General features: G+C 41.9%; 13 protein-coding genes, 2 long non-coding RNA genes and 1 other non-coding gene across 38 annotated transcripts; 8 read left to right on the forward strand and 8 right to left on the reverse strand.

Moving 5' to 3' along the window:
• Window positions 1–272: 272 nt before the first annotated feature.
• On the forward strand, window positions 273–103,589 carry heatr1 (HEAT repeat containing 1). The gene is made up of 45 exons (XM_068045286.1): window positions 273–355; window positions 5,911–6,061; window positions 8,570–8,786; window positions 9,157–9,298; window positions 10,951–11,052; window positions 11,618–11,758; window positions 12,173–12,384; window positions 13,597–13,721; window positions 17,380–17,485; window positions 18,605–18,712; window positions 23,237–23,354; window positions 25,118–25,225; window positions 29,764–29,859; window positions 30,795–30,883; window positions 33,499–33,710; window positions 37,607–37,728; window positions 43,635–43,829; window positions 49,083–49,266; window positions 50,337–50,485; window positions 51,839–52,031; window positions 52,140–52,312; window positions 54,293–54,460; window positions 56,230–56,463; window positions 57,508–57,639; window positions 59,593–59,699; window positions 60,652–60,804; window positions 64,277–64,395; window positions 68,602–68,723; window positions 69,362–69,490; window positions 74,705–74,935; window positions 78,744–78,873; window positions 80,026–80,198; window positions 84,905–84,957; window positions 88,734–88,857; window positions 89,322–89,465; window positions 92,856–93,145; window positions 93,827–93,977; window positions 94,071–94,229; window positions 95,583–95,717; window positions 96,865–96,969; window positions 97,063–97,231; window positions 98,840–98,994; window positions 101,131–101,289; window positions 102,279–102,387; window positions 103,271–103,589. The coding sequence occupies exons 2-45, from the start codon at window positions 5,920–5,922 to the stop codon at window positions 103,357–103,359; spliced, it is 6,474 nt and encodes a 2,157-aa protein (XP_067901387.1). The 5' UTR covers window positions 273–355; window positions 5,911–5,919; the 3' UTR covers window positions 103,360–103,589.
• Window positions 103,590–106,146: 2,557 nt separating this feature from the next.
• Window positions 106,147–140,639, reverse strand: lgals8a (galectin 8a). Of its 5 annotated transcripts, none has more exons than XM_068045293.1 (10): window positions 140,542–140,639; window positions 121,764–121,852; window positions 119,333–119,543; window positions 115,176–115,295; window positions 113,317–113,373; window positions 113,205–113,231; window positions 111,570–111,658; window positions 110,646–110,811; window positions 109,821–109,966; window positions 106,147–107,546 (listed from the first exon to the last, which is right to left on the reverse strand). In XM_068045293.1, exons 1-10 carry the CDS (start codon window positions 140,617–140,619, stop codon window positions 107,519–107,521), a joined length of 1,011 nt encoding a protein of 336 aa, XP_067901394.1. In that variant the 5' UTR covers window positions 140,620–140,639; the 3' UTR covers window positions 106,147–107,518. The 5 variants fall into 5 exon arrangements, with proteins under 5 accessions (XP_067901394.1, XP_067901398.1, XP_067901395.1 ...); XM_068045297.1 differs by lacking the exon at window positions 140,542–140,639 and adding an exon at window positions 124,839–124,978; XM_068045294.1 differs by lacking the exon at window positions 106,147–107,546 and adding an exon at window positions 107,992–108,119 and having other exon boundaries at window positions 140,542–140,638.
• On the forward strand, window positions 140,632–254,353 carry LOC137376540 (alpha-actinin-2-like). Of its 7 annotated transcripts, XM_068045292.1 has the most exons (21): window positions 140,654–140,997; window positions 207,047–207,161; window positions 208,277–208,396; window positions 209,342–209,428; window positions 210,949–211,036; window positions 213,522–213,600; window positions 216,712–216,793; window positions 217,905–217,990; window positions 220,041–220,133; window positions 222,202–222,432; window positions 223,732–223,879; window positions 225,454–225,604; window positions 229,541–229,649; window positions 234,738–234,878; window positions 235,604–235,786; window positions 243,155–243,289; window positions 245,305–245,484; window positions 246,281–246,427; window positions 248,797–248,874; window positions 250,176–250,334; window positions 252,919–254,353. In XM_068045292.1, the coding sequence occupies exons 1-21, from the start codon at window positions 140,830–140,832 to the stop codon at window positions 253,075–253,077; spliced, it is 2,739 nt and encodes a 912-aa protein (XP_067901393.1). In that variant the 5' UTR covers window positions 140,654–140,829; the 3' UTR covers window positions 253,078–254,353. The 7 variants fall into 7 exon arrangements, 6 of the variants coding, with proteins under 6 accessions (XP_067901393.1, XP_067901388.1, XP_067901390.1 ...); XM_068045289.1 differs by lacking the exons at window positions 140,654–140,997; window positions 207,047–207,161; window positions 208,277–208,396; window positions 209,342–209,428; window positions 210,949–211,036 and adding an exon at window positions 214,339–214,615 and having other exon boundaries at window positions 213,491–213,634; XM_068045287.1 differs by lacking the exons at window positions 140,654–140,997; window positions 207,047–207,161; window positions 208,277–208,396; window positions 209,342–209,428; window positions 213,522–213,600 and having other exon boundaries at window positions 210,953–211,036.
• trnak-uuu (transfer RNA lysine (anticodon UUU)) lies at window positions 149,278–149,350 on the reverse strand. Its single transcript has one exon. It is a non-coding gene; the product is annotated as a tRNA-Lys (tRNA).
• On the reverse strand, window positions 165,223–181,223 carry LOC137376543 (uncharacterized). The gene is made up of 3 exons (XR_010976273.1): window positions 181,139–181,223; window positions 181,007–181,054; window positions 165,223–165,390 (listed from the first exon to the last, which is right to left on the reverse strand). It is a non-coding gene; the product is annotated as an uncharacterized lncRNA (long non-coding RNA).
• Window positions 254,354–260,771: 6,418 nt separating the features above from the next.
• On the forward strand, window positions 260,772–342,081 carry mtr (5-methyltetrahydrofolate-homocysteine methyltransferase). Of its 4 annotated transcripts, XM_068045299.1 has the most exons (33): window positions 260,772–260,933; window positions 267,696–267,907; window positions 269,746–269,835; window positions 272,236–272,305; window positions 274,745–274,837; window positions 276,682–276,788; window positions 277,844–277,903; window positions 278,024–278,118; window positions 287,375–287,475; window positions 287,902–287,963; window positions 289,859–289,926; window positions 292,291–292,370; window positions 293,678–293,790; window positions 295,728–295,868; window positions 296,028–296,213; window positions 297,243–297,422; window positions 302,236–302,352; window positions 302,629–302,769; window positions 304,243–304,332; window positions 304,535–304,687; window positions 305,728–305,835; window positions 309,077–309,177; window positions 310,498–310,565; window positions 311,213–311,333; window positions 320,729–320,810; window positions 322,825–322,923; window positions 323,336–323,411; window positions 327,029–327,184; window positions 327,521–327,717; window positions 328,919–329,119; window positions 333,850–334,042; window positions 334,396–334,508; window positions 339,637–342,081. In XM_068045299.1, exons 1-33 carry the CDS (start codon window positions 260,897–260,899, stop codon window positions 339,721–339,723), a joined length of 3,798 nt encoding a protein of 1,265 aa, XP_067901400.1. In that variant the 5' UTR covers window positions 260,772–260,896; the 3' UTR covers window positions 339,724–342,081. The 4 variants fall into 4 exon arrangements, with proteins under 4 accessions (XP_067901400.1, XP_067901401.1, XP_067901402.1 ...); XM_068045300.1 differs by lacking the exon at window positions 269,746–269,835; XM_068045301.1 differs by lacking the exons at window positions 260,772–260,933; window positions 267,696–267,907; window positions 269,746–269,835; ... (6 more) ...; window positions 287,902–287,963; window positions 289,859–289,926 and adding an exon at window positions 289,946–290,100.
• A 2,667-nt stretch (window positions 342,082–344,748) lies between these two features.
• On the reverse strand, window positions 344,749–385,278 carry adpgk2 (ADP-dependent glucokinase 2). Of its 2 annotated transcripts, XM_068045303.1 has the most exons (7): window positions 384,743–385,278; window positions 368,854–369,013; window positions 357,519–357,709; window positions 354,853–354,949; window positions 353,944–354,080; window positions 353,125–353,148; window positions 344,749–349,276 (listed from the first exon to the last, which is right to left on the reverse strand). In XM_068045303.1, the coding sequence occupies exons 1-7, from the start codon at window positions 384,915–384,917 to the stop codon at window positions 348,609–348,611; spliced, it is 1,452 nt and encodes a 483-aa protein (XP_067901404.1). In that variant the 5' UTR covers window positions 384,918–385,278; the 3' UTR covers window positions 344,749–348,608. The 2 variants fall into 2 exon arrangements, with proteins under 2 accessions (XP_067901404.1, XP_067901406.1); XM_068045305.1 differs by lacking the exon at window positions 353,125–353,148 and having other exon boundaries at window positions 384,743–385,276.
• Window positions 385,030–460,620, forward strand: LOC137376548 (uncharacterized). Its single transcript, XR_010976274.1, has 3 exons — window positions 385,030–385,164; window positions 455,303–455,403; window positions 459,100–460,620. It is a non-coding gene; the product is annotated as an uncharacterized lncRNA (long non-coding RNA).
• LOC137376547 (glutaminyl-peptide cyclotransferase-like) lies at window positions 398,517–419,795 on the reverse strand. Its single transcript, XM_068045308.1, has 7 exons — window positions 419,682–419,795; window positions 414,566–414,712; window positions 409,737–410,018; window positions 406,246–406,419; window positions 402,568–402,667; window positions 400,584–400,700; window positions 398,517–398,662 (listed from the first exon to the last, which is right to left on the reverse strand). Exons 1-7 carry the CDS (start codon window positions 419,793–419,795, stop codon window positions 398,517–398,519), a joined length of 1,080 nt encoding a protein of 359 aa, XP_067901409.1.
• LOC137376546 (glutaminyl-peptide cyclotransferase-like) lies at window positions 444,730–464,551 on the reverse strand. 2 transcript variants are annotated; one of them, XM_068045306.1, is made up of 7 exons: window positions 464,352–464,551; window positions 460,786–460,932; window positions 459,564–459,845; window positions 455,318–455,491; window positions 452,128–452,227; window positions 450,403–450,519; window positions 444,730–445,274 (listed from the first exon to the last, which is right to left on the reverse strand). In XM_068045306.1, exons 1-7 carry the CDS (start codon window positions 464,466–464,468, stop codon window positions 445,129–445,131), a joined length of 1,083 nt encoding a protein of 360 aa, XP_067901407.1. In that variant the 5' UTR covers window positions 464,469–464,551; the 3' UTR covers window positions 444,730–445,128. The 2 variants fall into 2 exon arrangements, with proteins under 2 accessions (XP_067901407.1, XP_067901408.1); XM_068045307.1 differs by lacking the exon at window positions 464,352–464,551 and adding an exon at window positions 461,591–461,651.
• Window positions 464,552–487,082: 22,531 nt separating this feature from the next.
• Window positions 487,083–544,002, forward strand: mocs3 (molybdenum cofactor synthesis 3). Its single transcript, XM_068045309.1, has 13 exons — window positions 487,083–487,329; window positions 490,019–490,154; window positions 493,217–493,309; window positions 494,956–495,076; window positions 502,543–502,616; window positions 502,696–502,814; window positions 507,909–508,017; window positions 513,747–513,809; window positions 515,539–515,702; window positions 524,314–524,361; window positions 524,616–524,712; window positions 528,964–529,074; window positions 541,838–544,002. Exons 1-13 carry the CDS (start codon window positions 487,237–487,239, stop codon window positions 541,993–541,995), a joined length of 1,386 nt encoding a protein of 461 aa, XP_067901410.1. The 5' UTR covers window positions 487,083–487,236; the 3' UTR covers window positions 541,996–544,002.
• Window positions 544,003–561,197: 17,195 nt separating this feature from the next.
• Window positions 561,198–913,051, forward strand: prkd3 (protein kinase D3). The gene is made up of 20 exons (XM_068045311.1): window positions 561,198–561,255; window positions 564,671–565,267; window positions 737,133–737,271; window positions 771,472–771,603; window positions 797,022–797,164; window positions 814,862–814,912; window positions 817,171–817,360; window positions 818,137–818,214; window positions 828,391–828,574; window positions 829,911–830,034; window positions 835,590–835,667; window positions 873,487–873,763; window positions 885,871–885,923; window positions 888,946–889,018; window positions 893,736–893,842; window positions 895,869–896,030; window positions 897,956–898,054; window positions 904,255–904,522; window positions 906,048–906,133; window positions 906,855–913,051. The coding sequence occupies exons 2-20, from the start codon at window positions 564,971–564,973 to the stop codon at window positions 907,026–907,028; spliced, it is 2,715 nt and encodes a 904-aa protein (XP_067901412.1). The 5' UTR covers window positions 561,198–561,255; window positions 564,671–564,970; the 3' UTR covers window positions 907,029–913,051.
• Window positions 913,052–918,357: 5,306 nt separating this feature from the next.
• Window positions 918,358–939,716, reverse strand: ndufaf7 (NADH:ubiquinone oxidoreductase complex assembly factor 7). Of its 2 annotated transcripts, none has more exons than XM_068045313.1 (10): window positions 939,546–939,716; window positions 938,889–939,064; window positions 937,978–938,058; window positions 937,117–937,227; window positions 934,307–934,520; window positions 933,351–933,409; window positions 932,179–932,292; window positions 930,861–931,004; window positions 927,298–927,471; window positions 918,358–918,811 (listed from the first exon to the last, which is right to left on the reverse strand). In XM_068045313.1, the coding sequence occupies exons 1-10, from the start codon at window positions 939,634–939,636 to the stop codon at window positions 918,602–918,604; spliced, it is 1,374 nt and encodes a 457-aa protein (XP_067901414.1). In that variant the 5' UTR covers window positions 939,637–939,716; the 3' UTR covers window positions 918,358–918,601. The 2 variants fall into 2 exon arrangements, with proteins under 2 accessions (XP_067901414.1, XP_067901413.1); XM_068045312.1 differs by having other exon boundaries at window positions 930,861–931,007.
• Window positions 939,717–939,919: 203 nt separating this feature from the next.
• Window positions 939,920–972,401, forward strand: cebpz (CCAAT enhancer binding protein zeta). Its single transcript, XM_068045310.1, has 17 exons — window positions 939,920–940,110; window positions 941,730–943,255; window positions 947,629–947,860; window positions 948,791–949,004; window positions 949,414–949,502; window positions 950,630–950,683; window positions 951,253–951,355; window positions 954,107–954,175; window positions 955,508–955,574; window positions 958,494–958,594; window positions 958,831–958,891; window positions 967,730–967,923; window positions 968,184–968,216; window positions 968,344–968,430; window positions 970,898–970,956; window positions 971,249–971,330; window positions 971,605–972,401. Exons 1-17 carry the CDS (start codon window positions 939,934–939,936, stop codon window positions 971,748–971,750), a joined length of 3,294 nt encoding a protein of 1,097 aa, XP_067901411.1. The 5' UTR covers window positions 939,920–939,933; the 3' UTR covers window positions 971,751–972,401.
• LOC137376554 (protein CEBPZOS-like) lies at window positions 971,153–978,314 on the reverse strand. 2 transcript variants are annotated; one of them, XM_068045314.1, is made up of 5 exons: window positions 978,214–978,314; window positions 972,876–972,994; window positions 972,389–972,433; window positions 971,824–971,913; window positions 971,153–971,705 (listed from the first exon to the last, which is right to left on the reverse strand). In XM_068045314.1, the coding sequence occupies exons 2-4, from the start codon at window positions 972,991–972,993 to the stop codon at window positions 971,828–971,830; spliced, it is 249 nt and encodes an 82-aa protein (XP_067901415.1). In that variant the 5' UTR covers window position 972,994; window positions 978,214–978,314; the 3' UTR covers window positions 971,153–971,705; window positions 971,824–971,827. The 2 variants fall into 2 exon arrangements, with proteins under 2 accessions (XP_067901415.1, XP_067901417.1); XM_068045316.1 differs by lacking the exon at window positions 978,214–978,314 and adding an exon at window positions 976,338–976,360.
• Window positions 978,315–980,225: 1,911 nt separating this feature from the next.
• On the forward strand, window positions 980,226–1,133,785 carry slc30a6 (solute carrier family 30 member 6). 6 transcript variants are annotated; one of them, XR_010976275.1, is made up of 16 exons: window positions 980,226–980,419; window positions 995,992–996,029; window positions 1,008,617–1,008,703; window positions 1,013,468–1,013,552; window positions 1,054,427–1,054,469; window positions 1,056,127–1,056,192; window positions 1,067,632–1,067,712; window positions 1,072,921–1,072,956; window positions 1,073,672–1,073,766; window positions 1,090,141–1,090,189; window positions 1,092,012–1,092,131; window positions 1,096,975–1,097,077; window positions 1,097,628–1,097,675; window positions 1,105,982–1,106,050; window positions 1,106,751–1,107,086; window positions 1,107,233–1,110,653. XR_010976275.1 is itself a non-coding variant. In XM_068045317.1 (15 exons), exons 1-15 carry the CDS (start codon window positions 980,245–980,247, stop codon window positions 1,132,302–1,132,304), a joined length of 1,599 nt encoding a protein of 532 aa, XP_067901418.1. In that variant the 5' UTR covers window positions 980,226–980,244; the 3' UTR covers window positions 1,132,305–1,133,785. The 6 variants fall into 6 exon arrangements, 5 of the variants coding, with proteins under 5 accessions (XP_067901418.1, XP_067901421.1, XP_067901422.1 ...); XM_068045317.1 differs by lacking the exons at window positions 1,106,751–1,107,086; window positions 1,107,233–1,110,653 and adding an exon at window positions 1,131,801–1,133,785; XM_068045320.1 differs by lacking the exons at window positions 1,106,751–1,107,086; window positions 1,107,233–1,110,653 and adding an exon at window positions 1,115,159–1,115,197.
• The last annotated feature ends 19,648 nt before the right edge of the window (window positions 1,133,786–1,153,433 follow it).

The raw sequence follows: 1,153,433 nt of genomic DNA on the forward strand, positions 1-1,153,433 counted from the left end.
TAGTGGGACTGAGGAGTGAACTTGGCAACATTATCACTGGGGCTCTGGCAGGAGCCTCCCAATCACTCCTCCCAGCCGCAGGGGACGCAGTGAGCGGCAGGGGCCTGCCAATCGTTCCTCCCTGCCACAGAGGGCGCTGTGATCAGCAGGGGCCTGCCAACCGCTCCTCCCCGCCGCAGAGGGCGCTGTGATCAGCAGGGGCCTGCCAACCGCTCCTCCCTGCGGCAGAGGGCGCTGTGAGCAGCAGGCAGGCAGCAGCGAAGCGCGATGAGCTTCCGGTTCAGGGGTGAGGTGCCAGTTTCCATGTGGGGAGAGATTGGAGGGTGAAACGTAACCAGTTGTTTCGTTAAAAAAGGTGAGTTTAATAAATTTCCAGACGTGGCTCAGGAATATTAACTCACACTTTAAAGTGCATATGTTCCATCAAGAATGTGCTTAATTTTTCAGGTTTTATTGAACTGAACAGTTAACTTTGTTGCTCCTTTATTGTCGTGTTCGGATGGAGTAAGTTAGCTGCAGGTAGTCAGTTACCATGGCTTTAGTATCTAAGCAATAATGTCAGTAGTTTCTCAACTGCACTTTTGGAGGTTTTAAACAAAACGCTTAGCTGTTTACGACAGTGGATTTAAAACAGTGGCCATATCACGTTCTGACTGTCAGCACTTGGGAAATGTTAATTGTGAAACTTGTATGATCAAAAGGATTGAGATCCACGCTGTCGTACACCCACTTAGACATGTGGAGTTGAGTTTTTTTTTGACGTGTAATGGATCAAAATAGGTGATATTTTTGACTTGAAGTGAGTCAGAGTAAATGGAGCTGAGTACACCACATCCCAGGGCTCCTTCATCCTGTCTGGTTTTGGACTGTGTTTTCTGAGAAACTTTCTAACATGTAAAACTTGCTCGGGAATTGTAAGCTTGATTCTGGTACCCTCTTTACATCTGGATGATAAGGCTGCAAACGATATTCTCGGGTGGTCCAGCCTGCAATCAACTGATGCAGCTTTAAAATTTGCACCTTGAATTGTTTTTAATGCCATCTGGCTTGCATATTTGAAGCAGATGTAGTATTACTTGCTGCAGAGTCAAAACTTGAACTTTAGCAAGAAAAAGTCAGAACTTTTATGTGGCACGGTGTGCTAGAGTTGACTGTTTAAAGTGGAGGAGTGATGTTTTAGCCAGAGTGAAAATAAAATTATGTTGGAATTACATAGGTCAGTCAGCATTTTGGGTGTATACTCTTATCAGGTGGGTTTGTCAGGTTTCACGTGTACGTTGATGGCACCCACCACCTTTCTCCTCCACGATCAGTGATTTGTCTGACATCCAGTCCTGGATAAGCAGAAATCTCCTCCAGGTGAATATTGGGCCATTGTCTTCGACCCTTGACACAAACTCTGTTGCATAGCCACCAACTCTATCCCTCTACCTGGCTACCGTCTTTGAGGCTAAACTAGACTGATCACAAACATGGTGTCCTATTTCACCTGTAAATGAATTTCCAACTGAATATCCATTCAATCACCAAGATCACCTACATCCATCTCTGTGACATTGCTTGCTTCTGTCCCTGCCTCAGCTCCTGCTGAAACCCTCATTCATGCCTTTGTTACCTCGAGCCTCGGCTATTCCAAAGCTCTCCTGGTTGGCCCCTCGTCCCATTCATCCAGTACCGCTGTGCTCATTGATCTATATTGGCTCCTGGTTTAGCAAAGCCTCAATTTTAAACTTCTCATCCTGGTTTTCAAATCCCTCCATTCCTCACCCTTTCCCATTTCTGTAACCTCCTCCAGCCCTACAACACCTCTGTGCTCCTCCAGTTCTGGCCTCTTCTGCATCCCCGATTTTAATCGTTCCACCATTGGCTGCTGTGCTTTCAGCTGCCTGTAGCCTCAGCTCTGGAATTCCATCCCTAAGCCTATCCGCCTTTCTTCTCCTTTAAGGCGTTCCTTAAAACCTACCTCTTTGACCAAGCTTTTGGTCACCTGTCCTAATAGCTCCTTATGTAGGCCTGTGTTATATTCATTTTGATAATGCTCCTATGAAGTGCCTTGGGATGTTGGTTGGAAGAAGACCAAAGACAAGAAGGGCAAATTGGCACTAGGAGATGAAGTTAACATGCAAATTCACTGTGACATCAGGTTATACTTTCAGATAGATTGGAAGTATTTGGCAAAGCAGTCACTAATCTGTATTTAGTTTGCATATCAATGAAACTGCATGGTAAGAGTTAGTGTAGAAAGCTCAGTTGCAGTAAGTATATAGAATGAGTGTTTGGGGCTCTGGACAATACTGCTGAGAAGGAGGTAAACAAACTAGTTTTGCATCTGCTGTGGTTGCACAAGAAGGTGCCAGGAAAGAGTAGATGGTGGTGGTAAAAGAGTGAACAAGGGTATCTGGCAGGAAATGGTCCCTCCAGGAAGTGGAGAGGGAAAGGTAGGATGGTGTGCTTGCTGCGAATTGGAAATAGCAGGTGAAGATGGAGGCCAGTGGGTTGAGGGTAAGGAATAAAAATAAGGCCCGAGAAATAGTCCAAGCATGGTTAACATAGGAACAAGAGTAGGCCATTTGGCCCATCGAGCCTTCTCCGCCATTCAAACAGATCAAGTGATCATCTACCTCTATGCCATTTTTTCCCACTATCTCTTGATGTCATTAGTATCCAGAAATCTATCGATTTCTTCTTGAACATGCTCAATGATTGAGCTTCCACAGCCCACTGGAGTAGAGAAGAGTCAAGTGTCTTGTCAACTACTTATGTTAGCAAAAAGGACATCTGGTGTCCATAGTGCAGTTCCCAAAGTGTATATTGCAGACTGAGAAACTGGGAAGAAGTTATTAAAATCTTTGCTAGAAGTGAGATGGAAAGATGCATATTCTAGGTAGTTGCGGGAGTCAATGGGTTTGTGATGGGTATCCAGATGGAGATAGAGATCCAGAAGAGAGGGAATAATCAGAAATGGACCAAATGAAGGTGAGCTTTGGATGGAATTTGAAAGCGTAGTTACATTTCGAGATAAGAGCAAAAGCAGGAAGCTTTACCAACATCATATAATCACAGAATTATTACAGCACAGAAGGAAGCCATTTGCCCCATCATGTCCACACCAGCTCTCCGAATAAGTAGTTCACTGAATGTCATTCCCCCGCCTTCTCATAACCGTGCACATTCTTCCTTTTCAGCTAACTGTCTAATTCCCTTTTGAATGCCTCAATTGAATCTGCCTCCACCACACTCTCAGGCAGTGCATTCCAGATCCTAACCACTTGCTGTGCGAAAAAGTTTTTCCTCATGTCGTTTTTGTTTCTTTTGCAAATCACTTTAAGTCTCTCACTCTCAATCCTTTCACGAATAGGAACTGTTTTTTCCTATCCACTTTGTCCAAACCCCTCATGATTTTGAATACCTCTATCAAATCTCCTCTCAGCGTTCTTTTCCCAAGGAAAACAGTCCCAGCTTCTCCAGTCTGTCTTCGTATCTGAAGTTCTTCATCGCTGGAACCATTCTCGTGTATCTTTTCTGTACTCTCTCCAATGCCTTCACACCTTGCCTAAAATGCAGCACAATTTCCTTGCTCTCTTATTCTATACCCCTATTAATAAAGCCTAGGATACTGTATACTTTATTAATCACTCTCTCAACCTGTCCTGCCATCTTCAATGGCATGCTCAAATTTCCGCCACTTCCTCTGCTCCTGCAGCCCCTTTAGAGTTATATTGTCTCCATGTTCTTCCTACCAAAATGAATCACTTCACATTTGTCCACATTGAACTTCATCTGCCAGTTGTCTGCCCATTTCACCAACTTGTTTATGTCCTTTTGAAGTTCTACACTATCCTCCCGAGTTCATAATTGTTCCAAGTTTCTTATCATCCGCAAATTTTGAAATTGTGCTCTGTACACCAAGGTTTAGGTCATTAATATATATCAGGAAGAGCAAGAATCTCAACACTGACCCCTGGAGATCTCCACTACAAACCTTCCTCCAGCCCAAAGAATATCCATTAACCACTACTCTCTGTTTCCTGTCACTCAGCCAATTTCATATCCATGTTGCTACTGTCCCATTTATTCCATGAGCTATAATTTTGCTCACAATTCTGTTGTGCGGCACTGTATCAAATGCTTTTTGGAAGTCCATGTACACCACATCAACAGCATTGCCCTCATCAACCCGCTCTGTTACCTCTTCAAAAAATTCCAGCAAGTTAGTTAAACATGATTTGTTCTCAATTAATCCATGCTGGCTTTCCTTAATTAACCCATAGTTGGCCATGTGACTATTAATTTGGTCCCCACCACCAAAGTTAAACTGACTGGCCTGTAGTTGTTGGGCTTATCTTTACATCCTTTTTTGAACAAGGGTGTAACATTTGCAATTCTCCAGTTCCCTGGCATCACCCCTGAGTCTAAGGAAGACTGGAAAATTAAGGCCAGTGCCTCTGAGTTTCCACTCTTGCTTCCCTCCGTATCCTTGGAGGCATTTCATCTGGCCCTGGTGCTTTATCAACTTTAAGTACAGAAAGCCTAACTAATACCTCATCAATTTTAAATCCTAATGTATTAATTACCTCTTTCACCAGGGCGTGGGTAGCATCTTCTTTCTTGGTAAAGACATGCAAAGTATTTTAACACCTCAGCTGTTACCCTCCTGCCCCCTTTTGGTCCCTAATCGGCCCTACTCCCCCTTTTACCAGGTTTTTACTATTTATATGCCTATAGAAGGCTTTTACACTTCCCCTCTGAACCTTCTATATTCAGCCTGAGTCTCCATTGTATTATCTACCTAACCAACATGGTCGTCAGTGGCATGGAGAAGTGGTCTGGGAGGACCTGAGTAGAATGGAGGTAGGGTGGGGCAGTGGGGGATCCACATATCTTAAAAGTTCAGGATCTATAATAGCTTTTACTAAGCAAGTGAGTGGAGTTTAAAACAAAAATGTTCAATGGGAAAACAAGTTCAACCAGGTGGAAGAGTGTGATGGTGGATGAGGATTATTGAAATCACAGTTCAGGGAAGAAGTTGGAGGGCCTAGAGACTGTCCAGCTGAGGTATGGATGTGTAGAGGAAAGTGAGTAAAGCAAATATGCTAGCTAGTATTTGCTTGTGCCTTTTTTGCAGCAGACAGTGGGGGGGGGGGCTGAAGGTTCTTTCTGGACCGATGAGCGACAGTGGGCCTAATAGCTGCTTTCATCCACATCTATCTAGTAGCCATGTTGCTGCAGGATCAGTGTGTATTTGGCGAAGCTCTGAGACCAGATCGTATTCTCTGCTGAAACTGTTGTACGTCAAAATCTTTTTTTAAAAAGCTAGCTACTTTTTTCAAAAGAAATAACAGCACTGTTCATGGAAAATATATATGTCGAATAACTATATTGAATATCTAGTGAAACAGTGACTGGTGTTTGTTTTCAAATACTGACAGACTTGTTGTGAGTTTCCAACAATTTGTTTTTATTAAAATATAGACATTAAAAAGTTCTCATGTTTTGTTTTTATATTTCAACAACAATTGTAAATATTTACAAAATGTGAGCAAAAGGAAGTGTGGATGAGGCTGTAACGTAGAATGATGTAACTTTAGCTTTCTCCTGGATGATTTATGAATTTTGTTCTGGATACCTCGTCTGTGCTGATTCTTCAAACCCATGCAGAATCATCAATTAACTTTTCATGAAAAATTTCTGAAAAAGTGTTGTGCAGGGAAACATCTTTTCAAGAAAACTAGTTAAATCTGGCGCAAGTACTTTACGCTACTTGGTGCAATTTATAATGAAAAAAGTTATTTGAAGGGTCAATATTCAGCATTTGAGCGTGTTTTATTATAAGTTAAGTTGCCATAGTGAGAACTTGACCTTGAAAACACTCTGCATTCATCATTACTTTTTCCTCTTTTTTCCCTTCAGGAAAGCAAAATGACCTCTTTAGCCTTTCAGCTGAAACGCTTGGCTCTCCCCCAGAATGATTCAAGTCTCCTGTCACGCAAAGAAACAGCATCATTGTTGTTTGATTGTAAGGAAGCTGCTACTATTGACAGAGACACTTTCTTTGCTATAGGTAAGTGATGAAACCATCCTGCATTTCCATACCTCAATATGTTTTCCTTGGGAGTTGTTACTGCTATACCTGCCACAGATTGGTGCCAGCATCTACCAGGTTACTACAACACCACTACAAAGCCTTTTGTAGACTTTGGAGATGTAGTTTATTTTCCTTTATTTCCATTTTAGTTGTCCCACTCGATCGAATTTTGAAGTTTAGCTTGCTCGGAGTATTCACGTGCATACTCAACATCATTTTAAAATGTTCCATTTTTCCTGAACTGAGGGATCCTTTGACAATATTTCCCAGTTAATTACTTTTAATTTATTGCTCATTCATTTTGAACCTTGTCATTTTTAAAATCATATATTTTGTCCTGGTCCTTACTGGTGCTGATTCCCGATAACCTTAAATATGTTGTGATCATTACTCACTGGAGGTCCCACTACTTCTCTGTTATGGATGCCAACCAGATCACTTTAAGAACTAGAACAGGACATGAATTCCCTCTACTTGGGTCCTTGATATATTAGATATTGCTTTTACTCATTACTAAGGAGTTCTCAGTTTATATTGTGTGGATTGAAGTTACCCATTATTACATTATTGTATTTGCATAACATTCTTACCTCATCCTTTGCAATATGTTGTCATCCTTATCCTGTCCAGGGGCACTGTAGAAGACTGTATTAATTCTGTCCTCAACCTTCTTGTTAGCTGTAACCAGGCAACTTTATTTACTGTCTTTGTCTGCAGTATCAATTCATCTTGCTTAATTGATATCTTTTCAATCTTTTTGGAACAACCTGTAGTGCTAAGTATTGAGTCATTTCCACCTTCTACATCCCTTTGTGCTTGTTTAAGTTGTCTGGCTTTCCTTGTTGCCGCCGTATTCATGCACCATCCAAACTTTTATTTCAAGCCTTAGTTTATGGCCCCTATATATAGTTTACATGAATTTCAGTTCATATCTCTATACTGATAGCTAACCTTTCTGATCCCTTCAGGTGGACATACAAATCCATTTGCCCTGAAACCATCTGTTATCTAAACGTCCAAGACTTTGGACCAGTATCAACTGACTAGCCATTTATTGACTTCAATATTTCTATTTGTGAGCCCCCAGAAAGAGCTTTCTGAGGCCTGGTGCCAGTGACTGTCACACAAATGCCAGCTTATCAGAAAATCACAGGCAACTCACCTGTGAATATGTAATAAGCTGCTCATTGTGTTTGAGACTTAACGAGTGGCTTGGGACCTCAGAAGTTTTGTCTGTTGTCATTTTACAGAAAAACAGTAATAATCCAGAGAGCACAGGTCTTCTCTCACTTTCCAGGCAAGGTTCTTAAATTTACATTTAGGATATCTGACTGCTTCTTCCCGGTGTTATTAATTTGCGCATGGATTACCACTCTTTAGCCCTGCAATACCCTATCCACTTTTTGCTCAATGTCCGCGATTGGAGTCTGCAGTAGATCATCTGTCTTTTCAAGATCACAGCTTTTGCTCTAGTTTCATTAAAACTACTGTGACATTTTCTCAATTTGTCCTTCATCTTCTTAAATGCACTCTTCACATCACCCAGACACTGATACCAATTTGGCAATTACTTCTATTCCAATTTTCTTCATGCTCTTTGTACAGCCTCTCCCTTCACTATGGCTTCCCTAACCATCTGTTTGTACGCTTTATCCAGCTAGTTCCATACACAACCATTTCTCCTGTTGAGTCACATATCATCTAGGAACCTTTCACGCTTACTAGTCCCCATGTGCCATTACCCCAATCTCCAATTCCACTCATCCTGCCTTCAGTTCCTTGATAGCAATATTCATATTAATAGCCCTGTCCGAATTCCACAGTTCTAACAGCCATAAATATATCACATCACACACCAACTATTGCTTATATTTCACCTTCCACCTGCTTGTGCAGTTGAGGCCCCATTTTTCTATATCTATAAGATGTCCTTTATCTCTTGCTCTCTTCAAATAAAACACATACTTTATCATTTCTTCAGGAGAAGCTCTCGTTTGCTACAATTTAAAATCATTTTCTGTTTTTTTTCATGGTACAGAAATTTTTTTTCTCTGAATACAAAAGTGGGAGCATGGGCCCAATGCTCCTATTCCTGCCGATATTATCTGCATGCCTCCTTTCCTGAAGCTACTTATAATTAAATCACCTCTTATAATTAAACAATTGCCATTTGTTAGATTGGTTTTGAAGGAGCCTTATTAAGTGAGTGTGCACTCATGCAGATGTTATGGCTTGCACAAGAGATATTTTCTTGAATTACGTTTACTGTAAAAAGGTGATATAGACTGGACCTTCAGAATAGACTTTTAGGTTTTATGATGCATTACAGCTTAAATCCTTCCCTAAAGTTGTGTGGCTTGTCGTCTATGCTTTAACTAAAATTAGTAATGTATTTTGTCTTTGTCTAGGAGGTTCTGATGGCATAATACCCTCCTTTACATTGCTCATTCATTCTTTCTAACACTCTTTTCTACAATCACATAGGATGTACTGGTCTAGAGGAACTTATTGGAATTGATTCAACTTTTGAAGAATTTCAGTCGACCCTCTTCAGCCAAGCTTCCAAAGGTCTGGAGCGTAGTGTTCAGACTAAAGAAGTAAATGCCCAGCTCAATGAGAATATATCAGTTTTTCTAACACGTTTATCTCCATACTTCATGTTAAAGCCAGCCCAGAAATGCCTTGAATGGCTTATTCACAGGTAACTTGACTATGATGATATACCAATGATGTAGAATTTAGAAAATAATAGATTTTTTTTTCTTAGTCAAGCAGAGCTGAACCTATTAAAGCATTGAATGTCTGCATCCTTAACCAAAGTGACCTCTGACCAAATCTATATCCTGCTCTTACCGATCAAACCTTTGCTAATCTTAATTTTTTATTTTGCAGTAACAAATATAAGCAAGGAATCAGATTTTATTAAAGCAAAATAAAACATTTTGCTGAATAATACAACTTGTGATAACAAACGTGGTTTTGGAGAGGTGTGACTGTTACTTCCATTGCATAAAAATAATTAGAGCAATGTGATGTTCAGGGCTTTAACTTGTAGGTACTTGTCTTGCTAGGTTCCACATCCATCTGTATAATCAAGACAGTTTGATTGGCTGCGTTCTTCCCTATCATGAGACCAATGTGTTTGTGAGAGCCATTCAGCTTCTTAAACTCAGTGACCCAACTCATCGCTGGCACTGGCTGGAGCCCATACAGGTAGATAATGTTCAAACAATATAATTAAAGCCTTGATATATAAAATGTTATTCCGTTATCATACTAGTGTCATCCGGTGGATGGCAATACTTGATATTCCTCATGGATTTTGGCAGTCATTTAATTTTGGGGTTTAGTTCAGAATTTAAAGAAAAAAATCCAGGCATATCAAAATGTATCTTGGATGGCTGTGTAGTGAAAATTGCTGAATGCATTCGGACCAGCCTGTAATTTTCTTGCTTGTCAAAATTGCTTTTTAATTGACTGAATGTTTCCACAATCCTTTTCGTGAATTCTACAAGAGCGTAGCTGATGGCAATTCACCATCATTCGACTATCTGGGCAGAATTCCAGAGCAAGATATTTTATCATTGTAGCTCACATGGATGAATGGAGCCATTTTTTGTGACCGTGATTAATTCTCTGTGTGTTATTAATATCAATGATCCAATAAATTGTTAGCATTGAAATTGTTATGGAAAAGCCCCTCAACCATGCATCCCCTTTGACAATTGTTAGCTGTAATTACTGCTCTGAGATTCCTGTAAACATCTAGGGCTGCATTTTAAAAGAGTCCGCCGCCAAAGTAGACGGCAGACTTAAAAGAATTGGGCCCGCCCACATGGGTGCCGTGTCACGGAGCCGCCACGATTTCAAATGCGGCGGCTCATTAGCATGGCCGCGGCGCCAGCCCCCCATGATGACATGGTGGGGGCAGGCAAGCTGCCGCAGGCAATGGCGTCCGGTGCCATTTTTAAAGGGCTTACAGCCCTCAATGCACATTTAAAATTTAAAGGGACAGGTAAGTTTAAGTTTCCTAAAACAAAATAAAATAAACGTACCATGCACTCTCCCAACCCCCAATGGCAAATCACAACATTCCTGCCTTTTTCCCTCCGGAATACAGATACTTAAAATTTGACCTCCCCCTGCCCCCACCCCCAAAGTGTAGCACCTTTGCCTCTTCCCGTCAACTCCCCCCCCCCCCCCCCACCCAGCACAGAGAGAAAAATGATATTGCCTCCTCCCCACAGGTGTCACGCCACGTTTCCTCAAATGGGAATTCATAGGCGCGGCAATGTCAGCCACCTGAATGAAGATAGGTGTGGTAATTAAGGAGGCAACGGAACCTCATTAAATCGTGTATGTAAATTAGTTTGCATATTTAAATGGAGGTCCCATTGCCGAGCAGAGGGGCAGCCGCCGAGATCAGCATGGGGCCTGTCAGGGTCAGTGATGGGCCTCCGCCACACCGATCTTCATTGCACCCCCCCCCCGGCCCACCGGCCAACGATCCCGACAGCAGAGGGGCTTTAAAATCCAGCCCCTAGACTCAAATCATGATCCAGGTGCTGGAAGATGCGCAAGTGACTTCTATAATTCAGTTGGTTTAGATTGAAATAATGCAGGGAGTGGAAAGAAATAATTGATAATCCTTGGGGGGGCATACAGTTCTCGATGGGACATGACGTTATTTGGATGGGTATGGTGAGGGACAAGGTACAAGATGGTATCTGAATGAGAAAAGAAGCGGCCCACTCGGAGATGCATTCTGTTACAACCTGAATCAGTCATTCTATTCTTAGTTGATGTACTTACAGTTATTGCAAACTACCATTCCAATAAATTGCATTTTTCCATTGTCTGTTCAGAAACCTGGCGTCCCATTGGCAAGAAGCACATTAATCACACATTGTTACAAAGATCTGAACTTTATGGATTTTATCTGTAGTCTGGTAACCAAAGCTATCAAGGTTTGTATGTTCAAAACAAATTCAGGTTCAAAACCTTTCGTTTCACCTATAATGTAACTTGAATTTTTGCTGTGACAGTTTTCACACATATATGTTTGAAAAATGTAAGTTTGTTTAAAAGTGTATTGTAAAGCTACCATTGTAGATGAGGTACAAGGCATGGCACTGAAACATGCAGACCAGGAAACTCCATGGCTTAATGCTTGTCCTACACTGCTGATCTCATTTGGTGATAGTGAAGATATTACTGGTGGTCTCAGTGTTGCAAGTCTAAGGAGGGATAAAAACAGCCAAGCTGTTACTCCTGATTGCAGTCTGTGGCTACTGCTAGAAAATGCATGTACATTTAGGTCAGTGGGCGCAAAATCAGTCTCTCGTGATGCTCTCCATGGTTGAATAGCCTGGCAATTTACTTTCTTGCTCACATGAAGAATGGCCACTTGCCGAAATACAGGAATTTTCCCAACAGTCGTGGACCCATTCTGCAACTGTCAGGAGGAAAATGCTGAAAATTTGGACATCAAAAAGAAATAATTCTAACCATCAATTTCGCTTTTTTTTTTAGGCATTTGCAGATATTCCTGGCAACACAGCACAGTTGAGGGTTATGTTTTCTTTTTATGCGTCCACTATTGTGCCAGCATTAAATGCTGTGGAAAAGATAACAGACACCATAGTAGCCAAGCTGCTTCCATATATCCAGAAGGTAACGTAGTTTGTGTATGTGAAGTTAAATCATGTGGAGCACCTTCATTTTCAGCCTATAATAAATATCCTGAATTCAGTTTGCTTGCTAGTTAAGTCTGCACTGTGTGCAGAAGCTCAAATGCAGAGTTAACCATTAACTTGCTTAAGGATAAATTATGCTGTTGGGAGCTGGGGTAGCGGTTGCTCCTTAATACCTCAAAATAATTCTTGAAGGCTTCTTAACTCAAGCTATCAGGATCAAATGTATGCAACAATAGCCCTTGTTGCAGTGATCTCTGATTGTATGCTTCCTGTTGGTCACTGATACTAATAATCTTTGTATGACAGCTAGTGCTCCCATTTGAATTATACTATGCATGTCATCTGTATTGTGGAGTATTGACATGTAATATGCTTTCCTTCTAATTTGTAGGGACTGAAGTCGTCATTGGCAGATTACAGAGCTGCTACCTATATGATAATCTGTCAGCTTGCTGTGAAAGTTGTCATGGAAACCTCTCTGGTAAACACTCTGGCTCAACAGATCAGCAAAGCACTTGTGAAGATGCCAGCTCTGATACGAGAGGGACTGAGTTGCCTGACGATTTTATTGCAGCACCAAAAGAGAGAAGATATTAGTAAAAAGTAAGTGCCATATTCTCTTTCGTGTTCCATGGCTGTATTAAGAATCAAATATTGTGGAGGCATGGAGCCTTGCTGGCATCCAGTGGTTTGCATTTGCTTTAGTTTTTTTGGGGTTGAGAAGGACATAGAATATATATATAATATACTGAACATGAAATGGATAATTTTGGAAGTAATATTTGGGCATGCAATAAAAGCATGTTCTTTTGTCAGTTCTCCATTTTGTAATGCAAATAAGGAAATATTCTGAGTCTCCACATGTCCAGACAACAGGAATTACTAAAGTGATTCTTTGTGTGCTTTGTTGCACAAAGTAGCATCCTCAAATTCAGTGGAATTTGAAAACATGTTTTTAATACAGCCTACTTTTGTTTTACTAGAGAAGACTGACCGCAATCAGCAGAAATAATATAAATATTAATGTTGCTGCACACTTGGTAATCAGGCTTATACTGTGCATCATTCAGTCTTTGAGGTGTCATATTAATTTTGTGGAACTGTTTAATTTCCACAGGTGGGCCAGTTGTCCTCTCTTCATACTTACGCTTAACCATACTTAACTATAGGACCCAGGCTGCCATTAGAAAAGTAGAGGGTACAGTAGAGTAGTACTTACCTTACTGGACTAGTAATCCAGATTCCTAGACTAGGCAGCGAATGAGAGTTCAAATCCCACCATTAAAAAAGGACCATAATTGAAATAGTCCACTAATGCCCCTTGGGGAAACTGCATGGTCTGACCTATATATGACTCCAGTCTCACACCAACACGGTTGACTCTTAATGGCCTGAGCAAGCCACTCGGTTGCATCAAACTGCTACATTGCAATGATTCAGGGAGAAGGCCAACCCACTACCACCATCTCTAGGGCAGCTAGGGTTGGACAATAAATGCTGGCTTTGCCAGTAACATCCACTTCCTGAGATGCTGCTAGACGCGCTGAGTGTTTCCAACATTTTCTGTTTGTATTTCAGATTTGCAGCATCCGCAGTATTTTTTGTCCCACCCATGTCTCTTTATCTTTCAGGTGGTCATGCACCTGCTTTGTACTTTGTTAATATTCCACATTCCACAGGTTTTTCTTACCTTCTATCACTGAAGTGATGTTTGTCTGTTATCTGTTTTCATTGATTGGAAGTAAGAGACACACCGATAGGAATAATTTTAGATACCCTACTTCATTGCCTGGTCATTGTTTTCTTATTTTGCAGGACCTTTAATCATCTCTGTAATATCCCTGGCCTCGTTCCAATTCTCCAAGAGATTGATGTTCAGTATAAAGTTTCACCTTTTCTCCACTATTTTCTCCCCTGTCTGATCCATTCGATTATTACAGGTATTGTTCCAATGATTTTCTTTTTAATACATGCACTTTTGCATGCATGAGCACATATAGTGAAATCATACTGGGTACCAATGGACAACAATAGCCTTTTCTGTCTGCACCTACAATATTATTTGACTAAATTATTTAGCAAATCAATTGAATTTGTTTTGTGGCTTTGGCTGCCAATTTCAAAAAGTTTAGTCTTGATTTAAAAAAATGAAGGACTTTATATAGCATCTTGGGTGGCGCAGTGGTTAGCACCGCAACCTCACAGCTCCAGTGACCCGGGTTCAATTCTGGGTACTGTCTGTGTGGAGTTTGCAAGTTCTCCCTGTGACCGCGTGGGTTTCTGCCGGGTGCTCCGGTTTCCTCCCACAGCCAAAGACTTGCAGGTTGATAGATAAATTGGCCATTGTAAATTGCCCCTAGTGTAGGTAGGTGGTAGGGGAATTGAGGGAAGGTGGGGATGTGGTAGGGAGTATGGGATTAATGTAGGATTAGTATAAATGGGTGGTTGATGGTCGGCACAGACCCGGTGGGCCGAAGGGCCTGGTTCAGTGCTGTATCTCTCTCTGTGACTCTCTGTCTTACCATGACACTCAAACATCTCAGAGCATTTCACATTCTATGAATTACTTTGAAGTGCAGCGGTCATTATGCAGGCAAACGTGACAGTTGTTTTTTGCACAGCAAGATTCCACAGCCAGGGATGCAATGAATTAGCTAGTTAATCTGTTTTTTGGGCTGTGGTTGAGGGAGGAATGTTGCCCCGGACACTGGGAGAATTCACTGACCCTCTTCAAATAGCATCACAGAAATAATATACACCAGCACGGACAAACAGTTTCCTTGTAACACCTCATCTGGTGGACAGTACCTCTGACCATGGAGCTGTCCCTCAGTACTGCAATGGACTGTCAGATAAATTATGTGCTTGAATCCTCAGCATGGGGCTTGAACGCACCACCTTCTGACTTAATTGTGAAAATGCTGCTGATCTGCGTTCTTCTAACTCTGGCCTCTTGAGCATCTCCAATCTGAATCCCTCCAAAATTGGTGGCCATGCCGTTAGCTGCCAAAGCTCTAAGCTCTGGAATTCCCTCCCTAAACCTCTGTTCCTCTCTATCTCTCTTTCATCCTTTAAGACATTTAAGAAATTAGACCAAAGACCCTAATTTCTTATGTTGCTCAGTGTCAAATTTTGTTTTATAACTCCTTTGTAGTGCCTTGGGACATTCTATTACGTTAAAAGCACTATAAATAAAGTTGTTGTTGATGCTCTAATTATCACTTTGTTTTGCTGTCTAAGATTAGTTCATCAAGCACCTCAGTTCCTTCTGTTTCAAAAAATCTTCCTTTGCAGTGAAAGAAATTGTACTCAGGGTTATTACAAATGTCGTAATTTGTATTTCTGATGTGCATAAAATGGTGTGGTCTTCTGCTTAATTCACGCAGTTAATTCTCAAATAACAGTACGAGTCGTCTGCTGTGTACCTGGGACACTGGCTGTTGCAGTGAAGACCAGAGTAGATGGTTTATGCATAATCTTACCAATGGCTAAGTAACAGACTTAAGATACGCATGCCCATGTCTTAGTTATCTGGATGGCCTACAGAACTTGTGTTTTTTTTTGTCATTTTCTAACTGTTCTAATGGCATCAACTCCTCCCCACAGTTTTGTTCCATAAGTGTTTCTCACTTCTGGCTTCTCTTCCAAGTAGCCATTATTCAAGTTTTTTTGACCCTGCAGCAAGCAGCTCTATCTTGTCCTGATCCAGTCTTAGTGGATGCCCTTTCTGCAGGGGTCTCTGGGCAGTGATTGGAGGACCAGACCCTTGATGATCTTCCTGAAGCAGGAGAGCAATCGCTGGTCTTCCTGACTACAGCTGATTCAGTGTAAACTGGGTTTGAACCTGGAATCCTGTGCTTCTGCGTGGCTCAGCTTCTGGCAAAATAAAATGACTGAAACATTTGTAGATCCCAGCATTCTATTTTTAACACACGATAATTACCAAACCCAGAACAGGCCAGTTATAATAATGTTATTTCTTAATAATTGAAAGATTGCTTTGTTCTCCCTTCCAGAAGACCAAGGACTCAGTGATGAATTTTAAACATAGGCAGCTGAACTTCAGAAAGATTGGTTATAAGCTGTGAAAATGATTGTTCTACATTTTAAAGCAAACATATGATTTTTATTCAGTTTCGTTCTGAAATTGAAATTCCTTTGCTTTTCCTGAAGTCCATCACTCTTGCTGACACACACAGTTCCTTGGATGTTTTTAATTCTCCAATACCTCAATCACGAGATCATTCTTCATATGTAAGCATCAGCAGGCTGGACATCGCCACTGAGTTTAATCAGGCCTCATTTGACATCCACACACACACACTTTCCAGCTGCAGACCATGGTAAGGATGAAGAATCCGAGATGATGGTCTTTGACCGGGATTTTACCCTTGGCGGACAGGTGCCCTCCGCCGACTGAAAAGTCGGTGGCAAACCCGCTTCCACTTGGCCTGGGGATCCAACCCATACTTTGCGGGTCCCCGGGCTTTAAGTAGTCTGAAGCGGGACTTCTGCCCGCTTGAGGTAGGAAGTGCCGCCTAATAGAGCTGCTGGCCAATCAGCGGGCTGGCAGTTTTCTGGCCCAGCAGCGCCACCGGGAGCGGTGGCAACTGCTGGGACTGCAACCAGCATCATGAGGAAGATTTCAGGGAGCCCCGGAACGCAGCTAAGTTTTTGTTGCCTCGCCAGGGTGATCGGTCAGGCCCCAGCGAGGTAGGGTGGTCGAATGGGGGGACAGAGGATGTGTTGGGGGTTGTTGAGGCATAACGGGCGGACCTCCATTGGGCACAGGGTGTCCGATCATGGGGCCCCCCCGCCCAAGGCCGTCGGGAAGCTGCCTACTTTTGGTCTAGGACGCCCACTTGTCAAGGGTGAAATCCCTGTGGGGTGGGTGGGTGCATAAAGTGGCAGCGGGAGTGTGTCGGGAAGGGCCCCCAGAACCTTCCGCTCCATTTTACTCCACCCACTCCGCCACCATCCCGCTCTTTGGTTGGGGGGTGTAAAATTCAGCCCTTTATTTCTAGCGAGGGGAGGCCGAAGTCCATTTGCCAGGGTAGTGGACGTTGAGAAAAGATCATTTAATTTGGCAGATGTCAAACCTGACTCTGTATAGCTTGGCATCATGCTAGGCTGTGAAGAAAATGAGCAGAGATCCTTTGTCAATTGGGGGAGGGGCTTTTGTGTGCATCAAGCCATCCAGTGGCATTTTGTACTCTCCGGTTCGGTATGCTCGGGTAAGTTCCGATAAAAAAGTTTTTGTTCTGCTGCAATATGTCTTAACTTCAAGTGATGAAGAGCATCCATTGTTCTGCCATTATTGTGATATTTCCATCATCTATGTCAGCTATCCTGTGACCTCTCTTAAGTGAAACTATTTGCACTGAATTGTGAAACTTTTTGCTGTGCACTAGTGGGTACTAAGAACTAAATAAGGAATGTCAAACTCATTTAATGCTCTTGTAATCTGGCTTGAATTTGATTCCTGCTGCAGGAGGTGAAAGGATAATGTGCTTTATTCATTTTACCACTTAGTTTTCCTGTGCAAAAGTGATTGATGCAAACTGTTTGTTACTTATCTGTATTCCTTTATGCCCTTAGCTGAAGAGCAGGAAGAAAATTCTGGTTGCCCAACCCACATCCAACTGCTGGAAGCCATACTTCAGAATATTACACTGGAGAGCAACTTAGACCAAACTATAGTCAAGTAAGGTCGTTTTCAGTGTTGTTCCAAATCTTTCCATTGACATTTCTTATGACTGCCATTCACATCAAATTGGTCAGTTTCATTCTTCAATTATCAAGTGTTTGAGTCCCAGTGTTTCTGTTCTTTCTAATTGGCTGTTTTCTACCTTGTGTTATACTTTCTTGTTCATTAGTCATATTACCCAAGATCTTGCTGTTCAAATTTGTTCCTCCCAAAAATTGTCTGAAATACTGTCACTATTTACAGTTCCCCACTTGTCTCACGATATACAAACAAATAAAGTTTATAACATTCAATAATTCAGAAAAAAATCTCAAACTCCACATCTTATCTTCTAATCACTTAGTTGCTCTGTCTAATGGCTGCTCATAAATGGCCTAGCACACCACTGCTGGCTTTAGAAACTCTCTTGTTCCCTGTATGCCAAGCCTCCTGCATTCTATGCCCCAATATCACTTTACTCCAACTTAGTACCTTGCACTTCACCTTTTGCTCACTTCCCTTCGTTGCACCCTGATGCACACCCAGAACAATGCCACTCATTCCTGTCACTTTTTTCTTATTAAAACAAATACTGGGCATGTTGGCATTTTTAATTTAAAACAAAATCCCGATGTGATTACTTCAGCTCTGTGAGTGGCACATAATTCAAAAACATGCATGTTAAATGCAAAGACAAAGAAATCCATAAAAGGAGGCTATTATACTGAGTACAAGTGTAAACTGAAGATTGCTAGCTGAATATTGGAGGAAAATGTTTTAAAATGATATGGAGAACTAATTAGGGGATTCATGGATTATTCTGTTTCATATTTTATTTAAAATTTGTGTAGTGTCATAGAATAAAACGAACACTCATGGCCTGAGTTAGTAAGTGATAGATTACTTGTGTCAAAATTTTAGAGTAGATTTGCTGTTTGATAAATTTGCTGAATAATGTGTTATTGCAGCTGTTAATCACACATCGTCTTTTACAAGGGCCTGCAGCCAGCAATCTTTTGGTAGGATTTACATTGATAAATATCTGGCAGTAGTTCAGTAGAGATGTACCGCTATGGTTCATTTATATTTATTGTCGTGCTAGGTGATGCTACATCTGATTGTTTTCTTGTATTCTAGTGTGTTTCTTGAGGAGTATATTTCCCACTGGACGAAGAATATCAACCTTGACAGTTTCTCTGCATTAAATCAGAAAATTATGCCCTTGGTCAGACTTCTAGAAACAAAGTAAGCAAAGCAAAGAATTCCTGCTTTGAATGTGGCGTGGTGACTGAGTGAGTTGGAGCACAGATCCACAATGAGTTCCTGCCCTCAGTCGTATTGCTTCAGGAAGGTGCTAAGTTGAGTTCAAATGCTTTAGCCCAGGGTTGTTCAACATACAGCCCGCGGGCCAGGATCTGGCCTGCCAGAGTTTTCCATCCAGCCTGTGGCCATTCCACATCCTCACCAACACTCCATGAGTGGAGATGGGAAATTTCTCTTTGTCTTCCTACAGAGCGGCCTTTTTAAAAACATCGCGCTGAGTTTCATAGGTGACAACTGCTGAAGCAGGAACGTGCTTCCCAACATCAGCCAGTTTCGAGGTTTTCTGACTTTTTTGAAAAGCCCGCTGGAAAACCCTGAATCCCAATGTTGAAAAATGCGTTCCCACTTCAGCAGCTGTCAGCTGTGAAACTCAGCGCCATGTTTTTAAACAAACTGACAAACCACAAAGCTGCTGTACTGAGCGCTCCTGCTCAGTGGAACTGTCAGAGAGAAGGTGGGCGGTGGGGTGGGGGGGGGGTGGTGCGGTGGTGGAAGAGAGAGGGGGGAGTTGGAAGAGAGAGGAGGGGGGAAACAGAGAGAGAGAGAGGTGGGAGGGAAACAGAGGTCAGAGAGAGAGTGGGGGGGAACATAGAAAATAGGAGCAGGAGCAGGCCATTCGGCCCTTCGAGCTTGCTCCGCCATTCATTATGATCATGGTTGATCATCCAACTCAGTAGCCTGTTCCCGCTTTCGCCCCATACCGTTTGATCCCTTTAGCCCCAAGAGCTATGTCTAAGTCCTTGAAAACATACAATGTTTTGGCCTCAACTGCTTTCTGTGGTAGCAAATTCCACAGGCTCACCACTGTCTGGGTGCAGAAATTTCTCCTCATCTCAGTCCTGAAAGGTTTACCCCGTATCCTTAGACTATGACCCCTCGCAATACACTACCCCCAATCCCATGCACTTTAATTTTACATGCTAATCTCTTATGTTGGACTTTGTCGAAAGCCTTCTGAACGTCCAAATAAACCACATCCACTGGCTCCCCCTCATCAACTCTACTAGTTACATTCTCGAAAAATTCTTGTAGATTTGTCAAGCATGATTTCCCTTTCGTAAATCCATGATCATAATGAATGGCGGAGCAGGCTCGAAGGGCCAAATGGCCTACTCCTCCTATTTTCTATGTTTCTATGTAATTCCTTGCTGACTGCCCGATTCTACCACTGTTCTCTAAATGCTCTGCTACAAAATCTTTGATAATAGACTCTAGAATTTTCCCCACTACTGACATCAGGCTGACTGGTCTATCATTCTCTGCTTTCTTTCTACCTCCCTTTTTAAATAGTGGGGTTACATTAGCTACCTTCCAATCTGTAGGAACTGTTCCAGAGTCGATAGAATCTTGGAAGATGACCACCAATGCATCCACTATTTCTAGGGCCACTTCCTTAAGTACTCAGGGATGCATACCATCAGGCCCTGGGGATTTATCGGCCTTCAATCCCATCAATTTCCCCAACAACATTTCTCTACCAATACTGATTTCTTTCAGTTCCTCTCTCTGACTAAGCCCTGTGTTCCCCAATATTTCTGGTATATTTGTCTCCTGCTTTGTGAAGTCAGAACCAAAGTATGCATTTAGTTGGTCAGCCATTTCTTTATTCCCCATAATAAATTCCCCTGTTTCTGACTGTAAGGGACCTACATTTGTCTTCACCAATCTTTTTCTCTTGACATACCTAATAGAAACTTTTACAGTTTCAGTTTTTATGTTCCCTGCAAGCTTGCTCTTGTACTGTATTTTCCCCTTCGTAATCAATCCCTTGGTCCTCCTTTGCTGAATTCTAAGCTGCTCCCAATCCTCAGGTCTGTTGTTTTTCCTGGCAAATTTATATGCCTCTTCCTTGGATCTAATGCTGTCTCTAATTTTCCTTGTAAGCCATGGTCTGGCTACTTTTCCCATTTTACTTTTGTGCCAGACAGGGATAAACAATTGTTGCAGTTCATCCATGTGCTCTTTGAATGTTTGCCATTGCCTGTCCACCGTCATCCCTTTAAGTAACGTTTCCCAATCCGTCATGGCCAACTCGCACCTCATACCTTCGTAGTTTCCTTCACTAAGTTTCAGGACCCTTGTCTCAGAATCAACTACATCACTGTCCAGAGAAACAGAGAGAGTGGATGGGGGGAAACAGAGAGAGTGGATGGGGGGAAACAGAGAGAGTGGATGGGGGGAAACGGAGAGAGTGGATGGGGGGAAACGGAGAGAGTGGATGGGGGGAAACGGAGAGAGTGGATGGGGGGAAACGGAGAGAGTGGATGGGGGGAAACGGAGAGAGTGGATGGGGGGAAACGGAGAGAGTGGATGGGGGGAAACGGAGAGAGTGGATGGGGGGAAACGGAGAGAGTGGATGGGGGGAAACGGAGAGAGTGGATGGGGGGAAACGGAGAGAGTGGATGGGGGGAAACGGAGAGAGTGGATGGGGGGAAACGGAGAGAGTGGATGGGGGGAAACGGAGAGAGTGGATGGGGGGAAACGGAGAGAGTGGATGGGGGGAAACGGAGAGAGTGGATGGGGGGAAACGGAGAGAGTGGATGGGGGGAAACGGAGAGAGTGGATGGGGGGAAACGGAGAGAGTGGATGGGGGGAAACGGAGAGAGTGGATGGGGGGAAACGGAGAGAGTGGATGGGGGGAAACGGAGAGAGTGGATGGGGGGAAACGGAGAGAGTGGATGGGGGGAAACGGAGAGAGTGGATGGGGGGAAACGGAGAGAGTGGATGGGGGGAAACGGAGAGAGTGGATGGGGGGAAACGGAGAGAGTGGATGGGGGGAAACGGAGAGAGTGGATGGGGGGAAACGGAGAGAGTGGATGGGGGGAAACGGAGAGAGTGGATGGGGGGAAACGGAGAGAGTGGATGGGGGGAAACGGAGAGAGTGGATGGGGGGAGGAAACGGAGAGAGTGGAGGGGGGGGGAGAAACGGAGAGAGTGGAGGGGGGGGAAACGGAGAGAGTGGAGGGGGGGGGAAACGGAGAGAGTGGAGGGGGGGGGAAACGGAGAGAGTGGAGGGGGGGGGAAACGGAGAGAGTGGAGGGGGGGGGAAACGGAGAGAGTGGAGGGGGGGGGAACGGAGAGAGTGGAGGGGGGGGGAAACGGAGAGAGTGGAGGGGGGGGAAACGGAGAGAGTGGAGGGGGGGGAAAACGGAGAGAGTGGAGGGGGGGGGAAACGGAGAGAGTGGAGGGGGGGGGAAACGGAGAGAGTGGAGGGGGGGGGAAACGGAGAGAGTGGAGGGGGGGGGAAACGGAGAGAGTGGAGGGGGGGGGAAACGGAGAGAGTGGAGGGGGGGGGGAAACGGAGAGAGTGGAGGGGGGGGGAAACGGAGAGAGTGGGGGGGGGGGAAACGGAGAGAGTGGAGGGGGGGGGAAACGGAGAGAGTGGGGGGGGGGGAAACGGAGAGAGTGGAGGGGGGGAAACAGAGTGGAGGGGGGGGAAACAGAGAGTGGAGGGGGGGGGAAACAGAGAGAGAGCGGAGGGGGGGGAAACAGAGAGAGAGCAGAGGGGGGGGGAAAACAGAGAGAGAGAGCGGAGGGGGGGGGGGGAAACAGAGAGAGAGAGCGGAGGGGGGGGGAAACAGAGAGAGAGAGCGGAGGGGGGGGGGGAAACAGAGAGAGAGAGCGGGGTGGGGGAAACAGAGAGAGAGCGGAGGGGGGGGGGGGAGACAGAGAGAGATCTCACTCCTGAAAGATGGACATCAATCCAGAATACTATGCATCATTACATCAAGTTTGCGGGCAGAGATTGATTACTTATGCAAGCAAAAACAATGCCAGGTATGTCACTAAATCAGTTTTCAATATAGTGACGCGAAAGTAAATCAATAAATTAGTCTTTTCATTCAAAGCTTCTTCACAAGGGGTAGATGGGAGTGTAGAATTCGAGACACAAAAAGATCAGGCAAGATCTTACTGGATGGCAGAGCAGGCCCTATGGGCCGAATGGCCTACTTCTCCTAATTCGTATGTTCGTATAAGATAAATTTTTAATGTCTTTATTTTTTGAAATCTGCTCAACGGCCCCCTGGGCCGATCAAAAATCGTAATGCAGCCTTCCGCCCGAAAAGGTTGGACAACCCTTCTTTAGTTGCTTAGGAGGGAAAGTAAACTGAGGATAGTGACGGAATCTAGATGGAGGGTCACCTCATAGCCATTCTGTAGTTGCATTGGTGTCTAGCAGCAGATTACCTGCCCTCCTACATAGATCAACTAAACTGGATGAAAAAATAAGTTGGAAAAGGAAAGGGTTTACGTCCTCAAAGGCCAAAAAGTTTGTTTTTGTTTTAAGGCTACTGTATTGTGAGAAAGATTAAATTTGTAGACGTATGCAATCTTTCTTTTAGACCGATTGTGTTAAATACTTTGTAAAAGTACAGTTTTTCCAATGTATACATTTACCTTTTTTGTTGCTCCTATTTAAAGACGTGTCTTTCTGTTTTTATGAAGGTATCCCAACGCTTATGATTTATCCTTGGAAGAACAATTGAAAAAGGTTAAAAGCCAGAGAGAGCAAGATGTCTTTCACCAGTTTATTTCTCTGTCATTGAACAGTGCCAAACATCAGGTAAAATGGACTTTAAAACTCAGGGATTTAGAAAGGATTTTTAAAGAAAAAATGACTGCAGTAAATTTCATTATTGGGCTGTCAGTTGCGCAATTTAAATATACAACTGTGGGATCATAATTTTTCTAAAAGCTGTCCTTCCCGCACAGATAATTTTCATAAAATGGTATTTGGTGCACTGTATAAATGTACTACTGTTCTCCAAAACTAAAACTATTCCATTCAAGTGACATGATGAGTGTTTTGATTCCCACCTCGTTGCATAATAGAAACTGTAACACTATCCTTTATTATTAAAAAAAAACTTGACGCTAATGCAATGCTATATTGTATAATACTTTTATCATTATATGGTGTATTCTTTAATGTACCATAAGTAATACTGCAGGCAATCTACTGATAGAATTTACTAAAAAAAAATTGCAGTTCAAAGGCACCATGTGTTGAACAGTTATTTTGTCTCTTGGACATGGGTCCCAATCCATCTCCGACTGAGGGAAATATTTCTTAAGTATCTATTTCTCACACTGTCTCTCTCTTTCTCTCGCTGTCATCCACGCATAGTACACTTTCAGCACCCCAGTGCTAAATTGATCATCTTACCTAGAAACGTCTTGGAAGGCAATTTGGTGTGGGAATTGAATGTTTAAACTAATGTATTTGGAGTGTGCAGTTAGGTTTGAGTAGACGTATTTTGTTGAAACTGAGTAGGGGGATCTTTATTCTTCAGGCAGCTCACTTTGTACCTGACCTGAGATTGCTTGATGTTGCAACTGGGTGAAACTTAAGCTCCAGATGCACTAGCTTACATATTATTCTTCCTGCTGCATCATCATCACTGTTTTATCAAGACTCATTACTCTTACTCATTCTTTTCCCAGGGCTTCAAAATTATGGAACTCATTTCATCCTTTGTTATCTCCTTTCTCTTACAATCCCAATATTTGAATCACCTAATCACTACTACTTACTTTTCATTCTGTTCTTTTCAATCTAATCGATGTCCTGCACTCTAGTTCTCCATCCTTAGGTGTCAGCCTTGACTTGGTGGTAGCACTCTCACTTCTGAGTTAGAAGGTTGTGGGTTGAATCCACACTCTGAGACTTGAGTATGAATGTAGGTTGACACTACCTATTGCACTGTCAGAGCTACTGTTCTCAGGTGACAGACCTTGTCTGCCTTTTCAAGTAGACATAAAAAATCCCAAGCACTATTCCAAGAAGAGAAAGGGGGTTCTCTCAGGATCTTGGCCAACATTTAACTCTGCCATTTATCTCATTTCTGCTTGTGGAACCTTGCTTTGCACAAATTGGCTGCTGCCTTTCCCTACATTTCAACAGTGATTACACTACAAAAGTACTTAATTGGCTGTTTCTTCATTGAAAAAAAAGAACTTACGCAGTTTTCCTGGTCATGGTATTTCTTACCTTGAGGATAGCATACCAAAATGGCAGCTGGGCAATAGAGAACAGGAAGGACACAGCTTTGATTGTGGCCTGTATGTATTTTGCTGATCTCAGCCACAGGCACAGCGCTGTGTAACTCGTAATTGGCATCAGCGTACCTGGGTTAGGGAGGGGGAAATCGACTCGGGTTCTTCCTTCAGATTGCTATCAGATGACTTTTGCCAGAAGAACCCCAGTCTGCGACCATTGGGTGAGAACAGAATCGGTTACAGTGTGGTGCTCTCATATGTTTGAGTAGGGAGAAGATTAAAAGAGGCTGTTTGTTAGTTCCTAACTAAACTTAACTTTTGTTTTAGTTGTTGGCAGATTCTAACACATCATTGTTGTTGAGTCTGAATCACCCACAGCCTACGATCCGAATGTTTGCTGTCGAGCGCTTGAAGGAAATTATTAAAACCTCACAGGTAGTACAAAGTTTAATAATCAATTGATTTTTAATTGCATAACTCGTCTTAAGCCTGGCAGATTTTCTGTATTTTCTAAAGCATAAAAGCAATGCAAAGTAACTCTAGTAGTTTAAATGAATGCCATGAGACCTTGAAATTATTTTAATGTTGGGAATTTATATGTTAAATATGCAAGATGTTTCTCAAGAATTGTAACTACCTGAAGTGACTATTAGTTACATGTTTGCGAAGTTAGCAAGTTGTTAGTGACTGGTGATTGTTTATTGGCTGAGTCCAGACCCATTGCAGTGGCCCATGAAATCCCTCAGCTCTCTTCAGTTTCAATAGTTTTGAAGAGCAAGTTAAGCCACAAGAGACATTGTGAGTATAAATATGAGCTTACTGTTTAAATTGAATAGTTTAATTTCCTTAAAAACAAGACATCTGGGGCTGGATTTTACCAGCCCCCCCGATATCAGGGGTTGTGGTGGGGGGGCCCGGAAAATAGCTCTGGGAGAGGCCCGCCACAGGCCTCAACGCTGGGAAGGCCCTGCCCCATATTACTGGCGGTGAGACCTTGTGCTGCCACCCCCCCACCCCCCCGGCTGCTCACGACGGGGACCTAATTCAAATATGTTAATTGATTTAAATTAGGTGAATAAACACTTAGCTTTTTACAACGGCTGCCCCATTCCGATATTCCGGCTGGATGCCAGAACTCCCGTGCCTTCGGTCTCCTTTCGGAGATCCAAGGCGGAACGCTGGTTCGGCGGAGGGAGGAGTGAAGTTTTCAGGGCGGGTGAGGGAGGCGGCACAGGGAAAACTCTTGCTATTGGTTGAGGGGATGGTGGGAAGGGGTTGAAGCTCAAAGTTATTAAACTTTGGGGGGAAGTTCGGGATCGGATTATAAGTTTTTTTCGGGGGGAGAGGGTGATAAATAAATTGTGTGGTCATTTGTGGGGCTGGGAGAGGGACTTCGATCCCTTGTTAAATTTTTAAATTTAAATGTAATGTGACTTTCACTTCAAAAATTAAAATGACTTGTAAGTGCCGAAGGGCCTGTTTCAGTGCTGTATCTCTAAATAAAATAAAATGGCACCTGCGTGGTGGTGTCAGATGCCGGGGATGGAGCACCTGCCCCCTCGGCGGCGAGCTGGAAAAATCCACACCCTTGAATTGTACAGCTTTAATAATTGAAAATTAATCTCTCAAAATCCTGCTGCACTTTCACGTTGTGTTTTTGTGACCTGTAAACCCAAGTGGTGAAACCTGATGAAATTCTACTGCGATTTCTTTCAAAATTTTGATTACATACGAACATACGAATTAGGGGCAGGAGTAGGCCGCTCGGCCCTTCGAGCCTGCTCCGCCATTCAATAAGTTCATGGCTGAACTGATTACTCCACATTTCCACCTACCCCCGAAAACCTTCCACCCCCTTGCTTATCAAGAATCTATCTACTTCTGCCTTAAAAATATTCAAAGACTCTGCTTCCACCGCCTTTTGAGGAAGAGAATTCCGAAGACCCTCAACCCTCTGAGAGAAAAAACTCTCTCCTCATCTCTATCTTAAATGGGCGACCCCTTATTTTTAAACAGTGACCCCCAAGTTCTAAATTCTCCTACAAGGGGAAACATCCTTTCCACATCCACGCTGTCAAGACCCCTCAGGATCTGATTTGTTTCAATCAAGTCGCCTCATACTCTTCTAAATTCCAGTGGATACAAGCCTAGCCTGTCCAGTCTTTCCTCGTAAGACAGCCCACCCATTCCAGGTATTAGTCCAGTAAACCTTCTCTGTACTGTCTCCAATGTATTTACATCCTTAAATAAGGAAACCAGTACTGTACACAGTATTCCAGATGTGGTCTCACCAGTGCCCTGTATAGCTGAAGCATAACCTCCCTACTTGAGAATTCAATTTCCCTCGCAATAAACTATAATATTCTATTAGCTTTCCTAATTATGTACTGTACCTGCATATTAACCTTCTGTGATTCATGCACAAGGACACCCAGATCCCTCTGCATCTCAGCTCTGCAATCTCTCACCATTTAGATAATATGCTTTTTTTTTTATTCCTGCCAAAGTGGATAATTTCACACTTTCCCACATTATACTCCGTTTGCCAGGTCTTTGCCCATTCACTTATCTATATCCCTTTGTAGTCTCCTTATGTCCTCTTCACAAGTTACTTTCCTACTTATCTTTGTGTCATCAGCAAATTTAGCAACCATACCTTCGGTTCCTTCATCTAAGTCATTTATATAAATTGTAATAAGTTGAGGCCCCAGCTCAGATCCCTGTGGCACACCATTCGTTACATCTTGCCAACCAGAAAATGACCCATTTATGCCTACTCTCTGTTTCCTGTTAGCTAGCCAATCTTCTATCCATGCTAATATGTACCCCCTACACCATGAGCTTTTATTTTCTGCAATAACCTTTGATGTGGCACCTTATCAAACGCCTTCTGGAAATCTAAGTGCAGTACATCCACCGGTGCCCCTTTATCCACAGCACATGTAACTCCCTCAAAGAACTCCAATAAATTGGTTAAACATGATTTCCCTTTCACAAAACCATGTTGACTCTGCCTGATTACCTTGAATTTTTCTAAATTCCCTGCTGTAGTGTCTTTAATAAGATGTTAAACTAACTGGCCTGTAGTTTCCTGCTTTCTGTCTCCCTCTCTTTTTGAATAAAGGAGTTACATTCGCTATTCTCCAATCTAACGGAACCTTCCCCGAATCTAGGGAATTTTGGAAAATTAAAAGTAGCACATCAACTATCTCACTAGCCACTTCTTTTAAGACCCTAGGATGAAGTCCATCAGGACCCGGGAATTTGTCAGCCCGCAGCTCCAACAATTTGTTCAGCATCGCTTCCCTGGTGATTGTAATTTTCTTGAGTTCCTTCCTCCCTTCCATTTCCTGAATTACAGCTAATATTGGGATGTTACTTGTATCTTCAATAATGAAGACCGATGCAAAATATCTGTTCAATTCATCTGCCATCTCCTTATTATCCATTATTAATTCTCCAGACTCACTTTTTCTATAGGACCAATGCTTACTTTATTAACTCTTTTTTGAATATCTATAGAAACTCTTACTATCTGTCTTTATATTTCTAGCTAGCTTTCTCTCGTATTCTAATTTTACCTTCCTTATCAATCTTTTAGTCCTTTGCTGTTTTTTATATTCTGTCCACTCTTCTGACTTCCCATCTTTACACAATTATAGACTTTTTCTTTGTTTGGTACTATCTTTAACTGTTTTAGTTAACCACGGATGGTGGGTCCCACCCTTGAATTTTTCTTTCTCGTTGAAATGTATCTATTCTGTGTATTCTGAAATATTCCCTTAAATGTCTGCCACTGTATCTCTATTGACCTATCCTTTAACCTGATTTGCCAGTTCACTTTAGCTCGCCCTGCTTTCATGTCCTCATAATTTCCCTTATTTAAGTTTCAAATACTAGTCTTGGACCCACTCATCTCTCCCTCAAACTGAATGTAAAATTCAATCATATTATGATCGCTGCTACCTAGGGGTGCCTTAACTGAGATAATTACTTAATCCTATCTCATTGCACAATACCAGGGCTAGTATAGCCTGCTCTCTGGTTGGCTCCAGAATGTATTGTTCCAAGAAATTATCCTGAAAACGTTATATGTACTCCTCATCTAGGCTACCATTGCCCATCTGATTTTTCATGTCTATATGTAGATTAAAATTCCCCATAATTATTGCTGTACCTTTCTGACAAGCTGCCATTATTTCTTCCTTTATACCCTGTCCTACAGTGTGGTTAATGTTAAGTGACCTGTACACCACTCCCACAAGTGACTTCTTGCCTTTATGATTTCTCATCTCTACCCAAACTGCTTCTACATCCTGGTATTCAGGTCCCAATCTATGTCTTCCTGCAGCCATGTCTCTGTAATGGCTATCAGATCATATTTATTTATTTCTATTTGCGCTCTCAGTTCATCTGTTTTGTTTCAAATGCTTCGTGCATTCAGATACAGAGCCTTTAGTTTTGTCATTTTATTATTTTTGTAACCTCTAGCCTTATCTGTTGATTTATTCTTAGATTTGTACTCTCTGTCACAGTCTGTTCATCATTTCCCATATTAATATCTTTATGTCTTGCCTTGTCTCTACTCCTTAACATATCTTCCCAGATTTGATTCCTTGCCCCCACTATTCAGTTTAAAACCCTCTGTACTTCCCTCGTTATGCGGCTCGCTAGAACACCGACCCCAGCATGGTTCAGGTGTAGACCGTTCCAACGGTACTGCCACCACTTTCCCCAGAACTGGTGCCAGTGCCCCATGAACCGGAACCCACTTCTACCACACCCGGTCTTGGACTTTATAATTGGGAAAACATTATAGGACAGCAGCATCAATAGTAATACAAGGCTCTTGAGTTGTTTTAAGGCATTTATCATGGGCATTGGAATACTAGTGGGAGAATTGCAAGTTACTGGCCATTTGGTCAGAAAAGGCATGAATTGTAGTTTATTTACAAACTTCTTTTGTTCCAAAGGAGGGATGTGATGATCCTTTCCTAAAGGAAGCTATTTTGGAGCGGTTGAAAGATGACCGTTTAGAGGTAGTTCTGCTTGCTCTGCAAGCTCTGGAGGTGAGTTGCGTATGCTTTTTAAAAAATGTATAATGCTAATTCACCTATTTAAAACACAGAAGGGAGTAGAGCACACGGGACATATGTTCTCTCTTGTAAGTCACATGAGTGGTTCGTAATCTTGCTTGGGTTACCTGGGAGGTTATCACAATGCCGTTTTCTGCTGCATTGTATTATAACCAAAATGATCCTATGGTAAACTCCAGCTTTGCATCAGTGGCAGCAAATGTCTCATTTTGTTATTCGTAAATTGCTATTTTATTGCAGGCAGGTGTTATACTTTTGTTTTTGGATTATCTCTCAATGTGAATATAACTTGCAGAAGAGATTTCATTTTATCTCAAACTTGAGTGAGAAAAAAACTTCATAACCAACTAATTCAGATAAATTTCACATTTGTATTGTCTAACTCTATAAAGAACTCACGTTTCACATCAGCATACCTTCACATGCAACATTATCTAACAAATATCTTGCAACTAGCTGGGATAGACAGATTTTTGGTGTCTTGGGGAATCTAGGGATATGGCGAGTGGGCGGGAAAGTGGAGTTGAAGCCCAAGATCAACCCTAATCGTATTGAATGACGGGGTAGGCTCAATAGGCCATATGGTCTACTCCTGCTGCTAATTCTTGTGTCCTTACAATTGGCTCCATTTTCTCTTTTTAGACCACATTCCTCAGGGAGGAGTTCTTGGGCAGTGGCCATAAAGAGAGACACAGGTTATCCGTAGCAGCTGACCATCACAACCATGCTCCAAACCACAAGCTATCCACAAAAATGCTAAGGGAGACCCACAATTATGATTAAAAGTTGATGAGCGGTAGCTATAATTGGATGCTGTCCTGTGTATCTTATGGTAGAGCTAAGCTTTTGCTCAATAGAGGACTAAATATTACTGCTAAATCTTCGACTTCATTCTGATCCTTTTATAGGCCTTCTCTGGACGCCTTGGTCAAAAAGAAACAGTTACTTGTCTTTTGTCACTGTTTCAACGAGTGGACGTGTCACAGAATGAGCATTGGTGGGTATAATTTTTAACAACAGGAGTGCATTGAATTAGATAACATATAGATAATTAAAATGTTAAAAGCAGTGTTATGGCAGATTTTGGTAGGCATTTTCTCTCTCTCCTTTCCCCTCCCCCCACCTCTCCTCCTTCCGAATGAGCGCATTTCAACAGGCACTGGTTACAAAGAAGAACAAAGAACAGTACAGCACAGGAACAGGCCATTGGGCCCTCCAAGCCTGCGCCGATCTTGATGCCTGCCTAAACTAACACCTTCTGCACTTCCGGGGCCCATATCCCTCTATTCCCTTCCTATTCATATATTTGTCAAGATGTCTCTTAAACATCGCTATCGTATCTGCTTCCACCACCTCCCCCGGCAGCAAGTTCCAGGCACTCACCACCCTCTGTGTAAAGAACTTGCCTCGCACATCCCCTCTAAACATTGCCCCTCTCACCTTAAACCTATGTCCCCCAGTAACTGACTCTTCCACCCTGGGAAAAAGCTTCTGACTATCCACTCTGTCCATGCCGCTTATAACTTTGTAAACCTCTATCATGTCGCTCCTCCACCTCCGTCGTTCCAGTGAAAACAATCCGAGTTTTTCCAACCTCTCCTCATAGCTAATGCCCTCCAGACCAGGCACCATCCGGGTAAACCTCCTCTGTACCCTCTCCAAAGCCTCCACGTCCTTCTGGTAGTGTGGCGACCAGAATTGCACGCAATATTCTAAGTGTGGCCTAACTAAGGTTCTGTACAGCTGCAACATGACTTTCCAATTTTTATACTCTATGCCCCGACCGATGAAGGCAAGCATGCCGTATGCCGCCTTGACTACCTTATCCACCTGCGTTGCCACTTTCAGTGATCTGTGGACCTGTATGCCCAGATCTCTCTGCCTGTCAATACTCCTAAGGGTTCTGCCATTTACTGTATACCTCCCACCTGCATTAGACCTTCCAAAATGAATTACCTCACATTTGTCCGGATTAAACTCCATCTGCCATTTCTCCGCCCAAGTCTCCAACCGATTTATATCCTGCTGTATCCTCTGACAATCCTCATCATTATCCGCAACTCCACCAACCTTTGTGTCGTCCGCAAACTTACTAATCGGACCAGCTACATTTTCCTCCAAATCATTTATATATACTACAAAGAGCAAAGGTCCCAGCACTGATCCCTGCGGAACACCACTGGTCACATCCCTCCATTCAGAAAAACACCCATCCACTGATACCCTCTGTCTTCTATGACTGAGCCAGTTCTGTATCCATCTTGCCAGCTCACCTCTGATCCCGTGTGACTTCACCTTTTGTACCAGTCTGCCATGCGGGACCATGTCAAAGGCTTTACTAAAGTCCATATAGATAACATCCACTGCCCTTCCCTCATCAATCATCTTCGTCACTTCCTCAAAAAACTCAATCAAATTAGTAAGACACGACCTCCCCTTCACAAAACCATGCTGTCTCTCGCTAATAAATTCGTTTGTTTCCAAATGGGAGTAAATCCTGTCCCGAATAATCCTCTCTAATAGTTTCCCTACCACTGACGTAGGGCTCACCGGCCTATAATTTCCTGGATTATCCTTGCCACCCTTCTTAAACAAAGGAACAACAGTGGCTATTCTCCAGTCCTCTGGGACCTTACCTGTAGCCAATGAGGATGCAAAGATTTCTGTCAAGGCCCCAGCAATTTCCTCCCTTGCCTCCCTCAGTATTCTAGGGTAGATCCCATCAGGCCCTGGGGACTTATCTACCTTAATGCTTCACAAGGCACCCAACACCACCTCCTTTTTGATAATGAGATGACTGAGACTATCTGCACTCCCTTCCCTAGGCTTATCATCCACCAAGTCCTTCTCTTTGATGAGTACTGATGCAAAGTACTCATTTAGCACCTCGCCCATTTCCTCTGGCTCCACACATAGATTCCCATCTCTGTCCTTGAGTGGGCCAACCCTTTCCCTGGTTACCCTCTTGCTCTTTTTTTATATATATATATTATACTCTTTGCCATCGAGTATATAATCCAAGTGGCCATTCTCAGGCGTCAGCTTTGACCGAGGACATCCGAGCCATGCCTGATCCTGTCTACGCCATGCTGCATACTTTCCAGCACAAGTCACATCTTCCCACACCACTGGCTCTGATTAGCAATAACATGTCTTCTGCCACACTAGCTGACACAGCCAGTGATCAAACTAGGGCTTTTCTAATCTCTATTTGTTAATGTGACGTGTTGTAATTGTACAGAATAGGCATGATAAACTAGACTCAGCTGCAAACTGACTGGAAATTGTTACATTCGGGGGCAGAAGCAGTCACATTCCTTCAACCAGGCACCACATAGCTTGGAGTACTGCCACAGTATCTGGTGCAGTGGATGAACAGGATAATTTCACAAAGAATTGTCTGTTGTGCAATATCACCATTCACTGGAACAAGAAAACATTGCATCAACAACTGTTGTTTGCTATAAAAAGGTTGAAGACACTGCTTCGTTGTAATTCTTTATACTCTGTGTGTGAGTGTGTGTATATAGTTGTATGTCTCCCACACATTTGTGTTTGATTTTCTTTAGTATTTGCAGCACGTTACATTTTCTATTGTGTAATTGCTTCTAGGCATGTTGTTCTTGAAGAGGCCATTAAGTTTTTAAGCTCAAGAGGATTGTATAATGGGAATGACACACTGACTAATCAGATATGGATGGAACTCTTGCCCTACATGGTCCTGACCAACCCAGCCGAAGCATCAGTTGAGCAGAAACTAACAATCTTTATTGCTAATTCAGGTCTCTGCTCCATGACTCCATTGCTCCGTGGCTGGCCCGCAGGTAAAAAGTGTTTGCTTATGGTGCTTACCTCAAGCAGTTAATAACTGTATCTTCAGTTTGGTATACATTTTGAACATGCAAAATTATCATCTCTAAAATTTTGTATGTATTTTATTTATATGTTTTGATCTGTGTTGGGGCAAGATTGTGAACTTGAGCATTTGGACTCAATCCTATCATTCAGTGAACAAATGTCAGTGCTCTTGAGGTGCTGCGGTTTTTTAAATGACTTCTGAAATGTTGAGGCAAAGAATTGGTGAAACTGAATGTTGATCTTTGACAGGTGTGCTTGTTATATGGCTGTTGATATCTCTGGCCTCATTCATGGTGTACCAACTCTCCGGCAATTGGCAACAGTCATGTGCAAAATATCATGATCTCCCATCTGCACTATCTTAATTAATCCAGGCTCCATTGTGCTGTCTTGCTTTCTCTTGTTTGAGTACCATGGAGCCAAAACAGGCAGAGTTATAGCACCAGTGAAAGATCCCTTTATATAGGGGCTTATTAAATTTAATTGGGGCTTTCACCAATGCTGTGGATTCTGAGTTAACTCCGTTGCATTCTTTAGCAAGGGAAAATAAAATAATAGTATGTTAGGACTTGCAATTGTATAAGTTTTTTGTAAATTTAAAGTGAGGGGGAGGATGGACTGAAGAGAGAGAAATAAGCATGACAGCATAAATGAAAAAGGATTTTTTTTAAAGTACAGTGAACAGGAAGAAATGGGAGGGGGGAAGCTGAGACAATAATATTCATGTCCTCTTCACTTCACGGCACTGAACCAGCAATGGCTGCTTCACATAAGTGCAAAGAGAAGCTCATATTGAGGTTTGGAAAACTGAGATCCCTGCCAATACTCTAATGTACAGAGTGTTGCTGATCACCCTCTGAAATTTCAGTGTGATTTTCAATCAAAGATTATTGACGATAGTCCATTATTTTCTGTTTTAGCATTTAAGAAGAACTTTGAGGGTCTACATGTGACAATAAAACTAATACTTTTAAAAGTAAATATTCTGTTAGCTATTATTTTTCTTGGTGAAAATAGGGTGTTCTTTAGACAAAGGGAACTTCGTACATTGTAGCAGTGACTACAATTTAAAATATTTCATTGGTTTTAAAGGTCCTTTGAATGTCCTGAGGTCATGATAGGCGCTATATAAATACAAGTCCTTTTTGTCCCCTTCCTTTTTAAATTGAGAATTTTTGTCAGTCTGAGCAATTCAGTGGCCCCGTGCAATTAACCCATCATTATGGAGCACTACACAGTTGTGGAATAGATATAACATTCATTTGGGGAGTGGGATAGGAGTGAGGGCTAAGGGAGATAATTGGCTAAAATGTAGGTGGAAAGATAATTTTCTTAAATATATATATGCGGTTGAATTGCATTTCTTTTTATGTGCACTTTTACAAATTTGAGACAACCCTTCAGAGATCATTCTGGGTATAGTGCTGTCAGTTGCTTCCTTAAGTCACTTGAGTGCCTACTTTTTATGGAAGTTGACTTGCACTGCCCTGCATCTACTTATGCAATACAGAACCCAGGAGTGTATCAATCCCTTCTGATCTGAATCAGATTCCCATGTCTCACTCGTGTGCACTTCTTCAGTCTCTCTGAAGGTGCAACAATTAATGCTGGGTAATGTGAAGCTGGGTTGGAATTGTTATGTGCAATGTACAGTGCAGAAACAACTGGAATATGTGGGCGTTTATACTCCAAGTGAGCCTTTTCCCATTCTAATTAATTCTTCCTATCCTGACTCTGCATCCCTCTATTCCTTTCTCCTCAGTTATGCACCAAGCCTTTCCTTAAATGCATCAGTGATACCGGCTTCAGTTATTCCATGTGATTACAAATTCCACATTCTTACCACTCATTAAAGAAATTCCTCCTAAATTCTTTATTTGATCTGTTAATGCCTATTGTTTTTGGACTCACCCACAAGTGGAGATAGCTTCTCCATGTTCCCCCTTTAGCGAATTCCTTCATTTTTTTAAAGGCCTCTATCAGGTTTCCTTTTAGCTTTTTTTTTTAAACAGAGAAACCTGGATATTCTCGTACACCAGTCGCTGAAGGTAAGCATGCAGGTGCCACAGGCGGTAAAAAAGGCAAATGGTATGTTGGCCTTCCCAGCAAGAGGATTCGAGTACAGGAGCAGGGATGTCTTGCTGCAATTATACAGGGCCTTGGTGAGGCCACACCTGGAATATTGTGTGCAGTTTTGGTCTCCTTATTTGAGGAAGGTTGTTTTTGCCATAGAGGGAGTGCAGCAAAGGTTTACCAGACTGATTCCTGGGATGATGGGACTAACGTATGAGGAGAGATTGAGTCAGTTAGGATTATATTCACTGGAGTTCAGAAGAGTGAGGGGGGATCTCATAGAAACCTATAAAATTCTAACAGGACTTGACAGGGTAAATGCAGGAATGATGTTCCCGATGGTGGGGGAGTCCAGAATCAGGGGTCATAGTCTAAGGATACAGGGTGAACTTTTCAGGACTGAGATGAGAGAAATTCCTTCACCCAGAGAGTGGTGAGCCTGTGGAATTTGCTTCCACAGAAAGCAGTTGAGGCCAAAATATTGTATGTTTTCAAGAAGGAGTTTGATACAGCCCTTGGGTCTAAAGGGATCAAAGGGTATGGGGCGAAAGCAGGAACAGGCTACTGAGTTGGATGATCAGCCATGATCATAATGAATGGCGGAGCAGGCTCGAAGGGCCGAATGGCCTACTCCCCCTATTGTCTATGTTTCTAAAACAGCCACTGCCTGGTTATCAATATGTGTAGCTATTGTAGCCTTCTGCTACTTGATTGACATTCTCAGAGTGGTCAACGTCAAGGTGCTTGATATCTTCCTGAATGCCAAATTGTCACAAAAACAAATTGGCGGTTGCTTGGAATCTGTGCAAAACAGCTGCATGTGCTGCATTTAAATACTGTAGAACCGCAGAAAAATTACAGCACAGAAGGAGGCCATTCAGCCCATCGTGTCCATGCCAGCTGGGAAAGAAACTAGCTGCCCAATCTAATCACATCTTCCAGCACCTTGTCCATTGTCTTGCCAGTTACAACACTTCACGTGCATGTCCAGATACCTTTTAAAAAATGGAGGGTTTCTGCCTCCACCACTGTTGCTGGCAGTGAATTTCAGACGCTCTGGGTGAATAAGTTTTTCCTCATGTCCCCTCTAAGTCTTCCACCAATCACCTTAAATCTGTACCCCCGATAATTGACCTCTCCACTAGGGGAAACAGGTCCTTCCTGTCTATCTAGGCCCCTCATAATTTTGTACACCTCAATTAAGTCACCCCTAAGTCCCCTCTTTTCTAAGGAAAACGACCTTCGCTTGTCCAATCTTTCCTCATAGCTGCAACTTTCAAGCCCTTGCAACATTCTTGTAAATCGCCTCTGTGCTCTCTCCAGAGCAATTCTGTCCTTTCTGTAATGTGGTGACCAGAACTGTATGCAATACTCCAGCTGTGGCCTAACCAGTGTTTTATACAGTTCCAGCATTACATCCCTGCTTTTGTATTCTATACCTCGGCCAATAAAGGAAAGCATCTCTCATCTTTCATGGGACTGTCCTGGAAAAACTAATAAATTTTAGTCACATTTTGCTCAGCGTGCAGATTAAAAAACACCTATGCTCAAGCCTTTTTTGTGAGAGAAGTGGCCAAAGAATCCTGAACTGTGATGTGCACTATAGTCAGAGGCCCAAGTATAAATTATTTGTTTGCCCATATATTGGTTATATACAAGAGGAATTACTGGTTTACAAAAATCTTTTTACGCTATTATTCAATTAAGAACAAATTGTTCCCGCTTATGTTATTACAGATGCTGTTTTCTCTGCTTCAAACTGGCTTTACCAATCTTGTTTGCTTTACAGAACTCGAAAAAGTTATTGATGGCCATAATTCCAAAAAGGTTGTGGATGAAGCAAATCAGAAATTGATCCAGCTTCTGGTGAATAACTTGGGTTTGATGGAGCCTTCTCTTAGGGCTGAAACAGTAAGTGAAAATGTTTAAGGAAATTGAATGGTGTGTGAAAAGTTATTGTTGAAACTATAACTCTGAACAATTTTTCCCTTCATCTTCCTGGAGAATCTGTTGGAAAGTTGACATAAATATTTGAGGGAGTAAGCAATTTTTAGGTTTGACCAGAAGAACTTCAGAATATTTCCCAGTCATGTACTCACCTATGTTTCCTTGGTGCCAGCTACTCATAACCAAGTGACTATTGTGAGCTTTCATAGGAAAGTATTGGCAGGCTATTTGTTCACAGCCAGCTCAGCAGGGACCAGCGATCAAACCTGGAAACTTTCTGGTTTCTATGGCTTATCGTGGGGTGATGGTGGCATAGTGGTAATGTCACTGAACTAGTAATCTAGAGGCCCATACTAATGCCCTGTGTTACAGGTTCAAATCCCATGGTGGAATTTGAATTCAATTAATTAATAAAAATCTGCAGTTGAAAGCTTGTCTCAGTTTCTTGGCACCATTAATATTATCAACTGTCATAAAAACCCATCTGGTTTGCTAATGTCTTTCAGGGAAGGAAATCTGCCATCCTACATGTGACTGCAGACCTACTGCAATGTGGTTGATTCTTAACTGCCCTCTAAAATGGCCTAACAAGCAACTCAGTTGTCAAGGGCAATTATGGATGGTCAACAAATGCTGGCTGTGCCAGTGACACCCACATCCCATGAAAGAATCAAAAGAAATTGCTGTTTTGGAACTTTTGTCTTAAACAGTTAATACTAAAGTCCATCACTGTAACTGATCCTCTGTTTTTTCTCACTTTTTTGCCTTTCTCTTTTTCTCTCATTTTTCTTTTCTCACTGCCTCACACACTTTCTCCATCTATATCTCTTGTTCGCACACTTTCACTGTATATCTTTCTTCTCTCTATCTCTTTTTCTCTACATTTACCACTCTGTATGCTTCTGACACTTTCTCTTTCTACTTGTCTCTCATCCTCCTTTGTCCTTTCATCTCCAGCAGAAATCTACAGTCAGATTCAGAACTACAACACTGGTTATACCAACAACTAGCCTCTCCCTGGCAGGCTACATGGGACATGTGTCATTTTGTTGAGTTAATAAAAATGTTCTGATCCCAAGATACAACCCCAGCTTTCCAGGCCCTTCCTGATTTCATATAGGCCTCCAGGGAACAAGCAGAAGGGCCTGGATGGGAAGACAGGCCAGGGCTGAAAGGGAACAAGTGGGGAACTTGGGAGTGAGCATGTGTGAGGGCGGCACTTCATGGAAAATAAAGTAAATAAATATTAATGAGTGAGCCTCAACATATTCAGTGGTTGTGTCTAGGAAGGGAAAAATAATTAATTGAAATTGAATAAAAATCACAAAAATGAAATGTATTAAGCAGCTGAACCTGGAAATAATTATGTCCAACTGAAGGATTAACTATACTGAATGGAATTATTTATTAAATATTAAAAGCAGAGGCTGGAAATGTTTGTGATAGATGGAAACCCCAGGAATGAATGAGCCTCACATCTACTGCAAAGGAGAAAATAAAGTGAAGTAATAAAAGTAAAATGGAAGTTTATAATAAAAAATTAATCCTGGTGTACTGTATGGCAGGGAGATAAAGAAAATATTTGTGAGACTGATTACTGCTTAAATATATTCATCAAAATGAGCACCGTTTTCTTTACAAAACACAAACACTGGATATCAAAAATTCCATGACCTCTGCCTTATCACCCTCCCCCTTCAGGATGGTGTGTTGCCTCCCTGGTGCCAGGGTCCGGGATGTCACTGAACGGCTGCAAGGCATCCTGAAGGGGGAGGGTGATAAAGCAGAGGTCATGGTACATGTTGGTACCAATGACATAGGTAGAAAGAGGGATGAATTCAGGGAGTTAGGCAGTAGACTAAAAAGCAGGACCTCTCGGGTTGTAATCTCTGGATTACTCCAAGTGCCATGTGCTAGCGAGTATAGAAATAGGAGAATAGCACAGATGAATGCGTGGCTTAAGAGTTGGTGCAGGAGGGTTTTAGATTCCTGGACCACTGGGACCGTTTCTGGGGAAGGTGGGATCTGCACAAGCAGGACGGTCTACATCTGAACCAGAGTGGGACTAACATCCTTGCTGGCGGGTTTGCTAGTGCTGTTGGGAGGAGTTTAAACTAACTTGGCAGGGGGAGGGGACGCAGAGTCCTAGCAGAATAGGGACACAGCTAAACACAGGAAAGCAAACAAGTCAGAGGGAATACAGCGGAAGTAAGTTTCAAGGGAGTAAGACCAGGATGGATGGCCTCTACTTTAATGCCAGGAGTATTACAGGTAAAACGGATGAGTTAAGGGCAAGGATTGACAGTGGAATTGTGATGTAGTAGCCATCACGGAGACATGGTTGAGGGAGGGGCAGGATTAGCAGCTCAGTATCCCGGGATATAGAATCTTCAGGCGAGACAGGAGGGGGTAAAAGAGGAGGGGGCATTGCAATATTAGTTAAGGAGTCAGTTACTGCAGTAAGGAGAGATGATATCTTGGAGGGGGCATCAAATGAAGCTTTATGGGTAGAGTTTAGGAATAAAAAAGGGACAGTCACATTGCTAGGTGTTTATTATAGACCCCCAGATAGTCAGCAGGAAATTGAGGAGCAAATATGTGCGCAATTCGCAGAGGTGTGTAAAAATAATAATAGGGTAATTATATTGGGTGATTTCAACTTTCCCAACATTAATTGGGATAGTCATCGTGTTAAGGGCTTAGATGGAGTGGAGTTCTTAACATGTATGCAGGAGAACCTCTTAGCTCAATATGTAGAGGATCCAACAAGGGAGGGTGCAGTGCTGGACCTAATTCTGGGGAATGAAGCCGGACAGGTGGTTGATGTATTGGTGGGGGAGCATTTTGGTGATAGCGATCACAACATGGTACAATTTAAGCTTGTTATGGAGAAAGAAATAGACAAGTTGCAAAAAAAGGTTTTGGATTGGGGGAGAGCGAATTTTAGTAAAATAAGGCAGGATCTGGCCAGGGTAGACTGGAAAGAATTACTTGTCGGGAAATCTACAGAAGAGCAGTGGGGGGCATTCAAAAAGGAAATGGGGAGGGTACAGGCCCAACATGTTCCCTCTAGGGTAATAGGTAGGAGCAACAAGCCCAGAGAACCATGGATGACCAGAAACATTCAGAGTACGATGAGAAAGAAAAGAGAGGCTTTCAGCAAATACAAGGATAGCAAATCAACGGAAGCATTAGTGGAGTACAGAAAGTGTAGAATGGAGCTTAAGAAAGCAATTAGGAGAGCAAAGAGGGGATATGAGAAAGCTCTGGCTGGTAAAAGTAGGGAAAATCCCAAGATATTCTATATCAATGGGAAGAGGATAACCAGGGAAAGAGTAGGACCCGTTAGGGACCAAGGGGGAAATCTGTAGGTGGAACAAGAGGACATTGATAGGGTGTTGAACGAATACTTCACATCTGTCTTCACCCAAGAGAATGAGGATGTAGATATGGAATTCAGAGAGAGAGACTGTGAGATTCTTGAGCAAATTGTCATAGGGAGTGACAAGGTATTGGAGGTTTTGTCAGGCTTAAAAGTGGACAAATCTCCAGGTCCGGACGATTTGTGTTCCAGGTTGCTGTAGGAGGCGAGGGTGGAGATTGCAGGGGCTCTGACCCAAATTTTTAATTCCTCTCTGGCCACGGGGGAGGTGTCAGAGGACTGGAGAACAGCTAATGTGGTCCCACTATTTAAGAAAGGTTGTAGAGATAAGCCTGGGAACTACAGACCAGTGAGTCTCACGTCAGTGGTGGGGAAACTATTGGAGAAAATTCTGAAGGAGAGAATCTATCTCCACTTGGAGAGGCAAAATTTGATTAGGAATAGTCAGCATGGCTTTGTCAGAGGGAGGTCATGCCTAACAAATTTGATTGAATTTTTTGAGCATGTGACCAGGTGTGTAGATGAGGGTAGTGCAGTTGATGTAGTTTACATGGATTTCAGCAAAGCCTTTGACAAGGTCCCACATGGGAGACTTACCAAGAAAGCAAATGCACATGGGATACAGGGTAACTTGATCAGGTGGATTCAAAATTGGCTTAGCTATAGGAGACAGAGAGTGATGACAGACGGCTGTTTTAGGGACTGGAAGCCAGTGTCCAGTGGCGTACCACAGGGATCTGTGTTGGGTCCCCTATTTATTTATTATTTTATTTTATTTAGAGATACAGCACTGAAACAGGCCGTTTCGGCCCACCGAGTCTGTGCCGACCACAAACAACCACCCATTTATACTAACCCTACAGCAATCCCATATTCCCTACCACCTACCTACACTAGGGGCAATTTACAACAGCCAATTTACCTATCACCTGCAAGTCTTTGACAGTGGGAGGAAACCGGAGCACCCGGCGAAAACCCACGTGGTCACAGGGAGAACTTGCAAACTCCACACAGGCAGTACCCAGAATCAAACCCAGGTCCCTGGAGCTGTGAGGCTGCGGTGCTACCCACTGCGCCACTGTGCCGCCCTAGTTCCAGGATTTTGACACAGCGTCAGTGAAGGAACAGGAGTTCCAAGTCAGGGTGGTGTGTGGCATTTATATAAACGATATAGATGACTATGTGGGGGATAGGATCAGTAAGTTCGCGGATGACACAAAGATTTGTCGAGTGGTTAACAGTGAGGTTGAGTGTCTTGGGTTACATGAAGATATAGACGGGATGGTCAAATGGGCAGTAAAGTGGCAGATGGAATTTAACCCTGAAAAGTGTGAGATGATACACTTTGGAAGGAGTAATGTGACACGAAAGTATTCAATGAATGGCCTGACACTGGGAAGTTCCGAGGAACAAAGGCACCTTGGCGTGTTTGTCCATAGATCTCTGAAGGCAGAAGGGCAGGTTAATAGGGTGGTGAAAAAGGCATATGGGACACTTGCCTTTATCAATCGAGGCATAGATTACAAAAGCAGGGAGGTCATGTTGGAGTTGGATAGAACTTTGGTAAGGCCACAGCTGGAGTACTGTGTGCAGTTCTGGTCGCCACATTATAGGAAGGATGTGATTGCACTGGAGGGGGTGCAGAGGCGATTCACCAGGATGTTGCCTGGGATGGAACATTTAAGCTATGAAGAGAGTTGGATAGGCTTGGGTTGTTTTCGCAGAAGCAGAGAAGACTGAGGGGTGACCTGATCGAGGTGTACAAGATTATGAGGGGCATGGATGGGGTGGATAGGGAGCAGCTGTTCCCCTTAATTGAAGGGTCAGTTATGAGGGGACACAGGTTTAAGGTGAGGAGCAGGAGGTTTTAGGGGGATTTGAGGAAGAACTTTTTTGCCCAGAGGGTGGTGACAGTCTGGAATGCACTGCCTGGGAGGGTGGTAGAGGCAGGTTGCCTCACATCCTTTAAAGAGTACCTGGATGAGCACTTGGCACGTTATAACATTCAAGGCTATGGGCCAAGTGCTGGCAAATGGGATTAGGTAGACAGGTCAGGTGTCTTTAATGCATCGGTGCAGATTCGATGGACCTAAGGACCTCTTCTGCACTGTATTATTCTGTGATTCTGTGATCAGCATTTGGAATCACTGAACTAAATATTTTCACCAGATTCATTGCTAACAAACTCTAGCATATTTGTAACAGATCTAACTTCATTTTTAGAAAATGTCTAAATATAACAGTGATTCATAAAGAGCTGCTTAGAAGAAGGAACAAAGGTGATTTTTTTTTTAAATATTGTTCGAGGGATGTGAACATCACTGGCAAGGCCAGCATTTGTTGCCCATCTATATGATATAATGCCATGACGTTGAAATTAAGTTTTATGGCAGTGGGTGGTAGCAGGAAATGGGGCTGTCAAATTGAGCAGCATAAAATATATTAATGTTGCTGAGATTTGTAACTACGTTCATTGCTTTGTTTGCAGATGGAAAATCTCATTAAAGTCATTGGAAAAGAGTCTTCAAACTTGAATCAGGAGCTGATCTCCCATGTGCTCAGTTTTGCTTTAGTTCAGACCTTGGAGAAACAGTCTGAACTAGCTTGTTTACACACTGCTTTGCAAGTGTACGGTGTTTTGGAGAAAAAACTGAAGAAGCTAGTTGCCAAAAGTTCAGATGTGGTAAGATTCTTTAACTTCTTTGAGGACTGTAGCAGCTTTTTGGGATTAAAATCAAATATCAACAGTTTTTTAGTTTTTCCTAGAATTTTACAAACTAAGAAGTATTTTTTTTTTTCATTCTCACTAGTTTTCTCACTCTCTGCTCTCCTGAAGATTTTTGCCTGGCATTTTCCTGATCCTGACTTAGAGTCATAGTCATACAGCACAGAAACAGGCCCTTCGACCCATCGTGTCTGTGCCAGCAATCAAGCACCTAACTATTCTAATCCCATTTTCCAGCACTTGGCCCATAGCCTTGTTTGCTATGGTGCTTCAGGTGCTCATCTAAATACTTCTTGAATGTTGTGAGGGTTCCTGCCTCTACCACCCCTTCAGATAGTGTGTTCCAAATTCCAACCACCCTCTGGATGAAAAAAGTTTTCCTCAAATCCCCTCTAAACCTCCTGCCCCTTACCTTAAATCTATGCCCCCTGGTTATTGACCCCTCCACTAAGGGAAAAAGTTTCTTCCTATCTATCCTATCAATGCCCCTCATAATTTTGTATACCTCTATCAGGTCCCCCCTCAGCCGTCTCTGCTCTAAGGAAAACAACCGTAGTCTATCCAGTCTCTCTTCATAGCTGAAATGCTCCAGCCCAGGCAACATCCTGATGAATCTCCTCTGTGCACTCTCCAGTGCTATCACATCCGATAGTGTGGTGAGCAGAACTGTACACAGTACTCCAGCTGTGGCCTGACTAGCGTTTTATACAGCTCCATCACAGCCTCCCTGCTCTTATATTCTGTGCCTCGGATAATAAAGGCAAGTATCCCATATGCCTTCCTAACCACCTTGTCTACCTGTGCTGCTGCCTTCAGTGATCTATGGACAAGTACACCAAGGTCCCTCTGACCCTCTGTACTTCCTAGGGTCCTACCATCCATTGTATATTCCCTTGCCTTGTTAGTCCTCCCAAAATGCATCACCTCACACTTCTCAGGATTAAATTCCATTTGCCACTGCTCCGCCCATCTTACCAGCCCATCTATATCATCCTGTAATCTAAGGTTTTCCCCCTCACTATTTATGACTCAGTTTTCGTGTCATCTGCGAGCTTACTGATCATACCTTCTATATTCACGTCTAAATCATTAATGTACACTACAAACACCAAAGGTCCCAGCACCAATCCCTGCGGTACACCACTGGTCACAGGCTTCCACTTGCAAAAATCACTCTCTGCCGCCTGCTGCTAAGCCTATTTTGAATCCAATATGCCAAATTGCCCTGGATCCCATGGGCTCTTACCTTCTTAACCAATCTCCCATGCGGGACCTTATCAAAAGCCTTACTGAAATCCATGTAGACTACATCAGTTGTTTTACCCTCATCGACACATCTAGTGACCACCTCGAAAAATTCAATCAAGTTTGTTGGACAGTATCTCCCTCTGACAAAGCCATGCTGACTATCCCTGATTAATCCCTGCCTGTCCAAGTGGAGATTAAAATTTGTGTCAGAGCCCCTGCTATCTCCTCCCTTGCCTCATATAACAGCCGGGGATCCATCTCATCTGGGCCTGGGGATTTATCCACTTTTAAGCCCACTAAAACAGCTAATACTTCCTCCCTTTCAATGCTAATTTGTTCAAGAATATCACAATCACCCTCCCTGATCTCTACACCTACATCGTCCTTCTCCATAGTGAATACAGATGAAAAGTAATCATTTAAAACCTCACCTATGTGCTCCCGGTTCCACACACAGATTGCCACTTTGATCCCTAATGCGCCCTACTCTTTCCCTGGTTATCCTCTTGCCCTTGGTATACTTATAAAATGCCTTGGGATTTTCCTTTATCTTGCCCGCCAATGTTTTTTCATGTCCCTTCTTAGTTCTCCTAATTACTTTTTTAAGTACCCCCCTACGCTTTCTATACTCCTCTAGGGCCTCTGCTGTTTTCAGTGCTTTGAATCTGCCATAAGCTTCCTTTTTTTTTTCCTTATCCAATCCTCTATATCCCATGACATCCAGGGTTTCCTGGACTTATTGGTCCTACCCTTCACCTTTATGGGAACACGTTGGCCCTGAACTCTCACTATTTGCTTTTTGAATGACTCCCACTGTTCTGATGTAGACTTTCCTACAAGCAGCTGCTCCCAGTCCACTCTGGCCAGATCCTGTTTTATCATATTGAAATCAGCCTTCCCCCAACTCAGTACTTTTATTTCCAGTCCCTCTTTGTCCTTTTCTATAACCACCTTAAATATTAGAGTTATGGTCACTAGCCCCAAAATGCTCCCCCACTGACACTTCTACCACTAGTCTGGCTTCATTCCCTAGGATTAGGTCCAGTACCACCCCTTCTCTTGTAGGACTTTCTATGTGCTGGCTCAAAAAGCTCTCCTGTAAGCACTTTAAGAATTCCACCCCCTTTAAGCCTTTTGCAGTAAGACTATCCCAGTTGATATTGGGGAAGTTGAAACCCCCTACTATTATTACCCTATTATTTTTACAACTCTGAGATTTGCCTACATATCTGCTGCTCTATCTCTTCCTGACTGTTTGGAGGCCTGTAGTACACTCCCAGCCAAGTGATTGCCCCCTTTTTGTTTTTAAGTTCTACCCATATGGCCTCATTTGAGGAACCTTCTAAGATATCGTCCCTCCTTACTGCAGTAATTGACTCCTTGATCAACAGTGCAATGCCACCTCCTCTTTTACACCCTCCCCTGTCATGCCTGAAGATTCTATACCCTGGAATATTGAGCTGCCAGTCCTGCCCTTCCCTCAACCATGTCTCTGTGATAGCAATAATGTCATATTCCCATGTGTTAATCAACGCCCTCAATTCATCTGCATTACTAGTAAGACTCCTTGCTTTAAAATAGATGCAATCCAGTCTTGTATTATTCACTTGTGCCTTAACAGGTCTATATTTGCTCTGCCTTCCGACTTGGGTCGAAGGTCATCAGAAACCCCATTCATGCAGTTTATCTGGGGTTGCCGACAAAGTTTTGACAGCTGATTGGAAGAAGCCCTTAGGAAATTCCCACTCCAGTATAGTGCAGGTATGCCCTCTGGTATCACCCAAGTTGCCTATTGAGCTTGACACTGCTGAGTGGCAGAGAATGCTCAATAGGGAAATTAACTTACTCTTGTTACTATGTCAGAGGATATTACTCCATGGGAGACATCGTAACAAGCTGGTTCTTGCTTTTGTCCAACATCCATATACATTCACTTTCCAGCAGGGGCTACTGGGTAGGAACTAAGAGTGGGAAGTATGCCTGATTTTCCCCTTCCCAACTGTAACACTGCTACTGTTACCTTGGCTGCTATCAGTTCACTTAGTACAACCTGAAATCAAAACTGAGGCATTCTAGTTTTTATAGCTCAGTTACACTCCTTTCCCTTCTGACCTTTTACAAGAACTTTACTTTCTACCTTTCTAACTTCAAATTATTCTTTTATTTTCTCTTGTGCGTGCAATAAAGATGTGATTGAACTGATTTAATTGTCAGTAACTTGCCTTCCTATCTTTTAGCAGCTGTCCTTACTTTGGAAGTTAATCACTTTCTTCCTTTGCATTTTTTTTTTAAACACCTTTTTCGGAAAAGATATCAAGTCTCTCTCTGGTATGTTTTTTTTCCCTTTTTTTGCCTCCCAATTTCCTTGGTGTCCAGATTACGGCAGCTTAGCCTTGATCACCAAATAGTTTAGACATCTATATGTTGAATGGAACAAAACTCTAGAACTGAGTAACTGAGATCCTTTTACAAATTCTGTCCTTTGTGCCATGAATTATCTCCAATCAAATTAGCAGTGCCCTAGTCCTGTGCTTCCGCTAGAAGAGTTGTGAAATCAACAGAAGTGGATGAGATGTGTCCAGGGTAACTTTCTCTAATGTTTGTCTTTTTCTTCATAGCATCAGAGCTCAGTAACTCAAAAAATTGTGTACCTCATTTATGGCACGGTATTTTCCCTTCCGACATCTCTCATCGCGGCCAGGATTCTCGCCTCGCCTGGGGATCCAACCTGTATTTTTCAGGTCCCTGGGCTTCAGTTGCTTTGAGGCGGGACTTCCACCCGCTTGAGGTAGGAAGTCCCACGCAGTAGAACTGCAGGACAGTCAGTGGGCCAGCAGCACCACCGGGAGCGGTGGTCACTGCTGGGATTGCAGCCCAGCATGAGAAGATGCCTGGGAACCAGGAAGGCATGTAGGTTTTGGTTGCCTCACCGGGGGTCGGGCACTGGTGAGGCAAGCATGGTTGATTGGGGGGAAGTGGGGCATGTTGAGTCTTGGGGGTGGTTGGGGTAGTGGGGGCGGCCCTTCCCCTGGGACACTCGAGAGCCGCCTGGTTTTGTCAGGCGGCTTCTCTCGGTCATTGGCCGCCCGACCGTCCAGCCACGCGTAAAATCTGCGTGGAGACGGGCAAAGGCCCTTGTGGCCTCTTAAGGGCCTTGATTGGCCTGTGGTGGGCGGGCTGTTTTTCGCCCCCGCTGCCTGATGTAAAGTGGCAGCGGAGGCGGGAGCAGGTCGGAAAGGCCTCCCGCTCCATTTTACGCCAACCCCGCCACCATCCCACTCTTTGGGGTGGCATAAAATTCAGCTTAATGTCTTATTAAGTTTAATATATCCATGTTTATAGGGCTCTCCTGTATACTTCTGTACTCATCCTGTTCAGCTGTTAAATATTGTAGGCACACATGTTCACCATCACAAATTTCAACTAAATTATTCAGGCTAAAAGCTAATTGCCTTCCAGTCTCATTAGCAAATTTGAACTGACCCAGTCAGTATCAGTTAACGCTACATTATTCTCTGTTTACACTACAAAATATACAGTAGCTTGGCATCGACTCAGCCATCCTAAGTGTTAATCAATTGTGAATGTAAACCAAACCTTACAACTATTTCTGTTGTAACAATATAATAATACAAAACTTTTCTGATAAATGAAAAGGAAATGGAGAGGAGAAGTTGCGCCAGCAAATCCTGCTCGTACAAATGGAACACTAGAGTCAGGTGAGGCTGATATTGAACAGGACTTGTGCACCTCTTTCAATGGAAGATAGTTCAAGAACTGAACACACCGTTTTTTAAAATTGAGATTTTTTTGCCCCCCAAGATGAAAGCATGGGATTCCAAAGGATAAATTGAAGGTTTGAAAATCCTTCCCTGCTTTACGCCCCAAACGCACCCCACATAAAAATATTCCTTTAGTTTATTTCAATTTGAGTCTAATCACTCTCCCCATTCAACATTGCAGAAGGCTTCTCAAAAGTGGCATCTTGGTTCTGTTGAAGAGAACATGGTCCCAGCAGGCCTGCTTACTGAATATGTGGAAAATATGAGGCGTGACAGTGCTGGAAGTGCAGAAACTGGATTTATTCTCACTTTGTTGCTAAAGAACTTTATTGTTGCTTTCAAACCTCCTGAATCGCTGCTGAGAGGTGAGGTATTTAAAGTGGGGTATTGACACAACAATTTGAGCATAAATAGCGTGACCCAAGTATATTCACACTTTGGAACAGGCATGATTTGCTGCTATTAATTTGTTTTTTTGAAAAGCCAGAAAATAAAAGGCATCAAATGGAATTAATGTAACCAAAGCTGAATACTCAGTATTAGTTTGCTTGGAGATAAAATGGGGGCAATTTTTAAATTAACTCCATCGGAGGAATGTTCTGTGACTGTAACTTGTTTTAAAGGGCTGGTTATGCAAGCATTTTTTTTTGTAAATGCAAGAAAAGCGAATATGGTCTCCACTTCAGAGAATTGCGCATTCAGTCTGCCGTGGTGCGATTTGAAGGTTGTCAATCTGTACTGTCAATAGCTTTTAAGGGCATTTGCCACAAAACACTTTTGACAGTGACTGGTTTGAGCATTTGATGGGCAAAGTCCATAGAGTGAAGTGACGGTGCAGTACTGCATTAACAGATGCATAAATTACAAACCTATATAGAGGTTGTATGTTACACCGTATCTGGAGAATTGTGTGTAGTTCTACACAGCAAAATCCCAAAAGCAGTATTGAGACCTTTCACTTGTCATCAAAAGCCTTGATATTGTCCAGCCCTTGCTGGCATGAGCTGCTTTGTTATCAGAAATCACAAATGGAGCTAACGTTATGGATTGTTCAGTGAACTACTCACTGCTTACTTTATGCTAGAAGGATGGTTTTTGATGAAACATTTGAAGATGGTTGGGCAGAGGACTCTGCCGGACCGTCGGTGAGTATTGGCCCCTGACGACCTCTACTATTTTTCTTGTGATTCCAGCCACTGGAGGGCTTTCCCAATTATATCAATTTTGCTGAGGCTCCTTGGTGCCAAACTCGGTCCGATGTTGTCTTAATATCAAGGGCAGTTACTCTCGCCTTGCCTATTTGTTATTTTTCTGTTGCTGCACCACAAATTGGCAGTTTAATTGAATTATATTTCAGGACTTGTTCTAACCAGTTCATTGTCATGACCACTCGGCTACCATACTCAACTTGTGTTTTCTTATTACAACCTTTCAGATCAGACTTGGTGGAATCCTGAATGTTTGGATGGGCAAAGTTGCGATTATCTTCGTCTTCTCATTGATGTGTTTGACCTTACTGTTTGTGGTGCTAGTGAAAGAAGCCTTGCAAGAAACTTCAGGACACTCGTGCAGCTTCTGATTAAGGTGAGTAGATATTTAATCCATAGTGTCAGTTAACTACTGGGTTGCGCATGGGCGAGAGGAAAGGGAACACCAAAACTGGTTTGCAAATGCAGTTCTTAATATAGTGTTTTCTATGGGATTGATCTGGTGACATTACTTTTGTGGCACCAGTTCAAGTATTTTGGGATAGCTCTAATAATTTATGCAGCTGTTTATTTCCGGTTTCCTCCTTCGACAATTTATCTCATTCTAACTCCACTAACTACATACTCTCATTTTTACTTAACTAATCACAGAAAACAGAGTTAAGAGCCTGTTCACATGAGAACTTTGGATTCAGTATTTGTCTAAACTGAACATACAATTTAGTTGAAGTCTATTCTTTTTTTTTTTCAAAAAAAAAAGAATAGACTTCAACTAAATTGTATGTTCAGTTTAGACAAATACTGAATCCAAAGTTCTCATGTGAACAGGCTCTTAACTCTGTTTTCTGTGATTAGTTAAGTAAAAATGAGAGTATGTAGTTAGTGGAGTTAGAATGAGATAAATAACTTTGGATTCAGTATTTGTCTAAACTGAACATACAATTTAGTTGAAGTGCACAAGTACTAAGGGAGGCGGTGAAATAGTAGTACTGTCACTGAACTAGTAATCCAGAGCCCAGGCTAATGCTCTGGGGACCTGGGTTCAAAGTGCACCATGGCAGATGGTGAAATGTGAATTCAATTAATAAATCTGGAATTTTAAAAAAAGCCATGAAACCATTGTCAATTGTTCTAAAAACCCATCTGGGTCACTAATGTCCTTTAGGGAAGGAAATCTGCCATCCTTACCTGGTCTGGATTACATTTGACTCCAGACCCACAGCAATGTGGTTGACTCTTAAAAATGCCCTCTGAAATGGCCTAGCGAGCCACTCAGTTCAAGGGCAATTAGGGATGGGCAAAAAATGATGACCTAGCCAGCGACGCCCACATCCCATATTATGATAGAACAACTTTAATCGAATAAAATGCAATTTGCATCGGGAGACAAGAGTTTTTAACTCTCCCATATAATACATTTGTATACTTTATTTTTCATGTACAATATGTTGAGAATAATAAAGTACACAAATTTACTAACTGGCTGTAATCCTGAAAAGTATAAAACCTTTGATAACCTTTTAAAAGACTTGTTTTTCCCATCCAAACTCAGGGCAAATAATTGGATTCCAACATATGTAACCACTTCCTGAATTAGGTCATTGTCTGTGTTGAAGTTTTACCATCAGTAGGGGGAATAAAGCTAATTTAAAATAAATTTATGTATTGTACTGATAAAACATGGTTTTGTAACTATCCGTTTGCTAATTGATGACTATTGGTATTTCAGACCCACTTGCACGATCCCAGTCATCTCTTCAAGTTCTTGTCACTTCTGTGGAGCTACAATTGTAACCTTAGCAACCAGTTAAACTGTACAGTAAGTGCTGTACTGCAGACTCGAGCACTTTATTTGGGTCATGCACTACTTGCATTGCAGTCTACAGAGAACAGAAACCAGATTGCATCTCCATCATTGCCAGGTATGATCTATTTAATGTGTTCAGTCCACTAAATTGATATGGTTAAATATTGTCTATAATTTTAAAACTATAATGCCACTTTATTACCAAATTGTAATTTGCTTTCAGTGGTGGTCTCCTTAGTCATCAGTTTGGGAAATCCTGTGAGAGAGGTGCGACGTGGAGCTATTGTCTGCCTACAGACGTTAACCAAAGTGCAAGGGTCTGTCTTTCTTGTGATTATTGATAAGCTTACCCATTTGGCAGAAGAGATTATTGCAGATCCCGCTCATTTAAGTCAGGTAAGAAAGGGGACAAAGGATATTCTATTTTTCTGTTGGTAACTTTATGCAAATGTAATTTTTTAAAATTTAATTTGGATATGACAGTTTTCATAATGTCACTGTGTTTCCTAAATTAGTTTTCATTTGGTGTAATGTGCTGACCATAAAGGGTGATCCACGGAGAACATAGGAACAGGAATGGGCCATTTAGCCCCTTGAGCATATTCCCCCCCCCCCCCCCCCCCCCACCGTCATTCAGTTAGATCACAGCTGATCTGTGATCTAACTCCATATACTTGCTTTAGGCCTTAATACCTTTGGTTAACAAAAATATAACAATCTCAAGTTTAAAATTAATAATTGTCCTAGCATCAGTTGCCATTTGCGTGTCAAAGTGTTTCTTGGTTTCACTTCTGAAAGATATGACTCTAGTTTTTAGTCCTAGACTTCCCGAGCCAGTGGAAATAGGTTTTCTTTATCTACCCTATCAGTTCTTCTTTCTTTCTTGAAAACTTTGATCAAATCACACCTTAACTTTCTAAATTCCAGAGAATTCAACCCTAGCTTGTTAGTTAGTTAGAAATACAGCACTGAAACAGGCCCACCGAGTCTGTGCTGACCATCAACCACCCATCTATACTAATCCTACACTAATTCCATATTCCTACCACATCCCCACCTGTCCCTATATTTCCCTACCACCTACCTATACTAGGGGCAATTTATAATGGCCAATTTACCTATCAACCTGCAAGTCTTTTGGCATGTGGGAGGAAATCGGAGCACCCGGAGGAAACCCACGCAGACACAGGGAGAACTTGCAAACTCCACACAGGCAGTACCCAGAATTGAACCCGAGTCGCTGGAGCTGTGAGGCTGCGGTGCTAACCACTGCGCCACTGTGCCGCCCCAATTGTGTAGTCTTTCATCATGAGTTAACTCCTGGAGTCCAGAAATAGTTAATAAAGACAGTGAATAGCTGAGGCTCCAATGCCACTAGTCACATCCTGTCAATTAGAATGTCTGCCCATTATCCAGTAATATACTGTGCATGATTTTCCATACTTGATGGTTATAAAATTAAACCCAACAGTATAAGATGTTCCAAAGAGTTCTAAATCTGGCAGTCTCAGCTACTAGGTTGCTGAACTCCATATGCCTTTTCCAACTCCCTCTGCCTCCTTTTGCAATTCTTGCTCTGTGTATCAAGAAAATATACCCCAAGAAGCATTTTTCTGATTTTGTGTTTGTAACAAGGAGCATAAATTGGAAGTTCATTTGTGTACTTTGCGTGATTTTCGGCCCTTAATGGTTGTAGAATTAAGTGCAACATGTGTCCAAACATCCAGTGTTAAGCCTTAGCAGATGAGGCTCCCTTTTGGGTGTATAAAGTTGAAAGATGACCCCTCTAGTCCCATGAGTCAAATAGATCCCTAATGTGATTTCTCTCAGCAGGCTCAGAATTGAAGGAAAAGTAGTCTTTTCCCATTCCGTTTCTCTTCACACTCCCTCCCCCCTATTTAGCCCACCCCAAGTTTTAGTCAGGAAATGGTAGGTAACCAAGGATTCTATTTACTCTTTTATGGCTTTATCAGTGTTTTTTGCTACCTTCAATTTCCTGTGTAACAGCACACCAAGGTTATTTTGTTATAAAAACAGAAAATGCTGCAAATGTGCAGAAGGTCAGGCAGCATCTACGGGGTGAGAAAAAGAGTTAATGTTTCAGGTTGATGACCTTCGTCAGAAAATTATTTTGTTCCTTTACTGCATTTGTAAGTTGTATTTTTCTGCCCTATTCTTCCTTCAAAATGGTTTGTCTTTCTGTTGCTTTTGAAAGAACCAAGGAAATCCATCTGCAGGTGAGGGAAGCAGTCAAACCTTAGGTAACTGAGTTTCAAGGTGTACTTTTGCTGAAAGCTAGATCTGAGGCTGCTGCTTGCTGCTACCAGTGCTGTATTAAAGCAGATAGTTTATTGCTCAATTATTTTATTTATCCAGGCTCTGAGGAGCTTATTTGAGGATCTTTTAACACCAATTAAACCAAGATCACAGCACGAAAAGCTGACAGAAGCTCTGGAGACCTTTCTGCAATGCATAGGAGATGTTGGGCAACCATCATATGTAGCACGTAACTTTCTGAAAGCATTTGAGGAGGTGAATGGAGAGGTGAGATATTTAACCATTGTATGTTGCAAGAGAAAGGCAATTGCAGAGATTATGTAATTTAGGACATTGTTTTACCCAGTCAAATTATAATTTCAAGCAGATTGATGACTATTAGTGCCAGAAGTGTAATTAAATAAATAATGAAAACTGTCTCATAAGTCATCCATCTTAAAATTGCTAATGACTTTACTCATTGACTATGAAGATCTCCTTTGAAGCTAGCACTCAGTTGGTTGAATGATTGTCTGCTTAAACCACGTTAATTGAACTCTTGAGTACTTTTTAGTTACAGCAGTTAAGGTAATGTCATTGATGCAATTGTCTGTATGGCTGAATGATGAATGAACTTGGAGAAGACCAAAGCCATTTTCTCCATTTCCCTGCCTCAAATTCTCTTCTGCATGAACCAATTCTATCCCTCTCCCTGGCATTTGTCTGAGGCTGTGCTAGATCAATAGCCACCATATCATCCTATTGACCCTGAGATGAACTGCCGAACCCACATCCACTCCATCACCAAGACCACCCACTTCCGTAACGTCGGCCATCTCCGTTCCTGCTTCAGTGCTGTTGAAATTCTCATCTATGCCTTTGTTACCTGCAGACTGAACTATTCCAGTGCTCTCCTGGCCAGCCCCCCAAGTGCAGTTCAGCCATCACCCCTGTACTCGCTGGCCTACATTGTCTTTCAGTCCAGCAGCGCCTCAGGTTTAAAGTTCTCATCTTTGTTTTCAAATTCCTTCGTGGCCTAACACCTCCCTTTCTCTGTAACCACCTCCAGCTCTATAACCATTCAAGATCTCTGTGCAGCTCCAATTCTGGGCTCTTGCGCAACCCAGATTTAAATTGTACCACCATTGGCGGCCATGCCTTCATCTCCTTAGGCCCTATATAAATTCACGTGTTCTTGAATAAACTTTGTGGCTTGGTTTTAGGTGAATTGGAATAAGAGTTTTCACAATGTAAAGAATAATAAGTAGTCTGCACAATCTAAGAAAATAGATTCAATGGTATATAAATGATTGCAATTTTTAAAAAACTCTTATGGCCCAATGCTATTAAAGAACAGTCTGCCTTAATTGGAAGCGCTGATACAATTGTTGATACTGTTTGTCACTTTAAAATGATGCAATTCCTTCCTGCCCAGAAACATTGAGTAGAAGATTTGAATAGTAAGGCTTTGACCTATAAAAATTATGAAAGACTGATTTAACTTGTTCTGTGCCAAATTATCTCAGGTAATGGTCAAGAACTACAGTTAGTTTTGAGTGGATAGGGGCGCAGAATTTAGCGTGAGTTACCACTTCTGATGACTGTCCAGTGAACTTTTTCCCCTTTGGAAAGTGCGTGTGTCTGAATATGTCCTCACAGTTGAGTGACCTTTATTGATGTAGAATTTCATAATGCTGTAGGACTGCCAGTTATTGTGTAATAATTTGCTCCAACATGACACCTGGTGAGGAGTACGATGGGCAAAATATAATTAAAACGCAAGCTAAATAAGTGTCATTTTGGTAGCCAGGATTGGCATTCTTCAACTTTGTTAGCGTTGCATGCCAGAGTGATGATCTTGCATCCTGTCATTCCATTAAACCTAGCTGTTGTAAGACCAACCAGCTTAAATGTGTTTTGGAATAATTATTAAATCTCTCCCAGAGGTATGAAGGCACCTTCTCATTTGGCATATTATGTAACAATGGATACTGGGCTCATTACACTGTGTAACATTTTTCTCACATGCTATTTCAATTGTATTCAATTACTTTCAGATTGTCTTGTCCAAGTTGTTACCGCTAATGGAGAGACTGCTAGAGAAAGAATCTGATGCTCTCCTCAAAGATGAAGCCCTTATGCTGCACATGATCCTCTCAAAGTACAATGAACATTCTGCAGCATTACTGGCAAAGGATCCACATAGTCTAGATCTTTTCATCAGTGCCTTAAACAATTCCAAGGAGGTGTACAGAGGGTTGCCAGCGCTGCAGATCACTGCACTTGGACAGGTATTTTGTGCTGAAAATATACTGTTTAGGGAAAACATACAGGGCTCCAGTTTGATATCTCCATTAGTGCTGTGTTTGTTTGCTGGTGGAAGACCTGTTGGTTAAAAGAAAAATTCTTCCCTTGCAACAATTTGCTTAGTACTGGCCCAATATTATTTTGATCATATTTATGTGTATGCACATTTGGAATGAGTAAGAACAAGTAACTGCATATGCATTCAGTGAGGAGTATATGTGCATGCACACTGAGGAAAATGGAGTATTCTGCTTGTGCATGCATTCAGTGAGAGGTTGCTATGCCTGTCTGCATTTTTTGAGGCGTAGTGCTATGCTTTTGAGTGTGCGAGAGTGTTTCGTGTAAGTTACACTTCTGTGTATTCAGTGGGGAATAATATGGCAAGTTGTGTGTGCGAGTATACTTTCAGTCGAGGGCAGCGCTGTGCTTGTGTGCATTGCACATTCACTGAGTGGTGCTGTGATTGTGCGTGTGGGGTTCACTAAGGGGTATTGTCATGCTTATCTGCATTCAGTGAAGAATGTTGCCCTGGTGTGTGCATGTGTGTTCAGTGAGGGACTTTATCATGCTTGCATATATGTGTATCCAGTGAGGGTGCTGCATATTCTGAAAGAGATTTCCAGCAATGAAACAGGTTTGAGGATCTAAAATGGCAAAATATATTTACAAATCAAAAGAAAAAACACATTAAATGGGTTCAGAACAAACTTTGCTGGCAACTGCTCAAGGTGGCTATAAAATTAACCAACCAACTAGCATTTTGCAGCACTGCTGGTATAACTTCAATTTCTGAATATAACCTACATAAAGGATAAGCCTTTATGCAATCAATGGCCATTGATATGGCTTGAATCGAAACAATAATTTCAAGAGATATTTTGTAGCTGCCCACAGTAAATTTCAATTAGAAACAGGGAGATTTTGTGCTAGTTCTATTCTCGTTATTTGTAGTTGCCGGTGACACTTTTACAACCTTCGTACCTAGATCTACTTTAACTGTTTTATGAAACTTTCTCACTTTTTTCCAGATCACAAAACGGTTCTTTGCAGCGCTATCTGATGGGAAGATTCAGCAAAGTTTGTTGGGAGTGCTATTTGACCTGCTTGTGCAGTGCAAAAACCCAGTCTGTGCACAGACGATAAGCAGTGTTTTCAAAGGGGTGAGTAACAGCAGCTTTGACGTATGGAATGCATTTAGGTTAAGGTTTATTTGACTAATTTTTGCTCAGGTTTGATTAGGAACACAATGAAGGGAAATTGCAAGCTTGCCTATTTCAAAATGCTACAGTGAATTAATTGCTGGGACTGTATGCATTATAATATTGCAAATCTTCAGTTTTCATCTTGTAATGTTCATGCTGTGCTTCTGATAGGATGAAATTTCTCAGTAGTGCGAGACTTATTCTTCTGCCTACACTGGTATATTTTTGTCATACAAATAATTCTATTCTGTGAATATTACTCCTTCAGAAAAGCAGTAATTCATATATTGCTCTTGATCTCCTTCACATCAGGAAACTGAAATATTTTTGAGAAGGTTGTTAATCAAATGTGTTTCGGATTTGAAAGCTACTACTTAAATCCTCTGTTCAGAGGATTAAACATGGCACCAATGGTTAAGAAGTAAATCTTTATTTATAAAAAAGGCTTATATCACCAGAGTGTATGGACTCAAACTGATAGTCCAAACATTGTCAAATCTCAAATTCTGAAGATGTATTTAGAATGAAACCACGCCCCTGTGCTCAGGGCTGTGCAATCCCAATTCATGATTCTAGCATCAGTACAGATAGGGTCTTTTATCCTTTAGGTTAAGGAAGGGCTTCTGTGCTTCTGCTCCTGTGGCGGCGCAGTAATGTAAATGCTGCGTGGGTGTGAAATCTCTGCCAAAGAAACAATGAGCTTTCTAGACCACGGAAATAAATAGGATGGGAAAGACAGCTCCTATTCAAATTGCTGTGCTGTGTTTTTTTAGCATGCAGTCTAGCTCCTGGTTCATTAAATTCTCTGTTAACCTTCTGATGAGCGTCGCTTTTAAAACATTTTCAGGACACCTGAAGTGCAAGCATTATTTTACTTTAATAATTGAGGATAGATATAGACATTGAGGTTTTCTTGTAGTAGTTAGGTGTAACCAGAGAATAATGAAAAGATTTTATTTGGTTTATACTTTACCTTGTGGCCTAATGGCCATCTCCAAAATACCGAAATAGAGAACAACATGTGGCAAAACCTTACATGTTATCGGTGTGTGGCAGTACCCCAGTGTATCTAATTTTGATTAGCCAAAATGGCCGCAGTGATTTTTTTTTTATATCTTCGAACTTTGATCTTGACTGAGTATTGCAGATTGAGACAAGTGTGTACTTCATTTTTTCAGCACCAATTTTCATATGTTGAATGTTGCTTTAGGTGGCATGTTTGTAAATGGGGATTTGCATTATTATTCTTTCACCATGAGCACAGTGCCATCACACAAGTGTGCTAGCAGCCTACTGCTGATGTTTTTCCTATTTGGGCACTCTGCTGTTGGCTTCCAAATGTGTTCTGGACGCAGTTAGAAATGGGTTAACACTCAGGCAACTCTCCTACTTAGAAACAGGCGTTCTTAACTGAGCTGTTGTTTTCGAAGGACTTGCATTTATATATGCTCAGGATGTGCCAATGTGCTTCAAATCCAATTTTGGAAGTGTGGTCACTTGTAATGTAGGCAGTTATGGCAGTCAATTTGCAAACAGCAATGAAGTAATGACAAAATAATTTGCTTTAATAGTGTTGGTTGAGGGATAATTGTTGTTCTTCACACTGGGACAACTGTCCTGGGCTACTTTGGTGTCATAAGATCTTTTATGATTATTGTAGAGGACAGATTGAGCTCTTAGTTTAATATTTGCTGGGATTAGGCAGTGTTTGCTGGTTATAAATCCATATCTTCTGTACAGGGTTAAAGTGCTTTGCCCCGTGTTGATTTAGATTTTGATTCTTAGCAATTATATCATCTCCTGAGTAAGTTTTGGCACCTTTTAAATTGCAGATTTAAAAACAAACACTTTTAGATCTGGTTAAAGATATCCTTCAAGGGTCTGTAATTTTTATTTGCTTGTGGGGTGCAGATTGTGGTTGATGCAGAACAAATTGCCCAGGAGCTAGGACCTTTGGAAAAATCTCAAAGCCGTGCAACCATCCAACAGACCAGGAGGCAGAAAATGCAACAGCAGAGGTATGTTGTTTCTGGACCTGGGGAGATTGTTGGCTGTTTTCCATTTTCCAGTGTATACACCAATGAAATTGTTCTTTAGAGGATCATATTTCTAGTACTACTGTTTGATGAAATTGCTGTACTTTAATTTCTACTGCAGTTCTACTTGATATTTAACATTGAGAACACAAAAGAAATAGGAGCAGGAGTAGGCTGTAGAGACCTTTTGAGCCAGTTCTGCCATTCAATAAGATGGCTGAACTTCTACATCAGCTCCACCTGCCCGCTCTGTCACCATATCCCTTGATTCCCTCAATGCCTAAGAATCTGTCGATTTCTGCCTTTAATATACTTAATGGTTGAGCATCCACAGGCCTCTAGGATAGAGAATTACAAAGATTCACAATCTTCTGAGTGAAGAATTTTCTCCTCATCTCAATCCTAAATAGCTGACTCCTATCCTGAGACTATGACCCCTTTCCCCCCGCTCCCCAGTTCTAGACACTGCAGCCAGAAGAAGCAACTTCTCAGCATCTACCCTGCAAGCTCTCGAAGAATTTTATACGCTTCAGTGAGATACCTCTCCTAAACTCCAGAGAATAAAGGCCCTTTCGACTCAATCTTCCCACATAGGACAGCCCTCTTATTGAGGCACTGTTAAATACTTTTGCAGGAGTTGCTTAATTGTGTGTTAATCCAAAATCCTTTGCTGAAAAATACCAATACAGTAACAACCAGTGAGCTGACCGCCCCCCCCTGACAAAGTAACAGCAAATTACTTTGTGAGATCTGCTCGCTAAATATGGCCCTGGCTGATAAGAGTGCAGTGGACTCCATGCTTAAATTAGTGATATAAACAGGATTTGTCAGATTTGGACCTCGTTCATTTGTTATTTGATTTATTTTCCCCACAGAGTACTCTTTTTAAATGTGACTGTCATTGTTTTACATTGTGTGTGGCTCTTTTTTTAAGGAAAACCCAAGATTTGCAGAATACAGAACCTGTTTCATTAACAGACAACATTAACTGGCAGAGAGTTACGCTCATCGTGGAATTATTGCAGCACAAGAAGAAACTCAAAAGTCCCCAGATTCTGGTTCCTACCCTCTTCAGTCTTCTGTCCAGGTACTAGGACTGAACATTTCGACAATTTTTCCTTGTTAATGGTGTGGAAGATATCCGATGAACCCCTAGTGCTCAGTAAACCACCTTCGGCAGTGGTACTGCTTGAAGTGCTTTGGATCTCTTAGACATATTGGGGGGGAGGAATTCACCAGAGTTCCTGCACTTGATTGTGGCTCAGTGACTGCGCCCGAGCAGGTCTTTGCTGAATAGGCTAATAGCAGAGCACTATTTAAGGTTCTGTCACAACAGTAAAACATGGAAATAGGCACAGGTTAGTAAAAGGCAATTTGAGGGCTGATGTCAGAAAATATTTCTTCACACATAAAAGAGATTATACTTGTAATGGTCTTCTGGGTGGGATAATGGAGGCAATAACTCTGGAATCATTCAAGAGACTGCTATGGGAATAGTAGATTTTTACAGAAGATTGGGCTAGGTGGGTTGAATGACCTCCCTTGTCTGTGCTTATTTTTGTGATCTTTGGGAAATGGTAGGTGAGAAAGCTTGAGAAGGAAAAACATAAATCATCGCTAAGTTATAAACTGTCACTGCTCAGATTTTGCATAGTGTATAGAAGATAGCAGAGGGAGAAATAAAGTTAATTACGTACAGCTACGGAGTGATAGGTTCCTTGTGATTGCAGAATCTAAGGAGCTATAAGATGAGGAGAGAGAATGAAGCTCAATCTCCTATGCTCCCTACATGATTAGTTTTAACCAGCAGAGTTAGGGATTCAGGAGCTGGCTCCCTACCCACTGCCAACAAATGAATTAGGAGCAAAAACAGAAAATGCTGGAAGTACTCAGGTTAGGTAACATCTGTGGAGAGAAAAACATCAGAACTCGTAATGGATTAGGAGCCCTGGTTTTCTTTAGCTTCTGAATGTTTTCTCTCCTGTATCGGATTTGAGATTTTAATTTTCTAAACTTTGTTTCATTTCTTGAGATCTTCAGTCTCCTTTCTTTACTTTGGACTGCTTTTATTTAAATTCCTTCATCACCAATGTGAACTAACCTTTACTAACAGAATTGATAAAGGGGAGTCGGTGGACGTAGTATACTTGGATTTTCAGAAGATTTTTTAATAAAGTCCCCACAGGAAGTTGGTTAGCAAAATTAAAGCGCATGGGATAGAAAGTTTATATACAGGCATGGATTAAGGATTGGTTAACAGGCAGAAAACAGAGAGAGTAGGAATAAACGAGTCATTCTCACGCTGGCAGGCTGTTACTAGTGGGGTACCGCAAGGATCAGTACTGCGGCCCCAGTTGTTCAAAATATATATCAATGATTTGGATGTGGGGACCAAATGTAATATTTCCAAGTTCGTGGATGACACAAAACTAGGTAGGAATGTGTGTTGTGAGGAAGATGCAAAGCAGCTTCAAGGGGATTATTAAGTGGGAAAGAACATGGTAGATGGAATATAATGTGGAAAAATGTGAGGTTATCCACTTTGGTAGGAGGAATAGATGTGCAGAGTATTTCTTAAATGCTAGGAGATTACAAAGTGTAGATGTACAAAGGGACCTGGGTGTCCTCATCAATAAGTCACTGAAAGCTAACTTGCAGGTGCACCAAGCAATTCGGAAGGCTAATGGTATGTTAGCCTTTATTGCAAGAGGATTTCAGTACAGGAGTAGCGAAGTCTTGCTTCAATTGTTTAGAACCTTGGTTAGACTGCACCTGCAATAGTGTGTGCAGTTTTGGTCCCCTTACCTTAGGAAGGATGTTATTGCTATAAAGGAAATGCAATGAAGGTTCACCAGACTTGTTCCTGGGATGGTGGGACTGTCCTATGAAGAGAGATTGGGCAAACTGGGCCTGTATTCTCTATAGAATTTCGAAGAATTTCAGAGAGGTGATTTCATTGAAATCTACAAAATACTTAAAGGGATAAACAGGGTAGATGCAGGGAAGATGTTTCCCCTGGTTGGGGAGTCTAGAACCAGGGGACACCATTTCAAAATAAGGGGGAAGCCACTTAGGACGGAAATGAGGAGAAATTTCTTTACTCAGAGGGTTGTGAATCTTTGAACTTCTCTACCCCAGAGGGCTGTGGAAGCTCAGTCATGAGTCTGTTTAAAGCAGAGATTGACAGATTTCTAAATACAAATGACATAAAGGGATATGGAGATAGTGTGGGAAAAAGGCATTGAAGTGGATGATCAGCCATGATCGTATTGAATGGCAGAGCAGGCTCGATGGGCTGAATGGCCTACTCTTGTTCCTATGAATGAGACAGTGTAGTTCCTGATTGCAGACACTTGGTGTTCTACTGAGGAAAAAATAAATGGTAAAATGTAGCTTTACACTGCCACCCAGAGGTTAAAACTTGGTGCTGCAACATCTAAATGTTTAGTTTAGTTTAGGGATACAGCACTGAAACAGGCCCTTCGGCCCACCGAGTCTGTGCCGACCATCAACCACCCATTTATACTAATCCTACACTAATTTCATATTCCTACCACATCCCCACCTGTCCCTATATTTCCCTACCACCTACCTATACTAGGGGCAATTTATAATAGCCAATTTACCTATCAACCTGCCTGTGCGGAGTTTGCAAGTTCTCCCTGTGTCTGCGTGGGTTTTCGCCGGGTGCTCCAGTTTCCTCCCACATCCAAAAGACTTGCAGGTGATAGGTAAATTGGCCATTGTAAATTGCCCCTAGTGTAGGGAGGTGATAGGGAATATGGGATTACTGTAGGGTTAGTATAAATGGGTGGTTGTTGGTCGGCACAGACTTGGTGGGCTGAAGGGCCTGTTTCAGTGCTGTATCTCTAAATAAATAAATAAATAAAAAACCTGCAAGTCATTGGCATGTGGGAAGAAACCGGAGCACCCGGAGGAAACCCACGCAGACACAGGGAGAACTTGCAAACTCCACACAGGCAGTACCCAAAATTGAACCCGGGTCACTGGAGCTGTGAGGCTGCGGTGCTAACCACTGTGCCGCCCTAAATTTTAATTGGTGTAAATATCATCCATTCTCAAGAATGAGATACCACAGCAGCATAGGATAATATTGGCTCATCTTTAAAAAGACTGACTGTAGCCAGACCCATAGGTTTATGGCAATAAAAAGAGAAAATGCTGGAAATGTTCTTCATGTCAGGCAGCATCTGTGGAGAGGGAACAGAGTTAACATTTCAGGTTGATGACCTATCATTGGAGCCCATGTGCTAACTATGTTTCTTTCTCCACAGATGCTGTCTGACCTGATGAGCGCTTTCTGTATTTTCTGTTTTTATTTGGATCTCAAGTATCAGCAACATTTTGCTTTTGTTATATCTTTACAGTGACTGAGTCAAATTTTATTTTACATGGGATTCAGGGATTGTTGGCATGTTTTGGGGAATGTATTCCATGTTTCTATCCATTTTTTTCATGAAAGTGGAATGCCAGTTGTTTTGGCTATAATTAAGGGAATTCTACAGGAAAAATAACAATTAATCATTGTCATGACTCAGGTGCCTGGATCCATCATTGTCTGAGGAGGGCAGCCTGGAGTACACAAAGCAGCTGGTCCTCAACTGTTTACTGAACCTCTGTCAGAAACTATCACCGGATGGTAACAGGATCAGCAAAGGTATGAAGGATGGGACAGTTTCTCTGCACTGCATTTTATTCTGACATTCATTTCAGATTAAATCAATCCTGGTTTTAAATGAATACGATGTAGAGTCAAAAGCCATTTGCAGTTACAAGGATGTCTTCTTTCCCTTTCCATTAACTAAAACCAAACAAGGTTCTGTATGCAAATTTAAGATATAATGGAAGAGACAGGAGCAAAGTATATGGGGAAATTTTAACTAACTTAACCAGGTGTTAGTCACTGGTTATATTTGGTCAGCTGGAAACCCATCACCACGTACTGAATCTTCAAACCAACACATTGAAGAATCCACACGAGTATAGTTTCTGCTTGCCTCGGTATGGAATGCGCATTTTCTGTGATGGAGAGACAAGGGGCTTGATTTTGTTAGTGCGCCGCGTTGCAAGGTGGCTCACTGAGAGCGCGGCGGCCTTCTTGCATGGGAGGGGCATCGCACAACCCTCACAATATTACACGCGGGAGCTGATTTAAATAGAGGGGTCAGAGCGGCCGCCCTCGATGACGTAGAGGGGGCGGCTGCCACGTCCGGCGCCAACACACAGGCACCGCCGCCATTTTTAAAGGGCTTTAAGCCCTTAACACAGATTTAAAATTTTAATGATATAGTGTACCTCATATGTTTTTAATAAATAATTAGGAGATGGAAGTCCTTCCCTAACCCCCCCCCTCCCCTCTTCATGGTCATTTCACTGCCTGATAGTTGCAAAACTTGCCTTATTCCCTACCCGATCTTGACCCCCCCCCCCCCCCAACCTTCTAATTTTTACTCTCCAACCCCTTCCCACCATCCCCACATCCAATAAAAAGTGATTTCCCCACTCCCCCACCCCTCCCTTCCTGAAAATTTTATTTCCCCACCTCCCCACCAGATTTTCACCTTGGAACTCCATACGGAGTTCTGAAGGCATGCAAAGTACAAACGACGGCCGCCACCTGCAGGTAAGTTCATTTACATGTCTTTATTGTTAATTTGAATATTCAGATGAAGGGCCAGGCGTCCGGGGTTTGGGGGGGTGGTGGGGGCCACAGCAAGGTCCCCTGCTGCCGAAAATACACAGCGGGCCCTTCTCGACGTTGCGGGTTGAGGCAGGCCTTTCCCCACAGAATTTTACTGGCCCCCCCCCCCCCCCCCCCCTGCCGTGACCCATGGCGTCAAGGGGCTGGTAGAATTCAGCCCCCAGAGAATTTAGGTTTAGGTTGGCAAGAAACCTGTGTGTGCAAATGCTGTAAGGTATTGCTGGAGCTTTATCAGTTAAAACAGCAGGGCCTATCTGTACAGGACACTTGTTATCTTATTCTTATGACCACCAAACCTAAGGTTATCACAAGAGAATCACAGCACCTAGAACCCATCATTGAGCCAATCTGGTTGGTAAATCTTCAGCACCTGAGAATATTGAGGACTTGGCTTGTACGGGTATCATTACCTGGTCTGCTGCAAAGGATTAACAGTATTCCAGTCTCCCATTGCCAGGTGTGTCATTTTGGAGCCAGTTCAGCTGGAAAGAGACCCTATTTATCTGCTCCTATAAGAATAGTTAGGCAAAACTTGAGTGTTGCTGTGAATACTTTGTGTGGGCAGTAAACATCAAGAACTTGCCCTGTGTAGGATGGTGAGCAGCAGAAATTATAGTGTTGTCTAAAGGTTAGGAATAAAACTTCAACGAGGAAGGATATGAGGGCGTGCAATTTGTGCTAAGTACTATGCATTTTTCATATAAGAATATCACACTGTTACTGGATATTCAATTTCTTTTTTAATTATCAATGCCAAAAGCCAGCAGTTCCAGTTGTTTGTAGTGGAGGCAGTCTGGGATGCATAGAACAATTTCTCTTCCATTCATGTAATCTGAAGTAGCCGGGCAGGGAAGACAGTGGGGTCTCCAGGTTTGTGCTACATTTTGAAGTGTTGATAGGCTAGGGAGAGGAGACATTAGGCCAGGCTCCTGGTCACTAACCAGCAGCACCTACTGTGTCAGACACTGTTACGGAGAGATGGGAAATGATAGGGATGGTTTCCCTTTTTCACCTCTCAACTGACCGAAGACCGTTTTTATTAGAAATGTATTTTAACCCGAGTATTTTAATGGTCAACAAACAGAAAAATGACAGGTTTTCCCACAGTTTTAAAGAAAGATAAATGCTTATTATACAATATCCAAAAATATTCACAACTTCACCCGCTCTCTCACGCATACAGACACACACACACACACACACACAAGAAAAGGTAGAGATTAGAAGATAACATGCATGGTCTGATGGTTTTTTAAACTTTCGGTGGGCCGGAGGGCCTGTTTCAGTGCTGTATCTCTATATAAAAAAAAAGTTCACTGTAAACCTTACGTTCTTCCCCGGGGGTGAAGGTTTTTAAAGAATGGTGCCTGGGCCCAGTTTTCCTATTTCCCAGTTCATTGAAGACTAAAATTGGAAAGTTTCAGGACGGCGAATGCATTGTTTCAGACTTCATTTTGTTGTATCTCAGTCACAGTTCAATGTCAGAAACCCTGGTACAATTTCTCTGTAGGGAGTTCACAGCCACTTCCCGTCTCTGCATACAGATAATTTAAAGATGGTGTTCTAGGCAGGGTCCTCCCTTTTCTGCTGGAACAGATGGAATCTCTCTCTCTCTCTCTCTCTGGCTGTCCTTTGTCTGCCCAGCATATACTTTTATTAAGCTCCTTAATAGGTGTCTGGTTTCTGTCATGTGACCATGGTTTCTCTTTACCATTGACCTCATAAATGGTGTCTGATGGTGGGGCCATTGTTAGACAATGGAGTCTGGGTGTCATCCATCTTCATTCCATTTTGATAAATTGGAGTTTTTCACACCTATTCATTTGTGTTTGAATTTGAAGACACCATGAGCTGAGTTTTATAAGAAGAGCTTGAAAAGAAGGCGCAGCGCATGTGTGACTTGTGCACCGCTGAGCCCCCGTGATATTTCGGGTGGGGGCTCAATTAAATGGAGGGGGCAGAATGGCCGCCCCCAATGACGTCATGTGGAGGGGTGCTCAATCCCTGGCAAGGGCATCTGGTGCCACCGTGCAGGCACCGGAACTATTTTAAAGGGCTTCAAGCCCTTCACTACCATTTGAATTTTTAAAGGGAACGAACATTTGAAATTAAAGTTACACATTAAATAACATCTTCACTCCCCTCACCTACACCCCCAAGGAATAATCGATTCATTTATAGCCCATTCCCCCCCAAAAAAAACTTTTATTCAGATCCCGACCGTCCCCCCACTGCCCCTCCGACCTTTTAATAACTTTAACCCTCAACTCCTTCCCACCAATTGAAAAAGTTTTCCCTGCTGTCCCCTGCCCTGAAAATTTCACTCCTTGCCCCTCCCCGCCAATCTCACGGAGATCTGAGGTGCAGGAGTTCCGGCCAACGGTAAGTTTCTTTGCATGCATGAACCTTTATTAACATTTTGAAATATAGGCTCCGCTGCCTACCGGCGGGGGGGGCTGCACCGAGGACTCGCCGCCGCCAGTAAAACGCGGCGGGGCCTTCCCAGCGTCGGGGGTCGTGGCGGAAGAATTTTCCGGGGCCCCCCGCTACGACCCCCCAACATAGGAGGGCTTGTAAAATTCAGCCCCATGTCTGCCATGCCATTGTTAACCCAATTTGTTAAGAGAGGTAGCCATTAACACAGAATGAACCATTTGAATTTTAATGCCTTCTCCAAGATTGGTCCAGACATGAGGATTGACTCAGGGTTCTTGTAGTTTCCTTGTGTTTGGCAGTACAGGATAACGTCACCTGACCTCTTGATTCCATCTCGTTTTTCAGGAAAAGTGTCCATTTTGTTTTATAAGTTCATTATGAAGTTCATAATTTCTCCATGTGTGAGCATGACAACACGAGTGCATATCAGAAGATATTTTGATATCCTTTCTGTTAGAATCATCTTCGGATGTTCACAGTTTTTCTTCCGCCTTGAAGAATAACCATAGGCGTGGTATTGGAGCAGAATTGGGGAGATAATTGATAATGAAATTTTTTTAATGATCTTTCAGATTTGCGCCAATGAACTCAATAGCACTTTAAATGTTTTTGTTTCGTAGAGGTTTTTCGTCATTTTGTAAATGTGAAATGCTACTGATTTTTTTGCATTAATGCCTTGCACAAAAAGTTGAGCAGATGGCTTCATTTTCAACTTTGGTTTTACAGATGTCCTTGATGAAGAGAAGTTTAACGTAGAACTAATTGTTCAATGTGTCAGGGGTTCTGATATGCCTCAGACACATCATCATGCACTACTCCTCTTGGGTGCTGCTGCTGGAATGTTCCCTGTAAGTACAGCCTGTTCTTAATGGAGTTCAGGGGGTATTTCCAAAGGTTTTTGCTGTGGGATCATTTTGAATAATTATTGTGCCTGCCAGAAGATCTCCTGTGATGTTGCTCATGGTGAGTCAAAGAGTTTTTTTTTATAAGAACAAGGTTAGGGGCACTGACTGAACAACTTTCAAGACAGTTCTACGCTCTGGAGTACTAGGATGGGGTCTTGGGGTTTAACAGCATTATGAGATGGGCTCCCAGAATCTGGGAGCATAGGGGAGGAGTTGCAGAATTTGGTGAACAGTGGAGAGGAAAGCTGTAGGGTATGTATGTTCCCTGTGTGTACGCACTTCTAAATCCAACCTATATGGATTTTACAGAACATGCCCATGATTAGATTGCCCTCTCATTTTATTTTAGTACCATTTTGTACAATGTCCTTTTCTGTCTCCTAAACTACTTATGCACGCCACTTTCCAATTGTAACCCTTAGCACCGCTGTTAAAATACAAGCATATGAATGCACTCGTTACAGTATGTGTTATTCTCCTTGACCATTTTTTGTTTTGTTTCTAAGTGCACAGATATCCATTACCACAATATTAATCATAATTTAGTTTTTGGTTTATTTCTGTTTGCATTTATTTTGTAGGACAAGGTTCTCCATAATATCATGCCCATTTTTACCTTCATGGGTGCCAATGTGATGCGACTGGATGACAGCTACAGTTTCCAGGTGATAAACAAGACAGTACAGACAGTAATCCCAGCACTTATTCGAGTAAGTCACAGTAACTATATTAATAAAAAGACTTCTCCTGATGCCTTAGGGGACGAGGATAGGAATCGCCGTGGCAGTCATAACCACACTGGTGAAATACATATTAACGTTCACTGTTCAAGCTTACTTGAGCAAGCTACTAGAACATTGTTCATGTGTGAACACCTAGCCTCCGGGTATAGTCAGCACCATCAGAGGAGCAGGGAGAAATTTTAACATAGATTTAATTTAATTAAAATAGCTACATGCGAGCAGCCCATCTGACTTCCCATCATGAAGTTCACTTGCAGCACCTTGTTGATCAGTTCTCGCGCACCTGCAAGGAGTTTGCACTGACCATCAGGGTCAAGATGACCAAATGGGCCAGGACGTAGAGACTACACTTTCCATTAACATCAACCGCCTCACTTTGGAGGCCGTTGACAGCTTCACATACCTTGGATCAACAATCATGAATAATCTTTCCCTCGATGCTGGCTGCAGCTGTAATGTCAAAGTTGAGAAGATGCGTGTGGACCAACAGCAAACTAGCGGAAAATACAAAGCTCTGCATGTACCTGGCTTGTGTTCTCAGCAGCCTCCTTTATAGTGAAGCATGAACACCTTATGCAAGCCAAGAAAAGTGGCTGAACAGCCTCCACCTCCGCAGCCTCAGATGTATATTGGATATCTCCTGGCAGGACAGAGTGCCGAATGCGGAAGTATACCAGCGTGCAGGGGTCCCCAGCATGTTTGCCCTCCTGAATCAGCGGCGTCTCTGTAGGCTGGGTCACATGAGACGAAGGGATGACGGCCACATCCCAAAGTCATGCTCTGTGGCAAGCTTGCTATTGACACGAGACCAACAGGTTGCCCACATCTGAGATACAAGGGTTTCTGCAAGCGAGACCTCAAGTTGACCGGGATCAGAATCAATACACGGGAAGTCCTTGTTGCTGGCCGGAGTTCCTAGAGAATAGCAGTCAGAAAGGACGTGGATAAAGCAGAGGACAAAAGAAACGACTGGTTGCCAGATAAGAGAGCCTGGTGGAAAGAAAATACATCAAGTCAACCTCGAGCCAATCATATTCATCCGTGCCAGCTATGGAAGGGATTGCCCCTCTCAAGTCAGCCTATACAGCCACAGCAGACAATGTCAACTCACAAGTGACATACACCCCGGGCACAGTCCATCATCTTCTGAAACAGATGGATGTCTACTACTATGTGAGCAGCACTGAATTACCAAGTCTTGTTAGATACTGTAAAGCTACTTGCAGTTTTGCAGGTATCTGCTTCTGACAAAAATCTTGATGGGGGGGCCAGCGGTGTTTTGTTTCCCTAGTGTAAGGATGCTACAGAGATCAGCTGTACTATTAACGAAGCAAGTTTACCATCTCTCCTGCATAAATCTAGGCAACTTACAAATGTTTTGATTTAATAGTTTCTTTCTTTTATAAAATTGTTCATTTATAAAGTGGTGTGTATATAAAAAGGCTTGAATTTATAAAGAGCCTTTCATGACCAAAGCACTTTACATTCAATGAAGTACTTTTTGAAGTGTTGTCACTGTTGTAATGTAGGAAATGCAGCAGCCAATATGTGCAAATTAAGCTCCCATAAACATCGATCTGATGATAATAGCCAGATAATTATGTGATGAACATCGGAGATAACTACCCTGCTATTAGAGTGATAGAATTATACGGCATAGAAACAGGCCCTTCGGCCCATCGTGTCTGTTCCGGTCATCAAGCACCTAACTATTCTAATCCCATTTTCCAGCACTTGGCCCGTAGCCTTGTATGCTATGGTGTTTCAAGTGCTCATCTAAATACTTCTTAAATGTTGTGAGGGTTCCTGCCTCTACCACCTTTTCAGGCAGTGCGTTCCAGATTCTAAACACCCACTGGGTGAAAAAAAATTTCCTCAAATCCCCTCTAAACCTGACCCTTACCTTAAATCTATGCCCCCTGGTTATTGACTCCTCCGCGAAGGGAAAAAGTTTCTTCCTATCTAACCTATCAATGCCCCTCATAATTTTGTATACCTCAATCATATCTCCCCTCAGCCTTCTTTGCTCCAATGGAAAACAATCCCAGCCTTTTCAGTCTCTCTTCATAGTTGAAATGCTCCAGCCCAGGCAACATCCTGGCGAATCTCCTCTGCACCCTCTCCAGTGCAATCACATCCTTCCTATAGTGTGGTGACCAGAACTGTACACAGTACTCTAGCAGTGGCCTAAATAGTGTTTTATATAGCTCCATCATAACCTCCCTGCTCTTATATTCTTTGCCTTGGCTGATAAAAGCAAGTATCCCACATGTCTTGCTAACCACCTTATCTACCTCTGCTGCTGCCTTCAGTGATCTGCGGACAAGTACACCAAGGTCCCTCTGACCTTCCGTACTTCCTAGGGTCCTACCATCCATTGTATATTCCCTTGCCTTGTTAGTCCTCCCAAAATGCATCACCTCACACTTCTCAGGATTAAATTCCATTTGCCGCTGCTCCGCCCATCTTACCAGCTCATCTATATCGTCCTGTAATCAAAGGCTTTCCTCCTCACTATTTGTGACGCCACCAATTTTCGTGTCATCTGCGAACTTACTTATCATACCTCCTATATTCACTTCTAAATCATTAATGTATACTACAAACAGTCCCAACACCGATCCCTGTGGTACGCCACTGGTCACAGGCTTCCACTCGCAAAAACAATCCTCGACCATTACCCTCTGCTTCCTGCCACTAAGCCAGTTTTGGATCCCATGGGCTGTTGCCGCCTTAACCATTCTTCCATGCGGGCCTTTATCAAAACCCTTACTGAAGTCCATGTAGACTACATCAACTGCTTTACCCTCATCTACACATCTAGTCGTCACCTCGAAAAATTCAATCAAGTGAGTTAGATATGATGTCCCCCTGACAAAGCCATGCTGACTATCCCTGATTCATCCCTGCTTCTCCAAGTGGAGATTAATCCTGTCCCTCAGAATTTTTTCCAATAGTTCCCCAACCACTGATGTTAGACTCACCGGCCTGTAATTACCTGGTTTATCCCTGCTACCCTTCTTGAATAATGGCACCACATTCTTTGTCCTCCAGTCCTCTGGTACCTCTCCTGTGGTTAGAGAGGATTTGAAAATTTGTGTCAGAGCCCCTGCCATCTCCTCCCTTGCCTCACATAACAGCCTGCGCTACATCTCATCTGAGCCTGGGGATTTATCCACTTTTAAGCCCGCTAAAACAGCTAATACTTCCTCCCTTTCAATACTAATATGTTCAAGTATATCACAATCCCCCATCCCTGACCTCTACACCTACATCGTCCTTCTCCATAGTGAACACAGATGAAAAGTAATCATTTAAAACCTCATCTATGACCTCTGGCTCCACACACAGATTGCCACTTGGTCCCTAATGGGCCCCACTCTTTCCCTGGTTATCCTCTTGCCCTTAATATACTTATAAACTGTCTTGGGATTTTCCTTTATCTTGCCCACCAGTGTTTTGTCATGTCCCCTCTTCGCTCTCCTAATTACTTTTTTTTAGTACCCCCCTACACTTTCTATACGCCTCTAGTGCCTCCGCTGTTTTCAGCGCTCCGAATCTGCCATAAGCCTCCTTTTTATTCCTGATCCAATCCTCTATATCCCTTGACATCCAGGGTTTCCTGGACTTGTTGGTCTTACCCTTTACCTTAACGGGTACATGTTGTCTCTGAACTTTCACTATTTCCACTTTAAATGACTCCCATTGCTCCGATGTGCACTTTCCTACAAGTAGCTGCTCCCAGTCCACTTTGGCCAGATCCTGTTTTATCATATTTAAATCAGCCTTGCCCCCCCCCCCCCCCCCAATTCAGTACCTTTATTTCCAGCCCGTCTTTGTTTTTTTCCATAACTACCTTAAATCTTAGAGTTATGGTCACTATCCCTGACATGCTCCCCCACTGACACTTCTACCACTTGTCCAGCTTCATTCCCTAGGGTTAGGTCCAGTACTGCTCCTTCTCTTGCAGGACTTTCTACGTACTGGCTCAAGAAGCTCTCCTGTATCATTTTAAGAATTCCGCCCCCTTTAAGCCTTTTACACTAAGATTATCCCAGTTGATACTAGATAAGTTGAAATCCCCTACTATTATTACTCTTCTTCAAAATAGTGACAGGGAATCTTTTACATCCACCTGAGAAGTCAGATGGGGGCCTTAGTATAATGTCTTATCCAAAAGACAGCACTCTGTCAGTAGTGCACTGGAGGTTCAGCCTTGATTTTTGTGCTCAAGTCCTGGAGTGGGACTTGAACCCACAATCTTCTGACTCAGGTGAGAGTGCTACCAACTGAGCCACAGCTGACACGTGATAAATGTGTACTGGTTTTTACATACAATCGTGAAGCACAGAAGGGGATCGTTCAGCTCATCACGCCCTTGCCGGCTCTTTGAAACAGCTAGCTAGTTAATCCCACGTCCCCTGCATTTTCCCTAAGGTCCTGCACATTTTCCCCTTTCAAGTATATATTCAATTGCCTTTTGAAAGTTACTGTTGAGTCTACTTCCCCCACCCTATCAGGCAGTGCTGTCTAAGTTTAATATATTTTAAAAATTCTCCTCATCTCCCCTCTCGTTCTTGTGACAATTATCTTTTGCATTTCATCCTTTCCAATAGGATTCTTCCCTTTGGTCAGTGTCTTTTTTACTTTGAATTGTCAAAACTATGCTGCATGTCTCCAACAGTGTTATCTAGCTGTTTCTGGAGGTTGTCTCTGAGTACCGTCTCTTCATAGCTGTGAGAATTTGTCTTGAGGTGCATTAAAAATAGTACAGTAATAAGGTACAAACACAATATAAAAGTGTTCTATTCAAAAGAAACCAGTTGTCAAAATGTGTGATAGTCGGGGGGAAAGCAGTGATCTGTACACTGAGCCTAGTGTATTGTTACAACCCAATTTCTGGTCAGTTTAGCATCCACAGTATCAGTGGGATATTCCAATTGACTGCCGCATACCAGGATTAGGGAAAGGAAGAATCTACCTTGATTACAGTACAACAAAGTCTGTTGCAAATGTATGTGCAAAATCACTGGGTAAGGACAGGATTGAGCTCAGCAATGGTGTCCTCCACTGTTGGATCGCCCAGTGACGTTTACTGTGCTACTCGTAAATATGATGGTTCTCCTGTTCCTTTTGTGATTTTTATCCACTTTGCCTCTTATTTATATTTGTCTTTTGCAGGCTGATGATGAAGGTTCTGCAGAGAGCAAACAGAACTTGGAAAATGTTGTTACAAATATCATCCACGTGTTTGTGGATGCAATGCCACATGTGCCCGAGCACAGGCGAGTGCCCATTCTTTCACAGCTGATTAATACAGCGAGTGCGGAGCGCTTCCTTTGGACCCTCCTGTTGCTTCTGTTCGAGCAGCACGTGACCAAGACTACTTCTACAGCAACCAACGGCGAAAAGGTAAAGGCATGTGTATTTTAGAGTGGACAGCTAATAGCAGGAATCATTCTGTACTTGACTACTAAAGTACAAATACTTTAAACAGGTTTTAAGAGCAACAGTTCTGGAGCAAGAATGATTGGCTGAGAAGAGAGTCATACAGTCATTATGGTACAAAAGGAGGCCATTTAACCTATTGAGTCAATGCCAGCTTTCTGTAGAGTAATCCAGTGAGTCCCATTCCCTCATTCTATCCCCGTAGCCCTGCAAGTTTATTTTTCTCAAGTTGCTGCCAATTTCCTTTAGAAATTATTGATCGCCTCCACTTCCACCACCCTAGTAGGCTGCGGGTTCCAGGTCATTACCACTCGCTGTGTAAAAAAAAAAGGCTGCATTTGCTGACAATGCAACCATTAGGTGGCGCTGTACTGGCACATGCACAAATGCAGTCTGTTCCACTTAAACGTCACAGTCTGCGACGTAAAGGCAGCTGCCAGGACTAAAGATGGCGCTGCTCAAATAATCACAGAATGACAAAGTAAACCTATGGCAGCACGCAATAGCAATCTAAAGTACAGCATCTCTGACAGTGCTGCACAATTCTAATCGTTTTCAGTGCCATTCCGCTCTGGCTGCTCGCTCCCTGCCCCCTTCTTTCTTCCCGCACCGCGCTGCCCTAAGAAGCAAGGTGATATAGGAGCATGTGGCAGAGTGGAGGGAAGCGGCGCCACCTCGAGCTAGCGTCTGGAGGGATGGGGGAGAGAGCAGGTGGCGGGGGGCGAGACAGCGGGTGGTGGGGTGGGGGAGGGAGAGAGCTGAGCGGCCGGAGAGAGCGGCGGGCTGTTGGTGGGGGGGGGAGCAGAGCGGCCGGAGAGAGCAGCGGGGTAGTGGGGGAGAGCGCGGTGGGGGGAGCGGTGCCGACCAAGCACGTTGCACGAAGATGTACACGTTACGTGTTGACGTTTCGGCGCATGCGCTAACGAGTCCTGGCAAGTCAGAACACCGCGCACGCGCAGACAGCAGGAGCCCATGTGCGCATCCTGGTGCAGCCTGATGACGTCAACGGCCGGCTGCGTTGTCAGGAGTCACTTTGAGAAAAAAAGTTCTTTCTCATCCCTGCAGTATCACTTGCCCAAAACTTTAAATCTATGTCTCCTAGTCCTCATACCATCAGCTAATGGGAACAGCATTTCTTTATCTACCTTATGTAAACCTGTCATAATCTTGTATGCCTTTATCAAATCTCCCCACAACCTCTTTTGCTGCAAGAACAATGGGCTGAATTTTGTGCCCATGACGGGGCTCCCGGCACCGGCCCGAAAAGGCAAGGGGAATCCCACCTCAGCCAGCTGGAGCACCCCACCCCCCACGGAGCAATTCTACGCCGCCGGGCCAATTAACAGCCCAGCGCTGGGATCCCCATCCCTTTAAAAACAGGGATCCCGCCTCCAAGATCTGGAATCATTCTGCACTTTAGTGGGGGTGGGTGCAGGTTTTCCCAGCAGGGGCACTCCATGAGCCACAGATTGCCCGCAGAGGAGGACTCCCTCAAGCCTGCATGGAGATCACCTTGTTTTACTGGATGACCTCCCCGCATGGCAGAGGCCACCCCCCACTGGTTAAATCCAGCAGCAGTAAGAGGCCCTTAAGTGGCCGTTAATATGGGCTTCCTTAACCCATTTCAGTGGGTGCCCATAAAATTCAACCCATTGTCCGCAGATTTTGCTATTTATGCTATGACAGACACATGAAAGTGTTCCACTTCTGCACGACTTAATGATAGTCGGCAGGATGGAAAAGAGTAATAGAGAAAGGGAGATAGAAAGGGAGAGAGTAAAAGAAAAATAGTAAGGGTTTAGAGATAGATAGAATAGCAGAGAGATAGATCGGAAGACTTTCATATAGCGCCTTTCACAACCTCAGGACATCTCAAAGCGCTTTACAAACAATGAAGTATTTTTCAAATGTAGTCACTGTTGTAATGTAGGAAACATGGCATCCACTGTGCAAAGCAAGCTCCCACAAATATGATAATGAAAGAATCTGTTCTTTGTTTTAGTGACTTTGGTTGAGGGATAAATATTGCCTGGGGAGAACTGCTCTGTTCGTCTTGACGCAATGACAGGTCTTTTATGTTCACCTGAGAGGGCAGGCGGGGCTTAGGTTTAGCATCGCATCTGAAAGACTGCACCTCCAACAGTATAGCACTCCCTCAGTGTTAGCACCAGATTTTGTGCTCAAGTCTCTGAATCGTGACCTAAACCTACAAGCTTTTACAGACACTAGAGTGCTACCCACTGAGTCACAGCTGCCACTCTCCATCCCAATCTCTCCCTCTCTGGTATTCTCGCTCTCTATCTCTCTCTCTCTCTCTTACTCAATCTCCAGCTCTAACCCTCCCTCCTTCTCTTTGTTCTACTCTCTCCGCCTCTGGACAGAGGAGCAGAAACAGAGGCCTGTGTAGAGGGACCATTGCTTTGCTAGAAAAATGTTTTATAATGGGGAAGTAGGTGTCTGTGGGCTCCCCAGAATGACCCCACTACACATATATGATTGCTAGGGGTCTACCCAATTTGCAATCTCTCGAATGTCACAGAAAGCATGAAATACAGGATTGTCCACAAAAGTAACTCGGCTAGCTGCGGGAGCCTTAGTGACAGTTAAATTGCTTACTTGTCATTCTATCACCCAAAGCCAGCTCAGTAAAAAAAAACTTTAAAACTAGTTTAATATGTAGTACACCTCCTACCTTTACAAGGGCTACAATTTAAAATGTGGACAGGCAGAATACATTGCAGAGTACAGAGGATTGAGATGAATTGTAATGGATTTTAGGCCAATTGTCTTCCCTATACCTTAAAAATCTTTGTACATTAAAATATGATTCTCTTATTGCTTACTGTACTATTTAAAGTATTTTGGACATTCCACCTGATATTTATTGACCAATTTATTTCACATTTAATTAGTGCTTCAGGTTTTTTTGGTTATAAAAAATGGATATTTAGTAGAAATGTCACTTCGTAATGGTGCGTTGCTCTTGGCCTTCGCAGCTGATGGCTGATAGCTTCATCAGAGGCTGATGAAACTGTTCTGTGCTGGGGGAATGGTACAAAATTGAGGGAGATTCCAAATGAAAATACATAAATAGGGTGGGTGCAGAATAAAATGAGATGGATAAGATGTTTTGATCATGACTGCTTGAAAGTGTAGGTCATTTGTACTTTTTATCAGATTCTTTGAGAAGTTCCATGGATTGCCTGCCATGATCAGCATTTTTACATTGGGATTCTTTTCTGGGCTCCATTGTGCACGCTGACCAAAACTCATCAATACTCAACTCAAGGGCAAGCTAGTTTGAATATGGGGTTCAAACTTTTAGTCCTCTGGTAATTCAAGCATTCCTTTCCCAGCCCCTATTGTGGCGGCCCTTTGCCAGGAGTGATGCACCATCTAGCGTTTCAGTTGGAAACCTACAGAATGTAGTCACTAAGAAATATTTGTTTGCTTGTACTTACCAAATAAACAGATGTGAACATAATGGTATTCAAAGCATATCCATTTGGATTGTAACAGTTACAATGTTGTCAGATGTTAGAGAATGGTGCATGAAAATTAAGCCTGTAAGGAAGAGAAAGTCTTTGCTTTCCCCAAGTTGAAACAATCATTTCAAGAAGAGTCAGTCAGTCACCACTCTTCTTCCCCCGCCCCCCCCCCCCCCCATCCCCGTGGATAGTTGCCCACTGAATTTGTTTTCTAAAACAATTATTTACAAATCAACTTTTATTCTCCTCTCTAACAAAGTTGTGTGTGGGTTCTTTTATAATAGGAGGCAGTTTTGGAAAGAGACATTGAGTTCTGGATCGCTGTTTGCTGTGAGTTCAGTGTTCAGGAGCAGCTCCAGAGCTTCATCAATATTTTGCGTTACTTACCCAATCTGCCAGAAGACAAGGAAGAAAGTAAGTACAAAGTTACATACCATTAACTTCAGATGACGCTTTTTGAATCATATCAGCAAATCCCACTTCAGCCAAACGGTAAATTACATTTAAACAGGGAAAAGGGCAGATGATTCAAAATACTGATGTTCTATCAGCCTGAGAAAACAATATTTTTAACAACCTATCTTCCCAGCACAGCCTATCATAAAATCCCTTTGTGAAATAGTCCTTGTTTATATTTTCAAACTGTTTCTCTAATATGTGACTCTTAAATCTGACTAAGCAGCCTCTTACCTGTTCTGACTGTACACTGTTACACTGTTCATGTATAGTCACTTTGTTCACTATCGGGTTGATCTCGTCTGGGCATTTTTAACATTGTGAGTTACAAATTCTGCAGATCTCTCAAAATATGGAGAATAAAAACTTTTCAGTATTGTAACTAATATACTTATTAAAAATCTTCACCTAAAAGACTCATTTTGCTTTAAGGTAATATTTATACTTTGCTCTTTCATTAATACCTATGAATCTAGGAGGTGAATGTCCATAAGTGTTCTCCCAATTGTCCGCTGTATCTTTGGTAGAAGCACTGCAGAAACCCCAAGAAAAGAGCATTTGTGTCATTTTTCCCACCTTTTCCACTGATATAGTGGACAAGCAGAGAAACATCCACAGAAATTCACCCCAGCCTGTTTAAGCTGGATTTCCATTATGTATATGATTGCTTCACAGATTAAGAATACAATGTTGATAATTTTATTTAGGGTGGAGTTAATTCAGCCCTTTCTGTTTGTATATTTTTTAAACTGTGTTGCCTCTACCCACACCATTCTCCATCTAAGGTGGAGATGACTGGTACAGTGACCTTTATTGCCCAAATGTGTTTTTGTTTTCTTCGTGGTAATCTTAACTCATTAACGTTTTGGGTTTCTAGTTCTCATCCAGTTCAGACATATTCTGAAAGGCTTCTCAAAAACTCTAAGCTTGCTTAACACAGGTGCAGCCATTCTTTCCTGGTGCGTGCTGATCTGTTTGATTTTTTTTTGTTGCTAAATTGTCCTAACACTGTTGCTAGACTCTACTAGAATTCCACGTTAACGCACGCAGTGTTCCTTTTGGAGAAAATGTTTTTGCTAATTGATTTCTCAAACCCGTTTTATTTAAAAGCAACTGAAGGACAGGGAAAAGCAAGGACAACCAAGAGCAAAGCAAGGAAGCCGAGTGAAGTGGAACCACTGTTCAACATAGACGCTCACACAGCCAAACAGCTACGGCATTTCAAATTTCTTTCTGTCTCGTTTATGGCTCAGATTCTCGCCTCTAACAGCTTTGTTGGGAAGGTAATTTTGTCTTGTTTTTAAAAATATTTGCAAGTCATTTAATTAAAATAATTATTTGTAAACAATAATTTGCATAACTTGAATATTTTAGTGCTTAATATTGAAGATGCTCTCACCGATAAGTGGTAGACCACTGTTGATTTCTTATTTCTTCAACTGAATGGAACAGAATTAATCCAATTGAAATAATATATTGTGCAGATCCACTTAACTCCATAGATTCCAGTAAACAGCCTAACTACTTCTGGTCCATAGCAAAGTCTGTTTCTACAGAACTCTCCATTTTTCCTTGCCACACCCCACTGCCAATAAAAGTTGTCAATTATTTATTCCTCAATATTTGTAAATATCTGTCTTGCTCTCTGTTTACTCTATTGGTCCATTTTCTTTATTTTTCTGTTGTTTTACTGATGCACCTTTTCTTCACAGCTCCTCTTCACCTGTCAGTCTCTTCACCTTATACTTTCCCAAAGAATTTTGAAGTTCTGTCTTAACACGCTGCTTGTTTTTAGTTTACCATATTAGTACAAAAGTCCGCACTTCACTATCTGTGTTGCATCTTCGCAGTCTCTGATCCATTCCCAGTTATGCTGTGGTGTTTCAGTTTATCATTTATTTTACTTGAAAATACCAAAATAATGCACTGTTTTTATTACCCATATATGGGAGTACACTTTCAAGCCAGTCCCTTTAATGAACAATTTATTTGGAAGTCTCAAGTACCTAATTAGCAACAAGTTTTATTTGTAGTGAGTGAAAGCCGAAATTGCTTCACATTTGTGATGGTTAAAAATTAAAGATATATCACTCATGAGGGTCTAGATGACTGATTTGGGGATTATGTGGAGTAATTTGAAAAAAAAAGAACAATTTTGATCAAGCGTGCTAATTGTCAAGGGGAAGGAAACTAGAGGAGATTGACTGAGGAAGAAATCTGGATTTTTTTTTTAAGCAAGCATTGATTCAAACCAAAATAATGTTCTAATGAGTGGTCATTGACCTGAAATGTTCACTCTATCGCTCTCTTCACGTTTGCTGTCTGGCCTTTTGTTCTTTCCTGGAATGTGGGTGTTGCTGGCAAGGCCAGCATTTATTGCCCATCCCTAATTGCCCTCAGTGGCTTGCTAGGCCATTTCAGAGAGCAGTTAAGAGTCAACCAAATTGCTGTGGGTCTGGAGTCACATGTAGGCAGGTAAGGATGGCAGATTTCCTTCTTTAAAGGACATTAGTGAACCAGATGGATTTTTATGACAGTCAATGATAGTTTCGTGGCACCATTATTGAGACTAGTTTTCAATTCCAGATTTTTATTAATTAATTGAATTTATTAGTTAATTGAATTTAAATTCCACCAGCTACTGTGGTGGGATTTGAACATGTGTCCCTGGAGCATTAAGCTGTTCCAGTACAGCTACAACACTGGCATCTACCCTGCAATGTGGAAAATTGCCCAGGTATGTCCTGTACACAAAAAGCAGGACAAATCCAACCCGGCCAACTACCGCCCCATTAGCCTACTCTCAATCATCAGTAAAGTGATGGAAGGTGTCATCAACAGTGCCATCAAGCGGCACTTGCTTAGCAACAACCTGCTCAGTGATGCTCAGTTTGGGTTCCGCCAGGGCCACTCAGCTCCTGACCTCATTACAGCCTTGGTTCAAACATGGACAAAAGAGCTGAACTCAAGAGGTGAGGTGAGAGTGACTGCCCTTGACATCAAGGCTGCATTTGACCGAGTATGGCATCAAGGAGCCCTAGCAAAACTGAGGTCAATGGGAATTGGGGAAAACTATCCGCTGGCTGGAGTCATACCTAGCGCAAAGGAAGATGGTTGTGGTTGTTGGAGGTCAATCATCTGAGCTCCAGGACATCGCTGCAGGAGTACCTCAGGGTAGTGTCCTAGGCCCAACCATCTTCAGCTGCTTCATCAATGACCTTCCTTCAGTCATAAGGTCAGAAGTCGGGATGTTCGCTGATGATTGCACAATGTTCACCATTCGCGACTCCTCAGATACTGAAGCAGTCTGTGTAGAAATGCAGTTAAACCTGGACAATATCCAGGCTTGGGCTGATAAGTGGCAAGTAACATTCACGCCACACAAGTGCCAGGCAATGACCATCTCCAACAAGTGAGAATCTAACCATCTCCCCTTGACATTCAACGGCATTACCATCGCTGAATCCCCCACTATCAACATCCTAGGGGCTACCATTGACCGAAAACTGAACTGGAGTAGCCATATAAATACCGTGGCTACAAGAGCAGGTCAGAGGCTAGGAATCCTGAGGCGAGTAACTCACCTCCTGACTCCCCAAAGCCTGTCCACAATCTACAAGGCACAAGTCAGGAGTGTGATGGAATACTCTCCACTTGCCTGGATGGGTGCAGCTCGAACAACACTCAAGAAGCTCGACACCATCCAGGACAAAGCAGCCCGCTTGATTGGCACCCCATCTACAAACATTCACTCCCTCCATCACCGACGCACAGTGGCAGCAGTGTGTATCATCTACAAGATGCACTGCAGCAATGCACCAAGGCTTCTTAGACAGCACCTTCCAAACCTGCGACCTCCACCAACTAGAAGGACAAGGGCAGCAAATACATGGGAACACCACCATCTGCAAGTTCCCCTCCAAGTCACACACCATCCTGACTTGGAACTATATTGCCGTTCCTTCACTGTCGCTGGGTCAAAATCCTGGAACTCCCTTCCTAACAGCACTGTGGGTATACATACCCCAAATGAACAGCAGCGGTTCAAGAAGGCAGCTCACCACCAACTTCCCAAGGGCAATTAGGGATGGGCAATAAATGGCCCGGCCCACATCCCATGAATGAATTTTTTTTAATTAGCCTGGGCCTCTGGATTACTAGTTCAGTGACATTACCACGACGCCACCCTCTCCCCTCTTAAGCATTTCTGGTTTTAATTCAAAGTAATGTCCTGTTGGAGGTTCCATGGACCTTGGTATGGATTAATTTACTAATTTCATGCAGACAGTGCTGCCAGTGTGGCCTGTTACAGAAGATGGTCTATCGAAGGCAATTGTTTGTACTGTCCGGTTAAGTCAAACGATAGTTCTTCAGTTAGAACTTACTTGTCGCAGTACTTTTTATTGGTATTCACGAGGAAGTTGGATGGCCACTTGAGAGAAATAGACTTACAGGGCTACAGGGATCAAGCCAGGGAGTGGGACTGACTGCATAGCTCCGTGGAGTGCAGGCATGGACTCCATGGGCCAAATATCCTCCATCTGTGCCATAAATGGCTCTATGACTCGAAAAGGAGGTCCATTGCATACATGAGGGAGAAGGGATTAGAGGAACCCCTCCCTCCCAGAACCGTGACAGGGTTCCCCTTGTCCTCACTTTTCATCCCACCAGCCTCCATATCCAAAGGATCATCCTCCGCCATTTTCGCCACCTCCAGCGTGATGCCACTACCAGTCGCATCTTCCCCTCCCTTCCCCTGTCAGCATTCCGAAGGGATCGTTCCCTCCGCGACACCCTGGTCCACTCCTCCATTACCCCCACCACCTCGTCCCCGTCCCAGGGCACCTTCCCTTGCAATCGCAGGAGGTGTAATACCTGCCCATTTACCTCCTCTCTCCTCACTATCCCAGGCCCCAAACACTCCTTTCAGGTGAAGCAGCGATTTACTTGTACTTCTTTCAATGTAGTATACTGTATTCGCTGCTCACAGTGTGGTCTCCTCTACATTGGGGAGACCAAGCGCAGACTGGGTGACCGCTTTGCGGAACATCTCCGCTCAGTCCGCAAGCAGGACCCTGAGCTTCCGGTTGCTTGCCATTTCAACACTCCCCCCTGCTCTCATGCTCACATCTCTGTCCTGGGATTGCTGCAGTGTTCCAGTGAACATCAACGCAAGCTCGAGGAACAGCATCTCATCTACCGATTAGGCACACTACAGCCTGCCGGACTGAACATTGAGTTCAATAATTTCAGAGCATGACAGCCCCCCACTTTACTTTCATTTTTAGTCATTTTTAGTTATTTTTTCTTCCTTTTTTTTGCATTCCTTTTTACATTTTTTGCATTTATTTCATTTCATCTTAGTTTGTTCAGTTTGCTTACCCACTGTTTTTTTCAGGTTGTTTTTCTTCAGGTTTGCACTTGCTGATGTTCTATATTCAGTATATTCACACCTAATCTGTACTAATGCTTTGTCTTTCAAAACACCATTAACATATTGTTTGCCTTTGCTCTGTGACCTTTTGGTCAGCTATGTGGCCTGGTCCAATCTGCACCTTCTCCTTTGTTATCTCTTGCCCAACCCCCACCTCACTTGTTTATAATCTGTGACTTTTCTAATATTTGTCAGTTCCGAAGAAGGGTCACTGACCCGAAACGTTAACTCTGCTTCTCTTTCTACAGATGCTGCCAGACCTGCTGAGTGAATCCAGCATTTCTTGTTTTTGTTTCAGATTTCCAGCATCCGCAGTATTTTGCTTTTATTTTAGGGATTAGAGGAAAATGGGAGCAGCATGGGAAGAGGTAACTAGACTGCGAGGAAGCTCATGTGGAAAATAAACATGAACATAGACCACTTGGGCCAAATGGCCTCTTTCAGTGCTGTGGATTCTAAGCGACTGTAGGTCTTTATAATGCTCTGGAATGGGGTTGGTTTTATAAAATAAATTCTGTTGAGTGTGCTCACTGAATTTCTTTGCTTTTATATTAGGTTGCAGATTGTGATACATCTGAAGAAAAAAATTTGCAGAAGCTTGAACAAAGGTAACCAATAATCTATTGCAGTTTATTATGATTGTTATAAATTTCTGGTCTGGCTCAGAAGTACACTTGGGTTCAGCAGTGCTCTGCCTTCTATAAAAAATCCCTATGTCTTGCATTCAGGATTCTGCCCATACTGCCCAATATCTAATCATACAATAGCATAAGCCAGGTGGGGTAACAGAAGTACTCACTTGTAATCTGAACTGGAGATTGTGTCTTTTGCACGTGCCCTCCCTTGAACTTCTCAGATCTTTCACTGAAAGCATTTCAATGAGATTAGGCCTGATGCAAATTTTTCAGCTGCGTTAATCGACAGACAGCAAGTGAATATCGAATAAGTTATAATCAAAACTCACCACTTAGCTTCAGCTCCTCCTCATTAATAAAGAAAATAATCCATTCAATCTTATCCTGGATGAGCAGTCTGACTACTGTTTACTTTTGGATGGTCTGACATTGATACAGACCATGGCTTACATGGACTTGGTCAGCATTGGTTTTTGTGATAAACCGCCTAGGCATTTCTCTTTTCTTTTTGCTACATCTGACCTCAGAAAGTGGATGGGCTGACTCTCCAGCTTCCCCCATTCAATAATTTGGCAGTAGGCCTATCAGTAATGATGGTTACACGGACGGACACACACACTTTTGAGCAGACCCACTCTGCTGGGCTCAAATCATTGTGATCCCAGCAATAATAGGTGCAGATGTTTGGAGAAAACCAGAAGCAGGATAGCAAATTAATATTATATCAACATATCTTCAGTGCCTGGCACTTTAACATATAAAGTCTGCAGTTGCTGCATACTGCTGTAATAAGGAGATTATCAAACCTGCGCAAACCCATTTTAATTGCAAACGTAAACAGAAAGTGCTGGAAATACTCCAGGTCAGGCAGCATCTGTGGAGAGAGAAGCAGAGTTAACATTTCAGGTCTGTGACCTTTCATCAGAACTGGCAAAGGTAAGAAAAGTATTGGGTTTTAAGCAAGTTAAGCTGGTGGTGGGGAAGAGAACAAAAGGGAAGGTGTGTGATAGGTCAGAGGGCAGGAGAGATTAAATAACAAAGATGTCCTGGGACAAAGGCAAAGAGAGCATTAATGATTGTGGTGAAAGACAAAGCATTAGTCCAGAGAGAGTGTTAATGGCAGAATAATGGGCAGCTCTGTCCAAAAGCACAACATGAAAAATAAGCACATGGTTAAAAAATAAAAGAAATTTTAAAAAGAAATTTAAAAAAAAGGCCAGTCATGCTCTGAAATTGTTGAACTCAGTGTTGAATCCACAAGTGTGTAGAGTGCCGAATAGAAAGATGACATGCTGCTCTCAAGCTTGCATTGATGTTCAGTGGAACACTGAAGCAGGCCAAGGACAGAAATGGGGGTGGTGGGGGGTTGAAATAGCAAGCAACCGGAAGCTCAGGGTCATGCTTTTGGACTGAGCGGAGGTGTTTGCAAAGCAGCCACCCAATCTGCGTTTGGTCTCCCCGATGTAGAGGCGACCGCATTGTGAGCAGCGAATACAGTTTACTAAATTGAAAGAAGTACAAGTAAATTGTTGCTTCACCTGGAAGGAGTGTTTGAGTATTTGATGAGGAGAGAGGAGGTAAAAGGGCAGGTATTACACCTGCAATTGCATGGGAAGGGGACGAGGTATCTAGGGTGATGGAGGAGTGGCCCATGATATGGCGGAGGGAACGATCCCTTCGGAATGCTGACGGGAGGGGAAGGGAAGATGTGTTTAGTGGCAGAAATGGCGGAGGATGATCCTTTGGATGTGCAGGCTGGTGGAGTGGAAAGTGAGGACAAGGGAAACCCTGTCACGGTTCTGGGAGGAAGGGGAAGGGGTGAGGGCAGAAGTGTGGGAAATGGGTCGGACATGGTTGAGGGCCTTTTTTTAAATTATTTTATTTTTTTAACTGTGTACAGTACTGGTCTCCTTATTTAAGGAAGGATGTAAATGCGTTGGAGGCAGTACAGAGAAGGTTTACTAGACTAATACCTGGAATGGGCAGGCTGTCTTACGAGGAAAGATTGGACAGGCTAAGCTTGTTTCCGCTGGAATTTAGAAGAGTAAGAGACGACTTGATTGAAACATATAAGATCCTGAGGGGTCTTGACAGGGTGGATGTGGAAAGAATGTTTTCTCCTTGTGGGAGAATCTAGAACTGTTTAAAACAGAGATGAGGGGAAATATTTTCTCTGAGGGTTGAGTGTCTTTGGAATTCTCCTCCACAAAAGGCGGTGGAAGCAGAGTCTTTGAATATTTTTAAGGCAGAGGTAGATAGATACTTGATAAGCAAGGGGGTGGAAGGTTATCGGGGGTAGGTGGAAATATGGAGTAATCAGTTCAGCCATGAACTTATTGAATGGAGGAGCAGGCTCAAAGGGCCGAGTGGCCTACTCCTGCTCCTAATTTATATGTTTGTATGTGCCAGTTTTCATGTGCTTTTGGAAAGAGCTGCTCATTATTCTGCCATTAACACTCTCTCTGGACTAATGCTTTGTCTTTCACCACAACCATTAGCACGCTTTTTGCCTTTGTCCCAGGACATCTTTGTTATTTAATCTCTCCTGCCCTCTGACTTATCACACACCTTCCCTTTTGTTCTCTTCCCCACCACCACCCCGCCCTTACCTTTGCCATTTCTGATGAAAGGTCACAGACCTGAAACGTTAACTCTGCTTTGACTATATTGAAAATGCTGGTCCCTTTTATTAACCAGGACTGAATTCAGTGTCAATAGAGAGCAGGTGATGCTCATTGCAGTTTGTTGTTAAGGGCTGGATTTTTCCTCAGTCAGGGAGGTCCAGAAGGGAAGAGTGGAAAACTAGTATTTGTACTGAACTGTGGATTGAGAATAAAACAGTTATGGATCCTAATTTTGGTGGATGGACATCTGCCTTTTGAACATACTTCTCTCTCCACAGATGCTGCCTGACCTGCTGAGTATTTCCAGCACTTTCTGTTTTTATTTCAGATTTCCAGTATTTGCAGTATTTTGCTTTTATTTAATTGCAAATATATCCCTGAAATATAACTTGTTTCCAATTTTCTGTGGGGAAAATAGTCAACAAAAATCCAAAACCTGATGGAGTCTGTAGTGTTTACTGATGCTCAGCGGCAGTTAATTTCTCAACAAACTCAGTTATGATCAACAGTCATCAGTCCAGCAGTACGAGGCTTGTGCGTCAATGAGAAACATATCTGAAGTTTACAGCCAGCTTCCATCAGTGCAGAAATGAAGGCAAAACTGAATAAAATGGCCACATTAAATCATTCTGTATGTAAAAGAATCTGAATAATTGCAAGTCTTTGTTATTTTATTTGCCTTCTGCTGTGGATAATACTGGCGAGGTAGCATTTAATGCCTGTGGTTACCCCAAGAAGATAGTGGTGAACCAGCTTCTTCAGCTACTGCAGTCTGTGTGCTGATGATCTTAGTGTTGAGGTGATCAGACTACTCAAGTGTTACTTCATTTATCATCATCCAGATCCTCCTCCTATTAGTTTAGATAAAAAGAAAAATAAGTGAATGTTGAAAGTGTAGATTGAAAGCAGATAATGCTGGAATCTCTGAGTGTGAGGGGAGGGCCTCCTAGTGTGTACCAGGAACACATTGCATTGTATAATATTTGAAGTGGGTATGTAAACCACTCTAGAAATAACTAAGATTTTCATCAGTCTTTTGTAATTTGTTGGTGATCACGATGCATTTAAACCTGTTATTTTTCTGACTGGTTCCTCAGTGCATTGGACCTGTTTTGTTTCCCCTAGTTTGTTGGAGGAAATTCTGTGCTACATTAATGTGGTTGCTCACAGTGTGGAGGAGAATGCAGAGAAACCAACAGCCAAATTCTGGAGAGCTCTACTCAACCGGTCGTATGATGTCTTAGATAAAGTAGGTTTGCAGCCTTGCTGATCCTAGTTGTTGACTTACTTTCCAATTCAGATTTTGTGTCCTAACAAACTGATAAGCAGATGTTTTCTACAACACAAATGTAGAAGGTTCTTCAGGGAAATAAATATTCATTTGGTGTCAGCCTTGGCTCCATTCAAGCTCCACTCCATGGCTTGGGTACCTATGCTGCGCTGTCAGAGATGCTGTCTCTCAGATGAGATATTAAACGGATGCCCGATCTACCTTCTCAGGTGAACTTAAAAGATCCCGTGGCACTGTTTGAAAAAGAGCCAATATTTATCCCTCAACTAGCATCGCTATTTATCGCTGCCTGATCTGTATTACAATGCCACACTTGGCCAGTGCATTTTCCAATGGATGACTTGTATTGGCTGGCATTAGCTGACTTGATGAGGATGTAATTAAGTAATTTGTCTCAGCTCTCTTTTATTTCCCTGATACAGGTGAATGCCTTACTACCGACAGAAACCTTCATTCCAGTGATACGAGGCCTAATGAGTAATCGTTTACCTTCAGTTCGACGTAAAGCTATGGATCTCCTCAATAATAAGCTCCAGCAGCACAGAACAGTATGGCAGGAACATCAGGTGAGATTTTCATTCTGTTTTAAAATCAGATGCAAATCCTTCTGTCTAAATGAGCAGTATTGATTTCAAGGCGCTTGAATATTATATACCACAGTTTGAGGTTCACAACCGTGAAGTTTCAGGAATTGCCATACTCAGTCCTCACTTTGCTGCTCGGGTTGTTGTAGTATGCATTTACAGTTTACTTGTGTTGTGCTTGGTAGAAAAAAATTGCTGATTTCTTTGAGATGCTCAGAAACATTTGCAGTGGAGCCTCAAGAATTTTTAAAATGATAGAATGAGTCAGTGCTGCCAGCATTGCTTTTTTTATTCAAAACACAGCCTTCCCTCCAGCAAGATCAGTTGGTTTATCAACAGCTGCCTAGCTCTCTGCTTCCGCCCGCACCTCCCTCCCCACCTCCACACATACAAACACATACATACCCTCAACTTCAGCTCGGAGACCCATCACAGACCCAAAAAAGCTGGCCCTAAAAATGCTCCCCAAAGCCAACCATGGTCCCTTAAGTAGAATCTTTAAAATATATATCTAATTCCCTTTACTTTCAGAATTGAGCAATTGTGCTAATCTGCACTGATCCAATCGATAGGCCCTGGACTGCTGATCTGACAGATGTGCTCCTTTAAACGTGCTCATATTTAAACAGTCTGTATTGATTTTAAAGTTGACATTTCCACCAAGGTAGTCACTGGGCAGTAAGGACACTGTCAGTGAGTGCATATTGTATACAGCACTCACCTTTGTAGCATCTGGACAGCATTTGTACCTATCCCTCTTTATTCTTTAGCAGGGCTGGTAGGGCATGTAGGGAAAACTGTGAGCAGCAGATCAACGATTAGTACCTGAGCTAATCTTGCCAGCGAGAGTAACAGGGCTGAGTAATGTTAGAGAAGAACGAGAGGTGGCGAGCTAGAGAAGCGAGCACTGTCCAGTAACTTGAAAATTTATCAATTATTCAGTTTATCTTATCCACCAGAGGGTCCTCTCAATTATAATAAACAATGGAGTTTCTGTAGATTTTAAAGATTTTGACGTCTGAGACACTCATGCCAGCAGTTTAAAAAGACAAGCAATCTCTGTACTTGTTTTTTTTGTGATCTATATTTAGGCTGATCTTACTGGTCCAGTATCATGGGACAAAAATAAATGGCTGAATTTCAAGCTTTTGTCTTGTGTCTGCAAAGCAGTACACGATTCAGCTCATTGCTCCTACACCAGCTTTCTGAAAGAGCTATTCATTTTTAGATTTCCTCTTAACATTAATACAAAAGCAAAATACTGTGAATGCTGGAAATCTGAAATAAAAACACAAAATGCTGGAAATTCTCCAGGTCAGGCAGCATCTGTGGAGAGAGAAACAGAGTTTATGGCTGGAATTTTACGGTAGGCGGACGGGAGCCAGCCACTGACTGAAAAGTCGGTGGCAAACCCGCGTCCACCTTGCCCAGGGATCTGACCAGTATTTTGGGATTCAATTGGTGTGAGGCGGGACTTCCACCCGCTTGAGGTAGGAAGTCCCGCCTAATAGAGCTGCCGGTCAATCAGCGGACCAGTAGCTCTTAGTCCCAGCAGCGCCACTGAGAGTGGTGGCAACTGCTGGGACTACAGCCCAGCATGAAGGGAAGACAGGTTTTGGTTGCCTCGCCGGGGGTAATCGGTCGGGCCCCGACAAAGCAAGGGTGGTCGATTGGGGGGGAAGTGAGGCGTGTGGGTCTTGGGGGTGGTTGGGTTGGTGGGGGCGGCCCTCCATCAGTCACTTGGTTTTGCCAGGCGGCTTCTTTTTTCCTCAGCCACCCGACCAGCCACACGTAAAATCCGCGTGGAGGCGGGTGAAGGCCATTAAGTGGCCTCTTAAGGGCCTTGATTGGCCTGGGGCGGGCAGGCGGACTGTTTTCCGCCCCCACTGCCCTATGTAAAGTGGAGACGGGAGCGGGTTGGGAAGGCCTCCTTGGAGCCTCCCGCTCCATTTTATGCCACCCATCCACCGCTATACCACTTGTCGAGGTGGCTTAAACTTCAGCCCAACGTTTCAGGTCGATGATTTTTCAGAAATCAGTTAACTCTGTTGCTCCCTCCACAGATGCTGCTAGACTTCCTGAGTATTTCCAACATTTTCTGTTTTTGCTCTCTTAGCCTTTTTCATTTTAATGAAAAATCCCCATTTTCTGTAGTCTTCCTTCATAACTAAAGCTGCTCATCTCTAGTATCATATTGAATCTGTTCTGCGCTCTTAATTGTATCAAACACCTTTCGAGAATACATATATACACAAACATCCAGTGTATTTTCCTTTTCAATGCATTATTATTTCTTAAAAGGAATGTCAAATTTATGAGGCTATTTTTGGCTATTATAAACATTCGTAGTCACAAATTGAACAGTTAGATATTCAAGAGACTGAGCAATATGAAAATATTAAGAAAATGTAGGGAATCCACACTAGGGCAATCTGAAAGAGACCCTTTGGGCAGGATTTTCGTTCACGTGTCTTAATCCCACCGTCAGATTGAAATGCGAGTCAGAAACTCACATATGCCAATGGTGGGACCCAGCAAGCAATTTTGGAGGAGGCAGCTAATTAAGCAGCCACCTCTGGGAGCCCCATCCACCTAAGGATGACAGGCGGGCTCCTGAGTGTGGGGGAGCCAATAGGAGGCTGTCCAGCAGTCTTAGAACGGCAGCCCCACTGTCAAAGGTGGGAGCTGCTGAAGTATGTAGGGAGCCTTGAGGGCCTTTTCAAGTCTCCAGCCACAAAATGGTTAAATAAGGTGAGCAAAAGGTTTAGGGCTGTCGGACATGAGGGGAAAGCCTCCTCACCCCCCGCCCCCCCCACCGGCCTGCTGCTGGAATGCCGCCACCGATACACAGCCGTCCTCCTGACGCGACGGGTGCCCCGTGCACTAGATTGAAAATCCAGTTGGGAGAGTGCCGTTAGACTAAGCCCTCAAGAGGCAGTTGGTTACCATCCGCAGCCAGGTGGGTAACCATTCCCACTATCACCCCGACTCCTGCATAATCCCGTGGGGGCAGGAACGTGTTGTGGAGCAGGCCCAACAAGATTTTTCTACTGTTTTTGGAGCCCCACCCCACCCCACCCCACCCCCATCCCCCTCCACCCCCGACCTCCAGGTGCGCCTCAAAGGAATTTAGTATTTCTTGGATCCAAAATGGAAAACTTTACATTTCCCCACGTTGAACTTCATCTGCCATAGTGTTGCCCTCACACTTGGTCTTTCTATGTCCTTTTATAACTTTCTGCTCCTATCTACACATCTTACTGTGCCACCTAGTGAGATTTTTTTGTTTCATATTTCTAGTCTTGTTGGTTCTCATCTCGCTTACATATTTGTGTGAAATGGTTGCTTAAGTCAGGTTTCTTTTCTCACCAGGTAAAGTTGCTTTTGAGCCTGATTGACGAGCTTGTGAACGTTGCTTGTTGTAAGGAAAAAGAAGTGGAACAAGCCGTTAACCGTCAAACAGCCCTCTTCAGCCTGAAGCTGCTGTGTAGGTGTTTTGGTGCAAATCACCAGGATTCATTTGTGCCTGTGCTGGCAACTGCTGTTGACCTCGTCATGGGTGGCAATGAAGAGGAGGAAAAGAATGTGCTGGGAAGTGCATTGCTTTGTATAGCTGAAGTTACCACTGCACTCAAAGCAATGGCAATACCACAGCTTCCAAGGTATAGAGTCTGAGAAAAAAAAGTGTACAATGAGAACTCATCAAAACTGTATAATCTATAACAGCAGGTAAAAAAGCAGTACCCTGAAAAAGTCCTGTTTCTATGTAAAATTTCAGTGGTACTGCTCAGGGCACATTAAAAGAAGTGCAGTTTTATAAGGGCAGAAAATGTGTCCCTCCGAGCAAGATGTAATTGTTGAATAGTTGGTGATTTACAGGTCTGAAGGCAGACGAGAACCTTTTTTGGTCGTGTACTATTTGTATAATGTGGAAATACTGCTTAAGAATTTTTCAGTTACTTGTTAATGTATTGAATAGAAATAGCCTGTGATTTCCTTTGATTTACATGTAGTTAAGAGGAGCTATATCCTACAAACTAGTTTATTCTGATTCTATCTATAAAGATGAGAATTCTGTGTTTTGAAATCAGATTTCATCTCTCTAGTTTCCATGTCCCTCAATGGAATAGATTACACTGCATTTTACTATGTTTAATTACTACGGACAGTGTTAAACTTGCCGAGTGCTTTTCTGTACAATCTGAACTGAAGATTTCTAAGGAGGTAAAAATGGAACACCATTGTTCCATGTGCAATAAGTTTTTTTTGCCCTTAATTATAGACCATTTTGTCTTAAAAATCTACCAATGCTCGCATTTTATGAGTGGATTTATTTTGTGCAGGCTGATGCCAGGACTTCTAAAGACCCTGAAAAAACAGAAGGAAATTCTGTCCAATGAGATTTATTTGCTCAGTGCTGTTACAGCATTGCAGAGAGTTACAGAAACACTGCCACATTTCATCAGCCCCTACCTACTGGACATCCTAGCACAAGTAAGCTTAACAGAATTCCGTTACTGTGTGGCAGAAGCCACAGATGTTATTTTCATGAAGCTGAAGTACTCATGCAGTGATACTTTCCTGTAGGTCACTCACTTGACCAAGATTGCTTCAAGGACAGGCCATTCCTCACAGCTTGACCTCCGTTTAACATCGCTTCGGACTACATTGGCCACAAAGCTAGCTTCTAGAGTTCTGTTGCCAGCGATTAGCAAATGCTACGATAAACTTGCTGACGCCAATCAGGTTAGCGTTATTCTCTATTGGGATTTCTGTTTTCTTTCTCTGTACTATTCAAGTTAGAGGTGATGGAAAATTCCAGAAGCCTGCAAGTGATGCATCTGTTGCTTTGGGTGTTAAAATCCCATGGTTATAGTATAGTGCTAACCTGTAAGTAGTGTTGTTGTAATTTCACGCGGCGGTTTCTTTTAAATGATAGCTGTGAGATATGCAGTGGCATTTTACATCATAAAAAATATCATAGCATCCAACTAGATCAGTGAATTATCTGCATTCAGATATATTGTATAGATTCATTTAGTCACATCACTGTGTATATTAGATTAGATTAGAGATACAGCACTGAAACAGGCCCTTCAGCCCACCGAGTCTGTGCCGAACATCAACCACCAATTTATACTACTCCTACACTAATCCCATATTCCTACCAAACATCCCCACCTGTCCCTATATTTCCCTACCACCTACCTATACTAGTGACAATTTATAATGGCCAATTTACCTATCAACCTGCAAGTCTTTTGGCTTGTGGGAGGAAACCGGAGCACCCGGAGAAAACCCACGCAGACACAGGGAGAACTTGCAAACTCCACACAGGCAGTACCCGGAATCGAACCCGGGTCCCTGGAGCTGTGAGGCTGCGGTGCTAACCACTGCGCCACTGTGCCGCCCCTTATACTTATACTTATACTTATACAGCATTTTTGGTGTGAACCCCTTTTCAGGCCTTTTTGAGTGGGATACTTTTGTTTTCAGAAACCTGCGAATATTAAATGCCCTTTAATCAGCTTGGACTTCTGCATAATATCTAAACATGCATATATTTTAATTGAGTTTTAATTAACTTACATCTTATACCAAGGTTTTACATTTCATTGCTTTCCTGAACCCCTTTTATCACACACAACATATCAAATCATACAGAAATATACAATTTCTGTTTTATTTAACTACCTTGTGAATGTCCAAACTCCAGGTTGTCCCTTAGCTTGAGCAGCAGATTGGCCTGTCATCCAGTGAGAAAATTGGTACGTGGCTTGAACATCCTACATTCTAAAGGACAAAATCTGCAACCTTACTTGTTCGCACTTTTGCATGTGCCTCCGTTTTTTTTTAACCATTTCGTTTCAACTGTGATTTCATCAGTCTGTCACTGCACAGCCGATGGTTTAACTGGGACAGTGAGTAGGGAGCTACATGGAGAGGCAGGAGTTGACAATGATGGCTGTTGTTTACTACTACTTTACAGCTCATGAATTGAGCAACAGTAGCACTGGGAGGATTTGTCTTATCATTTAATGCAAGGTGTTAGTTGTGAGAAAATGGAATTGGTTTCTAACTTGTTTGTATCTTCTCTAGAGTTATTTAGGTCCACTTTTCGATATCCTGAAAGAACATATTAATAACATGGAAAAGGAACAACTGAACTCCCATCAATCTGAGCTCACATTGTTTTTCCTCAAAGCCTTGGATTTCAGAGCAGATCACTTGGAGGTATTACACACAGACTGAATAATAATTATTTTACAAAATGAGATTTAAAAAGAAAATCACCAATTCATTTATGCATGTGACTTTTGTAGTTTGTGAAAAGAAACCCTCAAATCTGAATTTAAACACCAAATGTACAACTTAACCCAATTGTTGAGCGTCTGGTGGTGTACATATGTTAGCATGGCTTGGTAGCACTGCTTAGGGGTTAGAAAGTAATGGGTTCAGGGTTCAAGCCTCAAGCCAAGGCTTGTGTTCATAATCTGGGCTGACACTGCAGTGCAGACCCACTGATTGGTGGGAGGGATTTTGGAAAAAAAAATTTGCACAGAGTTATAAGGACATGAAATGCCCTACTGGAAACAAAGATGAAGGCAGAATCCATAATATATTTTAAAAAGAAAATAGATGAATAGTTAAAAACAGGAATTTGAAAGGGAATGAGACTGTGTTTAACTCGGAGAGTCGGTGTAAGTATTATGGGCTGAATGGCCTACTTCAGTGCTACAAATCAGGGCTGCATGGTGGACGTTGAAGATCCCATGAGATTTGAAGAAGAGCAGTAAGATCCCTGCTATCTTATCCAATGTTCCTCCTTCAACTACCACCAAAAATCATTAACATCTCATTGCTATTTGTGAGATATTGTTAGTGCAGAATAACAGGTGCATTTGCTTTTCGCACATAAAATCTATTGGCTGTATAAAGTGCTTTGAGATGTTTTGATATATAAAATACAACTAATTATTTACTTGTACAGACTGTATTATGTGCCAAATGGCTTCACATAAAACCTTCGCTTGGTCACCAGTTTGCAAATGCAACCACTGCTTATAATCTGCTCTTGCAGATATTTTGACAAACTTTACAATTGGTCAAGCTTCTGAAAAACAGTTACATATAATATGTAACTTGCATTGAGTTTGCGTGGTCAGAAAGACGTGAAGGTCGAACCTGTCTACATTCCATGGATGGCCTCAAAACCACACCAAGGTAACCCCATCAGTCATGGTGCTTGAGTGATGAAGGGTCGTTGTCTGTTCATACTTAGAAGATTAAAATGTAGTTGAATATTACATAGATTGCTTTCCCACATTCTAATGATTGTATAAGACCAATTTTCTTATTGTTTTTCTCTTCCCCTCTACAGGATAGTTTGGACAAAGTGGGTGAGATTGAGGGACATGTCATTAACTGTCTTGTTGTCATGGTAATGAAACTTTCAGAGGTTACCTTCAGACCCCTGTTCTTTAAGGTATGTTATTGATATTAAATTAGCTACTCCCTGATACTTTTCTGTTGAATGGTTTATTTTTAAACCACTGACCTACGGTTTGTTTCTGATCAGCTGTTCGACTGGAGTAAATCTGAGGGATTCCCCAAAGATCGTATGATTACATTCTACCATTTGGCAGACTGCATTGCAGACAAGCTGAAGGGGTTATTCACCCTATTTGCTGGGCAGTTAGTGAAACCTTTCACTGATATTCTGAACCAGACAAATACTGTCAAGACTGGTAAGTTGAAATTGATTAACTTTTTTTAAATTATTCTACGTCCGTGGTGGGAAAATTTTGAGACATTAATCTGGCACTGAATTAAATTGCACTTGGAAAAATATAGGTTAATAAATGAAAGCTGGCAGAGATTTGTTAAAGGCAAATTGTGTTTAACTTGATTGAGCTTTTTGGTGAAGTAATGAAAAAGATGGATGAGGATAATGTGGTTGATGCTGTGTACATGGACTTGCAAAAATTACTTTTTAGCAAAATTGAAGCCCATGGGATTAATGGGATAGTGGTTGCATTGATACAAAATTAGGCAAGGGACAGAAAGCAGAGAGCAGTGGTTAACGGTTGCTTTTCAGACTGAGGGAAATGTGAAATGTTATACCCCAGGGGTCAGTGTTGGGACCACTGCTTTTTTTAAAAAATAGATTAATGATCTGGACTTCAGTACACAGGGCATAATTTCAAAGTTTGTGGATGACGCAAACTCAAGTATAGTTAACCGTGAGGAGAATAGCAACAGACTTCAGGAGGACATAGATTGGGGAAATGGGAAGACATATGGCAGATGAAATTTAAAGCAGAGAAGTGTGAAGTGATTCATTTTAGTAGGACAAATGAGGACAGTCAGTATAAATGGTACAATTTCAAAGTGGATGCTGAACAGAAACACCTGGGGATGTATATACACACATATTTGAAGGTGGCAGGACAAGTTGAGAAGACTGTTAAAAGGCATATGGGATCCCTTGACTTTATAAATGGAGGCCCAGAGAACAAAAGCAAGGAAGTTTTCCTAAGCCTTTATGAAACACTGGTTAGGACTCAGCAGGGGTGTTGTGTCCAGTTCTGGGCACCACACTTTAGGAAGGATGTCACGCCCTTAGAGAGGGTGTCGAGGAGAATTATGAGAATGGTACCAGGGTTGAAAGACTTCAGTGAGGTGGAGAAACTTAAGAGGAGATTTCAAAGTGTTCAAATTCATGAAGGGTTTTGATAGAGCAAATAGGAGAAACTATATCAAGTGGCAGATGGTCGGTAACCAGAGCACACAGATTTAAGGGGAAAAAATATTTATGCAGTGAGTTATGATCTGGAATGCTGAATCTGAAAGGTGATGGAAGCAGATTCACTCATAACTTTTCAGAGGGAATTGGATAGCACTTTCAAAAAAACTAGTATATGTACAATGGGCCAAAAGGCCTCCTTCTGTCCTGTAAGATTCTTTATCACAAAATTACATTATTGGTTTATAGGCCTGACAAAGAAACCGACAGACGTGTGAAAGTTAGCAAAGAAAATGATTGTTGAGCAATATATTTAAGTTCAAATTGATGTAGTACCTGAATTTTTTTAATCAAAAAGGTTATACTTCAGCTATATGAAAGAAAGAGAATTTGCATTCATTACAGCCTCTTTCGCAACTTCAGGGCATCCACACAGCCAATGATGTGTAGCCACTGTTGTAATATATGGGGTCCAATCAGCAGTCATTAATGTCAGATTCCTTATGTATGTCAAATGCACTGAGTATAATACAGGCTTTTTAAAATTTAACTTCAGGATTACTCAACTGTTGAATTTATTGAGTTATCTTTTTGTTTTTTACCAAAATAGAAGAAGCTTTCTTTGACTCGGACAAGAACACAGAGAAATCTTGCTTGCTGCTTCAATTTGTCTCTGACTGCATGCACAAAATCTTTCTCTACGATACTCAGCGATTTGTCAGTAAGGAAAGAGCTGACACCCTTATGATGCCCTTAGTAGATCAGGTTTGTAATTCTGCTTGAATGTTTCATTCTAACTCTTAAAACTGATCCCAGTTAGTGACTTTTTCGATATTCACATGGGTACAGTGTTTGTAATCTTTATCTGGTGCTATATAGAGATTTCTGATGTAGGATAATGTAGACAAGCTATGAAGCATCCCTGGAGCAAGCAGTGAAATACAACCATAGATGGAGGCCAATCGGCCCATCGTGCCTGTGCCGGCTCCTTGGTGGAGCTATCCAAGTCATCCCACTCCCTTGCTCTTACCCAATAGCCATGTAAATGTTTTTTTCCTTCAAGTATTTAAATCACACTATCACTACTGTTCACATTACATGATTTGTTCGTGGGAGCCACTCATCTTTCCTATCGGCACAGTGGCGCAGTGGTTAGCACCGGAGCCTCACAGCTCCAGCGACCCGGGTTCAATTCTGGGTACTGCCTGTGTGGAGTTTGCAAGTTCTCCCTGTGTCTGCGTGGGTTTCCTCCGGGTGCTCCGGTTTCCTCCCACATGCCAAAGACTTGCAGGTTGATGGATTAATTGGCCATTATAAATTGCCCCTAGTATGGGTAGGTGGTAGGGAAATATAGGGACAGGTGGGGATGTGGTAGGAATATGGAATTAGTGTAGGATTAGTATAAATGGGTGGTTGATGGTCGGCACAGACTCGGTGGGCCGAAGGGCCTGTTTCAGTGCTGTATCTCTAAACTAAACTAAACTAAACTTGTGACATTTTTTTTAGAAAAAAAACTATAAACAACACTAACTAATATTGCATTTATATTAGAGAATAACCCAATCCAAATTTGACTTTCATTACAGACGTTTAGATGATATGACTAGAGCACTCTTATAGTTCATATTGCTATCTCAACCCCTTTGTTATAGCATTGTTGTCACCAGAATCTGTTCAAGAGCTGCCTAGGTGCACTTCTCATCGAAAATTGCAGTATTTGGCCAGCAAATCACACCTGATGTAATAAGTGTAGGAAACTAAATTATAGGACCCCTAGAAACTTCCAGCACTTAAAGGCTAAAAGTATGGCAACACAGGGGAGGCCAATTCCACAGCCACAGAATCAAAAGGATCGAGGACATTGATAGGTTATATATAATATATACAGCTGTTCTATTTTTCATCTAATCAGGTGCCCCCTCAGTTATACTCTTAAAATAATTTGTGTCTCCCATATATTTTTATGTATAGTACACTTCCTGGAATTGTAATAGTTCTTTTTGTACCATCTGTAACTCTTTTAGCCTTGTTTCTTTGAGTAACCTCCGGTTTATCCTACATGATGCAGTCAAAGTGGGTGTTCTGCATCAGCTCTCTCTGCCTGGCCAACTTTGTGTTGCCACCACACTCTAACTGCTTCTCCAACCCGTCTGCCATTACTCTCCCCCATTCTGTGGCCTGTTCTGCCTTTCTCCAGCCCTCCTTGCCCTACTCCATTCTGCCTTCACCCTCCCTCCTTTGCTAGCCCTGTTCTGCCAAGCTCCATACCACCTGTCTTCCCTCATTCGCCACCTTGCATCAGCCCATCTTTCAAGTGCATGCTATTTTACTGTCTTTGCCAACTCACCAATGCTACACAGCTCACAAATTTAGCAAGTCACATTATGACCCCTGTAGTTTCTTCTGACTTTATTTGGTGTCTGCCCAAAAGTAATGAACCTCTAATTGACTTCTAGAAGACACTACACAAGAGTCTTTAATGCACACTGCAGCCGTTTTTCCTATATTTTTCCTCTAGGTACTACAGAGAATTCCTGATTTGCAATTGCAAATCATGTTTTAATAACCCTTTAGTAATAGTATTGGTTAATCATGTTATGTGAACGTAATTCTGCATCCATGTATTTTGCATCAAAAAGAGAATTAAAGCCACACCTAAAATATGAACTATATCCTCAGTAAAACCAGGCGGAGTTGGACACCTTATAAACACATTTGACCTTTAGGGTTTATGTTTTACAGTCTAATCTAAAACCCTCAATAAGACCAATGTGATCACTTTTTGTTGGCATATAGACACACACACACATATATGTATGTTGCACTAAACTCTGAATATGTCTATCATCGATCTAGTGTTAAGAAATGTTACTATATTCTGAAACCCTGTAATCTACATAGCTGGAAAACATGCTGGGAGGCGAAGAGGAGTACAAGGATAGAGTGACCAATCATCTTGTCCCGTGTATAGCTCAGTTTTCTGTTGCTGTTGCTGATGATTCTGTCTGGAAACCACTGAATTACCAGATCCTGCTTAAGACGAGGCACAGCTCACCAAATGTAGGTAACCATGACTGCGAGATGTTCAGCCTACCTTAAAGTTTTTTAAATGGCATATTTTATGTTTGTTTTATTAGCTATATTGTCTATTGGCAACACAGTAAACAGTGTTAACTTTTTGAGGCATTAATTGTGCTTTGGTGGTAATCATGGTTGGCTGCAAATGCCAAAGTTCTGATTGGAATTCCTCAATGGTATTGTTAGTAAACACATCGCCCACTTAGATGCGGAACCATAAAGACCAAGATCATCTCTGGTTCAATCCCAGCCTGTGCAAAATTAGCTGATTTTTTTTTTGTTCTTGGGATATTTATTGGCCATTCAGTCAAGCATGCAGTTTGGGGGTGGTAGTAACCTTCCCTGAAGGATATCTGTGAACCTCTGGGGTGTTTAGGACAATCCATTGGCTTTTAATAGTCATTGTTTCTGGTGCTGACCCACAAATTACAAGATTTATTCAATTCAATTTCACAACTTGACAGGATAACAGTTGGGCGATGCATTTGGCCTTAACAGACCCTGTGCTGGATGCAAGAAGAAAAATCAAGCAGAGTTGCTTCTCTTGGTCACTATCCACCAAGCCCTGCTGAAAACTATGCATGGAAGGACATTGATTGATGAAAACATTGCGTTATTCTTGGATGCTTAATGGAGATGAATAGCCTGACTTTTTTTAAAATTTCAGTATTGTTTATTTTCTGTTAATTGTCTGCAGTTCATTATCAGTGCATAAAGAACTTTTTTTTAATACAAACTGCCAAGACACTCATGAGGGATAGTTTAGTACCTTCATAAGGGAGGAAACATCAGGAGAAAAGCTTTGATTCAGTATAGACAGTGAATGCGGAAGGGTATTTAGTTGAAGTCTTTGAAAAATCCCTCATTTAAGAAAGTGTTAGGTCATTAACATCAGATTTGAATTAGGGTGGATGTATTTTTTTTCCAACATAATTATGTAAAGAGCTAAAATATATCGACTTAATGTGCAGGTCAGATTTTCTGCTCTGATTATGTTGCTGGAACTGGCTAGTAAACTGAAGGAGAACTACATGGCTTTACTGCCAGAAACCATCCCTTTCTTGGCAGAGCTACTGGAAGGTAAGATATTGAATTGGACTAAAACCTTACTTCTAGTACCATAAGTTACAAGTGGTTTAACTTTTATAAAAATTAAGTTTAATACAGGCATTATTCATGTTTTTAATAATTCTACATAAAATATATTGAAAAGGACAATCAGAGTGTTCAGAATATCTTTGCTAAGTTAGAAATGAATGTTGACAGCTGCTGCACACTTTGCCAGAGTGGTAGGACAATTAATTGTATTTCTGCTTCATCCAAGGGAAAAGATGAGTGAAATTCATCTTGGGTGGTAGAGTAAAACAGCCCATAACACAATCCACCTGATTCTCTTACCTATCGAAGTCCATAGAAAAGGAAATCGGGCGAGTGTACAGCTGGCTGTTGATCTGTATCACCTGTTTTGTGCTGTTGCCCATGACTAATTTCACCCCCTCGGTCTTGCTCGCTCACCCAAGTGGGTAAAATAAAAAAAATTAACTCCCATCTTATGCTTTGTGTAATTCTTGATATCGTGATACTCTTGAGAGTTCCAGGTAATACAGCTACTGCATAGAGGAAAGACAAATGTTTGTGCATTTTTGAAATAAGGGGGATATTGAAATGCCTCAACATAAACACACTACCAACAGAGCATAGCATTGGGCTTTGAACAGACCTCTCAAAGCCTTGATTGGCCACGGAGGGTGAATTAACATTTGGTTTCAATGCTATGTTCCATCTTACTTGCAACTCTGGCTTAAAGTTCAGCATTGCGCCTTGAAATTAACTTCCAAATAGAGGCAAATGCCTTTAAGATTCTAAAACAGCAAGTGAGTGCAGCACTGCATTTATCATCCACACCTTTGATTTCATAGCAGTACAACTTTTGCCTTAAATATTTGTGTACTTTATGTTGCAGATGAATGTGAGGAAGTGGAGCACCATTGTCAGAAAGTTATCCAGCAGCTTGAGGTCATACTTGGAGAACCACTGCAAAGCTATTTCTGAAAATTAAGTTGTACAAGTTTTTATAAATGTAATTTCTATATGTACAGTAGGGGTTCATATTAAGTTTCTTGTAATCTACAGCTATTTAAATATACTAACACCACTGCCGTTGGATTAGTGGTGCTGAAGGTACAGAATTTTATCTTGCTACATGTGATGAATGTTGCGTTGCCAGTTGTGAACAACCATTGGTATCACCCAACAACTTTTAATAAACAGATCAAAAACCACTATTGATGCTTTTTGCTTTCTTTACATTCAAGTGGGTATACTAGCAACAGCTTCAAATTCCACTTTGGCAAGTTGTGAAATTGGTTCATAAATGTCCTTTATGCAAGGGAATCTGTCATCTAGATCTGGTACAAGTTGACTCTTAATGTCTTACAGGGCAACAACTGTCAGAATCTCAGTTTGCATTTAAGTGATTCAATAGAGTAGATGCAGATGTGAGAATCTAGCGCAAGCAGGCATAATCTTAATTAGAGCTAGGCCATGTAAAAGTGAAATTGGAAAGCACTTCACACAAAGAGTAGAGGAAATCAGATAATCTCTTCCTGAAAAGGCTGTAGATGCAGATTTCAATATTTCCCCTTTGGGCACCTGTTCTAATGTCTCCATGTTTGCCTTGGTGGCAAATTTTATGTTGATTACATTGCTGTGAAGTGCCTTGGAACATTTAAATTCATTAAAAGCTACTAAGATGCCTGTTGTTGTGAATGAATAGACCAAGCATAATAGTGTTAGAAAAAGATGGGGAACTTCAGTTACATAGAACAGCAACTAAGGGAGAGGTTTAATAGGTGTTCAAAAATCGAGGGGTTGAGAGAGTAAATAAGGAAAATCTGTTTCCAGTGGCAAAAAGGTCAGGAAGCAGAGGGAAGATGGGATTTTTTTTTTTAAAACAAAGTGAGTTATGATCTGGAGTACATGGCTTCAAATAGTGGTGGAAGTAGATTCGATAGTTCTTAACTACTGCAGGGGGATGAGTGAACAGGATGGTGCAAATACACAGGCCATGACCTTACTCGAGCCTCTAGCAAGGTATGTACGGCAGGAGTCTGTGCATTCATGAGTGATGTGAACATTGACATCGAGCTTCTGCTGTTGGAGCTGCACTTTAATATGGATGGAAGTTTCCAGTTCAGGCACATAAAGAATGAGAGCAATAGTGCAAAAGGGAGAATATTTAAGTAATCTCTGTATACTAACCAGAAAGAAGTTTTAACCCAGGTCATCAGTTTTCGGCATCTTCTTTCTCTTTCCCCATCCACAATAGACTCTGATGGTACTGAAGCATCGAGAACAGCCCAGATTTTACGTCAAGAATAGTGAAGCTAATAGCACTCACTTATTGAGTAAATTAGACAGAAACTGCCAAACTCTCTATATGTGCAGTTAAACACAAATCCAGAAGTTGCTGTCAGTTACCACAGGCTGCTCTCTCCCAGTAGCTCACCAATAGTTTTGGCAGTGAAGGAGTTGTACTTGCCTGTTGACAACTACAGAAAAAGTCCACCATCACAAGATGACAATTCCACTTATTTTTATAATAAGCTTCATTACATTAAATGGAAAGGGGACGTGCAAGTAATACAACCCAGGCTCTGACTATTTTGAACATGCTACAACCCAAGAGAATACACTTTATTCCCAAGTCCTGGGAAAAAAAACCACCTCCATGGCCCCTCTGCAGTCCTGACCTCGACCAATTTGCCTTAAAAGTGGAAACCGGTTTTATTATAATGGAACCTTGGCCGAGTTTCACTTGGGTGTTTACCCAGCTTCTGATCTTCTCAACCTTTGTTTATAATACAGCAAGTTTGTAGGCCAAATTTTTACCTAAAACTGTACAATGTGGTATCCTGGCAACATTTATCAGTGACTTTTTTTGACCTAGCTGTTTCTACCCTTGCATCTCAACTTTATTATATATATTATGATTTCCCTTTCTCCCACATGTGCTTTGAAACAAAGTGCTAATATAAAGGAATACTGGGATAGTATGACAATTTAAATATTCTAACATAACCCAAAGCTAAGACTGAAATTCACTTACATCTGAATGAAACTGTGGTATGTCCAATAGTACCAAATGACCCCTCTGACTGAAAATTTAATTTCACAAGTATGGAATTTCATTCCTTCAGAATTTAATCAAGTGTTGGAGTTTGTTTTTTAAATTACTGTCACATCTCATAATTCTTGCCCCCTCTATTTTGCTTTCTGTACATACTTCCTGATTTACACTGTCTCAGCGAGGATTCTTCAATCATGTTGATTGAAAAGCCACATTATTTCTTGCCTTGCTCACCCACATCACACAGATCCCCACAAATAGCCTGTCGGGAGCTGTCCATGTGATGGAACAGTGGATGCCGTTCCTTCATAGCTGACTACAATATCCAGGTTGTGACATTTGTGTGTAGCAGTCCACCAACAAGTTCAAATCGTATCATGGCAGTTTAAGAATTTGATTTTTTTTTTAATGAACAGGTTAGGCAAACTTTAAATTCTTAGCATCGATCTGTGTTTTAAATCCACTACTTTGCCATTTCAATGGCCCCTCAAAATGGAAAATATTCCAAAATGCTCAAGTAGAAATGTGAGCACCATCACTACCCAACTGAATCTTGCTTGATAAAAGCAAATCACGTTCACATCAGAATATCCTACTTGAATTAATTTAGACCAGAAACTACAGATATTGTGCTGTTGCAAGAAATGCACTTGATCCAGTCTTCGAAGCTTCTGAAAATTCAACTAAAAGATAAATTTCAACAAAGAATATTTAAATTAAGAACTTTATCTTTGTTAAATACATTAGAGTTAGTAAACACTAATTCCTCAACTATAAATATACAAAAGCAGAGTATCATGTTAATTTACATTAAGAGCAGATGCAGAAATAGGCTTTTCCAAAATTCTACAAACAGATTAATTCTTCTTTCTTTGGGCCTCCTTATCTCGAGAGACAATGGATACGCGCCTGGAGGTGGTCAGTGGTTTGTGAAGCAGCGCCTGGAGTGGCTATAAAGGCCAATTCTAGAGTGACAGGCTCTTCCACAGGTGCTGCAAAGAAATTTGTTTGTCGGGGCTGTTGCACAGTTGGCTCTCCCCTTGCGCCTCTGTCTTTTTTCCTGCCAACTACTAAGTCTCTTCGACTCGCCACATTTTAGCCCAGTCTTTATGGCTGCCCGCCAGCTCTGGCGAACGCTGGCAACTGACTCCCACGACTTGTGATCAATGTCACAGGATTTCATGCCGCGTTTGCAGACGTCTTTATAGCGGAGACATGGACGGCCGGTGGGTCTGATACCAGTGGCAAGCTCGCTGTACAATGTGTCTTTGGGGATCCTGCCATCTTCCATGCGGCTCACATGGCCAAGCCATCTCAAGCGCCGCTGACTCAGTAGTGTACACAAGCTGGGGATGTTGGCCGCCTCGAGGACTTCTGTGTTGGAGATACGGTCCTGCCACCTGATGCCAAGTATTCTCCGGAGGCAGCGAAGATGAAATGAATTGAGACGTCGCTCTTGGCTGACATACGTTGTCCAGGCCTCGGTGCCATACAGCAAGGTACTGAGGACACAGGCCTGATACACTCGGACTTTTGTGTTCCGTGTCAGTGCGCCATTTTCCCACACTCTCTTGGCCAGTCTGGACATAGCAGTGGAAACCTTTCCCATGCGCTTGTTGATTTCTGTATCTAGAGACAGGTTACTGGTAATAGGTGAGCCTAGGTAGGTGAACTCTTGAACCACTTCCAGAGCATGGTCGCCAATATTGATGGATGGAGCATTTCTGACATCCTGCCCCATGATGTTTGTTTTCTTGAGGCTGATGGTTAGGCCAAATTCATTGCAGGCAGCCGCAAACCTGTCGATGAGACTCTGCAGGCACTCTTCAGTGTGAGATGTTAAAGCAGCATCGTCAGCGAAGAGGAGTTCCCTGATGAGGACTTTCCGTACTTTGGACTTCGCTCTTAGACGGGCAAGGTTGAACAACCTGCCCCCTGATCTTGTGTGGAGGAAAATTCCTTCTTCAGAGGACTTGAACGCATGTGAAAGCAGCAGGGAGAAGAAAATCCCAAAAAGTGTGGGTGCGAGAACACAGCCCTGTTTCACGCCACTCAGGATAGGAAAGGGATCCTGAGATTAATTCAACAGTCCCACAGGGTCAATGGCCTACTGGCAAAATTATAATTTATTTTTTTTAAATATGTAAGCATAAGACAACATTGGCACTACAGAACTAATCCACACCCTGGCATCTGATTAGAACAATGCTGGTTATGATGAAGTTTTTCCCACTCAGTTACTAAGTGCATTCATCATTTAGGCCATAAGAAACAATACACTGCATAGATAGTTGAAAACAGCGTGCAACAACAGCACATTCTCACTGTCGGGTACAACTGGTGGATCTAATCAACCTTTACTAATGTTATTCCCAATGCAAGTAATAGGGCAGGTTCTCTTTCACTACATTCATCCAGATTCAAAATGCAAACCACCATTTTTTAGTCCGTTATACACGTTGGCACCACAAGTCTACTGAGTCAACATCACTTAGTGAATGCCCAACAGGCAATATTTTAGTGGGACAAACAAAGGTGAGTAGAGAGAGTTCAACTGTGCTGTTTAAACAATTTATTTTACTAATCCTTATCACAAACAGCTTGTGAAAAGCTCAGAACAATGGCATACCGTCTCGACCAAATTATCTTGTCCACAGATTAAAAGAGGATATGGGATTGGGCGCTGGTGGAGGAAAGAAAAGTAATCAAGAGATTTACAATAAGATACAACTACATTGTGTTCTGCTCAAGTACACAGAAGTATTAATACAGTCCTTAAAAAAAAATCCTGTTAGCCTGCAATGTTAAAGACCAAGCTAACCTGCATACTTCATATTTCCCCAACTTAAAAGTTGCAATATCCCACAAGCTTGGCAACCAGTGCTGAAAGATAAGTCAATCCAAAACCATTAAAGTCAGGGCCAAGGTGCTAAAATTAATCTCTTTAAAGTCGGTGTTAGCAATTTGATTGTGTACACTACATTTTTCTTTTGATCACTGAACACTATTTGACAAAATTAAGTGCTACAGAAACTTAAGAGTCATATTTTCCAACAGAAACTGTCAAGCTTTGTAGTTCAATATTTAGCCAATAAATACTCAGACATTATTAACTAAAAAACCTTAAACTTCAATAGAGTATTTGTGACAGTGAAGCAGCTCAAACTCGCATTTATGGTGAGATCTATTTTACAGTGCTAGTTCATTTGCAGAGCCGGGCGCAGACTCCAAACTGCACTTCAAATACTGTCTAGTTTTAGTCAGAAGCACTGGAAGCAGGACAGAAAAACCATCAAGGCTGATCCAGTGTTAAAAGTCTGAGTTATAAAAGAAATACTGGGGAGACTTTGGCTTTTCAGCTTTGATAGGGAAACATCCTGGAGCCGATCTTAGGAGATAATTCCAGAAAATTATTTTAAAATGCAACGTGGGGCAGGGATTTGAACCAATAAATGGTCAGTTTAGGGCTGATAACAAAGTTCTTAATCCCTCAAAAAAATGGAACACATCAAATTGATTCTCAGATAAACTGGAAGAGGTACAAACCCTGGAATAATTTAAGACAAAATTGGGTTGCAAAGGGGGTAACAGCCTTTCAAAACAATGAACAAGATGGTCTGAATGGCTTTCCTCGTTAGTAATTATCTTGTGCACAGAATACTACAGCAATTTATGAAACAGATTCTTAAATCATACCTTGTAAAAAACCAAAATATATATTTTCTTTTACTGGAGTTTCAACAGTTTTTACAAATAATATTTATAACCGTTACTTATGGGGAAATGCAGCTTTAATTGAGCACTCGTAAGCACATGTCAAATCGGATAAAATGTTCATTGATAGGACTTACAGGCTTTGCAAAACATCTGCTCAGCAATTTTAATGAGAATTAAAAACCAGCCTTTTCTGCTGAGTAAAGTTAGAACAAAAGCGAAAGGTTTAATTAACAGTCTGACTTCATTTTGCAGATCAGGGATTAGGTCATTAGCAAAATATATCAACACATTTTAGACATTAAAAATACATAAAGACACTTGGCCAAGTTTGTAGGCAATTTGAATTCCTAAGCAAAATTTCCTACACACTTAACTGAAGCCCCTTCACGTTTAGATATTTTGAAAGTTATGCTGGGGATGGGAAGTTCTATGGAAACGATGCAATCTTCGAAATCCCATTTTCTTGAGTCGCACGTGGTTTAAGTGAACTCAAAGCAATTTCCAAAACAAAAACCAGATCTTCAAATATGCAATCCACAAGAAATTATTTTTCTTCTTGATTTGATCACATACTCTTTCTATAATTAGAAATAGAATTTGATAGGTTACGCATCCAGTATTAGCCTAGCATAGAGTTAATTTTAGCTGGCAGCTTCTCTCCACCTACCAAGTTTGTACATCTAACAACTGAATATTTCCATCCATCTCCAACATATCAATTTTGCTTAAGTCAGTAAACCGGTGTTTATATTCCAACAAGTGCTCTCCATTAACAGCAACCTTGAAGCAGTCAGTACCACAATAAATGATAACCTGAAACACAAACACACAGCTTTAAGAGTACAATGCCATATTAAGCAAGATAGCAAATGCATTCAGTTCCTTTCCTGTTTGCCACTATAAAGACAAACCAACTTGGTCTTTAGGTTTTTGAAAACCAACGGTGTGCCTTCTGTAAAGTTAAGACACAAACCCTCTCCCCTGAACACCATCTAATTTCTGCGATTGGATTATTGTCACTACTGCTACTTCTGCGTTAACATGGCATCCATAGAGACAGAAAAGCCCTCTAACGCAGTGTAACCAAAGTGGATATTTCACTTTTTTTTCCCCCCCCCATATGTTCCCCACACCCCCCACCCCCAAAAGAGTTATTTAAATAATCAGAAAACCCAAAGATAAGTTGACCATCGTATAGCCAATAATACTCCGCTGCGGGTCTCGGATGGTGTTCAATTAAGTATGTAAACACTTTTTGTCTCAGTCAGAATACGGAGTTCAAACAAAAGCATTTGATAGATCGATGTTAACAATTCCAAGGCTTCTGCATAAACTGTTGCTCTTTGCACTTTCAGATGTTGTATTGTGACTAAAGAATTAAGAAGTCAATCTGCACTTAACATTTAAGGTCACTAATAAAAAATTATGAAGGGTGAATAATGCTGTTGGTATGTCAAACATCCCCAATTCATATTCGGACTTCACAATGTACCTCAAAGTATGCCTCGGAGTTAAATGGAAAGTAATCCATTTTCCTCTCCTCTTCACCCCAGCTTTGATTAAGAAACGAGTTTCGAACAAAAGCTTTCTCCTTAAAACGAGGTGCCAGGTGCAATGGAAGGTCAGTGGAATCACTCACACGGAGATTAATAGCAAACCTGAAAGAGATTTACAATATAGCTTTTTTACTTCAGGATTTACTTCGATTGCCAATACTCTGGGTTCAGACACAATACAAATTAAAGAGACTCAACATTTCAGTCCGTTTAACCCAGGAAGAGAGATGCAGGAAGACTGCTATCTTAAAGAACCCCGTGATCGAGACCCGATGACAAAGGGTCTGATATACTGGATGAAAGGAAATACATTTTTCATCTTATAGCTCTGCGTGAGTATTTAAAAAAGGGATTTCCCTTAATATTGAAATGTAGTTTTGAAACGAAAAGGATATAAAGCAGTTGAAGTTCTGCGTAAATGTCATTACTTAAAATTTTGAAATCAAGCCAGTTTGTGTTGGGAGGAGAAGATATGTAAATTATCCAACAAAGGTAGAATGCAGGCAATTTTCTGGTTTCACTACAGTTGCCCATGTCCTATCAAGTGCTGGTCTCAACACAATGCAACACAACTGCATTTTTTTTTCTAATTCAATTTGACATTTCACAAACTTTGGTTAAGTTCGCCAAGTTCAATATCAATTTCTGACTCAGTTCTCTTTCATATTTATTACAAGCACACGGAGATATGCTGTTGCTTTAATAGAGGACTGCTCATCACATTTTGTGCACGTCATGGATGACAGTTAGAATGTTGCTTGAACAATTACTGGACCACAAATCAAATTTAATGAGAGTTTCACACCATATTTAAAGAGACAAAATGCACAGCTTGCAATGAAACTTCAATATTAAATTACCTGTCTGGATGCTTATTGACTTTGCCTTGAATAGTGATTACCCGACCAGGGCTTAATCCGTCCTTAATTTTACCCATATAAGGGACAGCCTAAAAATCAAAAGATCTTCCAACTGTTAAAAACCTTGAATAATTAATATTTAGATTACAGCCTTCCAGTCCCATTTTACAGGTTTTCTGCCCATTCTGGCCAGAAATGTGTTCTAACAACATGCTCTGCCAAGACCTCGCCATTTCTGCTTTTCTCCAAACCTGGCCAAGCAGCTTGAAATGCATCTACACATGCGCACCAATAGCAAAGCCCACCCAAGTGACTTTTGTTGTGTTTTCCACCATTTTCTTCACTGAATATTGGACACGAGCTGCTTTCTGTGCCCTAGAGTCCACTGTTCAAAGGTTGGTGGAAGGACCTCAGCAATTCAATGGAAAAAGGTACTTGAGGATGTGCTTCAGGAGTGTAGCCATGCACAGCCCTCCCTTGCTTCAACCTCCACCCGAAAGCACCTGCCTTCCACATGCAAATGTTCCCAGCATAGGAAACTCAGCCAGTGTTAGAAAGTGTTTTCAGGGCAGTCAGCGATGTTGACTGGCTGCAGATAGTCCTTCACTGCAATACCTAGGCTTACAAGTCAATAAGAATTTGGTTCAATTTTGGCAAAAATAAAAAACAACTATTACTCTGATATGAAAGTCACATAAAAGACAGCTGACAGATCAGAATGTAATATTGTTCAATTGTAAGAAAAGGTAGAGTACCTGACATGGGACCATCCACGTACCAAAAGTACTTTGCCTACAGTTAGAGAGCTGTGCAACACTTGAGAATGTTTCTTTTGAGTGCAATTGGTGATACAACTTGCTTCAGGTCTCTCCCGTTCAATGATCATTTGACAGACAGTCTGCTCCTTCTCATCTTCTCATCCCTCCCCCCACCACCTCAGTAGTCTCCCCAAACAGTAGAGTTAACACTGAAAGAAACAGAAGAAAAATGATGGAAGAGTGAGGGGGAAAAAAAGAGGGGAAATGAAAAAGGAGAAGGAGAGAGAGAAAAACAATGTGCAGGCAATGAAAAACAAATTGAAGGCACTGAGGGAGAAACACCTTGATCCATGTCGATCACCCCCAACCACCCCAATTCTTCTTGCTTGAGAATTTGACAAAATAAAGCAGAATTTTTGAAATTACTGTTTTAAAGTGAAAATATTCTTTGGTATTTGTTTTGGCTCAGATAGATTTCAATCATATTCTGCTGAGTAGCCCATACAGTTTTAAATTTGCTACCTCAATAAAGTTGGATATTGTGCGGCTTGAAAAAAAATTAAAACACAGCAAAAAGTGAAAGGGGAGAGGCAGAGGGGGCAAACTGAAGAGGGGGAAATGGAGATCTACTTGCGAGAAATGCAACCTTTGCCAACAATATTGTGCCTGGATATTGCAGTATTACATTTTCTTCTATTGCTTTATCAATGACCTGTGGAGACATCGTGGGTTTTTTCCTCAGTAGGTGAGGAAAAAAAAGAGCGTGGATGGAAGCCTGCTCTTAGAAACTTTTTGAACTGCTGAACTACAACACCAAGCATCTCAGTCAATCATTTTCCAAAAAACAGTCCAAAAAGCCAAATGATTTTGTACTTACCAATTGAGTCTCCGTAGGTTTTGTATGCTGCAATACCAACAAACATTAATAAGTCAAGTTGTAATAACTTAAAGGCAGAAGAAAGACACTTTGAAAGGTCACTCAAACTTACAGTCCCACTGGCATCAATCTTCTTTATTGGTAGGTTAGAATATGGATTATCCTGCTCCTAAAGACAGAGTTAGGACAGAAGAATTCATTACTTTGGAGGTGTGGAACAGTTACAGTACATTGAGTAATGAGATCCTTTACCCTGGATCCCAATGTTTAGAAATAAACACCAATATTATTGGTGTGACCTCAGTAATAGTACGACACCACCTTTTTCTTTTGCAATGGGCAATTTGAACATGGAGGTGCACCATATGATCAAATATCAGATAGCAGCTTTTCTCTAAATTCTCGGCTCAAATAAATAGCAATTTCCCTCTAAATACAGGAAGTTAAATGAGATATAAATACTTGATAAAATCTGTTGGGAGTTGCATCTAAACACACTACACTTAGCTCCAAACACTTCAAACCTACATTAAAAAGTCTGATCAAAGAACACGAGTAGACATTCCATGAATAATCCAAAAGCACTGAAGCCAACGCTAGTGACTCCAAGCACCACTCTGGTCAATCAGCAAACTCTGCATCGAACCTGAAAGTTCTCAGGTCCAAATGCTCCAGCTATTCAATGGATTAAACAGTTTAACCATCAGGGGAACGGAAGTTTTTTTTGCCCAAATTGTGAAAAATGTTTTGTGTGTTAATAAAGTTCCAAGTTACATTATTAAAAGCATTTCTAAACTCCAATAGATTCATACAATATTGCCGAGCATCAGCACAAAAATATTGGCAACGCTTAAAATTCAGCCACAGGTTTTAAGCCCCTTATCCTCCAAGGCCTCTGCAGTGTTCTCTCAGCACGAGTATGACAGCATTGCAGTTAAATCACCCTGAATGACCACTGCAAGTCACAAACAAGGCAAATCTTCAATTTAAAAAAAATAAAGCAAGATAAATTAAAATGTCTTTCCTGTTTGTGTCGTCAGGCCCACAGTTAAATATGGAACAGTTATCACACCAACACCAATAAGATTGCACCTTTTAACCTATACTCACCTTTTAGCATGTATAGTATTTGCTACACTACAAAACATTTTCATGGAATTTATAAATGATCATTCTGTACTAGTACAATAATCGATCTCACAAAGGAAGATCATGTTTTGCCAATGGAACACCAGAATCTTCTAAATAAATTTCCTGCAAACTTTAAAGACAGCCCAAGAATAATGTTATGCAACATGGAGCAAATTCAAGCCCATGCTGAAATATTAAAAGTTCCATTAAGTTTATAAACAGCTTCAATCTTAAAGTTTGAATCTAATCTGCAGCTAGATTAGAGTCCAACAGGTCTTAGCTGTTATTTTATATGGACTGGGCAAATTAAAATGCACACCACACAGTTTAGTAATGCTGATTCAAAGCCACATATTACTTTGGACCAGCCAGGGTGTTCAGGCACTCACACGGCTTGTATGTAGTAATAACAGCATAGAGAAATACAAAGAATTACATTATTCATGATCAATGCTGTCCAGATTCAAGATTTACTCCAAGAATATTCTACTGAAGGCAAAGTAGGCAGAAGTCCAGCACTCTGATTGTAGTTGGACAGCTCCATATCAAACAGGATCGGCCTTCATAGTGATGCTTCAAACCTAGCTTAGCAGGGTCACCAATATTCATTAACCAAACTTGCAAATTTTAGATTGGTTAGTTATGGGAGGCGCTGGAAGTATCCATGGGGCAACAGCCCAGCACAAGTGGGGGGGGGGGGGGGGCAAACTAAAATTAAGAGGGAAATACAACCCAAAATAATTTCATGACATTTGTTTCAAGACAATTCTGAACTCCCAATTATAATTTTATACTCACCCAGGAGCTATATTACAAATTGCATGTTTACTTCATACTTACAGAGCTGCTCAAGAAGCTAATTGTTTGAATTTGGACTACACCAGAGACTGAAAGAGAGTCAACTCTATTCAGTCTTAATCTATGCTGGTAGTCCAGGAAATGTTTTCCATTAACTGCAACCTAGTGGATAAAACAGAGCAGGTTAACGCAGATCAACTACAGTGACATGTTACAGTCTGATACACACAAGTTGCAACACAAACAGGCCATTCAGCCCAATTAATCAGTGTCAGCATTAACCCTCGACATGAGCGAATAGTTATAATCACATTTACCCAGTCAATTCCCTTCAGTCTTGAACTTTAAATAAAGTGAATGAGGCAGAAACAAGTCCTGGAACTGAATTCTACATCCTTACAACTCTGGAAAAAAAATTCTGTATAAAATCTCTTGTATTTAATCTTTTATCTACAACCGCTCGATCTAGACCCCTCAACTACTGGAAAGAATCGGTTTCTGTTTTCCCTGTCCCATCATTTCATGAACTCCATCATTTATCCATCAGCATTGCTCCAACAAAAAAAAAGACCCAAATTTTCATCTTTGCATTTCCTTACACCAGGCAGCAAAATATGAAATTTGTGTTGCATCTTCTCTACAGTCTCAATATCTCAGGGTTTCACAAAGGTTCATCATTACTTTGTTTCTTTTACATTCTACACCTCATGATATATTCTAGAATATATGTGGGAATTTTTTTAATACAGCATCAATAATGAAGTGCTGCCTTTAATGTCTCAAATCTTTGTCCAGAATATAATTACCATTGTTAAATTTTTAACCAAAATGTATCACCTCACACTTAATGACATTGATTTCTATTCCTCCTCCTATCAAAATGTCTTGCAGCCTCTTTCTAAAGAATGAATTATACCTATTTTGGTATCTGTAAATTTTAACATCATTCCCTCTAGGACTATGTCCAAATCATTGATATATTATTGAACAGAATCGGCCCCAAAACCCAAACCCTGTGGGACACCACTAGACACTTCCCAGTGCTCTCTAAATCTGTCCTCCTACTCCTAACTGCTATCATTCAACTCAGTACAGTCCTGTCAGACGACTCAATACATCTTCATGAACTTCTCCCCAAATTATCAACATGCAGGCCAAAATTGCAAGAAAGCGTTCCTGGGTGTAAAAAAAAAAGCTCGCTCTTCTAGCCTTCCCAGGATTGCAGTGAACAATGTAAATGGCCAAATGTACAATTTCCTTCTCAGAAGAGAAATGGCAAAGCAAATAGTGTTATGCCATGAATTTGCAGCGCAATGAACAAATTAGTATGGGACACTTTAAGGAAAACGAAGACCCACATAAATAAGGCATCACCTCCAATACAGCCAAAGTTACGTCTCATGTCACACATTAAGAACCTACTTACCAATTCCATAAATTCAAGTCATTCTCAATCCACATCCTCCCCCCACCAAATACAAACTCATTAGCAAGATTTGATGAATCAGCTTGCTCCAAAAGTGAAAGCCTCCAGCAACTTTAATCTTGCTGATGCAACTAAGAGGGTTTGATACATCTCACTGCTGCTGGCCCACTTCCCTCCCCTCCCCCCCGAATTTCCTCTATAAATAATAAAACAGTACGTTAATTATATTTTTTCCTGGATATTTGTACCAAACTAAGAACATATTAAAGACAGAAAATGAGTTTCCAAGGCTCCTTCAACAGCACTTGCCAAACCCGCAATCTCTACTACCTAGAAGGACAAGGGCAGCAGACGCATGGGACCACCACCACCTGTAAGTTCCCCTCCAATTCACACACCATCCTGACTTGGAACTACATCGCCTTCATCGTTGCTGGGTCAAAATCCTAGAACTCCCTCCCTAACAGCACTGTGGGTGTACCTACATCACATGGACTGCAGCAGTTCAAGAAGGGAGCTCACCAACAACTTCAAGGTTAATTAGGGATGTGCAATAAATGCTAGCCCTGCCAGCAGCACTCACATTCCAATGAATAAAAAAAAACGTTTTCCTTTGTGTCCTTGCATCCAGAAATAAAAGGGACTGGACTCATTAGCCGCACAATTACAACATGGCATACTGCACTCTAATACACTAACCTATCCGCATCGTCAAGAAAATGCAATATGCCAAATGAGGGATTTTAATTCATAGGTTGGACATGTAATTTTTAAATGGAAAAAATCCTGCAGTTAACTTTGTTTCCAAATTAGCAGCCAAGGTGGCCACTGCAATTTGCATCTGAAACACCTTTTCACATTCCAAAGACCCATCCAAAGACAGAGGTCTGAACAACATGGACCCAGAACAATGGCTTGCTCTAAGTTATTGAATTACCTAAGATTGCTTCATTAGCATGACATTCAAAGCAATCCTAACACTTTGACTTTGCAAGAGCAAACCGTTCCAAGTGCAACTATTGGCATCCTGGGGCCTGGGGAGCCAATTCCAATCCTTGAATATTAGAAGGTTCCAGTGAATACATTGAGGTCATCATGTGACCATCTGTCCATCTCTGTAGAAGCTAAAAGTTTCCTTGAACAAAGACAGAAGGCCAGTAACTCAGACTGTGTAGCAGGATAAAGGCTGTGTGCCTCTCCCTCTCTCTTTTTCTCCAGATAACACAAGTTTGAATCCCATCTATGACTGTGGACCCTCCAAAAGCTACAGACTGCGACAAACAGAGACCAGGGGAAAGAGAGCCACCTACAAATCTGCCTCCAAGAAAGCCTTGAGCCAACCAGACCAGCCACAAAGTACACTTTGACCAGCCAAGGACTTCAAGAATACAACTTTAGCTGGAAAACCACCCAATCATCCAACTTCACAGATTGTCTATTTAATTTCCATTTATTCTGGACTCCAATCCAACTAAAAAAATCTACTTTTTCCTCTGTAATCTATTTGTGTGAGCACACGCGAGTCTTTTGTGAATGTGTGTGTGAACGTGTTGTGCAAATTTATTATTTTTTCTAGATCGGTTTTAGATTAATTATAATAAACTCACCTCTTTCTTGTTTAAAAATCGAGAAAACCTGTCCAATTGGTTCTTTCACAATTACATTTAAGGGTAAAAATGTAAAACAATTAGAGGTGGTAAGCACAACCACTGTTTAAAATAGGAATAAACCCCGTTGCAATCAAAGAGGAAGGGCAAGAGGGGAGCCTGGGACCCCCTCCTCACCTGGCCGTAACAGCATCCAATAATTTCATTACCATCCAATGAGGAAACTACAGCACAGAAAAAGAAGGGGATAGGACTAAATTTTGTAAAGGGTATTAAGATTATTGAAGATGCAGGCATGGCTAGAAAAATTGACTGAGTTCATTAGCTCCATATTTACAAGGGAAAGGACAACCACAAAAATTGTTAACTTTTTTTTAAAAAGAAACATCTCGTCGTCTAACACGTCAAAGAATTTCCTTTAGTTGGACTGAAAGGCTTGACATTCTTGACTCAGTTCAACTACCAACATTGCAGTTAAAGTTAGGTTAAATAAGAGTTGGATTTCACACATTATACCCACTTTGACAGCTAAGATTAGATGAGCCGCAGTATTCAAATATATAAATATAGTTTTTGACTGGTACATGTTCTCAACAGCTTGCTCCAGAAATGCTACTCCAAAGCTGTTCAAGACCAATAGGAACAGCTACATCCCAACCGGCCAAAGTATTTTACATCTTTTGCAAGTTAAAAAATAGTTAATAAATCCCAACATCCCCACCCCAAAGTCTACCTCCCATTGCTGCTTTTTGAAACTTAGCTAGTTGCCCTCCTGTGATTCTCTGGATGTGCAGCAGCAAAGATAATTAGCATATTGACCAGCTAAACAAAAAAAAACCTGCAGGGCAGACAGCATTCAAGGTCAAATACAGAATGGCAGTATTGTGTCCAATCTGGAGTTGTGTGGGAACAGAGCAAAACATGCTACTTTTACTCCAGGCAGAGCCGGAATGGATTCAATGGGCCAAATAGCCTCCTTGTGCGCCATAATTGACTATGACCCTTTACAAAGGCATTACAGGTTATTGAAAAATGCAGCATGACAAAATATTTGCATTAATTACAACTTTATAACAACTGAATGTACTGAGTTATGTAGGAAAAAGACATGTAAAACGAGTCACACAAAGCCAAAAAAATAAAAAATTATGAAAGGTTTGTATTACCTTGAACTTGTCAACCATTATGAAGAAAATTATTTCAAATGGCTCTCCTTTCTTGAACGGCATCTCATATTTTATCGCTTCACGTCCCCATCTTTCCCGCTCCAGCGTGTTGCAAACCACATAGCCAGATCGCCGAAAACGTGGATTGAAATGCAAGGCTATGTCTGCCCGAGGTTTTTCACTACTTCCACACTGAAAATCCACCTGGAATCTATACAAAGGTTTCATTATTACTGTTCAACAATAACATGTATTTGTACTTAGGGAATAGTTACTTTCACAACATGGAAAAATCAGCTATTAGTTTTATTGACAATGCTGCCAGCATGTCAGCCTTCTACGAACTCTGCTAAAACGTATACAGAGATTTGGGAAAAGCATTCAAAGAATGTTGACAGTGAACGATTCAGCTGGACATGCACGTTCAATAGCCACAGCCAAAATTAAACTACTGCGGAGACGTTTTCCGGTCTCAAACTTGATCATTAAAAACAATTCATTTATAGAATAAATTCTGTTGCTAAGATCAGGAAGTGGCTAAGATATTTGTAAATCTCCACAAGCAAGCAATACAAGAATGTTAAGACAATTCTACATCCCACTTCATCCTAAACTACAGTAAAGTCCACTTATCTCCAACATTGTGAAAAATTTCACCCTCCTGTAAATACTGCCCAAATAAAATGTTTATAAAACTTTGTATAAATATTTTTCGTCATCTTGTATAAAAAGGAATTTCCAGTTGCATCGTCACATTGCAGTATCTATATTAAGTAGCATACTAGGTTACAATTTTCATGAAAAATTGAACATTTTAAAAGGGGAAAGTTCAGAAACATACAGCTTATTATCCACAATTCTTTGCCATTTTCTATTATCCTATGCCTATTCTGTGCTGGGTGAACACAAGAACATAAGAAATAGGAGCAGGAGTAGGCCGTTCAGCTCCTCAAGCCTGCCCCGCCATTCAATAAGATCATGGCTGACCTCAACTCCTCTTTCATGCCAGCTCCTCATAGCCCTCAACTCCGACATTTCAAAAATCTATCGACCTCCACTTTAAATATTTTCAGTGATCTGGCCTCCACAACTCTGAGGTAGAGAATTCCAGACATTCTCTACCCTCAGAAGAAATTCCTGCACATCTCAGTTTTAAATGAGTGTCCCCTTATTCTGTAACTATGTCCCCTAGTTCGAGATTCACCCACTAGTGGAAACATCTTCTCAACATCTACCCTGTCCAGCCCCCTCAGAATCTTGTGCGTTTCAATAAGATCACCCCTCATTCTTCTAAAACTCTAATGAATAAAGGCCTAACCTGTTTAACCGTTCTTGATCAGTCAACCCCTTCATCCCAGGAATCAGCCTAGTGAAACTCTTCTGATTGCCTCCAATGCCAGTATATCCTTTCTTAAATACAGGGACCAAAACTGTACACAGTACTTCAGATGCGGCCTCACCAACACCCTATACAGTTGTAACAAGATTTCCCTATTTTTAAAACTCCAACCCCCTAGCAATAAAGGCCAAAATTCCATTTGCCTTCTTAATTACTTGCTGCACCTGCATGCTAACTTTTTGTGTTTCATGCACAAGAACACCCAGATCCCTCCGTGCTGCACCTTTTTGGGGTCTCTCTCCATTTAAATAATAGTCTGCCTTTTGATTCTTCCTACCAAAGTGCATGACCTCACACTTTCCTACATTAAATTCCATCTGCCAAGTTTTTGCCCACTCACTCAACCTATCTATATCCCCTTACAGATTCCTTATGTCCTCATCACAACATGCCCACCCACCTATTTTTGTATCATCAGGGTGGGACATTTTTAGCACAAGATGAAATCAATGCATCAAGGCCGCCAAACTCAACAAGCAGCCAGGTCAATCACATCAACTTTCCAAGCACACTAGAATATTGTCGACATCTGGTGTTAGAATTACAGCAACTAATGTTTTCTCCTCCTCTTACACCCCAACTTAAACAAAAAAAAATCTTGCCAGGTCTTTAACAGAAGTGACCAATTCTTCACAACTGATGGGCTCTTTGCAACAGTAGTTTTTTTCCACCATCAGCTGGTTGCGTGCAAAAGCCCAACCTACAGAGTTACATTTCAGTAATCGATTAGCACATTTCACTACTGTTCTAGAATGCAAGTTTACCACTTCAACCAAAAATGAAGGGTCGACGACTGATAGTAACAAAAGCTGTTGAAGTCAAAGGAACAGCATCACCGAGACTCCAAGATGGTTTCAAAGAATGTGCACTCTTTTTTTTTATAAATAAAAAGTTCACTGTCTACTTCCAAAGTTACTAATAGTAAATTTCTGCCAGAAGGAAAATTCTCAGCAACTGTACAAAGTGGACTTGACTGTACTGCCCACTATGTAAAATTCTTTCCCAGTGTAGATTTCCAGCGTGATGTTTTACCTTTCACTTTCTTTGGGCAATATTCCCTGTATTGCTATCATCTGCCCATGACGCAAGCCACCAAAAATTGCTCCACTGTATGGTATAACCTAGAAGAGAAAATGACTATCAAGCTTAAAACAAAAGCAATAAAACGCTACAGATTAATAATATTTGCATTAGTTTAGAGCAACTTGCAGTACCACGATATTGTGTTGAAAATAAGCACTTGGTTATATTGAGCATGAACTGAGTTCGTTTTAAAAGCTCAGCGATGCTGAACGTCAATTAAGCTCTAACAGAATAATAAACTGCAGACAATACAATATATGCTGTACATTATTCTAGTCAGGCCACATTTGCAGTAAGATTCTGGTCATTGCATCTTAAGAGGGCTGTCCAGGTCCTGGAGAAAGTGAAGAGAGCAACAAGGTTGATCCTTAGTGTCAGAGGGAAGAGCCACAAATACCTTTTTGATAAGCTAAAGCTCTTCATCCTTGAAAAAAAGAGACAAGTCACAGGGGGCAAAAATTCAGGACTTAACAGAACAGTACCTCTTGATACAGAGAGTGATTGGTAACGAACTGAATTGAATCGAGTCAACATAAAGAGTGTTTGAAATTGGGACACTGGATGCATTCCACGAACATCTGGATGATGCAACAGAAACTTGACAAATATGGCATGTTGAAATTCTGAGATGTGCCATTGCCTTGGCCCCATCCGCAGGAGTTAAAATCTAGACTTAAACTTGTGAAGCAAAAAAAAAAGTGAAGTCGAAAAGCAATATGCCCCCTGCATTTTTGAACAGTAACTAGACAGGTGAATTGTGTACAAATAAAATCTGGTGAAAAGAATCTGTGCAAACTGATGTAAAGGGCTGGATTTTTAAATCCAGTCAGGGACTGGATTGGAGGCAGGCGTGCAATTTGGCACTGCCAGCCTCCATGCCGGTTCCCTGCCACAATCCCGACCCCAAACCATTTTGAATGAGGGCTGGTTTGGCTTCCTGCCATATTGATGCCAATTATCGGCTATTACGGAGCCCCATTCCCACGCCGACTGGAATATCCAATTAGCAATGCAGGTAGCTCACACTGGCCTGGATATGTGGTGGGCTCAGGGCAGGAGGCAGGGGATGGATGGATGGATCACCCCTTCCCCCTGCCACCACCACGGACTCACAACAGCTGTCAGGCCACAGCTGCGCCCACTGGCTGTCCCCTGGAGGGGTTGCCCCTTCAGATCATAGTCAGGCAGCTGTGGCTTTGTAAAAAACATTAAAACCTTTTCAGTGGATTTTGTGCTCAAGTCTTTGTAGTACTGTGACAATAAAAACAGTAAAGTAATATCTTCTAGCTTAGGTATTAACTTTAATTTCCTGAACACTCAAGGATATTTCTACATGTACATGACTTTGTAAACCTTGCCTTCTTCCCCTCTCCTTCAGATCAGCAGCTCCCACTTCAGCTGAGGGGCTGCCGATCACCGAGTGCTGGAGGACCTCCCATTGGCCCTCCAGCGTGGGAGCCCGCCCCATTCCCCCTCCCCTGCCCCATTCCCCCCCATTCGGCACCCCACCAGCCTTTAATTAGCCGAGGTTTTGAAAATCCCAGTGGGCATGCTTAAAGCAGGCACTGTGGGGTCAAGACCCAGAATCAACCCCCGATTGAAAATCCAGCCAAGTCTCTGAAAATAGACACAGATGCAGACTGAAACTGTTCAAGTCATTACTTCTGTTTAAAATCTGGAAGTTCTCCAGCTGCAAAAAAAGTTTAATAGATTGAGTTCTGGCGAAGGATAAATTCTAATCAATAAGACTTCGAAAAGATTCATACTCAAGCTATTCACAATGTTATGGCTTCGGGGAAAAATGCTCCTAAAAATACTTAACATTTTCATTGAAAAAAATAAGAGGAAAGAATCTGAATTTATATCACACCTTTCAAGACATCAGATAGTCCAACGCATTTTACAACCAAAGTACTCATGATGTCTGGTCACTATTGTCATATAGGAAATGCAGCAGCTGTATTTGCACACAGCAATGGTCTCACAAACCACAATGAAAGAAGATACCGTATTGACTGTCTTTTTAGGTGTAAGTTGAGGGATAAACATTGTCCAGGACACTGCTCTTCAAATAGTGCTGAGAGATCACGTGCGTCCACTTGAGGTGGCAGACAGGGCCTCGGTTTAACGTCTCTTCTGAAAGACGGTACCTCTGACAGCGCAGCACTCACTCAGTAGTACATTACAATGTCAGTGGATTTTGTGCTCGTCTTTATTATACAGTAATAAAAACATTTTATGGATAGCAAAGTAATATATTCTAGATTAGAAATTAACTTTAATTTCCTGAACACACAAGGATATTTCGACATTCCAAGGTCCACGACTACATGCTGAGGGACCCACAAAAACTTGGGGCAGCCACCGCAAAGGCACTGTGTAAAGTCCTCCCGCCATCGTGCACCGAGGGGCTGCAACCCGTGTAAAACTCCTCGGGCTGTACGCACCAAAATGTTTTTTTACTATGTAAAACTGCAGATGTACATTACATTTAAAATGGAATGGCAAGAGTTGCAAGGCACTTCATGTTTTTCTGTATCAAAGAAATCTGATCTCGATTGTACATTCTGAAATTTGAACTGTTTTGTAATGTATTTTTACAAATTTTTATGAAGTATACTTTTGGGGAGGAAAAAATAACCAAATTACCTCCCTCACCTGTAATTAGTTCTAGGGTAAGTAGCTGACAGTTAGAGGTTGGGCTAGAAGATGACAAAGGCCAAAACGTGAACTTTACTACCAACACCCAGCAGTAAATAAGTTCAAAGGAAAAACATAGGGCAGTTCCTCTCGATGGTCTACAGAAGGCCTAGTACTGACAACTATTATAGGAAAGATAATTCCGGTAGAAGGAGGACTTTACAGAAGTAGATGCTCGAAAAGCTTCTTTAAAGGGTTTGGCCGAATGGTTATCATTAACGTTTGCGGAGAGCGAACCACTGCTCTTCATGGAGAGGTTCGTACAGGCTGCATCGCCCATGAACTCCACATAGACACATACACAGAACAGCGCCGAGTCCTTACCGGGTTAAATATAGTTGCATTAGACATCTACAGACTTGCTCACTGGTGACAATGAAACACAAACTCTCAACACATTCATGCAATCCCAGCCACTGATCCCTGGAACGGAGTCACATGCACCGAACATCGCAGATGTACCAATTGCACAACGATCCAATGGGAGGCCGCAGTGGGAGTGATTGACAGGCGGGTTCGCCTGATGATTGGCAGAGGCTCTCACCATTGGGCGGGTGTGCTAATATGAGACAACTTGCACAAAGAGGAGGGAGAAAAATATCCCAGAAGCAAATTAAACAGGAAGTAAACCTCAAATCAAATAAAAATTGTTCACCTTAGACCAGAGAAAGTTTGGAGGAAATTTAATAGCGGTGTTCAAAATCATGAAGGGTTTCTGATACAGTAAATAAGGAGAAACGTTCCATTGTCAGGAGGGTTGGTAACCAGAGTACACAGATTTAAGACAATAGCCAAAAGACATGAAATGAGGAGACAGTTTTTTTTACATATTGAGTTTTAGGATCTGGAATGCTCTGTCTGAAAGGGCAGAAAAAGCAGATTCCATTGTAATTTTCCAAAGGGAATTGGATAAATACTCTAAGGGTAGCAATTACAGGGCTATGGTGAAATAAAATATGAGAGTGGGGCTAATTAGATAGAACATCAGGAGTAGGTCATACAACCCTTCAGCCTGCTCTGTCATTCAATAAGATCATGGCTGATCTGATCTTGGCCTCAACTTCACTTTCCTGTCTGTTTCCCAGAACCATTAACTCCCCTGTTGTTCAAAAAACTGTCGAATACAGCCTTGAATATATTCAATGATTCAGCCTCCACACTCTGGGGTAGAAATTTCCAAATATTCACGACCCTCTGAGAGAAGAAATTCCTTCTCATCTCCGTCTTAAATTGAATTTTTATTTCTAAAACTGTGCACACCCCCCCCCCCACCCCCGTTCTAGATTCCCCAACAAGGGGAAACATCCTCTCATAGAACCATAGAAAGGTTACAGCACAGAAAGAGGCCATTCAGCCCATCATTTCTGCGCTGGCTGAAAGAACTAGCCACCCAATCTAATCCCACCTTCCATCACCCGGTCCGTAGCCTTGGAGGTGACAGCTCTTCAGGTGCAGGTACAGATACCTTTTAAATGAGTTGAGGGTTTCTGCCTCCACCACCGATCAGGGCAACAAATTCCAGACACCCACCACCCTCTGGGTGAAAAAGGTCTTCCTCATGTCACCTCTAATCCTTCTACCAATCACCTTAAATGTGTGCCCCCTGGTAATTGACCTCTCCGCTAGAGGAAACAGGTCCTTCCCGTCTACTTTATCTAGGCATCTCATAATTTTGTACACCTCAATTAAGTCACCACTCAGCCTCCTCTGTTCTAAGGAAAACAACCCTAGCCTATCCAATCTTTCCTCGTAGCTGGAACTTTCAAGCCCTGGCAACATTCTTGTAAATCTCCTCTGTACTTTCTCCAGAGCAATTATGTCCTTTCTATTAAAGGCCTGCTACCCGACCCGAACCCGACAGGACCTGATGACGTGTCGGGTTTCGGTTCGGGTTGGGCCGCTCTTCCGGGTCCGAGTCGGGCCGGGTCCAGATTGGACACACACAGCAAGGTAAGTGTTACAAGTTAAAAATGTACCTGAGCTGCAAGTCCGGGACATCAAGCAGGGAAACTGAGTCTGCGAAGTGAGAGTGTGAGCGTCCCTATGACGTCATCACGCTCATGCTGCAGCTTCTGGCAGAGTGGGAGTCGGAAGGTAAGTGAAGGTAACATTGCAGTGGTCAGATCGGGCTCGGGTTGAGTAAGGTTCAGGGGGAAAATGGAGGGACTCAGGTTGGGTCAAGCTCGGGTCCCATGTGGTTCCGTTGGGTTGGGGTTGGGGTTTTTTTTTTGATGACTTGAGCAGGCCTTTACTTCCTATAATGTGATGACCAGAACTGTATGCAAAACTCCAGCTATGGCCTAACAGCTTTTTATACAGTACCAGCATTACGTCCCTGCTTTTGTATTCTATATTTCAGCCAATAAAGGAAAGCATTCCATATGCCTTCTTCACCACTTTATCTACCTGTCCTGCCACTTGCAGGGACCTGTGGACATGCAGTCCAAGGTCTCCCACTTCCACTATCCCTCTCAGTATCCTCCCATTTATTGTATATTCCCTCGCTTTATTTGCCCTCCCCAATTGCAATACCTCACACTTCTCTGGATTGAATTCCATTTGCCACTTTTCTGCCCACTTAAGCAAACCATTGATATCTTTCTGGAGTCTACAGCTATCCTCTTCATCATCAACTACACAGCCAATTTTTGTGTCATCTTCAAATTTCCCAACCATGTCTCCCACATTTAAGTCCAAATCATTAATATATACCACAAACAGCAAGGGACACAACACTGAGCCACTGGAAGCCTCTTTCCATTCGCAAAAACATCCGTCAACCATTACCCTTTTTTTCCTCTCACTGAGCCAATTTTGGATCCAACCTGCCACATTCCCCTGTATCCCATGGGCTTCTACTTTTCTGACCAGTCTGCCATGTGGGACCTAGTCAAATGCCTTACTAAAATCCATGCCTTACTAAAATCCATCCACCACACTACCCTCATCAATCCTCGTTACTTCCTCAAAAAATTCAAATCAAGTTAGTAAGACACAATCCATGCTGACTATCCCTGATTAATCCATGCCTTTCTAAGTGACAGTTTATCCTGTCCCTCAGAATTCTAATAATTTGCCCAATACCGAAATCAGACTGACTAGCTTACAATTATTTGGCCTATCCTTTGCACACTTTTTAAACAATGGGACAACATTCGCAGACCTCCAATCCTCTGGTACATCGCCTGTATCTAGTGAGGATTTGAAAATGATCCTCAGAACATCTGTTATTTCCTCACTGGCTTCCTTTAACGGCTTCTGATACAATCCATCCGGCTCTGGTGATTTATCCATTTTCAAGGATGTCAGACCCTCTAGTACTTCCTCTCTCATTATGCTTATCGTATTTATTATTTCATACTCCTCCTCTTTCAACACAATGTCTGCATCATCCCTCTCCTTTGTGAAGACAGAGACAAAGGGCTGAATTTAAGAGCCCTCTGAGGTCGGGGATTGTGGCAGGGGGGCCGGAAAATTCTTCTGGGAGAGGCCCGCAACAACCTCCGAAGCTGAGAAAGCCCCGTCATATTTTACTGGTGGCGGCAAGGCCTCGGTGTGGCCCCACCCCCACCACCGCTTGGCGGCGGGGCCTTCATTTTAATATGAAAATGAGATTAAAATGAAAGAATAATTACCTACCTGGTAGTAACAGCCGTACCACGCTAATATTCCGGCTGCCGGCCGGAATTCCCACACCTTTGGAAGTCCGGAGTGGGGTGGAGTGAAAATTTCAGGGCAGGAATGGGGGATGGAGAGGGGAGAACTATTGTAATTGGTTGTGCGGATGATGGGAAGGGGTTGAAGGGCAAAGGTAACCAGGTTTGGGAGGGAAGGTTAGGGTTGGGAATTGGATGGGATAGGCCCAAAACCGAACATTGGTGGGGGAGGGGGGGATGCAGAAGAGGGGATTCCAGCTTTTATTTCATTTTTCACACAAGTTTCCAATTAATGTCCCTTTAAAAATTCAATTGTTACTGCAGGGCTTGAAGCCCTTTAAAAATGGCGCCAGGCCAGTGCAGTGGTGCCGTTGCCAGGGATGGAGCAGCTGCATTCTCTACGTCATTGGGAGCGGCCGCTCCGCCCCTTCCATTTAAATGAGTCCCCACGCAAAATATCAGGGGGCTCAGCGACGGCGCATCCGTGCCTGAAGACTGCCGACAGCACAGCGCACCGCCGTGATTTGCAGCGTGCTCACAACTTTCAACCCAAAGTACTCATTAAGAACCCTGCCCACATTTCTTGCATTCACACATAAGTTACCTTGTATATCTCTGATAGGCCCTACCCTTTCCTCTTGCTCTTAATGTACTGATAAAACATCTTTGGGTTTTCCTCGCTTTTACCTGCCAATATTTTTTCATGTCCTCTCTTTGCTTTCCTAATTTCCTTTTTAACCTCACCCCTGCACTTTCTATACAGCTCTAGGCTTTCTAAAGTATTAAGTTTTTTGTGACTGTCATAAGCTTTCTTTTTTTGTTTTATCTTAACCTGTATGCTTCTAGATAACCAGGGGGCTCTAGATTTGGCAGTACTACCCTTTTTCTTTGTGGGGACATGTCTACACTGTGCCCATAGAACCTCACTTTTGAATGCCTCCCCACTGGTTTGGCACTGATTTTCTTTCAAGTAGCTGTATCCAGTCCACATTCGCCAGATCACCTCTCAGTTTCATAAAATTTGCCTTCCCCAACTTTAGAACTTTTATTCCTGTTCTATCTTTGTCCTTTTCCATAATAATGCTAAATCTAACTGTATTATGCTCACTATCTCCAAAATGGTCACCCACTGCCACTTTATCCACTTGCCCAGCTTTATTTCCTAAGACTAAATCTAGAATTGCGACTCTCTTGTTGGACTTGTTACGTGCTGGCTAAAAAAAGTTCTCTTGAATGCAGTTCAAGAATTTTGTGCCCTTTGTGCCCTTCACATTGTTTGTATCCCTGTTGATATTAGTGTAGTTGAATTCCCCAAAAATTATTGCCCTATAGTTTTTATTCTCAGAAATTTGTCTACATATTTGTTCTTCTATCTCCCTCTCACTATTTGGGGGTCTATAGTACACTCCTAGTCGTGTGGCTGCCCCTTTTTTATTTCTGAGCTCAACCCATATGGCCTCATTTGATGATTCATTTAGTATATCATCCCTCCTCACAGCTGTAATTGATTCATTAACCAATAATGCTACACCCCCTCCTTTTTTGCCCCTCCCCCCCCCCCCCCCCCAGCATCCTGCCTGAAAATTCTATATCCAGGAATGTTGAGCTTCCAGTTTTTCCCCTCTTTAAGTCAAGTTTCCATTATAGCAATGATATCATGCTGCCATGAGTCTATCTGTGCCCTCAGCTCATTGGCTTTATTTGTTACACTCCTTGCATTTAAATAAATAACTTTAACAAATTCCTGTGCTATACACCTTTTAATCTTTGCTTCTTCTGTCTTTCAGAATCACTTGTTAATTTTCTGCCTCCCGTTCCCTGCTCTGAATTTATCCAGGTTCCCATCCACCTGCCAATCTAGTTTAAACCATTACCAACAGCACTAGCAAACCTTCCTGCAAGGATATTCATCCCAGTCCTGTTCAGGTGCAGACCGTCCGGCTTGTACAGGAACCACCTTCCCCAGAACCGGTCCCAATGCCCCAGAAATCTGAAGCCCTCTCTCCTGCACCATCTCTCGAGCCACGCATTCATCTGGTGTCTTTTTCTATTTCTATACTTACTAGCACGTGGCCTCAGGAGTAATCCAGAGATTACTACCTTTGAGGTCCTGCTTGCTAATCTCTTTCCTAACTCCCTAAACACAGCCTGCAGGACAACATCCCTCTTTCTTCCTATATCGTTGGCACCAATGTGGACCATGACTCTGGCTGTGCACGCCCACCCTCCAGAATGCTCTGTAGCCGCTCGATGATATCCATGACCCTTGCACCAGGGAGGCAACATACCGTCCTGGAATCATGTCTGCGACTACAGAAACATCTGTCTGTTCCCCTAACTATAGAATTCCCGACCACTATAACTCACTTCTCTTTTCTCCTTCCTCCCTGCACAGCTGAGCCACCCATGGTGCTATGGTCATGATTCTTGCTGCACTCTCCTGAGGAACCCTTTCTCCCTCCGGGGACTCCTGCACTACCTGCCTTGTCCTTCTTGTCTGTCTGGCAGCCATCCAGTCTCTCTCAACCTGCACTCTCTTAAGCTGTGGGGTGACCACCTCCTGAAACTTGCTATTCATCTCTCAAATGCACTTCAGTGACACCAACTGTTCCTCGAGTTCCAAGATTTGGCGCTGGAGTTTTTGCATTTGGTGGCACTTTCTGCACATGTAGTTGTCCAGAACATGGGGAGGGTCCTGGAGTCCCCACATGGCACAGGATGTGCATTCAATGGGTGTGACCAGCCCCACCATGCCTCAAATTATTTATTTACTGCACTAAAATTGGAAACCAGCTCCTTCCACTGTACTGAAGTAAGAACGAAATGCTAGAAGGTAAAAATAAGTAGAAAAAAAGCACCTCCTCCCCCCTTCACCAAACTCCCCACTCACCAATCACACATCTCCACACTCTGCTTGCTATCTGCACTCCGTTTGCAGGCTGCACCCAGACCTCTGTATTTATACTCTCAGCATCTACCCTGTCAAGCCCCCCCAGAACCTTATATGTTTCAATAAGGTCGCCTCTCATTCTTCTAAACTCCAATGAGTATTGGCCCAATCTGCTCAACCTTTCCTTATAAGACAAACCCTTCAGCCCAGGAAACAACCTAGTGAACCTTCTCTGAAGTGCCTCCAATGTAAGTATATCCCTCCTTAAATAAGGAAACCAAAACTGGAAACAGTACTCAAGGTGTGGTCTCACCAACACCCTGTACAGTTGTCGCAAGACTTCCCTGCATTTATACTCCAACCCCCTTGTAATAAAGGTCAACATTCCATATGCATTCCTAATTACTTGCTGTACCTGCATGCTAACTTTTTGTGATTCATGTGTGAGAACACCCAGATCCCTCTGCACTGCAGCATTCTGTAGTCTTTCTCCATTTAAATAATATTTTGCTTTTCCATTCTTCTTACCAAAGTGGATAAACTCACATTTTCCCACATTATACTCCACCTGCCAAATTTCTGCCCACTCACTTAACCTTTCTATATCCCTTTACAGAATCTTTGTATCCTCCTCACAACTTGCTTTCCCACTGATCTTTGTATCGTCGGCAAATTTGGCTACAATACACTCGGTCCCTTCATCCATGTCATTAATATAGATTGTAAATAGTTGAGGCCCCAGCACCATTGACACCGCTCTAGTTACATTTTGCCAACCTGAAAATGATCCATTTATCCTGACTCTGTTTTCTATAAGTTCGCCAATCCTGTATTCTGAACATCATGGGCCCTTATCCTGTGCAGTAACCTTTTACACGGCACCTTATCGAATGTTTCTTGGAAATCCAAATACACTACATCTACGAATTCCCCTTTATCCACACTGCTTGTGACATCCTCAAAGAACTTTAATAAATTTGTCAAACACAATTTCCCTTTCATAAAACCATGTTGACCCTGGTTGATTATCTATTATGATTTTCGAAATGTCCTGCTGCCATTTCCTTAACAATGGATTCCAGCATTTTCCCAATGACATATGTTAGACTAACTGGCCCACAGTTTCCTGCTTTCTGTCTCCCTCCTTTCTTGAATAGGGATGTTACACTTGCAGTTTTCCAATCCACTGGACCTTTCCAGAAGCTAGGGAATTTTGGAAGATTACAACCAATGCATTCACAATCTCTGCAGCCTCTTTTAAGACCTTAGGTGCAGGCCATCAGGTCCAAGGGACTTAACAGCCTTTAGTCCCATAAGTTTGTCTAATACTTTTTCTCTAGTGATAATGGTTGTTTTAAGTTCCTCCCTCCCTTTTAGCACTTTCAAAGAGCCACCACAGGCATGATGGGCCGAATGGCCTCCTTCAGCGTTGTAAGACTTTATGGGCTGGATTTGGTTCTCCCCCAGGCATTGGGTTCCATGGTGGGTGGGGCTGAAAATGCCTCCGGGAGACGGCCGCCATGCACCCTGAGAGGGCCCGGCCCGATATTGCGGCCTCATGGCAGCCCCCCCCCCCCCCTGACACTTGTTGACGGGACCTCCATTTGAATTTTAAATAAATGAAAAATAATTAATTAATGACACTAACATTGCCCCCTGAATTCCCGCTCCGATCTTCATCCTGGAGGCCGGCACGCCTGTTCCTTTGCATCCCCGTCCGGGGAAACAGGGCACCACACTGGTGAGGAGGGGGGGGGGGGGGGAGGAGATAATTTTCTCTGGTGGAAATGGGGTCAAAGTAACATCATGGGCATAGGGGATGGTGGAAAGGGTTGTAGGTGAAAGTTTGTGAGGGGGGGGGGGGGGAGATCAGATTGTAAAGGTAACTGTTTTGGCGTAGAAAGGGCAAATAATTAATGTAATGGTTTTTGGGTAGGTGGGAGAGGGGAAAAATAAATGTTTTTTATCATTCACATTATCTTTCAATATTTAAATCTCCCAGTAGGGCCGACAACCCTTTAAAAGTGGTGTCAGTGCCTGCGCACAGGCAGCTGACGCCATTGCCGGGGACGGACAGCCCGCCCGCCTCTGTTGAGAAATACAGTATACCAAATTGAAAGAGGTACAACTAAATAGCTATTTCACCTGGAAGGAGTGTTTGGGCTCCTTGATAGTGGGAAGAGAGGAGGTAGAAGGTCAGGTGTTGCATCGCCTGCACTTAAATGGGAAGGGACTTTGTGAAGGGGAGGGGCTCTTGGGGGTGATTGAAGAGTGAACCAGGGTGTCATGGACGGATTGGGCTCTTCGGAATACGGAAAGGGGTGGGAAGGGAAAGATGCATTTAGGGGTAGTGGGCGGGGGAAATGGTGGAGGATGGATTTAAAGGCTGGTGCAGTAGAAGGTGAGGACAAGGGGTCTCCTGTATTATGATCCCGTTAGGGACCATTAACTTTTAAAAAGAGGAAGTCGAATTCCCAGTTATTACTGAAAGAATTCCGCCACAAGATTTCACATTTGAAACAAAAAACTTTACTGAACAAGAGTTAAACAAATCAAAACACTATTAACTTAACACTACAATTTGGAAACACTTATATTTTAAACTTTAAAATTTTAACAGAACATGAAGACATATACTCCGAACTCTAAATCTCAACAGAACACCCCTATTCAACTGTTACTTCCCCCAAAAATTTCCCTATACATTACAGGATCTTGGTGGTTTGTTCACTTTTCCTGGGACCAATCCAAAGTGTACCACATCTCTTAGGAATTCACTTTGATTTCCTTAGTTTCTCAGCTGCCTTCTGAGGTCTGAAGTCACCTCCTGAATCTGGATTTCGCAGCTTGAGCAGGGGCCTTACTCAAAACAGAAACACCCTGGTTCCCGATGGCCTCTTTGCTCTTGAGTCCAGCTGACTTCCAAAAGCCAATTGCTAGTCTGAAGCCAACAGATTGTCCCCAAAAAAAACTGTTTGTCCAAAAGCCAACTGACTGACTGTGTCTGTAAACACACAGATCAAAAACCAGACACCCCCGTATCATCTATCTGTATAGCAACGTGGTACATATTTGATGTCCCAGATAGCAATTTAATTATTTCCAACTCCAAATCTTCTCTTTGATCTGGGAAATCATACGAATAACTTAAACCCTTGACTGAGGTAGGTGCAGACACACTGTCTCCACCGAGTTAAGAAGGGCTCCTATCGTTACACTTCCCAATATGACCTTACTCTATAAACATGGGCCACCCTTTGATTTGTAACCACCCTAGGCTTGTTTGCCAGCTTCTCAAACCTTTTCTCAAACAATTTTAATTTGTCTTGCATTAAAAAAATTCAATTCCCAAATTAAAAGCTACCTGTAGAAAATGAATACAAACCATGAACCAGATGATCATAACACCTGGTTCTGGGAGGGAGGGAAGGGGGCAATCGAGGGCCCTATCAACTGTAGTGGAGGGGAATCCTTGGTTCAGACAAAAAAAAATCAAGATATACAGAAATCACTAGAATGCACCACAGGACATGCGCAATGTCAGTATCATCACCCTCTATAAGAACAAGGGTGACCGCGGTGACTGCAACAACTACCGTGGAATCTCCCTGCTCAGCATAGTGGGGAGAGTCTTCGCTCGAGTCGTTTTAAACAGACTCCAGAAGCTGGCTGAGCATGTCTACCCTGAGGCACAGTGTGGCTTTCGAGCAGAGAGATCCACCATTGACATGCTGTTCTCCCTTCGCCAGCTACAGGAGAAATGCCGCGAACAACAGATGCCCCTCTACGTTGCTTTCATTGATCTCACCAAAGCCTTTGGCCTCGTCAGCAGACGTGGTCTCTCCAGACTACTAGCAAAGATGTCCACCAAAGCTACTAAGTATCATCACCTCATTCCATGACAATATGAAAGGCACAATTCAGCATAGCAGTGCATCATCAGACCCCTTTCCTATCCTGAGTGGTGTGAAACCGGGCTGTGTTCTCGCACCTACACTGTTTGGGATCTTCTTCTCACTGCTGCTCTCACATGCGTTCAAGTCTTCAGAAGAAGGAATTTTCCTCCACACAAGATCAGGGGGCAGGTTGTTCAACCTTGCCCATCTTAGAGCGAAGACCAAAGTACGGAAAGTCCTCATCAGGGAACTCCTCTTTGCTGACGATGCTGCGTTAACATCCCACACAGAAGAGTGTCTGCAGAGACTCATCGACAGGATTGCAGCTGCCTGCAACAAATTTGGCCTAACCATCAGCCTCAAGAAAACTAACATCATGGGAGAGGACGTCAGAAATGCTGCATCCATCAATATCGGCGACCATGCTCTGGAAGTGGTTCATGTGTTCACCTACCTAGGCTCAACTATCACCAGTAACCTGTCTCTCGATGCAGAAATCAACAAGCGCATGGGAAAGGCGTCCAATGCTATGTCCAGACTGGCCAAAAGGGTGTGGGAAAATGGCACACTGACACGGAACACAAAAGTCCGAGTGTATCGAGCCTGTGTCCTCAGTACCTTGCTCTACAGTAGTGAGGCCTGGACAACGTATGTCAGGCAAGAGTGATGTCTCAACTCATTCCATCTTCGCTGCCTCCGGAGAATCTTTAGCATCAGGTGGCAGGACCGTATCTCCAACGCAGAAGTCCTCGAGGCAGCCAACATATACACCCTACTGAGCCAGTGGCGCTTGAGATGGCTTGGCCATGTGAGCCACATGGAAGATGGCAGGATCCCCAAGGGTGCATTGTACAGCGAGCTCTTCACTGGTATCAGACCCACTGGCCGTCCATGTCTCCGCTTTAAAGAAGTCTGCAAACGCGACATGAAGCCCTGTGACATTGACCACAAGTTGTGGGAGTCGGTTGCCAGTGATCGCCAGAGCTGGCGGACAGCCATAAAGCAGGGCTATAGAGTGGCGAGTCGAAGAGACTTCGCAGTTGGCAGGAAAAAAGACAGAAGTGCAAGGAGAGAGCCAACTGTGTAACAGCCCCGACAACCAATTTTACCTGCAGCGCCTGTGGAAGAGTCTGTCACTCTAGAATTGGCCTTTATAGCCACTCCAGGCACTGCTCCACAAACCACTGACCACCTCTAGGTGCTTACCCGTTGTCTCTCGAGACAAGGAGGCCAAAGAAGAAGACGACTAGAATGGAAGGTTGCATCATCAGAACAGATGCGACAGAGAAAGAGGAACTGGGAAAATGGATTAGAGTCATAACAAGAAGCAGGGTGAGAGGAAGTGTAGTCAAGATAGCAGTCGGAGTCAAAGTTCCACTTCATATATAGTTCACCCACCTTAGCCATGCTATGTGGTAGGAGAAGCAAACAGATTCAAAATCTTACAGATAATTCAGGAACATCTGTGGAAAATTGCTCTCTGATTCCAATAAGGCAATGAAGCAAGTTCTGAAAGACTGCTGTTGCCTATGGCTCATTACAATCATAATTAACTAGCAACCTAATCCCTGTAACTAAAAAAGCCATCTTCTCTTGTTAAGCTATTCCCTTTTGAACTGAATGTTCAAAAATTCAAAAGCACCAGAACACTAATCCCCATGTGACTTCACTAGCTCCCAGTCCACTTTAACAAATCCCCACATCACCTTTTGTTACCCACCTTTTACCCACATGTTAATCCAGGTTGATAGTTTGGCATTTATCTCACGAGAAAGCATGTTGTCAAACAGCCTGTTACGTGGGACTCTGCCAAATGGCTCTTAAACTCCAGGTAGATAATATCTATTGCCTCATTTTTATCCACCAGATTGGTAATCTCCTTAGACAATTCAAGTAAATTGAATAATATTTTCAACCTGGTGATTATGGATGAGATGAAAATTCTTTGTTACCTTTTCAAATTTCCTCCTGAGACCACCACCATCTTCTCTTGACCTTTATATCCAAACAACTTTGCCATTGAACTTGCTTGAAATCACTGAAGGTCTCCTCAATTTTACAACCCTTATATTGACAACCCTTTAATTGTCTACATTTCTGGAGAAATGAATGGAGTTGTCAGCTTTCCAAAGCTGTGAATTTATTACTTACTGAATTCAGAACATGGTTACTCCTAATTAACATTGTTACAATCCTGTGAGGAAGGTGTATAGGGGTTCCTCTCAGCCTTCACCTGGTCTTACCGTAACAGGGTTTAATTTTAAACACAGTGTTTTCAGCTCCCCCTTGGTGAATCCTTGTTCACTGCTTTCCAATTATAAGGTAAAGAAACCAGCACAAACAGGCTTTCTTAGATTAAAAGAAGAAAAGTTGAAATTTATTAAACTTGAAGTTTTAAACTCTAATTCGGTTGACATCTACAGATACGCGACACACCCACACTAGCATGCAAATGCGATACACACATGAAAATAGAGACAGAAAAGAGCAGAAGAAATAAAGTGGAAAAGTTTGAGGCAATAGCTGAAGAGTTTTTGTTATGGTTCTCCGAGCTCAGTGTTGAGTCCTTGATTGTAGGTAGATCTTGCTTTTCGTTGGGGCCCAGTATTCTTCTTAAACCTTGTTCCCTTTAGGAGACTTTTCTCTCTTGGGGTTCATGTGTTTTTAGTGGATTCAGAGGCTTGTGAGAAAGAGATGGGAGCAGACAGGAGAGATCTTCTCAGTCCAGGAGCAGACAGACACTCTAAGTTCAAACTGTTTGTACAATTCAGAAAAACTCTGACGGGCACCCCCCCCCCCCCACCACACTTTTACTTTTATCTTTAGTTATTTTTTATTTTATTTTTTGTGTTTATTTTAGTTTAGTTTGTTCAGTTTGTTTCTACTGTGCCTACCCACTGTTTTTTTCATGTTTGTGCTTGTGGCTGTTCAGTTTTCAGTCCATTAACACCCTATCTGTACTAATGCTTTGTCTTTTAGCACACCATTAACGTATTGTTTGCCTTTGCTCCATGACCTTCTGGTCAGCTATTCTGTGACCTCGTCCTACCAATACCTTCTCTTTTGTTATCTCTTGCCCTACCCCCCGCTTTCCTTGCTTAAAATCTTTTACATTTCTTATATTTGCCAGTTCTGAAGAAGGGTCACTGACCTGAAACATTAACTCTGCTTCTCTTTCCACAGATGCTGCCAGACCTGCTGAACATTTCAGCACTTTCTGTTTTTATTTATTACTTTTTAATGCTGGGAGACATTTTAGAATATAGTTTCCAGTGTTGTTTCCATGTGAAACTAATATACTAAATAGCTCTTGTGATGAAAACCCCACATGACAAATGGAAATATTAATTTCATCATGTAGAACTTTGCCTGGGACTTTTACTGGAAATTGTAACAAATAACTTTTAAAACAGAATAGCTAGCAGCCAAGATGGCCACGCACAATTTGCATATGAAAAAACCAAAGAACTAGGCTAGAGACAGATGTGATAAACTCAGCCTAGCCAGAACAATGGGTGTTCTCTGATTCAACTTCCCCCATCAAGTATGTCTGAACAGCCTGGGGGGAGAGCCTTGAATTTCAGTGACCATTCCAGAAGATTCTCATTCAAACACAAAGAGGTGATCATGTCATGTGACCACTTATGCAACTCTGGGAGTTTGTGCACAGCTTTGAAAAACTCAGAAGGGAGACAGTAACTTAAAATCATCAAGGACACAGCATCGCTCTGCTCTCTCTCTCCAGTAGAGATCCAAAGAAGCCTCAAGCTACAGCTGGTGGAAGATAAGTCCACAGATCCTTACAGTCAGCATCTAGGGGAAAAGGATAAAGGCCCTCTTCTGCCTTCCAGAACCTGAGAAGGAAGTCCGACCCGCGCACGTGGCCCAGCGAGGACTTCAGGACTACAACTTCAGCTAAGGACTCTGGGTCTAAGCTTCAGTATTTAAATTCCATTTTTATTACGGACTCTATTCCAACCTCCCAACTCTGTTTTTCCCTCTGTAATCTCTTTGTGTGTGTGAGTGGCTCTTGTGTGAATGCATATCTTATTTTTAGTCATTTTAACCAGTTTAGAGTGATAAAGATAATAAACTTACATCTTTCTTGTTTAAACTCAAGAAAACCTGTCTGATTGGTTCATTTGCAATTATATTAGAGGAATAGGAGCAAGTGATCACTGAGGTGGTAAATGACAAAAGTGACATTTTTAAAAAATTACTTAAAAAAAATTCTTTGATATATTTAAAAGTGGTAACCCGGTGCAGTTTGATTAATACAGCTGAAAAAGCTTTTATTATTTTTTTAAAAAGCATCTTAATCACTGTGTTAAAAGGATAAACCCTGTTGCGGTCAAACCAGAGAAGGGGTGAAAGGGGAGCCTGAGACCCCTTCCTTACCTGGTCGTAACACTCTGCCCTTAGTTACTGCAGATATTTATCCATATGTTTTAAACACCAGCAATAAAAATGCACAATTAGGCATCAGTGTATTTAGAATTCTTACTGGAACAGTACCAGGCAGTAAGTATACCACAATTATTGTTTGGGTAGTGCAGCATTTACAATAGGGGTGAAAGCCATTAAATGAATGCAAGGAATGAATTGTAAAATCATAGAATGGTTACACACAGGAGGCCATTCAGCCTGTCGTGTCCATGCCATCTCTCAGAAAGAGCAACTGGGCTTGTCCCACTCCCTTGCCCTTTCCCAGCAGCTCTCAATTTTTTTCTTTACAGAATTCATATTTCTGTTTTGAAAGCCCCAATCGTATCTGCCTCCACCACATTCTCAGGTAGTGCATTCCTAACCACTGTTTTCCTCATGTCACCATTGCTGCTTTTGTCGATCATCTTAAATCGGTGTTCTCTGGTTCCTGACCCTTCTGCCAATGGGAACAGTTTCTATCTACTGATTTTTAACAGTTCTATCAAAGCTCCTCTCAACCTTCTCTTCTCCAAGGAGAACAAGCCCAGCTTCTCCAATCTATCCAAGTCCCTCATCCCTGGAACCAGTCTCGTAAATCTTTTCTGCACCCTCTCTAAGGTCTTCACATCCTTTCTAAAGTGCGGTGCCCAGAATTGGACACAATACTGAGGCCCAACCAGAGATTTATAAAGGTTCATCACAACTTCCTTGCTTTTGTACTCTATCCCCATTACTTATAAAGCCCAGGATGCCGTATGCTTTTTCAACCACTTTCTCTTCCTGCCCTGCCACCTTCAACAATTTGTGCATCCCCAGGTCTCTCTGTTCCTGCAACCCATTTAGAATTGTGCTCTTTATTTTATTTTCTCCTCTTCTCGTTCTTCCTACCAGAACGTTCCACTTCATATTTCCCTGCATTAATCTTATCTGCTATTCCACCAGCCCCTCTATATCCTCTTTAAGTCTATCACTCTCCTCCTCACAGTTCAAATTTTTGCCGTCATCTGCAAATGTTGAGTTTAGAACTTTTCTAACGTCAAGGTCCCAAAGCACTATCACAGGTTGAATTGCTGTGTGTTTTATTTTTGGACTGGCAGAGACAGTTCTGAGGTGAGGCCGCTCTGTGGCACTCCCCTCCCCTCCCCACCCAACCCACCTACCTTCACATTGCGGTTGCATTGTATCCATCCTGCGCGTTGTATCCATTCCCGGATCACGTGCCCGTCGCCGCATTCCATTCCGCCCGGCGCGGGCGCGCTCTCACGTGACCGTGGCTATTAGACCAGAGCGGCGGGCACGCGCTGGGCTGCTTGCTGACAGCCCGGGGCAAGGTGAGGAGGCAAATCTCCTAGTAACGGGAACAACACCAGCAAGCTGGTAAAGTGCAAAACTAACCTGCATAGAGAGAAGAAAAATAATAGCAAAAGATTCCAATTTGTGCTGCTGCAATGACCACAATGACCCACGTCCAAAGCCATACGATGACCGAGGTAGAAGAAACCGTGCATTATAATCACCACAACTATGAGAGCGAGCTGGAGGAGTACATGATGCAGGAGGACGACTGGGACAGAGACCTCCTGCTGGACCCTGCTTGGGAGAAGCAGCAGAGAAAGGTCGGTAATTTTTTTTTTAAAGTCCAAGTGCCCGTCATTCTGTTACTTCAGATAAATATTAAGTAGAACCAAGTCTTTAAAGTTATTTACGAACTCCACACATGTGGTAACAAAAGTACAAGTCACTGTCAGCCAAATGAATTAGAATAGATTCCAGCTCGCATGTTACATCTTGCGCACACTAATGCAAAGCGACCTTTTTCACAGGTATCAATAATAGCACGATTGCAATAACTTAAAAAGGATTGAGAATAGATGCAATTATTCCTTGACAAATAGGACAAGCTTTTGTGTACACTGGTCATGAGTAAACTATTTGTATCAGTTTTCTGATAAAGTTCAAAAGTCATGGTAAAAAGCTGCTGATGAAAACCATTTTTTAGTTTTGTATTCAGCAATTACAGCAGAATACAGTTACGATATATAATGAATCTGATACCAGCATGTTCATATTGTTACTCCAGTATGTGACAGGGGAGTTTGTAACAGCTGTTGATGTCTTTAGGATTAGAATGGATATGACACCTAATAATAACTACAGCACACTGAGTATTATCATCCTCCTAATCCACTGCATTTAACCGGAATTATTTGCAGCAGTTGCTCTCACATTCAGTTGATATTGATATAAATCCATGTCAAACACCATTCTTTAAATGCTTTTTACTTTAATTACTTAAAAATTGCAGTATTGTCTTCGCTGAACTGTAATAGCTCCAAGCCCCATTGTGCACTGAATTTAAAATCCCCATCCGCAAATCCTTTCATGGCTTCACCCTTGCCCGTCTCTGCAACCATCTATAGTCCTACATCCCAGCTACAACCTTTGATCCACTGATGTTGCCCTGCTGGACATCCCTCATCAGTGACAGAACCTTCTGGGATGTTATACCTGCTTCCAGGAACTCGCTCCCTAACTCTGCTTACTGATGCAGAAACCAAAAACAACATTTGAAAGAAGTGGGTTGGCAGAGAGGGAAAGCAATTAGACTGCCTTCAGATGCTCAATAAATTACTGAATATAACTGAGAAATGTTTTGGCAAGCAGTGCATGGACCCTAAAAATTATCTAAATATAATGCAGCAGAGTTTTCTGTTTCTGAAGCTTGGGCTATTTATCATGTGAGTGTTTCAAATACAGGAATAGTCGTTTGGTAGTACAGAACTTGAGTATTTCTGAAAATAGAGACATGTTGTCGAAGTCTTGCACTCATCAGGACAATCACGAGAATAACCAATGTAAGGGAAAACAACAACTTATACTGCTTGAGAAGAGAGTGCTGATTGGTTGGCAAGTGAACTCTAATTGGATGAGGTGTTGCCATGGAGAATGCACCAATTTATGGTGACTGACAGTTAACTGCCAAGCGTTGTTTGAAATTTAAACCAGGCAGCTTGACTCTGATTGGTCAAGGCTTTGCTCTACGGAATGAGCCAGCGAATGGCTGTCACTTATTTTGTTCCGCTGAAACAGGCGCAATGTTTGTACATATTCTTTTTTTCTGTCTGCAAAGAGGAGGGCCCTGTGTATTAATATATGTAGTTTCCAGTACGCTCACATGCGCCACACTGCGAGCCCTACTGACAATCTTAAATTGGTTGTCAGTGTAATTCTTAGCACACTGTGGATTATTTAGCAAATGTTGTCTAATTGGGGAATCATATCTATTGTTGTACACTGTTTCATTAGAACATCAGAAAGGTTAACGACCTGAAATGTTAACTGTTTCTCCACAGATGCTGCCTGACCTGCTGAATATTTCTAGCATTTTCTGTTCTTAATCTATTAAGGGAATCTGCTCCCACCATCCTGTATGATTTTCCTGTGTTTACTCTTCCGAATGATCCAGTAGACGTAGGAACAGGGATGTCTGCACCATTAGTTGTTGCATTTTAGGGTGCAGAACTTTACATTTTCTTTTTGTTTTGTGTGTTAATTTTAACAACTTATTTGGTTTAGTTTATTGAAGAAAAAGTAAGGATTTGTAGGGCTGACTTGTCTCTTTTCCTGGTTAGCTCTATCTTTTGCACAATGCAAACCCTCTAACTCGAGCGTTGCTTCCATCAGGTATGTGCAGATATTATGTTGGCTTCTGCTGAAGGAAGTACTCCATCTGTTTCAGGATCAGATGAGAAGGTGTTAATATCACACCAAGCCAAATTTACCCCTCCATCCCACTCTAACATCTGGATTCTGAATGAAAGGATGTCATAGAATCTTACAGCACGGAGGAGATTATTTGGCCCATCATGCCTATGTTGGCTCTTTGAAAGAGCTATCTGATTAATCCCACTAGCCTGCTCTTTTCCTATAGCCCTTCAAATATTTTTCCTTTCTAAGTATACAATTCCCTTTTAGGCAGTGCATTCCAGATCATAATTACTCAGTGTATTTAAAAACAAGTGTCTCCCCATCTCCGTTCTTTAGCCAATGACCTTTAATCTATGTCCTCTGGTTACTGACTCTCCACCACTAGTAACAGAGTGAAGAAGGAGAAACTATCAAAAGCCTTCATAATTAGACTTGGTTGGTTAGTACCTGACTGCACCCTGCATTTGTTTCAAGTAACTGAGATTCCAAAGAGCCAGGAAAAGAAAGTGATTTGCCTCCGAGAGGGAGGAAAAAGTGGAGAATAAGGCCCCCTGGGATTTTTCTCTCGATCTAGCTGTAACACTATTTGTAGAGGCTTCTTAGCTTGGAAGTAGTGTGCAGGGACCTAAAAAGAGAGCATTTACAACATAACAGATGCAGTCATAGATCTGTGCCAGTTTCAAGTTCCTATCAGGCATGAGAACAGAAAGTGGTGGAAATACTCAGTAGGTCCGGCAGCATCTGTACAGAGAGAGCGAGAGAGAGAGACCCTTCATCAGAACTGGCAAAAGTTAGACATGTAACAGTCTTTGAGCAAGTGAATGGGGCAGTGGGGGGCGCTGGTGTCTGGGGGGGGGAGCAGGGGGAAGAGCAAGAAGAAAGAAGGTCTGTGTTCTGTCAGGCACTGGGCTGCTCGGTGGAGCTAAATGACCTTGCACCAGTTGTCGTTTACATGCTGATATTTTGGAGAGGAGCAGGGGAATTAATGACTCATTAGTAATGAATAACAAGGCATTCAAAAAATACTGCACTGGTTATAACACCACTAAATGGAAAAATGTTAGGTGGTGGAAGTACTTATTTTCACTGTGCTGCAGATTTAGAGATAGTATTTTATGCTTCCTCCCCGTGGCACATTTTAGTGAAAAATATAAACACTCTAAGAATTAAGCATCATTCTATGTGAATTGTTGGATTCCAACTCATTCTGATGAAATGACTGTAGTCATCTTTACTACCAAGGGGGAAAAGTTTCTATTTGTCCCTCTTTTTACTTTAGTATAAGGTAGATTTTACAAATTTGCCCTCCTGACATGGAACTTTGCATCCCAGAGGACATATCAGGAATTTTCAGGTGCAGAGATCAGCGAGCCCCACAGAATTTTCTGCCTAATTTAAAATTTTAGCCTAAAAAAATCTATGATTCACATGCAAGGCAAATTGGTTTGCCCCGTTTTCTGGGTGCAGATTGTGATTCACAATCTGTTCTAATGGGGCAAGCCCAACGTAAATTTGTTGCTTCCATGTCATTTATCTGATGGTAGCATTGGGCCGAGTGGCTTCCACATTGCTGCTTGCATCTGTGTGCTGCTGGTTGCCTCCACTCAGCAGGGCACAGAGCAGCTTTTTGCTGATAGCAGGTGGTGCAGCCAGCCTTCTGTTCTTAAAGGCAGTCTATCCCTCTTAAAGGGAAGCTGCACTTAATTACAGGAGGCTTCCTGTTGAATGCTATGGTGGAATTCTAAAAAAGGAAAACAGAGATGAGACGACATTTTTTTCTCTCAGAGGGTCGTGAGTCTTTGGAATTCTCTTCAAAAGGCGATGGAAGCAGAGTCTTTGAATATTTTTAAGGCAGAGGTAGATAGATTCTTGATAAGCAAGGGGGTGGAAGGTTATCGGGGGTAGGCGGGAATGTGGAATAATCAGTTCAGCCATGAACTTATTGAATGGCGGAGCAGGCGTGAAGGGCAGAGTGGCCTACTTCTGCTTCTAATTTGTACGTTTTCAACTCCCAGCTCACTCTCATTCTGCTATCTGGCACAATAATGAGTGTGCTCCAGATGGTGACCATAGATCTTTTGTTTCCACAGCCAACAACTGCATCCCTCCCCCACCACCACCCCCACCCCACTCCAACCAACTCCCCAACCTTCCCTCACATCAAACTTCCCCTTCTGCTTTTCTGCTTTCAGATACCTAAGAACTGCTACCATCCGAGCCACAACAGGCCCAGGACTCTATGACTTGTTCTGACACCTGTACCCACCAGCTCAGATACTGGCACGGCATGTACCTTGCAGACTAGTATAGAATTGGTGAGTCACATGCTGCCATGCCAGGGCTAAGGGATGGTTTGTTTGCCAACCACTGGATGGTGAAGTCACAGACAAGTTCCGCTACAGTGAACTTGGATAAGGACCTTGATGAGGTGACATACAGAAAATGCTGATGGGCTTTCACACCAAGATTCTGGGTGCATTGACTGGCTTCCAGAAACACTCCACAGTTTGTGAAAGCACTCTGGAGTGTGTAGTGAGTTCATGAATTTGGCAGTGACTATTGCTGCATCTTCACAGGAAGTGCAGAGTACTAGGTCACTTTTCCATACAAAAGCTGCAATGGATATGGGGGCCACGATGCCCTGTCAGTCACTCTTGTTCCCCAGAGAGTGGCGAATTCAATGTACATGCACAGTCACTTTTCTGCATGCTGCCACTGCTGCATACAGACAGGGAGACTGAGAGGGGGGAGCTGGGCGCTGGGCAGGAGGGGTTGAGAGAACAAGAGGCGGAGAGAGGCAAGCAGAACTGCACAGTTTAGATAGAAAGGAAATCAGGATTGGGCAAGCACCAGGAGACCAGCAAAAATCTATCAATCTCAGATTTAAATTTATTAATTGAGCTGTGGGAGTTGTCGTCTTTCAGATCATAAGATCATAAGAAGTAGGAGCAGGAGTAGGCCGTCCGGCCCCTCGAGCCTGCTCCGCCATTCAATAAGATCATGGCTGATCTTTTCGTGGACTCAGATCTACTTACCCGCGTTCTCACCGTATCCCTTAATTCCTTTATTATTCAAAAAGATATCTACCTTAGCTTTAAAAACGTTTACTGAAGAAGCGTCAACTACTTCACTGGGCAAGGAATTCCATAGATTAACAACCCTCTGGGTGAAGAAGTTCCTTCTTAATTCAGTCCTAAATCTGCTCCCTCTAATCTTGAGGCTATGCCCTCTTGTCCTAGCTTCACCTGCCAGTGGAAACATACTCTCCACTTGTATCTTATCTATTCCCTTCATGATTTTATATGTTTCTATAAGATCCCCCCCTCATTCTTCTGAATTCCAATGAATATAATCCCAATCTACTCAGTCTCTCCTCATAAGCCAACCCCCTCAACTCCGGAATCAACCTAGTGAACCTCCTCTGCACCCTCTCCAGTGCCAGTACATCCTTTCTCAAGTAAGGAGACCAAAACGGCACACAGTACTCCAAGTGCGGCCTCACCAGTACCTTATACAGCTGCAACATAACCTCTCTGCTTTTAAACTCAATCCCTTTAGCAATGAAGGACAAAATTCCATTTGCAATGAGACGTTAAACTGAGGTCCCATCTGCCCTCTCAGGTGTACATAAAAGATCTTATGGGACTATTTAAAGAAGAACAGGGAGTTTTGCACAATGTCCCAGACAATATTTATCTCTCAACCAACATCACTAAAAACATATCTGTTCAAACAAGCACCAAGACGTAGCTTGGCTGGTGGTGAGAAGGGCCCTCCCCGTCAGATCCTTCATGCACACCCGAAGTCTCACCCCCTCCGCTCAATGCCCCCGCGGTGGCTGTGGTGGGGAAGAGACGGTTGCCCACCTCCTCCTGGAATGTGTCTTTGCAAAGCAGGTGTGGAAAGAGATGCAGTGGTTTTTGTCGAGGTTCATCCCAAGCAGCTCTGTAACACAGGAGTCTGTGCTCTACGGGCTGTTCCCAGGGACGCACACCGAGACAAACATCAACTGCTGCTGGAGGACTATCAATTCGGTGAAAGACGCCCTTTGGTCTGCCCGAAACTTGCTGGTCTTCCAGCGCAAAGAGTTGTCCACCACCGAATGTTGCAGACTGGCACATTCCAAGGTCCAGGACGACGTGCTGAGGGACGCACTAAAGCTTGGGGCAGCCGCAGCAAAGGCTCAATGGGGAAAGACCACAGTGTAAGATCCCCCCACTAAGCTGAACTGAGGGGCTGGATCCATGGGAAACCCCTCGAACTATATCGGGAAAATTTTATGTGCTGTAAATGTAAAAATGTACATGGCATGACAATGAAATGGAAGGGTTGTGAGGTAACTCATGATTGTATTGAAGGAAACTGATCATCTTTGCACTGTTTGTATTTTTTGACTTGATGCTGTTTTAAACTGTTTGGGAATGTAATTTTTACAGATTTTTATGAATAAAGTATATTTTGGAAATAAATAAAAACATATCTGGTCATTATCTCATTGTTATTTGTGGGATCTTGTGTGCAAATTGGCAGCTGTGTTTCCAACATTACAACAGTGACCACGCTTCAAAAAAGTACTTAATTGGCTGTAAAGTGGTTTAGGATGACCTGAGATCATGAAAGGTGCAAAATAAGCAAAAGTCTTTCTTTCTCTCAAACAATCCCCCCTCCCACCAAACCATCCATGCTTAAATTGGGCAAATAGCACAAACCATTTTCCATTATGATTACTCTCAATTACAAAGTCGCTACTTACAGTGTGTTAAGCATACCAGTTATTTCAGGCAGAAACAGGTGTTCAGTGAGTGGCCACACCTCATTAAGGTGCATTTATCTATTATACTTAATAACCCCTAAGAGAGTTGGGTTACAGCTTGCACTCTCTGCAGTAACAATGACTGTCAGTCAGTAGGTCGCACCTCGTTAAGGTGTAATTGCTCTGCATACTTAATCTTCTTTAAATCCAAAGGGATTTATTGAAGCACTGGAGCTTGCCTTGAAATATGAAACAGTTCATTTGCAAGTGCATGGAATCTGCGGTTCCGACAATAGGTCATTGACCTGAAACGTTAACTTTGTTTCTCTCGCCATAGATGCTGCCAGACCTGCTGAGTATATTCAGCATTTTCTGTTTTTATTATAGTGGAATCTTGTTGCACCAAATAGTTTGGGCAAATAACAATGTTGAATGGACAATTTATATGAATTTAGTTACAATGTGTATAGCGGGCAAGTTGTGTTAGCACGAACGTGTACGTCATAGGCAATGGAGACTGTACCTACTGCCCTGTGCCAACATCATCTGCAAACATGGGTCAAGTTCCATACATACGCTGACAATATCCAGTTCCAGCTCTGTTCTTAATTCCTACAATGCCTTTGTGTTTTCAGGCTGTTTGTTCTTCAGTTATAAATTGAGGAGACCAAAGCTATTATCTTTGTCTCCTCGCAACTCTGTCCCCTCCTCCAGGATTCCATCCCTTTCCCAGCCATTGTCTAAGGTCAAGCAAGTCTGTTCACAGTCTTGGCATCCTATTCAACTATGAGTTGTGCTTACAATCTCATACTCTTCATCAGAAAGTTCCATCTGCATAATGTCATCTGCCTCTGCTGCTTCTGAAACACTCATTCACAGCTTTGGCACCTACAGATTCGACTATCCCATTGCTCTCCTGATGAACCTCCCATTGTCCACGCCTCTTAAACGTCAGCTCATCCAATGCTTTGTTGCCTGTGTCCTATTGTAGCCCAGGATCCACTCACTTATCACTTCTGTCCATGCTTACCTGCATTAGATAGCAGCCCTCCATTGACTCCAAATTTAAAATTCTCATATCTGAGTCCACTCCCTTTTTTATTTATTTTTATTTATTTAGAGATACAGCACTGAAACAGGCCCTTCGGCCCACCGAGTCTGTGCCAACCAGCAACCACCCATTTATACTAACCCTACAGTAATCCCATATTCCCTATCGCCTCCCTACACTAGGGGCAATTTACAACGGCCAATTTACCTATCACCTGCAAATCTTTGGATGTGGGAGGAAACCGGAGCACCCGGCGAAAACCCACGCAGACACAGGGAGAACTTGCAAACTCCGCACAGGCAGTACCCAGAATCGAACCCGGGTCCCTGGAGCTATGAGGCTGCGGTGCTAACCACTGCGCCACTGTGCCGCCCAAAATACTAGCGCCCGAACAGGGACATGAACCCTGGACCCTCCGATTAAAAGTCTGATGCTCTACTGACTGAGCTATCCGGGCAAATTTCTGTAGCTTCCTCCTGTCCTACAAGCCCCCTGAACTCTTTCAGCCATCTAGAACCCACACTCAGGGATTCCCTCTCTAAACCCCTCCACCTCTCTACCTTCCTTTCCTCCTTTATGAGTCTCTTTAAAGCCACCTCTCATCATCACTGAAGTGTTTGTCTGGTTGTGGAGGTCAACATGGGCTTCTGTGAAGGTGGCTTTAGGCTGAACTGTTTTTTTGATTAAACATTTTCCATTACTAAAGGACATAGCTGCGAGACTGGGTCTGCGGCAGGTGGTGGGGGAACCAACACGAGGGGAAAACATACTTGACCTTGTCCTCACCAATCTGCCTGCTGCGGATGCTTCTGTCCATGACTGTATTGGTAGGAGTGACCACCGCACAGTCCTTGTGGAGACGAAGTCCCGCCTTCAGTTGAGGATACCGTCCATCGTGTTGTGTGGCACTATCACCGTGCTAAATGGGATAGATTTCGAACAGACCTAGCAATGCAAAACTAGACATCCATGAGGCGCTGTGGGCCATCAGCAGCAGCAGAATTGTACTCAACCACAATCTGTAACCTCATGGCCCGGCATATCCCCCACTCTACCATTACCGACAAGCCAGGAGACCAACCCTGGTTCAATGAAGAGTGAAGGAGGGCATGCCAGGAGCAGCACCAGGCATACCTCAAAATGAGGTGTCAACCTGGTGAAGCTACAACACAGGACTACTTACGTGCAAAACTGCATAAGCAGCATGCAATAGACAGAGCTAAGCGATCCTATAACCAACAGATCCGATCTAAGCTCAGCAGTCCTGTCACATCCAGCCATGAATTGTGGTGGACAATTAAACAACTAACTGGAGGAGGTGGATCCACAAATATCCCCATCCTCAATGATGGGGGAGCCCAGCACATCAGTGCGAAAGATAAGGCTGAAGCATTTGAACAATCTTCAGCCAGAAGTGCCGAGCTGATGATCCATCTCGGCCTCCTCCTGAAGTCCCCAGTATCACAGATGCCAGTCTTCAGCCAATTTGATTCACTCCGCATGATATCAAGAAATGACTGAAGGCCGGATACTGCAAAGGCTGTGGGTCCTGACAATATTCCGGCAATAGTACTGAAGACCTGTGCTTCAGAACTTGCCGCACCCCTAGCCAAGCTGTTCCAGTATAGCGACAACACTGGCATCTACCCGGCAATGTGGTGTGAATGGACAGAAAAATGAACAGCCCTGGCCTAAAGCATAAACATGAAAAAAAACAGTGGGCAGGCACATGGTAAGAAAAATGAATGATGAAACAAAGTAAAATAAAATAAAAAGAAAAAATAAAGAAAAAATAAAAAAATAACTGAAAATAAAAAGGGGGAGGGGCCCCCGTCATGCTTTCGATGTTCAGTCCGGCAGACTGTAGCTTGCTAATCAGTAAATGAGATGCTGTTCCTCAAGCTTGCATTGATGTTCACTGGAACACTGCAGCAATCCCAGGAAAGATATGTGGGCATGAGAGCAGCGGGTGGTGGTGGTGGTGGTGGTGGTGGTGGTAGTGGGGGGGGGGGATGAAATGGCAAGTAACCGGAAGCTCGGGGTCATACTGCAAGTTCATTTTCACTATATTGAGTTCCTAATCTCAGCCAATGTTTGTGGGAAGGTGTAGGGAAGAAGTATAGCACAGGGCAGAGATAAAAATCAAGGAATTGTTTCTACCATGCAGTTCTAAATAATTCCTAGTGAAGAGCAAGAGCAGTATTGATGGCCTTGGAACAGGCTATTAACCTTCTCCCCCTCAGGAGCAGATTTCTGCAAAGGAGAATGGAGAGTTGTGTACCCTCCGTTCGTTTTGAGAAGTAGCAACATATTCTTAGAAAAAGATGTGGGGGTGGGGGGGGGGGAATTCCTGTTCCTCTTGGTCCCACAAAAAAAAATTCAGGTAGTTTTGAGTGGCCTCCTGCAATCTCATTAAGGACCACTTGTTGGGCAACTCAACGCCAGTAAAAAAAAAAAAGAATCCAATCATTGTACTTCACATTTTCAAGCAGTGTCCCAAAGTGCATCAGACAACCCTGATTTTCATAGTTAAAGTAGCCTCTCACCTAAAACACTAGCCGACTTGAGACCACCCAAAATAGCAGCAGCATAAATGGGCCTACAAGTGACTCGATATCTTTTAGCTGTACCACTCCATTTACACCAGACAGGCTGTAAAAGTAGCTCTGTGGTTGTCATTATTAGTAAATATTATTCATGGAATAGTCTGTGTTTGGGGGAAGGAGAGGTTTCCCCATTGCCTTTTTCTCTTGAGGGATGGGCAAATAATGGGATCCTGCCAGCATTGCCCATCTCCTGAGACCAGGTAATTATATAAAAAAAAACTTATTTTCACTAAAAGATGCATTGTCTCTGTTTCAACCACTCCCTGCACAAAGGATAATACCAGGGATGAGATGCACAACTGTAAGGAGGGAGCAGTGCAGTGGGATTAGTTTGGGATTGTTCTCGCAAAGAACTGACACATACTCAGTGGGCTGAAAGAACTCCTTGTGAACATTTCAGTTACTGTTTGTGGAATCTCACTGTGTACAAACTGGCTTCCACATTTGCTTACATACTTACAGTGACTACACTTAAAAAGGAGTTAAATATATGCAAAGTTAAAGACAAGACATCCCAAGGGCTCCATAAAGCTCTATGTATCAGGAAATTTATTCTTCATTTCTTTCTAAGCCTCCATAAATTAAAAAGCGGGGTACTCAGTATATCCTGGATTACATGTTGCCAATGAGTGGGCAAACTCTTAGTTCCAAACATTAAAATGTGGTCATACATAGTGTATCCTAGTCCGCCTTCCATTACAGCCCTGTTTGTGCACTGTATGGGAAGTGAAAATACCACGTTTGTTCAGTAATGGTTGGCTTTTTGAGGTTGGGACTAAGGTATATTTTTGGTGCCGAGTAGAGGGAACTCTCCTGTTGTCGGTAATGTACCTAAACTGGAAGTGATTAAGCACTTTAACATTGCAGCAATAGTTGCGAGGGCACAGTGGCCTCCTGGCACTGAGCACCCCTATTTATATTTCCATCCAGCGCTGTACTCCAAAAAGTAGTGGGCAGAAAAAGAACAGGGTAACAGCTCCTAAAGACGTGTGGGGGGAAAAAAAGGGTCTCCGTTGCCTCTAAAAATAAAATGTAAATTGGATAGTTTATATTTCAAAATACAGCTGATAAGAGAACAGCACATTTGCTCATGGCTCCAGTTGTTGTGGATTCCATTTCCCAGGAATAACGGTGAAAATATCGCAAAGTTGGGTACTGCCAGTTCAGGATTTAGTGCATGTGCCTCAAAGCTTTGTAAGTAACACAAGCTAGAAATACTGATTGTACATGTCATCACTATAACTTTGCGATGTGGGTGACTGCATTATATAAGCACTGTGTCAGTTTACAACTGGGAGAAAGAATGTGCTGCTGTTTTCCTCGAAGTGCAACAGTTGGCATTGTTGGCGGACAGCCTCTCGAATCTATACACAACCTTGACATTTAATAACTAGAGTAGTCTGATAATTTTAGGAACAATGATCATGGCTTGCTTTAAAAAGACAAGTGTTGACATTGCTGCCCCAGACACAATTCTAAGAAGTATGGATGGGTCAGTTCCCTTTAACAATCTGCAATGGTCTTGTGTTTCCGTGGAAAGTTTGTTACATATTTTTAGTACATTTTAATGACTGTGGTGGTACCTTGAATGCTAGGGACCCTCAGTGCCCTGGAATGGTTGCTGCTCCTGAACACGCTTCATTAGTGGCTACTGGAAAGCGCAGTCATGTGGATGTCAGGCTTGGGACAGTACCAGGCCTAGAACCGAATCAGGTACAACTACGACTGCTACTTTCCACTGAGATCAATAGCTTGGTGACACTTAGGCCTATGGTTTCCTCCACCATTCTGTGCAAATATTGTCTGGGATGGTGGTGAAAAAGGGAGGAACATTCGGTGATGAGGCTTAAGCTGCACTTCTACCCCATTTTCAGGTTTTCTTGTCCTACTGGAATGGCTGCCCCATTGCTGTCTGCTGTATGTAAATGCCAGTAGGTAGATGGGGCCTGCCAGGCTTCCACCCACCACCAGTGTCTTCACCGAATCCAGAGACCAATAGAAGAGTGGCAGTATGCTCTGACATAACCGCGGTAAGCTGCTTCAGGAGAGAGGGCAGAGTCGCAGCCTACTCTCCCTTCTTTTAAGCGCCATCAACTTTTTAGGCCCTAGTTTTGGCGAAAGCCTAAAAAGAAATTCTCTCTTCTGTTTGGGGATCTTTCACCTTTTCACAAGAGCATCACTAGAATTGTGCCCCATTGCAAACTCCTTTTAGGTGACAGGGAGCTTGATAAGAGCCAATTCTGCATGCCTAATGAGCCATGATGCAGGAAAATTGTTAAGGTTATGGTAGGATAAAACCAACAAGCGGATGTCCTGCCCTGCAACCATCCCACCAACAAGAGGGAAATCCAGCTTTTGATGTCTAGGCCAACACTTGAACATAGCTTAAATTCAACACAGAATATTCTGCAAATGCTCAGCAGTTCGGGCAGCATTGATGGAGAGAGGAAGGTAGGGTTAACGTTTCACATTAATGCCCTTTGTCAGAACCAGGAGATGTTGTAGATGAACAGCTTTTAAAGAGGAGCAGGGCCAGGGAAGAGGTGGTGGTGGAAAGAATGGCCTCGGATTAGGTGGAGGACAGGAGATGATTCAATGACAGAAGTGATATTTTTGTTTCTGTGTGTGTATTTTTCAGAAGCTTGAAGAAAATCTTTGTTATTTGTGTAAATAGAAGTTAACTTTTTAAGCATATGCACTGCCAGTGCAAAATTTTAAAGTTAGATTAGTCAGAAATTGGACTTGACCTTATGAGCCAGCGATTGAAAGTTACTCAAGCACACAGATGTTGCTTTATGGATTTAAATGTAAAATAGAAAGACAAGTGTCACGGTGGAGGGGACGGGGCAACAAAAAAAAAATCCAGCTTTTGGCAAGTCATTGAGTCATTATGGTACAGAAGGAGGTCATTCAGCCCATCAAGTCTATGCCAGCTCTCTGTAGAGCAATCCAGTCAGTCCCTGTAGCCCGGCATTAAGTTTATTTCCCTTAAGTGCCCATCCAATTTCCTTTGGAAATCATTCATCATTCCCATGAACAAATTATTGCATGATTGGGTAAAGGAGTATAGGGGGTGAAATTGGCTTTCAGTAATAGTGCAAGCTGGGCAATAGTGAATCCACACCCCACTTAACACTGCAGCTGACATTGGCATCAATGGAAAAGAAATCGAGCAAGGTGTTAAAGGAGCTGTTGATTTGCTATCACCTGTTTTATTTGAAATTAATTTTATTAAAAGTTTCATGTTCTGTCTTCATTAAGGTACAGTGTTTTTAAGAGACTCATTTTTAAATAATTATAAATCACATTCTTTAGGCAGGGCTTCTTTTTTGCAGATGTAAATTATTTAATATACTTGTATTAAAAAAAGTTGATTTGATTTCATAATCTATCTGATTCTGTCTTTCCTCACTCTATCTCTGGACCAGCTGGAATGGGAGATTTAACGTTTGCTGTCTTGTCTCCATCACTGTATTTTCCCCCTTCCACTGTATATGTTTGCTCCCCAAAGAATTCTAGCAGCTTTGACTAGCACAATCTTCCTTTCTAAAATCCATGTTGGCTGTTTCTAATTATTTTCTCTTCATCTAGATACATAGATATTTTATCCTTTAATAAAGATTCCAAAATTTTCCGTACTTTTTTTCATTTGTTCATGGGATGTGGGTGCCCCTGCTAGGACAACATTTATTGCCCATCCCTAATTGCCTAATAAGGTGGTGGTGAGCTGCCTTCTTGAACTGCTGCAGTCCTTGGGGTGTAGGTACGCCCACAGGGCTGTAAGGAAGGGAATTCCAGAATTTTGACCCAGCGACAGCGAAGGAATGGTGATATAGTTCCAAGTCAGTAGGGTTTGTGGCTTGGAGGGGAACTTGCAGATGGTGGTATTCCCATGCATCTGCTTCCCTCGTCCTTCTAGGTGGTAGAGGTTGCAGGTTTGGAAGGTGCTGTCGAAAGACCCTTGGTGTGTTGCTGTAGTGCATCTTGTATATAGTACACACTGCTGCCAGTGTGCGTCAGTGATGGAGGGAGTGAATGTTGAAGGTGGTGAATAGGGTGCCAATCAAGCGGGCTGCTCTGTTCTGGATGATGTTGAGCTTCTTGAGTGGTGGAGAGTATTCCATCACACTCCTGACTTGTGCCTTGCAGAAGGTGGACAGGCATTGGGGAGTAAGGAGGTGAGTTACTCGCTGCAGAATTCCTAGCCTCTGACCTGCTCTTGTATCCACAGCATTTTTGGCTGCTCCAGTTCAGTTTCTGGTCAATGGTAACCCCTAGGATGTTGATAGTGGTGGATTTAGCAATGGTAAAGCCGTTGAACATTAAGAGGAGATGGTCAGATTCTCTCTTGTTTGAGATAGTCATTGCCTGGTACGTGTGTGGCGCAAATGTTACTTGCCACTTATCAGCTCAAGCCTGGATGTTGTCCAGGTCTTGCTGCATCTGGACATGGGCTGCTTCATTATCTGAGGAGTTGCGAATGGTGCTGAACATTGTGCAATCATCAGTGAACATCCCCACTTCTGACCTTATGATGGAGGGAAGGTCATTGATGAAGCAGCTGAAGATGGTTGGGCCCAGGACACTCCGCTGAGGAACTCCTGCAGTGATGCCCTGGGACTGAGGTGATTGACCTCCAACAACCATAACCATCTTCCTTTATGCTAGGTATGACTGCCTGTGGAGAGTTTTCCCCCAATTCCCATGGACATCAGTTTTGCTAGGGCTCCTTGATGCCATACTCGGTCAAATGCTGCCTTGATGTCAAGGGCAGTCACTCCCCTCAACTCAGGAGTTCAGCTCTTGTGTCCATGTTTGGACCAAGGCTGTAATGAGGTCAGGAGTTGAGTGGTCCTGGCAGAACTCAAACTGAGCATCAGTTGCAAGTTATTGCTGAGCAAGTGCTGCTTGATAACACTATCGACAACCCCTTCCATCACTTTGCTGATGATTGAGAGTAGACTGATAGGGCAGTAATTGGCTGGGTTGGATTTGTCCTGCTTTTTGTGTACAGAACATATCTGGGCAAATTTCCACATTGCTGGGTAGTTGCCAGTGTTGTAGCTGTACTGGAACAGCTTGGAGAGGGGTGTGGCTAGTTCTGGAGCACAAGTCTTCAGTACTTTTGCCAGAATGTTGTCAGGGCCCGTAGCCTTTGCAGTATCCAGTTCCTTCAGACATTTCTTGATATCACGTGGAGTGAATTGGATTGGCTGAAGTTTGCCATCTGTGATGCTGGGAACCTCGAGGAGGCCGAGATGGATCATCCACTCAGCACTTCTGGCTGAAGATGGGATGCAAATAGTTCTGCCTTATCTTTTGCACTGATGTGCAGGGCTCCCCCTTTGTTGAAGATGGGGATATGTGGAGCCATCTCCTCCTGTCAGTTGTTTAATTGTCCACCACCATTCATGACTGGATGTGGCAGGACTGCAGAGCTTAGATCTGATCTGTTGGTTGTGGGATCGTTAGTCTTGTCTAGCCGTTGAACTAATGGACCTGGTTTAGTGCTGTCTTTTTGAAAAGGATTATTACACTGGCTACTCTCTAGACCTCCAGCACACATCCATTTTCAATGGAACTGGAAATATAATTTCTGCTATTTCTTCCGCCAGTTCCGCTAGGACTCTTGGGATGGATCCCATCACGTCTTGGCACTATGTCCTCCCAAAGGTTAACTAACCTCTCGAACGTTTAAGCAAAACAAAAGCAAATTAATGCAGATGCTGGAAATCTGAAATAAAAACAGAAAATGATGGAAATACTCAGCAGGTTAAGCAGTATCTGTGGAGAGAGAGAAACACAATTAATGTTTCAGGTCGATGACCTTTAATCAGAACTTGGAAATGCTAGAGATGTAATGGGTTTTAAGCAAGTGAAAGTGGGAAGGGTGGGGAAAACAGCAAAGGGAGTGATAAGGTGGAAGGCAGCAGAGATTAAATGACAATAGGGTTGGTGGTGCAAGGCCAAAGGCCTTCTTTAATCAGTTCAACTGAAAGGTTATTGACGTGAAACATGAATTGTTTCTCTCTCCACAGATGCTGCATGACCTGCTCAGCACTTCCAGCATTTTCTGTTCTATTACTTTTTAAATACTCCCGCCACTTTCCACTTATCCTCCATTAACTATCTTTGCCTCTTGGGTTACACTTCATGTAAACTGTGCCTCATTTGGTAGCAATCTTGTCTCTGAGTCAGAAGATTGTGGGTTCGAGTCCCATTCCAGAGACTTGAGCATGAAATCCAGGCTAACACTCCAGTGCAGTACTGGGAATATGCTGTGCTGTTGGAGGTGCTGTCTTTCAGATGAAACATTAAATCGAAGCCCCATCTGCCCTTTCAGGGGGACATAAAAGATCCTGTGGCACTATTTTGAAGAGGAGGGGAGTTCTCCCTGGTGTCTTGGGCAATGTTTATCCTTTAACCAACATCACCTAAAACAGTTTTTCTGGCCATTGTCCTATAGTTGTTTGTGGGAGCTTGCTGTGCAGAAGCTGGCTGCCTCATTTCCCATATAACAACAGTGACTACATTTCAAAAGTACTTCAAAGTAAAGTGCTTTGGGACATACTGAGGTAGTGAAAGGTGCTTATATCAATGAAAATCTTCCTTTCTTAGCAGCTATTGATGCACTACTGCAGCTTGCTAGTGTGGGAGAGTGCTTATGTGCGTGACACACTTTACCATTCTGTAACTTGAAGGGAGGAAAAAGTTTAGTTAACTTTGACATGAGGACACGTTAACAGACGTAATTTTTTTCACTGATCAGAAGCACATTTAACTGCCCCATACAGTGTTGATTTGGTGTGAAAAGTCTGGTTTGTGTCATTGAATTTTGTACAAATTTGTTGGGCAGAATGGTATAAAAATAAAATGCTGTCAGTGGCAAGAGCTGGGTGGGTGTGGAATTTAGCTAATCAATAAGTATTTTTGTCATCTCTTTTACCCATTTTTCTTATCTGTATTTTCTGATGTGTTTGTCTTATTATTGTTCATTATACCCAGTATGGTTTTATTTACAATTATTATGGTCATTTTATTTTAGATGCTTCAGAGTACTAATATGATACTTTAATATTTTATTTATCTTTTTTAATTCATATCCTTCTCATTAGCAGTTGCTCGTTCATGAATTTTTTCCCTTGGAGTTTTTTTTTAAATTAAGTTGATTAATTTCGATGGAAGGTGCAGGCATGGGCCATAAAGCTGGTCAAGGTTTCAATCTTTGACCAACTGCATTTTTAATAATTATTTATTGGGATTATACTGAAGATTCAGTGGTCAACTGAATTATTTCATCTGTGGTCTGAGGTGCAGATCTTCTTTTGTAACACTGATAATATTGCATGACATTAAGTCACATAGAATTATAGAGGTTTACAGCATCGAAGGAGGCATTAAGCTCATCGTGTCAGTGTTGCCTGATTGCTGGAGCAATGCAAAATTAATCCCATGGCTCTGTTCTCGTCTCATAGCCCTGTAAGAACATAAGATCATAAGAACTAGGAGCAGGAGTAGGCCGTCCGGCCCCTCGAGCCTGCTCCGCCATTCAATAAGATCATGGCTGATCTTTTCGTGGACTCAGATCCACTTACCCGCGCTCCCACCGTATCCCTTAATTCCTTTATTGTTCAAAAAGATATCTACCTTAGCTTTAAAAACATTTACTGAAGTAGCGTCAACTACTTCACTGGGCAAGGAATTCCATAGATTAACAACCCTCTGGGTGAAGAAGTTCCTTCTCAATTCAGTCCTAAATCTGCTCCCTCTAATCTTGAGGCTATGCCCTCTTGTCCTAGCTTCACCTGCCAGTGGAAACATCCTCTCTACTTGTATCTTATCTATTCCCTTCATAATTTTATATGTTTCTATAAGATCCCCCCCTCATTCTTCTGAATTCCAATGAATATAATCCCAATCTACTCAGTCTCTCCTCATAAGCCAACCCCCTCAACTCCGGAATCAACCTAGTGAACCTCCTCTGCACCCTCTCCAGTGCCAGTACATCCTTTCTCAAGTAAGGAGACCAAAACTGCACACAGTACTCCAGGTGCGGCCTCACCAGTACCTTATACAGCTGCAACATAACCTCTCTGCTTTTAAACTCAATCCCTTTAGCAATGAAGGACAAAATTCCATTTGCCTTCCTAATTACTTGCTGTACCTGCAGACCAACCTTCTGCGATTCGTGCACAAGGACACCCAGGTCCCTCTGCATAGCAGCATGCTGCAACTTTTTACCATTCAAGTAATAATCCTTTTTACTGTTACTCCTACCGAAATGAATGACTTCACATTTATTAACATTGTATTCCATCTGCCAGACCTTTGCCCACTCACTCAATGTATCTATATTCCTCTGCAAAGTTTCACAGTCAGCTGCACAATTTGCTCTGCCACTCATCTTAGTGTCATCTGCAAACTTTGACACCCTACACGTGGTCCCCAACTCCAAATCATCTATATAAATTGTAAATAATTGCGGTCCCAACACCGATCCCTGAGGCACACCACTAGTGACTGATTTGCCAACCAGAATCGCACTCATTTATCCCCTCTCTCTGCTTCCTGTTAGTCAACCAATCCTCTATCCATGCTAATACTTTACCCCTCACGCCATGCATCCTTATCTTATGCAGCAGCCTCTTGTGCGGCACGACAGCCAACTGGACGCTACGTCCAGATTCCTAACAGAAACAGTTAAGGATGCCAAACTGCACGACGTCTTCAGCAAACCTGCAGACGGAGCGCAGCGCAGATACACATGGTCAAGATTGGACGGGTCTGCCCGTTCCAGGATTGACTTCCTGTTTGTGTCCCGTGCTGTCACGGTCGGATCCACCGACGTCAAGCCGGTGTTCTTCTCCGACCACTGCCTCTTACTGGCCGACTGTCACTTACAGGACGACCAGCGGGTTGGCAGAGGGACGTGGAAGCTCAATGCGACACTGCTGACCCCAGAGAACGTTGAGGAACTCAAAAGGGATTACAAAGGTTGGAGGACCGTGAAACTCCTCTTTGAGTCTCCAGTTCACTGGTGGGAAGCGATTAAGGAGAACATCAAGAGGTTCTTCATCCACAAAGGTGTTCAGAAGGCGAGAGAGAGACAGAGGGAACTGTCCCGACTCCAGAAAATTATGCAAAATCTACTCCGGTTGCAGTCAATGGGGGTCGAGGTCAAGGAGGACCTCCAAGAGGTGAAGAGCCAGCAGGCCTCGCTCTTTGCCAAGGAGGCCTCCAAGTTCATCTTCCGGTCCAGAGTCCGCTCCATTGAGCAGGATGAGACGTGCTCGCGTTACTTCTTCCAAAAGGTACACAGAGAGAGCTCTGTTATCAGCAGCCTGAAGGAAGAAGATGGCTCGGTAACGTCTTCGCAGCCCGACATACTCAGGATCAGCAAATCCTTTTATGCTGGGCTGTATGACGCGAAGCCCACAGACAGCAGAGCCTCCCAGTCCTTCCTGTCATCTATCACAGAGGTCTTAGATGACAGCAGGAGGGAGGGACTGGACAAGCCGCTAACTCTGGACGAGCTGACAAAGGCCGTCGAGTCTTTCGAGACGAGTAAAACTCCCGGGAGCGACGGCTTACCGGTCGAGTTGTACTCGGCCCTGTGGGACTGGGTCGGCCCGGACCTGCTGGAAGTATACGAGAGTATGCTCCTAGCCGGCAGCATGTCAGAATCCATGAGAAAAGGCATCATCACCCTCATTTACAAGCAGAAGGGGGAGAGGGCAGAAATCAGAAATTGGCGGCCCATCTCACTGTTTAATGTTGATTACAAGATTCTGTCCAAAGTCATAGCCAGTCGCGTCAAGTCTGCTCTGGAGTTGGTGATTCACCCCGATCAGACCTGTACTGTACCCGGCAGGAAGATCTCTGATAGTCTCGCGCTACTCAGGGATACGATCGCCTACGTACGGGACAGGAGGGTGGACACCTGCCTCATCAGCCTGGACCAGGAGAAGGCTTTTAACAGGATATCGCACACCTACATGATGGACGTGCTTTCCAAAATGGGGTTTGGGGAGGGAATCTGCAATTGGATCCAACTGCTCTACACAAACATCAGTAGCGCAGTCTCAATCAACGGGTGGGAATCTGAAAGTTTCCCGATCAAATCTGGAGTCAGACAGGGCTGTCCTCTGTCCCCGGTCTTGTTTGTTTGCTGTATTGAACCCTTTGCTGAGTCTATTAGGAAGGATGCGAGCATAAGAGGGGTGACAATCCCAGGCAGCGGAGGCACTCAGGTCAAAACCTCCCTGTACATGGATGACGTCTCCGTTTTCTGCTCGGATCCGCTGTCCGTGCGCAGACTGATGAGCATCTGCGACCAGTTCGAACTGGCCTCGGGAGCCAAAGTTAACCACGGCAAGAGCCAGGCCATGTTCTTTGGCAACTGGGCTGACCGATCCTTTGTCCCCTTCACCATCAGGTCAGATTACCTGAAGGTGCTGGGGATATGGTTCGGAAGGGCTGGGGCGTGCACCAAAACATGGGAGGAGCAAGTAGCCAAGGTACGACAAAAGTTGGGCATGTGGGGGCAGCGATCTCTGTCCATTGTGGGTAAGAACCTGGTCATCAGGTGCGAGGCGCTCACGTTGTTGCTCTACGTGGCGCAGGTCTGGCCCATACCCCACTCCTGCGCCGTGGCAGTCACCCGAGCCATTTTCCGCTTCGTCTGGGGATGTAAAATGGACCGGGTCCGGAGGGACACGATGTTCAAATCTCTGGATAAGGGCGGGAAAAATGTACCCAACGTGGCCCTCATCCTGATGACCACCTTCGTGTGCGGCTGCATCAAGCTGTGTGTAGATCCCCAGTACGCAAACTCCAAGTGTCGCTACGTGCTGAGGTTCTATCTGTCCCCGGTGTTGCGAAGGATGGGCCTGGTCACATTGCCGCGGAACGCTCTGTGCAGTTGGGCGGTGCCGTACCACCTATCCTTCGTGGAGCAGTTTCTGCGGGAAAACACCTTTTGACCACTGGTCCATCAGGCAGTGGTCTGCACGGAATGTCCTCAAGGCCCTACGGGAAAAGGAAACGGTGGATCATGTCGGATGGTTCCCCGAGCAGACCGTCAAAGTCATTTGGCGGAATGCCTCATCACCAGAACTTTCAAACAAGCACCAAGACGTAGCTTGGCTGGTGGTGAGAAGGGCCCTCCCCGTCAGATCCTTCATGCACACCCGAAGTCTCGCCCCCTCCGCACAGTGCCCCCGCGTTGGCTGTGGTGGGGAAGAGACGGTCGCCCACCTCCTCCTGGAATGTGCCTTTGCAAAGCAGGTGTGGAAAGAGATGCAGTGGTTTTTGTCAAGGTTCATCCCAAGCAGCTCTGTAACACAGGAGTCTGTGCTCTACGGGCTGTTCCCAGGGACGCACACCGAGACAAACATCAACTGCTGCTGGAGGACTATCAATTCGGTGAAAGACGCCCTTTGGTCTGCCCGAAACTTGCTGGTCTTCCAGCGCAAAGAGTTGTCCACCACCGAATGTTGCAGACTGGCACATTCCCAGGTCCAGGACTACGTGCTGAGGGACGCACTAAAGCTTGGGGCAGCCGCAGCAAAGGCTCAATGGGGAAAGACCACAGTGTAAGGTTCCCCCTACCAAGCTGAACTGAGGGGCTGGATCCAATGGAAACCCCTCGAACTGTATCGTTAATATTCTGAATTGCTGTAAATGTAAAACTGTAATTGACATGACAATTGTGAAACGGAAGGGTTGGGAAGAAACTCGTGACAGCATTGAAGGAAACTGATCTCCCTTGCAATGTTTGTATTTTTTGGTGCTGTTTGGAAACTGTTTGGCAATGTAATTTTTACAGATTTTTATGAATAAAGTATATTTTGGAAATAAAAAAAAATTTAACTCCCAGTCGTGACCAACCTGTAACCATGTCTCCGTAATGGCTACCAAATCATATTCATTCGCGATGATTTGTGCCGTTAACTCATCAACCTTGTTACGAATGCTATGAGCATTCAGGTAAAGTGCCTTTATGCTAGCTTTCTTACCCTCATGATTTCCAACATCTCTAATAATAACTCCTGGGTTATCCTTCCTTTCTGCTTCTTTCATAGTCTGCCTTGAACTTAAACCCTCCTGCACACATGTTAACCTGCTGCTTACCTTTTTATTTATCATCATACTCCCTGTCGTTTTCCCTTTCCCTTCCCCCCAACTCACTAGTTTAAAGTCCTAGAGACCACCCTATTTATCCTTTTCGCTAGAACACTGGTTCCAGATCGGTTCAGGTGGAGACCGTCCCATCGGTACAGATCCCCCCGGTTCCAAAACTGATGCCAATGCCCCATGAAATGGAACCCCTCTTTCCCACACCACTCCCTTAGCCACGTGTTTACTTCCCTAATTTTCTTATCCCTAAGCCAATTTGGACATGGCTCGGGCAGTAATCCAGAGATTATGACCCTCGAGGCTTAAAAGGTACATGGTCACTTCTTCAACCAGTAACCACCTTTTATATAGCATCTTTAACATAGTAAACCTTTCCAAAGTGCTTCTCAGGAGCATTAACCACTTAGGATAAAGAATTCCATACTCTACCAACCCTCTGCTTAAAAGTAATTTCTCCTAGTCTCTCTCCTTGTTCTCTTACTGATAATGTTAAAATCATGACCACTAGTCACTGACCAGAAAACCAAAGGAAATAGGATAAAAAGGGAAAGGCTATCAAAACCCTTCATAATTTAACAAAAACACTGTTACATCTCCTCTTAGTCTACTCTGCTTCAGTGGAAATAGTGTCACCAGTCTCTCCTCATAACAATAGTATCTCATCACTTGTATTATTCTGGCAAATTTAGTGTTTGCTGTCCATATTGATTTAATGTCCTTTGCACAATGGGTCATTCAAAACAATGCATAGTATTCTATCTGTAGCCTAACTGTTGTCTTGTAAAAATTAATGATTTCTTCTTTGCTCTTGTAGTCTATGGCAAATTTATGAAACCCAAGATGCTTTGCCTAAACAATTAATTACTCAATAAAATTTGTACAACTCTACTTGTCTTCAACAAATGTCGCTTGCTGTTCGATTATCTCATCCATCTCCAAATAATTTACTCACCAGCATCTGTAATTTACATTTCCCAAATATTCGTGCAACCAAATATTAGCGCATAGTAATAATGAAAATCATGTAAATTTAGTAACATCTGGATGTAAGTAGCCAACAGACTTGAACACCATTAAGCAAATTATTTCTCAAATCCCACTATTCCTTATCTGTAATTCTCCAAGTGATGAGACGTAAATGTTCATTCAATTTGTTTAGAATTGTGTTTTTTTTTAAAAGACCATTGTGACCCAAGTGCCTCTCTTGAAAATGGAACAGTTGGGTGCACAGAACTGCCAAACAGCTACCAGGCATATGCCGTCTTTTCTATGGAGTACTTATTCTCAGTAGCATTAAATTAAAGCCGTTTCAAACCTGAGCTAAGTAAACAAATGAATTGGGTCATAAATATATAATTACTGTAATAGCGCAGCTGTGCTCAGAGGAGGTATATGGAATAAGTCTCCAGGTTGACAGGTTATTGTTTTTGTTATCCACTTTCTCAATTATGTATTATTTTGCTGACATGGTAAATTGTAGCTGAACTTCATAAGAGAAGTCCTGGGGTGTGTGTGTGGATCTATTGTTGTGACTAGTTCTTATAATGGCAATAAATAAACCATAGAAACCATAAATCACCTCTTACTTTATTTTCCCCTCAATTATCAATGTTAAGGTGGACCAGATATAATGGGGTTCAAATTCCTTTAGGCTCCTTGTCTGGTTGGAAAGGGGCTCTGCATACTGAGCACATGTCCCAACCGAGAGGCCCACGACCAGCCCGAAATGTCAGTCCACTTGCCTCACCGGCACCTAGGAGATGGGGAGGAGACAAATTCAGATACTATGGAATCGGGGAGCTCTCCAGCAACTCCTGTCTCTACAGCAATATTTTGTTCTTAAACTTTAAAAATGAGGCCACAGCAGCCACAGAAGAAACTACAGCAGAACAGACCTGCCACATACTCCGTTCTGTGATGTCCAGTTTTCCGTAGAGGGGACTAAAACAGGTGTTGGGCCTCTCACTTTTATATGCAAGGGGCCTGATGCCCATTCAAGGCAGCTGCTGGCAGTGCCTGAAAAATGGCGCAGGATGTTGGTCTGTAAAATTGGACCTCGATGTGCCTGTTTTACGCTTGTAAAACAGCTAAACTAATGTCCAATTTCTGCCCCACAGTGTGTTATCTTATAGTTCTGTGTACTTTAGACTGGTGTCTCAGCTGGCTCAAGTTGCAGTAGATGGAAGCTTCCTGTTGCTCAGTTTGGCACCTGTAGCTCACTGTTTCTATGCAGATAAGGCACAGTGCTGTAAAAGGTCCACTCGATGCATGGCTCATCCCAACCCCACAAAAATCTTTTAAAGTTTGATTTCTAACTTCTTTTAAAACAACCTGTAGTGATGCTTTTAAGGACCACTGATTATAGAATGCTCAATGTGGATAAATCCCTCGGCCCAGATGAGATGTATCCCTGATGAGGCTGTTATGTGAGGCAAGGGAGGAGATAGCAGGGGCTCTCACAGAAATTTTCAAATCCTCTCTGGCCACAAGAGAGGTGTCAGAGGCCTGGAGGACAGCAAATGTGGAACCATTATTCAAGAAGGGTAGCAGGGATAAACCAGGTAATTACAGGCCGGTGAGTCTGACATCAGTGGTTAGGAAACTATTGGAAAAATTCTGAGGGACAGGATTAATCTCCTGTTGGAGAGGCAGGGATTGATCAGGGATAGTTAGCCTGGCTTTATCAGGGGGAGATCGTGTCTAACTAACTTGATTAAATTTTTCGAGGCGGTGACTAGATGTGTAGATGAGGGTAAAGCAGTTGATGTAGTCTACATGGACTTCAGTAAGGCTTTTGATAAGGTCCTGCATGGAAGATTGGTTAAGAAGGTAAGAGCCCATGGGATCCAGGGCAAATTGGATCCAAAATTGGCTTAGTGGCAGAGGGTGATGGTCGAGGGTTGTTTTTACAAGTGGAAGCCTGTGACCAGTGGTGTACCACAGGGATCGGTGCTGGGACCCTTGCTGTTTGTAGCGTACCGTAATAATTTAGACGTGAATATAGGAGGTGTGATCAGCAAGTTTGCAGATGACACGAAAATTGGTGGCATCATAAATAGTGAGGAGGAAAGCCTTAGATTACAGGATGATATAGATGGCTGGTAAGATGGGTGGAGCAGTGGCAAATGGAATTTAATCCTAAGAACTGTGAGGTGGTGCATTTTGGGAAGACTAACAAGGCAAGGGAATATACAATGGATGATAGGAACCTAGGAAGAGGGTCAGAGGGACCTTGGTGTACTTGTCCATAGATCACTGAGGGCAGCAGCACAGGTAGATAAGGTGGTTAGGAAGGCATATGGGATACTTGCCTTTATTAGCCGAGGCATAGAATATAAGAGCAAGGAGGTTATGATGGAGCTGTATAAAACGCTAGTTAGGCCACAGCTGGAGTACTGTGTACAGTTCTGGGCACCACACTATAGGAAGGATGTGATTGTATTGGAGAGGGTGCATAGGAGATTTACCAGAATGTTGCCTAGGCTGGAGCATTTCAGCTTTGAAGAGAGACTGAAAATGCTATGGTTGTTTTCCTTAGAGCAGAGAAGACTGTAGGGGGACATGATTGAGATATACAAAATTATGAGGGGCATTGATAGGTAAGATAGGAAGAAACATTTTCCCTTAGTGGAGAGGTCAATAACCAGGGGGCATAGATTTAAGGTAAGGGGCAGGAGGTTTAGAGGGAATCAGAGGAAAACTTTTTTCACTCAGAGGGTGGTTGAAATCTGGAATGCACTGCCTGAAGAGGTGGTAGAGGCAGGAACCCTCAACATTTAAGTAGTATTTAGATGAGCACTTGAAATGCCATAGCATACAAGGCTACGGGCCATATGCTGGAAAATGGGATTCGAATAGTTAGGTGCTTGATGGCCGAAGAGCCTGTTTCTGTGCTGTATAACTCTATGACTCTAATGTCAATGGGAGGATCATGGGCTTTGCACACTTCATTCATGGGTAATTTAAAATTGCATCGAGGTTCTATTGATGTCATTGATCCGATCTGCATGGGTTAATGAGACTGTTATCTGTTTCCGGCGGGTGGTTGGATTGCCCATTCCAAGGCCCCAACCAAAATGACTGTGACTTGAATGTTGGCCGGATGGATCCTTAAGTGTTGCGCTTCTATTTGAAGTGTCCCACCATCTGTTCCTGCTCGGCAAAGGAGATGAAAATCCTCCCCATGAGCTTAGTAAGCCTCATAAACTCAATCAACAAATCTCTTTTTCATGCATTTTACTTCTCTGATACTGAGATAAACTGATTTACTTCAGTCCCATAATGCTCATGAGCTAGTGGGTTGAGGTGTTAATGACATTTATCCCATTTCTGTGCATCATCTTCCCCCAGCTATTTCTTCCATTTAACATTTTCAACATCATTTAAGATAAACCTGTGCAATTAAAGGTTTACACCTTTGCTCAAAATTCACAGCTGATGCACTAGCAGCATCAGATTAAAAGGCAGATTGGCAGGCACTGTTGAAATCACAAGTAAATTCTACTACATTAATAAAGATTCGTGCAGCAAATTTGAATTGCCTGCAATACAATATGAAGTGAAGTGGTATCTTGGCCCTGAAAGGGAAGGGGACCACGGCGCTGGGCAGTTAATTGTCCGAGCGCTGTTATGTAGAGCCGGGGAGGTCACCAAGGGGCTTTGGCCCCTCGCCTTTTAGGCCAGCGTTGGAACCCCACCAGCACCATAGAATTCAGCCCCATGTGCCACATGGAGTTGCCTTCTTTTGCTAAGTCCAAAAACTGAGCAACAGGACAAGGTTATGGCTTGAATTCAATGGCCCGGATTTAGAAGTCAGCTGCAAAGAGACTGTGCTCACCAGTGACCTCTAAGAAAGCTGCCCATCAAGCGATTTTTGTGTGCTGTGAATTTCCCCTTTCCTTATGACAATTGAATCTGGCGCAAGGTCAAGGGGATCTCCAGCGTCCAGCAACAGTGATGTCATCAAACAGGGTAAGCAGCCAATCACAGTGAATTATTCTCAGACAGCAAACCAGGAAGTAAAATGTACTGAAATTTTCACGTTTAATTGAAAATTTTAAAGAGACCAAATTAAATGATTGGGACATACATATGGGATTAAGGTAGAAACTAAAATATGAAACTTTTAGAAAAGTTGCACTTTGATTAAAAAAAAATACACTTTTTTAAAATAATGGAAAAATTTGACATTCCACAATTATAAAATTAGTTTTTCAGGGACAGTAAGACATTTCAGCAGTAATTATGAACTTATTACATATTGTTTCCCACTATTTATTTACTGCCATACTTTTTAGTCTATTTACGCAACCAACTTTAGCCAGCTCTCCCCTCATGCCAATATAATTGGCTTTAAGATTCTTGTTTGGGATTGGAGTAAGTCGTTTTCAAACTTAATGTGAAATTTAATTGTATTATGATCACTATTTGCTAGTGGATTTTTTTTACTATGACACATTACTAATTGACCCTGCCTCATTGCACGAGACAAGATCTAAAATAGCTTTATCCCAAGTCGGTTCCATAACGTATTACTCCAGAAAACTGTCATGAAAACATTCTACAAAGTCGTCTTCCAGACCACCTTTGCAAATTTGATTGGTCCAGTCTATATGAAGATTAAAGTCCCCCGCAACTATTACATTGCCTTTGTTACAAGCTCCAATAATTTCTTGTTTAATGCTCTGTCCAATGATATAACTGCAGTTAGGGGGATTATAAACTAATCCCACCAGCATTTTCTGACCTTTGCTATTCTTAATCTCCAACCATACTTCCTAATTTCTGAGCCAAGGTGCTTTCTCACTAATGTCTTTATGTCATCCTTTATTATCAGGGCTACCGCTCCTCCTTTTCCATTCTGCCTGTCTTTTCAAAATGTGTATCGTGGAATATTTATTTCCCAGCCTTGTTCACCTTAAAACCATGTCTCTGTAATGGTCATTAGATCTAAACCATTTATCTTATTTGTGCCACTAGTTCATCCATCATCTTGCGGGTGCTCCACGTGTTCAGATAAAGTGACTTCAATTTTATTTTTTTACTACTATTCCCTGCATGGATCTCTGCACTATTACTGTTAAACTCTCTGTGCCTTCCTGTCCCACATCAATACACTTCTCTATTGCCTTAACTTTTATCTTTTGGATTTCTAGATCTCCTTTTATCTGAACCTTCCTTCTCCTCTGCTAGTTTAAAGCCATTTTTCCTTACTCTGACCATGTTTGCTGGTGCACTGTTATTTTTGTGTGCTCTGTCCCTTCCTGTAACACTTTAGTTACCATTACCTGTATCGCTACCCTGCACTATTGCCCTATCCTTTCTCTTTAACATTCCAAATCTCCCCTCACATGAATCCTCCCCCCACAACTATTTAGTTTAGAGCCCTCTCTGCAGCCCTAGTTATGCGACTCACCAGGACACTGGTCCGAGTGCAGCTCAGATGAAAACCGTCCCAGTGGTACAGCTTCCTCTTTCCCCAGTACTGGTGCCAGTGTCCCATGAATTGAAACCCACTTCTCCCACACCAATCTTTGAGCCACGCATTCAACTCTCTGATCTTATTTATCCTATGCCAATTTGCTTGTGGCTCAGGTAGCAATCCAGAGATTATTACCTTTGTGGTTCTGCTTTTAAATTTACTAACATAGGAAATAGGAGCAGGAGGAGGCCATTTGGCCCCTCGAGCCTGCTCCGCCATTCAACTAGATCATGGCTAATCTTCTACCTCAAGCATGAACTCATCTGTGAACTTCTTTTTGCCAATGACTGTGCTCTCCTGGCCCACAGTCAGACCTGCAACATATAACACCACATTATTCCGAGGGAACACAACTCTTCGGACTAAAAATCAGTTTAAAGAAAACTGAAGTCCTGCATCAGCCTGCACCCAGAGAAGAATATAGACCACCAAGCATTGTCATAGAGGGAACAGAGCTGAATGCTGTCAAGCAATTTACTTATTTGGGGAGCGTCATCTCGTTTGATGCCACCATAGACAAGGAAGTGGACAATAGGCTCTCAAAAGCAAACAGTACATTTGGCAGACCCTATAAACGAGTGTGGAGCAACTACAGCCTCAGAGCACAGACCAAACTCAAAGCATACAAAGCCGTAGTCCTCACCACCCTTCTGTATGGCGCCAAGTCATGGGTCCTATACCGTCATGAACGCCATCTAGAGCACTTCCATCAGCGCTGCCTCTGCAGCATCCTCAAGATCCGCTGGCAGGACTGCATCACAAATATTGAAGTCCTGGAAACAGCCAACATCACCAGCATCGAGGCCATCCTCCTGCAAAGACAACTGCGTTGGGCAGGTCACATTGCCCAGATGGACGACATTCGCTTGCCCAAGATCGTGTTGTATGGAGAGCTGACCACTGGTAAAAGGAACAAAGGGGCCCCATGTAAACATTTCAAGGATTCCTTGAAGAAGTCCCTCTCTGTGTGCCACATTGACCATCGTCAGTGGGAAGTACAGGGCATAGATTGTGATGCCTGGAGATGCTACATCAGGAGGGCTACAGAGACCTTTGCGACTGAGCGAAGAACCAGGTTAAAAGAGAAAAGGAGGAGAAGGATAGATCCAATTGCCCCCAGCAGCAACTACACCTGCACTTGTACCTGCTGTGGGAGAATCTGCCTGTCACTGATAGGCCTGACTAGCCACCAGCGGGCCTGCAACCGATGTGTACGACCTTCCCAAAATCTTCGTCCGTGAAGAAATGCAGAGAGAGAGAGAAAGAGAGAGGGGCTGATCTACCTCAATGCCGTTTTCTCGCACTACCCCACATCGACTTATGCCTTTAATATCTAGAATTCTATTGTCTCTGTCTTGAACATACTCAATGACTGAGCCTCCACTGCCTCGAGGGTAGAGAATTCCAAAGATTCATGACCTTCTGAGTGAAGAAATTCCTCCTCATCTCAGTCCTCTGGTTCTAGATCCCCCCCTTCAGGGGAAGCATCCTTCCTGCATCTACCCTGTTGAGCCTTGTAAGAATGTTATATGTTTCAATGAGATCACCTCTCATTCTTCTAAACTCTAGACAATACTGGTCCAGCCTCCTCAATCTCTTCATAGGCCAATCCTGTCAACCTAGGAATTAGTCTGGTCAACCTCCATTGTATTCCCTCTATGGCAAGTATGTCCTTCATTTTGTAAGGAGACCAAAACTGTACAGAATACTCCAGGTGCGGTCTCACCTTAGCCCCTAGTTGCTCACATTCCCTCAGCAGAACCTCTTTCTTATTCCTACCAATGTCATTGGTACCCACGTGCGCCATGACAACAGGATCCTTCCCCTCCCACTCCAAGTTCCTCCCAGCCCTGCAGAGATGTCCTTAACCTTGGCACCAAGCAGGCAACGCAGCCTTCGAGACTCAGGCTCTCGGTTGCAGAGAACAGTATCTATCCCCCTTAATGATACTGTCCCCTGCTACAACTATGTTCCTATTTACTCTTCCCACTTGAATGACCCCTTGTAACATGGTGCCACAGTCACTTTGCTCATCCACCCTGCAGTCCCTGCTCTCCGCACAAGCTGCAAGATTCTCAAACCTGTTGGACAATTGCAGGGGCTGAGGCTCCTCCATTGCTACTGCCTGCGTCCCCATACTTGCCTCACTCGCAGTCACACCCTCCTGTCCTGACCTTGGACCAAATCAGATGCACATAACTTAGGGGTGTGACTGCCTCCTGGAACAAAGTGTCCAAGTAACTTTTCTCCCCTCCCTGATGCATCACAGTGTCTGAAGCTCAGACTCCAGCTCACCAACTCTGAGCCTAAGTTCCTCGAGCTGCAGATATGGTTGTTGTGAATCACACTGGTGTCTACCAGTTGCTATATGCTACAGCTGCAACACATCACCTGTCCTGCCATCTTTATTGTATTTTATTTAACTAATTAGGTTTCGAGTTTAGAAATATCACTCCCCTATTATCGGTAATTATATTAAGTGGTTTAACCAGTTAAGCTATAAATTTAATACAATACTTATCTTATATATAGGTTTTGACTTACCCAGCAGTCCCCTGGTCCTCCGAAACAAAAGGGAATTAAATAAGTAGAGATGGCTGGGCAGGTGATGTGCTGTAGCTGTATGATGTGGGAGCTGGCTGATCCCATTGTGAACAGCAGGGACCACATCTGCGGGAAGTGCACCCAACTCCAGCTCCTCGAGAACCGCGTTAGGGAACTGGAGCTGGATGAACTTCGGATCATTCGGGAGGCGGAGGGGGTTATTGAGAGGAGTTATAGGGAGGTAGTCACACCTCAGGTAAAAGAAGTAGGTAGATGGGTTACCGTCAGGGGAAGGAGAGGGAACCAGCAGGCAGTGCAGGGATCCCCTGTGGCCGTTTCCCTCAACAACAGGAACACCGTTTTGGATACTGTTGGGGGGGACGACTTACCAGGGGTAAGAAATGGGGTACAGGTCTCTGGCACAGAGTCTGTCCCTGTTGCTCAGAAGGGAAGGGGGAAGAGGAGCAGAGCATTAGTCATTGGGGACTCCATAGTTAGGGGAACAGATAGGAGGTTTTGTGGGAACGAGAGAGACTCACGGTTGGTGTGTTGCCTCCAAGGTGCCAGGGTTCGTGATGTCTCGGATCATGTTTTTGGGATCCTTAAGGGGGAGGGGGAGCAGCCCCAAGTCGTGATCCACATAGGCACCAACGACATAGGTAGGAAGAGAGATGGGGATTTAAGGCAGACATTCAGGGAGCTAGGGTGGAAGCTTAGAGCGAGAACAAACAGAGTTGTTATCTCTGGGTTGTTGCCCGTGCCAAGCGGGGAATAGGGAGAGAGAGGAGTTGAACACGTGGCTGCAGGGATGGTGTAGGAGGGAGGGTTTTGGTTTCCTGGATAATTGGGGCTCTTTCTGGGGTAGGTGGGACCTCTACAAACAGGATGGTCTTCACCTGAACCAGAGGGGTACCAATATCCTGGGGGGGAGATTTGCTAGTGCTCTTCGGGGGGGTTTAAACTAATTTAGCAGGAGGATGGGAACCTAAATTGTAGTTCCAGTGTACAGGATGTTGAGAGTAGTGAGGTCAGGGATAAGGTTACAAGGACGCAAGAGGGCACTGGCAAGCAAGAACTTGGTTTAAAGTGTGTCTACTTCAACGCCAGGAGCATCCGGAATAAGGTGGGTGAGCTTGCAGCATGGGTTGGTACCTGGGATCTCGATGTTGTGGCCATTTCGGAGACATGGGTAGAGCAGGTACAGGAATGGATGTTGCAGGTTCCGGGATTTAGATGTTTCAGTAAGAACGGAGAAGATGGTAAAAGAGGGGAGGGTGTGGCATTGTTAATCAAGGAGAGTATTACGGCGGCAGAAAGGACGTTTGAGGACTCGTCTACTGAGGTAGTATGGGCCGAGGTCAGAAACAGGAGAGGAGAGGTCACCCTGTTGGGAATTTTCTATAGACCTCCGAATAGTTCCAGAGATGTAGAGGAAAGGATAGCGAAGATGATTCTCGACAGGAGCGAGAGTAACAGGGTAGTTGTTATGGGGGACTTTCCAAATATTGACTGGAAATACTATAGTTCGAGTACTTCAGATGGGTCAGTTTTTGTCCAGTGTGTGCAGGAGGGTTTTCTGACACAGTATGTAGACAGGCCAACCAGGGGCGATGCCACATTGGATTTGGTACTGGGTAATGAACCTGGCCAGGTGTTAGATTTAGATGTAGGTGAGCACTTTGGTGATAGTGATCACAATTCGGTTAGGTTTACCTTCGCGATGGGCAGGGACAGGTATATACCGCAGGGCAAGAATTATAACTGGGGGAAAGGAAATTATGATGCGATTAGGCAAGATTTAGGATGTGTAGGATGGGGAAGGAAACTGCAGGGGATGGGCACAATCGAAATGTGGAACTTATTCAGGGAGCAGCTACTGCGTGTCCTTGATAAGTATGTACCTGTCAGGCAGGGAGGAAGTTGTCGAGCGAGGGAGCCGTGCTTTACTAAAGAAGTTGAAGCGCTTGTCAAGAGGAAGAAGAAGGCTTATGTTAGGATGAGACGTGCAGGCTCAGTTAGGGCGCTTGAGAGTTACAAGCTAGCCAGGAAGGATCTAAAGGGAGAGCTAAGAAGAGCGAGGAGAGGACACGAGAAGTCATTGGTGGATAGGATCAAAGAAAACCCTAAGGCTTTCTATAGGTATATCAGGAATAAAAGAATGACTAGAGTTAGATTAGGGCCAATCAAGGATAGTAGTGGGAAGTTGTGTGTGGAATCAGAGGAGATAGGGGAAGCGTTAAATGAATATTTTGCGTCAGTATTTACAGTAAAGAAAGAAAATGTTGTCGAGGAGAATACTGAGATACAGACTACTAGGCTAGATGGGATTGAGGTTCACAAGGAGGAGGTGTTAGTAATTTTGGAAAGTGTGAAAATAGATAAGTCCCCTGGGCCAGATGGGATTTATCCTAGGATTCTCTGGGAAGCCAGGGAGGAGATTGCAGAGCCTTTGACCTTGATCTTTATGTCGTCATTGTCGACAGGAATAGTGCCGGAAGACTGGAGGAGAGCAAATGTTGTCCCCTTGTTCAAGAAGGGGAGTAGAGACAGCCCTGGTAATTATAGACCTGTGAGCCTTACTTCGGTTGTGGGTAAAATGTTGGAAAAGGTTATAAGAGACAGGATTTATAATCATCTTGAAAAGAATAAGTTCATTAGAGATAGTCAGCACGGTTTTGTGAAGGGTGGGTCGTGCCTCACAAACCTTATTGAGATTTTTGACAAGGTGACCAAACAGGTGGATGAGGGTAAAGCCGTGGATGTGGTGTATATGGATTTCAGTAAGGCGTTTGATAAAGTTCCCCACGGTAGGCTATTGCAGAAAATACGGAAGTATGGGATTGAAGATGATTTAGAGCTTTGGATCAGAAATTGGCTAGCTGAAAGAAGACAGAGGGTGGTGGTTGATGGCAAATGTTCATCCTGGAGTTTAGTTACTAGTGGTGTACCGCAAGGATCTGTTTTGGGGCCACTGCTGTTTGTCATTTTTATAAATGACCTGGATGAGGGTGTAGAAGGGTGGGTTAGTAAATTTGCGGATGACACGAAGGTCGGTGGAGTTGTGGATAGTGTCGAAGGGTGTTGTAGGGTACAGAGGGACATAGATAGGCTGCAGAGCTGGGCTGAGAGATGGCAAATGGAGTTTAATGCGGAGAAGTGTGAGGTGATTCACTTTGGAAGGAGTAACAGCAATGCAGAGTACTGGGCTAATGGGAAGATTCTTGGTAGTGTAGATGAACAGAGAGATCTTGGTGTCCAGGTACATAAATCCCTGAAAATTGCCACCCAGGTTAATAGGGCTGTTAAGAAGGCATATGGTGTGTTAGCTTTTATTAGTAGGGGGATCGAGTTTCGGAGCCACGAGGTCATGCTGCAGCTGTACAAAACTCTGGTGCGGCCGCACCTGGAGTATTGCGTGCAGTTCTGGTCACCGCATTATAGGAAGGATGTGGAAGCTTTGGAAAGGGTGCAGAGGAGATTTACTGGGATGTTGCCTGGTATGGAGGGAAGGTCTTACGAGGAAAGGCTGAGGGACTTGAGGTTGTTTTCGTTGGAGAGAAGGAGGAGGAGAGGTGACTTAATAGAGACATATAAGATAATCAGAGGGTTAGATAGGGTGGATAGTGAGAGTCTTTTTCCTCGGATGGTGATGGCAAACACGAGGGGACATAGCTTTAAGTTGAGGAGTGATAGATATAGGACAGATGTTAGAGGTACTTTCTTTACTCAGAGAGTAGTAGGGGCGTGGAACGCCCTGCCTGCAACAGTAGTAGACTCGCCAACTTTAAGGGCATTTAAGTGGTCATTGGATAGACATATGGATGAAAATGGAATAGTGTAGGTCAGATGGTTTCACAGGTCGGCGCAACATCGAGGGCCGAAGGGCCTGTACTGCGCTGTAGTGTTCTATGTTCCCAAGTACCGGTTTAAGCTACTGCTCCCATTTAGAGGGATAAAATCTTTATCTCACCAACCAATCACCTACCTGCTCACCTAATTAATGCCTTTGAACACTCATTAGCTACTGGAGGCAGAGAAAAAAATATAAAAAGCAGCACCTCCTTCAGCCTCTGCACCGAAATCCCCAAGTTGGCATTCGTTCCTCGTCATTTCTACTCTGCTCCTATTGGAGGGACTTCAACAGTGCATCACTGTGCTCGCGTCACTCGGGAGGGTTCAAACTAGTGTGGCAGGGGGGTGGGAACCAGAGCAGTAGGACAGTAAGTGAAATAAATGAGGGGGAACTAGTAAATAAGGCCAGTAAGATGAAGAGCAGGCAGGGAGATGTTGCAGAGCACAGCGGGACTGGTGGTCTGAAATGCATTTGTTTCAATGCGAGAAGTATAACAGGTAAGGCAGATGAACTTAGAGCTTGGATTAGTACTTGGAACTATGATGTTGTTGCTATTACAGAGACTTGGTTGAGGGAAGGACAGGATTGGCAGCTAAATGTTCCAGGATTTAGAAGCTTCAGGCGGGATAGAGGGGGATGTAAAAGGGGTGGGGGAGTTGCATTACTTGTTAAGGAGAATATCACAGCTGTACTGCGGGAGGACACCTCGGAGGGGTTGTGCAGCGAGGCAATATGGGTGGAGCTCAGGAATAGGAAGGGCGCAGTCACGATGTTGGGGGTTTTCTACAGGCCTCCCAACAGCCAGCGGGAGGTAGAGGAGCAGATATGTAGACAGATTTTGGAAAGATGTAAAGGTAACAGGGTTGTAGTGGTGGGTGATTTTAACTTCCCCTATAGTGACTGGGACTCACTTCGTGCTAGGGGCTTGGATGGGGCAGAATTTGTAAGGAGCATCCAGGAGGGCTTCTTAAAACAATATGTAGATAGTTCAACTAGGAATGGGGCCGTACTGGACCTGGTATTGGGGAATGAGCCCGGACAGGTGGTTGCAGTTTCAGTAGGGGAGCATTTCGGGAACAGTGACCATAATTCCATAAGTTTTAAGGTACTTGTGGATAAGGATAAGAGTAGTCCTCGGGTGAAGGTGCTAAATTGGGGGAAGGCTAATTATAACAATATTAGGCAGGAACTGAAGAATTTAGATTGGGGGCAGCTGTTTGAGGGTAAATCAACATCTGACATGTGGGAGTCTTTCAAACGTCAGTTGATTAGAATCCAGGACCAGCATGTTCCTGTGAGGAAGAAGGATAAGTTTGGCAAGTTTCGGGAACCTTGGATACCACGGGATATTGTAAGCCTCGTCAAAAAGAAAAAGGAAGCATTCGTAAGGGCTGGAAGGCTAGGAACAGACGAATCCCTTGAGGAATATAAAGACAGTAGGAAGGAACTTAAGCAAGGAGTCAGGAGGGCTAAAAGGAGTCATGAAAAGTCATTGGCAAACCGGATTAAGGAAAATCCCAAGGCTTTTTATACGTTTATAAAGAGCAAGAGGGTAACTAGGGAAAGGGTTTTCCCACTCAAGGACAGAGAAGGGAATCTATGTGTGGAGCCAGAGGAAATGGGTGAGGTACTAAATGAGTACTTTGCATCAGTATTCACCAAAGAGAAGGACTTAGTGGATGATGAGCCTAGGGAAGGGAGTGTTGATATTCTCAATCATCTCATTATCAAAAAGGAGGTGGTGTTGGGTGTCTTGCAAAGCATTAAGGTAGATAAGTCCCCAGGGCCTGATGGGATCTACCCCAGAATACTGATGGAGGCAAGGGAAGAAATTGCTGGGGCCTTGACAGAAATCTTTGCATCCTCATTGGCTAAAGGTGAGGTCCCAGAGGACTGGAGAATAGCAAATGTTGTTCCTTTGTTTAAGAAGGGTAGCAAGGATAATCCAGGAAATTATAGGCCGGTGAGCCTTACGTCAGTGGTAGGGAAATTATTAAAGAGGATTCTTCGGGACAGGATTTACTCCCATTTGGAAACAAACAAACTTATTAACGACAGGCAGCATAGTTTTGTGAAGGGGAGGTCGTGTCTCACTAATTTGATTGAGTTTTTTGAGGAAGTGACGAAGATGATTGATGAGGGAAGGGTAGTGGATGTTATCTATATGGACTTTAGTAAAGCCTTTGACAAGGTCCCTCATGGCAGACTGGTACAAAAGGTGAATTCACACGGGATCAGAGGTGAGCTGGCAAGATGGATACAGAACTGGCTCAGTCATAGAAGACAAAGGGTAGCAGTGGAAGGGTGCTTTTCTGAATGGAGGCATGTGACTAGTGGTGTTCCGCAGGGATCAGTGCTGGCACCTTTGCTCTTTGTAGTATCCATAAATGATTTGGAGGAAAATGTAGCTAGTCTGATTAGTAAGTTTGCGGATGACACAAAGGTTGGTGGAGTTGCGGACAGTGATGAGGATTGTCAGAGGATACAGCAGGATATAGATCGGTTGGAGACTTGGGCGGAGAAATGGCAGATGGAGTTTAGTCCGGACAAATGTGAGGTAATGCATTTTGAAAGGTCTAATGCAGGTGGGAGATATACAGTAAATGACAGAACCCTTAGGAGTATTGACAGGCAGAGAGATCTGGGCGTACAGGTCCACAGGTCACTGAAAGTGGCAACGCAGGTGGATAAGGTAGTCAAGAAGGCATATGCCATGCTTGCCTTCATCGGTCGGGGCATAGAGTATAAAAATTGGCGAGTCATACTTCAGCTGTACAGAACTTTAGTTAGGCCACACTTCGAATATTGCGTGCAATTCTGGTCGCCACGCTACCAGAAGGATGTGGAGGCTTTGGAAAGGGTGCAGAATGGGTTTACTAGGATGTTACCTGGTCTGGAGGGCATTAGCTATGAGGAAAGGTTGGATAAACTCAGATTGTTTTCACTGGAACGACGGAGGTGGAGGGGCGACATTTTAGAGGTTTACAAAGTTATGAGCGGCATGGACAGAGTGGATAGTCAGAAGCTTTTTCCCAGGGTGGACGAGTCAGTTACTAGGGGACATAGGTTTAAGGTGAGAGGGGCAATGTTTAGAGGGGATGTGCGAGGCAAGTTCTTTACACAGAGGGTGGTGAGTACCTGGAACTTGCTGCCGGGGGAGGTGGTAGAAGCAGGTGCGATAGCGACGTTTAAGAGCCATCTTGACAAATACATGAATAGGATGGGAATAGAGGGATATGGGCTCCGGAAGTGCAGAAGGTTTTAGTTTAGGCAGGCATCAAGATTGGCGCAGGCTTGGAGGGCCGAATGGCCTGTTCCTGTGCTGTACTGTTCTTTGTTCTCTTTGTTCTTTGTTCACTGACAGCCACTTCTGCATGTCAGTTTTTAACTGCACGTTTGTGGACTCCAGCAGTAGCTGTCAGTTTCACAGCATCATTACAGTGGCGCAGTGGTTAGCACCGCAGCCTCACAGTTCCAGGGACCCGGGTTCGATTCCGGGTACTGCCTGTGTGGAGTTTGCAAGTTCTCCCTGTGTCTGCGTGGGTTTTCTCCGGGTGCTCCGGTTTCCTCCCACAAGCCAAAAGACTTGCAGGTTGATAGGTAAATTGGCCATTATAAATTGTCACTAGTATAGGTAGGTGGTAGAGAAATATAGGGACAGGTGGGGATGTTTGTTGGGAATATGGGATTAGTGTAGGATTAGTATAAAATGGGTGGTTGATGTTCGGCACAGACTTGGTGGGCCGAAGGGCCTGTTTCAGTGCTGTATCTCTAATCTAATTACTACTGCAAAATCCAGGCCCATGATTTGTTTTACTGAACCTTTAATCATAATAGCTAATTCACTTATAATGTAAGACCCAAATAAATTCTTATTTTTAAAGATCTAAACTTGTTATATTTCACAAATTTACACAATCCACTGAAAAACTGATGCTGTCCAGTCTGTTGATAACCCTAGCCCCACCCAGTAGTTCCCTTAAAGGAGAGTGGCAGGAAAAGGGAGCCGATAATCCAGAGAACAGGTTTATCGTCCGTGGTGTGCTATAGCTAGCTGCTAGGAGTTCCAAAAGAGGTTATCTGTGTTCGTTCAGCTTCAGATGTACCCAGTAGACAAGTACAGTACGTCCGTGCTTCCATCCTCCTCCCGCCCCTAAATGACAACTTGTCTTTGACTAGCCGCTCACAAATAGATACAAACCCTCACGTACCACTCCCTGTGGAATGTATTGCTATATCAATGCACTCAGTTTGCCTGGCCACTTTCCTTAATTATCATCACTCGAAGCAGAGTAAGCAATCCTTAGAACTCTCAAAAGAATTATTTTTGTTTCAAATGAAAAATGTCATCCACCCAATCTAAAGCACATAGAAGTATAGAATTGCACACTGTGGACTAAAAATTGGACTTTGTACTCATTTTGCAAGCCGCTCTTGTCTGCCAAGTAGGAACAAGCGATAGAATGATTAATATAGAAGCATGGTACTTACCATCCCCTCCGTTTTGGTTAGGATGCTTAAAATGGGCGATCCAGGCACCTGCCAGAAACAGACAAAAACCTCATTAACCCATGCAGATCAGATCAATGACGTCAAGAGAACCTCGATGCAATTTTGAATTACCAATGGCAGAAGTGTGCATTGTGCATGAGCCTTCCACTGGTAATTGGCATTGAGCAGTTTCGAATCAGTTGTCCTTAAAGGCATCACTGCAAGTCGGTTCAAAAGTTTAAAAAAACAAGTTTGTAAATGATTATTGTGGGGTCAGGAGGACGTCTCCCTCGGAGCATTCCCTTAAAGTTACCTGCACTGGCTGTCCCATATACAGCACAGGATATAACAGTGAGCTGCTGCTCTCGTGCGAGAAGCAGCTTGCAGTTTCTATTTGCAGCAATTTGGGCCAGTTGCGACACCAGCAGTGGCCCTCAGACACGCCTGGGACTGGGGGATAGTGGGAGAGATAATTCCGAGTGGGTGGCCGAGGCCAGCAGTGGCCCACAGTTCTCCTGTAGACCCTGGAGGAACATTCCTGCTCCTTCTGACTCCACACAAAGGGGGGGAAATTTGTTGTTGCTACGCAAACTTATGTCAGTTCCCTGGGGGCAGGTAGCACTACGGGCCACAGCTTTCTTCACTGATATCGATGCAGAATGCAGCACGGGCTGTGCAGGTAGCAGCCTTATGGTACTACTTGCCCTCATAAATTGACACAAGACTACAAAGCACCACTAGAAGCAGTGCTAGACAAAGAAATTTCTCCCGCAAAACGATGATCCACGTGGGGCCAGGAGGAGCAGAAGTGCGTGGACGTTTTACATACAAGTTACTGCTGCACATATCTTCTGTGATGAAATGTCCGATAAAACTCACAGCTTTGAGTAAATTGTACTTTTTAAAAATTTTCTTCCTTCCTCTCTTTATAGTTCCAAACTGTTGCCAAGAAAATGGCCAGGCACACTGATCGCACCTTCTGCCAATATTGTTCTGCAACTGGCCACCAGCAAAAAAAAAGAAAAAAAAGTCTTGTATATAGTCTTTTACGACGTCCCAGAATGTTTACAGCCAGTGAAGTACTTTTGAAGTGTAGGCACTATTCTAACATAGGGAAACATAACAGCCAGTTTGTACATAGTAAGGCCCCATAAATAGTAATGTGATAATGTCCAGATAATCTGTTTTTGGTGTTGGTTCTGGAATAAATATCTGCACTAAAGTCTATGCAGCAGGGTTTGAATCCATACCTTTCTAACTTAGAGGCAGGAGAGCTACAACTGTGGGCAAGAGTGATCTAGAGTGACTCATCCTCCCAATTTCCCCTCTGCATGTGAACAAATGCTAGAAGATCATGGAGTTAAATCCAGATGTTATGTTATTGTCTGATTCGAACAGATTAGCATCAAAGTCACACCTTGCTCATATTTTATGCTTGGTGTCTACCAGGCTGCCATATCTACCGTTCTGTTTGAAGGAACCATTTACGCCTTGTACACACAGCCGTTGGCTGTTGCGAGGTGACAACATATGAAAGAGATTCAACATCAAATTAGTTGAATGATTCTCAAACCGCAGAGTATCATTTGCATACACAGCCAGCGTATAATTCTCCTTTTAGACATATTCACTGAGTCAGAATTGACATTCGAATATTCACTGCTGAGATTCAAGGATCTAATATCAATGTCATTATTTCCAAGTTCCCCTCCAAGTCACACACCATCCTGACTTGGACATATGTTGTCTATTTTTTATCAATACTGCATCAGTGGTGGCAGTACCATCACTGCAATGGCAGTGATTCAAGGAGAAGGTCTACTTACCACATTCTCTAGGCATCTAGGATAGGGCAATAAATGCGGCCTCACTAGCTTCATTAATATCCCAAAAGCAAGTGTTAAAAAAAAAAATAAAAATACAGGGGGAGAAAGGTACTCTCTTGTTCTACGGTCAACTGCTTCTTTGTGCTTACCTCGGTCAACACCAGCAATTTTTTTTTTAAACCTGACCCACTATGTCACCCACTCACATCCCATTTCTTTCCTGAATGTAGCTTCTCCCTAAGACAATTTCAATGGTATTGCAATTCATCTTGTTGCATAGTATAACATTCCTACCCTTACATTCTCACACAAATATTATGGGAACAGGTTGTTGGGATATAGGACACAGCGAGTTTGACAAATGTCAAATGCAAGGTCTAACAACTGGTGGCAATTTGATCCTCACTCATGTCAGTGTTTGTTGATTGTCAGCATTCTGGCTGACAGACTTCAAATGTTCTGAAGTGAAATGTCCTATACTGTAATGCATTTTACAGTGACTAAAATATCACAATACCTATGTTACTGCCAGGCTGCCAGATTCCCATCATTACCAGAGCAAGATGCCTAGGCTGCTACACTAAAATTATCTGTGAATCAACTGCATTTTTTAAATGCCTACAGTAGCAAATTGATTTTTTTTCCTTAAATTGCCATGGTTTCTTTAGTATAAAAAGAGATGTGGTCTGATTTGTGCTGTAAGTAATGATAGAAGTATTACCAGCAAGTTGAATATGGAGAGCATTAAACTCAGTGTAACCCTAACACCAGTTTTACTGTATGGATTGTGGAATAATGTGAATTCCAATTGGAATAATTTACTTTTCTCACTAAGTTATGACATTAGTGTGAACAAAAAATATTTTTTTTATCATAAATGTGCATTATACCCCACAAGTTGTTTTTCTATATAGCATCCTCATCTAGCCACTTCTTCACCACATTCTTTGGTGTCTCCTCTGATCTAATTAGATCAGTTAGAGACTGACCTAATTGTCTCTTCAACCTTGTATCCTTCAAGGGCTTTTGCTAGTTATTCCACAACTTGAGAGCCTCGAATAAAAATGTGCCATCTGATTTTTCTTCTTAGTCCTGGTATTTTAATGATTTGTCACGGTGAACAATTTGCCTGGTCTCACAATCAGGAATAAAAATTAGACTACAGCAAAACAATAAAGGAGCGCAAAATCTGAATAATCAATTGGTATTATCAGAAGAGATTCAATTGCCTCTAAGATAACATTCAGTGTAATATAGGAATGGAAGGGTGTAAGAGGAGAGATGGAGTATTAGATGGGATAACTATGAATACAGCAGCAATCCTGCAAAAATTGGAAATCAAAATGAAAATGGCTCTGTGCCTGATGTCATGTGTTCATGAAGAAAGTCAGAGTGGAAATAGCAATGGTTCTAATCACAAACTTTCAAATATTTTTAGATGTGAAAATAGCGCCCAAAGACTGGTGGGTTGTCAGTGTAATACCTCTGTTCAAAAATTAAAGAAGGAATGAGCCAGGTTACTGTAGATCAGGCAGCCTAACATCAGCGGTGGTAATCTTCAAAAAGCAATAATACAGGATAAAATTCATACTCATCCAGAAAGACATGGGTTAATTAAGGACAACAAATATGAATTTATAAAAAGCAAGTCATGTATCATATTATACCATTCGTTGAGAAAATAGTAGAGTGTACTGATAAAGGAAATGCAGTAGATGTCCTGTATTGAAAAGACATTGATAAGATGCCACATAAGAGACTTGTTGATAAAATTAAGGTACCTGATATTAAAAGAGGGAGCACAGAGCATAACTAGCAGAGGTCTGTTAGCAATTTGTATGCTGTGAGCTCCTGGATCCCAGTCTTAGTTTTGCTGACAGGGCATGAGCAAGACTTTTTTTTTTGAAAGGAACGAAATGTACCTTAAAAGGAATTCTCATTCTGGACCACTGTTTCACCCTTTTACAAAACAGCTGGGGTAAAAAAAAAAAGGCCTAGCAACTGCTCATTTGCCTGTTCTTCCATCAAGGAATAGTGTGTGTTGTTGTAGGGAGAAGAGGGAGAGAAAAGTACAAAAAAGGTAAGCTTGTGATTTTAGGAATACTGGCTCTTCTCACTAGGTTAACTTGGCAGGGAAGCCGCAATGGCTTTCCTGAGTAGGCCTCCATTTATTGCAATTGGCCTCGATAGTATCATCAGAGTCCGATGTGCATAATTAAAGAAGGACCCCGCAGCTTCCTAAGGGTGTCTTGCTCACATACTCATGAGCATGTTAAATTCAGAAACCATGGGAAGCCAGCATGACCACTGTAGGTGTGTCTCATAGGTGATTTTAACTGCCCACTCACCGGGTTTGCACCAGTCAAAATTAAAATTGAAACTTTTGTGTTGGCGAACCAGTGGTGGTTGGTAATGAAAGGGGTAATAAGGGATTGAGACTTGATGTGGTTCAGCATCAAAGGCTGGAGAAGTTTGGTCAAATTGCATTTTGTGCAGGGTGGAACGGAGGAACATAGGTTGAATGGCCTACTCCTGTTCCTATCTAGCATAATCTGCCATTCAATTATATCATGGCTGATCTGTGCAATTTGAGTGGCCCCCGTGGAGAGCTTTGGAGGAATCACATCTGGAGATAACTAAGGCAGGGATGAAGATTGCAATTGGTTGAGGTAAGAACAGAGGTGAGTGATGTTGAAAAGATAAAAATAGTTGGCCATGTTAACAAATATGATGTGGGATTTGAAGCTTAGTTCAAGGTCAAGCAGGACACTGAGACAGCATGCCATTGAGTTCAGTGTGTGTGAGATGCAGGCAAGGGAAATGGAAAAGTGGAGGAAGATTTCAGCAGAAGCTAAACAGGATGAATTTGGTCTTGCTGATATTAAATAGGGGAAAGTTCCTGGTGTCAGCGAGAAGTCCGAGGGCACAGAGTAGTTGTGAAGTTGAGGCTGGTGGCAGAGAACTAAAACTGGATGCTGTCTGCTTTCACTTAAACCTACAGAGATGAACCACACTTTTGGGCATATTATTGCTTTTAGAAATTGGGTATGTGTTTTTTTCAATATCCTGTTTGGAATTTACTTTTCAGTTGTTCCCTGTGGGTCTTTTGACTTCACAACAATTCTGACTCAGAACAATAAACTTTTCCAGTACCAAATATTACAGAACATCAGGGATCACATAGACATTCACAGTCAAATCGATCCCTTCTTTATTACTTAGATCTCAATATAACTAATGTTATGTGTTAATTTGCACGTTCATTGGTCTCACTTTAATTGAAAATCTGCTGTGCAAATTTTTTTTAACTTTGACATCATGGAGTTCTCATCCTAGAATTATGACAAAAGTTTTGACCTTGGATCTGAAATATATATAGTTCAGAATTGTGCTAAGAATACCCACTTGCCAGATACAATACCATTAGACTGTGGTATCATGTGGGCTGCTACTTATTGTATTATTGTATTGGAATGCAGTGGCTTTTCCAAGTATCTATAGAATTGGATGATTAAATGTGGGACAAACATAGCACCACAGATACCAATAGCTGTAGCAAATGACCATTCATCACCATTAGGCATGTTCAGAATCTTTACTAACCTTTTTAAAGCATTAACCTGGATTTGCCAATCCAAGTGGAATCCAGACTAGAATAGCTAGAAACAAGTACAAAATTAACCAGAAGTTGCCAACTGTACGCAATTTTCTGTGGCCAGTTTATTAACATGATTATTCGTGGCTTTGTCTTTTTGTGAATAAGTAATCTAATGTGGTGGGGGCCAGAAAATTGTGCTTCATATGAAATTTAAAAGTTTGCAGATGTTTAAAGATAAGTGGCAGCATAGAGGTGCATATATCCTTAGCTTTCGGAAAGGCTGAAAAGAAATTTCAACTTGTTGGAAGCCTTTGCGACGGTTGAAGGAAAAGAGGGGAATGAAATAGCATAGGAGAAAAACGAAGTGAAATGAAAACTTGTTGAGTTATGAAACAGATCTGGAAGTAAGCGATGACGAGCCTATCAATCTCACATTTGCTTGCTGGCTGTTGATGCTCTGGTGGTGCTCTGTAATGTGGTTGTGAGAAGGATGGGCTGCTTTGCCATTCAAGGGCACCGTTTCCATTGGTCAACACTGTTACATTCCAGATGCCCAGTTGGTGAAGGATAGAATTAGAGCCCAGTCTTTGCACACTTATAAGTTTTTATTTACAGACATACATTACAAACATGCACCTCCAAACACAACCAATACAGTTTCAGTCTGCTACCTATAGGAACACAAGTGAATCCCCAGTTAATGACCACCACCTGAATACAATTAAACATCAAATTAATATACAATTTAAAAAACCCTGCAGCATGACTGGAAGAAAGTGGTGGGAGATTTAAAGCCTTACCAGTCCTAGTTGCATGGCAACTGCAGATATGCTTGGAACAAAAGGGACAGGTCTGCATCTGGTCTTCCGTAGACCCAGAGCCTGCAAAACCAATCCCCAATGATTGCTGCCAGTTAGGTGTGCTAGGGCTTTCAGATGTGTTTGGTGTCATCGTGGCCTGTCAGTCTACCTGACATGCCTTTTTCATCCAGAACTACATAAAGCATTAAATAAATCATATGCTTCTGTAGAATTGTCTTTCAAATATATTTCTGCCATGAATGGAACTGAGAAATAGCAAGGGGCAGCAAACACTGGGAGTTGTGTTTTGGCCACCAAACGGTAGTGGTAATGTTGGGCATGGTATAAATCAGGAAATTAGAGGTGCATGTAACATGGGTAATACAATAATAATGGGAGAATTCGATTTACATATAGACTGGGTAAACCTAATCAGCACTAATGCTGTGATGGATGAATTCCTGGACTGTGTATGAGGTGGGTTTCTGGAGCAGTACGTTGAGAACCAACTAGGGATTGGGCTGTTTTAGAGTTAGTATTCTGTAATGAGAAAGGGCTAATTAATAACCTTGCTGTAAAGGAGCCTTTGGGAAATAGTGACCATAATATGATAGAATTTCACATTAAGTTTGAAAGTGATATAGATCAATCAGAAACTAGGGTCTTAAATCTGAACAAAGGAAACTATGAAGGTATGAAGGGCAAGTTGACTATGGTGGATTGGAAAAATACACTAAAAGATTTGACAATAGACAGGCAATGGCTAGTATTTAAAGTATTACACGGTCTACAACAAATATACATTCCTCTAAGACACAAAATCCCAACAGGAAAGATGAATCAACTGTGGCTAGCAAAAGAAGTTAAAGATTGCATTAGATCCAAGAAGTGGCTTATAAGGTTGCCAGAAAAAGTGGTAAGCCTGAGGATTGGGAGCAATTTAGAATCCAGCAAAGGATGACCAGGAAACTGATAAAGAAAGGGAAAAGAGAATATGAATGCAAACTAGCGATAAACATAAAGTCAGATTGTAAAAGCTTCTTTAGGTGTGTGAAAAGGAAAAGATTAGCAAGGACAAATGTGGGTCCATTACAGATGGAGACAGGAGAATTTATAGTGGAGAACAGGGAAATGGCAGAGAAACTAAATTAATTTGTATCTGTCTTCACAGCGGAAGATACAGAAAACTCCCAGAAATACTAGGGAGCCAAGGGTCTTGTGAAAATGAGGAACTAAAAGAAATGAGTATGAATAAAGAGGTAGTACTCGAAAAATTAACTGGATTGAAGGTTGATAAATCCCCTGAACCAGATGAGCTACATCACAGAGTGTTGAAGGAGGTGGCTATAGAGATAGTGGATGCATTTGGTGGTTATCTTTCAAAATTCTATAGATTCTGGAAAGGTTCCTGCAGAGTGGAAAATAGCAAATGTAACTCCACTACTTAAAGGAGGGAGAGAGAAAAGGGGAACTACAGGCCTGTTAGTTTGACGTCAGTAGTAGGGAAAATGTTAGAATCTATTATAAAGGATGAGATAACTAGACACTTAGAAAATATGAATGGGCAGAGTCAACATGGATATATGAAAGGGAAATCAGGTTTGACAAACCTGTTGGAGTTTTTTGAGGATGTTGTGATCTCATCAAAACTTGCAAAATTCTTACAGGGTGTGGCAAGGTGGATGTAGATAGGATGCTTCCCCAGGCTGGTGCATCTAGAACCAGGGGACACAGTCTCAGAATAAGGGGTAGGCCACTCAGAGGGTGGTGAAACTTTGAGCTTCCACAGCCCTCTGGAGTAGAGAATTCCAATCACTGAGCATGTTCAAGACCGAAATTATGGTTAGTAATGACATCAAGTGTTCTGGGGATAGCACGGGAAAGTGGCATTGAAGTAGATAATCAGTCACGGTCTAATTGAATGGTAGAGCAGGCTCGACAGGCTGAATGACCTATTCCTGCTCCTGTGTTCGTGTGAAGTCATGGCTTCCCTTGGGAATTGGAGCCTGTATGCATTAATTTTCTGAGAAAGGGAAATATGTTTCTATAGTTGTGGATACAAGGGTACAAAGTGTAAAGTGCTTCTGGTGTGGCCTGACCTGCTGCTTTACTGGCCTGGTAGCACTGGTGAGGTCCACTTACACCCTTCAGAAAGCAGGTACACCACATCTCACTGAGCATACTGGCCTCCATATTTACTCTGGGTCCCACTGAGGTCAGAACAATGGGAACAGTGCCTGCTCCTGGTCCTTCCCCCTGTGGCATGGGAGACCATGTCTGAAAATTGAAGGCCAGGACCCATTATATCTGGGTCCCAGCCTATTTCCCAGACTGTGTTTCATCATGGATTTTGTCTCCATTTCTTATGCAGAATTCTAAAATGCTGGTAGAAAAATGGACCCAACGTTAATGCAAATGAGTTTTTAAATAAACCCACAATGGACTAATAAAATGTTTCTCAGTGTCAAATAAGTCATTGTCCATGCAATTCCATCTATCAAAGGACATTTGTACAGAATGTCAGCCCATTCTCCCTAGCGCACCTCTTCACCGCTAGTCTAGAATGAGCATCATTAAGTGCATGGCAGGAGGTTTCACCTCTTGGCAGTTGGCGGGCAGGGCTCTCTGCAGTACCTTTTTTTAAGGAGAGAAATAAAAATAATTTGGAAGTGAAACAGAGAATAAAGAAAACTGTGTACATATGCAAATTTCTGGTAAGGTTTCGTGGTTTTCAAAATAGCAAAAATGCTCCTGGCTATGTTTAATTTTCCATGACTAGATGGCAGTTGCTGTATATATGTGGATGCATTGGCTTTACCTTAGTGTTGGAACTGCATATAGAACCTGTACTGCTTGAATTGATCTGCTTTACATCCCCATGAAGTGCAATAACAGCAAATCGTCATATAGAGTGAGTTATATATACTGTTATATATACAGTGTTTAAAGCATATTAAACTTGCAACAATCACTAATACATGCATTGCTGTTAAAAAAATTACTCTGTGCAATATCTGACAATAAGGCTTTGCTTTGAATAGTTGATATTTAAAGATTTAATAGGAGATAATTTAACTTTCACAAATAGACTTGTAATTTTATGGTAACTGGTAAGTCCTCAAAGTGTTTTTGTTTCTTTTCTGACTTTCAAAAAATAATAGCGGTTTTGATTTTTGCCACCATTTTTGTCATCTTTGGCACTTTTGCTCTTTAATTTTTCTACTTCACCAAAGCCTGAGAATACATTAAGTTTATTTTTCATTGCAAGACAATCTGTACCAATGTTTTGTGGTCCATATTCTGTGATTCTATCCATTTTCCAAGAAAATGGATGCCTTTAAAGGTGCCTTTCTTTAATATACAGAGGGGCGGTTGTTTCCTGTCAATGGTATATGGTGACTAAGTCAAATCCATTTTTATTATAAGATTGATACCAGGGTTTTGGATGGGTAAGGCGATAAATTAAGAACTCACCCATTGCTCCAGAAATGAGGTTCAGTCTATTTTTAACTCTCGGGCCTCATTTAAATCCAGCTGGCTGAATTCCCCACCCCCATTCTCTCCACCCCCCCCCCCCCCCACCACCCACATCCCATTTCTGGTGGGAAGCGATAGAAAATCACAGAGCCCAGCGACCTCTTGCTGACACTAGGTTGGTGGTGTGATTGGCTTATAGGGCCACATTGCAGGGACTTTCTTTTGGGGAGGTATGGGAGGGAAGTCCATGGCAGGGTAGGTCTGAGCTTTCCTTGGTGGGCCCAGAGATGCACTCCTGCTCCTCCTGGCCCTACAAGAAAAGGTGAAATCAAACATACCAGTTTGGGCGTCTTCTGGCTCTAGCTCCTCTTCCCGTTGTCTTCACCACCAGGCGGAAAAGCCACGACAGTTTCCTGTTCAGGCCATCCACTTAGAATTGCAATCAGGCTCGACATGCACGCGTATAGGACCGGTGCATGAGTGTCTTTGCTGACTACTCAGTCGAGCAAGATAAAATCCGGAACAGTAGGCTCCCAGCTACAGCAGGGTGTATAAGTAACCTGGGTGATTATTAACTGCCAATCCATTCAGCTTCTGCTGGGACAGTTTTGGTTAAAGTTACCCCCTTAATATTTCCTTTTTGTAATTTCCTTTTCTCCCTTGCCTGATTTTATATTTCCCCCCCCCCCGCCCCCATGTTGTCATTTTCTTTTAATCTGGGGGAAAAAATAAACACCGAAGGGGAGAAGTTCATTCGCATTGTGTGCTGAAGACTTGCCTCAATTCACCGGGGGGGGGGGGGGGTAGGCAGCGCCATCGGTGACACTGGTAGCCGTCCATTCCGGATCAATCAAGATTGCGATGAGAAAGAATTGCTCCCTAAAATATCTTTGTACAAGTTTTCACCCCTTTGTTCATTTCTGCCTGCTTTGGTCACGTGCAGTTTTTGCATTTTATTGTATAAAATCCAAGAGCTAAATACTACAGCAAAGAGACAATCACAGGTCTCACTGCTTAGATGGCAATGCAGGGCAACACTGATGATTTGCCATCATCCTCATTCTGCCAGCTCCAGTGATTTTGCTGTTAAATGACTGTAGCTGCTAAATGATTTATGTTGTTAGAATATTAGCTTAAAACCCAATTTATCAAACTATTAAACCATGGCATGTAAGAATTTCTAAATTGCATGTGATTCAGTAGTCATGTCGTTTCTGGTTTCTACTCAGAAAAATATAAAATGATTCGGATACTTCTGAGGTTTTCTTATTCGTGATGTATGTTTCTGTTCTGCTCTCTCTTCTATCTCCTTCCCCCAGTATCTCTTGTACCAATTTTATTAGTATCATTTTCACTGCTGTCTTCACATCTGCCAAGGGACCGTTTCCTTTCCGCATTTGCTCCTTTTGTTCTCTCTCTTGCCCTCCCCCACTCTCTCTTTTTAATTTATTTTGTCAATTTCAAGTGCATTTTTTAATACTTCTAAATGTAACTTTTGTACAAAGTTAATTAAACCTCCAGATTTGTTTGTAAGGCATTACAATCACTTGACTACACAATATATGTAGATTTGTCAATTTTGATGATGCAGGGCTTTAAACGTGCTTAAGTATTTTTGGCTTGTAAGCAGATTACCTATTGATGAATTTGCACTTGAAAGGGGAATGCCACGCTTCATAATTGTCCTGAAGTCGCTTTATGTTGATTTTAGCTTAAAATTATATTCTATTACCTGGGGCATTTCAGATCTTTGCTATTTTGATTTGAGATACAATTCAAATGGTTTGTGCACAGGCTGTAATAGAGTTCGCGTTTTGCTTTCAGTTTTATTTTGTCATTAAAGGTGAGGCAAGTCAATGGAAACTTGTCCACTTCGATTGCATAATACCCACTTTGAATGCTCCCATGTTAGGTGTAGCACTTCCTTTGATGCAGAGTATGATGTGCAGTGGCCAGGATACAATATTGCAGTGATCATACTTTTGGTCTAGCAATCAGACGTTGTGAATTCAAATCTCATTGTGGCAAAGACCTGATGTAACTGAATCTCTCCTGTTTTCTTGGGGCTACGCTGGACTCCTAGTGAAGGACCCTGGTGGAACCCACGTGGAATTCCAGGGCAATTTCAGTTATCCGCATTAATGTTGATGTTATTCAGCCATTAGCTTGTGTACATCTTTGTTTAGAAGGGAATCAGATCTTTTCAAATGACAGGAAGCATGGATAATGTAGATATTAACAGGCTATTAAACTTGGAATGTCATTACTAGAACTGGCAGCCCACCCCCACCTTCTCGAGGGCAACCAGGGATGGGCAACAAATATCTCTCTGTTTCTGGGATGTAAGCTATTTTTATGATGCATGAGACTTGGATCAGTGTTGCCAGCTCCTGTGACAATGGATCTTCATGTCAAATTCTGTGCCAGATTACCGTAGTTCGCAGCTGGTTGTGCAAAACCCATGCTTCAGGAAGTGGGACAAAGAAAGCATTAGAGGATGGGAGGTAGATAGAGTCACAGGGCTGGATTTTATGGACACCGCACCCCCCCCCCCCCACTCCTCCCTGCCCCCGAGGCACCAATGATTTTCCCGACGGCCTTCCAACCCAGAGGCCATTTGAGGCCTTTAAGTGGCATGTTAAGGGCCACTTTCCGCCACGCCTGGGATCTTACCAGCGGCGGGGAGTGCCTCTGCCACACGGGGAGGGCGATTTATAAAACGAGGCACCCTCCCTGAGGGCTTGGGGGGTTGTCTTTCATTTGTGGGCAATCTGTGTCCCGTGGAAGACCTCTGCCGGGAACCACTTTACCCCTCCCCCGGGACCCCCCCTCCCCTGGACTGCATAACCACCTCCCCATGCCCCTCACAGGGGCCTTCCGGACTGGCCTTGATGACCCCACCTCACTTACCTGAGATCCGGGGTTCCAGCACTGGGCCTGGGTTCGAGGCCTCTGCAGTGGCCACTGTTCCCAGTGGCATTACCGATACTGCTGAGTTGCCTGCCATATGAACGGCCAGCAGTTCTTGGAGGTGGAATTCCCGTCTTTAAACGGATGGGTGATCCTGGCTCATGAATGATGTTAAAAGACCGAAGGATCGCTCTGGGGCGGGGGGGTGGGGGGGGGGGGGGGGGGGGAGGTGGCAGGTGGCGGGGCGGGGGGGGCTAGTGAAAAGACTGAGGCGGCGCTCCCTCTGCCTTTTTAGCCCAGCCCTGCCTTCTGCACAAAGTCCAGCCCACAGTTGCAGGAAGAGTGGAAGAGCACCTCTTTCGTCCTTGTGCAATGCCAAGGGAAATCAACTATGTATCCCCAGACAGCAACATATATTGTGGAAACATTTTACATTGTCATCCATGAGTTGTTACGTTAATTACTTCTGAAATGAATTGTTAACAGGTGGTAGATACCAAACATTCATCATTAACTTTCATCAGGGATTAAAATGCTGCCAGTTTCAAATACGAAGTGCACTTCAAATGGAACCTCTGCTTGAAAGACATTCATCATTGCTTTGCTTATTCAAAATATTCAAACTAAATAAATGAGTGCATGCTGAACAACTTCTGAAAAGTTCATGTATGCCCTATTTGTTATGTTAGTTAATGGTAAATTTCATTAAATTCTCAATTTAAACTAGCTGCTGACCTCTGATCACCTCTGGAGACTGAAGAGTATGTCTGTTGTTACTGCATTCTGTCTACATTTTTTTTTGTCTGCCAGCTGTCTGCACTCGTCAGTGAACTGACTAATCCATGAGATCCCTCTGACCACTAAGTCTGATCATTGATTGGTCTTGAATACTCTTCTGATCGGTTGTTGCCAAACATTTGCTTAGCAGAGATAAGGCTTGGGTATTTGCCTACCTCTCTCCCAGGACCCAGCCTCCTGCATCTCAGCATTAGGTTTCACCTCTTCAATTCTATTTGCCTTCATAGGGCTGTGGTTAGAACCATAGAAAAATTACAGCACAGAAGGAGGTCATTCAGCCCGTCGTGTCCGTGCCGGCTGAAAAAAAACTAGCCGCCCAATCTAATCCCACCTTCCAGCATCTGGTCTATAGCCTTGCCGGTTACACCACTTCAGGTCTATGTCCAGGAACCTTTTAAAAGAAGTGAGGGTTTCTGCCTCCACCACCATTCCTGGTAGTGAATTCCAGACACCCACCACCCTCTGGGTGAAAAAGGTTTTTCCTCATGTCTCCTCTAAGCCTTCTACCAATCACCTTAAATCCGTGCCCCCTGGTAATTGACCTCTCCACCAAGGGAAACAGGTCCTTCCTGTCTATTCTATCTGGGCGCCTCATAATTTTGTACACCTCAATCAAGTCACCTCTCGGCCTCCTCTGTTCTAAGGAAAACAACCTTGGTTCTTGCTCCCTATCCTCAGCGACATCCTTCTCTTTCTCTGTGACGCTGGTGCACTATCCAGGTCACTAGCTGGTTACCAGCCCGATCAGTAGAATTTGCCTCTTTCTCCTCATTTTTTGCAAACATTATAATAGAAGCTTATGCAGTTAGTTAGGTAAAGTAAGGTGGGAGGAGGCTCGGCTGGAACATGAGAAAACCAGCAGTGACCAGTGGGGCCGAATAGCCTATTTCTGTGCTGTAAATTCTATGTAAATTAATAATTGGTTAATCTGATCCATTGATGAATGATTTTCAGTGTATTTTTAATATTTAAATGTACTTTTTAATATAACCTCAAAAAACAATTATGTAAATTTAGAAGTTCAGGAGACGCATATAATAAAGTTAGCGAGAATTCAGAAAAGAATATGAGCTGGCTGTTCTTAAAAACTAAAAAATGTTTTGTTGCACATAAGTAGTCTGACTTCTAGAACATCATTTCTGATGTTTACTGCCATCCTGTGACAGCTGAAACGTGACAGCAGTTCATCTTTTGCTATAAAACACCACATTTATTGAAGCAGTATTTAACATAACTGAAATTTTGCTTAGTACTGAAAGATACTGACCTCACGTGTGTGAGGAGATGCTTTCCTCTCTGTTACACCTGGTGAAAGCTCTGTTCTCAGGCACAGAGTTAGATCACCGTATGTCAAGTCTCCACCTCCACTGAGTTGCCCAGGAATTTTCTGGGGGCTCTGTCAAGGAATGTAACTGAATCTGCTCCTGTAGTGGCTGCAAGTCTGGTGTTGATGTGCTGATGATGTGGGAGGGGATGTTCCTACCTGTCCTGCCTTGCGTGTCAGTAAGTCAAGTGTGGCGTCCAAATGGATTACTGCCCCAAAAAAAGCTGGTGATGGGGACTTGTGTTGGGACGCACTCCAACAGAGCATAAAGTTTTGATTGGCACGGCAGTGTGGCAAGCCTATCTCTGACTTTGAGGCATGCAGGATCAAACCACTGTCCAACCTTTTCTGAATTCTATGATTGTGCTGCAATGATCTAAATACAAAATGTTACGTTCTAAGTATTACTCTTGTTGCTTTTGCAGCTTAAACATCCTTTACATAATAGTCAGTAAAGCATTGCAGACCGTTGTTACTAAGATCCTAAAAGTTGTATGAAATCAAAATGTGAAAAGGTGTTGATGTTTGTGTCTGGAGATATGAGCAACCTCCCTACATGTGTTTCAAGTGTAACAGAATTATATAGAGAGAGAGATGATATGTGAGCCATGGACTTTTGAGAGCTCTGTATCCGTGACATTAGTAGGTTACATAAAATGTTGGAATGACCAAAGCTTTAAAATAATTGACCTTAATTGTCTTTAATCAGGAATAGGGCTGTAAAGGCAGAAAAATAGTTCAATTGGGGAGAGGGGCTTCGAGAGGAAGGAACTGAGAGCGAAACGGTGTAGTAATAGTATAGGATAGTAATTCCTGTCACTGCCTTGTTCATCCCTAGAGTTAAAGACACAACTGGCTTGGATGAATTAACCTCACTTATTTTAAGCTCTATTCTATATGTCTCATTGACCACTGGGTGCTGGGCCTGCTTCAGTTTGTTACACAAGGTAGACTCCATCTATCAAACTTTTATAGGTTAGTGCATCACTGCTTTCTTCCATCATTATCATTGTCCTGAACCAAAAATAAACCAGGTGGAAGAATCCAGCTCAAAGCTTCCAGATATTGTCCCTCATGTCGGTTAAACAAACCATTTCTTTGACTTGAACCATCATTTAAATAGAATTGTCATCCTGTTTGGGATAGAAATGCAGTACTGTACTAATGTGCGTCCTGGCATGCCGTCTATGATCTGGAACTCCAGATTGTCGTCGTCATTGCATTGAGCTCTGAGTAATTTGTCTTCTTGGCACTAGTATCATCATACAGCCTCAACCTTACTTTTGAGGGCTTCATTTTTGCATCGCCATATTGAGCCACTTCGCACAGGTCTGTGAAGGTCATGATGTTGCCTGATGCACCTGTGTCAATCTGACACTTTATGTTGACTTGATGTTCTCCTTCTGCAGTCATCATTCCAACAGCCACAAACCATTTATCAGGTACCGACCTGACTGAACCAACCTGTTGTATGGTGTATAGTGATTTGTCAGAATCTTCGGCTGATATCTCTCCAGTGGTCATCTGTACCTGCTTGTTGTGCTTCCTTCTAGCCAAACACTTGTGTGCAAAATGATTCGGCTTCTTGCAGTGAGAACGCTGCTTTCCCCATGCTGGACGTGACTTCTTTTCCTTTTGTGTGATGTCTCTGCAGTATTTGCATCCTGCCCTTTGTCCATGATCTTTCTGCCCTTTTGGCCTGCAGTGTTTATCAGCATAATGCAAAGCCTGGTCTGTCTGCCATGAATATGCTTTAGCTGCTGATTTACAACCTCAGCACTTCTGCACAAGTTGATCACTTTTCTGAGAGTAAGTTTCTCCTCTCTTAGAAGACATGCTCTCACTGCAGGATCACTTATGCCTAATACAATCTTGTCCTTAGATCATTTTTAGTTGCACAAATTCACAGGATTCTGCGAGCTGTGTTAATGCAGTTACAGGACTATCTTTCATCTTGGGCCCTAATATTGAACACCTACCATTCATAAGTTACATTCACTTGGAGTTCAAAGCCTGCCTTCAAGGCTTTCAGCATTTCTGCTGTCCTTTTTTTGTTCTTCAGAGAGATTTAGGGTGGAATACATTTTGAAACAGTCTCTCCCCAACAGTGATAAAAGTGTAGTTACTCATAGCTGCTCTGGTTTGTTCATTAAATCTGTTGTAATTCTGTCATTGTGAATGGAAAAACTGCAAGTTCTGCTTCATATCACCTTTTCATTTTGACAGGCACCGGGAGAGGAACATTTGCAGCCATTGTGTCTTACTCAGTACTTTCAGTGCTTCTTTGTTCCTTTTCTGTGTCTTCCTGTGGCTTTTAGCAGCTTTCAGCAGCTCTGAACATTCCTGTGTTCCTCTTTTAGCAGCTGTGCTTCTATACAACTCTTCAACACTCAATCTCAGCTCCACTCTGACACCATGTTATAAGCTCACAGGGCAACAGGAGATCCAGATGATTGTGCATGTTGTTTGGCATTTCCATGGCTCCAGAGGAGTATCAATGCAGACAGCTTGCAGGAGTGGAAGCTTTAATGGATGATCTACTAGTTTATGGATGTGGAGACAGAATGAAAGAAGCCATTGCTGACCATGATCAAAATCTAGTGCGACTGATAGACAGAGCTCGCCAGATGAACCTGAAGCTGAACAAGAAAAAATTGCAATTAAAGATGCCCAAAGTCAAGTACATTGGTCATGTACTGACAGCAAAAGATATTCGCCAGGATCCCGAAAAGATGAGAGCAAAAGCAGCGATGTGGCAACCAACAGATGTTAAAGCAGTGCAATGATTTGTTGGATTCGTCAACTATTTCGCAAAATTCTTGCCCAATTTGTCGTTAAGAGTGTGAACCATTACGCCAACTCACTGCCAAGGACGTGCAGTGGTATTGGGGCACAGAACAAGAAGCAGCGTTCACTAAAATCAAGCAACTAGTGACGGCAACACCAGTGCTAAAATACTATGATGTATGATGAAGTCACCTTGAAGTGGGACGCCAACGCGACAGGACTTGGAGTAACCCTCATGCAGTCGGTTGCATTTGCATCCAGGGCCTTAACACAAACAGAATGACGCTACACTCAGATCGAGAAAGAGCGCCTGGCCATTGTCTTTGCTTGTGAACATTTTCATCAATACCTACTTGGAAGAGACAACGTGACCGTCGAGTCCGACCACAAGCCACTTCAAAGTATTTTCCTCAAGCTGCTGCTATCTGCTCCAAAGCATGTGCAAAGAATGCTACTCTAGTTTCAGAGATATCATCTGGGCGTGACATACAAGCAAGGGAAACAGATGTACGTCACTGACATGCTGTCGAGAGCAGCACTCCCTATGAAGAAAATAGAGGATGTTATGACAGTATGTGAAATCTTCCAGATCCAACATGAAGCTGCAGCTTAATATGCTGTGGAAGTTATCAACCCAGCGGAGAAATTGGGCATTCCAGACATTGTGATGAGCGACAATGGCCCACAGTTCACGAGCCACTTCATAAAGGATTGGGAAATTCAACACCATACATCATCCCCATACGATCCTCGCTCAAATGGAAAGACTGAAGCGGCAGTGAAAATTGCCAAAGGAATCATAAAGAACTCGAGCAAATCCAGCACAGGTGTATACAAGACAATTCTCGAGTGGAGAAATGCACCTACTGAAGGCATGGAAAGTAGTCCAGTACAAAGACTAATGTCACGCCACACCCAAACTACTCTTCCATAGCAAAAAAGCTACTGAAGCCGGAAGTAGTAACAGGCGTGAGTGACAGAATCAAGGTGAAACAGCAGAAAACTGCCAAACCATTGCCAGAATTGAGCAATGGAGAGTCAGTCAGGGTACAAACCTTCAATTCTCTCAACAAGAGTCAGCCCAAGTGGCAACTTACGACCTGCGTTGAGCAGTTGTCACCTCGATTGTACATGGTGGAAGTGAACAACCAGATATCGCAATGGCAGGCAAATACGCACAACTGGAGAAACTGTTCCTTCACTGCAGGTGGCCGATCAGGAAGATGTGAACTCACCATCTGCACAGACCACGGATCAACCATCAGTCCCAGAGGTCCACAGCACCCCAACAACGGAAATGGAACAACAGTTACTGCGGCAACAAGAAGTGACACTGAACGACACTCCGCGGAGAAGGCAAATAACCCAGATGAACGGCCAACGACAATACCCACGTGTACCATTAAGAGACCGGCGTGATTTAAAGACTATGTGTGCAATGCATGTGCAGAGACTGACGAGAATAATAAACTGCTAATGCACGAGAAGAGTTATGTGCTTAATGGGTAACTTGGGCAACTCCCTGTAAATGATAATGCATGAAAAAAAGTTTTATATGAAGGGGGGATGTTTGGGATAGAAATGCAATACTGTACTAACGCACCTCCTAGCTTGCTGTAGTCATGTGGCACTCATTGCAGGCATCCGTCAGCAGGCAATTCAATAAAGACTTAGTACAAGCAAGACTGTTGTCCTGTGAGCTCATAACGCATCCAAGGTGTAAGATTTTTAGTGTACCTGAAATATTGCCTTGGGCCAAAAACACAAGGTTAAAGCACCTGGTTAAAAGCAGCAAGCTGCATCCATTATATGAGTTGAAGGGAACAGCATTCATGTCATCTCTCTTTTTCCCCGTTTCTCTCCAATTTATATGCCTCTCTCTTATAGTTTTCTTTTTTCATTCCTTCACTGTTTCTTTTTTGACTTTTTCTATAACCTGCTGCTCTTTTATTTTCCCAGTCCATCTAGCTGTGAAATTTGTCCCTTGCAGCACTATTGAGGTTTTCATGGCAGTAGTTAAAAACCTGATGTACAGAGACATTCACTGTCACTGATTTTTTTTTAAATTCTTTCATGGGATGCGGGCATCACTGGCAAGGCCAGCAATTGTTGCCCATCCCTAATTGCCCTTGACAACTGAGTGGCTTGCTGGGCTATAACAGAGGGAAGTTAAGAGTCAACCATGTTGCTGTGGGCCTGGAGTCACATGTAGGCCAGACCAGGTAAGGACAGCAGATTTCATTCCCGAAAGGACATTAGTGAACCGGATGGGTTTTTATGATAAATGATAGTTTCATACTTTCAACTTCAGATTTTTATGAATTAATTGAATTTAAATTCCACCAGCTGCCATGGTGGGATTTGAACCCATGTCCCCAAAACATTGGCCTGGGCTTCTGGAGTGCTAGTCCAGTGACATTACCATTGCACCACCATCTCCCTTGAATGCTATCAAGTTCTGCCTCCATATCATTTGGCGAGACAAATGCCCAGAATTACTGACCAAAACCTTAAGTGTACTCGCTCTTTTCCCTTTTCCCTTACAACTCCTTTCCCTTCATCCACCTATCCAATCTAACTTTGAATGTTGCCTCATCCACTAACCCTGGAAGTGAAGTCCACAGCCTCTCAATTGTGTGTGTAGAAGTTTTCTCCTGCCCTCACTTCTAAATCTCTTGCATTAATCTTGTACCTATGGTCCTTCATTCTTGGCTTCTCAACTACTGGAAGCAGTATGCTTCTACCTACCCCATCCCATCCTTTCATCATCACAATGTGGGATCCACTTCTTCTTTGGCCTCCTTGTCTCGAGAGACAATGGGTAAGCGCCTGGAGGTGGCCAGTGGTTTGTGAAGCAGCGCCTGGAGTGGCTATAAAGGCCAATTCTAGAGTGACAGACTCTGCCACAGGTGCTACAGTTAAAATTTGTTTGTCGGGACTGTTACACAGTTGGCTCTCCCCTTGCGTTTCTGTCTTTTTTTCCTGCCAACTGCTAAGTCTCTTCGACTCGCCACACTTTAGCCCCACCTTTATGGCTGCCCCCCAGCTCTGGCGATCGCTGGCAACTGACTCCCACGACTTGTGATCAATGTCACAGGACTTCATGTCGTGTTTGCAGATGTCTTTAAAGCGGAGACATGGACGGCCGGTTGGTCTGATACCAGTGACGAGCTCGCCGTACAATGTGTCCTTGGGGATCCTGCCATCTTCCATGCGGCTCACGTGGCCAAGCTATATCAAGCGCCACTGGCTCAGTAGGGTGTCTATGCTGGGGATGTTGGCTGCCTCGAGGACTTCTGTGTTGGAGATACGGTCCTGCCACTTGATGCCAAGGATTCTCCGGAGGCAGCGAAGATGGAATGAATTGAGACGTCGCTCTTGGCTGACATACGTTGTCCAGGCCTCGCTGCCGATCCACAAGGCTAAGATATGTAGTCTGCAATCCACAGTTGTTATAACACTGTTTTGGCAGCATCTGAGACCATGGAACACAATAAAACAATCAGAATAACCAAACAATAGGGGAAAAGCCTGCTTTAGGAACCATTCTTTCATGGTGCTTGAGGCTATATGAAGTAGCATGTAAATAAACAGAGTGAAATTAAGCTGAAGACTGTTACTTGGACAATGTACTGGAGAGTGCCCAGTACCCATAGAACCATATCCCAACAGGAATAATAGCCTGAAGGGAGAAATTAACAGACAAAAGGTTTTTCAAAGCCATCTGAAAGCTCGGGACTTGAAAATGGTTACTGTAAGCACAGGCGTACCTGATCTGTTTGTGCACCTCAGGTGTAATAATTTTAATCTTCGAAAAATAGTTGATGATATCACTATCTAATCAATCAGGATCGGCTGCAACCAGTATGTTGAGTTTAATCGGAGATTGAGTTGGGAGATAACACTAGTTATACAGCAAAAACATACAACCGTACAGTCAATGAGTACTGGTCCAGATTGGGCAGGATGGCTGACATGCGTGAGCAGCTCTTTCTTCTTCCACTTCTCGGTGCCTGCAAGACTTCTTGAACTACTCAGGGGTGTTGGACTGTGGTCTTCCTTGAGAGTTATTCTTTATCACCTAACTGCTCTGAAATCTCCCACAGTCCCTTATTTATACCCTTTTTTTAGGGGTGGACACTTGGATGGATTATTGCCCTATAAAGATTTACGTTATTTTGAATTACCCAATAAAACATCCAGTTCCTTGTCTAAACCGTAAGGTAAAAGCCCACCTTTAATGTTATCCACCTGCCATTAATTCCTTGAGCCTTCGCATATACCTTCTGTCCTTGATCAATCAGACCCTTGCATCATTCTTTTCTTATCTCATCTCAAGTTGTTCTCCCTGATCAATTCTATCCTCCTCAGTAACATTCCATCCCTGACCATCAAACTACCTCCCAAAGGTTTCATTATCCTTACCTGTCCTATCACCATTTATTTATGCCCAAAGCTGTTCATAAGGACTGTTAATGAACTGTTCATAAATGGCCATTCAGTCTGGCATCCTTGTTTCTTATCAAACTGTTGAACCATGGTGATTCATTTTAAGTAACTCCTATTCTATTCCTTATTTCAGCAGGCATCCTAATTAAGTAAGGTTAAATGAAAAACCTAGCAAAACTTTGTAGTATGGTTATCTATTTATGCATTTATCCAGCTATGGCCCCTTGTTCGGGCTATCATTACGTAAGAATAATCATTCCACTAGCTTTGTTTCTAGAGAAAGGAAACCTTTAACAGTTTCTAGTAAAACAAAACTTACAGCACTAACCTATTCCTTTACTTATTTCAAGCTGATTTTATATATGTTCTAACCATATTGCCAATTTCTAATACAGAGAGCATAAATTGACAACTATTTCAGGGAATAAATGTATAGAAATTATAACCCGGAAACAGGCCATTTGGCCCAACCAATCCATGTTTGGTGATTACCCTTCATAAAAGCAAATAATTCTAATTGCATTTGCCTACCTTGTTCCCACATCCTTTTAATCCCTCTTCCTTCATCCACCTATTCAATCTGATCTTGAATGTTGACACAGTTTTTGCCTCAAGAACTAACCTCAGAAGTGAGTTTCACAGCCCCACATCTCTATGTGACAAAGTTTCTCCTACTCTCTGTTGTAAATCTCTTCCATTTAACCTTGTATCTGCAGCCCTTCATTCTAGATCCCTCAACTGCTGGAAACTATATGCTTCTATCTACTCTGTCTTATCCTTCCATTCTATTAAATATATCTATTATATAGCCCTTTAGTCTGCATTTTTCTCGTGAACAAACTCCCAGTTTTTCAAATAGAAGCAAAATACTGTAGATGCTGGAAACCTGAAATAAAAACAGAAGAGCTGGAAATACTCAGCAGCTTTGGCAGCGTCTGTGGAGAGAGAAGCAGAGTTAACGTTTCAGGTCTGTGACCTTTCATCAGAACCTTTTAATGTCCTGTGAACCTGTAGTTATATTATTATTGCTATTACTGAGACATGGTTGAGGGAAGGGCAGGACTGGCTGCTTAATATTCCAGGGTATAGAATCTTCAGATGTGATAGGGGAGGGGATACAAGAAGAGGTGGCATTGCACTGTTTAAAGAGACAATTACTGCAGTAAGGAGGGATGATATCCTAGAAGGTTCCTCAAATGAGTATGAGTAGAACTTAAAAACAAAAAGGGGGCAGTCACTTGGCTGGGAGTGTACTACAGGCCTCCAAACAGTCAGGGAGAGATAGAGGAGCAGATATGTAGGCAAATCTCAGAGGTGCAAAAATAATAGGCTAATAATAGTAGGGGATTTCAACTTCCCCCATAGTAGAGGGGATAGTATTGGTGCAAAAAGCTTAAAGGGGGCGGAATTCTTCAAGTGTATTCAGGAGAGTTTTTTGATCCAGCACATAGAGAGTCCTACAAGAGGAGGAGCAGTACTGGACTTAATCCTAGGGAATGAAGCCGGACAAGTGGTAGAAGTGGCAGTGGGGGAGCATTTTGGGGATAGTGAACATAACTCTGTAAGATTTAAGATTGTTATGGAAAAGGACAAAGAGGGAAATAAGAGTACTGAATTGGGGGAAGGCAGATTTCAATATGATAAAAAAGGATCTGGCCAAAGTGAACTGGGAGCAGCTTCTTACAGGAAAGTCTACATCAGACCTGTGGGAGTCATTTAGAAGGGAAATTGTGAGGGTTCAGGTGCTGCATGTTCCTGTAAAGGTGAAGAGTAGGACCAACAGGTCAAGGGAACCCTGGATGTCAAGGGATATAGAGTATTGGATAAGGGAAAAAAATGGTGGCATATGGCAGATTCAGAGTGCTGAAAATAGCGGAGGCCCTAGAGGAGTATAGAAAGTGTAGGGGAGTACTTAAAAAGTAATTAGGAGAGCGAAGAGGGGGCATGAAAAACCACTGGCAGACAAGATAAAGGAAAATCCCAAGGCGTTTTATAAGTATGTTAGGGGCAAGAGGATAACCAGGGAAAAAGTGGGGCCCATTAGGGATCATAGAGGCAATCTGTGTCTAGAGCCGGAGGACATAGGGGAGGTTTTGAATGATTACTTTTCATCTGTATTCACTGTGGAGAGGAACGATGTAGGTTTAGAGATAAGGGAAAGGGATTGTGATATACTTGATCCAATTAGCATTGAAAAGTAGGAAGTATTAGCTGTTTTAGCGGGCATGAAGGTGGATAAATGCCCAGGCCTAGATGAGATGTATCCCAGGCTGCTATATGAGGCAAGGGAGGAGATAGCGGGGGCTCTGACACAAATTTTCAGATCCTCTCTGGCCACAGGAGAGGTACCAGAGGACTGGAGGACAGCAAATGTGGTACCATTATTTAAGAAGGGTAGCAGGGATAAACCATGTAATTACAGGCCAGTGAGTCTAACATCAGTGGTAGGGAAATTATTGCAAAAAATTTTGAGACAGGATTAATCTCCACTTAGAGAGGCAGGGATTAATCAGGGATAGTCAGCATGGCTTTGTCAGGGGGAGATCATGTCTAGCAAATTTGATTGAATTTTTCGAGGAGGTGACAAGAGGTGTAGATGAGGGTAAAGCAGTTGATGTAGTCTACATGGACTTCAGTAAGGCTTTTGATAAGGTCCCGCATGGGAGATTGGTTAAGAAAGTAAAGGCCCATGGGATCCAGGGTAATTTGGCAAATTGGATTGAAAATTGGCTTAGTGCCAGGAAGCAGAAGGTGATGGTCGAGGGTTGTTTTTGCAAGTGGAAGCCTGTGACCAGTGGTGTACCGCAGGGATCGGTGCTGGGACCCTTACTGTTTCTAGTGTACATTAATGATTTAAACGTGAATATAAGAGGTATGATCAGTAAGTTCGCAGATGACACGAAAATTGGTGGTGTCGTAAATAGTGAGGAGGAAAGCCTTAGGTTACAGGATGATATAGATGGGCTGGCAAGATGGGCGGAGCTGTGGCAAATGGAGTTTAATCCTGAGAAGTGTGAGGTGATGCATTTTGGGAGGTCTAACAAAGAAATGGATTATACAATGGATGGTAGGGCCCTCGGGAGTACAGAGGGTCAGAGGCACCTTGGTGTACTGGTCCATAGATCACTGAAGGCAGCAGCACAGGCAGATAAGGTGGTTAGGAAGGCTTACAGGATACTTGCCTTTATTAGCCGAGGCATAGAATATAAGAGAAGGGGGGTTATGATGGAGCTGTATAAAACGCTGGTGAGGCCACAGTTGGAGTACTGTGTACTGTCCTGGTTGCCACACTATAGGAAGGATGTGATTGCAATGGAGAGGGTGCAGAGGGGATTCACCAGGATGTTGCCTGGGCTGGAGCATTTCAGTTATGAAGACCAACTAGATAGACTGGGGTTGTTTTCCTTGGAGCGGAGAAGGCTGAGGGGGAACCTGATTGAGGTATACAAAATTATGAGGGGCATTGATAGGATAGATAGGAAGAAACTTTTTCCCTTAGCGGAGAGGTCAATAACTTGGGGTTATAGATTTAAGGTAAGGGGCAGGAGGTTTAGAGGGGAGTTGAGGAGGAATGTTTTCACCCAGACGGCGGTTGGAATCTGGAACACACTACCTGAAGGAGTGGTAGAGGCAGGAACACTTACGACATTCAAGAAATATTTAGATGAGCACTTGAAGCGCCATAGCATACAAGGCTATGGGCCAAGTGCGGGGAAATGGGATTAGTTAGGACAGGTGCTTAATGGTCGGCATAGGCTCGTTGGGCTGAAGGGCCTGTTTCTGTGCTGTAAAACTCTATGACTCTGAGTTCAAATTCCCTCTGCTCTTACACGTCACCAAGCCTCCTTCCATTCAGTATATTTACTGCTGTTCTATTTTTACAAAAATGTCACATTTACTGACTTTGACCAATATTTCTTTCCATTGAACTATTGATAGCATTTTACTCTATTAACAAAAGTGAAAATTACCCTGAACTTTGCTTCCAGAACTTCTAAATTGAGAACAAGTTGCTCCAATGCTTTAAAACAAAAGGCCAGGAAAAGTGTAACCAATGTTTTTGTGTTTCAGACTTTTACTGCTTGGTGCAATTCACATTTGCGGAAAGCTGGTACGCAAATTGAAAATATTGAAGACGACTTCAGAAATGGCCTTAAACTTATGCTTCTTTTGGAAGTTATTTCAGGTAAGTTGAGTCAAACTCTTGTTTTCAGAAAGGACAAAGGGTCAGTCAGTCTTGTTGATGTGGCTTGATTTAAAAGTGAGCTCTCACTACCTGGTGTGGTGCTGCATGATGTAGACTAGGGAGGTTGAATGTTTTATCTTTGGTTTCTAATGAGTTAATTGATCTCAGCCAAGTGGGAAACGAGGTTATTGCAATCGATCTCCGTTTCCCTAGGCTGAGGAGGGAAATAATCAGTCAAGATTCTAGCTCTTCATTCCTGTCAAGTGACTCCTGCTGAACATCCGATGAAGATTGAATCAGGCTTAACTTTGATGCTCATACAGTTGAACAGCCTGCCATCATTCTAGGTTCACGCATAAACAGTGGCCCCTTGGGTGAGATCCAAAATATTGCTACAGGATCATATCATGGCAAAACATAGTACCTTCAGTAGAGGAGAGGAGGAGAGAAATGATCCCTCGTCTGTGCTGAAAAATACTTCTTCCCTTAAAAGCAGTATTCAGATTCCATTTTGTTGTCAGCGATAATTGTCTCATTGTTGCTCTCCCATTTGAAAAAAGTAGTACAGTTCTTTCAGCTTCAGGTCCGATTGCTTGTTTGTAGCCACAGTTTCAATGTACTTTTTTTCTTGCTGGCATCTCCTCTTTCAATTGATTGAGTGAGATTCTTGTAGATATTTCTCCTCATTATTTTCTTAATTTTTCAGTCAAACTGAAGCTGCTATGGTCAGTTTTTGCACCAGACCATATAGTCCAACCATATCTTTGCGATATTCCTCTCATTTGTCTTCCTTCCATATAACAATCTTTATTCATCTACCATCATTCATTCTGTTTGCATATGTAAATTCTAAGTGTTTTTTCCAGTGATTTGGTCCACTAACATTTTCCAGTTTCCTTTTAAAGTTGTTATTTCTTAGCTTTAGCAACCAAATAATGGCGAGTATCTGACTCCTGCCATGAAGGATCTTCATTCACCTTCTATCCTAAGGTATTATGTTTCACTATCAAACATTAAAATGTGCTTAAAGAATTGAAGGTAGGAAGGCAGAAACAGGAAAAGAGAGGGGATCATGCGTTCACAAGATAATGTCTTTTTGATACGTTTCTTTATAGGTGAGAGGCTCCCGAAGCCAGACCAGGGCAAGATGCGTTTCCATAAAATTGCAAATGTTAACAAAGCATTGGATTACATTGCCAGGAAAGGAGTAAAGCTTGTATCAATTGGTGCTGAAGGTAATTTGATCAGAAAGATTTAAGTGTTGCAAAAGTAACCCACAGGCCACATGATAGCTGGAGGCTGCTCAAAAAGAAAAGGCCCAGGAAATTTTTAGCCTTTAATCTTAGGTCCACAAAAAAAAAATGCTCCCAGCTTCTTCCAGCATGTGCGAGGCTCTCCTTCGTGATCTTCCGATCCATTCCCAATCTTAAGGACGACATGTGGCACTCACGCTCCTTCGCTTTCCCGTCCAGGAGAAACTGGCACCGCTGAAGAGGGGAAGGGGTCACTGCTGCAGTTTGAGTATAGATTGGGGGGAGTGGGTGGGGAAGGGGGTCAGCTCTGCATTATTTTATGGATGAGGGGAGGACAGACAGGGGCAACTTTGCATGTTGAGTATAGATGGGGAGGAAGGGGTCAACACTGCATTATTTTATGGATGGGAGGTGGGGGCAACTCTGCATTTTGTTTGCAGGGCTGGCAGCCTTTTAAAAATGGCACCAGCACCTGCTCATGAATCAGGTGTCGCCATTCACGGCATTGCCGAAGTCACCCCTGCCACGTGATTGGGGGTGGTGGCCGCCGTCAATATGCTAAGTGCCCGCCCGCCGCAGAATCGCAGCGGCCGCCATTTTCTGCTCCCGGCGGTGGGACAAGACGATCCAGCCCGATATGTTATGACATTCAAACTCTATTATTAACAACTACGATGAACTTGGGGAGTTTGAGTGAAGATCAACAATTTATTAAAACATTTTTAATTGCCATGCTGATTTCTGTTTGAATGGAATTAAATCTATGTGAAGATTGTAGGTACATGAAAGCATAGAATTTCAATGTTACTGGAGTACAATATGTGATCAGTATAAAGCTGCTTGGCAAATTGCTCATCCATTGATTAGGATCAGCTGTATGTTTGAACAGTCTGTGCGACTATTATATTTGTATTTCTTCTGTTGTAGAAATAGTAGATGGGAATGTGAAGATGACTCTGGGTATGATTTGGACTATCATTCTCCGTTTCGCTATTCATGACATATCTGTGGAGGGTAAGTGAAATGAGCTTCTAATTTCAATCCAATGCAACCCATTCAACAAAGAGTTCTTGTAGGACTTCCAGAGGTAGAAATTGGTTTTGGACGGTGGCTGCAATGGAACTGCATATCGGCACCACGTATAATGGGCGGCTGGTCCAATACCGCGTGTTTTGCACCACCATTAGAGACTCTTTCTTGCCTCCCAATAGTTGCATGTGCATTTCAGCTGCATCCATTGTTACTGTGCTGCATTGAGTTCCCCTTGGTCAACCTGTCTCCACTGTCAGCACTGCCTGTGCCCCTTGGTTGACCCTGTGGCTCTGCCCCTTGGTTGACCCTGTGGCTCTGCCCCTTGGTTGACCCTGTGGCTCTGCCCCTTGGTTGACCCTGTGGCTCTGCCCTTTGGTTGACCCTGTGGCTCTGCCCTATGGTTGACCTTGTGGCTTCCATTTTCATGTTTACTTGGGGATCCACTTTCATCTTTGCTGGGGGCGTAAAAACTAACATTGGTGGATCAGCTGCCCTTTATACTCCCTGCCCGCTTTTTCTTTCCAATGACTTCATGTGCTGAATGGGTGACCGATCCAATATTGTCAGTTTGTTGCCTCCAACAAACTCATCTCGGGTGCATTCAACGTTCAAGGTATCCTATAAATCTAAATTTACATCCCAAGGCATTTCACAAAATGAAATAGACAGGGAAACAAATGCCAAGACTCGGAGAGATTAGGAGGGTGCCTGAAATTCTTGTCGAAAAGATGGATATTGAGAAGACTTTTAATCGGAGAGAAGTAAAGCCATGAGGGGTGTGTATTGGTGAGGGCCTTCCAGAAAGTGAGACCAAAGAGGGGAGTGCATAAAATGCCAGAGGCAGACGATCAAGGGATTATATAAGAGTGGGGGAAACCTCAGAAACTGTGAGGGGTGAAGCCATGGAAGGAATTGAAAAGGAGGAAAAGGAATTGGTTTTTCCCATCTGTATACTTGCGATTTGTTTTTACACTGCGGGCAGAGACAGATTGAAGAGACAGGTAAAAGCCACTGACTTTGACACTCACTGCTACTGACTTTCACAACAGTCAAGGCTTTCACAACTGAATTGCAGATTAATATAACAGCAAAATACTGAGGATACTGGAAATCTGAAATAAAAAGTGCAGGAAATACTTAGCAGGTCTGACAGCATCTGTGGAGAGAAACAGAGTTGAAATTCCGAGTTGGATATGACTAATTTAGTAGTGCCATCACTGACAAATTTTCAGTCTCACTGGGCCCCGGTTGAAAATGATCTGCAGTTTAAAAATAAAGTAAATGGTAATGTAGAGTTCCATTTGAAATCAGGAAAACTAACATTTATTTCTGATTATAAGTCAAACGTATTCCTGATATGACTAGAAAGACTTGCCATGTAATTCTTGACATCATCTAGTGCCTGATTGATTGATTGAACATATCTAATTATATCTTTTTTTTAAATCCTGGTAGTGTCACCATGTTTGTGTAAACTTGAAACACTGATTTATTTTTCACAGAAACATCCGCTAAGGAAGGTCTGCTGCTCTGGTGCCAGAGAAAGACTGCTCCCTATAGGAATGTAAATGTGCAGAACTTCCATACAAGGCAAGTGGAGGAGATATAGATGCAAATCGTAAGAGAAATAGGTGTTAAATTTAATGTCCTGCGTGCCAAAAGCATGCACACACAATTGTGCAATGCCGGCAATAGTGCAATGATGGTCTGTCCATTATCATAGACTGGAGGAATGAAGTTTCACCATATTGTGTTCCCCCATGCACCAAGAACCCAGAGGTGATAGAATCATTACCCTGTGGTTGCTTTATTTTCCAGGTCACTTTTTCTAACTCAAACACTGATTACATGGCTGGCTTAGCTTACTTCAATTTTTGATTTACTTTACCACAATACTGCTGAAACGATAGCTCAGTGTAATCAGATTAGTTAGTTGTATTTTATTGCTTTGTGATACACAACTATTGAATTTAAATAAACAATCACAGTTCACAAGATAATTTGCTGTTGAAATGAAACCTAATGCTAATTGTGACAATACTCATGATTTATTTTTGACAAAGCAATCAAAACATAACATACAGGAGGAGGGTTAGGTTGGAGGGGGGAAAGCTAGCGTTTGTAAAATTCTGTTGTTTCAAACTGGTGCTCCAAAAAGAAAAATCCAAGCAAACACTGAACAGTTTTAGGGTAATTAGCAAAAGAACCACAGGCAAGATGAGGAACATTTGTTTTAGGCAGCTAGTTGTTAATGATCTGGGATGCACTTTCTGAAAGGGTGGTGGGATTCAATAATAACTTTCAAAAGGGAATTGGCTAAATACTTGAAGGGAAACATTTACAAGGCTATGGTGAAAGGGTAGGGGAGTGGGACTAATTGGACAGTTCTTTCAATGATTTGGCACAGGCACAATGGGCTGAATGGCCTCCTTCTATGATTCTGTGAACAGTAATGCATTCAGGCTGGCACTGAATTGCACTTATAAATACTTGCATTAATAAATTTGAAGATTATTGACAGTTCTCAGATTTATCTAACAAAATGGTATTTAAGCCTTAGAAATATAGAATTAGACTATATTTTGAAAGTTTCAGAGATTGGGAAGCAGTTGCCTCACACGTTTGTTTGAAGCTTAAGTGTAGTGGCATCAATGCCAATTGTCTCATGATGGGGTGAGTTTCATCTGTTCCAAGTCTGGTACTCACTGCATCTCAAGCTACAGAAATCTAGTATGATTACAGCCTGTTATTTTAACCCTCACTTTTTTGGTTGAAGGTCCCCTTTCCAAATGAATTAGTAATCACAGTCCCTCCTCCATCTAAATTATAATACCCTATAATAATCATAATACCTGAGCACTCTTTTATTTTGCCACTCTTTCAGTTTAAGTAATACTTAAATATTTGTTTGCAAGAAACCTCCCCTTTCTTCAAGGCTGAACTCACCTGGCATCCATCACCAGCCATGGTAACTGCAGGTCTACCTGGCTATCTTCCTACTGCTCTCAGTGCTGCTCCCTGTGCGCTCGCCTCCAAGGTGAGACAGCTAGCCCACTCTGTGCTGCACATGAGCTGGCTGCACTTCGTTCCCTCCTTTTGGCTCGCACCAATCCTGCCTCTGGCTGCCACTCATTCGCATTCTGCTCGAATATTTTGTGGACCCCCAGAAAGTCTCTACAGACCCTCGGAGATCTGCGGGCCCCAATTTGTTCTAGTTTAATTGTGGAGGATCATTGACATTGGATGATGAGAAAAAACTGTTTATTTATTCTTAGTAATGGGCATTTACAATTACAATTGAGAATGAAAGGGACTGAAAGGGAGAAAAGAGGTTTTCTCTTAAGAGGTTAAGATCAATTGTTGGAAGGAGACTATTGTCCAAATAGATTTATAATTAGGAACTAATATTCACATCTTTGTCACTAGTTTGATTGGATGCATATAATTGTTCTAATCATAGAAAATTCATTTAAATAAATTAAGCCCAACTGTCTTGACCTTAGTATGTGTTAACATATTTGAAATGAGATCTTGTATAATGGCTTGTGGTCTTTTTAATTATTTGCACCCATCTTGAAAGTTGCTTTTCTCACTTTGTTATGTTAAAAATTGCCTCTGCGAAAGGGGTCGGAACCAATATAAAGGAAGGGCAGTATTGACCTTTGAAAAGGAGAGCCGACATGGACTGTGATTATCCACAAAAACAAAGAAGGAATCATCCTGGTGTTAATACCCTGTTACCTTCCAATTTGGGGGTTAACTGTCTCTCAACAATACAAAGAATGTTTACATATTTTTAAAGATGATGGATATTCATTTTTATTTAGATTTAAAAGTGTACATTGAGAATTAATTCCTTCTCGGCATGAATATATTATAATTTCAGTGAGCTAATAGAGAAGTAACAAGGCACCATTGCAATGGATGATTTACAGATTTTAAAATGTTTGAAATGCTGACGTGCATGAGTTAGGTGCTCATTCACCTTGACGAACTTCGCTTTAGCAAAAGAAAGGTTGATTGAAACATGGTGCTACAATTTATCCTTAATTTCTTGTTTACTCTTATTGTAAAGCTGGAAAGATGGCCTTGCACTCTGTGCGCTCATCCACAGACATCGACCTGACCTTATTGACTACTCCAAGCTACGAAAGGTCATCTGTCTGATTGACAGCATGCTGATGTGCAGTATGTGTTGCTTGTTTTTGTTGCATGGTTATGCTGGAAGAGATGGGCTGCATTAACTAAGGTGGAAGACTCTGAATACTCTATGTAAATACTACAGATAGTCAGCACAACCTAATTTCCAAGGCTTCTTAAAAATATGTCTTGAATGCTTTTGTGTTTTTGCTTGATAAATTACATTCATCTGCTTAATTTTTATGTGTTCCCCTCCAACTGTCATTGCATAAATCCACTGGTATTGGTGTTAATATCACTGTTTACAATGTGGCAACAAACAAGTAGGACTGCCAATTCTGCAGATTTTTCCAATTTAATATTCCTACTGACAGTGTTTGTCTGTTACTTCCTGATCTTTTCTGATTTCTCTCCGTCCTATTCCCTCCTACTTAATATGGTAATGTAAATGGTACAGGTTGCAGGTAAAGGCCTTTGTGATCGGTTGGTAGAGTGTTTGGGTCAACTAACTGCAGGTGTCCATACAGATATAATGAAGAAAGTTCAAATTGAATTATAATTTTATATATATATAAACCAAAAATGCTAGAAATCCATGGCATTGGTGAAGAAAAAAGTGGGTTTGGACAAATGTTGGTTCTGGCAAAGGGTTATATCCAAAACAATAAACCTGCCTTTTCTCTTTTATAGATGCTAACAGAACTTTACTATATTTCCAGCATTTTCAGCTTTTTTCTCTTTTAATACAACAGGATAGATGCTATTTACACGTCTCCATGTTGATGCATTTTCTGAAAACTCACCCTTGAGCTTCGGAACCGCCCAGTACTAGTAAATTAGTACAGACATACAGCAGGAAGTTGACGTATTCACATTTCTCATTGGCGTGTGAACCTCCCAGCAGTCCCCACTCTGAGAACTCACACAGGGATATCAGGAAAACCAAATATTGTCAAAGGAATGCCATATACCAAGCTGTTCGCTGCTCATTGAGTATAATCAGAGGTTGGGAAATAGACTACTTCATTGGTAAGGAGTGGAGTGGCTTGAGGAGTTTGTTGTCACCAAGAGGCAGAACTATTTTACTGTTTTTGCTCTGGCCATTTTCCAGTAGGAGCGGCTGTGGGTGGATTTTCTGCCTGCTGCTGCTGTGTTAGGAGGGCATATGATGGAGTGCTCTTATGTCACTTTTTGTGCCTTAAAAGGTTTCTGTGTAATTTACAGCTAGAATGCACCAATTACCTTTAGTCTAGAAGCAAAATTGCTCACTTTTTGTAGGACCTACAGGTACCTCAGGCAGAGCAGCTCGACCTTACAAAGCCAGATCAGGGCACTAAAACATATTTGTAAACATTGGCTGCGCACCGCACCCCAACCATATAAATAACACAGTCACTGCAATTTGGACTGGAGTCAACAGTGAACCATGTGTATGGATGAGGATCCTGCTCTCTCACTCTTCTGCTATCAGAGTGACTCCCCATTGTATTTTAAGCTCATAGTGACCAGGGGTAATATTCCTGTTGTGTTTACAATAGTGCTGACGTACATAAAGACTAGTGGAAATCTTTGTCTCTAGTTTCTTCATGAATAAAGTACTAGACAGTTCCTCCACTATATATTGAAGATAGTTTGAAAAATGGTTGTCATTGTTATATTTAACAAAAGAAAAAAATGTGTCCAGCTGACAAACTGTCCTGTCTCTTTTTCCATACTATCTTGCTGATCGATGGTCTTTAATCATTTTCATTCATCATATCAGACATTGTGTTACTATCCTTTTTCTTCTCTCACTGCATGCTTACTGATCTGTCCTGTTGTTCCATTGTGGCTGGGTTGATGTGTGCCTATGCATGTAGCTGGAAGAATGGACGAGCATTTAATGCCCTCATTCACAGACACAGACCTGATCTGATTGATTATGACATGCTGCAAGAGGTATTTGACATGCACCTGCCTTAAGTTTATTGCAAAAAAATCTTTAATGTTGTTGCATGTTGAATGTTGAAAAAGCAATCTGCTAAGAGAAGCTATTGGGGTAGATTTTAACTTTGTGCAATAGTGTAAGATGGGTGATTGTGAATCAACAACCCATTTTACATCTCCTGTTTTAAATTTCCATTGAAGTCAATGAGGAAAAAACTACCTCATCATGTCTTCTATTTTGCATTTGTGATCTATGTGAAGCTGACGTTCAACCAGTATCTATTAACATTTGGTGTACTGTACCAGTCTCTGCACTGGGGATACAGAAGCAGTACAAGAACGAGACTTGTATCAACTTGTGCTCGGGACGCTAAACCAATACAAAGTTCAGGACTGTACAGCATTAGAATTGGGAATACTGGGCCAGTGCAAATTTCAGAACTCTACCCAAGCAGCAGTACTTGCTTACCAATCCATTACAAGTGCTCAGAAATTAGTTTTAAGGGTTTTCAATATCAGACCCAAGCAAAAGGTAATCCCAAAAACTATGATTCATTGCTTGCAGCCAGCTTTCCAGTACCATTGTATTTTATTATTCACTGAATAAAACCCTTTCTAGTGTTGACAAAAGCAACCAGTAAGAAGACTATACAGATAATGCTGCATGTGTACCCAAAGTCCATCCATTCTCCATTATGGTTCATTTCTGCATTTTGTTGCAGGTGCGCATCCTTGCAGTTGAAGCAGGCTTTTGTTAACTTGTTAGTCAGAAGCAATGTTCCTAAGGTCAGGGAGTACCTATTTGTATGCTACAGGAAATCATGGTTTCTGTTGAATCTTTGTAAATATCATATAGAAAAGATAATTTAGTTTTACATCTTGTGTATGCATTTGTACACAATATCAGTTTTCTTGTCCTCAATAACTTATTTGTCTATCAACAAAATAGCATCATGTCTAGCTTAAGAAAGCTGTGTGGCTGTCCATATGATTTCTGATGCCAGCAGTGTTACCTTAATTGGTTACTAACCAAAACTGGCCATTGTGATTTGTAAATGTTGCCCTCGGCTAGAATTACAATTTTTCCCACTTGCTATTTAAGTAGTCAAATTGATGAAATGGGCAAGACTGAAAGTCAATATTTTAATTTGCTGACAAAGCCCATATCACTGTGTAACAAGATTGTCTCCTAAATATAGGATGATGCCCTTTACAACCTGAACCTTGCCCTGGAGATTGCAGAAAAAGAACTGGATATTCCCAAGATGCTGGATGCAGAAGGTAATGTGTACTTCAGTACTGAAGTTCTGAAATTCCTGTTGTAACCAGAAATTGGAGTGAAAATATAAACACTAGGATAGAAATTGGACCTCATTGTGCCTGTTTCCCCTCTGGAAAATTGGTTGGCATGAGCGGAGCAGGTGCCAGACCTAATCCACTTAGGCCTCTTCAGTGGCTGCTGTGACTGTCAGCAAAAAGTACTATTTTAAAAAAAAAATTCTCAATGTTACCGTGAAGCTGGGAGGAGCAAGAGCGCTCCCTTGACTCCATAGTATATGCAATCGACCTCTTTTCCCACTCTTCTTCCCCCCCCCCTTCAAAACCTGCAGCCCCCCAGTTGCCATTCCAACTTCCTCTCCCAGGCCTTACCTTAGCGCTGCTGCTGCCAGTGGATTGAGAGAAGTTATTTCTTCTGGAGGGGAAATCCAGAACAAGATGGCCTTGGCTTTAAAATTAGGGGTGGTGTCTGGAAACTCTACTTCATACAAAGTCTACTGGAAGTCTGGAACTCTCTTCTCCCAAAAAGCTATTGAGGCTAGGTTAATTATAAATTTCAAAACTGAGATTGATTGATTTTTTTTTTGAATAGTGTAACAGGCTGAAGGGGCTGAACTCTTGTTGCCATATTACTATTTATTTCCTTTCTCTCTTCCCCTTTTTCTGGAGAGATGCATGTGTTGACTGTCGACAGCAACACATTGGAGATTTTTTTTTTTAAAACTGGTCCTGAAAAGCCATGAAGGATTTATTTTTGTATTTTTACTGCTACTTTTATGCTGCAATATGGGACAATATAGGTGAATGCTGCAGGCTGCTCCAAAAATGGACCCAAATTATTTTTGTTCTTTGTAGCAGTAAGTCACTTGCCCTAAAACACCGTCTAAAAGCTGATGGTGGTTCCTGTGTTATGTACTCATCTGTGAAGCGTCCTCCTTCGTGGTGAGCATACAAGCTACTGAGACATGCATGAATCAGTTTTTGTTCATTCCATGCTTTAAATTAAACGAATGTTGGTACCTGATTTATCTGAGCTTTTCCTGTCCAAATTGGTTTACAGTCTACTGGTCTTATTTGACATTTAGTAAAAAGTAACAATTTTCTTTCTAAACAGACATTGTAGATACAGCACGACCTGACGAAAGGGCTATTATGACTTACGTTTCCTGTTACTACCATGCGTTTGCAGGTGCACAGAAGGTGAGGTCAAAACCTATGGGCCATCCCAGACCTTTAAACTTCAACCTTCTGATTTCCAGCTTCTGCATTTCCCATTGTGTCTGCTGCTGAATTGGTCTTATTTTTCATGCTTCTTATTTTTGTAATCACTTTTTTCCCTTTTTCAATAGCTTAGGTCCTGGTTTCTATTATTTCCTTTTTACCATCTGATCTATGTTTTTTTTTCCAGTTTCTCGTGCTACTGCAGTTTTCAGTGCTAAGCTGTTATCTCCATCTATCAGGAACTTTCCAATTCTTTCTGATCTAATATACATTAGAGGCCTCTTAATAAACACCTGATTGATGGGTCAGTTAACACGAGCATTTGCACCCACACGCACACACAACAGTGAGTTCCCTGTACATTCTGTTACATCATAGAGGTTTCCAAATGAAAGGAGCGCTTTGTGTAACAAAGGAGTTTTTCTCTTAAGAGGCCTCCAATGAAGTGAGGGCTATATTTTACTCCATTCGTTAATTTTAGCAAACCAGTATGAATGAGTAATATAAGTGGGAAAATGCCATTTGCTAAAATTAGAAAATGGAGAAAACTGTAACCCTGCCATCCTTCCAAGGTCAAACATGGACTGCTGCTTTCCACCTTGTTTATTCCATCCCTGTCCTTGTGCTTTCCTTCCTCAATAGATATTGTGAACACACCCAAACCTGATCAGAGGGCTCTTATGACGTACGTTTCGTGTTTCTATCATGCTTTTGCTGGAGCAGAGCAGGTATTTGGAATGTTGTGTTCCTGTGATGACTTTGATGCCTGCAAAGTGCTTTGTGTGTGTGTGTGTTTCCTAACCGTACAATAAATTGATTCCCCACACCTTGATGTTAGTACATTATTCATGTGGACGCATCATTAATAACTTATTTCTTGCTGTACAAAAACATGAGATAGGTGTAGACAGAAAGTTAGTGTAGCCATGCCAAAATTTGTAATTATTAATATAGTGCTTAAAGGAGTTCTGCATCCTAAGATAAGAATTCAGATCACCATGGAGGGATTGTCATGAGAGCTCAGTGAACATGTGGGCCATATGGTGTTATATTGAACTGTGCATATCAGGACGGTCCCAGGTTTAGACCCAGTTGAGCTGAATTAAGTGATCTCAGTCATAATAACAATATGAGGACTATAATTGCTCTTGATTAACTTGAGCTAGGGAGGCAAAAGCTGATGCCACCTGGCACGTGGCCATCAGGTGAGAACAGGATCAACCTCAGCGCTGACATCCTCCATTGTCAGCCAAACAGCATTCATTGTCTAAGTTCATAAGCACTTGGGTGAAGTACTGGAATGCTCTGATGCCATGGAACCACGTCCCAGCGTAAATTGGTACCTTCTGAGAGGTTGCTGGGAATTATCTGGGAAACTTGGGATTCTCCCAGACGTGCCTCAAACATGATGTCAGTTTGGAGAAGGGAGCAGCAGAAGAAATGTCCGTCACCCCTCCTCGTTACCACCATTGTGAGTTGCCGGTGCATCGAGGTAGCACACAAGACCAGTTAGAGGTGTTGTGCCCCAATGTATGGCCCTTTTCTCCAGGGACACTTGATCTGCCAAAAAGGTGTGGCTGTCCTAAGTTCATGCTAGAAAGACTTTCAAGCTGAAAATAACAACCTTTGCCATTAAATAAGCTAGACATCAAAGCTTAAATCATATTGGTAAAGCATGGTGTATATGCACACATACACCATACTAAACAGGGCTTTTTAGTTATTGATTAACAGTTTTGTGTTGGTTTATGTTATTTTCACTTTGTATTCTAACATGGCACGAACATATTTTTGGTTACATTTGATCTATGGAAGCGTTGGAATTAATATATTTTTGTGTGATCGATAAATGCAGATTTTGCTCCACTTGTGGAATCGGTTATTTGCTGTTTCCCAAAGTGAATACTCATTGATTGCTCTCTTCCCAATACTGAATTGCCTTCATGAGCAGAACATGCTCCAATTGCATTTTGCTGTTGCTTTGTGCACAGATTTTTTTGACTCAGATGTGGCTTATTTTTCAATATAGGCTGAGATGGCAGCTAACAGGATTTGCAAGATACTGGCAGTGAATCAGGAAAATGAAAAATCAATGGGAGAGTATGAGAAGCTGGCCAGTGAGGTAAACCGAGCGTAAATTAATTTTTCCCTTTTTTTACTTTTCATTTTATTCAGTAGAGTTCAAATTGAAGTATTAGTAACTGAGGCTGACATTTTGCAGAGGCAGAATATGAAAGTTTATAATCACAACTTTAAACAACTTTGAGCCTTGCCAGCAGTTGAATGCTGATCTGAACTGCACCTCTATTGAAAGACAGCTAAACCAGGAGATCCAGGGAATATAGGAGAGAAATCAACAACTTTTGCCTGGTTTCATGTTTGCACCTTCCTAATGACTGTACAGAGCTGCATTGGCAGAAGTTTGGGACTCATAGCTCTCTCTCTCTCTACACCCTTTCCCACCCCCCCCCCCCCGCACCGCCCCCCCCCCCCCACCACCAACTTCCCCTTTCGGCCGTTGCTGCTATATGTCCCTGGAAGACCAGGAGGACCAGACAGATACAGGAAAACAAAACAAAAGTTTTATCTCGTGCCCAAGTTTTTAGAATATGTGGCTGGTTATCCTAACTATATTTAATATTTTGATGAAAACTCCAAAAGAGAAGAGTAGACTGATGGAGCAGGTTGAAATTGGAAATTGTATAAAACATAATTTTGGTGCTGATATATTTTGTATCCACAATTGCACAAGGAGATTATAAAATGGGAGATTTTAAATTTGTGGTAATAAGTGATGAGCAAAAGACTAGTCATGATTTTCTACTGGGTAGTCATGTTCCCCAACTCCCTGGTTTATTATATATTTACAACAGAAAAAAACGTTCTATGTACTTAATTGGCTGTAAAGCACTATGGAAGTCTTAAGGTTGTGAAAAGCTCGATATAAATGCAAGTTCTTTCTTTCTGTCCTTCCATCAGTTAAAGCTCTTTTGCAGAATATTTTAATTGGGGGAATGATGGCAGAAATTGTACTCATACCCAACTTTGCTCAGATAAAAACTTGAATTTAGGAAACTGAAGCAAAAGTATTTCTTATTGTTTTAAATTACTTGGCCCTGAAATTCCTCGTTCTCAGCAGAACCCACCAGTAAACAACGCAGTGGTACTGGGGCCCCACCATTTCTGGATTTTTCCGTGTGGCATTTGTAATGGGAGGGAAACTTACACTTGCTCTTTACGAGGCAAATAATGTCGAGGATGGCATTGGGAGCTGGGAGTGGGGATTGTCTACACCAAAGGCTCCAGCTTCTCTGGCTTTGGCCAGGACCTGGTGTATGACCGAAAGACGGTATGCCAAGTGCAATGATACATAGCGGCCTCAAGATTGGGTTTTGGAGGTGAGATGGTGAGGAGTGTGGTCCTGGTGAGGCAAACGTTTAGGCATTCTATTGATCTGAAGTCTGGGAACTAGGACTTTTTCCAGGAAAAAAAGCAGAAATTGAAACAATTTTATCAAGAGCCCAAACCAATGATTCTGTAGATTGAATAGTTGGGGAATAATGCTGTATCTGTTCAGACTGGTGCTGTTCCCATATGGACATTGAATGCATTTGGACTAGATTCCTCAGTGTATTTCTTTTCAATACAGGTTTAAAATAAATGGACCAGTGTCTGCATTTTTTTTAAAAGTTGCTTAGAGTGTGAAACAGTCAGGCAGAAAACAAGCCCCCAAATCTCCTCAGATGTAACAGGAATCATAGCAATGTGTATACCAATGTCATGGCCTCTCTCTGTTGAAGACAGGAATGTAGAAGCAAGAAAAAAAGTTTTGTCTGTGTCAGAAAATTCATATTCGGAATATTAAGTTTTCTAGGCCATGGTGTGGGCTGGGGATGGTACAGTTTGTTAGGTTTAAAATATTTAACACATTTTTCCCCTCTCTAATTATTGACCAGTTCTACCTGTTTGCTTACACATCTATAGATAGAGTTTCCTATAGTTTCTATTGGGAGCAGAAGAGTCTGTGTGAGTATGAAATGGGAAATCCCTGTCATACATTAGTGAATGGAGAAAATAAACCCATAGGTTTAAGGAGAGGGGTGGATGAGGGCAAAGGTACGATTTTAGACAAAAGCACTTGATTGTCTGCGATAATTCTGGTTAGTAAACTGAGTTTCTGTCCCTGCCAGCTGCTGCAGTGGATTCAGAGGACCATCCCCTGGTTGGAAAACCGAACCCCCGAGAAGACGATGCAAGCCATGCAGCAGAAGTTAGAGGATTTCCGAGACTACCGTCGTTTGCACAAACCTCCCAAAATCCAGGAAAAGTGTCAGTTAGAAATCAACTTCAACACTTTGCAGACCAAACTGAGGATCAGCAGCAGGCCAGCCTTCATGCCCTCTGAGGGCAAAATGGTTTCAGTAAGTTGACGAAAATTCTTATGGCACAATTTCAACTTGCCTCCAATGCATAAAACTGGTTTCGCAGATAAGCTGCCCATTGCAGAAACTGCCTGATTTTCAGTGATCGCCATCATCACAGGTACATGATATTGGTGAAAATCTGGAGCCTGAAATTGTCAGTAGCTGACTTCATTTGCATAGTGGATGGCAAAGTAATGCTGTGTTCATCACTAAAGTTAACTTAGCTCCATCACACTCAGGCTCAGTAAATTCTCTTAATTAATATCCCTTTGATAGAATCAATGATTAGTAAAGGGAGCACAGCAAAACGATATTAGTCAGAATTCTTTAAATACTGAGTTTGTTTTCTGCTGGGTAGTCTGGCAGTCTGCATCTCCAAAAAGGTTGGGTGATACCATGATGATGTACACTGTACCTAGTCTGTTAGAACAAGCAGGATCAATGCATTGCATATTTCCTTATCTTTTAATCAGATCCGTCCTCTCATGAGATAGAAATCATCATATTCTATAAATTATAATATATACTTAATCTTGTTTCTTTGGGGAGCTTACCTAAAAATGATACAGGAATCTATGCAATAAACAACATGTAGTTAAATCCTAACTAAATAGCTACACTCATGCTGTAAATTACTTCTTAATATATCTATAATTAGCAGATAGAAGTGAATACAGATTTTAATGCAGTGCTGAATTTAATTGGGAGCTAATATGTATACTTATGGTGAAGACTAAATCGAACTAAATCGATCTATTACTCTCTTCTCTTGATTGGTCTTTCCTCATTTCACTGGGTCCTTGCCATTATTTTCTACAATGAGACAATGTTGCTAGTGTTCACAATTTCATGAACAATTTATTGATTTTTGAATTATTGTCTTAATGTGCTTAAAGCATCAAGTTATGAGAGAGAAAGACAATTTCTCACTCAGTGTGAATCACATAGATTAAAACAATGCAAAATAGTAAATAATTAATGAAATTGCGAGCGTTAACAACACAGAAGAGGTAAAGATAAAAGTTGAGAAGATGGGGATTAAAATATCTGTCATTGTGTTTTAATCCTAAAATACTGAGCAGAGATCAGGTGCTTCGTAACATGGCAGATCCAGGTGGGAGGATGGGAGGAGAGAGTCCCAGTGTTTCTCTTATGTTCTACTGATCTGTTCAGGGTTGCCTTAATGGATTCCTGGGAATGGATTTGTACTTATGTTCACAGTTGATTTGTGATCCAGGGAGGTACGAGAGGGACGTAGAGCAAATTTAGAAAAAGACCCAATTCTTTTGTATCCAGGACATTGCAGGTGCTTGGCAGCGCCTTGAGCAGGCAGAAAAGGGATATGAAGAATGGCTTCTGAAAGAAATAAGGAGATTGGAGCGTCTGGATCACCTAGCTGAGAAATTCAGACAGAAAGCTACGATTCATGAAATGTGGTCACACGGTAAGGAGCCACATGTGTGATTAGTGTGACAAAATATAGGGCTGGATTTTGTAGCCCGGTGGCGGGCGCAGAACATAGTGGCCGTCCCCTACGGGACCTGCACTGCGGCGGGCAGCCACTTTACATATTGATGGTGGTTGCCCGCCCCCTCACCCACCCCCCGCCCAATCACGTGGCTAGGGCAGTCTCACACTGTGTCACCTGTTGAAGGAGTAGCTGCTGGCGCCATTTTTAAAATGCTTCCAGCCCTGCAGACAGCTCAACCAAGGGCAGAGTTGCCTCCTTCCCCCCCCCCCGCACTTCCCTATACACAAAGTGCAGCGTTGACCCCTCCCGCACCTCGGTGGCGCCAGCTTTTCCTTGACGGGAAAGTGAAGGCATGCGAGTGCTGCACATTGCACTGAAGATCAGGAGCTGAAAGTAAGATTGCTGCGAATTAGATTTTAATTAATGCAAACATGTAATTTAAATATGCAAACTCGGGTCCTGTCGCAGAGCGGTGGAGGGTCTGCCACAGAGCTTCACCACCGGGAAGATCGGGCCCGGCAATCACAGCATTGGGTTTCGTAGTGGCAGCTGCTGCTCTGACTCTCCGGCCCCCCCTGCCATGGAACCTGACATCAGAATGGGAACAAAATCCAGCCCATAGTGTGTGTTTATTTCCATTTTGTTTAGTTGTATGTCAGTCCCAGCAGCATTGCTGATTGGTCCATGCTAAACATGGATATTTGCCGGGATATTTTAACTACAAAGTCTGTTTTCTAAAAGGTAGTCTAGTGTCTGCATTTCACGGCAAGCAGTCATATCCAGATAGTCAGTTCCTGAATAAACAGACCACAAGGCCTTATAGCTCTCCATTCCCTGGCCTAACCTATGCTCCATTCATTCCAGTCTGTGCTTCCAGGCCCCTGTGCATATCCACCAGCCCTAACATTGCATTAAAGAAAGCAAGTCTTGCATTTATATGCGTCTCTTACAACCTCAGGATGTCCCAATTGCTTTACAACTAATGAAGTACTTTTGAATTCTAACCATTATTGTAATATAAGGAAATGCAGCAGCCAATTTGTGCACAGCAAGGTCCCACAAACAACAATGAGATAGTGACCAGATACTCTGATTGTGATTGTTGGTTGAGGCCAGGAGAGAACTCCACTGCTCCTCTTCAAAATGTGTCGTAGGATCGTTTATGTCCGCATTAGCAGCTGTTCTGTGATTGCAGTGGCTTTCCCCATGTGCAGCCCGCCCCAGCTCATCTAAACCTTCCCATTTTAAGCAGGTGCTTTGAACCAAATCAGCTCCCGCTCCCACACCAACCCCTACTGGTGGCTCAGCTGTGATCAATGCCACATGAGATACATCAGTATGTGTACATATATTTCTCTAACAACTTATGATCTGTTAATAATAAGCAGTGGTTGCAACACCAGTAACAGTAAAAATAAAAATCTAATAAAACTCAAATTAAAATAATCCTCAGTTGATATAACTTTTTTTAGAAATTTAGAATTTTAAGTTTGAAATGCTTGGGGAATAAGTTAACCTGGCTAATATAGGCTTTTGGTTTTCCCCAGGGAAAGATTACACTTTGATGCAAAAAGATTATGAATCTGCTTCTTTGACTGAAGTGCGGGCTTTACTGAGAAAGCATGAGGCATTTGAGAGCGACTTGGCTGCACACCAGGACCGAGTGGAGCAAATTGCTGCCATTGCACAGGAGCTGAAGTATGTTCCATTTACAGGCTGACAGCTGATGACATTTCAGTGATAATCGGCTTCCAAATAATCACGTACCGTGGAGGAGTTCTAAAGGATAGCATCATCAGGTTGAAGCTTAAAAAAGCTAAACACATTTGGGTTTTTATCTCCGTTACTTCAGAATAAGGATTCCACTCCAAAAAAAAAACATTTAGAAAAAAATGAATTCCTCCTAAAGAAATTATTAAGACAACAATGTCACCTCACTTGTAAATAAAGTTGTTTTCTGGCTCCTCCAAAGTAAAACACCTTTTCAAAAAAAAAAACATAGCTTCTATCAATGTAATTTTCTATGATAATGAAGTTTGGGAAGGACGAGTTCCACACTCATTACTCAAATGTGGATTGCAGTCCTGTGCTCTTCCATAGCAAATATATTTCTTTCCAGGAAATACAACTCTGTTGTTCTATCGATAGCTGAAGAAAGTGAGAGAATTGAAGTGGTTCCATCAGCAGGGACAGGACAGGAGCATAAGCCACTTTAAATATTGTCTCATTAATAGCACTATCAGTGGTTGAATTCCAGTTGCTGTTTTTAATGCTTTGATCTCAAATCTCTGGCATCAGAAGATCAAAGGAACAGCTGTAACTTAGTCACCAGTACTGCTGTAAGTGAGACAGCAGTATAACCTGAAACATTCCCCTGAGGGATGGAGAGGGTGTCTAACTAGAACTGGCAGATAATAAAAATTAGATATCTATTAAACAAGGACCAAAATATTTTTTCTTAAACGTTGTCAGAGGATATTTACTCTTTCAAAAAAAAAAGGTATTTGGAAAGATATTTAGGAGGGAGGATGAACAGCCCTTTTCATCATGATGAAATCATACATTTCAGCAACATATATATTGAGCTTTGTTCCATTTGCCAACTATTCTCTCGTTACAATTGTCCCCCTTTAGAAATAGCCAACGAGGAAACAAAGAAAAATGCAAATTAACACCATACTTTGAGGTGAAATGGTATGAGTTTGTTTCCTTTAGTGTAAATTTGAGTAATCTTACTGAGGCCATAGTAATAGCTCTTAATTTTCATCTTCCTTTGAGGTCGAAGGTCAAGCACTCAGAGTTAAAATGAAAAGAATGCTTTGATTTTGGATAGCCCAGTCACTGTGGCGATGGAATGTGCTGTGCAGGCTGTTAATATCTATTGTCCCCAAGCTATATTTAAACTCCTTCACTCAAAATAGCACGCTGCACTTTAGTGGCTTCAATGTTCAATGTTCCTGTCTCTTCCCTATGAAGGTTCAACAACACCTGCATCTGCCGAATAATATAACATTGTCGCCCTCTTTGGTAGGGTCTGTTGAAAATTAATTTCTTGCCTCTGAACTTAGTGTGGTCCCGGACATGCAGACTAGTGGACAAGAAATGGATCACATACTTTATCTAAATCTAAATATTGGGAAAACCGAAGCCACAAACGCTGTTCCCTAGCCACTGACTGCATCCTTCCTTGGCAACTGTCTGAGGCTAAACCAGACTGTTCGTAACCTTGGTATCATATTTGACCCTGATATGAGGTTCCGACCACATATCCATGCCATCACTAAGACCACTTACTTACACCTCCATATCGCCTGACTCCACCTCTGTAATCTCCTCCAGCCCTACAACCCTCCTAGATATCTGTGCTCCTCGAATTCTGGCCTTCTGAGCCTTTTGATTTTAATTGATTCACCATTAGTGGCTGTGCCTTCAGCTGTCTATAAAACCTACCTTTTTCACAGCATTTGGTCATCTGGCCTAATATCTTCCTGTGTGGCTTAATGTTAAATTTTGTTTGATGTTCCTGTGAAGCACCTTGGGACGTTTTACTATGTTAAAGGCGCTTTGTAAGAACGAAATACTGTGGATGCTGGAAATCTGAAATAAGAACAAAGTGCTGGAAATACTCAGCATGTCTGGCAGCATCTGTGGAGAGAGGAACAGAGGGCTGAATTTAATGTTGCCATTGCCGTAATCAATGGCGGCCCGTACGCGCGGGCTTTACTCCGCAGAGCTGCCGCAATATTAAACGCGGCAGCTCATTTACATGGCTGGGGCGGACCACCGCCCTGGCAACGGCATCAGGCGCCATTGCGCAGACGCTGACGCCATTTTTAAAAGGGCTTTAAGCCCTTCCATTTCGTTTACATATTTAAAAATAAAGGCATTGTAAATTCATTTAAAACATTAAATAAATGTTTGTAGCCCCTCCTCCACCACTTCCCCCAATAACCAAACTCTTCATTCCGTGCCCTCTCCTTCCCCCCCGTCCCCCCCCCACCCCCCCAAAATACTTACCTTATGAACCTGACCTTCCCCCTCGCCCCATCAAAGTTCACAAACCTTTATCTTTATCCCTTCCACCAATCATATTAGTTTGACCCCGCTCCCCCACTCCCGCACTGAAATACTTACCTGCTTCCCCCCTCCCCACCAGTGTCAAGCATTGGATCTCCAAACGGAGATCCAAGGCCGTGGGAATGCCGGCCACCGGCTACAATATCGGAGCGGGATGGACAGCGGGAGTGGGTAAATATTCAATTCATTTATTTTAATAAATTTACAAATTTAGATTGGCCTCCCATTGCCAAGCGGCGGGGGGGCCGCCACGAGGCCTTGCCGCCGCTGGCAATATCGGGCTGGGCCTTCCCGGTGTCAAGGCCTGTGGCAGGCCTCTCCCAGAGTCATTTTCTGGGCCCCCTGCCCTCCCCCCCCCGCCACATCGGGGGGCGAGTAAAATCCACTGTGGTGCTACACTCTTGAGGGTCTAAAATCTTTTATTTTGGAATTTTTTTAAGATCAGTGTGGATTTTTTGAGCAGAGTATATTTGAAAGGCTGCATTTGCTGACAATGCAACCACTAGATGATGTAATACTAGCACAATTGCAAACGCAGCCTCGTCAACAGAAACGTCACAGTCTGCGACGTCTCAGACAGCTGCCAGTAATAAAGATGGCGCTGCTCAATTTGACACAAAAAATAAATTGAACCCAAACCCCATCAAAGATCACCCCTCAGTGGCCATGACCACCGCCTCCACACCCCACCCCCCAACAGTAACCCGCTCCCTCTTGCAATCGTCATTTCTGTTCCCCACTCCCTCCTGCATCCGTCTGCCCGCCGCTCCATCCCGCCTCTCACTCCCTGCCTCGCCATCCAGAGAAGCGGCAGGGTGGATGCGGAGGTGGGGGAGGAGCAAGTGGGGTGCTAGCGAGGAGGCAGGAAGCAAATGACAAGGTGGAGCAGCAAACAGGCAGGAGCAGCCTCGAGCAGGTGGACACAGGAGAGAACGGCGGGAGGGAGCAGGGAAGAGAAGCGCTGATTGCAGGAGTGGGCGATCGTGTCCATTGAGGGGTGAAGCAACACTTGGATGTCGTTACATCTCGCGTCATTACGTGATGACACAGACGCGCGCATGCGCAGTCCCATACTGGCAAGCGGGCAAATGTTGGGATGCACTGATGTCGGCGATCGCTCTGCGCATGCTCTATGTTGTCAGGAAACGCTCCTTATCTGAAATTGCTGCATCTCCAAGAAAATGATAGCAACTATTAGTAACAAATGGGAATGGACACTAAATCCAAAAGACTTGCAGGTGATAGGTAAATTGGCCGTTGTAAATTGCCCCTAGTGTAGGGAGGTGATAGGGAATATGGGATTACTGTAGGGTTAGTATAAATGGTTAGTTGTTGGTTGGCATAGACTCGGTGGGCCGAAGGGCCTGTTTCAGTGCTGTATCTCTAAATAAATAATAAATAAATAAATACAAACTTATTACTATAAATATTAAGCTGTTACAAGACAAAATTTTGAATAAGGACAGATGATTAAGAGCTAGTTGCTGTGTTACAAGTTCTTTAATCCCTAAAATGAGGGATAACAGTTGAACAATTTTTTTTTGATTACTTTTCAAGTGAGTTGGATTATCACAATGCTGTTGAAGTAAATGCACGATGCCAGAATATCTGTGATCAGTGGGACAAGTTTGGAACTCTCACACAGAAACGGAGGGAAGTTTTAGAGGTAAGATATATTTGAATGATAACTAAGCAAATAAAAGTAAGTTCTGAATAGCCTCTAATCATATCTTATAAATCAGGACACAACTAGTTTTGTACTCAACACATATTTGATGCAGATAGTTTGATATCTGCACACTATACAACTTCGACATCATAAAATCAATTTTCTGAATTCATGCAGCTGATATTAATGGTTAAGATATAATCAGGCTGGAGGCATGTGTTGTTATAGAACCTCTTGCTCAACATGGCACAATTTCACCCAGAATTGATGTAAATTCGAAACAGTGCCAATGTTGTTTTGCTAAGATATACAGCGGCAGTTTATAGTTGCAGGCTTTTGGATGCTGTGAAGATGTTGGGTGAGATTCAACTTGGAAATAGATGCAAAATAGCTGGTATTGTGCTACCAGTAATGATGAAGACAATGGAACAGAATATCAGATGGGAAGTGCCGTGGGAGGCAGATGCAATACTGTCCATTTTTCAACCCCAATTTCATCCCATAGTCTTATCATCCCCAGAGTGGGGAATAAAGCATTTTTTTTTTTTATCCCTTCCCCTCCATTCTGCTCCAATTCTAAATGTGTTGACTCCTTATTGGGTGTCTTGTGTTTCCAAAGGCATTGGACATTGTCTGGTGTCTCACCCAAGTGCTCGTTATTATGGGTGATCCCCAATAATGAGTGCCAGCAGGTTATTGAACAGTGTTGGCATACCAAGGTGCTCTTTTTTTGCAATTTCAGGAGGGGGCATAAATCCTTACATTTTCTTCCCACTCCTTAACCTTGGGCCACTGAAAACAATTGAATTATGCTTCAGTGAGGATCCAGCTGAGATCAAGCAACTGAGCACAGACTGGAGAAGGAACTGGGGTCTTCCTGGTCCAGCTACTCATGGGATAATCACACTAATCTATAAGAGGAGTTTTCACATGTTCTTTTAACGTCCTTGCTCCAGTAAAAAGAGAAACCTCAGTTCTTGGTGCAATTTGTGAACGCTATCTTGTCCACATAACATAATCAATTTCACTGGATTGTAACTAGTTTTCTTGTTGGATGCTGGGTTCATTTTAACATTGAGCAAACACATAACAAGTCATGTCTCCTGTTTCCATGCAGGTAAAATGTGATGTCACCTTCCAAACCTTTTGAAAAACGTTGTACCAGATCTGAAAAGAACAACAAAGGTTTCCTCCGCTTTAGCCCAAAACAGATGCGGTCCAATATGTCCACTCTTTTTTAGTAGTGTATCAGCAAGGATTGGTTTATCAGCTCAATAATATTTCAGTTATAATTAGGGAGTTTTTGTCAATCTTGAATGTGTCTACTTCTCATGTTGATCATCTTAGTAAAAAGAGATCTAATGATCCATTAAGTGCATCTGTTTGTGAATCCACCAATTGCTTGAACGCAATTTGTCATAGTAATTTTTTTAAGTGCATCTATTCACTGGTGTGTTATTTCAGGCACCACATTTGCTTTTCATATTTGCCAGCTGGTAAGTTTAATTTTTAAACTCTGTCTGAGGCAATGAACAGTTCATTGCAGGGAAATGGCAAGACAGACAAGTGAGTACACCAGCTCTTGAAATATTGTGGGGCTACAAAAAGAAAGAATGATCTAGGTAAAATTTAGCTTATATAGTTTTTAGAGCTTATGAAGATGAATCAAAATACCCCTAATGGCAGACAGATTTGAATCTCTATGGAGACTCCCAGCAGAAGGAAACCACCATCATTCAACTGAATTAGCATTGAAAGAGAGGAAGTATTAGCTGTTTTAGTGGGCTTAAAAGTGGTTAAATCCCCTGGCCCAGATGAGATGTATCCCAGGCTGTTATGTGAGGCAAGGGAGGAGATAGCAGGGGCTCCGACACAAATTTTCAAATCCTCTCTGGCCACAGGAGAGGTACCAGTGGACTGGAGGACAGTGAATGTGGTACCATTATTCAAGAAGGGTAGCAGGGATAAATCAGGTATTTACAGGCCAGTGAGTCCAACATCAGTGGTTGGGAAACTATTGGACAAAATTCTGAGGGACAGGAGAGGCAGGGATTAGTCTCCACTTGGAGAGGCAGGGATAGTCAGCATGGCTTTGTTAGGGGGAGATACTGTCTAACAAAGTTGATTGAATATTTCGAGGTGGTGACGAGATGTGTAGATGAGGGTAAGGCAGTTGATGTAGTCTACATGGACTTCAGTATGGCTTTTCATAAGGTCCCGCATGGGAGATTGGTTAAGAAGGTAAGAGCCCATGGGGTCCAGGGTAATTTGGCAAATTGGATCCAAAATTGGCTTAGTGGCAGGAGGCAGAGGGTGATGGTCAAGAGTTGTTTTTGTGAGTGGAAGCCTGTGACCAGGGGTGTACCGCAGGGATCGGTGCTGGGGCCCTTGCTGTTTGTAGTGTACATTAATGATTTAGATGTGAATATAGGAGGTATGATCAGTAAGTTTGCAGATGACACAAAAATTGGTGGTGTCGTAAATAGTGAGGAGGAAAGCCTTAGATTACAGGATGATATAGGTGGGCTGGAAAGATGGGCGGTGCAGTGGCAAATGGAATTTAATCCTGAGAACTGAGGTGATGCTTTTTGGGAGGACTAACAAGGCAAGGGAATATACAATGGATGGTAGGACCCTAGGAAATACAGAGGGTCAGAGGGACCTTGGTGTACTTGTCTATAGATCACTGAAGGCAGCAGCACAGGTAGATAACGTGGTTAGGAAGGCATATGAGATACTTGCCTTTATTAGCCAAGGCATAGAATATAAGAGCAGGGAGGTTATGATGGAGCTGTATAAAACGCTGGTTAGGCCACAGCTGGAGTATTGTGTACAGTTCTGGTCACTGCACTATGGGAAGGATGTGATTGCACTGGGGAGGGTGCAGAGGAGATTCACCAGGATGTTGCCTGGGCAGGAGCATTTCAGCTATGAAGAGAGATTGGATAAGCTAGGGTTGTTTTCCTTAGAGCCGAGAAGACTAAGGGAGGACCTGATTGAGATATACAAAATTATGAGGGGCATTGATAGGATAGATAGGAAGAAACTTTTTCCCTTAGCGGAGGGATCAATAACCAGGGGGCATAAATTTAAGGTAAGGGGCAGGAGGTTTAGAGAGGCTTTGAGGAAAAAATGTTCACCCAGAGGGTGGTTGGAATCTGGAACACACTACCTGAAGGGATGGTAGAGGCAGGAACCCTCACAACATTTAAGAAGTATTTAGATGAGCACTTGAAACGCCATAGCATACAAGGCTATGGGCCAAGTGCTGGAAAATGGGATTAGAATAGATAGGTGTTTGATGGCCGGCACAGACACGATGGGCCGAAGGGACTGTTTCTGTGCCGTATAACTCTATGACTGTATGAATTAATGTTCTGCCAATCCTTACACTGTATGTGACAATTGTACTTTTCACCTTCCTAAATTAAACTTATAATTTCTCAAAAGAGGTCCTTAGAGCTCCGCCATTTCCAAGTTGAATCTGACCTAGTCCAACAGAACCCCCCTCCTTGATCTAATAACTTAAACGCTTAATATATCAATATTTTGAAAAATCCTCTTTTCTCCCCCTCTTCTGAAGTTGGTGAATCTTCCTGGGGTACATTTCTATAAGCACCAGGAGCCCTTTGATATCTCACCTGCATAATCGTTTACATATGAGCCCAGGTGGTGAGTGATAGTAGGCAAACTAATTGACAGTGGAGTCATCCTGGCAAGCTGGAGCTTGTCCACGACTTTATCAGTGGTTAGCAATGAGATGAAGGAACCCTGTTTGACATTTTGCTCTCTCTCCTTAGTCCAGGGATACTGAAGACTTTTGTAATGTAAAGAATAATCATTTTGAGGGGCTTTTATTATCCCAGTGGAGGGTGTATTTTAAATAAGTGGGGACCTTGGTGCTAGTAATTCTGGGAAGCATGCAGCCTCTAAAGTTGGTAGAATTGTCCATGCAGTTTTTCAAGTTCACCACACAGCGGCTCTGTTCCAAAAATAAAGCTATACCTCTGTAGCTTTATTTAAATGTGACTCACCAAATATGATAGGTACTTGTGAAATGTAGCCTGTTGATGTGCAGAATCAAGGATATGCAAAATTACTGCAGAGCAAAGAAAAATCTAAGCTAGTTATAGATTTACTTTACAATACTATATAGTTATCTACTGTAACTTGCACTAGATTTGTTCCCTTTTTGCAATTAAGTGACACACCGTTGTAATTTTGTCACAGGGCACAGAGGGTAATGCTCAAATTTCATTTACACTCTTTTATGGCTTGTTTCACATTGGCACTAATAATTATGACTGAGAAGTAGGAAGGAAATGGCCTTGGAAATGCTGTTGAAATTTGAGGAGCCATTTTAAAATCTTTGAAAGTCTTAAAAATAGTCAATAACTCATAAATCTCTAATTCCATGGGTATGCAAGTTGTACAATGTTTTTAATATACCGAGAGCATGACAAAGAGCAACCTTCATGTTAGAGGATGTTGGGCCACCAAAAAGAGAAAAAAGTGTTTGCAGAAATTTCAAAAGGTGATTAAAATAGGTTCTCCACACAGCAGTGGGGCATAAAGAACCAATATCATTAGTACTGAGGGAAGATGCTATATATGTGCATGGTTTGAATGTCCCCATATGAAATGAGCATTATGTGCCATAATGCTGCTTTTTTAAAAAAAGGGTACATTATCATCCAAGTGAAAAACACACTCAATTCACATTTTCTCTCGCCTTTGTTGCAACCTTGCAAGCCACATGCCTGTTAGCTAAGTGAACAGGATCACCATCAATGCTAATCTCAACCTCATCCATTAGGTGGTGTGCAACGCCAACTTCATGGACACACTCTATTTGCCCACATCCTCTCTTCTCTCCCTTCCTGCACCCTACCAGTATCGGACCTTAAACTTAGTAGTGCAGAGGCTGAGCTGATCCCTGGAGCTCCAGCATGATGCCACCAATGCTGTCAGCCCATGGTTTGTTATAAAAAGTATAGTTCCACAACTAATGATTCCTAAACTTCACAGCTCTTTCATGGCATTGAAATAAATATTCCTGGTTTTTCCAATTGGTTAAACTTTCAGAGAACCGAGAAATTACGGGAAACCATCGATCAGCTCTTCTTGGAGTTTGCGAAAAGGGCTGCCCCCTTTAACAATTGGATGGAAGGAGCAATGGAAGACCTACAGGACATGTTTATTGTTCACAGTATTGAAGAGATTCAGGTACAGTATGTTTGCTTCAACAAAATTGTGCACATTAATGGAGCACATAAATAATATTGGTGTTGATAAGGTGTGGCAATTCATTCTAATTTTATGACTTTAAGTAGTCATATGGAATTACTGGATGTGCACTGGAGTCCAGTATGAATGTAAAGTCTGCAAATACAGCTTCGCATTGGTGCTAAATTAAAACCAGCAGTTTTGCATTGTACCTTGTGTAACTGGAATTTTTAAAAATCCTCAATTTTTGAATCCATTCCATCTTGTAAAGTAAAATATTTTATATTAACCTTGTGTGGCCTCTTGGGCATTGCTGTCTGAGGTTGTTTGAAGGAATCTTTTGAAGGAATGATCAGAATAGACAAAATATCCAACACCAGTGTTCCAATAAAATTACTTCAGTCATTTACAATTCCTTATTTTGACAATTACGAAGATCACTAATGGGCAGCCCATTATTCACAGTCTGGCGGCAATAGTGGAATGTTTGTGCGTGTACCTTTGCTTGCTATTAGCTGTAAAATTGCGGTAACATTTACAGATGATGAACCTGTTGCCTTTACAAAAAACAAGACCATTTATTGAAAGTATATTGAAATAGAAGTAAAGATCATTTTATTGTAATTGCAACTTTCAGGTTAGTGCAAATTATATTTTATTACGATAAAAACCCGACAGAGATGAAGTGTAATGATTTTCTCCCCCCAATTTCTCCTGATGTTTAGAGTCTGATAGCAGCCCACGAACAGTTTAAAGCCACCCTCCCAGAAGCAGACAGCGAGAGGCAGGCCATCCTGGGAATCCTTAATGAAGTACAGAAGATTACTCAGACCTATAGCATCTCATCCACTGTGTCAAATCCTTATAGCATGATATCGCGTGAAGAAATCGGTGCCAAATGGGACAAGGTATCACCGGGAAAATTCTTCTCCTAAATGGCTCAACCAAAAATGACTCTGGTCTTAAATAAGAACAGAAAGTGCCGGAAATACATAGCATATTCATCAACAAATGAAAAGAGGAGAAATATGTTAATATTTTCGTTCTCGGATCTTTGCCAAAACTCACTACTGAGTTTTTCTCTTTTGAATAAGGGTCTAGATCAACATTGATTTATTTTTTCTTTCTGGATGCTGACAGATTTGCTATGTATTTTTAGCACCTTCTGGTTTATTTCAGATTTGCAACATTTTTTCTTACCCTACAGCTTGGCTTCATTATTCAGAGAGTTCTTGGTGCATGGAATGTTTTGGTTGAGGCGAAGATCATTACATCTTTTTAAGGGAAAATGGATAATTATCTGAAGCAGTGGAAGATGTGAGGCTATGTGGAGAGAGGAAGCCAGTCAGAATAATTTTAGATTGACCTATCAAAGGTGTGATAGGCTCAGCGGCCTCCTCCTGTGTGTAAGCTTCTGTATGGTTGTGGTTCTTATTTGCTTTTAATAAGTTCAAGATGGCTCCTGGGCTGGAAGCTCCCTAGGAAGCTCCCTTGCTGTTCAACTCTATCCATGGCCATCTGCTCCCATCCCTAACGTTTTCTCCCCCAATCTGCCCTCTTAAACTGTTTAAATTCCCCTGGCTCTTTAAATCAGTTCATTTTAGCCCTATCTAAAGGCTAACAGTTAGTTTAGTGTATGTTACCTGGGCCCACTGCCCTCCCCCAGCCACACCTGCTCTTTGTTTTCTCAATGAAATTGATCCGGATGAAACTGACGAGCACAGCTGCCGATACTTCAATCTCCGATCCTGCTGTCTTCACAGTCCAGAGTGTCTGCAGCCACGGCATGCGGTAAGTCCATTGAGGTGAAGAAGGAGCTGCGGGACCCGAGAGAAGTCCTGTGAAAAGGTGCCCCGAACACCCAAAACATCCACGAACGGCCCCCCCGGCCGCAACTTCAAAGCGCCCGCGGGAGATGGCTCGGAGAGCATCTGCAGCGCACTGTCGGCAATGCTGCATGCCTTTATTTAAACCACTGCAAAAAAAAAAAACCCTTAGCAAATGTAATCACCTCTAAGTCTGCCAAATGATGCTTCACCTCCCGAAGGACATGGATGAGCTTTCCGGACGTCGATGGTGGGCACTGAGGAAATGGCTTATTACCTGCACCAGATTCCACCCCCCCTCCCCCCCCCTTTACCCCCCTTCCACCCCCCCCACCCCCGTCCCCTTCCCTGCTCCACCCTCTCAGCTCACCCCCTCACAACCCCGTCCCAGCCCGCCCCCCCCTCGCACCATCTTCACCCCGCACCCCCTTCCCCTGCACCCCCCCCCCACCCCCTCCCTCTACCCCTCCCCCTTGCATCCCCTCCTCCCACCGGCACCATCCTACACCTGTGTAGGGGCCCCAACAACCCCACTGCCTTGTGGGCATCTCGGGAGGGACCAAGGCTAAGGGAGTAAACCCTAACAGAAAATCCGGAGCGGAACCCCGTAGGCGGTCATGTGTCACCTTTGGCATGTTTCCGGCAGTTCCTGCAGCCATACTGGTGCCAAACGTCGTGTCCTGCACTCCTTTGGACCCCACCAGAAAGGCCGAGAGGGGGGTTTTGACGACTGGGCAACTCTCAACCTCCATAAATTTGCCCAGGCATGCGCCATGGAGAGGTCACTCCATAGTTGCCTCACAGCGACTACAACAACACGGAAGGCAGCAGTTACGGGTTATAAGTCCAGATAAATTGGCGTAGAAACTGGGCGCCACGGGTTGCCTTTGTCGGTGGGAGAGGTCATTGCACCTCACTGGACAGCTACCGCCCGCCTCAAACCGGGCAGCCCCCGGTCAATAAGGTTCTGTCCCGCCACAGTCTGCCTGCTTCAATGGGTGCTTGGAGCTCAGGGTCATTGCCCGAAAGGTGGACTGATACACCGCACCAAACAACATGAAAAAAGGAAAGAAGGTACCAGCCCTTCGCTTTGCAAGCTGGAACGTCAGAACTATGTGTCCTGGCCTGTCGGAAGACCTTACACAAATCAACGATTCTCGGAAGACCGCCATCATTAACAACGAGCTCAGTAGATTCAATGTGGACATTGCAGCACTTCAGGAGACTCGCCTCCCCGCGAGTGGCTCTCTAGCAGAGCAAGACTACACCTTCTTCTGGCAGGGCAGGGATCCTGAAGAACCAAGACAGCATGGAGTGGGCTTCGCCATCAGAAACTCCTTGCTCAGCATGATAGAGCCTCCCTCAAATGGCTCGGAACGCATACTGTCCATCCGACTGCTCACCACCTCTGGTCCAGTACACCTACTCAGCATCTATGCTCCAACACTCTGCTCCCCACCTGAAGCTAAAGACCAGTTCTATGAACAACTCCATAACATCATTAGCAGCATCCCCAACACCGAACACCTATTCCTGCTGGGGGACTTTAATGCCAGGGTTGGGGCCGACCATGACTCATGGCCCTCCTGCCTTGGGCGCTATGGCGTTGGAAGGATGAATGAGAACGGGCAGAGACTGCTTGAGTTGTGTACCTATCATAACCTCTGCATCACCAACTCGTTCTTTCACACTAAACCCTGTCACCAGGTTTCATGGAGGCACCCAAGATCACGTCGTTGGCACCAGCTAGACCTCATTGTCACAAGGCGAGCCGCCTTAAACAGTGTTCAAATCACACGCAGCTTCCACAGTGCGGACTGCGACACCGACCACTCCCTGGTGTGCAGCAAGGTTAGACTCAGACCAAAGAAGTTGCATCATTCCAAGCAGAAGGGCCACCCGCGCATCAACACGAGCAGAATTTCTCACCCACAGCTGTTACAAAAATTTCTAAATTCACTTGTAACAGCCCTTCAAAACACTCCCACAGGGGATGCTGAGACCAAGTGGGCCCACATCAGAGACGCCATCTATGAGTCAGCTTTGACCACCTACGGCAAAAGTGCGAAGAGAAATGCAGACTGGTTTCAATCTCATAATGAAGAGCTGGAACCTGTCATAGCCGCTAAGCGCATTGCACTTTTGAACTACAAGAAAGCCCCCAGCGATTTAACATCCGCAGCACTTAAAGCAGCCAGAAGTACTGCACAAAGAACAGCTAGGCGTTGCGCAAACGACTACTGGCAACACCTATGCAGTCATATTCAGCTGGCCTCAGACACCGGAAACATCAGAGGAATGTATGATGGCATGAAGAGAGCTCTTGGGCCAACCATCAAGAAGATCACCCCCCTCAAATCTAAATCGGGGGACATAATCACTGACCAACGCAAACAGATGGACCGCTGGGTTGAGCACTACCTAGAACTGTACTCCAGGGAGAATGCTGTCACTGAGACTGCCCTCAATGCAGCCCAGCCTCTACCAGTCATGGATGAGCTGGACATACAGCCAACCAAATCGGAACTCAGTGATGCCATTGATTCCCTAGCCAGCGGAAAAGCCCCTGGGAAGGACAGCATTACCCCTGAAATAATCAAGAGTGCCAAGCCTGCTATACTCTCAGCACTACATGAACTGCTATGCCTGTGCTGGGACGAGGGAGCAGTACCCCAGGACATGCGCGATGCCAACATCATCACCCTCTATAAAAACAAAGGTGACCGCGGTGACTGCAACAACTACCGTGGAATCTCCCTGCTCAGCATAGTGGGGAAAGTCTTTGCTCGAGTCGCTCTGAACAGGCTCCAGAAGCTTGCCGAGCGCGTCTACCCTGAGGCACAGTGTGGCTTTCGTGCAGAGAGATCGACTATTGACATGCTGTTCTCCCTTCGTCAGATACAGGAGAAATGCCGTGAACAACAGATGCCCCTCTACATTGCTTTCATTGATCTCACCAAAGCCTTTGACCTCGTCAGCAGACGTGGTCTCTTCAGACTACTAGAAAAGATCGGATGTCCACCAAAGCTACTAAGTATCATCACCTCATTCCATGACAATATGAAAGGCACAATTCAACATGGTGGCTCCTCATCAGAGCCCTTTCCTATCCTGAGTGGTGTGAAACAGGGCTGTGTTCTCGCACCCACACTTTTTGGGATTTTCTTCTCCCTGCTGCTTTCACATGCATTCAAATCCTCTGAAGAAGGAATTTTCCTCCACACAAGATCAGGGGGCAGGTTGTTCAACCTTGCCCGTCTAAGAGCGAAGTCCAAAGTACGGAAAGTCCTCATCAGAGAACTCCTCTTTGCTGACGATGCTGCTTTAACATCTCACACTGAAGAATGCCTGCAGAGTCTCATCGACAGGTTTGCGTCTGCCTGCAATGAATTTGGCCTAACCATCAGCCTCAAGAAAACGAACATCATGGGGCAGGATGTCAGAAATGCTCCATCCAATCAATATTGGCGACCACGCTCTGGAAGTGGTTCAAGAGTTCACCTACCTAGGCTCAACTATCACCAGTAACCTGTCTCTAGATGCAGAAATCAACAAGCGCATGGGTAAGGCTTCCACTGCTATGTCCAGACTGGCCAAGAGAGTGTGGGAAAATGGCGCACTGACACGGAACACAAAAGTCCGAGTGTATCAGGCCTGTGTCCTCAGTACCTTGCTCTACGGCAGCGAGGCCTGGACAACGTATGCCAGCCAAGAGCGACGTCTCAATTCATTCCATCTTCGCTGCCTTCGGAGAATACTTGGCATCAGGTGGCAGGACTATATCTCCAACACAGAAGTCCTTGAAGCGGCCAACACCCCCAGCTTATACACACTACTGAGTCAGCGGCGCTTGAGATGGCTTGGCCATGTGAGCCGCATGGAAGATGGCAGGATCCCCAAAGACACATTGTACAGCGAGCTCACCACTGGTATCAGACCCACCGGCCGTCCATGTCTCCGTTATAAAGACGTCTGCAAACGCGACATGAAATCGTGTGACATTGATCACAAGTCGTGGGAGTCAGTTGCCAGCATTCGCCAGAGCTGGCGGGCAGCCATAAAGACAGGGCTAAATTGTGGCAAGTCGAAGAGACTTAGTAGTTGGCAGGAAAAAAGACAGAGGCGCAAGGGGAGAGCCAACTGTGCAACAGCCCCAACAAACAAATTTCTCTGCAGCACCTGTGGAAGAGCCTGTCACTCCAGAATTGGCCTTTATAGCCACTCCAGGCGCTGCTTCACAAACCACTGACCACCTCCAGGCGCGTATCCATTGTCTCTCGAGATAAGGAGACCCAAAAGAGTACGGGAAGTAAGGTTTCTTCTTCTCTTCTTCTTTGGCCTCCTTGTCTCGAGAGACAATGGGTAAGCGCCTGGAGGTGGTCAGTGACTGGACTTATAACCCGTCACTGCTGCCTTCCGTGTTGTTTTGGTTGCTGTGAGGCGTCTATGGAGTGACCTCTCCATGGTGCATGCCTGGGCGGATGTATGGAGGTTGTGAGTTGTCCAAGCGTCAAAACCCCCCTCTCGGCCTTCTTGGTGGGGTCCAAAGGAGTGCAAAGCACGACATTTGGCACTGGTATGGCTGCAGGAACTGCCGGAAACATGCAAAGGTGACACATGACCACCTTCGGGGTTCCGCTCCAGATTTTCTGTTAGGGTTTACTCCCTTAGCCTTGGTCTCTCCTGAGACACCCACAAGGCAGTGGGATTGTTAGGGCCCCTGCTCAGGGATAGGTGGATGTTGGTGGGAAGAGGTGGGGGGGAAGGGGGTGCGAGGGGAATAGGGTGGTGGGAAGGGGGTGTGAGGGGGAGCTGGGAAGGGGGCTGCAGGGGGTGCAAGGGAAGGGGGTGTGAGGGGAAGATGGTGCAAGGGGGGTGAGCTGGGAGGGGGGCACGATGGGGGAGCTGGGAAGAGGGGGACGGGGGGGGGGGGGGGAAGTAAGGTTTACATTGGGAATATCTGACTGCTTGCTAGTTCTCTGCACGTACTTTCTTTCCCTGGTAGAATACTAGGATTTGTGAGAACTGTACAATAAAGGAGGGGCCCAGTAGTAATGCATGTTTATAAATGGACACGCTAGGCTTCAGGAGTTTCAGGACCCTGACGTCTGGACCAAATGGGGGTCCTGAGCCTGTACTTTGTGGAGCAGTCTTCCTGAAAGCTGATTCCTAATTTGTCATCTCCTGACTTGCTGTCCTGTTAAGAATGGAGGACAGGCTATCGATGCTGCCGGCAGCAATCAGAGGGCCGGCATCGGGAGAGGTGGGTGCTGCTGAGACAGACTGGGGACCGCAAGGGCAGCACAACATAGAGGCGCTCTCACTGGGCTGCGCATCTTGGAATAAAAAACTGGGATCTAGTCAAGTGTTTTGGAGGGAAAATCCTCTGCTGGATTGATCTCAGTCATGACTGCAGCCTTTTATAAGCACAGCCTCCTCTAAGCTGGAGCCAGCGGTTCCAATGGCCCCCAGGTCTGCCACAGAAAGCTGCCTCCTTTGAGCTGGTATTCTCTGTATGCAGCAGGGGGCTGCTCCGCCACTGGCAAAATGACGGAGAGGCTGCAATATTGCCCCTAATTGAGGCCTTAACAATACAAATTGGCTGCCTGACCCGCTTCCTGGCCTGCCCTGGGAAAGTTCCCAGGCATTAGGGAACATCCTTGACGCGACTCCTAACTATTTTCCTGCAACCCCTCCCCACCCGCGCTCCAAGCCTGCCACCACTGGGCTAGAAAAATTCAGCCCACTGTATCATGGAGTGGCAGGAGAATTTTAATACACTCTGATCTCCTTCACACAGTAAGATTCCCTTCTTAAGCAGAGTGGATATGCAGAAAGTGGAGGTGATATTTTTTCATCAGAGAGTGGGAAGAAGAGAAATGTTCTGGTGTGTCACTTCTTACCTCTTCGTGCCCAGTTTAAGAAAGACATTGGCACACAGACTCAGAACATTTGCCTCTGTGGGTAGGAAATGAGTAAAAATTAGAAGGAGGCAGACACCATTTGCAATTATCACCCCAGATTCATGAAAGTTTAGCAAACCCTTTTTTTAATATTCCTTTTAAAAGCTCCAACAATTTCAACATCTAATGGACAGGATGCACAAAGTGAAATTCTAGATTACATGTACTGAATATGATAGCAAAAACAGTTTTCTTTCTGTAGTGCTTGCATTGCAGTGTGGTTTGCAACTTTGATTTATCATCACCATTATGTCACTTGGTTGTTGACTTTGATTAAACCAACACCTTTTCTGTTCAAAATTTTATTCATTTAAATTTAATATTGAAATTGCACATGCAGTGCTTAGGAATTCCTCATGTTACCTTTTGTCATCACCAATGATAAGACCATATTTGAAAATGCAAGCATGTGCTGAAGACAATATTAATGAGTAGATTAATTGGCTCAGTGTATGTTGAACTAAAACTACATTGCTTTAAATGGCAGATGAAACAATTGGTTCCTCGGAGAGATGGGGCCCTGCAAGAGGAGCTTGTACGGCAGCATTCTAATGAACGCTTGCGTCGCCAGTTTGCCAGCCAGGCAAATGTCATTGGACCTTGGATCCAGCGTAAGATGGAGGTAAGATAGGAATTCTAGCCAGCTGTTAAAATTCAACTGAGTACTGCATGTGATTTTTCAGCTTTAAAGTACTTATCATGTTCAACAACAGCAACTTGCATTTATATAGCACCTTAAATGTAGAAAAACATCCCAGGCGTAAGGAAATAAATTTACACCAAGCTGAAGAACGAGCTGTTCAGAGAAGTAATGAAAAGCTAGGTCAGAGTTTACCCACCCTTGGAAAGATCCACTGGCTCTGTGTACTCCAGTAAAGTAGTTCAAAAATATTTATCCTCAATTTCAAATTCCTGCTTGGACCTTCGCTCCTCTAATGGCAGTTGGCTGCTCACCTCTTTGCTCCAACACTGGCAGAAACTATTTTTCAGCAATTACACCACTATCCTTTTTTCTTAAAAGAAAGACTGTGTTGCTGAATCCCTGTTCCTTACTACCTCCTTCCATTTCTTCAAAAACCCAATTCTTGGCCCATGCTTTTAGCTGCACTCTACGGGCTGGATTTTGCGCAGGAGGTGGGGCTCCCAGTGCCGGGCCGAAAATTTGGGGGCAACCCCGCCTCTGCATTTTTTTCAGACCCCAGAGCAATCCTCCGGTCTTTTGGGGTCAAAGTTTAAGGAGGCGAGATCTCCGTCCCTTTAAAGACTTTATTGGGATGGGGATCCCGCCTCCAAGAGTTGATGGCCGATCACAGGGCCGGCAGCTCACCAGTATCAGCAGCGCCACCAGGAGCGGTGGCCATTGTCGATACTGCAAAGGCCTTGGACTCAGGCCTGGCGCTGGAACCCCGAAGAAAAGATAGATGAGGCGGGGTTGCTGGGGCCAGTCCGGAAGGCCCTGGCAAGGTGGGGTGGGCATTTGTCCAGGGGGAGGGGGGTTCCGAGGGGGTACAGTTGGTCCCGGAGAGGGTCCTCCGTGGGCCACAAATTGCCCACGAAGGAGGCCCCCACCTCAGTAAGATCCCAGCAGTGGCGGGAAGAGGCCCTTATTTGGCCTTTGGGCAGGAAGGTTGTTGTTGGCCTATCCTGACCCAGGAGAATCGGAATCGGGAATCCCAGCGTCGGGTTCCATCATGGGCGATTCTGCCCCAATTCTCTGGCCACCCTCACCACGAAACCTGCAGTCGGGATTAGAACACAAATCAGCCCTGTACCTCTTTTTTTTTTTCTGATCATGTTCTTCCTTCTCTCCATTTGGCTTGGCTTGGCTTGGCCTTGTCCTTCTCCCTGTAAAGCACATCAAGACATCCTTCTGTATGTGAGGAGCACTGTAGAAGTGTATGTTGTTATTCTTGTGGGACAATTGCAAGTTCACAAGATGCAGACAAGTAAGGAAGGCCACATGATCCAACTTAACTCATCCAATCAACTGACCTAGCAATATAATTAAGCTTTTTCTTACTACAGCCCCAAAGTAATTGACATGTTGAGTGTTCAAACTACTATCACTCCCATTGGTAGCTGAAAAATTTATTAATATGAGGCATTCAAGAATTTTCAGACTGTTCATTGAGGTTTTTTTTCACATTTCCAAAATATACTTTATTCATAAAAATCTGTAAAAAAAAAAAAAAAAATACAACACCAAACTGTTTCAAACAGCACTAAGTCAAAAATTACAGACAGTGCAAAGGAGATCAGTTTCCTTCAATACAATCATGAGTTGCCTCACAACCTTTCCATTTCATTTGTCATGCCAGATACATTTTTACATTTTACATTTTACAGCAAATGAAATTTTCCCGATACAGTTCGAGGGGTTTCATTGAGATATGCCACCTTAGTGTTTTGGGAGTCTTGCAATGACTTGCACCCATTCTATTATTTATTTAATCATTAGGGTCGCTTTGAGTATCTTCCTAATGAAGGTGGGCTGGGCTTACCTTCAATGCTAGCTAGTACTTCATTTAGGATGCAAAGTAAAATAACTCAAAGTTTTAACAAAAACCTATTCTGAATAAGTCTCATATTGGTCTTTGAAGGCTGAATGTTATTGTAACTCTTGGAATTTGAATACAGGAAATAGCTCAGAGTTCTATTGAAATGACTGGAACCCTGGAAGATCAGATGAACCAACTGAAACAGTGTGAGGAGGTCATCATTAACTACAAACCCAATGTTGACAAACTGGAAGGAGAACATCAACTTATTCAAGAGGCCCTCATCTTTGACAACAAGCACACCAATTATACCATGGAGGTACTGAACGGATGTTAGTGAAGGTTGTGACACAGAGGAGTGTTTTTTGTTTGGTAGTTTTATTGCAAATGAGTGAGCTATAACCAAGTATTTCCGAAATGCTTCAAAGGCCAGTCATGCAGATTGCCTGTTACATCTTCCAGCAGCCAGGTAATATGTTGACAATAGCAAAGGCCTGGACTGTGATCTCTAACCGGTCCTCTCAACTGGAGTGGGCGTGAAGTAAAGGACAATCGGGCAAAAATCAGGGGCAGTCTCTTGATCCAATATAGCAAAAGTTCTTAAAAGCATGTATACCAGTTTCTTCCTTAAAAATAGTTTTAGTGGGAGCTTTTTAACATTTTGTTTAAGGCTTAGTGTACCCTCGAATTTGTTTTTCTTTTTGGACTGCTTAAATATTTTGGCACTTAAGTGCAATCGCCTATTAGAGAAGCATTAGCACCAATTCGATGTCAAGTCCCATGTTCATTAGGAGAATAAAGCACATGTTAAATCTTCCCACCTATTTAATAGAAATTGCAAACAAGCGCAAGAACAATATGAGCTTAATTCTCACTATTACCTGATCCACAGAAGCCAACCTATTTCATGTTGTTAGAAAAAGCCTGTTAAAGTGAATTTCACGTGACATGGCACAAAATGTAGTCTCAAAATATTGAAGAACCATGTACCATGTAGTCTTGTAACCTGAAAAAGTACTCCTAAACGATCTGAGTCTTATATTCGGTGAGGTATATTTATATCCCAGTATGTTACTATGTCAGTTTTAAAAACTTTTTTTAATTGATTTTGTTAGCATATCCGTGTTGGCTGGGAGATGCTTCTTACAACAATTGCCAGGACTATCAATGAAATTGAGACCCAGATTCTAACCAGAGATGCTAAAGGAATCACCCAGCATCAAATGAATGAGTTCCGGTCTTCATTCAACCACTTTGACAGGGTACAGTGTTCCTTTTATCAAGTGTGACACTTTTTTAATATAAGTCTGTTAAACATCTATTGGAAGTAGACATTCAAGTTTTATAGTGGCTTGTTGTGTCTCTTTTGCTCCTCCATGAAGTGATATTTTTCCAAGGTGACCCATGGCCCTTCCACCAAAGTTGCCATGGACAAGCTGGAGAACCCCAGTGGAAATTCACCCAGCATTGTGTTTACTATAACCTTACTAGCCAGTCTGATGTTTTCAGGCAGACCGTGCATCTTGTTCGCCTTCTGAATTGAGACACTCTTTTCAGATTCAAAATTAATTGGCATACACAATTCTGTTTTAAATCAATACTGTTTTCTATGATAAAGTACAATTGGAGAAGTCTGCTGGAGTACCCCAACTCCTAATTTCCTAATATAACTTTTAGAATAACTGTAATAAAAACAAATTACACTATTCAGTTCAGAAATTATCCTACAGTTTCTTATAAGGATCATGGACAGAGTGTGACCTAATTCACATGAGGGGTCCAGATTGTCCCCTTTCGATTCATATGGTTAGCTATGTTTACTTTGAGGTTTCTAGCCCTGAAATTGTTTGCTTGAACCCACTGTAGAATATATTGTAAATGCATGCAACTACATCAGCTAATACCTCAGGATAAATAATTATAAACTTGAAATTCATGCACCAGTTTGTTCTGATTAAACCCTGAGCATGACAGTGTTGGCCACTAATAACATGGTGCCTTCTCTGGCAGCCCACCATACTGTCCAAGCATTCCACTGTTGAAGATGTTCTAAATTAATCTGGTAGACTAATTTTTGCATGGGTTGCTTTTAAACCCTGTTTATGTGTAAGAGTTATCCATATCTTGAAAATAAAAATGAGACTATCTGGGCAAGTAGCAGGAAAATAGAACTAAGTGAATAGCTATTTCCAACAGCCGGCAGAGGTATGATGGGCTGAATGGCCTTTTCCATTGCCTTAAAATTCTATGGCCTCCAAGTTCCTGATGGGTGTGGAGGATCCACTGCACTAGTGCAAGTGCAACAGAAACTCTCCCACTAGCACCCCAGACCTGAATTTCCATCCAAATCACGTTAGGATGGTATTTGCACTTGCCCCAATCCACCGTCATTGGTTGGAATGCTCCAAAGCTGCTCTGCCCAAAGTCCTGAAAAGCCCAATAGAGTCAAAGAAAAGATTTTTTTTTTAGTCTTCAACTCCAAAAGGAGCCTTTTTGTTTCCAGAGATGGTAATTGATCCCCGCTGAAATTAGTTACCGGATTATATTAAAGGTTCAGATACTTTCAAACTATCTCAAAGAGACTTGCAAGAGTGCAAGAGTGAAAGTAAGTTACCAGAAGAGATTACACAAAGTAGGGTTGAATTCCCTGGAATTTAGAAGGTTAAGGATGATTTGATCCAAGTTTTCAAGATATTAAGGGGAACTGATAAGGTAGATAAAGAGAAACTATTTCTGCTGGTTGGGAAGTTTAGGGCTAGGGGACATAGCCTAAAAAATTAGAGCCAAACCTTTCAGGAGGGAAGTTAGGAAACACCTTACACATGAAGGATGGTAGAAGTTTGGAATACTCTTGTGAACATGTCAGTTAATGCTAGATCAATAGTTAATTTTAAATTTGAGATTGATAGATTTTTGTTAACCAGAGGTATTAAGGGATGTAGAGAAAGTGGGTTATATGGAGTCAGGTCACAGATTACTCATGATCTCACTGAATAGTAGAACAGGCCCAAGCAGCTAAATGGCCTGCTCCTGTTCCTATGTTTACTGCAGTCTTTCAGGGATCATAATTTCTGGTGTGGTTCGTGATCTGTCAACGACCATCCTACTGGAATTTAAAAGGCATGGGTAAATCGTGTGGAAGCCTGGTGGAACTGAGAAACTCCTGTGCAGAAATCAAGCTTTTCACCCTTTCTGACCCTGGGGATTTTGAGGCCAATGAATCTGTAATTATGATTATTCGTTTTTAAGTCAAAGACACGCACAACAAAAGGCCTGTAGCTGTTTAATTAAAGTTATTTTAAATGGCAGTGGCTTTGATTTTCTGTAATAACTCATTTGTACACATTTTATTGTATAAAATGCAGCACATTTTAATCGAGGAGATTTATGTTTATGTAAAAGAAACAGCATTAGGATAGGTGGGATGCAAACGCAACTATATGTCCAATTGACAAACATTTCATATCCACGTTGTAATGTGCTTGGTGTAAGTGACCATGAAAAGTACAGCCTCCTGATCTCATTAGCATTAATTGAATGATTTGTAGTTTTGATCTTGCTTGATATTGTGCATACTGTACATATTATGTATGCATATTGCATGCCGCAACTAACCTCTGTGCGATACTAGGATGATTCTGGCAAACTGCGACCAAAGGAATTCAAAGCCTGTCTCATCAGTCTTGGACATGTTGGAAATGATAAACAGGTACTAACTGGACTGCGTTTTATTTTCTCTGTGCAAGTAAATCCGTGCTAAATTTCTCTTTATTTTCTTTTTCCTTTTTAAATTTGTAATGTGGTCTTGTCCATTTTTTTGGTCTGTCAATATACCTTTTCCCTGTGCTTCATGTTTGTCCCATGGTCGTCTTTCTGTTGGTCTGATTTATCTGTGTGTTAGTCGCTCTCTTCCCGCTCTCAAAACTGATGCTGCTTTCGGCCTGCATTCCACCTGCCTTATTTGGAACTGCTGAATCCTTGGGACTTTAAATGATCCTTTTGACTGTGGTCCCTCCTTGATGTCCTACCTCATCACCCATGGACTGCGGGATCTGGGGGCTGTCTGCTACTGCTCTGCTTACTGGAAATCCCTCAACCTTTCATCTGTGCCTTTTACTTGCTGATCTGCTCAATAGAAGAAGAATGGGGCGATGGAGCCAGATGATCTCAGAGCTTGTCTCATCTCCATGGGCTTTGATTTGGTATGATAGATGCATGTTTAATACATTTGAGATTATAAATAATTCTGGGATTACCATTCATCTTGAATTATCACTATCTGAACTAGCACATTCAATAGTAACCTTAACCAACAATTGACCACCATAGAATGATACAGCACAGGCAGAGGTCAATTGGCCCATCTTGCTGGCTTTCTGAAAGGGGTACTACTTCATCCCACTTCCCTGCTCTTTCCTCATAATTGCACAATGTTTTCCCCTTTTTTAAGTAGAGATCCAATTCCCTTTTGAAAGTGACTGCTGAATCTGCTTCAACAACCCTTTCAGGCAATGCATTCCAGATTATAACAACGCTGTGTAATATAAAATTTGACATTCTCTTCATCCTCTCCATCCCCACTCTAGCTTTTTCCTACAATTATTTCAAATTTGGTTACCAATCCTCCTGCTAGTGAAGCAGTTTCTCTTTAATTACTCTCTTTAAAAAAAACTTTCAGTTTCTGATATTATACATAAAATATATCTCCTACAATGAAGAGTTGCCTGCTGTGACCATTATTGGCATCAGTTACTGTAGGTTGCCATTGTCCTGTGGGGTTTTGTCTAAAAAACCAGATTCCTTTGACGATCAGAATAGTTTTTCATTCCCTTGAACATTTTTGATAAGGTGATGTATCTGAAAGCTTGCAAGTCACGCGCACGTTAGAGCATTGCTACACCTTAGTGAGAGACTGGCCAGAAAAGGAAATCAGAAAAGGCATTTCCTTACATTATTGGACCATCCTTTGTCTTCCTGCTTACTCTTTCATATTTACAACTCTTTCTGCAGGGTGAGGCTGAGTTTGCTCGGATCATGAACCTAGTTGATCCAAACAACACTGGCATAGTGTCCTTCCAGTCCTTCATCTCCTTCATGACCCGAGAGACTGCTGACACAGATACAGCTGACCAGGTTGTGGCTTCCTTCAGGATTCTGGCTGGAGATAAAGTAAGTTTTGGGTTTGTTTTCAAATAAGAAATTGTACAATGGGGTATTCCCTTCTGCATATTATAAAGTGAGGTCTCATTAATGTTTGCTGATTAACTAGCCAGTTTAATGAATAACTAGTTCTTGCAGCTGATAATCTAATTATTGATCCTTTAGTTCAAATCTCCAGTCCTGGAATGTAGTCCCTCATTCACTTCTTTCACATCCCCCTCCCTCTCAAGAAAAAAGAAAATGATAAATGCACCTTGCTTTAAGCAAAATTGGCCACATTTCCACTACTAAGTTATAAATTTGTAGTAAAGCTGTAATTTTCTCAACAAATACATAATTTCTCAGATTTACTAAGAAGGGCACAGTGCCAATGATTGGCGGTAGCGAAACCAACTTTCCAGCTATTATTCCTTAAAGTCACTTTGTAAGCTGAAAATTTTGAGCTGAATTTTGTTCGCACCGCTGGGCAATAAAATGACTGTCCGTACTTACAAGCCACTCGCTGCCATGCTCTTCAACCCGGCAGCTCATTATAAAATGCAGGGCGGCTACCTCCCCACCGCACCCCCCCCCCCCCCCACCCCCCCACGATCTCGTGGCACGGGCAGCCTTGATGATGCCATCAATGATGTCACCTATTTCTGCGCAGGCGCTGACGCCATTTTTAAAGATCTGCCAGACCTGTGTTGACAGATCAAAGTTGACCCTGTTTTTCCTCCCCAACTGCAACAAAAAATAAAGTTTGACTTACCCCCCACCTGGCTCCCGCTAACTACACCAGAAGAGCCCAGATTACCCCTTTTCCATCCCAACTGCACTGTGCAGAATTGACCCCTTTTCATCCTCCAGCTGACCTATGTGCAAAATTCAACCCTTTCCCCTGCCAAATCTCCCCACCCCCCCTCTCCCCACCACCACTACACTGACATTAAGATATGTAGGAAAGTAAGTTGTGAAGATGACACAGGAGACTACAAAGGGATATAGATAGGTTAGGTGAGTGGACAAAAATCTAACAAATGGAGTATAATGTGGGAAAATCTGAAATTGTCCATTTTGGCAGGAAGAATAAAAAAAGAAGTATATTATCTAAATAGTGAGAGATTGCAGAGCTCTGAGATGCAGAGGGATCTGAGTGTCCTAGTGCATGAATCGCAAAAGGTTAGTATGCAGGCACAGCAAGTAATTAGGAAAGCTAATAGAATGTTATCATTTATTGCGAGAGGACTTGAATACAAAAGTAGGGAGGTTATGCTTCAGCTATACAGGGCATTGGTGAGACCTCATCTGGAGTACTGTGTACAGTATTGGTCTCCTTATTTAAGTAAGGATGTAAAAGCATTGGAAGCAGTTCAGAGAAGGTTTACTAGACTAATACCTGGGATGGGCAGGTTGCCTTATGAGGAAATGTTGGACAGGCTAGGCTTGTATCACTGGAGTTTAGAAGAGTAAGAGGCGACTTGATTGAAACATATAAGATTCTCAGGGGTTTTGACAGGGTGGATGTGGAAAGGATGTTTCCTCTTATGGGAGAATCTAGAACTAGGGGTCACTGTTTAAAAAAAAAATAAGGGGTCGCCCATTTAAGACAGAGATGAGGAGAAATGTTTTCTCTCAGAGGGTTGTGAGTCTTTGGAACTCTCTTCCTCCAAAGGCCATGAAAGCAGAATCTTTGAATATTTTTAAGGTAGAGGTAGATAGATTCTTAATAAGCAAGGGGGTGAAAGGTTATTGGGGGGAGGCGGGAACGTGGTGTTGAGGTTACAATCAAATCAGCCATGATCTTATTGAATGGCGGAGCAGGCTCGAGGCAACCAAATGGCCTAGTCTTGGTCCTAATTCATATGTATGTTCATACAATGCAAAATTGGCCCCTTCCCCTCCCTCCTCCCCTCCAACTTCACTACAAATGCAGAGTTCTCCCCTTCCCCACCTCGATGGTGCCAGCTTTCCCTGGACGGGAGAGTGAAGGCGCGGGAGTGCTGCACGTCGCTCAGAAGACCAGAACTGCCGGTAAGATCGCTCCGGCTTCCATTTAAATGTATTTAAATAGCTGATTTGAATATTGAAATCCGGGTCCCACTGCGGAGCAGCGGATGCGCCACCACAGAGCTTCCCTGCCGCCAGGAAGATTGGGCCCGGCGTTCCTGGTGTCCGGTTCCATGGCGGGCTGTTGCCGGTGTGATCTTCCGGCCCCCCTCGCCATAGAACCTGACGTTGGGAGCTCAACAAAATCCAGCCCATTATCTTTGACTAATTTTCTTTTTAAAGTATTGTCTCCTCTGTTAGTCTGTGTCAGTAAGATTACTTCTTGGTGAAGGAAATGGCAAGCAACCACCTTGCAGGCCTCTCAGACTGTTCTGCTATGGACTAGGAAGAAGGTGGAGTACGTGGGAGTTTTTTGGTCTTGTAGAAAGAGAAACTTTGAGCACTGACTCATAGCAACATTAGCAGAGGACATGAGGGCAGGTTGCCTTGACCATATGTGGTGCTGAGGAGAAAATCAGAGAGATTCCTAAGCTTAAAAAACTTTAAAAAGCATTTTTTTTGAATGATTATGTCAATCAAAATCACACTTTGCTTGTTTGCACAGCCATACATTCTTGCTGAGGAATTGCGTCGAGAGCTGCCCTCAGAACAGGCTGAATACTGCATTGCCAGCATGCCACTGTACAGAGGGTCTGATGCTGTTCCAGGAGCCCTGGACTATGTCTCATTTTCAACTGCACTCTACGGGGAAAGTGACCTGTAACAAAGGGTTCAAAAGCAATGTCTTTTCTTCCTGAATATTGTAGTGATTAAAAGCATAGAACAATGAATAGCCTTGAATGTAATGTTAAAAGTGAATCTCTAAAAATGATATAGTGCTGTGTGTGGCACCAGAAAAATGTGACGGAAGTACCATCTCCTTATGAATTATGTTAATATATAGTTTTCAAAAAAAATCCATTAAAATTTGATAGTACTCGGCACGTACATGTGACTGCAAAATCTGATGCATAACCGATTTTGTTTTTAAAACCTGCAAGTTTACTGTTGCTTGGTTTAACACTGACTTGTATATGAAAGTTCTCTCATTACTGGGATCGTTTGTGAGCAGTTTGCAGATCCTATTACAGTACTTCTAAGGAAAAGCTCAAGCAGTCCTGAGTTACCGAAGGGAATGTTGTCACAGGAGCATAGGAATGTGTAGAATCAGAACATACCATTGGGGGCTAGTCCAGAGTACATGAAACAACGTACAACTACGTCTCTGACCCCCTCGATCCTTTTTTCTGGCGAATCTATCTGGTTAGTGCTTGAATCTGCCAAGTGTGTTTGCTTGCACTAGATCATGTATAGTCGATGCTGTATACTCACCATCCCCTGTGTAAAGTAATTAAACCTAAATTGTCTGAGCTTAAGTCCCTCCCCCTTTTTGTGAATGTCAATCAAATTTCCTTCTTCAATTTATCCATGACTCTTTAAAATCTTGAATACCTTGATAATATAAATTGATAAGGTGTCACTGGGGTAGATTTTGACTTTGTATAATTGTGTAAAACCAGTTATAGCGAATCGGCAGCTGATTTTACATTTTAAAAAAATTTTCATTAAAGTCAGTGGAAATAAAATTCTGGACAATATAAAAGAGGCTCCCAAATCGCTGTCACCCATTTTCACTATTGCAAAAAGTCAAGAACCACCTCATTGATTCTTCCAATTGTTATAACGTATTCCCAATATTATCAATGTTGTATGAATTTTCACAGATTTTTACAGAATGCGTCCTCACATTTTAAAAGCATGTTCTTCTCTTTTTTTTTAAAAAAAAAAGGACAAATTATAAGTCCAGGCTTTTTGTAACTCCATACATTATGAAATTTTTCATAATTCTAGAAAAGCACCTCCCCTCATCTGTCTTTGGAATGAAACAGTACTGAAAGGAAGAAGTAAAAGTAAAAATAAAAGTTCAACTGACTACAGACTTGATACATTTTACCAGTACCTTTATAAAGGAAAATTAACAATTGACATTTTTATCACTACTGATGTTTGAAATGTTATTAAAGTGAATACTTGTTAAACAGGTTTACTGTTCTCTTATTTCATAAGACCATTTATTGTTGAATTCCCATAATAAATACAGTACCTGATGCTTTGCTGAAATCCGGACCATTGAACAGCCATATGCTCCAAGCTACAACAATTGTAATTAAAAATAATTTTATGAACATTGAGATTTGTGTAAACTCTAACCAGTGTGTGTGTGTGAATTCTGCCCTGATTTATGAATGACATACTTACCTGGCTTTTCAGTTCGGCTGGCTATTTGCTCGGAGCTGCTCACGCTCTGTCACCCCCACATTGCAGGAAATTCCAGTTACATGAGTAAACGGGGTTTCTGCTGCGCTTTCAGTAATGTTATTCAGTAGAACAGGAGCTACAAAGAAATTCCCAGCTTAAAATTACTCCTTTTCACAATGAGAGAACACAGAAAGAAACAGAAGAGAAACACAGAGAGAAGTAGGAACATGAAGATGACAGAGAGGTAAGAGAAAGACCATATGCTCCAACCTATTGTGAGCACCACCATGGGGTCCTCATTTTCCATACGTTAAAAGTCCTGCATCTGCAAGAGCTACCTGGTTACAACATATTCGTACGGATCTTGCTGTAATAATAACAGAGCCTATCAACAGTTATTACAGGGTAAATCTGACTGCATATGAGCAAATGCCAGATATTGCTATGTAATACAGAAATTCATATGTTGCTGTATGAGATATCCTACTCCCCAACAGGGATGTGCTTTTGCATTCCTTGCTGACCGACTTGGCATTAAAATCATTGTAATGGTGCAAGTCTAGGATATAAAGCCAATAGTCCTGCACTAAAAACAGCTGAAAAAGTTATGACTTGTGCATTCAGGAGTGAGTTTCTAACAGCATAATAAGTGATAATTGCTCCTGAACAACCGCTGACACTGGAAGATTGATTTTACAAGTGTGGTGTCTCATTCCCTCAGAAGAAAATTAGTGTTGGAGATTTTTAAAATAAATTTGTTTTTCAGTTTTCCTGTTTTTAAAAAATCTCTTTGTAATCCCATCCGTATATCCCAATCTTTATTTTGCTTCCTGTACATATTTTAAATGTCATTTATATTTCCTTAAGATTGAGAGGTGATCTCATTGAAAACTACAAAATACTTAAAGGGAAAGACAGGGTAGATGCAAGTAAGATGTTTCCCCTGGTTGGGGAGTCTAGAACCAGGGGTCACATTTCAAAATAAGGAGGAAGCCACTTAGGACAGAGATGTGGAGAAATTACTTTACTCAGAGGATTATGAATCTTTGGAATTGTCTACCCCAGAGGGCTGTGGAAGCTTAGTGATTGAATATGTTTAAAGTAGTGATTGACAGATTTCTAAATACCAATGACATAAAGGGATATGGGAATAAGGTGGGAAAAAGGCATTGAAGTGGATGGTCAGCCATGATCGTATTGAATGGCAGAGCAGGCTTGATGGGCTGAATGGTCTACTCCTGTTCCTGTTTTTGTTTATTTCCTGGCTTAGACACTGGGGGCTGAATTTTATGAGCCCCCTTGACACGGGCTCAGAAGCGGGGTTTTTGGGGGGGTTGGTAGGGGAGGCCTATAGAATTGCAAAAGGAGACGGACAAAGGGTCCATCGCAACGCAATTTTATTGGGGGCGGAATAAATTAAGGATGGCCTTCTCACCCAGAGGTCAATTGAGGCCTGCTGGTATTTAACAAGTGATGGGGGTGCCTCTGCCACCCGGGAAGGTCACCCAATAAAACGAGGCAAATTCCCGCTAGTTTTGGGGGGGGGGGGGGGCGGGGGGTGTCCACCTCTGTGGGCAATCTGTGGCCCATGGAGGGGCCCCCGCTGGGACAGCCTGCACAGCCCTCAACCCCCCCTCCCCCTGCATTAAACAGCCACTCTCCCCCCTCACTGTGACCTGTTGGTCTGGCCCCAGCAACCCCGCCTTCCTCATCTTGGATCTGGGTTCCAGCACTGGGCATGGGTCCAAGGCCTCCTGCAGTACCGGCACTGGCCACTGTTCCCAGAGACGCTGACGATACCACTGAGCTGCCGGTCCTCTGATTGGCTAGCAGCTCTTGGAGGTGAGATGCCTGTTTTTCAAGGGATGGGGATCCTGGTGCAGGGCCATTGAATCACACTGTGGGGTGGGGGCAGGGTGCTCCAGCTGGCCAAGGTGGATTCCCCCCACCTTTTTGGCCCGGTGCCGGGTGTCCTGCTGGGCGCACAAAATTCAGCCTTGGGTGTCTGAATGAGAATTCTTCAATCTGATTGGTTGAAGAGTCTTGCTGCTGCTCACCACACTTAAATGAGATGTAAACAGTGGATTGAAACTGCTTGAAGATTTCACTTTGCCTGAAATCAGCAGAGCCTTTGAAATCATTTACAATATAGGAATTATCAAGATGTGAACATCTGATTGAAGACCCAATTTTTACAGAAATGTATGTACTCATTCAACTACCCAAAATAGTTGACTGGCTTAAATTGTATAAATGGCTTCTTAGTAATTACTCCAGTGCTAGTGAGAAATAGTGCAATATAGATGGCTTCCTGCGATAAGCATAGACAATGTAAGTGATGGAGAATGCATTTAAAATAAAGCCATTTTGCACCTAACTTGTTTGAGTTTCATATTTCTAAAAGAGCAATGAGTAGCAAAGAACAATGATTGAACTAAACATATCACTTCGCTATCTTAAATTTCTAAAAGAAAAATTTGCATTTATATAGCACCTTTCACAACCTCAAACTATTTCCAAAGTTCTCTTTCAGCCAATGAAGTACTTCCAAATTGCACATTGTTATAATGTGGGGAATGCCACAGGCAATTTGCACACATTCAGGTTCCACAAACAGCAATATGATAATGGCCAGATAACCTGGTCTCTTTGATGTTGCTTGAGGGATAAATATTTGCTTGGGCACCAGGGAGAAGTCCCTTGCTCTGAAGTTGAAACTAAGATTTATATCATACATGAAGACAAGACAAATATTTCAGAATAGTGGAGCAGTGGCTAGCACCACAGCCTCACAGCTCCAGCAACACGGGTTCGGTTCTGGGTACTGCCTGTGCGGAGTTTGCAAGTTCTCCCTGTGACCATGTGGGTTTCCTCCGGGTGCTCCGGTTTCCTCCCACATGTGAAAGACATGCGGGTTGATAGGTAAATTGGCCATTGTAAAAATTGCCCCTAGTAGGTAGGTGGTAGGAGAATTGAGGGAAGGTGGGAATGAGAGGGGGAAAAAATGGGATTAATGTAGGATTAGTATAAATGGGTGGTTGATGGTCGGCATGGACTCGTTGGGCTGAAGGGCCTGTTTCGGTGCTGTATCTCTTTTTGACTCTAATACTTCTCCCAAATTGGTTAAATTTGCATATAAAATTATCTCAGGTGGGCACTAAAGATCCCATGGCATGATTTTGAAGGGCAAGGGTGTTCTGGCCGATATTTATCTCTCAAACAACATCACAAAAACAAAGTATCTTGTTGTTATCAGACCGCTGTTTGTTTGTGAGAACCTGCTCTGCGCAAATTGGTTGCCACGTTTTCCACAATACAACAGTGACTACAATTTAAAAATACTTCATTGGCTGTAAAGTGCTTTCAGACATCTGGTGGTTTAGAAAAGCACTATATAAATGCAAGTCTTTTATTTATTTATTTAGAGATACAGCACTGAAACAGGCCCTTTGGCCCACCGAGTCTGTGCCGACCAACAACCACCCATTTATACTATCTTCCTTTCCTTTCTTTTGGGCCTCCTTATCTCGAGAGACATTTATACTAATCCTACATTAATCCCATATTCTCTACCACATCCCCACCATTTTCCTACCACCTACCTACACTAGGGGCAATTTACAATGGCCAATTTACCTATCAACCTGCAAGTCTTTGGCTATGGGAGGTCAGATAGTTTCATTACAATAAATCAGAGTGTTCTCAAGCAACCTTTTACAAAATGGGATAGTTATTTCAAAAACACAGAGCTGTGTTCTCGCACCTACACTGTTTGGGATCTTCTTCTCACTGCTGCTCTTTCATAAGTTTAAGTCTTCAGAAGAAGGAATTTTCTCCACACAAGATCAGATGGCAGGTTGTTCAACCTTGCCCATCTTAGAGCGAAGACCAAAGTACGGAAAGTCCCCATCAGGGAACTCCTCTTTGCTGACAATGCTGCAGTAACATCCCACACAGAAGAGTGTCTGCAGAGACTCATCGACAGGCTTGCGGCTGCCTGCAAAGAATTTGGCCTAACCATCAGTTTCAAGAAAACGAACATCATGGGATAGGTCGTCAGAAATGCTCCATCCATCAATGTGGCACAGTCCGGAAAGTGGTTCAAGAGTTCACCTACCTAGGCTCAACCATCATCAGCAACCAGTCTCTCCATGCAGAAATCAACCATCCCATGGGAAAGGCGTCCACTGATATGTCCAGACTGTCCAAGAGGGTGATGGAAAATGGTGCACTGACACGGACCACAAAAGTCCGAGTGTTTCAAGCCTGTGTCCTCAATACCTTGCTTTACGGCAGTGAGGCCTGGGCGACGTCTCAACGCATTCCATCTTCGCTGTCTCCGGAGAATCCTTGGCATCAGGTGGCAGGACCGAATCTCCAACGCAGAATTAGAATTAGAATTAGAACATTACAGCGCAGTACAGGCCCTTCGGCCCTCGATGTTGCGTCGACCTGTGAAACCATCTGACCTACACTATTCCATTTCCTCGAGGCAGCCAACATTCCCAGCATGTACGCCCTACTGAGCCAGAGGCGCTTGAGATGGCTTGGCTATGTAAACCGCATGGAAGATGGCAGGATCCTCAAGGACGTATTGTACAGCGAGCTCGTCACTGGTATCAGACCCACCAGCCATCCATGTCTCCACTTTAAAGACATTTGCAAACGCGACATGAGGTCTTGCGAAATTGACCACAAGTCGTGGGAGCCAGTTGCCAGCGATCGTCAGAGCTGGCAGACAGCTATAAAAGTGGGGCTGAAGAGAGGCAAGGCGAGTCGAAGAGACTCAGCAGTTGGCAGGAAAAGAGACAGCAGTGTAAGGAGAGAGCCAACTATGAAACAGCCCCAACAACCAACTTTACCTGCAGCGCCTGTGCAAGAGTCTGTCACTCTAGAATTGGCCTTTATAGCCACTCCAGGCGCTGCTCCACAAACCACTGCCCACCTCTAGGCACTTACCCATTGTCTCTCGAGACGAGGCCAAAAGGAAGGAAGGAATTTTTACTCATGAAAGAGACACAGAGACTATTTGAGCACCTATTTTTTTGCTAATAGACCATCTCTGGGAAGAACTGTTGCAACTGCCTTCCAGATGTTCTCACTTTGTCATCACCCTAGCTGACATTTGGTAAGGTGTAACCCAGGTTAACCATTCCTTAGTTCCCCTATTTTCGCTCTCATTTCTCTGCCAGCCATCATTTCCCAGAAAAAAAACACTTGTCAGCCTGAACCTGGAGCCTGCTTCCATTCAAACTGGTGCATCTTGCTTACAAATGTGAATGAATGACAACCTGTTAAAAATCAAAGATTAATTCTTTCCTTGCCAGCAGTTTAGTTGGGATTGGGAGGATGAACAGAAACACAAGGGAACAGTTTAGTAACCCACAATAGCAAGTATAACAAGGATATTGAGCTGGGGTCTTAAAGGGAAGCTGGGCTTAATTATAGGAGGTAATTGTGGAATTCTCAAAAAGGAAAATGGAGATGAGAAATTTTTTTCTTTCAGAGGGTCGTGAGTCTTTGGAATTCCCTTCCTCAAAAGGCGCTGGGAACAGAGTCTTTGAATATTTTTAAGGCAGAGTTAAATAGATTCTTGATAAGCAAGGGGGTGGAAGGTTATCGGGGGTAGGTGGAAATGTGGAGTAATCAGTTCAGCCATGAATTTATTGAATGGCGGAGCAGGCGCGAAGAGCCGAGTGGCCTACTCCTGTTCCTAATTCGTATGTTCAGATGGATATCACACCATGAGCTCAAGTTACGTTGGTGGAAGAATAATTTATACATCCACAGATTATAAATCCGTTTAAACACAGGAGCTGTGTTGATTCTTCAAGGTACCTAGATTCTGCGTAACTTTCTAAACAGTGGGACTACTTTGAGTTGCAGAAGGTAAGAAGGAAAATTATGTGACAAGCACTCAGCTTCTGGGTCCAGGGCGAGGGAAAGTGCAACCTGCACAGGGATAACACAGCAGAAGAGTTGACGCCTGCGCACTGGCTTCTCACTGGGAAGCGGGAAAGGGGGAGTTGGCACCTGCGCAGATGTGCCTAACTGTGGAGACTTTTGAGAGTTGGCGCCTGCGCATCGATGTTGTGGGATGGGGGTGGGTGGAATGGTGCTCGGAGTGGCGCCTGCGTGTTAGGTTCGGGGAGGGTGCGTTTGGTGAGCCGGAGCTGGGTAGAGGAGGGAACATTTTTGAGCTGCTCCTGATCGCAGCAGCGCGAGGTCTCGGCGTCTGTCGGACGCGGCTGCAAGTGGCCGGACTCGCAAGTGGAGGGTGCATCATGGCGCCAACTTTCGGGAGGGGGTCGGTGGGAGCAGGTAAGCAGGTATTGCCAGGGCCAAGGTCAAAGCTAAGGCTTGGGGGGGGAGGGTCTGCAGGTTAGGGACGCATCCTGTCAGTCAGAGCGCCCACACTTCTTGGGGATTGGGTACTGGGACACAGTGCATCTTGGGCACCAGGACAATCGGACCACACAATGGGGCAGTTTCCCATATAAAATGTAAAACCCGTCCTGGGTTCAAGCCCCAATCCAGAGAACAGAATCCAGGCTGACACTTCAGTGCAGTACTGTGGGACGTGCCATCTTTTAAACTGAGACGTTAAACAGAATCCCTGTTTGCCATCTCAGGTGGGTGTAAAACACCATGAAAAAGAAGGGGAGTTATGATGGCCAATATTAATCCCTCAAGCAGCATCACTTTAAATGAAAACAAATTATTTGATCATGTATTTTACTGCTGTTTGTGTAATTTTTGCTGTGTGCAAATTGGCTGCCTTGTTTTCTTGCATACAACAGGATTAACCTTAATGCTTTATTGGCTGTAAAGTGCTTTAGTATGTTTTGAGGTTATTAAAAGTGCCATGCAAATGTAAGTCCTTTACAGTAATTGCAGCACAGGTTAAAGGCCTGCTACCCGACCCGAACCCGACGGGACCCGACGACATGGGTCTGGTCGGGCCCCTCTTCCGGGTCCGTCTTTCGCCCGGGCCGTGTTGGGCCGGATACACACAGTAAGTGCTCTGCTGGTAAGTATTAAAAATAAAAAACTTACCTGAGCTGGGAGTCCGGGACGAAACTGAGTCTGCGCAGTGAGCGAGTGACGTCACTATGATGTCATCACGCATGCACTGCAGTTCCGTGGAGCTTCCCAGTCAGAAGGTAAGTAAAGGGATGGTTGGGTCGGGCTTGGGGCGAAATAGGAGGGGCTCGGGCCGGGTCGGGCTCAGATCCGCTGTGTATCAGTTGGGTACGGGTCGGGTTCTTTTTCCCGACTGGAGCAGGCTTTCAGCACATGTGGCTCGGGAAGTATACTAGTCTAAAAGTGTGCACGCTATACACAGTCTACATTTGAAAGTTTTTACACCACCCTATTTTTATTTTACTTCTGTTTCCCGCCTGCTCACCATATGCCTTGATTCCCTGAGAGACCAAAACTTTGTCTATGCCAGCCTTAAATGTATTCAACGATGGAGCATCCACAACCTTCTGGGGCAGAGAATTCCAAAGGATCACAGTCCTTTGAGTGAAGTAATTTCTCCTCATCTTAGTCCTAAATGATCGGCCCCTTATCCTGAGACTCTGCCCCTGCAAGGTACCACAAGAATCAATTGTTGGGCCTCAGCTAATTACAATCAATATTCAAATAGGCGCTTAATGATACAGAACTTGAGTACTGCTGAAAAAAGGACATTCTGTTGAAGCGTTTTGTCTTGCATTCATCAGCACAGACGCAAGTATGTCAAATTTCAAAGGGAGCAACATGAGAAAAGTGTGCTGATTGTTTGGCAAGTCGAATCTGATTGGTCGAGGCGCTGCGATAGAGAATGCACCAGGTATTATTGTCCCTCACGCTTTTGTTTAATTTTTTTTAAAAAGCACAATGCCCAGACATGTTCCTTTTGCCTGCAGAGGACAGGTCCCTACATATAAATGCATGCAGCTTCTAGCAAGCGTAAGTGAACCACATTGCGAGCCCGACTGATAATCTAAAATTGTTTGTTACTGTAATTTTTAGCATACTACTGTTTCACACTGCTGCTATGCAGCAGCAACACAGATGGTATTTTCCACTAACAGATGCTGCCATCAAACCAAAATTACATGCTGTCTACCACACAAATGAGTAATGTGATATAGAAATTCCAGTGCCAGTGCGATCCCAGGTATGTAGGCTGTGTGTCCTAACGACTGGGGGATCGTATCAAACAGTATGCCGCTGTTCGCAATAGGTAGAGAACTGACCGTACTTGCAAACTCAAGGCTATGTCTAATGTGAGATGTGATTCTGTGATTGGACAGCACTTACTGAACAATCTCAAGTGTGCTAAGAATTGCACTATCAGTTGAGAGTGGCTCTTGTGGCTCACTTACACTTGCTATAAGGTACATATATTAACACGCAGAGACCTGTCCTCTGCAGGCAAAAGGAACATGTGCAGGCGTTGTGCCTTTTTTTGAATTAAACAAAAGCGTGAGGGACAATAGTTCCCTGGTGCATTCTTCATAGCAACGCCTCGACCAATCAGAGTTGACTTGCCAACCAATCAGCACCCTTTACTCATGCAGTATAGATTGTTGCTCCCTTTGAAATTTGGCATTCTTGCATCTGTCCTGATGAGTGCAAGACGAAAAACCTCAATAACATGTCTCATTTCAGCAATACACCATCTATATTAGTGACTTAGATAGGGGATTGAGTGTATCCAGGTTTGCTGACATCACAATGTTAGGTGGGAAGTAAGTGGTGAGGAGGGCACAAAGAGGCTGTCGAAGAATATAAGTGGGTTGGGTGAGATCAAATACAATGTGGTGAAGTGTGAAGTTATCCACGATAGTAGGAAAAATAAAAAAGAAGAATATTATTGGAGTGGCGAAAGAATGGGAGATGTTTGCATTCAGAGAGAGCTGCATTTCCTTGTACGTGAATTGCAGAATGTTAACAGGCAAGTAATTAGGAAGGCAAATGTTAGCTTTTGCTACAAAGGGATTAGAGTATAAGAGTCAAGAAGTCTTACAAAAAGTATACAGGGCATTGGTGAGGCCACATTGGAGTGCTGTGTGCAGTTTTGATCTCCTCTAAGGAAGGGCATTCTTGCCCTAGAAGGAGTGCAGTGAAGGTTCACTAGGCTGGTTTCTGGGATGAGGGAATCCTCCTGTGAGGAGAGATTGAGTAGACTAGGCCTATATTCCCTGGAGTTAAGAAGAATGAGAGGTGAAACAACAAATTTTGTGGGGCTTGACAGAGTATATGCTGAGAAAATGTTTCCCCGGCTGGAAAATCTAGAATGCGGGGTCACAGTCTCAGAATAAGCGGTCAGGCATTTAGGACTGAGGTGCGGAGAATTTTTTCCTCTCAAACAGTTATGAATATTTGAAATAAAAACAAGAAATGCCGGAAATACTCAGCAAGTCTGGCAGCATCTGTGGAGAGAGAAGCAGAGTTAACGTTTCAGTTCGATTCATTCCGCGTGATATCAAGAAACGACTGAAGGCACTGGATACTGCAAAGGCTATGGGCCCTGACAATATTCCGGCAATAGTACTGAAGACCTGTGCTCCAGAACTTGCCGCGCCCCTAGCCAAGCTGTTCCAGTACAGCTACAACACTGGCATCTACCCGGCAATGTGGAAAATTGCCCAGGTATGTCCTGTACACAAAAAGCAGGACAAGTCCAACCCGGCCAATTACTGCCCCATCAGTCTACTCTCAATCATCAGCAAAGTGATGGAAGGTATCACCAACAGTGCCATCAAGCGGCACATGCTTAACAATAACCTGCTCAGTGACGCTCAGTTTGGGCTCTGCCAGGGCCACTCAGCTCCTGACCTCATTACAGTCTTGGTTCAAATATGGACAAAAAAGCTGAACTCAAGAGGTGAGGTGAGAGTGACTGCCCTTGACATCAAGGCAGCATTTGACCGAGTATGGCATCAAGGAGCCCGAGCAAAACTGAAGTCAATGGGAATCAGGGGGAAAACTCTCCGCTGGTTGGAGTCATACCTAGCACAAAGGAAGATGGTTGTAGTTGTTGGACGTCAATCTTCTGAACTCCAGGACATCACTGCAGGAGTTCCTCAGGGTAGTGTCCTAGGCCCAACCATCTTCAGCTGCTTCATCAATGACCTTCCTTCAATCATTAGGTCAGAAGTGTGGATGTTCGCTGATGATGGCACAATGTTCAGCACCATTCGCGACTCCTCAGTTACTGAAGCAGTCCGTGTAGAAATGCAGCAAGACCTGGACAAAATCCAGGCTTGGGCTGATAAGTGGCAAGTAACATTTGCGCCACACAAGTGCCAGGCAATGACCATCTCCAACAAGAGAGAATCTAACCATCTCCCCTTGACATTCAATGGCATTACCATTGCTGAATCCCCCACTATCAACATCCTCGGGGCTACTATTGACCAGAAACTGAACTGGAGTAGCCATATAAATACCGTGGTTACAACAGCAGGTCAGAGGCTACGAATCCTGCGGCGAGTAACCCATCTCCTGACTCCCCAAAGGCTGTCCACCATCTTAAGGCCCAAGTCAGGAGTGTGATGGAATACTCTCCACTTGCCTAAATGGGTGCAGCTCCAACAACCCTCAAGAAGCTCGACACCATCCAGGACTAAGCAGCCCGCTTGATTGGCACCCCATCCACAAACATTCACTCCCTCCACCACCAACGCACAGTGGCAGCAGTGTGTACCATTTACAAGATGCACTGCAGCAATGCACCAAGGCTCATTAGACAGCACCTTCCAAACCCATGACCTCTACCAACTAGAAGGACAAGGGCAGCAAATGCATGGGAACACCACTACATGCAAGTTCCCCTCCAGGTTACACACCATCCTGACTTGGAACTATATCACCGTTCCTTCACTGTCGCTGGGTCAAATTCCTGGAACTCCCTTCCTAACAGCACTGTGGGTGTACCTACCTCGCGTGGACTGCAGCGGTTCAAGAAGGCAGCACACCACCACCTTCTCAAGGGCAATTAGTTATGGGCATTGAATGCTGGCCTGGCCACCGACGCCCACATCCCATGGATGAATAAAAAAAAAGATGCTGCCAGACTTGCTGAGTATTCCCAGCATTTCTTGTTTTTGTTTCAGATTTCCAGCATCTGCAGTATTTTGCTTTTATTTTAGGTTATGAATATTTGGACTTTTCTATCCCAGAGAGCTGTGGAAGCTTGGTCGTTGTGTATATTCAAGACAGAGATCGATAGATTTTTGGGTACTAAGGAAATTAAGGGATATGGGAATAGTATGGGAAGGTGGAGTTGAGGTAGAAGATCGGGTATGATCTTATTGAATGATGGGGCAGAGTATATGGGGATTGTGGCATGAGGGGTGTGGGATGGGACTGGGGTGTGGAAAGACGTGAGGAGCGAGGGTGGAGCTGAAGACATTGGCTTAGGTCTTCTCAATGTTTGAGGGCCAAAAGGCCTACTGTAGCTCCTATTTATTATGTTCTTATATAAAAGATCCCATGGCAATATTGGACAAAGGGCAGGGATTTGTCTTGGCCAACTTTCTTCCCACAACCAACTCAAAAACACGACTAAGAAACAGATCTCTGGTTATTCATTCACTGACCCTTTGTGTGACCTTGCTATGTACCAGTAGGCTGCCAGTTAGCCTATATAACTATGGTGATTACATGAAATTTCCTGCCTGTATAGCATTTTGGGATGTCCTGAGGGCATGGTAGGCTGCTAAATAAATGAACATTATTTTTTGAAGGGATAATTGTATGGTATTAACTTAAATCTAGTTAACCTTTTCATGTGCCAGTTAAACAGTGTCAACACCCATCTCTACCTCTTCACCAAATCTTTCAACCTCTCCAGTTCCTCTGTACTGACAGACTGTTTGTCTGACACTGATTTCTGGATGAGCCGTAATATCTTCCAGTTAAACATTGGGAAGACCATAGCCAATGCCTTCAGTTCAACCCTCGCCACCAGTTTTATCCCTTTGGCCACAGTATCAGGCTAAACTAGGCTGTTTGTAACATTTGTATCCTATTTGTCAGCCATAGTTCCGTTGGTAGCGCTCTTGCCTCTGAGAAGGTTGTGGGTTCAAGTCTCACTCTGTAGACTTGAACACGAAAATCTAGGCTGACACTCCAATGCAGTACTGGGGGATTGCTGCATTGTCAGAAGTGTCGTCTTTTGGATGAAATGTTACACCGAAGCCCTCAGGTGGCCGGAGAAGATCCCATAATGTTATTTCGAAGAAGGGCAGGGGAGCTATTCCCTAGTGTCTTGGCCAATATTTATCCCTCAATTAAACATTAAAAAACAAATTATCTAGTTTAATCAGATTCCAGTTTGTGGGAGCTTGCTGTGCGCAATTTCTTACATTCCAACAGTGACTACACTTCAAAAGTACTTCATTAGCTGTAAGGTCCAGAACTCATGAAAGGCACTATATAAGTTCAAGTCTTTCTTTCTCTCTATTTAATCCTGAGATGTGCATATTTCCATATCCTCTTCAACATGACTGCCTACTTCCGTAATGTCACCTAAAGGCCTGCTCAGGTCAGGAAATAAAAACCTGACCCGAGCCCGAGTCCCTCCACTTTTCCCGAGCCCGACCTGACCTGGCCTGACCCGAGCCCGACCCGACCACCGGAATGGTTACCTACATTGATTCCATAGGTACTCACACTGCACTCACTGTGCTGCATTTGGATGGATGGATTAAGGAAGCTGCAGCGTGAGCGTGATGATGTCATTGAGACGCTCACTGTGCAGACTCGGAGTCTCCCTCCTTGACGTCCCGGACTCCAGCTCAGGTAAGTTTTTTAACTTTTACACTCTCCACTCCAGCAGAGCAAAATGCAAGACTTCCTGTGTGTGTCCGACCCCGACCTGACCCGGACCCTGCCCGGCCGGACCTGGAGGAGCGACCCGACCCGAACCCGACACATGTCATCGTGTCCCGTTGAGTTCGGATCGGGTACTGGCCTTTAATGTCACCTGTCTCAGCCTGTGGTGAGCTCCTTGTATGAAGTAAAGGAATATACTCTCTCTTGCTCTTGAATTGATGTTTTAAAAAATTTACATCTTAATTCTAGAAATAAGGAGCGGTCTTCAAGATGAGCTTAAAGCAATTTTACAAAAACGCATCATGGTGCTGGATGGAGGAATGGGCACCATGATTCAACAACACAAACTTGAGGAAGATGAATATCGTGGTGAGGAGTTCAAAGACCATCCTAAACCTCTAAAGGGGAACAATGACCTTCTCAGCATAACACAATCTGACATCATCTGCAAAATTCACAAGGTATGCTATACGGTCCAGTCTTGAATTAAGGCTGCAGAATCTGGAGGGCAGAACCAGCAATTGATAAAGCCCTTGTGTGCTGTTAAAAACTGTTGGATCTGTCATGCTGTGAATAGAGTCATGAACATTAGGGAATGTTAGAAATATGATGTATTTTCCTCTCCCACCCTGAAACTGCTGCTCAGTTTCCTTAGGTTGGGGAAATCATTTCATCCTCAATATCTGACAGCAGGATCATAGCTTACCATGACAGCTGATCTGCAGGCTTAGTTCAAAAGTGAACATAGGGTTGGCCAAGATGACTGGACCGTTGACCTGGGAAATGGAGAACCAAGAGAAAACAAATAAAGGGGAAGTAGCAGTAGGGCAAGTGAGGCCCCAAAATTCAAGGCTGTGGGGATAAGAACTAGGAACAGGAGTAGGCAATTCAGCCCCTCGAGCCTACTCCACCATTCAATACGATCATGACTGATCTCATCTTAGCCTCAACTCCACTTTCCTGCCCGTTCTCCATAACCCTTCAACTCATTTCTAATTAAAAATCTTTCTATCCCCTCCTTAAATTTACCCAATGTCCCGGCATCCACCGCACTCTGGGGTAGTGAATTCCACAGATTCACGACCCTTTGAGAGAAGTAATATCTCCTCATCTCTGTTTTAAATCTGCTACCCCTTATCCTAAAACTATGACCTCTCGTTCTAGATTGCCCCACAAAAGAAAACATCCTCTCTACGTCTACTTTGTCAATCCCCTTAATCATCTTATATACCTCAATTAGATCTCCTCTCATTCTTCTAAACTCCAGAGAGTAAAGGCCTAAACTGCTCCATCTCTCTTCATAAGACAAGCCCCCCCATCTCTGGAATCAATCCAGTGAACCTCCTCTGAACTGCCTCCAATGCAACTACATCCTTTCTCAAGTAAGGAGACCAAAATTGTATGCAATACTCCAGGTGCGGTCTCACCAATGCCTTGTACAGTTGCAGCAGCACTTCCCTACTTTTATACTCTATTCCTTTAGCAATAAAGGCCAAAATTCCATTTGCCTTCCTTATCACCTGCGGTACCTGAAAACTAGTTTTCTGCAATTCATGCACGAGGACACCCAGATCCCTCTGCACCATAGTTATCTTTGCTGGTTTGGCATACTTGGAAACTGACACTCTGTTTTCTGTTTCCATCACTCTTTTTGCCTTCCTTTGCTGCACTGCCTTTCATCCATTGCTCTCTGTCTTCTCCCTGCTCTCCCAGGTCTGTCCCTGTCATCTCTTTGTCAACCAATCACTTTTCCATCCCATTCTCTGACCACTCATTGATTTTTTTTGTTCTAAATCAAAGCACCAAATGTTAGAGAACATTAGAGATGCCAACTGCAGGGAAGCTGGAAATGGAACATGTCAGGTGAGGAGAAGGGCTTGAAGGAGCCCAAGGGTAAAAGAGGCAGGTAACGGGGAACAGGCATTAGGTGGGTGTGCAGTCAGGAATGAGAGGCATGGAAGGGGGAATAAATCAATAACTTCTATTAAAATTACATAAATAGTTAATGTAGAAAGATACATAACAAAAATTACAGATTAAAAAAACTTGTCTGAAGAAAGACATGGCAAAAGATGTTGGAGAAAGAATTCAGAAATTTTCTCCAGAGTTTCTCAGTGAACAGCGCATATATTTGGATAGCAAAATTGAAACGGAAGTGTTGGCTTCCCAAAAGCTGACACTAACAAGCATGATACCAGGAAGTAAGGTTTATAGGAAGGAAGTGCATGCTTTATGCAAGATTTTGAATATAGATTTTATTTCCTTTCCAGGAAAGTAAGTGTCATTTTTTTGATATTAGGAATACTTGCTGGCGGGAGCAGATATTGTGGAGACAAACACTTTCAGTAGCACGAGAGTTGCGCAGGCGGATTATGGTTTGGAACATTTGGTAAGAAATCTGACTGTTACCTAAAGATGAATCCCACTCCAGAAAATTGTGTGAAGAGAGAGCATCTTATTCATTTGTGCCATTTTGCACTCAAAACTGCCTATTCTTTTTCCTAATGTAAAAGAAGGCTTAAAATGGATGTGTTGCCCCATAAGGGGAGCTTTAGAACTCCAGGGGAGGTAAGGGAGGTGCATGTTGAGCAGAGGCTGTTCACAACTTGCACAAACGTTTTTTTCTGGCAAGTGTTCCAAGGCACGCCATTACTTAGGTGTACAGTTGTCTCAAGCTAATGGTGTAGTAGACGTATCTTCATCCATGCTTTAGTCCCCAAGATTGTTACTTAAAAAAATGCCATCTTAACAAAAGAGGGGTGGAATTTTCTGTGTATGTATAATTTATTTATGGTAATAAAGGAAGTTATTTTCTGTAAGCGTCTGGGTTAAGGTGAGCTTTAGATTTGGATACAACATTAAGGGAATTGTTACTCTTAAGTGGCTTTCAAAGAAATGTGCATGTTTTGTGCAGAATGATCATAAGCCATATTTGTGGGGTTTTTGGGTCACATGTTTTACTGAATATTTTCTTTACGTGATTCTCAATTGGTGTCCAGGCTCCTCCCATACCTATGCCAGTGCTACTATGAAGTTATCAGAGGCAACAGCTAAAAAATAGGCCAAGGTTGATGATTTCCTTCATTTTATTTTTTCCCTTTCCAATATTATTTGGAGGAAGCTCACAACTTTGGCATCTGAGAGTTTAACAGTTGTGTTTAGTCGTCTCCCTCTGGATATTTAAGTAAGTTGTGTTAGAGGCAATGACAGTGCACATGTATAAGGTTTGTTGGAGGGAATGAACTTGGGAGGCCAAATGACCTTTTCTCATTTCAAATATTTGTTATTTTGTTTGTTTGGGGAGATATCTGGAATCAGCTGTGCGGGTGATGGCGCCAATGTCTATCACTGCTGTTGCCCCTGTGGGTTACAGCTTGAACACAATTCTGCTAGTACTGGCATTTTATTTCCCTTTTTAAAATTTCTCCCTTTTGACAATCTTCACTTGAACAATAATACTAATGTTCCACAGACACTAGTACTCCATTACTTTCACTTAATGCTAGACAGTTCATTTTGGTCGCATATTAGATAATGGAGGACATCACAATCGGGATCAATCTGTCTTCAGTAAATATTCACACAATGCAAATAGCTCAATGCATAAGTCACTGGGGTCAATTTACTGCTGCATTAGCTTAACATCAGTTAAACTCAATGAAGCTTAGAACAGTCATGATCTGTGTGAATAAATACAGGGCCAGGTGCTGTAATTATCATTTTTCATTGTAGGGCTTGCTGCTTGCAATTGCACCACCTTCTAAGTAGTGGCTCTGAGTCATCAGGGAGCTGTAGTGATATTCTTGATGGGTTCATGCTCTGAAAACATTCCAGTTGTTTGACTTCCAGCATCTGCATTTTTTTTTTTGTTCTTGTTTCAATTGCAAAAGTGCTTTTTCAAGTGAAATTAGTATCTGTCAGTTAGGCTCGATTGGTAACATTCTTGGCTCCAAGTCAGAAGGTCGTGGGTTCAAGCTCCGCTATGGAATTGAACACACAATCTAGGCTGATATCAGTACATTCCTAACGTGGAGTGTTGCATTTTGGATGGGACATTAAATCAGGCGTTCATCAGCCTGTTCAAGTGGGCAGAAAAGATTCCATGATACTGTTCAAAGAAAGACAGGGAATTCTCCCAGTGTCCTGCCCATCATTTGTCTCTCAACCAACATGTCCAAATACACATTATCTAGTCATTCATTTATTTGAGACCTTTTTTTATTCTTTCATGAGATGTGGGCATCTCTGGCAAGGCCAGAATTTGTTGCCCATCCCTAATTACCCTTGACAACTGAGTGGCTTGCTAGACCATTTCAGAGGGCAGTTAAGAGTCAACCACATTGCTGTTGATCTGGAGTCACATGGAGGCCAGAACAGGTATGGACGGCAGATTTCCTTCCCTAAAGGACATTAATGAACCAGATGGGTTTTTTACGACAATAAATGATAGTTACATGGCACCATTACTGAGACTAGCTTTCAATTCTAGATTTTTATTATTAATTAATTGTACTTAAATTCCACCAGCTGCCATGGTGGGATTTGAACCCGTTTCCAGAGCATTAGCCTGTGCCTCTAGATTCCTAGCTCAGTGAGATTACCACTATGCCACCGTCTCCCCCCTCAGTGCACAGTTGTTTGCCTACGTTACAACTGTGGCTGCACTTAAATTAATCAATTGGTTAGAAAGTGCTTTGGGACAGGACGCTATATAAATGCAGCTTCTTCTATGTGCTCATAATACTAGGATACTAGAATTTGCTATCTATGTTGTTTTTCTCCTATCCAGGCTTACCGACTGAACAAAGTCTCAGCAGAACTGGCCAGAAAGGCAGCTGATGATGTGGGAGCGCAAACAGGTTACCAGAATCTTCATTGTTGTCAATATAAGATATACCAATATATAAGATAGTCGCCAAGAAATTGGAGAGTGAATTCAAAAGAAACTTCTTCACCCAGAGAGTGGAGAGAATGTGGAACTTGCTACCACATGGAGTAATTGGCGTGAATGGTATAGATTAAAGGCAAGCGAGCAAAGCATACGAGGGAGAGGAAACAGAGAGTTATGCTGATAGAAATAAAAACAAGAAATGCTGCAAATACTCAGCACGTCTGGCAACATCTGTGGTGAGAGAAGCAGAGTTAATGTTTCAGGTCAGTGACCCTGCTGAAGACCAACTTATGAAGTGGTCTTGATGCCACAATTTCCTAATGCATTTGGTATATGGACATCGGTATAAGGAGAGGGTGCAAAAGAAAGGATGGTAACAAAACAAAAGAAGGGTCACTGACCTGAAGTGATAACTCTGCTTCTCTCTCCACAGATGCTGCCAGATCTGCTGAGTATTTCCAGCATTTTTTGTTTCTATTTCAGATTTCCAGCATCTGCAGTATTTTGCTTTTATTATAGTTATGCTGATAGATTTTGATGAGGAGGCTCAAGTGGAGCAAAACTGCTGGCATGGACAGGTTGGGCTGAATGGCCTGTTTCTGTGCTGTACTTTCTGTGTAACTTCATCTTGATCCTTAAACTTGTGAATGTTAAATGCTTGTAGACAAATAAGGTAATATATTAAGTTACAGTTGCAACAGACAACAACATAGAATAGTATCTCCCACTCTGCTTCATACTTGATCTCAGCTGAACCACTGCAAAAAAAATGCTGGGCAGCAGCCAGGAGAGGGAGGAAACATTTGGAGCCTATAAGTCAATTTGAATCTGACAAACTGAAATAAGGTTGTAGTGTAATCCTTTTATTATATTCAACCAAGTCCAGACAGGTGCAATGTCTTTAACAGTAGACCTACAGAAAAATGAGCACAGTCGACCGATTTTTCCCTGGATAGAGATGTATCTTCATTGAACCTTTCGATCCTGACTGTCTCCACAAATTAAGGAAAGCTCCAGATCTTTATAGGTCGCCTCTCACGCACACTGTCCTTTCTGATTCAATATGGGATGACAAGTGTTATTGTGAATAAGTCCCCTAGGAATTGGATACTTCCTACAAAACACCAGATGAAAACTTGTTTACCATTCTGGCCTCTTGTCCCACTTGGTATCTCAAGACTATCTCATTTCACAATGTGCGGACAGGAATAGTCAACAGGCACAAAACACACATAGTGTACTTTCAGCAGAAATTAAACAGCACAGTCAATTATGCTTTGACACATTATACCCTAAAGCGTCTGGGAAACAACAGCTTAACCATTTCATTATTTTTAACTACAGTACAAATCCACAAGTCATTTATAAGTAAAAAAAATTAAAAACTTTATTCATATGAGCTTAAACTAAATCCTAGCTGTACATGTATCCACAACTAGGGTATTTTACAAGCCTAAGTCATAATTGCATCTCCTTTACCCAACTTATGAAGTGGTCTTGATGCCACAATTTCCTAATGCATTTGCTATATGGACATATAAGGAGAGGGTGCAAAAGAAAGGATGGTAACAAAACAAAAGTTGCTTCCGGATGTGTAACAAGCTATGTACCTATATATTGTTATTTCAGTGAGCAAATTAGAGTATTTGTTAGCAGGCTATCCATAAACATATGTAAATATATTTTTTGTACAAACAAAACAAGTCTTGTAAGGCACAAATAATTTCGATGTTGGTGGGTTTTCCCATGCTGTAATGATTCCAACCTGCCGGTTGAACTTTTAGGAGAAACGTCTCTTCCAGGATTAAGACCAATTATTGGTACCACCAAATGATCCTGCAGGTGAAAGAGATCACTGTATTTGAGCAACACACTGAGAGAAAACTCAGCTATATGTACAGTATATTTAATTTCAAAGTCAGAGCCAGGACACTCAGGAGAGAAGTTGGGAAACACTTCTTCGTAAAGCTAAGATCAAACATTTTTGTTAGCCAAGGGTGTTAAGGGACATGGAGCCAAGGTGGCTGAATGGAGTTAGGGGAATTATACAGTTATATGAAAAGGAAGAATGTGCAGGGTTATGGGGAGAAGGCACGGGAATGGAACTGAGGGTGTTGCTCTTTCAGAGAGCCACTGCAGAGAAGATGGGCCAAATGGCCGCCTTCTGCACTGTAATGATTCTGTGATACAGATCAGCCATGATCTCATTGAATGGCAGAACAGGCTCGAGGGGCTGAATGGCCTACTCCTCTGTAAATTTGACTTGGAAGGAAAAATAAGAATGTATATACATGGGACTCATCTAGTATTTAATGTTTATTGGAATTAGCATGGAGTTTTGTTATCATTATCATGGTTGTAAAGTTTTGCAGTGTTTCACTTTTAAACTTAATATCATTTGTCACAGGTACCCGAAGATTTGTGGCAGGTGCGATGGGACCGACCAACAGGACATTGTCAGTATCGCCATCTGTGGAAAGGCCAGACTACAGAAATATAAGTATGAAAATAATTTCCATGTCAGTAAAGGATTTTGGAGGATTTAAGAGTATTAAATTGGTCACTAGATATTGGAACAGACTTACAAATTATCTTTGAAAACAGCAAATGCTGTTGCAGAATTGGCTGCTCCCAGTTGTATTACTTTCTATGCAGTAATCTTTATCTTAGTTTTATGACTGCCACAACATAAGAGCAGGGATAAGAGATAAGACATAGTATGTTACTTAATTTACGGGATAATCAGTCAAACAATGTGCCTCATAGGCTGTGGTGTTTGTTGCTGAAAATGTTTAGGAATTTCTAACTTGGTTGCTATCGTATGTTACATATTGTAAGCTTGCATGCTAAATGATAATGTAATGAAATGTTAGGATTGTAACTTGAAGCCATGATTTCACCTCACACAAGTGGATGGGGGAGAAGGGAACTTGTGTGTGTCTTTACCCAAAGAATGTGGAACTCGCCACCAAATGGAGTGGTTGAGGTAAATAGCACAGATATATTTAAGAAGAAGCTAGATAGGTACATGAGCGAGAAAGGAATAGAAGAGTATGCTGATATGATTATAGGAAGAGGGGTGGAAGGAGGCTCATGGAGCATAAACACTGGCATAGACCAGTTGGGCTGAATGACCTGTTTCTGTGCTGTAGACTCTGTGTAATGCTATCTCTGTGTGTAGATAAATTTAAGCCTATGAAACTATTTACCATCGTCAGAGAATGATAATGAGGGGGCATGGGTTCAAGTTCAATAGGGAGGGTAAATGGACAGATCAAAAATAACTAGTTTACAGAACTTTTGAGAGAATTGGACAGGCAGTTGTTAATAAACCAATAGAGGATTGTAGGTAGTGAACTGTGCATGTTGTTTTTGACCAGCCAGAAATGGTCTTTTCCGACCTTGCACATTCTTATGTACTTGTTTTTTTTTTTAACTCATTCATGGGATGTGGGTGTCACTGGCTAAGCCAGCATTTATTGCCCATCCCTAATTGCCCTTGAGAAGGTGGTGGTGAGCTGCTGCCTTGAACTGCTGCAGTCCATGTGAGGTAGGTACACCGACAGTGCTGTTAGGAAGGGAGTTCCAGGATTTTGACCCAGCGACAGTGAAGGAACAGCGATATAGTTCCAAGTCAGGATGGTGTGTGACTTGGAGGGGAACTTGCAGGTGGTGGTGTTCCATGCATTTGCTGCCCTTGTCCTTCTAATTGGTAGAGGTCACGGGTTTAGAAGGTGCTGTCTAAGGAGCCTTGGTGCGTTGCTGCAGTGCATCTTGCTGCCACTGTGCGTTGGTGGTGGAGGGAATGAATGTTTGTGGGTGGGGTGCCAATCAAGCGGGCTGCTTAGTCCTGGATGGTGATGAGCTTCTTGAGTGTTGTTGGAGCTGCACCCATCCAGGTAAGTGGAGAGTATTCCATCACACTCCTGACTTGTGGGGCATTAAGTCAAAAGGTAGTATGACAAGGAGTGCAGGTAGAAAAGGAGGCAGAAATAGTACATAACAAAAGTTACTTGGATAGCCTGTTGGTTTGCTATTCAGGATCACAAGAACATTAGAAGCAGGAGTAGGCTATTCTGTCCCTCGGGTCTGCTCCACCACTCATAGCTGATCTGCACCTCAACTTCATTTACCCTTTTGACCCATATCCTTTTAATATCCCTTACCTCAAAAAAATCTGTCTCTTTCAGTTTTGAAAGCTCCAGTTGTTCCAGCACCCAGAGCCTTTTGGTGAGAGAATTTCAAATTTTCACTGCCCTTTGAGTGGAATAAGTGCTTCCAGCTCTAAATGGCCTAGCTCTAATAGTCCAATGGAGTTTCATTGTCAATAAATCTGTTTTACAGCATTCGATGAGTTAGTAGAAGCTTATGAAGAACAGGCCAGAGGCTTGCTTGATGGTGGTATTGATCTCCTCCTGGTGGAAACCATTTTTGATACAGCAAATGCAAAGGTAACAGATATACCAAACCTCACCCAATGTGGAAATTATCATAAAAGAAAATCCTGCAGCTATTTACTAATATTGGCTTTCATTTTAAATCCCGCTGTTTTGAATTTCACGCTGTATTTGGAAATCACATCAAAATATGATTTTCTTTTAACTTTGGTAAACTACCTTATATAAGTGCACATTATGAGGTCCTAATGCATTTCATAGCCCATGAAGACCCGTAATTACTATTGTGTGATAGGAAAAAAAGGCAGCCAATTTGTGCACAGCATGGTCCCACAAACAGCAATGAGATAAATGACCTGATAATCTGTATTTGACGCTTTTAATTGAGGGATAAATGTTAGCCATGATGTCAGAAGAATTCCCCTGTTCTTCTTTGAGCAGTGTGACAAGATCTTTTTTGTCCACCTGAGAGGGACCTCGGTTTAACGTTTCATCCGAAAGACGGCACTTCCAACAGTGCAGCATTCCCTCAGTACTGCAATGGAATGTCGGCCTAGATTTTGTGCTTATGTCTCTAGAACGGGACATGAAGCCACGACTACCTGACCCGAAGGAAAGAGTGCTTCCACTAAGCAAAGGTGCCACCTTAAATTGGAAGAGTGCATCTTTCATAGTTTGCCACTTCGAATTTTTATTTCAATACCTTTTTAATCTGCACAATCTCAAAATAGTCCATTTTACTATATCATTTTTCATGTATATTATGCAGGTTTTGCATAGTTCCGACAGGCGTCACTGGATAGTGATCAGGATCCAGTGTCTTGTCTGAATTTATTTACTCCTCTATCCCTAACCCAGGGGCGCCAGGGCCTGTTGGATTATCCTAGTTGGTGCTGCAGTTGAACTGAGCACAGACCCAAGATTGTTTCTGTTTTGTATGGCTTAGATACTCACCAAATATTTGATGTGGGAATTTATTATCTCATTTTTAACTCCAGTGCGACACAGCTAGGGTCTGTTGAAGGTTATCAAGTCCTCAGAAAACAATGTTATAATCCACTGATTTATATTAATGCTTTATTTGCTAATGATGCATGTTCATTTCATAGGCTGCCTTGTTTGCCATTCAGCAGTTGTTTGCTGAGCAGTATGAGCCCAGGCCTATTTTTGTAAGTATAAAATACTGTTGTACTTTTTCACTTTTCATTTTCCCCCCACCTTACCCCTCCCCTGCCCCCCACTCCCCCAAGTAACTTGTTTTGTAGCTAAATATTTTTGTTTTGTAACAGATTTCTGGAACAATTGTAGATAAGAGTGGTCGCACACTCTCTGGTCAGACAGGAGAAGCGTTTGTCATCAGTGTATCTCATGCGGAGCCACTTAGGTAAGATAATTAGTTGTCAGCAAAGGGAGAATCAAAAGAATAATTTTCAGTAGTGCAAAAACTTGTTCAACTGAAATCAGTGACACATAGAGGAGTAGGTATTTTGGATGTCAAGCAAACTTGAGTTAAAAATAAAAACACTCAGCAGTTCTGGCAAAATCTGTGAAGAGAGCGTCAACGGGCAGAATTTTATCCAGCCAGCAGGAGTGGGAGTGGAGGCATTGGGAGCCGAAAAATTGGGGTGGACATGCTAGCCCAGAAACCCGACGTCAATTCTGGATGTTGTCAGCAGCAGGAAAGCTCCAAGGCAGTGATGCCGCCACAAAGTGGTGGGACTGCAGTTTGAATTGGTGAACATTTAGTTAGAATGCATTTGCATTGAATTTAAGTGGGGGTGGGGGGGGTGGGATCAGATCTGTTTAAAGGTGGTGGCACCGAGGTGAGGTCTCAGTGCTGCAGCAGCAAGGCAGCCATAGTGAGCAGTGGATAGGGGAAGGTGGGGAGCGGAGGCCATTGTCAGCCTGCCGTGCTAGGATCTTTTCAAGGGTGGGCGCTGAGGGGCATTAGCGCGTCTTTAGAGGGCAACAACGGGATGGTCCCAAGGCAAGATTGTCTCTCCAAGGGCAGCGCACAGGAGGGGCAGAGGTCAACTGGCATCGGTCTCATACACTCAGTCTTTGTGGATCCCAGTGATATGCAGCAGTGGCTCAGAGGGAGGGAGATCCAAGATCTGACTGGGTACACCCGTGAAACTTCAGTAGGAGAGTGGAGCAGCCAGCCACGCCAGGAAGGAGCTATCCATGCCAGAGTGTACCAGACTCACCTCAACTACCTGCAAATGTGCAAGCGGCAGTGTCAGCGAATACTATGGCTCTCCAGGAAGGCTATCACTGACTTATGCGCCATGCTGCATGGGCTTCGGTGGACACTCAATGCCTGTGGCCTTGATGATCACGGTGACACTCAATTTCTATGCATTTGTCTCTTTCCAGGGATCCATTGGGTTTCCCAGGCAGTAGCCCATCACTGCATCGAGGAAATGACCGATGCTATGTTGAAAACATACAGAGACAGCGTGTGATACCGGACTGACCCTGACAGTCAGGCGGAGAGGGCTATCTGCCTTGGTGACATCACTGGACTCCCCCAGGTGCAAGCTGCCATCAACTGCACGCATGTAGCCATCAAGGTTCCCACAGAGCAACCAGTGGCTTTCATCAACAGGAAGGGCTGTCGTTCCATCAACGCCCAACTGGTCTGCGACCAGCAGAAGGACATCCTGCAGGTGTGTGCCTGCTTCTTGGGAAGCAGCCACAATGCCGACCACTTTGATAGTCCCAGGTGCCACAACTTTTCAGGGCACACGCTCGTCTTTAGGAATGGATTCTCTGGGACAAGGGCTACCCATTGAAGACATAGCTATTCATGCCTGTGAGGAACCTTCACACTGCAGCACAGGAGAGACACAACACCTGCCACGGGTCCACATGAGCGACCATCGAGCAGGCTATTGGGCTGCTGAAGATGAGATTCCAGGGCCTGGATCGATCCGGTGGAGACGTGCAGTATGTCCCATCGAGGGTCTCATGTATCGTGGTCTGCTGTGCTGTTCAAGATCTAGCATAGCAGAGTGGGGAGCCCTTGCATGAAAAGGACATTAGTGTTTGCCAGTCCTCATCCGACGAGCGGCATGCGGAGGATGCTACTAAGCACTGGTCTTGATTCCCTTGCACCAGAGGCCATGCACATTGAGTGATACACAAGGGAGGCACAGGACAATCTCATACATACCCAGTTCCTGCCACAATGATGGCTATCAAAGTGAACTTAATAAAAATTCACCTCACTGTTTTCTACCTGTTGCCTCCTTCCTATTGCACTCCAGTGCCTAGCGCCCAGGTTCAGCACACGCTCTGATACATCTGAGACATTAACCAAGTATGGCGTTGTGCCTATACTGGCAGCACTTTGAGGGAGCAAGGTTGAAGGTTGCATCTGACAAAGCAGCAATGAAAGCATGAGCCATTTACAGCAGTGGTTTTGACTTCCAGTTATTCACACAGTTGGAGCAACCAGTGACAAGGCCACAGTTAATACAGCAATAAAACCACAAGTGCGTTAATGTGCTCTTTATACGCTTTTGTGCGCTTCTATGCAGTGCGACCCTTGCACTGGCAGCTGAGGTGTTCCCATGCATCTGCTGCCCTTGTCCTCCTAGGTGGTAGAGGTCACAGGTTTGGAAGGTGCTGTTGAAGGAGGCTTGGCGAGTGGCCTGAAACCTGGTGGACCCTGGCTGGCTGAGGGGCTCCTACAGAGGTGCAGGATCCTCCTTTGTCGTCGCAGCTAGTGGAGCTGGGGGTCACTGGCAGAGGGACTGAGGAGCCACTGTTCACACTCTGAGTGCCCCGAGGTGAGCCCCCAGATGTGGAGGGCAGACTCTCCTCCTCCCTTTCAAGACTTACTTGCATTTCCCTGCTAACCTGAGACAGACGAAGACCTGCCGGAGACTCCATGTGCCTCACCTCTCTCCCACCTTGCCACTGTTTGTTTCCCCTCTTGGCCAAGGCAATGGTTTGCAGGTCTGCGGGATCTGGCTCTCCATGAGGGTCGCCAACCTCTCGATGGAGGAAGCCATGTTCTCACATGCCTGAGCCATGGCAGCACTCATGGCATGGATGGACATCTCCAGTGTGCGCTCGCGGTCACACATTGCCTCAGGCAGCTCGACCAGATGCTCCCTTACCCCTCTCTGCAACTCCAGCATATTCTGTGCTGCAGGCATCAGAGGCTCGTCGTCAGCCTGGGGTTCAGCATGGGCCTGACCTCCTGTAGTCCTTCGAATATCAGTGACCTTGGCTGTCACAGCCTCTGTCAGCTACTTGGGCACATGTGTGGTGCTGTCACCAGCTTGTGACCCTGCATCTAAGTCTGAGCGCATACCCTCCGACATGACAGGATTTCAGCTGGTGCAGAGTGCAGGGGAATGTTGTGACGGTCCTCTGACTGTTACTCCTTCTCTTCAAAGGTCGATGGCAGGCTCCCTGTCCCAGCAGCTGCGATTTCCTCCAGCTACAACCTGCATGAGAGAACACAAAACATTTGTGGGTTAGGTTGTTCAGATCTCCTCATTGCCAACCATAGATGATGTGGATCTCCAGTAGTGTGGTGGAGGGCACATGAGCACAATGGGCTGAATTTTACAGCCCCCCGGTGTTGGGTGTCGTGGTGGTGGAGGGGGGCTGGGCGCTGGAAGGCCCATACCGATATTGTTGGTGGCAGTGAGGTCTCGTAGCGCCCCCCCCACCGCTCAGCGAGAGGAGCCAAACATTTAATAAATGAATTAATTATTTACCCGTTCCCGTCGTCCGTTCGGGTGCAGTATTGGTGCCGGTGGCCAGCACTCCCGCACCTTTGTTGGAGGGAGCAGGTAAGTTTTTCTGTTCGGGGGGGGGGGGGGGGATGGTGGGGCTGAGGGGGGAGCAGGGTCAGACTCATCTGATTTTGTGTAGGGGATGGTGGAAAGGGGTAAAGTGCACAGATTATGAACTTGGGGGGGGGGGGTGGGGGGGGAGAGGTCAGGTGCACAAGGCAAGTATTTTGGGGGGGGCAGAGAGGGCAAAGAATGAATTCTGTGGTTATTGGGGGGGTGGGAGAGGGGCTACAAACATTTAATTTTTCAAAATCAATTTTAAATCACTATATAACTTTAAATATTGAAATTAAATGGAAGGCTAGAAGCCCTTTAACGAATGCATCAGCGCCTGCGCAAAGGCTGCTGAGGCTATTGCTGGGGACGGACCACCTGCCCCCTCCACGTCATCGGTGGGGGAGCACGGTCAGTCTCGGCCATTAACTGAGCCGCCATGTTTAATAACGCGGCGGCTCTGCGAAACGGGCCGCCACTCTTTATATTGCAACATAAATTTCAGCCCAGTGTCTCCTCGCTTTCTTGTGCGGACACTCCGGTCTGATCATCTGTGATTGCTCGTCTGTCCTGGGCTCCCGTTAGATCCACAGGGATCCCACCACCAGCCCTCAATGTCTGCCTGGTGCTATGGGTCCATTTCTCCTGCAAGCAGAAAGAGGGATCCAGTTGGACCTCACACAAAGAACAACAGGACACTTATGCTAGTGGCAGCCTGATGGGGTCTCCCAAATGGCTGCTTCTCACATCTGCCCTCAGGAGATGTAGTGGGAGTGAATTCTGAAAGGAGGTGGCCTGTTGCCTTTCATCTGACAAGATGTGCTGATGCCTCACTCACCCTTTGTGATGCCACCGCCCTTTGTGATCACTCCCTCCCATTTAGCCATATGCAAGCCCCAAAGAGGAGATTAGTATGGAGGACACACCTTGGCGGAACAAAGGAAGTTATTGACCCTCTTGCGGCATTGGACCCAATTCCAGGGGCTGACCCCGTGGTTACTGACCTCCTCTGTGATCTCTGTCCAGGCTTGCTTGGTCAGGCAGTCTTCCGTCCCTTGCAAAGAGGACCTTCCGCTTTTTCTTTGTAGCTAGGAAGAAACACTCCAGGGATGCAACGCTAAACCGTGTGGCCACCCGGTGTCTTGCCTTGGACATGATCCCAGTTGGCTCCCGCTCTGTCCCTTTGGTTCGCAGTCCTGGTGCAGGGGCGAAGAGAAATCCCAGAGTAAAAACAACAGTAGCAGGCCTGGTGGGGGTGTGGTCCAGCAGCAACAGCAGCAGTAGAGGGGGGAGGTGTCCAGCAGCAACAGCAGTAAAGGGGGTTCCGGCAGCAGCATTAGAGGGGGGTCTAGCAGCAACAGCAGCAGTATGGGGGGTGGGGTCCAGCAGCAACAGCAGCAGTAGAGGGGGTGGGGGTCTGGCAGCAGCAGCAGCAGTAGAAGGGGGTCCAGCAGCAGCAGTAGAGGGGAGGTCCATCAGCAAGAGCAGCAGTGGGCGAGCTGGAAAGATTCCAGCAGCACTCCAGATTCACTGCATCAGTGAAAGGCAGCAGTAACCGCAGGACTGGCAGCGCTTTAAGGATGGCGCCAGCTCCTGTGTTTTCGTCAGCTAATGCTGCTATCAATACCTCGTAGCCCACCCCTGTCCTGAAATAGGATGGGACCCGTGCCTTGGTTATGTTAATTGGCCAGCCACCATGTGATTGCGGTTGGCTGGCCGCATATGTGACATGTGGCGACAGCACTTGCTTCCGGTACCACCGCCGGGACCCACGACAGGCTGATAAAGTTCAGTCCAAGGTTTTAGGTCAATGACATTGCATCAGAACACAACAGTAAGACAAGCTGTGATAGTGTTCAATGTTGCATTGGAGTTTGTTGTAACGTGTTCTTGACTATATAAGGTGCCTGAGCTTTACTCTTGCACTTTGTGCTGTTCTTCAGATAGTTCAAGTATAACATGATCCGAGCCACCTGTCAGACTATTTGGAATATGTAGCAACTGTATAACCTGTACTACATGATGGAATCTAACCAATGCATTTTTAATGATACGTAAGAACATTCCTCATAGTTCAATTGGGTAATGTTTTAAGGAGCAAAAATGGGCTGTTAATACTTTACTGTATCAATGTATATGATCAGTGTACCCAAAGCTGCATTTACAACAAGTTGTCCTTGTTTTTGCATCATTTCAACCTTTTAAGTTCAGTGACATTTGAAAGTCGTGTTTGTTTGTATTATGCTTCCATGCGGTAAAGTGTATCTGAAAGTCTGTATAAGAGTTAACGGCATGTTTTCTAGGTTTGACTGAAAAGTTATGGCTATGTAACTCGATAAGAGACTCAAACGACAGTCAGCTGTTGGATGCTGCTGTCCTCTTGTCCACTTGTGTTACATGTTTTTGCAAATCTCTGTAACAGCAGGAGCTTTCTGTCTTTCTGGACAAATAAAATGGACACACTCAGGCATTTTTACATGTGTATGCAATTTCCAGAACACTAGTTCATTTCCCATTGCTAACTGTCATTAAAGCTGTTTTTCTTTTATTTATTAATTTTCCTTCCCCACCCACCCATTCAATAAATTCTTTTTATTTCTGGTTGGTAGGTCAACAAAAGTGATTGCCTTCCAATTTAATTTATTTTTTCTCTGCTGAAAATCAGGTCCAGAGATGGGCATGTGAAACTGGAATTCACAGTATTTTTTATTAGGCAAACTGAATCTTCTTGGTATGAGCAGCTTCTTGAGTCATGGCCCCCAAGCGCTGTACAGACTTTCAGTCTTATGAAGATAACTGGAAGTTCACTAATATGAGAATTTTGTGGTCTTCTCTGTGTACCATAGTGTTGCGACCAGGTGAGAAGGGGTTTAGGGGTTCCCTTTCAGCCTTTGCCTGGTTTAACCATAACAGGGTTTAATTTTAGAAACACTAGTTTTATACAGAAAAAGTAGAAAGAATAAAGGAGGAAAGTTTGAGGCAATCTGTTCATTATTTACTGTCCTTTGAGTTCAATGTGGAGTCTTTGGTTGCAGGTACGTCCTGCTATTCGTTGCATCAACACAGACTTGACTTTGTTGCAGAGAAGCCTGGTCTTGTGTTTAACAGAGTGATTTTGGCTCTTCCTCAAGTAATTTGCTGCATGTGCGTGTATGGCATTAAAAAAGTATGAGCTTCAACTTGTTCCGATGTCGGAATCTTTTCTCTTTTGAGGTGCATGTGTCTTCCATGGGTCCGGTGGCTTGGGAGAAAGCGAGAGAGACAGCCGGGAGAGAGGCTTGTTTGTTCCAGCTTCATTTGCAAAACCTTCTGCATCTTTCTGTGTGGCACAATTCAAAAACCCCCAGATTGCCCAATAGTTTGGTCATGTGACTTCCTTATTTGGAACAGTCTTTCTCGCGAGGTTTGTGGATTGTATTATTTTGTCAGGCCCTGTAATGCACTTCCTTACACCGTCAAAATTCATTTGGGTTAATTGGCTCAGGGAATAGTCCTTTGTTTCCACATGCAGCGTCTCTCAGTATGCAAATGTCCTTCCAGCCCAGTATCTGGTGATCTTCAAACAAGTAATTTCTTCACTCCAGCAGTAGTTTAAAATCAGTGTTCATATGACAAAATTAATATGCCTCATTCTTGGCAGGTCAGGGTCTGCATGACAATAGACTGGAAACACAAATCACTGGTAGAAAATAGCTGATATTTACCAAGCTGCACATTCGGAGTGGGGGAGGCGAGGTTATGGACAGGAAACCTAGTGTACAGGTTTCAAGGATGTCCTGCAGTCTGCATCACCATTGGTTGGGGGGTAGGAGCTAGATGATAGTTGTGGTTGGCAGGGTGTATGTGGAGCATGATCTGGGTGAAGATGGTAGCCAAGGGAGGGGTAGTGCATGGTCGGAGGGAGGAACACTGTTCCTCCTCGCCCAAAAGCAGTGCTGTAAAGGAGCTGGCTTATAGATCTCGCCCTTCCCACCTCCTTTTACCTGCCAGGTTTTCTGCGGCTTGGGAAATCCATCTGTCATTAGCTAAACATAGAAAGGATTATTAAAGTGGATGCACACAGAATTCTTAAAAGCTTTCAGTGACTGACCCATCCGCTAAGAGCGGATTGGTCGCCTGCCCTGTCCCGCTTCCATTAAAACTGGAAGTAGGCGGGTTCAAGGCTGGTTGGGTTTGAAATTTAAATTTTAGCTTTGCGCATGACCCGAATCCACCTGATTTTAGGGGTTAAACTTACCCCCAAAGGGGTATTGAAGTTAGCAAAAAGAACTAAAGGCAGCAGATGAGGTTGGAATGACGACACTGGAAATTTTGTGCAATTGCAGTGGATGTTCGCATAGAATGCATAAAGGTACACCTGGACACTAAGAGGCTCACAAGCCTTGAGATGAGCATGAAACTGTAATGCTAAGATGCAGCATTCACACTTGCTGAGCATGACATTGTGGGTGAACACTTTGGTGTCCTGTATTCATCAGCCCAGATATTAATTTTTGCTTGGTGATTTTGAGAGGACTTTTTGTCCAGTAGCAATGCCTCCAACCTAACCTGAAAATCACTGTCATTCTGAATGACAAGATTAAAGGCTAGTTCGTTGGAAATGTTGATGATTTTAATTTTCAGAGAATCACGTGATTTTCTCAGGTATTTGCATAAACACAGACTTGACTTTGTTGTCGAGAAGCCTGGACTTGTGTTTAAGAGAGTGATTTTAGCTCTTCCACAAGTAACTTGCTGCATGTGCGTGTATGGCATTAAAAAGATATGATCTTGTGTAGCAAGAAGTAGTAGCTGTGAATTCAGACTCTGCTTCTTAACTGCACAGTTTGGCCATGAGCGAAGCGAAATGAAAATCCACATTTGCGTTTCATATCTTGCTTGTCTGCATTTTGCTGCTTCTCATGTAAAAAGTACTCTTGAAATGGTGACTGAAGCAGTTCATCATTATTTTTGGCACCATCTTCAAGCGTGTGAACAGCATGAGAATGGCTTATATGATATTTGTGAAGAGACCCACATGGATTGTAACCTGCCAGTTGTAGTGCTCCCCATGAAATTATTCCGTTTGTAATTAGCTTCAAAAGACATGAAATGGTTTAATGCAAGTTTTTGATAAATCAGAGTTTCACAGCACAAAAAGCTCATTCTTTGAAAATGTTTGCAGTTACTCAAGAATCCAGACAAATTCTGCAGACACCACTAGAATTTATAATCAAAATTCTTGGCTGTTACATGAGATGCAAATACTACTAGAATCCTATCCTTCCTGTAAAGGCTCAAGCTTTTGATTAATTTTGATGTTCATTACATTCTGGTGTTTATAAAGTCTCAGCTGAACTTAACACAACAGAGAAGAATTGCATAAATTCCATTATTGCTGAAAACATACATTTTGTCGAAGCCAGTTGCCAACCAATCAGCACTCTCTTCTCATACAGTATTAATTTGTTACTTTCCCTTACATTGGTATTCTTGCAAATTGTCCTGATGAGTGCAAGATGAAAAGCTTCGACAAAATGTCTCTGTTTTCAGCTATACTCAAGTTCTGCACTACCAAACGACAATTTGAATTCCATTATTGTTATCTGTGCCGTCAAGATTTCCAGCGAGCTCTAGGCTTTTGTTGAGAGCTGTCTGGTCTGCAAAATTGAATTTTTAAAAATAATTTTCCTCCTTGTGGCTTATGGCAAAGACAAAACAAAACTAGAAAGTGAATTCCACATCTAACTGGGTATGCCTGGTACAGACAATGAGGAGATTGCTCTTTTTTTTTACAGTTCCTGATGAAACAATGAACAATTTCTCATAATAATATGATATATTTTCCTTTAGCATTGGATTAAATTGTGCTTTGGGAGCTGTGGAAATGAGGCCATTCATAGAAGCAATTGGAACATGCACAACTGCCTATGTTTTATGTTACCCTAATGCAGGTCAGTACCTTATGTTTTATATATTGTATGAGAAATCTATATCAAAGAAACAGGATAACATTTTGTAAACTATAAATGATTTCATGGCATACATACACAGGATTAGCCTGAAACATGTTTACCATCATTGATGGGTACTTACATTGTGAATTCTGCACTAGTTTCATATAATTGTTACATTATTCAGTTAGGTCCTATAGATATTCATTTGAGAAAACCCCCTGTGAACCTGAATCTTTGCTTGTTAAGATTCCAAGCCTCCTGGCATTAACAAATGCTGCATCGTGCCTATGAAGACTAGTAGAAAAATAGAACTTAAATAAAAAGCACGTGGCAATGATATTTCTTCTTCAGCTAACCAACTAATGGATTTAGTTTCCTAGCTCAGGATTTATGTTAAGAGTCATTATATGTTGTTAACTTTAGGCCTTCCCAACACATTTGGAAACTATGATGAAACTCCTGAAGTCACTGCAAAACACCTGAAGGTACTGTTCATCAAACCTCTAACTAGCAGTCTGTTACATTCACTTGTGTGTTTCAAGTCCTCCCTTCTCAATTTTAGTCTCTTTTCTCATGCAGGAGTACAGTGAGATGGACCATGGCAGGCGAAGTGGCTGTTCTTCATGTATGAGCCTAAATAGTCAGCAGGATATTTGATTATCATGCTGCACCATAGCTGAAAGTAATTCTGATTTCACTACATCTCCTTTCTAGCAATAGATGCTGATGAAAAGTGGAAATCTTGGTTCATTTTATTTCTCGTCAATTTTCCTCCTCCTCTTCTAGCCGAATTGTAATGTGGTGATTAGCTAACTCGGTACAAACTAAGAATTCAACTGTCTCTGGTCTGTGTGGTTGTAACCAGTGCAATTATTGTAGCTTTAATACCTGTAAATATAAATTTATTATGATAATGGAACTCTTAGTTGCAATTGGAGCTGACGGGTTGTGCTTATGGGACTCTGAAAATCCCAAGTTCCTTAACTCGCTCAATTATATTCCTAGCAAGACCTTGCAGGTTTTTTTTGAACAGAATCAAGTGACTGCTGTTTGAGTAGAATCACCTAAAATAATATCTCCTTATGTGCAGGCTCTACGAGGCCCAACTTCTTAGGTACTTCACCTGAGAAAGGGGTCAAGGTAGCTGTCCAGCTCTTTCTCACCTGTGTACTGTGATTTGCCCAGTGCTACCCCCTCAACCTCACTATCTACATCCTTAGGGCTGTTTATAGTTAGTGTTTGTGAAATTGATGAGAATATTAGGTGTTTGCTTACTCTACCACTGAAGATGCTGGCAGGCAGTTCTTCCAGGCCAACAAAAACATACATGTTACTATGCAGGCTTAAGACACACGGTTGAACACCTTGCATTGAAATGCACCTGTGTGTGATGGTTTTGTGGTCAGGAGGAGTCCTGTGGCTTCACCTTTCCCTATGCCTGATATGCTCTCAGGCATTAATATCCAATGTGTCCTCTTTCAAGGGAGTTATGGGCTTTATGTTGGTTGCCCTTTCTATAATTTGTGTTGGTTTAATTCCACTCAAGTTATTCGGTCCTGAATGAAAAGAGCACATACAGTGATAAATGAGTGCCTATCATACAGCAGGATCCTGTGTATCAGATAAACAACATGCATCATGCAGTTAACTTGTGTTAGAATGGTTTGCTGTGTGAAGCCCATTTAAGATTTGTGTGTGACAGCTGTAACAGTTGTAAGTTGCAGCTTTTATCTGTGCCCTGCTGCAGTATACTCATGCATTCAAAGAGCTGTATAGTCATATAAATATTTTAGATATCAGAAAACGACTAACTGGGTATGGGGAACACTTTATGCAATGTTTATTTGTGATTGCTACTAGGTATAGGAAGCTGTTTTGTAGCAATGCTGTTTTGGTAGTCGTTTATCAAGGGCTACCATCTTCTGCATTTGGACCCAGGTCCTCTGGCTGTTGGTGACAGCTTTCACCCTGTTAGCAGGTTTGTTGTCCTGGCCTCTTTTGTGGAGGTTGCCTTTTGGTGTTAAAAGGAAGAGACATTGTTTATCTTTATCCAGTGTGACTTCCAGTTCAGCATCAGTGTATCTGATGGTATTTGGATGGGAAATCTTCTCCATGCAGGCATTTTGCAATTATAAATAGCTCTGAATTGCAGCAGAGCTGTTTAAATTAGTCAGCTGTGAACCTTGGGCAGCCCACCGTACAAAATAGGTTCTGTGAACAACTCCCAAGTGTTTTGAATAACCAGGCATGCAAGCACAGGCAGCAGCAGCCTATTTGTAGTTATGTGGGTTTTTTAATGTTCAGTAGTAATTTTAGCGAAAGCAGTTGGAGCTTTAATTGTAGGTCTGATTTGTTTGTTATGATGGGTCTCGTTTTGCAGGAATTTGCCCTGGATGGACTAGTGAACATTGTTGGAGGTTGCTGTGGAACGACTCCAGCTCACATCCGGTAATTTATGCTGCAGATGGCTTAAAGTACAATTTTTTTGATCAGAACTGCATTGGTGCAATACAAATTACTCTTGAGTGGAAACTTCTTTCTTAATCGACTTTTATGAAGCTACTTGTGGGGAAGAAAACAAAGAATTGTGGAGAGATCTCAAGCTCTGTAGTTGTGCAGGATGTAAGTAGTCCGACTAACTCTGCTGCAGGTTGATTAAGCAAACATCAGTATCACTGATTTTCCACACAGTTCATTCCTTGCCTGGATTTGCTGAGCAGAGACATAACAGGTGCTTTCTCACAGGACAGGTTAAAATGTCACCTAGGTTGCTCTTTATAAACATTTTCACCTGGATATAAGCCTTCCTCTCAGTTGGGGCATGCTGTTTACAGGGAGAGTTTAAGTGTGTGCAATGCAAGAAAAAATACAGATTGTTATCTCCCTGTCTTCCACTCAGTTTGAGTAACTTCATTTTGTGCTTACTACATCCATATATTTGTTTTAAGTATGTCATTGGCAGAAATATTTAATAATTACTTGCATTTGTATTTGGGCATCAAATTAGAAGAGGATATCAAAAAGATATAAAGCCATTTAAGATAGAAATGGGGGAGATAATTGATAAACTAATCAAACTTGAGAGAGGATGGATTGTATATTTGGATATTAAAAGAAGTTAGGAAAGAGATAGCAGAGGCACTATTACATGTATATAAAAATTCATTAGGAAAGGGTATAGTGCAAGAAGACTGGCAGACAGCTAATGTGATTCCTATATTTAAAAAGGGAGATTGAACAAATTCAGAGGACCAAATAACAATGTTGGTGGTTAGAAAGATAATAGAATCCTTACTGAATAGAAAAACATCTAGATACTGAAAGTATAGTAAAGAACAGTCAGTACAGGTTTCAAAAGGGAAGGTCATGCTTGACTAACCTTATTAAATTCTCTGAAGAAGTAACAGAGAGGTTAGACAAGGGTAATGCAGTAGATGTAATATATTTGGGTTTTCAAAAGGTCTTCAATAAAGTACTCCATAGTAGAATAATGACTAAGGTCAGAACGTATGGAGTCAAGGGGAAAGTAACAGAATGGATATTAAGCTGGCTACAAAACAGAGAACTGCGGGTAAGAGTTAAAGGTAGTTATACTGGAAAGAAGTGGGAAGTAGTGTTCCACAAGGATTGGTACTGGGACCATTGGTGTTCACTATTAAACACACAGGAATAAGAAGTGCAATTCCAAAATTTTTGCAGACAGCACCAAATTGGGCGACTAGTTAATGCGGAAGAGGACTGCAAAAAATACAGGAAGGCATTAATAAATTTGCAGAATGAGTATGTAATTGGCAAATGAACTTCAATATAGATAAGTTGGAAGTGGCAGATTTTGATAGAAAGAATAAAGAGGCCACATAAGAGGAGGGATAAGAAAGGGATAGAGGATCAGAGGGATTTGGGGATACAAATACACAAATCATACGAACATACCAATTAGGAACAGAAGTAGGCCATTCGGCCCCTCTAGCCTGTTCCGCCATTCAATAAGATCACGGCTGATCTGTTTGTGTCTTGAATTCCACACTTGCATCTACGCCGGATGACCTTTGATTCCCTTACCTAACAAGAATCTATCTACCTCCAAAGTAAAGTAGTGATGCAGTGTAATAAGGACATAAAAATAGCAAACAAAGCACTGAAGTTCATTTTTGGAAGGATAGAATCGAAAAGCAGAGAAGTTATGTTAAGGTTGTATGGAACCCTGGTTAGACCAGACTTTGAGTACTGTGAACAATTCTGATTTCTATTATGAAAAGGATATAGAGGCACTTGGAGAAGATGCAATGAAGATTTACTAGGATGAAACCAAGGAAGATTGAACCATCTTGGGGCTCTTTCCTCTAGAAGAAAGAAGATGGACGTGTGACCTGTAAGAGGCCTTTAAGATTATGAAAGGATGTGATCGGGTAGATGTAAAGAAAATGTTTCCACTTCCAGGGGAGACCAGAACTACAGGCCATCAACATAAGATTGTTGCAAATAAATCCCAACGGGGAATTCAGGAGAAACTTCTTTAACCCAGAGAGTGGTTGGAATATGGAACTTGTTACCACAAGGAGTAGTTGAGGCGAATAGCATTGATGCATTTAAAGGGAAGCTAGATAAGCACATGACGAAGAAAGGGATAGAAGGATGTCTTGATAGGGTTAGATGAAGAAGGGTGTGGGAAGGCTTGTGCAAAGTATAAACACCAGCATTGATCTGGAAGGCTAAATGACCTGTTTCTCCTGTTTCTCTGCTGTAAATTCTATGTAATTGTGAAATATTCTGATTATTTAATAAATGTTCTGCATCTTGTTGTATTTTTAGGGCAATAGCAGAAGCAGTCCAAAAATGTAGACCTAGAATTCCTCCTCCTTCTGTTTTTGGAGACTTCCTATTACTGTCAGGTAAATAGATAAATGGAAGCAAAATACTGCGGATGCTGGAAATCTGAAATAAAAACAAGAAATGCTGGAACCACTCAGCAGGTCTGGCAGCATCTGTGGAAAGAGAAGCAGAGTTAACGTTTCGGGTCAGTGACCCTTCTTCGGAACTCAAGGGTCATTTCATGAGGCTGAAAGCTATAGATTTGACCTCGAGGAAACCCCGCAGCTACAGTGAGGCAACAACAGCCTCAGGAAGAGAATGAGTGCCTTCAGAGCACTCCTGGAGAAGCAGAAGTCTCTCTCACGGCACCTTGAACTCTTCTCCCCCACCCCCTTGGAAACACTCCCCTCCAGGGTCGGGAATTGGACCACCCCTAGGATCAGGGCAGAAATGGTCCCGACTCCTGAAAATATTTTATCAGCCTCCTCTGGAATGCTCCTGCCTGACTGGCAGCCAAGCCCATCAATCAGGCTGACTTCTGGGCAGGGAATCTGTTGGGGCCAAAAGCTGCACACTTTCCAATCCTGTGAGGAGGGTTTGAAGGCAGGAGAGGGAGCAGAAGTGTAGATTAGGGTGTCAGGTCGGCACCCCAATGCATTCCAGCCTCTGGCTGATCTTGCCAGAGGTGGGTGAACAGCAGCGGTTCGTCACTTAGCCAGTTACATGCCGAATGGGGGGGCGGTGGTGGGGGGATGGTGAGCACTCCATCGGACCCTCGCTGAGTGCGGAGCCTGGCAATTCCATGGAGATGGCCTCTCAGCAGCAGGCCGGAGGCGTTACAGGAGCCAGAGGCTCCATGCTACAGTGGCGGGGCAGTGGGGATGAAAGGGCGCACCCATAACTGAAATGAATCTTTAATTGGATGGCAGACTGGAGGGCACACTGCAGACCCATGTGGGGTCGGGACCCAGAAAATATTTTATAAGCAGAAGTTTCTACCCTGATTCCACAGCTTGCAGGAAAACCTGGACTTCCATGTATTCTGCATGACCGGATGGCACCACCCCCTGCAGCCCTTGCTCCCAGCATGCAGTCAACTAAAAATTTCACCCGTAGCTTGAGGCTTGAACACACAATCTCCATACCTGAAGGAAAGAATGCTACAACTGTGCCAATCTAACACAAATTTTGGTTGCACCTTTAGCAGTTATGAAGCAAAGGCACTCAATTCTGAGGTGCATTTGATTCATGTTATACTGCATACCAAGCAGCCATAGCAGTTATTACTTTCATTTTTCCGCCTCCTTTTATTCTGTGCAATGACTCTGGTTATGTTCAAGTAGCCTTTTAAGTTATTTTATGATGGCCTTTTTGTTTCTTTTCTTAGGTCTTGAACCTTTTAGAGTTGGACCGTACACTAACTTTGTCAACATTGGAGAACGTTGTAATGTGGCTGGATCTAGAAATTTTGCTAAACTTATTATGGCAGGTAATTATGAGGTAAAGTGCATTTTTATCTCTCATTACTGTTAGTGTTGAGTTTTTTTAAACACTTATTCAGTTTCTATAAATCCATAGTGCCTTAAAATCTGAGAAAAGTCAAGTGGTTGGACATCAACATCTTTATGCTAAGAGGAAGTAAGTGTAAATCCCACTTTGGGTTGATATATGGATTAATGTTATATCTGTACACCCCAGATAGTGTAGGAGGGAGAGCTTATTACATCTATTTACTTCTGGTGGTCCAGTGGACAACCTCCTGGAGCACATCTTGTACAACTTGGCTTTTGATGCTCACATACTGAAACCGATATTAGAATTAGGCTGCTGCTTCCATAACATTGTGCTACTAAAATTATATTACATCGAGCAAATATGGCAATGTGACTGCACCTGAAGTTTACAGTTTCTATGACCGTAATGTCTGAATCATCATCCTGATTAAGAGGAAAATAATATTTTTAAAACATGTAGTAAAATGTGTGGGACTTAGAAAACTTGCCACTTTTCACAGAACTATATCACCAGGTTATAAGAGACAGGATTTATAATCATCTTGAAAAGAATAAGTTCATTTGCGATAGTCAGCACGGTTTTGTGAAAGGTAGGTCGTGCCTCACAAACCTTATTGAGTTTTTCGAGAAGGTGACCAAACAGGTGGATGAGGGTAAAGCCGTGGATGTGGTGTATATGGATTTCAGTAAGGCGTTTGATAAGGTTCCCCACGGTAGGCTATTGCAGAAAATACGCAAGTATGGGGTTGAAGGTGATTTAGAGCTTTGGATCAGAAATTGGCTAGCTGAAAGAAGACAGAGGGTGGTGGTTGATGGCAAATGTTCATCCTGGAGTTTAGTTACTAGTGGTGTACCGCAAGGTTCTGTTTTGGGGCCACTGCTGTTTGTCATTTTTATAAACGACCTGGATGAGGGTGTAGAAGGGTGGGTTAGTAAATTTGCGGATGACACGAAGGTCGGTGGAGTTGTGGATAGTGTCGAAGGGTGTTGTAGGGTACAGAGGGACATAGATAGGCTGCAGAGCTGGGCTGAGAGATGGCAAATGGAGTTTAATGCGGAGAAGTGTGAGGTGATTCACTTTGGAAGGAGTAACAGCAATGCAGAGTACTGGGCTAATGGGAAGATTCTTGGTAGTGTAGATGAGCAGAGAGATCTTGGTATCCAGGTACATAAATCCCTGAAAGTTGCTACCCAGGTTAATAGGGCTGTTAAGAAGGCATATGGTGTGTTAGCCTTTATTAGTAGGGGGATCGAGTTTCAGAGCCACGGGGTCATGATGCAGCTGTACAAAACTCTGGTGAGGCCGCACCTGGAGTATTGCGTGCAGTTCTGGTCACCGCATTATAGGAAGGATGTCGAAGCTTTGGAAAGGGTGCAGAGGAGATTTACTAGGATGTTGCCTGGTATGGAAGGAAGGTCTTACGAGGAAAGGCTGAGGGACTTGGGGTTGTTTTCGTTAGAGAGAAGGAGGAGGAGAGGTGACTTAATAGAGACATACAAGATAATCAGAGGGTTAGATAGGGTGGATAGTGAGAGTCTTTTTCCTCGGATGAGGATGGCAAACACGAGGGGACATAGCTTTAAGTTGAGGGGTGAAAGATATAGGACAGATGTCAGAGGTAGTTTCTTTACGCAGAGAGTAGTAGGGGCGTGGAACGCCCTGCCTGCAACAGTAGTAGACTCGCCAACTTTAAGGGCATTTAAGTGGTCATTGGATAGACATATGGATGTAAATGGAATAGTGTAGGTCAGATGATCGGCGCAACATCGAGGGCCGAAGGGCCTGTACTGCGCTGTAATATTCTAATTCTAAAAAAAAAACATCATAGTTGATTGAAGGTTGACTGTGCATTGATGTTATTTTCTGTATGATATTAAAAATTAATTAATAGTTGTTTCACTGTCATTTGATCCTAATTGTAGGAAGCCTTGGACATAGCAAAGTCCCAAGTAAAAATGGGAGCCCAAATCCTGGACATCAACATGGATGATGGAATGTTAGATGGCAAGCGTGCTATGACCAGATTTTGTAACCTTGTAGCAACAGAACCAGATATTGCCAAGGTTAGTACATTAATTGCCTAAAGGCAATGTACACTGTAGAAATCTTTTATAGCAGGAGCACGGTGAAAGGAAGACACGTGGTTCACCAGAATCGTGTTAATAAATGTTAATAGACCATAGTGTTAAATTAAACAGTACTTGTATATTTTTCTGTTGAAGGTTCCATTGTGCATAGATTCTTCCAATTTCACTGTGATTGAAGCAGGATTGAGATGTTGCCAGGGCAAGTGCGTTGTGAATAGCATCAGCTTGAAGGAAGGTGAGGAAGACTTTCTGGAAAAGGCACGCATCATTAAACGCTTTGGCGCTGCTGTTGTAATAATGGCATTTGATGAGAAAGGGCAGGTAAGAAAGTTGGATTAAACAGCAACAGATGGCTATAATTTTCTTGCTGCATTTTCCAACAATCCTTACATCTAATGCAATGTTAATTTACATCGAATTGTTATTATCACTCAGTTTTCCTTTTATTTTCTACTGTATAAGAGGGCAGAAAGTTAATGAACCACTTCATGGCACAATCAATTTATCAATCCTATTTTATAGTTCCAAAAGGAGTCTGTTCATAATCCTATTTCTCATTGTCAGGAGATCAATGCAGGATTCAAGGAGTCAAAACGATTTGTGAGGAAGTTATGTTCTGTCTCCCAATGTCAGTGGAAAAAACTCAGTTGTGAGGATATGAAGTTATACTTGATAAGCTGATGACATCTAGTGGCAAAACTCTTTACTGCAGCAAACTGTGGCAGTGATTGGTTGCTCAGTTTTAGATACCAAGGTTAAATTTATTGGAAACAGTGTGCCACCAGAGGTTGAGATGGTCAGGGCAGGGAGTTTGCATACAGTGAGCAGTTTCTCAGAAGATCAAGTGTTTACTGCCCCCAATTTTCAGTCATCGCCTGCGTGCAAAGTTGGCGCAGGGTCTTGGAAAATTTAGTGCTGTGGATCTTTTTACTTTACAATGTCAGTCATTATTGAGCGTCTGGCTAACTGTAACTGAGCACATATCATTATCGCCAGAAATCCAAGTGTCACTCTTTGGGATTCTATATACTTTTGCTAAATCTTTTCATGTAAAGTGGCCCATCACATTGCAGTGAGGTGATTGTATATGTGAGGCAGCTATTGGTAATTTTGAACACTAAGTATGTCAGATGTGAATGCAAATTGGCATCTTGACGATGAAGCTGCCACGTTTTTTTTAAATAAAAAGAGTTGCAATTTCCAAAGTCATAACTTGGAGGCTACAGTGAGATCAAGTTTGGAAATTACAGTGTGACGGATGAATTATTGCAAGTTAATATATCTTAATGGAGTATTTACAGATTAAACAAAGTGAAATCATAGTACTGAGATTTGTGTTGTCTTGTTTAGGCAACTGAGACTGAAGCTAAAGTGGAAATATGTACCAGAGCCTATGACCTGCTTGTGAACAAAGTGAAATTTAACCCTAATGATATAATATTTGATCCAAATATACTGACAATTGGAACTGGAATGGAGGAGCATAGTCTGTATGCTGAGAACTTTATTAAAGCCACTTCAATTATAAAGGTAAGTGCATATATCAAAGCGCTTAAAAACTGTAGTGAAGAGCTGAAATCAGTCCGTAAGGAAATGGAGCTGCTGAATGGTTACTTACCTCTGTCTTTACAGCAGAAGAGGATGGAAATTTGATTTCTAGGAAAATCAGTATGTGAAACAGCACTCGCAAGCGTTTAAAGAGAACACACTGACACAAATGGGAATGCACGGATGTCACAGCAATATAAATACATCTTTCACTAAATGTTCTTCAGCAACATGTGTGTCCTTTTCACTGTGTGAATAATGTGTGCCATCAGGAGAGCCAACGTATGCAATGACATCATTGCCATGCCACCGTTACTCATGAGCGTCTCTACAGATGCAGTAACATGGACATTGGCTCAGTCAGCTGCTGTCTCTAATGGTTTACACAGGGATGCTGCAGAAGTGGATGGCGCACAACAGGTGAACGAGGGTGATGTGTGGCTTGCAGAGCTGATGTCGTTTCCTATGGAGCAGAGAGTCTTTGTCTGATAAGCCACTGCTGTACATCCCTAGCTCACTGCTAGCCATGCATGCAAAGCCTGGGTGCCATCTGCCCTCCCAAGCGCCTTTCCTGCTGTAGTTCCTCAGCGTCCTCATAATCTGAGGAGGAATCCTGTTGACGTGTCTCATGCCAGACCTACCTCCTATTGGGTGCATAGTTGTGCAGGGCACAGCGAGCAGCAAAGAAAGGAACTGGCCTTTTCAGCCCATAGTACAGGGCATCACCCTATCCATCCAGGCATTGGAAGCGCGTTTTCAGCATACCAATTGCCTGCTCAATGGTGGCTCTTGTAGCTCAGTGTATCCTCTGCATTGTATCCTCTGCAGCAGTGGTGGGGTCTCTCACTGGTATCAGGATCCATGTCTGAAAGGGATAGCCCTTGTCTCCAAGAAACCACCCCCCATCTCAGCCAGTTCAATGAACAGCAGTAGCAGCTGGGATTGGCACAGGGCCCGGGTGTTGTGGCAGCTGCCCAAGAAGTGGGCACAAATTTGCATGAAGCATGTCTGGTGATGGCATACAAGCTGCACCTAGATTGAGAAGATTCCTTTAATGGTAACGTCTGCAGGTGGTAGTCTGGTGGGAGGCCTGATGGCCACATGGGTGCAGTCTATGACCCCTAAAACCTTTGGTTATCCGGCAATGGTGCCGAAACCGATGGCCCTTTGGGCCTGGCTGTGAGTCCGTCCTGAAGCGGACATACTCAGTGGCCATACGGTGCAGGGCGTCGGTGACCTCCTTGATGCAGCAGTTCACTGCCGACTGTGTAGCCCCATAAAGGTTTCCGGTGGGCCCCTGAAATGCTGCATAGGCGTCACGCTTAAGAGCTGCTGCCATTATGAGGACCGCAGGGATAGGATGTCCACCAAAGCCCTTGGGCTGCAGGTCATCGTTGAGCAGCGCACAGAGACGTGTCACCACCCTCTCTACATGCGCAGTCGTCTCTGACACTGGTGCTCTGGCATCCGATGCTCTGCATGTAGATGCTCTGCGACCGTAATGCTGAGCTTCCCTTGGGGGCTGCTGCTCACGACCGGGGGCCTCTACGTGGACCGCATCTGCCTGTTGATTTTGCCTCCGGTGCATATGGATCCTCAGGAGAAGCGGATTACACAATCTAGGATGAGCCATACCCATTTTCATGTGATAAATAAAGTTGTATCCTTCATTTATTTGAAGGTTCCTAACAGGGCAGGGATTGGTGTTGACGGGTACATCAGATGCTTTCATGGATCAACTGCATTGCCCATCTTGGCCAACACTCAGAGTGGCACAGGATGACCACATAAAGATCCTACCAACTGCATCGATTGCCTCCACCATCCATATAACCTTAACACTCCTACCCTTTCTGGCACCCTCCCCACACACAAGGTGACGAGAGTGCCATTGCTCCTTCACACACTCAAACGCAGAGCTTACGCTGTTTACGGAGGGAGGGTACACAGTACCTCCCTTCATGCCTGCAGAGCTTTCCCTCCAGTAATCCCAGACCCCCTCCCACCTCCCTTTAAGAATGCAGAGCTGAGACCCCTGTAATTCCCCCCTTCCTTCCCCCTTCAAGTATGCAGAGTTCAGGCCCCCGTATATCTGGACTTGCCTTCACTGTCGAGTACTCCTGCTTCTGATGTCCCGTCTGCTTTTATGTTCGTGAACGGGTCGGCAGATAACGGCTGCCAGTTCAATGTAAAATGCCTAAGTGTGGAACAAGAGACAGCGGGATGTACAATCTGGAGAGGTAAGTCGCGTTTTACATATGGTAATATGCAGTGGGCCCTTCTTGACATCAGGGGTGGAGGCGGGCCTCTCCCGGCAGAATTTTTCAGACCCCCCCCCCCGCTGTAACCCACGGCGTGTGGGACTGATAAAATTCAACCCTTCACCTTTCACACTTGGTTGAAATCAAGTGAGTTTCCCAATGTTGTTGCCAATACTTAACTATTTCAATGTCTTGTCACAACGTTGGTTTTGCTCATGGACTTTGTGTATGTGTTTAGTCTGTGAGATGTACCCAGTAACCAATTTGATTAGTCTAATTATCCCATTTTAGCCTTAATTCCATTGTTTTCGCTTTGCCTTTTTGTCCCTTGTGGAGACCAGTGACCTGTGCATGCCATAATTTCCAATCTGTGAGCAAGCAACTTGCATTTATCCCAGACGTTACACTATCCATTCCATCATATCATCTTGCCTTCCTTGATCTATACTTTTAACTTTCCTCAAACAGCAACAGTCCAGTGTCATTCATTCTGAATCAAATAAGGGTTAAGTTAGTGTTCCTCTCGCAGGTCCCTGTGGTGGACTGGAAATGGGTGCTATTACCGCCTGTGATGCCTGTAGTGCGCCAATCGCGATTACGCGGTGGGCGGCCACTTTACATAACTAAGGCATGAGGCCCAACTTATTGCACGAGAGGGGCAGTTTCCAAGGCACTAACTGCACGCACCTGTGATATAGCCCAACAAACTATTTTACACAATATAATGCCCACACATGCAGAGTGACACCATACTATGCCCACTGGACCCTCTCACCTGAGACCAAGCCGACCCATGCAGAGTGCACGACACTGCATGCCAACAATAGCCTCCGCTCCCCTCTCTTTCCCTATCCACTACTCCCCATGACTGCTTTCCCGTTGCAGCAGTGCGGTTTCGCCTTTTTTTATTCATTTATGGGATGTGGGCATCGCTGGCTAGGCCAGCATTTATTGCCCATCCCTAATTGCCCTAGAGAAGGTCGTGGTGAGCTGTTGCAGTCCTTGTGGGGTAGGTACACCCACAGTGCTGTTAGGAAGGGAGTTCCATGATTTTGACCCAGTGACAGTGAAGGAACAACGATATAGTTCCAAGTCAGGATGGTGTCTGGCTTGGAGGGGAACTTGCAGGTGGTGGTGTTCCCATGCATCTGCTGCCCTTGTCCTTCTAGTTGGTAGAGGTCACGGGTTTGGAAGGTGCTGTCTAAGGAGCCTTGGTGCATTGCTGCAGTGCATCTTGTAGATGGTACACACTGCTGCCACTGTGCGTTGGTGATGGAGGGAGTGAATGTTTGTGAATGGGGTGCCAGTCAAGCGAGCTACTTTGTCCTGGATGACGTCGAGCTTTTTGAGTGTTGTTGGCGCTGCACCCATCCAGGCAAGTGGAGAGTATACTATCGCATTCCTGACGTGCCTTGTAGATGGTGGACAGGCTTTGGGGAGTCAGGAGGCGAGTTACTTGCCGCAGGATTCCTAGCCTCTGACCTGCTTTTGTAGCCATGGTATTTATATGACTACTCCAGTTCAGTTTCTGGTCATTGGTAACCCCAGGGTGTTGATGGTGTGAGATTCAGTAATGATAATGCCATTGAATGTCAAGGGGAGATGGTTAGATTCTCTCTTGTTTGAGATAGGCGTTGGCACTTGTGTGGCACGCATGTTACTTGCCACTTATCAGCCCAAGCCTGGATATTGTCCAGGTCTTGCTGCATTTCTACACAGACTGCTTCAGTATCTGAGGAGTCGTGAATGGTGCTGAACATTGTGCAATCATCGGTGAACATCCCCACATCTGACCTTAGGTTTGAAGGAAGGCCATTGATGAAGCAGCTGAAGATGGTTGGGCCAAGGACACTACCCCGAGGAACTTCTGCACTGATGTCCTGGAGCTGAGATGATTCACCTCCAACAACCACAACCATTTTCCTTTGTGCTAGGTATGACTCCAACCAATGGAGTGTTTCCCCCCACCCCCCCTCCCTCCGATTCCCATTGATTTCAGTTTTGCTGGGGCTCCTTGATGCCATACTCAGTCAAATGCTGCCTTGATGTCAAGGGCAGTCACTCTTACCTCACCTCTTGAGTTCAGCTCTTTGTCCATGTTTGAACCAAGGCTGTAATGGTGCCACCACCTTTCAACAGCCAGGGATCCGAAGGCACATGAGGGCAGTCTGTTGTCCACTTAATTCCAAGCTGCCCATTGAATCGCGACCAGTTGCATGCAAATGCATTACAACTATCTGCTCTACAATTTAAATTGCACTCCCTTTGTATCAGGGCAGTGATGCCGTCTTGGTGCTTTCCTGCTGCTGGCTAAATCTGGAACCGATGTCACATCAGATTTCCAGGCAGACGCGTCCAATGCAATTCTCTGGTCCCCCATGCCTCCATTCCCGCTCTAAACTGCCTTACTAAATTCAGCCCATAATATGCTGACAGTGTGTCTTCCTTTCATTATAAATGATCTCATCATTTCTCTTCACAGACTCTGTTGTTTGTTTTTTTTTACATTGACGTTTTGTCCTTTTTTGTTATAGGGAAAGTTACCTGGTGCTAGAATAAGTGGAGGTCTTTCTAATTTGTCCTTCTCATTTCGAGGAATGGAGGTAATCCGTGGAGCCATGCATGGCGTGTTCCTCTACCATGCTATTAAGGTAGAAAATTAATATTTTCAGATGATATCCTTTCAAGTACATCAATTCCATCAGTATAGATAGTTATTGCTGATATTACTTGCTTTAAATACAATTATTGGTTGGAGTTTGCCATTTTATTATCAGAACTGCAGTGACCGTTAAAAAATCTGAGATTAATGTATTGTGTAGAATAGTACCTGTTGTAGTTCTGTGTACTTGTTGACTTGTATTCCATTATAGCAATTTCTCACTCCACATCTGCTGTAACATTTGTAATAAATCTCCTCTCTTTAGGTAGGGATGGATATGGGAATCGTGAACGCAGGAAATCTGCCTGTTTATGATGACATAGACAAAGAACTTCTGGAGCTGTGTGAGAATTTGATCTGGAACAAAGATCCTGCGGCTACCGAGAAATTATTGCAATATGCGCAGGTAAGGACAGGGAACACAAATATTACTTATTTGATGAGATGATATATATCAAAACTGCTGGTTTGTGGAAAATAAACCATTGAATGATACTGACTGCCATGATAGTTCTTTATCTTTCAAGAATCGCTAATCTATGATGTGCATTTTGGTGCTGTATACTTTATAATAACAGCAGCTTCCTTTTATAGAATGTCTTTAACATTAAAAAAAATTCAAAGGCACTATCCAGAAACTTAATCAGACAAAAATTGGCACGTGGCCAAAGGAGATAAATGGACTGATTGAAAGTTTGGTTAAAGAGATGGGTTTTAAGGAATGTCTTAAAAGAGGAGGGAGAAGTGGAAAGGTATAGTGAGAGAATGTGAATTTAAGGCCGAGGCAGCTGAAGGCATGGCTATCAATGGTAGGGCACAGGGAGTGGGAGGATGTGCAAAAGGCCAGAATTGGAGGAACTCAGAGTTCTTGGAGGGTTTCAGGGCTGGTGGAGAATCCAGGGAGGGGTGAGGCCATTAAGGAAGTTAAACACTAGGATGAGAATTTGAAAGCAAAAGCACTGGGGAACAAGGAGTCAGTGTAGGTCAGCAAGTCAGGGGTGATAGGTGCATGGAGTTACCTGGAGTAGAGTGGTAGAAAAAAAATCCCAGCCCCATTTGATTCATGTCTCTCTTAAGGCCCCGGAAAAGAGCGAAGCTGGCTGTTCAGCCAACAGCATTCTGGGATATTGCAGAACAGCATGGTTCAGGCATCAGAGTATGGAGCGTATCATAGAGAATTGATTTAGTTGCAATCTTCCATTGGCCGATATGTCAATTTTGATTAACTTAACCCCAAAGTAACCCTGGTTACAAAATAGCAGGTTAAAATTTCAATGATTCTAACAGTGATTATACCAATAACAGATGAGTTGTAAAGATTTACATATTTTGGGTTGAATATAATTAGGTTTGAAACAAATTAAATTTCCTTTGAAGTTTGTTTACTGAGTGAAATCATTGTACATTATTAATTTTTTGTATTAAAAATGTGATATAATGTGAAAACCAGAGTTTCTAAAATTCTACTTGACTTTCTCACATTACTAAAATATCCAGTAAACTCCGTTAACGCTCTACATTGCAAGCAACTACGCGATTGTAGGGTAACTAGGGATGGGCAATAAATGTTGGCCTAGTCAGCGATGTCAGCATCCCATAAACAAATAAAAAAAAATTAAATAGCTTCCTCAAGGAGAGTCAATAGCTACAATGCTGTTTTGTAATATCCAACACTAGTGCTGATCAGTGTTGTGTTTTACCACTTTGCCTCTTGCGAGATTCAATCTAGGACATTTCTAGCCTTTCTGAATTTGTGGGAGTTGCATCCTCGTTCCTGCATTAGATAGATGTAGTTTTACCTGGTAAAACATGGACTGCAATCTTAAACGTATCCTGATTTACTGTGTCTTTACAATCTGCTGTGGCTTGTTGTTTTCAGAATCATGCCAAAGGTGGGAAGAAAGTGATACATACTGATGAATGGAGGAATAATACAGTTGAGGAACGACTTGTATATGCCCTGATTAAGGTAAATGCTTGAATGTGCTTCGGATTGTGGCTCGCTGGCCTTTATTAAGTGAGAAGAGCTTTGGGATGTCCACTGGCTGCAAAACGTATAAATACAAGTTTTTTTTTCTCTTTCTGTCTCCCTTTCCCTCCTCCCTCACTGTTATTGTGCCTTTTCTGTTTGTCTTTGCTACATGAGTTCAAATCCTGTCACTGTTCTGCAGGGCATAGAAAAATATGTAGTAGAAGATACAGCAGAAGCAAGAGCCAATCAGAAGAAGTACCCCAGGCCTTTGCATATAATCGAAGGACCTCTGATGAATGGAATGAAAGTTGTGGGGGAATTATTTGGAACAGGAAAGATGTTTCTTCCACAGGTAAGACTGGAATAAGCTACATCATTATGCAAAGAGCCAAGATATATTTGCAGTGCTATATGACTTGTACTTCTATTTTAATATTGAATCTTGGGATGCTAGTAGATAAAGGCCTGCTACACGACCCGAGCCCGACGGGACCCAACGACATGTGTCTGGTCCGGGTTGGGTCAGGTTGCACTTCTGGGTCCGGCATTCCGGGCCGGGTCGGACACGCTCGGTCACAGGTAAGTGGCTTCAATGTTACTTTAATTTTTGAACTAGAAAGTTGGTTTTGTGAAAGTTATTTTAAGCTTGTGCAGATCAGCAAGAAAGTGAAAAACGGAAGGTAAGTTAACTGATGGTCGGGTCAGGCGCGGGAAAAAATGGAAGGACTCTGGTCGGGCTCGGGTCGAATGTGGTTCTGTAGGGCTCAGGTTGGGTTTTGTTTTTGCAGACCCAAGCAGGCCTTTATAGTAGGAGTGCTGCACTTTGCCTCAGCATCTCTGGGTTAGGGAAGGAAGCAATCAACCAAGGTTTCCACTCCTATTCACTATTCAGTGAGTCCTACTTGGAAATGTGAGTGGGTGGAGGACAAGATCAAGCTTATTTATAACTCTCACATGAAGAACAATGATTACGCCAAGGTATCAAAGGATGCCCATGCCCGTTTAAACCACACCCAGCAGATGTCACTGCCTTGGAGGGAACGATGTGAAAATTAGCAAAAACGAAACCATGATCTTGCATCTTGTACAGAGGTGAATTTTGAACAGTTATTTGTTAGTTTCTTTAGATACAATGTTCGTCTGCAATTGTAAACATTTTCCTAAATAGTTCCTTCCTTTGTCTTGTCTTTTTTTTTAAGTAGTTGAGTCAAAATTCTTGAGCAGGAGTCTCCAAATCTCAAAGTCCAGCTAAAATTGATTGCTAAACAAACTTGTGGCATAATACAGAGCAAATTTCAACTAGAAAGATTTGAACATTGTGAAATATCCAACTTAAGGCATTGTGCACATTTTTTTGAAGATTTGTAAATCGAACCTGTTTTATGTCATCAGGTTGTTAAATCTGCTCGTGTAATGAAGAAAGCTGTTGGTTACCTTATCCCCTTCATGGAGAAAGAGAGAGAGGAAAGGTTGGCACAGTCAGGCCATTCAGAAGAAATAGTAAGTTACATTATCTATATCTGGGATTTGGGGCTTTTATGGCTTCCTTCTTTAAATATCTTGCAATTAAATTTGAGTTGTACTGATTTTATTTTCTTCAACACTTCTTAAAAGCAAAATACTGCGGATGCTAGAAATCTGAAATAAAAACAGAAAATGCTGGAAGTAGTCACTAAGTCAGGCAACATTTATGGTGAGAGAAACTGAGTTAAGGGGCTGAATTTTACCAGCCATCTGGAAACAGGCTCGGAGGCTGGAGGCCTCGTAAAATCGCTGAAGGCAGCCCGATATCATCTCGCCGCCATGGGATATTCTCAACGATGGAACCATCATTGGCATGGCCACCCGTCCACCTACCTGATTAGTCAGCCAATTGACAGGCATTTTACTGGTGTCAGGACAGCCCATGCTAGCTTGGGAGACCGCCAGCAGGTTCCTACTGGGAGATCTTCATTAATGGCTGATTCAAGGCCCACGCAGGGGCCTCCCTGCAGCTCCAACACTACTGCTGGAGGGTTCAACCCTCCGATCGCCAGGGCCTGCCTGCAGAGCCCAGGCGCAGTATAAAAAAAAACTTGCCCGGCCTTTGAGGACACCTCAACATGGAGGTGCCCTCTTCGTCTCCCTGCAGCTTCGGCAGCGGCCACTTCTATCGATGGCGCTGCCAAGCTGCCGGCCCTCTGATTGGGCTAGTAGTTCTGAGAGGTGGACGCCAGTTCAGTGGCCTCTTAATTGGCCGAGCTGACCAGTGACCATCTGCACAGGCTTGGGACTTGTTTTCGGTCCTGGCGGTGGGACTACTTAGGTTTTGGTAAGATTCCAGCCAGGGTTTCAGGTTGAATACCAAACGTAAAACATTAGGCAGGATTATCCCGCTGGCGTTGAAACCCGGGAAAATTCAGCTTGTTAACTATTTCTCTCTGTGCATTTCCAGCATTTTCTGTTTATACCTCCTTTCTTTAAAATGCTAATGAGTTCTGTCATCATTCTCTGGTTAAGGCAGGAGGCTGGTAATGCGATCAAGCTCCTGGTAAGGATGCTCTGGCAGTGGGGGAAGAGTGCAAGTCATCTCATTCTGTAAATTCATTGAATGGTGCAGCACAGAAGGAGACCATTCAGCCCATCGAGTCTGCACCGTCTCTTTTGAAGAACAGCCCTGTTAATCCCACTCCCTGGCTCTTGCCCCATATCCCTCCAGTTTTGTTTCCATCAAGTGTTTGTCCAATTCCCTTTTGAAGTTGCTGTTGAATCTGTTTCCACACCCTATTAGGCAATGCATTCCAATTCGTAACCCCTCATTTTCTTGCCCCTAATTAGTACCCATATCGCGTTCATAAATGAACTTCAAAATAATTAATTGTATGAAGCACTTTATGATGTTTGCGATGTGAAAAGCTGTTGTATAAAAGCAAGTCAATTTTTCTTTTCATCTTGACTCTTGTCTGACTGAGATAGGAGACTCCCTGGGTGGGATTTTGGATTGTTGGAGAGGGCAAATTTGGGGGCGGGCAGTCTCTTAAAGTCACCCCCAGGTTGGCGTGCTGGTTTCCCAATGTGAGACCAGCACGCTGAGATTTCAGAATGCGCCAACAGGACCTGGAAGAGGCAACCCACATGAACTACTTAAATGGCCACTTAAGGGTATTAACAAGCTTGTTGTCAGCTCATTCATGGGATAGATTTGGATTTTCTTTTCATGGGTCGGGTTTGACGCACCATCAGAACCACAACATGAAGGAGGAGGCGTTGACATCGCAGGGAGCGATCTGCAACGGCGGGACAGAGACGAAAGGCAGCATTGAGGAGAGAAGACGTTGAGGTGGCCCTCAGTGTTGGCAGCAAAAATGATGCAGAGTTGTTAGCAATAGCAAATTGCCAAGGTACACTGGAGTGATAGGTTTCAATAGAGACCGAAATTAAAACAAAACATTCTGGCACCACCCTGGCAAGTCTACTGCCACCAGAAAATAGAAAGGACAGGCTAACATTTAAAGTGCATACTTTTTTTATGGACATCCTTCCTCATCTCTCCTTCCTTGGCTTAGTGTTTATTTGACCTCACCTCTCTTTAGGAGATTTCTGTACATTAAAGGTGTTATGTAAATGAAAGCTTTTGTTACTCTTAGAACTGACTAGATCTTCACCCGAGATGTTAATCTGTCTTTTCCCTTTGGGGAAGTTTATGGACCTGCTGCCTATTTGTAGCATGGGGGTCCACTCTGCCCACTGCTCAGGTTGTGCTTCCATTCTGTGGACGAATGGCAACCTCAGCAATGGCTGCCGCTTGCTCTTCAAATCGGGCTGGCTTCTGGCTTGGTCCTGCCTCCTTCCAGCATCTGCCGCTGCTAATTGGGAGGAAAACACAACTCCTGGCCAATTAACTAAATTGTAATGCATGTGCTTTTCCACGTCAGTGCGGTGTTGGGACCTGGAAGTCATCACTACATCGGGATTCAGACCCAGGAATTGAAATCCTGCCCCCGTGTGGGGAGTCACAGTTACAGGACTGTGTCTTACTGCTTTTCTTTTGTATTGTTAGCTTTATAAGCCTGTAAAATTGACCAGGCCCAGTTTACTAACGAGTTCAGTTTATATGTAACATAATATTTTTTGTGAGGCCATAGGCTCAGTAGATTATTAAATCATTTGGCTTTTGTCTTTCTTTATCTTCAGACTGTAGGCGCGAGGGCCTGAATGACCTCCTCCTGTTCCTATGTTCATACATTTCCAATCCAAATTAGAGGCTAATTACTGTTCCTGAGGGAAGATTGGATCAGAGAAAGAATCAGAGAAGAAAAGCTAGAATGAGAAAAACAGAAAAGGACACTTGGAGAATCAAAGATCGGACAAAAAGAGTGTGAAATCTCTCTCTCAAATATAGATAATCACTAATAAATCTAATAAGGAACTCAGGAGAAACTACTTTACCCAGACAATGGTTAGAATGTGGAGATTGCTACCACGTGAAGTGTTAGAGTGTCTAACATTGCACTTAAAGGGAGGCTAGATAACCACATGAGGGAGAAAGGGATAGAAGGTTATGCTGAAAGGATGAGATGAAGTAAAGTGGAGGGAGGCTTATGTGGAGCATAAACGCTGGGCCAGACCAGTTGAGCAGAATGGCCTGCTTCTGTGCTGTAAATTCAATGCAATAGAGTTTTTGTAAACCAAATAAAGCAATCTTAAGAATACTGTCCTCTGATTTGAATGTGGGCGATCAAAAGGTTGTATTATTTTTCAGAGCCCATACCGAGGTACTATCGTGTTAGCCACTGTCAAGGGAGATGTTCATGACATTGGCAAGAATATTGTTGGTGTGGTTCTGGGCTGCAACAACTTCAGGTAAACTTACTACACCTCATCTTGTCTCCTTCTGCTTGTTAGTTCTGTTTTTGGTTCTTACAAAGTTGTCATTCTTTTTCAGATTAAGATTGTTTCATGTGTTTTTAAATAATCTGACATTGCTATTTTGCAAAATACATGCTACAATTTCTTATCGCAGTTTTAAAGGATGTGTTGACAACTTCTTCCGAAAAGAAGATCTAACAGAATTGCCACAAATTTGCAGCATAGACTTTACAGCTGCTGACCAATTTATGACACCAAAAATATTGTCTGTATAAAATGTTTACTTTCTAGAGAAATGTGCATCAATTGGAGCAGAATTTTATTCGCATTGTGCATCGGTTTGGAACTGAAAGGAATTAGGCGGGAGGGCAGAAAGTAGTTGTCCAACTGAATGTACCTTTGTGGGCTATAAACAGGAGTAGCATGCTACTGAATTAATTATTACCTGTTAGTTATTTTTCATTGGAAATTGCATAGGCTGCTCAGTGACCAGTCCTGTTCCTCAATACTGCACTATCAGACCCAATACTTCAAACAAAAGCTATCAGTCAAATTTGTTTACAGGATTTTTAATTGCATGGAAGCATAAATACCTAAATATTGGTAGTGGAAATATTTATAAAACAATAAAAATTGAATCAATTTCCAAAAGTTCTAAACAATCTTTAAAGTATATTCCAATGATCAAAACAGCCGAGTAAATGGCAAAATTTGTTGAGGATACTGACTTTGGAAATCTTCTGTTGTTATTGAACCTAATATTGGGGATTAGAAATTCAGTGAACACTGTATGGATTGTTTTGCCCACTGAAGATGTGACCTTTTTTTATTCTTTCACGTTATGTGGGTGTTGCTGGCAAGGCCAGAATTTGTTGTCCATCCCAAATTGCCCTTGACAACTGAGTGACTTGCTAGTCCATTTCAGAGGGCAGTTAAGAGTCAACCACATTGCTATGGGTCTGGAGTCACATGTAGGCCAGACCAGGTAAGGACAGCAGATTTCCTTCCCTATGACAATCAACGATAGTTTCATCGCACCATTACTGAGATTAGCTTTCAATTCCAGATTTTTATTAATGAATTGAATTTAAATTCCACCAGCTGCCATGGTAGTATTTGAACCTATGTTCCTGGGGCATTAGTCTGGGCCTTTGGATTACTAGTTCAGTGACACTACCACAGTAGTGTGTCCTGTTAGGATTAACCAGACTAATGAAAGTATATATTCTCAATCTCCAAAGCTGCACTTTGATTCTCCAGCTCGCTGAATCCCTGATAAATACTTCAAAAATACTTTTTTTATTCTCATTTCAGAGTGATTGATATGGGAGTTATGACTCCATGTGATAAGATACTGCGAGCAGCTATTGAGAATAAAGCAGGTAAATACACACAGAATTTTGTTTTTTAAATTCTCCATGCTGCATTCTTTCCTGTCTTTCTCCACTTTGTGCACATCATTGCAGTGGGCAAGAAGGCATGTGCCTGATCTTGAGCTTTGGCCAAGGACATTCAACAGCTAACTACTGGAAGGTGTGGAGGAACCAATTAGGATTTTATTCATATAAATTTAGATTTTTTTTTAGCGTACATCCCTTTTATATAAACTCCTCACCACCTCTGTGGCCCTCCCAAGATTGGAAACTGGTTACCAAGCAGTATTGTGGGAAAAGATTTGGCATTCTAGTGCATTTGGAAGCAGATTATTTTCTCTTCTGCCTTCTTTCACCGCATGCCTCCAGGTCACAATGGTGAGCAGCTATTCTGCCCCCAGGCCTCACCTCTGCCAGTGCCCTCTTAGCCTGCCGCTAGGAAATGCACAAAAGTGACTTCAGAAATACTTTACTTTTCTCTCTATTCCTGATCTCTACCTGATAGTTTTGCACAGCTCTATCTGAGATTGCGAGTTCAGATCCACAGGTTTAGACCCCACCACTGGGTAGTACATCTAACCAAGTGTTAATTTAGTTGAAAAACCAGATTCATGAATGTGTACAGCTTTATATTTTCTCTTTAATTTTAATGACAGATATTATTGGACTGTCTGGTCTTATCACACCATCTTTGGATGAAATGATATATGTTGCCAAGGAAATGGAACGATTAGGTATGAAAATGCCTTTACTGATCGGCGGAGCAACAACCTCAAAGTAAGTAACTAGTTAGAATAGAGATCTAAGGTCTTTATTTTCAAGTGCTTTTGACTCTTGTCCCTCATTATTAAGCCAATGTCAGTGTTTTCTCTAACCACTTCCTTCAGCGCCTATTACTTTCTCCTTTGCCAGAATTTTCAATCCAAACTTAACAAATTTTGTATAATTACTGTAAAGTATATTATTTAATTCTGCATGTATGACAATTATTATTGTCTTTAAAACTGGTGTATAGGAGGTAGGAAGAAATGATTAGATACAGGACGCTAGCCTCCTTATCAGTGAAGTTAATTAGTAAAGGCTCAAACCATCCAATTTATGCACAAACTTTCTGTACAAGTTATACTACTCTAAATCGCTCACTGATACAGACTTGTATGTAGGTTTTAACAAAATTTTTAATAAAACACTATGTTTTGGGTTTCTTTTTGCTTATTTGGCTCCATATATTTGTTTGAAACACCTGTGATAGCCATACATTCTTTTGTGATTTTGGTAAAATACTAAAGATGCTCAGTAATTACTAGATAAAACGACCTTTGAGAGAGACCCATAGAGCAACTAGAACCTAGTGACACCTTGAATGACCACAACTGCAGGTGAAAGACTTTATAAAAAGTGATATAAATAAAAGGAAAAAATTGCAAACGGCAGAACTCTGAAACCATTCTTATTCAGAAACTGATTCTGATGATGGTTTATGCCTCGAATGTTACCATCTACTTTGTATTTGCAACTTAAAAGAAGTGGCTAATGAGATAGTTGATGCTTTGGTTTTAATTTTCCAGAGTTCCCAAGATTCTGGGAAGGTTCCAGTAGATTGGAAAATAGCCAGTGTAACTCCTTTATTCAAAAAGGGAGGGAGACAGAAAGCGGGAAACAGCAGTCCAGTTAGCTTAACATCTGTCAAAACGAAAATGTTACAAGCTATTACTAAAGACTTTATAGCAGGGCACTTAGAAAAAATCAAGGTAATCAGGCAGAGTCAACATGGTTTTGTGAAAGGGAAATCATGTTTAAACAATTTATTGGAGCTCTTTGAAGAAGTAACATGTGCTGTGGAATAAAGGGGAACTGGTGGAGGTGCTGTAGATTTCCAGAAGGCATTTGATAAGGTGCCACATCAAAGATTATTGTGGAAAATAAAAGTTCATGGTGTAGGGGGTGGCATATTGGCATGGATTGAAGATTGGCTAGCTAACAGGAAACAGAGAGTAGGCATAAATGGGTCATTTTCTGGTCGGCAAGATGTAACGAGTGGTGTGCCACAGGGATCAGTGTTGGGACCTCAACTTTTGACAATTTATAGAAATGACTTGGATAAAGGGACCGAAGGTATGGTTGTTAAATTTGCTGATGATACAAACATAGGTAGGAAAGTAAGTTGTGAAGAGGACATAAGGAGGCTAAAAGGGATATAGATAGATTAAGTGAGTGGGCAAAAATCTGGCAAATGGAGTATAACATGGGAAAATGTGAAATTGTCTTTTGGCAGGAAGAATAAAAAAGCATATTATCTAAATGGTGAGAGATTGCAGAGCTCTGAGATGCAGAGGGATCTGAGTGTCCAAGTTCATGAATTGCAAAAGGTTAATATGCAGGTACAGCAAGTAATTAGCAAAGCTAATAGAAAGTTCTCATTTATTGCTCGGGGAATTTAATACAAAAGTAGGGATTTATGCTTCAGTTATACAGGGCATTGGTGAGACCACATCTGGATTACTATATTGGTCTCTTTATTTAAGGAAGGATGTGAATGAGTTGGAAGCAGTTCAGAGAAGCTTTACTAGAAGAATACCTGGAAGGCAGGGTTATCTTATGAGGAAAGGTTGGACAGGCTAGGCTTGTATCTGCTGGAATTCTGAAGAGTAAGAGGTGACTTGATTGAAACATACAAGATTCTGAGGGGTCTTGACAGGGCGGATGTGGAAAGGATGTTTCCTCTTGTGGGAAAATCTAGAACTAGTATTTAAAAATAAGGGGTCACTCTTTAAGACAGAGATGAGGGGAATTTTTGCTCTCAGAGCGTTGAGAGTCTTTGGAATTCTCTTCCTCAAAAGGCGATGGAAGTAGAGTCTTTGAATATTTTTAAGGCAGTGGTAGATGGAATCTTGATAAGCAAGGGGGTGAAAGGTTATTGGGGTAGGTGGCAATGTGGAGTTGAGGTTACAATCAGATTAGCCATGATCTTGTTGAATGCTGAAGCAGACTCGAGGGACCGAGTTGCCTACTCCTGCTCCTAATTTATACGTTCGTATGTAGTTAATAACCCCGATATTTATGGGGATATGAAAAAGTTGGGTGGGAGGCTGAAAAACCTAGTAAGATCGGGGCGGGAGAGGTCCTGCAGAACGTAAGACCAACGCTTCTCCTGTGTGGGGCAGGGTTAATATTGAGCCCAATATGTCTGCATGTAGTTGCAAACATTGGCCATCAGGTGCTGTTGTGGAGCAACCCAAGTTTCTGAGTCTCCAATAGCATTAGCCACATTTGTAAAGCACAGGTAAGCTTAAAAAAAAAGTAAGCAGGAAATTTTAAATATAAATTTAAATAATGTTTTAAAGATTTTGCATATACAGATTGCCTGAACCCTCCCTTTTGGACCATCAGCCTGCAAAATCTGCATGACTCCTTGGGTTATTTATTCTCCCAGGCCTATGACTCGCTCTGAGCTTCCAGACGCAAGAAAGTTTGAAGTACCTAGCCTTACCCCACCCCACAAGGTGGAATTCCCATCAATTCTGCTAGCTGTTCTTCCCATTCAGCTTTCCTGTCACTTCCCCTTTCCCACGTATGGCATTTGTGGTACTTTGGATATTGCAGCAATTCTCTGATCCTAAAGGGCACTCATTTGTTACCTGATGATACTGCTTAATCTTAACTAGTCTTGACTGTAACTTTACATCACTGCCTGAATGCCACAAGTTGGCAGAAATCAGGTAAACAACTACAATTGTTGCCTAGCCATTGTATTTAGATGGATCTGAGAAGGGAAATATCAAATACTGAGTGTACATGCAAACATTTGGGATCTAAAGTCAGTCTTACTTGACACAAGAGGGTTTTTTTATATACATAAAGAAATCAAATCACAAATTAAATACATTGAAACATTTGGTGTGCTGCTTTATACCTATGCAAATCATATGAAAATACATTTTTTAAATGTTTTATTTATATATGCTAACAATATATGCACCCCATCTGACTTCTTACCAATGGCAAATTATGATAGAAATCTTAAAATAAAGAAAATTAATACACCAAAGATTTCAGTTTACAACAGATGTGGTTTGCACTTGAATCAAATTATAATTCATTTATAAACGATAGTGCAGAATAGTTCAGAATATTTTCAAGAGCAGAAAAACTGCTTTGTGATTTTCCTATTTTGTTTTGAATCGGTGTTAAAGTTCCCATGACTTAGCATTTCTATCCCTCATTTTCACAGGAACATGTCTCTCCTGCACGCTAATCAACCTCTCTTTAAAAGCCTCTCACATATCAAATGTGGATTTACCTTCAAACAGCTGCTCCCAATCTACATTCCCCAGCTCCTGCCGAATTTTGGTATAGTTGGCCTTCCCCCAATTTAGCACTCTTCCTTTAGGACCACTCTCGTCTCGTCAGCCATAGGTAGGATTTTTTTTTTTAGTTTTAGAGATACAGCACTGAAACAGGCCCTTCGGCCCACCGAATCTGTGCCGATCATCAACCACCCATTTATACTAATCCTACACTAATCCCATATTCCTACTACATCCCCAACTGTCCCTATATTTCCCTACCACCTACCTATACAAGGGGCCATTTATAATGGCCAATTTACCTACCAACCTGCAAGTCTTTTGGCTGTGGGAGGAAACCGGAGCACCCGGAGAAAACCCACGCAGACACAGGGAGAACTTGCAAACTCCAGACAGGCAGTACCCAGAATTGAACCCGGGTCGCTGGAGCTGTGAGGCTGCGGTGCTAACCACTGCGCCACTGTGCCGCCCCAAATTACATCAAATGAAAGAAAGTCAGACTGCAGGAATACCCTGCATATTATGGTCACCAGACATAAATGTACATTTAAAGAAACTTGCTCAATATAAAGATAGTTCCAGCATCGAGCTATAAGCCCTGAAAAGAATGTTATTCTCAGCCTATGTCTTAGCTGCGCTACCACTTTCCCCTATGGGCTAAAAGGGGTCATGAAATATCTTTAGCAAACAGGGTGAAGGAAAATCCCAAAGCCTTTTATTCATATATAAGGAGCAAGAGGGTAACTAGAGAAAGGATTGGCCCACTCAAGGACAAAGGAGGAAAGTTATGCGTGGAGTCAGAGAAAATGGGTGAGATTCTAAACGAGTATTTTGCATCGGTATTCACCGAGGAGAGGGACATGACGGATGTTGAGGTTAGGGATAGATGTTTGATTACTCTAGGTCAAGTCGGCATAAGGAGGGAGGAAGTGTTGGGTATTCTAAAAGGCATTAAGGTGGACAAGTCCCCAGGTCCGGATGGGATCTATCCCAGGTTACTGAGGGAAGCGAGAGAGGAAATAGCTGGGGCCTTAACAGATATCTTTGCAGCATCCTTAAACACGGGTGAGGTCCCGGAGGACTGGAGAATTGCTAATGTTGTCCCCTTGTTTAAGAAGGGTAGCAGGGATAATCCAGGTAATTGTAGACCGGTGAGCCTGACGTCAGTGGTCGGGAAGCTGCTGGAGAAGATACTGAGGGATAGGATCTATTCCCATTTGAAAGAAAATGGGCTTATCAGTGATAGACAACATGGTTTTGTGCAGGGAAGGTCATGTCTTACCAACTTAATAGAATTCTTTGAGGAAGTGACAAAGTTGATTGATGAGGGAAGGGCTGTAGCTGTCATATACATGGACTTCAGTAAGGCGTTTGATAAGGTTCCCCATGGTAGGCTGATGGAGAAAGTGAAGTCGCATGGGATCCAGGGTGTACTAGCTAGATGGATAAAGAACTGGCTGGGCAACAGGAGACAGAGAGTAGCAGTGGAAGGGAGTTTCTCAAAATGGAGACGTGTGACCAGTGGTGTTCCACAGGGATCCGTGCTGGGACCACTGTTGTTTGTGATATACATAAATGATTTGGAGGAAAGTATAGGTGGTCTGATTAGCAAGTTTGCAGATGACACTAAGATTGGTGGAGTAGCAGATAGTGAAGGGGACTGTCAGAGAATACAGCAGAATATAGATAGATTAGAGAGTTGGGCAGAGAAATGGCAGATGGAGTTCAATCAGGGTAAATGCGAGGTGATGCATTTTGGAAGATCCAATTCAAGAGTGAACTATAGAGTAAATGGAAAAGTCCTGGGGAAAATTGATGTACAGAGAGATTTGGGTGTTCAGGTCCATTGTTCCCTGAAGGTGGCAACGCAGGTAAATAGAGTGGTCAAGAAGGGATACAGCATGCTTTCCTTCATCGGACGGGGTATTGAGTACAAGAGTTGGCAGGTCATGTTACAGTTGTATAGGACTTTGGTTCGGCCACATTTGGAATACTGCGTGCAGTTCTGGTCGCCACATTACCAAAAGGATGTGGATGCTTTGGAGAGGGTGCAGAGGAGGTTCACCAGGATGTTGCCTGGTGTGGAGGGCGCTAGCTATGAAGAGAGGTTGAGCAGATTAGGATTATTTTCATTAGAAAGGTGGAGGTTGAGGGGGGACCTGATTGAGGTGTACAAAATCATGAGAGGTATAGACAGGGTGGATAGCAAGAAGCTTTTTCCCAGAGTGGGGATTCAAATACTAGGGGTCACGAGTTCAAAGTGAGAGGGGAAAAGTTTAGGGGGGATATGCGTGGAAAGTTCTTTACGCAGAGGGTGGTGGGTGCCTGGAACGCGTTGCCAGCGGAGGGAGTGAGCTAGCCAATTGGATACAAAATTGGCTTGGTGATAGGAGGCAGAGGGTGGTAGTGGAGAGTTGTTTTTCAGATTGGAGGCCAGTGACCAGTGGTGTGCCGCAGGGATCGGCGAACACGATAGCGTCTTTTAAGATGTATCTAGACAGATACATGAATGGGCAGGAAGCAAAGAGATACAGACCCTTAGAAAATAGGCGACATGTTTAGATAGAGGATCTGGATCGGCGCAGGCTTGGAGGGCCGAAGGGCCTGTTCCTGTGCTGTAATTTTCTTTGTTCTTTGTCTTTGATTAAATTCTACATCACAGTGTAAAGTGAGGTTCATTAGGTGATCTCTTGCAATGCTCCTGCATAATTTCACCTTGTTCATTGTATTCACTAATGAGAAATGTAGATATCAGTTATGGCGTTTTCTTGTCTCTTACCATCCATAACTTGCTCCATTTATACAGGTTATAGAATGATTGCACCACAAAGGAAACCATTCAGCCCGTTGTGTCTGTGCTGGCTCTCTGCAAGAACAACTCACCTAGTCCCACTCCTCCGCCTTTTCACCGTAACCCTGCAAATTCTTTCTCTTAAGATAATTATCCAATTCCTTTTTGAAGGCCTTGATTGAATCTGCCTCCACCACACTCTCAGGCAGTGCATTCCAGATTCTAACCACTCGCTGTGTAAAAACATTTATCCTCATGTTGCCCTTGCTTCTTTTGCCAATCATCTTAAATCAGTGTCCTCTGGTTCCAGATCCTTCTGCCAATGGGAACAGTTTCTCCCTATCCACTTTGTCCAGACCCTTCATGATTTTGAATACCTCTATCAAATCTCCTCTTGATCTTCTCTTTTCCAAGGAGAACAGCCCCAGCTTCTCCAGCCTATCCACATAACTGAAATTCTTCATCCCTGGAACCATTCTCATGAATCATTTCTGCACCCTCTCCAATGCCTTCACATCCTTCCTAAAGTGTGGTACCCAGAACTGGACACAATATTCAGTTGAAGCCGAACCTGTATTTTATACAACTTTATCATAACTTCCTTGTTCTTGTACTCTGTATCCCTCTTTATAAAGCCCAGGATCCCGTATGCTTTATTAACCGCTTTCTCAACCTGCCCTGCAACCTTCAATGGTTTATACACATAGACCCCCAGATCCCTCTGCTCCTGCAGCCTATTTTGAATTGTACCCTTTAATTTATATTGCTTCCCCTCATTCTTCCTACCGAAATGAATGACTCACGCTTTTCTGCATTAAATTTCATCTACTACTTGTCCGCCCATTCCATATGCCTGTCTTGTCCTCTTGAAGTTTGTCACTATACTTCTCTCAGTTCACACTACTTCCAAGTTTTGTGTCATCCGCACATTTTGAAATCAAAGTGACTCCTGACAACGCAGCGGGCCGCTGATGTCATCGGAGTGCGCCAAGCTGAGCATATGGGCAGCTACATCCTGTCGGGACTAAGTGGCGCATGCGCGGGATGACGTCGCCGCACAGTGCCAATGTCATCGCTATCTGCGCCTGGTCCGTCTTCGCGCATGCGCGAGAAAGCTTTATCAGGTATCCAGCCCCCCACTCGGCTGGAGAAAGTGGCTGAATGGGAGAATTGAGGCTGGAGTTCGATCCCCTCGACAACTCGTTCCAGGCCTCTACGCATCCTTCCCTCAGCCGCTTGCTCCAGACCTTGCTGCTCCCTCCCACTCCCCTGGCCGATTTGTTCCTCACTTCGCACCGCCCCACTTTCTGGCCTGATTCCCTGTCCCCCTCCAGCCACCGCGCCGCTTACCCCCTCTCGGCCACTCGCTCCTGTGTCACCCCTTTGGCCCGCCTTGCTTCTTTGGGCAACGCATAGTGAATGATGAACGTGGGAGCGAGTGGGCGAGAGGAGGGAAGCGGCATGGCCTATAACTCGCGGCTGGAGGAGGGGGCGTGGAGCGACCGACCGACCGGAGAGCAGGGAACAATCGGCCAGGGAAGTGGGAGGGAGCAGTGAGATCTGAAGCGAGCGGCTGAGGGGGGAAAGCGATCGGTAGGGAGGAGGGGGAGAAAGCAAATTGCCGAGGGGGGAGAGCAGCCAGTGGGGCAGGAGCTAGGAGCTGTGTTTGGGTGAAATTAGTCCTGGCCAGTCATATAAACGAATCACAGTAACGAATTGGCAGTACATTTTTATATTCTACCCAATTTTCTTTTCCATCGATCAGAGTGCTAATTCACTACCTTCCAATGGAAATTCAATCATAAAATTCCTTTTGTATTTAATGGGATTACTGGAATATTAAATGGTTCTGAGAATTACAGTTAGTATGCTATAACTGCATAGCATATTACTGGGCTTCCATCCAATTTAATGTAAGGTTAGTTTGCTAGGACGATCTAGCCATTAGCATTTCCTGTGATAAATTGAGCAGCACCATCTTTAATCCTGGCAACTGTCTGAGCGTCGCAGGTATTGACGTTCCAGTTGAAGGGCCTGCAATTGCGCATGTGCAAGTACTGCGCCACCTCGTAGTTGTGTTGTCAGCAAACGCAGCCTTTTGAAGTTCGACCCTGTACACCCAAGTCTAGGTCATTAATGTCAAGAAAAGCAGGGATCCTAACACGACTTTTGGGGAACCCCACTATATACCTTCCTGCAGTCTGAAAAACAACCATTCACCACTACTTTCTGTTTCCTGTCACTCTGCCAATTACTTATCCATGCTGCTACTGTCCCTTTTATTCCATGGGCTCTAACTTTGCAGACAAGCCTCTTTTGTGGCACTTTATCCAATGCCTTTTAAAAGTCTATGTAGACCACATCAACTGCATTGCCCTCTTCAACCCTCTCTGTTACTCATCAAAAAACTCAAGCATGTTAGTTAAACAAGAATAACCCTTAACAAATCCATCCTGGCTTTCCTTAATTAATCCGTGTTTGTCCCAAATTATTGTTTCCTCCACCGAGGTTAAACTGACTAGCCTGTAGTTGCCGGGCTTGTCCTTACACCCTTTTTTGAATAAGGGTGTAACATTTGCAATTCTCCAGTCCTCTGGCACCACTTCTGTATCTCTCTGCAATTTCCACCTTTACTTTCCTCTATCCATGAGTGCATGTCATCTGGTCCTGGTGACTTAGCAACTTTAAGAACAGCCAACCTATCTAATACCTCCTTTTTATCTTCATTATTTTTGTGGGTTATTCCTCAACAGTCTCATAACTATCTGGCTTCTTCCCAAATACTGTTCGTGAAGTTATGTCTGCTGTACTCCAGTCTTGATCTTATACTGTTTGCACCTACTGCAAAACTTTGTCTCTAATATGTGTGTGCCTGTTTTCTATATATATATTATATAGAATGTGATATATGTTTATAACCATCCCAACTAATATCTGAAAACTTTGCACAGATTGGGGGCCTGCCTAGTTTGTATGACTCACTGCCTCGACCAGTTAGACCCTGGGAGTCTCAACTAAATTGTATTTGATAGGTTTGCATCCACTTGCATCTAAATTGCTTTTCATGTTTCCAGAACCCATACAGCTGTCAAAATTGCTCCAAGGTATAGTGCACCTGCAATTCATGTTCTAGATGCTTCTAAGAGTGTTGTCGTGGTAAGTGTTCCTGTGAAATTTCCCTTGCATCTACTTTATAATTGACCGGGGGAATATTTGACATTTTCGAGTTTTATTTCTTTTTTTTGGTGTTTATTTTGACTTGTGTAGTTTTCCAGTTTGCAGTAAGAAGAACTTACAGATATTCTTCATTTAATCACCACATTGTGGGCTGGATTTTGTTTTCCCCAAGGCGTCTGGGTCCGTGGTAGAAGAGGGCTGCCATGCATCCCGATGCCAGGAAGGCTCAGCCCAATATTACCGGCAGCGGCAAGGCCTCATGGTGGACTCCTGCCTCTCAGCGACGGGACCCCATTTGAATATTTAAATATTTAAATAAATTACAATCAATGAATAAATGATACTTAAGCCGCCACCTCATGTCCCACTGCAATCTTCAGCCCAGTGGCTGGCACTCATCGCCTTCAGATCCCCATCCAGGGAAACGAGACACCACACTGGTGGGGAGGAGGTAAATTTAGTGCGGGAAGGCAGGGGAACAAGGTCAATGTAACATCATGGGTTTAGGGGATGGTGGGAAGGGTAGGAGTCATAGAGATACGGCACTGGAACAGGCCCTTTAGCCCACTGAGTCTGTGCCGACCAACAACCACCCATTTATACTAATCCTACATTAATCCCATATTCCCTACCACATCTCCACCATTCTCCTACCACCTACCTACCTACACTAGGGGCAATTTATAATGGCTAATTTACCTATCAACCTGCAACTCTTTGGCTGTGGGAGGAAACCGGAGCACTCGGCGGAAACCCACGCGGTCACAGGGAGAACTTGCAAACTCCGCACAAGCAGTACCCAGAACTGAACCCGGGTTGCTGGAGCTGTGAGGCTGCAGTGCTAACCACTGCGCCACTGTGCCGCCCAAAGTTCAAAGTTTTATGCAATTTGGGCGAGGGAAGGTCAGATGGACAAGGGTAAGTGTTTTGGGGGGGGAGGAGGGCAAATAATTTAATTGTTATGGGGGGTGCAGAAGAAATGTCTTTATTTTTATTTTCTTTATCTTTAAATATTTAAATTTCCTGGTAGGGCTGACGGCCCTTTAAAAATGTCATCAGCATCTGCGCACAGGCAGCTGACATTGCCGGGGACAGACAGCCTGTCTCCTCCACGTGATTGGGAGGCAGCCCGCCCCAGCTATTTAAATGAGCTGCTGCATGGAAGATTGATGCTGCTCGGCGACATGTGGCCTGCATGGGCATGCCGCCGTTTTTCTTGCCCACTGCCGACGTCGGTGGCGGGCACAGAAGATTCAGCCCTATCTGTGCAACCGAAGTTCAAAAACAATGGTATCAGAATCTAATTCCAGGTCATTTCTATTACCTGTAACTGATGGTTTAGTCTACCACTATTAAAGTACTAGTCAGGTCAATTTTAACAAGCCAAAATTACATTAATGGTATGTTTGACTCAAAATATAGCCATTGCACTTGCCACTTGGGTGATGCATGCTGCAGCCATCGCCACTTTCAATTGGCACTCAGGGCACAACCCAGCTGTTTCAGTGAGTAGGCCTCTTGATTATGCAAATCTTTATATGGTTCTTATGACATCCCTAGTTTCCTTGAGAAAGTTGGTGTTGGGCCTTCTCCTTGAACCACTGGAGAAATCCTTGTAGTGATGGTTTCTTAAACTTGCTGTTACATAAACACTGCCCCATTCACCACCTCTTCTAAACTTACCATTGCACAAACGCTGCCCCTTTCACTTCCCAACCCTAAATTTGTTACATCAACACAGATCCTTTTGCTTCCTGCTTGGGTGGTAGGTCTCAGAATTATCTAGCAACTTTAATTGAGTGAAGTGCCCTAAGTACAGGACAGACAGCAGAATTTTGCATGTTTTGAAACCATCTTTTCCCATGACATGTAAAATATAATTTTGTTGTTTCTGAACTTGTATCAGATGCAATCATTTTTATGCTGCATTGAACATAACGTTTCAATGCTTTTTAGCTTGTAGTATCTCATTCTCTTGCTTTTTAAATTGTAGTGCTCTCAACTTTTAGATGATGACCTGAAAGAGGACTACTTTGAGGAAGTAACTGAAGAATATGAAGAGATTCGACAGGATTATTATGACTTTTTAACGGTCAGTTTAGAAATTAATTTCTACATCAAATACTTGAGACATAATGATTCTTTTTCTGAGGGGAGGGAAAGAGAGTAAGGGTGTTTTCTGTGAATGAGAATAGGTCTGGATTGAATGGTAGAGATATGAGGATGGATAAATACTCTGGAAGTTGGCTTGGGGAAAAAAGTATTTATGAGAAACTTTCAGGGGACTAAATGGCTGTGGGTGAGTCCATGTTAGAGCAGTTAGACATGGGCTGAGGAAGGAGTGAGCTCATGGACCAATTATCCTATTCTCGCAATGTTATGTTCATAACGCGTTTTGACAATACTGATCTCTTTGCAATTATTGCCGGGGGGGCGATCGGATACGTTTGTTGAGTGTCACATGTGATTATCTGTTCATTGATCAGAAATTGTACTGTTTGCAGGACAGAAAATATGTAACATTAGAGCAAGCCAGGAATAGAGGATTTCACATAGACTGGCTCTCCCATCCAAAGCCAGGTCAGTAGTGACAGAGTTTATCCGCATAACATTCTCCTCCTCACGGATGGATTTGAGTCAGTACTGTAGAAAATATTTTCAAAGTTTTTTTTAAATGTAGATTTTAGTTTATATTTGTTTGATTGATCTCGTTGCATCATTTTCAACTCAATGGACAGAAACAAGACCTTATTTCTAGGATTTTACCACAAGGAAACATGCAGATATCTCCCAGATTATCTTGGTCCTACATTTTCTATTTTTCTAATATACTTTCCTTCATTTTTTCTTCACTGGAAGAAATACCTGCAACCAGCACATCTTCTCTTGAGAATGTAAAATTGTTTATCAAAAAGAAAGGCTAAGAAATCTGTTTGATTCATATTGGAGTTTGGCAGACAATGTGGAGATTTGCCAGTGATTAAGATTTTCTGCATGAAATGAATGTGCCTGATGATCCAAGTGTCCTGTTCTCATGCTGAGCTTTGTCTTTAATGGGTAGAATCGCAAGTGTGCACCACCGAATGGTGAAGCTTGATGAGTAGTTCACAATTATGATTCAGAGAGCTAGTCTCCTTGCAAGAGACGAGCTAATAACTGCAGCACAGTGATTCACACTCGGGTAACTGTTTAATTGCTACAAGCTGGCACTATACACTTGAGATGTTTTTATTCCTGCCAAAATAATCTGGATGTTTCAAAAATGGAAGTAATATTATAATGGTGAGGTGGGGTGGGGAGGGGCGATGGTGGGCAGGTGATGGGAGCCTACAGTAAGATCCAGTATGTAGATTCCTATATTAGGCTAATGAGAATCAAAGTTTCTGAGAGAAGACTTCTTTCACTAGGTTCAGTTAATTTAGGGCTCGTGGGAGAAGAAAAGAGTTGTTGGTATCAGACATTTTAAATGCTTTGTTACTTTCAATTTATTAGAATAAGCATTGAAAATATGAGGTTATCCATTTTGGTAGGAGGAATAGATGTGCAGATTATTTCTTAAATGGTAAGAGAGTAGAAAGTTTAGATGTACAAAGGGACCTGGGTGTCCTCGTCAATAAGTCAGTGAAAGCTAACATGCAGGTGCAGCAAGCAATTAGGAAGGCTAATGGTATGTTAGCCTTTATCGCAAGAGGATTTGAGTGCAGGAGTAGTGAAGTCTTTCTTCAATTGTCTAGAAACTTGGTTAGACTGCACCTGTGTGCAGTTTTGGTCCCCTTACCTCTTAGAAAGGATATTATTACCATAGAGGGAGTGCAACGAAGGTTCACCAGACATGTTCCTGGGATGGCGGGACTGTCCTATGAGGACAGATTGGGAAACTGGGCCTGTATTCTCTAGAGTTTTGAAGAATGAGAGGTGATCTCATTGAAATCTACAAAATAAAGGGATGGACAGGGTAGATCCAGGTAAGATGTTTCCCCTGGTTGGGGAGTCTAGAACCAGGGGACACAGTTTCAAAATAAGGGGGAAGCCACTTAGGACCAAGATGAGGCGAAATTTCTTTACTCCGAGGGTTGTTATTATGACTAGCTGAGAAAGGGGTCTAGGGCTCCCCTCTCTGCCTTTCCCTGGTTTGGCCGTAACAGGGTTTAACTTTTAAAACAGCGTTTTTAGCTTCCCCTCAGCCCGTCCTTGCTCACTGCTCTCTAATTGTAATTGCAAAGAAATCAACCAGACAGGTTTTCTCAGATTTAAACAAAAAAGGTGCAAGTAACTCAGTTAAAACTACTAAAAATACCCGACGAGACCATGCTAGCATGCATACACGATAAACACACACGCAAATAGAGACAGAGGAGGGGAAAGAATTAAAGGGGGGAAGATTTGAAGTAATAAATGGATTTTAATTACTGGTTTTAGGTTGGATGTAAAGTCTTTGATTGAAGTTAAGTCTTGCAGTTCTTGTTGGGGCCCAATGCACACTTTCAAACCTGCTTCGCTGCTCTTCTGTCTTGAGGCTTAAGTTACTTCTGTGGGTCCCTGGAACTTAGCGTGAGAGGGAGACCTTCCTCCTTGAATTTCAATTTGCAGTCTCTTCCAAAAACTGTTCTGTGATCATAAATCAATTAACTCCAGGTTGGCCAGCAGGTTAGTCATGTGACTAGCTTTTTTCTTGAGACAGCCTCGCCTGCGAGGTTTGTGGATTCCTCACCGCTTACCGGACACACTCAGTAGGGGGGTGGGGGGGGGGTGTGGAATGCTGGCTCTTACACATTCAATGACCCTCAGTGTCTCTTGATCATCACTATTGACAAAACCCATCTGGCTAATTAGATCAGGCAGTGCTCCCATTGTCTCTCCATGCAACTGTCCTTTAGAATGCAAATGTGCAGCCATGTTTTCAGCCCCTGTTCTGTTTTTTTTTAAACAAGTTATTTCAATGTCCAGTAAACGTTCAAATAATAATATTCCATATGATGAAATTAATATGTCTCATTTTGGCAGGTGTGGTTTCTGTCACAGTTGTGAATTTTTGAAATTCTCTACCCCAGTGGGCTGTGGAAGCTCAGTCATTGAGTATGTTTAAAGCAGAGATTGACAGATTTCTAAATACCAATGACATAAAGGGATATGGGGTTAGGGTGGGAAAAAGGCATTGAAGTGGGTGATCTGCCATGATTGTATTGAATGGTGGAGCAGGCTAGATGGGCTGAATGGCCTACTCCTATGTTCCTATTTTGGTTGTGCAGTTTTTTTAGTTCTGTAATAAATTATTGCAGATGCAATTCTACATGTACTGAAATTGCATTCTCAGCAGCACAGTCTGTGAAACGCACCAAGTAGGAACCCAGAGATACCTCACCAAGAGGCAGGAGAAATTAGTGGAAGAATCACTCTGGGGCACACTTAGGCAGTGTGTCTTAGCAAGTTACAGTCCAGCACAACTAGTGGTGTGGGAGCAGGAAACCTCGCGCATCAGCAGGTGTAATGCAGGAAAAAGGAATAGACTAAAATTGCCTCTGTTTTATGTATCACCATCTATAATTTCAAAGAGCTTGTCTATTAATTTTCTGGAATGTGGGTTGTGTGGGCAATGCAACTAAAATTGAATTGGTTTTGGAAGTTCTCACTCATAACTGTTGTTCCTTTCACTCTATCTCACTTTCTTACCTGGCTGTCTTCATTCCATTTTGTGCATCAGAACTTCTACTCCCCACATTTTTTTCATTTTTTAAAATGACTCCTCTTTTCCATTCTGACATACAAATATCAAATTTGAGTTGTGGCAGTCCTTTGCCAATGCCCCTCTAATTGGCTAGCGAGAGGTGTGAAAGCACACTGATTTTAGATTTTCCTGCTCCTGCCTTCTCCCATGACTGAAGCCAAGATTTGAAGTTGTCTCGGTATTCACAAAGAATCTGGCTTCCTCTCTCTGTCTGCCACACTGCTGACAGATCTATAGTGTGTATAAAACAAAGCTGCTGTGCAGTTTTAATGTGATCACACAGACATAACAGATTTAGGGTGGCTTACCATAAATAAACTGGATAAATATGTTTGACTGTACCAGCTACAGTGATGTGAATGATCTTGATGGTAATGACCTGGAGAACAATTAATATATGAAAAATTCTTAACACAGTTTTCTCTGTCCTATGTACTTTTAAAGTGATCAGGATCATTTCCTCCTTTTGCAGTGAAGCCAGAGTTTATTGGCACCCAATCCTTTAAAGATTATGACCTGCAGAGACTGAGAAGCTACATTGATTGGAAACCTTTCTTTGATGTTTGGCAGCTGAAGGGAAAATATCCAAATCGTGGATATCCCAAAATCTTTCAAGACAAGACAGTTGGTTAGTGCCAATAAAACTACTCTCCCATATAAATAAGGCTTAGCATTGAAGTTCTATTCTGTTATTTTGTTTACCTTTAGCTGTCAATACTCTTTTATGGTGGTGATAAGATGCCCATCAACAGAATTGGGCAATTTGAAGGCAATGCCATCCTAATCTTAGTAAATAATATGAAAGGTAGATTTCATCTTTTTTATGTTGCATCCAGTGTCCCTATCAAGCAGCCTCAAGTGTAGGCCAGAAGTTGCCATGCACTGACCAGAGAATGTGCATAAATATTAGCCTTTCTCAACATTCTACTCTCATAATAGGCATAACCTGTTAATCAACCTGTAGGTGAAGAAGCCAAGAAAGTTTTTCAAGATGCACAGAATATGCTGAACACACTGATGGAAGAGAAGAGGTTGAAGGCCAGAGGAATTATAGGGTTCTGGCCAGCTCAAAGTGTTGGGGATGACATACACTTGTTTGCAGAGGATATTTTCCCCCACACTGGTGAACCAGTGGCTAAGTTTCATGGTTTACGGCAACAGGTATGACTTTTTCTTGTCAGTTAAAAATATTTAGCTGTTTCAGTTTCTCAGTTGGAAAATGTACTGCCCAGTGTGGTATTGATGCATGTAGACCAGGTAAATCTTGGATATGATCCCTCAACTGTCCTGCATTAGTTAATCTGAGCTGGGGTGTTGGGTCACTGGTTAGGGAAGGAAAAGATCAGCAGTGGCTCCCACCTAATCACTGTCTAGTGAACTTGCTGGGAACATGTGTGGACATGATTGACTTCAGTTGTGCTGCCCTCCACAGTCGAATAGTCTGTTAGCATGCACTGTCTAGACTCATTAGTTGGATGAATTATTGGAGGACACCTTTATACCAGCAAGAGTGCATGCCTTTCAGAGGTGAGAAAATTGGCAGCAAAAAATAAATTAACTAGCGTATTGCTCATTCCATGCTTTTGAAATGTTAGAACTATAATTTCAGAGTTAACAATTCTATTCAAGGATCTAATATATTTGGATTTTTAAATCCTAGTAATGGCAGAATTGTTTGTTTTGTACCCCACAACAATTGTCTTTTGCATGACCACTTTACTTCTCTATGGTTTTCCCCAGATCATGCTCCATTTCCTGGAGGTCGGGAGGGGAAGGGCACGCACCAGATTCTTCCCCACACTGAGCAATGGAGCTAAAACATTGGCTGCCTGGAGTGGGTGATAGTGGGCTCTGGGTACATATTGATGGATTTCTTTACTGACAGTTAGGTGACATGAAAGCATGCTGTTGGGGTGCCTGTAATGAGGTCAGATTCTTATGATTGGAGCCTCTTCTAGTATGAATGGTAGAGTTGAGGGGCTGAATTCACTCAGAATATTGATGCCTTTGATTTCATAGTAGAAAAGGAAATAGAGTGATGGCAATTTAACAAACGTCTGTACACTTGAAAGTACAAAGCATTACCCATAAAGGCTAGATTTTGCTTTTCTTTGCATTCGTAAAGCAGGGGTGGCAGGGAGGTTATTGAATGAATATTGTGTTCCTTGTGTCACATTGCTGCCAATAGTTTTGCAGTTACAGTGATTGCAGGCATAATTCTCAGTACGTCCTGTGTGTTGTATAAATCATTATTTCATCTCGTGCCACAATTGTTAAAGACGTGGCTGTGTTTTCCTTGCCATCAGCATAATTTTTGTAGGTTGCCAATAAATACAATTGTTTCAACTTTCCTGTTTTTCAGACAGAAAAGGACTCCATTAGTATGGAGAAGTACTTCTGCATCTCCGACTTCATAGCACCCAGGGACTCTAAAGTGCCAGATTACATCGGCATGTTTGCAGTGGCATGCTTTGGTGCTGAGTTGCTGAGCAAGCAGTACGAGGAGGAGGGTGATGACTACAGCAGCATAATGGTTAAAGCCTTGGCAGACAGATTGGCTGAAGTAAGACTGATATTTGATTAATCAAAATACTTAAACAGAATCAGCAGTATAATTTACAAGTAATTTGATTAAAACTACTGATATTTCCATATTGGATAATTTGCATTGGTAGTTGTGTCGTCACTTCAACGATAAGTGTTGGCCATCTTAAAAATGGATGAGACCTAACTTTCAAGTTTCCTATGTTAGGTTTGATCCTAGATCATTCTCCAGGCTGTAAGAGTGAGAGAAATAGTACTAAGGTTGGGAATGGGTAATAGCTGAATCTGTGCAGAGCAAGAAGAGAATTTCTGAATGCAGAAAAGTTTTACGAACTTAGTCTATACCGAAGACTATCAAAATAATTAATGTGTGTTTTTGGCCCACAAACATAAACCACCATTTGATGGTTAGTGTGCCTGTTGCTACATTTGAGCAGTAATGTTCGTAACTGGGTAAAGAATAGAATGAAGCAGGAGACAGACTTTTTTAAACAAACTGCTATCCTCAGCTTTACCATACTGGGCAACTACATACCAGTATTTGTTGTTATTTCATAGCACATAGCGAATCAAAGACGGAGTGAATTGACTCTGGGCAAGTTACTACAGCTAGAACACAGCAAGGGGTACAACATATAAATCCAGAGAAGTCATTTTAAAACACTTATTTTCCACTGGTGAGACCATGGGCAGGATTTTCAGTTGAGATCAGGGTCCGGATTGGAGGCAGGCAGGCCCACAATTTTGCATGTCGGTCATCGTGCCAGTTCCCCACCATGATCTCGACCCCAAGCTATTTTCAAAGAGGCCTGTTCACGGTCAGATCGGCTGCCTGCCGAGTGGCAGGTAGCCAATTAACTGAAAATTAATGTCATTAAGGGGCCTATTAAGGCCCTCTTCCCGTGACGACTGGCATTTCCAGTCAGCAATGCAGGCAAGCCCAGCTTGGCTTGGACCATGTCCCCCATCATAGTGGGCTTGGATGGGGTGGGACGGGGGAGAGTGCTCTTGTTCATGCGTAATGGTCGCTGGGCCATAGCTGCGGCCACTGCCTGTCCCCTGGAGGGGCTGCCCCTCCAGGATCATGCCCAGGCAGCTGTGGCCACTTTAAAAAAAATCTTATTCAGCCTTCTCCCTCTCCACGTTCAGATTGGCAGCTCCCACCTCGCCCAGTGGGGCTGCTGATCTGTGAGTGCTGGAGGGCCTCCCATTGGCTCTCCAGCCTCGGGAGCCTACCGGCCATTCTTGATTGGACAGTGAGCCACTCCCTCTCCTTTAATTGGCTGAACCTTTTAAAATATGGGTGGATGTGTCTGGAACATGCCATGCAGTGTCAGGATCCAGAGTTAGCCCCCATGTCGGATTCCCAACCCTGGAATGTAAATGCAGCCCACGAACTCCAGCAGGTAGCCAATCCGACCCCGACCCCAACCCAGCCTGTTTGAAAATGGGTCAGGATCATGGCGGGAAACTGACACCAAATTGCGGGCCTGCCTGCCTGCCTCTGATCCAGACACTGACCTCAATTGAAAATCCTGCCCGTATCTGCAGTACTGCATGCACTTTTGGTCTCCCTATTTTAAAAAGGATATTCTGTTATTAAATGGGCTATGGAGAAGGGCTACACATTTAATCCCAGAACTTAGAAAGACAAGAGCTTATGATAGAGGTGTTTAAAATTATGAAAGCTTAGACAAATTCGATCTAACTGCTTTCCTGCCATGTACAGCATGTCAGCACAAAGAGTCATATTTACAAATTAAATACAAAATAACAGGAAATGCTGAAGAAACATTTTTCTAAATAAAAGTTTAGTAAGTATGTGGAACAGATTACTGGAATGAGTACTGGAACAAAAAAAACCCTAATGGGCTTCAAAAATGCACTAGACTGGTTCTGATCAACCAATGGGATTCAGGGCTATTAAAAATGCACCAAGGAAATGCTCTAGACAGGGGGACTAAATGAACCAAAGTCCTTCTCCTACCTGAAATTGTCACCAAGTAACATGAGTGGTTTATTCCGAACAAACCAGCACTCTACAACATATGTTCTGTTTGTACAAGTTGATTTTCATCTTGAAGGGCGTAAACTACAATTCAATATAATTTTTCAGTGATTTAATAAGAAGTTGCAGGGTAATAGGCATGGTGATATTATACAGTATAACCTAAAATCAACAGGAAAAATATGGGACAATACAACTTTTTTCCAAACAAAATGCTCTTTCATGAAAATCATTTGACAAAGTCGTTTTAGTTAGAATCACATGATACACATTCATATTGCAATTTGTTAGAATACTGACGCACAACATACACCATCATGACAAAAATCACAAGACAGTTCTTAATTAAGACAAAATGTTTTGAGAGTTACAACATAACTGTATTAAATTAATCAGCATACCCATTGGGATCAGATAGTTTACAAAAATTAAAATAATTTTTACTTCAAAGATCTTTTCTTCTGGGGCTGGAAGAATTTTAGCAACAAGACCTGGACAACATTCAGGTTTGGGCTGATAAGTGGCAAGTGATATTATGCCATACAAGTGCCAGAGAATGATCATCTCCAACTCCATCTCTACTTGACATTCAACGGCATTACCATCGCCGACTCCCCCACCATCAACATCCTGGGGTTACCATTGACCAAGAACTCAACTGGACCAGCCATATAAATACTATGGCTACAAGAGCAGGTCAGAGGCTGGGAATTCTGCAGTGAGTAACTCTCCTCATGACTCCCCAAAGCCTGTCCACCAACTACAAGGCACAAATCAGGAGTGTGATGGAATACTGTGCAATTGTCTGGGCGAGTGCAGTTCCACCAACACTCAAGAAGCTTGACACCATCGAAGAGAAATTAGCCCGCTTGATCAGCACCCTATCCACCACCTTAAACATTCACTCTGTTCATCACCAGCACACAGTGACAGCAGTGTGTACCATCTACAAGATGCACTGCACCAACTAGCCAAGGATTCTTCGAAAGGACCTTCCAAACCTGCGACCTCTACCACCTAGAAGAACAAAGGCATTAGATGCATGGGAGCACCACCACCTGCAAGTTCCCCTCCAAGTCACACACCATCCTGACTTGGAACTATATTGCCCTTCCTTCACTGTTGCTAGGCCAAAATCCTGGAACCCCCCTCGCTAACAGCACTGTAGGTGTACCTACAGTAAATGGACCACAGTGGTTCAAGCAGGTCGCTCACCACCACCTGCTCAACAGCAGTTAGGAATGGGCAGTAAATGCTCGTCTTGCCAGCGACGTTCACATCCCAAGAGTGAATTTTTAAAAGTGTCCCAAAACATGCCTTCAAACACTGATATATCCCAGACTCGTGTTGAGTAATGGGCATTAATGTTAGTTACACTAAAGCATTTTGAATTGCCTTTCTCATGTACAACACTGAACACCCTGACAATTCAGCAAAGCAACAAATTCTAATGCAGTGTTTCGCGCTGTCATTTGACCCTTGACCTGCATGTAATATGCACTAAAAGCCACATCTCATTTATGATTTACACATTATTAAACTCCGTACCTCCCAGGGCTAATGAATTAACAAATAAAAGCTAAATCATCTGAGTTAGATAACTGTTAAAAGCAGCAGTCGTGTGATTTCTGGGTCATGTTTTTGAATCAATATCTCTTATAGAAAGATGAATTATATTGTACATTGTGCAAACACTTGTGTTAGTAGTTGATGCATTTTACACCAAATCGTTTCCATCACTAGTTGAACAAGGGTATTTTCATTATTTGTCTTTATTGATTGATTTATGTGTTTTTGTAATCTTTTCCCCGACTTTCAGTTTATGGTTTTGTTGTGAAGGATGTTAATACTGGGTAGTGGATTATTTCTCCACATTAATCACTTGTGCTAGTTTGTATACAACATAAGTTCAAAATTTGACAAAAATCATCCTCATGGCATTTGTGAGAAAGACATTTGGGTATGTTTGGGTATGTAATTGTAGATATACTATGTAGTGCTGTGCACTTGTATCCACCAAGAATTGGATTTTGGACTTTCCAGATCCATTTTTTTGAAGGCCTGTATCAAATATCCATGAGTGGAGAGTTTAATTAATCAGTTTGGGTTGGTTTCAATCCAGGTAGAAGATGTGAAAGATTATTGTGCAAAACTGTCGCACTGCCCAATTTGCATTCTCTTTTTCTGTATAGTTACAAGTTAATCCATACAACATTGTGATGGTTCAGAGTGCCCTATTTTCTTTGCATATTTAGTTGAATCTCAGCCATGCTCCTTGCAGGGGTGTTCCAAGCATTGGCCACATGCTTTCCTGAAAAGGAAGAAGAAAATTGAGTGGCTTATCTTCATTTGCATGCAGCTATAGACCTAACCTTTTGACCTTGGAAGGTGCATGATGAATGAGCCTAGAAATTAGAGAAATCTTGAGCTATTAAGAAAACTGGTTTTGCTTTTATTTGTAATTCATTAGCCCTGGGAGGTGTGGAGTTCAATAATGTGTAAATGATAAATGAGATGTGGCTTTTAGTGCATATTGCGTGCGGGTCAAATGGTAGAGCGAAACGCTGCATTAGAATTTGTTGCTTTGCTGAATTGTCAGGATGCTCAGTGTTGTATATGAGAAAGGCATAAAGAAATTACCATTCCATTTAACCAGTTTCCAATGAACAGTTAGTTGGGCTTGCTGCCTAGATGCTGTAAAATATGGTAGAGATTTTTAACTTCATTTTCATATTTTGAAGGCCTTTGCTGAAGAGATGCATGCAAGAGTCCGTAAGGAATTTTGGGGCTATTCTCCTGATGAGAGCCTGAGTGCTGCTGACACGCATAGAATCAAGTACATGGGAATTCGCCCAGCTCCAGGGTACCCAAGCCAACCCGATCACACTGAGAAAATAACAATGTGGAAACTGGGCAATATTGAGGAGAGGGCAGGTAATCAATTGTGAAACTCTTCATTTAATATGTTGTCAGTAGGAATTGATTTGAGTGTTTAAGAATCGTTGCAACCAAGAACAGTACTTATAATTATGAGCTTTCAATTGTGCTGTGTTTGTTTTTCCACGCTCAGTTTGAACATTTGGCTGAAGTAGCAGCAATGCTCATATTTATTTGAACCAATTTGGTACCCTTTAACTGGATCAGTTAAATAGAACTGTGTCATGTTCTCAAATGATTTGAGAAAATTTGTGTATTTTCATCTTTAAATTCAATAAATTAAGATTAAATATTTAGTTTTCTCTCTTTGTGGACATCAGACTGAAAAGATTTCTCTACTTTCTGCATAGGGATCGCATTGACTGAATCTTTGGCTATGACTCCAGCAGCTGCAGTCTCAGGACTTTACTTTTCCAGTCCACAATCTATGTATTTTGCAGTTGGAAAAATTACTAAGGAACAGGTTGGTTATTAATTTGTGTGGCAGTTGGTTCCAGGTAAATTGGGCTAAATCTGCTTAATCTATGGAAAATGGTGGGCAAAGCTCACAAACTTGGGAATACGTCCTTCAATTTTATGGGACTGTTTGTAGAAGTTAGATAAATGTAACAGAATCTCATCCACTCTAAAATTTGGAAAGGTTTCTCCCTAAATCATTTCTACTTGAGCTCACATGTTCCAGATTGAACTCATTACTGCAGTGCTGAGGAAGTGCTGCACTGTCATAGGTGATGTTTTTCCAGATAAGATGTTAAACTGAAGACTCAACTGCCACCTTGGGGGTGGACATAAAAGATACCACTGCACTATTTGAAGAAGAGCATAGAATTCACCTGGTGGCCTGCCCAACATTTATGTTTCAACCAACATCATTAAAATAGATTATCTGGTCATTATCATTGCTGTTTGTGTGTCCTTGCTATGCATAAATTGGTTGTCTGTTTCTTCACATTGAAACAATGATTACATTTCAAAAGTACTTAATCGGCTGTAAAGTGCTTTAGGACATTGTGGTCATGAAAGGCATTATGTAAATGCAAGCCCTTCTCTTCCTTTCCATTAAAGATATTGGGTATTGCTATGAAAGAGACAAATTGCATTTATATAGCATCTTATTGTATCTCTGAGGTCATCCGAAGGCACTTTATATTCAATTAGTTTGAAATGCAATCCACTGTTATGTAGGGAAGTATAGCAGGCATTTCATCATAAGAGGATCTCACAAAAAGCAGTGACGAATGGCTAGTTAATCTGTTTTCGGTGATGTGATGGAAAGAATAAAAGTAAAATATTGCAGATGTGGGAAATCTGAAATGAAAACAAGAAATGCTGGAAATACTCAGCAGGTCTGGCAGCATCTGTGGAGAGAGAAGCAGAGTTAACGTTTCAGGTCAGTGACCTTTCATCAGAACTGACATATTAGAAATGTAAAAGGTTTTAAGCAAGTAAAGCTGGGGTGGGGCAAGAGATAACAAAAGAGAAGGTGTTGATAGGACAAGGTCACAGAGAATAACTGACCAGAAGGTCATGGAACAAAGGCAAACGGTGTTAATGGTGTGCTGAAAGACAAGGCGTTAGTACAGAGAGGGTATGAATTGACTGTAAAATGAACAGCCCTGGCTCCAAGCACAAACATTAACAAAAACAAAATCAGTGGGAAGGCACAGTAGAAACAAACTAAACAAACTAAAATAAAATAAACAAAATTTAAAAAAAACTAAAAATGAAAAGGGTGGCCCATCATGCTCTGAAATTATTGAACTCAATGTTCAGTCCGGCAGGCTGTAATGTGCCTAATTGGTAAATGAGGTGCTGTTCCTCGAGCTTGCATTGATGTTCGCTGGAACACTACAGCAATCCCAGGACAGAGATGTCAGCATGAAAGCGGGGAGGGGTGGGGGGTGGTGTTGAAATGGTGGAAGAATGTTGTCCAGGACCCTAAAGGCACTGCGCCTCTCTTGAGTAGTACCATGGATCTTATAACATCCATCTGGACAGGGAGGCGGAATCTTTGTTTAATGTCTCTTCCAAAGTACAACAGTTCTAAGCACTGCAGCTAAGTATCAGCCTAACTGAGGTGTTCAAGTGTTAAAGTAAAGTTTAAACTTCTGACTTGGAAAATAAGTATTCAGTGCTTTAAAACAGGAGGATATCAGTGTGGACTTTTGGGTTGAATTCTCTATTTCTAGTGCATTCTGAATGTCATTCTAGATGACTTGGCCTGCCACTGAGCAGAGTTGAGATAAATTCCCCTAACAAGGGCCACAGGGGGAGAATTAAATGTTGAGCTATGTGGAGCGCTTCTGCAAAGCCAGATAAAGAACAGGCAGGATAGAATATTGCCTGTCATTATTTTGGTTTTCGTGCACAATGAGGGACAGAGAAGTGAATGAATTGGGTAAAAGACATATACAAATGAGAGAGAAAGTTCAGGTTTATGAAAAAAATGGTGGAAAATCAACGTCTTTTAGAGCATAGTAATATAGAGTATAAGAATTATCCTATTGTTGAGCTAATCTCATTATTACAAGCTCCTCAATGAATCATTTGAGTAGTTAAGACATGCAGACTGGGAAAATACCAATCTGTGTTAAATTCCTGACAAAATAGTTATGCTACAATTGCCTTCACTGCACCTGGGTTGCAGAGGAGAGGGGCAGGGCAATGGATCAGCCCATCTTCTGATTCTTGATCCCTACCCAGAGATACCTGCTGTGAGTATGTCAGGTGAGGTTCAAACCCAGTTTTGAAAATCATTGAACATGTCACCTCCAATTCTGTTCCCATCTTTCCTGGAACTCCATGTTGAATCCCTCCAATCAGGTTTCCACCCCGCCACAGTTCCAAAACTGCTCTTATCAAAGTCACAAATGACATCTTATATGACTGTGACAAAGGTAAATTTCCCCTCCTCATCCTTCTCAACCTGTCTGCAGCCTTTGACATGGCGGACCACACCACCCTCCTCTGTCGTCCAATTGGGTGGGGCTGCACTCACCTGGTTCCATTCTTATCAATTGAATCATAGCCAGAGAATCACTCAGAATGGCTTCTCTTCCAGTTCCCGCACCGTTACCTCTGGTGTCCCCCAAGGATCTATCCTTGGACCCTTCCTATTTCTTATCTACATGTCGCCCCTTGGCAATATCATTCTAAATCACGGTGTTAGTTTTCACCTGTACGCTGATGGCCCCCAGCTCTACCTCACCACCACCTCTCTTGAATCATCCACTGCTGCTATGTTATCAGACTGCTTATCCAACATTTAGCACTGGATGAGCAGAGATTTCCTCCAGTTAAATATTGGGAAGACTGAAGCCATTGTTTTCGGTCCCCATCCAAACTCTGTTCCCTAGCTACTGACTCCATCCCTCTTCCTGGCAACAGTCTCAACTTAAACCAGTCTCTTGACTGTTTCACCTAGAATCACCTATGGCATAGAAGGAGACCATTCAGCCCCATCAAGTCCATGCCAGCTCTCCGTGGAGCAATCCAGTCAGCCTACTCACCTGCTCGATCCTCGTAGCCCTTCAAGTTTATTTCCTTCATGTGCCCATCCAATTTCCTTTTGAAATTATTGATTGTCTCTGCTTCCACCACCCTTGTGGGCAGTGAGTTCCAGGTCATTACCACTCACTGCGTAAAAAGGTTCTTCCTCGCATTCTCTCTGCATCTCTTGCCCAATCTCTTCAATCTGTGTCCCCTAGTCCTTGTAACATCAGTTAATGCGAACAGTTCTTCCTTGTCTAACTTATCTAAACCAGTCATGATCTTGTACTCCTCTATCAAATCTCCTCTCGATCTCCTTTGCTTCAGGGAGAACAACCCCAGCTTATCCAACCTAACCTTGTAACTAAAATCCCCCATCCCTGGAGCCATTCTGGTAAATCTTCTCGGCATCCTGTCAAGGTCCCTCACATTTTTCCTAAAGTGTGATGACCAGTTCTGGTCATAATACTCTAGTCGGAGCCTAACCAGAGCTTTATAAAGGTTCAGCAAACTTCCCTGCTTTTTACTGAATGTCTCTATCTGTGAAACCCAAGATCCCATATGCTTTGCTAACCACACTCTCAGTAAGTCCTGCCATCTTCAAAGATTGGTGCACATGCACCCCCAGGTTCATCTCCTGCACACTCTTTAGAACTGCACCATGAAGTCTATATTGCCTCACCCTATCCCTTCTGCCAAAATCACTTGGCTGTATTAAATTCCATCTGCTACTTGTCAGCCCATTCTGCTAGCCTATCTATGTCCTGTTGCAGGTGATTCATATCATCTTCACTGTTTGCCATTCCTCCAAGTTTGGCATCATTGGCAAATTTTGAAATTCTACTCTGTATTCCACATTTGACCCTGAAACGAGCTTCTGAACTCATATTCGTGCCATCACAAGGACTGCCTATTTTCATTCTCCGCAACATGGCCCAACTTCGCCGCATCTCAGCACATCTACTGCTGAAACGCTCAGTTGTGCCTTGGTTACCACTAGACTTGACTATTCCAGGGCATTCCTGGCTGGTCTCTCACATGCTACCCTCCGTAAACTTGAGGTCATTCAAAACTCTGCTGCCCATGTCTTAACTCGCACCAAGTTCTGTTCAACTATCGCCCCCGTGCTCACTGACCCACATTGGCTCCCGATCAAGCAATGCCTTGATTTTAAAATTCTCATCCTTGCTTTCAAATCCTCTATGGCTTCGCCCCTCCCCATCTCCTCCAGTCCCACAACCCTGCAAGATATCTGTGCTCCTCTAATTCTGGCCTCTTGAGCTTCCCCAATTTTAATCGTTACACCATTTGTGGCTGCACCATCAGTTGCCTAGGCCCCAGGCTTTGGAATACCCTCCCTACACCTCTCCACCTCATTTCCCTCCTTTAAGAAACTCCTTAAAACCTACCTCTTTGACCAAGCTTTTGATCATCTGACCTAATATCTCCTTATGTGGTTCGGTGTCATGTTTATATTTTTAATGGTCCTATGAAGCGCCTTGGGATGTTTTATTACATTAAAGACTCTATATAAATATAAGTTGTTGTGGCTGTTGATGCGGTCCACAGCTGAATAGCCTAACACCTGCTATCAAGGCTCACACATCAATAATCACCATTTGAGTAAGTTACCATCCTTCAGAAGAGAACATTGGGAAAAATTTTAAAAAGATAATTTTTAATGCAGCTTCCATTTACCACTATTACTCCATTTAACACACACTTCTAATAATGGTACCTTCCAAGGCATTGCTGCACCTAAAAAAGTTAGTCAAATATATATATATATTTTTTTAAAAAAAGTATGAAGCTATTATGTCAAACTTAAATGTGTTCAGTCTGACAAATGCAACACTTTGTGTTTTAAATTTGTCTTGTTGTATATCTAGGGATTTTCTAACCTGGATTCTACATTTAATAACCACTAAATGTAAATGCAGAATCACATTATGGAGCAGATCTTTTTTAATGCAAATGTAAAAACATGCCATATTTGAGCTTGCAGATCAATATTTAAATCAGGTTAGTTATCTCTGTGTTGATGTGCTGATGATAGATTGTTGGAATTTTGCAATTCATATGAATGTGATGTTGATTTACAGGTTGAAGATTATGCAGCCAGAAAGCAGATGATGATAGAAGATGTTGAGAAATGGCTGGGACCCATTTTGGGATATGATACTGACTGATAAGCTCTTTAAGACAAATCATATTGAGGCATTGTTAAATTAGTCTTACGCACAGAAAACATTTTAGTCTTCCTGCATTCTTTGACGACTACTGACAACATTAGTAATGTTTTCATGCGTTACAAAAAAGTTATGTAGTTGTGCATAAAGATTGCACTTCTCGAAAAACAATTCAGGATCACACTCATACAATGATAGTTTGAAGCTCATTGGAATTTTCACCAGCCATCTTCTGCTAATATGTGTTAATTAAACAATACATGTTAAGAATCTTCTCTTCTCTCTCTTAGGCTTCACTCCCAACAGGTTGTACTGTTCCCAGCAGAGAGGTACTCCCAGCTCCCAGGCCTCCTACACCTTGCAGACAACAAGTGTGGCATTATTCAGTATTAAATTCACTTTCAAACAAGATTTTAAGTTATCCCAAATTTCTGGTGCCCTCAAAATTAAATCAGACTTCAATATGCAGCAGTTACCTCTTAAAGCAAATATTTTTTGTTAGGTTTTTTAAAAAACCTGAACTTTAATAATCAGGTTTCATGTAAAAGAAAATATTCTTCTACTTATGCAAACATTTTCACACAAAGCCTTAGCGCTTAACAATTAACAGAAGTTAATGTTGGGTCAGTACAACATGTTGAAGCTTCAGCACACGTCATCGAGTGGTGGGATACAGGGTCATCTCTCTTCCCTGTCTTCCTTCGCAGAAATTGTATCAAAAATCAGAAGAGTAAACGGGGGAGGGGAGATGAAATAAAATAACAAACATAAAACTAAGCTCACAAGGACAGCAACTCCTTAATTTATTTCTAGGATTCTTTTTGAACCATGTATAATATGCAAAACCATATGGTATAAAGTCTGAATTCGTTTACAAAAATTTTCTAGGTGGCTGATATTTCCCCCATTTTCTGTGGTGACCAGCCACAATGTACAGTATTCCATATTAGCTTCTGTCTAGCTCTTCTCCGGTGATTCACATGAAGTGGCAGTTCTCTAGGCAGCTACAGATTTCTGTTACATTGTCTAAATGACCATCCCTCATGTGAGTTTAGGAGGAGGATCACAGTTAGGATCATGACATAGGAACAGGAATAGGCCATTTAGCCCCTCAAACCTGTTTTACCATTCGCTGAGATCATGGCTTATCTCTGACCTAACTCCATATACCTGCCTTTGCCGTATATCTCTGAATACTTTTGATTAACAAAAATCTGTCAATCTCAATTTTAAAATTAACAATTGATCCAGCATCAATTGCCATTTGCAGCAAAGAGTTCCAAACTTCTACTTTCCTTTGTACGGAGAAGTGTTACCTAATTTGCACCTGATAGGTCTGGCTCTAATTTTTTGACTTTGCCCCCTAGTCCTAAACTCATCAACTAGTGGAAATAGTTTCTCCCAATCTACCCTATCTGTTCAGCTCAATCCTGTTTTAACTCTATATCCCCTTGTTTTCCACTGGGACACTCAGGATTATGATAAGGTACAGTTCACTCTTGCTGATTTGTTTTTTCTTCCTTCCGTAGCCCTGCAACACTGAGGTCAGTTGTTGTTCTGCCAGTACTGTCCTGGCTGAAATCTGCTAGCTCAGCACAGACAAAGGAAGAAAACGGACAGCTTCCTGGTCCGCTTAGTAGAGAACTATATGGTGCATTCACCCACTGAGCTATGGCATAAAGGTGAAAATTTGTCTGAAATTTCTATGCAAAATAAAACAGGGCTACTGTAAATACTGCAGGTTCAATATCATCATAAGAAGTAAATGACAGCTATAAGCAAGCTAGGTTTACATTCAGCACTGATGGTCAATAGGAGTTTAATATAAATATGTTTCACCAATCATTCACCTTATTTCATTGTCATGTGTAGACTAGGTTTAAGCAGGCATATGACTCAATCTAGTTTTGATTGGAGGTCTGAAATGTTTCACTGAATCCCCAGGTACTTTCTTCTCTCTGATGTTAAAGGGATGCTCGATTTAATTCAGACTGTTAACATTCTGGCTCACCCTGCAGCGAGTGTATTAAACAGATAGTTGATTGGCAACTTCATGTAGAACCAAGTGTTTACTGAAGCTGGCCATTCTCATAATTGTATTTAATATGGTTAATGATTAAACATTATGGCACACCCTGTACCTGTAATCTCAAACTTAGGAATATTTATTTACTACATCTGCAGTGCTCTTTAGAATTGCAGTAAAAATGTGATTTTACAGTACTGTTTAGAACTATCCTGAGCATGTCTGTTTTAAGTAACATTGTACATTCTCGATAAATGTGTTGATCTTCAATTACATTTGATTCCACATTACAATAATTTAATTTCCCTGTCTTTTACAAACTACATTCACTTTTAAAGGTTTTAAATAGATTTTCAGTATTGGATTGAATAAAGTTTTGTTTGAATAATTGTTTTTATGTTGTGTGTTTTTAAGTCTTGATATTTCCTTTAATCACAGTGAATAATAGTCTTTAAATCAACCAAAAGACTCGACAGACTAACAGGGATTTTTAAAATCTGGTAAAAATTGTCCCACTTGAGTTCTGCAGATTAAAATTGAGGGTGGTTTGTGTCTTGCTCAAGAGCAATAATGACAACACCGGAAGTAGCTCATTCTACTATCAAGGAGAAACAGACAGAATGAGAGTCTGGAAAATTGAAATGGCCTACTCATGCAATTAGTATATGTTCTTCTGAGAGTATGGTTTAGATGTACACAAGGTTATGTTATGTAATGTACCTAAGCTGAGAATGGGCCATTACACGCAGAGACAACAACGCGGGGCAAGTGTATGTCATTTCCAGGCTAGAGCTATCCCTCTCCCCCTACCTCCTGATTGAGGGCAAGAAACCTGTACTCGATTCAGGAACCTTCTGATTTCAATGAGGAAAGATTCAGAAAGTTCCTAAACTCAAATTTCCAGAATTTGTCAATTATCCCTTTCTCCAGAAACCCATTTAATGACTCCATGAAGAACTTGAATCGGTCTTCCATACTGCCTCCATAATCCTGTTCCTCAGACTTGTTCAAAGAGTAATACTAATCAACCAACCTCACATTTTCATTTTATACGGATGGTGCCCGAGTTTTAGCTGATCCCATCGCCTGAAACACAATGTTACTTGGCAATTTTCCCATAATTTTTGACAGTACAGATACATAGTGGTTATAGTATTGGACTGGCACCCCAGAGACTGAATTCCAATAGCACAATAGTAATTTGTGAAGTTGAATAAACTGGTAATTTATGGGCAATAAAAATAAAAGCTTCTAGTATTGTAAAAAACCAAATTGATTCACTAAAATCCTTCAGGGAAGGGAGCCTACCACCCTTACCGAGTCTGGCCTACATGTCATACCACATGGCCTAATCAATGACCTCTAAAATAGCCAAACAAGGCACACATTTGTAAACAAAGTTTAAGGGTGGGGCAAAAAAATCAATGACCCAGGGTAACTTCAGTCCAGTCGATCTTAAGTTCTCATCAAAAGCTGCAAATGTGCAATTTGGGCAGCAGTGCCACAGACTAATCAAACAGCTATATATAATTATACAGTATATCTTTCAGCCAGGACTCCTCCATTACCATTCCTGGGCATGTAGCAGGATCCCTGCCAAAGCTTGGCGGGGGGGTAGGGGGAAATCAAATACAGTAGCATCAAGTGACTCAGACTGATCCAGTTTTAATGCTTTAGGTTCAACTCAAACTGTTTGCTCATCATCTGTGCACCCCCCCCCACTTCAACTGATGAATCAGTACCTGTCCATATGGAATGTTATTTCAAGGAAGGGTGCACAGGCTTGGGGGACTTCACTACCTGCTGTGTTAGTTGAGTCATTAAGGACATAGCTTCCAAGCTACTTGACCTCATCCTCACTAACGTACCTGTTACAGACATGTCTCTTCACGATAGCATTGGACAAAGTGATCACTGGGTGGTTTTAGTGAAGACAAAGTCTCATCTCCACAATGAAGATACCCTCCATCATGTACTGTTGCACTACTGCTGTGCTATGTGCACTAGCCTAGGGCCACAGCACCTCGTGTTACTCCATCAAGCAGCCGTTGGCTACCACTCCAATCTGCAGTCGTGTTCTGACAACCCTCAATTCTTGATCACCATTAAGCCAGCAGACTAATCCTGGTTCAATGCAGCGTGTAGGACATGTAAGGAACAGTACCAGGGTTACCTTAGAATGAAACACCAATCTACTGAAGTTACAATACAGGGCTACCTCCATGCTGCGCACCAAAAACAGAAGTCTAAATAGATCGAGCTTAGTGGCCCCACAGCCTCAGGGTAACATTTTAGTCCAGCCAACTTCAACTGCTTCATTGGTGGCATACCTTCCATTATAAATAGTCAGGAGTAGGGCTGTTTATGATGATCGCACCTGTTCCAACTTCATTGACAATTCTTCTGATAAATGAAATATGTTAGCCTACAGCAGAAACTGGATAATATCCAGGCTTGAGCTGACAGAAGGCAGTGACAGTCATGTCACTTAGATGCCAATTAATGACCTATTTTCCCCTGACCTTCAATAGCACCACCATTATTGAATCCCTGACTGTCCAGAACGTAAGGGTCATCACTTGAGCATAGCTAAACTGGAGCAGCCCCATCCCACACTTTACAAAAGTAGATCCTCCAACTCTGACTAAGACCATGAGAGATCCGCTGGTACATTTAACAACCTGCCAAAAGCATATATTCAGAAATGTAATTCTGGATATCACTGGGTACCTCTACAACCTGAGCATAGCATGGAGGATAGCAGCAGCATCAGTTCTTTTGAAGAGTTAAAGCCAAAATATTGGCTAGTCCTTTACAGATATTGAATGATGTTTTCCAGTGCTTTCTACTTTGACTTCAGAATTCCAACATTTGTATTTTATTCCAAAGAAGTGGCAACTGGTTCAGTTGGTCATTTTGCCAGCAAACCAGCTCTAAATCTACCTCACTCAACCAAATTACTGGATCCTTTCTGGTTGAGATAAATAATTAGACAATGAAATAATCAATCATTTTATTGGAAACAATCAAGTACAACAGAAAAGAACATTTCATCTGACATTGCAGGGAAAAGAAAAAAAAGCTCATTATAATGGCAGACAATAAGCAATTTAATTCACAATTTTTAATGTTATGCCACAAAAGAGGTCACATTTTCAAGTAAAATAGCTACATTTCTGCCAGAGTTCCCATCAGAAAGTCTTAATCAACTACAATGTACAGTATTCCATATTATCTTCTGCCAACTGCTTCCTCTATTCTGAATAGTGAGGCAGTCTTCCAAGAGGTGTCACCTTATTGTAGGGGAAAATCTGAACATGTCAAAGCCAGTTCACGTGGCTTCACTCAGCAGTTCAGACAGTCAGGAGCTCATCTTTATTTAAGTATCCCTGGATTTATTCACATGAAAATGATTGCCTACCACAAAATAGGGACCAACACATGCATTCTCAGGAGCCACGATCCCCGTCAGTTATGGAATGTAGCATAGGCAGTTATCAAACCTGTGTACACTCACACAACAAGCTATTGGATAAAAAGAAAATTTTTATTGCACAATGTTGACAAGCTAGTACAATTCTATGGTGGTCAAAGATATCCCAACTAGTTCAAAGCCATTTTCTGCTTCATTTCAAAATTAAAGAGACAAAAGTGGTCATTGTGAGGGTTTCATTAATTGATATATTTATACTTTGAACACATTATTCTTGCTGTGTGGAAAACTACTAGTTGGTTTTCAATAGATCGCTGTCAGAATTGCTCACTGAAAGACAGTTACTACAGAGAGCAAGAAAGAATAACAAGATGACCTGGAAATAGATAATTCACAATTAATTTCAAAACTTGGATCAATGAAAGAAAGTTATCAACTAAACGTCAAAGAATCTGATTTCTAAGCTTCACATTCACAAGAATGTCAGAAGTATGATCTTTCATTGAAGGTAAAGTATATACTTTACTAACTGGCAGTTATTTGCGATTGCAAGCTTTAATGATGGGTCTTTACAAATGTATAGCTATACTTTTGTTTTTAAAAAACCTTTTAAGTTACATGTCTAATGCATAAATGCTGATTAAAAAGTCAGGTCATAATAAAAAACACAATATGGTTTACCATATTAAATACCTGAGCATTCTTAAGTTTGTTTGCTATAATTAGCTTCAATTAAATGTAGCTATTTAGATAGAGATTCTGGATTTACTCCCAAACAATGAGGCAAAAATCGCTCAGAGGTATTTTACTCAATTAAAGTCTCAAGTTAATTACATTGAATAAATCAAATCAGTCTCTGTTTTTTGGGGGTGGTGGTGGTGATAGAAAAGTCTCAAGTTAATTACATTGAATAAATCAAATCAGTCTCTGTTTTTTGGGGGTGGTGGTGGTGATAGAAAGAGGACAAGAGACTTTCCACATGTACTTGAGCACACAAAGCATTACAGAGCAGGTAAAAAAATGAAATTTTATATGACTTGTATTAATATAGCATCTTTAACATAGTAAAACATCAAAGTGCTTAACTTAACAGATTTAATAAAAGTCTCACGGTTCAATGCACCTCATTGCAAAATCAGTCTTCAGCTTGCAAAGCTGCATAACAATGGATACATTGCATACACTGAGTGTGCACCACTTTCACAAAATTTATTTTTTCTAAAAAAAAAGTTTCCGTTTATGCCTCTCTTTCAGTTACCAAATAGCAATTAATCTCAATTTCCTTTAACAAGATCTCGGTTGCATTATTACTGGCATCCATAGCAGACATAGGAACATGTCATGCAAGTCCCTTGAACGGTGGCACAGATTTAATCAGATCATAAAAGCAAAATACTGCGTATGCTGGAAATCTGAAATAAAATCAAGAAATGCTGGAACCACTCAGCAGGTCTGGCAGCATTCCGATGAAGGGTCACTGACCCGAAACGTTAACTCTGCTTCTCTTTCCACAGATGCTGTCAGACCTGCTGAGTGGTTCCAGCATTTCTTGTTTTTATTTAATCAGATCATGATCAATTTGGTCTGTACTTCAACACCATTTTCCTGCCATTGCTCCATATCACTCTGAAGTCTTACCTAATAAAAATCCATCAATATCTGTCCTGGAAATTTCAATTGACCCAGTAGCCACAGCCTTTTGGGTGGGAAGAAAGGGAGTTAGATTTCCACTGCACTGTGTGGAAAAAGTGCTTCTTGATTTGACTCCTAGCTGGCGTAGCTCTAATTTTAAGATTGTGTCCCCTTGATCTGGATTCCCTCAATAGAGGAAATTTCAACACCAATGGAACTTAAACTAAATCACACTTCTCATCCAGGTTATTCTTTGGCTCTGTAATATTACTAATGTCAACGCCAAATGCAGTTTGATTTTAGTATTTTCCCTGAAAGATGCATTCACATTATTATGGTAATTTAACATACTCTCCTTTGTTAATTTTAATGCTAAAGTACACTCTAGTATAAAACAAGGAATACTGCTTTATGCTCGCACTTTTTGCTAAATTTACCTCCAGTAATTTAAATATACATAATAAAAGTATTCAGCAAAATGTTGCTTTGTGCTGGAATTTATAGGAAATTTACAAGGAGTTGTAAGTGTCCAGCAGCTCACAAGTTGAGTGCGAGACTCCCTATTAGAGGGCTCCCAATTTAGATCAGACTTGCCACGTCACTTTAACTCGAACCTTCTCGAAAGAGTGATGTGGTTCGGAAATGAATGAGTGGCCAAATGCATCATGTGGGAAGGTACCAAACCACAGCCTAGAAAAGCCCTACCCGTAATCGCTGGTCGTGGCAAATTAACTGATCTCAGCAATGGCAGAAACACCATGATAGGAGTCAGTGTTCATAAGTGGGGAGGGAAAGGGAAGAATAATCAGTGTTCCTACAGGAATCAGGCTGATTGCAGATAATGTTTCAGGTAGGATGGAATCAGACAAAACCTATCCCTTCCCTGCCCATGGTCAAACAGACCAATGACCATCTATCTAAAATGCACTAGGCATTTTAAAATGAGGTCCCAAACAGCTGCCAGTGCCCCTGGAACTAAATACAGCATGAATCTCTGGAAATATAAAGAGAAAACTGAATGAATCATTTGGTTGATCTGGGCCTAACTGCTAGAGCACCTGGAAGGAACAGTTAGCACGAACATGCCTGCCTTGCACACCCTTGTAAAGTCACAGTAGGAGCAATTAGCAGATACACCACTGAGAACCTGAAAGGAAAAAAATTGCATGCGATATATAGAATCTATAAACAGCCTGTCTGGAAGAAGAAAGTTTAAAGAAAAAAGCAGCACAGGACAGTTTTGCACCTGAGAACATTCACAGACTCAGCTCAATTTCAAATGGTCACTTTTAACAGGCATGGGGATTTAAAATACTGACTGAAAATGGAGATGGAATTTGTATGTTGCACCAAGCTCTATATTCATAGCATGTTGCAGTGGCTAGCTTGAGATCAAAATAGTCACAAGAAAACGAGTTGAGATCTACAAAGAATACTCACTATTCTTTCAATATTCAGCCACAATATTTAAAAAGTGAAAAAAGCAATAAAAACTACAAATCAAGATTCTACCATAAACCTTGAGGATCATGGAGTAACTTATGCAAAAATTGTGAAAAATGAACGTTTAAGCATGTGTTCTTAAACAATACCCAAAAACCTGAATGTTGATTACAAGACGCCAAAGTAAAGTGTACACAGAACATTACTAAATTTATTTTTGAGGGTGGGGATGAAGAAAAAAAAAGGAAGCAGTAAGCATAAAAATTTATTAAGCTCCTTCATCAAGGAAATATGCAAGCATTGAAGTGTGTGCCAGTTCTACCCTCCTCCTTCCCTTCAGATCCAGAGATATTAGATCTGAAGGACCAAGCTGGCTGCAGAAACATTATCGCCGCCACCCACAGTCTGATAAACCTCAGTACATACCAGCACTGGAGCAACACAGATCTCATAGTCATACTCCTCCCAGCAAGAAACAGGCCGATTTTCTTTGAGTGGGATTTTCTTACTCCCTTGTTCGCGACTTACGGAAAACGAATCATCCATGATCAACTTGGCTTTACTTGTGTCAATATTTGGCGAGCCACAAACATGGCGATTTGCAGTCAATGAAGCTTTGGCAGTTGCTGACATGGTGTTTTTCCAAGAGGACCCTTTAGCAATGATGATTGCTTGGAAAGCAAGAGTATGAACATGTAGCCGTGTCAGCCTGCGTTGCGTGCTTGTGATTTCCTGTGAATTTAAGATGCGATAAACATCCCGCATTTGATCAAGTATATTCGCTACTCTTGGATATGGGTCAGACAGTACAGTGACATTGGACCCCTTTAACATGCTAAGCAGATTGGGTAATTCCTGTTCGTTCATTCCTAGAGAATCTACATGAGTGATGACATAAGTAAAAAGATTGCTCAGAAGACCATTGTCCACAAAAGAGGCCATTTCAAAATGGATTCCAGTGGTGCTATCAACTGATAACATGAGATCCTGCAGCAATCTTAGCCGCTCCTCAAGTTGACCTGTAGGAAAAAAAATTCAATTGTTAGCCATAACAATTATTTATTCTGGGAATGTTGTTACATGTGATTAAAAAGGTGGCACTGTTGTCACTGTCCATGCATTAAATGAAGTTGGCTATGCCAACTTTATCTCAACCAACCAATCATAAATCCAGGCAGAAAAATAAAATCTTTCAATTAACTCAACCAAAATATTGTGCATCATATGGAAAATGAGTTAAATCCCCAGCTACAATTTATTTTGCTTTGACAAACTTAATAAGCCACTTCCTATTAATGTCAATAAAAATCAAGGCCATTTTCATTCCTTCAGCAGTCAACATTACAAGATAAATATGGCCAAAAATTAAAGAAACTGAACCTTCGCACCTATACCAGCTCCCCTAATGGGAGGATAGAATTATTCAGCTTGGGGGCATCTTTGAAGAAACCTTCAATTGCACTTAATTAATCTTCAAAGATGCGCTTGATTTAGTTAACCTACCAGACAAATTATTTTAAGAGTAAGGGAGAGGAATCCTTAATTAGTTTCCATTCTGTCTTTGAATCAGACCAAGATTGGTAAATGTGATCCCTAAAAACTCTCAAATCTAACAACATTTTAATTAATTCTCAAAAAAAAATAATATGCCCAACAGTAGCAGATTCTTGCCTGCCCTCAGTTAGAAGTTATGATTTTGGCATAGGAAGCTATTCAAGGTATCCCACTCTGCTAACATAAAACAATTCAGATAAAGTCAACAGTGCAGTTTGTCATAACACTTTCTGTATTGCTCTGATGGGATCACAAATTGTACCTAAAGTGCCAGTGTGATTGGCCAATTTAGAAGCAAATTAAACAGAGTACGCACACAACTTGCACTTTTTAAACGCATTTATTATTGCCACAAAACCATCACAAATGCTTCGCAAAAGCAAAAGGAACTGAAAGCAAGATCAAGGCGATATTTTTCAACAAGACTTTTGAGAGAGAGGGGGGACAAGGGGCGAGAGATAGCATTCCACTCTGTGGCCAAAAAGTGTAGCAGAGACGCAAAGGACGCTAGCATACACAGAAGAATTCAGGTGCCCGCAGGAACACAGGTGAAGTTAAAGATAATAAAAAAGCAATGCATTGGGTGATAGAGAGTCAATTAAGGTTGGCAAGAGCAGGATTGAGTTGAAATTTGTGATGGTTAGAAGGCTAGCTAAGACAGAGAGTGAGTCGGAGTGATCAAATCTGACAGGTCAAAAAGATGTGAATAAGCATTTCAGTGATAGTGAGAAGAGGCAGAGAAAGGAGCACAAGCTGGTGATGTCAGAGGTGAAAGAAAATTGTTTTTCAGTGGCCGGGAAGTGGGGTTTGAAACTTAATTCACAATCTAACAGGATACCAAGAGAGTGCACTGTATGCCTCAACATGAGTGCACTGCCAAGGACAACGATGGAGTTGGGAGCTAAAGTAGAGACTTGCTGGCAGGTCTTGCATATGTTGAATTGTAGGAAATTATTAGTCAGCCTTAGCTTGCTGTTGGCTAAGTAATCAAACAACACAGTGATCGTCAAGGAGTCAAGATTAGAGTCAAAGCCGGCAGTCATCAGCACAGATGTGACAGGGGTAGAATGTACTTGAGAAGAAAAATAGGTGCCGAGCTTCTAACTAAGAGAAAGAGAAAAGGGCGAGCAAGAAATCATGCACAAAAAAGAAAGAAGCCATTGTAAGAGATGTGCTTGCTTTGTTGGGATAGAAAGGAGTAGATTCAAGCTAGAACAGTGCCACATGGGAAGGAGCAGTTGATTGTGTCAAGCGACATGGCTGAACATCACAATTACTGTCCGAATCACAAAAAAATTGGTCTACAATTTGCTGTCAAAATAATAGTGGGGCTAATCGCATTCACTGTTATTTATGTGCAAATGCTATGGTAACTTAATACAAAGGATAGATGTGCGGTTAAGTGCAAAAAAACAAAAAGTTGCTGTTCGAGATATGCCACTCTGGCGTGAGCTTTGCGTAAACAGCATCTCTTTATGTTGTTCACTACTGAAATGCTTTGAACGACATGAAGTTGCTATACTTGCGTGGTACATACAAACTAAACTTGCCACATTAAGTTAGACTTGTCCACATCAGTCTAAGAAACCTTTTTAACAGTGTGATAAGTATTAATAACTGTCAATTTTTAAATTATACATCTGGGGTCTCATTCCTTCAGCTTTTGATTGTTGTTGCAGGTTTAAAATAATTTTTTTTCTCCAAACATTTTCTGTGTCTCTTTTTTGCCATTTCGATCTGCTGCTTACAGTAACTTGCCGTGCAAACGCAAATGGAAAATAAATGGGAAAAGGCAAGTTTAACAAACAGTGGGTACAGTTCATTTCCCAGCTACAGTCAAATTCTGGCCCAATGTCTCCAAGGTAGGTAGAAAATAATAAAGGTTAAAAAAAAGCAGCCAGTGTAGATTTATGCAAGATTCTATCTACCAAACCTGTTCCGTGCATTAGTTAGATCACAGTTTGTTGGTAACCACAACAGGAAAATACTCACACACTCTCATCAGATCAGCAAAACTAATTCCAACTGTATAGTGGGTGAACTATGAAGAAAGGTTACAGTTTACAAGGAAATACATGAATCTTGATATAGACAGATATTACTTCAAAGCAAGCCAGTAAAGTAGGAGAACATAAATAGCTTCCACCGAAAAGTAAATTAAACAAACAGATCAGGAGGTAACAATTTACTCAAAAAAAGTGAGAAAAATTGAAATAATTTCCAAGCAGAGTAAAAGCAAAAACAATGGCACTTTTTCCAAATATGGTTGGATGTCATGATGGGTGAGTTAGGGTACAAGAGGAATCTTTGATCGGCACGATGTCTTTTTCAATTCTCTATTTTCTTATGCAACACATCTAGAAATTACTTATAGGAATAAATTGGCTGATCATTTGTTAGTAGTCAAGATGTTTCATAACATGGCTTGCGATTTGATGAATTGGATACTGTTATAGTTGTGAACTTCAATGAAAGAGTGCATTCCTATTCAGACTATTATGGCTCATTGAATCATGTTGCTTTAGTTTTAAATTTATGATGCAAGCTGGGTTGCCCTTCATATGCAATCAATCAATCAATTAAACAGTTGTCAGTAATTAATATAATTATATTATAGGTAAAAGCATATTGCCCTGGTAAGTGCACAATATCCCATTTGAAAGTCTTTACTACATCTCCCTTTTCACACACGGAAGTCCAATACAAAATTCTACATAGCCATTCTGTAGTATTCTCTTTGGTTGAATACTATGAAGCTATCTAATGTTACATTTATACTACATCATTGCTGCTGGAGGCAGCCCTTTCCCATGCAACACAGAGATGGAAACACTAGTGTCTGAACACATAAAAGGCTTATGTTAAAAGATGACTTCACTCCAAGATACTGCCAGTAGTGCCGGACATAGCATGCCATCATTAATAAACAACATTCTCATGAAGAATTTGTAAATCTGAAAACTGTTTTAAAGATCAATGTGCTACTTTAGTCCTGCCGTCCTTAACTGGTCTGGCCTACATGTGACTCCAGACCCACAGCAATGTGGTTGTCTCTTAAATACCTTCAGTGGGCAATTAGGGATGGGCAATAAATGCTGGACTAGCCAGCGATGCCCACATCCCATGAATAAAAAAAGTCCAACACACTGATGCAGCATAAACATGGGGATTAATTCATGCACTTACGTTAAAATCAAAACTTGGAACTGCATCATTGACCTTTCAGCAATACAACTGGACCTTGTAATTTCAGCATATTATTTGTAAGTAGTTTTAGTTTGCATCTTTAAAAGCATACACAAAGGACCCTCACCAATATGCACTGCAACTGCATCTTCTGAAAGCAAACAAAGAATTTTTTGACAATTTGATCTGAGGGTTATATGTGTAAAGCCTTCTGTATAAGAGTATATGACTATATTTAATTGAACTAATGATCTTATCATATACTTAAAATTTAAATGCACTCTTTTAAAAGGAAGAATTAAACATTTACATTAAAAACCAAAATATCTGAAATCAAGATTGGAAATTCTGAACATTGCATTATAGCTCCTTTGTACCTAGTAAACCATTTCAAATTCATTACAGTTTAGATATACCATAATATTCCCTCTCAGTGATATATTGACTGTGGTCAACCGAGAGACAGAGACAGCAAACGTCTAACTCCCAGGTTTATGCCAATGTTACTCAGCCCATAGATTAGTTCTCAATTTGGTGCCTCCCTACAGTAATACTGCTGAAATCAGGAACTGAATCTATGTCCAAAATTCCATGACACTGCCGCGTGATACTCGAATATATTTCACTGTACAAGAAATGGAAGTTTGATCACTTTTTTAAAAAAAATACTATATTGGGTCTGAATTCGAGACTTGATCAATGTGGTAGCTGCAAGAAGCTCAGAGGAGAAAGCTATGTTGATATTATAAGCAAATTAATTTTCAGTCAAATATCGACGTTTCAACTACTTTCTTTGTTTCAGTTTCCAACAGCATCAATGCAACTCTAGAATCTTAACACTCAGTAAGCTTGTAACTGAAGCTTACAAAAAACTTCTGGAACATTCTTCTCTTCCTTAACAACTTAAGTTTGACAGCCCATTTTGGAACTGCATTTTTACACTCACCTGGTCTAAAGGGGAAATTATCCATCATTTGAAGCCCACTAATTATCAGAAGAGTTGGTTTAAACTGCTGCAGTTGAGTCTGAAAGTCCTCCAGTGACTCTAAAATGGGATTGGATGAGTCATGATGGACTATGAACCTATGAGATCAGGCAGTGGATTATTTTCAGTGGTTAAAACTGTCAAGCATGGTGCATTATAGAAAATTTGCATTAACACATTTAGAAGCACACTACCATATAGGAGGAAAAAGTGAATCTGTTGGACCATATGTGAAAAAACTGTTATTTTACAGCCTTCCATCTTCATCTGAGTGAGGACAGTCATTTCTGGTCTTATGTGCTAGATTCAAAACATGCTCTACACTGAAACTCTCAAGTTTTATCCAGTTATACTGCCCTAATGGCAGCTCTAACATAAATGAATCACTCTACAAATATCCTCAGAAATAGGTTCATTCCATCTCTGGAACGAAACACTAAAGTGCCTAGTATCTAACCATGGAGCACAGAGGAAGAGAGATTCGGACCTTCCCTATTCAATTGTCAGTGAATCTCCAGCACAGCTCAATTGAATAAGGATGCACTAAGTAGAAGGAAAACCTGTAGGGGACTGGTGTGTCTCCCGTTTATTTTTTGGCATTTCCTTATAGTTAGATACAGGGATAACTGGTCGCAGAGATATCAGACCAGATTGTAAAATTATAGGAGGAAATTTACAATGAAAACCCCAAATTTGAAAGCAAATGTTTTCAGAGACATTTTGTTTTACTTTGCAAGAGTTGGTCCATAAAATAAGTTGGTATGAATTATCAACATGTAACTTACCTTACAATTATTCTACTAAAACGGAATGACGATTTGATCAATCACCCTATATCAGTTTGTGAAAACTAATGATTGTGTTACAAACCTGTTTGCTCTTCTAGACACTAGCTTCCCCCATTTGGTACCAGTTGAATACTCTAGAATTAGATGAATGTCAGTTTCATCTACTGGCTTGCTTGTAACTAGAAGAGAAGCAAAAGAATTGTTTGCAAGAAGTCTACTATTTACTATGTTATTTTTATTATAAAACCATCAACTAAAATATTAAGATTACAACTCTTTTTTAATATACAGTTCTATGCCAGTCAGGTTAAAGATTTATCAATTTCACCAATTGTCATCAGTAGCTTAAATATACATTCCATGTACAGCAGAGCAGATGTGAGCATCAGTAGTAACAGGTCAAAGGCGCTACAGATTTCCTGAACTCCAGTTTCCAATATCTGTGAGGTCACTTTGATTAACTGCAAAACTCTGGGACTTCAGAATCATTTATAGAACTACAGGCTACAGTGTTTGCAACTACAACATTGTATTTATTATTCAGCCCCTGCATTGGAGTTCCAATCTACTACACTGCTGCTTGGGTAGAACTTGGCAGAAATTATGGGATTGACTGATTGGAATTTGGGTACATGGAGAGAGAAAAAAAAAAACAAAATCAGAGTGGGACACCAACCACTCCCACATAGCAACGTTCTCGCTACGCTGCACGGCTAAGCAGCAGCCTGAAAAGGTACCGTGCAGGCCTTGTTCTGTGATAAGCAACGCGTATGCTCGGCCATGTAGAAAAATTTAAAGGGGCTGGGCATAGCAACTAAATTCTAAAGGGAACACTGGATATGAGGACATTATTACCACAACCCTGGAATCAAGTCACATTTCACACCCATAGCCTCAAGTGATGAACTGGGGGTTGGACTGTAAGGAGAGCTTTAAAAAAAATTCTTTTTTTAAAAAAACAAATTGTCATAGAAAATGCCAGGACCTGACACTGTTAAATATTTAGTATAAATATTAAAAATGTCTCCCAAACAGGTTAGAATCATGAGACTTAAACTAGGCAGGCTTGGTTACAGTAAAACCGAAGCACACAACCACTGTGCCCCTTCCACTATTCCACAGTACTCTACATTTCTCTTTAAAAAAAAAAGAAAAGCATGGGAAAATTGATGACTATAGACAACCTGGGTAGGGCCACAAACAGCACGAATTTAAATTAAAACTTTTCTGAAACAGATTTATATAAATGGTGTGAAAAAAGTTGACAAAAATTAAAGCGTCTTGAAGATGAATGATTCAAAAAAACCTTTGCAAATTACAGGTTCAAGTGCAAGGCATGTGCTTATCCATGTAGGAATATTTTGTGCTCAACTTCTATCTTGATACAAAGCAACACAACTTGCTCATCCTACTTACATTATTGCATTCTTACAAGCAAGTTACTAACATTTTCTCAGGGCTCTCATTTTTTCCCTGCTCTATTCTCTAACAAGACGCTGGCCAGTCAACCTGCAGGGCCTATGTCAACTGCTACAAAATGATCACTAGAAGGTATGCAAGAACAGCTCAGAGTGGCTCATCTGCCAAATTTTGCTCCCATTCCAATTGGACGTACCTCATTAGTGCAGCATGTTCCGACAGCATGCAGTAGATCATGAACTAGATAATAGAAGACAGTTTAGATGGACCTTGGTCTTTTTCATCTCGCAATTTCTGTGCTTCCAACATTATATTCCCAATTAAAAGCACCAGTAAGATCACAACCCCCTCAGCAGCATCTGATATTCCACCAATGATTTAATAATGCTGGCGAGAGGTGCAGAGTGGTTGGTCTCATTTCACTGATTTTCTTCCCCCTACCATTTCCACGTATGCACCTATCAGTGTCATGCTCGATAAGCCAATCCCATAATTTCCGCACCCCCAGCCCACCCTAAGTCCTGAATTAGTCATATTCTCCTTGTAAGTCTCCTGCTTCTCTTACTCTCGGCCCCCCCCCACTTGCACTGGTATAGTATAAATGTACAGTAGATGTTGTACATGTTATATTGTATCAAAACATTGTTATTCAACTTTTGCAAATTTGCTGCATTACTTTGATCAGCAGGTTAAAGCCCTCATCCCCAAAATCCTTACGATTATTATTTCCAAATTCAACTACTCAAATGCCCTCCTTGATGACCTCCCAACCTCAGCTCTTCCTTATCCAAAATTCTGCACTTGTACCTTGCGTCACACCAAGTTGTGCTCACAAATAACTACTTTCTTCATTGACCTTCACTTGATCACTTGATACCTGTCCACAATCCATTAAATTTAAAATTCTCATCCTCGTCTACAAGTCCCTCTAAGGCCAAGCTGCAGTCTATCTCTGAAAACTCCTTCAGTCTTATAACTCCACCCCCCCACTCAACTGCTGTACTCTGAATGCTGCTCAGCCACCCCACTAAGTGGAAACTTTAGCAACTTGGTCTTTTTTTTGTGGGGGGGGGGGGGGGGGGAACTCCCTCCCTAAGCCTCTCCAACTCTTTCGCCACCTTTAAAACCTAACTTGTCAGTCAAGTTTTCCCCCACCATCCTTTTTCTGAATTTTTTGGTCACGACACATTTCCTTACATGCATCGGTGAAGGACTCTGGGATGTTCTGTTAATTGAAGGTGCTATTCCAATTCAAGCTGTTCATGTAGGCTGGTGTTTTCAAGATTATGTAAGCGAATTTAAGCCAAACATGACCTTATTGGTACAAACCAGTCACATGCTCCTGAAGGACCTCAATAAGGTCAGGCGTAAGACGACTTCCCATGAGCACTTCACACCCTTCCTTGGCAAGGCGATTTGCCATGACTGGTGCATTTCCACCTAATGACCATCGTACGCGAGGGAGACCCTGGGTGGCTTTCACCAACTTACGAAACAGTGTATCATTGGAAATAAAGCGTCTGAAAACAAAAACATGATTTTGCCATTAAAAATTGAGAAAGGATTGGAGAATTTTAACAGGATAGGAGGCTGCTATTGGGCCCATAATGCCAGTGTTGCCTCTCAAGTAGTTATCCATTCAGCATTGTTCCCCACATCTTTAATTTTTTTTCTTTTTCAAATATTTATCCTCCTCTGTTTTAAAAGTAATTATGCATTCTTCCTTTTCTACTGTTTCTAATAGGGAACATGATGTCCTCATGCTTTGCATCATTTTCTCACAACTACACCCTTTATTCATTTGATGGCCATAAATTTGGCATGTGGTAATAATGTTAAAAAACGTTCATAAATTTGAATACCTCCATCAGATCTTCAGTTACCTTTCTTGTTTTAAATGAAAAGAGCCCCAGTTGCTCTAGTCTTCCCTCATAACAAAATCCAGAGACCTCACATCACTGTAGCAAATATCTCCTGAACATGGTGTTGACATCCTTCAACAAGAAAACAATTACCAACCACCTTGCATTTACATAGCACCTTTAACATCGTAAAAACATCCCAAGGCACATCATAGGAGCATTATCAAACAAAACTTGACACCAAGCCATGCATATTACGGCAGATGACCAAACGTTTGGTCAAAGAGTTAGGCATATGGGATCCTGGACTTAGTTAGCAGGGGTATAGAGTACAAGGAAATTATGACAAACCTGTATAAAACACTAGTTCGGCCTCAATTGGGGCGGCACAGTGGCGCAGTGGTTAGCACTGCAGCCTCACAGCTCCAGCGACCCGGGTTCAATTCTAGGTACTGCCTGTGTGGAGTTTGCAAGTTCTCCCTGTGTCTGGGTGGGTTTCCTCCGGGTGCTCCGGTTTCCTCCCACATGCCAAAGACTTGCTGGTTGATAGGTAAATTGCCCATTATAAATTGCCCCTAGTATAGGTAGGTGGTAGGGAAATATAGGGACAGGTGGGGATGTGGTAGGAATATGGAATTAGTGTAGGATTAGTATAAATGGGTGGTTGATGGTCGGCACAGACTCGGTGGGCCGAAGGGTCTGTTTCAGTGCTGTATCTCTAAACTAAACTAAACTGGACTAGTGTGTCCAGTTCTGGGCACCACAGTTTAGGAAGGATGTTAAGGCATTAGAGAGGGCGCAGAAAAGATTCACGAGAATGGTTCCAAGGATGAGGAACTTCAGTTACATGGATAGGTTGGAGAAGCTGGGGCTGTTCTCCTTGGAGAAGAGAAGATTAAGAGGAGATTTAATAGAGGTTTTCAAAATCATGAGGGGTCTGGTCAAAGTAGACACAGCCAAACTGATCCCACAGGCAGAAGGACCCAGAACCAGAGGACACTGACTTAAAGTGATTGGTAAATGAAGCAACGGTGACATGAGAGTAAATCTTTTCTTTTTTTAAACACAGCAAATGGTTAGGATCTGGAACGCACTGCCTGAGAGTGTGATGGAAGCAGATTCAGGGTTACGGGGAAAGGCAAGGGAGTGGGACTAGGTGAATTGCTCTTGCAGAGAGCTGGCATAGACATGATGGACTGAATAGTTACAGCACAGAAGGAGGTCATGCTATGATTAAGAAGCATCTTGAAGGAGGAAAGCGATGTAGAGAAGTTTAAGGAGGGAATTTCAGAGCTTAGGGCTTCAGCAGCTGAAGGCATAGCCACCAATGGGGAAGCGATTAAAATCCAGAATGCACAAGAGGCCAGAATTGGAGGGGCGCAGATATCTGAGGGTTATAGGGCTAGAAGAGATGACAGATATAGGGAGCAGTGAGACCATGGAGGGATTTGAAAACAAGAATGAGAATTTTAAAACTGAAACGTTACTTAATCGTGAGCCAATGTAGGTCAGTGAACATGGGGTAATGAGTGAAAAGGAAAGGGTGCGATAAGGAAGATGCCCAAAATATTACTCTAACTGCTGCCTTTGTACAGCTCTAGCATTCCATCCTTAATTGTCAGCCCCATGCCCTTATTTATAAAGCCTAAGAACCCATCTGATTTTATTTTTAAAAGCATGGAGGAAGTAGCAAATAAATTTACATTTCGGAAAAGACTGATTGGCTAAGTTAATGGAAGGCAAGTCACCAGATCTGAACAGACTTCCTGCAAGGGTGGTTGACAGTAGCAGATAGCAAAATCCATCTCACCCTTACTACTATGTTTAAGGAATAAGAATCAAGAGTAGTGTTTAATGGTTGGGAAAATCAACCTGGCATTGCAACTTTTCTTACTGAAAACAAGAGGAATTGGGATGACTTGGGAAACTACAAGTCTTGAGCTTTGCATCTGAAGTAACAACTTTTAGAAGACATTTTGAAAGAAAGAATAATTGAACATCTAGAATACCATGGATTTATGCAAAGGAGAATTTACCTAACAAATCTACTGGAGTTCTTCAACAAAACGATGGACCTTCTTGTATTTCCAAGATGACTCTTGGGCAGTCAGCTCCATACGGAGCACTTCACTGTGCATGACTATCCTTTGCCATTTTCTGTCATTATTTGCCCTATCTCCGCTTTTCCACCATTTAGGTTCCCCAGACTCCAATAGTGGGTGCATTTTAGCCCAAACATCAAGTTAACTACTCGTTTAAAAGGCCTCTGTTAGTTCAAACTCCCTTCCCCAACCTTGCCAGCTCTGGAAAAGAACTGTATCCGGATCTTCTCTCAAACTCTGCTTCAAATTAGTAGACTTCAGGACATCAAGACTGCGCTTCTGCATTACATTGGCTACACTCTATGACTCAGCTTCTGATCTGCTGCTCTTTTGCTATATTTTAAAGCAATTTTGATCAGTCTACAGCCCTCCCCCCACGACTGCTATGGCTTATATTGCCTGCCATGCCCGTGACCGGCCACTGGTTATATGGTCTTTCAGCTTCAGTTTGGCCAGAAACTCTCTCACCTGGGCCAAAGTACAAACCTACGCCGCTTCTGGTTTTAATGGGTGACCTCCAATTTTCTATCATCTTTCTGCCCTGCAACCAATTCTGTACACGTCCTGGATCTTTATTCCCACGAAAACACTTCCATCAGTGTGTCCTCCAATACTCTATCCTCAAGTAGCTTCTGACTTCATTCACTACACCTGTCTCCAAACCCCAACAACAGCTCATTGATGCTCCATGCTGACTCCACCCTACCTGTGTCGTTATCCCACCATGGACATCTGACTTAAATGTCTCTTACCTATTTCCCATTTATTAGCTGTATACGTATTTTCTCGTTACCCCTCCTAGACCTTTCCCATCTATCGTTATAACTCCTATTAAAGGGCTGCTCGGGTCAGTAAATGAGACCCGACCCGAGCCCGACAGAACCCCATCTGACCCAGAGCCCAACCCCGCCAGAGTCCTTGCATTTCTTTCCGCGCCTGACCCGACTTGACCACCAGTTAACCTATCTTCCGTTTTTCACTTTGTTCCTTACCTGCTTAAAATAACTGTAGCAAAACCACATTTAATGTCCAAAAAGTAAATTAACATTAAAGGCACTTACCTGAGGTGGTGATACAGTACGCCCGATCCGGCCCGACCCGAGCCTGAACGGCAGACCCGGAAGTGCGACCGACCCGACACATTGTCGGGTCCCGTCGGGTTCGGGTCGGGTAGCAGGCCTTTACCCATCAGGTACTCTGGCTTCCCAATTTCCTACCTGAATCCTTCAGTACTGACTTCCTGCTCTTTTGTCGCCATCCCAGGCTTGACACCCTCTTAGATATGCCTACGGTTTCCCTCCCTTGGGATCCTCCGAAGGGTTCAATGAGGCACACGGCACTGGCTCATTATAAGCAGCAACTCCAACTGCCCCATTCTACTATCTCACTGAACTTCTCATCCAGCTTGTCCTCTGGGGGCTAATCATGCTAATTTCCTTTCCATGCAACTCACCCCTCCCACTGTTGACCCGGTCATCTGCCAGTGGATCAGTTCCCACCACCCTTTCTGCATCTAAATTAAATAAATGAAACATTTTTTAAAAAATAAATAAATCTCACTACAAAATGTCCGTTCACTTGTGGACAAGGCCCTTGTCATCCATGAACCTATTGTGGATGATTGCATTGACTTCTTATCCTTGATGGAAACCTGGCTGAGCAGTGATGAAACTTTAGCCCCCCCCCACCCCGACTATACTTTCCACCACTTACCCAGCCACGACCGCAGCAATGTGGGCTCATCACCAAATCACACCTTGGACTGACATATTCCAATAGCACTTTCTCCTCCTTTGAGTATCTCGCCTTGTTCCATCTCTCATTTAAAATCCTCGTTCTCAGATATCTTCACTGCTTTCCTCCCCCAGTCTCTCCACCCGAATAACTTATCATCAGTGATTTCAACCTCCATCTCAACTCATCACACTCTCTCCTGATTTCTCTGCTCTTTTATCCTTCCTTAGTCTCTCCTGCCATGTAAACTCTCCAACTTATTCACAGTCATCCCCTTGCCATCTAACATGGCTTCCCCACATTTCCCTTCCCACCCTACCTCCTTCTGTGTCCACCCCTGGGGAATAAAAAACTATCCCCCCCACCCCCCACTTACAACTGCACTTTCAAAATCCCAACCATCTAGCCTTTGGCCCTCCATTCGCCACATCATTTCTGTAGACACTGATTTGCTCAGCTGCAGCCTTACCTCCACCTTTGATGTCCTAGTCCCCAATAAAACTATTACTTTCTCTCATCCTGGCCGTTTCCTCAGTATGGCCCTAATCACTGCTCTTTTGAGTCCAGAGGATGCAGACTTGAATGGATATTGTGGACAACTGGTTTAGCCATACACTGCCAGAACTATCTGGATCACCGTGCACTACTGGGATCCTGCTCGTCTCCTAAAGCTGCTCATTGCATTCCAGGATGATCCTTGAATAAAGATAATCTCCCGGCTTCTTTTCCCTACTGCAAACCGTCTTTTTAAACCTCTCGCCTCTCTCCTCCACTCTCACCTCCAACAATAAATGTGAGGAACTCATCGTCATCAAGATTGAGATCATCCCATCGGCTGCCTCTGTCACTTCGCCCCCTTCCGCCAGCCCAAACATCCTCTGAAGGTCCCCACTGCCCTAGCCCTGAACTTACATCTTTCTCTAGTTTCTCTCCTCTCTTCCCTCATGGCCTCTCCAAGCTCATCTCGTCTTTGAGACCCACCTCCTGCTCCTTCAACCGTATTCCCACTAAACTGCTGACCACCTAACTTCCTTCCTGGTCACCATATTAGCTGATAATTGTCCCTCTTCAGGTACTGTCCCTCTATCCTTTACATCGGCCGTCATCACCTCTCTACTCAAAAAGCCTCACTGTCCTTGCAAATTACCTCTCCATCTCCAACTCACTTTCCTCTCCAAAGCCCTTGAATGTGTTGTCCCCCCCAAATCCTTGCTCATCTTTCCCAGAACTCCACATTTAAATCCCTCCAATCAGTTGCCGTCCCTGCCACAGTACCAAAACAGCTCTTACCAAAGTCACCGTAACAAAGATAAACTATCCCTCCTCATCCTGTCTGCAACATTTGACACAGATGACCACGCCATACTCCTCCTTCAATGCTTTTCCAGTGTTGTCTGAGTGGGACTGCACTCGCCAGGTTCCATTCTTATCTATGGTTCTCATACCGTTACCTCTAGTGTCCCCCAAGGACATGAGGACCTTGGACCCCTCCTATTTCTCATTAGAGTGTCAGCTGTGCCTAGTTGGCAGCACTCTCACCTAAGTCAGAAGGTTTCAGGTTCAAGTCCAACTCTAGGACTTGTGCACAAAAAGAAGATTAAGGCTGACACTCCAGTGCAGTACTGAGAGTGTGCTGCATTGCCGGAGGTGCTGTCTTTCGGATGAGACGTTAAACCAAGGCAGTGTCAGCCCTCTCAGGTGGATGTGAAAGATCCCGTGGTATTGCTTGGAAGTAGAGCAGCAGGGTTATCCCCAGGGTCATGACCAATATTTGTCCCTCAAATCAACACCACAAAAACAGATTATCTTGTCATTATCACATTGCTGTTTGTGGGTGTTTGCTGTGCACAAACTGGCTGCTGGATTTCCTTCCTTCAAAGTACTACATTGGCTATAAAGCACTTTGAGACGCCCAGGAGACATAAAAGGCACTATTATAAATGCAAGTCTTCCTATCTACATGCTATTCCTCGGCGACATCATCCAAAAAGAGTGCTAGCTTTCACATGCATGCTGACAACACCCAGCTCTACCTCACCACCACCTCTCTCAACTGCTCCACTGTTGTTAAATTATCAGACTACTTCTGCGACATCCATGGATAAGCAGAAATTTCCTCCAACTAAACATTGGGTAAACCAAAGCCATTGTCTTCGGTTCCCACTACAAACTTCATTCTCAAGCTACCAACTCCATTCCAAATACCCACGTCATCACCAAGTCTGCGTATTTCTACCTCCATAACATCGCCTAACTCCATTCCTGCCTCAGTTCATCTGCTGCTGAAACCCTCATCCATGCCTTTGTTACTAGTAGACTTGACTATTACAATGAACTCCTGGCCAGCCTCTTACATTCTAACTTCCAGAAACTTCGCCATCCAAAACTCTGCTGCCCGTGTACTTATTCATACCAAGTCCCATTCACCCATCACCTGTGCTTCCTGACCTACACTGGTTCCTGGTCAAGCAAGGTCTCAATTTCAAAATTCTCATCCTTATTTTCCTCACCCCTCCCTATCTCTGTAATCTCCTCTAGCCCCACAACCCTCCATGATACAAGTCCTCATCTAAATTTGGCCTCTTGGGCATCCGCAATTTTAATAGCTCCACTGTTGGTAGACACGCCTTCAGCTGCCTCTGGAATTCACATCCTAAACCTCTCCACCTCTCTTTTCTCCTTTAAATCTACCTCTGACCAAACTTTTGGCCATCTGCCTTAAAATTACCATAAGTTGCTCAGTATCAAATTTTGCTTTATAAATGCACCTGTGAAGCATATTGGGATGTTTTATTACGTTAAAAGACGCAATACAAATACAAGTTATTTTTGTTGTTAACAATGGAAATTCTGTGATGGGATATATTTAGATTTCAGCAAGGCTTGTGATAACATGCTGCATAAGTAATTAGGTCACAGGTGCAATTAGGAGGACGTTTTTGATGAAGAAAGCAAAGGTTGGTTATAAATGAAACTGCACCAACATGGAAAGAGGTCACTAGTGATGTGCCACAAGATCAGCAATTATGTTTACCATACATATGTAAACAAATTGGAGCTGGGAAACAGACCAAAACTTTAAGTTTACAGATAGCAACATGGAAACCAAACAGTTTTGGATAAGTTGGCAAGGTGTATTGATGAGTAGGAAATGGCATTTTACACAGGCAAATTCAAAACTTCCCAGGGCACAGTCAGAGGGGCAAAGTACAGATTCCAAGAGTCGATCATGAATTTATACAAAGCACTCATACAGCTACACATTGAGTCAAGTGACTAATTCTCATTGTCATACTACAGTAAGGCAATGAACACAATGCAGAAAAACGCAACCAAAGAGAAACCTAGACAAGGGCATCTAAGCGAGGATGAATAGTTAAGGACACATTACCATAATATCATTGCAAAGACATTCTGCAATAGCTGACCCCAGTATTTGATGCTGATAACAGGTGCACAAAAGAGTAACAGTATTCCATCTCTCAGCCAAAGCATCTCACCTCAAAGCACACAAAAATTTAGAGTAGTGAGCAACTGAAACAATTCCCCATGCTCTGGTAACAGGAAGTAGAAAAGTAGCAAGTGACATTAGAAGGCAGGCGAAACAAAGGCAAGCATCAACTCGGCTTCGAATGCACAGTAACGTCAAGATGACAAGGTTAAGGGCACTCTACCTGAATTCACGCAGCATTCACAACAAGGTAGATGATTTAAAGGCACAAATAGAGTTAAATGGGTATGATCTAATTGCCGTTGCAGAAAGTGGGTACAGGGTGACCAAGACTGGGAACAGAACATTCAAGGATATTCAGTTTTGACATTTAGGAAAGACAGGCAAAAAGGAAAAGGAGGTGGTGTTGCGCTGATAAGGGATGGGATCAGTACATTAGTAAGGGAGGATCTCAGATCGGAAGAACAAAATGTGGAATCTGTTTGGGTGCAGTTAAGAAACAGCAAGAGGCAGCAAACATTAGTAGGTGTTGTTTATAGGCCACCAAACAGTAATAGTAGTGTGGGGCATGGTATTAATCACGAGATTAGAGAAGCATGTAGCATGGGGAATACAGCAATCATGGGTGAATTCAATCTGCACATAGACTGGGTAAACCTAAGGAGCACCAATGCTGTGAGGACTAGTTTCTGGAATGAGTTAGGGATGGTTTTCAAGAGCAGTATGTTGAGGAACACACTAGAGAACAGGCTATTTTAGATCTAGTATTATGTAATGAGAAAGGGCTAATTAATAATCTTGCTGTAAAAGGGATGAGTGACCAAAATATGATAGAATTTTACATTATGTTTGAAAATGAGGTAGTTCAATCTGAAGCCAGGATGTTAAATTTGAACAAAGGAAATTATGAAGTTATGAGGGGCAAATTGGCTAAGGTGGATTGGGAAAATACATTAAAAGGTATGACATAGGCAATGGATAGTCTTGAAAGCAATATTACATAGTCTACAGCAACTATACATTCCTTCAAGGCACATAAACCCCAAAAGTAAAGGCAGTCAAACGTGGCTAACAAAGGAAGTTAAGGATTGCATAAGGTTAAAAGAAAAGGCCTATAAAGTTGCCAAAAATAGTAGTAAACCTGAGGATTAAGAGGGTTTTAGAATACAGCAAAAGAGGACCAAGAAACTGATAAAGAAGGGTAGAATAGAAAAATTGAATGTAAGCTAGTAACAAACATAAAAAGACTGTAAAAAGCTTCTATAGGTACGTAAAAAGGACACATTTGACCAAGACAAATGTGGGTCCATTATAGGCAGAGTCAGGAGAATTTATAATGAGGAAAAGAGAAATGGCAGAGAAGCTAAATGATTACTTTGTGTCTGTCTTCACTGAGGAAGATACAAGAAATCTCCCAGAATTAGAGATCCAAGGGACATGGGAGAATGAGGAATTGAAGAAAATTAGGATTAGTAAGAAGGTTGAATTGAAGAAATTAATGGGGCTGAAGGTTGGTAAGTTCCCAGGACCTGATATTCTATATCCCAGAGTGTTGAAAGAGGTAGCTATGGAGATAGTGGATGCATTGGTGATCATCTTCCAAAAATTCTATAGATTCTGGAATTGTCCCTTCAGATTGAAAGGTAGCAAATGTCATCCCGCTATTTAGGAAGGGCAGGAGAGAGAAAACAGGGAACTACGGACCTGTTAACCTTACATCAGTAGTAGGGAAAATGCTGGAATCTATTCTAAAGCATATGATAAATGGACACTTAGATAATAATAATCTGATTGGGCATAGTCAACATGGATTTATGAATGGGAAATTATGTTTGACGAACCTGTTGGGAGTTTTTTTGAAGATGTTATTAACAGAATTGATAAAAGGGAGTTGGTGGGCCTAGTATACTTGGATTTTCAGAAGGCTTTTGATAAAGTCCCCACAGGAGGTTGGTTAGCAAAATTAAAGCACATGGGATAGGAGGTTAAATAATGGCATGGATTAAGGATTGGTTATCAGGTAGAAAACAGAGTAGGAATAAACGGGTCATTCTCACGTTGGCAGGCTGTGATGAACGGGGTACTGCAAGGATCAATACTTGGGCCCCAGCTGTTCACAATATATATCAATGATTTGTATGTGGGGACCAAATATAATATTTCCAAGTTCGCAGCTGACACAAAACTAGGTGGGAATGTGTTGCGAGGATGATGCAAAGCAGCTTCAAGGGGATTTGGACAGACTTAGCGAATGGGCAAGAACGTGGCAGATGGAATATAATGTGGAAAAATGTGAGGTTATCCATTTCGGTAGGAGGAACAGATGTGCAGAGTATTTCTTAAATGGTAAGAGATTAGAAAGTGTAGATGTACAAAGGGACCTGGGTGTCCTTGTCAACAAGTCACTGAAAGCTAACATGCAGGTGCAGCAAGCAATTAAGAAAGCTAATGGTATGTTAGCCTTTACTGCAAGAGGATTGGAGTACAGGAGTAGTTAAGTCTTGCTTTAATTGTATAGAATTTTGGTTACACCGCAACTGGAATACTTTGTGCAGTTTTGGTCCCCTTACTTTAGGAAGGATATTATTGCCATAGAGGGAGTGCAATGAAGGTGCACCAGACATGTTCCCAGGATGGCGGGACTGGCCTATGAAGAGAGATTGGGGAAACTCTGGCCAGTATTCTCTAGAGTTTTGAAGAATGAGAGGTGATCTCATTGAAACCTACAAAATACTTAAAAGGGATGGACAGGGTAGAGGCAGGTAAGATGTTCCCCTGGTTGGGGAGTCTAGAACCAGGGTACACAATTTCAAAACAAGGGTGAAGCCACTTAGGACTCAGATGAGGAGAAATTTCAGTTGGAATCTTTGGAATTCTTTACCACAGAGAGCTGTGGAAGCTCAGTCACTGAGTATGTTTAAACCAGAGATTGACAGATTTCTGAATACCAATGACATAAAGGGATATGGGGATAGTGTGGGAAAATGACATTGAAATGGATGACTAGCCATGATTGTATTGAATGGTGGAGCAGGCTCGATGGGCTGAATGGCCTACTCCTGTGCCTATTTTACTATCAGTTTGCAAAAATAATTTAGATAATTCTACTGTTGTTGAATACTAAATTACTACTATAGCAATAATCTGGCTGAATATTTGATTCAGAAAAAAGATTAAAGCCTCAGTTACAAGACAGTCAAAATAGTGATACTGTCACGAATGGTTTTAATGAAATTACTGATAAGTGCAAATCTCAATTTACAGCACAATTTCTTTAAAAATACTACAGATTTAATCATGCACTTATGGCTACCATCATCCCAATGAGTCTCATTACTGTTCTCCTCAAATGAAATCAATCATTCAGGACTATAATGTTCTCTGAAATTGTGTTATTCCTATATTCACCACTCTCCAGAAGCTGTAAAGCATCACCAAAAATTGAAGATACATTTTTGCTACAAACGTCAAGTGTATGCACAATATGCTACGTCTCTTTCATGCTAATGCCTTACTCAGATGCAGCTCCAGGAGGAAAGAAGTATGCAAAGCTTTCAGCCAATTGTTCCTCTGATGTGATGTAATCATGATGGACAGGATTCTTGCTTGGTTTGATGCCAGCTTTCTTTAACAGAGTAACTCCATCTGTAACAATGTCAAGACAGCCACCAAAACCTACAAGGCCAAAATAAGAAATGCATAATTAATATATAAAATAAATCTTTTAAACTGTAATTGCTATTGTAATGTGGATAATGCAGTAGCTAATCTGCATAAGCATGTGATAATGACATGAAAATCAGTTTGTTTGTTTTTTTAAAGTGTTGATTGAGGGATAAACATTGGCCAGAATGCCAGGGAGAACTCCCAAACTCGTAGGAAGTGCCATGGGAACTTTTATGTTCACCCGAGGGCAGACGGAGCCTCAGCTAATCTGATCTGAATAAAAGCAAAATACTGCGGATGCTGGAAATCTGAAATAAAAACAAGATAAAAACCGAGTTCCGATGAAGGGTCATTGACCAGAAACATTAACTCTGCTTCTCTTTCCACAGATGCTGCCACACCTGCTGAGTGGTTCCAGCATTTCTTGCTTTTAATCTGATCTGAAAGCTGGCATCTCCAACAGTGCAGCACTTCCTCAGTACCACACTGGAGTACCAGCCTAGATTTTGTGCTCAAACATGATTTGAATCCACAACTTTTTGTCTCAGATGCAAAACTATAAGCCACTGAGCTATTTGATAATCCCAGAATTTTGTATACCCATCACGGTGGGAGGTGCAGGACCAGAAGCCCTGACCTAAGCAGGGATGTGACCATAGCAAGAACAAAGGCTTGTGGTCATAACCTGGGCTGGGACTGAAAGCAGAAGTCCAAAGAAGGCGAGAGCTGGAATGGATCTGATATCTTGATGGAGGAATGATCATCAGTTTGAGCTAGGACCATAGGCCTGAGGGAGGTGTAACATTCAGATGAATTTACATATGAGGTAGGGTGTTACAGCAGGACCAAGCAGATTATGGCCAGTAAAAGGAGGGAAATCAGAAAGAAAAGGCACCATATTGCCACTTGCTGAACCACACTGATGGACCAATGTTTACATACAGATTTCCATTATAACTAGATATGCAGCAACACCTGGACAACATTCTGGTTTGGGCTGATACGTGGCAAGTAACATTCACACCACACAAGTGCCAGCTAATGACCATCTCCAACAAGAAAGAATCTAACAATCTCCCCTTGACATTCAACGGTATTACCATCGCTGAATCTCCCACTAACTTCCTGGGAGTTTCCATTGACCAGAAACTAAACTGGAGCAGCAACATAAATGCGGTGGCAAAAGCAGGTCAAAGGCTAGGAACTCTGCAGTGAGTAACCCATCTCCTGATTCCCCAAAGCCTGTCCTTCCACAAGGCACCAGTCAGGAGTGTGATGGAATACTCTCCACTCGCCTGGATGGTTCAGCTCCAACAACACTAGAAGCCCGCTTGATTGGCACCCCATCCGCCACTTTAACCATGCACTCCCTTCACCAACGGACAGTGGCAGCAGTGTGTACCATATAGACGATGCACTGCATCAACTCGCCTCCTTCGACAGCACCTTCCAAACCCACAATCTCTACCATCTAGAAGGGGAAGGCCAGCAGACGCATGTGAACACCACCAACAGCAAGTTCCTCTCCAAGCCACACATCATCCTGACTTTGAACTATGTCGCTGTTCCTTCACTGTCACAGGGTCAAAATCCTGGAATACCCTCTCTAACAGCACTATAGGCGGACCTACACCAGATGGACTGAAGAGGTTCAAGAAACCACTTTCTCAAGGGCAATTAGAGATGGGCAACAAATACTGACCTTGCCAGCGGCGTCCACATCCCATGAAACAAATAAAAAAATCTCAGTTTTGATGTTAAAATGTAAAAAGCAGAATCATAGAGCACAGGAGGCCTTTCTGCCCATCAGGTCTGTACTGGCTCTTTGAAAGAGCTATCCAAGTGGCCCAATTCCTCTATTCTTTCTCCACAGCCCTGTAAATTTCTCCTTTTCAACTCTATATCCAATTCCCTTTTGAAAGTTGCTACTGAATCTACTTTCAGTACCCTTGTGATAAGTTAACAGAACTCAAACTTGATGACAGGAAGTGAGGTTTACAGATGGACTATGCAAGATTTTCATAAATATGCACATTTCTACTGATTGTTAGATTATTTACTTACATAGCCTACTATTAAACAAGAAACAAAAGCAAGGTAGTCCTGCTATACAAAATCCAGAGTGGATACCTTCACGGAGATAATAAAAGCTGAACTTTAAATAAGTGATCTGTGAAGGACTAACTTAGTTCTGAACTGTCTAAAAACATACTTCTTGGCTGAGGAAAGTAGCTGTTCACCCGTTACATGGTCACCAATTATGCTGCTGGATAACAGTTCAGAGGCAGGTCAGAGAAAACACTGCATCTTGATAGCACTGCATGCAGAGCGCAGGCCAGTGAATATGATCCTGATGTGGTCCTGTGTATAAATGCACTTATTTCACAACGCTGGTTTAGTGTATTTAGGAAGGCCAACATGCAAGGCTATTGTTTTGACAGTATCATGAAATGTTAGTCTACACTGCTTTTGGAAGGAAGAAAGTCAGATCATTATATTTTCAAATGGACCCGACTGCAGGAGAACATACACAAATAACGATCACGAAAATACCTACTGGCCCATCCAGCCTATAACACAGTTATAATGTCTTATGTGTCACAGTACATATACTACCAATCTACGTAGAACCATGTAATCTCCTCAGAGGCAAATTTAAAAAAAAAAAATAGAGGTCAATTGGGAGTGTGGGGAGGGGGGGGGGGGGGCGGGGGCCAGCGGGTGGATAAAGAGGGGTGATGGGGAAATGTGGAAAATTCCACTTTTATTGTTTAGGTGATTGTAATTAGTAACCTCCTCCTACCTACAACCTAGGTTACTACCTACAACCCTCCAATATTTCTGTGTTCCTCTAATTTTTGCCTTTTGCGCATCCAGTATCTTTTGACTCACCAATGGCAGCAGTGCCTTCAACTGTCTAAGCCCCGAGCTCTACAATTCTCTCCTTAAACCACTCCGCCTCTCTCTCTTGCTTTAAGACCCTCCTTAAAATCTACCTCTTTGACAAAGCCTTTGGTCGCCTGTCCTAATACCCGATTTTGTTGTTTAATGTGAAATTTTGTTTTCTAAATCTGTCGAATGAAGTGTAGCATAAGGGTATCAAAGGGTTAATCTTGAGAGAATGTAAAGATTACCGCCCATGATGATGAGATAAGAGATTACATGGGAGAGACTCAAGAACTGTTACAGCGTGGCTTTTGAAGGAGACATACAGGCTAGTGTGGAGTGTATATAGTTACTATACAATAAAGATTAAAGTTTAAACAATACAGTCTAAGAACCTCTCTGGCTTAACTCTATTAGGTGGCAGCAGAAAGAAACAAATATATAACATGGTGAACAGCACAAGGATCGAAGTCCTATACCTAGAAGAGAAAATTTGAAGCAACAATCAACCTTCAGCCAGAAGAGAATTTAAAACAAGCAGCTGAAGAGAAAAACAAACTATATACCAAAGAAGATGGAGAAAAGCTCCACAGAACGGAAGTGTGGCTAAAAAGCAAGAGATTGGGTGAGTCATTGTGCCGACGATCGAGAAATCAGAGTTACAAAAAAGCCTTTGAAGGGCTTAAAAAATCAAATTTTCTAAAGGCTCCGTGCGAGAGCAAAAGAAAAAAAAAAGGAGAAAACCCAATTCCTCATTCGGGCTGAACACGAGGGTGGAGAGTGGGAAAACCCTGAAAAGCGCGCAAACTGAAAAAAAAATTCCAATAGTGAAGGGAAAGAAAAAGCACGAAAACCTCCAAACACAGCAGAGTCTCCATTAACGTAGCTAAACTGAAGAGAAAAAAAAATTAAATCAGTCAAGCTTGAACAAAATAAATAAATTCTAACTAAAATAAAAGAACTTTTTCTGGAACAGCTCTGTCAATTCTAATAGGCAGCTGTGTAAACATATCAGTACACTGCTGAAAGAAAGGGGAAGTTCCTATCAGAAAGCTATTAAAAACAAACAGGGAACACTGTCAAGCACGTGCTACACCCCATCAAAGCAAGATAGCCTGAAAAATGTTTCTTAAAGGGGAACACTCTAAAAAGTCTATAAAAATTTCTAAATGGATCAAAATTTGGGAGTGCCAGAGAGTTTCAAAAGTTATGAGGGATCCAATCAGACTCATAACTGGGTACCATGGAGGAAAAGGTTCCTCAGATACAGAATTGCATCAAAATTAGACAGCAGGTCTGAAGCAGAGCAAGTAAACACAGTATTATATTTAATTGGTGTTGAGGGATATGGAATTAATGCAGGCAGGTGGGATTAATATAGATAGGCATTATGGTCGGCATGGACGCGGTGGGCCAAAGGGACTCTATGACTCTATGTAGCTGATGATATAATAGCAAGACAAAGTATTGATGAAACATCAGCAGAATCTGACAGTCTTAAAAGCTTGTGGTGCCTACTTCAATTTGCACAGTAATAACAGACCAATCTTGTGAGGTGAAAAAAAGATCTTGGTACAGGAAACCTCCTGCAACTGTTCAGTTCCTTCACCAGAAGGCTGAGCAAGAGGCACCAAAAGGTACACTTGGTGGTGGGGTGGGGGGGTGCAGTGGAGCAAGAGAGTGAAAGATGCCTTGAAACCCGGTCAGCGCTGTGGTGCAAAAACAGGCATGAACAATGTCCCACCAATACAGCAGAATGCTTTTTTTGCAGAAAAATAGGGCATTTCAATAAGTTGTGCCAAAATAAAATCTTGACTAACTCAACCTCTAAAGGGAAAAGTAGTTAAGAATAGAGAGGTAAATGAAGTTACACAACCTCCTGCAGCAGACCAATCAAAATATTTTCTGGGTGAAATCAATGATCTGAAACAAGCATTTTGATCAGATCACTAATTTCAAACTGGACACAGGAGCAAGTTTGACAGTCCTGTCAAATAAAGAGCCATGGCTATCCACACGTGTTTTGCAACCATAGGAAACTCAGCTACATGGCTCAGGAGGTGTTGTACTTGAAGTAAAAGGGAAGTTACAAGCAACGCTTCAATATAAGGAAAAGCAGATATTTGAAACACCATATGTCCTAAGCAATCAGGAGCTCTCAGTCTTGAGTAGAAGAGCTTGTATTGACCTTCATCTTATAAAGAAAGTTGAAGAAGAGAAACAAGAAAAATCCAGAAGCCAGGACTGAGAGCGAGCCCCCAACCTGACCTGAAAACTGCACAGAGTCCGGATTGCAGAGAGCCTGCACAATGCGGAGAGAACCCGCACAACAGCACAGCCCGCCATGCCACGCAAAGCTTACCAAACCGAGAAAGAGAAATGCAGCAAGTTCCTACAGGAATGCTACACTGACAGAGAAGTTGGGAAGAAGCAAGTCCAACAAATTTGTCAGGTACACAGACAAGATCAAAGAGAACCACTACTTTTGACCCAATTCCCAACTAGACCGTGGGAATGGTTGGCAATGGATTTATTCTTCTTTGAGGGAAGATCCTATCTAATTATAGTTGATTACTTCTCATGATGGATCAAAGTTAAGCAGATGTACACAACAACAACTAAAGTAGTCATCAGAGTTTTACAAGAGGTTTGCACAACACATGGTATACTTGATCAGATAGTATCTGACAATGGACCACAACTTGCAAATGATTACTTCATGCTTTTGCAGAAGAATGTGGATTTGTTCACCTAACAAGCTCTCCTAAGTATTCACAATCAAATGGGAGAAGCTGAGCGAGCAGTCAGAACCATTCAAACTATGTTGATGAAAAATCAAGATTTTCAATTAGCACTACTGACATTCAGAACTACTCCATTATTGTGCGAATTAGTGTCATCAGAACTCTTAATAGGAAGAGAATTTCGAAAACATCTTCCAATTCTACCCAAAAAGTTACTTCCAGGATTGAAAAGCAAGGATATCAGAAAGTACAAGACAAAGAAAAATTGTATCGAAACAAAAAGTCCCATAATTATAACAGAAGAAATCTACCAAAATTGTCAGACGGGCAAAAGGTATGTGTACGAACCCCAAAATAGAGAAAGGGCAACTCTCCAGAAAGACGAGAATCAACAGTGGTCTTAACTGTTATGAACTCAACAAGGTTCTAGAAGGAGAAATAGAAGGAATCGTATTCCTTTACATCAAAGACATCAAATCTGTCATACATTTAGCCGACTCAGATGATAAACTGAAAATTCAAAAAGCACCAAATGCCAACGAAGGCCGTCCAAGTCAAGAAACCGGGGATCTGAGAAAGAATACCAATCTTGCGCACCTGACAAGAAGAACAGAGAGTTTGTTTTTTATTCGTTCGCAGGATGTGAGCATCGCTGGCTAGGAAGGCATTTATTGTCCATCCCCAATTGCCCTCGAGAAGGTGGTGATGAGCTGCTTTCTTGAACCGCTGCAGTCCTTGGGGTGTAGGTACACCAGCGCTGTTAGGAAGGGAGTTCCAGGATTTTGGCCCAGCGACAGTGAAGGAACGGCGAGATAGCTCCAAGTCAGGATGCTATGTGCCTTGGAGGGGAACTTATTCGCCAAAGAATTCCCAGCCTCTGACCTGTTTTTGTAGCCACAGCATTTATGTGGCTGGTCCAGTTCAGTTTCTGGTCAATGGGAACCCCCAGGATGATAGTAGGAGATTCAGCTATGGTAATGCCATTTAACATCAAGAGGAGACAGTTGGATACTCTCTTGTTTGAAATAGCCATTGCCTGGCACTTGTGTGGAATGAATGTTACTTGCCACTAATCAGCCCGAGCCTGGATGTTGTCCAGGTTTTGCTGCATTTGGACACGGGTTGCTTCAGTATGAATCGTCGAGAATGGTGCTGAACAATGTGCAATCATCAGCGAACATCCCCACTTCTTACCTATTAATGGAGGGAAGGTCATTGATGAAGCAGTTAAAGATGGTTGGGCCTAGTACACTAACCTGAAGAACTCCTGCAGTGATGTTCAGGGACTGAGATGATTGACCTCCAACAACTACAACCATATTCCGTTGTGCTAGGTATGACTCCAACCAGTGGAGAGTTTTCCCCTGATTCCCATTGACTCCAGTTTTGTCAGGGCTCCTTGATGCCATCCTTGGTCAAATGCTGCCTAGGTGTCAAGGGCAGTCACTCTCACCTCACCTCTGGAATTCAGCTCTTTTGTCCATGTTTGGACCAAGGCTGTAATGAGGTCAGGAGCTGAGTGGCCCTGGCAGAACATGAACTGAGTGTCAGTGAACAGGTTAATGCTGAACGAGTGCCACTTGAGAGCAGGTTTGATGACTCCATCACTTTGCCGATGACCAATAATGGACTGATAGGATAGTAACTGGCCAGTTTGGATTTGTCCTGCTTTTGGTGCACAGTACATACCTGGGCAATTTTCCACATTGCTGGCTAGATGCCAAAATTGAAGCTGGACTTGGCTAGGGGTGCGGCTAGATCTGGAGCACAAGTCTTCAGTATTATTATGAGTTGTGAAGTCTCCTGATAGGTTGAATCTATAAAGTCAGAGACTTTTTTCATTCATTCATGGGATGTGGGCATCGCTGGCTAGGACAGCACTTATTGCCCATCCCTAATGGCCCTTGAGAAGGTGGTAGTGAGCTGCCTTCTTGAACTGCTGCAGTCCATGTGCGGTAGGTACACCTACAACGTTGTTAAGAAGGGAGCTCCAGGATTTTAACCCAGCGACAGTAAAGGAATGTGATATAGTTCCGGGATGGTCTGTGGCTTGAAGGGGAACTTGCAGGTGGTGGCGTTCCCATGCAACTGTTGTCCTTGTCCTTCTAGGTGGTAGAGGTCGTGGGTTGGGAAGGTGCTGTCTAAGGAGCCTTGGTATGTTGGGGGGAGATGGGGTAGCATGTAAATAAAAAAAATTAATGCATGTAAATATGTGATGAAATGTAGGTATAATCAGCTTAATTAGGTAGAATTTATATATAATTAATACATTATACCTTTTAGAATTAAAGATTGAAAAAATGGTCAGTTTTCAAGATTCACTTGAATTCCCTTTAAGGGCAGAGTTAAAAATCCATGAATCTTTTAACATCCCTGCTACAATGGAATGTGGCATACAGTACCAGAAACACCTTTTAAGTTAAAAAGTTAGAAAATGAAACATACGGAGACATGCTATACATGGGCCATACTGATGACCATAATCCTAATTAGTTGATAATAATATAGACCGACTGACTTAAGAAGATGGTACAAGGTGGCATCAAAGAATCATCACAGATGATCAATCACAAAATGGAATGTTACCTACAAACAGATGCCACGTAAACCCAATTTAACCCAAAAAGGAAGAAACTGTTACTGTACAAGTTTGATTTATGAAGTCAAGTAACCAACAAAACAAAGTCATAGTGTTACTATAAAACACTATAAATATTTTGACCAGATGAAAGCTCACAATTTCAGGAGAAGGGAATTCTCAGCAAATAATTCATTAGGAATAACAACGAATGATATAACCACATATGGATAACGAAAGAGGGAGGCACATTCACAGAAAGGTAACACCTACATTCCAAAAGGATGAGATAATCGATTAGAAACAGTAAAAACGTGTGAGTTTTTAATCGAAAAATCAGAGGTATTGAATTCCTCATCAACGCTTCTCAATCCATGGCAAGAGTGGCTGACTGCGTGATAAGAGAATTCTGCACTTAACTAAGAGTGCTTTGTCTTGTTAAGCAGGAGGCTTACTCGGGGAATGTAAAGTAACAGTTTACTTTGAATTTTAATGGATATTCTAAGATATTTTGCTATAACACTGTCAAGGTTGAACTTTTGGATTCTATGTTAGAAATAAGATTTTAGTAATTTTATTTTATTTTTATTTTATTTAGAGATACAGCACTGAAACAGGCCCTTCGGCCCACCGAGTCTGTGCTGACCAAGAACCACCCATTTATACTAACCCTACAGTAATCCCATATTCCCTACCACCTACCTATACTAGGGGAAATTTACAATGGCCAATTTACCTATCACCTGCAAGTCTTTGGCGGTGGGAGGAAACCGGAGCACCCGGCGAAAACACACGCGGTCACAGGGAGAACTTGCAAACTCCTCACAGGCAGTACCCAGAATTGAACCCGGGTCCCTGGAGCTGTGAGGCTGCGGTGCTAACCACTGCGCCACTGTCCCGCCCTAATCTTTGATGTTGTAGTATACTTAGCCACTTAAAATGTACTGCATGTTCAATTCTTTCATAAATTTATAAAAGTTAATAAATCATCTCATGTAGCATTCTGTATACAACTACAAGAATCCCCTTTCTGTATCTCCTTTCTGTCTACAGTAGTAGACTCGCCAACTTTAAGGGCATTTAAGTGGTCATTGGATAGACATATGGATGAAAATGGAATAGTTTAGGTCAGATGGTTTCACAGGTCGGCGCAACATCGAGGGCCGAAGGGCCTGTACTGCGCTGTAATGTTCTATGTTCCTTAAGTATTGAAGAGTTTCCCAGACCTTTATAATATCTGGGATATTTATGACAGCTATAATTATTTTTAAAATTGGCTATTCGAAAGATGGTAATATTCTCTGCTCATTTTCTTTCTTTGAGGGAAAACTAGTTCAGTTCTACAGACCCAAACAAGTGTCTATGGGAATCTGTCTGGTTTGAACTTAATTGAAGGAGACTCACAGGAATGTACGCTTGATTTGGTTTAGTCCCTATAAAGGGGTTAAAGTCATAAATCACTTCAAATGTATATTGGGATAAAGATGTGGGGGAAGATGTAGCATAAGGGTATTAAATGGTTAGTCTTGAATGTAAAGATTACTGCCCGTGATGAGGTAAGAGATCAAATAGGAGAGATTCAAAAACAGTTACAGTGTGGCTTTTGAAAGAGACTAGCTAGTATGGAGTATAAATAGTTACTATACAATAAAGATTAAAGTTTAAATATTACAGCCTACAAACCTCTCTGGATAGACTCTATACGGTAGCAGCATAAAGAACCAAATGTATAACATAAATTGCATTTGGATTTTGCTACACTAAAAAGGTGGTATATAAATGCAAGTTGTTGTTTTAAGTGCCTTATGCAGTGCATCCCCAATGATTTCTCTGAGCACCTCATCCATTACTGACTTCAAGCTAACAGACCTTTAATTATCCAGTTCTGCCTTACTCCTGCTTGTGTTTCCAAGAATAGGAAGTAATGATAAACAATACACAACTGCAAGTCACACTAGTACACAATGTATGAACTGGTAAAACCATAATATCAACAGAAAGTTCAGGAAATACTCAGCAGGTCAAACATTTCTGTTTTTATTTCATGTGTTGAGCAGTCGCAGTACTTTGCTCTTGCACTGATAACCTTGCAGATTACAGGTTTGTTTTGTAACTATTGGCCTATGAACAGTCCAAGGGGACTTCCTCTTGCTCCACGTTTTGCCAGCTAACACACTCACTGCGTTTCAACATTACTATTTCTAACACATACAATGTTAACGGTACATTTTCATTACAGAAGCAAAATGTCCTTCAATCATGTAACATTAGGACGACTTTGTTAATCAGTAATAGAACAAATAACTGATTTTTAAATATGTAAATACGTCCATACAAACAGATGAAAGAAAATACAGTCAAGTAGATGCAATGTAGCACACAGACCATGCGTTTCTCTTGTTACTGCATTAGCAGTGCACTAAAAAGCATTTTTAAGTTCTATATAAATGTTCAATAACCAGCACTTCAAATATGTAGTATTCTATCAAACAAAATGGGAAAGAACAGGGTGCTCATTTCTGAATGTGCTGTAACCAGATGGTGAGACACTGACAGTAACTTGCGTAACATTGTAAAATTAGGTTCAGAAAAAGCTGTAAAATCCTGTCCTGGGCTGAAGCAGTAATTTACCTTTACAGGCAGCGTACCACTGGGATGATCAATGGAATTGAATTCTATCCCAAGTTAGCGTAACCACAAAGATGCATTGCTTTTTAATGCCAGCAGGTCAAATCATTACAACCCAATAAATAACAAATTAATTCCATTGCCTCATTGGCAAACCTAATTTATTTTCTTCATAAAATAACAATAAGATATTCGTAAGGATGACTGAAAAAAGCCAAGAACTGATCCTGTATGCTTTACTTAGTCATGCTTTCCAATTCTCAATTTATAACATGTTGTCACCAATGTTGCCCAAATACATAAAAGTCTTTAAATTTGTGATGTTATATTCATGTGGCCCCCTAGTTATTTAAGTTTTTTTTCTATGAAAATACAAGAAGTAACCTAATGATATGGATTAGCTGATCAGGTACAATTCCACAGAAAAGCCTCAATTCAAATGCTGCATTTTGAACAAATTACTAAATTAATATTTTAAAAGTGGCTCTAGCTGTCATCTTAATTTCTGACCTTACTAAATGTGTGGCCATGCAAACAACATGAAACACATAGAAATTAAATATGCCCTAAAAATCATTAAACTTATCTTTACACAAAACTATCATTCCCCTTAAGATCTACCTAAATCTACAGAACCTGGGACTCTTTCCTTCCCCCCACTGCATGCACCCAGACCCCCACCGCACGAACCACACCCCCCTCCTTGGCTGTAGCTGTGCCTCTTTACTTGGTATTTGTTGTTCATTAATTTCCCTTACATTCGTCAAAATTATATGCGCAACGCCTGTGGCTCTATTCACTGTGCACATTGTTCAGTTGAGCCATATTTCCCCTATTTGAGTTGTCCATTAGAATCCTTTAATAGAATAATCTTTGCTATTTACCACAATGCATCTTTGTGGTTATGCTAACATAATGGAGTTCAATTCCATTGATCATGCCAGTGGGTACGCTGTCGGTAGATGTAAATGTTGAGGTTAGGAACAGATGTTTGATTACTCTAGGTCAAGTCGGCATAAGGAGGGAGGAAGTGTTGGGTATTCTAAAAGGCATTAAGGTGGACAAGTCCCCAGGTCCGGATGGGATCTATCCCAGGTTACTGAGGGAAGAGAGAGAGGAAATAGCTGGGGCCTTAACAGATATCTTTGCAACATCCTTAAACACGGGTGAGGTCCCGGAGGACTGGAGAATTGCTAATGTTGTCCCCTTGTTTAAGAAGGGTAGCAGGGATGATCCAGGTAATTAATCCAGACCGGTGAGCCTGACGTCAGTGGTAGGGAAGCTGCTGGTGAAGATACTGAGGGATAGGATCTATTCCCATTTGGAAGAAAATGGGCTTATCAGTGATAGGCAACATGGTTTTGTGCAGGGAAGGTCATGTCTTACCAACTTAATAGAATTCTTTGAGGAAGTGACAAAGTTGATTGATGAGGGAAGGGCTGTAGATGTCATATACATGGACTTCAGTAAGGCGTTTGATAAGGTTCCCCATGGTAGGCTGATGGAGAAAGTGAAGGTGCATGGGGTCCAAGGTGTACTAGCTAGATGGATAAAGAACTGGGTGGGCAACAGGAGACAGAGAGTAGCAGTGGAAGGGAGTTTCTCAAAATGGAGATGTGTAACCAGTGGTGTTCCACAGGGATCCGTGCTGGGACCACTGTTGTTTGTGATATACATAAATGATTTGGAGGAAAGTATATGTGGTCTGATTAGCAAGTTTGCAGACGACACTAAGATTGGTGGAGTAGCAGATACTGAAGGGGACTGTCAGAGAATACAGCAGAGTATAGATAGATTGGAGAGTTGGGCAGAGAAATGGCAGATGGAGTTCAATCAGGGCAAATGCGAGGTGATGCATTTTGGAAGATCCAATTCAAGAGTGAACTATACAGTAAATGGAAAAGTCCTGGGGAAAATTGATGTACAGAGAGATTTGGGTGTTCAGGTCCATTGTTCCCTGAAGGTGGCAACGCAGGTCAATAGAGTGGTCAAGAAGGCATACAGCATGCTTTCCTTCATCAGACGGGGTATTGAGTACAAGAGTTGGCAGGTCATGTTACAGTTGTATAGGACTTTGGTTCGGCCACATTTGGAATACTGCGTGCAGTTCTGGTCGCCACGTTACGAAAAGGATGTGGATGCTTTGGAGAGGGTGCAGAGGAGGTTCACCAGGATGTTGCCTGGTATGGAGGGCGCTAGCTATGAAGAGAGGTTGAGTAGATTAGGATTATTTTCATTAGAAAGACGGAGGTTGAGGGGGGACCTGATTGAGGTGTACAAAATCATGAGAGGTATAGACAGGTTGGATAGCAAGAAGCTTTTTCTCAGAGTGGGGGATTCAATTACTAGGGGACACGAGTTCAAAGTGAAAGGGGAAAAGTTTAGGGGGGATATGCGTGGAAAGTTCTTTACGCAGAGGGTGGTGGGTGCCTGGAACGCATTGTCAGCGGAGGTGGTAGACGCGGGCACAATAGCGTCTTTTAAGATGTATCTAGACAGATACATGAATGGACAGGAAGTAAAGAGATACAGACCCTTAGAAAATAGGCGACAGGTTTAGATAGAGGATCTGGATCCGCGTAGGCTTGGAGGGCCGAAGGGCCTGTTCCTGTGCTGTAATTTTCTTTGTTCTTTGTTCTTTAAATTGCTGTTTCAGCCCAGGACAAGATTTTACAGCTTTTTTTGAACATAATTTTACAATGCTATGTAAATTACTTTGTCAGTGCCTCACCATCTGGTTACAGCACATTCTGAAATAAGCACCTTGTTATTTCCCATTTTGTTTGATAGAATACTACATATTTGAAGTGCTGGTTATTGAACATTTATAGAGAACTTAAATATGCCTTTAGTGCATTGATAATGCAGTAACAAGAGAAATGCATGGTCTGTGTGCTACATTGCATCTACTTGACAGTATTTTCTTTCATCCACTTTTCAAACATTTTTGTGCCTTTTTATTTTAACAAATATGCAAAAAGAACCCAACAGCTAAACACAGACAGAGAGATAATATTCTGAAGGGAATGACAAGACAATTTTAAAACAAGTTCTAAATACATTGTAAATTTCCATAAACTGTATTAGCTTGGCAAACTTACTTAGCAAGCTAGTGAATAAAACTTCTGTTTCTACACTCCTAGCTCAAGCTGGGAGCACATAGCAGCAAACTGCAGTTTGTGATTTCTTATCTAGCAATTTTAATAGAATATATAAGGTTAAATTGTATAAGACAGGAACGTTAAGACAGATAGTGACGGGGTGTAATGGGAGATACCTGAAGACACAGCTGAGTCTGGGGAGGGAGGCTGACAGACAGGAAAGCAGCGAAGGTTGGGGTCCAAGAGTTTTAAATAGGCTTAGGTTCCAATGCTGCTCGAGGCCCTTCCCTAAATACCACCAGATGATAGTAATCCCCTATACTTCCAACTCAGGTCACCTTCAGTACCCAAGTTCCTTCCCTAGACTCCTCTGCCAACCATCCAGAACTGCTTTGTGATGCTTACAAACCCTTAGGTTGCACTCTCAGTGCCAGAGAACCTCTGTAGGGGTGGGGCTCTACCTAAACCTGGAGAACTCAGCTATATATTGTAGGCCCAGGATACACAACATCCATGTTTGCTTACTGGTGCATGCCCAAAGAACACAAGCATGAACTGTTCACCAGTTTGTTTGGAGTGCTACAGAGCTGGCAAGCACCCAAAGATGACTGGTATACAGTAGACCCAGCCTGGAGGATATCATTTTGACTACAAAATAATTATTTTAATTTTTATATATACTGGTTTGATTGTAAAAAATCATTTTACTTTGGATAGGTCGCCCAGTACTCTATTAGTTGCTACATGAAGGACAGTGCTTGAAGAATGTTTGGTAGCATTTGGCATCCCACCAAGCTATTGACAATACATGTCCCTTATTCTAGAACCATATGCACTACTCCCAGGACCTGTTCCAGAGTTCCAAGAACTATCATCTGCAGTACTCCTAGACATTGGGATCTCACTTAAAAGAGGCTCAAAATATTGCTGGAATCTGAAACCCAATCCTAGAATTTCCAAACTCTCTTTCCAGTGATCCAAGGGCTACCCCCAATGCTAAGAAGCTTGTGCCTTTAGTACTGTTATTCAGCCTAAACCCTATTCTTATAAAATCTCCAGCTTACCTATAGCAACCCCAAAAGAAATCTGTTAGTCACGACATAAAAGCATGAACAAAAAAATCTGTGAAACCAAGGAGGAATTGCCTATATATGTAAGACTCTTATTAATATTTTGTTTACATTTCACAGTCTACTGCTCTTTTAAGCACTATAAATAATTCAGCCCATTAACTTCCTCTTGGTGATTGAAATATAAATGATCACTTTTCCTCCCCCGCTATATAAAGAAGCGCCTTTCTTACAATTTTCAGTTCTAAAGGAGAGTATGCAACGTTAACTTATTGCTCTTCTCAGATACTGAGGGGCCTGTTAGGTATTTCCAGCTATCTGCTTTTTACCCCAGCTACTCCAGTTTTAAATAACATTTCCAAAGTATTCTTCTAACTTCCTCACTGTTAATATAAAGACCAAAAGGCATGCAACTCTTAGGAAACATCTAGACGACACAACTGAGATCGAGAAGCCAGCACAGCGGAAATTCAGACTTTTGGGGAGGGGGGAATAAAAGCAAATGAGAGTTGCGCAGCTTTAAGATCCTGAAAGATGTCCCTACTTTGTTCCAATGTGGCAAGAAAAATATTGCATAAATGCTGGAAAATACAAAATAGTAAATAAACAATCTAAACTGACAATGCATTTACATGCTTTAAACCTGTGTTTTTTTTTAAATCATTCATCAATAGGCAGAGTAACGCTGCGACTGCTGGTGATCCCATAAGAATCTCCGATTGATTCCTTACCTACTGCCACTCGGGGCCGCCGGTTCAGGTCCACTTTCCTCTCGGCTTTCAGCAGCGAGGACAGGACGGTCTCCAGCCTCGAGTCCAGCTCATTGCTCACCTGCTGCCGGTACCAATACGCCGCGAAAACAGCGCAGAACGAGAAGGCTACACCACATTTCAATCCGTGACCCATCGCGGATAACCGCGATCAGGAACAGCGGTCAGCGACACAACAAAGATCAACCTGTACTCGGCAGGTAAGTCCCGGGGAGGGGGCGGGGTTTCTGGTCACTATAGCAACGGAACCTGCGCTCGCGAGACAAGGCTTCACCACGGAACCTTCGCTGGGGTCATCATGGTAACGATCCGCGTGACACCGTTCAAATCTTAACTGTTCCGGCTGGGCAGACGGAGTCATGAAAATTGAACAGGATTAACAGGTAAGAAATGTAGTTCAATCCCGAGTCACTATAACCATCTTCATTATTTTTGTTCTCCTCTCAGTAATTGAAAATATAGAAGTTTTCGCTTCGGCCCTGTTATATATCAATCGAAGCGTTGCGGGGCGGTTTTAATTCTTTGATTGACGTCGCTATTGACCAATGAAACAAAAGGTGGTGGCTTCGTTCTTCCAGTGAGGTTTCGGCAAGGGGCGGATCTATATCATGTAGTTTGGTTGTCTTTGCGTTTTATCAAGTTAGTTAGACCGCGAAGCGGCGGGGCAGGTTCACAAGAAAAGTAAAAGAACGTGATGATCAGTGATTGAAAACTAAGTGGAAGCGATGCAGGGCGGGTTCTTATACAGATGGTTTGAAACTGTAACAAGTCTGAGGTGGGAGGAACTGTAAGTATGTCCACGTTGTGTGGTTTGACGTGTGCAACGTGGCGAAGGGTAGGTTTGTTTTAATCAACAGGGCAGAGGGAAGCCATTCGGCCCATCGTGGCTGTGTTGCCGCTGTGGCAGAGTTATCCACTTAACAACTTGCATCTATATAGCACTTTTAACTTAATAAAATATCCTAAGGCGTTTCAGAAAGCTGTTACAAAACAAAGTATGACGCTGAATCACATAAGGTGATAACACACATAACCAAAAGCTTGGTCAAAGTGGTAGATTTTGAGGAGTGTCTTAAAGGAGGTGGAGAGTTTTATGGAGGGAATCTTCTCAAGCAGTGGAAGGCACAGCCATCAATGATGGAGCACTTAAAATTGGGGATATTCAAGCATCCAAATTTAGAGGCGTGCAGATATGTCGGAGGGTTGTGGGGTGGGAGGGGATTAGAGATGGGGAGGGGTGAGTCCGTGGAGGAATTTGAAAACCAGGGTGAGTTTTAAAGTTGAGGTATTGCTTAACTGGAAGCCAGTGTAAGTCAGTAAACACAGGGGTAATGGGTGTGAGTTAGGACATAGGTAGCAGAGTTTTGGATGGGATCAAACTTATGGAGTGTGGAAAATGTGAGGCTGGCCAGGAGTGTGTTAGAATAGTCAAGTCCACTCCCTTGATCTTTACCCATAGCCCCTTCAAGTATTCGTGCAATCTTTTTTGAATTTTACTATGGAATCTGCTCCAGTACCGTTAGACAGTGCATTCCAGTTCATCATACCTCATTATGTAAAAACAAAAGTTTCCTCAAGTCACCTCTGGTTCTTTTGCCAGTTGCTTCAAATCTATGACCTCTAACACCAAGAAGCTCATTCAGAGAGCCAGTGCAGACACGATAGGCCAAATGGCCTCCTTCTGTGCTGTAACGATTCTATTAACCCTTCTGCCACTGGAAACCTTTCGTATTTACTCTATAAAAACATTCATGATTTTGAACACCTCTATCGTGTCTCCTCTGATCCTTCTCTGCCCTAAGAACAATCCCAGCTTCTCCAGTCTCTCTGCATAACTGAAATCCCTTATCCCTGGTACTGTTCTAGTAAATCTCTTCTGCACTCTCTGCAAGGCCTTGACATCCTTCCTAAAGTATGGTGCCCAGAATGGAATGAGATACTCCAGCTGAGGCCTAACCAGTGTTTTTATTAAGATTTAGAATAACTTTCTTGCCTTTGTACTTTATTCTTTAATAAAGCCAAGGATCCTATATGCATTTTTAACAGCCTTCTCAACTTGTCCTGCCACCTTCAAAATTTTTCATTTTAAAAGTGTAAAAGTGAAAATAATGAATACAAAAGTTGCTAATTAAATGTCCTATCCCAAACATTAATCTGTTGCTTTCAGACGCTAATTGACCTGCTGTGCATTCCTGACATTTTCTATTTTGCTGTGAGACAAAATGCAATAGCTTTACGACCTAAACCATAACAGTTTAAGGTAAGACCTTCAGCTAAGCATAGGCCCTTCCAATAACTGAACATCCTTTTGAAAAAGACGCAGTACTCCAGATATAGTAGCGCCAAGGCCAAATACAGTATTAAATTGATCTCTTGATTTTTGTTGTACCCATTGCTATGCATCCCAACATTCTGCTTGCTTTTTATAAAGTCTGAGAACATTATGCTGACTTTTCACACTATGAACTTCACACTACAACTTCAATATCTCCTGCTCTGCTACTTCCCTGCCATTTCCTGCATTGCCATTCTTCCACCCACTGAGCATGTCAAGATCCTTGATAATCATGACATTCCATTGCTCCTAATTAGGATACTTACTTTGACACTTCGAGTATAATTCCTTTCTCTAAATAATTTATAAGAATTATAAATAACAATGGCTGCAAATCTGAACATCGTGACAATTTAGTGAAAACTGGCTGTCAACCAGTTATCTCTCCTTGCACCACTACTTGTTGTCTACCAACCAACCATTTGCCAATCCATTCTAATATCTTTTCATCTATCCCATGCTCTTGGATTTTATGGAGTAGTCTGTTATGTGGAACAGTGTGAAAAGCCATCATGATAGCCAGGTAAATACCTTTCTCTCCCCTATCCATTAGGTCTGTTATCTCCTCAAAGAAATCCAATAAAGAGTCAACTCCCACTCCGAAAGTCATGCTGACTATCAGATTAGCTCATGCCCCTCCAGATTCTCCCTAACTATTTTCCTCATAATACTTTCAAAGACTTTCCCAACATTGGAAGTAAGGCTCATTTCAGGTATATAAATTTAATAGTTCATTTCTTACCCCTTTTATTTTGAAGATGGGAGTCAGATTTGCTATTTTCAAATCTGAAAAAATATCTGCAAGAGGACTCATTCATTTGCACCAGTTTTGAGCAGGGTAGCTGGCGGACAGCCATAAAGGCGGGGCTAAAGTGTGGCGAGTCGAAGAGACTTAGCAGTTGGCAGGAAAAAGACAGAGGCGCAAGGGAAGAGCCAACTGTGTAACAGCCCCGACAATCAGGCTCTTCCACAGGTGCTGCAGAAAAATTTGTCACTCTAGAATTAGCCTTCATCGCCACTCCAGGCGCTGCTGCACACACCACTGACCACCTCCAGGCGCTTACCCATTGTCTCTCGAGATAAGGAGGCCAAAGAAGAAAGAAGAGTTCTCCCCAGTCTTTTATCAGTGGTGGATTACTGTTTTAGTTTCCCACTCCAGTAGGTTATCGTATTCTCAGCGATGGATATTTATGAATTAAGTGTATAAAGGCTGATCTTGGATTAATGTACTGGGTTTTAGAGAGACCCACCGTTTAGCACTTTTTTAATGCGTTCCTCTGTAACTATGTTACTGATTGTATCCAGATAGGAATGTCACTTGGCCAAAATTCTTTCCTTACTTTATCAGTAACTGACCCGGTTGTAACATTGCTGTGCTGCAATTTCAGATAATAGAATGCATAAGGTGTCTCCTTTATCAACTTAAGGGAACAAACATTTCTGACATCTGCACATTCCACTCCTAGAAACTGTTTCTGGAATGAAAAACTCTGTAAATGTATCAAATATCTGATTTAGGTTTTCAAATACTTACTAACTCATCGGCCAAGTAACCAACCTCGCTGCATTATAATCGGAGCATTTACTTGTGGGGAAGATCAAAACTAGAGTCTGCAAATATAAGCTAGTCACTAATAAATCCAATAGGGAATTCAGGAGCAACGTGTTCACCCAGAGAGTGGTTAGAATGTGGAACTTGCTATCAAATGGAGTAGTTAAGGCAAATAGTGTTGTTGCATTTAAGAGGAAGCTAGATAAACAAGAGGGAGAATGGAATGGAAGGTTATGCTGATGGGGTTAGATGAAGTAGGATGGAAGGAGGTTCATGTAGAATATAAATGGTATGGGCCAGTTGAGCCAAATGGTCTGTTTCTGTGCTGTAAATTCGAAATGTTAAAGCAATTATCTGGTCGTTATCACATTACTGTTTGTAGGACCTTGCTATGTGCAAGTTGGCTGCCATGTTTCTTGTATTACAACAGTGACTGCTCTTCAAAAATATTTAATTGGCTTTAAAGCACTTTAGGACCTCTTAAGACTGTGAAAGGTCCTACATAAATGCAAATCTTTCTTTTTTCAGGACCTGGAAAAGAAAGTTGTTAGAGCCAGGAGCCTTATCTATCATGAACTTGAATGTGCTCCTTAAGATTCTCTCTTGTGATTTTAAAAATTAATCACTCTACATTCACCTGCAACAATTTATACCAAGACTTCAACTTTTCATTCAAGGGGATCACCTGCATGGTCTTTCTTAGCAGTGTCACCTTAGTTTAGTATTCCTTATGCCTCAGTAATCATAACTGAATGCAGTACTCAAGGCAGTACTTTTATTGGTTAGGGTCTGTTATGAAACAGAACAGATCTTTGCTCCGTTACAGTTGGCATGGTAGACTTCACACCATCAGCAAAAGATATTACACTCTGTGACTTGAGGAGACCACTTATTAGTTGAAAACATTTTATATGCTACTTATGTAGTAAACTTTCTCAATTTATAACTCTTTGTAATACTGTTTTCTCTTTAAAAAGTGTCTATTGAAAAGCAAAGTTGAGTTAGTGAATAATGAGCTGTAATAAAATATTTTGTTAATGACTACACAAATCACTCTTTGTAATTTATATGCCATTCAAATCTCATCGCTACAACCTTGTAAACCATGCCAACCCAACTGTTTCTTTATATTCAATTACTTCTGGCAACTCTTTTGGAAAAAGTCTCCTCAATAGGAATGAGAGTAAGCCACAGTTCTGTAATGGATATCAAAGGGTAGGAAGACTTAATTAAGGCATATTTGTCTTGAATATCCTTAGCCAACCCTCTCAATGTGTCTGGCACTCCAGCAATTTTACTGAAGCAAAAACTTCATTGTTCCTTTGGAAAGGTATACTTCCCCTGTTTGCTGAAATGTAATGAAATTATGGGATGGTACACACAAACTGCACAATTTGTTTCCAAATCCAAAGTCTGAAAATTCCATACATGTGTCCTCAATATGTGCTCACAGTTCAGGTCAACTAACTTGCTGAGATCTACGTTGTCCATGCACCTCTGTTTTAAAAAGCTTGATCATGTTGCTTCTGTTTTTTCTCTATCTTTTCTCCAGTAAATGCAAATTAGGTGCTATGAGATTTCTTTAATTTCCGGGAATGATCCCTGTTGCTCTTCTCAGAACTCTTTTTGTTTTGAATGCCCTTTCAAAGGTAGGATTTCCATACTGCACTCATAATCCAAATATGGGCTCACTAGTGATCTATACAAGGTTGGAATGACTGATTTTGAATTTGACCACTATTTGTTGACAGTAATTTTTAATATGCTTCAGAAAGTAAATAGTATTTTTACACAGTCATGAAATGAGAAGCTACAGCAATTAAACTTCACTGTTTAGTGAAACTCTGGATTGCATTTGTTGTCATAGGAACCACTTCTCATACTGCCACGTGTGTCCAATTTTCTTTGCAAAGCTGTCATTTGCCTAAGTTTAAAAAAAAAAACTGCTGTAATGTATATTGGCCATAATTCAGACCAGATCTAAAATGCAAATCCCAGCCATGAGCAAATTCCAGTTGAAATGTTTAGAATCTATTTGTCTTCAGCAAAATAGTGAAAAAATGTATACGTTTGGGAGTGTTTTTTAAAAAGTAATATCAGACTGAAGTGGCTTTTTATTCTACGTAGCTCCAATGGAATGAAATCTAAGACTCCACTAAGCATTATTTTCCTCACTTTGGAGGTATTTTCCATCACTTCTATCTCCAGTGACTTACAATGCTAATAATGGGCAGGCTTCTGCTAATACCGCATTTATCCAGTTGCTAGAAGATGCATGAGCGTACCATAGATATATTGGAACAACTCCAAGTTAGCATGTATACTATATGTTAAGAACGATTAGCAGTAATGTTCGGGTTCACTTTTGTCCCTTTATCTTGAAATGGTGTGTAAAATGTTGCAGACAAACATATAGACCCAATCTATATATTTTTTTATTCAACTGTAAAGCAACAAATAATGGGATTTGTTCAAAATTACTCAAACTTGACCGTGAACAAAAGAGGTAATATATTATGTTTGTTCAAGAGCTATCACTGGGGGATTGGGAAGATGCATAAGATCAGAAATATGTGAGGGAGGTCCACACAGTTCATCCAGTTATGCAAACTTACTGTGTGTCTTTCATCTGAGCCTCTGTCTCTTGAAAAATTTCCTGAGATTTTCTGTGGATGAAAAATTGTTTCCTTAATATCAGATTGGAACTTGCCTTTTACCAGTTTGTACCTCTTGGTGGCTGAACTTAAAATACTGAGTCGGATTTATCTTTTCTATTCTGCATTGTGTTTTACATACCCCTATAAGGTTCCCTCTTATTGACCAGGAGATCAACCTTGTGGCCTTTCTATGCACTGCCTTCACAGGTTAGTCTTTCTTGTACCTTATTGACCAGAAATGAATCAAGTACTCAAGGCCAGGCTGACCAGTTTCAGCATGACAGCCCAGACTTCTGTTTTAGAGATTTGTCAATACAGTTCAGACTTTAGTGACTACTGCTCTGTATTGCCTGGATTTGACTGGCAAAATACACCCCTCCTTACCTAGGCACATAAAAGGCATAGCACACAAAGTCCAGGCTGCAATTTCCCAGAGTCTGGTGACCCAACAGTGCTTTTAAGCAGGCCCACCTGCTGGTAGAAGAAATGCAGGATAGTCACACAGCACATGAGGCTTATGACACCCACCTATCAGTATTCTCACTAACGAATATGTGGATCAAGGAATTCCTATTTCCACCTGAGTCAGGAGCAGTACTTATGAGATCAATGTTTCAAAAATGGAAGCCATCAAGTTACGTCACATGCTGTAGAAATAGCAGCCTATTTTTACTATTAAGAGCACAATGCCAGTGGCTGTAAAGGTCGCTACTGCCCTGAATTTCTGTTACAGGGTTATTTCTGGCTACTCCTGGGGACATCTGTATCACTGGCCAATCACCTACACTGAGACATGAAGAAAGTCACAGATATAGTTTGCCAGAATCAGTACATCAGCTTTCCACTGGACACCTGCCAACAGTATGATTGAGCCATGGACTAGAATGGAGTGGCGTGATACACTACAGGTTAAGGAGCCAGAGATTGTACCCATATGGCCATATATGTTTCCTTCATCAATCTCATTCACTTCTACAACAGGAAAGTTCCACTGTGCAGCCCTTTTTGACCAACAACCCTGTATTATGCACGTTAATGCTCGCTTTCCTGACAGTTATCACCGTGCCTTCATTTCACTGTACCACCACTCTTTTAGGCCAGAAAAGCAAGTATCAAAGATAACCCTAGAAGATCAAGCTACCCTACACAGCAGTGGCTAACGACGTGTGCATCTTCCCAAGACACCAGTGGAGTACTACTACAATGAGGTTTATGCTACAACCAGAGTCATCATAGAGCAATTAATACTATTCTGAAGGGCTAGGTTAGATGCCTATATTGGTCTGGTGATGCTTTCAATATAATTTGGTTATGGTGGCAGGGTGTCTTATGTTGTTCAAATTGTCAGAGATTCCTCATGAAGCACTTGGAGGAGAAAGGGGAAGGTGGTCAAGAGATTCAGGTGTCAGGCAGAGGATGCCCATGCTGGCAACAATTGAATCCATTACTGGCTGCAAGATACATTTGAACAAATGTGTTATGGGAGACTTTCTCTTGACTTTTAATTCTGCCCACTACATTAATAGTCCTATCTACACCTCTGCCTTTTTCCAACAATAAGATTCATTCATGTACTGAAACTGATCTGTGCGAATTAAATTTAGATGTCTTCCATTCATGCCACCTAATCAAAGATGCTGTCCTTGTCAAAACAATCAATTACTTTAATACACCCAATAATTTTAGTAACCTAATTTTTGTATTTCATTAATAATTACTTACACTGTTTCTCCTTGATGCTTCTATTCTAAGGTCCTGCTTCTCCAACTGTCAGGAGTCTGAAGTAGCTGGCTGCAGTACTCTTCCAGCAGTCTTTGGGGACAGAAGTCTCACCCTTCTTGGAGCAGCTGAGTCCCAAGAAGGGCATGCTGCAGGCTGCGTCTCACGCTATTGTGAGGACAGTCTGACCTCTCCTATGTTTTCTACCACATTCATAGGCATAAGAGCGCTTATAGAAGGACGCTCACATGGTACTGTCCTGAGACAGCATCATCATACTGGCTAGGCCATTAGTACCAGACGCCAGACCTGATTAGCCATTAATGAGCAAGAACAATGTCCAAATAGTACCAACCAAATCAAGGAAGAACTGAAATAATAGACTGGATTTATGGTCAACGGTGAAGCAATGGTGCTTGCTGCTGACCTTGAAGAAAACTGCCCACCATAGTGATCTTTATGGTGTGGATTTTCTCTTGCACGATGGCAGTTTAAATCTGGTGCCAAGACAAGGGGGATGACCATGCATCCAGTAGCAGTGATATCAGTAAGCAGGATAAGTAGCCAATCAGTTTCACTGTATTCTCAGACAGCAAACCAGGACGTTAAAAGAATTGATAATCTGAAAATTTATTTTAAAAGCGAAGGACAATGAAATAAATGATCATAATTGAATTAAGATAGATGCTAAAATGTTATAAGCAATCTTTTGAAATTAATCTGTTTTACAAATATTTGCAATTTTTTATCAATTTAAGAAATTTGACATTCCACAAATATAAAATTAGCTTTTCGGGGCCAGTAGGGGTGTTTAGCAGTAATTATGAACTTAGTATGCTGTTATAACCGAGTTACACCACCTTCAACAAGGTGTAACTTTTTCAAGGGTTTTTACAGTGAGACTAACATGAAAGTTTTTATCAATTCCCTGATTGCCGAGGGATTGCACTCTGTAAGGACCTCTGGAGGAGTGTTAAAATCATTGACAGCAATTTCTGGATTTCTGCTTGGTATTTTGCATGTGTGCAGACTCCCAAAGTTGCTGTCAATGTTAGTGGAGTACTGATGGCAAACACCGACACTCTTGCCATCATTACCGCTGCAAAATCCAGACCATGCGTTTCTCCATTCCAGCATAATCACTAGAGACTGGAGACAGCTCTCTCCAATCCATGGCTTTTAAGGTAGCATTTTGCAGAAGCCAAGACGGGATATAGGGTTCCTGCTGCAGAAGTCCCTAGAGCTGCCATCCTCTGCAGTGGTGCACATATATCAAACAAGTTATGCTGCTGATGTAGGTGTTGCATTCGCCCAACGAAGTTGTCATCTACTGCCCTTTCTGACTGACCATCTCGGGTGTGATCTTTTCAGCATTTTTTTTAAAGAAGGCCTCTGAAATCTGCATCCCAAAGCTCCTCTGCAAAGGATAGACAGCTCCTGACCAACAATGTTTGTCACATTTTCCAACTCCAGATCCCCCTTTCAACTTGTGTTATATGTGTCACCCTGTGCATTCCTCTCTAGGGTATATCCCTGGACTAAGCTTAAGAGAGAAGATGAATGATCCATAGGTGATTAAGGCTGAAACCAAAGGCCTTAGATACTGCTCATCTTCCTCCTCTGGTTTCTCTTGAATGAGCACACCCAGAGAGAAGAAAAAGATCAGAATGGGTTGCAAGATTTTGAGTTAGCATGTGATTTGTAGAAGTGTTGCTTTACGGTCACATTAGACATAATACAGCCAAACAGTAGAAATACTGGCAGAATTGAGTCAGACTTATGAGTTAGGACAGAATTTTTAAGTTTCCCTCAGCAGTGATAAAATTGAATAGTACAGTGGAGTTTTAATCTGGACATAGTACAGAATTAATGCTAACAGCATGAATTAAAAAGTTGACTTAATATGATAGTTGTATATTAAATTTCAAATATACACAGTACTCTTACTATCCCAATGAGTTTGCTTTAGTTCCTGTTCTCTATTCTGTTCTCATGTCTCCCATTCAAACTATATCTCTCTCCACTGTAAGCTGGAGAATTGAAGTAAAATACCAATTGCCATTAAAAGGTTTTAAAAAAATTGCATTATTAGAAATGATTCAATTCCCTATTTACACACGTTTGTAATGTGACTGAAAACCAGTTTCATAGTTGTCCCAGAAACAGACAAATGGGAGGAAGAGGTGCTGTACTTGTTGGGACATGAAGATGGGTCAGGTTCTGATGCAAAAATTTGACAGAAAATGGCAGACAAAGCTGAATTGGAAATTTGATAGCACCCGCTGATTGGATTGCGCCACTCTGCAACCGACTGTGTGATGAAATTATGACCAGCTCATGAGGTGAGAGTGACTGCCCTTGATATCCAGGAGCCCTAGTAAAATTAATGGGAATCATGGTGAAACATTTCCACTGGCTGGTGTCATACCTAGCACAAAGAGGTTGGTTACGGTTGCTGGAAGCCAATCATCTCAGCCCCAAGGCATTGCTCTAGAAGTTCCTCAGGGCAGTGTGCTAGGCCAACCATCTTCAGCTACTTCATCAATGATCTTCTTCCCATTACAGTAAGAAGTGGGGATGTTTGCTGATGACTGCACAGTGTTCAGTTCCATTTGCAATTCGTCAAGTAACAAAGTAGTCAGTGCCCAAATGCAGCAAGACCTGGACAACATTCAGGCTTTGGTTGATAAGTGGCAAATAAAATTTGTACTACTCAAGTGCCAGATAATGACCATCTCCAACAAGAGAGTTTAACCACCTTCCCTTGACTTTCATCGGCATTATCATTGGCAAATCCCCCACCATCTACATCCTGGGGTCACTATTGACCAGAAACTCAACTACACAAACCGCATAAATAATGTGGCTGTAAGTGCAGGTCAGAGACTGGGTATTCTGCAGAGTACCTCACCTCCTGACTCCCTTTTCGCCATTTACAAGGCACAAGTCAAGAGTGTGATGGAATATTCTCCACTTGTCTGGATGAGTGCAGCTCCAACAACACTCAAAAAGCTCAACACCATACAGGATAAAGCAGGTCCCTAATTGGCACCTTGAACATTCACTCCCTCCAACACCAGCTGCGCTCTGCACCATCCACTAAAATACACTGCAGCAACTCACCATGGCTCCTTTGACAGCACCTCCATTGCCTAGAAGGAGAGGCCTTGCCAAAGCTGCTCATCAAGTCCCATGAACATATAAAAAAAAATGGAATGAGAGGAAGCATAATAGGGAAGATGATTTACAGAGGAAAAGACTGATGTGGGCTTCAATGGAAACAATCAGAGAATAAGGACAAAAAAAATTCTTAAAATATGAATTTACAAGGAATGTTAAAAGGATTGTTGACCATTTCTATATTCATAATTAATAGATGAAAAGAAAATGGTAGGGTCTTTGAAAGTTCTTAAAGGTGATGTTAAGTAACCAAGAAAAGCAAATATGTTAAATTACTACTACTTTTCTGTGTTAATGTAGCAAAGTGGAGACAGTCTCCTCAACATGCAAGCTGCACTTGCAGCAAAGGAAATTGAGGGGAGATTTGATAGAAGTATACAAGATTATCACAGGTTTAGATAAGGTAGACAAGAAAGAACTGTTCCCATTAGCTAATGTTACAAGGACCGGGAGATACAGATTTAAAGTTTTTGGCAATATATGCAGGCGGATGCGAGGAAGAACTCTCTTACGTAGTGAGTGGTAATGACCTGGAACTTGCTGACTACGAGGATGGTGCAAGCAGGAACGATCAATGATTTCAAAAGGAAATTGGATGGACACTTGAAGGAAATAAACTTGCAGGGCTACTGGGAATGGGACTGACTGGATTGCTCTAGGGAGAGCCAGCATAGCCTTGATAGGCCAAATGGCACTGTAAATGACTCTGAATTTCAATGGGGAAGGGCAAGGAGAGGGGAAAAGGAAAAGGGAGACAGAAATAGAAATTTCAGAGAAGGTGTGCTCCAGACACAATCTTCTAGCTATCACATCTTAAATTTAGGATTTTGACCATGTACTACATAAACAACACCTTTGAATACAATATTACATACAGCTGTTTAAAAACATGTACATTTTGGATCAAAAGTACAACTTTGTTCAGTTGAAGTATTCCAGCTGCAGATTAGATATAGGTGGAACATCATTTTCACTATCTGAACTAGTTCACCAGTATGCAGTTTTGCCTCGGAGTTATTCCTCTTATGATCTGTGGCTAGAAATCTATCTGACTCTGAGCTGGGGGAAGGGATGGCCACTTGAAATAATGCTAAGTCCCGTAGAATTAGGAATAGGAGTCCTTTCCTGCCTTTTGCTCATTTTTTAGTGTATCAGATGAAGTAACAATGCCTTCACTATAGTGCCTTAAATATCACATCATATGTGCAGACAAAGCAAAGCTCCTCTTCGTTATGTTTCAAAAAATCATAGGCCCTGATTTTAAAAGGGGGACTGTATGGTACGTGTGAGTTTCAAAGAAGGCAATGCACCTGTTGAGTCTGGGGATGTGGAGGCTTGGCCATTCTTAACAAAGGGTTTCTTTTCAATAATAGTTAGCAGAGATTTGTGGCAGGAAGCCACTCATAGATACCCATAGAAAAGGTACCAAGTGTTCAGTGGGAGCAGGGTTAAAAGTGAGGTCAGATAACAGAGCTTCCTAACTTGTGAGACATCTTTTTGGTGCACCTATACTGTTGGTACCAGTTTTAAATGCAAGAGTGTAACCAGATAGCACACAGTTATACTGCCTGTTGATGATTCTCTAGTCAGGAAAAGTAGAGATGTGCACTTGTCTGCTTAAATTTCAGTAGTTAGAAAAGAGCTGATGAGCTCATCTCATCTCTACCGTTAGAAACTCAAGATTTTTTAAATTATTCATTTCTCGGGGTTGAAAGACAGAGTTCATCCCAAACTTTTAATTCCACAGTTCTTGTAAAAATTGACTTCACACCATTTGAAGTTATATTTTCAACTGATGCATTGCACAAGCAGTGTAGGACCATTATGTTCCAGGTGTATAATTCCCAACACAAAATACTGAACTGATGATTCTTTCATGTCAAAATCCAATTTACACCCACACAAAAAGTGTGTAGTACAACTGTACTATTTAATGTGTGCACTATGATAGCCAAACTTAAAAATTACAGTTGATGTATTTCAGATGCAGTTAAATTATACATACCACCTAAAAGGTTTCAAATGTCTACTAAACAAAATTGCCAAGAAAACTAATACCAGTGTGCATTGTTCGTGCTATGAAGCTTCTATTGGTTAGCAACAATCAGTACTGATTCGTCAACACATTAAATGCGAACAGATATTAACTGGGTGAATAAATTTTGTTACTTGTGGATAATAGTTTCCCAATTGCATTAAGGCAGTGGGATCTGCTGTTGTACTTTCTGAAATCCATTTGGTTTGAAGCACTTGACTCTTATAATCATTCATTTTGTATACACTAAGGCTATATCATAATCTGAGATACTCCAAAACAAACAGCTGCAGTATTTTGTTAAGGTTATCAATTGTTGTTGGATCCAGATTGTCCTCATTATCCTCCATTCTGTGCCACACTTGAGGGAAAGGCGTAGGTATGATGTGCAGAATGGGAACATCTACGGAACATAAAACAGTGAAGAATTACTTAACATGTATTTAATTCATTCCTTTCAGTGTCACATTCTACAGTATTCTGATCATGAGATGTAAAAATTTCTGCATGGTAATAAAAGGCATTTACTGCATTTGAGGCTGTCCTCTTCTGAAAGTGCATTATTGGGGAAATATAATGAAGGCCATAGAAACATAGAAAATAGGAGCAGGAGTAGGCCATTTGGCCCTTTGAGCCTGCTCCGCCATTCATTATGATCATGGCTGATCATCCAACTCAGTAGCCTGTTCCGGCTTTTGCCCCATACCCTTTGATCCCTTTAGACCCAAGAGCTAAATCTAACTCCTTTTTGAAAGCATACAATGTTTTGGCCAGTATAAACATGTGTTGTACTTCATCTCACATGCCATTTTCTAGTTATTTTCTTGCCTTTTCATGCAGACCAATCCCTAACTATTTTACTACTGTTGGGCTCTGCAAAATGTATCATTCATTCATCGAATCAGAGGCCAGAATTTTACTGGCATGCCATGGGTCCCAATGTGACTATAAGCGGCTCCCAAGCCCACACCAATTAAGAGGCCCCTGTCTAGACCACTGACTATGTAAGGATAAAAGCAAAATACTGCGGATGCTGGAAATCTAAAACAAAAACAAGAAATGCTGGAATCACTCAGCAGGTCTGGCAGCATCTGTGGAAAGAGAAGCAGAGTTAACGTTTCGGGTCAGTGACCCTTCTTCGGAAGAAGGGTCACTGACCCGAAACGTTAACTCTGCTTCTCTTTCCACAGATGCTGCCAGACCTGCTGAGTGATTCCAGCATTTCTTGACTATGTAAGGATAGTGGCCTGCCTCCCCAAGCTGCCAGTCCAGTCAGAGGGCTTGTAGTTCTGTAATAGTGGTGGCCTCTGGTGACGCTGCAAGGAGACGAAGAGGGCGCCGCCATTTTGATACACCCTCAAAGGGCCAGTAAGTGATTGATGTGCCAGGGAGGTAAGCCCTGGTGATTGGAAGGGTGAACCCTCCAGAGGCAACGTAGGAGCTGTGGGGACAGCCATTGTTGCTGGGGAGGGGGGCCACTCTCTGGGCAATGGATCCGAAATGAAGGCAACTTGGAGGCCCCTGGTTGCAGCTGGCGGACTCACCACGCAGTGGGGGGGGTGCTGCTCCAAACCTCATAAAATCTCGGGTAGCCTGGTAAAATGGCTGTCAATAGGCCATTTATTGGCTGCTTACTGCTGGTCGGTAGGCTACTGTTTCCACCTTTCCTCATATTCCCTGGTGGCGGGAACACATCCGGCTTCCCTCCCAATGCCTTCCCCTGCCATTTTACCAACCTTCCTGCCTCCCCGCCCATCTCCAAAGGGCTGGTAAAATTTGCAGCCATAGAAGGCGGCCATTTGGCCTATTGAGTTCATGCTAGCTCTCTGTAGAGCCATCCAGTCAGTCCCATTTCCTTGCTCTATCCCCATAGTCCTGCAAGTCTATTTCCCTCAAGTGCCGAATTTCCTTTTGAATTCGTTGATCATCTTGGCTTCGACAACGAAGTTCCAGGTCATTACCATTCACTGCATAAGAGACTTCTTCCTCACATCCCCTCTGCATCTCTTGCCCAAAACCTTAAATCTGTGTTCCCTGGTCCTCATACAATCAGCTAATGGGAAAATCTTTTCTTTGTCTACATTATTTAAACCTGTCATAATCTTGTATACCTCTATCAAATCTCCTCTGCTCCAAGGAGAACAACCCCAGCTTCTTCAATCTAACTTTGTAGCTAAAATCTAATTAGACCCTCTCCACTACTCCATAAATATAGGTACAGAGTACAAAAACAAGGGAGTTATGCTAAGTATAAACAGATCTGTGATTTTGTTTCACATTAGAGGAGGAAGCTTCCTCCCTCATTGTGACATGCTATAGCATACCTCTTTGCATAAATGGTTTATGGTCATCATCAATATGCCCTGATCGCATTTTGCTCCAGAAATATTTCACCTCATTTTGATGGTCATTCAGTAAACCCAGTCGATGGAGACGCCGTTCTGTTGGACAACATTAAACAAGTTGGCTTGGTTGCATTATATAGATGGCTCAGTATGTTCTTCTTCAAATTTCAGTACACTGCCACTTTACCCTAGTGAAATCATAGTGTAGAGATATGCGTACTGTTAAGTTTTCTTGGAGGAGGAGTGATTGACAAGAATGACACCAATAACATATTTATGCCAGAATTCAGGTCTATGCATGGGAGTGAACCCTCAATTGGTTTATGGAGTTACTAGGTTTATACCCTGGGCACATGCCCTCCTGTAAACTAGTTTCATCTATGTGGTTTCCACATTGTTAGCTAGGTTGCTGCTTTTTGTTTTCAGTATTCCTTCATGACATTTAAGGCTTGTTTGAAATTTCAATGGTCATCGTCTGACAGCTGGAAAATTACCCAAGAAAATACTGAAGGAAGGAAAAACTGATTTAATCCATTCTTTGATGTTGCTCATATTTTTGCATCAACTCAATTTTCAGTTTATTCAATGTTACACATAGGTGTATCAACTTACTTCCTGGTATGAACCAAGGAATAGTATCAAGATCTGTAATCTTTTCCCTCCTTACTTTTTTTACTTCAGTCTTTCGTATGGTATGACAATCAAGTTTAATAATTTAACGCAAGGTTTTTGAAATCTGTGGAATTGCTTATCCAAGAACCTGCTACTAAAGCTCTGCAGTTCTGCAATGAACAGTCATCTCCTTAGGTGCCATTGTGATCTAGCTCCAGCTGCAGTTGCATCTTTTTACATCCTAGATGTAGAAATACCCAATGGCCATAAATCACTTTTGGATCTTTTAGGCTGCTAAGTCTAATCATTCTACAGATTTCATAGAATCTACAAAATAATTCACTCTCCCATTTATTGAATCTTCAGAGAGAAAGCTCATGTAAATACACTCATCCCTAAAAATAAGAACTTCCAAGTATCTATATCTTTGTATATTTAACCTTGCCCATTGCCTTTTGCAAGATGACAGCATCGCATCCAGCGTAACAATTCAAATTATTTATGTCCTAGAAACTTCAGTCATAGTCTTAGTTTACACATTTGTCAGCTAACTTTCCCTTGACAACAACAACTTGATATAGCACCTTTAATTTATTAAAACATCCCAAGGCACTTCACAGGAGTATTACCAAACAAAATTTAACACTAAGCCACAAAAAGAGCTATTGGACCAAATGACCAAAAGCTAAGTCAAAGAGGAAGGCTTTAAGGTGTGTCTTGAAGGCGAAAAGAGAGACAGAGAGGCTTAGGGAGATAATTCCAGAACTTTAGGCCATGGCAACTGAAGACACGCCACCATTGGTGAAGCGATTAAAGTTGGGGATGCTGAAGATGCAGAATTAGAGGAGCGCAGATATCTCTGAAGGTTGTAGTGCTAGAGGAGGTTACAGAAGTAGGGAGGAATAGAGGGATTTGAAAACAAGGATTTTAAAATTGAGGTGTGACATAACCAGGATCCAATGTAGGTCAGCAAGCGCAGGGGTGAAATGTGATCCAAGTTAGAACACAGGCAGCAAAGTTTTAGATGAGTGCAAGTGGAGGGTGGAAGATAGGAGGCTGGTCAGTATTAGCTCCAGATTTGACTAGTCTAACACAACAAAGGCATGGATGAAGGTTTGCGTGGCAGATGAGCTGAGGCAGAGTCAGGCAATATTACAGAGAGGTGATGCTGCCAATATTAGAACATTACAGTGCAGTACAGGCCCTTCGGTGGTCGGAATCTCATCTTTGGGTTCAGATATGACAGCAAGGTTGCAAACAGTCTGGTTCAGCCTCAGACAATTGCCAGGGAGAGGGATGGAGTCAGTGACTAGGGTATGGATGAAAGATAACTCCAATTAGTTTTAGTTACCTATTAGCTGTAGTCTTTTATGCCATCGAGCTGTATTTGGAAAATAACTTGGAAATCTTGGATTTGGTGCACCAATTAAATCCAATAGCACAAATAGGTCCTATGAGGAATGTAAGCAGTTTGTCAGATTAGAATATTAGCAAATCAACAAGTTCATCAATTACCTCAACTCCCAGTGACTATTAAATAGATCTTGTAGAAGTAATAAAAGGAGTCCCATCTGGGATAAATTCCATCATGAAAATGTTTACAGGTTGGTAAATTATTTTATCCTCATAGTAATATCTTCTCTAAAATAGAACATTTGAAATGTGTTGATTTGCATAACTTCTCTGCTTTTTCAATTCTATCCCCCTAGAAATGAAACTCAGTGCTTTGTTTGCTTTCTTTGTAATGGTCCTATTAAGCTGCGTCGCTACTTTGTGATTTTCTGTATCTGAATCCCCAGATCCCCCTGCTTCTCTACCCCATTTAGACAGTTATTTTCCACTGGCCTCCATGTTCTTCCCACTAAACTTATCACCTCACACTTATCTATGGTGAGGTTCATTTGGCAATAACAAACACATTCTGCAAGTTTATTCATGTCTTCCTGTAATTTGTTGCCGTCCTCCTCTGTATTGACTGAAATTTCCCCCCGATCCCCCAATTATGATGTCTGCAAATTTTGAATTTATACTTCTGCTTCCCAAGCCCAAATTGTTTCTATAAATGGTAGACAACAGTGGTCCCAGCACCGACTCTTATGGAACCCCACTTCCCACCTTTTGCCAAAGATAGGCAGCTTTAAGTTAAATTAATGTGGGATTCCCAAAATCAACACGATTATCTTTGTATTAAAGTTTTTAAGGTGGATTGGTAACAGATTTTATTGTGGGAAATATGGTTATTTAATTTTGAAATAACTTTCCCGGTTACTGGCTAGACTAACAGAAACAGATTATTGGTTAAAAATCACTAGATAAGAGCATGATGACAATGTAGATAGTTTAAAGTAATTAGGGCTCCTTCACCTTCAGTATCCAGATTCCTCTGTTTTAATCCAACTAAGACTTTAATATGAAACCGCTTTATTTTGGAACTTTGTTCTACAGGACCTGAACTCGGAGCTAACTAGAACAGCATCAGTCCCACTATTTTTGAGGTAATCGGGGAAGGGCATTTGAATGATTATCTATTCCTGATGTTGTTCATTATTAAAAGTTATAAAGGCAGATAAAAGGTAACACCTATATCACATTGCCAATGTATTTGTTTTTCATTAAAGTACCTCCATCTTCCACAAGGGTAGAGTCTTGTCTTCAACAAATAAGATTACTATGTGTGTTTGCATAACAATCAAGAATTAATTTTTTACATTTTGTGCGCGCACATACTTCACTATTGGCCAGATGTCCTTTCCTCCTTTATCAGCTGACTGTATTCTACATTTATAGTGTTAAGTATCATCATGCTGCCAGTGGAACTTTCTTCCTAAACTCCTTTATCTTCTATCACCTTCAAAAAAAAAACACCTCAATACTGACCTTTTGGACCTTGTCTTCTGTCACTTTCTTATGTTTACAGTCCACTTACAAAACCACATAGACAAAATACAAAATGACTGTTCCAATTTCACAATAATAATACAAACAGGTAAAGTCCTCTGGTCCACCCAGCTTGTTCCACACAATTGCACTATCTTGTGTTACACAATATATAAATGCCCCACCCTACCCAAAATCATGTGATCTCTTGGGAGAAGTGAAAAACCAGATTAAAAACCCAGGCTAATTTGGGGAGAAAAAAAAATCTGTGGAATTCCTTCCAACCCACCTATGCGATCACTCTGGTTCTGAACTCGCTGACTTTTTATAAGTGGTGAGGGCCACCCCCACCAGAAATAGGTCCAACTCTTGCTTGAAGGAATTCAGCGAATTGACGTCCGCCACACGAGCTGGCAACCTGCTCCAGAGGTTAACTATTCTCTGGGAAAAGAACTACCTCCTGACATCTAACCTGGAACTACCTTACACAGTGGCGCAGTGGTTAGCACTGCAGCCTCACAGCTCCAGCAACCCGGGTTCAATTCTGGGTCCTGCCTCTGTGGAGTTTGCAAGTTCTCCCTGTGTCTGCGTGGGTTTCCTCCGGGTTCTCCGGTTTCCTCCCACAAGCCAAAAAACTTGCAGGTTGATAGGTAAATTGGCCATTAGCAATTGCCCCTAGTATAGGTAGGTGGTAGGGAAATATAGAGACAGGTGGGGATGTGGTAGGGATATGGAGTTAGTGTTGGATTAGTATAAATGGGTGGTTGATGGTCGGCACAGACTCGGTGGGCCGAAGGGCCTGTTTCAGTGCTGTATTTCTAAACATAAACAAAATTGTGACACCTGGTCCTCCCTAACCTATTTAGTTGGAACAAATTATCAACTGGAACATAATCTATTTCCTTCATCATCTTTGTAAACCTCAGTCATGTCACCCCTACATCTATGCTTCTCTAAAAGTATAGAGTTCCAACTCTTTTAGTCTGTTTTGATAATTCAGGAGCTTTATACTGGAAATTAGTCTAGTGGCCTTCCTCTGCATCCTTTCCAAAGCTTCAATGTCACCCACCATATGAGGATACCAAAACTGGATACAGTATTCCAAGTGAGGCCTAACATGGTCTTGTACAAAGACAAAATAGTATGCCTTTCTTATACTCAGTTGTCCAACGAATGCATCCCATCACCCTATTTCTCGCTATCACTTCGCAGCATTGCTCATATACCTTTAAAGATGTATGTAGTAGAATGTTGAAATCACATTCGTTCTCCATGGCACTTATCCAAGTTTAACATCATTTGCCAGTCATGAACCCAATTTCCCAACACATTACAATCCCCTGGATGCAGACGAGCATTGTCTACAGTCCTTAAACTTGCTCAGGTCACAAATTTGCAGATTGTGCCCACATTCTACATCCAGATCAGGAATAAAAATAATAATACAGATACTGCAAACCTCACACTGCCATTAAACAGTCACACCAACTTCATACTACTTTTAACGCAGGCACTCCAATCTTGCACCACCATTAAATCAAGCAATTCCAACCTCACATTAGGAATAACACAGGCACTGCAACCTTAAGCTATCATTCTGAAGAAGGGTCACTGACCCGAAACATTAACTCTGCTTCTCTCTCCACAGATGCTGCCAGACCTGCTGAGTATTTCCAGCATTTCTTGTTTTTAGTTCACATTTCCAGCATACGCAGTATTTTGCTTTTACTTAAGCTATCATTAATCAACTCCAACCTAGACATTAACCAGGCACTCCAATTTCAACTATTTACCAAACACTCCAATCTTACCTAGCTATTATCCAAACACTCCACACTCATCTAACTATTAACTGGACACTACAAACTCTCCTTGCCATTAACTAAGTATGCTAACCGCATATTAGCATTAACTAGACACGGACCTCACACTGCCATTAACTAACAATGTCATTAATGCAGATAGTCCAGCTTCACAATGTCATTAATATGCATAAAATAGCTTTATTTGATTTTTATGAATGCTACTTTAATCTATGAGTAACAAAAGCTACATTATTTTTCTTCAAAGTTTTATTGAAGTATATCTTGTCTGCCATGATAACAATCACATGTTCTACTTTTTTCCTGTCTCAGTGGTGGTCAGTACTTACAATTCCATGCAGCTGGTTGGTACCAATGGCACCAGGTGGATGTGCCACTCTCGCCATCATCTTTGCCAAATGTCGAGAACCGTAAAGTGAGTCAGTCTCAGACCAATATTCAATTGCTTCTTGTCCATCAAAGAAAATGAGCTGCAGGGTAAGATCTGGTCTGTCACTAATATCCTAAATGAAAGAGAAATAATTTAAGTGTAAGCCTGTAGAAGTTTACCCATAATAAAATGGAATATCTAGATTACTGACGAAATAAAGTTATATTTCAGCTGAAACATTTTCAAACATTTAAACATTGGAAGAAAGAAAATACATGTAGATCATGCATAGGAAAAATTAACACTAATCTGGACTAGTCTCTAAGTCATCACAGCATTTTGTAATGTCCTGTAGAGTTTAATTGGGCCCATCTACTTGAATCACTATTCTCATGATGTTACCAATTTAAATTCTAGACAGTATGACCAATAAGTAAACCGGCTGTTCAATCAGTTTCCAGGGACAAACCTCCTTTTATCCAATTGTTTTGACATAGTATGATATGTTTGCATGGCACTGTTTTAAATCTTCATGCACTGCTTGTTTAGAGGTAATTCTTCACGTGTTTGACCCTTTATGATATTTGAACCTATGACCTTGGTATTATTAGCATCATACTCTAATAATTGCATGTATTATGCTGTCATTATGATGATTATTGACTGCACAAATTAAATGCCACTGACTTTGAAGTACCTTAGGCAATTCCTGATAATTGGCTATTGCACCTCCAATGCATACTACTGATTTGTTTCAATTTATTTGTTCATTGTGCCCACCATCTAGTGAATGTTTATTTGTTCATCAAGATACAGATTAAAACCTGCCATCTGTGACCTTATAGTTTATCTGCAAGCAGCTGTTTTTAGTTTGTGTTGTGTAACTGATTTAGTTATATCGGACCATAGATTGTTAAAAGGATAAAAGAAATGAAGAATTCTCATCTATGTAGCACTTCACATCCTCAGAACATCCCAAAGTGCTTCACAGCCAATGGATTATTGTAGTCATTTTTAAAAAATGATTTATTATAATGTGAGCATCATTGACAAGATTTAGTGCCCATCCCTAGTTTCCCCTGAAGAGGTCATAGTCTTCTTGAACTGCAGTCCTCTGTGATGATGGGACTCACACACTGCTGTTAGGCAGGGAGTTGCAGGATTTAGACTCAACAACAATGAAAGAAAGACAATACATGTTCAGGTCAAGATGGTGTGTGACTTGGAGGGAACCTTGGAGATAATGTTGTTTCCATGCACCTCCTGCATTTGTCTTTCTAAGAAGTCTTGGCAGCTTGATGCAGTGCATCCTATAAATAGGACACACTGCAGCCACAGTATGCTAGCAGTGGAGGAAGTGATTTTTTTACACTATTGAATGGGGTACTAATCAAGTAAGAGAGTAAATGTTCAAGGTGGTGGATTGGTTACCGATCAAGTAGACTGCTTTGGCCTAAATGGTGTTGACTTTCTTGACTATTTTTGCAGCTGAATCCATGCAGGCAAATGGAGAACATTCTGTCACATTCCTGACTTATTAGATGTTGGAGAGGCTTTGGAGAGTCAGGAGTTGAGCCAGTCACCACAGCATACCCAGTGTCTGACCTACTCTATAGCCACGGCATTTATGTGGCTGCTCCAGTTGAGTTTCTGGTTAATGGCAACCCGAAGGATGTTGATAGTGGGGGACTTGGTATGGTAATATCATTGACTGTCAAGAGGAGGTGGTTTAGCTCTCTCCTGTTGGTAATAGTTATTGCTTGGCACTTGTTCAGCATGAATGTTACTTGCCACTTATCATCCAAAGCCAGGATGTTATGCTTGCTTTTTTTTTATTCATTCATTCGTGGGATGTGGGTGACGATGGCTAGGCTAGCATTTATCCCTAATTGCCCTTGAGAAGATGGTGGTGAGCTGCCTTCTTGAACCGCTGTAGTCCTTGGGGTGTAGTTACACCAACAGTGCTGTTAGGAAGGGAATTCCAGGATTTTGACCCAGCGACAGTGAAGGAATGGTGATATAGTTCCAAGTCAGGCTGGTGTGTGATTTGGAGGGGAACTTGCAGGTGGTGGCGTTCCCACCTGATGTTACCTGCTGCCCTTGTCCTTCTAGGTGGTAGAGGTTGCAGGTTTGGAAGGTGCTGTCAAAGGATCCTTGGTGAGTTGCTGCAGTGCATCTTGTAGACGGTACACACTGCTGCCACTGTGTGTTGGCGGTGAAGGGGGTGAATGTTGAAGGTGGTGGATGGGGTCACAGTCAGCTTTGTTCTGGATGGTGTCGAGCTTCCTGAGTGATGTTGGAGCTGCACCCATCCAAGCAAGTGGAGAGTATTCCATCACGCTCTTGACTTGTGCCTTGTAGATGGTGGACAGGCATTGGGGAGACAGGAGGTGAGTTACTCGCCTCAGAATTCCCAGCTTTGCTGCGTGCATGCTGTAATCTGTGTACAATGAGTCCCATAACTGTGGTGGAATAAATAGCCAGATAAACTGTTTAAATGGTGTTGGTTGAGGGTTTATTTTTGTTCATGACATCAGCAGAACTCCAAATAGCATCATGGGAGCTTTACATTGTTCTGAGCAGGCAAACTCAGTCATAGTTTAACCTCTCATCTGAAATATAGCACCTCCAGCAGTACAGCACTGGAGCATCAGCCTAAATTATTTTCTCAAACCCTGGAATGGAGCTGGTATGCACAATCTCTGCATTGGAATCAAAAGTGTTACTAGTGAGCCCTGAAGATTCAACAATACCCTTATCCCTGATATTTGTCCAAAAATATCCCTCATAAAGTAAATCAGTACATCATGTTATGGTCTTAACTCAATTATTTAGGTTGCATTTATCATATGTTTGTTAATGACAAAGACATTAGTGGGTAGTTTCAGCAGACGATTAATAGCTGGTTAGAATTATGGCACATATTTTAATACAGATGGTAGATTACTACACAGCTGTGGATGCTGGTATACTTTTATGTGACTCCTTTCATTATCTAATTAGCATCTTGCCATGATGTTAACAGGCTAAATTAACTCCAGACTGCCTAAGCACATCTGAGGGACACCATAGGAAAGGCAACCCAATTTGAAAACCCCTTCTCCAAAATGACTCTACTAGTTTGATCAGTGACAGCAGTGAGTTTTTCTATGGCTTCTGTCAAACTTCACCAATACCACTGTGAAGTCTAAAACATCAGTATATTAATGATCCTTCACATGAATACCTCCTAGCAGAGAATGTGAAAATTCAGAAAACAGTTCACTTTTTTAATGTAAATGGCTTATAAAGGTGAATATTCGAAAAACGTTAACCTACAACATACATTAACATTTAAGATGACATCTTAACAATCTCTTCTTGATATAAGCATGAGATGTCAAATAACAAAGAATTTTGTGTGATAATTTACAATGCCTGCACTGTAATATATCATATATTAAGGAGTACCTTCATCTCAAGTAGCAGATTGTCCAGTGCACGTGCCAGTTCCAACATCATGGCACATGGTACAGCAGAATCTGTGGCACCTACGTACACTCTGCTATACCACCACTTATTGTAGTATTTTGAGTCGTAATGACAAGCCAGCACCAGCCTTCGCTTGGCTGAGGGATTCAGGATACTGATGATATTTGAAAATGTGACTGTTCCATCGGGTATTGCGTCCTGGAAAGTGTCCTCTTCAGTTACCCAGCCAGCCTGGAGTTCACTTAACTGACTTATGATATGCTATGGAGGAAAACAATTTTGCAAACCTTAATTCTCACAGAAGTTGAAAAAGTAGCTAGTTAAAAGGCATCTTTAATTTGAAATTTCTATTGAGTTTTCTTAATAGAGGCACTGTAACATTATAGGAACATGGGGACAGGAGTTGGCAATTCAGCTTCTCAATTTATTCTTCTGTTCAGTGCAGTAGTAGCTGTTCTTTATTCTAGTTCCGTTTGCCCGCCTTGGCTGCTTATCCCTTAGTGCCCCTGGCAAGCAAAAATCTTTCAACCTCAGATTTACAGTTAATTGAGCTAACATCTATTGCTTTTTGTAGGAGAGAGTTCCACACTTTGTGTGTAGAAGTGTTTGCTAACCTGTCTATTAAATGGCCTGGTTATGTCCCCTTATCCTAGACTCACCCACTAGCAGAAAACATTTCTTTCTTTCTATCTACTGTGTGCATTCCTTTCAACGTCTTAAAAATCTCAATCAAATCAATGATTTGAGGTGATGTAAGGTGACATTCTCCTCAGCCTCTGCACATGCTGCTCTGAGTTGCAAAAGGCGCTAACTGAACACAAGAACTTTTAACCTTCTATATTCCAGGGAATTCAAGCCGAGTTTTAGTTTTAGTTTTAGTCATATTTTAACCCTTGGAGCCCTGGTAGCATTCTTGTTTCTGGTGGACAGTTTCACCCCACTATACATAAGTTCTTGTGTTCAGTCTATGAAGGTGTCAACCTGAGGGAAGGGATTGATGAGATGAAAGCAAAATTTGAAGGGAGATTTGTCCTTGGGCCACTTTCATGCCTCTGTTAGCTGCCTTTTGCAACTCAGAACAGCATGTGTAGAGGCTCAGGAGAATGTCACAACAACACCTCAATTCATTGACTAGGAGACAGGAGAGGGATTTATGTCTTTGTAAAAGTGATTGCTTTGAAACATCACCTGTCCAAAATAAACTGTTATTTTTGATATTTTAATAACATCTTGTATTTGTAATTGTAGTAACACACTCTTGCACTCTGAACCCTTCCACCAGCTGGACTGAGGCGCAATTCTAGGAGTATTGCATCTGTTACTCTACTGCATGCTGCCGAGGGAACAGAGTCAGACTGGACAAGAACCTGCAGCTGCAGTTCATTCCAGATGCCTAGAGTCAAAATGTCACTCAAGGCAAATAGCAGGGTAAATCAAATATTCCCTGAATCACTGTATCAGTGATTTTGCCCAACTATTCCAGTTAGTACGCATTGGGCTGGATTTTCAATCGGGGTCAGGAAACATAAAGGGGGTTGGTTCCAGATCCTGACCCCGCACAACATGCTTTAAGCATGCCCAATGGAAATTTATATTCTCAGCCAATTAAAGGCCAGGGAGTGGGCTTGCCATCAAATCAGGGACGGCAGGTGTGCTCCTGACGTTGGAAAGCCAACGGGAGGCCTCCAGCACTCAGTGATTGGCAGCCTCACTGGCCACGGTGGGAGCTGCCGATCTGAAGATGGAGAGAGAGAAGGAAAACCTCAGGTAAGTTGTTTTTTATATTTTAAAAGGCCACAGGTGCCTGGCCATGATCCCGAAGTGGCAACCCCTCCAGTGGGTGGTCAGTGGCCGCAGCTGTGGTCTAGCGGTCATTTTGGGTCCCATGGGGTTGGGGGGGGTGGCTTTGCATAATCCATTGCCACCCCAGCCCTGATTTCCTTCCTAAATAGCCTGGCTCTAATTTTAAGATTAGGTCCCCCTTGTTCTTGATTCCCCCTCCAGAGGAAATAGTTTTTCTGGATCGTGCCTTTTATAGAGTCATAGTCATAGTTATACAGCACAGAAACAGGCCCTTCGGCCCACCGTGTCCACGTCGGCCATCAAGCCTATCTATTCTAATCCCGTTTTCCAGCACTTGGCCCATAGCCTTGTATGCTATGGCATTTCAAGTGCTCATCTAAATACTTCTTAAATGTTGTGAGGGTTCCTGCCTCCACCACCCCTTCAGGCAGTGTGTTCCAGATTCCAACTATCCTCTGGGTGAAAAATTTTTTCTCAAATTCCCTCTAAACCTCCTGCCCTTACCTTAAATCTATGCTCCCTGGTTATTGACACCTCCGCTAAGGGAAAAAGTTTCTTCCTATCTATGCCCCTCATAATTTTGTATACCTCAATCAGGTCCCCCCTCAGCCTTCTCTGCTCTAAGGAAAACAACCCTAGCCTATCTAGTCTCTCTTCATAACTGAAATGCTCCAGCCCAAGCAACATCCTGGTGAATCTCCTCTGCACCCTCTCCAGTGCTATCACATCCTTCCTATAGTGCGGCGACCAGAACTGTACACAGTACTCCAGCTGTGGCCTAACTAACATTTTATACAGCTCCATCTTAACCTTCCTGCTCTTATATTCTATGCCTCAGCTAATAAAGGCAAGTATCCCATATGCCTTCCTAACCACCTTATCTACCTGTGCTGCTGCCCTCAGTGATCTATGGACAAGTACACCAAGGTCCCTCTGACCCTCTGTACTTCCTAGGGTCCTATCATCCATTGTATATTCCCTTGCCTTGTTAATCCTCCCAAAATGCATCACCTCACACTTCTCAGGATTAAATTCCATTTGCCACTGCTCCACCCATCTTACCAGCCCATCTATATCATCCTGTAACCTAAGGCTTTCCTCCTCACTATTTACGACACATCCTTCCTATAGTGTTGTGACCAGAACTGTACACAGTATTGCAGCTGTGGCCTAACTAGCGTTTTATAGCATTTTCATGTCATCTGCGAACTTACTGATCATACCTCCTATATTCATGTCTAAATTATTAATGTACACTACAACAGCAAGGGTCCCACCACCAATCCCTACGGTACACCACTGCTCAGAGGCTTCCAATTGCAAAAACAACTCTTGATCAACACCCTCTGCCTCCTGCCACTAAGCCAATTTTGGATCCAATTTGCCAAATTGCCCTGGATCCCATGGGCTCTTACCTTCTTGACCAATCTCCCATGCGGGACCTTATCAAAAGCCTTACTGAAGTCCATGTAGACTACATCAACTGCTTTACCCTCATCTACATACCTAGTCACCTCCTCGAAAAATTCACTCACATTTGTTAGACATGATCTCCCCCTGACAAAACCGTGCTGACTATCCTTGATTAATCCCTGCCTGTCCAAGTGGAGATTAATCCTGTCCCTCAGAATGTTTCCAATAGTTTCCCTACCACTGATGTTAGACTCACTGGCCTGTAATTACCTGGTTTATCCCTACTACCCTTCTTGAATAATGGTACCACATTTGCTGTCCCCTGGCATTTCTCCTGTGGCCAGAGAGGATTTGACGTTGCGTGTCAGAGCCCCTACAATCTCCTTCCTTGCCTCACATAGCAGCCTGGAATGCATCTCATCTGGGCCTGGGGATTTATCCACTTTTAAGCCTGCTAAAACTGCTAATACCTCCTCCCTTTCAATGCTAATTTGTTCAAGTATATCACAATCCCCCTCCCTGATCTCTACACCCACGTCGTCCTTCTCCATAGTGAACACAGATGAAAAGTAATCATTTAAAACCTCACCTACGTCCTCCCGCTCCACATACAGATTGCCACGTTAGTCTTTAATGTGCCCTACTCTTTCCCTAGTTATTCTCTTGCCCTTAATATACTTATAAAACTCCTTGGGATTTTCCTTTAGCTTGCCCGCCAGTGTTTTTTCATGTCCCCTCTTCGCTCTCCTAATTACTTTTTTAAGTACTCCCCTACACTTTCTATACTCCTCTAGGGCCTCCGCTGTTTTCAGCGCTCTGAATCTGCCATAAGTCTTTTTTTTTCCCTTATCCAATCCTCTATATCCCTTGACATCCAGGGTTCCCTGGACTTATTGGTCCTATCCTTTACCTTTACGGGAACATGTTCGACCTGAACTCTCACTATTTCCTTTTTGAATGACTCCCACTGGTGTGATTTAGACTTTCCTACAAGTAGCTGCTCCCAGTCCACTTTGGCAAGATCCTGTTTTATCATATTGAAATTGGCCTTCCCCCAATTCAGTACCTTTATTTCCGGTCCTTCTTGGTCCTTTTCCATAACTACCTTAAATCTTAGAGTTATGGTCACTATCCCCGAAATGCTCCCCCATTGACACTTCTACCACCTGTCCGGCTTCATTCCCTAAGATTAGGTCCAGTACTGCCCCTTCTCTTTTTGGACTTTCTACGTGCTGTCTCAAAAAGCTCTCCTGGTTGCACTTTAAGAATTCCGCCCCCTTTAAGCCTTTTGCACTAAGACTATCCCAGTTAATATTGGGGAAGTTGAAATCCCCTACTATTATTACCCTATTATTTTTACACCTCTCTGAGATTTGCCTCCATTTCTGCTTGGAGGTCTGTAATACACCCCAGCAAAGTGATTGCCCCTTTTGAATCTTTTTAACATTTTAAATACCTAAGTCGGATCCCCTCTCAATCTTATGTACTTAAGGGATTGAATACAAGCAAGTTTATGCAAGATAAAGTTGCAGCATTCCAGGGGAAATTGAACTTTAATGGACTTCATTGTTTTATGGAGTATCTTTACTCACCTGACGCACAGCTTCATTTCCAACAGAACCTGGATATCTCTCTCTAAGCATTGGTCTCAGAAAATGATACCACATCTGAGAAATGTTGGTCAATGATGTGATGTTTCGGATGTCGACCGGATTCAAGTACTTGGGCTTATGGAGTAGCTAGTGATTTAAAGTCATTGAGAAAGTGAGAAAATTAAAAATATATGAAGCAAACTATTACTACAAAAACATAAGGTTTCTATCTTTTGTTTTGTTTATGAAGGCATATATTTTTATATAAAAGCAAAGACTGCTGGAAATACTCAACAGGTCAGGCAGTATGTGTGGAGGGAGAAATAGACATAATGGGCCAGATTTTATTCCGGCAACGGAGGTCCTGGCGGTGGGCAGGGGGAGAACCCACCTCGGCCCTTCATCAGGCTCCCATTGCTGTTTCACAGTGGGCAGGCAATTGACTGCCCGCCATCGGGGATCAGAAGGCCAGCAGCTCTATAATGGCCAGCAGCGCCACCACAGGTACTGCAGGAGGTTCTGCAGAGTAGAAGAGTGATGAAGAGGTAAGTGGGGTCGTCACTGGGGCCATTCAGGTCGGCCCCGTCAACAGGGTGGGAGGGGGTCTTCGGGAGGTGGGGAAGATGGTCATCACTGCCAGGGGGACCCTCTGGAGGCCCCTGGATTTCCCCCCAAAAGGAGGGACCCCCCCTGCCATGCTTCCCACTGTGCTAGGCTCCTCTGCCTTCAACAGAGTTGGTGGAGGCAGGAAGAGGCCCTTAAGTGGTCAGTTAATGGCCACTTAAGGGCCTCAATTGGCCTGGGGTGGGAAGATCATCTTTTGCCTTCCTTGCCCTGATCTAAATTTGAAGGCAATAGGCCCCCACTCCCAGCCTTCTCACAATCTAATGCCTCACCCCCCCCAACCCCCTGCCTCCATTCCTGTCCCTAGGGGAGCCATAGAATTCAGCCCAATGTTTTAGCTTGATTGCCTTTCATTCTGATGAAAAGTATCGACCTGAAACTTTAACTCCATTTCTCTGTCCACAGAAGCTGCCAAATCTGAGTACTTTCCAGCATTTTCTGTTTTTATTTCAGATTTCCAGTATCCGCAGTATGTTACTTTTGCATTTATTGTAATGTTCATTTATGATCTCTCAAGGCTTTGCACCACCCATCAATGAAAGCCAACAGAAGAGAAATCATTGAAAAATTCTCCTATGGTTGATGAAGGGTTTGGAAATATGCGGATGTGTGCCAGTGTTTCTGGTTCTTGGAGGTGTATAAGCAGCTAAGGGTGTTTCTGAGGAAATGCCAGGCACCACTCATGCCTCACCACAAAGCATAGTTGCAATTAAAAACTCACTGTATCAAGAATCCAGGGCACAAAGCTACTTCCTACAATAGCACTCAGTGCAAAATAGTTTTGGAATTGAAGGTACTGCATTACAGTGCCATTCTCACTAGTTTACAGCCTTTAACAGGAGTTTCAGCACTATTACCATTTCAAAAATCAAAATATATAAAGGAGAACATTGGTCTGTGAAGGGAGCAGGAGGAGAATGTTCCCACCATATTACTTCCCTAGCTATGCCCATTCAGAGGAGCTTGAGAGTAAATCAGAAGAAATGAATCCCAAAACCAGTCACCAAAATGTCTCTTAATTGGCTCAGCATGTTTAATGACCCACAAAAGAAGAAGGGCCCTGTTCTTGAACCAATGCAATTTTTGTGCTGATGGTGCTTTCACCATAATGATACCTAGAGAATTTATCCAACGACGATGAAGGAATAACAATTTATGCATAAATCAAGAAGGTGTGTGACTTGGAGGGGAACTTAGAGATGATTGTCTTTCCACAATATTGCTGCTCTTGCCCTCCTGTATGGTAGAGGTCACAAGGGAGATGCTGTTGAGGTAGCCTTAGTAAGTTGCAACAGTACATTGTGTAGAGTTTATATAATGTAGCCACAGTGTCAATGATGGAGGGGTTAGACATTGAGTCGAGTGGCAGCATTGCTGATCAAGCAAACTGCTCTGTCCTGGATGTGCCTAACTTCCTACACGTGTGGTTGTGACAGCAACCATTCAGGCAATTGGCAAATATTCCATCAAACTCTTGACTTGAGCCTTGTAAATGATGGAGAGGTTATAAGGGATAAGGAGGTGAGCCATGTATTGCCGAGTACCCTGTCTCTGCCCTGCTCTATTGACATGGCTGGTCCATGGGCTTTCTCTTATCCATTGTGGTCATTATCTGGCACTAATGTGGCATGAATTTTACCTGCAACTTTTAGCCCAATTCTGGATGTTATTTAGGTCCTTTTTCTTTGCGCCATGGTTCCTTTGATCCCATTGGCCTCCGTTTTGCAATATCTCCTTAATGACATATTTGGTTCAATGAAATTTTCATGTTGAGGATCATCTACTCTTGTACTGCCTCAGTCAGAACCATTTTTGAAACACAGTTTTAAACTCAATATTCTCTACTTTCAAACTAAGCTAATGCGACAATTATTGCAGTCCAGACGTTTTTTTTTTATAAGTATTTGTATCATAGCAACATTAGGATTAAAGGAGAAAATATGTTACCCATACAACTTTGAGGAAGCATTGAAATAAGGAAATTACTGAGAACTGTGTTGAGAATCCATATAGATATTATTTATTGTTACGACCAGGTGAGAAAGGTGTCTAAGGGTCTGTTACTATCTTCACCTGGTCTTATTGTAACAGGGTTTAATTTTAAACACACTGTGTTTTGAGCTACCCCTTTGTGAATCCTTGTTCACAGCTTTCCAATTATTAGGCAAAGAAACTAACGCACCAGGTTTTCTCAGGTTTAAAGGAGAAAAGTGAAATTTATTAAAACTTAGACTTAACTCTAATACGGTTGACGCCTATGGATATCCGGTGTGCCCACGCTAGCATGCACACATGATATACACATGCAGATGGGGACAGAAAAGAGAAGAGGAAAATATAGTAGAGAGGGGTTTGAGGCAATATCAGAAGAGTTCCTTGTTTACTGTGCTTCGAGCTCACTGTAGTCCTTTTGTAAGTAGTCTTGCTGTTCGTCCGGGCCCAGCGTTCTTCTTAAACCTTATTCACGTAGGAGACTTTTCTCTCTTTGAGGTTCACTTGTTTTAACAAGATTCAGCTCTGTGGGAAAGAGATGGAGGCAGGCAGGACTGGAGAGGCTGTGCTTCAGTTCCAGGAGCACACGGCTTTCTGAGTTCAAATCCTCTGTTGGAAGTTCAAATTCCAACAGCCAGCTAGTCATGTGACTAAAACTGGTCTGACCACTTCTTCTGTGTTTGTGGATTGTGCTATCTTAGCAGTTAACCTGGAATGCTAGCTCCCCCCCACCTTGAACGTCTGGTAATCAAAAGTCCATTGTTGGTTGAATGGGTCAGGGCATGGTCCTTTGTCCCTTGTTCCAACTCTGTCTGTTACTATGCAAATGTCTTTCCAGTCAGGGGCTTGCAATTTTAAGTTTTAATGTTCATGTGGCGAAATAATGTGTACCTCAGTCTTGGCAGGTGGGGGGCTTGCCTGACATTATATATATATGTTGCAGCTTCAGAAATTATCCAAAGTCCTGGACTCATAAGAAAGGGCAACAATGTCTTGGGAAAGAAGTTACATAATTGCATCATTAATTTTATTATTTGGATTCCTCTATTTGTTATGAATTTTGCCAAACCAGTGGTGCATAGCATTGGTTTTGAAAAGCTTTATTTACTCGAATGGAAATGCCTTATGAACATCTCAAAATGTTCTGCTGCACCTAAAGCTGTAATTAATTCATTCAGTATTTTGCAGCCTCTATCCCATCTCACACAAAGTTGAATACACACATTACTCCTGTCCTCTCTGATCTCAGCTGGCTCCTTGACCTGCAACCCATGGACTTTCAGAATTCTCATCCTCCACTTCAATACCCTCCATAGCTACAATGCACCTTACCTTTGAAACCTGCAGCCCCCATTCTCAGCATCCAACTGCTGCTCTTCTGACTCTACTCTAATGGATATTCCATGCCCTCCACCTAGTCCGTTCCATTATCAGTGCTGAATCTTCAGAACTATTTCCTCTCCATTAGCCTCCTATCTGTTTGACTGTTGTTTAGTTTAGTGATACAGCACTGAAACAGGCCCTTCGGCCCACCGGGTCTGTGCCGACCATCAACCACCCATTTATACTAATCCTACACTAATTCCATATTCCTACCACATCCCCACCTGTCCCTATATTCCCCTACCACCTACCTATACTAGGGGCAATTGCTAATGGCCAATTTACCTATCAACCTGCAAGTCTTTGGCATGTGGGAGGAAACCAGAGCACCCGGAGGAAACCCACGCAGTCACAGGGAGAACTTGCAAACTCCACACAGGCAGCACCCAGAATTGAACCCGAGTCGCTGGAGCTGTGAGGCTGCGGTGCTAGCCACTGTGCTGCCCGACCACTGCTTTGATCACCTTGCCTAACTTCTCTCCTACTTCCTCCATTGTGTCTATCACCAACTGTGTGAAACACGTTGGAATGTTGTGCTACATGAGACGCTAGATCAATGTAAATTGTGAAACCAATCTTTTCTGTACAGAGCATATAATATCCAATATTAATGCACCTGACACTTTCTTACAAATGTCTTAACATTATCTGAATCCTGTATTCTAAAGGCACTTTATCAAAGTTGTTGACATTTTATCAACATTGCACAAAATTACAAGTTTAAAATCAGGTTATTAAGATTACTTTGGTTGGGCAATATCTAATTTTATGTCTACTCTTCCTGCTTTCATACCCCTAAGAATTAAAATTGGGGTTTTTGTGTTAGTTTCAATTGTACTTACATTGCTAGATAGTTGACAGTAAAAGAAAGAAGCACAAATGGATTATATTGTAAACCTTCAAACTTCCCTCCCCTTCCCAAAATATGCTGGGTGATTATTTTTAGTGATGCTATGCCTTGTGACCTTCTAATGACAGGGAGACAGAAGCTTAGCTTAAGACCCATCTACTTTTCTCCACTTTAAAATGTAAACGACTACCTGCCTACACACCAGCACCACCACCACCAACAACAACACACTTACACCACAATGAAACCTCAGTCCCTAAAACCTACCTTTTCTTCTGTCCATGGTGCTTTGTATTGCCATTGTCCTTGGGTTTGGCAGATGGTTGTTGGCAAATAAAATAAAACCACAACTAGATCAATCAAGCTCCTGCTACTCGCCATCTCTAACTGTTTTAACAAGCGCACACACTTGTTTTACTCTCTCCCTCTCTCTCGTCAAAGACTAATGTGCAATCTTGTGAGTCTAATCAGAGCTCACAGAGCACTTAAAAACCTTTTATCTTTACGTCATTCCAGACCCCCTTCAATTGGCAAATAAGGAGTAAGAGCCCATCTTCACCAAGATGTAATTGTTGGCTTCTCTATCTTGTATGTTTTAAAAATGTAACAAATCCAAGAGTGCATAAAGAGATCTCAGCTATTTCAAGCTGATTCTCCCTCTACTGGGAAAACAAAGGACTTAAATAAAACCTCCAAGATTTTCTTTAAAATTAAATGGCAGTACAACACAGCTGGATAACAACAACTTGCATTTATATAGCACCTTTAACGTAGTAAAATGTCCCAAATCACTTCGCAGGAGCGTTATCAAACAAAATTTGACACTGAGCCACATAGGGTGATATTAGGGCAGATGACAAAGGTTGTAAGGAGTGTCTTAAGGAAGGAAAGAGGGGCGGAGGGAATCCCAGAATTTAGGACTTTGGCAGCTGAAGATACAGCCACCAATGGTGGACTGATTAAAATTGGGGACGCTCAAGAGGTCAGAATTGGAAGAGAACCGATATCTCAGAGGGTTACAGAGATAGGGAGGGGTGAGGCCATGGAGGGATTTGAAAAGAAGGATGAGAATTTTAAGTTCAAGTTAACTGATGGTCAATGTAAGTCAGCGAGCATAGGGGTGAATTGTGAACAGGACTTGGTGTGAGTTAGGATACGGCAATAGAGTTTTGGATGAGTTCAAGTTTATGAAAGATGGGAGGCCGGCCAGGTGTGCGTTGGAGTACTCCAGTCTAGAGGTAACAAAAGCATGGAAGAGAGTTTCAGCAGCAGTTGAGGTGAGACAGAGATGGTTTCAGGTGATGTTACAGAGTTGTAAATAGGCAGTCATGGTGTTGGTGTGGATATGGGATTGGAAGCTCATCTTGGGGTCATATATGACACCTGAAAACAGTCTGGTTCAATCTCAGACAGTTTCCAGGCAGGGGGATGAAGTCAGTGGCTAGCGAATGGATCTTGTGACAGGTACCATAGAAATGGTGTCAGTCTCCCCAATATTTAGTTGGAGGAAATTTCTGCTTATCCAGTACTGAATGTCAGACAGGCAGTCAGACAATTTAGAGCCAGTGGAGGCATTGAGTGAGTTGGTGAGGTAGAACTGGGATCAAAGTACATGTGGAAACTGGCGCTGTGTTTTCAGATGATGTCGTAGACAGGCAGCATGTAGATGAGAAATAGGAGGGGGCATTAACTGACATCAATATTTACAGTTTCTGTGCCACAAAGATCATTAAAAAAAAATGAAGGAATTGTTGGAACATACAGCAAAAAATCAAAAAGGAGAAAGTCAAGATGCAACAGCAATGCAATAACCAAATTTATTGTCTATTGAGCAGTAGTGATCGTTACTACTTTTCCTAAAGTAACTTTTTTCTCCCAATTTTCTAATCTCCCCATTTCAATTTACTGACTCCCTCAGTGGGGTACTGTTCCATTGTCGAAGATCACCCCCTTCGGTGTCATAACCAAGTTAATACTATTCATGTGTTAGTCTTGACAAATTCCAGCAGGCTGTGGAAGCAATCACAGCTGAGCTTGATTCTGTGCTCACCTGATGGCTGTGTGTACATACTCCTGGGCAACAATGTTCATCCAGGGATCAAGCCTATTACCTTCCTGATCTGTATGGCTAAGAGATGTGGATGGCACTGTTTTCCATCAAGATCCTCAACACCTAATGGTGCTTTCCAGCGCTGACTTGCTGTTTTGGCCATGTTAAAGTCAGACTGGCTGTAAATATCAAGCTGTTCAGACCTCCCTCTATGCAATTGCCTCCTGTGAGCTACCAAGTTATAGATACTGCGGGGTGCCCTGTTTGGCTCTCGGAAAATGCAGATGTCCAGTGAAAATGTCTGATACTTACTGATTTGTGACCTGAATTGTCTTCCCACTGCTACTGCATGGATTCCCAACATATCACTCAGCTCGTCCCTGCGAAAAGCGACTGGAGGCAGGAATACGTCAGCAAACTGGCCCGATGTATTTTTTCAGCTTGTCCCGGCCACCCCCCAGTCTCCGAACCCACTTTCAAGATGCTGGGAAAATTCCTCTCATAGTGTCCTAGATAGTCTAATGATTCTGGCTACAGGCACCCCCTTTATCCTGTCCTGGACCAAGGCACAGTCATCTCCTTACTCCTTATCACATTGCAGTTAAGGTGCCTGGTCTTGGTTCCCATGGGAATTTAACTACATCTGCTTGCTGTTCTGTTCTTATTTCTGTTGCTTTTAGAAAAAAATTTATTAGCCAATACTCATTACATCTCTTTCAATTGTCCCGTTTCTCCTATCTACCCCTACTTTCCTACTGTCATCTGCAAGGCAACTCTTAGATTGTACAAAGGTTAAAAAAAACTTGCATTTATATAGCGCCTTTCATGACCACAGAATATCCCAAAGTGCTTTACAGCTAAGAAAATACTTCTGAAGTGTAGGCACAATTGTAATGTAGGAAACGCGGCAGCCAATTTGCCCACAGCAGGCTTCCGCAGCTAGTAATGACCAAATAATCTGTTTTTGTGATGTTGATTGAAGGATAAATATTGGCCAGGATACTAGGGATAGTTCCTCTGCTCTACTTCTCAATAATGCCATTGAACCTTTTATGTACACCAGAGACTCGGGGCCTCGGTTTAATGTCTCTTACGAAAGACGGCATCTCTGACAGTGCAGCACTTCCGCAGCATTGCACTGGAGTGTCAGCCTTGATTTTTGTGTTCAGATGGTCTCATTGGAAATTTTAAATACACATTAGGGAGGCAAGAAGTCTAATTATTCCAACAAAGAGCAATGTTATGAAGTGTCTTATTTGACACCATTTTCATAATCTTGTTTCTTTCATCTATTTTACCCCATCTCAAGGTATTTCACATATTTTCAAAACGTAGAATTCTACTTTCAAATGAAACTCCTCCAGGGCTGCTGTCACTTTGCAGCACAAATTTGACACTTTGTTGTCAGCTGTCGAAATCGCATGAATTAAAAGAAAAGTATCTTTGCGAGGGAGTGATTGGCAATCTACTTTGTATTTGTTTGCCAGCACACAATGTAGTGATATGAAATGCGTCATCAAATTACTGGCAGGGAATGTCGTCATGACCAAAGTAATGCAAGTGCTATTCTGGCTCAGGCTCAAGCTCCTCCCCAAAGTGAAGTAAATTACCAACCTCTCTCTTTCTTAAAGTTACTGCCCCTTTAAGGAATGCTGCTCTGCTCCACTCATTTCTGATCTTTTTAATATTCAGCAATAGCTATTTACAGAAAATTACTTCTTCAGCTGTAATGTAATAGAAGCCAAATGTGCATTGTAAAATGCATAAATGATTTTGTACTCAAAGGACTTTGCTCCTGAAATGTTTAACCAGCCAGTTTTAAAGTGCTGAAAAAGCCCCCAGTTCTACTTTACGTCACAGGGGGTAGATTTAATGAAATTGTACTCCTGGCAAGCATCTTGGCTTGCTGGAAAGGCTGGGTATTCGGACATGCAGCTGAGTGGGTCTCACAGAATGCTAACTATAATTTATAACTTTGACTGGGGTGGGCCCAGTGTTTTAAACAGTGCAGACTGGAGGACAGTCAAGAGTTGTGGGGTGGGGGGGGGAAGGCAGTGGGAGGAAGTAGGGAGAGGGCCCAGCCGAGGCAGATATATGGATGCTCTTAGTCTTAGAGACAAAGGCTTAAAAATTAGTTTGAATGATCCAAGTGCTGGATTCAGGCCCAAGACACACCCAATGCTGGACATCAGACCTCATTTATATGAAGAAGGGTCACTGACCTGAAATGTTAACTCTGCTTCTCTCTCCACAGATGCTGCCAGACCTGCTGAGTATTTCCCGCATTTTTTGTTTTTATTTCAGATTTCCAGCATCTGCAGAATTTTGCTTTTATTACCCATTTATATGAAGCTGTGTGAACTGCAGATGACTGCAGGATATTTCCAGTCAACTATCTGGTGAACAAAGAACCGTACAGCACAGGAACAGGCCATTCGGCCCTCCAAGCCTGCACCGATCTTGATGCCTGCCTAAACTAACACCTTCTGCACTTCCGGGGCCCATATCCCTCTATTCCCATCCTATTCATGTATTTGTCAAGATGTCTCTTAAACATCGCTATCATATCTGCTTCCACCACCTCCCCTGGCAGCAAGTTCCAGGCACTCACCACCCTCTGTGTAAAAAAAACTTGCCTCGCACATCCCCTCTAAACTTTGCCCCTCGCACCTTAAACTTATGTCCCCTAGTAACTGACTCTTCCACCCTGGGAAAAAGCTTCTGACTATCCACTCTGTCCATGCCGCTCATAACTTTGTAAACCTCTATCATGTCGCCCCTCCACCTCCTTCGTTCCAGTGAAAACAATCCGAGTTTTTCCAACCTCTCCTCATAGCTAATGCCCTCCAGACCAGTCAACATACTGGTAAACCTCCTCTGTACCCTCTCCAAAGCCTCCACGTCCTTCTGGTAGGGTGGCGACCAGAATTGCACGCAATATTCTAAGTGTGGCCTAACTAAGGTTCTGTACAGCTGCAACATGACTTGCCAATTTTTATACTCTATGCCCCGACCGATGAAGGCAAGCATGCCGTATGCCTTCTTGACTACCTTATCCACCTGCGTTGCCACTTTCAGTGACCTGTGGACCTGTACGCCCAGATCTCTCTGCCTGCCAATACTCCTAAGGGTTCTGCCATTTACTGTATACCTCCCACCTGCATTAGACCTTCCAAAATGCATTACCTCACATTTGTCCGGATTAAACTCCATCTGCCATTTCTCCGCCCAAGTCTCCAACCGATCTATATCCTGCTGTATCCTCTGACAATCCTCATCATTATCCGCAACTCCACCAACCTTTGTGTCGTCCGCAAACTTACTAATCAGACCAGCTACATTTTCCTCCAAATCATTTATATATACTACAAACTTTCAGTTTTTGGCCACTCCACTAAAATACTGCTGGTTCAAATATCCCATTAACGCAAATGCTTTTCCACTGGTCCCCTTTGATATGTGTATTAATTTCAAAATTCTACATTTCGTGGACTTGCCTACCCTGTCTTATTGAAGTCATCCCACATTCATTCCTGTAACACCAGGCTTCGTCTTGCCCTCACTCCAGCCTCTGTACTCCTATCTCTGGAACTACCTACCCAGTTCCTTCTGTCTTGCCTCTTTTCTCCCTGTTTTTAAGAACCTCCAAAGAACCCTTTACTTTGATTATGCCTTTGGTTCATCCCCTGACTCTCTCCCCTTTCCTGTTTGGTCTTCCTAATGTTAAGTTTTTTGACTGCTGTTCAAGAAAGGAGGAAAGAGAAAACAGGGAACTATGGGCCAGTTTGCCTGACATCAGTAGTAGGGAAAATGCTGGAACCTATTATTGAGGACATAGTAACAGGGCATTTGGAAAATCACTATCATTAGGCAGAGTCAACATGGGTTTATGAAAGGGGAAACGTGTTTGGTAAAGCTATTCGAGATTTTTGAGCCTGTAACTAGCATGATCTATAAGGGGGGCATCAACGGATGTAGTATATTTGGATTTTCGGAAGGCATTTGATAAGGTGCTGCACAAGAGGATGTTACACAAGGTTAGGGCTCATGGGATTGAGGATTGGTTAATGGACAGAAAACAACGAATAGGAATAAACATGTCATTTTCAGGATGGCGGGGTGTAAACAGTGGAGTGCCACAAGGATCAGTGCTTGTGCTTCAGTTCCTTACGATCTATATCAATGACTTAGAGGAGGGGTCCGAGTGTAATATATCCAAGTTTGCTGATGATACACAGCTAGGTGGGAAAGTAAGCTGTAAGGAGGACATAAAACAGATGCAAAGGGATGTAGACCAGTTGAGTAATTCAGCAAGAAGGTGGCAGATGGAGTATAATGTGGAGAAATGTGCAACTATCCACTTTAGTAGGAAGAATGGAAATGCAGAAGATTTTTTAAAAGATGTGAGACTAGTAAATGTTGGTATTCAGAGGGATTTGGGTGGCCTTGTACATGAATCACGGAAAGTTAACATGCAAGTACAACAAGCAACTATAAAGTAAAAGCAAAATACTGCGGATGCTGGAAATCTGAAACAAAAACAAGAAATGCTGGAATCACTCAGCAGGTCTGGCAGCATCTGTGGAAAGAGAAGCAGAGTTAACGTTTCGGGTCAGTGACCCTTCTTCGCAACTATAAAGGCCTTTATTGCAAGGGGGTTGGAGTTTTGCTGTAATTACATAGGGTTTTGGTGAGCTCACACCTTGAGTACTGCGGATAATTTTGGTCTCCTTAGAGAGGGTGCAATAAAGATTCACTTAATTGATTCCTGAGATGAGAAGATTATCCTATGAAGCGAGATTGAGTAGAATGGACCTATATTCTGTTGCATTTAGAAGAATGGAAAGTGCTTTCATTGAAAAGTATAAAAATTCTTAGAGGGCTTGACAGGGTAGCTGCTGAGAAGATGTTCTCCCTGGCTGGAGAGTCCAAAAAGAGGGAGCGTAGTCTCAGGATAAAGTGGTCAGGCGTTTAGGAGTGAGAGGAGCTGACATTTCTTCGATCAGAGGGTTTTGACTCTTCGGAACTCTCATTATTGAGGGCATGGTAACCAGGGCACTTGGAAAATCACTATCATTAGGCAGAGTCAACATGGGTTTATGAAAGGGGAAGCGTGTTTGGTAACGCTATTCGAGTTTTTTTTGAGCCTATAACCAGCATGATCTATAAGGGGGGCATCAACAGATGTAGTATATTTGGATTTTCAGAAGGTATTTGATAAGGTGCCGCACAAGAGGATGTTACACAAGGCTCATGGGATTGAGGGTAATATATTAGTATGGATTGAGGATTGTCCCAAAGAGCTGTTGATCCTCAGACGATGAGTATATTCCAGACTGAGATCTATAGATTTTTGGGCATTATGGCAATTTGCAATTATATTAGAGGAACGGGAGCAAGCGCTCACTGAGGTGGTAAGTTCAATCATTGTGTTTTTTTAAAAAAAGGATGAACCCTGTTGTGGTCAAACTAGAAAATGGGCGAAAGGGGAGCCTGAGACCCCTTCCTGCCTGGTCATAACAATAGTGATAAATTTCAAGAGGACTTAGATAGGCTGATGGAATGGGCCGACAAGTGGCAGATGAAATTTAATGCAGAGAAATGTGAAGCGATTCATTTTGGTAGGAAGAATGAGGAAAGGCAATAGAAAATAAAGGGTACAATTTTAAAGCGGGTACAGGAGCAGAGGGACCTGGGGGTTAATGTGCACAAATAATTGAAGATGGCAGGGTGGGTTGAAAAAGCGGTTCTTAAAGTATATGGGATCCTGGGCTTTACAAATAGGGCCATAAAGTGCAAATGCAAGGAAGTTATGATGAACCTGTATAAAAATCCTGGTTCAGCCTCAATTGTGGTGTTGTGTCCAATTCTGGGCACGACACTTTAGGAAGGATGTGAAGGCATTAAAGAGGGTTCAGAAAAGATTCACGAGAATGAAGTTCCTCAACCCTGAAACCAGTTATGTGGCTAGATTGGAGAAGCTAAGGCTGTTCTCCTTGGAGAAGAGAAGATTTAGAGCAGATTTATTAGAGATTTCAAAATCATGAGAGGTCTGGCCAGAGTAGATAGGGAGAAACTGTTCCCATTGGTGGAAGAGTTGAGAACCAGAGGACACCAATTTAAGGTGATTGGCAAAAGAATCAATGGCGACATGAGGAAAACCTTTTTTACCCAGTGTGTGGTTAGTATCTGGAATTCACTGTCTGAGAGTGTGGTGGAGGCATATTCAATCGTGGCTTTCAAATGAGAATTGGATAATTATCTGAAGAGAAAAAAACTGCAGGGCTATGCAGTAAAAGCAGGAGAGTGGGACTAGTTGAGTTGCTTTTCCAGAGAGCCGCATGGACACAACGGGCCGAATAGCATCCTTCTGTGCTGTAACCATTCTTTAATTCTATTTTTAATTGGCTCATCCAAGACTAGATGCCAGGCAAGCAGCAGGTGGATGAGGAAGAGGAAGGGGCCAAGGACCTAAGTAATTATTGAACAAATTGATCCTAGTTCATAGGAAAATCTGTAAACTTTGTCAATGATTTCACAATGTTATGCAATACACTATTTGATACTTTTTGGGTCATCGCTGAAGAATTCTAAGAAAGAACAGAAAACCCTCGTCACAATCAATCACATTCAGTACCTGCCAAAACTGGGAGGATGGTCATCATGTGTTGCACATTGTTTATGCTACAAAGATAACTGCAGAAGTAGAAGAATAACCACATAGTTTTTAATCGTGAATGCACACTTTAACATGATGTGCTGCTATGTTTCCCTTTGTGAAATGTTTAAGAAAGAGAAAGAAAGAACTTGCATTTACATAGAGGTCCACTATTTCTTCGAGGCAACCCAAAGTGCTTCAGAGCCAATGGATTACTTTTGAAATTTTGTTACGATTGTGTAGACAAACGCAGCAGCCAAATTGCATACAGCAAGGTTCCACGAACAACATATCATCAAACTGTTTTTGATGGTGTTGGTTGATGCAGAAATATTGACCAAGACACTGGGAGACCGCCCTGTCCTCCTTCCAACAGTGGCATAGGATCTTTTATATCCACCTAAACAGCAGACAGGGGTTCAGTTTAACAACACAGAGCAGGTGTGAAATTGGGCTTGTTAGCTCTTTTTTTAATTTCCAAAATATACTTTATTCATAAAAATCTGAAAAAATTACATTCCCAAACAGTTTAAAACCGCATCAAGTCAAAAAATACAAACAGTGCAAAGGTGATCAGTTTCCTTCTATACAATCATGAGTTACCTCACAACCCTTCCATTTCATTGTCATGCCATATACATTTTTACATTTACAGCACACAAAATTTTCCCGATACAGTTCGAGGGGTTTCCCATGGATCCAGCCCCTCAGTTCAGCTTAGTGGGGGGACCTTACACTGTGGTCTTTCCCCATTGAGCCTTTGCTGCGGCTGCCCCAAGCTTTAGTGCGTCCCTCAGCACGTAGTCCTGGACCTTGGAATGTGCCAGTCTGCAACATTCGGTGGTGGACAACTCTTTGCGCTGGAAGACCAGCAAGTTTCGGGCAGACCAAAGGGCGTCTTTCACCGAATTGATAGTCTTCCAGCAGCAGTTGATGTTTGTCTCGGTGTGCGTCCCTGGGAACAGCCCGTAGAGCACAGACTCCTGTGTTACAGAGCTGCTTGGGATGAACCTCGACAAAAACCACTGCATCTCTTTCCACACCTGCTTTGCAAAGACACATTCCAGGAGGAGGTGGGCAACCGTCTCTTCCCCACCACAGCCACTGCGGGGGCATTGCGCGGAGGGGGCGAGACTTTGGGCGTGCATGAAGGATCTGACGGGGAGGGCCCTTCTCACCACCAGCCAAGCTACATCTTGGTGCTTGTTTGAAAATTAGGCTTGTTAGCGCCCATTGTTTAAGCAATACGGGTGACCAATTTGATGTCTGATGTGCACCACACACTTCTGCTACAAATTGAGCCAGACGACCTCTTGGTGTGGGTATTAGTGCATGTGCAGATAACGGCTGCCAGAAGTATGCAGAGCAGTCAAACCATGATGTCAATCAGTATATTTAATTTGATGCCAGCGGTGCCATTTTGGCCAGACAACACCCTCTCTTAATCTCTCACAGCTGAATGCCTGTTAAGCAGCAGGAATGACCCGCCCAGCACTATTTAAAGAGATCTTAACCAACTTCAGTTTAGTTGTTGGTTGAATTCTTCTGGCTGTTGCTACGATTCTACAAGTGTTTTGTGCTTTCCATAGTTCTTTCAAGTTGCAAAAGCCTACCAGGAGTCTTGTGGCTGATGTTGAAGGACTTTTCCTAATTTTACACTTCTGCACAAAGCAGTTATACATGGGTGCACTAGTTGACATTCCCCTTGGAATATAACATGACTGGAAGAATGAGCCATGGACATGCGGAACAGGATAAGCTGTCAGAAAAGAGAGGAGCAAGGGGAGAAGGGCTCTCAGCAGGAGGCCATAAGTAAGTCACTGAAGCTCTCTATTCAAAGAGAGCTAACTATATTTAATCTTTCTTGCCAGAGACCAGCAGGTGGAGCGAGCATGCAACTTTGCTAGGATTGCAGGTTTTCCCATGGTGCAGGGTGCCGCTGACTTCACGCACATGGCTTTGCGAGAGTCGCATGTCAACTCTGCCGTGTACCTGAATCGAAAGGGATTCTGCTTCCTCAACATCCAAATGGTGTGCGACCAAAGGCAGTGAATCATGCTGGCCAATGCCTGGTATCATAGAGTTTTAGGGTCATTAGGGCACAGGAGGAGGCAATTCAGGCCATTGAGTCCATACTGGCTCTCTGTAGAGCTATCCAGTCAGTCCAATGCCCCTGCTCTATCCCTGTAGCCCTGCAAGTTTATTTCCCTCAAGTGCCTATCCAATTTTCTTTTGAAGTCATTGATCGTATCCGCTTTCATCACCCTCATAGGCAACGAGTTCCAGGTCATTACCACTTACTGTGTAAGAGAGTTCTTCCTCACATGTCCCCTGCATCTCTTGCCCACAACCTTAAATCATGTCCCCTAGTCCTTGTACCATCAGCTAAAGGGAACAGCTATCCTGGTAGCAGTCAATTTGCTTTCATTTTGCAACAGTCCACTTTACCAACTGAATTTGAGCATTGTTGGCAAACCAAAGGGCAATTGCTGGGTGACTAGGGATATCCACTGACAGCATGGCTCATGAATCTGGTGTGCAACCCATGTCCTCATGGAAAAAGTGGAATTCTCTGATATAAGATGTTGGTATGAGGCACATTTTCCCATGTTAAAGTATTTCTGTCAAGCTAGTGAATTCAGAAGAAAAAGGAACAGTTAAAAGTAAAACCCACACACATCAGAATCTTGATGAACCGCTTCTATACTTTAGAAATGCTGGTTATAGGTAGCCAGAGAACATATGCAATGTATTAATCTCCATTCAGCACACATCATGCATGAGGAATGCTGCTCGTAATTCATGGTTCTTATTTGTAATTTGCTATGATAAAAACAGAGCGAGTACGATAGAAACATTTTTAAAAAGTACATTTTGAGGGGAGGTGGTAAATTGAACTGAGTCGAAGACACTTAGTAGTTGGCAGGAAAAAAGACAGAGGCACAAGGGGATAGCCAACTGTGCAACAGCCCCGACAAACAAATTTCTCTGCAGCACCTGTGGAAGAGCCTGTCACTCTAGAATTGGCCTTTATAGCCACTCCAGGTGCTGCTTCACAAACCACTGACCACCTCCAGGTGTGTATCCATTGTCTCTCGAGATAAGGAGGCCCAAAAGAAAAAAAAAGATAAGAAAGATTGCCCTGAGAAGGTTTTGGCAGGGAAGACCAGTAGATCATATTTGGAAATAGAACAGATACATACCATTAGGAAAGAAGGAGCTGAATTTTGTGATCGTCTTCTTGTCGTGTACGCTTTCCCTCGCCACTGCTCCACGCAGGCTGTGGAGAAATCTGGGTGACAGACAGTTGGGTGAAATGTTGTAAAAGGATTCGCGGGCTAGACAAAGCCTGACGGGGACCGCAATGTCAACGCTGCTTCGGTGGCCTCCAATTTTGCGGTAAGGGCGAAGGTCACAGCGGCTATGCCGCTTCCACTTGGTTGTTCAGCAGCCGGCCACTTAAGTAACGCAAGGCACAGGGGCCTGGTGTTAGCTGACGTTGTGGCAAGTGTTGGCACCATAGTTAAAGGGCTGCCAAGCCTCCATTCACTGCTGCCTGGACAAAGGTGACCTTCCCTTGACTACAACCTCAAACATCCTGCTGATGCTGCTCCCTCACTGCTGCCTCCAGCCAACCAAGGAGCTGACCAGAAGGCTATAGGAAGAATGTCAGAAGGAAGACCCCAGGTAATGCCTCTCTGCAGGTTCTCCTCCAGGCTGCAAAGGCAAGACAGGAAATCCTCTTCCCCAGGGCTGGGGGGAGGAGAAGAGGGCCTTGCCTAACCAAGCAAGCCTACTTCATTTCTGTGTTAATAGAATAGACCACAGTGAGTCTCTCCATCATGGACACTGACCCTCTAAGTGGCCGGGCAGAAGGGGAGGAAGAAGGAATAGTGAAAGAAATAGAAAATTCTGATAAGTTGTGATCAAGACCTGGGTGGTCTTAAAAGAAGTGACTAGCAACAAAAAAAATCAGTCACATTCTAGATACTATCTTCACCGAAACGTTAGAAATAGTCGAAGTGCCCAAGGGTTGTAAAGTAGTTAAGACAATACCAGTATTAACATATGGCATAGCAAGAATCCATCAAAATAACAGACCAGTAAGACTTTGGATAATGTATCAGAAAGCATCTTGAAAGAGGGAATGAACTATCAAGAGGTATTAGTTTTGGGGTGCAGTCAGATAGGCTGCAGAGTTTATTTTTGCAGTCCTCTGCATTGCCACTGCTTTCCATCTAAAATTTCTGAAAGCCTACCTCTCAAACGAGGAATTAAGAAGGAAAATCCCAAAGCCTTTTGTTCATATATAAGGAGCAAGAGGGTAACTAGAGAAAGGATTGGCCCACTCAAGGACAAAGGAGGAAAGTTATGCGTGGAGTCAGAGAAAATGGGTGAGATTCTAAACGAGTACTTTGCATCGGTATTCACCGAGGAGAGGGACATGACGGATGTTGAGGTTAGGGACAGATGTTTGATTACTCTAGGTCAAGTCGGCATAAGGAGGGAGGAAGTGTTGGGTATTCTAAAAGGCATTAAGGTGGACAAGTCCCCAGGTCCGGATGGGATCTATCCCAGGTTACTGAGGGAAGCGAGAGAGGAAATAACTGGGGCCTTAACAGATATCTTTGCAGCATCCTTAAACACGGGTGAGGTCCCGGAGGACTGGAGAATTGCTAATGTTGTCCCCTTGTTTAAGAAGGGGAGCAGGGATAATCCAGGTAATTATAGACCGGTGAGCCTGACGTCAGTGGTAGGGAAGCTGCTGGAGAAGATACTGAGGGATAGGATCTATTCCCATTTGGAAGAAAATGGGCTAATCAGTGATAGACAACATGGTTTTGTGCAGGGAAGGTCATGTCTTACCAACTTAATAGAATTCTTTGAGGAAGTGACAAAGTTGATTGATGAGGGAAGGGCTGTAGATGTCATATACATGGACTTCAGTAAGGCGTTTGATAAGGTTTCCCATGGTAGGCTGATGGAGAAAGTGAAGTCGCATGGGATCCATGGTGTACTAGCTAGATGGATAAAGAACTGGCTGGGCAACAGGAGACAGAGAGTAGCAGTGGAAGGGAGTTTCTCAAAATGGAGACGTGTAACCAGTGGTGGTCCACAGGGATCCGTGCTGGGGCCACTGTTGTTTGTGATATACATAAATGATTTGGAGGAAAGTATAGGTGGTCTGATTAGCAAGTTAGCAGACGACACTAAGATTGGTGGAGTAGCAGATAGTGAAGGGGACTGTCAGAGAATACAGCAGAATATAGATAGACTGGAGAGTTGGGCAGAGAAATGGCAGATGGAGTTCAATCAGGGCAAATGCGAGGTGATGCATTTTGGAAGATCCAATTCAAGAGTGAACTATACAGTAAATGGAAAAGTCCTGGGGAAAATTGATGTACAGAGAGATTTGGGTGTTCAGGTCCATTGTTCCCTGAAGGTGGCAACGCAGGTCAATAGAGTGGTCAAGAAGGCATACGGCATGCTTTCCTTCATCGGACGGGGTATTGAGTACAAGGGCTGGCAGATCATGTTACAGTTGTATAAGACTTTGGTTCGGCCACATTTGGAATACTGCGTGCAGTTCTGGTCGCCACATTACCAAAAGGATGTGGATGCTTTGGAGAGGGTGCAGAGGAGGTTCACCAGGATGTTGCCTGGTATGGAGGGCGCTAGCTATGAAGAGAGGTTGAGTAGATTAGGATTATTTTCATTAGAAAGACGGAGGTTGAGGGGGGACCTGATTGAGGTGTACAAAATCATGAGAGGTATAGACAGGGTGGATAGCAAGAAGCTTTTTCCCAGAGTGGGGGATTCAATTACTAGGGGTCACGAGTTCAAAGTGAGAGGGGAAAAGTTTAGGGGGGATATGCGTGGAAAGTTCTTTACGCAGAGGGTGGTGGGTGCCTGGAACGCGTTGCCAGCGGAGGTGGTAGACGCGGGCACAATAGCGTCTTTTAAGATGTATCTAGACAGATACATGAATGGGCAGGAAGCAAAGATATACAGACCCTTAGAAAATAGGCGACATGTTTAGATAGAGGATCTGGATCGGCGCAGGCTTGGAGGGCCGAAGGGCCTGTTCCTGTGCTGTAATTTTCTTTGTTCTTTGTTCTTTTAGTTGCCTCCAATGATTGTTTGTGTCTTGAAATGTTTTATTGCATTTCTCATGAACATGTGCTATGCCAAATAATTTTTTTTAATCCATTGGTTGGAAACCTGAATTAAACTTTAAAAAGAAAGAACAAGACAAAGAACTGATAAAAGATCACTGCTAGCAGCTAAAATAGCCACCGCAATTTGCAACTAAATACCTTATAACTGAATTACCAGATTCCTCAGACTGTATATTCTTTTTATTGTTCTGGACTCTAATCCAACAAATCTATTCTTCTCCACTCTAACCTATTTGTGTGTGTGTGTGTGTGTGTGTGCATGCGGAAGTTGGAACGTAGTTTATTATTTTACTTAGATCGGTTTTGGTTTTAAGTACAATAAACTAACCTCTTGTTTAAACTCAAGAAAACCTTTCCAATTGGTTCTTTCATGATCATAGCACATAAAGGGGTAAACAGTCGCTGAATTGGTAAGCATAGCCACTGTTTAAAAGAAATAAACCCTGTTGCGGTCAAACAAGGAGAGGGATAAGAGGACACCCTTTCGACCCCTTCTCACCTGATCATAACAGAAATTTGGGGGCTCGTGTCTGCGATCAAAACCCAAAGATAAACGAGAAATTGGAAGTGGGAAACCAAATTGATCCCTAGCAAAAATTTAAAAACTTCAATACAGGTTTTCTTATTGTTTTCAGTACTGGAGTACTAAAATGTTCACATTCGAGGCCAGTACCTTCCTAGATCAGAGTGAAATAACTTGGGACAGGTTAAAAGCTCTATCTGTTGAAGAGTTAAGGAATGTAGCTGGGCAGTTAGAGATTACTATCCGTCCAAAAGCCAGGAAACCCGAAATCCTAAAACTTGTGGCCAACCATTTTGCACTTAAAACTGAAGAATCAGAGAAGCTTAGAGTCGGAAACAGACAAGGTAACATTAGCTAAGATACAGCTAGAACAGCGGAGACTAGAGCTGGATTTCAAAGAAAAAGAAAGGGAGAGAGAATTCCAGCAGGAGAAGGAGGAGAGAGAGTATCAGGAAAGGGAAAAAGAAAGAGCTTTCCAGAAGGAAGCTCGAACTAACTAGGGGAAGACCCAATACATGCAGTGAAAGCACTGCTAGTGAGGGAACTACCCTTATCTCGGGGCTGAGTGTTGAGTCTTATAGTTGATACCAAAGTTCAATGAGGGGGATGTGGAAGCATTTTTCATCTCTTTTGAAAAGCTTGCACAGCAACTGACGTGGCCAGCAGAGGGCTGGACCCTGCAAGTGCAGAGCAAATTAATAGGAAAAACCTGTGAGGTTTATTCACTGTTGCCTGGTGAGAGGTCATCAAACTATGAGATGACCAAAAATGCTATCCTGAGTGCATGCAAGCTCATACTGGAAATGTACTGCCAAAAATTCTGAACCCTCCGAAAGCAGCCTGAGCAAACTTACATCGAGTTCAAAAGAGTTAGACAACTCACTTTTGACCATGGGCATTTAAGATAAAACACACATATGGAAACCTCAGCGGGGTGATCCTTCTCCAGGAGTTAAAAAACTCACTTGCCTTTTCCATTAAAACCCATGTGGAGGAACAACAGGTTCCCAGAGCCAGGCAGGCAGCAACCCTGGCTGATGAACTTATGCTTGTCCACAAGCCCTTACCCCAAGGGAAACCCTTCCCTAGTCACCTTCAAAAACACGAAAAGGATAAAGGGTGGGAGCGTGATAGGAGCCTGAACAACCATAGGTAAGAATGGAAAACTGGACACACAGGGGGCCCTCTTGGGGCCAAAAATGAAGGTGCCGAGAATAGGAGTGACACCCAAACTTTGGGATGTTAGAGGACTCAAAGGATGTGTTAAACAGGTCTTCCTTGGGCAAGGCTCACAAACTGACCCATTGTTAAAGAAGTTAGCACAGACTGCCCAAACTGAAGCTGAAGCAGAGAGAATCCCAGAATGCTACTATTTAAAGAATGTGGTGCTGATGAGGAAGCTTGACTTCCACTGCAGGTGAAGAGTTGACTGTGGTCCACTGCATAGTGGTGCTGTCAAGGTACTGTAAGGAAATATTGAGAATAGCCCACGAACCTCCAATGACTGGACATGTCAGTAAAACCCAAGCCCCCATAGACAGCATTTTGACTGGCCTCAACTCCACAAGGATATGGTGGACTTCTGTAAAATTTGCCACCCATGCCAGGTTATGTGGCAGCCCCAACCTGCAATAAGATCTGCACCCCTAATTCCCATACTGACTTTTGGGGGACCATGCAGCAGAGTGCTTGTGGATTGTGTGGGACCCCTACTGAAAATAAAAGGGGGCTATCCATATCTTCTCACCATTATGGATGTGGCTACCTGATTCCCAGAGGCCACCTCTCTAAGAACTATCTCTGCCAAGGGAGTGGTGGCGGGGCTAACCCAATTCTTCACCCGATATGGGCTGCCTGCTGAGATCCTGTTGGATCAGGGCACGGATTTCATGTCTGGTATCTTTCAGAAAGTCATGGGTGGTCTGGGCATAACCCAATTAAAGTCCTTGGCTTACCACCCATAGTCACAAGGGGTCTTGGAACGGTACCACCAGACTCCAAAGACTATAATCAGGGCATACTGCTCCAAGTGCTCCCATGACTGGGGTAAAGGGCTGGGATTTCTCCTGTTTGCTACCAGGGACTCACCCAATGAGTCCACTGGCTTTAGTCCCTTTGAATTAGTTTATGGACACAAGGTGAGAGGTCCTGTAAAACTTATCAAGGAGAAGTTTTTGGGACACTGGGATGAGCCTTCCATGTTAGACTACATCTCCATGTTCCGGGAGTGGCTCATGAGAGCCTGTGTAGTGATTCAGGAACACCAGAAACCTCCCAGGCAGATAAACATGCCAAGGCCAGAACTTTTTGGTCCAGAGACCATGTGTTAGTACTACTCCCAATACAGGGTGAACCCCTGAAAGCCCGGTTCAGTGGCCCCTATAGAGTAGTAAAGAGAATTGGCGGGATGAATTTTTTTAATTGACTCCCCAGACCATAGGAAAAAGCAAAGGCTGTGCCACGTTATGATTTATTTATTTGTTCGTGGAATGTGGCATCACTGGCTAAGCCTGCATTTATTGCCCATTCCTAATTGCCCTTGGGAAGGTGGTGGTGAGCTGCCTTCTTGAACTGCTGCAGTCCTTAGGGTGTAAGTATACCAACAGTGCTGTTAGGAAGGGAGTTCCAGGATTTTGACCCAGCGACAGTGAAGAATTGGCGATATACTTCCAAGTCAGGATGGTGTGTGGCTTGGAGTGGAACTTTCATGTGGTGGTGTTCCCATACATCTGCTGCCCTTGTCCTTCTAGGTGGTAGAGGTTGCCGGTTTGGAAGGTGTTGTCAAAGGAGCCTTGGGTGAGTTACTGCAGTGCATCTTGTAGATGGTACACATTGCTGCCACTGTGCATCAGTGGTGCAGGGAGTGAATGTTGAAGGCGGTGGATGGGGTGCCAATCAGGCAGGCTGCTTTGTCCTGGATGGTGTCGAGCTTCTTGAGTGTTGTTGGAGCTGCACCCATTCAGGATAGTGGAGAATATTCCATCACACTCCTGACTTGTGCCTTGTAGATAGTGGACAGGCATTCGGGAGACAGGAGTGGAGTTACTCGCCGCAGAATTCCCAGCCTCTGACCTGCTCTTGTAGCCACTGCATTTATGTGCCTGTTGCAGTTCAGTTTCTGGTCAATGGTGACACCCAGGATGTTGATAGTGGGGGATTCAGTGAAGGTAATGCCATTGAACCTCAAGGGGAGATGGTTAGATTCTCTCTTGTTTGAGATGGTCATTGCCTGGTACTTGTGTGGCACAAATGTTACTTGCCACTTATCAGCTCAAGCCTGGATGTTGTCCAGGTCCTGCTGCATATGGCCATGGGCTGCTTCAGTATCTGAGGAGGCGCAAATGGTGTTGAACATTGTGCAATCATCAGTGAACATCCCCACGTCTGACCTTATGATGGAGGGAAGGTCATGGATGAAGCAACTGAAGGTGGTTGGGCCTGGGACACTGCCCTGAGGAAGTCCTGCAGTGATGTCCTGGGACTGAGATGATTGACCACCAACAACCACAACCATCTTCCTTTGTGCTAGGTATGATTCCAACCAGTGGTGAGTTTTCCACCTGATTCCCATTGACTCCAATTTTGCTAGGGCTCCTTGATGCCATACTCAGTTCACTGCTGCCTTGATATCAAGGGCAGTCACTCTTACCTCACATCTGGAGTTCGGCTCTTTTGTCCATGTTTGGGCCAAAGCTGTAATGAGGTCAAGAGCTGAGTGGCCCTGGCGGAACCCAAAGTGAGTGTCAATGAGCAGATTATTGCTGAGCAATTGCTGCTTGATAACACTGTTGACGACCCCTTCCATCACTTTGCTGATGATCGGGAGTAGACTAATAGGCCATAGTTGGCTGAGTTGGATTTGTCCTGCTTTTTGTGCACAGGACATACCTGGACAATTTTCCACATTGCCAGGTAAATGTCAGGATTGCATCTGTACTGGAGCAGCTTAGCTAGAGGTGCAGCAAGTTCTGGAGCACATGTCTTCAGTACTATTACCAGAATGTTGTCAGGGCCCATAGCCTTTTCTGTATCCAGTGTCTTCAGTCTTTTCTTGATATCACATCACATGGAATGAATTGAATTGGCTGAAGACTGCCATCTGTGATACTGGGGACCTCAGGAGAAGGCTGAGATGGATCATCCACTCGGCACTCCTGGCTAAAAATGGATGTAAATGCTTCAGCCTTATTTTTAGTACCAATGTGCTGGGCTCCCCCATTGTTCAGGTTGGGGATATTTGTAGAGTCTCCTCCTCCTGTCAGTTGTTTAATTGTCCACCACTATTCATGACTGGATGTGGCAGGACTGCAGAGCTTAGATCTGATCCGTTGGTTGTGAGATTGCTTAGCCCTGTCTATTGCACACTGCTTCTGCTGTTTGGCATGCAAGTAGTCCTGGGTTGTAGCTTCACCAGGCTGACACCTCATTTTTAAGTATGCCTGGTGCTGCTCCTGTCATGCCCTCCTACAATCTTCATTGAACCAGGGTTGGTCCCCCGGCTCAATGGTAATGGTAGAGTGGGGGATATGCCAGGCCATGAGGTTACAGCTTGTGATTGAATACAATTCTGCTGCTGCTGATGGCCACGTGGATGTCCAGTTTGAGTTGCTAGATCTGTTTGAAATCTATCCCATTTATCACGGTGGTCGTGCCCCATAACACAATGGTGGGTATGCTCAATGTGAAAACAGGACCACGTCTCCACAAAGACTGTGCGGTGGTCACTCCTACAATACTGTCATGGACAGATGCCTCTGCGACAGGTAGATTGGTGAGGACGAGATCAAGTATGTTTTCCCTCTTGTTGGTTCCCTCACCACCTGCTGCAGACCCAGACTATCAGCTATGCTCTTTAAGACTTGGCCAGCTCAGTCAGTAGAGGTGCTACCGAGCCACTCTTGGTGATGGACATTGAAGTCTCCCACCCAGAGTACATTCTGTGCCCTTGCTACCTCTCCAGCACTTTGAGGTCTAGGTTCAAAATGGATATAGGGAGACTATAGTCTATACCGAACAATAGCAGCAGAGATATGGAGGAACAGATTGGGAGGCAGATTTTGGAAAGGTGCAGAAGTAACAGGGTTGTTGTCATGGGTGACTTCAACTTCCCTACAATTGATTGGAACCTCCTTTGTGCAAATAGTTTGGATGGAGCAGTTTTTGTCAGGTGTGTCCAGGAAGGTTTCCTGACTCAATATGTAGATAGGCCGACTAGAGGGGAGACTATGTTGGACTTGGTGCTTGGCAACGAACCAGGCCAGGTGGCAGATCTCTCGGTGGGAGAGCATTTCGGTGATAGTGATCACAACTCCCTGACCTTTACTATAGTCATGGAGAGGAACAGGAGCAGACGGGATGGGAAAATATTTAATTGGGGGAGGGGGAATTACAATGCTATTAGGCAGGAACTGGGGAGCATAAATTGGGAACAGATGTTCTCAGGGAAATGCACGACAGAAATGTGGAGGTTGTTTAGGGAGCACTTGCTGCGACTGCTGGATAGGTTTGTCCCGATGAGGCAGGGAAGGGATGGTAGGGTGAAGGAACCTTGGCTGACAAGAGATGTGGAACAGCTAGTCAAGAGGAAGAAGGAAGCTTATTTAAGGTTGAGGAAGCAAGGATCAGACAGGGCTCTAGAGGGTTACAAGGTAGCCAGGAAGGAACTGAAGAATGGACTTAGGAGAGCTAGAAGGGGACATGAAAAAGTCTTGGCCGGTAGGATTAAGGAAAATCCCAAGGCGTTCTACACTTATGTGAGGAACAAGAGGATGGCCAGAGTGAGGGTAGGGCCGATCAGGGATAGTGGAGGGAACTTGTGCCTGGAGTCGGAGGAGGTAGGGGAGGTCCTAAATGAATACTTTGCTTCAGTATTCACTAGTGAGAGGAACCTGGTCGTTTGTGAGGACAGCGTGGAACAGGCTGATATGCTCAAACAGGTTGAGGTTAAGAGGGAGGATGTGCTGGAAATTTTGAATGATATGGGGACAGATAAGTCCCCGGGGCCAGAAGGGATATACCCAAGGATATTACGGGAAGCGAGGGAAGAGATTGCTGCGCCTTTGGCGATGATCTTTGCGTCTTCACTGTCCACTGGAGTAGTACCGGATGATTGGAGGGTGGCAAATGTTGTTCCCTTGTTCAAGAAAGGGAATAGGGATAACCCTGGGAATTATAGACCAGTCAGTCTTACGTCGGTAGTGGGCAAATTATTGGAGAGGATTCTGAGAGACAGGATTTATGATTACTTGGAAAAGCATGGTTTGATTAGAGACAGTCAGCATGGCTTTGTGAGGGGCAGGTCATGCCTCACAAGCCTTATTGAATTCTTTGAGGATGTGACAAAACACATTGATGAAGAAAGAGCAGTGGATGTGGTGTATGTGGATTTTAGCAAGGCGTTTGATAAGGTTCCCCATGGTAGGCTCATTCAGAAAGTAAGGAGGCATGGGATACAGGGAAAGTTGGCTGTCTGGATACAAAATTGGCTGGCCCATAGAAGTCAGAGGGTGGTAGTAGATGGAAAGTATTCAGCATGGAGCTCTGTGACCAGTGGTGTTCCACAAGGATCTGTTCTGGGACCTCTGCTCTTTGTGATTTTTATAAATGACTTGGATGAGGAAGTGGAAGGCTGGGTTAGCAAGTTTGCCGATGACACGAAGGTTGCTGGAGTTGTGGATCGTGTGGAAGGCTGTTGTAGGTTGCAACGGGACATTGACAGGATGCAGATGAAGGGTCACTGACCCGAAACGTTAACTCTGCTTCTCTTTCCACAGATGCTGCCAGACCTGCTGAGTGATTCCAGCATTTCTTGTTTTTATGACAGGATGCAGAGCTGGGCTGAGAAGTGGCAGATGGAGTTCAACCTGGAAAAGTGTGAAGTGATTCATTTTGGAAGGTCGAATTTGAATGCGGAATACAGGCTTAAAGACAGGATTCTTGGTAGTGTGGAGGAACAGAGGGATCTTGGGGTCCATGTCCATAGATCGCTCAAAGTTGCCACCCAAGTTGATAGGGTTGTTAAGGCGTATGGTGTGTTGGCTTTCATTAACAGGGGGATTGAGTTTAAGAGCCGCGAGGTTATGCTGCAGCTCTATGAGGCCCTGGTTCGACCACACTTGGAATATTGTGTTCAGTTCTGGTCGCCTCATTATAGCAAGGATGTGGAAGCTTTAGAGAGGGTGCAGAGGAGATTTACCAGGATGCTGCCTGGACTGGAGGGCATGTCCTACGAAGAAAGATTGAGGGAGCTAGGGCTTTTCTCATTGGAGCGAAGAAGGATGAGAGGTGACTTGATAGAGGGGTACAAGATGATGAGAGACATAGATAGAGTGGATAGTCAGAGACTTTTTCCCAGGGTGGAAAGGGCTATCACCAGGGGGCATAATTTTAAGGTGATTGGAGGAAGGTTTCGGGGAGATGTCAGAGGTAGGTTCTTTACACAGAGAGTGGTGGGTGCGTGGAATGCGCTGCCAGCGGTGGTAGTAGAAGCAGATACATTAGGGGCATTTAAGCGACTCTTGGATAGGTACATGGATGATAGTAGAATGAAGGGTAGGTAGTTACTTAGATCTTAGAGTAGGTTAAAGGTTCGGCACAACATCGTGGAGTGTGCTGTTCTATGTTCTATAATCCTTTAACCTTTGTGGAGAAATTCAAAAATCAGAATGCAAGGCTATTTCGATGGAGCCTGCTTTTGCAACTCGACCACTTAAAAATTACCCACATTGCAGGAAAAAACAATGTGATAGCTGATGTATTATCCAGTGTCCTAATTCAGTGCAGAATCATCCCAGATGAAAACTAAACCAGAGCATAGCTATAACAGTGTGAGATTGAGAAGTAAGTGTTTGAGGATGAATTTGTGTGTACAGTTTTTTTTTAACCTATGACCTTATGATGAAATGCTCCTATCATCGCATTTCATTTTGTGTGGTGTGGAGGTGTCGTGTACACATGCTATGCCGAATGATGATTATTTTTAATCTATTGGTTGGAAACCTGAATTAAACTTTGAAAAGAAAGCAGGAGACAAAGAACTGATAAAAGGTCACTGGCAGCTAAAATGGCCTTTGCAATTTGCATCTAAATACCCTACATACCAATGTATTGAGGTGGAGACGTAGGTCAGGGAAATCACCAACCAGAACAATAGCCTGAGAATTTTGAATGGGCTGCCTGCCTTGCCTTCATTAACAAGACAATCTTGGAACATTAACACTGGTGAAGACGGACCACTCAGAGGATAAACACTGAAAAAATGGGACCTGAGAGAGATTGGAATTCTTAGATCTGATCTAATTAGGTTGCAAAAGAGAGAATACACTGGGCCATCATGTGACAGACTCTCCATCTGTGTGAAACTAGCTGTTTCTTCTCTCTACAGACAGACAAGCACCTGAGATTGACCATCAAAGGATCCAAGTGGGTTCTCTCTCTCTCTTCCATATGCATTGCAGGTTCGAATGCTGGCTGCAAACATCCAAGCCTATCATTGCTACAAAAAGAGACACCTGGAAGAAAACCATCTATATCACTGTCTCCAAGAAAAACCATGAACCAGTCGGCCACATCTACCAGCCAGAAAATTCAGGACCACTGGGTTCAGCCAGAAGATAACTGAATTACCAGACTCAACAGACTGTATATTCTTTTTTATTGTTCCGGACTCTAATACAACCAATCTATTCTTTACCACTCTGTAACGTGTGTGTGTGTGTTTTGGTTTTAAGTGCAATAAACTAACCTCTTGTTTAAACTCAAGAAAACCTGTCCAATTGGTTCTTTTATGATCATAGCATATAAAGGGGTAAACACTCACTGAATTGGTAAGCATATCCATTGTTTAAAAGAAATAAACACTGTTGTGGTCAAACAAGGAGGGGAACAAGAGGGGAGCCTTTCGACCCCTCCTCACCTGATCGTAACACATTATAAGATACCTTTAGTACAAATTGTTGTGATAACATGAAATTTTACACAAAATACTTCACCTCCTTCCAATTATCACTTCTAAAGCAGTCAACATTGTTAAGTGACATCATCCACCTCATAAGCAATTCCTATGAATACAATGTTACAAATAACTCAAAGTGTACACTTTGGGTAAAAAGTACAATTTTGTTCAGTTGAAGTATTCCAGCTGCAGATTAGATGTAGGGTAGAATATTATTTTTACTCTCGGGACCAGTTCACCAATGTGGAATTTTGCCTGATCAGTAAGCTTTCCTCTAAAGATAAATGACTAGCAATGTTAACAGCCCTCACATCTGAGGGAAAGAGATGGCCACTTGAAATAATACTAAATCCCATAGAATTAGAAACTCGAGTCTTTTCCTGTTTTCTGCACTACTTTTATTGTAACAAATTAAAGTCAAGTAGCAGTGTTTTCACCCTGGCACCATAAATATCATACCACATGTGCAGTCAAAGCAAAGCTCTTCCTAGATAGGTTTTGAAACTAAATCATAGTGTCAGAAAACAAAACTTCTTAACTTGCAAGCCATCTTCTTTGGTACACGTATCCTGTTGGTAACAGCTTTAAATACGTTTGTGAACAGACAGAATTTGGTTATACTGCCTGTTGATGACAGCCAAGTCAGGGAAAGCAGAGCTTTGCACATGTGTACTTAAATTTATATTGTTAGAAAAGAACTGATGGGCTACTCTGCTCTTCTCTATCGTTAGAAACTCTATATATTTTTTAAATTATTAGTTCTCGGGTTTGGAAGACAGAGTTCTTCCCAAAATTTAATTACAAAGTTTTCTTTTAAAAATTGATTTCATACTCAACTGATGCATTTCACAATGAGTGTGTGTTCACATGTTCCACGTATATAATTCCCAACATGAAATACTGAACTGATGATGCTCCCATGTCAAATTCAAACTTACATTCACACAAAATGTGTAGTACCACTGTGCTATTTAATGCTTTCATCACAATAGTCAAATGTAAAAATTACAATTAAAAGATATATTTTAGATGCAGTTACATTGTAATGTCACCGAAAAGGTTTCAAATGTCTACTAAGACAAAAATGCCAAGAAAACTATTACCGGTTTGCATTGTTTACCAAGGATGCATGTTCTGAAGCTCTTATTTGTTAGCAACAATCAATATTGACTCAGACAGCACATTAAATACAAATTGACATTAATTTGGTGAGTAAATTTGGGTACTTTAGATAAAGGTTACCAAATTGCATAAAGACAGCAGGGACTGCTATTTGTATTTACTGAAATCTGTTTGATTTGAACTACTTAACTCTATCATATCCATTCATTTTGTATACACCAGGGCTATATTATAATCTGAGATACTCCAAAACAAACAGCTGCAATATTTTATTAAGGTTATCAATTGTTGTTGGATCCAGATTGTTCTCATTATCCTCCATGCTGTGCCACACTTGAGGGAAAGGTGTAGGTATGATGTGCAGAATGGGAACACCTATGGAACATAAAACAGTGAAGAATTACTTGATATGCAGTTGGTTTATTCCTTTCAATGTTACATTCTAAAGTGGGCCATAATTTGCTGTCAACATAACATTGAGGCTAATCGCACTCAGTTGTTTTTACAGAAATGTTACAGCAACCTCAGGCGAGGAGCAGATGCACGATTAACCACAGAAATCCAAAAGTTGCTCTCCGAGTTGTGCCACTCTATCGTTAGCTTTGCGAAAACAACATCTTGTTTTCAATGGCTGCCTCACCATCGAAATGAATTGAATGACGTCAAGTTGCTATATTTGTGTGGCAGATACAAAATAATTTTGCCACAGAAAAGCTGTGTTGTCCATTTCAATTCTAAATGATGTGATAAATGTTAATGATTGCCAATCCATTTCTTTGGTACTAAAAACTAACTATTACAAGTATGAAATCTCATTCCTTCAAGTAAATTGTTGGGGATTTTAAAAATGTGAACTTTTCATTTTTAATTGGCTTTGTTTAAGTTTAACATTCTTGTTTATGATTGAAATGTGTCACTTTCAAACTTAACATGAAATTCAATGGTATTATGACCACTATTTCCTAGTGGATCTTTTACTATAACATTGCTTATTAATCCTGCTTCATTACACAATACGAGATCTAAGATAGCTTTATCCCTAGTCAGTTCTACAACATATTGTTCCAAGAAACTGTCATGAAAGCATTCTACAAATTCATCTTCTAGACCACTGTTGCCAATTTGATTGTTCCAGTCTATATGCAGATTACAGTCCCCCACAATTAATACATTAGCTTTTTTATATTCTCTAATAATTTCCCATTTAATGTTCTGTCCAATAATATAACTACTGTTAAAGGGCCTATAAATTACTCCTACCAGTGTTTTCTAATTCCTGCCAATCCTAATTTCCAACCAAACTGATTCTACTTCATGATCTTCTGAGGCCAGATCCCTTCTTATTAATGTCCTTATGCTATCCTTTACTATCAGTCCTTACACTGTTTATTTCACAATACTTTAATCTGATTGGTTAAGATGATACATAGTTGCTTGTCCAGTTTTTCAGGTCCCTGGTGCCTATATCCCTCACTGCACTGTTATCAGCTCACACTGACCATTCCTGTCCCTGGTCTGAGGCTGAAACAGACTGTTTGTAACTTTGGTGTCCTATTTGACCCTGAGCTAAGCTCCTTCCAGAAGAGATAACTGCAGGGATATTGGATGCACTAGATATGATGTTCCATAATTCCTTAGATTCAGGAATGGTCCCATCAGATTGGAAACTGGAAAATTCAAGAAAGGAGGGAGAGAGGAAACAGGGAATTACAGGCCATTAAAGCTACGGATCAGGGCTGGAAGGTGGGATTAGATTGGGCAGCTAGTTTTTTCAGCTGGCGCAGACACGATGGGCTGAATGGTCTCCTTCTGTGCCGTAAATTTTCTGTGGTTCTTTTGTTAGTCTAACATCAGTTGTTGGGAAAATGCTGGAATCTATTAAGGAAGTCTTAACAATGCACTTAGAAAAACACAGTATGATTAGAACAAGTCAACATGGTTTTACTAAAAGGAAATCCTGTTTGACAAATTTATTAGAGTTTTTTTTGAGGATGTAACTAGTAGGTTAGATAAAGGGGCACCACTAGATGTTGTATACCTGGATTTCCAAAAGGCATTCAATAAGGTACCACGCAAAAAGCTAATAGGCAAGATAAGGGCTCATGGAGTTGGAGTAATATATTAGCATGGACAGAAAATTGGTTAACAGACAGGAAGCAACGAGTGGGCATAAATGGAGCATTTTCAAGTTGGCAGGCAGTAAATAGTGGAGTCCGCAAGGATCAGTTCTGGGGCCGCAGCTATTTACAAACTATATTAATGACTGAGGGTAATGTATCTAAGTTTGCTGATGATACAAAGGTAGGTGGAAAGGTAAGCTGTGGGGACGACAGAGAGAGGCTGTAAAGTGGTATAGACAGGTTAAGTGAGTGGGCGACAAGATGGCAGATGGAGTATAATGTAGGGAAATGTGAAGTTATTCACTTTGGCCGTAAAAATAGAAAAGCAGAACATTTTTTAAAAGGTGTGAAACTTGTAAGTGTTGATGGTCAAAGAGACTTGGGGGTGCTTGTACAAGGAATGCAGAAAGTTAGCATGCAGGTACAGCAAGCAATTAGGAAGGCAAATGACATGTTGGCCTTTATTGCAAGGGGATTGGAGTACTGGAATAAGGAAGTATTGCTACAATTGTACAGGGTTTTGGTGAGACCACATCTGGAGTACTGTGTGCAGTTTTGGTCTCCACATAAGAAAGGATATACTTGCATTGGAGGCGGTACAGCGAAGGTTCACTAGATTGGTTCCTTGGATGACCTGGTTGTCCTATGATGAGAGGCTGAGTAAATTGGACCTGTATGGCATTTCAAGTGCTCATCTAATTACTTCACAACATTTAAGAAGTATTTACATGAGCACTTGAAATGCCATAGCATACAAGGCTATGGGCCGAGTGCTGGAAAATGGGATTAGAATAGATAGGTGTTTGATGGCCAGCTCAGACACGATGGGCCTGTTTCTGTGCTGTATGACTCTATGTATTCTCTTGGGTTTAGAAGAATGAGAGGTGATCTCATTGAAACATATACGATTCTAAAGGGACTGGATAGGATCGACACAAAGATCATTTCCGCTGGTTGGGGAATCTAAAACATGGAGGCACAGTCTCAGGATAAGGGGCCGATCATTTAGGATTGAGATGAGGAGAAATTATTTCACTCAAAGGGTTATGAATCTTTGGAATTCTCTACCCCAGAGGGCTGGGGATGCTCCATCGTTGAATACATTTAAGGCTGGGATAGATAGATTTTTGGTCTCTCAGGGAATCAAGGAATGTGGGGAGCGGGTGGCAAAGTGAAGTTGAATCCTAAGATCAGCCATGATCGTATTGAATGGCGCAGCAGACTCTATGGGCCATATGGTCTACTTCTGCTCCTACTTCTGTGTTCTTGTGATCTCCTGTCCATCACCAAGGCTACCTACTTTCACCTTCATAAAATCATCAATATCGGCTGCTGAAACCCTCATCTATGCCTTTGTTACCTCTAGACTCATCTATTCCAAAGCTGTCCTGGCTGGCCCTGCAACCTTGCACTTTCCGAAAGCTTGAGCTCATCCAAAACTCTGCTGCCTGTATTCTATCTTGCACTAAGTCCTGGTCTCACATCACCCCTATACTTGCTGACCCACAATGGCTCCTGATCTGGCAATACCGATTTTAAAATTCTCATTACTGTTTTCAAATCCCTCCATGGCCTCTCCCTTCTTTCACTGTAACCTCCTCCAGCCCTACAACCCTCCAAGATCTCCACACTCCTCCAATTTTGGCCTTTTAAGCATCCTGAATTTTCATTGGTAGCCTTCCGCTGCCTAGGCCATAGGCTCTGGAATTCATTCCCTAAATTTCTCTATCAGTCCCTGTCTCTCCTTTTTAAGTTGATCCTTAAAACCTACCTTTCTGAGCAAGCTTTTAGTCATCTGTCCTAATATCTCCTTCTGTGTCAAATTTTGTTTGTTAACAGTCCTGTGAATCATCTTGGGTTATTTTATAATGTTAAGAATGCTATTTAAATGTAAGTTTTTGCTTTTATGTGTAGCTAGCTCTTGGAAACAACATTTTGCTTCCACTACTCTTTCAGACTGTTCATTCCAGATCATAACAACTCGCAGCGTAAAAGATATTGTCATCTCCTCTCTGGTTCTTTTACCAATTATCTTAAATCTGTGTCCTCTGATTACTGACCCTCCTGCCAGTGTAAACAGTTTCTCCTTATTTACTCTATAAAAACCCTTCATAATTTTGAATACTTTTATTAAATCTCCCCATAACCGTCTCTGCTCTCCGGAGGACAATCCCAGCTTTAGTCTCTCCACATAACTAAAGCCCTTTATTCTCACGCAGTTCCAGTACATCATCTTTGCAGCATCTCCAAGTCCTTGATATGCTTCCTAAAGTGTGCTTCTCAGAATTGGACATAATATTCCAGCTGAGGCCTAACCAGTGATTTACGAGATTTAGCATAACTGCTTTGCTTTTGTACTCTTTCTTTCATTTATAAAATCCAGGATCCCATAAACTTATTTAACAACCTTATTGTTCTGCCACCTTCAAAGATTTGTGTATGTTAACTCCCAGGTCTTGCTGTTCCTGTACCTCCTTAAAATTGCACTATTTAGTTCATATTGCCTCTACATTCTTCCTTCCAAAATGCATTACTTCACATTTCTCTGCATTAAATTTCATCTGTCATTTGTCTTCCCATTTGCTGCTGAAGCCTGTTATAATTTTCCTGACTATTTCCTACGTATCCAAGTTTTATAGCATTATTATAATCCATTAGTTGAATAATTAAACAGAATGCATCATTTTTAATGTGAAAATTCAAAATGGTCTGGGACTATGCCTTCACCTACCTAAGAATACATCACTCAGAGCTGCAAGCAAGGTTGGTCCTGCGCTGGGATAAAGAGTGTATAATTCGCTTCAACAGCCCTACCTATGGGAGAGACTCTGCTGTATGCTGTTTGTAGTAAATTCGTTAACAGACTTTGATGAAACTATTTATTTCACCATTTTATCATTATTTAAAATGGGCTAACAATTCCATTAAAACAATAAGAATTTCATCCCAATGCATTAATCAGTTTGTTACAAGTAGCACATGGGTGGTTTCAGCAATAATTTTACATTTTCCTGTTGTAGATCATTTTAAAAAAGGACCGGAAAGAAAAGGATAAAAATTCTACAGTGTGTAGAAATAGGCTGTTAGCAATGAATCTAGATATGCAACACAGATATTAAAAAATTAATTCTATTTATATGACAAAGTGAAGTATAAAAAAAAAATTGTAAAGTATTACAGAAACTTACAGCACAGAAAGAGGCCATTTGGTCCATCATGCCTATGCTGGCTCTTTGAAATAGCTATCCAATTATTTCCACTCCACTATATAAATAGAGGTACAGAGTACGAAATCTAGGGAGGTATGCTAAGTATAAAGAGATCTATGATTTGTTACACATAACAGGAGAAAAACTTCGTCATTGTGACATGCTACAACATACCTCTTTGCAAAAATGGTGTATGGTCATCGTCAATATGCCCAGCTCGCATTTTGGTCCAGAAATATTTCACCTCATTGGGATGGTCATTCAATAAACCCAGTCGATGCAGTCGCCGCTCTGTTGGACAACATTAAGCAAGTTGGTTTGGTTGCATTTTATAGAGGTCTCAGTAGGTTTTTCTTGTGAATGTTGGTAGTTGATTGCATGAGGATAAAATGGCAATCACAACATAGAGATATGTGCACTGTTTTCTTGGTACTTTTCACAAATCTTTGCTAATGTGACAGGCAATGCCCTGTTTGAAATTTTAATGGCCAACCATTTGGAACATTACTCAATAAAATGTTGAAGATAAGGTAATTCCTTTAAGGTAATTGGAAAACTAACCAGGAAGATGAAGAGAATTTATTTTACACAGCAAGTTATGATCTGGAATGCACTACCTGCAAGGGTAGTGGAAGCAGATTCAACAGCAGCTGAAGGCAACTGGTGGAGCGATTAAAATTGGCATGGTTAAAAGGCCAGAATTGGAGGAGCGCAGATATTTTGGAGGGCTGTCGGGCTGGAGGAGATTACAGAGATAGATAGGGGAGAGACCATGGAGGGATTTGAAAACACGAATGAGAATTGTAAAATTGAGGCATCGCATAAGTGGGATCCAGAGTAGGTCAGCAAGCACAGGAATCAATGAGTGAATGGGACTTAGTGTGAGTTAGGACACGGGCAGCAAAGTTTGTGAAGATTATGGGAGGTAGTCAACTTTAGATGTAACAAAGCCAAGGATGAGGGTTTCAGCAGCAAAGGAGATGAAGCAGGAATAGAGTCGGGCGACAATACAGAGTTGGAAATAGATCCCAGTGACGGCACGAATATGTGATCAAATGTTCATTTCAGTGTCAAATATGACACCAAGGATCAATAATAACTTTCAAAAGGGAATTTGCTAGATACTTGAAAAGAAAAAATTGAGGACAATGGAGAAAGAGCAAGGGAGTGTGACTAATTGGTCCATGTACTTGCACAGCCACAGTGAACTGAATGGCCTTCTGTGCTGTATAATTCTATTAATGGAATTCTGGTTTAAGCCATTCTTTGATAATGTATGACCAAACTTTCAGTTTGCTCAATGTGCCCATTTACACATCAACATGCTTTTCCTTAGTTCATATCATGAAGTGTCAAAATGATCTTCAATGTTCTGGCTCCCGACTCAATTTTTTTACTTCTATCACTCATATTTGGCATGACAGCCTGAAGTGACATAACCTACAAAGCTATGGACCAAGAACTGGAAAGTGGGACTAGGCTGGATAGCACTTTTTTGGCTGACGCAGATAGGATGGGCCGAATGACCTCCTTCTGTGCCATAAATTTCTATGATTCTAACTAAGTTTAATAATATAATGCAAGTCTTGTTCTCCCATTTCATTAAGGAGAATTGTTTTAAGTCAGTTTAAAGTGCAATTCCTTAGAACTGTTTATAAAATGACATTTATTATAGTTCTCAAAGCCTTCCACATCTAGGCTGTTTCAGTGTCCCAGCGGAAGGATAAAAAATGGAAGGAAGCAATCTCTTGGGGGCTGGGGGTCAGTGTTGGTAATTAGGGAATACGTGCAATTCAGAAGGAAAAAAAACGAAAACAAAATTTAAGACTAGAAACAAATTTGCGACATATAATAGCCACCAAATGTATAACAATCTACATTTCTGTTAGTTTTAATTACCTATTAGCTGTAGTCTTTTATGCCATCGAGCTGTATTTGGAAAATAACTTGGAAATCTTGGGTTTGGTGCACCAATTAAATCCAATAATACAAATAGGTCCTACGAGGAATGCAGTTTGTCAAATTAGAACATTCGCTTATCAACAGGTTAACCAATCCCTCAATTCCCAGTGACTACCAAATAGATCTAGTAGAATTAATAAAGGGGTTCCAGCTGGTATAAATTTCATCACTAAAATGTTTATGGGTTAGTAAATTGTTTTATCCTCATATTAGCTTCCTTAAAATATAACATTTGAAACTTGTTTATTTGTATAAGTTCACTGCTTTTCAATTCTATCCCTTGAGAAATGAAACTCAGTGCTTTGCTTTTTCTATGTCCTTATTAAGCTATGTTGCTACTTTTAATGATTTGTGTATCCGTATGCTCAGAACCCTCAGTTCTCTATTCCATTTAGACATTTTCTAAGGAGTATGTGGTCTCCTTATTCTTCATGCTAAAATGTACCACCTCACTTATCTATCTTGCAGTTCATTTGCTAATTACATGTCCGTTCTTCAAGCTTATTCACGTTTCCTGTGTTTTGTTGTAGTCTACGTCTGTACTAACTGTACCCCCTAATTAAAGTGTTGTCCACAAATTTTGAAATTGTCGGTTCTTGAGCCCAATTTGTTTATATAAATGGTAAACAACAGTGGTCCCAGCACCGACTCTCGTGAAACACCACTTCCCAGCTTTTAACAAAGATAGTCAGCTTTAAATTAAAATAAATTAGTGCAGGATTCCTAAAATCACTGTTACCTTTGTTTTAAAGTTTTTAAGATGGATTAGTAACTGCTGTGAGAAACATAGTTACTGCCTAATTTTGTAACCAGTTTACCTGGTACTGGCTAGACTAATTGCAGATAGTTTAAGGTAATTAGGCTCCTTCACCCTCAGCATCCAGATTCCAACTTTAATTTGCAACTGTTTTATTCTGGAAACTCAGAGTCAACTAGAACAGCATCAATTTCAATTTTCTTAGATAGTCAGGGAAGGGGAGCTGAATGAATATCTGTTCCTGTTTATGTTCATGATTAAACGTTAGAAATGTAACCCTTACATCATGTAGCCAATGTATTTGTTTTACTTTACAGTACCTTCATCTTCCTAAAGGATGGAGTCATCTCCAACAGAATAAGTTTCTCTGCCTGGGATTTTCTCAGAAATGGGGGGCAAGACCCAACATCAGGACCGTATGTGGGTCCTAAGTGCTCTCACATGGCCAGCGGGACCACATCGGCAATCTTCCCAGAGGCGGCCTCTTAATTGGCCATCGGGCCCACTGTCTAATTAAGGATGGTGGGTGGGCTAGCAGCACTGGAGTCTCAGTAGCGCCATTGGGAGAGGTGAGTGCTGCTCAGGCAGGCCGGAGAACATAAGGCCGCCTCAACATAGAGGCGCCCTTGAGACGCTAAGCTGAATTTAAAAAATTAGGTGACTGAGGGTGCTCAGACCTGTCTAATGGAGGGGGGGGGCGCCCCCTGATGCATCTTTGGGGCTGTAGAGGCAGCCTTTTTTGACTGCAGCCCCCTCTTTGGGTTATGGAGCCTCTGGCTCCAATGTCCCATTCACCTGCAAGAAGCTGCTGGGAGGTTGGCTCCATGCAGCACTTTTTACCAGTGGTCTGGGAAAAATTGTCGTTAATTGGGCCTTTAATTATTTAAAGTGGCTGCCCGCCTCTGCTCGGCAGGCAACCATTCCGGCATGCATTCGCCACTGGGAAACTTCCCCAGCAGTGGGACTATGTTGGGGAGCTTTCCTGATGTGGCTCCCCGGCATTTTACCAGCTTACTCATCTTCCAGCCTGTCACCCAGTGCTGGTAAAGTCCCGGCCTTTGTGTGTTGACAAGCCAATTAGTGGATATAATTTTATAAAATATTTTTGTCATTTAGCACATATTTCATCATTGGCCAGATGTCTTTTCCTCTTTTATTGGCTGACTGTATTCTACATTTGTAGTGTTAAATATCGTAACGCTGACCAGTGGAACTTTATTCCTAACCTCCTCAATCTTCTACATCTCATCTTCAAAATTCTCCTCAAAACTGACCTTTTGGGTCAAGTCTTCTGTCACCTTCTTTCTATTCCTTCTTGCTAACTGATCTACCCTTTGTGAAATGTCTTAGGGCATTACCCAAGTTACAGTTACATTATAAGTGTGACTAAAATATTTGGATAGTACCTGTGAAAACTCTGATTACCTAATTAATATATGTGCAGCTGGGGATGGAAAATGATTGCAGTGTTAACCCATTTTACTTTGTGAAAAATCCATATTACCTGCCAATTAGAAAATCCCACCTAATAGCTTTACAGTATGGTAAAGATGGAATTTTACTTTTGGGTGTAACTAAATGGGCAAGTGTGCACCTCTCTCTAAATATACAACATGTTTTTTTCTGTCAGTTCTCTAATAATGTCACTTAAAGGAATTCACACAGGACCATTGCTTACCTCTATTTAGTGGAACACAATGCAGGAGCAAGATGAGGTATAAGATAAAGTCAAATTTGCTCCATACCATTAATGATAATGGGATTCCTGTGTTTACAATCCATTTACAAAACAAGATGGCACAAACACAAAACAACTGTTCCAATATCACACTAATAATGCAGACACTCCAACCCCTCAATCTCATTAAACAGTCTCTCAAACCTCATACTACGTTTAATGTAGTCACTCCAATCTCACACCACCATTAATTAAGCAACTCCAAACTCACACTACTGATAACAAAGTTACTGTAACCACACGATGCCATTAAAAAGGAGACTCCAACCTTATCTAACCAATAACCCAGACACTCCAACCACCCCTGCCCTGTCCAGCCATTAACTAGGCTTCAGTCTTACAATGCCATTCACTAGGCATGTTGACCTCATATTGGCATTAGCTAGGCATGATTACCTTATACTACCATTAGCAAGAACTCTGACTTCACAATGCCATCAATGCATGCAGTCCAACTTCTCATTGCTATTAACTCACAGGAAAAAAGAGATTTATTGAATCTTTATGGACATGAATCTGTGATTGAGAAAAGCCGCACCGTATTCAAAGTTTTATTGACATACATCTTGTCTACTGTCAAATGACAATCATTTCTGGTATTTTTTCCTATCTTGTAGGTGGTCAGTACTTACAATTCCATGCAGCTGGTTGGTATCTGTGGCACCAGGTGGATGTGGCGTCCTCTCCATCTTCTGCGCCAAATGTCGAGAACCGTAAAGTGAGTCATTCTCAGACCAATATTGAAATGCTTCTTCTCCATCAAAAAAAATGAGCTGCAGGGTCAGATCCGGTCTGTCACTAATATCCTAAACAAAAGAGAAATAATTTAAATGCAAGCCTATTCCCCTTGTTTGAGGGGTTCATAACCAGGGGCATAGATTTAGGGTAAGAGTTAGGAGGTTTAGAGGGGATTTGAGGGAAAATGTTTTCACCAGAGAGTGGTGGGGATTTGGAACTCACTGCCTGAAAGGGTGTTGAGGCAGAAACCTTCATAACATTTAAAAAGTACTTGGATAAGCACATGAAGTGCCATAACCAACAAGGCTACAGACCAAGAGCTAGAAAGTGGAATTAGACTGGATGGCTACTTGTCGGTCAGAGTGGACATGATGGGCCGAATGGCCTCCTCCCATGCTGTATATTTCTATGATTTGGAATGTACTGTATAGATGCTTTGATAATGAGTGTACCTACTTGAATCATTATTTACATGATAACAGTTTAAACTCTGGACAGTATGGCCAATAAATAAACCTAGTATTGTGTCAGTTTCTTGGGCGATGCCTCCTTTTTTCCAATTTTTTTGACATAGTATGATCCATTTATTTTTTTAAATTTTATTTAGAAATATAGCACTGAAACAGGCCCTTCAGCCCACCGAGTCTGTGCCGACCATCAACCACCCATTTATACTAATCCTATATTCCTACCACATCCCCACCTTCCCGATATTCCCCTACCACCTACCTATACTAGGGGCAATTTACAATGGCCAATTTACCTATCAACCTGCAAGTCTTTGGCTGTGGGAGGAAACCGGAGCACCTGGTGAAAACCCATGTAGTCACGGGGAGAACTTGCAAACTCCGCACAGGCAGTACCCAGAATTGAACCCAGATCACTGGAGTTGTGAGGCTGCGGTGCTAACCACTGCACCGCCCTGGAACAATTTTAAATCTTCATGCAGTGCTGGTTTAGAGGTAATTCAAGGCAGCATTTGACCGAGTGCGGCATCAAGGAGCCCTAGCAAAATTGAAATCAATGGGAATCGGGAAAACCTTCCACTGGTTGGAGTCATACTGAGCAGAAAGGAAGATAGTTGTGGTTATTGGAGGCCAGTTGTCTCAGCTCCAAGACATCGCTGCAGGAGTTCCTCAGGGTCGTGTCCTCGGCCAAACTATCTTCAGCTGCTTCCCTCCAACATAAGGTCAGAATTGGGATGTTCGCTGATGATTATACAATGTTCAGTACCATTTGCAACTCCTCAGATACCGAAGCAGTCTTTGCCCGCATGCAGCAAGTCCTGGACGTCATTCAGGCTTGGGCTGATCAGTGGCAAGTAACATTCGCACCACACAAGTGCCAGGCAATGACCATCTCCAACAAGAGAGAATCTAACCATCTCCCCTTGACATTCAACAGCATTACCATCGCTGCATCCCTCACCATCGACCTCTTTGGGAGTTACCATTCATCAGAAACTTAATTGGACCAACCATATAAATACTGGGACTACCAGAGCAGGTCAGAGGCTGGGAATTCTGCTGCGAGTAACTCACCTGCTGACTCCCCAAAGCCTGTCCACCATCTGCAAGGCACAAGTCAGGAGTGTGATGGAATACCCACCACTTGCCTGGATGAGTGCAACTCCAACAAGACTCAAGGAGCTTGGCACCATCCAAGACAAAGCAACCCACTTGATCGACACCCCATCCACCACCTTAAACATTAACTGCCTCCACCACCGGCGCACAGTGACAGCAGTGTGTACCATCTACAAGATGTACGGCAGGAACTGGTCAACACATTCCGAAACTACGACTTCCACCAACTAGAAGGGCAGAGGCATGGGAACACCACCACCCGCAAGTTCTCCACTATGCCACACGCCATCCTCATTTGAAACTATATCGCCATTCCTTCAATGTCCGTAGGTCAATATCCTGGAAGTCCCTCCCTAACAGTACTGTGGGTGCACCTGCAGCGGTTCAAGAAGGCAGCTTTCCTACACATTTCAAGGGCAATTAGGGATGGGCAATAAATGCTGGCCTTGCCAGCAATGCTCATATCCCAAGAGCAAATTTTTAAAAATGTATTATGCTGGTTTTATGGTGGTTATTTACTGCACAAATTAAATATCACTGACTTTGAAGTACCTCAGGCAATTCTGCCTAATTTCTTATTACACTATCCATACATGCTGCTGATTTGTTTCAAATTTATTTGTTAATTTTTTCATTCATCTTGTACATGTTTATTTGTTTCTCAAGAAAATAGTTAAAACTTGCCCTTTTGTGGTCTTCCAATTTATCTGCAGGAGGCTCTGTTTAGTTTTTTTTTTAATTCTTGAATATGGGTGTTGCTGGTATGGCCAGCATTTATTGTAATTGAGGTGGTAGTGAGCCACCTTCTTGAACTGCTGCAGTCCATGCGGTGAAGGCACTCGCCACTGCTGTTAGGAAGGGAGTTCCTGCATTTTAACCCATTGACAATGAAGGAAAGGCAATATAAATTCCAAGTCAGGATGGTGCGTGACTTGCTTCCATGCCCCTGCTACCCTTCTCCTTCTAGGTGGTGGAGATCGCAAGTTTTAAAGCTGCTGCTGAAGAAGCCATGGCGACTTGCTGTGGTGCATCCTGTATATAGTACACACTGCGGCCACAGTATGCTAGTAGTAAGTAGAGGGAGTGATATTTTTTAAGCTTGTGGATGAATTGCCAATCAAGCGAACTGCTTTGCCTGGGTGGTGTGGAGCTTCTTGAGTGTTGTTACAGCTGAATCTATCCAGGGAAGTGGATAGTATTCCATTACTATCCTAACTTCTGCCTTTAGGTGGTAGAGAGGCTTTGAGAAGTCAGGAGGTGAGCTAATAATTGCAGAATATCCAGCATATGACCTGCTCTAGTAGTCATAGCATTTATGTGGTTGCTCCAGTTGAGTTTTTGGACAATGATGACCTCCAAGATGTTGATGGTGGTAATGCCATTGAATATCAAGAGGAAGTTGGAGATAGTCATTGCCTGTAATGGCACAAATGGTACTTGCTACTTATCATCCCAAGGCTGGAGTTTGTCCAGATCTTGCTGCACGCATGTTGTAAAGCAACTGTCAATTTTGTGCAAAACCAGGTCCCGTAATTGCAGTAGGATAAATAATTAGCTAAGCTGTTTTAGTGTTGTTGGTTGAAGGATTATTATTGATGGTGATATCAGGAGAACTCCACTTCAAATAGCATCATGGAATCTTTTACATCTTCTTGAGCAGGCAGAGAGCGCCACGGTTTAACATCTCATCTGAAAGATAAGCGCCTCCAAAGTGCAGCACTGGAGTGTCAGCCTAAGTTGTTTGCTGAAGCCCCAAAATGGACAAACCCACAATCTCTGACTCAGAATCAGAAGTGCTAACTCTGAGCCATGCTGATTCTACAATGCCCTTATCCCTGCACATTTGTCCAAAAAAAATCCCCCATAAAGTTGATAATTTCATCATGTTCTGGTTTTAATTCAATATTTAGGTTTGTTTATCATATATATGTTAATGCTTTATTGTCAAAGACATCAGTGGTTAGTTTCTGCAAAGGAATTAATATCTGGTTAAAATTACAGCATGTACTTTTATGACATATGATTACTACAGATATCATCAATATTTTTATTGACTATAGGCACTGATGTACTTTTGTGTGTCTTGACAGGCCATGATGTTATTAGGCTGTATTAATGCAAATACCAGCAAGGCACATCTGAGGAGCACCATTGGAAGAATGCCCCGTTTGAAATCGCTTCCTTCTAAATATCTGTATTTGTTGTTATCAGTGGCAGCAGTGAGTTCGCCTACAGCTGCTGCCAAACTTCACCAGTACCAGAATGAAGCCTGAAATTAATCACCATATTAATCATCCTTCATAAGAACATCTGCTATCAGAAAATTTGTTAGAAAAAAGTTGAGCCTTTTCATTTAAATTGCATAAAATGGAAGTAATATTAAAATATTAAACGACAACATACATTAATGCTTAGGTTAACATCTTAACCATCGCTTCCAGGTGGCTTGATGCAAATGTGAGATGTCAAATAACCCAAGAATTTTATGTGATAATTTATCAGGTTAAGTATTTACAATGCCTTTGCTGGAATATATCATATGTTTAAGGAGTACCTTCATCTCAAGCAGCAGATTGTCCAGTGCATGAGCCAGTTCCAACATCATGGCACATGGCACAGCAGAATCTGTGGCACCCACATACACTCTGCTATACCACCACTCATTGTAGTATTTTGAGTCATGGTGACAAGCCAGCACCAGCCTTCGCTTGGCTGAGGGATTCAGGGTACTGATGATATTTGAAAATGTGACTGTTCCATAGGGTATTGCGTCCTGGAAAGTGTCCTCTTCAGTTACCCAGCCAGCTTGGAGTTCACTTAACTGACTTATGATATGCTGTGGAGAAAAACAATTTTAACAAAGGTTAACTCTCACAGAAGCTAAAATAGTAGCTAGTTAAAAGACATCTGAATTTGGAATTTCTATTGACTTGCTTTCTGAATAGTGGCATTAAGCAAGGTTGTGAAGGTCCATGGCAAATGCTACTGGATGGTTTCTTTCCATCAACATGAGTTCTTGTGTTCAGCTCCTTGGAGATGCCAACCTCAAGGTAGACTGATAAGATGAAAGCAAAATTAAAGGGGGATTTGTCCTTGGGTCACTTTCATGCTTCTGTTAGCAGGTTTTTGCAACTCAGAGTGGCATTTGCAGACACTGGGGAAAATGTCACCTGACATCACCTCAATTTATGACTTGGAGACAATGGGGGGATTTACGTCTTTATAAAGGTGAATGATATACTTTGAAACATCACACATCCAAAGTAAACTGTTATTTTGAATTAATATTTTAATAAAATTTTTGGTAATACTGGGAGTATTGCAACTGTCACTACTGCAAGCTGTATTAGGGAACAGATTCAGACTGGACATAAACCTGCAGCTGCAGTCTGCTCAAGACGCCCAGTGTCAAAATGTCACTCTGGAAGAATAGCAGAGAAAATCAGTTATTCTTTGAATCACACTATCAGTGATTTTCCCCAACTGTTCTAGTTTGGACATATATTTCCTTTAAACTCCAGAGAACATTTTACTATCAGACTGAAATCCTGCTAAGTTTACATATTCCAATTGATCCCTTCCTATTGTCTGAATAAAAAGTACAGAAATAATTTCACTATGCTGATTCTTTCCTTTGGTGTTTACCAACTAACAGGCTGTAAGTTCACAAGTATCACTAGTGTATCTGTAGCTGTAATCTTACCTCTGTCCCTGCCTGTTGTAACACAGTGCACAGTCCAAGGTAAATGAAACTTTAATGGATTATCTCTACTCACCTGGCGCACGGCAACATTTCCAATAGAGCCTGGATATCTCTCCCGAAGCATTGGTCTCAAATCATTATACCACATCAGAGAAATGTTGGTCAGCGATGTAACATTCCGGATATCATTCGCAGTCAGGTACTTGGGCTTATGGAGCAGCTGGTGATTTAAAGTCATTGAGAAAGTGAGAAAATTAACAACAGATGCCATCCTCACTAGTCTGCATCTTTTAGCAGAAGTCTCAGTACCACGAATATTTCCAAAACATTTTAAAAACTTCTGAGAAGAGGCTGAGTGTAAATAATTAAGCAGTTAGTGGAGACAGATCCTAAAATTAGTCCTCCTAAACTGTCTGCTAAACAACAAGCCCTGCTAAGATCACATGTATAATAGAAAAGCTGAATACGGCAGAAGACCCGCTCTGCATATTACTACAGAAAAATCAACCCAATAATTGTTAGGAGGACAGTTGTTTAGCTGGAGTGACTTAAGGAAATTCAAAGTACCCTTTCATATAACAAAGAACAGCAATATCAGTGAGGGAGTAACAAATCTGCTATTTAACTTTGGTTTAGTCTTATATCATCATAAACCATGATTCCCTTTAACTTCCTCTACAATAACAGGTCATTTTATGACTACTTCACATTGACAGTGTTCCTGCCACACCCCAATTTTGGAATGTAAAGAAAGCTGTATAAGCAGAAAACCACTTGAAGAGATGTTTAACTGCTCCTCTAGAGGCAGCAGCCCTACTGGTGATTAATGTAAATTGCCGGCAACAAGCATTGGCAGACTGTGCATATAACCCCCTCACCACTTGCCCAAACTTGGAGGACACCAGTGCTTTTCAAATTACAGGCCTGCAAGGAACTTCCTAATACTCGGGGGAAGATTTTTCAGCTAGAAAATGAAATTCGCAGTCACAACTTGAAACCAAATGTGTGCAACTGGTACTGGGAAATTCATTGCACAATTTAAACGAGCCTGATTTCAGAGCTCCAAAATATTACTCAACTACTTAAAGCAGAGAGGTTCTATAATATAAAGGTAGAGCAAGTGCCAAGAGCATAATACTAATGACTGCTGGAAATAGTACCCTGATGATTCCAGCAGGGCATAATTACTGATGCTGACATCCATTCAAAATAATGATACCATGATACACACTGGGATGTAATAAAGCTGTTTTGTTTCTGATAGTGATTTAGTGAGAATCTGCAAACATAGGGGGGACATTTCATGTTCTCCCCTGCGGCGGGTTTGGAGGTGGGGAGAGCATAACATTGAGTGGGATAGTAGTGGGGGGGAGGGGGGTAACTCCGCCACCTTCCCACCTCTGCTAAAATCAAGTCGGGTGGGAAGGCCTGTGAATGGCCTTCCCACCCTGATGCCAATTGAGGCCCAATTAAGGGCCTCATCCCTCCACTGCCGCAATTAGCTGTGCGGCAGGCGGCCCTGTCGCTGCACGGGAAGCATGGCATATGAAACCATGCAGGCTGCTTCCTGGCTTTCATGGGGGTGTGGCTGGTGCCCTCGTTAAAAGACACAGTGCCTTAATGAGGTACCTGGCATCAGGAAGGGAGGGCCCACTGAGAGCCACCCTTTTGCCCTTGCTAACAACCCCCCTACACCCTCCTCCCCCACAGCCTCCACACCACGGGACCCCTCCCAGCCTGACCTCCTTGAGGCCTGGGTCCAGTGATGCTCCTGGGCCTTGGGTGTGAGCTCCACCAGCAGCAGCCATCGCCTGCACGGTGGCGCTCAGTGGAAGAGCTGCCGCTCTCTGAGGGCGGGGCTTCTGTCGCCGGCATCCTTGATCCTGTGGAAGGCCTGCTGCTGTCCTCTTTAGGTTTGGTGGGGTTCTTGGCATTGCTTTTTTCTAGATGGCGAGACCCCTGTTGCCAGCATAATATCACAGAAATAGGGGAGAATATTATAGAAGCATTACTCAATAGAGACAACCTGCTTAGCAAGTCATGAAGGGACTTGTTACTAAGCTTCCCCTGTTAATTTGCTTGTACTAGTACAGTTAATGCTTTTCTTTTAGTTTTAATTGTTGGAGATTTTAAGAAAAAAAATTATTTTAATTTTCCTTTCTGTGCCATTTTTCACTTTCTTAATCCAATCTCTATTTATTCTTTTTCTTTACCTGATTTTACATTGAATTTCCCCGCATTGTAACTTATACTTCCTTCTCTGTCCTTGTTGTTAATTTCACAATCCTTTAATCTGATTGGTTAAGGAGATAAATAGTTGCTTTCCCCATTCACTCAGATTCCAGATGCTCTGTTTCCTTCACTGCAGTAATATCAGTTCACACTTTCAGCAATGTGCCAAGCAAAAATATTAAAAAACGAAACATGCAAGGGCAGGTCTAGCTAATGGAAGACACTGTTTCATGCCCTGTCACAGCAAATTATGGTCCAACATTTTCTACATTCAAACTAAGCCCATGTGAAATTGTGATAGTTAAGATTTGTATAAATATTTTTATCATTGCAACAATTGGATTAAAGGAGTTAATATGTTCCCTTGAGGATACAGTGAAATATGGAACTAACTGAGAAGTGTGGCAAGAAACTACACAGGCAGTTTTGCAACATTACCCTTGGGAAGAAGTCATATATAATTGCATCACTAATCTTGTTATTTAGATTCCTATATTTGTTATGAATTTCACCAAAACAACTTAAACAATGCTTTAGTTACTCAAATAGAAATTACTTACAAACATCCCAAAATCATGTTCCTAATATGTTTGTACCTGCCTCCATTTTAACTACCATGATTTTGGCAGCTTCAGGCAGCTTGCTGCAGGCAGATGGGGATATTATTAATATTAAAAAGTCATGATTCAATTACATCATTCAGACCCTGATGCCATTTTTAATCAACATTGGGTAAGTCAGACATGATGCCGGACCTGCCAGTGAAACTTGGAAAAATTAAGGCCAGGAGGCGCTAAGGTACTTTTGAACTTTAAATTATTTTAGATTTCTTTGTAGGCCAGGAGAAGCAGGAGTGCTCCTCCAGACCACACAAAGACAGCTTGGTCCCGTCTTGCCCTGATGTTCCGTCTCCCTTACCGATACCTTCTGGTCCTCCCCTCACCACTGCCCCTGTGCTGTCCTTGGCTGTAGCGGCTTCCTATCACTGCAGTCCCACTCCCATCTGCCAGTCAGGTCATGGTCCCCTCTGGGTTCAAGTGGGAGTCCATGATGCAATAGGAAGACTGGGAACTAAAATGCCCAGAGCGTCACACCTGCCCCAGCCCACAGTCACCATCGTACTCCAAGTTAAAATTGAGGTTTTTAATATTAGTTTCAATCTTGCTTACAATGCCAGATTGTCAACAGAAAAAGAAGGCAGTACAAATGGGTTATATCTTAAACCTTCTCACTTCCCTTTCCTTCCCAAAATATAGTGATGCTATGTCTTGTAACCTTCTAATGACAGGCCCCAGGGAGACAGAAGCTCAGCTTAATATTTCTCTGCTTTTCACCATTTTAAAATGTAAACTACAATCTCTGTCTAGACATTTGCACCACAATGAGACCTCAGTCTCTAAAACCTACCTTTTCTTCTGTCCATGGTGCTTTATATTGTTCTTGCCCATGCGTTTGGCAGAAGATTGTTGTTAAATGAAATAAAACCACAAAAAGAGGATAAATCAAGATCTTGCTACTAGCCATCTCTAGCTGTTGTAACAAGCACACACTTCTGTCTTGCTCTCTCTCTTCACTGATTAATGTGCAATCTTGTGAGTCAAATCAGAACCCACAGAGCACTTAAAAGCCTTTCCTCTTTACTTACGTCATTCCAGACTTCATTTGATTGGCAAATAAGGAATAAGTAAGAGACTATCTTCACTGAGATGTGCTGTGATCATTGGCTTATCTGTCTTGCATGTTGTTTTAAATTTAACCAATCCAAATTGAGCATAAAAAGATCTTGGACATTTCAAGCTGCTTCTGTCTCCACTGGAAAAACAATAGACTCCAGTAAAACCGGAATGATTTTCCTACAATTAAATAACTCTGCAGCAAAGCTGGATAACAGACATTAACATTTACATTTTCTGAGTCAGAAAGATCACTGAAAATATTTTGAAGGAATTATTGCTGTCTCATCAACAACAACTTATATTTATATAGTGCCTATAATGTAATAAAACATCCCAAGGCGCTTAACAGGAGCGTTATAAAACAAAATATGACACCGAGCCACATAGAAGATATTAGGTCAGATGACCTAAGGCTTGATCAAAGAAGTAGATTTTAAGGAGTGTCTTAAAGGAGGAAAGTGAGGCGGAGAGATGGAGGGAGGGTATTCCCGACTTTAGGTCCTAGGCAACTGAAGTTGCGGCCAACAATGGTGGAGCAGTTGAAATCAGGGATGCTCAAAAATCCAGAATTAGATGAGCGCTAATATCTTGGAGGGTTATAGAGCTGGAGGAGATTACAGAGATAGGGAGGGGTGAAGCCATGGAGGGATTTGAAAACAACCATAAGAATTTTTTTTAAAAGACCAGGAGTCAATGTACGTCAGCGAGCACAGGGGTGATAGGGGAATCGGACTTGGCGTGAGTTAAGACACACGCAGCAGATTCTTGGGTGACCTCAAGGTTATAGAGAGTAGAATATGGGAGGCTGGCCAGGAGTGCATTGGAATAGTCAAGTCGAGAGGTAATGGAGGCATAAGTGAGGGTTTCAGCAGCAGATGAGATGTTACGGAAATGGAAATAAATGGCTTTAGTGATGGCACAAATAAGTGGTCAGAAGCTCATCATAGGGTCAAATTTGACATCAAGGTTGCGAACAGATTGGTTTAAGTTGGGGCTGTTGCCAGGGAGAGGGTTGGAGTCAGTCGCTCAAGAACAGAGTTTGGAATGGGGACCAAAAACAATGCCTTCAGTCTTCACAATATTTAATTGCAGGAAATTTCTGTTCATGCATACTGGATGTCAGATAAGCAGTCTGATAATTTAGCAACAGTGGAGGAGTTGAGAGAGGGGGTGGTGAAGTAGAGCTGAGTGTCATCAGCGTCTATGGGAAAACTAATGCTGTGCTTTAGGATGATGTTGCCAAGGGGCAGTATGTAGATGAGACATAGGAGGAGGCCAAGGACACCAGAGGTAATGGTACAGGAGCAGGAAGAAAAGACATTGCAAGTGATACTCTGGCTATGATTAGATAGATAAGAATGGAACCAAGTGAGAGCCGTCCCACCCAGCTGGAGGACAGTGGAGAGGCAATGGGGGAGGATGGTGTAGTCAATCATGTCAAAGGCTGCAGAGAGGTCGAGAAAGATGAGGAAGGATAGTTTACCTTTCTCACAGTCACATAGGATGTCGTTTGTGACTTTGATAAGAGCTGTATCGGTACTGTGGCAGGGGCGGAAACCTGATTGGAAGGATTCAAAAGATGGGCACAGATTTGGGAGATGACAACAAGTTCCAGGATTTTGGGGAGGAAAGGGAGGTTGGAGAAGGGTCAGTAGTTTGCATGGATGGTGGGGTCAAGGATTGTTTTTTTTGAGGAGGGGGTGAAAATGGCAAAGTTCAAGGAGAGAACAGCATTTGAAGAGAGAATTATTAACAACATCAACTAACATGGGGCTAGGAGGGGAAGTTAGGGGTCAGCAGTTTAGTGGGAATAGGGCCAAGGGAGCAAGAGGTGTCTCATGGACAAGATGAGCTTGGAGAGGACATGAAGGAAGATAGGAAAGAAACTGGAATAAGATGCGATTTTCAGGGCGAGGGCTCTAGAGGAACTTTGGCCCGGTGGACCGGTAGAAGGGAGGGATGCAGCGGAGGTAGCTGATCTCAATCTTAGTGACAAAGACATCCATGAGCTCCTCACACTTATTGTCGGAGTCTCAGGGATAAAATAAATATAGCCATACAGCAAAAACCAAAAAGGAGAAAGTCAGGGTACAATTACAACACAATAAACACATTTTAAATTGTCTATTGAGTAATAAGTGATCATTTCTCCCATTTAAAGATCACCGCCCCCACCCCCCTGCTAATTTTCTAACCTTTCTTCATCAAGCTGCAAACATTGGGTAGTGTTCCATGGCCAATGATCACCATTTAGTTGTATGCCCAAGTTGCTATTATTCACATGATAGCCTTAACAGTAAGTACCAACAGCCTGTGGAAGAAATCACAGCTGAGTCTGATTCTGAGGTCACCTGATGCCCATATGTACACACTTCTAGTAGAAGCCACTGTTACTTAAATAGTGCTGAAGTTCTCTTCCTAGTACAGATAAGGAATCAAAGCTCTTGCCTTCCCAATCTGAATGGTTGGGGGATGTGGATGCTTATCGCTTAGCCATCATGATGCCCAACATCCAAGCCACGAAGTTGCTTAGGTCGTGATCCCAGTCATGATGCTGGAATCACACCCAATGCTGCCCTCCAGCACAGACTCTACTAGAGTTTGTGAGGTCAATGGGAGGGCACCTCAAGTGTGTGGGTCAAGAGGGTACAAGCACCATTATGAATGCATCCGAGGAAGAGAGCTAATCTAGTTCTTCAGGGGTACTGACCATTTGTATCCCACTTGTTGGGCTTACATATGCCCTTGAGAAAGCTGGTATGCCTCATTCCGTGTATGCCGGCTCCTGTCTGAGGAGCAGGAACAGGGACTCCCAGTGAAATTTTCCCTGAAACACGGAGGAAAATCTTGGAATCAGCAAGGCCCTGCCAGAGTTATGGCAGAATTTTGACAGAATTTCAGGGCCAAAGTCTACAGTTGATAATATAACATTTCCAATCAGCACAATTACATTGCAAAGCTTTCTGTGCAGAATAATACTCTAGAGAACCCTATATGGATGTTTCAATATGCTGTTGAGCTTATTTTTAAACCATTTGAATGTAAACGCAGATAATCTCATTGGAAATTTTAAACACACAGCAGGGGCAAGGAGGCTAATTATTCCAACAAATTGCAAGGTTATGAAGCATCAGATTTTATACCATTTTTGATAATCTTGTTTTTTTCATCCATATTGCCCCATCTCAAGGTATTTCACATATTCTGAAAACGCAGCAGAATTCTATTTTTGAATTAAACTTCTCCAGGGCTGCTGTCACTTTGCAGCATTAAGATGACACTTTGTTGTTAATTATTGGAATAGCGTGAATTTAAAAAAGCAACGTTGTGAAGGAGTGATTGGAAATCTGTTTTTCATTTGTTTGCCTGCACACATTTAGTGGGCCCCCCGGAGAAAGGTTCGGAGGAGGTGGGTGGGGTGGGGGCCTTCCCGCTGCACTGGAATTTAGTTGGAGGTGGGATAGGCTGACGATGGCCTTCCTACCGAGAGGCCAATTGAGTGGCCTATTACAGCAGTGCCTCTTCCTGCCACCGCTGGGATTTAACACCACGTGGGGAGGTCATCCAGTAAAATGAGGCGACATCCCTGTGGGCTTGGTTGGGGGGGGTGCCCTCCTCCGTGGGCAACCTGTAAATCCATAGAAGTCCCCCACTGGGAAACACTCCACCTACATGAACCACCTCCCCTGCACTGAATGCCCACCCACCCCCATATCCCCTCACCGGGGCCAGCTGGTCTTGCCCCGGCGACCCTGCCTCACTTACCTTGGGTCCGGGCTCTAGCGTTGGGCTTTGATCCAAGGCCTCCTGTAGTACCAGAGCAGTGGCCACCCCTCCTGATGGCGCTGCTGATACTACTGAGCTGCTGGCCCTCTAATTGGCTGACAACTTTTAGAGGTTGGATCCCCATCTTTAAAGGCACAGGAATCCTGGTGCCAGGCACTTAAGTGTCTGAGTGCTGTTAAATTGCACAAGGGGAGGGTGCTCCGAAAGGCCGAGATGGGGTTTCCCCGCCTTTTTGGCTGGGTGCTGGGAGCCCCACCAGAGTGACAAAATCCAGTTCGATGTAATGATATGAAATTCATCAACAACTCATTTACATGTGATGTTTTCATGACCAAAATTATTTTCTTATATTCACTTTTGGGATGTGGCAAGGCCTGCATTTATTGCTCATCCCAGAGAAATGGGTGGTGAACCTTCTTCTTGAACCACTGGTAATGATTTGACTGGCTCGTTAATCCACTTCAGAGGGCAATTACGCATCAACCATGTTGGTGTGCCACTGGAGCCACATAAAGGCCAGAGCGGATAAGGATAGCAGGTTTCCTTCCCTAAAAGATGTTAGAAAACCAATTGGGATTTTACAACAATCCAACAGCTTCACGGTTACTTTACAATACGAGTTATATATTTTCAGATTTTTAAAAAATGAGTTAAAATTCTCAGACTGACATGATGGGATTTGAACTCCTTTTCTGTGAATTATTAATCCTGGCTTCTGGATTACTAGGCCAATCACATAATCACTACACTAGCTCTCCCCAAAATAATATACAGGCTATTATCATGGAAATCATAGAAATTTACAGCATGGTAGGAGGCCATTCAGCCCATCAGACTGGATTTTGTGCTGGAGGCAGGGCTCCCGGCGCTGGGCCGAAAAGGCAAGGACAACCCTGCCTCTGCCTTTTTATGCCCTCTGGAGACTTTAAAGTGATGGGGCTCCTGCCTCCAAGGGCCACTAGCCAATCAGAGGGCCAGCAGCTCTGTAGTATCAGCAGCACCACCGTGAGTGGTGGCCACTGCCAGTACTGCAGAGGCCTCGGACCTAGGCCCAGCAGTGGAACCCCGGAACAGAGGTAGGTGAGGCGGGGTCGCCAGGGCCAGTCCAGAAGGCCCTGGCGAGGGAATGTGGGGGGTGGTTGTGCAGTCCAGGGGAGGGGGGGGATCCTGGGGGGTGAAATTGTTCTCATTGGGGGTCCTCTGTGAGCCACAAATTGCCCACGAAGGAGGGACCCCTCCCCACCCAAGCCCACAGGGAGGGCGCCTCATTTTACAAGGCGTCCTCCCACCCGGCAGAGGCCCCTCCCCACCGGTAAGATACTAGTGGCATGGGAAGAGGCCCTTAATTGGCCACTTAAGGGCCTCAATTGGTCTCTAGGCTGGAAGCCTGTCATCAGCCTATCCCACCCCGGGAAGATCGCTGGGAAACGGGGACTGTCCAACCCGCCCCCGCCACCTGTTGCAATACTCCATGTTCTCCCGCCTCCGACCCTGCCTCTGGGGGCCTCACATAATCCTGGCCATCGTGTCTGCGCTGGCTGACGAGTAGTCATCCAGCCTATTCCCACTTTCCAGTGCTTGGTCCGTAACCTTGTAGGTTATGGCACTTCATGTGCATATTCAGGTAGTTTTTAAATGTTTTGAGTGTTTCTGCCTCTACCACTCTTTCAGGCAGTGCTTTCCAGATACCCACCACCCTCTGGGTGAAAACAATTCCCTCAAATCCCTCCAAACCTCCTACCTCTTACTCTAAATCTATACCCCTCTAACAAAGGGAATGGGGCCTTCCTATCCACTCTATCTAGACCCCTCATTTTATACAATTTAATTAAGGTCTCCCTTCAGCCTCATCTGTTCCAAAGAAAACAACCTTGGATTATCCAATCTTCTTTTCTCATAACTAAAATTCTCCAGTCCAAGCAACATCCATGTAAAGCTCCTCTGTATTCTCTCTCGTGCAATCACATCTTTCCTATGGTGTAATCACCATAACTTCACCCAGTACACCAGCTGTGGCCTAACTAGTGTTCTATACAGTTCCAGCACAACTTCCCAGCTCTTAGATTCTATGACTTGGCTAATAAAGGCAAGTATCCCATATGCCTTCTTGACCCCCTTATCTACTGTCCAGTCATCTTCAGAGATCTGTGGACATGCACTCCAAGGTCTTTGTGTTCCGCTACACTTCTCAGTACCTGCCATTTATTGTGTATTCCTGTGCCTTGTTTGCCCTGCCCAAATACATTACCTCACACTTCTCTGGATTAAACTCCATTTGCCGCTGCTGCGCCCACCTAACTAGTCCATTGATATCATCCTGCAGGCTACAGCTTTCTTCTTCATTATCAACCACACAGCCAATTTTTGTATCATCTGAAAACTTCTTAATCATACCCCCTACATTCAAGTCCAAATCAATATATATACCAGAAAAAGCAATAGACCAAGTACTGAGCCCATTGGAAACAGAACACCCATTGAACATTACCCTTTGCATTCTGCCTCTGAGCCAATTTTGGATCCAACTTACTCCTTTGCTTTGGATCCCATGGGTTTTTGCTTTTGTGACCAGTCTGCCACTTGGGACCTTATCAAAAGCCTTGCTAAATTCCATATTGTTGTTCTAGACATAGTCCCAAAGGAATCTCTCTCCATTAGAGAGAGACAGTTGGTAATGTATAGCTTGATGGTCACCACTCTTCAAGTGTGGGACAAGGCGAGGAAGCAGGCTTCTATGAACCACTAACATGGAGATTGAACCCACACTGTTGGCATCTTTCTGCATCACATTCTAGCTAACTGAGCTAACTAACCCCTTAAATTCCATATGGACTACATCAAATGCACTGACCTTATTGACCCTCAGTTACCTCAAAAGATTCAATCATGTTAGTCAGACATGACCTTTCCTTAACAAATCCGTGCTGACTGCCTTTGATTAATCCGTTTCTTTCTAAATGAAGATTTATCCTGTCCCTCAGAATTTTTTCCAATAATTTTCCCACCACTGAGGTTAGGCTGACTGGCCTGTGATTATTCGGTCTATCCCCTTCTCCCTTTTTAAACAGTGGTACAATATTAGCTGTCCTCTAGTCCTCTGGGACTCCACCTGTAGCCAGAAAACATTGGAAAATGATGGTCAGAGCCTCCGCTATTTCTTCACTTGTTTCCCTTAGCAGCCTAGGATATATTTCATCCAGGCCTGGGGATTTATCCACTTTCAAAGATGTTAAACCCCTTAATAATTCTTCTCTCACTATGTTAATTTCATCTAATATTTCACACTCCTCCTCCCTGATTGTAATGTCTGTATTGTCCCTCTCTTTTGTGAAAACAGACACAAAGTATTCATTAAGAACCATACCCACATCCTCAGCTCTACAGTTTACCCTTATGGTCCCTAATAGGTCCGACTCTTTCTTTAACCATCCTCTTGCTCTTTATGTATTTATAAAAAATCTTTGGGTTTTCTTTGATTTTACTTGCCAATTTTTTTTATGTCCTCTCTTTCCTAATTTCCTTTTTAATTTCACCCCTACACTTTTTATACTCCTCTAAGATGTGGCGCTTCTTCATTCCCAAAGAAAAATAAATGACCATAAAATTACTAAAATAAAGTTGCTGCCCCTTTAAGGAACGGTGCTCTGCTCCACACATCCCTGACCCTGCTCATATTCAGCAATAACTGTTTACAGTAAATTACTTTTTTAGATGTTATGTAATAGAAACCATATGTGCATTGTGAAAACTGCATAAGCCATTTTGTACTCAAAGAACTTTGCTCATGAAATGTTTGACCAGCCAGTTTTGATGTTCTTAAAGGCCTCCAGGTTTTGTTCTTGTGAGGGTAGATTTTATGAATTTGTGCTGACAAGGAGCTTAACTTGCTGGAAGGGCATGAAGAGGGCAACTCAGTGGCCCTTACAGAATGCCATTCATAATTTATAACTTTGACTTGGGTGGACTCAGTACTGTAAACAATGCAGGCTGGGGGATGGTTGGGAGTAAGGGGTGGGATGGGGAGGGGCCAACAGAGGCAGGTACATGGATGGTCTCAATCTTACAGCCAAAGGCCTAAAAATTGGTTTGAATGATCCATGTGCTGGAACAGGTAGGCCCTTGGCACCCTTGATATTTAACCTATACATTTACATGAGACCGGTGTATTGCAGACACCTGCTAGGCATCGCCAAGTGGCTTGCCAGTGAAGTTGATTGGGAAGTGATTGGGATGGAGGGATGGCGCCGAATAGAAGGAAGAGGGAAGTGATCAGGAGGGCAGAAGGAAGCCAACTGAGGGCCATTGATGGTGCCAGTCGATTTACAGTATTTAAGATATAAATTGTATAAATAATAGCCTGGCGTCAGAGGAATGAAGGGTACTTGTGGAGAATGACATGACTAAGTTATGCTTCTAGGTGAAGTATTGTAATGCCAAATCAAATTTTTAAAAATTGTTCCCACACTCTGATCACTATATACATTTACGTATGTACATATATTTAAATATAAATATATAGATTACATATATTTAAACAAACACATAAAAGATAAAAAATTGTGGAAAAAAATTGTTAATCTTGCCCATAACTCAATGTTAGAAATACCAGTAAGACATTTTCCACACACAGTCCTGTCCCTCTGGGGGCTGGGAAGATTTCCACTTGGACCTTGGGTGCTGAATATTTCCAACTCCTGTTGAGAATGTGTGCGCATGTGTGTTGCATCATGACAGATGTAATTTTCACCTTGCAGGCACTCTTCATTCCTCGAATACCAGGCTTCTCCTTGTCTCCACTCCCTCTACTCCATTATTTAGACCACTTGTTCAGCCACTGCACTTTTATCCACTGGAACTACCTACCCAGTTTCTTCTACCTTGCCACCCTTCTCCCTTTTCTTTGACTGTGCCTTTGATCCATGCTTGAACCTCTCCCCTATTCCCATTTCATCTCTGCATTGTTTGATTGTTCTAAAGTTAGGTGCTTTCAGACATCTTCCTGCATGTGAGAAATGTTGTAGATGCGCGAGTTGTTGTTGCTTGCTCATTGTTGATGAATAGCTTTCCGATCTGTCTCAAGGAAAGAAGTGAGTTTTTATTTTCCGTCGTTTGGGTTAATGGGAGATTTAAAATAGATCAGCATGTTAACAGACAATGGTTATCTTCTCTACATTTGCTTTGGGACTTAACATTCAGTTTGAGATTTGAAGCTTTACAAAGCATTGACATTGGTCAAGAACTTCTGCAAGACATTCTTCTCAATTTAAATACACACCTTTTGTACTCACAAGTAACAGGTATAAAACTATAAGTAATTGTTGAACAAATTGGTCCCGTTTTATAACAACAACAATGTGCTTTTGTATAGCATCTTTCATGTAGAAGAGTGTAACAAGGAGCTTTACAGAGACATATTTAGGGCAGGGATGAAAAGTAGATCAGCCCTGATAGTGGATAGGATGCAGAAAATACAGTTTTGATGAGGTGAGGTTTAGGAAGGTGAAGAATGGGAGGCTAGCCAGGAGAGCATTGGATTCGAGTTCGGAGTTGACTAAAAGGATTTCAGCAACAGATGGACTGAGGGAGGGATGGAGACAGGTGATGCTATGGAGGTGGAAGTCTTTGTGGTGAAGGGGATATGGGATTGGAAGCTGAACTTGAAGTCAAATAGGATGCAATGGTTGTGAACAGTCTGGTTCATCCTAAGAAGATAACAACAATTTGTATTTATATAGTGCCTTTAACATAATAAAACATCCCAAGGGATTTCACAGGGGTGCTATAAAGCAAAGTTAGACATCATCAAACCACATAAGAAGATATTAGGACAGATGATCAAAAACTTGGTCAAAGGGGTAGGTTTTAAGGAACATCTTATGGAAGGAAAGAAAGAAAGAAGAGGTGAAAATGTTTAGGAAGGGAGTTCCAGAGCTTAGGGCCTTGGCATCTGAAGGCACAGCTGCCAATCATGTTGTGATTAATATTGGGGACACTCAAGAGGCCAAAATTAAGGAGTGCAGATATCTCAGAAGGTTGTGAGGCTGGAGGAGATTACAGAGATAGGGAGGGGCCAGACCATGGACAGATTTGAAAACGAGGATGAGAATTTTAAAATTGAGGCGTTGTTTAACCAGAAGCCAATATAGGTCAATGAATAAATGGGTGATGGGTGAACGAGACTCAGTGCGAGTTAGGACATAGGCAGCAAAGTTTTGGATAACCTCAAGTTTAAGGATGGTAGAACAGGAGTTTGTTGCAATAGTCAAGTCTAGGGGTAACAAAGGCATGGATGAGGGTTTCAGCAGCAGATGAGCTGAGGCAGGGACAGAGTTAGGTGATGTTACGGAGGTGGAAATAGGAGGTTTTATTGATGGCACAGATATGTGATCAGAAGCTTATCTCAGGGTCAGATTTGACACTACGGTTGCAAATAGTCTGGTTCAGCCTCAGACAGTTGCCAGGGAGAGGGATGGAGCTGGTAGCTAGGGAATGGAGTTTGTTGTAAGGACCAAAGACAATGGCTTTATCTTCCCAATATTTAGAGTCATAGAGAGATACAGCACCGAAACAGGCCCTTCGGCCCACCAAGTCCGTGACGACCATCAACCACACATTTATACTAATCCTATATTAATCCCATTTTTCCCTCTCACATCCCCACCTTCCCTCAATTCTCCTACCACCTACCTACACTAGGGGCAATTTTTTACAATGGCCAATTTACCTATCAACCCACAAGTCTTTGGCATATGGGAGGAAACCAGAGCACCCGGAGGAAACCCACGCGGTCACAGGGAGAACTCGCAAACTCCACACAGGCAGTACCCAGAACCAAACCCGGGTCGTTGGAGTTGTGAGGCTGCGGTGCTAGCCACTGTGCCGCCCTTTGGAGGAAATTTCTGCTCATCTAATGTTGGACAAGCAGTCTGTGAATTGAGAGGCAGTCAGCAAAAAGAAGCATTAAGAGAGGTAGAGGTGAGGTAGAGCTAGGTGTCGGCAGCATACATGTGGAAACTGACTGTTTTCGGATGATGTCGCTGAGGGGCAGCATGAAGATGAGAAATAGGATGCACCAGAGATAACGGCCGGAATCTTGTTCTGCTGCTGCTGAGGTCGGCGGTGCCCAGCTGGCGCCAGCCTCATGTCAGTGAGCCACCGCTATCTTCAGTGCAGCGGCTCATTTGAATGGACGAGGCAGTCCACCACCTCGCCACAGATCACATGGAGGGGACGGTCCATCCATCACTGGCAATGGCGTCAGCTGCCTGTGCGCAGGCGCTGATGCCATTTTTAAAGAGCTTGGTGCCCTTCCGGGATTTTTAAAGAAATAACTAAACATTTTTATAAACAATTAAAACCAGTATTTTTGGATCTCTCCCAATTAAAACCAGTATTTTTGGATCTCTCCCACCGCATCCCTCCAATACTCACAATATTCAATACTTTCCCTCTCCACCCCAAAACATTTAGGTTTTCCAACTGACCGTTCCCTGCTCAACGTACAAAGACTATCAACTTTACCCCTTCCCACCATCCCCTCCACCAATGAGGGACCTTTACCGCTGCTCCCCTCATCCCACCCCGCACATGAGAAATGACCTGCTCCCCCCTCCTAACCAGTGTGGTGCCTCGATTCCCCTGATGGGAATCGGAAGGCGTGGGAGTGCCGGCCAATGGCACGAAGATCGCACCGGGACTGGAGGCGGCAGCAGGCTTGCAATTATGCCAGGTATTTCAATTTATTTAAATATGTAAATGCCGCGGGGCCTCTCTGCCTCTGTGAAGATCGGGCCGGGCTCTCTTGGCATTGGGGTTGGGGGTGGGCTTCCTCCGGAGCGATCTTCAGGCCTCCCCCGCCACGGACTCCGACACCTGGGAGGAGCTAAATTCAGCACAATGGCGCAGGAGTGGGAAAATAAGCCATTGTAGGCGATTCTCTGCAAGGATGTTGGTGGAAACTCGGTGTTTGACTACAGGACACTGCAAGTTATCCAAGACTGGAATTCAGGCAAGCAGTATGGCAACAAAGATGCATTGGAGGGGTTGCGTGAGATGGTGGTGTTGTAGAGCTGGATGGCGTCAGTGTAAATGTGTCATCTGACCTCATATCTTGCAAAGATGTCATCAAGGGGTAGCATGCAGAGGAGGCGAACAAGGATCTAAGCAACTGTTGAACAAATTGATCCCATTCTAGTTCAGAGGAACATCTGTAAACTTTGTCAATGATGTTAATAGTTACTATTTGATACTTATTGGGTCATTCTGTACTGCCAAAGAATATTAAGAAAGAACAGAAAACTCCAATTACAATAGATAGCATTCAGTACCTGTTGAAACTGGGAGAATGGTCGTCATGTTTTGCACAGTGTTCATATTACAAAGATAAATGCAGAAGTAGAAATAATAACTGCATAGTTTTGGTTACTATGTTGTGTTTTTAGTTAGGAAAGTGTGAATGCACATGGTTTTAACATGATGTGTTTCTATGTTTCCCTTTGTAAAATGAGTAAGAAAAAGAAAGAACTTGCATTTAAGTAGAACTGTATTATATCCTCAATGCATCCCAATGTGTTTCACAGACAATGATTATTTATAACTTGTTATGTATACAATGTTATTTTGTTATGTTGACAAATGTGCGCAGTTTTGGTTTTCTTACCTAAGAAGGGTGCAGTGAAGGTTCACTAGATTGATTCCCGGGATGAGAGGGCTGTCCTATGATGAGCGGTTGAGTGGAATAGGCATATCCATAGGTGATCTCATTGCAACTTGTAAGATTCTGAGGGAGCCTGGCAGGGCGGCTGCTGAGACGTTGTTTCCCCCAGCTGTGGAGTCTCGAACTAGGGGGCATAGCCTCAGGTTAAGGGTTGATCATTTATGACTGAGAATAGGAGGAATTTCTTCACTCAGAGGTGTGAATGAAGAAATGAATCAGAGGGCAAGATTTTCCCCGCAGCTTCGGGACCCCACCTTCAGACTCAGATGGGGATCTGAAGCCCGCACTGTGTGGAGAGCTGTCACTCATCTGTGACTTTCCCCAAATTGGCCAATTAGTGGCCAGAAGGTGGGCTTGCCATCCAGTAAAGGACTGCGGGTAGGCTCGCGAAGCTGGAGGGCCAATAGGAGGCCCTCCAACATTGAAGCAGCACCAGGTTGCCTTTGCAGGTAAGTGAGGGAGAGGGTGCCCCAAGATGGAGGCGCCCTCTGTCCAGCCTTTTTAAATTTAAAATGAAAAGAAGGCCTCAACAGCCTGTCCACCATTGTTGGTGGGGTGGGCGGAGCACCTCCACAGGACGGCCTGTGGCTGCAGCTGAAGCCAGGCAGGCGGGGAGAGCCTCTAATCCTGCCTGGAGCGCTGGCCCCCACCTCAGCTTCCCTGTTCTCTGCTGTGTCCGGGGATCTGGAGACCGTGGAAAATTCCAGTTGGCCTCCAACAATAGGCCTTTAATTCGTTGAATCGGTTACCCTCCGCTTGCAGGTGGATAGGCCTACTGTCCAAACCCCCATCCCGCCTCTGGGAAAATGGCCTGGGGGCAAGATGGAGCCAGGGAACCAGCACACTGGTCAGTGGTGCAAAATTCCACAGCCTACTGCCTCAATCAGGGCTTAAAAAATTCAGCCCAACGATTCTACTCCAGAAGGCTGTGAATTCTCAATCGCTGAGTATATTCAAGGCTGAGATAGATAGATTGTTTAACTCTAGAAGAATTAATGGAAGGTGGAATGGAGGTCATAGATCAGCCATGATCTTATTGAATAGCGGAGTCGGCTCAAGGGACAGTATGGCCTACTCCTGCTCTTATTTCTTAGGTTATGATCAGGGTTCGCAACAGCCAATCCTTCTACATCCATCACTTCTGCTCTTCCTATCCATGATTAGTGATTCACCCTCAGTTCTGTAAATCATTGAAAACATCTAAAATGCTGTAACCTGAGCTAGTGCTTGTTTCAAGTTATACTGGTGATGCAGAGTGCAAAACTGTCCCAAGTGTTCAACTTGCTGCTCTTGGTGTTCAGCTGTACATATGTAAAAAGAAGATAACACTTTATGACTATGCGTTGTTGCTGCACAAACAATCCATGATATTTTTTGCCAGGTGAATCAGTCACTACTTGATATACTCATAAATTCAATTCACTCCATGTGATATCAAGAAACGACTGAAGGCATTGGATACTGCAAAGGCTATGGGCCCTGACAACATTCTGGCAATAGTACTGAAGACCTGTGCTCCAGAACTTGCCGCGCCCCTAGCCAAGCTGTTCCAGTAGCTGGCAATGTGGAAAATTGCCCAGGTATGTCCTGTACACAAAAAGCAGGACAAGTCCAATCCGGCCACTTACCACCCCATCAGTCTTCCCTCAATCATCAGTAAAGTGATGGAAGGTGTCATTGACAGCGTTATCAAGCAGCACTTGCTTAGCAATAACCTGATCACTGATGCTCAGTTTGTGTTCCGCCTGGGCCGCTTAGCTCCTGACCTCATTACAGCCTTGGTTCAAACATGGACAAAAGAGCTGAACTCAAGAGGTGAGGTGACGGTGACTGCCCTTGACATCAAGGCAGTATTTAACCTAGTATGGCATCAAGGAGCCCTAGCAAAACTGGAGTCAATGGGAATCAGGGAGAAAACTCTCCTCTGGTTGGAGTCATACCTAGGGCAAAGGAAGATGGTTGTGGTTGTTGGTGGTCAATCTTCTCAGCTCCAGAACATCACTGCAGGAATTCCTCAGGGTAATGTCCTAGAACCCAACCATCTTCAGCTGCTTCATCAATGACCTTCCTTCAATCATAAGGTCAGAAGTGGGGATGTTCGCTGATGATTGCACAACGTTCAGAACCATTCGCGACTCCTCAGATACTGAAGCAGTCTGTGTAGAAATGCACCAAGGCCTGGACAATATCCAGGCCTGGGCTGATGGGAGGCAAGTAACATTCGCGCCACACAAGTGCCAGGCAATGACCATCTCCAACAAGAGAGAATCTAACCACCTCCCCTTGAGGTTCAATGGCATTACCATCGCTGAATCCCCCACTATCAACATCCTCGGGGTTACCATTGACCAGAAACTGAACTGGGGTAGCCATATAAATACCATGTCTACAAGAGCAGGTCAAAGGCTGGGAATTCTGCCCCGAATAACTCACCGCCTGACTCCCCAAAGCCTGTCCACTTTCTACAAGGCACAAGTCAGGAATGCGATGGAATACTCTCCACTTGCCTGGATGGGTGCAGCTGCAACAACACTCAAGAAGCTCGACACCATACAGGACAAAGCAGCCCGCTTGATTGGCATCCCATCCACAAACATTCACTCCCTCCACCACCGACGCACAGTGGCAGCAGTGTGTACCATCTACAAGATGCACTGCAGCAACGCACCAAGGCTCCATAAACAGCACCTTCCAAACCCGTGACCCCTACCACCTGGAAGGTCAAGGGCAGCAGATGTATGGGAACACCACCACTTGCAAGTTCCCCTCCAAGCCACACACCATCCTGACCTGGAACTATATCACTGTTCCTTCACTGTCGCTGGGTCAAGTTCCAGGAACTCCCTTCCTAGCAGCACTGTTGGTGTACCTACCCCACATGGACTACAGCGGTTCAAGAAGGCAGCTCACCACCACCTTCTCAAGGGCAATTAGGGATGGGCAATAAATGCTGGCCTAGTCAGTGACGCTCACATCTCACGAATTAATTATGAATAAATAAATATGCGTCACTCATTTTTGGTTTTATACTGAGTCTTATTTTCAATTATCCTCATTTTAGGGTGCTAAACTTTCGTTGAATTCAAGACCGTTGTAGGAATGATGCAAGAGTGCAGCTTGGAACAAGGGTGGAATGGGTTAAGAATGGAATTGATGCCCATAATGTACAATACTGAACTCAGTTAAACAAAAAGAGAGGATGGTGTATCGCTCACATTAGCAGATAACAGAAAAATGTTTTCTGTACCTGACCTGCATTTTCAATGCAAGTATTTATCAAGATATTTACCAAGTAGCCGAGCTAAAAGCAGACTTTCTGTGCTGCATTTTACGAGCCCCTTGACGTCGGGGCTCGTGGCGGGGGGCCTGTAAAATTCTGTCGGGAGAGGCCCGCCTTGACTCCTGACGTTGAGAAGGCCCCGCCGGATATTAGCGGCGGAGGCAAGGCCATAGTGCAGGACACTGCCACCAAACAGCAGGGCCTTCATCTAAATATTGAAATGAGCATTAATGAAATGCAAATGGACTCACCTGCCGACGGCGGCCGTCCCATGCCACTTTTACTTTCAAGCGGCCGCGACTTGCACACCTTCGGAACTCCTTTGGAGTTCTGAGGTGAGACACTGGTAGGGAGGGGGGAGGAATAAAGGTTTCAGGGCAGAAGGGATGGGGGAGCGGGGAAAACACTTCTTATTGGCTGTGGGGATGGTGGGAAGGAGTTGAAGGGAAAATGTAAGAAGGTTGGGACGGAACGGTCGAGTTGGGAATAAAATAACTTTTCAGAATAAAGGGCAATGAAAAGACCATGGGGAGGGGAGAGGTTGGTATAGGGTCTCCATCTTCTAATTATTTAATAATAATAGATTAAATGTAATATGCCTTTAAAATTGTGAAACTTTGCTGAGGGCTTGAAGTCCTTTAAAAATGGCGGCAACACCTGCGTGGTGGCACCAGGCGCCATTGCCCGGAACACGACTGCCGCCCCCTCTACGTCATTTGAAGCGGCCGCTCCGCCCCGTCTATTTAAATAGGCCCCGCGCGTAATATTGCGGAGGCTCGGCTGCGGAGCACGGCGCACTGATAAAATTTTGCCCTCCTTTTCAAAACTTCATAGGTGGTTATTCTTCATTAATTTGATACTTCGATCATTGCAATCAGTGTCATAGATTGGTATTCAGATCGATTGCAAACCATGTTTTTCCTCAGCATCTTTCAAGTCTTTAAATTTATTTTAAAAATCAGCTGTCGAACCCCACTCCCCAGCCGCCCAAAATCGAGAGATAAAAGTGGAATGCTCCAGTGGGCCAAAGGGCCTGTTTCAGTGCTGTATCTCTAAATAAAAATAAAATAAATAAAATAATGTTAGAATAAGACAATGAACCCACACAATGCAGCAATAGAACCCGACATCCTACCCATGTTGTTCTGTATTGCCTTGCTTCAAAAATGCCAGAGAGAGAATTCAAGCTATTTCTGTAATTGGCACTAGCTACATTTATCAAGGGAGGGTTAGAAACTGAAATAACCCAATCTAGATGATTTGATGAAGGGTCCACACCCAAACTGTCAACTCTTCTTTGCTCTCCACAGGTGGTGCTGACTGAGTATTTTCAGCATTTTCTGTTTTTGTTTCTTAACTTGGTGTGATTAATACTGTTCTATTTTCTACAACCAATTTAATTGATAATTTTTAGAAATTAAAGTGAAATTTATACTTTTTTATTCCAATATAAACATGGCATTTCCTTTTTTGTGAAACAAAGCTGGAATCCCTTTCCTTTTCCTCACGCAAATGAAACTGATGAGAATGAGATTGTGAGTGAGCAAAACAGAAGGCTGACAGAACAGACTTGCGATTGGGGACTGAAAAATCAGCCAGAATAGTGTTGTTTTCCGAAAAGCTCCTGAAAAATATTTCTTATTCTTCTCAGCTTTTAACTGTACAAATCAATGGCAGTCAATACCAAAACTGGATGGTGTGGTTCAACACCTGCGTAGTACTGGTCTCCTTAACTTCACTGCAAAATAATAAAGCACAAAGCAAAGTACTGCAGATGTTGGCAACCTGATGTAAAAGCAGAAAATGCTGGAAACACTGAGCAGATCAGGCAGCATCTGTGGAGAGTAACACAGGGTTGACATTTCAGATCTTTGACCTTTAGTCCAGACAGTTGCTGAAAGAAAGCTATGTACCTGATAATGTGTGAGAAAAAGGTTGCAGTAATCTTTGCTGATTCTTATAATCAGGAAATACAAACCTCAGTGCAATGGACACTGTATGGGAATACCTTGGTACAAGGGGTACGGCAAATGGTACTCCCCTTTTTTTGTATGATCAGGTTGCTCAACTAGTTTTAACTACGGTGCATTTCAATGCTGCTGAAACGTGTCCCTACTCCATTATCAGGAAAAATAAAACGTCCTTTAGGACAAATCCGGACCCTAACGAAATACTGGGCAGTATATTTACTATGGAAATGACCCTAGTCAAAGATATCCCTGCATACAAATTTGAACGCTCAAAGGATCTTACAGAAAGAAAAAGCAACAAGGGAATATAGTCAAACTCACAAAAGTGACAGTTGATACGCATATAGAACAGCATCATAACTTCTACTGAGAATTATAACCAATGTTATTCTTATTTTAAAAAAAGATTTCAGGGAAGCATAAAAAGAATAAAGACTTATGTTTTTATAACACATTTATAAATATAACATTCATATTTCACAGCCTCAGGACTTCGCGAAACAATTATGTTAAGTGTAGTCACTGTTGTAATGTTCAAATAAGCAAGAAAAGCCATTCTATTGCCCCCCACAAAATGCTAAAGGTCCAAGAGCAACTGAGCGATCTAAAACCCCAGTGGAGCAATGCCCCTGGATACCACTGGTAGATGTATTCCTGGAGATTTCACCAAGTGACCTCCCACCTCCAACTGTCGTGTTCCTGCCATTGGTTGATTACCCAAAAGTTCCATTTTCGTGATGCACTCTCTCCTCACACCAATTAGAAAGTGAAAAACTGTTAATTAGCGGACTGGATGATTCTTCACTGTCAGTCAAACAGGAGACTCCAGGATAATCCTGGAAATGACAACACTAACTTGGGCCTCTGGATGGGCACCTGAGCCGTGGCAAGTGTTTAAAAGGGCCATTTCTGATTGACATCTTTCCATCTATTGATGGACACGCAGCAAACAATCCATTTAGGTGGGATGTCTTCTCTTGGGCGCACTTTTGCTAATGGCTGTGAAGGCCAATCCTTGAAAGGCAGGTTCTGCCACAAGTGGCGCACGTGAAGCTGCCAAGTGACACTGTGAGTTGTTGTTTTTCATGTTGGCGTCTGTGCCAAGCTGCTGTAACCAGTGGTTGTCATGGTTGTGCACACCAGTCCACAGGATGTGTTGCCATTTTCCTCTTTTGCTGAATAGCGACTCCCAGGTGTGATAGTCAACATTTAGGACTTTCACATCATGCTTGCAAGCATCCTTGAACTGGAGCTTTGGGCTTCCCACTGGTCGCCTGGCCCCAGCCACATCACCATACAGAAGATCCTTGGGTATGCGACTGCCTTCTATCCTGCAGATGTGTCTGATCCACCGACACTATCTCTGATTGATGCCAACGCAACTTGAATGTTGAGCTATCTGTTGAGTTGAAATGTTGCTGTGGCTTATTCTTCTTCTTCTTTAGCCTCCTTGTCTTGAGAGACAATGGGTAAGCGCCTGGAGGTCGTCAGTGGTTTGTGAAGCAGTGCCTGGAGTGGCTATAAAGGCCAATTCTAGAGTGACAGACTCTTCCACAGGCGTTGCAAATAAAATTGGTTGTCGGGGCTGTTACACAGTTGGCTCTCTCCTTGCACTTCTGACTTTTTTCCTGCCAACTGCTAAGTCTCTTCGACTCGCCACACTTTAGCCCCGCCTTTATGGCTGTCCGCCAGCTCTGCGGATCACTGGCAACTGACTCCCACGACTTGCGGTCAATGTCACAGGACTTCATGTCACGTTTGCAGAATTCTTTAAAGCGGAGACATGGATGGCTGGTGGGTCTGATACCAGTGACGAGCCCGCTGTACAATGTGTCCTTGGGGATCCTGCCATCTTCCATGCGGTTCACATGGCCAAGCCATCTTCCATGCGGTTCACATGGCCAAGCCATCTCAAGCGCCACTGGCTCAGTAGGGTGTATGTGCTGGGAATGTTGGCCACCTGGATAACTTCTGCATTGGAGATACAGTCCTGCAACCTGATGCCAAGGATTCTCTGGAGGCAGTGAAGATGGAATGAGTTGAGACATTGCTCTTGGCTGACATATGTTGTCCAGGCCTCGTTGCCGTGGAGCAAGGTACTGAGGACACAGGCTTGAAACAGTCGAACTTCTGAGTTCCATGTCAGTGCGCCATTTTCCCACACCCTCTTGGCCAGTCCGGACAGAGCAGCGGATACCTTTTCCATGCGCTTGTTGATTTCTGCATCGTGAGACAGGTTACTGGAGATAGTTGAGCCTAGGTAGGTGAACTCTTGAACCACTTCCAGAGTGTGGTCGCCGATATCGATGGATGGAGCATTTCTGACGTCCTGTCCCATTATGTTCATTTTCTTGAGGCTGATGGTTAGGCCAACTTCATTGCAGGCAGCTGTAATCCTGTCGATGAGTCTCTGCAGACACTCTTCTGTGTGGGATGTTAATGCAGCATCGTCAGCAAAGAGGAGTTCCCTGATGAGGACTTTCTGTACTTTGGTCTTCACTCTACTGCGGGCAAGGTTGAACAATCTGCCATCTGATCTTGTGTGGAGGAAAATTCCTTCTTCTGAAGACTTGAACGCATGTGAGAGCAGCAGTGAGAAGAAGATCCCAAAGAGTGTAGGTGCGAGAACACAGCCCTGTTTCAAGCCACTCAGGATAAGAAATAAGGCACCACTATGCTGAATTGTGCCTTTCATATTGTCATGGAATGAGGTGATGATACTTAGTAGCTTTGGTGGACATCCGATCTTTTCTAGTTGTCTGAAGCGACCATGTCAGCTGATGAGGTCAAAGGCTTTGGTGAGATCAATGAAAGCAATGTAGAGGGGCATCTGTTGTTCGCGACATTTCTCCTGTAGCTGGTGAAGGGAGAACAGCATGTCAATGGTGGATCTCTCTGCTCGAAAGCCGCTTCACCCTGTGCCTCAGGGTAAACACGCTCTGCCAGCTTCTGGAGTCTGTTTAAAATGACTCGAGCGAAGACTTTCCCCACTATGCTGAGCAGGGAAATTCCAGGGTAGTTGTTGCAGTCACCGCAGTCACCTTTGTTCTTATAGAAGGTGATGATATTGGCATTGCGCATGTCCTGTGGTACTGCTCCCTCATCCCAGTTCAGGCAAAGCAGTTCATGGAGTGCTGAGAATATAGCAGGCTTGGCACTCTTGATTATTTCAGGGGTAATGCCATCCTTCCCAGGGGCTTTTCCACTGGCTAGAGAATCAATGGCATCACTGAGTTCCGATTTTGTTGGCTGTTCATCCAGCTCATCCATGACTGGCAGAGACTGGGCTGCATTGAGGGCGGTATCAGTGACAACATTTTCCCTGGAGTACAGTTCTAGGTAGTGCTCCACCCAGCGGTCCGTTTGCTTGTGTTGGTCAGTGATCGTTTCCCCTGATTTAGACTTGAGAATCAATATGCCATGGTGCACAAAAGTGAGACCACAGGTAATGGTGCTATAATAATAATAACAAGAAATGCTGGAACCACTCAGCAGGTCTGGCAGCATTTGTGGAAAGAGAAGCAGAGTTAACGTTTCGGGTCAGTGACGCTTCTTCGGAACTGACAAATATTAGGTAATTGTGCTACTTGATAATAGAAGAACAATGGACAACGTGGAGATAACCCTTTTTTTTAATTTCCAAAATATACCTTATTCATAAAAATCTGTAAAAATTACATTCCCAAACAGTTTAAAACAGCATCAAGTCAAAAATACAAACAGTGCAAAGGTGATCAGTGTCCTTCTATACAATCATGAGTTGCCTCATAGCCCTTCCGTTTCATTGTCATGCCATATCTTCTTCTTCTTCTTTGGTCTCCTTATCTCGAGAGACAATGGATAAGCGCCTGGAGGTCGTCAGTGGTTTGTGAAGCAGCCTGGAGTGGCTATAAAGGCCAATTCTAGAGTGACAGGCTCTTCCACAGGTGCTGCAGATAAAGTTGTTTGTCGGGGCTGTTACACAGTTGGCTCTCCCCTTGCGCCTCTGTCTTTTTTCCTGCCAACTACTAAGTCTCTTCGACTCGCCACACTTTAGCCCTGTCTTTATGGCTGCCCGCCAGCTCTGGCGAACGCTGGCAACTGACTCCCACGACTTGTGACAGGATTTCATGTCGTGTTTGCAGACGTCTTTAAAGCGGAGACATGGGTGGCTGGTGGGTCTGATACCAGTGGTGAGCTTGCTGTAGAATCTGTCTTTGGGGATCCTGCCATCTTCCATGCGGCTCACATGGCCAAGCCATCTCAAGCGCCGCTGGCTCAGTAGTGTGTATAAGCTGGGGATGTTGGCCGCCTCGAGGACTTCTGTGTTGGAGATACGGTCCTGCCACCTGATGCCAAGTATTCTCCGGAGGCAGCGAAGATGGAATGAATTGAGACGTCGCTCTTGGCTGACATACGTTGTCCAGGCCTTGCTGCCATGCCATATACATTTTTACACATTTACAGCACACAAAATTTTCCCGATACAGTTCGAGTGGTTTCCCATGGATTCAGCTTGGTGGGGGGACCTTACAGAGATAACCCTTTGTATCAATCATCACTATCGAAGGCGGCGGCCATCTTGGTAACGGAATCACCGCGCTGAGGATGCCCATATTGGTGAGGGAACCACAGCGGCCATCTTGGTCAGGGACTCGCAAAGGGAAGGGTGGTCATCTTTGTAAAGGAAACAGTTCCCAATGTGCGGGTTATATTGGTAGGAAATGAGCGATCCGATGGCCATCTTTGTAAAGGAGAGGTCGGTCATATTAAGAACACGCCGCTTGCATTAAACCGTTTCTTGTCCTTCGGCTGCGTTCTGGGTTAAGGCCGGAGTGACACGTGGAGCAGCGCGAGTTTAACCGACCGTTTACCTCCCCCGACCATGGAGGCGGAGCTGGAGAGGCTGAGGAATGAACTGTTCAAAAAGGAGCAGGAGGTGGAGAGGTTGAGGGCAGCGGCCGCAGGCCTGCAGCAGGTATAGAGTGTCCGTTCCCTCAGAGCACCCGACTCTGAGAAACTGCCGTTATTTCAGTTTACACATCAGTGTCTTTAATGCAACATAAAGATTTTAATAAAGACTGGCAATAGGTCCTGCCTCCCATCCCTTCAAAAACCTGTTTAAGATTAGTCAATTGAAAATTCAAAACTGAAGATAGACAATTTAGGCAAATGTATTAAGGGTTACAGACTAAAGCAGATAGATGGAGTTGGGATACAGATCATCTGTGACCTAATCTAATGGTGGAACAGGCTGATAGAGCTGAATGGCTGCACTTCACTGTGTTGCCAACTGCTTTGCTGATATCGGGCCGTGGATGAGAGGCTGAGTAAATTGAGCCTATATGCTCTGGAGTTTAGAAGAATGAGATGTGATCTCATTGAAACATCCAAAATTCTGAAGGAACTTGACACAGGATTAGACACTGAGAGACAAATAAACAAAGTGCTGGAAACACTCAGCAGGTCTGGCAGCATCTGTGGAGAGAGAAACAGAGTTAATGTTTCAGGTCTGACCTTTCATCAGAACGAGAGGTTGTTTCCCCAGGCTGAGGAATCTGGAACACAGGGGCACAGCCTAATGGATGGATCATTTAGGACTGAGAAATTTCTTCACTTAGAGGTTTGTGAATCTTTGGAATTGACCACCCCAGAGGGTTGTAGATGCTCCATTGTTGAGTATATTCAAGACTGAGATCAATAGATTTTTGATCTCAGGGAATCAATAGATATGGGCAGTGGGCAGGAAAGTGGAGTTGAGGCTGAAGATCAGACATGATCGTATTGAATGGTGAAGCAGGCTCAAGGAACTGAATGATCTACTCCTGCTCCTATTTCCTATGTTCTTAAGAACTTAGTTTATCAGCAAGACCTAAGCCATCTTGTTCTGCTCCCACGTAAAACACCTGATTCCACCCCTCCCTTCAGGCCCATTCCTCAGACTGAACTCAATGGTGTACAGCCTTGGTGTCCTGTTTACCCCACAGCTGAATTTAAAGCCAAACATGCTTGCCACAAAGATCGCCTATTTCCAACCTCAACATTGACCTTTCTCACGTACTGTTACTAAATGCTTATCTACACCATTATCACCTGCAGAGCTCACGTTATTGGCCTCCTGAGTTCTACCTTTCACAAATTGGAATTCATCCGGAACTTGAGTGCCTGCATCTTATGCCACGCTATCCTATCCCATCCTCCTGCGAGTGTTGTCCAATACACGAGCCACATGTGGCCAATTAATTTTTGATTAGTAACTAAAGAGTAATAGACACTGTTTTTGAGCATGTGATCCCAATACACATTTGCATGGTGTATATGTGTGCTTTAACAGTTTGGGGAGGTTTGTTGCTAAAATGATATGGCAACAACACTGTGTGCAAGGGTTTGTTTGTTGTTTGTGCTCCACTTCCTTGGTTACAGCTTATTGGTTATTTGCTAAAATAGTGTGTAACATGGGCGAAAATGCCAGCCTTCAGCATTGCATTGAGGTTGAGCTGTCCATCTGGTCAACTCACTCAGCCAGACTAACTGACCCAAGCCAGCAGAGGAAAGGAAGTCCAACCAATAGCAAGCAGCTCCAAAAGGTCTGCTATGGCAAAGGGAAGGCCAATCACTTTCTGGATGGAGAGCAGGGGTAGATCTGGTGGGTCTTGTGTAAATCAACGTTCATGGCAATCGCTCCAATGAAGTCAAAATACTGCTTGCAAGTACTGGACGATAACCCAGAGATGTATTTAGATGTGCTCTGTCTAATAAATGCATGCCAGAGTTCCAAACTTTCATGAAAGAGAAAGTAAAGTTTTGCCCTAAATGGTGTAAATGTTAAGTAAAAATACACGTGAAGTGAATGTAACTGTAATTTGTGTAAAGTGTTTTCTATTAAAGTAGTGCATGGTGTCAGATCCTCTAATAATGACACTTAACAAGACTGAGACTTAACTTGATTCACAGACTTTATTTAGTCATCTTCACTCTCCAGATGCTGTCCTTCAACATGTGTTATCTGACCTTTTAACTCCTGGGTTTGGTGATGACCTAACTGGTACAGAACGTACCTTCTAGTATCTAATATGCAAGTCTAAAATACACTCAGTTATCATCATAGTGGTATCTGTGGCTGGTCAGCAATTTCTATTGGACAATACTATATTACTCTCGTGCTTGCTCACTTTCGTTGGTTCCCTGTCTGCCTACAGATGAATTTCAAAACCCTTGTCCTTGACAAATCCCTCCATGGTCCTGGCTTCCTTTACCTCTGCAATTCTCATTTTGCTGTACATTCCTGCATATGCGTTTCAATTCTCTGACTGGTCTATTTGGTTCACTGATGGTGCAGCTTTGCAGTGAATTCCACTGTTTCAGAATCTTTCTGTGTTTTTCTTCTGTCCAGATTGTATTATGACTGAATACAACAATCATGTAGGTTTAGACATATAAAAGTGACTCATTTTGGTTATTTTAATTTTGGGCAAAATAGTCTACAATGGATAAAAAAGGATTGATGTGCTGCGCTGGGCCACACATTTTTCTGAATTAAAAACAGAGTGCTGGCAATACTCAGCAGGCCTGGAGAAAGAAACAGAGGCAACATTTCAGGTCGATGTCTTTTTGTCAGTGTATTTTTCTTGTTTTTCCTCTTTGGTAAATGTCTGTTTTCTTTTTAGAATTCTCATTCTGGAAATACATTTACATTAGTTAAGCAACTGACAGAGGTGCCTCAATTGGAAGAAAAAATTCTCTCAAAAGAAGAGATCATGAGATACAGCAGACAGCTTATCATTCCAGAGTTTGGAGTCAAAGGTATAGAAAGAAACATTAGAATGAATGTAAATTGTGTAGTTTTGTATTATATATGAAATGTCGACAACACCTTCCAAACCCGCGACCTCTACCACTTAGAAGGACAAGGGCAGCAGATGCATGGGAATATCACCAGCTGCAAGTTCCCCTCCAAGCCACACACCATCCTGCCTAGGAACTATATCGCTGTTCCTTTACTGTCGCTGGGTCAAAATCTTGGAACTCCTAACAGCACTGTTGGTGTACCTACAACCCAAGGACTGCAGCGGTTCATTCAGCAGCTCACCATTACCCTCCCAAGGGCAATTAGGGATCGGCAATAAATGCTGGCTTAGCCAGCGACACCCACAGCCCCTGAACAAATAAATAAAAATTTAAGATTATCAGTCGGGCTCGCAATGTGGCTCACTAACAGCTACATATATTCATACACAGGGACCTGTCCTCTGCAGTCAAAAGCAACATGTCCAGGCCTTGCGCCTAACAAAAGTGTGGGGACAATGGTTCCCTGTGCATTCTCCATGGCAATGCCTCGATCAATCAGTGTCGACTTGCCAACCAATCAGCATCCTTTTCTCATGCAGTATAAATTGTTGCTCCCTTTGAAATTTGGCAACCTCGCGTCTGTCCTGATGAGTGCAAAATGAAAAGCTTTGACAGCATGTCTCTTATTTCAGCAATACTCAAGTTCTGTACCACCAAATGACTATTAATATTCTATGTGTTGTACATTTGAAATGCAATCTAGTTTTAGGTCTCCATAAACAGGTTTTTGAGCCAGCTGCACAGAGGTGTGAAAATATAGGGCTGAAATTTATACTCCCGCCGCCGAAATCGGTGGCGGGCGAAAACAATGGCAGTCCACCTGTGCGAGCCACATGTCTTGGAGCTGGCACGCTATTCAGCGCGGCGGCTCATTTAAGTAGCTGGGGCAGATCGCACAGCTCCCCTGCCCCCACCCCAATGACCTGGAGGCGGCAGGCTGTCCGTCCCCGGCAATGGCGTCAGCTGCCTGTGCGCAGGCGCTGATGCCATTTTTAAAGGGCTTCGAGCCCTACCATTCAATTTAAATATTTAAAAGAACAGGTAATAAAAATTTCTAATCCATTTAAATTGCCCCACTCCCACTCCCCAATAACCATAAAATTAATTATTTGCCCTCTCCCCCCCAAAAACACTTCCCTTGTCCAACTGACCCTCCTCCTCCGACCCCCTCCAAAGTACATAAACTTTATACTCTAACCTTTCCCACCATCCCCTACACCAGCGATATGACTTTGACCCCACTCACCCCCCCACCCCAGACTGGGATCCGAAGGCAGGGGAGTGCCGGCCACTGGCACAAATATCGCACCGGGACAGACAGTGGGAAAGTGAAGGTAATGAATTCAGTGATTTAAATTTATTTATTTTTTTTATTCGTTCATGGGATGTGGGCATCGCTGGCTTGGCCAGCATTTATTGCCCATCCCTATTTGTCCTTGAGAAGGTGGTGGTGAGCTGCCTTCTTGAACCGCTGCAGTCCACATGGGGTAGGTACACCCACAGTGCAGTTAGGAAGGGAGTTTCAGGATTTTGGCCCAGCGATGTAGTTCCAAGTCAGGATGGTGTGTGGCTTGGAGGGAAAATTTACATATGTTAATGGCGGTTCTGTCGCCAAGCAGTGGGGGGACCGCCACGAGGCCTTGCCACTGCCAGCAATATCGGGCCGGGCCCTCACAGCTTAGGGGCGTGTGGTGGCCCTCTCCTGGAGGCATTTTCCAGCACCCTGCCATAACCCCTGATTTCAGGGGGTCTGTAAAATTCAGCCCATAGTCTGGGGTACACCATTGGACCCTGTGAAGGAAGTCCCTGGCCTCTGATTAGCATACTTCTAGATCAGGAAGTAATTGAAGAAAGCACTACGTGATATGCTATGTGATGCATGATTTTTTTTAAATTTGTTCTTGTGATGTGAGTGTCACTGGCAAGGCCAGCATTTATTGCCTATCCTTAATTATCCTTGAGAAGGTGGTAGTGAGCTGACATCTTGAACCGCTCCAGTCCATGTGGTGTAGGGAGGTATTTCCAGGATTTTGATCCTGCGACAGTGAAGGAATGGTGATATAATTCCAAGTCAGGATGGTGGGTGACTTGGAGTTGAACTTGCAGGTGGTGGTGTTCCCATATGTCTGCTGCCCTCGTCATTCTAGGCGGTAGAGGTTGCGGGTTTGAGAGGTGCCTTCAAAGGAATCTTGGTGAGTTGTTGCAGTGCATCTTGTAGATGGTACACGCTGCTGCCACCATGAGCTGCTGGGGGAGGGAATGAATGTTGAAGGTGATGGATGGGGTGTTAATCAAGCGGGCTGCTTTATCCTGGATGATGTTGAGTTTCTTGTGTTGTGGGAGCTGCACTCATCCAGGCAAGTGGAGAGTATTCCACCACTTGTGCCTTGTAGATGTTGAAGCTTACATAACTCAAGTAAAAAAAAACATGGTAACCTAGCACAAAGGAACACATGAGGTTTTCTCCACAGTTCCTCCCAGTGGCCAGGGCCTGCATTCAGACTCAAAGCAGTTTTTAAAAAAAGAAAATCATATACCTATACTATAAAAAAGCAGATTGTGTGTGACACTGAAGCCATGACCCCATCAATTTTTAAAACACCAATCATAGCACCATTTACAGCTATAACAAGTATTTAAGGTAAATGTGCAGACTTTTATAATGGGATTTCTGATTAGAGGAATTGCATAGTATTACATGAGAATTTAGAACATGGAAGCAGGCTGTTTGGTCTAACCAGTCCATGTTGGTGTTTATTTTATTTTCCTTTTAATCATTCATCTATTCTTAAATGTTGACATGCTCTCGTTTCAATCATCAATGTTACTAGTGTATTCCAAATTCTCTCAATCCTCTGTGTAAAAAAAAATCTATAGGCAACTTCAGTGTAACATGTGCCCGGGTACTGAATTTAACATATAAATTTATTGGCTCCATAGTCTGTACAGTGTAGTTAAGTCCTTAAAATGTTTTAAACTTTAAATTAAAATGTTAAAAAATGTTTTAATGCTTCTAGGTCAGCTGAATCTGTCCAAGAAAGCTGTTCTGATTGTGGGATGCGGAGGGCTAGGCTGCCCTGCAGCACAGTACTTGGCTGCCGCAGGCATTGGTAAGATTATCGTCCAGGTTTTGAATTTTGTTTTCTTTGACTTTTTTTCTCAAATAGATTTAAGGCTTGAGAGAGACTTGACCTGAGGCTACTATAGGTTAACAAAACAAAATAAAACATGAACAACTGTGAACGTATTGCTTTTGTGAGTTGTATTGTCACTTAGAGGAGGGATAGTTTGTTCACTGATTGGTGGGATACGATGCATGGTGTTCCCCAGGGATCTGTATTGCTTCCTCAGCTTTTCACCACATGCATTAAGGACTTGCTTAAAGGAATAGAGATTTGTATATCCTATTTTGCAGATAACATTAAGTTAGAAGACACAGTAAGTTGTGTGGATGGGAGGAGGAAGATAAAAAGGGACGTAAGCAATGGATAAAGTACAGCAGATGGCGTTCAATGTATATAGAAGAGCGAGATCATCTGAGAAAGACAAAATTGAATATTTTCTTAAATCGTGACAGACTAGGAGCTGTGGTGGAGCAAAGGGATTTAGTTGTCCATGTACATGAATCACTAAAAGCTAATGCACAGGTACAAATAGTGGTCAAAACGGCTAGTAGAATGGTGCCCTTTATCTTAAAGGAGTTGAAATTCAAAAGTGAGGAAGTGATGCTCCAGTTGCACAGATTCTTAGTAGGAACACATCCGGAGTACTGCATTCAGTTTTGGGGACTCAACTTCAGGAAAGATATATTAGTCTTGGAAATGTTATCGCATAGATGCACCAGAGTAGTATTGTGGCTTAAAGGGTTAAATTATGATAGCCTGCAGTAACTTGGCTTGTATTCCCTTCAGTTTAGGTGGTTGAAGGATGATCTAAGTGAGGTAATTAAAATGATTAAGAAATTTGATATGGTAGATACAGAGAAATTAGAGCTGGGACATTCAGGAATGAAATCAAGAAGCACTTTTTTATACAAAGGGTAGTGGAAATTTGGAACTCTCTTCCCCCGAAGGACTGCGAAAGAAGCGTAATTGAAATTTCCAGGACTGAGGGTAATAGAATTTTGTTAGGTAAGGGTATTGAGGGATATGGAACTAAGGTGGGTAAATGGAGCAGATGTAAAGATTAGCCATGATCTGATTGAATGGTGGAACAAGCTGAAGGTGGTGAATAGTCTCCTCCTGTTCCTATGTTCCGTCCCTGAATTTATAATGTGCTGTCAGTATTAACATCTGGGAGTAGACTACATGTTCATTTCTGACAGAACCCATGTTTGTGCACTGGAACAGTGTTTTGATCATGTATTGTAATATTTTATGCCTGATTTTATTTTCCAGAGCTGTTTCAAAAAGAAGTAGTTCTTTAGTATGATGTTGCTCCATTCATATTGCAGGGCAGATATCACAGCATCTATAGCAACAGAGGAATAACTGTATTCTTAATTTTTTAAAAGTAATGAATCAGTACTGTTATCAGTGGCAACAGCCTGCCTTGAAAACTGGGATGTTCTGTATAGGTCAGTGATATGATAACTGTATCACTGGCATTGTGGTAGGCTGACTTTTGATATCTTTTGTAAATTGGATCTGCTATAAACAAAACCAGTTCAGCAGCATATTTAAATAAAACTGAGGGATAGGGAGAGTTAGGCAAAGGTTTTGTGGGAATATGTTGTAATGTGCGATTGTCAATTTAGGTCGATTGGGACTTCTTGATTATGATGTGGTGGAGCTTAGTAACCTACAGCGACAGGTTCTCCATGCAGAGGATAAGGTGGGCATATCGAAAGCACTGTCTGTAGCAACCGCAATAAATAGGTAAGTACATTTATTTATGTCTCCATTCCTTTTTTGAATGCTCCAAAATGAACAGTTCAGCTACAACACTACCTTATTAAACCAACAGCTTCCATAGTTGATAGATTTTGGCAAAAAAATGATATCTTTAAGAGCATTCTTCTAACATTTGTTCCTCATCAGTTTTCTCCCTTTACTAAAACTTCTTAAGGTGTTGTTTCCTTGCTGGTATGAGTTCCATGGGTGTAGGTCACCTTCTGCAAGCTTACCAAAGTGGCCATTATTCATGTGTGAGTGTTGGCATGCTATTCAAATTTTACAGGTTTCAACTTGCCCCTGCCAGATGGCTACACTTCCAGCAAATGTGCTAAATAGTGGTCAAGTCTTGGCTATTTTCTGCTCCTTGAACCTGGGGCATTGAGATGAATTGCAGTACCCTGCTGCTCTGCTGACTGAGATTAGCTAATTCAACATAGATTGCAAACAAAATCTAGGACCTTTTGTGTGCCTATGGCTCAGCTGCTTGCTAGACAAAATTAATTTTCGCCTGGAGGGGAGAAGAAATAGTTATATAACAAATATTTGTTGACTAAGGAAAGAAAAAAACTTGCATTTATTTGGCACTTCTTATGTCCTTGGGACTTCCAAAAATGTTTTGCAGCCAGCAAATTACTTTTTTCAAGCGTAGGCACTGTTGTGTAGCCAAATGTAGCAGTCAGTTTATGAATTGTTAAATTTAAAGTAGTCATTCTATCATTGACACTTAAATTAGGTGCCCTCTCAGGTGGATGTAAAAGATCCCATGATGCTATTTAAAGAAGAGCAGGGGAGTTCACCCTCGTGTCCTGGCCAATATTTATCCCTCAACAAACATCACCAATGAACAAATTATCTGGTTATTATCTCATTGCTGTTTGTGGGGCCTGGCTGTGTTGAAATTGGCCACTGTGTTTCCTACATTCCAACAGTGACAATATTTCAAATGTATTTCATAAGCTGTAAAGTATTTTCCTGCAGAGGGAAAGATTTGTGAGGAATTTTTTTCTGTTTATTTTCCTCCAAAAGTCTGTTTCAGAATTGTTTTGGTAGGAGCCTGAAGATGAGTTTTTTTTAATGCACGCTTGCTTTAGTTCTCTTTTTTTATCTTCCCAGAGAATTGTGTGTGGCATGGGGTAGAACGGATAGATGTACGAACAGATATGAAAAAATATTTTTCGATAAAGCGTTCAGTAAAGGTATCACCAAATTAGAAGTACAGCAGACATTTAGATTAATTCATAAATTGCAACAAATATACATTCCCTTAAAGAACACCCCAAGGGAAAAGTGATCCAACCATTTCTAAGAGAAGTTAAAGTTAGTGTTACATTAAAGCATGAGGCTTATAATGTCACCAAAAAGAGGATTAAGCCTGAGGATTGGGAGTATTTTAGAGTTCAGTAAAGGATGGCAAGTTAGATTGATAGAGAAAATAGAATGAGAGTAAACTAGCAAGAGACATAAAAATAGATTGTAAAAGCTTCTCTAGGTAGGTAAAAAGGAAGAGATTAACAGAAGTAAACATAGGCCCCTTACAGGCAGAGACAGAAGAAATTGTAATGGGGGACAAGGAAATGGCAGAGGCATTAAACAAATGCTTTGTATTTGCCTTCACAGTAGAAGACAGAAAATAATTCTGGAAATAATGGGGAACCAAGGGTCTAATGGAAATTAGGAACATTTGGATATTATTATAAAAAAAAGTAGTAGTGGAGAAAGTAATGGGACTTAAAGTCGACAAATCTCCTGGACCTAATGGCCTGCATCCTAGGGTTTTTTAAAAGAGGTAGTGGGCACATTGGTTTTGATCTTCCAGAATTTCCTAGATTCTAGAACAGTCCTCATGGATTAGGAGGTAGCAAATGTAATCCCACTTTTCAAGAAAGGAGGGAGAGAGAAAACAGGGAACCATAGGCCAGTTAGCCTGACATCAATAGTGGGGAAAATGCTAGAATCTATTATTCGGAGTATGTTAACAGAGCACTTACAGAATCACAACATGATTAGGCAGAGTCAACATGGATTTTTGGAAATGAAATTTGGTAAATCTTTAATGAGTTTTTTGAGTTTGTAACTAGCAGAGTAGGTAAGGGGGAACCATTGCATGTTTGTATTTGGATTGTCAAAAGGCATTAGCCACACAAGAGGCTATTACACAAAATTAGGGCTCGTGGGATTGGGGGTAACATATTAGCATGGATTGAAGACTGCTTAATGGATAGAAAAAAAGAGTAGGAATAAACAGGTCATTTTTGGGTTGGCAGGCTGCAACTAGCGGGGTACTGAAGGATCAGTGCTTGGGCCTCAGCTATTTACAATCAAGATCAGTGACTTAGAAGAGGGGACAGAGTGTATCGTATCCAAGTTTGTTTACGATACAAAATTAGGTGGGAAAGTAAGCTGTGAGGAGGACGCAGAGAGGCAAAGGGATATAGACAAGTTAACTGTGTGGGTAAGAACATGGCAGATGGAATATAATGTGGGGGAGAAAAGAAAGAAAGACCTGCATTTATATCATGCCTTTCACAACCATTGGCCGTCCCAAAGCACTGTACAGCTAATGAAGTGCTTTTGAAATGAAGTACAGTTATGATGCAAGAAGCTGGCTGCCAGTTTGTACACAGCAAGCTCCCACAAACAGCAATGTGATAATGGCCAGATAATCTGTTTTTGTGATGTTAATTGACGGATAAATATTGGCTGGGACACCAGGAATAACTCCTTTGCTTTTCTTCAAAATAGTGTCATAGGATCTTTTTATGTCCCCCTGAAATGGCAGACGGAGCCTTAGTTTAACATCTCATCCGAAAAACGGCACCTCCAACAGTGCAGCACTCCCTAAGTACTGCACTGGAGTGCGAGCCTTGATTGTTGTGCTCAAGTCCTGAAGTGGGACTTGAATCCACAAACTTGTGACTCAGAGGTGAGAGTGTTACCAACTGAGCCATGGCTGACAAAGTGTTAAGTTTTCCACTTTGGAAGGAAAAATAGAAAAGTTTAAATGGTGAGAGACTGGGAAATGTTGCTATTCAGAGGGACCTGGGTGTCCTTGTATGAATCACAGAAAGTTAACATTCAGCTACAGCAAGCAATTGGGAAAGCAAATGCTTGTTCGACTTTATTACAAAGGGATTGGAGTATAAGGATGAAGAAGTCTTACTGCAATTGTATAGAGCCTTGGTGAGATCACACCTGGAGTACAGTATACAGTTTTGGTCTCCTTACCTAAGGAAGGATATACTGAAGTCTGTGAGGGAGTGCAATGAAAGTTCACATGGCTTATTCATGGGATGAGTAGACTGGGCCTATATTCCCTGGAATTTAGAAGAATGAGAGGTGATCTCATTGAAACATATAAATTCTTAAAGGGTTTGATGCTGGGAGGATGTTTCCCCTAGCTGGAGATTCTAGAACTAGGGGTCACATTCTCAAATCAAGAAATTGGCAATTTAGAACTGAGATGAGAAGAAATTTCTTCAAAGGGTTCTGAATCTTTGGAATTCTTTGTGAAAAAGTGTTTTTCAATGAATTAAAGGTACAGCAGATAACTTAGGTTAATTCATAAACTTTGGATGCTCAGTCTTTCTTCTGTCTTTGTGTGAGCCTGAAGACACCTGAGGTTGAAAAGGGCTCCAACAGCCCAGAAGCTTACCTAAACTCCCTCCTTTAGGTCTGCCGTTGCCTGCTGCAGCATCATGCTGAAAAAGATGGTGAATAATGTCGGGGCCAGCACACATCCCTGCTTTATGCCTTTGGAGATTTGGAAGGGACTCAAGAGGTCGCTGTTTTGCTTGACTTGTCCTCACTGATTTTCATGAAACTGCTTCACCATGGCCAGGAACCTGGGTGGGCATCCAAGTTTTACAAGGATTTTCCAAAGTCCATCTCTGCTCACAGTGTCGAATGCCTTGGTGAGGTCTACAAAAGTGATGTACAGGTCTTTGTTTTGCTCACGACACTTTTCTTGTAATTGTCTGAGTGCAAATACCATGTCTGTGGTGCCTCTGTTTGCTCTGAAACCACACTCATCAGTGAACAACTTTTCTCCGATGACTATGCTGTCCTGGCCCACAATTAGTTACACCTGCAACATATAACAACACATTTTTTTGAGGCGGCACAACTCTTTGGACTTAAAATCAGTTTAAAGAAAACTGAAGTCCTGCATCAGCCTGCTCCCTGAGAAGAATATAGACCACCAAACATTGTTATCGAGGGAACCAAGCTGAATGCAGTCAAGCAATTTACTTATTTGGGGAGCGTCATCTCATTTGATGCCACCATAGACAAGGAAGCGGACAATAGGCTCTCAAAAGCAAACAGTACATTTGGCAGACTCTACAAACGTGTGGAGCGACCACAGCCTCAGAGCACAGACCAAACTCAAAGTGTACAAAGCCATAGATGTCGCCACTCTTCTGTATGGTGCCGAGTCATTGGTCCTATACAACCGTCATGTATGCCTTCTAGAGTGCTTCCATCAGCGCTGCCTCCGCAGCATCCTCAAGATCTGCTGGCAGGACTGCATCACAAACATTGTAGTCCTGGAAACAGCCAACATCACCAGCTTCGAGGCCATCCTCTTGCAAAGCCAACTGCGTTGGGTGGGTCACATTGCCCGGATGGACGACAGTCACCTGTCCAAGATCTTGTTGTATATAGAGCTGACCAGTGGTAAACGGAACAGAGGGGCACCATGCAATCATTTCAAGGACTCCCTGAAGAAGTCCCTGTCTGTGTGCCACATTGGCCATCACCAGTGGGAAACGCAGGCCAGAGATTGTGATGCCTGGAGATGCTACATCAGGAGGGCTACAGACACCTTTGAGACTAAGCAAAGAACCAGCATGGAAGAGAAAAGGAGGAGAAAGATAGATCCAATTGCCCCCAGCAGCGACTATACGTTCACTTGTACCCGCTGTGGGAGAATCTGCCGGTCACAGATAGGCCTGACTAGCCACCAGTGGGCCTGCAATCGATGAGTACGACCTTCCCAAAATCTTCGACTGCAAAGAAATGCCAAGAGGGATGCTCAGTCATTGAACCTATTCAAGATGGAGATTGATAGTTTTTTGAATCTTCTTCTTCTTTGGCCTCCTTGTCTCAAGAGACAATGGGTAAGCACCTAGAGGTGGTCAGTGGTTTGTGAAGCAGCGCCTGGAGTGGCTATAAAGGCCAATTCGAAAGTGACAGACTCTTCCACAGGCGCTGCAGATAAAATTGGTTGTCGGGGCTGTTACACAGTTGGCTCTCTCCTTGCGCTTCTGTTTTTTTTCCTGCCAACTGCTAGGTCTCTTTGACTCGCCACTCTTTAGCCCTGCCTTTATGGCTGTCCCCCAGCTCTGGCGATCAATGGCAACTGACTCCCATGACTTGTGGTCAGTGTCACAGGACTTCATGTTGTGTTTGCGGACCTCTTTAAAGCGGAGACATGGACAGCCGGTGGGTCTGATACCAGTGATGTGCTCGCTATATAATATGTCCTTGGGCATCCTACCATCTTCCATGCGGCTCACATGGCCAAGCCATTTCAAGCGCCGCTGGCTCAGTAGGGTGTATATGCTGGGGATGTTGGCTGCCTCGAGGACTTCTGCGTTGGAGATAAGGTCCTGCCACCTGATGCCAAGGATTCTCCGGAGGCAGCGAAGATGGAATGAATTGAGAAATCGCTCTTGGCTGACATATGTTGTCCAGGCCTCGCTGCTGTAGAGCAAGGTACTGAGGGCACAGGCCTGATACACTCGGACTTTTGTGTTCCGTGTCAGTGTGCCATTTCCCCACACTCTCTTGGCCAGTTTGGACATAGCGGACGCCTTTCCCATGCGCCTGTTGATTTCTGCATCGAGAGACAGGTTACTGGTGATAGTTGAACCTAGGTAGGTGAACTCTCGAACCACTTCCAGAGCGTGGTTGCCGATATTGATGGATGGAGCATTTCTGACGTCCTGTCCCATGATGTTCCTTTTCTTGAGGCTGATGGTTAGGCCAAATTCGATGCAGGCAGCCGCAATCCTGTCGATGAGTCTCTGCAGACACTCTTCCGTGTGGGACGCTTTTTGAATACTAAGAGAATTAAGGGATATGGGGTAGTATGGGAAGGTAGAGTTGAGGTAAATCAACCATGATTGTATTGAATGGCAGAGCAGACTCGAAGGGCCGAATAGCCTACTCCTGCTCCTATTTCTTATGTACTTATTGGTTAAATGCTTCGTGATCTGAATAGTTAAAATGTTTTATTATGGAAGAACATACAAAAATGTGAGGCACATGAATGTTTTAGTCACAAAAATTTTAGGAGTGCAGATTTTAAATTTTGTTAAAGCTCATGATCTGGGACTATCCTGTGAAACAAAGGCATTCTGTTATATTTTAATAAGATACGCCATAGAAAATACAATATTCTTAATGTTCTTTTTTCCAGACATTCTGTTCCCACAGCATCTTGAACTTGGCTTAAAAAGCTGCATGATTGTTGCAAACGGTTCTCGATATGTTCAATCAGACGGGACTGTGGAATTAATTCAATAGCTCTACCAAAATATCAGCACAGGCATGATGGACTGAATGGCCTCTTTCTGTGCTGTATGATTCTGGTTCCCTTATTGATTAGTAATGTCTATCCTAAGTAGATTGGTGTTCAGACTAGAAATCCAATCTTAACATACTCTGGTAGAACATTCATGGAATAGAGGTCAAGCTACCAGTACCCCTAGGGAAACAAAAGCTAATTTCAAGGTTACTTCATAATAAATTGCAAATGGTTCATGTTGTTAAAACCTTAGCATAACTAACTTCGGAAAAGAATATAGCTACAACATACCTAAGTTGCTGAGGCCAGTAGTTTAATAGTAATTAACATATTATAAATTGTGTCTAAAATTGATGCACAAATCTCTTCAAAACATCTTTTTGCTGACCAGGTTGGAAAGTTTGCGTGTATGGTTTCTGAATAGCATGCCATAATACGATACATAATTTAGCTTTATTTTTTCAGACTGATTGCTGATATAGAACTCCTCATTCAGCTTTTTTGTTATCAAAATAGTAGACTTCAAAATTTCAAATGAATCTGCTTTCTCCTTATTAATTTTCTCCACTATCCCCTTACTATGACGACGTGTTGGGTTAGGATTCCATGATCACCAGTCACCTTCTATTACTGTGCTCAGGCGGCCATTATTTGTGTGCAAATCTCAACAGTGAATGTCAGCAGTGAGATGCCTGTAGACTGCCTGATTGATGGCCTACTGAGTGGAGAGCTTGTCCTGGTTTGATGTAGTAATGGTATCCCATTGGGTGCCCTCCTGATAGGGGTGTGAATGTTTCTTTTCTCTTAACTTCCTTTGACTAGATTACCCAATTTCTCAATTTAGAAAGGTATCAGACAAATAAAAGAATTTTTAAAATCTTTCCTTTATTAATGTTGAGCCACTATTTCTGGTCTGCAGGTTAAATTCACATGTTGAATGCATACCATACCATTTCCAATTGAACTACAAGAATGCAAAACAGCTTATTCAACAATATCCTTTTTATGTTTTTTGTGATTAGAATTAAACTGCATTTTTGATTATCTATATTTTTCTTAACTCATTTCTTCAAATATGACATTGTGGTAGATTGCTCTGACAATGTCCCGACAAGGTTTCTTGTCAATGATGCCTGTGTTCTGAGTGGCAAGCCGCTGGTATCAGCTAGTGCTCTAAGAATGGAAGGACAGGTAAAGAAGCAATAACAAAATAGACATTTTAAACATTTATTATGTTGCAGACATTTTCATTGAAAGTATATGGTTGACGTAGATTGAATTGAGTGACAGCTGGAAATTCCTCAAATGTTGTCCCTCTTGAGAGACTATACAAGTTTTGATTGTTGTATGGTCTTAACATTTACAATTAAAATACAAAACTTTGCACAACCAGGATGATGGATTCCAGGGGTGTATCGTAAGAAATTAATTTGATTGAGGGATTTAAATCCTATTATAAATGTATTGGTTCGCAACTGTCAACTGAACTCCAGTATAAGAGAGACTTTGTTTTTAAACTTGTGCTTGGGATGTGTGGAACTTGCAAAACTACATTTATTGCCCACCTCCTGTTTCCCTGAGGGTGGTCTTGAGCTACCTTCTTGACACCAATTGTTTTACAACTGAGTAGCTTATTAGACCACTTAAGAGAGCACTAAGAGTCAACGATGCAGTAAGACTGGACACACATCATGGTGAAAGGCTTCCTTATCTGAATGACTTTCACAAATTACCGGATTTATTGAATTCAGTTTGACAATTTGAGCTTGTGACCTTTGGTTACCAGTTCAGTACCATAATAACTACACAGTTATCCCTGTCTGTGTGATGTTATTGCTGCAGGTTTGTTGCGTGAGAAATGAGAACAATTTACATTTATACTGTGTTCCTCACATAAAAGAACACATTAAATGGGATAGATTGAAACTGAGTGGGAAATAAAAGTATTAGAGGAGTTGGAGGGAGCGAAGAGACGGAGGGTTCAGTTGAAGGTAGTAGAGAGGGATGGCAAGGCAAAGTGTTTCTAGAAGGTAGTGATGTAACTGCTGAAGGATTGGACTGTATTTGTGGAATGGTGGGCAGCAGTAGCAGTAAACTGGGGTCAGAAGAAAGGAGGGTGCAGGCTAGGGCATATAACAAGATGAACATCCAAATGTGATGGGAACGACCATGGGGGAATTTGAAAAACACGATGAGGATTTTGATCCTCTGGGGTGCAGGCCAGTGGAGCTTCGTTAGGTACATAAGTAGTGGACTCAGGCTACAAAGTTCTGGATTAGCTTAAGTTTGTGAAGGGTGGAATTGGGAAGGCTGATGGTGTCCAACAAGTTGATCCTTGGGCGATGAAAGCATGAGTGAGTTTTGGCAATACAAGCATTGAGATGAGGGCACAAGTGATATGTGAAGCTGCCAGAACCAGGTATAATTGCTGTCGCATTTTGTAATGTATTTAGCCCACTCTTCAATGGTATTAGGCAAGACAAAACTTGAAGCTGAGAGGCAAATGCTTACTTGGGAAGCTCGTCAAAAGACTCACTTTGAACAACTCTGAGAATTTATAGCACTGGTCTATTTTGATCTCAGAAAATGGTTTAAAGAATTCGGGCCAATTAAGTACTGTACTGCTATTTTATCTGCTGATTTAATTTGGCTGTGTGTATACTACATTCTTATAATAAACTTGATTAGTAGTTTTAGCCTGATATGTAAGCATGGTGTTTTTCCTCCTATCAGAGAGAGAGGCATTTGGTTGGCAACCCTGATGGTGCATAAATGGATTGTTAATTCTGAGGCATGCTTTTCCATTTATTTCACACATGATTGATATTCAGTTCATAGAAGTGAGTACAAATATAATGTTGGAATACAATCACAGAGATGCATGAGGTAGAAGCAATTAGAGAGTCTCTAATCCTTGACCACATTGTAATCTTTTAAGGTAATGAGCATGAAAAAACAGCTCAACAATAAAAGAACTACCAAGCAGAAATAATATTCTTTCTCAGGCTGACAACCACAATAACAGCTTGTATTTATATTGCACCTTTAAACTAATAAAACATCCCAAGGTGCTTCACAGGAGCATTATCAAACAAAATGTAATACTGAGACACATGAGATATTGGAGCAGATGACTGAAAGTTTGGTCAAACAAAAGGGGCATTTTAAAAGAGTAATGAGAGGTGCAGAGGTTTAGGAAGGGAATTGCAGAGCTTAGGATCTTGACCATGTGTTCAGATGCCGCTAATGGTGGAGCCGTCCATGTCTCCGCTATAAAGACGTCTGCAAACGCGACATGAAATCGTGTGACATTGATCATAAGTCGTGGGAGTCAGTTGCCAGCATTCGCCAGAGCTGGCGGGCAGCCATAAAGACAGGGCTAAATTGTGGCGAGTCGAAGAGACTTAGTAGTTGGCAGGAAAAAAGACAGAGGCGCAAGGGGAGAGCCAACTGTGCAACAGCCCCGACAAACAAATTTCTCTGCAGCACCTGTGGAAGAGCCTGTCACTCCAGAATTGGCCTTTATAGCCACTCCAGGCGCTGCTTCACAAACCACTGACCACCTCCAGGCGCGTATCCATTGTCTCTCGAGATAAGGAGGCCCAAAAGAATGGTGGAGTGATTAAAATTGGGGACACTCGAGGCCAGAATTGGAGGCATGCAGATTTCATCTCAGAGGGTTGTGGGGCTGGAGGAGATTTCAGAGATTGGGAGAGGCAAGACCAATGAGGGATTTAAAAACGAGGATAAATATTTTAAAATCGAGACATTGCTTAACCGGGAGCCAATGTAGGTCAGTGAGCACAGGGGTGATGGGACAACAGGAATTTTGGAGAGCCTCAAGTTTACAGAGGATAGAACGTGGGAGGCTGGCTAGGAGTGCACTGGAATAGTCAAGTCTAGTGGTAACAAGGGCATGGGTTACGATTTCAGCAGCAGATGACTTTATGTAGGGGTGGAGTCGAGTGATGTTACGAAGGTGAAAATAGGCAGTCTTAGCGATAGCACGGATATGTGGGCGGAAGCTCATTTGGGGATCATGTATCACACGAAGGTTGGTTCAGCCTCAGACAGTTTCCACGGAGAGGGATGGAGTCGATGGCTAGGGAATAGATTTTGTGGCTGGGACCTAAGACAGTGCTTTGATCTTCCCAATATTTAGTTTGAGGAAATTTCTTCTAATTCAGTATTGGATGTCGGACAAGCTGTCTGACAATTTAGAGACAGTTGAGGGGTCAAGAGAGGAGGTGGTGGTGGGTTGGAGCTGGGTGTCATCAGTGTACACATGGAAACTGATTCTGTGTTTTTGGATTGATGTTGCTGATGGGCAGCGTGTAGATGAGGAATAGGAGGGGACCAAGGGTAGATCCTTGGGGGGCACAGCGGGTAATGGTGTGGGAATGGGAAGAGAAGCCACTGCAGGTGATTCACTGGCTACGACTGGATAGTTCAGAATGGAAGCACGTGAGTGCATTCCCACCGAGCTGGAGTACGGTGAAGAGATATTGGAAGAGGATGGTGTGGTCAAAGGGTGCAGACAGGTTGAGAAGGATGAGGAGGGATTATTTACCTTTGTCACTGTCACATATTATGCCATTTGTGACTTTGATAAGAGCCGTTTTGGTGCTGTGGCATGGGCGGAAACTGATTGGAGGTATTCAGATGTGGAGTTCCAGGAAAGATGGGCACAGATTTGGGAGGTGACATCACACTGAGGGACTTTGGAGAGGAAAAGGAGGTTGGAGATGGGTCATTATTTGTAAGGTTGGAGGGGGTCAAGGGTTGACTTTTTGAGGAGAGGGTACAGGACCTGAGGAGAGAGAGCTATATCAGCCAACATGGGATCCAGGAAGTGCACTTTGGTGAGAATGGGGTCGAGGGAGCAAGAGATGGGTATCAGGCTAAACCAAACAACAATTTCAGTCATTCACTGCTTCATTCATGATCCTAACATTTAGCTGCATCAGAATCAGCTGATCATTCCTTATCATATCATCTGATACAAAATCAAGAAAATGTTATCAGAGCACAGGGATATTAATGGCTCCAAACATTTTTTTATTCTTCTTGAGAAGATGCAAGTTAATTGAGTCCAGCATAGATTTGTAAAAGACTTCTTGTGTCTGACAAATGTAATAGACAATGTAGCACCAAAGTATGAGTGCAGATCATGGTTTTTGAGACTCGCACCAATAACTTCTGACCCAAAGGTGAGAGTCCTTCCAGCGAACCAAACTGCACAATTAAAAAAAAAAGGGTCCTAAATGGTTTTGATAGAGTGCATAAGAAGAAAATGTTTCAGGTGGTAGAAGTGTTGATAATCAGAGAACACAGATTTAAGGTGATTGGCAAAAGAACCAGAGGCAACATGAGGAAACTTTTTTTTACACAGTGAGTTGTTGTAATCTGGAATGCACTGCCCAAAACAGTTCCTGAAGGTGGAAGCAGAATCAGTAATAGCATTCAAAAGAGAATTGGATGAATACTTGAAGAAATTTACAGGGCTATGGGGAAAGTGCAGGGGAGCGGTATTAATTTGATATCTCTATCAAAGCTAGCACGGGCACGATGAACCAAATGGCCTCCTGCACTGTATCATTCTAAAATTCTAAATGTAGGATAATGAATAGATTTGAGAATTTTACGCTAATAACACATCAAGCAATCGAGATGATATCAGTGTCATTCAGCACTAAGGTAAGTTGTATTCCTGAAACACATTTCAACTGACAGTTGTTTAATATATAAGTAGAAGTAAGGATTGATTATTCTTTTGTTGAAATGTACTTTTGCTGGCATTTTTGCAGCAATTAATGAAATTAAAATGTGTTATGTAAAGTGAAATGATGCGGAATTTTATTTGCTAAGTTTGCCCGGGCTGAGAGGTGGATGGGGGGAGGTGATTGAGACTGGTCTGCTTTTCAGCTTTCAGTATGGGTTCCAAGCCTTTCAAAACATGTTCAGTGGAATCAGTCCCATGTTACTGACTGCCTCAACTAAAGAAAAACACATGTTGGCTTTTATACTGCTATAAAAATGATCCTTTTATAGTTGTGCCAACTGCTGGAAGATGTTGGCTTCTGCTTTTAAAAGAGAAACCAAGGTGTGAAGGGTTAACTGGTATATTAGTGCAGGACACCACCATGAAAAGAGTAGGAGAAAAGATATGGTAAATTACTGTACACCTGGGGAGTGGATGGCGGCGCAGTTAACTTATTCATAACTTTTTTGTTTGTTTTTGTCAGAGGAGAGTTTTAAAATGTAACTTTTTTGTTAACTTCTCAGCTCACAGTATATAATTACAATGGTGGGCCCTGTTACAGATGTCTCTATCCAAAACCACCTCCAGCTGAGACTGTAACTAACTGTTCAGATGGAGGAGTCTTAGGAGTGGGTGAGTCTTGAATTGACAGCTATTGATTAACTACATAAATTCAATGTTATGCACTTGGGATGAGAAAACCCTATTAGATCCATATGTGCTCGCCCCACTTCATAATGAATTCATTCCCATGAACCCTACCTTTTTTTGCCTCCTTTGAGAGGCAAAATAAATGGAACCTTATAAGCAATTAAGGAAACCTGTGTGAAAAATTTCTCTCTCAGCCCTCAAACGCAATAGGCAAGACCCAAGAACCACTCTTGATTATTACCCACAATCTTAACTTTTCTTCTGTCATGATCTAGTAGTTTGCCAAAAGTATACTTAACACCTTCTTGAAGAACTGCAAAGAGTCAGTCTTCACTCCCATCTTGGAAATGCTGTTCCATAGGTTGACCACCCTCTGAGAAAAATAAAACTTCCATACATCCAACCTCATTTTTAATTTTAAATGGCTGCTCCCTATTTCAACTCAGCACCATTACCTCAAAGCAATCTATCCACTTGTATATTATTAATGCCCTTAATAATTTTAAAGATTGAATCAGATCCTCTCTAAGACTGCATCTCCAGCAAATCCAAACCTAAATCTCAAAGCCTATCTCCATAGCTCAATGTACCTAGGCTGGGATCATCCTTGTTGTCCATTTCTAGGCAAAAGTCCTCCTTGAAGTGAGAGGGAGACCAAGATGCTACACAGTAAAATCTTGTATAAATACCATTATAATGGCCCTACATTTTTACAGGGCAATAGAACCTTGGACCTTGTTCTCTGGCGCGCAACACAGCTTGAACCTTTATGGAGTGATTAAAAACTACTCTCAGTTCCTCTCTTTTCCTATTACCTTTCACATATACCAACTTGTGCAATACACTGTACCTGAGTTCTGTGTATGTGCATATATGTGTGTTCGGTTTTCTTCTTGATAAACCTTAATAGCCACTGATTCGACATTGATCCATATTGGTGGCAGTGATTAAACTTTATTCAACACAAGCAAGACTTGATACATTACAGTTTCTGAGCAGTAGTTTGCAAGGTATATTGAGAGTTATATTATCCCATTTATGCCTTGGGTAAAAGTTGTGGTAGTAAATGCCTGCACCCCCTGGTCCAAACCCCTGCCTCGTTCTCCGAGTATCTGAAGTCTTCACTAAGCAATTAGTGTTTGTCTGTTTGGACCCCCTTTTTTAACCCTTTCTATAATACAGAATCACTAAATTTCACTAGACCAATCATTGACTTAACAGCCATCACCTTATTGTCCAATTATAGGGATACACAGGGCCCTGGCTTTGTTCAGCTTTCAGTCTAATAACCTGATACCACTTGTTTTCCTATTGCTGAAGTTGTTATCAGTGCAGTTATGGCAAAGGAAAGGGGCATCTTTTACACCAGCCTTGATAGCCTGATGATTCCGACTAAAGGTGTACCCCTGCCACCACACCCCCCACCTTATCTTGTCTTGAACCAGGACACCAGTCCTCTCTCACTCTGTTACAGATTTCAATTAAGGTTCTTAGTCTACATTCCCATGCTGTTCTGTTATTTTAATTTAACTAGCCATATTACCCATTACCTTTTTTCTTAAGTGTCCTGCTTCTCCCACTACCCCTTCCCTAATGTTATCTGCACGGTCACTTAGGTTAATACAAAGGAAAGCAAAACATACATGCGTGTATAGATATTGTTGGGATTACAGAGTAGTAGTATTCTAATAGATAAATTTTCTAATTAAGCACTTATCCTAATAAGCAATTAGTGAATATATTGGAGCTTTCCCCAAAGACCCCAACAAATTACAGACAGGAAAAGCCCTACTGGTTCATCCAACCTGTCCTATGTCTTGGCATGTATTCCTAGTCTCCTGTCTTTGTTGCTTTGTGTTTGGTCAGTAAGGAGTTGTATGGAAGTGGTGTTGATTGACTTGGCTTGGCACTTGCTCATACACCAGTGTACTTCTATACAAAGTCGCCCCCACCACCCAATCTGCAATCCACAACTTGTCCTTCCTTTTGAATGGCAAAGCACCACTCACTTTGATAAAACTCTAACTCCAGATATGGAGGTGCTGAAGAAACTGCATGAAAGTTCAGTTTGTGTGCTGGATTTTATGTTAAGGATGGAAGGAAATACTTCATGTTCAAATTACTCCCTGATGTCTATTCAAAGAAATATATGATTAGAAACTAGCAGATCATCATGGCACTTGTGATGGTGAGTCAATATATGCTGTTTTTATAACAATAGGAAGTATTATTATTGAAGTGTGTCAGGAGGTAAATGTCACATAGGAAGTGCATGCTATACACAGGACTTTTAATATTTTATAGCTATTATTCCATTCTGCTCAAAGGAAACTTCTAGTCGCTCACAAGGGTAAACCTTCCTTCCAAGCCATTTCAGTGAAATCACTGATTGGGAAGAGCTGCCTATTTTCTGGCTTGACTTCATTCATTTTCATAGGGATTGTCAGTATCCAAACTGTCACTGTATTTTCCAGGATTTAGTTGGGTTCGAATCAGCTCCAGATCGGTTGGATATTGTGGTCCCTATCAAATGAATAGAGCTGTTCTGGCATTTAGGTGGCATTACCGTCACCAGAGCAGACATCATGGCCCGGAATTTGCAATAGTAATAATCGCGAAAATGTTGGCACTCACTGTTAGCAAACACTGACAGCAACTTCTGGTGTCCACATATGCACAGTTAAATGTGGAAATCTGGAATTTGCTGTCATTGATGCCCCACACTTCCATAGAGTGTGCGCTGTTGCAGTCTTTGTAGTTAGAATCATTTGGAAATCACTGATCTCTTGTAAACCTCAACTAATTACACAGTATTCTCACTGTAAACAATTCAGCCTTTTTCATTCAAGAGTAACTGAGTTTTTAAAGGTGTATTAAGTCATAATTACGGTTGAACAACCTCTCTGGTCCTGAAAAACTAATTTTACAATTGTGAAGTCTCATTCCCTCAGAAGAACATTTAAAAATGGCAGATTTGATGTGTAAAAATGCTTCAAAGATTGATCTGGTCACAGCAGTGTCCATAACAGTGTTTCTCCCTTAACCCCATGAATATGTCTCAATTTATTTCACTTTATGTACAATGATTTAAATGTGATTTATATTAAATTATGATTTATATTTATAATTTTACTTCCTGCTTTACATCTTTGAGAACTCTTGAATCTGATTGGCTGATCAGCCTGCCTGCTGGACACGACAGATTAAAAAAAAAACTTGTTTATGGGATGTAGGCGTTGCTGGCTAGGCCAGCATTTATTGCCCATTCCTAATTGCTCTTGAGAAGGTGGTGGTGAGCTGCCATCTTGAATCGCTGCAGTCCATGTGGGGTAGGGACACCAACAGTGCTGTTAGGAAGGGAGTTCCAGGATTTTGACCCAGCGGCAGTGAAGGAACGGCGATATAGTTCCAAGCCCCTGTAGAAAGCGCCAAATTGAAACTGATGTTAGAAACGAGGAAGGCAATTCTAGAGCCCACTAAAACTTTATGGGCAGCTTTTCCTGAGTTAATGGTGAGCCATGTTCCTTTGCTGCTGACTGCAAAATCTGGGCCATTAAGTCTCTATGAGCATGAGAAATTTTGAAATGGGCTTTTGAATAGAATTTAAAATATATTTTACTTACTCATGAGGGGACAACTTTGAACAAAATCCTAAAATGTTGTTCTTGTAATGAAAGTGCAATTATTCCAAGATGAAAGCATACATGAAATTTGTGGAACAGTATCAGTCTTAGCCTTCAGTTGAGCAATAAATCATTGATTCTGTGTACTACACTCCTGTGTGGCCTTTATAACTTAATTATAACAGTCCAAGAACAATATTGTTCAAAATGTCAAAACTGCAATTTAATGGAAGAGAGATCACTTGATGTTTGTAAACTAAAATCACATGTTTACCTTTTTCACTGAGAATCTGGTTTATTTTTGAAACAAAATGCCTCTGGTATTATTAAGTGCTCCATGTAGTGGTCAGGTAAAAATAGGGAACTATTTACTGTCTTTTGAGAATTAACTTGAAGAATGCTTCACAGGCGGAGATACAAAGCAAAGTTTCCAGTTGCATTAATAGAACAGCTTGTGCTTTGTGAGCTGTTTCCTATCTGTAAAATGGCAACCTAATGAGACAATATCTGAATTTATTACCTATCATGCCTTGTAGTTATGTTTACTGTACTTTGTTTTATGCTGCTCAGATCTATTGTGTATTATACTTGCCAGATCTTGTTATCACTAGGAGGACTAGAATGGGAAAAGGTTATGGTACACTGCGGAAATACTACATAGAAGGTATAGATCAGTGGGGTAGTGTGAGGAGCTTTTTGTTCTCCTGAACAGTTACACGGTATATTTCATGTGTTCAACATCACTGCTATGAGAACTCCTTTAGCAGGCATTCTCTAATTAATCTAATAATCAAGATTTCTGTGATTATTCACTGAGTGGCTGAGAAGCCACCATTTTTTCCCTTACAATTGTGTTAGTTCTGTTACCTCTTTGCCCATGGGTAATTTGGAGTGTTTATAATGCATACTTCTCTTTCTTTCTTTCCTCTTATTCCAAAACCCCCTCTCTCTTTAAATATATAAAATTAATGCCGGCTCTGTTGTAGTAACAAGTCAGAAAGTATTCTTCTTTAGTATAACAAGATGAGCTTCAAAATAAAGAAATTTCAACTGAAGATGGTTGTGGTTGTTGGAGGCCAATCTTCTCAGCCCAAGACATCACTGCAGGAGTTCCTCAGGGCGGTGTCCTAGACCCATCCAATTTCAGTTGCTTCATCAATGACCTTCTCTCCATCATAAGGTCAGAAGTGGGTATGTTTGCTACTGATTGCACAGTTTTCAGATAATGAAGAAGTCTGTGTCTGCATGCAGCAAGACCTGGACAACATCTAGGCTTGGGTTGTTAAGTAGTAAGTAACATTCAGTACCAGGCAGTGATCATTTCCAACAAGAGTGTCTAACCACCTGCCCTTGACATTCAATGGCATTAACATCATTAAATCCCCCATGATCAACATCTTAGGGGTCACCATTGACCAGAAACTTAAATGGACCAGCCACATAAATACTGTGGCTACAATAGAAGGTCAGAGGCTAATTACTGATGAATGACTCACTCTGACTCTTCCAAGCCTTTCCACCACCCTCAAGGCACAAGTCAGGGGTGTGATGGAATACTCTCCACTTGCCTGAATGAGTGCAGCTCCAATAGCACTCAAGGAGCTTGACACCATCCAGGGCAAAGCAGTGCTTGATCGGCACCCCATCCACCATGTTAAACATGTACTCCCTCCACCACTGGCACAACTTGGCAGCAAGATGCACTGCAACAACTCACCAAGGCTTCTTCGACAGCACCTCTAAAACCCACAACCTTTACCACTCAGAAGGACAAGGGCAGCAAGCGCATGGGACCATCGCCACAACAAAGTTACCCTCCAAGACACAAGTCATCCTGACTTGGAACTATATTGTGCTATTCTTTCAAAATCGTTGGGTCAAAATCCTGGAACTCCCTACCTAACAGAACTGTGGGAGTACCTATACTACACAGACTGCAGCAGTTCAAGAAGATGGCTCACCACCAACTTCTCAAGGGCAGTTAGGGATGGGCAACAAATGTTGGCCTTGTCAACGGTGCCTACATCCGTGAATAAATAAATAAAACAAATCAAGTGTAAGCCTAACTATTTGTTTTTCATGTTACAGTGCCTGGAATTCTGGGATGTATTCAGGCCATGGAGGTGCTGAAGATTGCATCAGGAATAGGATGTATCTTTTTATTTCCTTACCAGTCTATTTTATTTTTGAGGAACATAAACCAAATCTTAGTTCCTCAGCTGCAAATGCAGCATTTAAGAAATCTAAAAAGTACCAAGAGGATGCTCTAGTGCATTGGGAACCCAATGAATAGCAGCAGCTGCTAAACTGAAAGTGCTTCTTCACAGCTTAGAAATGTGATTGAATTTCAGTAGATTTTGAAAATCTAGCATTTTGAGTTATATTACACCAAAGACACAGTAACAAGAGTTTGATTCTGGGCAATACTGCCACCATGTGGCAGCTGTTAGCTTATTTGTAGCATCCCACTAATTTGTCACCTTAAAATTGTAGTACAATATCTGAAAACTAAGTGAGAGATTATAATTTTTCACTTTTTTCCCTCCAAGTTTCTCCTGTTTTTGCCATCTCTTCCCAAACCACAGGTTTGATGCATAAAAATGCATCAAAGATTGATGTTAAGGTGTTTAAATTTGTGCCAAAAGCAAAATGCTGCAGATGCTGGAAATCTGAAAAAACACACAGAAAATGCTTAAAAACCATTTAGCAGGTCAGGCAGCATCTATGGAGAGAAAAACAATGTTAACTTTTCAGATTGATTACTTTTTATTTTGACCTGACTTTTCAGCCAGGTTGTTGCCAATTTCCTTGGATATTATTCCCATCTTAAATATGGGAGCCATGGAATGACAGAAAAGTAAAATGTTTTTACTTTTAGCAACTTTTTTCCAGCCCCTCCCCACCTCTCTTGAAGGCACTGTCTCCTTGCTGCCATACACTGACACAGATGCTATTCCCCTCTACTGCCTCACCCAATTGTCAACCGTTTATGGGCGAAGCTTTGACGTGTATTTGAACGAATATTCTTTTTTTAAGTAGCTAAAAAGATAGAATAGATTATGTGAGATAAAATGAAGTGCAGTAAGGTAGAAAGGCTAACCCAATATTACTAATGCTACTTCTGATATTTGAGTGATTTAATCACTGTATAAATGGTATTATTTGTTGCAGCATTGGAATACATTAGAGAGATTAATCCAGGGAGCCTGAAATTTCCTTGAACCTGCAGGAAGTTGCTGGGCAAACATCCTTTCAAAATGTCCTAGTCATGTAGTAACATCACAAGAACACAAGAAATAGGAACAGAAGTAGACCATATGGGCCATCGAGCCTGCTCCACCATTCAAGACGATCATGGCTGATCTTGGGCTTCAATTCCACCTTCCTGCCTGCTGCCCATATCCCTTGATTCCCTGATCAAGTGATGAAAAGTAGTTTCCCCATCCACTTGTTACTTCATTTCCACCTAGTGAGATCTGTTCAAATAGTTTACTCTTTAAATTTCCCCCCTTACTTTCTGCTGGGCACAAACTATTCCCTGACCGTGAGATCAGGCTGCAATTGTGGATAGAATCTCTATTCTACAGTGAAAGGAAATGTGCTAACCCAATGCACCACCCAGCTCCTATCGATCTTGTACTACCTGACGATTAAATCCTGTACCAAGACAAATGATTACTTAGCAGATAAAAATTGATTTTAACCAGGGCTCATGTGCATTGCTAAATCAAACAGCTTTTTTGTTTAAATAACTGAAGGATGCATTTTATCAGTTACCAGCTGTCCGCACAGCTGGAGTCTTTTACTGGGAATAAATTAACCTGTTTCCTGTGACAGAAGTATGTTTTCCCAGCATGGTCCTTAACGATAACCTCTTCAGCATCTTACAGCCAACAGATGTTAGTATTTGATGCTCTGGAAGCTCGATTTCGCACCATTAAGCTTCGACCTAAGCAGCCAACATGTGCGGTGTGTGGTGAGAATCCAACAGTGAAAGATCTGATTGACTATGAGAAATTCTGTGGCTCAGCAGCAACAGATCAGGTCAGAGCATTGTGCAGTCAGACTATAGAAAGCATTAAAGAGGTCCTGCTGTGAAACAGCTTTAGTTTTTAAGCAACATTCAAAAACAATAGAAAACATTGACTACACATGGGCCGTTTATTAGAATTGCCATTTTTTCCCTCAATAATATGTGAATTTTTGTTTTCATTTTCATGTTTGAATATGCTGTAGCATTTGTGAATGATTACCATAAATAATTTGTTTTCTTTCCTGATATCTTTAATCCCCTGCCTCCATTTAGTTTATACCCTTATTATACCCCTCCTTTGGGCACTCCAGCACTTGGCACCATTTTCCAGTTGAGATCAAAAGAAGGTAAGCTGTTCCCAGGTCCCTGGCAGTGCTGCTCTGTAACTGTCTGGGTGTATGGAAGGAGGGAAATGGGGTTGAGGAAGTGCCATTTATTCTTTTCGGTGAGAAAACATTTAGAAAAGTCTTCCTCTCTCTGCATAAGTTCTGTATTTTGTGCCTTGCCTTGATTGAACACATGAATATTAAAGAGTAGATCACTCAGCTTCACAAGCCTGTTCTGCTATTCTGTTAGATCTGTTAGCAGCTGGTGGAATTTAAATTCAATTAATTAATTTGGGCGGCACAGTGGCGCAGTGGTTCGCAACGCAGCCTCACAGCTCCAGCGACCCGGGTTCAATTCTGGGTACTGCCTGTGTGGAGTTTGCAAGTTCTCCCTGTGTCTGCGTGGGTTTTCGCCGGGTACTCTGGTTTCCTCCCACCACCAAAAGACTTGCAGGTTGATAGGTAAATTGGCCATTATAAATTGCCCCTAGTATAGGTAGGTGGTCGGAGAATATAGGGACAGGTGGGGATATGGTAGGAATATGGGATTAGTGTGGGATTAGTATAAATGGGTGGTTGATGGTCGGCACAGACTCGGTGGGCCGAAGGGCCTGTTTCAGTGCTGTATCCCTAAAATAAAATTTTAAAAAATGTTTGATCTATACTTCAAATCCATTTACCCAGCACATTCCTTGATACTTTCACTGAATAAAAATCTATTGATCTCAGTCTTAAATTTCAATTGGCTCAGCATCCAGACAGTTTTGGAGGAGAGTTCTAGATTTCCACTACTCTTTGCGTGAAAAAATGCTTTCTAATTTTACTGCTATGTGGCTTGATTTAATTTGAAGATTTTTCTAACTTGTTCTGAATTCTCCCACCATGGAAATTGTTTCTTTGTATCTACACTATTGAATCCCATGTAACATTTTAAATACCTTTATTAGATCACCCCTCAACCTTCTAACATTAAGGAAATACAAACCAAGTTTATGCAACCTGACCTCATATTTCAACCCTTTAAGCCCATTATCATTCTAGTGAATATGCTCTGCACCCTCTCTGAGGCCAATTTATCTTGTGTGAGGTACAGCATCCAAAACGGATTGCAATACTCCAGATGGATTCCAAACAAGGTTCTGTACAAATGAAGCATTGCTTCTTTCCTTTTGAATTCCAACCCCCTTGAGTTAAAGGTCAACATTCTATTAACCTTTGGATTAATTTTTGTATCTGTGCACCAGCTTTTAGTGATTTGTATACATGGATACCTAAATCCTTTTGCTCCTCCACAGCTCCTTGTCTTTCATCATTAAGAAAATATTCCAACTTGTATTTCTCAGATTCAAAGTGGATGACTTCAAACCTCCCCACATTGAACTCCATCTGCCATAGTTTTGCCCACTTATTTACTCTATGTTCCTTTTTACCTTCTTGCTTTCATCTACACAACTTACTGTGCCTCCTAACTTAGTGTCATTTGCAAACTTAGATATATAACTATTCCTTAATCCAAGTCATTATATATACTGAAAAGCTGAGGCCCCAGTGCAGATCTCTGGGGAACTCTACTTGCAACCTCTAAACAATCAGAGAATGTTCCCTCTATCCCTATTCTCTATCTCTTACCTCTCAACTATTTACCAATCAGTGTCTCAAATTATCTCCAGTTCGGTGTGCTTTCATTTTTGGTAATAATCTCTTGTGTGGAACCTTAGCAGATGTCTTCTGAAGGTCCAATTGAGAACATCTTTAGACAATGGGTGAAATTAGAAACTATCATTTGTAGAATTGTGGCTGGAAACTCACCTTACTCACTATAGTAAGTGAGCAGGAGAAATCATCCACTGCCTTCCAGGTGGCTTAATAAGATGCAGCTGGAGACAAATTGCAGTGGATGTTGTCCATATGGATTTTAAGAAAATATCTGACAAAGCACCACATAAAATTGAGGCTCATGGGATAGGAGGATTGGTGTCAGCATGGATAAAAAATTGGGTTAAGGGCAGAAAACAGTGATTCGTAGTAAATGGTTGTTTTTCAGACTGGAGGATGGTAGAGAGTGGTGTTCCCCAAGGGTCAGTGCTAGGACCACTGCTTTTTTTTGTTATATATAGATGACTTGGATATTGAAATACAGAGTAAAATTTCAAAATTTGCCGATGATACCAAACTTGGAGGTGTGGCAAACAGTGAGGATGATACCAATCAACTGCAACAAGACATAGGCTAGCAGAATGAGTAGACAAGTGGCCGATGGAATTTCAGAGGAGTGTGAGATGATGCATTTTGGCAGATTGGATATGGAGAGGCAATATATACTTCTTGGCACAGTTCTAAAGAGCGTGCAGGGACAGAGTGATAGGGGGTTTCATGTGCTTAGATCTTTGATGGTGGCAGGACATATTGAGAGAGTGGTTAGCAAAGCATATGAAATCTTGGTCTTCATAAATAGAGTTATTGAGTACAACAACAGGGAGGTTATGCTGAACCTTTATAAAGCTCTAGTTAGGCCACAACTAGAGTATTGCATCCAGTTATGGTCACCACACTTTAGAGAGGATGTGAAGGTCCTTGAGAGGTTTATCAGAATGGTCCAAGGATGAGGGAAGTTTGTTAAAGGTTAGATTGGAGAAGCTGGGCTTTCTCCTCTTGGAGCGAAGGAGGTTGGGGGGGAGATTTGGTAGAGGTGTACAGGATTATGACAGGTTTACATAGGGTAGACAAAGAAAGGCTGTTCACATCAGCTAATGGTACAAGGACTCGGGGACACAGATTTAAAGTTTTGTGCAAGAGATACAGGAGGGATGTGAGGAAGAATTTTTTTTACTCAGTGATTGGTAATGACCTAAAATCTCGCTGCCGATGAGGGTGGTGGAAGCTGAGATGATGAATGATTTCAAAAAGGAATTGGATAGGCACTTGAAGGAAATAAACTTGCAGGGCTACAGGGATAGTGTGGGGGAATGTGTTTGACTGGATTGCTCTACTGATAGTTGGTATGAACTTGATTGGATGAATGGTCTCCTTCTGTACTGTAATGACACTATAACTTTGATATTTATTTAAAGAATGCTGGAAAGCCCTACGATGTCATGTCCTTAGACTCCCTTGTGAGCGGCTGGTTCATAAACTTATGGCAATGTTTTTCGAGGTGGATAAAGAGTTGGCTGTAAGATAGGTAGCAGAAGGTACTAGTTATGGGAATGATTTTGGGTTCGAGAGATATACTGAGTAAAGTACCTTAAGTATCAGTGCCAGGGCCCTTTTTGTTTCTAATCTACTTGAATGGCCTGGATTCAGAAATGCAGTGCACGTTAGTCAAATTTGCAGACTAAATTAGTGGGGTACAGTAGAGTGTAGTGAATCAGTCAAGGAGCGACTGAAGTACCTAGATAAAATTTGCATGTTTCTTCAGACTACTAGAAAAGATTGGATGTCCACCAAAGCTACTAAGTATCATCACCTCATTCCATGACAATATGAAAGGCACAATTCAACATGGCGGCACCTCATCAGACCCCTTTCCTATCCTGAGTGGCGTGAAACAGGGCTGTGTTCTCGCACCCACACATTTTGGGATTTTCTTCTCCCTGCTGCTCTCACATGCGTTCAAGTCTTCTGAAGAAGGAATTTTCCTCCACACAAGATCAGGGGGCAGGTTGTTCAACCTCACCCGTCTAAGAGCGAAATCCAAAGTACGAAAAGTCCTCATCAGGGAACTCCTCTTTGCTGACGATGCTGCTTTAACATCTCACACTGAAGAGTGCCTGCAGAGTCTCATCGACAGGTTTGCGGCTGCCTGCAATGAATTTGGCCCAACCATCAGCCTCAAGAAAACGAACATCATGGGGCAGGACGTCAGAAATGCTCCATCCATCAATATTGACGACCACGCTCTGGAAGTGGTTCAAGAGTTCACCTACCTAGGCTCAACTATCACCAGTAACCTGTCTCTCGATGCAGAAATCAACAAGCGCATGGGAAAGGATTCCACTGCTATGTCCAGACTGGCCAAGAGAGTGTGGGAAAATGGCGCACTGACACGGAACACAAAAGTCCGAGTGTATCGAGCCTGTGTCCTCAGTACCTTGCTCTACGGCAGCGAGGCCTGGACAACGTATGTCAGCCAAGAGCGACGTCTCAATTCATTCCATCTTTGCTGCCTCTGGAGAATACTTGGCATCAGGTGGCAGGACCGTATCTCCAACACACAAGTCCTCGAGGCGGCCAACATGCCCAGCATAGACACCCTACTGAGCCAGCGGCACTTGAGATGGCTTGGCCACGTGAGCCGCATGGAAGATGGCAGGATCCCCAAAGACACATTGTACAGCGAGCTCGCCACTAGTATCAGACCCACCGGCCGTCCATGTCTCCGCTTTAAAGACGTCTGCAAACATGACATGAAGTTCTGTGACATTGATCACAAGTCGTGGAAGTCAGCTGCCAGTGATCGCCAGAGCTGGCGGGCAGCCATAAAGGCGGGGCTAAAGTGTGGCGAGTCGAAGAGACTTAGCAGTTGGCAGGAAAAAAGACAGCGGCGCAAGGGGAGAGCCAACTGTGCAACAGCCCCGACAAACAAATTTTTCAGCAGCACCTGTGGAAGAGCCTGTCACTCTAGAATTGGCCTTTATAGCCACTCCAGGCGCTGCTCCACACACCACTGACCACCTCCAGGCGCTTACCCATTGTCTCTCGAGATAAGGAGGCCAAAGAAGATATACAATATACACACAAAATGTACTCAAAAATTGCCATGATCTCTTAGTGTCACTCCAGCCTTCCCTGGTACTTTGTGCATTACCAGTGCTAGTTTGAGACCGTGCAGTAGACATATTTGTATAGCCTTGTCTTGATACAATATCATGATGCTCTACTCCAGTGATTAAGGACATTCAGCCTCATTCATCACTACTGTGGGATTTAAATGTCCACCAGATAACAATGGTGGGTAAGGCTAATGGAGTTCTCAGCAGAGCAACTGATATTTTCACATCGCTGTAGAGTCCTCTGGGTTCACCTGAGATTTCTCTTATTCTGGACAGTCATGGTTAGTACAGAGATTTCAAGAAAATCAGTGCAGTTATTGTTCACAAATTCTCTTTCTTTAAAAAAATAAAGTATGCTTGACACTAAAGCAAAGAAAATGGCTCAGAGGCGGGATCATGCCGATGCCAATTTTTGGATCTTCTCGCCTCCAATGGGAATCTAAAGTTCTGCCCTGCATGTCTCAGTGAAGATTTTTCAATCTGATTAGTTAAGAGTCTCGCTGTTTTTTGTCCTGGTCATCGACATAGAGGGCTGTATTTTGTTGTCCCGCCGCTGGGAGTGGCGGCGGGTGCAGAAAATGGCGGCCGTTCTATGTGGGACCCGTGCTGCCTTGGGCAGCCACTTAGCATATTCATGGCAGCTGCCCCCCCCCCCCCCCCCAATCATGTGGCAGGGTGGCATTGGCAACGCTGTTCACGGTGTCACCTGATGCGGGAGCAGGTGATGGTGCCATTTTTAAAAGGCTGCCAGTGCTGCAAACAGTTCAACAAAATGCAGAGTTGACCCCTTTCCCTTCCCTATACAAATAGTGCAGAGGTTATTTATTATTTATTTAGAGATACAGCACTGAAACAGGCCCTTCGGCCCACTGGGTCTGTGCCAACATCAACCACCCATTTATACTTTTATTTTTCTTTGGCCTCCTTATCTCGAGACAATGGGTAAGCACCTGGAGGTGGTCAGTGGTGTGTGGAGCAGCGCCTGGAGTGGCTATAAAGGCCAATTCTAGAGTGACAGGCTCTTCCACAGGTGCTGCAGAAAAATTTGTTTGTTGGGGCTGTTACACAGCTGGCTCTCCCCTTGCGCCTCTGTCTTTTTTCCTGCCAACTGCTAAGTCTCTTCGACTCGCCACACTTTAGCCCCGCCTTTATGGCTGCCCGCCAGCTCTGGCGAACGCTGGCAACTGACTCCCACGACTTGTGATCAATGTCGCACGACTTCATGTCGCGTTTGCAGACGTCTTTAAAGCGGAGACATGGACGGCCGGTGGGTCTGATACCAGTGGCGAGCTCGCTGTACAATGTGTCTTTGGGGATCCTGCCATCTTCCATGCGGCTCACATGGCCAAGCCATCTCAAGCACCGCTGACTCAGTAGTGTGTATAAGCTGGGGATGTTGGCCGCCTTGAGGACTTCGGTGTTGGAGATACGGTCCTGCCACCTGATGCCAAGTATTCTCCGGAGGCAGCGAAGATGGAATGAATTGAGACGTCGCTCTTGGCTGACATACGTTGTCCAGGCCTCGCTGCCATAGAGCAAGGTACTGAGGACACAGGCTTGATACACTTGGACTTTTGTGTTCCGTGTCAGTGCGCCATTTTCCCACACTCTCTTGGCCAGTCTGGACATAGCAGTGGAAGCCTTTCCCATGCGCTTGTTGATTTCTGCATCTGGAGACAGGTTACTGGTGATAGTTGAGCCTAGGTAGGTGAACTCTTGAACCACTTCCAGAGCGTGGTCGCCAATATTGATGGATGGAGCATTTCTGACATCCTGCCCCATGATGTTCGTTTTCTTGAGGCTGATGGTTAGGCCAAATTCATTGCAGGCAGCCGCAAACCTGTCGATGAGACTCTGCAGGCACTCTTCAGTGTGAGATGTTAAAGCAGCATCGTCAGCAAAGAGGAGTTCCCTGATGAGGACTTTCCGTACTTTGGACTTCGCTCTTAGACGGGCAAGGTTGAACAACCTGCCCCCTGATCTTATGTGGAGGAAAATTCCTTCTTCAGAGGATTTGAACGCATGTGAAAGCAGCAGGGAGAAGAAAATCCCAAAAAGTGTGAGTGCGAGAACACAGCCCTGTTTCACGCCACTCAGGATAGGAAAGGGGTCTGATGAGGAGCCACCATGTTGAATTGTGCCTTTCATATTGTCATGGAATGAGGTGATGATACTTAGTAGCTTTGGTAGACATCCAATCTTTTCTAGTAGTCTGAAGAGACCAGGTCTGCTGACGAGGTCAAAGGCTTTTGTGAGATCAATGAAAGCAATGTAGAGGGGCATATGTTGTTTGCGGCATTTCTCCTGTATCTGACGAAGGGAGAACAGCATGTCAACGGTCGATCTCTCTGCACGAAAGCCACACTGTGCCTCAGGGTAGACGCGCTCGGCCAGCTTCTGGAGCCTGTTTAGAGCGACTCGAGCAAAGACTTTCAATTTATACTAATCTTCAGAGGACTTGAACGCTTTATACTAATCCTACATTAATCCCATTACCCTCTCACATCTCCACCTTCCCTCAATTCCCCTACCACCTACCTATACTAGGGGCAATTTATAATGGCCAATTTACCTATCAACCTGCAAGTCTTTGGCTGTGGGAGGAAACCGGAGCACTCGGCGAAAACCCACGCGGTCACAGGGAGAACTTGCAAACTCCGCACAGGCAGTACCCAGAATCGAACGTAGGTTGCTGGAGCTGTGAGGCTGCGGTGCTAACACTGCGCCACTGTGCTGCCCTTCCCCACCTCGGTGGTGCCAGCTTTCCCTGGATGGGAAAGTGAAGGTGCATGACTGCTGCATGTCGCGCTGAAGATCGGGAACTGAAGGTAAGATCGCTTTGGGTTACATTTAAATTAATACAAGGATCTAATTAGCATATGGAAAGCAGGGTCCTGTCGCAGTGGCAGAGGGGCTGTCATGGAGCTTCCCCGCTGCCAGGAAGATTGGGCCTGGAAATCCTGGAGTCGGGTTCTGTGGTGGCCGCTGCCATTCCGATTCTTTGGCGCCCCAGCAACGGAATCTGACGTCGTGCGGGGAACAAAATCCAGCCTGGAGGGTGCCTTGCTGGATCAAATGCTGGATTAGAGCAAGTCTCCGCTCAAAAGCCCATGAAAACCTTGTGGGTAGCTGTCAGCAAGGTGAACTGCGAGCACTGTTCCTAGGCTGCTGACTGCAAAATCTGTTTTTGTAGCATATATTTGAGGATGATTGCTTTGGATAATTTCTTTCTAAATCATGAAGATATATTGCATTGGATCCTTTATGTGATCATGTAATTGTGGGTAGTACTTTAAAGTGTGTGCTTTTATTAGAGATGACAGCACATCTTTGTACAATTTTAGTTGTTTCTCATCAGTAGAGGAGGTTGTTGTAATGAAAAGGTCTGGCCCATAATTATGTTTTATACTATATTGATAAGCAGTGAATAACTATCAATTCATAGGTTATCTGTATAAAGCCCCATTACCTGTTGATCATTCTGATTCCTGACCTCTTCCATTGCCTTTGCTTTCCAATTTTAGTGTAGGACACTTCATTTGTTAAGTGGAGAACAAAGAATAACTGTACAGGTAGGATTGCTGATTTTTATTTCCATACCAAGGATGAATTTCCTACTCTGTTTTATATGTATTTATCAGTAGAAGTCTTGCATTGAAAACTTGTTGATACATTTCATGTGCCTAAAAATAAAACAAATTTGTGTTATTGTACAGAGGAAATTTTCATATTGCAACTTCCAACCTAAATTGTTCATAAGACCCTAGTTAAATTGCTCATAACACCCAACTGCTACTGTTAAAATGTTTCTATCCCATCGTTTCAGGAATATAAACAGCTTTTGGATCAAGGTGTTCCTCATGTCCTGGTAGATGTTCGTCCACAGGTGGAAGTTAATATTTGCCAGCTACCTCATTCTGTTTGTATCCTTTGTTGATTTTGTTTTGATCATCATTTATGCATTGGGTAGGCTCCATGATGGAACAGAATGAACATGATTCGTAGAAGGAATGGAGAAGCCAAATGACCTTCCAATTTACATTTCATGTTTACATAACCTTTTAAAATTGTGCCCTCCAATAGCAGTATACTTCTTCTTAGGCTTTTTGCAGATTGATGTTTAAAAATGCCACCAAATAAAACATTGCTGTAAACTAGTTTAAGTTTTCTATATACCACTTCATCCTGATTTGTTGGTCTTCTAATGTAATTTATATCTAATTACATTACTTTCTTTACTGATAGTTCCATATTGTAATTAACCCAGCTATACAGAATCTACTTCTGATGACTTACAGGGATTGTAAAGGGTTAGGGGAGATCCTTTTTATTCCCCATGGTGATCTCTTGGGACTCAGCATCATTGGCAATCCCTCGTGTTGAGGATGATTCTTCCTTATGGATGGCTGGGCGGAAGTGAGATGTCAGTGCTGGCTGTGGGTTCGCAGATGGCTTATGAGCCCTATCTTAGTCTTGCAGGCTCTCCCAGAGTGCAAGCATCAGTTGTCGGCCAGTGGAAGTGGTGGTAGATCATTGGCTTGAGCTGCTGCCCTCTCTTTCTGTCTCTCTTGCTGTTCTCTCTCCGTGCCTGTTCTCATCGATTGGAAGGTCTTGACATCATTTTTGATGACTGATTGTCATTTTCGTCACGATTGGGCATCTGCTTCCCATGTACACAAGCAAAATACTGCAGATGCTGGAAATCTGAAACAAGAACAGAAAATGCTGAAATACTCAGCAGGTCGGGCAGCATCTGTGGAGAGAAAAGCAGAGTGAATGTTTCAGGTTGATGACCTTTCATCAGAACATTTTGATGAATGATCATTGACCTGAAATATTAGCTCTGATTTTCTCTCCACAGATGCTGCCTGACCTACTGAGTATTTCCAGCATTTTCTGTTTTTGTTTCTGCTTCCCATGTGTTGATCTTAATAGAGCAGACTTTCATGAAGGCTTTGAGATTGTCTTTAAAATGTTTCCATTGGCCCCTGTTTGGCTGCTTGGTGTAGTTTTGAGTAGGGCACCTCTTTGGACAGTCTTGAGTCAAGCATTCTGACAACATGTCCCGTCCATCTCAGCTTGGGACTGCAATGATGTTCAGTGCACAAGATCAATAGTGATAATTTAATAATTTTATTGCTGTAATCCATTTTATAAATTACTAATTTGATTGTAAAGGAAAAAAAATGCATTTGAATATAAAACTAGATAATTAAAACAGTAATACTGCTTAACACTTGAATTTACAATTCTTTTATATCTTACAATGTTATTTGACCCTTTTAGTTTTATATATAGTGATTCTTCTTAGCTAGTTTTCTTGAGTTTCTTTTACGATACATCCAAACTGAACATTGTGATTCTGGGCAAGCATCTAATTTTGCAGAATATATTTTATTTATGTAGTAATTCTAAAGCAGTAATTTCATTGATGACTTCAAATGATGTCAAACAATAAACGTGAAGCGATATTAATTTTTAGTTCAACATTCATTACTGCTTCCATGACTAGATTAAAGAAATCAGGCAACAGTGTACACCCTTGTCTCACCCCAACTGTTGATCTAAACCATTCCATCAGTTTCCTATCCACTTTAATAGCTCTCAGGGACTTGTTATAGATGTTTTCCATCAGTCTGACAAGTCTCCCAGGAACACCATACATCTTCAAGACATGCCATATCACTTCTCGCCATACACTGTCAAAGGCCGGCTTAAAATCTATGAAGTTGTTGTAACAATGGATGTTGTATTTTATAAATTACTCTGAAACCTGTCTTAACATAAACAGTTGATCTATCGTATTTCATCTTGGTGTAAAACCAGCTTGTTCATCATGCAGTACTATTCTACATATCTTTTCATCCTCCTCTGCAGTGTCTTAATAAATACTTCTCCAGATATACTCAGTAAGCTGATTCCTTTGTAATTGCTGCATTCGCTCTTGTCTCTTTTTACAAAGATTGGTATTATTATTGCCTTTCCCCTGTTGATATATACTTGCTCTTCACAATTTCTGTTAAGCAGCCTTTGCATCACTTCCACAGTATGTTCCTCACCCACCTTCAACAGCTCTGCAGTTATATTATGGAGATCAGCAATCTAGTTCTTTTTCAAACTATCAACAGAAATCTTACTTTGTTTTCCAAGAAATCCAGCATCAACTTGCCAATATTTGTACTGGGCAGTTTCTCCAGAACTGATTAATCCACCATGCTCTGTCAATTGTTTGAATATTCAAAATATCTCCATCACTTGCTTGCCTCTTTGCCCCTTTTTAAAAAAAAATTTGGCCTAATCCTCTGCTCTTTGCACTGGCCATTTATCCAGTTGCTCTTATCTCTCTTGGCTTTTAGTTTTATTTCTCTGTTGTATTCAGTCCTCATATTCGGATCTGTTTTTGTGCTCACCATAAGGAAATTCATTTTTTCACTCAATTCCAAGACTTTTTCAATATTCATTTACGCATCTTAGTGTTTCGAGATCCAATTCTTCTTCCACATTCTTTAATATTCCATTTTTGATGGTGTTCCACATCTCTATGTCCATTATTGTAAGTACAGTATTTCATTGTAGTTGCTTCTGATGTCAGATTCTTTCAGTTTGTGTTGATCACAGATTTTTGTTTTAAATGTGTCATGCTCAGAAGGAGCCACAATGAAATAAACAAATGAACTGGAGGAATTATGAAATAAAAGTCGTGTTGAACTGAACCACAAGAAAATTGGCACATTTGTACCACAGACAAAATGGAGAGGTCAGGTAACCCCTCTTGTACTGTAATAAACACATCTGTCTGTTGAAGATGAAACTCGTTAACTTCGTCAGAATTAGCTTTGGGAAGAATCCATTGAAAGTGAAAGGAGCCCATTACATATTGATGACTCCTATCTACAGGAATGAACTAACAAAGACTTTTTGTAGCCAACCTGTCTCCGTGGCCAAGGTCACCACAATGGGTGTGAAGAACAGCACATCATTGAAAATGGACTATAATCCGAAGCCACCATGCAACAATGGCTCCCATATCCTGGAGCATTGAATGGTTACCACAGAAGACTGAAACCTTAGTCACCAGACCAAAACTCAAACCTGAGGGTTTTTACCTTAAAAGGTAGCCTCCTGGAGAGAGAGGGAGATCAGCCAAAGAAGACACTGAAAACCACTTTACAGCAAAAGGTTGTGAGATTGGTCCAGCTAAAGAAGAAGATTTGCTGCTGATACTATATTTCAATTTGCTGCAGCAGAGAACTTAAAAGATGACCACAGTCTCCAGACTGAAGTTTTAACCACCAGAAATCTACAACACCTCAGCAAGTTCACGACTGCAAACATCCAGGCCTGCATCTTTTAAAAGACTTTTCTCCTGAGAAGATTCACAGGTTTCTGTGAACCACGAACTCTTACATCATTTGGGGCTTTAATTGCATCTTACGTCCGTCCATCTGTCCGGATTGCGAACAATTTGAGTTTTGCTGTTTTAAATAAAAATTCAACCTTTTTATAAACCTACAAGAAAACCTGTTGTTTGTCTATTTATTTGACCCTTAAAACACTCCGGGACAAAAACACTTTTTAAAACACTATCTGTGGCCAGTTGAGAGGTGAAAATTGGAAGTCACCCACACCACCTCTCACTTGTCCATAATAGATGCTTTTCCGGCAGCTATCCTTCTTGGCCTTACAAAAGTGAAACATAGTAATGGGCAGATCTGACATCGGTTGCAAAGGATCTGCATGACCGTGCTTGATTGGAGTTTATTAGCCTATATTAATTTTGCATCCTGATTTAGTCTGGTTCTAATTTGGATTAGACTGGAACAAATTTTAATCATGCTAAGTAAATTATGTTAGGCTTTTGCCTTCCATTAAGCCTGCTGTGGCTGATAATTAAGGAAGCTTAATGTTGAAACAATTTCACTGCCATATATTGTAATGGTTATATTAAATTAAAATCTACTTTTATCTTTGTTATCTCAGTTTATTTATTACTTTACTATTAACATTATAAAAGTTTGTATGTGGACGGGAGGAATGCTGGCAACAAGGTAGTGGCTTTAAAGGCAGCCATTTAGTTGCAGCATGTAATATGTATAATTTTTGCATTAATAATTTATATTTTTGTTTTCAAATGAAAAGACCATAGTATAATTGTTTCCTATGCACAATGTCAGATTTTCCATTGGCTAAGTTAGAAGAAAAGAATGCAGAATACATGAAGCTTCTACAGAATAACATCAACACAAGTAGAAAGGAGGCAGTGGCTGAAAGAATCGCCTTCCCAGGTACAGTTCTTACTATATGCAAAAATACATTTATGATATTTGTTGTTGATTTTTGCACATAAGGACAACTGGAAAATATTTCTGTCTTTTAAAGCTGGAAGCTTCACACAAGGGAGCTGGTGCACAACACTTACAGTTCTTTTGTGCACAAGAGCTGTGTAGCATAATAATCAGAGATCTAAGAGTGCCATTTCTGTTATGATAGGAAAGTGAAAGCATACGTATGTATAAGGGGAGTTTTCTTTGTTAGCAATGACTAACTCTGCCCTTACACACTGCGGGCTTTCTTTTGTCTATATTTGCAGACAAGATGTACAGACTTAATTAATTTGTTTTAATTAGGCAGCAAGTTGAGTAGCAAGGGAAATTACAATTATATATTTTGTAGTATGAGTACCGTAAAACTATGCAGTAAAAATAAACTTATTTTGTACAATACACAATGTACTATGTGCATAAACACTTGTTAGGCTTATATATTTAAGCACTTGCTTCTGAATCCCATTCCATACTTTTAAATTAGCTTATGCTGTTCTTCTCAAAATCAATTCTAAGTCATGCTGCTCAAAATGAATCAAGGTTCTGAATAAAATACAACTCTTGTTTACACTGCACTCAGTATTTTTTAACAGATAAAGTATTTTTAACTCAGGTTGTTTTGATCAATTTCAGCACTTAATATGTGTGCTACATATATGTAGCACAAGTTAAGTTTTTAAAAAAATTAAATTTTTCTTTTTATACCAGCAAAATTAAACCATTTTAACAATTCTAAATTAGCTGGGCATTTGTTATTTGTCTTTGCTATGCACCAATGTTACAAAACTGTTTTGGTAAGAATTAAGTTTTAACTTTTCTCCACTTGCAAAATATATGTAAATCTGGATTTATTTATACAAAACTAAGTTTAAACAACTATTTTAATAGAGAAACTGTTTAAAAATTTGCATCAATTTATAACATAAAAATTTACACCATAATCTATGTCTTAAACTACTTTTGGAGCACTACCCAGAACTGTACTCCAGGGAAAATGTTGTCACTGAGACTGCCCTCAATGCAGCCCAGTCTCTGCCAGTCATGGATGAGCTGGACGTACAGCCAACAAAATCAGAACTCAGTGATGCCATTGATTCTCTAGCCAGCGGAAATGCCCCTGGGAAGGACGGCATTACCCCTGAAATAATCAAGAGTGCCAAGCCTGCTATACTTTCAGCACTCTACGAACTGCTTTGCCTGTGCTGGGACAAGGGAGCAGTACCACAGGACATGTGCGATGCCAATATCATCACCCTCTATAAGAACAAGGGTGACCGCGGTGACTGCAACAACTACTGTGGAATCTCCCTGCTCAGCATAGTGGGGAAAGTCTTCGCTTGAGTCGCTTTAAACAGGCACCAGAAGCTGGCTGAGCGTGTCTACCCTGAGGCACAGTGTGGCTTTCGAGCAGAGAGATCCACCATTGACATGCTGTTCTCCCTTCGCCAGCTACAGGAGAAATGCCGCGAACAACAGATGCCCCTCTACGTTGCTTTCATTGATCTCACCAAAGCCTTTGACCTCGTCAGCAGACGTGGTCTCTTCAGACAACTAGAAAAGATCGGATGTCCACCAAAACTGTTAAGTATCATCACCTCATTCCCTCACAATATGAAAGGCACAATTCAGCATAGCGGCGCCTCATCAGACCCCTTTCCTATCCTGAGTGGCGTGAAACAGGGCTGTGTTCTCGCATCTACACTGTTTGGGATCTTCTTCTCCCTGCTGCTCTCACATGCGTTCAAGTCTCCAGAAGAAGGAATTTTCCTCCACACAAGATCAGGTGGCAGGTTGTTCAACCTTGCCCGCCTAACAGTGAAGACCAAAGTACAGAAAGTCCTCAACAGCGAACTCCTCTTTCCTACGATGCTGCATTAACATCTCACACTGAAGAGTGTCTGCAGAGACTCATTGACAGGATTGCGGCTGCCTGCAACAAATTTGGCCTAACCATCAGCCTCAAGAAAATGAACATCATAGGATAAGACATCAGAAATGCTCCATCCATCAATATCGGCGACCACGCTCTGGAAGTGGTTCAAGAGTTCACCTACGTAGGCTCAACTATCACCAGTAACCTGTCTCCAGATGCAGAAATCAACAAGTGAATGGGAAAGGCTTCCACTGCTGTGTCCAGACTGGCCAAGAGAGTGTGGGAAAGTGGCGCACTGACACGGAACAAAAAAGTCCGAGTGTATCAAGCCTGTGTCCTCAGTACCTTGCTCTACGGCAGCAAGGCCTGGACAACGTATGTCAGCCAAGAGCGACGTCTCAATTCATTCCATCTTCGCTGCCTCCGGAGAATCCTTGGCATCAGGTGGCAGGACCGTATCTCCAACACAGAAGTCCTCGAGGCGGCCAACATCCCCAGTATAGACACCCTACTGAGCCAGCGGCGCTTGAGATGGCTTGGCCACGTGAGCCGCATGGAAGATGGCAGGATCCCCAAGGACACATTGTACAGCGAGCTCGCCACTAGTATCAGACCCACCGGCCGTCCATGTCTCCGCTTTAAAGACGTCTGCAAACGTGACATGAAGTTCTGTGACATTGATCACAAGTCGTGGAAGTCAGCTGCCAGTGATCGCCAGAGCTGGCGGGCAGCCATAAATGCAGGGCTAAAGTGTGACGAGTCGAAGAGACTTGGCAGTTGGCAGGAAAAAAGACAGAAGCGCAAGGGGAGAGCCAACTGTGTAACAGCCCCGACAACCAACTTTATCTGCAGCACCTGTGGAAGAGTCTGTCACTCTAGAATTGGCCTTTATAGCCACTCCAGGCATTGCTTCACAAACTACTGACCACATCCAGGCGCTTACCCATTGTCTCGCGAGACAAGGAGGCCAAAGAAGAAAAAGAAGAAACCACTTTTAATTATTTTAAATTGTGGACAAAAATTGAGGACCAATGATGTGCAAGCCTGTCCCCATTGAAAGAATGAGTGCCTGTGGTGTGGGAGCCTGTCCCCATTCAAAGAATGGGGAGATCTGGATCTAAAAATTAAATGTACTTCACATTTCATGAACAGTTTTTCCCAAGTAACTCTAAGGAGAACAGTACATTCATCTAATCTATCATGTTGCTTTTTGGAAATAGCCACAAAAATCTAGTTCCAAAAGACACCAGTTGTTAAAGGAAAATTACAAGAAATTGTTTGTCTAATCATTTAGCACAAGAAGGACCTTTTTGCATTCAAAATAATAATATACATTTGTTGTCATTCTGGATTGTGAAACATAGAAAAAAGGAGCAGGAGTAGGCCATTCGGCCCTTCGAGCCTGCTCCGCCATTCATTATTGGCTGATCATCCAACTGAGTAGCCTGTTCCCGCTTTCGCCCCATACCCTTTGATCCCTTTAGACCCAAGAGCTATATCTAACTGCTCATTGAAAACATACAATGTTTTGGCCTCAACTGCTTTCTGTGGTAGCGAATTCCACAGACTCACTACTCTCTGGGTGAAGAAGTTTCTGCTCATCTCAGTCCTGAAAGGTTTACCCCATATCCTTAGACTATGACCCCTGGTTCTGGACTCCTCCACCATCGGGAACATCCTTCCTGCATCTACCCTGTCAGGTCCTGTTAGAATTTTATAGGTTTCTATGAGATTTCCCCCTCACTCTTCTGAACTCCAGCGAATATAATCCTAACCGACTCAATCCCTCCTCATACGTCAGTCCCACTATCCCAGGAATCAGTCTGGTAAACCTTTGCTGCACTCTCTCTATAGCAAGAACATCCTTCCTCAGATAAGGAGACCAAAACTGCACACAATATTCCAGGTGTGGCCTCACCAAGGCCCTGTATAATTGCAGCAAGACATCCCTGCTTCTGTACTCTAATCCTCTCGCTATGAAGGCCAACATACCATTTAAAAAAAAAATGCTCCTGACTCAAAGGAGAGATATCTTCATGACAGTTTTGAAACTTTTGGTAGGTATGTTGAAAGGGAAGCTGTGTGCATTTGTGAAGTAGCACATTTGTGCTTTGTGCAAGGATTAGAAATTTTTAAAAAAGAGCTTATTTTGCCAAGCCCCATTTCATAAAGTGGAAGATCAGCGTGTATTCCTAAGTTACCATTTATGAGTGTGTTTAAAATTCATAGCACAGCTGCATACATGCTGAGTGAACTTAGTTTCAGCCCTTCATCTGGCATCCCTGTAAATAATGCTGAACTTAATCCACTTCACAAATTAAAGGAGTCAAAGTCCTTGATACATGCAGCACAGGGTGAATCAATTTCATTGGTTACTTAATTCTTGAACAGCTAGAGAATAGGATAGCGTCTTCAATCTAAGCTCTGAGAGAGGCGGGACTTCCATATTTTAAAAATTAGCCTGTCAATTGCAAGCTTGTTTGAACCTGTTGCCAAAACTCTCCTTGCATTTAAGAGAGAAAATATCAAATAATGCACATCCATTGACAGACTATGGGTGAGACTTTCTTCCAGTTCTTGATTTCGGGCTCAATATTTTCACAGAAATTGATTTAATGCAATTCATAAGGCTTTGAAATAGGTGTAGAGTGTAGCAATGTGTTTTCTATCACAGGTCATAACTCAGGTTGCCTCCAATGCCTTCTGATGGCTTAACAACTTTGCAGCAAATAAATTGTGCCAGAAACTGCAGAGCAGGTCTGAAAAGGCTGTGTGGTTGTGCAGAAATTAAATAGTGGAGGATAGTTAAAACTGAGATTCCTTTGTAGTTAGAGCCAAGAGGTGCACAAAAGTGTTTTCTCTTCTCCAAAAAGAGAAAAGTAAAGAAAGAGCATCTGGGTAATTGCATTGATCAAAGTGTTTTTGAACAAGTGCTTAGTGGATACCTACTTCAAGCATGATGAGTGCATGGGGTAGGCATAAACCTAAACTGAGTACTTTGAGGATTTAACGTTTAATTTCTTTAAACAAAATCTACTGTTTTGCACTCTTGGAATCCTGTATTACTCATGAATGCATCATTGGCGATGAGAGCAAGTGGATGTTATGCTTGTAGGTGTGAGTCTGACTCCTGTCACTCCATGGCACAATGTTCGTCTTCCAACTTCATAAATCGCCATGCTTGAGTTTAAATCCTACATCAGATCAAAGTTTCCCCTGACAAATAAGTATTAATCTTAGTGACTGTGAGGTATTGCCAAATTCAAAAATCATTTAAATAAAGTGTTGTTGCTATTGGAGTGTTTCACTGGGAAATGGTTAACAAATATTTTCCCAGCAAGCTCCGATTAACATCAAGCATAATTGGCAACAATTATTGGGAAGCTAATGGTCTTCTTCACCTCACTCAAAAATTGAAAAATGGATAAATCTTTGATTTCTTTTGCTTTTGAATTTAAAAAAAATGCTTTCAACTATTAGTTGGTTTCAGATCACGTTCACACTACTACACATGCTAACTAATCTCTGCAATGTTGGCCACTGACTTAAAACCTTCTTGTAGTGTTATTAAGTAAAGCAGAACTTCTGTATAAGTACAATGACAAGTTTGCAAGCCATTAACTAAAAGTATATTTCAGAGTTCACATATTCACTTGGTGATTTGTTTGATTCTAGGAGATAATATGTTATATTTATCTGGGGTATTAAAAACATGATGGTTTACAAATTACTAATGCTGACATTTCTTTGTCCACTATATTAATGCAGGGGTTAACTTATTCTAAATATTAGATGGTGGAATGTCATATGAATGTGTTAAATATTTGCCTACTAATATTGTCAACAGCGTTTTCTCTAGGATATCAATGAGATCTAATTCCTAGAGGGAGCAGTGAATGCATAATTTGACTCTCTCACTTTTGAATATTGCAAATACCAGAAAGCCACTTTAAAAAGGCAGAGATATTTAACATGATTTCACAGGACGGGTTCAGATGAGAAGGTTCTTTGACTCATGTAATCTCATTTTTCCAGATTACCAATCCTATTTTTCCCTATGAAAGCTTTATTGTCCACATGAACATGCAGCTGAATCTCATTTGTAGATAGCGCCTCCAATGGAACATTTCCTCAATACTACATTGGATTGTCAGTTGCGATTATGAGCTCAAGTCTTGGAGTGGGGCTTGAATACATAACCTTCTGACTAAGCTATGCTGTCGCTCACTAAGCCTAGCTGTCTTGCAATGTGGTTTTGCTTTTCTATCACTAAGTGCTTGTAGAAGCATATAAAGTAAAAAGATACTCAAAGAAGGAGTGGGGCACAGGAACCATTATTTCCTTAAAAAGTCTTTGGCACAATGTCTTTTTTTAAGTGACTGGAGCATGGCAAATGTTACATCCCTGTTCAAAAAAGAGAAAGGGATAAGAAGGGAAATTATAAGCCAAAAAACCTTGGTTATGGGTAAACTTCTAGAATCAGACTAAATTAGAGAACATTTAGAAAACCAAGGGCTGATGATTGATAAGGATATATTATGTTTAACAAATTTAATTATTTGAGGAAATCACAAGAGTATACAGATATAGAGAACACAATGAGTATTCTATCTAAACTCTCACCTTTAAGGATATAATTATCAGTACTTTTAGATCTCTCTGTCCCTCCGGTTTTGTACATATGGGAATTGGACATAAAAGAGAGGAAGTGATGTTGAGTTTGTCCAAGATATTGGTTAGACCAAGTATTAAAGAAAAAAAGTTTGCATTTACAAAATGCTTTACAGACAATTAATTATGTTTTAAGTATGGTTACTGTTGTTTTGTAGGTAAACACAGCAGTCAGTTTGTGTGTGGCAAGGTCCCACAAACAGCAGTGAGATAAATGGTTATATAATCTGTTTTGGTGGTGTTAGTTAGCATAGCCTTCTGACTCGGGGATGAAAATGCTACTGCTGAGCCAAGGTTGCGAATTGGATGCAACTGGATCCATTATATAAAGGATATTAGAAAACTGGAAAGAGTATAGTAAAGCTTCAGTAACCTGACAACAGTAATTGGGAAAATTCTAGAAAATATTATTAGGGTGATCTTAACAATGCACTTAGAAAATCATAGTATGATCAGACAGAGTCAACATGATTTTATGAAAGGTAAATGGTATTTGACAAGTTTATTGGAGTTTTTTTGAGGATGTAACTAGTAGGATGGATAATAGATGTAGTATACTTAGATTTCCTAAAGGCATTTGATAAGGTGCCACACAAAAGGTTAATACTCAAGATAAAAGTGCTCATGTTGTTGGAGATAACATATTAGTATGGATGAAGGATTGTTAACAGACAGGAAGAAGAGTGTAGGGATAAACAGACATTTTCAAGTTGGCAGGCTGTGACTAGTGGAGTGCTGCAAGGATCAGTGCTGAGGCCTCAGCTATTTACCATCTATACTAATGACTTAGACGACGAGACCGAGAGCAATGTATCTAAGTTTGCTGACTATACAAATCTAATTGGGAATGTAAGCTGTGAGGAGGACACAAAGAGGCTATAGAGATATAGATATATTGTGAGTGGGCAACAAGATGGCAGATGGAGTACAATGTGGGGAAGTGTGAGGTTATTCACTTTGGTAATAAGAATAGAAAAGCAAAATCTTTTTTAAAAGGTGTGAAACTTCTAAATATTGATGTTCAAGGAGACAGGTGTACTCGTACAAGGAAAATGGAAAGTTAGCATGCAGGTACAGCAAGCAATTAGTAAGACAAATTACATTTATTGTAAGGGGATTGGAGTACAAGAATAAGGAAGTCTTGCTACAATTGTATGGGGCTTTGGTGAGACCACACCTGGAGTACTTTGCGCAGTTTTGATCTCCATATCGAAGGATACATTTGCATTGGAGATGGTATAGCAAAGGTTCACCAGTTTGGTTCCTGGAATGAGAGGGTTAATCTACGATGAGAGACTGAGTAAATTGGGCCTACACTCTCTGGAGTTTAGAAGAAAGAGGTGATCTCATTGAAACATACAAGATTCTGAAGGGGCTTGACAGGGAGGTTTTTGCCCCTGCCTAGGGAATCTAGAACACCGGGACACAGTCTCAGGATAAAGGGCCAATCATTTAGGACGGAGATGAGAAATTTCTTCACTCAGTGGGTTGTGACTCTTTGGAATTCTCTACACCAGAGTGGTGTGGATGCTCCATTGTTGAATGTATTTAAGGCTGAGATAGACAGATGTTTGATATCTCAGGGAATCAAGGGAAATGGGAGCAGGTGGGAAGTAGAGTTGAGGCAGAAGATCAGTCTTGATGTGCTGATGGTCTACTGTTGCTCCTATTTCTTATGTTCTTATACCAGGAATGAGAGGTGATAGTTGTGAAAAAAAGCCTTTGAAAAATGTTTTTTCCCCCTTTGGAACATAGAAAGTTGAAGGATGATTTAATAGAGGTTTTCAAAATTTAGGTTTTGAGTGGGTCACTAGTGAAAGATTGTTTCTACTGGCTCGGTGTCATACTCTGTTTTATAATGCTCCTGTGAAGCACCTTGGGACGTTTTATTATGCTAAAGTTGCTTTATAAATATAAGTTGTTGTAGTGGTGGGTGAATTGGTAACAAGAAGCATAAGCTCAAAATTGTCACTAGAAGAACAAAGGAGGAACTTGGATAAGTTTATTCACACATTAGCTTAATATAACATGGAATACTCTGTAATTTCGAATGATGTATGATAAATATGGTATGACAGCATCTTAAAGATGAATTTTGTTTTAAATATAACATATTTTCTGTCTTTTCCTTTCTTGTGTTGCAGATCATAGGTGCAAATCCATATACATTGTACCACCTAGCTAGGACTTCCATAATGAACATAAATCACTTGTGCACTTTTAGGGCTGGATTTGTTGAGCTCCCAACATTGAGCTCCGTGGTGGGGTTGGCTGGAAGATCGTACCGGCAGCGGCACAATGCCGGGAGTGCTGGGCCCGATCTTCCTGGCGATGGCAAGGCTCCATGGTGGCCCCCCACCAGCCGCTGGGTGACAGAACCCAACTTTAAATATTTAAATAAAGTACATGAATATATTTAAATAAAATTGACCACGATCTTACCAGCTGCCCAGGATCTTCCTGTCCAGGAAAAGCTGGTGCCATTGAGGTGGGGAAGGAGGAACGTAGGATTTTTAGTGTAGTGGGGTGGGGGTGCGGGAGAAAGAGAGTCAGATCTGCAATATCGTGGTGGGGGGGTGACAAGGGGTGACCTCTGCACTTTGTACAGTTTGGGATGGGGGAGAGGTCAAATCAGCAATGTAAGTTGTGGGGGGAGAGGGCAGTTATGCAATGTAAGTGTTTTTTGGGGAGGGGAAAGGGTGACATTTTATTTGCTGTGTACTGGGGCGGGGGCTATGAATTTAAATATTAAAATTTTGCATCAGCTCTTCAAAAATGGTGCAAGTGCCTGCGCAGAGTCAGCAGACGCCGTTGCCGGCATCGCAGAGCACCCCCCTCCCCCAACCACGTGATTGGGGGTGTGGAGGCCCAACCGGTGTATAATCATGAGCTGCCGCATGCTAGATCGCAGTGGCATGGCAGCGCATGGCCCACATGTGTGGGCCTCCATTTTTTCACCCACTGCTGCTCCCAGTGGCGGGAACGTTAAATCCAGTCCTTAATGTGTCAGGTAGTCCAAATGCTCACTTTATTATCTGTTTGTTTTTATCATTCTTTAATCTCCCCTCCACCAAACACTATTTATTAGATATTCCCTAGCCTCTGCCAATAATACTTTGTAATGACCTGCCAGAAAAGTACTTAAGCGTGATCAGGATGACATACTTTATGGCCTTTTAAAAAAAAACTGAGCGCATGCAGACACAGCAACAGGCACAATTTGTGCTTATACATATACACACATGCCTTTAACATAGAGAAATGTCCCAAAGTGTGTCATAGAGCCTAAACCCTACAAAACCAAACCAAAGAAGGAGCTATTAGGAGCGATTATGAAAAGCTTGTTCAAAGAGGTGGATTTTAAGGAGAGTCTTAAAGGAGAGGGAGTTGGAGGGATTTAGGGAGAGAATTCTAGAGGGTAGGGCCTAAATGGCTAAAGGCATGACGCTAATGGTGGGGCAAAGGGAGGGGAAGATGCACAAGAGGCTCAAGTCAGAAGAGCAGAGAGTTGTGAGTGGGGTTTTAGGACTGGTTGAGGTTACAGAGATAGGGAGGAGTGAATGCATGAAGGGCATTAAACAGGATTGGAATTAGGAGAAAACATGATGGAATGAACAAAAAAGTGGAAGATGGAATTCAAAGACAGTAAATGTGAGGTGGTATATTTTGGTTTAAAAAAAGTAACAGTCATACTTTAGGAATGGTGGGTAATGTGGAACAATTAGATTTAGGGGTTTATCTTCACAAGATGTGAAAAAGCAGCACCTCAAGTACTAAAAAAATCTAATGGGATACTGAGTTTTATAACAAGAACTATAGACTATAAAAATGGCGAATTGATATATAAAATCAACTGTGAGCAGGTGGGAGTTTTTAGCCCACCCATAGAACAGATTTAAATGCTACTTATGCTGCAGTTGATGGCAGTAAGACGCCCCTTTATTCTTAAAAAGAGTTGGTTTTGGGTTCACTACATGCGAGGTGACCCATTATTGCAGAACCATAATAAATATTTAGACTGCTGTTTGAGGATTATTGTTTCATTTTGTTATGCATGGAGCTTAGTATAGTCAGTCACCACTGCTTCAGTACAAGTAATCTGATCTCTCAAATCCATGTGATCTGATAGGACTACAGTGCAATGATATCTGAATAAACTGAATACTTGCTTCTGTTTGGATAGCAGTGCTACATAGGGATAAAATGAAGATTTTCTTTGGAACATCTTTATAGGTAACCTGAGCACTCAATTCAATCCAATTAATTTTGAACTCTTTGTGGCTAAAAATCTCTTTCTCCTAGCTGGGAGGTCAGAGTGAACTGGTTGTTAGATAATTAATGCCTTTGAAATAAAGGACATACAGAGAAAGCAGTATTGTGACACATTCTAATTTACCATATATCTGACAGATAATTAGAGTGCCAAAAGTAGTTGTGCATTCATAACTAGAAAAAAAAAATTAGTACAGGTAGTCATGTGAGGATAAGAATGGCATTTTTAGGAATTTTTATATCAAGATATAAACATAATATGTACTGCCTATCCACCAACTCCATCCCCCTCACTGGCCACTGTCTGAGGCTGAACCAGACTATTTGCATACTAAAGCATACAATACAAATTGCATTCTATTTGACTCCAAGCTGAGCTTCTGACCCCATATCCTCTCAATTACCAAGACCGCGTACATTCACCTCTGTAATATTGTCTATCTCTGCCATTGCCTCAGTCCATCTGCTGCTGAAACCCTTATCCATGCCTCTGTTAGCTCTGGACTTGACTATTCCAATGCTCTTCTCACTGGCCTCCCACCTACCACCCTCCGTACACTTCAGCTGATCCAAATTTCTGTTGTCTGTATCCTAATTTGCACCAAGTTGCCTTCACCCATCACCTCTGTGCTTGCTGACCTACATTGACTCCTAGTCCGACAGTGCCTTGATTTTAAAATTCTCATTGTTATGTTTAATCCCTTGATGGCGTTGTTCTTCCCAATCTCTGTAACCTTCTCCAGCTCTACCACCCTCCATGATCTCTGTGCTCCTCTAATTCTGGCCCTTCCTCGTCGCTGATTTCCCACCCCAGAATTGGTGACTATGGCTGGAATTTTATGCGGGCTGGAGGCCCCACCCACCGACAGAAAAAGTCAGTGGGGAGCCCACCGCCTCCAGGCCTGGAAGCCACGTTGTGGTTTTATGTGGCCCAGGCCCTTAATTGGCCTTGGGTGGGACTTCTGTCCCCCTGAGGCAGAAAGTCCCTCCTCCAAGAACTGATGGCCAATCAGGGGGCTGGCACTTCTTCAGTCCCAGCAGCGCCACCGCAATTAATTGGCCACTTAAGGGCCTTTATTGGCCTGGGGCGGGCAGGCTGTTTGTCACCTCCACCGCTGCTCGTAAAATTGCAGTGGGGCAGGAAGGTGACGGGAATGGTAAACCCCGCCTCCCACTCAATTTTATGCCCCACATAACCCCCAACCCCCCTCCAGCCCACTCCTGTGAGGGGTGTAAAATTCTGGCCTGTGTCTTCAGCTGACGAGTCCCAAAGATCTAGAATTCCCTTCCTAAACCTCTCCGTCTCTTCTATCTCTTTTAAGATGTTCCTTAAAACCTATCTTTTTCACCAAGCTTTTGGTCCATCTGACTTAATATCTCTCTTACAGGGCTCAGCATCAGATTTTGTCTGATGAAGCCGCTGTGAAGCGCCTTGGAATGTTTTACTGCATGAAAGGCACTACGGAAATGCAAGCTGTTGTTGCTAAGTGTTTGTCATATCTTGCTTCGTCTTGGATAAATCAGTTTGAACTTTCATCACCAGAGGGCACCTTTCTGAAATGCCATTCTGGATAGAATTTCAGCCTGCCAGGAACATGGTTCCAAAAAAACCTTACTAATGAAAAATAATCTTCACAACACAACAGAACATTCTTCAGAACACTTAGTGTAATACTGCATATATTTTGTCAGTTAACTGTTGGCATTTATCATCAGAAGAAAGGCTGCTGGCCCCTTGCAAATGCTAGTGTTTGACAAAGGAGTTACTATTAGCACTGGCAACGAATTGTGTACTGTGTTCAAATGATAAATCATAAATTTTGAGCTATCAATAATGGCACTCTAATAATATAGTGCCTTGTTCCAACAGGTGAAATGACCTAATTCCATTTTTTTTAAACCTTCCAGTATATGTTATCTGTAAACAAGGAAATGATTCCCAGAAGGCTGTTAAAATCCTGCAGGAGATACTTGACAATGAGTTCTGCTCGTTATCAGTGAAGGATATTCAGGGTGGCCTAATGGCCTGGGCTTGTAAGATTGATCCAACCTTCCCACAGTATTGATTGCTGGAAACAGGAGGAATGGAAGAAAATCATTTAACACCGTTTTTCAAAAAATAGTGCTTAAAATGTATTAATTATTCAGTGTACTGTTAATTTTTTGTATGTCAAATGCAAGTTGTTTTGTCAGGGTTGCTCAATATTTGGAAAGGAAATCTACCGTAGATTGTTTCAATTGATGTGCTAGCCATTTAAGGGCAGATAATGTGTATGCTAATTTCTGTATTGCATAATTTTAAACTGGCTCATAAGGGCTCAAGCAATTAGTAACTAAATCCAAGTGTATGGAAAATCTCTCTGATTATTGAGTTGATTTGTTTTATTAAGTATCTTATATTACAGACCAAATACTATGCTACTGAATTACTAATAGTGGAATATTGTGAGAACTAAAAGATTAACCTGTAAGTGGCAATTGATATGGCATCACAAATAAATGATGCAAATGACCCATGCAGAAATTCTGGCAACAGGCATTTGCTGCCAGGTGAACTTATATTTTAACAATTTTGATGTTGGTCCAAGTATGGCAATTCTCCTGATACTGGGACAGTTAGTGTAACAAATCATATTTTCAAATAATGGACCAGATTTGTTAAAAAGTTTATCTTTGTGTATAATATAAGTACTGTCTTTAGGTTCTTGACAAAAAATATTAATTATACCATGCTTTCCATTAATGTTGACAATGACACAACACTGGTTTGATATAATTTTGTTTGTTAATGGTAGTTTCAAATCACCCGACCAGACTGGATGACTACATTGTGGATTTTTTTTAAGTTCACATTTTTAAATATGTACATGCAGAATGAATTATATCTTCAGCATAATATCACAGTGGTAAAGTCACTTCCAAAGCAATTTTATCTTTTTATAATGTGGGATGGGTTATTTGGAAGACGTACTGAAATTTTAAAAATAGAATATTGTAGCTGATGCATCAGAGAAATAATTTCATTTTTGAAGCCAACTTGACTCTTGTGATTCTGGTACTTATGATTGATACTCGTTAATCATATTTGGAAATATCAGTTGTTTATGCAATGCTTGCCATGGTATGAATGGTGGATACAGGTCAAGTAGCCCTTGTGTACGATTTATCCAGTGAACATACTTAATGTAATAAAAGGTGATTCTGTCAGGTCTGCTTATTGTACCAATGATTTCCACCTATATCCTCGATACCACAGATGGTGTCATTGTTTATGAAGTAAAATTTCTGTTTGCATGACAGTATTGTAATCATTGTATTACCTGCGTAAGGTGTACTATTTTTTAGATCTGAAGCCTTTGATTAGTCAAATAATTGGTAATTTTGGAATTCTAAAAGTTGATATTGTAGACCTCATGCATAGGAAAGTTAGAGCAACTGCCTTGCTTTTTAACTGTTGTTTTCTCAGAGAAAATATACACCCAACCCTTCAAAATCTAGATTTTTTTTATTGACAAGGTTCAAAATAAATCTTAAAGCCTTGTGCCCAACATATCCCTTGCAGCTCTTCTGCAGGTGTCTCTTCTCATCATCTTCAATCATGGAATTAATTTGTGCTGAGGGCCCTAGTACTGAGTGACGTTACAAAATAATTCTGTACAATGAACCTGACAATTATGGTTTCTATTATAAGAAAATATTCTATGGTGAACAGGATATTGTATTTGTAAGAAAAGGAGATTGAAAATGTTTTTCATGGTCTCTGTTAATAGATTAGTTATGGAATTATATATAGCCCCTTGCCCCAGTTTCCTCTTCTATTTGTGCTACTCCATACTGTATGCGTGTCTGATATATAAGTTAATTCTAGATGGTAGCTAAGTTGCAGTAAAGAACCTGCTATCAATGCCATGACAATAGTAATTTTGTTTTTGTATGCTCGAATATTTAAAATTGGGTGCAGAGTAAAATTATGGAACTAAAAGGTAGTAAATGTTATGATATTTTTAAAGCTATTATCTACTTGAAGATTTTAATTTGTTTCAATTTCCTGAATCAGTATTGTGAAATAAAATGAAAATGTATGTTTATTCAGCTGTCTTTTGCTTATTAATGCAAATCTGTTTCAACTTTATATAAACTTATTTAATGTAACAACTGAATATGGCCTACAGCAGCCTGGATTTCTCACTGTTGCCCACTGCTTTTTTGGTAGATCTCAGGTGCAGGAGGTTGAAAATTACTTGGGGATATGCTTTTTCACTCCCACGTTTCCTGTCACACCCTCCCCTCTTCACTTCCCAGACTTGGCGTTATTCTGTACATCCGCCTATCGCTTGGCACGTTAAAACAATGTGCAAATGTGGGAAATGCATTATCCAACTTACTTCCCTCAATTTGTGATGTTTGAATGCTGGAAGCAAGAAACAGCTATTAGGTGCAGATGTCCAGCATTCTAAGGTTGGTAGAGAAGGCCCAGGATTGTTTCATTAAGGTAGGGCCTATGCAATTGAGGCCTTACACAACCCAAAGAGGAGCTTAAAAAATGTTTCTAAAAAATTGAGTTTCACAGGCAACTTATCTCCCTCATAGGTATGCTATAGCAAAACTCCACCCCAAATTTGGTGCAACTTCCAGTTGCAAATATAAAAAAGTGCAAAGCTGGCAGATTGGTGTAAGGTCCTGTCCAGCATATTTTGGAGGCTGTCACTTTTGGTATTTGACTTTAAGGAAGTTCCTATTAGTGTGCTGCCTATTTGGTCCTTTATTTTAAAAGACCCAATTTCAACACCAAAAAGGAAAGCTTACATTATCATCTTTCAGCACTTTGCACAACAAATTATGTCAGAAAATGTAACCATTTTACATGTCATAAAACCTCAAACAGAAAATAAATGATTAATCTGTTTTTGGTGATGTTGGATGAAGGAAGATTTATGGCAGGATGCAGGGAGAACTCCCTGCCATAGGATCTTTAACATCCACAAATGACTGGAAACAGACTATTCACAATCCTATTTGATACTGTCCACAGGCATGGGGTGAGTTTCCACATATGTTGATGACACACAACTCTACCTATCACATCCCTCGATTGCCATTGTGCTGTCAGAGTGCTTGTCCAAGTGGTTGATCTTCACTCCAGGTGGGTTTTGGGAAGGGGGTGGGAGTGCGCGTATGTGAAACACACCAGCTGGAGAAAATCTGAGAGATGGACTGTTTTGAATTGTGTCTCATTAAAATGCTGTCGGTCCATCTTTTTCTGGCAATTGGACATTTTCTAGCTGCCTGTCAGCATAAAAGTAGCTGTGAGGAAGGGGCTCCAGGAGGAAAGGAGATGGCACGATGGGAGTGCAGGGAAGGGAAGGCTGTGACTTTGGGCCTGGAGAAGCATTTACGTTCCCCAGTTGTATAAAGGAAAGCTGTTTGAACCTCTTCATCTTCCCCGAAGATCCTGATGCTCTTCTGCCTAGTGGAAATGTCGCTCAAGCCTTAGTTAAAATCAGTCAGTTCCCAACATGTCATCAAACCTCAATCTGAGTATTTTAAAAAAGGACCCCGCTGGCTTAACTCCATTATATAACTGTTATATAAGGTCAGACTCTTGTAACATGTGAAAGCACAATGTATTCTACTCCCAAAATGTAGGTGGATGTTCCCTTATGGCTGCTTAGTTGAATGATTTTTAGTAAACATTAATTGCCAGTCATTAGAACTCTGGCTTTGTTGAAGAAGAACTTGCATTTATATGGCAACTTATCACATCCTCAGCATATTCCAAAGTTGTTCCAGTCAATTACTTATTTTTGAAGTCACTGTTGTAAAGTGGACAAATACAGCAGTCAAATTATGGACAGCAAGGTCTCAAACAGCAAACAATATGAAAACCAGTTAATCCATTTTGGTGGTGGTGGCAAAGGGAGAAAATTTGGCAGGACACCAAGACTCCCTCTTGTTCAAAAAATGTCACTGGATCATAAATGCCCTCCTTAATGAGCAGACTGGTTTAACATTCCAAGGATTGAACATCTTCAATGCTACACTCTGTCAGCAAAATCAATTAAAAAGCTGAAACATTATGGCTTTGATAATTTCTATTTCTGGAGACTTTTTCCATGCTTTCAAATTTATTGGGCTAGATTTTCTTCTCTAGTCACCCCTCCCAGCAGCGGGCGAATAAATTGACTGCTATGCCGCCACCCTCCCCCCCAATCATGTGGAGGGGATGGACTCTGTGAAGCTGGCAGTGGCATCAGCTGCCTGTGTGCAGACGCTGCCGCCATTTTTAAAGGGTAGCCAGTCCTGCTGGTTCATTTACATTTTTGAAGAACTAGCCCCCCCCCCACCCGATGCACCGCATTATAACTATTGCCCCTCCCCGCCCCCCCGCAAAACACTTTAAGAATTGACCTCCCCAGCAAACTGATCAAAGTGCAGGGGTCACCCCCCCCCACCCCCAGTCACTAGTAATTAACACTTGATCCCCTCTCTTCCCCACCCCCACCACTGCACTAAAAATCATAAGTTCTTCCCTTCCCCACCATGGTGCCACCAGCTTTCCTTGGACAGGAAAGTGAAGGCGCGAGTGTTGGCTGTCGCTCAGATGATCCAGGCAGAAGGTAAGATAGCTGTTAAATTTATTTAAATATATTCATTTGATTAATTTAAATATGTAAAGCCCAGTTGCGGTACACAGTGCCGGGGGGGACACCACGGAACCTCGCCGCTGACAGGAAGATTGGGTATGCTGCTGTCGGGGTCTGTGGCGGGCCGCTACCAGAACAATCTTCTGGCCCCCCCCCCACCCTGCCATGGATCCCGACGTTGGGAGCTCAGTAAAATCCTGGCCATTGTGTGAGGTTTGTCAAGTGTAATGCCTAAGTATGACACAGGGACTATGCTATACGGCAAGAAAGTGTACAGAGACATACAAAAACAAAACACTGCAGATGCTGGAAATCTGAAATAAATACAGAAAATAATGGAATTACTCAGCAGGTCAGGCAGCATCTGTGGAGAGAGAAACAGAGTTAATGTTTCAGGTTAGTGACATTTTATCAGAACAGGGCAAAGTTAGAAATGTAATAGGTTTTGAGCAAGTGAAAGTAGGAAAGGCGGGAAGAATAACAAAAAGGAAGGTCTGTGACAGGGTGGCGGGCAGGAGAAACTAGATGACAAAAGATTTCATGGTATAAGGCCAAAGGGAGTGGTAATAGGACAAGTAAAGAAACTAAAGATGTATCTGGAGGAGGCGGGAATAGCAGGATTCTGAATAGCTGCTGTCCAAAAGTAAAGGAAGTAAGAAATAAAACAGCAAAGAAACACAAAACAAAATGGGGGTAGAGATTATGATCTAAAATTGTTCAACTCAACGTTGAGTCCTGAAGACTGTAAAATGCCCAGTTGAAAGATGAGGTGCTGTTCCTTGAGCTTGCATTGAGCATCATTGGAACAGGCCAAGGACAGAAAGGTCAGAGTGGGAGCAAGGTGGAGAAAGATAGGCAACTGGAAGCTCAGGGTCACACCTGCAGACTGAATGGAGGTATTCCGCAAAGCAGTCACCCAGTCTGCGTTTGGTCTCCCCAGTGTAGAGGAGACCACATTGTGAGTAGTAAATCGCTGTTTCACCTGGAAGGAGTGTTTGGGGCCTTTGAAGGGAAAAGATAAAAGGGCAGGTGTTGCATCTCCTACGCTTGCATGAAAAGATGCCGTAGGAAAGGAGCGGGGTGTTGAAGGTGACTGAGTGGACATTACTTTTGAAGTTTACTTCAAAATGTGGGCAAATTCGCAAAACAATTTATACACAGCTATATCCCACAAACAGCAAATAAGATTACTACCCAAATAATTTGTTTTTGGTGATTAGCTGAGAGAAGACTAGTGGTCAGGATACGAGGAGAACTCCCAATTGTTCTTTGAGCGGTGTTATGCATGGTCAAAAAAGATAGAATTTTAAAGTAAGGTGGTAAGGTTTAGTGATGGAGTTTGAGTGTGGGAGTGGGGTTTGGAGACAGCCTTAAGGTTCTGCAATTGATGGAACACAAAAGGGGTGCAAGGTTTCACACGAGCACAAAATCAGAGAATCAAAGGGAATGGGTTAGGGTACAGGATGTGAGTTAGTTGCAGAGGTAGGATGAGGCAAGTCCACGGAAGAATTTGTAAACAAGAATGAGGATTCTGAATTCAGTGCTTTGGGAATCAGGCAGCCAAAGGACTGAACAAGATTCAACACTGTTCAATTGAAGAAAGATATTTATGACTTGATGTCAGACGAACACCACCACTTTCAACTTCATAATCATCTTGTGAAGATGATTACTGGGTACTGTCACCATACATATGGTAATAGATCTCATGCCCCCAGATAAGGTAATCATGGGTAATTAATGCATTTAATCAGCATAATTGACAGCATTTTAACTGTACAACTATTATGTAGGATGCAGCCATTTTTATCTGTAACCTTTAATATCCTATTTAGGGGAGATGGTGGCATAGTAATCGCTGGACTATTAATCCAGAGGTCCAGGCTAATGTCCTGGCGACATGGGCTCAAATCCCACAATGGCAGCTGGTAGAATTTAATCAATTAATTAATAAAAAAGTCTGGAACCGAAAGCTATTCTCAGTTTTGTGGCACCATTACTATCATCGATTGTCGTAAAATCCCATCTGCTTCACTAATGTCCTTTAGGAAAGGAAATTTGCTGTCCTTACCTGGTCTAGCCTACGTGTGACTCCAGACCCACGGCAAAATGGTTGACTCTTAACTGCCCTCTCAAGTGGCCTAGCAAACCACTCAGTTGTCAAGGGCAATTCGGGATGGGCAACAAATGCTGACCTGACGGTGATGCCCACATCCCATGAAAGAATTAAAAAAATAATGATGTTGCAGCACTGCCTCTGAAGGCAGAACTCCATAAATAAGGTGGCTTTTGTGTCTCCAGAAGCACAAAAAAACCCTCAGAAGGTAAAGCACAGTGTGGTGAATCACATGGAAATGGGAAAACTTGTGACTTTGTAGTAAGGTTGCCAACTCTCATTGGATGCATTACTGGAGGTTTCTTCAACACTCGCCTCCCTCAAATCAAACAGTATTATTGCATCCTGAATATTTTTTTGAAGATTTTTGTTTATTAGTTCTAAAGATAATTTTAAAACATTTTTGAATGACCCTATAAATTTTTCTCCTGGGGTGCTTGCCGCAATTTTCAGGAGATTAGTCTTTAATTACTGAAGGTTTGGAAACACTACTTTGTAGTAATTACACATTGGCAAGAACACGTGCACATTTGCTGTAAGGTTGTTGCTTGGGCATATGCTCATACAAATCTTGTGTATGCACAGTTGTTCAGGCTTTGCTGAAAATAACCAAAACAAAGAGGAAATAGCAGAAGGTCTAACCATCATTTTCCAGTCCTCAATGGTTAGAGGCGCAGTGCCGGGGATTGGAGAACTGCTAGCGTTGTACCTCTGTTTAAAAAGGGAGCGAAGGATAGATTGAATAATTACAGGCCAGTCAGTCTAACCTCAGTAGTGGGCAAATTATTGGAATCTATTCTGAGAGACAGGATAAACTGTCACTTAGAAAGACACAGGTTAATCAAGGTTAGTCAGCATGGATTTGTTAAGGAAAGATCTTGTTTGACCAACTTGATTGAATTTTTTGAAGAAGTAGCAAGGAAGATTAATGAGGGTACATGGATTTTAGCAAGACTTTCGACAAGGTCCCACATGGCAGACTAGTTAAAAAAATAAAATCCCATGGGATCCAGGGAAATGCAGTAAGGTGGATACAAAATTGGCTCAGTGGCAGGAAACAAAGGGTAATTGTTGACGGGTGTTTTAGCAACTGGAAGGCTGTTTCCAGTGGCATTCCACAGGGTTCAGTACTGGGTCCCCTGCTTTTTGTGGTATATATTAACAATTTGGATATAAATGTAGGGGGCATGATCAAGAAGTTTGCAGACAAAGATTGGCTGTGTGGTAGATAGCGAGGAGGATAGCTGTAGGCTGCAGGAAGATATTGATGGTCTGGTAAGATGGGCAGAAAAGTGGCAAAGGGAATTCAACCTGGAGAAGTGTGATGCATTTGGGGAGGTCAAACAAGGCAAAGAAATACACAATTAATGGGAAAATACTGAGAAGTGTAGAGGAAGTGAGGGACCTTGGAGTGAATGTCCACAGATCCCTGAAGGTAGCAGGACAGGTTAAGATGGTTAAGAAGGCATATGGAATCCGTTCCTTAATTAGCCGAGGTATAGAATATAAGAGCAGGGAGGTTATGCTGGAACTGTATAACTCATTGGTTTCGGCTACAACTTGAGTAGTGTGTGCAGTTCTGGTCACCTCATTACAGAAAGGATGCAACTGCACTAGAGAGAGTACAGAGGAAATTTACGAGTATGTTTGCCAGGACTGGAAAAATGCAGCTATGAGGAAAGGTCTGATTGAAATGTTCAAAACTGCAGGACCTGGATAGAGTTGAGGTGAAGGGTCTATTCACCTTAGCAGAGAGCTCAGTGATGAGGGGGCATAGATTAAAAGTGATTGATAGAAATATTAGAGGGGAGATGAGGAAAAACTTTTTCACCTAGAGGGTGGTGGGGGTCTGGAACTCACTGCCTGAAAGGGTAGTTGAGGCAGCAACCCTCATCGCATTTAAAAGGAGTCTGGATATGCACCTCAAGTGCCATAATCTGCAGGGCTATGGACCAAATGCTGGAAGGTGGGATTAGAATAGGTGGATCGTTTTTCGGCTGGCACAGACACGATGGGCCAAGTGGCCTCTTTCTGTGCCTAAACTTTCTATAACTTAAGCAAATTCAGCACAGAAACCAGGGCATATAATGGAATTGTTTCTATAATATAGATAGGGTGCAGTGCAAGCAATTAAGCCTAGTGGTGTTTTCTTAATGCACCATCAATATATCAAAAAAGGATAGTCTTAAAAAATGTTGCAAAGTTAATCTTGTTTTCCCATGTTGGTATATGTTTAAACCCTGAAGCAAGTATGTTTCCTTCTCCTTTTCCTTGTGGACATCCAATGATTCACCACATTATTTCTGTTTGACAATTGACAAGTCTGAACTATACATGTGCCATATTGATTTGTTTAATAACTTTGGATTGCTACTACGCAACCATTAACACTGTAACCTTGGTCAATACAAGAGACACCATCATTGTATGAATCATAAAATCATACAGCTCAGAAGCAGACCTATCCTGCCTGTGCTGGCTCTTTTTAAAAGCTGTCCAGTTTAGTCTTAAACCCAGCCTTTTCCCCTGACCCTGCAAATGAGTCCTCTTCAAGAACATGTCCAATTGTCTTTTGAAAATTGCTACGGAATCTGATTCTACCACATTTTCAGGTAGTGCGCTCCAGATTTTAACAACTTAGTGTGAAGAAATTTCTAATTTCCCCTCTAGTTCTTTTGGCAATTATTTTAAATCTGTGGTTACTGACTCACTTGCTAGAGGAAATAGTTTCTCCTTACTTGCACTATCAAAACCTCTAATTTTGAACACCTCTGTTAGGTCTCCTTTTAACCTTCTCTGCTCTAAGGACAGCAATCCCAGATTCTCCAATCCCTCTACATAACTGAAGTCCCTCATCCCTGGTTGTTGTTCTAGCCGTAGTCCCAAAGGACCACAGGCATCTCTCTCCATTAGGGAGACACAGTTGGTAAAGTATAGCTTGAGGGACACCACTCGAGTGGGGCAAGGCATGGAATCAGTCCTCCACAAACAACCACAGTCGGTATGGGGATTGAATCCAAACTGTTGGCATCTTTCCGCATCACACTCTAGCTGTCTAGCCAACTCCCTCATCCTCAGTATCATTCTGGTAAACCTCCTCTGTATTCAACGATCTTATTTACAAAACCAAGTATCCTGTACACTTTCTTAACTACCTTATTACTTTGCTCTGCCACCTTCAAAGCTTTGTGAATACGCTTCCACAGGCCCCAATGCTCTTGCACCTCCCTTTAGATAGTACCATTTGGATTATGCTACCTCCCTATACCCAAGTCTGGATCCTTTATATATAACAAGTAATGAACCCCTTTGGGACTCCATTGCATGCTTCTCTCCAATCAGAAAAACATCTGTTCATCATTACTCTCTACCTCCTATCCCTTAGTCAAATTAGTACCCAAGTTACCACCGTCCCTTTAATACCATGTGCTTCCATTTTCCAAATAAGTCTGCTATGGGGTACAGAAGCATTCAGCAAACTTTTAATCGTTTTCAATCATGCTCCAATAAAATAAATTGCATTGAAAAGCATCAAGGCACTTAGATGTGGCAGCACCCTGATGGAAATGAAGGTTTCAGGTTGATAGTTCTGACGAAAGGTTATTGACCTGAAATGTTAAGCCCACCTTCCTCTCTCCAAGATGCTGTCTGATCTACCATGAGATTCCAGCATTTTCTGTTTCAATTTGCTTCTGTTATTTTCCTTGGCTGAAGAATTTGAATATTTCAAAACTGAAGTAACAAAATCCTTTCTTCTGACTTGGATTTTACTAATATGGTCTACATTGAATCCCAGTCATTTAATATAAAAACAGAAAATGTTGGAAATGCTCACAAGGTGGAGAGAGAAACAGAGTAAATAGATTGAATTTTCCCAACTTTGAAAATATTCAGGAGGTGAAACCATTTCCAGGTCACTGCGGCAGCCCATCCATCGACTTAATTTTACAGGAGGCAGCCAAATAGCAGGCCATCTCCGCGTTCGCCATCCAATTAGGGACGTGGGAGGGCCAATTAGAGTGCCCGAAGTGAAGGAGCAGCTCTGCAGCCCCACTGTAAGCTTGTGTGATGCTGAGCTGCATGGAACAGGAGAGGGCAGCACAAGATGGAAGTGCTGACGATGGGACTGGCAGCTAATCCCTCATGCCCAGTAGTATCCGCTAGTTCTGTCTGAAGTTGATATGCATGGATTTACAAGCCTTTCCAGGCAGATAGCCTGATGATTGCCGATTTGGTCCTACAAAGTGAACACTGCGTATGCATCTCATGGCGCTCTGACCCCCTGCTGTGCTCTGACCTCCTGTGAGTATGCAACAAAGCAGAGGTCCCGTGTGCCACTGGCAAAATTCAAATCCCTTCTAAAAATGGTAGCTAATTGGCTAATTTTCCTTGGCTTCCTGCTGCTGCTGGGCAGGTAGCCTTCATCTTCCTGAAGCCACCTCTGGAAAATTTGTGAGGAGGTGGAAACATGTTGGGGAGCCATCCTGACTATTTTTTTCCTCAATTTCCCGGCCCTCTTGCCTCCAAAGCCGGGAAAATTCTGCCCGTTTCCGGTTGATGATCTTTCATCAGAACCTAGTCATTTAATGACTTTCCATTTGCACAGAAACATAGATTTATGGCACAGAAGGTGCCCATCGTGTCAGTGCCAGCCAAAAGAAGCGCTATCAGTCTAATCCCACCTTCCAGCTCTTGGTCTGCTGCCCTGTAGGTTATGGCACCTCACATGCATTTCCAACTATTTTTTAAATGCGATGAGGGTTTTGGCTTCTACACCCTTTCAAGCAGTGATTTCCAGACCCCCACCACCTTCTGGGTGAAAAGAAATTACTCAACTGCCCTCTAAACCTTATTTCAATTTCTTTAAACCTGTGCTCCTTGGTTATTGACTTCTCTGCTAATGGAAATATGTCCTTCCTATCCACTCTATCTCAGCCGCTCATATTTTTATGGCTGTGTTTGCTGACAATGCTACCACTAGGTGGTGCTGCTGTGGCACATGCGCATTGCAGCCTGTGCCACTAAAACGTCACAGTCTGCGACATCAGCAGCTGCTAGGACTAAAGATGGCACTGCTCAAATAATCACACGAAGGCCACCTAAACACACGGCAGCACACAATGGCAGGAGGGAGCAGGCGAGTGAGCGGGCGGGCCGGGGTGGGGGGTGGGGAGGAGGAAAGCGCATCCGCTGCCACCACCAAGGTCTTCGGCCGTGCTCTCCCCGCTTCCCCCTTCCCCGCGCTCTGTACAGATGTGCGCAGCTTGGCGCAGTTTGATGACGTCAGCTGCCGGCTGCATTGTCGATAATCACTTTGTATTTTTATACACCTCAATTAAATCCCCCCTCAGCGTACGCCTTTCAAGTTAGACACAACCTTCCCTGAAAAATTCCATGCTGTCCTTGATTAATCCATGTCTCTCTAAATGACGATTTATACTGTGTCTCAAAATTTTTTCCCAAAAGTTTGCCCACCACCGAGGTTGGGCTGATTGGCCTGTAATTACTCAGGTTATCCCTTCCTCCTGTTTTAAACAACGATACAATGTTAGCAGTCGTCTGGCACTGCGCCTGTAGCCAGAGAGGATTGGAAAATGATGGTCACAGCCTTCGCTATTTTCTTCCCCTGCTTCTGTTAGCAGTCTAGGATACATTTCATCCAGGGCTAGTGATTTATCCACTTTCAAAAGGATGCTAAACACCTTAATAATTCCTCTCAGACTACGTTTATACCATCCAATATTCCACAGTCCTCCTGCTTAACTACAATGTCTGCTTTGTCCCTCTCTTTTGTGCAAATATTCATTAAGAACCATGCCCATGTCTTCAGCCTCCAACACAATTTACCTTTTTGGTCTCTAATGTGTCCAACTCTTTCCTTAAGTATCCTCTTGCTTATGAGTTTCCTAGATTTTACTCGCTAATTTTTTTATGCCATCTCTTTGCTTTCCTAATTTCCTTTTTAATTTTGCCCTGCACTTTCGATACTCCTCTTGGCTTTCTGCAGTACAGTAAAAGCTTTGTTATCCAGCACTTGACCTACCGACCAGCTCTATTATCTGGAATTTCCAAAATCTCCCAAAGCTGTCCCAGGCTGAACTTTTCCTAGTGCACTCTCAAGTGTACTACAGGTATATTGGTGCACTTATCCCCGAAGGATTAATGGAAAATCAAAAATTAGCTTTCCCAATGCCGGGCCCTGGGTACACTTCAGTCTTCCAGCAAAAACTTTGGGATGGAAGGTCTGATCTCTATGCAGACAACGGCAGGTGATAGGGCTCGGTGAGGCACAGCAGGTAGTACCAGTACCCCATGGCTGCACCTCTGCCCGGCCAAGGCGGAAACTACTTTCCATCTCTTGAATCTGCAAAGCTGAGGCCGACTTTCTTCGTGTGTTGGTTGTTGGTAGCGGGGCTTCCAATTGTACCAAACCAACCCAGTCGGACACCAGAAAGCTGGTTAGGAGATTTCTCATCTTAATTTTTTGGGCCACCAAAAACCAAAGCAGTTAAGGTTGCCATCTACGATAGAAATGCTACCTTGCCGTGGTGACTGGTTCCCCATTCACTATAATGAAGTTCTTGGTCCCTGCAATCAGATGCAGTTTTCTCCGGAGTTCCGCGTACAACTCTTGATCAACTGGAATTTTTGATTATCCGGCACCTCTCGGGTCCGGCATATGCTGGATAACAAAGCTTGTAGTGTATTGAGCTCTTGGCATCTGACATATGCCTTATTTTGCCATATCCTACTCTGTATGTACAATTTCGTTGTGCAGCTTTTCCAGGAGCACAGGCATTGCGAGCGAGGAGTGAACAGCTGGGAAGTCAATTTCATCGGGAGTTTCGGTGGAGCAGGGACTGCTGGGTAAGTAGAAACCTATATATTTGGGCTGTTTCTGAACCCGAGACACTACTCTTGTAGTGTCTCCCACCCGCCCTCCTCCTCTTACCAAAAAAAAGGACTCGGTTGTGTGTAGGTAAGGTAAGGCTTTTTCTATTTCTCTTCTTGTTTTATCGTGTGATTGGTTAAAAACTTGGGAATTTAGAATAGTGGGAATGGAGGTTAAGGCAGTTGAATGTTCCTCCTGCAGAATGTGGGAGGTAAGGGTCGCCAAGGGAGTCCCTGCTGACTGCATCTGTGGGAAGTGCACCCAGCTCCAGCTCCTCGAGGACCGCGTTAGGGAACTGGAGCTGGAGGAACTTCGGATCATTCGGGAGGCGGAGGGGATTATTGAGAGGAGTTATCGGGAGGCAGTCACACCTCAGGTAAAAGAAGAAGGTAGATGGGTTACCGTCAGGGGAAGGAGAGGGAACCAGCAGGCAGTGCAGGGATCCCCTGTGGCCGTTTCCCTCAATAACAGGTATACCGTTTTGGATACTGTTGGGGAAGACGACTTACCAGGGGTAGGCAATGGGATACAGGTCTCTGGCGCAGAGTCTGTCCCTGTTGCTCAGAAGGGAAGGGGTAAGAGGAGCAGAGCATTAGTCATTGGGGACTCCATAGTTAGGGGAACAGATAGGAGGTTTTGTGGGAACGAGAGAGACTCACGGTTGGTGTGTTGCCTCCCAGGTGCCAGGGTAAGTGATGTCTCGGATCGTGTTTTTGGGATCCTCAAGGGGGAGGGGGAGCAGCCCCAAGTCGTGGTACACATAGGCACCAACGACATAGGTAGGAAGACAGATGGGGATTTAAGGCAGACATTCAGGGAGCTAGGGTGGAAGCTTAGAGCGAGAACAAACAGAGTTGTTATCTCTGGGTTGTTGCCTGTGCCACGTGCTAGCGAAGTGAGGAATAGGGAGAGAGAGGAGTTGAACACGTGGCTGCAGGGATGGTGTAGGAGGGAGGGTTTTGGTTTCCTGGATAATTGGGGCTCTTTCTGGGGTAGGTGGGACCTCTACAAACAGGATGGTCTTCACCTGAACCAGAGGGGTACCAATATCCTGGGGGGGAGATTTGCTAGTGCTCTTCGAGGGGGTTTAAACTAATTCAGCAGGGGGATGGGAACCAAAATTGTAGTTCCAGTGTGCAGGATGTTGAGAGTAGTGAGGTCAGGGATAGGGTTATAAGGACACAAGAGAGCACTGGCAAGCAAGAGCTTGGTTTAAAATGTGTCTACTTCAACGCCAGGAGCATCCGGAATAAGGTGGGTGAGCTTGCAGCATGGGTTGGTACCTGGGATCTCGATGTTGTGGCCATTTCAGAGACATGGGTAGAGCAGGGACAGGAATGGATGTTGCGGGTTCCGGGATTTAGATGTTTCACTAAGAACAGAGAAGATGGTAAAAGAGGGGGGGGGTGTGGCATTGTTAATCAAGGAAAGTATTACAGCGGCAGAAAGGACGTTTGAGGACTCGTCTACTGAGGTAGTCTGGGCCGAGGTTAGAAACAGGAGAGGAGAGGTCACCCTGTTGGGAGTTTTCTATAGACCTCCAAATAGTTCCAGAGATGTAGAGGAAAGGATAGCAAAGATGATTCTTGACAGGAGTGAGAGTAACAGGGTAGTGGTTATGGGGGACTTTAACTTTCCAAATATTGACTGGAAATACTATAGTTCGAGTACAAAAACAAGGAATGCTGGAATCACTCAGCAGGTCTGGCAGCATCTGTGGAAAGAGAAGCAGAGTTAATGTTTCGGGTCAGTGACCCTTCTTCCGAAGAAGAGTCACTGACCCGAAACGTTAACTCTGCTTCTCTTTCCACAGATGCTGCCAGACCTGCTGAGTGATTCCAGCATTTCTTGTTTTTGTTTCAGACTTCCAGCATCCGCAGTATTTTGCTTTTACTATAGTTCGAGTACTTTAGATGGGTCTGTTTTTGTCCCGTGTGTGCAGGAGGGTTTTCTGACACAGTATGTAGACAGGCCAACCAGGGGCGATGCCACATTGGATTTGGTACTGGGTAATGAACCCGGCCAGGTGTTACATTTAGAAGTTGGTGAGCACTTTGGTGATAGTGATCACAATTCGGTTAGGTTTACCTTAGCGATGGGCAGGGACAGGCATATACAGCAGGGCAAGAATTATAGCTGGGGGAAAGGAAATTATGATGCGATTAGGCAAAATTTAGGATGCGTAGGATGGGGAAGGAAACTGCAGGGGATGGGCACAATCGAAATGTGGAGCTTATTCAAGGAGCAGCTACTGCGTGTCCTTGATAAGTATGTACCTGTCAGGCAGGGAGGAAGTTGTCGAGCGAGGGAGCCGTGGTTTACTAAAGAAGTTGAAGAGCTTGTCAAAAGGAAGAAGGCGGCTTATGTTAGGATGAGACGTGAAGGCTCAGTTAGGGCGCTTGAGAGTTACAAGCTAGCCAGGAAGGATCTAAAGGGAGAGATAAGAAGAACAAGGAGAGGACACGAGAAGTCATTGGCGGATAGGATCAAAGAAAACCCTAAGGCTTTCTATAGGTATATCAGGAATAAAAGAATGACTAGAGATAGGTTAGGGCCAATCAAGGATAGTAGTGGGAAGTTGTGTGTGGAATCGGAGGAGATAGGGGAAGTGTTAAATGAATATTTTTCGTCAGTATTTACAGTGGAGAAAGAAAATGTTGTCGAGGAGAATACTGAGATACAGACTACTAGGCTAGATGGGATTGAGGTTCACAAGGAGGAGGTGTTAGCAATTTTGGAAAGTGTGAAAATAGATAAGTCCCCTGGGCCAGATGGGATTTATCCTAAGATTCTCTGGGAAGACAGGGAGGAGATTGCAGAGCCTTTGACCTTGATCTTTATGTCGTCATTGTCGACAGGAATAGTGCCGGAAGACTGGAGGATAGCAAATGTTGTCCCCTTGTTCAAGAAGGGGAGTAGAGACAGCCCTGGTAATTATAGACCTGTGAGCCTTACTTCGGTTGTGGGTAAAATGTTGGAAAAGGTTATAAGAGACAGGATTTATAATCATCTTGAAAAGAATAAGTTCATTAGAGATAGTCAGCACGGTTTTGTGAAGGGTAGGTCGTGCCTCACAAACCTTATTGAGTTTTTTGACAAGATGACCAAACAGGTGGATGAGGGTAAAGCCGTGGATGTGGTCTATATGGATTTCAGTAAGGCGTTTGATAAAGTTCCCCACGGTAGGCTATTGCAGAAAATACAGAAGTATGGGATTGAAGGTGAATTAGTGCTTTGGATCAGAAATTGGCTAGCTGAAAGAAGACAGAGGGTGGTGGTTGATGGCAAATGTTCATCCTGGAGTTTAGTTTCTAGTGGTGTACCGCAAGGATCTGTTTTGGGGCCACTGCCGTTTGTCATTTTTATAAATGACCTGGATGAGGGTGTAGAAGGGTGGGTTAGTAAATTTGCGGATGACACGAAGGTCGGTGGAGTTGTGGATAGTGCTGAATGATGTTGTAGGTTACAGAGGGACATAGATAGGCTGCAGAGCTGGGCTGAGAGATGGCAAATGGAGTTTAATGCAGAAAAGTGTGAGGTGATTCACTTCGGAAGGAGTAACAGGATTGCAGAATACTGGGCTAATGGGAAGATTCTTGGTAGTGTAGATGAGCAGAGAGATCTTGGTGTCCAGGTACATAAATCCCTGAAAGTTGCCACCCAGGTTAATAGAGCTGTTAAGAAGGCACATGGTGTGTTAGCTTTTATTAGTAGGGGGATCAAGTTTAGGAGCCACGAGGCCATGCTGCAGCTGTACAGAACTCTGGTGCGGCCGCACCTGGAGTATTGCGTGCAGTTCTGGTCACCGCATTATAGGAAGGATGTAGAAGCTTTGGAAAAGGTGCAGAGGAGATTTACTAGGATGTTGCCTGGTATGGAGAGAAGGTCTTACGAGGAAAGGCTGAGGGACTTGAGGTTGTTTTCGTTAGAGAGAAGGAGGAGAAGAGGTGACTTAATAGAGACATACAAGATAATCAGAGGGTTGGACAGGGTGGATAGTGAGAGCCTTTTTCCTCGGATGGTGATGGCAAACACGAGGGGACATAGCTTTAAGTTGAGGGGTGATAGATATAGGACAGATGTCAGAGGTAGTTTCTTTACACAGAGAGTAGTAGGGGCGTGGAACGCCCTGCCTGCAACAGTAGTAGACTCGCCAACTTTAAGGGCATTTAAGTGGTCATTGGATAGACATATGGATGAAAATGGAATAGTGTAGATTAGATTAGATTAGATTAGAGATACAGCACTGAAACAGGCCCTTCGGCCCACCGAGTCTGTGCCGAACATCAACCACCCATTTATACTAATCCTACACTAATCCCCTATTCCTACCAAACATCCCCACCTGTCCCTATATTTCCCTACCACCTACCTATACTAGTGACAATTTATAATGGCCAATTTACCTATCAACCTGCAAGTCTTTTGGCTTGTGGGAGGAAACCGGAGCACCCGGAGAAAACCCACGCACACATAGGGACAGATGGTTTCACAGGTCGGCGCAACATCGAGGGCTGAAGGGCCTGTACTGCGCTGTAATGTTCTATGTTCTATGTATGCTCTTTGACATGCAGTGGGGTCTATATTTGTGAGTCCCACCATTTTTCTTTATGGCAACATATTTGTTCTGAACCCTCTTTAGCTCCTCCTTGAATACCTCCTACTGTTTTGACACAGATTTACCTTCAAGTAGTTGTTTCCAGTCTACTTTTGCCAAATCACGTCTCAGCTTAGCAAAATTGGCCTTTCCACAAATTAAAACTTTTACTCTTGATCTATCTCTATCCTTTTCCTTAAATACAATAAATGTAAATGAATTATGATCACTGCCACCAAAAAAAACTCTCCCACTGATGCCCTTTCCACGTGCCCATATTCATTCCCAAAAACTAAGTCCAGAAAGGAATTCAAAAAAGGAGACGTTGCAGAGCTGTCGAACAACACAATGATGCAATAAAAACAGAAAATGCTACAACTACTCAGCAGCATCCGCGGAGGAGCAAAAAAAAGTGATCGATCACTTTTTCAAACTAGACCATTAATGCTAAATCTATTTTAATGCTAAATTAATGCTAAAACTGATGCTAAAAATCTAAGGCGCTGTGCTGAGTTTAAAAAAAAAATATCCAAATATGTCAAGAATAAGAAAAATCAAATTACATAGTGAGTGTGGCGCTCGTCTGGAGGTACAGTGCGGCAGGCAGCTCTTATGCGTGGTTTCCATGGAAACAGCCCCGCTATTAGGCCAAGCTCACCAGCTGTGTATTTGCTTAATTCTATACGCGAACAAGCACGTACAGTAGATGTCCCCCATCCCACGATACGAACTCCTTTGCTGCCTCTTCCAGCGTGTGCTGAAGGGAGCTAAGCTCCAGGCCTAGCCGCCCTCCGCTGAACCGTTAGAAGCCGCGCCTCCACCTCAGCCACAACGGGCAGGACACTTGTTGTGAGCAGCTGCACATGCGCAGCTGCGTCGTACTGAGCACGGCGGGAGTTGTAGTTTTCCGATTACGTCATTTCCCCTTGTGCGCGAGAGGAAACGTCGAGCTCAGCGGACTACGAATCCCGGGATGCAGCGCGAGAGCTACGCCCGCTCCTCCTCTCCCCCCCCCCCCCTCCCCCGTGTAGGGGACAATGTGGTGTGAAGAAAACTTCAGTAACTCGGCGGCAAAGAGTGAGTGCTTTCCCAATGAGAAACCAATTGCTGATATTAAAAATGAATAGGATAATGTTTTGATGCTGGAAAAACTCATTCCAGATCAAACATTAGTATGCTTTGCCTTGATGGGCAAAGTTCTGGTGTGAAGACAGTTGGATCCAGTTTTCCTTCAGAGGTGTTGCTAATGTTGTCTGTGCATTCCTGACTTTTTACAATTGCCATGATTGTGAAATGAATGCGAGTATTGCACTATATCTCATGCAATCTAGTTTGTTTGTAACAGAATCACATTGGACGTGGATGTTTTCACCAGTGTCAAACCTGTGGCAACTTTTCCGTCCGTTGTGTAACTAAGCGACGTTACAAAGGTTTAGAGTGCAGAGCCGTGTATTGTGAGCATCCCCAGCATATCTTTCTGTAGCTTAATCTTCAGGGGGAGCGGAGGGAATTGAATTGTAGGAGACTGAATACGGCTCTACTTTTAAAACAGCTAATACTCGCATAACTCGATTTGATATGGAAAAGTTCATTAGACTTTGCCCTTCCTTGGACCAAGTTAAACGTTACTCTGATCCTGGTTAGATTTGTTGCTTCCAGCGGCGTGACGAGATTGACCGATATGGGAAATCCCCATGGAATAAAGGAACATCCCATTGGTGAATAGTTGGAAGTGGGCGTCTCTGGTTACCATTCGCCGCCTTTTAAAAAATAATTAATTTAGAGTATTTTCTAATCAGTATGTATCCGTGTGAATTATGAAATTTGATCGCATATTTTATTTTAGTTTCTACCATTTTCTAAAGCTTTCCAGACACGAACTTTATTTATTGCGCCTTAAGAAAATACAGCTTCTCGTACATATAAGCTATACAACATCAGTCTCTAAATGTATTCGTCAAAGATGATCACATTTGGTCGTGAGTAACGAAATCATAGGATTCCCCATCATATATACTTTGAAGGCAAAATCTTTAAAAAAAAAAGCCTTGACATAAATACGCGCAAACTTGAGTACAGCTGTGCGTTATTGAAAATGGTTTAATTTTTTTTGACTAACCATAAAATAGCATGTCGTGGTGATCTGCACAGTCCTGCGCTATGTAGCATAAACTATTTAAAGTAGATGGGATCAGTGGTAGAGGATTACTGGGCATCTTCATCCCATTATTTCAATTTTTCCCCCAATGTTGTTGGGATATAATGCATTTGTTAATAACTATTGGCTCTGCATCTCTGTAAAGAAGTTAGAGAAATTCGGAAGGAGTTCTGAGTAAGGATCTGCCCAAAATACCCACCTATCTTTTTCTCTCCACTGATGTTGGCTGGCCTGTGTATTTCTAGCATTTTCTATTTTTGTTTGATTTCCAGCATTTGAAGCTTTTGTCATATCAATAAAGATTGTTCCAGGGTTTTACCAACAGTTGAACATGTGCTTGCTATTGAATTTTAGCAATCTGGAAAGTAAACGCCAAGAACAGTTAAGAGATGATTGTTTCCAAAGTTGAACTATTAAATAGGAATATCACTGGTGAGAACTGCTTAAACTGCAAATCCATTAAAATTGAAATTTCTGATTTTTTATATAATAGGGAGCAAAAAGCAACATCTCTGATCGGATTATATTTGTATGCTTCTGAAACCCCCTGCATCCCTGTGAATTAAACACAACTAGGATGGTGTTAAGAATTGACATCAACTATATAAATGATGCAGTTGTGTATTTTATGCATTTGTGTTTATGTAAAGTGGTGCACATTGATGCAAAATGGCAGTTGAGCTCAGGAATCAGATCACAAGCGAGTGCATTTAAAATCCCACTTCCCACCTCACTCGCTTCAAATTTCTATAAGCTGCAGTATAGCTCCAGTCGGCGTGAAGAACTCTGTTGTTACCGCTTGGTGTTGGTCACATTGCAGCTTAACAAGGATCTGCCAAGTCAACATCACAGTTTTAATCACAGAATGATGATCAAATCATTTCTGGGAAATTGGCACGACCAATAAGTTTTGTGACTCGTGCTGTATTTTGATTCCACCCCCCCCCCCCCCCCCCCCCCCATCACTACTGAGGAGAGGCAAATGGTCCCTTCTGATGTAATGAATGTGACATCTGTATATCTGTCTATCCTCTCGTATCGGGTGCGGGGTTTATAGAGGGAATGCATAGTTGATCATTGTACAACAGCAGCATTAGCATGTGGTTTTTCAATGTGCACTGCTAATATAAAATAACCAAAAAAATACAATTTCGGAAATTATCTTACGAACAACAGAATTACAGCACTTAGTAACCTTTGGTCCAGTTTTTAAAGAATCATTGAAAGTATAGAAAAGAGTAATTGGCCACGTTGCATCAATGCCGGCATTTACTGTTTAACTGGAGCTATCCAATCTGATTTCCATGCTCTTATTTCATATCCCCTTCTAATAGTTATGAGCTATATAAAGATCTTGTACTTTCATGTAAGTGCACTTTTTAATATACGGCTTTACCTTGTACACGTCTTCAGATTGTGTGGTAACTGCGCCGCTTGTGGTAACTATTAATACTGAAGATATGTGTAAGGGAACATCCAGTTTACGAACTTATAAATGCACAATATATTTTGCGCTGAACACTTGTTTGGAAGTAGAATCAAAGGCGCTTACAAGTCATGTGACCCAAGGACACCCACCGATGGATACATATGGGTCGAAATCCACAAGTTGAGGTGCAAACTGGCGATCGCACCATCTCATGCCAGATCAGCCTTTGGTAAACCGTTGTCAGTCAGGATACAGGTTAGAAGTAACATCACAACTCCCAATCATTGTGTAACGGATATAGTAACCTTCACTTGCATACTGGTCACGCTGTTATGGATCTTCAGTTGAAAGCAGCTGTTTTTGTGTCAGGCGCTCTGGGGATCCTTGTGGTTTGGTAACTATTATTTATTTGACAATTGGTGTCACCAAATCCCGCTGTATTTGGCGATAAATGTTTCCGGTCAACTCTTGACAGCCTCGTCTGATGAATTATAAACAAACACCGACCCTTGTTAAAATGTTCAGGAATAAGGCGAGTGTAACCAATGGCAATTTTTGTGAATGGAGATGAACGGATATTAAAGATTTAGGATCATCCGGTCCATTGAGAACTCTTCACCTCAGTAGCACAGTTTGTTCCCCCGCCCTATCTGCCTGTTTGCCGGGAAATGGAAATAGACAGTTCTGCGCTTTGAGTGGAAAACTCTCCGTATTTCTCTAGTGCTAACAACATACGGACTTCCATCCATAGAAAACCTTCCCCACTGGATGATTGTATGCACGCTAAAATTTGCACATCCTAGGGATGTTCTTCTAATTGTTGTCGGTATTAATGTGCATGTTGGTAGTAAAATAAAACATCATCTTTTCATCGAGCTTCCCCCTCCTCTTTTTTTCTTTTGCAGAGTATTTCCGGTGACGGATTGAGCGTCTGGCGACGGCAGACTGAAACTACAGAGCAGAGAAAGAAGGCGAGAGGAGAAAAGCAGAGAGTGGGGGGAAAATGAGTGGGACTTCAAGAGGCTGCTGTTGAACAAACTTCCCAGCAAATGCGAGCCCGCTGGCCTGCAAATCCTTTTGTTCCTATTTGAATAAACGAACGATAGGGTGGATTGTTTGAACTATTGTTTTTTTTTATTTTAATTTTGTTTTTAGTTTTGGAAAGCTGGAAGTTTCCAAGTTGAAAATTATCGTCAGGGAGCCAGATGTCAGCCAACAGCAACTCGTCTCCTCCCGTGTCGCAGAGATTGTTGCCGCCTGTGTTGTCGCTGCCCGCCTCTTCGCCGACCCCATCGCTCTCCCCGCCCGCCACCGCCGTGTTGTCTAGCCGGCTTTCCAACGGGAGCCTCAGCGCCCCGAGTCCCACCAATTCCCGGGGATCCTTCAACGGTGTCTCCTTCCTCCTGCAGATCGGCCTCACTCGGGAACCGGTCACCATCGAAGCACAGGACATCTCCCTCTCCGCAGTCAAAGATCTTGTCTGCTCTATCGTGGACCAAAAGGTACAGTATTTTTAAAAAAATTTCTTTAGCGAATAACTGATTTTTTTTTGGGGGGGGGGGAATCAGACAGAGGTCTATCAAATTCAGGGGTAAATCTATAAAAAGTTATGTTGTCAAAGTTTCTTAAAAGTTTCAATTTGAACTATGAAACCAGTTTGCATCGAATTGAAATGTGCTGTTTCGCCTCACAGATATAACGGTTCTTTTTACACGGTTTTAATGCGGGAGAAGCGACCTGTCAGGGCATGGTTGCAATGTTCTTTTCGGTAGTTTCCTGATCGGTTTCATAACAATGTGGCATAGCCGCGAGAATTTGGTAGCAGCGACCTGTCACACAAAAGGTAGTTACATTCATAATGGGTTGCAGTCAGCACAGGAGATGAAAATTATGTGGCTTGAAGCACTAGAACTGATAACTCCCTGTTTCAAATGGTGTCAGACGCAAACTCGAGTTTTTTGTGCCACCTTGTTACTGTGTGTGTGTGTGTGTGTGTTTTTGTGACTTGGTTCTTCGCGATTTAGTAAACTAGTGTAAGTGGTTGGTAGTACATTTTATATTGCTAATTTATAACTTGTCTACAATGTTCATTAATCTTGCACATGGTAAGTTTTTCATATTTGCAACAATTTTGGTGAAATCTTTTACTTTAATATGGTTTTGGAGGATTAAGACAAATTAGACTTATTTTTGAAACAGTGTGGTGCTGTCTTGTCTCTTGGACTCTAACTCTGTGCAGGCTGGCAACTGCACAACAATCTCTTACAACCTAACTTTTTTTTTGCTGGGTCAACTGCTTGAACAAGTATGCATAAAATGCTGGTTACTATGTAATTGATTTAACTTGTTACTGTATCTGAGTACAGAGAATCCATTGTAGTAATTCTTTGATCATAGAGTGGCACAGCATTCTTGAGAGAAATTTAAAATTGTCTGACTGAAATATTTTAAATTCAAGATATTAACAATTGGACTGATGCAAACCTTTTTACTATAATGTGTAAATATTTTCACTGTTAATACTCAATTTCTTTCAAACTATAGTTAAAAATACGTAAAATATTATTGACAAATCTACGCGCATTGTTTTTATAACTGCATTTTAAAAATATTTCACCAAAGTCGTTTTCTGTTGTCTATGAAAATATCTTGATAGGCTGATCGGTAAATTAGCCATTATAAATTGCCCCTAGTATAGGTAGGTGGTAGAGGAATATAGGGACAGGTGAGGATGTGGTAGGAATATGGGATTAGTGTAGGATTAGTATAAACGGGTGGTTAATGGTCGGCACAGACTCGGTGGGCTGAAGGGCCTGTTTCAGTGCTGTATCTCTAAATCAAAAAAAAAATCAAATCAAATCTGAGCCATTCAAGAATGAGCTAATGGTTAATCAATATTAAGCCTTTTGTATTTGTTTTTTTAGGAGGTACTCATTCTCTGAGCTTAGTGTGAATTTTTTTGATATGTTTACTTTTGTCATCAATGCTCTGTTAAAGTGGGATAAATGGTTAAATTTAATATTGTTGAAATAGAAGTTAGTTTGACTTTTTTACTGTATAGTGGTGCACTGTTAATTTTTTTTTAAGCTCAAGGACATTTTGTGCAGTAGTGGCACAGTAGGAGAATTTTACTGAATTAGATGAAGTCTATAGGGGAAAGGCCATTTGGCCCAACTGGTCTATGATAGTCCTCTATACTCCACACAGGCTTCTTCCCACCATACCCCTATATCCCTCTGTTCCCTTTTCCCTCATAAATGCATCAAGTCTCCCCTTAAATACATTAGGGGCAATTTTAACCTAGCCTGTCCATTGGGAAACTGATTGGATTGGGTACAGTTCTAGTTTTACAGCCCTGCCTCCATTTTATTCACTGTTAAAATAAATTGGTGGGATATAAAACCTACATTCCAGCTGATCTGTGGGTTTCTTGCCTTGTGAGTTAGGTTAAAGTTACAATTACCATCATTAATTCTGTCTTACAATCATTCCATGTGGCAAAATGCTTGTGTAAAGAAATTTCTCCTAAATTCTTTATTTGATCTGTTCGTGGCTATATTTTATTTATTTTCCTTGTTCTGGACTCGCCCACAAGTGGAAACAGTTTCTCCACGCCCACCCTTATTAAATCCCTTCATAATTTGAAAGACCTCTATCATGCCTTCTCGTTTCCAGCTAAGGGCCCCAGCCCACTTAATTTATCCTGATAGTTGCAGCCTCTCAATTTGGATAAAATCTTTCCTTCACTTTCCCCAGTGCTGCAATATCTTTTTTGTAGTATGGAGATCAGACCTTTAAACAGCATTCCTAGTGTGGTCTAACCAAGGTGCTATATAAATTTAACATTACCTCCCTGCTTTTTTGTTCATCTAGAAATGAACTGCAATACTATGGTTGCATTCTTTATGACCTTATCAATTAGTTGCTACTTTTAGTGGCTTCTTGCAGAGGTATTTATAATATAATAGATTGGTCACTTAATTTGACTAGAAAATTCCAGTTGAGTATCTGGGTGCTAATATAAGTAAAAGTTACTTTCTTATAGTATCTTAGCATTCTAGAGAAACAAAATGTCACTTTTCACCCACTTATTTGGGTGGGTTGAATTAAGTTTCAGCCTGACAGGAAGTGTAAATTTTCCCATCATGGCCCTTCAGACATTATTCTCTGTTTTACCTACAGATTCCTTGAAATTAAATTCTGATATTTCAGAGATTATTAAAATAAAAAGTTAGTCTTTAGCATATACACCTACACATAATTCCACAGCTAAAATAAAGTTTATTTCAGATATTGTCAAGGGTGGCTTCACCAAATATAAAAGTATTGTCTTTCCCAACAGGGGAACCTCAACACTCAGTTAGTGTTGCTTTCCACTTTTCATGTAAGTAAGGAGGCAGGCTTGCACAGCATGGAACACAATACATTCACGTGTGTATATGTGTAGGTAAAGGATACTAATGTCGTGAAATACAGTGCTTCTGCATTTTGGGAATTTCCGTGCGTCATCCTGAGTCACTGGTCACGTGCTAGTATAAATTCCCTCTACCCTAAAGCCTACATCTGAAAAGTAATCCCTACTGCATGAATCTACCAATTCCATTTTTCTGAACAACTGTCAATGACTATCAGTTTGTATGCCTACTGTTGGTAAGACACGGGTGCATATTACCCTAATTCATTTAAGGTTCTTGTAGCTAGAAGAGAAAGGAGGCTTTCAGCCCGTGAGTCTGGGTTGGATCATATGCAAGTCTAGAAGAGTGAATGGTAATCAAACTTGCTTTTATCGCTTAGTTCTCATGTTGGTCTTTTCTCTTTTTATTGCAGCGTTGCTTATGGCCAAGAAATGAAATGTGCCCCAATTATTTCTCAGTATTTTAAATGTCTAGTACAGAGGTTCTCAACAGTTTTTCTTCTGAGGTCCCCTTCCTGTGTTATAAAAATTCCACGACCTCCCTGTAACACAGCAGAAGTATTTTTTATGTATAAAAATTTATTATACAATCAAGCATATATTATTTTTATTTTACTTGCAGCTTGACTGATATCCTGGGCTGAGATTCTCTCTTTACTTCACATTCCGACTGACCAGAGGCATCTCCTATAATTATCCTTCTAATTGCGAGTTCTTTATACCTTAGCAAGAATTTTTATATAAATGCATATACTACATAAATATGGTAATGGACACAATTCTAATTCTGAATGGTACAGCAAACAGTAATTCAATTGGGGAAAGGGGGAAAGTGAAATCACATGCACAGGGTGGAAGTAAGGAGCAATCAGAAGTGCTGAGAAGACATGAACACACTGAGAATTTTGTCAGTTGATTTGACGCACGTAATCATGTCCCTGGGGAACAAGAGATGAAGCTTTAAGTCATTGCCTCTTTCTTCGGCGCTGATTCTCAGTCCTTTTCACTGGGCAAAATCTCAGCATCTTACCTCCTTGCTCTGTCCCCCTGATGTCGCCCTCCACAATCTGTCTCCACATAGCAACAACCGTGCACTGACAGGCTTGTTTCTCTCCCCCTCGCTCTCTCCACCCCCCCCCCCCCGCCCCTCCTCCCGATTCACTCATATTGGATGGCATCGCTTGATGGACCTGGCATCTTGGCTGTCCCTTGTCCCAACACTGATTCCGTTTGGTCTTTTATTGCAACAATCTTCCTTTTCTCTACATGTTCTCTGGTTATTTTGGGCACACCCCTTGAAACCTCCTGGCGAACCCCTGGTCTAGTAGATGTAAAACTTAAACCTCTTAAAAGCAGGGAATGGCAGTGAAATAAACTCGTTGATTGGAACCATGATTTCTTTTTTAACTTGGGTTTATTGTCTGATTAAAACTATTCACAGTAGCTGGGACCCAATAGAATCCACCATTGTTAGATTTCTGTCATCAGTTGCAATCATAAGCATGTTGGATGAGAGCTGTTGCATGATTGAGATTTTTTTTATTGTCCATGATAAATGTCTCATTACATCATACTTGACACAGCAAGTTGTAAGTTATTACTTCAATATTTCATTGGTAAGTATGAACATGCATTGTTTTACTGAAAAATAAACACATTCATGACATCCCAAGAAGCTCGTCACCATCCAGGACAAAGCAGCCCGCTTGATTGGCACCCCATCCACAAACATTCAGTCCCTCCACCACTGACGCACAGTGGCAGCAGTGTGTACCATCTACAAGATGCACTGCAGCAACGCACCAAGGCTCCTTAGACAGCACCTTCCAAACCCGCGAGCTCGACTAACTAGAAGAACAAGGGCAGCAAATACATGGGAACACCACCACCTGCAAGTTCCCCTCCAAGTCACACACCATCCTGATTCGGAACTATATCACCATTCCTTCACTGTCGCTGGGTCAAAATCCTGGAATGCCCTTCCTAACAGCACTGTGGGTGTACCTCCCTCACATGGACTGCAGCGAATCAAGAAGGCAGCTCACCACCAGCTTCTCAAGGGCAAATGGGGATAGACAATAAATGCTGGCCTAGCCAGCAATGCCCACATCCCATGACTGAATAAAAAAAATGACATCAGGACTATATAATCCATTTATTCTTTCAACTCCTGGATTGTACATTTTAATGACAATAGGTAATTTTAAAGTATAATAAATGTCCTGCTCATTAATTAATTCTACAATTGTGCAAAATAAGTGGTGTGCCTTTTCATTCGTTCACTTTTTTAATGTATTTTAAAATGATCAAAATTGTCCTAACATTACACCTTTCAGTACATTACAGCCTGGAAATATTTTGCTGTCAATCTTCTTAGAGTGCCATAAAATGCACTCCATTTAAGTGACTCATCTGTTTGAGAGGTTTGTCATTTGCAAAGGTTGCCAGTGGGCTCAGCTGACTTTGAATAATCCTTGCTACCCATTTTAGAATTTTACAGCGCAGAAGGAGGCCAGTCATGCCTGCCAGCTCTCTAAAGGGCTGTCCACTTAATCCCATTTTCTCACCATTTTCCCAGATTTAAAATACTTATTCACTTCCCTTTTAAAAGCTATTCTGGATTCTGCTTTCACCACTGTTTCTGATAAAACATCCCATGTTCTAAGAATCCTTTTTTAAAAATATATAATCTTCCCTATTTTGGGGATAGAGGGATGCCTTTTTGTTACTAGCCAGTGGACATCCCGTTTCCTAATTTACCATATCAGACCTCTCAATTTTGAAAACCCCTATCAAATCTGCTCTTAACCTTCCAGACTGCCTAAAACTGTTTGTTGACTAGCTGTGCAAAAGATTGGTATTGGAAGAAAAAATCACAGTTGAGGAGGGGTAAAAACCATTTGTTAGGCAAAAGCTGAGATGTTAGGACTATTTATAATAAGACAAGAACAAGAACAAAGAACAGTACAGCACAGGAACAGGCCATTCGGCCCTCCAAGCCTGCGCCGATCTTGATGCCTGCCTAAACCAACACATTCTGCACTTCCGGGGCCCATATCCCTCTATTCCCTTCCAATTCATGTATTTGTCAAGATGTCTCTTAAACATCGCTATCATATCTGCTTCCACCACCTCCCCTGGCAGCAAGTTCCAGGCACTCATCACCCTCTGTGTAAAAAAAAAAACTTGCCTCGCACATTCCCTCTAAACCTTGCCCCTCGCATCTTAAACCTATGTCCCCTAGTAACTAACTCTTCCACCCTGGGAAAAAGCTTCTGACTATCCACTCTGTCCATGCTGCTCATAACTTTGTAAACCTCCATCATGTCGCCCCTCCACCTCCGTCGTTCCAGTGAAAACAATCCGAGTTTTTCCAACCTCTCCTCATAGCTAATGCCCTCCAGACCAGGCAACATCCTGGTAAACCTCCTCTGTACCCTCTCCAAAGCCTCCACATCCTTGAATGAAAATGTGACATGGACCGACAGTTGTTGGAGCTGGCAGATGAAAGAGTGTGAAAGTGATGCCTTGTAGTGTCTGTGTCTCAGCCTGAAGGGCTGCCTAATATTTGTTGCTCCAGAACACTTTGTAGAATAATAAGCTGTGTGTGCAGTAAAATTGTAAAGAGGGACCGGCTTTTTTAAAAAAAACATTCTTGCTTAATGTAAACTAATTATTGTAAGTACGACTTGAACATGAATGTAAAGTAGGTCTGTCTAGGCCTGATTTGTTCTATTTTGGAAAACGAGTTGGTGAAGGATAGTACTGGATCCAATCTTTGTTCAGTCTTGCATTTATTTACAGAGTGAAACATTACAAGCATACACCTCCTAACTAAACCATACACAGTTTCAATAAGTGTCTCTTTATATGTGTTCAAGTGAAATCCCAAGTAATGCCCACCACCTGCATATAAATAAACAATTATATAATTAACACTAACCCTGTATTTTAAATGTGATTCCTTGCCTAAAGGAGATATGCAGTTCCTTCTTGAGTTCTTCACTTGGTTACTTACATCAATTTTTAACCTGATATTGCAGTTTATTTCACATAATTTATTCCCCTTCCGCCATCTTCGCATTTTCCCCTTGCTACTCCTCTCTTCTAAATGGCTAGTATTTAAAGAATTAATGCATGGTTTTCAAAAAACATACATTCCTTTTAAGGCAAAAGAACCCAATAGGGAAAGTGAATAAACTGTGGCTGGCAAAGGAAGTTAAAGATAGTATTAGATCAAAGGGGTAGGCTTATAAAGTTGCCAAAAAAAAGTCGCAAGCTGGAGGTTTGGGAGAAGTTTAGAATCCAGCAAAGGAGGACCAAGAAATTGATAAAGCGAAAGTAGAATATGCATATAAACGAACAAGAAATACAAATACGGATTGTAAAGGCTTCTATAGGTATGTTAAAAAGGAAAAAATTGGCAAAGACAAACGTGGGTCCATTACAAGCAGAGATAGGAGAATTTATAATGGGAAATAGAGAAATGGCAGAGAAGCTAAATAATTACTTTGTGTCTGTCTTCACAGAGGAAGATACAAGTCACCCTGAAATAGATCCAAGGGTCGAGTGAGAATGAGGAACTGAAAGAAATTAGGATTAGCAAAACAGTAGTATTGGAGAAATTAATGGGACTGAAAGTTGAAAAATCCACGGGACCCGATGATCTTCACCCTAGAGTGTTGAAAGAGATGGCTACAGAGATAGTGGATGCATTGGTGATCATCTTTCAAAATTCTATAAATTCTGCAATGGTGCCCGCAAATTGGAAGGTTGCAAATGTAACCCCACTGTTTAAGAAAGGAGGGAGAGAGAAAACTGGGAACTACAGACCTGTTAGCCTGACATTGGTAGTCGGGAAAATACTAGAATCTATTATAAAGGATGCGACTACTGGACACTTAGAAAATAAAGGTCTGTTTGGGCAGAGTCAACATGGATTTATGAAGGGAAAATCATATTTGACAAACTTGTTAGAGTTTTTTGAGGATATTACTAGCAGAGTGGATGTGGGGGAACCAGTGGTGTGGTATATTTGGACGTTCAGAAGGCTTTTGATAAAGTCCCACATAAAAGGTTAGTAAGCAAAATTAAAGCACATGGGATTGAGAGTAATATGCTAGTATGGATTGAGGATTGGTTAACAGGCAGAAAACAGAGAGTAGGAATAAATGACCCATTCTCAGATTGGCAGGCTGTGACCAGTGGGGTACTGCAAGGATCAGTGCTTGGGCCCCAGCCGTTCACAATGTATATCAATGATTTGGATGTGGGAACCAATTGTAATATTTCCAAGTTTGCAGATGACACCAAACTTTGTGGGAATGTGAGTTGTGAGGAAGATGCAAAGAGGCTTCAAGGAGATTTGGACAGGCTGAGTGAGTGGGCGAGAACATGGCAGATGGAATATAATGTGGATAAGTAGGAGGAACAGAGGTGCAGAGTATTTCTTAAATGTTGAGAGATTGGAAATTGTTGATGTCCAAAGGGAACTAGGTGTCTTTGTTCATAAGTTGCAAGAGGATTTGAATACAGGAGCAAAGAAGTCTTGCTTCAGTTGTATAGCACATTGGTGAGGCTGCACCTGGAATATTTTGTGCAGTTCTGGTCCCCTTGCCTGAGGAAGGATATACTTGCCATAGAGGAAGTGCAGCAGAGGTTCACCAGACTGATTGCTGGGTTGGTGAGATTGTCCTATGGGGAAAGATTAAGAAGACTGGGCCTGTATTCTCTGGAGTTTACAAGAATGAAAGGCGATCTCATAGAAACTTACTAAATTCTTAAAGGGATCGACAGGGTAGATGCAGAAAGGATGTGTCCCCTGGCTTTGGGGTCTAGAACTAGGGGACACAATCTCAGAATAAAGGGCAAGTCATTTAGGACTGAGATAAGGAGGACCTTCTTCATTCAGGGTGGTAAATCTTTTGAATTCTCTGCCTCAGAGGCGGTGGAAGCTCAGTCACTGAGTAAGTTCAAGACAGAGATTGATAGATTTCTAGTTGCTGATGACTTCAAGGGATATGGCGATAGTGTGGGAATATGGCATTCAGGTAGATCAGCCACGATCTAGAATGGCGGAGCAGGCTTGAAGGGCTGAATGGCCTACTCCCGTTCCTATGTTCCTAAAGTTAGGAAGAATTGTACGGAGTCTTGGTGTACCTTTATACTTGAGCTTGTGCAATGTCTGAGCTTTTTTTGTTTAAAGCTGTCTCCTAAATATAAAGGAAACACTGCAAGAACTATTTAATGTGGTATATTTTGTGAATAAGGTATCATGCTGAGTTGAATAATGGATTATTTAAAACCCTGTAAAGACCTAATTTACAGTTTTGCGCAGGTACCAAAGTAATGAATAAGGTTAAAGGAATTTTGGCTGTTATCTCTCAGGTTGAGGTACAAAGGGGAGGAAGTTATGCTTCAGTTATACTTAGCTTGGTCAGGCCCCATCTGGAGTACTGCATTCAGTTCTGGACACCTTAGCTCAGGAATTGTTTATTGGTCTTGGAGGAGGTACAGCAAAGATTTATCAAAATGATAAAGGCTTAAACTGTGAAGGCTTGAATTATGAACGTTTATTTCTATGTAAACCTGGCTTGTACTCCCTCGTATTTATTGAACTTCAATCTGAATATTGATCTTATTGTGGTGCTTGAAATGATAAGGATTTGATAGGAAAGAGAGAAGCTATTTCCTCAGCTGGTGGAATTCAGAACAAAGGGCCACAATTTTAAAATTAGAACTAGAACATTTAGGAGTGAAATCAGGAAGCACTTTTTCCACACAAAAGAAGTGGAAATTTGTAATTCTCTCTCTTTCAAAAGCTGTGAATGCTGCGTCAATTAAAATTTTCAAAACTGAGATCAAAGGTTTTTATTAGGTAAGGGTATCAAGGGACATGGATCATTGCTGGGTAATTAGAGCTGAGGTACAGATCAGCCATAATCTAATTAAATGTCGGAATGGGTTTGAAGGGTTGAATGACCTGCTCCTGGTTTCTATCCAAAATAAATCATGGAGAAGACATTTAAAATGAGTACTTTAGAGGAAGTGCCTTCCCACAGTTTTTGGTCAAAGTGGTCACTCAAGTGAGCTAATATAAAACCACTGAAAGGCTTTCTGTGACATCTGGATAATATGTAGTTCACTCTTCTGAACAGTAGATGTAAATATTGCCCTCTGTAGTGTTGTAAAAATTTATTTACCAGAAATGTTGTTCTAACTGAGTATTTATTACACATTTATGTATTTCCACTGATTTAATCTAAGTAAAAGGGATGGTCTCTTTGCAGACGATAATTGTGTATTGGCCAGCTGCATTAATCCATGGAATAGAAGTGCTGAGCTTCTTGTGCAACCTAGAATTTAACTCTCAAATATATCCATATTAAAAGTAACTAAAGCCTGGTGGTAAAGTCATCACTTTCATTACATTGTTCACAGCTCTCTTTAATTACAGTGAATGTTTCTCATTCCTCCACTCAAACCAAGTATTGCTCAATTTAGACCACCTGAGCTGTACAATACCCTTTTATTTGCTAATGATGCTGTGCAAACTGTGCAGTTATATCTCAACTGCATATTATGATTTGGATTCTTATGCTTGACACACAAGTCAGTTTCCAAAGGTTACCCCACACTCCCTATGACCTAATGCACAAAACATCTAACGTGTAGAATGACCAGGGTAAACAATGAAGCCTTTTATTGTTAATGGAGAGTACAAGTAATTCAACTGTGCCTTGCATCACTTCATAAGATGGATCTTATCAAACATAGAAGATATTTTATTTTATAACTATGCTAAATTATTTAAAAGGTTCATTCATGAACAGAGTTATATACAGTAGTATAGGTGAGATGTTGAAATCAGCTTCAAGTACAGCAGCTTAGAACCAGTTACAAAAGAATGACAAAAGACAAGTAGGATAACAGAATTTGACAAAAGTAATTTTGGGAGTAAAGATCTTTACAAGGATTAGGTAGGTACAAAGTTGCATTCAATCCCTGTGCATGTCAAGACAAAAATCAGTCTATCACTGCATGACATGTTGTCTTAGTACTCATTAAACTCTTTGCAAAATAATTGGCTTTATAAATGGGTCTGTGACACACGTAATTCCTGGACATTTCTACCATTGTCTCAAACTAAAAAAAATTATGCCAGAATTGTAAGTATATATTGTCTGTGGTTTAGTTTACTGATACAACTGGTACCAAACAAGTACCTTTTTGATTAGACTAAATAATTGTGATGTTAATATACTAATATTTTGATTGTAGAATCATTAATGTAACCAAAATGTGTGTATAATATGAAAGCAAAATACTGCGGATGCTGGAAATCTGAAATAAAAACAAGAAATTCTGGAAATACTCAGCAGGTCTGGCAGCATCTGTGGAGAGAGAAGCGGAGTTAATGTTTCGGGTCAGTGACCCTTCTTCGGAACTCATTGTGTGTATAATATACATTGCCTTTCAAATTCTAATGTCAACACCTTGGGCTGAATTTTATGTGCCACCGCAATCTTCCATGCAACTGGGCGGCTTATTTAAATAGCTAGGACGGGCTGCCTCCCGATCATGTGGAGGGGCGACCTGTCCATCCCTGGCAATGGCATTAGCTGCCTGTGCGCTGGGGTGCACATTTTTTTAAAGGGCTGTCAGCCCTATCGAGAAATTTAAATATTTAAAGGTAAAGTGCATAAAAATAAATAAGTACATTTCTTTTGTCCCTTTCCCACCCCCCATAACAATTAAATCATTATTTGTCCTTCACCCCCCCCCCCCACCCAAACACTTGCCTTTACAATCTGACTCTTGCACCCCCCCCCCCCCCCCACCTCGCCACCCCAAACTTTTAACTCCAACACTTCCCACCATTCCTTACACCCATGACATCAATCTGACCCCGTTTCCCCCCCCCCCACCCCACCCCTTACTGATAAATCTATCTCCTCCCCCCTTCCCACCTGTGTGGTGCCTTGTTTCCCCAGACAGGGATCCGTAGGGGTGGGAGTGCTGGCTACTCAGGTGACGACGTGCGTTTCATTGACTTATTCATTTTAATTTATTTAAATATTCAAATTGAGGTCACGCTGCTGAGTTGTGGGGGGGTGTGCGCTACGGGGCCTTGTCGCTGCAGGTAATATCGGGCCAGACCCTCCTGGGTGTGTGGCAGCCCTCTCCCGTAAGCATCATCAGGCCCTCCCCCCACCACGGAATCACTCGCCTGGGGAAAGAACAAAATCCAGCCTCTTGTATCTGAGCCAATACATTGGCTTTTAATGAGCCTGATTTTGAATGAGGTGCATTAAAAATAATTTAAAATAAGAAAGCCTAGACAGAATATTTTCATTCTTTAGTCTCCTAATTTAAATGAGAGTGCTGTGATCAGGACAGGAACTTTACAAAGAAACCACAGTGCACAGTAATGCCAATTCTTAGCAGGGGAAAGAAAGCTCCCATTGGATCCCAAGTGGCCAGAGTATTTGTGCATAGATCATTCTCCTGAGCAGAACAGTGTTGTAATTTGAGTGCAGTTGCAGGTGATGTTGCTAGCTGTTATGAAATTTTAAAAATATGAACTGGGTATTTTCTGTGTCTCCTGGGCAGGTCTTTATTTAATTTTCATCCAGAACAAAGCATCATCCCCATCTGATCTCCTTAGTGATTTTAGATTTGGCTAAAGGTGCCAACCCCACACCAATAGAAAGATTGGTCTCTCTGACTTAAGTCAGTTCTGCTTTAATCTTGGGTTTTGTTTTGTGCTACATCATCTAGCTTTCCTATCTGGGATGTGTTTTGGATCTAGCCCAAATTGGTTGAAAAAGCTGATGTAACTGTCAACTGTTAAGTATAGTTGATCAAAATCATTTACACGTTCATGAAAATTAGTTCTAGCCATGCCGACTGGTCTCCGAGCATGTTGTGCAACAGAAATAAGGAAACTGTCATCTGTGTCCCTGCGGGCATGAAAAGTGGGTTAATTTTATTAACAGAATTAATTTTGATCATTTGAGCTAAGATGCTGTAAGAAAGCTGGGTTCGGGTACCTTGATAAATATATTGAGGAACGAGGCAAATCCTTAACTCCCCACCCAGTCCTTATTCAGGAAGCATCTAGAGTTTTACTCCCGTCATGGATCTAGGGATAAATGATACCTGATTCGGCTCACTGAACGGTTCTTCACTAACCAGTTCAGATGGAACCCTCAATTAAATAACACTCAAGTTGCTGTGAGTGAATTAACTCTTTCTTGCCCACTCACCAATCAAGAAGCCAGACTGTAAGTTATAGAATCACAAAAAATGATACAGCACAGAAGGAGGCCATTTGGCCCATCGTGCCTGTGCTGGCTCTTTGAACGAGCTATCCAATTAGTCCTACTCCCCTGACCTTTCCCTATAGCCCTGCATATTTTTCCACTTTATTTATCCAGTGCCTTTTTGAAAGTTACTATTGAGTCTGTTTCCACCACTCTTTTCTGGCAGTGCATTCCAGACTATCATAATTTGCTGCATAACTGTTTTCCTCATGATGCCTCGTTTTTTGTCAATTACCTTAAATCTGTATTCTCTGGTTTCCAACTCTTTTGCAACTGGAAATAGTTTCTCCTTTATTACTCTATCAAAACCCTTCATGATTTTGAACACGATCAAATTGCCCCTTAAACTTCTCTGCTCTCAGGAGAACAACATTTTCCCTAGTCTTTTATGTAATTGAAGTCTTTCAACCCTGATACCACTCTAGTAAATCTTCACTGCATACTTGTCAAGGCCTTGACATCCTTTCTGAAGTGTGGTGCTCAGAATTGGTTACAGTACTCCAGCTGGGGCCTAATCAGTATTTTATAAAGGTTTAGCATAATTTCCTTGTTTCTGTACTCTATGACTCTATTTATAAAGTTAAGAATTGTGTATGCCTTTTTAACAACCCGCCGAACTTGTCCTGCAACTTTCAAAGACTTTTGTGCATGCAAAAGTCTCTCTGTTCCTGAACCCAAATTCTACTATTTCGTTAATATTGCCTCACCTTGCTCTTCCTACCAAATTAATCACTTCACATTTCACTGCGTTAAGTTTCACCTGCCATGTGTGACAAAATTCATTCTACCTGTCGTTCCTGTGCTGGCTGTTTGAAACAACTGTCCAATTTAGTGCCACACCCCAGCTTTTTCCCTATAACCCTGTAAATTAATTTTCTTCAACTATATGTTCAATGCCTTTTGAGAGTTACTGTCATAAGAACTAGGAGCAGGAGTAGGCAATTCAGCCCCTCGAGCCTGCTCCGCCATTCCACACTTTCAGGTAGTGCATTCATGATCTTGACCATCTGTGTGAAGAAATTTCTCCTCATTTCCCCTCTATTCTATTGCTAATTACTTGAAATCTATGACTTCTGGTTACTGACCTACTTGTCAGTAGTTTCTCCCTACTTGTTCTAATCTTGAATACCTCTATTAGGTCTCCACTTATCCTTCTCTCTCCTAAGGAGAACAATCCGAGTCTGTCCAATCCCTCAACATAACTGAAGTCCCCCACACCTGGTATCATTCTGGTAAGCCTCCTCTGTACCCTATTTTGTTCAGTGGCTTTGTTTTTCAACTTGTTCGTGACATTTCCTTTTTTATTATTTTTCTCAGTTTTTATTCTGCCCAAAAATGGTAGTGATCTAGTAGTGTATTGGCTGTAAATGTGGCAAATCACAGCATTATAGGACATTGGTTTATGGCCTGTAGTTCTCCATGTGCAGAGTTTACAATCCCTGGGGGAGACGAAGGAGAAATGGGGAAACATGCAGACTGAATGCTTTCTTGGAAATGAAAAGAAATGCATGAGTTGTACTTCATTGTCTGGAAAGCACTTTGGGGCATCCTGAGATTGTGAAAGGCGCTATATAAACGCAAGTCCTTTCTTACTGGCGCATCTCCTAATCCCATTGCTGGAGGTCTGCCTGCATGCATTCTCAGCTGTAGGATATCGTATAGCAGACGCAAGGAAATAAAAGCTATAAAAATGCTTAAGTTTTAAAGGGTCTATGCTCTGGTGCATTTTTGTTTAAACTTGAATACATGTGTGTTTGTATTACAACATCTGTTTGCAATGCTGCTGATGTAAAGAAATTACTTACTTTTATATAGTACCTTTCATATCCTCAGGTTGTCTCAGTATCTTTCACAGCCAATGTTTTAAAGTGAAGTCACTGTTTTGCAGACAGATGCTGCAGCCAATTTTCACACAGCAAGGACCCACGAATTGTAAATGACAAATTTATTTATGTGGTGATATTTGTTGAGGGATGAACGTTGTTCAGGACAGTGGGAGTCTTTTACATCCACTTAAACTGAGAGATGAAAGCTTTTCCGGGGGGAATTGAGAAGGAATTTCCAAACATAAAATGTGTATTTGCAATGTTTAGTTTAGTTTAGAGATACAGCACTGAAACAGGCCCTTCGGCCCACCGAGTCTGTGCCGACCATCAACCACCCATATATACTAATCCTACACTAATCCCATATTCCTACCACATCCCCACCTGTCCCTATATTTCCCTACCACCTACCTATACTAGGGGCAATTTATAACGGCCAATTTACCTATCAACCTGCAAGTCTTTTGGCTTGTCGGAGGAAACTGGAGCACCTGGAGAAAACCCACGCAGACACAGGGAGAACTTGCAAACTCCACACAGGAAGTACCCAAAATTGAACCCGGGTCACTTGTTGTAAAATGTATTCCTATTTCCATCACAGCTAATTTTATCTCTGAATTTTCAGGGCTGACACAGGGCTGCTTTCAGTGCTGTTAGTGATGGATAAATTCTAAATCAGCCAAGAGTGGCACTGAGGTAGCCATTTTTTGTGAAATTCACACAGATGTAATCAGCTCTGGCAAAATCGGAGTGGTTTACACCACTGGTGGTGAGCTGTAGGGTGTCAGCGCGGAGCCAGAAAAGAGATAGCAAGGGTAGGGGTGGCTCTGGGATACAGACAGAGAAGTGAAGGAAGGATCAGGGTCAGGAAACAGAACGGTGACAGAAAACCACAGAAGGAATGACAGACACCTAGGAACAGAGAACCAAAGGCATGCAGGGGATTATGGAGGGTGGTGGTGGTGGGGAGAGAGAAAAACAACTGCAGACTTGGGGTTAGAGAGAATGTACATGGGGACAAAGTCATTTACAGTGAAAAATGGACTTGAGCTGCATGTCAAGATGGGCTTACAAGATAAATAATGTTTGCTTCAGAAGTTCTGGATTGCCCCCACCTTCCACCCCCCTGCCACCCCCCCACCCCCAGCCAAAACCACTAACTTTTGGCATTCCTATCCCTGCTGTTCATGTCCTGCAGAATTATTAGCTTAGGTTATGTGCTGCCTTGGGGGTTTGAACTCGCAATCTGACTCTGATGTATAAGCACTATCACTGAGCGATGCTGTATGTTGACGTACCAGCTTCATTATAATTTTACATCAAATATTTAATAAGCTCGGAGATTTATATTCGCACTGACTCACATTTGCTGAGGATGTATTTGTAGTTCACAGTCACTCGAAATGAATTAAAATTTACACATTTGCATAGTGTTGCCAAATCTTAATCTGTTCATTTGGATACTTTACTGTAAATAAGAATGTTGTTGTACAGTAATCCTGGAATGGTTCCTCCATGCAATCAATGGTAATTAATTAGTCAACAGGCTTCAAGATTTGTTTTTAACAACAAATTATTGTTATAATCAGTCTGATGTAAGTTTAAACGCCCCCAATATTTGCGGTGAGGGATTGGAGGTGCCAGTCTGTGGCCGGGAAACCTGGAAATGCCATGGAGGTCCTGCCGAATTTAATGGTAGACTGCATTAGAATTTCTTTTATTCCATTTCTCTCCTGACAGCTGGCCAGATTGATGGGTTGAGCAGCTGCCTTATGAGAAAGCCTATGGTAAGCGGATGCCGTGGGCCATTGGGGATGGCAATTGAGAAGATTGGGGATAGGTGTGGGGTGGAAAGAGGTTGTGGGGCAGAACTTGGAGAGATGGAGGGGAGAGGGTAGGCTGGTCAGTGGGGAGTAGGGGAGTGTTGGCTGAACGTGGCAGGTTTGTTTGTTGCAGGATGGGGGTGTAGTACACCTGGTCCACAAGCAGTGCTGCAAAGCACTTGCCTGATGCAGCTGGCAGCTACTAGCTCCCTTTAGCTGCTGGGTTTCCTGAGCCTTGGGAAACCTGACCAGGAGCCTTTAAATTCAAGTTGATGACAAAATTTTGAGGCACATAGCCTCTTTTAAATATTATAATTACAGAATTGCCTCTCCAGAGTGGGTTACTCAGCCAATCCCAAACTTGCCATGCTTAAACTGGAAGTAGGCATGTTTGCAACAGGTTAGGGTTGGGTTTCCTATTTTTCCAAATTTAAATTTCCCTACACCCCACTGCTGTCCCAGCCATTGTTGGGAGGGGAGGGGAAGGGGGGGGGGGGCGGTGGTTAAAATTGCCCCCTCATGTGTTCTTTGCTTTATATAGCAACACAACTAGTGCTTGTAGGATTCAATAAACTTGTTATATATTACTTAACTGCCAATTACAATTATTGTCGTCACAAATTTGAAGTTCTTAATTTGTGAGAGACAAAAAGGTGCAGATCATAGAGTCATAGAGTTATACAGCACAGAAACAGGCCCTTCGGCCCACCATGTCTGCGCCGGCCATCAAGCCCATCTATTCTAATCCCATTTTCCAGCACTTGGCCCGTAGCCTTGTATGTTATGGCATTTCATTTGCTCATCTAAATACTTAAATGTTGTGAGGGTTCCTGCCTCTACCACTCCTCCAGGGATGTGTTCCAAATTCCAGCCATCCTCTGGGTGAAAATCTTTTTCCTCTAAACCTACTGCCCCTTACCTTAAATCTATGCCCACTGGTTATTGACACCTCCGCTAAGGGAAAATGTTTCTTCCTATCTACCTTATCTATGCACCTCATAATTTTGTATACCTCAATCAGGTCCCCCCTCTGCCTTCTCTGCTCTAAGGAAAACAACCCTAACCTATTCAGTCTCTCTTCATAGCTGAAAAGCTCCAGCCCAGGCAACATCCTGGTGAATCCCCTCTGCACCTTCTCCAATGCAATCACATCCTTCCTATAGTGCGGTGACCAGAACTGTGCACCCAGCTGTGGCCTAACTAGCGTTTTGTACAGCTCCATCATAACCTCCCTGCTCTTATATTCTGTGCCTCGGTTAATAAAAGCAAGTGGCCCATATGCCTTCCTAACCACGTTATCTACCTGTGCTGCTGTCTTCAGTGATCTATGGACAAGTACACCAAGGTCCCTCTGACCCTCTGTACTTCCTGGGGTCCTACCATCCATTGTATATTCCCTTGCCTTGTTAGTCCTCCTCAAATGCATCACCTCAACTTCTCAGGATTAAATTCCATTTGCCGCTGCTCCGCCCATCTTACCAGTCCATGTATATCAAAAGGTTGCCACATTATCAAAAGGATGTGGATGCTTTGGAGAGGGTGCAGAGGAGGTTCACCAGGATGTTGCCTGGTATGGAGGGAGCTAGCTATGAAGAGAGGTTGAGTAGATTAGGATTATTTTCATTAGAAAGACGGAGGTTGAGGGGGGACCTGATTGAGGTGTACAAAATCATGAGAGGTATAGACAGGGTGGATAGCAAGAGGCTTTTTCCCAGAGTGGGGGTTTCAATTACTAGAGGACACGAGTTCAAAGTGAAAGGGGAAAAGTTTAGGGGGGATATGCGTGGAAAGTTCTTTACGCAGAGGGTGGTGGGCACCTGGAACGCATTGCCAGCGGAGGTGGTAGATGCGGGCACGATGGAGTCTTTTAAGATGTATCTAGACAGATACATGAATGGGCAGGAAGAAAAGAGATACAGAACCTTAGAAAATAGGCGACATGTTTAGAGAGAGGATCTGGATCGGCGCAGGCTTGGAGGGCCGAAGGGCCTGTTCCTGTGCTGTAATTATCTTTGTTCTTTTGTTTATATCGTCCTGTAATCTAAGGCTTTCCTCCTTACTATTTACGAAGCCACCAATTTCCGTGTCATCTGTGAACTTACTAATCATACCTCCCTATATTCACGTCTAAATCATTGTACACTACAAACAGCAAGGGTCCCAGCACCAATCCCTGCAGTACACCACTGGTCACAGGCTTCCAATCGCAAAAACAACCCTTGACCATCACTCTCTGCCTCTTGCCACTAAGCCAATTTTGGATCCAATTTGCCAAATTGCCATGGATCCCATGGACTCTTACCTTCTTAACCAATCTCCCATGCGGGACCTTATCAAAAGCCTTACTGAAGTCCATGGAGACGACATCAACTGCTTTACCCTCATCTACATACCTAGTCACCTCCTCGAAAAATTCAAAAGATCAAGTTGTGTTTAAGAAAAATAATCAGTTCCTTTTAATATAGTTGAATGAAACCATCTTTGATTGCAAATAAAAGGACTGTGATATGGCAGAGATTTATTCATTTCAGTAAAGATGTAATTTTGCATAGTGCCAAAGCTTAAGCTGGTTCTTGTGCTGCTTTATTGTAAAGGCTGGTGACTCAGCAGGAATATTAACTGCAGTGTACAAAGTGTTTACATGGCTTGCTTTTAGTTGTCCTGAAGTGAGTTGACAGAAGAGTCATTAAAAGCTTTCAGAATGTATTTGGGAATATTACAGTCCTGAATTTTGTAGCAGACTGGAGTATTTACATATGTGGTAAAATTATTTCTCTTTTGTAGCATGTCAGCCAGACACCACACAGTGTTGCCAAGCAAAGTAGATGTAAATTGTTTCCATTGTGCTTTATCAGAGTGTTTGCTGTGAGAAACCGGAACATGTTAACTTACTTATGAACCTGTAATAAATGAAGCATTTGTAAATCTGTAATAAATCATGTGTGGATTATAGGGTATCATTTTGTCTATTGTGCTTAGGAGTGTTTCGTATTTCGAAGAGGGATATTTGACCCAAAATGTCTTGCTATTGGCCATGATACACATCCAATGTATGAAATACTAAATTGTTTTTAAATATAATGGAAGTCGATCAGTATTTTTAATTTGGTATAGGATAGAATAATCTTTAATAAATATTCTACCATGCCCACTAAGTAGTTATCTTCAAGCCATCAGAGATACCATCATCCATAGTTGCCCAAAACTGTAATGGTAAGTGGGTTTAATTTCATAATCCAAATTTACCACCTTTGAGGCTCGGAGGGGGCTGACTGATGGTTAAATATGGCAGCTGTTGTACTTGAAGGGTTTTGTTGGTTCTTGGCTCATCTATTGGGTGAAATGTTGAAATGCTTTCTTTTTTCAATAATTATCCTTTTGTTGGGGAGAAGGGCGGTAGTGGATCTTGCCCCTGTTGTAGCCATGTATACTATTAACCAGACTCTTTAATACAAGACTAATAAAGTCTGGTCTCTCATAATCTTGCCTTGGTGTGTACGTGTCAAGTGCTGGGTAGAGCTGGATTAACATTTATAAAGAGTGAAGACCTCCTGCAAACAAGTTATCTTAAAATTTCTGTGTTTCACTAATTAGCGTCCCTTGTTAATTCAAATCTTCCCAAAGTAACGTTAGTTTTTCATGTATTAATTATAGTAATCAAGTCCCCGGAGAGTGATGCTTAAACAATCCTCTGTGCACTGCTTACCCCAATTTATATTGTGTTCTCGCCAACTCTAGCATGAGACTGATGCATTTTTCTGCAAGTGGATAAGCAATTTTGCTCTCTAACTGCAAAAGTGTTATATTTTGGTTGTTTGTGCACAAACTAGAATGTGGGCCTGCATGTTTGTAAATTGGTAAAGATTCCACCTGATTTCTGATGACTGCTTAAGCTGGGTGGAATCAAATCAAGTAGATTGTGCAATATTAAGCATATGTTAAGCTGTGCCTATAATGACTTAATGCTCTGGTATCCATGATCTTTTACTTCAGCTCAATATTTCCCCACCCACAAAACTGGCTGTGCCCCTAGGTCAGTATGGCAAGTTTCCACTAATTGCACTTGCTCGGCGGGGGAGGGAGGGGTTATATCACATTTGCGCCCAGATCATCAGGTGCACAGGCACCTGTCATCGCATGAATCCAGGATTAATCACCTAACCAGCAATCAAAGCAGTAGATTCAAGTCTGTCCTGCTGCTGCGGCAATTAGTTCTAAAGGGAATGACTAAGAGCATTAAATCAGTCAATTGGTCTGCCCTGCTGCAGGAATATCAATGTTTTTTTTCCATGCTTTTTATGCTACCCCACTCTAGCACCTTAAAATCATAGAAAGTTTAAGGCACAGAAAGAGGCCACTTGGCCCATCGTGCCTGTGCCAGCCGAAAACGATCTACCTGTTCTAAACCCACCTTCCAGCATTTGGTCCGTAGCCCTGCAGCTTACGGCACTTGAGGTGCATATCCAGAATAGAATCCTTGAGACCCCATTGGCCCTCTTCCAGTCATTAATCGGTTGTGCTGCTTGATTGCTTTGATTCATGGGAGATTTTACATTTGGACGTTATTGTTCTAATGAGATTGTGTGGAAACTTTCTAGACAAAACCAATGCAGTGAATGGTGCAATTTGGCGATTGTGCACCTAGCGGAAACTTCAGGCTATTTTCTTATATTGTGTATCCATTTCTGTTCACCCAAATTAAATGATGGGAGGGGTGTTGGGGGAAGGATATCTGAAGAACCATGGTACTGTTGAAATCATCTTTTTACTGCCTTCAGGTCCTGGTGATTGTGGTGGTTGAGATTTTGATTGCAGTTCCAACTAAATTATTTTTTTTAAACAGAGGAGCAGTGATTGCAGGTGAATGAGTAGTCCTTTACAAAATGTCCAAGTCATTTGCAAATTAGGTTTCCCTGAAAATGTGGAATGGTTCATCTTGCTAACAACTGTTCAGCACTGGTATTTATTTTCCACTCATATGTTATTGTAAGGGAGCTTTGACATTAAATTTATAAGTGCTGATTTTTGCATGTTTGGAAGAAAAGCAAGTGATGTGAGAGTTTTTGAAGAGTCTCTTTGGCTATTTTGCATTCATCTGTTGGAGGTTTCAATGCAAATCTTTCATTGGTTCTCCAGCTCCTCTCCCAATATAGAACTTGCTGGCATTCCCATTTTAGCATTGCAGCAAACAGATTGTACAGTATCTGTATCCGTTTTAAACACTTCATATTCGCATTTCCATGTCTTTAGTTTATACTTCCTGAGATAATGTATGCCATATGCGAACGGCTCTTGACTTAACCAATACTTTCATCTGTTAGCCATGCAAAGAAGCAAGGTATTTGGATAAAACTAAAATGCATACTGTTAGGTTCAAAGGTCTACCTATCACTAGCTCGTGGAAGTAATAATCATGGTTCTCAATCCAGTGGATAAACTAATAAACATGTGGATCAATATTGATGAAACATTTGTTGTTCCTTTGTTTGAAGACCACACAAGTAGGCACGAATGACATTCATGCTACAGCTGAGGGTACATGAAAGAGAACAGAGAGGGTGGTCTGACTCCACTTTTGGGTATTCAAATTCAAAATCTAGTGTTGGAATATCAGATGAAATCACTTAAGTTCAAGCTTACAGAAGCACGTTGTACAAATAATTGTGATGGAATACAGTGCATTTGTCAGTTGTCCACATGTGTTGGCTGCTTTAAGATTTCCATATATGAATACTTGAACTATTGTGTACTGATTGCCTCACAAAGGTTTTAATACTGAATTATTTCCCATATTTCCTGATTTCGTCTCCTGTATCAATCCTCATGGTCAACCTTTTATAGAAGCACTGGCCAACCTAATGTATTGGGAGCCACGTGCAGCTTTTTGTGACAGAACTGCAGTTAGTTCTTGGTTTAACTTTGCTTGCCCCCCACATCTGATCCATGGGGAGCATGGGAAAGGAAGTGCTTGTTGCTTTTTATTGCTATAAGCGCAGGTTGCTGACTTTGTTTGGGCATATGCCTGATCATTACATGAACTCACTTCCACCTTCTCAAGGGCAATTAGGGATGGACAATAAATACCATATAATGGACAAATAAATAGCCAGCAGTGCCCACTTCCCATGAAAGAATTAAAATAAAAACCCTAACCCAAACTCCTGCCATGTTGGGTTACCCAACATGTCCATACTTGTGTTGCGCTGCCTTCCCACGCCAATTGGAAAACGCATAGACTCTGTTAGCCAATTGAATGATTTTTGTTGGTCAGTCAAACGGCCTTTTGCTCCATAACAATATCAAAGTTTTCAAGTTTTTTTTTATTGTCCTATGATGTATCTGCTGTGTGCTCGCAGTAGTGTTCTGCGGATTTATCTTTAATTCCTGGAGACTCGAGGCCAAAGCTGAAGGACTGGCAGCCCTATAGCAATAAATTAATTAAATGGACTTGAAGAATTGCTGCTGGCTAATCATGTAATAAAATGGTGGTGCATCATGGGCCGAGTAGATCATGGAAGTTGGTTATGACAGTCTATATTTTGTAGATTCATTGAGAACAAGTGATAGAACAGAAGATCAGCTAGCACTGACTTCTCAACCAACTTGGTTGGGGACCTGAACTTGCATAAGCTCCTGTTCTCTGCACTGAGGATGATTCCAGGCAATTAATTAATCACTTTAAAAAAAAATCAAGTGAATACTGTCTATCAAATAAATCTGAAACAGGATGTAGCAAATAAGGGAAAGAAAGGGAGGGAAAGAGTGAATGTGAGGCAAGGAGATGGGAATGAGGAGGAAAGGAATAGGGAGAATGAGAATGAGTGGGGAAGGGAGGAATGTGGAATGAGGGAAAGTGTGAATGTGTGAGGCAGGAAACTGGAGATTGTGAAAGGGATCCGAAAGAGTATAATAGTGTTCAACCGAATAGTGTAAACAAAGTATGTCAAACTTGCATGATTGAGCTAATTTTCAAAATTGCTTGTAAGACTTTTTCTGTAGTGACAATCTTAGTGAATATACTTCAATTAAAACTTGCAATTTGTTATTGGGATCTAATTGAATAGCTTATTATAATGGCATTTGTGTTGTACAACTGTCTGTCCCTATTGGCCAGGTGGATGTTCAAGACCAAATGCTGCCAACCAACATTCTTGACAAAACCAGCACAAAAAGCAGTTAAACTGGCCTTTCCTCTCACTGCATTGCCTAAACGGGTATTGAATAGTCCCTTTCAGAAGGGAATTGCCCATATACTTAAATGGGAATTATTTGTAGAGCTTTGGGAAAAGAGTAGATTAATTGGAAAGCTCTTTTCAAAGAGCTGGCACAGGCACGATGGGCTGAATGGCTTCCTTCTGTGTTGTAAGATTCTGTGATTCTTTTGTGAGGTCAGCTGTGTGTGAAACGCCTGCCTCAGAAACCACTCAGAAATTGCTTTGATATTTTTGAGGCTCATGGCGCTAAATAAATGCAAGTCTTTAATTCTTTTTTTAAGATACCATATTTTAATTTCCCATATGGATTTTATTAGTAACTTTACTGGTTTCAATTTGTTAAAAATAAAATGGATCTTAACCATTTCAAGTAATGTGTTTTATGGTTTCCTTATTGCAATAAAAATACAAAACTAGAGAATGATTCCTCCTTTAAAGGACATTGTCTTAGAAAAACATTTTTGGGATGAGAATATCTGAGCATCATTTCTATTATGAGTTAACAAAGTGATGGGGGAATTGAGTAGTTGGAGAACTGAGAGTGATTTGAGTGTGTTGGAAATGGGAGCCTTTGAGTGGTTGGAAGGATTATTAAAAAACCAGAACTGCTCGTAATTGCTTTCTTCTGATGGCCTCAGTTGTTGCGAAAGATTGAGTTGGGGGGCAATGTTTACGTTGTTAGAATCCGCTAAATAGATCCACGTAAAAGAAATGCATTGTCACTTCAGACCGGAGGATCATGGTTTCATTGTAACATTTGGCCAATGAGAGGTAAGTAGAGAAGAAGATTAAATTGGAGTATTATTGTGTTAGGAAGCAAGTGTTAAACTTTGCAGGAAGTGAGTGTTGTAAACCAGACTTTAAATGCATTACTAACAGATTACCCATTTCATTAGACATGGCAATCAGAGGATACATTTGTTTTATGCTGTGCAATGTTAAATAAAATATCAAGGCTACTGATTCAGGATTAAAATTGCAATTTTATTACCAAGTATTATGGGTGCGTTCATGTTTTTTTTAGGATCACCATTCAAATTATTTGATTATGTTCCTATTTTTGTGAAAATCTAAATCAGTGGCCTTGATTTTTGTTTATGTATCTATTCAGTCTTAAGCCTTGCCTGTTTGTAGAGTGCATGATACAAAGGGAAATGGTGGGAAGAATGGGCAAACTGCAGATAGGTAACTGATATAGGAAGATCATGTGGATTGGTAGTGTTGGGAGGGTGGATGAGGGTTCTAGGAGTAGTGGTAGAGGGGTGCTGGTGTGTAGAAGGTGCAAAGGGGTGTTGAGTTCTGGAATGTTGGTGAGGGGGTCTTTAAATGGGTGGAACGGCAGGAGTGTGATGGTGGTTGGAGAATGATGATTTGGATGTGGAAGAGCTTAAGAGGAGGAATTTAGCAATTGGGAGCATGGGGAAATGTATGGTGGGGTTTTGGAGCAGTGGGTGAATTGCTGGGAGCATTAGGAAAGAGGGTGCATGAGTGTCGGACTATTAGGAGGAATGCTGCAGTCTGGAACCATTGGTGGAGGGTGCAGTCACAAAATTACAGGATTGTTGCACTGGGCAACTACTGGGGAAAGGGAATGCCCGGGTGTGGGATAACTGGGGAGAGAGTTCTTGGAATTTAGAAGAATGCGGGTTAAACTGTAGAACTATGAGGTGGGGTGAGGGAAAAGTTCAGACAGATTGAGTTGGGGAAAGGTATGGAACTTGGAATGGAGTGGTGGTGGGGTGGGTGGGGGGGGGGGGGGGTGGGGGGAGTGCGGGCGTCGTCTAGTAGTATTTTTAGTGGGAATGGGGTAAACCTTCATGATTTCTTCTCACATCATGACCACCCCCCCAGCCCCTCCAAAAAATTAGACCAGTTTCACAATACTGAGCTGGGAAATTTGTTTTAGTTATTTATGAAGTGCTTAGTGCATTTACATTGTAATTGTCAACTTTATGTCAGCAATTGCAGTCTATATGCTTAAGATGGTGAAGTCACTGCATTTTGCTTGATGCTGGGAAAGGTTCTTCTAACAGGAAAGTGTTCATAGCCACGTTCTGGGCTGTAACCCGGGAACCCGTCTAAGATGTTTTGCTATTTTAGGCAACAGAATTTGTGACAACTTCTCTGCTACACTCAAAGCTGACCCCACATAGAGTCTGAGCTTGGATCCTATGTAAATAAAACTAAGCATAATTAACTTAATTTCTTAGAACCTGTGTGTCATTCATGGATAATTTAAGTATTTAATTTCAGTAACATATAAGTCTTGAATCAGTTAAAATTGTTCTGAAATAACATTTTCTCATTTATTATCAAAAGTAGTCATATGCTGACCAACTGCTGCCACATGGTGATTCTCTGCGTGCGTGTTTGCTATGTACAGGAGTACCGGAGTAGCTCAGGAAAGTAGTAATATTGTATTCAGAGGATTCATTGAGATCTGATTCAGGTTTTGCTTGAAAAAAGCTTGATGTAGTAGAAATAGAGCAGATTAAGACACCAATATCTCCATGTTGCTGCATTGTGTGTACCACCATGTTTACAGTTTTGGTCTGCCAATCTTGTGCAAGTTTATCAGGATCTAACATTCCTCTCCTGGTGCTATTTCTAGTCGGGCCAGTACTAATACAACTTTTTGATATCTGTTGTGGGGTACAAGGTTTGTCATAAATACTGAGGATATAGTATGTCTAAAACTGTTTTCGACTTGAAATGATCAACATGGTTATTTGCATTGAAGTGGTAAAAATGCAAATTCAGAGCTTGGGATTTGGGCAGTTGGGTAAGGTTATAAGTGGTGACTTGCTGTTAACTCTGGGTTGGTGATGCTCTGATTTCAGAGTTTTAGCTGCAAGATTTAGTGGTAATGTTACTGGACGAGTTATCCAGAGGTCCCGACTAGAGCTGTGGGGACACGAGTTTATATCCCACCACGGCAGCTGGTGGAATTTAAATTCAATTAATTAATAAATCTGGAATTAAAAGCTAGTTTCAGTAATGCTGACAGTGAAACTACCAGATTGTCGTAAAAACCCATCTGGTTCACTAATGTCCTTTAGGGAAGGAAATCTGCTATCCTCACCCAGTCTAACCTACCTGTGACTCCAGACACATAGCAATGTGGTTAACTCTTAACTGCCCTCTAGCAAGTGTTATGATCTCAGTGAGACTGTTAACGTTAAAATACGAGATAGGAACCCCCAGACCAATTTAAAGAATTACACGACAAGATTTCATGTTTTCGGACTTCTTTTGTAACCACTAAACTAAAAGAAATCCCCATTAGCTAAATACTACTTTGCATGTAGCTGATACCCCAGATTACAAAGAAAATTATTTACTTATTAAAATACTTGAAAGCCTCACATCAGACTTATATGTTACACAGTCCTTTTTGATGGCGCAATCTTTTATAGTTAAAAGTCCCAAACTCCTCCCTGGAGCAATGGGTTGGATCTCCCAGACCTTTTCAAAAATCAGTCTCCTCTTCACTCGCTTCTCTGAGCACTTCTGACCTGGAAGCCCGTGAATTGGGTGATCCTGCTGGTCTTCTACTTTTCTGTAAGCTTCAACTTTCAAAAGAGGTTCAAGTCTTCACAGCCTTTAGCTGTATCAGGCTTCTGAGAACAGGTGTCCCCTTCCTCCCTCCCTCTCTCTCTTTCACTTTTGAAGCTGCAACTGCTGGTTGTCTTCCTTACAACCTACTCTGAGGCTGCAACTGTTGGGTTCTCTTCTTACTGGCTCCCTTGAGGTTGCAGTTGCTGGTTTCCTCTCTCTCAGACTGTCTGCCTTCTGAAATTCTGAATTTATCTGGACTCAAAAGTCAATAGCTTATTGTCCTAGACTTTGCATATTGAAAGAGAAGTCTTGTTTTACCTGGGCCTTCCATTGTTGCAGGTGTTAACAGCTACCTGGCACATTTGCATCTTCAGAATCACTGACTCCTTATTTACGACTCGACAGTCTGAGAGGGTGAAAGCCATTGTTTTTCAGGTGTTCTCCTGAGACCACATCAGAGATGCCATCTATGACTCAGCAATGACCACCTGTGGCAAATGTGAGAAGCAGAATGCAGACTGGCTTCAGTCTCACTTTGAAGAGCTGGAACCTGTCATAGCCGCGAAGCGCATTGCACTGTTGAACTACAAGAAAGCCCCAGGCGAGTTAACATCCGTAACACTTAAAGCAGCAAGAAGCGCTGCACAAAGAACAGCCAGGCGCTGTGCAAATGATTACTGGCAACACCTATGCAGTCGTATTCAGCTCACCTCCGACACTGGAAACGTCAGAGGAACAGTGGCGCAGTGGTTAGCACCGCAGCCTCACAGCTCCAGGGACCCGGGTTCGATTCCGGGTACTGCCTGTGTGGAGTTTGCAAGTTCTCCCTGTGTCTGCGTGGGTTTTCTCCGGGTGCTCCGGTTTCCTCCCACAAGCCAAAAGACTTGCAGGTTGATAGGTAAATTGGCCATTATAAATTGTCACTAGTATAGGTAGGTGGTAGGGAAATATAGAGACAGGTTGGGATGTGGTAGGAATATGGGATTAGTGTAGGATTGGTATAAATGGGTGGTTGATGTTTGGCACAGACTTGGTGGGCCGAAGGGCCTGTTTCAGTGCTGTATCTCTAATCTAATCGAATATATGATGGCATTAAGAGAGCTTTTGGGCCAACCATCAGGAAGATAGCACCCGCCCCCAAGTCTAAATCAGGGGACACGATCACTGACCAATGCAAGCAAATAGACCACTGCATGGAACACTACCTGGAACTGTACTCCAGGGAAAATGTTGTCACTGAGACTGCCCTCAATGCAGCCCAGTCTCTGCCAGTCATGGATGAGCTGGACAAACAGCCAACAAAATCGGAACTCAAATGCCATTGATTCTCTTGCCAGTGGGAAAGCCCCTGGGAAGGACGGCATTATCCCTGAAATAATCAAGAGTGCCAAGCCTGCTATACTCTCAGCACTCCCTGAACTGCTTTGCCTGTACTGGGATGAGGGAGCAGTACCACAAGACATGCACGATGCCAATACCATCACCCTCTATAAGAACAAGGGTGACTGTGGTGACTCCAACAACCACCGTGGAATCTCCCTGCTCGCTGTAGTGGGGAAAGTCTTCGCTCGAGTCGCTTTAAACAGGCTCCAGAAGCTGGCTGAGCGTGTCTACCCTGAGGCACAGTGTGGCTTTCGAGCAGAAAGATCCACCATTGACACGCTGTTCTCCCTTCGCCAGCTACAGGAGAAATGCCGCGAACAACGGATGCCCCTCTATGTTGCTTTCATAGATCTCACCAAAGCCTTTGACCTCGTCAGCAGACATAGTCTCCTCAAACTACTGTCAAAGATCGGATGTCCACCAAAGCTACTAAGTATCATCACCTCATTCCATGACAATATGAAAGGCACAATTCAGCATAGCGGCGCCTCATCAGACCGCTTTCCGTATCCTGGGTGGTGTGAAACAGGGCCGTGTTCTCGCACCTACACTGTTTGGAATCTTCTTCTCCCTGCTGTTCTCGCATGCGTTCAAGACTTGAGAAGAAGGGATCTTCCTCCACACAAGATCAGATGGCAGGTTGTTCAACCTTGCCCGTCTAAGAGTGAAGACCAAAGTACAGAAAGTCCTCATCAGGGAACTCCTCTTAGCTGACGATGCTGCAGTAACATCCCATACATAAGAGTGTCTGCAGAGACTCATCGACAGGATTGCGGCTGCCTGCAACGAACTTGGCCTAACCATCAGCCTCAAGAAAACGAACATCATGGGACAGGACGTCAGAAATGCTCCATCCATCAATATCAGCAACCACGCTCTGGATGTGGTTCAAGAGTTCACCTACCTAGGCTCAACTATCACCAGTAACATGTCTCTCGATGCAGAAATCAACAAGCGCATAGGAAAGGCGTCCACTGCTATGTCTAGATCGGCCAAGAGAGTGTGGGAAAATGGCGCATTGACACGGAACACAAAAGTCCGAGTGTATCAAGCCTGTGTCCTCAGTACCTTGCTCTACGGCAGCGAGGCCTGGACAACGTTTGTCAGCCAAGAGTGATGTCTGAATTTATTCCATCTTTGCTGCCTCCGGAGAATCCTTGGCATCAGGTGGCAGGACCGTATCTCCAACGTAGAAGTCCTCGAGGCGGCCAACATCCCCAGCATAAACACCCTACTGAGCCAGCGGCGCTTGAGATGGCTTGGCCATGTGAGACGCATGGAAGATGGCAGAATCCCCAAGGAAGCATTGTACAGCGAGCTCGTCACTGTATCAGACCCACCGGCTGTCCATGTCTCCGCTTTAAAGACGTCTGCAAATGCGACATGAAGTCCTGTGACATTGATCACGAGTCGTGGGAGTCAGTTGCCAGTGATCATCAGAGCCGGCGGACAGCCATAAAGGCGGGGCTAAAGAATGGCGAGTCGAAGAGACTTAGCAGTTGGCAGGAAAAAAGACAGAAGTGCAAGGGGAGAGCCAACTGTGTAACAGCCCCGACAACCAATTTTATCTGCAGCGCCTGTGGAAGAGTCTGTCACTCTAGAATTGGCCTTTATAGCCACTCCAGGCGCTGCTTCACAAACCACTGACCACCTCCAGGCACTCGCCCATTGTATCTCGAGACAAGGAGGCCAAAGAAGAAGATCTCTGCAGTCCCTGTTTTCTTTCAGAAAAAAGTTTGTGATCTGTGTGCTCTGTTGTCCTAGTAACATAGTAATCTTGTCTTTTAACAGTGTGGATGTGAGATCATCTGACTTTCTGGACTCCATCTTAAAGTTTTAAAAATCACAGTTTTTAAAACATAATCATGTTACAAAGGCCAGGGTTCATAACAGAAGCCACCCATTTGTACCAAACCGCTGCAGAAAAGTTGAAAAAGAATAAAACCAGACTGACCACCTGGCATTGACTTAGGCACCAGAAATGACAATGGCACATCCTGCCCTGCACGTTTTTTCTTCACCTATAACAGTCATATTCCCTTTTGAATGCTTCAATTGAACCTGCCTCCACCACACTCTCAAGCAGTGCATTCCAACCTTTAACCACTCACTCTGTGAAAAAGTTTTTCCTTGTCACTTTTTTGCTTCTGTTACCAATTACTTTAAATCTGTGCCCTCCCATTCTTGATCCTTTCACTGGAGTGCTGACTTGGAGTTGCATTAGAGTGCTAAAGTGGGGGTTTTGTGACTGAGGTTAATTAAGGGTTAGTTTTATCTAAAGTCTAGTATTTTATTTAGCAAATTAACTTTACGGTTGCTGTTAGGGTTGGAGTTTTAGACCAGCTTTAAACAGAGTTCACTCAGGCTCTGCTTGCAGCGGCACCTTGTTAATTAGATAACTGGCTGAAACCAGTTTTCAGGGGCTAGAGTCAGTCAGTATAAAAGTGGGCCATCTTACAGTGCTGACTTTGTTTGCACTGGCGTGCTGACTTGGGGCTGCATTAGAGTGCTAAAGTGGGAGTTTTGTGAGTAAGGGAGCTCCTTTCATTTCCTACCTGTCCTCAAAGAGCGTGAGGGGAGCCGAGAGTTTCCACAGAGCACAGCTGACTGGTGAGTAAGTTTTGGTGGGTATTTTTCAAACTGGATTGAATTGTAAGTCATTGTTTTAGCAAGACTTAGTTGATTTTTTTATTATAATAGTCTTCTAAAGTTTTAAATTTAAAGGGTTTAGTCATGGCAGGAGAGCTTAAAGCCATGGTTTGCTCCTCTTGCTGCATGTGGGAATCCGGGAACATTTCCAGTCCCCGGGACTAGCATGTGTGCAAGAAGTGTGTCCAGCTGCAGCTCCTGGAAAGTCGGGTTTCAGAGCTGGAACGGCGGCTGGGAACACTGTGGAGCATCTGCGAGTCTCAGCATCGTGGATAGCACGTTTAGAGAGGTGCTCACACTGCAGCTGAAGGGACTTGAGGAAGGAAGGGAATGGGTGACCACCAGGCAGTTCAATAGCAACAGGCAGGTAGTTCAGGAGTCCCTTGGGGTCCCACTTGCAAATCGGTATTCCATCTTGGAGGCTGATGAGGCTGGTTCCTCCAGGGAGTGCGGACAGAGCCAAGCTTCTGGCACCACAAGCAGCCTGTCTGCACAGGAAAGGGGAAAGAGAGGAAGAGCAATAGTAATAGGGGATTCTATAGTCAGGGGAACAGATAGGCGCTACTGTGGCCATCAACATGACTCCAGGATGGTGTGTTGCCTCCCTGGTGCCAGGGTCCGGGATGTCACTGAATGGCTGCAGGGCATCCTGAAGGGGGAGAGTGATAAGGCAGAGGTCATGGTACATGTTGACACCAATGACATAGGTAGAAAGAGGGATGAGGTCTTGCATCAAGAATTCAGGGAGTTAGGCAGTGGACTAAAAAGCAGGACCTCTCGGGTTGTAATCTCTGGATTACTCTCAGTTCCATGTGCTAGCGAGTATAGAAATAGGAGAATAGCACAGATGAATGCATGGCTTAAGAGTTGGTGCAGGAGGGAGGGTGTTAGATTCCTGGACCACTGGGACTGTTTCTGGGGAAGGTGGGACCTGTACAAGCAGGATGGTCTACATCTGAACCAGCGGAGGACTAACATCCTTGCTGGTGGGTTTGCTAGTGCTGTTGGGAGGAGTTTAAACTAATTTGGCAGGGGGATGGGATGTAGACTCCTAGCAGAATAGGGACACAGCTAAACACAGGAATGCAAACAAGTCAGAGGGAATACAGCGGAAGTAAGTTTCAAGGGAGTAAGACCAGGATGGAAGGCCTCTACTTTAATGCCAGGAGTATTGCAGGTAAAACGGATGAGTTAAGGGCAAGGATTGACACGTGGAATTGTGATATAGTAGCCATCACAGAGACGTGGTTGAGGGAGGGACAGAATTGGCAGCTCAATATCCCGGGATATAGAATCCTCAGGCGTGACAGAGGAGGGGGTAAAAGAGGAGGGGGCATTGCAATATTAGTTAAGGAGTCAGTTACTGCAGTAAGGAGAGATGATATCTTGAAGGGGGCATCAAATGAAGCTTTATGGGTAGAGTTTAGGAATAAAAAGGGACAGCCATATTGCTAGGTGTTTATTATTGACCCCCAGATAGTCAGCGGGAAATTGAGGAGCAAATATGTGTGCAATTCGCAGAGGTGTGTAAAAATAATAATAGGGTAATTATATTAGGTGATTTCAACTTTCCCAACATTAATTGGGATAATCATCGTGTTAAGGGCTTAGATGGAGTGGAGTTCTTAAAATGTATACAGGAGAACTTTTTAACTCAATATGTAGAGGATCCAACTAGGGAGGATGCAGTGCTGGACCTAATTCTGGGGAATGAAGCCGGACAGGTGGTTGATGTGTTGGTGGGGGTGCATTTTGGTGATAGCGACCACAACATGGTACAATTTAAGCTTGCTATGGAGAAAGAAATAGACAAGTTGCAAAAAAAGGTTTTGGATTGGGGGTGAGCTCTTGAACCACTTCCAGAGCGTGGTTGCCGATATTTTGATGGATGGGGCATTTGCAAATTTTGAAATTGTGCCCTGTACACCAAGGTCTAGGTCATGTGTATATATATCAGGAAAGGCAAGGTTCCCAACACTGATCCCTGGGGAACTCCACTACAAATCTTCCTCCAGCCCAAAAAACATCCACAGAGGAGTTGTTTACAGAGAAGTGACGTGTCAAGATTTATGATGGTGAAGAATTGATTTCGTTTTGGATATTGTTTTGAGTCAGTTGGGGGTAAGCCTGCTAAGAGAGAAGCAACAGCTCATCCTTTTTCCACCTCTGAGGAAATCCTCAGATTCCAGTGTGATAGCTGAAACCCCGGATGCTGCATTTCTTCTGGAAAGCCCGCCAGATAAATCCTCAATGTCGCCTGAAGAGAACTGCTCCAAAAAATTCCCAGTGACAGCTGTCTGTGCGTATTTGGGATGTCAGAATAAAGGGACAACTGATATCATTCCATATCATCGTTTTCCTTCAAGAATTAACAAGTATTTGGTCAAGGTTTTTTTGGGGTTTTTTTTTGTAAAGAGAGCTCTGCAAGAAAACTTTATTTTTTCTTTAACCGGTGTGTGTGTGTTGGGCTAATTTAGAAGGAAACTTACATATTTCAATCTGTGTGTTACTACTTTGCATCTTTACTGAATAAGTCTTGTTTTATAATAAGTAAATTTGTTTTATTCTGAAGTAAAATAGAGTATATAATTGGCCGTATCGGTAACTGGGTAAAAATTTAAGTATATGTTGTGACCTGTGGAGAACTGGAACGAGAGAAAGATGGTGCACTCCTCCAGCCTCGGTTGTAACAATATATATATACAGTAGTGGGAAAATTTATCTTTTTATGGCTCATGTTCTGTTGAAACTATTGTGTTTCACTTATCTAAAAAGTTGTTCTCTTTTAAACTGCCCATCACTACTTCTCATTTTCTAGTTCTTCGCATGTTGCATCAATCTCCTCTTCCGTCAGTTGTACTGCCAAGCCGTGGATTTTTTCTTCACTTTTCCAGATTTAATTGCATATGTTCCCTCAAGAGTTGCATTTTTTGGTGAATTGATTCAAATTAATCGTAATCTTTGTGTATGGCTCTGTGTAATTGATGGGGAGCTGAAATAGAAAGCCAAAATTGAGAATTTTGAGGTAAGGATTTACTACTGCCCCTGCTAATCCAAGAGGTATGCAGCATAAGAAGTGTAAAGGTCCATTCTCTATTACAGATGACATAAGAATTGTTGAAATTGTCTCCCTGACTCATGATCTGCCCATTGCTGAATTTGAGCTGCCTTGCCTCTGCATACTTGGCAGTCTAGAATTTGAAAAAAATGCCAAACCTAAGACAAAGCAACAGATCCTTAAGAAGACGTCTTAAAAAAAAAACTTAAGTCCACACGCTGGGCTGTTCTGTTCCAGACCCATATATTTCCCTCTGTCACCTCTGGATTAATCTATCTGATTAATCTTGGATGGAGGCATGAAGTTTCTAGCTTGGAGCCTTTTTACTTTCTTGTACAGTGCCTTGGGTCAATCTACTTCCAAATTTCTTTATTTGTTCAGATTTTATTGCTGAACATACAGGGAGTTGGTGTTTGTAGAGCCAACTTTTTTTTCAAAAAACCTCACTTTGTACTGCAACTTCTCGAATTTATTTCTGCCCAGCTGTGGAAGGGTTTCCTCTTATTAGTCATTTCCCTCTTATTAGTAAAGGAATGTTTTTTATGAAAATATTTCCAAATAAGCATGAAATTTCAACAAGGTAGCTCAATCACTTGCCACTTTCGAATCTTTTTGACTGGGGATGCCCAATTGGAAGATTCTCTTGACTCCCTCATGGGGGAACCCAGGCAGGGTATTAGTCAGGTGCATGGTAATGGAGCTGTCAATGATTGTCAGTCGTCTGATGAGCCACTTCTCTTCATTAGTCAGTCTGCTGATTTGGTTGATTTCCATTGCATTCATTTTTCACAGTTCTAAAGCACAAGCAGTGCACTCAAACAATTGACGTACGGTTTCCCTTGTTGATGAGGGCTAGACGATCCTGCCAAAGTTTTAGTGACTAATTTTGAGCCTGTTTCTTCAAATACTGCACCAGCCGCATTCTGTTTAGGCAAATGGTATGGAAAGTTGATCTGAAAGAAGGAAGCTTTTGTTTTTTAATGGTAGCGTTCGATCAACCGTATAGGATATACACTGCCTCAACAGACCCGCTAGATGAGGTACCACCAACAGACTCTGTGGTAATTTTCTGAGTCCTCTCTTGTTCTGGAAATTCAGACATATTGGAACATAGGGATTATATGTATGGAGCTGAACCAAGTACATATGCCTCGTCACCAGGCATGTTGAGTGGGTTTCACTCATCTTGAGAGCAACTTGGTTGCAGTCCATGATGAGTTTTTTTGAGGATACATTCCTTACTTAAGAAGAGATGCAGCAGTACGCAGCGGCACAAGCCCTTGCCTTGATGAAAAAGTAGTACACTCAAACAGTTGGCTTACAGTTTCCCTTGTTGATGAGGGTTAGATGATTGTAGTATGACCTCTGCTATTGGAGTTGCAACAGCAACTGCTTCATCTTCCATTTGATGCGAATGTACCATTGGAAGCCTCTAAATCTAATCTTGAAGAGGTTTCGGAAATGGCAAACATGAGGAAAAGGAACCATGTTCTGTTGAGTGGCTTTCAGGTTGACATTTTACTGCAGGTTCCACCAAAGTCCTTTGTCCTTTTTGAGGTGCACTGAAGTTTTGAATATCCTAAATGCACTCAAATATTGGGATGCAAGTTGTTGTTGATGTTGTTGCTGCTGTTTTCCTCCGGATTAAGTTATCTAAGAGAACCTACCAGAGTGGAGAAAGTATCATGTATTATTTATTTTGTGTCATTACATGAATGTAAGTTGTACCAATTGAATAAAGTGACTCTGACCACATCCATTGCCAAACCTACTGCAGTATAATGCAGTTTCATGATTCAAACCAAACTTTTCCTCATCTATTAACTCTGTCTGCCTTTGGAGAGACTGAAAAAATAAATGTGCAAAAGGTGCAGATATCCAGTTCCAATCACAAGGGAGATTTTGTTGCTTAACTAAATGCAAAGTACTGCAATTGCAAAATACTGCAGATGCTAGAAATCTGAAATAAAAACAAGAAATGCTGGAAATAATCAACAGGTCTGGCAGCATCTGTGGAAAGAGAAGCAGAGTTAACGTTTCAGGTCGGTGACCTTTATTCAGAACTGGCAAAGGTCAGAAATGTAATAGGGTTTAAGCAAATAAAGCAAGGGTGGGGCAAGAGATGACAAAAGGGAAGGTGTTGATAGGATAGGGTCACAGAGAATGACTGACAAGAAGGTCATGGAGCAAAGGCAAATGTCATGTTAATGGTGCGTTAAAAGACAAAGCGTTAGTGCAGAGAGGGTGTTAATGGACAGAAAAATGAACAGCCCTGGTCCAAAATACAATCATTCATTTTACCATGTGCCTGCCACTTTTTTTTTTCATGTTTGTGCTTTGGACCAGGGTTGTTCATTTTTCTGTCCATTAACACCCTCTCTGCACTAATCCTTTGCCTTTCAGCACACCATTAACATACCGTTTGCCTTTACTCCATGACGACCTTGTCAGTTATTCTCTGTGATCCTGTCCTATCAACACCTTCCCTTTTTGTTATCTCTTGCCCCAACCCTGCTTTATTTGCTTAAAACCTATTACATTTCTAACCTTTGCCAGTTCTGATGAAAGGTCACTGACCTGAAACGTTAACTGTGCTTCTCTCTCCACAGATTCCAGCATTTCTTGTTTTTATTTTAGCTTCTGTTGCTTCCCTCGCTTCCGCTACAGTAAAAGTAGATATAGGGCAGAGTGAATCAATTTGCACCTACTACTTAAGGGAGTGACTGACTTCATTGAATTAGCAAAGTTATCTACTGCAGACTGGAATTTGTAAAAGTAAGGTTAGAAAGTATTTCTTCACAGAGGCTGGTTGCAACGTTCTACCTCCCTGTCACAGCACCGTTCTTCAGATAGGAATTATACATTCTTTCTAAAGGGGACTAGATAATTGCTTGAAAGAAAGTAATATTAAACATTACAAGGAGCAAGCAGGAGAATAGAATTAGACAAGGTGATTTATATGGAGAAAATTGGCATCATGGAGTTGCTGGGTCATTCCAAGATGAGCTATGTTACATTGTTTTAGATACAAATAATGGAATGGCACTACCTCTGTTTTTCACTAGATGTTGTAATTTCCCTGCATCCCAGTTTTTTTAACAAGAATTTTGAAGGATTAATTGATTCTGTGCAACTTCAATTTACTTCTCAATAATATCAAATTAGGAACAAGATGTACAGTAATGAATCATTTAATGTTTGCCACAAGTTTAAAATTATATGAGGCTTCATAATCTTCTGACCTAGTTTTGTCTTCTGACGATTGAAGCCTTATAGAGGAAAGTATCTCCAAGTGGAACACTGAGCAATTACATAACCACTGAAAGCTGAACAGTTATGTGCAGATGGAAGAAATGTATTGTAATTGAGTACTGTGCTCACATTACAGTATTGTTTGAAGTGATTATTTGCAGCATACCACCAATACTATGTTTATTTAGCCTGCATAAATGGACCTTGAAGTTTAATTTTAACAAAAAAAAAATCTGTTTGCTATGGTACTCTGCTGATCTGACTTTTATTGCAGCCTTGAACTACTGTATATGAAAGTGGTTATGTTATGTGAGTTTTTTACTCCCAAGATTATTTCCTGCAGGAAATCAATTTAAGTAAATGACATCAGTATCAAAATTTCCTGAAGGTCTTGCTTCCTATGCATCGAAGGCTCTTTTGTGTCAAATGTTGGCACTTCATTGGAGCCCTGGAATTTTTTTCAAAAAACTTTAGCCATCAGTTATCATTTTGGACATCACAACTTTTCATGTGCAGTATTGGTAAGTGCTAAGAATATGTCTGGTATGAAGTCTCAGAACCATATGTCCTCAGGCATTCTCTGACAGCACCAATTCAGTCATCCTGTCAACTATAATAACAGTATTTCATGCTGCTTAGCTCAGCAGCAGAGTTATCACTGTATAATAACCTGTTCTGATGTTTTTAGGGTTGTTTTACAGTTGAAAGTTAATCAGTATAGATTTTTATTTTTTTATTTTAGAGATACAGCACTGAAACAGGCCCTTCGGCCCACCGAGTCTGTGCTGACCAACAACCACCCATTTATACTAACCCTACAGTAATCCCATATTCCCTACCACCTACCTACACTAGGGGCAATTTTACAATGGCCAATTTACCTATCACCTGCAAGTTTTTGGCTCTGGGAGGAAACCCACGCGGTCACAGGGAGAACTTGCAAACTCCGCACAGGCAGTACCCAGAATCGAACCCGGGTCCCTGGAGCTGTGAGGCTGCGGTGATGACCACTGTTAGATGTACTAACTATAGCATCTGTGATCCAGGCAGTTGTAATGAGCTGTAGGATATTAAAGATGGAAATAATGTTTTTCCAAATAGAGCCATTGAAGACCTGTACAATACATTTGTTCTTTAAAATTGTATCATTGTTCGGTATAATCCGGTTCTGGCTTCCCAAGTGTTAGGTACACTTAAAATATCCTGTTAGGAATTTAAATGATGAGGTTAACATGAATCATTTTTATTTACTGAACCTGGGATAAGTGTGTTTGATTTGATGCTGGAATTGATTTTTCTCTAATTGTTTTAATGTATGAATGAGGACATTGTGCATGAAGCTCTAAATAATTTGTGACTTAAAATTGTCAATATTTATTCAGAAAAGTTGGCCAATTAATACAGAGGTAGGAAATAAAACATTACTTTATTTCTCCCCGGGAACTTTGTTGAAAATATAATTTTTTTTGTGCATTTTTCCCCTTTTGGTACTTGGGTTGTTCTCCGAGCAGTGCTCCCTCAGCTCTGTGATGGAGGTAACAATGATTCTGTGATGGAGGTAGGACTGGTGGCTTGTTTCCTAGAGACCTCCAAAATTACTTTTGGTCGCTGTGCAACCTGGTGGGAGCACCATTCCAATTTTTTATTCTTCTTACTTTCTAACCTGTGGCGCTCCACACAGTGTGGACAAGATCAGGAAATCGCAGAATATACCTTGCCGTTTGTGGAACTGTCCATTGATGCTCCAGAATACTGGAGGACTGCTGTATTGGGGATTAAATTATTAAATTAAAATGATCTTTTTCCACCAAATGAAGTGCTTTATTTAATCTAGAACAATAGGTAAATTGTTGGAAAAGCAAAATACTGCAGATGTTGGAAATCTGAAATAAAAACAGGTCAGGTAGCATCTGTGGAGAGATAAACGGAATTGACATTTTAAGTCAATGACCTTTCATCAGAACTGCCACAGATGCTGCCTGACCTGCTGATTGTTCTCCAGCATTTTCCATTTTATGTAAATTGTTATTATATTTATATTTAAAACAAAATAAAGTTCAGATTTTATGTACAAAATTTCAAAAAAACCCTATTTAGTTGGCAGTTCAGGTGTTGTGGCCCCACTTAGTCTAAACTGATTACCATTATATTGTGTGATAAGAGATTTTGGTATTTTTCATCATAATATATTAAGCAATTTAATTGAAGGATGAATGGGAGTTAGAAAGTTCTGAGAATTAAACAGTGGTCCAATTTTGACGTTGTAAAGTAAATAAATCTTATGACTCCACAAGGTTCTGGTTAACAGCATTTTATGTAATAATCCTATAAAGTTATGCTCAAAAACCATAGATTAAGCGGGAAAAGACTGGTATTAGTTGACTTTTGATTGACAAAGAAATCTTTGCTTCCCTTGCACAGAAAAAGGCAGGTAATTGAAAATAGATTTAGGACTTCAGATAAAGGAGCAAGAGAATTATCTGAAGCAACTACTGCAGTAAATTTTGTCTAGGCCAGTTCAGGTCAGGTAAGTTGAGAAGCAAAGCAACTTTCCAGCTTGCAGGTAAAATTGTGTTTGTCACATGCATCATGTGTGGCTGTAACTGTGTGGGTACAAATTAATTGTTTGATTTAGTTTCCTTTTACTTAAAAGGCTCTTCATCCCTGGCTCGGCTAAAAATGCTCAAATAAAGTGAGCGCTCCATCATAATGTCTGCTTAAGACATAAAAGATTGAAAATTAATAATTTAAAATCATGAGATTGATATTTTCTGCACAGTTGCAAACTAGAAGTGATGGTAACATGTTTAACATAATGGCTTCTGTCCTCAGTAACAGACCGTACTGTGCTAAGATATTTTATGAAATCTGATGGATGCATAGATGGGCAGCAAAATCTGTACGCATTTCATATCTCACTTATCAACATAGTTTTTGAGCTTTTTAAAAAAAAAATTCTACTTAAAGAAAGAACTTTCATTTATATTGTGCCATTGACATTCCAAAGGACTTCACAGAAAATTAATTGACCTATACTGTTCAAGTGTAATCAGTGTTGTCTCGTAGGCAACTGCAGCAGTCCATACCACACAGCAAGGTCTCAGCTACAGTAGTGAGGCCAATCAATCTGATTTTGGTGGTCCTGATTGAGTGATGATTGTAAGCTCAGATGATGAGCTTTCCTGCTCTGCTTTGAATATTGCCACAGGTTTTTTTTTATGTCCATCTGAGAGGCAAATGGAGCCTAAGTTTAACATGTCATCCAAAAGATGGCACCTCTAACATTGCAGCTCCCTAGTACTGCATTGGGGTGTCAGCTTAGATCGGGTGCTCAAGTCCTGTGATGGGTTTGAATCTACAGCCTTTGGACTCGGAGGCAAGTGTAACCAGTGAGCCAAGGCTAATGATTTTTTTATGATTAAATCTATAATCTGATTTGTTGTAGCATCTGGCATATCTACTAGCAGCAGAAGACCTGCTTAAAAAAATGCTATGTGGGATGCTCTATCCATTTTGTTACTTAACCAATAATAAGAATGACACTACTGAGTGCTATTGTTCTTTAGCTTCACTGCCTTACTAATGCTGCTAGGCTGAGAGGGCAGAACTAGGGGTAAAAAATAATACCAACACTGACCTTACCATATTAATTGTGATTTGCAAGTCACCTTGGTTGGATGCAAATCTGTGTAGTGACACATGAGGGAGGAGTGGAGGGCAGAAGAGTATCCATGAGCAGGCAATGAAATGCAGACCCATGCCAAACAAAGAATACTATCCTGCTTCTAGTCATAAATGAGGACCAGATATCCAGAAATAAACTATGCTAATTGAGTAAAGAATGGTTCACTTGGAGCAAACAAGACCTACTGTGTTGGCTCCATGTATTGCAAATCGACTTAATGCGGGGCTCAAGCTGGTATAAATGCTGCAGGCTGCAACAGTTGAAATCACAGCAGTGTCAACATGGTCCTTTGCCTGCCTGCCATTGTGTGAACTGCTGTGTTAGTGGGCAGCTACTGAACTTTTATTGCTTGCCAATGGGGAATTAGTTCATGCCATCAGATGGTGAACTATGAGATTTCTAGTGGAACCACTTTTTTTGTGTCTTGTTGAATCTGTAGCGGCCCAGTTGTTTGTGGAGCACCCAGAATGAGGGATATTTGTGAGGAGGTGAAAGATGAGTGAAGGCTGTAGTAAAAGTGTCTCTTCACATTGATTTGGAGTCAGGCGGTACTTGATGTAATACTGCCTGCTGCAAATCTTTTGCTCTATGCCAGATGGGAGTTTAGTGTATGCATTCGTAGAAATGTAGTCTCGGCTGGTAAATCTTGTATATGTGTACAGTACGAGTGGGTGCTTCTATGCTTAAATGATCTCTGCATAAACTTAAAAATTGCCCAAAAGGTCTATCTTGCAACTTCAGGCTGAGTATGTCAGTTATTTCCTACTACTGTGCTGTTTGTCTAATCCTGTTAGGAACTGGGTTGAGGCTGTCGAGATTCATTTTATGTAGCATTTTACATTCCAGCCAACAAAAAAAGTGGAGGCTTTAATCTGTAGTATAGTGATATAAAGGATTCATACCGAAAACCGTGAGAGACCGCTCCTACTGTACGAGTGATGATGTAACAGTCACATGAGATAGGCTTGAGAACAAGGTATAGCAACACTAAGGATGCTAGCTTGGCTTGTGGAGAGTGTATATAGTAACTGTAAATAATAGAGTTGTAACGCCAAGGCCATTTGGGTATAACCAAGTGCAGAGCAACGGCAGAATCATCAGTATGGTGGCCTGGGTTATCTAAGGATATCGAGACCATGATCAACAACTGTCAGAAGTGTGTGATACAGAGGCCAGAATGGCACGAACCGCTGTTAACTACCCAATTTCCAACTAGACTTTGGTAAAGGCTTGGCATGGATTTATTCATGTTTGGTGGGAAGTCACATATCATAATCAACTACAATTCCAGGTGGTTAGAAGCCCGACGATTACATTCTACGATCACGAGTTAGTTATCAGAATCCTTACGGACATCTTCGCGACATGTGGGATTCCGAATGAAATATAATCAGACAACGGACTACAGTTTGTGAACGAATAGTTTATCCAGTTTGCCATGACAATGGGCTTTCAGCATCTTAAAAGCTCACTGAGGTATCCACAGTCGAATAGCGAAGCAGAATGAGGTGTGAGAACCATAAAATCTTTGCTCAAGAAAAATGAAGATCTTCCTATTTCATGACTAGTTTACTGTTCAACGCATTGCTGTTTGGATTATCACCAGAATTACTAATGAGAAGGAAGTTAAAGAACACAGCTTCCAGTATTGCCTCAACAATTAATGCCTGGATTGAAGACTCAAGACTGAGAAAGTTCGAGAAAGAGAAAACTGCTACAGATGGAAACAAACCTGGAATTACGATACGAGATTTCGGGTGAGAAGCTTACCGAAATTAAACAAAACATCAAAACGTTTGGATACATGATCTGGAACGAGAAGATATGGTAATCCATAAACATGAGGACAGTCAACGATCGTATGCTATATGAACGAATGAAGGGAACATTTGAAAGAATCGGAGGAATATCATTCCTATTCAGCAAAAGCAGCATCCAGAAATCCATCTGCAAAATCCAGATTAATATGAACAAAACCAAACCGAACAAAATACTAAACCTGTTGAAATGAAAAACCAAGTCAGCACCCCAGACTTCCAAGAAAGGCTATTGATCATTCCAGACAAATTACAACCAGATCTCGGGGAGAGTTGTTAAACCTCCGATGAGACTGAGACTGAATCTGTAAAGTCAGAGAATTGGTGCTGGGGGTGGGGGTGGAGAGAGTAGTAGAGAAGTAATAATTGTATATATGTTTGGAAAAATGTTGGGTGATATGTAGTATAAGGATGTAAAGGGTTAATACTGAAAACAGTGAGAGTTATCCTTCCTGCTGTACGAGTGGCTATGTAACAGTCACATGAGATACTTGAGAAGAAGTAGGTATAGCAGCACTAAGGATACTAGCTTTGGTGGCTTGTGGAGAGTGTATATAGTAACTGTAAATAATAGAGTTGTTAGTTAACCTTTACCGGAATCTTAAGACTTTGTAGAATGCCCTACAACAGTAATACAAACCCAACAAAATCTAAGCATAGGGGCAGGTTTTGGCTGCACCACTCAGTTGTTTTCCTCCACCCCCGGCACACCCTTTAGCAAAATAATTCTTTTGCTTTCTTTCACTCTAAATTTTCCTTTGCTCTTTTTGCAAGCATTTCTTCCTATATTTCCACTCCTATTTTAGTTGGCTTTGCATTCATTCCTTTGAAATCCATTTAGTTTCCCATCCTTTTTAAAATGAATGTGACTGACAGACAATTACAAGTAACAATTGCAAATGGAATTAGGTCATGCAACAAAAAAGCTAATGGAACAAGTAAGTGCAGGAGGCTGCACTAGACCTGAGTTAGCGTCTTGAAGTGTATTCACATTGCAGCTCCAGGTCAGTGCTTCTGCATTGCAGTTATAGTGTAAATGCAGCTGTAATCTGGATTGGGATCTGAACTGATCCTGGAGAAAATCTGAGTAAACAGAGGAGGGAGTCTTGCTCAACTTTGGAGCTCATTCAGACCTTCGTAACTAATTTACATTTTTACAAGTTTACCATTGATGTGAAACCAGAACTACTTCGCACCAACTCTAAACTTGTCGTGTGAATGCACTATTAAATGAAGCAAAAACATATATGGCACAGATACCCATTGCAATTGCCGTTCATGCCTAGTCCCTATTATATATTTTAGTTCACTTGAGGATTCCCTAGTTTAAATATTCTCTTTACAGGTTGATCTGAATAAATTTGGAAGAAACAACGTGGTGGACACCTTCTAATTAGTGAGGATCAATTTAAGCACTTGTCATCTGCCAAGCAATAGCCCTAACATCACAAATTGAACTAAGTTCCCACTGTAACTCTAGCATTGGTGTAGGGTTATAGTGCAGCCTGAATCCAGAGTTTGACTTGGACAGCACTTCCCTTTGAAATTGACTTGAACCCTGATATTAAATTTGCTGTCCATAAGTTTAAATTTGGAGTCAGGTTCTTTTGGTTTTGTACAGATGGTAAATTTTTGTAGTGTAAGTGTGCTTTATAATATGGGATTGTGAGAAAGAGTCGCAAATGGGACACAACGCATGGTGAATTTTTCTTCTGTTTTTAAAAATTAGAACTTTGGATAACCTAAATTGGGTCTTCATAATAAATAACCTTAAATATCTATGATACTTGCTGGAATACTTTTTATGCAGCGAGTGGTACTCACCTAGAACTCGCTGCCTACGAGGGCAGTGGAAGCTGATCTGAAAATAAAATTGGATAACACTTGAGGGAAATGAACTTGTAGGGCTACTGGATAGAGCAGGGGAATGGGACTGACTGGATTGCTCTACAGCAAGCTGGCATGGACTCGATGAGCCGCCTGGCTGCCTTCTGTCCCATAATGACACTATGGCACTATGACTCTAGTTACCTAATCAGGCAAGGAATGTGCAATCGAAACATAATATGCTTTGTGTGTTTTCATGTAAGATCTTAAAAAGGTTGATAATGCTGCAAGTGAAGTCTTGGGACATTAGTATACTTAAAAATAAAAGCAGTGCAGATGCTGCAAAAACATAGGTCAATCAGCATTTATAGAGAGAACAGAGAAGTTGATGTTAAAGGTGTAGACCTTTCATCAGTTCTGATGAGGTTAATATTTTATTCGTGATCTGGTAGGAGGACCTGATCGAAGCCAAGGAAATCTTTACACAGGACGTACAGGATATGAATGTACTTGCGTAGCATTAGTCAGCTGAAACCACTTAACTTGGTTGAAGCAGGAAGTAATACTAATCAGTTATTCTTATAATATGAGATCAACTCTGAGTTACTGGGTCTACACACATTTCTGTTGCATTAAACCAGCTTCCACATGAGAATTGTTTTACCAACTGTTTGACAGGAAAAATCCAGAGGGGATGGGTCATCGGGTGGAATGGGAAGTTAATGTTTTTTTTCCTGTTTTTGGGTGATTTCTCAAAGTAGTTGGATAAGAACAGACAAAAGTTTAAAATCCAAATGAAACATCTAAAAGGAGAAAGTACAAATGAAATCAAATTTGTACTATCCTCAAAATCTTCTGGGGAAATGCCATTATGAGTCTCAAAATAACATTGGAGAAAATAAATGAGTAAAATAAAGTTTACAAGCTGGGACCTATGTAATGCACCTTTTGTTCACTGTTTCATGATTTTGCCTTACTTGATATTTTCTTCTTTGTGCCAGGTTTTTTTTCAAAATCTTCCTGATTTTTTTCCTTCCATCCATCCCTCACCTTTTTAAGCCCTTTTGTCTTCATTGCCCTCCTCTTCCCTCCCACCATCCCCCTCAATAATATGCATCTGTTTTCCCAGTCTGCTCAGTTTTTGATATCAGTGGCTGTTGTGGCAAATCAGTGGAACATAGGAACAGGAGTGGCCATTCAGCTCCTTGAGTCGATTCTACCATTCATTTTAGATCATGGCTGATCTGTATCTTAACTCCATCTGCCTGTAACTCCAACTCCACCTGTAACCCTTAATACCATTGCTTAACAAAAATCTATCTCTCTGTTTTGAAATTATCAATTGACCTAGCCTCAACAGCTTTTTGGGGGAAGAAAGTTCCAGATTTCCACTATCCTTTGTGTGAAGAAGTATATTCTGACATTTTCCCTGAATGGCCTAGCTCTAATTTTAAGCTTATGGCACCTTGTTCTGCACTCACCCACCAGAGGAAATAATTTCACTCTATTAACTCCTTTGATCATCTTAAAACACCTCAATTAGGTCACATCTTAATCTTCTATATTCAAGGAAATGCAAGTCTAGTTTATGCAGCCTGTTCTTACAGAGACTAACAGGGTTAAGTTATATCATTCTTGTGTACCTGCGCTACACCCCCTCCTTGCTTAGTTTTTGTGCCCAGAGTTGAATGCAATACTCCAAATGGGGTCTAACTAAATCTCTGTACAGCTGTACATAACTTCCACCCTTTTGTATTCCAACCTCCTTGTGATAAAAGCCAACATTCCATTAGCCTTTTAAATTATTTTTGTACCTGTCCACTGGCCCCTAAATCTCTCTGCTCATCCAGTTTCTAGCTTCCCATCATTTAGGAAATACTCTGATCTATCAATCTTGGGTCCAAAGTGGATAACCTCATGCTTTGCTAGTTTGAACTCCATCTGCCACAGTTTTGCCCACTCGCATAATCTATTAATGTTCCTTTCCTACTTTCTGCTCCCATCTACACTATTTATTGTGCTACCTAACTTGGTGTTGCCAGCAAACTTGGATATATGGTGCTCTATTCCTTCATCTAAGTTCTTTATAAGCATACTGAAAAGCTGAGGGCCCAAATCCCTGGGGGACACCACTAATCACATCCTGACAATTTGGGTGCATACCCATTATCCCTACTCTGTCACCTACCTCATAACCAATTCCCTATTCAGGCCAATAGGTTGCCTCCAATTCCATGCACACTCATTTTTGTTAAGTCTCTTATGTGGAACCTTGTCGAATGACAACAGGAAGTGGTGTCCTGGAAGAGGAGAGAAGAGGTAGATTCTTTTGTATGGGCCATTAGTAAGCCAAGTTTGTGCATCTTCATAAGTGTTTTCTCTTCAGTCAGAGTTATTTTGTATTTTGGCAGTAAGATACATTACTACCTTCCTCAGGATTTATATTCTGAAATTTATATGGCTTACTACAGCATTTGTTAGTAATGAACCCTCAAAGGCTCTGAAATCCAATGTATTTCTACTACTGTAACTTCAATAAATGAGACAGAAATGAACAGTGCTGTATTTATGAAAGTAATTGAGAAACTGGAATTAAGGTGTCCAAATATTGGACTTCTCTCCCTAAATATCTCCACCTCTGTACCTCTCCTTCCTGCTTTTAAGATGCTCCTTAAAACCTGCCTCTTTTGCCAAGCTGTTGGTCATCTGCCCCAACATCTCCTATGTGCCTTGGTGTCAATTTTTATTTATTTTATTTATTTAGAGATACAGCACTGAAACAGGCCCTTTGGCCCACCGAGTCCGTGCCGACCAAGAACCACCCATTTATATTAACCCTGCAGTAATCCCATATTCCCTACCACCTTCCTACACTAGGGGCAATTTACAATGGCCAATTTACCTATCACCTGCAAATCTTTGGCGGTGGGAGGAAACCAGAGCACCTGGCGAAAACCCACACGGTCACAGGGAGAACTTGCAAACTCCACACAGGCAGTACCCAGACTTGAACCCGGGTCCCTGGTGCTGTGCTAGCCACTGTGCCGCCCTCGCACTGCGCCACTGTGCCGCCCTCTCCACTGCGCCGCCTGTTTTATGATGCTCTTGTGAAGCGCCTTCGGATGCTTTATTCCATTGAAGGCACTGTATACATACAAATTGTTGCATTGTTCTTGTTTAGAACAATGAACAGTAAATGCAATTTTTTGGTGACAATTTTTAGAAATTAAAATAAACATTTTGCAATACACGTAGATCTGTCAGTTTTAACATAACGTTTCAAATTGTAAGTTGTTGATTGTGAAAGAGAAAACTTTGAGGAAAGATTCATGCAGCAGTTTTGGCATCACCTGTGGGGTGAATTCAAAACTACAATGATCATTCTGCTAGGACAAGGGGAGGGATGAGGTTTATAACTTATAATAATGAGGGTCTGGGATACAGAACAGTTCAATGTTTGAATATGTGGTTAAAAGACACAGTATACTTTGCTCTAGCATTGGGATGATTATTTTGAAATAATGAAAAGAAAACAAAATATCCAAATTTTGAGTCAATGCCTGTTCATGTAGCCTTCGAAGAATTGAGTGTTTGAATAACTGCTTCAGAATGTATTAAACACCAGCGCAACAGACAGTTCCACAGTGATTTGTGTTCCAACTCCCAGACCCAAAGGCTTTTAAAATAATAGAACTGTTCAGTTGCTAAGCTGCGATTAACGCAGATTTTTGTTCTCTGAATATTATGCCTTACATAAATGTAAAACTGAAAAGTGAGGATTATTTGTATTCATCCCTTGGATATTATGCTTTATATAATTGTAAAACAGTAAAGTGTTCCTCTGAAAATTATGCCTTTGTAGATAGTAAAACTGGAATGTAGGGATTACAAATCATTTCACTTCACATTCTAAATTAATTATTTTTAGTGATGATTTGGTCTAATGTGCAAAATAAGTCCTTGCTTTTCACTAAACCTAGCCATCAAATTTCACTTAAGCCAGCACACCCATTAGAGTTGAAAAGATATCTGTTCCAGAAATGTGTTAAAGAAGACAGGGATGGTCTTTAAAATGCCAAGAGACTTAGATGATGTAAATGTGTGCAACTTGGTTGATTTAGAACATGAACACAGAACTAGATGACACAGATTTATTTTTTTACTTTATTTATTTAGAGATACAGCACTGAAACAGGCCCTTCGGCCCAGCGAGTCCGTGCCAACCAACAGCCACCCATTTATACTAATCCTACATTAATCCCATATTCCCTACCACATCCCAACCATTTTCCTACTGCCTACCTGCGCTAGGGGCGATTTACAATGGCCAATTTACCTATCAACCTGCAAGTCTTTGCATGTGGGAGGAAACGGAGCACCCGGCGGAAACCCACGCGGTCACAGGGAGAACTTGCAAACTCTGCACAGGCAGTACCCAGACTGAACCCAGGTCACTGTAGCTGTGAGGCTGTGGTGCTAACCACTGCGCCATTGTGCCGCCAAAATTAATTTGAAATTAATGAGTTGCAAGTGAAACCATTGATTAAGTTAGAGGAAACATTTTCCTTGTCTTTAAGGGTGGCCAATACATGCAAATAATTCCCATAATAGATAACTGAGGTTGAGTCAATTAACAGCTTGAAAATGGAATCTGATGAATGGCTGATTAGAGAAGGGTTTTGAAGGTCAACAGAGATGGATATAGACTGTGATGATCATCTACTGCTCACAACAAAAAGTTCGATGCTGTTGGGCTAGGACAGGAGCTGGGAGGAAGGGGAAAGAATGGGTCGGGGGCTGGGGGGGGTGGTGCATAGTTGTCTGGGTGGTTCAGACCAGGATTGAACTGTGGAAATGGAGATGGATGTCTATTCTACAGTTCTTGCTTGATCCATCTTACAGAATTAAGGAGATATTTTTCTATAGAAGTTTGCTTTGGGAGGTTGCTTGGATCTTCAGACTCTGAGGTGTTGTTGAATTTAGCTTGGTTGTGCATCCTGTAGATGATGCATACTGCAGCCACAATGTGCCAGTGATGGAGGGTGTGGATATTGACTACAGTGAAGGGTGTTAATCAAATTAACTGCTGTGTTCTGGTTGATGTTGAGCTTCTGGAATAGTGATGTGGTTGCACATATCTAGCTCAGTGGTGAGTATTCTGTCACACCTTTGATTTGAAGCTTGGAGCTGAACCACTTTGTTGAAGAGTATTCAGTCGCTGCCCTGCTTTTATAGCCACTTTGTTGATGTAGCTGGTCTAGTTAAATTTCTGGTGTATAGTGATCTCTAAGAAACTGACCTGTGAACCTGATGGTGCTACCCTTGAAAGTCAAATACAAATGGTTGGGCCTTTTTTCCTTGGAGATGGTCAATACCTGGCAATTAAATGGTGTGAATGTAACTTGTCATTTGTCAGCTCAGGCCTGGATGATGTCCAGGTTTTGTAGTGGAGTTGGCTGGTATTGGCTGCTTCGTGATTGAAGCAGCTGTGACTGTAACTGGCGAATTGTTGGTGAACAGCCCTACTCTTTACCTTAATGATGGAGGGAAGGCCATTGATGAGGCATGCTGAAGATGGATAGACTGCAGACACCTCTCTGAAGTCTTGCCGTGACTAAGTCACGCCTGGGGCTAAGTCATTGGTCTTTAACAACTATGATCTTCCTTTATTTCAAGTATCTCCAGACACTGGATCCGTAACTTGATGGTACTGTTGGTGAGTGCTTCCATCATTGATTGGGAAGAGGCTGTAAAGGTGATTGCTGGCTGGATGATCTTTGTCCTTTTTTTGGTAGATGGGACATAGCTGGGCCATTTTCTATGTTGTCATTTAATTAGATACCAGTGTCATAGCTTGCCTGGAAAAGTTTGGCCAGTTCTGGTGCACAGGTCTTTAGTACTACAACTGAGGAGTTGTGGTGTAGCACACCCTCCAGGAAAACCATCTCATATCACTGGAATTGGCTGATTATGGCCCTAATCCTGTTAGAAGCCTGGTTTAAAAATGTGCTCAAGTAACTATTTTGTTCAGGGCAATTTTTATCAGCTTGCAATTTTTCTTACTGTTATTAGAAGATGGACACTGCTATTTGCTTTCTCTTAACGTAAAGAAGCTGGTGAGGGAACAGTGTTCAATAGATGCATGTAACACATATGCCAAGCACTCTAAACAGTAGGGCAATGTAACTGTAGCCAAAGCTAGTCTACTTTGTAAATCTTCAATTAGGTTTCCCCTTATTTTCACAAAGTTATGAAATGTGTATGTTGCTATTGATCCCCTATTATGGTGATTTATCAGTGAAATTCTTTCATGTGCATCCTGATGGTCGAGGGTGTTTTGAAAAAGCACAGGGAGATATGGAACTTCTTTATTCTGTCATATTGTACAAACCTGTTTGCTCTGCTGTGTGTAATGTGTAACAGAATAGGCATTTTGCTGTCAAATGAAAACCAGATGTGATAACACATAGTTGGATGAAATGTGCCATGGATCACGGGCAGTGCGCAGAAAAATGACATTTCTCAGAATTTTAGATTCTTTTCCAAACCCTATACCACCTCTCATTTCCAGTATATTTTTCATCCATTTACTGCTCATGACTACCTGTCCTATCATTCACTGCACACGTGTCAATTTTTTGTGAATGATTCTTCAGATACTTCATATTCATGCCACTGAGTGCTTAATCCCATCAAAGGCTAAATAACTTTCACCACACTTAGCAAAATACCATTCTGTATTTTTCATAGATTAATTCCATATGAGATCAAAAATTGCAATAGATGATTGTCATTTTAAAGCTGCCGGCCAAGGACCACATGACTTTTATCTAAGGAACAGTGATCTATAGCTCTCCTTTTTTCTCTGTTCAATTTTCTCCTGCCATTCTTCCTTCTGTTTGAACTTTCTTGTGTCTGAGAGAAGGCTCTTCCCATTAACTGATACAGTACATGTTCTATGTTTTTTTTTCTTGACCATCATAAGTCGCCACTGTTGTGTTCTCCAGGGAGCTACGACTGTTTTAGCAAGTAACGCTGAGGTGGGTTTGATTAAATCAGTGATATTTTCCAGTTCTGTATCCTCTGATTTTCTTGGGTGTATTAATACAAATGCTTTAATACTTATATGTTAAAAGGCCTTGCAGGTTACCAAAGTCATGACTACAGTAGAGTCCAGTCCAAGCAGGATGATGAAGCCCATTTCCAGTTATTGTTAAACAGTTACATTGGGAGGTGCAGTCTTAGTTCTTTTTTCAGTTTTAAAAAAAGAGAGGAGAGAAAAGGGGATCAGTGCACTATTCTTTGGAATGCCTACATTCCTATTTATAAAATATATTGGGCTAACTGTGGTCAATTTGAATGTAGATCAATTTACATGGTCCAAGATATGGTTATACTTTTATTAAGGACCTCATGTAAATTAAATAGGCTACATTTTCAGATAGATGTAACTTGAAAATGTGCTGCTTCACAATTATTCCTCATCTGAGGATCTCTAGAATACACCTGGGCATTCACCTATCATCAAGGATCTGCCTTGACAAACAGATCCAAACCTGTAATAAAAAACGAAAATGCAGGAAATACTCGGAAGGTAAAAAGAAAGTGTTCCAGGGCTCTCACTCCAAAACATGGGATAAAACGAGAAATGTAAAATCTAAAAGCACCTAATGCTTGATAACAGTCTTGTGTTCCTTTTTATGATTGCAAATGCATCTTCACAAGGTACAAGTGACATCAGCAAAATTCACATTAATCAATGAATTATTGGCTGTTTCTCCTCCTGAAGAGATGCGATAATGGAGACTACTCATGTTTAGGTGTTATCTTTCTCATTCTTCAAATGAAGTTGTAGGTGTGTATTTGTTTAATGCATCTTTGTAGTATTACAGCTCAATTCTGTTCCCAAATACTAATTTATTGAGTTAATAGCATAAATTTCTGGAAGTTGAAGTGGCTTCCTAATTATTAACTCCTCATCCAACAGAAAAAGGCCTTTTTTTCCCAGGTCTATATTGATACTGTGTTTGTCGTCTTAGCAAAATTGTGTTAGCAGGAAACCCACTATTAAGAGTAGTATTAAGCCATACTGAAAATATCCCAGATTTGATTCCTGGCCAGTGCCACTTTCGCTTACCTTGGACGGATCAGCAGTTGAGTAGCTACAGTGGAGTTCAGTAACTGTCAGCTGAGTGGAAGAAAAATCTGCCACTATTCCCACTCCCGATTGCTATCCAGTATTCCTTGCTGAAAAGTGTCTCTGTATCTCGATGTCTAATGAGAATGCGATCTGTGATTTGCTCCATTGTCAAATTTAAGTGTCCAGGTTCGCCTGGAAGAAATAGCCATTTGGGTGAGGTATTGCTGCTGATGGACTGTACCTCAGAAAGAAACAACTGATCAGGAGAATAAAACTCAAACCAAAAAAGTACTCTGGGGAGTTGGCCCTTAGTGCTTTGTAGTGCAGCTTTCATCTGTTTATTCTCCCATATAACACTTGCTATTTTTGAAAGGCTGTTTTCTCTGTTAGCGCATTAATGATTTCATCAGCATATCTCAAATAGTTTTTTGAATGTTAGATGGAATTGAGTCAGGACCATTAAACAAATATAAAGGGTCATGCTTGTTTTAACTGTACATCAGCATGGTGATATTTCAGGAAATAGACCAGTTTACTTCGGTAAAGTTTCTTGGAATTATGCCCAGATTATTGTGTTCAGAAGACACATGAGATGGCTCTTGTTAACTAGTTTTTACACTGTCGACATATCAGTAGTAAGGATACTGTTCATTGGTGGGAGTTATTTAAATCAATAAACGGAACTTACTTATGTAACTGAGAATGAAACACGGATAAGATTCGCAGAAACACAGAGTTGTTTCAATAAAGAAGGAAACCATTTGGCCCATCGTGTCCGCACCAACTTTCCGTAAGAGCAATTCACTCAGTTCCATTTCTCTGCTTTCTCCCCGTAACTCTGCACATTTTTCCTTTTCATGTAACAGTCTAATTCCCTTTGAATACTTCAATTGAACCTGCCTTCACCACACTCTCAGGCAGTGCATTCCAGACCTTAACCAGTCGCTGCGTGAAAAAGTTTTTCCTTGTGTTTCTTTTGCTTCTATTACCAAATACTTTAAATCTGTGTCCTCGCGTTCTTGATCCTTTCACGAGTGGGTACAGTTTCTCTCTGTCTACTCTGTCCAAACCCCTCATGATTTTGAATACCCCTCAGCCTTCTCTTCTCCAAGGAAAGCAGTCCTAACTTCTCCAACCTATCTTCATAACTGAAGTTCCTCATCCCTGGAACCTTTCTCGTGAATCTTTTCTGTACTTTGTCCAGTGCCCTCACGCCTTTCCTGAAGTGCGGCATCCAGAACTGGATGCAGTACTCCAGCTGAAGCCGAACTAGTATCTTATACAAGTTCAACATAACTTCCTTGCTCTTGTACTCTTATGCCCCTATTAATAAAGCTCAGGATATTGTATGCTTTATTAATCATTCTCTCAACCTGTCCTGCCACCTTTAATGACTTATGCACATATACATCCAGGTCCCTCTGCTCCAGCACCCCCTTTAGAATTGTACCCTTTATTTTCACTTGTCTGTCCATGTTCTTCTTACCGAAATGAATCACTTCACATTTCTCTGCATTGAACTTCAACTGCCGTATGTCTGCCCATTCCACCAACTTGTCTACGTCCTTTTGAAGTTCTGCATTATCTTCTTTGTGGTTCACAATGCTTCCGAGTTTCGTATCATCTGCAAACTTAGAAATTGTACCCTGTACTCAAGGTCTAGGTCATGAATATAATATCAGGAAAAGCAAGGGTCCCAACACTGATCCCTGGGGAACTCCATACAAACCTTCCTCTAGCCCGTAAAACATCCATTAACCACAACTCTTTGCTTTCTGTTACTCAGCCAATTCCATATCCATGTTGCTACTGTCCCTTTTATTCCGTGAGCTATAAGTTTACTCACAAGTCTGTTGTGTGGGACTGTATCAAATGGTTTTGAAAGTCCTTGTGCACCACATCAACAGCATCTTCCTCACCAACCCTCTCTGTTACCTCCTCAAAAAAACTCCCAAGTTAATTAAACATGATTTTCCTTTAAGAAATCCATGTTGGTATTGCTTAATTAACCTGCATTTATCCATGTGACTATTAATTTTGTCTCGATTTTTTTTTTCTAAAAGTTTCCCCACCACCGAAGTTAAACTGACTGACGTGTATTTGCTGGGCTTATCTTTACACCCCTTTTTGAACAAACATGTAACGTTTGCAATTCTCCAGTATACTGGCACCACTCCCGAGTCAACGTAAGACTGAAAAATTATGCCTCTGTGATTTCCACCCTCACTTCCTTCAGTATCCTTGGATGCATCTCATCTGGTCCTGGTGCTTTATCCAATTTAAGTACAGACAGCCTATCTAACACGACCTCTTTATCAATTGTAAACCCTTCTGGTGTCCGAATTATTTCCTCTTTCACCATTGCTTGGGTTGCATCTTCTTCCTTGGTAAAGACAGATGCAAAGTATTCATTTAATACCTCAGCTATGCCCTTTGCCTCCATGTGTAAATCCCCTTTATGGTCCCTAATTGGCCCCACTCCTCCTTTTACCACCCTTTTACGATTTGTCTGTCAAACTTTGGGATTTCCTTTAATGCTAGCTGCCAGTCTCTTTTCATGCTCTCTCTCTGCTTCTCTTATTTGCTATTTCACTTCCCCTCTGGACCTTCCATATTCAGCCTGGTTCTCAATAGTATTTTCTACCTGGCATCTGTCATCAGCACACTTTTTCTTTTATCTTAATCTCTACCTCTTTGGTCATTCAGGGAGCTATGAATTTGTTTGCCCAACCTTTCCCCTTTGAGGGAACATACCTTGACTGTGTCTGAACTATCTCTTCTATGAAGGTAGCCCATTGTTCAACTACTGTTTTTCCTGCTAACTTTTGACTCCAATTTATTCGCTCCAGCTCCATTCTTACTTCATTGAAGTTGGCTTTCCCCCAGTTAATTATTTTTATTCTGGAATATTCTTTGTCCTTTTCCATAATCAGCCTAAACCTTATGATGCAATGAACACTATCCCCTAAATGCTCTCCTACTAATACTTGCTGCATTTGGCCCACCTCGTTCCCAAGAACCAGTGCCTTCTTTCTCATTGGACTAGCAACATATTGCTGTAGAAAATTTTCCTGAATACACTCTATGAATTTCTGCCCCTCACTGCCCTTTGCACTGCTACCATCCCAGTCTATATTTGGATAGTTAAAGTCCCCCATTCTAACTACCCTGTAATTTTTGCACCTCTCTGTAATTTCCTTGCAAATTTGTTCCTCTATGTCCTTCTCACTGTTCGGTGTTGTCTACAGGCCACCAGCTAATGTGACTGCACCTTTTTTGTTTCTTAGCTCCAGCCAAATTGATTCTGTCCTCGACCCCTCTGGGACATCCTTTTTCTTCTGCATTGCAATGCTCTCCTTAATCAACACTGCCACCCCTTCCCCTTTTTTCCCTTTCCTATCTTTCCTGCACACCTTGTATCCAGGAATATTTAACACCCAGTCCTGCTCTTCTTTGAGCCAGGTCTATCTCATAGCCACAGCATCATATTTCCACATGGCAGTCTGTGCCTGTACCTCACCAATCTTATTAACCACACTCCGTGCATTCACATGCATGCACATTAACCCTGATTTAGACTTTATTAAGAAGACTTCAACTTGTTGTATGAAGTGATGATGAGTTTTGAAGGCTGATCAATTCTGAACTGCATATCACTTGGCTGAGCATTCTGTTCGCACATCTTTTATTATTTAATAAAACTGGGGAAGTATTAAATAATCCACCCTTAAGCACTACCGATCAGGAAATGAGACACTTGATAGGACTGCCACTCGAAAAGGAGAAGGATGTTGTAGTTACACTCTTGGAACCAATAGTGTGTTACCCCAGAGTTGAGCAGCCAGTGAAGACCAGCCATGATCATGACTGGTTGTAAAACTACTTAAGTTATAGTATAGGAAGGAGTGGGAAGGCTTATGCAATTGGACTGGTTATTGGTTGTTGCAAATTTTGCTTATATAGGGATATATAGTACATAGGGATCAGAAAGCAAAGTCAGAGGTCACATCTGAGACTTCAGACGTTTGGAAACCCATCAAGAAAGTGCATTTGGAGGTTGCTGTGTTTAAAGTGGAAAATGTGCTGAATCAAAGAGTCTTTAGTTCCATTTTATGACTAAACACAGGGTTTTGCTAATCGGTTCAAAATGACATGTAGTGCCTCAAGCATGTCGACTGCGAAGGAGCTTTTAAATGACTGCAATTCAAATATTGGGGGAGGGGAAATTGAACAACACAATACTCAGATGCAGGAACATCTGTGTTTACAGCAATTCATATTTAATAAATAATATTTCAAGAACAACTTGTCTATTCTGGCCTTCAGACAGGAGGCAGCAAATATGTCCTTGAGTTGCAGAGGAACAATGTTCTACAGTAAACCTGATTATATCTTGTATTTTGGCATTCACAGAGATTTCAATTACAGTTGTATTTTGTATGAAAGGCCTTTTGTAGTCATTTTTGCTTGTTAAGTAATTGAATTTCAAAGATATTGTTGAGTGTAACTGGAGTTCCAGCTGATTGTGACAAGGCCCATGATGGTAATTGAGCTAAAACATAGTAAGTGTTTTTCAGCTCATTTGTGTGTACTGTGTAACAGGATGAAGTTACCAAGATGGTTGAAGAAGAGACATTGTATTGAAAATCAGTTTGAATAAAATGTGGAAAAAAATTGCAGTACGTAATGAATTTCTGTGACTTGCTGTTGTGGCCACAATTTTGCACAAAATATGTTGTAGCTAAGGGGAAAGAGAAGACCTAGTGTAGTCCCAGGTGGAGAGAGAAAGTCTAAGAGCTAGTTGCTTCGTGTTCATCTTGCCCATTTTCCAGAAGTTGGGTAGAGTAGGAATGGCAGAATTTCTTTTACTGAGCAGGTACTTGGTACAAGCAAAAGTCTGGAGCTGGGGAGGTGAAGGGGAGAAAAAAACTAATAAAGCTTTGAAGTATTTTCTCGAACAATGTTAGTAAAAATACTGGGGCTGTGCTAATGCTTCAGTGCCCACTGTGTCTGCTAGAAATTACTGTTAACAATAGTGAATGCATGGTGTGACATTTCGTCTGACAATTTTATTTATTTTAGACATTAACTCTGCATTAAAACAGCAGGCATGGGGAATGTTAATTGTGCATCTGCTGTTATCAGTATCTGTAATTTCAATTCATGTGTCTTTACTAGTTGTCGTTTTCTAATTTGAAAATTGTGAATCGTTGGATCTACATTGCATTGCAAGGTTGTAGATGATGTGTTTCACTGTCTTCATACAGTGAACTCCCACAGTGATTTGAATGTTGGTGCACAAGTGGATGTTAGTTGTTTAATAGGGATGCTTGGTCTGATAACTGACTTCAGTATTATGGTTGTGATTGAGGAACATGCCTGATTTGGTATGTTGTCCCTGCTGCAGTTGATATTTATACCGTGTACAGCCAAGCATTTTATTTTTGTACCCAAAATGTTCTTAGTTTCTTTGCGGAAAAATAATACTGTAACCATTGGTGCTGACAGCTGATACTTGTGAGGCTGCATTCATGAGGTCCTTTTAATGTGGTCTGCTGCCATGCAGTTGGGATGCTTGCACTGTCACTGCAAGTAGTATTGGCCAGCGAACAACACCAGCATTGAACTCCGTGATAAAACCCACTTGTGTGCATATTTTTTGTACCTTAATTCTGCAGTATTAAGTGGTATTGTGAGAATGTAATTGCTGTGCATACTGTTTTGGTGAAACAAATCAGAACATTTGAAAGTTGGATCAGAGAGAAGAAAGTATATTATAGTCCATGGAATCAGTGGGAACCCTGACCATTTTCCCCCCCTTTATTAACCAAGGTGACTGAGACCAAATATACTACCTCGCCTGGCAACTGCTATCTTAGCACCATTTAACTTTTGAGCCTGAGCCCTCTCTGGTTCAGCTACTTGATAAAACTGAGTGAGCTATTGGGAAGTTTTTAATGAATTCTCGAATTCTTTTTAAAAATGCCATCAGTGTTCTATTAGTCATCAGTATAGAATTTTATTTTTCAAGCTACTTCATCCATTTATATTCCAAGAGCTTTTAAAAAAGAAAATCCTACATTTGTGATATAGTTTATCAAGAAATAGATTTTACATCTAAATAAGTGGCTTGTATTTTATCACAAAGAATGTGCAAATCCGATTTAACAATTTACATTTTTTTTCAAAACACCCCACAAAGTTCATTAATTTAAGTAACTTTTTATTTGCAATGTTATTTCATGGATGTAACTTTTCCAAGTACTTCTGCATTTCCTGACTGAGCGAGAATGCCTTCTGCTAAAGGCCGGCTCGGGTCTGCAAAAAAAAAAAACCCCGACCCGAGCCCGACAGAACCACATCCGACCTGAACCTGGTCCGAGTCCTTCCATTTTTTTCCCACGCCTGACCATCAGTTAATTTACCTTCCGTTTTTCACTTTGTTGCTGATCTGCACAAGCTTAAAATAACTGTAACAACATCACCTTTCTAGTCCAAAAATGTAATTAACAGTGGAACCACTTAACTGTGATGGAGCGTGTCTGACCCGGCCCGACTGAAGCCTGTATGCCGGACCCGGAAGTGCAACCCAACCCGACACATCATTGGGTCCCGTCGGGTTCGGGTCAGGTAGCAGGCCTTTACTTTCTGCTCATGAATGCCTGGCTGCTCTTGAATTGGAACACATTGGCACTAGCTGAATTTTTGCTCCCTAGTGAAGTATTTCGCCAATCAGACTTGCACGGGGAACTTCCAATCTCAGAAATTGTGGTAATCAGAATATGCGTCTTTCCTCATAATTTTGATGCACTGAAACTGCCCTTCCCTGGGTTTCAGTGCATTAGTATGCTGTTATAACATGTATAATTTCTTGTCCCATTTTTGTACCATGTTGAATGTGTGCATTGAGACTTTGGAACAATAGTGCCCTGTAGAAATGTTTAGCCAGAAAATTTAGGAAAAATCTTCCAGTCATAAAAGAGTCAAGAAATGGGAAGATTAGAATGGATTTCCTATCAATGCCTAAATTTGCTTCATTGATCTGTAAAAACATTGTCACTGTAGTGCTAATATACTCCAACTTAAAAGCATGATTGGCTGTAGTATCAGTTAATTGCCAGCATGGTTTTTCTATCGAAATAGTTGCTGGGAGCTCTGAAATGCTGGGCACCAAATAAAGGACATAGCTGGGACTCTTGTAGCAAAGTAGAATACTAGGAAGGGGAGGGTTCCTCTAATACTATCGACAATGGTTTTGTCATTTATGGACGAAGAATAGAATGCTAAAAGGAAAAAAATCGTAGATATTTCAAAATCTAACTTTTTACTTTAAAAGGACAATGGAAGGCAAGAATTTTCCAGCTTGAAATAAGTAATGAATGAGTAGTTGAGGGACAACTTAAATGTGAGAATTGGGGACTTCCCCAGTTGCTGAGAATTCATGTTGAGCTGCTGAGTCATGCATGTTGTGTGGTTGCCTTTAGGAGTAATGTACCTTTAAGATCTTAGTATGCTAATGAGTTGAGTGCCAGGATACAGTCATGTGACTACATGCCTGTCCCACTCTGCAACTGTAACACCAAGAGGCAGGACCTGAAAATAGATAATCTCTGTACTGCATATAGTTGTTAGTTGTTTAATAAACCTATTTTGAGATCTTCAACTACCTGAACTCCACGCATCTCATTTATGTTGCATCAGACAAAATAAACAAAAGCTTCTCATTGCAGTACAGATTACAGATGGCTTCAGGGTTGATTGCCGGTGTGTACTGGGGATATAATGCCAAATCAAGAACGTGCATTTGTATAATGCCTTTAACATAGTAAAACTATGTGCTTCACAGGAATGTTATCAGACAAAAATGTGACACTGAGCTACATGAGAATATATTCGTACAGGTGACCCAAAACTTGATCTCAGAGTGTCTTAAGAGGAAGAGAAAGAGAGGTAGAGAATCAGAGAGGTTTAGGGAGGGAATTCCCAAGCTTGGGGTCTAGATAGCTGAAGGCATGACCGGCAATGGTGCAGTGATGAAAATAGTGCAAGACACCATAATTGGAGGAGCCCAGATAGCTCAGAGTTTTAGGACTGGAAGAAGGTACAGAAATAGAAGGGTGAGAGCATAGAGCAGTTTGAAAACAAGAATGAGAATTTTACAATCCCTCAAATGCCTCATTTTCAGGCTAAAAAGCCCAAATTTCTCGAGTCTTTGTCCATTATGTGAAACAGTTATATAGAATCAGCAGAAAATAATCAATGGTTGTTTATGTTTAGTTTAGAGATACAGCACTGAAACAGGCCCTTCGGCCCACCGAGTCTGTGCCGACCATCAACCACCCATATATACTAATCCTACACTAATCCCATATTCCTACCACATCCCCACCTGTCCCTATATTTCCCTACTACCTACCTATACTAGGGGCAATTTATAATGGCCAATTTACCTACCAACCTGCAAGTCTTTTGGCTTGTGGGAGGAAACCGGAGCATCTGGAGGAAACCCACGCAGACACAGGGAGAACTTGCAAACTCCACACAGGCAGTACCCAGAATTGAACCCGGGTCCCTGGAGCTGTGAGGCTGCAGTGCTAACCACTGCGCTGCCCCATTAAGTAAAAAAAGACTTGAAATGAATAAATGCTCTGAACAGTTCCTCTCAAAATGAGATTAAAGCAATCCAAGGATGTATCATAATTTAGTATTTCATATTTGTTATGTTAATCTCAAAGATTAATTTAGCAAGTTAGGCTGCAGTTGTGATACCAGATAAGTAATACAAGGTGAAATTGTCATCGTAGAAATTAGTATCTATTGGAGTGTTAGCCTAAATTTTTGTGATCAAATCTCTGGGGTGGGGTTTGAACCCGCACTGAGCCACAGCTAACATCTAGTGTAAATTATTGAATTTTTAAAACAATGTATGGTAATGTGTTAAAGTACAGAGTGAACAGTATCTAAATTAAGGAGAGAAGCATGCTTACTGTATGCAATGGTTTGAATAATTTATAAATAACAGTCAAATACTAAGAGTCTATCTGTTGTGCATATCTTTTATATTACAAGAATTACAAGTGGTACCTGATATTTGCTGTCCTGGCTAAATTTGGTACATGGACTTAGTACAGCATGAGAAGTGAAATAGTGAAATCGGGCTCCATAGAGAGGGATTTTGAATAATCCTGTTGATAACAGGTGTCAGCTCATTCTAATCCCCATTAATAGTGTTTGAAACTGCTTTACTGCCTCTGGGGATTGCATTCATCTGATTTGATTAGTACCTTTTGCGTGCTTGTTAGAGGAAGGGGTTGAGCATTTAAATTCAGAAGCGCATAATTCAGATCCTCAATCTGATGTCCCAGTATTAACATTATACAATGAGTGGGGAAAAGCCTTTCCTTGGCTGCAGCAGGGTAACTGAAATACATCTCCTGCCCTTGATTGTATTAATCCAATTTTCTGTAGTTTAGCATAGTAACCCTCACCAACTCTGACTGCACCCCACAACTTGATCTGCAAAGGAAAAGGCAACAAACTATTCTACAAGAATTAATAGAGGAAGGATAAGGGACACTCTCTCTCTTTCTTTCTTTCTATCTCAAAGTGGTCACGCAAACCTGAAAATCCATTTGACTGAGTTGGTAGGTCATTAATTCAAACCTCAGTACAGCAAGTGGGCTCAACGAGGCTATCTTTTCATGTAGTACTCAGGGATTTGGACGTTGGCCTGTGTGTGTGTCTTTCCTTTTCTTCCTTTTTCATTTTTTTTCTTGTTTCTTTCTCTTATAAACAACAACTTGCATTTATATAACCCCTTTAATGTAGGAAAGCATTCCATATTGCTTCAAAGAAAAATTGAGGCCAAGCCAAAGGAGAAGTGTTATTCGGTGGGTGGCCAAGTTCTTATTTGAAAAGATGGGTCTTAAGGATATTTAACAAAGAGATGGATTTTTTTTTTAATTCGTTCATGGGATGTGGGCTTTGCTGGCAAGGCTAATATGTATTGTCCATCCTTAATTGCCCTTGAGAAGGTGGTGGTGAGCCATTGCTTGGAATTGCTGCTGTCCTTGTGTAAGTACTTTTGGTGAGGGGGATGACCTTGGAGGTTCAATGCATGGCCATGAATGGTGGGGCCAAGAGAAGGTCAGAGAAAGAGGAACAGGGAAATTGAAGGAGAGTTGTAGGGCTGGTGAGATTGTAGAGACTAGGAGAAGTGAGACTATGAAGGATTAAACATAAGGATAATTTTAAGTTTGAGATGTTGGAGGACCAGGAGACAATTTCGGCCATTGAGGATTGGATGAGAGATGAGTTGGTGAGGAATGATATATGAGCAACTAAGTTTTTTTGATGAGCTAGAGTTTACAGAGGATGGAAAATGGAAAGCCAGCCAGGAGAGCATTGGAATACTGTAGCCTTTCTGTTCCCTTTCCCTCTGTCAGTTAAAAAAGCATTCAGAGGAAAAGTGAAGAAATAATGTTGAAAGAATGGAAGATTTAGAAATAGAATAAACAAATATCTGGAAACTTAAAGAAAATGTGCAAGTAATTACTTTAGTGAACATTAATTTTCAGTGAGGTCAAACCTCTTAATCCTGAGGAGAGACTACTGTTTTAAACTGGAGTAGTAGTAAACAAACTTAAGTGAAGTTTTCGGTAAAGAAAAAGTATATGAACTTGCATTTACGTAGCACCATTCACATCTTCAGGCATGTCACAAAAGTATTCAAAGCCAGTGATTTACTTTTGAAGTGTAATCACTTGTAATATAGGTCAGTATGGTAACCAACTTGTGCACAGCAAGTTCTCACAAAGAACAATGAGATAAATGGCCAGATAATCTCTCTTAATGATTGTGGTTGAGGGATAAATGTAGACATAAAAACCTGTAGAGCTTCCCATTTACTCTTCAAATGGTGCCATGGTGTCTTTTACATCCTCCTGAGAGGGCAGACAGGTCCTTAATTTAAAGACTGATCTCTGACGTACCTCCAACAGGCCAGCACTCCCTCAGCACTGCACAATAGTGCCAGCCTAGATTATGCGCTCAACTCTCTGGAATGTAACTTGATCCCATGACCTTTTGAGTCGAGAGGCAGGAGTGCTACCAGGGAAGCAAGGCTGACACCTACATTGTTGTCATTTCATCCCACAGCACCCTTGTCCTTGTCTCTGTTATATACAAAAATAGAGTAAATTTTTCAAGGTAAGGATTTGGAGTACAACCAATTTCCAAATAATTGTAGGAATATTTTGGATATGACCTATTTCTTTTGCGGCCTGCCATTATATTTTGAATTAATAATATTTTAATTTGTAATAGGATTTTTCTTCTTCCTCTCACTGCTGATAAGTTACTTTAAAGGAGATGGAAAGATCTGTTGTATTGTAAATGTCCTTCAGTGAGCTGTGAACTGAAATGCATGTTGCCGTGGAAATGAAATGGTCATTGTATATGAGGCTCAATTCATGATAAACTATGACACTGTTGCTCGAGACCAACACTTTGCATTGGACAGTGAGTAAATCTGATTTTATACCACATTTTCTCAAGTGTTTAGAATAAATGGAATGTTGTGCAACTTTATTTTTATAAACTTCGATTGCTGAAGTTTCCACTTAAATCTTAGTTTGCAATAAAAAAAATTAGCTTTTATTAGCTGCCTGTTCCACTGCTCAGCATTTCACAGTGACTACATCCATGGCATTGAGTTCCAAATGGTCTCTTTTCTGCTAAACTTGATATAGCATGTGATGTATATGGACCTGCCAAATGTCACTTGTAATGTGAAAATAACTTGTTTTTGGTTTAAAAAATCAACTGCTTTGTGCATCCCTTTGCAAATACACACACATTTAAATTGGCTTGCAAGCCAACTAACTCTTAATCATAAAATCTCACTTAACATTTGCTAATATTGATAGTTGTTTACATAAAGGCTCACTTTGAGATTTTTTAATAAAGTTGCAAGGTGGGGAGACCCCCTTTTCAGTAAATCTTTGAGGGGTTATATTATCCTAATTGAGAATATAGTCTGTCAACTCATTTGCAAGCTAATGATTCATAGTTCTGCAGCATATGGGAACGTATTGAGACCTCACTTTCAAGCAGCAAACAAAAAAGCCGCAACCAACATTCACCATTATACTTGTGGTGAAAGGAAAAAGTCCCTTTCTCTGATTTCCAGAGCAAAAGCTTGGTTGTAGACCGTGATGCATAATGCGTTAAATGATGAGCGATTGTGACTCAGGATGTTGCCTCTAAACAGGGTATGACAAAACAATACTTAAAGATGTATTTTATATTTAAAAAAATTAAAAACAATCACAATGCCAGCTGACTCTTAATAATTGTTAAAAGAACATCGGATCAGGAGTAGGCCCTTTCATGTTCCTCAAGCCTGTTCCACCATTCAGTTCGATCATGGCTCCATTTATCTGCCTTTGATCCTTATCCCTTGATACCCTTACCAAATAATAATTTTGTCGATCTCCGTCTTGAAAATTTCTATTTACCCAACATCCACAGCCTTTTGGGGAGAGAATTCCAGATTTCCACTACCCCTTTGTATCAAAAATTGCTTCCTGATTTCAGCCTTGAATGGCCTAACTCTAATTTTAAGGTTGTGCCCACTTGTTCTGGATTCCTTTACCAGAGGAAATAGCTTCTTTGTACCTACTCTTTTGAACCCTTTTAGACACCTCAATTAGACCATTAGATCACTAATCGGCCTTCTAAACCCTAGAGAATGTAAGCCAATTCTGATTATTCAGTAACAATATGTGAGAATAAACTAAAAATGAAGGTATGAAATTATGCTCTCTGGTTACATAGGGCATGCAGACAGTGTTTGAAAACTGTAAGAGACTTTGCTGTCTCTGTATTTGATGTCATTGCTCCTTTTTTATATTGCAATACATTTTTCGTAGTTCTAATCTAGGTTTAGGCTTAGAGAACAGTATCCATGAACTGAGACATTTCTCCAGCCTGAATACCTGAATGTGGGCCAGTTTGTACCTTCCTAATACAAGCCTGACTAAGGGCAGCTGGCTATTATCAATTTGAAATAATGGACATTCCTGAAATTTTTGATAAATTACTAAGTATTGATGGCAGTCTCATTCTAACACAGTGTTCTCTCCATTTATTTGTTGTGAATGCTTCTTGGTGTTTAAACTTTCTTTAGAGCAGCAAGTGCTCTTTCAATTTGATGCCAACTCCGTTGTTATGACATCCATTTCCTCTTGGGAATTATGAGTAAATGATTAAGTTTTTTGATTTTAGTATGTCAAGTTATTGCCTGTTTTGTTAGACATAGTGAGAATTGAGCTTTATAAGTAGGTTTTACACAGCAATAGTCACCAGGGCAGAGAAAGGGAAAATGTCTCAGTGATTCATTTGGCCATCACAATGTTGTGACTGGGCTCAGGTCATAGTTAACAAAATAGTGTAAGAGATAGCTTAGGACATGAACTTAATTCCCCTTTAAGACTATATAAATGGGTTACTACGACAATGCAGAGCTGATGAATTACTGTGTTTTTTTATGTACTTCATACAAAGAATGTAAAAAGATAAGAGATAAGGAGCAGGGTAGACTATATGGCCGCATGAGCCTGCTCCACCATTCAATATAATCATTAGATGATTTTCTGCCTCAATTCCACTTTCCTGCCTGTTCCCCATATCCCTTGATTCCCCAAGAGATCTAAAATCTGTCTATCTCACCCTTAAATATACTCAATAACGGAGCATTCACAGCCCTCAGGTGGAGAATTCCAAAGAATCACAACCCTTTGAACAAAGAAGTTTCTCCTCATCTCAGTCCTGAATGATTGATCTCTTATTCTGAAGCTGTTCCCCCGTGTTCTAAATTCCCCGGTCAGGGGAAACAACCTCTCAGTGTCTACCCTGTCAAGCCCCTTCAGAATCTTGTATGTTACAATGCAATCACCTCTCATTCTTCTAAACTCCAGAGAGTATCGGCCCAATTTAGTCAGCCTGTCATCAGAGGACAACCCTCTTACCCCATGCCACCTCCAATGATAATATATCCTTCCTTAGATATGGAGACCAAAACTGTACACAGTATTCCAGGTTTGGTCTTAGCAAAGCCCTATATAATTGTAGCAAGACTTCTTTATTCTTATACTCCAATCCCCTTGCAATATAGTAAGTATTAATGGCAGAGTCGTTCTAACACAGTGTTCTCTCCATTTAGTTGTTGTGAATGTTTCTTGGTATTTTCATTTTCTTTAGTTAGAGCAGCAAGTGCTCTCTTAATTTAGGCTCAGCAGGCTCAAGGGGCCATATAGCCTACCCCTGCTGCTTACCTCTTATCTTACATTCTTTGTATGAAGTACATTAGAAAAAAAATAAACACAGCAATTCATCAGCTCTGCATTCTAGTAGTAACCCCTCGTTATAGTCTTAAAGAGGAATCAAATTCAATATACCTTACACCTTCCCAAATTATACCCCATCTGCCACCTTGTTGTCCACTCACTTAACCTGGCTATATCTCTTTGTAGTAATGGAAGTCTGGTACTTTCTCCCGTACAAAACTGTTGAGGCTACATCAATGAAAATTTCAAAATTGTAGTTGATTTTTTTTTTAAAGCAAGTGTTGCTGAACCAAGGCAGATAGATGGAGTTAAAATAGAAATCAGCCATGATCTAATTGAATGACAGAGCAGGCTGGAGGGGCTGAATGGCATACTCTTGTTTCTATGTTGCTACATATTTTTCCCTGGACTGTATACAGGCAGATCTGTTTGTGTGTGTCTTAGCTCAGAAAATGATCGGATTTGAACAGAAAAGTAAAAAGGGAAACAAAATCACAGCAGAAATTCAGTGTTCATACATTCTTAGATGAAGTGCCACTGAGTACTGTTTCCTTTTTTCAACATGTTTTGAAACTACTGTGAAAAGTGTGGCGTAGACAACTGCAAATATTAACAGCTGTCTCATGCAACATGAAGAGCTTAAACTGTTGCTCTTCTGCTTGATAAATGGAGTGTACTTGCTACCATACGGAGTGGTTGAGGCGAATAGCATTGATGCATTTTCAGGGAAGCACTGAATGACACTTTTTTTTCCTCTCCCCAACAATTTTGTTTAGGTCAGTATTGGCATTCTGGAACGATGACCTGATTTAAGCTGGGAAGATTAATTATTTGCAATCTGATTTTGGTTTGAGGAAATCCTCTTGCTTTGCAGTAAAATATTGAACTTTTCATGAAACTTGTGGCAGATGTAAGCTTAATTATGCTGTGGGATGATTGCATGAGGCATTTTTTTTGGTAAAACTAAATTAATTGACCTTTATCCTGGTACAAACTCTCCTCTGAGAATAGAGCCTTAATCATAGGTGGTTTTTAGACAAAGCAGGCTGATTTCTCTGTTATTTTAAGTCTTGCTACTTTAGTAGCTGAGATGATGTAATTATAGAATGATAAAGTACAGAGGGAGGTCATTCAATCTATTGAAAGAGCAATTCAGTTAATCCCACTCCTCTGCTCTTTCCCCATAGCCCTGTAAATTTTTCCCCTTCAAGTATTTATCGAATTCCCTTTTTGAAAGTTAATATTGAAGCTGCTTCCACCTCCCTTTCTGGCTTATGCCTTCCAGATCATCATAACTCGCTGTGTAAATAAAAAATAAAACATTTCCTCATATTGTCTTGGGTTTTTTTTGCCAATTTACCTTAATTCTGTGTCCTCTGGTTACTGATTCTTCTACTGGAAACAGTTTCTTATTTACTCTATCAAAACTCTTCATAATATTGAACACCTTGATCAAATCTCCCCTTAACCTTCTCTGCTATAAGATCATCAATGCCAGTTTCTTGAGTCTCTTCATATAACTGAAGTTCTTCATTCCTGGTACCATTCTAGTAATGCTCTTCTGTACCCGCTGTAAGGCCTTGACATCCTTCCAAAGCGTGGTGCTCATTTGCCATCACACTTCAGTTGGGATTTATAAAGGTTTAACATGATTCTTTGCTTTTGTACTCGATGCCTCATTCAGAAGTTCCTTAACCAATTTCTTATCCACATAGTTACTGTCCATTTAATCTCATGGGCTTCAATTTTGCCAACAAGTCTATTTATCAAATGCCTTTGAAAGTCCATATACATGATGTCAACTGCATAATAATCATCATCATTCTTGGAATGGGGCCAAACAAATTGTGACTGAAGTTGGATGACAAAAATTGCATGACATTCTTGTTGCAACAGCATTCTATATTGGTCGATCCATATAAAGCACAGAGCTGAGATGCAGCTTTGTGAAAAATATACTGTAAAGGCAACGAAAAGTATGCAACCATTAAGTAATTTCTTTATCTGATCATCAGATACTGGGAGTTAGCATGGAATGGCAGTCAAAATCTTGAGATACATCCTCGTTTATCTCTCCTGCATGTCACTAGATGGTCCCTGTTGATTGCAGAATTGTACTGCTGCAGGAATCAAGATCTTCAGGAGAAAAGGGTTGGATGAGGAGGGAAAAGGCTGTATTTGTAACATTGGTATAGAAAGTGTTTGAGTCCGAAGTTGAGTTTAATCCAAAGTGGATTCCAGAACTAGATCTTGAAGCTGACCATTTTCCAATCACCAGAATGGAATGAATACTTTTTGGAGTGATGTTTGTGGTGGTAGACGTTTCTTGGTCTGCAGAGAGATCATCTACAGGCAGCTGCTACCCTGTTTACCCTTGCCCTCCTGTAGCAGTATTTTACCGCTTGGCACTGATTTTCCTCGAGCCACCTTAACTGCACATCAGAAAAGGCAAATGATGAAGAAAGGTAAAATAGCCTGTGAATGCATGTTACATTTAAGTGTATATTCAGATATATTTTGATGCTGTTTGTGGGGACCTGCTATGTGCAAATTGGAAGTAAAGCGTTTTGGGACATCCTCGGGTCACGAAAGGCACTTTATAAATGCAAGCTCTGATTTTCTGCAGAAAATATTTCCAGCCTGCGTTCCTCCTACTTTTTTTCTCTCTCTTCATTTTTATATCAACTCCTTTTTCCCTGCTTATTAACTGTATCTGCTAAATGTGCTGTTAAGGTAAATGTGTGATTGGATAGATGGGCTGTTTTTTTGAAGAGTCATGTAAAACGACATTTTGGCAATGTAAAATAAAAATCAAGCCAATAAAATGAATTTTGTTCTGGAAAGAATTATTTGCAAGCAAAGCAAATTCAGATTATTCAGGCACCAACCTGAACGTCATCCTTTTAAGAGGGAAATCACTTTCTGGAAAAGGGGGTGGGGTAGCCAGCTTAGGAGAGAGAAAAAGGGAGAAGCCGCGGCTAGAAACCTTTATAGCAGGAGGGAAAGGACTGAAGTTATCGGGCTGGATTTTATGTTCCTGCCACTGGGAGCGGCGACGGAGGGGGCCATGTGCCCCCATGCCACTGTGACCTAGTGCGTGGCAGCTCATTATAATATGCAGGGCATTTCCCCCCCCCCCCCCCCCCCCCCCCCAAAGGGCGCACACAATCATGTGGCGGAGGTGGGCTCTGCGACACTGGCAATGGCATCGTTTGACTCTGTGCAGGCGCTGGCGCCATTTTTAAACGGCTAACAGGCCTGCATTGACAGATGAAAGTTGACCCCCTCCCCGCGCCCACCCCCCCAACTGCACCAGAAAAGCCCTGATGACCCCTTTTCTATCCCAAATGCACTAAGTGCAGAGTTGACCCCTTTCACCTCTTTTTCCCACCCCCCCACCCCCCCAACTACACTGACAACACAGAGGTGACCCCTTCCTCCACCAATTCACTACAAATCCTCAGTTCCCCCAGTCCCTACCTCAGTGGCGCCAACTTTCCTTGGACGGGAAAGTGAAGGCGCGAGTGCCGGTCACTGCTCACAAGATTGTGTACAGCCGGCAAAATCACAGTTAAAGAAAGGTATGTTAATTCATTCATCCACTTTATATAAATATTTAAAGTTGGGTCCTGTTGCCAAGTGGCGAGGAGGCTGCCATGGAGCCTGGCCGTTGCCGGGATGATTGGGCCCGGCAATCCCAGCATTGGGCTCCGTGGCTGGCCGCTGCCGATATTATCTCCCGGATACCCCCTGTCATAGAGCTTGATGTCGGGAGCTGAACAAAATCCAGCTCATCGTGTGAGTTTAATTGCAGCCTATGATTCCTTAAAGTGTTGGGTTAATAGCAAACTGCCTGTTATCAATGGCCATCTGTTGTAATAAAGTTAATATTTAACTAATAAATATTAGTGACAATTCAAATTAGGAGAAAAGATGCATTTTCTAGTGTAATAGCTGTAACTTGGTAACAGCTGTGATGAAAGTAGCCTGTGTCCATGGTTTTTACCAAATGTACTTTTCCCCCCTAAATTTACAGTACAATTGCAGCATTTTCTTGGCACAATACTAGCACAATGATATCTTCAATCAGCGCAATTAGAGTAGGTGCATTTAGAATCTACATTCCATTTTTTTCCCTATTTAGGTTCATTTGCCTGGGTGAGTGAGCAGCTGCTCCAAATTTGTGACAGTGTCATCATGTCCTGTGACCAAATTTTAAGGATAAAAGTAGCCAGTGTGTGTTTCCCTCCATGACTGCACCCCCAGCTTGCTATGAACATGAAGCCAGCCTTTCATCATTATTCCTTCATAAACCTAAGCTTATCTAAAACTCATCTGCCATATTCTAGCCCACACCAAGTTCTGCTCACTGACAGCCCTGTTCCCACTGACATTGGCTCCCAGTCCAGAGCATGCCAAATTAAAAATTTTTATCCTTGTGTTTATATTCATTTATAGCCTGATTCCCCCCTCATCTCCGTAAGATCTTCAAGCCCTAAGTTTGGGCTTATGTGCAACTTTTGCCCCACCATAGACGGCTATGACTTCAGCTGCTGAGGCACCAGACTCTGTACTTCCTTCTCTAAACCTTTCTGCGCTTCCACCTCCTTCTCCTCTTTTAAATCTTCCTAAAAACCCACCTCTCTAGTTAAGCTATTAATCACCTCAGTGATATCTACCTTTGCTATCACACATCTGCAAAGTGCCTTGAGACATTTCTCTGTGCTAAAGGTGTTGTTAAATCCAAATTGCTGTAATCTGTCGAAGGCTGACTCCTGTCACACTCCAAGGTAAGATTGCAACATTTTCCAGTGCATAATCTCCCTCCGTTTGTATGCTTCCAATATCACAGTATAGTTAAGCAGCTGGAAGCAGAACAATAAAAGAAGGTATCTCTCGAGTTTTGAGAGTCTGATGGTGACCCTCATAAAAGTGGTTTCCATGAGCTGTGTAAATAATTGTGAATTGCCAATTACCTTGACTGTACTTAAAAAGTCCATGGCCTTTTTTTATTCTTCGGTCTTAACCATGTTCAAAGTAAAAACTGATTTTCCCCCAAAATGCACCTGCGTTTTTCAGATGCAGTTTATTCTGCTGATTTTTCTACTGCATTTTATACTTTAAAAAAAAATACAGAATTTTTAATTGGCTTTAATGATTTATGGAAATATTGGGGGCAATTTTAACCTAACATGCCTGTCGGGAAACTGGTGAGACCAGGTGCAATGCCAGTTTTACGCCCTGTCCAATTTTACTCTCCATTGAAGTCAACGGAACACGATATTGAGGGAGTAAACCTGATGATGCATCTGATCCTGTGGGTTTTCCAGTTGACGGGTTAGGTTAAAATTGCCCCCTGTTTGAGCGACTCCTCCTACTACTGCATTATGACTATAATTCCCCTTGCACCCTGGCAGTGCTGCTTTTATAATTTATCCTCATGCTGGTTTACAAAATTGTCAACAGAAATGTTGTTTTCCCTCAAGTGCAAGCATGTTAATATGAAAATGCATTGTAGGATGCAAGTAAAAATGATTAGGAGTTGTGTAGACGTCATCAGTGAACACAGTGCAGGCAGTACACTAACTTCATTTCATGGTTGCCTCTTTCGAGGTGTTGAAGTGGTGTTCGTGCTTTGCACAGGTATTTGGCATGGCAGGGTTCTCAGAAACGAGTATTTTTCAATTCTACCACTTTTTTTTTGTATAATTCCTTTTGTTTCCTGTATTGATTTGCATAACAGCTTTGTTGAAATTTTGAAACACTACAAAACTCTTGAAAATGCCCCTATTTTGCAGATTCTTAATATGAAATGTAAATGGCACAAATGGTGTTCAAGCTGTTAAGCCATTTAACACTGGCTCTTCAATACCCAAAGGAATTGATTTGAACTGAGCAGTTTTTCATTATTTCACCAAAGAAGGAGGTTATTCAGTGGAAATGAAATGTTACTCTATATTATCCAGACTTTGTGAGATGAGATCAAGGGCCTCTGATGTCTCACAGCCCGACTTCAACAGGATTTATTGGATCGCACAGCAGTTCCTTTGCTGAATGGCTGTAGTGGGAAAACTACCACTTTGAAGTCAAATTAGAATGAGATTTTTTTGATTTCTCTCCGTTGAGTTTGAACAATCAAATTTTCATGTTATTTTAACACAATGAATTTGATCTTCTACACAGAGTCCAAAATTATATTTTATTTTGTTAAAATCTGTGCTTTTAATTAAAGTGCTTGTAGTTGGTCAATAATGACTTTTTTTTTTGGGTACCTCTTTATTAGCCACTGACCCTGCAGACGCTTTGGGAGGCAGTGGGTTCGAGTTTCCCTTTTGAGAGCAATCACCAATCCGTGCACAAATTGAGTTCGAAATGCAGTTTTTGTGAACTGAAGTTTCAAGTTTCGTCTCAAGCTCAGTTGTGTAATCAAAAGTATAAAATCTTTCTACCAGCACGATTGGGCAGAGTCGTAACCTGCTGCAGTTTTTACTTATCCAACTGAAAAAGAGTTTTTCGCATTAAAAATAAGCATTTTTAATGTGTGTGTCAAGTTGCCAGCTGAGAGTAACCTGGTTTTAAGTTACTGAAAATGAATTTTAAAAACTATACACCAGTTACTAGTTTCATTGTATACCAGTCAGTTTCTTAGGCATCTTTTAAATATTAATATAAAGTTTACTGTTGGTTCCCTTGCATAATTTGAAAAGCCTCTTCAAACAGCCACGAACAGACGCTATTAGCAGAAATTCGGCGTGCTTCTTAATCCAATCTGGGCCATGGCCTGTTTTGTGCGTGGGGCCAGCTTCCAGTGTGATTTTTTTAAAAATCCCTTCTGAAAATCGCAGAAACGCTGAGAGGTTGTTTCCCCTGGCTGGGGAATCTAGAACACGGGGACACCAGATCCGGATAAGGGGAGCGATGAGAAATTTCTTCATTCGGAATTTGGAATTCTCTACCCCAGAGGTCCATCATTGAATATATTTAAGGCTGAGATTGACAGATTTTTGGTGTCTCAGGGAGTGGGTGTGAAAGTGGAGTTAAAGCTGAAAATCAGTTGTGATCGTATTGAGTGGTGGAGTAAGCTCGACAGGCCATATGGTTACTCCTGCTCCTATTTCTTATGTAAACTCAGTTTGTGCTGGATGTGACTTGCACGTGAAATTCATTATTCTTTTCACACTGGTTTGTCCAATTTGGGCAAAATAAGCCAGCGGAAACTGTACTCAAATATTCAGAATATTCTGCTCTGATCAGCTACTATGAAGTGTCTGAGAGTAGTCTTGAAGTAAATGTCCAGCAGATGGTTCCCTTCTTTCTCTACCTGTGTGGAAATACCTTGGGCAGGATTTTCCTCATGGGCTTCAGGACCCTGATGTCAGGGTCAAACGGGGGTCAGAAGCCTGCACTGAATGGAGAACAGTCATCGGGCTGTGATTTTCCCCGAATTGGCTAATTAATGGCCAGAGGGCAGGCTCTTGAAGCTGGAAGGCCAATAGGAGGCCCTCCAGCACCAAAGCAGCAACGGGCTGCCTTTTCAGGTAAGTGAGAGAGAGGGTGCCCCAAAATGGAGGCGCTTTCTCTCTAACTTTTAAAAAAATTTAAATTTAAAAATCTCATCAGCCAGGCCAACCTTGTGGAGGGGGAAGCCAGGCAAGGCGGCGAGGGCCTCAAAAGCAGCCTGGAGCACTAGTTCCTGCCTGTCCCCCCACCAGTCGCATGTGGGTTGATAGCCCTGCTGTTCCCCCATCCCACCTCTGGGAAAATGGCCTGTGAGCAGGATGATGCAGGGAAATATAGAAAATAGGAGCAGGAGTAGGCCATTCGGCCCTTCGAGCCTGCTCCGCCACTTATTATGATCATGGCTCATCATCCAACTCAGTAGCCTGTTCCCGCTTTCACCCCATACCCTTTGATCTCTTTACACCCAAGAGCTATATCTAATTCCTTCTTGAAAACATACAATGTTTTGGCCTCAACTGCTTTCTGTCGTAGTGAATTCCACAGGCTCACCACTCTCTGGGTGAAGAAATTTCTCCTCATCTCAGTCCTGAAAGGTTCACCCCATATCCTTAGACTATGACCCCTGGTTCTGGACTCCCCCACCATCAGGAACATCCTTCCTGCATCTACCCTGACAAGTGCTGTTAGAATTTTATAGGTTTCTATGAGATTCCCCCCTCAATCCTCTGAACTCCAGCGAATATAATCCAAAGTTGATAGGGTTGTTAAGAAGGTGTATGGTGTGTTGGCTTTCATTAACAGGGGGATTGAGTTTAAGAGCTGCGAGGTTATGCTGCAGCTCTATAAGGCCCTGGTTCGACCACACTTTGTGTGAATATTGTGTTCAGTTCTGGTCGCCTCATTTATAGGAAGGATGTGGAAGCTTTAGAGAGGGTGCAGAGGAGATGTACCAGGATGCTGCCTGGACTGGAGGGCATGTCCTACGAAGAAAGATTGAGGGAGCTAGGGCTTTTCTCATTGGAGCGAAGAAGGATGAGAGGTGACTTGATAGAGGGGTACAAGATGATGAGAGACATAGATAGAGTGGATAGTCAGAGACTTTTTCCCAGGGTGGAAAGGGCTATCACCAGGGGGCATAATTTTAAGGTGATTGGAGGAAGGTTTCGGGGAGATGTCAGAGGTAGGTTCTTTACACAGAGAGTGGTGGGTGCGTGGAATGCGCTGCCAGCGGTGGTAGTAGAAGCAGATACATTAGGGGCATTTAAACGACTCTTGGATAGGTACATGGATGATAGTAGAATGAAGGGTAGGTAGTTAGTTTGATCTTAGAGTAGGTTAAAGGTTCGGCACAACATCGTGGGCCGAAGGGCCTGTACTGTGCTGTACTGTTCTATGTTCTAGGTTCTAACCGACTCAATCTCTCCTCATATGTCAGTCCCGCCATCCCAGGAATCAGTCCGGTAAACCTTTGTTGCACTCCCTCTATAGCAAGAACATCCTTCCTCAGATAAGGAGACCAAAACTGCACACAATATTCCAGGTGTGGCCTCACCAAGGCCCTGTATAATTGCAGCAAGACATCCCTGCTCCTGTACTCGAATCCTCTCGCTATGAAGGCCAACATACCATTTGCCTTTTTTACCACCTGTTGCACCTGCATGCTTACCTTCAGCGACTGGTGTACGAGAACACCCAGGTCTCGCTGCATGTTCCCCTCTCTCAGTTTATAGCCGTTCATGTAATAATCTGCCTTCCTGTTTTTGCTACCAAAGTGGATAACCTCACATTTATCCACATTATACTGCATCTGCCATGCATTAGCCCACTCACTCAACTTGTCCAAATCACCCTGAAGCCTCTCTGCATCCTCGTCACAACTCACCCTCCCACCCAGTTTTGTGTCATTTGCAAATTTGGAGATATTACATTTAGTTCCTTCATCTAAATCATAAATGTATATTGTGAATAGCTGCGGTACCCCACTAGTCGCTACCTGCCATTTGGAAAAAGACCCATTTATCCCTACTCTTTGTTTCCTGTCCGCCAACCAATTTTCTATCCATCGCAATACACTACCTCAATCCCATGCGCTTTAATTTTGCATGCTAATCTCTTATGTGGGACTTTGTCGAAAGCCTTCTGAAAGTCCAAATAAACCACATCTACTGGCTCTCCCTCATCAACTCTACTAGTTACATCCTTGAAGAATTCTTGTAGATTTGTCGAGCATGATTTCCCTTTCGTAAATCCATGCTGACTCTGTCTAATTCTACCACTGTTCTCTAAGTGCTCTGCTATAAAATCTTTGATAATGGACTCTAGAATTTTCCCCACTACCGACGTCAGGCTGACTGGTCTATAATTCCCTGCTTTCTCTCTACCTCCCTTTTTACATAGTGGGGTTACATTAGCTACCCTCCAATCTGTAGGAACTGTAGGAAAACAGCATGCTGGTCGGCGACATGAATTTTCGCACCCGCCCGTCTCTGTGCTCACCCCCATTGGGTGCTAAAAATCTTCCTCCTCATTTCAGTCCAACATTACCCTTTGATGAGTCAACCAAAATTGGAGAGTTGCATGTTTTGCCACTCTTCACAATGCATTGGTGCTGTAGTTCACTATTGTCATGCTGATGGCTGAGTTTCTATGCTTCATATTAAAATGCAAATTATTTGGGTGTTCCCTTTTTGGCAGTGGGATGGGTAAAATGGAGCAAAGAATTTTCACTTTCCCACAGTGCCAATCCTCCAACTGAGAAGATTATAATAGATTATAAATAAAACCCATGACTACATTTTCAGTAAATAGTTATTGTGGGGCTTTTGCGAAAATAATACAAGGCACAGAAGAAATACGAAAAAGACTTTCTAATGCTATTGAAATCTGCTGCACGCCAGACATAAAGGAGCATTTATAATCTGTCAGTGTCCTATCACTTTCTACATTTGCCAGACTCATTTATTTATGTATCTTGTCAAATGATATGGACTTGATCCATTCAGCATAAAGGAAGTGCATAAATTTACTCGTAGGTGAAAGAGAAAAGCTGCTTTATCAGCTCCCTGTGTTGTGTGTATGATGCATGCGGTAGTGATACTTCTGCTGAAATGTGGTTAGATGTTCATTACAATTTAATTTCTGCATAAATGTTACCAGAAAAAGGCATTATCTTTTTGCTTGCCGAAGCAAACAAACACATTGTCATGAGGACTCTGAATGAAAGCCGAATGACGACCTCCTGTGCTGTATCATTCTAAGGATTAATACATTATGCCCAGGTTTTGACGACACTGACTAACGAGGCATTTTTTGATCTAATACCAGTTTAACTTTAATTGATAAAAGTGTGTTATCTTTGCATCATTCCTATGCTCTGACCCTCCTCGCACCAATAGAAAAAAAAACAGTTTTTAAAGTCTGTTTATAAAGCCAGGAAACTTGCCCAATCTCACTGATCAGTTAGCAGTTGCTTTCTTCCCACTTACAAGAACAGTTTTCTCTTACACCCTCGTTGGCCAACAAGAAACTTAAAATATAAAACCAAAAAATTCTGGAAACACTTAGTAACTCAGGCAGCTCTATGGAGAGAAAAACAGTAAATGTTTCAGATGGATAACCTAAGATGAACTACAATTTTATAATGAAAAATAATGCAAGGAGTTAGATGCCATATTATCAATACAGTAAGGCAGGAAGGAGAAGCAGTGGTGCTTTTCCAATAAAGAAAACTGAGTATCAAGCTATATTTATACTTCTACAAAGCAAAATACTGTGGCTATTGAAAATCTGAAATAAAATGAGAAAATGGTGGAGATACTCAGCAGGTCAGGCAGCATCTGTGGAGAGAGAAACAGATGACCTTTCATCACAACTGGAAAAAGTTACAGATGTAGTAGGTTTTAAGCAAGTACAGAGGCAGAGAAACAGGGCTAGGAAGGGGAGCGGGGGTGGGTGGAGGAAAGAACAAGAGGGACAGTCTCTGGTAGGGTAGAAGATGAGAATTATTAAATGACAGTGATGTGAAACTCCATTATCTGCCATCCTGATTATCTAGCAGCAGTTTCACAGGATAAAGCCTTGGGCAAGGCATCATCTCATTGCTGTGTCTTTTCTTAATAGAAAATGCTGGAAATAGACGGCAGACACAGTCGATGCACATAAAGAGGAGACCGGTTACAAAAGATAAAGGGTCAAAAAGGAGAGAGTGAGAGAGAAACAACAGATACAAAGGTCACCAGGAAGAAGTTATGGTAGATGTTGGAGATTTTAGGGTTGCAGCACAGTTTAGAAGATTGTTTTTGTTTTGTTTGGTGAGGAACTTGTTTAAAGTAGGTTGATGGTTTCTTTGTTCCCAAATGACATTGACTATATTTTAATGGATCTCTATTTGGAGCAGTCGTCTGTGTCCCTTACCAAAGAAATTAAAAGCCAAAGTCATCTAGTGCAATAAACTGCTATTATAAATCTGTCAAGGGAACTTCTCATTGGAAGGACTTCATTATTGTGCGAGTCATGGAATCATGCAGTTGTTTCCAAAGTTTAGGAGAGGAAATATGGAGAGAAGTAGGCACAAGTGCTTGCTGCCTGTTATTCATTGTCTGCCATGAGCACACTTCATTCAGATTAACTCTTTATATGTTCAGCCTGAAGGAGTTTGTGACTGTTATATCTCGCTATTCCTTTAAGGATTTCCATTTCTGATGTATACAAATCATCAAGAGAATCATTACAATCAAGCAAAAATGAAAGTCCAGTATTTCAGTCAGTAAAATAATTTCCTCGTACACTTTTTCTTTCAACCGCAATGCATTTCCAGTGACCGTCTTCCATATCTGACCCACATAACGTAGCGGAAGCCCCCAGATGTGTTAATATAGTAATGAGGAGTGCAAGTTTACTTACCCTTAATTTGATACCATGTGATTTTGGTGGTCAGGTTTTCCTCTTGCAGTACCTGTCAACAAAGTATATTGTAGCTTGTTCTGGGATCACCAATTCTACCTCTACCACTACCACTGACGTCAGGGTTGTTACTGTTTCTATGCAGAGTACACTAATAGGCCTATCAGCCCCTCGAGCCTGCTCCACCATTCAGTTAGATTATGGCCGATCTATACCTCAACTCCATTTACCTGCTTTAGCTCAATATCCCTTGATTGCCTTACCTAACAAAATACTTTTTGTGAAGACCCACAGATGAACCAGATAATAAGATCTTTAACTACTTCTAAACAAAGCTTCAAATTTGATTACATCTGTAGAACAATATGTATTTGATGAAAAAAGTGACAATATTACAAGTCAGCAACTGCAACAAGGATTTGCCTATTTTCCTCTTCCCATCCACCTCTGCCCCTCTGCTCCCAGAGCCCTTCTGATTTTGCCTTGTATGCTTGACTTTGCCATCACTTTCCCCCAGGAGTGAGGAGAGCCACAAAACTCCTCCTTCCCACAGTCTGGCAGTCAGAGTATAAAACATCAAGCACTGAATGAATCATAACTTTTTGTACACTTACAAGTAAACAGAAACCATCTCCCCCCTCCCACCCACCCCTGAAAATCAGAAGCCTCTCATTGGCCGGCTTAAAAAAAGGTTGTTTCCAGTTCACAACCGTATAGCATGGGAAGCACCCATGTGCAGGGCTATTGACTTCCCTTTGTTGTTGACTGCTTCACACAGACTAAAAAATTTCAGTGAGTGATCTTTTTGTATGAGTTACCTCCTGGTTCAATATGTTGGAATATTACCTTGCATTTATTATTCCTATCTTTACCAAATACAATCTCCTCTAATTGTCTCTTTCTGCTCTTAAAATTTGCATTATTCAATAATTTGAACCTAGCATTTACCTAGTGCCTTTACTGTGGAGAAAGATTTCAATAAGTACTTCACAGAAGCATGTTAAACAAATAAATATTAAGCCAAGTGAAGATATTAAGAATGGCCACCAAAGATCGGTCACAGGTGAGCTTTAAGTAGAGTCTTAATGGAAAAGAGGAAGGTGAAGGGGTTTGGGAAGGGTGTTCCAAAGTGTAGGGCCTAGGTGGAATGCATGGGGGGTGGGGGTTGTTGGGGGGGGGAGAGGAGATAGACGAGATCAGTGCGAATGGAATTATGATTTTTGGAGGATGAGTTGTAGGGCTTAAGGAGGTTACAGAATGAAGTGGGAATTTAGTGCTAAATCAGTGTCAGATAACTTGAATAAAGTGACTTTTAATTAAAATGAGACTACAGTACACCTATCCATATTTATTCCCATTTGTCATTCTCCAGCCAGTTGATGGGGATTTCTTTGAATGCATCTTGTCTCTCTCACACCTGGAAGAATGTATGGTTTACATGAATTCTTTCTGCAAATGAAAAATGGCAGAAGTATTACAACTGTAAATGTGGGTGAGAAGCTTTACATTTCAAACAATGGCTACTTTTGAGATTACTCTTGAAGTTTTTTTACTTAAGTCAACAAAATATTTTAACAGAAGTATTTTGTAACCTGTTTGGCTGTGTAATGAAGAAATCCAGCTTGTTGCTGTGAATTATATCACTGCTGGGGAATGGGGTAGGGGGAGCTGTGGGGAAATGATACCATTGGTTCTTCTCCTTACAATGGATTCTGGAAACGATGAAATCATTTGTAGCCAGTTGGTATTTTGTAGCTATGCTATAAAAATTTCCAGAGAGTTTATGGCCCAGAAATGTGCTTTTTTTTCAAGACAAGAGCCAGAATTCTCTGGAAAGATTTTATAGCACATCAACATTACACTAGTTGGCCAAAGTGACATCCTCATTCCCAGAATATATTGCATGAAGTAGTAAGACTGGTCGTTTATTCACCCCCCTCTGAGGTCTGTAATCCATCTTTGACTGAGTCATCCGCTAAAGAATGAATTGGTATGCTGGCTAAACATTTTGCTTCAAAAGCACTCTGTCTAAATTAATAAACTTTAGGGAGCTGTTGAAATAATTTGGTGTCTAAGCAAACGTTCTTCTTTATAAATATGTTGTTTAGTTGATGTGTCTGTTAATTGTCATATATGGTGGACTGGATGGTAATATAAGTAGCAATATTGTTAGGATGTACTATAAAATAAAAAGCTTCTATTTAGCAAATGAGGTGCTTCATGTAAAAAAAAAGCGTGTGTAATGCACTGATATGTAAATATTGTTATCCTAGTTTCTCTAGTGCCCTGAATTTACCAGAAGTGAACCTGGTTAAAATATCAAGTCACTGAAGTTTATAGAAACTCAGTCTCCACTTCCAATATACTTTTTAAAAACACTGAATTCATTTTATTCCTGTGTTAAAAGGGGTATAATTTTCTTTTGCACTCCACCCTACTCCTCAAATTCTTCATTATGATCTCTTGTCCTTGCGCTGCTGAACTTGGTTCCTAATCTTTAAAGTTATACCTTATTTTATGCACATTGGGTAACATGCACTTTCAATAACAGGAAAATTGCTTAGCATCACCAGGGCATTATATCTACTGGTGTTATAGATTATATATTTATTCTGTTAATGGGGCAGCTGCAGCAACTGATCCTACTAAAATTATTTGTTTTAACTAAGAACACTCCAAGATCTCTGTGTTCCTCCAGTTCTCGCCTTTTGTGCAATTCCAATTTTCATCGCCATACCATTGACTGCTGTGCCTTCAGCTTACAGCCTGGCTACCCGACCTGAACCCGACTAGACCCGACTACATGTCTCCGGTTCGGGTCGGGTCAGGTCGAAATTTTGAGTCCAGCATTCGGGGTCGGGTAGGGCTGGATGGAGACTGCTTTCGGGAAGTCACAGGATCAGGCTTACCCGTGATTCCCCACAACTCCAGCTTCAGGAATAGCCTGCTGCCGGAACACATGAAGGGGATTCGGGTCGGGCCGGGTGTGAAAAAAATTAAAGGGCTCTGGGTTGGGTCAGGTACGGGTTGGCTGTCCTTGGGTTGGGCTGGGTTGGGTTTTAATTTAATTTTATACCCGAACCAGGCTTTACTTCAGCTTCCTGGGCCCTAAGCTCTGGAATCCCCTCCTTAAATCTCTCCACTCTCTACCTCTCCTCCTTCCAGGTGGTCCTTAAAATGTACCTCTTTGACTAAGCTTATGATCATCTGTCCTAATGCCTAATATCTCCTTATGTAGTTTGATGTCAAATTTTGTTCCCTGTGAAGCATCTTGACATTTCTTACTACATTAAGTGCAATGTATGAGAGTGAGTTGTTTTTGCTGATGTTTGAGGAAGAAAGTTGCATGATTGCAGCTGTGAAAAAACAAGCACTTGAGAAAATTTTGCAAATTACATGACTAGAATGTTTGTTTTTAAATTCTTTGAGTTGGGACCCACTGCAAGCACTGAAGCAGTCCTAACGATCCCTCGTCCTAACTTTGAAAGATGTTATTAGCTACCCACACAGTGCTGCTGTTGCCAGAAATATATTTTAATAGGATTGAACAATAGGAATAATCTGTTGTTATGTCAAAAACACCAAAAAAAACTAAGAGCTTTGGTGACCTCAGGAACTGTAGTTTGTAGGGCCATGGGCTAAAATAAAAATCCAGAAAACTTGAAAATTAATGGGAACAGTGGTTCAGAAGAAATAACATGAAGTATTAGAGAGGCAACTCAAAGTAAAAACTAAGGAGACTTTGTGGGGGAAAAACATAAATTTGGAAGTGGATATGAGAAAGAAAATGAAGAGCTGGTGAGAAATAATAGAAATGTGTAGAATTGAGGAAGTAAGTACAACTGCTGAGAAGGTAGCTGAAGAGGAAAGCAATGGAACTATGAGAAGAAAGTAGACCAAGCTTTTTAAAAAATATTGAACAGCCAATGGAATGGACAAGGGTGAGTGGATATTGTGGATGATCAGACATGAAGTGAATTGAGAAGGAGTAAATTGTGAGGGAGACATTAATCGAGTGAACTCTTTAGTGATGTCCTTTCGCTGGTCTCTTCCAATTTTTTTGTAAAGCATCAGTCCGAGGCATCTAAGAAGAGAGAATAGTTTAATAAAATGATGGAGAAGCTCCTGAATAGTGAAAGAGCTGTGATTTGTAAGGATACCAGGTACATAGGTCGTTGAAGTATTTGTTAACAATTGAGTACGTTGCCCTTCCAGCTCGTATGCAGAATATGAGTTTTGCCTCTCTTGTACTACGTTCATCCCAATTAGAAGATGAACAATTTGTGGGAAAAACATTTTTCCATAACTCTCATTTTAAGTAAGAACACAATATATTCATCAATAATTGCATTTCACTTGTGTTTTTAACCAAACATGAGAATTAAACTCCTGCTAATGTCTTGGGCTTTGAAATGAGGTTAAATAACAGCTAATACAGTTCTGTGAAATAGACTGTCATTACACACCCGTACTTAGATTCATAGGGATCTGAATATCTTCCTTCATCAGTTTTTCATATGCATTTGTGTGTTTCACCTTATTGGATTCATCAGAAGGTTGAAATACTGTAATAAACTATAATGGAAAATTAAATTTTCTTTAAAACGTTCCTAGAGCCTTTTAGTATTTTCTGTCAATATTAGTTTAGATTTAAAATGGCACTACTTAAGTTACTTTGGACATTGACCTTGCATAAGTTTATCTGTCATGGCTCTGTATGTATATGGTATTTTCAAAATGTTGCCTTGCAAACCAGCCTCCCTGACTCTAAATTATACACTGATGTTCCTTCAGTGTGTCTTGTCACTACTGTACTGTATTAGAGGAAATGCTGATGTGAAATGTCTGACAGATAACATGACCGTAAAGCACATTAAGTGAGAGCTTTGATGAGCTGAAGCAGTGGAAATCCAAAAGAAAGAAGCTGCTGCTTTAGGAGTTTTAGACCTAATAACTGATTTCACAGACCATCAGCTAGTGGGCCTTCACTACAATGCTTGCTTTATGTCTGATGTCAGCGCCATTTGGGAGTATCAAACGTCCCTGTGTGGGTTTTTTTTTTGCAGGAGTCTTAAAAAAATTTCTGGCTTGCAACGTGATCCTGTGATCAAATTCAAAACCTTGCACCCGCTCCAATGAAAAATGTAAACCAGATGAGTGACAAAGTACTGTTGTAGTGGTTCCACAGATGTGCTGCAATGATTGCTTCTCAAAGCTTTAATCCAACCCAGCTTGAAGTGTTCATTACGCAAATGCATGCAAATCATTTTAATCTGCAGGAACCGAATTCAGAAAATAAATACGGAGACTATGTCTTTTTTTGTGTTTGTTGACTATCTACTGAACTGGCATAAGAAATCTGGCCTTGTTCAACTCCGTGTGCACAGTGCATTTAAGTATTGACCACATGAACAATTTGTCATCCACCTAAACAGGAAATAAAAAAAAAAGCCGAGCTTTTCTTATTTTGAAATCCAACACATTTTAGGTAACAAAACTGGACAAGACTGATTTATGTTTCCCTAGCAAATTGGATGCCATAATGCACATTACTCAGGAAGACTTCGATTGTTGCCCCACTAGTATTCCGCTACTCGTGATCCACAATATTGGGTTGAATTTTCATCTTGTACATTTTCAAGTGCAAATTGTTTCAGTTAATTTGTTAAGCAAGAGTTTGATACAGTATCATTTCAGCATGAATTATGTCATTGTTTTAAATATATATATTTTTAGTACCTTTGAGAAACAACTGAAATAGTTCTACACAAAGACAGGTGTGCACTTATATAGCAGCTTTCACTACCTCTGGATGTCCCAAAGCACTTTACAACTTCTGAAACGTAGTCACTATTTTAATGTAGGAAATGCAGCAGCCAATTTTCACATAGCAAAGGCCCACAAACATCAATGTGATGATGACTAGATCATCTGTTTCAGTGATGTTGCTTGAGAGAAAAATGTTGCCCAGGAGACACAATAGTGCCATTATGTCCAGCTGAGGGGACAGGCTGGACCTCAACTTAACTTCTCATCCAAAAGATGGCACCTTCGACGGTGCAGGGCTCCCTCAGTACTGCACTTTAGCTATCATCCTAGATTTTTGTGCTCAAGTTTCTGGAGTGGGGCTTGATGCCACAACCTTCTGGCTCAGAGGTGAGATTGCTACGAGACAGAAAACAGTGATCCAACAGTGAAGCTGCCTATGGCTGTGACCATCAACATTTTTGTATTGATATCAGCAGCATGGTACTGCCTTCCAGGGGCACCACTAACTACCCTATGGCTGCCTTCTCCACGACACGGCATAAGGCATCTAGCAAATCACAATAATTAATTAGCTGTGAAACTGTTTGGGAAATCCTGAGGTCATGAAAGACACTGTATAAATCCAAGTTGTTCTTCAATAATATATTTTCAATTTTAAAAAAATGCATTTGAGAGGATTGCCCCCCTATTCCCATGTGATACTCCATGAAGTATTCATTCTGTCATCCATTGGTGAGATTATGTTGGTCTTTGTGCCATGTTGGAACCATGGACTAAACTGTCGCACTCGGGTGGAAATTGGGCAAGTGTGTTTGAATTTTTGCTCTTGCCTTTTTTTTTTAAAAAAAAGCACAAGCTCTTTAATGAATACTTCAAGTAGATTGGGGATGTAAGAAGATTTTTATTTGAATATGAACTGGTTATTACTGAATGAGAAATGAAAGGTAATGTGGCTTTAATAAAGGGGCTTATCCTGCTGTAAGAACCATCTTGTGCCATGGTAATAATCAAGTATTCAAATTTAGAAGTTGTTGACATATTGAGAATTGAGTGCACATTTGTCTGTTTGTGGTTAAGACAGTATTAAATCATATACTTTTGTGAAAGGGAAAAACGTTTAATTTTATACTTGATAATTTGAGCATTGTACTACCAATAATTCATTTATATGGGCTGTTGGTTTCAGTACTCAAGGTGATGTGATCTACTGACATCCGAGGCACAGATTGTTATCTTGTCCAAAGCACAAGCAGCATTATCGCAGAAATACTTCCTGTAGTGTTTGCTCAGAGCTTCAGTTAAGTGATAAACACACAAATATATCACTGAAAGGAGACAGATTGGAAGTTCTTCTTTAACCACATTGTCTGCTTAATAAGATATGGCTGCCATCAAGAACTTTCTTTCCAAAAGTGTTGTTTTCTAGTCATGTATACTTCAGCTGTGGAGGTAAATAGATTCTGGGACTTTTTTGTTCCTTTTGTTGAGGCATTTTTGACTCATTTTGTAGATGGCTGTTTTAGCATTCATTTTTTTAAAAATACAACTGTACAGGAATAGTGCTAATTAAGTATTTTTTTAAATTTATGCAGCTCTGTTTTATATTGGGATATGCAGCCAATATAAGTGACAATTGTAAGACATGGGTTTAAATGAAAAGTGTTATTTTACATAAATGACCCACATTATTTATTCAAACTTGTGGCAGGTCCTGCTCTCTGGAATCTCCTCCATAAACCCTCTGCCTCTCCATTTTCATCTCATCCTTTTAAGACCCCCCTCTAAACCTATTATTTTCTATCTGCAAATGTGAGCTGTCCTTGCCATCCATAGTCTACTGTGCTTTAGTAGTGAGGTGCCAAATCACTTGTCATGACTTCAAACTGTGCTGCTTCCCTTTCTTGAGCCTTCATCCAGATGTTTCTCCTTGCAGTCCTTGACAACTATGACTTCAACTGCCAAAAGCTTAAGCTCGAATTCCCTTCCTAAAACTCTCTACCTATCTCTCCTTTCAGATGTTCTTTAAAACCTACCAGTTTGACCAAGCTTTTGGTCACCTGTCCTAATGTCTCCTTATGCGACTCTGTCAAAGTTAGTTTAATAATTGCTCCTATGAAGCACCTTGGGATGTTTTAGTACATTGGAAGTGCTATAAATGTGCAAGCTCTTGGTGAGGTGCATTAGTCTTCACACCTAGCTAAGTCTGAAATGGTTAATGAAATGATTAAACAGGTAAATAGTACGTATGGTTGGCCCAGTTCTATTAAAACTGGGAAGAACTCGTGTACCTTAAGAAACTCAAGCAAATGTAATGTTAAACAATATGATTGAGTGATTAATATTGATTTCAAATCTCATCTATTGTCAGAAAGATGGCAACAAGTACATTTTTATTGAGGAATATGTCAAGATGACATGAAGTTAAGTGAGGAAATAAGTGTAATGTAGAAGAGCTGTGTCCTTCAGACTTGCAGGGGTCTGGGGGATAGAGAGAGAAATGCAAATATATGTTAGCCCTCTGCCTGGTCTGGCTTCAGTCCAGTTTATTTTAAATAAACACAGCTGCACAACACTGTGGTCTGTAGCAGAGTAATTGATCAACTGAAATGTGTCACTCTCTGGCTGATCAAGCTCCCTGAATGACTTGTTATTGATTGTATGTTTTTTTATAATCTGCAACACAGCTACCTCCACCACTAGCTTTGCATCCACTTGATTAATTGATCGATGCATTGTTTGGAAACTGATCAAATAAACTTAATATAGTGAAGTGCTATAAGAATATTAAACAACTTCGTATGAACAAGTGACACATGTTGAAGATGATGCATTTTGTGAAAAGTAACAGAATAAGGGTGATATGAAACCATTAGTTCATTGCATTATTAATAATCCTGCAGAACAATGGGAAATCTGAAACTCATACGTTTTTCTTGAATTTCTTTGTTTCAGGCAATTGCTTAAACATATTAATTTGGCATCAATACCATATTGTAGTTCAGTGACATGCAAAATTGGGTTTGTCTGATGCTAGACAGTATTTTGAAATTGCTACTTCCTTGCTGAAAACTTGGGATATTTTTCATACATTACAAACAATGTACCATTTGCTTCTTGCCTCTGTGTAACATGAACAGCAAGTGTTGCTTAAAATAACTTCGTAACTAATATTCTAATTGTTTCAGTCTGATATCAATATTTGTTTCATCCCTTTATCTGTTTGGTTATTTTAACCTGTTGTCCTGTATGAGTTCTCCAGTTTTCTGTAATTTTTTGCATAACTCATTGAAGCAATAAGATTAGGTGGGATGTATTTGCTTTGTGTGGTTTAAATGTTCCATGAAAGAAAGAGTTTATATAGTGTATTCACATTGTTGACAACTTAGGAAGTAGTCTTCAAACTGTGGTTACTGTCATAATGTAGGCAAAGGTGGGAGCCAATTTGTGCATAGTTAACTCCCATAAATAGCAGTGAGATAAGTGACCAGATAATCTGGTGGTTTTGGTTGAGAGAGAAATGTTGGTCAGGACACAGAGATTTTCATTGCTCCCCTTTTGAATAATGGGATCTTTTACATTTACCTTGAGCACACCAACAATGCTCATGGCTTATCTGAAATAAAGGCAACGTTCCTAGTGTGATTAGTGTGGAATGACCAGCAAGAGGGTACAAACAAACAATTGGACATACAAAATTAAAGTTCTTCCAGGGTTGAGAGTTGGATGTTTCTAATCATTGGGAGTCACTGTGGTACCTCAAAGCTCACAGTGAGACTCCCTTCTCTTTTAATGCACTTCCTTGATTAGGAGTGAGGACAGGTATTCTTTTCCCAATGCTGCTCATAAACTAACCACCTGGAAGTTGTGGAAGTGATTCAGGGATGATCCACTTTGGTTTCTTCCCTTTTACAGTTTATTCTCCAGTTTCTGCATGGCACCTCTCAGAGATCCCATGGCTGGGTGTGCAACTCCATGGGAATCACGGATGAAAACTGTCCCATGTTTATATTTGGAGTGATGACATCCAGTTGCAGAGTGTCATATGACTTTGTCAGCACTGCTCTGGAACGAAATATTCCCATAGCTTGGAAGGCTGTATGTGGGTCGACATATTAGCAGACTGACTTAACAAAGTTTATTTCACATCTTGTTCAACTACTGAAGATTTTATAACATCCAACTAAGGTGATTTCTAGAAAATTCTTGGAAATATGACACAAAAGTGTCTTGTTTTGATAATCAAGGCTTATTTTCTGAACAATGATGCTAGGGTTGTAGTTGAAAGTGATATTTTAGATTTATTGGTGCATATTTGAGTGGATGTTGCGAGCCGTAACTGAAATTTGTTGGATCCATAACTAGTTCAATGTGCTTAACCTTGTTTAAATATTATTTTAGAAAGTTTAAATTCTGATATTTAAGAAGTGAATAGTCTCATAAATGGCAGTTGAAACGATTAATGTTTCTAACTTTGTTAGAGAATTTTATAGGTTTCTGCCATCCTTTTATTATTCATACCTGAATGAAATTGAGCCTCAGATTCATATAAGTGCAAGACTGGCTAGCCTTGCCAGAATCAACATGTGAAGCTCTTGCTGATTTTCTTTGTTTATTTATTGTGAAGACAATAAAAAAATAAAATGAATCTGCTGATGCATAAAAGCTGGGATCAAAGGAGGACCCAGCACCCCATCTATAATAAATTTTTGTTGTCATTCCAGTAAATACTGTAAAGGCTTGAGTCTGATGTTTCCATTTATGTCTAGTGCCAAGCGTTAACTGGTTTCAAATGCAGGATGCAAGATCAACTGTAAAAATGACTTGACTCTCAGTAACTGCATGCATCGTGGGGCTGGGTGGGTGAGTGTTCTCTCTTTCTCTTTCTCTCTACCTGTCATTGTGCATCTCCCTTTCTGTGCCTCTCTTGCCTTTGTCTCTCTGGGCTGAACTTCAGGCTGCATTGAGGTCAGAAATGGAGGCAGTGAGGCCCAAACATACCAGTGCCAGCTGGCGTACTGGATCCCGACCCTGTTACTGGTGTTTCCTTTATTGCCGAGGTGGGTTCGGGGGTGGCAGGGCTATCAACCCCCGGGAGGTGGGTAGCCACTTAGCCTTGTTAAGGGCCGATTTAAGCACACTTAAAGGAGGCCAACTGGGATCTTCCAGTTGGCCTTGAGTTTCCCAACCCAAAGGTGTACAATTTAACTGGCTGGAAGTAAGCACCAAGTGGCAGGCTGGAGGTCAGTGTCGCAGGCAGGTCTAGAAGCCCTCCCCGCCTGCCTGGGTGCCCTGTAAAGAGGCTCCCTCCTTTCCCACTGCCCTCTTTTCTCCCCCCCCCCCCCCCCCCCCCCCGCCCCCCAAATAGTAGTGGCCTGGCTTCTGTATCTGTTTTTTATTTTATCTTGTAAAGTTGGTGAGAGGGCGCCTCCATGATTAAGTGCTCTCTCAGTTACTTACTACCCATTGCAGGCCGCTGCTTCTCTCAAGCTGGAAGGTCTGTGATTGGCCCTCCAGCTCTGAAAGCCCACCTGCCGCCCTTCATGCCAATTAAGGAGGGGTGCCTCTGTAACAATCCCAAAGAGAGACTGTTTCCCCTTGGGGGCAGATTCAGGACCCAGAAACAGTCCTGACTCCTGTTTCCCGCCCCGGGAGGGAAAATCTTTGTGTCTCATGCTTCCTCACTCTGTATATTGCTGTCTCATGTTTTTGTGCTAAACCATGCTCTTGTATGCGCTTGTCCTGACTCTCTCTCTCTCGTTTTATGCCAGTCTTTCTCACTCTGCCTCTTTATTTATGTGTGCATGTGTGTGTGTATTCTTTCTCTGTGTGTGTGCCTCGCACTAATTATTTTTCTTTTTCTCCCTTTTTTCTCTATCTTTTGCTTTCATGCGTACTCTCTTTGTCTTTCGCATTTTCTCTCTTCCTGTCTTTCCTCCCACCTGTTTCTTTTTGTCTTGCGCTCTTTCTTGCTCTCTCTGTCTCTTTCTCATTTTCTGGGTCAGTTGTGAAGTCTACAAAAGAGATGATGACAGATGAAAGCAAAATACTGCAGATGCTGGAAATCTGAAATAAAAACAAAGTGCTGGAATTACTCAGCAGGTCAGGCAGCATCTGTGGAGAGAGAAGCAGAGTTGACGTTTCAGGTCTGTGACCTTTCATCAGATTTGATGAAAGGTCACAGACCTGAAACATTAACTCTGTTTCACTCTCCACATATATGATGACAAAATCGTTTCAGACTCCATCAATGATCTGTGCTGTTAGTTGATCCGAGCTAGTGTTTCTTCAGTGACCCTGGATAGCTGAATTGTCTATTGCTCCTTCTTTAATTGTTATCCAGTAATTCATGATGGAAGGTTTAGATGATTAAATTTGGCTGTGACACCCTCCCCATGGTCAAAAAGTGCACCAACACTCACCATTTTGGCTTGTGTGTGACAGCTGGTAACTTGGGTGCTGAAGGGTGTCTGGCATCCACTGAACTCCACCCCAGCAAGGAGTCATTTTCTTAAGTTGAAGGGAAAAATCTTAATTTCTTGTACACGACTAGGGTGGGTTTTGTCCATCATACTTCAGGTTTCGCGCTTTCCTATGTGTGTTGTGTCACATTTGTACCTGAATGTTGCCATTTATAGCTAGAGGGCTAGAATATAAAGGTTGGGAGAAGTTTTGGTACAGCTATACAGAGCCCTAATTAGAGCAGCTCTGGCATACTGTGTCCAGTTCTGGACACTGCACTGTAGGAAGGATATATTGACCTTGGAATGTGTGCACCTCAGATTCACCAGAATGTTATAGGGGCTCCAAGAGTTAGATTATGAGGATAGATTACATAAATTAGGTTTGTATTCTCTGGAATATGGAAGGTTAAGGATGATTTATTTGAGGTTTTTAGGATATTGAAAGTAATTATAAGGGTAGACAGAAGTTTTACATGCTGGTGTGGCAGTCTAGGACAAGGGGACATGACCTCAAAAGCAGAGCCAGGCCATTCAGGAGGAATGTTAGAACCTTCACACAAAGGGTGGCAATGGTGTGGCTCTCTCTCCCACAAAAAGCAGTAGATGCTAGCTCAATTAATAAATTTAAATCTGATATCAATAGATATTTTCTAGCCAAAGTTTTGGAATTCCAATCCAGATCAACTGTGATTCCATTGAATGGAATAGAACAAGCTTGAGGGCCTGATTGGCCTAGTCCTGTTTCAATGGCCCATCTTCAATTGTTTGCTTTTTAAAAAATATTGAGTAGTTACAGTAAGAGGTAGGCATCATATCAATCAAAATTTGCAAAAGCTGGCTGATGAATCCTTTGTATTCATTAGTTCATGAAAGCAGCCAGTCCAGAAAGACCAGTCAACACAACCTAACAAAATGAGTTCATGTGACTTGCCCAGAGTTATCATTCTGTCATCTCAAAAGGAAGCCCAAACATAGCAGTAGACTATTAGTCTCTGCATGAGGGGTCAGCTATTTAGAACTGACATGAGAAATTCCTTCACTGAGGGTTATGATTATTTGATATTCTCCACCCCAGAGGACTGTGGATGCTCATTTGAATATATTCAAGAATGAGATCAATAGACTTTTGGACACTTGGGGAATTAAGGAAAGTGGGGATAGGCTGATGAGGTGGAGTTGAGTTGGAGAATCAGCCATAATCTTGTTGAATGGCAGAGCACATTCAAGGGGCAGTATGGCCGCCTGCTTCTATTTATGTTCTTCCTACAGCTCCCACTAAGCATCTGTGACTGCTTATAAGCAGAGTGTATGGCAAGAATTCTGAGCGTGCGTTAAAGCTGCCTCCCTTCTGAGTCTAATGAGCAGAATCACATTTTGAAAGTTCATTTTCGTAGAAATGACTGGCCATTTACCAAGCATGCCACCAGCCTGTTTGTGAATCCTGTCCTTTCAGAACTATAGGAGGAATGATAGCAAAAAGGCCACAGGATGCTGGATGCTGTAAAGGTAAATGTGCATTTGTTTTCTCTTCATGAAGCATCAAAACAATGAAAAGTATGAACTTTTGACCTCTTTGAGCTTAATGTGTTCAAGGGATTTATTTATGTAACCACAGCTGTTTAGTTATACAAATTTAGTTATTTATGTAACCATGATATGTGAGGAGGGATAACTTTATTTGCTTATTGTCTGCAATGGACTAAACCTCCCAGGAAGCCATTATTAGTAATAGTGGAATTAATTGGAGTTTTAAAGAAATGTAGAAACACAGTTTCAGTCATTAATATTTTGCCTTGTAGTTCCTTGTATGTTTCCTCCATAGCTAGAGACAAAAAATATAATTTTTGAGCAAAATTAATTAAAACTTAAATAATTTTTGCAATTTGAGCCTTGCATATAATAAGATTTAGGCTTTTTCCAAGGTAACATTCACATCTAGTTCATATAAATTACTATATTCAGAGTTATTTGTTTAGCAAAAATGGTACATTATAGTTATACATTCCATTTTTAAAAATTGAACAATATATTGTTTATAGTTTATGATGTGTTCTGAATAGTCAGACTAACTATGCTGTGTGAGAATATTAAAATGTCTATGTATATGAATTATATATTTTATGTAAGCACTGTCCTTTTATACAAGCTTGGAAGGTTGTTCTAAATAAAAATCCTGAATTTAAATATTTTTAATAACACTAAATTTTAATTAAAGCAAAGCTTTACTTCAGTTTATATTTCATGGTCCTCAGCAGTAAAACTTGCACCTCACCAGATGGGATACGACTGCTCAGGACAAAGTCCCCATCAAAATATATGATTCTGATTGCAGTGGGAGCAACGCACTGTCAGATTCAGTCCTGTCGCTCCACAGGTCGCATCATATTTCATTAAGCTTTCCAAATCGAAGAAAGCAGCAGCCGAATTGAAACAATCTAATAACCCCCAAATGAGGCGAACAAAACCAGGTATCTTGATACCAACAAATTAACTGTTTATTTAAAAAACTAAAAAAAAAACTTAACCACTAAGATAAGCCAATATCTAAAGACATTACAACTTCCTATTTAAAAAAAAATAACTCCCGCATTCGCATATCTATACTCAAACTAGCACTAGTTTGGTTTTTAATTAGCTGTCCAAAAAAATAGAAAAATCGATAAAGTCTTTGCAGATTATGCTTCCGACGAATGGTCGTCTAATACAACACAGTCAAAGTTCACTTGCAATCTTCCAAGGCCTGATGAATCCGAAGATCCTTCCAAAGATAGGAATTCAGCAGTTCATATCAGCAGTTGTAGTATTAAACTCTACTTTTTTTCAGCGATGAACACAGCAGATCACTAATTTGTCGAAGTCAATTTGGAGAGCTCTCCTATTTCCTTCACGTGCTGGAACAGTCTGTCAACTGACCCAAACCAGTTTTTTGCCAGCCAGTTTCCAAAAGTCAAAACTGACACATTAAATCTCTGTATGATTATTGCCTGGCAACCAGAATGCACTTTGGCTCATAGTCTCCGGGGCTTGCTGCCTTAAAGATGAGCTAATCTTTTATAGCCTTAAGGGCGCACTGCAATATTTCCCGAGAAGAGAGGAAAAAAAACCGTGACAATAGAAACCCACACCCTGAATGATGGAATAATCTGCTTATTTGATGATAGAAGCAGTGGTTTCTGAAGGTAATTCGAGTAGGAGTTATTTTTGCTCAAAGCACCAGTTGTCCTTTAAGTGACCATTATTCACGTGTAAGCATTGACTGTGAGCAATCAGACTGCTATTTGATCATTGGGGAAAAGAGGAATAAGGCCAAGCCTGGTCCTGGCTCACCCAACAGCCATATATGTACACTTTCGGCAGGGTTTAGAAGTGGGAAACCTGGCTGGATTTTCTCTGTCTAACTGTGGGGTCAATCATAACAAACCTTATTGCTACTCAGCTGACATCAGCTAACTGAGCACAGACCAAGAATCAAAACTAGAGCTTCCTGTTGGTGTATTCCTCAGCAATCTGCTATTTTAACTAGCTGAGCCACTTGGGCTTACTCTACTTTTTCATTGGATTACATACCCACACATATCTGTTAAGTAATAACAAAATGTAGCATTTATGCCAAATAGAAGTTGACATTTTTTTTTCATTCATGGGATTTGGGCGTCGCTGGCCAGGCCAGCATTTATTGCCCATCCCTAATTGCCCTTGAGAAGGTGGTGGTGAGCTGCCTTCTTGAACCGCTGCAGTCCATTTGGGGTAGGTCCATTTGGGGTAGGTACACCCACAGTGCTGTTAGGAAAGGAGTTCTAGGATTTTGACCCAGCGACAGTGAAGGAACGGCGATATAGTTCCAAGTCAGGATGGTGTGTGACTTGGAGGGGAACTTGCAGGTGGTGGTGTTCCCATGAATTTTCTGCCCTTGTCCTTCTAGTTGGTAGAGGTCGCGGGTTTGGAAGGTGCTGTCTAAGGAGCCTTGGTGCATTGCTGCAGTGCATCTTGTAGATGGTACACACAGCTGCCACTGTGCGTCGGTGATGGAGGGAGTGAATGTTTGTAGATGGGGTGCCAATCAAGTGGGCTGCTTTGTGCTGGATGGTGTCGCGCTTCTTGAGTGTTGTTGGAGCTGCACCCATCCAGGCAAGTGGAGAGTATTCCATCACACTCCTGACTTGTGCCTTGTAGATGGTGGACAGGCTTTGGGCAGTGAGGAGGTGAGTTACTCACCTCAGGATTCCTAGCCTCTGACCTTCTCTTGTAGCCACGGTATTTATATGGCTACTCCAGTTCAGTTTCTGGTCAATGGTAACTCCTAGGATGTTGATAGTGGGGGATTCAGTGATGGTAATGCCATTGAATGTCATGGAAGGGGAGATGGTTAGATTCTCTCTTGTTGAAGATGGTCATTGCCTGGCACTTGTGTGGCACGAATGTTACTTGCCATCTATCATCCCCAGCCTGGTCCAGGTCTTGCTGCATTTCTACACTGACTGCTTCAGTATCTGAGGAGTCACGAATGGTGCTGAACATTGTGCAATCATCAGCGAACATCCCTACTTCTAACCCTATGATTGAAGGAAGGTCATTGATGAAGCAGCTGAAGATGGTTGGGCCGAGGACACTTGCCTGAGAAACTCCTGCAGTGATGTCCTGGAGTTCAGATGATTGACCTCCAACAACAATTTTCCACATTGCAGGGTAGATGCCAGTGTTGTAGCTGTACTTGAAATCTTGTCTTAAAGATGAGTCTCATACCAGAGCCATACAGTGCATGAACTTACAACGGTTGTGTGTTGACAAAATAGAAAAAAAATTCTTGTGAATACTTAAAATTGAATAATAAGAAAAACAGCTCCAAATCTAAATTTCATGAATATTTATAAACCAATTTAGTATACTGCTCAGATAGTCACTTAGGAATGGTTTTCATAGTTTGGAGCAAAAATATTCTGATAGTTGCAGGATTTAAACCTTGTTCTCGTTAGTCTTATTCATTCTTTATTAGTGTTTTCAATGCTTGCACATGCTTCTGTTCAATGACCAGTACTGATTCAGAAACTAATGCTTTTGGTAGTGCTGTCGACTAATAGAAAATAATAATTGATAGCAATTTTAGCATGAAAATTATGGATGAAATACTGCAGTTCTCTTCCCCAACCAGCCTACCTTTGAATTTAAAGGGCTATTACTCCTTTTACATGCCACAGTAGCTCTTAGGTCTTGTCAACAGCTCAATCTGCTTCTAAAGCAGTACTTATCAAGTATTGTGCCATAGCCCTTGGGAGATTTGTGATCTTAATCCATTTTACTTCTGTGTAATCCCAGGATGATCTGGACAAATTCCATCAAGGGGGTGAAGTAGCTAATAGGTCTTAACCTTCACTCTAGGAGCACTGCAAAACCATTTAAAGTTAGATATAAAGGTGATTTACAGCAAAATAAATGATATATATTAATTAAAATAAGCAAATGGTGACAGCCTGCTGGGATAAATAGCTAGATCTCATTATAAAGATACTGGGGTAGAATTTCCCTTGGGAAATTGCGCCCAAAGTGCATTGGCTTGGTTGTGCTTCAGGTTTTGGCTAATTTTAATTTGTATAAACGCAAACTTGAAATCCTCCATCAACGATTGCAGTCAGGCAGTGTAATAGAATGTAATTATTTCTTTTTTCTCCGTTTCCATTAAAAAGCATTCCTTGATGTATTTAAGTGATAAACTGGTGCAGTCTTTATTAAGAGTTGGCAATACCACCGAAAAGAAGCATTTAAAATAATAACCAGTCCTCTGCCTGTGAGTAATTTGGGTTACAATCAGTAAAAATAACTTTATATTGGACTATTAATTGTAATTCATTATAATGAAGTATTAATTTAATGGGTGTACACCAGTCAGTTTCTTAGTAAATTTAATATTTTTTGATGTGAACGCTTTTTAAAACATGCCTAAAAATACCTGTGTCGGTAAGAAAATGATTGCAATTCGAAGAGTCTTCCCGAACCAGCGCAGTGAGCGGAATCTTGAAATTGTGACTTGACGGCGTGGCCACTTGATTTGGGAAAAATGAATCTTGAACCAGCATAACTGGCGTACATTTCAAATTCCTTGATCTTTTGCGTTGGTTTTGCCGACTCCACCCACATTATACAGGAATCCTGGGCGCTAAACAAATGTAAACTTCCCCCTTATGAAGACAGTCAGGAGTTGTACTGCAAGTGTGCTGATGCAGTGTTTCGGTGTGTGCAGGGATATGGTTTTGACCGGATTAATCTCATTTAAATTCAGTCTTGCTCTGTCTAGCTCCAATAACTCAATGCTTCAAAAACAAAATTGGTCTACCTTTCTCACCTCACCTGATCTCTGAAAAAATTCAAATCAACAAAAGTCATAAAGGACAAAGAAATTTTGTTTTAAAAAAAATGGTTTCTGAAAAGGAATACTGCTTCTCTGTTGTCTTATCTCTGGTGAAACCTATTTGAAGTTAATACAGCGTGCAGTTTAGACTTCACATCTTCAGAAGAATGTTGACACAATAGGGACATTATAGCACAGGTTCACTTGGATGCTGCCTGGTGTGAGGAAATACAAATACTAAGAAAGACTTGAAAAATTAGAACTGTTTTTGTCAGACAGATTAAAAGTTTAAAATTATGGAGGGATGGGACAGAATAGATAGAAAAAGACAGTTGCCGATGATTTGAAGGGTTTAGAAGCAAGGGCCATAGATGCACAATTAAATATGCCAGATCTAGGATGAAGAACAATAGAATTTGTTTATTTTACAGACATGTTGTATGGCTGTGGATTATACTACTGGAATTAATGGTAGAAGCAGATACTGCATCTATATTGAAGAATATGTTCAATACGTCTTGAAAGAAAGCAGAATTAAGAAATATGGGAACAAGATGGACTTGAGCCAAACAATCTGTTTCAGTGATGTAGTTTCTATGTAATTTTATGAATACAGTAACAAGATGGTATTCCAGATATGGTTTGTTTTGAAATTTCCAGTATTTGCACCAAAGCAATAAGCAGGAGATTTTGATGTACCATTATATGGTTCCAGAGATACTGTAGGAGGCTCCAGATAATTTGAACAATGGAAAAACCCAGTCCCAATGTCTTCTGTGTGCTTCCCAGCAGGGGTCATTGGATAGCAATTAGATGCAGCTTTCCCCTATCCCACCACCTCCCTAACCCAGAGCCAAAGTGATATTTTTGTCCCAGCCAGCATCAACTAAACCAGAGACCTTCAGATCTAAATGTAAAATGTCACCCAATGTTAAGACCTGAACCAATGGTGTATGCAAAATGGTATTTTCTGCCAGTTTTCTTTTAAACTTTTTAAGATTGGAACAATTAAATGGGCTGTGGTGCAACCACTTAACTTCAGATACAGATAACTGATTTGTAACAGGAATATAAAACCAACAGAATTTAAGCTTTTTCTAAATATAATGTGTATATGTTAGTTGCAACAGGTTCTAACTGGCTGTGTGCAATGTGTTTTGACTGTTCCCCAGCAGGTGTACCAATGGGCTGTTGCCTTGGAGAACAACCAATTTCCTTTCTCCAGAGCTACTAATTTATGGTGACTGAAGAAATCAAAAGTCCATTTTATTACATAGCATTATGGTATTTTACTGTTTATAATTACAGCCACTGCTTTAAGATGAGTCAGTAAGTCTGATCAGATTTTGATAACCTGGGGCAGACAGTAAACTGACCTGGGATGGAATGTATTCTGGGAGTTTGTCCATTTTTCCACTGCATAAAGTTGGCTTTCTTATCCTTGATGTAGCACTGAAAAAGCAAAACTTCAATAAATTCTGCTCAGTTTATTATCTGCTATAAAAATGGGGGAGTACTTTGAACATAAAATTCTCCTAGGATCATCCCCTCCCTTTGAGTTTGAAATCAGCAACCAGCTCTAATAAACTACTGGTAAAAGAAACACATGCATACATGATGATATCCAAGGGATGCAAATATCAAGACCTCAAGACCTTTTTCCACAGCCTTCCAATGCTCAATTATACATCAACCTCTGATGTGCTGAATTCTACAGTTTCCATTTATTTTAGACTCTGGTGGCTGGTCATGTCATCATTGTTTCCATGAATGTATTTCCATAGTGGATTAATAGTGCTTTGTATTAAGGCATCTCATTACAAAATACAATAATCTTACTTTAAAAGCTTTTCTAAGCTTAGTGGACCTACCAAATTTAGCTTCTACATAATATCTTCAGGTTCAACATCAGAATCAACAGTATCATTCAGTACAGCTGGGTTACAGTAGGATTTTTTTTTAAACAAATAATTGGATGTAAAATAAAAATTTACTCCGTAATTGAAAACAAATACCTCAAAATAAGTTAAAGATTGTGAATTCTATCCTGGGTTTTGGCACATGTTAACTTTCTAAGCCAAGAGAGTAAAATGCTGTTTGAAATTCCCCCGTGTCTCATTAGCACTGTTACGACCAGGCGAGGCAGGGGTCCAAGGGCTCCCCTCTCAGCTTTTGCCTGGTTTGGCCATAACCAAGTTTAATTTTTAAAAACCACTGTGTCTTAAGCTTCCCCTCAGTGAATCCTTGTTCACCGCTCTCTAATTGTAATGGTAAACAAATCAACTAGACAGGTTTTCTTAGATTTAAACAAGAAAGGTGTAAGTTTATTAAACTTAAACTGTAATTCGGTTAAAACTACTAGAACTACGTGATGCTACCACGCTAGCATGCATATGCGATAAACAGACAGACAAATAGAGACAGAGGAGAAAGAAGGGGAAAGGTTTAGAGTAATAGCTGGAGTTCAGTTACTGGCTTTTGAGTTTGATGTAAAATCTTGGATTGCAGTTGTCTTACAGTTCCCGTTGGGGCCCAGTGCACACTTTCAAACTTGTTTAGCTGCAGGAGTCTTCTCTGTTGAGGTTTGAGTGCCTTCAGTGGATCTCCTGGAATTTTGTGAGAGCGGGAGAGACCTTCCTTCTCTGTTGTCGTCAAATTGCAGTCTCTTTTCCAACTGTTGTGTGAACACAATTCAAAACTCCAAGTTGGCCAGCGGGTTAGTCATGTGGCTAACCTCTTATTTGGAACAAACTCTCCTGCGGTTTGTGGATTTCAGAACTCTCGTTGGGGGGATTGGGGGTGTAGTTCTGTCTCTTACACAGACAAGATGTGGATCGCTGTTGCCCAGACCAATCTTTGTTAATTGAATCAGTGAGCAGTTCCCACTGTCTTTTTTTTCAACTGTCTTCTGGAATGTAAAATTGTGCAGCCATGTTTCAGTGGTCTTTTAAACCAAGCCATTTTTTTTTCAGTCCAGCAACAGTTCAAAATTAATGTTCCATATGACGAAACCAACATATCTCACTTTGGCAGGTGTAGTTTTCATGACACCACATAGGCAGTTTTCATTTCCCTTTGCAACAATAGTATTTTACAGGAGAGTTATTACAAGAGGAGAGGGTGTTGGGACATAAGAATGGGAATAGCTGTGTGCTGCTACTAAAGGAATTTAGAAAGCAATATAAGAGAGTTTCACACAGCTATTGAATTTTGTTTCTTTGATTTTTGGTTTGTCATGCTAGGCCCCCACCTGCCAAGAACGAGGCACATTAATTTTGTCATGAACATTGATTTTAAACTGTTACTGGAGTGAAGAAGACTTGTTAAACAGATCAGCCGTGGCTGGAAAAGATATTTGCATATTAACAGACAGTGTTTGGAACGACAAAGCAGCCTTTCCCTGACATTCAACCACAATGGACTTTTGATCACCAGACTTTGAAAGTGGGGGAGTTTGCATTCCAGGTTGACTGCTAAGATGGCCGAATACACAAACGGACATGGTCAAACCAGCTAGTCACATGACTAACCTGCTGGGCAACTTGAGTTTTTTGAATTTGTACAAACAGTTTGGGCAGAAAGTCTGTTTGCTGAGAAGATCTCTCTCCTGTCTGCTCCCATCTCTTTCTCACAAGCCTCTGGGTCCACTGAAGACACATGACCCCCCAAGAGAGAAAAGTCTCCTAAAGTGAACAAGGTTCAGGAAAAATACTGGGCCCCAACGAAAAGCAAAATCTGCCTACAATCAAGGACTCGACAGTGAGCTTGAAGAACCGTAACAACAACTCTCCAGATATTGCCTCAAACCTTTCCACTTTATTTTTCTTCTGCTCCTTTCTGTCTCTATTTGCATGTGTGTTTCCCGTATGCATGCTAGCGTGGGCGCATCATGTATCTGTAGGCGTTAACCAAATTAGAGTTTAAGTTTAATAAATTCCAACTTTTCTTCTTTAAACCTAAGAAAGCCTGCATGTGCTGGTTTCTTTGCCTTATAATTGGGAAGCGGTGAACACGGATTCACCAAGATGGATCTAAAAAACACTGTGTTTAAAATTAAACCCTGTTACAGTAAGACCAAATGAAGACTGAAAGGGAACCCTAGATCTCTTTCTCATCTGGTTGTAACAGGATTGACGCCGTTTTCCTTACTCACTGCAGGTATACAAACAAATCAATGTGTTCCTCTCTGGTGCTCTGTGGGACTATACTCAGCAATGAGCCATAAAGACAAATTTGCATTTATACAGCGCCTTTGATGACCTCAGGACATCCCAAAGCACTTTACTTTGAAATACTTTGAAGTGTTGTAGGAAATGTGGCAGCCAACTTGAGCACAGCAAGCTCTCAAAACAGCAATGTGATGATGATCAGATAATCTGTTTGTGATGTTGATTTAGGGATAAATATTGGGCAGGACACTGTGGATAAACCCCCCTACTCCTCTTCAAAAAAAGTGCCACAAATGTATTTTACATCCACCAAAAAACATACAGGGCCTCAGTTTAATGTCTCATCCAAGAGACAGCACTTCCAACAGTGCAGCACTCCCTCAGTTCTACACTGGAGTGTCAGCATAGATTTTGGACCTTATGTCCTGTGGTGTGACTTGAACCCACAACCTTCTGGTTCAGAGAAGAGTGTGCTACCAATGAGCCATGGCTGACACCTTGTGGGACTATGCCCAGCAAGGAGCCATACTTTGAGAGGAATGGCAAAACTGGCAAACAGAAAAAAAAAATCTTTGATGAAATATTTGCATATAGAATCACAGAATGGTTGCAGCACAGAAGGAGGCCTTTTGGCCCATTGTTTCTATGCTGGCTCTCTGCAAGAGCAGCTCAGCTGGTCCCACTCCCTCGTCCTTTCTGCAAAACACTGTATATTTTCTCTCTCCAATTCCCTTTTGAAAGCCCCATTTGTATATGCCTCCACCACACTCTCAGGCAGTGCATTCAGATTCTAACCACTCGCTGCATAAAGAAGTTTTTCCTCATGCTGCCGTTGGTTCATTTGCCAACCACCTTAAATCAGTGCCCTCTGGTTTTCAACCCTTCCGCCAGTGGGAACTCTCTCTACTCTGTCTAGACCCCTCAAGGTTTTTAATACCTCTATCAAACCTCTCAGCCTTCTCTTCTCAAAGGAGAACAACCTCAGCTTCTTGAATCTATCCACTTAACTGCAGCAAATGCTGGCATAGATGTTTATAGAATGTTACTGGAGGGGGAAAATGTTAACTATCATTTAATAATTCTCTAGTTCTGTTCTCTCTTAGTAACATTTTTGTACATGGACATATGTTTGCTTTCATAGATCTAATTACTCCCTCATTAAAATGAAAGGTTAGAGTATCTTGATGCAGTTGTTCAAAGGAGTATTGCTCAGGTATAACTGTGATTTAGCTATTAGTTTGTTGTCATGGTAGCAGTTCCATACTTGTATATTTTTTAAGTATTGTAACTTTTTATGAATGCATTTGAGCAATGAGAGCATTATTCCATTTAATAAGCACCACAGAGTGCTCGTAATGAAGGGATTGGATAAAATGCTGTCACAGCATTTTGGATTTCAGCCCCAAACCAAAACCTGGAAATCAGGTGTATTGCATATGGGTAAGGGATACCCTCCCTCGGCTGTTGGGAAATGTCACTGCATATAATTTGCCCCCTCCCCGACAATTAAGATAACCAAAGATTTGGATGTAAATCTACCACTCGGCTAGTGCAAACGCTGGGTATCATAAATTGCACGTTATTAGCGAAGGAATGAAATGGCTGTTGACATCTTGCATTGTCACCCAAGTGTAGTTATTCGGCATGATAGAAAGTGAGGCGCTTTTGATGCATCTGCAAATGATAATGTACATGCTGTGGAGGTCACATTGGGAGGCAAGTGAGCTGATGTGTTTTAATTTTTTTTATTTAAAAGGGACAAAATAAATCTAAATTCAAAGTTTCAGGTTTGGACAAACTCAGTTTTTGGCCTGATTTATATTTTATATTCATCTCTAGAAAGCAACTAATTGTAAATAAAATATGTATTTTATAGCTGGTTTTGAAATGTTATTCCTGTACTGTACCATAAACTCATACTGCTGTATGACGTGTTGCCTTTGGGAGTTCCTGGTGTACTGTTTACATCTGTTGTTCTAAATTTGGTTACTCAGTTTAGAACTTTGGCAAGGCAATTACCTAATGATGGTTCAGCTGAACCAAAAAAGGTTGTTGTGGCCAGTATTACTTGTGTGTACATCTTTTCCTCAAGTATTTTTGAGGCGAAGAAACGAGTCCAAAGTAGATTGTTAATGGCCATTTTTGCTGTTGAAGGATTTTGGCTGTGGATAATTGCAATTGATTATTTGATGGAGCTTACATAAATATTAAAATATGTTTAACTCTTTGAGCACTGACCATTTCTTCCAAAATTTATACTATTTTCTTTATGTAACTCTCCAGATTTCTCTTTTTGTATTAAACATTCTAATGCATCCTAATTTAAAGTTGGAATAAAATATGGATATTTCCTCATTTTCAACATTCTCCGAATATCGGTTATAGCAGCTGTGTATTGCAGGCATGCGCCATGGAGAGGTCACTCCATAGTTGCCTCACAGCGACTGAAACAACACGGAAGGCAGCAGTTACGGGTTATAAGTCCAGATAAATTGGCGTAGAAACTGGGCGCCACGGGTTGCCTTTGTCGGTGGGAGAGGTCATTGCACCTCACTGGACAGCTACCGCCCGCCTCAAACCGGGCAGCCCCCGGTCAATAAGGTTCTGTCCCGCCACAGTCTGCCTGCTTCAATGGGTGCTTGGAGCTCAGGGTCATTGCCCGAAAGGTGGACTGATACACCGCACCAAACAACATGAAAAAAGGAAAGAAGGTACCAGCCCTTCGCTTTGCAAGCTGGAACGTCAGAACTATGTGTCCTGGCCTGTCGGAAGACCTTACACAAATCAACGATTCTCGGAAGACCGCCATCATTAACAACGAGCTCAGTAGACTCAATGTGGACATTGCAGCACTTCAGGAGACTCGCCTCCCCGCGAGTGGCTCTCTAGCAGAGCAAGACTACACCTTCTTCTGGCAGGGCAGGGATCCTGAAGAACCAAGACAGCATGGAGTGGGCTTCGCCATCAGAAACTCCTTGCTCAGCATGATAGAGCCTCCCTCAAATGGCTCGGAACGCATACTGTCCATCCGACTGCTCACCACCTCTGGTCCAGTACACCTACTCAGCATCTATGCTCCAACACTCTGTTCCGCACCTGAAGCTAAAGACCAGTTCTATGAACAACTCCATAACATCATTAGCAGCATCCCCAACACCGAACACCTATTCCTGCTGGGGGACTTTAATGCCAGGGTTGGGGCCGACCATGACTCATGGCCCTCCTGCCTTGGGCGCTATGGCGTTGGAAGGATGAATGAGAACGGGCAGAGACTGCTTGAGTTGTGTACCTATCATAACCTCTGCATCACCAACTCGTTCTTTCACACTAAACCCTGTCACCAGGTTTCATGGAGGCACCCAAGATCACGTCGTTGGCACCAGCTAGACCTCATTGTCACAAGGCGAGCCGCCTTAAACAGTGTTCAAATCACACGCAGCTTCCACAGTGCGGACTGCGACACCGACCACTCCCTGGTGTGCAGCAAGGTTAGACTCAGACCAAAGAAGTTGCATCATTCCAAGCAGAAGGGCCACCCGCGCATCAACACGAGCAGAATTTCTCACCCACAGCTGTTACAAAAATTTCTAAATTCACTTGTAACAGCCCTTCAAAACACTCCCACAGGGGATGCTGAGACCAAGTGGGCCCACATCAGAGACGCCATCTATGAGTCAGCTTTGACCACCTACGGCAAAAGTGCGAAGAGAAATGCAGACTGGTTTCAATCTCATAATGAAGAGCTGGAACCTGTCATAGCCGCTAAGCGCATTGCACTTTTGAACTACAAGAAAGCCCCCAGCGATTTAACATCCGCAGCACTTAAAGCAGCCAGAAGTACTGCACAAAGAACAGCTAGGCGTTGCGCAAACGACTACTGGCAACACCTATGCAGTCATATTCAGCTGGCCTCAGACACCGGAAACATCAGAGGAATGTATGATGGCATGAAGAGAGCTCTTGGGCCAACCATCAAGAAGATCACCCCCCTCAAATCTAAATCGGGGGACATAATCACTGACCAACGCAAACAGATGGACCGCTGGGTTGAGCACTACCTAGAACTGTACTCCAGGGAGAATGCTGTCACTGAGACTGCCCTCAATGCAGCCCAGCCTCTACCAGTCATGGATGAGCTGGACATACAGCCAACCAAATCGGAACTCAGTGATGCCATTGATTCCCTAGCCAGCGGAAAAGCCCCTGGGAAGGACAGCATTACCCCTGAAATAATCAAGAGTGCCAAGCCTGCTATACTCTCAGCACTACATGAACTGCTATGCCTGTGCTGGGACGAGGGAGCAGTACCCCAGGACATGCGCGATGCCAACATCATCACCCTCTATAAAAACAAAGGTGACCGCGGTGACTGCAACAACTACCGTGGAATCTCCCTGCTCAGCATAGTGGGGAAAGTCTTTGCTCGAGTCGCTCTGAACAGGCTCCAGAAGCTGGCCGAGCGCGTCTACCCTGAGGCACAGTGTGGCTTTCGTGCAGAGAGATCGACTATTGACATGCTGTTCTCCCTTCGTCAGATACAGGAGAAATGCCGTGAACAACAGATGCCCCTCTACATTGCTTTCATTGATCTCACCAAAGCCTTTGACCTCGTCAGCAGACGTGGTCTCTTCAGACTACTAGAAAAGATCGGATGTCCACCAAAGCTACTAAGTATCATCACCTCATTCCATGACAATATGAAAGGCACAATTCAACATGGTGGCTCCTCATCAGAGCCCTTTCCTATCCTGAGTGGTGTGAAACAGGGCTGTGTTCTCGCACCCACACTTTTTGGGATTTTCTTCTCCCTGCTGCTTTCACATGCGTTCAAATCCTCTGAAGAAGGAATTTTCCTCCACACAAGATCAGGGGGCAGGTTGTTCAACCTTGCCCGTCTAAGAGCGAAGTCCAAAGTACGGAAAGTCCTCATCAGAGAACTCCTCTTTGCTGACGATGCTGCTTTAACATCTCACACTGAAGAATGCCTGCAGAGTCTCATCGACAGGTTTGCTTCTGCCTGCAATGAATTTGGCCTAACCATCAGCCTCAAGAAAACGAACATCATGGGGCAGGATGTCAGAAATGCTCCATCCATCAATATTGGCGACCACGCTCTGGAAGTGGTTCAAGAGTTCACCTACCTAGGCTCAACTATCACCAGTAACCTGTCTCTAGATGCAGAAATCAACAAGCGCATGGGTAAGGCTTCCACTGCTATGTTCAGACTGGCCAAGAGAGTGTGGGAAAATGGCGCACTGACACGGAACACAAAAGTCCGAGTGTATCAGGCCTGTGTCCTCAGTACCTTGCTCTACGGCAGCGAGGCCTGGACAATGTATGCCAGCCAAGAGCGACGTCTCAATTCATTCCATCTTCGCTGCCTTCGGAGAATACTTGGCATCAGGTGGCAGGACTATATCTCCAACACAGAAGTCCTTGAAGCGGCCAACATCCCCAGCTTATACACACTACTGAGTCAGCGGCGCTTGAGATGGCTTGGCCATGTGAGCCGCATGGAAGATGGCAGGATCCCCAAAGACACATTGTACAGCGAGCTCGCCACTGGTATCAGACCCACCGGCCGTCCATGTCTCCGTTATAAAGACGTCTGCAAACGCGACATGAAATCGTGTGACATTGATCACAAGTCGTGGGAGTCAGTTGCCAGCATTCGCCAGAGCTGGCGGGCAGCCATAAAGACAGGGCTAAATTGTGGCGAGTCGAAGAGACTTAGTAGTTGGCAGGAAAAAAGACAGAGGCGCAAGGGGAGAGCCAACTGTGCAACAGCCCCAACAAACAAATTTCTCTGCAGCACCTGTGGAAGAGCCTGTCACTCCAGAATTGGCCTTTATAGCCACTCCAGGCGCTGCTTCACAAACCACTGACCACCTCCAGGCGCGTATCCATTGTCTCTCGAGATAAGGAGGCCCAAAAGAAAGTATTGTAAATGACAGCTGGTGGTCTTCACGCATAAGTGATTTCTAAATGCAAATTCAGATCTGATTTAGCCAATTGGTGTGACTGACAGTAGGTCGTCTGTCAATTTGTGTTTTAGACTATTGGCTTGCTGGCTCTTCTTGCTTGTGCTCTCTCCTCCCCTCTTCTATCACTTGCTTTCAAATCTCCTATTGAATTGTAACTGTAAAGCTGTACCACTCAACGGCAACTCTTGGTGCACCACACCACTTTGCTACCCATTATTCAATGAGTGTCAGTGTGCATTAAAGTATAATAACTTTTTGTGTTGGCTTTAATGAATGTCAAAATTTTTGGGTTTGTCAGCTAGTTCTTGTTTAATTTAGTCTTACTGTTTACTCTCTTAAGAGGACTTTGCATTCCTTGCAGTTTACCTTATATTGCCTTGAATCCAGTTATATGACAGCATGACCTGGGACTTGTAACTGAGAACCCTTGCTAGTATACTTGCTACTGAAATATTGCATGTATTACATGTGTTCTCACCTCTTTAGGGCAAGTGGTGAAAAGCAATGTGTTGAGACAAGGCACAACTCCAGACCAAACCTGCTCCAGCTCCTTGAACTCTATCCAATCAAAGCTACTGAAGTTAGCTGGCTTTAACTTTTCAAATGTGAGTTCCTATTGCTGCCTGTTAGGACATGGTGCAGTGGGAGAGAGCCAAGACCCTGCCCTTCAAGGTGTCGTAGGCGAACACTGAAGAATACCATGTTGAGAAATGCTTCAGTTTAGTAATTAAAATTCTAAGTCATTATTGCTGAGATGAGAACTAGGCAAGTGGCCTGATATTTAGCAACAATGCTGTGTATGTAGTCTTGAGTAACCCTTTATAATCTCATTCTAACATTACAGAAAAATTGCAAATTAAAAAATCCAGATCAGGTAATGCAGGTGAAGTCCAAATTATTACAGAGGTGCATTATTTCTTACCCAAGATTCTAAGCTGCTTCTAAGTGATTTGGTGCAACTCCTGTTAATGCATAGAGCATCAGTTAGCAGAGAATATGCACATTTGTTCAACTATCCTCTCCAAGTTTGCATTGTGTTAATGACATCTTCTAAACAGTTGGCAGAGGTCCAACACTGAACTGAGCAGGAAACCACTGAAAGTATAACGGCTCAGTCTTTTCAATTAAACCAGCGGCATGAAAAAGGAGGGTGAGCAGCAGGAAAGAGTTGAGGTGGTCGAAGGCCATAGAAGGAGGAGCACTATTCCACAGACAGCTTCGCGCACCCCAACCCCAAAGCGCTGAACCCAGCGAGATGTCCAGCACGCCCCAGCTCCGGGAGACCGAGAGCAGTGAAGCGTCTCGTGCACTCCAGCTCCAGGAAGCTGGGAGCAGAAACGTCCTCAAGGAGGAACAGCAGAGGACAGTACAAACCTTGCTCCTTGCAAGACCCCCCCCCACCCTGCAAGTGTCACCCCAGCAGATCAAACCCCCCCCCCCGCGAATGACCAGAAGGGTTTTCTGAGCCCAACGCATGTGCAACAGCTTGGTCACATTATGGGTATGCAGGAAAATACCCAAGGACTGGGACTAGTAAGGACACCTGGTGTGGTAAGCAACATCCAGTTTTAAATGGGTCTAAAGATTGTTTCTATAAATGGGCATAGCTTTAAATCCACTGAGATGTGTTTCGACCTTGGGCTACCTTGCTAAGGTCAAAGCGACCTCCTATTTCTGTAAGAGTGTGGGATACTGCACCTCAGCACTTACAGGCAATGGCCGCAATGGTGGTTCCATGGGCCATCGATCTGATGGGGGAAAATGATTCCCGTTCCTCTGGCCTGGGTATTCTGTGGCAGGGAGGCAACTTCACCATCTCCGAAGTTAAGGAGGTGGTGGGCGGTCGCCTCCTTGTAGCAGACGTAATGTACAACAATGGTCAGCCCCAGTTAATCAACGTGTACATCCCGGTCCAATACAACGAGCTTCCACTGCTGCTGGCGACGTCCAGGCCAGTCATTCTAGGCAATGATGACAGTAAACTGGATGCTACGTCCAGGTTCCTAATGGGACACTAAAAGATGCCAAGCTGCACGACATCTTCAGCAACCCTACAGACAGAGTGCAGCATAGGTACACCTGGTCAAGACCGGACAGGTCTGCCCGTTCCTGGATTGACTTCCTGTTTGTATCCCGTGCTTTCATGGTCAGATCCTCCAATGTCAAGCAAGTGTTCTTCTCTGAGCACTGCCTCTTACTGGCCGATTGTCACCTACAGGATGACCAATGGGTTGGCAGGGGGACATGGAAGCTGAATGCACGGCTGACCCCAGAGAACATTGAGGAACTCAAAAGGGATTACAAAGATTGGAGAACCAAGAAACCCCTCTTTGAGTCTCTGGTGCACTGGTGAGAAGGAATCAAGGTGAACATCAAGAGTTTGTTGATCCTCAAAGGTGTTCAGAAGGTGAGAGAGAGATAGAGGGAAATATTCCGACTCCAGAAAAGAATGCAGAATCTGCTCCGGCTGAAGTTGATGGGGGTCGAGGTCAAGGAGGATCTCCAAGAGGTGAAGAGCCAGCAGGCCTTGCTCTTTGCCGTGGAAGCCTCCAAGATCATCTTCCGGTCCAGAGTCCGCACTGTTGAGCATGATGAGACGTGCTTGTGTTTCTCCTTCCAAAAGGTACACACACACAGCTCTGTGATCAGCAGCCTGAAGGAAGAGGATGGCTTGGTAAGGTCATCGCAGTCTGACCTACTAAGGATCAGCAAATCCTTTTATGCCGGGCTGTATGACGTGAAGCCCACGATCAGCACAGCTTCCCAGTCCTTCCTGTCATTTATCACAGAGGTCTTGGATGACAGTATGCGGGAGAATCTGGATAAGTTGCTAACTCTGGACGAACTGACAAAGGCCATCAGGTCCTTTGAGACGAGTAGAACTCTCAGAGGTATGGCTTACTGGTTGAGTTATATTTGACTCTGTGGGACTGGATCAGCCCAGACCTGCTGGAAGTATACGAGAGTATGCTTCTGACCGCCAGCATGTCAATCCATGAGGAAAGGCATCATCACCCTCATCTACAAGCGGAAGGGGAAGAGGGTGGAAATCAGAAATTGGTGGCCGATCTCACTGCTTAATGTAGACTACAATATTCTGTCAAAAGTCGTCACCAGTCGGGTCAAGTCTGCTTTGGAGTTGGTGATTCATTCAGATCAGACCTATACTGTACCTGGCAGGAAGACCTCTGATAGCATCGCGCTACTCAGGGATACGATCGCCTATGTACGGGACAGGGGGGTGGACACCTGCATTATCAGCTTGGACCAGGAGAAGGCTTTTGACAGGAAATCGCACACATACATGATGGACGTGCTTTCCAAAATGGGGTTTGGGGAGGGAATCCGCAATTGGATCCAACTGCTCCAGACAAACATCAGTAGCACAGTCTCAATCAATGGGTGGGAATCAGAAAGTTTCCCGATCCAATCTGGAGTCAGACAGGGCTGTCCTCTCTCCACTGTCTTGTTTGTTTGCTGTATCGAACCTTTTGCTGAGTCCATTCGGAAGGATACGGGCATAAAAGGGGGTAACAATCCCAGGCAGCGGAGGCATTCAGGTCAAAGCCTCCCTGTGCATGGACGACATTGCTGTCTTCTGCTCAGATCTGCCGTTCATTCGCAGGCTGATGAGCATCTGTGACCAGTTTGAACTGGCCTCGGGAGCTGAAGTAAATCGCGGCAAGAGCGAGGCCATGTTCTTTGGGAACTGGGCTGACTGATCCTTTGTCCCCTTCACCGTCAGTTCAGACTACCTGAAGGTGCTTGGGATATGGTTCGGAGAGGCCGGGGCATGCGCCAAAACCTGGAAGGAATGAGTGGTACACAATAAACTGAGCATGTGGGAGCAGCATTCCCTCTCCATTGTCGGTAAGAATCTGGTCATCAGGTGCAAGGCACTCACATTGTTGCTGTATGTGGTGCAGGTCTGGCCCATACCTCACTCCTGCGCTGTGGCGGTCACTCGAGCCATTTTCTGCTTTATCTGGAGATGCAAAATGGACTGTGTCTGGAGGGGCACGATGTTCAAACCTCTGCATAAGGCAGAAGAAACGTACCCAACGTTGCCCCCATCCTGATGGTCACCTTTATGTGTGACTGTTTCAAGTTGTGCGCAGAACCCCAGTATGCAAACACCAAGTGTTGAGGTTCCATCTGTCCCTGGTATTGCGAAGGATGGGTCTGGCCACATTGCTGCGAAATGCTCCATCCAGTTGGACCGTGCCGTACCATCTATCCTCCCTGTTTCCGCTTTCTCCCCATAATCCCTTGATCCCTTTAGCCCTAAGAACTATATATAACTCTTTCTTGAATATATTTAAAGGTTTGGCCTTAACTGCTTTCTGTGGTAGAGAATTCCACAGGTTCACCACTCTCTGGGTGAAGAAATCCCTCCTCATCTCAGTCCTAAATGGCATACCTCTTATCCTTAGACTGTGACACCTGGTCCTGGACTGCCCCGCCATCGGGAACATCCTTCCTACATCTAGTCTGTCGAGTCCTGGTAGAATTTTGTAGGTTTCTATGAGATCCTCTCATTCTACTAAACTCGAGCGAATACAAGCCTAATCGACACAATCTCTCTTCATACGCCAGTCCTGCCATCCTAGGAATCAGTGTGGTGAACCTTCTCTGCACTCCCTCCATAGCAAGAACATCCTTCCTCAGATAAGGAGACCAAAACTGCACACAATACTCCAGATGTGGTCTCACCAAGGTCTTGTATAATTGCAGCAAGACATCCTTGCTCCTGTACTCAAATCCTCTCGCTATGAAAGCCAACATACCATTTGCCGCCTTAACTGCCTGCTCCATCTGCATGCTTACTTTCAGCGACTGGTGCACAAGGACACGCAGGTCTCCCTGCACCTCCCCTTTCCCAATCTATCGTCATTCAGATAATCTGCCTTTCTGTTTTTGCCACCAAAGTGGATAACCTCGCATTTATCCACATTATGCTGCATCTGCCATGTATTTGCCAAATCACTCAACCTGTCCAAATCACACTGGAGCTTTTCTGCATCCTCCTCACAGCTCACACTCCCACCCAGCTTTGTGTCATCTGCAAACTTGGATATATTACATTTAATTCCCTCATCTTTATCATTAATATTGTGAATAGCTGGGGTCCTCGCACTGATCCCTGCAGTACCCCACTAGTCACTGCCTGCCCCTCGGAAAAAGACCCATTTATTCCTACTGTTTGTTTCCTGTCTTCCAACCAGTTCTCTATCCATGTCAGTACGTTACCCCCAATCTCATGTGCTTTAATTTTGCATGCTAATCTCTTATTTAGGACCTTATCGAAAGCCTTCTGAAAGTCCAAATAGACCACATCCACTGGTTCTCCCTTATCTATTCTACTAGTTACATCCTCAAAAAATTCCAGTAGATTTGTCAAGCATGATTTCCCTGTCGTAAATCCATGTTGACTTTGTCCGATCCTGTCATTGTTTTCCAAGTGCTCTGCTATTACATCTTTAATAATGGACTCTAGCATTTTCCCCACTACTGGTGTCAGGCTAACCAGTCTATAATTCCCTGTTTTCTCTCTACCTCCTTTTTTAAATAGTGGGGTTACATTAACTACCCTCCAATCCATTGGAACTGTTCCAGAGTCTATAGAATTTTGGAAAGTGACCAGCAATGCATCTACTATTTCTAGGGCCACTTCCTTAAGTACTCTGGGATGTAGATTATCAGGCCCTGGGGATTTATCAACCTTCAATCTCATCAATTTCCCCAATGCCATTTCCCTACGAATACTGATTTTATACAGTTCCCCCTTCTCACTAGACCCTATGTTCCCCAACATTTTTGGGAAGTAATTTGTGTCCTCCTTTGTGAAGACAGAACCAAAGTATGTATTTAATTGGTCTGCCATTTCTTTGTTCCCCATTATAAATTCCTCCGTTTCTGACTGTAAGGGACCCACATTTGTCTTCACTAATCTTTTTCTCTTCACATATCTATAGAAGCTTTTACAGTCAGTTTTTATGTTCTCTGTAAGCTTACTCTCATACGCTATTTTCCCCTTCTTAATCAATCCCTTTGTCCTCCTTTACTGAATTCTAAACTGCTCCCAATCCTCAAGTTTGCTGCTTGTTCTGGCCATTTTATATTTCACCTCCTTGGATCTAATACTATCCCTTATTTCTTTTGTAAGCCACAGGTGAGCCACCCTTCCTGTTTTATTTTTGCGACTGACAGGAATGAACAACTGTTGTAATTCATCCATGTGCTCTTTAAATGCTAGCCATTGCCTATCCACTGTAAATCCTGTAAGTAACATTCCCCAATCTATCATAGCCAACTCGTGCTCCATACCTTCATTGGTCCTGAAACTAAATAAAGGAAACTTAGTCTTGGAGTCAACTCTTTCGCTCTCCTCTTTAATGAAGAATTCTATCATGTTATGGTCGCTCTTCCCCAAGGGACCCCGCACAACAAGATTGTTAACGAATCCTTTCTCATTACACAATACCCAGTCTGGTTCTCTAGTTGGTTCCTCAACGTATTGGTCCAAAAAACCATCACGTACACACTCCAGGAATTACTCCTCTACAGTATTATTGCTACTTTGGTTTGCCCAATCTATATGTAGATTAAGGTCACTCATAATTACAGTTGCACCCTTATTGCATACGTCTCTAATTTCCTGTTTAATGCCATCCTCTACATCACCATTGCTGTTTGGGGGTCTATATACAACCCCCAGCAACATTTTCTGCCCCTTGTTGTTTTTTAGCTGCACCCATACAGATTCCATCTCTGAGCTAATATCCTTCCTCACTATTGTATTGATTTCCTCTCTTACTAACAATGCTACTCCATCTCCTTTCCCTTTTTACCTGTCCTTCCTAAATATTGAATACCCTTGGATGTTCAGTTCCCATCCTTGGTCACCCTGCAGCCATGTCTCCATAATCGCAACTATATCGTATCCATTTACATCTATTTGCACTGTTAATTCACTTACCTTATTGTCTTTTTAACATTCTTAGTCATCTTAGCATTAGTTTGCACTATGGCCCTATTTGTTTCTTGTCCTTGATCTCTATGCCTTCCACTTTGTCTTTTTATTTCCTGTCTTTCATTTTTATCCTTATTTCCTCCTCCTCAGTCTCCCCGCTCAGGTTCCATCTCCCTGCCATTCTAGTTTAAATCCTCCCCAACAGCACCAGCAAACATCCCTACGAGGACATCAGTTCCAGTCCTGCCTGGGTGTAATCTGTCCCACTTGTACAGGTCCCACCTTCTCCAGAACCGAAACCGATGTCCCAGGAATCTAAATCCCTCCCTCCTACACCATTTCTCCAGCCAAGCATTCATCTGGTCTATTCTCCTGTTCCTATACTCACTAACACGTGGCACAGGCAGTAATCCTGAGATTACTACCTTTTGAGGTCCTGCTTTTTAATTTAGCTCCTAACTCAAATTTATCTTGCAGGATCTCATTCCTTTTCTACCTATGTCGTTGGTACCAACATGTACCATGACTACTGGCTGTTCACCCTCCCCCTTCAGAATGTCCTGCAGCTGCTCCGAGACATCCTTGACCCTAGCACCAGGGAGGCAACATACCATCCTGGAGTCTCGTTTGCGGCCACAGAAACGTCCGTCTGTTGCCCTTACAATTGAATCTCTTATCACTATAGCTCTCCCAGTCTTTTTTCCCCCTGCTGTGCAGCAGAGCCATCCATGGTGCCACGAACTTGGCTGTTGCTGCTTTCCCCTGGTAGGCCTTCCACCCCCAACAGTATCCGAAGCAGTATATCTGTTTGAGAGGGGGATGGCCACAGGGGACTCCTGCACTACCTGCCTGCGCCGACTACTCCGTCTGGTGATCACCCATCCCTTTTCTGCCTGTGCAGCCATTACCTGCGGTGTGACCACCTCACTAAACATGCTATCCACGACGTCCTCAGCATCGTGAATGCTCCACAGTGAATCCGCCTGAAGCTCCAGCTCTGTAATTCGGGTAGCCAGTAGCTGCAGATGGATACAATTCCTGCACACATGGTCGTCAGGGACACTGGAAGTGTCCCTGATTTCCCATATAGCGCAGGAGGAGCATATCACGGCTGCGAGCTCTCCTGCTATGACTTATCTTATTATTAATTATTTACTCCCTATAAAAAATACTAATTACACTAGGGCCTTGTCTTACTCCAAACACTACCCGCTACAAGCTAGATGCAGTGGTTTTTGTTGAGGTTCATCCCGAGCAGCTCTGTAACACAGGAGTCTGTTCTCTATGGTCTGTTCCCAGGGACGTTTATGGGGTTAAATATCAACTGCTGCTGGAGGACCATCAACTCGGTGAAAGACACTCTTTGGTCTGCCCGAAACTTGATGGTCTTTTAGTGCAGAGAGTTGTCCGTGACCGAGTGTTGCAGACATGCACAATCCAAGGTCCAGGACTATGTGCTGAGGAACGCACTAAAGCTTGGGGCGGCCGCCGCAAAGGCTCAATGGGGAAAGGCCACTGTGTAAGGTCCTCCCGCCATAGTGGACTGGGTCTGGAACCCGTGTAAAGCCCCTCGGGCTGTATGCACCAAAATATGGTTTTGCTGTGTAATGCAAATGTACATTGCATGTAAAATGGAATGGAAGGGTTGTGAGGAAACTCGCGTTCTGTATTGAAGAAAACTGATTTCTTTTGCACTTTCTGGAACGTCAACTTGGAACTGTTTTGAACTGTTTTGTAATGCATTTTTTTTTTTACAGATTTTTGTGAATAAAGTATATTTTTGGAAAAGAAATACTAGTGAAAGTACAAATTTGATCTTGCTGATAAGCAATGTGTGAGGAGGTTATGCCTCAACAAGGAAGCTATTTCTGAATTGTACCATCATTTGGAAGCAGAATGTCATCAGCGTTGTACTGTCAGTTGTGATAAAAGTGACAGTTGGCATTCAATGTGATCTAGCACAAACGCCTTCCAATCAATAGCGGGAGACCTGGCAAGGATCAGACAATTTTCAGTTCACTGCTGCGTTGTCCAGATCATTGATGTCCTGACTAGACATTCTGTTCACATCCTTAGCAGTGTTTGCATTTACCAGCAGCCAAAACTGATGTGATTTTATGCAGGGTGTCACATTCCAAGGCTATTGGATGTCATTGGTTGTAACATGCTTGCAGTCATTCAAGCAGCTGTGGAAAATTCCAGGGTATTCCTTACAAGGAAGGAATATTACTTATTTGCATATCCAAATGGTTTGAAACTATTACTAAGGAAATGCATATGTGAATACAGTGTTTCCATGAAATGTTCTTGATGTTCATATGTTATGGCAATGATGGGCTCCTCAGTAATTCCAGGGAATGGTAGGTTGAATGATTAGCTCTTTCGGAGATGAGGGCTACCCACTCAAAATTGGCTCAAGACAGCACTGGGGAGCCCTCGTAGCCACTCGCAAATAGTCTAAAATGAAGCATCGTACTGATGAAGAAAGCAACAACCCATGGCATAGAAGGAGGAGGTGGTAAAAAATGAGAAGATAACCAAACCTGAGCAACCAATATAGCATGCTTCTTGACCTCAGCAGGCTATTATTGACCAGCTCTTTCTTTTGAAGCCTACTTTTAAGTTTAATTGGACATTCCTTCTTAACGGCGATTTCTTACTGCTGCTGTTTGTGGATAACATCAAATGCAAAAGAAGACAATAATTGAAAAGTTGATATTTTTGATAAATTCAACACAACATGGAATTATATGACGTTCTTCATGTGATACGTCACTGGGCTTTCCCTTTGTAAAATGTGTACTAAAATGTTGTCATTCTACTCTGCTATTACTATGCGAAACACCATCAGAACAAGGTGGTGTGGAACCTGTCTGAGAGATTTGATGAGAGCCTACTTATGATTCATCTTTCCCCTTACCTTGGCATATTGCAAATCCAGATGGTTTTGCCAATTGCCAGAAATAACCTATCCTTTTCCAGCTGCGAGGCTCTGCGTTGCTTTTGGGGCCTGGTCTGTCGCTTGTTTCTAGCAGCTTGCAGGCAAGAGACTGCTGATGTTTCTTGCCATGACCCCCTGCTGGAGGTCAAGCCTATGTTGAACCACTGCTGCATTCCAGCATAGACCATTCATTGCATTTGAATTCCGTACTGGTTGTCTGCATTCTGTCCTGAAGTATGTTGAAGTCTGCAGTTATGTGTCATGGAGTGTGGGGACCTTGACCGTATCAGTGGGCACATTCCTGAGAAATCTCTAAACAGTGTGCCTGCCTCCCCCTGCAGATGCTGCTGATGTTGCACAAAGCTCAGTAGAGCAGAGAATCCTTTCTGTATGTCTTTCCCCAACTGGATAGTGGAATCCATAAGTGTAACAGATCCAATTTGAAGTGTGTCCTGCAAGTTGGAAAGTGGATGATGTACCAATTTGTGTTCTTGAAATGTTCCTTGATTTCTGGCTGGCCCAATGACATTGGGTATAATAAAGCAACTCAGTAGTAAGGAATAAAGAAATAAAGACTTGGATTTGTACAGCGCCGTTCACGACCACCAGACTTCCCAAACACTTTACAACCAATGAAGTACTTTTGAAGTGCAGTCACTTTGTAATATGGGAAACATGCATAGCAAACTCCCACAAACAGCAATGTGATGATGACCTGATAATCTGTTTTTGTGATGTTGATTGAGAGATAACTATTGGCCAGGACACAGGATAACTGCCCTGCTGTTCTTCAAAATAGTGCCATGGGAATTTTATGTCCACTTGAGAGAGCAGCTGGGGCCTCAGTTTAATATCTCATCTGTAAAATGGCACTTCTGACTGTTCAGTACTGCACTGGAGTGTCAGCCCAGATTTTTGTGCTCAAGCCCTGGAATGGGACTTGAAGCCACAACCTTCTGACTCAGGTGAGAGTGCTACCAACTGAACCATGCTTAACAAATTTGTTAATGTAGGGCCTCCATTAAGCAGCCAACTTTTCTTTCATGTACATCACTGCTCGTTCCACCCAGAAATGACTCCTCATGCTTCCTGTTCTAAAATCCTTCAGGGTATGCACCTCTGGACTGATATGTATCTCAGGTGGAGATGATATTGAGTGTTATAGTGAGACTAGCTGCTGAGCTAGCTCGGCTTGCTGATTTGGAGGTTCTGGCGTGTGATTTAAAAAAAAAGACACAAGTATTGGGCATTTTGCCGAACAAACCATGCATGTCACATTTTACAGTGAGAAACATTGGTGCTTTATGGCTACTGGAACACGCACAGATCAAATATGCAATTATAACTGTACAAACCAAGAAAATATTGCTCTCCCGACTTAGGCTATCCACTTGCAGTTATATAGTGCCTTCAACAATCTCAGGACTTCCCAAAGTGCTTTACAGTCAATCAAATACTTTTGAAATGTCACTTCTAATGTAGGAAATGCGAAAGCCAATGTGTGCTTTGCAAAGACACGCAAACAGCAACATGCTAATAACCAGATAATCTGTTTCAGTAATATTGGTTGAGGGATAAATATTGTCCAGGATACTGGGGAGAGCTCTCCTGATCATCTTTTGAAATAGTGTCATGGGATCTGAGAGGGCAGATAGGGCCTTCGTTTAACGTCCCATTCAAAAGACAGCAGCTCTGACAGTGCAGCACTCCCGTCAGTATGCATTGGCCAGCCTAGATTTTATTGTCTTGTTGGAATGCAACATGAATCCACAACCTTCCGACTCAGAGGCAAAAGTGCTACCATTGAGCCATGGTTGCCACCTTCAAGTACTCCATGAATAGAATTGAAATAGCTAACAGTGAAGTTGAAAGAGATCAAAGGGTATAGTACACTTGAGAATTCACCTATCTAAACACTGTGGAACAGCAATCAACAAAGCAAGTTGAATGTTAAACTGTAGAGTCAGACCAGAAAAATCCCTGTTTAAAGCCACACTTTGTTGTATCTCTGTGGTCAATGAGAGACATTCTAGCCCTGCATGTAATCTTGGTGTCATATCCAGATCCAGAGATGAGCTTCTGTTCATAAATTCACACAATCGGTAAGAGTGCCTTTATCCATCCCCTGCCTCAACTCATCTGGTGTTGAAGCCCTCATCCATTAGACCTGAGTATTCCAACCCACTCCTGGCTGGCCTCCCACATTCAACCGTCTAAACCTGAGGCCAACCAAAACTCCACCGCCCGTGTCCTTAGTTGTACCAAGTTTCATTCATGAATGACCCCTGTGCTCCCCGACCTACCTACACTAGCTCTTGGTTATGCAATGCCTTGATTTCAAAATTCTTATCCTTGTTTACAAATCCCTCCATGACCTTGTCCCTCCCTATCTCTGTAATCTCCTCCAGTCCCACAACCCTCCGAGATATCTGTGTCCTCTAATTCTGGCTTCTTAAGCATCCTCGATTTTAATCACTCCACCATTGGTGACCGTGCCTTCATCTGCCTGGGCCCTAAGCTCTGGAGTTCCTTCCCTAAACCTCTCCACCTCTCTACCTTTTCTTTTCTCCTTTAAGACTCTTGTGAAAGCTTTTGGTCCTCTGCACTAATATTGCTTTATGTGGCTTGATGTCAAATTTTACTTAAAAAGCCCCCATAAAGCACCTTAGGAAGTATTATTACGTTGAAGGCACCAGATAAATACAAGGTGGTGATGACAACGGTGGCCAGAGGACTGATCTCTACTCTTGCAAATTGATTTTTCTGACCTTAATTTTCCCACTCCCCTGCCCCCCCCCCCCCCACCACCTGCCAAATATCATCAATATTCCATCCCATCAATAGCTCGTTGTGTGTGAAAGTGGCATTTCTTTGCCAGTCACCTTTTCAACAGAATATTTATCCCCTACCAACTGTTTGTTCAACAAAAATGTTCACTATGATTTTGAAAGTAAAAGAAAAAGGAGTCCTGATCAAACTACTGAATATTGTTTTTTGTAACGTTTGCTCGGGAAATGAAGCCCATCTGTTTCCATGATCCCTTAATTTTCTGAGACCTCCATAATTAGAATGTGTCCAACCTGCAGCATTGTTCATGATCTTATCATGCAAAGAAGAAAAAACTTTACAGAAATAGCACTGCTTCCGGCAGTCAGCAGGAAATATTAAAAAACATGCACACACACACACAGCTGGCAATTAACTGCTCAATGGGCTGGTTACTGCAGTTCCACTGATGCACAAGCTTTATAGCACTCCAGAGACACAGCTAACATAAAATGAATGTAACTTGGATGGGTTAAGGCAGGATTCTTTTCGTGCAGGTCACTATGCAGAACATAAAAGGTATGAAGTCAGTAGTGGTATATTTACCATTTCTTCAGCACCCTGACAGAAGCACCACAGGCCTGAGGGAGTCATCTAGACATTAGTTGTGTGAAGAATAAACATGGGCATGGACCTGTTGGGCGGAATGTCCTGTTCCTGTGCTGTACCTACTATGTTCTGTTAAGTGGTGCAAGTAAAGTAGCTCAGTGAGATACCACAACTCTTGTGAGAGTTGAGGGAAGTAAATCGCCAGAACTTTACCCCCACCCCCCACTGGAGTGCGAGGAGGTCATTGGGAAGGGGGTGGGGGGGTTGTTCATGTAAAATATGGTGGGCTGGTGGGAGTGCCATGCCTGTTGCCTACTCACCCCCACTGCTATTTTACCCAGCGGTGGGGGAGGTGGCAGGCAGCCCAGCTAACCTTAGGCCAATTGAGGCCCTTAAGCGGCCAACCGAGGCCTTTGAGCGGCCAATTAATGGTCACTAAAGGGCCTCAGCAGCAGATGAGCACATTGGCACTTGAGGAGGCTGCCTAGTCATACGTGGTGGCCTCCTTGTGGGCTGGGGAGGGGTCTGATTGGGCAGTGCCCACGGAAGACCCCCCTCCCCCAGAAGCATGAGCCGCCCCTGCTGAAACAACTTCCCCATCCTTTCTTTTTTTCCCCCACGCACCACCCCGCTGGGGCCTAGTCGATTATCCCCTGCGTGGCCCGACCCCACTTATCTTTTCAGAGGCCAACATCCATGGCCTCTTCTTCCTGGGTGCAGTTCCAGCAGTGGCCACCACTTCTAGTGGCACTGCTGGGACTGAAGAGCTGCCAGCCCTCTGATTTGCTGACAGTTGTTCCTACCGAAGAGAGGCAAAACCCATGAATGCAGGCACATAGGTGCCTGAGCCACGCAAAATAGCAGCATAGCTTCTTGGGCTGGCTTTCTGGCTGGTGGGCGGGGCCACCACCTCTGTTAAATTCCGACCAATGTGTTTTGTGCTGTTCTCCATTTTCCGTTGGTGATTCAGCTCATAGTATAAGAATGCATATTTAAATGAGCTATTACTCAGTGCTGGCAGGTTGTTTGGCTATAGGATTAGTCAGCTGACCCTGACCCTGTTGCCATCTGACATCCACACGCATGCACTTTCCAACAGGACAGTGATCTGGAGCAGAAATCATGGCAGATTTTTGTTTGTTGAGATTTTCTCTCACTTTTTGCCCGCGCCCTAGTCAAAGGACATTGAAATCAATTCCAGTGCTCCATTGAGATCAGCTAACTTAGAACTAACCAGGGATCAAAGCTGGGATTGGCCTGAGCTGTACCCACAAAGCCTCACCAGTGCTATATTTAATACCGTGGCGCACAGTGGCGCAGTGGTTAGCACCGCAGCCTCGCAGCTCCAGGGACCCGGGTTCGATTCCGGGTACTGCCTGTGTGGAGTTTGCAAGTTCTCCCTGTGTCTGCGTGGGTTTTCTCCGGGTGCTCCGGTTTCCTCCCACAAGCCAAAAGACTTGCAGGTTGATAGGTAAATTGGCCATTATAAATTGTCACTAGTATAGGTAGGTGGTAGGGAAATATAGGGACAGGTGGGGATGTTTGGTAGGAATATGGGATTAGTGTAGGATTAGTATAAATGGGTGGTTGATGTTCGGCACAGACTCGGTGGGCCGAAGGGCCTGTTTCAGTGCTGTATCTCTAATCTAATCTAATCTAATACCGAACCACCGTATGCAGATGTAGTGATGTAGATAGTGATGTAAAACTTGTTGGGGGTCATTTATCTGAAAGTTGAATCTTTTCATGTAGAGTGACAAGAATTCGTGGCTCTGATATCGCTTTATTCACGTCAAGCATAGGATTATAGTATGAATGCATTTAGTTGATATTTGTGCTATAACATCTATCTTCTTTTTGGGTGGCTTATTTAGGTGTCTGAAATAGGATTCCTTTCCAACCAGATAGGTTCTTGGTCACTACAACTACTGGTCCTATAGTTCTTAAAGTTGATATTTATCATTTCCCTATTTGGAAGGTTGATCAATTTTCTGAGGTTATTTTTAGCTAGGGCGACCACATGTCCCCATTTTCTGGGTAAACAATATCCCCGGAAGAGTCCCCAGTTCATGAGACTCGTCCCTGAATATCCTAGCTGCTATTTTATTTGAATAAGCTTCATTATCCTAATTGCAGCTAGTGTCCAGTTCATTTCTTTCTTTAGGAAAGATGTGAAGGCATTGGAGAGAGTACAGAGAAGATTCATGAGAATGGTTCCAGGGATGAGGAACTTCAGGTTTGAAGACAGATTGGAGAAGTTGGGATTGTTTTCCTTGGAGAAGAGAAGGATGAAAGGAGATCTGGTAGAGGATTCAAGATCATGAGGGGTCTAGCTGGAGTGGGTAGGGAAAAACTGTTCCCACTTGTGAAAGGATTGAGAACAAGAGGGCACAGATTTAAAATGATTGGCAAAAGAAACAAAAGCAACATGAGGAAAAATGTCTTCACACAGCAAGTGGTTAGGATCTGGAATGCACTGCCTGAGAGTGTGGTGGAGGCAGGTTCAATTGAGGCACTCAAAAGGGAATTAGATTATTTTCTGAAAAGGAAGAATGTAGGGTTACAGGGAGAAGGCGGAGGAAGGCATATGGTGAATTGCTCAGTCGGAGAGCTGGTGTAGACATGATGGGCCGAATGGCTGCCTCCTGTGCTGTGACAATTCTGTAAATCTGCTCCTGTACTATGACTCAGAGTAATCAGGGGGTCACACTGTTGATTAACAGATTTTCTGCCCATTGGCAGCAACACATCAATAAACGCCTGGATCACCATTGTCTGCAAACTGCTTGGAGCAGATTGACTTTGGTTTGGCCCAATGAAAGAGCAGATCACAGTTTGTGACATTAGTTTGGCTTTGGTTTGGACCAATGAAAAGTCAGTGGGGGTTGGGGGCTGAGTGCTGGCCAGTGCGGTGGGTGTGTTTGAGTGGGAGGTGTGCTGGTGGTATTGTCTATGTGCCAGAGATAGTTAACGCCTTATTAACTGAGTGGAAGGGTTTTATTGTCTGCCTCTGTAACTCAGCCAGCAGGGCTCAGTACTTCAGTCTCCTCAGTCCAGTGTAAACAGTGCCAGTCTGAGGGTACAGATGTTTCTGTGTGTATGTGTATATTCTGTGCTTCCATCCTGTGTCCTTGGATTTGGTTTATAGAATAAGGTCTCCCTATTTTTAGCAGCCGGTTTACTTTCACTTAAACATTTGAGACACATTTGTCAGGTTACTGTGATACAAGACTGATAATTTATATCATGTAAAACCATACTATGATGGCTGACAGATTTTAACACCATCCCGACCCCTGAGGATTCTCCAGTATAGTTTCCTGCTCTTCTAGAACAGTCCATTAACTTTCAACAGCCCCAGGTCACTGACATCATCAAGCAGTAAGGCCTGATTTATAATTATCCAATGATAAAGCTGTACTTTACAATGTCATGGAGTTGAAATGTGGTGTAATTGATTTTTAACCACTAGAAGTGAAGTAGTATATGATTACAGGAAATCCAGCCGTGGAATTTGGTGGTCGTGGTTTTTGGCTGCACTGAGTAAGAACATTTTCAACTGTATTTTCAACAGGACTGCTACCTTTTATCATGTTCTTAACAGGAAAGAAGGCAATATAAGAGTGGAGCAAGGGATGAGATAATGGGTTTAGTTCTGATGAAAAGTCACAAACCTGAAATGTTGACTTTGTTTCTCTCTGCACAGGTGCTGCCAGACCTGCTGAGGATTTCCAGTAGTTTCTGTTTTTGTTTCAGTTTCGATGTTTGCTTCGCTGCTGCTGAAGTGCATTAAAACACCTTAACTAACTACCTAAATAATACCTTCCTCTCATAAAAGAGAGGGGCAGGGATGGGTGTGTGACAGGATTCAGATTTTTGGAAAGGAAGAATTTCTCTCGTTGCTGTGTGTAATGCATCATAAATGTGTTCAAAAAGACTTTCGAATATCACACACTTAGTGACCAGGGAAGTTCTACTTCCTGCAATTCCAGTTTATAATTTAGAAATTTCTGGCCATTTAAAAGCTGCTTGGCTCAAACCAGATAAGTGATAACCCTAAGTTTCACTGGTGCATTCAATGAATCTGCTCGGAAAATCTTTTTAAGGTGGCATTGTATTTTCCCATGCAAAAGGTACATCTACATGGTGATATTCAGTGCAGTGCTTACATGCAAAGCTCTAGAAAATATGTTTTTGATTAACTGTTACTGCATGGTTACAATGTATGGATAACCAATGCTAAAAGAATATTCCAGGGTATGAATCTAGAATAACTGTATCCTCTGATTAGCTCAATGTTCCTTGTGTATTTTTAAAACAAATGTATTAATGAGCAACTGGTTTTATTAAATGACTTCCTTTACGGTTGCCCTTCGAATTTGCATTTCCATTTCTACTTTTTTAGCTTGAGAGAAGAGCAAGGGTGCAATGGCCCAAAGCTCAGACATTCCCTGCCACTTAGCCTCTCTCGGCTGCTGACAGCTTTTGAAAGCTATTTTAATGTTTAAAAGCAGGTGGTAACTTTGATATGAATTTCTTTCGGTACATTAACTATTAATTACTCTGATGGAAAAGTGTTGTAACAATTATATAATATGTAACGCTATTCTGGTCCAGTTAATTCTAAATTCCTGGCTTTTGTGCAAATGATTTTAGGAATTATTTTTATAAAATATCAAAGATTACTTTGACTACATGAAACTTGTTTAATAAGGGATGCTATTTTTAAAAATTAGTATTTCTCTCTTTCCCCCCCCTTCAGAAAACAAACCTTATTTGGTATGTCATGCAGACCCCCCCCCCAACCTGCCAACAATGAGGCATATTAATTTTGTCATATGAACATTGATTTTAAACTGTTGCTGGAGCAAGGAAATGACTTGTTAAACCAATCAGCCATGGCTGGGAAAAACATTTGCATACTAATAGACAGTGCTTGGAGGGACAAAGGGGCTATTCCCTGCTCCAATTTAACCCACAATGGACTTTGAGCACCAGGTATTGTGTGTAAGAAGAGACATTCCAAGGTCGGCTAAGACAAGAGAATCCACAAACCGGCGTGGTCAGACCAGCTGATCACATAACTAACCTGCTTAGCAACCTGGGTTTTTCTCAATTGTACAAAGAGTTTGAACTGAGAAAGACTGTTCGCTGCTGGAGTGCGAAGACTTCTCCTGTCTGATTCCATCTCTTTCTCACAAGCCTCTGGACCCACTGAGGACACATGAACTTCAAGAGGAAAAAGTCTCCTACATCAAACAAGGTTTAAGAAGAATACTGGGCCCCAACGAAAAGCAAAACCTACCTACAATCAAGGACTCAGCAGTGAGCTCGAGGGACAGTAACAAAAAAAATCTTCAGATATTGCCTCAAACTTCTCACTTTATTTCTTCTCTTTTCTGTCTCTATCTGCATGTGTGTATTGCATATGCATGCTAGCATGGGTGCGTTGTGTATCCGTAGGGGTTAACAGAATTAGAGTTCAAGTTTAATAAAATTTCAACCTTTCTTCTTTACACCTAAGAAAACCTGTTTGTGCTGGTTTCTTTGCTTCATAATTGGAAAGCAGTGACCAAGGATTCACCAAGGGGGAGCGAAAAACACGGTGTATTTAAAATTAAACCCTATTACAGTAAGACCAGGTGAAGGCTGAGAGGGAACTCTAGACCCCTTTCTCATCTGGTCGTAACAGAGGTAGGAACTGAAGCAAATCAGTATTCGTAAAAAAAAAAAAAATAGTGCTAGAAATTAATGGGGTTAAAGGCTGACAAATCCCCAGGGTCTGATAATCTACATCCCAGAGTACTAAAGGAAGTGGCTCTGGAAATAGTTGGTGGTCATCTTCCAAAACTCTATAGACTCTGGAGCAGTTCCTACAGATTGGAGGGTGGCAAATGTAACCCCACTATTTAAAAAAGGAGGGAGAGAAAAAACAGGGAATTACAGACCAGTTAGCCTTACATCAGTAGTGGGGAAAATGCTTGAGTCTATTATAAAGGATGTGGTAGCAGAACACCTGGAAAGCATAAACGGGATTGGGCAAAGTCAGCATGGGTTTACAAAAGGGAAATCATGCTTAACAAATCTACTAGAATTTTTTGAGGATGTAACGAGTCGAATAGATAAGGGAGAACCAGTGGACGTGGTGTATTTGGATTTTCAGAAGGCTTTTGATAAGTCCCATGTAAGAGGTTAGTGTGCAAAATTAAAGTACATGGGATTGGAGGTAATATACTGGCATGGATTGAGAATTGGTTGACAGACAGGAAACAGAGAGTTGCAATAAACGGGTTTTTTTCCAGGTGGCAGGCAGTGACTAGTGGGGTACTGCAGGGATCAGTGCTTGAGCCCCAGCTAGTCACAATATATATTAATGACTTAGGTGAGGGAACTAAATGTAACGTTTCCAAGTTTGCAGACGACATAAAGCTGGGGAGGATAGTGAGCTGTGAGGAGGATGCAAAGAGGCTGTAATGTGATTTGGACAAGTTGGGTGATTGGGCAAATGCATGGCAGATGCAGTATAATGTGGATAAATGTGAGGTTGTCCACTTTGGTTGCAAAACAGAAAGGCTGATTATTATCTGAATGGTGATAGATTGGGAAAGGGGGAGGTGCAATGAAACCTGGGTGTTCTTGTACACCAGTTGCTGAAAGCAAGCATTCAGGTGTAGCAAGCAGTTAGGAAGGTGAATGGTATGTTGGCTTTCATTGCATGAGGATTTGAGTATAGGAGCAAGAATGTCTTACTGCAGTTATACAGGGCCTTGGTGAAACCACATCTGGAGTATTGTATGCAGTTTTGGTCTCCTTATCTGAGGAAGAATGTTCTTGCCATGGAGGGAGTGCAAAGAAGATTTACTAGGCTGATTCCTGGGATGGGAGGATTGATGTATGAGGAGAGATTGGGTCGACTGGGCCTATATTCACTAGAGTTTAGAAGAATGAGAGAGGATCTCCTAGAAACCTATAAAGTTCTACCAGGACTGGACAGACTAGATGCAGGGAGGATGTTCCCGATGGCTGGGGAGTCCAGAACCAGGGGTCACAGTCTCAGGATATGGCGTATGCCATATAGGACTGAGATGAAGAGAGATTTCTTCATTCAGAGGGTGGTGAACCTGTGGAATTCTGTATGGTAGAAAGCAGTGGAGGGCCAAGTCTTTAAATATATTCAAGAAGGCGGTAGATATATTTCCTAATGCCAAAGGGATCAAGGAATATGGGGAGAAAGCGCGAACAGGGTACTGAATTAGACGATCAGCCATGATCTTTTTTGAATAGCGGAGCAGGCCAGAAGGGCTGAATGGCCTACTCCTGCTCCTGTTTTTCTAAGTTTTTAAAAATTTCTTATCTGTATTGGGAGAAGAAATTCATAGGACGTATTGACTATGGATTAGTGCAAAGTGATGTATGCTTCATTGTATGTTTGCAATACTCTGCTTTGTTGAATAGCTTACTATTGGCAACAAATGTATAAGCAGCTGCTTTAAAGATGAGGTGATTTTTAGTTAGTAACTGACTCTCAAGTTTTTTCAGATTAGAACTCCCTTCTCTTCAGGTGCTGTGTCCAATCCGCAGGTTGAGGGGCATCAATGAACAAGCTCTCACTTTTGGCCAGTTGTGCAATTTCTGAGCCATAACTCATCACTCACTTCCTCTTACTCTCTCTTCTGACAATGTTTCCGATCAGCAATTCACTCATTCGCTGTTCTGTGATTCTCAAATAGATCCAGAGCATTTGAGTCATCCATTCTCTTGTTCTATGAACCAGCTTCACCAAATTCGTAGTCGACAATTAGTGCCTAGATTTTAATACTCAATTTTTGCTGAAGGGAAAATGTGTTTTTTCACATTTTCGACAGTTGCCACCACATTAGTATCTTCTCCCTGCACCAAATAACATTGATGACCAATATTCATTTAGACTTGAGTGCCATTCTCTGGTGGGGGAATCCAGGACAAGGGGACAGAGTCTTAAAATGAGAGCCAGGACATTAAGGAGCGAGGTTAGCAAAAATTCTTCACACAAAGGTGGTAGAAGTGTGGAGCTCTGTGCAATAAAAAGCAGTAGATGCCAGCTCAATTCATAATTTCAAATCTGAGAGTGATAGATTTTTGCTAGTCAAGTGTATAAAAGGATATGGCAGCAAGGCAGGTGGATGGACTTAAGCTGCAGATCAGCCACAATCTCACTGAATGATTGAGGAGGCTCAAGAGGCTGATTGGCCCACTCCTGTTCATAGCTGATATTCCTGCATATAGTGTTATGACCAAGGTGGGATGAGTGCAAAGTTTATTCTAGTCCCACTTCTCCACAGGTCACAACATATAATTAAATTTTCCCTCTTAACGATATGGTCAATCATATACTCTTACTTTTCCCAGAATAAAACACACCAACCAGGATTCTTTAATAAACAACAAAATTATCGGTTTATTATAAAACAAGTCTTAACCAGTAATCAAGTAAAGCATAAACGCACAGATTGAAATGTTAAAGTTCCCTTTTTAACTTAGCCCCTCACACCCACACCCACACGCACAAACACACATACACCGGTGACCCGGAAAAGTAAAAGGGGTTTTTGTTGAGAGCTCTGTTACAGACAAAAAAACACTTGAGCTGAATACTTACTCATTCTTGAAGAAACAGCAGATGATATATGTTGTGTTCCAAAACTAACATACAGTCTGGCCTCCGAGTACATGTAGACAGGTCACTGGGATCTTTTCGGACAGTTCATTTCAGGCAGCATTGAGAATTAATTTAGCAGGCTTTCCTTCAAAGACAAAAGACGAGATGAGTTGACACAGTGGACTTCTCGGGGGTTTTTTTTAGAGAGGTGCTGGAAAGCTGAGCTGGGTTTTGGTCGTCTTTCCTTCCTTGGGAATTCTCTTGTCTCCTTGGGAATTCTCTTCTCTCCTTGGGAGTTCTCTCCCTTTATCATAGCATCATAGAAAGTTTACAGCACAGAAAGAGGCCACTTGGTCCATCGAGTATGTGCCAACCGAAAAATGTTCCATCCATTCTGATCCCACCTTCCAGCATTTGGTCTGTAGCCCTGCAGATTATGGCACTTGAGGTGCATATCCACGCTTCTTTTGAATGAGTTGAGGGTTTCTGCCTCAACTACCCTTTCAGGCAGTGAGTTCCAGACCCCCACCACCCTCTGGGTGAAAGAACTTATCATCTCCCCTCTAATCTTTCTGCTAATCACTTTTAATCTATGCCCCCCAGTCACTGATCTCTCTGCTAAGGTAAATAGGCCCTTCACCTCCACTCTATGCAGGCCCCTCAAAATTTTGTACATTTCAATCAGATCTTCTCTCAGCCTTCTCTATTCCAAGGAGAACAACCCCAGCTTATCTAATCTTTCCTCATAGCTGCATTTTTCCAGTCCTGGCAACATCCTCGTAAATCTCCTCTGTACCCTGTCTAGTGCAATTACATCTTTTCTGTAACGAGGTGACCAGAACTGCACACAGTGCTCAAGTTGTGGCCTAACCAATGAGTTATACAGTTCCAGCATAACCTCTCTGTTCTTGTATTCTATACCTTGGCTAATAAAGGAAAGGATTCCATATACTGCCTTGACCACCTGAACGACCTATCCTGCTACCTTCAGGGATCTGTGGACATTTACTCCAAGGTCCCTCACTTCCTCTACACCTCTCAGTATTTTACCATTAATTGTGTATTCCTTGGCCTTGTTTGACCTCCCCAAATGCATCACCTCACATTTCTTCAGGTTGAATTCCATTTGCCACTTTTCTGCCCATCTGACCAGGCCATCAATATCTTCCTGCAATCTACAGCTGTCCTCGCTATCTACCACACAGCCAATCTTTGTGTCATCTGCAAACTACTTGATCATGCCCTCCACATTTACGTTCAAATTGTTAATATATATGACAGAACGCAGGGGACCCAGTACTGAGCCCTGTGGAACACCACTGAAACAGCCCTCCCGTTGCAAAAACACCCATCAACAATTACCCTTTGTTTCCTGCCACTGAGCCAATTTTGTATCCATCTTGCTGCATTTCCCTGGATCGCATGGGATTTTATATTTTTTTAACCAGTCTGCCAAGTGGGACCTTGTCAAAAGCCTTGCTAAAATCCATGTAGACCACACAACCCTCATCTGTCTTCCTTGTTAGTTCTTCAAAAATTCTATCAAGTTGGTAAGACATGATCTTCCCTTAACAAATCCATGCTGACTATCTTTGATTAATCTATGCCTTTCTAAGTGATAGGTTATCCTATCTCTCAAAATAGATTCCAATAATTTGCCCACTATTGAGGTTAGACTGACTGGCTTGTAATTATTTTTAAACAGAGGTACAATGTTCGCAGTCCTCCAATCCTCTGGCACCGCACCTGTATCCAGTGAGGACTGGCAAATGATGGTCAGACCTTCCGCTATTTCCTCTCTTGCTGCTTTTAACAGTCTGAGGTACGTTTCATCTGGCCCTGGTGATTTATCAACTTTCAAGGATGCTAATCCCATTAATACATCCTCTCTTCCTGTTATACTGTTATACACAGTTTGAAGTGAGACCAAAGGGGCAACATTAGTAAATCTGGCTTTAGAATTCATTAATAATCTTAGAAGAAACACTGTAGTTGTGAGAGACCTGTTGAATGATGGGATACTTGACCATTATGCTGGGATTGTACAACTCAGTACCTAATTGCTGCCACAGCCTGTGTAAACGTGTTATCCTCGCTTCACCAATCACAGAGATAAGGGGGAAGACTGGAGATGAGACGAGAAGCAATAAACCATGGGAACTGGCAGCTTCAAGGTTTGAGGAGGAGATAATGGAAGGATGTATGTGGGGCAATACAATCGAGTTTAGTGATCAAGTCGTAAACCTGGAATGTGTCGGGGTAGTGTGAACCATGAGTAATGACCACATCCTATAAATGTGTGTTGCATACTCTGTCACTGAGAAGTTCTTCGGTTACCAGAAGCTTCTCACTTGCATATGCTTGAAATAAAGTCTTTATTTGCTTTAATTCCATGGACTAGAGAGTGGTTAGATTTTCTCCACAACAAGTTCAACCCTAACTCAAAACAATTCAAAAGTGAAACCGACAAAAGGAGGTCAAAAGAATCTTGACCTGTCACTTCTTCGTAACAACTTCTCCAGGTGTCCAAAGTTCTCTCTATTGAGCTAGAAGCCAGGTGGTTTCCTGGAAAGGCTTCTTGTTGCTGGAAGCCAGGTGGTTTCCTGGAAAGGCTTCTTGTTGCTGGAAGTCAGGTGGTTTCCCGGAAAGGCTTGTTTTCCTCACAAGACCTCTCAGCACCCCTTTTAAAAAAAAACATTTCCAGGGACTGCTTTTCAAAGTCAAGTGGCCTTTACATGACCCCCTTTGAAAACCCCAAAGTTTAATATTTCTTCAATCTTTCAAAAATGAATCCTCAAAATATATATTTAACAAAACAGAGGCACTTTCGTAATAATAGTGACACCTGGTGCAGAATGGAAATGATTGAGTAATTTCCCCTCCAATTGTGCCTGCCAACAGCACATCTGTAAGTGACTGGAATTGATTTTATGCAGACATTTATATTGTGTAACTATCCACCTCTCATTGCTCTTTGCTGGAGAAATCTTCTTGCTTTTACTGAGAGATGTCGCTGTAGTTTGTCATGAGTTCTGTTTGCTGTAGTTTGTAAACAGTCCTTTTAAATAAACTCTCAATAGATGTTGTGTGGTTTAAATAGACTCTGATGAGTAAATGGACTTTGCTACAAAATAGATTGTTGTACATCTTGCCCCACCTTCAACTCATTGGCTGACCCAATGGTGGCCATAGCCACTCTGAGCTGAAATGGCTTTTGTTCTAAGTGTGTCTCTACAGACAGGATTAGGCTGAGCTCTGAATGTCCATAGGTCAAATACCCTTTCGGTGCTCAGTTGCCCCAAGCTCATGCTGAATTGTCTTTGAAAACTGTAGTTAACTACTTAAATAGTTGAAACTCAGCCATAGCTTTAGTCAGCACCTTCAGGGCATGAGAGGCAATGGACAGAAACACTGTGAAGAATAAATGACTTTCACCGAGCTTTGTTTGCTCTGAATAGAGTACATGTGGAGCTCCTGCCAGCATAGATATTGGTGGCTCCAAACACTGAATTTTTTTGGGGGCAAAAAGACGCAGCACCACTTGCTATTCTCTGACTCAGTGTTCCGATTAATTGTTGTACCTTTTAAATTGGCCATCTGTTTTGACCATTTTAGGACAGTAATGATGATGCAAATTTAAAAAAAAGTTTATACACTGGGACAATTTAAAAGACTCTAGAAGGGAACAGCAATTCAAGGCAGGAGAAGTTAAAATGAATTTGAAATGGGTAGCTGTTTGCAGCAATTTTATCCCTGGTCGAACTGCCCTGCAGTACAAAGGGGATAGTCTCTCATAGGAAATGTAAATCTGGTTGTTTTCAGATCTGCATTCTAACAGCAAATGCTCTCTGAGCAAAATCACAGTGTTGGGAGAAATAATAAATACATGCAAGTGATTACAATATCACAATCTGTTCCAGGGATTCTGATGATGCCATAGATTTTAGAGCAAAGTGGAACCAGGACACGTTGGATGAATTACGAGGTTAAATCCGATGTTGAAATTCCTTCATATGTTTCTTGTCTGTAATTATACTGGTTCAATATTAGTGTGGAGGGATTGGAGGAGGGTCAGAGAGGTTCCTCAAAGGTTTTGTGTTGGCATTTGTTGACGGATCACTGTGTAGTAACTTTAATGTGAGGATTTGTGATGGTAATGATAAAATATTTCTACAGTTGTTCTCCTCTTAGAAATTATACAAAAACTGTGGCTATGTAATTTTCAAAACCTTTTCAGTTTGTGACGAAAGCACTGGGATGTGAGAGCATGTGACACTGCAGTCATTGTTGTCCATGACGATGCATTGCATACAACATAACTGGTTTCATTTAGGTGAGCAGCCATGAACAAATGTTAAGATTAGTCTGGAGCAATTTGCCAGCATGCAGCTTTACTTCAGACTTTTTATTGATCTGATAGCTGGATAAACAGAATATGTTACAAGAATCAAAATACTGTAATTAACATCAGGCGCGTACATCTGAATTGATGTGTCTTTGTGCGATACAAGACAATGTAGTGATTATAAACAATCATAGAGCACAGGAGGAGGCCATTTGGCCTATCATGCCTGTGCAGGTTCTTTGAAAGAGCTATCTAATTGGTCCCACTCACCTGCCCTCCTGCTATTTCCCCATAGCCCTGCAAATTTTCCTCTTCAAGCATTTATGCAATTTTCATTTGAAAGTTAGTATTGAATCTGCTTCCACCACCCTTTCGGGCAATGCATTCCAGATTATATAGTGGATCAACTGTCAACTTCTAACTTTTTGTGCTGTATATTGGCTACATCATATGGATAGGGCAGTGCAGAATGGGTGAATGTGTAACCAACCTCCACTGCATTCTCCTCCCAACACTATTGCAGACTGTGGTGAAGTGCAACCCTGTCTGGGGCAATTGTGGTTAAAATAACCGTAGAGCATATGCTTACTGAGGTATGTGCTCTGAAAAAGCTGACTGCAGTTTGGTAAGTACCAATACAACATGTGCGTCCCAACAAACATTCAAAGATAGGAGCATTCAGTCACAACAACAGCAACAATTTGTATTTATATAGCATCTTTAACATGTTTAAAAAAAAATCCCAAGGCACAGAGGCATTGTAAAACAAAGTGTGACACCGAACAACATGAGATTTAAGAGCAGTTGACCAAAAGCTTGGTCAAAAAGGCAGGTTTTAAGGAATATCTTAAAGGAGGACAGTGAGGTAGCGAGGCAGAGAGGTTTAGGAATTCCAGAGCTTGGGGCTTAGGCAGCTGAAGGCATGATCACCAATGGTGGAGTGATTAAAACTGGAGGTGCTTAAGAAGCCAAAATTAGAGGAGTGCAGATATCATGGGGGTGTTGTAAAGCTAGAGGAGATGACAGAGATAGCGGAGAACCAGGACATGGAGGGATTTGAGAACAAGGATGAGAATTTTAGAATTGAGGCTTTGCTTAAACAGGAACCAGTGTCACACAGGGTGATGGGTGAATAGGACTTGGTGTGAGCTAGGACACACAGCAGAAGTTTGGATGACCACAAGTTTACAGAAGGTAGAATGTGGGAGGCTGGCAAAGAGTATGGTAGCATAGTCAATTCTGTAGGTAACAAAGGCGTGGCTGATGAGGATTACAGCAGCAGAAGAGGCGGGTGCAGAGTTGGGCTATGTTACAGAGGTGGAAGTCTTAGTGTGGCTATGTGGTTGAAAGCTCATCTTGGTGTTAAGTATGACACCAGGTTTACAAACGGTCTGGTTCAGCCTCAGACAATTATCGGTGGTGAAGGAACGGAGTTTGTGGTGGGGACCAAAGACAATGGTTTTCATCTTCCCTATATTTAATTTCAGGAGATTTTGGATCATCTAATACTGGGTGTTGGCAAGCAGTCTGACAATTTAGAGACAGTGGAAGGGTCGAGAGAGCTGGTGGTGAGGTAAAGCTGGATGTCATCAGCGTATGTGTGGAAACTGACGTGTTTTTGGACGATGTCGCCGATGGGCTGCATGTCGATAAGAAACGGGGGCCAAGCATAGATCCTTGGGGGATACCAAAGGTAACTCTGTGGGAATAGTAAGAGAGGCCACTGACGGCGATTCTTTAGCTACATTTAGATAGATAAGAATGGAACTAGGTGAGTGCAGTCCCACCCACCTGGATGACGGTGGAGAGGTATTGAAGGAGGATGGTGTGATCAACTGTGTCAAAGGCTGCAGACAGGTCGAGAAGGACGAGGAGGGATAGTTTGCCTTTGTCATAGTTGTTTTGGTACTGTGACATGGGGTACTGTGACATGGGTAGAAAGCTGATTGGAGGGACCACAAGTTGAAGCAGAAACGAGCCCTCTCACCTTCATGTGAAACCTTGCAAAAAGCAGTGACCCATTCCTGTGAACTCACACCTCCAATAGGTAGGACCTCACAAAGACCCCTGATGCAGCTTTACTCTATAAATACATAACTTGACAAAAATGATTATGTACTATTCCACAAGATGAGATTTATAGTTGATTGAGCAGTTTGCAATAGTAGAGCTTTAATAATGGAAAACTGTTGCCCTCCTAAGTTAGATTGGGATAAGATGAAAGGTTGTGGTCAAAATGGGAAGGGTTGCTTAGATTGTATCCAGAACCGTTTGCTTAACCAGGTGTGTTGAATGTCCACCAAATAAGGTTGCCGTGCCAGATCTGGTTCTGAGTACTGAAGCAGGACAAGTAAGCAATCTGAACGTAGAGGAACTCTTGAGAAATAATGTCCATAACCTAATTAGATTTATGTTGAGAATAGATACAAGTTTTGGACGAGAAATTAGCTAATTTCAGCTGAAGGAAAGGTATCTGAGTCCAGAAACACAGGGGGGAAAAATTCCAGATTGAAGAACAGAGCAGCAGTGGAAGATAGTTAATGTGAGAAGGATGATATGCAGTTAAGTGCATCCAAGTTGGGGGTGAAGAGAGTACATCAAAGCTGCAGTTCCATGAATTGGTAGATGGGCCAGAGCAAAAATGAGATATAATAAAAAGCATTTCATAAATATGAGGGAAAATTGAGAAGAACACAAAGAAAAGTAATATTTTTATTTGTTTGTGGGATGTGGGCGTCGCTGGCTAGGCCAGCACTTATTGCCCATCCCTAATTGCCCTTGAGAAGGTGGTAGTGAGCTGCCTACTTGAACCGCTGCAGTCCTTGGGGTGTAGGTACACCAACAGTGCTGTTAGGAAGGAAGTTCCAGGATTTTGACCGAGCAACAGTAAAGGAACGGCGATATAGTGCCAAGTCAGGATGGTGTGTGGCTTGGAGGGGAACTTGCAGGTAGTGGTGTTCCTATGCATCTGCTGCCTTTGCCCTTCTAGTTGGTAGAGGTCGCAGGTTTGGAAGGTGCTGTTGAAGGAGCCTTGGTGAGTTGCTGCAGTGCATCTTGTATATAGTACACTGCCACTGTGTGTCAGTGGTGAAGGGAGTGAATGTTGAGGGTGGTGGATGGGGTGCCAATCAAGCAGGCTGCTTTGTCCTGGATGGTGTTGAACTTCTTGAATGTTGGAGCTGCACCCATCCAGGCAAGTGGAAAGTATTCCATCACACTTCTGACTCATGCCTTGTTGATGGTGGACAGACATTGGGGAGACAAGAGGTGAGTTACTCGCTGCAAAATTCCTGCTCTTGTAGCCATAGCATTTATGTGGCTGGTTCAGTTCAGTTTCCGGTCAGTGGTGACCCTAGGATGGTGATAGTGGGGGATTCAGCGATGGTAATGCCATTGAACGTCATTCTCTCTTGTTTGAGATGGTCATTGCCTGGCACTTGTGTGGTGCAAATGTTATTTGCCACTTATCAGCCCAAGCCTGGATGTTGCTGCATATGGACATGGGCTGCTTCAGTATCTGAGGAGTCACGAATGGTGCTGAACATTGTGCAGTCATCAGCGAACATCCCCACTTCTGACCTTATATTGGAGGGAAGGTCATTGATGAAGCAACTGAAGATGGCTGGGCCTAGGAAACTACCCTGAGGAACTCCTGCAGTAATGACCTGGGACTGAGATGATTGACCTCCAACAGCCACAACCATCTCCCTTTGTGCTAGGTATGACTCCAACCCGTGGAGCGTTTTCCCCTGCTTCCCATTGCGTACAGTTTTGCGAGGACTCCTTGATGCCATACTCGGTCAAATGCTGCCTTGATGCCAAGGACAGTCACTCTCACCTCACCTCTGGAGTTCAGCTCTTTTGTCCATGTTTGGACTAAGGCTGTAGTGAGGTCAGGAGCTGAGTGGCCCTGGCAGAACCCAAACTGAGTGCCAGTGGTCAGGTTATGGAGATTAATAAGAGATAGTGGGAGACTGGAATTCAATATAAAAAGAAATAATAGCTTGTATAATTATATAAGAAAGGATAGTCAAAGGAATGATGGGATCACTTGGAGATAAAGGAAGCCATCTTTTCTGTGTGGGAAATGGTGACAGTATTTAAGTATTTAGCCTCCTGTAGGATCTCTCAAAATAGGACTATCTGAGGAGGATGTGGAAGAGCTGCGACAAGAGCTAAGTAATCAAAAGGAAACCACCAAGGTGGTAAGCATCCCAGAATACTAAGGAGCATGGCAAGGAATTAGAAGAAGCATAAACCACAATACACAGGCATTGAATGTGGGGAGACAAAAAGGGAGTGAAGTTTGAATTGGTGCATAATGGTTGGCCCACACTACAGTGTTGCCTGCAGTTTGAAGGACCTCATTATAAAAGGAGAGTTTAAAGTCATGTGGAGGTACAGTGAAGATTGACCAGTCTTCTACCAAGAGTGAGAGGTTATAATTATGAAGAAAGACTAGGAAAATTGGAGCTATTTTCAGTGGAATAGGAAAGGTTGGCAAAAAAAGTCAAACAGAGATTTCCCAGAAGATTTTCAGAGGTTAAATAGTGAAAGACTGTTTTCATGAGTTAGTGTATTGGCAAGAAGGATATAAATTTGGGATTATCCCTGGAGGAACAAAAGGAGAAAGTTGGGAGAAAGTCATGCAAGAACCACTTTATTGTGAAATTCCAGACCACTGTAGTGACTAAAACTTGGCAATTATCAGTATGGCTGCAGGTCAATGGTTGGACCAAGTTGGAGATGAGCTAGAAATCAAAGATTGTGGTGAGGACACAAATAATCAGTTAAGGCAGTTTGAAAATATATTTGGCTGCCTCCACTTCACTTTTTCCTTAACTACAGTTCAGCATTGACAGCAAAGTAAAAGTCAATCCTGTGACCTTCAGAAACCCACCCAGAAAGAAGACCTGTCTTTAATGTGATTTCCTTTGCTGTCAGTATTGTACAGTATTTGTAATGAGTGAAATCACCTGACTATTTTCAATTGCTGCAGCCCCTGTTCTGCCTAGCTACTATAACTGAAATACACTAGCCTCTTGAAAGAATTGGGATCTGTCTTGAGTATAGAATATGTGTGGGATGTTGCTTATAGAGAAGTACTTATAGAAAAGTACAAGGGGAGAGTACTTGACAACAATCAAGTGACGAGTAGCTCTGCTGAGTGCTGGTGATGGAGTTGATGAGTAGCCTATGGTTTCACTTGGCTGCCCTCTGATATGCGCGGGTTTCACGGCACAGATGAAAGATTCAGTACTGGTGGAGGGACACAAAAGGGTTTGGTAAAAAAAAATCAGTATCCATAAGTACACACGAACTTGGAAATAGAATATGATGAGTCACAAATACACAGAATAAAGGCACCCTGATATAATTGTGACCTACCATCTGTGCTTGAGTCTACATTGCAATCTGCATTTGATAAAGTCAGTCAGTAATTCTGAAACACTATCACACAAGCTGTAACTTGGAGTTTCTGGTACTTTATTTTTGGGGGGGGTTTGGCTTTTTTATTATGGCAATTTTTTTTAGTTTTAGATTTTAGTTTATTATTACTATTTATAATTGATTTATTTACAGCTGTTCTTTAAATCCTTAATGGGTCCGGCATCGCACAAATCCTGTGCCCAATAGTCTTACCGGGCAAGATACTGCTGCACTTGGCATGCCACTGTTTCTATGAGTATGGGTTACTTTTCCCCAAATGACATGAGTCTTGCTTGGTTTACCACCAAGAGTGACAGTGTGTTTCTTTGCTTTGTAGACTTAGGCAAATCACTCGACCAAGTAAAATTCTGATTCATCACAGCAATAAACACCCTGAATCTTCAGGAGGAGAATGTGCTCTCTTTGGTTTTGAAGGCCTCATGTATAGCCAGAAAACACAGCTTTGCGCCACAATCTTCCAGGCGTTGCTAGAGCACACGGAGCAACTGGATCGCCGGCTCTGATTCCAACTGCAGTGTTTTTGTTTTGCTCTTATTTTCAAAGTAAAAAGCAAAAAATTAAAATCGCATGGGGTGGAAACCTGAAACTGCCAACTATCAGCTTCATTCTTTTCACCATGGCGGATTGAGCACTGAAACCAGGAGCACCATTGGGTAGAGTTTGGGAAGGCTCTGAGAGAGAGAGAGAATTGGGTGGGACAGCTCTGCTAATGGAGCCACTTGTGATCGGATTATACTTCTGATTGTCCAGTTTTACCATTTTTTTCCTGAATTAAGTTCTTAGCTTTTATTCTGCTGACACTCTATGCCAGAATTGAAAGTTTATGCTAAGGATAAATCAACAAAAATGATCTCATGATGGAGAGAGTCAGGGAAGGCCGAGTGAAGTATTGGATCAATGCATTTTGTCATTTTCTCTGTCAGTGAATAAACAGTAATTTGGGAGGGAAGAGAAATATATTTGGTATCCTAGCTGTAGTATAACATTCAAAAGACTAAAGAAGCTGTTCATTCCTTCTGGTTCGGTCATTTTGCATGAATGTATAATCGTGTTTCTGCGTGAGCTTGATCTATGTTTTTCCCATCAATGTAGCTTTGTATAAAACAGAATGTACAGTAAAATTCCTGGAAAAGCACCATAAGAAACCCAGTGGTATGTTGTTATATCTCTTCTAGGCATGTCACATGAGAGATGCCTGCAATATTGAGTGCACAGTACAATATAACTGTGGTAAGTTGAGCCATAGCATGTGAATTACAACCATCAGGGGACATGAGTGACGCAGTTCAAAAAAAGAAGTCCTAAATGCAGTTTTCAGATTAGTTCTTGTGATGTAGCATTACAATGGCTGACATTTTTTGTATTAGTGAATTTACCTACCCAGGAATAATAAGAACAATGCCTCAAACTCCCCAGTTATTATTAAAGATATTGAATATCTTGTTCGTTGTCAACTGTGAATTGTGAGAAGTACTGATGAAATGATACAGTTGCTGTGTGTGTGTACTTTTCAATGACATGGTATTGAATTGTAATTAACTTACAGGTAGATTAAAAGCTCAGTTTTTGCAGAGATGTCGTTGACTTTTAAGGGACAATACCCATACATTAGTGAGAGAGGATCTTCTATCGAAGGATCAAGATGTAGAATCAGTTTGGGTGGAGCTAAGAAACAGCAAGAGGCAGCAAATATTGGTGTGAGTTGTTCATAGGCCACCAAACTGTGGTGGTAATGTTGGGCATGGTATAAATCAGGAAATTAGAGATGCATGTAATGTGGGTAATACACTAATAATGGGCGATTTCAGTTTACATATAGACTGGGTAAACCTGATCACTAATGCTGTGGAGGATGAAATCCTGGAGTTGTACGAGATGGGTTTCTGGAGCAATACGTTGAGAACTAACTAGAGATTGGGCTATTTTAGATTTAGTATTATGTTGTTAGGAAGGGCCATTTAGTAACCTTGCTGTAAAGGAGCCTTTGGGAAATATGATAGAATTTCACATTAAGTTTGAATGTGATATAGTTAATTCTGAAGCTAGGGTCTTAAATCTGAACAAGGTATGAGGGGCAAGTTGGCTATGGTGGGTGGGGAAAAAACACTAAAAGATCTGATGGTAGACAGGCAATGGCTAGTATTTAAAGAAGTACTACATGGTCTACAACAGATAGATATTCCTCTAAGGCACAAACACTCAAAGGGAAAGATGAATCAACAGTGGCTAACAAAATAAGTTAAAGATTGCATTAGATTAAAGGAAGTGGCTTATAAGGATGCCAGAAAAAGTGGTAAGCCTGAGGATTGGGAGCAATTTAGAATCCAGCAAAGGATGACCAAGAAACTGATAAAGAAAGGGAAAAGAGAATATGAATGCAAGCGAGCAAGAAACATAAAGGCGGACTGTCAAAGCTTCTGTAGGTACGTGAAAAGGAAATGATTAGCAAGGACAAATGTGGGGCCATTGCAGGTGGAGACAGGAGAATTTATAGTGGAGAACAGGGAAATGGCAGAAAAACAAAACAATTACTTTGTGTCTGTCTTCATGGAAGAAGGTACAGAAAACCTCCCAGAAATACTAGGCAACCAAGGGATTTATGAAACTGAGGAACTGAAAGAAATTAGTATTAATAAGGAGGTAGTACTTGAAAAGTTAACTGGATTGAAGATTTATAAATCCCCTGGACCAGATGAGCTAGAGTGTCGAAGGAGGTGGCTATAGGGAATAGTGGATGCATTGGTTATCTTTCAAAATGTTATAGATTCTGGAAAGGTTCCTGCAGAGTGGAAAATAGCAAATGTAACCTCACTATGTAAGAAGGGAGGGAGAGGGAGAATGGAGAACTAGAGACCTGTTAGTTTGATGTCAGTAGTAGGGAAAATGTTTGAATCTATTATAAAGGATGTGATAACTGGGCACTTAGAAAATAATGGTAAAATTGGGCAGAGTCAACATAGATTTATGAAAGGGAAATCTTGTTTGACAAACCTGTTGGAGTTTTTTGAGGATGTTACTTGTAGCATTGATAAAGGAGAACCAGAGGATGTGGTGTATTTGGATTTTCAGAAGGCTTTTGATGAGGTCCCACACAGGAGGTTAGTAAACAAAATTAGAGCGCATGGGATTGCTGGTAATATACTAGTATAGATTGAGAATCGGTTAACAGACAGAAAGCAGAGAGTAGGAATAAACGGGTCATTCTCAGGATAACAGTGGGGTACCGCAAGGATTAGTGCTAGGGCCACAGCTGTTCGCAATCTATATAAATGAATTGAATGTGGGAACCAATTGTAATATTTACATATTTGCTGATGATGCAATACTAGATGGGAATGTAACAGGCTAAATGACTGGGCAAGAACATGGCAGATGGAATATAATGTGAATAAATGTGACGTTATCCACTTTGGTAGAAAGAACAGAAATGCAAAATATTTCTTAAATGGTGAGAAATTGGGAAGTGTTGATGTCCAAAGGGAGCTGGGTGTCCTTGTTCATGAGTCACTAAAAGATAGCATGCAGGTGCAACAATCAATAAGGAAGGCAAATGGTATATGGCCTTCATCACAAGGGGATTTGAGTACAGAAGTAAAGATGTCTTTCTGCAATTGTATAAAGTATATGGAGTATTGTGTATAATTTTGGTCTCCTGATCTGGGAAAGGATATACTTACTATAGAGCGAGTGCAGCAGAGGTTCACCAGACTAATCCTGGGATGGCAGGATTGTCTTATGAGGAGAGATTGAGCAAACAGGGCCTGTATTCTCTAGTTTTGAAGAATGAGAGGTAGGTCATTTAAAACTGAGATGGGAATTTCTTCACTCAGAGGATGGTGAATCTTTGGAATTCTCTACCCCAGAGGGCTGTGGAGGCTCAGTCATTGAGCATGTTCAAGACAGAAATCGATAGATTTCTGGAGACTAATGACATCAAGAGATATGGAGATAGCGTGCAAAAGTGGCGTTGAGGTAGATAATCAAGCATGTTCTAATTGAATGGTGGGGCAGGCTCGATGGATTGAAGGCCTAGTCCTGCTCTTATGTTCCTATATTCCTTTTTCCAATTCATCAATAGGTGGGGAAGGGGGGAGATTATATGATAAATGGAGAATCATGTTGCCAACATACCACCATTTAATTTTGGCAAGGACTGGAGTTTGGCACCGCTTCAGCATTCTTGGTAAGCGATTCTCTTTCTCATGAACCAATTGCTCGGTGCATCATTAAAGCTCGTGAAACAGTCCCACAAGTCTATTTTGCTATTGTGATTTTACCAGTAATTGAGAATCACATACTACTTGTTTCCACACAGTAAAGTTGCAGCTACCATACTGGAAACAAATTTAGTTACAGCTAATCTTTAAAACCGCTTTGTAATAAGAGGTACAAATGCCGCAATTGGAACCACAGTTGTATAGAGCACAGAAGGAGGCCATTTGACCCAGCTTCTCTGTGTCAGGTCTTTGTTGGAATAATCCAAAACTAATCACATTTATCCACTCTCTCTACAGCCATGTACATCAAATATTTATGCAGTTTTCCCATGCTGTATACAACAAGTATATCAGAAGGGTAGAAAACTTGAACAGTGTAGCAGCTAAAGATAAAATCACAGATGAATAAAGATGGGGATGGAGAAGGCTGGTGTTAATATCGACCCTGGAGGTACAGGGGGGAAGCAGGTTAAAGCATGCATAATCATCAGGAACTCCATGTAGGTTGGAGTGGGCCAACTGAGGATGGGTTTGGGGAAGATTCGGGCATGAGAATGTTTCTCGGAAGCTGAGTGGGAATTGATTGCAAAAGGTGGTTTGGTGTTCGGGCAACCTGTAATTGATTGTGGGTAAGCTGAGTTGCAAAGGACTCTGGGCAAGTTGGGGCCAGGAATAGATTTCCCCTTGTGTCTGTCCAGCCACAAAAGAAAATAAGGGGCACATGCAGCCGCATTGTCAAAATTCAATTGATGCAGTGGTTGGTGCAAAAATGGAGAGAGGAGGGGCTTGCTGAGATTGATATTGATTTTAGTAAATCGGGACGAAACAAAGTGTTTTATAAGAGTCAAAAAAGTCCAATCCATTCTACCTACCTATGTTAAATAAAATCCTAAACTATTGACAAATAGACTACTCCAAGAAAGTATTCAAAGGGCTTTACAAATGTGACTGAACAAGAAGCATTTTATTGATTATTATAATGTTTGATGTATTTGTATAACCAATAACTCTTCAGCTAGGGAACAATCCAAACTGAACTTTGGAATGAGTCACCAGCTGTTAATTTAGTGCATATAAAATTCTAACAATTCTAGATAAAATGCTTCTTGTTCGTACAGTTGCTTTAATGGTGTAAAATTCTCTAAAACTTCGGCCGGAATTTTATGTCACCCCAGCCAGCCGGATGGTGGCCGGAGAGGGTGCGGGGGAGGTTGGGGAGACGTTGGCGTAAAATTGAGCGGGAGGCTCGGGAGGCCTTCCTGGCCTGCTCCCGCCTCCGCCCCACTTTACGTGGGACGGGGGGGTGGGGGGTGGAGAAACGGGCCGGCTGCCCCAGGCCAATCAAGGCCCTTAAGTGGCCACGTAACTCCACTTAAGAACCTTCGCCCGCCTCCAGGTGTATTTTATCCATGGCAAGCGGGCATCTGGGAGACGTGAAAGGCCGCCCAGTGCTACTGGGGGCAGGGGGCGGGGAGGGACCCTGACAATCGGGCACCCAATTGAGGGTCACACCCGCCACTCCCAGGACCCGAGATGCCCCCCGCCCCTCAAACGACCACCCTTGTCTTGCTGGGCGCAACCGATCTCCTTGGCGAGGCAACCCTTACATACCTTCAATCGTGGCTCCATGTCCTCGGCTGGGATGCAGTTCCAGCAGTGGCCGCTGCTCCCGGTGGCACTGCTGGGACTGAGCTGTTGGCCCAATGATTGGCCAGCAGTTCGATGAGGCGGGACATCCTCCCTCAAGCGGGTGGAAGTCCCGCCTCAGAACAGTTAAAGCCCGGGGGCCAGTAAAATATGGATCGGATCCCCGGGCTGGGCGGAAGTGGGTTCGCCACTGATTTTTACTCCGGTGGCCAGCTCCCGTCCACCCGGCGTAAAATCCAGCCCATTGTCTTGGAGCAGTCTTTTCATGTCAAGAGTTTGGGTGTTATTTGGCTGGAGTTTGAATTACTTGGTTCAGCCTTTTTGAATTATTTAGTTGGTTGTTTCAGATAAATGATATGCTTGGATTGGTTTAAAAAAATGTGCTTTGATTGCTCAGTTTTTCTTTTTGCTGCATTTCCATTTTTCCTTGATATATACTAACTGAGTGATACAGCCCTTTTATTTGTTCCCATTGAGTGAAACAAACTAATGTACGAGATTCAGAATAAATTTTAGTTCTGTTTGTTACTGTTTGAAAAATAATATAACCTATATATGGTGAACTTTAGTTTTCAGCAAATTGTGCACTTGTTCTGACCTGATGTGAAAGTGAAAGCAACACAAAAATGTTGCAAGGTACATAAACCTTTGTACATTATCCAGAAATACTGCAAGTAATGTTGTCCACCTGAAAGGGGTACCATTATTCTTCCTTCAGATTTGTATTCATGGTGACATGCTTGATGGTATTAATATAACTGCTTTGAGTTCAATTTGAATATGTAAAGTGAATCTTATTAGCATATTGTGCATATGGTGTCATAATTTGTACTCCAAGTTCCATAAATGTAAAATGGTAATTACAAACTCAGTAGAGTTTGAGGCAAAGTTAATGACCGCCTTAATCTCTGCTTTCTATGTAAAAGACAAATACTAAAACTTCAATATAATTGGATAACAAAGCTGACATGAGTCGTGCAGTTTATAATTTGTCTTGCTGCTGATTGAAACCGATGTTTTAAGTACATATAGACCTGTTTCAAAGCTTCGGTTGCAGCACAATGTGCAACCAGTGGTATAAAATATACCCCCCCTCTCTCTCTCTTCTTCCCCCCCCCCCCCACCCCCAGCCCCACTTACACACTTAACAAATTCAGTGTAAATTCTCCAGTATATTTGTTTCTATATATAAATAGAAAGACTTGCATTTATATAACACCTTTCATGACCTCAGACATCCCAAAGTTCCTTACAGCTAATGAAGTACCTTTGAAGTGCAGTCTCCGTTGTAATATAGGAAACGTGGCAGCCAATTTGTGCAGAGCAAGCTCCCACAAGCAGCAAAGTAATAACGATCAGATAATCTGTTTTTGTGATGTTGATTGAGGGATAAATATTGGCCAGGACACTGGGGAGAACTCCCCTGCTCTTCTTCGAAATAGTGCCTGAAATGCTTAAAAGTCTGAGAGCTTGAGCAACTAATTTTTTTTAAAGTCAGTTTCCTTGAGGTACAAAATGAGCTAGTTAATTAAATGGATGACCCACTCTCTTTCCACCTTCAAAAGAAGTTATGAATGTTATTTATGATATTTATAATTTTATTTTTGGATATTTTTCCTATTTCATTTTCCAAAATGGAAACCTACTTTTGAATTGAGTTCCTGTACCAAGGGCCAGGAAAAAAAGCGAAATGCAAGAGGTTGTGGTATAGGATTTTGCTCTCTCAGAACTAAAACAGCATAGAAACTTAGAAAAAAAATAATGCACAGAGGCCATTCTGCCCATTCTGCCTGTGCCAGTTGAAAAAGAGCTATCCATCCACATCTGTAGATCCGAAAAGTGATATTAATCAGAGATATTACCAAATATAGGAAAGTTATCTTAATTAGTTTTGTTGTGTTCGAGCATATCATTATTGTTGGCCTTGTTGAATTAGTTGAATTAGATTTTTATAAGGCAGTCACTTGTAGCGCATAACCTATAAAATTCTAACAGGACTTGACAGGGTAGATGCAGGAAGGATGTTTCAGATGGTGGGGTATCCAGAACCAGCGGTCCTAGTCTCAGGATACGGGGTAAACCTTTCAGGACTCCGATGAGGAGAAATTTCTTCACCCAGAGAGTGGTGAGTCTGTGGAATTCGCTACCACACAAAGCAGTTGAGGCCAAAACATTGTATGTTTTCAAGAAGGAGTTAGATATAGCTGTTGGGTCTAAAGGGATCAAAGGGTATGGGGGTGAAAGCGGGAACAGGTTACCGAGTTGGATGATCAGTCATGATCATAATGAATGACGGAGCAGGCTCGAAGGGCCGAATGGCCTACTCCTGCTCCTATTTTCTATGTTTCTACAACCAAACATTGTACGCCAATGGATTTATAAATATTGTGCTGCTGTTTTTGAGAACAAGACGACACAAATTTACAAAGCTCAACGATAGAGTGGAACTTTATATATTTTTTTAAAATGTTCTTTTTGGTCTGTTTTTCACAACTTTTGAAACAATATTTTAAAATAGAAGAATAAAAATTCTATATAGTTCTTCAAAAAGATTGTTCAGTATTAAATTGTGCAGAAAAAATTTGGAGGAAAGTGTTTTTCTGTGGGATATTCTATTATAGAATAATAGATGACTGTGGGTCAATTTTTAAGGCAGTCATTTAATCAGGCTGATCTGGTGATTACATGAGCTTTTGTGAGTGAGATTAAAATGGATTAAATTTTATCAAATTATGGGATGTAATTACTGGCAAACTCACTACTTGCTATTTGATCTTTCTGATAGCGTGTACAGATTTAATATATATTCATGAAGGATTTTTTTTAGCTGAGCATGGTAGAGGCAGTACACTTTAGATGAAAAGGTAATAAAGATGATGTAGAATGATTATTTATAATCTTCAATAATTTCTACTATTATCACTGTTGCTGTTATCAGTGCCATAAATTTGTCCAACTATTTGTTAAACTACATTCTTAACGCCAACACAGTCATGGCAGTAGAGCAGATACACTTCAGATGAACTCCCCCCCACCTCCCCCACCCCCCACCACAAATCCACTCCAGATATATTTACTGTCCAGCAGAGCAGAATGGTGTTTTAATGAACCATCCTTTAAGGGCTTCATTCACAATATGTTCTACATGTTCAGAAAACGTAGTTATTGGAATTTTACACCATCTTTCTTGTGATCAACTTTCTCATTCACTTTTACTTTTATTTCAGTACAGTTAAATAGGTAATTCTGCACTTTGATTTGTTATCATAGTAAACTCTTGTTACAATGAGTATTGCTGAAAACAGATATGCTGTTGAAGCTTTTCGTCTTGCACTCATCAGGACAGATGCAAGAATGCCAAATTTCAAAGGGAGCAACAAATTATACTGCATGAGGAAAGTGTGCAGATTGGTTGGCTTCGACACCATGTCTCTTCAGCAATACTCAAGCTCTTGTTGCAACAGTACATAGATACCAAGGGTTAAGGTTTACAATTAATCTTGTAACATCTTGAATCAGGATGGTCAAGCATCCTGAATAAGTATCTTCTAATGTAAACATTTCAGAAAGATAACACCTCACTCTCATGTGACGTGAATGCTGATGTGTAACTCATATTGTTTATGGTTCCATCATGAATGAAAAAAGAAATGCATTCCCCCTTGACAGAATCATCCACGAGTCCCAAAGGCAAACCATCTACTGTACTTGAAAGGCAATCAGATGTGTCCACACACTGTTGTGTGATGCAGCTTTGAAAAAGGCAAAAGCCTTTTAAATTGCCTTGAATGATACTATAAAAACCCCAGAAAGTTTTTTTTCTTTTTAGATAGTTCTGACTTGGTATAAATCATGCTGTGTGCCAGCTGTGGCTCAGTTGGTAGCACTCTTGACTCGAGTCAGAAGGTGGGTTCAATTTCCACTCCAGGTCTTCAGCACAAAAATCTAGGCTGTGACTCCAGTGCAATACTGAAGGAGGGTTGATACCCCAGTGCATTACTGAGGGAGTGCTGCATTGTTGAAGGTGCTGTCTTTTAGATGAAATGTTAAAGCGAGGCTCTGTCTTCCCTCTCCGGTGGATCCCATGGAACTATTTGGAAGAATAGCAGGGGATTATCCCCAGTGTCCTGGCCAATATTTATTCTTCAATCAAAATCACTAAAACAGACTGTCAGGTCATTTCATATTGCTGTTTGTGGGAGCGTGTTTGTATATTGGTTGTCGTATTCTTACATTACAACATTTACGACACTTCAAAAGTATTTCAGTGTCTGTAAAGTGCGTTGTGAAGTCCTGTTGTCATGACAGGTGCTATATAAGTACAAGTCCTTAAAGTCTTTTTTCAAGAGCGAAGAAATTCCTGGCTTCATTTAACATCCAGTGATGATGAATCGCAGTCACTTTCACTGCCTGTCTCAACCACAAAAGTTAAGGTCTACCATTAATTTTGTAGCATGTTAATATAAAGTACTAGGATTTGTTAAGACAATTGTAGGCTTCCTGGTGTGATGTGAACCTGTGGATTATTGTGCAGTAGCCATGATAAATCTCCTTAAAGGTTTATTTGTATTTTAACAGTACAGCACTATTAATTATTTGCAAGTCAGTGGAAACTGAACTATAGTAGATGCTGCCTGGTACATGAATCACCAGATACATTTCGGTTTTCTACAGCCAGAAGTACATAAAGCCTAATACCACAACATTTTGTTGAATTTTTTGCCCAGGTCCTGAGTATGTAGCCAACTTCAAGCTTCCAAAAAGTACAACTCTGCATTCCTGTTTTATTGCCACTACCAGCTGTTTCATATTATTATCTGACTAAGGCACTACACTCATAGTTGTTTTGCATGAATTAACAATAAGGGGAATATTTGTATTAGTGGGCTTGAAAACTTAAGTGTGAGAGACAATAATCTTGCCTTTAGCTGTGAGAACTGGAAAACACATGTAAACCAGACACTGAGGAACAGGTTACATATTCATAAAAAGTCCCAACATAAGTTGCTGGTTTTGCCAGTCTAATATAAGTGTTAATGGAAATAAGTCCTCTAACTTCCAGTGTTTTAGTTTGTGCCCTAAAGACCATGTCCAGACATAGTTGCTGAGATAAATTACTTGACCATAAAGGCTTCCTGTAAGGGACGTTGTATCTATTGCGTAGCATGGTTTTCATGTTCGTTTAAAATAAAATGTTGATAAACAAGAAACTTTTTAGCATCAGACACAATCCATGTCTCATCTCCCTTCCAATCATGCATTGTGCATTTCAGTTAATAAATTTGGCATAAACATCTTTACCCAAATGATATGCGCAATAAGCAATAATTTCAGGGGTAGACATGTTACTGTCAAATGTAAGTTATTAGTGAAATAACAGCTCCTCAGACCATACCAATAAAGAGGTAGCACAGTAAAGCCTGTTGATTGCAAACATTGAAAGAATGTTACTCTCTCAATCTAATAAATTTATAAAGTCATAAGTAATCTACTGCAGTCTGTAAAATAAATTTACTGCAGGGTTTAACAGCAAAGTCTATTGGAAGAAAAATGCCAAGCGATCATTATTTTGTTGCCTCACTTTTAAAAAGCATTCCCAATTTTAATCGCTGCACCATTGGCGTCTGTGCCCTTAGCTGCCAAGGCCCTAATCTCTGTAATTCCCTCTCTAGCTCTCTTTCCTTCTTTAAGTCACTCCTTAAAACCTTCCTCTTTGACCAAGTTTATGGTCATCTGACCTAATATCTCCTTATGTGGCTCAGTGTCAAATTTTGTTTGAAAACATTTGTAAAGCGTTTTGGGATGTTTCATTGTGTTAAAGGTGCTATATAAATGCAAATTGCTTTTAATATAGCTGGCACACCTGTACTTTAATGCAGGTGCATATCGTAAACTAATGTGGGTACTGGTTTATTGAGCACTGTGGTAACAAAACAGTTTTTGTAGGCTTCCTCTCAGTTGCAATTCAGGACATCAGTTAAACTATAGTGCAAATCATTAATTATGATGTCTCGTGCGCAGACTTAGATTCTGAGTACAAAAAAAATCGATAGCCTAAATTTTGATTTTAAGATTTACAAAATGACTTCCACAACTTTGTGCTACTTGATTTCCTGTTGAAGAGTGAATGGTGCTTGTGGGAGAGGTAGGGGAGACCTTGATATGAAAATATTGATGCTCAAATCAGACAGTCGGATTTAGAAAGAGTACTTCCCTTTGCTTCAGGAAAATGAGGCTTTGTCACCTGTAGTAGAGAGAGTATTTGTAGAGGCGAAGGATAACTTTGCACTTAAATCTTGACTTTGGAATGGCATGCGATCAATGGCGATCCCAAGATGTGGGAGAAAATGTGGGTTGCAGGGATTTACCTCAGCATTAGTTTGTATTCTTGGAAAAGGAGGACATTGGGGTGGCAGGAGAGCAAGGTATTAGCAGTCTGCCAGTTTCTGACCATTTAAGATCCAACATCTGATTACTACATTACTCTCCATTTGGTTGTCTTAGTTTTTGGTGACATATAAGCAAAACACACTCATGCATTGTAGTATGTGTTCATTGCAGGCTTATAGAGGAAATATGGATGACTGAGAAATTCTGTTTACTTCTAACTGAAGAGCATCAGCCTGAAAAATAACAGTTACAAGTTCTACATGAGTAGTTACATGTTACTGTAAAGTGTCTTGTTTGTGATTTTATTTCCACTTAAGTGTCCCAATAAATAATGGAAATGAAAAAATAGCTTCAGATTCATATATAGGGTGGGATTTGGTGCTGGAGGTGGGGCCGGGGAAAAAGGTGGGGCGAACTCGGCCTCTGCCTTTTCATGCAACCAACCCCACCCCCACCGGACCAATCCTCTGGTCTTTTTAAAGCAAAGTTTCAGGATCCGGGATCCCTGTTGGCAGCGCCATCAGGAGTGATGGCTACTGCCAGTACTGCAGAGGCCTCGGACCTAGGCCCAGTGTTGCCACCCCAGAACAGAGGTAGGTGCCAGTCTGGAAGGCCCCAGCGAGGGGTGGTCGTGCAGTCCAGGGGGAGTGAGGTCCCAGGGTATGAAGTGGTTTCTGATGGGGGTCCTCTGTGGTCTACAAATTGCCCATGAAAGAGGGAGCCCCTCCCCAAGCCCACGGGCAGGGCACCTCGTTTTACATGGCATACTCCCCTCGCAGTGGAGGCAGCCCCCCTGCCGCTGCTAAGATCCCAGAGGTGGTGGGAAGAGGCCCTTAATTGGCCATTAATCACTTAAGGGCCTCAATTGTCCTCTGGGTGGGAATGCAGTTTCCCCTGGGAAGAACGCTTGGCAACAGGCCCCCCGCACCCCCCACCCCCCCCCCCTGCCACTTGTTGTGATAGTCCATGCCCCCTTGCCCCCTGCCTCCAACCCCATCTCAGGGAGCCACACTGACTGTCTGAATCCTTCAGTGTTATTGCTGACTTGCTGTATAATTGCATTGTGTGGTGTAGAACTGAACCATTTAGATCCAGAAGTTGCATTTTTTAAAAACACTGAATTAGCTGAGCTAAGCCTGCTGCCAGGAGGGTCGCTATGAATGACCTCTATGCTTAGGCTAAGGAAAAGATTGGCTGCTAGCTGCACTCCTGATCACTGTTGGATGACCTCTCCTGTCGAAGGTGGTGGGTGTTGGAAGACGTCAAAATTGGGGCCCTGCTGTGTGCTTTTAAGGACAAATAGCCTACCAACACTCACTGATTCGTGTCATAAAAGAATACAGACCACTCGGGTCAGATATCAGAGGGTTGATGCTACTCATGAAATTGTGCCCAGATAAGATCAGTGCTTTCAGTGGTGATGGTAAAGGGAGAACAGGCAAGACAAATTTTCTTTTTTGGGAAATCAGAACCTAGTGGGCTGGGGGAGGGATGGAGAAATCTAATTTTGGAAGGTGGAAATTGGAAGGACACTGTTCAAACTTTTTTATTTTGTTGTTGTGAAAGAAGCCAAATCACTGCTAAACCAGTACAGCAGATTAAGAGCTACTGCAGTGAAGTACTTAATAGATTAAGCTGCTAATCTACAACCAAATTGGAGCATTTTAATCAAATCTAGGAGCATTAACAGTCCATTTGCATCATTGACCTCTCTTTAAACCATCGACTTTACTAAGTATGAAGAGCATCAGAAAGTAGATGATGGCCATAAATTCTGTTTTTCATGTGCGCCATAATTGTAATTGCAATTAATAAAAACAGAAAGTGCTGGAAATATCCAGTAGGCCTCTCTCCACAGATGCTGCCAGACCTGCTGAGTATTTCCAGCATTTTATATTTCAGATTTCCAGCATCCGCAGTATTTTGTTTTCATTATTATTGTAATTGCATTTATTTATTTGTCCTATTTTATTGGATATTAAGCCATTTTATGGAAGGAGCAAGAGTACAGTCTATCCTTAAAGGACTCTGCTTCCGTGCATGTAAATAGAAATAAAACCACCCTCTTTAGGGTTATTAAAAAACTGGTATTTACAATTAAGACACCACTAAATTGCAATATATTGTCAACTGCTAACTTGAATTAGCCAATTGACTACTTTTATAAATATGCTATATAAATATAAGTAGTTGTACTTTTGACTGCAATGAGGATATGCCTTTTATGTGGTGGGGGATGTAAGTACGAAGTACATGGCTGAATTGTGGGTGCATTGTAAAGAAAATTTAATTGGCACTAAGTTAAATATTTATGTTACCATTGAGCTAAAATAGGGGTAAGCATATCTATTCAGAAGGTGTAATAAGGTTTAGAGAGCTGTCAACAGCACTGCTTTTTGAGGGGAAATAGGAATGGAACTCTGATACTTTAAGGGGTTAAGAAGAGAATGTATGTGCATATATTCAGAAACTATCTACATAACATCATAATCCTGTGCCTGTGTGCACCACCTGTATGTGCCACTGGATTTCTTGATGTCATAATTTTGTCACATGTTTTGTGCCAGATTTTTCCATTATAAATTTCTGTGTCCAGATTTATAATGGAGGGGGAAGTGGGGGAACCCAGTGTAAATTCTGCACTCTGTAAACTGCCCACCGGGTTGTACAGTCTGGCCACTGGGTTCCCGTAATTCAAAATGCTTTCTGAATTTTTCTCATCTATTTTTCCTTATTTCCTAAGCAAGGGTTTAACCAAAATAAATAATTACATAATTCACAGTAAAATAATTATTATCCATTGAATTGAATTTTGTGATGTTTAATGCCTTCATTAACATTTTTACTTGAAAGCCTCGACCTTTCCCAAATGCCGAACTTGGAGTTAATATTTTTGCCCAAAGCAGTGATGCTGTGAGCTGACTTTGTACAATCTGCGCATATGCAGTGTACCTTAATTTACCAGATGCATCAATACCATTCAGTCTGCCGTACTAAGAATTTTTGCTCTTGAGCTTTTAGCAGTTTTGCCCTCATGTTTCTCAATTATTTGTCAAATACGAGAGGATAAATTTCGAAAGCTTTACTGAGGTAAAATTTAAAGTGTATTTTCTTGAAAACAAGTTTGTTTATTATATATATTTCTGTATGAGAGAAGGAAAAAAGTGTCCCAATTACATACTTCTAGCCTTCGGAAGAGAGAGAGACTGGCATCAGCGGAGAGAGGGAATGAAAGGGAAAGTTTGTGTCTTTCATAACTTTGTTTTTAAAAAAGGCTAAATTTTGAAGCTTATATCTCACCTATGTTAATGTAATGGATTACACCTGTGAGACAGAGATTCTAATTTTTAATATAAGACGGACAGTAGTTTCTTTACTGATTTGAATTTTATTTTACAATTGTATTTTGAAAGGAAATGAGGGCTTTTGAGAGAGATAGAGTAGGATAGATGGGAAATTATTTGAGTTGAGTTGGGGGAGGGGTGGGTGGAAATCCTGGCCTGTTACCATCGACCTGCAGGGGGAGTAAATAGAGGACTGAGGGCAATCTGAGTGATGAGGGAAGGATAAAGGTGTTGAGCAGGTAGTAAATGGGAGTGGGCTGTGTAAGGTGAAGAGGTAGGAGATGAGGGGGTGGGAAAGCACACATTTTCCCTGAAAATCCGACCCCAAATGCAGTCAGCTGTTCTTGTTAGCTCCTTGGAACAAACCGAAGTGTTAATGTAAGGTAATCAGTTAAGATCAGGGAGAGCGCAGGAACCAAAGGGGAAAGTTAGAGATACTGCAACACAAAGACAGTGGAGAGAATTAAGAGATAGATCATGTTCTCCAACTGTTAGGAGGGTGAAATTGCAGTGTAACAAGTTTACATAAGCAGTTTCCATTATAAGTACAGACATAGGAATTTATAATAGTGTCAAATAGAATAGTCCAGCTCAGAAGGAGGCCATTCAGCCCTTCAAGTCTGTGCCAGTTTTTTCAAATTCCACTCTGCTCCTTCTTCATAGTTGCAATTTTTTCTCCATGTATTCATCCAATTCCCTTTTGAAGGCTACTAGTGAATCTGTATCCACCACCCTATCCAGCAGTGCATTCCAAACCCTAAACACTTGTGTAAAAGAAAACGTTTTAGCTCATGTCGTCGCTGGCTCTTTTGCCAATCACTAAATCTGTTCCCTCTGATTATTGGCTCTGCAGCCATTGGAAACAGTTTCTCTTTATTTATCTAAACCCTTCATGATTTTAAACACCTCTATCAAATCTCCTCTTCGTCTCCTTAGAGCAGAGAAGACTAACCAGTTTATCCATGTAACTATAATCCCTCATCCCTGGAACCATTCTAGTAAATCTCTTCTGTACCAACTGAGGATAATGTCTGGTGACTTGATTACATCTATATGCCGAGGTCAAATTACCCTCTGCTTCCTATCCCCAGTATATCTGAGGACTACACTTGATCTTAACACTCTGGGAATGTCACATGAGATTGACTAATAGTAGAATAATTGTAAGTGGAGTAGGTTTGATGGATTGAATGATCCTTTCTTACTCTAGATTTTTTTAAAAATCAGAATGAGCTATATTTGATAAACTAGGCTGTCCTATTGTCTGTATTGCACAATGTGACTATTCTTTGGGGTTCCTATGACCCTTCTGTTTCTCATCTATATGCTGCCCCTCAGTGACATTATCCAATAACATATCAGGTTCCACATATATGCTGATAACACCCAGATCTACCTCACCACCACCTCTCTCGATGTTTCCATTGTCTATAATTTGTCATACTACTTATCTGACATCCAATACTGGATGAACAGAAATTTCCTCCAACTAAATATTGGGAAGACCGAAGCCATCTTCGGTCCCCGCCACAAACTCCATTCCCTAGCCGCTGACTCGATCCCTCTCCCTGGCAGCTGTCAGGCGGGACTGGACAATTTGCCATCTTGGTGTTGTATTTGACCCCAAGCTGAGCTTCCGACCACATACCCACTCCATCACCAAGACTGCCTACTTCCATCTCTAATAGCTCGACTCTGCTGCTGCTTCAGCTCACCTGCTGCTGATACCATCATTCGTGCCTTTGTTACCTCTAAACCCAGTTGTTCCAACATTTTCCTAGCTGGCCTCCCATCTTCCACCCTGCATAAACTTGAGCTCATCCAAGACTCTGCTGCCCATATCCTAACTTTTGCCAAGTCGTTGCTGTGCTCACTGACCTACATTAGCTCCCAGTCTGGCAACACCTCAATTATAAAGTTCTCATCCTTGTTTTCAAATCCTTCCATTGCCATCCTAGCTCTGTAACCTCTTCCTAGCCCAACAATTTTCAGATCTCTGCACTCCTTCAATGATGACCTCCTGCGCATCCTTAATTTTAATTGCTCCCACTATTGGCGGCCATGTCTTCAGCTGCCTAAGCCCTAAGCTCTGAAATTTCGTCTCTAAACCGCTCCGCCGCTGTACCTCTCTTTACTCCTTTAAAATGCTCCTTAAAACCTACCTCTTTCACCAAGTTTTTGGTTATTGGTCCTAATATCTCCCCATGTGGTTCAGTGTTGAATTTTGTTCGATAACGCTCCTGTGAAGCACCTTGGGATATTTTGCTATGTTAAAGGTATTATATCAATGCAAGTTATTGTTGTCATTACAGATATAAAAACCATGGGCCACGTTTTAACCCATTCAAAACCCATGCACTTAGAGTTAAAATTGGTTCCATACATGTGTCAATGAGGAAAACATGCATTGATACTCCTATTTGCCAAATCACAGTGCAAAATCAGATTGTGTTCATTGATTTTGCACACCTACCTTTTTTTAAAAAACAAATTGAAGAAAAGCATCAAGGTTCAAAAGCATCATAGTTGCTTAGAATAGCATTTTGTGATGTGTATTCCAAGGGAGCACTGCATCTCTGGTTTGAAGTGTTGATACAGTCAATTTTAAAGAAAAGTCATTATTCATCCATTAGAACATTGAAGTAACGGGTTATAAAAAAAAAACACACAAATCATAATGAGAAAATCGAACAGGACAACTAATTCTGATTTGTCTAGACCATAGGTGCAATTTGATTAATGGAGAGCCAGAGTTTTCCAGTTTTCAAATCTGGGTACTATATTCTTGAAAAATTGCTTTCTTTGATGGATTTAGGGAGCAGTGATGGCATAGCATGTACATGTGGCATGCCATGGAGTAATAGAACTTGAGTTATTCTCTTTTCACAACCCCTGCCCAGAGTTTCCTACTTCAGCCATGTTGCTGCAAGAGGAGACTAGTTAAGTCATATAAGCCAATTTTCTGAACTTCAAACTGGTGTTAACAGCTTGCTGATTTTGAAGTAGTTTTCTAATGGATTTTATATGAGGAATTCTTGAAGTGATATTTTAGAAGGAAACATGGTATTAGCAGCACAAATGGCCAATAAGTCTTGATTACTGAGAATACAATCAAGAGTCCTGTGTCCTTGAAAGACTAAATATTCAGTCATATTCTGCTCCTCGTGATATATATAAGGAACTGTTCGAAACAGATTGTTGTCACGCTTTTAATACAAGCCAACCCTTGTACTGGACTATATTAATTTATCCAAATGTATAGTGGCCATTGGTTTTCAACACTGTAATGAAAGCCCTTGGCCTATTTGACTGTGTCCAATTGTTCGAGCATTGGTAAGGAGCAAGAACACATGGAGCGGGGAAATAATCTCGTTTTTTGGTCCTAAACTTGTTTAATGCAAATGTTAACTGTTTTTAAATAAATAATAAAGGTAGTCCTTTTTAACAATAAAAGACCTTTTTATGAATTCGAGATGTATGATATTTTGCGACATTAGGTTTAAAATCCTTAGACTAGCAGCAGATCTAAAAAAATTCCAATCTCCTTCGTATAGTGATTACGTTTAAATCTTTTAGATCACATATGATAGCATTGAATTAATCACTAATATTATAGTAATAAAGCTCCCAAATATCAGAAGAAATTTTACTGATGTTATAATCCTGTCCTGTTTATTTAAGAAAAAAGTGTCCCATCATTTTTTTTTTCTCTCATTGATTTCACATTTACTCTCAGTACTATCCAAATTATTCATATAATTTTAATTTAGCATTTTTGAACTTACTCTGTTGCCCACTTCCCGTTTGAAGTTAATTTAAAAAAAAAAAAATTTGTTCCTGCTCCTGGTTTCTATTTGCTCATTTTGGAAATAGGAGTGACTTGAAGAAAATTGCTAAAACCTGGAGGCAAGAGCTTTCTTCAGATAATCAAAAGCCCAAAGACTTGAAGATTAGTACAGCTGTGACCAGGTCAAACAGTTAGTGTTCTCAATTGAGGTCTAGTTCTTCCCACTTTTCCCGCAATGTCTTGGCATAATTTTCTCCCAGGTTAGACACCAATGCAATGTTTTTATTTCCTGTGCCAGTGGCCTATTTCCTATGCTGATTGTTCACTACTTATGAACTCCTAACTATTAGATTGGCTGAGCTTTTCCAAACACACATTATTGTGGCTCTTGCTACTTTAAATGTTTTGGGGGTGGGAAGGAGTGGAATTAAACTGCTTGGTCTGGGCCATATGACTATAAACATTTAAGATATTGCTTTGCAGCTAGTTAATTCTTATAGTGCCAAATTTAAACTGTAGAATTCTGATTAGTTGAAGTTGCTGTCAGTTGGTTGACGCCTCAAATGCACATATTTTTATGAATGCACCACCTTTAATCAAATACAAAAATTCTCTAGCAGTTTACCTCCATCTGTTAACACCTTTTTTTCTTATAGAACTGAGTTAATGCCAAATGACGAAGCAAACAGCATTGTCTTTGCATTTTTGCCTTGTGGTGAAAATATGCTTGTTTCCTCTTTAATTGTTTCATTCTGTTCTCATTCGAGATCTTTGATATTGTACAGTCCCCACTGCAATATGCAAAACATGTAGCTCCTAAGAAGTATTTTGTGAGGGTGAAATGTACAGAGCACCCTGATATTTATATATTTGTTTAAAATGTCCCATTGGTAATGAATGACCAGTGTCACTGATTGAAAATGACAAGATCTGTTTCAAGACCGAGTGCATTTTACAGCTTTTTGCTAATTTGTTTGATGCATTTGAAAAGGTTTTCTATCTCTCCCTTTTTATCGCTTCTTTTTGTCCTATCTACTATCATCCCATAGTCATAATTAATCACTCACTGTGTAGCACTCTGTTGTAATTGTCATTATGCACTATGATCAATCTGCTTATATCACACTGTGATCATTATCCTACCAGGAGCTGGCTGATTGAAAGAGTATACAAACAGAAAAACTAGTGGGATTTATGCTCACTTACAGCATTTGCTAGTTACATTGGTGTACAGTAGTCAGTTTCTTAGTAAATTAAATTGAATTCAAAAGCTTCTAAAATGTGTCTATTAGTGTCCTTGTGCCTAAAAAAATAATAATTTTAAGAGCCTCCTCAGAGGCCCACAAATGGCGTAATTAGAGGAAACTCGTAATGATTAATTTGGAATGGGGCCATGGCTGCTTTGTGGGCGGGGCCAGCTTCTGGCATGATTTTTTAAAAACTGGCGCAAAAGATGGTGGAAACTCGATTTGTGCTCTATAGTAAGATCTCCTTGAAATTTCACAATCTTTTACGCTGGTTTGACTGATTTTGGGCAAATTACACTGAAACAAAGCACAACTTAGCGGAAATTCCAGGCCTGAATGTTTGCTGAACCACTTTAATATTAATATAAAAGCAAAATACTGCGGATGCTGGAAATCTGAAACAAAAACAAGAAATGCTGGGTTCACTCAGCAGGTCTGGCAGCATCTGTGGAAAGAGAAGCAGAGTTAACGTTTCGGGTCAGTGACCCTTCTTCGGAACTGACAAATATTAGAAAAGTCACAGATTATAAACAAGTGAGGTGGGGGTTGGGCAAGAGATAACAAAGGAGAAGGTGCAGATTGGACCAGGCCACATAGCTGACCAAAAGGTCACGGAGCAAAGGCAAACAATATGTTAATGGTTTGTTGAAAGACAAAGCATTAGTACAGATTAGGTGTGAATATACTGAATATTGAACATCAAGTGCAAACCTGAAGAAAAACAACCTGAAAAAAACAGTGGGTGAGCAAACTGAACAAACTAAGATGAACTGAAATAAATACAAAAAAAGATTGTAAAAAATGTAAAAAGGAATGCCAAAAAAAAAAAGGAAGAAAAAATAACTAAAAATGACTAAAAATGAAAGTAAAGTGGGGGGCTGTCATGCTCTGAAATTATTGAACTCAATGTTCAGACCGGCAGGCTGTAGTGTGCCTAATCGGTAGATGAGATGCTGTTCCTCGAGCTTGCGTTGATGTTCACTGGAACACTGCAGCAATCCCAGGACAGAGATGTGAGCATGAGAGCAGGGGGGAGTGTTGAAATGGCAAGCAACCGGAAGCTCAGGGTCCTGCTTGCGGACTGAGCGGAGATGTTCCGCAAAGCGGTCACCCAGTCTGCGCTTGGTCTCCCCAATGTAGAGGAGACCACACTGTGAGCAGCGAATACAGTATACTACATTGAAAGAAGTACAAGTAAATCGCTGCTTCACCTGAAAGGAGTGTTTGGGGCCTGGGATAGTGAGGAGAGAGGAGGTAAAGGGACAGGTATTACACCTCCTGCGATTGCAAGGGAAGGTGCCCTGGGACGGGGACGAGGTGGTGGGGGTAATGGAGGAGTGTACCAGGGTGTCGCGGAGGGAACGATCCCTTCGGAATGCTGACAGGGGAAGGGAGGGGAAGATGCGACTGGTAGTGGCATCACGCTGGAGGTGGCGAAAATGGCGGAGGATGATCCTTTGGATATGGAGGCTGGTGGGATGAAAAGTGAGGACAAGGGGAACCCTGTCACGGTTCTGGGAGGGAGGGGAAGGGGTGAGGGTAGAGGTGCGGGGAATGGGTCGGACACGGTTGAGGGCCCTGTCAACCACAGTGGGGGGAAATCCTCGGTTGAGGAAAAAGGAGGTCATATCAGAAGCACCGTCATGGAAGGCACTTTAATATTAAGTTGTTTTGCTAATCATGTGCACTTAAATTGCAACAAAATTTTATAAATGTTATTGATCACACAGGTGATTTATTATTCATATTTTCAAAATATAGATTGTATAGCATCACAATTCAGCCATATTTACTTCTGGTTAAGTGGAAATATTTTTGCACAGCATGGCAATCTTGTGTGTCAGCCATGGCTCAGTTGGTAGCATTCTCACCTCTGAATCGGAATGTTGTGTGTCCATTCTAAGACTTGAGCATGACAATTTGGGCTGATAACTCCAATGCAGTACTGAGGGAGTGTTGCACTGTTAGAGATGCTGTCTTTTGGATGCAATGTTAAACGAAGGCCCCATCTGCCTCCTGGGTGAATGTAAATGGCATTATTTTGAAGAAGAACAGGGGAATTATATCCGGTGTTTATCCCTCAATCAACATCACAAAAACATTATCTGGTCATTATCACTTTGCTGTTTGTGGGAATTTGCTGTGCAGAAGTTAGCTGCTGCATTTCCTACATTACAACAGTGACTACACTTCAAAAATACTTCATTGGCTGTAAAGTAATTTGGGATGTCCGGTGGTCGTGAAAGGTGCTATATAAGTGCAAGTCTCTTTATGTAAAGTTTTGGCACAAGTTGAACTTCAAAGCTTGAACTTATAATTCAAGGTATCTCCGTCTGTGGGCACTTGTGGCTTTTAAAAATGGAAATTTGAAATACCTGTAAAACAGACGCAGACATAGAGTCACACAGCACAGAAACAGGCCCTTCGGCCCATCATGTATGTGCCGGCCATCAAGCACCTATCTATTCTAATCCCATTTTCCAGCACTTGGCCCATAGCCTTGTATGCTATGGCGTTTCAAGTGCTCATCATTCATGACAAAAGTCAGGGCATATGGAGTCAGGGGCAAAGTAGAAGAATGGATAATAAGCTGGCTACAAAAAAGAAAACAGAGTAGGGGTTAAGGTATTTACTTAGACTTGTGGAATTATAATTACTGCTCCAGTTTTCCTCTTTCATGAGATCCAAGAAAGTTAGCAATTTATGTTCATTAAGTAGCTCATTAGCTGCTTCAGCAATGTGCAACCAGTATATTGAGAAAGATAGAAAAGCCAGGAGAAAGGGATTGAGTCTTTACAGGAAGCAGGTTGCCGAACATTTGCACTTTTTTTTTGGAGGAGTACTATATTCAGGGTTATGTTTGAAGAGTTCATTCCTTGATGTGTTCCTCATTATTAGCCATTAATGGACAGTGATGATTCAGTGTTAGAACATTCTGCAGTTAATGTGCATTAGTAATTTCAGGGCAAGATTTAGACTTCTGACCAGTAAACGCATGATTGTTGACACTTCAAAACAAATACTGATGGAGCACTGATCGGACCAAAATGAATCATTTTGCAGTTTGTGTTAAGTGCTTCAAATGACAGCTCCACAAAACAGTAAAACCTGGTATTTTCTGTAGAAATAGATGCAGCTTTATGTTTTTCTAAAATATGCATTTTACATGAGTTAACACAGTGACTTAACAAAGTGGGATTCCAATGGATTATGATTTAGTGGCATTGAGTAGCTTTCTACATAATCCCTATATCGAACCATTTTTGACAGTGCACGCCAATTATATAATTTTAAAGACTTCTGAACCAGTATATTGTATTATAATTAGATATGCAGTACAAAATGCTGATTTTAAAGATCTTTCAGGCTAAATTCCTGTGTTTTAATTTTCTACTACATGACTGTACTTTCTATGCTTCTGCAGGATGCTACTGGAAGCACTAAGCTGTTTAGCGAATTGTAGGATTTGGGTTTTAGGCTGAAAGCTTCTATCGCGCATATGATCTTAGTTGAGCTATCCTGAGAGGATGCAGAGCAGAGGCCAACTGCTTTACTCCCAAGGGGGAGGAAGAAAAATTGGAGATACTAGTATCCATTTTCAGAACTGCTTTGAATGATGCCCTAAAGGAAATTTTCTACCAGCCCATACAGCCAAGGGTTGAGTCTAACTCAAGTAGACACATGCGAAATGGAAGATAAAACATAAATCCTTCAAACCAGATAACCCCTCCCCCCATTTTAAAAAAAAAAAGGTTGCCCACAAGGGTAGAAAATTCAGCCTTTTTCTTCATCACTAAAGACCTTTACTGTAAATACATAAACATTTCTACACTCCAGTGACAGCGATTTTTTTGTTTTGATTACATCTTCCTTCATTTCTGAAATGTAGATTCTTCAACACAATGCCTAGTTGGAACTATTTTGTATTTAAGTGGTCTTGGGTGCAGTTTGTGACAATCATAGGAAATAATGGCCTAAAAATAGTGTAAAAACAGGCATTTGCCACAACTTATAAGTGCAGCATTATGCCGAACTAAAATAAAGTTTTACATGGTGTGGCACAGCAATGCAGTATGATGGGTTTCCAGATGCTGTGCCATAGGGTGTTAATGCATTGGTTTGGTTGCAGAGCATGAACCTGTTGCATTCTCCCCTACGAGATGGAAGGAGTGAAATGAGAGTCATTGGACTGTCCTTGCTCTTCTAACAGCTGTTTGCCAAAAGAAAATCTGGGAGCTCATCTGATGGATGTTAGAGGCTGGAAAAAAAATCCCCTAGGAGGAAGGAACCTTTTCTGAATTGAAAAATATGACCTATGTGTTGATAAAAACCTTTGACTTGAAGCAAAGATCAAAGTTGAGCAAATACGTACTTAACTGCATGTATTTACAATTTTGGGATAAGCAGGATGGAGGAACAGGAGTAGGCAGTTCCACCATCCAAGTAGATCATGGCTGATCTGTACACTTCATCCAGCTTATTGTCAAACGGCTTATTCGACATCCAGTCCAGGATGAGCTACATTTTCCTGCAGTTAAACGTTGGGAAGACCAAAGTCATTGTCTTTGTGCCCCACCAAAATTCATCCCCTCACTACAGATTTCATCCCCTTCTTGGCCACTGTCTCAGGCTAAACCAACTTTTGTTGCAACTTTGCTGTCCAATTTAATCCTGAGCTGAGCTAATTCCATATACTCTCCAGAACAAAGACTGCCTACTTCCACCACTAACATCACTCGTCTTTGCCACTACCTGAGCCCAGCTACTACCGGAATTGTTGTCAATGCTTCTTCACCTGCAAACTCGGCTATTCCAATGCTGTTGTGGCTGGTCTCCCATCAGCCATGCTCTGTAAAATTGAGCTCATCCAAAGCACTGTTGCCCATATCCTAACCTGCACCAAATCCTGCTCACCCGTCATTCCTGTGCTCTCTGACCTACATTGGCTCCCAATCTACCAATGTCTCTGTTTTAAAGTTCTCTTCCTTGTGTGCAAATCCCTCTGTGGCCTTAACCCCTCTCTATCTCTGTAACCATCTCCATTCCTACAACCCTTCAAGAACTCTGAATTCCTCCAACTGTAGCCTCTTGTACACCCCCACTTCCTTCTTTCCATCATTGGTGTTCATGCCTTAAGTTGACTATGCCCTCAGTTTTGGAATTCATTTGCTAACTAAACCTTTTTAAGAAATTCATCAAAACCTATCACTTTGGCTCTGGGTCAGTTTTTGTCTGATTACACTCTTAGGAAGCACCTTGGGTGTTTTACTATGTTAAAAGGTGCTGTATAAGATCAAGTTGTTAGTCACCACCTCAAATAATTCAATACGATTAGTCAGACATGACCTACCCTTGACAAATACCTGACCGTCTTTCAACAGCTTATACTTGTTCAAATGCTCAAGTCACCAAATACCTGATAAATTCCAGTAATTTCCCCATTAAGTATAACTAATTCTCATTGTAGTGACTTCATTAGACTTATTAAAATTCCAGAAAATGCTTCATGTACACCAGTCTGTTGTTTTAATTCTTTTATGTGGGCCATGAAACCACCCCACCCATTAAAAATAAAATAATTGTTCATTACAGCGCAATTAAAACGGGAGACTGAGTAGACTGCATAACTTTTTCAAGAAATCTTGAAAGATTTTGAGGTAGTGGAATTCATGTCCCATGTTTATGCCACATCTGTCCTGACAACACGCAGAGATGTATGATGCAGGTCTTCCTGTAGCAGACAGTATTGTAAATGATTGTTTTTAAAGGGATATTGTTTGGAAAGCTGCTATGGTAACAGCTGCTGATCATTTGACCCTAATAAGGTCAGAATTGTTTGTCTAATCCTATTTTGTAGTGATAAGCAGAGAAGCCCTAGTACTTCTGTAAAGTAGGAAGGGACTTGCTATTTGGTGCTTGTCATATCCTGAAAAACTTGGGCTTCTTGGTGTTTTATAAAAGTTCTTAACTAGCAGGATGTTTGTCAGTTTTTCTCCTATCATGTAGAAATGCATTTGTATAAAAGTTGGACCAGTTATTGTGTGAAGTCAAAACTGAAAATTCTGGAAATACCCAACAGGTTTGGCAGCAGCTGTAGAGAGAGAAATGGAGTTAACATTTCAAATTAATCAAAACTGGGAAAAGTTAGCATTTTCTGTCTTTATTTCAGATTTCCAGCAACCACAGTATCTTTTTGTAATGGTGTTAAGTCTGTCCATTGATTATCGATGTTGCCAATTTCCCCATTCTCATTCATCTGCAAGGATTTGTATGGGAGTTGGGAGCCATAAGTATTTTAGGTCTGGGTGTTGAAATCAAGAGTTTCTAGTAGAGCAGTTAACCATAAAAATTTCTAAGGGAGTCAGGTCAATGGGAATTGGGGCTCCACATTAGGAGACCAGTGAAGTCTGGCCTTGGGATTGAACACCAATAGAAACTGGGGCTTTGGTTTGGAAGGTGAGTGGGAGTCATAGAGAAGTACAGCACTGAAACAAGCCCTTCGGCCCACCAAGTCTGTGCTGACCATCAACCGCCCATTTATACTAATCCTACATTAATCCCATATTCCCTACCACATCCCCACCTTCCCTCAATTCTCCTACCACCTACCTACACTAGGGGCAATTTACAATGGCCAATTTACCTATCAACCTGCAAGTCTTTGGCTGTGGGAGGAAACCAGAGCACCGGGCAGAAACCCACGTCGTCACAGGGAGAATTTGCAAACTCCACACGGGCAATACCCAGAGCTAAACCCGGGTCGCTGGAGCTGTGAGGCTGCGGTGCTAACCACTGCACCACTGTGCCACCCTCATTTAGCTGATGGAGCTATATGTTTCACTTTGATTTTGAAACGAAAGGGCCACCTTGCAGTGCTGATGTTGGAAAGGAGTCTGCAGTTCGGCTGAGGCACTCTTCAACTGTGATAATCAAAGGAAACGTGTGGCCATTTCATTTCTTCAGCTCAGTCGATTCAGGAATCACTATTGTCCCCTTTCTGAAAAACAAATCTCTGTATAAAATATAGTAACATCCTCTCTTCAAAGGTCCTCGTTATAAGTTACTCGGTGCTAATTGTGTATGAGTGTTGGGAATTGGGAGTTGTGGGAGTTGCATAAAATCAACTGAACAGCAATTTAAAATCGGACTCCTGATGTTGCTTTTTTTTCAACATTTAATGATGGGTTTTCAAGCCAATAAATTACACCATTTTTCTTTTGTATAATACTCTCTCCCAACAAAGGTTTGATTGTTAATCACTCTAAATTTGCATCCAGCATTTCCATGCATCTGGGATTTGTTTTGGATTGGTAAGCATGGTACAGTGCGATTTTGAAATGAAAAATGTTTTTCATCATTTATGCATCTATTCAAATTATATTTCATCAAAACAAATCACAGAGAACTTACTGTGGAGCACATGGAAGCTATCTTGATTTAGAATGTGCTCTATGAAAGCAATCAATTCAGGGCTTGTTTTTTTGGATGTCGTGCAGCAATGCTGCTGCAGACCCCAAAGGGTTAAGGTATTCTAATTTACTCCACACGCAATTTAAACACCAGCACTGAAGAAGTAGCAAATTTACAGCATGCCATGTACAGCCTCTCATCAGGGGCTGGAATTGAGCACTGTGTGCTGTTGCCATTAAATTTAATGCTACAACAAAATCTTTTCATCAAATTGCAATAGTCTGGCAAATATAGAATCAGTTATGGCACAACAGTAAAACTAATTGAGTATGAAATAAATGAAATTTAACGAGTTGTTGATGGTAGAGTATGACAAAATCATATCAACTATCTTCTGCATCTTCATCGGAAATTGAAGTGCAATAAGAGGCAGAAATCTAAACAAACTCATTAGAAAAAGGAGTTTTACTTGGGTTCTCTGTTAATGAGTGGGGTCTGAAAATATTGAGATCTATATCGGGATAATGGTATGTCAGAGAGCTTTGTTGAGAAGTGAGAAGCCTTCGCCAGGCACACTGTTCTATCCAACACCAAGAATGCCTTTTTCCACACCTCTAATGATGAATGCCTTGGATTTATGAAAGGGAAATCCTGTTTGATAAGCGTGTTGGAGTTTTTTGAGGATGTAACTCGCAGAATAGATAAGGAGGAACCAGTAGATGTCACAGAATCACAGAATAATACAGTGCAGAAGAGGCCCTTCGGCCCATCGAGTCTGCAGTGATGGTGGTGTATTTGGATTTTCAGAAGGCTGTTAATAAGGTCCCACACAGGAGGTTAGTAAGCAAAATTAGAACATGTGGGATTGGGGGTAATATACTGGCATGGATTGAGAATTGGTTAACAGACAGAAAACAGAGAGTAGGAATAAATGGGCCATTCTCCATTTGGCAGGCTGTGACAAGTGGAGTACTGCAAGGATCAGTGCTTGGGCCCTAGCTATTCACAATTTATATCAAAGATTTGAATGTGGGAACCAAATGTAATAATTCCACGTTTGCTGATGACACAAAACTAGATGGGAATGTGAGTTGTGAGGACGATGCAAAGAGGCTTCCAGGGGTTTTTAGACAGGCTAAGTGAGTGGAAAGGAGCATGGCAGGTAGAATATAAAGTGGAAAAAGGAGAAGTTATCCACTTTGGTAGGAAAAACAGAAATGCAGAGTACTTCTTAAATGGTGAGAGATTGGGAAGTGTTGCTGTTCAAAGCGACCTGGGTGTCCTTGTTCAGAAATCACTGAATGCTAACATGCAGGTGCAGCAAGCAGTTAAGAAGGCAAATGGAATGTTGGTCTTTATTTCAAGAGGATTTGAGTACAGGAGTAAAGAAGTCTTGCTGCAGTTGTGTAGAGCCTTGGTGAGTCTGCATCTGGAGTATTTTGTATAGTTTTGGTCTCCATACTTAAGGAAGGATATACTTGCCATAGAGGGAGTGTAACACAGGTTCACCAGACTGATCCCTGGGCTGGTGGAGGGGTGTGGAGGATTGTCCTATGAGGAAAGATTGAGGAGACTGGGCCTGTGATCTCTAGAGTTTAGAAAAATGAGAGGTGATCTCATTGAAGCATATCAAATTCTTACAGGTCTCAACAGGGTAGATGGAGGAAGGATGTTTCTCTGGCTGGTGGGTCTGGAACCAGGGGGCACAGATTCAAAATAAGGGGTAGGCCGTTTAATACTAAGATGAGGAATTTCTTCACTCAGAAGGTGGTGAATCTTTAAATTCTCTACCCCAGAGGGCTGTGTAGGCTCAGTCATTGAGTATATTCATGACAGAGATTGATAGGTTTTTAGATGTTAAAGCTATCAAGGGATATGGGGAGAGTGTGGGAAAATGGTGTTGAGTTAGAAGATCAGCCATGATCTAACTGAATGGCGGAGCAGGCTTGAAGGGCCGACTGGCCTACCCCTGCTCCTATTTCCTATGTTCCTACCCTTATTTTTGCTGGCGTCACCTCCAAGCTCAACTTATCCAACATTGCCCTCTCCAACCTCCTAAGCTTCATCCTATATAAACTTGCGTGTGCATCCTATATCACGTCTTGCTCATCTCTCATCCCTGTCCTCACTAAATTCCATCCCTCAGATCTTTACCCCATTTACAAATATCACCGTGCTTCACCCACCCTTACTGTGGCTCTACATCCTAGTTCAAATCTCTGATCCAACTCTGACTTTGTATATTTTCCGCCTCACCATCAGTAGAAGAGCTTTCTGCCATCTATACTGTATGCGCTGAAACTTTCTCCAAATCCTTCTTCCCACATCAGACGTCCCTTCCACGTCTAACCAATCATTCCTTTGGTCACCTCTCCCGTAATTGTCATGGTGGTCATCAATGAACTCTCCTCTGAGGTACCTTGGAATGTTTACTATGATAAGCGCACTACATAAATGCTTGTTGCTGTGCCCGTAAATGATGTGTATCATTTAGCATATAAAAAATTTCTAAAGAAAAATGGGCATTTATTTAGCACCCTTCATTTCCTCAGGTTGGCCCAATTTATACTGTACTCTGTCATTCGGGGATTCATTATTTCTCTCAAAGGTTTTTCGCTCAGTAGCAGTAAGTAATGTTTAATTAGAGGAAAGAAGCTTTTGTCAATTTTTTCCCTTCTTTAAAATAAAGAGGAAATTGCCTAGTAGTAAATAGAGGATTTGAGCCATAAATCAGCACCGGTGGGATTTTTGTTTTTTGCTTCACAAATCATGCTCTGACTCTCCCGAGTGAGATTCAGTTGGTGCAGAATTAGGGACAGTTTTACATGTGGTCCTATGATAAATAAGGATCGGATTGTAATTTTATGGTAATTAAGTGAAAAACTCACAACTGTCCAAAAGCTCAACGCTTGTCTCTTTACACTTTCAGGACATTATTTATTGATATATTGTGATGTATTACTGGATATGTATTAATGTATGTATAAATGTTACCATATTATAACGTACATTTTTTATTTGAAGAAAGCACTTTTCAAGAGTTTGTTGTGATAGCAACAAAAACGAGGCCATTTGTCATGATCAGATTTTTTTTGACGAAAACTTGTGTCGTTAAACATTGAGTTATACTGAAGTTAAATTATTAGATTAGTAGAATTTGGCATCTGTAAATTTCTAATCTGTTTTTATTTTAGTTCCCAGAATGTGGCTTTTTTGGAATGTATGACAAGATCTTACTCTTTCGCCATGACCTCAATTCTGAGAACATCCTACAGAGGCTAATATCAGCGGAAGAAATTCATGAAGGGGACTTGATTGAGGTTGTTCTTTCTGGTAGGTAGTCACACTAACTTGATCATTCACCACAGAGATGAACTTTGGACTTCAAATTACCATTTTCTTTTAATTGCGCACAAGATTTGAATACCTGGCATTTGTACAAAAGATTAAAATTATCACTGCCACTCGTTATTTGGAAAGAGCAGGGTTCTATTTTGGAGGATCTCTGCACTAAGGAGCCACTTATGATATTCTGGCTGTTGTTAAAAAGGTAATGTTTCCTGCTGTTCATAGTCTTATCTTCTGGATTAATAAATACAGCTGTATTCCTGGTGGATGTTGGTGCCGTAATTCATGATCACGTAACTCTGGATATAACTAGGATATGCAATTCTGCTTAGTTAGAAGTTTATCAAAGTAAATGAAATTGATTTATTTTAAAAGATGGTTGCCATTTTTAAAGTTCCTTTTTGTTCATTGTATGTCCTGTTGAGTAGTTAGTTTGGGGTGGCTTTGAATGCCTTTTACTTGACTAATTTTAGCAATAATGGCTGTTCAAGAAGTAGCTTCCAGAATAAGCTATTTTTGGGTTGTCTGCAGAGGTAATTGTAAAGGCCTGTAATGAGTACTTCAGTGATGTGGTCAGTATTTGAGATTGGGACATTTAAAAAAAAAAGAGCTAATTTTGGAGCTGTGGGCTGACAAGTCCCCAGGTCCTGATGGACTTCATTCTCGGGTCCTAAAAGAAGTGGTTAGTGAGATAGTTGATGCGTTGGTTTTAATTTTCCAAAATTCCCTAGATTCGGGGAAGGTTCCATTTGATTGGAAAATAGTGAGTGTAACTCATTTATTCAAAAAGGGAGGGAGACAGAAAGCAGGAAACTACAGGCCAGTTAACTTAACATCTGTCAGAGGGAAAATGTTTGAAGCTGTTATTAAAGATGTTATAGCAGGACATTTCGAAAAGTTCAAGGTAATTAGGCAGAGTCAACATAGTTTTGTGAAAGGGAAATCATGTTTAACTAATTTATTGAAGTTCTTTGGAGATGGAACATGTGCTGTGGAATAAGAGGAACCGGTGGATGTACGATGCTTAGATTTCCAGAAGGCATTTGATAAGGTACCACATCAAAGGTTATTGTGGAAAATAAAAGCGCATAGTGAAGGGGGTAACATGTTGACATGGATAGAAGATTGGCTAGCTAACAGGAAACAGAGAGTAGGCATAAATGGGTCATTTTCTGGTTGACAAGATGTAATGAGTGGTGTGCCGCAGGGATCAGTGTTGGGGCTTCATTTGCTGATGCCACAAAGATTGGTAGGAAAATAGTTTGTGAAGAGGACATGAGGCTACAAAGGGATATAGATAGGTTAAGTGAATTGGCAAAGATCTGGCAAATGGAGTATAATGTGGGAAAATGTGCAATTGTCCATTTTGACAGGAAGAATTAAAAAGAAGCATATTCTCTAAATGGTGAGAGATTGCAGAGCTCTGAGATGCAGAGGGATCTGGGTATCCTTGTGCATGAATCACAGAAGGTTAGTATGCAGATTCATCATGTAACTAGGAAAGCTAATAGAATGTTATCATTTATTGTGAGGGGAGTTCAATATAAAAGTACGGAGGTCATGCTTCAGTTATACAGGGCATTGGTGAGATCACATCTGGAGTACTATGTACAGTAATGGTCTCCTTATTTCGGGAAGGATGTAAATGCATTGGAAGCAGTTCAGAGAAGGTTTACTGGACTAATACCTGGAATGGGCTGTTTGTCTTATGTTAGGATCTGAAGTTCTGTTAATGGATGATAAATACCTGGTAGATCAAAATAATAGGGTGAACAGGTGTTGGGGGTTAATTAGTTAATTGTATGCAACGTGTATATATAAAGAAGAGCCAGCCAGCACTGGTGGTGGGTGTTAGGAGTGCAGATGTAAGCTCTGTGGCAAGCAATAAACGATTTCCACCAAAGTATCCTAGTCTCAGTGTCTTCTTCACAAACAGGCTTGGAAGTTTCTTTACCATCTTATGAGGAAAGATTGGACAAGCTCTTGACAGGGTGAACGTGGAAAGGATTTTTCCCCCTGTGGGAGAATCTAGAACTAGGGGTTACTATTTTAAAATAAGGAGTCGCCCATTTAAGACAGAGATGAGGAGAAATATTTTCTCTGAGGGTCGTGAGTCTTTGGAACTCTCTTCCTCAAAAGGTGGTGGAAGCAGAGTCTTTGAATATTTATAAAGTAGAGGTAGATGCATTCTTGATAAGCAAGGGGGTGAAAGGTTATCAGTGGTAAGCGGAAATGTGGAGTCAAGGTTGCAATCCGATCAGCCATGATCTTATTGAATGGCAGAGCATGCTCGAAGGGCCGAGTGGCCGCCTCCTCCTCCTAACTCGTATGTTTGTATGTTCGTAAATCAGATTGGTTTAATAGGATGTTGCCTGGTATGGAGGGAAGGTCTTACGAGGAAAGGCTGAGGGACTTGGGGTTGTTTTCGTTAGAGAGAAGGAGGAGGAGAGGTGACTTAATAGAGACATACAAGATAATCAGAGGGTTAGATAGGGTGGATAGTGAGAGTCCTTTTCCTCGGATGATGATGGCAAACACGAGGGGACATAGCTTTAAGTTGAGGGGTGATAGATATAGGACAGATGTCAGAGGTAGTTTCTTTACGCAGAGAGTAGTAGGGGCGTGGAACGCCCTGCCTGCAACAGTAGTAGACTCGCCAACTTTAAGGGCATTTAAGTGGTCATTGGATAGACATATGGATGAAAATGGAATAGTGTAGGTCAGATGGTTTCACAGGTCGGCGCAACATCGAGGGCCGAAGGGCCTGTACTGCGCTGTAATGTTCTAATTCTAAAAAAAAATACAACAGTTAATTTGAACACAGCAAGCTCCCACAAACAGCAATGTGATAATGACCAGAAAATCTGTTTTTGTGATGTTGATTGAGGGATAAATGTTGTCCCAGGATACCAGGGATAACTCTCCTGTTCTTTTTCACAATAGTGCTATGGATCTTTTTAAATTCACCTTAGAAAGCAGACAGACCCTTGGTATATAACACTCTATCTGAAATACAGCACCTCTGACAGTTCAGCACTCCCTCAGTGCTGGAGTGCCAGCCTTGATTTAGTGCTCAAGTCGCTGAAGCAGGAAGGACCTGAACCCATAACCTTGTGACTCAGAGGCCAGAGTGCTACCAACTAAGCCATAACTGACAGCTGAGTGGAACCAAATATTACAAAAGCAGACAGACAGTGTCAGTGCACATATATACCTACCTCACTGAATCCCCAAATGAAATAGTCTCTTATTCACCACATCAAATCTTTTCATAAACTTAAGCACCTTTATTAAATCTCCTCTTAGCCTTAATTGCTAGATTGGAAAAAGTCTCAGTACCTTAAGTCTGTCCTCAACTATACTCCCTCACCAGGGCAATACAGGAAAAATAACTAGGCCATCATTTACCTGACTTCTTATTTACTCTCTGATACTCTACTCTCTTTTCTGACTACAATCATCGTCATTTCATCTAGGAAATCCAGTATTCATTAGCAAGCTTAGAAAGACATCAATATCAACTCAACAACTGCACTCACAGGAAATAACCTTACACATCATTGGCATCACAGAGACGATGGGAAAACCTATTTATGAAGAATACTCCGGGACTCCTTAACGTTTTATTTTGGGAGAATAAATTTACTGTAAAACAAATCAACCTCAAAGTGATTATCACTGCAGTCTGCGCATTCAGATATATAATTTAAAATAAAATACATATTTCATTCAAATTTTGAAGCTTGCCTAAATCCCACCCCACTTGCCAGTCAGGAATGTTAACAAGACCTGATCGCTGGCATTCTGTCCACTAGAAGGTAACCATAAACAAGCCAGGACGATTCAACTTCCTGCAGGGATGCACCATACTTCAGCTCCTTGTCTCTATATGACACCCTGGCTGAGGTTGGAGACTCATCACGGGAGTATATTGAATATTTGATGCCTTAAAAAAAAGGGTAGGGGAATGGAAGAAATATTTTGGCGTGCCAGAAACCCTGAATATTATCTATGCTCTTTTAACACTGCAGTGAATTTTCAGTGCATTTATTCACATTGAGCTGTATGACACTTAAGGATAATATGTTAACAATAAACAGATGTTTCAGGGTTTCTTGGAAACCAAGAAACACTGAAAGATCTGTTTGTAATCAACATTGCTGCTTTAACTTTTACTCACACTAGTTACTTAAGCCTGTAAGTCTGTCCCCTCATTTGACAGCACTGACAATGCAGACAGTCTGAACGTTACTGGTAAAGGAACAAAACATGTATTTGATATCCTCACCCTTTGTTAAGTTTGTTTGTTTTATTGAAAGTGTACATACACCAGCCTGTGCCAGTTCTTCCATGTATGATCCAATATTCCTGGCATCTTTCTCTTTCAAGTATTTCAGCAACGTTGTTTCACTACCCACTGGAAGACCATCCAAAATATTTTTCAACATAATTTGCGAACAAAACAGTGTCCTGAAAGAGTGAACTGAATACTCTAAGCAGGAGTGGATGTCACCTGCTTTTAATTATCTGGATAGTTGAGCTAGCAATTGACATTGTAGAAAGTGTACAGTATTCATGTTATTTGCCACGGAGTTTTTTTTTAAAAAGGTGGGGGAGGTTGGTGGAATGTGAGATCGAGAAAAATTTATTGAGGTTATATTATTGGGCAAAGATTTATTGAAAATACTAATCTCACAGGATGTTACAGATATCATTTGGTCTCTTTCAGTAGTGACACTCTACTGAATGATTGTTAATCACAGATCACTGAACACATAACTCAAACATTTTATAATGACAATCAATACAGTTCCTTTTTCCATGTTTTACATTGACACAGGGATAACATGACTTTTTAATTCTGAAATCCATCTTCTAGAGTATGTTACACCGAACAAATTTGAAAGAATAACTCAAGACCACTGTAAACTTTTCGAAGTCCACTTTCTGCTCATGCACTGGAGAAAATGCAAACAGAACATGTAGTAACCATTCAATTGCACTTGAGTTAGCTACTGTCAAACATGTTCTAGAGTTTGATTTTCAAAAAGTTATGATAAGTATGTTTCCAGGTTGGCACAGAATTTCGAAGCTTGCACTTCCCAAGCTCAAATGTGCCAATGTGATGAAATGTTGAATAAAGAGAAAAAAAACTGAAGAATATGTCACCCGGAAAGCCAAGATGGTCTTCAGTTGTTCTGTGGGTAAAGGTCGAAAGAAAAGTTTACATACCACATTATTGTGTTCTTGGGACATCCCAAAAGGGCTTAACATCAAATCACTTACCTTTGATGTGCAGTCATTGCTGCTCGTTAGATAAACACACAGCAAGGTCTCACTGACAGCAAAGTACATGACCAGGTAAGCTGTATTTGGTAGCGGTGGTAGAGGAAGGAATATGAGCTGGGATACTTGAGGAACCCCCGCTCTTACTTAAGCAATGTCATGGAAATAGGCAAACAGGGCCTTTGTTTAATGTCTCATCTAACAGCAGCCAGCTATGGAATGCCGAAAGATAGGTACTGATCAGGAAACAATGTTGCAGCTCAGCACGACCTAAAATAAACATTCAACAAAGCAGTGTAATAGATTTGTAAGAGAAATGCAAACTGGTTTCTGTGTTTATCGCACTCCCTTGCATTATGAGAGAAGTGCAACTACAGGCCAGTCAGTTTAACTTTGGTGGGGAAACTTGTAAAATATAATTCGGGACAAAATTAATAGTCACATGGACAAGTGTGGGTTAATTAAAGTAAGCCGACATAGATTTCTTAAGGGAACATCATGTTTAACTAACGTGCTGGAGTTTTTTGAGGAAGTAACAGGGTTGAGGTGGGGAATGCAGTTGACGTGGTGTCCATGGACTTTCAAAAGGCGTTTGATACAGTGCCACACAACTGATTGTGAGCAAAGTTACAGCTCATGGAATAAAACGGACGGAGCAACATGGATATGGAATTGGCTGAATGATAGGAAGCAAAGAGTAGTGGTCAATGGATGTTTACCGGGCTGGAGGAAGATCTGTAGTGGAGCTCCTTAGGGGTCAACGTTGGGACCCTTGCTTTTCCTGATATATATTCATGACCTAGACCTTGTTGTACAGGGCACAATTGCAAAGTTTGTGGATGATACAAAACTTGGAAGCATTGTGAACGGTGAGGAGGATAGCATAGAACTTCAAAAGGGCATAGACAAGTTGGTGGAATGGGCAGACAGGTGGCAGATGAAGTTCAATGCAGAGAAATGTGAAGTGATTCATTTTGGAGGAAGAACATGGAGAGACAATATAAAATAAAGAGTACAATTCAGGAGCAGAGGGACCTGGGTGTATATGTGCACAAGTCATTGAAGTTGACAGGACGGGTTGAAAAAGCGGTTAATAAAGTGTACAGTATCCTGAGCTTTATTAATAGGGGCACAGAGTACAAGTATGACTAAATACTCGTTGCAGAAAGCCTCATGCATAGGGTCATGGGTTCGAATCCCACCATGGCAGATGATGAAATTTGAATTCAATTAATAAAAATCTGGAATTAGAAGCTAGTCTAATGGTGACCACGAAACCATTGTCGATTGTTGTAAACCTGGGTCACTAATGTCCTTTAGGGAAGGAAATCTGTTGTCCTTACCTGGTGTGGTCTAGATGTGACTCCAGACACATAGCAATGTGGTTGACTCTTAAAATGCCCTCTGAAATGGCCGAGCAAGCCATTCAGTTCAAGGGCAATTAGGGATGGGCAATAAATGCTGGCCTAGCCAGCAACACCCACATCCCACAAAAAAAACAAATAAAAGAAAAAAAAAGTAAATCATGTGTTCAGTCTAATCATTGAGCAAAGGGTATAAAAGGCCCACAGCTTGAATACAAAGACCTATTGCTACAAAGCCACTTGTACAATGGAGCTGTGTTAAAATGCAGCCATAATTTTAACCAAAGCAACTCATTCCATTCCTTTAACATGCAATATGTCTGCACATAGTGCTTCTAAATGGGATTACACCTTTGTGCTTCCAAGTGTTAATATGTGATTAATACAAATATGTCTGAGCATCTGGACTTGCTGAAATTAGTGTTTTCTTTGCTGCCTTAACGAAAAGAAATCCATTTTTGATTCTGTCCAAATAATACATTTCCCCCTGCCCTCTTGAGAACAAAATTTTGTCACAGCATTCTAAATCCAATGTTTTATTTCCTAACACTGAATAACATCCATTTCTACAGTACAACTTCTTCCAGCCATATCCCAATCAAAACTGTGTTTAATTATATAATTTATGGATTTTTAAGAACTTTGTGGCCAAGCATGTGCTCCATGCATGCATCAGAACTGATGCCACTGTTCAGTACAAAACTATGCAATCTATGTCTCATCCATCATTTCAGCGAAATTTTATAACAAAATTGGCTCCATGTAAACTGGCTCGTCATAAGGACCCAAATCCTGTTTCTATCCAATATGTAATAATTCAAGTATAATTGTTCATACATTTGATCACAAATATTATTGTTTCTGTACATTTTATGCTGTCATAGGGAAGAAAGGTGATTAAACCCGAGGCAAATATACAAGAAAATGAAGTTATTATTTTTCAGACCATGCTGCATCAGTTCGTTTCTTTTCATCCATACTATTCATGTTCTGCGTGAAAAAACGGGAAGGCAACTTTGCAAACAACAGTGCAGCTGTCTGTAGTGAATTGGCACTTGGTCATCTTTACAAAGCTGTCCTGACAAACAACTAATACAATTTATTGATAACTATCCTCTAGAGTCACCTGTACAATCCCATATTGTGATCACTGAATTGCACCTGCAGTCACAACACAGAATTGGACAGAGACAGAGATTGCTGAATTGAGTAAAATGCAAATGGTTCATCTTATTCTGGTCTCCATAGTTATAAAAAGGATAAAAAGGCACAGGAGAAGCTGCAAAAAAGATTTATTAGGACAACAGAACTGATAGATTATACCTACCAGAAAAGACTGACCAGGTTGGGACTGTTTTCTCCAGAAAAAAAGACTGTGGCGTGACCTGATAGGGTTTGTTCGGATAGGCGCAGGAGCAAAGATGTTTTTACTTGCAGGCAAGGCCAGAACGGGCCAGATATAGAAGGTAGTCATTAATAAAACCAATAGGGAATTCAGGAGAAATTGCTTTACCCAGAGAGTGATTAGAATATACAACTCACCACCACAGGGAGTAATTGAGGAAAATAACATAGATGCTTCAAGGGGAAGCTAGATAAACACATGACGGAAAAAGCATAGAAGAACATGTTGATGGGGTTAGATGAAGAGGAGTGGGATGAGGTTCAACAACAGCATGAACCTGTTGGGCCGATTGGCCTATTTCCGCGTTCTAAATACATCTCTCTCGAAAGTGGGCATTACAATAACAGTTGGTAGGACATCTGTTAATATCCAGGGTAACTCAAGTTTGTATTCAATAAATTCAATCCTCACCATGTCTCCCTTCCCTTGCCTGTGGAAAATGCAATTAGATAATTTTTGTTGAATTAGGACAAAACACATTTTGGAATGTTTAAGGCGATCATAACCACAATGTTTTGCACATGATCAGCACTCGAGTCCAGAAATATTGCTAAGATTGAACAATTAACTTTATAGTGATACGAAGATGTCAAAAACATTAGTAACAGCAGACAGAAATTACCTACACATGCTAGTCAGCAGAAATTAAACTAAACTGTTCTGGCAAGAGATTACCTCATAGCAGAGCATTTATGATCCTGTATTTAACATTTTTCTGCTGTCAGTTGAGATCCTTAAAGTAATCCCCTGTGAATTACAGCCAGTCCCATAGGTGGCTGCAAGAGAGGCTACCTTCAGTCTTTAAAGAGAAAGGTAAAAGCAGCATTTCCCCTTACACACCAATGGAATTTTGGCAAGAGAGAAGGATGCATTATATGGAAATTTAGCAGTTGGTTGTACAGCTGTAAGCAACTTGAAATGATACAATACCATCGGTGGTGAGTCAGAACACTCACGATATACTGAGCCAAATGTTTTATAGACATTCAAGGAAATATCCTGTTTTATAGAATTGTTGATGCAGTTCTCTTCTACATTGGATAGTTGCTGGAAGCACAATGTGGTACCTCAGGAAAAATATATTTTGAAATTATACTTGTGTATAAGCACTATTTTTGAATACATTATGAAGAGTGCCCAAACTCAATAAAAATTACCCTCTAGTGAATATATGATCCACTAATTCATTAACAAAAGTAGTTCTTCCCAAAGTTCCACAGACATACCTTACAATAAAGCTGCAATAATCATCCTTACTTCTACACTACCTATGACTAAACTGCCATTAAATATACAACTGAAAACTAGGATTAGCTCTTTGCCTTGGATAAAACTGTGTTGAAAAGACCTGGATCTCTTAGGTTTATTGAAGCTGTGTGCTTAGGCAGACTCTTTTAGCAAATATTAACATTGTGCAATTATACATTAATGGTGTGATAATGTGTTGCAACCACTTAAAAATACCTGTCTCTAAAAAGGATGACAGCACCATATTTAAGTGTTTACTGACAGACTTGGGTCTCAAACAGCCTACCCCAAAAGTTATGGTGATCTGCCTAACGGCAGATCCGCTGCTAGTTTCTTCACACCTTGTGGTCTTGCGCTTTCCTCTTGAGTTGCTCGTAGGAGCCTCCCATTTTCAATTTTAAGTTGTCTAACATCATTCTCTTTCTCCCCTTTGGTCTACAGCCCTCTAATCTTCCTTCAATTACCTCGTTCAACAAGTTTTCATGCCTTAGAATATGGCCAATCCAACCCGCTCCTAAAGGCCGCCATTAAATCATACTGTTAGCCTTTCAACCCATCTATGCTACATTCAATACCATCCTTGAAGCCCATTCTAGATGGTGTTGATAATCATCATGGTTAAGGATTACTCCACGTTATCTGGCCTAACCTTGCGCTTTTGGACTGCTGCCCCAGCATATTGTTACGACGGAGGTGGGAGGAGTGCACCGTTTATTCTAGTTCCACTTCTCCACTGGTTGCAACATATATTGAAAATTTTTCCCACTTTCCAATATGATCAATCCTGGACTCTATTTTTATCCCAGAATAAAACGCATAAACCAGGTTTCTTTAATAAATAACAAACTTATCAGTTTATTATAAAACAAATCTTAACCAGTAATGAAGCAAAGCATTAACACACAGATTGAAATTCAAAAATTCCCTTTTTACCTTGGCCACACACTCTCGCACACACAGACACAGACAAACATTGGTTAACTGAAAAAATCGAGATTTACTCTTTAGAGCTCCAGTGCAAAAAAAAATGTTGGCCAAAATACTTGCTAATTCTTGAAGAAAAAAGAGAAGATATGAAAAGATGTCAGAAGTCCTTTTTGGTTTGGCATCCCAAATACATATTGACGTTAGTCACTGGGATTTTCCTAGAACAGTTCTTGACAGGCGACATTGATGATTAGTTTGGGCAGGCTTTCCAGGGAAAATTGCAGTAACGGGTTTCAGGCAGTTTCTTACACTTCTCAGCTTTTCAAGAGATAAAAAACTGGCAGGCTTTTTCATAGAGCTGGAACAGACTGAGCTGGGTGTTGCTCTCTTGGCAAGTTTTCTCCAACTGTCTTTTCAAACCATTGTCCATATTCCAACTGCCTGTCCAAAGCTAAACCAACAACATCTCAGGAGTCAAGCCTCGTGACCCCTATAAATCTTGACCTGTCACTTCTCTGTAAACATCTTCCCCAAGTCAAAAACAATGCCTGCTGGGTAATTATTTGAAGACGGGTGCCTTCTAGTAACTCCTTACAGTCCAGACCTCTCCGTGACCCTTGAAAAAAAATCCAAGGACTCCTTCTCCATTTTAAACCACAAATCTTCAAAATTTAGCAAAAAAAGGAAGCATTCATAACAATATCTAAAAGTATTGTTTCAGGTTTACTTTATCTATCCTGTTGTATCTCTGGCTCTATAAAGTTCACTCTGAAGTAGAACTGATCTTTGAATACTGTGGAACCTTAACTTAGTGGGTCATTCTTTATACCTGTCACCTTTAATATCAACGATCAGCCTCATTCCTCTTCTCTGCAATCTCTTTCAGGCCTGGAATGTTCCTTATATCAGAGCAGCTAGAAATATATGGAGTGCACCAGGTGCAGCTTAACTAGAGCATTGTACTGCTTCAACTCAACATCGGGATCTTGAACTGAATACTTCAGGTCTCTAAACTTCCCTTAGAGCTTACATTCCCTAAGGGTCTATCTAACTCCCTCTTAAGCTTTAGCAAAGCTCTCCCAGTACAGCTACAACATTGGCATCTTCCCAACAATGTGGAAAATTGCCCAGATATTTCTTGTCCACAAAAAGCATGAAGAATCCAATCCGAGCAGTTAGCGCCCCATCAGTCTACTCTCAATAATCAGCAAAGTGATGGAAGGTGTTATCAACAGTGCTATCAAGTGGCACTTAGCAACAACCTGCTCACTGATGCTTAGTTTGCGTTCTGCCAGGGCCACCCCGCTTCAGACCTCATTCTAGCCTTGGTCCAAGTATGAACAAAACAGCTGATTTCCAGAGGTTAGGTGAGAGTGACTATCCTTGACATCAAGGCAGCATTTGACCGAGTGTGGCACCAAGGAGCCCTAGTAAAATTGAAGTCAGTGGGAATTGGAGAAAACTCTCTACTGGTTGGAGTCATGCCGAGCACAAAGGACTATGGTTGTGATTGTTGGAGGCCAATCATTTCAGCCCCAGGACATTGTTGCAGAAGTTCCCCAGAATAGTGTCCTATGCCCAACCATCTTCAGCTGCTTCATCAATGACCTTCCCTTCAGCATAAGGTCAGAAGTGAGGATATTCACTGATGATTGCACAGTGTTCAGCACCATTCACAACTCCTCAAATACTGAAGCAGTCTGTGTCCCTATACAGCAAGTCCTGGATAACATTCAGGCTGTGGCTGATAAGTGGCAAGTAACATTCGTGCCACACAAGTGCCAGGGAATGATCATCTCCAACAAGAGAGAATCTAACCATCTCCCCTTGACGTACAAGGGCATCAACATCACAGAATCCCCCACCATCAACATCCTGGGGGTTACCATTGACCAGAAACTTAACTGGACCAGCCATATAAATGATGTGGCTGCAAGAGTGAGTCAGAGACTGGGAACTCTGTGGCGAGTAACTCACCTCCTGTCTCTCCAATGCCTGTCCACCAAGGCACAAGTCAGGATTGTGATGGAATACTCTCCACTTGCCTGGATGAATGCAGCTGCAGCAACACTTAAGCTCGATACCATTCAAGACAAAGCAGCCTGTTTGATGGGCACCCCATCCACCACCTTAAACATTCCACCAGCGGTGCACAATGGCAGCAGAGTAGCATCTACAAGATGCACTGCAGCAGCCCGCCAAGGTTCCTTCGACAGCACCTTCCAAACCCACAACCTCTACCAGCTGGAAGGACAAGGGCAGCAGACACATGGGAACATCACCACCTGCAAGTTCCCCTCCAAGTTGCTCACCATCTTGACTTGGAACTATATTACTGTTCCTTCACTGTTGGGTCAAAATCCTGAAACTCACTTCCTAACAGCACTGTGGGTATACCTACCCCACATGGTTCTGCAGTGGTTCAAGAAGGCAGATAACCATCACCTTCTCGAGGGCACTTAAAGCTGGGCAATAAATGCTGGCCTAGTCAGCAATGCTTAGATCCCAAGAGTGAATTAAAACAAAAAGACTAAAATGTGTCTCCAATGCCCCCTTCCCACCATGAAAAGTTATTAACTTGAACAGCCTTAATGTCTTTTTTTGCATCTTTCTTTGAACAGTAGATCAATGACAATGGTAGAACTGAATTAATTAACCCAGTCATGCTTCAGCTGTTAGTATTCAGCTCCCTGATGATATCATCACTCACTGTTTAAAAGAAGTATTAAATTAATCTAAACATACTTAATGCAACTAAAAGAATTTTTGCAATTGCCAAGGTTTGTGCTAGGCTCCAGTTATGCTGTATGTCTTGGCTCTGTGTGGTATAGCCTTGTGTGCCACACTAATATGAGATGCGTGGTGTAATTCTGCTGATCGCTTAGCAAAGCAAAATTTGGCTGTTTGCAAAACTATCTGGCAGAAGTGGTCTTGTACTGCTCGTTCTGCACATTGGTTGCATTAGAACCTCACCAGAAGAGCTCTTTCAGTATGTGATTTGAAATGCACGCATATCCTTTTTAGGTTTTCATGTCAACATCCAATGTTTAACACAGGAATAAGTCTAAGTTCAATCAATGGCATTAGTGCTGATATCAGTTATTTTTGTACCTGTGGCATTGACTGAAGTGGTTATGCAGTAAAGATTGAATTTTTATTTGCATCGCACATTGAGAATTGTAAACTTAGGTGCATACAATTCTATGTGCATGGGACTACAAAATGCACAGCGTACAGTCCCAGTGCCAGAGCAGTTCAAGCAAACTCAGCTTAGGCTGTGCCTTTCCTTTTCCTTCCTCATACAGTACCCAAATGCTATTGATGCCAGCAGAATAATTCTGGCGCTAATCATTGTGTGCTTTTTGTAGACCTGTGCTTTACTAAAGTGAATGTTACCATCATAAGGATGACAGTGCTTCAAGGAGAAAGGCCCATCACCACCTTCTCATGTCAACCGAGGTTGGGCAATAAATAGGAGCCCTGACTGACTTTCCATCCCAGCACAGGGTCATGACCCCATCATTACTTTGGCTGAGGAAAGAGCTAATTTAGCACAGGATGGGAATTTAACCTGGATTTTTACTCATTGGTATAGATTAGTACCACACCACACAATGCTATTTCCCCAGTTATCATGAACCACTTTTTTAAGTGTGTCAAATTCTGTGCAGTAGCAGAATTTGGTACTATATATAATATTGTTAAAGAGGAAAAAAAATTACCAACAGATATGTTAACATAAAAAAAAACACCAAGGGATGTTTAGGAATAAATAAACTTTGAAGTGATGTTTTGTACTCTGTTTTGGCTTTAGAAATCATATGTCTGCATCATGCTTTCAAAATGGATTTGTACAAGATTTTCTGTAGAAGTGATGAAGAAAATACATTACTTTCCCTGTGCCAGAACTGTTCTGTTTAAAAAAAAAACTTACAAGACTGCACTGCTGGATTTGCCATTTGGTATCCAAGTAAGAATGTTTTCTGATCCCTTCCTTTTAAATTGATATAAACTGCATGTTTAAACTCTAGAGCCCAAACCTGTTCTAAACATGAACCATCGTGGAAACCTAAATAAACTGTGATTTTCCAGTCTGGATCTCTGATAGAATTTGAAAGACACTCTAGTTCCTGTTGGGTGGAAATTGTTTTGTGTTAACATTTTTAATTGCCTTTACTGAATCTCTCTCTAATGAAGAAAGTGGGCTGAAAGAGAGAAGGTGGAGTAACACAACATTTAACAGAGTTTAGAAAGTGTCATTCTTCTTGGAAGTGTTAATAAACTGCTTGTATTAAGATATCTAGTTTCCTATTTTGCAGGATATACTGATTTTTACTAACTTGAGTTCTGATTGTTGAGGAAACCAATTTTGTTCTCAATTCTTTATTTAATTCATACAGCAAATGTCTTGAGATTGAACTTGGGAGATGCTTGCTTCCAGTCTCGTGGCTATAACCACTGTGGATATTGTCACGATTGAGGCGGGAGGATGCACTGTTTGTTCTAGTTCCACTTCTGTACGGGTCACAACATATATTTAAATTTTTCCCATTTACCGATATGGTCAATTCTGGACTCTTTTTATCCCAGAATAAAACACCCCAACCAGATTTCTTTAATCAACAACAAAATTATCAGTTTATTATAAAACAAGTCTTAACCAGTAATGAAGTAAAGCAGAAGCACACAGCATTTTCTGTTCATATTTTGGAGTTGTTTGTGCACTTGCAAATAAGGAAACAAAAGTATTTTACTCCAGATTGTAAATTTTTTCTGGACTGAGAAATTTTGTTAAATTATTTGACGTAGCCATTTCAGTCAGTTGACTGGATTGCTTGAATCAAACATCTGAACATGAGTTTGCTGGTTAATAAGGAGAGAAAAGTTAGAGTACGAGAGGAAAGCTAGCTAGAAATATAAAGACAGATAGTAAGAGTAAGAGTTTCTATAGATATTTAAAAAAGAACAAAGTGAGTGTTGGTCCTATAGAAAGTGAGTCTGGGGAATTAATAATGTAGAATAAGGAGATGGCAGATGAATTGAAGGCATTTTGCATCGGTCTTCACTATAGAGGATACAAGTAACATCCCAGAAATAGCTGTAAGTCAGGAAGTGGAAGGGAGGGAGGAACTCAAGAAAATTACAATCACCAGGGAAGTGGTACTGAGCAAATTGTTGGAGCTGCGGGCTGACAAGTCCCCGGGTCCTGATGGACTTCATCCTAGGGCCCTAAAAGAAGTGACTAGTGGGATAGTTGATGTGTTGGTTTTAATTTTCCAAAATTCCCTAGATTCGGGGAAGGTTCCATTATATTGGAAAATAGCCAATGTAACTCCTTTATTCAAAAAGGGAGGGAGACAGAAAGCAGGAAACTACAGGCCAGTTAGCTTAACGTCTGTCATGGGGAAGATGTTAGAAGCTATTTTAAAAAATGTTGTAGTAGGGCACTAAGAAAAGTTCAAGGTAATTAGGCAGAGTCAAAATGGTTTTGTGAAAGGGATAACCAATTTATTGGACGTCTTTGAAGAAGTAACATGCTGTGGATAAAGGGGAACCAGTACTTGGGTTTCAAGAAGGCATTTGATAAGGTGCCACATCAAAGGTTATTGCAGAAAATAAAAGCTCATGGTTTAGGGGGTAACATACTGGCATGGATAGAAGATTGGCCAACTAACAGGAAACAGAGTAGGCATAAATGGGCTATTTTCTGATTGGCAAGATGTAACAAGTGGTGTGCCGCAGGGATCAGTGCTGGGGCCTCATTTGCTGATGACACAAAGATAAGTGGGAAAGTAGTTTGTGAAGAGGACATGAGACTACAAAGGGATATAGATAGGTTAGTGAGTGGGCAAAGACCTGGCAAATGGAGTATAATGTGGGAAAATGTGAAATTGTCCATTTTGGCAGGAAGAATAAAAATGAAGCTTATTATTTAAATGGTGAGAGATTGCAGAGCTCTGAGATGCAGAGGAATCTGGGGTGTCCTAGTGCATGAATCACATAAGGTTCATATGCAGGTACAGCAAGTAATTAGGAAAGCTAATAAAATGTTATCATTTATTGTGAGGGGAATTGAATACAAAAGTAGGGAGGTTATGCTTCAGCTACACAGGGCATTGGTAAGACCACATCTGGAGTTCTGTATTCAGTATTGGTCTCCTTATTTAAGGAAGGATGTAAGTCTGTTGGAACCCCTTCAGAGAAGGTTTACTGGACTAGTACCTGGAATGGGTAGGTTGCTTTATGAGGAAAGGTTGGACAGGCTGGGCTTGTATCTGCTAGAGTTTAGAAGAGCAAGAGGCGACGTGATTGAAACATATAAGATCCTGAGGAGTCTTGACAGGGTGCATGTGGAAAGGATGTTTCCCCTTGTGGGAGAATCTAGAACTAGGGGGTCACTGTTTAAAAATAAGGGGTCGCCCATCTAAGACCGATGAGAAACTTTTTCTCTTTCAGGGTCGTGAGTCTTTGGAATTCTCTTCCTCATGAGGTGGAGGCAGAGTCGTTGAATATTTTTAAAGCAGAGGTAGATTGATTCTTGATAAGCAAGGGGGTGGAAGGTTATCAGGGGTAGACGGAAATGTGGAGTAATCGGTTCTGCCGTGAACTTATTGAATGGTGGAGCAGGCTCGAGGGGCCGAGTGGCCTATTTCTGCTCCTGATTTGTATGTTTGTATGTCTATATTAAGTAGCTAGCCAGAAACTGGTCGCCACAGTACACAAAGGGTGTTGTAGATATTGAAAGGTTATGAGAAAACAACCAGAATGATTGAGGGGATGGAAGGATTTGATCAAAAGGAGCAGTTAAGTAAATTGGGCATGTTCTCACTGCAAAAGAGGAGGTTGAGAGGTGATATGATTGCTGTTTTTAGGATTTTAAAAGGACGAGATAACGTAGACCATGACAAGTTGTTTCCACCTTGTCCAGATAGCCCGATCCTCTGGTTGTACCTGTACTTAAAGTGGAGGGTGGGGTAAATTGAAAACTAATCTGTGAAAACAATATTTGTGACAGAGCAGTCGATTAATGGAACAGTCTCCTTAGGGAGATGGTGAAAGCAGTTAGTATTGATAAACTCAAATGCAAATTAGGTAGATTTCTTGCAGAAAGTATCAGTAATTTGAGACATGAAATATTATATGTTTTGCATGCTTTGGAGGAACAGATGAATTTGGACCTATGATTTCTAAAGCACTCCACCACTGGGGTTTTCCTTGCATCATGTCTGAGTCTGTTGTAGAAGAATTGATAGAAATTGATTGCCATGATTCGTCAACAACTCCTTTCTAGTTGTCGCATGATGGACGGTCTTTTGGGCAGCAATTGTAATTTTTCTAAATGTCCAAGTGCAATGCAAAATATTTACTTTTCAAAAGGTTTTAACTAAAAACCAATCTGCATTCACACACTAAATGTTTCCCTTCCAACACCTTTTTTTGAAAGTGATGGTGTGCAATTGCATTTGTGTAACCCAGTTGATTACAGCAGAGCTTTTTATAAAACTTTTTTTTAATAATGTATAACTTAAAATACCAAACATAAGGATAATCGTGTGATCCAATTTTGTATTTTTTTATTTTTGTTTTCATCTAAACTAATGCGTTCTTAATATTTCCTAGAGATTTGAATTAAAATGTTTGTACAATTTTGGTAAAACTTTCTTGTAAAGGATATGGAGCTCTCTTCAATCTCCATATGCTTGGTAATGTTGAATTGAATGCCATTTAATGCTGACGACCTAATGTTCAAGTAATGTAATGCAGGGAAGAAAACTGATAGGATAAAGTTTACTGTGCAGGGACAACAAAGCAATACACAATGTGCTGTCCATATTACACAATCCAATGGGTTAGGTGGAAGTAGTATAGTTAGACATAAAAATCCCTTTAGAGTTGCAGGCAGGAGGCATAATTCCTGATGTTGTATTATCACCAAATTATCCTCTTTACCAAGCGGGAGGCTTGGAAAATTATCAATGTCAAGTGAGAAATCAGATGTGAAAAAAGATGGATGAGACTCTTTTATATAATGAAAAACACTTTACCCATAGGGTGACAAATATATGGGGCTGACTGCCCAAATTAGCTGTTGCATTTCCCTACATTAGCAGTGACTACCGATCAAACATACTTTCTTGACTGTAAAGTGCTTTGGGAGGTTCTGAAATACATTTAAGATGGCATATAACTGTATGTTCTTTCTCTTTTGCTATCTTGCCTCATTCTATATACTTGTAAGGTTTGATTATGAAACTACTTTTCAGTTGCCTCAATGTCATGTTCACATGTTGATTGGTTGTACGACTCTACGATTACAACTTGTATTGCCTATCTAAAAGAGATTTTATCAGAAATGCAGTCAGCAGTTCATCATGCTTTTTATTTTAAGTGCTCTCAGAAGAACACTTGTCGATTTCTTGGTTACTGGTTCAGAGCGTCGTTTCCAGAAGCTTGAGAACAGGTAACCTGTTTCCTCAGACTGCATAGAACCTTCCACAGAAGGAGATAATTTGGCCCAAAGTGCCTGTGCTGATTCTTTGAAAATCTTTCCAATTAGTTGCATTACCCCCTTTTTCGAGGAGCCCGGCAAATTTTTCCTTTTCAGATATATATCCAATTCCCTTTTGAAAGTTACTGTTGAATCTGCTTCCACCACCCTTTCAGGAATTGCATTCCAGATCATCATAAACTCACACATATCTTTAAATGGTGCAGGACAAGCTATGTATTGCTTTGAAGGGAATGAATGAGAATGTAAAACTATCAGATTGAGTAGAACAGATGTTTTTAATGATATTTTTCAACACCACAAGCTCCGTTATCACATGTAGCTGCTTCTGCGGTTTGCAAGGGTGGTATACCAGGTGTTGAACAGTGAGTTGGTAATGAAACAACAGTGCATTGGTTGCAGCCTTCTCGCTCAACAGTTTCCTATATCAGACCACAGTTCAGGGCTTTTCAACCCACTTCCCTATGTTGCAGCTGATTCTGTTATTTTGTATAAAGTTTATTTAAATCAGAAAGCCATGCTAATGCATAAATAATCAGTTGTGCCCATGAAAGTTTTAAACGGACATTTTTTTCAAGTTTGAGTTTGCAAATTATCTCATTTTTATTTACTTAAGCTACTAAGGATTTAGCACAAAATGTTATTTGCTGTGACTCATGAAACAGTCGTTTCGTTGTTATTTTTAAGCCTTCCCCCTCTTTAATTTTCACCGTAAGGTTTGTTTCTTACTGTGATCTTCAGTCCTTGTCCTCCTCCTTGGTGAATTAAAAGTCAGTTACTCTAGCAGATCTTCTGTCATTTAAGTTCAAGGATTTGAGGAAAACATCCAGACACCCCCACCTGGCATATTGGTGTTTTCTGGTGGGAGAAGCGATGATGTGCTTTTAGTAAATTTTGCACTCACTGAAGTGGGAGAAGTATGGAACATTCCTCCACCTTTTGCACCTAGTTCACCATCAAGCATTCCCAGGTCACTCTCAATATAGTGAATGCAGGGTAAGTTGTTTGCACTGTTGCAGCGATATAACTTGTTCCCATTTTTGGAAAGACAGTGGTTCTATGATGTATTCGTTTATATTTTCACCTTTCGCATTAACCATCCTTGTGGCCTCTTTCAGAGAATATTTGCATTGCAACTGTAGCTGAATCTCAGCCTAAATCAGAGACGTGGCCTGACCTGACACTGGAGGAAATTAGTGCAACAGTGTCACAAGACTTCACTTCAGCCCTTGACATTTGACTTAAACTATGCAAATTTAACATTGGTGTGAAGCTAAAATGGCCTATCCCAAGTTGTGTTTCTGTTCCCTTTTTCCATATTTGTTTCCCATGAAGGGATACATTGATGTGAAGCATGTATTACACAGAACAGGAGGAGGCCATTCAACCCTTTGAGCCTATTCTGCCACTCAGTTAGTCATTTCGGCACAGAAAGGACCATTCGGCCCATTGAGTCCATGCTGGCTTTCTGTAGAGCATTCCAGTCAGTCCCACTCCCCTGCACTATCCCCATGGCCCAGCAACTTTATCCCTCAGGTGCCCATCCAATTTCCTTTTGAATTTCATCATTTCCACTTCTACCATCATAGGCAGTCTTTCCAGGTCATTACCATTCGCTGTGTAAAACAAAAGTTCTTCATGTTCCCCCCACCCTGCCCGCACTGTATCTCTTGCCAAAAACCTGAAATCTGTGTTCTCTAGTCCTTGTACCATCAGCTAATGGGAACAGTTTTTCTTTCTTTACCTTATCATAATCTTGTCCACCTCTATCAAATCTCCCCTCAATCTCCTTTACTCAAAGGAGAACAACCCCAGCTCCTCCAATCTAACCATGTAGCTAAAATCTTTCATAGCTGGAACCAGTTTCCTTTGAGTCCTCTCAAGAGGACCTTTCCTTAAGTGTGGTGACCAGAACTGGATGCAATATTCCAGTTGTGGCCTAAACAGAGCTTTACAAAGGTTCAGCATAACTTCACTGTTTTTGTACTCTATGTCTTTATTTATGAAGCCCAAGATCCCATATACTTACTAATTACTCTGTCAACCTATCCTGCCACTTTCAAAAGATCTATTCACAAAAACACCCATTTTGATCGTGGTTGATCTGTACACTTGAGATACACTGCGCTGTCACAATGAAAGAACATCGACAATTAGTCCAGATTCCCTCGTCATGGTGAACTAGACCACCTGTCTCATACTTGGGGAACTTTTTTATGCACTTGACTGGTTGCTAAGTTCTGTCTGTTTCACAACAGCAGCCACATATTAAAGGTGGTGTTACCCACTTGAGCATTGAAAATATCTGAACAGTAAAACGATGTAGATAGTTTCACTTCCACTAAGCAATTGAAGATGTTCTTCTAAATCCTCATAAAATGCTTTGCAGTTTGAAACGTACTGGCTGAAATTTGCAGTTGTAATGATGGCGAAACTGTCAGCATTCACCGTCATTACCCTGGGAAACTGACAGCAACTTCTGGCATCCGCACATGTGCAGCTAAACGCGGAAATCCAGAAGTTGCTGTCACTGATTCTGTGTTCCTCCACAAGGTATGCTGTTTATTTCCCCGCAGACGGCAATCTTTCAGAAACCACTGAACTGACATGATAATGGATGTTGTGTGTGTATATATAACATGTATTTTTCAGAAGGAATTTGATTAGGTGCCAAAATTGTTACAACATTAAGGTATGCACAAAGTACTAAAAGGAATGTAGCTCTGTGGGAGAAATGGCCAGGGAACCGAAATTAAAAATAGCAATGAATGCATGTTTATTAGGTTGGTGGGATGAGAGTAGTCGTGTGCCTTAGGGATCTCTGCTGGGACTTGTTTTGTATTCTATTTCTTTGAATTATTTGGACATTGAAGAATGATGGTGAACTTTGCTGATTAAGGACAAATTAGAGGGCAGGTAAAACTTGTAAAATTAGGAGGAGGACCTTGGTAGTTTGCAGAGACAACAGTCCGTACTACACTCTGGCTGCAGTTCAAAAGAACAGTGAAAGGAAATTTACCCTAAATCAGATAAACAACTGATTGATTGAACAGAAAGATCTAGGAGTGGGTATATATTGTCCTTCTAAGATAGGAATGCAGGTAGAAAAAGTCAAAAAAGGGCAAATATGGTTTTGCTATGTGGCAGTACTGAATATAAAAGCATGGATGTGATGTTTGTACAAACTATTGCTTAGGCTACAAGTGAAATATTGCATGCAGTTCTCAGAAGAATGTTAATCTGTGGAAAGTATATAGCAAAGGTTCACTAGAATGTTACTATGAATGGTTATAGTAAACAAGACTTCAAAAAATTGTGTTTTATTGATTTAGAACAAAGGAAATTACAGCAGATTTAATTTTCAAGATTTTGAAAGGGTAAATAATGCAAGATTGTTTCCACTTGGTGAATCAGCAAAAAGGAGACATGAAATCAGGATCATCCCTAGAAGGCCAAAGGGGGAATGAAAAAACATCTTGCATTTTGGAGTACTTTACCACATGGCTATTAGGCGAAAATGTAACATCATTTAAAAGGGACTTCTATAAGTATTTTGAAAATAATATAAAAGGATCAGGGTGGGGAAATGGGTTGGAGTAGGTAGTCCCAGTTGAAGAGCTTATACAAGCACAAATGTGATGAGCAGGATGGCCTCTTTTTCTGTGCTGTAGTTTTTTAAAAATTCCGATTTAAAATTCCGTCTTGTGACGTTGGCGTCGCTGGCAAGACCGCCAATAATTACCCATCCCTAATGGTCCTTGAGAAGATGGTAGTGAGCCGCCACCTTGAACTGCGGCAATTTCGCACCTGATTGGGATTGGCTCACTCCCGCCAACCAAGAATTAAACCCAGCACATTCTTGGCATGTTTGGTTCGGCAATTTGCTGGTTTAAAGAAAAAATCTCTTCTGCAAAGACTATATACAGGGAATTGAGCATTCTGCTAATCTGCCCTCGAGAAAGAAATCTAAGGGAGGATTTAATCAAGCTGTAGTGTAAAGGAACAAAATGAGATGGGGTTAATTTCAAATGGGGAAAGTCGAAGTAAAACAGTAGTTGTGGAGAAGAGACATTCTCCTTCTCTAGGCGTATACAGAGTAACAGAATGCTTGATCCCCTGGGTATAGTCTTTGCAGAAGACATTTTTTTCTTTAAACAAATAGCTGAGCTTTACACATGGGAAATGTGTTGGGTTTAATTCTTGGTTGATAATCCATTTTATGTCTGGTACATTCAGCAGTGAATTCTTTTAAAGCATTTTTACGTTGGTAGTTGTTCAGTTTGGATCAAGGGAAAGTTGGAAGATACACAGAAAAGTAGGCCTACAGTTCTGTTGTTGAGGTGAGGGAGCTAGTATTATCAATGTAAATGTGAGGTATCAGTGTGTGCGATCTAAACTGGACAAGTACTGGTGTGAAAGTGTCCTTAGCAACGTCCCAGACTCAAGGAATTCATGTACAACTTTTCTTCTGACATGGCCAATTAATTGTAACTAATTTTTAAGAGAGTCTACTGTCAAAATAATTTATGAATGTAAAGGCTGCCCATTTTCATGTAAGGAGCAAAGCATCATCCATAGTGATCGTACATTATATATGAACAAATCAACAGGTACAAAGTGGGAAAATGTTAATTCACCAGCATTGTTAACTTTTCAGCCTAATTAGGGTCCAGAATAAAGGAAAACTTTATCTCTCAACCTGGCAATTACCACTACTTAGGAGACTGTGAATTTTTGCTAATTACATAGAACGATTGATTAAAAATAGTCATTTTTATATTTTTGCATTACTTTAAGAGCGAATGAAAATCTGTTGTTTAATGCAGATATGGCCAATCTTTCAAAGCTCAGGAATGGAAAATAAATTGTGTCCTGACAAAACCCTAAGTTTTAAGTCTATGATATATGTGTACACTCACATATTATCATAGTACATGCAATTATGACACACACATACAAGAAATTTGCAAACCTATCCCACCAATGTGGCCATTGATGTCATAGAGTCATAGAGAGATACAGCACCAAAACAGGCCCTTCGGCCCACCATCAACCACCCATTTATATTAATCCTGCATTAATCCCATTTTCCCTCTCACATCCCCACCTTCCCTCAATTCTCCTACCACTTACCTACACCAGGGGCAATTTTTACAATGGCCAATTTACCTATCAACCCGTAAGTCTTGGCATTGTATTTTTCTAGATTCTGTATTGTACAGTTTTAAGCTCCTTGTATCGTTGCCAATTCTGATTGGAGGCTTTCCTGGAAATTTGACCAGGTGATGTTCTAACCGTGTGACGTCCACAAATATTTTACCAACTAAGTGATGACTTGTTAGCAGAGACCATTTATATCTACCATTTACATTTCTAGTCAAACTGGAGTTAAATAATCTGCAGAGTTCAGTGACTGCATATGTAGATTAGCATTTTAATCCTAGCTTTCATATTTGAAGATTTTAGAAACTTTACCTTGATTGGTGCCACTTGCTACTAGATACAGTTGGTTTCTTGAAGCAATCAGTGTTACAATGTAAATGCAAAAATTGTCTTGTTTAATTGCATTTGCTATACATAAAGGCTACTGTATAGTAACTCTCTTTCTCTTATGATTGTTCATGTGTTGTGGGCAATGTTAGCGAGGCTATGTTTACTTGCTGATGGACTGCCTTGAACTGTTGTAGTCCTTCTGGTGATCTTCTCTTCTTTGGCCTCCTTGTCTCGAGAGATGATGAGTAAGCGCCTGAAGGTGGTCAGTGGTTGTGAAGCAGCGCCTGGAGTGGCTAGAAAGGCCAATTCTAGAGTGACAGACTCTTCCACAGGTGCTACAGATAAAATTGGTTTTCGGGGCTGTTACACAGTTGGCTCTCCCCTTGCGCTTCTGTCTTTTTTCCTGCCAACTGCTAAGTCTCTTTGACTCGCCACTCTTTAGCCTCGCCTTTATGGCTGCCCCCCAGCTCTGGCAATCGCTGGCAACTAACTCCTACGACTTGTGATCAATGTCACAGGACTTTATGTCACTTTTGCAGACGTCTTTAAAGCGGAGACATGGACGGCTGGTGGGTCTGATACCAGTGACTAGCTCGCTGTACAATGTGTCCTTGGGGATCCTGCCATCTTCCATGCGGCTCACATGGCCAAGCCATCTCAAGCGCCGCTGGCTCAGTAGGGTGTATATGCTGGGGATGTTGGCCGCCTCGAGGACTTCTGCGTTGGAGATACGGTCCTGCCACCTAATGCCAAGGATTCTCCGGAGGCAGCGAAGATGGAATGAATTGAGACGTCGCTCTTGGCTGACATACGTTGTCCAGGCCTCGCTGCCATAGAGCAAGGTACTGAGGACACGGGCTTGATACACTCGGACTTTTGTGTTCCGTGTCAGTGCGCCATTTTCCCACACTCTCTTGGCCAGTCTGGACATAGCAGTGGAAACCTTTCCCATGCGCTTGTTGATTTCTGCATCGAGAGACAGGTTACTGGTGATAGTTGAGCCTAGGTAGGTGAACTCTTGAACCACTTCCAGAGCGTGGTCACCGATATTGATGGATGGAGCATTTTTGACGTCCTGTCCCATGATGTTCGTTTTCTTGAGGCTGATGGTTAGGCCAAATTCATTTCAGGCAGCCTCAATCCTGTCGATGAGTCTCTGCAGACACTCTTCAGTGTGAGATGTTAATGCAGCATCGTCAGCAAAGAGGAGTTCCCTGGTAAAGACTTTCCGTACTTTGGTCTTGGCTCTTAGACGGGCAAGGGTGAACAACCTGCCATCTGATCTTGTGTGGAGGAAAATTCCTTCTTCTGAAGACTTGAACGCATGTGAGAGCAGCAGGGAGAAGAAGATCCCAAACAGTGTAGGTGCGAGAACACAGCCCTGTTTCACGCCACTCAGGATAGGAAAGGGGTCTGATGAGGCACCGCATTGCTGAATTGTGCCTTTCATATTGTCATGGAATGAGGTGATGATACTTAGTAGCTTTGATGGACATCCGATCTTTTCTAGTAGTCTGAAGAGACCACGTCTGCTGATGAGATCAAAGGCTTTGGTGAGATCAATGAAAACAACGTAGAGGGGCATCTGTTGATCGCAGCATTTCTCCTGTAACTGGCGAAGGGAGAACAGCGTGTCAATGGTGGATCTCTCTGCTTGAAAGCTACACTGTGCCTCAGGGTGGACACGCTCAGCCAGCTTCTGGAGCCTGTTTAAAGCGACTCGAAAGAAGACTTTCCCCACTATGCTGAGCAGGGAGATTCCACGGTAGTTGTTGCAGTCACCGCGGTCACCCTTGTTCTTATAGCGGGTGATGATATTGGCATTGCGCATGTCCTGTGGTACTGCTCCCTCATCCCAGCACATTCTGGTGATGCTCCCACAAATGGCATTGGATTGTGAATTTAAGATTTTGGACACTGAGACAATCAAGGAACAGTGATTATATGTCCAAGTCACAATGATATGTAACTTGGTAAAGAATGTGGAGCTGATGGAGGATATTGCTGCTCTTTTGGTGGTTCTGTTGAAGTAAGCTTGACGAGTTGTTGCAATGCATTTGTAGAAGATACATCCTGCAGTCACAGTGTTTGGTGGAGGAGATGAATATCAGGTCCAGTCCGGAAGTGTTGATCAAGTAACTGCTTTGCCTTGAGTGGTGTTGCCTTTCCTGAGTGTTGTGGCTGTAGCTATCCAGGTGAGTTATGAATACTCCATCACAAACCTAACTTGAGCCATGTAGATGTTGGTGGCCTTTGAGAGGTCAGTAGTTTATACTACTAATGGCAAAATACCCATCGTCCCTGCTTTTGTAGTTACACTGTTGATATGGCTGATCCAGTTAAGCTTATAGGTGGTACTGATCCTCCAAGTTGTTGATAGGGGGGAACTTAGCAATTGTAGTACCCTTGAAAGTCCAGCAGAGGTTTTTGATCTTTCTCTTTTTGAAGGTGGTCATTATCGGGTAATATTCAGTCAATTATCAGCCCAGCACTGCAACCTCGAGTATGCATATTATCAAGGCCCCGATGTAGCTTGCATGAGCTGGGTTGGCTTATTATTATCGAATTCAACAATCTCATGGAATAGCTCAAAATTGGGAACCCTTTATTACCCCCCTCCTTTATTCCCTCAATTTTCTCACTTGCCTCCATTGCTCCTGTTCTGAAGGCATTGGGGTAGATCACGATTGTGCAGTAGTATAAAACTAGTGTGAAATTGTGGAAACAAAAATTAGGAGAGATGTAAAATGGTCTGCCGACTACTGTCAACCGTTTTACATCATCTCACAAAGTTACCCTATTGACTCCTTGCTGACATACAGTTTCTTGACTGCCGTTCGCAACCTTGTACCTTTCACACTTGTGCATTCTTCTTACATTAACAAACATAATGATCATCTCTTCACCTGATGGGTGAAGCAAATGTGCTTCTAGTAGGGATTGCTAGATAGTGACCAGAAGCATGTATCTTGGTCTAATTTTCCCTCCCTAACCTAGGGAACTGAGACAATTTCTGTACTCTTCCTTATATCCTATTGAGATCGGTGGACTAGCACAAATTGGGCATTGAACCTGAGGCCTTTCTGCTACCTATGTTGTAGCTACTGACTGCCTTAGCTGTCAGGGGAACTGACATTGGGATTTTTATTCTCAAGATAGCAGATAAAGCTTCTGACCTGAGGAACACCTGATAATGAGGTTCTTCAGTTGATTTGGGAGGAGGAGGGTGGTGGAGTGTCACCTGGGTTGTTGCAACCCCTATCAGCAAAATGCAGAACCCAAGAATTTTTGGTACTTAAAACATAGAATCCTAGACTGGTTACAGCACAGATGGATGCCATTCGGCTAGTCATGTCTGTGTTGGCTCTATGAAGGAGCAGTTTAACCCGTGCCCCCCCCCCCCGCCTTCTCCCCATAGCCCTGCATATTCTTCCTCTTCAGATAATCTAATTCCCTCTTGAATGCCTCGGTTCTACCTGCCTCTACCACACAATTCGGCAGTGCATTCCAGATCCTAACCACTCGCTGCGTGAAGTTGTTCCCCGTGTTGCCATTGCTTCTTTTGCCAAATACCTTAAATCTGTGCCTCTGGTTCTCGATCCTTCCACCAATGAGAACAGTTCCTCACTAACAACTCTGTCCAGACCCCTCATGATTTTGAATACCTCTATCAAATCTCCTGTCAACCTTCTCTGCTCCAGGGAAGACGGTCTCAACTTCTCCAATCTATCTACGCAACTGAAGTCCCTCATCCCTTCTCATGAACCATTCTTGTGAATCTTTTCTACAGCCTCTCTGATGCCTTCACATCCTTCCTACAATGTGGTGCCCAGAACTGGACGCAGTATTCTAGTTGAGGCCGAACCAGTGTTTTATACAGTTTAATATAACTTTCTTGCTTTTATACTCTATGCCCCTATTGATAAAGCCTAGGATGCTGTATGCATGACAAACTATAAAGTTACAGAAGGTAAATGGTAATGTTAAAGATTATTTAAAATGTCAAGTTACACTGTAGATATCACAAGCAATAGATCTGTAAGTTTTAATCTTGGTTATGTGCAGTCTTCAGAAGATGAGTGATCATGTTGCTGTTCTTTGCATAGGAATAAAAATCTAATGTCAGTTTTGCCATTCTTGACTATCTGAGGAATGAGTAACTCTATAGGAGTCTCTTGACTATCCTTTGGGTCTGGTTTATATGAGAGAAAGATTTGGGCACTACAGCTGAGCTTCGGGAGGGAAGTCAACAGTGCAAGTGTAGCAGGAGGAGTGAATAATTGGAGCCATGTTGTCAGAATCTGTTTCCTGATCTAATTTTGGGTCAGCTGGCTATTGTGTTTTTATGGCTGATTTAAAATTGAGACTTTATTTTGTGCACATCAGAAGTCTTTGGTCTGAACCAGCAGAATTTCTTTTCAACTTGTTTTGATGAAAAAGAATCAAACGACGGTTGAATTCCATAATTACTTAAAAGAATATAGTTTACCTAGTAGTCTCCAGTGGCATTGCTGAAGGTTGTTTGTGGTGTGGAACACAGTGTTCTATTTGTTACTTGTACTGAGCTGATGCAATTACTTTGGTTTTCAATGAAGCCTTGAAATTGTCTCTGGAAGACTTGATTTATCATTTGGGCAGGTGTGAGTGGGGACTGGAACACTTGGAGAGGCCTTCAGGACTGCGAGGCTGAGTTCAGATTGGTTCCACCATGTCATGCTTCTGAGATGGGGATCATTTGCGAGCCGGTGGTTGAATTTCACAGTTGCTGTTGCTTCTTTGTCCCTTTTGGAAGTGACTGGTATGCAGCGATATCTTGAAGTTTGCAAGATACTGATGAGCTTCTTTATGGTCCTCCTATGTCTGTATTATTCACTCCTTTTCAGTTACTTAACTCTGTCAATAACTGTTACACTCTTGTATCTCTGTTGGTTTGTATCTATGGCTGCATTTTATTCTGGCGACGGGAGTCCTTGTTGCGGGCTGGAACGCATGGGGAGACCCTGTCTCGGCCCTCTGTCAGATCCCCAAAGCTATCTCACGGCAGGCAACCAATTAATTGCCCACCGTTGGGGATGCCATCCCTTTAAAGGACAAACTCCTGCCTCCAAGAGTTGCCGGCCAATCGGAGAGCTGGCAGCTATGCAGTATTGGCAGTGCCACTGGGGCCAGTGGCCACTGCCGGTACTGCAGGGAGGGGAGAGAAAATCCCAGGAGAGGTCATTGGGATTGTCGCTGGGGCCATTCAGGCAGGTCCTAGCGACAGGGTGGGGGGTCTTCCCGTGGAGGGGGGAGGGCAGCAATCGCCACCAGGTGAGGGGGGGGGGGGGTGGGGGGAGGGCTCTCTGGTGTCCTTAATTGTCCTGGTGGCATCTCCCACAGCTGCAGGCCCCTCTACTTTCTACAAAGTTTAGGTGGAGGCAGGAAGAGGCCCTTAAATGGCCATTACACGCCACTTAAGGGCCTCAATTGGCCCGGGGTGGGAAGGCTGCCCTTGGCCTTCCCGCCCAAGACAAAATGACAGGGGGCCCAGGTAATGTCAGGAACAATGCCTCCTGCCATTTTGTTTGCCCCCCCCCCCCCCCCGCCACTGTGCCCTCCTCCAAGGGCAGAACAAAACTCTGCCCTATGTTTCTGTTAGTTACTCTCTCCTAATGCTGTGATGTCGATCTTTCGGCATTTTGTTCTCTTTCTCAGCTCCCTTCTATTTCTCCTTACTCTTTTACTGCTCCTGGTAGTCTCTCTCGCACCTTGGTGGTCTCTTTCCAACAATGTCCTTTGCCATCAGTAATCTGCAATTGCTGCCTTTTTCTCAACAAACTCTTTGGAGCCAGGACTAGAACAGCTGTACTGTGGAGAGCTGATGAGGCGAATAAGAACATAAGAAATAGGAGCAGGAGTAGACCATGCGTTTCCTCAAACCTGCTCTGCTATTCAAATTGATCATGGCTGATCTTCTGTCTCAACTCCACTTTCTTGCCCGCTCCACATATCCCTTGATTCCCTGTGAGACCAAAAATCTGTCTCTCTCAGCCTTAAATATACTCAACCATGGAACTTCCCCAACCCTCTGGTGTAGATAATTCCAAAGATTCACAACCCTCTGAGTGAAGAAATTTCTTCTCATCTCAGTCCTAAATGATTGACCTCTTATTGTGAGACTGTGCTTCTGTGTTCTAGATTCCCAGCCAGGGGAAACAACCTCTGAGTTTACCCATCAAGCCCCTTCAGCATCTTGTATGTTTCAGTGAGATCACCTCTCATTCTTCTAAATGCCAGAGAGTATCGGTGCAATTTACACAGCCTCTCATTGTAGGACAACCCTCTTGTGTGTGTACACCTTTTAGAATTGTGGCTATGTTATCAGGCCAGCAGTTTGAAAGCTGTGATGTAACCCACTATGTGACCTCTGGGTTGGGGGCAGTCTTGAGAAGTATCTGTACTGTGAAGACCTGTCTATACATGCAGAACCATCCTTAAGTAAAGAGTCCACATTACTGTGTTAATGTTCCCATCTTGAGTGGTCATTGCTTTGTGTATAGTAGCAGCTAACGTAGAGTTTAAGACAACGCGCAACATCTCTCATCCCAGGAACCAATCCAGTGAATCTTTGCTGTACCGCCTCCAATGGAAGTATATCTTTCCTTAGATATGGAGACCAAAACTGCACTCAGGACACCAGGTGTGGTCTCACGAAAGCCCTGTAGCAAGACTTCCTTATTTTTGAACTCCAATCCCCTTGCAATAAAAGCTAACCTGCCATTTGCCTTCCTAATTGCTTGCTGTAGCTGCATGCTAACTTTCTGTGTTCCTTGTATGAGTACATCCAAGTCTCTCAATATCAACATTTAGAAGTTTCACACCTTTTAAAAAATATTCTGCTTTTCTATTCTTACTACCAAATTGAATAATTTCACTCTTTCCCTACATTATACTCCATTTGCCACCTTGTTGCCCACTCATTTAACCTGGCAATATTTCTTTGCAGCCTCTTTGTGTCCTCCTCACAGCTTACATTTCCACCTAGATTTGTATCGTCACCAAACCTAGATACGTTGTTCTCGGTCTCTTTGTCTAAGTAATTAATATAGATTGTCAATAGCTGAGGCCCCCAGCATTGATCCTTGCAGAACTCCACTAGTTAACCAGCCAACCTGAAAATGCCCAGTTTATCCCTACTTTCTGCTTCCTGTCTGTTAACCGATTCTCTATCCATGCTAATATATCACCCCCAACTCCAGGAGCTCTTATCTTACTTAATAACCTTTGTGTGGCATTTTATCAAATGCCTTTTGAAAATCCAAGTATACTAAATCTACTCTTTCCCCTTTATCTACCCTACATATACATCCTCAAAAAATTCAAATAAATTTGTCAAATAAGATTTCTCTTTCGTAAAACCATGTTGACTCTGATCATACTATGGTTTTCTAAGTGCATTGTTAAGATTTCCTTTATATGCTAGATTCTAGCAGTTTTTCAATGAATGATGTCAGGCTAACTGGCCTATAGTTTTTCTCACTCCCTCATTTCTTGAATAGTGGTGTTACATTTGCTAACTTCCAATCTGCAGGGACTGTTCTAAAATCTAGCAAATTTTGGAAAATCATAATCAGTGCTCACTACCTCTGCAGCTATCTCTTTTAGAACCCTAAGATGTAGGCCATCTGGCTCTGGAGATTTGTTGGCTTTTAGTCCCTTAAGTTTCTCCAATTCTTTTTCCCTACTGATATCAATTACCTTAAGTTCCTCACTCTTAATAGCCCCTTGTTTACCCTCTATTTCTGATATGTAATTTGTGTTTTCTACTGTGAAGACAGACACAAAATATTTGTTCCATTATCTCTTCCATTTCCTTATTCCCCATGAAAATTTCTCCTGTCCCTGCCTCTAAGGGACCAACAACATTTACTTTAGCTACTTTAAAAAAAAATATATTTGTAAAAGCTCTTGCAATCTGTTTTTATATTCCTGGTTAGTTTACTCTCATGGGCTATGGTTTGCCTTTTTATCAACTTTGTGGTCGCCCTTTGCTGGTTTCTAAAACACTCCCAATCCTCAGGCTTACTACTATTTGTTGCAACATTATAATCCTCTTTTAATCTAATACTATCCTCAATGGATGGATCTTTCTTGCTGAGTTTTTTGTTTAATGGAATATTGCTGGAGGCCAGGGGGAAGGGAAGGAATTAATGGATATATTACCATGCTCATGTCTCTGGTTTGCTTTGCATGTGTTCTTTATCTTTGGCTGGACCCTGTAAGTGTGAGCTAGTGAGATGCTGCATATTAACCAAGTGAGGGTAGACTATAGATAGGCCTGTTGATGGTCCATTGAGGGGAGAAACTGAGCGAGTGGGAGACCAGATGGAGAAATATATAGGTACTTTTTTGGTGAATTATTGAAAATTTTAAGTGAATTATGCAATCATCTTTTTATAAATATAAATATAGAAATTATATGTATTCTATATATGTGTAACTGAAAAAGGGTTGAATTGCGCCACCCCCCCAGTGAGCTGATTGATCCATGCTAATTACACAGTGTCACATACCAGTTAGTAACATTAGTAGTTCACAACAACCTTCAGTGTTAACAGTCCTACTGGCTTCCATCACAGATATGAAGTTTTTAATTATGTGATGACTCATGTTTTGAGCAGCATTTATAGTAAGCTGCGTTTGCTGACAACGCAACCACTAGGTGGTGCAATAGTGGCACATGCACAATGTAGCCTCATAGATGGAAATGTCACTGTCTCAGGCAGCTGCCAGTATTAAAGCTGGCACTGCTCAATTTGGCACACAAAAAAGCGAATTGAACTTAAATGTTCTCAATGGCCGTGATCACATCGTTGCCTCCATACCCACCAGACAGTTCCCCGCTTCCTCCATGGTCGCTGCTTCTCTTCCCCATTCCCTCCAAGGTCACTGCTTCTCTTCCCTGCTGCATCCTGCAATTGCTGCTTCGCTCACCTCCCTTCGCAATTGCTGCTTCAATTGCCACTTCTCTTCCCCTCTCCCTCTCCTTCGCTGCTTGGGAGGATGTGGAACCAGGGGTAGAGGAGGGTGGGAATGTGCTGGAAAAAGGAGCCAGGAGAGGGGAAGTGAATGCGGTGATCGCGGGAGTATCACACATTGAATTTGCTTTGTGTGTCAAGTTTAAGAGCAGACGAGCAGGGAAGAGATCAGCTCTGCTCCCATCACCCCATGCCCCAGCTTTCCCCGCTCTCCACTCCCTTCCTTTCATTTGCACGCACGCACGAATTAGTACCGGTAAGCTTGGGTGCTCACGTATGTTGCGCATGCGCAGCATCATGTTGGCAGGATGGAAGCGTTCTAAGTGTGTGTGCAGTTCGGACCGCTGTGATCATGTCGGCGTTTGGCTGCATTGTCAGGAGCCACTCTGTTTATAGTAATGTTGCAAAATTAAGAAATGTTGTTATTGTACAGTATGTTACAAACAATTATGTGAGCAATTGCAAACTTGATACTAGGTTGTTTCCATGTTCTTTGCACAGCTTTGATTTTTGTTTGCAAGTGCCATGTTTCAGTATTTTAAACTATGATGAGTGATTGGTAATTAATGTCATGTAGTTTTGTCCCATGCTTTGACACTCATTGATGTGGAACAGCAACCTGGAGACATTCCCTGATATTTGTCGCCTGCACCCCACATCTTTGAACCTATTGGAAAACTACAGTGTGCTTTATGGCTCCTACCATGTTGGATATTCAGAATTGACTTGATGTAGTTCACGTACATTTTTATACAGACTCATAAAGGATTGGTCTTTGTTATTTTAGCATAAGCAAAATTTTGATTGTCTCTTAACATGGGATGTTACGTTTTGGTTTTCAATTTTTTTTTTAGGTCTTGTTTAATGGAGAAAAAGCATTTTTTTCCCCCTAAGAGGGTTAATTTTGTTTTTTTTCTCTCTCTCTCTGTTTGTCAGCACTAGCTACTGTTGAAGATTTCCAGATCCGACCACATGCTCTTTATGTACACAGTTACAAAGCCCCAACTTTCTGTGACTACTGTGGAGAGATGTTATGGGGATTAGTACGCCAGGGCTTGAAATGTGAAGGTAAGTCTCCATTAATGACATATATCTCATAAGGTTTTTTTAAATATACAAAAGTCCAATGGTAAAATTAATTTTTTTGTTTCCTTTTTGCAAACGGAAGTCTAAGTGTAACTTGCCATTGGAAGTAATGAGAGAGTCCACCTGATATTAAATGCACTTCCCATTGTGGGACTGAGCCATATAGAGCAGGAACGTCACTGGTTCAAACGCTGTGCTAATTAATCTAAGCTGTGACAGTGGTTGGAATACTACAATTGCCATAAACTGCTATAAAGAGACTGTTGACGAGGACCCAAGGGCTTGTGGGATGCAGAAACAAAAAAAAAATACCCCATGGACTCTCCGCATTCAGGGAAAAGAACCTTTAACAGACTTTTAATGCATAATTGGGGGGGTGGGGGTGCGCAGGAGGAGCATGGGTGGCGGGGGCCGTGTTTGGTGCATTGAGACCAAGAGCAATTTTTGAAGCAGACATGGGGAGTTGGTGCTGCTTTTGATCTAGTTTTCTGACATCAGGGACCCGAGGGCTCATGAGCCCTTCCAAAAAGACATTTACATTGCACAGAGATATGGACCGAAAAGCAAATTACTTTAAACAGAGGAATATTGATGAAACCCCTAAGCTGAAACTGTGTTTCCAGGGGTGACTCAGTTCTCGAGAGAGTAGTTAGGACTCAGCCTGAGAAAGTTGAGGGCAATATTACAGCACCATCAGATGTATAATTGCACACAGTACCTGTTGGTGAGTTACAGCTGACATTCTCCTGCCTCCCCCCCAACCCCCCACCCTTGCTGATAACCTTGTTACATCAACCCCCGCCATTTTAAGAACCTCTGCTCTGAGTTTTGTGGTAATATATTTAAGTTAAAGTCAGCCTTGGTTCAGTTGGTAGCATGGTGTTGTATTTTAGTGAGTCTGCTTTCTCAGCTGGACACAAAAGGTCCCACAGCACAACTCAAAGAAGAGTAAAGAGTTGTCTTGGTGTCTTAGATAGTTTTCCCGTGTCCAACGTCACAAAACCTGACTTTCTGCTCATTTATCTCATTGGTGTTTTCAAAACCTTGCTGTGTGCAAATTGACTGCTGCGTTTCTCCACAATACAACTGTGATTATATAGTGAACCGTGAATAACTTTGGTACAGTCTCGAAGTTATGAGAGATGCTATATGAATCCACGTTTTTGTCTTCTGACGTTATAACGGCTTTTATGTCCTTGAATAAGGAAAGAGTTAAGGGAGAGACTTACATCAATAAAGAATTCACTGGGATCCCAGTAAAGTCTTGTTTTTCTGTTGTTTTTAAAATTGCAATACCTTAGTTTAAAGATATTTTTATAAAACCTAAGCTTCTCAATCAAACCATTAATTTTGTAACTTTTTAGGAGTTTTTTTGTACATTGTTTCTGTTTATTGGTTGATCTCTTTCATTCTTGTGACAGTCACATAGCCAAATAAACAAAGGTGAACTTTCCCTCCTTGCCTTCTTGATCTGTTTAGATTAGAGATACAGCACTGAAACAGGCCCTTCGGCCCACCGAGTCTGTGCCAAACATCAACCACCCATTTATACTAATCCTACACTAATCCCATATTCCTACCAAACATCCCCACCTGTCTCTATATTTCCCTACCACCTATCTATACTAGTGACAATTTATAATGGCCAATTTACCTATCAACCTGCAAGTCTTTTGGCTTGTGGGAGGAAACCGGAGCACCCGGAGAAAACACACGCAGACACAGGGAGAACTTGCAAACTCCACACAGGCAGTACCCGGAATCGAACCCGGGTCCCTGGAGCTGTGAGGCTGCGGTGCTAACCACTGCGCCACTGTGCTGCCCATCGCTGTGCAGCCTTTGACACAGTTGACCACACCATCCTCCTCCAACACCTCTCCACTGTCCAGCTGGGTGGGACTGCTCTTAACTGGTTTCATTCTTATCTATCTGAATGTAGCCACAGAATCACTTGCAATGACTTCCCTTCCTGCTCACACACCATTACCTCTGGTGTCCCCCAAGGACCTGATCTTGGCCCCCCTCCCACTTCTCATCTACATGCTTCCCCTCTACGATTTCATCCAAAAGCACAGCCTTAGTTTTCATATGTAGCTGACAACATCCAACTCTACCTGACCACCACCTCTATGTAAGAAAGATCATGTTTTTATAAATTAAAAATTAATGAGGCTGCAGGGGATGGACGTGCTTTGAAACTCTTGGGGGGCGGTGGGGGGATTATTTTTTTTTTAAAGAAAATTAGCATGGAAAAATTTCTCTTATTTACCAGAATTGTGGAGGATTAATTCATCCCAATGTATATGATTTAGTGAAAATGATTTAACAATGAATGGCTCTGAGAACTCAACATGAGTTAGGTGGGCAGTAGTGCCATCTACTGGTAAAGTCTGAGTCACCCTGTAACCTGTGCATAGAAGATCTTAAAACATTAATTTTGAAATCTTGGCATTGGATTCAAAAAATAGTGGAGGAGTTGGTACTTTTAGCAAAACCTGCCCTGGGTTAATGGAGGAAGTGACCCTCTCAACAAAACCCATGCTTTCAATGTTACACAAAAGTTAGATCATTCCTAATTTGTTGAACCTTTGCACACATGTGAACAGATCAAATTGTAGCACTGTAGCAGTGCTAATGTCCCTTTTAAGAATTTGGTACTATATGGATGCTAGGGCAGTCATGGTCTTCACTCATGCACCCTGTGTATACGTAGACCTCATTTTGGAAGCATACCTTAATTTTTCTCCTGATATTGGTGTGAGATCCCACGGTTGTTAGCACACCAAAATAGGTTCAGCATGCCCTATTTTTTGATCTATCTTTTCCATATTTCTGCCAATTTTCCTTTCCTGTGTCTCCAACTTTGAGGACTGTGTTATTTCCTACACAACGGGGCCCAGAAAATGAAGCCCTCTGCAGAAGCCTCCACAATCCAACAGACAGCAACTTTGTATCCGACTGTCCACCAGCAATGGTAGGATGGTCAGTTGGAAAATGACATAAGAGGGACATTTGGATGAGTGCTGGGAAATTATTTTCTTTGTTTCACAGAGATTCAAGGGCACAATCTCTCAAAGAAGTGTTTGATGAGGGATTAAAATAGTTATACTGTGATGTTTTCGAAACTTTGGACTGGCCAAACAAATCATGGTCTTTTCTGGCCGTATACATTCCCAAGTTCTTCAGATAATTGGAGAATACTTTACCGAAGCAATGTCACCTCTTGAAAAGTAGAACCATCTGTTTTCCTAAATAACATTAGGCCAATGAAAATCATCAGCTGCTTTGTGGTTCATAATGGTAAAGCTACCAAATATAACACAGGTGTTGTGTTGAGGATAAATTTGCACTAGGGTTTTGGAGAAGTTTAACAGAAAGTACATACGGTCCCAGATGTAATAAACGACAAATACTTTTTTTTAACTTTAACTCATGTCAGCCCCTGTATTCCGAGTTCTCCTCCGTAGTGCCAGCTTTTTTTAGGCTGGACTTTTTGCATGGACTTTTAGTCCCTTGCCTATAGCGAAAGATTCCAATGCACTTCACGAGGGGTAAGAGGCAATGTATCATTGTCCAATGGGTCCTAACCTTAGAAAGAAACTTCCTCATTGATTGAGAAAAACCTAGCTACAGGAATTATGATGGTTGCATAGAAGCACCTCTTGCTTTCTTGTGTGGGAACATTTCTCCAGGCATTCCTACCATTTCGTTTCATATACCTTCATCCACCAGATCCAGGTGGTAATGATATTGTAATCATTTCTATATTATTTTCAGGCCAGTTAGATTTTGGTATTGATTGCCTATTTGGAATCTATATTGAGGGGACCTCCTGATCAGATACAGACACAGTGTGCCCCCACATACATGATCTGATTGTGTGGTTCTTGAGAGGATATTTGAGGTCCTTTCTTCAGTCGTGGTTTTTGGCATTCAGAAAAGCTTTGATAGCTAGTTAATCATCATAAATTCCAGAACATTGATGAGAAGCATCTAAGGAGCCGTGCTGCAGCTGTTTGCCTCTGTTTAATTCAAGGAATATTATTTAGTTCATCAAGGTTTCTAAACAGCTATTGCAGTAGTAGAACGTTCAGTTGAACATGTAATGCTATCTAATTCATGGAAAGTCAAAATGAACAGGAGAGTACAGCTATGCAGGATTTGAATAATCTTGTCTGCACATTTATGCTGGACTCATTTGAACTAAAGGTTTCTTAAAATCTCAGATATCTTTACTTTTAAGACTGTTGTTGTTCTTGCTACATTTTTAAGAATTACTCTCGTGACAGATCCACCACACTTAGTTGACTTGAGGATAGGGCAGTTCTAAGACTGATTCCAATGGTATGGTGGTTATCTTTCCTCCTTTGGAATCTGGGTTCTGATCCAGCACAGATTTAAGAGATTAAAATCTCATCTCCCTGACAATATGGGTTCTCATTAAAAGGAATTTGGTGCAGCACGCATCCCAAAAAGCATGCATAAATCTCCATAACTGGGACTAATCCGGCAGTTTCATTGTGAGGGAATATAAGGACGACTGGCATGGAAGTGGAAAAATTCACACTGCTGTGCCAGATATAAATGACATCCAAGAAACATAGCAAAAGTTGAGGAATGCTTCAAAAAGTAAACAGTCCAAAAAAAAAAGTCACAGCTGAAAAATAATGAAGCACCCTCAATATAGCTGTTGTGTCATCCAAGACAAGTTGGACTGAAAGTGCAGTGGAGCACTGACTTGTCAAAACTTTTAAGTTAAAAGTTACAGGTATACCCAACATTCCATCACTCTCTAACTAGGGATGGAAAACCAAAATGGCAATTTGCCACAGTAGTGTATTTAGAAGTTATTGAAGGAGGATGCGAGCACTGAATGCATAAGACTGGAGGATTGGAAATATTTACACCCTTGTTCAAAAAAAAAGGGAAGAAAGATAAGCTCAGTGATTACAGGCCTGTTAACTGAATGGTGGTAGTGGGGAGACTTTTAGGGCAGGATCTTAGCACGGACGTCAGGCTGAAATGGGGGTTCCTTGCTGGCAGCAGGACCGACTCAGCTATTTTCCTGGAGGCAGCTTCGTAATTGGCTGCCTCCAGACTCACCGTGCAATTAAGGACAGCGGGCGGGTTGCAGATGGTGCTGGCCCAGTCAGAGGCTGGCAGCTCTAGAGCCTCAGCAGTCCCATTTGTGTGCATCTGGTCCCGCCGCTAGGAAAGTTTTGCAAGTGCAGCGGCCAATCCAGGGCTGGGAAAATTGAGCCTTTTGAGACGAAATCTAGGGAAAAATTAATTAGCACTTGGAAAAATAGGGGGTAATATTTGAAAGCCAGCACAAATTTGTTAAAGGCAAACTATGTTCAACTAACTTGATTGAGTTTTTTAATGAAGTAATGGAAAGGGTAGATGAGGGTAGTTCTGTTAAAGTGTATATGGACTTTCAAAAGACATAATAGACTTGTTAACAAAATTGAAACCCATGGAATTAAAGGGCAGTGGCTGTGTGGATACCAAATTGGCTGAGGGACAGAAAGCAGAGAGAGTAGTGGTGAATAGTTCTTCAGACACGGGATGGGGTTGTGTGGGGGGGTGGTGGGTAGGTTTGAAGTGTGCAGTGATTGCCCCCTAGGTCTGGGTATTGGGAACACTGCTCTTTTTGATATACATGAGTGACCTGGACTTAGGTATACAGACCATAATTTCAAAGTTTGCAGATGAGACAAAGCTATACTACAAAGCAGGGTGATGGGTCTAATTGGATAGCTCTTTCAAAGAACTGGCATAGACACAAAGGACTGAATGGCGTTCTTCTATGTTGTATCATTTGATGATTCTATGATTTATTTTCTGTGGGAACCATTCTGGAAGCTTTGTTTTTTTTGATACTTAAGTGCATTATCCAGCATGTTGGAACCCATTGTAATAGTAATAAGTGCAAGTTATTTGGTTATTCTGTCTTTGCAGCCAAAATTTTAAACATGAAAATAAAAATAAGGGATTTCAAAATAACATTACATGGTCTAGTTAATTTGAGTGGGCGTCAAAGACAAGTAGGAGTTGAAGGTATATTGAAGTTAGTTTGAACTGTGCATTTGATGGGCAACATAATCTTGCCCATAAAAGTTATGTTATTTTAAGTCTTACTTATTTCACTTGTAGGTTCAAAAGAGGAACTGGCAAAAATGTATTAGATGTTAAATATCTATGTAGGTGCAGTTGTTTGTATAGAGAAGGCATTGCAAATGGTGTGTTCGAATCTTTATTTAGAAATTCCAATTTTTTTCCCAACTAAATAATTTTGCGTTATTCATGAAAACAGTAATTTGATTCATTATTTTTGTCCACAGTAACTGAGGTAAAGTGACTTTGTTTCTGCCTGTTTTAAATAGTAGTTATTCAAATTTCAGCCAACAAGAAAGTCTCTGTACTCGCTGATAACATTGAGGACAGATGACAAGGTACAGAAATTGGGTCCTTAACAAGTCATCTGTACCAGCCGATCAGCTTTTGATGCAGTTGATCCCACTATCCTCCTCCAACACCTCTCCTCCATCGTCCATTGGGTGGAACTGCCATAGTTTAGTTCCATTCTTATCGATCTGATCATAGCCAGAGAATTACTTGCAATGGTTTCCCTTCCCACTCTCACTCTGTTGCCTCTGGAGTTCCCGTAGGATCTAACTATCTATCATTGGCACCCTTTTATTTCTCACTTACATGCTACACCTCAGCGATACCATATGAAACCACAACATCAGGTTCCACATATTTGCTGACGACACTCTGTGCTGTCTCTCCACCTCCTCTTTGAACCCCTCAACACACTCTTAATTTGTCACACTGTCCGACATGCAACATTGGGTGAGCAGAAATTTCCTGCAAATAAATATTGGGATGACTGAAGCTATTGCCATTTATCCCCACGACAAACTCCATTCCCTGTCCACCATTTTCATCCCTGGTAACTGTCTTATGCTGAGCAAGACCATTGACAACCTCTGTGTTGCCTTTGACCTCAAGATGAGTTGCCAACCACACATCTGCAACATTGCCAAGACTGCCTGCTTTCACCTTCCTAACATGACTCGACTGTGACCCTGCCTCAGCTTATCTGCTGCTGAAACCCTCATCCATACTTTTGTTACCTGTAATTGACTATTCCAGTGCTCTCCTGGCTGGCCTCCCATCTTCCACTCTACATAAACTCCTGCTCATCCAAAACTTTGCTGCCCGTATCTTAACTCACTCCAAATCTCATTCGCATATCACCTCGTGCTTGCTGACCTTCATTGGCTCCCTGTCCAACAACACCTCTGTTTTAAGAGCCTCATCCTTGTTTTCAGATTCCTCCATGGCTTCACCCTCTCTAGCTCTGTAACCTCCTCCAGCCTTTGAGATCCTCGAACCCCTCCAATTCTGCGCTCTTTCATATCCCTGATTTTAACCATTGAACTATTTGCGGTCGTGCTTTCAGCTGCCATGGCCCTGAGCTCTGCAGTTCCTTCCCTAAATCAATCTCTCTCTCTCTCTACTTCTCTCTCCTCTTTTAAGATAGCCCTTAAAACCTACCTCTGATGAGCTTTTGATTATCTGCCCTAATTTCTCCACTGTGACTTGATGTCAAAAATAGTTTTATTGATATCACTGTTGTTAAGCACCTTGGGACGTTTTGCTATGTTAAATGTGCTATATAAATGTACGTTATTGATTTAAAATACAATATTTATCAGTGATTGCAGTGAGAATTCTGAGTAAATCAATGAAATTATCCCTTTCAGATTCTTGCTACAACAGATGCTCAGAGACTTTATATAATACCATGGGCTTTCTATGTTGTGAGCAGCAACAAAAAAGTACCAATGACATAAACTGGCCACTCCCTATGATCCTGTATCATAGCAACTGAAATATGATATATTGGTGTAAGCTTTGATAGATTATGGCTGGATCAAACAGATGCTGTATGAATTGGAACTGTTGTCAAGTTGAAGAACTTGAAAGTAATTTTTTTGGAAAAGCCAGATAATGTAACCTACATAACGTTTGAATATCCGGTGTACATTTTCAATATCTTAGACTACAAGCATTGTAGCTAGATGTTATTAGTGATTTGAGACAGTGATGAAGTCATTGGAATTCCAACCTATGTTTTCTATAAGATTCATTGAGGAGGCATCTCCTATTTTGGGAAACCCTATATTGCATTTTCTTTTATAGCTAATATAGCGGACTCTAGATTGTCATGCATGGAAGGAGCCGTGATGAAATAAACAATTCACAAGAACGTGGACATTCATACACAGTAAAAATGGAGTAGCAGCCATATGACCCCTCCTGTACTGGAAATCCATATACTTGTCTGCAAGGACGGGGCTCATTAACCTTGTCTGAAATAGCTCTGGGGAGAACCCCATTAAAATTGAAAGGAGCGATTGCATATTAATGACTCTAATCGACATGAATGGATTAACATAGGATGGTGGAGATAGTTTGGCTCATAGCAAAATAAATATGAATAAGGTGTGAAGCAGAAACATCATAACAGAATGATTCCCCTTCAAACATCAAACAATGGCCATGATTATAATATCTTGGCCCATTGTGTGGTCACAACAGGGGAGAGGGCCATGCATCTCCTAACAGTAGCTAATGTGAGAGATGTTTTACCTTAAAAGGTAGCTCTCTGGGGGTGGGGGCGGGGGGAAGAGAGAGAGAGGAGATCAAACCAGGATCCAGAGAAGCGAAGAACACTGCCTACCAAGAACAGCCACCACAGCAGAGACATCACAAAGTGACTGAGACTAATCATCTGTGAAGGTAATAAACTATACCCCAGCTTTGGGCTGCATTACAACCACTAGAGCTCTACAATACCTCTGGAAGTTCAAGACTGCAAATATTCAGGCCTGCAATTTAAAACAAAAAGTTCTCCTCCTGAGAAGACTCAATAATCTTCTGCAAACCACAAACACTTGCCTCACTTGGGTCTTTTAACTACCTCTTGCCCTCTTCTCTCCCTCTATCTATTCTTGTGTCTGTATGTGTGGGTGCATGTGTGTGTGAGGTTGCGATCATTTTCAGGATTTGTTTAAAAATAGTTAGGTTTTCTCATAGGTAAAAAAAAGTCATTTGACCTTAAAGACGCTCAGGAGCTAAAGCGTCATTTGAACAAAACACGATTGCGGTCAGTTGGTAGGTGAACAGTGGAAACCACCCATACCCCTTAACACATGTCTGTAACAAGATAATCACACAACTGATTCCGCCACCATGGCAATTTGCCAGTGGCAGGGAAGGTGGAGAACAGCTCTCCCACTCAGAGGCCAATTCTTTTTTTTTTCATGGGATGTGGATGTTGCAGGCAAGGCCAGCATTTGTTGTCCTTCCTTAATTGCCCTTGTCAGCTGAGTGGCTTGCTAGGCCATTTCAGAGGGCAGCTAAGAGACAACCACATTGCAGTGGGTCTGGAGTCACATGTAGGCCAGACCAGCTAAGGATGGCAGATGTCCTTCCCTAAAGGACATTAGTGAACCAGATGGGTTTTTACGACAATCGATGATGGTTTCATTGCATTATTACTGAGACTAGCTTTCCATTCCATTTTTTATTAATTAATTGAATTTAAATTCCACCAGTTGCCATGGTGGGATTTGAACTTGTGTTCCCAGAGCATTAGTGTGGGCCTCTGGATTACTAGTTCAGTAACATTACCACAATGCCACCAATGCAGACTCGGAGGGCGGAGTTCCAGAGCGGTGAGTATATAAAAAAACTTACCTCGGGGATTCTCGGAGCAGCCTCGGAGGGTGGAGTTCCAGAGCGGTGAGTATATAAAAAAAAGTTACCTCAGGTATTCTCGGAGCAGACTCGGAGGGCGGAGTTCCAGAGCGGTGAGTATATAAAAAAACTTACCTCGGGGCTTCTTGGAGCAGACTCGGATGGCGGAGTTCCAGAGCGGTGAGTTTACAGACTAAGTTACCTCGGGTGGGAAAAAAAACTGAAAAAGTGACGTCACAGGAAAGCTGTGACCTGATTGGCTGTTAGGGAATCTGTACCGAATTTGAAAATAAAACTGATAAAAATTGATTAAAACACTAATTAACTAATTAATAAGTAGAGTAACTAAACCAGAGGGAGGCGATTACTGTATTTAATTAGCATTTAGTATTTATTGTAGAAATCTAGCACTAGGGACCACATAGTGAAGTGAATCATAATTTAGTAAGGATTTAATAAGTATTTATTTTATATCAATTAACTAATTAGTGATAGAAATGTCAGTTAGAGGGGTGAAGTGCTTCACCTGTGAGATGTGGGAACTCCGTGATGCTTCCAGCGTTCCGGGTGACTACATCTGCAGGAAGTGTACCCAGTTGCAGCTCCTCACAGACCGCATGGATCGGTTGGAGCGGCAACTGGATGCACTGAGGAGCATGCAGGTGGCAGAAAGCGTCATAGACAGGAGTTTTAGAAAAGTGGTTACACCCAAAGTGCAGGGTGACCGCTAGAAGGGGCAGGCAGTCAGTGCAGGAATCCCCTGTGGCTATCCCCCTCTCTAACAAGTATACTGTTTTGGATACTGTTGGGGGGATGGCCTATCAGGGGAAAACAACAGCAGCCAGAGCAGTGGCACCACGGCTGGCACTGTTGTTCAGCAGGGAGGGACAAAGCGCAGAAGAGCAATAGTTATAGGGGACTCTATAGTCAGGGGCACAGATAGGCGCTTCTGTGGACGTGAAAGAGACTCCAGAAAGGTATGTTGCCTCCCTGGTGCCAGGGTCAAGGATGTCTCTGAACAGACAGAGGGCATTCTGAAGGGAGAGGGTGATCAGCCAGAGGTTGTGGTACACATCGGTACCAATGACATAGGCAGGAAGAGTGATGAGGTCCTGCAGGGGGAGTTTAGGGAGTTAGGTAGTAAGTTAAAAAAAACAGGACCTCTAGGGTTGTAATCTCTGGATTACTCCCTGTGCCACGTGCAAGTGAGGCTAGAAATAGGAAGATAGTGCAGCTAAACACGTGGCTGAGCAGCTGGTGTAGAAGGGAGGGTATCAGATAACTGGACCATTGGGCTCTCTTCAGGGACAGATGGGACCTGTACAAGAAGGACGGGTTGCATCTAAACTGGAAGGGCACTAATATCCTGGCTGCAAGGTTTGCTAGCGTCACTCGGGAGGGTTTAAACTAGTGTGGCAGGGGGGTGGGAGCCAGAGCAGTAGGACAGCTAGTGAAGTAAGTGAGGAGGACATAGTAAATAAGGCCAGTAGGACTAAGAGGAAGAGCAGGCAGGGAGATGTTGCTGAGCACAGCGGGACTGGTGGTCTGAAGTGCATTTGTTTCAATGCGAGAAGTATAACAGGTAAGGCAGATGAACTTAGAGCTTGGATTAGTACTTGGAAATATAATGTTGCTATTACAGAGACTTGGTTGAGGGAAGGGCAGGATTGGCAGTTATATGTTGCAGGATTTAGAAACTTCAGGCGGGATAGAGGGAGATGTAAAAGGGGTGGGGGAGTTGCATTACTGGTTAAAGAGAATATCACAGCTGTACTGCGGGAGGACACCTCGGAGGGGTCATGCAGCGAGGCAATATGGGTGGAGCTCAGGAATAGGAAGGGTGCAGTCACGATGTTGGGGGTTTACTACAGGCCTCCCAACAGCCAGCGGGAGGTAGAGGAGCAGATATGTAGACAGATTTTGGAAAGATGTAAAGGTAACAGGGTTGTAGTGGTGGGTGATTTTAACTTCCCCAATATTGACTGGGACTCACTTAGTGCTAGGGGCTTGGATGGGGCAGAATTTGTGAGGAGCATCCAGGAGGGCTTCTTGAAACAGTATGTAGATTGTCCAACTAGGGATGGGGCCATTCTGGACCTGGTATTGGGGAATGAGCCCGGCCAGGTGGTCGAAGTTTCAGTGGGGGAGCATTTCGGGAGCAGTGACCATAATTCCGTAAGTTTTAAGGTACTTGTGGATAAGGATAAGAGTAGTCCTCGGGTGAAGGTGCTAAATTGGGGGAAGGCTAATTATAACAATATTAGGCAGGAACTGAAGAATTTAGATTGGGGGCGGCTGTTTGAGGGTAAATCAACATCTGACATGTGGGAGTCTTTCAAACGTCAGCTGATTAGAATCCAGGACCTGCATGTTCCTGTGAGGAAGAAAGACAAGTTAGGCAAGTTTCGGGAAGCTTGGATAACACGGGATATTGTGAGCCTCGTCAAAAAGAAAAAGGAAGCATTCGTAAGGGCTGGAAGGCTAGGAACAGATGAAGCACTTGAGGAATATAAAGACAGTAGGAAGGAACTTAAGCAAGGAGTTAGGAGGGCTAAAAGGGGTCATGAAAAGTCATTGGCAAACAGGATTAAGGAAAATCCCAAGGCTTTTTATACATATATAAAGAGCAAGAGGGTAACTAGGGAAAGGGTTGGCCCACTCAAGGACAGAGATGGGAATCTATGTGTGGAGCCAGAGGAAATGGGTGAGGTGCTAAATGAGTACTTTGCATCAGTATTCACCAAGGAGAAGGAGTTGGTGGATGATGAGCCGAGGGAAGGGAGTGCAGATAGTTTCAGTCATCTCATTATCAAAAAGGAGGAGGTGTTGGGTGTCTTGCAAAGCATTAAGGTGGATAAGTCCCCAGGGCCTGATGGGATCTACCCTAGAATACTGAGGGAGGCAAGGGAAGAAATTGCTGGGACCTTGACAGAAATCTTTGCATCCTCATTGGCTACAGGTGAGGTCCCAGAGGACTGGCGAATAGCCAATGTTGTTCCTTTGTTTAAGAAGGGTGGTAAGGATAATCCAGGAAATTATAGGCCGGTGAGCCTTACGTCAGTGGTAGGGAAACTATTAGAGAGGATTCTTCGGGACAGGATTTACTCCCATTTGGAAACAAACAAACTTATTAGCGAGAGACAGCATGGTTTTCTGAAGGGGAGGTCGTGTCTTACTAATTTGATTGAGTTTTTTGAGGAAGTGATGAAGATGATTGATGAGGGAAGGGCGGTGGATGTTATCTATCTGGACTTTAGTAAAGCCTTTGACAAGGTCCCGCATGGCAGACTGGTGCAAAAGGTGAAGTCACACGGGATCAGAGGTGAGCTGGCAAGATGGATACAGAACTGGTTCAGTCACAGAAGACAGAGGGTAGCAGTGGATGGGTGTTTTTCTGAATGGAGGGATGTGACTAGTGGTGTTCCGCAGGGATCAGTGCTGGGACCTTTGCTGTTTGTAGTATATATAAATGATTTGGAGGATAATGTAGCTGGTCTGATTAGTAAGTTTGCGGATGACACAAAGGTTGGTGGAGTTGCGGATAATGATGAGGATTGTCAGAGGATACAGCAGGATATAGATCGGTTGGAGACTTGAGCGGAGAAATGGCAGATGGAGTTGAGTCCGGACAAATGTGAGGTAATGCATTTTGGAAGGTCTAATGCAGGTGGGAGGTATACAGTAAATGGCAGAACCCTTAGGAGTATTGGCAGGCAGAGAGATCTGGGCGTACAGGTCCACAGGTCACTGAAAGTGGCAACGCAGGTGGATAAGGTAGTCAAGAAGGCATACGGCATGCTTGCCTTCATCGGTCGCGGCATAGAGTATAAAAATTGGCAAGTCGTTGCAGCTGTACAGAACCTTAGTTAGGCCACACTTAGAATATTGCGTGCAATTCTGGTCGCCACACTACCAGAAGGACGTGGAGGCTTTGGAGAGGGTACAGAAGAGGTTTACCAGGATGTTGCCTGGTCTGGAGGGCATTAGCTATGAGGAGAGGTTGGAAAAACTCGGATTGTTTTCACTGGAACGACGGAGGTGGAGGGGCGACATGATAGAGGTTTACAAAGTTATGAGCGGCATGGACAGAGTGGATAGTCAGAAGCTTTTTCCCAGGGTGGAAGAGTTAGTTACTAGGGGACATAGGTTTAAGGTGCGAGGGGCAAAGTTTAGAGGGGATGTGCGAGGCAAGTTTTTTACACAGAGGGTGGTGAGTGCCTGGAACTTGCTGCCAGGGGAGGTGGTGGAAGCAGATACGATAGCGACGATTAAGAGACATCTTGACAAATACATGAATAGGATGGGAATAGAGGGATACGGTCCCCGGAAGTGCAGAAGGTGCAGGCAGGCATCAAGATTGGCGCAGGCTTGGAGGGCCGAATGGCCTGTTCCTGTGCTGTACTGTTCTTTGTATCACCCCTGGCGTTTTACCGGTGGCAGGTGGGCCCTCGTGATGCGTGGGTAGACCCCATGGCGAACCCTGACAGGCTCGGGGAGGGGGTACCCTTCTAATCGGGCATCCTGTGCTCACGGAGGAACCCACCGAACCCACTTGCTTTGCTGCACGACTGTCGTCCATCGCTGCATCCCTCAGCTAGGTGGAGTTACAGCAGTAGCCCCTGCTCCCAGTGGCACAATTGGCTGGCAGCTCTTGCCAGCGGACTCCGGTCTTTTAAAGAGATAGGAGCCCCAGCAACTGCTCACTAGTTAGTAGATTGGCATAGACTCCAGCCAGGGCTCCCCTAAATGGCCGAGGTGAGGTTGTCCTCGGCTTTCCTCCCCATTGTCGGGGCTACTGCCCTCTTCCCCCCCCTCCCCCCCCCCAAAAAATGCAGCCCCTTCAGCGGGAGCAATCCCAAGAAATGCTGCAGAACAACACAAAACTAGGGCACAGAACTAACAACAGTACATAGGCCAGCATGTACCAACTCCTGCAAACCTATTGGTCCATCTGTTAACACTTACAAAGAATTGACCACTGAAAGTTGGAATCTCAAAGCAATGCAGCAAGACCAAAAGCCATTTTGGACAGTGTCCAGCAGGAGTCTGCCCTTCTTGAGTCTCTAAATATGCCCTTTCTCCACCCATTTGCTCTGTGCTGTCTCCTCAAATTTTCTAGTATTATTTGGACAGGGTTGTCTAAGCTTGTGTCTGCTTTATGTGATGTGGGATACTCAAGTGCAGAGGTTTGCATTCACTTGCTTTATCATCTTCAGCTTGTGGCCTTCCTACACAAAGACAAGATAGCACAGGATGGTTATTGTTATGCATATCGGTGCTACATTTAGAGTACAAACGATGTTTCATGGTGAAGCACAAACACTGCTGTTATGCAGACCCCCCCATCTGCCAAGACTGAGGCATATTAATTTTGTCATATGAACATTAATTTTAAACTGTTGCTGGAGTGAAGAAATGACTTGTTAAAGAGATCACCAAATCTTTGACTGGAGGACATTTGCATACTAAGAGACGGTGCTTGTGGAGACAAAGAATGACTCCCTGGTCCAATTAACCCAAATGGATTTTGATCACCAGACATTGAAGGTGTAAGGAAGCTCGCATTCCAGGGTCTGCTAAGATGATACAATCCACAAAGACAGGACTGGTTAAACCAGATGGTCACATGACTGACTGGCTGATCCAGGCTTTTGAACTGGACACAGGACAGTTTGAATTCAGATTGTAGAGTTTTGCAACTGAAGCTAGAACAAAAAAGCCTCTCTCCTGGCTGGTGCTCTCTGGCTTTCTCCCAAGCCTCCGGACCCACTGAAGACACGTAAACCTTGAGAGAAAAGACTCCTACATCGAAACAAGTTAAACCGTGCACTGGGCCCAAAAGAATAGCAAGACTGACCAGCAACCAAAGACTCAACATCAAACTCAACTGTAACTACCAGATATTGCCTCAAACCTTTCCCCTTTATTCCTTCTACTTTTTCTGTCTCTATCTGCGTGTGTGTTTATCACGTAGCAAGAGAGCGTGGTTGCATTGCGTATTCATAGTCATTAATCAAGTTAGAGTTTAAGATTAATAAATTTCCACCTTTCTTGTCTAAATCTAAGAAAACCTGTCTTGATTGATTTCTTTGCCTTACAATTGGAAAGCGGTGAACAAGGATTCACTGAGGGGGAGCTAAAAACACGGTGTTTTTAAAATTAAACCCTGTTACAGTTAAACCAGGCAAAGGCTGATAGGGAACCCCTAGACCTCTTCTCACCTGATCGTAACACTGCCTTTCACCTTATGAGTGCCAAAATCATTGGTACAGTGAATGCCTGCAATTGTGACCACACAAACCCTGAACAGTGTTGTGTCCAGAAATGTCAGTGCCCTTTGGGCTGTACAGCCTCCAAGCCTGTGATGTACATTATGTCCTGAATGTAGTGGGTGAGGAGGTTGAATCTATAGTCACAGTGGAGTTCCATCACAGTCATTGCATTCTGCTGGCTACTGCATCTGCATTGTATGAAATAAAATACTGCAGAGAAAGGAAGCCTGCAGCTCTGTGTGTTTGTGCTAGACATAGTAGAGTAAAAATTTCAGCTACTGTGGCAAACCTGTTTGATATCAGCAACCTGATTGAATACGCATTTGTAGCAATATAAGATAATTGACAGTCAATTTCATTGCTTGTCTTGGCAGATCTCTTAAAATTATGTCACATCCTTCCATGTATGATGGGTAAATGGCCCTTAGTCACCTTCCATACTCCTGAATTCACTGTTGACTTATGGGGTTGCCTCTCTAGAGGACATATTTCACCGTTCCTTCACGCCGTCCCCACTGATCTGCCAGGCCTCCTCAGTGAAGTGGGTTTTCCATAATTTTCTTTTCGTTCCGTCAACGCTCAAAATGTGCCCATTCCACAGCTGCTTTCACCTACTATGCATTAGTTATACTAATAACTTGTCTGCTTGTTGGTTATTCAGTAGTTCATTACCATTATTATAGGTGTGTGCTAACTGGCCACTCATTTATATGTTGATGTGGACTGAATAAAGTGGTGCAATTGAAATGTGGGGTGAAGGAGAAGGGGAATTAACTCAATGCACTATTTGTGCACTTAGCTAAATTCACACAGTTTGAGAATGCCACTTGCAATGCTGCAACAATCACGAAGATCAGTATCTTACAACCTGTGTTCCATTTTTTTTTAATGCGGTTTCCTTTGTAAATGCAAAATAATTTGCAGTGACCTTGTGCATCAATTGGTACACTCCCGGAAGTGACGGCTTACCGGTTGAGTTATATTCGGCCCTGTGGGACTGGGTCGGCCCTGACCTGCTGGAAGTATACGAGAGTATGCTCCTGGCCGGCAGCATGTCAGAATCCATGAGGGAAGGCATCATCACCCTCATTTACAAGCGGAAGGGGGAGAGGGCAGAAATCAGAAATTGGCGGCCCATCTCACTGCTTAATGTTGACTGCAAGATTCTGTCCAAAGTCCTAGCCAGTCGAGTCAAGTCTGCTCTGGAGTTGGTGATCCACCCCGATCAGACCTGTACTGTACCCGGCAGGAAGATCTCCGATAGTCTCGCGCTACTCGGGGATACGATTGCCTATGTACGGGACAGGAGGGTGGACACCTGTCTCATCAGCCTGGACCAGGAGAAGGCTTTTGACAGGATATCGCACACCTACATGATGGACGTGCTTTCCAAAATGGGGTTTGGGGAGGGAATCTGCAATTGGATTAAACTGCTCTACACAAACATCAGTAGTGCAGCCTCAATCAATGGGTGGGAATCTGAAAGTTTCCCGATCCAATCTGGAGTCAGACAGGGCTGTCCTCTCTCCCCGGTCTTGTTTTTTTGCTGTATTGAACCCTTTGCTGAGTCTATTAGGAAGGATGCGAGCATAAGAGGGGTGACAATCCCAGGCAGCGGAGGCACTCAGGTTAAAACCTCCCTGTACATGGATGATGTTGCCATCTTCTGCTCGGATCCGCTGTCCGTGCGCAGATTGATGAGCATCTGCGACCAGTTCGAACTGGCCTCGGGAACCAAAGTTAACCACGGCAAGAGCGAGGCCATGTTCTTTGGGAACTGGGCTGACCGATCCTTTGTCCCCTTCACCGTCAGGCCTGACTACCTGAAGGTGCTGGGGATATGGTTCGGAAGGGCCGGGGCGTGCACCAAAACCAGGGAGGAGCGAGTAGCCAAGGTACAACACAAGTTGTGCTTGTGGGGGCAGCGATCTCTCTCCATTGTGGGTAAGAACCTGGTCATCAGGTGTGAGGCGCTCACGTTGTTGCTGTACATGGCTCAGGTCTGGCCCATACCCCACTCCTGCGCCGTGGCGGTCACCCGAGCCATGTTCTGCTTGATCTGGGGATCCAAAATGGACCAGGTCCGGAGGGACACGATGTTCAAACCTCATGATAAGGGCGGAAAAAACGTACCCAACGTCGCCCTCATCCTGATGATCACCTTCGTGTGCGGCTGTATCAAGCTGTGTGTAGACCTCCAGTACGCAAACTCCAAGTGTCACTACGTGCTGAGGTTCTATCTGTCCCCGGTGTTGTGAAGGATGGGCCTGGTCACATTGCTGCGGAACGCTCCGTCCAGTTGGACCGTGCCGTACCACCTATCCTTCGTGGAGCAGTTTTTGCGGGAAAACACCTTTGACCACCGATCCATCAGGCAATGGTCTGCACGGAATATCCTCAAGGCCCTACGGGCAAAGGAGATGGTGGACACTGTCGGATGGTTCCCCGAGCAGACCGCCAAAGTCATTTGGCGGAATGCCTCATCACCAGAACTCTCAAACATGCACCAAGATGTAGCTTGGCTGGTGGTGAGAAGAGCCCTCCCCGTCAGATCCTTCCTGTATGCCTGAAGTCTCACCCCCTACGCACAGTGCCCCCGTGGTGGCTGTGGTGGGGAAGAGACAGTTGCCCACCTCCTTCTGGAATGTGTCTTTGCAAAGCAGATGTGGAAAGAGATGCAGTGGTTTTTGTCGAGGTTCATCCCAAGCAGCTCTGTAACACAGGAGACTGTGCTCTACGGGCTGTTCCCAGGGACGCACACCGAGACAAACATCAACTGCTGCTGGAGGACTATCAATTCGGTGAAAGACGCCCTTTGGTCTGCTCGAAACTTGCTGGTCTTCCAGCGCAAAGTGTTGTCCACGACCGAATGTTGCAGACTGGCACATTCCAAAGTCCAGGACTACGTGCTGAGGGACGCACTGAAGCTTGGGGCAGCCACAGCAAAGGCTCAGTGGGGAAAAGACCACAGTGTAAGGTCCCCCCACCAAGCTGAACTGAGGGGCTGGATCCAGGGGAAACCTGTACATTACATTTACTGTAAAATGTAAAAATGGATTCATTTTTACAAATGTGAAATGGAAGGGTTGTGAGGCAACTCATGATCGTATTGAAGGAAACTGATCTCCCTTGCAATGTTTGTAATTTTTGACTTGTTGCTGTTAGAAACTGTTTGGTAATGTATTTTTAACAGATTTTTATGAATAAAGTATATTTTGGAAATTAAAAAAAATCAATTGGTACTTAGTGCCCTCTAGTGGCTAACCACTCTAGAAAGTAAGTAATGTTCTCAGTTTTAAAAAGAATTCTTGCATATTGCCTTGGCTGCTAACATAATTGCGTTTTTGTGCTGGTATTTACACAGCCAACAGTGTTTCCATTTGCTTTGGCTCACACTGTGGTACAACTGAGGTTTGTATCCATACAAAATTAGCTCAGCATGTACTAGAACTTTTTTTTAAAGTGCAAACAAAAGTCAAATTGCACATTTTGGCACAGGCCCAATTTCAGCAGAGCAGGTGCCAATTGGGAGCCACTCATTTCTTAAGATTTATGGAGTTTCAGTTCTTTTTTTTTTTAATTATGCAATGTATACCCTGTAGTTTTTTGTTATGGAGTCTAATTATATACAACATGCTGAGAAATTGCATATTCGCATTATAGTGATTAATGTTAATGGTCAACATGTTGATGCTGAATTAAGAATGGAGATTTGAACAACTACTGGATATTTTCAAAATCTTACATCTGTATGCATTTCCTATCACCTTTCCATTTATAATGAAAACTATGTAAATTTGTCTAACTGTAATCACATTCTTCTCCATTGGAGGTGCTGCAGGCCCACTACAGGGGGAAGGGTATAATTACAGTGTGGAAAGTTTACATTACAGTTTCCATTATAAATGCGTACATGGGAATATATCATGAAAAGGTAACTAAGTGCATGTAAACATAAGATTTAGATAGCATCAAATCAAATATCGCACAGAATTAAGGATAGAATGAAAGACTTTAAAAGGCGGATTGAATTACATCTACACACCCTGATCCAATTATCTTCTGCCATCTAACCCCATTTCGCCTAAAGACTACACCTGATCTTGACTTCCCACATGCAATGCCATCGAATATTGACTGATTTGTTTTAATTGTTTGTTGTTCTTCAATAATTTTAAGACCAATTACATTTGCCTTAATTAAGTTTTGGATGTGAAGGTAAGGTGACCAGATGTCTGGTTAGAGTGGGATTGTCCCACTTTTCACGACACCGGCCTCTGCTGCAGTTCTAGATTACTGCTTTAAGTGACTACCATTCTTCCTACTCCCTGCTCTCTCAGTGAAAGTTGAAAAACATCATTAGGTGGTGGGAATATCCTTGTCTCCTTAGCAGTACCAGAAATGGCCTGGAAGTCAACAGTGGATGTGAATTTGTTTTGAGTCTGGGATGACTCCACTCCAAAGAAGCATTCCCTAATTTGTTTGTGCAATAACACTTAAAATTCCCAACTAGTGGAGCTGTTTAAAGGGGTGAGTGGGTAGCTAGACTGCGCACAAAAAGGCCCAGATTTCATCCACGTTTTTTGCTTCTAAGTTGATCTCATCCAGAGCAGAAGAGGAGTGCCACCAATGGCATCAAGTATGCTGGGTTTGGAAAGAAAAATATCAGCCAGGGTTCTTTTTCCTGATTGCTGTCTGCTGGAAGGCCGTATGTGTGGGCATTGTGTGAGGACTAGATTGGTCTTGGCTGTAATGTTGCGATCCAATGCCTTGACACTTATTCTTCAGGCCTATACATGCAGATTGGCCATATGAGTGAGTTACAGGAGGGCTGCTGGCGCCTGTAAAATCCTGCCTGAGTATAGGTTAAGACTTTCAAAGGGGGAATGGAGGTGTTGTGGAAATTGAGAAAAAAGTAATTCATCCTCAGTGAAGTGCTACGCTTTCTGAGGGCAATTCTTTTTCCTTCATTCAGACCGCCTTCATGGTTTTTGTTATCCATTATACTCTGCATGGGAATGGAAGAAAAATCTCTTTATAAGAGGCATCCCTTGCTAGTTCTAAAAATGTTGTCCTGTGCAAAACAATATTAACAGGAAACTGGACTAGCTGTTACCTGTATTAGCTCTTATATGAAGTAGCTGTATTGAATTGCATGACTGAAATACCTGACTGAAGTTTAAACAAATGCTACAAGATAAACCACACAGTTACTATATAATTTTGAGCATTTTACCAATAAAGTTACCCTGGATGTTCTTTTTTAAAAATCAAAAGGCGCAAGATCGCGAGCTTTCCAATTTGTGCAAACCTGTTGCTTAAATTTCAGTGGAAGGCACTGGAAGGCTGTTTGTTTTTGCCTAAACCTAGCAGTTAATACTCACTAAAACTGAGGGAAATAGTCTATTGCTTCACTGGAAAGAGTGATAAGCAGAAAGTTAGTGAACGAAAGCTAGGCAAAGACTTGATTCACCATAGAGCCTTGGAAGTGAAGATGGTGACCCTTGTTGAAAGATGAGTTACACTGTTGTAAACCTTTGTTTGCTGAAAGTTAAAATTAAAAACATTCAAAATCCGGGAGGTCTTTTTGAAGCTCAGTGGTTCCTGTAGTGCCTTATGATAGATTCCTCTAAAATCGTAGTTTTTGTATCACAGTCAACATAGTCGGCAAGCTGTTTGTACCTTAAGAACCATGACCCTGGAATTACACTGTGGGATATTCACTCGTGAACTCTTAACATATTTGTCTAATATTCTTCTCTCCATTATTTTAATGAAAGCATTAATTCATTTGTTTTAAACAGGTTAACGACTGTGCTAAAGTAGCGGAGAGAGGAATTGCAGGTGAATTCATTGATTGAATATCCGTGATGTCAGCTCAGGGTCAATGCTTTTTTCTTACTCCAAAGTTGCAATAATATTTTGTGCAGTAGAGGGTATTAGAAAGTTTTAAAGAGTGGATGATTGGTCTTCTGTATAATAAAAACTACTGCAGAAGGTTATTTTTTGCTCGATTTCAGTGAGGGTATGTAAAAGCTGCCTTTATATTTGATATATTGAGGTTGAAATTAGTGTTTACAGTGAAACAAACCCATTCTAGTTCGGAATATCTCCTGATCCATTCACAAACCAGTCAACTTTAAGTTGCATTAGAAACTACTGATGTTGCTTCTACAGTGGAGCTGGAAACTTGACCTAGGAGCATCCTCCTTTGTTTTTGTAAGACGGAAATGTGGATTTTTTGATGCACAGAGTAATCTAGCTTTACTAATGAAACACTCGAGGGTCGTCCTATGACTATGCTGTCTGGAGTTTAGAAGAATGAAAGATGATCTCATTGAAACATACCAAAATCTGTAGGGGCTTGACAGGGTAGACACTGAAGTTGTTTGCTCTGGCTGGGGAATCTAGAACAAGAGCTGAGATAAGGAGAAGTTTCTTCACTTAAAGGGTTGTGAATTTTTGGAATTGTCCACCCCAGAGGGTTGTGGATGCTCCATCATTGAGTATATTCAAGACTGAGATCGGTAGATTTTTGATCTCTCTGGGAATCGAAGGATATGGGGAGCAGGCAGGAAAGTGGGGTTGAGGCTGAAGATCAACCATGATTGTATTGAATAGCAGAACAGTCTTGAGGGGCCATATGGTCTAACTCTGCTCCAAGTTCTCGTGTTCTGACAATCCAAACTGATGGCTGTAGCTCAAGCTTTGGTGGTGTTGGTTTCATGGGCTCATCCCATGCTGACTTCATAATGGGTTTGGCCTATTTTTATCTTTTCTCATCTCTTTCTTTATGATGAAATATTCTGTTTTGTGCTCAATTGTATAACAGCAGCAATATTATTCTGAGTATGAGAGATCAAGTTGAGTACATGTACAAGAAAGGCTGTTATGGAGTCTGATGCTGGGGTCCTTGGTGCATTTGATCTTTGCTGTGGACGTTTAAGAAGAACATGCAGCAATGTACTGTAGCTTCCAGTTTCTGAAAGTTGTGTTGTGTGGTTAGCAGACAGCATGGTGCACGGGTAACTGCACATAAACCCAGATTATAATAGTCATTCAGAGAGGGCCTCTGCACGTGTGTGCTTGGATGCATGACCCTGGCAGCTCATTTTTAATATTACATACGAACAAACGAATTAGGAGCAGAAGTAGGCTATTCGGCTCCTCTAACCTGCTTTGCCATTCAATAAGATCATGGCTGATCTGTTTGTGTCTCGAATTCCACTCTCACATCTACCCCCGATAACCTTTGATTCCCTTACCTAACAAGTATCTATCTACCTCCACCCTAAAAATATTCACTACCACCTTCTGAGGCAGAGAGTTCCAAAGTCGCACATCCCTCTGAAAGAAAAAAATTCTCCTCATCTCATCTCTGTCCTAAAAAGGTGATCCCTAATTTTAAAACAGTGCCCCCTAGTTCTGGACTTACCCACAAGAGGAAACATCCTTTCCACATCCACCTTGTCAAGACCGTTCAGGATCTTATAAACGTCAATCAAATCTCCCCTCACTCCTCTAAACTCCAGTGAAAACGAGCCCAGTCTGTCCAACCTTTCCTCCATAAGACAACCCGCTCATTCCAGGTATCAATCTAGTCAACCTCCTCTGAACCGTCTCCAACGCATTTACAGCCTTCCTTAAATAAGGAGACCAAAACTGTACATAGTATTCAAGATTTGGTCTCACTAATGCTGTGTATAACTGAAGCATAACATCCTTACTTTTATTTTCAATTCCTCTCGTTATAAAGGATAGCATTCCATTAGCCGCCTTTATTACATGCTGTACCTGCATACTAACTTTTTGTGACCCATGCACTAGAACACCTAGATCCCTTCCCACATCTGAATTCTGCAGACATTCTCCATTTAAGTAATACGCTTTTTTAATTCTTCATGCCGAAGTGAACAACTTCACATTTTCCCACATTATCCTCCATCTGATAGGTTGAGTGAGTGGGCAAAAATCTATCAGTCTGCAACCTCCCTATGTTCTCTTCACAACATACTTTCCTTACCTATCTTTGTGTCATCTGCAAATTTAACTACCATGCCTTTGCTCCCCTCATCTAAGTCATTAATATAAATTGTAAAATGTTGAGGCCCCAGCACAGACCTCTGCGGGACTCCACTTGTCACATCCTGCCAATCCGAAAAGGACCCATTTATGCATACTCTCTGTTTTCTGCCAGCCAGCCAATCTTCTATCTATGCTAATATGTTACCCTCTGCACCATGCACTCCTACTTTGCGCAATAACATGGCACCTTGCCAAATGCCTTCTGGAAATTCAAGTGCAGTATGTCAACAGGCTCCCCTTTATCCACAGCACACGTTACTCCTTCAAAGAACTCCAATAAATTGGATAAACATGATTTCCCTTTCACAAAACCATGCTGACTAATCCTGATTGCCTTGAGTTTTTCCAAGTGCCCAGCTATAGCCTCCTTAATGATTGATTTTAATACCTTCCCCATGACAGACATAAAGCCATCTGGCCTATAGTTACTTGTTTTCTGTTGCCCCCTCCCCCCTTCTTGAATACAGGGGTTATATTTGCTCCTTTCCAGTCGAATGGAACCTTTCCAGAATCTAGCGAATTTTGAAAAATTAACATCAACGCATCTACTACCGCATTAACCACCTCTTTTAAGACCCTAGGATGAAATCTATCAGGACCCAGGGACCTGCCAGCCTGCAGCTCCATCAGTTTGCTCAGTACCACTTCCCTGGTGATTGTAATTTCACCGAGTTCCTCTCTTCCTTCCACCTTCTGATTTACAGCTATTACTGGAATGTTTTTTGTATCCTCAATAGTGAAGACAGAAGCAAAATATTTGTTCAGGATTTGTTAGGAGAGATGGGCAGGATCTGTGCTTGATGTATCATTAAAAACATTCCATACAATAGCTGAAAGATAGCCAAGCAGTCTGGTGGACCATCTGGGCACCTTTAAAATGCAACTGAAGTTATACTGTAACTGGTGTAAACTTAAAGCAGCGTGAGACTGCTTCCTAGATGGTGTCAAATCCATTGGCTTCAGCATGCTTGAAATCAAATTGGATATTTGAATTCTGTTGCTACTGTCAACTCAGTGAGCACCTGCAGACCACTGTGCATTGATGTAAAAGTGGCAGAATAGCTGCAGCATGAATGACACATGAACTAGCTGCCTCAGTCTGCATTTTGTTAGAGTTTCACTATAACACTGTTGAGGAATAGCTCTGTCTAAATTGCCTCAGCATAATCTGAGATTAACATAGCAAAATGACTTCTCAAGTTCGGCTTTCATAGGTAAACTAACCAATTTATTTTTCTTCCCTAACCATCAATCCCTAATCCTGGACAGGATGTGGGCTGAACTATCACAAACGGTGTGCCTTCAAAATTCCAAACAACTGCAGCGGAGTGAGGAAAAGACGCCTGTCCAATGTGTCTCTACCAGGGCTCTCTGTTCCAAGACCTGCACCATCAGACTCTGTCTCAGAGGAGGTGAGTATAATTTAGAAATGCAATTAGTATGGGATTACCATTGTCAAGTTCTTCAAACGTGTGTGAATTAAATATGTGAGACTTTTTGTCCGGCAATATGAATAGAGTGCCTCAGAATCCTCTGTGCTTTGCATAAGATGTGTGAGACTGCCAAATAGGTGTTGTTTTGCACTGTTCTGTGATCTGCTATTTCATGTGGTAATTTTACATTCATGAAAGTAGCTGCTTTTTCTCACCCTGCATTTCGTCCATATGATGGGAGATTTTCAAACTACTTATGTTAGGAGAGGAAAAGGGGGATGAATTTCCTATGAAAATAAGTGTGTGGGAGGAAAGCTCTCATCAGTGGAGGAAGGTCGGGGGAGGGAGGGAAAGAAAGGTTAGCTGAAGCTTCATCCTGTGGAAATATTACTCAACATAAAAAGGTGGGGACAACAGTTTCAGCTGGGATTCTTAACTCAAGTTGCTCCTGCCTGCTCTTAACTCACTAATGTGAAGGGAAACTGATTTTGTGCATGAACTCAAGGAAGGTTCACTATTTGTTTTTATAATCTTTGGCAACAGCTTTTATATGCTATTGTAGATAATGATCCCCTGCCCTTCCACCCCTGAATGCGTAATGTAAGAATTAGTGTGTCAGAAGCTATAAAGATAAGAACATAAGGAATAGGAGCAGTTGTAGACTATATGGCCCCTCGAGCCTGCTCCACCATTCTATACGATCATGGTTGATGATCTGTCTCAACTCCACTTTCCTGCCCGCACTCCATATCCCTTGATTCCCTGAGAGACCAAAAATCTGTCTATCGCAGCCTTAAATATACTCAATGATGGAGCATCCACAACCCTCTGGGGTAGAGATTTCCACATATTTGCAACCCTTTGAGTGAAGATGTTTATCCTAATCTCAGTCCTAAATTATCGACCCCTGATCCTGAGACAGTGTCCCCATGTTCTAGATTCCCCAGCTAGGGGAAACGACCTGTGTCTACCCTGTCAAGCCCTTACGGCATGTTTCAATGAGATCACCTCTCATTCTCCTAAACTCCAAAGAGCAAAGGCCCATTTACTCAGCCTGTCATCATAGGACAACCCACTCATCTCAGGAACCAATCTAGTGAACCTTTGCTGTACTGCCTCCAGTGCAAGTATATCCTTCCTTAGGAATGGAGACCAAAACTGTACACAGTACTCCAGATGTGGTCTCACCAAAGCCTTGTACAATTGTAGCAAGACTTTCTTATTCTTGTACTCAGTTGCCTTGCAATAACGGCCAACATGTCATTTGCCTTCCTAATTGTTTGCTGTACCTGCTTGCTAACTTTTTGTGTTCCTTGTGCGGGTGGAGACGGTGGTGTAATGTTATTGTCACTGCACTAGTAATCTAGAGGCCTGGGTAATGCCCTGGGCACACAGGTTCAAGTCCCACCACGGCAGCTGGTGGAGTTTAAATTCAATTAATTAATAAAAATCTGCAATTGAAAGCTAGTCTCAGTAATGGTGCCATGAAACTGTTGTCGATTGTCGTAAAAACCCATCTGGTTCTCCAGTGTCCTTTAGGGAAGGAAATCTTCCATCCTTACCTGGTCTACATGTGACTCCAGACCCACAGTGATGTGGTTGACTCTTAACTGCCCTCTGAAATGGCCGAGCAAACCACTCGGCTGTCAAGGGTAATTAGGGTTGGGCAGCAAATTCCGACCTTGCCAGTGACGCCTACATCCCATGAAAGAATAAAAAAAACCCAAGTCTCTCTGAATATCAAGATTTAGAAGATTCACACCTTTAAAAAAAAAAATTCTGCTTTTTTGTTCTTATGACCAAAGCGAATAATCTCTTTCTTCCCCACATTATACTCCATCTGCCACCTTGCTGCCCATTCACTTAACCTGCCTATTTCTCTTTGCAACCTCTCTGTGTCCTCCTCACAGCTTAACATTCCCACCTAGCTTTGTATCATCAGCAAATGTAGATACATTGCTCTCAGTCTCTTCGTCTAGGTCATTAATATAGATTGTTAATAGCTGAGGCTCTGATCATTGTGGCACTCCACCAGTTACAACCTGCCAACTTGAAAATGCCCCATTTATCCCTACTCTCTGCATCCTGTTCATTAACCAGTCCTCTATCCACCCTCAACTCCATGTGCCCTTATCTTGCAAATTAGCCTTTTGTGTGGAACCTTATCGAATGTCTTTTGGAAGTCCAAGTGTACTGCATTCACTGTTTCTCCCTTATTTACCTTACTAGCTACATCCTCAAAAAACTCTTAAGTTTGTCAAACACGATTTCCCTTTCGTATGATTTTGAGAGTGCATGGTTAAACCTTCCTTATAATAGATTCCAGCATTTTACTGACAACTACTAAAGCAATAAAATAAACTCTAGTCATTTGGTTTCTTTGTAAGTTTTTTTCATAAATGTGGTGTAGGTACACACACTACACAAAAGTTTTACAATCTTGCATTGTGCATTTTATCATTCTCTCCTATATCAATTTATCCCTTTCTTTCCATCTACAGTAGAGGTGTTTCCTGATCTGTCAAATTTGAAAAAAATGTAAACTTATGTATAAAAACAAGAAGTTACAAAATTTTCTTTGGTTAGGTTAAAGTTTCTCACAAGCAGCCATCACTATTTACGGTGTAAGGGTGAGGACTTGCCCCAATACCCAAAAATGCCTCGAGAGTCAGATGTCTTGTACAAATGAGTGATCTTTATTTACGAGCATGCAAGGAGAAGTCCTACACTCACAAATAATTGTAGGGGTTCTGCTAGTACATTGTTCCAGTAGTCATTTTATACAGTTTTACAGGAGGTTTACTTGTTTCTTAATTACATCATCTCCCATTTATTGCCTTCCCTGATCTCATCCTGCCTTGGTTATATTATTCACCTCGTCAACCTCTTGATTACCCAATTCATAGGATTCGGTTGTCTCCCTCCTGAGCTTGTTTCCTTCTGATCAGGTATTCATATAATTTGTGTGTCTAGCAGGCAAGCTTTCTCAAGTTACAGGGACCTAAGTTACGCCAAGTATCCCATGGTTCCCGATGCCAGTCTCCCATACAGACCCCCTTTTGGCCCTTGGCCAGCACCTGGCCCAAGATAGTCATTACGCTAGGATCCTTTGTCCGTCGAATAATCCAGGGATCCTACTGGTTTTGATGAGCTTCGGATCCTTCCCTAGCATCCTCTTGCGACTTTGCCTGTGTCCTATTGACCAGGCATAGTCTGGGATTGATACTTTGTATTATTCTACATGAATTACAGCAATTTTAGTCAAGCCTACAGTACTCCCGGGGTACACCACTTCAGTCCCCCCTTTTGGCCCTAGGCTCCTAGCAAGATGGCCAACTACGCTAAGTGCTCCTCGCTCCGTCACTGTTGGCCAGACTGGTGGTTAAATTACGTCTAACATCTCAATTTAGGTGCCAGGGTACAACATTCAACCATAAGTCCGATAGCAATTAGCAACTACACCGCTACCAGTACAGGGGGAATCAATTCTAATCCAGGGTTAAACGTCCATCCTAATACCCCAGTCCCAAACCACCTCCAACCACGATGCATCCTCCAGTTCAGCTTCCACATCCTCTTCCAGTTGGTTGACCTCCTGTTGGATTCGGTGATACTGCTTCATTGCTGTCCGGGCCACTTCCCTTACCTTCAGTAGATATTCCAGCAGTTTAGGGATTCACTTCCCATCGGGAAGCAGGTATCTCAAAAAGTCCTCCGTTAGATCATCAGTTATGCTCATCCACTCTCTAGAGGGAGGCCGGATGTGAGTTAATGCTGAATGTCCGATTTTTGTTGGGGCTCGGGGGTGGATGCAGGAACTCGAGTTGATCACTGGGCAGTTGATGTTACTGTACTGGTATTAAGGTTCGCTGGTGGTCACACAGTATTCCCCTTCTCCACGATGTGCCACCTGTGTCGGTTCATGGCAGGTGCTGGAATTTTCAAGGGTACAATTGGGGTGATATTAAAACTATGTGCGGCTCTCTTCCCTATTCCTACGGGATGTGGACAGACAACATTATTCCCTACACCCAGCTAGCGAGATCCCATAAGGAGGGAATCTCTCTGGGTCGCATATTTGGGTACGAGGTAGTACTTTGGCCAGTTGCTATCTCCCATAATCTCTGTATTCTCTACCCTGAGAAGGGTTTGGATGCCCCTGGTTCTTTAGTGTTTTGCTAGCATGTTGGTTCAATTCAAATCTAAATTAAAATTCCATTTAAACATTGCTTTGCTCAATATGATTTAAAGTCAGCAAGCTCATTATAGCTAACAGCTGTAATTCATTAATAAATACCGACTGGCTCTACACAACTATTCTAGAAATTCCATTTTTTTAAATTAAGAGTTACAATTGAATCAGTGAATCTGACTGTGCAGTTCAGCCATGAAGCTAGCCAATGTTGCTCATGTACACTTAATGGAATCTAACAACCTCTCTCGTTCAGGATACAAATCATGAACAGATTATCCAAAATGGGAACCTGCAGTCAACTTTCATGTTGGTTAGACAATTTAATAGCAAATAACTTGAATAGAACTTAATCCAACAAGTAACTGCATACAGATAGAATAGGGATTATAAAGTTAGAACTACAGTGGGTGATACTGACGCTGATACTGAAGTGAAACAGAAATAAATCAATTAAGTCAACAATCCCAATTCTCCCTTCTTCAAATGTCTTGCAACAACTATAATTAGAAACTAAAGGAAAAAGATAAACTCTCACAAGCAGACAAACTCCAAGAGGTTATGCAGCAGCCTTTCACAGCCATTCTTTGACGAGTATTCTGAACTAGCTGATATGTGTCCCTTTTTCTGAGGCCCATAGCCCAAGCTACCCAAGTCTTCACTTCATCCCGGGTGCCTCGAGCCATTCTTCCTTCCTCTGGTAGGGCTGAGTAAATCTCACTCCTGTTCAGCTTCACTACACCTCTGCTTCAACAATCTGTCGTCTGCCTCCTTCTTTTCCTTTTCCCTTGATATATCTGCACAATATGCCTTCAGGAACTCCACTTTCCTGGTCCACTGAGTTGTCTCTTCTATATATCTGGGTCGTTCATCCTCTCGTTTATCTCTTTCTTTCTGTAATTGACTCTTTGCCCTGTCAACTATGGCACACCTATCTTCCTTCTTTTTCCTTAATTTACTCAATTTTAACTCCAACAGTCTACGCTTTTCCTCCTGCTGCTTACACTTAGACTTATACACCAACAGCCAGACTGCTTTAATTTATCTGTCTTCACATGTGGACCCCTGCATCACCGATGTTCTGCCTCACCGACAGCTTTCTAATAACTTAAACATTCCTCTTTATCGTAGCTTCTTTTAACTTGCACCAATTTAATACAACTTCACTCAATGCTTCACACACATTCACATTTACCATACAACAATTTCTGAACACACACAGAGACCAAACACTATCATAGACTTACACACACACACACACACACACACACAGACAAAACACTATCATAGACTTACACACACACAAGTTTTTCTTCTTTTGTCCTTTCAACGGCATTTTAGACGACTGTGGTACTTCCAATGTAATTTCTACCTGTTGTTTCCTGAAACTTGTTTCTATCTCTGGACTTGTTTCTGGACTGGCTGTTAATTTGTTTCTGCTTTTGGAAATGTTTATAGACTCTCCAGCAGAGTCACTGATAAGAATTAATTCTGATCATAATTGCCTTATCCTTCCGACCTTTCTTTTAGCCCTTCCACCATGCCCTTTGTACTTCTGGGGGGGTCATTAGATTTCCACCCAACTTTTTTCATTTTACTGGTCAAGTTCTCGTCTGCTAGAAACCTGGTAAGGGACCCCTCTGGTCCCCAATCTACGTCTTCTGCACTATTGGTCATTCTGTCAGGATGTCGTCTGCCAGAGGGGTATTGACCTGCGGGATACCCTTTAAATGCCCTGGGCGGTATTGACCTGCGGGCTGCCCTTTAAATCCCCTACGCGGTATACGGACCTACGGGATACACTTTAAATCCCCTGCGCAACTTGACCTCCTGTGAAGGTCTGCTTTGCGATCTCTTTCAGTGTGGTCTCCTGCGCGGTAACGACCTTTGGCATACCTCTAAATCCCCTGCGTGGCTTCACCTACTATGTGGCTTTGTGTTGCGGCTTTCTCAGCGCGGCTCTCTACATGGTTTTCAAGTCGCGACCCACTACCCTGGCACGCGCTTTGATCGCTCGGCACGCGGGTCTCCAGGTGTTGGTTCTTTGATACCAACTTAAAGTACCAGTCCCTCGACTGTGAGCTAGACCTTTCCTAACTATGAATGGTAAAAAATAAAAGGTACTCAACCCTTGATTGGTCTCCTCACTGTCCTGGTCCCGATACGGTGTATCCTGCTGATTATGCCAAATGTAAGGGTGAGGGCTTGCCCCGGTACCCGATCTTTATTTACAAGCATGCAAGAAGTCCTACTCTCTCAAATGATTGTAGGGGTTCTGCTAGTACATTGTTCCAGTAGTCATTTTATACAGTTTTACAGGACGTTTATTTGATGAACTGTTTCATAATTACATCATCTCCCATCTATTGCCTTCCCTGATCTCATACTGCCTTGGTTATATTATTCACCTCATCAACCTCTTGATTACTCTATTCATAGGATTCTTAGGCTATTCATAGGATTCAGGTGTCTCCCTCCTGAGCTCGTGACTTTCTAATTAGGTGTTCATATAATTCACGTGTCTAGCAGGCAAGCTTTCTCAAGTTACAGGGACCTAAGTTATGCCAAGTATCCCATGGTTCCCTATGCCAGTCTCCCCTACAACATAATGAAATTGTTGAATTCCTGGTACTTATATTGTATGAAAGTGCTTACGTTAATAACTTTTTAAAGTAAACTTTATTGTGTATTCTTATGTTGGCAAAACTGAAGTTTTGATGCTAGTTATAATATATAATGACTGCTATCTATCAATGCTATAGAATTCTGCTGTGATTCTTTAACTTTGTCTGGTGGGGCCACTTTCCATTGTGAAAGAGCCACACTGAATTCTAATTTTTTTAAGAGGATACTGTCATGCATCTTTCTATATAAAATGGTAAATTTGCCTTTTATTAATAAGGTTGATTTATTTTTAAGTAGTGTAAATTTGTATGTTGCAATGCGCCCCATCTGGTCATTGTTTAAACAATGTAACCCACTGGTCCACCTCCTGTTGTGGGAGAATTGATGTAGCATTACTAGCAAGAGAGAGTTGGGGCTATTGTGGAAAAGATTCTGCTGCAACTTGCAGTATAGCTCTAGAATATTCGATGGGTTTATAGCACATTTTTCAGGCATGCGTTTGGTCAGCTCAGTTACCATTACATGTGAGCATGTGACTAAAATCTAGACAGCACAATTAGAAAGTAGTGACAAAACAGGCATTGAAAATGGTGTAGAGAATTCTGTTTTTGATTCAAGAAGCATTATTTAGATTTTTAGCATGTAGTTAGATACTTGAAATTTGATGATGTCCCATTCACCTAAAATAATGGTTGATACCCTTAGTTCAGAATGATAATACTCTAAAGATTGCTATGTATCTGATCAATTCTCTACCACCTCCCATCCAAACATACACTGTATAGTGGAGTGGTTGGGGGGAAGGCTAAGTTGGGGAAAGGAGTGTAATGCCATTTCAGTTTATGAAGGGTTACTTTTGCTCCATATTCCAAATACAAAATAATCAAGAACGGAGATATGATGCTACTCATGACTATCCCTGAACGTCCAGACTAGGTAGATTTCTACATTGGGTGTGTAGGTTAGTTATGTTTGTCTAGCGATACATCATTGATAAAAATGGTGCTTGCTTTATTATGGAGTTGGGGAGGAATTTCCCAGAGTTTTTAAAGAATTTAGCCACAGATTTATTTCATCTCCCAAAAGCCAGTATTATGGCAATTGAAGAGGGCAGTCCAAGCGGTTACCCGTTTAATGGATAAGGTGAGCATTGATGAGCCTGATGTCATTTTGTTATAAAAACAAGAAATGCTGGAACCACTCAGCAGGTCTGACAGCATCTGTGGAAAGAGAAGCAGAGTTAACGTTTCGGGTCAGTGACCCTTCTTCGGACCCTTCATTTTGTTATCCTTGTTTTGTATGTTAATATCTATTTAATAACAGAAGGCCAAATCAAAATCACTGGACACTTGAGAATAATATTCCCATTCCACTAGATCAGAAGGTACAAAGCTAATCTGCAGTGTCAAACTTGATAGCCCCATGGACGGCAATACAGAGACATCAATCATTAATGCCCATGACACTGTTCTTCTTGTGCTAGTTCTCTGAGATTGTTTCCACTCCAATCATTAACATCTTGGCCAGGAGCTTTCAGTCTGCATTTCGGTGAGTGTGCTTCAGATCATAAAAACAATCTAAAATGCAACTGATTTGGAAAACAAGATGAACGATGTGCACATTGTTCTGTATCCTGCCTATCATCACTGTTTTCCCTGAATGCCAAGGGGAGTAATTTCAGGACGTGTTTCTGAAGTAAAACTTAATTGCAAGATTATTAATCCTTTACGTGGGATGTTGGGGTGCTGGAGCGGGGCGTTGGGGGGAGCAAAACAAACTTGCATGTTATCAATGGTAATATATGTCCGGCGGATCCAGAGCGGGAGCTATAAATCCAGACCGGGGATCGAGGCCCACACCTACCTGGGAGACCGAAGCTGCAGTCAGCGGATCTGGAAGGAGGTGGATCCAGAGCAGCAGCTATAGATCCAGACCGGTTTCAAGGCCCACACCTACCTGGACGACTGGGGCAGCAGTCGGTGGACCTGGGAGGAGGCAGATCCATAACGGGAGCTATAAATCCAGACCGGGGCTGAAGCCCTTACTTACCTGGGAGATCGGAGCAGCAGTCGGCAGTCTCTCTCGCTATGTCGGCGCGTGCTGGGTTGAAAAGTGAAACAAAAACAGTGACATCATGGGAAATCTGTAAGTTGATTGGTTGGCAAGTAACAGCTGTTATAGCTTTAAAAAATCAGAGAAAAAAAGTTATTTAAAAAAAAAACCCTCAAATAGCTACCTTGCATGTGGTAAGGTTGGTACGACTAAGGTTTTAGTTAGCGTAATTTATTAATAATTAATTAGAATAGTGCTGTTTGGACAGGGTGTGAGGCTGCAAGTTGGTGTGTGAGGGATTTCACTGACTAGGGGAAGGAGATGCTCTTTGGAGTCTTTTCTGCCTTTTCAGCTTCCATGGTACAGGGGAAGAAGCTGATTGGCAAGTAATTGGTCAGTTATTCTACTTATTACATTAGCAATAACAAGTTTGTAAAGCTAAGTAATGGCAGGGCAGCTCGGACAAGTTGGATATGCCTCCTGTGGTATGTGCTAAGTGTTGGACGCACCACGTGTCCTTGACGGACAAATCTGCAGGAAGTGTCACCGGCTGTAGAAACTTGAGCTCTGGGTTTCAGAACTCGAGTGGTGGCTGGAGTGACTGTGGTGCATCCGTGAGGCAGGGAACTACATGGACAGCACCTTTCAGGAGGAAGTCACCCCGGAGCTTAAGCGAGCACAGGCAGAGAGGGACTGGGTGGCTGCTAGACAGACAAGAAGGTCAAGGCAGGTAGTGCAGGAGTCTCGGGAGAGCATCCTAATTTCTAACAGGTAGTCACTTCTGAGTACCGATGGGACAGAGGGTTCCTCTGGAGAGTGCAGTGAGAGTCAAGACCAGAGCACCATGTTGGCTCAGCTGTGCAGGGCGGAAGGAAAAATTACAAGAGAGCAATAGTGGTAGGGGATTCTGTAGTTCCAGGAACAGATAGGCGTTTCTGTGGTCACAGACATGATTCCAGGATGGTATGTTGCCTCCCTGGTGCAAGGGTCATGGATATCACTAAGCGGCTACAGGGCATTCTGGAGGGTGAGGGTCCGCGTTAGTACCAACAATTTAGGAAGAAAGAGGGATGAGATCCTGCAGGCTGAGTTTAGGGAGTTAGGAAAGAGGTTAGCAAACAGGACAAGGCCACTTGCTAGTGAGTGTAGAAATAGGAGAATACACCAGATGAATGCTTGGCTTGAGAGATGATGCAGGAGTGAGGGCTTCAGATTTCTGGGGCATTGGGACCGGTTCTGGGTAAGGTGGGACCTGTACAAGCCAGACGGTCGACACCTGAACAGGACTCGGATGAATATCCTTGCAGGAAGGTTTGCTCGTGCTGTGGGGGATGGTTTAAACTAGTTTGGCAGGGGGATGGGAACCTGAGGGCAGTCTCAGAGGGGATAATTTCAGGGCAGGGAACAGAAGGCAGAAAATTAGCGAGTGACTCTGAAAGACGGAAGAAGCAAAGGTTAAAAAGTGTGCAGCTCAGGAATTTGGCAGTGTTAAAAGGTATTTATTTAAATGCTAGGAGTGGATTAAATAAAGCCGATGAGCTGAGGGCACGGATAGCCACTTGGCAACACGATATCATTACTATAACGGAAACTTGGCTTAAAGAGGGGCAAGAATGGCAGCTCAACATCCCCGGATATGGAGTAATCAGGCAGGATAGAGACAGAGAGGGAGATAAAAAAAAAAAGGAGGGGGTATAGCATTATTGGTTAAGAAATCAATAACAGCTGTGAGGAGAGATGATATGCTAAATGAATCATCAAGTGAGGCCATATGGGTCGAGATCAGAAATAAAAAAGGGGCAGCCACACTACTAGGAGTGTACTATAGACCCCCAAATAGTGAGAGGGAGGTAGGAGAACAAATATGTATACAAATATCTGAGTGCAAAAACTATATATCAATATTAGGGGGTATAGTCCAAATAAGAATTCTATATACAAATGCACGGAGTGTAAGGAATAAACTAGATGAGCTGCAGGCGCAAATTCAAATGGAAGATTATGATGTGGTGGCCATTGCAGAGACGTGGCTGTAGGATGGTCGGGACTGGGAACTAAATATACCTGGTTATAAAGTTTGCAGGAGGGACAGGGAAAATGGAAGAGGGGGTGGAGTAGCCTTACTGATTAGAAATAATATCACTTCATTGGTAAGGGAGGATATAATGAGGGAAAAGCATCCAGTGGAGACCTTATGGGTGGAACTGAGGAACAGAAAAGAATCTAAAACTGTAATAGGTGTTGTGTATAGACCCCCTGGTAGCAGTTCTGAGGTGTTAGATTGTATAAATGCACAAATTAGGCAAGTGTGTAACAAAGGCAGAATAGTATTAATGGGAGATTTTAACTTACACATAGATTACACATTACACCTGTCAGAAAGGTAGTGAATTTCTGGAATGTGTCTGGGATATTTTCCTACAGCAATATGTCCTAGATGTAACAAGGGGACAGGCAATATTAGATTTAGTTATGAGTAATGAGCCAATTTTAATTAGTAGCCTAACTATGCGTGAATATTTATCAAATAGTGATCACAACATGATTGACTTCAAGGTAGCGTTTGAAAGTGAAAAGCGCGAATCAGCTACTAGAATTCTAGGCTTGGGTAAGTCTGACTTTACCGGGATGAGACAGAGACTGTCCACGGTAAACTGGGTAGATCTGTTAATAGGTCAAATGACTGAAGAACAGTGGAGAATATTTAAAGAAACATTTAACAAAATACAGAGCGGGTATATACCCCTGAGAGGAAAAGGCTCCACTTCACAGAAAAAACAGCCATGGACAACTAAAGAGATTCGGGATAGCATAAAACAAAGGGCTTACAAAAATGCAAAACGCAGCACAGATCCGGCCGAATGGGATAGATACAAAGACCAGCAAAGGGTCACAAAGCAGCTTATAAGAGCTACTAATAGGGATTATGAAAGGAAACTTGCAAGGAACATCAAAATCAATAAGAAGAAATTTTATAGTTACGTAAAGGGAAAGTGGGTGGTCAAGAGCAATGTAGGCCCACTAAAAGCTGAAAATGGAGATATTGTCATTGATAATGGGGAAATGGCAGACATGTTGAACAATTACGTTGCCTCAGTATTTATAGTTGAAAAGGAGGATAACTTGCCGGAAGTCCTGAAAAAATTAATAGCCAATAGGGGACAGGGACTTAATACAATTAACGTAAGTAAAACAGCAGTAACAAGGAAATTAATGGAACTGAAGAGTGAGAAATCCCCAGCTCCTGACTCTTTCCATCCGAGGGTGTTACAGGAAGTAGGGGATAACATTGTAGATGCCCTAACTATAGTCTTTCAGAGTTCCCTAGATTCAGGAGTGGTCCCTCTGGATTGGAAAGCTGCACATGTCACTCCACTTTTTAAGAAGGGTGAAAGGGGAAACAAAGGAAATTACGAACCAGTTAGCCTGACATCTGTGGTGGGGAAGTTGCTGGAGTCTATAATCAAGGATAGGGTGCCTGAACACCTAGAAAAATTTCAGTTAATCAGGGACAGCCAGCATGGATTTATGATGGGAAGGTCATGCCTGACAAATCTCATTGAATTTTTTGAAGAGGTGACTAAGGTAGTGGACAGGGGCATGTCTATGGATGTTATTTATATGGACTTCCAGAAGGCATTTGATAAAGTCCCACATAACAGACTATTAACTAAGGTAGAAGCCCATGGAGTTGAGGGCAAATTATTGACATGGTTAGGAAGTTGGTTGAGTGGTAGGCGACAAAGAGTGGGGATAATGGGTAAGTACTCTGATTGGCAGGATGTGACTAGTGGTGTCCCTCAGGGATCTGAGTTGGGGCCTGCACAGCAGACTGGTCAGAAAAATGAAAGCCCATGGGATACAGGTAAATGTGGCAGCTTGGATCCAAAATTGGCTCAGGGATAGGAAACAAAGGATAGTAGTCACTGGATGTTTTTGTGAATGGAAAGTGGTTTCCAGTGGCATTCCACAGAGCTCACTGTTGGGACCCTTGCTGTTTGTGGTATATATTAATGATTTGGACTTAAATGTGGGAGGCATGTTTGGGAAATTTGCTGATACCACAAAAATTGGCTGTGTAGTTGATAGTGAAGAGGATAGCTGTAGACTCCAGAATGAGAGTTGAGTTTGGTTTGAGTGGGCAGAAAAGTGGCAAATGGAATTCAGTCTGGAGAAGCGTGAGGTAATGCACTTGGGGAGCTGAATTTAAAATGGGGCCAGTGAACCATTATAGAGTATCTGCACCACATTTTGAGCTGAGGAAATTATCTCGGCGTATATTCTTGAGAATGGAAATTTGATTCTTTACTAGTGAAGGACACTTCAATTATCATTTTTGTCCAATCTTCTTTCCCACAAGGTTTTTTCAACAGCTTTCTGAATACAAATGGTGCACTGTGATCTTGGAGTAAATAATGGAACTGGTTAAAATCATGGCTTGAGATTTCTATATTTTTTAAATTAGAATTGATTTTTTAAAATTTTGTGATCTTTTTCCTTCAAATATTTCTTAAAACGTGTTGCATCTCTTTATGAACATAACATAAGAAATAGGAGCTGGAGAAGGCCAGTTGACCCTTTGCGCCTGCTCCATCATTCAACATGGTCACGGCTGATCTTCTACCTCAACTCTACCTTTCTGCACTATCCCCATATCCCTTTAATTCGCTCAGTACAAAAAATCTATCAACCTCGATCTTGAATATACTCAACAGCTGAGCATCCACAGAACTTTGGGGGACAGAACTCCAAAGATTCACAACACTTTGAGTGAAGAAATTTCTCCTCTTCTCAGTCCTAAACGGCCAACCGCTTAATCTGAGACTTTCTGATTTTCTTGCAGTTAACCAACATGCTTGCATCCTTCACACTTAACTATCTTACGCTTTTCTAAGTGTAGATGTTTGAGTGTCCTGTGGTATACAGCATCAGTTACAATATTTGTGTAGCAGTTCATTTCACAACCAATAGTAATACCATTTTAAAGCTCAAATTAAGTAGAATTAATATTGAAGAATACCAGCATCTCTGACTACAGTTCAAGTCTGTATTCCCACTTGCAAATTATTGTAGGAACAATGTAAGACTTCATCTCTGTGGGAAGTAGAGGAGGGAGCAGGAGGCTTACTCACTCCTTGAATACCTCGGATCAGTGAGTCTACATAGTTTCTGAATTTTTCCACTTTGTATAACCAGATACAGCAACCAAGATTGAGGGAACTGAATAACAGAGAATTGACCTGTTCCATAATTCTGTATACTCTTGCATCATTTACTTTGCTTGTTATTGTCTTTCTCCCTCGCTCTTTTTACTTTGGTTAGGTGTTGTCCAGACATTCATAATTAAAAGCCCTTTACCTGTACTTGCTGTAATGCAGCTTCCATTTGTACAATGCCTTTCATGCAATAAAGTGTCCCAAGGACTCAGGAAAAAAATGAACAAAACAAAGACTTTGAAGAGTAGGGCAAGGTTAACTGAGAACACAGGTTTTAAATATGGGTTGGAATATGAACCCAGAATTCAAGATGATTTGAAATTTGTGTAGGTTTGAGTTGGATGAGGTGAGCCCTCAGGGAGGGTTTCAGTAGTGAAGGGTGCGCTGGCAGGCAACATTTCAGAGGTGGAAGTAAGTGATCTTGATGAAGATCAGATGAATTGAAAGTCAGTTGGCTGTCGACTTGGACATTGAGGGTGCACACTTGTAGATTCAAGCAGCTGGGGAGGATGATGGAATCAGTACCAGTCATACAAGATTCCAGTTGGGAGCAGAGCAGGATGACTTTAGTCTTGCTGATTTTGACTTTAATATTAGTTAGGCAGTTGGACAGGATTATGGAATCAAGGATGAAGACTGAGAGGTGGAATTGGTTATCTTTAGCATACATATAGAAGCTGATTCCATGATCATGTATGATGCCAAATGACTGTATTTAATAGTAGAAGGGACCAAGGATAAAGAGCTGAGTGAAATTAAAGTGACAGTATGGGAAAGGAAACTATTGGAGTTGAGCAAATGCATTGGGATCATTAGCGATAGAGTGAAGAAAGGACAGGTCGAGTGTGGAAGAAGATGGAATTATCAACTGTAACAAATGCCACAGAAAGGTCAAGGACAGAGAGTGAATCACACTATAAAGGATAATGTAGAAGTAGGGCAGTCTCAGTGTTAGGAGCAGAGTAGAAACTCAGCTGGAGAAACTCGAGTAGGAAGTGATGAGAAAACTTAAGTACAGTTTGCTTAATCACCTTCGAAAGGAGGGAGCAGTAGTTTGAGACCAGAGAGATTCAGGGTGAACTGTTCAAGAAGAAGAATAATGGGTTTTTGCTTAACGGGCAAATATGATACTTCAGAAGAGAGAGGTTGTCAATGACCAGCATTGATCTATGCAATGGTAGTTGAGTGATGAGATGCTTGGTTCAGAGGGTATTATCCTGGAAAGCAAGAAAATTTTGGCTAATAAAAGGAGAGAGAATACCATTTGAGATGGCCAAGCCAGATTTCGCAGTAGCTAATGAAGCTGGTTATATGGCAAAGAATGACAAAGGTGAGAATTAATCCGGCATCTGCAGGTGTTGAGAGCATAAAAAACAGGAGCAGGAGTAGGCCATTTGGCCCCTCGAGCCTGCTCTGGCATTCATTAAGATCATGGCTGATCTGATTATGGCCTTAACTCCACTCTCCTGCCTGATCCCCATAAACCCTTTACTCTTTTGTCTAAAAGAAGCCACTTGTTGAGATGATCAACAGAGTTGGTCTAGAGGAGAGGGAGTTGGAAGTTTGAAAGGGTGCTGGGATGAAGGGTGAGGTAAGAGGGATAGAGACAGGCATATAAATCTTGATGAAGATCATGAGGTTACAATAATCAATTGTATGGTTTTATCAATTGTAACTTGTTTCCAGCATAGTAAAGTCACCATTGTTTCTAATTTGCTAATTCTCTTTTTGGATTCCATCTACTTTTGTCAGTAAGACCAACTCCTGACTGAGGATACTAGAGGGATGGGCAATGACTTTTTCTCATTGTTTTCTGTTGTATTGTGCCCTGCATTACCACATTTATGCCTTTCTGTATTGGCATGTTCAGGGGAATAGGTTAAAAAGTTTACATTTGTTTTCTATTTGATGACTGAGCACTTGAGCATAAAAATCAAGGTTGACACTCCAGTACAGTACTGATGGAATGCTGCACTGTTGGAGGTGCCATCTTTCAGATGAAATGTTAACCCGAGGTCCCATCTGCCGCCTCAGTTGAATGTAAAAGAACCCATGGCATTATTTTGAAGAAGAGCAGGGGAGTTCTCCCCAGTGTCCTGGCCAATATTTATCCCTCAATCAACATTACAAAACCAGCTTATCTGATCATCATCACATTGCTGTTTGTAGGAGTTTGTTATCTGCAAATTGGCTGCCACGTGATAAAGTTCAAAAGAACTTCATTGGCTGTAAAGTGCTTTGAGGCATCTGGTGGTCGTGAAAAGCATTCTTTAGGTGCAAATCTGTCTTTTTACTTTTTTTGAAGTTGTCAGAGGAAGTATCTTAAACACACTGTTATGTCGAGGTGAGCAAGGGGTCTAGGGTTCCCTCTCTGCCTTCACCTGGTCTTACCGTAACAGGGTTTAATTTTAAACACAGCGTTTTTTTTTTTAGCTCCTCCTTAGTGAATCCTTGTTCGCTAACTTCCAATTATAAGGCAAAGAAACTAGCCAAACAGGTTTTCTTGGGTTTAAAGAAAAAGGTTGAACTTTATTAAACTTAAACTCTAATTCGGTTAATGCCTACGGATATGCGACACGCCCACGCCAGCATGCATACGTGATACATACGTGCAGATAGAGACAGAACAGAGCAGAAGAAATAAAGTGCAAAAGTTTGAGGCAATATCTGAAGATGGTTTTGGTTACTGTTTTCCAAGCTTGCTGTAAAGTCCTTGATTGTAGGTAGGTCTTGATTTTCGTTGGGACCCTGCATTCTTCTTAAACCTTGTTTGATGTGGAAGACTTTTCTCTTTTGAAGTTCATGTGCCCTTAGTGGGTCCAGAGGGTTGTGAGAAAGAGATGGGAGCAGACAGAAGAGGTCTTCTCACTCCAGGAGCAAACAGTCTTTCTGAGTTCAAAAACTCTGTGGCTAGTTCAAAAAACCCTGGATCAGCCAGTCAGTCATGTGACCAGCTGGTTTAACCAGTCCTGGCTTTTGTGGATTGTATCACCTTAGCAGTCTCTGGAATGCTCTTCCTTACACCTTCAATGTCTGGTGATCAAAATCCACTGTGGGCTGAATGTGTCAGGGAAGGGTCCTTTTGTCTCCACAAACACTGTCCGTTAGAATGCAAATGTTTTTCAGTTAAGTGTCTGGAAGCCCTTGTAACAGGCCTTCTCTTCCCAGCAAGTTTAAAATCAATGTTCATATGACAAAATTAATATGCTTCATTCTTGGCAGGTGGGGGTCTGCATGTCACACACATTACAGTGTAGTTTAGATTGTGACCAGGGTTATTGTCTCAATTAATTACTTATGGCAGAGCTCCAATGCGAGACTCTTAAATAACACAAATAAAGGCAATTCCTGGCAAATGTGTTTATTTGAGAATTTGTGATTTTGAGGGTGAAAGATTTGCCTTACTGTTTTAGTACTCTGTTTTGCAAATACAGTGACATGGGTTTGCATCTTGGGCCTTGGTCATACCTTTGTTGGGGGTGAGGTTTGGGAGGAAGGAGAGAAAAGGAAAATTCTAAGTAATTTGCTACCGACTTTTGTCTGTCTTAACTTTTTTCCTCTGTGCTGATCTGGAACTGTTCACCTTCACAGGGGCTCCATCCTGGGATCCAACCAAGAACTGATGAAATTCGTTTAATCAAGGTAAATGAGTTGGAATGGCTAGCAACCCTAGAAATTTGGAGTCAAATGTTCAGTTATCACTTTTCAAGTAGAAGGATTTTTTTTGTCTTTTGTAGTCCTTTGTATTCTTCTCTGTAAAGAAATAAATTCATGTTCACTCTGCTCGTTGTACCTATTAACTTGCTTATGGCTCTCTAATAGAAACACCTGCATAGCTCAATACCCCAACAGACTCCTTGTATGGTTCTTGAGAAGGGTATTACAATACGGGGTCTATTCTATGTTTGCACTGCATGCTAAAATACAAACTATCTGAAATTTACCAGGGAGTTGGGGGGGGTGGGGGGGTGTTGGTGGGGAATTATTTTCGCATATGCATTAGTTCTTTTGGGCCTCCTTATCTCGAGAGACAATGCATACGCGCCTGGAGGTGGTCAGTGGTTTGTGAAGCAGCGCCTGGAGTGGCTATAAAGGCCAATTCTGGAGTGACAGGCTCTTCCACAGGTGCTGCAGAGAAATTTGTTTGTCGGGGCTGTTGCACAGTTGGCTCTCCCCTTGCGCCTCTGTCTTTTTTCCTGCCTTAGTATGCATTAGTGCACCACATCAAAATGGAAGCAAAGCTGTCGTCTATATTGGTAAGAGGGGAGGCAAATAACTCAGATTTGCACATCACCAGAAATGAGATGTGAAACCTACATTTAGCCACATAATGCATGTACAAACATATGGAATTGATGAGCAGGAAAAGACCAGTTGGTCCATCAAGCCTGCCTCATACACATGATGGCCAGAGCATCATGATTAGATAGTTCCTCGCTCTGCCCCCTGCATCCACAATCACAGCCATGTAATCCCCAGAGAGAGAGAGACAATAAAACAGAGAAAGATCTAAGGCCAAAAAGGGAAAAATACTTCAGAAATTTCCTCTCTGACATCCTCAGGTGATCAGAACCAGTTCAAGCAATCACATGGACCATGTGTTATCTATAAAGACACTTGCCTTGTAAATGATGTAATTTCCACCTCATTCAAGAGCCAGTCCAACTCCCTCTTGAAAATATACAGAGAGTCAGCATCCACCACCAATCTATTCCAATGGCTCACTACTCTCTAGGAGAAGAATCGCTTAAAGTTCAATCTATTCCTACCATTACATGATTTAAAGTCATGCCTCTGATCCACGCCACTCAGGTAAACTGGAAAAATTAATCAATAGGCACAGTATCCAGCCCTTGAATTTTATTGCCCTCTTATCAGATCATCTCTAAGCCTCCGCTGCTCTAAGGTAAATAGCTCAAGTTTCTTGAGCCCATCTGGCTAGCTGAGGTTCTTTAAGCTAAAAATCATTCTTGTAGATCTCCTCTGGACTGTTTTAAGGCTACTTTTATCACCCACCATTTTGTGGGACAAAACTGGGTCTGATAAGTGACTTATATAGTCACAAAAGAAAAAAAAATCTCTAGATTCCTGCAACAAATTGAACACAGTATAGGCAGATAACAGAAATTCAAAGCTAGTGACTACCATATTTTTTATAAGCTGGTTAAATTGTATTAATGTGTGATGCAAATTTAATAGGCTAAAATGTATAGCTAGGTATGCTTTTAATGTATTAGAGTGGAGAATCAGCCAGCTCACTGAATTCTTAGTGGCCTGATCCAATGTTGCAAGGGACCTCTGGGAAACCAGAAGATAATCTCCAGGGACATTGGCTCAATTTGTTGGCTGTGGAGAATCACAAGTCCGCTCCCAGCTTTGGTAATATGCCTTGTTCTGTGTCTCTCATTGCATTGTTCCTAAATTATTATAAAAGAAATGAATATTGCTTTGTGTTGAGACTTTTTGGGAAAGTCTTCTGTGAGCCAGGTTTTTTGGGGGATTGGTCTCTGGATACTTAGAATATTCTCTTAATTTCCTTTCTCTTGGGCCTCCCTATGCCATTTGAGATTCAGAGAACAGGTCTATAACCTATTCCCAAGCCTCTGGCAGTACCACTCTGAAAGCACTGACTAGGAGCTACACATGAATGGCTTGAGGTGCATCTTGTTCCAATTTTCTTTTCTCTTAGGAGTTGTTGGGTTAAAGAACTCGGTGCTATATTATTCACTTAGAAACCAAAGTAGTCAACTTTCATTCAAAAACATAATACAAAGTTTTGGTGTGCCATGATTAACAACCAATATCTTTAGCTTTTAGAGTTTAAAATGTAGCGTGTGTCATGAAAACAGTTTCACTTGAACCTCATAATCTGAAATCATTGTATGTGATTGGCATTGCAGCGTTGCCACCAGGAAACCAGCAAAAGAATCCCCTCATGGAGTGGGCGTCCAATCTGGATGGAAAAGATGGTGTTGGGGAGGGTGAAAGTACCGCATACCTTTGTCATACACTCCTATACACGCCCTACTATCTGTCAATATTGCAAGCGGTTATTAAAAGGACTGTTTCGGCAAGGAATGCAATGTAGAGGTAAGGGCTGTACAATGTCATGTAATGCTGTCAGTAGTTAAAGTAATGTGTTGCCATTTTTTGGGTAATAACTGCTGAAGTAATTCAGTAACTATTTGACTTCACAAGCAGTACTTTGGCCCACAAATTATATTGTCCAATATTAGCATGTGAATTCTGAACATATGTTATTCAAGCAAGTTAATACATTCAATAAATAATAGGTGAAGTAACCTCATATGAAAGCATCAAGTAGTTGTATGCCAATGCTGCAGCAAAATGTATAGATATTTATAGCTCTTGCTGCTTTGGATCTTTTATCTTTTTCTGTTTATACAAGTACATAAACATTCTATATGGTTATTTCTCAACTGATTAACATCTTGTATCACATTGCTTCTCCAGCGTATACATAATATTTGGATATTTGGAAAACTTGCAAAAATAATTTTTAGAATTAATTTCTTAAATCTTTATTAGGCTCCATAATTTTACTTTACCCCATCTATACCCATATATTTTGAATTTTAATTATGTATCCACTGAAACAAAATATGTTTCATATTTCAGTTTTCTAATGAATTTGCACAGGTTCTACAAAATTGCAACACTTCAAAATAAAATTATACTTTTCAGTTAAATGTATATCCTTTATGAACTAACTGCAGTGATGGATTCCAATGTTTCATCTACGTCTCCAGTAATACTTTGTTTTTCCATTCAGTGGCAAACTGCAGTGTGACTAAGGCAGCAGTGCATTCCATTGAAATTTTACTTCGCTTGCTCATATTTTACAGACTGCAAGTTTAATTGCCATAAGCGATGTGCATCTAAGGTGCCCAGGGACTGTCTTGGTGAAGTCGTCTTTAATGGAGGTAAATAAATGCTTGCAAACTAGGCTTGAATCATATCATCCTAATATCCAGTGTAGAAGGAATATAATTATTCGATAGAATGCAGAACTTTTCTTAAGATTTGTGTTGTGATTTACTTTTATTATTGTGTAGTCCTAAATATCTTATAACACTATTCCTCCAAAAACAAAGCTATTTGTAATCCAGCCCATGCCAGTAGGCTTTGGGAATACAAGTTCACAGGATTTTAAAGGCAGCACCTTAGGTTGAAAAGGGTGCAAGAAAAGCTCATAGAATCCTAGGTTTTAATCACAAGGTATGAAATATAAAAGCCAAGAGGTAATCATGAGTCGATATAAAGCCTTAATGAAACCTCGTTATGTAATATTGGGCTTAAGACTATAGGAAGGGTATTGAGGATTCACCAGGATGCTGTCTGGTATGAAGAAACATAAATACAAAGACTAAAAAGGGTGAGCTTGTTTCAGTTAGAACAATACAGATTTTTAGGGTGATATAGTAATTTTAAAACTATGAAAGGATGAGATGGGCTATATTGAAGCAGCCTGTTTCCAGTAGTTAAGGGGTCTAGAATGATGAGTCCATAGATACATTATTAAATATAAGAGACTTAGAACAGAGAGTAGAAGTAACCTCTATGAGGTTGTGGAATTCCCTTCCAAGGTTAGTGGTTGAGGCAGAATCTTGTGTCAACATTCAAGATTAGATTGGATAGATGGATGAAGGAGCAAGGATAAAGGGGTGAGGGTGGGTAAATATGATCGGGACAATTTGTTTATGTGGAAGGTAAATGCCAATAAGGACAAGTTGGGGTGAATGGCTTGTTTCTGTGTTGTCATTTTTATGCATTTCTGTGTGCAATTCTGACGCAAAAGGAGCAGTGCTCCTAATGACTGCAAATACTTAACAGTTTAGTGGCCTGTTCAGTAATTTTATATAAATGCAGTACACAGATTCAAAGTTGTTCTTGAGATCCCCTTTACCAGTATATTCTCAGAGAATTTACTCTATTTTGCAACCTTGTGTTTACAAATAGAAAGGAGAGAGACTGTTTATTAAATATATGCCACCTGGTAAATGTTTGGACATGTACCAGAAGACTGATGCTGAGTAGGTGCATGGTGAGAAGTTGGGCTGTGGAGACTGGGAAGAGAGAGAGGAAAAGCCTAAAGCTCTCAATATTCATGTACTACAAAATGGACTATGAAAAGTACACTGTGCACCTAATTAAAAGAGTCCCTGGAGTGGTGAAAATGCTATTTTACTTTTCATAAAAGTAGTGCACAAATACAGCTGAAAAATGATATGCTTCATCATTTTCAGCAGCTTTACCCATTGATTCAGTCAGCAATGTTAGCCAACTGTTTGGAAACCTTAAATCTGCATCTGTGAGTAATTCCAGTAAAACTTCCAAGCTCACGGGAACAAAGGATCTTTGAATATTGTGTATGGTAGTATATAAAATGGTTTAAAGGAGGGTGTTGTTTTATACATGAGCATAAAATAACAATGATGGCGAAGCCAACTAGCAATTATTTATGCTGTGCTCCTCGTGCAAAAGAATATCTGAGAGTGTTTTAGAAAATAAAAGTTTTTCCATTGAAGGCTCCACCATTATTTGACATGCGTAACTATGATATGGTGGATCCTCATGCCTGATTGAATTTTTTTCAATTACTGTTGGCTTGTGAATGTTTTTTGAGTTGTTACCACAGTTCTATATGTTATATTTGTGAGATAAACTGCAGCATGGTATTACAGGATAAATATGTTGTATAAAATACTTCTCATACTATGGGCAACAATAGGAAAAAGCTTATGCCAAATTAACTTTAAAAATTAGAATACTCTGTCTTGGAAGAATAAAATTTTAAGCAGGAAAAAAATGAAATAAATAATATTGAGAGAAAATGAGGTGCCAGAACAATATAATATAAAAACAAGAAATGCTGGAACCACTCAGCAGGTCTGGCAGCATCTGTGGAATGAGAAGGAGAGTTAACGTTTCAGGTCAGTGACCCTTCTTCGGAACTGGAGAAGAAGGGTCACTGACCCGAAACGTTAACTCTGCTTCTCTTTCCACAGATGCTGCCAGACCTGCTGAGTGGTTCCAGCATTTCTTGTTTTTATTTCAGATTTCCAGCATCCGCAGTATTTTGCTTTTATTATATGCTGGAACAATATGTTTGCGGCAAACTTGCAATAATGTCATTTAATAGTCAGATTCATAGGCATGACTACTTTCTTCAACAATGCACGCTCTTTGCAGAACATATAACATTATGTACAAAGGATGTGTTAAAAAAAAAAATCTATTTGTATGGATTGACAGCAAAACTATTCTAATTAAGTTCCTTTTGTTTGTCACCATCATCTTCCACAGTAGTTCAATATTAAAATCTACAGATGATACCAAATGGAGAGTATAGTTAATACTGAGGAAGACTCTGGCAAAATACAAGACAAACTTACAGAAAGGGCGTGTAAATGGCAAATAAATCTCAATATAGATGAGCGTGAGGTGGTGCATTTTGTTAGGAAAATTAGAGTCTGCATGGGGTAGAGGCTCAAAGGGATCTAGGGAAACAGATTTACAAATCATAAGTAGCAACAAAGCCATAAGAAGTGCAAACAAAGTACTGGAGGTTATTTCAAGAGGAATAGAATTGAAAAGCAGAAAAATTATGTCAAACTCATTTAGAACTTTGGTTGGAAAACTGGAACTCCATACTTGAATCCCTCCAATCAGGTTTCCACCTCTGTCATAGTACCGAAACAGCTCTTATCAAAGTAACAAATGACATCCTATGCGACTTGGACACAAAGGTAAACTTTTGCTCTTCGTCCTTCTTGAACCTGTCTGCAACGTTTGATACAGTTGACCACAGAATCCTCCTCCAACGCGTCTCCACTGTCGTTTAGCTGGTTGGACTGCTCTCACCTGGTTTCATCCTCATTCATCTAATGGTATCCAGAGTATCACTTGCAGTGGCTTCTCTTCCTGTTCCCCTACCATTACCTCTGGTGCCCCCAAGGATCTATCCTTGGCTCCCTCTTATTTATTATCTACATGCTGTCCCTCAGCACATCATTGACATCTGAAAGCACCATGTTGATTTTCATATGTCTGCTGACGTCACTCAGCTCTACCTCACCTTACGAACATAAGAAATAGGAGCAGGAGTAGGCCATTTGGCCCCTCAAGCCTGCCCCGCCATTCAATAAGATCATGGCTGATCTGCACTAGACCTCAACTCTTCTTTCTTGCCAACTCCTCATAGCCCTCAACTCCCCAATATTTCAAAAATCTATCTACTTACTCTTTAAATACTTTTGGTGATCTAGCCTCCACAACTCTCTGGGGTAGAGAATTCCAGACATTCACTACCCTCTGAGAGAAGAAATTCCTTCACATCTCAGTTTTAAATGAGTGTCTCCTTATTCTGTAATTATGGCTGGCGGGCAGCCATAAAGACAGGGCTAAAATGTGGCGAGTCGAAGAGACTGAGTAGTTGGCAGGAAAAAAGACAGAGGCGCAAGGGGAGAGCCAACTGTGCAACAGCCCCGACAAACAAATTTCGCTGCAGCACCTGTGGAAGAGCCTGTCACTCTGGAATTGGCCTTTATAGCCACTCCAGGCGCTGCTTCACAAACCACTGACCACCTCCAGGCGCGTATCCATTGTCTCTCGAGATAAGGAGGCCCAAAAGAAATGTCCCCTAGTTTGAGATTCCCCCACTAGTGGAAACATCTTCTCAACATCTACCCTGTCAATCCCCTCAGAATCTTGTACGTTTCAATAAGATCACTCCTCATTCTTTTAAACTCTAATGAATAAAGACCTAACCTGTTTAGCCGTTGTTGAAAAGTCAACCCCTTCATCCCAGGAATCAGCCAAGTGAATCTCTTTTGAACTGCCTCCAATGCCAGTGTATCCTTTCTTAAATACGGGGACCAAAACTGTACACAGTACTCCAGGTGCGGCATTACCAACACCCTGTACAGTCGTAACACGATTTCCCTATTTTTAAATTCCAACCCCTAGCAACAAAGGCAAAATTCCATTTGCCTTCTTAATTACTTGCTGCACCTGCATGCTAACTTTTTGTGTTTCATGCATAAGAGCACCCAGATCCCTCTGTGCTGCACTTTTTTGAAGTCTCTCCATTTAAATAATAGTCTGCCTTTTGATTCTTCCTACCAAAGTGCATGACCTCTCACTTCCCTACATTAAACTCCATCTGCCAAGTTTTTGCCCACTCACTCAACTGATCTATATCCCCTTGCAGATTCCTTATGTCCTCATCACAACATGCCCTCCCACCTATTTTTGTATCGTCAGCAAATTGTCAGGATATATTACATTCTGCCCCCTCCTCCAAGGCATTAATATAGATAGTAAATAATTAAGGCCCTACGACTGATCCTTGTGGCACTCCACTAATTACGTCTTTCCAACCTGAAAAAAACCCATTAATCCTGACCCTCTGTCTTCTGCAAGTTAACCAATCCTCAATCCATGCTAATACATTAACATGCTCATTGCTCATGCATAATACATGCTAATACCCCAATACTGTGAACTCCTATCTTGTGCAATAATCTTTTATGTGGCATCTTATCGAATGCCTTCTGGAAATCTGAATACACTACATCTACCAGTTCCCCTTTATCAACTCTGCTTGTTATATCCTTGAAGAACTCTAGCAAATTTGTCAAACATGATTCCCCTTTCACAAAACCATGTTGACTCTGTTTGGTTGTGTTAAGTTTTTCTAAATGTCATGCAGTTTCTTCCTTAATAATGGATTCTAGCATTTCCCAACTTCCGATGTTAGGCTGACTGGCCTATAGTTTCCTGATTTTTGTCTCCCTCCCTTCTTGAACAGGGGCGTTACATTAGCGGTTTTCCAATCTGCTGGGACCCTCCCGGAATCCAGTGAGTTCTGGGATATTTCGACCAATGCCTCCACTATGTCTGTAGCCACTTCCTTTAAAACCCTTGGATGTAAGCCATCAGGTCCTGGCGACTTGTCTGCCTTTAGTCCCATTAGTTTGTCAAATACTTGGTCCCTCGTGATAGCGACTGTTACAAGATCTTTCCTTCCATTAGCTCCTTGCTTATCTGGTATCTGTGGGATGTTTATAGTGTTCTCCACCATGAAGACCGATGCAAGATATTGGTTTAAATTACCTGCCATTTCCCTGTTCCCTGTTATCAGTTCTCTAGTCGCATCCTCCAAGGGTCCCGTGCTCACTTTAGCTACTCTCTTTTTATATACCCGTAGAAGCTTTTGCTGTTTGTTTTTATATTTCTTGCCAATTTACTTTCATAATCAATTTTCTCCCTCTTTTTATTAGCTTTTTAGTCATCCGCTGCTGGTTCCTAAAAAAAAAAAAAATTCCCAATCCTGTGGCCTACCACTAGTTTTCGCCGCTTTGTATGCCTTAGTTTTTGATTGATACTGTCCTTGACCGCCTTTGTTAACCACGGGTGGTTCATCCTTCTCATCGAGTCCTTCTTTTTGACAGGAATGAATTTTTGCTGAGCATTATGAAATATCTGCTAAAATCTCTGCCACTGCTCATCCACGGACCTTCCCCTTCGTCTATTTTCCTAGCCCGCTTTAGACAACTCTTTCATCATACCTCTGTAATTGCCCTTGTTTAAGTTGAGGACGCTGGTTTGAGACCCGAGTTGCTTGCCCTCAAACTGAATTTGAAATTCTACCATGTTGTGATCGCTACCCCCTAGAGGATCCTTAACTACGATATCTCTTATTAATCCTACCTCTTTACACATTACTAGATCTAAAATAGCCTCTTCCCTGGTAGGTTCTGCAATGTATTGCTCTAAGTAACAATCCCTGATGCACTCTACAAATATGTCTTCCATGTTACCTCTGCCAATCTGATTTGTCCAGTCAATATGCAGATTAAAATCACCAATGACAATTGTAGCGCCCATCTTGCACGCCTCCGTTATTTCCCGATTTATTCTCTATCCTACAGTAAGGCAACTCTTCGTGGGCCTAGAGATGACTCCCACCCGTGACTTCTTCCCCTTGCTATTCCTTATTTCCACCCAGACTGATTCCACATCCCGATCTGTTGCAGCTATATCACTACTCACCACCGCACTGATACCTTCCTTTATTAACAAAGCTACCTCACCTTTTCTTTTTTGTCTATTTTTCCAGAACGTCGAATACCCTTGAATATTGAGTCCCCAGTTTTGGTCACCTTGCAACCACGTCTCTGTAGTAGCTATCAAGTCATACTGATTAATTTCTATTTGTGCCATCAACTCATCTATCTTGTTACAAATGATGCGTGCATTCAGATAAAGAGCCTTAAGCTTTGACTTTTTACCAATATTACTCATTCTGGTTCTAATTTCTGCTGCACTCTTTTGTTTATATTTTCTGCCCCTTCCTGATTTTATTACCATTCGCCTCTTCACTACCCTGCAGCTGTACTCTCTCGTTTCTTTTTGATTTTTTTTTGAAACTTCAATTCAATTGAAACTCCCCCACCCCCCCCCCCAACTAATTCGTTTAAAGTCCTATCTACAACCCTAGTTATACGAATTCCTACACTTATGCTAAATTATCAGATTGCTTATTTGATATCCAGTACTGGATGAGCGGAAATTTCCTCCAATTCAATATTAGGAAGACTGAAGCTCCAAACTCCATTCTCTAGCTATAGACTCCATCCCTCTCCCTGGCAACAGTCTGAGACTAAACCAGTCTGTTCGCAGCATTGGTGTCATATTTGACCCTGAGATGAGCTTCTGACACACATTCGTGCTATCATTAGGACTGCCTATCTGGGCCTGTATTCTCTAGAGTTTAGAAGAATGAGAGGTGCTCTTATTGAAGCATACAAAGTTCTTACAGGGCTCAACAGGGTAGATGCTGGAAGGATGTTTCCCCTGGCTGGGAGAAGAATCTAGAACTAGGGGACACAGTCTCAGAATAAGAGGTAGGCCACTTAGGACTAAGATGAGGAGGAATTTCTTTACTCAGAGGGTGGTGAATCTTGGGAATTCTCTACCCCAGAGGGCTGTGGAGGCTCAGTCATTGAGCATATTTAAGACAGAGATCGATAGATTTCTAGATATTAAAGATATCAAAGGTTATGGGGATAGTGTGGGAAAATGGCGTTGAAGTAGAAGATCAGCCATGATCTAGTTGAATGGCGGAGCAGGCTTGAGGGGCTGAATGGCCTACTCCTGCTCCTATCTCCTATGTTCCTATTTGTACCTCTGTAACTTCTCCCCGTCCTCTCTCAGCTCATCTGCTGCCGAAACCCTCATTCATGCCTTTGTTACCTCTAGGCTTGACTGTTGCAAAGCACTGCTGGCTGGTCTCCCACATTCTGCGCTCCGTAAACTTGAGATCATCCAAAACTGTGCTGCCCGTGTCTTAACTCATACCAAATCCCATTCCCCTCTCACCTCTGTGCTTGCTGACCTACATTGGCTCCCAGTGAAGCAATATCTTGATTTTAAAATTCTTATACTTGTTTTCAAATCGCTCCATAGAATCATAGAAAGGTAACGGCACAGAAAGAGGCCATTCAATCCATTGTGTTTGCGCCGGCTGAAAAAATTTAGCCACCCAATCTAATCCCACCTTCCAGCACCTGGTCTGTATACTTGCAGGTTACAGCACCTCAGGTGCAAGTCCAGGTACCTTTTTAAATGAGTTGAGCGTTTCTGCCTCCACCACTGATCCGGGCAGTGAATTCCAGACACCCACCACCCTCTGGGTGAAAAAGTTTTTCCTCTTGTCCCCTTTAATCCTTCTAGCAGTCACCTTAAATCTGTGTCCCCGGTAATTGACCTCTCCACTAGGGGAAACGGGTGCCTCCGGTCTACTCTATCTCGGCCCCTCATAATTTTGAACATCTCAATTAAGTCACCCCTCAGCCGCCTCCTGTTCTAAGGAAAGCAACCCTAGCCTATCCAATCTTTCCTCATAGCTGCAATTTTCAAGCCCTGGCAACGTGCTTGTAAATCTCCTCTGTACTGTCTCCAGAGCAGTTATGTCCTTCCTGTAATGTGGTGACCAGAACTTTATACAATACTCCAGCTGTGGCCTAACCAGCGTTTTTATACAGTTCCAGCATTACATCCCTGCTTTTGTATTCTATACCTCGACCAATAATGGAAAGCATTCAATATGCCTTCTTCACAACTTTATCTACCAGTCCTCCCACCTTCAGGGACCTGCGGACATGCACTCCAAGGTCTCTCATTTCCTCTACCCCTCATAATATCGTCCTGTTTATTGTGTATTCCTTCGCTTTGTTTGCCCTCCCCAGATGCATTACCTCGCCCTTTTCCGAATTGAATTCCATTTGCCCCTCCCTATCTGTAATCTCCTCCATCTGCACTTCTCTAATTCTGACTTCTTGAGCATTCTCGATTTTAATTGCTCCACCATTGGTGCCTTAAGCTGCCTAGGCCCTAAGCTCTGGAATTCCCTCCCTACACCTCTCGTCTTTCCACCTTGCTTTCTCACTCCTTAAAACCTAACTCTTTGACCAATCTTTTGGTCACCTGACCTAATATTGGCTTGGTGTCATATTTTGTTTTATAATGTTCCTGTGAAGCGCCTTGAGATGCTTTATAATGTAAAAGGTGCTATATAATAAGTTGTTGTAGACCAAACCTATTTCTCTCCCATCCCTCCTGTCCTGAAGCTGTTTAGTTCTAGTGTTACGACCGAGGCTACAGGAGTGCATTGTCTTTCTGTAGTTCCATTTCTCTACGGGTCACAACATATATTTAAATTTTAACCAGTTACTGATACGGCAATTCTTTACTCTATTTTCATTTCAGAATAAAATTCACCAACCAGGTTTTTTAAATAAACAACAAAATTATTAATTAATTATAAAACAACAGTTATTCAGTAAAGATGCTAAGCATTAACACACAGATTGAAATATGAAAGTTCCCTTTTAAATTAGCCCAACACACACGTGCACACACACACAGAGGTTAAAGAAAAAATAAAGAAATTTTCTCTGTAGAGGTCTCTTTACAAAAAAGACTAAAAAATCTTTGACCAAATACTTGTTAATTCTTAAGGAAAAAGGGAAGGTATGGAATGATATCAGTTGCCTTTTATTCTGGCATTCCAAATACATGTAGACGGCTGTCACTGGGATCTTTTTGGAGCAGTTCTCTTCAGGCGACGTCCAGGATTAGTCTGGCAGGCTTTCTGGGAGAAATGCGGCATCAGGGGTTTCAGCTCACACTGGATTCTGGAGAAAGGATGAGCTGGTGTCTTCTCTCTTAGCAGGCTGACCCCCCAACTGACTCAAAACAATCCAAATCAAAACCAACTCTTGACTACCATGAATCTTGACATGTTACTTCTCTGTAAACAACTTCCCTAATCACCAAGGCTCTTGCTGTTTATTTAGCTTAAGGCATGTGACATCCAGTAAGGATTTATTTTTAAACACAGTTCCCCAATTCCTTCCAGTGACTTTTTTTTTTAAAGTCCAGCATCTATGGAATCTCTTCAGTCCCAAATGAATCCATCTCAACAATCTTCAAACATGAGTCCTCAAACAAATATTTAAAAAATGGAAGCACTTTCATAACACTAGCTGGGGTATGGTTCCGCAGAAATCTGTGGACTTTCTTTTGTGCTTACGATTCAGATGCTATGTTTACTGTATAGTTGGATCATGGTTAGAATCCAGTATTTTGGAAGCAGATCTGAAGCTGTATATTAAATTGTTACAATTGGCAAACAGAGTGCATTCATTTTTGGATGTACTTATAGAGAATGAACCAGATGTCACGATTTACATGCAAGCCTGGAAGGTGAGTGTCGGCAAGCCTTTCAGCTATTGACCTTAAGCAAGGGTTTCTGGATAGCAATCGGGAGTGCAAGTCTTCGCTGATTTTGTCCTCCTTAACATGGGTGCTAAGGCCAATTGTACCAATCGCACCACCTTCCTCAGTGAGGTCAGATAATTCAACACTGACTAAGAATTGAATTGAGGACTTTCTTGGCCTGCATGGCTCATGAACCTACTGGATACACTTTGGGAAAGTTCCAGTACATTAGATGGCTAACTATTATCACAGATATCTTACTTCAACACTAGAAACTTATATAGTAATTTTAATATAATTACTATTTGCAGAACCAGCCAGCCCAGGACCTGATTCAGACATGCCCATGGAGGTAGATAGCAGTGACATGAACAGCGATGGCAGCAGGATGTTGGATGACACCGAAGAGCCATCAACGTCAGAAGAAAAGTTATATTTTATGGACTCATCTGATCTGGATGGTGACAAAGATGAAGAACCTGTCCGAACAATCAGGTAGTCTTTTCATTATATGCCTTAGCAATCATCAAAGTGAGAAAGAAATCTGTTTTGTTTGGCAGTGATCAGTGGACTTTCTATTGTATTTAAGACTCATGGTTAGAATCTCGCATTTTGAAGCAGATCTGATACTGTATATTAAGAGATTGTTACAATTGGCTCACAAAGTGCATCCATTTTTGGATATGCCTGTGAAGCATGAGTCAGCTGTGATACTTCTGTAACAGTTGTAGTACTTCCCTGCATATGAAACCAGTTTCAGGTAGGTTGTATGCATTCTTTATGTAGTTGTGATCATACAAAGATTTTTTGTGGTTATTGAGAAGCTTCTCTTTCAGCAGTAAGAAACCACATTTGAGGATCACTACTTGACGTAGAACGGATCAGTGAGGCAATAACCCAGATCTGCTGGGTGGGGTTGGGGGCTAGGAGAAATTTCTTGAAAATGGAAAATTATAATAAAAGTGTGGAACAAGATGGGGCTGTTCAATCCATCAGGCCTGTATCTTTCACAAACAAATAATACAATTCACCCTGTCATGGACTCTACTTAGCTTATTTAAACTTCTAAGGGAGCTGCATAACTGCAGGCAGATTAAGCTCTCAAGAAATGTCTTTCTGACCCTCCCTAAGATATTCTCGCAAAACTCAATGACTTAAGTTCAAAGTTTCCAACACATCTTGTGCAACACTGACATGTCGTACTTCTTCAGGAGTGATGGTTCCACTAGCACAGGGTTCATCATGCTCTGCAGAGTATTTGATAATTTCTATCTATACATTACCCATCTAATCTTCAATTCCACTTCTGATCAGATATTTATCCAGCTATTTTTAAGGAGTTAATCAAAATGCTTTTGACCAATGTCTTTGACAACTTTATAATATGGGGGAAAAAGTTTAATCTTTAATCTCACTTGGGCCTTCTAAATTTTATGCTTACATCTTCTAGTTCTGCAGACACAGTTGAATTTAATCTCTATATATCTACATTACAGTGCTTTTCAGCATTTTAAAAACCTTCCATCTGGCTGGTTAATGAGTGGCTTCTTGATCACATAAATTTATGAAGATGTAATAAAACATTTTATACAAGTTCCTTTTCTGATATGTATGATTGATATCAGACTAATGCTGTTCTTGTTTATAAATACTTTCTTTAGGTACAATTCTGTTTAGTCCTGGATTTGGTCAAAATAAGTCTTGCGTTAAACTTTCTTTTGTGCAAAACAAGAAAAATACATTTTGATGGACTATTGTGTTCACAATCCATGATCTCAATTCTGTATAGTTAGTTATTCCTTGTTCAGTAATTTGGAACATTTTGTTCTAGTCCTTCAACAAGCAACAATATTCCTCTCATGAGAGTAGTACAGTCTGTCAAGCACACAAAAAGGAAGAGCAGCACAATGGTGAGAGAAGGTTGGATGGTCCACTACACCAACAAAGACAATCTAGTAAGTACATTTCTTTTGAAACTATTTATATTTGCAGAGCTACTGAAATTGGGATATCGGTAGAGATCAGCTACTCAGTTATAAAACCAAACTAAAATATTTGATTAGACTTTTACTATACCGAAGAGCGATGTTGAGTTAGGTCCAAAGATTATGATGTATTATGGGTTGTGAACTGAGAAAATATTGGATTTAAACACTGTACATTGTAAGTAGGAATGCTGTTTGTTTATTGCAAACTAATTGAACATGCAACTGGCAAATGAATCCTTACATAAATTATGAAAATGTGCTCCAAAGCATTTAACAAGATGACTGTTGCCTAATCCCTTAGCTTTGGGGATCTGAACTGAGATGAATGGGATGAAAGTTTCCCTATAGGTTTCAGTATGAAATGCAGTTTGAATCCAGTCACCTATGGGACAAAAATTGTCTGTAATTCAGTATGAATTGGGAATGTCATTGAGAAAAGCCATAAGATGGCTGACAGGTGTAGAAAATGGAAAACATGTCACAGTAGGGGCTGATTGGAATTGGGGCTGAGTAGATGGAGCTTTGCTCTGTATCTGTCGGTATTATGTCTGACCAGAAATTGCTTTATGCTGAAACTGTGTGCCTGAAATGCAAGAGTTCCATTTCTCCAGCACTAATATCCAGGATAAACATTTAAAAAATTGATCTTTCTTAGAACCAGGAGACAGACAGATTATAAGGAAAAATCACAAAAAAACATTTAGCAACAAAATAAAAATTCTGGATCTTTGCTTTGAACAGTTAGTATTCTGAAGGGCAGATAATGGACTAAAATTACCATTGTCTATATTAGTGTACATGTAACAAACTCGTATGGCAATGCGTTTGTTATTTTAGCTTATTGTAAAAGAGGACAGAGGGGTGCCATATAAATGCACTAAACATGTGTTGTATAATATTACCAATAATTTCTGGCTAATATGGTTTTCTGTCCTACATGACTTATTTTCAGATAACTTCAGAACTGGGTGAATGAAAAGTGGAGAACTACAATGGTTCCCACATCTGGGGCCCAAGTTCTAATCTAAGTCTGACTTAAGGTGAACTTCCTATTGGCTATAGTGATCTGTGTCAAATTAGATTAATTTTGCAAACTTTCAATCCAGTTCTTAATTGGGATGATTTTCCTAGAGCACAACTGGACACTAGGGGGCTGAAATTCCTATCCTTGCTAATTTTATTGAAAGAAGTAGAAACATTTTATTCCATTACTTCTTACTTTTCTGCCTAAATTTGTGCAGTTAGAAATTTTGGCCCTGAATTAGTATTCTTGCTCAGAAGCTGTCAGGATAGGTGGCTGAAAAATGGATATGTCACACTGGTGCAAGAAAGGTGTCTTTAAGATTGGCTTTAAGGTATTTTGTTGTGGTCGAGAGAGAGCTTTATTCTGCATCTGCTGAAGTTATATATCGGACGTGTGGACGCTTGATGTAAACATTGGGTTGCCGTTACAAGCTCTGGCATCCCTCAGCTTGATCAACATGAAATCCGCCCCCCCCCGCCCCCCAAAAAAAAGGAATCACATATTTGAAACAAAGTTGAGCTTTAACTGATGGAGCAAAACTGCCCAGTTGATACTTTGGTCAAATGAACATGCTGTTGATCTTCTTCAGCCTATGAACCATCACCTTACTTTGACCTCACTGCGGGGGGGTGGGGGGGGGGGGGGTTCTTTTGGCTGTTGTCATCTGCTTGGTTTTGCATTTCTTGATTTGGAAAGTCTCAGCATACTGTTGATTGTCCTGGATGAACTCATTCTATAGGGAAACCCCTACCCTATTACTCTTGTTTGCAAGGGCTTGATTTAGAATTTTGCATCCGGAAGCACTTCTATTCTGTTTCCTAACAGCAGAAACTGTACAACCATGTGCTTTCTAAAACTCCCTTTCACTTGTGCTATGAATTATGGGATAATTTCAATTCCATCAGCTTCTCTAATCTGTTACTGAGTAAGAAAGAAAAAGCCACAAGTAGCAGCATTGACAAGTCTCTCAATTAGGCGGCTGTGAAGAGACAAATCGGCAAGGGGGTGAAATAGTACATCATAGGATATTTTTTTTCCACTCCCATCATTGTGAAGTTGGGAAAGACACCAGAATTCTCATGCTCACTAAAGAATATGTATAGATGCTGTAGACTATCCTCTGACTTGCAGTATGGGTTTTTTGTGATTGAAGAATTCTTTTTTTTAAATTGCAAAGTTCTTAAATTGATGAACAGAAAGGCTTTTTTCTACACCTTTCCTTGTGCAATAGCCATCAGATTTTATTCCTCTACTTACCACTTATTTTACAAGGGCTTTTTAACATTGTTTACACGCTTCAGCCAATATAACTCTTCAACCAGCAACAAGAGATGGGAAGGCCAGATTTAATGCTTCCTTCAGATTTGTTCTTCTGTCTAGGTGTTGAATTTCCTGATCTCCACTTGCTACGTGCCTCTGAAGGAATGTCTTGAGATCTGAAAGTAAGAATGGCACAAGGGAAAATAAGGGGATTGTACTTGCACCCCTGCACTCCATGCACAATGTGCAGACGTGCCCGGACATTGACTGAGAAGTGTTGATTTGCCCTTTGACTTTCCCTCTCTACCAATAGGAAAGTGTCCTGACTTTTTTTATTTCCTTACTCAGTAGCACTAGTAAAGGAAGCCATATTCAATGACTTAGTGCTCAAATGTGTTGCCATTCAAATGGGAACTTCAATTTATGCAAAACAGACATGAATACATAAAAACATAAAGCTTGAAAGGACGCTAGGAAGTACAGAGGGTCAGAGGGACCTTGGTGTAGTTGTCCATAGATCACTGAAGGCAGCAGCACAGGTAGATAACATGGTTAGGAAGACATGTGGGATACTCGCCTTTATTAGCCGAGGCATAGAATATAAGAGCAGGGAGGTTATGATGGAGCTGTATAAAACGCTAGTTAGGCCACAGCTGGAGTACTGTGTACAGTTCTGATCACCACATTATAGGAAGGATGTGATTGCACTGGAGAGGATGCAGAGGAGATTCACCAGGATGTTGCCTGGGCTGGAGCATTTCAGCCAAGAAGAGAGACTGAAAAGGCTAGGGTTGTTTTCCTTAGAGCAGAGAAGACTGAGGGGGGACCTGATAGAGGTATACAAAATTATGAGGGGCATAGATAGGGTAGATAGGAAGAAACTTTTTCCCTTAGCGGAGGGGTCAATAACCAGCGGGCATAGATTTAAGGTAAGGGGCAGAAGGTTTAGAGGGGATTTGAGGAAAAATATTTTCACCCAGATGATGGTTGGAATCTGGAACACACTGCCTGAAGGGTTGGTAGAGGCAGGAACCCTCACAACATTTAAGAAGTATTTAGATGAGCATTTGAAATGACATAGCATCCAAGGCTACGGGCCAAGTGCTGAAAAATGGGATTAGAATAGCTAGGTGCTTGATGGCCAGCATGGACACGATGGGCTGAAGGGCCTGTTTCTGTGCTGTGTAATTCTATGACTCTATGAAAGGATACACAGTCATTTGGTGCATCAAGTCTGCTTCTTCCTAACCCATTTAATCTAAACGTGAGATGCTGTGAAGTTTTTTTTTCTGTTCCCCAAAGTAAATGAACAATTTTTCACAACTTCCATGTAGCACTACATCCTATATTCATTTTTGACCAACTGCCTTCCTTGATGCATTGCTTCCACATTGCAACAGCTCACATCATGTTCCACATAGCATTCAGTTATCTTTATTGATGCTTAATCTTAAATCTCAATCTACCTCCTAACCAAATATTTATCCTGATCTTTTTTTCCTCAAGTCATTAATTGATACAGCACAACTAGGGTGACAAATCTGTACAGCTCCGGGAGAGGGAAATGATAAAAGATCAATTTGAATCTGCCGTTTGGCTTGAGACTTGTTTTTTGTACTTGGTGTTCTTGTTCTATATTCACAATTCCAGTCAAGTAGCCTGCTTACATCTGCATTATACATTGCTTCCAGCATTTTAAAAGCCCTGGATCACGACTCCTCTCAATCCCCTTTTCTGAGTCTTCACAACCTTGGCATTCTGTTCAGCCTTTAACTGAGTTTCTGACCCATGCTGTCTCCACCACTGAGGCTGCTTAATTTCAACTCCCTAATCATCTTTACCTCAGCCTATTTTCCACAGAAACCCTGATTTATGCCTTTTTCCTCTCCAGATTCCATTTACTCCAGTGCTTTCCTGGTCAACCACTTGTCCTCCACCCAATGTAAACTTCATGCTCATCCAAAACCCTTCTGCCAGCATCCTGTCCTGTTTACCCATGAACTGTGTTCTGGCTGATCTACATTGGTTCTTAAACACAGAATAAGAGTTCTGAATTTAACTCCAGGCTCCTGTATGTTCTTTCCTCCTTTTCCCTCACTAATGACAATCATGTCTTTATTCATCTAGGCCCCATGGTCTGATATTCACTTTCTACACCCCTCTGCATCCCTAACACCTTAAAACCCATATCTTTGATCAAAGTTCTGGTGACCCATTCTTACCACTGCTTCTTCGGCTCAAAGTCCATTTGTTTCTTAAGCTTCTGTGAAGCTTCTTGGGACATTTTCTACCTGAAAGGCGCTTTTATAATTGTGAGTTATTGTTGCCCTTTCCTCCATTCTTAATTTGGCCTATGTCCCACAATCTTCCCTTTCATTCTTCTCTCAACCATTTCCAATACATTGCTGTTTTTTAGTTTTGAATGCAAGATGCCCAAAACTATGTGCATCAATCCAACTATGATTAATATATGCTTAGAATCATTTATTTTCTCTTATTATGAAATGCTCTTGCGATACAGCCCAGTTCATAATTCATCTTATTGATAACAGTGTCATTTTTCACTACAACAACTTGCAGCTCCATGAAAAGCATTCATTAAGGCCTCTGAGCTCTTCAGGTGAACTCTGATAACACTCGCTAAAATACTGTTGAACATTTTCACCGCTACTGACACATTTTTCACTCTTTTTATGAATGCTGTTTAACATGAGCTATCCTCTAGTCCTCAGGTACAGCTGTTATATTTATGGAACTCCTGTATATAAGGAACCTATATTGGTTGATGCGCATGAAAGGCTTGCAGAGGTAACATGATTTATTGAGAGCGTTGCTCTACAAAAGTTGGAGGCATTTTCCCTTAACACATAGCAGAATTGCAAGAAATCTATGGGAGAATGGAAGAAACCTTTTCAAAACTAAATGTTGATGCGGTCTATCCTTTTTCTTTCTAATCCAAATATCTTTGATCTAATTTCATAATGTTTAAAATCTGGTGATGGCAAAAGTATTAAATTTGAAAGCTTCATTCTTTGGAACCCTTCATTCTATTGACATGTATTGTTGCAGGGAACATCTTGGTATCAGATTGTGTAACCTTTGTATCAAGGAAAATATTCTTTGATCTGAACAGGCTTGGCGACTAAAACTAGGCTCGTGCTTCTATTTAATAAAATGATCGTAATGTAGTCTTGAAGTTCAATTGGAAATTCATTCATAATGATTTTATTTCTTGTAGAGAAAAAGACATTACTGGAGGCTAGACAGCAAGTGCCTTACACTGTTTCAGAATGATACTGGAACCAAGTATTACAAGGTAAGGGCACATAATGCAGTCCCATGTGGCAACATAAATGTAATAAGATAATTGTACTTCATCGAGGATGAAGAATATTTTCAGCATATTATGTCACTTGTTTTATTTGTATAAAATTTTTGGTTTAATTTGTAAAGGATTTGTTGGCATAGTAATTTTCTGGTAGAGGCTCTAAAGCAAACCTGCTATATATGTTGTAACTGGTAGTAAGGTTTTGTATCGCTGGATGTTCTGAAATTAGTTTAAATAGCCCGATTGACCCAGTACATTGTGATACATTCTAAAGTAATAACCATGAGGGAGTAACTTTACTCACTAGACTGCAAAACTTTTTCAGAAACTATTAATCATGCAGAGCCAGGTTTAATACCTGGTCCATGCCAGATTAGCTGTTTCAGCAGTTGGGATGCTACATTTGACCTCCGTATCCGTGGGTAAAGAGGACAGAAATCAGCCAAGATGACATCCATTGACCCTTGCTAAAATGAATGTGTGTGTGCACACATGTATGTGAAAACAAATTTGGTTCATCTGTGAAACCTCCCACAGTCAAATAACCCACTGACGTTTACTAGCCAGGCTTGCACCTGAAGTAGGGCACCTTGGAGGAGGTTTGCAAGTGTTGGGGGTGGCTGTTTAACTGTACCCCAGGTTGAGTCACTATACTCAGGAAAGGAGGGGAGAAAAATTTGCGAGGGCTGGAGAAGAAATATCGAAGTAACTCTCATGTGATTGGAAAGTTGTTTATATGCGTGCAATTGTGATATGTCAACAGGAAACATTAAAATGACAGTGATCTTATCAAGAAACTCAGTGGGCTTAGCTGAGACAGTTCAATTGGACTTTTGTAGGGTGATTTTGATCTCGAGATGTCCTTGAGTGGGCTGAATTTTATACAGTAGTTGCATGTTGATATGACCTTTTGTAACTGCTGCAGTTTCAGTGAATGGTCAAGTTTGGAAGTTTTTCTATGACTTGTTTATGTGGTAAAGTTTATCTGTGGTCAGGTAGTTAGTCACCATTTACCCCTTCAGAATTTAAATGTCCTGTTTCTTTTCAATAGATTCTCTGTTGGCTTTGGTTTGTTTTTCTTCACCGTTTATATCATCTTTTGAAGCTAATAGAATCCATGCAGTATTCCTGTGAATTAAATAGTGTGCCATGCTGGGCTATAAACAACCTATTGGACAAAACCTATGGGCCATTTGCAGTGAACCGCTTCCTGAAGCACTTTTCCTGTGCCAGCTTCCAGACCCCCACTGCTGTTGAGTCCATTAATATTGCAGAGCAGTTTTATAACAGTCAGATCAACCTTGAAACTCTTGAAAATGCAATTTGAGCACTAGGTAATAAACATTTTCCCTGTGTGCTAGGTGGTGGCTGCTGCCCACCATTGTCCTATATAATAAACATTAACGTCAAAATACTGCAACCCTACCTCCCCCCTGCCCTTCCTGTTGGTGAATTAGTAAATAATCAGCATAAGATTTGTTGTATATTTGTTGTCGAGATGTAGCAACAGCATATTTATTTCCCACTCCGACCTGCCCTGAGAAGCTGGTGGTGGACCAGACTTAAGTTTTGTTTTACAGTTGTTAAGCCACTACAGAAGACTTCAAAGGGGTAAATTTTTCACACAAAGAATAGTGGGTATCTGGAATGAGCTGCCAGAGGAGGTGGTGGAGGCAGGAACAGTAGCAACATTTAAGAGGCATCTGGACAGGTACTTGAATGAGCAAGGCATAGAGGGATATGGAATTAATGCAGGCAAGTGGGATTAGTATAGATAGGCATTATGGGCAGCATGGACGCGGTGGACTGAAGGGCCTGTTTCTATGCTGTATGACTCTTATGACTCTATAAGACGAAGAGTCAACCAGGATATGAGACCGGAACAAAAACAAGAAATGCTGGATTCACTCAGCAGGTCTGGCAGCATCTGTGGAAAGAGACTGAAGGGCCTGTTTCTATGCTGTATGACTCTTATGACTCTATAAGACGAAGAGTCAACCAGGATATGAGACCGGAGTCTTGTATAAGGCAGACCAGGGGGGAAGAGGAGGTGGGCTGTCTATCCTGAGGGGCATAAATGGGTTTTTATGACAAAACAGTAGTTTTCATGAGAATTTTCTGATAAGCTACCTTGCATTCATTTTCACCGCTTCCCACAGTTAGGATTTGTACTCATCACCTCTCAAGTGCTAGTCCAGTACCATAACCACTATACTGGAATACCCACTCAAAGGCCAGTGCTAGAAGCAGAGAAAGGGGTTTTAGAGAGAATTTTCTCTTGCAAAGGGTTCTTAAGTTGTGGAATACTTTACCACAAGTAGCTTTTCGGGGTGGGCTAAAGGGAATGAGCTGGAAAATGAATTAAAGAAGATAGCTTCAGTGAGGATTTACCAGTGGTCTGAGAAGCTATCTTCTGTATTGAAACTTCATGATTCTGTGATTTTATGTTTACTTGAAGAAATGAACTGTAATAAGTGACGCAGTACCAACACCATGTAAGAAGCAAGCCTCTTTGGAGCTATCTAAGTGAAAAAGACTGCCATGAAAACTAAATCCATCAGTTTATGACAGAATACTATTTATTCTAAACATCTATGGAAGTTCATTATTGTACCTCGTATGTGGATGGGGTATGGGGAAATTGAGTAAGGTATGGTTTTGTTCATCAGGAATGTTCAGAGATGTCAACTGTAACTCCATGATAGCACTCTTTCCTCTGAGTCAACAGCTTGTACTTTTAGCCCCACTCTGGAGTCTTAAACACATAATTTAGGCTGTCATTGAGGGTGTGCTGCAGTGTCAGAAATGTCATCTTACAGTTGAGACTTTAAACCAAGGCCACATCTGCCTTGAATTCCTCCGAGTGGAAGTGGGAAGGTTTTTGACGTACTACTGTAAGGCATCAGTGCTCCTCAAGCCTGACAACGTGAGTGAAGTAGTTACCAGTAAAGAACAGGAATAGCTGTGAATATTAAACTGTTCAAATCTCATTAAATGGGACCAGAAAGAGTGGGGGTGGGGATAGAGAGCTGCAAATTCCTTTGTACAAATTCCTTTGTACATCTTGGTGGTATTCCTCCACAAACAATGCAGTGCTGTCCTTTGGGTGTTTTGAGGGAAAAGCGAATTAGACTTGAAAATAATGAGTTTACTACATATGTTGTTCTTCTACATAAGCAAAAAAAGGGTGCATATGACAGATGTCAGGTGGACAATGCAATTGAGAACTCAGGCTGAATATAAAAGGTTCTGAGGGAAATTGAAAAAACAAATAAGAGAAGCAAAGAGAAAACGTGAGAAGAGACTTGTGGAAAACATAAAAGGTAATCTAACAAGCTCATCAGCAAAGTTGGAGCCCATGGAATAAATGGGACAGTAGCAACATGGATAGGAAATTGGCTGAGTGACAGGAAACAGAGAGTAGTTTTGAACAATTGTTTTTCGGACTGGAGGAAGGTATATAGTGGTGTTCCCCAGGGGTCGGTGTTGGGATCCCTACTTTCCTTGATATATATTAATGAGCTAGTTCTAATTTACAGGGCACAATTTCAAAATTTGCAGATGACACAAAACTTGGAAGTATTGTGAACTGCGAGGAGGATAGTGGTTATCTTCAAGAGGACATAGACAGGCTGATGGAATGGGAGGACACGTGGGAGATGAAATTACTGAAGAAAAGTTTGAAGTGATTGATTTTGGTAGGAAGAACGAGGAGTGGTGATATAAGTTACAGGGCAGATCAACATCCTGGAATTCACTCCCTAACAGGACTGGGCGTCCCCGCACCAGATGGACTGCAGCGGTTCAAGAAGGCAGCTCACCACCCTTTCTCGAGGGCAGTTAGGGGTGGGCAACAAATGCTGGCCTTGCCAACGACGCCCACATCCCATGAAAGAATAAAAAAAATCTAAAGAGGGTGCAGGAGCAAAGGGACCTAGGAATATATGTGCACAAATCATTGAAGATTGTAGGGCAGGTTGAGAAAGTGGTTAATAAAGTATATGGGATCCTGGCCTTTTGTCTAGAGGCATGGAGTACAAAAAAGGAAGTTATGATAAACCTTTATAAAACACTGGTTCAGCCTCAATTGGAATATTGTGTCCAGTTCTGGGCACCACACTTTTGAAAGGCATTAGAGAGGGTGCAGAAAAGATTCACGTGAATGGCTCAAGGGATGAGGAACTTCAGTTACGTGGATACGTAACTGTTCTCCTTGGAGAGAAGATTTGACAGGGTGTTTAAAATCATGAGTCTGGATGGAGTGCATAGGGAGAAACTGTTCCCATTGGCTGAAGGATCCAGAACCAGAGGTCACCGATTCAAGGTGATTGGCAAAAGAAGCAACAGCAAAATGAGGGTAAACTTTTTTACGCAGCGAGTGGTTAGGATCTGGAATGCACTGCCTGAGAGTGTGGTGGAGGCAGATTCCACGGAGGCCTTCAAAAGGGAACTGGATAATTATGTGAAGAGAAAAATTATACAGGGCTACAGGGAAAAGACAGAGGAGTGGGACTAGAGAGCCGGCATGGACACAAAGGGCTGAATAGCCTCCTTCTGTGCTGTAACCATTCTATGATTCTCAGGCAGATATAAGAAATCCAGTAATCTCCTATGGGGTTCCTTGCCAAAAGCTTTCCTAATGCCCACGTCCAGTACTTCTACTGCATTTCCCTGATCTATCATGCATATATTGCTCAAAGAATTCTGAGAAAATCTGAGATTATTTTATGCAATGCAATACTTCAAATAGCTTTTTTTCTTCCCCCTCCCTCCCTTTCCTCTGTTAAAATTATTTTCTGTAACACCTCCTTATTATGCCCATTGCTGTCATGCCTGCCAATAATATTTTTGTGTCACAATTATAAATAAATACTTATTTTACTGAGCTGAGTCCTCCAACCTTGGTCTCCAAGGTTGGTAGCAGTATTACTCACCCAACATTGCTGGCTCTGCCTTCAACGTCCTGGGCCTGAAGCTCTGCAATTTCCTCCCTAAGCCTTTTTATCTATCTCTCTTGCATCTTTTTTTGGATGCTCCTTCAAACCCACTTCTTTGATTACCTGTCTTAATGTCTCCTTATGTGGCTTGGTGTCCAATTTTGATTGATAATGCACCTGTGAAGTGTGTCAAACTGTTTTGCAACATTAAAGGTGCTATATCAATGCAAATTGTTGTTCAGAATAACATAAGAGAAATAGGAGCAGGAGTAGGCCATTCAGCCCTTAGAGCCCGCTCCGCCATTCAGTGAGATCATGGCCAATGTTCTACTTCACCATTTTCCTGCACTATTGCTGTATCCCTTGATGTTTTTAATGTGTAGAAATCTATCGATCTCAGTTTTGAACATGCCCAACGACTGAGCCTCCACAGCCCTCTGCGGCAGAGAGTTCCAAAGATTCACCACCCTCTGAGTGAAGAAATCCCTCCTCATCTCTGTCCTAAATGGCCTGCCCGTTATTCTGAGATAGTGTTCCCTGGTTCTAAACTCCCCAGCCAGGGGAAACATCCTTCCTGCATCTATCCTGTCGAGCCCTGTAAGAATTTCATATGTTTGAATGAGATCATCTCTCATTTGTCTAAACTCCAGAGAATAAAGGCCCAGTCTATTTAATCTCTGCTCATAGGACAATCCCTCCATCCCAGGAATTAGTTTGGTGAACCTTTGTTGCACTCCCTCTATGGCAAGTATATCTTTCCTTACGTAAGGAGATCAAAACTGCACACAGCACTCCAGGTGCGGTCTCATCAAGGCTGTATATAATTGCAGTAAGACATCTTTACTCCTACACTCAAATACTCTTGTAATTAAGGCCAACTTACCATTTGCCTTCTTAATTGCTTGCTGCACCTGCATGTTTGTTTTCAGTGACTTATGAACAAGGACACCCAGTTCCCTTTGCACATCAACACTTCCCAATCTCTTTCCATTTAAGAAATGCTCTGCATTTCTGTTTTTCCTACCAAAGTGGATAACCTCAAACTTACCCACATTGTATTCCATCTGCCAAATTTTTGCCTGCTCGCTTAGTGCATCCAGCCTACTGGCTGCTCCCTCCCTGCCATATTTACATCAAATTAGTTCTCTATGCCCTGCTCTTTTATCCTCTTCTCCACCAACATTTTTACCTCCTCTACCCAATCTCTTCGATCTCCCCTTTCTACTCGATGCACATCCAACTTCATACTTGTGTAATAAAGTTCAACATAACCCCATTTCCTTTGAAAACAAATCTTCCATGTACCCAACATAAATACAATCTTCCCCTCAATGCTGACAATCGTACATATATATATTTTTGTTAGACCTATATACAAAATACTCGATACAAAACACATCAAATACACACGATACAGAATCAGAGAATAGTTACAGCACAGAAGGAGGCTATTAGGCGTGCTGTGTTCATGCTGGTTCTCTGCAAGAAGAATTCACCTGTCCCACTCTTCCGCCTTTCCCCCATTGCCCTGCAAATTTTTTTTGCTTCAGGTAATTATCCAATTCTCTTTTAAAAGCCTGGATTGAATCTGCCTCCACCATACACTCAAGCAGAGCATTCCAGATTCTAACCACGTGCTGCATAAAAGGAGTTTTTCCTCTTTGTTTCTTTTGCCATTCACCTTAAATGGATGTCCTCTGATTCTTGACCTTTTGGCCAACTGGAACAGTTTCTCCCTATCTACTGTGTCCAGGACCCTCATGATTTTGAAAACCTCTATTAAATCTCCTCTTAATCTTCCCTTCTCCAAGGAGAATAGCCCCATCTTCTCCAACCTATCCATGTAACTGAAGTACCTCATCTCTGGAACCATTCTCTTGAAACTTTCATGCAGCCTCTCCAATGTCTTCACATCCTTCCTAAATTGTGGTGCCCAGAATGGGACACAATAGTCCAGTTGAGGTCAAACCAGGGTATTATACAGCTTCATCATAACTTCCTTGTTTTTGTACACTATGCCCTGTTTATAAAGCCCAGGATCCCGTATACTTTAGAAACCGCTTTCTCAACTTTCCCTGACGCCTTCAATGATTTGTGCCCAAATACCCCCAGGTCCTTCTGCTCCTGCACCCCCTTTAAAATTGTACCCTTTATTTTATATTGCCTCTCCTTGTTCTTCCTCCCAAAATGTATCACTTCACACTTCTCTGCATTAAATTTCATCAGCCACTTGTCTGCCCATTCCACCAGCCTATCTGCGTCCTCTTGAAGTTTATCACTACTGTCCACTCAGTTCACAATACTTCCAAGTTTTGTGTCATCTGCACATTTTGAATTTGTGCCATGTACACAAAAGTCTAGGTCATTAATATAGATCAATAAAAGCAGTGGTCCCTACACCAACCCCTGGAGAACCCCACTATATATCTTCCAGTCCGAAAAACAACTGTTCACCTCTATTCTCTGTTTCCTGTCACTGAATCAACTTTGTATCCATGCTGCCACTGTCCCTTTTATTCCATGCACTTCAACTTTGATGACAAGCCTGTTCTGTGGCACTTTATCTAATGCCTTTTGGAAGTCCATGTACACTAGATCAACCGCATAACCCTTATCAACACTCTGTCATCTCATCAAAAAATTCAATTATGTTAATTAAACACAATTTGCCATTAACAAACCCATGCTGGCTTTCCTTAATTAATGCACATTTATCCATGTGACTTGTTAATTTTGTGCTGAGTTATCATTTCTAAAAGCTTTCCGACCACCAAAGTTCAACTGAATGGCTTGTAGTTGTTGGGCTTATCCTTACGCCCAAGGGTGCAACATTTGCAATTCTCCAGTTCTCTGGTACCAGCCCTGTTCCTAAGAAGGATTGGAAGATTATGGCCAGTGCCTCCGCAATTTCTACGCTTACGCCCCGCAGTATCCTTGGATCTGTCTTATCTGGCCCGGGTGACTTAGAGCAACTTTAAGCATAGGCAGCCTATCCAATACCTCCTCTTTATAAAGTTTTAGCCCATCCAGTGTCTCAACTACCTCCTCTTTCACCATGACTTGGAGCAGTATCTTCTTCATTGGTAAAGACAGTTGCAAAGTACTCATTTAGTATCTCAGCCATGCCCCCATGCATCCCTGTTTTAGTCCCTAATTGGCTCAACTCCTCCTTTTACCACTCTTTTATCCTTTATATGTTTATAGAAGACTTTTGGATTCCCTTTTATGTTAGCTGCCAGTCTCCTCATACTCTCTCTTTGCTTCTCTTATTTCTTTTTTCACTTCCCCTCTGAACCTTCTATATTAAGCCTGGTTCTCACATGTATTATCCACCTGACATCTATCATATGAACCCTTTTTCTGCTTTATCTTAGTCTCTATCACTATCGTCATCCAGGGAGCTCTGTCTTATATTACCGCCTTATGGGAATATGCCTTGACTTGACCCAAACTATCTCCTCTTTAAAGGCACACCATTATTCTGTTACAGTTTTGCTGGCCAATTTTTGATTCCAGTTTATCTGGGCCAGATTTGTTCTCACCCAATTGAAGTTGGCCAACCACCATTTTGCACATTATTGTTGAATGAATACCCGCAGCTACGGGTGATCAAATTTTTCCAATGGTATGTTGGCGCATGTAAAAGCATCCACAAGTTCCATTGTAACCAACCAACGATTTTCTAAGCTCTCTGTCGACTTCTTAAAAAGAGATAAAATAGTTGTTTGTTTTTTTGCATGTACGTTTTCCAGCAGTGCAGTGTTGGATGCGCTCTCTCCGCTGCGATGGCCATCGGAGTCGAAGTGACGCTGAACCATTGCCCACTGTGTGTGATCCAATGAAACATTGCAGCTTGTACAAAACAGTATTCCACCATCAGCATGCAGAATTTAGCTTCCAAATTCTTTCACTCAATGTGCTGCTGTAATTGTTGTAGCTGATATTGATTTGCTCATTCTCGCATTCTCACTTGTCTGCTAATACTTGAGACTGCTTCTCTTAAAACTGCATTGGAAGCTCTCCCTCAGCTACCAATCAGTGAGTTAAGCCTTGTGTCAATCACTAAAATGCATGATGTTCGCAACATGCTCAGCAATCAGCGAGATGAGCCTTGTGTTAATGAATAAAATGCACAAAGTTTGCAAAATGGCCGATTTCACAGAGAACCAAGATTTCAAGGTCCGTGACACATTTTTCATGGCCATGAATTGGTGGGGCCCTACTCATGACTAAGATTTTTTTTTTATTCATTCGTGGGATGTGGGTGTCGCTGGGTAGGCCAGCATTTATTGCCCATCCCTATTTGCCCTTGAGAAGGTGGTGGTGAGCTGCTGCCTTGAAACGCTGCAGTCCATGTGGGGTAAGCACACCCACAGTGCTGTTAGGAGGGGAGTTCCAGGATTTTGACCCAGCAACGGTGAAAGAACGTCGATATAGTTCCAAATCAGGATGGTGTGTGACTTGGAGGGGAATTTGCAGGTGGTGGTGTTCCCATGCATTTGCTGCCCTTGTCTTTCTAGTTGGTAGAGGTCGTGGGTTTGGAAGGTGCTGTCTAAGGAGCCTTGGTGCGTGGCTCTGCAGTGCATCTTGTAGATGGTACACACAGCTGCCACTGTGCGTCGGTGGTGGAGGGAGTGCATGTTTGTAGATGGGGTGCCAATCAAGCGGGCTGCTTTGTCCTGGATGGTGTCGAGCTTCTTGAGTGTTGGAGCTGCATCCATCCAGGCAAGTGGAGAGTATTCCATCACACTCCTGACTTGTGCCTTGTAGATGGTGGACAGGCTTTGGGGAGTCAGGAGGTGAGTTACACGCTGCAGGATTCCTAGCCTCTGACCTGCTGTTGTAGCCACGGTATTTATATGGCTACTTCAGTTCAGTTTCTTGTCAATGGTAGCCCCCAGGATGTTGATAGTGGGGGATTCAGCAATGGTAATGCCATTGAATGTAAAGTGGAGATGGTTAGATTCTCTCTTGTTGGAGATGGTCATTGCCTGGCACTTGTGTGGCGTGAATGTTACTTGTCACTTATCAGCCCAAGCCTGGATATTGTCCAGGTCTTCTGCATTTCTACACGGACTGCTTCAGTATCTGGGGAGTCACGAATGGAGCTGAACATTGTGAAATCATCAGTGAACATCCCCACTTCTGACCTTATGATTGAAGAAAGGTCACTAATGAAGCAGCTGAAGATGGTTGGGCCTAGAACACTACCCTGAGGAACTTCTGCAATGATGTACTGGAGCTCAGATGATTGACCTCCAACAACCACAACCATCTTCCTTTGCACTAGGTATGACTCCAACCAGCGGAGAGTTTTCCCACTGATTCCCATTGACTTCAGTTTTGCTAGGGTTCCTTGATGCCATACTCAGTCAAATGCTGCCTTGATGTCAAAGGCCCTCACTGTCACCTCACCTCTTGAGTTCAGCTCTTTTGTCCATGTTTGAACCAAGGCTGTAATGAGGTCAGGAGCTGAATGGCGCTGGCAGAACCCAAACTGAGCGTCACTGAGCAATTGCTAAGCAATTGCTGCTTGATAGCACTGTTGATGACACCTTCCATCACTTTGCTGATGATCGAGAGTAGATTGATGGGCGGTAATTGGCCGGGTTGGACTTGTCCTGCTTTTTGTGGACAGGACATACCTTGGCAATTTTCCACATTGGCGGGTAGATACCAGTGTTGGAGCTGTACAGCAACAGTTTGGCTAGGGTGTGGCAAGTTCTGGAGCAACGGTCTTCAGTACTATTGCCGGAATATTATTTGTGTACGATAATGTCAGTCACACTGTGCTTTAATATGTTCCCTTTTGTCACTTTTAAAAGAAAAAGATTAATGTTTTTGAACAAATATTTTAATATACAGGATTAACTTTTCAAACTATCTTTTACATATTAGTAACAAATCATTACTATACAGTTAATAATGAAGATGGAAGTTCATTCTATGGTATTTGGACTGAGGCAGTACTTCATTACATGAAATTATTGAACTTCAAGATGGATAAATGTGAACTGCCATAAATAGAGTTGCTTTACTGAAGCTAAAATGGTGAAAATGACTTGTTCACTCAATTTCAATGTGGCTATATTGCAAACTTTCAGATGTCATGCTACCCTAAAACACTCTAATTATTAAAATTGCAGTGTTTACATGATGTGGTACTGAGTCACACAGAGTAATAATGTTCCAAGTTCAATCCCTGGTCACTGGCTCAGTGAAACTTCCTTGGGACACTGCAAAGGCATTACAGCTGGTCTCAGAGTCCGTGGGCCAAGGCTAAGAGAAATTCCCTGGGATTCCTACTCCTGCTTATTCTCTAGAGGCCCCTGATTGAAAATGTGCAAATATGGACGCTGTGTGGGGATAGGCTTGGACTTGTCTGCAATTGCTGTTGTGACTAAAGGGCTTGAATACTCACTTTTCAGGTTTGAATGTGAAGAGTGACCACTTGAATGAAGTTCTGAAGCGATGTTCCAATTTGAATCACTGCTGTCAGGGTTCACGGGAAATGATTTCAGAACAGATTGAAAGGGAAATACTAGGAGCCACCTGATTCACTCTAATGCAACTATCACAATTTAATTGTCATTTCTATCAGGGTTGAAATAAGGTTGTAATTTTGTGGTCTATCAGAGAAGACATTGGCTCGAAAAAAGTTTATATATCAATTTTTTTTCCGGATCACGTGTCCTGTTTGTAATTTACAGTAAAGATTAAAATTGAATTTTGCTGATGCAAGGAGCTAACCAAGTCTGAATAGGGTATGTTGGGTTAGAATGGCAGTGAGCCACACCAGGCCTGGAGTTAGTGCAGATTGATGAAAAGGGAAGTATTCAAGTAGCTATCACTGTGTTCCAGAAATATAGATGAATATGCTGACAGATTTTCATAGTCTACTTCATATTTTGATATCTGCTTTCAACGTGGTTGTTTTGCCTTAGTCTAATTATAAGCAGTGGGAATAACCATCCTTTATAATACATCTCCTTCATCACCTCAAATAAAACTATAGATTTCTTTAAACTTAGCATCAATTCATCTAACTTCAACTTGTATAAAGAAAGGTAGTGTTCCTGCTGATCTGCTGGCGCTATCTACTTAGAATTGGGCCAATTTATGGACTCCTTGCTGATTGTGATCCTTTTTTCCTTCCTCCACCACATCCCCCCCACCCACTGTCTGAGCCTGCTTCCCTGACAGTATGTGGTACAGTGACAGTCATGATAGGGTCATAACCACAAATGTTCCTCTACGATCTAGCACAGCTTTATATTCCTGTTGTAGCAACAAATTGTGGACTGTTTTAATTTTTTAATGTATCTTTTTAAAGATTCATGTTCCCTGAAATCCATTGAACTTCTTGGTGGCATCTCTGACTTTATATGGAGTCTTATTAATGTTGGGATAAAGTTGACCCTTCTGTCCATGTTCTTGGTTTAAACATTTGCTGCTGGGGCAGGGGCTTCGGCCTGCTTCCTAGCTTGCATACAGAAACCTTATTTGTAGCTGACCCCAGTGCTATCTGCAGCATTAAGCAGTTAGCACTATGCCTCTGATTTGACAACTGTACAGTGCGTTCCACGGATATAGATATGGCATTGGTAGCAGTAGTTTAACTGTGGCATAAAAGGTGATATACCAATGACAGATTCTTATTTTTTGCAGCTGAAAAAGTATTGTCAAGTAATTTATGCAGGCCAGCAGGTAATTATGACTAACGCTGTCTCAACACGGTGTAAGCAACTCAGTTACATCGTGATTGGCTGAGTAATCCAGTTCTTGAGTGACCGTCCTTGCTACAGATGGTGCAGGTGTAACTCACAGGGCCACAACATAAAATCAGTACAGTGTTAACTTTCAAGCCTGATACGCACTCCTATTTCCTTTTCCTTAGCCCCTTCGCTTCAGCCACTGTGGCTCCCCAATGCAGCATTTGAGTCAATGACCCTCTTCTAAGTGCCAAACCAGCTTTGTATTCTGAAAGTTATTGCCTTACAATACCAGCAGGAATGTGTGTCGCACAGGAGTACCGCCAAGACAGTATTAAAAAACCTCTAGAAACAATTCACTGCTTTCTGGAGTGATGCTCCATAGCTTCATTGATTGACTGTCAGCCATGGCTCAGTTGGTAGCACACTCACCTCTGATTCAGAAGGTTGTATCTTTACATCCCACTCTGTGGGCTGGATTTTAAGAGCCTGCCGCCAATTTCGGTGGTGAGATCAAAAAGTGGCGACCATCCTGTGTGGGCCGCACGCGAAAGAGCCGCCACGATCTTAAGCGTGGTGGCTCATTTAAATAGCCGGGGCGACCCCCCCCCCTCCCAAATCTCGTGGAAGGGCAGGCTGTCCATCCCCGGCAATGGCGTTAGCTACCTCTGCACAGGCGCTGGCACCATTTTCAAAGGGCAGCCAGCCCTGCTGCCTAATTTAAATTTTTAAAGACAGACCCACGAAATTAAATAAATTTGTAACGCCCCTCCCCCCAATAATAATTACATTAACTATTTGCCCTTCCCCACCAAAACACTTACCTTTAACATCTGACCTTTACCCCCTCAAACTGCACAAAGCTTACAGTTCAACCCTTCCCACCATCCCCTATGCCCATTATGTTTATTTGACCCTGTTTTCCTCCCCCACCACTGAAAATTGTACCTCCTCCTTCCTCCCCACCAATTTGGCGCTGCCTTTCCCTGGACAGGGATTTGAAGGTGCAGGAGTGCCCACAGCCGCACCAAAGATCACGGCAGGCCCTCAAGATCGCAGATAAGTGTATGTTAATTCATTCATTTTATTGATTTGAATATTATAATTGTAGTCCTGTCAGCCAGCAGCGGGAGGGTGGGGCTGTTACAGAGCCTTGCCGCCACCAGAAGGATTGGGCCGGGCGCTCACTGTGTCGAGGTTCATGGCAGGCCTCATCTGGAGCGATCTTCAGGCCTCCCCCGCCACAGAACCCGACGCCTGGGGGAGAACGAGAACCAGCTCCATGTCTTGAGGACTAAAATCTTGGTGGACAGTCCAGTGCAGTATTGAGGGAGTGTTGCACCATCAGAGGGGCCGCCTTTCAGATAAGACATTAAACCAAGGGCCCCGTTTACCCTCTCGGGTGAATGTAAAAGATCCCATGGCATTATTTCAGAGAAGAGCAGGGGAGTTATCCCCGGTGTCCTGAACAGTATTTATCCCTCAGTGAATATCACAAAAAAGCAGACTACCTGGTCAATAACATATTGCTGTTTGTGGGAGCTTGCAGTGTGCAAATTGGCTGCTGCGTTTCCTACATTATAACAGTGACTACATTTCAAAAGCACTTCATTAGCTGTAAGGTACTTTCAGATGTTCTGAGGTCGGGAAAAGTTGCTAGAAAAATGCGCATTTTAAAAAAAATCTATTTCTGAGGCTCCATGATTGAGTGTCACCTCAATGACACTCATCACCTCAGGATGATCAATCACATTGTTACAGGAGCCATCTACGACATTCATTACTAGTCCTAAATATCTTCAATGGGAATAATTTGTAATAACATTGTAAATCCAGCAATTTCATGATCACCATTTAAGTTCAGTGGGTCCATGGTGCCCTCCCCCCACTACTCGGCGACAGGACCCAACTTTAAATATTTAAATCAAGGAAATTAATATATTTAAGTACCATTCACCGCGATCTTACTGCCTGTCCGGGATCTTCCATGCGACGGGTGGCAGTCAGGCGCCTTCACATTCCCATCCAGGGAAAGCTGGCGCCACCAAGGTGGGGAAGGGGGGGGATCTTCGGATTTTTAGTGAAGTTGGGGAGGAGAGGGGGAATGGGGTCAACTCTGCACTTCTAGTGTGGGGAGGGGGGAAGGGATGTCCTCTGCACTTTGTGTAGTTGTTAGGGAGAGAGGTCAGATCTTCAATATAAGTGTTTTGGGAGGGGGCAGGGACTGGGGCTGCCACTTATTTCCATTGTGGTTGGGGGTGGTGGTACAGGTCAGAAATTTATTTACAGTTAAGTGGGGGGGGATGGGGGTGGTGGCTATGGGGTTCATCTGTGCAGGTCTGGCAGCTCTTCAGGTGCTGGCGCCATTTCTACACAGAGGCAGCTGACACTGTTCACTGCGTCGGTGAGGCTGCCCCCGCCATGTGATTGGGGGGGACAGCCTGCCCTACATATTTAAATGAGCTGTTGTGTGCTAGAATATGGCAGTACATGGCCCGTGCATGTGGGCTGCCATTTTTTTCGCCTGCCGCCACTTCCGGCGGTGGGAGAATAAAATTCAGCCCATAATTTTGACTCATTTTGATACAGAGTTGTCTAGTTGTTTTTGATGGCTTTTGTATCTTTGAGCTTTGTGGTGGGCAGTTGGGGTCATGTATAAATTTCTAAGCATGGCACCCTCCCTCTCTCACGGCCTGCAATGGGCCTTTGAAGAGAGGCAAGTATAAACTATCCGTCTGTAAATATAAACTGATTACATCCCACTCAGGTTGCGCCGTCAAAACTAAATTATGACCCCTAATAGTGAAGTCCTTCAAGACTCTAAACTGTGTCATTATTTCTCATATTAGACTGGTAAAAGTCTAGTTTCAGTGACTGCTTCAAATAGTTAGATTCAATGTCCATCTTAAATGAATAAAACCAATTTTGAGCTTAATCTCTGTTGCTCTGTACTGGTCATATTGTGTATTGGGCATTTGCTTAAATAGTGAGTCAGATAGATAGTGCTATTAAACTGTCTCTTGTCTGTATTTGTGCGACAGAACTAGGGGATGGGGGAAGAGAAGATGTAGATTTGCCAGAAAAATAAGCACGTAACTCACGACCTAAAATTGAATGATTAACATAGGCCAAGCTCAGTGTTCATTATTTGGTAGAGATTTGAGTTCCATTTTTACCACTGGTTTTGCAGAAGTACTGTAATAAGTGGCTGTAAAGTATGGGGAATTGTGATAATTGACCTTTGTAAACATACTAGCCATAGAGAAAGAATGCTGTGTGGACACTGATAACTAGTTAAAATTTTGTGGTGTGACCATGTGGCAATTGTTGCTCATGTATGTTGCTATGGTGACGGAAGTAGGAGTGGTTGTCGTGGCTGTTTACATTGAGACTGTACCAGTTCAAAGATTGCTGCTACTGCCTACTTGTATCAGCTGATGTGTCTTGAGTTAATAGCAGCCAGAAAGTAATGCTGGTGTTTATTTTTTTTTAAGTATATTTAAACTGCAGAGGTCACTTGTCTGGGCTGTAAAAAGTAATGTGCATTATGTTCTGCATCTTTGCTACTTCTGTTACAATAGATTGATGGTTTTGTGTCCTGATAAATGCGTCTCCACTTTTCTGTTCTCCAGGTTTTGTGTCAGGCAGGAGAGTGGGAAGACATTTTTTAAAATTTTCAGGTAATTAGGCTAAAACTAAATTGTTTCTTCACGACACAATGGGATTTATTTAGTAGTCTAGGAGCAATCTGGTGAAGCCTGCCTGGTTGCTAACATTATGAAATAATTGGTCAGGTTCCCCAATACTAAACTAATGTCAACATAGTGTACTTGAAGTAAGTGATTTCTTTTAAAAAATAAAATCCATGAAGCTACTTGCAGGGTTGAGAAATTATGCATATATACACAGTAATTTTTTTTCTGCTCATGATTCCTTCAGTGAGCCCTGGTCTCATGCTTAAGTTTTGCAGAAGAAATAGTACCATGTAGGAAAAGCAGCAGAAATCTTTTTCCTTGCAGAGTCAAGTGATTGTGTCTAAGGCTGTAGTTTCATGAATGACTAGGGAGGCTAGCTCAAATGTGAAGCTACAGGAAAGATTATAACAAAATAAGCTAGGTCAAATGTAAAGCATATAGGAAAACTACAATAGGGAAGATGAGAAAGTCCAAGAGGAAGTATGAGAGAAAATTAGTTAAAGAAAAAAGTCAAGGACAATGGTTTTCTATTAGCACATAATGAGCAGATATTTAAGATATGGGTAGGGCCACCAAGAGATAAAGGAGATGAGTTTGAAGTAGGGAGCGAAGGAATGACAGAGGTATTAAATAAGGACTTTGCTTCACAGAGAATGGATGATGAGATTGTAGAACCACAAAAGTAAATAAAGAACAATTAGTGCAGAGTTGGAAGGTAGATATATCACTGGGACCTAATGGTTTACAACAGAATGATCCTGAGAGAAGCAGCAACAACTCTTAACAACTATTTTCCAAAATTCCTGGAAGAAAAACTTAGCAGAGGACTAAACGGTAGCAAATCTGACAGCCCTCTTCAAAAAAAAAAAGACGAGAATAAACCAGGAAACTATTGACTTCTGAGTGTTACTTCAGTTGTTGACAGCAGTCTGTATTCTGGATAGACACTAAATATTTGGAAAAACAGGAATTAATCTATGCCATACAGCATAAATTTCCAAATAGCATAAATGCATTGAAGAAATGAGAGGGTAGATAAAGGAAAAGTAATGGATGTGGCTTAAATGGATCTTCAAAAAACATTTCGTAAGAGTCACTGAAGAAACTTATGGCAAAGATAAGTGTACGTTGAATTAAGAGGAAAGTGACAGATAGAAAGTTGGTTGGTGGACAGAAAGCAAAGGATAGGATTGAAAGGAAGTTCCTCAGACTGGAAAGATTAGTGGAATTCCACAATGGTCAGTGTTGGGGCTACTCCTAATATTTACTATTGTTACGCTAATGGCTTTGTTGAATGATAATTTTCTTTAATCCACTGACTGGAGATATGAAGTTTTTAAGACAGGCTGCCAGCAAAGTCATCTTTCTAGTTTAAGATGATCACCTAGTTTACTACACTGTATCCTACTGTGAGGAGGGAGACGAAATGTCTGCTAATTTCCCAGCAAGAACCAAGACCCAGAAAGTTTAAAAGAACTGCTTGTTCTTTCAAACAGCAGAGAAATATTGCTAACTTCTATGTTTGAATCTGAGTGACTGTCATGTGACAAACCTCTCCCCATATGTGGTTTTAAGCTGGTGTTTTTTCTGCAGCAGAGGCGCAGCAACTAGACTCTTATATGCTGACCCTAAGGGGGGGGGGTCTCTCTCTCTCTCTCTCTTTTCCCCCCCCCCCCCCATTCCAGCTTGAAAGCTTTCAAATCCTGCTTGTTGACTGACCACCTTTGCATACTGCGGCTACAATCAGAAACCCTGTTGGAGGAAGTTATCCACGTCCCCGTCTCCAAGAGACTCACCGAACCACTCATCCATCTCTTCCAGCTAAAAGCCTTGGGATCCAGCTGAATCACCAAACTCCACAGACTGTATACCTTTTTTATGGACTCTAACTTAACAAATCTATCTTTCCCCTCTCTGTAACCTATTTGTGTGTGTGTGTGTGACAGAGTGAAAGTTGCGCGTTGTTTATTATTTTATTCGGTTTAGAAACAATAAAGTTCACCTCTTTGTTAACTCAAGAAAACTTGTCCAATTGACTCATGTTATGATCATAGCAAGTAAGTAATCAAACACCTACTGAATTGGCCAGTACATCCACTTTAAGAAAGCATTAAACCTGTTGTGGTCAAACAAGGAGAGGGAAAAGAAGGAAGCCGTTGGACCCCCCCCCCCCCGTCACTTGACCGTAACATTATCTATACATAAATGATCCAGATTTGGGAATTGTGGGAACAATATTGAAATTTTCCAATGGCACCAAAATAACAAATGATTCGGCGTGTGAAAGTCTACATGAGGAAGTTGTCGGGATGGGTAATGGGTACATGAAAAATATAAAGTCATATATTTCAGAAGTAAGCATAGGGAGAGAAAATGCATCTTAAGTAGTGAAATTTTAGATGGAGCAAAGGAATGGGGACTTCTTGTGGATATAAAAGGTGGTAACAGGTATCAAAGCCATAAAAAAGAATCCTTGGATTTGTATTTAAAGTCATTGAATACACAATAAGGAGGTACTATTGAACTTGGAAAAGACCTTTAATAGGTTACAGTTGGAGTATATTGTGCAGTTTTGGACAGTGCATTTTAGATGGCAGATAGAAACCATGGCAAAAGTGTATTGTGGATTTATTCAGATAAAACCAAAACTGAAAGAATTATTATAAAAAGTCTTGAGAAGATTGTTTTCACGCAACCGGAGAAGGTTCAGCGGTGATCTGACAGAGGTCTTAAGAGAAGTTAAAAAGGTAAAGTGATGTTTCTACTAGTCGGTGAGATGGTACCAAGAGGGCATAAATTTAAGATAATTGCAAAAGAAATTAAAAAGTAAGTTTTTTTTTTTAAAAAGCAAACCGTCACAAGGAAGGTAGTTAGTACATGATGTTCCTTTCCACAAGCCATTGTTAGTTCATAAATCCATTTAAAAGAGAATTGGATATTTATTTACGAATGAAGACTATTGAAAGACATGCGGAACAGGAGAGTAGAATTAGGCTGGATGGATTAAGTACTAAAAAAAAATCAACACTGATTTGATGGGGCAAATGGCCTGTTTGTGTGCTGAAAGGAAGCAAACTGAGAAGCGATTTTAGAGAGATAAAGGAGATAGTTTGTTACATTACCGTAACGAATACACTTCAAAACTACTTAGCTGGCTGTAAAGTATTTTGGGACATCCTGAAATCATGAAAGGCACTATGTAAATACAAGTCTTTCTTTCAACAGTATGGAAAAAGTAGATCCATAAAACTGCAAGAGTCGAACAAAGGGGGAGAGATTTAAACTAGAAAAGGCTCAACATGTGTCTCTCTTTATTTTCCTCATCTCCTTGCACATATGCGCAGTTAAATGCATAAATCAGGAAGTTTCTGTCTGGGATTCCCTGCTCCTCCAGATTACAGAAGATGAAAAAAGCCTAAAATAAAAACAAACTTGCCATTGTGATAAGTGGAATTGAGTGAAGCTGCAGTCCTTACCTGATGTCTACGTACTAAACTGGCGAGAAAATGTTAAGGCTTGCCTATTCCAATGTAAACAAAATGTTAACAACAGTGTGTTAAGTCTTAATTACTACCAAACAACCTCTCTGACACTGAAAATTAACTTTAATAAGTGCAGAGTCTCATTGCTGCAAATTTTAATTATTGTTGGAGGTTTAAAAAAATTATCTTTTTTTCCCCAAATTCCTTTCATTTTTTCTGTTTTATCTCTCTCTCTCTGAATCCAGTCTTTATTTTCCTCTGCTTAATTCACTTTCTATACTGGATTTGACATGGAATTAAATATTCTAACTTACACTTTCTGGTTCAGACTGCTAATTAATGACTGTCTAATCTCATTGGTTAATGAGAAACGCAATTGTTTGCCCTGTTCACACAGGTCCCAGATCCCCATTATAGGGCACTGCACTTTTTCGATAGTTGGCTGGCAAACTTCCCAGTGCAAAAGCTCATATAAAGTCGATGGGCATGCTCAAGAGTAACGAGCAGGTAACGCCATTTTTTTTACCCATCACTGGTGCAATGTCCAGCCAAATATAATGTAGACTAACACTACAATGCAGTACTAAGTGACTGCCACATTGTCAAAGGTGCCCCCTTTCAAAGGAGACATGAAACAAAGGCACTGTTTGCCTGCTCAGGTGGACATAAAAGCTGCCTTGGCACTAGTCAGAGAAGACCAGATTCTCCAGGTGTCATGACCAATATTAATGCCTCTAACCAAGACTAGTGAAAACAAATTTTCTGGACAGTCATTCATTTGCCATTTGTGAGACCTTACTGTGAGCAAATTGGCTGCCATGTTTACCGACATAACAAGGACAGCACTTCTAAAGTAAACCATTGGTGGTAAAATATTTCCTGAGGGCACAAAAGATGCAATATAAATATAGGTTCTTGTCTTACAGTCTTGGCTATATAGTTCATTATTGCTTTGGTTGCTGCTCTGAAATAACTACTTGTTCAGCTTTGAGTCTACTAATGTTATCCTTGGATATTTCAAAACTTAAAACATTTGTGTCACCCATTTTTTTCTTGCTATGTTGAATACACTTGTCTGTGTTATATTCCACCTGCCCTTCAGTAAATTAGGAAACCTAATTGAATCCAAGTAACTGTTGTAAAATTGTTATATAAATGATTCATTAATCTGTTTGCTTTCACCCAGTGAATTTGAAATATCCTGACATTTGATCTTTTGGACTGATATTGAATGCTATTAATAATTAAAAGCACATTTAGCAGCTTGGGAAAGATTTATTAGTCCTAAACATGAACATGCAGGATTCTCGGTTGCTATTGCAAGTAAATTTACTGCCAACCGCAAAAAGTCCAATTTAGTTGCGAAAAGGAAGTTCCCAAACAGTACTACATCATTATCTTCCTGGAATTTGGCTATTTTTAGAGTTTTGATGATTTTTGCAGACTATTACATTTTTACTGGCTTACCCTTTTTATTATGTTAAGTATTGTTCATCTCTGTACATACACAGAATATGATCACCCTTATTGTCAGACTTGCTGATCTTTTGCAGTTTCTTTTGAGGTTCCTGGAACTGTGTTCAAGACATCTTCATGTTACATTCTATGCAGTGTTATAGGACATTTGCAATAATGCACAGCTCATTACAACACACAAAATGCTTGGGTTCCAAAGATCGTGCTGGCACAAGGATGGATTATATTGTTGCTTGCTGTAACCATTATGTCAATTCCTTCACTGCTGAAGTCTAACAGCATTCATTTTTAAAGGATCTATTTTTCTCTCAACCCTCTGATTTCTAAGGTAGCTAAACTGAATCCTTACTTCCAAGCCTGATGAGCATGAAGAGTGGTGAAAAGTGACATGCTAGTTTCTTAATTGAGCAGTTACCATAATCTATTCTTTTATTAGAAAATGTCATTATAATGTGTTTAAAGCTTGAAATATACAAACCAGAGCCATATTGTTATGAGGCACCAACTGGAACCCAAGCATCTGCTTATTGGGCGAAGAGGGGAAACTTGGTTCCTGAGCCACTCCCATTTATGTTGTGTGCAAGTTGAAGAGTGTCACTGTTGTTTTGGTCCTGGGAGATGGTCAGCCGGAGGAGAGCCGAAGTAGAGAATGAATGGATTCACCGATTGCTCCTGTCCTTGCTGAACTAAATAGGTTCCTGGTTCCCCCATTGCCTTAAAGTTAAAATTCGATCCTTATGTTGAAATCCATTCTTAACCTCTATCCTCCCTATCCTCCAGCACTCTACCAGCACATCGCATCCCCCCACCTGTATGTCTCTGACCCTCCCCCCACCCCCCGAACCAGAATTCTCCATTCCTCTTGCGCTGACCTCTCCTGCATCTCTCCCTTCTTCCCACCATTGGCAGCCTTGCCTTCAGATGCCTGGGCACCACATTTTGGTTCAGATCCTTTTAAGATCCTCCTTTTAGTCACCCCTCCTAATACCGCCTTCTTTGACTCGGTGTCCATTTTTTGTCTGATTGTGCCTTTGTGAAGTGTATTGAGACGTATTCTTTTGTTAAATGCATAAATTTAAATATGAATGCAAGTTGTTGTAGGGAGTGTGGACATTGTCAACAGCAGTGTCTTTTTTTAAAAAATGCTGGGAGAGGAGCTATGCATTTGCGTATGTAATTCAAGTTCTACTCAGTCAGTGTAAACAGGATACTGCTGATCTGAAACCTATACTTCAGCTACCATCACAGATAAAAATACTGTCAGTGTCAGGTAATACATCATTGGGAGGAAACCTTAAGACAGTTTTGTAGAGGTTCAGATAAAGCAGTAATAAGGGCAACTATGTAGTGTAACATCCTGTGACACATCCCACATATTTCTACAGTTATTATGTATCGGAAGATTTCTGTCTCAATACAGTTTTTAGGAAAAAAATCACATGCAATGTAAATACTGATTTCTAAGTGAATCCAAGAAGAAACAAATGGCTTGGAGCAGCAAATCAGTTACCCTTTGCCAATATTGGGAATAAACCCTCAGATTGCACTTTTGCCTTTTTCACCCCCTTCTGTGGTTATCTGATCCTTTTGTGTGGGCATTATCTTGCAGAAAGTTGTTGTCTGCTAATCACAGAAAAAGTCAAAAAGATTTTCCCCGTAAACCTTATGTATTAAAAAGGCCTCTGAAGCAATTTCAAGCAGAGTCTGTGCTTGAGTTTTAACTGCTGGTTACCAAGCACTTTATCTTTACTCTTGCAATTGTAACATCACCTGAGTCCTTCAGTCTTATCACTAACTTTTTATTGATTTCTAGCTGTTTGTTCTTTGTAGAATTGTTTTTCTGACCTATGTTTGAATTTCCTGTGTTGTACTTCTGAGCAGAGAAGAGAAAACTATACCTTAGAATATCTAGTGCAGCATAGTGTTTTGGTCCTTTGCAGTACGTTGAAGTTCCTGCACATTTAGTTGAGCTACTTGTGCAGCCACATAAGCCTTTCTTCGGCTGTGCTGCATGTATACTGAAGGCAATTGTTCTGTTAGAATACATGCAACTAAATTTGGCATTGTATTGAATTATGTAATCCCATATAAATATTTACAACATGGTATATTTCTCCATTTTTTTATTTTTATTTAATTTTTATTTATTTAGAGTTACAGCACTGAAACAGGCCCTTCGGCCCACCGAGTCTGCGCCGACCATCAACCACCCATTTATACTAATCCTACACTAATTCCATATTCCTACCACATCCCCACCTGTCCCTATATTTCCCTACCACCTACCCATATTAGGGGCAATTTATAATGGCCAATTTACCTATCAACCTGCAAGTCTTTGGCATGTGGGAGGAAACCGGAGCACCCGGAGGAAACCCATGCAGACACAGGGAGAACTTGCAAACTCCACACAGGCAGTACCCAGAATTGAACCCGGGTCGCTGGAGCTGTGAGGCTGCAGTGCTAACCACTGCGCCACTGTGCCGCCCTAAACATAAACATAAACATATCCATGTTTATATTATTGCACTTTTACATGGAAGTACTTGTATGTGCCTTTTGCCTTTTCATCCTCTTCCCATTGGAAGTTGGATGATACCATCTGATTCCTGCAATATTGGGTTTTGCTAAATAGATTTTTCTTGTCTTATTGCAGAACCTACACAAGTCTCTGAGACAAAACATCCTTGACCTTGCTCTCTAATTCTGAAAGATGAGCAGAGGCCAAAATTGCAAGCTGCTAGAGGCAGGATTGCACAGTGGGTGGACAAATGGTGTGTCATCCTAACTGTTGATAACACCAAGTTAATAACTCTGGAGGAAGATGAACTGTGATATTGTTCGCCCACACTTCTCTCATACAGAATTACATAGAATTTACAGAACAGAAACAGGCCATTTAGCCCAACAATTCCATGCCAGAGGTGATGTTCCATATGATACTCCTCCCACATTTCTTCATCTAACCCTATCACCATACCCAACTGTTCCTTCTCCCTCATTGACTGATCTAGCTACCCCTTAAATATATTTGTTATTTGCCTGAAACCACTCCATGTAGTAGCGAGTTCCATATTTTCATCAATCTGTTAAACAGTAAATAGACCTAAGGCAACAGATCACATCCATCTTCTCGAGCACAGTTTCTCCTGACTCACATTACTGATTTCACATAGAAATAGTTACCCAGGGTGTGGGAAATAATCAAATGGCTGATTTAGCCATGCAGCTGAATAAATTTCAATAACTTGAAAGGATAGGTTTACAACCTAAAGCCAGACTGGATAAGTATAACATTGAAGGGCTACAAAGGAGTCTGAACCAAAGTGTGTTTTTGGGGATAATTTAATTATTTCCTATTTTTGGCTGTCTCGGTATATTCTGTAATGACTATTTGCATAATTTTTGTGGTGCCGAGTATGTCTTTGTCATCCGTGAATATATTGAAACACTTCACTAATTATTTTAAGTGTCTTTTAGTCCTTTTTCTTAGCATTTAAAATAAAAATTGTGTAAATAAATTAAATCAAAACATGCATAAAATCTCTGCAGAAATTTGGTCAGTTACCAGCATTTACAGTGACTGCAAGTTGTGCAATGACAATGATGTAACTTCCAAGCACCGAAACTAGAAGGTTAGCAGCACTATATTTCTTCCTACAAGTGTGCACATTAATTCAGAATGAAGATCGCTGCCTCCAACTGGGTACTGTTCTGTGCTGTGTAAAGAGGTAATATAGCTTATAAGCTGAAATGTTGCTTTAAAGTGAAGAATGTAAAAGGAAGAGGGAAAAGTAGTGCATTAAAAGAAAGTAAGATCAAAAAGGCATGGAGAAAAAAAAATAGTGATAGACAAGTGAAAATCTGATTATTTTGTACTTTTACAATCAACAAATTGAAGTCTGAGGATAAAGAAAAAAAGAATAAAAGAGGAAGAAAAGTGGGAAATGGAAGGGGGGAAAGCAGGGTATATTATATAAGTTTTTTTTCTAGTTATTTGCCCTGGGCTCGCTTTCTGGTCTTTCCCACACATGCATCTTGTGGTTAAGAGGGTAAGTGAGAAACTTTCTCCAGCCAGCCCACTGCTAATGCTAATACTGCTTACCAGTTTATTCAGGGGCTTATTTAAGTGGTCACCTTGCCCACAAATCATATTTCAGATTGGAGTTGCATGGTGGCCACTCAGTTCATTTCCATAGCAACTTGACAGCTCATCAGTATGAGAGAATGAATCTACTCTTTGATTCCATGCAGACAACCTATCGTACTCCAATGCGTGGCATTGCTGGTAAGTCCATCTTTGACCTTATTTTGTTGTGGACAGAGATGAGACATTTTTTCTCTCAGAAATTTGTATGTTCGTATTTAACATATGAATTAAGAGCAGGAGTAGGCCACTCGGCCCCTTGATAAGTTCATGGCTGAACTGATTTCTCCACATTACCACCTACCCCCGATAACCTTTCACCCTCTTGCTTATCAAGAATCCATCTACCTCTGCCTTAAACATATATCTGCTTCCACTGCCTTTTGAGGAAGAGAGTTCCAAAAGATTCACGACCTTCTGAGAGAAAAATTTTCTCCTCATCTCTGTCTTAAATGGGTGACCCCTTATTTTTAAACAGTGACCCCTGGTTCTAGATTCTCCCACAAGGGGAAATATCCTTTCCATATCCACTCTGTCAAGACCCCTCAGGATCTTACATGTTTCAATCAAGTCGCTTCTTACTCTTCTAAATTCCAGCGGATACAAGCCTACCCTGTCCAATCTCTCCTCATAAGATAGCCCGCCCATTCCAGGTATCAGTCTAGTAAGCCACCTTTGAATTGCTTCCATGCATTTACATCCTTCCTTAAATAAGGAGACCAATACTGTACACAGTATTCCAGATGTGGTCTCACCAATGCCCTGTGTAGCTGAAGCATAACCTCCCTACTTTTGTATTCAATTCCCCACGCGATAAACAATAACATTCTATTACCTTTCCTAATTACATGCAGCACCTGCATACTAACCTTTTGCGATTCATGCAGTAGGACACCCAGATCCCTCTGCATCTCAGAGCTCTGCGGTCTCCCACTATTTAGATAATATGTTTCTTTGTTATTCTCCCTGCCAAAATGGACAGCTTCACATTTTCCCACATCTGCCAGATTTTTGCCCACTCACTTAACCTCTCTATATACCTTTGTAGCCTCCTTGTGTACTCTTCACAATCTACTTTCTTACCTATCTTTGTGTCATCAGCAAATTTAATAACCATACCTTCGGTCCCTTCATCTAAGTCATTTATATAAATTGTAAAAAGTTGAGGCCCCAGCACAGATCCCTGTGGCACAGCACTCATTACACCTTGCCAACCAGAAAGTGGCCCATTTATGCCTACTCTGTTTCCTGTTAGCTAGCCAATCTTCTATCAATGCCAATATGTTATCCCCTACACCATGAGCTTTTATTTTCTGCAATAACCTTTGATTTGGCACCTTATCAAATGCCTTCTGGAAATCGAAGTACAATACATCCACCTTCATCCACAGCACATGTAACTCCCTCAAAGAACTCCAATAAATTGGTTAAACATGATTTCCTTTTAACAAAACCATGTTGACTCTGCCTGATTACCGTCAATTTTTCTAAGTACCCTGCTATAACATCTTTAGTAATAGCTTCTAACATTTTCCCTAAGACAGACGTTAAGCTAACTGGTCTGTAGTTTCCTGCTTTCTGTCTCCCTCCCTTTTTGAATATAGGGGTTACATTTGCTATTTTCCAGTCTAGTGGAACCTTCCCTGAATCTAGGGAATTTTGGAAAAATAAAACTAATGCATCAACTATCTCACTAGCCACTTCTTTTAAGACCGTAGGATGAAGTCTATCAGGACCCGGGAACTTGACAGCCCGCAGCTCCAACAATTTGTTCAGTACCACTTCATTGGTGATTGTAATTTTCTTGAGTTTCTCCCTTCCATTTCCTGACTTCTATAGTGAAGACCGATGCAAAATACCTGTTCAATTCATCTGCCATCTCCTTGTTATCCATTATTAATTCCCCAAACTCACTTTCTGTAGGACCAACACTCGCTTTGTTAACACTTTTCTTTTTTAAATATCTATAGAAACTCTTAGTATCTGTCTTTATATTTCTTGCTAGCTTTCTCTCGTACTCTAATTTTACCTTCCTTAACAATCTTTTAGTCAATCTTTGCTGTTTTGTATATTCTGTCCAATCTTCTGACCTGCCACCCATCTTTGCGCAATTATCGGCTTTTTCTTTAAGTTTGATACTATCTTTAATTATTTTAGTTAACCACGGTCTCCCCCATGGAATTTTTCTTTCTCATTGGAATGTATCCTGTGTATTCTGAAATATCCCCCTAAATGTCTGCCACTGCATCTCTATTGAACTAGCCCTTAACCTAATTTGCCAATTTACCTTTAGCTAGCTCTGCTTTCATGCCCTCATAATTGCCCTTATTTAAGTTTAAAATACTGGTCTTGGACCCACTCTTCTCTCCCTCAAACTGAATGTAAAATTCAATCATATTATGAATGCTGCTACCTAGGGGTGTCTTAGCTATGAGGTCATTAATTAATCCTATCTCCCAGTTCCGAAGAAGGGTCACTGACCCGAAACGTTAACCATGTCTAGTATAGCCTGCTCTCTGGTTGGCTCCAGAATGTACTGTTCCAAGAAATTATACCGAAAACATTCTACGTACTCCTCATCTAGGCTACCTCTGCCCATCTGCTTACTTGTTAAGATTTGTTTATCTCACTGTCCCAGTTGAGAAAAGCAATGTCAAATTAAGACTCGGGAAATGCAACATAGAACTTTAGTATAATATCCAAGTCTGTTTATATATTCAGAGTTCAAGGAAGTGGCATCACAGTCAAATTATCAAAACTATTTTTCCTGTTTGTAAAATCATAAAATGAATGTCAAAGCATAAACCGTCTAAAACTACAAACCACAACAATAACAGTAACTAACATTTGTACTCCTACAGATGAATTGGAACTAACCCACAAAGAAATATTATGCTGCATTAAAACAATCTTATTTAACACTTTATCTAATTCTTTATCAGATCCATTTGAATTGATGGTGTAAACAGAATATAGAATGAAAATCCAAGAGATTTGTATCTACGACACCATACTAACCGTAACTTTTCCTTGAGAGCTATCAGTTTAAAGTAGATATAGATCATACCACATAGGTCTTCCTTCGGATATTTCATTTTCAGTTTCTAATTTCTTTTTATTGTTTGATGTTTCATAACCTTACAGTTAAAAATAAATCTGATTTCTTTACTATTTTACCTGAATATGAAGTGTAAACGCGGAACCCGAGTGCTCTCTTTCAGCTGTATATTCCAGATATGTTCATGGATGTTCGAGTAATACCTTTACATTTTACACACTTGTACGGGAATTTTTAAAAAAATATCATTTCCACAGACTTTTTCCCTCTCTTTTGCCTACCCCCTCCTCCTGTTTTCACCCATTTTTGAAATGCCCAATATACACACTCTAAGGTTTCAGGGCAGTACTTCAAAGATAATGTTATATATGTCTCTTGTAAAGATTGAGTCTCCAGAATCTGGTGGTGCTGTAAACAATGTTACTTGTCATTTGAAATAATAGATTATCAACTAAAGTAATGTGGCAGTCCCTTGACTGAACTCTCCTTGGTGCAACACCATTGGCTAACTCCGAAAATTCACTCCATTGATCAGATGCTGGGGTGTTTGCTGCTTTTGGAACAGAAACATCGATTGCACTTTAAACATGGATGAGAAATAGGTTTGAGTTTGTGAGGTGGAGATTGTTTGGCGACACACCCTGTCCCTTCCACCTTGGCTGAAAACATCTGCCAGTCATTGACCCACACCCCACATAGAGAGGCCAAAAGTGGCTGCAAGCAGTTTTTCTTAAGGTAAAATACACTGTAGAACTCCCTCCTTTCCCTGTCCTTCCACCTCCCCATACATCCATCGCTCCCTTTCCCGCCAATTTTTTTTCCCCCCTCAATCATTCCTCTCCCCTCCACTACCTTGCCTGCTCCAGTCCCTCATTCTACCCTCTACTCGCCTCCCTCAAAATAGTGCCACGGGATATTTTGCGTCCACCTGAGAGGCAGATGTGACCTGGGTTTGATGTCTCATCCGAAGGTCTCCTTCAGTATTTGCACAGTGTCAGCCTTGATTTATGTGCATTTGAACCCATGCCTTCTGATTCAGAGGCGAGAGTGCTACCCTCTGAACCACGGCTAGTACTTTAAGTCAAGTTAAGGTGAAAGTACAAGTGAGTTTTATAAACCAAATAATTGTGCAGATATGAGTTCTGTGAATTTTAAGTTCAATTAAGTTAGGTCTCCTTAAGACCACCACAAGAACTGATCAGTCATGGATTTGACTCACCACCACATCATTTTCTTATCAGTAAGATGAGTGTACAGTTCAGAGTTGAATTGCCTCTTAAGCAATTTTTTTTTACTTTGCCCACATGAAGTTAAGTGCTCCTCTTCTGAAGAACAAAAAATGTGAACACCATAATGCTTCTGGTTGCAAACCACGGGAAAAATTTACTTCTTTAAAGAACCTGGTGCAGTATTAAGTGTTAATTTGTGTAGCCACTCGATGGAACCTGGAACTGCTACTGGCTTTTAGTTTTGGTTTTTGCTCCACCAACTGAATGTGCCAGCTATCTTTGTCTCACAAGAAAGAAATAGAAGTGATTTATTTTTATGAAACAAACTGTTAAATGAGAAGATCCTCATTGGAATTAATACCTTTTCTTATTATTATCAAGCCACTACACTGCAAAGAGATCGCAGTCTCTCCATTTTTTAATAATACATGGTCTTTCCCTAAGCAGACATGCATCTAAAGTAACCTTCATTCATGGACTTTCCCAAGGGGGCGATGTCTAAACTGACCCACGTGCTGGGGCTTTCCCCAGAGGCATGTTTTGTGTGTCCTGAGCCTGGTGGCTTATCGGGCAAAAGGATAACTCGTCAGTTGACCTCTTCCTTTTGCCATTTGGTCTTGTCTTTTGGTAGATTGGACAAGGATTGTAATGGGGCTTATCTATGAAGATAGCTCACAAGCTGAAAAAACTTGACTATCAAAAGAGTGTGGATGTGGAGTTAGGGAAGGGCCTATGGTGAGTGTGGAGTTAGAGGTCAAACATTTTTAAAAACGCTACCAGACAATTAAGTGCTTGCATTATAGGGTTTTAAGAAAATTGATGGTTCTTCTCTGGTTGAATAGCTAGATATTCTATTTCGATGTCTGAACTAATGACTCAGAAGACACCATGAATGGTGCTTAAAGTGACAGTTTTCCCATTCCATCTGATATTGTTCTGATTTTGGAAGACCATGCTAGTGGAGATGGACCATTTACTGCCACAAATAGTAAACCATTGTCTAATCTTGTAATGCTCACTATTTACACAATGAGACTGAGCTTTCGGCCCAATCAAGTTAAATTGTACCTTTCTACCTTTGCAGGTACCTTTGCTCAGTACCTGCATATATATTGGGGTAAAATGCTATTCCTCTCTGCATGTTCAGCCTCATCAATTCAAACAGAAAACCAGAGAGAATTGAAACTAAAGAAAAAAGAATGAACTTGCATTTATATAGCAACTTTCTTGACCTTGTGTCCCAAAATGCTTTACAGCCAATGAAGTACTTTTGAAGTGTAGTCACAGTTGTAGCATAGGAAATGGGTTCGTATCCCACGACAGCAGATGGTGAAATATGAATTCAATTAATAAATCTGGATTTAAAAACAAAAGCTAGTCTAATAGTGATCATGAAACCATTATCGATTGTTGTAAAAACCCATCTGGTTCACTAATATCCTTTAGGGAAGGAAATCTGTGTCCTTACCTGGTCTGGCCTACATGTAACTCCAGACCCACAGCAATGTGGTTAACTCTTAAAATGCCCATTGAAATGGCCTAACAAAGCCACTCAGTTCAAGGGCAATTAGAGATGGGCAATTAATGCTGTCCTAGCCAGCAAGGCCCGCATCCTCCAAATGAATAAAAAAAAAGCCAGTTTGTGTACAGTATGGTCCCACAAACAGCAATGAGATTTGAGGAGATAATGGGATAGAAATTCACCAGGCAGAACTGTATTGGCCACCCATTATATACTCGCCACCTGATATTCAGCTCCATTGACTTCAGTGGCTTTGGGCCATTTTTCCTCTCAAAAGGGTAGCAGACGTACTGTAGCTAGCAAAATCATAGCTGAATCTTTGTCTGACCTTTTGTAAAAAAAAAAACAGTTTTCTTTATCTGACCTTAATATGAATAAGTGTCAAATGACTAACTGTGTCAGTCATGTGTGTATTTATCAGTCTTTACACCAGTCATTCATAGATGACACCAATTTATGAAACCCATAAAAGTCTTAATTCTTCTGTGAGTGCCTGTGACTTTGATTAAGATCCATAAGATAGTTTTGCTCATCAGTTTCTGTGGCACAAATGCTGAAACTGCATTATTCTGAGTTTGTCTTCAGAGGTGAGGAGACTGCATCTTCTAGCATTATGGCCAGTTAATGAAGATGCAGCATTTTCCTGAAAATTAAGTGAGGTACTCTGCCTTGTTTTGGTGTGTTAATTAAATAATAGTGTTTGCAAGGAGAGGACAGTTTTTTATATTTACCTGGCTGGCACAAATGAAGTAAATAAGATGCTCAGTTGTGTCGGTAAAGGTACTCTTGTTGCATTGTTTTAATTGGAGATGGAGAGCCACTGTGCATGTGGATGCATGTTTTAATAGCCAGATATGCTATACATCCACAGTAGTTTCTGAGAGCCTTTGGAAGGTAGCCAGAAGACCAAATGTGCATGACAAATAATCCAAATGTGCATGCATCAATTGTTTACCCTGGAATGGGAACTCAGTTAACAGGACAGTTGTGGCTCACATTATAATGTTATAGCATGCACTGGATTCTAGTTGTGAGTATGAGCGCTGAGGGAGAGAGAAGGTGTGAAGGTGAGCAAGAGCATGGGTGAAAAAAGAGCACAAATGGCTTGGTCAATGTAAGAGAGGAGGTGGGAGGTGTGGGTGTGTGTCGTTGGTGGATGGGCAGGTGGGCATTTGTGTGTGTGTGTGTGTGTGTGTGTATTGTTACGACCGAGGTGGGAGGAGTGCACTGTTTATTCTAGTTCCACTTCTCCATGGGTGACAACATATATTTAAATTTCTTCCCACTTACCGATACAGTCAATCATAGACTCTATTTTTATCCCAGAATAAAACACCAGGTTTCTTTCATAAACAACAAAATTATCTGTCTGTTATAAAACAAGTCTTAACCAGTAGTGAAGTAAAGCATAAACACACAGATTGAAATATTAAAGTTCCCTTTTTACCTTAGCCCCTCGCACACGCGCACGCACACGCACACACACACACGCATACATACACCAGTTAACCAGAAAAATAAAGGGATTTTTGTTTTTTGAGCTCTATTACAAAAAAACACTTGGACTGAATACTTGCTCATTCCTGAAGGAACAGTGGATGAGATATGTTGTGTTCCAAAACTGGCATGCAGTCTATTCTCCGAGTACACGTAAATGGGTCACCGGGATCTTTTAGAACAGTTCTTTTCAGGCGGCGTTGAGAATTAATTTAGCAGGTTTTTCTTCAAAGACAGGAGACGAGATGAGTTGATACAGTGGACCTCTCAGGGTCTTTTAGAGAGGTGCTGGAAAGCTGAGCTGGGTTATGGTCGTCTCTCCTTCCTTGGGAATTCTCTTCTTTTGACCTCCATCAATCTTGGCCTGTCATTTCTTTGTAAATAACTTCTCCAGGTGTCCAAAGTTCTCTGTTGTTTATTGAACTGGAAGTCAGGTGGTTTCCCGGAAAGGCTTGTGGTTGCTGGAGGTCGGGTGGTTTCCCGGAAAGGCTTGTTTTCCTCATAAGGCCTCTCAGTGCCCCTTTTAAAAAAGATTTCCAGGGACTGCTTTTCAAAGTCAAGTGGTCTTTACATGACCCCCTTTGAAAACCCCAAAGTTTCACATTTCTACAATCTTTCAAAAATAAGTCCTCAAAAAATATATTTAACGAAACAGAGGCACTTTTGTAACAGTGAGTTTGTGTACACAAGACCATGTGAAATAGAAAGATAAAACACCAGAATAAGAAAAGTTGCTTGAACAAAAGGCAAGAAGCAAGAAACACAAAGATATGAGAAAGAAACAACAAGAGATTGTTACAGGAAGAGAGCGTGACCGTTTGTATTTTTTTTCTGGATGCATCAGCACATGAGATGAACTGTATTATAACAGATTGGTATAGCACTCCTGTCATTATAGCAACAACATGCCCTCTGATTCATTGTGAGCAATGCCGCAGGAGATTGGCTAGATCAGGAATCTTTTTATTTGCTCTCAAGTTTTGGACAATGCTGGCAAGGCTACCATTATTTCTACCAATCCCTACTTTCTCTGACACTCTTCTGTGTGGGATGTTAATCCAGCATCGTCAGCATATTCGTCAGGGGAGTTCCCTGATGAGGACCTTTCGTATTCATCGGCAGGATTGCGTCTGCCTGCAATGAATTTGGCCTAACCATCAGCCTCAAGAAAAGGAACATCGTGGTACAGGACGTCAGAAATGCTCCATCCATCAATATCTGCGACCACGCTCTGGAAGTGGTTCAAGAGTTCACCTACCTAGGCTCAATTATCACCAGTAACCTGTCTCTAGATGCAGAAATCAACAAGTGAATGGGAAAGGCTTCCACTGCTGTGTCCAGACTGGCCAAGAGAGTGTGGGAAAATGGCGCACTGATATGGAACATAAAAGTCCGAGTGTATCAAGCCTGTGTCCTCAGTACCTTGCTCTACGGCAGCGAGGCCTGGACAACGTATGTCAGCCAAGAGCGAGGTCTCAATTCATTCCATCTTCGCTGTCTCCGGAGAATCCTTGGCATCAGGTGGCAGGACCGTATCTCCAACGCAGAAGTCCTCGAGGCGGCCAACACCCCCAGCATATACACCCTACTGAGTCAGCGGCACTTGAGATGGCTTGGCCATGTGTGCCGCATGGAAGATGGCAGGATCCCCAAGGACACATTGTACAGCGAGCCCGTCACTGGTATCAGACCCACCGGCCGTCCATGTCTCCTCTTTAAAGATGTCTGCAAACGTGATGCGGTCCTGTGACATTGATCACAAGTCATGGGAGTCAGTTGCCAGTGATCACCAGAGCTGGCGGACAGCCATAAAGGTGAGGCTAAAGAGTGGCGAGTCGAAGAGACTTAGCTGTTGGCAGGAAAAAAGACAGAAGCGCAAGGGGAGAGCCAACTGTGTAACAGCTCCGACAACCAATTTTATCTGCAGCACCCGTGGAAGAGTCTGTCTCTCTAGAATTGGCCTTTATAGCCACTCCAGGCGCTGCTTCACAAACCACTGACCATCTCCAGGCGCTTACCCATTGTCTCTCAGGACAAGGAGGCCAAAGAGAGGGAAGAGACTTTCTCTGAGTCGGCAGTTCTTTTAGTAATAGTGCTCCCATGGTATTAGGGAATTCCAGACCCAGAGATAATGAAGAACTGATGGTATGTGTCCAAATTCAGGATGGTGTATGACTTGGAGTGATGGTGTTCTGATGATCTTGCTGCTTTTGACCTCTTTGGAGGCTAAGAGATGTTGTCAAAGTAAATTCAGTGTGTTGCTGCATTGCATCCTGTTAGTACATACTGTAGCCACAGTGCACCATGGTGGAAGGGTGGATAATGAGTCCAACAGCAAGGCAACTGACCTGTTCTAACTTTTTATCAATGTATGGCAACGGCAACAAAGAACACCCGAAGGCACTTTGCAATGGCATAGGAAAAAAACTGGATGCTGAGTCAGCGAAGGAGATATTGGGAGCGATGACCGTAAAGCTTTGCTACAGATTGTGTTTTAAGGAGAGTCTTAAAGGAGGAGAGGGAGGTACAGGTGATGAGGTTTAATGAGGGAACTCGATAATGTATGATGATACCAGTCAATTGGAACAGGACATTAATAGGCTAGCAGAATGGGCAGCCAAGTGATAGATGGAATTTAATACAAAGAAACGTGAGGTGACACATTTGTCAAAAAGGACAGGGAGAGGCAGTATAGACTAAAATGGTACAGTTCTAACAAGTGTACAGGGCAGAAGACCCAGGGAGTTCATGTGTATAGATCTTTGAAGGTGGCAGGACATACTGAGAGAATAGTTAGGGAATATATGGGATCTTGGTCTTCATAAATAGAGTGGTATTGAGTACAAAAGCAGGGAAGTTGTTCTGACCTTTATTAAGCTCTGGTTAGGGCACAACTAAAGTATTGCATCCATTTATGGTCACCATTCTTTAGGAAGGATGTGATGAGGGTCCTTGAGACAGTACAGAGGAGATTTACCAGAATGTTTCCAGGGATGAAAGATTTTAGTTACAAGGTTAGATTGGAGAAGCTGAGGTTGTTCTCGTTGAAGCGAAGGAGATTAAGGGGAGATTTGACAAGAGGTGTGCCGGATTATGACAGGTTTTGATAAGGTAGACAAAGAAAAGCTGTTAGCATTTGCTGATGGTCTTGGGCAAGAGATGCAGGGGCAGATGTGAGGAAGAACTTTTTTATGCAGTGAGTGGTAATCACTTGGAACTTGCTGCCTACATGTGTGGTGGAAGCGGAGATGACGAAAGCTTTCAAAAGGAAATTAGATAGATACTTGAGTGAAATAAACTTACAGGTCTATGGGGATAGAATGGGGAAATGGGATTGATTAGATTCTCTACAGAGAGCTGGCATGGACTCGATGGGCCAAATGGTCTCCTTCTGTGCCATTGTAACTCTATGACTCGATGTGGGGCCTTAAGCAGCTGAAGGCATGAAAGGCAGAGTCAGAGTTTTTGGGGGCATTGCCTTTAATGCTGGATGAGTTTACTGAGATGGGGAGGCGGGTGGATTTCAAGCAATGGAGGTATTTAAACACGAGGAAAAGAATTTCAATTTTGAGACATTGAGGAATCAGAAGCCATTGTAGCACAACAGGGCTGATGGGTGAGCAGGATAGAATCAGGGCAGTTTTCAATCTGAGGTTTATGATGGGTGGAGGTTAGGAGGTCACAGAGTGGTATTTTGGAATATTTGTTTGTGTGGAAACTGATTGTGTCTACTGTTCATTTCACCAAGGGACACTTTAAACTGGTGCAATCTTTGACAAAATTGTTTTAATGTGTTGTGACAAAAATTATCTGTTCCCTCTCTCAGTATCTTTCTCTTTAGGAGCCAACTTACAATGCTCAGCGAATCGAAACTAGCAAGTACTATACCATCCCCATAGTATATTCCCGTTCACTTGGTTTTGTACTTTGCAACAGCAATCTGTGAAGCTATTTCATGCTGCAGCAATCTGTGAAGCTATTTCATGCTGCAGCAATCTGTGAAGCTATTTCATGCTGCAACATCTTAACTGCTTCCTCAACTAAATACACTATCATATCAGCACCCCGTGACTAGGGCAGCTGGAGCAGTTGAATAGACTTAGAGGAAGTCAAAAGAGTTGCTAACAAAAATTCCACTGTTCCATACTTGTCTGTTAAGCTGTTTTTAATGCTTATTTCACTGCAGATAAAATATCTTTCCTCAGTTAATTGTCGCTTAAGATGGCCTGCAGAGTGTGTTGCATCTATGTAATAGTGTTACGTTTTCAGTGCTTTTGGAGGATTTGTTACCATTTCCTATGGGACTTGTGGATCTTTCAGATTTGCAGAATTAATTCACTATGACAGTGTGTAACCATACAAATACATAATAAGCAAATATATATGTATGGAAATGATTGCCATATAAAATCTGCTTTATAAAGCTTACTTTGTTGAGCCTTGTTGTGGGACTTTATGGTATACCAACATATTTTTCAGAGAAAGTAATAGAGAAATTGCTGTGTTATCATTTTTTATGTTGCATTTTGGCATTTCCTTTCAATTTGATACAGTTGATGTATAATTCTAAAATGATAGTCCCCTTTGCATGGGATTTTACCAGTCTTTGTCACCACCAGTGAGGGGGTTTCCCCCCATAATTATTAACAGATTTGCGGATTCAACATCAGTCCATTGATTCCTCACATCAGCTGAAGGCAGTTAGACTGGTCTTGTAAAGTTTCTGCCTGGTGTCAGCTCATGAAAGGGTAAAACACTGCCTCTAATTATAGCGAAGTGCTAGTATCTTTGCATCTGTCTCTAGTTTAACCACCACAGCCTTCATTACAAGTTGTAAACTGTGACTGTTCAGGAAGTCGAGAAATGATTCAAGCTTATTGGCTAACCGTTTTTGGGTTGGCTGTGCATAATCGGCAGATTATCAAAGGACAGAATACATTTCTTGTCTTATTTACGTTGCCCTGCTAGCCAGCATCAGACAGGTTTTGAAAATGGACTCTTAATGCTTGCAGACTTTTTCTAAGGCAAGTCTTTGCTCTCTCTCTCACTCAGGAAATCCCACTGTCAGAAATCCTGCAGTTGGATCCACCTCGGGATTTTACAAATCTGGCTCAAGGCAGCAACCCTCACTGTTTCGAGATCATAACTGACACCATGGTGTATTATGTTGGAGAGAATCTTGGAGGCAACTACCAGAATCATGCCCTGGCTGCCACAGGAGTAGGTTTAGATGTTGCTCAAAGCTGGGAGAAGGCCATTCGACAGGCCCTGATGCCAGTCACTCCACAAGCCAGCGTCTGCACCACTGCAGGACAAGGCAAAGAGCACAGTAAGTAATTCTTGTTCTGTTAACCCTGTCAAGGCATTGAAGGCCATAAGTATCATTTGAGATGGAGGATCACACAGTTCTGGTGCCAGGCTTCAGTTTTAGTGATGAATTAGCTGAGTGTATTACAGTATGTAGTTAATTTTTTTGGTGATATCCAAATATGATTTTGTTACTTATGCTCTTTGGGGTTGGGGTGTTGTATTTTGTGGTGATTGGTATGTGAACACAGTGATATTTGAGAAAAATTTGGCATGTAGCTTTTTAAAATTACTGGTCAATTTCATTTATTGAAATGATTATTTTTGAGTTAGACTTTTATCGTCTTTCAATTTAAACTTGTTTTAGTGAGTCACTAATAAATGGTAATGTTTCCTGAATTCTGGAATGTTGTGATGTCCTCTTTTTTGCTTACTGCTGGCTCAGCCAAGTTTAACATTATTTTGTAAATGCTTGGACCAATTTTCAAAGAAACTCTAGTTGTAAACTCATCATCGTTAGCACTTCTTAAATTTACCTATTTTCTTCTCTTCCCATTCACCCCACTGCCCTCGCACCCCCACCTCCCACCCCTGAATTTTCTCTTTGTTAGCCATGGCTCAGTGGTGGCACTCTTGTTTCTTTCGAGGTTGTGGGTTCAAATCCCACTACAGGAATTGAACACGTAATCTAGGCTGACACTTGAGAGGAATACTGAGAGAGTGCTATATTGTTTTTGAGATGAGATGTTGAACTGAGGCCTTGTCTGCCCTCTCAGGTGAACATAAAATGATACCATTAGAAGATGAGCAAGGGAGTTCTCCTGATGTCTTGGTCAATGATTATCCCTCAATCAACCTCAACAAAAACAAATTAATTGGTATTCATCTCAGAGTTTGTGGGATCTTGCTGTGTATTGGCTACTGTATACACATACAAACATGAGTGACCTCAACTGTATAAGTAATTCATTTGCTTTGAAGTGCTTTGGACACCCTCAGGGTGTGAAAGGTGCTATATGAATGCAAATTCGTTCTTTTTTCTCTCCTAATATGTTGATATTTGCTGTAAAACCATTCCATGGCTGTCTTTGGCCCCCCCTTTAACATCTGATTCAATTGGCCATTTTTCACATGGTATTGAGTGTTAATCGGGCTGTTCAGTGGTGGGACAAGGGGAGAAAAGAGGGAAGGACACCTTAATCTGCCCTCACCCACTGTCCACACAAAGGAGTATCTCCAGGTGGATCAGCAGTAGGAACACTGGCTGATCTCTCCCATCCTTCGCCTAAGGGTAGTAAGGTAAGTTATTGGACTACAACCACCCTCAAATCTGACACACTACTCTTATCTTTCCCTCCTCCAATCTTACATCACAAAGAAAGTCCTAATTGTTATTGCACCATCTGGTTTACACTTGCATGATAACTGAATTCAAAATTTGTTATGTAAGGAGTAGGCTCAGTCAGTGTACAACATTACTGAAAATCAAACAATTGCAAATCTCTGATAAAGGGTTAGGCAAGGTTCATCAAAAGTATACTTCATGTTGGAGAACTCTGATCTTCTGAACTGTATTTAATTGAAACTGCTTCAGAATCTTATTGCGTTACTTACAAACTAGTTAACCTGCTGTACTGTATACCTGCATTCTGTATTCAGCAGATTTTAGAGTAGTATTAATTATGGAACAATCTCTGCCTGTATAATTCATAATCCTAGCTGGAGACATCTATTAAAGGACGAGTGATAGTGGAAATTCAAAGGGCTTATTAGAAAATGTAAACATTATTTCTCTATTTTTGCCAGCTGTGGCTTAGTTGGTAGCACTCTTGCCTTTGAGTCGGAAGGTTGTGGGGTCAAGTCCCACTTCAGAAACTTGAGCAAAAAAAATCCAGGCTGATATTCCAGTGCAGTACAGGGGGAGTGCTACACTGTTGGAGGTGTTGTCTTTCGGATAAGACTTTAAATCTGGTGCAAGCCAGATGTGTCCCCACAGAGAGGGATACTTGACAACTGGTAATGCCAGGCCAATCCTGCAACTGAATATAGAGAGGGATAGGTAGCAGCCCGTGAGCATATCTGCAACCTGTCCACTTGGCCAAGTTAGATCCCTGGCTTTACAGGAGACAGATTAAGAACAAATGTATGAAGCCAGCATCTTTCTTCCACAATTTACATTCTCTTTTCCCATTAATTGGGAAAACCATGTCATATAATTGGCTTCATGTAAATGTAAACTAAATATTAACATTGTCAACTAAACTGTGTTTTCTAGAAGAAAACCTTGTATTCCCTAAATGGAAGGCCACAGATTACACATAAATATCATCAAATGGGCTGCAGATGGAACAGAAATAGGGTGAGACCAAAGGAAATTTTGGGAGGCTTTGTGCTTTGAAATGAGTGCAAGTTCAGTAACTGAAGATTCCGGAAGCCAAAGAGGGGTTGTGTGTTCTGGTTTTAGTTTAACTAGATGCTAAGGCACTGGTGCAAGATTCCCACTAATCTGGATGATAAACTGTTTGCTTGAACACAATAGGACTCTGGAATTACCAAAGATCAGCTGAAGGGACAATCTAATTTTTTTTTAAAAAGGGGGATTATTTGAAAAGAAAATTTGGCCAAATTGATTGTTTTTGGGGGTACAACTGTCCCTGGATGTTTAGGAAAATAGTATCATAGTTTTCAAAAATTCTTACATGGGATGTGAGCATCACTGGCAAGGCCAGCATTTGTTGCCCATCCCTAATTTTCCTTCAGAAGATAGTGATGAGTTGCCTTATTGAACCGCTATAGTCCATCTGGTACAGGTACACCCACAGTGCTTTTATGGAGTGAGTTCCAGGATTTTGATCCAGCGACAGTGATATAGTTCCAAGTCAGGGTGGCGTGTGACTTGGAGGGGAACTTGCAGGTGGTGGTGTTCCCATGCGTCTGCTGCCCTTGTACTTCTAGATAGTAGAAGCTGCAGGTTTGGAAGGTGCTGATGAAGGAGCCTTGGCGAATTGCTGCAGTGTATCTTGTAGATGGTACACATTGCTGCCACTGTGCATCCGTGGTGGAGGGAGTGAATGTTTGTTGTTCGCTGCGGAATTCCCAGTCTCTGACCTGCTCTTGTAGCCACTGTATTTAAGTGGCAGCTCCAGTTCATTTCTGGTCAATGGTAACCCCCAGGATGTTGATAGTGGAGATTCAGTGATGGTAATGCCCATGGGGAGATGGTTAGATTCTCTCTTATTGGAGATAGTCATTGCCTGGCACTTAAGTGGCAAGTAACATTCACGCCACATATCAGTCCAAGCCTGAATGTTGTCGGGATCTTGTTGCATATGGACATAGACTGCTTCAGTGTCTGAGGAGCTGCGATTTGTACTGAACATCATACAATCATCAGCGAACATCCCCACTTCTGACCTTATGATGGAGGGAAGGTCATTGATGAAGCAGCTGAAGATCTGTCAAATGCTGCCTTGATGTCCAGGGTAATCATTCTCACCTTACCTGTTATCTCAGCTCTCAAGGATGTAATGAGGTCAGGAGCCGAGAGGCTCTGGTGGAACTGACCATTGTAACATTATGTGTGACACCACTTTGTAAAGCCTCCATGTTTTTTTGTGTGTGCCAACTGTTAGATGGGAGAGTCTAGAAGGTAGATATTTATTTTGATTCAAAAGGTGAGGGGAAAACTTAAATTTATGATCATCTAATGGCTATTTGCCCAATTAGTATGGTGTTCTATTGGACATGAATGAATGGTGTTGCAATTCCTGGTTGATGATTGGTCTGTGTGTGTCTCTCCCTGATAGTTCTGTATACTGCCATGGCTTTTTGTTTTGCAATCTTTCAATACACATTGTTCATTACAGTGAGCATGAGAAAGGATAGTGGCGAATAACGCCTTAATTTGTAACTCAATTGAATTCAGACGATCTTCCTATCTACTGTGCAGCATCTTTTTGAACAATTGATACCATTTAAAGTATTCACTTTTAAATGTAGATTTCATTTGTATGATTCGAAATATTGGATTAGACAAGCATAGACTCGTGATGGTGTGTAATGTTGAATGGCCCTCAAGTGAACATGTATTCCAGAAAGTTTCCGAAGGTTTCCCACTCAAGTTGAACCAGCCATTAATGGCTTTTTAAAAATCTGTTTTTCCTTCTTGAGGGTCAGTAACCAGAGGACACAGATTTAAAATAACTGGCAATAAAGCCAGGTGGGAGATGAGGAGAAATGTTTTACTTATCAAGTTATGATCTGGAATGCATTGCCTGAAAGGGTGATCAAAGCAAATTCAGTGGTTATTTTCAAAAGGGTATTGTAACTCTTATTTAAAGAAGAAAAAATTGTAAGGCTATTAGGAAAGAGCAAGGGAGTGGGACTATTTGGTAGCTCTTTCTGAGAGCTGGTGCAGGCACAGTGGGCTGAATGATCTCCCTCTGTGCTGTATGATGCTACTTTCTGCACCTTCCCCCAAGATTGATTACATGCAAGTGTTGCCCTCCTTTTGTCTGCCAGGCAGTGTGTCATTGTGGCTTGTGCACTCTGTTCCTTCAGGGAAAATGAGATCTAATTGATATAATTTAATTGGAAGCAGTTCAGAGAAGGTTCACTTGACTGATTCCTTGGATGAGAAGGCTATCCTATGAGGAAAGATTAGACAGGTTGGGTCTGTATTCATTGGAGTTTAGAAGGATGAGAAGTGATCTTATTGAAACATATAAGATCCTGAGGGGACTTGACAGGGTGGATGTTGAAAGGATGTTTCCCTTTGTGGGAGAGACTAAAACTAGGGGGCACAGTTTAAAATATGGGGTCTCCCATTTAAAACAGATGAGGAGAATTTTTTGCTCTGGGGGTCGTGAGTCTGTGGAACTCTCGGAGAGAGTTGGAGGCCGGGTCATTGAATGTTTTTAAGGCAGAGGTAGACAGATTTTTGATAAACAAGGGAATCAAAGGGTATCGGGCTAGGCAGGTAAGTGGAGTTGTGTCCACAAACAGAGCAGCCATGATCTAATACAATGATGGAGCGGGCTCGAAGGGCCGAACAGCCTACTCCTGCTCTTAGTTTGTATGTTTTTATCTTCTTTCTGGAGGACCTGGCTAATATTGGGCTGGATTTTCCAATGAGTGGCAAAGCAATGGCTCGCTGCTAGACTTAATGAAAGCTGCCCACAAAGACCTAGCAATCTCCGTGTCACCTAGCTTCCGGTTGCTTGCCATTTCAATTCAACAGCCTGCCCTCACACCCACATTTCTGTCCTTGGTCTGCTGCAGTGTTCCAGTGAACATCAATACAAGCTCGAGGAACAGCACCTCATTTTCTGATTAGACACTCTCCAGCCTTCCGTACACAACATTGCGTTTGATAATTTCAGAGCACGACTGGCCTTTTTAATTATTATTTTTTAACCATGTGCCTGCCTTAAACTTGATTTTTCATGTTTGTGCTTTTGGACTGTTCATTATTCTGTCATTAACATTCTGGACTAATGCTTTGTCTTTCATCACACCATTAGCACTCCCTTTGCCTTCGTCCCGTGACATCTTTGTCATTTAATCTCTTCTGCCCTCTGCCCTATCACGCACCTTCCCTTTTGTTCCCTTTTCTCCCCCCTCTTTTCCCCCCCCCCCCCTCACCACCCCACCCCTGCTTCACTTGCTAAAAACTTATTACATTTCTAACGTTTGCCAGTTCTGATGAAAGGTCACAGACCTGAAATGTTAACTCTGCTTATTTCTCCACAGATGCTGCCAGACCTGCTGAGTATTTCTAGTGCTTTGTTTTTATTTCAGATTTCCAGTATCCGCAGTATTTTGCTTTTATTTTGCCTTAAATCGGCTCTTCCACCCTATTACTCTGTCCAGACCCCTCATGATTTTAAACACCTCTATCAAATCTCCTCTTAATCTTCTTTTCTCCAAGGAGAGCAGCTCCAGCTTCTCCAATCTGCCCACGTAACTGAAGTTCCTCATCCCTTGGAACTATTCTCATGAATTTTTTCTGAAACCTCTCCAATGCCTTCACATCCTTCACAAAGTGTGGTGCCCGGAATTGGACACACTACTCCAGCTGAGACTGAACCAGTGTTTTATAAAGGTTCTTCATAACTTCCTTGCTTTTGAACTCTATGCTTGTGTTTATAAAGCCTAGGAACCTGTGTGCTTTATTAATCGCTTTCTCAACCTGCCCTGCCACCTTCAATGATTTGTGCATATACACTCCCCAGGTCCCTCTGCTCCTGTACCCGCTATAGAATTGTACCCTTTTTTATTTTATTGACTTTCGTTGTTCTTCCTGCCAAAATCAATCACTGCACAGTTCGCTGCATTAAATTCCATCTGCCACGTGTTCACCCATTACACCAGCTTGTCTAGGTCCTCTTGATGTTTATCTGTATCCTCCTCACAGTTTACAGTACTTCCAAGTTTTGTGTCATCCACAAATTCTGAAATTGTGCCTTGCACACCCAAGTCTAGGTCATTAATATAACTCAAGAAAAACAGTGGAGCTAACACTGACCCCCTCGGGAACACCACTATATACCTTCCTCCAGTCTGAAACACAACCGTTCACTGCTACTGTCTGTTCCCTGTCATTCAGCCAACTTCGTATCCATGCTGCCACTGTTCCTTTTATTTTATGGGCTTTAACTTTGCTAACAAACCTATGTGGTACTTTATCAAGCGCCTTTTGTAAGTCCATGTACACCACATCAACTGTATTACCCTCATCAACCCTCTCTGTTACCTCTTCAAAAAACCCAATTAAGTCAGTTAAACACGGTTTTCCCTGAACAAATCCGTGCTGGCTTTCCTTAATTAATCCGCATTTGTCCAAGTGACTGTTAATTTTGCCCGAATTATCATTTCTAAAAGCTTTCCCACCATCCTTTCTTTGAGCAAGGGTGTAACATTTTGCAGTTCTCTAGTCCTGTAGTACCACCCCCTGTATCTAAGGAGGATTGGAGGTTTATGGCCAATACGTCCACAATTTCCACCCTTACTTCCCTCAGTATCCTCAAATGCATCTCATACGGTCCTGGTGACTTATCAACTTTTAAGTGGAGTAATGATGGCAAACGTTTACAGTTTCACTGTCATCACCACTGATGAATCTGGGCCTTTGGGAACTGTCATGCCAAGTGACATTTCTGACCTCTGCACATTCAATTCAAGCTCATCGGTGTTGATATAACTGGCTTGGTGGCTTTTGCTCCTGCTGACTCATCATCATTGCTTCTGGCTAAATGGAATCTGAATCTGACAAGACCTTTTAATGGCTGTATCTCAGCCAGATTAGACTCAGATTTGCATCCTTGGAGACAAGAATGTTAGTACTTCTTTATTCTTTCTCTGGTTTATGGGCATCGCTGACAAGATCGTCTTTTATTGCCCTTGAAAAGGTGGTGAGCCACCTTCTTGATTACAACTGAGTGACTTGCTCGGCCATTTCAGAGGGCATTTAAGAATCACCTACATTGGTGTGGGTTTGGAGTCACACATAGGTCAGACCAGGTAAGGATGTCGGAGATCCTTTCCTGAATCCTTTTCCTGCACTACAACAGTGGCTATGTTTCAAAAGTATTTCATTGGCTGTAAAGCACTTTGAGATGTCTGGTGGTCATGAAAAGCGTTATATAAATGCAAGTCTGTCTTTCTTGAAGGATATTAGTGAATCAGATGGGTTTTTAATGACAATCCCATAGTTTCATGGTCACCATTACTAATGCTGACTTTTTTTATTCCAGATTTATTTAATTGATTGAATTTAAATTTCCTAGCTACCTTGATGGGATTTGTACTCATGTCGCTGTGTCATTAGCCCAGTATCTGGATTCCTAGTTCATAATGTTTATGTTACCATAACCCTGCACTGCTTTGACTACTCAGAGACATTTCAACTTTTAAAATGTCCTGTTAATTTTCCTGTAACCTCTGTGCAAAGTTTAGTTATTTTGCTTCCTTTCATCAGAAGTGCCTAGCTTCCACTGTGCATCTGTCTGGCAAAAAAGATAAGATTAGTAATTCACCTTATAAGAAATCATAGATGAGAAACTGTGCCCTAGCAATACTCTGTTGTACGTAATCAAAGAGCACACCTCAATTAGAATTTTCATGAAATTTACCAAAAAAAAAAGTGTATCGGTGAAAGATCTGACTTTGGTCCTCAAAGACTTAACTGAGAACTTAAATTTTTGTGACAAATTTACTGTCCCACACACTTACCAAGCACAAATTTATTGTGGCAGCTACCAGCTGCTTTCCAGGGGTTATTATTAAACTTGTCATAACATGATAATACAATGCTAACTGTTGGCTGGAATTAGTTGAAAACAAGAGGTTCAACTTTGTTTTTTTTCAAATTAGAGTTTATTAAAATGAGATTTGGGACCAGTTGAACTGGAAGGAGGTTTTGTTCGTACTTTTAACAAGTTACATTTTAAATTTACAGAAGTGCTTAAATTTGATGTATTTCATTGAGTATTGATGAAAGGCTGCTGTTAATCCCTCTGATCCAGTTAATGTTTGTTTTATTGGAAAATCACTTTTTTTTTCTGTGCCCCATTTTTATTTTTATTTTCCTGCTTTATGTTCACACACACTATTTTCTCCGCCCAAGAAAGTGAACATTTAATATCTTCCTTCCAGAGCTGTGTCAAAACCACGAAAGAACTTGCTACCAGGAAATAAGCAAGAGCAGCAAAGTTTGCATAGTGCAGTAAAATTCAGTAGAAAATGGTAATCGGCAAGCAGCCTAGCCCCGATCTGCTCTAATGCTCTTGTTAATCTGGATACTTCACAAAAATGAAGTAAAGGACAAACCAAATAATTACAAGACAATGAATTTAATGTCAGCTGTGGAGAAATTGCTTGAATCCATTATAAAAGGCACAGTACTTAGAAAAGTATAAGTTAGAGAGTCCACATAGTTTTGTGAAAGTATGTTATGGCTGCCTAGCCTAAGAGAGTTCTTCAGTCACTGGGATGGTAAAAAGATCAATTGATACATATTTGAATTTTTAGAAGAATTTTGATAAGATTCTGTTCAAGAATTTGCCAGTTAAAATTGAGGCATGTGGAGTTGGAGACAGATTGTGGTGTAACAAAGGAAATGATTGGGAATTTAAAAGCAGAGAGCGAAGATAAAAGGGACATTTTCAGGTAGTGACAAGTGATGTCTCCCAGGAAGCAGTGTGGTCCCAGATTTTCATCATCTATATGTATCTGGATTTGAGAATAGAGAAAGTTTATCTCTGAGGTTTCAAGATGATGAAGATGTGCTGTTGAGGAGGGAGTTCCAGGATGTTGACCCAGCCAGCTCCGTTATCTTTGCAAGTCAGGACAATGTGTGATTTGGAGGGGAACTTGAAGTTGATGGTGTTCCCATGCACCTTCTGCCTTTGTCCTTCTAGATGGTAGAGGTTGTGGGTTTGGTAGGTATCGCCAAAGAAGCCTTGCCGAGTTCATCTTGTAGTTGGTACACACTGCAGCCATGTTTGTGCCAGTGGTGATGATGGGAGTGAATTTTTAAGGTGGTTGATGGGGTACTGATCAAACAAGCTGCTTTTTCCTGGATGGTGTTGAATTTCTTGATTGTCATTGGAGCTGCACTCATTCAGGCAAGTAGAGGCGATTCCATCACACTCCTTAACATAGAGCATTTTGAGAGGTATGCAGTTTAAATGGGGAAGCACCAGGAGGTGGGGATGAACTAAAGGATTTCTGAGTTCAGGTAGGTAAGCCAATAAAAAACACTCCATTGGAGGAGCAAGAAATAAACAAAAAGCCAAGCAGGATGCTGGGGTTCTACTGAAGTTTTTGGAATATCCCTGCCAAAGAGTCAAGATAAATGTGATGGGATGGATGGAACTCTCCTGTTCTATAAACTTTTCAAAAGCAAGGAAGTGCTGCTTTGGTATTCAAAGTTCTAGTCAGATCTCACTTGGAGCATTGCATTCAGTTTTTGCATCTTCACATTAACAAGGTCTTAGAGACAGTCCAACAGAGATTCACTAAGGTGAAACCAAGGATCAAGGGAGTTAGCTGTGATGCGAGACTGATGCAAATTGGTTTATTGTCCTTGGAATTTGAGCAGTTCCAAGTAGTAGATGGGAATTGACAGGGTAAGGAACAACTCTTTTTAATGAGGGCATAGAAAGTAAGGGAGTAATAATCTTTTCTGGTTTCACTTGAAAACAGCTAAGAAATTCACATAAAGCATTGCAATGATGTGAAATGCATTGTCTCAGAAGATCACGCAGTCTACTTAATTCAGAGCTACTTAATTCATATTATCTGATTAAGTTTTAGCACTAAGTTACTATTTTATATTCCTTAGTTTGAATTACTGGATAATGCAAAATTGGCATAAAAATAATTTTGAATTATCAGGTATAAACTAGATGTAAAACCAATTGAAGTGCTTAAAAGGTAGATAGAGCAAGAGACTTGTTTACTTGGGAAGTAAAGATATTAAGGGATACGGACAAAGGTCAAGGAGTTGGGATTCTACTAGAATTCTACGAGATCAAACTCTACTAGAATTCTTCGAGGATGTAACTAGTAGAGTTGATGAGGGGGAGCCAGTGGATGTGGTTTATTTGGACTTTCAGAAGGCTTTCGACAAAGTCCCACATCAGAGATTAGCATGTAAAATTGAAGCGCGTGGGATTGGGGATAGTGTATTGCGATGGATAGAAAATTGGTTGGCGGACAGGAAGCAAGGAGTAGGGATAAATGGGTCTTTTTCCGAATGGCAGGCAGAGACTAGTGGGGTACCACAGGGATCGGTGCTAGGACCCCAGCTATTCACAATATACATTAATGATTTAGATGAGGAAACTAAATGTAATATCTCCAAATTTGCAGATGACACAAAACTGGGTGGGAGGGTGAGTTGTGACGAGGATGCAGAGAGGCTTCAGGGTGATTTGGACAAGTTGAGTGAGTGGGCTAACGCATGGCAGATGCAGTATAATGTGGATAAATGTGAGGTTATCCACTTTGGTAGCAAAAACAGGAAGGCAGATTATTATATGTATGGCTATAAACTGAGAGAGGGTAATGTGCAGCGAGACCTGGGTGTTCTCGTACACCAGTCACTGAAGATAAGCATGCAGGTGCAATGGGTATGGGGCGAAAGCCAGAACAGGCTACTGAGTTGGATGATCAACCATGATCATAATGAGTGGCGGAGCAGGCTCGAAGGGCCAAATGGCCTATTCCTGCTCCTATTTTTCTATGTTTTCTATGATTAAAAAGAAGCTCCATGACTGACCAAATGATGGAGCCACCTCAATGGGCTGAATGACCTACTCTGATTCTAGATTTCTTTGTTCCTTCTGAGATCTCCTGGCAAAATTGTAAATTATACTTCTGTCCACATCCTGTATGCTAATTTATGCATTGCTCACTTTCTCTCCTCTCCCACTCTTTGTTGCATCCAATCTGAACCACACATAAAATCAATCTTCCAGGTCACTTATTCATCATTATTTCTTTTTTTTTGTGGAGGCGTAAATGCTGTAAGGCAGCCTGGTAGTAGCCTATAGATTATTTTACAACTGAAATATGAGGCTCTGTTTTCAGATTTCCTAGCTCAATGTCATTGTTCTTAGGTTGGAGAAGCTGTTTGAGAAGCTGCTGCCATCTAGTTGCGGAAACCTGGGAACAGGACACACCTGCTCTCAAGGAATAATTTGTGCTGAAAGAGGGATTTAAGGAGCCAGAAGAAAAATACTATCCACCGGTTGTGCAAATCATAATTTGTGCACATTAAGTTATAATTGCTTCAGTGGCAGTGAGTTGTGTTGTGAAATAGAGGAACAGGAGAGGAACTACAAGCATTAAGGCAAATTGATGCATTTAAGGGGAAGCTAGATTAACACGAGAAAAGAATAAAAGGGTATCTTGATAGGATTAGGTAAAGTTGGGTGGGAGGATGCTAGTGTGGAGCATAAAAACCAGCATTTGGGCTGAATGGCCTGTTTCTGTGCTTCACAATCCATGTAACCCTGTGTAATAGAGAAACAGTAATTGTGATGATATCGACGTAATTCTGCTGCTGAATAATCTTAATTCAACTCTGCCCATTTAAGTCCGTCTTTGTCACTCTTTCCACAGAAGACCTGACTCTCAGCATTTCTGTATCTAACTGCCAAGTCCAGGAGAATGTGGTAAGTCGGCCTTTATTCCCCCCCAGGTGCTTCAATAATTTGCAATTTAAGACAGGAAATTATAGGCCAGTTAATCTTTCTTAATTTGTTGATAAACTGTTAGAATCTATAATACAGGACAAATTACTAAGCACTTAAAGAACAAGTCAATCAGGGCCATTGAGCATTGCTTTTCTAATGGTCTTGCAGAGTTCTTTGAAGAAATTAGCAGAGGATCGCAGATAAAGGTAATGCAGTGGATAAGGTTTATATAGAATTTTAAAAAGCATTTGACAAGGTCATCATTGTTCTAAATATATATACAAAAGACAAGCACATATATGAATGATATAGACTTTCAAAGTTAGGGAAAACAATATTGTAATCCATGCAAGAAAACAAACAAATTGGGTATGACAAGTGGCAATCGGGACATTGATAAGCTAGCAGATTGGGTAGGTAAGTGGCAGATACAGTTCAATGTGGACAAATGTGAAGTAATGCATTTTAGGAGTGAGTAAAGGGAAAGGAAACAGTAAGTTTTTAAATGAAGAAGAGAAGAACATTATATAGATGAATAAGCCATCAAAGGTGGCATCGGAAGTAGATAACGTCATAAAAAGGCAAAACAGAATCCTTGTTTTGTTCCAGAAACAAAGGAAGGGTGCTGAAGTTGAATTCAAGAAAATTCCAGGTCTCAGTTGCAGTTTTGCATATTCCTTTATAGGAGGGATATAGAGTTAACAAAAAAGTTGGGAGTGTAGATTGAATAGGATGTTTGCAAGGAAGAGGTTTATAGTTAGGTGGAGAGACTTGAAAAGTTGGAGCTTTTTTTCACTATAGCTGAGAAGCTTTCAGGTTGACCAGGTGAATGCCTTCAAGATTTTGTAGGTCTTAAATAGATATAATGGTAATAGATTGTTTTTGCTGGTCTGTGGGATGTTAACAAGAGGGAACAAATTTAAAGTGATCACAAGTAGAATTGAAGCGGGAGGTAGAAAAACGTACTTAGCACTGGCGTGGTTAGAAAGTGTAATTCTGTTACTCAGACCACAAGTACTTGCTTGAAAGAGAATATTTAAAGGGGAGCAAGTAGGAGAGTAGGAACAGACATGGAGAAAAGTATTGGCACAGACGTCATGAGCCAAATAGTCTCTCTTTGTGCTATTTGCCTTATTTGTATTATCCTGTTGACCCGCTGTTTCAGTCTACATAATTGCTCAGCGATGTTGGACTATGTATAAACCAATCTGTCCCCTCTTGAACAAGAACGTGGCTATTCAGCCCATCTTGGTTTATTCATTAAAAAACTACAACTATCACAGTTCCCAATTGTCTCTTCATATAATGGAATCACTTAAGGCCTTGCTTCCATAACTCTGGTGATTCATTTTACTTGTTCATCACACCCAATGTGGTGTCTATCCTCATAACTCAAAGGTGAGAAACTAGGCTTGTGGGTCTTGGCCCAGAATTTCCTCAAAAGGCGCAACAAGCGAGTTGCACCAAAATTTACACTTCTTTACGCCGATCTCATTGACCAGTACTTGCGGCGAAATTTCCTGAGAATACCATTTTTAGCATGCCCCAGAATGTAAAAACTGGCATAAGCAAATGGACAATCAGCATAAGTGCTTAGGCCTGAGGAAAGCATCACATTTGCGCCGTAGTCCCCTTGAAGTTCCTCTTCAGAATGCAAGTTAAAGTTCAAAGCCATTAAAACATCATTTATATACATTCAGCAGAGCATGTTTAAGAAAATGCATTTGTTGAAGTTTTGCCATTTCTAATGTCACTAATTCTGATGCCATAAAAATGCATGAATGATACAAAAATACAGTACAGATTTCAGTGAGGAGAAATATAACAAAAATTGCTTTAAAAATTGCCATAAAGCACCAGAAAAATTACTTTGGGCCTTGTTGCACCAGAAATTTTGTGTGTAAAGTTACAGCCTGTTCAGAACTGGTTCAAATGCAAACAACTTGCATTCTCTGGATTTCTGCTTGGGGGCAGTATTATGTTAATGAGTGGCAGAGTGTTTGGCGGAAGTTTTGCAGCATTAACACAAGATCAAGGAAACTCTGGCATAGTGTAAAAATGGGTTAAGTCACTTGCACGCAAATTTCCTCAATCGTTTACTTTGATAATCGCAATTAGGTCATGCTTGATTATTTTGGCACAACTTTCAAGAAAATTCTGGGCCAATAAGTGTTGACTTTACTAACCTCCTTGGATGTGTCTCAGCTTCACCATAAGCTAGTTCAGCACCATTCATAGAGTATATATGACATTTATGTTTTCTTGCAGTGTGCCATTTCATTTACTACTGTTCGTCTAGGTTTGATTTTCATTAGTTTTATCAAATGTGGCAGCTTGGCCCAGTTGGCTGCACTCTGTTGTAACAACAAAACACCTTCCCTGTAAATAAAACAATCAGTGTTTACAGAAATGGGACAAGAGCCCCATGCAAAAAAAAATCTGAATTGTAAAACAAACTTGGGTTTTTAAAGTATAATTGTAGCAGCTCTTGACTTTTTTTTAAACTGTTGTGTGCGTTAAATGCAGTGGTTAGGCACAGGTTTCCCAACACTGTGGTCATAGCTTGACCGCTACTGATGAGTAATGTTGGAGTCAACATCTTTGCCTTTTCTGAACCAGGCTGACTTCTCGGCACACCATTTTCAACATTGCGGTTACTGTAAAACCCCAGTTCCTCAGTGAATCAATTCCATTAGTATCCTGTCTAAGATCCATGCTGTTAACTACAGCTTCCTATTTAGTGGTCTCAAGAAGCCGCCTGAATATCATTCAAAGTAAAATGATAAACTTATGCTGCAGATCTTTGTAGCCTTAGCGTTCCTACCAGCTCAAACTCATATATTTGACTATTGGCAGACACCCACAGTTCATGCATCAACAGGAACATGTGGTTGTGTGGGCAGTGCAGGGGCAGCAGAGAAGCCTACCAGAAAGGACAGATGATCACATAAATTATTCACACGCTGCTTTTTGTTTCAACCTTGCACGATCTTTGTTACAGGATATCAGCTCGGTGTACCAGATCTTTGCTGATGAGGTGCTGGGTTCAGGGCAGTTTGGAATAGTATATGGCGGTAAGTTACACAGTACTCCTGGTCATGGCAATCAATATTTTCGTCTTTTTAAACAACAGTGCTTGTGGTTGTAAACCAGTCACAGCAACATTAATTTATCCAAGTACACATGAGTACCGCATGAAAGCCCAACAACTGCCAAGTCAACTTACTCATACAAGCACAGCTTAAGTTGTATCTTAAGCTGAATATACTTTCATTTGCTACTTTCTTGCCTCTGTTTTTACCCATGAAACTGAAAGTTATACATACTCTTGCGTTTTATGTGGGAGGCAATGAATACAATATGCAGAGGAGTTGAACAAGGACAGAATTGGTGAGATCACTATGACAGACATGCCTTATTTGGGATGAAAAATTCTGGGATCTGAGAAGCCTACTTAGCATTGGTAGATTTCCAAGATGCCTGTAACAGGGCTTTTAGTGGTATTAGATGGTAAGACTGGTTCATGCCAGCACTTCTCCATAGGCTGGGTTCCTGTTATTGACTGGCTTTCCGGGGAAACACAAACAGAAACTAAGCATCTCACCACGGAGAGGAACAAAAAGTCAGAGTGAGAGTGACCCGAGTTATACATGCATACCTAATGCCAACTGTAACAGATCAACTTGGCATCATATAATATTGGGTGTCTTTTTCTGAATACGTAGAAAGATGAAGGGATTGTATTTGAAAAATGGCATGTGACCAGCAAAGTCTACTGTCACACTATCAAATCTCTGATTCCAGTGCTTATTGTCTACACAGAATTAGAGCTTTAACCTCTCTTTGAGCAGTTTTACATAAGGCATTGAGAAGATTCAAATTTTTCCTCTGAAATCCTTAAAATTCAGACTTTTAATAATCACAAAAGGTATTCCAGAATCATCAAACTACTTGTACTTGATCAGTTTAGAAAGAACACAGTTGGGAAACTATCCAAAATACAATTTCAATGAACTTGGGGAAAAACTCAATATTGAATGTATGGTGTAAAATGCTAAACTTTGCATGTGATTGTTCTTCCCCTTAACTTATTAACTTATACTAACTTGTATAAGCTAGTCTAATGATGGCCATGAAACCATTGTCGATTGTTGTAAAAACCCATCTGGATCACTAATGTCCTTTAGGGAAGGAAATCTGCTGTCCTTACCTGGTCTGGCCTACATGTGACTCCAGACCCACAGCAATGTGGTTGACTCTTACATGCCCTCTGAAATGACCTTGCAAGCCACTCGGTTGTATCTAACCGCTACAAAGTCAATAAAAAGGAATGAAACCAGACGGACCACCCGGCATCGACCTAGGCACCGGAAACGACAATGGCAAACCCAGCCCTGTCGACCCTGCAAAGTCCTCCTCACTAACATCTGGGGGCTTGTGCCAAAGTTAGGAGAGCTGTCCCACAGACGAGTCAAGCAACAGCCTGACATAGTCATACTCACAGAATCATACCTGACAGACAATGTCCCAGACACTGCCATCACCATCCCCGGGTATGTCCTGTCCTACCGGCAGGACAGACCTAGCAGAGGTGGTGACATAGTGGTATACAGTAGGGAGGGTGTTGCCCTGGGAGTCCTCAACATCGACTCTGGACCCCATGAAGTCTCATGGCATCAGGTCAAACATGGACAAGGAAACCTCCTGCTGATTACCACCTACCATCCTCCCTCGGCTGATGACTCAGTACTCCTCCATGTTGAACAGCACTTGGAGGAAGCACTGAGGGTGGCAAGGGCACAGAATGTACTCTGGGTGGGGGACTTCAATGTCCATCATCAGGAGTGGCTTGGTAGCACCACTACTGACTGAGCTGGCCAAGTCCTAAAGGACACAGCTGCTAGACTGGGTATGCGGCAGGTGGTGAGGGGAAAACATACTTGACCTCATCCTCACCAATCTGCCTGCCGCAGAAGCATCTGTCCATGACAGTATTGGTAGGAGTGACCACCGCACAGTCGTCGTGGGGACGAAGTCCCGCCTTCACATTGAGGATACCCTCCTTCGTGTTGTGTGGCACTACCCACCGTGCTAAATGGGAGATATTTTGAACAGATCTAGCAATACAAAACTGGGCATCCATGAGGCGCTGTGGCCATCAGCAGCAGCAGAATTGGACTCAACCACAATCTGTAACCTCACAGCCCGGCAGATCCCCCACACTAACAAGCCAAGAGACCAACCCTGGTTCAATGAAGAGTGCAGGAGGGCATGCCAGGAGCAGCACCAGGCATACCTCAAAATGAGGTGTCAACCTGGTGAAGCTACAACACAGGACTATCTGCGTGCCAAACTGCGTAAGCAGCATGCGATAGACAGAGCTAAGCGATCCCATAACCAAAAGATCAGATCTAAGCTCTGCAGTCCTGCCTCATCCAGCCGTGAATGGTGGTGGAAAATTAAACAACTAACTGGAGGAGATGGCTCCACAAATATCCCCATCCCCAATGATGGGGGAGCCTAGCACATCAGTGCGAAAGATAAGGCTGAAGCATTTGCAACAATCTTCAGCCAAAAGTGCCAAGTTGATGATCCATCTCGGCCTCCTCCTGAAGTCCCCAGCATCACAGATGCCAGTCTTCAGCCAATTTGATTCACTCCGCGTGATATCGAGAAATGACTTGAAGGCACTGGATACTGCAAAGGCTATGGGCCCTGACAATATTCCGGCAATAGTACTAAAGACCTGTCCTCCAGAACTTGCCGTGCCCCTTGCCAAGCTGTTTCAATACAGCTACAACACTGGCATCTACCCTGCAATGTGCAACATTACCCAGGTATGTCCTGTTCACACAAAGCAGGACAAGTCCAACCCGGCAAATTACCGCCCCATCAGCCTACTCTCAATCATCAGTAAAGTGATGGCAGGTGTCATCAACAGTGCCATCAAGCGGCACTTGCTTAGCAATAACCTGCTCAGTGGCACTCAGTTTGGGTTCCGCTAGGGCCACCCAGCTCCTGACCTCATTATAGCCTTGGTTCAAACATGGACAGAAGAGCTGAACTCAAGAGGTGAGAGTGACTGCCCTTGACATCAAGGCAGCATTTGACTGAGTATGGCATCAAGGAGCCCTAGTAAAACTGTCAATGGGAATCAGGGGAAAACCCTCCGCTGGCTGGAGTCATACCTAGCGCAAAGGAAGATGGTTGTGGTTGTTGGAGGTCAATCATTTGAGCTCCAGGACATCACTGCAGGAGTTCCTCAGGGTAGTGTCCTAGGCCCAACCATCTTCAGCTGCTTCATCAATGACCTTCCTTCAATCATAAGTGGGGATGTTCGCTGATGATTGCACAATGTTCAGCACCATTCATGACTTCTCAGATACTGAAGCAGTCCGTGTAGAAATGCAGCAATACTTGGACAATATCCAGGCTTGGGCTGATAAGTGGCAAGTCACATTCGCGCCACACAAGTGCCAGGCAATGACCATCTCCCCGTGACATTCAATGGCATTATGATCGCTGAATCCCCCACTATCAACATCCTAGGGGCTACCATTGACCAGAAACTGAACTGGAGTAGCCATATAAATATCATGGCTACAAGAGCAGGTCAGACACTAGGAATCCTGTGGCGAATAACTCACCTCCTGACTCCCCAAAGCCTGTCCACCATCTACAAGGCACAAGTCCGGAGTGTGATGGAATACTCTCCACTTGCCTGGATGGGTGCAGCTCCAACAACACTCAAGAAGCTCGACACCATCCAGGACAAAGCAGCCCACTTGATTGGCACCCCATCTACAAACATTCACTCCCTCCACCACCGACGCACAGTGGCAGCAGTGTGTACCATCTACAAGATGCACTGCAGCAACGCACCAAGTCTCCTTAGCACCTTCCAAACCCATGACCTCTACCGCCTGGAAGGGTAGCAAATGCATGGGAACACCCATGCGGCACAGTGGCGCAGTGGTTAGCACCGCAGCCTCACAGCTCCAGCGACCCGGGTTCAATTCTGGGTACTGCCTGTGTGGAGTTTGCAAGTTCTCCCTGTGTCTGTGTGGGTTTCCTCCGGGTGCTCCGGTTTCCTCCCACATGCCAAAGACTTGCAGGTTGATAGGTAAATTGGCCATTAGAAATTGCCCCTAGTATAGGTAGGTGGTAGGGAAAATATAGGGACAGGTGGGGATGTGATAGCAATATGGGATTAGTACAGGATTAGTATAAGTGGGTGGTTGATGGTCGGCACAGACTTGGTGGGCCGAAGGGCCTGTTTCAGTGCTGTATCTCTAAAACTAAAAAAACTAAAAAAACCCACCACCTGCAAGTTCCCCTCCACGTCACACACCATCCTGACTTGGAACTATATCGCCGTTCCTTCACTGTCGCTGGGTCAAAATCCTGGAACTCCCTTCCTAACAGCACTGTGGGTGTACCTACCCCACATGGACTGCAGCGGTTCAAGGAGGCAGCTCACCACCACCTTCTCGAGGGAAATTAGGGATGGGCAATAAATGCTGGCCTGGCCAACGATGTCCACATCCCATGAATAAACAAAAAAAAATATATAACTTTTTGAAGCACAGAACATTTGTGCCCTGACACGTGCAAAAATAAAATGTGTGTTCCCATCTGAGATTCCACCTGCGATGACAGGGAACTAGTGACCCTAAAACCAACCCTTTTATTGTCTGCATAAAAACACGTCTATCATAATTTTTTTTGGTGGGCTGGGGTTTGAGAAACATTCTCAATGTAAAAGTTGTAATGTCTGTTATATATGTGTAGGAAAGCACAGGAAGACTGGAAGGGATATGGCAATCAAAGTGATTGATAAAATGAGATTCCCCACAAAGCAAGAAAGCCAGCTTCGCAATGAGGTGGCCATCCTTCAGGTAGGAAAAGAAAATATTGGTGCAACTTTTTGAATGAGGTGATTCTGTGATTAATAACCAGTGTTTGTGTGAAATAGGTAGTTTCAAAGAAGTTTGGCATTTGCTGAGATCCATTTTATCTTTGCTTGGATAGTTCAATAGGTTACAGCATTGACTTTGCATTTTCTGCCCAGATCGATGGGACAGAGGTCATCTGCTGACTATAAAAGTTCATAATTGAAATGAATTCGGGCCTACTTAATCTATTTCCCAGCAGGCAAAAATGAAGTGTAATATTGCATATTATTAGACATTAATGAATACAAAATAGTTATTCCCAGCCAAAAGATGTTTGTTGTGGGAAATAGAGACTTCACAGTAATGAAGTAAGGGGTGTTTGATTCACTTGGTTGCACTCTCCTTCGAAGGCCATGAGTTCAAGCCCCATTCAAGGACTTGTCTGCATAATCCAGTCTGAAACATCTACACTGCCGGAGGTAGTGTAGATGTAACTAAACCAAGGCCCTGCCTGTTCTTCAATCTCAATTCAAATTCACGGTGTCCTGACTAACATCTATCTCACAGCCAACACCATCAAAAAAAAATTAACTTGTCATTTATCTCATTGCTCCTTGTGGGATCTTGTGCATCAAATTGGCTGCAGTATTTGCCTACATAATGAGAGTAACTACACTTCAAAACTTAACATTGACTGTGAAGCCCTCTAAGAAGTTCTGGGATGTGAAAAGGCACTATATAAGTGTAAAGTCTTTATTTTCTTTGCTGTTCTGAGGTTTAGACAAAAGCACATGTTGGGGGCAGAATAGGGGGCACCTGTGTTCTGTGTCTAGCTCAGTTATACCTGATCTAGGAGCCAATGCTGGAACTGGGTGTGAAAGTATTTTGAATTGTCAGCACTGAAGAATCTTAACTAGATGAGCTCAAAAATGCGTAAAGACTTGTTTTATTTAAAAATTCCAATTGGCAAAATACCATACGTTTGGGATTGTAAGGTTTCAAATTTGATTGCCTATAACTACCAGAGCAAATTTTGTTCTAATGCATTCTTTTATCTAATATATCTTCAAAGGCCTCGCTGAATAAATAACAATTTTACAAGTGAGCTGTTATGTTGGTGTGGCGACCATGTGTGTTGAGTGTACATATTGAAAAAAAATCTACACTAAGATGTTAATGATTATATAAGTCAATTTTATATATTATTTTTGTCCAAGATAAGATAGCAAGTGATAAGCTTCCAGATATTTATTTCCCCCCCACCAGCCCCAACCACCCATTGGAAAGCACATCATCTCCACGAGCTGACACCTGAGTAGGAGTCATGATCACAAGCCCACATTCCACCAGACTGTGGTAGGATGTTTTAGTAGGGCAACACACTGTTATAACAGCCCACTGCTCCTACAGGTTTTAATTTTCTCTCTCCCTCCTCCAGTTTTCTCCCCTCTTGTCATGAAGGTGCTGACTCATGCTCGGTATTGTTCCATGGGTGCTGGCCACGTGCTGGAGGAGGTGGGTGGATCAGAGTAGCAGGACAGAATATTGCCTCTTGCTTTTAGATCCAAGGTGCAGAACACCATTCCCTAACTTACAGGATGGGAAGGTGTCCCATCATGTGTCCTCTGGACACTCGCAATGGCAGTCATAAACCAGCCATGAGGTGTTGGATGAAATGGACAGGCCTGCCCAGCCACATTCAATAGATGTGAGAATCACAATAGCAGCTGTTTTTAATTGTAAGTCTCACTTGTAAAATTTCCCTGATAGCTCTGGACAGAGGCTGCATTACATTTTCCCTCCCATTATAGCTGTTTAAGTATACATACAGAGCTATGCTTTGCCTGAATAGAGTGGTGTGAGCACAGTCCAGATCTACGCTGCCCCTTCCGCTGCCCTCAAAGCAGATGCTTAGTGTCAAACTAATGTCTGCAGTATCACAGCAGTATTCATTAACAAGTCAACACTTTATAACCAGTCCTTTACACAGATTTTCAAAATTAAGAAAAAAAATCTTGTTCATTCTTAGAACCTTCATCATCCAGGAATTGTAAATCTTGAGTGTATGTTTGAAACTCCTGAAAGAGTCTTCGTCGTCATGGAAAAACTCCATGGAGACATGCTGGAAATGATTCTATCCAGTGAGAAAAGTCGGCTGCCGGAACGTGTCACGAAATTTTTAGTCACGCAGGTAATTTTTGTTTTGATTCTTTAACCTCACCCCCACCCAGCTGCCGCTTTCTCCCAATACCAACAGGCTTTAGCATAAGGATCAGTCGCATCCCAATTATTTATAAATGACTGTCATTCTTCCAGTGCTACAATCACATGTTGTGTCAGAAGTTGAGGTTACTTGAGAAGTTGTGAATTAACCCTTTGTGCCCTGAAAGGTAATGCCAACTTTTAGAATACAAGCAACCTCTTATTTTCTACATCCTAACGTCACACCTCACCCCACTTCTTGCTTTTCAGTATTCAGATTTTCCTTGCAATGCACTATTCCCTGCCTGAATAGGTAGATCGGTGCTCTCTGCCAATGCTCTTCTTTTTCATTAGAAGATGCAATACAGCAATCCGCATTGACTGGCTTTCTGATTATTCCTACCTTCCCCACAGTTTGACACAGATTGTGAATGGTCATTTGCAGAATCATAGGTGTGAAACCATTTTGTCCTCCATGGAATTCACTCTGTGATCTCTTGCAGTTTCAGGGCATGAAAATGGTGCAGACATGGGAGGGAAGAAAATGTAATAGCCGATGCTTTTCAGTTTGGTTTACAGACAGTTACTTTGCTCACCAGCCATACAGCTATCTCTGTATGCTGGTAGAAAGAATCTTTATTTTCAAAAGAGGATAACAAAATATTTCCTATTACACAAAGTTAATGCTTCTTGACATCTCAGTACCATTAGGAGTACAGATCAATTTTAATTGAAGGTACCCTGAGCAGCAGTTACTCAACATGTTGATGTTCAGTGCAGTAGTGGCAGACCTCAGGCACAAAGGGAGGGGGAAATAGAGATAAATAACCTTAAAAAAGCGGAGAATTATTGACATGTTCTGTTCCCTTCCATCCTATGACATTTAACTAGTATTTGAGTACTTGCAGAGAGAATGTTGATAGTTTTTCCGGGTTTGAGCCATAACTTTTTTTTTTTTAGCTCTTTCAAAAGCCAGCATAGGCGCGATGGCCGAATGGCCATCTTCTGTGCTGTATCATTCAATGATTCGAACTTTGGCGGAAACCCCAGACAAACAGCACAAATGGCTGATTATAGCCATTTATGCCATTTCTCTGGCTAGAGGATAGGGGAAATATTCTGCTGGAGTTATGGTGGGAGATTGGGAGAATCCCCACAGATATTCCAGATGCTTATGTTTAAAGTCTATATTATTGCTATTTCTCAAGAGTGTGAAAGAACCAAAGCAATGTACATGAGGGAAAAATCTGTCATATGTTGTGTGTGTCTGTCCAACTGTGTGCAAACATTATGGAGAGAGAATGCTTTGTGAGGTGCCGACTGTTAATCTCCCTGTTTCTTCCCTCTATAGTCTCCCAAACTGAGAAGGTAGGTGTCTGAATTCTGGGCTTCTACCCATGTACCAGTCTCAGACTATCCATTAGGATAGAGGGAACATTCTGCTTCTGCTGTGCACCACCTCATAGCACTATGGAGCTTATGGACGAACAGTGTGATGAACCACAGGTTTAAACTCCCATCCTGGTATTGAGGAGTGGGCCATTTGGGATAATTCAGACTTAGTTCATTTTGGGTATCTAGCATCACATGGTTTTCATTATTTATGGCCTTACCTGTAACTTAACCAGCGATATTACTGGATATTTGTCATTGGTTATAAAAAAAACTAGGAAAAGTACAGTGTGTCTACATAAAGTAAACAAATAAATGGTCAGAAATGAGTTTCACTTTTATCAGTTTTCTGGTATCTATTAAAACAGGATTGCATATTGTACCAGTCTCATTAACCTTAATCATTCAGTGCCTATAATCATCTCAGTTAGCGTAAACTGTGGGATGAAAACACTTTTATGTCTCATAAAGCATAGCAGTATATTTGTCCAGATCACTCATGAATTTTTTTTTTTTTTAAAGATTCTGGTGGCATTAAGACATTTACACTTTAAGAACATTGTACACTGTGACCTGAAGCCTGAGAATGTACTACTTGCCTCAGCAGACCCTTTCCCTCAGGTGAGTTTTTAAAATGTATTCACAGGATGTGGGCATTAGTATTTATTGCCCATTCCTGTACAACTGAGTTGTTTGCGAGGGCAGTTAAGAGTCAACCACATTGCTCTGGGCCCGGAGTCACATGTAGGTCAGACTGGGTAAAAACTTCCTTCCCTAAAGGATATTAGTGAACCAGATGGCTTTTTCTGACAATCTGGTAGTTTCATGGTCACCATTACTGATACTAACTCTTTAAATTCCAGATTTATTTAACTGAATTTAATTTCTCTAGCTGCTGTGGTGGGATACGAACTCATATCTAGGACAATGGGAACAGGAGTAGGCTATTCAGCCTGTCGAGCCTGTTCTGCCATTCTTCTGTCCTCCTTCTTGGTTAGTCGCTCAGGAACGAGGATGACTTTCTTCTACTCCAGGGTTGTGGGTCTTTAGGTGATTGAATAGTCCAACTCTGGATCTGCACACTCTGCCGCAGGTGGTGTTTAGTTAGGCGAGTGAATGGGATGCTTGAATTTCCGAACGCTCCTTCCACTGTTTGCACTTGGTCGCTACCTGGGCATATCGATGTTGGTCGAACTGGCTGGCACCTTCGCAGAATTAGATCACGGCTGATCATCTATTCAATAATATCCCCATATCCCATGATGTTATTAGTATTCAGATATCTATTGATTTCAGTCTTGAACATGCTCTATGATTGAGCTTCCACAGCCTCTGGGGCAGCGAATTCCAAAGATTAACCACCCTCTGAGTGAAGAAATTACTTCTCATCTCAATCTTAAATGGCATACTCCTTACTCTGAGACTATGCCCCTGATTCTAGACCCATCAGCCAGGGGAAACATCCTATCTACGTCCAATTTGTCATGCCCTGTAAGAATTTGTAAGTTTCAATGAGATCACCTCTCATTCTTTGAAACGCTAGAGAATACAGGTCCAGTTTCCTCAGTCTCTCCTCATAAGACAATTCTGCCATCATGGGGATTAGTCTGGTGAACCTCCTTTGCACTATGGCAAGTATATCCTTCATTAGATGGGATGATCAAAACTATACACAATACTCCAGATGCGGTCTTACCAAGGCTCTGGATCATTAGTCCAGGCCTCTGGATTACCAGTCCAGTAATTTTTTAATCTTTCGGGGGATATGGGCATCACTGGCTAGGGCAGCATTTATGCCCATCCCTAATTGCCCTTGAGAAGGTGGTGGTGAGCTGCCTTCTTGAACCACTACAGTCCTTGGGGTGTAGGTACACCAACAGTGCTGTTAGGAAGGGAGTTTATTTTTTTTTTAGAGATACAGCACTGAAACAGGCCCTTCGGCTCACCGAGTCTGTGCCGACCATCAACCACCCATTTATACTAATCCTACACTAATCCCATACTCCTACCACATCCCCACCTTCCCCTACCACCTACCTATACTAGGGGCAATTTTTATTATGGCCAATTTACCTATCAACCTGCAAGTCTTTGGCTGTGGGAGGAAACCGGAGCACCCGGCGAAAACCCACGCGGTCTCAGGGAGAACTTGCAAACTCCACACAGGCAGTACCCAGAATTGAACCCGGGTCACTGGAACTGTGAGGCTGCGGTGCTAACCACTGTGCCGCCCTAGTTCCAGGATTTTGACACAGCGTCAGTGAAGGAACGGGAGTTCCAAGTCAGGGTGGTGTGTGGCTTGGAGGGGAACTTGCAGGTGGTGGTGTTCCCATGCATCTGCTGCGCTTGTTCTTCTAGCTGGTAGAGGTTGTGGGTTTGGAAGGTGCTGTAGAAGGAGCCTTGGTGAGTTGCTGCAGTGAATCTTGTAGCTGGTACACACTGCTGCCACTGTGTGCGGTGATGGAGGGAGTGAATGTTGAAGATAGTGGATGGGGTGCCAAACAAGCGACCAGTATGCTACCATATGCCATACACTGCATTGTTAAGACAATGATTTTATTTTGTAATGTCAGCTCTTCCCCTTTGTCCAAAGTAAATCTCAATGACAGCCAGTTTATATCCTTGCATTTATTAAAATAAATTATCTTTATATTCGGGGTTCTAAAAGATTTTTACATTATACTTTCAATCTGTCTGTCCAATTATCTCACTCTTTTTATCATGTCAGCTCATCGATGGGTTATCAGTTGTATACCATAGCTTTACATTTGTATCCTCTGCACCATTTTTTTTTTGATTCTGTAGCATATTATCGCTCAAACAATCAGGGGTATTGGTTTGAAAGTGTCACCGAGTCTGTGTAGAGTCAAAACTGAATCTCTCTCTGATGATGACTATTATCGAGACTAACTTTAATTTGGTACTCTTCCAAAGCAGTGATGACCCCTTATTGTTTAGGCAAAATATATTCATAGAGAAAAAATGCAAGTACAATAAGCAAAGTGAACTAATGTATGTTGAATTTAGTAATGCTGTTTGGTTTCTGCTTGATTTTTAAAAATTATTTCTGATCGCACTGTAATTCACCGTTGCAGAATGGAAAAATGTGGGTTTAGGTCTGCAATTCTGCTGATAATGCAAATTCTCTTCCATTTCTCCTCATGGTCCCCCAAGCATCATATTATATTGGCTTGGAAATATGGCCTTAGATGGCACATTCCCTCAGTATACAATACGAACAATGAATCAACAGTGAAAGCTAACCAAAAGCAGAAAACATCACATAATAATGGAAAGGTCAATTGTGATGGGTCACCCTGAATAGAAATGAAAGTCACTTAATTATTTTAATTTTTGTTATCTTGTGCTGCATTCAACTAATGGCAGCTGTTAAAATTTGGGATTTATTCCAATACCACAAATGCATCAATCTTAAAAGAATTAATCACCAAACAGCATATTACCTAACTTAGAAACTGAAAGGATCTTTGGTCGGCATAACCAATCTTCAGTTTCTCCTCTTTAAAAAAAAAAAATCTCCATGGTGATTGGATGATATCACTATGTGAAAAGAACAGTTAAGATTTCCAACCCACCAGTGTGAGGTCACCGAAACGAGGATGCCGTAAAAATCTTGATTGCATCCCATAGCAGCTTCCTGCCACTTTATTTTACCATGGAATAATTCAAGTTAGAAAAATTTAGATGTAAATATGATTAGTATACAGGGAGCTAAACTGAGGCTCAGATTACGAGCTGGCTTTGACATTATCATTTGTTTCATCTACCCTGTCCTGCTTTCTCCACTGAGACATGGTGGCATCATGTGCTGTAAGGTAATTATTCTTAGTGAGCAATTTTTGTTCTTTGAAAGATGCATTGCTGGGGATGGCTCTTTTAAAATAAATCTAAATGTTCCTGATCTAAGCATAAAACATTAGCCGATTTTAGCTTAATGCATTAAATTTAATCCATCCACTGACTTTCACCCCAGAGGCAATGTCACATTTTAAAATCTATTGACTTCTCTATGGCAGACTAACATCTTAGAGTCATAGAGTTATACAGCACAGAAACAGGCCCTTCATCCCAACGCGCCTGCGCCGACCATGAAGCACCCATCTATTCTAATCCCATTTTCCCAGACTTGGCCCATAGCCTTGTATGTTATGGCGTTTCAAGTGCTCATCTAAATACTTCTTAAATGTTGTGAGGGTTCCTGCCTCTACCACCCCTTCAGGCAGTGTGTTCCAGATTCCAACCACCCTCTGGGTGAAAAATTTTTTCCCCCACTCGCCTCTAAACCTCCTGCCCCTTACCTTAAATCTATGCCCCCTGATTATTGACCCATCCACGAAGGGAAAAATTTCCTTCCTATCTATCCCTATCAATGTCCCTCATAATTTTGTACACCTCAATCAGGTCCCCCCTCAGCCTTCTCCGCTCCAAGGAAAACAACTCCAGCCTATCCCGGTCTCTCTTCATAACTGAAATGCTCCAGCCCAGGCAACATCCTGGTGAATCTCCTCTGCACCCTCTCCAGTGCAATCATATCTTTCCTATAGTGCGGTGACCAAAACTTTACACAGTACTCCAGCTGTAGCCTAACCAGCGTTTTATACAGCTCTAACATAACCTCCCTGCTCTTATATTCTATGCCTCAGCCAATAAAGACAAGTATCCCATATGCCTTCCTAACCACCCTATCTACCTGTGGCTGCTGCCTTCAGTGATCTATGGACAAGCACCGCAAGGTTCCCTCTGTACTCCCTAGGGTCCTACCATCCATTCCCTTGACGTGTTGGTCCTCCCAAAATGCATCACCTGACACTTCTCAGGATTAAACTCCATTTGCCACAGCTCCGCCCATCTTACCAGCCCAACTACATCGTCCTGTAAACCAAGGCTTTCTTCCTCACTATTTACGACACCACCAATTTTCATGTCGTCTGCGAACTTACTGATTATACCTCCTATACTCACATCTAAATCATTAATGTACACTACAAACAGTAAGGGTCCCAGCACCGATCCCTGCGGTACACCACTGGTTACAGGCCTCCATTCGCAAAAACAACCCTCGACCATCACCTTCTGCCTCCTTCCACTAAGCCAAATTTGGCTCCAATTTGCCAAAATACCCTGGATCCCATGGGCTCTTACCTTCTTAATCAATCTCCCATGCCAGACCTTACCAAAAGCCTTACTGAAGTCCATGTAGACTACATCAACTGCTTTACCCTCATCCACACCTCTTGTCACCTCTTCGAAAAATTCAATCAAATTTTTTAGACACGATCTCCTGCTTTTAATTATACTGACTAACAGAATAAATGATTAAATACAGTGTACTGCAATAATTTGCAAATTGACTATTTTTGTCCCTTCTACAGAAATCTTGGCTAATGTTTTCAACTGCTTATACTTATTAGGATTCAGCTGTACAAAATTCTTGTCTTGTATTCTGCATTGCGTGTCAAGGTTGTATGGTGAAGATTCTGGTTTTAAATCAGATTGTGTAACTTTAAACATTTTTAATAACTAGTGGGATAGATTTGGGGAAATAACTGCAGACTTCACCAGGAAGGCTTGATTCATGAACTGTAACCAAGGCCAGAATTTTATGTTGGGCAGAAATACAAGCCTAGTTTATTTAATATCTCCTCATTATCTAATCCTTGGAATCCTGATAACATTCTGGTGAATTTGTGCTGCATTTCTTCCAAGGCCAATATCTCCTTTCTAAGATGTGGCGCCTAGAACTGTACACAGTACTCCGGGATGTGATTTTGTACAGTTGGAGCAAATCTTCCTCCCCATTATATTCTATCCCTCTAGTTAGAAAAGCTTACATTCCAGTAGTCTTTTTGATTTTTTTTTTTGTACCTGACTACTACATTTTAGTGATCTGTTTACATGGACCCTTAAATTTCTTTGAATCTCCACTGTTTCTAGCTTTTCACCATTTAATAGTACTCTGGTTGATCTTTTTTAGGTCCAAAAATGATGACCTCACACTTGCCTGAATTCCAGTCTGTCTGGCAGTTTTGGCCACTAATTTAATCTATCAATGTCTCTGCAATTTCATGCTCCCTTGTGCACTACTTACTATTGTAGAGGCATGAAATACAAAAACAAAGAGTTAATGTTGAACTTGTGCAAAATCTTTGGCAGCAGTTAGAGTATTGTGTGCAATGTTGAGAACCCCGTATAGGGAAGATATAAAACCAATTGAAAGTGTGCAGTGTAGATTAACTAGGATGTTACCAAGTTTAAGGTTACAATTATGAAGAGATCTGACAGAATTTTTCCACTGGAACAAAAAGCTTAAAGGGTGATCTAACAGGGGTTGTCAAGATTATGAAGGGTTGTGACAAATTAAGTAGCAATAGGTGTTGGGAAGATGGTAAAATCAAGGAACAATTATGGATAACCATAAGAATTAAGGGAGAGGTTAAAAAGAAATTGATGTACTGTACATCCATAAAATTTTTTAAAAAATAATTTAAATATTTGCTTGAAATAGAGAAATACTAAGGTCTGGGCAGTAAGCAAGAAACTGGCATTGGACTAGTGCCATGTGGAGAAAATCACCATCACTTCATGGGCCAAATGGCCTGTTTTTATTATCTGTGGAAGTATGACCCAGCCTGTCATCGGGGCAAAACTTTAATCAGTAATACTTGTGATTTCAAAATTAACTACTGCAAAAAAGCTATCCATTCATACTGCGGAGATTTGTGTATATCTTTTAAAGTCATTCTTGAATGAAGGCTGAGTTTTTAACTTTGTTCTAATGAGCTTTGACATTTTTCTTCTAGGTAAAGCTCTGTGACTTTGGCTTTGCTCGTATTATTGGTGAGAAATCATTCCGACGGTCTGTGGTGGGAACCCCAGCCTACCTTGCACCAGAAGTCCTCCGGAGCAAAGGCTACAACCGGTCCCTTGATATGTGGTCAGTGGGCGTTATAATCTATGTGAGCCTTAGTGGCACTTTTCCATTCAATGAAGATGAAGATATTAATGACCAGATTCAAAATGCAGCTTTCATGTATCCACCAAATCCATGGAAAGAAACCTCTAGTGAAGGTAAGATCTTATCCATCAAATCAGCCTAAATTGTTAAACTTTCAAATTAGCATCTTAAGCATAGGCATGATGATAGAAATTGTGGATGTGTAATTAGTGGACTGTAGCTTACTAGTTATTTGTTGCTGAAGATGCTGCACTCCATTAGCTATGAATGAGGGATTTTCTCTGGTTATCTTGGATGTGAACAGTATTGCACACACAGCTTCTTAAAGGGGATGGCAATGCGAAAAATATTATCAACCATGATAAGACAATTATTATGTAGTTCTTCAAATTACCTACTCATCTTATATAATTATCCTCATCCACATGTTGCCCCTTGGCGATATCATCTGTAGACATGGGGGTAGCTTCCACATATACACTGATGACACCCATTTGTACCTCACCATCACCTCTCTTGACCTCTCAGTTGCCTCTTCGCGGGCAGGCTGCTTGTCTGACATCCAGTCTTGAATGACCTCAGTTTCCTCCAGCTAAGCATTGGGAAAGCCAAAGACATGGTTTTCAGCTCCATAACAAACTCCACTGATACCATTCCCTCTCCCAGAAGTTGTCTCAAGTTGAACCAGATTACTTACAACCTTAGCATCCTATTTAACCCTCAGCTGAACTTCCCGCCCTATATCCTCTCCATTATAAAGACTGCCAACTTCCTTCTCAGTGAAATTGCGCAGCTCCACCCCTCCTCACCCTTTCCCATGTGCAGGCTCAACTATTCCAATGCTCTGCTGGCCAGCCTCCCATCCTCTATTCTCCAGAAACTTCAGCTCATTCAAAGCTCATCTGTCTCTATTCTATCCCATGCCCATCTTTCCTGTACTCATTGACTTACATTGTCTTCTGGTCAACCAACTTTTCAAATTTAAAATTTTCAGCCTTCTGTTCAAATCACTATCTCTTTGACTTCCTGCAGCCCTACAATTCCCAGCCTGAACACTCTGTTCCTCTGACTTTGGCATCTTGTGCAAATTGGCTACTAAGTTTGTCTACACAACAGTGACTACAATTAAAGTGTTTCATTGATTTGGGATGTTCTGAGGATGAGAAGGATGATATATAAAAATGCAAATTTGTCATTTATTCACCTCTATAGCCATTACTTCAGTATGAAACTTCTTGGTTTGAACATAGTGTGTTTATATACCATTACTCTCAAATTTATTTGCCCAATGTAAATTTTTATGTACACTTCCTCATGAAGTAAAATGATAATGCAATAATAGAGGATCAAATTGGTTAAAGAAAGAACTTGCATTTCTGTAGCGCCTTTCATGATCTCAGGATGTTCCAAAGCATTTTACAACCAAAGAAGTAATTTTGAAGTTGGGTCACTGTTACAATGTAGGTATCTCAACCCCAATTTCATTTGCTGTCCTATAATTAGACAATATAAAAATACATTGGCCCAGAATGTATGACATATGGTATGCATGAGCATTGTGCTCTCATATTTGTGCTTTGCTTATTTGTTCAGGTCATTACATGTCACTAATTCAATATATTTTTCCCCTTTTGGTAGCCATTGATCTAATTAACAATTTGCTGCAAGTAAAAATGAGGAAACGTTACAGTGTGGACAAATCACTCAGTCACCCTTGGCTACAGGTAAGGTGGATGTTGCATGATCTGCAGGAATCCTTCTGGTTATGTAAAGCACTAAAGATGAATTTTATATTCCAATTTTGAACTCAGAAGATGGCTAGATGAACCAAAATGCTCTTTGCTGGTTCTTTAAATGGCAATGAGAAGCATTTTTTTTTGCCATTTAAAGGAGCAGCAAAGACTACTTTGGTTCAGCTAGCCAGACTTTAACTTCTTACTGTAACAAAATCTAAATTGTTTGATGCTAAAGTTAAGATTTTCTAATTTTTCCCTTGGATTTCATCGGTTTGTTAAAACAGTACCGATTATATTGCCTATGCATCCTTTTCTAAGCTGATTAACAGTTTCAAAATGGTATTGAATAGTTTCGGGCAGATGATGCCGCTTTCACACTGTGCCAATGATTCCAACACTGAAGTGGCACAGTGTTGAAATATTGATTGATATAATAAACCTGTTGCTCTGAGTGTTACATAGATTGTGCTTTATGATGCATGTATCTGGCACTTGTTATAAGTTTATGGAGATGGGGAGATGAGAAATAATCAATTGTTGGATTTTTAAAGATTTTTATTGCTCAGCCTTGAATAAAGTGAATAATTTGTTCACCTGTTATGTCTTATTATTGATCTCTGCTTCACCTAGAAAAGATTATTGTGAATTCACCATGTTTTTCCTATGTGTTCCTAAATATTTTGATGTTTTCTTATCTATGTGCTCACAGGATTATCAGACATGGCTGGATCTCCGAGAATTTGAGACCAGGAAAGGAGAGCGTTACATCACGCATGAAAGTGATGATGCACGTTGGGAGGAATATTCCCTAGAACACCATCTCCAATACCCCAAACACTTCATCATGGCACCCAATCTAGATGATATGGAGGAAGATCCTTAATGTATCAAACTGGGCAAACTGCCATGACTGAATAATATCACGGCTATGATGTGGAAATTTACTGCCACCGGAGTAAAAGGAAGCCAAGACTTGTTGCTGCTTGTCGTAAGGCACAGCCAAAGCGGATTGGATACTGCCCAGCTCTTTACATCAGCCCATCTGACAATGAAGGGAAATGATGTAAATGAAGACTGTGCAAACCTGTAGCATATTTCAGTTGTACAGGTGCAGACTTGGTGACTGGTGTATGCGGAGAAAGAGGACATATGAATGCTGTGAGCTTTAGATTTTAAACCAAACATTCCTTTTCTAGTATTTAGCTGGTTTAATACTATCCACCCAAGTACCTCTCTGGTAACTAGTCACTTTGTACTAAGCCATAAATTTAATTGTTTACTAAATGCAAAGCTAGATCAGACAATCTCTTTTTCACAAGTGTTTTATTTTTAACTTTGAGAGATGGAAAGTTACTGAGAAGAAAAATTTGTCCATTGTAGGACAAGGGCTATTGCTTGGACCAAATTTAGTTTAAATAGCGATCTCTGGTTATAAGGTTGGTTCTTATCTTTACATTTCCAGTTCTCTCCAGAGATGGTCATTGTGGTATAGACAGCTCCTGGTTACTGGGACAGTATTACTTTTATTATATATGAAGGGTCTCAAAGAATGACCGTATCACTTTCATTGATTGCATTGTGAAGATGATGTAATTACGTCACCAAACATGCTTGTGCATAAGTTTTAAAAAGTTATGTAAAGCTGCAGCATCTCTTTCCTGACACTGAGTACAGCATTGGCAAACCACTATCCAATAGTCATTCAATTGCTGATCCATTAGTACTGTAGTTCAAAATATAACTATCAGTGCTACAATAAAGTGACATCAGTTGGTTCAGAATGAAGAAATGCTGCTAAAGGAAGAATACTGGAGTCCTACAACCCACTTGTATACAGGACCCATTACACCAGATTAAGCTATAAACTCTAGAGTGCAGCAATGGAGGGAGAGAAGTTTCTAGGATTTAAGTTGTAAAGTCCTGTTATACTACACTCTTGTCACCAGAGGGCACTACAGAGATGTTTTGCCATGTGGTGCTGGAAGTCCACTACCCAGTGGTGGCTAGTATTGGTGTAAGCAATATGGACTTCTCACATTGTTCTTGCTTCATTATAGTGGAAGTGCAAATCCCACTTGTGCAAAACCCATCATTTCCATTTTTAACTATTTAATATACTATTCTGTGCTGTTGGTCCATGTTCCACCAATTGAGAATGTGTCACTGTTTTGTCAACTGTTGTCAATCAGTAGATTACTGGCAGCAGGAAGCCAGTAAGTAGTACTCTATATCTGCGCTTGAACATGCATATGAAGATCTTTGCCATGTCTTTCCAACCTGAGAGCAACATTAGTGGTGATGGCATAATGGACTGAACAGCCTCATGTGCTATTTATGATACCATGAAGCTCCACATTCCCAATAGTTCTGAAATCATTGACAGCACTGGGGTATGCATTTCTATTATGACGACTCCAATCTCCAATAATTTGCTCCTTCACCGTTGAGTCAGTGCAATTTTTGCGTAGTTGAGGCCTTTGACTTCAAACTTCATGTAAATGCAATAAGTCTCTGAACCAGTGGGGGGAGGTGTGGGGAGGGGAAGTCCTGCTGTTCCCTTTGGTCGATCTCTGCAGCAGTTTTATCATGAGTTTTTCACTTGATTTACAACATAGTGGTGAGACAGGCATGAGTTAAAAGGTATAATGTTCTTTATGACATAGAAATGCAACCTGGGTACGACAGCAAAAAGGGCACTGCCTTTTTTAACTCTTGGTTCAATCCAAACACGAGAAACTGCATACGACAAAATGCATAACTTGCACAAGACAGGCTATGCACTTGGAAGGATAACAGGAAAGATGTGAGCTATCTCCTCCTGAAAGTAGCACCTGCTCGTGACCTTACCGTATGCATTGAGATTATATATGTGTCTCAGGTATGATTGACATATATTCCTCTCGTATATTTGGTTTTATTCAAAAATACTTAATTTTTTTCCCTCCAAGTTGGATGACCTTTTTTAAAATCATGGGATTCCATTCTAACAGTTTATGGTTTTAATCAAAATAAATATCTTGGTGCAACAGTCTACAACAGGGATATTTTAGTTAGAAATTAGACCAAACTATTGGTGAAAAACAATGGATTTTAAAATGAACAATGCGGTGCATTGACATCCACTCTTATCACAAATAGCAGTCAACCAATGCTTTTCATTATAGGCAGGCCCAAGGAAAGGTGCTGATTGGTTGGCAATCATTGAAAGTCCATTCTCTTCGCCCTACCCACCTACATAAATATGCAGAGCCTTTTGCCCTCTGACACTGAGCAACAAAAGGTTCAGTGCTGCTGTGAAGTCGGGGAGATTACAGGTAGCACCAATCAGATTTGGTGAGGTATCTGGCTGTATCAACAGCCTGCACCTTCCGATTCAGTTGAGGCTGGACTACTGCCTCTTCCTTGCCTGTTTTCTTCCAGCACTGGTTAATGAATGGATTTGAAAAATAAAATTCTTGGTAACCATTTCTGACCTGGCTTATACGTAGCTCCGCGGTATCCGTGGCAAAGAGTATCTTGAAGGCAGTTTTTCTTGTTTGGAGGAAGGAAGAGCCCATGTTATCCATTTGCAAGTGATGTCTTGCACGGGACATATTGATGTTTACTCAGTCCATTCGAGTAGTGCAGTAAGAGGGTGAAAATCCTCATTTCTGAGCAATTAATCATTTGCTTTAGAGTTGTTGCATTCCACGTTTTCCACCTATTTGGGCTGTACTTTCTGTCCACTTACAATCTTGGGTCAAAAGGCCCAGCTCATGGTACGCAGGCAAACCTGAAATGGTATGCCACAGTGAATTCATTTCAGCATACATGTCCTCATTTTCAAATCCTTTCCACTGCCTCATTCCATTTTATTTCGGAAATCTTCTGCAGCTTTCATTTCATTAGCTGTGGATTTACTGGACCATCAGAGATGCATATAGCAGCAACATACACTCCTGGCATTCTCTTCCAAAACCATCGCACCTGGTTACCTCTCTCCATGCTTTTAGTTGGCTGCTTAAAAACCTATCTCTTGAACTGTGCCTTAGATCACTCTTCCCAACTTCAAAACTCCGATATTTCTTGCTAGTGTCTACCTCTCCCTTCTGTAAAATTCTAATATGCTATTTTATGTGATGAATGGAATAGAAATGGAAGTTGGTGTTCAGCAAACTATTTTTTCCACATATTAAAAAAAGACCCTTTTTAAACAAAAATGGCACAAATTGTTGTAAAATAAAAGCACCTGATTTAATTTAACACACAATATGTATGGACCTTAGAGTTCATTTGAAAAACTTGTCTATTTTAAGACGCTGTAATTGTTTTTTTTTAAATATTAAAATTCCAGCAGTCTAATTTGCAGCTGAAACAAAAATAATTCAGTACTGTCATATGATGTCTGTTATAAAATTGGGTTCAAAGAAAAGGTTTGTATATGAGGAAAAAAATGTGTAGAATTCAGAATGTGAATTTTCTATGGAGTATTTTGACAATAAAAATTTCTGGCACATACACAGGGCTGTTTGAGAGGATAGTCAGTCGTAGAGCAGTTAGAATAGATAAATAAGCTATGATTTTACCGTTATGCAATGCAGGAAAGATTTTCCAACATTTTGCATGCTTAGGTTTTGTACAAATGCACAGGGACCACTAAATTTGAATACAACATACAATCGTGTTCGTTGAAAAAGGCTAGTTCATGACATTATGAAGCACCAGCTGTAATGTGACCAAGACTTTACCTGAGACATTTTTCCAATTTTTTTTTTTGCATTTTGTGAACTTGCTGCCTGCAAAGTTGAACAAATGTATAGTTGAGTTTTTGAGTATTTTCTGGGGGGGAGGAACTCCCATTTTATGCTTTAGTTTTAGACTGTTTTGCTTATACTTGTGTATTTAAGTGTGCTATTTTTTGTCCTGTGTTAATTACAATAGTGTGTTATTCGACTAAATAAATTGTGCACTCCAATACTGGAAGATAATATAAGGAATGGAGTAACCTGGTTATAGTCACAAACTTCCCAAAAATAAACTTTACCCAGTGGCTTTAGCTCTGGTTTCATATATATATATATATAATTTTTATATGTTGAAAGTGCGATGTCTGTTGACTTCTTTGCTCTAACCATTTGATTTTAAGTGCAATTTTGGAAAAGGAGTTTAAGTTTAGAGTCTATTTTAAAGATTTAAGATATTGTCCAGAACAAGGTTTACCTTAGTATTTTCCAAACCTATAATGATTAGGGGGTGTGCAAATGAACCAGTACTTGGTTTGTTACCTTGTGTAGTTAAATTGTTATAAAATATTAATAAATTGAACACAACTGAAAAGTTATATCACAGAACATATTTTTGTACAGCCAAATCCTATGTCGTGGATTCTGCTTAGAGAACAGTTTTGGTTCAGCACCAGAATTTGGCTGCACACACCTAATTATCAACTGGGACCAAACCGGGCACTAGAAAAAGGTACAGAAACAAAGTTACCACATAGGTGGAGCAAAGAATGTGAAATTCAAGTTTCCCTTTAATTTTGAATTGATTTAGGAAAGTTCCTTGAAATGCAAAAACTGCATGGTAACTAATCATGGTCACCATAAAAATGATTTTGCATTCCTTGTCTCTTACCTATTTGCTAGGGTTCTTATCTTTCATTGTTGCTGTTTTCGTTAAGACATGCTGAATGTTCTGGAGTTAGTTTGTCAAGTCAGGTAAATGCTACATTGTGTTGGGTAGCTCTACGCTGATGAGTAAATTAAACTGTGTTTGTAAGTTGTGCATTCCCAATTACGTTAACAAGCAACTGTTTCCAATCTTACTATTTGTAATCCGATTTAGTGACGTGCCATGTTGCTGCCTCTGTTATGATACAATCCAGTGCGCTCAGCAATGTTGATGTACAGGCAATAAACAGTAAAATGCAACTCTGCAACATTTTAAGTGGTAAAATCCACTTGCCATAAGTTATTACCACCTAGAATTTTTTAAAAAACATATTTTGAAAGGAATTTGTTTAAATTCATTGTACTGACATTTAATATTGATGTAATGTATTATCTTTATAAGACCATACTTGATCTCTGATAATTAACAATTCAACTCCATTTTAAAAACTGCACTGTAGACAGAAGATTGGAACAGTCCTTGGCTCACTAATGCACATAGAACAGATTGGTAGATTGTTCACAAAATATGTACTATGGCAAGAATACTGAAAATGTACCAGAGGTGTGAAAGATGTCAGTAAATACTATTACCAATAAATGAAATCATGTTCACAGCATAATTTGAGATATGTATGTCATATTACCCATGCCATATACCTGGGTTCTGGTACAGACTATAATAACAAAGCTGCTGCAAGTCTCAATTTTGTTAACGTTTTGTCCCAAAAAATTAATTGCAGCTTGCAGTTCAAGGGCTAAAAATGGAAGGTGAAACCAATATGTTTTGTTAATTTAGATTTTGGGACTTTTATTACGTTAAAGGCGTTCTATAAATATTTGTAGAATTATTTTTTGCATTGGCTTGTCCTACAATAGTTGTTGCCTTTTTGTGTGTTTGCTTCTGTGCAATTTAAAAAAAAACAATTTTTGCATGCCCAGTTTTGTGCTGAATAGTCATGAAATACTGGAGGTGGTTAAATAAGGGCTCTCCAGCATCTTTACACTGAACTTTAGCTGGTCAGTGTAGTAGCTGTGGTCCGTACTCATTGTTGTGAAGTGTGATGGAAATCAAGGAACCATAGACTTTAGACAACAGCACAAAGGACCAATTGACTGTTAGGGAAATATTTACAGCCTATTCCTGGGAATCTTTACATCATCAGTGTTGCCACTGGCTTGGCAGGAGTCTTATAGAAAAGTGTTTTTGTATATTTTAGTACTTACAGTTTAATAAAACTCTAATTGGAATTTCAAATTGTGCTAATTTTACTTCATTATTGCAAATTGCAGGTGTTTACAGAGCTCAAACAACAACTCACATTTATAACACTTAATCTAAAGGAAAGCCCCAAAGCACTTCACTAAAAGGCACAAGGAAATGGACACCATTGTCATGAAAGAAGAGATTTAGAGGAGCGAACGAAAGCTTAATGATCAAAACGGGTTTTGCGAAAGTTTTTAAAAGGTGAACAGATCGAGAGGCGATAAAGTTCAGAGAGGGAATTCCAGACTGTAAGGCTGAGACAGCTGCAGGCTCTGTTGCCAATCTTTGGACAAAGGAAAGGGTGGGGAATGCACAAGCCATCAAAATCAGGAATGGAGTGCACAAGAAGAGATCAGAGGTAGGATGTGGCTTGGTTGTGATATATATAGATGAAAATAAAGATTATAAATATAATACATTGGAGGACAGTGAACGAGTGTAGATCGAGGATCGAGACGATGGCTGAGTAGGATTTATTGTGAGACGGGATGAGAGAAGCAAGGTTTTGGACAAGGTGGGGCAGGCCAGCTAGGAGAGCATTGAAATATTTAAGTTTAGAGGTGACTAAGGATTGGATGATAGATCGCATCAACAAGAGGTGGAGGTAGGACCAGAAATGAGAGTGGTAGTGGATGTGGAAGAAAGTATTCTTGGTGATGGAAAAGATGTGGGGTTTAAAGCTCAGCTCCGAGTGAAACCGTATACCAAGATTGCGAAAAGTCGAGCTCACGCTGAGGGTTAGCCAGAGATGGAAGTAATTAGAGGCAGTGAAGTGGTATTTATGCACAGCCTGAAGATGCCTTTGGTCTTCCAGATGTTGAGCTGCATGAAGTTGATTCATCTTGGCCTTGATGTCGGATAAGCAGACTGGCAGCATGGAAGCGGTTAAGAAGTATGGAAGAGAGGTACAGCTGGGTACAATGTATGATATGAAAGCTGCAGCTAATGTCATTGAGGGGCACCATCTGAAGAAAAAAAAAGGGATGCCAAGGATAGATTCTTTGGGAACTATGGAGCTGATGTATTGGAGAGGGAAGAGGAGCCATTGCCAGAAATGCATTTTGTTGAATTCTGCAGAAAGGTTGAGCAGCGATAATGCATTACGGTCCCATTCACAAACAATACATCATTAGCCAAGGTTGTTAGCTGATAGGTGGAAGCCAAACTGGAGCATGTTATGGGAACAAGGGTACAGAGGTAGAAGACATCATGGGCACAAAGACCTTAGAAGGGAAGGGAGATGGACGAATAGTTCAGGAGTAGGTTTTATGAAAAAGGTGGTTTTCATAGGGAGAGAAGGTGCATGAGGAAACAAAACTATTGATGTCAGCTAGCATAAGCTCAGAAAGGAGAGTTGCATGATCAGGAGTTGCTTAGAAAGGGCATCGTGGGAGAAGGAAATAGAACTCCTTGACTAAGTGAGCTTGGAGAGGGCAGAGAGAGAGATGCTAGAAGGTCGGATTTCAGGGCTAGAATGGTTTGGAGTCTGGGAGCAGTTTGAAGGATGGCAGTAAGAGAAGGTGGCAGTCAGCTCCATCAATGATTTCAGCCTTACAAGAAGAATTTTGTGTTTCAGATAAGTTTTGGGAGAGGAATTTAAGTTTATTGAGGAAGGACCAGAAGTTTGTGCTTGCCCTCCAGGATGACACAACTATTTTTCCCTTCAGAAATGCATTTTCTCCTTGGGAATTAAATAAACATCTAACTCGAGTTGAGGATTGAATGGTGTGGAAACGCACAAAACAAGTTTGAGAATGCTTACTCCAGCACAAATCTGTTCATATTTTGGCATCAATTAGACAGCGTCGCCCAGAGAACCACAAAGATTAATGCATTTGGGGTACACTTCTTGCTTGGACATGAAGATATTGCGACAAGAACTTTTATCCTTTGCTATGCCTGACTCTGAATGCTTGATGAGTGAAAAACGGAAAAGAATATTCTCTTCGTCATTAAGAAAATTCTAAAATCTAAGAGCTTTATTTCATATACTTAATATATTTCAACAGGTCAACATACTGGCTACCACCTAAAGGCAATATAAAATATAGAAAATTTTGGCACAGAAGGAGGCCATTTGGCCCATCATGTCTGTATCAACTGAAAAAAAGCTATTCAGCCTAATCCCACTTTCCAGCTCTCAGGCCATTGCTTTGTGGTTATGGCACATAAGGTGTATGCCCAAGTGTTTTTTAAATGTGATGAGGCTTTCGGCCTCTACCACCCTTTCAGGAAATGAGTTCCAAACCCTCCATCCTCTCTGAGTGGAAAAAACATCTCAATGCCTCTCTAATCTTTCTACCGATTTATTTTAAATTTATGCCCCCGGTTATTGACCTCTGCTAATGGAAATAGGTTCTTCCTATCCACTATATCTAGGCCTCTTCTAATTTTATACACTTCAATTAAATCTCCTCTCAGCCTCCTCCATTCCAAAGAAAACAACCCCAGCTTATCCATCTTTCCTCATAGCTAAAATTCTCCATTCCTGGCAACATCCTCCTATCTCCTCTTTACCCGCTCTAATTCGATCATATCCTTCCTATAATGTGGGGACCAGAACTGTAGTCTAACTAGTATTTTATACAGTTCCAGCACTAACTTCCCTGCTCTTGTATTCTATGCCTTAGTAAACAAAGGAAAGTATCCCATATACCATCTTAACTACCTGTCCCATTGTATTCAGAAATCTGTGGACATGACTACCAAGGTCCCTCTGTTATCAACAATTCTCAGTATCTTACTATTTGTATATTCCTTTTGCCCACCACCAAGGATAGGCTGACTGTCTGAAATTATTCAGTCTATCCCTTTTTAAACAATGGTACAATATTAGCAGTCTTCCCATCCTCCAGCACCACACCTGTAGCCAGAGAGGATTGGAAAATGATGGCTAATGCCTCTGTTAGTTTCTCCCTTGCTTCTCTTAGCAGCTTGGGATGCATTTCATCCAGGCCTGGCAATACTTTCAAAAATGCTAGACCCCTTATTATTTCCTCTCACTGTGTTTATCCCAATATTTCACATTCCTCCTCATATATAATGTCTGCATGATTTCCCCCTCTTTTGTGAATTCGGACATACAGTATTCATCAAGAACCTATGCCCATGTATTCCATCTCTACACATAGGTTACCTTTTTAGTTTCTAATTGGCCATACTGTTTCCTTAGTTATCCTCTTGCTCTTTATGTATTTATAAAAAATCTTTGGGGCTTCACTGATTTTACTTGCCAATATTTTTCCATGCCCTCCCTTTGTTTTCCTAATTTTCTTTTTAGTTTCACCCCTGCACTTTTTATACTCCACTAGGCTTTCTGCAGTGCTGAGCTCTCAGTATCTGACATAAGGTTACTTTTACTTTTTTTCCTGATCCTACCATGTATGCTCCTTGATATCCAGGGGACTGTAGATTTGGGAGTCCCACTCTTTTTTGAGAACCCTCACTATTTCCTCCTTGAATACTCCCCACTGCTCTGCCACTGATTTACCTCTAAGTAGCTCTATCCAGTAGTGGAATCACATCTCAGCTGAGGAAATAGGCCTTTCCCCAGTTCAGAACTCTTGCTCCTGGTCTAGCTTGCCCTTTTCTATAACTATACTAAATCTAATTGAATAATGATCATTACCACTGAAATGCTCTCCCACTGACTGACACCCTTTCACTATCCAGCTTCATTTCCTAAAACTAAGTCCAGAACAGCTCCTTCCCTTGGGCTTGATATGTACCGGCTGAATGCATTTTAAGAATTCTGCACCTTCCATGCCATTATACTGATTCTATCCTAGTTAATATTAGGGTAGTTGAATTTGTCTACTATTACTGCCCTATTGCTTTTCCACTTCTCAGAAACTTGCTCTTTTATCTCCCTTGGACTGTTTGGGGGTCAATGGTATACAGCAAGCAGTGTGCTTGCCCCTTTTTTGTTCTTCAATTCAACCCATATGGCCTCATTTAATATAAAAGCAAAATACTGCAGATGCTGGAAATCTGAAATAAAAACAAGAAATGCTGGAAATACTCAGCAGGTCTGGCAGCAGCTGTGGAGAGAGAAGCAGAGTTAACGTTTCAGGTCAGTGACTCTTCTTCAGTTCAGTGTGGCCTGCTGAACCTGCTTAGCCCACCTAAAGAGAGAGAGGAATCTTTCAATATTTTTTGCCTATTGTTTTCCAGATTTTTTTTCTTTTTGCCTCCCCATGGAGATTGCATGGCTCCTGCGGTTTAGAAAATATCCAATCATGATGCTCTAAACACCATGAATGCCTGTCAGGCTGGTGAATCAGTTTATCTTTTTCTGTGTTTTGTAAATTTGTATGATCCAGCAAAATGAGTCAGGTGGAAGACCTGCCTTGCTGGAACTCTACCCCACAGAGGAGAATTTTCCAACAAATTATCAGCCTGGCCCAGTGGTAGCACTTTGCTTCTGAGCCAGAAGGTTGTGATTTAATGCCAGGGATTTCAGCAGCTAATCTAGGCCAATGTAATGGACCATTGCACTGTCAGGAAGTGCTGTCTTTTGGATGATATGTTAATGAGAGGCCCTATTTATATGTTCATGGCACTAAAAAGTGGGGGAGATTTCCCAGTGTACTAGCCAAAACTTATTCCTCGATCAACACTTCTAAAAGCACATTAACAGGTCATTTATCTCATAGTTGTCAGTGCGACCTTACTGTGTGCAAATTGTCATGTTTATCTGTTACAACAGTGTCTTTAGCTTAACTAACTTAGTTAACATGTTCCTTTTATTCACAACATTGCTCATCTCGCTCTCGACCACTTCAAGATTCACCTCCTCTCTGCTATCCTTTCTTTCAGTAAAGACTTGAGCTGACAAAGGGTAGCCATGACCATCTCAACACAAAAAGGCTCAACTAGCTGCCAGTGAAGATTGGAGGAACATCATTGCAAAGTGCCCTACCATCAACATCCTGGGAATGACCTGACCAGAAGTTTACCTCTACCAGCTGTATCAACAATGTTGCTACACAAAGCAAGGTACTCTGTGACATTAGAGTGACAGCCATCTACATGGCTCAAGTGAACAGTGGGATAGAATACTCACCATTTGTTCCCTGAATGGATGCAGCCACCATGGCGCTCTTATAGCTTCATATCATTCAGTCAGAGCAGTTTGCTTGATTGGCAGGCTGGCTCTGGACTCAATGTCCACTCCTTCCATGTTTGGATATTGTGGCTGCAGTGCGTACTATCTCCAGGATGCAAAGCAGCAATTTAACAAGTTTGCTTGAACAATAGCCACAATTTCTACTACTAAAACAAAAACAGCACCATCATTGATTGGATCACCATTTCATTTATGTATTCACGAGCCTTGAATTTACATAATCTGAAGTAAATTGGCATCCCTTTCATTTCCCTGCTTGTGCTAAGATATGCTCTACATGGACACATGTACCATTATCAGTTTGTGATGTTACATCAATGATCGGATGCCTCAACATGGTACTGCAGCTTCATTTCACTGAGGTGCAGTACGCCAACGGCAATCATTTCGAACCAGTGATCTTCTGTCCTCCTTTACAACTGCAGTTCACTGAATCCTGCAACAGGTGGTGCTGTTCGATCATATTTTTTGGTCTTCGTGTCTTGTCTTGAAATTAATCTTTTATGAGGCAACAAGGCAAAAAACTTGAATCGTTTCCCCATTTTCTCAGGGTTCATTATTATGTCATAAGCATCGATTAGGTCTTTGCATGTGGCTGGGCCAGATGCGTTTCTCAGCAGTGCCTGGAATGAGAAGAGAACAGAAGGAGGAAAGAAAAAGTCAGCTACCAAACGACGTAGTTGTTGATTTAAATTTCCTAGGCTGAGTACAAAACTACAAATATGTGTAAAAACGTAGAGATAATTGAATATACCCAGCATATGTTGGCTAACAATACAAGTAACTGTGGTGTTTTCTACACTACTAAACTACTCCACACATCTTATAAATCATATGGCAGGGTCCCTGATCATCTGTGCTGCTCTCGACTCCTGATGTTGTTACCACAGCTCCAGCTAAGGTAAAAGATTCAGACTTGCCTGCAACATTAGGAGTTGAGAGCTGGCACATGGGATACAAATGACAAAAGTAGGAGTACATAGACTTTGAGTCAAAGTGCTTGGGTTTTGTGCTAGCAGCTACAGATAGTGGTTTTGGGCCAAAGCTCAAGTCTTCCTAACAAAGTAAATCTAGTCATAGGTTCTTTTGAAGATCAGGCAGTATTCTGCTAACATTCACTGCATGTGCATTACTCATCAGATCATTGTTAGATTGCGTAGTGGCAGACTTGTAACTGCAATGCCATCAATTTGGTGTTAATTTACACAGACACCAGTGTGAATCTAATACCCAAATGGTAGCATAACACCGAAATGCAAATCATCACATCCTACGTACAGTCTGGCCAGGGTCCTGCGGAGTGGCAAGCATTCATGTTGCATCAAGTCCAGTATAAGAACGAGGAGCTGACACGATGCTAGCAACTAGCCACATTTAATAATAAAATAGTACAAATCAATCTTCAAATAACCATTGGACCCATCTAAGCAAAATACTTCAGGCTGTCGGCTGATTTTACTAGAGTTCCGTCCCCTCTAGAAAGTAGGCAAGAGTTACATTTACATCTTACTCCTGTCAAAAATGTCCGAAAAGAATTACTCTGAAATGGGGTAGGCATTATGTCTGCAAACGAGGCAGCCAATTTTCACTCTAATCTCTGCCCAGCAAGTGAATGACCAGTTAATTTGTTTTGGTGGTTGAGGACAGAAAATTGGCTAGGACACTGGTAAAATTTTTCACACTACTTTGAATGTTACCATGGGATCTTAAACATGCACCTGAACAGGCCTGAGTTTGAGTGGTTTGAGTGTCATATTCAAACGATGCCACTGCCATCAATACAGCATTCCTTCAATACTTCACCGCGTATCAACCATGTGTAAAAGAATGCAAGCCCGGGAATGGGACATTTTGACTGCTACCATGTTTACTGTTACAAACAAAGCGGGAGAAATGCACTGTTAATTCAGTCCCACTTATAAAATAAATCAGTTTGTCACATTCTGGTAGGAAATTCTTCAGTTGGGTGAGGTGTCCCAGAGTCAAATAGTCAGATGCCACTCAAAATCTCTCCAGGCGAGGTTGATGAACAGTCTGTGATGGGTAGGCGTTCAAGGCAATTTGGCTACAGCAGGCGTCACATAGGTCTTTCAGCAGGGGTGTAGCAACACGTCTGCTTAGGACTCAGCAGCAAGGATCCAAAAGAAGTAAACCTTCCTGAACCGATCACATAACCAGACAGACAGTGTGTCCCCCGTCATTCCAATTGTTGCTCTGAGGAGGTCAAAAACCCATGGTTGGCTTCCTTGAAACTGCTTGCTTTTCCTATTCTTGTATACAAAGTCAACATCCAAAAATTTCAGTTTTTTGCAGGTGTCCATGTCCACTGAAAATCCTTTTTTCTGTTTTTTTTTAAAACACACAGAATTCTAAGATTTAGTACAAAAATAAATGGCAGAGCAAGCTCGAAACGCCGAGTGTCCTACTCCTACTACGTATGTTCCTAACAGTTCCTCCCTATTTACTCTGTGCAGACCTTTCGTGACTTTGAATACCTCGATCATATCACCTCTCAGCCTTCTCTTCATGCAATACAGTCCCAACTTCTCCACCCTATCTTCATAACTGAAGTTCCTCATCCCTGGAACCATTCCAGTGAATCTCTTCTGCACTCTGTCCAATGCCTTCACATCTTTCCTAAAGTGCGGTGCCCAGAACTGGACGCAATACTCCAGCTGAGGCCGAACTAATGTCTCCTTGCTTTTGTACTCAATGCCCCTATTAATAAAGCCCAGGATCCCGTATGCTTTATTAATCGCTCTCTCAACCTGTCCTGCCACTGTCAATGACTCATGCACATATACCCCTAGGTCCCTCATCTCCTTCAGCCCCTTTAGATTTGTACCCTTTATTTTATATTGTCTCTCCATGTTCTTCCTTTCAAAATGAATCACTTCACATTTCTCCGTATTGAGCTTCATCAACCACTAGTCACCTTCGCCTGACCCACCACCCCCCCCCCCCCCGCCCCCCCATTATTCCACCAACCTGTCTATGTCCTTTGAAGTTCCACACTATCCTCCTCACAGTTCACAATGTTTCGTATCATCTGTGCCCTGTACACCAAGGTCTGGGTCATTAATATATATCAGGAAGAGCAAGGGACCTAACACTGATCCCTGGGGAACTCTACTACAAACCTTCCTCCAGCCCAGTAAACATCTATTAATCACTACTCTGTTTCATGTAACTCAGCCAATTTTGTATCCATGTTGCTACTGTCCCTTTTATTCCATGAGCTATAATTTGCTCAGAAGTCTGTTGTGCAACACTGTGTCCAATGCCTTTTGGAAGTCCATGTACATCACATCAATAGCATTGCCCTCATCAACCCTCTCTGTTACCTCTTCAAAAGACTCCAGCAAGTTAGTTAAACACAATTTGCCCTTAACAAATCCGTGCTGGCTTTCCTTAATTAACCTGCATTTGTCCATGTGACTATTAATTTTGTCCCAGATTATTGTTTTGAGGTTTCCCCACTACCAAAGTTAAACTGACTGGCCTGTAGTTGCTGGGCTTATCTTTACACCTTTTTTTGAACAAGGTGCAACATTTGCAATTCTCTAGTCCTCTGGCACCACCCCTGAGTCTAAGAAAGACTGGAAAATTATGGCCAGTGCCTCAGCAATTTCCACACTCACTTCCCTCAGTATCCTTGGATGCATCTCATCCAGTGCCAGTGCTTTATCAACTTGAGGTATAGACAGCCTATCTAATACCTCCTCCTTACCAATTTTAAATTCTTCTAGTATATTCATTACCGCCCCCTTTCACCGTGGCCTGGGTAGCATCTTTTTCCTTGGTAAAGACAGATGCAAAAGTATTCATTTAATACCTCAGCGATTTCCCCTATCTCCATGTGTAAATCCCCTTTTTAGTCCCTAATTGGCCCTACTCCTTTTACCACCTTTTTACTATTTAGATGTCTATAGAAGACTTTGGGATTCGCTTTTTTCTTAGCTGCCAGTCTCTTTTCATACTCCCTCTTTTTTCTCTTATTTGCTTTTTCATTTACCCTCTGAAGCTTCTATATTCAGCCTGGTTCTCCATTGTATTATCTACCTGACATCTGTCATAAGCACACTTTTTCTTCATCTTAATCATTATCTCTTTTGTCATCGAGGGAACTCTGGATTTGTTTGTCAGACCTTTCCCATTCAAGGGAATATACCTTGACTGTACCTGAACTATCTCATCTTTGAAGGTAGCCCAACGTTTAGCTACTGTTTTTTCTGCCAATCTTTGATTCCAATTTATTTGTTCCAGATCCATTCTTATCCCACTAAAGATGGCTTTCCACCAGTTATTTGTTCTTTGTCCTTTTCCATAGCCAACCTAAACCTTATGATACAATGATCACTGTCCCCTAAATGTTCTCCTACTGATATCTGATCCACTTGGCCCACCTCATTCCCAAGAACCAGATCCAGCAGGGCCTCCCCTCTCATTGGACTGGAAACATACTGCGATAGAAAATTTTCCTGAACACACTCTAGGAACTCTTATCCCAATCTATATTCAGATAATTAAAGTTCCCCATTACAACTACTCTAGAATTCTTCCACTTCTCTGTAGTTTCCTTCCACCAGTTGGTGGCCTACAGACTACACCAAGCAATGTAATTTCCCCTTTTTTTGTTCCTTAGCTCTAGCCAAATAGATTTTGTCCTTGACCCCTCTGGGATATCCCCTCTCTCCAGCACTGTATTGCTTTCCTTAATCAATACTGCCACTGCTCCCCCTTTTCTTCTTTCCCTATCTTGCCTGAACAACTTGTATCCAGGAATATTTAACACCCAGTCCTGCCCTTCTTTGAGCCAGGTCTTTGTTATAGCCACAACATCATATTTCCACATCAATCTGTGCCCGTAACTCGCCAATCTTTCATCTCCTCAGAACATCCCACAATGCTTCACAGCTAATCAACAATTTCGAAACTTAGTCACCATTATGATTGCGAGTAATCTCCGGATTACTCCCATTACCAGGCATAGGTGAGTATAAAAATAGGAGGATAAAGCAGATGAATGCGTAGCTGGAAGGAGGGAGAGCATTAGATTCTTGAGATATCGGGACCAGCTTTGGGAAAGACGGGACCTGTACAGCCCGGACGGGTTGTACCTAAATAAAGCCAGGACTGAGATCCTTGCGGGGCGATTTGCTAGTGCTATCTAGTTGAACACTTTAAACATTATATACAGATTACAGTCAACACATTGGCATTGATCTGCCTTTATAAAATCAGGCTCCCACTACACTAATAGAAATTAATCTGAGTTAGGTATTGGAATAGGGAACAAAAACTACATATAGATGAAAAATAAAGATCACATCATTAGTGAATGGACATCTAAACCATCCTTACATAATATCTTAGTCCTTTATATACCTACACAATTCTGTGTTATGGAAAAACAAAGCTTGTACAGTAACATTGATAGTTGTAGAACAGCATCAGCTTGATGACACAAAGTATTGTATCTATTTAGCATTTCTAAATTCACTTGTAACAGCCCTTCAAAACACTCCCACAGGGGATGCTGAGGCCAAGTGGGCCCACATCAGAGATGCCATCTATGAGTCAGCTTTGACCACCTACGGAAAATGTGCGAAGAGAATTGCAGACTGGTTTCAATCTCATACTGAAGAGCTGGAACCTGTCATAGCCGCTAAGCGCATTGCACTGTTGAACTACAAGAAAGCCCCCAGCGAGTTAACATCCGTAGCACTTAAAGCAGCCAGAAGCACTGCACAAAGAACAGCCAGGCGCTATGCAAATGACTACTGGCAACACCTATGCAGTCATATTCAGCTGGCCTCAGACACCGGAAACATTAGAGGAATGTATGATGGCATGAAGAGAGCTTTTGGGCCAACCATCAAGAAGATCGCCCCCCTCAAATCTAAATCAGGCGACATAATCACTGAGCAACGCAAGCAAATGGACCGCTGGGTTGAGCACTACCTAGAACTGTACTCCAGGGAGAATGTTGTCACTGAGACTGCCCTCAATGCAGCCCAGCCTCTACCAGTCATGGATGAGCTGGACATACAGCCAACAAAATCGGAACCCAGTGATGCCACTGATTCTCTAGCCAGCGGAAAAGCACCTGGGAAGGACAGCAATACCCCTGAAATAATCAAGAGTGCCAAGCCTGCTATACTCTCAGCACTACATGAACTGCTATGCCTGTGCTGGGACGAGGGAGCAGTACCTCAGGACATGCGCGATGCCAATATCATCACCCTCTACAAAAACAAAGGTGATCGCGGTGACTGCAACAACTACCATGGAATCTCCCTGCTCAGCATAGTGGGGAAAGTCTTTGCTCAAGTTGCTTTAAACAGGCTCCAGAAGCTGGCCGAGCGCGCCTACCCTGAGGCACAGTGTGGCTTTCGAGCAGAGAGATCGACCATTGACATGCTGTTCTCCCTTCGTCAGATACAGGAGAAATGCCGCGAACAACAGTTGCCCCTCTACATTGCTTTCATTGATCTCACAAAAGCCTTTGACCTCGTCAGCAGACGTGGTCTCTTCAGACTACTAGAAAAGATTGGATGTCCACCAAAGCTACTAAGTATCATCACCTCATTCCATGACAATATGAAAGGCACAATTCAACATATCGGCACCTCAACAGACCCCTTTCCTATCCTGAGTGGCGTGAAACAGGGCTGTGTTCTTGCACCCACACTTTTTGGGATTTTCTTCTCCCTGCTGCTCTCACATGCGTTCAAGTCTTCAGAAGAAGGAATTTTCCTCCACACAAGATCAGGGGGCAAGTTGTTCAACCTTGCCCGTCTAAGAGCAAAGTCCAAAGTACGGAAAGTCCTCATCAGGGAACTCCTCTTTGCTGATGATGCTGCTTTAACATCTCACACTGAAGAGTGTCTGCAGAGTCTCATCGACAGGTTTGCGGCTGCCTGCAACGAATTTGGCCTAACCATCAGCCTCAAGAAAAGGAACATCATGGGACAGGACGTCAGAAATGCTCCATCCATCAATATTGGCGACCACGCTCTGGATGTGGTTCAAGAGTTCACCTACCTAGGCTCAACTATCACCAGTAACCTGTCTCTAGATGCAGAAATCAACAAGCGCATGGGAAAGGCTTCCACTGCTATGTCCAGACTGGCCAAGAGAGTGTGGGAAAATGGCGCACTGACACACTCGGACTTTTGTGTTCTGTATCAAGCCTGTGTCCTCAGTACCTTGCTCTACGGCAGCGAGGCCTGGACAACGTATGTCAGCCAAGAGCGACGTCTCAATTCATTCCATTTTCGCTGCCTCCGGAGAATACTTGGCATCAGGTGGCAGGACCGTATCTCCAACACAGAAGTCCTCGAGACGGCCAACATCCCCAGCTTATACACACTACTGAGTCAGCGCCGCTTGAGATGGCTTGGCCATGTGAGCCGCATGGAAGATGGCAGGATCCCCAAAGACACATTGTACAGCGAGCTCGTCACTGATATCAGACCCATCAGCCGTCCATGTCTCCGCTTTAAAGACGTCTGCAAACACGACATGACGTCCTGTGACATTGATCACAAATCGTGGGAGTCAGTTGCCAGCGTTTGCCAGAGCTGGCAGTCAGCCATAAAGGTGGGGCTAAAGTGTGGCAAGTCGACGAGACTTAGCAGTTGGCAGGAAAAAAGACAGAAGCGCAAGGGGAGAGCCAACTGTGTAACAGCCCCGACAACCAATTTTATCTGCAGCACCTGTGGAAGAGCCTGTCACTCTAGAATTGGCCTTTATAGCCACTCCAGGCGCTGCTCCACACACCACTGACCACCTCCAGGCGCTTACCCATTGTCTCTCGAGACAAGGAGGCCAAAGAAGAATAATCCTAATATGTAACAAGAGAAAAAATTTGGCAACCGAATAGTACATTTTCTAATTCTGGCTTTCCACAGTGAAATTGTGGAGCGGTAAACAATTGAGCGAAGAAATAACAGCAAATAATGACTTGGGAGAAAGAACTAGGAAAGTGGTCTTTCTGAGTTCCACTAACTTGTCGCAAACCTCTGAAGACCCCATCAGCTCCCCAAACAAATCAGTGCTTTCATTGACAAAACGTTTTTCACATAGAGGAACAGAAATACTGTCCTACTGGATGAAATCTGATGCATTTGAGGATACTCTGGATCCTCTTGTGTTCCAGGAAGCTCAGCTTGAAAATTCAACAATCTCGGAACTTGCCAAGCATCCGTGACAGCTTAGGAAAAGGTCAAGAGAAGATAACTAGGGGAGACGGTGGTGTCGTCGTAATGTCACTGGGCTAGTAATCCATAGGCCTAGGTCAATTCCCAAAGGGACACGGGTTCAAATCCCACCACAGCAGATGGTGGAATTTAAATTCAGTTAATTAGTAAAAGTCTGGAATTGAAAGCTAGTCTCAGTTTCATGGCATCATTACTATAATTGATTGTTGTAAAAACCCATTTGGTTTACTAATGTCTTTTAGGGAATGAAATCTGCCGTCCTTACCTGTTCTGGCCTACATGTGACGCCAGACCCACAGCAAAGAACAAAGAACAGTGCAGCACAGGAACAGGCCATTCGGCACTCCAAGCCTGCGCCGATCTTGATGCCTGCCTAAACTAACACCACCCGCACTTCCGGGGCCCATATCCCTCTATTCCCTTCCTATTCATGTATTTGTCAAGATGTCTCTTAAACGTCGCTATCGTATCTGCTTCCACCACCTCCCCTGGCAGCAAGTTCCAGGCACTCACCACCCTCTGTGTAAAAAAACTTGCCTCGCACATCCCCTCTAAACTTTGCCCCTCGCACCTTAAACCTATGTCCCCTAGTAACTGACTCTTCCACCCTGGGAAAAAGCTTCTGACTATCCACTCTGTCCATGCCGCTCATAACTTTGTAAACCTCTATCAGCAATGTGAATGACTCTCCTCCGAAATGGCCAAGCAAGCCACTTAGTTGTCAAGGACAATTAGTGATGGGCAACAAATGCCAGCCTTGCCAGTGATGCCCACATCCCATGAAAGAAAGAAAAACTTATCCAGATCAAAGACACAAACAGACAGAAATAATCTCAGCCACAGCATAAAAAGAGAGAGAAACAGAACTGTTGACAACATCCTACCTGAAGTCTCACATCAATGCCCATGTTCTTCAGAAACTGATGCTGTGGAATTGGTCCTAAGGAGGTCACTTTACCCTCCGTCATTTGCCGAAGGTAGCTGAAATCAACATCTGCTGTCAAGTCTGCAGTTCCAGGTGCTGTGAGCACATCATGTAGCTGATGCCCACGAAAACCCTTTACAAAATAATAGCTATTAAGCATAGAAACATTAAGAAAGATGGTAAATACATTCAGAAACTTTGGTGCATAAATGTTGCTCTTTAGAACAGAGAAGTATTGACACAGAAAGCAGTCAATGGTTATCTTCTAACCAGGCTGAAAGTAAAACATGGGCTTTTATTGGTCAGTACTTGAATGATATCTATAGAAGCAGCCAGTGCAAAAATATACTGGTTTATTTCGGGTCATTTATAATTCATCAATTTGCAAATTACCACAAATAAAATGGCAATATAAACTCCTTTAAGGATAAAAGTTTGAAATAAAATTCAGTTCATTAGGACTGAATTAATCTTTTAAAGAAAGTCATATTATCAGCATGCCTTTCTGAAACAATGAGCTGAAAACAATCTTCTTGTCCTCACTTTAAATCCTTTCACACTCCTGCAAACAGCTGAGTGTACAAAATGTTAAATTATTTTTAAAAATGGGATGATAAGTAGTTTGTCTGCATATTTGATTGGCCTAATAGCTTGTAATATTCTATGATTGAATATCTAAAGCTGACAGTATGATGACTGCCTTTGTGTTTTACTGAGATTTCTGGGTGATCTGTTTCTGCTAATTGTGCAACTAAGAGGGAATACTGCAAGTTGATACATCAATGACTTGATGTACTTGCCTCATTTCAACTATGTCCATTAAATAGAACACCGATGCAATTATCTGGGACCATTATTTCAAAAACTAAGCAGAAAAAGGAAGTCATATTATTAATTACCTATTAATAAGGGTTAGATTTTTAAAAGGGGGGTTGTGATTTTGCAAATATATCAGAGCGAAACTGCAACATTAAAATAAAAACACAATGTAACTTGTGATAGGATTCAAATGTTATGACAGAATGTCGCAGAAACATCTGTTACATCTACTGAAGTTTTTTTTAAATTACTCTGATAATATCTCGAGTAGTTATAGATAATAAAACACATAATTCCTACCTGCATTTTTCAAAGCCCATGCCCAATATGAGAGGCACTTAAACAACTTAAGATCAACATCAACTCCCAAAGATTGTGTCCCCCCAACCATTTACATATATAATTACTTCAAACAACAGTTTAAATCAAAATGAGCTACATCTTCAAACAACGACTTGTATTTATGTACAGCCTTCAATACATCCCAAGAAACCTTCACTCCTAACACTTTCAAATGCAAGGTGGCATTAGATCAGCAACAGTGTATAGGAAATTGTGTAGAAAACCACTGGTGTCACATTACATCATGTTGATGTCTCCAGTAAATACTCAAAAGGTCAGCATGGAACTTCAAAACTTGAAATTAGGACTCCCGATTCAAGAAAATTCATACCGTCAACTCAGTATCCAAATGCCAAGAAACCCTTTACAATCACACAGTAACTGGTTTCTACTATATAAACTTGGAAAACTTGAAAATAATTGTTACTAGCCATTGTGGTTTTAATTATTGAAAATTCAAACATTTTAATAATTTTGGAAAATAATGAGGAATAATCCCCTTGGAGGTCAATATATAATTGCTGTCTTTTCAGTCTTAGTTTGGAATCTCCTTGGCAGCAAAAGTAGGTCAAATTTATTTTAATAAAAAAAACCTACTGCTATGGACCATTTCACTCATCAGTGAAATGTCTGTTGAAAAGATTGTAGCTAGCCTGAGGGAGTGTCACATTTTGAAAATTATTTTATTTACTAAATGGGACAAGTCAATAACTAGATATAAAAGAGTCTAACTTAATGATATTTTACATAAGTATAGATTATATATTTTTCATTTAAAAAGTATTCAAATCACATCACCAACCATTCACATTGAGGTCAATAATAATAATCTCTCCACGACTGGGTGGCGGGGACGCAGGGGAATTATAAATCAGGAAACTCATCATAAACGTGCGATGCACACACCTGCAGCCATTTCTACTGCAGAGTGTAGTGTTCCATGCGTGTCTTGAGGAGTCAGGACACTATTATAATATTAAACTCAGTACAATTGGGAGCCCGATTTAAATTTAACAGCTGCTGGCTAGGAGTTTCCCATGGCTGGGGAAACCCAGTAGCTAAAAGGAGAGGGGACAGCTGCCTTCAGAAGACACGTGCTTTTTAGAACATTCCTTCTGGTACCTCAAGCAAATCTTTAGCCTCTCTTCTCCCAATTGTGGCCACTCCTTGCTGCCAAAATTGGCGGCCCCCTCCCCCTACCAACCCCCAATTTCCGGCCTGCCCGGCAATTGGCTGATAGTCCCCCACGCCCTTCCACTGTCTCTCACCCAGTAGTCAGCCAGTCTGTCAATCTGGTCAGCTGTTGCGCTTCCACCCCTCCCCGCAACTGCACTCTCACCACATTCCTGTAAATATCTGGCTCATTAAGTCTCTGTACTACATAACAATCTAGACTGACACTCCAATGCAGTAGTGAAGAAGTGCTGTGGTGTCGGAGGTGCTGTCTTTCAGATGAGATGTTAAACTGAGACTCTGACTGTCCCCTCAGGTGGACCAGATCCTGAGGCACTATTTGAAGAAGAGCAAGGGATTTCTCCCTGGTGTCCAATATTTATCCCTCAACCATCATTATTAAATTAAAAAAATTATCTGGTCATCATTACATTACTGTTTGCGGGAGTTTGCTGTGCACAAATTGGCTGCTGTGTTTTCTACACTACAACAGTAACATTAACTTCAAGAAGTACTTCATTGGCTGTAAAGCACTTTGGGAAGTCCTGAAGACACAAAAGGTGTTTATAATTGCAAGTCTTTCAGTTTATCTTTTTCTCTGATCAACTATTAATGACTAAGGCTTATAGTAATATTTATTAATCAATATTAACTGATCCAATTGACAACTTTGGGCTTGGCTTAGATTGAGTCATTCAAGTACCCTTGCAGTAACATATTTTTGAAATTTATCATCTGTGGGCAAATAACACCTGCACTGGTTAAAAAACTGAATGATTTGAGGTTCAGTCACTAAGATATTAACAGAATACTATGCTGATCTTGTGTTGGCATCTATTATAAATTGTAGCATTCATAGCATGAATTTACATACAACAATCTTTAAAAAATCTTTTAACTATTATCACTGCCTCTCCTCAGACAAAAAAAAATTAAAATACTCAACCAGATCAGTAGTATTAAGCACAAAAAAATAATCGCATTCTCCATTTTTATTTCAATGCTATAGCAAACAATGTCAAAATATGAAACTCATAGCATACAAGATTCACATCTAACAATAATACAATCCAGATTAGTAAAGAAAAGAAATTGCCAGGCTGTGGCAGATATCTGGGCGATGATTACAGTGTGATGGGAAACCTACGATTCTAAAGGCTTGTTAAGAATATGCTTCATTGAACTTACTCTAAATGTGTCAGTTTTTGTTCCATTATGGCCATAGTCAACTATTAGCGCTGCTCCCCCGTCTTCAGTGATTCGACTGGCTAGACTCTGGATGATGACACCAGCCTCAGGGCAGATCTCTAAATGGTCTCTTTCATCATCTCTCTGCTTGGAAAGAAAAATAAAGACTTCTACTACAGGGCCAAAGAAGAAATGTAGGAAATACTGAGTAGAACAGGCATATTCAGCTTCCAAAACACAAAAAAAAACTCAATAAAGCAAACTGTTATTTTAATCTTTTCTGAACAGGCATCAATAATCCTGATTAGTTACAGTAGACCAAACTCGTACAATAGGTTTCCCAACACAGTGATGTGGAAAATGGGAAGAGACCCTGTAACGTGTATTGTCTTATGTACTGAAGTAACCTTTTTCTTCACATTTGTCTTGTCAGACACTGTGGTGAACTTGTATGTTAGCTTCTCTAAACCTCCAAAAAATGTCCATTCACTAACCCTAGCATCCCAGTCTCTACATTTTTGTGATAGAGAGGTTTCATTGTAGCTCTTCTATCTTTTAACATTGGTATCTGAGGTTATACAAATAGCCTTTAATGGATTAGAGCAATTACAGAACTATGTAAAGGAAAAACTTATTCCAGAGTATTCTATATTCTAACTGCAGCTCTCAGATAGTTTAATTAGTTACTTATATATTCTAATTTCATAGTCATCCACTTAAGCAACCGCCCCCTCCCCAACCCAAACAAATAACTTTTCAGTGCCGTTCACTATTTTGCAACAAAGTTGGGAATGCTCAAAATGCTATGACTGGAGGTTAGTTGGGCCGTCCAGATGCAACATAGGTTCATTCTCTCCAAAGGTTCGTTCTTGCCTTTGCTTAGCTACTCTACCCACTAACCCATCCAAATCTGAAGAGCAGACAGTGGAATTCTAAGGGAGAACCATGAACATCACCCTTCATGGCATGGTGTGTTTGCCCATTTCAGTGATAGGTTACAATAAGGTATGACAGAAAAAGCAAATCCAACACAGAAATAACTAGATTTTCTGTTCCTCCCACTGCTTTGTACAATAAACATGAAGAAGTAACTACTGTACATGAGTTTCTCATTCAAGGATTTTTTTTTTAAACTGGATGTTTACACCATGAATTTCTGCTGGGATTCTTCCATTTTGCTGTAACTTTGACTGAAGTTTGGCTGAAATCCTGTTTACGCAGGAGGGGCTCTGAGGAAATTCACCCCCTTCGATTCTTAAAAATTGAACAAACTTAGAACAAACACTATATATAGTGGTGCAACATTTTTTTATTTCACCTGAATCAATGCTTTGGAAGCCAAAGTGGCATGAGGTGCTAGAACAAACCGAAGTTTTTTTGGTGACTTTGGTTCAATGTCAATCAGTATTTCACGCCATCCCTGCTTGGTTTTCTGTAAGTGATGGACATTTAGTAATTACAAATTCATAATGGCTAAAATTTTAAAAATGCAGAACTCATATTTTATTGCATGCTAATAGTTAATCAATTTCACCAGTCTTTACCTCACTGAACAAAATACAATATATCCTTTGAAAAGCAGTCTTTTTTTTTAATGAAAGCATAAGTGAATACTACAGAACGCACAACATTAGTTGTTTACTTGCCTCATATTTTACAAGTAAACGTAGCATAATTGCTGTGATGAACTGCATTGTAGTCCCGAAGTTAATGGGAAATCTTGAAAAATCCATGAAAAATTTGAGTAATTTCCTTAACTACAGCTGTAACTAATAATTTGCCTGTTAGCGTGGATTCAAACTATGAAACTGACATTTTAGTGAAATAATTAGAAATTGCAGTAGTAGTTAGTACTGCATCAGACTCTTTGAAACCGTGACCATATTGTATATACACTGGTATTGCTGTACCCCAAGTGATTTGCAGTTACAGTATCACAAGTACAGGACTGAGGTGACAGCCAAAAGTGCAATTATACTGCTATTTTAGAATTTGCTTCTTTGTAGCCAGCTTCCTTTATAACAGCATAATATCTGATGGAGTCAAGACCAATATTATTTTTGTTTCATACGTGAGTTCATTTATTTACACAAACAGGTTTGATCCAAATTTTGTAATCTTTGGGTGTAGTGTGAGTAGAGGACTTCAGTTAAAAAAACACTTCAGCAAACCTAAACATATTTGAGTCTCACAATAACATTGGTTAGATTTTTCTTGGCTTGGTTAAAAAAAAATCTTTCATTTTTTTCTATTTGGCCTCAGCGTCCCTTGGTCACGAAGGGAAAACTAATTCCTAGTACTAAAGTTCTGAGGGTGATTGGAAGAGTTCTATCACATGTACCATCCCTAACTAATCAGTCCATTTCCACCCCCTCCCCCTCGAGGTGAAGGAAGCTACTTGGAGATCAAAGGAATGAAATGAGGAACTGAACCTGTGAAACAGATATAGATCAATAGTCAGCAGTATGATACAAGATCTGATGCTTTTACCTGAAACTTGTGGATTGGAAGTACATCAAAAAACTCATGTGCAAGATAAAAGCTGAAACCTGTAAAAGAAGTGAGTATTGATAGATTGACACATTTGTACACATTAAGAAGACAGAAAAAATATTTATGTACTTCAACAATTTTTTTAATTGATTGCAATTGTGGTAGGCAGAACGTCTTTCTGGCTTGATGGCAGCATCCGTTAGGGGAAAATACCACTCGTGCTGCAGTGTGAAACGACTTGCTTCACCTGTTGCTCAAATTTTTGAGATACCTTACACTTCCAGGGTAATTTGAGGTAGAGTGGGCACTTTTCAGGTCCGGAAGTGGCACCCTTAGGCCCATTCAATAGGCAGGTTACTGACTGAACTCAACCAGCCCGTACTTTCAAAATTCAGAACACAATGTATAACATTAGATGAGCTTCCACAATTGGACAGCACTTGCTGAACAATCCCGAGTGCGCTAAGAATTACACTAACAACCAATTTAAGATTATCAGTCTGGCTTGCATGTGGCTCACTTACACTTGTTAGAAGCTATATGTATTGGTACGCAGGGAACTGTCCTCTGCAGGCAAAAGGACCATGTCCAGGCATTGCGCCCTTTTTTGAATCAAACAAAAGCATGGGACAATAGTTCTGTAGTGCATTCTCCATGGCAATGCCTCGACCAATCAGTCAACTTGCCAACCAATCAGCACCCCTTTTCACATGCAGTATAAATTGCTGCTCCCTTTGAAATTGGGCATTCTTGTGTCTGTCCTGATGAATGCAAGATAAAAGGTTTCAACAACATGGCTCTTTTTTCAGCAATACTCATCTTCCTTTCTTCCTCTGTCATACTTTGGTATTAGGCAGAGCCTTCACATTTAGAATTTCAATTTTATTTTTTATTATGTTCTAAGTTCTTCTAGTTTCTCTTTTATATTTTACTTAATAATGGGATAGTCTCACCTTTAGGTACATCCTGTAGATCCCTGTACCAGGAGATTGGAAGCCCTGTTTTGGTAGTACCTGTTTTATAAATTGCACCACTGGGATCATGTAGTAAATGCTGCTCTCCTTCAGTCAAAAGCTGCACTTGAACTTCACCAAGTTTTGTGCTCACTTCAACCAGATGCACTGAAGTTTCAGATTCATTCAGTACAGATCGGAGTTGGTTGAAGACCTAATTGTCAACAAAAATAGAAGTACAAATACAGATTAATTGGTAAAAGTTTTCTATAGGAAGTGCATCTTAGAATCGTAGTGTGTTATGAGAGTGATTTTTTTTTAAAGTATGTTTTTAAGGACTCATATTTAAATTGTGGAAATGGATTCATTTGGAAATCTGAAGAAATGCTGGAGTCATTAAAAGGATACTTAACTGTGAAAACAATTACCGGTAGAATCAAGGAGTACGTAAAACAACCTTTACTGGAGATCTTAAGAGGCCTTAAGATAAATAACAACAGAAACCTTGGACTAAGGGGAGAGGTTTACAGAGAAGCCACATGTCAAGGTTTATGGAGGTCAGGAAGTTGACTTTATGTTTGGGGTTTAGATATTGTTTTCAGTTCATTTGGGGTGTGAACTGTTTTGAAGATAGTTGAAGATCAGCCTGCCAAGGGAAAAAGCACCTAACTCATCTCTTTCCTCCTGTCGCTGAAAAAAACCCTGCTATTCAATGCGATAATCGAAACCCTCGATGCCACATTTCTCCGGAGAAACCGGGAAAACCCTGCCAGATTAATTCTCGCGCTGTCTGAAAAGAACTGCTCCAGAAAAGATCCCAGTGACCTGTAAATGCACTTGGAGACACCAGACCAAAAGAGAAAACTGACCTCTTTCCATATCTTTTTTTCTCTTCAAGAATTAGCAAGGATTTGGCCAAAGTATTCTTTTGTTGGCTTTTTTTTTGGTAACAGAGCTCTGCAGAGAGATTTTTCTATTCTTTTCAGTGTGTGTGTGTGTGTGAGCTTGCATGTGGGAGATTTAAGAGGAATTTTCATATTTCAATCTGTGTGTCAATGCTTTGCTTCGTTACTGGATAAATCTTGTTTTTATCATAAACTGATTTGTTTATTAAAGAAACCTGGTTGGTGTATTTTATTCTGGGATAAAGAGTAGAGTGTATGATTGACTGTATCGGTAACTGGGTAAACATTTTAAAAATATATGTTGTGACATGTGGAGAAGTGGGACTAGAAAAGACAGTGCACTCCTCCCACCTCGGTCATAACAAGTGTAAGACAATAAAATGAACCCAAAAGTGTTTATTTGGTGACTGCCCTGCCATAAGTTTGTTTCTTTTTTGTTTTCTTCCTCTTTGTTTCAATTTTTATTGTTGTTCCCAATCCCTGACTCAGAAGTAAAGCTAATGTGCTGCATAAAAACAATGAAGATTCTTTTGAGATTTCACATGCCTCTGGCAATCCCATGAATTGGACAGCTTTGAAAAATTCCTTGCTGGTAAACATTCCTTTTTGGATATCCTGCAGTTAATGAGAATCCCTAGAGAAATGGTGGTAATATTTAAAGCAACTGACTAGACAGTTCAGGCGAAGTACACAACACCATTAAGTAGCAATGTTTGCTCAAAGTATTGAAGTAGGTCAAAGAGACATCAATGCTTAATAATTCTGGACCAAGAATGTATAACTCGGCAGTGATAAATCAACACTTTCTTTTTTAATACATACATAGTAACAAAAGGGCAGTGTCAGTTAGATTTACATGATGTTGCTATCTGTTGAACAACCCTAAAGCACACATAGTGACATATTAAATCCTGTCATTAGTGCATTTTTCAACATTGAAGGGTTTCACCAGCCCCATGGCAAAAAATGACCATGTTTCCTATAAGCATCCTTTATATCAGAAGAATTGTATTTAACTAAAATAATAAGGATTTCAAATAAATTAAATATTGGAAGTGTGATTTCCACAACAATGATGATATGTTTGATTCTGTTCTCAACAATAAATGTGAACCACTAGAAAGTATATGGTTTACATTTTTCAAAGCATGTTGAAATTAAACTGTTAATACAAGAAAAATAGGGGAAAATAGTTAATAGAGTATTTACTAGTGTAGGAATATTCACAATTGTCAAACACTTAGTCATAACACCACGGGCTTTTGGATGAGTTAAAGAAATTTCTGAAGGCCCACTAATATACAATATTCTATAATATATTTAAATTCATTATGTAAAGTACTATAAAAGAAGCTATTAACCCAGACCCACCATTAAAATATATTTAATTATTTTCAGTATAGCTACACTGTATACAAATGAAAATGATTATTAAAATCCCTACATTAAAACACATTTAGACGTCTGCAAACGCAACATGAAGTCCTGTGACATTGATCACAAGTCGTGGGAGTCAGTTGCCAGTGATCGCCAGAGCTGGCGGACAGCCATAAAAGCGGGGCTAAAGTGTGGCGAGTCGAAGAGACTTAGCAGTTGGCAGGAAAAAAGGCAGAAGCGCAAGGGGAGAACCAACTGTCTAACAGCCCCGACAAACAATTTTATCTGCAGCACCTGTGGAAGAGTCTGTCACTCTAGAATTGGCCTTTACAGCCACTCCAGGCGCTGCTTCACAAACCACTGACCACCTCCAGGCACTTACCCATTGTCTGTCGAGACAAGGAGGCCAAAGAAAGAAGAAAACACATTTATTTTTCATCTAGATAAAAAATGGAAATATTCTTAAGCAAATTAATGCTTTGATATTTAAGTTTGTGCATTCATGGTTGACAATGGTTGACAACTTACCCTTAGAACATCACTTGTTAAAGTACCCCTGCCAGGCCCAAGTTCTACCAGTTGAAATGTCTTTGGTTTACCAGCAGCTATCCACTCACTTACGCACCACACTCCAAGTAGCTTGAGGTGAGGAGAAAAATATTTTAGATAACTCTTTAATTTAACCAGTGCAATCTAGATACAGGAATTACTAAATCTCTAGTTGCTACAGTAAATTAATATACTGAATAGTACAGCATTACCTATTACTAGTGAAAAGAGCTGAAGAAATGCAATGTCCATATCAACGTAAACACTTCAAAGTATATTATTTAAACTTTAAAAGGGTAGCACACCTACACCACCAGAACATCGGACTCTAGCTAAAAGATCAGCACCTAACCTACTTTTACACTTTGGCTTCCTCTAGAGTGAGTACATTATCTACCTTGAAAAAGCTGTCTTTGGATGGTGGAAGGACAATGGATTAAGTTGAGGGATGGGTCTATTCCCACACTGCTCTAACAAATTTCCTGCTGGGTTGACTGAGCAGTAGTATTGACCAACCCTCTTGTGAACACAGATGCCCTCCATTAACCCAGAGATATAAAAGGAAGCAGGAGGAAAATACCCACTCCACAGTAATATAGTTGTGATGGTCATAATATTCATACCAAACCATTCTAATAGTACATAAACTGGTGATCATTCCATGACAGGTTACAATATAAAATTATCCAACCAAATCCTGCTTTCTTACAATGAAATAGTTCTACTAATGGTCACTATCCATTTTGTACAAGTTACAGTGGGAAAATAGCTTTCCTGTTTTGATTTTTCACAGTTCTAACAGAACCAGAATAAGTTATACAATGCATTTTATAGACTTACTTCTCCAAAGATCTGACTAATCTCAGGTGATGTAATGAAGTCTCCTTGTGCTCCGAGAACATCCCTGTGTTGATAATATCCCTGGAACAGATTACACCAATAATTGCAATTAATAATGCCCATTAAAACACACACTTTGCTGATTTACATAATTATGTTTTAAGAAACATGCAGTATACCAATTATAGGAGGAAAACTGGTCAGTAACTGGACTAATATAGGTCTAACTAAAGAAAAAAAGACTTGCATTTATATAGTGCCTTTCACGAGCTCAGTACATCTCCGAGCACTTTACAGCCAATGAGGTACTTTCAAAGTTTAGTCACTGTTGTCATGTTGGAAATGCAGCAGCCAAATTGTGCACAGCAGGATCCCAGAAACAGCAATGTGATAATGACCATATAATCTTTTGTGATGTTTGATGGAGGTTTTTTTTTAAATTATTAATTTCATGGGATATGGGCATCTCTGGTGAGCCCGTCCCTAATTGCCCTTGAGAAGGTGTGGAGAGCTGCCTTCTTGAACCCCTGCAGTCCATCTGATGCAGGTACACCCACAGTGCTGTAAGGGATGGAGTTTCAGGTTTTTGATCCAGCGACAATGAAGGAATAGTGAGGAGACTAGGGATAACTCCCCTGCTTTTCTTTGAATTAGAGCCATGGGATCTTTTACATCCACCTGCGAGGGCAGACAAGTCCTTGGTTTAATGTCTTATCTGAAAGTTGGCACCTCCGACAGTCCAGCACTCCCTGCACAGGAGTGTCAGCATTAATTTTTGTGCCTGGAGTGGAACTAGAACCCACGACCTACTGACTCAGAGCTGAGAGTGCTACCAACTGAGCCATTAAGCATTAAAATAGTAGTCTATTCCAAAGGTAGTAATTTTTAATAATCAATGATGAATTACATACTGCGACAGGATTAGTTAAAACTTCCCTCATATATTCTGCTACTGAAATTGGGCCTGTTGACTTTATTTTTGAAATCAGGTGCTTTAGCATTCGAGTATCTTGGTCACTTTCTTTTGTACTTTCTGATATTCTGGAGCATGACCTCATCCATTGACCTGCACATAATCTTTCACATACTGCAATAGAAAACAAGATTGAAGCAGCACTCCAGTTATATACACAATGCAAATTTTACTCGTGATAAATTAAATCAATGCCACAGATTAACTTTACATTTCTAAAATCCGAGTCTGACAATGTGAGCAATTATAAGGAAGAATCATCTAGAAAATCAGCAATTCTGTTTTATTTCAAGTGTTAGAAAACGCATCATTTTATTTTAAGGCTGGGAGAATTGACAACTTCTGCTCAACCTAACTCCAAAGGATTGAAACAACTGTCCTCATTTGTAGTTGACATGTAACCAGAGCTTTCCACAGTCGAAAAATATTCAGAATGATAGTTACAATCAGTAAGATTGACGCAATTAGACACGTGGCATTATTTATTTTAAAAGTAACATGCGAATCAGGATTAAGTAACTCACGACAACCTGTCACTACTACTGTCTGACAGTTGGCAACGCTACACCCTGACGTCTTACTCTACAATAAATACCTGGAAAGCCTTTTCTAGAAATACTGGAGGAAATTCCTCTACATAAGTACTTCAGTCCCAGAAGGAACCTCATCGTGTCCAGTCTAATCATTCCCGCATCTAATCTCGATGGCAGACAGAAAGCCGAGAGCTACCTGCAGCTCGTTAACAAGGCTGAACTTACCGCAATCTTTGACCTGCAACCTTTGCTAGGTCATATACGCTAAGTAAAGATTGCTGTTCTCCAGATCAATAAAGGATATGTTAGAATTATTTGGTGTATTAACAGGGTTGAAATATTTCATACAGATTTATTATTTGAAAACGTTTTTATTTTGTCTTCTGTTTTGAATCCGTTTTGATTTTTCTAATCAATGGGTTTATCAATCTGTCAGGGTCTGGATTACGCATGCGTACTAGCAGCACGGTGGCGAATGGTAACATGGCGACAGAGGAGCTGGAACCGCTTTTGGAAGATTCAGAGGAAGAGAAGGAGGAGATTCAGGACGAGCCGGAACGTTGCGACGCGGAGGGCACGGGTGATGGGTTCACGCTGGACGAGGTGCTGCGACTCGGAGGAACCAAGGTATGCGAAAGAGAGGGAGGGTGGCCGGGCAACATGTTAGTATTTGAACTGTACAATCGGGGGTTTGGCTCTGGCTTGCTGCCTGGTGCGGAGATCTCTCTGTACACGTGGGTGAAGTTCTTCTGGTTACTAGTGAACGAGACAGCGGGAGGGAGGCTTGAGATATATTAGTAATCAGGGCGCAACAATTCTGAATGATTGCTGTAGCAGCAAATGAGGGTGAAGGCAAGCAGTGTTATAGTCGTGGAAGTTGGTGGTCTTGGGGATGGTGAGGAAAAAGGTTACCGTGAGGTAGGGCAGTGAGGTTGTGCACAGTCTGGGTTAGTTTGAAACGATGGCTAGAGATGGCGGTGAAGTTAGTCGTAAAGGCTACAGGGTTTGTTGCAAGGGCTTAAACACTGCCTGTAGTTTTCTCAATGTTTAACTGGAGGAAATGGCAATTCATTCAAGACTGAAGCTGTTTACAGGTTGTCAGGAATATATAGTTACAGCCTCTCGTTAGTGGTGTTTTAAGTTAGTATACTTGATAATTGAAAAGGCTGGGATCTAACTTATTTTAGTTGAATTTTAATATAAAATAAAAATAGAAAATGCTGGAAATACTCAGCAGGTCTGGCAGCATCTATGGAGAGAGACAGTTAACATTTAAGGTCAATGATCATCTCGCTCCACAAATGCTGCCAGACCTGCTGAGTATTTCCAACATTTTCTGTTTTTATTTCAAAATTCCAGCACCAGTAGTATTTTTCTTTTGAATTGGAGTTGGATCTTAATGTTAGCAACATAACCACCATCAGTACATAGTAGCAGAGGAACAGGCCATTGAGTTCATCAGGTGCATGTTAGTGTTTTTGCTCCACACATGCCTCCTCCTAACCCTGTTAAGTACCACTTGCCTGTCACCTGTCCTTTCTTGAAGGTATTTTAAAATTGTGGTACTCACCCGAGCCAATGCCAACTGCCTCTGTGCTATCTTTGATACAAGTACACTGATCAGTGTGCTGCTGAAGCCATTGCTGTGCCCTGTGGGAGTTGGTTTGCACTGCAGAAGGCTGAAACACCCAGCTCTAGCCTGCTTAGCCTGTTAGGATTCAAAATGACAGCGTTTACTGGAAAAATGCTGTGAAATAATTTTACAGAGCTATTCAACAACCCTACAACACTCGAGGAACTCTGCGTTCTTCCAATTTTAACCTCTTGTACGTCCCTTATTTCCTTTGTCCCACTATTGTCGGCTGTGCTTTCAGCTGTGTAGGCTCTAAGCTCTGAAATTTCTTGCTTAAACCTCTCCAGCTCTATCTTCTTTTAAGATGTTTCTTAAAACCTACCTCTTTGACCAAGCTTTTGGTCACCTGTCCGAATGTCTCCTTTTGAAAATCAGTGTCAGATTTTGTCTGACAACACTCTTGTGAAGTGCCTTGAGACATTAAAGGCACTATAGAAATGCAAGTTTTTTTTATTACAAGTATTTTAATCCCAGTATTTCTGCCTTAGACTGACAAATTGTTATGCATATTACTATTCATGTGATTGGACCAGGATAGTAGAACCTGGTTTCAGTAAAATACTTCATTGTGTGTGGTATTGTCTCTTCTATGTAATAATTTTTTTTTTTACAGGCTGACTATGTAATGCTGTATTCTTTGAATGAGAATGAAGAACTAGTCGATGGTGGAAAAAAGACAGCAATAGATGATCTGAAAGAAGGTGAATTAGAAGCCTTCATCAATAAAATAGGCATAAGCAAGTACTCCAGAATTCTTCAGGAAAATGAAGACTGCACTGAAAAGGAAAAACAAATTACAAAGGAAAAAGAAAAAGTTGACAAGAAAAGCAAGAATAAAAAAAATGAGGGACTGAAAAAGAAGTTCCACGATGGAAAGGATGAACAAAAGGAGTTGCCTGGAAAGAATGGAAAGAAAAAGCTCATTCAAGATAATGAAGTATCTAGTACATCTGGATTACCGGGCAGGAAGGCTAAGCAACAGGTCACCTTTGAATTTCAGCCCAAAACGTACTTATTGATAAAGCCTGGAGGAAAGTGGTATGATGTGGAGTATACCAATGAGCACAGCTCTAAGCCACAAGATGAATCATTCATCGCACAGTATAGGAATCTAGCTAAACAGCTGTATGAGCATGAGACCAATCTTTACAGGAATAAGAAAAATATCCAAAAAGGAGCAAACTCTACGTGGATGAAAACTGTTGTCACAACAGGCACATTAGTAGACAGAATGGCAGCTATGACACTTATGGTGCAAGATGCTCCAGTGCATACTCTACACTTTGTGGAGGCCTTAGTCAACCAAATCAAGAAGAAGGGAAGTCGGCGGCAATGCTTAATGGCTTTGAGTACGCTAACAGAGCTACTGGTCTCTGACCTGCTCCCAGACAATCGAAAACTACGAACTTTCTCCCAGCATCCCTTTAAAAACCTGCAGGAGCTTGCCAGTGGGAACAAGGATGCCCAAGACAAGCGCTTAATATTGTGGTACTTTGAACACCTGTTGAAGCATTATTTTGCGGAGTTTGTGCAGGCATTAGAAACTTTGGCTCATGACACTGTGCAGGCAACAAAAGCTCGTGCCTTGGCAACAGTCCATGAGATCTTGTGCAATAAGCCAGAGCAGGAGAAAGCCCTGCTGGTCCAGTTAGTGAATAAGTTAGGAGATCCACAATATAAATTGGCCACAAAGGCCTCCTATCTTTTGGAAACTTTGCTCCATAAGCATCCCAATATGAAAATGGTTGTGTGCTGTGAAGTTGAGCGCCTTCTGTACAGGCCTAACATTAGTCTGAAAGCCCAGTATTATGCCATTTGCTTTCTCAACCAAATGGTCTTGAGTCATGAAGAGAGTGATCTGGCTGGGAAACTAATAGCTGTTTACTTTTCATTTTTCCATGCCTATGTTAAAAAGACAGAACTGGACTCTAAAATGCTAAGTGCCTTGCTGTCAGGTGTCAATCGAGCTTTTCCTTACTCCAAGATGGATGATGAAAAGATAATGGAACAAATGGATACTTTGTTCAGGGTTGTACATGTTGTGAACTTCACCACAAGTGTCCAAGCACTAATGTTACTATTTCAGGTGATGGACTCTCAACAAGCCATATCCAATCGATATTATGTAGCACTCTACAGGTAACCTTTACTTCTGTATAAATACTTTTGACTTAAAACCTGCAATGTGAAGTTTTTTAAAATTTCAAATGGCTTTCAAGAAGTTACAAGTAGATCTACGAGAATGCAGCCTGATATACAAATACAAAGAAAGCCTTGAAGAATTGAGGCTTTTTAAAAATTGGGATAACATCATATGGCAGTATGACAAGTGTTTAAAATTATGAAATAATTGATAGTCTGTCTACAATAATTAAAAATGCTGGATCGCTTATCAACATCACAGAATCACAAAATTGGTATAGCGCAGAAGGGGGCCATTTGGCTCATCATGTCTGCACAGGTTCTCCGAATGAGCAGTTCATTTAGTGCCGTTCCCCTGCCTTCTCCCCGTAACCCTGCACATTCTTCCTTTTCAGATAACCATCTAATTCCCTTTCAAATGCTTCAATTGAGCCTGCCTCCACCACAATCTCGGGCAGTGCATTCCAGACCTTAACCACTCACTGCATGCAAACATTTTCCTCATGTCGCTTTTGCTTCTTTTACCAATTACTTTAAATTTGTGCCCTCTTATTCTCAGTCCTTTCATGAGTGAGAACAGTTTCTCTCTATCTACTCTGTCCAGACCCCTCATGATTTTGAATACCTCCATCAAATCTCCTGGTCAGCCTTCTTTTCTCCAAGGAAAACCGTACTAACTTCTCCTTTCTATCTTCATAACTGAAGTTCCTCATCCCTAGAACCATTCTCTTGAATTTTTTCTGCACTCTCCAATGCCTTCGCATCTTTCCTAAAGTGCAGTGTCCAGAACTGGACGCAGTATTATAGCTGAGGCCAAACTAGTGTCTTATACAAATTCAACATAATTTCCTTGCTCATGTACTCTATTCCCCTATTAATGAAACACAGGATACTGTGTGCTTTATGAAGCACTCTCTCAACCTGTCCTGCCATCTTCAATAACTTATGCACATATACATCCAGGTCCCTATGCTTCTGCACCCCTTTTAGAATTGTGCCCTTCATTTTATATTGTTTCCCCATGCTCTTCCTCCCAAAATGAATCACTTCACATTTCTCTGCATTGAACTTCATCTGCCACCTGCCTGCCCATTCCACCAACTTGTCTATGTCTTTTTGAAGTTCTACACTATCCTCCTCACAGTTCACAATGCTTCTGTGTTTCATATCATCTCAAAACTTTGAAATTGGGCCCTGTACACCAGGGTCTAGGTCATTAATATATATCAGGAAAAGTAAGGGTCCCAACACTGACCCCTGGGGAACTCCATATAAACCTTCCTTCAGCCTGAAAAACATCCATTAACCACTACTCTTTGTTTCCTGTCACTTGGCCAATTCTGTATCCAATTTGCTACTGCCCCTTTTATTCCATGAGCTATACATTTGCTCGCAAGTCTGTTGTGTGGTACTGTATCAGATGCCTTTTGGAAGTCCATGTATACCAAATCAACTCTTTTTTTGTTTGGGGGTTTGTTTTCTTCATTCAGTTTGGTTATCCCTTTACGAACAGGAGTCGGCCATTTAGCCCCTCAAGCCTGTTCCGCCATTCAGTGAGATCATGGCTGATCTGCAGCCTAACTCATATACCTGTCTTTGCCCCATATCCCTTGATACCTTTGACTAACAAAAATCCATCAATCTCAGTTTTGAAATTAACATTGATCTTTCATCAAATGCTGTTTACAGAAGAGAGTTCCAAACTCTTACTACTCTTTGCATGAAGAAATGTTTCCTAATTTCACTCCTGAAAGGTCTGTCTCTTTTTACTGTGCCCCCTAGTCTCCCAATTGGCAGAAATAGTTTCTCCCAATCTACCTTATCTGTTCCCCTTAATATTTTGAAAATGTCAATCAAATCACTCCTTAAGTTTCTAAACTCCAGGGAATACAACTTAGTTTGTGTAATCTCCTCGTAATTTAACCTTTGCGTCCAGGTATCATTATGGTAAATATACGCTGTATTCCCTCCAAGGTCAATATATCCTTCCAAAGTTGCAGTGCCCAAAAATGCTTTCAGTATTCCAGGTGTGGTTTGACCAGGGCTTTGCTGAAGCATGACTTCTACCCTCGTGTATTCTGTTCTTCTAGATATAAAGGCCAGCATTCCATTAGCCATTTAGATTATTTTCTGTATCTGTCCATGACATTTTAATCTATTTAATTGCCCCTGCCCCCAAGTCTTTCTCTATTCTTCCTCTTTCCATTTTTCAGTGCATGAGTATAGTTGATGTGAGAAATGGATGTGGCAACTGCTGGAATAAGGATGCTCTTCTGAGGCTGAGGCAAAGTGAGAAGGAATAAAACGGTCTTTCTGTATGCTTCAAGGAAATCCCTCTCCACCCCAACATGCTATATCCGATCTGGAGGAGCCATAGTGACCTTGGATGAAGTGCTCTATTTGCTAGCAGAAACATTTGTCAACTTAATGAGCACAAATCTATATACTTATTTGTTTTTAACTTCCCTTAATCTAAATTGTACAACATATATCAGTGTTTCTGACATAATTCAAGTATTAAGGAATGTTTAACATGAAGGAAGCTAGTTTATCAAGAAGTGAGGTAAAATTATCAAATTATAGTGATTTTGTCTAAATTAACAATCATTGGTAAGCTTTTATGTAGTGCTTACTAGTTTGATTCATTTGAAGCAATCGAATCAATTTTTTAATAATTGTCCAAGGATGAATTTAGTGTAAGGCATGATGATACCATTGGTAGAAACCCAAATCCAGCAAAGCCCAACTATCACCAGTGCAAAATACAACAGAGAGACAGAGCAGATGAATGCTCTCTCCGAGGTAGAAGGTGTTAAGGAATCATTGAGGTGTTTATGTCTGGTTACAACAACGCATGTAATAATTATCTTTGGATCTTCTGGTAGTCACAGAATTCTTCTCCCAGATTAAATACTGTTTTATGACTCCCCAGAGATTGATTGCTTCTATATATTTTGGACAGTTAATTTGAATTCCTAAGATAAGTTAAGAATGTTACGTTTCCACTAGTCTTCTAAAATGTGTGTGTACTGAGAGAGAGAAGATTACCCAAATCCATTCGATCTCTGATATTAAGTAGAGTTAGGCTGGCCTGTGTGGAGCATTTGGTATGGACCAGTTGAGCCGAATAGCCTGTTTCTGTGCTGTACATTCTGTGTAACATTTGAAGATTGTCTTCCATTGTATATGGCATTCATTGATCCATTGCCATATAGCCATGAGGTACTGCAACAGTGTGACAAGTAGGGTACATTCCAAGCTGTACTCTGTTTTCTCCCACATCTTAACATCAAGTACTAATCTTATTCATTTTGGAAACACGAACCCTGCTGGAATTCAAAAGGAGCACTTTTATGACCTGAGTTACCTGAACTTGGGTACATAGCTGTTAGATAAAAAATTGCCTCCACTTGCACTGACCTGCTTTGGAAAAGACATACAAAAAATTAAATCAAACCTTTTTTCAGTTCTCCAGTTTAACAAGTTTTGTTCAACATCTTGTTACAGTTACTATAGTTTCTCTCTTTATTTCATGGCTTATACTTCTAACTTCGCATTTTGTTTGGGGGACCGTACATATAAGGCAGATAAATTCATATCTGCTGTAAGCTTTTTGCTGAAGTTGCTTTTCCCATCAAAGTGGTCAGCAAAAATTGAGAGTGCTTCAAGCATCTGCTCACTTACCAATATAGGTTTTCTGAGTAGCAGTATCTTTGTGCCTCAAGCCTAGTCGAGATCAGAAACGTGCTGCAATGAGTCACAGACATAAAATTACATCCTACCATATTGTGGCACAAGGTCTTTCTACATCAGATATCTGCCTTCTCATTCCATATATGCTGCCTATAAGTTAATTCTACTGATGTAATAATCATGAGTTCTATCATAAATTGGAAAAAGTGGAACATAGAAAACTACTACAACTTGCTGGGTTCTGTAAATTTTGTTCTGTACCTTGCTTCAATAAAGCTAGAGGCTGGTTTTGGTTTGGAATTGGTTATTTTGAAAGTCTTTGGGTGAGCAGGCAATGAAAGATTATTTTCACTGGTAACAAGGGGGATGTACATTTAGGATTAATATTAGAAGTACGAAGTGAGATCCTGGAAGAATATTTTCATAGTGCGTAAACAGAATTTGGAATGCATTAACATGAGACTTTTGAAGCAGAGGCCATCACAACGTTGAGGAAATTAGATACACACAAAATATTACAGTATGAAGAAAGTTCCAGTGTGGAGCTAGCACTGATGGCCACAGAGACTAAATGGCTTTCTGTGCCTCTTCTATGATTCAAGATGCCTGAGATAAGCATTTATGTATTTCTATACCTGTTGTAAAAAAAAAAAAATTAATGTGCCTTTTGTATGCAGGAAACTGCTGGATCCGGAACTGGCGCAATATTCTAAGCAAGCCATGTTTCTGAATTTGCTGTACAAGTCTTTGAAGTCTGATGTCGTGCTTTGTCGCATTAAGGCATTTATAAAACGGATCTTGCAGGCCGCTTGTGGCCAGACACCAGCATTTATATGTGGAGCTCTCTATCTGATTTCTGAGATTTTGAAACTGAAGCCAGGCATCCGAGTCCTTTTACAAGAACATGAGGTATTGCTTTCACTATTTTATCAATCCATTGTGTTTCATGTTATTGTTTTCCCCTTTGCTATAAAATACATTGTTCACAGCCCTTGTAATGGACTTATCCAGCATTAAGTTTTGTGGGAGTAGGAATGAGCTTTTTGTTAAATAACGTAAGAATGGAGCAAGGTTTTATAAGGCCATTGCATACTTAATAATTTAAAGTGCATTGGATGGTGACGGAAAATACATTTAAAAGTGCTCAGAATTAACATTTTACCTGATAGGAGAATTCAGGTGTATTAGTATATTAAGAAGCAGGGGTTCAAGTAGAGTTTGAAAATATCAAGTCAGGGATAATTAACAAGGTTAATTTTGAAAATCCTAGACTAAACTGCACAAGTGTTTTAATCCTCACCTAGGATGTAGATTTCTGTATTTTAAAAGTTAGTGATGTGCTCCCCTTATAGTCTACAGGTTTAATGCATTAAGTATAAAAAGTCCAAAGTTTTCTGTGCTGTATTGAGTTAGTTGATCTCCACTGGGATGCTTCATTTGGCCACCAGGTGTTCCACTCTTAATTGCTATCAAATAAGCCCAATGGAAAGTGCAGGGATAATGGGTGAGAAGCAGATTGGCAAGGTGACAGTGTCTCACTGACACTGTCCTAAACAAAGAAAGGTCACTTGAATGAGATACCTGCTTCCCCACTACCCCTGCCCCCCCCCCCACCCCCCACCTTCAACAATGGAACCATAATCCCAGCATGAGATGGCACCTTCAGGAAAGGTTGGGAGAAAATTATTGATAGCATTTGTAGCACCAACCTTCTATTCCTGCAGATATTACATTCTACAAGTGGCATTCATCAGAATAAACAGTGTCCTTACTATGTCATTGATAACACTAAATAAAGCATTGCATGCTATTTATGTATGTCAAATATTTTCTGCTCAGGAATCAGATGAAGAAGAACACTTTAAAGATGTTGATGACAGTGATGAAGAGAAATTTGAAGATCTTGATGAAAAGATAATGGAGAAGAAATCAGATGAAGGGGCGAAATGTATAGCTGCTGCCAAAGGACAAGAAATGGAAGTACAGAATACAATTGTATATAGAAAAACAGAATCAACAGCATCTGGATCATGGTTGCACTACAAAAATCAAGGTGGTAAACTATTTGGATAGGCCAGTGTTGGGCAAAATTTCCTCTATTGCAAGCTTATTCTTTATAATTTCGCTACATATAGCGTAAGAGGAAATCTTCCTCTTTGGCCCACACATCCTCCCTCCCCCCACCCTCCGTCTCTATTGATTCTGATGAAATGCCAAACAGAGGTCTCCTCTGCCCTCTTGGTGAGGCCTGACCAATGATTCAGCGTAACCTCTTTGCTTTTGTACTGTACGTCTCTATTTATAAAGCCCAGGATCCCATGTATTGAGGTTGGCTTCTATATTTCAAAGAATATTTTTTTAATTAAAAACTGTTTAAGAAGTGAAAAAATTGAGCTTTGTTAACATGAATTGCTACTATGCAAAGTGCTGCTAGTATTATTAAGCTCTGCTCTGTGTTTCAGGTGGAAAGTGTCTGGGAAGTTATGACCCACTCCACAGGAATCCTCTCTCTTGTGGAGCAGACCGCACCGGCCTCTGGGAATTGAAGAAGGTAAAATGAATTCTTCCTGATTAAATATTGCTCGGTTATATGCACAGTGGTAAAGTTTTTTTTTAAACTAAAAGGTTTAGATGCTTGATCATTCATGTGTAATCCAAAGAAAAGTAGTGGCATCAACTGTGTAAATCAATAACTAGAAAAATATGTTCTGACATCAGACCACTTTTGGGTATGAAGTTAACACACTATGGAGGACGTTTTCTTATTTATTTGCTGGATTTTTTGGGGGGTGTTTGTTATGCCACACATTTAATTGAACAAAGTTATGTTTTTGTTTTATGTTTTAGAAAGAAGAGTCTGCATCTTTTATCATTCCAAAATATTCACTTGAGGATGAAAAATAATTATTTAGAAATCCGGTTTAGCATGAGACCTTTTTGTATCATAGGCATGTTCTTCAGATAGTTTTATTACTGATCTTCATTTACTTTGGAAGAAACAAAGAATTTAAATTTATACAGTGCCCTTCACAAACTCAGAACATCTCAAAGCACTTCAGAGCCAATAAAATACTTTTGAAATGTAGTCTCTGTAGAGAAGCATGGTGTGGTCCAATAAACAGCAATGCGATAAGTGAACAAATAAATCTATTTTGGTGGTATTGGTGAAGGAGTAAATGCTGGCCAGGGCACTGGACTTGCTCCTCTCCTGCCATGAATTTGCTTGTACACTCTCTGGTAGAACCTGGAAAGAAGCCTGATCTTGCCATTCCATAATCTACTGCTGTGGTGCTCTGCTATATAAAGTTCCTGTTTTTTTTTTTAACCCCCTCATCTAGGATCTTTTAGGATCTTGTCCCCAACTCAGCCCCATTCCTGCACTCCCTTCACCCAGGCTGCTCATTATGTCCTGTGATCAACAGGATCCTGTTTCTGGACTTGAGTGTTAGGAATTTTGGGTACAAGAAACACGGTTTTGCAACCGTCACCAAATATATCCACTGAGGCATAAAGTACACGGGTCCTTAAGTTATTTATGAATTTTTTAATGTGTGTTTTTATTTAAATGTTGGGATAGCTATTTCTAAATGTGCATGAACAGGGAAAGGGTTTCCATAAGTATGAAAGTTTGTCCTAATATTTATTTTGCATTCATTAAATTTTGTTGTTTGTTCCCAGTTGAGTGAACATTTTCACCCATCTGTGGCACTGTTTGCAACAACTATCCTGCAGGTAAGATACATAAATGTGTTGTGAGGTTTGCTGTTTTTCCTGTCTGTTTCCCCAGCTTTCTGTCAACAAAATAGTTATTCAGTGACTTCTTTTGAAATTTGAAATGACCTTGTAAAAAGGCATGTGGAGTAGTTGTTACAGTTGCCAATTTCTTCCCCTTTTCAATTTTATTCTCTTATTGTGAGGTACAGCTCCATAGGTGGCAGAAGCCCTTGCTGCCTCGCCCAAGAGACAATTCTTGTATGTGTGTTGACAAACTATTACACTCTGCAGGACCTCATCCTTGATGTATCCCTTCTGTGGCCCACGAACACTGTTAGCAATTGTAGTCTCTCCCTTTTCCCGTCTTCCCAGAAATTTTTGGTTACAGAAATTTTTGTTGGGTCTGTTCTGTTCTTTAACTGCTTTGTAAATGATTTCTACAAATATGGTTTGTTAGGTGCCAGTTTTCTCTTTAAACCAATTTGAGCATTGCTAACTTGTTACTCTAACTATTTCAACAGATTTATAAAAATGGTATCTGTTGAGTTGAAAAAAAATAAACTTGTTGCTTGTATGATTTCTGGTAGGGTAACCAGATCCAGTATTCCGGAGACCCTCTGCAGGATTTTACATTAATGCGATTTCTTGATCGTTTCGTGTACAGAAATCCCAAACAGCACAAAGGCAAAGGTAGGCCCTGCCTTTGGTGTAAACCTTTTACTGTTTTCAAAAAATCTAGTGTTTTATATCTTATTGCAAAATGTATACATTTCCCATGTTCTACAATACTTTCTTGAACAAAATCCTTCAATTAGGATTACATAGTTGTGACATGTAGTGCAGTGTTAATCAGCATACAGAATGAGAGCTATTATTGGCAAAAAGAGGCTTGAACATAACCAACCTGTCAAGATCAGATTCAATAATCTTGAAGAGTTGCGTACTCTGTGTTTTGCTAATAACTATTTCAGTATTATACAGAAAGTGCATTTCTTTCGGTGGCACATTTCTTATGTTGCACAATTTGTCACACTTAAGTATAGGCAAATCTGTTCTAAGCTTTTTTTCGTTCATCTAGTTGGTTCCTGCAAATTTCTGTCCAGTAAATTTTACAAAAAAAGAGAAGCAAGCCAGTTATTTGAAATTATATAAAGAATGTCCTTAAGACAAAATACATATTAACATGGATGTCGGTTAATTTCAAAAATCTTTGTAATCACACCTAAAACAAAACAAAGAAACCCAAACATTTTATCCCGAGTTCTGACCTAGTCTCAAACCTGGTCAGTCATTCTGAGCTTTAGGCTGAGATTGTCAAATGTATTCCAACTTTAAAAAAAAAACTCCTGGTCAAACAAGAACTAAACTGTGGCCCATTTGAACCTGTATTTTCATATATTATATATTGTGGCCTAGAAACACTCCAGTCTTTATAAAACAATACATCACTCAATTTGCAGTGACAGGAAATCTGCTAGCATATGTACAAATCTTACATCTACCATGTGTTTTTTCCACTACATTTAGGCTTTGTGCTTAGTTACAGATTCGGAATGATCTTGAAGAAAACCAGTAATTTAATGCTGGATGCTTCTGTCTTGGAACCTGAAACTTGAAATACATTCCAATCTGCAAGAGAGGTTCCTGACCAAATAACAATTAAACTCTGAACAGCCTGAACCTCTGTTTGGTTTACAATCAAACCTTTCTGGGCTCAAAGGGACTTAATTGAATAGCTCTCTTGGTTCTTCTAGAACAGTGCATCATGTCCTTGTATTGCAGCATTGAGTTGGGGCAAGAGCCGAAATGATGCCCATTTTTATATAAATAGAGACACTTACTGACTAAACCTAGGCATACATTGGTTGATCATTAAGGTTGTGACTCCCTGACCTGAATTGCCAGATCTCAAAAAAGATGGGTACGTTTTAGTCTGAGTTAATTGAGAGTGGTCCTGACTGCACATTGGCAAGAAAATCATGAATAGTTGGGTCCATAAGTTCACAAAATACGTTTGGATGAGGAATCTTGATCTTAATCCATCCATACAGAAAGACCTTGCAGACCCTCATTATGAGTGTTGTGTAACAATAGGATAGGTTTTGTGTTGTCGAACTAGTATGAGATTAATTTTTAACATTTTAATAAGTGATGAAAAATAAATATTGGAGTTATATGTATATGAAAGAGCACTAAAAATGCATAGTGATTTGGCCAGTATTTTGGCAGTTGAGATCAAGTCCTGAAGTGTTGCGATAGCTGTCATTACAGTTGACTGCATGCTCTGCTTTAGAAAATGGAGTATCGGTTTTGAATGTAGTTATCAGAAAGCAATTTTTGTTGTTTTTGTTATGTAAACAGCTTTAATATTCCATTCTAGTTCAGCTGGTAGGACAAAGGGCAGTAGAGTCAAATGGGACGGATTTTCTTTATTTTATTTAGAGATACAGCACTGAAACAGGCCCTTCGGCCCACCGAGTCTTTGCCGACCAACAACCACCCATTTATACTAATCCTACATTAATCCCATATTCTCTATCACATCCCCACCATTCTCCTACCACCTACCTACACTAGGGGCGATTTACAATAGCCAATTTACCTATCAACCTGCAAGTCTTTGACTGTGGGAGGAAACCGGAGCACCCGGCGAAAACCCAAGTGGTCACAGGGAGAACTTGCAAACTCCACACAGGCAGTACCCAGAACTGAACCCGGGTCGCTGGAGCTGTGAGGCTGCGGTGCTACCACTGTGCCGCCCACTGTTTGTTTTTCCTCTGGGTGCTTGGATAATATAGCCCTGTTATTCTTACAGGGAGGTGGCATCGACATGATGGACTAGGTGGCCTCCTTCTGTACTGTAATCATTCTATGATAGGGAATTAGACAGCAACAAGTCAAGTATCTGATTTGTACTTGTGTCTGTGGCCATTTGAGTATTGATAAAAGTAATTACTGGAAAGTAATGGAGTTGCTTATAGTACAAGTTGACCCGTAACCTTAGAGAGTAATGTGTAGGGAATGCAACTAATGAATGGTAGGAAAATCATTTAGTGAGCATATCTGACTTGATCATGGCCGTGAATTTTGTCCTTACAAGATGTGTACAATGTAGTGCCCTGTTCCTGCCATCAGAAACTTTGCAGCTATGGGAATAAAGAGTACTTTCTAGTAACTTAAATTGATATATAGTAATTTTATGTTAGATCCCATAGATTTCACACAAGCAATTTTTGAAGTTCTCTTGGTTTTTGTGAAAGTTTTACATCCGTGAAAAACACTTTGTCCAGTTAGTCTGCTATTTTGAAGCCCAGCGTGTCATGATGGTACAGGACAGGCTTGATAGACCAGTTGGTCTTTTCCTGTCCTTCATTTTCATATGTTTGTTTAATTACATTCTTAGATGTAGATTAGTCTTTTGACTGTCTTTTTTTGTTGCAGAAAACACAGACAGTGTTGTGATGCAGCCTAAACAGAAACTTCTGTTGAATGATGTGCGCAACCTGCCAGGTAATTAATGACACAAAACAGTAATTCCATTAACTGAATACAGTGGTCAACCTTGCTTTAAGTGTGTATTAGTTCTAATGCATTTTCTCTTGCAGCTGCTTCTATTCAAAGATTTTGCACAGCTCAGTAACATAATTTCATTTGTACTAAGCCATTTATTACAGATCAGTTGTACCAGTGTATGCCAATATTTTCTACTGATTAAATCCGGCTGCTGCTAATGGATTAACAACTAGCTCCCCCAATAGCTTGGTAGGCAGGTGCACTCTGGTGTGATACCAAGTGATATAGATCAAGAAAGTTAAAGATCTCATTACTGGTCTGTATTGAGTTAACTGATTTTAGCTGGAGAATGTACAAAATTGCCACTTGCGTCTGGTAACAGAGGACAGTTAAACAATTACCCACCGTTAGGAAGAGAGGGGTAAGACTATATTATTGACCATGCTGTAATTATGGGTTTGGATGGATTGTACAGATGAGGAAGGAACATGGAAAAATATTTGTACAAGGTCACAACTCAAGTCCTATCAGTAATGTTTAGTTTAGTTTAGAGATACAGCACTGAAACAGGCCCTTCGGCCCAACGAGTCTGTGCCGACCATCAACCACCCATTTATACTAATCCTACACTAATCCCATATTCCTACCACATCCCCACCTGTCCCTATATTTCCCTACCTATACTAGGGGCAATTTATAATGGCCAATTAACCTATCAACCTGCAAGTCTTTGGCATGTGGGAGGAAACCGGAGCACCCGGAGGAAACCCACGCAGACACAGGGAGAACTTGCAAACTCCACACAGGCAGTACCCAGAATTGAACCCGGGTCGCTGGAGCTGTGAGGCTGCGGTGCTAACCACTGCGCCGCCAATGTTTTTGTAACACCCACTAAAGCATATTTTTCCTGAGTGACTTGTAAATTTTTGTTTTTGAATTTGAGCTTGGGATGTTCATTTGTGAAGAGAGGTGGGATCCTTGGAAACATTTTGGAATTTGGCAGAATAACATAGAAAATATGTTCAGCTACATCACTAAGCTAAGCTAAGAACTTATGCAAACCTATGATGTTTTAAACTACGTGGGTTAAGGTTTGCTCATTCAGTGCAACAAAATTACATTAGTAGTCTAATATATTGCATTTGTTGTCTTCATCTTCACAACCATTGCTAAATTCTCTAACTCACATTTTATTCAAAGATGCCAAATGAGTCCTCATTCTGATTTTTTGTTTTAATTCCAGAATTTAAATCATTACCTTGTAGGCCTAGTTCTGAAATGGGATTTTATAGACTTGTTAATATTGATTATGGTTTACAATGTTTACAGTGAATAGTCAGAAGTTTATTGAACAGCGGGAGAGCCAGATCCCAGTGGATGAAATATTTTTCCACAGGTAAGATAGTTGGATATTTTGTAGAACTTGGACCTTATTAAAATTTGTGCAATTATGTTATTGTGACAAGGATTGATTAGTACACAAGAGCACAGATTTATATACAGCTCTTCACGCAGACTAACATCTTAGAGTCATAGAGTTATACAGCACAGAAACAGGCCCTTCATCCCAACGCGCCTGCGCCGACCATGAAGCACCCATCTATTCTAATCCCATTTTCCTGGACTTGGCCCATAGCCTTGTATGTTATGGCGTTTCAAGTGCTCATCTAAATACTTCTTAAATGTTGTGAGGGTTCCTGCCTCTACCACTTCTTCAGGAAATGCATTCCAGATTCCAACCACCCTCTGGGTGAAAATTTTGTTCCTCAAATCCCCTCTAAACCTCCTGCCCCTTACCTTAAAACTATTCCCCCTGATTGTTGACCCCTCTGCTAAGGGAAAAAGTTTCTTCCTATCTAACCTATCAATGCCCCTGATAATTTTGTATACCTCAATCATATCTCCCCTCAGCCTTCTCTGCTCTAAGGAAGACAACCCTAGCCTCTTCATAGCTGAAATGCTTCAGCCCAGGCAACATCATGGTGAATCTCCTCTGTACCCTCTCCAGTGCAATCACATCCTTCCTATAGTGTGATGACCAGGACTGTACATAGCACTCCAGCTGTGGCCTAACTAGCGTTTTATACAGCTCCATCAGAACATCCCTGCTCTTATATTCTATGCCTCGGCTAATAAAGGCAAGTACCCCGTATGCCTTCCTAACCACCTTATCTACCTGTGCTGCTGCCTTCAGTGATCTCTGGACAAGTACACCAAGGTCCCTCTGACCCTCTGTACTTCCCAGGGTCCTACCATCCATTGTATATTCCCTTGCCTTGTTAGTCCTCCCAAAAATCTTGGCGTGCTTTACAAGCATTGGTCACTAAGAAATGGTGTAGAGAGGGAAGAAATCAAACGTACAGTTGAAGAGACTGTGACCAAGGTTTACTTTGCCTCTTCATTCTTCTCGATCTGTAGCCTCTCCTCCATTATCTGGCTGAGTGGGACGGCCCTCGTCTGGTTCCGTTCTTATCTATCCATTTGTAAAAGAAAAGACTTGCATTTATATAGCTGCTTTTACGACCACCAGATGACTTAAGCTGCTTTACAGCCAATGAAGTACTTTTGAAGTATAGTCACTGTGGTAATGCAGGAAACGTGGCAACCAGTATGCGCACAGCAAACTCCCACAAACAGCAATGTGATAATGACCAGATAATCTCTGTGATGTTGATCGAGGAATAAATATTGGCCAGGATACCAGGGATAACTCTTATGTTTCTCTTCGAAATAGTGCCATGGGATCTTTTATATCCACCCGAGCAGATGGGGTCTTGGTTTAGCGACTCATCCGAAAGAATACCTCTGACAGTACAGCACTCCCTCAGTACTTTTTTTTTTATTCGTTCCTGCGATGTGGGCGTCACTGGCTAGCCCAGCATTTATTGCTCATCCCTAATTGCCCTTGAGAAGGTGGTGAGCTGCCTTCTTGAACCCTTGCAGTCCATGTGGGGTAGGTACATCTACAGTGCTGTTAGGAAGGAATGACAGTGAAGGAATGGCAATATAGTTCCAAGTCAGGATGGTGTGTGGCTTGGAGGGGAAGCTGGTGGTGTTCCCATGCATCTGCTGCCCTTGTCCTTTTGGGTGGTAGAGGTTACGGGTTTGGAAGGTGCTGTCAAAGGAGCCTTGGTGCGTTGCTGCAGCGCATCTTATTGATGGTGCACACTGCTGCCACTGCATTGGTGGTGGAGGGAGTGATTGTTTGTGGATGGTGTGCCAATCAAGCAGGCTGCTTTGACTTGGATGGTGTCAAGCTTCTTGAGTGTTGTTGGAGTAACCAGAGAATCTCCTGCAATGACTTGTCTTCCCACTCCTGCACTGTTATCTCTGGTGTCTAACTAGAATCTGTCTTTGACCCCTCTTATTTCTCCTCTACATGCTGCCCCTTGGTGACATCTGAAAACACATCAGATTCCACATATATGCTGATGACACCTTGTAGTCAAATCTCTTGATGGCCTCAGCCCTCCCTATCTCTCTCCTCCCACCCACTGCCAACACTGCGTTCCTCCATTTCTAGCCTCTTTTGCACTCCCAATCTCCTACCCCATCATTGGCAGATGTACCTTCACCTGTCTAGGCCTCACTAAACCTCTCGTCTTTCGGCATTCCTGAAAACCTAACTCTTTGACCCAGCTTTTCGTCACCTGTCCTGATGTTTTGACTAATTACGCACCTGGGACATTAAATGCAAATATAAATCAAGTTGTCATTGGAATATGGTTAGGGAATTCAGTAACTCAAGTTGGTAAATCGTAATACACATATATAGAGGTGAAAATAGAGTTTGATGCTTGTGAATCATTAGGATTGTTTATAATGGGAAAATACAGACTATTATAAAATTGAGGTAATCCTGTGACCATACTTTTTATTTGTTCATGGGATGTGGGCATCGCTGGCAAGGCCAGCATTTATTGCCCATCTTTACCTCAGCACAATGAGTAACAAACTTTGATATTTCTTCCAGAGTAAGTATCTCGTGGTAGGTCACGTTCTGTGTTTCAGTTTCTCTGCCTCATTCTGCTGAACCGCACCTGGGTACCCACATTGAAGTACAGATTGAGAATGTTTAATGTTACAGCATAGAAACATGACCTGATTAGAAAGTTTCTTATTTTAAGAACACATAGCTAATTTAATTTCTAAGTCTTTAACTCCAGTAATTAGAACCTATGACTATCGGTCAGGGTCAGTTTTGAATCTGAATGCTTTTTAATTCGAATGGCAACACAACTAAAGAGAGCCCGACCTTAATAGTTGTGGTGTATGAAGTGTCTAATTATCAATTGGATGTTAACTTTATATTCAGATATTACAAAAGACTTAATGCAACACAGAAACTACGAAGATTCCGAGGAGATGAGGAACCTGTGGAAGATGTGGATGATGATGAGTTTGAGCAGGTGCTTGGTAAGCATTATTAAACTAGATATTTAAATATATCATGAAGAATTTTGAACATTTTGGTGTGCAGTTGAATAATAGATTTTTGCCTTAAGAAATGTGTAGAATTATGGTAGCAGGCAATGTCTGTCAGTAATAGCTCCTCTCGTCAAAATGATTAACGGGCTGTTATGCATTTCACTGTAATATGTAAAGTATGAAACATTTTAAGTCATGGTGATCTTGTGCATTTGCCTTTGCAGATTTCTATGAAGGAGACAAATCTTTTGAAACGTTAATTGATGACAGTTTAGATTTTGCTAGGTAAGGTTTATTCTATTGTACAATTTCAGCCAATAAATAACCTTAACTGTTTTTTCAAGAGAGAAGATTTACTTTTTTGTGTGCTCAATGTCTTTGGTCCATTCTTTTGATGTAAACTGAGGTATTGCCTATCTAAGCTCTCTAGATCTGGTGGCACTAGAATGTTGTATATATGGACTATGGCGCTGCCTGGGAGAGCGACTGTTCGAGATCAGACTTCACTGCCCACCTGCCAACTAACTGCCCATTGCCACCAACATGAGGAATTTGAAGCATTTGACAAGGTCCTGCACAAAAGATTATTAGCAAAAATGTCAGTGCACGTGACATGGGTTGGTAATTAGCAGGTAGGAGGCAGAGAGTCAGAATGGGTTTGCTCTCCTGTTGTCAGGATGTGGTGATGGTCCCTGAAGATTTGTACTGGGATCTCAGCTTTTCACCATATATATTAATGATTTGGAAGGAATAGAGTTGCATATCAGGTTTGCAGGAGGCGCAGTAAGTTGTGTGAATGGGAGCAGGAGGATACAAATGGACATAGAGATTTAAGTGAGTGGGAAAAATTATAGATGGAGTTCAATGTGGAGAAGTGAGGTCATCTATTTTGGATCCGAGAAAGATGTATCAGAATATTTTCTTAATAGTTAGAGGTGGGAGCTGTGGGGAGAAAAGATTTAGGTGTCAGTGTCCCCAAATCACTTAAAAGCTAGTGCACAGGTAGCAAAAGCAGTCGAAACTGGTTGGACCTTTATCTCAAGGGGATTGAATTCAAAAATGAGGAGCTGATTCTTCAGTTGTGCAGAGCCTTAGAACCCATTTGTATTGTGTTTAGTATTGGGCATTGAACTTCAGGAAAAGTATATTGGCCTTCGGAGGTGTAAGACACAGTTTCACCAGAATGATACCAGGGTATAAAGGGTTGTTTCATAAACCTGGCTTGTATTTTCTGTTTAGAAGTTTGAGATGATCTAATCTAGGTGCTTAAAATTTTAAAGGTATTCAATAGGATAGATACAAATAAACTATTTCCTCAAGTGGGCATATTTAGGAGTGAAATCAGGAAGCACATTTTCCTCAAAGGGTAGTAGGAATCTAGAACTTGCTCCCTGATAAGGATGTGGATGCTGGTTACACTGAAATTTTCAAAAACTGCCATTGATACAGTTTTATTAGGTACAGGTATCAAGGGATATGGAACAAAGGAGTGTAAATGAAGTTGAGGAACAGATCAGTCATAATCTATCTGAATGATGGTACAGGCTCATTCCTATGCTAGAATCATAGAAAGTTTAAGGCACAGAAAAAGGCCACTTGGGCCATCGTGTCTGTGCCGGCCAAAAAACGATCCACCTATTCTAATCCCACCTTCCAGCATTTGGTCCATAGCCCTGCAGATTACGGCACTTGAGATGCATATCCAGACTCCTTTTGAATGAGTTGAGGGTCTCTGCTTCAACTACCCATTTAGGCAGTGAATTCCAGACACCCACTAACCTCTGAGTGAAAAAGGGTTTCCCTCATCTCCCCTCTAATTTTTCTACCAATCACTTTTAATCTATGCCCCCTAGACACTGACCTCTCCACTAAGTTGAAAAGACCCTTCACCTCCACTCTATCCAGGCCCTTCAAAATTTTGTACATATCAATCAGACCTCACCTCAGCCTTCTCTGTTCCAAGGAGAACAACTCCAACCTATCCAATCTTTCCTCCTAGCTGCATTTATAGTCCTGGTAACATCCTCATAAATCTCCTCTGTACCCTCTCTAGTGCAATTACATCCTTTCTGTAATGAGGTGACCAGAACTGCACACACTACTTAAGTTGTGGCCTAACCAATGAGTTATCAGTTCCAGCATAACCTCCCTTCTCTTATATTCTATACCTTGGCTAATTAAGGAAAGGATTCCATATGCTGCCTTAACCACCTTATTGATCTGTCCTGCTACCTTCAGGGATCCGTGGACATTCACTCCAAGGTTCCTTACTTCCTCTACAGGGCAGCGCAGTGGTTAGCACCGCAGCCTCACAGCTCCAGCGACCCGGGTTCAATTCTGTGTACTGCCTGTGTGGAGTTTGCAAGTTCTCCCTGTGTCTGCGTGGGTTTCCTCCGGGTGCTCCGGTTTCCTCCCACAGCCAAAAGACTTGCAGGTTGATAGGTAAATTGGCCATTATATATTGCCTCTAGTATAGGTAATTGGTAGGGGAATATAGGGACAGGTGAGGATGTGGTAGGAATATGGGATTACTGTAGGATTAGTATAAAATGGGTGGTTAATGGTCGGCACAGACTCGGTGGGCCGAAGGGCCTGTTTCAGTGCTGTATATCTAAAACTTCTCAGTATTTTCCCATTAATCGTGTATTCCTTTGCCTTGTTTGACCTCCCCAAATGCATCACCTCACACTTCTCCAAGTTGAATTCCATTGCCACTTTTCTGCCCATCTGACCAGACCATCAATATCTTCCTGCAGCCTACAGTTATCCTCCTCGCTATCTACCACACAGCCAATCTTTGTGTCGTCTGCAAACTTCCTGATCATGCCCCCTACATTTACGTCCAAATCATTAATAGATACCACAAGAAGCAGGGGACCCAGTACTGAGCCCTGCAAAATGCCATTGGAAACAGCCCACCGGTTGCTAAAACACCCATCAACAACTACCCTTTGTTTCCTGCCACTGAGCTAATTTTGTATCCACCTTGCTGCATTTCCCTGGATCCCATGGGACTTTATTTTTTTAACCAGTCTGCCATGTAGGACCTTGTCAAAAGTCTTGCTAAAATCCATGTAGACCACATCAACTGTACTAGCCTCCTCTATCTTCCTTGTTACTTCAAAAAATTCGATCAAGTTGGTCAAACAAGATCTTCCCTTAACAAATCCACGCTGACTATCCTTGATTAACCTGTGCCTTTCTAAGTAACAGGGTAAACTGTCTCTCCGAGTAGATTCCAATAATTTGCCCACTACTGAGGTTAGACAGACTGGCCTGTAATTATTCGGTATATCCTTCACTCCCTTTTTAAACAGAGGTACAGCGTTAGCAGTTCTCCACACCTGTATCCAGTGAGGACTGGAAAATGATGGTCATACCCTCTACCACTTCCTCTCTTGCTTCTTTTAACAGCCTAGGGTACATTTCATCTGGCCCTGGTGATTTATCAACTTTCTAGGATGCTAATCCCATTAATACTTCCCCTCTCCCTATATTTATCACATCCAATACTTCACACTCCTCCTCCTTAACCACAATTATCTGCATTGTCCCCCTCCTTCATGAAGACAGACGAAAAGTCTTTATTAAGAACTATACTAACATCTTCTGCCACTACACATAGATTACCTTTTTGGTCTTTTATGGGCCCTACTCTCTCCTTAGTTATCCTGTTACTCAATGTATTGATAAAACATCTTTGGGTTCACATTGATTTGCTTGCCAATATTCTTTCATGCCCTCGCATTGCTTGGCTAATTTCCTTTTTGATTTCACCCCTCCACTTTCTATACTCCTCTCGGCTTTCTATAGTATTGAGTTCTCGGTGTCGGGCATAAGCTGTCCTTTTCTGCCTTATCTTGCCCTGTAGGCTCCTTGACATCCGTGGGGCTCTAGATTTGGGCGTCTCACCCTTTTTCTTTGTGGGAACATGTTTACTCTGAACCCCTTGAATCTCCCCTTTGAATGCCTCCCACTGTTCTGACACTGATTTACCTTCAAGTAGCTGTTTCCAGTCCACTTTTGCTAAATCACTTCTCAGTTTAGTAAAATTGGCCTTGCCCCAATTGAGAACTGTAACTCCTGTTCTATCTCTGTCCTTTTCCATAATTATGTTAAAATTGACTGAATTATGATCACTACGACCAAAATGCTCTCCCACTGCCAACCATATCTTCATTTCCTAAAACTAAGTCTAAAACTGTGCCCTCTTTTGTTGGACTTGCTACATTTTGAAAAAGTTCTACGGAATGCACCTCAAGACTTCTGCTCCCTCAATTCCTTTCACACTATTATTGGGGTAGTTAAAATCCCCTACTATTACTGCCCTATTGTTCTTGCATTTCTCAGATGTGCCTACATATCTGCTCTTCTATCTCTCTCTGACAGTTTGGGGGTTTATAGTACACTCCCAGCAGTGTGATTGCCGCTTTTTTTTGTTCCTTGGCTCAATCCATATGACCTCACAACTGTAATAGTTTCCTCGACCAAAATTGCCACACCCCCTCCTTTCTTATTCCCCTCCCTATTGCATCTGAAAACTCTGTAACCAAGAACGTTGAGCTGCCGTTCCTGTCCCTCCTTAAATCATGTTTCTGTAATAGCTATGATATCATAATGCCACGTGTCTTAACTGCTTTATTTGCTATACTCCTTGCATTGAAATAGATACCCTTGAGCACTGACAAACTTTTTTTTTCTGTCCTTTGTTTCCTCTGTCTTCCAGACTCATCCATTACCTTTCTGCCTTCCATTTTCATTTCTGATTTTGTCCCAACTGAGTCTACCCTCAGGTCCCCATCCCCCTGCCAAACTAGTTTAAACCCTCCCAACAGCACTAGCAAAACATCCCGCAAGGAACTGTCCCGGCTCTGTTCAGGCGCAACCCGTCCAGCCTGTACAGGTCCCATCTCCCCTAAATCCAGTCCCAATCTCCCAGGAATCTAAAGCCCGCCCTCCTGCACCATCTCTCCAGCTACGTATTCATCTGTCGTATCCTTCTATTTCGAGACTTGCGCGCCACACAGGATCAGGCGGCAGGTTGTTCAATCTTGCCCGTCTAAGAGCGAAGACCAAAGTACGGAAAGTCCTCATCAGGGAACTCCTCTTTGCTGACGATGCTGCATTAACATCTCACACTGAAGAGTGTCTGCAGAGACTCATCGACAGGATTGTGGCCGCCTGCACCGAATTTGGCTTAACCATCAGCCTCAAAAAAATGAACATCATGGGACAGGACGTCAGAAATGCCCCATCCATAAATATCGGCGACCACACTCTGGAAGTGGTTCAAGAGTTCACCTACCTAGGCTCAACTATCACCAGTAACCTGTCTCTCGATGCAGAATTCAACAAGTGCATGGGAAAGGCTTCCTCTGCTATGTCCAGAATGGCCAAGAGAGTGTGGGAAAATGGCGCACTGACACAGAATACAAAAGTCCAAGTGTATCAAACCTGTGTCCTCAGTACCTTGCTCTACGGCAGCGAGGCCTGGACAACGTACGTCAGCCAAGAGCGACGTCTCAATTCGTTCCATCTTCGCTGCCTCCGGAGAATCCTTGGCATCAGGTGGCAGGACCATATCTCCAACACAGAAGTCCTCGAGGCGGCCAGCATCCCCAGCATATACACCCTACTGAGCCAGCGGCGCCTGAGATGGCTTGGCCATGTGAGCCGCGTGGTAGATGGCAGGATCCCCAAGGACACATTGTACAGCAAGCTCGTCACTGGTATCAGACCCACCGGACGTCCTTGTCTCCGCTTTAAAGACGTCTGCAAACGCGACATGAAATCTTGTGACATTGATCACAAGTCGTGGGAGTCAGTTGCCAGCGATCGCCAGAGCTGGGGGGCAACCATAAAGGCAGGGCTAAAGAGTGACGAGTCGAAGAGACTTAGCAGTTAGCAGGAAAAAAGACAAGCGCAAGGAGAGAGCCAACTGTGTAACTGCCCCGACAACCAATTTTATCTGCAGCACCTGTGGAAGAGTCTGTCACTCTAGAATTGGCCTTTATAGCCACTCCAGTCGCTGCTTCACAAACCACTGACCACCTCCAGGCGCTTACCCATTGTCTCTCAAGACAAGGAGGCCAAAGAAGAAACTACTTTTGAGATACTGCTTGCTAATTTCTTACCTAGCTCCCTAAATTCTGACGGCAGGACCACATCCCTCTTTCTACCTATGTCATAGGTTCCAATGTGGACCACGACTGCTGGCTGTTCACCCTCCCCCTTCAGGATGCTCTGCAACTGCTCAGTGAAGTCTTTGACCCTGGCACCAGGGAGGCAACACACCATCCTGGATTCGCGTCTGTGGCCACAGAAACACCTGTCTGTTCCCCTGACTATTGAATCACCTATCACTATGGCTCGTCCAGTCTTCCCTGTACTCCCTGTGCAGCTGAGCCACCTGTGGTGCCACGGACTTGGCTCTGGCTGCACTCCCCAGTTGAAGCATCACTTTCCTCAGTATTCAGAACTGACTACCTGTTGGAAAGTGAGATGCACTCGGGTCTCCTGCACTGCCTGCCTGATTCTTTTTGACTGCCTGGCAGTCACCCACTCCCTCTCTCCCTGCATACTGTTAAGCTGTGGGGTGACCGCATCTATAAACGTGCTATCCACGTAGCTCTAATCCTCATGAATGCACCGCAGTGTCGCCAGCTGCCGTTCAAGTTCCAAAACCTGAGCTGAAGCTGCCGCAATTGACACTTCCTGCACAAATGGGTCTCTAGGATACGGGAAGCATCCTGAACTCCCACATAGCACAGGAGGTGCACTCTTGAGGTTGAAGCTCCCCGCCCTTCCTTTATTTATTAGTTGACCCTTTGTTACTGCTTTTAAAAAAAAACCTTTCCACTGCTACAACTACAATGCTAGTTTGGTTTTCTTAGCCCATACCATGCCCTGTTCTGTAATCAGCCAATATCTTTGAGTTAAAAGATGTATTCTCTAATTTTTCAATTAAATGATTTTTCGGACAGCATGGCTTTTCAGGAATTTGCACTGTGGGGAAATGATGCATAAGTGACCAGATTGGTAGGGAGGGGTAGTGAAATTGGAGGACGCAGCTTAGAAATTACAGAATGAATTGAGCAAAAGCCGTAAAACTATGGCATAAAATTTAATACAAACAAGTGTAAAGTATTACGGTGAAAGGAAAAATAAGCAACATAAGCACTCCACTCCTTGGGACGGCGCAGTGCTTAGCACTGCAGCCTCACAGCTCCAGCGACCCGGGTTCAGTTCTGGGTACTGCCTGTGCGGAGTTTGCAAGTTCTCCCTGTGACCGCGTGGGTGCTGCGGTTTCCTCCCACAGCCTAAGACTTGCAGATTGATAGGTAAATTGGCCATTGTAAATTGCCCCTAGTGTAGGTAGGTGGTAGGAGAATTGTGGGCATGTGAGAGAGAATATGAGATTAATGTAGGATTAGTATAAATGGGTGGTTGATGGTCAGCACAGACTGGTCGAAGGGCCTGTTTCAGTGCTGTATTTCTCTCTATGAATCTAAATAGCATTTAAAATGCCGAAGGGTGAAGCTGCAAGAGGCCTAATTATCTTAGGTGCAAGGCTAAACATGCCCATCTAACGTAGAACTGCAGTCAACAGAGCCTTAGAATATTGAAATACTTAACTACAATAGTAGAATAAGTCACAGGAATTTGTGATCAAACTGTAGAGTTCTCTAGTTAGACTTCATCTTGAATACTTTTCCCATTTCTAGGCTCCAACACAAAAGGGAGTCTGTCATTCAAGCACTGCAGGCAGTGCAGAGATGAGCCATGAGACTGATCTATCCGGTCACCTAAGTTTTAAGTATAGACTGACAGGTTTATCATCATGGAAAGAAAGGTGATCTTGTATTAGTATATGATAGGGGAATGGAAAAGGTAAACCAGAATATTACTCTAAATAGTGAGAGTAGGTCAAGGGATCATGGATTCAAACTGGTAAAAAGTAAATTTGAGACACGTTTTAGGAAATTCATCTTCACACAGGGATCAATGTATATTTAAGATTACTTGATAAAATAATGGAGGCAAAAACATTGGAAGCATTAAAGAAATAAGCAGATGTTGCAAGATGGGTTATATAGGATGATGTTGGGTTGGGGGGTTGGTGAAACTGTAGAATCTTACTGGATGGATGAATTCAGGTGTATTGAAATGTCCTTCAACTCTAACAATCCTGTGTGAGTTTACTTTTTACTAGTTTGAACCTATTTAAAAAGGCATTTTAAAGGTCGTCCATTACTTCAAAAAATTAGTACCATTTGGATATCTGAGGTAATTGAGCTTGCGATTGCTCTCTATGAAGTCATTTATAAGAGTAACTATTGGGATCCAAGCAAACTTCCTTGGCAGCTTAGTTTTGATATGAAAGCATTTAATTTAAAGCATTTTAACTTTTGTCTAATCCTAAAGCTGCATTGTAATTAATAAATGTTTTCACTGCAATTTAAATTTATCATAAATTTATCATAAACCCATAAAATCATGATTTATAACAGTTTCTTGGATAACTTCAATGCCAAGTTTGATTTCTTTTGCATGGGAAAAATCAGGTGTCAAATAATGATTTGTTAACAAAGTACACAATTAAATGAAAATGTTTAATTTCAGTGGGAAATGCTTAATGAATGGGAAATCATGACTGCCATTAGAGGTCTACATGTAGGTTTTGCAGAATGGGGGTCTGTAACAATGCTGTTCTCATTCAATTTCTGCTTGCTTAAAGTAGCAGTATTCCTGCTGAGTTTATATGTATGGTCATTGTAATTTTATAATTTAAAAGTCACTTCAGATTTCTTGAGCAAGTTAGGTAAAATAGATTAAATTAATCAAATGAATTCTAAATTTCTCACTGCCCGAGAAGACACAATGTACAATACAGAATAGAGGCAGCTGGTCGAGCACCACTGGGGTAAGGGAGAAACTTGTGGCATGCTAGCAGGATACAATGAGATTGTTTTAGTTTTACAATGTGTTTTAGTATACTTTAAAGGAGAGATAGGGAAAACAACCAGAATATTGCTTAGTGTTTTTTTACTGCCATGCAGTTGGACAATGGCAGAAAACAAGAAGCCACTAACTTGTAAACAAAAATGCCCATTATTTTCACAGTAATATGAAACAGAAATCATCAAAAGTTGCAAAAGGGGTTGAAGAGCAAGCCAATTCAGACCTGGATGAAGATGATATGGCTGGTTTGGATGATGAAGAAATATCATTAGGAAGCTTGGATGAGGAAGACTTTGGGGAAATGGTCGGAGAAGAAGGTGGTGTGTTCATGGATGAACCAGATGATGATACAAAAGGTACCATTCATACTTTCTGTAATATTGCATAATGAAACTTAATTTACAACAGATATTTTTCTTTTATCCTGCTATCAATGAAGTGGACTCCACAGAGAAGCTATGTAAAGTAATAAGATCGAAATCTGCAAACGTTTATAAACTACGTACTTGTATCTGATGCTGCTTAATATGTTAAGTGGGTTCATCAGTTGATAAGTAAATAAATGAAAATTAACTAATAGATGAGAATATACACTCAACACCAGTTCTATTTTCAGATCTTGAAGATAATCAAATTGAAGCATTTGAAGGTAACTGCATTTTCAAACTTCTCTTATTTGCAGAAAACTATAATCAATACACACTGGGATTTTTATATAGTGCAAATCAGTTAACCACAAATACTCTTGTATAATGCTTTTTCCTGTTGATATATAGAGGTTGACAGTGCAACAACAATCAAGAGACGTAATAAGTCTGATAAAAGAAAAAGTGAAGACCTGGATTTTGCCAAATTTGTTACAGGTACAAAATTACTTCTGGAATTTATTAGCATTCTAAATATTAACCTAGTCTACGTTGCAGAACACTTGTATTTTTAGGGTTATTCTAAGGTTGGAAGAACATTTCTGGGGTTTTTTTTTATAATCGCCTCAATAGTTTCCTTTTTCCTGAAATACAAATTATGTTTTCACTAATGAATGTTTTTCAGACTGGAGGAAGGTTTGCAGTAGAGTTCCCCATTGGTCGGTGTTAAGACCCTTGCTGTTCCTGATATATATTAATGACTTAGACCTTGGTGTACAGGGCACATTTGCAGATGATACGAAACTTGGAAACATTGTGTACTGCGAGGATAGTGTAGAAATTTAAAGGGATATAGACAGGTTGGTGGAATGAGCAGACACAAAGTGGCAGATGAAATTTAATGCAGTGAAGTGATTCATTTTGGTAGGAAGAACGTGGAGAAACAATATGAACTAAAGGGTGCATGAGCAGAGAGACCTGGTGTATATGTGCATAAATCATTGAAGGTGGCAGGATAGATTGAGAGAGTGGTTAATAAAGCGTACGCTATCCTGGGCTTTAATAGGGACAGAGTACAAAAGCAAGGAAGTTATGTTAAACTTGTATAGAACACTAGTCAGCCTCAACTGGCATATTGTGTCCAGTTCTGGATGCCATGCTTTAAGGAAGATGTGAAAGTTCACAAGAATGGTTCCAGGGATGAGGAACTTCAGTTACATGGATAGATTGGAGAAGTTGGGACTATTTTCTTTGGAGAAGAGAAAATTGAAAGGAGATTTGATAAAGGTATTCAAAATCAAGAGGGGTCTGGACAGGGTAGATAGGGAAAAACTTTCCCCACTGGTGGAGGGCACAGAATTAAGATAATTGGCAAAAGGAGCAATAGCAACGTGAGAAAAAAACTCATGTAACGAGTGGTTAGGATCTGGAATGTACTGTCTGAGAGTGTGATGGTGGCGGGTTCAATCGAGGCATTCAAAGAGGAATTGAATCGCTATCTGAAAAGGAAGAACGTGCAAGTCTATGGGGAGAAGGCTGAGGAGCGGCACTAGTTAAACTGCTCTTTCGGAGACTCAGCAGAAGACATGACAGGCCAAATGGGCTCCTTCTGTGCTGTAACAATTCTGTGACACTGTGACTAGTGCCAGGATATAATTATTTATTCATGTGCCCTGACAGTGACTGTTGGCATGTTATATGACTGTGTAGAGGCATCAGGAGTCACTGGATGGCAATCTGAATTGTGAATCATGGCTGCTTATAGTTCCCTAATTGAGCTATACTGATGAGCTAAGTCACCCAACTAGCCTGAAATCTACATTCATAGCTTTGTCACTTCTAGTTTTGGCTTTTCCAAACTTCTCCTTGCCAGCTTCCTATGCTCCATCGTATATGAACTTTATCAACTGGTATTAAACTCCTGTAGCTGCATCTTTACACTTGCATCTCACTTCCCTATTTTTGTTTTTACCAACTCCATTGCTCCCCTTACAGCACATTGATTCAAGATCTTGATCACCTTTTAAAAATCATCCCAAGCCTTCACCGCACATTTTTATACTCTCCTAGTTCTGCATGGCAGTACGTACCACTCATCCTCCCATTCAATTATCCATTGGAGTCTTCAGCTGTCTGCACCTTACCATTTGGAACTCTCCCCATCATCCCCCACCTTAAAGCCTGTCACCTCCTTTAATTGTTCTGCTGCTTGAAAGTCTTATGTTAACCACAACTTGCTGAATTTACCATATGATTTGACAGTGAGCTTGACAAGAAGATCTCAGATTTTTTTTAGTTAGTGACTAATTTGTTGATCTACTGAGAGAGACACTTAAAAGTTGAGCTCTGTACTCCCAGGTTAGGATCGGGTGGTGGAATTAAAAGATCAATCCTGCTACTCTGACTGCTAGGCAATCTCTGCTGGAAGAATAGGGTTAGCAGCTGTAATAGCCAATGGTTGCGTATCTGCCTGACACTCAACACTTAACGTAAAATTGTATTTTGGGTAACATGCCTAAATTACTGCCATCTATAGAATCATACATCATCATGAGTCATAATCTTCAGGAGAGGTTAGGGCAACAAAATGTCTTGCAATAATGCTTAGAACAGTCACAATTTTAATAGTGGCATGTCTGGTTTTTGTGTCCAGTATTTGAAAGAAAATTATAACCATATTGGGCTTCTCCATTTGTAAATTGTTTTAGAATCCTATAGTAGATCAAGTGGGAGAAGTGGTGACTTTTGTGAAGTGACAAGTAATCCAAAGCTTGCAGATTTTATTTTTGTGTTGATCTAGTATTTCTCATCTCAGTTCCATGCAGTGTAAATAAATTTAAGTAATTTGAGAGTCATGAGTTTTAGATACATATGGATTTTGCTTTTTTTGTACATCTCTGAAGCTAAAGATAGCATTTGTCAAGTGATTACTTACAAATATCCTGAAATGTATGAACTGTTGCAGGAAAGAAACAGAAAAAAGGTTTTAAGGATGATGCTGACATGTTTGCTGCAGCAGAAGAGGTGAGTAGTATACCATCCTTTTTAAAACTTTAAGGTAACAACAGTTCTCCTACACTTGACTGTAGTTCAAGCAATTTATGCATGTGTAAATTGCTCCACTAGTTGGAATCGGCAATCTTCCAAGAAGCATGAATATTACTCAATTATTTAGAACTCTGAAGAAAGTCAAACTGCAGTTAAATCAAAATATGTAAAGTGAAGGAATAACTGGTACCATTTAATGCAGCATGGATGAAAACATTTTGTTTTTTGCAGTAGCTTCAACTAAATTTATTTTTGCCTTTTTTTACAGTTTGGTTATCTACTAGATGAAAATGCAGGATCAAAGTTTGATAACATTGGCATAAATGCAATGGCAAACAAAGATAAAGCAAGTAAGTAACTGCTATCTGTATAAAGAGAAAAAGCTAAATGCTTTCTGACAAGTACACAAAAATTGTATTCATTTTTGAAATCTACTTCAGTATAACCTTGAAAAAAAATTTGTATGTGAAAATCAGATTCCATCCTTTTTGATTTTAATTATTTTGTCAAGATCTGTCATTGGCTAGATACTAGCCAGGTAGATTTATCTATTGTAGATGCTTTCCCATTTGAAAATTTCATGGTGGTTCACTGTTGAGTATCAAGCATATGTCATTTCCCTAGGTATGAAGCAGCTACAGTGGGAATCTGATCGTGATGCTTGGATCAGAGGCAAAGATACGCAAACATTACGTAAGCAGAAGAAGAAATTCAAGGCCATGAAACTGAAAAACAAACAGAAAAGATTTTTAAACAAGAATGTTTACTAAATCAGTTGTATAAAACATTGTTCCTTATCTCTTACCCAAGTCAAACTTTTATATATTTAGACTTTGTACTTACATATTTACTGGTTATGGCTGTTGGACCAGGTTTCCTGATCCTGTTCTCTGATTCCATAAACTCCCGCCCACTCATTGGATTTATAATAAACTGAAAAGTGTGAAAAAATTTATTTTGAATCAATTATACATTTTTATATTTTTGATCTTTAAATCACCCAACATCAGGAAAAATCCCTCACTGCAGTGTCCTCTCTGTCCTTAAAACAGTTTTTTAAAAAAAAGCACTTCATCCTTTATCAAAAGTGTAACATGAAAGTGGAATGAGATGGTAATATGACTGGTGTGCAGAAGACACCAGTTCCTCAATTATTCAAATGGTGGTACACAATTACAAAAGTTGACATCTAAAAATTTCTAGATATTAAAAACATTTAGTTCACACCACAACTAAGTCACATTTGGACAAACATCTTTTGACGCTATCTTGGTTATGTTTGACTCTCCATGGATACGTGCTATAGTACACTTGAATTTGAAGAGTTGTTTAGAAACTTTCAAAATATTTATAGTTTTACAGCATATGCTCTTTCTAACCTGGTCCGAACAAATAGGACAGTACTCACCTTCCAAAATCGAGGGAAACCTTCTGTTTATTGTGTGTCTGAATTCTGGAAAAAAATACAAATGTCAGCTACACTTTGCTTTAAACTGCACAGAGATAAAATACTGTACAAATAGTCACCTGCGAGCAAAAGCGTTTTAATTTTCCTGTGGAAAACCTTCCTTGTTTAGGGGACGCATAAAGCAAAAATGTCAGCTCAATGTTAATTTTTCACAGTGCAGATTCTGAAAACACTGTCAGGTGGCACAACACAAAGAAGCAATTTGTACAAAATAATTTGAAATAACATGCCTTCCATCTATTCAAATAACTCCAGTTAAGCTTACCAAATGCATTAATTGTCATGTTTTAGATTTGTACTTTTCTGCTAAAATCTCAAGCTGTTCAAGTATTAACTGAACAAAAGTGAGTTAGTCCTGCTTCAGTGGTTAAACTATGAAGGAAGATGTTGCAATGCTCGGTTAGGTGAATGCAGCAGTCATACTTACCTTGACTGGAATTCATCCGATGAAACAGCCAGTATGCTCCTACTACACCTGCAACTTCCAGGAATAAAACTCCCTTAAAGAGTTTTCTTGCTAATGGTTCCATAGTTTTAGGTGTCATTCTTAAAGAAAAACAGGGGAAGTCCATAAATATCATTTTTATACCTTGTAAACGAAGACTTGCATTTATATAGTGCCTTTCACAACCTTGAGACACCCCCAAATGCTTTACAGCCAATGAAGTACTTTTGAAATATAGCCACTGTTTTAAAGTAGGAAATACAGTGGCCAACTTGCTCACAGCAATGTGAAAAGGACCAGATAATTTGTTTTTATGTTGATCAGAGGATAAATATTGACCAGGACACTGGGAACAGCTCTTCTTTGAATTAGTGGCATGGGATCTCTGTTTCATGTCTCATCTGAAAGGCAGCACTCCCTCATAGGCCTTGATTTTTGTGCTCAGGTCTTGGAGTAGTATTAAAACCCATAAACTTCTGACTTCGGTGAAACTAAACCACAAATTAAAATAAACTATTCCAAAGATAGCAATTTTTAATAGTCAGTGATTAATTATGTACTCTTTACAAGGTACAAGGAAATGCAGATTTTTATTTTAAAATCAGTCATTTGCAATGGATCTTTTCCCTAATAGTGATACAGTATGATAATTCATATTGACTGTGGCTGGTGCTCTGGTATAGCACTGTGCCACAAAGTAGTAGAGTTGGGTTCTTCGTTACTTAATGATCTTGGATGTGACAGTCATTTCCCACAGTGAGGTTGAGAGAAAACATAAGCAAGTTAGGTTGAATCTGTGCAGATATCAAAAGCAACACTTGACAGTCAAAACAGTGAACTAGAACACAGAAAACAAGACGTCACAAAATACACACGAGGATACCCATTCTGCCCATCCAACAGAACTTGCAATTCTCTCAATCTGTTCAATTTCTTAAAGATGATTCCAGCTCTTTTTGTCTACTATATAAACCCACAATGAAATTCTGGATGTAGTACTCCAACCTGTTCAAGCCACACATGTTTCTCACCTCAGGATGCAGGTCCTGGATGATGAATTCACTTGAAAAGCCTCCCCTTGACCCCAGTTTCTCCTCAACCCACAAGCAATTTTCTTAATTTTAATAGTTACTGTCTTTGCTGTGGGAAAGTGGGAAACTGTCCACTTTGGCAGGAAGAATAAAAAAGCAGCAAATTATCTAAATGGTGAGAGATTGCAGAGCTCTGAGAAGCAGAGGGATCTGGTGTCCTTGTGCATGAATCGCAAAAGGTTAGTCTGCAGGTTCAACAAGTAATTAGGAGAGCTAATAGAATGTTATTGTTTATTGCAAGAGGAATCGAATACAAAAGTAGGGAGGTTATGTTTCAGTTATACAGAACCTTGGTGAGACCACATCTGGAGTACTATGTACAGTACTGGTCTCCTTATTTAAGGAAGGATGTAAATGCGTTGGAAGCAATTCAGAAAAGGTTTACTAGACTAATACCTGGAATGGGCAGACTTTGAGGAAAGGTTGCACAGGCTGGGCTTGTATCTGCTGGAGTTCAGAAGAGTAAGAGGCGACTTGATTGAAAAATACAATATCCTGAGAGGTCTTGACAGGGTGGATGTGGAAAGGATGTTCTCCTTTGTGGGAAAATCTAGAACTAGGGGTCGCCTATTTAAGACCGAGATGAGAAAAGTTTTCTCTGAGGGTCGTGAGTCTTTGGAACTCTTCCTCAAAAGGCAGTGGAAGCAGAGTTTTTAAATATTTTTAAGGCAGAGGTAGATAAATTCTTAAGCAAGGGAGCGAAAGGGTGTCAGGGGGAGGTGGGATTAGAAAGTAGATGTACAAAGGGACCTGGGTGTTCTCGTTAATAGGTCACTGAAAGCTAACATGCAGGTGCAGCAAGCAATTAGGAAGACTAATGGTATGTTAGTCTTTATTGCAAGAGGATTTGAGTATAGGAGTAGTGAAGTCTTGCTTCAACCGCACCTGGAGTAGTGTGTGTTTTGGTCCCCTTAGGAAGGATATTATTGCCATAGAGGGAGTGCAATGAAGGTTCACCAGACTTGCTCGTGGGATGGCAGGACTGTCCTATGAAGAGAGATTGGGGAAACCGGGCCTGTATTCTCTAGAGTTTCGAAGAATGAGAGGTGATCCATTGAAACCTACAAAATACTTAAAGGGATAAACAGGGTAAATGCAGGCAAGATATTTCCTCTGGGTGAGGAGTCTAGAACCAGGGGACAATTTCAAAATAAGGGGGAAGCCACTTTGGACAGAGATAAGGAGAAATTTCTTTACTCAGAGGGTTGTGAATCTTTGGAATTCTCTACCCTAGAGAGCTGTGGAAGCCCAGTCATTGAGTATGTTTAAAGTAGAGATTGACAGATTTCTAAATACCAAGGACATAAAGGGATATAGGTAGTGTGGGAAAAAGGCATTGAAGTGGATGATCGGCCCTGATCATATTGGATGGCCTACTCCTGCTCCTATGTAGAGTTGAGGTTACAAACAAATACAACCATGATCTTATTGAATGGCGGAGCAGGCCCGTGGGGCTAAGTGGCCTATTCCTCCTCCCAATTCATATGTCCACTCTCTTCAAGTAGCTTGCTCAGGTTGAACCCAACAGTGTGTAAACAAGGTATCCTCTTCAACCCTGAGCTGAACTTCAAATTCCACATATGATCGATGCCAAAGCTAACCAATGTGGACTTCTGCAATACCATCCTCTCCAGTCTAATTACTGTTTAAATCTTGATCAATCACTTCTGGGCTCAACTAAAGTTCTCACAAGCCTCTTCAGCTAACCCCGCGCAGTGGTTAGCACCGCAGCCTCACAGCGGGTTCAGTTCTGGGTACTGCCTGTGCGGAGTTTGCAAGTTCTCCCAGTGACCGCGTGGTTTTCCGGCAGGTGCTCCGGTTTCTTCCCACAGCCAAAGACTTGCAGGTTGATGGGTAAATTGGCCATTATATATTACCCCTAGTGTAGGTAGGTGGTAGGAGAATGGTGTGGATGTGGTAGGGAATATGGGGTTAATGTAGGATTAGTATAAATGGGTGGTTGTTGGCCGGCACAGATACGGTGGGCCGAAGGGCCTGTTTCAGTGCTGTATCTCTAAATAAAAATTAAAAAAAAAATAAAATGAAGCTCCAACTTTATCATCCAAGACATCTTACAATCTGCTTTTCTGACTGCATTCTCTTGTGTGTTTTTACCCCCTTCTCAAGCACCAGTAACAAAGCTTTAAGCCTTCACAATCCTGTTCCATGGAATTTCCATCCTAAACTTGAATCCATATTTAACCTCGCCACTTTCAAGCTCACCCTCAAGAGCTATCTCTTTGACTATACTTTCAGTTACCATCCCTACCAGTTTTCCCCCCCACTCCTGCTTGGCATCTGGCATTTTTGATACATTAAAAATGGTGATTGTTGTAAATCTACAAATGCATACCATATAGTTGCAACAAAGAATGAACAGCAGGTAGACCTCAAAGCACAATTCCACAAGAACAAATTATCCCAATATCTGCAATCATATACAAGAAAAATGAAGACAATTTCACACATATGAACTGGGTTGTTACTGTATCTAATCTGATTATCTACTGCAATAGAGCAAGTAGAAATAACACTGATTGCCCAGACAACTATTCTCCAATAACCAGTTACTGAGTGAATAATGTCCCCCTGTATAACCAACTTCTCAACTCTCAATGGTCAGGCATTCCTCATCCCATAACCACAAAATGATAACACTTGTAACCAGTCAATAAACCCCAAGTGCCAAGCCCGTATCCACCTATAACCAGACACAAACAGTCAATTCATAGCCTGTACCCACCTGTAACTCAACACTGAACCTTCAGTATCCAGTCCATACTCAAGCAGTGAACTCTCAGTGCCTGGCCACTACCCAGAGACACTGAACCCTCAGTAACAAGCCTGTACCCAGAGACACTGAACCCCCAGTACCCGGCCTGTACCCAGAAACACTGAACCCTCAGTAACAAGCCTGTACCCAGAGACACTGAACCCCCAGTACCCGGCCTGTACCCAGAGACACTGAACCCTCAGTACCCGGCCTGTACCCAGAGACACTGAACCCTCAGTACCCGGCCTGTACCCAGAGACACTGAACCCTCAGTACCCGGCCTGTACCCAGAGACACTGAACCCTCAGTACCCGGCCTGTACCCAGAAACACTGAACCCTCAGTAACAAGCCTGTACCCAGAGACACTGAACCCCCAGTACCCGGCCTGTACCCAGAGACACTGAACCCTCAGTACCCGGCCTGTACCCAGAGACACTGAACCCTCAGTACCCGGCCTGTACCCAGAGACACTGAACCCTCAGCACCCGGCCTGTACCCAGAGACACTGAACCCTCAGTACCCGGCCTGTACCCAGAGACAGTGAACCCTCAGTACCCGGCCTGTACCCAGAGACAGTGAACCCTCAGTACCCGGCCTGTACCCAGAGACAGTGAACCCTCAGTACCCGGCCTGTACCCAGAGACACTGAACCCTCAGCACCCGGCCTGTACCCAGAGACACTGAACCCTCAGTACCCGGCCTGTACCTAGAGACACTGAACCCTCAGCACCCGGCCTGTACCCAGAGACACTGAACCCTCAGCACCCGGCCTGTACCCAGAGACACTGAACCCTCAGTACCCGGCCTGTACCTAGAGACACTGAACCCTCAGCACCCGGCCTGTACCCAGAGACACTGAACCCTCAGCACCCGGCCTGTACCCAGAGACACTGAACCCCCAGTACCCGGCCTGTACCCAGAGACACTGAACCCTCAGTACCCGGCCTGTACCCAGAGACAGTGAACCCTCAGTACCCGGCCTGTACCCAGAGACAGTGAACCCTCAGTACCCGGCCTGTACCCAGAGACAGTGAACCCTCAGTACCCGGCCTGTACCCAGAGACACTGAACCCTCAGCACCCGGCCTGTACCCAGAGACACTGAACCCTCAGTACCCGGCCTGTACCTAGAGACACTGAACCCTCAGCACCCGGCCTGTACCCAGAGACACTGAACCCTCAGCACCCGGCCTGTACCCAGAGACACTGAACCCTCAGTACCCGGCCTGTACCTAGAGACACTGAACCCTCAGCACCCGGCCTGTACCCAGAGACACTGAACCCTCAGCACCCGGCCTGTACCCAGAGACACTGAACCCTCAGTACCCAGCCGAAAACACTGCACCCGACTCCCAAAGACTGGAATGTTCCCTTACACCAGTGAGACCGAAATATCTATGCACCAACTCCCGGGCCCGGTCATTTTAACGATATGCAACAATTTACAAAACCTCACCTTCCCAGGTCATCGCCGCACTAAAGCTGAGCCTGAGTCTGCGCACTTCAGTCCCGAGGACTGTCCAGCCCCGTCGACGTGCGGGACACCGTACAGACAGGAACGCGTTTGCACCAGTTCCAGTTGCCTCTGCTGCAAAACCTGTTTCATAGCAGAGTCCTGTCAGATCTTTGTCCACTATATAAATGGTTTATATTTGGTCCTGGATTAGAGTTCAGGAAAAATCGCGAGTTAAATTAATGATCATTTTCATATATTCCAGTAATAAGATAGTGAGGTGTTAGCCATGGCTCAGTCGATAGCCTTTGAGTCCCAAGCTTCTAGGCTCACGTCCCACTCCAATGCAGTACTGAGGGAATGCCGCACTGCTGGAGGTGCTGTCTTTTGGATGAAATGTTATACCGAGGCCCCATCTGCCTGTTCAGGTGGATGTAAAAATCCCATGGCACTATTTCAAAGAAGAACAGGGGTGTTGTCCCTGGTGTCCTGGCCAATATTTATTCCTCAATCAACACCACAAAACAGCTCATCTGGATACTATCACATTGTTGTTTGTGGGAATTTGTTGTTCACAAATCCGCTGCTGCGTTTCCTACATTACAATACTTCAAAAGTGCTTCATTGACTGTAAAGCACTTTGAGGTGTCTTGTTATTGTGAAAAGCACTATAGAAATGTGTCTTTTTCTTGATCTTAGCAACGATGAAACACATTCGTCCTATCTTACTTCATCCACCCAGAAAGGCCCAACAGATCCCAAATGCAGCATCAAATATTTTCATCAACGTTTCCAGGATATTTGCCTTCTGTACTCTATCGGAGTCCATTGCATGTTTGAATCAATCTTTGTGATTAGACGAACATCCTGATATCAGTCCTAAAAATGCCTTTTACTAGTTTGAACTAGTGTACCTTTGATTTCAGATTTACCCTTTCCATTTACTATCTTATATCCTGTAACAGGTCAGAGGCTAGGAATCCTGCAGTGAGTAACTCACCTCCTGACTCCCCAAAGCCTGATGAAGGGTCACTGACCTGAAATGTTAACTCTGCTTCTCTCTCCACAGATGGTGCCAGACCTGCTGAGTATTTCCTCCATTTCTTGTTTTTATTCCCCAAAGCCTGGAGTGTGATGGAATACTCTCCACTTGCCTGGATGGGTGCAGCTCCAGCAACACTCAAGAAGCTTGACACCATCCAGGACAAAGCAGCCTGCTTGATTGTTTGTGGATTGGGTGTCAGTCACTCCCTCCACCACCAACGCACAGTGGTAGCAGTGTGTATCATCTACAAGATGCACTGCAGCAACGCACCAAGGTTCCTTAGACAGCACCTTCCAAACCCATGACCTCTACCACCCAGAAAGACATGGGCAAAAGATGCATGGGAACACCACCACCTGCAAGTTTCCTTGCAAGCCACACACCATCCTGACTTGGAACTATATCGCCGTTCATTCACTGGCGCTGAGTGAAAATCCTGGAACTCCCTTCCTAACAGCACTGTAGATGTACCTACCCCACATGGACTGCAGCGGTTCAAGAAGGCAGCTCACCACCACCTTCTCAAGGGCAATTAGGGATGGGCAACAAATGCTGGTCTAGCCAGCAACGCCCACATCCCATGAAGGAATAAAAATAAACATCACTTCTTGGACTCCTTATTTCCAAGCTAAAGGCAGCATCTCCCAAATCAAACAAAATTTGATAGTTGGCTGCCCTTATTCCCAGTTATCAGGTACAACACAATTTCCTGGTTAGCTGAATATTCCCCTTTAGTATAAAAAGTAATACAGTAACATAATCATGAAAAACTTCCTTACATCAACACATTTTCTATCTACAGACTATAATTCAGTTTTGAGATTAATGAAAAAAATAAAATGATCATATTTCATGGTGATGAATTATGTGTAAATATGTGTTAATGTGCTGCATTTACTGATTTTTTTTTAGTGTGACTGCGAGGGGGGGGTGGTGGTCAGCTTTAAGCGGAGTTTGGGGGCGGGGCTGATCAAACGTGGCGGTTGAAGATGGCGGAAGACACGTCGAGGTACCTGAGTGGGGATTATTATCCCCGCAAATTCGGGCCCAAGCCCGATGTGGTGCCCTCGGGGGTGACTGAGAGGAAGATTTCACCGTTCGGTATCGGCCTGGATAAGCCGGACATGGTGGCGGTGGACGTGGTGAATGTGAAGGAAGAGGAAGGTGAGAGGGAGCGGGGAGGCTGCTGGGCCACGGTAGGGAGGATGGGATGGGGGACCTTGCTGATAAAAACCCTCCCCTCCCCCAAATAAAGTGTTGGAGTGAATAGCTGTTTGTTTCTGTGCTGTAAAATTCTATGTAAAAAATAATTTCAAAAGTGTAATCTAATCTCGAGTTCAAATGGTTATAAATTCCGCGACCCCTGCCCTGTGATCACTAAATTGCCTTTCATCCCTATAATAATTCCTTTATACCCATTATTGCAGGTTATAATACTCACTTGGTTCTGCAGAACAACTGAAGGCCAAATTTGTAATGTATGACGAATGGTGATGGGCGGAATTGTTTGTTGCAACTTTGTTTCTACTCTTTGCATTTACTGGATTACATAATGCCTGTACTTGTGTGATCTAGAGGTGGGGGTGAAACAGGCTGAAATTCAATGTTGATTACCTGGATTTGTATGTGATTACCAAGTTTTTAGGTTGGTAGTTACAGTGGCTACTGTAAGGGAAGGTGAAGCCAGATGTAGAGGTTCCACATTTTCTATCAAGCTGGTCTTAACTTGTAATTTATTTACTTTTGTTACATCAAACCTATGGGGTCTATGCTCATTCAGTTGCATTCATGAATGGTGGGTATACAGGAGAAATTGTTATTCAACAACACCAAAACTTGCATTTATATAACACTTTTCATGTAAAATGTTCCAAATCATTTCACAGGAACAATTTTATCAAATATAACTCTAAGCCGCATAAGGTGATATTAGGACAGGTGACTAAAAGCTTGGTCAAAGACTTGGGTTTTAAGGACACTTTTAATGGAAGAGAGAGTTGGATAGGTTTAAGGAGGGAACTCCAGAATCTGGGGCGTGGGCAGCTGATGACACGGCCACCAATGTGGAGCGAAGAAAATTGGGGATATGCAAGATGCCCGAATTAGAGGAGCATGGAGATTTTGGAAGGTTGTTGGGCTGGAGAAGGGCTTATTCTGTATAATGTTTTCAGAGGTTTGTTTGCACAATTTAACTTGTCATTCTTGCTTTTTTTGGTATAATGCAATATTGCAAACTGGGATAAAGAGATTTATTTTGGTCTTGCCATTTCTCAGTTGCAGGTCAGTAAGCGAAAGCATATTATTGATCTGTGCCAACAGTAGCAATTGTTCTGGGTAGATTTTTAAAAAGTGAAAAAAGGCATACATTTTTATAAAACTTAAGATTTGATCAGGACCATTAAATGGTCTACTCCTGTTCCTATGTTGCTGTGACTTCCAAAAGCATTTCACATCCAGTAATTACTTCTTGAAATGTAGTCACTGCTTTGTTGGCAACATGGTTGCCAATTATATGGAATTACATACATATTACAATATGGAAACAGGCATTCGACCTAGATTTATCCTTCTATGCTGCAACCGCTTATTTAGCCTATTGTTAACAGTTGGTAAGGTCTCTGTTTCAGTCAGTAACTTCGCTACTGCATTCCACAGCTTCATAGGCCTCAGTGCAAACAGGTTTCTCTGTCCAAAATCTCAAGTTTATTCTTCTATCAATGCCCCCCACCTCATTCTCGTCCTCTCAATCACTAGGTACAATCTGTTTCGATCAGCCTGTCTCTTTCCCTTCGTGGTTTTAAATACCTCTGTCAACTCACCTGTTAATCTCCTTTGTTCTAATGAAAACAGCCCCAATTTTTCAAGTCTTAAGATTTCTTTTCCCTTGTACCAAGTAATATTTTAATGACTATATGCAATAGCCTCTCTTTCTTCAACATCCTTGCTATAGTGGAGTCCAAAACTGCAAGCATTATGCCAATTGCAGTCAAGATTTTGTATGGATTTACCTTAGGATATCAACTTTTATATTCTGTTCCTCTTGCTTTAAAATTCAGTGTTTAGCTCGCCTTTTCAACTTCAGTGTCTTATAAACCCCAAACTCTTCTGTTATTCCACATCTATCAGCCTTCCCCCATTAAAAGTATAATTACCCTTTTTTTATAAAACCAAACCAAACCACTTCACATTTACTGACATATCTTTGCCCATTCCATCATCTTGCTAATAACCCCCATCAGCTTTCTTTGCTCCTAAAATTATTTACTATGCTTCTTAATTAAGTTTTATCGGCATATTTGGATAGCGCTCTATCCAAATCATTGATGTTTGCAGTGAAGGGAAGCAGACCTTGTTGGATATAGTTACTTACTTCCAACCACTCTGGAAAAACTCTGTTTTCTCCCTTCTAATTAGCTTTTAATCCAATTTTCTATCCTTCTAATTTGCATCTAGTTTTCTATTCATTTTAGGTATTTAATTTAAGCTTTAACAATTCCAAACATTTCCCTAGATGTTAAACTAATTGGCCTGCAGTTACCCAGGTTAGCTCTACCTCTGTTTTTGAAAATGTATATTGCGTTGGCCATAGTCCATCCATACTTAAATAAAATCGCTAGAGCCTCCGCTATTTCTTCCCCCATATCCCTCCGGAATGTTAGATGCGTCTGATCAGGTTCTAGTGCTTTGTCTCATGTAGTTTAGCTAATGTCTCTAATACTTCCACTTATTATACTATCCCTCAGATCACTTTTAACCAATTCAAAATTTTTACCCTCCACAGCAGCCTTCTGTTTTGTAAACACTACTGTGAAGCACCTGTTCTGTATCCTCACCAATTTCTGTTTATCCTCTACTCATATACTGTCCTCTTCTCTGGAGACTCATTTATTATCAGTGCACTTTTTATTGAAATATTTCTAGAATAATTTATTTTGTTTATTTTTGAAATTCTCTGCTCATTCTCCATCTTTGCTTTCCTAACCTCCTTTATTTTCTCGTCTCTTATTTTTATTATACCTATAGGCTCCAAATGCCTTGCTCTTTAATTTTAGTTTTTCTACCTCCTTCCACAGCATCCTGAAACTTGGCGTAACTTTTTTAATGGTGCCTATTTATTTGCCTTTGTAGTCTTTTTAAGAATATTCCATTGCTGATGAACGAATTCTCTTTTTCCACCATACCTCAATTAGCTCCCTCCATTCTGGTGTCCTTGTTTTTGATACCAACTTTTTCTCTTTGAACCTTCAACCTCTATGTTGTGCACAAAACAAAGTTTCAAACATCAAGAAAGAAAATTACGCTTTAAACTGTTTTCTATGGTGTTGCTTAGGACACTCTTTAAAGTGACTTGGGATCCACCTGAAAATGCAGATGAAGCTTCAGTTTAGTGTCTATTCCAAAACATTACACCTACAAAAATGTAGTACTCCTTCAGTACTGTAGAGTCATAGTTATACAGCACAGAAACAGGCCCTTCGGCCCACCGTGTCCGTGCCAGCCATCAAGCACCTATCTATTTTGATCCCATTTTTCAGCACTTGGCCCGAAGCCTCGTATGCTATGGCGTTTCAAGTGCTCGTCTAAATATTTAATGTTGTACAAAATTATCAACCAATATTATGATGTGCGCAAGAGTTTACAACATGGGGATGGTCATTCAACTCACTCTAAATCATCCATCCTGAAAGATCCCCAAGTCCATTTACCCTTCATTGCAGCATCCAGTTGTTTCTTGAAATCCTGTTTCCAGAAAACACTCTTTAGTAGTGAGTGGTTAGGATCTGGAATGCACTGCCTGCTACAGTGGTGGAGCAAGATTCATTTGTGGCCTTCAAAGGGAAATTAGATGAGCACCTGGAGATTAAAAAAAAAAGTGCAGGGTTACGGGGAAAGGGTGGAGGAGTGGGATGAGCTGAATTGCTTTTAGAGAGCTGGCACAGACCTAATGGGTGGAATGGCCACCTTCTGGGCTATAATTGTTCTGATTTTATCGATGCTAAGTAAGTACGTGAATTACCTACTTGCAGATGTGGAAGGTTGTGGCTATCTTTCTTCCATTAAAAATGGCCCATCTCTCTGAGAAATATTGTGTTATTGTGAAATATTGTGTGATATTCTACATTCCAGAGTGTTGAAAGAGGTAGTTATGGAGATCGTGGATGCATTGGTGATCATCTTGCAAAATTCTATAGATTCTGGAGCGGTTCCTGCAGATTGGAACGTAGAAAATGTAACCCCACTATTTAACAAGGGAGGGAGAGAGAAAACAAGGAATTACAAATCTGTTGGCCTTCTATCAGTCATTTGGGAAAATGCTAGAATCTATTCTGAAGGATGTGATAAATGGACACTTGGATAATCATGATCTGATTGGGCATAGTCAACATGGATTTATGAATGGGAAATTATATTTGACGCACCTGTTGGAGTTTTTTGAGGATGTTACTAATGGAATTGATGAGAGTCAATGGACATGGTATACTTGGATTTTCAGAAGGCTTTTGATAAAGTCCCCCACAGGAGGTTGGTTAGCAAAGTTAAAGCACATGGGGTGGAAGGTAATATACTGGCATGGATTAAGGATTGGTTAATGGGCAGAAAGCAGAGAGTAGGAATAAATGGGTCATTCTCACGTTGGCAGGCTGTGACCAGTGGGGTAACGCAGGATCAGTGCTTGGGTTCCAGCTGTTCACAATATACATCAATGATTTGGATGTGGGGGCCAAATGTAATATTTGCAAGTCCGTGGATGAGACAAAACTAGGTGGGAAGATGTGTTGTGAGGAAGATGCAAAGCGGCTTCAAGGGGATTTGGACAGACTTGGTGAGTGGGCAAGAACGCGGCAGATGGAATATAATGTGGAAAAATGTGAGGTTATCCACTTTGGTAGGAGAAATACATGTGCAGAGTATTTCTTAAATGGTAATAGATTAGGAAGCGTAGATGTACAAAAGGACCTGGGAGTCCTTGTCAATAAGTCACTGAAAGCTAACATGCAGGTGCAGCAAGCAATTAAGAAGGCAAATGGTATGTTAGCCTTTATTAAAAGAGGATTTGAGTACAGGAGTAATGAAGTCTTGCTTCAATTGTATAGAACCTTGGTTAGACCACACCTGGAGTAGTGTGTGCAGTTTTGGTCCCCTTACCTTAGGAAGGATATTATTGCCATAGAGAGAGTACAACAACGGTTCAACAGACTTGTTCCCAGGATGGTGGGACTGTCCTATGAAGAGAGATTTGGGAAACTGGGCATGAATTCTCCAGAGTTTCGAAGAATGAGAGGTGATTTCATTGAAACCTACAAAATATTGAAAGGGATCGACAGGGTAGATGCAGGTAAGATGTTTCCCCTGGTAGGGGAGTCTAGAACCAGGAGACACACTTTCAAAATAAGGGGGAAGAAGCTACTTAGGACAGAGATGAGGAGAAACGTCTTTACTCAGAGGCTTGTGAATCTTTGGAATTCTCTACCCCAGAGGGCTGTGGAAGCTCAGTCATTGAGTATGTTTAAAGCAGAGATTGACAGATCTCTAAATACCAATGACATAAATGGATATGAGGATAGCGTGGGAAAAAGGCATTGAAGTGGATGATCAGCCAAGATCATATTGAATGGCGGGGCAGGCTGAATGGCCTACTCCTGCTCCTATATTCCTATACTTAGCTGAGAAACTGCAAAGTGGCGAAAGTGTTATTAGAAAATAGCTCTGTTTTAAGAGTGAGGGATGCCCTCTTTCAGTGAGGTTATCCGCCATGGTGTGATATAATTTTCTGGAGTTTTAATTTGCCATTGGTAAAAGCATAACTGTTGGTTAGGATATAAAGCACAGCAACAGGCTTTCATGCTTCACTCAAACCTCCTACTGTTTTTTCTCATAACATAACCCTCGTGCTGTCTAGCCTCTCCTTAAATGCGTCCATACTGTTTGCATCAACCACTCCTTGTGGTAGCGTGTTCCACAATCTCACCACTCTCTGGGTAAGTTTCTTCTGAATTTCCTATTTGATTTCTTGGTGACGGTCTTTATTGGCCTCTAGTTTTGTTCTCTGCAGGTAAAACATCCTCTATGTCTAATCTAACAAAGCCTTTCATAATTTTTAAAGACCTCTATTAGTTCTCTTTTCAAGAGAAATGCGATTCAGTCTGTTCATCCTTTCCGGATTGATATATCTGACATTACTTGTATCATCCTTGAAAATCGTTTTTTGCACCCTCTCCAGTGCCTCTTTTTAAAATAATATGACAACCAGAATTGTCCTCAGTACCCCAGATGTGCTCTGACCAAGGTTCAGTACAAGTTTAGCATAACTTTTTTTTTGCTTTTCAATTCTGTCACTTTAGAAATAAACGCTAGTGCTTGGTTTGCTTTTTTAAAAGACTTGTTAACCTGCGTCGTGACTTTGATTTTCTGTATTCGTCCTCCCACATCCCTTTGCTCCTGTACCCTATTAAGATTTTTATTTTTTAAGTAATATGCGTCACCTTATTTTTCTAACCAAAATACAATACTTCACGTTTATATGATAAAATTCATTTGCCAATTTATATTCCCATTCTGCAAATTTTTTTAATATCATCATTGTTGCGGTCCTCCTCAGTATTGACTTCCGCCGCCTCCCCGCCCCCCCCCCCCCCCCCCAAAATTTGGTGGCATCTGCAAATTTAGAAATTGTGTTTGATTCCAAAGTCTAAATCGTTCATATAAATTATGATAAGTGGTTCCAGCGCTGACCATTGTGGAACACCACAACACACTTTCTGCCAGTCTGAATAACTACCCTTTACCTCTGGTCTCTGCTTTCTGTCTTGAAGCCAACTAGCTATCCATTCTGCTACTTGTCCCTGACTCCACATTCTGTCTTTATTCATTCGTCTGTTATGTTGTACCTTATCCAAGGCCTTTTGAAAATCTAGATAAATTACATCAACAACAACTTGTATTTATATAGCACCTTTAACATAATAAAACATCCAAGGTACTTCACAGGAGCATTATAAAACATATGACTGAGTTCACATAAGGAAATATTGGGTCAGATGATCAAAAGTTTGGTCAAAGAGGTAGGATTTAAGGTTTGTCTTAGAGGAGGAAAGCAAGGTTGGGGCGGAGAGGTGTAAGGAGGGTATTATAGAGCTTAGGGCCTCGGCAACTGAGGGCACGGCCTCCAAAGGTGGAGCATTTAAAATCGGGGATGCTCAAGAACCCAGAATTAGGAGTGCAAATATCTTGAAGGGTTGTGGAGCTGGAGATTGTGGAGATAGGAAGGGGTGAGGCCATGGATGGATTTGAAAACAAGGATTAGAATTTTAAAATGGTAGAAAAAAACAGAAAGACAGAGTATTTCTTAAATGGTGAGAGGTTGGGAAGTGTTGATGCCCAAAGGGACCTTGTTTATGAGTCACTACAAGCTAGCATGCAGGTGCAGCGAGCAAGTAGGAAGGCAAATGGTATGGTGGCCTTCATCGCAAGAGGTTTTGAGTACAGGAGTAAAGAAGTCTTGCTGAAATTGTATAGAGCTTTGGTGAGACTACAGCTGGCGTGTCGTGCACAGTTTTGGTCGTCTCACCTAGGGAAGGATATACTTGCCGTAGAGGAAGTACAACAGAGGTTCACCAGACTAATTCCTGGGATGGCGGGCTCGTCTTATGAGGAGAGATTGAGGAAACTGGGTCTGTATTCTCTAGAGTTTTGGAGAATGAGAGGTGATCTCCTTGAAACTTACAAAGTTCGTACAAGGCCTGACAGGGTGGATGTAGATGGGATGCTTCCAGGGTACATAGTCTCAGAATAAGACTGAGATGAGGAGGAATTTCTTCACTCATAGGGTGGTGAATCTTTGGAATTCTCTACCCAAAAGGGCTGTGGAAGCTCAGTCATTGAGCATGTTCAAGGCAGAAATCGATAGATATCTGGATCTAATGACATCAAGGGATATTGGGATAGTGTGGGAAAGTGGCATTAAGGTAGATGATCAGCCATGATCTAATTGAATGGTAGAGTAGTCTCGACAGGCTGAATGGCTTACTCCTGCTCATGTGTTCTTATAATCAAGGCATTGATTTACTGGGAGCCAATATAGGTCAGCGAGCACAGGGTGATCGGTGAACAGGACTTGGTTTGAGTTAAGACACGGACAGCAGAGTTTTGGATGGCCAAGTTTACGTTTGCTACAAAGTGGGAGACCAGCCAGGAGTATGTTGGAATAGTCAAGTCTAGAGGTAACAGAGGCATGAATGAGGCTTTCAGCAGCGGATGAGGTGAGAAAGGGACAAAGTCAGATGATATGGACGTGAAAATGGGCCGTCTGATGGTACAAATATGTGGTTGGAAGCTCATCTCTGGATCAAATGTGGCACCTTTGTTACGAACAGACTAGTTTAATATCAGACTTGTCACAATGGATTCAGAAGCTCGGGATTGGAGTTTGGAGCAGGGACTGAAAACAATGGCATCAGTCTTCGCAGTGTTTAATTGAAGGAAACTTCTGTTCATCCAGTACTGGAAGTCAGATAAGCAGTCTGATAATTTAACAGTGGTGTTGAGGTAGAGCTGGATTTCACCAGCGTATATGTGAAAACTAACGCTGCTTTAGGATGAAGTTGCCGAGCAGCAGCATGTAGATGAAAAATAGGAGGGAGTCAAGGATAGATCCAGAGGTAACAGTGCAGGAGCAGGGAGAAAAGGCATTGCAAGTGATACTCGAGCTACATTTAGAAAAATAGGAATGGAACTAGGTGAGAGCAGTCCCACCCAGTTGAACAGCAGTGGACCGGCATTGGAGGAAGCTGGTGTGATCAGCCGTGGCGAAGGCTGCAAACAGGTCAAGAAGGCTGAGGAGCGAAAGTTTACCTTTGTCACAGTTACATAGGATGTCATTTGTGACTTTGTTAGATGTTTTGGTACTGTGGCAAGGGCAGAAACCTGATAGGGATTCCAACATGGAATTCCGGGAAAGATGGGAATGAATTTGGAAGGCAGCAGCACATTCAAGGACTTTGGAGAGGAAAGGGAGGTTGGAGATGAGATAGTTGTTTGCAAGGGCATTGGGGTCGATTGTTTTTTTTGAGGAGGACGTGATGACGGTAGATTTAAGAGAGAGGGACAATACCTAAAGAGAGAGAACCATTAACATTATTGGCTAACATGGGACCAGGAGGGGAAGTTGGGTGGTCATCCTTGTCTACTCTCTTTGCTACCTCTTCAAAAATTCAGTGAGGTTGGTCAAGGAAAATTTTTCCTTTTGAAATCAATGCTGACTTCATTTTTTTTATTCTCCCCTTTGATGGTAGGAAAAATAATGGAATCCCTACTAATGTTAAGCTGACTGTTCTATAGTTCTTTGGCCATGTTCTATCTTCCTTCTTAAATATAGGTATAACGTTAGCTAGCGCCAGTCTTCTGACACTACACCTTTCTTTAACAAAGTATTAAAAATGTGTAATAAAAACAAAAAGTGCTTGAAATACTCAGGTCTGGCAGCATCTTTGGCGAGAGAAACAGAGTTAACATTTCAGTTCTGATGAAAGGTCACAGACGTGAAACGTTAACTCTGCTTCTCTCTCCACAGATACTGCTTGCGATGCTGAGTATTTCCAGCACTTTGTTTTTATTTAATTTTTCCAGCATCTGCAGTATTTTGCTTTTATTAAAAATGTGTAGTAGTGCCTCTACTTTTCTTTCCCATTTTAAAATGTGTGGATGTAATCTATCCAGACCAGGGGTTTTAACCTCTAAGTTTGATTAGTTTATTTAATATGCCACACCTTTTTATTTTAAAATGCAGTTACCTCATTTCTAATCTCATCATCTGAGGTCATGGCCACCTGCCCTGATAAATACTGAAACAAAGTAATTATTTATTTGTCATTTCTTTGTCGTTGCCTGTCGTATTATCTTGTGCATCATTAAGTGGCGCTATTCCCATCATAACTTCCCTTTCTTTAGTTATGTGCCTGTAAAATGTTTTGCAATTTTGTTTTATGTTCCTTGATAGTGCATGAAGATGGAATTAGACTGGGTAGCTCTTTATCAACCGGCATGGACACGATGGGCTGAAAGGTCTATTTCTGTGTCATAAGTTTTTTGTGATTTCAATGATTAAATTTCTTGGTTCCTCTTTTGTTCATTATTGTTTTTATGACTTCTCTTCTAATGTCTTTGTATACTCCCTGTTCATGATGTCCCCTGCTGTCCATGTACTTAATGTATGTCTCTTTTATTGCCCTCAATTTTTTCCGTTATGGCTTTATTCATCCATGGTGACTCATTAATGTTTAGCTTGATCTTGTTTTTTTAGCAGAATATATTTTTCTTGGACTCTGCACACCATTTTAAATGTTTCCCATTGCTGTTTTACATCATTTGTTGCCAATATTGTCCATTTTGTTTTCCCAAATTCTATTCTCAGCTGTGCAAAATTGGCTTTTCTCCAATCTATTACTCTGGTCTTCGGCATTAAGTCCTTTTAAATTATTTTCTTAAAGCGTATAATATTGTTGTCGCTATTGCCTAGACGTTTCCCCTACTTTTACTTTTTTATTCGTGGGATGTGGGCATCACTTGCAAGGCCAGCCTTTATTCACCAACCATAATTACCCTTGAGAAGGTGCTAGTGAGCTGCCTTCTTGCACCACTGCACTCCATATGGTGTAGGTACATCTACAGTGCTGTTAGAGAGGGAGTTCCAGGATTTTGACCCAGTGACAGTGAAGGAATGGCAATATAGTTCCAAGTCAGGATGTTGTGTGACTTGCAGGTGGTAGTGTTTCTGGGTGCCTGCTGCACTTGTTTTTCGAGGTGGCAAAAGCCATGAGTTTGAAAGGTGTTGTCGAAGGAGTTTCTACAGTGCATCTTGTAGATGTTTGAACACTGCAGCCATGTTGCACCCATGGTGGAGGGAGTGAATGTTTAAGATGTTGGATGGAGTGCCAATCAAGTGAGCTGCTTTGTCCTGGATGGTGTCGAGCTTCTTGAGTGTTGTTGGAGCTACACTCATCCAGGCAAGTGGGGAGTATTCCATCACATTCCTGATTTGTGCCTTGTAGATGGTGGACAAGCTTTGGGGAGTTAGAAGGTGAGATACTAACTGCAGAATTCCTAACCTCTGACCTGCTCTTATCGTCACAGTATTTAAGTGGCTGGTCCAGTTATGTTTCTGGTTAAAAGTGTCCCCAGAATGTTGTTGATGGGGGATTCTGTGGTGGTAATGCCATTGAATGTCATGGGGGGATGGTTAGATTCTCTCTTGTTGGAGATGATCATTGCCTGGCACTTGTGCGGCGCAGGTGTTTCATGCCACTTATCAGCCCAAGCCTGAATGTTGTCCAGGTTTTGCTGCATGCAGTCATGGACTGCTTCATTATCTGAGAAGTTGTGTATGGTACTAAATACTGTGCAATCATTAGGGAACATCCCCACTTCTGACCTTTATGATGGAAGGATGGTCATTGACGCAGCTGAAGATGATTGGCCTCCAACAGCAACAACCATCTTCCTTTTGTGTTAAGTATGATTCCAGCCAGTGGAGAGTTCCCTCTTATTCCCATTGACTTAAATTTTACTACGGCTCCTTGATTCCACACTTGGTCAAATGCTGCCTTAATGTCAAGGGCAGTCAATTTTACCTTGCCTCTCTTCAGCTCTTTTGTCCATGTTTGGACCAAGGCGGTAATGAGGTCTGGAGCCAAATTACTTTGCTGTTTTGAGAGTAAAATAATGGGGCATTAATTAGCTGGATTGGATTTGTGCTGCTTTTTATGGACAGGACATACCTGGGCAATTTTTCACATTGTCAGGTAGATGCCAGTGTTGTAGCTGTACTCGAACAGCTTGACTAGAGGCGCAGCTATTTCTGGAGCACAAGTCTTCAGCACCTCAGCAGATGTTGTTAGGGCCCATAGCCTTTTCGTGGAGTGGATCAAATTGGCTGAAGACTGGCATCTGTGATGGTGGCACTTCAGTAGGAGGCTGAGATGGATAATCCTCTTGGCACTTCTGGCTGAAGATGGTTGCAAACACTTCAGCCTTGACTTTTGCGCTAACATGCTGGGCTCCCCCATCATTGAGGGTGGGGATGTTCATTCAGCCGCCGCCTCCTATGAGTTTAATTGTCCACTATATTCACGACAGGATGTGGCAGGACTACAGAGCTTTGATATGGTCAGCTCTGGCTCATTCCCCGTTACTAGATCCAGTAGTGAATCCTCCCTTGGTGAGCTTCTTGCATATTGGGTTAGAAAGGAGTCATTGCCTTTGATTAGGCAGTTACAGTTTGTCAAGTTTACCGGAAGTTCAGAAGTCATTACAAACTACTTGATTGTGGGATGCTTCTTTCCAGTTCAAAAGCTGTGAGGCTTTCTCTTTCATTCATTCTGTTTATCATATTTTAAAATTTCATTGTACTTGGAATATTTGTTTAATATGCAATTCTCGGTCTAAAATTGACATGCTGCACTGCTGCTTCGGTTGTCAGGGTCTGGTGGGTCCGACTCCAGGGTTTTATTTGAATTTTTATTCAATTTTATTCTGCTTTCCCTCGTACAGTTGTAATATTTCTCAGTCTGAATTCATCTTCCGGGGGTGTTCGTGTGGCTTCTGGGTCAGTGCATCTGACTTCAGAGCTGCTGAAGTGAATTTTAATTTCCTGATCCCAGTGCTCTGCCCACGGAGAACTTGCCAAATTTGGCACAGCTCTTCTTCTATCCGTCCCCTCTGATTTGCTCCTGGCCACCTGCAAAGGAAAGGATTTTTCTATGCAAGATGAACTTAAAAGTACTGCAGCCTTGTGCCAAATTCCAGGAATCCACCAGGATTGGAGAAAATTTTTCCAACTATTAAAACTAGACTACCCATAAGTAGTCTACTTTAATTTTAAACCAGTAAATATGGAACTTTGTTACTCGACAGATAATCTTTAAAAAATATACTTTGCATGTAGGTAGGTAAAAACTTCTGAATTTCAATCTTTGGTGTATTGTCATTTTCTGATGATTATAAGGGGATTGACTGAATTTGCTTAAGTGGAAGGGATTTGTTTTGAGGGACTTGAAATACAATAAGCACTTCAAAATGGTTAGTTCCACTTGAGCCAAACCTTTCACTCTGTGCAGAGAAAATCACCAGACTTTTTCCCAGATCAGTAGGATTTCGGAGATGAAAAGCTTTAAACATTTTTGAGATATTTGTCTTAGTTTCGATGTCTAGTCTATACATTAGAGGAAAATCTATATCATATTTCTGTTTCTATTTACCTTTAATTTTTTTTTTATTGAAAAAAGTTTCTTTATGCACCAATATAAATTGGGACTAGTCAAAAGAACCCCAACTGTTATTTGTTCCCAGAGAGGGTACCCACTTGAGTTGCTAATTAATGAGCATAAAAAACAGAGTGGATAGTGCATGGGTTCATAGTCATATAGCATAGAAGGCGGCCATTCAGCCCATTGCATCTGTGTTAGTTCTTTGTAAGAGCTGTCCAATTAGTCTCGCTCTTCTGTACTTTCCCTATAACCTTTGCAAGTAAACATCCAAATTTTTTGAAAGTTACTAATGATTCTGCTCCACCGCCCTTTTAGGCATTGAATTCCAAATCATAACAAATAGTTATTTTACAAGTTATCTTGAATCTGTGTCCTCTGATTACCAATGCTCCTAGAAACAGTTTCTCCTTATTTACTTTATCAAAACTCCTCATAATCTTGAACACTTCTATTAAATCTCCTGGTAATCTTCTCTGCTGTAAGGAGAACAGTCCCAGTTTCACTAATCTCTCCATTATTGAAGTTCCCTATCCCTCCTTTCATTTTAGTAAATCACCTCTGTATGGCTTTGTCGTCATAAAGTGTGGCGCCCAGAATTGGACATGCTATTCCAGCTGAGACCTAACCAGTGATTTATCAAGGTTTAGCAGTTGGTTGGCACACTGCCTTCCACCCCAAGGGGCAAATTCAATCCAGATTGATCAAGCAAAATTTATCGATCACCCCAGAATGCCGGTAATTTGAAACTAAGTTGGTAGCCTTACTTGGAGGTCAAAGGATGATCATTGTACAAAATAAAAATTTTGGAAACTTGGTGAACTGGGCTAGCAAACTGTTCTTTTGTCATCTTGGTTTGAATGCAAGCCAGACTGATGGGATGAAAGTCTCTTCTCAGTTCGCCATTGGTGGCCATGCTTTCAGTTGCCACGGCCCTAAGCTCTGAAATTCCCTCCCTAAATCTTTCTACCTCTGTTTCCTTCTCGCTCCTTAAAACCTACCTCTGATCAAGCTGCCGTAATATCTGCTTATGTGGCTCTCTGTCAAAGTTTGTTAATTCACCTGTGAAGTCCCTTTCGATGCTTTACTACATTAAAGGCAAGTTGTCATTCTCTGATTGTTGTGACAAGGTATCATCAATTTAAGATTATCATTGAATGTTAGGAGAAATTTCTTTACACTGTTGTTACACTTTACACTGAGCATGGAATGCTTTGCTGTAGAGATCATTGCATTTTTTTAGTGAAATCATGATAAATATTTGAAGCCGAGGGAAATTAAGTCCTGTAGAGAGAGAGCAGGGTCATGGCGTTCATTTTGAATTGCTCTAACAAAGGACCAGCACAGCCACAATGGGTTGAATGGTGGCTGCCTATTCCACAGACTTCTACAGATCTTGCATGAAAACAGTCTGGGCAGTCTCTCTTTGATTCTTATTCAACACAAAATTAGGCATAATTTTTAATGATTACTTGGAAAAACGGTAAATGGAAGGTAAGTGTAGTGAAATGGCAAATGCACACTGGCTCCATTACAGCAACACACAGCTGTCATGCACCTTTTACTAGAGCAAATGTGCTTTGTCAAAAGGAGGATGGAGAGGGTCACTGAGCAGGTCTTAGAAAAAGTATGAGATGCAGCAACGATGTGGTTTGAGGTTGTGAGGAGGCTTTTGAAGGTGGGGGACAGTTTAGAAAAGAATTATACAATGCAAGGTTGTGAAGACTAAAGGCTGTATCCTCTATAGGAGGTGGGTATATAGGTTGGAGTTGGAAAAGTAGTGGTGTGAACTGAGACACCAGGCTGGATGAAACTGCAGATGTAAGGAGGGAATTGTAGACTGAATAAAATTTAGCACCACAGTTAACAGCACAGACTGGGGATTGAATGTGGGATTACTTTTAGACTGCATTGCACTCACTGTGCAGCACTTTAGACATTGGGAGAGTTGCAAGGACTGATTTTATTTTTTAAAAATCATTTGTAAACACTGAAGAATTTTCCACAAATGTGTGCCTGCAGTGAATAATCTGTATCGTTGTCTTGGTATGATTACGTACAATGCTCATCATTGTGACACCTACATTCACAAAGGCCACCATATTACTGCTTGTGTGTCCAAATGTTTGCTGGATGGTCATCTTTATAATCCCTGGTGCTTTCATTCAGTCTTTTTCTTCTTTACTGCCGTACCAAAACAGCCAGTGTGTTGTGCTGATGTTTGCAATATATGGTGTTCCACCATGCTTTGAAAAGCAGGAAGGAACACCCAAATGGGAAAATTCAAAATTACGATAAACATTCCTCTCATTTAAATAATGGGTTATTTGTGGCATTATTTTTCAAGAATAGTTTGTTTTATATCGTACTTAAGCTGTTTTTTCTGTTTGAAAATTTCCACTTAAAAGTATAGTTGTTTTGAAGTGACTTAAACAAATTCTTGTATAGCTTAACCAGTTTTTTCCCCTAATATTCCAGGGCACAGGAGAAAACAGGACACCAGTACTTATCTTTTGGTAAGTACAATATTTGACACTGTCCAGCTTCTCCTTTTATCTTTATTCGTACAGAACTTGTTTGAGTTAGTAACCTACCTTCACTAGCCTATAGCTATCCTGTCTGAGGAGTTTATGTGGAAACAATGACTGAACGCCCAAGAATACCTTTTGTGAAAGGCTGCGTTTTCTAGTGGTTGTGTTGACAGGTGGCGCAGTTCTTGCAAATGCGCAAATGCAGCTTCATGCACTGAAACGTCACTATCTGCAATGTCTCAGGCAGCTGCCAGAAGTAAAAGTGGCGCTGTTCAATTTATCACAAATGAAAACCAAATGAAACCCAAATAGCCAGTGCTGCGATCGCCGCCTTCATCCCACCCCCATCAATACCCCGCTCCCTCCTGCCATCATGCTTCTCTTCGCCACTGCCTCCCTCACCCGTCTGTTCGCCACTTCTCCCTACTCAGCTACTCGCTCCCTGCATCGCCAGCTGCCGGCCTTGCCGCTTCCTCCCTTATTCTGCTCTCTGCTTCCTCCAACTTCCTCCCGCTCGCAGTCTCCCTCCCCTTCCCTGCTTATCTTGTCACTCTCTCTCTCTCCCCCGCTTTCCCTGTGTGGGGAAGAAAGACGGCGATCGCGGGGAGCAGAGGGGTGGAAGCGGTGTGGCCACGAGCAAGTGATCCAAAGGTAGGTGGGGTGGTGAAGTGCGGAGTGAGCAGCCAAGGGGGAGAAGTGGCGAGGCCTGGAACGAGCGGCTGACGGGGGGTGGGGTGTGGTGGTGAAGTGGAGAACGAGTGGCCGAGGGGGGAGAAGTGGTGAGGCAGGGATCGAGCAGGCGTTGCAGTACACGAATGACGTTTTTGTGCACACGAGCAAATTAGTTCAGGCAAGCTGGGTGCTGACGTGGGCTGCGCATGCGCAGCACCATACTGAAAGCAAGAGTCCGTTCTGCCTATGTGCGAAGCTGGGAGCGCTCTGACATCAACACTGGGCTGCGTTGTCCGGAGTCACTTTGTTTGTGAAATGCTTTCTCTTAACTGATGGCTGACGATGCTTTTTGTCTGTTAATTAACTGAACTTTTGAGTTATCATTTCAGTTAATTTTAGAATCTTGAGCACAAAGGTAACTTTGAAATCTTTCGTGTTGGTAGGGCGTGGTAGGTGGCCAGGATGCTGGGAGGCAGGTGGGTGTGTGGGGTGCGTGTACTGTTAGTATAATAGATATTATATTGGGACTTATGTAATGGGACACCACAGTAGCATAGAGTGCTAAGATGTGGGATTGTTTTTACCATTTCCATTGAACACTAGATTGTTGACCATAGTGGTGGTACTGGAGATGTTCAGCAGAGATTGGGTTTTTCCATCTGGAGTGAAAAAGAATTAGAGGAAGAGCCAACCAAACAATGCGTGCTTCTGTTCTGGTGGCTGGTCACAGAAAACATTAGCAGAGGCCAGCCAATGGGTTGCTCATCTGCACTTTTGTGTGTTGCATTGTGAAGCTGAGACATGGAGAGAAAATGTTTTTTTGAATCTAAAATGAATACTGTTACTATTGATGAATGCTTGGATTTTTTGAGCATCATAATTCACTTTTCTAATCAAGAAACCAAGTATCATTCCGTAGTTACGGATTGAAGATTCCTGGGGATTATCTCTCCATTTTAAGGTTTCAGGAGAACTAACCATTCTTTTCCACTCGCATACTATGTCAGTAATGTTGGTCAGGAGCCACAAGTGGTCCACCTCCTCGCCCCCCCACCTCCCCCTCAAATCTACCACTCCACGTATCTCACGTCTTCGGTTCACTGATCAGCTCTAGAATGATGCTGAAGCAGGAATGTTTGTGGAGAGACAGAGAGAGAGTGAGAAAGCCCAAAGATGTACTTTTTAAAATTGAATTGCTTTATCATTGGTTTGTGTATGTGACCTAAGAACAGGTTGCTGCTTGGGATTGTCAGCTTTGATAAAATATTAGTGAATATATACAGCATGAGTCATTACACTATTAAATTAGCGATTAGAGTTGAGGGAAATAAACTTTCAAGGCTATGGGGATAGTGTGGGGGAAATGGGACTGACCAGATTAATCTACAGAAAGCCGACATGGACTCGATGGGCTGAATGGCCTCCTTTCCTGCTGTATTGACTCTCGCTGTTGGGGAGCTAAACAGAGATCCGGTACCAGACCTGTTGAATTGCCAGGAAAACTGAAGCATGCTCACCACTAGGCAAGGTAAAACATCTGTCTTTGACCAGTCTACCAGAGTTACCATATTTGTTGTATCACATGATGCATTTTTTCTGGAAAAAGTCACCTAAAATTGCTGTGTGCCTTATGGTCTGAAGGTTACACCATCACACAGATCATTAGCATGTGTTTCGGAGTGACATACAGTGATGACGGTATGGGTAATTTTTTTGTGGGTTTTTTTTTGTAAAAATATGATGTGAATGGGTGTAAAACAAATAAGGATTCAAACTGGAAGTGGTAAAGAATGCCAAAGAGTGCAGAAATAGTGAGGCTGAAAGATATTTTGGACCTCCTCCAAACAAGCAAATGATACAGGAATGGAAGAAGCAAGAGGAAGAAATAGTGAAAATAGAGAAGAGCACGTGCACTTTTAATGGGCATGCTGCAAAATGGCTACAGTTGGAAGAGGTGAAAAATTGGAGAACAGATCACAGGAGAAATGGAATTTCTGTATCTACCAAAATGATTGCATGGGAAGCAAGAGGAGTAGCAATAGCAAACGGCGTTACTTTGGGGGGAGCAACATCTTGGTATTACAGATTTATGAAAAGACACAGGCTAAGCATGCATGCAAGAACCAGGAAAGCGCAGAAGATGCCAGCCGTATACGAAGCAAAGATATTTGAATTTTGCAGGTTTGTGATTAATGCAAGGAAAAGGTGTTTTGAACTTGGACAGATAGGCAATATGGACAAAGTTCACCTAACTTTTGATCCATCGAACAAGACTGTGGACATTAAAGACACTGAAAAAACACAATAAAAATGTCTGGCAATGAGAAGATCCAGTACATTGTCGTTTTGGCATATTGTTCTGATGGCAGAAAACTGCCGCCATCACTAATCTTTGAGCAAAAGCAGCACCAAAGGTTGAAATTTCACATGTTCATATTCATCCTAAGGAATGAATGAAGAAGAGATGAAATTGTGGCTGGAGAAAGTGTGTGGTTGAAGCATCCAGATGGCCTTTTTTAAAAAAACAAGGCCCTGTAACTGTGTGACCAGTTTCGGGTACATATAACTGAGGCTGCGAAAAGGAGGGTTGGGAATTGAAGGCGCAGCTAGCTGTGATTCCCAGCGAACTTACTAGCTAGTTACAGCCCCTGAACGTTTTGATAAACATGCCATTTAAAGAATTCATGCGTGAAGAGTGGACTGAATGGATGGAGGCTCCGTGTCACGACCTGACCTCAACAGGCGAATGAAGGGGCCACCATTTCACAGGTGTGCGAGCGGCTGAAAATTATCCATCATCCTGTCCTACAGACCCAAATTGGCTGCTTGTCACTCATCAAAACAAATTTAAAATTCTCATCCTGTTATTGGAGAAAGAGAGAAAAAGGGAGGGAGGGAGTGAGAAAGAAAGATGTACCAGCACATAAATGTCATAGCTACCAGAGCAAGTTAAAGGATTAGTATTCTGCAGCGTGGCTAACCTAACTCCCCAAAATCTGTCCACCATTTACAGGGAGCAAATCGTGAGGGTAATGAAATTCTCTTTACTTGCCTGAATGGGTGTAGCCATAACAACAAAATCCTGGGCAAAGTAGTCAGTTAATCAGCACCTCATCCACTAGCTTAAACTTCCACCCATCACTGCACCACTGGCATACCATAGTTACAGTGTGTCCTATCTACAGGATGCAATGCAGCAATTCACCAAGACTTCATCGGCTGCACTTCCCAAACTTGCTGCCTCCACTACCTATAAGGAAAACCACCATCACCACCAAGGTCCCTTCTATGTCACACATCATCTTGACTTGACATGTATTATTGTTCCTTCATCATTGATGAATCAAAATCCTGTAACTCCCTAACAGGATTGTGGGAGCACCTTCATCTTTCAAACTGCAGTGGTTCAAGAAGACCCACCACCTCAGGACAAACGGATAGGTAATAAATGCAGCCTTGTCATCGTTGTCCAAATCCTGGGAGTGAATATTAAAAGCTAAATATAGAGCGTTGTCTTCTGTAAATTGATTGGACAGTAATAACATGGTTTACTGTGTAATATTACATAAATTAATGTCTTATTTCTGTTGAGCAATAATGACAAGGTGACATCACGGGTTCTCTGACAGCAAAGGGGCGAATAAAGTGAGCATCAAAGTTTGGTTGGGCATTCTGACGAGGATGTAGTGGAGACGGAACTTAAAGGGATAACAATGTGTTAATTAGACTGGAACTGAAGAATATGAAGCTGTATTTACTTGCTGCATTTTCCTGCCAATTAGATATAAATCTACAAAACTATGTATCTGTTTTTTGATCAATGCAAAAAAAATTGTATGTGCTTCCCTATTACCTAATGAATAAAGGTATCAGCCATTTCTGTCCTAAGCCATGCAGGCGGGAAAGTCCCAGGTTTGATCTGATTACGGTGATAAAGTTGGCTAACCTCATCCAGGCAGTAGTTGAGGTGCTGCCTTGATGCCACTGGGCTAGAGAAGGAAAGGCCAGGGCTTTTGTTCCTGATCTCTACCCAGTTACACCTGCCAGCAAGTGCATGTGTCTGAATGTTGGGTAAAAGTTAGTTTGAATTCAGCTGTGATTCCCTCCAGAGTTAAGATTGATAGCGCTCTCCAGGCTTCCACATCAAGAATGGAAACTTGAATAAGGTACCGTAGGACAGCTGGGGCCCTTGGAACTATATGTCCGGCACCTAGGGGAGTGAAAAGACAGAAGGGATGCTTAGTAGCTCAAACAACTTACTACTTTTACACGTAAGCTGCAAGTACTTTTCCTGTACAAATAGCAAAAATAAAATGGCTTACTTGCAAAAAAAATTTTGTTTAGAAGATGTTCAGAATTGGGGTCTCATATTAAAAAAAATTGTATTTCCAATTCTTCAGGAAAATTTGGTATTGCTAAGACAAAATACCTGTGGGTACCTATCTGGCTAGCCTTTATCCTCTGATGTACTTGCAATGCTAGTTTTCTATTGGTCCCAAGCTCTGAATCTGTATAAATAGTTAATTGCAGGTTGTGGCTGTTTATACTGATGTCCATGGAAAGTGTCAAGTTCTGCCCATATAGACTTTCTACTTGTGCACAAAAACTCTTCAAAACTGCATTCTGTCATGCATATGTAAACTTGTTTATTTTTTTTTAATGTGTTCATGTTATCTACCCTATTAATTTTTCTGGAACTCATTTGCTGCCTCGATTTTGTTCCAGTCTTAGGAGCTCAATGTTAACTTTACAACAACAATTTTCATTTTATCTTGTGCATTTGAGGTAGTAAAATGTCCCAATGCGCTTCACTATGATCAAACAGGTGGGTAACCTACCTCACCAATGCCCCTCTTTGCCAGGTGCCAACATGTGTGAGAGAGCATTTGATGACTTTACCCCTGATATTTCTGTCAGCACTACTACAGTGACTAGAGGCTTGGCCGCTGATTGTCTTCCTGCACCATGTGACCAAAATCAGGAACTTGGTGGATTTGAATCTGTTTTCATCTGTGTGATGCTCACTGCTGCTATCCATTTCATGTTTTAGGATTAATTTGTCTATTTAATTACAATGTTTCTGCAAAAAATGACCAGTTATGGGAGTTTGAAAACGATCAAACAACATTCATGTCTATTCCCCACTTTAGAGCAGGTAGTGCAGTGGGCATAATTTAAAATGGGGTGCCCTATGTTTGTACCCAATCCACAATGCATTTTTGGGACCGTTGTTATGAAGATGTTCGTCTGAAATTGCTCCTGAATGTGTAGTTTGATAGGGATATAATGGGAAGATTGGCAGCCTCTTAAGTGCCTGAGAATTTGGGACTTGCCCACTAGGTGGGGCCATTGTAAAACTGATCAACTTTAGCAATGCAGCTCCTTTAGCATGTTTTAGTTACAAGGAAAAAAGATTGCATCAAAAATAAGAATATTTTCAGATTAGTTAAGTACAATGAAATCAGGAAGGGTGTGAAAAGTTAGTGTAATACTGTGTGGAGGGTGGGGTGCGAAGTCTTGAAGTGGAACCAGTAAGGTAACATGTATATGTTAAGGAATAGACAATTGCTTATCTTACTTTTTGCCACTGGTTGTTCCTGTGTTATTGAGTATATACTTTAGAGATTCATTACTGTGATCCTACTACTATTCATTACTAATGATCAGAGCTATCAGCAAGTGGTAGAATGCTTCACATCTGACTATAGATTACTGGTGGGTGAGGAGCTGGGGGGGAGGGGTGGGCGCACATCGGAGTACAGTGAATATCACGGGTGCCGTGTAAGTGTTTGTAACTTTCATGTGTAACATTTAAAGGTAGCTTTGGTACTTCCAGTAATGCTTGTGCTGCATGACATCCAACAAGGCATTAAATAAAGCTTTCTTGTGATGGAGTAAAATGAAAATAAACTAATTTATAATACAAAATGTTCTGAAATGCCATCACTGAATAAATTGGGGCTTGTATTGTCTGACCCTTTCCTCCAAATGCTGTCATGAATATGTATTGGAATATTCTTATTTTTTTATGCTCTACAAATATTTTATTTCCCTTTGGCGCACCATTTTAAAAAAAATGTTTTTGTAGTATCTAAACAATCTAGATTTTCTTGGTTAGTTAATATTTGTACAGTGAATGTTTCTCAACAGTTCATTCCTCCATCCCACTCCTGTTTCTCTTCAGCTAGTGTTTGCCAATTTTTTAACACTGATTTTTTTTTTCTTTGAGGTCTTTGGGGAGGGAAATTTAAATGCTGATCTTTAGAGTGCAAATCTTACAGTCTACATAAAGGAAAAAGTACTACGACTAATTTAGGGGAATGTTTGACGTGATTTTGTAACTGGGGCAAACGTACTCACAACCCCTTTCTGTATTTCCACTATCTTGTTTTTTTTATTTTTTTTTATTTAGAGATACAGCACTGAAACAGGCCCTTCGGCCCACCGAGTCTGTGCCGACCAACGACCACACATTTCTACTAACCCTACAGCAATCCCATATTCCCTACCTACACTAGGGGCAATTTACAACGGCCAATTTACCTATCACCTGCAAGTCTTTGGCTGTGGGAGGAAACCGGAGCACCCGGCGAAAACCCACGAGGACACAGGGAGAACTTGCAAACTCCACACAGGCAGTACCCAGAATCGAACCCGGGTCCCTGGAGCTATGAGGCTGCAGTGCTAACCACTGCGCCACTGTGCTGCTAGTAATAAATAATTGAGTGGGGACTGAAGACCATGATCTAAGATTGTATATTGTGTATTGCTGTTCTGCTCCTTTTCTCGGTGATGCATATCTGGCGACTGCAGACTTCTGTGAATTGCTTACATTGTAGTGAGGGCATTATGAAGACAGTATTCTCAAGTTTAGATTGTTAGGGGTGAAATAATTGAAGTATTTAAAATGATAATTGGATTTGATAGAGTCGATTACAGAGAAGCTATTTCATTTGGTGCAAAGTCTAGAACAAGGGAACACAATGTTAAAATTAGAGCTAAACCATCCAGGACTGAAATCAGAAGCAGTAGTTCACATAGTAGTGAAAACCTGGAATTCTGTCCACCAAAAGGCAGTCGCTGCTAGGTGAATTGAGATTTAAGACTGCAATCGGCAGATTTGTATTAGGATTTCAAAGGAAATAAATCAAAAGTAGGTAAATGAAGTTGAATTCGAGCTTAGCCATGATCTAATTGTAGAGCAGACTCCAGTGGTTGAATGGTTTGTTCCTGTTCGTATGTAACTTCGGAAGTCCCATTATTAAAAAGGGCATGAAAGTCATAAAGAGCAGACGGTGTCGATTCGCCAGCTCGTTACAAGGGATGAAAATGTTAATTATTTTAATTCTTGGTACATGGGTGTCTATTACCTGCAAAGCGGGCATTTATTGCCGATCTCTATTTGCCCTTTCAAGAGGTGATGGGCTGCTTCCTGGAACCACTGTGATTTATTGTAGTGGATTGATACAGCTGAGGGCAGTACATTTATCCAAGGTCTTTTTTAAACTGACAAATTTCTTCAGAAAGAAATATTCCAGCCACAGATTTACTGTGAAATGTAGCCTTTGCGTAATGCCCCTCTTGTCAACTTCGCATATCCCAGTAAGAATTCTGTTTTAAAATTTAGATTTGTAGCTGTTGAAAGGCTAATCTGATTTATATCTCATGCTGCCAGTGTGGGAATACTTGAAGTTAATTGGTTACAAATTTAAATGAAAGGGGAAAAATGATTTATCTTGTCAGCAGATGTAGGCACAATTCTGTAGGTGTGTTTAATATGAATTTCACTGGAGTGTACTGGGCTGTTCAGTATCAAACTAACTGCAGTTTATAGCTGAATGTGATTGAAAAATCGTCAATTACTTGATGGAAGGGGTCGTTGACAGCGCTATCAAGTGGCACTTGCTCAACAGTAACCTGCTCACTGATGCTTAGTTTGGGTTCCGCCAGGGTCACTCAGCTGCTGACCTCATTACAGCCTTGGTCCAAACATGGACAAAAGAGATGAACTCCAGAAGTGAGGTGAGAGTGACTGCCCTTGACATTGGCAGCATTTGACCAAGTTTGGCATCAAGAAGTCCTAGAAAAACTGAGTCAATGGGAATCGATGGGGGGGGGGAGGGGGGGGGTGGAATCTCCACTGGTTGGAGTCATACCTAGTACAAAGGAAGGTGGTTGTGGTTGTTGGAGGTCAATCATCTAGTCCCAGGACATTACTGTAGGAGTTCCACAGGCCCAGATATCTTCAGTTGCTTCATCAATGACCTTCCCTCCATCATAAGGTCAGAAGTGGGGATGTTGGCTGTTTGCACAATGTTCAGCACCATTCGCAACTCCTCAAATACTGAAGCAGCCCGTGTCCATATGCAGCAAGACCTGAACAATATCCAGGCTTGGACTGATGTGTGGCTCGAATGTTACTTGCCACCTAAATGCCAGGCATTGACCATCTCCAACAAGAGAGAATCTAACCATCTCCCATTGACGTTCAGTGGCATTACCATTGCTGAATCCCCCACTATCAACATCCTAGGGGGTCACCATTGATCAGAAACTGAACTGGACCAACCACATAATTGCTGTCCTACAAGAGCAGGTCAGAGGCTAGGAATTCTATGGCGAGTGACTCACCTCCTGACTCCCCAATGCCTATCCACCATCTACAAGGCACAAGTCAGGCGTGTGATGGAATATTCTCCACTTGCCTGGATGGGTGCAGCTCCAACAACACTCGAGGCTCAACACCATCCAGGAAAAAGCAGTGAGTTTGATTGGCACCCCATCCACCACCTTCAACATTCACTCCCTCCACCACCGGCACACAGTGGCAGCAGTGTGTACCATCGACAAGATGCATTGCAGCTACTCACCAAGACTCCTTCGACAGCACCTTCCAAACCCATGACTTCTACCACCTAGAAGGACATAGGCAGCAGATTCATGGGAGCACCACCACCTGCAAGTTCCCCTCCAAGTCACCCACCATCCTGACTTTGAACTATATCGCCATTCCTTCACTGTCACTGGGTCAGAATCCTGGAACTCCCTTCCTAACAGCACTGTTGGTGTACCTACACCCCAAGGATTGCAGCAGTTCAAGAAGGCAGCTCATCACCACCTTTTCGAGCAATTAGGGATGGGCAATAAATGCTGGTATTTGGTCTACTGGTATAACTGCCCACATCCCCCAAACAAATTTTTTTTTAAAATTCCTTGTTTTTATGTTTCTACTCTTTATTGGATCTCTCCTTGCTTTTCTAAATCTCATATCTTCCCTGGCCACAGGGAAATGATGCAGAATTGCATCTCCTTGTCATTGTCTATGCCACATAGTTGTGAGACTACTTAGAGGATCCTGCTATGTGTTTTTCATATCTTTCCCTTCATCCTTCACCTCAAAGAAGTAATTGATAGCTGCTGTAGTTGGGGAGATAAGATGCAGTGATCTAACAACACTGCAGCATGTTACTACAGTGAATCTGTCTATAATGGACACTTTTAGGGCAGAGAACAGGTGGTTAAGGTGCATTTATCTGTAGTTGGGCAATTGCATGGAACTCTTTTAAATAACAATAGTGGCGCAGTGCTTGGGTGAGTTTCTGAATTCTGCTAAAAGGTTTCAAATGCATGGCATTTGCCTCACCTGAACTGTAGAATCAGTTAATGAACCAATACATGAATCTATGTATGAATCACTTGCTTGCACACAGCAGGGGCAGGTTGTCTGTCTGCTTTGAGGAATGGTGCATGGTGTGAGGAGCCCTTTAAACAAGAAAAGGGAATGCTGAGATTGATTTGGAAGGCGAATAAATGAAAGCATACTCAAATTTGTCTGAAGGTAAGTGAAAAATTGAGTGTATGAACACTTTGAAGACTTGTAGCATTTCTGATGTCAAGTTTAAGAATAGAATGAGATTGATAATTCTACTAATTCATCGTTAGAAATTTATCTAGTTATGCTGCATATTTTGTGCCTGCGCAAAGCTATCTCAGCTTAGCTTCGATGCAGACTGTGCAGTTCAACTGAAGTTATCTTAATTAAATAAGACCACACAACTGCACTGGCTACAGTATTGGGTGGCCTGAGAACTTTTCAATGTAATTTTTAATCATTTTTATTGTAGGAGAGAGTCCAGTTAGCTCTTAACATTAAAATTTAATCAGTGTTTGGAAGCTAGTGAGTATAACTGGTCTACTGGTTTTGCATCACTCTAAATAGGTGCTGTCATGTAAGAATGCCCTTTGATATTAATTGTCAATTTTGCAGATTAAAACAACGTGAATTAAAGTTTGCATTTACAGGATTACCCTTTCCTGCTACTCAACATTCTGTTCTCTCTTTTTCCTTCCCATGCCTCCTAACTGGTTTGTGCTAGTTATTATACTTTTATGATATCACTTAACATCCATATGATGTACTTTAAAATACATTTAATTATATTACAAAAAGTCTTCTGTAGTTTGAAAGCTACAAAGGACTTTCTGTACTTGGAAGAGTTAATAAGGGAGCAGCTGTCTTCCTGTGTGACAAATGAAGTGTAAAATGTACCCCTTTACAATAGCAGTCAAAATAATGTATCTCCTGTATGCTGTAAAACCCAGTAATTTGTGTTGGCCTCTGCTAGAGTGAAAGGAGATGTAAACTGACAACAAAAGAGCTACTCTAAGTATGGCAAATTGAAATGTCACTGAAAAATCTCCATTACTGGTATTGAGTGCATGGAATCTTGCTTGCACATGTTGTACGGTGGACTTCATAACTTTTCGTCTTTAATGGATACAGTGTTCTGTATTAGCAGGATAATGTTTCAGTTAATGGCCATGATTTATCATGCCTGCTAGTAATCTCTCGAGATGGTGTAGGTTTTCAGTATTAAGTGAACACACAATTTGTAATCTGAAAAATCCTGGATTCTGATTTAAGATGCACATTCAAATTTTCAATATTTTAAAATATAAATTATTCCCCCTTTTCTCTCTCCCTTTGAGCACAAATTACGCTCAGTTACTGTTCAGATTTTTTGCTAAAATTCGTTTGCATAATTGCAAACGCAAAATCTTCCATGAATCAACATAATGGGTTTTTTCTTTGCATTAAAAGTATATCATATACTTGAGTGGTAACCTGCTACAATGTTAAAGCATTTTTAATTGTCTAATCCTCCATCTGTGAGTAACCTCATTTTAAATCACTGAAAAGGACATGTCAGTTTCTTAGTAAATTAAGTATTTTATAATGGGTAAAAACTTTTAATATGTGTCTGCTATTGCCTGTGTGCCTAAGATAATGGGCTGCATTTGAAGACACGCTAACACTGGGGTGGGGCTAACTTTGGATAAAATTATTTTTAAAGCTGCGTTAAAGATCCTGGAAACTTTACTTACGTTTGACATAACTTGTGTTTAAAATCCTCCAATCTTTTGTGTTGGTTCTGCCAATTTCACCTGGATTGTGCTGAAAGAGCAAGCACAAATGAGAAAAAAAAGTATCTTTATGTTTTTGATATGGTTAATTTGTGGCACAATGGGTGAATTTCTACATGGGATACAGAGTAGACTCAATAACTGGGTTAGCAAACAGAAATTAACATTGTTTTTCTTCTATACTGTATCCGTTTGAGGTGATGTCATTAGCACATTTGAGAGGTTCACATATGTAATCGGTTGGTTAATCTGTTTTTGTTGGTTGAGGACGAAATGTTTGCTAGGGCTCCCTGCTCTTTAAATAATGCCATGGGATCTATTGGTCCTTCTAAAGTAAATGTGCCTCAGTTTAACTTCATGTTTGAAAGCTTGCAACACTCTTATAGTGTTGCACTGAAGAGATTATGTGCTGAAGTCATTAGTGTTTCTCTGTGAAATACATTGAAGGTTAAAATTGAATCTCTTTTTCTTTAAAGGGAACCATTCATCCTTTCCACAAAACTCACAGATCTCTAGGTGGAAAGTTTACACAAGAGTTCCTGCTGGTGGCAGCTGACAGGCGGGTAAGTGCTATATAAAACTTGCACCTAGTCATGATAGCCTTGTTGATTTAGAAGTGTGTCACACCAACTTGCTTTGGTGAATGATTTTCTTGAATCTATTGGCACAAGATCTGAATTTATATTTTTTGAAGAAATTTGAGAAAACAGCTAAAAGGCTGACTTTGCTGGCAGCTTAGGGTGGCCACTTACTTTGCAACACTGTATCCTACATTGCAAGGCTTGAGGTGGTGACGAAGTGGCTGTTCATCCCAGCAAGAACCAAGACGCAGGATGTTTAAGGGAACTACCTGTTCTTTTTAGCAAGAAGAGAAATGCTGCTACCATGTTTGAATTACTGGGTGACTGTCATGTGACAAGCCCCTCCCCATTTGTGGTTTTAAGCTTTTGTTTCTCTGCAGCAGCAAGGAGAAGCAACTGGACTCTGACACATGCAGACCCAAGTGGGGGGTGTCTCTCCCTCTCCCCCCTCCCTCTTCCTCTCCATTCCAGCTTGAAAGCTTTAAATCTTGCCTGTTGAATGACCACCTTTGCATACTCCGGCTACAATCGGAAATCCCTTTAGGGGAAATCATCCGCATTGCTGTCTCCAAGAGAACCACCAAACCAGTAATCTACCTCTTCAAACTAAAAGCCTCAGGACCACCTAATTCAGCTAGAAGCCAGCCAAACTCCACAGACTGTATACCCTTTTTAATTGACAACTCAACCAATCTACCTTTCCCCACTCTGTAATCTATTTGTTTGTGTCTGTGTGTAAGCCTCTAGTGTGTGTATCCAAGTGAAAGTTGATGCAAGTTTATTATTTTTATTAGTTTGGTTTAGGCACAATAAAGTTAACCTCTTTCTTTGTATAACTCAAGAAAACCTGTCCAGTTGGTTCTTGTTATGTTAGCAAGGAAGTAATCAAACACCACCTGAATTGGCCAGGATATCCACTTTAAGAAAGAATTAAACCTGTTGTCAAACAAGGAGAGGACCCCTCCTCACTTGACTAACAAGTGTTTATCTCTTATGTAAATGTAGAGGTTGTAGGGCATGTTTTTGATAATAAAATGTCAAAAAGGGATAACTTTTTTTATTTGTGAGAGATGCAGGTAGGCTAATGGACAATTTGGAATGAGGTACAGACACATTCCACTAATGTAAGTGTTGGCCGTGAATTTTCAGTTGTAATGACGGCAAAACTGTCAGCGTTCACCGCCATTGCTGTGTAAAACTAAACAGCACTTAAATACGGAAATCTAAAATGCTGGCATTGATAACCTGCTCCTCCACAGCGTCCACTGTTGCAATCTTCTGATGGCTACCCACCTGCCCACAGCGGGTAGCAAATTAGGCCAATTGAGGGAACTTTTTACATGCCATCTGGATTTTTCCCCTGATGATGGAATGGTAGCGGCTTCCCAGCGGCAGGCCTAGGGGGCAGAAGTGCATCCTGCAAAGCAGCTTGGCATGGATCCGCAGGGCTGCGAGAGCCGCAGCCGCCAGTCTGCAGGCCATCGTGTGGAGGGTTTTCTCCTCATATGGCCTGGCATCTGTTCCCACAGAATAGTTTGTTCCATTTAAAAGTCTTCAGGGGGCACCTCCACCTTGAGGCGTCCTCCCAGTCTCCTGTCTACAGTGGCAGCACCCATCTCTCCTAGTGGGGCTGCTGGCTGTCCAGAACCTCAGGTGCTCCCATTGTCCCTCCTGGCTGAGGCCTCATTGCCATCCTTAATTGAATGGGGCTCTTGGTGGCACCCTCTTAAATGGCTCCCTTTTCAAATCTCCTCCCATGTCCCGCCACAGCTACCTCTGGGTTCCTGGCCTGGGAATTCAGCCTGGCGTCAGGATTGGGATCCTGAAATTAAAATTCAGTCCCAAGTGTTTCTGTTTTGTAATGTGTCTAGAAATGAACCACACTGTAGTTGTTGGCTGATGGATATGCTCTAGTTATCCCCTTTGCTGATATCATCTGTATGTATTTGCTTGACATTTTTCATTGGCAGCAGTAGGTGAGATGAGGCTTCCCATTTGACCTAAACTCAAACTGAAAGGCCTCTTACACTTTGTGCGTGACAATGTGTTTCTGTTTATTTTTGATTTTGTTTAAAGGCCACCAGTTCTACGCTCCTAGAGCTCTCTGTGATGCATGAAAATAGTCTTGGATAACTCATCTGCCTTGTTTTCTGTTCTTACCCCATGGACAAATTCCTAGGCTCCACTTGGCGCTTCTGCTCGACTGACTTGAACTAGTGAAGTTAGTCAGTAAGGAATTGCAGGCATGAATCCACATCCTACAGCTCCATAGCACAGCATGTTGGCACACCAATTGACCCAATCCCTGGAATTCTTTTCTTTGTTAACTTCGTATCTGCTGCCCTAGTTTGCAATTGTACTGTACTAATTCATTTGAGTGGACAATATATTTGTAATCAGGACCATGAGATGATTTTGGTTGCTGCCAGTTGTGCTCAGCAATTGACTAGCAGAAGCGAGAATTCAGGTAGAGCAACTTATTTCCTTCTCCTCCCCGTTTAATTTCCGTCCCCCCACGATTTTCTTAGCTAAATGAGTTTCTAGTATGTGTAGACACAGTGTTATAAACAAATAAAAGCAAAATACTGCGGATGCTGGAAATCTGAAACAAAAACAAGAAATGCTGGATTCACTCAGCAGGTCTGGCAGCATCTGTGGAAAGAGAAGCAGAGTTAACGTTTCGGGTCAGTGACCCTTCTTCGGAACTGACAAATATTAGAAAAGTCACAGATTATAAACAAGTGAGGTGGGGGTTGGGCAAGAGATAACAAAGGAGAAGGTGCAGATTGGACCAGGCCACATAGCTGACCAAAAGGTCACGGAGCAAAGGCAAACAATATGTTAATGGTGTGTTGAAAGACAAAGCATTAGTACAGATTAGGTGTGAATATACTGAATAATGAACATCAGCAAGTGCAAACCTGAAGAAAAACAACCTGAAAAAAACAGTGGGTAAGCAAACTGAACAAACTAAGATGAAATGAAATAAATGCAAAAAAAATTGTAAAAAATGTAAAAAGGAATGCAAAAAAAAAGGAAGAAAAAATAACTAAAAATGACTAAAAATGAAAGTAAAGTGGGGGGCTGTCATGCTCTGAAATTATTGAACTCAATGTTCAGTCCGGCAGGCTGTAGTGTGCCTAATCGGTAGATGAGATGCTGTTCCTCGAGCTTGCTTTGATGTTCACTGGAACACTGCAGCAATCCCAGGACAGAGATGTGAGCATGAGAGCAGGGGGGAGTGTTGAAATGGCAAGCAACCGGAAGCTCAGGGTCCTGCTTGCGGACTGAGCGGAGATGTTCCGCAAAGCGGTCACCCAGTCTGCGCTTGGTCTCCCCAATGTAGAGGAGACCACACTGTGAGCAGCGAATACAGTATACTACATTGAAAGAAGTACAAGTAAATCGCTGCTTCACCTGAAAGGAGTGTTTGGGGCCTGGGATAGTGAGGAGAGAGGAGGTAAATGGGCAGGTATTACACCTCCTGCGATTGCAAGGGAAGGTGCCCTGGGACGGGGACGAGGTGGTGGGGGTAATGGAGGAGTGGACCAGGGTGTCGCGGAGGGAACGATCCCTTCGGAATGCTGACAGGGGAAGGGAGGGGAAGATGCGACTGGTAGTGGCATCACGCTGGAGGTGGCGAAAATGGCGGAGGATGATCCTTTGGATATGGAGGCTGGTGGGATGAAAAGTGAGGACAAGGGGAACCCTGTCACGGTTCTGGGAGGGAGGGGAAGGGGTGAGGGTAGAGGTGCGGGGAATGGGTCGGACACGGTTGAGGGCCCTGTCAACCACAGTGGGGGGAAATCCTCGGTTGAGGAAAAAGGAGGTCATATCAGAAGCACCGTCATGGAAGGTAGCATCATCAGAGCAGATGCGTCGGAGACGGAGAAACTGGGAGAATGGAATGGAGTCCTTACAGGAGGTAGGGTGTGAAGAAGTGTAGTCGAGGTAGCTGTGGGAGTCAGTGGGCTTATAATGGATATTGGTAGACAACCTATCCCCAGAGATGGAGACAGAGAAGTCGAGGAAGGGAAGGGAAGTGTCAGAGATAATTTATTTCATTTCATCTTAGTTTGTTCAGTTTGCTTACCCACTGTTTTTTTCAGGTTGTTTTTCTTCAGGTTTGCACTTGCTGATGTTCATTATTCAGTATATTCACACCTAATCTGTACTAATGCTTTGTCTTTCAACACACCATTAACATATTGTTTGCCTTTGCTCCGTGACCTTTTGGTCAGCTATGTGGCCTGGTCCAATCTGCACCTTCTCCTTTGTTATCTCTTGCCCAACCCCCACCTCACTTGTTTATAATCTGTGACTTTTCTAATATTTGTCAGTTCCGAAGAAGGGTCACTGACCCGAAACGTTAACTCTGCTTCTCTTTCCACAGATGCTGCCAGACCTGCTGAGTGAATCCAGCATTTCTTGTTTTTGTGTTATAAACAAACACCTACACTTTCAGCCAGCGTGCACATAAGTTATCAAGCGAATAAAGCTGACAAGTTCAAAAAATGCATTTGTTTGCTTTATTGCAAATCGGGCTCTGCTTACCCATATCCAGTGTATGCACTATACACACCATCCTCATGCTGGTTGATTCATCAAATGTTTTAGACCACACTTCCATTGAACTGCACAGCAGTGCAGTTACTATTGTCAATTAAAAATTACAAGGAGCAAAATTAGTGCAAGATAATGTGTTGAATGCTTCAATGCTGTTGATACATTGTTTCTACTTCACAGTCCTGGAAAATCTTACTGTTTGGATTATTGAACTTGATTTGCACTGGCTTTCTACTGATGTGGTGCAGCTCTACAAATAGTATGGGTAAGAACTTTCTGAATTCACTGTTTCTTGCAGTTGATGTGGAAAACAGTCTCGTTCGTGTGTGTGTGTTTTTCACCAATTGGTTAGCCTTCATATGAGTTTCTTATTCAACCACAATAGGTTGACTACATCAGTCTAGCTTGATCAATCAAATGTGCCTGTGCTGTTCCACAAGTGTCATTGGATAGCATTCACCAGAAGATTTTTTTCCTTCCTTTTCTAGCTCAAAGAGGCTAGATGCATTGAAACAATTGAGTGAGAGCAGTGACTCAGAATTGAATATAGATTCATCCAGACCTATATGCTGCAATACCAGTTTTATTTTGGGTCTTTTCTACCATTCTTACTCTCGACCTGTTTGCTCTTGTATTTAAGATCATTTATGATTTAGTCTGAATTCCTTTAGCTTTTGAGAGCTTTCACCAACTTTAGTAAAGTAAGGTTTTGTTAACTAGGGGCAATTTAAGCACAGAAGTAAAGCTGGTTGAAGTATAAGAGTTTATAATACAGACTGAGGAGATGCAAATGTGAGACAACACTATACTCGTGGGGAAGTATAATTACAGTATGGCAGATGTACATAGCATTTTCCATTTATAATACACCTTTTATTTGGGTGCAAACCAATTGCATGGCTTAAAAGATCAAAGAATTTTGAACATAAGTTGTGTGTGTAACTACAATATGTCCACGTTTCCTCAATTTTTTATGTCAGGCCATCAAACCTGCGGGTCAAACAAATCCCAGCCCATAAAACTGGCCACACCCAAACTCGTTTGCAAGTATCCTCCAATTGTGCTTTTTCAGAAATCTGTCAATACTGCTTCCAGGTTTTCAGGAATGGCACGAATCAGTCATTCTTGTCTTTTAATTGCAATTTTTTTGATAGTTTTTTTTTAAATCCTTTTCCTTTGAGACCTGTACTTATTATCTGTTCCTTTGAATGCATTTTATGGCAAAGTACAAGTTACATTAAATAACTGAAAAACTAATCTAATTGCAGGTTCTTAAAAAAAAGCTGCGCGTGGCATGCATAAATGATGGTTAAGTAAGCTAAAGTATATCATTTTAAGGCTCAAGGAAGAAGTGTACTGTTGTGGGTTCAGCATTATTTATTCAGCTTGTTTATTTAAATAGGATTTGACTTTGGTGAATTGATTTTAACCAGGATATTTTACATAGAGAATGTAAATTGCATATATGAAAAGTATTTAGCTTATTTAAGATAACTGTCAGCAGTTAAGTTTGGAATAGTAAAAGGAAATGAGTGTTACAGTATTGTCATTTGCTGGAGATCAAAATGACATTGAAATGCAGTTCTGCATTTCTACATTCAGAATGGTAGTATTGTACAAATATGTAGTATTGCATACTCTTGAGTAGACATTGATAACTAGAGAGCTGGCCTTAAAAGGGTCTTTGTTAATTCAAGAAAGTTGAGCCAGCCTTGGATTTTGTAGCCCCTCATTTAACATTTGAAGAGGTGGGATTATGGAGCAAAAGAAAGATGATCCCAATAGAGGAAACTTGTTGGATTTTCTTTTAACCTATAGTCTAGTAGTGAAGCATGAATTCCATGGTATGTATTTTTCTCTTTTTTCCTTAAATTGTTTCCTTAAAAACAATTACTTAATGTTTTGTTGTCCCCTCTTTTTAAAATTACAAGTGTTAACTACTTTTGGGAGGCATATAAGTGGAAACTGGTGCTTTTGCAGATTTGTTTGAGTCTCATCTGTAGTATTATAAGAGCCTTTCTTTGCTATTATGTGTACTTGACGTTAATTATTTCTGCCTCATGTAACAGTTATTGTATGTGGAACAGGATTGAACAGTCCAAAGGTGAAGATCAGCAAACTTAATATTCATATCTACAATTTATCTGAGATACAGTAGGGTAGTTACTGGATTAGTAATCCAGAGGCCTGGACTAATGATTGAGAGTTCAAATCCCACCATAGCAGTTTGTGTTTGATTTCAGTTAATAAATAAAAAAGGAAATAATCTAGAAGCAGTAAAAGTAATAATGAAGCTATTGGATTGTTATAAAAACCTAACTGTTTCACTATGATTCTTTAGGGAAGGAAACCTGCAGTCCTTATCCAGTCTAACCTTTCACGTGACTTGAATCCCACACCAACTGTCCTCTTAAGTGGCCAACCAAGCCACTCAAGGGCAACTAGAGAGGGGAAATTAATGCCAACCTTGCCAAATGCTAAGAATGAATTTTTGAACACATTTTTGAATGTAACTTTTATAACAGTCATATTAACATTTAGGTGAATACTATTCATGGACAAGAATGATCAACAGCCACAGTACACTCTAGCAGAGTATGGAGTTGAACAGGAAAAGTATCTGGTTATAATATACAGTGATTCCCAGTAATCAATTGTAAAACTCCCAAGTTCTTCATGCTAATGTTAAGTAGCAATGTAGTCCTTCATCTCTTGCATCCCTGTAAACTTTTATCTGACCCTGCTTAAATATTTTTGTATAAATGAAAAGTTTATGCAAGAAAGCCTAACTATTGCTGTAGTAAATTGCTATGATTTCTACTGTTCAAAAACCTTTGACTTTCAACTTGCCCCTCCTGATTTCAGCTGAACTGCTCGATCGGAACTTGCTTCTAAGTTATCTCTTATTCTATGTTTAACTTAATCATTGGCGTTACGGTGCTAGCTAGAGCCCAGGTGAAGGAAATCTATTCCAAAGCAGTCAGCCAGCATCTATTATTGCAGATCAAATTTTACATATATTTTTGGTCATAGATTAGCAATTTTCAAGTTAGTAAACATAAGAGCATAAGAAATCAGAGCAGGAGCAGACCATCTGCCTTTTCCACCATTTAATGCAATCAAGGCTGATCTGCCTCAACTCCACTTTCCCACCTGTTCCCCATATCCCTTGATTCCCTGAGACCAAAAATCTGTCTATCTCTGCCTTAAATATACTAAACAATGGAACATCCACAGCCCTCTGGGGTAGACAATTCCAAAGATACACAACCCTCTGAGTGAAGAAACTTCTCATCATAGTCCTAAATGATCAACCCCTTATCCTGATACTGTTCCCTTGTGTTCTAGATTCCCCAGCCAGGAGAAATAATCCAGGGTAAACACAGTCAAACCCTTTCAGAATCTTGTACATTACAGTGAGATCACCTCATTCTTCTAAACACCAAAGAGTTTAGACCCAATATGGGCGTCGCAGTGGTTAGCACCGCAGCCTCACAGCTCCAGGGACCCGGGTTCGATTCTGGGTACTGCCTGTGCGGAGTTTGCAAGTTCTCCCTGTGTCTGCGTGGGTTTTCGCCGGGTGCTCTGGTTTCCTCCCACATCCAAAGACTTGCAGGTGATGGGTAAATTGGCCATTGTAAATTGCCCCTAGTGTAGGGAGGTGATGGGGAATATGGGATTGCTGTAGGGTTAGTATAAATGGGTGGTTGTTGGTCGGCACAGACTCGGTGGGCCGAAGGACCTGTTTCAGTGCTGTATCTCTAAATAAATAAAAATCCTCAGCTTCTCATCATAGGACAACCCTCTCATCCCAGAAACCAATCTAGTGAACCTTTGCTGTATTGCCTCCAAAGCAAATATATCCTTCCTTAAATATGGTGACCTTATATGGAGTGCTTTTACGTTTGACCAGTAACAGCATTTTCCATCTGTCAACACTATTTTTACCAGTAGAATATTAACTGATTACAAAAAACAGTTGGACTTCCTGCCATCTTCAAACCAGTGTACATTGAAATGAAGTCTTAATGTTTGTTTCTTCTAAATACAAAAAGTACAGTCTGGACATGATTGCTCTCTGTCTATCAGCAGCATGTGGCAGAACTAATAGTCATCTGATCACTGGTATGTCTTTAATTTTGAAGTATTAATCTATAGTTACAATTCACAACATTTCGCTAAGCTATTGCTGTCCTACTCCATTTAGAACAAAGACAAAGGTGACCCAAATTAGGGTATCTGTATATTCTGAATAAGTTGTCTGTTAATTGGAGGTCCAATCATTTTCTTAAAACTAAAGCAACTTAGCAGTTGCAGGTTAAATTCTTGTCGCTTAAACACACTTTCATATTGATGATATTAGGGGGAAGTTCGAGTGGAGATCAACCACCTATGCATGAAATGTCAGCTCTTAAGTGATGTCCAAGGTGTGGATTCACCTCCTTTAAATTGTCGCTTGCCACTGGCAGTGGGCGTATCACCTGCCCGGAACTGGTGCGCATATTATTAGTAGCCTATTAATCAGTCAGTAAAACTATGTGTGTAAAACTATGACAGATAATAAGGCTGATTTGAATTTTTCCTCATTTCCCCTGGGCTGTTAATTAAATTAAAGTGATTTAACCAAACTGGTGTATTTATTTCACCTTTTTAATGCAGTGAATGGGATTTATTTAGAAATCTTGATGGAGAATCAGGCATTTTCCTTAGAAGCTGGAAACAGAAAATTGGCTATTTCCTCTAAAGAAATAGGGGTTCTGGTAAAATAAAACCTTTTTGTGCTATATAACTCCTGTCTGTCTCCTATCATTGCTTATTTAAAAACTTGGTGAAATCACTGGCAATAATCTCATTAGTTTATGGCTGGGGGAGAAGAAATGGTTGTACTGTAAATTGCCCATCATGTCAATACTGCTTTATTATAATTTTAGGAGAGGTTAAATGGTCCAACCTAAAGTTTTTGTCTTACATGATATATTTTAGAATTAAAGAAAGTGATCTTTTACATGTGTGCCATCCTACTAAGCTTAAATGGCTAGTTTCCAATAAACTGTTGCAAAAATATTACCCATATGCAGCCTGAACTGGTACTAGTTCTCCCCACCCCCCAAATATGTGTGGGATATGTCGAACAGTCCTTGTTCCAGTCCTACTCAGGCCCCCTCCCCCAACTCTTTTTCCGGTACATTGACTATCGGTGCCATTTCTTGCTCCTGCCCCGAACTGGAAAACTTTATCAACTTTGCTTTTAATTTCCACCCTTCTCTCTCCTTTTACATGGTCCATCTCCGACACTTCCCTTCCCTTCCTCGACTTCTCTGTCGCCATCTCTGGGGATAGGCTGTCTACTAATATTCATTAAAAGCCCACCGACTCCCACAGCTACCTCTACTATACTACTTCACACCCTGCCTCCTGTAAGGACTCCATTCCATTCTCCCAGTTTCTCCATCTTCGATGCATCTGCTCTGATGATGCAACCTTCCACGACAGTGCTTCTGATATGTCTTCCTTTTTCCTCCACCGAGGACCCCGCTGTGGTTGACAGGGCCCTCAACCATGCCTGGCTCATTTCCCGCACCTCTACCCTCACCCCTTCCCCTCCCTCCCAAAACCGTGACAGGGTTCCCCTTGTGCTCACTTTCCACCCCACCAGCCTCCACATCCAAAGGATCATCCTCTGCCATTTCTACCACGTCCAGCATGATGCCACTACCAAACGCATCTTCCCCTGTCAGCATTCCGAAGGGATCATTCCCTCCGCGACACCCTGGTCCACTTCTCCATTACCCACAGCACCATCCCATGCAATCGCAGGACGTGTAATACCTGCCCATTTACCTCCTCTCCTCACTATCCCAGGCCCCAAACGCTCCTTTCAGGTGAAGCAGCGATTTACTTATACTTTCAATTTAGTATACTGTATTCACTGCACACTATGTGGTTTCCTTTACATTGGGGAGACCAAGCGCAGATTGGGTGATCGCTTTGCGGAACACCTCCGCTCAGTCCGTAAGCATGACCCCGAGCTTTCGGTTGCTTGCCATTTCAACACACACCCCTACTCTCATGCCCACATCTCTGTCCTGGGATTGCTGCAGTGTTCCAGTGAAGATTAGCGCAAGCTTGAGGAACAGCATCTCATTTACTGATTAGGCACACTACAGCCTGCTGGACTGAACATTGAATTCAATAATTTCAGAGCATGATGGGGCCCCCCTTTTTATTTTTATTTTATCATTATTTTATTTTTGTTTGTTTCTACTGTGCCTACCCACTTTTTTTTTCATGTTTGTGCTTTGGGCCAGGGCTGTTCATTTTTCTGTCAATTAACACCCTCTCTGCACCAACGCACTGTCTTTCACTACACCATTAACATACCGTTTGCCTTTGTTCCATGACCTTCTGGTCAGTTATTTTTTGTGACCTGGTCCTATCAACACCTTCGCTTTTGTTATCTCTTGCCCCACCCCCGCTTTACTTGCTTATAACCTTTTACATTTCTAATATTTGCCAGTTCTGATGAAGGTTCATTGACCTGAAATGTTAACTCTGCTTCACTCTCCACAGATACTGCCAGATCTGCTGAGTATTTCCAGCATTTCTTATTTTTACCCCAAATATCCACTACTTCCTCCAGCTGAATTTTGATTTTTCAGTATTGGAACAGGAGCAGTTCAGAGGCTGGGAGCTTTCCCACCAGAAAGAAGAAATTATAAAGGGTGTAGGTCACCCCAGATGTTCCCATCCTTTGCCATATAGTGCATTTCCTAAGCTTTGAATATGCCATCCTACACTCACTCATGCTCTCCCTGCAGCTACACCCATGTTGAAATCATACATTCCTAAGAGAATTTATGGATTCCTTGCCCCCCTCAGTCTTCCTTTCATCTTACAATATTGATCCATCACCTAGGTGTCTCAATTTATTTTTTTTAAATCGCTTTCCTGGAGCCTGCCTTCTCATCTAGAGGATGATGCATGACAGAGTGACCTACACAGAAGAGAGTGAAAATAAAGGATTTGGGGAGGAAAGAGTTAAAGATATTGTCAAACTGTTATAACTAATTATGGAACTTTTGTAAATGAGATTACTTTGTTGAAATATGCATTTTATGAATTGGACTTTGATTTTTTTTAAACCATCTGTGTGTTTTGATTTCTGCCTGTTTGGTTCAGGAAAACAAAATCTGGTCTAATAAACAAGTAGCTGAGTTATTATACCATAAAGATGCATTAAAAATAAGCGTACAAAACTCTAGGGATAAGTACTGAACCCCCAGAGATGTGTCAGGTGTGCTCGTCTTAACGGGATTCCACCTAATCGACCTTGAAAGGTGTTTTTCAACATTTTAAATGGAAGTCACAAAATGAAAAATGTAAAAATGGAGATAAGTACTTAATGTCTGCAGTTTCTCGAGTTGAACTGACCTTTAGCTAGCCATCTGTTGGTGTCCTCTTGAGAGCCCCTACAACAGTGTCTGTCCTATACTGCGCCTTCAATGTTTTTGTCCAATACCTAATATTCAAAGAATTCTATGATATAGAATGTTCAGATTTGTGCACATGTTTGTCCTGATCTTCGAAATATGAATTGATGGAAGATTGTAAGGTATCACCAAATTAATATAATTGGAGCTACTGAAATGCTAATCAGAGCTCTTAGTCATCAGGATTGAGCGCCTGAGTAGGTTACTTCTCAGCTTGTTGGTAGAGGGGTAGTGTAGCTTTGGGGTATAAGGGAGAGAAGGGAATTGAGAGATGGTATATTTTTAAAAATCATTTAGCATAGAGTTTGGTATGCTCTAGGATATTGAGTGAATTGGAATTAATGGCCTATTTTGTTATAGGGAGCGTAGGCTTGGATACATGTTTTTCCATATATGTTCTAATGGAAAGCCGCTAGTTTATTAAGGCAGGATGGCTCTCCTTTTAGAGACACTTCAACTACTTCAGGATCAACAGATGAGCATACTTCAAACAAAAGTAATAAGTTTAATTAGGTAATTAACTAAACACTGTGTGAATGATGATTAGGTGTTCCATGAACAAAACAAATGATTGAATTTGGCATAGCTTCCTACTGTTGCCATACATTGGCTAGTCCTAAGAGGCATCATTCTGTCACCACATATAGAGATTTAGAATAGAGGTCGTCTTCTACTACCGCTACTAGTAATAATGCTAATATCCACTGCTTGTTGTCTAGCATGATTGGGTTGCAGAGAGGCAAACAACTACTGTTGATGCTCTGCCCTTCCAACTGGTAAAGGCACTTTTCAGCAGGGTATTGTGTGTATCTGTGCTGCAGTCAGGGAATGCTGGCGTTACAGTGACAGATTTTATGTGGGGTTGTGCTGTTCACCATGCCTGTTGTGTGGATTTTAGACCTCTATCCACCTCGAGCATACTCAAACCCTCATTTGTCTGATGACTATCCTCATGTAGGGGGAGGGGGTGCGTGTGGCAGGGGGACGCGGTTCTTGTGGGTTGGCGCAGAGTAAGTTAGTTTGGGGGGTCGAGGTGCCTCCAAAGTGACTAGCTCAACGATGGAAGTTCAGGACCAAGTGAGCATGTAGATACTAATTTAATACCTGAAATAAGGGGTTGACAGTGCCTCAAGGGCCTGTTGGTTACTGGCTTGGTAGCCTGGATCATTAATGGAATTTGGAAGACTAGACCTGTTATTTGGGACTGGGAACTTCCCACTGTACTCCAGGTAATCCTATAAACCAGTGCCTGATGGGTAGATACCCCAATCTGGATGAGCAGCGGAAAGTTTCCCAGCACTTGGTACTGGAAAGTTACACCATTTTAGCTGATTAGCTTCCAGCAGTGCCCACAGACACACTTGGTCCGTAAACTATGTCTCTTCCAACCTGCGCAAAACTTTGAGTAAATTGGGGCGGAGGTAACACGCACTCGCCCGAAGTGTTTGATGTCTCTAGCTTGGTTTAGACACTCTTAAGCATTCCTTTTATTTGTTCGTGGGCTGTGAACATTGCTGGCAATGCCAGCATTTGTTGCCCATCCCTAATTGCTCTTGAGATGGTGATGATGAGCCACTGCCTTGAAACACTGCAGTTTATGTGGTATAGGTAAACCCATAGTGCTGTTAGGAAGGAAGTTCCAAGAGAGGAACTTGCAGCAGGTGGTTTTCCCATGCATCTGCTGCCCTTGTTCTTCTAGCTGGTAGAGGTCACGGGTTTGGAAGGTGCTGTCAAAGGAGTCTTGGCGAGTTGTTGCATTGCATCTTGTAGATGGTCCACACTGTTGCCACTTGTGTCAGTGGTGAAGGGAGTGAATGTTTAAGGTGGTGCTGATCAAGCAGACTTCTTTGTCCTGCATGGTGTCGAGCTTCTTGAGTGGTATTGAAGCTGCACTCATCCAGGCAAGTGGAGAATATTCTATCACAATCCTGACTTGTGCCTTGTAGATGGTAGACAGGTTTTGGAACCTACATAGTCAGCAGGTGAATTATTTGCCACAGAATTACCGGCCTCTGACCTGCACTTGTAGCCACATGGTGATGGGTTGCTGCTAGCATTAAATGCCTACTGACGAAGAAAGAAATGCTCGCACTGGAACATTATCCGAATGGAATGAATATGTTGGACTTGCCATCAGCAGAGATGATTGAGCGGGAGCGTGATCCTTGTCCTTGGAATTCTGAAAGACATGGATAATGTAACTCATGTTATTTAACTTCTGCTGTGATTGCAAGACTAGAGACGGTTAGTACCAAATTAACAAGTGTCATTCTACCACCTATGAGGAACCTGATTTTACATAACTGAAAATGACTTTTAAAAAAGAACATTTGTTTAATTGGTGTACAGTAGTCAAAGTTTCTTAAGTTAAGCTAAAAATTATATTCGGGAGATTTAAAAATATGCACGTTGGTGTCCTAGTGCCCAAAAAAAAGCTCTAAGAGCCTCCTGGAAGGCCTGCAAACAAGCGTAATTAGCGGAAATTCACAATGGTGATTAATTTGATGCTGTGGACAGTTTTGTGGGTGCGGCTAGCTTCTCGTGCAGTCTTTTAAACTGGAGCAAAAGATTACAGAAACTATTTAAGCTGGACATAATTTGCGCTTAAAATTCTGCAATCTTTTGCGCTAGTCTGACTATTTCAAGAGAATTTTGCCGATTAAAACCCAACACTATCTAGTGGAAACTACAGGCCCTGGTTATTTTTTCTTCCTCCTCAGTATTACCCAACCCCCAAAATTTATTTATATGGGTATTTTCAAACAAGTCTGTCAAATGTAATTGAGAAAAGTTGAAGTTTAGTACAGATAATTATAGAGCATTATAGTTCTGTCCTCCCCTCATAGAATGTAATTTGTAGAGTGCATGAATCGTGGAAAACTAGTATGCAGGTGCAGCAGGTATTCAGGAAGGCTAATGGAATCTTGGCATTTATTGCTAAAGGAATAGAGTATAAAAGTAGAGAAGTGTTGCTGCAACTGTACAAGGCATTAGTGAGACCCAACCTGGAGTATTGCGTACAGTTTTGGTCCCCTTACTTGAGGAGGGATGTAGTTGCATTGGAGACAGTTCAGCGGAGGTTCACTAGATTGATTCCAGAGATGAGGGGTTTGTCTTATGAAGAGAGATTGAGCAGTTTAGGCCTTTACTCTCTAGAGTTTAGAAGAATTAAAAGAGATCTAATTGAGGTATACAAGATGATTAAGGGGATTGACAAAGACGTAGAGAGGATGTTTCCTCTGGTGGGGCAATCTAGAACAAGAGGTCATAATTTTAGGATAAGGGGTAGCAGATTTAAAACTGATGAGAAATTACTTCTCTCAAAGGGTCATGAATCTGTGGAATTCACTACCCCAGAGTGCGGTGGATGCTGGGACATTGAGTAAATGTAAGGAGGAGATAGACAGATTTTTAATTAGTAAAGGGTTGAAGGGTTATGGAGAACGGGCAGGAAAGTGGAGTTGAGGCCGTGATGAGATCAGTCATGATCGTATTGAATGGCGGAGTAGGCTCGAGGGGCTGAATTGCCTACTCCTGTTCCTAGTTCTTATGTTCTTAAGCTGTATTGAGTAATGTTAGATTAATGTCCTGAGCTCCAGTTTCTTTTGCCTAATTTTCTTTAGGATGAGAGGAATTTTAACCTGCACTAATTCACCTCCCTTGAGGGTTTTATAAAGGAAGGTGATTGTATGACAGTACATATTGTGTTAGCATATTCGAACAAATTTTTTTTTGTATGATACTTCATTTTCTTGTCACTATTAGTCATTCTTGCAGCGAGCTACCATAGTAAAACACTTCCAGAGATGACTGTCAATCTCTCTTTACCATTGCAGCCAATTGAGATTCAGTGCAATGGCTGACTGTCAGACTGATATATTAGTGGCAAGAAGCACCTTGAATTGAGATTGCCTTCTGTATATATAAAATAAAAACAAGAAATGCTGGAAATACTCAGCAGGTCTGGCAGCATCTGTGGAGAGAGAAGCAGAGTTAACATTTCAGGTCAGTGACCCTTCATCAGAACTGGCAAATATTAGAAATGTAATAGGTTTTAAGCAAATAAAGTGGGTTGGGACAAGAGATAACAAAGGGCAAGGTGTTGATAAGACAGAAGGTCACAGAGAATAACTGAGCAGAAGGTCATGGAGCAAAGGCAAACTGTATGTTAATGGTGTGGTGAGAGACAGAGAGTGTTAATTGACAGAAAAATGAACAGGCCTACTACTTCCAGCATTTATTGTTTTTATTTCAGATTTCCAGCATCTGCAGTATTTTGCTTTTATTATATTACTGTATATATAACCTTGTAAACAAATTTAACATCCGTGGTCTAGTTTTATACCCTGTTGCCTAATGCAATGTTAGTGTTGGAAACTAATTGATGACTTTATTTCTTGATGAATTCCAATTTCAAGACTGGATACTGCACTGATATTAACACAATTAGTGGCATTAGCATTAGAACAATAGATGCAGGGAGTTCTTTTTGTTATGTAGCCATTTCAGTGCTATTATATATTAATACACTTATTCTTCCCAGTAATTAACAATTTCAGTTAATAACATTTTTAAATACTTTTTCTTTTTCACAATCATTTGAAGGTTCCCTCTAATAAAAAAAAAAACACTTTACTCACTGGGTTCCTTTTAAAAGGACATATTATCCCATTTGCCAGTGAGCCCTTTACTTTTGGGATTGTGTTTATACTTTCTTTCATGTGTCAGTTTCAGCAAAAATGTACTGCAGTCTCCATTACATTTCAGGGAGCTTTGAGTGTTATCGTGTTATGAGATCACTTGCAACCAATGTGAAATTTTTCTTGATGCTTAAAAAGACTCTAGAATTCGTGCTGCACCAAGTTTTATATTTTTAATGGCTGTTGGCTCTTAATAGGAGTAGACCATTCAGCTCCTGGACCCTATTTCCATTCAGTTAACCCATGGCTGATCTGTACCTGAACTCCATTTACTCACCTTTTTTTTATCAATAGCCCTTGATACACTTAGCAGATTAAAAGAAAAACTATTGTACTCAGACTTGAAAATTTCAATTGACCTAGCATCTACAGCCTTTTTGAAGATTTGGGGTAATGGCCTAGCCATTCTATAGTGATTGGTGCAGCATGAGAGTGATGTACCAGCAACTGGGCACTTGTACAGGTGTGCAGTTCTCAAGTTGTAAATGCAAATCTGATGATGGTGTACTTGTGTGAATCTCATACACTTGCAGCTACTGCAGAACCACATTTGATTGTTCGTCAGTCAATCGGTGAATCTGCCTGAATATTGGAGGGTTGCTGCAAGCAACATCTGCAAAATATTGCTGTGTTGTATAGGTGGACTGACAGATCAGACTGCCTACAACTAACCCCCCAGTTGGTGGACCTAAACCATTGGTTGTTGGATTGGAAGCAGCTTTGTTGCTGTTTCTGAAGACAAGATTGTTGGGTTATTTACCCTACAGGGTTACTGTTGAAAGCACTCGTGGTATTGGAGGCAGCAACCCTACAGTATAATGACATCATAAGATCAAAGGAGAGTTTAAGTGAGCCACCCTCAGCTGCTGGGGGAGGGATATGTAAAATGTTCATGGATAGTCAGTTCAGGAATTTAAAACTGCAAATCCAAACTTTGAACAACCAAGGACCAGCAATGTGTCAAACCATCAACATTGTTCTGAAGTGGTTGTGTACAGAGGAACAATTGGCGTCCAGTTCAGAACTGGAAGCCAGTAACCACAGGCATCAATCCCAAGAGAACTTGGACAAAAGAACAATTATATTCTGGGAATAGTTACCTGCAGCATATGAACCTTTTGACTTCTGGTTTCAATCAGCTATTGACACTTAATAACTCAGGAATGTCACTATGTATAGGGAGATGTTTAAAGGTGACTTGAAACCCAGTCAGACTTTGAGAGTTGAAGCAGTGAGCCAGTGTTCTGGAGGAATATCCACACAACCCTCGAGACAAAATTACATACAAAATTCAACATGTAGCCTGATTTCCTCTAATGATTACCCCTTAAAGGCCAGTTTACTTGCTTGCCTTTGTCAAGCTTGAACGTTCATCTAAATGATCCCATTATTTACCAAAGTAGTTGATTGTTGCAAATCCCTGTCTCTGATGGAGTTGTTTGACCCTGTAATGTCTTTTTTCTTCCCCTACGGTTTGTGAAACATTTTGGCATGTTTAAAGAAGTTTGATTCTGGTGCTCACTATTTTTCTTATTAGTATATTAACATCACAGTTATTTAGTCTAATCAAAAATGTGCCTGTTTGGTACCAGGTGTATCACAAAGCTAAACCACAGACAATATATACTTACAATTCTGGCATAATTTTTTTTAGTTTGAGACGATGGTGGAAATGTCCCGGAATTACGTGTGTCACAGACCAATTTATAAAGCCAATTATTTTTCAAAGAATTTAATGAGTACTAAGACAACATGTCATGCAGTGATGGACTGATTTTTGTCTTGACATGCACAGGGATTGAATGCAACTTTGTACCTACCTAATCCTTGTAAAGATCTTTACTCCCAAAATTACTTTTGTCAAATTCTGTTATCCTACTTGTCTTTTGTCATTCTTTTGTAACTGGTTCTAAGCTGCTGTACTTGAAGCTGACTTGAAGTAACTCCTTTCATGCATGAACCTTTTAAATAATTTGGCATAGTCATAAAATATATTTTCTGTGTTTGATAAGATCCATCTTATGAAGTGATGCAAGGCCCAGTTGAATTACTGTGTACTCTCCATTAACAATAAAAGGCTTCATTGTTTACCCTGGTCGTTCTACACATTAGGTGCTTTGTGCATTAGGACATGGGGAGTGTGGGGTAACCTATGGAAGCTGACTTGTGTGCCAAGCATAAGAATCCACTGAGGAATAAAGGCCCCCTCGACATAAAAAGAAAAAAAAGAAAGAAAAAAAAAAACGGGGTTAGATACAGAGTAAAGCTCCCTCTACACTGTCCCCATCAAACACTCCCAGGACAGGTACAGCACGGGGTTAAAAAAAAAAGCATAAGAATCCAAATCATAATATGCATTTGAGATATAACTGCACAGTTTGCACAGCATCAGCAAAAATGAGCAAATTTTGGTTAGAGTGGAGGAATGAGAAATATTCACTAATTAAAGAGAGCTGTGAACAATATAATGAAAGTGATGACTTTACCACCAGGATTTAGTTACTTTTAATATGGATATATTTGAGAGTTAAATTCTAGTTTGCACAAGATGCTCAGCACTTCTACTGCATGGATCAATGCATCTGGCCAATACACAACTATCGTCTGCAAAGAGACCATCCCTTTTACTTAGATTAAATCAGTGGAAATACATAAATGTGTAATAAATACTCAGTAATGACATTTCTGGTAAATAAATGTTTACAACACTACAGAGGGCAATATTTACCTCTACTGCTCAGAAGAGTGAACTACATATTATCCAGATGTCACAGAAAGCCTTTCAGTGGTTTTATATTTGCTCACTTGACTGACCACTTTGACCAAAGACTATGGGAAGGCACTTCCTCTAAAGTACTCATTTTAAATGCACTTGTCCGTGATTTATTTTGGATAGAAACCAGGAGCAGGTCATTCAACCCCTCAAACCCATTCCGACATTTAATTAGATTATGACTGATCTGTACCTCAGCTCTAATTACCCAGCGATGATCCATGTCCCTTGATAGCCCCACCCAACAAAAATCCTTGATCTCAGTCTTGAAAACAGCATTCACAGCCTTTGTGTGTGAGAGAGAGAGAGAATTACAAAGCTCCACTACTTTTGTGTGGAAAAAGTGCTTCCTGATTTCACTCCTAAATGAACAAAGAACAGTACAGCACAGGAACAGGCCATTCAGCCCTCCAAGCCTGCGCCGATCTTGATGCCTGCCTAAACTAAAACCTTCTGCACTTCTGGGATCCGTATCCCTCTATTCCCATCCTATTCGTCTATTTGTCAAGATGCCTCTTAAATGTCTCTATGGTACCTGCTTCCACCACCTTCCTCGGCAACAAGTTCCAGGCACTCACCACCCTCTGTGTAAAGAACTTGCCTCGCACATCCCCTCTAAACTTTGCCCCTCTCACCTTAAACCTATGTCCCCTAGTAACTGACTCTTCCACCCTGGGAAAAAGCTTCTGACTATCCACTCTGTCCATGCCGCTCATAACTTTGTAAACCTCTATCATGTCGCCCCTCCATCTCCGTCGTTCCAGTGAAAACAGTCCGAGTTTATCCAACCTCTCCTCATGGCTAATGCCCTCCAGACCAGGCAGCATCCTGGTAAACCTCTTCTGTACCCTCTCCAAAGCCTCCATGTGCTTCTGGTAGTGTGGCGACCGGAATTGCACGCAATATTCTAAGTGTGGCCTAACTAAAGTTCTGTACAGCTGCAGCATGTCTTGCCTATTTTTATACTCTATGCCCCGACCGATGAAGGCAAGCATGCCGTACGCCGCCTTGACTATCTTATCCACCTGCGTTGCCACTTTCAGTGACCTGTGGACCTGTGCGCCCAGATCTCTCTGCCTGTCAATACTCCTAAGGGTTCTGCCATTTACTGTATACTTCCCACCTGCATTAGACCTTCCAAAATGCATTACCTCACATTTGTCCGAATTAAACTCCATCTGCCATTTCTCCGCCCAAGTCTCCAACCGATCTATATCCTGCTGTATCCTCTGACAATCCTCATCACTATCCGCAACTCCACCAACCTTTGTGTCGTCCGCAAACTTACTAATCAGACCAGCTACATTTTCCTCCAAATCATTTATATATACTACAAACAGCAAAGGTCCCAGCACTGATCCCTGCGGAACACCGCTAGTCACATCCCTCCATTCAGAAAAGCACCCGTCCACTGCTACCCTTTGTCTTGTATGACCGAGCCAGTTCTGTATCCATCTTGCCAGCTCCCCTCTGATCCCATGTGACTTCACCTTTTGTATCAGTCTGCCATGAGGGACCTTGTCAAAGGCTTTACTGAAGTCCATATAGATAACATCCACTGCCCTTCCTTCATCAATCATCTTTGTCACTTCCTCAAAAAACTCAATCAAATTAGTGAGACACGACCTCCCCTTCACAAAACCATGCTGTCTCTCGCTAATAAGTCCAATTGTTTCCAAATGGGAGTAAATCCTATCCCGAAGAATCCTCTCATATAATTTCCCTACCACTGACGTAAGGCTCACCGGCCTATAATTTGCTGAATTATCCTTGCTACCCTTAAACAAAGGAACAACATTGGCTATTCTCCAGTCCTGTGGGACCTCACCTGTAGCCAATGAGGATGCAAAGATTTCTGTCAAGGCCCCAGCAATTTCTTCCCTTGCCTCCCTCAGTATTCTGGGGTAGATCCCATCAGGCCCTGGGGACTTATCTACCTTAATGCTTTGCAAGACACCCAACACCACCTCCTTTTTGATAATGAAATGACTGAGACTATCTACACTCCCTTCCCTAGGCTCATCATCCACCAAGTCCTTCTCCTTGGTGAATACTGATGCAAAGTACTCATTTAGTACCTCGCCCATTTCCTCTGGCTCCACACATAGATTCCCTTCTCCGTCCTTGAGTGGGCCAACCTTTTCCCTGGTTACCCTCTTGCTCTTTATATACGTATAAAAAGCCTTGGGATTTTCCTTAATCCTGTTTGCCAATGACTTCTCATAACCCCTTTTTAGCCCTCCTGACTCCTTGCTTAAGTTCCTTCCTACTGTCTTTATATTCCTCAAGGGATTCGTCTGTTCCTAGCCTTCCAGCCCTTATGAATGCTTCCTTTTTCTTTTTGACTAGGCTCACAATATCCCGCGTTATCCAAGGTTCCCGAAACGTGCCAAACTTATCCTCCTTCCTCACAGGAACATGCTGGTTCTGGATTCTAATCAACTGACGTTTGAAAGACTCCCACATTTCAGATGTTGATTTACCCTCAAACAGCTGCCCCCAATCTAAATTCTTTAGTTCCTGCCTAATGTTATAATTGGCCTTCCCCCAATTTAGCACCTTCACCCGAGGACTACTCTTATCCTTATCCACGACTACCTTAAAACTTATGGAATTATGGTCACTGTTCCCGAAATGCTCCCCTACTGAAACTTCGAACACCTGGCCGGGCACATTCCCCAATACCAGGTCCAGTACAGCCCCATCCTTAATTGGACTATCTATGTATTGTTTCAAGAAGCCCTCCTGTATGCTCCTTACAAATTCTGCCCCATCCAAGCCCCTAGCACTAAGTCAGTCCCAGTCACTATAGGGGAAGTTAAAATCACCCACCACTACAACCCTGTTACCTTTACATCTTTCCAAAATCTGTCTACCTATCTGCTCCTCTACCTCCCGCTGGCTGTTGGGAGGCCTGTAGTAAACCCCCAACATCGTGACTGCACCCTTCCTATTCCTGAGCTCCACCCATATTGCCTCGCTGCATGACCCCTCCGAGGTGTCCTCCCGCAGTACAGCTGTGATATTCTCCTTTAACCAGTAATGCAACTCCCCCACCCCTTTTACATCCCCCTCTATCCCGCCTGAAGCTTCTAAATCCTGGAACATTTAGCTGCCAATCCTGTCCTTCCCTCAACCTCTGTAATAGCAACAACATCATACTTCCAAGTACTAATCCAAGCTCTAAGTTCATCTGCCTTAACTGTTATACTTCTTGCATTGAAACAAATGCACTTCAGACCACCAGTCCCGCTGTTCTCCGCAACATCTCCCTGCCTGCTCTTCCTCTTAGTCTTACTGGCCTTATTTACTAGTTCCCCTTCATTTATTTCACTTGCTGTCCTACTGCTCTGGTTCCCACCCCCCTGCCACACTAGTTTAAACCCTCCCAAGTGACGCTAGCAAACCTCGCAGCCAGGATATTTGTGCCCCTCCAGTTTAGATGCAACCCGTCCTTCTTGTACAGGTCCCATCTGTCCCTGAAGAGATCGCAGTGGTCCAGATATTTGAAACCCTCCCTTATACACCAGCTGCTCAGCCACGTGTTTAGCTGCACTATCTTTCTATTTCTAGCCTCACTGGCACGTGGCACAGGGAGTAATCCCAAGATTACAACCCTAGAGGTCCTGTCTTTTAACTTTCTACCTAACTCCCTAAACTCCCCCTGCAGGACCTCGTCACTCTTCCTGCCTATGTCGTTGGTACCGATGTGTACCACAACCTCTGGCTGTTCACCCTCCCCCTTCAGAATGTCCCCTGTCCGTTCAGAGACATCCTTGACCCTGGCACCAGGGAGGCAACATACCATCCTGGGGTCTCTTTCACGTCCACAGAAGCACCTATCTGTGCCCCTGACTATAGAGTCCCCTATAACTATTGCTCTTCTGCGCTTTGTCCCTCCCTGCTGAACAACAGTGCCAGCCGTGGTGCCACTGCTCTGGCTGCTGCTGTTTTCCCCTGATAGGCCATCCCCCCCCAACTGTATCCAAAACGGTATACTTGTTTGAGAGGGGAATAGCCACAGGGGATTCCTGTACTGACTGCCTGCCCCTTCTAGTGGTCACCCATCTATCTGCCTGCACCTTGGGTGTAACCACTTCTCTAAAACTCCTGTCTATGACACTTTCTGCCACTTGCATGCTCCTAAGTGCATCCAGTTGCCGCTCCAACCGATCCGTGCGGTCTGTGAGGAGCTGCAACAGGGTACACTTCCTGCAGATGTCTTCCGGAACGCTGGAAGTGTCACGGACTTCCCATATCTCACAGGTGAAGCACCTCACCCCTCTAACTGTCATTTCTAGCACTAATTAGTTAATTAATATAAAATAAATACTTATTAAATCCTTCCTAAATTGTTACAACTAACTATATGGTCCCTAGTGCTAGATTTCTACTAGAAATATTAAATGCTAACTAAATACAGTAATCTCCTCCCTCTGGTTTAGTTACTCTACTTATTAATTAGGGTTTTAATCAATTAAAAAGAAGGAATTTTCCTCCACACAAGATCAGGGGGCAGGTTGTTCAACCTTGCCCATCTAAGAGCGAAGTCCAAAGTACGGAAAGTCCTCATCAGGGAACTCCTCTTTGCTGACAATGCTGCTTTAACATCTCACATTGAAGAGTGCCTGCAGAGTCTCATCGACAGGTTTGCGGCTGCCTGCAATGAATTTGGCCTAACCATCAGCCTCAAGAAAACGAACATCATGGGGTAGGACGTCAGAAATTTCCCATCCATAAATATCGGTGACCACACTCTGGAAGTGGTTCAAGAGTTCACCTACCTAGGCTCAACTATCACCAGTAACCTGTATCTCGATGCAGAATTCAACAAGCGCATGGGAAAGGCTTCCTCTGCTATGTCCAGAATGGCCAAGAGAGTGTGGGAAAATGGCGCACTGACACAGAACACAAAAGTCCGAGTGTATCAAGCCTGTGTCCTCAGTACCTTGCTCTACGGCAGCGAGGCCTGGACAACGTACGTCAGCCAAGAGCGACGTCTCAATTCATTCCATCTTCGCTGCCTCCGGAGAATCCTTGGCATCAGATGGCAGGACCGTATCTCCAACACAGAAGTCCTCGAGGCGGCCAACATCCCCAGCTTATACACACTACTGAGTCAGCGGCGCTTGAGATGGCTTGGCCATGTGAGCCGCATGGAAGATGGCAGGATCCCCAAAGACACATTGTACAGCGAGCTTGCCATTGGTATCAGACCCACCGGCCGTCCATGTCTCCGCTTTAAAGACGTCTGCAAATGCAACATGAAGTCCTGTGACATTGATCGCAAGTCGTGGGAGGCAGCTGCCACCGTTTGCCCGAGCTGGTGGGCAGCCATAAAGGCGGGGCTAAAGTGTGGAGAGTCGAAGAGACTTAGCAGTTGGCAGGAAAAAAGACAAAAGCGCAAGGGGAGAGCCAACTGTGTAACAGCCACGACAAACAAATTTTTCTGCAGCACCTGTGGAAGAGCCTGTCACTCTAGAATTGGCCTTTATAGCCACTCCAGGCGCTGCTCCACTGACCACCCCCAGGCGCTTACCCATTGTCTCGAGATAAGGAGGCCAAAGAGAAGAATAATCTATTTTTACCAATGCTTTATTTTCAAATTCAGTACAAATTCCCTACCAGCCAATCAGGTCACAGCTTTCCTGTGACGTCACTTTTCAGTTTTTTTTTACCAGAGGTAAGTTTTTTATACTTACCGGTCTGGAACTCCGCCCTCCGAGTCTTCTCCGAGAATGTAGAATATGGTCCAGTTCCAATTCCAAGATTGCGCCCCTTTGCTCTGAACTCCACCAGCTGAGGAAATGGCTGTATAGGAAAGAGAGAAGCTATCAGTAAAGGTGCACCAAGAGGAGACACCCCACCTAAATGGATTGATTGCTGCGTGTCAGTCATCTTTTGTCGATGAAAAGATGCAAATCACCTAGTAATCTAAGCTCGTATTTATAATCAAAATCCTGATAATTTTTATGGCTTCATCTGCTTGCATTCACATTTTAAGGGAATTATGTATTTGAGCGCTGAGGTGCCTCTGTTCATCCACACCCCTTTGTGTATCCCCATTAAGCAGAAACAATACTCTCATTCCTTTGTGTTTCTACCCAAAAGGTATTACTCCAAGCTTATCTACGCTAAATAGGACCTGCCACTTCTACTACCTTTCTTCTTTTTCTGCTAACCTGCATTCCTTGAAGTCTTTTGCAGTCTATCTCGCGGTTCTCCATGCCTCTAAATTTAATGTCAGCAAATTTTGAGATTGTATTCCCCATACCAGATCTGAATCAGCTATATGTAGGAGGAACAAAAGTGGACTAGCACTGACCCCAGGCATAATCACACTTCAAATATCATTAAAGCAAGATACTGTGGATGCTGGAAATCTGAAATGAAAACAAAGTGCTGGAAATACACAGCAGTCTGGTAGCATCTGTGGAGAGAGAAGTAGAGTTAACATTTTAGGTCTGTGACCTTTCACGTCACTTCCAACCCTTTTCCAATTCAAACAGCACTCATTTACCCTGTTTCTTTTCAGTCCTTAAACCAACTTTCTATTGATGCTGCTATGTAACTTATTCCTTAAACCTTCATTTGTGCGATGCCTTTATTGAATGCTGCCTTAAAATCGACATGCAAAATATCAACAGCATTCATTTTATCTGTTAATGGATCATTGGCTCGCGTTGATTCACCTATGCATTTCTAAATCCTCACCAATTTTATCTTACGGATTTTAAGAGTTTACCCACAACCAGCATTAGAAGAGTTAATGGTTTGTTCCCCGTTTTCCTCCTTTCTCAACTTGAGCAAGGGTGTTACATTAGGTACCCTCCAGTCCAACAGCATAATTTGCATTTTTAAGGAGAATTGAAAAATTGTGTCCAGTGCATCTGCTGTCTCCTCTCTGGCCTCTTTTGACAGACTATAGTGTATACCATTAAACTTATCCACCTTGCTTTAAACTAGATAGTGGGGGCAAGGGATCAAGTGAGGAAATATGTGATAATTTAAAGAGAGAGGAGAAGGCAAGAGAGTAAGATAGCAATAAGGGTAATGGTAATCAGAGTGTGACAGGAATGGACAGAGCATTCAAACTTGAGTGTGCCATCCGATAAGGCTGGAGGTTGTGAAAGAAGAGGGGAGTAGGGAAGGTTCGAGTGAGGGGGAGATTTAGAAATTCAAAGAGATAAGTTGAGGCATCGGAACAATATAGCATTGTGGGTAAAGACAAGCAGAATAGGACAGGAAGGGACAGTGTTTAACAAAAATTGTACATTGGCGAATAAGGTCATTACAGGGAATAGAAATAAAACTAATTAAATAAAAGCAAAATACTGCGGATGCTGGAAATCTGAGATAAAAACAAGAAATGTTGGAAATACTCAGGTCTGGCAGCATCTGTGGAGAGAGAAGTAAAGTTAACATTTCAGGTCAGTGACCCTTCTTCAGAACTAGCAAATATTAGAAATGTAAAAGGTTATCAGCAAGTAAAGCAGGGGTGGGGCAAGAGATAACAAAGGAGCAGGTGTAAATAGGAAGAAAGCAATGAAGGTGAACAAGGTAAAAGAGACAAACAAATTATTATATATTATAAAACTAATTAAAGGTTCTTTATCTGTGCAAAGCATCTACAATAAGATAGATGAACTAGTGGCGCCAATAGAGGTAAATGATTTAGATCTAATTGCCATGAGAGACATGGTTACATGGTAATCGAGATTGGGAAATAAATATTCCAGGGTACACAATATTTTGGAAAGACAGACAGAATGGTAAAGGAGGAGGGATAGCCCTGATATTAAAGAATGACATAAGGACATGAGTGAGAAAGGATCTGACCTCAGAAGATCATGAAGTAGAATCAGTATGGGTGGAAATTAGGAATAGCAAAAATCAGAAAACACTGGTATGAGTAATTTACAGGCCCCCTAACAGTAGTTATGCTGTTGGACAGAGCATTAAACAAATTATTGGAGCTTGTAACAAAGGAAATGTAATAATTGTGGGGGACTTTAATCTTGTAGACTGGAACAATGAAATTGGCAAGAGTGGACTAGAAGATGAGTTTGTAGAATGTTTTCATGGCAGTTTCTTGGAGCAATACGTTGTGTAACCGACTAGGAATAAAGCTATGTTAGATCTAGTATTGTGTAACGAAGCAGGTTTAATCGATAATATTATAGTAAAAGATCCACTGGGAAATAGTGATCATAATACCATTAAATTCCATGTTAAGTTTGAAAGTGTCATGCTCCAATCACAAACAAGAATTTTAAGCTTATAACCAATTACGTAGTTATGAAGGGAGAACTAGCTAAGGTAAATTGGGTAAATAGACTTAAAGGTATGGCAATTAATAATCTGTGGGAAAATGAGAAACAATTCAAAATGTTCAACAAAAATACATTCCATTGAAAAACAAAAACTCAGCAAGAAAGACCCATCTGTGGCTCACTCAGGAAGTTACGGATAGTATTAGATTCAAAGAAGAGGCTTACAATGTTACAAAAAAGCATAGCAAGTCTGAGGATTGGGAGTGTTTTAGAAACCAGCAAAGGGCCACCAAAAAGATGATTAAAAAAGGAAAAAATAGAATGAGAGTAAACTAGCCAGTAATATAAAAGCAGATTTAAGAGCTTTTATAGGTATATAAAAAGGAAGAGAGTAGCTAAAGTAAATATTGGTCCCATGGAAGCAGAGGCAGCAGAAATTATCATGGGGAATGAGGAAATGGCAGAGGCATGGAACAAATATTTTGTGTCTATCTTCACAGTAGAAGACACAAGCTTCATACCAGAATTAGACAGTAACCTAGGGGCTAAAAAGAGTGAGGGAATTAATATCAGCAGAGAAAAAGTATTGGAGAAACTTGGACTAAAATCTGACATCCTGGGACTCGGCCTACACACTTGGGTTGTAAAAGAGATAGCTGCAGAAATAGTGGATGCGCTAGCTTTGATTTTCCAAAATACCTTAGATTTGGGAATGGTCCCAACAGATTGGAAGTTGGCAAATGTTACACTGCGTTTCAAGAAAGGAGGGAGAGAGAAAACGGGGAACTACTAGCCAGTTAGCTTAACATCAATCATTGAGGAAAATACTGGAACCTATTATTAAAGAAGTCTTAACAATGCACTTAGAAAAGCACAGTATGATTGGAACAAGTCAACATGGTTTTACAAAAGGAAAATCCTGTTTGACAAATATGTCAGTTTTTTTGAGGATATAACTAGTAGGGTAAATAAAGGGGGACCAATAGATGTAATATATCTGGATTTCCAAAAGGCATTTGATAAGATGCCACACAAAAGGTTAATAGGCAAGATAAGGGCTCTTGGAGTTGGGGTAATATGTTAGCATGGATAGAGGATTGTTTAATGGACAGGAAGCAAAGCATGGGCATAAATGGGGCATTTTCAAGTTGGCAGGCTGTAAATAGTGGAGTGCTGCAAGGATCAGTGCTGGGGCCTCAGCTATTTACAATCCATATTAATGACTTAGATGAAGAGACAGAGTAATGTATCTCAGTTTGCTGATGATTCAAAGGTAGGTGGAAAGGTAATCTGTGGAGAGGACACCGAGGCAGCAGAGAGATATAGACAGGTTAAGTGATTGGGCAACAAGATGGCAGATGGAGTATAATGTAGGGAAGTGTGAAGTTATTCACTTTGGTCATAGGAATAGAAAAGCAGAATATTTTTTAAAAGGTGTGAAACTTGTAAGTATTCTAAGAAACTTGGGTGTGCTTGTACAAGGAACGCAGAAGGTTAGGCAGGTACAACAGGCAATTAGGAAGGCAAATGGCACATTGGCCTTTATTGTAAGTGGCTTGGAGTACAGGAACAGAGAAATCTTGCTAGGGTGGCGCAGTGGTTAGCACCGCAGCCTCACAGCTCCAGCGACCCGGATTCAATTCTGGGTACTGCCTGTGTGGAGTTTGCAAGTTCTCCCCGTGTCTGCGTGGGTTTTCTCCCACAAGCCAAAAGACCTGCTGGTTGGTAGGTAAATTGGCCATTATATATTGCCACTAGTATAGGTAGGTGGTAGGGAAATATAGGGACAGGAGGGGATGTGGTAGGAATATGGGATTGGTGTGGGATTAGTGTGAATGGGTGGTTGGTGGTCGGCACAGACTCGGTGGGCCGAAGGGCCTGTTTCAGTGATGTATCTCTAAACTAAACTAAACTGAGTTGTACAGGACATTGGTGAGACCACATCTGGAGTACTGTGTGCAGCTTTGGTCTCTGCATTTAAGAAAGGATATCCTTGCCTTGGAGACAGTGCAGTGAAGATCTACTAAATTGGTCCCTGGGATGAGAGGGTTGTCTTATGATGAGAGGCTGAGTAAATTGGGCCTATACTCTTTGGAGTTTAGAAGGATGAGAAGCGATCTCATTGAAATATAAGATTCTGAAGGGACTGGATAGAGTAGACACTGAGATTTTCTGTTGGTCATGGAATCTAAGACACGGGGGGCACAGTGTCAGGATAAGGGGCCAATCATTTAGGACTGAGATGAGGAGAAATTACTTCACTCAAAGGGTTGTTAATATTTGGAATTCTGTTGTGGATGCTCCATTGTTGAATACATTCAAGAATGGGATAGACAGATTTTTGGTGTCTCAGGGAATCAAATATGGGGAGCAGGTGGGAAAGGAGTTGGAGCCTAAGATCAGCCACGTTTGTATTGAATGGTGGAGCAAGCTCGATGGGCCATATGGTCTACTCCTCCTACCTCTTGTGTTCTACTGATTTCTTTTTTTAAATATACTGTAAGTTTGATCAAAATCACTCAATATCCTCTATATGTCCTCACTTTTACTATTGTTTGCAAAAGCTGAAGCCGAATACTTATTTGATAATTCTGCTATACCTCCAATTGCCCTAGTCAGATTCTCTCCTTCAGTATTAAAATAAGAGTAAAATACTGCAGATGCTGGAACTCTGAAATGAGAACAGAAAGTGCTGGAAATTCTCAGCAGGTCTGGCAGCATCTGACCTGCTGAGTATTTCCGGTACTTTCTGGTCTCTTTCCTTCAGCCCTTGGTGGTTCTACGCGCACGGTAACTAAGTTGTTTAAAAATTAATTTCTGCTAACACTTGTAACAACATTATTTTTGATGGTGGGAGAGGATGGACTTTTGAGAACATTGCTCATACTTGCTCCTTTTCCCCTTCCCCACCTCCTTTGAAAGACACAATTTACTAATGTAACTGGTGATGGAATTATACACTGACTTTTATATTAATGCCCTTCTATTATACATTGCTGTTGTGAGGTGGGGGAGGGGGTAATTGTACAAAAAAGCTTTCTAAAAGAATATAAATGTTTACCCTCATTCAGAAACTGTTATGCCCATTAGTGGTTGTGTCATTTATGTTGGGGATTAATCCTCCTGGGAAAGTGACCTCAGCTTCCGGCTGTAATACGACTCTTGAGTTCTGATGGGTCCTCACTCCCATCCATTAATTGCCATTTAGTTACTGTAATATCTTTAGTCTACTCTAGCATCTGTGGTACTGAATTACTGAAGTACAGCAAGATTATTATTAATCTCACAGATTTTTGATAGACATTTATAATCAAATATTTTTCTTTACCCTTTAAATTGTATTCAACTGTCACTTAATATTTCCACTATATTTTGTTTCACCTTATTGTGTATATATATTCTACATGTTATGATACAGACCTGAATGCTTGTTAATTTCTTAACTTTTAACACACAGCCCACTTATTAATTGATAGACTTTCACAGTGGATAGTTTCTCAATGACTTAAAGCTGCTGTCAGTTATTTTCATGTGTGAAAATTGCAATAATGGAAGTATCTACTGGAGTTCTACATTGAGACCTCTGGCTCAGTTAGTGAGAAGTGACATATGCAAGCTGCAGTCAGTGCTGAGTTTTTTTTCCCACTCTTTTTCCCCACCCTCCCCCTTGCCACCTCCCTCCGCGTTCCCAACCAAACAAAAATAAGATTGCATCAATTTTATGTTAATTGTGTCTAATGTGTGGCCCACAACTGACAGAAGGCTTTGTTGGAATGTGAAGTGTTTTGTACTGCAAGCTTCCATATAACCTAAACTTGTAATCATTTTGAATCTACTTTGAAAATTGGTTTGGTTTGGAACAGAGGTAGTGGGCTGTGAATGAAACTTAAGCATTTAACCATCTGAATCCAAAGATGAGACTCTTACAGTCACTCCTCCCAGCCAATACCCCACTTATATACAGTAGTCTTGCTAATAATGAAGGAAGATAAATTGTCTGCAATAATGAAAAAACATTTTGTATAGTGTTTGAAGGGTTTTTATAATAGCAGAAGATTTTTTCAGTAGCAGGAACTTTATTAAATTTAAGTAAAATACATTCTAGAATTTAACCTGAGGACATCATCTCTGAATTAAATTTTGTGGCTTAAATTCTTGATTTACATTTATTTTGTTGTCGTATGCTTCTTAAATTTGAATATCTTGAATAAATTAGCAATAAAGTCATTACTTTGACAAGCTCTCAATTCAACTGCTCCAGATTGTTTCCTCCTTTGTGATGAATATTCAGTTAATTTGAAGTATTATCCCAGTCTGATTGTATAGTCATCAATTTTGTGGTAAGTTTGAAACTCTGGTAATGCATTTTCTGGTTAGTTTGTTTTGTGACTAGTGTTCAAAAAGAATAACTTGCATTTATTTCGTGCCTTTCACAACCACCGGATGTCTCAATGAATTTTACAGTTAATGAAGTACTTTTGAAATGTAGTCACTGCTGTAATGTAGGAAATATCACAGCCAATTTGTGCACAGCAAGCTCCCACAAAGAGCAATGGGTTAATGACCAGATAATCTCTATTTGTGATGTTGATTGAAGGGTAAATATAGTGTGTCACACATACAAGAGATTCGATGAAAAACAATGGATTAAAACTGAAGAGTTATAGAAATTGACTTTACCTTTTTAAAAAGTGAACGTGTTCCAAAATGGCTGCCGAAGGTAAAAGACTTGACCTTTGTATATTCAAGCTGTCAGACGGGGACAAAGGAATACCTTCAAAGCTAAGAGGTATCAATTGCACCCATCCTGAAATATTCTGGAATTTAATGGGTTCTTCTGAAATAAAGGTGTGAATTGGAAACATCATAACCAGATTATTCTCATCCTGAACCCATCACGAGACACTTTGAATTGAATGGGTTCTTCTGAAACAAAGAAGATGTGAAGTAGCTGCACCCTGGGCCATTGTCGGTCACTACAGAAGGAAATCTCTGTCTCCCAGCAGAGGCGAGTTGTAACAAATTTTTCCCTTTTTAAAAGGCAGCCAAAGAGAGAGAACTCCCCAGAGAGAAGCATCCAAAAAGCTTTTCCAGCTAAGGGGCTGGGAGGAATCTGGCGAGCCAGAAGATGTTAAACTCCAGAAAGCTTGTTATGGAAGGATAATGCTGGAGCTTATCTTTACTCAGTTTCACATTTATTGTACAGAGTAAAAGGATTGCAAATATATAGCTCCTCATTCAAACCCTCCCCCAGTGTCAGTAAGTGTCTGCTTATAAGTGCTCAAGTAAGACCCCAATTAACACCCTCCAGCTGCATATGATCAAACAATTGATACATGATTAACAGAAGAGACGTGCCCTGCTGCAGAACTCTACATCTATACTTACACAGCAGTGAATTAGAAGTAATACACCATCTTCAACTAAACTTTCAACCTGGAGAGAAACCTAGAAATATCCCAGGTTTGCAAGCAACGAGAACTTGACTTCCAAGAGAATTCAACAGTTTTATTGTGACTCCCAAAACCTACCCCCCCCCCCCCTCAAACTTACAACTGCTTACCCCTTTTCCTTCACGTGTGCGTGAATGGATACAGTTGCAACAATTTTGGGTTAAGGCATATTGATCACTAATTAATTTTCTGTTTTAAACCTACAAGAAAACCTGTCGCTGTTCGTTTATTTGACAAATGAAACATCAAGGGGTTAAACACTAATAACAAAAAAAACGCTTGCTGCAGTCAGATGGGAGTTGAACAGTGGGAACCACCCAAACCCCTCACCATGTGGCAGTAACAAGTGGGACTTGAACCCACAGCCTTCTGACAGAGTAAGAGTGCTACCAACTGAGCCATGGCTAACAATAAGTAGAGGGTGCCTTCTGTTCATGGAACTCATGCATGGAGTACATGGGTCACAACTGTTTTGAAGAGTAAATTTTTGTATGGCAAAGGAAGATTGTGATTCACTCAAAACACATACTTTCTCTTGTGTATTTAATCCATAATCAGGATTCTGTTAATCCCTTTTTAAAAAAAAAAATGGGTTTCTTTCTTCAGAATGATCCCTTGTTGTCCCTTCCTTTCCCCTTCTGTACTGCTTTTTAACTGGACCACGGCAAAGTCCGCTGCACAAACTTTCAGGTTCATGAATTGCTGCCAGCCTCCCCTGTTGCGAGCGGGTCTAAATGTGAAAATTCTGCCTGTTAACTCTGTTTCTGACTTCACAGTTGCTGTCTGACCTGCCTGTTTCCAGCAGTTTCTGTTTGATTTCAGCTTTCCTGTATCCACAGTATTTCACTTTTTACTCCTATTATGAAATTGGATGGGAGGAAAAATGTTCACTTTGTTTTTATGAAACTTCTAAGGAATAGTTTGCAAGAAACTTTTGTGCTGGTCCTTTCAAAACACTATGCTTTGTATCTTCTTTTCCTGTCAGTCAAAGTGAAATTTATCAATGCTGAGAAATAGAATGTTTTTAAACTGGTGTCAAGCGTCCTTGGGTTGACATCATACTCAGCAGGGCATCCTATAGTGCCCAGTTGACGTTGGTGTTTGTCACAAAACCTAATCTTATGCAGTTGTAATTTAGTGATAGATTGTGGGTAGTCTTTAATTGGTTTCGCACCCAGTGGGAACAGGGTTGAGATTTCCCCAACATAATGAATACTTTTATGGTCAACAGAGGGCACAGCTGAAAGGAGCAGCAGACTGCAAGGGAAGGTATGTAAGAGAGAGGGTGCTTCAAAAATGGAGGCCTCGCAAACATTTTTAAATTTAAATGTTAAAAATGTCTTTTGCAGCCTGACCACCAAGGTGGGGGTGGGGAGTCCCTCTACATGGTGGCCTGTGGTTACTGCAGCACCAAGGCAAGCAGGGGGAGCCTTGCCTGTCTCCGCAAGGATGGTGCCAAGGGTACAGGCACGCAGGCCAGTGATGCTATTTTTACCAACTGTCTGTCTCCGATCCTGGCTACAGCAGGGCCGAAAATTCAAACCATGTGCATGTGTGTGCCTTGAGTGCCATAGTTCTCCTCTTTCTCTCCTTTAGTTCTATACCCTCCTGCACTTCCCAATCCTATGCTCTTTCATTTGATCTAACAGTATCCCCACGCTGATTGGCCTATTGCTACTGGTTTCCCCACCCGGTTTTGCTTCCGTTGAGCATGATCCTGGCTCCCGGTTCTCTTGCTTGTGAACAATTCAACAGCTGTTTGTGTACAGTTTTCCCCTGTCTCCACCATGTCAGCTACCATTTTACTGTAAGCCCTGGACTTTTAAAATGTAAAGAAAGCAAACTAGATCAATAATGCAATGTATGTGAAGTGTGAGACAAAAAGAGGAAGAAAAGGTTACAAAGATTCCGAGACACACGATAACTATAGAGCCATAACGCAGAGTAAAATACGAGGAGACTAAGAGGCAAGCAGTTGGAGTGAGAGACGAGCAGAGATCATCATGGCAAGAGACATATTTAATTAAAATAAACTTTCTATGTGAGCACTACCTTGGGAGATGAACTAATGCATTTTTAAATTTTTCTGTACAGTTATTACTAAATATTCTGCATTAACCTTCAAACCCAGCCTGGCAGAACATAGTAAACAGACTTAACTTGCAGACTGTGCTGTGAAGCAGCAAAGTAGAAATCTCAGATGAGATATGAAATTTGTACAGCCTAGCTGACAGTATCTGCTGTAATGTTATGACAGCTCAATCCATCTGGATGTCTGGAGTTTGCTAAAGTGGGAAGATTGCCTCAGTGACTGGTAGGAGACGGCTGCCTTTATCAGCCTGAATCCACAGCCACTAATGGTAGCTTTGCAGGAACGCATTGACGCAAAGCTTCCTTTTAAAGTCTTAAATTACTTCTCAGAGTATACCAAGTGGATTCTTGTTTTCAGTCAATAAAGCTTTTAGTTTACTTATTGAAGAATTCTCTTTTAATGCAGAGCATTTTATGACATCCGACACTGAGTGGTCAATATGTGTTTCATGAAGCAATGACAGCAGAATGCTGTAGTTTGCAAATCTCCTTCCCTGAGTCTGAAAACTAGCTAAGATTTCGACATTGGAAATCGAATGTTTCTACACCATTCTATTGGCTCAGTTGCAGCCTTGCCAAGGGAATGGGCTAAATGTAGCATAGATGGATGGGAAAGGGCAGAGGCTTTAACATTGCTGATCCCTTGGTAACAGGCCTGCAGTTATGTAAGAAATCTATCTGTCCCCAGGGCAGGAAATAAAATGGTACAAATAAAATGAGAGAGTGGAGTATATGAATGTTTGTCTTGTGTTCTGTAGTCCACATTAAAAATTAAACCAAAAAGATGGATTAATTTACCTTTATTGTTCTTGTTTCTTTTATCTTGATTGGCCACTTTTGTAAACATACACAGCTGACCTTATCCTGCTGATTTGATGTTGCTCTGAGACAGCTGTGGCTACCAAAATGCTTTAACAGAGCCAGAAAAGTGTGGACTCTCACCAGGTCTTTGGCTGAATGGCTGGCTGGTGGTTTTCACATGAACTTTTTTGCATCAGATCCACTGGTGGTAGCCTTGTCTGCAGTCATTAACCTTAAATGGTCCTGCACTTGGTATTTCAAAAAGGTGGTGAATTCGAGTGCTTGTTTGTTAAATCTAGTGAAAGAAATTTTCCAAATTCAGCAAGTAACCTTTCATTCCTGCTTGTTGAGGAGACCTACCCTTGGATGATCCCTCTCCTACAGGCACTAAACTGGTTTGTCGGGTTCATTACAGAATCCAGCATATGGAGGAAAATAGAACCTAGACTCAAACTCCTATACTTGTTGCTTCCCATAGTTTTTCTTTGGCTAGGCTGCTTCATGAGGACTGGGCTAACAAAATTGAAATATGATCATTGTTTTTCGTAGCTATCGTCACGATCATTGTATGATTATACAGGGATCCCATCCCACCCCCCCCCCCCCAAAAGAATAAACTTTCCTTTAATTTGTTTTCCCCCATAAGGGGGAGCAAATTGGCAATAAGAACGAATAATAAGTGCCTTTGTTTTCAATTAACTAGTTCTGTAAAGCTTCAGCAGTTAATGGGTGTTTTTCCAGAGCTTCTAAATTCAAGAATGTAGACTTAAAATTAAGTCCAATATTACTAGTCATTTGGTAGTACAGAACTTGAGTATTGCTGAAAACAGAGACATTGTGTCAAAGCTTTTTGTCTTGCACTCATCAGGGCAATTCATAAGAATACCAATGTAAAGGAAAGCAACAAATTTATACTGTATGAGAAGAGAGTGTTGATTGGTTGGCAAGTGGACTCTGTTAGAGGCGTTGCCATGGCGAATGCACAAGTTTATGGTGACTGACAGTTAATTTATTTATTTTTATTTAGAGATACAGCACTGAAACAGGCCCTTCGGCCCACTGAGTCTGTGCCAACCATCAACCACCCATTTATACTAAACCTACACTTATCCCATATTCCTACCACATCCCCACCTGTCCCTATATTCTCATAAATCCTACCTATATACTAGGGGCAATTTATAATGGCCAATTTACCTATCAACCTGCAAGTCTTTTGGTGGTGGGAGGAAACCGGAGCACCCAGCGAAAATCCACGCAGACACAGGGAGAACTTGCAAACTCCACACAGGCAGTACCCAGAATTGAACCTGGGTCGCTGGAGCTGTGAGGCTGCGGTGCTAACTGCCAAGCTTTGTTTGAAATTTAAACCAGGCAGCTTGACTCTGGTCAAGGCATTGCCCTGAGGAATGAACCAGCGAATGGCTGTCACTCATTTTGCTTAGCTGAAACTGGGGCAATATATATACATGTTCTTTCTGTCTGCAAAGAACAGGGCCTTGTGTATTAATATATGTAGCTTGCAGTACGTGCAGAGTTTCTGATGGCGAAGCCCACTCCATGCTGTTTTTGGTTCTTCAGGATCCCTACCCTGCCAGAAGAAGTAGTCTTGCTGTCTTAGAGATCCGCTCGCAGGGAGGCATGTCTCCTGAAGTGCTTCATGCTGTTCTCCCTTCGCCAGCTACAGGAGAAATGCCGTGAACAACAGATGCCCCTCTACGTTGCTTTCCTAGATCTCACCAAAGCCTTTGACCTCGTCAGCAGACGTGGTCTCTTCAAACTACTGGCAAAGATCGGATGTCCACCAAAGCCACTAAGTATCATCACTCATTCCATGACAATATGAAAGGCACAATTCAGCATAGCGGTGCCTCATCAGACCCCTTTCCTATCCTGAGTGGCGTGAAACAGGGCTGTGTTCTCGGACCGACACTGTTTGGGATCATCATCTCCCTACTGTTCTCACATGCATTCAAGTCTTTAGAAGAAGGAGTTTTCCTCCACACAAAATCAGATGGCAGGCTGTTCAACCTTGCCCGTCTAACAGTGAAGACCAAAGTACGGAAGGTCCTCATCAGGGAACTCCTCTTTGCTGACGATGCTGCAGTGACATCCCACGCAGAAGAGTGTCTGCAGAGACTCATCGACAGGACTGTGGCTACCTGCAACGAATTTGGCCTAACCATCAGCCTCAAGAAAATGAACATCATGGGACAGGATGTCAGAAATGCTCCATCCATCAATATCGGCGACCACGCTCTTGAAGTGGTTCAAGAGTTCACCTACCTAGGCTCAACTATCACCAGTAACCTGTCTCTAGATGCAGAAATCAACAAGCGCGTGGGAAAGGCGTCCACTGCTATGTCCAGACTGGCCAAGAGAGTGTGGGAAAATGGCGCACTGACACGGAACACAAAAGTCCGAGTGTATCAAGCCTGTGTCCTCAGTACCGTGCTCTACGGCAGCGAGGTCTGGACAACGTATGTCAGCCAAGAGCGACTTCTCAATTCATTCCATCTTCGTTGCCTCTGGAGAATCCTTGACATCAGATGGCAGGCCCGTATCTCCAACGCAGAAGTCCTCGAGGTGGCCAACATCCCCAGCATATACACCCTACTAAGCCAGCGGCGCTTGAGATGGCTTGGCCATGTGAGCCGCATGGAAGATGGCAGGATCCCCAAGGACGTATTGTACAGCGAGCTCGTCACTGGCATCAGATCCACCGGCCATCCATGTCTGCGCTTTAAAGACGTCTGCCAACGCAATATGTGGTCCTGTGACATTGACCACAACTGGAGTCAGTTGCCAGTGATCGCCAGAGCTGGCGGACAGCCATAAAGGCAGGGCTAAAGAGTGGCGAGTCGAAGAGACTTAGCTGTTGTCAGGAAAAATGACAGAAGCGCAAGGGGAGAGCCAACTCTGTAACAGCCCCATCAACCAATTTTATCTGCAGCGCCTGTGGAAGGGTCTGTCACTCTAGAATTGGCCTTTATAGCCACTCCAGGCGCTGCTTCAGAAACCACTGACCACCTCCAGGCGCTCACCCATTGTATCTCGAGATAAGGAGGCCAAAGAAAGAAAGAAGAAAGAAAGTAAGTGCAAATGCGCCACACTGCAAGTCCGACTGACAATTTTAAATTGGTTGTCAGCGTAATTCTTAACACTAAGGATTACTTAGCAAATGTCCAATCGCGGAATCACATGCAATGTGGACACTCTGTTTTGAGTTTGCGTTTTGAGCAACAGGTGAAGCTAGCTGTTACACATTGCTACAATGCAGTAGTAACACGTGTAGTGCTCGCCACTAACAGTATGCTGACGTCACGCCAAAAAGACGTTCTGCCTATCTGTCTTGCAGACCCCCACCTGCCAAGAATGAGGCATATTAATTTTGTCATATGAACATTGATTTTAAACTGTTGCTGGAGTGAAGAGAGAACTTGTTAGGAAATCACCAGACACTTGGCTGGAAGAACATTTGCATACTAAGAGACAGTGCTTGGAGAGACAGAAGAATTGTTCACTAATTCAGTTAACAGAGATTGGGCTAGGCAATGGTGATGCACATCTTTGGGTAAGAGACAGCCCTACACTCCCCATCCCCCCCAATGAGAGCTTTGAAATCCACAAAGGCAGGACTGGTTAAACCAGCTGATCCAGGATTTTGAATGAGACACTGGACAGTTTGAACTGAGACTGCAGTTTGCAACTGAAGCTGGAACAAGGAAGCCGCTCCCTGGCTGGCTGTCTGTCTCTCGTTTTCTCCCAAGCCACTGGACCCACAGAAAACACGTAAACCTCAGCAGAGAAAAGACTCTGACATCGAAACAAGTTGAAGCGTGTGCTGGGCCCCAACAAATTGTAGGACTTACTGGCAACCAAAGACTCCACATTGAACTTAAAGGGTTGTAATTATAACCCAGCTATTGCCTCAAGCTTTTCCCCTTGATTTTCTAATTTTCCTGCCTCTATCTGCGTGTGTGTTTATCACGCATGCTAGCGTGGTCGCGTCACATATTCGTAATTGTTGACCGGATTAGAGTTTAAGATGAATAAACTTCCACCTTTCTTGTTTTAAATCTAAGGAAACCTGTCTGATTTCTTTGCCTTACAATTGGAGCAGTGAACAAGGATTCACTGAGGGGGAGCTATAAACACGGTGTTTCTAAAATTAAACCCTATTACGGTTAAATCAGGCAAAGGCTGAGAGGGAACCCCTAGACCCCTTCTCACCTGGTTGTAACACTATCACACGAATAAGTAATGTGGTATATGAATTTCAGTGCCGGTGAGATACTAGGCATATACGCCGTACATCTTGAAGACTGGCGGATCGTATCAAACTGAGCATGTCCCTTCCGCTGTTCGAAATGGGCAAGGTACGGATGGTACCCAACCAGCCCACGCTTGCAAAACTCAAAACACAGTGTCCAACATTAGATGTGATTCCGCGATTGGACAATATTTGCTAAATAATCCTCGGTCTGCTAAGAATTAAGCAGACAACCAATTTAAGATTGTCAGGTTCGCAGTGTGGCGCAGTTGTGAGTAGTGGAAGCTACATATATTAATACACAAGGCCCTGTTCTGTGACATAAAGAACATGTACACATATTCCTGTTTCAGCTAAACAAAATAAGTGACAGCCATTCGCTGGTTCATTGCTCAGGCAATGCCTTGACCAGACACAGTCAAGCTTGTCTGGTTTAAATTTCAAACAAAGCTTGGCAGTTAACTGTCAGTCACCATAAACTGGTGCATTCTGCATGGTAATTCCTCCATCAATCAGAGTCCACTTGCCAAACAATCAGCACACTCTTCTCATATAGTATAAATTTATTGCTTCCCTTACATTGATATTCTTGCAAATAGTCCTGATGAGTACAAGACGAAAAGCTTCGACAAAATGTCTGTTTTCAGCAATACTCAAATCCAATGTTGTTCAAGGTACTTATGAAGGCGAATATATTTCTCAATTCCATTGTTGTTCAATCCCCACTCTCCCCTTCGCCTGCTGCATTTCTGCATGTAATTTGCATGAACAGACTAATAGCTGGCTTAAATTGAGGGTAGGGGCCAGATGACAAAGTTCAGAGGAGTGCTGCCTACAAGTTTGCAGACCCCATTTATAATACTGGAGTGGACAGAAGGATGTGGCAAAATCAGGAGTGTTGCATAAAATGTCTCTTCCCAGACTGCCTCTTACCAGCATTTATAATAGCAATAACAAGGGATGATTGCAAGACATTGGTAACTCGGGTGACTGTTCATCCCCCTTTTTGTTTTTGTACTAATATGGTTCTGATGTATGTTCCAGTAGTAGGCACAATCATTTAATCATTAGTGTATTTTGCTAGTTACAAAAATAACGAATTGGAGTGAGGTGGATTTGCCTGAAAATTTGATGCTCTAAAAATTAAGTTTATCAATTGTAGGAAAGGTGCTCATTGCTGGATTTGAGCAAATTAATCCCTTTTTGTACCCTCTTTTGATTAATGTGACTATCCTCTGTCCGAATAGCCTGTTGCAGTTTTTAATTTGACATTTCAGCCCTGCTTTAACACTCAATAGCCTTATTTAGATTTTTTCATTTTATTGAGACAACAGTGTACACATGATATATCTATAATCCTGAAAATATTGATACTGTGTACATGGATCCTGATAAGATGATATCAGCCAGCCAAAGAAAATATTTTTTGTTTATATAAACGTGTAGGAACCAAAATAAGTGTACTAGTATGTCAACAAATACAGCATTCTCAAGCCACTGTTTTCTCGCAGTATTCACAATATGCTTGGAAGTTTGGAAAGAACTATTCTTAGTTCTGTTGCATCCTTTATGAATATATCCAAAATTGGAGCACCTGGATGTCTGAGTATCAGCATTTTATTATATGCAAATTAATGGATTTTGCATTTTTATATATGGCCTCAAACATCTACGGTACACTTTAATGTCTCCTTCAAAGAAAGAAGTTTAGACAGTCCTGTCAAAACTGCTCTCACTTTTCTACCATAACTTACGCCATCTGACTCCCTGCAGCATACATCGGCCTTACCATTCGCTTCCAAGCATTGCATAATCCTACATATATTTTACAGTGGTTATTCTAAATTGGCACCTAAGTATGTTGAGTTAATTTAGCTTTATAAATGTGGTGTTCATTTTCAATTCCCACCAACCTGGCCTAGTTGAGTGAATTGTGTTAATCTACAATATAACATATACCTGCTCTATTCCAGTGCTTGCAGCATGTTATGTGCAGGTATCTATATTGCTAAAAGATTGTTTCATATTTTGGTATGGCTGTCAGTATGTTCAAATACTTGCTTAAAAAATGTGCTGTATATTTCAGGATGATTTCTTGCTGTGTGCGTATTTTTTGTCCTGATTTAAGGATTAGCTGCATACAGCAGGGATCCTCTTAGTACAACTATTTATGTCTTGTTCCTGCCAGTAGTCTTGACCATGTTATCCTAGGCATAATTTAACTCTAACTTGGAGAACAGCCGTCAGGATGACTCTTGTAGTTATTAATACTGTAAGGCTGTGGTCATAAATTTGGGAATTAGTGCTACCTGCTACAGAAGCTCACAATAGCTAATTTCATGGCCTGTGAGATGTATGTAAAACAAAAAAAACCCTGAGCACTTTATTGTCTCAAACAGCAGCAAAAAAAAACTAACATGGGATAGTGTTCCCTCGCTGTCTCTCTTCCTTAACCTGCCAACAAGAAAAATGAGGGAAGATTTTGTTTTTCATTTTAACAAAATTGTTACTTACACATCCATTAATTTTTCTATCTAGTAAACAATAGAAATCTTCCCCTAAGATTGTTTGATTTTAATTTTTATATATTTTTTAAACTACACTGTAATGTCTTGGAACATAAACCATTTTGCCAATTATGGTTTTATCAAATTCTGTTGAATGTGCACTAAGTTAGCATGTACTGTATCTATTAATGGATAGATTATTTTTTCCTTTTGGGAGGGGTTGAAATGGGACATATTTTTCACTCATGGAAGTGAAAACTTAGCCGAAGCTGGCTTCTGTACGCCCTGCCCAATTTTCTATTCCATCGATTGCAATTTGAATATGAGTTGTGAACTTGGTGCCTATATGTGAGATTCTCAAATGACAGCAAAGGCTAAGAGGAGATTTGATGGAGGTATTTAAAATCATGAAAGGTTCAGGTCGAGTAAATAAAGAGAAACTGTTTCCATTGCCTGAAGGGTTGATAAGCGGAGGGCACAGATTTAAGGTAATTGGCAAAAGAACCAGAGGTGACGTGAGAAAACTCCTGTTCTTTTTGACAGCTTGCTGCCAGCCCTCTACCAGTGCTGCCATTAGGTTTGCAACAGGGTTCTGAGGAAGGCTCTCTCTCTTTATTTTCTATTTGTGCTTTGTAAAGATGTGTCTGGCTGCTTGGTTACTCCACGCAGCTGCACACCTGAGATGAGGAATAATGGAATGAGAATTAAACCTATGTCATTTCTCTGGCAAGAGTTGTTGAAAGTGCTGGAGGCGATCAAGTTGACTGGAGAGATAAAAAGAATGATTGTAGCTCTGTACGTTGCACAGACTGCTATAATCAGGATAGTGTTTGATGAAACTGAACCTGGTGTAATCGGGTACAGGGGTAAACCAAGAGGGAGAAAAAGAATGATGAAGTTGGACAACTTAAATTGAAAATAGGAGGCTCGTACAAGCAATTGAAGAGGAAATGCAAGACCACAAGGTGTGGAGAAATGACAGATCACTATTAACCTATCTCGCCCTGAACTGCCCGAGCATCCCTCATTGCTGATCTCTCATTCTGCATTAAAGATATTTGACACAATGGACTATATTTCTGTTTTAATGCTATCTTTGGTTTTAAATCCCCATGCCATGTATCTTAGGAATTGAATTGTTATTTAAATAAGTCGAGTAATCCATTTCAAAAGTGCTGTTGCGAAGTAAGGATTCTGATGATTTTAGTCTGATCAGGATGGTAAAATAAATTGTTTCATGGATTTCAAACATCAAGTATTACAGGAACAAAAATAAATCTATTTCTAAAGTACTTTTTGTGCATGTTTTTGGATGACCTTATGAAAGAAAAAATCCTGTGGCAAGGTCGAATTTGTTCAGTAACATAGTGATGGACAGTTGTATGTTGTCAGAATTTGAAAAATATGATATGGCGCTGTTATCTTCAGCCATAAAAAATAATAGCAAAGACATTTTTTTTAACCATAAATCTTTGGTTGCTTTTTTATGTCCTCACAATCGCCTGTCAACGATATTCTGCAATGGGTGACAGGAGGCTTGTTTTGTGAGTGGGATCCATTTCTCTGACTCTTTTCCACGTCTATGTGCAGTTATTTATCCCTGCTTTTTAAATTTTTTTTTCCATTATTTTTGAAATGGAAGGAAATTCTTTTCCTAATCCATTCCTCAGGCATTATGAATGTTAGTACAAGAATACGCAGTTTACTTAAAAAAAAAATCTTTGCATTATACTTGTGAATTTCAGTTTAAGTTTATACTGTTCTTGTCCCATTGAAGGACTTGTATGGTAAAGATGGATCCTCTTTTCAGTGCTTGTGACTGGTCAATGGTAAGTGTTGGCCGACGGTTAAGTTACCTGGCCACCTCCAGAAAGTGCTGACTGCATCAGGCAGAATGATCACCTGGAGGAGGTTAGTGGAACCCTTGACAGAGGAAATGCTATCAAATGATGGCGTGCTGATCCTTACCATGACACAGCTGAAGTGTATAAGCAACCGTGGTCGGTCTGAAACACCACACCAGCAGTTCATGTCCCTGCCTTTACTATACAGGGCAGGCACAAGAGTTTTGACAATATTCAAACAGCTACTGGCGTTTTCCAGCTTTGGATTAACTTTTGTATACACTTTGATTTAACCTTGCATGCCGTAGTAAAGATTATTTCTATCGAGGCAAAATATATTAAAATGGGGATCTTTAAGAACTCCAGCCCCATTAGTATTAATGCCTATCCATCTTACTAATAGGATAATTTTCTGTCCAATCCAATAGGATGTACTTTATCTGAATCCTGCTAAAATAAATCACGGCCTTATTACTGTGTGGCCAGCAAACTTGAGGTGAAGATTTGATGCAGTAAAGTAGTATGTTAGTTAATACCTTTCTTTATCACAGCAGTGATCATGACTTTTAGAAAAGTGAAATAAGCACAGTATTCTGCCAGATGTTGCAGCATTGATCCATTTTGCTATGTTAATTTGCATGTACAGTAGAATGATTTTTTAAATACGTTAAAATCTAATTGAGGCAGCATTAATATTGCCAGTAGTAAGTCCTCATTCACATGGCACAGTTAGTAAGCAAACACGGACATACTTTGAAATAGTTCTTGAGTACAAAATTGGTTATAAGTATCCATTTAAGTTGTAGAGTTTCTTGGCAATTATTTACCTTCGACTCGCAAATAAATTTCATTTGTATTTTCTGTGAACAAGGAAAAAAGTCTACTGGACATAATAATGTTAATTTGATACTTTTTCCCCTCATTTTTTCTACAGCTTTGACTGCCTACACGTACCTTACCATTTTTGATCTTTTCAGGTAATTTTTTTTTATGAACCTCTGAATTTTTAGTGCACTTGTGCATAATGGGATTAATTGAACAAGTGAGATTTTGTTTTGCCAAATCGTTGTAGTGAAATATATTCAGAATTAGTTGCCACCGTGTGACTGCTTTTCATCAGGTGATCAGTTTTTAACTTTTTTAAATTTTACTTGCAAGTCATTTCATAAACAGTTACTGTTTTGAGGAAGGGTGAGTAGGCATCCTGCTTCCTGCTCTTTGCTGCTCCTGCCACAGCTGCCTGGATGTCCACAAGAACTGACTTTGACCACTTCTACATTCTCTGGGGCGATGCCTGACTTCTGTCTATTTCCCTCTGGTTACACAGCTGAGATTGGGAACCTGGTGTGGTGAATTCTGACTGCCATGCTTTGTTGCCTGCTTCACGCTTTGTAATTTCACAACTCAATTTGACCGTTCTGCCACATGACAATGGAGTGGTTTATTTTTGGTCTGATAGTAAACAGCTTAAAATGTGTAATAAAAGCAAAATATTGCAGATGCTGGAAATCTGCAATAAAAACAAAGTGCTGGAAATATGCAGCAGTTGAGGCAACATCTGTGGAGAGAGAAGCAGAGTTAATGTTTCAGGTCTGTGACCTTTCATCAGAACGAATGAAAGATCACAGACCTGAAACGTTAACTCAGCTTCTCTCTCTAAAGATGCTGCTTGACCTGCTGAGTATTTCCAGCACTTTGTTTTTATTTCAGCTTAAAATGTGTATTTTGTTTCAGAATATTGTCAGTGAAGAAACTTTCTGTGCCTTAGTCTCTATCTGAAGTCTCTGAGAATTCAGCATGAGAATTCTCGCAGCATTTTTTTCTGAAAATTACAAAACATTGAATGCTTTGAGTTAGATCAGAGAATATTAATCAATCCCTACCTCACTGAATAAACTGGGATTGAAAAAGATGCACATGCTTAGAAATACAATCAATATTTGAAAGGGAAAGGTTAACATTTAAGATGGGACTCTTCTGGTTTCCAGCCCTTTTCTGTCTGTCTTAGGGAGTGATTATCAATCTAGTACCTGCTGTTATTTGTGAAAGTGAGTAGCTCAATTGACTGTTAACTGGGATGACATTACGAGGCAGAATGGAAAGTGACATATCTTTGCTGTAGCAAAATCATGTTGGGTTTTGTTTCTTTTAGATTGGCACCAGAAAATACAATTGGGAGATGTGTAAGCTGCAATTAATACAGTCTTGTCACTTTACCTTTTTAAAAAAAAATGGTTGTCACCAGTGCCCTTTTTTTATTGAAAAGGGGAAGAACAGTTATTTGTTCTTGCTGAATTATTTATCTACATAAATTTGAAGCACAGCTTAATGTTCAGTAGAGTGTTAACTATGCTACTGGTGAGATTGACATTCAGCCCCACTAAATGACATAATTCCAGCAAATCAGAATACCTTCCCAGGACTGCCTGGTGGTGGATAATTATGCACAACATTGTATTGATTTATTAGGTAGATTTTAAAGTTGTGAAATTTACCTCCATACACACTTCTCATTTTTATATGAAATATTAATCTTAAACACTTAAGCTTTGGACCTACTTATGAACAGTTGGCTTTGCTTATTTCAACTATTTTCACTTCAGGACTTTTGACATTAATCTGTTTGTTTCCTAGTTTGGTGACTTGCCTAATAAGTTTCTGGGTGACTTTGAAGAAACCTAGTCCAGGGTACTCTTTTGGGTGAGTGTATATTCAGCATTACTCAGTAGACACTTACATTTTGTATGAGGTAACCCTTTTGACCCATGGTAGTTTTGATGAGCACAAGGTTCCTTCTAGTCCATTTTAGTGAAGGAAAATTGTTTAACCCTTTTAAGACATTTGTTTCATAATGCCTGTTTGTAAAGTAACAGTTTTTCCATCCAGATGGATGTATGTTCACAGCGTAAAGTCGGCTGGCTCTCCAGCCTGCATGCAGCTGAGGTGATGTGTCATCCTTTATCTGCTCTGCACCTTGACAGAGCATTATGTCCCAGAAGGTGTTAAGATTTACAAAGGAGTGGAGGCAGCACTGGTTCCGTTGGCATACACATTTGTACAGGCATTCCACTGGTCAATCACCCTGTAGCAGACATGATAATGTGATACCTGAGCCAGGTAGGTCCGCAGAACTCCAGGGCACTGTTGATAATTGAATGGCAGCCTGGCTCATTAATATAAACTGTCACTGATGGCTGGGATTTCATCTCGCTGGCTCTTCGTAACATAATTTTCTAATGGGTTGGGTAGTTCTGGTTGGGCAAACAGTGGGAAACCTACCAATATTGTATGCTGGTAATCTGCATAGCTTTAGCCTGCGAAAACAGCAACAGTACCCTAGCGTGCACTTCGGAGTCCTCGAGCCTCAACTTTAATCTGTGCCAAATATCTTTTGGATTTAGATAAGTGAAAAGTATTTAAGTCCAGTGGGGTGAAAGTGTACTTTCCATATTGAACAAACCACAGCTCGGTTTTGGAGACTTAACCGTAGTGAGTTTGATGCCATATATCCAGCTGACAAGCCCCGTCCCACAAACAGGGCACAAATAGGAAAAACCTTTTTTTACACAGCGAGTGGTTAGGATTTGGAATGCACTGCCTGAGAGTGTGGTGGAGGCAGATTCAATCGTGGCTTTCAAAAGACAAAAAAAATTTGCAGGGCTACAGGGAAAAGATGATGGAGTGTGACTAGGTGAGTTGCTCTTGCAGAGAGCCGGTATGGACAGAAAGGGCTGATGGCCACCTCCTGTAACCATTCTATGATTCTATGCATTAAAAAATAACTTTTCTTCATGTCGCTGCTTTTGCCAATCACTTTAAAACAGTGTCCTCTGATTCTCGACCCTTCTGCCAATGGGAGCATTTTCTCCCTATCTACTCTGTCCAGGACTTCAAGATTTTGAAAACCTCTATTAGATCTCCTCTTAATCTTCTCTTCAAGGAGAACAGCCCCAGCTTCTCCAATCTATCCATGTAACTAAAGTTCCTCATCTCCAGGAACCATTCCTGTGAATCTTTTCTGCACGCTCTCGAATACCTTCACGTCCTTCCTAAAGCATGCTGGCCAGAATTGGACACAATACTCCAGTTGAGGCCAAGGCAGTGTTTTTTACACATCATGACTTCCTAGCTTTTGCACTCTGACCCTGGCAGTATCCCGTATGCTATAGTAACCACTTTCTCAACCTGCCCTGCCACCTTCAATGATATTTGCACATTACACCCAGGTCCTTCTGTTCTTGCACCCCCTTTAGAATTGTACCTTTTTATTTCATATTGCCTGTCCTCGTACTTCCTACCAAAATGAATCACTTCACACTTCTCTGCATTAAATTTCATCTGCCACTTGTCTGCCCATTCCACCAGCCTAAGTCCTCTTGAAGTTTATAACTATCCTTCTTACAGTTCACAATACTTCCAAGTTTTGTGTCATGCACAAATTTTGAAATTTTACCCAAGTTTAGGTCAATATACGTCAAGAAAAGGACTGGTCCTAACACCGACCCCTGGGGAACCCAACTATATATCTTCCTCCAGGATAAAAAAAAAACAACTATTCACACTAGTATCCGTTTCCTGTCACTCAACCAGCTTCATATCCATGCTGCTGCTTTCCCTTTTATTCCATGGGCGTTAACTTTGCTAATAAGCCTGTTATGTGGCACTTTATCAAATGCCTTTTGGAGTCCATATCCACCACAACAACCGCATGACCCTCATCAACCCTTACTGTTACCTCATCAAAAAACTCAAGTAAGTTAGTTAAACACATTTTTCCCTTAATAAATTCATGCTGGCTTTCCTTAATTAACCCTCATTTGTCCAAGTGGCTTAATTTTGATCGAATTATTGTTTCTAAAAACTTTACCACCTCCAAAGCTAAACTGACTGGCCTCTCTTTGCTTGGCTTATCCTCGGACCCTTTCTTGAACAAGGGTGTAACATTTACAATTCTCCAGTCCTCTGGCACCACCCCTGCATCTAAGGAGGATTGAAAGTTTATGGCCTGTGCTTCTGCAATTTCCACCTTCCTTTCCCTCAGTATTCTTGAATGGATCTTATCCAGCTCTGGTGACTTATCAACTTTAAGCACAGCCAGCCTATCCAAAACCTCCTCTTCACAAATTTTTTAACTCGTTCAGTGTCTCAAGTACCTCCTTTTTCGCTATGACTTTGGCAGTATCATCTTCCTTGGTAAAGACAGATGCAAAGTGCCCATTTAGTACTTCAGCCATGCCCTGTGCCACCATGTGTAAATCCACTTTTAGGTCCCTAATTGACCCCACTCATTCTTTTACCACCCTTTTACTATACATGTCTATAGAAGATTTCTGGATTCCTTTTTATTAGCTACCAGTCTCCTCATGCTCCCACTTTGCTTTTCTTATTTCCTCTTTCACTTCCCTCAGAATATTCTATATTCAGCCTGGTTCTTGCTTGTATTGCCACCTGATATTTGTCATATGCACCCTTTTTCTATTACATCTTGCTCTATCTTTTTCGTCATCCCGGGAGCTCTAGATTCATTTGCACTACCTTTTCTCCCTTGTGGTTATATACCTTGACTACCTGAACTATTTCCTCTTTAAAGGCAGCCTATTGTGTTGCAGTTTTGCCTACTATTCTTTGATTCCAATTTATCTGGGCCAGATCCATTCTTGCTCCATTGATATAGGCCCTTCCCAATTAATTATTTTTACCTTTGATTGCTCTTTGTCCTTTTCCATAACCAACTTAAACCTCGTGACACTATGATTATTGCCTCCTAAATGTTCCCTTACTGACACTTGATTCACCTCATTCCCCAGAACCAGATGCAGCACTGCCGCCTTACTGGAAAATACTAATGTAGAAAATTCTCCTGAACACACGCACTAGAAACTCTTGCCCCTCGCTGCTCTTTACACTATTACTTTCCTAGTCTATATTAGGATAATTAAAGTCCCCCTATTATATCTACTCTATAACTCTTGAACTTCTCTGTAATTTCTTTGCAAATTTTCTCTTCTATATCTTTCCCACTAGTTGGTGGCCTATAGAATACACCCAGTAGTGTAATGGTACCTCTATTGTTTCTTAACTCTGACCAAATCGATTCTGTCCTTGAATCCTCTCGGACATCCTCTCTCTCCAGCACTATGATCTTTTTAATCAATGCTGCTACCCCTCCTCCTTTCTTTCCTTCCTTATCTTCCCTGAACACCTGTATCCGGGAATGTTTAGTACCCAGTCCTGCCCTTTTTTTTAACCAGGTCTCCGTTATCACCACAATGTATTTCCACGTGGCCATCTGTACCTGCAGCTCACCAACCTTCTCTACCACACTCCACGCATTCACGTAAATGCACAGAAGACCTAATTTAGACCTTATTACATTCCTCCTTACTCTGACCCCACCTAATACCTTACTGTTTCCTACTCTAGTGCCATCTGTCTTTCCCAGCTCTCTGTTCACCTTGGTTTCCTCTCTAATATTACTTCCCAGTTCCCACATCTCTGCCAAGTAAGTTTACACCCTCCCCAATAACACTAGCAAATCGCCCCACAAGGACAGCTGTGTTCTGGGGCAACCCATCTGGCCTATACAGGTCCCATCTCCCCCAGAACCGGTCCCAGTGTCCCAAGAATCTAAAGCCCCACCCTGCATCATCTCTCCAGCCACGTATTCATGTGCTTTATCCTCATATTTCTCTATTCAGTAGCACGTGGTGCTGGGAGTGATCCAGAGATTACTACCTTTGATCTCCTGTTTGCTAGTTTCTTCTCTAGCTCCCTAAACTCTGCCTGCAGGACCTCTTTTTTACCCCAAGTCATTGATACCCATATGGACTATGACCACTGGCTGTTCACTCTCCTCCGTCCTCTTTCCCCCCCCCCCCCCCCCCACCACCTTGAGTGCTCTGCAGCAGCTCAATGACATCCTTGACCCTGGCACCAAGAAGGCAACATATCCTGGATTCATGTCTGCAGCTGTTCCCCGAGCTATCGAATCCCCTATAAGTATTGCTTTTCCAGTCTTCCTCCTGCCACCTGTACAGCTGAGCCAGCTGTAGTGCCATGACTCTAGGCTCTGGCTGCACATCCCAGAGGAACTATTACTCTCACCAGTACTCAGAATGGAATACTGGGTGGAGAATGAGATGCACTAGGGGGACACCTGCACTACCTGCATAGTCCTCCTTGACTGCCTATCTGTCATCCATTCCCTCTCTGCCTGCATACCCTTAAGCTGCAGGGAGTCCACATCTATAAATGTGCTTCACACGAAACTCTCATTCTCGCAGATGTGCTATAGTGATGCCATCTGCTGCTCACTCTCCGAAACCGAGCTGGAGCTGCTCCAGCTGGTGGCGCTTGCTGCACATGTGGTTGTCCAAGACACGAGAAACATCCCAGAGTTCCCACATGGAACCGGATGTGCACTGCACTGGTCCGAGCTGTCCTGTCATGCTTCTAGTTATTAAATTTAATACTTAAATGAATAAAGACAGACCAATCAGCTGCTTCTCCTTTGCTGATGTCACTCCTATTTTATAGGGAGGTGAACTGAAATGTTTTTACTTAACTCTTATTATCTAAAAACCTTAGATTTTAGTTTACTGAAAAATTCACACTACTTTAGTTTTATTATCCCTATTTAATTTTTAACTGATAAATTATTAATTCAACTTTTAAATTATATCAAATTGGCTTTAGTTTTTATGCTCACTATTCGATCAAGTCTTAATTTATAGTTGATGAATTTAGATTAAATTTAAAAAGCTTACCAGTGTACTTACCGCAAGTGACTCCTTGTCCTGTGATGTCACTTCATAATCATCTTTCTTTTCTCCTCTCCTGTTAGGTTCAGACTCTCAGATCACTGCTGCATGCTGCTCTTAGCCTGCTCCCGTAGTGCTGGTTAGGATCTGGCATGCTCTGCCTGTGATAGGATAGAAAGCTAAATATCCAATTCTGCCGATAATGCAAAGATAAGCAGTGTAGATGGTAGCATAAAATTACCAAGAGAAATTGATGGATTAAGTGAATGGGCAAAACTGTGGCAAATGGTCATACACTCTGGATCTAAAAATAGAACTGGGTGCCTCCTAAATGGTGAAAAGCTTGAAACGGTGGAGGTCCAAAGAGACTTTTGGATACAGGTACACTGATCATTAAAATGCCATATACAGGTACAGAAAATAATCAAGAAGGCTAATGGAATTCTGACCTTTATCTCTAGAGGAATAGAATACAGGAGGTAGAAGTCATGCTTCAGCTATACAAAGCCCTGGTTAGATCACACCTGGAGTACTGTGAGCATTTCTGGGAACCATACTACAGGAAGGATGTATTGTCATTGGAGGAAATGCTGCGTAGATTTGCTAGAATGATATCTACACTGCAAGGATTAACCACTATGGACAGATTAAATTTAGGAGGGTTGTATTCCCTGGAATTTAGAAGGTTAAGGGGTAATTTGATCAAAGTGTTTGTGATATTAAGGGGAATGGATAGTGGAGATAGGGAGAAATTATTTGTTGGGAGTCTAGGACAAGGGGCCATAGTCAGACCTTTCAGGAGTGAAATTAGGAAACATTTCACGCAAGGGGTGGTAGAGTTTGAAACTCTCTTCCACAAATGGCAATGCTAGATCAATTAATTGTAAAACTGGGATTGATAGATTTTTATTATCCAAAGGTGTTATGGTATATGGGGCAAAGGCAGATAAATTGAGTTAGGTCACAGATCAGCCATTGAATGGTGGAACAGGCTCAAGAGGTTAAATGGCCTACTCCTGTTCCTATGTGAAGATGTTTCATTTTGGTTGATGATGAATATTCATTGAGACTAACGGAGACCCACAAAACATTTGCAGTCAAATTAGTATATTTATTGCAACAGTACTTCTTTACTGGATTTCTTTCTTGTTAACCAAAGATTTTAACAGAATCAAAACTTCTCACTCTGGAAAAAGCTGCATTTTTTTGTATTTGTTTGTGGGATGTGGATGTCTCTGGCTAGGCCAGCATTTATGGCCCATTCCTAAGTGCCCTTGAATTAAGATGCTTGCTAGACCATTTCAGAGGGCATTTTAAGAGTCAACCACACTGCTGTGGGTCTGGAATCACATGTAGGCCAGACCAGGTAAGGATGGCAGTTTTCCTTAGTGAACCAGATGGGTTTTTACAACAATTGACAGTGGTTTCATGGTCATCGTTAGACTAGCTTTTAAATTCCAGATTTATTAATTGAATTCAAATTTCACTATCTGCCATGGTGGGATTTGAACCCATGTCCCCAGAGCATTAGACTAGGTGCTGGATTACTAGTCCAGTGACATTACTGCTACGCCACCACCTCCCCATAAAACATAAGACATAAAACTCTCATGTTTAAAACAGGCCTAGGAATATAAATGCAAATGTTGTAATTTGTTTATAATCATAGACTATGCAAGTCTAATTGGGAACCCTTTTCTCTTGAGTTGAAAAGGCAGGTTTACATCTGATGGGCTCAATGTTATTTGAGAAATAACACTATTTCCTTGAAATCTGCCTGTTATAATTTCAGCATCGAACAAAATGGCTTCCTAACTACCAATGTTGAATCCTAAATAAAGACCTTGTTGTGGTAAAAGTTTCATTGCAACATTATAACTGCTCCTTCCTTGAATCCAAGTCTGTGTGGTGGCATGTCCATCTGCGTTAGACTGTGTAGGAGCTCTGGAGGATATAGACTTATTGTTCTCTTCATCTATAGGATCAACGCTGATGTATTCTTTTAATTCACCTGACAGCTTTTCTAAAACTTTATCATTCAAATCTGTGAATCTTCATTTTTAGCACAAAGAATTGCTTTCATATAATTTATATCAAATAATTCCCCCCCCCCACCCATTTTGATACACTTAACCAATTCCATCAACTCATCACTCCTCCAATGCTATTCCATCCTTTCCATACAATCCGTCTCATGCCATCCCCATCCCAGTCTTGCCATCTGCATCCCTCCCATCCCATCCCTCATGGAAACAGCCTCTCTAACCGGAGCAACTTTGTTGTTGGGCTCCCTTTACCTTCTGCTGTTCTTGTTCTCTACCACCCACCCCCACCCCGCCACCAACCGTTGGCAGCTGCACATGTGTCACATGCTCAATTCCTCCACACGCTCCATGTGCCTCCCTGTGCACTAGGCACAGCCTACCAAATAAATCCACCAAAAGATTAAACTGGCCAACCAAAACAGTCCGGACAGATAAAAATTGAGTTATTATTATAGGTAGGAAACACTGATTTGATATCTCCAGTAATTCTTTCAAAGATGCTGCTCCTATGTATGCGTGAGATTTCTATTTGGAAGATGGGAAAAATTAACATCTTGTTACAATTATCTAGTTCATGGTTTATATTGATATTTGTTTTTAGAGGTCACTTTTAGTTTTGCGGAAATTAAATTGGTAGATATAAGGTAATTGAAATTCTGGCATTCAGAAGGTTACAGGACCACCTAAGATATTTACGCTTAAAAGATCTTTCATGTGTGCTTGAAGTTGGAGTTAGAGGGGTGAGAGCCATAAACAGCAGGTGGGGTCGTTTAGTTGGGGAACTGAAACCAATAGGTCTGAAGAGAATTGCTCTGTCTTTGCTAGCAATGTGAATTATTCATTTGGGTACCCAGAATCAGAAATGTTTAGTTTAGAGAGATACAGCACTGAAACAGGCCCTTCGGCCCACCGAGTCTGTGCCGACCATCAACCACCCATTTATACTAATCCTACACTAATCCCATATTCCTACCACATCCCCACCTGTCCCTATATTTTCCCTACCACCTACCTATACTAGGGGCAATTTCTAATGGCCAATTTACCTATCAACCTGCAAGTCTTTGGCATGTGGGAGGAAACCGGAGCACCCGGAGGAAACCCACGCAGACACAGGGAGAACTTGCAAACTCCACACAGGCAGTACCAGGAATTGAACCCGGGTCGCTATTTTCGAGTTGGAGGTAATTGGCTTAAATTTCTATCTGGGACATCCCAGATGTACCACATTGCTATGGAGATAGATTGTACAGAGAGATGCCTTTTGGTCGTGTGTTTTATCTCTCTTTTGCTGACAGAAAGTCAATTATGTTTGGAAGCAGCAGGACTCGGTAGCAAAGGGCTATCAGGAGCCAAGGGTGCTTCCTGATTCAAAACCACTATGAAAGAGATGCGAGTGAGGCCCATGAGGCTAGGAAAATCCAGATTTGTGAGGAGTTAAAGGAGAGCTGGAGGGTTTGCCTAGCTGGATGCTAGGGAAATAATCTCCAAGAAATCTCACCTCTGACGATAGCTGGGAAACTAAGGAAAATTGAAGTGAATTCCTGAGAACTGTGGTATGCTTTGGATTGGTCCCAGGAGAAGAGGAACCTTCAAGAGTAAAGTATAGGGGAACTTTTGGGTGAAAGTAAAAGTCAAACTAGGAGTGTTCTATTGAGGTTTAACGTATAAGACTTTACATTTGGTTGAGATTTTGGCTTTAAGATGTGATTACAAATTGTAGTGTTAAGTTAGTAGTGTTTGCTTTGTTTATCTCTTGTACAGTAAAGTTTTTTGTTTAAAATGTGAAATCTTGTAGTGCAATTTTTTTGGTAATAACTGGGAGTTCAATTTTCTTCTAGTTACTGGTCTGTAATGGGATAACAACAGTTTTATTTTTCTGTTTTTGCCCTACGTGGACACACCCTGGCACCTGTCACATGATCAGCATTTTGTTCCAGTATGTCTCGTATTGGTTGGGATAGCTTTTTTTCTCCTTGGTAAATAATTTTGCTGCTGATTCATTTTTACTATACCAGTTGAATGTTGAGAGAAAAATAAAATTAGTAAGATATTTAAAAAGTTTGTTTTTGTAACATCGCCGGGATATATACCTTGAAACTGCAATGCTGCACTTTGTCACGGTGCAGAAGCAGGGTTGGCACGCATATTCGTGGTGCTTCTGTTTTTCTAGCCTTTTTAGATCAATGGCTAGTAAATTGGGCCTGCCATTCTTCACACTGTTACGACCGAGGTGGGAGGAGTGCACTGTTTGTTCTAGTACCACTTCTCCACGGGTCACAACATATATTTAAATTCTTTCCCACTTACCGATACAGTCACTGATGGACTCTATTTTTATCCCAGAATAAAAGACAGCAACAAAATTATCAGTTTATTATAAAACTAGTCTTAACCAGTAATGAAGTAAAGCATAAACACACCGATTAAAATATTAAAGTTCCCTTTTTACCTTAGCCCCTCATGCTCACTCGCACACATACACCAGTAGAGCTCTATTACAGACAAAAAAGTCACACTTGGGCTGAATGCTTCCTCATTCTTGAAGAAACAGCAGTTGAGATATGTTGTGTTCCGAAACTGGCATAGAGTCTGGCCTCTGGTCACTACGATAGATTAGATTAGAGATACAGCACTGAAACAGACCCTTCGGCCCACCGAGTCTGTGCCGACCATCAACCACCCATTTATACTAATCCTACACTAATCCCATATTCCTACCAAAAATCCCCACCTGTCCCTGTATTTCCCTACCACCTACCTATACTAATGACAATTTATAATGGCCAATTTACCTACCAACCTGCAAGTCTTTTGGCTTGTGGGAGGAAACCGGAGCACCCGGAGAAAACCCACGCAGACACAGGGAGAACTTGCAAACTCCGCACAGGCAGTACCCAGAACCGAACCCGGGTCCCTGGAGCTGTGAGGCTGCGGTGCTAACCACTGTGCATCTTTTAGAACAATTCTTTTCAGGCGGCGTTGAGAATTTAATTTAGCCGGCTTTTCTTCAAAGACAGATGAGTTGACACAGTGGCCTTCTCGGGGTCTTTTAGAGTGGTGCTGGAAAGCTGAGCTGGGCTGTGGTCTTCTCTCCTCCCTTGGGAATTGTCTCCCTTTTTATACACTTCAACCCCAACTCAAAAAAAACAATTCAAAAGCAAAACAGACACAGGAGGTCAACCTTTTGGACACTTGGAGAAGTTGTTTACAAAGAAGTGACAAGTCGAGATTGATGGAGGTCAACCTTTTGATCTCCAATCTTGACCTGTCACTTCTTTGTAAACAACTTCTCCAGGTGTCCAAAGTTCTCTGTTGTTTATTGAGCTGGAAGTCAGGTGGTTTCCTGGAAAGGCTTGCTTTCCTCAAGACCCCTGTGACCCTTTTTTTAAAAAAAAAATCCAAATTTTTCAGTCAAGTGGCCTTTACATGACCCCCTTTGAAAACCCCAAAGTTTAACATTTCTTCAATCTTTCAAAAATGAATCATCGAAAAATATATTTAACAAAACAGAGAGGCACTTTTGTAACAACAGCCAGTTCTCTGATCTATGTTGTTGTCAAGAAAGGCCATGCGACAAGATTCCTGGAATGGGGAGGGGGACTTAAAACAGGAAAAATAAATTTCGAATATATTTTATCTTCCTGAAGTTTAGTTTACAGCTGTAAGAACATAAGAAATGGGAGCGGGAGTAGGTCATTCAGCCCCTCAAGCATGCCCCACCATTCAGTAAGATCATGGCTTATTTGTCCCAGGCCTCAACTCCTCTTTCAGGCCTGCTCCACATAATCCTCGACTATAAGAGCATAAGAAATAGGAGCAGGAGTAGGCCATGTATTCAGCTATGGATAACATTAGTTTTGAATGTTGCAGTAGTTTCTTTTCAGGATGAGATCCACAACAAAAGTATTGAAAATTACTATAATAGCAAAATACTGAGGATGCTGGAACTCTGAAATGAGAACAGAAACTGCTGGAAATGCTCAGCAGGTCTGGCAGCATCTGTAGAGTGAAAGAGTTAACGTTTGTCTGAACAGGATTGCATTCTGCAGTTGAAATTTGAAATATTAATTGAACTGATTGCTGAACTATCTTAAAGGTTTTATCATTAATGGGGAGTGGGTGTGGGAGAACAATCTAAGTTGAAGCTAAACTATCTTAAACGTTTTATCGTTACGTGTGTGGGGGGGGGGGAATCCTATGTTAGAGCATTTTTCGTTCTGTCTTGCACCTATTTCTACTCTGCACGGAATAACATATGCATTACTGAGAACTGTGCATGGATTATTTTACAATCGTGACACTGCTTTTCCTGCCTGATGCTTAAATTTCAGGTTTGAGAGGTTTGAAGTATTAGCAGTGTTCGCTGCCACGGTCCTGGCACAGCTCGGGGCTCTCTTTATACTCAAAGAAAGGTAGGAATGTGGGTCTTTTTCCCTTTGATTGACACTTAACATTTTACCATGAAAATTTATCCTGGCCTGACATGCATCAGGCTAATCAATATTTTATGAGTGCAAGAACACAATTGTTCCTTTCATTAGAGCAATAATTGGGGAATTTGAGAGTATTTTAGAATTGCGCCAAAAAAAGAAGGGAGAGAGTGACGTACTTTGTTGGCTACGCTTTAGTGTTACTTTAAGGCATTATCCAGATTCAGAATGATTGATGAGGGAATCCAAACGAAAGATTTCGTAAATAAGGAGCCCAGCAATTCCATTTAATACCATTACTGTTTAACAAAATTGTTAGAGCTCTAAAGTTACTTAACAAAGATTAATTGTTAATTTCTGGAAGTTTTCTGTGGTTTTTAAGCTATAAATAGCGTGCAACATATCTAAGTATCCTAAATAGCATTAACATTACTCAGTCAGCTAATAAATTAGTGGATGAAAAGTGCCGTTATTGGACTATCATAAACATATCTGACTATTTGGGCACATAAGGGGAGCTCACCTTCAGCAGTCTATTTTAAAGACTACAAGTATATTATTTTAATGCATGGTATTGCTTGTGCTTCCTGGTCCTCAAATTTTCTCTATGCCATGTACTTAAGAACAAGGCAGTTCACTTAGTCCAAGATTCCAGCCTATGTTGGTCTGCAGCCAACCACTTGTGGTACGAGAGCAATTTTAAGTATTTTTTATGCTTTTCAAAATTTATTTTTCTCCTTTTTAAAAATGATTCCAGTCCATGATGATAACCTGGAGATCTGCTCCCAGGTCTCTACCTGTTCTGCTATATCTATTCTGTAGATAGCCACTAGGAGTATTCAAGGCCTGTCTGACATGATTGACTTCTGATTTTCCTTCCCCCTGCTCCTCCTTCTCCTCCAACTCCTCATCCTCTGTGTAGGAAACCCTTAAGCTTTGTTTATAGCCTCCCTCCCCCACTCAGTCCCTTGATAGGCTGACAGATACTCAACTCACCATATTAGGCAACATGTCCATGAAACTCCTTCCCCATGCTCTGGCACAGCACAGTGTTACCTAGACTACCAATTGCTTTTCATTTTCATCAACCAATACAGTTGTCAAATAGCATAAGGGGCCAATATAAAAACAAGAATGCATTTTTATTAGTTTCATTCTGGATGGATGAACTAAGGTGGGTGGATGGCCTACCTTATCTTGTGATATGTGTTTTTTTACTATTCATTAAAAAGAAAAGTGCACTGTGCCTAATTCAAATCTAAAAGTGAAGATTGAGAATCAGACTTATTTTTGATGCTTTCCTTCCCTTCCCCTTCTTGATGGTATTTGTCTTGTGTTGGCATACAGTTCCATTGGTACCAACAACTTGCCAACATACATGATAAAAGACAAGTGCACTTTTGCTAATATCAATGTTAATCCATAGATCAGCAGTGACAACATATTTAACTTTAAAAAAAAATCTCCCCCAATTTTCACCCCTTCTGCTCTTCTGAAGATGTCGACTCATGCCAGGGTATAATTGTACAGTCCAAGTCCAGGCAACCACTTGCTATATAGTATTCTGGTTGAACTTTCCTTTCCTAGCTGTCAGGAAGGTTGTGACTACTGAACTCAAACTTGTCTGTCTGCTATTTGGATAAGGACATTTCCTGTATAGTGATCAGGAGTGGGGAAAAAGCAGCAGATTTCCTCCTTTCCCCCCACCCTCCTCCTTTCCCTGAACTACAGGGACACAGGAAAATGAATCTTTTTGTTCTGACTGGGATCAATAAGGATCAATTTGATACTGGTCCATGTTCCTCAGTTCCACACCAATTTGTTGTATAATATAAATGAATGTAAAATATTTCTTGGCGTTAGATCTGAGTCGAGACACCATTAAAGAGTTCAAAATGAAGTGAATTCAGACCATATCAATTACCTCCCCAGTAGATGATAAAAAGTGCTGCCAAATGGAGTTGTCTGTGCCCTTTTGAGGTTGGCCATTGGTTTTATTTTCAGGGTAATGCAGAGGAAGCTATTTATTTTATCTGCTCCATGCTGCAAATGACCTGAATTGCTTGGTGCTATCATAGGGTAAAAATGTTTCAAATCTTTACAGGATCCTTTGGCCTCCTTGTCTCGAGAGACAATGGGTAAGTGCCTAGAGGTGGTGAGTGCTTTGTGGAGCAGCGCCTGGAGTGGCTATAAAGGCTAATTCTAGAGTGACGGACTCTTCCACAGGTGCTGCAGGTAAAGTTGGTTGCCGGGGCTGTTACACAGTTGGCGCTCTCCTTACACTGCTGTCTCTTTTCCTGCCGACTGCTGAGTCTCTTCGATTCGCCTCTCTTCAGCCCCGCCTCTATAGCTGTCCGCCAGCTCTGGTGATCGCTGGCAACTGGCTCCCATGACTTGTGGTCAGTGTCGCAAGACTTCATGTCGAGTTTGCAAACGTCTTTAAAGCGGAGACATGGATTGCCGGTGGGTCTGATAACAGTGACGAGCTCGCTGTACAATATGTCCTTGGGGATCCTATCATCTTCCATGCAGCTCACATGGCCAAGCCATCTTGAGCGCCACTGGCTCAGTAGGGCATACATACTGGGGATGTTGGCTGTCTCGAGGACTTCTGTGTTGGAGATACGGTCCTGCCACCTGATACCAAGGATTTTCCGGAGGCAGCGAAGATGGAATGAATTGAGACGTCGCTCTTGGCAGACGTATGTTGTCCAGGCCACACTGATGTAGAGCAAGGTATTGAGGACACAGGCTTGATGCACTCGGACTTTTGTGTTCCGTGTCAGTGTGCCATCTTCCCACACCCTCTTGACCAGTCTGGACACCTTTCCCATGCGCTTGTTGATTTCTGCATCGAGAGCCAGGTTGCTGGTTATGGTTGAGCCCAGGTAGGTGAGCTCTTGAACCACATCCAGAGTGTGGTCACTGATATTGATGGTTGGAGCATTTCTGAAGTCCTGTCCCATGATATTCATTTTCTTGAAACTGATGGTTAGACCAAATTTGTTGCAGGTAGCCGCAAACCTGTCGCTGAGTCTGTGCAGACACTCTTCCATGTGGGATGTTAATGTGGCATCGTCAGCAAAGAGGAGTTCCTTGATGAGGACTTTCCGTATTTCGGTCTTCGCTCTAAGACAGGCAAGATTGAACAACCTGCCATCTGATCTCGTGTGGAGGAAAATTCCTTCTTAAGACTTAAATGCATGAGAGAGCAGCAGTGAGAAGTTGATCCCAAACAGTGTGGGTGCAAGAACACAGTCCTTTTCACACCACTCAGGATGGGAAAGGGGTCTGATGATGCACCATTATGCTGAATTGTGCCTTTCGTATTGTCACGGAACGAAGTGATGATGCTTAGTAGCTTTGATGGACATCCGATCTTTGCTAGTAGCCTGAAGAGACCATGTCTGCTGACGAAGTCAAAAGCTTTGGTGAAATCTATGAAGGCAACATAAAGGGGCATCTGTTGTTCGTGGCATTTCTCCTGTAGCTGGCGATGGGAGAACGGCATATCAATAGTGGATCTCGCTGCTCAAAAGCCGCACTGTGCCTCAGGGTAGACCCACTCAGCCAGCTTCTGGAGTTCGTTTAAAACGACTCGAGGGAAGGCTTTCCCCACTCTGCTGAGCAGGGAGGTTCCACGGTAGTTGTTGCAGTCACCTACCCTGCCAGTAGAAGGTGTGGTCTTGCTCCCTTAGTGATCCGCTTGCAGGGAGGCGTGTCTCCTGAAGTGCTGCAATGACCACATTGAGTCTACTGAGCTCGTTGTTAATGATGGCGGTCTTCTGAGAGACGTCGATTTGTGTAAGATCTTCCGACAGGCCAGGACACACAGTTCTGACATTCCAGCTTGCAAAATGAAGGGTTGGTACCTTCTTTCCTTTTTTTGTCATGCTGTTTGGTGCGGTGTTACAGTTCACTTGTCAGGCAATGACCCTAAGCTCCAAGCACCCATTGAAACAGGTGGACTGTGGCGGGACAGAACCTTTCTGACCGGGGGCTGCCCGGTTTGAGGCGGGCAGCAGCTCTCCAATGAGATGCAACAACCTCTCCCACCGATAAAGGCAACCCGTGGCACCCAATCTCTGTCAATTGAGCTGGATTGCTTGGTGCTGTCATAAGATAGGGTTAAAATGTTTCAAATCGTTATAAGATATGGGAAGAACAGGAAGTCAGAATTTAGAAATATCTATTTTCGAAATCTGTGTACAAATCAGTAGATCTGCAGCTATTGTAGCATTGTACATTTTAAAACTGCATTGTTGAAGCTTCTAGAGATACTCTGCTGTCTATATAACATGTATATGTATCTTTTCTCAAAGAACATTAATATCAGTTTATGTCCATATGGACATGTTGATTGTGATCTCCAGGTGTATCATGATTTTTAAATCTCGTGAAATGCCGGGTGTGTAAAGTTTCAAAAGAACTTTGCGCCTTCTGTGAAGCATCACTGTTAGAATAAGATATTTACAATTCGTTACTTGCATTCAGTGCTTGAAAAGCTTTGAAATACGCAGACAGCATTCCGTTATCTGAATGTACTGTCATGTAGAATGCGAATAGTTCCAGCAAAAATTACTTGTGTACATGTCTGATTATAGAAAATACCTACTTGTCAAAGCTGCACAAGCAATTCAATGCTGAGACGCTTATGATACATCACACCATCAATCCCCTAATGGCTGTTGGTAAATACAGTGCACGTTTGAGCTATGCAGACCATCCCAGCTAGATTCCTAGTCCACACTGAATTAGCTATCTGAGCTGGAGCAGACTTTGTGGATTTGCAATTGATCTTGCACCCCTTCCCAAAATCCCTCCCTCTGCCCTCCCAGGGCGAGGAAAGGAAAGTCCAACCAGAATACTATATAGCAAGTGGTCGCCTGGGCTTGGTACTGTACAGTAACCAAAATTCTTACAATTATACTCCAGCATGAGTTGACATCTTAAGAGCAGAAGGGGTGAAAATTGGGGAAGATTTTTTTTTAAAAGGTAAATGATATGTTGTAACTGCTGATCTATGGATTAACATTGATATTTGCAAATGTGCACTTGTCGTCTTTGATACATTTATAGATGCATGTTATCATAAACATAGCTTTTACGTATCTTATAGAATTGAAGTATGATTGCTTTCTGTACCTTCAACAATGCAGCAGTTTAATTTCTTCATTTTTTTTTAAACAGTGTGGAACGATTTCTAGAACAGCCTGAAATTCATACGTGAGTTTTGTGATTTAGAGTCATAGTCATAGATGTAGTTCTGTATGAGTAAACATTCAGTAGTATCTTGGTAGCAAAATGAAATGGGTTTTTAGTTTTTCTTAAGTGATGTCAGCTATTAACTGGTGAAATCATGCACATCAGTCCAGTGTTGTAAGGAAAAGGACCAAAACTCTTGATGAATCCCAATGGAACTTGTATGATTTTTACCTTTTGTGGCTAAAATGAGGATTAATTTAAAGAGGAAAGCACTTTCTGTTCAAAGTTTTCTGATTCTGTATGGGGAAAAATAATAGAGGCACCCACTGAGTCTTGGTTTTCAGCCAGTCCTGTAGCTCCAGATTTACACTCAGGCCAGTCCAGAGTCATAACTTCCATCTGTTATGGAACCACCTCAGAACACTTGAAGGGCTGTCTCCGCAGCAATGTTTCAAAACTGCCAAACAAACATGTCATGAGTATATATTGATTTTATATGTTTGAGATGTACCTTTTCCTCTTTTAGATAAAGATTTTCTTGCCTGTTAATGGTGAAACAGCCCTATTCTTTTAATGCAGTTCGTATTGAAGAAATGTAACGAGTCTCAGTTTGATCAATAGTTGCATGTTTATTATATACAAAACAAATGAATAATTTTTAGAAATCTAATTACTGGATATGTATTGATGAATATCAGTTTCCATGATTTGCTAAAAGACAAATTCTATCCTGTAGGGGGCGCCTCCTTGTTGGTACCTTTGTGGCCCTATTCTTCAATTTACTTACCATGCTGTCTTTGAAGAACAAAGCTTTAGCTTACGTCTCTGAAGGTATGTTGCAGTCGAGAGGCTACATACGGGCCGCAATGTGGTAGCAATTTCCAATGACTTAGATGTTGCTGTCTGTAGAATGGATGTTGACAGTTTCTAAGTGATGTCTGGAACGTCAGTTATCTACAGGAATCTGTCAAAAGGGATAACTTAGATTGATCTTAAAACAAAAGATGATAAAATTCCTTCTTCACATTTGGAGCATCGGACATTCTGCGCAACTCTATATTTTATGGCCAGCATATTTCAAATCTTGCAACGGTCGAATGATGTCCTTTAAACATGTTCTGCGTTAACTCTTTTAGCACTGTTAGTAGGATTTCTTCAATATAAGATGACATTTTCTTTCAGATTTGAAGAGAGATTCTTCATCAGGGGCACAACCTATTTGTCAAGATATGATTTTTACTCTTCCCCCTCTTTCCACTTTTAAAGTTGCTATCAGGTGTCAAAATTAGAAGAGGTTCCTTGGCCTGAGTAGCAAGGGAACCGAATCAATATTAGCTCATTAACCTACATCTCTATTACAACTGTTGATTTCTTAATTTAATTCTTTGTAACTCCTCCAGTCTGTACCCCTGATGACATCAATACCCATTGTTTAAATTGCTGTTTTCATTCAAATCTTTAAAGGGGCTCTGGATGGTAGAGCAGCCTCCTATCCATCTTTAATTAGTAAAAGTACAAGTACATTGAAGAAAAAATGTTCTATACTCCTGTACATCGTTCAAGTTCTAATTAAAGCCCAGCATCCATATTTGAAATAAACATTTATGCTGATATTACATTATACACTGTAATGTTTTGAAAAATCCAAAGGATTTGCACTGTTTATAGGTTTGACTAGCTAACAATTTCCCACATTAAAACGACTGGTTTACAGTAAGCACTTGGAACGAAATGTATCTAATTTTTTAAACATCTGTTTTCTGTAAGCAATATAATTTCTTAGAACTGGGGGAGGAGTAATTTATTTTTCTGGCAGTATCAGCTGCAAGTAGAAACACTAAAATCATTTCATATTTGTCACATTTGGAAGTTCGACAGAAAATGGATTTTCCCATTCTACTGAGATTCTGATCTCTGCCACATTGTTGTGGGAAAAGGCAGGTGCAAGCTCATTGTGAAAATCATCATGGCATGTCTCCTGGCAAATAGCTGAAGAATGATATTGGAAACAGGTTGCCTAAGGGAATGGGAGAGGGAAAAGTTGGGTGGCACGTATAGGATGTAATAACCCTAAAAATAATCAGGCTGTTCAATGCTTTGGGTTATGCTTTCACCAAAGTCAGGTGTCACCTTTGGCATGTTTCTGGCAGTTCCTGCAGCCATACCGGTGCCAAACGTCGTGCTCTGCACTCCTTTGGACCCCACCAGAAAGGCCGAGAGGGGGGTTTTGACGCTTGGGCAACTCTCAACCTCCATACATTCGCCCAGGCATGCGCCATGGAGACACCTCCAGGCGCTTACCCATTGTCTCTCGAGATAAGGAGGCCAAAGAAAGAAAGAAAGAAATGACATGTTATACATGATAACTGTAACACCTTTCTTGCAGTTCTCAAATGGACATTCTGGATTATTGAACTAGGATTTTTCTTTTTTGTTCATCAGGATACACTATACTTCGCTGCAGTTTTCTCACATAAAATAATTGAACTAAGGGGTATATTTATTCATATTCTTTTTATAAATATCCCATTCTGTCAAATATGATGTAATCTTTTGCTGTTTGATTAGTGAGAGTTGGAAAATGTGGAAATATTAGCCGAGATGTAGCATAGATCACAGGATATTTACTGAGGGTGGGAAAAGCACAAGATGTATCTGATGCAATAAATACTGAATGCTTCTTCAGTGGTGTAGAAGAGCAGGGAGCTGATCAGGAGCGTGTAAAGATTTTGTGAAAAGGTAATGGAGTGAATGGATGGTTGGGGAAAGAGAAGAGAGATGGGGATCTGCTAACGGAGCAATGAAGAGGAAAAAAGAGAAAGGAGAAAACCTGTATTTACTATAGCACCTTTCACAAATACCAGATGTCCCAATGTACTTTACAGCCAACAAAATAGTTTTGAATTGTAGTCAGTGCTGCAATGTGGATAAATGTGGTGACCAGTTTGAGCACAGCAAGGTCCCACAAGCAGCAATGCAATAAATGGCCAGCTAATCTGTTTCTGGCAGCACCGATTTAAGGTCTAAATATTGGCTAAGACACAGGAGAGAACTCCCCTACTCCTCCTCATGGTGCCATGGGATCTTTTATGTCCATCTGAGTGGTTTAATCACTCATCCAATTGATGACATCTCCAATGCAACACTCCCTCACTATAGTACTGAAGTGTCAGGCGAGATTATATGCTCAAGAATCTGGAACAGGGATATAATTAAAATAATATAATTATCGACAAATTGTCAGCCAGATGATGAGGTTGGATTTTTGCTGGTTTTGGGTGAGAACTGTCACATAGGCCCAGTTGATGAATACAGACTGAAACACCTGTAGTAAAATGAAAGACCGTGAGCTTAGAAAAGCATTTTCACCCATCACGCACAGACACATCCTTCTGCACAGTGAAATTCTGATCTCATATGTAAGCACTGTAAAACAAGTATAGTTCAAGACACATTCTAATTACCTTTTGCATTAAGGTGCAAACTTACTTGTATGTGTTTACCTGCAGTCATAAGTTAATTCTTTTGCTCAGCTATATATTTCATGACCTGATTCTTTACATAGATTACATAAGTTTTTTTCAATGCCTAATGTTACGATCAAGGCGGGAGGAGTGTGCTGTCTTTTCTAGTTCCACTTCTCCACAGGTCATGATATATATTTAAATGTTTACCCAGCTACCGGTACAGCCAATGCTACACTATTTTTCTATCCCGGAATAAAATACACCAACCAGGTTTCTTTACTAAACAATGAAATCATCAAACAAGACTTGACCAGTAACAAAGCAAAGCATTAACACAGATTGAAATATGAAAGTTCCCGTTTTAAAATTCCCCAATTACACTCACGCACGCACTGGAAAAGAAAATATAGAACTTCTCTCTGCAGAGATCTGTTACAGAAAAAGACAAAAAAAATACTTTGGCCAAATACTTGCTAATTCTTGATGGAAAAAAAGAGAAGATATGGACGGAAATCAGTTGTCCCTTTTTTTTGGTCAGGCATCTGGGTATATGGAGGCAGGTCACTGGGATCGTTTCAGAAGCAGTCTGTTCTGGAGATGTGAAGAATTATTCTAGTAGGCTTTCTCTGAGAAATGTGGCATTAGGGTTTTCCGCCATCACACACTTGAATAGCAGAATTTTTTTCAACTTCTCGGGAGCTATGCAGTACCAGGGATTTTAGCTCTCCCACATTGGATCTTTGCAGGATTTCTTCAAAGAGGTCGAGGAGGAGGTGAGCTGGGTGGTTTCTTTTTTTACCCCTGGCAGGAAAACACCAATTGTCTTCAAGCAGTTCGCACCCAACTAAACTGAAAACAATGTCCAAACCCCAAACAGAGAGTTGACCTACTGGCCTCCATAAACCTTGACATGTGGCTTCTCTGTAACCATATTTGTCCAGGTCACCAAGGGTTCTGATGCTTACTGAGCCCAAAGCGCATGACTTCCAGCACTGGTGGCTTTCAAACAACATCTCGTGTCCCTTCGGTGAACTTGGTTTAAAAAAAAAGACATCAATGGAATCTTTTCAGTTTTAACACAAGTGTTCAAAAAACTAAATCTTAAAAAATCGAAAGCACTTTGGTAACATTAACCAGTTTGTTTTGATGTTTATCCTCTATACGAGCTGTTATCCTAATTTCTTGTGCCCAACCTGTTCCCAGAGCCCTTTTATTTCCTTTTTATCCCAGAATAGAACACACCAACCAGGTTTCTTTAATAAACAGCAAAATTATCAGTTTATTCGAAAACAAATCTTAACCAGCAATGAAGCAAAGCGTAAACACACGGATCGAAATATAAAGGTTTCCTTTTTACCTTAGCCCCTCACACAAATACACACACATACACCTGTTTTCCGAAAAAAGAGATATACTCTTTAGAGTTCTAGTACAAAAAAAAGTTGGCCAAAATACTTGCTGCTTCAAGAAAATAAATATGAAAAGATGTCACTTCCTTTTTGATTTGGTGTCCCAAATATCTATAAGACAGCTGTCACTGGGATTTTCCTAGAACTGTTCTTGTCAGGCGGTGTTGAAGATCAGTTTGGGCAGGCTTTCCAGGGAAAATGCAGTAATGGGTTTCAGGCAGTTTCTTACACTTGCATCTCAGCTTCTCGAGATGGAAAACTGACAGGTTTTTTCAAAGAGCTGGAAGAGACTGAGTTAGGTGCTGCTGTCTTGGCCAGTTTTCTCCAACTGTCATTTCAAATCATGGTCCATATCCTAACTCACTGTCAAAGTGAAACCAAAACCAATGTCACACGAAACAAGCCTTCTGACCCCTATAAATCTTGACCTGTCACTTTTTTCTAAACATCTTTCCCCAAATCAAAAACCATCCCTGTTGGGTAACTATTTGAAAACCGGAGTGTTCCAGTAACGGTTTACAATCCAGACCTCTCAGTGACCATTGTGTAAAAAAAAAAAGCCATCCAAGGACTACTTTTCAGTATTAAACCACATATCTTCAAAACTTAACAAAAAATGGAAGCACTCATAATACATCCACCCTTGGAGGAATGAAATGCCATTTTTAAATGCGTTTCATTACAAAGCATGGGGGAAAAAACAAGATGAAAAATATTCATACTCATCTGCTCTTTATCTGTAGCTAATACAGTTCCACTTTGTACCATCTTTGCACCTTTATAACTTACACAAAGTTGGATTAGAAGTAAACCATCTGCAATTACATTATTTTTGCCTGCAGTGTGGATAATTAAGTAATCACGTTGCAATAGTAAATTCCATCAGAATAGTCTGGCATGCTGGTTTTTTAATTTTTCCACAAAGGTTATGATCAGTATATACCAGTCTTTCTGTAGTCATGATGGACATCAAAATGCTTAAGAGCCAAAAAGAAACCTAGGCTTTTCCACTGTTGAATATCTTTTTTGGTGGTTTAGCTTTTTGGAAAAGTATCCCACTGGCCTTTCTATGCCCTATTCATCGTCTTGTAACAGGACTGCACTGACCCCAGGTCACTAGCATCAATTGCTACCTTGAAGGGCTTAGTGATATTTGGAGCAGCCAACACTCGTTCATTATCAAAATGGCTTTCAACCTCCCAAAGGATGTTTGGCACTCTCCCCTGACCATGCTACCTTGGTTTTCTTTTTCTGTAGAAAATCTGTCAGTGGAGCAGCTTTGGACTAAAATTTGGTACAAACTTTCAGTAAAAACCACATGAATTCTCGCTTAGTCTTAGGGGTAGGGAATTCCACCAATGGTTGTACTTTTGCTGTTCTTGGCAGCACTTGTCCTTGCCCTACTATATGACTGAGGTAGGTTACTCTGCTTTCGCAAATTCACTTTTGGCAAAGTTTATTGCCAAATCAGCTAACTGTAATTTTCTAAACCGAGCTTCTAGTTGTTCCAAGTGGTCCTCCCAAGTGTCACTGTATGCCAGCACATAATCAAGGTAAACGACTCAGTTAGGAACACTGGCTACTACTTGGTTCATTAGTCTCTGAAAGGTTGCTGGGGCATCCTTTAGTCCGAATGGCATCACTCGGCATTGGAAAAGACAAAGGTGACGAAGGCCGATATTTATTTTTGTAGCTCCTGGTGTTAAAGGAACTTGCCAGTATTTTTGTAAGACATGTGGCCCTGCCCACTCTGTAAATACAGTCTTCCAAGCGAGAAATTGGGCAGGAGTCTTTGTTACTGCATTAACCTCTCTGTAGTCTATGGAGGGTCTAGTTGAACAGTCAGGTTTAGGCACTAATTCTACTGGGGAACTCCAGTTGCTTTGACTGGGTTCAATTAGATGGTTTTCCCAACATGTATTGGATTTCTGCTTTTACCTGGGCCTATTTCTCTAGACATAAGCGATAAGGATGCTATTTTATAGAAAAGGATTCCCCTACATCCACATGTGTGGCTAAGGTTGTACATCCTGGCTTATCCCTACAGGGGAGGTGGTGGTGTAATTGTAATTTCACTGGACTAGTAATCCAGAGGCGCAGGCTAGTGCTCTGAGGACATGGGTTCGAATCCCACCACAGCAGATGGTGAAATTTGAATTTAGTTAATAAATCTGGAATTAAAATGCCAGTCTAATGATGTCCATTGTTGTAAAAACCCATCTGATTCACTCATGTTCTTTTCAGGAAGAAAATCTGCTGTCCTTACCTGATCTGGCCTACATGTGACTCCAGACCCACAGCAATGTGGTTGATTCTTAAATGCCCTCTGAAATGTCCTAACAATCCACTCAGTTCTAAGGCAATAAATGCTGGCTTAGCCAGCGATGCCGACGTCCCACGAACGAATAAAAAAAAAAAGGACACTCTTAAATGCTGTGAGTAGCTTTGTTAGGTCTTCTCGTCATTCTGCATCTAAATATGAAAGCATAGTGTCCAATCTCCTAACAATTCAGTATTAGCTAACCGATTAGTAGGATGTTCAATTTGAGAATTGTCTAAGCCTCCTTCTGCCTCTTCCTCACTATCCCTTTCATCCTTCATTGTCCCTACTAGCTGGCATACCTGTGCTTGCTTATCCTCCTCCCGGCGATGATATTGTTTCAACATATTGATATGACACAGCCAATTCTTTTTCCGGAAATCTGGGATATCGCTCAAATAATTTACTTTACCAATTCTCTTGACCACTTTATATGGTCCACTGAAGCATGCTTTCAATGGTTCACTCTGTAAAGGCAGTAATACTAATACCTTATCCCCTGGTTGAAATGTTTGGGTCTTGGCATGCTTGTCTGTCCATTTCTTCATTGTTGCTTGAGAAGCTTTCAGGTGTTCCTGAGCCACTTAGCAGGCTCTCGTGAGCCATACCCATAAACACAGATACATAATCTAACAGAGAAGATTCGTCCCTCTGTTCCAAAAACTTTTCTTTAGTTTTTAGAGGACCTTTTATCTCATGTCCATAAACTAATTCAAAAGGACTAAAACCAGAAGGTTGATTAGGTGAATGCCTGGTGACAAACAAAAGAAATTCTAGCCCTTTATCCCAATCATGGGGATATTCATGACCGTATGCCCTGATCATGGTTTTGAGGGTCTGGTGGCACCTTTCCAAATCTCATTGTGTCTATGGGTGGAACGCTGAAGATTTTAACTGTTATATCCAAATTACCCATAACTTGAAGAAAAATTTTTGACATAAAATTGGAACTTTGATCCAACTGAATCTCAATCGGTAATCCATATCTTGAGTATTGCTGAAAATGGAGACATGTTGTCAAAGCTTTTTGTCTTGCACTCATCAGGACAATCTACAAGAATAACCAATGTAAGGGAAAACAACAATTTGTACTGCATGAGAAGAGAGTGCTGATTGGTTGGCAAGTGAGCTCTGACTGGTAGAGGCGTTACCATGGAGAATGTACCAGTTTACAGTGACTGACGGTTAACTGCCAAGCTTTGTTTGAAATTTAAACCAGGCAGCTTGACTCTGATTGTTCAAGGCATTGCCTGAGGAATGAACTAACGAATGGCTGTCAATTACAGGTGCAATGTTTGTACATATTCTCTTTGTCTTTCTGCAAAGAACAGAGCCCTGTGTATTGTATGTAGCTTCCAGTACATGCTAATGTGCCGCAGTGCGAGCCCTACTGACAATGTTAAATTGGTTGTCAGTGTAATTCTTAGCACACTATGGATTATTTAGCAAATGTTGTCCAATCACGGAATCACATCTAATGTTGGACACTGTTTTGAGTTTTGCAAGCATGGTATGGTTGGGTACGGTCCATACCTTGCCCATTGTGAACAGCAGAAGGGACATGTTGTTTGATACGATCCGCAAGTCTTTGGGACCAACGGCCTATATACCTAGCATCACATTGGCATTGAAATTCATACATCACATTACTCATTTGTGTGATAGGCAGGATGTCCTTTTGACTTGACGGCAGCATCCTATTAGTGGCAAACACCACACGTGTTGCTACTGCATAGTAGTAGCGTGAAACAGCCAGCTTTACCTGTTGCTGAAATTTTTGGGATACATTACCCTTCCAGGGTAATTTGAGGTAGACTGGGCACTTTTCAGGGCTACAAAATACGGCCATATCTAGTGAAGAACTGGGGTAACTTCTCTACCACTACCTTATCAGAAATTGTTCTTGAGGGAATGACCTCTGGGAACCGAGTAGCCATATCCATGACAGTGAGTATATATTGGTGTCCCGCTTTTGTTTTCAGTAAAGATCCTACATAGTCTACCAACACCCTAATAAATGGTTCCCCAAAACCTCGTATAGAATTAGAGGTGCCCGTTTTATGGCAGGTTGCAGTTTTCCCACAATCTGACACATATGGCATGTTTTACAAAACTGCACCACGTCCTTGGAAAGACCTGGTCAGTAAAAATGTCAACTTGTACGTGATTGGGTCTTCGGGATCCCCACATGTCCAGCTATAGGAATTTCATGCACTGTCCTTAATAGTTCCTGACGATACTTTGGCGGTACCACTATCTGGTGAACAACCGACCACCCTTCATCTGCAGGTCTGTGAGGAGTACTCCATTTCCTCCTCAATCCTATTTTTAATACAGTAGCCTTCTGAAGCTCCTTTTGCCTCAGCTTTTATTAGAACTGATTGTGCCACTTTATTTAATTCTGGATCAGCTTGCTGAGCCTTGATCAGAGAAGCCTTATTCAACATTTCCTTCATATCCAAATTCCCAAAGAAAGTTTCAGATATTCGGCTATCTGACTGTGGTGCCAATTTTACTTCCGACAGTGGAACTTGTTTAGCCATTGCTCGGGTTACTACACGTGGAGGAAAAATTCCTGGAACCTTTTCCTGCAACTGTTCTGTCTCTTCAACTTCACTTGGTTTATTCCGTGACTACTGGAGAAGCTACTACCTTCGCTCCGGCCAAATCGTTCCCCAAGAGTAGGTCAACTCTGTCTACTAGCAAATTACGGACAACTCCTTCAGTTACCATTCTAGACATTAGGTCACAGTCCAGGTGCATCCGATACAAAGGTATGGGTGTATACACCCCGCCAATACCATTCACTAAACCTTGGCATTCAGTGCGCTCCCTGGTGGAAATGTTATGCCTTTTCCCAAGAAAAGAGTTTGGGTGGCTCCTGTATCCCTAAGTATAACTATAGGTTTACCTGCCTCACTTGAGGGATAAGGAGTTATTTTTCCTTTTGACAAGAATTCCCCACAACATTCAGGTATCTTATTCATGACCCCTACACTCAACGGTTTTTGTACTTGTCTTTACGTCTGCAGTCGGAGCTACAGTCTCATCTGTCATACTCTTGGTCAGGGTCCCTTTCTCTACAGTGACTTTGTGTACCCCAATAAGTACCATGGGTTTACCCTACAACTTCCAGAATTCTGTACAAAGTCCCACTTTGTGACAATGGTAACATTTAGGCTTGTGGACTTCACTTCCACACTCAGCATCTTCCTTTTTGGCCTGAGGAGGAGATCCTGGGGCGTTCTTAGCTGTCCCTTCTTGTCCCCGGCTACTTGGCATTCCTTTCACCCTCCCACCTTCTATCCTTCTCAGGTTTGTGGGGATGATGGACAAAGGGTTTGGGCTTATAAACAAGCTTGTAATCATCAGCAACTTCCGCAGCCTGTCTGGCCGTTGAAACCTCCTGGTTCTCTACATGGGTTCTTACTAACGGAGGGAGTGAATTTTTTAATTCTTTCAGGAGAATTTGTTCCCTAAAGTTCTCATACCTAGCCTCTGCCTTTAGTGCCCGTATCCAACGATCAAAATTGATTTGCTTTACTCTCCCAAATTCTATATAAGCCTGCCCAGACAATCTCTGGAGGTTCTGAAACTTCTGCCGGTAAGCATCAGGGACTAACTCCTATACAGTGAGAATAGCCTTTTTTTGCCATCTCATAATCTGCAGAAACCTCCTCAGAAAGCATGGCATAAACTTCATGAGCTCTGCCCATCAACCTGCTTTGCATAAGCAATGTCCAGCTTTCCTTCAGCCACTTCATCTGTTTGGCTATCTTATCAAAAGAAATGAAAAATGTCTCTACGTCCCTTTCCTCAAACTTAGGGAGGGCTTGCACAAATTTAAATAGCTGTCCACTGGGCTGGAGGTACATCTTTCCTCACCAGAACTTTCACTGGAGTCAAGACCATCCCTTTGTTCCATCCTTTTAACTTTGAATTTCCTTCCTTCCTTTCTCTTTGAAATGCTCTCTCTTTTTCCCTTTTCTCTTTTTCACATTCAAGCTTCTTAGTTGTCAGTTCTCTTTCAAGCTCAAGTTTTTCAATTCTTTTTCTTCCTTTTTCTGTTCAAGCTTAAGTTTTTCCATTTCCTGTTCCTGTTCAAGTTTTTTCATTTCCAATTGCAACTGAATCCTAGCTAATTCAACTGCACTACCCTCTTTTTTTTTTTTTCTTCCAATTTCAAATGATGTGCTACTACTTCAATTATGTCTGCTTTCTTAGCTCCTGGTTTTAACTCTAACGCCTGCAGTTCTGCCAAATCCTTTAGTCTAACCTTGATTAAGTTTCTCAAATCACTCGGATACATCCTTCTTCCCCAGAAAAGTCACAGCAACTTTTAGACAGTCCGGTACAGTAAACTTTAATCTACTGCACGAGAAACCGTTTTTTTTTTTTGTTTCCTGTTTTCAATTACTTTTACCCCACTTACAATTGTACGTAATTGCCGTTGGATTATCCCACAAAGAGCGCCCAGTTCTATGTTACGACTAAAGTGGGAAGAGTGTACTGTTTGTTCTAGTTCCACTTCTCCACAGGTCACAACTTGCATTTACATTTTTTTCCACTTACCGATACAATCATAGAATCTATTTTTATCCCAGAACAAAACATAGCAACCAGGTTTCTTTAATAAACAATAACATTCAGTTTATTCAAAATCAAATCTTAACCAGTAATGAAGCAAAGCATAAACACAGATCAAAATATAAAAGTTCCCTTTTTACCTTAGCCCCTCACGTATGCACACCCCCACACACGCACCCACACCGATTAACCAAAAAAATAGAGATGTAATCTTTAGAGCTCTAGTACAAAAAAATTTGTTGACCAAAATACTGGCAACTACCTGAAGAAGAGAGAAGATATGAAAAGATGTCAAGTCCTTTTTGGTTTGGAGTCCCAAATACATAGTTGGTTGTCACTGGGATCTTCTTAGAACAGTTCTTGTCAGGTGAAGTTGAAGGTCAGTTTGGGCAGACTTTCCAAGGAAATGCAGGAACAGGTTTCAGGCAGTTTGTCAGGCAGACCTCCCAGCTACCAACGCTGAGGCGCACATGATTTTGCCACATGAGCATTAAAACTTAAAATTGCAAGCCCCTGACTGGAAAGATATTTCCATAGTAACTAGCAGAATTGGAACAAGGGACAAAGGACCATTCCCTGACCCATTCAGTCAGTAATGGACTTTTGATTACCAGCCGTTTTAAGGTGGGGGGGAGTTAGCATTCCAGGTTGACTAAGATAGCAGAATCCACAAACACAGAAGAAGTGGTCAGACCAGTTTTAGTCACATGACTGGCTGTTGAGATTTGAACTTCCAACAAGGGATTTGAACTCAAAGCTGTCTGTTCCTGGTTGGAACAGAACCTCCTCTCCAGTCCTGTCTGCCTCCATCTCTTTCCCACAGAACTGAATCTTGTGAAAGCACGTGAGCCTCAAAGAGAGAAAAGTCTCTTACGTGAACAAGTTTTAAGAAGAACACTGGACCCCAACGAGCAGCAAGACTACCTACAATCAAGTGAACTCGCAGCACAGTAAACAAGAAACTCTTCTGATATTGCCTCAAACCCCCCCCCCCCCCCCCACCACTATATTTTCCTCTTTTCCTTTCTGTCCCTATTTGCATGTGTATATTGCATGTGCATGCTATGTGGGCGCATCGTCTATCAGTAAACGTGAACCGTATTCAAGTTTAAGTCTTAAGTTTTAACAAATTTCACTTTTCTCCTTTAAACCTCAGAAAACCTGTTTGTGCTCATTTCTTTGCCTTATAATTGGAAAGCTGTGAACAAAGATTCACAAAGGGGGAGCTTAAAACACTGTGTTTAAAATTATAATCCTGTTACAATAAGACCAGGTGAAGACAGCAAAAGACCCCTAGACACATTTCTCACCTGGTCGTAACACAGTTTCTTACACTTGCTTCTCAGTTTCTTAAGAGATGGAAAACTGGCAGGCTTTTTCAAAGAGCTGGAACAGACTGAGTTGGATGTTGCTCTCTTGGCAAGTTTTCTCCCACTGTCTTTTCAAGCCAACTCACTGTCCAAAGTGAAACCAAAATCAATGGGACAAGAATCAAGCCTCCTGACCCCCATAAATCTTGACCTGTCATTTTGTAAATATCTATCCCCAAGACAAAAACAACCCCTGCTCGGTAATTTATCTGAAAACAGGTGCCTTCCAGTAACTGTTTGCAATCCAAACCTCTGTGACCTTTGTGTAAAAAAAAAAATTCCATGGACTCCCTTTCAGTTTTAAACCACAAATCTTCAAAATTTAACAAAAAAAAATGGAAGCACTCATAACACCTCTATCACGTTAGCTAGGAATCTCTGAAAGCAGCCCCAATTATTTAAGACCTTTTTTATATTTACACTTAATCATACCAAATAGCATCCTAGTTGCTTTGCACTGTCCCTTCTCTATTGCCTCAACATCTTTCCTATAGTGTGGTATCACTTGTGTGCAACCTTTAGTTGAACCCAGCTGGTGTTAACCAATTGAGTATTCATGACCTTACTAGATGTCATCTTGGGTCTAATCAGACGGAAGGTATAAGAGATTAGGAGCTTACTCGTCAGTCTCTGATTAATCTATCAAAACAGCATATGAAAATATTGCCACATTCAATCTGTTTTGTTGGTAGATAAATACTTTTACAAACTTCATTAATATTTAAACATCAGAATGACAGCTACCGTGAGAGCAATTTCAAGCTTTCTTAAGCAGAGTTTTTTAAAATGCAAGCAAGGCACAACAGCAATTTGAAATCATGGTCAGTTTGTCATAAATCATTAAGTATACTCCAATAACTCCACCATCCAGTTAATCATTTTGAGGGAAGAGGCTATTGCCTCGTGATGTACCATCAGATTTCCAAAATAGTATCCGGTATTCTGATATAAAAACAGAAAATGCATTGATCTGAAAAGTCAACTGTTTTGCTATCCACAGATACTGCCTGACCGGTTGAGCTTTTCCAGCATTTTCTCTTTTTGTATCAGAATACCGGATTCTGTTTTGGAAATCTGATGGCACATCATGAGGCAATAGCCTCTTCCCTGGAAAAGCTCAACGGGTCAGGCAGTATCTGTGGATAGCGAAACAGTTGACTTTTCAGACCAGTGCATTTTCTGTTTTTATTTCAGATTTCCAGCATCTGCAGTATTTTACTTTTGTTCCAATATTCTGATACTGGTCTTAGATAGTCTTTTTGTTGTTTAGTTTAAATATTTTCTCCTGAAGATGGGGACCAGTGCTTCAGCCAAGTCACTGGCCTTCAGATTTGATCCAGGACAGTGAGTTTTTGCAGGATATTAAACCACGGTAACAAGGGGGGCAAACATCACAGCCAAGCTCAATCTATAAATATTTTCATTCAACAGCAACCATTTTTGGAGAATCTGCACCAATTGTTCCGCTCACTAATCCAGGGACATTGATGCAAACTGCAGTGATCCGCTGCCATCCTGGCTGACCCAAAATCCTGGAACTCCTTAACTGCACTGTGGATTGCAGCAGTTCAAGAAGGCGGCTCACCACCATCTTCTCGAGGGCAATTTGGAATGGGCCATAAATGCTGGCCTAGCCAGCGACAGCACATCCTGTGAAAGAATAAAAAAAAATAGGCAATCAGACTTGTAAATTCCTCTTTGTGGTTCATTTTATATGCTGGCTTGACCAAGTGTGCTATGGGTCTGTTACTTTTTTGCGTTAAGGTTTAAAAACACATTACCATTGTATTATTGGAGCAATTTAATGCATGAAAGTAATTATCTCTATCCACTTCATTCTTATGGTTATTACTGCAACAAAATTAAATTGCTCAGACATTAGGTTTTGTTAATCAATTCATGAATCTTGACATTGTGAAAATGTTAATTTTCAAAGTAATTGACAAACATTGGGCCGAATTTTCAGCAGCGACCAAAGGAAATAGTGGGCCACCGCCGCTGTGCCATCGTGATTTACTGCATGGTGGCCCAACATAATACACCAGTCAGGCCACACACCCCCAATCTCATGAAGGGGGCGGGCTCTGCGACGCTGGTAACGGCGTCAGCTACCTGTGTGGAGCCGCTGGTGCCTTTTTTAAAGGGCAGCCAGCCCTGCTGGTACAATTAAATTTTTAAAAGCCTACCCCCTGCCCATGCACTGCAAAATAAACTATTGCCCCTTCCTTCCCCCCCCCCCCCCCCAACATATCAATTAAATGTTTCGTCGTTTTCCCCCCCACCCCAGAAACAATTGTAAGGCTTGACCTTCCCCTTCACCACCCCCCCCCCCCCACCACAACGCTATTAATGCCAATCAGACCCTGTTTCCTGCCCCCCCCCCCCCACAAGTCCCACCACTGCACAAAAATCTTAAGTTCCTCCTTCCCCCACCTTGGCACCAGCTTTCCCTGAACATGAAAATGAAGGCACCTGAGTGCCAGCTGCTGCTCAGAAGTTCCCAGGCAGCAAGTAAGATTCATTTGCTCAATTTAAAAATGTAAAGCCCGATCCCATCGCTCAGGGATGGGGGGGGTCTGTCACAGAGCCTCACTGCTGCTGGGAAGACTGGGCCTAGCATTCCCAGTGTCGGACACCGTGGCCAGCAGCTGCCGGTACAGTCTTCGGCGCGCACCCTCCCCTGCTCTCCATCACGGATCCTGATGTCGGAACCTCAACAAAATCCAATAGAACAACTATTTTAACTTCTTGGATGTGAAACTAGCCCCAAGTACTGGTGTCTCTTTTCGCCATTTGTGATGGTCCAATATGACATGAATGTGAGCAATTGTCACATGGAGTTCAAGCATCACCCCATTGTAGTAAAGGACACAATCAAAAGACGAGTCGTTAGTCAGACCCTCTTACACACAGTTACCTCAAAGATTAGGTAGAGGTTGTGTGCCCTCTCTAAAGTATGTGGTGCATGGCCCAGTGACCCTACCCTCTGGACTGCAGTTTTGAATGAGGTTGAAGACTTATTTTAGTGGTTTAGAAAACATTACCTCTTCAGAAACACACAAAAAAAAATTTTTTTTATTGTTTCCACAAACACACACACAAGCATTTTTTTATGTGCTGAAACTTGATATGACTAAGGAAAAGCGTTTTTTTTTTTAAATGAATAAAAGTAGATTCAAGCAAAATGAAATTAAGAATGAGGCAAAAAAGGAGTAAATAGGTTTGAAATTGCAAACCGCGCTCAGCAAAGGGGAGATACGGTTAGGCTGGCATTTTGATCGGATTTGTTTTTGCATATTTTTTTTTCAGCTGTGTTTTCGTAATTGTTGAGTGGAATCTGGGCACTTTTCCATCAGAGAGTCACCTGAGCCACACTTTTGCAGTTGTCTCACCCACAAGCAATAGAATAGAAAATAGTAAAAATGCACAACGGTCAGTCATTTTCTGAAAGCCAGATTGTTTCTGGTGTGATCCTTTCTCAGTTCAAACAATGATGAAACTTCGCAACAGATTCCCAACTGTCCTCATGAACGCTCAAGAACAACGCGTAGAAATACAGAAAAAAGTCTTAATTCCTTATCCTGAAGAGAGATAGGCTACATTAAGACTTGCAGTAAACTTTAATGGTCTTTTCAGGCAGTGTATGAGCAATACATATATTTCCATTAGAAGTGGGTGATGATTTCGTTAGAATAAGTATTATTTCATGCACTTCAGTGGCAGACAGTTGAAACATTGGCAGATTGTAGATCTTTTCAGCTTTAGTGGTTTTGCCAACATGCAGTAGTAAAACATGCTGTACAATAAAACTGTTCTTTAAAGGGGGAAAAGAACTATTATGAGTAACCATAGTAATGTCGTAATCAGTTGATTTCTCTCCAGTCAACCACAAGAAAGGAATATACTCTAGTACTGGAAGACCATAAACAAATCTTTTCTTATAGCAAAGTAAAAGCACAGCTTCTTGGATTCAACTTGCAGTTCTTCAAGCTGTTTTTTTACAGACAACAGTAGGAAAAGGAACCTAATGGACCTTTCTACTGTCTTTGCAGCTGCTAGTACGAGTTGGCTCCAGGAACATGTTGCTGATCTAAGCCGAAGGTAAGAGTGATTTAGAAATTAAAAACAAAATGCTCAGGTGGTCTGAGGAGGGAGAAACAGAGTTAAGGTTTCATGTCCATGACATTTAGTCAGTTCCATGGCAGGCAGTTGAGACATTGGTAAGTTCTTGTGTTCAACCTTATTAGTTTGGTCAGTGTGCAATCATAAAACATGATCTGCAAGAAAACTGCTTTTGTTGGGGAGAAAATGGTTATGGGTGATCACAGTTATGTTGTAATCAGTTGATTTCCCCCAGTCAGCATAACATGAAAGGAATATTCCTCTGTTGCACTAGGAGACCAAAACAGACATTTTGTTATAGAAAGTAAATTTAGAAATGCTGATTCACGCGACCTTCTGCTGACCCCTGAAAAAGAGAGTAACGCCAGCATTGCCTAAAATGAATTTATCTGGCACTTTCTGACAATGTGAGAGCTAGTGAGTACAGCTGAGGGGTGTTATCAAAGTAGTTAGGTTTACTAGCGCAGGTAATTTGAGCAGCATACCTGCAGCCAAAATAAGCCTCCAATATAAGTCTCCATTCCACAAAAGAATCATTGTGCAGAAGGGTGTAATTTAAGCCATCTTCAAAACCCAAATTAAATACCTTGATCTTACTACAAGATGCCAAATTAGAAGTTTTTGAAGTAGCTGAAGGGTAATTGTTGCTGTAATTTGTTCTTTCCTCACAATCTGGCAGATTAATGTGATTTTTAGATAAAGATTAACCTTGTTGAGTAGGGGCATACTAACTAATAATGTGTCCCAGTGGACTGCACTTTTACAAAACCACCTGCTAAAGATCAAACATTTGAGCAGTTTGTGCTGTAGTTGCAAGCTCTCTCCTTGGGCAAGGAGATAATCCTGTAGTTGAGAAATGTATTTTTCATGTTGGTTTCATTGATGTATGTTAAACAGCAAGTATACATACATTTAATACTGTGTAAATATTTTCATTTGCCATAAATTTTATATGATCGCATTGTAAGTAAGCATGGATATCATTGTGCTTTAATGGCACAGAGCACAGTAGCCATTGGCATCTGTATTTTATGAAAAGGGTCAAAACTTGAATACATATAATGTATACAGTATAATACATAAAATAAATACCCTGGAGTAATTTCAAGGCTGTAATTTCATAGTCATACTCCGATAATTATAAAGCACTAAAGCTTCACTCTTGAAGATGATTGCATCATCATCCTTGGATCAGATTACTGCCTCTCAATCACACATTCTCTATTATCTTGCGGGTGGGTTGGAGAGAGTAGTACAGCAAATTGAAAATTTTTTCCATCTGTATAAGTATTAATCATTCCCATCCATTTACACTTGATTATGAGTAACATTTTCAAGTCTCACACAGTGCCCGGCTAAAATGCATTGGATGCAAGAAATATGTTGGAAAAAAATGGAGGGGCCAAATTATTTGGCCAGACTGGTGTTGCAGCACATTAGCCGCAGTGTAATGGGACACAATTTGCCAACCTGTTTGTTCCACGATCACACTGGGAAGTGGGGAGCTTTAGTATTTAGCTACAAGAAAGGAAATTCAGAGCAAGTAACACTCTAGGCTGCTCTTGCACAGCTTCTGGTGACTGTTGTCAGAACTGTAGCTCTTGGAATCAGTTACTTGGGATAACGAATGGTGTGGGGAAAAGCAAATACCTTTAAAATTGTTATTTTGTGTCCATAAAGTAGTTAAACCAAAAAAAACTTAAAGTTGTCATACTTATGAAGATTGCATTGCCAAAAATTGTAAAACTACAGTTTCAGGAATGGGTTGTTTCTAAAAGTCTTAATTATATTTTATCTTCAGCTTATGTGGAATAATTCCAAGTTTAAGCAGCATTTTGCTTCCTCGCATGAACCCATTTGTCCTAATTGACCTTGCAGGAGCACTGGCACTCTGCATCACCTACATGCTGATTGAAATAAAGTAAGTGATGTACATTCTACATTGTGGTCTGATCTTCAAGAAATATGAAAATAAACCATGGAGGTGTGTTAAATACAGTCACAGTTCTGAATCAGAATTAAACATCTCAATATATTAAAATGGAAATAATATAGTGTGTTATCCTTTGTCCTCCTTGACCACTCCACAGCATTAATACAGTTGACCAAGTTATTCTCCCCCATGTCTCTCATCCATTGTCCAGTTCCATGGAACTGCTTTTGCCTGGCTCTATGCCACACAGCCAGTCTACTTCAAGCATAGTTTTCTCCTTTTTCTACTCTGATCTGTTGCCTCTGGAGTCTCCCCCCCCCCCCCCCACAGAGATCTATCCTTAGCTGCCTCCAACATACTGTTTTTCTTTCTTTTCTGCATGCAGTGATATTATCTGCAGACATAGGGCTGAATTTTATCAGCCCCTCAACGCTGTGGGTCATGGCAGGGAGGTCTGTAAAATGCTAGCGGGAGCGGTCCACCTCGACCCATGACGCTGAGAAGGCCCCACTGGATATTAGCGGCGACAGCAAGGCCTTGATGCAGCCCCCCCACCACCAAGCGACAGGGCCTTCGTTAAAATAATGAAATGAATTAAAATGCAAACTAACCTACCTGCGACCGCAGGCTGTCCCATGCCAATTTTACAACCGACTGGCTGCAACTCGCATGCGTTCGGAACTCCATTGGAGTTCCAAGGTGAGACACTGGTTCGGGGGGGGTGGTGAGGGGTGCAGGGAGCGGGGAAAACTATTCGTATTGATTGTGGGGATGGTGGGAAGGGGTTGAGGGTCAAAGATACTGGAGTTCAGGGGGGTGGGGGGGGTTGCGCGGGTGTGGGAGTTCAGAATTTCAGTGTGTATTTTGGGCGGGGGGGTTGGGTCAATATATGTGTTTACGACTCAGTGGGTGGGAGAGGGGATTCAATGTTAAACTAAAAGGTTATTCATTTTTCTAAGCTGACCACCTTAAATAATTAAATATATCCTGGAGGGCTTGAAGCCTTGTAAAAATGGCGCCGCACGCCAGGGACGTGGTGGCTTCCCCCTCTACCTCAGGAGCAGCCACTCTGCCCCTTCTACGTCATCAGGGGCGGTTGCTCCGTCCCCTCCATTTAAATCAGCCCCCGCGCATAATATTGCGGGGCTGCGGCAGCACTTCCATGTCGGAGGGCTGCCGCAGAGCAGAGCGTGCTGATAAAATTCAGCCCATAGTGTCAGCCTCTGTATGTATGTTGATGGCACTCAGCTGTACCTCCAGCATTTCTCTTGACCTCACAGCCATCTCTGCTGTCAGGCTGCTTGTTTGATATCATCAGTTGAGTCAGATTCTTCCAGCTGAACATCAGGAAGATTGAAGCCATCATTTTTGGTCTTTGCCATAAGCTCCATTCCTTTGCCACTGACATCATCCCCCTTCTCAGCCATTTGCTGAGCTTGAGCCAAATGACAGAAAACTTTGGCATTCTGATCAACCCTGAATTGAGCTTCAAACCCAAAACACTGTCAATCAGTAAGGCTGGTTCTTTCCTTCTCCACAGCATTTCCCACCTCCATCTCAGCTACAACATCTGCTGGTGTCTCATCTGCCGCTTTCCGTAAACTCTCTAATTTATCCAAAACTCGTCTGGACCCCCTCCTGTCCCCCACGTCTTCCCCCTCCCCCTTGGTGACCTAACTGCAGAGCATAAAATTAAAAGTCCTTGGTATCCTCCATATTTCCTTCCATAGCCTTACTCCACCCAATATCTCTAATCATCTTTAGTTCTATGTTACATAGAGTATACAGCACAGAAACCGGCCATTTGGCCCAACTAGTCTATGCTGGTGTTGAAACTCTGCACGAGTCTCCTCCATCCCTCATTTCAGCCTTTCAGCATATCTTTCTGTTCTCTTTTCTTTCTTGTACTCGTACTCATCTAGTGTTCTTTTGAAAGCATCTAAGCTATTTGCCTCAACCACTTCCTGTGGCAGTGAGTTCTACATTCCAACCACTCGTGAGTAAGAAAAAAGAATTCTCCTTATTTCCCTAATGGATTTATTACCTATCTTCTAACTATCTTGGATGGCCACTAATTTTGGATTCTCCTACAAGTGGAAACATTCTCTTCACATCTACTCTATCCAACCCATTAAACTTTAAAGATCTCTAAGCTTTATTTCTAAAGCAAAAAGCCGCAACCTGTTCAATCTTTCCAGATAGTTGTAACTTCTCAGTTCTGGTACCATCCTTGCAAAACTTTTTTGCACTTTCTCCAGTACTTCTATGTCCTTTTGATATGGTGGCCAAAACTACGCACAGCGCTCTAAGTGCGGCCTGACCAGGATCCAATGCAAGTTTAACATAGCTACACTACTTTTGAATTCTGAACCCATAGATAATCTATGTGTGGAGCCACGGGAAATGGACGAGGTCTTAAATGAATATTTCTCATCCGTATTTACCGTGGAGAAGGTCATGGAAGCTAGTGAATTCAAGGGAAGGAACACCAATATCCTGGAGCATATCAACATTACAAAGGAGGAGGTGTTGGAGGTTTTGAAGCGCATTAAGGTGGATAAATCCCCAGGGCCTGACATAGTGTCCTAGGATGCTATGGGAAGCAAGGGAGGAGATTGCTGGGGCCCTGGCAGAGATTTTTGTATCGTCGTTAGCCACGGGTGAGGTACCGGAAGACTGGAGGATAGCTAATGTTGTGCCTTTGTTTAAGAAGGGCAGCAGGGATAAGCCAGGGAACTACAGGCCGGTAAGCCTTACATCAGTGGTGGGAAAGTTATTGGAAGGGATTCTGAGACACAGGATTTATATGCATCTGGAAAGGCATAGTCTGATCAGGGATAGTCAGCATAGCTTTGTGTGTGGGAAATCATGTCTTACGAATTTGATTGAGTTTTTCGAGGAGGTGACCAAGAGGATTGACGAGGGCAGGGCGATGGACGTTGTCTACATGGACTTTAGCAAGGCCTTTGACGAGGTCCCACGTGATGGGCTGGTCCAGAAGGTTCGAACACATGGGATCCAGAGTGAGCGAGCAAATTGGATACAAAATTGGCTTGGTGATAGGAGTCAGAGGGTGGTAGTGGAGGGTTGTTTTTCAGATTGGAGGCCGGTGGTGTGCCGCAGGGATCGGTGCTGGGCCCTCTGTTTGTCATATATATTAATGACTTGGATGTGAATGTAAGGGGCATGATTAGTAAGTTTGCAGCTGACACCAAAATTGGTGGTATACTGGGCAGTGAAGAAGGTTGTCTAAGGTTACAACATGATATAGATCAACTGGGAAAGTGGGCAAGGGAATGGCGAATGGAATATAATGCAGACAAGTGTAATGATGCATTTTGGGAAGTTAAACCAGGGCAGGACATATACAGTGAATGGCAGGGCCCTGGGGAGTGTTGTTGAGCAGAGAGACCTTGGGGTGCAATATATAGTTCCCTGAAAGTGGCAACACAGGTAGACAGGGTGGTGAAGAAGGCATATGGCATGCTTGCCTTCATCGGCCGTGGCATTGAGTACAAGAGTTGGGACGTCATGTTACAGTTGTACATAACATTGGTTAGGCTGAATTTGGAGTACTGTGTGCAGTTCTGGTTGCCGCACTACAGGAAAGCTAGAGAGGGTGCAGAAAAGATTCACAAGGATGTTGCCTGGTTTGGAGGGCTTGAGTTATAAAGAGAGATTGGATAGGCTGGGTCTGTTTTCCTTGGAGCGAAAGAGGCTGAGAGGGGGGGACATGATACAGGTATATAAAATTGAGAGGCATAGATAGGGTAGATAGTCAGAGTCTGTTTCCCATGGTAGGGGTGACTAAAACTAGAGGGCATAGATTTAAGGTGAGAGGGAGGATGTTTAAAGGGGATCCAAGGGGTAAATTTTTCACACAAAGAATAGTGGGTATCTGGAATGAGCTGCCTGAGGAGGTGGTGGAGCAGGAACAGTAGCAACATTTCAGAGGCATCTGGACAGGTACTTGAATGAGCAAGGCATAGAGGGATGTGGAATTAATGCTGGCAGGTGGGATTAGTATAGATAGGCATTATAGTCGGCATGGACGTGGTGGGCCGAAGGGCCTGTTTCTATGCTGTACGACTCTGACTGTATAACTTACATTGCTTTGTTAGCATTTTAATTGCTTTACTGACCTGCAATCCTGCTTTTAATTGTTTTTCACCTGTATCCGTGGTTCCCTTTGCTCATCTACCTCATTTTTTTATTTTCTAAAGTGTAAGTGATGTTTCTATTTATCCTACTAAATTACATCACTTCACATTTATTTATGATGGTGTATTTGCCACTTCTCTGCCTAATCATCATGTTTTCTACTGTTGTCTTGTATTATGTTACATTCTTCCTCAATGTTAGCTATAATCCCCAGTTTGGTAGCATCTGTATATTTTGATTTTGAGTTACTTGTTCTTGAGTCCAAATCATTAATGCAAATTATGAATAACGCAATTTCCTTGTGGAACACAGCTCTCCCTTCCTCAGATCTGAATAACTACCCTCTAGTCTCTTTGTTAGTCAATAATCCTGACCTCAGACTCTCACTATGTGTCACCCTCACTGGAATTTCCTCCTTAAACTTCTCTGCCTCTCCATTGCTATGTTCACCTTTAAAGCTCTCTGAAAACCCAACTTTACACCAAACTTTCAATCTCTCTCTTTGTGGCTCAGTATCTGCTCACTTTATCTGTAAAGCACCTCAGGTCATTTATTAATGTTTTAGGGCACGATATAAATGCAAGTTGTTAATGTTTTTAACTAGCTATGAAAAATATAGGAGTTATGTATTTATCCTTTACCCCACAACTATTTTTCCCTCTATTTCCAGTAATTATTTTGCAGTGGACACAGCCTCGGCTATAGCTATTGCTGTTATGACATTTGGCACCATGTATCCTATGAGTGTCTACAGTGGAAAGGTGCTACTTCAGGTCAGAGTCCTCTTATTTCATATCATGTCAAACCTTGGGGAATGGAAACTCAGTCTATGCTCATTGGTAAATCAGGTTTTCACTAGGATTTCTGTAAAGTATAACATTCGGCATGTTAAGTTTTCATGCAACTGCAGGGCAGATATTTTTTTTTAACTAAGATCTCATTAAAGAATAATGATGAAGTGTGTGAAATTGACGATGTCCATTTGAGCAGTATATTTTGTTCTACCAAACTTGTGCTTGCAGAGAAAATTTGGTGACATGACACTGAATTGTTCTGACACTGGTGTTAGAAGTGATGGAAGCAGCTTTCAGATGACAAAATAAGAGTACATGTCATACAACATTAAGGGCTATAGGCTTAATTTTTTTTCTCCTATTGGTGTTTGAAGGGCAGAATCTGAGATTGTGGTGGCAAGTAACAAGGGATTGAAAACGAGGAGGGGCAAAACAATTCATTTTGCGAATAAATTTATTTTCTGCATAAATGAGGATTCCGCTGTTTGAACTTCAAGATTTATAACACCATTTGACTTCATTTTTACAGACAACACCTTCTCATGTGATTGGCCAGTTAGACAAACTTTTAAGAGAGGTATGTATTGATGATCAAGCTGCTTAACAATTACAGTAACATTTTTGCCAATTATACATTAATTATTCCCTTTCAGTCTCAAATGTTGTGCAAATAATTTGCCTGTGTACTTGAAATTAGTAGCCACTTGTTATAGCGATCTTTTCATTTTGCTAAATGTTTTGCTAACTCTAAAGCCCAGAGGTACATTTAAACTTTACATTTATTAACTATGGAGAGTCAGGATGTTCGTACTCATCCTGACCTCAATGGACTAACAATTCAAAAGTCATAAATTCAATTCCCACCATGGCTCCCTCTCACGACCGCCTCTTCTTTCCCCACTCCCTCCCACGCCCGCCTTCTCATCGCTTCAAACTGCTCATCGCTTCATTCCGCCATTCCTTTGCCCGTCTGCTCACCGTTCCCTCCCGCCACTCGCTCCCCACCTCGCCATCCAAAGAAGTCGCGAGGGTGGAGAGCGAGCGACGTGCTAGCGGAGCAGCGAGCAGTCTCGAGCAGGCAGGCGTGGGAGATAACGACGGGAGAGAGAGGGGAAGAGAAGCAGTGATTGAGGCGCTGATTACGGGAGGGAGTGGGGTACAGTTGGAGGGGTTGAAGGCGACGATTGCGGCCGTTGAGAGGTGAAGCAGCATTTGGACATCATTACGTCTGGTGTCATTACGTGGTGAGGTTGACCTGCGCAGACACATACTGGCAAGCTGGAAGATGTTTAGACGCACTGCAGACGCTCTGCACATGTGCTGCATTGTCATTTTAGCAGGGATAGAGGATTGGCTAACTAACAGGAAACAGAGTTGGGATAGATGGGTCATTTTCAGGTTGCCCTCGTACATGAATCACAAAAAGTTAGTGTGCATTTACAACAAGTAATTAGGAAGGAAAATAGAATGTTGGCCTTTATTGCAAAGGGATGTGGGGTGGACAATAAAAGTAGGGAAGTCTTGCTACAACTGTACAGGGCTTTGGTGAGACTACACCTAGAGTACTGCGTACAGCTTTGGTCTCCTTATTTAGAGAGGGATATACTTGCATTGGAGGCAGTTCAGAGAAGGTTCACTGGGTTGATTCCTGGGATGAAGGAGTTGTCTGCTGAGGAAATATTGAGCAGTTTGGATCTACACTCATTGGCGTTTAGAAGAATGAGAGGTGATCTTATTGAAACATAGAAGATTCTCAGGGGGCTTGATGGTAGATGCTGAGAGGATGTTTCCCCTCGTGGAAGAATCTAGAACTAGGGTCACAGTTTCAGAATAAGGGGTCTGCAATTTAAATCCGAGATGAGGAGGAATTTATGAGGTTTTGTTAATCCTTGAAATTCTCTATCCCGGATACCAGTGAAGGTTGAGTCATTGAATCTATTCAGGGCTGAGTCAAACAGATTTTTCTTCTTCGAGGGAGTTGAGGGTTATGTGGGGCAGGCAGGAAAGTCAAGTTGAGACCACGATCAGACCCTCTTATTGAATGGCAGAGCAGGCTTGAGGGACTGAATGGCCTAGTCCTGCTCCTATTTATTTTCTTATGTCATGGCTGAAACTTGGTACCACTGAGGACAGGACTTGAGACTGAGAGCACTACAGCAGATTTATATGGATTCCATGAGGAAGGTAAAACCTACCTCTGTTTGTATTGATAGTTTGGCGAAAATCAGGTTGATGGCATCATTAACTGGCCATTTTCTAATTAGCTATTTACAGCCAAAGGTGAAGAGTTGGAGACTTGGGGCTGGATTTTATAGGGTCTCTGCCACTGGGAATGGTGCCTGGGTGGGGGGGCCATGAAGATCGGAACAGATGAGGCCTGCCACCGACCCCGCGCCAGCAGGCCCTGTCCCGATCACGGCAGCAGCGAGGCCCCGTGGCGCGCGCCCACCAGCCGCTCAGCGATGGGACCTGCATTAAAATATGTAAATCTATACCATTCATTAATATGTAGGCCACAGCCATTCAAGTAGTAGTCAGACGTGTGGTCCTCACGTGCCTTCATGTTCATGTCCGTGAATGCTCTTTACAGCACTGGCTCAGATCCAGGGGTGGCTTCTTGGGGACCAGGGCGATCCCTTGCAGACATGGCTCCTGATGCCGGTGAGAAACACCTCCCGTGATGCAGTGGAGCGATGGAATGCCTGCCAGTGCTCGACAGGAGCTACCATTGAGCAGGCCATCGGCATGCTGAAGATGTGCTTCCGTTGCCTACATAGGTCAGGTGGGGCCCTACAGTACTCATCAGAAAGAATAGCGTGTATCGTTGCTGTGTGATGTGCTCTGCACAACTTTGCAATACAGAGGGGGGAGCCCTTGCAGGAAAAGTAGAGACAGGAACAGGAGACATGTTTGCACCATGAGGACACAGAGGAGGTGCAGCAGCATATGCACATGGGAGGACAGAGATCATCGAGGCATCGCAGACAGAGTGAGCAAAGAGCAAGGGATGCTCGACAACGCCTTATTGCTGAGCGCTTTCATTATCCCTGAGGAGCAGAATATGCTCCCCTTCTCGCACATCACCGTGCTGCATCTAGTAGGCAGTCTCGTGCATCTGTGTCACCACTATTACTGGCAGCAGATGACTGAGCCATTGCCCATTTGACTGCACCCATGCAATGCATGCATGCATACTGGCATGGTGATGTTTATCCATACATTGGCATTGCTCCAGGGCAATGATATCATGGGAGAAGATATAGTCGGTACATTCTGGTATCAGTCATTAACACAATAAAAAGGAGACACCAGTTAGACAAATAAAAGCAAAATACTGCGGATGCTGGAAATCTGAAATAAAAACAAGAAATGCTGGAATCACTCAGCAGGTCTGGCAGCATCTGTGGAAAGAGAAGCAGAGTTAACGTTTCGGGTCAGTGACCCTTCATCGGAACTGCTATGTTCCTGGACAACTGGTGTTGTCTAACACCAGTCAGATAAACCCATTTAATGAGAAGTTAACAAAACATATATGTTGCACCCATGATAACTCATGTGTCATTGTGTCTTTTTTATCCGCTCTTTCACTGTGCAACCTGTGTGCTAGAAGCTTGACTGGAGGCAAGCTGCTGAACAGGATGCCCTTTGGTTTTGGATGACTTGGGCGGTCATCCTCTGGGTGCACAAGGCCTGGAGGGCCCCAGCTGCCTGAGGGCCTCCTGCACAAGTGCAGGGGTCTTCTCAGACGTTGTGGCTGCTGGAGCTGGACTCACCGGTGGAGGGTCAGAGGAGTTGGTGTCCACATTGGAATCACCCTGAGGGGCGAACCCATATGTGGACGGATGGCTCTCTTTCTCCCTCTCGCGGCTCATGAGAACCTCACTGCTCTCCTGAGAAGGACAAGGTGCAGGGATGGTGTCCAAGACCTTGGTCCCTCTCTCGACTAGCCACTGCTGCATACAGCTCGTGGCCGAGGCGATGGTTTGCAGCTCAGCATGCATCTGTGGGTTGTGGCTCTCCATGAGGTTTGTCATCCTCTCCATGGAGGAAGCTATGCTCTCATTTGCCCGGGACATAGCAGCTGTCATGGCCTGGATTGGCTCCACAATCCGCTCATAGCTGCCCATGGCCTGTGGCATCTCCGCCAGATGTTGCCTTACCTCTCCCTGCAACTCCAGCATGCCCTGTGCTGTCGGCACCAGAGGGTCATCATCAACCTCGGGCTCAGCATGGGCCTGGCCACCCACAGTCCTCCGACTGTCAGAGGCCTCGGCTGTCTCAGCTTCAGCCAGCTGCTCGGGTGTATTTGTGGTGCTGTCACCAGATTGTGACTCAGACTCTAGAGCCGAATGCAATCCCACCGAGGTGAGTGTCTCTGTGCTGGTGGAAGGTGCGGGAGTGTCAAGGGACGTTGCTTCCTCTGAGTTAGTCTCCTCCTCAGAAGTGCCGACACTCTCTGGGGCCTCCGATGCCACCTCGGAGTGTCACCCTGCAAGATGCAAAGAGCACAGTTTTAGATTCACTGGTGTACATATCACTAACATGACGGCATTGTGTCCAATAACGAAATGTTTCTGATAATTGTGTTTGTCAAAGAGATGAATGTTCAACCTGGAAGCCCCCAAGCTCCACTTCTTTGGACGTCCTCCACGACCGCCACGTAGTTCGAGTGCCTCCTCCTCAGCCTGGGTCAGTGGTCGGATGTCCGGCACCCCTCTTCCAGTCCTGTAGGGCTCCCTCGCACTGTACGTGGTCTTTGCCTAGAAGAGCAAGGGTGCAGATGTTAAACGTTGACCCACAACTACATGGCACTTTACACAACAGGGGCACTACAGCAAAAGGTGGGTGACAGGTTGAGTTCATCTGACTGTCATGACGGTGCCATGCTCTGGGGTGCCAATGAGGGATTGACTCTTTCACACATGCAGACACCCATGTGGCATCAGTCCTCCCCGCCAGCCTCCCTGTGTGTGACACGGCAGTGGCGCCCATGTGCCAATCTTTGGGCAAACCCAGGTCAGATGGTTCCTCCAAAAAAATTGCCACTTACCTTTGCCAAGCGAATGAGATCGTTCATCCTCCTGCAGTACTGGACCCAGTTGCAGCGAGTGACCCCACGGCAACTTAGCTCCTCTGCAATCTCCATCCAGGCTTGCTTGATCAGGCGGTAGGGCCTCTTCCTGCCATCGCTGGAGAAAAGTACTTCTCGCCTTGCCCGTGCAGCCTGGAGGAGTGTGAGCAGGGAGGCATTGCTGACCGTGGGGCCACCCTTCCTTGCTCCTCTGCCATCTCCTATTCTTTGCTGGTGTCCCATTTTCACAGTGTCATTCAGGAGCTCCTGTGCTGGCTTCTCAGCTGCAACACAAAGGTTGTTAAATTGGATCTGGCTGCCATTTAAATATGGTGCCAGCACCTGATGAGTCATGGTTCAGCCCATCCCGCCGCGTCATTGCGGGGGGTGGCGCTGTGGCCATGCTAATGAGCTGCTGCGTTTGGAAGCATGGCGGCTCCGTGACGTGAGGGTCGCCATTTTTTTCACCTGCTGCTGATTCCGGTGGGCTTTTAAAATCCAGCCCTTGGTGATGACCTGTCAGCATTGTCATGGTCCAGTGAAAAATTGCTTTACGCTGGCAAATCTAGTCATTGGTACCAATGATTTCCAAATATGGAGCAAATATTGATCTAGTTGACTGAAAAACAGAAACTAAATAAAGCCTAAAATGTCAATCTTGGCCTAGTGGTAGCACTCTTGCTTCTAAATCAGAAAATTGCAGGTTCAAGGCCCACTCCAGGACATGGGCACATAATTTGGCTAGCATTTTACTGCAGTGCTGATGGAGTGCTGCATTGTCTGAGGAATCATCTTCCAGATGAGAAATTAAATCAAGGCAGTCTATAACATCTCAAGTAAATGTAAAAGATGCAATGGCACTTTTTTTTTTTTTTAGAGATACAGCACTGAAACAGGCCCTTCGGCCCACCGAGTCTGTGCCAACCATCAACCACCCACCTATACTAATCCTACACTAATCCCACATTCCTATCACATCCCCACCTGTCCCCACATATTTCCCTACCACCTACCTATACTAGGGGCAATTTTATAATGGCCAATTAACCTATCAACCTGCAAGTCTTTGGCATGTGGGAGGAAACCGGAGCACCCGGAGGAAACCCACGCAGACACAGGGAGAACTTGCAAACTCCACACAGGCAGTACCCAGAATCGAACCCGGGTCCCTGGAGCTGTGAGGCTGTGGTGCTAACCACTGCATTTGAAAAGGAGCAGGGGCTTCTCGTGTCTTGGCCAACATCACTTAAACAGACAATCTCATTGCTGTTTGTGGGACAAAAACTTGTCTTTACATAACGCCTTCAATGTAGTAAAACATCCCAAGGTGTTTATTTATAAAGATTCCGAGGACTTGGCAATGCGCAGATTGACTAACACATTTCTCTATGTTGTAACAGTAAGAACATAACTATATGAACATAAGAAAGAGGAGCGGGAGTAGGCCATTTGGCCCTTCCAGCCAGCTCTGCCATTCAATAAGATAAAGGCTGATCTTCCAGCTCAACTCCAACTTCCTATACTATCCCCATATCCCTTAATTCCCTTCGTACCCAAAAATCTATTGACCTCTGTCTTGAATATACTCAACGACTAAGCATCTATGGCTCTGTGGGGTAGAGAATTCCGAAGATTCATAACCTTCTGAGTGAAGAAATTTCTCCTCACCTCAGTCCTAAATGGCCAACTCCTTATTCTGAGACTGTGATCAGGTGTTGCAGATTACCCAACCAGAGGAAACATTTTCTCTGCATCTACCCTGTCAAGCCCCTTAAGAATTTTATGTTTCAATTAGATCACCCCTCATCTTCTAAACTCCAAGAATATAGGCCTAGTCTACTCAAGCTCTCCTCATAGGGCAATCCACTCATCCCAGTCTAGTGAACCTGTGTTTGCTGCCTCGAGGGTAGTATGACCTTCCTTGGGTAAGGTACCTTACTCCAGGTATGGCCTTGCCAATGCCCTTTTTAATTTTAGTAAGATTTCTTTACTCTTACACTCCAATCCCTTTGTAACAAAAGCTAACACATTATTTGCCTTCCTAATCGCTTGCTGTACTTGTATATTAACTTTCTGTGATTCATGTACAAGGACATCCACTGCACTTCAAAAGTACTTGATTTGCTGTAAAATGCTTTAGGATATTCTGAGGTCTTTTTTAACATTATATGAATGCAAGTTGTTCTTCAAGATCCAAAAACTGAATTTGCTGAAAATATTCAGGTCAGGCAGCATCTGTGAAGCAAAAAACCGAGTTAACCCTCCAGGTCGATGACCTTTCATCAAGATAAGGCTTGCAGTGTAAATTGCTGGAGAACCTACGATGTGAGCATTTCCTTTTCAGTGTTAAATCTTAGTTCCTTGTTTTGAAATTTAGAACTTGCAGTTCTGAAAGTATTGTAAATATCTTCAGAAATATTAGGGAAAAAAATATTGAATTCCTGATTCTCAGCATTGATGCGTAAACGTTGATACATTGGGGGCATCCTTATAACAGCACTGGGCTGCAAGCCATGTGGTTTTGTGTTAAATCCAAACTTCAATTTCAATTTTCTGCATCTGCATTAAAGATGATTTGTTGGTCCATATCCATATTGCTAGATGGAGTCTACTGTGACAATACAGCTCTGCCTCATGCAAGATGAACAGTGGTACTGTAGTGGTATGCTGCACTCCTGGCTAAAGGAGAAAGTGTGACAACACAAAACAACACCATACAGCCTGGTGCAGAAAAAGGACACATTGGCTGACAGTTTTATTTTGCTTTTTCATTGCCAGGCAAATTGTTTACAATCCCATGAAATTGTAAGGAGAAAAATAAGGTAGTTTGCCAGCAGCATACATATACAAAGTGGTCTTACTGGCCCCCCGACATAGGGGTTCGTGGCGGGGGGGGCCTGGAAAATGGCACCCAGAGAGGCCCAGCCCGGGCCTCGACGCCAGGAAGGCCCAGCCCCAAATTGTTAGTGACGGCGAGACCTCATGACGGCGTCGCCCGGCGACAGCAGCATCACAATTTGAAAATGTTAATGTATTTAAACTAATGAATTAAATACTTACCTTCTCCCGACATCGGTCCCGGATCTATATTGGTGCCAGCGGTGGCTGGCACTTCCGCGCCTTCAGGTCTCCATTCGGAGATCTGAGGTGGAACACTGGGAGGGGGGAGTAGGTAAGTTTTCAGGGTGGGGGGTGCTGGGGAGTGGAGTTAAACGTTTTCTATTGGTCTTGGGGATGGTGGGAAAGGGTAAAGTTCATAGTTTGTTAACTTTGTGGGGAGAAAGGGCAGGAGCACAAGGTAAGTTTTTTTTTTGTGGGGGAGAAGACAAGTAATAAATTTGGTAATTGGGAGAGAGCTGGGATAACTTTATTTAATTTTTAACAAGCATGTATCTTTAAACAATTAAATTATATTGAAGGGCTGGAAGCCCTTTAAAAATGGTGTACGCGACTGTGCAGTGGCACTGGACGCCATTACTGGGGACAGACCGCCCACCCTTCCCACGTCATCAGGGGCATGGTCCACCTGGCTATGTAAATGAGCCGCTGCGTTTAATATCGCGGCGGCTCTGTAGAGTTAATCCCGCGCTTGCGCCCCTCCACCTTTTTGAAGATCGCCACCGAGGAGCTGGTAAAATTCAGCTCAAAGTATCTATCTTCTGTATGCTTCAACTTGCAAAGTTCCATAGTGGAATGTTTAAAAACAAGACTAGATTGTGTCTTTTGTTTTGAAGTTTAGAAATGTTGAACTTGCCTGTAAATTAAACTTGAAATGTTTTGTGCATATGAATGCCTTGCTGTCTCTGTTTCAGGTCTCCACTCTAGATGGTGTTCTCGAAGTGAGGAATGAGCATTTTTGGACTCTAGGATTTGGAACTCTGGTATGATCCTTATAGATAGAATATGAATTTAGTTCTGTAGCAACAAATGTTATTTTTAAATTATTAAGTTCCCTTTTTTCTTGGATCTGGTTCTTGGGAATGAGGTGGATCAAGTGTCAGTAGGGGAACATTTAGGAGACAATGATCATAGTACCACAGGGTTTATGTTAGCTAAGAAAAAGTACAAGGAGCAATCCAGAGTAAAGATTAATAAATAATTTCAATGGGATGAGAATGGATCTGGCCCAGGTCAGTTGGAATCAAAGATTGGCAGGCAAAATTGTGACAGAAAGGCTGCCTTTAACAGGGCATGATTTGGGTACAGTTGAGGAGCATTCCCACCATGGGGGAAAGATAAGACAAACAAAGCCAGAGCTCCCTGGCTGATGAAAGAGATAGTGTTAAGATGAAGTAGCGAAAGAGTGCATATGACAGATGTCAGGTTGATAATACAAGTGAGTACCAGGCTGAATATAGAAAGTTCAGAGAAGTGAAAAAAGAAATGAGAAGCAAAAGGAGAATGAGAGAAGAGACTGGCAGCTAACACAAAAGGGGATCCAAAAGTCTTCTATCGGCATATAAATGGTAAAATGGCAGTAAAAGGAGGAGTGGGGCTAAATGGGGACCAAAAAGGAAATTTGCATGTGGAGGCAAAGGGCATGGCTGAGGTACTAAGTGAGTACTTTGCATCTTTACCAAGGAAGAAGATGCTGCCAAAGTCATCGTGAAAAAAGAAGTAGTTGAGACACTGGATGGCCTAAAAATTGATAGAGGATGTATTAGAAAGGCTGGCTGTACTTAAAGTTGATAAGTCATCAGGACTGGATGAATTGCGTCCAAGGAAACTGAAGGAAGCATGGGTGGAAATTAGAGGCACTGGCCATAATCTTCAACTACAGGCCAATCAGTTGGTGGGAAAGCTTTTAGAAACAATAATTTGGTACAAAATGAACAGTCACTTGGACAAATGTGAATTAATTAAGGAAAGCCAGCACAGATTTGTTACGAGCAAATCATGGTAACTAAGTTGGATGAGGTAACAGAGAGCGTTGATGAGGGTTATGCTGTTGATGTGGACTTCCAAAAGATGTTTGACAAAGTGCCAAGTAACAGGATTGTCAGCAAAGTTAAAGCCCATGGAATAAAAGGGACAGGAGCAACATGGATACAAAGTTGGCTGAGTGACAGGAAACCGAGTTGTGATTGATTATTTTTCGGACTGGAAGAAGGTCTATAGTGGGGTTCGTACGAACATACGAATTAGGAGCATGAGTAGGCCACTCAGCCCCTCAAGCCTGCTGTGCCATTCAACAAGATCATGGCTGATCTGATTGTAACCTCAACTCTACATTCCCACCTACTCCCAATAACCTTTCACCCCCTTGCTTATCAAGAAACTATCCACCTCCGCCTTAAAAATATTCAAAGATTCTGTTTCCACCACCTTTTGAGGAAGAGTGTTCCAAAGGCTCACGGCCCTGAGAGAAAACATTTCTCCTCGTCTTTGTCTTAAGTGGGTGACCCCTTATTTTTGAACAGTGACCCCTAGCTCTAGATTCTCCCACAAGAGGAAACATCCTTTCCACATCCACCCTGTCAGGACCCCTCAGGATCTTATATGTTTCAATCAAGTCGCCTCTTCTAAACTCCAGCAGATACAAGCCTAGCCTGTCCAACTGCCCTCTTAAGACAGCCTGCCTATTCCAGGTGTTAGTCTAGTAAACCTTCTCTGAACTGTTTCCAATGCATTTACATCCTTCCTTAAATAACGAGACAGTACTCCAGGTGTGGTCTCTCCAATGCCCTGTATAACTCTTCCCCAGGCTTTTCTTGAAATATATTAATGACTTAGACTTGGTTGTGCAGGGCACAATTTCAAAATTTGCAGATAACACAAAACTTGGAAGTATTGTGAAAAGTGAGGAGCGTAGAGGCAGACTTCCAAAGGACATAGACGATCTGGTGGAATGAGCAGATAGATAAAAGCAGATAGTTGAAAATTAATGCAGTTTGGATGGAAGATCAAGGAGAGGCAATATAAAAGAAAGGAGACAATTCTGAAGAGGGCGATGGAGCAGAGGAACCTGGGGGTATATGTGCATAAATCGTTGAAGGTAGCAGTGCAAGTTGAGAATGCAGTTTATAAGGCATGCTGGGCTTTATAAAAGCAAGGAGGTTACAAATGAACCTTGATAAAGCACTAGTTTGGCCTCAACTGGAGTGTCGTGGCCAATTCTGGACACCACAATTAGGTAGGATGTTAAGGCATTAGAAAGGGTGCAGAAGAAATGTTCAAGAATGGTGCCAGGGATGACGGACTTCAGTTACGAGAATAGCTTTTTTTATTCGTTCATGGAATGTGGGCGTTGCTGGCTAGGCCAGCATATATTGCCCATCCCTAATTACCTTTGAGCTTAGTGGCCATTTCAGAGGGCATTTAAACATCAACCACATTGGAGAAGTTGGGTCGAAAACCAGAAGACGTTGATTTAAGATGAATGGCAAAAGAACTAAGGCAACATGAGGAAAACCCTTTTTACACAGGGAGCGGTTAGGATCTGGAATACACTGCCCGAAAGTGTGGGGGATGCAGATTCAATCGTGGCTTTCAAAATGAAATTGGATAATTATCTGCAGGGAAAGGGCAAGGGATTGAGAGGAGCTGAATTGCTCTTGCAGAAAGCTGGCATGAACACAACAGACCAAATGGCAGTCTCCTGTGCTGTAGCCATTCTATGATTCTATTCTATAGTTGATAGCATTATTAATGTGAATTATATTGCTCTGTTCCTCCGTTTAACATTGTGTTTCATTAATGAAATAGACTTAATGACAACTCTTACTAAATTACTAAAGTACTAAAAACACAATTATGTATCGCAATTTAAAATAAACTTGTTCCTCCTGGTGTTCCTTTTCTCTTCATATTGTTCCCTATATTTTTTCTTTCTTCATAATTTTTACTATTTTTCCTCTTTAATCCTGTCTAATCCAATCATCTTTTCTGAGAATATGTTTTAAACCTTTTTTTCCCCTTTCCTTTGGTGGTCAGCTTTCTTTTGGAAACTGGGAGGAGCTTGTTTTAAGGAGTTTTTTTCATGAATTTTATTTAAAGTCCAGTTTTCCAGTTGATGGAGAGCCATTAATGGAAAACAAGCATTGATTTTTGACAGGAGCAAACTAGAGGTTTAGTTTATTAAATAACAAAGGTGATCTATTATATTAGAGGATTGAACTATGCAAAAAGACTGGAGCTTGTAAACTTAATTTGTAAAGGGTTGACTGAGAGACATAAAGATTTAGAAGATCCAGAATTTATTTTCACATCTGTTACTTAAAATTTTCTACTATGACTTGAGTGTGCAGCATGTTTGCAGGTTGATACTTGTGAAAGGCAAATTTAAGGAGTGATATCAGGAAGTTCATCACACAAGGAACTAATAATGCCTGCAATGGGTTTCTGAATAAGTTGGTGGAGTCTGTGATGTGGAGAACGATAGGTTTTCCAGCTGAAAGAGCTAAGCAAGTCAATTAAACTACATGGAAATGTTGATAATTGTGTTATGACTGCATTGGAACAGAGCAAATTATCCATCCATTCGGTTCCAATACTTAAGTATCATATATTTAACCACTGTAAAATACTGCAAGGTTCAGCTGCCTTTATAGCAAATAAGGCTCATTTCAATTCTCTGCCAATTTTTTTTCCCCTGTTGTGTATTTTCCCATGTAATTCTGTTGCATTTGTTTATGTTCAAGCTCAGTGTTAATAAACCATTAAGTCGCTGCTATGACAATTATTGAGCTATGCCTTCTCGCATCTCTGTATAAAAATAGATCTTGCAACATTTGAGCTAAATTCACCTGGGAAATATTTCTAAACAAACAGACTTCTTCATAAAACATATTGTCTGTTTTCACAAACAAAGATACACACATCATTTTGTGGGTTTTTTTGTACCAAATTTAACAGATGTAAGAACGATATTGCATTTTTTTATTGATTCTAAAAGTACATGATATGAATCAGGTTTTCATGCCTTTATTTGGTATGTATAGAACATATGATACAGAATTGGCTATAAACAAATGGTTGTGTTTGGAACATATTTCTGCAGAGCAAATGTTTAATTACTTGTTGCAAGCAATTAGGCCTGAGAGAGAAAATCAGCATCGGGGAGTTTTACTCTCAGGCCACATCATGTGCGAACATGCCTTACACTCAAACACAGTAGAAACTCTGAAGTAACAGGTGTGAAAATAGATTCTGGATCCATTCACTTGTTATATTTGTAACACAGAGTTTCCACTGAAATCCCTCTGCACTTTACCTTATGTGAACATCTCTTCACACACAGCTTTGCGTTTTGTACTGCTGTTTCCTGATGCACAATGTTTTAATTTTTTTGCACTCTTCCCCATTTCCATTTTTAATATTGAAATTTTTGAGTTTCAAAATATTTTTAAGCTCTGCTTTACCTTTGGAATCAATCAAGCTGATTAGCATATAACAGTTGTGGTACTGTATAGATAATGTTTCATTTCCTAGCTCTGACACCACCAATGTTAATGAGTCAACATTTGCTTCGGTCATTGTTTCTATGTCCCTTACAGTTTCTTCGGATCATGTAGCTGGGAAGGAATAAGTGACATGGTGATGGATAGCTGGAACTTACAAATTAAAATTGCAGCTCCTACCATGGCACCTTAATGTAAATGGAAACCACTGAAGTGGTATCACTTATGCTAAGAAGAATGGTTAAAACCTGTGGTATTCTGATATCTGTCTCCTCCATAGTTACCCTTTATGTTAAGATGTCAAATACAATCTGCAAAGCTCTGTTGTTTGTACAATTGATTGTAATATCTATGAAATTGCATTATGTTGGCTTCGGCTACCTTCAGTGTTAGCTTTGCTCAGATAATGGGCCTGTGGCATGGCAGCACTCTGCTTGCACAGTCCTCTTCAGTTTTTGCCCCATGGTCCCTGCCATCAATCTCATCACTCTTCGTCAAGCCTGACAGGCCCCCATCACCACCACCATCCCTCAAACACCCACCACCTCCCCCCGCACCCCCCCCCCCCAACCCCCTGCAACCCTTGTCAAGCATTCCACCACGAGTGCAAATGGTGAGAAATACAGCATCTCTTTGCCATATGCTTGTCAACATATGAGGAGGTACAGAGTCCCCAGTCAGAACTGGCCTCATGGAAAACAGCAAGTTGTTTTCCACTTCCACCTATGCCAGATCCAGTGGAAAATCTGGGGTGTGAGGTAGAATGCAAAGCTCAGGTCATCAAATAAAAATCCTCAAACCTTCTAATGCTATCTGCTTTTTAGGGTGTAAATAGATCCCTGTAGTCTAAATACAGTGCCACAAAATTGCAGTGTTTCTAGTATATGTTAGTTCCATTACTGTAAAGTCTTCCCATATAAGTCTGTCATTCTTAAACCTCCTTTTGCTTTGGATGTAGCAACTAAGTTGTTGCTATTATCATATCTTTTCAACTTCTGTTTTTGCTTTTCTTTGATCTTTGCTTCTCTCAATTTGCTTCTCAGATTTTAGAAAAATGATTTTATTCATGTAATTAGCTGTACAAATAAAACCGCTTCCTATCTAGACTGGGTGATTCTTGTTTGTAGCTGCTTTATTGTACCATTTGCAACAGCTGCATTCATTGCATTTGTTTATGAATCTTAAGTTTGCAGTTTGTCTGTTTTGTACACATGTATGTGCCATATCCTGGAAATTTGTCCCTCTGGGTTATAAAACAAAGTGCAATAACATGTTATGCAGCACAAAAAAATGAAAAATATTGTGAGTCCTATACCACAGTGGAGTGCTGTAGTTCAGGAGCATTGTAGAACTGTCAGGATCATTCCTGTCCCACAGAAGTGCACTTACTGTTAACTGATTACAGCGTATAGAGACTGACTTCAGTAAAATCTGTTGCATGCAGCTTTCTTGTCTCAACACCTGAAACTGTTCATAAGTAGTGCTAGGATGTTAAAATTGCTAAGGGGGATGGAAAAGAAATATCCAGATGGCGTGGTAGGGGAAAAAATTTAAAATTCAAACTCTTTTGTGCTGATGGATGGTCTGAGAGTGACTGCTTTTTTAAAATGTGCATTTAAAAGATATCAAATGATGGGTTAGGCTGATTAGGGACAAAATAGGAGATCCGTGGAGGCAGAGGGCCTCGCTGAGGAACTAAATCAGTGCTTTACATGTAAAGAAGAGGATGCAGCCAATGTAGCAGTAAAGGTGGAGGCAGTAGCGATATTGGATAGGATAAAAATAGAGTTGGCACTTAAAAGCCTGGCTGTCCTCAAAGTAGAAAAGTCACCTGGTGTTGATGGAATGCATTCTAGATTACTGGAAATTGCAAATGCTCTGGCCACAATCTTCCAATCCTCTTTGGATAGGGAGGTGGTGTCACAGGACTGGATGATTACAAATGTTGTAACCCTGTTATTTTTTTTTTAGCGAGAGGGATAAAATTAGGAACTACAGGCTAGTCAGCTTCTCATCAGTGACGGGGAATTTTTTAGAAACGATAATCCAAGATAAAATTGTTTGCTATTTGGAAAGGTGTGGGCTAATAAATGAAAGTTCAGATATGTTAAAGGCAAATCATGTTTGCCTAATTTGGTTGATTTCTTTGTAATCAAGTAATGGAGAGGGTTGATGAGGCTAATATGGCTGATACCATTATAGACTTTCAAAAGGCATTCGCTAATGTACCACAGAATAGACTTGTTAGCAAAATTAAAGCTCATGGGATTAAAGGGACGGTAGTAGCACAGATACAAAGTTGGCTGAGTGACAGAAAGCAGAGAGTAGTGGCGAATGGTTGTTTTTAGACGGGAAGGAAGGGGTTCCCAAGGGGTCAGTGTTGGAACCCCTGCTTTTCTTGATGAATATTAATGACCTAGATCTGCAGGGCACAATTTCAAAATTTGCAGATAACACAAAACTTGGAAGTAATGTGAACTGTGAGGAGGAAGTGATAAACTTCAAGAGGACATCAACAGGCTGGTGGAATGGGCGGACAAGTGGCAGATAAAATTTAATGCAGAGAAGTGTGAATTGATTCATTTTTGATAGCAAGAATGGGGAGAGGCAATATGAAATACAGGGTACAATTGTAAAGTGGGTGCAGGAGCAAAGGGACGTGGGGGTATATGTGCACAAATCATTGAAGGTGGCAGGTCAGGTTGAGAAAGCGGTTAATAAAGCATCAGGGATCTTGGGCTTTATAAGTAGGGGCATAGAGTACAAAAGCAAGGAAGTTATCATAAACCCGAACAAAACACTGGTTCAGCCTCAACATGAGAATTGTTCCAGGGATGAGGAACTTCAGTTATGTGGAAGATTGGAGAAGCTGGGGCTGTTCTTCTTGGAGAAGAGATTTGATAGAGGTTTCCAAAATCATGAGGGCTCCTGACAGAATAGGTAGGGAGAAACTGTTTCATTGGCAGAAGGATTGAGAACCAGAGAGCACCGAATTAAGGTGATTGGCAAAAGAAGCAACGGCAACATGAGGAAAGGTTTTTTTCCGGCGAGTCATTAGGATCTGGAATGCACTGTCTGAGTGTGTGCTTGGAGGCACATTCAATCATGTCTTTCAAAAGAGAATTGGACCAATAGCTGAAGAGAAAACATTTGCAGGGCAGTGGAGTAAAGGCGGGGGAGAGGGACTAGGTGAGTTACTCTTGCAGAGAGCCGGCACAGACACAATGGACCAAATGGCCACCTTCAGTGCAGTAACAATTCTATGATTCATGCATTTGTATTATTCATATCAGCTCTTTCTCAACATGACAGGCTAAATTCACTAAACCATTTAATTCACTAAACCATAGTCTTGAGTATTTGTTTTGTAAATCGGTCATTGTTGCTAATAAAATGTCCTATTGCAAACTGTAAGTATGGTGTCATTGGAACCATTCCATATCTCAGGCTGTAAGTGCAGTATTGGTAGCCTTTTGGTTATGTTACTGGACTAGTAATCCAGAGGCCAAAGAACTGATTCAAATCCCACCATGGCAGTTTGAGAACTTTACATATCTGGAGTAAATTGCTGGTATTACTAGAAGTGACAATGTTGGATTATCATTTTTTTTAATGAAAGGTTCACTAATCTCCTGTAGGCACCTGCTGTCCTTAACTGGACTGGCCTGTATAGAACTTCAGTCCCACGCTCAACATTGTTGATGCTTAACTGTCCCCTGAAGTGGCCTAGCAAGCCTCTCGAGTTGCATCAATACTCTACCAGTGATTGAATAAGAAGGCCCAACACTACTTTCTCAGAGTAACTATGGATGGGCAATAAATGCTGAACTTACCAGTGGCATCCTGTGATGCAGTTTTTTTTTAAATTGCAGGCTGTATGTGTAGCACTATTGTTACAGTTCCTTACCACCGGATGCAACTGCTCCATTGCCATGCTGTAGGTGGTCAGTATGGGACGAATGTGACATTTCCTACTGCATGCAGCAAATATGATACCACTGCAAATATGGTGTTCTTGGGACCTTTCCATGCTGGTGTACTTTCTACAGTTGCATATCACATGTTCTGCATAATACTACAATGAGGCATCTCAATACAGCACTTTACAGAAATGGGAGATTAGGTTACTCTTGCAGTGCTACTACACACTTCTAAATGGTCACACAGGAATGCAGTGAATATTTTACTTTTCAGAAAATAGCAACACTTTTCTAAAGTATTGAAAATTGGGACACAATTGAGAAGGTTATTGATAAGATAAAGAGCTCAAGCTGTTAGCCACTTAGCAAGTTAACATTAGCACAGCCTGAAAGAGAATAAACAAATAATTGCACCTATGGGGAATTTTAGAGATTTACTTGAATATGTCTGGTCATGTTCTGTCACTTGGATACAGTCACAGCCTCTCAAAGTAGAGCCTGTGCAGCGCCAGTTAATACTGTCCCAAGTGAGCTACTATAGCTGTGCTTCAGATGAGGAAGTAGATGTGCTGTCCTCAGGTGTGTTTAGCACAATAACAACAAATACTCTTGACAATGCATGTTGGTGCACTCCAGGGAAGTCCTACACAAACATATATTTTGTTTCCAGCCTTTAAGCGGTGTAGCATTCTAACAAAATGGTGGTCTTGAGGGAGCAGGGATCCCTGGGTGACTGTGAGGTAAGCGTTTTGTTTCATTTTTTGGATCTGCAAAGCAAAATGGCAATACTGTTGAGTCAAAGTAGCAAAGATAGCTTTTGCTTTAGTACATATTGCCTGTGACCGTGGATTGCTCAAATAACTCAACATGGGAAGCTTATATATGTGCCCTTTTTAGGTTTTTACATGGCTGAATAGCTGTGACATTTCATAAATTATACATGTCATGTGTTAATCACAAGTAGCCTGGGACTATCCATTTGACAACTGATTTTTCATGCACTACAGATGCAAGACATTTAATGGTATAGGTTGTAGAGAAAGGTGATCTACCAGGATTCATAACCTCCTCATGCTACAATATTTCACTTTCATGATCTGGTATCTCCAACAGGGAATGAGGTGTAACAGCTTAATGTTTTGCTGATGAATCTGAAATTCTTCAAACATACTTTCTGCAGCATTGTGTACTCTGGAGAATTTAATGAATGATGTTGGGAGGAGCTTTAGCAGCCTTACCTCTCCTCTCCTAAAGGCTGTGACTTATTCTTGGGTACTGTTCTGTGGAAGGTAGCATTCCACTGTTCAGGTGCTCAACAGTCCTTTGGACAGGTAACTGTCACTTAGTGAGTTGGTGTACCAGTGCTATGGAAGTGTCCCAGTAAAATCATGCTTACAACCTACTATGAATACACTCATTCGTGCACATATTAGATTGCAGTCAGGATGGAGACACCCTATATTTTCTCTCTCTCGACTAGGCATAGTGCTGCTAATTCAAGCTAGCAGCCAACTTGGCTGAGGTCAGGAATCAAGCAATGCATTTACATAGCCGCCTTCTGTGATATACGTTGTATTCAGCCCAGCTGGTCTATGCCCTTGTCTATGCTCCACACAAGCCTCCTCCCACCCTATTGCATCTAACCCTATCAGTTTATCCTTCTATTCCTTTTACCCTCCTGTGTTTATTCAGTTTCCCCTGGGGAGTCTAATTCTTGATTGTCAATTATGCCGAAGTTATACAGACCAATAAAGAAACCAAACTTGCATTAATATAGTGCCGTACCTCCTCATGATATCTCAGTGCTTCACAAGCAATTCATTCGCTTTAACATATAGTCGTTGCAGAGATATACACCAACAGCCAAGTGCCACAAATAGCGAATTAAATAAATGGACCGTTAGTTCTAATTTTGATGGTTCTGATAAGACTGCAATGTTGGCTAGGTCACTTCTTTCTTTTGGGCCTCCTTATCTCGAGAGACAATGGATACGCGCCTGGAGGTGGTCAGTGGTTTAGAGCTAAGAACTATTTGCTACTCTTAGAACAGTGGCATGGCATCTTGTGTCCTCTGTTATGAAAGTGCTTCTATTTAAAAAAAAAGATTTTTTGAGGATTTGTATTTTAAGAATCATGGACATTGTTTTTTGGGGGGAAAACTGAAAAGACACCATGGATGTTTTTTTTACATGGGTCACAGAGTTCTTGTTTGAAAACCAATCTTTACTGGATATCACATGCCTTAAGCTCAATAAACAACAGAAACCTTGGTGATTTGGGGGAGATGTTTACATAGAAGTGACATGTCACCATTTATGATGGTTACGAGGTCGCTTTTGGGATATTATTTTGACTTTCTAGTTGGGTTGTGGACTGTTTCAATCAATGTGTTTTATGCTTTGCTTCATTACTGCTTGTTTTATAATGGTTTTGTCTATTGAAAAAATCTGCTCGGTGTATTTCATTCTGGGATAAAGAGTAGAATATATGATTGACCGTATCGGTAATTGGGTAAAAATTTTAATATATGTTGTGACCTGTGAGAAGTGGAACAAGAAAAGACAGTGCACTCCTCCCGCCTCGGTTGTAACACCACTCAAGCAGGTAGATGTTTTGTTAAAATTAATTCTCAGGGTATGGATGTCACTGACTAGGCCTGCTTTTATTGCTCATCCCTCGTCACCCTTGAGAAGGTGATAGTGGGCATTCTTCTTGAAATGCTGTAGGCCATGTGCTTAAGGTACCCACAACAGTGCTGTTACATAAGAAGTGCCACTAAACAACCAGTGGAGCAGTGGTTTAGTGTCTTAGGATCCGCAGACTTTCACAAAGAACTTGACCATCGCTTTTGTGGTTTGTAATGCCAGAATCAGCTAAGCCTCTGTTATATCTACTGTCTCTGATGTACAAGAGTGTGAAGCATCACTGCACAATTTTCTTCATTTTCCTGTTCTTTCCTAGTGTTTTTTTTTCATTTCATGGGATGTGGATGTCACTGGCAAGGTCAGCATTTGTTTCCCATCCCTAATTGACCTCGAAGGTGATGGTAAACTGCCTTCTTGAACTGCTGCAGTCCATCTGGTGCAAGTATACCCGCAGTGCCATTAGGGAGGGAGTTCCAGGATTTTGATCCCGTGACGGTGAAGGAACGGTGATATATTTCCAAATGAGGATGATGTGTAGCTTGAAGGGGAACTTGCAGATGGTGGTGTTCATGTGCGTCTACTGCCCTTGTCCTTCTATGTGAAAAAGGCCATGAGTTTGGAAGGTACTGTCAGAGTAGGCATGGTGAGTTGCTGCAGTGCATCTTGTATATGGTACACACTGCTTCCATCTTTGAAATGAAAATTTTCGATTTTGTGGTTTAATACAACTTCAATAACTTGATCAAGATTAAAAATACTTTGAAGAATTCCATAAGTTTCAATTATAAATGTTAATTGCATTGTGTGCTGTTTTGTTACTGTAAGGTAAATTGTCTTTCTTGCATACTATCTGATGACTATTCAGCTCTCCTAATCACCTTTTTGATCTTTGTTCCTGTTTAATTCTCATCAAATATTTCAAAGCACACAAATGAAGATCAAAGCCAAAATATGTTACATCTCGTAGGCAAAGGAATTATATATTTTTTTGTTTTAAATGTGCACTAAGTATAGGATCCTATGTAAAAGTGGAGAGGAGAGCAGATTGCATTAAACATCACTCTAAGTAAAACTAGACCTGGCAGAACTAGCATTTATTAGGCCAAATAGCTGCTTATTAGCTTACTACAAAAGCAGCTGCATGCTAAAGACATGACATCTGAGAAGCAGCATCTTGTCTCCAAACCATTGTAGCTTGGCCGTGTGAAATGTTTAGTGCCTATAGCGGAAGGTGAGTGATCTCTGTGGAGAATTTAATTCAGCGTGCACAGAAGGCGTTAAAACAAGCTCATGCTTTTAAGATTGTGGTTTACATGAAAATGCTCTCTAAAAGCAATTAATATTTTGTCCTCTTAAGAACCAATTGTCCCCCTCCCTCCACCTCACTTTTTTTATTCTGTCTTGCTAGTGGTTTCAGTCCATTTAAAGCCTCTTCCACTTAATGCCTGTACCTCATTGTCTGTGTTAATTATTGATTGACACCCCTTTAGTTTATGTAGAGAATAATGACACCTAGGAATGATTGCAAGGCAGTAATCTGATCAACGATATGTTATAACTCATGAGAACGAAACTCAAATCAGGTTTCTAAGTTCTTCAGATGAAATTACAGCCTCAAAACCAATCTATAATATTTGCTCATCTGTTAACTTTTGACGGTTTTTATTCAGTTTTGTGATCACCACAGAAATGATTAGCTTGCAATTGTAAATTTTATAAAGAAATAACTTGAGTAGTTTACAGGTAAATAATATGGCCAGGCTTTATTATATAAAGTGCTGTAAAAAATCTTTAGAAATTAGACGAAACTTCTGTCTTGGCATCATACTAAATTGTTTCAGCGTTTTTGTTCGATAACCATACAGTGTAAAAGCTGATGCTACTAATTCATGACCTACAGTATTGGTAAGGAAAGTCTATACATGTCATCATCTATATAGCTCCTGTAATTATCCGATGCTATTTTAAGATAGCGAATTGAATTGCTGGAAAAAAAGGTGATTTGGTTCCTGTAAAGATGACACATTGAGCAGTTTGGATATTACAAAATGCACCTTTTCAGTTATTGATAGGTACCAAATACAGAATTTGAACTGGTGAATAAACATGGCTCACTGGCAATATTATTCAACCTACTGCACACTATAGAGCTCCCTCTGACTCGTCCAATCAAGTGAAGTGTAGTTTTAGTATTCCAAACCTATGTTCAGTGAGGGGCCTGGTTTGCACATGCTTTATTACATCAACTTCTGCTAGGAGTGTTCTGTGGTGTTTTAATCTGCCGCATTCCCAAGTTGAGGAAGATCATTTGAGCAGACCCAATATAATCAGTAAACTAAAATATGCTGATGAATTGTTTAATAAACTCTAAATAGTTTAGATAATGGGCAGGTAAAAACACACTTTGGGTCATGAGGAATTTGAGCTTGCCTATTGGAGTATTGCCATATACCGCCCTGTCAGTCTACTCCCAATCATCAGCAAAGTGATGGAAGAAGTCTTAAACAGCGCAATCAAGCGGCACTTGCTCAGCAATAACCTACTCACTGATGCTCAGTTTGGGTTCTGCCAAGGTCTCTCAGCTCCTGACTTCATTATAGCCTTGGTCCAAACATGGACTAAAGAGCTGAACTCAAGAAGTGAGGTGCGAGTGACTGCCCTTGACATCCAGGCAGCATTTGACCAAATGTGACATCAAGAATCCCCAACAAAACTGAAGTCAGTGGGAATTGGGGAAAACCCGCCACTGATTGGAGTCATAGCTAGCACAAAGGAAGATGGTTGTGGTTGCTGGAGGTCAATCATCTCAGTCCCAGGACATCACTGAAGGAGTTCTTCAGCGTAGTATCCTAGGCCCAGCCATCTTCAGCTGCTTCATTAATGACTTTCCTTCAATCATAAGGTCAGAAGTGAGGATGTTCACCATTGACCAAAAACTGAACTGCAGCAACCACATAAATGTTGTGGCTACAAGAGCAGGTCAGAGGCTAGGAATTCTGCGGCAAGTAACTCGCCACCTGTCTCCTCAGTCCCTGTCCACCATCTACAAGGCACAAGTCAGGAGTGTGATGGAGGGGGGATTGTGATATACTTGAACATATTAGCATTGAAAAGGAGGAAGTATTAGCTGTTTTAGCAGGCTTAAAAGTAGATAAATCCCCAGGCCCAGATGTGATGTATCCCAGGCTGTTACATGAGGCAAGGGAAGAGATAGCAGGAGTTCTGACACAAATTTTCAAATCCTCTCTGGCCACAGGAGAGATATCGGAGGATTGGAGGACAGTGAATGTGGTACCATTATTCAAGAAGGGTAGCAAGGATAAACCAGGTAATTACAGGCCGGTGAGTCTAACATCAGTGGTTGGGAAACTATTAGGGAAAAAATTCTGAGGCACAGGGTTAACCTCCACTTGGAGAGGAAGGGATTAATCAGGGATAGTCAGCATGGTTTTGTCGGGGAGATTGTGTCTGACTAACTTGATTGAATTTTTTGAGGCAGTGACTAGATGTGTAGATGAGGGTAAAGCAGTTGATGTAGTCTACATGGACTTCAGTAAGGCCTTTGATAAGGTCCCTCATGGGAGATTGGTTAAGAAGCCAAGAGCCCATGGGATCCAGGGCAAATTGGATCCAAAATTGGCTTAGTGGCAGGAGGCAGAGGGTAATGGTTGAGGGTTGTTTTTGCGAGTGGAAGCCTGCGACCAGTGGTGTACCACAGGGATCAGTGCTGGGACCCTTGCTGTTTGTAGTGTACATTTAATGATGTAGACGTGAATATGGGCGGTGTGATCAGTAAGTTCGCAGATGCCACGAAAATTGGTGTCTTAAATAGTGAGGAGGCAAGCTTTAGATTACAGGACGATGCAGTTGGGCTGGTAAGATGGGCGGAGCACTGGCAAATGGAATTTAATCCTGAAAAATGTGAGGTGATGCATTTTGAGAGGACTAACAAGGCAAGGGAATATACAATGGATGGTAAGACCCTAGGAAGTACAGAGGGACCTTGGTGTACTTGTCCATAGATCACTGAAGGCAGCAGCACAGTTAGATAAGGTGGTTAGGAAGGCATCTGGGATACTTGCACTTAATAGCCGAGGCATAAAATATAAGAGCAGGAAGGTTATGATGGAGCTGTATAAAACACTAGTTAGGCCACAGCTGGAGTACTGTGTACAGTTTTGGGCACCACACTACAGGAAGGATGTGATTGCACTGGAGAGGGTGCAGAGGAGATTCACCAGGATGTTGCCTAGGCAGGAGCATTTCAGCTATAAAGAGACACTGAAAAGGCTAGGGTTGTTTTCCTTAGAGCAGAGAAGCTGAGGGGGGACGTGATTGAGGTATTCAAAATTATGAGGGGCATTGACCGGTTAGATAAGAAACTTTTTCCCTTAGCGGAAGGGTCGATAACTAGGGGGCATTGATTTAAGGTAAGGGTCAGGAGGTTTAGAGGGGATTTGAGGGAAAAAAATTTCACCCAGAGCAAGTTAGGAATCTGAAACGCACTGCCTGAAGAGGTGGTAGAGGCAGGGACCCTCAACATTTAAGAAGTATTTAGATGAGCACTTGAAACACCATTGCACACAAGGCTACGAGCCAAGTGCTGGAAAATGGGATTAGAATAGTTAGGTGCTTGATGGTCGGCACAGACATGATGGGCCGAAGGGCCTGTTTCTGTGCTGTATAACTCTATGCCTGGATGGGTGCAGCTCCAACAACACTCAAGAAGCTCGACACCATCAGGACAAAGCAGCGAGCTTGATTGACACTCCATTAACCACCTTCAACATTCACTCCCTTCACCACCGACACAGTGTGGCAACAGTGTGTACCATCTACAAGATGTATTGCAGCAACTCACCAAGGCTCTTTCGACAGCACCTTCCAAACCCCCCGGCCTCTACCACCTAGAAGGACAAGAGCAGCAAATGCATGGGAACACTATAGCCTGCAAGTTGCACTCCAAGCCACACCTCATCCTGACTTGGAACTATATCACCATTCCTTCACTGTCGCTGGGTCAAAATCCTGAAACTCCTTTCTTAACAGCACTGTTGGTGTACCTACACCCCAAGGACTGCATGGGTTCAAGAAGACAGCTCACCACCACCTCGAGGGCAATTAGGGATGGGCAATAAATGCTGGCCTAGCCAGCGATACCAACATCCCACGAATGAATTTTTTAAAAAAAGTGATCTGAGATGCTGAATCTATGACAGATATCAAAGATAGAACTAAAACTGTAACATTCCTTTTGAAAGTGATCTCTTCTGAACCAATACTATTAAAATCCATGTGGCTGAGCAAGTTATTATGCCTTTAATTTACATTTGAATCCTTTTATTCACAGCAACTGCTCAAGAATAGATTTTTTTTCACTTTTGTAAGATAATAGATTACCTTCAGATTGTCTATTATCACCTATTAATCTTATGGTATTAAGGAAGAGCAGGCTATTCTCCTGCTCAACATTATTCCTTCCAATAAAACAACACCTTGTATTTATATAGTGTCTTTAATGTAATAAAACGTCCCAAGGCGCTTCACAGAAGCATTATAAAACCAAGTGTGACACCAAGCCACAAAAGGAGATATTGTGTCAGATGTCCAAAAGTTTGGTCAAAGAGGTAGGTTTTAAGGAGCATCTTAAAGGAGGAAAGCTAGGTGAAGAGGCGGAGAGGTGTAGGGGGGGTATTCCAGAGTTTGGGGCCCAGGCAACTGAAGGTGCAGCTACCCACTGGTGGAGCAGTTAAAATCAGAGTGCACGAGAGGCCAGAATTAGAGGAGCACACATATCTTGGAGGGTTGTGGAGCTGGAGATTACTGAGATAGGGAGGGGTGAGGCAATGGAGAGGTTTGAAAACCAGGATGAGCATTTTAAAATCAAGAGATTGCTTGACTAAGAACCAATGTAGGTCAGCGAGCATAGGGGTGATAGGGGAACGGAACTTGGTACGAGTTAAGACACAGGTAGCAGAGTTTTGGATGACCTCAAATTTACAGAGTAGAATGTGGCAGGCCAGCCAAGAGTGCGCTGAAATGGTCAAGTCGAAAGGTAATGGATGCATGAATGAGGGTTTCAGCAGCAGATGAGCTGGGACGGGGCGAAGTCTGAATGCCACAGAGGTGGAAATAGGTGGTCTTGATGGAACAAATATGAGATCAGATGCTGATTTAGCAGGTGAGAGCAGGACCTGACGGTGTTTTTAGTGGCCCAGCCAGATCTGGCAATGGATGTTCGACTAGTGTCCGCCATATCCTTTCAAGTCTGCATCCTTTGGACTTGAGCAGAAATTAGGGTCAGACCAGTGGGGAACAGCCAGGGTGAGAGACTGATCTTTTTATTGGGGACTAGGCCATCAAGGTTGGAGGTGAGGATGCAGTTGAGTAAATCAGTAGCTGCAGAAATATTGTGGCAAACGGAGGGCCAAAGCCTAGAGAGTTGAGATTTTGAAAGTGCAAGTATAAGTGAATAAGGGTAGTTTTCTTCCAGGGACGAATACAGAATGAGGTAGGGTTGGAGCATGGGTAGAGAGTCATATATAAGGAAGTGATCAGAGATGGCCTTATCCGTAATTGGTATGATGAGACTAGCAACACCACATGAGACGGCAAGGTCACAGGGGTGACCATGAATGTAGGTTGGGGAGTTTACATGCAGGGAGAGATTTAGGGAGGCTATGAGGCTAGTGAACTCTGGCGAGAAAGCATGATGAGTTGAGATGGAGATTGAAATCATCAAGGATGAGTTTATTCAGTGCAGAGGCTAAGGGAGGAAAGCAGTGAAGATATCTCAGTGAGAAAATTTTTATCATACATGGGAGGGGCGGTAGCGAACAATGATTTTGAAAGAGGGGTAGAACAAGGAGAGATGCTCAAAGGAGATGTGCCAGAAGATTAGGTGGTCAAGTCAAGCACCTCACCACAACAGTCTTGGCAGGGTAAGTGGTGGAATATGTTGATGGGCGGGGAGACTTCAGTACTATAATTTTTTTTTTAAAAAGACTCATTAGTCATTCATTTCCTTGCTGTTTGCGGACTCTTTTACACAAAATGGCTGTCTTATTTACCTTTTTTAAATCTCTGCTAAAGTCAATGGAAATTAAAATTGGAAGCTATGTGTAATGGACAACTAATCTGATATTGCCAAATCCATATCACCCAAGGTCAAAATACCCCCCCCCCCCCCCCCCCCGGAGAGTCAAAACAAAAGTGTAATATTAATGTCAAGCATGGTTAAATGGTGAGGGGTTAATCAAACCTAAGGAGGGAAGGGGGGGGGGAGAGACAAGTGAAACCAGAGGAAGAGGAACTACAGGAAAAGAGGATGAAAATGGAGGGAGGAAAGGCAGAAAAACAACCTCAGTGGGTGGGGGAGGGAAAGGAGGAAGCTGGGGGTGGGAAATTAAGTTCCCCTTCCCTCCCAGAAACTGCAATTTATACCTTTCTTTGGTGGGTTGCTGTTGACCATCTCATTGTCCCCTTCACAGCTTGTTTGTATCTCAGTTGGCAGGTGGGGAGGAATCCTTCGCTTTTCTGACCTGTCGGTCCAGATTACTTTTTATCTCGGGAGAGAGGGTCAGAGTTTGTTTCACCCCAGGAGGAACATATTTAGAGGTTGGGGGATGGGAGGAAATCTATACGCAGCACGGTCCTGTGGAGCAGAAGATATGAATGTGGTAAGTGGTGCAAGGCTATGAGGATTTCTTGTCTACGCCAAGAGGGGGGAAAAGATGCATGTTCTTTTGGAGAGGGGTGTATTTGGGCTACTTTGGAGTACATACAGACTTTAAGACAGTGAATCAGCCCATTCAAGGGAGCATTCCTAATCCCTGAGGGGACAGTTGGAGACTGGAGCTCACACAAATGCTGCAGTTTTAAAAAATAATGCAGTATTTTTTATCATCAAAAGTTACATTTTTTGAAGGACTTGTAAGATATTCATTATATTTAGGTCACTGGTGAACAATTGAAATAATGCTCTGCAGTCAGCTGGTATATTGTACAACTAAATGAATTACTCAGACACAATACGGCAGCACTAACAGTTCTTTAAAAGAACTATATGACCCAATTACTACTTTCATTGGTGTACACTAGTTGGTTTCTTAGTGAACTAAATATTTTTTGATATGAAGAAAACTTTAAAGACATGCCTATTAGTTCCTGTGTGCCTAAAAATATTAGTGTGTTAGTGCAATGAGAAGAGTCTTCCCTAATCAGCACAGTCAAACGAAACTTGCAATTTTCACCTGGGGATGTGGCCTGTTTTGTGGGCAGGGCCTGATTTGACTGATACAAAAGCAAGTACTGCAGATGCTGAAAATCTGAAATCAAAACAAAAAAAGATGGCAACACTCTGGTCTGGCAGCATCTGTGGAGAGAGAAACAGTTGATATTTTGTATAGTTCTGATGAAAGGTCATCAACCTAAAATTTTAACCCTCTTTCTCTCCCCACAGATGCTGCCAGACCAACTGAGTATTTCCAGCATTTTCTGTTTTTGTTTTTAATTTGACTGAACTGATCTTGAACCAGTGTAAAAAAAAAAATCATGGAAACTCAAGCGTGAATGGTTTTAGGTGTAGCTCACCTTTAAAAATTTGCCAATCTTTTTTGCTGGTTCGGCCGATTCTGCCCAAGATATGCTGATGTACTGGGGTAAAGAAGTGGAAATGCTATCCATACTATTTTCATTTTCTTACCAAAATAGAGTATTATACTTCAGAACTTTAATAATCTTTTCATCTTTGTTCCCTGTAACCTATATGTGTATGCTATTCCATGCACCCTTCCACCTCCTTGTATCCAATCAACTCTCACTGCAATGATCCTGATCATTACTTACCCCACTCCTGCGCTGTGGCGGTCACCCGAACCATTTTCCGCTTCATCTGGGGATCTAAAATGGACCGGGTCCGGAGGGACACCATGTTCAAACCTCTGGATAAGGGCAGAAAAAAATGTACCCAACATCGCTCTCATCCTGGTGACCACCTTCGTGTACAGCTGCATCAAGCTGTGTGTAGACCTCCAGTACGCAAACTCTAAGTGTCACTACATGCTGAGGTTCTATCTGTCCCCGGTGTTGCGAAGGATGGGCCTGGTCACATTGCCGCGGAACGCTCCATGCAGTTGGACCGTGCCGTACCACCTTTCCTTCGTGGAGCAGTTTCTGCGGGAAAACACCTTTGACCACCGATCCATCAGGCAGTGGTCTGCACGGAATGTCCTCAAGGCCTTACGGGAAAAGGAGACGGTGGATCCTGTCGGATGGTTCCCCGAGCAGACCGCTCGGAATGCCTCATCGCCAGAACTTTCAAACAAGCACCAAGATGTAGCTTGGCTGGTGGTGAGAAGAGCCCTCCCCGTCAGATCCTTCCTGCACGCCCGAAGTCTCACCCCCTCCACACAATGCCCCCGCGGTGGCTGTGGTGGGGAAGAGACGGTTGCCCAACTCCTTCTGGAATGTGTCTTTGCAAAGCAGGTGTGGAAAGAGATACAGTGGTTTTTGTCGAGGTTCATCCCAAGCAGCTCTAACACAGGAGTCTGTGCTCTACGGGCTGTTCCCAGGGACGCACACCGCGACAAACATCAACAGCTGCTGGAGGACTATCAATTCAGTGAAAGACTCCCTTTGATCTGCCCGAAACTTGCTGGTCTTCCAGTGCAAAGAGTTGTCCACGACCAAATGTTGCAGACTGGCACATTCCAAGGTCCAGGACTATGTGCTGAGGGACGCACTAAAGCTTGGGGCAGCCGCAGCAAAGGCTCAATGGGGAAAGACCACCGTGTAAGGTCCCCCCACCAAGCTGAACTGAGGGGGCTGGATCCATGGGAAACCCCTCGAACTGTATCGGGAAAATTTTGTCTGCTGTAAAATGTAAAAATGTATCTGACATGACAAATGTGAAATGGAAGGGTTGTGAGGCAACTCATGATTGTATTGAAGCAAACGGACCTCCTTTGCACTGTTAGTAATTTTTGACTTGGTGCTGTTTGAAACTCTTTGGTAATGTATTTTTTACAGATTTTTATGAATAAAGTATATTTTGGAAATTTAAAAAACTTTCTTGCTTAGCTAGTCCTCTGTTAGTCTTTTAAAATTTGATATTCTGAAATGTTGGTCTTGGCCTTTAGCATTTAAAATTAAGGCAGACAGTCAGGAAGTGACATAAGCTGATGACAACAATGGCCAACAGGGAAGATCATGCAATTTCTTTTGACCATATCGGATCTGAATCATTTATATCTATGATGGTTAAAAAAAAAAGGCAACAACTTGATTGCAGTTGATAGTTCTATTGGATTTTAATTCAATCAAGTGATATTTGAGTGCTCCAGATTAATTTACAGTATTTAATGTGCCTCACTAAGATCTGGATTTAAGGATTACAGCAGTGTAAACAATGGTCATTGCTAATGACTTCTGTGCTGAACAGCTGGAGCCTGGTTCTGAGGACAGTCATGGATCAGCTGGGTGATTTGGGATTGTTGGAGATTGTGATTTCATCCGTAGAATAGAACTTGGAACAAGTCCAATTTTAAAAGGCTTTCGGCAGCTTCAATTAGCATCCAGGTCACTGGCCAAGATCGTTGCTAACACCTAAATTTTACTTTTTATCAAATTGAGCATCTTTTTGTCTGCACAGATGTGGGTACATCTCTTGTTTCAAGACCATTTGGCAAAGTAGAAATTCTGAAAGTAATTCTAATACCCCTTATTGCTGTCTAGTTTGTTTAATAGCTGCCCATTTTTTATTTGGGTATGTGTACATAACTACTATACACACCCCATGTATTAGCTGTCACCCAGTGGCAGCACATTCACCTCAGAGTCTGAAGGTTGAGTTCAAGTTCCACTCTAGGCACTTTTGCAAAATCTCAACCCTGCACTGTCTTTCAGATGAGACTTTATACCGAAGCCAGTCTCCTCCTCCAGTGGATGTAAAAGATCTCATGCGCTGTGGTGTCCTGATTAATATTTATTCCTCAACCAACATAACATTTTTTTAAAAAGCAGATTGTCTTGTCAATATCTCATGGCTGTTTGTGGGATCTTGCTGTGCACAAATTGGCTGCTGCATTTTCTACATTAAAACAGTGACCACACTTCAAAAGTACTTCATTGGCTGTAAAATGCTTTGGGGCGTCCTGAGTATTTCTTTTTTGAAGGGAGACTATTTTGTCCTATATATTCAGGGTATCATCAATAAATAACACAAGATAAAAAGACTAAAATCAAAATTGTCTGGTGTCCAGCCTCAATATTGGCAATAGAGAGGAGTTTGTCTGTCTGTATCCTTCACATCACAAGGGTATGATGGGAAGCAGTTATAGTTCGATGTCAAGGTTAACAGTCCATTCAATGACATCAGCTGATGCAGTGTGAGTTGTTGTGATGCCACCAGGAATGGATGTCCCAGGGCAAGAGTTTAATATGGGAGCAATGGTCTGACTTGGATAACCTCAGTCGCAGTTTGAGCTGGTCCTCATGTTCCACTTGTGGAGCACGTGACCATATCTTCCGTGGCCCGTCCTCAAGCAGTTGAGGGTTGTCCAGGTTTTCCGTGGGAGGTTGAAACTTGTAACTTCACTTGAGTCAGTTACCAGGTTGTAGTTGGTGATGTTAGCAGTCAACCAGGAGATGTACCATCAAGAGGTGGGGCTGTCAGCAGTTTGTAGGGTGTGGAGTGTGTTCCAGTAGGGGCTATGAGATTTCAGGCGAGTGTGTGGCGTTTCTTTCAAGGTCCTGTGTTAACTGTCAGCTGGTAGTGTTCTTTAAGGAGAATGTTTTCCCTACAGACATCAGGAGGTTCAGTGTGTTCTAGCGCAGGAAGCCACTCGAGCTGTGTTGGTCTCAACATTCTAGAAATAATCCTCATGATTTCCCAGAGGTGGATATCTACCATGTTTGTGTGGCAGCTCCTGAGCCAAGTTGAGCAGCAGTGCTCTGCTGTTGGGTAGACCAGGGCGAGTGAAGCAGTGTAGTGTTGGCTCTGCTGCCCCAGGTGGTACCTGCCAGTTTCCTTGAGATTCACTCTTGTCTTGAGCTTGGCTCTGGTGTTCTGGAGGTGTTGCCGGTAAGTCAATGTACAGTCGAGAGTGATGCCAAGGTGTTTGGGCATTAGGTCATGGGTGAGTGGTCGGCCACAGAAATGGATGTGAAGATCTTCCCTGGTGGAAGGCTGAAATGACAGTCATAGCGGCATTTGATTGGAGTGTCTCTCTTCTGAAGTAGGCTTCCAGAGAACATCGATCTTCGATGGGTGTTTTCTGAATCTCCTGAAGTTCTTAGCCTGGAAAGCCAGGGCCAAGTTGTCAGCATATATAAAGAGCCGTGGCTTTGTGGGCGGGAGGTTACTGGTGTGTATATATATTGAAGAGGGCCAGTGTGAGAACTGGTCCCTGTGGGAGCCCGTTGTTGGTTATGCGAGGGTGACTGATTTTATCTCCAAGGTGCACACAGAACTGTTGGTTGCTGATTTTGGAGTTGATTAGTTGTAGGGTTTTCACACAGCAGATGATTTTGGAGAGTTTGAGAAGTTTGGAGAAGCATGTCTATACACCACACTGTCATCGGCACAGGATAAGTCAACAAAGGTGGTTCCTGTCTTCAGGTCTTTCTGGAAACTGGTCTCAATATGTGAGGTCTGTGTTCAGAGCAGTTGCGGCCTCTGTGAAAACCTGCCTATTGAGGGGGGCATCGCTGCATCCAAGAGGTGAAAAAAAGTACATTTTATGTCCTCTTCAGATTTTACAGGAATCACCAGAGCGCACCAATGCTTGTGATATTGTTAACTTATGAAAGAAGTGAGTGCTAGTAAGTGTTTTCTATTAAAGGCCCATCCTGCTGCTTAGCTTAGTACTCTACTGTACTGTGCTGAGGCTGTGCCTAATGGGCTGGCAATAACCTGTCACATTTCTGTGCAAATTTGGTAATCAGAGTCACTTAAAAGTCTGGGCTGAGTAAAATAGAAGCCTAGTTTGCTCCAGAACTTTAAACCTGAAGCTCCCTGCTTAAATTGGTTGAAATTGGCTTCCAAGCCAGTACAGTTAAGAGTATGAGTTGCAGGACGACTACACAAATTTTCAGTGAAATTTCAAACAAACAAAACTGTCTTTAGATGTCTTTAAAAATGGACACATATTAAAGAATGGCTAAAAGTGTCCAATATATAAAATAACAAGGCTATCTTACCATGTAGAGTAAAACTTAAAGGTTAATTACATCTGAGTCTGAAATTAAGCACAATAATCTAAGTGCTGTGTTATGACTGAGGCGGGAGTAATGCACTGTCAATTCTGTCCCATTACTCCACAGGTATATTATACTCCACAGGCATATTATTAAAGTTTCCCACCTACTGGAAATTAGCCAAATTAAACACATTATTAACCCCCAGAATAAAACACACCAAACCAGATATCTTTAAACAACAACAAATTAACTATTTAATAATAAACAAAATCTTAAACAATATTGAGATAAATCTATGTCTGAAAAGACTATAATTTTTTATTCCTCGTAACGCTCATGCACACACAGATACATTCAAAAACCAACGGTTAACTGGTTTTAAAAATGATGTTTTAAATTAGAGCTGTTTCTTAGGAATACATAAATAGCTGGGTTGTAAATCCTAGTGGGTTACTTTCCTGGATCAGTGAGGTGTCCCAGAGTCGAATCGTCAGATGCCACTCATGGTCTCCAGGCGAATTTGATGAACAGGCTGTAATGGATAGGCGTTCATGGCATTTCAGCTGCAGTAGGCGTTACACAGATCTTTCAACAAGGAGTATAACAACGGGTCTATTTAGATTTTGAATTAGCAGTCTATCAGTAGAAACTTTACTAAGTTCCCAGAACTCCCAGAAACACAAAAGACAACAGAAAGTCACTCCTGAGGCAGAGACTTCTTAGAGATGGGAGTAAAAAGGAATTTGCTGCCTCCAATCATGCAAAGATTCCTTTCCAGGGATCTTTTCCTCTTTAGGTGAAACACAGCCTGTAGGCCAATGAGGATTTTCTGCTGAGAGAGACAAAAGCCTCCCTTCAAGGAGAGTAGGCTTCGCTGGTCTGCTAGATCAACCTGGTTCTAGCCGGTCTTTACACACAGTCAAACTGATACAATATGACATGTGACCTCTCTCTCTCTCTGTTGCTTAGGAACAGGCTTGTACCTTGCACACACTGTTCCCAGAGAATATTAAAAACTGCTCTGTATTAAAGGCACACAGATGCCCTCCCTTAGTTTTTTTAAACAGAGAAAAAAAACACTTCCATGACAGCTGGTTCCGTCATCTTGTAATTTAATAGCATTTAAATATTTTGAAAGAGAGGACGTACTGCACAAGAAATAGTCAGATGAGTTTACATGGGGGAACGTTCTGCATTTTTAAGTAAAAACAGAAAACGCTGGAAATACTCAGCAGGTCAGGCAGCATGTGTGGAGAGGAAAAGACAGTTAATGTTTCAGGTCAATGACCTTTCATCAGAACTCCTGGAAATGTTTAATAAACTGAAAGGTTAATGTCTTGGGTGTAACTTTAATAATTTCTGTTGAATTGTTTCACCTGAAGTCTTCCTTCCTTCAGATACTGATTGAACTGGTGTACTTTTACAGAACATGTGTTTTCAAAAAGGCTCTGTTTTTATTCTTTTTAGGCTGGCTCTGTACACGTGCGGATCAGGAGAGATGCAAACGAACAGTTGGTGCTGGCACACGTGACCAATCGCCTATCCACACTCGTTAAAACTTTAACTATTCAGATTTTTAAAGATGATTGGGTTAGACCGTCACTAGTTACAGGATCAATCCCAAGCAACATACTGAATCCCTTGGACCACACTAATATTCCAGCAGCTGTCAAACCTCTGGATGACATGAACCCCATCACCTCTACCCCAGCAAAACCAACCAGTCCCCCTCCTGAATTTTCCTTCAACACACCAGGCAAGAACATCAACCCAGTCATCCTACCAACTCCATCAACTAGACCTTATGGCTTAGGGCTCAATTATGGAGTTCTTCCATATGCAGGTGCTTTTAATCAGGGCATCGGAAGACCTGGAGCAGGAGTACCTCAGGGATTCAGAACTGGATTGATTGATATTCCAAGCAGATATGGAACAGGCTCTCAAGGACATGTTAACCAGTTCAGATCATAGGTACACTACAGTCGCATGTGATGCAAAAGTGTGCTGCAAAGGATTTCTACAAGTTGGTTCCTCTTAAATTAAAAACTGGAGCTGAGGAGCATATTTTAACTGTGGCACATATAGTTTTGTGTCATTACTTGAGTATAGGTTAGTTGAGGTCATTCCTGATCCACTCATATTTTGTTTTAAGATTTCTGCCTATAATCATGCATTTATAATGCTGCCGATATTCTTGGAATGTGTGTTACACTAAAACAATAAGGTAATGTGCTTTCTTAAAAGTATGCGTGTGTCCTTTTCAAAGTGCTCAGCAAAAATAAATAAATCACATGGCTGGGAATTTAGTTTTTGCCAATGATGGTCAAGAAACCCACAAACATGCCTCTTTCTATATCTGACCACCAGGCTGTGAAAGATAGTGTCCGACTGACAAATCAATGGACCTCCTCTCTTGATATTGCTATCCTGACTATCTAATGGTCCTACTGAGATCAGAAATCTGCCATCTTGGGAAACCATGGTCCCTAAACTGGCACTGAGGGCTCCACATCACTTTAGGACGTTTTTGTTTTTTGGGTGACCTCAGTGAGTTACTCAAATGCCTTTTTCTAAGCACTGCAGCAGCTCAGTCAATGACTTACCTTGTGATGCCAGTTTGGCAGCTTGCAGATCAAGTTCACAGTAAGTACTGTACTGGCACTGTAAGGCTGACATTGACGGCACCAATGGAGACTTTGACCATTTGAAGGTATGCGTATGGCATTAATTCAGACAGGAAAATAACCATCTTAATGTCAATTTTTGGCAAGTCGCGTTTTAACCTCTGCATCTAGCTCTTAACAAAAAGTATGATTATTGTTTTCAGTGTTAAAGTTTAAAATTACATGTACATGTTTTGGAGACAAAGTAGTCTTCATTAGGTTTAATGGACTGACTTCATTTTAAGGGAAGACTGGTCTGTTTGGCTGTGTTTCTGAACCCAGGGTATCTATGCATTATGTACAGGAGTTCCTTCAGATATTCAAGTATAATTAGTCATTTTTGATCTCTCTAGTTATATTAGTTATATAAGGACTGGACAGTCACTGTAAATATCTCTTAGATAAAAGCCCCATTACTCTGTTCAGAAATAAACTGTACAGTTGATCCTTTTGTTGAGGGCTTTTCTGGATAAATGTATGTGAAAATATTTTGTATTTAACAGTACAAAAGTTCTTGTCATAAGTATATGCTGTAGTTTGCACTATAGATATAAGTTTGCTGTATTTAGTATCAAAATGTACAAAACCAGATTTCTAAAAAAAGAACTGGCTCAGTAATAACAAAAGCAGATTCAATCTTTTGTGAAATGTTAAAAACTGAATGTTTTGTGTGTTATTGTATTGACCAGTAAAGTGAAAAGTCAAAATGATATGCCATATCATGAGCAGCAGTAAACATGCGCTGATTTGTATTTGGTGCTGCATTAAATCTGGGGTTTTAAAAAAGGATCTATTTTGTTCAAGTATACTTGTTTCTCAAATTAGGAATAACTGTGTTAAGACGGGTTATTTTGAATTGTATGCCCAGTGACAATATCCGGAACCACCACGCCAGTTATTGCACAAATACAATGAAATGCAGACCCTTTGGAAGAGCTTCCCCTTTCCAGTCACATCGTCCAACTGAACCAGCTCATTTGGAGTCCTGCTAACCCTGATCTAAGCTTCAAGCCCCACATCACCAGGACCACTTATTTGCACGACCACTTTTTTTTTATTCGTTCATGGTATGTGGACGCCGGTGGCTAGGACAGCATTTATTGCCCATACCTAATTGCCCTTGAAAAGCTGGGGTGAGCTGCCTTCTTGAACCGCTGCAGTCCATGTGGGGTAGGTGCACCCATGATGCTGTTAGGAAGGGAGTCCCAGGATTTTGACCCAACGACGGTGAAGGAATGGTGATATAGTTCCAAGTCAGGATGGTGTGTGGCTTGGAGGTGAACTTGCAGGTGGTGGTGTTCCCACGCATTTGCTGCCCTTGGCCTGTTAGGTGGTAGAGGTTGCAGGTTTGGAAGGTGCTGACTAGGGAGTTTTGGTGTGTTACTGCAATCCATCTTGTAGATGGTGCACACTGATGCTACTGTGCATTGGTGGTGGAGGGAGTGAATGTTTGTAGATGGGGTGCCTATCAAGCGAGCTGCTTTGTCCTGGATGGTGTCGAGCTTCTTAAGTGTTGTTGGAGCTCCACCCATCCAGGCAAGTGGAGAGTATTCCATCACACTCCTGACTTGTGCCTTGTAAATGGTAAACAGGCTTTGGAAAGTCAGGAGGTGAGTTACATGCTGCACTATTATCACGTGTTAAGAAGTAACACTCTTGCATGTTGAGAAGGTAGCGCACTATTATTACAACAATCTTTTCCTTTGATGAAATGGTGCATTTTGTTCTATTTCTAATTTTGGTTTAGCGCTGAATATTACTCAGATGCAGCACTTCAGGCACACATCTGTAGGTGATGGTGCAGCAGCACTTGGTTTAGATTTAGATATACAGCACTGAAACAGGCCCTTCGGCCCACCGAGTCTGTGCCGACCATTAACCACCCATTTATACTAATCCTACACTAACCCCATATTCCTACCACATGCTCACCTGTCCCTATATTCCCCTACCACCTACCTATACTAGGGGCAATTTATAATGGCCAATTTACCTACCAACCTGCAAGTCTTTTGGCTGTGGGAGGAAACCGGAGCACCCAGAGGAAACCCACGCAGACACAGGGAGAACTTGCAAACTCCACACAGGCAGTACCCAGAATTGAACCCCGGTCGCTGGAGCTGTGAGGCTGCGGTGCTAACCACTGCGCCACTGTGCTATTTTTTTCTGTGTACATGTGATGAATTCTCAATTTCGGCCACACCATTAAGATAATACAGAATGGAACTATATACATTCCCATGTGGAAGGAGAGGAAAAAGAAAATCAAAGAGCTGGCCTTGTAGCTTAGATTTTGACAAGCATTTTTGCAGCCAGTTGCGTTTATATAGAGCCTTTAACATAGGCAAATGTCCCAAGGCGTTTGTTTCACAGAAACATAAGGAAAATGAACACCAAGCCAAAGAAGGAATGTTGGAGGGGTGACCAAAAGCTTGATCAGAGGTTGGTTTTAAGGAGGAGATGGGTGAAGTGGAGAGATTGAGTTTTGGGAGAGAATTCCAAAACGCAGCCCTACGTTGCAGAAGGCACGACCACACAAGATGGGGGTGAAAGAAGGGAAGACTCCCAAGAAACCAATCACAGGATCAGAGTTCAGGGTGGAGATGTTTGTAGGGCTGAAGGAATTAGAGAAGGGTGAGGCCATGGAGGTAGAAGTAGGTGATTTTGATATGGGGAAGATGTGGGGTTGGAAACTCACCTCAGAATTGAACCAAGCACCAAGGTTACTCTGTTTGGTTCAGCCTAAGATGATAGCTGAGGAAGGGAATGGAATCATTTGTGAGGTTATGGTGGGACCTGGAAACAATGGGGGTAATTTTAACTTGTTAACTTTTTAACAATGGATTTGGGTGCAGGTGCTGTAAAATCACAGAAAAATGTGAGTGCGTAGGGAAGCTTAAAGAGGGGCAAGAATGGCAGCTCAACATCCCTGGATATAGGATTTTCAGGCAGAATAGAGAGGGGGATAAAAAAGGAGGGGGTGTAACATTATTAAGAAATCAATAACAGCTTTGAGGAGGAATAATATGCTAAATGAATCAGCATATGAGGCCATATAAGTGGAGCTCAGAAATAAAAAAAGGGCAGCCACACTCCTAAGAGTGTACTATAGACTTCCCAAATAGAGGGACATAGAAGAACAAATAGGTAGGCAAATTTCTGAGTGCAAAAACTATCGGGCAATAATATTTGGGGATTTCAACTACTCTAATATCAACTGGGATGCAAACAGTGTGAAGGGTACAGAGGGCACAAGATTCTTCAACTGCATTCAAGAGAATGTTTTTAGCTAGCATGTAACAAGCCCAACAAGTGGGGGCGCAATTCTAGATTTAGTCTTCAGTAATGAAGCTGGGCAAGTGGATGAAGTAACAGTGGGTGACCATTTTGGAGATGGTGACCATAATACAGTTAGTTTTAGCATAATCATGGAAAAGGACAAAGATAAAACAGGAGTAAAAGTTCTAAATTGGGGGAAGGCAAATTTTATGAAACTGAGAGGTGATCTGGCGAAAGTGGACTGGATACAGCTACTTGAAGGAAAATCAGTGGGAGGCATTCAAAAGCAAGATACTCCAGGCACAGTGTAGGCATGTCCCCACAAAGATAAAGGGTGGTACTGCCAAATCTAGAGCCCCTGGTTATCTAGAAGTCTACAGGGTAAGTTAAAGCAGAAAAAAAAGCTTATGACCATCACAAAAATACTTAATGCTTCAGAAAGCCTAGAGGAGTATAGAAAGTGCAGGGGTCAAGTAAAAAAAATTAGAAAAGCAAAGAGAGGACATGAAAAATTATTGGCAGGTAAAATCAAAGAAGACCCAAAGATGTTTTATCAGTACATTAAGAGCAAGATGATAACTAAGGAAAGGGTAGGGCCTATCAGAGATGTACAAGGGAACTTACATGTGGATGCAGAAGATGTGGGCAGAGTTCTTAATTAATTTTTTTTGTCTCTGTCTTAAAGCAGAGGGTTGATGCAGACATTGTAGTTAAAGAGGAGGAGTGTGAAATATTAGATACGATAAGCATAATGAGTGAGGAAGTACCAGAGGGTCTGACATCCTTGAAAGTAATAAATCACCAGGACCAGATGGATTGCATCCCAGATTGTTAAAGGAAGCCAGGGAGGAAATAGCAGATGTGCTGAGGATCATCTTCAAATCCTCACTGGATACGGGTGAGGTGCTAGAGGATTGAAGGTCTACCATTGTTTAAAAAGGGTGCAAGGGATATGCCAAGTAATTGTAGGACAGTCAGTCTGACCTCGGTGGTGGGTAAATTATTAGAATCAATTCTGAGGGACAGGATAAACTGCCACTTAGAAAGGCACAGACTGATCAGGAATAGTCAGCATGAATTTGTTAAGGGAAGGTCATGTCTTACTAACTTGATTGAGTTTTTTGAGGAAGTAATGAGGAGGATTGATAAGTGTAGTGCAGTGGATGTGATCTACATGGATTTTAGTCAGGTATTTGACAAGGTCCCACATGGCAGACTGATCAGTAAAATGAAAGCCCATGTGATACAGGGGAATGTGGCAACTTGGATCCAAAATTGGCTCAGTGACAGGAAACAAAAGATAGTATTCGACAGATGTTTTTACGAATGGAAAGTGGTTTCCAGTGGCATTCCACAGGGCTCAGTGTTGGGTCTCTTGCTGTTTGTGGTATATATGGATAATTTGGACTTAAATGTGGAACGCATGATTGGGAAATTTGCTGATGACACAAAAATTGGCCGTGTAGTTGATAGTGAAGAGGATAGCTGGAGACTCCAGAATGATATCAATGGTTTGGTTGAGTGGGCAGAAAAGTGACAAATGGAATTCAATCCAGAGAACTGGGAGGGAATGCATTTGGGGAGGGCAAATAAAGGGAGGAAATACACAATAAACAGGAGGATATTGAGAGGGGTAGAAGAAGTGAGACACCTAGGAGTGCATGTTCACAGGGCCCTGAAGGTATCAGGGCAGGTAGATAGAGTGGTGAAGAAGGCATAGGGAATGCTTTCTTTTATTGGCCGAGGTATAGAATACAAAAGCAGGGATGTAATGCTGGAACTGTATAAATCACTGGTTAGGCCACAGCTGGAGTATTGCGTACAGTTCTGGCCACATTGCAGGAAGGATATAATTGCTCTGGAGATATACAAGAATGTTACCAGGGCTTGAAAGTTGCAGCTATGAGGAAAGATTGGATCAGCTAGATTTGTTTTCCTTCGAACAGGAGGAGGCTGAGGGGTGACTTAATTGAGGTGTACAAAATTGAGAGGCCTAGATAGAGTAGACAGGAAGGACCTGTTTCCCCTTGCGGAGAGGTCAATTACCAGGGGGAACAGATTTAAGGTGATTGGTAGAAGAATTAGAGGGGACATGAAGAAAACCTTCTTCACCCAGAGGGTGGTGGGTGTCTGGAATTCACTGCTCGGATCGGTGGTGGAGGCAGAAACGCTCAACTCTTTTCAAAGGTACCTGGACATGCACTGAAGTGCTGTAACCTGCAAGGCTACGGACTAGGTGCTGGAAGGTGGATTAGATTGAGTGGCTAGTTTTTTCGGCTGGCACAGACATGATGGGCTGAATGGCCTCCTTCTGTGCCCTAATTTTTCTATGGTTCTATGGAATCACAGCTGCTTTATTGTCTGCTTGTGTGAAAGGGTTTGTTCATAGTACTGATGCTGAGAGGTCATTTACACTTTGCAGGTTCGGAGTTCTGATCTATCATATCAGCAAGATTGCTGTTTATGCTGTTTTACATTGAACCTCAAATGAGAATGAAGATGTCCCTGTACCAATACCAACACAGCAGCCTGTTGCTTACAGATGTACAGGAAAGAGGGGACCAGCAGAGAAGTGCAGCTCACAAGAGGCCAGACCTGGCACAAAAGTCTATGGGCAGAGGATAAGCTTCAAAATGTCAGAGTACCAGTGTCTCAGGCTCAAGGTGTCATGCCTGGTGGTAGCATACATTTGCAGCCTTCCAGAACAAGACCTGCTGCCAACTAGACCTAGTGGCTACGCTTTCAGTGGCTGTCAAAGTCGCCACCATCCTCAACATTTTTGCCTCTGGGTCCTTCCAGGGCTCATTTGCCGATCTTTTCTGCAGATTAGTGGGGGCGCTGAATAGCCAAGGCTAGGGTATCAGTCATCCTATATAAGGTGGCATACATTGTGTGCAAGCCATTAGTGAATGTCTGCATACATTCATGTGATTGCTGCATTTGATGATCCATGCAGGTGATCACTCTTTTGATGAAGGTTTGCAGCATCATGCTACTCATGCTTGAGAAGGACTCCTCCAATCTTTCTGCAAGCATGTACAGTGCAGTTGGAATGCCTGCCAGTACGTCACATTCTCTGCTGCTCCAGAAGTAGCCTGTTCTTCAATGGGCCTTGAGTTAGAGCATTTGTCTCCAGCTGAGCAGCGCTTGGAGCATCCTGCACCCTCCAATGCAGTCTCTCCACTGCTGTCCCTATTTCCACCATCTGCTCATGATCATTTGTGACGTGCGAGTCACCAGATGAAAACCCAACTACCTGCATTGCTGATCCCACTGAAGTGTGAGAATCTGAGCTGGTGTATGGTCTGCATGTGTCCTGTGATGGTACACCCTCAGAGGGATTGCTTGCACTTGGGAGTCATCAGTAGCAGCTGGACCACCTCCTACAGAATGCATGAGGGCCCATTGATGATAAAAGACATGATTGAGTACTGTCAAGTTAAGAAAGTTTGAAGATATCATATTTAATTTTCTGTTGACATCAGGTCAATATGAGTGAATGTTGTAAGCTATGTGGCTATCTGGATATTTAATTCTGTCACCTGGTAGCTGGAAGGCCTCCATATCCAACAGCCAAGCATGCAAGACTCTGCTGATTGTAAGTGCTGCCACCTCTGCACTTGTTAGCTCTGAGATCTGTAGAGGGCCATCTGTTCTCTGCCTCTCCCTCAAGTTCTGTTCTCTCGTCTGTCAGGAGAGAAAGAAAAGACCTATGAATGAGAGTTATGCCTTGTGTTGAATGGATGGAAGGAGGATGTTTAGTTGAGGATGACTGAGGGAAACGCATGACATTGCAGCTAGATGAGTGAGAGTGTCAACAGTGGATAAACAAAAGGGGATGCAAGGAAGTGCATAGACAGGAGGGGGTGCACGTACCTGTAAGGTAAGTTGGTATGCGGAGTGATGTGCTGGAGTAGAAACAGAAATGCTGAAAATGCTCAACAGGTTTGGCAACATCTGTGGAGAGAGAAACAGCGTTAACGTCTCAACTTGATGATCTTTCATTAAAATCTGAAACGTTAACACTTTCTCTCTCCACAGATGAGCCAGACATGCTGAGTATTTCCAGAATTTTCTGTTTTTATTTCAGCTTTTCAGCATCTGCAATATTTGCTATTGTGTTGGAGTAGGCTTGAGAAGACAGAGAGAGGTGGTTGGAGTGATGGGCACATCAGGATGTAGGTTAATATGCCCTGCTTATGCCATTGTAGTACTTCTTGCATTGTATTCAGGAGTGTGATACCACACTCTGCTAACCTCCTCCACAACTTCCAACCATGCCTTCTTGGTGTCCCCAGCCACCACCTTTTTTCTGTGCTAGGGAATAATACATTCCTCCAGGTCCTCCCAGCTTCCAGTACATCTACGAAGGCATCAATTGTCATTTGACATTCTTGGTATCATTCTTCCACTCCCTTCTCTTTGACTGTCAACTCTAAGCTCCTTCAAATTGCATGTGTGGAGCGTACTGAAATTTTAATTGCATCAGGCAGGTTGTCACCACACTTGCTGACACTAATTGGTTGGGAAACCTGTAAATGGTATAGTAGTGCAGTGACTGTGTCACAAAGCCACTGATGGGCACCACTGCACTGACTTCCAAGTTTCCCATGTGCTAGTGGACTGCCCTACCAGTACTCACGCTCCCAGTGTGTGTTGAATTTAAAATCCAGCCCAATGTCTTTTGGCTTAACGTTTAGCCGGGTGAAACTGCAGTTAATCCAGGATGTCGGAGAATCACTCTGCCCAACGTGGTCAGTGAAGAGGTCAAGAGAGGTGAAAGGAGAGAGAGGTGGGTGTCACCTGTGTACAGGCACAACTCCATGTCTGTGAACAATGTTGTCAAGGACAGCATGTGGATGAGGAAGAGGAGGCCCAGGATGATCCTTGAGGAACTCCAGAGCTAACGACATGGGGGCGTGAAAATTAACCGTTGCTAGAGATGCACTGGCCATGATTGGACAGGTAAGAGTGGAACTGAGCAAGTCCCACCTGAGCTGGACAGTGGGGTCGTGGTGTTGGAGGAGGACAGTGTGATCAACTGTACTGAAGGCTGCAGAGAGACTGAAGAGGGATAATGCACCATGGTCACAGTCTTAGAGAATGTTATTTATCATTTAGGATATTTCAGACAGGGGAGAAATGGACATAAACTCTCTACCATTGACAGGGCTATTTCTGGTTGCTCTCTCCCCTCCTACACATCCCCTAGCTGCCCCAATCCCTCTACTCTCTCCTTCCACACTTCACAAACAGTACCCCCAATTCCATCCCACAGCTTTTTTTAAATCACTTGTGCCCTGCAACCCACAGTGGCATTGACACCCCTGTCAATTTCCTCCACAAATGCCTTACCTCTATTTTTGATGCTTTCATCTACAACAGCATACAGTCTGCCTCCCGTACTATTTCTCGAGCAGTAGACACTGCCATGGGCTCAAAACTGTGGCCCACAAAGTAAAGCGCACATGACTTACAACTAGCCTGCATTAAGTAGTAACACTGCTTCTCTGCACCAAAGGGGTTGCACAGAACAGCAAAGGCAACTCCAAATTATTCTTCTCTGTCACAAATGGCCTCCATCCTCATCCAAGATATTAAAGGTGAAGAGTTCATGGAATTCTTTGTTTCCAAAATTGCTGCTATCCATTGTCACCTCTGCCTCTTACAACTCTTCTCTCCTACTCCAACCCCTCGTAATTCCTTTCCAGAGCAAGTCCTACCCATTACGCGTAGTTTCTCCCTGCCCCCATCCCACTCCCATATCCCTGACAGCTCTCCTCAGACTCATTTCCTCCATGAAATCCATTGTATGTTCCCCTTTACAGCTTTTCAATCCAGCTCTTCAGCACTCATCTTCTCGTTCTCAGCCCTATCCTTGTCAACCTCTCAATTTCTTCAGGCAGCTCATGCTCATCTCTGTCTCAAAAACAGAGATTATCGTTAGTGCCTCTGTCTCATTTCTTATTCTCAGCCTTCCTACCATATTTGCCCCTAAACTCTGGAAAGATGAGATTAATGGCCTGATGGGCTACCTTCATCTGATTCTATCTAAAATGTCGATCTTCTTGCACTAAGCATCTGGCTATGTAATTGATGGTTATTAGATGTGCAAGGGTGACTTGGGTTCACTACTCTTTCTGTGTAACAAATAATCATACATTTAACATCACCTGCCACCAACCCAGAGGTATGTCTGAGAAAGGAGAATGGTGGGCATGGACTGTGGTAATGTTCTGGTACACTGGCATTGTGTGAGACATCAGCCAATCCTATTGTTCTATAATTAATAGAACTGCGTCATGAGTCATGCGATTTCTATTCTAATTAATGTTTAAAAGTAGACAAAATGGCAATCTAAGTGACCTCATTCAATTTATTTTGTTAGACATCATATCTCTCGAACAAAAAAACTGAGACTTGGAAAGCTGCATAAACAACCTTCTCAGAAGGTTGTTAACAAAATATTTAAGTTTGTTTTTGCCCTTAGCTACGTACAACAATAACTGATTCAGACATCATATTTACTGGATCCTGAAAACAGACAAATTCAGGTCAGTGCACTCTCATAATCACCAGCTTTGTTTAACCCTTTACTTTAACCACAGAAAAGGCTTCAGCTGAAGAGGAAAAAACTGTGTTTTCCACTGATGGTAAAGGGTTAATAGGTTCAGTGCACTCTGATAATCACCAGCATTGTTTAATACTGAAGCTGATTTGCAAACAGCCAGGGTAACAGCTGCAAGTTCCAGTGTTCCTCATGTTTATGTGCTAGCCCTCCCACTGTTAATGTGTTAGCACATTGTCGCTCAATGACCCATTTGATATTGCACGACACGGTTGTCATGTGTGTGTTCACACCAAGTGAACTGAAATGCAAAGTTCATTGGGATTTGTATTGCTATTTTAAAACCAATAAAATGTACTCGTATTAGCTGTACATTAAAAACCATGTTGCACTTGTACACCGGAGAATTTTTTAAATCTCCTATTATCTGTTACAAATAAGAATCATATATAATTAGAATTATTTCATCTGTCACACTTCCTTTATGTCTCTGTTTGCTACTTAATCCCAGCTGTCAATTATTCTGTTAACTAAAAATGGGTCATTCAATTTTTTTTTAATCTATCTCCCCTTTTTTAGGCCTCCTCAACAGAGAGGTAACCCACTCTCAATACAAATCTATATGTAACCACTGGGAGACATGCGACAGTCTTTATTCAGAAGGTTGTCAGAGATTTGACACAAGGGAAAGTAAAAGAATGGCTGCCAGTCTTCCTAAATATGTAGTCTCCTAATATCAGACATCCTATTGCAGCAAAGAACCTCCTTGCAAAACCCAGCCGATACTGCAACTGCCACTTTTCAAAGACATTTGAAAGGCACTTCACCGCTAACAAATCATCAGAAAACCAATACGGATTATGCTGCAAACTATTTCCATGTTGTACGCAGTCTCCTCATGGCAAATAGAATGGGGACAAGCTGCTCTGTGTCTCTGTAAGACATCCCATCCTCATCGTCCAGCCTGATAGGAGACTGACTGAGCTTTGAGCCCCAAGATTCTGGTGCCTGCTCAACCATTGCAGACAAGGAGAGATGAGGAGTTCAGTATATGACCACACCTGGTAACTCAGGAACAGCCCTCTGTGTAGCTGTGGTGCAGTTGAGGATGCTGCGTATCTACACTGGCCGTTCATGGCTTTTTGGTTTACAGAGGACTTTCCAGGTTCCACAATGCTGACCCCAAGCATAGGTTTATCGACCTAAGCCCCTTGATATGTTTATCACAGAATCGTGACAGTGCAGAAGGAGGCCCATCGTGTCCACACTGGCTCTCTGAAAGAGCAATTCCCTCAGTTCCAGTCCCCTGCCTTCTCCCTATAATCCTGCACATTCTGCCTTTTCATATAACTGTCTGTCATTTTTGAATGCTTCAATTGAACCTGCCTCCATAGTTTATCTCCCTACTTTAGTTTGTATTTTGAATTTTGTTTCCAGTCTTTAATACACCACTTATGCATTTATAAATAATAGGGAAAAGCAGACTGAAGAGGGCAAGTAAAGGGTTAAGATTAGCAAGCTTCATGATTAACTGGGCTGGAATTGCACAAACACAGATGCAGCTGCCAGCACACAAGGGGAAGATGTGTGCAGGGTGAAGATTTCTGATAAACCACAAGGTGCTGTCTGTTCATGGTCACAGGAACAAAGACGATGTGAATGTCTAATACAGAATGTAATAAGTATTAATTACTCAAGGATAACGTGGTCTGCTGACATGTACTTTAGAGATTCGATTAAAGGCTGTGTAACCACTGCGGACGTGTCTTCATTGTAATAGGATAATATAATTACTGTCTACGAGTGAGCTTTGATTAAACAATGTCAATTTCATCTCGTGAGTGAGCTTTGATTAAATAATGTCAATTTCATGTCAACCTGTGATTGGTGTACGCTAATAATCGGATCTATCTGAACTGTATAATAATGATGGAAAGTAATTGATTAGGGAGCTGTACAGGATTACTGGATACATGCGACTCCCTTGCATATGCTTGACTAAACCAGCGGAAAAAGACTTGAGTCTCATCTGGTGACTGCGGGTGTGGAGGGCGAGTGAACTCCTGCAACATAGATCAATATTTAAAGCAGCAGAAGGTTTTGGGAACAAGGGTGGCAATGGCATTCATTTGGATTGCTCTAGCAAAGAGCTGGCACAAATACAATGGTCTGAATGACTGCAAACTGCTATGGTTCTAACTGGACATAATCTCCACTTTTCCTTCTCCCAATAGTCCAAATTCCAATTTTAATCATAACTTCAGATATTTCTCAACTGCACCAGTCCCTTTTCTTGCTGAATATCAAGCTATTGTTGTCTATTTGTGCATCCAAATTCCATCAAATTACATCCAAAGACAAAAATAAAGATCCTGAAGCTCAATCCTTGAATTCAGAAGGATGAAACTCAGGTTGAATATGTCTTTAATGATTGATGGCTGAAGTAAGCCACCATGCAGTTAGTTCACAAAGACATCATGAACCATCAGAGCAAAGATTGAGTGAGATGTAAACATCTGAGCCTCATTATTGTCTGGGTGGCCTGTACTTTATTCCCAAACTGTCATCATTTATAATAGACATCATCTTAGTTTTACATGCTTTAATCTGCTGCTCCATCCTGCTGAACAATGGTGACACTTTGACCAGTGACATGAAGATGATGGGCAACTTTGGGGCTTAAGCTCATGGCCATCTGGTTGGGAGGTAGACGTTCTGGTGTCTGCGTTACCAGCTTGCCTCTGGATTAAGTTTCCTTTCACTAGGAGTACAGCACAAATTTAGGGGGTGAGGGGACGCGGGGAGCAACAGTGGAGAAAGTCACTTACCTGCTGAATTAACTGTGTTCTAAAGAATGAGCAAGATATCAAGTTGACTTATGGACAATGAGTGACACAAAACATATTTCCTTTGTCACCTTCGAAAGCTAGACTAACCAGCATAGAATAAAAATTAAGGCAATCCCACAATCTGCAGTAAAAGAAAGAGACCACTTTACATCAGCACTAGCTGCTAGGATAGAGCAGCAAACTTGCTGACTGAACTGGTGCCAACAGCCTGTTAACAGCTTAAATCACACTGACAGGGAAATCTGATGCTGTCATGTTTCATGAAGTAAAACATGTCCAGAATTCATGCTTTTAAAAACAATCATAGCATCTGCAAACTACCAATTACAAATGTTTTGAAACTTTAAAAATAGGAAAAGGACCCAAAGGTCATGTCTCCACTTCACTATGTGCCGGCACATACCTTGTAGCTCATGTTAAATCAATGAAGTGTTACTTTTTTGGACACTATAATGATTTTTACTGAAGCTTCATTCTTCAAAATGCGTTGTTTTACCTTTTCTGATGCAATGAAAGGTAGGCATCTTCTTCTTCTTCTTACGATAGCTTGGAAAGATTCTCACTCTTATGAAAAATGTCATAATGTATTAATACACCCTGACACGCAAATATTTATTGCATTGTAACAGAATGATTGCAACAAAGATCAGTTAACCCAATTATAAAGTATGAAAAAAGAAAAAGGCCATTTGACCCATCAACTCTAATTCTTTCGCAGATCAGCTAGAATCGGTCTCATCAAAAATCCCACTCCATATAACGAATCTGCAAAATTCCTTTTTTTTCCAAAAAATACTGAGTCGCACTACGGTGGAGCGAGGGAGAAATTCAACTTTAGTTTTTCCAGTTTTGGGGTATAGAATAGATGTTGGGGAGCAAAGATTCAGGTTGTGTTCCCCCTGCCCGATCTCTGACCCTTCCTCACACTTGTCGTGGGGGGTAAATATCGAGGCCCAGGTCTCTTCATAAATTTTACTTCTAGTGTGGAGCTTAACTGTGGCTCTGCTTTAACTAATAAAGTCCATCACACCTTTCTAACCAGGCCATGTAATAAAAAAAAATCTTATTTTTGAAAACAACTGCAATGCAATTACAATATCTGAGAACTCGGTTTTGTTGCACATGCTTTTTGAGTATGATGATTTGTTTTGAAGCAAACCTGCCGCAGTTTTAAAAGTTTCCTTCCAAATACAGTTATACCACCTCTTCCATGTTGTTTTGAGAATTTTGTTTTATCAGAGTCTGATAATGCGCAGAAACCTGAATCATAGTCTGTACGTGTTTGAAGCCAACAGGAAAAAAATAGATGCTGAACCTTGGCCATAGATTGTATGCAGGAGTAACCAACTTCTCCTCGATACATTACTTTGGAAGAATCTGCCGGTATGTGGAGTATAATGAATAAGATGACAAACAGATCATTCACTTTTAGGTACAGCAGTAACCATTGCTCAAATGAATGCCTCCTTCATGCCTCAGTTCACAATGCTCTATTCTCTTCACTCTGCTCTAGTGAAAATAAATTCCTGTTAAAAATGATAGAATTCTCATCCTTTGCAAAAGGACTGAAAGATTGTGCAAAAGAATGTTAGTGTTACAAGTTTCAATGTGTTAAATGAATTGTTGGTGGTTTGTTGGAAAGAGCTGTGGACGAGGGAGGTACAATCTCAGTTCAAATTCTGGCACAAAACAGCAAGCTACCTAATTTATTTTGTGTTTGAAAGGAGCTGAAGGTAGCCCATGTAGCTGCACATTATAGATCACAAGAAGGGAGGCAATAAAATCCTTTAATCTTTTTAGGATGGTAGTAACTCTTCAACACTAACATTCTTTAAATCTCAACATCAACATTTAAAAAAAATGATTTTAATGGTATTGCAAAATTAGAACAAAAGCAAAATACTGCAGATGCTGGAAATATAAAATAAAAACAGGAAATGCTAGAAATACTCAGCAGGTCTGGCAGCATCTATGGATAGAGAAACAGAGATAAGGTTTCCGGTCCATGACCTTTCATTAAAACAGTTCCGATGAAAGGTCATCGACCTGAAACGTTAAAATAAAAGCAAACTACTGCAGATGCTGGAAATCTGAAATAAAAACAGAAAGTGCTGCAAATATGCAGCAGGTCAGGCAGCATCTGTGGAGAGAGCAGCAGAGTTAACGTTTCAGGTCTGTGACCTTTCTTAGAACTGGCAAAGGTTAGAAAACAATAAGGTTTTTAAGCAAGAGAAGGAGTGGGGTGGGGTGGGGGGGTTGGTGGTGTTGGGGGAGAGAACAAAAAGGAAGGTGTGTGATAGGGCAGAGGGCAGGAGCTGTCATGAGACAAAGGCAAAGAGCTTGTTAATGCTTGTGGCAAAAGACAAAGCATTAGTCCAGAGAGTGTTAATGGCAGAATAATGAGCAGCTCTGTCTACATGAAAAACAGACACATGGTTTAAAAAATAAAATAATTTAAAAAATAGAAAGAAGGCCAGTCATACTCTGAAATTGTTGAATTTAAGGTTGAGTCCGCAAGGCTGTAGAGTGCCTAATCGAAAGATCAGATGCTGCTCCTCGAGCTTGCGTTGATGTTCAGTGGAAAACTGCAGCAGACCAAAGACAGAAATGTGGGCATGGGAGCAAGGGGGTGTGTTGAAATGGCAAGCAACCAGAAGCTCAGGGTCATGAATTCGGATTGAATGGAGGTGTTTCACAAAGCAGTCACCCAATCTGTGTTTGGTCTCCCCAATATGGAGGCGACCACATTGTGAGCAGTGAATACAGTCTACTAAATTGAAGGAAGTACAAGTAAATCGCTGCTTCACCTGGAAGGACTATTTGGGGCCTTGGATGGTGAGGAAAGAGGAGGTAAATGGGCAGGTATTACTCCTGTTGCGAAGGTGCTGTGCGAAGGGAACGAGGTGTTGGAGGAGTGGACCAGGGTGACATTGAGGGAATGATCCCTTCGGAATGCTGACGGCGAGGGGAGGGGAAGATGCATTTGGTGGTTGCATCAGGCTGGCGGTGGCGGAAATGGCAGACGATGGTCCTTTCCATGTGGAGGCTGGTGGGGTGGAAAGTAAGGACAAGGAGAACCCTGTTACGCTTCTAGGAGAGAGGGGAAGGGGTGAGGGCAGAAGTGCGGAAAATAGGTCGGACACAGTTGAGGGGCCTGTCAACCACAGTGGCGGGGAATTCTCGGTTGAGGAAAAATAAAGACATGTCAGAAGCGCTGTTGTGGAAGGTTGCATCATCAGAACAGACGCGCGGAGATGGAGAAACTGGGAGAATGGGATGGAGTCCTTACAGCAAACAGGGTGTGAGGAAGTGTAGTCAAGGTAGCCATGGGAGTCGATGGGCTTATAAGCTTATAATGAATATTAGTAGACAGCCTATCCCCAGAGATGGGGACAGAAATGTCGAGGAAGGGAAAGGAAGGGAAAGGAAGTGTCGGCGATATACCTTGTAAAGGTGAGAGAAGGGTGGAAATTGGAAGCAAAGTTTTCAGTTCGGGACGAGAGCAGGTAGTGGCACTGTCACAGTCATCAATGTAGCGGAAAAAGAGGTGAGGAAGGGGGCCTGAGTAGACTGGAACAAGGAATGTTCCAGTCCCACAAAAAGACAGGCATAACTAGGACACATGTGGGTACACATAGCAGCTCATTTTATTTGAAGGAAGTGAGTGGAGTTGAAGAAGTTGTTCAATATAAGAACAAGTTCAGCCTGGTGGATGATGAAAGGTCATATCAAGCCACTGTCTCCAGAAATGTCACTGACCTCATCTCCTTCAGAGATCTTCCCTTTACAGCTTCCATCTTCATAGTCCTGCTTCTAACGTCTTCCCATATCCACAAACAGGATGTCCTGGTAAGCCCATCATTTCAGCCTGTTCCTGCCTCACTGAACTTATTTCTTCCTATCATGACTACGTTTCTCCCCGGTCCAGTCTCTTCCCACCTACATCCGTGACACATCTGACGCCACATGTCATTTCAACAATTTCCAGTTTCCTGGCCCTAACCGCCGCCTCTTCACTATGGATGTCCAATCTCTCTACACCTCCATCCCCCACCAGGACTGTCTGAGGGCTCTCCGCTTCTTCCTTGAACAGAGGCCCAACCAGTCCCCATCCACCACCATTCTCCTCCGCCTGGCTGAACTTGTTCTTACATTGAACGTCTCCTTCAACTCCACTCACGTCCTTCAAATAAAAGGTGTTGCTTTGGGTACCTGCACAGGTCCTAGTTATGCCTGTCTTTTTGTGGGCTCTGTCGAACATTCCTTGTTCCAGTCCTGCTCAGCCCCTTCCCTCACCTGTTTTTTCAGTATATTGATGACTGTATCGGTGCCGCTTCCTGCTTTCGCCCCCGAGTTGGAAAACTTCATCAACTTTGCTTCCAATTTCCACCCACCTCTCACCTTTACATGGTCTATCTCCGACACTTCCCTTTCCTTCCTCGACTTCTCTGTCTCCATCTCTAGGGATAGGCTGTCTATTATATTCATTATAAGCCCACCAACTCCCACGGCTACCTTGACTACACTTCCTCACACCCTGTTTCCTGTAAGGACTCCATCCCATTCTCATAGTTTCTCCGTCTCCAACGCATCTATTCTGATGATGCAATCTTCCACAACAGCGCTTCTGACGTGTCTTCCTTTATCCTTAACCGAGGATTCCCCCTCACTGTGGTTGACAGGGCCCTCAATCATGTCTGACCTATTTCCCGCAATTCTGCCCTCACCCCTTCCCATCTCTCCCAGAATCATGGCAGGGTTCTCCTTGTCCTCACTTTCCTCCCCACCAGCCTCCACATCAAAAGGATCATCTTCTGCCATTTCCGGCATCTCCAGTGTGATGTCACCACCAAACACATTTTCCCTTCCCCTCCGCTCAGAATTCCAAAGGGACCATTCCTTCAGCAACACCCTGGTCCACTCCTCCATCACCGCCAACACCTTGTCCTCTTCTCACGGCACCTTCCCTTGCAATCGCAGGAGGTGTAATACCTGCCCATTTACCTCCTCTCTCCTCACCATCCAAGGCCCCAAACAGTCCTTCCAGGTGAAGCAGCGATTTACTTGTACTTCTTTCAATTTAGTATACTGTATTCGTTGCTCACAATGCGGTCGCCTCTACGTTGGGAAGACCAAACACAGATTGGGTGACTGCTTTGCGGAACACCTGCAATCAGTCTGAAAGCATGACCCTGAGCTTCCAGTTGCTTGCCATTTTAACACACCCCCTTGCTCCCATGCCCACATTTCTGTCTTTGGCCTACTGCAGTGTTCCAGTGAACGTCAATGCAAGCTCGAGGAGCAGCACCTGATCTTTCGATTAGGCATTCTGCAGCCTTTGCGGGCGGCACAGTGGTGCAGTGGTTAGCACCGCAGCCTCACAGCTCCAGCGACCCGGGTTCAATTCTGGGTACTGCCTGTGTGGAGTTTGCAAGTTCTTCCTGTGTCTGCGTGGGTTTCCTCCGGGTGCTCCGGTTTCCTCCCACATGCCAAAGACTTGCTGGTTGATAGGTAAATTGCCCATTATAAATTGCCCCTAGTATAGGTAGGTGGTAGGGAAATATAGGAACAGATGAGGATGTGGTAGGAATATGGGATTAGTGTAGGATTAGTATAAATGGGTGGTTAATGGTCGGCACAGACTCGGTGGGCCGAAGGGCCTGTTTCAGTGCTGTATCTATAAATCTAAATAAAAATCTAAATCTTACGGGCTCAACATTGAATTCAACAATTTCAGAGCATGACTGGCCTTTTTTTCTATTTTATTTTATTTTTTAACTATGTGCCTGTTTTTCATGTGGACAGAGCTGCTCATTATTCTGCCATTAACACTCTCTGGACTGATGCTTTGTCTTTTGCCACAAGCATTAACAAGCTCTTTGCCTTTGTCTCATGACAGCTTTGTTGTTTAATCTCTCCTGCCCATTGTCCTATCACACCCCTTCCCTTTTGTTCTCTTCCCCACCCTTTCACTTGCTTAAAACCTAATTCTTTTCTAACATTTGCCAGTTCTGGTGAAAGGTCACAGACCTGAAACATTAACTCTGTTTCTTTCTCCACAGATGCTGCCAGACCTGCTGAGTGTTTCCAGCATTTCCTGTTTTTATTGCAAAATTAGAAACTTGCTTTGAACTTCTTGTAATCTATTTTCCGATGTTTATCCTCTCCAATTTACAAGACGTTTCTTTGGTAGATGCTGTATGAAGAAGCTGTGTCTGCTCCAAGCTGAAAACAACTTGCATTACTTGGAGACTAAAAGTGACAAGCATTTCCAATAATTTCCCCATAGTGGGATTGCTCGATTTACCTGTGGTAAGTGAAGAAGCATTTGAATAGAAAGCTTAGCTAAGCTTACAGCTGAAGATAAGCAATCTCCCTAACTCATACCTCACACTGCCTATCCTTAATGGTTATGGATGTAGTGTTGGGAATGTAATGATGTAAATAGCTCACAGTTGACAGTAATATTTAGTGAAAAACATGTGTTGTGGGGGGAGGGGAGGGCAATGGGAATGGGAGGGATATAATTTTGTTTAACTCTTTAATGGCCAGAGCAGCTTTTTTTTCAGATTAATTATTAGAATGGACCTTTAATATTTCAGTAAGAAAGGTGTTAACAAGGGGTCCAGTGACTGAGGTCTTACAATGATGAACAGGTTCAATAGGGTGCGCATAGAGAAAATGTTTTCAATGGTAGGGCATTTAAAAACAAGGGGCCATAAATACAAGATAGTTACCAATAAATCCAACGGGAAATTCAGGAGAAACCTCTTTACCAAAGAGTGGCAAGAATGTGGAATGTGCTACCACAGGGAATAGTTAAGGCAAATAGCTTAGATGCATTTAAGGGAAAGCTAGATAAAAACATGGGGAGAAAAGAATAGAAGGTATGCTGATAGGATTAGATGAAGAGGGATGGGAGGAGGCTCATGTGAAACATAAAAGCTGACTTAGGCTAGTTGAGCCAAATGGCCTGTTTCTGTGCTGTAGACCTGAAGTAGCACGTTGGACTAAATCATATAAACGATGGCCATGCTCAAAGAGTAACCTTTATAATAGGAAAAGTTGTGGGCAGTGATAGCTTCATGAAAACATACTTATGTGAAAATTACATTCTTAAAACAGACCTTAACTGTGCTTAAAGAATATGTCATGGTAGTCAGACTCTTTGCCGCTAACTTTGATACAGTATCAGCCAACTGGCTTTCTCAGGAGGATCATTATTTTGAAGACAATGTGCTTGGGATTTGGATGATATAAAAGGGAGTTTGGACGAAGCTCCTTTAAAATCTCCAGGGCCTTTCAGCAGTTGTTGCTATTCTTCTCAACAGAAGAAGGAAGTCTCCTTAAACACTGATTGAGCTGTCACCCTGATCAGAACATTGCTTCTTTTCTTTAGTTTCAGTTGCCATGGAAACAAGGCCTTGGATAAGCTGCATAACAGGATCAAAAGGAAGATTATGAATTGTTCTAATGGACTGCATTAATAGGACACATTGCGCAGATGTGAAAGCTTAAAGTTCTTAATAAATTAATGAAAGTGTAATAGTGTACACAAATATATAATGTAAAACAATAGCTTTTGAAAGGAATAATTCAACAAAATAAACATCAAATGTTAAAAAGAATGACTGCACAGGGAATATCACACCATTGATTCTGAGCCAAATTCAGGCCCCATTTGAGCTTAATCCAAATCGGTAAAATTATAATTCCCTCCGCTGTTGAAATGGTAAACTGA

This window comes from Heterodontus francisci, chromosome 13 (assembly GCF_036365525.1).
Source record: "Heterodontus francisci isolate sHetFra1 chromosome 13, sHetFra1.hap1, whole genome shotgun sequence".
Classification (NCBI taxonomy): domain Eukaryota; kingdom Metazoa; phylum Chordata; class Chondrichthyes; order Heterodontiformes; family Heterodontidae; genus Heterodontus; species Heterodontus francisci.

What these genes read in the sequence shown, in the direction of transcription:
- slc30a6 (XM_068045317.1), top strand. Translation starts at nt 980,245, where the DNA reads ATGGCGGAAGACACGTCGAGGTACCTGAGTGGGGATTATTATCCCCGC. An exon ending in ACCATTTTTGATCTTTTCAG is followed by an intron (nt 1,054,470 to 1,056,126) that starts GTAATTTTTTTT and finishes TTTGTTTCCTAG; the next exon opens with TTTGGTGACTTGCCTAATAA. An exon ending in GTTGCTGATCTAAGCCGAAG is followed by an intron (nt 1,090,190 to 1,092,011) that starts GTAAGAGTGATT and finishes TTTTATCTTCAG; the next exon opens with CTTATGTGGAATAATTCCAA.
- heatr1 (XM_068045286.1), top strand. Translation starts at nt 5,920, where the DNA reads ATGACCTCTTTAGCCTTTCAGCTGAAACGCTTGGCTCTCCCCCAGAAT. An exon ending in CAGCAACCAACGGCGAAAAG is followed by an intron (nt 74,936 to 78,743) that starts GTAAAGGCATGT and finishes CTTTTATAATAG; the next exon opens with GAGGCAGTTTTGGAAAGAGA. An exon ending in TGATGCCCTTAGTAGATCAG is followed by an intron (nt 98,995 to 101,130) that starts GTTTGTAATTCT and finishes TAATCTACATAG; the next exon opens with CTGGAAAACATGCTGGGAGG.
- LOC137376546 (XM_068045306.1), bottom strand. Translation starts at nt 464,468, where the DNA reads ATGGCTAGTAGCAAGATCTTGATTTATCCTCTTTTTGTGGTTTTATTT. An exon ending in GAAATGTTGCCGTGCGCCAG is followed by an intron (nt 459,846 to 460,785) that starts GTGAGTAGAGAT and finishes TTTTCTCCACAG; the next exon opens with CATATCATAAGTCAGTTAAG. An exon ending in ATCTGCTGCTTGAGATGAAG is followed by an intron (nt 455,492 to 459,563) that starts GTACTCCTTAAA and finishes TCTTTTGTTTAG; the next exon opens with GATATTAGTGACAGACCGGA.
- cebpz (XM_068045310.1), top strand. Translation starts at nt 939,934, where the DNA reads ATGCGTACTAGCAGCACGGTGGCGAATGGTAACATGGCGACAGAGGAG. An exon ending in TCCTTTTACAAGAACATGAG is followed by an intron (nt 947,861 to 948,790) that starts GTATTGCTTTCA and finishes TTTTCTGCTCAG; the next exon opens with GAATCAGATGAAGAAGAACA. An exon ending in GATGAAATATTTTTCCACAG is followed by an intron (nt 955,575 to 958,493) that starts GTAAGATAGTTG and finishes CTTTATATTCAG; the next exon opens with ATATTACAAAAGACTTAATG.
- mocs3 (XM_068045309.1), top strand. Translation starts at nt 487,237, where the DNA reads ATGGAGGCGGAGCTGGAGAGGCTGAGGAATGAACTGTTCAAAAAGGAG. An exon ending in TGGAGGAGTCTTAGGAGTGG is followed by an intron (nt 508,018 to 513,746) that starts GTGAGTCTTGAA and finishes TTCATGTTACAG; the next exon opens with TGCCTGGAATTCTGGGATGT. An exon ending in GATTGCATCAGGAATAGGAT is followed by an intron (nt 513,810 to 515,538) that starts GTATCTTTTTAT and finishes TAACCTCTTCAG; the next exon opens with CATCTTACAGCCAACAGATG.
- LOC137376554 (XM_068045314.1), bottom strand. Translation starts at nt 972,993, where the DNA reads ATGACACCTAAAACTATGGAACCATTAGCAAGAAAACTCTTTAAGGGA. An exon ending in TCGGATGAATTCCAGTCAAG is followed by an intron (nt 972,434 to 972,875) that starts GTAAGTATGACT and finishes ATTTTTTTCCAG; the next exon opens with AATTCAGACACACAATAAAC. An exon ending in GTTTCCCTCGATTTTGGAAG is followed by an intron (nt 971,914 to 972,388) that starts GTGAGTACTGTC and finishes CACACTTTTCAG; the next exon opens with TTTATTATAAATCCAATGAG.
- mtr (XM_068045299.1), top strand. Translation starts at nt 260,897, where the DNA reads ATGGCGCCAACTTTCGGGAGGGGGTCGGTGGGAGCAG. An exon ending in GAGGGGGTCGGTGGGAGCAG is followed by an intron (nt 260,934 to 267,695) that starts GTAAGCAGGTAT and finishes TCTTAATTCTAG; the next exon opens with AAATAAGGAGCGGTCTTCAA. An exon ending in TCTCATGCGGAGCCACTTAG is followed by an intron (nt 278,119 to 287,374) that starts GTAAGATAATTA and finishes ATTTTCCTTTAG; the next exon opens with CATTGGATTAAATTGTGCTT.
- lgals8a (XM_068045293.1), bottom strand. Translation starts at nt 140,619, where the DNA reads ATGGAATGCGGCGACGGGCACGTGATCCGGGAATGGATACAACGCGCA. An exon ending in TTAGCTTCTTGAGCAGCTCT is followed by an intron (nt 113,374 to 115,175) that starts GTAAGTATGAAG and finishes CTCTGTCTTTAG; the next exon opens with GAGCAGGATAATCCATATTC. An exon ending in ACTCCGAGGCATACTTTGAG is followed by an intron (nt 109,967 to 110,645) that starts GTACATTGTGAA and finishes TTTGTGTTTCAG; the next exon opens with GTTATCATTTATTGTGGTAC.
- LOC137376547 (XM_068045308.1), bottom strand. Translation starts at nt 419,795, where the DNA reads ATGGCGAGTAGCAGGAGCTTGATTGATCTAGTTGTGGTTTTATTTTAT. An exon ending in CACCATGGACAGAAGAAAAG is followed by an intron (nt 414,713 to 419,681) that starts GTAGGTTTTAGG and finishes TTAAATCACTAG; the next exon opens with CTACTCCATAAGCCCAAGTA. An exon ending in ATCTGCTACTTGAGATGAAG is followed by an intron (nt 406,420 to 409,736) that starts GTACTCCTTAAT and finishes TCTTTCATTTAG; the next exon opens with GATATTAGTGACAGACCAGA.
- prkd3 (XM_068045311.1), top strand. Translation starts at nt 564,971, where the DNA reads ATGTCAGCCAACAGCAACTCGTCTCCTCCCGTGTCGCAGAGATTGTTG. An exon ending in TGAAGTCGTCTTTAATGGAG is followed by an intron (nt 818,215 to 828,390) that starts GTAAATAAATGC and finishes TACTATTTGCAG; the next exon opens with AACCAGCCAGCCCAGGACCT. An exon ending in GTTTGGAATAGTATATGGCG is followed by an intron (nt 889,019 to 893,735) that starts GTAAGTTACACA and finishes ATATATGTGTAG; the next exon opens with GAAAGCACAGGAAGACTGGA.
- ndufaf7 (XM_068045312.1), bottom strand. Translation starts at nt 939,636, where the DNA reads ATGATTAGACTGGACACGATGAGGTTCCTTCTGGGACTGAAGTACTTA. An exon ending in TTAGTCAGATCTTTGGAGAA is followed by an intron (nt 937,228 to 937,977) that starts GTAAGTCTATAA and finishes CCTCACCTCAAG; the next exon opens with CTACTTGGAGTGTGGTGCGT. An exon ending in TAACAAGTGATGTTCTAAGG is followed by an intron (nt 934,521 to 937,116) that starts GTAAGTTGTCAA and finishes GTTGACAATTAG; the next exon opens with GTCTTCAACCAACTCCGATC.
- LOC137376540 (XM_068045292.1), top strand. Translation starts at nt 140,830, where the DNA reads ATGACCACAATGACCCACGTCCAAAGCCATACGATGACCGAGGTAGAA. An exon ending in ACAGTATTGAAGAGATTCAG is followed by an intron (nt 234,879 to 235,603) that starts GTACAGTATGTT and finishes CCTGATGTTTAG; the next exon opens with AGTCTGATAGCAGCCCACGA. An exon ending in ATGTTGGAAATGATAAACAG is followed by an intron (nt 248,875 to 250,175) that starts GTACTAACTGGA and finishes CTCTTTCTGCAG; the next exon opens with GGTGAGGCTGAGTTTGCTCG.
- adpgk2 (XM_068045303.1), bottom strand. Translation starts at nt 384,917, where the DNA reads ATGGGTCACGGATTGAAATGTGGTGTAGCCTTCTCGTTCTGCGCTGTT. An exon ending in GTGTCTAGAAGAGCAAACAG is followed by an intron (nt 354,081 to 354,852) that starts GTTTGTAACACA and finishes CTGATCTCATAG; the next exon opens with GTTCATAGTCCATCATGACT. An exon ending in TGCAGTTGCAGTGCATATTG is followed by an intron (nt 349,277 to 353,124) that starts GTGAGGGTCCTT and finishes TTTTTCCTACAG; the next exon opens with GTCAACTTGAGGAGCGGCTA.